The sequence below is a fragment of the Ursus americanus genome, chromosome 5 (assembly GCF_024610735.1).
Source record: "Ursus americanus isolate L20-20 chromosome 5, mUrsAme1.1.p, whole genome shotgun sequence".
NCBI classification, from domain to species: Eukaryota; Metazoa; Chordata; class Mammalia; order Carnivora; family Ursidae; genus Ursus; species Ursus americanus.
This window is the reverse complement of record NC_142131.1, coordinates 50,695,545-51,687,310: the sequence shown is the minus strand read 5'-3', so window position 1 is coordinate 51,687,310 and position 991,766 is coordinate 50,695,545. Positions and strand designations below refer to the sequence as shown.

Sequence of the window (991,766 nt, the reverse complement as noted above, 5' to 3'; positions counted from 1 at the left end):
GATAGCCTCTTCATGATAATGGGTTTTGGTGGGCTCTGCTACTAAAGTGGAGAACAACTCCCAGAAATATACCAGGAACTCCCGAAGGGGGGAGCTGGTTTAGGTTGAGAGTGAAAGGTTTTCAGGAGGAAAAGAGAGTTGCAGAAACTGATTTTGTAACCTCTCTATTCTAAAAAGAGGCTATTTGATAACCCAGTTCCTTGTCTCACCTATAACTTGGTGGCCTATAGAAAGACCTGGTCTTACAGGAAATCCGTCAATGTCAATGGAGAGCTGTCCTCCTCAGGATAGTTTCCCTATCTATAAATTTGAAATACCATCTAATGCATGGCATTTTGATCCCCTCAGACCTTCTAGTTATTTGCAGGATTTGAAACTTTTAGAATGTATTACAAGTTTTCATTCAATACCTGTTCCCACTTAAAAGTCTTTCTTTACCAAAAAGCATTGTTTTCTGATTTTTGAGCGTTTTAACTCTTAAGTTCAGTTGGTGAATTAGATGCTAACTTAAATGCAAATCTATTAAATTTGAATATAGAATATATGAAACATAGAGAATTCTCTCGCATTTTGCAGGATTTCATCCAGGTCAGAAACTGAGATGCAGTTGCGTGAAATAAGACCTCTCCCAATCCTGCTTTGTATGTTGTCCATCGTGTTCTAAAAGTGATTTGTTTTTACTTATTTATATGGGAAATGAAATGTTTCACTAACTTCCCCATCCATATGTGATTGCAGGTTTATAGACAATGAAAGTGAGAAGTGGTGTCCTTCAAGTCTTACAAAGATGAGTGCTGAGGCTCTGAGAAGACAGTATTCATTGTTTTTCGTTGTCTGGGAGGTTTAAGAATGGTATATGCAGCCTGGGAAACAAGAAAGTGGGTCAAAAACCTAAAAGGAATCTCAAATAGAAAAGGTGATTTCCTGACACAAAGCATTATCAGCTAAACGTTACAACTAAGGAAGTGCTGCCTCTGACCATGAAACAGCCTGACTCTTTTCTGAAATCCATGCAGAGCTGCAGTGATTTTCCACCTTGCACAGTTAGGGTTTGCGTTCATGTCCCCTACTGAGAGCTGCTTCCCCCATTTAAGCCAGATACTTCCTGAGCCAAGTGGAGGATTGGAGCAACCTATTATCATAACTTGGCTAGAGTTACGCTTGATGAAACACCCTTCTTTTCTTTTGCACAACAGTACAGAAATGCCGAAAATGTCCCCTTAATGTGAGCTTTTAGAAAGAATTGTGCCATCTGCTTCCTGATTTCACATCTTTATTTTGATGGGACGTTTCATAGGCTGTATTTGGCAGTCGCTGGATTTAGACGTCATTCTGGTCATTTGAGTATGTTCATTTCTTCTCTGAGTATCAACTTTAATGATTTTTACATCGATGATTTAGTTCTAGTTTATATTTTAACTGGATTTGCAGATAATAATTAGTAAGGGAGCACTTGGCTTGTTGGATCAATATTTTCACGAACGCTTATTACTGCTAGCAGCATTTGGTACTATGTAGTTTTTAAGAAGTGGAGATGGGTAGCCTAAAGAGGCAAAAGTAGTCCATGTTTTTCTAGGTTTGAGTCAGTGATTCTCAAACTGGATCTGTGTGTCCATCATCATGTATATGAGAAAAACCTTTTTGGGGGGTTGTTAAATATGTTACAGATGTTTTCCCTGAGACTAGATGTGTGAAATGGGGTTTAATTTATATGTAGGTCTCCCACCTGTATTTGGCCTTAACCCCTTCTGTGATTTAGCAGTTCCCTAGATTTAGTATTGAAATAAAACCTTGTTTTTCTAGGGGCACCTGGGTGGTTCATTCGGTTAAGCGCCTGCCTTTGGCTTGGGTCATGAACCCTGGGTCCTGGGATTGAGTCCCGGTTTGGGCTCCCTGCTCAGCGGGGAGTCTGCTTCTCCCTCTCCCTCTCTGCCCCCCCCCCCAACAGTCATGCTCTGTCTCGCTATCTCTCTTTCTCATAAATAAATAAAATCTTAAAAAAAAAGTCATTTTTCTAACCTTCGTCCTGTAGAATTATAGTCAGACTTAGTTTCTGCAGCAGTTCCACAGAGCTTCCAAATAAGGATAATGCATAAGTACTCGTCTCAAGTCTTCACTTTCCACAGAAGGTTGGATAGAAGAAATTTGCAGAGTTGTATACCTACACTTAAAATTAAGAGGTAATGTTTTTCATTAGAATGTTTTCAGGGCATTGTTTGCTGGGTAAAATTATGAATTATTTTGTCTTCAAAATTGGTCTGTAGGTCTTCTCAAAGGTCATGGCTACAATACTTCCTCTTTATAGCAGGACTATGGGAAGGAGTGTGTTTGCAGAGCAACAGGGAAAGGCCATAGGGAAATTAATTTCTAAATATTTGGCTAAGAATGATTGTGGACTCTTCCTTGGAGGTCTTTTAAAATAGAGTGGATCCTCATCTGTTTGAAATGGTTTAAGGATAAAGGAAAAGGAATGGATTAGCAGGCCCCTTAAAATCCCCAGGAGCTCTAGAGGTTTGTATGTGGGCCATGTCAGTGACAGATGGAACAGTAAGTTCGACAGATGTCATGTCTGCCGTTCCCAGGCCGTGCTCGTTTTAATGTGACCTTACGGGAGCACTGTCCCAAATAGTCTGCAAGAGGGAAAGGAGTGTGTCTAAACTTCTGGTAGACCTAACTTGGGAGGCTTATTACCTGCTACTACATTTGTTTTAAGATCCAGTGATCAAAAAAGTTACACTTTGCTCAGAATTCCAAAATGAGAAAACAAAAAAGCACCCTCCAGTTTCTGAAGCCATTTTCAAACCTTTGTATATTCTGAAGGGATTTTGTTTAGGTGGCATTCGCTAATGTTACCTTTCCGAATCCTTCCCCTGAGGGACCATGGGAGGAAGAAAGCAAGCAGATTAGATGGGTAAGGAGGGCCCTAGAGGAAATGAAGTCTGGTTTGTTAAAAAAGGACTGATGGAAGAGGGTAGCAAATCGGTTGCTTTTGTTCTTTGGTCCTGCTTTAATCCTTTAGACTCACAGGATAAAATTGCTAGCTAATTGCTAGGAGCCCCCTATAAAAGAGGATTGGCCTAAATTGAAGAATAAACTTAAAGAGTGACTAAGGATTTTTTTTTAATTCCTCCTTTATTCAGGCCACTTTTCTTTACATATGATTATGTCTCCAAGAAGTGGTTGGATACCCTCTTGAGAGGTTTTCTTTACAAAAAAGAAAGAAAAAGTCCCTGAAATTCCAAAGACTCTTTTCCCCCCTCACTGTAGCCTTTTTTGTAAAGAGTGCGATGAACTAAATTCACTAGACTGTAGTTTACATTTAAAAAAACAAAAAAAAACAAAAAGCCAAAAAGACTAATGTGTTTTACAGTGGCATTTTTAAACAAGTGACTCATTGGTAGAAGTATATTGACCATTTTAAAGCGCAATCTGATCTTATGGGGGAGACATAATTTAAATGTCAGAGAATTTAACCTGAGTACAGACACTGTATTTGGACAAATTATTGTGTTTGTATCTTGGTGCCAATCGCAATCATTTCCTAATTAGGTGCTTTTTTTCAAATAATACCTGATCCATCCAAAAACAGTATACTAAAAATTGTCATTAAAACATATCAAGTTTTAATAGCAAGCCATGGATACTTTTACTGCCTTTTATTTATTGCCAGGTGTATTTTATTAGAAGGAAAGGTAAATAAGTGTGTTCTGCAGAAAATATGTAGTGTAGTCAGTCCCAGTAGCAGTTATTATTTTTTAACTAGATGGTGAAGCATTTACACACTTAGTTTATTAGCGACCTTCCCATAAAATTTTTAGGAACACAAGGCCAAACAGAGGTCATAAGTTTCTCTATGCTGGCCCTCCAGAGCACTGCTTTGGGTGACACGAGACAGCTGAAGAGAAGCCAAGACACCCTCCCTGCATCTTCACTTTCCAAGCGGCCTTGGCTTCACCTCTGTCTCCGAGAGAATGATGCATGAAGTTCAGTCACCTGTGTCCGAAGTGATAAAGCTGTACTTTCGAAAGAAAAGTTCTATTTTTATAAAGTATAAATACTTGTGCCTTTTTTTTTTTTGTAAGCCACTTTATTAAGATATGATTGGCATACAAAAAGCTGTACGTACTTAATGTATACAACTTGAGTTTGGAGAGAAGTCATTCAGACGCCGTAACCATTCGTTACTTCCAAAACTTTCTTCCTCCCCTACTATTATTATAATCTATAATCTATATCTAAATATATTCAGCACCTTCCAAAGTTTCTTTTTGCCCTCTTTATCATCATCATCTTTTTGTTTTTGGGTTTTGTTTTTTGTTTGGTTTTTGGTGGGTTTTTGGTTTTGGTTTTTTGTTTTGTTTTGTTTTTAAAGATTTTATTTTTATTTATTTGACAGAGAGCACAAGCAGGGGAAACAGGCAGAGGGAGAGGGAGAAGCAGACTCCCTGATGAGCAGGGAGCCTGATGCAAGGCTCGATCCCAGGACCCCGGGATCATGACCTGAGCCAAAGACAAGACGCTTAACGACTGAGCCACCCAGGCACCCCTTGTTTTTGTTTTTTGGTGATAGCATAAGATCTACCTTCTTAGCAAAATTTTAAGTGCAGTGTTTAATACAGTGTTAACTCCGGGCACTATGCTATGTAGTGGACTGCTAGGGTTTAGGCACCTTGTATAGCTGAACTATTCTGACTTCTTGGATATAGATGTTTTAGGCCTTCATTGGCTAAAAAGTTACTAGCTGATTATGATGTGTATGACCTTGTACTGGCAATCACATACGCAGGCTTTGTAGAAGAGAGCCCCTGGCTGCAGGGAGCTTCTGGTCAAGGGGGAGGGCTGGGCAATGCTTTCCCTCCAGGAATCTCAATCCATCATCATTTTCTCTGCCTTACTTGCATAGTGGTGGAAGAAGTTTTTTATACTTTTCAAGTTACATTTACTGCTCTTATTTTGTTTTTACCAGAAGGGCACTAAAGATCTTCATAAAACCAAATACCCTCCAAGGAAAGAAAAATTACTGCCACCTGGGGAAGCCCCCACTGCCCAAAGAGCCAACAAGGATGGGGTCTCAGGGACCCCATCTCAGGGACTGGAAAACCAGCTGCAAAGGGAGGTGCAGACCCAAATCCACTGGGCCAGGGCTTGAACCCTCACTCCCCACTTCCTAGCTGTGCAATCTAGGCCATTTGGTCGCCCTAACCAAGCTTTGTTTTCCTAACCTGAGTTCCAGGGTATTTTCACGTGAAGCTGTTTTTAATTTTAAATGGGATGATGTAGGTAAAGTGCCCGGCCGCTCTGCAACCAGCTACAGCACTGGACCCAAGGGCAGGACACGAAAAACCCAAACCTATAATTCAAACCAAGGGCGTTCATTCCCTTCTCAGGACCACGTGGCTTTCCTAAGTTCTGCCTCTCCTCACTCTTTCTTTCCTAAAGGCTGTCATTAGACCATCCCTGATAAATCAGACCACTCTTTTCCTCCCTAAATTCCTGTTGCCCAGATGCGAATATGACTTACCCTTGCTTTTCTGGTGATATCATCATGTGTTTATGTAGGATGTTCTATTTGTATACATGTTCATTCGATCCTCACAGATTACCATAAAAGGGATCGTTGAGCGTTCTTTGCCGCCAAGCCACCAAAACCTCCCTCCCCCTGGCAAATAATCTTTCAACACTCAGTCACATCAAAACACTCTATAAATCCAATAAACTCTGATTCTCGTTTCCTTTCCTGAGTTCTACAGGCTGAGACCCTGGCCTCCTTTTTTCTTGGGCCATTCGTATTATATTTCAAGATTTCCCATACACTATCTTTGTGTGGATTTAGGTCTTTAAAGCGTCCTTTGAGCTTCTTATCCTTGTCCTTATTTCTTTCTGCACTTGCCTTAAATTCTTTGCTACTTTCCCCACTCTTCACGTATCCTCTCTGCCTGCCTCCCTGCACCTCCCCCTACAAGTTTTCCAGTACGTCTTAGATGACTCTACTTCTCTGGCCTTTTCCAGTCCTCAATTCCTACACATCTGTTTTCTATGACCATAGATAGGGCCATTTTCTCTGTAGCCACCTTCTGCCTCCTTTTCTATGCCTCACCTGGGCCACGCCAACACTGGTAACTTACTGCCTTCCTTGGCCATTGACCTCCGCCCCATCTAAGCAGAAAGTCATGAGCTTTGATTTCCTTCCTCAACATCCCTGGGTAACAGAGGTACGACTTGTCTTTTCCTCTTATTTGGGATTTGGGGAGCTTCTCACAGATGTGGCCCTGGTCACAATAACCGTGGTCTCAACTCTCATGTCCCTTCTGTGTGAGTTTGGTTTGTCATTACATAGGAGACAAAGAGTGTCCTCTGCTCACTGTTCTTCCTCACTTGACAGGAACATAAATGATTGCTGCAGTAATCTGTGGTGAGCTTTAGGTCTGTATGGAAAAGTGCCTGACAGTTGGCTGGCCCCAATTTTTAGAACCTGTCGATGTTTCTGAACTACATTCTAGGAAGCACTGGGATCCTGCAAGCTTCTAATTGGAATTTTACCTTCTAAAAACATCTTTAACCATTGAAAGATAATAAAATGTCCTTATTCAAATGTGTATTCACCCTGTGTAGATATTTGTGCTCTCGTTTACAGACCGAAGTGAAGCAAGGATTCAAATGGAACCTATAAATAAACTGAATAACAGCACTATTTTATCTGCTTCATAGATTGGAGTATCAATAAGATTTTGTTTACAAAATGTTCTCTAGGTGAAAGAAAAGGTTGGAAAACCACTGCCCTCGGTGAGTACCCCAACTCATCTCTCACTTTGCCTGAAGCTGTTGGACCATCATACTGTCTTTTTTCCCTTGATCTTACAGGGCTTTCAAAAAAATACCCTGATTTTGCAAAAAACAGTCAACAAATCTAAAAGTTACCTCTACTCCACTCCCTCCTTCCCGCCCTCAATCAACAGTTTTTTTCTGTTTCAGTCTTGTTTTTGTATATTTATCACTTTGACATTTTGAGTAGTCCTAGCCTGGTACAGTCCAGTGAGATGAGGTCGCTTATTAAGCCATTCTGCGTATGTCAGACATTAAGTTTTTGCCGTCCTGGAGATTCTCTTGCCTTTTCCTTCTTTTCAACTAGTTGTAATGAATCCTACATGGCCGTGTTTTTTAAGCCAACTTCTAATACTTCTTTTCACTGTTCTTTTGCTAAGGAGAATAGGCTTTTGCAACAGTTACGATAAAGGCTTCCTATACACTTATTGTCTTTAATTGATAGGGTGTCGAAAAGAGATCCAGTTCTCTATACATCTGAAATTCACATCAAATCAAATTCTTTGTCTCCATGGATTGAACTTGGAGTAATTATGTATATTATTGTTGTGCTGCAGATGCCTATCATAGATAGACAGTTATGGGTACCATGTATCGAGCATTCACCAGGTGCCAAGTATGCTGCTTCATTCTTCATGCACATTACCTCATTTAATTGCCATCCTAAACCTTTGAGGTAGGTAGTACTAGTATCCTTATTTTATACTTTAAAAAAAGGGAGGCTCGGGGAAGTTAACTGATGTGCCTCCCCCCTTTATTCTCCTGCTCCTTCTTGATCCACTATTCCTTTCTCTTCCCCCAGGGCCCCTAGCTTGCCAACTTTGCTTCACTGGAGGTGGCAGTGGAGGGATTCTGGCCTGGAAGCACAGAGCATTCACCCTTCCACAGCTGCCTGAGATGACCTCTGGTCTTTACATGTTGACCTTGACCTCAGCCTCCCCAGCTAGTACCAGAGAGTTTTTTTTTTTTAATTCTCCCTCTAAGCCAATGAAGCAGGCCTAGCTGATGATATGAATCTTTCTAGCCATGGCTCAAATGAAACGATTTTGCAGTCTCTTAGAGCAAGTGCTACACAGAGACAGGACAAGATCCAGGGGTCTTTGCGCTCTTCAATTAAGCAAAGGGACATCTTGAGACAATATTTCATTACTAACTTTCTATTAATAGCTTCCATTTATTTAGCACTTTTGTGTCCAAATGCTGTTATAGTGCCTGTCATGTATTATATCCTTTAATCCTACAAAAATTCAACAGAAGTTATTCCCATTTTATTTTATTATCCCCATTTTATACTGAAGGAGCTGACTCAGAGAGGTCCAGTAACTTGGGTATTGTCACACAGCGGACAGTGCAAGACACTTTTGACCACTAATTGATACTTCTTCCTTCTTTTTTTCCCCCAAAGGTAATCTATGTTCATTATGGAACTATTTCAATGCTGATTTTTAAAAATCTGCCTTCTGTCAATAGTGCTAAATCTGGAATACTTTTTTAACCTCTTAAAATGGCACTAATTCTTATGTGTATAGCCGTAACCCTTCATGGGAGCAGTATGTAGTCTTGGACTGCTAAGAATAATTCTGTCCTTACGTCAGAGAAGGGTGTTTGAAGTTGCCCAAGTGATGTCATATATATGGAGATATTCGTGAGAAATATTTCTTCACTTAGATTTGAAAACTGATTACTGAAAGCAAAATTTATTATATTAACAGGTTTACTGTTATTAATCTCATCACTTGAAATTGAACATGAATTTTTAATACTTGATGTTTAGGTTAAGATTTGCTGCAAATGTGAGAGGAAATAATCTATGATCTTTGACTATCCTTCCCAGATCTTCGTAGAGGCATTATAAATACTCTACCCAGTGCTTCTCAAATTGTAACATGCACATGAATTCCTAGGGATCTTGTTAAAATGTAGATTCTGGTTTAGGAAGTCTAGTCCGGGGCTCAAGATTCTGCATTTATTTATTTATTTTTATTTTAAAAGGTTTTATTTATTTGATAGACAGCCAGTGAGAGAGGGAACACAAGCAGGGGGAGTGGGAGAAGAAGAAGTAAGCTCCCAGCGGAGGAGCCTGATGTGGGGCTTGATCCCAGGACTCCAGGATCATGCCCTGAGCCAGAGGCAGACGCTTAACGACTGAGCCACCCAGGCGCCCCCAAGATTCTGCATTTATAACAAGCTTCCAGGTGATGCCCAAACTGCTCGTCCAGGAGAAGCACGCTTCGATGAGGAGTGCACAAATCCCACTTAATATTCAAGAAAGAAATTCAAATTCAACTATTTATAAACTTTACTAAATAACCCAAAACTCAAATGGTTGTTAGAAACAATCCCTGTCCTCAAGGCTCCATAGCATTCTGATTTTCATGGACTTTTTTTGGTCCTGACCCTGACTCCCTTTTTGGCTTATATTAGTGCATGCAGTAAACCCTACTCTCTTGCTTTCCTCTCATGGCTTCTTTGTAAGCCTAGTTACATCTCTTACTAGTGTGATGTGTGTGGGTCAGGGCTTGAACCCGCCCATATGTCCTGCTTGAAGGATATGCAGTAAATTTTCTAGAAAAACATGTTCTCCATCTCACTTTTTGAGAGGTCTCTGCGAGGTGTGGTAGGGGGCAGGGACAAAGATTTGGAACCCCGGGAATGAAGATCAGCGTGGTCCTAGCTGTGTGTGTTTATCTGATAGAGTGCAGGAAAAGTTTGCCTCTCCCACCCCCACTCTGCCTACTCTGGGCCTTGGCCATGTCCAGAATGGACTCCGGATGGCAGCTGTGGATGCTCAGAGCACAAAAGGTTTCTTGTTTGCCGAAGGGTCTATCAGTGTTTAAATAGAACAGGCGGAAGCGCAGGCACACCGTATCAGCAGCTTATCGGGGCCCATGGTTTTCCATGTACATTTGCTAGTCACTTGAATTTACCCAGCCCCATCAGCGCTGAGTTAAAAATTGCAAGGCCGGGCTGTACAACGAGTAGAACAAGAATAAGCCAGTTACTGAGTATAGGGGTTTGTGTGGGTTCTCAGGACCTTATTTGCATTCTGCCCATGTAGAGAATGAAGCTGTGGCGGCCTGTGCATTAAGAGGCACCAGGGAGAACTGAAGTCTGCGTTAGAGGACTAGGATGCCTCCAGAAGCTAGGAGGACTCCAGGGCTCCCTGCGGCAGAAGTAGTGGAGACACTTCCTGTTACCCTGGCTCTCCATCTGTTTCCCAGGGCTGTAGTCAGCTCAGGAAGTGGTTAAAGGAGGTGGCAACTGTGAATACCTAAAATTGTATGCCGTTTTGGCGTTTGCAAGTGTGTGCGCGCACATTTGCTGGGAGTGGATCCATGACCCAAAGGGCTAAATGTTCCTGTACTTTTTGGGCTACATTTTCTTGGAAGGAAATCTTCAGGACAGATACATGGGCAGCCTGCTATAGAAATGAGTCCTTTCCATTTATAACCATCATTCCTCCCAGGAAGTCGCTCTGTGCCACGTACTCTGCTAGCCACTTTATAAGGATTACCTCATTTAATTCTCAGAACAATCGCATACGAATTGCCATTTCTATTTTACAGATGAAGAAACTGAGGCTTAAAGGGTTGTGATGTGTCCAAGGTCACAGAGCTGACTTAAAGATCGAGCTAGCATCTGAACCTGGGCTTTCTAATTCCAGAGCTCTTAGCACTGCGGACAGCTATCGCTAGCATTTTAATATACATGTCCGAGCTTTTCATGTATGTTGGTTAACTCTAACTGGCATAGAATTGTCCCAAACTTCATCCACCTAAAAATCAGCTTCATGCATGTTGCCCTATTTATATATCACCTGTATTATTAAATTACTATTTCCTTAAAAATTTTTTATTAAATGTTATTTAATTTGTTATTACTTAGCCTCATCCTAATCAATATCCATGAAATAACCATTTATGTGCTAATCTCATATTTCTTGAGTGCACACTAAAATAAGTACATAACCATTAACGTGAAAAATTTATGTCCCACCAGCATCATCTAAGGCACCATCAGTGTATTGGTACTGGACATTCAACAGTCCTGGTGTAAGATGTAAAAGCTGCATGTCTCTACTGCCACAGAATTGTGGGCAAACTAAAATAGCCTCTACATCCCCACCCCAGGCAGCCTTCCTGCCCAGGCCCTGGCCCCCCTCATGGGGAGTGGTGCTAGGAGCCTCAGGAAGGGGCTGGGCAATCCCATGGTAGGCACTCTTCTGGTGGAGACCACACTCTGTCTTTCAGGGCTCTAATAAGACAGCAACAGGGCCAAGAAAAAAGACTACTACTTAGCTAGCCCTGACGGGGTTGAAGGATTCCAGGGACTGGGGCAAGAATCTGTACTCCATTGCTGCGTGCTCCTGCTGAAGGGATTTGCTGGGATACTGGGGTTATGAAAGACACAGCCTTGCCATGGGCAGAGTTTGGGTGGTAAAGGGTTCCAGTCGAGGATGAAAGAGGCCTCTAACTAAACTCCAGTTGTTCCTATTTCCATCCTAACCAAATGTTCCTCCCTAAATTCCATCGCCTCTGGGGCCTAAATTAAAGGGAGATTTGGAATCTTATTGTCTGGAATTGTGTGTGCATTTGACCTACATCGCTCTGTCTTTAATATAAGCAGCTAAAAAATAATTCCTAATTTCCCAACTTCATCATATATACCAAAAATGGAATAAGACCCTGGGTAAGCGAGCATCCACAATTTTTTGCTCCAATAAAGTCGCATTTTATGTGTTAAACTTCCCAGTCTTGGATTTTTAGCCATTTTGTAATTTGGCAATCTCTCTAACCAGCAAGTAAGACTAAGGATGGCAGCATACTCATGCCCTGAGGGTCTCAGATTCCTGGTTTGTCTTCTTTGGCCTGGAGAAATCAGAATGGGAAAGGTTCTTTCTGAGGACCAGCTGGTCCTCAGATCTGGCTAGATCCACCTGTAGCAGAAAAGTGACTGTAGCTGCCCCACAGATGATCTGCTATCTTGATCATCCCAGACACAGTGATTGCCTGCCATGGTGAATCCAGCTGTTAGTATTTCAAAACCAAGTTGTGGGGTAAAAATCGGCAAGAAATAAAGAAAGTCTGCTCTTGGAATGGGCTGGGCATTTAGCATTGTGACTGTCCTCATCCTTGTGGTTCAGCAGTAGCTGACCCTGGACACTTCTCTGGGAACTGCAGTATGTCTGGTCCCCAAAACAAAATCTCAGCTTCCTGGGTATGCAGCTCCTAGTCTTTCCCTATCTGTCCTCCAAAATGGCATGGCCTGACCCAGGACTCCGAGGTAGGGTGCTTTTAAAAATGTCTCTCGCCAGCTTTCAACTTCATATCCCGTCCTCCACCCCCACCCTCCTCCCCACCAGAAGCTTGTGGCTTGAGTTTACAGGAACACCAGACACAAATGGAATGCTGCCAGTCGCAGGAGATTCCGAGGGAGATAAAAAGCACATCTTTGACCACTTCTTTACCAAACAGACCAGAGATATGTAATTAAAGGCCCCGGGACTCTGCTGGAAATAGGTTTAAACTTGAGGTAATCCCTTCTGGCACTTCCTCTTCCTAATAACCATCAACAAAAATCAAACAAATCCACCTGGCTCCAGCCAGTAAGCCTGTAGCCAGCAAAGGTCACGGGAGGAGCGATAAGAGAAAAAAGCGGCCACAACCAGCGTTACTGGAAACACATGTCGGGACGTGTTAGAAAGTGACTCCCGCCAGGACCATCCTGGCCTTGAGACCCGCCGGCTCGGCTGTCGAGAAACGCACTCTCCGCCCCTGAGAAGGAACGTTAGTGGCACGCACGCACGCACGCACACAAAGCCGCGCGCACAGCCGCACGCACGCACACACAGCCGCACGCAGGCACGCACGCACACAGCCGCGCGCACAGTCGCACGCACGCAGGCACGCACGCACACATGAAAGCGCGGGGAAAGACGAGTTTGGGGAGCTCGGTGGCGTCTGCTTCGTCTCTTCTCTCTAAGATGTGACCCAGCCAGAGACTAGAGGTGAGGGTGTTCTCAATGTCTTTTAAATTCCTCCTCTTTCCAAACGTCATGCGTGGGTGTTATTGAAAATACTGTTGCTAAGAAAAACCAAGACCGAGATACTTGCCCCTATTTCCACCACGGATTGCCCCTTGAACATCTTGGTCTATCTTCTTCCATGTTTTAATGTCGGATATAGAAACATATATGCGTGGTAAAGGATTTTTTAAAACTTTGAAACCGCGTTACACGGTACAAACGATTTTTAGCCCGGTTTTTGTGTCAGTCTGTCTTGAGCATCTTTTTTTCATCGTCTTGAGGTACCATCATTTTAAGCGGCTGAATTGTATTCCATCACCCGAGAGAACCACAGTTTAATCATCTCCTATTATTGAATGTGTAGGCTGTGTCCCGGTTCCCGTTGCTTCCCTCTCCCATTAAGCTGTGTTGTGGACGTGTCCTGACTATTGGATTTGGGCTTGAAAGGGTGGGTGTCAGTTGGTTTGAGCCTGCCCAAGTGAGCTCAGCAGCACCTACCCCCGCTTTGGAGGGGAGGAGACTTTAGGTTTCTCACAGACAGTTGCACCCTTACTGGTAAGCGCCTTGAGGAAAACACAGAGAGTAACTCTTGGCTAAGGGCAAAGCAGGTGCTGAGGAGATGTTGGCTGTGGAAATTGAGGCTAATCCGGGATGACATGGCTTCCAAGGTGGTGGTTTGCTGAGGGCAGTGAAATGTTGAACTGCATGAGAGCTTTAAAGAAGAGGAAGAGTCTTCATTCCCTTCCTGGGTGTCTGTGATCCTCTGAGCCTAAGTGGTGGGTCCATGCCAAATCAAAGTTTTTGATGATAAAATGTAGTTCGATCACCTTTGAAGTTGGCCCCCAAGGTTATGCTGACTGCTTACGTATTTGTTCTGCCCATGTGTTCTCTATCTGTGACATTTGCAGCAGGGGATTGCAATTAGGGAAAACCGAAAAGTCAGGACAAAACAAAATAAGCGCTGAACGTGTACAGGGCACCTACTGAGTGTCAGGCTGAGGCACATTATCATCTCCATTTTCCAGGAGAGGAAACTCATGTATAGAAACATTGAGTCGCTTGCCCAAGGCCATACAGCTGGGGAGGTAGAGCTGGGATTCCAGCCCAGGTCTGACTCTCGAACCTGCCCCAAACCATTACGCCACACTGCCTCATTATGATGCATTTATAAAAGCTTTCTAGCTAGGCAGGTTTATATATATATATATATAAAACTTAATTATAGTTGACAGGTAGGACAAAATAAGGTCATTGTAAAAAGTGCCATTGTCCAAAGGTATTTAGACAGCTTTGCAAAAAGCTGGGGGTGCAGGGGTGGGTGGAGAGGGCAAGTCCTGGTAGCATCCTTGTCAGCATGATTTTGTATGGATTTGTCACAACAGGACGGACTAAGGGGTCTACATTGAGTGTGTATCTTGGGGAAGTATGCAGTTTCAAATGTGTACTGTTCTGAGCTGAATCTCTTAGTTCGAATATATTGAGTGAATGTAAATACGTAACCGTCAATAAAAAATTTGAGTATGCATTCCAAAAAGTTGAAGTATAGTTATAAAATCACACTAGGACCCGGGCACCTTGGTAGCTCAGTTGGTTGGGCATCTGACTATTGATTTTGGCTCAGGTCATGATCTCAGGGTTGTGAGATTGAGCCCCATGCTGGGTGGGAGGCTGGTTAAGATTCTCTCTCCACTGCCCTCAAAAACAAAAGCAAAAAAAAAAAAAAAAAAAAAAGCACACACACAAGGACAGAATTCCAGTTTTGTACCTTTTCAAAATTTTTTTCAGCCTTCATATTTTGCCTGTAATACTCATCATTTTGATCTGATTGACCAAAATGAAAAAAGGCTTTGGAAGGCAAGAATGTACTTGGCAGTGTATGCATGTTGTAGGATCTAAAAACTGTGTCAGTGAATAGCATACAGTGAAGAAAACTGCAGAGTCATTACAGCCACGTTGGAGCCTGGAAATCAGGCATTTTCAGTGCCATCTCTGGGAAAGGAGGAGGAAAATGTGGCAATGAGCATGCTGCTCACACTGAAAAATCCCCGCCCACAGAGACACAGATGTTGGGGGTGGATATTTCCTTGGAAGCAGCTGCTATTACTAAGACTCCAGTTTGCCCACCCACCCCCTTGTCAGAAGGACAGTTGTACCAGGGCTGCAATGGGTTACTTGCCTCCTAGGGACACTAGGGGAAGCCCATGTACTTGGCACCTGAGTGCCAAGAAACTGGCTCAGCTTTGTGTCACACTCTTGTTCTGCCAGAGGCCAGGGGACTTGCTGAGAGAGCAGGCTTGACCTAGGAGGTAGTCTTGGCAGTGCTGCTATGCCTACAAATGAAGCTTTATCCTGATTTGGGGGGCGTTCTGATGCTATTGTTGTCCCCTTCCCCAGGTGTCAGGGTGATTGTAGGCAGCGGATCCCTTCTGCCTTGTGATTCGCCATCACCCATGAAGAAAATTGGTTGACTAGAAGCCAGGGACTAGGGAAAATAGGGACTAGCACTGCTAAGGTACCCACCTGCCTACGGACAAAGCAGCTAGGCAGGTCAAGACATGCAGATTCCAGCAGAGCCCTAGCATCTGTGTGCTTGGCTCTGTCAGGAGTAATAGGACCCCCTCCCACAGCTAGGGAGGAGGTGGAAGGAACCCAGGTCATCTGGAGGGATTCTGGAATGACTGGGGTGCAGGAAGGGCAGAGAGGAAAGAGTAGGTCTGGGCAGATAAAGTGGGGATTGGGATGATTTCCTCTGCACACCTAGTCACTCTCTTTCCCACCTGCATTCAGTATCGCCCACACCCTGTCTGCGCTGGGCAGCGTTGAAGGTGTTGAGTGTGTAAAAACAAGATAAGATCTTGAGCTGTAGGAACCCATAGTCACTAAACTGCAGAGGTAGAAGATCCTCTTTAAGCATGTCATCACAGTGCAGAGTGAGTACAGTGGCAGGAGGAATCGAATGCAAAAGGTAGTGTTGGTGTAGGAGCCATACAATCTAGTATGTTACTTCTGCCAGTTACATTTCTTAGTGTTGTCTTCACAAATGGATTGTATGTGCTTTTACGACAGAGATCAGGTTTCTTTCTCTGGCTCCTGCATGAGCCTCACCCAGTTCAGAGTTCATGGTAAGTAGTGGTCAGTGCCTTTAAATTGATTGATCAAGCAGCCTAGAACCCTGTGGCAAGAGTGGGGGTGGGGCTGGTAGGTTTGGGAGGATGGTTAAGTTAGGCTCTGCTTTCTAAAATGCCTGTTAAAAATGTATTTCACATCAGCTGAACAGCTTTGGGCAAGTTAACTTCTCTGAAGCTGGTTCCCTGGCTGTTAAGAGCAGATGCTGCTGCTGACCTCACTGTATCTGGAGAGCTGCCTTAGAATCCTGCAAGACTGTAGGGAGCACTCAGAACAAGGCGTGGGTTCTCAGGACTCCAGCCATCTAAGTACCTTTGTCTTCTTTCATCAGGCACTGGCTCTTTCTAGAACCAACCCTCTCCATTCTGCTCTGAGCCAGACTATGTAGAGGTCCAGAAAGGGATTAGTCCTTCAGATTTACTTTTAAGTAATAAAGGAGGATTTTTAAAATAAGTGCTTTGGCCTTCTGCTGGCTTTTTGAAAAGCCTTAGCATACAACTAGGAGTAAAAAAAAGACACGGTGACATCAGAGACACCAGAGGGGTATTTATCCCTTTTTTTTTTTTTTTAGATTTATTCATTTATTTTTTAGAGTGGGGGGGGGGGCAGAAGGAGAGGGAGAGAAATCCTCAAGTAGACTCCCCACCTAGTGCAGAGCCTGAGGCGAGGCTTGATCCCAGGACCTAGATCATGACCTGAGCTGAAATCAAGAGTTGGGTGCTCAACCAACTAAGCCATCCAGGCACCCCAGTATTTAGTCTTTTTAAAAAATTATTCATTACGCATCGGGCATCCTACTTTGCAGGGAACGTGCTTTTCCCTCTCCAGTTCCCTGTGCTTGTTTCCCTCTCTTGCTCTCTCTCTCTGTCAAATAAATAAACAAAATCTTAAAAAAAATAAAATAAAAGGAGCACCTGAGTGGCTCAGTCGTTAAGTGTCTACCTTCGGCTCAGGTCATGATCCCAGCATCCTGGGATTGAGCCCTGCATCGGGTCCCCTGCTCAGCAGGGAGCCTGCTTCTCCCTCTCCCCCTGCCTGCTGCTCCCCCTGCTTCTGCTCTCTCTGTCAATTAAATAAATAAAATCTTTAAAAAAATTATTCATTATGAAAAGGTGCAAAGAATAGTAGTAGTAAAATGAACACCCATGACCTAAGTTTTTTTTATTGTGACATCGGCCACAGCAACTTCTTTCAAGACACGTCTCCAAAGGCAAGGGAAACAAAAGCAAAAATGAATTTTTGGGACTTCATCAAGATAAAAAGCTTCTGCACAGCAAAGGAAACAGTCAACAAAACTAAGAGGCAATCCATGGAATGGGAGAAGATATTTGCAAATGACATTACAGATAAAGGCCTGGTGTCCAAGATCTATTAAGGACTTCTCAAACTCAACACCCAAACAACAAACAGTCCAGTCAAGAAATGGGCAGAAGACATGAACAGACAATTCTCCAAAGAAATACAAATGGCTAACAGACACGTGAAAAAATGTTGAACATCACTAGCCATCAGGGAAATACAAAACAAAACCACAATGAGATACCACCTTACACCAGTCAGAATGGCAAAAATTAACAAGACAGGAAACAACAAATGTTGGCAAGCATGTGGAGAAAGGGGAACCCTCTTACACTGTTGGTGGGAATGCAAGCTGGTACAGCCACTCTTTTTTTTCTTCTTTTTTTTTTTAATATTTTATTTATTTATTTGTTGGCGAGAGAGACAGCCAGCGAGAGAGGGAACACAGGCAGGGGGAGTGGGAGAGGAAGAAGCAGGCTCCCAGCGTAGGAGCCTGATGCGGGGCTCGAACCCAGAACACCGGGATCACGCCCTGAACCGAAGGCAGAGGCTTGATGACTGAGCCACCCAGGCGCCCCTGGTACAGCAGTCTTGAAAACAGTATGGACATTAATGTCTTCTACCCTATGACCCAGCAATTGCACTACTAGGTATTTTCCCCAAAGATACAGAAATAGTGAAAAGAAGGGGCATGTGCACCCCAAGGTTCATAGCAGCAATGTCCACAATAGCCAAACTGTGGAAGGAGCTGAGATGCTCTTCAACAGATGAATGAATAAAGAAGATGTGGTCCATATGTACAATGGAATCTTACTCAGCCGTCAGAAAGCATGATTACATTTGCATCGACATGGATGGACCTGGAGGGGATTATGCTAAGTGAAATAAGTCAAGCAGAGAAAGACAATTTTCATATGGTTTTACTCATATGTGGAACATAAGGAATAGCATGGAGGACCATAGGGGAAGGAAGGGAAAACTGAATCGGAAGAAATCAGAGAGGGAGAGAAACCATGAGAGACTCTGGACTTCGGGGAACAAACTGAGGGTTACAAAAGGGCAGGAGGTGGGAGGATGGGGTAGTCGGGTGACGGGTATTAAGGAGGGCACATGTTGTGATGAGCACTGGGTGTTCATGACATTTCCCTAAATATTGCATCTCTAAGAAATCAGAATGTGTTCCTAAATAACCTCAATACTGTATATCACAACTTAAAAATTTTGCGTTAATTCCTTAATATCTAATTCCAATCCATATTCAAATGTCCCCAGTTGTCCTAACAAATCTCTTATAGCCGGTTTATTCAAATCAGGACCACATACTGTATCTGGTTGTTAAGTCTTTAGAGACACTTTCATTTTAGAACTTCCTTCTTCACCTCTCCTCACCCTCATGACATGGGCTTATCGAAGATACCAGGTAGGTTGCCCATAAACCTACTTTCTGGGTTGGTCTGATTGTTGACTTGTGGTGTTTAACCTCTTCCCTATCAGCTACATTTCCCATAAGGCAAAGTTAGACCTAGGACTTGATTAGATTCAGGTGTGGTGACACTGCACACCTTTTATTGCCCCCAATCAGGGAGTTCATCTTTTCTGGTGGTCTCACTTTGGGTCCCTCTCTGCCTGGGGCTGAGGTTGATCTGGGGGTAAGGGGTTCCTACCTGATCCTGCCAGTGTCAAGTTACATTCTCCTTTTCTGCACTGCTACCAGCAAACAATTTGTGAGGTGATATTTTGGTCCCATGTAGAACTTTCCTTTCCCCCAAAACCAGCACACCCATTGATGTTGCTTGTCTGAGTTAGTTATTTCATTGGGGTTACAAAAAGGTGATTTCTAATTTTTTTCCTTCTACATTTATTATCTAGAATTTATGAAGAGTTATCCCTCCTTGTCTGGGATTGATTACCCTGAAACATAGTTCCTCCTGGAAAGATGGGAGAATGCTAAATTCTTTCCTTTTCATTACTCATTTTCAGAGTGAAGAGTTGAAATTGTTTGGTCTTTAGGAAGCTGAAGCATGAATGTGACTGAGGGTTGGGGTTTTCTTTTCCTTTGTTTCCTATGCTTTTTCTTGTGACTCCCCCACTCTTCAGAAGTGGCCTGGAAGCCCCATAAGTGAGGCTGGTAGCTCTTCTTCAGCAGTGGAGCCCTCTCCTTGGAATTTTTCTCATTCTAGGAGAGCTCCCTGGGTGAAATGGAGGGGGAGTTGGGGAGAGAGCAGTAACCTTCATTTGCAAATCCTGCGTTTGTTCCATTTTTGGAATGAGCTGGGAGGGCCTTTGGAGGGAAGAGTGTCATTATTTCTCAGGGGGTTCTTCATCCTGCTCTCTGCTTATGGGAGATCATAGATTTCACCAGCCTCTTCCTGGATGGCTGAGTGTTTCTAGTATTTATTTGTTTTTGCCCTTCATCACATGGTTAACAATGGGCTAAATGGGTAACCATCCATCATTTACGTAATATTTATGGAGCTTCATCTGTCGGCTTCATCCTTGGGCTCACTCCAGGGAAGGCACCCCTTAAGGAGCTCACTGTCTAGTTTGGAGGGAGAGGCATGGACACATAGGAAGTGGAGTAGAGAACATTGCCAGCCCAAACAGACCTATAAAAATAAGCTCTAGTAGATTGTCCGACCTGATAGGGATTATTTATTGAACACTTATTCTGTAGTAGGCACTTACCTTTAAAATCCCTGGAAAATAGATGTTATCATTCAGTATTTCAGATGAGGAAGTCAGAGCTCAGAGGGGTTACATGACTTAGCCGAGACCACACAGCTCTTCAGTCCAGCAGCTCAGCTCCATGTGTCTCAAACTCCATATTCCATTCACTACACTGTGGTATCTGTTACCAGCTGTTAAGAGACACAGGAGTTGAGAGAAGGTAGGAGACTGAATATAGTTATTATCCACAGGAAATTTTGATTTGGGAAAATTTAATTCTTCCCTTTAACATGTAATTGTCAATAACGTACTAGCAATGTATTAAATATATTATGGTGCTAAAGAAAATCTTTTTTTTTTTTTTTAAAGATTTTATTTATTTATTTGACAAACAGAGCCAGAGAGCACAAGTAGGGGGAATGGCAGAGGGAAAGGGAGAAGCAGGATCCTCGCTGAGCAGGGAGCCGATGTGTGGCTTGTTCCCAGGACCCTGGGATCATGACCTGAGCTGAAGGCAGACGCCCAGCCCACTGAGCCACCCAGGCGCCTGAAAAAATATGCCCATAATCTCATCACTTTAAAATGCTTTCAGTTTTAAAAATGTCTTTCCAGTCTTTGCTTCTACAGTAATCCTACATACTGTTAATCACAACACACATATTATTTCATGTTTTCTTGCTTGGCTTTATACACGTTATAAACACTTTTACGAAGTCTTTGCATTTACGGTTTTTAAGACTAGATAATATTCCATTGGGGGAACAAGAATTAAAGCATAATTTACTTAACTAATCTCTTTTGGGTTTCATCTGGACCGTTTCTAATTTTTGTTATCTAAAAAAGCTGAAGTGAGGTTTTCTGTGCAATTTTCTTTTTATCCTCTTGTGACTTATTTCCTTAGGAAAACTCCCAGAAGTTGTTTACCTGGTTCAAAGATTTGAACTTTTTTTTTCTTTCTGGCACTTGCCACGTTTTGCTGAATAATGGCTCCCCAGAAGGACCACACATCCTTCATTGCTACCCGTAGGGGATGAGGTGCCAATTTTCCCCTAACCTGGCCAGCACTGGGTGGCCTCTCTGCTGACTTAAAAGGTGTAGTGTGATTCTGTAGAGTTGTTAATGTCCATACCTTAGATTACTGGTAGCTTGAATACTTCCCCACCATTGGTTTACTCTTTCGTGTTTATTCTTTATGAATTTTCTCTTCCTAAGCTTTGTCTGTGACTTCTTAGAATCTTTGTAATAGTTTTGTGTTTTATAGGAGATACTTTTGTATATAAGTCAGGTCTTGACAAGAAATAGATGGCACACTCAGCTGGACATTTTGTAGAGGGTTTAGTACAGGGAATTTCTTAAGGTGTAGGCAGTGTTTGGGGCACTAACAAAGATAGAGCAGCCCCCTATGTGAGCATCAGCCTACCCTGATCAGTCTGAGGTGTCAAGAAGCAAAGAGTGAACAGTTACCAAGACTCCATTAGGGATGGTATACGGAGGGGCTCCCTGAAAGGAGCTATGGCTTTGAAGGAAGGACCCAGCCAGCCCAAGATGGCTCTGCAGGGAGGGAGCCGGGAGAAAAAATACCCATCCTCATTCTGCCCTCTTCTTCCCCTTGTTTGCTAGTGCCCTTAGGTCAGATCACTGTCCCCTTCACAGCTGTGTTTCCCAAATTGTGAGGTGACTCTAGGAGGTATGTGGATAAAAATTTTTTTAAGTTTAATAGTCATGTGATAAAATACACATTAAATGTTTATATCTTATTTTTGTAACAATGTATTTGTAAAATCCATTATTTTACAGATTGTTTATTTTTAGTAAAGTATGAACTACATATTTAAGTTTAAAAGTGGACTTGATTTGATGGAGTATGTAGAATAAAAGGGTACAGATAGTGTGTATCCAGGGCAAAACTGACTGAAGTTTGGAGAAACCTGCTTCCCAATGGGGACTCCCAACAACATCTGATCCTTTGATCTCTGATCTCTGTCTGTCTGTCTCTCTTATATGCACACACCTCTAAAGTAACTATCCTAGGAGATCAAGGATTCTTGGTCACCAATGGTCACTTGTCCTTGATGTCTCAAGGTTATAGAGGGGATGCAAAACTACAACAGAAGTTTGCTCAGGCCCCATCCTGGATTCCCACTCCCCTAATGAATAGGAGAGCCAGAAGGGAAGCCCTGCATCTGTTTGGGCTAATCAAGTAATGGAGCATGTGCTGGTGGGCAGCCCCTGTGTCCCCATGCCCTGAAACAAAACCCTGAGCCCAAGTGTACTCCCACAGCAGGGCCGGAGGGAAGGAAGAAAGGGGAGCCACGAGCCTGGGCTCACATTCTAGGCTGGGAAAAGGACATTAAGCACTACCCCCTTACTCGGACTCCCATCCTGGGGCATGGGGGGGGGCACCCCAAAGGATGTTACCCAAAGGTGCTCTACTTGGTATTTAGTAACTAGACTCCTTTTCCTTTCCCACCTGGGAAAGTTAGTTAAAAGCCCTGCCTTCCCCCAGCTCTCCCCCTCCCCTTTAGAAGGGGTGTGCTGCTCTCAACCATTCAGTAGAGCAGGCCATTTAGTGCTATCTTGTCCTCTCCTTTGGGAGCATCTGCTCTGCTCAGAGGAGGCCCCAGGCATGTACCTCTGTGCCTAGCATCGACAGGAGAAACCAGAAGACATTAGGCAAAAGATAGATTATATTATGACTTATTATGTATCTTATTATGTTACTCAGAGAAGTGGTTTGCTAAAATCTCTTTGAGAAGTGGCCATTTCTTTTGGAAAAGTTTATAAAGTTTTGCAAACTTGAACTCTGGGGACACATTCCCTGTCCTCAACCCTGTAGGTCGAAAGACTAGACATCTCAGTTTGCCTGGAGCAGGCCCAGTTTATGCCTATTAGATCCTTCTTCATTTTACAAAATTTCTTGGTCTGGACAATAAATTATGGCTACCAGAACCGTAGGTCCATATACTCTGGAAGGGATTTCCAGAAGTCTCTTAGTTCATTCTCCTGCTGGAAGGCAATAAGCAGAGCTCTCCCACCTCCCCCCCCCCCCCCAATCCCTTCCATCTAGGAAGATCCCAGTGCCCTGGGTCTAGCCCTTCGAGGTTGTTTCAGTGGGAAGATGTTCCTCACCATCCTCTCCTTCTCTCTGCTCGGAATTACTTGATAAGAGATAAGAAAAGCTAGGACTTCTGGGGGAATGGCCTTTGTTCTGACAGGGAGAAAGCCCTTGGGCCTGAAGGCAAGCCCGGGAGGTAGCTTGTTCTCCTGGCTTCCTTGTGAAAAAAAGGAATGGGATCCTGGAAAGCCCACAGAGAGAAGGAGGCCAGGGAATGTGAGGGGCCCACAGAAGTGGCAGAGCTGGGTAATGACCACCCAGAGCCCAGATGGCCTTTAACCATCTGAGCTTGACTGGCAACTTGCCTACTACAAGGCCTGCGGAAGGAAGGTAAAGGCTGCCTGCTGGCTCATGCTGGGCCTGGACCCTGCCCAGGGCTGTTTGGGGAGTGTCATTCTAACTCTTCTTTTCTTCTTTGCCCTCATCCCCACCCTGTTGGTCAGCTCCTTACTAGGGAGCAGGCAGGGGGACCAAAATGGGCATGTCCCTGGGTTAGGGATTTACTTCTCTGCTTTGTTATTTGGGGGAAGGATGTGCTTAATTTTATTGAATTATGGAACATTTGTTGTGTTCCTGCTGTGTGGCAGGCACGTGTCCATGTTAGGTGCTGGAGGTACCATGACCCTGGACCCTGACCTGCCCCGAGAGTGCAGTGGGTTTGTGGCATGGTGCTCTGAACTGAGGGCACAGAGAAGGGAGCAGTTGTTCTGCCTTGGCAGCGCGCGCTGGTGAGGGAGGCTTCAGAAAGGAAGAGTATTTGAGCATAGTCTTGGAGGATGAGGGGTGTCCTTTACATGGTGGGTAAGTCAGGAAGGGCCTTCCAGACCAAGGAAAGTGCTAGAACAAATGTCAGGGGTGTTTGAGGATTGGACACAGTTGGGTGGGATAGGAAGCTGGTGGACTTCGTAGAGTCGATGCTGAGAGGTGGGCTGAGAGAGCCTTCTGGAGTCTCACAGACTGGCTATGTGGCTGTGGGCAAGTGAGTTCACTTCCCTCAGCCATAGTTGCTTTATCTGTACAATGGCGATAATATAACTTACTTCATAGGCTTGTTGTAAGAATTAAAGGGTATATTGAATATAAACCATCCAGCTCGAGGTCTGGCATATAAACGCTTACATGTAAATTATTGGCACTGCTCTCCTACTAATAAAAGTGGACTGTTCTTTTTCTAAAACATATGGAGTGAATTGCTGGAGTGAGTCAGCAATGCTGCACTCCCAAAGCAGGTCTGGACCTGTGATCTCATTTAGGAGGAAACTGTCTGGAACAGGATGCTGAGGGAGGAAAACTCGGGGCTCTGCCACCATCTTTCTCTGACAGTTGTGTTGGGCCAGCAGTGTGGCTCTTGATATTAGTAAATGCATTTAATTACTTTTTATTCTACAAATGTTTATTGTGAACCTGCTGTGTGCCAGGTCTTGGATCCAATGTCTTAGTAAGAATACGTGGCTAAAGGTGACAGGGAGGTAGAGAGAGGAGAGAAGAAAACTCAGTTCTTTCCAGAACTAATTTTATAAAATCAGAAATGTATCTGGAGGCCATAATTTAACTGCTTTTTGTTATTCCTTGATGTCCCTGTATCTGGAAGCTTGGTAAGGTGTGGGGAGAGATTTCTTTGTTTATATCTCCCTCATTGGAGTGTGAGTGCCTCAAGTGTAGCTACTGTGGGGACCAGGTCACATTTATCCATTTGGCCACTCAACAGAGAGTTACCGAGCAGCGACTATTTGCCTAGCACTGTTCTATGCACTAGCTGTTTAAGTGGTCTTTGAGATATGAAGAGCTCTTTCCTGATTATGATGATTACCTTTAAGTGATTTTTTTTTTAATTAAAAAGAAACAAGCCCACTTTTTCCTGCTCACGTAGACTTGTAAAGAGAAAAGTGGGAAATCCAGGGACCTGTATTGTTGTCTATGCTGAAATCAAATGCTGCTTAGGGCAGTGATGCGTGGGGACAGGGCTGGGGGAAGGATCTGGAGCTGTTTCCTAAAGGACAGCCTACTGGACTCTCCCGCTCTGGAGGCCACATTTCACTCTTAGTGAAGGTGATGGTGGGGGTAGGGGGTTTGATCTGTTTATGAATTGAGCAACTGCTTATTCCCCCCTCATGGCTCCCACACTTTGAAATCAGTCTCTGCAGGCTAAAACTTAGCCCCTTGTATTTTATTAGAGGAAATGGCTGCCTCACACAGGTTAAGGAGACTAAAGAGTTATAACAAAACTGATTTGTTATATACCATTTGTTATATACTATTATATGCTATATACTATTATATACACTATATTATATTTTATATACTATTATATTATATACTATTTGTTATATACCATTTGCTGGAGAAGGAAAATTGAGACCAAGAGAACTGGTGAAAGCAGTCCACGGTCACACAGCTCTTAAATAGAAGAGCTAGGAGTTGTACACACTTCCCTCAAGCTGCAGGTGCCTTCATCCATACACTGTCCAGCTTTTCCCTTTGACTTCGACCTCAGCCTCTCCTTCTCCCTCCGCTTCCCCCCACTACCCTTCCTCCTTATCTTTCTTCATGATTCTTCAGTTAACCAAGCCGGACTTAGAAAACCCTGATGAGCTAGCAGTGGGGCCATTTATAGCAAGTCACTTCACCCTGGAGCTGCAATGGTTAACTCTGGCCTGGTGCTTCAGAGATGAATGACTTGGCCTTGGGAGGCGGCTATTAGTCCTCCTTTCTAATTAACAATCACCACCACTGGCTTTTATCCCTGTGCTAACTAGAAGTGTGTGTGTGTGTGTGTGTGTGTGTGTGTGTGTGTGTGTGTGTTGTGTGCACAGCTCTTTATCTCCATTTCCTGTTTCATATTTAATTCGACATTTTTTCCAGTTTGTGGATGTGGAACACGTGTAAGGTTGGGACATGGTCTGTTAGTAATCATTCCTGCATTTTGGGGCTGGCTTGCTCCCATTGAGCCCAACCAAAGGCTCGTGGTTCCTAATCTTCTGGCCTCACATAAGTTACTTTGCCTTGATCACCTTGGTTTCCCAAGGGGCTGCCTTTGGGACAGCGGTTTTGTCTTATATGCTGCTTACTGGCAGGTCTGGGATGGTTCTTGTAGAGCTGTGCTAGGGCAGGTAGCATGGACTGCTGATTTGATAAAGACTGAAGGCTCAGGGAAAGACCATCCCCCATCATGGTCATTTGGGTTGGGCTGAAACACAGCTCCAGACCTTTGTTCTTAATCAGGCTGGATGAGAGTCACAGTGAATGTTATATGTTCACTTTCTGTCATTTCTCTGAGGTTGAGGGGACCAAACCAGCCCCCTTAGGCCAGGCTGGTCCTGCTCAGCACAGGCTTGCAGACCTGCATCATGGAGTATGGGGATCCGAGCTACTGGAGAGGAGGTGGGCACTGGAGACTAGGGAAGCTCTTCCTCCTCGTTGGTTCCTCCTGAGCCTAGCAGTGGGTCTCTGAGGCAGATGGAAATCCTGTTGGGCCTCACGCATCCCAGGGACCCCTCCCCATGTCGTAGGTGGGAGCTGGGGTTCAGAGCAGCTGCTCAGGGGCCTGCCTGAATGCCCTGGTCTCCCTTGTGCTAACAGTTCTCACCTTGCTAACTTGAGCTTTAACAGTTTCTTGGTTTCTGAGCCACTGAGGTTTTTTTTGTTACTAGTAGCCTCTGATTGCTAAGGATTATCTCATGTATAGAATGAAGTCAGAGCAGTTGTAGAAAGAGCTAAAAGGAAGCTTACCAGTCTGCCTGATCTGGGAAGGACAAAGCCTTTGGTTGTTGGAGACTTAGATATGCTTGGGGGGCAGGGGAGTCTTGGGACCCTGAAGCTGCCCAATTCTGTGTGGTTTGCACACATGTGTCTTTCTAGGGAGAGGGTACAAGGCCTTCATGAGCCTTCCAACGTGTCTGGATTTCTCCAAAATGTTAATCACTGGTCTAATCCCTTTCTCACTTCACCACAGGGTGCTGTAGAAAAAGTTCCAGGGGAACATGGTGGGGAATGAGGTTCAGAGGATGCAGAGGGGCTTGTCTAAACACCTGTAGATCTCATACTTAAAGGTAACTTTTGAAGATAGGTGGGGAGACACTCTTAGTAGATAGAGGTAGAAATAAAATAGTTTGTATTTTTTTGCAGACAGAAGTAATCCATTTTTATTATTCACTCTTTGCTTTGAGAATGTACAGTGAGGAGCCTTAAGTATAAAGAATTATAACCAGCCCAGACTCCCTGACTTTGAATAATCCATTATAAAAGTACAGTTCTTTTTATCATAATATTCTTATCTTCTGTTTGTTTCTGAGCTGAACAGAAATGCCCCAAGCTACACCCCAGCTGTAGAGTTTCTAGACCAAAGGCTACTGTTTTCTTCCTGCAGGAACCCTGGGGTGTTTGGGGGTTAAAAGGCCTGGCCCAGCCATGTGTGTTTAAAAAACAAGGCTGATTCCACAGCCGGTGGCTCCAGCCTGACTCCATCCTGCTGTTAATGGAGGACAGAGGACCACTTATAGCTTCCTCTTCACCCCATAACAAATAACCCGGTGCTCCCCCAGGCCTTCCTGCGCCCCCACCCCCACTGCCCTCACAGTGGTGGCAGCAGCAGGCTTATTCCCAGCCTGATTTCTCTGCAGTCTGTGCGGTCAGCCCCTGCCAAGTGTCTGAGGCCCAGCTCTTCTCTGCAATTAAGGCCCTAACTGTGTAGTAGAGTGGTGGGCAGGTCACCTTGCCTCTCTGTCTTTTTGGCCACTCCAGAGCTTCCAGGGCAGGGTGGAGGCATTTGTCCAGCAAACAAACCTTGGTCCGCTCTTGAGCACAATCCCCTGTGGCACCTCCTCTGGGAAGGCCTCCTTGACTGCTCTAGCCCATTGGATTGTCTCTGTTCCGTTCATTTATTTTTTTTAAAGTTTTTAAATAAGATTTTATTTATTTGAGAGAGAGAGCGAGGGAGAGAGAGCACGCACGCGCACACCCATAAGCAGGGGGAGAGGCAGAGGGAGAGGGAAAAGCAGGCTCCCCACTGAGCAGGGAGCCTGATTCAGGGCTTGATCCCAGGGCCCCGTGACCATGACCTGAGCTGAAGGTAGACACTTAGCCAACTGAGTCACCCAGGCGCCCCTGTTCTGTTCATTTAACACATATTTGGCATGCACCCATTTGTCATACACCTTTTATCACAACCTACACATACACAATTTAGCATAATAATAAATAATAATTCCCATTTATTGAAATTCACTATGCATTCAGCTTGGCAGTAAGCATCTTAAATGAAATGTTTTATTGATTCAGCACATGAGTACTGTGGAGTTGGCACCACTGGTATCCCATTTTATAGACATGGAAATTGAGGCATTTCACGGTTTCCTTTTCTTAGCTTTTATCACTCTTCTCTGGTCACATTATGTGCTTATTTAGTAATTTGTTTTACATTTGGCTCCCTTATTATATCATAAGCTCCATGAGGGCAGAGATTTCCCTTCTGACGTGCTAGAGACCTGGACTGAGCCGTACCTCGCACCCAGCAGGTATTCAGTAGATGCTTGTTTGAAGGTTGAGTGAGACACTGCAGGCCATCACTTGTCCGTGGCCTCGGGGGTGGTCAAGAGTGAAGCTGGAATTTGAACCCGGGTCCATGAGTGCTTCTTAAATGTGTGAGTTCTGTTCCCCAGCCAGACCTTCAACTCACTGGGGCCGAGTCCAGTCTTACCTGAAAAGGTACACAGGCTCTGGAGTGGGACCTCCTTAGATCCACACACTGGCTCTGCCATTGACTTGAGCAACACTTAGAAAGCTGCTTATCCATTCTGAACCTCTGGGTCCACATTTCTGAAATAGGAAAAATAATGCCCACCTGCCTGGGTTGTTTAGAAATTTAGAGATAATATAATACGTGGGTTGCCTGGTTTATTGTAGGGACGCAGTGAAATGACAGCTAGAATGAATCTGTGCTCCTAAATTCTTAGGAAGTCAGTGGACTGGGTTGAAAAAGCTTTAAAGTCCGTTTTTCATCTTTTATTAGATTATAAAATGAATACATGAGTATATGGTCAATTCAAAAAAAAAAAATCCGTGCAAAAATCAATAAGTAGAATCACATCCTTCTTTGCCACCAAACCCATGGTTTTCTCCAGAAGTAACCACTGTTAACGGTTTGGTGTATATGCATTTACCTAAATAATACATGTTTTACATAAAATTATACTTGTGTATTGTTCTAAAATTTGCTTTTTTTTTTTGTTAACTTGCCTTGGGGGCTTTTTCCCTGTTACATTCAGAATTACGTCAGTTGTCTTCTTGATGGCTGCACAGTGTTCCTGGTATGGCTGGACCATCACTTTTGTAACCATTGTCCTCTTGATGGCCTTTGAAGTTGTTTCCTTTTTTTTTTTTTTAAATAAAGATTTTATTTATTTATTTATTTATCAGGGAGAGAGAGCACAAGCAGGGGGAGTGGCAGACAGAGGGAGAAGCAGCCTCCCCACTGAGCAGAGAGCCTGATGCAGGACTTGATCCCAGGACCTTGGGATCATGACCTGAGCCGAAGGCACATGCCCGACCAACTGAGCCACCCAGGTGTCCCTTGAAGTTGTTTCCAATTTTTCTTTATTTCATATAAGATCGGAATGAATATTATTTCTCTTATTTACTGCTGAGGAACAAAGCCCTTAAAACTTAGTAGCTTAAAATAACAATTTATTATTTATCATGTTTCCTTGGATTGAGTGGTTCTTCTGCCTTGTGTAGTGTTGGCAAAGCTGGAGTTCTGGCAGTTTAGTGACTTTTGCTGGCAGTTTAGATTGGTGCTGGCTGACAGTCACCAGGAGCACCTTGGCTCTCCCCTAACTAGTCTCTACACATGGCTTAGGTTTCTCATGGGACAGGGTTCTAGAATGTTACTTCTGCCATATTCCGTTGATCATATCCAGTCACAGGGCAAGTGCAGATTCAAAGGGGCGGGAAACAAGCTCTACCTTTTGAGGTGGGAGCAGCTTGTGTGCCTGTACAGGAAGGGTAGGAATTGTTGGGGGCCATTTGGGGAGACTGGCAACCATAAATGTGTAAGAGTGTGTGTGTGTCCATGTGTCTGTTCCCTTGCTCTTCATACATCTTTGTAAACAGGTAGAAGTATTTTTGTAGGTTAATTCCTAGGAGTTATCAGCTCAAAGAGTGTGCACATGTCTGATCTAAATGGCTACCACAAAATTGCCTTCAACACACACACACACTCCTCATTGAGGAACAAGAATGTTCATTTCTCCATACCCTCATTGGAGTTGGATATCAGCTATTTTCATATTTGTCAATCTGATGGGTGGAAAATTGTATCTTCTTTTTACTGTGAGAGGGGTTGAGTGATTTTTTTTGGTTGTTGTTCTTTTTTATACTGGAGAGTTCAGTTTGCAGCTATGCTCATGGCACCATCCGAGAACTAGAGTGATGATTGGGATGATTGGGCAAATACGGTACATGAAGATTCTGATTCAGGGCCTCATCCAACAGCTCTGCTGTTTGCCACCTGCCTGCTAGAGAAAGGCTTTCACAGCACTGGTGAGCAAGTTATTAACGCTGTACGATCTTCAGGCTCATTACATACTTGGGTGTTCAGAGGGCTCTGTAATTCCCAGTAAGAGGATATCTGCACTTCACTGGAATTGTGAGACCAGCTCTGAACTCTGAGCCCAATTGCTGGACTGGAAAAGCCCATGCAGAAATGAGGAAGGAGTGGACTGCATCAGGGAGTAAAATGTCTATTTAATGCTCATCTGTTAACCTGCTTTTCAGCCTTTTCTCTCTTGTATTCCCACTTTCCCGCAAAAGGAAGATAAGAGGATATAGGAAATGATGCCTTTGATGGAACAGGCTAGGGTTTATTTCAAAGATACTCACTGGTCAAGGTTGGTCCCACTGGTTTTCCAGCTTTGGATCCAAGCTTTGGTCTCCTAGACTTTGCACACAAGCATGTCAGACAGGACTGTTTTGGTTATAAGAGAAAGCCAACCCACACTCTGGCTTAAGCAGGAAAATACAAGATATTTATTGGATCACATACTAAGATATCTAAGGGTGGAGATAGGAATGGCTTGGATTCAGGCTGAAAGATGACACTCCTCAACCCTAGACTTTGTCTCTCATATCTCCTCCTACCTTATGCTCCTGTGAGGCAAGACAGTGGTGCCCTATGGCTCCTTATCCTTGGAGGTCTGAGTCCAGCTGGACAGAGTGCCTGTCTTTGGTTCTGCATTCCCAGCAAGGCCTCTGTGGCTCACTGGCTCTGGCCCCCCTCTTGGCCATTTTTCCACCTCTGATGTAAGCCCCCTGGCCCAGGAAATCTGCCACAGTGGTGGTTCTACTCTGACGCTTAGGTTTTGGAACCTTTCCTTGAGTGTGGGGGAGTGAAGGGCCCCAGAGAAGCCCTGAGAACTGTTTCCTAAAGGCAGAACAAAGGACGTTGGGGATGTCAGGGACAAAAATCACTGTCCCTGGGGTGCCTGGGTGGCTCAGTTGTTAAGTGTCTGCCTTCGGCCCTGGGCATGATCCCAGAGTCCTGGGATCGAGCCCCACATCGGGCTCCCTGCTCCACTGGGAGCCTGCTTCTTCCTCTCCCACTCCCCCGCTTGTGTTGCCTCTCTCGCTGGCTGTCTCTCTCTGTCAAATAAATAAATAAAGTCTTAAAAAAAAAAAAAAAACCGGCAGGGACTGTGTGCTGCCTGCAGATTGAAGAGCTTGGCTTTAGTCATGGTTTATATGGTCTGCTTATCTCCCTTCACGGAGTGGGTGAGGAACAAGCCAGATGTGACCCTGCAGCCACTGCCACTGGCCTTCTTGCCCTAAGGGAAAGTGTCTGAGTGGTAAAAGGCCAAGAAGGGAGGGAGGGCAGGAGCTAGTGGAGAGCGAGTGCTTCCTTTCACAATCCAGTTACAGAATATTTCTTTGTAAATTTGATTATCTTTATCTCAAATTATCTGTGCAGGTTTAGGTCAAGGGTACATATTTTCTTCAACCACAAGCCTGGCGTTGGTAGAAGTGAAATGTCCTCTTTTGCCAGGCTGGGCGAACAACTCTGGGACAGGCTAACAGGTGTGAACCTGAAAGCCTTTCTGAAAGAAGTGGCCAAAAACATCACAAACAAGGGGAAAGCTCCGATGGGGAGGAACTGATGTAGCCCTTACTGTGTTCCAGGCCTTGCATTGGGCCCTGGGGATAAAGATGAATACTGCATAGTTCCCTTTTTGGCATAGCTTAGTGCCGTCCCTGGGGAATGGACATGGGTGCTGTTGGAACGTAGTTATTTAGTGGGCCTTATGTGAGTCTCAGTCCCATGGAGATGACTGTGAATGCATGACATTCCTCTTAAATATACAAGTTCTGTTCTATTTGTTTAAAAAGACAAAAATCAGTCTGTGGTCTTTTGCCTTACAATGCTGCAGAGAGATTTAGAAATAATAGTATAATCCTTACTGACTGATGAACAGAAATAACTGCTGTGCACAGGGGTCAGGCCCTGTCCCACGTACTTACAAGTTTTACCTCATCAATGTCTCAAAAGGGCCCTGTGAGATAGAGCCACTGAGTGTCATGCTCATTTTACAGGTGAGTACTTGGCCTCAGACACAGGAGGTTAGCAGCTTGAGGTCACAAAGTTGGGGTTCAGTGTTCATACCTGGGTCCTTCTGATGAAGGCCCTCTGCAAAACCCACCACCTGCCTGACACTATGAAGTCATTGACCCATGCTTTGGCAATTTCTTGCAAAATAAAAGTATTTTTTAAAGTGAGCATTTAACTGTTTGTAGAAGAAAATCTTGATTCCTAGTAGACAGGTTCTTTTTACTGAGCCTGATCTGGGTTAACTCATTGTGTTCCATCAAGATATTTCATCATTAATAAAAAGAAACACCTCCATTAGTTGGTGGTGAGAGCATAAATTGTGTTCACACCGGTCTCAGGTGTGCAGAGAAAGTATAGTGTCTTTACTTAAGGGTGTAACTGGTAGAAGCCCTCTCTACCCCTACAGACCGGGTGGCAGGCAGAAAGCCAGTGCAGTCCAGTGCACGTTATGACATAGTCTGATCTTCTAAACAGTCTCTTGAGGTTTCACAGAAAGGTCTCCTCTCTGGCTTGAGAGGCTCTGTGGGGAAGGAGCATGGGAGAATTTACAGTCTGGAAGAAGGGTCCCTCTGTCCTTGCACTGGCCCTTGGGGGTGAGCTGGCTGGTGCCTCAGAGAATGTTGGCTCATTCCTATCTCTAAGCCATCCTAGTATCTGCTGTACATCTGAGTCCATTCTTACTCATCTCAGATGGTGTCTGGTAGGACATCCTTGCTGACTTGTTTCACCCTCAGTGGATCCTTTTATGTCTCTGTCTGGTCTTCCCTCCCTGGGCAGGAGTTTCATTCAGGGCCTCTGGCTGTTAATAGCACCCCAGACCCTCTCCTGCTGGCCATACTGCTTGGCCTATTGTTCTCCTGCACCTTGTGCCCTGTTGGTACCCTTCTGGAGGCCACATCATAAGTATGGCAAGAATCTCCCCTGTCATGGTCTTCTCCTCCTCTGACTTAGCCTCTACCACCTCTCTGAGAGAAAATTGGAACTTACACACCTACATTTCTCCTCAGTTCTTCTGTTTGCTGTCCTCTTCCCACACTCCTTTGGGTAAGAAGGAGTGGACTTCTCTTCTTCGTCTACATTCTGTGTTTTCCCAACTCCGGCCTCATAGTTAAATCCTAATGGCCAACAGCAGTCAGAGATGCCTCAGGACACCAGGAATTTTCTCCAGAAGAATGGTCATTTCTAACTTCTTGAGTCTTTTCCTTTTATGCCCCTAAAGTGGATGTTTGCCAAGAGTTGTGAGATCATTTTTGATAACCTCCTTTTGAAATCTCACATTGGTGGGTTAGTGCCCTACTTTGGCATGTAGGAATGCTTGGCATCAGTGGCTTTGTTCTCAGCCACTGGACCCTTAGAGAAAACCAAGACATAAGAGTTATCTTTGACCTCTGGGGTCTTGAGCATTGCAGTATATTAAAAGTTTGCCTATATGTACTCCATTCTGAGCCTCTTGACAACCTTGTTGGGTAAACAGGTAAACTGAAACTTAGAGAGCTTAAGTTACTGAACAGATCAAAATGAGCTGCGCTAGTAAAAGAAGGTCATGGTTAATATTACTGTGAATTCGAGATGATTTTTCCAATTTTAGATTTTTTTTTCTTCTACAGATTTACCATGTTTCTTTGATGCTGTTTGGCTTGTTATGTTCAACTCTCAATTTAGATAGGTTGGTTCGTGTTGATTTTAAAAACATTTTTAATCACTTAAATTTTCAAGTATTTATGTCTTCATCTTTTTTTGAGATGCAGAGGCCACATTCACTAAGAGAGCCATATTTTTCAGGACCACAATGTTCCTGGTTCATGGATGGAACTAAATATGTCTATATTCCATCCTACCTGAAAGATCTGTCAGAAGGACCATTTCCTGAAATGTGTCCTCAGAGCTGATTTTACTGAAGAAAGAACAATGACAGGAGGTGTGTGTTCCATGGTCAGATAGGTTTGGGAAACAGCTCAAACAGAGCTCACTAGACTTCTTTCCTGTTGGGCTTTTCACACCTTCCACAGTGCACACCATTGTATTAACCCCAGGTTGGGACTATCATAGATAGTATTGTCCAAACTTACACGTTAATGAACATTTCATGGGACTGATATTGCATGGAACAGTCTCTGGTAGGTGCTGATCTAGATTGAACTATGTAGAGGGAAAGAAGGACTCCTTTTACCTTAGTATTTCCTTGTGAGTGAAATCTGTGGTCGCTGAGTCAAAAAGGGAGCCTGCAGAAGAGAGCAATTTCTATGGTGCTCAGAGAGCCTGGGTAGCAGTGCTTTATTTTTCTGCTCCAGCCAGTCCTCTTCCACAAACAAACCAGCACAAGCTTCCTTCTGCCTCTGACAGAAGCAAATCATTCCTGAGGAAAGTAGTTGGATTGTGCTTCTTAGCTTAGAGTTGGGGGGATGGGGTCTGTTCAGCCGGAAGAAGTAAATATCCTTCAACACTGCCTTCCCCAATCCCTACATTAAACACTACAGCCTTTCTCCAACCAAAGCAGTGTTCCAAAAGGAAAAGGTAGGGGAAAATGAACAGCATTGTCAAGAATTTGCATGACATTTCTTCTTTTGCTATAGCACCATATTGCTCTAGAGTATAAATATAATTCTAAACATGTAAGATTTGAATGACTACTGGAATTAGCTGTAACAGGATTCTACCTCTGTTTTGTCATGTAGTCCCTTCAGCCAAGGTCCTAGAGATGGTAGAACTAACTAGAGCAGGCGGATATCAGCAAAATTAGCAAATTGGATTGACTCCCTAAGCCTGTGGGCTAACAACAATTGCGTGGCTCAGTGAACATTTAAGGGCTTCAGGAGGGAACTAGGCCTCATCTCCCAGCGACACTGGAAGTGTAGATTGGGTTGGCTTTTTCAGTGAATAAAGAAAGATAAGCTGAATGCATGGAAGTGGTGGTGGGGGTCAGACTGAGAGGGCTCTGAAAGAATCTATAGATGAGAGCAAAATCTTGCCTACCTGGGAAAGACCTCTTGGCTATATACTACCCTCCAACAGATTGTTATGTTTGAGGTATGGAGCCAGCTCTTGGGAGAAGCAATACTATAAAAACAAAGCCACAGAGGGTATAAATTTGCTGACTGCACAAGCCATAAATCAGTGGTGAGGGGATCCAAGGTCTTGTTAGAAGCCCACTGCCTGCAGAATCAAAGGACAGCATGGCTCACAGGGCCTCTGCCAGGCCTGTCACGTCCAGTGCAAAATAACCCCAGATTTTTCTCTTTCCTCACTCTTGCCCCACCGGCCTCAGTTCTGGTAACTGAGATGCTGCTGATGAGAGCCTGCGGTGGGTGGGGGTTTTTCCATTTCTGAAGGCCACCAGCACTTCTCAGAGTTCCTGCCATATGACTTGGCTGTCTTGAATCATTTTCTTATGGTCTCATATCTTAGTTCTCTTTGGAGATTGTTGGCTTGAAGATATGGGTTGTGTCTGACCTGTTTCTGTGTAACTCACAGCAGCTACTCAGTCCTTTGCATTTGATAGATTAATAGGTGACATTTGGGGGTGTGTCTGACCTGCCCATTAATCCCTAATCCCTAAGAAGTGACCCTGTCCCCATCAAGAATAGGTCCAGGAGCCAAGTTTTTACTCTGTAACCCTGCTTCCCTGGCCATAAGAGGTAGATTGCTGATCCACAGTGAACCACTCAGTTTCTGTCCCTGGGAATTTGGGACTGGGAACCAGAGAGTAGTTGGTTCCCACTACTTTTGAATGGGGCATGTGAAACAGGAGCTCGGGATCATCATCACTGTCTTCTGCTGTGTGCGTGGAGAACAGAGGAAGGAGATCTTCCAAGAGAGGAGAGTGGAGAAGATGTGCACAGAAGAGCATACACAAGTGACCATGTGGCTAAAGAGAGAGGAAGGGTGCTTGCCCTGGTTCCAAGTGGCTCTCTAGGTCTTGGTTCCTGTCCATCATGAGGGCCTGGCTGCTTCTTCTGCCTTTGGGTTCTGAGAGATAGACCTAAGAGAGTTACAGTCCTTATAAATCCATCTTCTTTGCTTGTTTGAGTGGGTTTTTGCTTCTTGCAACTAGAGAACCTTGATTAAGCAATATGAAAAATAAATACTTGTTTGAGTTCCCAAGTATTTCATCAGCATGTCTTATTGGCTTTGCCTTTAGAATATATCTAGAGTATGATCATTTCTCACCTTCCCCACTGCTACAGAGTCTCCATTATCTGACTTGGATTATTGTAACAGCCTCTCAGCTGGTGTCTCTCCTTCTGCTCATGCATTCCTGCATTCTGTTCTTCACCTGACAGCCAGATGGGCAGAGTCCCCTTCCCTTCCCATCCTGTGTTTTCCCATCCTTTCATGAACAGATTGGCCCTAAAGCCATTAGGTGGGACAAAGCAAGGGAGGCACTTGAGGGGGGGGGGTTGCTGTGGTTCACAATGATGTTGGAGTTTGAATGGGGTGAGGAATATGTCTATGCAGAAAGACTGGCATGGGGAGTCAGAACCCAAAGGGACTAGAAGGCATCCAAGGAGGAGGGGTAAAGAAGGTGTCCAAGTGATACTAGGGAGCACCCAGATGTGAGAAGATGAGAAGACAGAACTTGGGTGGGAAGGGAGGATGCCGATGGGGAAGGGAGGCCTATTAGGGGTGTCAGAGTCCAGTTATAGGCATACCTCATTTTATTATGCTTCAGAGCTACTGCTTTTTTTTTTTTCCTTCACAAATTGAAGGTTTTTGGCAGTCCTGCCACTGTTGAGCAAGTCTGTTGGCACTATTTTTCCAATAGCATTTGCTCACTTTGTGTCTCTGTGTCACATTTTGGTGACTGTCATAATATTTCAAACTTTTTCATTATTATATTTGTTACGGTGATCCATGATTAGTGGCCTTTGATATTACTATTGTAATTGTTTTGGGGTTCCAATAACCACAATCATATAAGGCCATGAACTTAATGGATAAATGGTGTGTGTTTTGACTGCTCCACTGACCAGACACTTACCCATCTCTTTACCTCTCCTCAGGCCTCCCTATTTCCCGAGACATAACAATACTGAAATTAGGCCAATTAATAACCCTACAATGGCCTCTAAATACTCAAGTGAAAAGAAGAGTAGCACGTCTGTCCCTTTAAATCAAAAGCTAGAAATGATTAAGCTTCATGAGGAAGGCATGACCAAAGCCAAGATAGGTCAAAAGCTAGACCTTCTGCACCAGTTAGGCAAGTTGTGAATGCAAAGGAAGAGTCGTTAAAGGAAATTAAAAATGCTACTCCCTTGAACATATACGTGATAAGAAAGTGGAACAGTTTTATTGCTGATACAGAGAAAGTTTAGTGGTCTGGAGAGAAGATCAAACCAGCCACAACATGCCATTAAACCGAAGCTTAACCCAGGGCAAGGCCCTAACTCTGTTCAATTCTGTGGAGGCTAAGAGAGGTACAGAAGCTGCAGAAGAAAAGTTTGAAGCTAGCAGAGGTTGGTTCAGAAGTTTAAGGAAGGAAGTTGTCTCCATAACATAAAAGTACAAGTGAGGCAGCAAGTGCTGATGGAGAAGCTTCAGCAACTTACCAGAAGATCTAGCTAAGATAACTCATGAAGGTGGTTATACCAAACAACACGTTTTCAGTGTAGACCAAACAGCCGTCTCTGAAAGAAGGTGCCATCTAGGACTTTGAAGGCTAGAAAGGAGAAGTCAATGCGTGGCTTCAAAGCACAGACTGACTCCTAAATGCTAGTGCATTCGGTGACTTTAAGGTGAAGCCAGCGCTCATTGACTGTTTCAGAAATCCTAGGGCCCTTAAGAATGATGCTAAATCTACTCTGCCTGTGCTGTATAAATTGAACGACAAAGCCTGGATACCAGCACATCTGTTTACAACATGGCTTGCTGAATATTTTAAGCCCACTGTTGAGACCTACTGCTCGGAAAAAAAGATTCCTTTTAAAGTACTACTGCTCATTGACAGTGCACCTGGTCATCCAAGAGCTCTGATGGGGGTGTACAAGGAGATTAATGTTGTTCTCATGCCTGCTAACACAACATCCATTCTGCAGCACATGGATCAAGGAGTCATTTTGACTTCCCAGTCTTATTCTTTAAGAAATAGATTTCATAGGGCTATAACTGCCCTAGGTAGATTGCTCTGGTGGGTCTGAGCAAAGCAAATGGAAAACTGCTAGAAAGGATTCACTATTCTAGATGCCATTTATAACATCTGTGATTTATGGGGAGAGGTCAAAATATCCGCAGGAGTTTGGAAGAAGTTGATTCCAGTCATCATGGATGACTGTGAGGGGTTCCTGACTGCAGTAGAGGAAATAACTACAGATGTGGTAGAAATAAATAGCAAGAGAACTAGAATTAGAGCCTGCAGATGTGACTGAATTGGTGTAATCTCATCATAAAACTTTAATAAATGTGGAACTGCTGTTTCTTTTTTTAAATATATGAGAAAGCCATTCTACAGATGCTAAGCCCTCATCATTGTTTTTCTATTTTTTTTAAAGATTTATTTATTAGAGAGAAAGAGTAGGAGCCGAGGGAAGAGGCAGAGGGAGAGGGAGAAGAGGCTCCCCGCTGAGCAGGGAGTCCGATGCAGGACTCAATCCCAGGTTCCTGGGATCATGGCCAGAGCTGAAGGCAGGTCCTTAACCAGCTGAGCTACCCAGGCACCCTGAGGAGCTGCTTCTTATGGATAAGCAGAGAAAGTGTTTTCTTGAGATGGAATCTACTGGTGAAGATGCTTTGGAGATTGTTGAGGTAACAACAAAAGATTGAGGGGCAACTGGGTGGCTCATTCGGTTAAGCATCTCACTCCTAATTTCTCCTCAGGTTATGATCTCAGGGTTGTGAGATCGAGTCCAGCTTTGGGCTCTGTGCTGGGCGTGGAGACTGCTTAAGATTCTCTCTCTCCCTCTCCGTCTGCACCCCCAAAAAATATTTAGAATATTACATAAACTTAGTTGGTAAAGCAGCAGCAAGGTTTAGAACAATTGATGCCAATTTTGAAAGAAGTTCTACAGCGAGTAAAATGCTGTCAAACAGCAGTGCGTGTTACAGAGGAATCCTTTGTGAAAAGAGGAGTCCATTGATGAAGTAAACTTCATTATTGTCCTATTTTTTAAAAAATTTTTTATTATGTTAGTCACCATACAGTACATCATTAGTTTTTGATGTAGTGTTCCATGATTCATTACTTGCGTATAACACCCAATGCTCCATGCAATATGTTCCCTCCTTAATACCCATCACCGGGCTAGCCCATCTCCCACCCTCCTCCCCTCTGAAACCCTCAGTTTGTTTCCCAGAGTCCATAGTCTGTCGTGGTTCATTCCCCCTTCTGTTTACCCCACTTCATTCCTCTCTTCCTTCTCCTTCCGATCTCCCTGCTATTCCTTACGTTCCACAAATGAGTGAAACCATATGATAATTGTCTTTCTCTGCTTGACTTATTTCGCTTAGCATAATCTCCTCCAGTCCCATTCATGTTGCAGCAAGTGTTGAGAACTCGTTCTTTCTGATAGCTGAGTAATATTCCATTGTATATATGGACCACATCTTCTTTATCCATTCGTTTGTTGAAGGGCATCTCAGCTCCTTCCACAGTTTAGCTATTATGGACAATGCTGCTATGAATACTGGGGTGCATACGGCCCTTCTCTTCACTATGTCTCATATTACTGTCCTATTTTAAGAAATTGCCACAGCCACCCCAGCCTTCATCAGCCATCACCCTGATCAGTCAGCAGCCATCCACATCCAGGCAAGACTCCACCAGCAAAAGATTTTCAGTTGCTGATAGCTCAGATGATAGTCAACATTTTTTAGCAATAATTATTTTCAATTAGGGTATATACATTTCTTTTTTAGACATAATGCTGTTTCATACTTAATTGACTACTATAAAGTATAAACATAACTTGTGTATGTATTAGGAAACCAAAAATTGATTTGACTTGCTTTATTGTGATATTTGCTTTATTGAAGTGGTCTGCATCCAAACCCTCGGTATCTCCAAGGTATGCTTGTAGAGTGAGTAAGGTGTCTATGCAGGGCCTGGTAGGAGGGGTCAGGGTCCCAGCAAAATGAGGAACATGCTCATGTGGGTGGGGGTTGTCCACTATGGGAACCAGAGGGTGAGAAGGATATCCAGGGGGAAAGATTATGATGACAGATTGATGATATTGGGGAGAGCGATTAAATAAGTAAATATATTAGGACTAATGTGAGCCAGGTTTCTCACTATGAGAAAAGAGAGTTAGGATTATGGAGAGGGAGAAAACTTAAACCCTGTAGTGTTGGATTGGAATCAGAGTTATCTGTCAGAACTCATGGCTTTCAAAACATAGATAGGTAGATGATACATAGTTAGATATAAATGTCCACAGAGTTTTCAGGAATAATGACACCTCAATAACAGTGAACACACCTAGCACCCAGATCTTGGCTTTTAGATATCATTTTCCACTAGCGGGAACTACGTATCCTTAGAGAATTGGTGATTCCTGCATTAAGGCATCGAAAGTACAAGAAAAGCCTGGAACATCTTGTGCCAGAAAGCAAGAATGTGTTCAAAAAATAATGGGGAAATGTCAAGTGGACAAAGAAGCTGGCTTAAAAGGGCTCCTACTTGCCAAGTGTTGGACAATATGAGCATCAAAGTAATGACAAGGATTATAACCCATTGACTGAATTAGGAAACTATGACTCCATACTAATAATATAATTTCATAAATGAATGTTTACATAGTTTCAAACATTGTCTCCACAAGATATTTTTAAATTCAAAGGAGGAAAAGAGTAACTTTACAGTGAAGTCAGGTAGACGTTATATTACTCAGATGATCAAAGTGAACATCATCTTCAGTGGGACAAACTGAAATCACGCTCCACTGATAGAATGCAGTAAGAACGCAGCCTCGCTTCTCTGATACTCTTGCCAAAATGCATAATCAGAATTTAATCATAAGGACCAAATTAACATTCTACAAAGTAACTGACCTGTAATCTTCAAAGGCATCGAGGTCGTAAAGGCTGAGGACCTGTTCCAAATTGAGACTGTAAAGATGTGATGCCATGTGTGATTCTGAACTGTCTGTGGGCCACCAGGGTTTGGCTGCTCTAAGCTAGGCTCTGTTGGTCTCGGCTCCAGGCTGTGGGTTGAGTGCAGGTCTGCACCATATGTCTCTCATATGCTTGGAATTGGGAGATACCTGAGGTGCATTCTTTTCATGGTCAAAAAGCAAGTCAAGCTCAACTGCACCATCATATTTGAAGTTTTGCTCACTTCACATATGAAATGTCTAATTGGCTAATGCAAGTCACAAGACTGAGCCCAAAGTCAAGGGTGGGAGGCACATTCTGCTCTCCGTGAAAACATGGGGAAGGTATGGATGTATGCTACTGCTAAGGGAGGCAGGTAAAGAATTGAGACTAATAATCCAATTTACTGGGGCGCCTGGGTGGCACAGCGGTTAAGCGTCTGCCTTCGGCTCAGGGCGTGATCCCGACGTGGGATCGAGCCCCACATCAGGCTCCTCCGTTATGAGCCTCCTTCTTCCTCTCCCACTCCCCCTGCTTGTGTTCTCTCTCTCGCTGGCTGTCTCTATCTCTGTCGAATAAATAAATAAAATCTTTAAAAAAAAAAAGAAAAAATAATAATCCAATTTACTATACTTACTATGTGCGTTAACCTTGTCATGGCACATTCTGTGGGCTGGGAATTCCCCTTTCGAGTATGTGTTAGTGCCAACCACGCCACTGAACTCCAGGAAGGTCTTTATCAGGACTAATTAATTGCTGCCTGGTGTGTTTTTATCTATGTTGGGGAGAAGACCAAAACTACCATGTTACTCTTTTCTACCTATGTTGGTTCCAGGCACAAGTAGCCTCCCTGCTAAAATGTAAAATGTGTTAACTTTTGGAATCATCAGTTTCATTTCTCTGTCCTGGAGAAGTAATCACAGATGTGGTTTAAAAAAAAAAAAAAAAGACTTGAAGAGGGTTGCTTCATACAGCATGGTTTATAAAAGTGGAACTTCCCAAAGGTCCTTCAATAGAAGAGTTAAGTAAAACGGTATTTCCATGGTAGTTAAAAAGAATGAAGAATGAAGTACAGTTACGCATTCTTATCAGTTCAGTTAGAGAAGAGGAACCAGTAGGAGGTACAGTGTACATATGTGTGTGTGTGGTGTGTATGTGTGTGTGATGGGTATTTGACTTTACCCAATTGGAAGAGCTGGTTGAACAGTCTTCATAAGGCTGTTTTTTCTCATCTGAAGCTGGAGCTTGAAGTCCACAGGTCAGGCAGGTAGAGAAGAGCAATGTAAATAAAGTGGGGGGAGCAAGGACCAGCTGCAGCCCACTAAAATCCACATCAGCCTCATTGCCTCCAACTGTGAACCTTCAGGAGAAGCTCCCCAGGCCCAGGAGATGGAGGAGCTGGCAGAGGACATGGGGGAAGGCAGAGCAGCTGCAGGCCAGAGGATCAAGGGCAATGTGCGTGCCCTGCAAAAGCACCCAGTGACCCTGCTCTCACCTTCCATGAATTAAAAGGAACATGGTTGCTGCATCACATCTGCCCTCCACATCTCAATAGAAATGTCTCCTAGCCCATTCTAACTGGAAACATACAGGGAAGGGAAATCCGGAGACTACTTGAGCCTTGCCAAATTGCTGCATTACAAAGCCACCACACTGCTGTGAGGGGAAGATTTCCAAGACCTATTGATGTGTGAAAAATGCAAGTTTCGGGGTATTACAGACATATGTTTTAAAAAATACTTCCACAAAAGTTATTTCCATCTGTGCACATCTAGGAATGTGTATGCATAGAGACAGATTTGAAAAGATAAACGCTGACCGTGGTCACCTCTGGAAGTAGATTAGAACTGGGAAAGGGGCTGTCACAAGGACTGAGTGTATCTGGATTCAAGTGTAATCGGAAGCAAAGAAAACGAAAATCCCCTGCTGTATTAGTCTTTTCTCAAATCAGCGGTACGATGACTTCTTTATTGAGGGACCTAATTTTTAGTACTTTCAAAATAGGCAATGAAGTAGATCTTTCAGGACACTCCAAGGGATATGTAGATGGCCAAAGGGTTATTCTGGTAACCCTTTATTCTCTCTGTATTAACAGCACAGCGAGGCTTTGCCACCTCGGTTTGCTTCAGAGAGGTGGGGAGACCCCCTAAGACTCAGGCCTGCAGCCCGTCAGAAGTGGTGGCGTGCAATCCTAGTGCCAGGACTTTCTGCAGGGAGTCGAGGGGCATCTCTCTGTTTTATCAATAGTGATGTTAAATAGCAAGGCAGCACAGTTTTTGAAAAGAGATTTCTCCCAAGAACTTTGGTAGTGTTGCAGGTCCTACCTGGGGAACTTCTGGGAGTCCTCTTTTTGTAGACGGTGCCCACAGAGCTCTGTAGGGTTTACTCAAGAACAATAGTCTGAACTACTTTTCAAAAGAGAGAAACAAATAGTGTCAAGAGTGTCTAGTCCACTGAAGGTGACTCTGAGTAGGGGACCTCCAGACCATGTCCCAGGTCCGGAGCACAGCTTCTCTCGTGGGGCTACCCCTATCTCCTGTCTTCTGGAAAGCCTTCAAGTGCTTTCTCCCAGAGAAGGTATCTCCTTTCTCTTTTTTCAGTTGAAATCCCAACCATGCTTCCGCTCTTTGGGGTGGGAGTTTGTCTTCAGCAAAATGGGTTTGATTTCTCCTTCATCACCCTCATCTGCCTTCAGGGCAGGACTTGCTGCCAGGTGTGGGGCTGTAAGCAGGCAGTGTCCAGCTGCCAATTCCCTCAAAGTCAGTCTCAGCTGCCAGGACCTGTCCCGCCCAAGGTCGTGGCCCTTGTCAGGGCATCCACATCTGGTAGCCCGGTGAGGCAAGGGTGTAAAGGTCCTGCCATTGCTGCGTGATGAGGGCAACTCTGGTACAACATTGCTCCAGAGCTCCCTGCTGGGTTGGCCAGGAATTTGAAGGGCTTGCATGCAGCTTGAGTTTTCTCTCTGCCCAATTCTGCTTATGCCTTCTTACTTTCACAGGCATTGAGCTGTCATAAACACTTGCACCTGAAACTTGTTATCAGCGTGTTCTTCTGGAGAACCCAACCTGTGATAGTTGGTACAAGGAATGGTCACAAAAGCAGGCATTAAGGTAGGTTTGGAGCTGGATCACTTATCCCAAGACTGACCATAGGTGGGAGTGGAGCACGGACATCCCCTGGGATGAGGTGGTGGCCCAACTGTTAATTCATCTGTTGGTGAAGTGGGGGGATGCACTGGTAGACATGGGAGATGTTTGATAGGAATGGAGTTGATAGAACTGTGTGGATAAATGTATGAGATGGTTTTACTAAGTCCTACTGATGGTCTCCAGAAAGGTATCGACTGCCATGCATCAGTAACAGGTGATTGAAAGGCTGGTGTGAAAGCCAGCAGGCTTCTTCATTACATAGAAAGAAGTACCAATCTCTTTCAGCCGAGGGCAGACCCCAAACTAAGCAGTTCTGGTATGTCAGGGTCGAGACCCTGGTGGGGAAAACCTAGGGCCCCGACATGTGGGATGGAGACACTTCTGTGGCCACCCCAGCATATTGTAACATCGCAGACTCCGCTGAACCTTCAGAGCTCATGGAAGTGGCCCTGCTGGTAAGAGCTAGCGTTTTCCCTGTGCTGGATAACAGTGCAAGAGCCTCTCTCCCAAAGGCAACAGGTACCTCTAGGAGCAGCCTTTACCTTCCCTTATCTGGCTTGAAATTAAGGTTAAGTCACAGCATAACCCAGCTGACGATGTGATAGGCCTTATAGGGAAGGAAAGGAACCATCCCACAGAGGGCCACGTGATAAATGGAGTCCTAACCAAGATCCAACTTACAGTAAGTCTACCTGGGTGCCACCACTACCAGTGGGCATTTCCCCTCATCCCCACCCCACCTCCCTACCCTCTTGATTCATAGTTTCTTTATAATAGGACCAGTGTTTTTGAATTCCCCATTACTGCCTGGCATGATGCCTGGCATTCATCATGGGATAGGTACTTAATAACTACCCATTGAATTGAAGCTTTTCTTGACCACTCAAGAAAACTGGATGGGAATCTTATCTCTTCTGGATGCTCAGAGCTTCTAATATTTATTCTGCACATCTGGAGTTTTAACCTATATTACCCTTACTATTTTTTAAAACTTTTAATGATGGAATTGTAGACTTAAAAGAAGTTGCAAAAATAGTAGAGTGGTCTTGCTGATTCCTTTTACCCTTCATCCAGCTTCCTCAGTGGTGTAGCATCTTACATAACTAACAAACCAGTAAATAAACATTGCTACATTATTAGATTCCAGAACTTGTTTGGATTTTACCACTTTTTACGCGCACTTTTGTATGTGTGTGTAGTTGTATTAAATTTTTATCACCTCTAGAGATATGTGTGACTACCACCACAATCAGGATACAAACTCTCCTGTCACCCCCAAGGAGCTCCCTCAGCTACTCCTTCATGGTCATATCCTATCCTCATCCCTAGTCCCTGGTGACCACTGATGTGTTCTCCATCTCTATAATCTTGTCACATGAACATAAGTTTTCATTTTTTTAGTAAATGCTCAGGAGCTTGATTGCGGGTCATGTGGTTAGTGTGTCTAATTTTATCAGAAACTGCTAAACTGTTTTCCAGAATGGTTAAACCATTTCTGTTTTTACTACTAGCATCTGAGAGTTCCTCATTCTCGCAGCACTTGGTCGATTCTGTATTTAGCTGTTGTAATAGGTGTGTAGGAGTGGCTAATGGGAATGTCACTGTGGGTTTTTTTAATTTTTAATTTTTTGAGAGAGAGCGTGCGAGTGGGGGGTATGAGTGGGGTGGTGGAGGGGCAGAGGGAGAGGGAGAGGGAGAAAGAGAATCTTAAGCAGGCTGCATTCCCAGAACAGAGCCAACAAATAAATACAATACTAAAAAAATAAAAATAAAATATAAAACTTTTAAAAAGAAACATGGGAGAAAATCTTGATCAACTAGAGTCAGGTGACGAGTTCTTAGATCTGACACCAAAATCACAATCCATAAAAGAAAACTAATCAGTGGACTTCATCAAAACTTAAAATTTTCTCTACCAAAGACTCCGTTAAGAGGATGAAAAGACAAGCCACAAAGAAAATGTTTACAAATCACATTTCTGACAAAGGACTTGTATCCAGAATAAAAAATAACTTAAAAAAACCAACTCTTTAAACTCAGATGTAAGAAGATGAAGGATCCAATTAGAAAATGGGCAAAAGACTTCAACAGACACTTCACCAAAGAGAATATGCAGATGGAAAATAAGCACATGAAAAGGTGTTCAATGTCATTAACAAATTGGGAAATGCACCTTAAAACTATAATGATGGGATGCTTAACTGACTGAGCCTATATTTTATATTTAGATCTCTGATTCATTTCGAATTCTTTTTATAAGGTGTGAAACTTAGCTTGAGTTTATTCTTTTTGCTTATGAATGCTTAAACAGTCATTCTAAGACCATTTGTTGAATACTCCAATTTATTGATCAGTTTTTTCCACATAACCATCCTTTTACCACTTAAATAGTAAGACCAAAAATAGGGACCACATCTTTGCCTCTTGGCATCTTTCTGTGAACTTAGTATTTAATTCACTCAACAGATATTAATTTTTTAAAAAAGATTTAATTAATTTATCTATTTGGGGAGGGGCAAGGGTGGAAGAAAGGGGGTGAGAGAATCTCAAGCAGATTTCCTGCTGAGCATGGAGCCTGACATGGGGCTCAGTCTCACCACCCTGAGATTATGACCTGAGCTGAAACCAAGAGTCGGACACTTAACCTACTGAGCCATCCAGGTGCCCCACAAATATTAACTGAATACACAGTATGTGCTGGAAATTAGCCTAGGTGCTTAAAATACATCTGTTGTCATAGAGCTTATAACCTAGTGGAGGAGACAGGCAATAAACAATCAAAAAATACCTAGTTAACATTATGATGAGGTGCTCTGAAGAAAAAACCTTACAGAGGTAAAGAACAATGAGGAAGGAAGGCTGCCAACATGGTTAGGGAGGTGCACTCAGAAGAAAGTTACATTTCAGCTAAGACCTTATGATCTGTGATATTGTGAACATGATGAAGGAAGAGGGGTGGGGAGAAGCCCTAACTCTATTGTTCCAGTCATCTGCCCATCTCTACACTATCCAAATGTCATAGAGGAAAAAGGCAGTTGAAAAATTTATCATTTTATATTCTAAAATTAAAAATGAGCCCAGGACAACTTACTCAGGTCCCCTCCCTCTTTGGGAACTTTGTACTCTATCATTCAGTAAACTTTACTATTGCTCAATAAACCTTGCTTTGCTGCCTGCCAAAAAAAAAAAAAAAAAAAGCCCAGCCTAGGAGGAGGATGCAGGGGCATCCCCAGCGTCAGCATCCTTCATGATTGATTGTCTGCAGCCCAGCATGGTTTTGTGGTTCCCCTTGGATTTTGGATGTTCATAAAACAGGCTGCCAGCTGCCTGCCTGCCATGTGGGCGAGTTCTATGGGACAGGTGCCTTGCTGGGAGCTGGGTGGGCTGACAGGGCCCAACACAGCCAGTCTGTGAGCCTTCTAGTTGGCTACCTGGCGCACTTCTCCAGTTCAGGGAGGGAAACCCAAACCACCAAACTACAAACTACTCCTGCTGGAAAATGAGGAGGAGACAGGCAGGATTTCACGACCTCATCTATTCAGCCTTCTCAACAGGCTTCCAAGGCTTCCGCTCTCTCTAGGCTCTGCCTTCAGCACCTAGATGTCCAGAAGCCTGGTGGCACTTAGCACATGCCTGGCATAGAGGGGTGACCTTCCACTTTTCTAGGGTGTTCTCAGCATACATGTGTTTTGGAGGGTGCAGTAGTCTGGGGTGTAAGCAGCGAGCAAGTTCTTTTTCTCTTATGGATGTTGTCAGCCGGTAAGAACATTTTTTTTAAGTCGGCTCAGTGTTCAATGTGGAGCCCAATGACCCCAAGATCAAGACCTGAGTTGAGATCAAGAGTTGGACACTTAACAGACCAAGCGCCCCCAGCCAGTAAGAACTTTTAAGCAGAGGCAAAAATTGTTGCTTTTTAATATTAGAGGGCAATCTCATCTTTGCTGGAGGACCTGGCAGGGCCTCCCATTGCTGGTGGGGAGAAAACAGTGGAGTCCAAATGCCTTGATCCTGGTACTCTGGGAATGTGGCCTGTTAAGTTCTGGAACTGGGGGGTCCTGTTGCAGCTCTGTGGTCTCTGGATGATTTAACCCCATGATTGCCTTGGTTACATAGGCTGAATCTCCGTGAGCCCAGTTACTCATTACCTCTCCCTGGACTTAGTCTGACATGAGTGGGCAGCCCTTGTCTCCTGACAGTTCGCCACCCAGACTCACCTCCCTGGGGCTGTGTCCCCCAGCTCCTGAGCACAGCGGGGGGTGGGGTCAGTCTCTTCTTGCACTTGACACTTTCCTCAGACCTGATATTTGTTCCCTAATACCTTCCTGTCTTGTCTGGCCCTGAAGATAGGCCCTTCTCTTCCTTGGAAACCAGAGACACTAGGATTCTGAGAATGGCCAGGGACTGGGGTGTGGCCTACAGATTACCCATTGTAACCCCGTCTACCCATCATCTGCCCGTTTCCTTATAGCCCCTCACTGCAGGGACTGTGATCATGAGGGTCCTACACTGGTGTACCTCCCAAAGGCCTAGGTAATACCCTAAGCCTTAAATAAGCTCAAGAGAATTGGCCTTAGGTGTGCATGGGTGCCCCAGTCAGTTAAGTGTCCAACTCTTGATTTCGGCTCAGGTCATGATCTCAGGGTTTTGAGATCAGCCCTGTGTTGGGCTCCGTGCTGGGTGTCAAGCCTGCTTAAGATTCTCTCTTTCCCTCTCCCTCTGCACACCCCTCCCTACCACTGCTCACATTTGTTCTCTCTCTAAAAAAAAAAAAAAGAGAGAGAGAGAGAGAATTGGTCTTAGCAGCAGACAGCCTAGGTTCTAACCCTGAAGCCATTACTTACCAGCTTTGTGACCTTGGACAAGTCAGATGACCTTGTTGAGGTTTAGTCTTCTCCTCTGTGTAAGGGGAACAATAACACTACCCCCAAAGGACTATTTTAGAGATTAGATAGGGCAATGTATATAACATGCTTAGCACAGTGCCTGGTACATGCTCATTAATGCTCATTAAATGGTAGTCATCATGTTTGTCATTCCTTTCAAAATGTACTCATCTTGTATTCTCTCCCTTAGGGTTGGTCTTCCTGCTCAGTGACTAATAGTGAATTAATTAGCTAGCTAAGATATTACCAATAACAACAGCAAATCCCTATATACCACTTCCTTTTGGTCAGACACTGTCTAAGCTCTTGGTACTTCACTTAATTCTTCTTATACCTCTCTAAGATAGGTACTATTATTATGACCATTTAAAGTAAGGAACATGAGGCACAGAGAGGTCAAGTGAGTTGCCTGAGGATACACAGCTACTGAATGGCAAATCCAGGATTCAGACCCCAGGGAATCTGGCTCCCAGTTACAGTCTTACTAACCTGACATACTTGATTTGCTTCCCCCAGAAAACACAGGAGACTGGACAAACCTGCCTCAGACATGCAAGGAATGATGGTCAGTCTGGGTTGTTAGTGCTTTTCCTATTACCCCAGGCAGGCAGCCACCATCTCTGCTTAGTGTCTGGTGTGTTTGTAGCAACTCACTGTTTGCAAAGCATTTTGGGATTTGTAAGGCATTTTCATACACCTGCAAATTATCTGCCTCTTCTAGCAATCAGGTGGGGCAGGCAGGAGAGAATAATTGTTATTACTATTTTACAAGGCTCAAAAAGGTGAAGCAACTTGCCCAAGGTCACCCAGCTAACACCAGATTACAGGTCTTCAGTCTCTGGATATAGATTCTTTCTCCTATATTATCCTGCCTTATGTCACCGCTACGAGTGCGTTCCTACAGCTGAAAACCATGATGTAACGATAAAATCCTGGAACTACAAGGTCACTTAGAGCCATGCAGTTTATGTTTGAATATATTTGAACACCTTCAGTGATGGGAAACTCGCTACCTATAAGAGTTAACTGGGTTCTGATGGTATATGACCAGGGGCATGACTGGTCGTGGAGATGTGTACCCCATAAGTGAGGCCGTGGGGTTGGGCCTCTCTGAGGAACGTCCCTGTAGCCATGCTCATGAGGCCTCCCTCTCCGTCCTGCCCCAGAGCCCTCTCAATCCTTCCTCTCTAAAACCACATTCCCTTCCCTCGGAAGGGAGCCCTTTCTGCACAGACTGGTTAAGGTTTATTAGCCCTTAAAATTCCTTCGAGATGAGTTGGTATTTATTTCTCTGCAAAGCTTATGTAACTGTAAGAGGATACTGGGGCTGCCAAAGCTGTCTGTGGTTTGGATGGGGCTTGCAGCGGTTTTTTCTGGGAGCTAAATATTATCGTGAATGATCTCATACTATCATTTTCTTTGGAAGCGAGTTGTGCTTGTCCCAGTGATACCTGGAGCTTCCTCCTAGGCCCCTGCTGTTTTGCTTCAGGCTTGTCCTGCGGGTAGGGTAAAGGGGAGAGGGAGAGCACAAATTAGTTTCTTGAGGCAACTTGGCCACTTAGCTGCTTAAAGGAGGCTCAGATCTGGGTGGCCCACAGCGATTGGGCTGCTGGGGAGATGACGGGGAAGCCCAGCCTTCCAGCCCGTGTTGTTCCACTCTGAGCTTTTACAAGGAGGCATACTGGGAACTTGGAATAGGAGTGGGATTGGGAGGGTCTGACTGCTGGGAAATCACAGGCCAGTGCTGAAGAACTATCAGAGCTGGGGCAGCCTTGTATTGGGAGCCTCCAGCTGCTAAATAAGAGGTGCCATTTATGGAGCACTTACTGCATACCAGACACCAAGTTAAGCACATGGGGGCAGGTAAGGCCGTAGGTTGGAGGGTAGACTGTAGTGAGAAGGGCCAGGTCTTGTCCCAGCTCTGCCACATGGTGGCTCGGTGACACTGGGCAGTGGTAACCTGCCTGCCCTCATGTCTGAAAACGGTTGTGATAACAGCCCTCCTGATGAGGTTAGTTAGGAAGACTAAATGTAATGCTGTCAAGTTCTTAGCACAGTGCTTGGCACTAGGAAAGAGCTCAAAAAATGTTAGCAGTTATCGTCGTCATCATCTAATCTAATCCTCATAACAACCCTATGGGGTGAGGACATGATCTTGTTTTGTGGGGGAAGAAATGAGGCTTAGACAGGTCATGTGCTCCAAGTCATGTAGTTAATGAGCCACAGGCTAGAATACAAACATTTCATTCCTGGTGTTTCCTGGGCCTGGAGTTGGAGGAGGTGGTGTTTACTGCGTTGATTCCTTCCTTGGGGAACTTGAAAGCTGCCACATGCAGGGCTAGAGAAGGGGAAGAGCTGGAGTCCCTGGCCTTGGAGCTCTGTGCTGGGGAGGTGAATGTTTCTTGGCAAAGACTTTGAGGAGCCTACTAGTTTATGAGCTCCAAGCGGGCCGAGGGACCGTGTTGATCTTGTCCACTGTGTTCCAGCTCAGAGCATTGTGCAGGGCATATGACCAGTGCACAGAATTCTTGACTGATCAACTTATACCGACAGTGATCCTTTGGGTGCCATGATTTTAACAAGCAAAGCCTGGCTTCTGTCTGTTATCAGTAACTTCTTTGACCTCAGTGACGTGATACACATGGCTGCCACTGGGCTAAGTCCCCCTGGGAACAAAACCTCGGGGAGCCTGAAGAGAAAGGAGGAATCTCTGTGGCAGGGACAGGCGTTGTCCCTGGCAGTCAGACCTCTGGGGCTTGAGAGAGACCACAAGAGGGAAGGCTTGTTGGGGGCTTTCAAAGCCCTGGTCATGTGTCTTGAATTTAGTGGGAAAATATTTATAAACCACTTGCTGGGTGATTGCAATGTGCTTAGGGACTGCAGATGCAACCTGAGTAGATAGATATGTTCCCTGCCCGTAGGAAAGCCCAACCTAGTGGGCTAAGGATGGCAGAATAAACCAAATTAGTCATTGTTAATTATAAATTTTTATAATTGCTATGAGTGCTCTGGGTAAGGAGATGAATAATAATGAGGAGGTGGAATTCCTATTTTAGAGTAGTCACGGCTGGCATCACAGAGAGGTGGTATTTGAGCTCCTTTGGAAACATTGTATCACCTCAGATTGGACTCTGTCATCCCTCCTGAAGGTCAAGGGGGAGTTTGAAGCTCTGCGGCCCAAAGCTGATGCCAGAGCCTGAGTAAAGCCACACACAAAGGCATTTCTGAAGGCCAGTGCCTGACCGGGAATCTCCAGTAAACATTCTGTCCCACCCAGGAGGCTGGGAATAATTAACAGTGAAGGGGCAAAGAGAGGAGCTTAATTAAAGAAAGAAGCAGATGGCTCTAGCCAGTCAGGTTAGGAGCATTGTACATTCCTGTTCCCTCAGGGCATGCATAAGACTTTCTTCCAAGAGTTTTTCCATGTCTATCCACTAGGTTTGGGATCTCCTTAAATTTTCTAAATGTCTGCAGCAAAGCAGGAGGCTGTGAAATTTTGTTTTAGGTTTTTGCAAAGCATTTTCAACCAGGAGTGCTCTTTCTTGGTCATCATGGCCCACACCTAGCAGGTCCTGTGGGTTCAAACTTTAAAGCGTATTTTGAATTTAAATCCATCCTCTTCCCTCTAGCTCCATGCTCTTCCAACCCCATCCCAGCCCGTACTGCCCACTGGGCTACCTTCTGTCACCTCCAGATGTTGACCTTTCAGTACTTATTGTAATTTGGAACCAAATAATAAAAAACCTTTTCCTAGGGCGCCTGAGTGGCTCAGTCGTTTTAGTGTCTGACTGTTAAGTTTGGCTCGGGTCATGATCTTGGGGTTGTGGGATTGAGCCCTGCATCAGGCTCTGTGCTCAGTGGGAAGTCTGCTTCTCTCCCTCCCTCTCTCCCTCCTCCCCTCCCCCCACGAGCTCTCTTTCTCAAATAAATAAATAAATAGATCTTAAAAACAAAAACAACCTTTTCCTGGGCCTGGGATGCCCTGTGACCCTGCCTCTTCTTCATCTTCATCTTCGTCTTTTTTTTTTTTTAAAGATTTTATTTATTTATTTGACGGAGATAGAGACAGCCAGCGAGAGAGGGAACACAAGCAGGGGGAGTGGGAGAGGAAGAAGCAGGCTCATAGTGGAAGAGCCTGATGTGGGGCTCGATCCCATAATGCTAGGATCACGCCCTGAGCCGAAGGCAGACGCTTAACCGCTGTGCCACCCAGGTGCCCTCATCTTCGTCTTTTACTCTGTGCCTCACCCCACATTCAGGGCCTTAGCTAGACTACTCTCTCCCCAGGATTCTGGATCAGGTCTGAGCTGTAGTGTCCCATCGCAGCTGCCTATACACTGCAGAGACGATGGTTAACATCTAAGCTACAGTGCTTAGTAATGGGAGGCAAGGGGCTCTGTCAGCCTCAGTTTTCTCTAAATATGGGGCATAGGGAACCACAGCTTTGGCAGAAGACGTTTAGTAAATGTTCACATCCCTTTCTTAGGCTTCAACTAGAGTATATCCCCTTAGTGTACTTTATATTTTACACTTTCCAGGGCATTTTCCCATTCATTACCTCATTTAAAGCTGAAACACTGCCACTAGACAGGGTGAATATTGTAATCTCCTTATCAACCAGAAAGTGGCCTCAGAGGGGCTAAAGCCCCTTAAGGTCACACAGGGAGTAGGATGATGATGACAGCTGTACTTGACCTTCTCCTGAGAGTGACAGTGCAGAGGGACTAGGTGAAGACCCAGAGACCCAAAGTCAGCTGGCATCTAGGGGTCAGTGGTAGGGGGAAGAGCACGGCTTTCCAGGCAGCCCCCACCCCAGCTGCCTGACCACAGGGAAACGCTCATAGTCCCGCTCCTCCCAAAGCTGGGGTTCTCATGCTCATTTTTTTCACAACCTTCCCCCAATCTCAGGTCTCCTCCTGACCACTTCTCCGCTTCTACAGCCTTCCCTTTCCAGTTTACAGCCAGCCTAGGATGAGGCCCAGATGGTCCCCACCCAGTGGTTGTGTGTGAGCTTGGGCCAAGAGTGGGATTTGACTGTAGGTGGGTGGGAGTCACCCAGAAGCTTAAGCTCCTCCAAACAGCTTTTCCATGGTCTCCACATTCCTTGGGCTGGGATGCATTTCTGAGGAGGATCCCGGTTCATTACTTCAGTCTTTCAGGTGGGAAGCCAAAGGAAGAAGGTCTTGAGGTCTTTAACTTGCAGAATTTACATTCTTGGAATGAAGACATTGCCCAGCTGAGGAGCAACAATACTGACATACCAATGATGGAATTTCACTGGAAGAAGAGATTTTGCTCTGGGGATGTGGTTTTAGTGCTCTCCCAGCTGGTTACATGGATGCCTGCATCTTGGGCTTAGGGTGGTTATGGTGAGAAGGTTGGGGGCGGTGTAGATAAGGGGAATGGAGACTTCTCAAAAAGTCAAAAGGGCTGTGTAGTAGAGCTGCATGGGAAGAAGCTGTCTGAACCCCAGCTCTGCAATTTACCAACTATTTGAACTTATGAAGGGGCTTAACTTTTTGAACCTTAATTTTCTCATCTATATAAAAGGGATTGTACTTCCTTTATTAAACAGATATTTTCTGTCTACCTACTGTGTGCTTGACCATGTGCAGTGAACAAGATAGGCGACAAGATCTCTGCTCTCATGGAGCTTGGGGTGGGGGTGGAAGAACAAGAGATATATCATCAGTAAACAGAATAATTTTGGCTAAGAGTCTGGTCCAAAGCCAAAGGGAGTGGAAAAGACAGGCAGACGGAGCAGGCCTCTCCAAGGAGGTGATGTTTGACCTGAGACCTGGAGGCAAGAAGTCCGTTCTACACAGCAATGGAGGAAGAACATTCCTGCAGAGAGAACAGCAAGTGCAAAGGCCTGGAGGTGGGAGAGTTTCGCTATGCTTGAGGAACAGGTCGTGGCCACAGAATGTAAAATGTGGTGAGCCAGTGGGAGAGTGGTTTGAGGTAGGGAGGAGGGAGTAGTTAGGAGGCAGATCTCGGAGGGCTTTTGAGGTTATGATAGAGTTTGAAAGCCTTTGGAGGGTTTTAAGTTAAGCAGGGGAATGACCTGATTGGATTTGTATTTGAAAAGATCATCCCCTTGAGGGGCTCCTGGGTGGCCGTTAAGCCACCAGTCCATTAAGTGCCTGCCTTCGGCTTGGGTCATGATCCCAGGGTCTTGGGATGGAGGGTCCTGGGATTGAGCCTGAGCCTGCTTCTCCCTTTCCCTCTGCCTCTCCCCCAGCTTGTGCTCTCACTCTCTCCCTCAAATAAATAAAATAAAATCTTAAAAAAAAAAAAAAAAAAAGAAAGAAAAGATCACCCCCTTCAAATTTCTGAGCCCCATTTTCCCCATCTTTTAAAATGGACATAATAAAGCATATCCCCTGAAGGGATTAAAGGACATGAAAGCAACAAGCAAATTGATTCATATGAATCAAATGTGCCACAAATGTTAGAGCCACTGTGTAAAGACCTTAGAAGAGATATGAAGTTCTCTCCTTGGGAGGGGGTGGCTCCTAAAGGGTTAATCAAACCTGTCTTGGGAAAAGCAATCCCATTCTGCTAATATAATGGTAAGGGATGCAATTCAGGCTGTTTATATTTTAGAGATTCGGTACTCCTATTAAGCAATCACCCTGTTTATGTCACTGCTAATTGAAGTAAATTGCTTTCTGCAATCAAATGGGGAAGTTCCCCTTTCCGATCATGAAGGGACTTGGACTCCGGTTCCTGACTTCCAGGATTTAGTCTGCTTTGAGACTTGCCCTTTAATTAATTGCATACATTCCACTGATTTCCTTAAACATGCCTTTGGCTTGCTGTTGGATCGGCCATGTGTTGATTTTGAAATTGCCCTGTGGGATGGGAAGTGTGTCCTCCCTCCCACCCCCAGCCAGAGCAGGTTTCCCACTGGTGGGACTGATGGGGAGTGGGCTTCCAACAGATGCGAGAGGTAGAACCGCAGCTATGACTGCTGGTGGTTGGAATGTTCTTTGTGCCGCTGCCTGGTAGAGAGTGACTTGGGTGCATTGGGACCAAGTCCCCCTGTAAATCAGGCTGGAGGCATTCCTGTATTGGTGGGTTCAGGCTTCTGCTCGTTGGTCATCTGCTCTACCTCTGCTCTTGTGAGTGGCAAGGCCGGCAGGGGGTATGTACCACAGTGAACTCTGATTCTCCTGGCTACCTGCCACTACCACCATCACCACCATACACACACATACCTAAGCTTTCTGTCATGCACACAGGCCTGCATAGAATGGGAATCCTGGGGACAGACGGCCTGTGGGGGAGTTTAACACAAGACAGAGGTACAGGGGCCTAGGGCATGGAGGTCAGGTGGGAAGGAGCTAAAGCATTATTAAGGAGGGAAACAGTGAGTTCTAAGGCCTGTCACCCCGCCCCATGGAGGGGTATCCCAGTGCCTGTTCCTAGTCTTGGTGGGCAGAGGGTAGTGAGGATGTATTTGATCCTGGACAGAACTGTCAGTTTGGATGCCCTTGGAAATCATTCTCCTAGCTTTTGCAGGAACAGAGAAAATAGGCAGAAAGTGTCCCCCATAATTCTTCCTCTGTGCCAAAAGAAAATAAAGGGCCCCAGGATTCAGTCCAAGGTGAGGTATTTTGGATACTTTACCTTGAAGTGTGGAGAGTATCATGCCTGAAGCACTCAGCTAGAATAAGCTCCCCCTCACCCCGATCCCCATGGCACTGACTCTGGGACAGCACTGCACCCCTTCTGCCCTGTATTTGAGTTTCTGAGACTCTGCTAGGTCTGGAGATAAAGACTCAGATCAGACACATTCCTTGCCTACAAGGTAGAATTAGTCAAGTAATCAGGAGCTAACTACATTAGCTGTAGTTAGTAGTATTTCTTGAGCACTTAACCGTGAGCCAGGGACTGTGAAATACTATACATGCCCTGACTCATTCAGACCTCATGACACGCAGGCACTGTGGGGACTCAGCATATTGAGTTTGCAGATGGTAAAATTGAGGCAGAGTCCATTTTGGAAAACAGCGTGGTAGTTTCTTCTTCTTTTTTTTTTTCTGAAGATTTTATTTATTTATTTGAGACAGAGCACAAGCGAGAAGGAGGTTTAGAGGGAGAGGGACAAGCAGACTCTACTAAGCAGGGAGCCTGATGTGGGGCTCAATCCCAGGACCTTAAGATCAGGACCTGAGCCAAAGGCAGATACTTAACTGGGTGAGCCATCCAGGCTCCCAGCCTGGTAGTTTCTTAAAGAGTGAGGTGTCAATTTACCATACAACCCAGAAGTTTCAACGCAAGGTACATACCCAAGAGAATTGAAAACATGTGTCCACAAAAACTTAGACACAGAAGTTCATAGCAGCATTGTGTATACTAGCTCCAAACTGGAAACGATTCATATGTCTATCAACTGATGAATGGATAAAAATACACGTATTGTATACAGTGAAATATTATTTGACAATAAAAAGGAAGGGAGTTCTGGTATATGCTAAATGAGAGAAACCAGACACAAACGGCCATATGTTGCATGATTCCATTTATGTGAAATATCCAGAATGGCAAATCTATGGACACAGAAAGTAGATTAGTGGTTGCCTGAGGCTCAGGGTAGGAATGAGGATTAACTGTTAATGGGCATAAGAGATGTAATGAAGTCATAGAAAAGTCCTAATATTAGATTATAGTGATGGTTGCACAAGTTGGTAAATTTACTAAAGATTATTAAATCGTACACTTAAAATGGACAAATTTTATGATATGTAAATTATGCTTTAATAAAGTTGTTTTAAAAAATTGAGGCTAAAATCTCATAAGCTGCCTGAAGTGATGGACTATTCCATTGTGAAGCAGAGATTCAAATGCGGGTAGCCAGGCCAGAGACTGATTCTTAACCATTAGGGAGCACTGCTTCTGTGGGATAGCTGTGATCTCATCTATCAGGGGGAAACTCACACAGGCCTGGGAAGAGGCAGGTATTCTTGGAATGTTTCTGGAAAAGACAGCAACACTTGGATTGTGTCTTGAGGTCTTGTGCATAAATTCTTCACCAGGAAGCTTTCTGGGTTGCCATCTTTGACCCTCACTTCCTTTAAAGAGCTGAATCTCATTGAGTAAACAGAAGAGTGAACGTCTGAAGAAGGAGAGAGGAGGACACCAGCCATCTTCTTTGCATGAGGAAAATCCACCATCGGGTGTTAAATATGGCCTCTGGAGACGTGCTTAGCTGAGCTGCAGACAGGTAGACATCTCACGCTCTGGCCCTGCTGATGCCCAGGGCTGAGCTTCCCATGGGCAGAGGCTGTCCTCTGCCCCTCCTCAGTCTGGCCAGAGGGAAAACTTCAGGACTCTTGGGAATTCTTTTGGAGGCTCCCTCCAGAAGCACATTTGAACTAAGGCCTAGAAGTCAGAGGGAAACAAAAGTTTTAATGAATCTTTCCAAAACTTTTCCAGTTTTGTCCTCTCTGACTCAGTCACAGTGGTGTCCAAAGAGCAGGGTGGTTTGGAGCCCTTCCCCACCCCGTGCAGGCAATAAGGGGGTGCATTGTCTGCGGAGAATGAAAAGTCGAGGATGAAACCAACGCAAAGAACTGCTTGCAATACACAAGCAATTCTAAACAACGTCAGTGATAAAATATTCCTGCCTACGGGGGCAGACTACCCCTCTGTCCTGCCCTGGTATGCTACTGTTTGGTCAAGTCAATTTAGTGGCAGGTTACACAGACTCATTACAAGCTGGCTTAAGCCAAAAAGGTAATGTAGTGTAAGGAAGTGGGGTCTCTTATGGAGAAGCCTGTGGGCAGTGTCTCTTTCCATTGTCTAGGACCCTGTGACATGCCCCTGGTTTTTCTGTGGGGCAACTTCACTGTTCACTCTCTGGCTTTCTCAGCTTTACTGAAGTGGCACGCCTTAATTCCAGGAACTAGGAGAGACCCACATCTCTTAGTTCCAGTCCCAAATTCCTGGGAGGCTGAATCTCATTGGACTGAGGTGGATTCCAATGGCCGAAGGAGGATGTACTGAAAACCAGGCTTTTAGAACCCATGGGGGGTTGTGTGCTGTCCAGTCACCCCCAAACACATCTGTATTTATCTGGGTGTAGTTTGAGAGTTGCTGGGCAGCTCTTCATTTGGGACCCCCAGGAGTCTGTATGTTTATGTACCCATTTCCTTATTTCCTTTTTCACTTAAGTTACCTGGAGTGGATTTTTATTTCTTGGAACAGGGCAGTCCTTGACCAAAAAAAGAACCTAACTTGATGGGCAAAGGTGGCCACATAAGAAAGGCAAACATCCTTAGTTGTGAATAAGAGATTGCTGGCCTGGGGGCAGTTCCCCTCTGAATGAAGCACACGTGTACACGTTCATGCTTCACAGTGGGGTGTTGTCCTTTTCCTCAGAGTAGTTGGAAAATGAAGTATGTTACCAGTGTGTCAAGACCAAAGGCAGGACCATCTGTCCTCTGTTTTTTGCCCTATTTCTTTTCCGCAGATGGAAAATCTGCCACTAAATCAGTGAGGAATTCCCCAGTCTGGATTTTTCTAAGGGCAGGCAAGCTTGTCTCTCCCCTGGCTGGGGAAAGAGTCCTTGATTGGCAGGTGAGGGTACAGGCACTGAGGGTCTCTTGCTATCAGAGGCACCCTAAGGAGATGCAGTAGGAGTGACCAGTATCACCCAGAGAGCATTCTTACTACACGTTTAACCTGAATACAATGTAGCTTCTCCTTCCAGTTGATAGAAATAAGAGGGATACAGGGACAACTTAAATGACATCACGAAGAAACAGACAAATCAAGAATATGGAATGTTCAGTAAGGTATCAGGTCTGGACTCTTCAAAAAGCCACTGTCATTTAAATTAAAAAATTGGGCGGGAGCAGTTCTAGATTAAGAGAGACTAAAAATACATGATGAGCACATGGATTGTACAAACTTTAATTGGTTCATGGTGCAAATAAAGAACAAAAGTAAAAAGATGTTTTAGGGACTACTAGAGAAATTTGGCTCTAAACCACTTTGCTTGCTCTTAGGAAATTGGTGTTAATAGGTTAATAGGTGTGATAGTAGGCTGATTATGAGGAGAATGCCATTATTTTGGAAGATGCATGAGGGATTATTTTTCCCTTATTTTATGTTTTTTTCTAAATAAAAATCCAGTATTTTTATATACATATAAAGTAGATATGACAAAATATTTACAGTTGTCAAATCTAGGTGGTTAATATAAGGATTCTCCTTGCTTTATTCTTTCAACGTGTATTTCACTTAAAAGTTTTCATAATGAAAAGTTGAGAAATAAAAATAGAGGAGTAGAGGGGCGCCTGGGTGGCGCAGTCATTAAGCGTCTGCCTTCGGCTCAGGGCGTGATCCCGGCGTTATGGGATCGAGTCCCACATCAGGCTCCTCCGCTATGAGCCTGCTTCTTCCTCTCCCACTCCCCCTGCTTGTGTTCCCTCTCTCGCTGGCTGTCTCTCTCTCTGTCGAATAAATAAATAAAATCTTAAAAAAAAATAGAGGAGTAGAATTAGACTTGAATCCTGTTCCTTCATTTAATAAGTACGAGCCTTGAGCCAATTACAAAAACCTTTTGAGACTTATTTTTCTCCTCTTCAAAATGGAGATAATGGGGGCACCTGGGTGGCTCAGTCAGTTAAGCATCTACCTTCAGCTCAGCTCATGATCCAGGGTCCTGGGATCAAGCCCCACATCGGGCTTCCTGCTCAGTGGGGAGCCTACTTGTCCCTCTCCCTCTGTAGCTCCCCCTGCTTGTGCTCTTTCTGACAAATAAAACATTTTTTAAAATTAAAAAAAATAAAATGGAGATAACAATAGTGCTTACCTCATAGGGGTGTTGTAAAGATTAACTAAGATCTTTTATGTCATGCCCTTAATCCAGTGCTTGGTGCTTAAGGGCTAGTGAGTTCACTTTGCCCACAAACAGCAATAACTCAGAGGAACATCATTTGGCTTCTTTCCCTATTAGCTTCATCCTTGGTTAGAGGCTGACTTCTCAGTCAACAGAAAATTCATATGAGGGCTGGATGTCTTTGTCTGCCCCTCCAGATGCAACCTCTCCCTTCTCTGCCCTGCTCTGCAACCTGAAGGGCAAGCCAGGGTGGACCACTGCACCTAGGCCCCACTCCCCTGATTTTTGATTTGGTTTAGCCAGTGGGAAGCACCAGCAGGGGCCTGGAGAGAGGTGAGAGAGTGAGCTGGTTTGCCATAGGTGGGCACTATTCCCTCCTCTGACCCCTTCAGGACTAGGGATTTGAAGGATGGCCCACTATGGCTCGCCCTGGGACACTGCACTCTCCCTTGTTACTTTCCTTCAGGTTTGTAAGTAGAACCTTCATTAAACTGTTCATTGATCCAATTTGAGTATACTGTCTATTTCCTCCCAAAACTCTGGTTGATGCAGGGTCCACTATGTGCTAACCATTTTGCTAGGCTCCCGTGGATATCCCAGTTAGTAAAACAGACATAGTCCTGTCCCTTCTGGAGGACATTGTGTGTTCACTTCAGACCAGTCACCTTGGGGATTTCCAAACTGGTACTGAGCCCCCCATTCCAGTGGACTTGTGTACATAGAAGGACAAGCAAGTACCGCTTCCCCACCTCCACCCTCAACACACACACGGAGAAATCTGGCTTGTACTCAGGCGTATCTTGGCCTGCCCCAGATCCTCAGACCAACAAACCAAGAGAAATGTTGGCTGTGCCCCCTTTTTCTCTACTCTTCGTGTCTAGGAACCTCAGAACTCAACAGAACCTCCTTAAATGTCAGAGGTACACTGACAACAGGCAAACAAATGTGGTAACACTTAGCAGGATGCTGTGTGCAGCACTAGGCTTCATTAAATCAAGTTTGTGGTGAGAAGAACTCAGAAAGCACATTTGTGTAAGACAATAGGATTAGATGATGTTCTCCTTAGATATTTCCTTGAGTCTTCTATATCTGTATAAATGACCCCCAGATGAGACTAGGATTTAGCACCTTTGGGGAAGCTGGGTGAATAAAATCAGGCCCTGTTGTGTGTCCACTCTGAGAATGGTTTTCCCACTCTCCCTGCAAACATGAAGAGGTAGACATCATTTGTGGGCAAGATATATTTGCATCAGTGTGGTAATAGTCCCCACTCTGGTCCTGCACATACTATGTTCAGTGAATGATTTCAGACATCCTTGTGTTCTCCCTTTTGGGAGGCTCCTCAAGATGGGACCTGTATTTTTGTCCCAACACAGTGAACTAGTGTACACAGATAGCTAATGAGTTGTGAGGAGATGTCATAGCCGATGTGAGTTATGTCTTGGTTTGGTAGCTCAGGAAGGGTCCTCTCAGATACCTCAATGATGTAATGAAAAACCTTCCTGGGTTGTGCTTCTCTAGGACCTCAGAAATCTGCAACATAAGGAGAGTATGTCTGCACCTGGGTCCCATCCCCTGGCTCTATGTGTTGGCCTCAAGGTTGCAATTATAACTCCTAAGTGTGCGCCTCACCCAGAGGTTCCTCTGCATTTGTGGTGAGCATATAGACAAATGGAAAATAAACAGTTCAAGGAATTTCTGGTTTGGGAGCTGGCTCACAATCAGATGTTGCAGAAAAGGGAGCAGTCAGGGCAAGTGGAATTTTTGTTAAGTATATTGTAAAGCAGGACAGAGATTCTTTCCTGTAGACAGCTTCCCCCAGGAGAAATGGGCCCATGATGACGCCTGATGTTTATTGATCATTTATTTATTACGTGCCTAACTCTGGGCCAAGGCCTTGACATGCATTTTTTCATCGGGTCCTCGTAACAGTCCCTGTGATAATTAACTGTTACCCTAAACAGTAATGGTTATCTGAGTAATAAAACCCCATTTTACGGATGGGGAAACTCAGAAGGCTAAGAAACATTCTCCTATGGTTATACAGTTTGCAAATGGGTAGAAACAGGCCTTGAATCCAGTTCTAGATAGCGGCAAAAACCCTCTTCCCAATTGCTGTACCATACTACAGCACTCCTGGCTGCATTGCTGAAATGGGCATTTTTTTGCCACATAGACCTGGTAACACGGGTGAGAGCAGAGAGCAAAGAAAGCTCTGCCTCCTAGGACATAAGCTTCATAAGGATAGCAATCTTTGTTTCATTCACTGCCATATCCCTAGTAACCTTAGCTATCACACTCCTGGCCTGTGAGTGTGGGGATGGGGGTGACTGTAATGGGAGAAACTGATTTTGATGAGCAGCCTGCCCTGTGTGGCTGAGGCTCTGGGAATTATGGTGTGGAGTCTAAGGACTGGGGTCAGGTTCGGATTTTAACTCTTGGTTGTGGCTATGGGATGCAAGAAAGAATGCTACAGAGAACCTGAGAGGCAGCCTTGGGGCATGGCCCCCCAGTCCCCAGCCTGAACACTGAAGACACGGCGGGGGGTGGGGGGGAACAGGAAGGAGAGGGGTGTAGGAAATCTAGGGAAGGGAGGGAAGGAGAAGACACAACAACTGACAACCGGTTGGGAGGTTGGACCCAGTTAGTGCTGCTCCAGCAGGTCAGACAGACTCTCAGGGCGCCTCCTTCCTCCTACTCCTTCTTCCATTGTTGGGCAGTCTGGGTGAGAACAATGGGAATGGAATCCTTTTCCCCTCCTGCTTGGCAGGACTGGGCCCACTTCCTCCTGGCCCACCGAAAGGAATGCTTTCTTGTCCTGGCTGTGTGGGACCCGCAGGGAAGAATAGTGGTGGGGGCTCCCAAAGGATGAAGGCTTTGTGGCTTGAGCTGATGACAATTGGGGTTGGAGCAGGGAGGGGGTGGGTGTGGAGGATCTTTTCAGAATTCCTCTTGGGTTTCTAATGAGTATTTCTGCTCTTTTTTCCTCACTCATTATGGGGTCTCAGTTGTGAGGCTGTGAGGCGCTGAGTCCGTCAGGGCCCTTACCGACTTATGAAGCAGACCACTCAGGCAGATCTGTGAATTGGAGGGAAGGGCCCAACAGTCCCAGCAAAGCCCTTTGAGACCGGTTAGCTGGGCCTGGGTGCCCCCCTCCTGGGAGGGACTGTGAACCATCTGAACTCTATTCTTGGCCTCCCCGTAGTCTGGAAACCACTGCATTTTGTGTGAAGCGGCTTCATTGCCATACCTCTCAGAAGGCTCTTAGACACGGTTGAGCCCTAATCTGGTGTTGGCAGCACTGTGGTGGCATAAGCAGGGGAGATGCAGGTTTTCATTTCAAGTTTAGAAGACACAGAAGCTGCTGCTGCTTTTTCTTTTCTCCTTTGATGGTCTCAAAGCAGTTGTTTGATCTCTCCCTTGCTTGGGGGAATGGATACCCATCATCTCCACCCTGGCTATGACCAGCAAGCTTTCAGGAATGGCCCGTGAAGATCAGACTCTGCCCTTTGGTGCCATCTCTCACTCCAAGGTTTAAGACCCTTGGGGACTCCTCATATCTCCCCCAAATTTCCAGAAAACCCTCTCCCAGTGTAAGGCTAGAAGAAGGTGAGTGAGGAATCCCCCTGTGCCCAGAGTAGCATGGGTGTGGGAGTGTGAGAGAGTCTGACTTGGGCTAACCAAGGGCAGGAAAGGGTAGCCAGGCCCTCAGCCTTTCTTGAGGGGATGCCAGCTAATCTGACCAGTATATTTTATTTTTGCAATTGGGAAAGGCGGGGGGGTGAGGATGGGGGGTGGAATCAGAGGGGGGTATCTGCCTGACTTGGGGGAACCATTGGGAAAATGTGGAAGACATTGGGCTTGGAAGGTCTGGGTGGGTGTCTGGGCTCCAGTCCTGGCACTCCGTAGTGGAACCCGGGGAAGCAGAGAGAGACATACTAATGACACAGTAATAAGAACTGACAAGTATTGAGCTCTTCAGGGAACTAATTACTACACTTATCTTGCCTGGCTGCCAGCCTTCTGGGGAACCCATGCGGGGCAGAGGGCTGAGGGTGTCTCTGCACAGGGTATGTAAACATTGATTTAAATCCCACTGTTTTCAACTAGTTGATGCCCCCAGGAAAGAGACCCTCCATGTTTCCCTCTTCAGAGAACAAACCTCCCGTGTCCTGTGGTCTAGCCTCAGGGGCAGACCCAGGACTGCAAGGTGAATGGGAGGGAATGGAGTCTAGCCGCACTGTCAACAGCCTTTCAACCCATTCTCCAGCAGTTAAGCTCCACCCTTGCCCCCACTTCCATAGATACTTGGTGCTGTCCCCCCTGAGCCCTTTGCCCAGCTGCTGGCTTAGGACTCAGATTTCTGGGGCCACTCGTCCATCTGCTTTCCAGTTTTCATTTTTTTTTAACTCTTCATTTATTTTTTCCCCAGTATAGTTAGCATACAGTGTTATAGTATCTTAAGGTGTACAATACATTAATTCAACAATTCTGTACTTTACTCAGTCTTCATCAAGATACGTGTACTCCTGCTTTCTTTTTCTTGTTGGTGCTGGGATGTTGTTTGTTTTGTTTTGTTTTGCTGTTGTCCTTCTGGGTTTATGTATTTCCAAAAAAAAATCCTATCTTTGGAATGCTAAATACATGTGTTCAGTCCTCCATCTTTTACTAGATGGAATTTATCCGGTTGGTAGATTTATCCCTTGATATCCCCAGATATCAGTCATTTGAAATTTTCAGGCTTTGGGTAGCAAAAATGTCCTGGCTCTTAAGTACATTTCAGTTCACAAATTAATTTTGCATATAAGTCAGTGTACGTTCCCTCTCTTGGCTGAGCTGTCACCATCTTTCCCTACAAATTTTGGAACCCAAAGCCCAGCACACTATTTGCCCTCCTCCTCAGAGTTTGGTGCAGATGCGTCTATGCCTGGCTGAATGACTTTTTTTTTTTTTTTTTTAGAGAGAGAGAGAAAGACCATGAGCTGAGGGTGGGGGAAGGGGCAAAGGGAGGGGAAGAGAGAGAATCTCAAGCAGACTCCCTGCTGTGTGCAGAGCCCAGTGAGGGGCTCAATCCCACAGTCCTGAGATCACAACCCTAGCGGAAACCAAGAGTTAGGACCCTTAACCCGCTGAGCCCCCCAGGCACCGCTGACTGAGTGACTTCTGACCTAGCTAGCTCATGTCTTAAGGAATCTTTCATCTGAGAAGAAACAGCACACTGGCAAGGTTAATTTCCATAAGCCTATACTTACTTTCTTAGTTAATTTTTATTATAAATTATATCAAAGGTATCACAAAATCTGTACAAGGTACATGTAGAGTGTGAAGAGGAAAGTAGAAGAAATACTGCTTTACCCAGCACCCAGCTTAGATCCCATAAGCTTATATACTCTGAGTGCTTTTTCCCAGTCACCTATCCCTCCCTCCCAGAAATAATCACTGTTTTGGTTAATCACTTGCTTTTCTTTATAGCTTTACTATCTGTGCCTAGAGACCTATATAATATATTGTTTCCTTTTGAAATGTATATAAATGGAATCATATTTATAGTTTTCTCTGGTTTGCTTCTTCACTCAACATTTCTTTGAGATTCATTCAAATTGACCCATGTCCTTGCAGTTCATTCATTCAGGTGTAATGTTCCATTGTAAGATAACACCACAATTTATTCTGCTGTTGATAGACATTAGGATTATTTCCTCTTTTTACTCTTTTCAAAAACAGAGGTGGGGCTACAGTGAGGCAAGAGAGATACTGTTATTTTCCTGTAGCTCTCTTAGCAAATGACCACCAGTGGGATGGTTTAAAACAATAGAAACTTATTCTGTCCCAGTTTTGGAGACCAGATGTCTGTAATCAAAATGTCCTCAGGGCCACACTCCCTTTAAAGGGTCCAGGAGAGGGTACTTCCTTGCTTTGTCTAGCTCCTGGTGGCTCCAGGTGTTGCTTGCTTTATGGCTTGTGGCCGTATGGCTCCATTCCCTGCCTCTGTCTTCACAGGACCTTCCGCTTCTCTATCTGCGTCTCTTTTTTGTGTATCTCTTGTAAGGTTGCTTATCACTGAATTTAGAGCCCACCCAGATGATCCTGAATGATATCATCTCCAGATCTTTAACTTAATTACATCTTCAAAGACATTTTCCAAATAAGATTGCATTCACAGGTTTCAAGCCCTGCACATGTCTTTTGGGGAGTCACTGTTCAACCCCTGCTTCTCTACCTGCTGCAGACACTGTGGGTGTGATATTAGAGGCACCAGCCTACAACAGCCCTTGAGCTGAATGTCACCTGGGATACCTAACACAGAAGTGGAATTGCTGGGTGATAGAAAATGTGCATATTAATCTTTGTTAGGTAAGGCCAAACCTTTTTCCAAAGTTGTTGTACTAATTTATGTTACCATCAGCAGTAGATGGCAGTTCCTGATGCTCTACATTTTCTCCAGAACCTGGATTGACTAATATTCTAGTTGTAGTCAGTCTGGTAGGTGTGAAGGAGTAGGAGTGATAAGATGTGGTATGAGGGACGCCTGGGTGGCTCAGTTAGTTAAGCATCTGACTTCAGCTCAGGTCATGATCTCAAGGCTCTCGGATTGAGCCCCACATTGAGCCCCACGTGGGCTCAAGCCCCTGTTGGCTCTGTGCTTACTGGGGAGTCGGCTTGTCACTCTCCCTCTGCCCCTCCCCTCTGCTTGTGCACTCTCTCTCTCTGTCAAATACACACATAAAATCTTTAAGGAAAAAAAAAAAATGGTGTGAGAGAGCATTCATCCAGGCTTTAATATGCATTTCTCTGCGACTAATGAGGTTGAGCATATTTTCACATGTTGACATGCCGTTTGTGTTTCCTCTTCTGTGGAATACTTTAAGGCCTTTGCTCATGTTTGTTTATTATTTATTTATTTATTTATTTATTTATCTATCTATCTATCTATCTATCTATCTATTTATTTATTTCAGAGAGGGAGAGGGGAGGTGGGGGTAGGGAGGGAGAGAATTTTAAGTAGGCTCCATGCCCAGCAAGAGCCCAACAAGGGGTCGGTCTCACAACCCTGAGATCATGACCTGAGCTGAAATCAAGTCAGTTGCTTAACCAACTGCGCCATCCAGGCACCCCAATTTACTTTTTATTTTTCTTTTTGATTTATAGAAGTGCTTTGTATATTCTCTATATTAATCCTTTGTTAGGTTGTTCCTAATATCTCTTCTCTTTTTCAAATGTAGTTGAATTTAGCAGTTGTTTCCTTTATCATTTTTTTTTGTGTGTGTATGAGAGAGCATGCGTGAGCATGTGTGCACAAACGGGTGAGTAGAGACAGAGGGAGAGAATCTTTTTTTTTTTGGAGAGAGAGAATCTTAAGCAGGCTTGTGCAGAGCCCGATGTGGGACTTGATCTCATGACTGTGAGATCATGACCTGAGCTGAAATCGAGAGTCAAGAGTTGGGAATCCGATGCTTAACAAAGTGAGCCACCCAGGTGCCCCTGGGCCTTTTCTTCTTGATTAGAAAATCCTCTCAATCCTTGAGTATATACAAATTTTTTTAAGTTGCTTTTTTATTTTTTTTCAAGATTTATTTATTTTAGAGAGCAAGCATGCAGGGAAGAGAGGGAGAAGAGAGAATCTCAAGTAGACTCTCTGCTGAGTGTGGAGCCCAACATGGGGCTCAATCTCACAGCCCTGCGATCATGAACTGAGCCAAAATCAAGAGTTGCATGCTTAACCAACTGAGCCACCCAGGTGTCCCTCTTTAGGTTGCCTTTTAAAGATTTTACAGTTTTATCTTTGATATTGAAATCCCAGAATGGATTTTTTGGTATATAATGTGAGGCAGGGATGCAATTTCACTTCTTTCTATGTAATTAACCAATTGTCTCAGCACCATTTATTAGTCCAGGGTTTATCTGCTATCTGACGTATCTTCTTGGTCATAAAGCAAGCTTCCAGATGTACATGGATGTTGCTCTAGGTTCTCTCTTCTTTTCACATAGTCCATTTGTCTGTCTTTATTCCAATGAACACTGTCTTTATTACTCCACCTTGAGCTGTAGATCATGGTATCTGGTTGACTAGGTCCCCACCAACTTACTCTTTTTCACAAGTGTATTGGCTTTCTTGGATAGTCGCTCTACTATATACATTTTTGAAACAGCTTTTCAAGTCCCTAAAAATATTTGTTGGGATTTTTATAGTACTGCATTAATGGTATAAATGAGTTTGGCTAGAATTGATGTAATTATGATTTTGAATTTTCTTATCTGAGAACATTGTATTTGTCTCCATTTATTTAGATCTTTTTAAGTGTCATTTGAAGTTTGATCATTTTCCACAGAACGTTTACATATCTTTTCTAGATTTATTCCTACATATTAAAAAAATTTTTGGTGGCCTTTAGAAATGGGTGTCTTTTTAAGAAAATTGCATTTTTTTAAAGATTTTTTGTTTTATTTGAGAGAGAAAAAGAGCGAGCACAAGAGTGAGTGAGCATGAGTGGCAGGGAAGAGCAGAGGGAGAGGGAGAAGCAGATTACCCACCAAACAGGGAGCCCCACATGGGGCTCGATCCCAGGACCCTGGGATTATGACCTAAGCTAAAGGTAGACACTTAACCAGCTGAACCACCCAGGCACTCCACATTTCTTTTATTTTAATATACATTTTTATTTTGGGGCTCCTGGGTGGCTCAGTCAGTTGGGCATCTGCCTGTGGCTTGGGTCATGATCTCAGGGTCCTGGGATCGGGCTCCCTGCTCAGCAGGGAGCCTGCTTCTCCCTCTCCCTCTGCCACTCTTCCTGCTTGTGCTCTCTCCTGCTCTCTCTCTCTCAAATAAATAAATAAAATCTTTAAAAAATACATTATTATTATTATTATTTAATATTTATTTTAGAGAGACGGAGCCCATGTGAGAGAGCGGGGGGTGGGTAGTGGGTGGTGGGAGAGGCAGAGGGAGAGAATCTCAAGCAGACTTTACCCCACTGAGCGTAGAGTCTGACATAGGGCCGCATCTCATGACCCTGAGATCATGACCTGAGCCGAAATCAAGAGTCGGGACCCTCAACCACCTGTGCCCCCCAAGCGCCCCAAGAAAATTATATTTCTAAGTGATTATTGCTGATGTATAGAAATGTATGATTTTTTTGTGGTTTTTATATTCAGCAACATTACTGATATCTCTTATCAGTTCAAATATGATATCTGCATATTATTTGAGAGTTTTAATGTAGCCAATCATTCCTTCATCTCCAAATAATGACAGTGTTATTCTAGTCATTTTTCTTGAATATCTGGAATATGTAATGAGACAGTCTTAGTCCTGCAGGTCTAGTAAGAAAATATTAAGTAACACTGAATTCAACATGATCATTTGCCCACTTTATATAAATTCACCTTAGTGTTTTAGAGGACCTAATCCAAATATGTTGCTTCAAATGCCAAAATCAGTTAGAGCAACAAATCTGAATGCCTGTTTATGAGGTACATAGAATTCTGGAGGGAATTAGGAAGCAGCTCATGTACTTAGGTCCTGAGATTGTAGGGGCAGATCCTTCACTATATATAGCAGGTCTGTGTTGTGGTGAGGTTGGGGGTGACACTTGCTGACAGAATGACTGCCTTACAACTTCCTCTCCTTTCTTCTAGAATGGTGGAGGATGGTCATGGGCTTTGCAATCAAACAGATCACTCTGTGTGGCCCTAAGTAAGGGGCTTAAGTTGTCTGAGCCATAATGATGTAAAACAATAATGTAAACCATCATCTCATTTGTAAAAAGACGATGATAAGCATCCCTTGTAGGGTTTGGAGGAGGAGTGAATGGATTAATAAATGTAAAGCATGGAAGACAGCCTGGTACCTGGCAAATGGCAGCCTTAATGTTGGCAACCAAAACTGTTCCCAAGCCATGGACCCTTCAAACCAGGCAGGTCCTTGAGTCCTGTGACTTCATAATCCTTTAGCATAAGTGATAGAATACTATGAGGATGGCAAGCATGAGCTTTTAGAAATCCTTCAGTCCTGGGGTTTCAAGAAAAGCTATTCATCAAGTAAACTTCCTTGAGACAAAAAAAAAAAAGCTTAAACCCCAATTTAAAAAAAACAGCTACAATTGGTACAGGTTCCAGCAAAGTGAGGTATAAAGGATCAGGAATCCCAGCTCCTCAGTCTCTCTTTGCCCAGCCTTTGAGGCATCTCTAATGTACTTCCTTCACGGAGCACTGATTCTGTCTCCCACCTCTGTCTGCTCAGGCTGCTGTAACAAAATACCACAGACTGGTTGGCTTCAACAACAGAAACTTATTTTCTCAGTTTTGGAGGCTAAGATTTAAGATCTAAGATCAAGGTGCCAGCAGGGTTGGTTTCTGGTGAGACCTCTTTTCCTGGGCCTTTTTGCTGTGTCCTCGTATGGTCGCTTCTCTAAGTACACATGGGAAGAGAATGCGCTTGGTGTCTCTTCCTCCTCTTGTAAGGACACTAATTCTACTAGTGTAAGGCCCCACCCTCATGACCTCATTTAACCTTATTACCTCCTGATAGGCCCTATCTCCAAATACAGTCACAGTGGAGGTTAGGGCTTTTACATAAGAATTTTGGGGGAGCACAATTCAGTTCATAACACCCTCCAGTATTTCAGATGGAATAACTGAGGATCCTCAGAGGTAGGTGATTCTTTCAGCACATGTTGGAAATTAGGAGCTGAAGTTAAACCAGAGGCACAAGCACAGATGCTCTGGTGACCTGCTGGCCGAATGAGGTCCAGAGCTTAGCAGGGACCTCCTGGGCTCTGCTCAGAACCCAGGACTCCACCTGTGCCCTGAGATGGATGGGAAGCTACAGGAGCACCTGTGTGAAGCACGGCTGGCATGGACATTGCCATGTATGTTGGCCATTTTTTTTTTTTTTTTTTTTTTGCAAGGGGCTTAGTGAGCTGAAGTAGAAGAGCCAAGCAGACCCCATGTGGTGACTGTGGTCTGTGCACATGGGATTGGGGAACACTTGTGGGGGACAAGGAGCATTATGACTGCTGTTGCAAAGTAGGGGAGTCTGAAGGTAGCAGACCTTTTGCGTTGGCTGTAGCCACTCACTTTTACCAAGTTCTTGCCATGCTTTATAAGCTGACCTTGTGCGACCCTGTGCCCATTCTGTTAGGAGCTCAAGTCAGCCCCCAGAGTGACACAGCTAAGAACGGCGGGGCTGGGGTTGTTTGGCTCCAAAGTTCTTGCCCTAATGCTGAGCTCTGCCGCTTGGGTCCTCCCCATTCCTCCCTTGAAGCTCTTTACCTCTCTGAGGAGAGAGAACAGCCTCTGGGTGATGCTGCTTGACTGACCAGACCTCTTTCCACAGCCTGGACAGGCTTGGATGTTTCTCAACTCCAGAAGGAAAAATGGGGAAGGTAAATGTATATCGTAGTTCTCTAGGCCCATCCAGGAGCCAAGCAGATCAAACAGGGTGGGGGTGGGGGTTGGAATGTCCCAGACTGCCTTTTCCCAAGTTGAGGAGCGGAAGCCATGACAGCTAAGGGGATTTGTGGAAATTCCTCCGCACATTGTTACCAGGCAGAGGAAGTGTTTTAGAGTGGAGCTCTCAATTTCTGCCCTGGGGAGTCAGAGCTAGTTTCCGCTTCTGAAACTTGTTTGTGAGAAACTGAAGGGGCTGTTTCAGGTCCTTAGTGTGGGGGGCTCCACAAACCCCCCAATCTGTCCCTCCCATAAGTGAAGGGGGCAAGAGGGTCCAGTGAACCAGACAAAATAACTCCGGAGCGTATTCCTCTTTTTCCTTCCACTTTGGGGTGGATGTCTCAGAGCCGACGCAAACGAACACAAACATTTTTTTCCAGGCCTTCTGGTATTTGTTTCTGGCACCATCAGCACAAGCAGATTAGAGAAATAAGTTGCATTTTTTTAGTCTGTGTTCACCCTCTGCCTGGACCTCCTCACGCTCTGTGTGGCCCTCCATGTCCGCTAGTCCATCCTGGATAGATGGTCAGGCCTGACATCCCTGGCATGGCTGTCCAAACTCTGCCAGCTGGTGAGTCAACTCCCACTCTCTTGGGAAGGTCGTAATTAACTCACCAGGAAAGATCTACATGCATCTATACATGTGTCTACATATGGAGACACCCAGTAACAGTCGTCCATGTGTGTACTTACGTGTGTCCGATGACTGCTTGTTTTTTTTTTCACCGCTATCCCTGGTTCCTCTGGCTCTACTTTTGATGTAGGAGCACTCTGTGAGAGTTCTCGACAGGACCCTGGAGGAAGGGGAGGCTAGCCTGGGTTCCCCCTGGAAAATCTTGCTGGGAGCCAGACACATATCTGTACCATGTTGCTCTACCCAGACCCTGCCAGGAAAACCCTCCCCTAGAAAATCATCTTTGAGGAGTGACAGAAACCTAGAGGGGGAAGGAAGGGCACATGGGCCCACTAGGTCTTTCTTAGCCCCTACTCTCCCTGGTTGGTAAGTGAGGATAGGCCAGCTTGGCTGAATAAACCAAGTGGGAATAACCAGACTGTGAAAGAACTTCTACAGAATGAACTAACTGAGCAGGAGGTGCTCACTTGTCTGCCTTTCTTTTTCCCTCCATCTCCTCCCTCTCTTCTTCCTTCCCTTCTTTCTCTCTTCCTTCCCCCCTCCCCCTCCCTTCCTCCCTTTTCTTCCTTCCTCTCTTCCTCCCTCTGTCCTCTCCTCCCTCCCTTACCTCTTTCCATTCTCTTTGCTTTTCCTGTCTTCTTTCTTTCTCTTTATTCTATCTTGGAAAGAGAGCACCAAGCACTCCTCCCTTTTAATCTCTCATTATATCTGGCTCAGTGTAAGCACCAAGTTTGGAGGATGTGACAAGTGACAGCCCATGAGCCCAGGGACTACAAGTATCTCTCCCCTTCATAAACTCCACCTGTGGGTGAGGCTTCAGGATGGCTGGAGGTGAACCTGTCGCCTCTCAGCCTGTCATCTCTTTCCTTCTCTTGCAGTGACAAAAAGGGCATTGCAGAGCCCAAGCAGCAGGCTAAGGATTGAGGATGCCTAAGAGAAATGGAATTTGGGGTCATAGGTCAAGCAGCATATTCCATTTGGACAAATTATTATTTCAGAGTTAACAGTTGTATGTATGTGTGTTTTAATGGTTTATATCGGTAATACTTCTGGGAAAGGGACAGTTTCCCAATATGTAAAATACGAATGTTTCGGAGTCAACATTCCTAATGCCCAAATACACTTTAGGACTATGAAAACTTCATGTACAATGATATGTTGTTATGAACTAAATCGTACTGAGCAGTTAGTTGTAAGAGGGCATTTTATGTTTTATTTTTATTTCCATGCGTGGTTTATTTTTGCACTGACATTTTATTATAATTTCTTCCTACAGTAGGTGAAGTGCTTGGGAAGTTAATTTAAACCAGCCTGACTCTCTGTGTGTTTTTTAATATTTGTTTAAGCTTTTATTGAGCTTGTCAGGCCAGTCAGTGTGCAAAAATGCAGCCGAAAACCCCTTTTTCCTTCTGCGGTCCCTGCCCATTAATACTAGGTGGTGACAACAAGATTCGCGCACACTTCAAATGGGGGATTATTCGGGGTTTTCAAGGAAATTTGAGCCACCTGTTTCAGTAACCTCTTAGTGACTTAGCGGGGTGCTGAAGAGTGTCTCCCTGCTCAGCTGTCACTCAGAGTTCCGTCTCCTCTGGCCCCCTCTGGCCTGGCCAGGCCCTGCAGGGGCAATTTGCATCACTGGTTGGCAGCCTGTGCTCGAGATGTCCTCCCACCTGTGGCTTGGCCTCAGCCTGGGCCAGAGAAGCAGCTGCCATCTCTCGGCCTCTGGGGAACTTTCCAGATCCGCAGCAGGCTGGCTTCCCCTCCGTTTAGGCTGCCCAGTCTGGAGCTGTTTATCATGGACAGCACAACGACATGGGATCACCTTGAGGAAGTGGGTTGTGAGAGCCGATTGTGTGGCCTACGTGTCGAGGAGCCACACTACCCACAGAATTTGGCCAAGGGAGAAATAGAAAGTCAACATTTTCCAGCAGGCTGAGAAACAGCTGGGTATTTCTGGAGCCCAGGACTCACTGGTAAAAGGGTCTTTGTGGTGGCAAAAGCCGAAAGGTGGTTGAGGGGGCACAGTGTGATCTTGGTTAGGCTCAGGAAAGACCTCCTCCCCAAACAAGGTTTCCTGGCCCACAGTCCAGACTCTCCATCCAATGTAAGCTAAAGAGTAGACTAGACTCCTAGCATGGTACAGCTGAAAGGAGTCTTAGTGAAGAGCTAGACCAGTGCTTCTCAAAGTGTGGTGCTAGGTCAGTAGCCTGGAACTTGTTAGAAGTACAAATTCTCAGACCCCTTTCCAGGCATGCTGAATCAGAAACTCTGGGGGGCAGGACCTAGTCATCTATGTTCTGATAAGCCCTCTAGGTGATTTTTGATGTAGAGGGCAGTTTGGGAACCACTGGTCTAATTCAGCCCAATTATTGGATCAGTGGGAGGACCGAGGCCCAGGGGTGATTGGAAGGAAGGAAAGTAACATGTATACCAGCACTCAGGTTGTGGCAGAACAAGGACAGGTTCTCTCAGGTTGTATTTCTTTTTGCCCCTTCTTCTCCTGCTGCTCCAGATAGGACAAGGCTGTAATTTCTGAAATCCCACCAGTTTCCATAGTTAATCTGCTGGTCTCTCGCTGGGATGGGCTTGGTCCTCTGCTGACCTTATACCCATCAGCAAACTCCACGTGGGATCTATTCCCCTTCTGTCAGGCATGTTGATCATTCAGATTTTGGCTTTTTGGTCAGTGTTGCGAACAAGAGAACTAGAAGAATTCTGACTTTAAGAAAAGACCAGGTCCCTAACAAGTTGAGTTACCTAAGTTCTGTCTCCTACTTTGTTGCATTCTCTTCTAAAGGAGGGCTCTGTGCTTGTCACCCCTGTTGAGTGGACAGCACATTCTGCTCCATGTGACAACATCCTGTGGTTGAAAAGATGGTTTGGGCTGTCACATTCATTCCATGGGAGTTCAGAATTGGAACTTAGAAGCCAGGGCCATTAGCAATGGGGACCAGAGCTGAAAGCCTGTTTGGAATTGCATAATGTAGAAATCTGGGTAGCCCTGAGGAACCAGGTGAAAGCTGAGGGAAGGCGAAGCAGGTTGAGGACAGCAGACAGTGGAAAGAGAACAGAGATGAGACAGGGAGAAGCAGAGACTCATAAGAAAGATCTGTAGTTGTAGTTTTAGTTCTACCGAGGCCTGATTTCTCTGTGACTTATATCCCTGGCATCCAATACATTCCCTGTTGTGTCCTGACCACAAACATCCTTTGCTTGAGCTAACCTGGGTGGGCCTCTTTTTCTTAAAACTCAAGGTGCTAGATCAGGGATTGGCAACGTTTTCTATAATGGGCAGATAGTAAATATTTTAGGTTTGCCAGCCTAATTTTAGCCTTGCAACACAGTCACTGTTGAAACTACTCACTGCTGCCTTCATAGGGCAAAAGCAGTCATAGACAATATGTAAATAAATGGGCATAGCTGTGTTCCAATAAAACTTTGTTTTCAAAAACTGGTGACCAGCTTGCACACTGAGGTTTGTCAACTCCTGTGATAGATTAAAATTTTAGTATCTCAGTGGGGCACCTGGGTGGCACAGTCGGTTAAGCATCTGACTCTTGGTTTCGGCTCAGGTCTTGATCTCAGCTGAGGTCTTGATCTCAGGGTTGTGAGATGGGACCCCGCATTTGGCTCCACGCTCAGCGTGGAGTCAGCTTGAGATTCTCTCTCCTTCTCCCTGCCCCTCCCACTTGTGTGCTCACTCGTGCTCACTGTTTCTCTTTCTCTATAAAATAAATAAATCTTTAAAAATAAATAAATAAATAAAATTTTAGTGTTGCATGGACTTGGGGTGGATGAATATAATTCTTTATGAAGACTAAAAATGTCCCCCATCCCTTTGAGTTTGGCCCAGGCCTCCTTTGACTATGGGTTAAGAGCGAGTGAAATACAGGCCTCACATTCCCTCTGCATCTGCTTTTCTCATAGTGCTCTGCCCCTTCCCCAGGCTGACCAGCTACCCCCTGAATCATGGTAGGAGCTCCAAACCCCAAAGTTTGTAGGAGTCAGGATTACCCAACTGATAGACCAAGCATATGCATAAGGTACCTGCAAAGCAAGTAACTTTCTAGACTTGGCTTCAGTGAACTACGCAAAATTTCACAAAATAAAAATCTAGGAGGAAGCCTTGTCATTTTAACATACTTATGAGTGTTGGGGCGCCTGGGTGGCACAGTGGTTGAGTGTCTGCCTTCGGCTCAGGGCGTGATCCCGGCGTTCTGAGATTGAGCCCCACATCAGGCTCCTCTGCTGTGAGCCTGCTTCTTCCTCTCCCACTCCCCCTGCTTGTGTTCCCTCTCTCGCTGGCTGTCTCTGTCGAATAAATAAATAAAATCTTTAAAAAAAAAACATACTTATGAGTGTTGTAATGTTCTGAAAAAGCAAATAAAATATTCAAATTACATTTCCATAATTAATAACATGAAACAGGGTTTGAAAAATAAGCAATGGTTGGGATGCCTGACTGGATCAGTCAGTAGAGCATGTGACTCGTGATCTTGGGATTGGTAGTTCAAGCCCCACGTTGGGCAGAGAGCTTACTTTACTTATTTTTTTAAAAGATTATTTATTTATTTATTTGACAGAGAGAAAGACAGCCACCGAGAGAGGGAACACAAGCAGGGGGAGTGGGAGAGGAAGAAGCAGGCTCCCAGTGGAGGAGCCTGATGTGGGGCTCCATCTCAGGACTCCAGGATCCTGCCCTGAGCCAAAGGCAGACGCTAAACGCTGAGCCACCCAGGCACACCTAGAGCTTACTTTAAAAAAAAGAAACTTAAAAAAAGAACAGGGAATGGTGGAAACTGGCAGACCAGTCTGAAGAGATAATGCCCTGTCTAAAGTCAGTGACAGCCAGTACTTAGCTCTGGTTCACTGTTCCCTTTAGAAATGCAAGCCATCTGACATTGGATTTTCAATTCTTGGATATCTGAATTATTTTATTTATTTTTTTGAAGATTTTAAGTAATCTCTACATCCAGTGTGGGGTCAAGCTCACAACCCTGAGATCAAAAGTCACACCTTCTACTGACTGAGCCAGCCAGGCGCCCTCTGTATTATTTTAAATGTGAAAAATTCTGGTTTTTTACTATTAGTAACTAATTTAAATTTGGGGAAAAAATTTGTTCTTAGCAAATAATGTCTACAAGTCAGAGTCAACCCCTGGGCCACTTTGTCCTTTCTCCTGTGCTCCTGTCGGACTGAGCTCCCTTTGGCAAGTTTACCTCACCCCTTGGAGAAGGAAAGCCCTGTGTTTATGTCTGAGCTCTCAGAACCAGAGTTGAGCTGGAACTATACAGGCTCCCAGTTTCTACTAGAAACCTGCCCTGTGTCTCAAGCTGAAGCTGCCCTTTCAGACACTTCTTCATTCACTCATGCTTCCACATCTGGGCTATGTTCACCGGGGTATCCCCCCGTGGTTGCTGTAGTTGGCAGGAGGGGCTCTGAGAAACCAGAAGAGTTGGATATTCTTCATAAGTCAGAACATAAGCTGGGATCTCATCCTGAGACGTGAGCAGCTCTCTGCTTGCCCTTCAGGCACATGTTGGGGAATGGAGCTTTCCCTGGTCCTCACACAGAGTTCACTCCAGGGTGAATCATAGGTTGTTTTTTCGGATTCAAGAGTATATTTTCTTCCTAAGCCACAATAGGAAGAAATACGCTGTTTGCAAAACAAAAGTTGTGAGAGTTCAGTAAGGTAAGAGACTAAAAAACACGGACACAGCTTCCAGAGGTGTGTGGACATTGTTTTTCTAGAGAATCTTAAATATGCACTTGAAGATGAAATCAGGGCAGTTTGGAGGCCAGAGGCCGGATCTTTTGAGGACCCCTTCCAGATAATGTCAGCTCTGGGTACAGATCGGGGCCTAGCCCACATGGATTGATGTAGCTGCTCCTCTGAAAATGTGTTTCTGACTCTACACATGAGTCAAGTGAAGACTTTTGGATTATCTGGTGTGTTTTTGTTATTATATTTTTATTTTTATTAAGTGGCCTCCATGCCCAATGTGGGGCTTGAACTCAAGACTGTGAGATTGAGAGTCACATGCTCTTCTGACTGAGCCAGCCAGGTGCTCCTCCAGTGTTTTGTTTTAATACGGGCCTCATCTTCCTTCCGTTAGGCCAGGTTAGCCTGCTGTTATCAGTATTGGTTCAGTAATTGCAAGTCATCAATCTGTTTCTCTATGGCCAGTGGGATAGGGGTGGTGTTTGGAGTCAGATAGTCTAGATTCTAATTTTAACTCCACTTCTACTAGCCATGTCACTTTGGCAAAGTATTTCATCTCCCTGTACCTCAGCTCTACCATCTGTAGAATGGTAACTATAACAATATCTACCTCAGAAGGTTCTAGTGACATTAAAATGAAAAATGCATTCTTTCAATTCTAAACAATTATTGAGCACCTGCTTTTAGGTGCTGGAAATATAGTAGAGAACTAGACAGACAGTGCTTTTGCTCTTGAGATGCTAACATTCTCAAGTGTGCTCAGCAAATATCAGGTACCATTCTTATTGTTGATGTTTTGTTGATGCTGTTGCTGTTCTCACCACCTAACTCATAGGGAGAGGATATAATGCCAGTCCCTGGCTTGTTAGTTTTCCTGAATAAGCGTGCTCTGGAAGATTCACCCTTCACTGTATGATAACCGTTTCTCAGAGCCTGCTTGGTGTCAGAGACAAGCTCCCAGAGTACCTGGACATTTAAAATGTGCCTGCAAGTTATTTGATGCTTCTTCCTTCAAGAAGTAGAGTTTAACTAAAGAAAAAAAGAAAGAAGAAGAAGTAGAGTTTCACTCTCCTCCTTTTGACTTTGGGTTGTACTTAGTAAGTTATTTCTAACAAATGGAATGTGATCTAAAGGATGGGGTGTGTGACCTCTAAGGCAGGTCCTAAAAGGCCATCGCAGCTTCCCCCTTACTCTGGCTGGGATCACACACTCTGGGGGAAGCCAGCTGCCATGTTTTAGGAAGACACTCCAGCAGCCCCAGGGAATAGCTCACAGGATAAGGCACTTAAGCCTCCTGCCAGCGGCCAGCAAGGAGCTAAGGTCTCCTGATAGCAGTTATGTCAGCGAGCCGTTTTGGAAGAGCACCCTCCATCCCTAGTCAGGCCGTCCGATGCATGTTTACCACAACCTCATGAGAGATCCTTGGTCAAAACCGTACAATTTCAGCTGCTTTCAGATTCTTGACCCACAGAAGCTGCAACAGAATAAATGTTTGTTGTTTTAGCCACTTAGTTTTTTTTTTTTTAATGATTTTTTATTATATTATGTTAGTCACCATACAGTACATCCCCGGTTTCCGATGTAAAGCTCGATGATTCATTAGTTGCATATAACACCCAGTGCACCATGCAATACGTGCCCTCCTCGCCACCCATCACCGGTCTGTCCCACTCCCCCACCCCCCTCCCCTCTGAGGCCCTCAGTCTGTTTCTCATAGTCCATAGTCTCTCATGTTTCATTCCCCCCTCCGACCACCCCCCTTCATCCCCTTCCTCCTCCATCGATCATCCTAGTTCTTATGTTCCATAGATGAGAGAAATCATATGATAGTTGTCTTTCTCTGCTTGACTTATTTCACTTAGCATTATCTCCTCCAGTGCTGTCCATGTTGCAGCAAATGTTGAGAATTCGTTCTTTCTGATAGCTGAGTAATATTCCATTGTATATATGGACCACAACTTCTTAATCCAGTCATCTGTTGAAGGGCATCTCGGCTCCTTCCACGATTTAGCTATTGTGGACATTGCTGCTATGAACATTGGGGTGCATATGGCCCTTCTCTTCACTACGTCTGTATCTTTGGGGTAAACACCCAGTAGTGCAATGGCTGGATCATAGGGTAGCTCAATTTTTAACTTTTTAGGGGACCTCCACACTGTTTTCCAGAGTGGCTGTACCAACTTGCATTCCTACCAACAATGTAGGAGGGATCCCCTTTCTCCACATCCTCTCCAATAATTGTTGTTTCTTGCCTTGTCTATTTTTGCCATTCTAACTGGCGTAAGGTGGTATCTCAGTGTGGTTTTGATTTGAATTTCCCTGATGGCTAATGATTTTGAACATTTTTTCATGTGTCTGTTAGCCATTTGTATGTCTTCATTGGAAAAGTGTCTGTTCATATCTTCTGGCCATTTTTTGATTTGTTTATTTGTTTCTCGTGTATTGAGTTTGAGAAGTTCTTTGTAGATCTTGGATACCAGTCCTTTATCTGTAGTGTCATTTGCAAATATATTCTCCCATTCCGTGTAACCACTTAGTTTTGAGGTAATGTGTTATGCAGCAGTAGATGACTAAACATTACCTTTACCTAGAACAAACTTTGGAGGAAGTTTCTTTCTAGAAAATATTGGGGTGCAGGTCTATAGAGTTATTTATATATCAAAATCTCAGTGGATTTCCATGTTAGTACAAGGAGAAAACAATAAGGTAGCAGAAGCTAGAAGACCTTGAGTGTAGTTACAGACCTCATAATTTCACTGGTGTAGAAGTCACCCACTCAGATTGAAATCAGTGCTACAGAGTTTATGCAGTGTGACAGACTGATATTAATTGTATATTCCTGAGCAGTCCTGCATGAGCTGGAGATGTAAAGGAAAGGATTTCATAGATTCCATTTCTGTGTGAGAGGGTGGTGCCCAGTTACAGCTTTGCACTGATCCATTTGCTTGGTGATAATGTTATCGTAGCCAAAGGACTCCCTCATCAAGAGAGGAAAGTCCTCAGTAGTTGGCCGGGAAATACTAGGGATGGGGGAAGGTAGAAGCTGCAAGAAAGTGATAGATCAATGTTGAGGCAGTGAGTCAGCTTTTTCTCCAACAGGGCAGCATCCACCAGCTTCTGGCTTCTCTAAGGCCTCTCTTCTCCACCTCTACTGTTTGGTCCTGAATTAGGCTACCCAGTGTCTGTCTCTTTCTGGAGCATGAGACCCCCTTTTCCCTTCCTCCCCATCTGTGATGGTCATTTTATGTCAGCCTGAGAGGCCACAGGATAACCAGACATTGGCCACACATCATTCAGGGTGTATCTGTGAGGGAGTTTTTGGATGGGATTAACGTTTGAATCCATAGACCGTAGATTGCCTTCCTGAATGTGAAGGAGCCTCATCCAGTCAACTGAAGACCTAGATAGAACCAGAAAAGCCAGTTAAGAATGACCTCCTCTTGGGGCGCCTGGGTGGCACAGCGGTTGAGTGTCTGCCTTCGGCTCAGGGCATGATCCCAGCGTTCTGGGATCAAGCCCCACATCAGGCTTTTCTGCTGTGAGCCTGCTTTTTCCTCTCCCACTCCCCCTGCTTGTGTTCCCTCTCTCGCTGGCTGTCTCTATCTCTGTCAAATAAATAAATAAAATGTTTAAAAAAAAAAAAAAAGAATGACCTCCTCTTGCCCAACTGAATGAGCTGGGACATTGCTGTTTTCTGAGCCTTTGGACCCAGACAAAACAGCAGCGCTTGTTGGATCTTGAGCCTGCCAGCTTTGGGACTGGAATTTACATCACCAGTTCTCCTGGCACTCGGGCCTTCAGACTCAGACTGGAAATACACATCGGTTTTCCAGAATCTTCAGCTTGGCGACTGCAGATCTTAGAACTTTTCAGTCTCCATAATCATGTGAAGCAATTTTTTATAATTAATCTCTTTTTATATAAGTATATATACATCCTACTGGTTCTGTTTCACTGGGGAAGCCTAATACACCACCCATCCAGACCATCTACTTTTCTCCTCTGCAGGCACTTCCTGCCCTAATCCACCATTGTCCTTCACCTGCATAACCACTTTGGTCTCCTCGTTGGTCTCTGTAGTGGGGTAATTGTGACCCCCTTCTGACCCCTGATACCTGTGAATGTTGCCTATTTGAAAAACAGGTCTTTATCAATGTAATTAAGTCAAGGATCTCAAGATGAGATCATCCAGGAGTAACTGGATGGGTCCTAAATCCAACAAAAAGTGTCCTAAAAGAAAAGGAGAAGCTCAGGGACAGCAGGGAGAAGACACAGAGAGAAGAGCTTGTGGAAACAGGCAGAGATGGGCATTATGCTACCATAAGCCAAGGAACGTCTGGGACTACCAGGTACTGAGAGACGAGATTCTCCCCTGGTGCCTCCAGAGAGAGCACAGTCCTACTGACACCTTGATTTTGGACTTCTGCCCTCCAGATGGTGAGGGAATAAGTTTCTGTTGTTTTAAGCCACCCAGTTTGTGGTAATGTGTATGGCAGCCCTGGGAAACTGATGGTCAGTCCCTTCCTTCTGTTCTTGACCCACTGTGATTCATTCTCCACCCAGCAGCCGGAGTGATCTTTGAGAAATACAAATCCTGTAACTTCTACTAAAAATACTACAGTGTGCGTGTATAACTACATATAGAATAAAATACCAGCCCTATGCACAGCCTACGAAGCCCAGCTAGGCCCAACCCTTGCTGTCTGTGGGCTCTGACAGCTCTCACACCAGCTGCCCTCTCACTCAGGCACACACCCATTACAGTCACTGTCCTGAGCTCACTGAACTCTCTCCAACCTCAGGTCTTTGCAATGGCCCTTCCCACTTTGGTCCTTTGTCACCCTTCAGATCTACATTTAAATGTTACCAACCCAGAGAGTACCTCCCTGCCGCATCTAAAATGCTCTCCACCCATTCTTCACCATGTCTGTTCCCTTCACACCTCTGACACTGTTTGAAATTAACCTCTTTGTTTATGTGATAAATCTGTTCCATGCCCTCACCATGGAGGTAGGGAATGCTGAGTGCTCTGTTTCTTGGTGGGTCGTCCACATCTAGAATAGTGCACAGAGTAACTTTTGACAAATTCTTGTAGATACATGCTTGCATGAGTTGCTTCCTTCCATTCATTCATTCACTCAATAACTGTATATTGAGCACTTACTTAGTGCCAAGCATATATCAGAGCCAAGCTCAGTGACAACTGTCAGGTGTTTTTTCCTTTTAAACTTAAATTTTAAGTATTTATTTTTTTAAAGATTTTATTTATTGAAGAGAAAGAGCTCATGTGCATACATGAGTAGGGGGGAGGGGCAGAGGAAGAGGGAGAAGCAGACTCCCTGCCGAGCAGGAGCCAACTTGACTCAGGGGCTCCATCCCAAGACCCCAGGATCATGACCCAAGCTGAAGGCAGATGCTTAACCCACTGAGGCACCCAGGCACCCTAAATTTTAAGTATTTCTTAAATTAGATAATACTTTCAATGGAATAAAATTCCAAGGGTAACCAAGCTATTCAACTAAAGTCTCTATGCCAGTTACTCAGTTACTGTCTCTCAGTTCCAAATTTTCTACTCAGTTTTTGGGTGCTGTAGCTGGGGCTCTGTACAGCACGTTTCTGCTTTGGCAGCTGCCTCAGATAAGAATTTCCCAACAGCAATGTCAGGGAGATTGTAAGACCAGAGGGGGAAGAAGAAACTTGCTACCTTTGTGGGCTTCCTATCTGCTTCCTACACTGTGAATATCCCTTCCCCCCACTCCGCCAACCCAGCCTCACTTCTTCATCTTGGCAGCCTGAAGCAGCAGCTGAAACTAGTTCGAAGTTTTTCTACCCCTAGCTTCGTTGCACCCACCTCAAAGATATCAGCACCAGACATGAGTGCCCCTCCTCAGGTAGCACATGAGGGGAGGTCCCTTCCCCAGCTGGGTCAACAAGCCAGTTTCTTGTGTATCCTCCAGAGAGCAAATGTGTTTTTTGAGTCAGTCTTACTAAATATGAAGTAAGATAAAAAAAACAAAAAACAAAAAACCCACCAAACTTTGTCAAGAATTAAGGTAATAGTAACTAACTTTGTGGTTAATACCAGACTCTGGATTAAGAACTATTTCATCAGGGGAGCCTGGGTGGCTTGGTCAGTTAAGTGTCTGCCTTCGGCTGAGGTCATGATCCCAGGGTCCTGGGATGAGCCCTGCATTGGGCTCCCTGCTCAGTGGGGAGTCTGCTCCTCCCTCTACCTCTGCCCCTCCACCTGCTTATGCTCTCTCTTTCTCAAATAAATAAATAAAATCTTTAAAAAAAAAAAAAAAGAACTGCTTCATCAGATGAAGAAAGTCAGGCAAAGAGTGATTATATATCTCATCCAGGTCACACATGTAGTGCATGTCAGAGCTGGTGTTTGAACCCAGGCTCACTGGCTCGAGCATCTTCACACAGAGCTGCTCCACAACATTGCGTCCACTGTGGTGGTGGTGTCCTGAGCATAGACTCAAAATCTTGAGTCCTGTTTACTGTCTTGTATCCTCGTACACGTTATCCCCACATGTATAAAATGGGTAAAAATAAATACCCACCCCATAGGCTTTTCTAAGATTAAGCAAGACAAGAAGCAGCCACTATAGCTGGCTGCATATAGCCCTTACCCCATAAAAGCTTTTATAATTAACATTATCCCTGTACTTTCCTATTTGCTCAGTCTGAATCTATTTTCCCCTGTTTTAACGTTTGTAGGCAGTGGTGTGCTGGTGATGTTCCAACAACAAGCTTTCTGAAAGTAAAATGAAGCCCTAATTCATAGTTTGTCTGTAGCATTAATACTCCCAGCATGGCCAATTTCAAGCTACCAATATGATGACAGCTGGCATACAAATTTCCTGAAAATTTAACATTCTGCTTTTGAGAGCTGGTACAAAGTGGTTTCACACACCGCCCCATGTAGGGGTCTTGGTGAGAAATCTAGAATTGGAACATTCTTTGTCTGATGACAGTCTCAGAAACATCCACATTACCAAACAAATCCACATTATCACCGCTTAGAGCTCGGGAAGGTGAATCTCAACTGCTGCAAAGCCCCTGACTTCTGTGCATGTATCATGCATTCAGCAGATATTGTTGAGCTCTTGCTGTTTGCTCTCTCTGGAAGCAAGATTGAAAACCTGCAGCTGCCCCGTTGAATGGGCTTTGTCCTGGGCTGTGCTCAGGTTCCTGTCCAGGGAGCATCCTTTCCCTCCTCAGCCCACCCTTCCTTCCTGTCCACACACCAGCATCTGTACAGGGAGCCTGAACTTCTGTCCCCTGTGGGCTCCTCTTTCTCTGCACATACAAGCTGTCCTTCTCAATTCCCCTGGTGCCCAGGTGGTTCCAGGGACTCTCATGTTTGTCTGATGAACTGTTTACCCGACCACCTCTTTCTCTTTGTCTTTACAACCTTTCACCAACTGTGCCCTTGCCCTCTCTGCCCCAAGTCCAGTATTACCCAAGTGCAGACCCACCACAGACAGTGGGTCCACTACAGACCAGATGAGGACCCGAGAGGCCAATGTGGTGATGCGTAGCGATCTATAGCAAGCATTGTCGAGTCACATGAAACGGCTCAGAACTCAGTTCTGTCATTTGCCAGTACCGTGTATTTGGGGCTGACAAGGTAACTAATTTTTAAGTTTTTATCTTTAAGTAACCTCTACACCCAATTGGGGCTCGAACCCACAACCCCAAGATCAAGAGTCACATGCTGTATGGACTAAGCCAGCCAGGCACCCCACAAGTTAACTATTATAAAGCTTTCTTTTCTTTCTCTCTTTCGCTTTTACTTTCCTTCTCTCTTCCTCCCTATCACCCTTTCTTTCCCTCTTTCTTCCCTTGAGTTGCTGGCTGTCGTAGTCCGTTCAGGCTGCTGTAACAAAATATCACATACCAGATGGCTTATAAACAGCAGGCATTTGTTTCTCATGGTTCTAGAGGCTGGAAGTCTGAGATCAGGGTGCCAGCATGGTCAAGGTCTGGTGCAGGCCCTCTTTAGGATTGCAGACTGATGCCTTTTTGAGTGTCCTCATATGACGAAAGAGACTAGGGAGCTCTCTTTGGGGCCCCTCTTTTAAGGGAACTAATCCCATTCCTGAGGGGGTCTACACTCATGATCTCATCACCTCCCAAAGGCCTCATCTCCTAATATGATCACCTTGGGCATTAGGATTTCAACATACGGATTTGGAGGGTAGTGGAAACAATCATTCAGACCATACCAGTGGCTGTACCTTTATGTTTTGGTTAGTTTTTGGAGTTCGTTTTTTAGTCAAAAATGGTTTAGAGTTAAGTACTTCTACAAAAGTTTTTTATAAGTGCCAGGTCTTCCTTAACCACATTTTCTCCTCCCCAGAGGCAACTACTTTGAACTTCTTTATTTTTTATTTTTTGATAATTACCTCTGCATATTTGAATAACATAATTAGATTGCTACTTCTTGATTTTTCTGTTTTAGGTATATCTTTGTCTTTCCACCATGGAACACGACCATATGTATCATCACATAAACCGTATTTTTGTATTAGGCAGTATTTCACATGGAATAAAATCAGAAGGTCAAATAGTTAGCTTTTGGGGTTGGAACATGAGGATTGCTCCTTCAGCATCTTCATACCTTCCTACTGTGTCCATACTCCCTGCCTCCTTCCTGTCTCCCAATATAGTTTTATTTAATGTTTATTAGATCAATGTTCAGCATTTATTATAAATGCTATGGAATGCTGTTCACAGGTGAGCCATGTAGTATTCTATTAATATTTTTCCTTTCCTTTTTAATTGCTGTTGTTTCCCTGTTGTTATACTTGGCCAGATTTTTGTTTGTTTGTTTCTTTGCTAAGTATTTGATATGATTATCATAAATTCTACTCGAAGAATCCCTAATGTGAGTCTCCTCCTGTCAATACGTTAAAAAATGCAAGACATTTTGTCAGCTTCACCTCAGAGAAATCCCTGTAAGACCCTCTGACCATTGGGCCTGGCCATGTTTTTTTTCTGGGCCTCAAGCACAGCTGTTGTCTTGGGTCTTTCTGTAGTGTCATCCAGGGCTTTAGTCACCTCCCACTCCTGTTGGACCCACCTTTGCCAGAATCTCATGCCTACTGGTAGATCCCATCATTTCAGCAGCTTCTTCAGACCTTGCGTGTCTGAAGGTGACTTATTCTACCATTCCCTTTAAGTGACAGTTTGGGTGAGGACTTCTAGGTCAGAGATCATTTCTTTTCACAATTTTGAAGACATGGCTTTGTTTTTTTTCTGACTTTGCAAGTTGCTGTTGAATGACATCATGTCATAATGATTCTTCGTCTGAAATCTGTTTTTCCTTATTTTCTCTTTGTCTGCAGTTTTCTGAAATTTCACAGCAATGTGCCTTGATGTGAGACTATTTTCCTCATTTTTCAGGGCACTCTGCAGACTCTTTTCATTAAAAGCATCTTTCCATTATGATAAATGTTATTGAATTATGTCTTATGGTTGCTTTTTACTATGTCATCTCAGCTAAGCTAGAACTATGTCTCCCAGAAGTCCCTTCTTTATATGGTGGCAGGCTAGTGTTGGCCACAAAGGACATTTTGTTCCAGATCTGGAAGGCAGAAATGAAACAGCAGCTGTATCAGTATGCTCTCAAGGCTGGTATCCAGTGCCAGGCACTTAGGCATCTCCTAGCTCACCAGGTTGGTTTGGAGCATCGCCTGGACTTATGGCTCCATTAGTTCCCACCATGTCTGTTCCTTCAGCCGCTCCAAGCTTCTTTAGCTCTGTGGTGCTGAAAAGGTGCCAGATTCTTCTGCAGGTCATCCATGACATTGAGGTTGGAAGTAGTGAGAGAAAGGCAGAGTTCCAGTTTGCTCTCCTGGGTTCCATCTTGTCTTTGCTCTAATCCAACTGCCAGTCAGTAGACGCTTGAAGTTCAACAGAGTTGCAAAGACAACAGTCTGCATAGATGATTCTACCAGCTCTACAACTGTGTAAGCTCTAAGCTCTGTAACAAACCCCTTATCCCCTGTCACTTGTAGTTGTTCTGCATCTCTGCACACCATGACTGATTAATTTCTTTAATGATTTGCTTTCCCTCATTCCCTCTGTTCTTTCTTTCTAGAACCCTTGTTAACAGAAGATTGCCCTCCTGAGTACACCCTCCACTTTTCTTATCATTTCTCTCTTACTCTCCACCTTTGTCATTTTACTCTTGTCTTAGAGGTGTACCTCATTTTTATCTTCCAGTAATTTTACTGAGTTTTCAATTTATGCTATTTGTAATTTCCAGGAGTTCTTTTTTAGTCTCTGGACATTCCTTTTTGTAGCATACTGTTCTTTTTTCATGGATGTAAAAATATCTTAACACTCTGAAAATAGTAATGATAGTTTTTAGAAGAGTTTTCTTCTTCATGCACTGTTTCTACCTCCACCAAAATGCTTTTTTTAATGTTTGTTTGGGTCTCTACCTTTCGTTTGCCTTTCCTTGAATGTCTAGTGGCCTTTTTCTGTTCATATTTAAGATGAGGTACTTGCTGGAAGCTCTGAGTGTGTGGTACTTATTGACTGTGATCTCTGCTGTATGCTGATCTGGGTCACTCCTTCACTGGGAAACTCCTGATTTTAGTATTTTGTATCTTTCCTCTTGGACTAGTCAGATTGCCCAGAAAAGGGGTTTCCATCTCCTGCCAGAAGAGCACTAGACTTGCTGCTATCTCTCTGGGCACCAAAGTAGGACGGAGGGTGGGGGGATCTCAGCATTTAGTATGTCAGTGTCATTTCATCCCTCTGTTTTCCCATGCTATCCTCACCTTCAGTTGTAGGTTTTTCTCTAATCCATACTCCTCCTGTTCTGCCCTCTTCTGGAAAAACAGCTCAGGCTTCTGCTCTGCTGTGGAAATGGGAGTCACACTGACTGGAGTGGGGTAGGGGATCTGGGATCCACCACCTTCTTAAGTCAGTGAATCTTGTTTTTGCCTCCATCCCACTCCCACTTGAGGGGATAGCTAGTGCTCCTTATCTCAGCCCCTTGTGGAGAAGTCTGAGCTATAATCTGGCATTTTTTTGGCTTTCCTCTCTGATTTAACATTCAACTTTCTCAAGTCTGCAAAGTCCGTTAATATTCATTCCATCTTCCAAAGTTTTGTTGATGTGAGCTCAAGGTCTATTTTATTTACCTTTTACGTTTTTAATTTTTTCACTCATCACTTTATTTATCTATTCCACAAATATTTATGACCCTGTGCTATGTGCCAGACACTGGTTTGGCTTTTAAAAAAAATCAATTTACTCTTTTAATGGAGTTTTGGATGGGAACAAACACATTTATGTGTATTCAATCCCTCATCTTTACTTGTAAGTCAGTTTTTTTTTTCTTTAATGAGTTAAAAAGGAGTAATAATATTTATCCATGGGGTTGGGAAAGATTGAAATAATGCATGTGAAGTACCTAACACAGTGCTCAGCACATAGTAAATGCCCAATAAATAGTGATCACTATGTTTATTTTCATTTTTACTGGTCTAAGGTAGACTCCGTCTGGATGGTTATGAATCATATAGACATTTTGTTTTGTCGAGGGTAGTTATGGTCAAGTAGATTATGTACATAATGGATTACTTTGCACATTTTCAATTTTTGGCTGACCTCTCCTTAGGTCATTACAAGTGTGCCTAAAGGACACAGTCTCAGCTTAAGGCGAGCTCCCAAGCAATCTCGAGGGTGACTGTGTAGTTTGGATGGAGAGAAAATCCTATGTAATGGTCTAAAGTCAGGTAGACATCACTTAGAAATTTTCACTACCAGTCCTCTCCATTTACATGACACTTGAAATTTCTTCAGTAAGTGATACTTTATAAAACACTGCCACAATTATTCTCATGTCAACCCTGACAGGTGGGCAGAGATTGTAGTGCTATTCCATTTTATAACGTGGAAAACAATCTCTCAAAAGTGATGAGGGGCACCTGGGTGGCTCAGTTGGTTAAGCATCTGCCTTCAGCTCAGGTCATAATCCCGGGGTCCTGGGATTGAGTCCCACATCAGGCTCCCTGCTCAGTGGGGAGTCTGCTTCTCCCTCTGCTCCTCTCCCCACTCTTGTGCTCTCTCTCTCTCTCAAATAAATAAATAAAATCTTTTTTAAAAAGTTTAAAAATTTTTTAAGAAGTGATGGGCCTTGTCTACTGATGTATAGCCAACAAGCAACTAAGACAAGATGAGAATACAGTTTTGCTCCCTTTTTTTCTCTCCAGTTCTACTAAATGAAAAGAACCTAAGAGTCCTGAATTTCCACTGTGTAGTCATGATGAGGTCTAAGAAATAAATGATTTCTGTAAGTCAGGAATTTAGGAAGGTCTTGACACTTCTTGGGATCTCTTGTGCAATTGAAGTCATGTGTCAGCTAGAGCTGCAGCCGTGTGAAGACTTGATTGAAGCTGGAGGACCCAGCATGACTGATTTACGTGCCTGGCAGTTTGGTGCTGACTGATAGCTTAGGGTCTGTGAAGGCTCTTCTTTCAGCTATCTAATGCTACTTAACAAATGACCCCTAAATTTAGAGACTTACAACCAATTATCTTTTTTTTTTTTTTTTTTAATAAAAATAGGATGGAGAAATAGGGTGGTTTGGTTGCAGGAGAAAATCTTTCTTGGAAACAGCCTAGATGTCCCTGCGGGCACTGACAGCATCAAATGCTGACAAGGCTGTGGAGCAGCAGGTATTCTCATTCACTGCCGGCGGGAATGCAAAAAGGTACAACCACTTTGGAATACAGTTCGGCAGTTTCTAACAAAACTAAATATACTCTTAGCACATGATCCAGCAGTTACACCCTTGGTATTGATTCATATGAATTGAAAACTATGTCTACACAAAAACCTGCCATAAATGTTTATAGTAGCTTTATTCATAATTGCCAAAACATGGAAGCCACCAGGATGTCCATCAGTAGGTGAATAGAGAAACAAACTGTGGCACATCAGACAATGGAATATTATTCACCTATAAAAAGAAATGAACTATCGAGAAAAAAAATAAAATAAATTAAAAAAAAGAAATGAGCTATCAAGCCATGAGAATACATGGAAGAAACTTAAATGCATACTACTTAGTGAAAGAAGCCAATCTGAAAGGCTTCATACAGTGTGATTGCAACCATGGTACATCCCAGAAAAGGCAAAACTATAGAGAGTACAAAATCAGTCAGTGGTTGCCAGAGTTTTAGGTAGAGAGGGAGGGTCAAATAGGTGGAACCTGGGATTTTTAAGGCGATTAAATTATTCTGTAAGGTACTGTAATGGTAGATGCACAACATTATGCATTTGTTAAAACCCGTAGAATGCACAACACAGAGAGCAAACCCTAATAAAAGCTATGGACTTTAATTAGTGATAATGGATCAAGATTGGTTCATCATTTGTAACAAATGTACTTCGCTAATGCAAGATGTTACTTATTGGGAGGTAATGTGGGAGAGAGGAAATAAGGCATATGGAGATTCACTGTACTTTCCGCTCAGTTTTTCTGTAAACCTAAAATTGCTCTAAAAAATAGTATCTATTTAAAAAATGATGGGAACATGGGATGGGTCTGGTTACAAGATAAAACCTTTCTAGGAAACACAGCCCAGATGTCCCTGAGGGCTTTGTGCTGCATGCTCTCTGAATACATCAGTCTTGAGGTAAAGATGCCTTAAGGATAATGATGTATTTAGGATAATATCTGCACCATTCTGAGGTGCAAATTAGGGCCTGATGTGGATGACTTTGAGACTGTTTGGAGATCTATATTTTTAATACATTTGAGACAGAGGAAAGAAGAGAAGCTGTTCATGTTCCTATGTTTTCTCTCCCTTCCTCACTCTCTCTTTTCAAATTACTATTACAATATTTTGGAGCCTATGCTGAGAAGTCCCAGAGACCCAAAGGAGACAGCAAGCCTGTTCTAAAAAGGCAGGGTGAGTCATGCTCAATGAATAGCAATTGTCACAAAAGGGCATTATTCCTCAAAGCCACTACTGATAACCCCAGCCTCCACACCTCCTTTGATGACTCATGCTATCACCTTTAGATTGGAAGTGCAGCTGAGGGCACTGAGCCCACAGAGGTTCTTGGGAAGCATACTCCTTCTAGAATCCAGCTGGCCGTTCACCCTTCAGCCATCAGTGGCACACCCCTGGACCCAGGGAAAGATACCTTAAAATGCTGGGGAGTGGGGAAAAATCTGAGCCCTGGGGCAGATTGTCAAATTGAAGTCCTTAAGAACTGTCCACAGAATGGGGGTGGCCACATAGTACGCTTTGGCTTAAAACTTAAAAGTTCTCTTTAAATGATAACCTTTAACAGCCCCATACTTCCAGCCAGTCAGCCAGCCTGACTTTTCCCTCTTTAAAATCTCTCCTGCATCCATCCATCCCTCCCTCTTCTTGTCCAGCGTGGCCCCAATGCTCATGGGCTCAAGTTATCAGCTCTGAAACTTGACTCCCTTCCTTCTGTATTAGAGTGGACCAGGTGTGCCCTCCCCACTCAAGGTTTACTGTCCTATGGCTTCTGCTTTGCTGTCGCGTGCACTGTAAAGGCTGCTGCCTGGCAGGTTCCGCTCAGTCTCGAAGTGGTCAGAGTATGAGTTTCGTATTTACTTACTAGCTATGAGTTCTTGGGCAAATTACACAACATTCTCTGAACTTTAACTTCCTTACCTATAAGAGATAATAGAAAAACTTGCTTAGGGTTGTTTTAAAGATGAAACAGTTCCATAAAAGGCTTTGGATAGCCCCTCATCTATTGTAGATGTCTTGCATTGGATGCTGGCTCTGCGATGATGATGATTTCTGCTACTCCTGATGGTAAACACTAGCTAGTGGTTGACTTCCGCCCTCTTCTCCTTGCTGTTCCAGTGCCATGTTTCCTTCAGTTTTATTTTTTTGTCTGATACACTTTTTCTCTGCACTCATTAGCTCCTTTTCCTCTGAGTTTCTGAGGCAATTACATCCCATCGTGGAACGTTTAATTCAGTACTGTCCCTTATTGTTCTCTGTTGATGTGTATCCTGTTTTCCTGACTCTTCTCTAATGGGCTTGCAGGGAGTGGCCTGTCTCCTTCACTCTCTCCCCTGAAGGGTCTTGGATCAGCAACCACAGGGCAGCAGCCAAAGTGACGGATGCTGTTAACAACCTGGGACTTTACCTGCCATTGTACCCGCAACATTCCATTTTTTTTTTCCATTCAACTAGTGTTGCTTTGAGCACCAACTACATGCTAGGCACTGGGGTTACAGGTGAATGAGACAAGAGCCTCTGTCTTTCAAGAGCTTGCAGTGTACTGAGGGGAGCTTCCCTGAAACACGTGATCACTCAAATCAGGGTACAGTGGCGGAGGGTGACAAGTGCTGGGGAGGGGAAAAAGAGGGTATGACAGGAGAATAAAATGGAGCCTGACTTGGATAGGGGCAGAGGTCAAGGTGGGAGCATTTAAGTTAAAACTGGAAGTAGTTACTCAAGGGACGAGAGTTTCTAGGAAGCTGGCTCACTGGGTGCTGAGTACAATGGTTCAGAGTGCTGATGACGTAAGATGAAACAGCTGGAGGTCCTACCAGGAGGGACAGAGCAGCCCTCACTGATGGGCAGGCACGTAGCCCAGGGCCTCCTGGGCTTCCGAGGCCAGGTTGGGTATTTTGGTCCCTATCCTAAGGTTGGGAAGCATTTCATCCTCTCAGAAATCTTATGAGGTAGTTGCTACTATCAGCCCCATTTTAGAACAAAGGAAACACAGGCCCAGAGTGATTAAGTAACTTGCCCAGGGTCACACAGCTGGTTGGCAGCATAGCCAAAGTGCCAGTATTGCCCAACTAGGCCAGGACCCTTCCAGTGTTCAGCAGCCACCCACCGAGTGACTGATAGCAGCACCGACCACTGCCCGTGGTCTAACCCCGTCCTTCTCACATGCTCTTTGGAAAGGGCCCTGTAAGTGAGACTTTTCTCTGGGGAGGGCCAGCCTGGGGCCTCCTAGGAAGCACAAAGCAGGTTTGGTGGGAGTGAAGGTGTTAGCAATTCTGATGTCATAGCTGGGGGTTTACACTGCCTTGTCTCCAAGCACTAGATCCTACGGTCGCATCCATTCCGAGGCTCTGCAGAGCTCAAGAGAAACTCCCTGTGTTTTGTTTGTCGGAAGTCTGAGGCTCTTGTACCAAGGAAAGGAGGTGGTGGTTTACGGTGAACAGTACAGTCTTGAGGAGTTTAGCTGGGATGGTGTTGGCCAAGAAGCCCAGGCACAAAGAAGCCTGAGGAAGTCTGGTGGGCACGGGATGTACTCGGGAATCTGAAATAGGCAGCATTTGTCTTCTTAACTCCTCTGAGCCCCCTTTAGTCTAAGACCTCCTTCCTTTCTCAGTGCCCCCTGGGGAGACTAGGTCTGGAGCCCCTTCCTTGGGCCTCCTCATGGTTCCCAGCCTGCCTCCAGTGCCCCTCCCAGAACATTAAAACTTACTTAAGATGCTAATAGGTGATAATGACACCTCCCAGGGCCTGGGACCCAGGTGGTAGTTAAGGGTAGTAATTTCAGGCACCAAATGGAGGTGGCCTTTTGGCCCCCCTCAAGTCACCCTGTCACTCCACGGAGATAACTCCTTTTATTTCCAGTCTTCTATAGTAGGGAGATTTCTTTTCATCTGTCGTTAAACCCTCCCCCCTTCCATGTTTTGTGGAGAGGAAGAAGCTTACAGCTCAGTGAGGCAGAGGGGCCATTGGACTAGTGAGAGGAGGGAAGAAAATGAGGCAATGAAGCCTGTTGTCCCCTTCCTGCCAAGGAAGGTCCCTTTGTTCACCCAGAGCCTGCCCCTTCAGCCACAACATGACCAGAGGCCTTTGGGTCAGGAGGCTTGCCCCCTTTATGGCCTTCTAATGGACCTTCCTTCCGGCCACTTGAGCAAATGCCCCTGCCTGTGGGGGAGGGGCAGCCCCGTAGCTCTCCTGTTGGTTTGCTCAAGGACCCCTGCCCCCAGCCTCACCCATGAAGAAAGTAGCACCTCCAGGGCTGAAGAGGAGGATGTGCCCGAATTCCCATCAGCTTTTTTGTCTGAAGGGACAGGAAGATTTCATTACTCCCCAGCCCTAAGGAGGTGTGCTCAGTGCCTTTCTCTTTGCTGTTTGGTTATCTGTAGGGTCACAGCTTCCCCATGTTGTGTGTTTTAAGCTCTACCATCATTTTGTGAGGAAAGTTGGCCTGATGTTTCTGTAATGCAGAAGCGGTGTCAGCAGGTGCCAGGAGCCACTAGGCCCTACACACACACACACACACACACACACACACACACACACTACCTTGTACAATGCCCTTAGCGCACCCTGACTTCCTGCCTTCTTTCCGTCCATCCACTCCCTGCCATGAGCCTTGTATCCTTCCCTCCTTTTGGCGTCTTTACTACACTCTAGCTCAGTGCCTGCCTACTTGGCTAATCTCAGACCTGTCGCTGCCTCTCTAATCCATCCTGTAAATGACTAGCACATTGACTGACGTAATAACAATTGCTACCTATATTAAGTACTTAATAATTCCAGCTAACATTTAGTGACAGTGTCCTGTCTGTTAGGCAGTGTACAACAAACTTACATTTAACTGTCCAGTATCGTAGCTTGGGCACAGAGGTGCAGGAGCACCTCGTTCTGGGGGTCCCAGACAGACCAAGTTCAGGCACGCACAGCTGACAAAATCCAAAGGCAGGGAGACTAAGGGTGAGGAAACCAGAAAGAAATTTATTTCAGGGAGGACAACGGACTAATGTCTTAAAGACTGTCTCCAAAATGCCAAAAATACTTCCTGGTTTTCATGAGGAAAATGTGGGGCAAAGGTGGGTGGGTCCGTGCAGGTGGGCAGTAAGGGTTAAATGGTCATTGTCTTGGGGTCAGTCACTGGGTGGGGTCTTGCTAGCCCAGATGGTCCTTGTTGCTTGAGGTAGTTTTGGTTTCCATCAGGGGATGCTCTGCTCTCAGGGTCTTCTGCCTGAGCCAAGAGACAGGCTGGAAAGAACCCAACTAAAAAGTTTGGGGTCACAATGGAGGCAACCAAATTCCTCTTTCAGTATTACTGCCACTTTGCAGTGGAAGAAACAGACAAGGTGAAAAATTTGCCCAAAGTCACACAGGTAGTAAGTTGCAGAACCAGGATTTGAACACAGTCAGCTGGATGCAGAGCCTGATCTCTTGTCACTAATGTGGAATTTAAAAATATTTTTCCTAAATGTTTATTATGAAGAATACCCTAGGGTAGGCGCTGCAGGCATTTAAACAGGAGTAGATGAAACCTGTTTCCTCCTCGTTTCCTAACTCAGGGAGTTAATGATAGCAAGGGCCGCCTGGGAAGATGAGTAAGACAAGCCCAGACATGACCTACTGCTGGAGAGGGCAGAGTACGTGCCACGGAGAAGATACACAGAGGGCCTTTGGTACAGAGGACGGAGAAGCCACATCCGTTTGGGAGACTCAGGAAGTCAGGAAGAGTTCCAGGGAGGCCGTTGGGTGGGGGATGGTTTGGAAGGACAGATCAGGTTGTGGCAGGGTCCTGGGGCGTGAGGAAGGACCAGATTGGAGCAAAGAGGGTACGTCTGATGCCTGCAAACTGCAGAACAAAGAATGAAAGAATCATAGACGAGGTAAAAGCACATGACCAGAAGATGCAAACCCCTGAGAACTGAGCCCAGTAGTTTAAGTAAATAGGCTTTGGACTACATGAATTCTAATTTCTTCACTAGTACTTAACCAGCTCTGTAATCAAGACAAATGGCATAAACCCTCCCCCATGTATTGGTTTCCTCATCTGAAAAGTGGGTATAATTCAGGGCCAGGACCAGGGTAAGGTGGGCGAGGCATTTGCCTTGAGTATGATGCAGGCAGGGCAGGTAGAGAGGTACCCCACAAAAAGCTTGGTGATCAACATAAGTAGGAATTTAATGCAATATTTTTACAGTGTCAAAATCAGTGCAAATAATCCCTGATGTACAAAATATTTAAAAAAATTTTTTTAAAGTTTTATTTGAGAGAGAGTGTGGGGTGGGGAGAGGGGGCATAGGAAGAGAGTGAATCCCAAGCTGACTCTTTGCTGAGCTCAGAGCTTGACAGAGCTTGATCTCACAACCCTGAGATCATGACCTGAGCCAAAATCAAGAGTCAAGAGCTTAACCAACTGAGCCACCTAGTTGCCCCCAAAATATCAAAAATTTTAATAAAGAGGGGTCATACTAAGCCATATCAGAGCCTAAAGAAAAAGGGAAAATCAGTAATCATGATTCTATTTTTAGTTATGATCAAGGCTTACCTGTCATTACCTGGGCCCCATGCGAGCCCAAGGCATTGGGTGCTGCGGGTATTAAGTGAGATAATGCATGTTGAGTTTTAGCATGGTGTCTGGCAAGAGAGTGCCTCATAGAGTCTAGGGGTCCAAGGCCTGTGGTTGGGTGAGATGGAGCTGCTTGAACACCTGGTCTGTCACTTCGCAGCTGTGAGATCTGGGCCAGAGCCTGAGTCCCCATCTGTAAATGGTGAGTGCATTTTTAGGGTAGCCTGGGATAAAAGGTGCTTCTTGCAGCGTTGGCACATTGAGTCAAAGACTCATGCTTGCAGCACTTACCTGGGTTAGCCAGTCTGCACAGCTATATACACATGATAGGATTTCTGGTTGTTTCTGGTGAAGTACTATGTTTGTTGGCTTTTTTTTTTTTTTTTTTTATGTTTCATTTTAGTTGACTTTGAGGTGAGGGATTTAGCTCTGTTCCATGGTCCTAACTGCCAAGTCCTCACTTCTTCCTCTGTGGCATTCAGTTCCACAACCCCGTGTTGCTGTTCCTGACCAGAATGTGAGGGGTTCCATGCTCCCTCTGACTGTGGCACTGTCCACCCTGCCCCTACTCTGACTACGCCAGTATGGGTTAATACCATGATTGTTTGGTAGTATTATCATTTGAATTACAGGGGGCTTTCGCCTGGCCATTGCTGGCTCTCACTGTCCCCTTAGTCCCTGTTCCCCACCCTGCTATCCCACGTGCCCCTCCCGTGGAAATGCTACCTCCCAGGTGCTAGCAGCCCACCTTTGATTATCTGTGGTACCTACCAGTGTGGTGGCATTGGAGATGTCCTTCTCTGGTGCTTTAACGGAGCCATTGTCATTAAATGACTATTATAATAAAAGTGACACCTTCATTTTTTAAATTTTTATTTTTTAAAGATTTTATTTATTTGAGAGAGAGAGAGAGTGCACGTGAGTAGAGGGAGGGGCATCGGGAGAGGGAGAAGCAGACTCCCCACTGAGCAGGGAATCCAATGAGATGGGATGTGGGGCTTGATCCTGGGACTCTGGGATCATGAACTGAGCCGAAGGCAGACGCCCAACCAACTAAGCCACCCAGGCGACCCAAAGTCACACTTTTTAAAAAATTTTTAAACCTTTTACTGAAGCATAAAGATTTATACAGAAAAGTGTCTGATTATCACAAGGCAAGCACACCTGAGTAATCAGCATCCACAACAAGAAAGAGAATGTACTCACCATCTTCAGAACCCCCCTTATCCCCCAACCCTGTTATTACTGTCTCAAGAATAACTACCATTCTGACTTCTAACGACAGCAGATTAGTCCCACTTGGTTTCTCATTTTGGTGTAGTATTCCATTTTGTAAATACAGTATATCACAATGTTCTTCACTATCCTGCTAATGAACATCTGGTAGTTTTCAGTTTGGGATTAAGAACACATTCTGTACATTTCTTTTAGTGACTGCATGTATGCATTTTTGAGAGGCATGCCCCTGGAAGCAGAATTTCTGGCCATAGGGTATGCCTATATTTGGCTTCAATACACACTGGCAGAGAGCAATTTCCAGAATGGTTGTGTCAATTTAGACTTCTACCAGGTGTGTATAAAAGTTCTAGCTTCTCCGAATTTTGGTTAATACTTGATATTATCAGTCTTTTTTCACTTTAGCTGCTTGGCTGGGCTGTGTAGTGATACATCATTGTGGCTTTAATTTGCATTTCTTGGTGATTCTGAGGTGGAACACCTTTTCAGTGTTTAGTGACCATTTGGAGATACCCTCTTGTAAATAGTCTATTTGAGCATTTTGCCCATTTTTAAATTAAGTTGTCTGTCTCATTGAATTGTATAAGCTATTTTTATATTCTAGATTATAATCCTTTGTCAGGTATCAAATATTTTCTACTGTTTGGGTTGCCTTCTTCCTCTTAATGGTATTTTGATGAACAAAGTATATATACTCTTTTCTTTCTTCTTTTTTTTAATAGATGGATCACTTTATTTTTTTATTTTCTTTAATGATAAAAGGGTTATTATTTTTTATTAACATATAATGTATTATTTGTTTCAGGGGTATAGGTCTTTGATTCATCAGTCTTACACAACACAGAGCGCTCACCACAACACATACCCTCCCCAGTGTCCATCACCCAGCTACTCCATCTCCCCACCCTCCTCCTCTACTCCAGCAACCCTCAGTTTGTTTCCTGAGATTAAGAATCTCTTACGGCTTTTCTCCCTCTCTGGTTTCATCTTGTTTCTTTTTTCCCTTTGTTCCTCTATGATCCTCTTCCTTGTTTCTCAAATTCCACATATAATTGTCTCCAAAAGTGATACCTTTAAAATGTATCCCTGCCACTGCCTGCATTCAGGGGAAGGTCCCAGAATGTTGCCTGTGAGAGCAGCAGAGCCATTTCTTATTGTGTGACCCTCAAGACTGTCTCAGAAATGTTGCCTGATGGCCTGAATGAGAAGGTAACATGGCTTCCCCTGGATTATACTAGTTCCCAGTAGGCCAGTCTAGGCTAGAATTCAGGTTCCACATTTTAGTGGTTCTGTAACCCTGAGCAAGTCACCGAATGTCTCCAGCCTCAGTTTCTTCATCTGCAGAATGGTATGGATCTCAAAGGCTTGCTATGAGGATTACATGGGAAATCACTGTTGGTTTCCATATTATTTATATTAACTCATTTGGTTAGGACATGAATTGAGCTAATGCATTCATTCGTGCAACAAATACATATTGAGGGTGTACTACATGCATGGTAAGGTTGTATAAGGAGATATGAAGATAATATACAATCTCTGCACCTAACCAGTGATCAAATGGAAGGGAAGAGAAAAATGAGCAAAAGATTGTACTGCAAAATAGAATTGTGAAGTGTCTTGATACAGTAGGCACTCTAAACATTTTTTGATTGAATCAAATAAAGAAAATCAAATAAAGAAAATCAGGAAGACAGTAAGATTTAGGAGATATTTCCATGAAGCAATCAGGCAAGTCTTCATGGAAGAGGCTGGATTTAAGCTATCAGTATATCAACATAGTTATTAAAACATCTTTTTTAGCAGGCACCAGAGAAATAGTAATATATATGACAGACTTTACCCTCACCTTCAAGGTATTTATACTTAACCTGGAAGAAAAATAATAATAACTACTTAAGAATAATTGATCAGTGTGAGTGTAATCAGTGTCAGATACAGATGCTGGGGGACCATCAACTCCTGGAAGACAAGGACTGTACACTGGATTTTTCTTTCTTTTCTGCTGTACTTGTATAAGCTAGACCTGAAGGATAGAAGTTTTTAAATTTACAGATTAATTTTAAGCTTTATGTCATTTTTGAATAAGTGTTACTTATGTATAGTATAAAATCTAAAAAATACGAAAGGATATATAATGAAAAGTGTCCATGCATCTCCTCTCAGAGATGAGCCACATTGTCTCAGGTATCATCCCAGAGACAGTCAGACTATCATCAAGCAAACTCATGAGTAATTACATAAGTGGGGTCATGCCATTCTCACTGACTAGCAGTTACTTTTTTCTTGATGATTATTTTGTGTTGGTACGTAAGTTTTATGGCTGCATAGTACTCCACTGTGTGGTTCTCTCAAAATTTTTATAATCAATAATATCCTTATGGTAGACACGTTGTTTGTTAGCATTTTTCCCCCAAACTAATACCCTTTATTTTTTAAAGCAATTTTAGGTTTATGGAAAAATGAGCAGAAAGTACAGAGTTCCCACATTATCTCTTCCAGCCCCAGTTTCATTATTAACGTCTAGCATTAGTGTCTTATGTTTGTTACAATTGATGAGCCAGTATTCATACATTATTATTAACTAAAGTCTATAGTTTACATTAGGGTTCAGTCTGTGTTGTACATTTTATGGGCTTTGACAAATGCGTAATGACATATGTCCACTATTACAGGATAGTTTCATTGCCCGAAAGTCCTCTGTGCTTTACCGCTTCATCCCTTCCTCCCTCCCTGAAAACCCATGGTAAAATGTAGTTTTTCTAATCAAAGTTATTTGTAGTTCAGCTTTCAGAAATGTGGGGGAGGAAAAATAATTTTTCTTCAGCCCTTTTAATTTCTTGGCTGAGAAACCTTTGTAATAAAAAGACAGATCAGTAGGACTAAAACAAACAAAAAGTTAAATAACATGTAGCCCTCCTGTCTACATGGGAGAGACCCAGGAAAATCAAGTAACTCTCCAAAATGGCCCAGGCCATCACCTTAAATACCATCTTTAGCTAAAGACTAAAGATGTTGGGGGGGCGAGGGGTGGGGAAGCCAGTTATGGGAAGTCACAAGGAAAGCACAGAAAACAAGCATGTGGTTGTTAATGAAGATTTAAGTCATTGTCTTCACTGATAAGACTCTCTAGAGATTTGGTCAGCTCCCTCTTCCTGGTACAGTGAGGAAGACACAGCCTTACAAATGGAGGTTTCTCTTATCCATGTAAATGTATCATTTTTTTTTTTTAAGGTTTTATTTATTTATTTGACAGAGAGAGAGAAAGCTAGCGAGAAAGGGAACACAAGCAGGGGGAATGGGAGAGAAAGAAGCAGGCTCCCAGCAGAGCAGGGAGCTTGATGCGGGGCTCGACCCCAGAACCCTGGGATCAGGTCCTGAGCTGAAGGCAGACGCTTAATGACTGAGCCACCCAGGCGCCCCCATGTAAATGTCTCTTACAGAAGGGTAACTTCTCAATTTTTAGAACTTCTCCTCTATCTGCAGTTTCTTAAAAATAACCAGCTTGAAGTAATCTTTATGCCAAAGAGGCATATTTTAGGGCAGTAAACTCTGTACCCCTTCAGAGCCTTTATAACATACTTGCATCCTCCTTTATAGCCTTGTCTCCTGTCCTCTGTACTCTGGCCACACCACGTTGTTTCTGCTCTCTGAAACAGCATGTAGTCCCCACCTAGCCTGCACTTCAGGGGCTGCTCCTCCTGCAGGATACCGTTAGCTGTCACCTTTTCTCTAAAGCATTTCCCAGTCCAATCTAAGTCATGGTCCCCTCCTCTATGTGGATCTTAGAGTAATTTATACGCTCATGCAACAGATTTTTAGGGAGTATCTTCCACATGCCATTCAGGGTGCTGGTGCTAAGGGTCTGGTGGGGACACACGGCTATGAAGCCCACCTCTCAGGTGGTCGAAAGTTCTTTGAACAAAAAATAACACCAACTAAGGTATTGCAAGAAGCCAGCGTAGTCAGAGAAGGGCTCTTGGAGGAGGTGACATTCAAGAAGGGACTAGAGAGGAGAGTATTCAAGGTGGAAGAAACAGCAAGCGCACAGTCACACAGCCTTGTGTGCAAACCTGGGGGAGCAGTTCTGCTTTCAGTGGCCTCTCCTACTCTTCTAAGGAAGTGGACAGTCCTCCTGCATGAGTTCATCTGTGCATGCTTCATGATCAGCCCAGGTCAGGGATGCAAGAGAGAATAGTGGGGCTGGGCAGGCCTGTCTCTGGCATTGGGGGGTGGGGTGCTCCCGTGCTTCCCGGCAAACACTCTCCCCCTCATTCTCCCAGTTGGGCACTGACTGGCTTTGTTTGCTGAAGCATTTGAGTCCTTGATACCAAACCCCAATTATCTGAGAGAAGGCTATTGCCTCTTTAAAGAGTTCAAAAGCCCAGACTTTTTATAAATAGCTCTGGCCTTTCACCAGCCCTTAAGACTGCAATTTATGGCCCACTTCCCCAGAGGCAGACAGACCAACAGACAGGTTACTTCCCTTGGAGCCAGGTTCCTACAATTGTGGGATGCTCCCACTTCCTCTTTGCATTTTATGACCTCCTGGCAGCTAATCCTGAAATGGGTTCCACGGGAAGGAGGTGAATTGTGCATGGCTGCAGCTGCCTCGGAAGCCAGAGGCCCACCAGACTCAGGAAAGAACTGGTAGGCTCTGGGGAGGCCCAGGCAGCCTGGCCTCTTGACCGTGGCTGGCTCCTCTGGTTCCCAGGGCCTTTTACCAGCAAGATACCAAGAGTAAAGGCCTTTGCATGACTGGTCAGCTGTGCGGTCTCCTGCAGAAGGATGGACAAAAACTTTGGTTCATAATCTCATAATCTAGTGGGGCAATGCGGCAAAAATGGGAAATTTTGCTCGTCACGTAAAAACATTACTCTTTCTTTTAGAACACATCCTTATGCCTTTAATTTCTGAACTCCATTAGGTCTTATGACATCTTTATGACAGACAATGAAATGGAGGCAGAGAGTAGCCCACAGCTTAGTTGCACAGCTAAGAGGCGACAGGTCCAGATTCTGATCTTGGCTTCAAGTGCTGGGCTGGTGGTCAGAGGCACCAAGAGCAGTGGGAGGTCAGGGAAAAGAGTGGCCTTTAGGACAGGTAGGTCAGCTTTCAAGGGGGAGGAGGGATTGTAAGAGGGGATACAGTAGAAAAGGCAGAGTCTGTCATGGGAACTGACACTGAACCAGACCAGAGCTTGTGGAGGCACAAGCCTCCTGATACTTCTCTGCAGGTCTTTTCCATAGACCACCAGCCTCACCTTTTCCAGAGCCTTTTCTCTAGTTCGTCTCCTCTCATTCTGACGGGTGAGGAAGGGTTCAGGATCCTGGGCTATGAATTCAAACCCCTCTTACCAGCCCTGGGACTTTGAACAGATGGCTTAACCTCTCTTATCCTCCTTTTCCTTACCTCTAACATGAGTTTGATAACAGCAGGACTGAGGTGAACACAACAATGGTAGCTGATGGTATATTCTTTCTGTTATTGTTGCCCCCAGTCAGTGCTTCTCTTTCTCAGGTACAACTCCTAACTTGTCATTTTCCCTGCTCAAAAAATCAATACTAAATATGTTATTTTAGTACTCAAGGGCCCCTAAGGTACGGATCCTAAAATTCCCCACAGCCAGACCACCTTCAGATGGTCTGAAATCCTCAAAGGATGGGGACATACTGTATTCATGGCCTGTGACAGTGGAAAGAACACCAAGTCAGGAGTCAAGAAAAGCCAGTATTCAAATCCCGGCTCTTCCAATGGTTGCAGGGGAAACTAACCTCCCAGAGTCTCAGCAGCCTTGCCTGTATGTAGGGGGTCCTTCTCCTCTGCTGGCTGCTCTGAGAGGCTGGCACCACGTGCTTTGCCTTCTGGAACACTGTGGGTGCTCCTTCAATGTGTTCCCTTGTCTTCATTTCAATAATATATTCATTTCATGCCATATTTATGAAAGGGGCTCTACTAAAAACTCATAATATAGGGGCTCAGCAGCAGAACATACACTGTGGCCTTGCATTCAGCATGCCTGTGTCTGTTTCCCCACCCAGATGGCCAGGCCTTCCCTGGGTAGGCTCCATGTCTGTGTTGTTCATCCCAGATCCTGGCCTGACAAGTAATCAGTGGTCAGTAAATATTTATTGGATGAATTAATTATTGAAGAGAAGCCTTGAGCACCGTGTTCAGTGTCCACAAAGCATGTTTGAAACACGTGCTTTGAATCTCAAAAGCCTCAGAAAATAAATTCATGCTCCTAAGAATATGATGATGAATTAGAATTAGAAGGTAAGTCACAGCCATGGGACCTGGATAGCAATGATGAAAGAGCATGTCTGCAATAAAGAAGGGGATTCCTTTTGTGAGCAGCTCTCCTTAGTTCTGCTCTGGGACTCCTGGCTCAGGGGTCCCTCTCCCTCTGGGGGAATGCATTCACATGTTACAGGATGCCTACTATGTCCCCTTTCATTAGCATTTTATAGCCACTGTTCCTTTTAATCCCAACACCAAATATACAAGGTTAGAATTAGGATCCCTATTTTACGGGTGAAGAATTAAGGCAAAGAAAGGACAAGTAATCCGTCCAGGTTACCCCATCAGTGGGCAGTGGAGCCGTGATCTGAACCTGAGGCCAGCCCTGGAATCCATGGTCTTTGAATTACCCCACACTTCCTGCGTTGGGCAGGTTAGCCCACCGTGGCTTTCAAACTGTACATCTATCGTTCTTTTTTGGCACCCATTTCCCACGCTAGCAGGACCACTTTTGAAATACTAGACCAACTCATCAGAGTGTGTTTCCAGCCTTGGACAAGCCCAAACTGCTCTGTGTGCTGGGTGCTGGCAGCGCTGGGCTGTGTGCTTCCGACAGTCCCCGAAGGGGATTGAAACTCAGGGCAAGTGGAAACTTCCCCAGTGTTGTGTTCAGAGATGGAATTTTTTTCTCTCCCAGTTTTGAAACTGGAGGATTGGGGCTGCAGTCTGGGCTGGGCTTCTCCGGGTTTGGTGATTTATTCGTCAGGTGGCTTTGGTACATACACTCCTCTGTAGGAATTTGTTGTAGAGGGAAGTGGAGATACAAGGAGACCCATGAGGCTCCATTCCCCTTCTGCCCCTTAACCCCCACCCAGAAGTGAACAGTGACAGTTCTCCAGCTCGGCACCCCCACCCCAAGCTGGGGGCTTGATTGCTAAAGAGGTAGAGTCTGGGCACCAGGAAACAATTAATTGATGTTGTGTTACTTAGGCTGGAGCCAGAGTAAGGTTAGGGACTTGGTGGGAGATTTGCAAATTTATTAGCATTTCCCTTTTTCACACAAATGTACGCTAATCCCCTTGAGCTGTGAGTTGACTGAGCCAATAGAAAGGTCAAGTTGACTTCCTCCCTTGCTCCCTCCCTGCCTTCTAGTTTGAATGCTGGCTTCACCATTTACCGTTTGGGTGGCAATTTGCTTAAAATTTGAAAGCCTCAGTTTCCTTATCTGTAAAATGGACAAAACTATAACACCTCATGGTTTGCTGTGAGGCTCAGATGAGTGAATGCATTTTTAAGTGTTTGGCATGGAAACTGGCTCGTGAAAAGGACATACTAAATGCAACCTTTTTAAAAAAAATATTTCGGGGGGCGCCTGGGTGGCTCAGTCGTTAAGCGTCTGCCTTTGGCTCAGGGCATGATTCCAGAGTCCTGGGATCGAGCCCCACGTCAGGCTCCTCCACTGAGAGCCTGCTTCTTCCTCTCCCACTCCCCCTGCTTGTGTTCCCTCTTTCTCTGGCTGTTTCTCTCTGTCAAATAAATAAATAAAATCTTAAAAAAAATAAAAAATTAAAATAAAATTAAAAAATATTTCGTTTATTTATTTGACAGAGAGATAGTGAAAGAGGAAACACAAGCACACAAACAGGGGGACCTGGAGAGGGAGAAGCAGGCTCCCTGCTGAGCAGGGAGCCCGATGTGGGGCTCAATCCTAGGACACTGGGATCATGACCTGAGCCAAAGGCAGACAATGAATGAGCCACCCAGGCGCCCCTAAATGTAAGCTCTCACTGTTGCTGTTATTAACTTGGCAAACAGTGACTGTTAATGTACCTTGTGCCATGCCTTGTGCTGGGTGTTGGATATAGTCCATGCTTTCCAGTGACACAGAGCTGGTAGGAAGAGATGACCTGTGAAGCACCCAGCTAAAACACAGCATGGTAGGTGAAATGACAAATGGAACACAATATTAAGACTTAGTATATGCCAGGCACTCTGTAAAGCTCATTACTCATCTTATTTAATCTTCACAACAGTCTCATGAGGCAAGTACTTGTATTTTCTCCACTTTTCAGATGTGGGAACTAAAGAACAGAGGAGTGGAGTAACCTGCCCAAGTCCACCCAGCTGTTGAAAGTGGGATGGGAAGCCAGGCAGTCCTGTGCAGGATGCCAGAGGGGTGCTGGCCAGCGTAGGGCTGGAGGGGCTACATGGAAGAAAAAATGTCTAAGTTGATCTTGAAGATCTGGTAGGCTAAGGAGGCCACACGGGAGTGAGCAGGGAAGGGAACAGCATGTGGGGTCCCTTCTACTTGGGGTGTGCTCTTGCCCAGCCCTGGAAGGTTTACCGCTTGACTTGGTTTCCTTTGTAATCTTTAAAATATGAGTCTCAAAAAAAATAAATAAATAAAATAAAATAAAATAAAATAAAATAAAATAAAATAAAATGAGTCTCACCTGACACCGCCCCCCCAAAATTATTAAAACCTTATTGTGATATCCAAGTGTGCATATTCTTTCTATCTTCATGGAATCTACTGATATTCTTCTAAGCATTTCTTTTTCTATCATTAATCAAATCACATCATAATATTCATTTGAGGAGGACAAAGGAAAGAAACAAGAAAGATATTCCTTTCTCCAGATTTTGGAAATGATCATTTATCCATGACTTTGTTGTATGTCACTCAACCTACATTTTCAGTTGTATGCAAAAGAATTTATGAGGTTTTCACAAAGGCCTTGAACTGGTTCACACTTTTGTGATAGTAATTCTGTTAGTGAGGAAGTCCAGTGAACTTGCTCTTTGTGAATCTGTGCTGGTCTGTGGTGGCCACAGCTTTCTTTTCTAGGTGTTTGTAAGTCACTAGTTTACTGTTATAATCAAGAATCTTGCCTAGGACCAATAATGCATTCATAGGCTTCAATTTGATGAGTGAAAATACTTAAATTCTTTTTTAATGTTAAAAAAGAAAAAAAAATGAGTCCCACTTAGTAGTATAAAAATTGCGAGGACTGAGCAAAAGGCTGTGTAGTTTGTAAAGTGCCTTCTACAGCGCCGGGGTGCATAAGTGTTCAGTAAATTCATTCATTCATTCATCCATCCATCCATCCATCCATCCAGCACATTTTTATTAAGCATCTACCATGAGCCAGGCACTGTCCTGGATGTTAGGAATATAGTGGTTAAAAAGACAACCTCCTTGCTTTCTCATAGAGTTTACATTCTAGTGGGCAAGACAGACAATAAAAAAGTAACCAAAAATGTATATGTAATATAAGAGCAGGTCGTGGTGAAATGTAAAATAGGATGAGGGGAGGTGGGAGGTTGAAGTGGGGACTGTTCAGGACAGGGAGGTGAGATAGGCCTTTCTGAAGAGGTGACAACTAAGCAAAATCCTAAAGAACGTAAGGGAAGAAGATATGCAAATACTTGGGCAAAGAGCTTTCTAGACTAAGGAACCAGCAAATGTAAAGGCCCTGAGGCAGAACATGCTTGGGGAGATGAAAGAATCTCAAGGAAGCTCAGGTGGCAGGAAGGAAGTGAGTAAAAGGAAGGAGAGTCAGAGGAGGTATAGTCAGGGACAGATCATAAGGAACCCTATCGGACTCAGATACTATTTTAAATCGGCCTTTAGATACTATTTTATTTTTTATTTTATTTTATTTTTAAAAGATATTATTTATTTGAGAGAGAGCGAGAGAAAGCTCGAGCAGGGGGGAGGGGCAGAAGGAGAAGGAGGAGCAGACTCTCTGCTGAGCAGGGAGCCAGACGCAGGGCTCCATCCCAGGACCTGAGCCGAAGGCAGATGCTCAATGGACTGAGCCACCCAGGTGCCCCTAGATACTGTTTTAAATGAAATGAGAAGCCAGTAGGGAGTGTGTGAGCAGAGGGATGACTTCTGATTTTGTGCTAGGAGTTAGTATGGTCCATGCCTTCCAGTAACACCCAATCTAATGGGAAGAAAGGACTCTTAAAAAACTAGTTATTACACAGCATGGTAAGTGAAATGACAGACAAATCATAATACTAGGACTTACTATGTGCTGGGCACTCTTACCTAATTTAATCTTCACAGTAGTCTCATGAGGCAGGTACTCTTATTCTCCCTCTTGTTCAGATGCAGACACTGAAGCACACAGAAATGAAATAACCTACGTAACATCACCCAACTGCTCAGTGTTCTCAGTAAATTCCCTCTGGCCACTGTGCAGAGAATCAGCTAACCATAGGGGCTGCAGGAGACAGCAGGGAGCCATGGTAGGAAGCGGATGCAATAACTGAGGTGAGAGAGAGGATAATGCGTGGCTTGGATGGTGGTGGTGGTGGTGGTGGCGGCGATGGTGACAACAGATGAGATCCTGTATTTATCTGAGTGTAAACCAAGGTGATTGCTGCTGGATCAGATGTGGGGTGGGAAGTAAAGAAAGAAGCCAAGAATGGGCCCAAGATTTGGGGGCTGAGCTACTGGGTAAATTAAATATTTACTAAGATAGGGAAAAAGCTGCTGCAAGAGCAGGTTAGGAGAGAAGGTCACAACTTTGACTTGTTTAAAACATGTAAAAATGTGTGTTTACTGAACGGATGAAACTGGCCACCCTTCCCATGCTTTTATTGTGGTTGCGGGGCATCTGTAGTTAAAATAGTTAAAAAGTGCTTTTCAATCAAGTCCTCCTCCTCCCCTCCCTGCCTCCCCACCCCACCCACCAAGGTTCCAGAGAGAGGCTATCCCTGTGTGACCTTCTCACATTGTTTTTACACCTTTAACTTTGTTTTGGCAGCTTTGACCTGAAGAGAGCAGTTTCACCTCAACTTGTACTGGGGTCAAGGGGAGGGATCCTGCCTTGAACTCTTTCCCTGCCTCCCTACCCACAGCGCCCCCCCCCACACACACCCAGAAGCACTTTTTTGAATGTAGATTATAGTCCCCACTGGCCCCAGGAAAGGTGGAGGTGGGTTGGGGGCCTGCTCAGGGAAGTGTGAAGTCTCTCTCCCCAGCCAGAGGAAGCCATGGTGATTCAGTGAGCTGAGGTGCAATCCTTAGGAAGGAAAATAGCACACAGCAGGGAGATCTTTATCTGAACCATTTGTCTGCTGTCCCCTGCCCCCCATGAAGGCTTCCCTGGGGGCTTACAGCCTGTTCCTGCTCTTGCCACATGAGGGGGGTGACTGAGTTCTAAAAAACTGCCAACCTAATTCATCTCAGCCATCTTTTATTTGGGCAGTTCTTGCAGATTTCTCTTTGACTTTGTTTTATGGGGCGTGTGCGTGTTGTAGGGACCAGGTTCTGGGACGGCCTGCTACAGAAGACCCTTTCTTTATCCCGTGGCTCACACCTCTAATTTCTCACTGGGGTTTCAGCTCAAACGTCACTTCCTCAGAGCAGCCTTCTTTGACCACTATGTGGGTCATTCTCCACCAGGTCACCTGATTTCTTGTAGCACTTTTCACTCGCTACAACAGTAGAGATTCACTGACCTTCCACTAGGAGAGGAAGCTGCTGTCTCTCCTTTCCCTTCAGGACTTCCCAGTCTCCTCACACTCCACCTTCCCGTGTCCCTCTCTGGATCTGAACTTTCTTTGTCTCTCCCCCTGACGGGTGTCTCTGTGATTCTTTCTCTTCCTATCTGTCCCTCTGTTTCTGTCTCCCTCTCTCTTCTTCCCTGTCTCCCACTCATCCTCTCTCTCCTTGTTCTGACTTTTTTTTTCTTTTCAAGGTTTACTTATTAATTTGACAGAGAGAGAGCACAAGCAGGGGGAGTAGCAGGAGAGGGAGAGGGAGATGGAGAAGCAGGCTCCCCACTGAGCAGGGAGCCCAATGCAGGGCTCAATCCCAGGACCCTGGGATCATGACCTGAGCCAAAGGCAGACGCTTAACTGACTGAGCCACCCAGGTGTCCTGTTCTTACTTCTTTATTGTGTTTTTACCTTATGGTAACTGCTCTATGTACACATACTTGTTGACCCTTGACAGGAGTCTGTGTGAAATAGGTCATTATTATCCCCATTTTTCGGATGGGGAAAAGGATGCTGAGGCAGACTTTGTGACTGTTCACACAACCAGTGTATGGTCCAGCCGGAATTTGAACCCAGGTTTTCTGATGCTTATGCTCTACATTAGGCCATGGTTCTGACAGAAAACAAAGGCTATTTTCTGAGGACATGGTGATCTCCATTCTACTGCTCCAACAGGTAAGGATGAGGCTGGGAAGGCCAAGAGGGTGCCTGGATGGGTGGGCTTGTGAGGTCACACCTTGCAGTCACCCCTCATGCACACTCTGCTCCTGAGAGAAGTGGGGAGTCCCTTTGGTCTCCATCCAGGTGCTGTCTGCAGGCCTGTTTAGTTTAGTTGTAACCTGAAGGCCAGGAAAACTTGGAGAAGTTAGAGCTGGAAGGAGAGAAGCAGCTACAAACTACATCTACTAGTTCATCTGTGACAGATATGACTAGAAGTCTGACTCCAGCAGACCCTTTTTTGTAAAGAAGTGGCAGGAAAGACAGGAATAAAACTTGCTTCTTATTGACCCTACCAGGAGCACAAGCTCTTCACACTTCAACAAGGGGCTAGAAAGATGATGATGGGTCAGCCTACACTGCAATCTTCCAAGCAACGTTTTCAAGACAAGTTTGGGGCAGCCTTGGAAGTAGTTCCGCCCCAGCTGGCCTGACCTGGCAGGGAGAAGTTATTGTTGGAGAGCAGGTGAGAAACATTCACCTGATGCTTTGCGCTGCTGGCCTCACCCTGAGTGGGCTGGTAATCATTATTTACAAGCCTGGCTTATTCACACCACTGAAGCCAGGAGAGGCAGGATGGAGACAGCTTCTAACAAACGAGTTATTTATATCTACATCCCAGACCTCAGAAGGAAAATTCCCATACTTAGGCATTCCTAGATGGCCTGCGACACAGGATATTTAAAGTAACAATGGGCCAAATTCTTGCTAACATTTTTGGCAGTGGTCCAGTCTGAAAGTCCACAAGAATGACTTGTGGGGCCGTGTAGCTTCAGCAGAGGGGAAAAAAAAAAAGGCTGTTTCTAATTTGGGATTTACTTAAGATCTGACTTCCCCCTTCCTTCCTGGAATTACAAGGAAAACATGATTTTGATTTCAGAGACAACATTCTATGTAATCTACTTTGGAAGTTTTTAGGAGTTGTAGTTCTGAGGGTACCCCCAGCTTGAAAAGAGGGGATGTTAAATCAACTAATAGGATACACTTTGAAAAACTGTAGAACTCCTTCTACATTTATTTTTTTACTTGGGGGTGGAAATAGCTACTACCTATGGGCAGTCTGGTAGCCACACTCTCTGAATGCTGCAGATGACTGTATAGAACTGGACATAACCCTCTATGAAAGTCACTGGCCCATTTAAGACATAACGTGGTAGAGTCGCCTGGCTGGCTCAGTTGGTGGAGTGTGTGACATTTGATCTCAGGGTTGTGGGTTCAGGCCCCACCTTGGGTGTAGAGATTATTTAAAAATTAAAAAAAAAAAATTCTAGGGGCATCTGGGTGCCTCAGTCAATTAAACATCCAACTCTTGATTTTGCCTTGGGTCATGAAATCGAGCCTTGTGTTGGGCTCTGCACTCACCGTGGAGTCTGCTTAAGATTCTCTCTCTCCCTCTTCCTGTGCCCCTCCCTCTGTGCGTGTGTGCATGCTCTCTCTCAATAAATAAATAAAATCTTTAAGTTATATATATATATATATATATATATATATATATATATATATAGTTAAAAAAAGCAAAAAAAAAATGACATTGTAGCATTAGTTACAAGGAAAATCGCAGACAGGGTTGAAAATGATGACTTCTTGGGGCGCCTGGGTGGCACAGCGGTTGAGCGTCTGCCTTCGGCTCAGGGTGTGATCCCGGCGTTCTGGGATCGAGCCCCACATCAGGCTCCTCCGCTATGAGCCTGCTTCTTCCTCTCCCACTCCCCCTGCTTGTGTTCCCTCTCTCGCTGGCTGTCTCTATCTCTGTCGAATAAATAAATAAAATCGAAAAAAAAAAAAAAAAAGAAAATGATGACTTCTTGTACTTACACAGTTGTTCAGAGGGTTTATAGTTAAGATGACTTAAGGCCCCTCCCAAACCTAGGACCTTTCTAAATGCCAGTTTTCTCAAAGAGCAGAGAATGTACCAACTCCCGTCAGCTAGGATGCCTTCGACTACAAGTCATGAAAATTACCTAGCTCAGACTGGCTTTAATTATAAGATCACTTCTATAAAAGAAGTCTCCAGGTATAGTGACTTCAGGATTGGCTAATTAGGCAGTCCAGTGATCTCACAAAGTTCCAGGGTCTCACCCTGTCTTCTCTCTGCCATCCAGCTTCTGGCCCTTATCCTCAGATCAGCTCCCTTCATGGTATTAAGAAGATTGCAGTTCCAGTGTCACAAAGTACACTACAGTGTGTTCCTTTCTTCCTTGTTTCTCATCTTATGAATGAAGAAACTTCCCAAAAACCCTCAGCAGATTTCCCCTCGCATCCCATTAGTTGTCACTATACCACATGTCCGTGTAGAACCAGTTGCTGGCAAGGAGACTGGGGCCAACATGCTTTGATTATGCTCCTTAGGGTTTATCTGTGACTAGAATTACATTCCCTTAATCACAAAGCGAAGGGATGAACTCTGGAAGAAACTTGGGGTGGGTTAGGCAAGGTCTTGTAGTCTTTGGTAAGGAGTTGGACTTTCATTCTAAGTTCAATGGAAGAAACTGAAGATTTTTAAAAAAATTACTAAAAACCTTTTTTTCTTTTTTAAGTAATTTAGATCTACAGAAGAGTTGCAAAGATAGTATAGGAAATTCCCTATATTCTTCACCCAGCTTCCCCTGGTTAACATCTGTCATGACCATAGTATATTGATCAAAACTGGGAAATTAACATTGGTACAATACTATTTGAATTTTATTTAGATTTTGTCATTTTTTCCCCCACCGTGTTGTATTTAGTGCTCGTGTCTCTTCAGTCCTCCCTAGTATGTGACAATTTTTCAGTCTCGCTTTTCATTGTCTTAACACTATTGAAGAGCACTGGTCAGGTATTTTGAAGAGTGTCTCTCAATTTGGGTTTGTTTTCTCATGATTCCACTAAGGCTGTGAATTTGGGGAAAGAATAAGAGAGGTGATGTGCCCTTCTTGTCACATGATTTCAGGGAGTATATGACGTTAATGTGATTTATTACTGGTGATGTTTAACTTTGATTACTTGGTCAAGGTGGCATCTGCCAGATTTCTCCACTGTGAAGTTACTATTGTTCCCTTTCCATGCTCTATACTTTGGAGGCAAGTCACTAGGTCCAGCCCACACTCAAGGGGAGGGAGAAACTGGAAGGTTTCAAGAAGGGCAGTGACAAGAAAGGATTGGATAAATAAATGATGGTTACTTTGGAATATGCTTCTCTAAGTAGTACAGACCTGGAGCTGATGGGCCGGTGAAAGCTGCGTATCTTAAAGACAGCAGTCTTTCATGTTCTCTTCTGTTGATTTTCGCGGTCCTCTTTTCAGGAGAATGTCACACCATCTAAATTTTGTCTTAACTCAGAGACGTGCCACGTGGCAAGTCTTCTGGAGAGGGAGGAATTTCCTGTACCCCCCAGTAATGGCTCCACCACGCTGCCCTGACTGAGGCCCCACCCCTTGGGCCCACCATACACATACTCACACGGGCCAACAGGGCTCCTATTTTTGATCACTGGCCTCCTTGGGCAGGGCAAGCAGAGGGTGTGTGTCCTGCGGTCCAGGTGAGGTTTGTGGCTGGGTATGGAGAGCTGAGCTATCACAAGGTGAGGTGGAAACAGGAGTGGCAAGGCTGTAAAATGAAATGCCGTGTAACAACACTTATTAAAAATGAGAGTGGAGCTGTCGAGATACGGAAGGAAGTCTATCCATGTGTGTTGTGTGGAAGAGTTTTCTGCAGTATGATCACCGATACGGTTTGAAAGATGGAAGGACAGTCTCTGCACACTCCCTGTTTGTTAAATGAATGAATGGTATGCTCCAAAATGTCAAACAGAAGGTGGGAATTTGGTGGGGAATTTTATTTATTTCCGTTGTTCTCCTTTTTGCAAAAGTCATGTTATTTTTAAAAAATATATTTCACTCCTCAACATATTTAGAAAAAATTAAGTACCACCTAGATTCTCTTTCCTGAAGCTGATCAGTAATCATTCTTATGCTGGCCTGGTCTAAGTAGTGAATGTTCACTATTGACCGTTAACAAACACTTCTGGTAACCATACATGTTCTACAAAGGTCAGAAGAACCAAATGGCATAGGTTCCTAAACTGGCTTCCTCTTTTTCTCTTTGAGGATATTTTGTCACAGGCAGATGATGAAGGGAGCTCAGGGCTGGGAATTTGCCAGATTCATTTTCGCAAACTACTGGCCCCAAATACCTTCACAGTCCATGAGTGATTCTACAGCAATGCAGCCAGACCTTCTTACTTGGCAGCTAGGGCTCAGGCCTCCTCCATCCTCCTCCTCAACCACCCCCAGCTGGCTGCCCAGGCACCTTGCTGATGCCTCTTCCCAGTGTCCATGGGTGGGCACATGGGCAGGAAAGCAGGAGTCAGGCTTGTGTGACCCTGGGCACATGAATTCACCTTCTAAACCCTCATCTGTAAAATGGGGGAAATAAAGTACTAATACAGAGTGAGGATTGAAGGAAAAATGGGTAAAAATTAGTTGATGGGTGTAGTGCTAGGCATGTGATAAATATTCAAGTGTCAACCATATTAAGGTGGAAGGTGGTCTTAATCATATCATTATGATTATGAAATGCTACATCCTCTTACACGGCTAGCTTTAGGACAGAAATAAAGCCTGAGACCACTTGTTCATTCATTCATTCCTTTTTTTTTTTTATAAGTAGGCTCCACATGGGTGAAGCCCAGGATGGTACTTGAGCTCACGCCCGTGAGATTAAGACTTGAGCTGAGATCAAGAGTTTGATGCTTAACTGACTGAGCCACCCCGGTGCCCTTTGTTCTTTCCTTTCTAACTCTCCTCTCAGTGTATCATTAATTGATTACTGCATTTGACAAATATTTATTGACTGCCCCTCATGTGCCAGATGCTGTGCTGGAAGCTTCGCAGTGGATGTTGGGGTATACTGAAATACGGATTCCCTGGATGCTCAGGGCAGTGGGTGTAGCTTGGGGAGGACAGAGCCCCAACTCTGGAGTGCTGCTGCCCATCACTGGCTGGAGACCTTATTGGTTTACCTGAGTGGGCAGTTTCTATGTGTACTGTGACAAGGGCCAGGCAGCACTGAAGTCACGAACAAAAGAGGCCAAGTTTCCCACCCTCACAGAACACATCCTCTAGTGAGGATGAGACATGTTGTGAACAAGTAGACAGGTTGTCAATTCACTGCATATTGCAGATGTGGCAGGAAGAACCAAGTAAAGATCAGAGAAAGAGTCAGGGCAAGACTGAGTCTGGTGATTAGTGATGGTATCATTATGGTTGAGGCCACTTTGGGGGAATTTTTTTGTAGGAGACACTATAGATTGGCTCATAAATGTTTGAAAACCATTAACTGTTTCCTAGAGAGAAAACCTGGCTCCTATTCTTTGCTTTACAGCTAACATCTTATGGAACCTTGGACAAGCCACTAGGTCTCACATCCCCATCCCTATATTGGAGGTGGGTGGATTGGACCAGGGATTCTTAACATTTTGGGAGGGTCACATGCCCCTCTGAGAGACTGGTAAGTGTCTCTCAGACAAAAAGCACAAACATACTGAAATTTGTCTAACAATGTCAAAGAGCTCCCTTTAAACCCTAACAAATTCTGGGCTAAGAACCACTGGCCTCCATGAGTTTAGATGTCCTTTCTGGGATTATGACTCTGGTATGTGTATCTGAGCAACATGCCTGCAGGGTGGGCAGCCTTAGGAAGCCCTCTAGCTGGGGTTTGGGATATCATGATTTGGGTTAAAGTGCCCAGGGAGGCCAGTCAGACTTGACACCAGCCAGCATCAGGAGTGGAGAGCCAGGCAGGTAATATATAAAAAAAAAAAAAGAAAAGCAGGCTGGACTAAGGGACATCATGCCCGTGGGCATTCAACCCAGAGGAACTGGGCAGTGCAAGGGGCGGGGATGCTGTGGGAAAGCAAGGGGACCCTGACCAGTTTGGAAAGGGCAGTTATCTTTCAGCTCCAGCCAATTGCTACCATGGGGAACGGGGGGCTCAGAGGCGCCAGCTATTTTTATTTTCCAAGAGAAGTTGTGTATCTGGGTTTGGAAACCTCTTATTTTTCAAATGATAACAGTCTTTGAAAACACTGTGGACCAGCATTCTGTGATGTCCTGCCTCCATGGTCTAGGCTGCTAGTATAAGATGGAGAAACCGAGGCTCAGGAATAGATACCTAAATTCCTCTATTCTCTGCCCTCCCACGTGAGCCCCGTTTTCATCTCTGATAGTAGTAACAGCATTTATCGGGGTTGTGCACAGCCACTATCTCATCCTCCAACTGTTATTAGAAAGGCAAGCAATCTCCCAAAATCACACTAGTGAAGATGACAGAACGGGGACCTGAGCACTGGGGACCCTAAGGCTCAGTGCTCTTCTCACCACATCACCCTAAGAGGAGTGGCAGTCACTACTCAGCCCCAAGGCTTGTGCCCACTCTGGGGACTACCCCTGCCTGGATAGATACTAGTTCTCTAATCAGATTAGGCCTAGCATCTCCAAGAGTTTTAGTAATCCAGGGCTGGCTGGAGCATTGCCTGGAAATCAATCAAGCAGCAGCCTGGGGGTTTGGGAGGAATACTGCTTCTAACCTGTGGGACCCCTACCCTTGCGACCCTTCATCTCCACACCCTGACTTCTTTGGCTCCCTAATCTGTGCCCCATCCATCTACTCCAGGACTGGCACAAAGAATGTGACTTTGCCCCTGGACATGCAAAGAGAGGTGGCCTATGCCCTTCACCCTGGGTAGGCATGTCGCCCTTTGCATCTGCTGCTGCCCCACTTACCCACGAAGCCAGCAGAACACAGTTGTGAATTACAAGGGGTAACTTTCATCTCCCTCTCATCCCTGGTCACCACAGCCCAAATAATTCCATAGTCTGGGGAAAAAGTTCCTTTTTTGATGGCACAAGGAATCAGGAAGGCTGGCAAGGAGCAATGTTGGGAGGGTTCTTGTAATGTCATGTGGTAATGGAGGATCCCTCCTGAGATCAGTTCGGAGATGTAGCCTCAAAATTTAAATGTGGTGCTGCGATGAGGTGGTTAGACCAGGATTCAAATCTCTTGTCAATTAGTCTATGTAATCTTGGTTAAAGATCACCTACTCTGCTAACTTGTACAGAAGCACACGTGGAAGGAAACCTTTCTGGAACACAGGAAAATATCCAAGGTTTAGTGATACTTGGGTTGGATTTGGAAGTTATAAAATAAGACCTTATCATGCAGTACACAGGCTCTGGGGGAAGGCCCACCACGTATCAGCTGTGTAGCCTTGGGCAAATGACTTAAGCTCTCTGAGCCTCAGTTTTTTAAAATATGCCCAACTTGACTGTTTTCAAGCCTGTAGATAATAACAGCATCTTTGCTCAGAAGCAGTAGCATTTATAATGATTTCATAAGGCCACTTGATTCTTGTTACCCTGTTTATGGCTTACCAGATGACTTACCAGGTATTCTGACTACTGATCTCAATTAGTGTCATCTGGAGCTCCATTATCCTGCCTTGTGGATGGTAAATTTTTCTGTTCAGAGTCTGAGGCCACTCCCTCTTTCCCATTCCCCGGGAGGGGAGCCAGTGCTAAGTTTACCTGAGTCTCTTCATGTACACGAAGGCAAGAAGGAGAGGCCAGACCCAAGGGTGGAGAAGGTGGAGAGGAAGGGAACAGGGAGGGTTCCAAAAACCTTGCAACAGTTAAATGTTAATGTAGGTGTAGGCATAGGAAGTGTCTTCTAATGACAGAAGGAAACGAGGGAGTTTGTCAATCATCTACTGCTTAACAGATACAGATGTATTCATAATTATCCTTTGCCTCAGGCCTTGAGGCCCAGGTGGGCTCCAGAAGGCCTGTGTTCCTGCCAGTCGAGAGTCCTTAAGGAACATCATGTAGACAATTGGAATGCCATTTATCGTGCAAAACACAATAAAACCCTGAGCTCTCTTCCTGTCTCAGAGACCCATAAATTATGAAAATTATACCTGCCCCAGGCCATGGACATATTGTTTTATTAAAGTTCCGACGAATAAACTTCAGGCTCTTAAAAATGTCCCCTTGGCTTTCATCTGGCACACACCTCCAGCATGGAGCTGTCGGTCTGCCTGGGTTCATTTGATTACCTTACAAACGTACTTTGGAAAGTGGAGCTCATTTCAAATTGTGGGTTCAGCAGGCTGGAGGGGATGGATGGGGAGCTACAGGGATGGCTTGGGGCTTCCTGGCCATAGAAGAGTTAAGTCCAGGGGGGATCTTGTTTTTTGCCCCCAGAGCAGGGTACCAATGCCCCCTTCTTTGTGGAATGAGCACCAGGCTTGTAGTGCCTCTTAGGAGTATGTGTGGTTGTCAGTGTGGAGACCGTAGAAATTCTGCTTCTTCCCCCTTATTTTAAAATTCAGTCACTGGGGAGCCTTTTTACTCTATCCTCTGCTTCTAACACAAATTGAGCGACTAAGCCTTCAACTCTGTTTTCCCCATCCACCCCCAACCATGTCTTGGGCATGTGACCTTGTCTCTGAGCCTGTGTCTGTACCTCTAACAGACAGCTAACAGTAATGTCTGCCGTGTATCGGTCCATTCCCGGCAAAGAGAATCCATTCTATTCAGCAAATGCTAACCATTATTATTACCCAAAGCCATTTTATACTGGGAACCAAGGGGAGGAAGGGCCAGTCAGGGAAGGAAAGATGAAGCAAATGTGAACTTTTTCTCTGGACATCGAGTTTTTAAAAAACTGGTGCATATTTGTTCAAACAGCACTTGTCCTAGTGAGACTCTAAGCACTCAACACCCTGCATATGTTTTTGTTATTTTTAACCTCTGAATATGAAAGACAAAGTAAAACCAGGGGCAGGCCAAGCATCAGGAAATCCAAGGCTGAATCAAAGCCTGATATACAGCAACTGGGACTGGGGATTAAAAAGAAAACTACCTGCAATATGACACTTACCTTGTCCGAACAGGAAGACTGGAGCACAATTACTCTTCTTCATTTGGGAATGGGACAGGCCACACGGTCTGGCCAAGGAGGCTGAAGCTTATCTTTATTTTAAAGTTCTAGAGCAGACAGGACCACACTGAGGACAAACATCCTTTGTGCCGCCTTTGGCATTGACCAGGAGGTCCTTGGAATGGGTTTAGCTATCTCAAGAGGAACCTGAGGCTTTAACCAAGAATTGGAAGATGCCAGAAATTGATGACTGCAGAGAAAACCAGAACTGACCCCGGGATTCTTATCTTCCTCCCCTCCATGCCCCCCCCCCCGCCCATTATTGTTGCTTGTGTGCCCATGCTTAATGGCAACAGGAAAAAAAAGTCATTAATCACTCAACTCCTTTTCTTTCAGAAAACAAGAGGCAGGTGTTCACATGCTCAAAATAATTCAAGTTCCCCTAGGTACATAAAATGAGAAGTGGCCAAGTCTCTACCAGTTTTTTTTTTTTTTTTTTTTGAGGGGATGGAGTGGGGGGCAGAGGGACGCACGTGGAAGGTACATTAGAAGGGCAAAGGCAAGGCATTAAATGGATGGAGGACTTCCTTAAGTCAAAGGAAATACTTTTGTACAATATCCACCAATCTGGTGAAAATAAGGAAACCACCAAAGGCTTTTCTGTTTGCCTTCTTAAAGCATTGTGTCTCTGTGCATTGAAATCTGCTTTGGGGACACCAGGGCTTACCCAAAGCAGAGAACTGCACAATTTTTCTAAACTAGGCAGGTCAGATGACCCTCTCCTACCTCCTCTGCCTTCCTGTTTAGGTTTGTCATCTGTCTGTTACAAGTACAGTCCTGTGTAGCAGAGGAAGATGTAGCAGCACGTGGCCAACTTGAGCTATATGAGAAAGTGAAGCTTTCCTCCAATGGTTTTCAGGGTGTCCTAGAAGCAGAACAAGGGACTGTTCTGGCACAAGGAGCCCCCTCTCTGCCCCTTTGTCCTGCCAGAGCTGGAGTATGCATTTCCACTTGATGAGTGTTCTTTGACAAACTCGGGAGTCTTGCGGGGCAAGGATGTTGGGGGTGTGAATAGAAACACACGAGAAACGGCAGTCCTGTGTATATTTAACAATATATATTTATATATATTTTCTAGATCAGTACATTCAGTTTTTAACTTGTTTTTTTCTTCACAAACAGAAGAACTCTTACAATAGTAGACTTTCTAAAATAAATACTATTAAAATAGAGCTTCAAAATAAATATTCTATACAAAGGAAACCTTCTGTGGTAACTTTTGTTGTGGGGTGAGAGGGGGCTACAGTGAAGAGGGAACATGAAGTAGGAATGTGGTGGGGTGGGAACCTCGACAGCTTTTCTGTTTGTAACACGAAGCCAAACTGTGGGGCAGTGAGAAGAGAAAGCAAGATAGTACACCACACGGAGTTACCCACAGCAAAAATGGCAGCACAAGATTCGTCATCAACTGTCACAGTAAGCAGAGGGCATGGAAATGCTTACCAAAGGCATGAACCAGAAGGCCAGTGAAGCTTGGGAGATGCCCTAGTGAATTGTACAGTGCAAAGTCATGCTGCCCAGATTCCATCAGCCATCTCCTGGGGCAGTGAGGGAGACTATGAAGCTTCAAGGTGACAGAAACTGGGTGTTTGCTTCCGACCAATACCTTCCATGTTGTGCAAACTTGGGCCAGTCATTATCTAACTGGGCCCCACTCGAGGTACATTGGGGACCCACGCAGACTCCACAGCTCTGGAAGAACTAGACGTGTCACATGAAGGTCTTCCACTTCTGTTGGCTGTGAAGGGGCCCATACCAGCGGCGGAGATTGGTCTTCACGTCCTTTCAGCCGGGGACTGTGAGAAGCCTTTGTTGCACCCCAACATCCATCGGGAAGGTCTTGGTTATCCCAGAGCCGGTTCTCAGGATGCTGCTTGGAGTGTTGGGCCTTCAGAAACCCACCCTCAGGGTGGGAGCAGCCACGGCCTACTAGGACATGTGTCCTGAACCCAGGCTTCTGGACCCTACCCCCAGTTCCAGGCAGAACCATCACCTACCCCAGGTTGAACAGAAGTGGGAACCAGCTTTTCAAACCAAACCTTTTCAAAAAAGGTTAAGATGAGGAACAATCCAGCCAAGCAAGCCACTGCTGACGGAAACACAAACAGCCAGAAGCACCCAGAGAAATATGTCTTGTTTCTGAGAGTTCAGTCCCTCAGTGGCCCTTGACTGGCCCCCAGGGCCCACGGGCAAGCCAATTTTGTTGTTTTTTTGCCAAGAAGCTGAGAAAAACATGCTGAGGGCTTGCCCTGCAACAGAGCTGGGAGAACCAAAGCTGCTTCACTGCTTCCCTTTACCACTGAGCACAGGGGACACCAGGAGCTCAGCACACATCCATCTAGCAGGTTAAATGCAAACCAAAAAGAACAAGGAGAAAACAGGGGGAAGAAAAAAAGAAAACCCAAACCAGAAAAATCGTGTTTACAACTATGTACACAAAAAGTCAGGGTTCATCAGGGGTCAGGAGGTTGTTTGTCAGGAAACAGGGTCTATGTAGATAGAGGGTTGGTGGGGTAGGTGTGTAGTGTGTAGTGTGTGTGTGTGTGTGTGTGTATACACAGCTTATGTAAATCAATTCTCCACAGAATGGGTGTGTAGAACACCAAGATCACCAAAGTGCAACTTGTCACTGGGTCAAGTTTCCCATGGAGACATTTGAGAGGGGCCCTGGGAAGATTTCTGAGGCCTTGCCAAGAGTATATGTGTGCCCTTCCATTTAGGGGGTAACCTCTGCACACCTATTCTGAGGAAAACCTCTCCAGTCCCTTCAGTACACATCTGATACATTCAATTAGTATAAGTGGTTGGCTGAATGTGTTTTTCCTACCATTCCCTCCTATTTGTGCAAGAACATCCATACATCCGTCACGACTATGGCAAGGGTAGCTACATGAATCAGCCTCAGAAAACGCAGATGCAGTATTTCATACTTTTTACAAGCTAGCAAATGTTATATAAATAAAGCCTAAAATAATAAGACCCTCCCCTCCTTTCCTCCAATCAATAAATACCTACGGTTACGATTAACTTATTCTAAATCATAAGATGTTACTACTACTCTTCAAGAAGGAAAAAAAAGTCCTTGAGAAGCACTGGGTGCATGCCAATCACAGCTACCTGCCTCCTTGCCTCCTTCCTGGAGGCAGTTCTGTTTCTACAGAACAAACTGGAAATGCTACACAAGGTCTGCCTAATGCACTTCCAGTTTCACCTGGGGTAGCTTTTCTGACCCAGGCCACTTCCTCTCATGGGGGTGGGACAACAGAATATCACACAAAGCAAAAACCCCTGCACAACAGCTGGGGAGGAAGGACCAGACACAATATAGCTTTTGCATGCAACAAGTACCTACCCACTGGACGTGCTGCACTTGGGAGTCCTTTAGCACCTTGAGAGAAAGAGTTGCTACGTCTTTGGGGGCTGTTGGGAGGGGGTGGTGTGGCCTCACACAGAAGCAGGGCTCAATCCCAAGAAGCCCCACCCCCCTTGCTCTTACTCCCCCGCCAGGGCTTCCTAACACTAAAATAGACTCTTTTTTCATCATCTATTTACATTAAAGATACAGACACATCACTGTACACAAAAGGCTATGACAGCAAGCAGCAGAATCGGAAGAGAAGGAACCCACACCCAGCTTGGCTCTACTGTCACACTGCCAATGGGAGGTGTTGCCTCTCTTCTTTGCTGTTAAAATCCTCTTCTTGGTGGGAAGGGGGATTGTGTTCCTTAAGGTTGCTCGCCCCCCAGATTTTGAAATCAGCCCTTCCTGGGGGTGGCCCAAAAGGAAGCAAGTGTTTCATTATTATTATTTTTTTAAAACACCGTTATAGCATCTGGTTTAATTATTCTATAAAAACATAATGACTGGATCCAGAGACCACAGCCTCAGACTCATTGGCAAAATGATATTTGGTCTCGCGTGTGCCGCCCCGGCCTCCTCTACCCGTAAGATTTCTGGAAAGGATGTGGGTAGAGAGAACTCGCGACACGTAGTGGCAGGTGAGTCTGTGACTCGGTAAGAACCGAAGGACGGTGTTGTGAGCAGAACACCCCCAAGAGTTAGTGATGAAGCTGGAAGGGAGAAATGCACTGTATAGTGGCTCCTAAATCCATCTGCGGCTCCAGACAGCAGAGTGGGGAATGAGCCTCTACTCTTAGGGGGTCCCAAGTATATACAACAGGGACTGCCAGGGTCTTCGCCTTCCCCCAGGTGTTGGGGCAACCTGGGGTAAGGGGGAGAGAAATATGGACGTCAGGGTTCCAAGGGTCTTCTTCAAAGGTTCCCTGGTCACTCAGTTAATGATTCCTCCCCGGCAGCCAAAGAGAATGGAAGAGTGGGGAGAGAGGGGGAAGGAGGGACTGGGAAGGCATTCAAGCAGCTGCAACTTCCGGATATGTGTCCACATCTGTGTTCCGTCTTCTGAAAAAGAACTCCCCCCATCCCCAGCCACACCACACCCCTGCCACTGTCTGTTCCAGGACCCTGGAAAAAAAAAAAAAACCCAACAACCCAAAGTCCTTCTTCATCCTTTTGGGGAAGAGGGTGGGCAGTGGTCTCCGTATCTTCAGAAGCTGAGGGTGGGGAGTGGGCAGACCAGCAAGGTCAGCCTCAGAACACTAAAACCTCTGGCCTCGCTGTGGTCTTCTCAGGTGTTAGAAGGGAAGCAGGTTTTCAGGGGGAGCACGGGGCTTCGACCCAAAATGTCAGAAGGGCTTGTCGGGTCTGTTGGCCTTGGGGTCCCCGGCAGCCGCCTTGCAGATGACGCTGTTCGTGTGCTTGCAGCGGCAACCAGGGCGGCGCAGGCGATCGTAGCCACGCTGGGCCAGCTTCACGCAGCCAGTGGCGGGCAGATAGCAGAGCAGGCACGGCAGCACCAGGGAGAGGGCACCCATGAAGGACCAGCGGGCACAGCAGTTTGAGCGGGAGCAGGAGCAGGGGTGGTCAGCGCAGGAGCCCTCATCGTCCTCGTTGGTGCAGTGGTAGAAGATGCCTTGCACCAGGCACATGCAGGTGCCGTAATTGACCAGGGTCTGGGCTGAGCACAGGCATTCCTGGTTGCAGACCCAGCAGGAGGGCAGTGTCCGGGGGGATGCGCACTCCTTGCACTTACACTTCCCACAGGCTTCGCACAGCAAGAAGTGCTTGTCCAGCTCAGGTGGGAGCGCCGGGCCCTTGAGGTCCAGTGGCTTGCAGTGGACCACCTTGGGCTGGATGCGCACAGCCCTTGGGGAGGCCTGATCAGCCACGGGCGGTGGTGCCATGTGGTCTAAGAGCCGCTGGTCAGAGGATGTGCTGCTGCTGCTGCTCACAGAGCTGGGGCGCCCGCTGAAGGAGATCCAGTGGTGGGTGACATCCTGGTCACAGCGGGCAGGCGTCGGGGCCAATTCTGGGGCCCCACCCCGGGTCCGCTTAGGGCCAGTAGGGGGCACCAGGCCAGGATTGTCTATGTAGTCGTTCTCCACATGGCTGGTCTTCATCTGGTCGATGGGGAGGATGGTGAGTGGGTGTTGGAGGCGGCTGTGGGGCATACGGCTGTCAAGTAGGGGCTGGACCATGACTGAGCTGGGAGTCAAGGGGACGCTCTGTGGGATCGGGGGCTCCATGGGGCTGGAGGTCCTGGACTGTGCAGAGGAACAGGCTTCTAGGGGCCCTGGGTGGGGGGAGGTGGGGAAAAGGAAGAGAGAGTGGATTCCAGGCATCAGTTACTTGGCCTGTTAACACCCCCCCCTCCCCCGTCAGGTCCTTGGGAATACAAATGAAATGGGAACTGGATTCTCTCAGTGGACTCTCCAGCATGGAGGCTTAGATGATTAGTAACAATTAATAGGGAGTGGTAGAAATAACACTTACTCAGCACTTAATGAGCCACACACTCTGCTAAGCACCATATATATTATGTCATTGACTCTTCACTCTAAAATGTAACTACTATTATTATCCCTTCTGTAGTTACAGAAAATGGATGTTCAAAGAAACTTGATCCAAAGGCACACAAAACTATCAACAGAACTCAGCAGGGTTCAAACCTAGCACGACCAAACCGATTCTTGCAACAGTGAAATATGCTCTATTTTTAAGATAAGATAGCTCAGTGGTTATAAACACAAGCTCTGGAATCAGATCCAAGTTTGATTTCTCATCCCTGCCCAGCAGTGTTACTATAAATAAGGTTCTGTAAACCTTTATGCCTTAGTTTTGTCATCTCTAAAATGGGTTCTTGTAAGGATTAAATGAGAAAATACTATCCAGTATCTAGCGTCTTGCCTTGCCAGTAATCTGTCACTATTCCAGAGAGCATCAGCTTAGATTTCCTGAACACGCAAAGGACTGTGCGCTGGGCATTGTGCTGAGGATGTAGTGACCATGACAGATAGCCCCTGTAAGCTCCTATGGAGTGTGTATCAGCTGGACAAACAAAAGCCTTTACTTCACGAAGTCAAAAGAGAAAGAAGGGCTGTATGTGATGCCTGTACATCCAGGATATTAACTTATTACCACCACTTCTAAGAGCAGCAACCTCCACAGTCTAATAACCCCTGGCTAGGTGCACTTTTGACAAGTTGGATGGGTAATCCTCTCGAGGGGCACTCAAATCACCCATTTCCAAGTGCTGAGCTGAACATTCAGCCTAAATGCTATTTACTAGAATAGCTAAGCCAACTCTGGATCAGTTTCTAATTTCACCGAGAGAGTGCAATTTTAAGTTGGAATCCCGCCAGAGATTCAACTGCAGTGCCTGACACGGAACCCCAGGAAGTCACTTAAATCAAAGAGCGGAAACGACTTGGTTCAAATTTAGAAAGTGCACATTGTTTTCTATTAGAAGTGCCATTTCCTCGCCTGCTGACCTTTACATTCGGAATTCGGCTGGAGATCAATTTAAAGAAATAGCAGCAGAAGGCCAAGACCTCTGCCCAAGGGGACACAATTTGGAATCCAAGAGAAAGATTAGACTCTGGGAAGAGTCCACTGGGGGGTGGGGGTGTGAGACAGAACAAGGTGCGGATAGAAGGCAAAGATAATGGTCTTAAAAAAAGGAACAGACCACTGAATTAATCTGTTACGGGGTAGAGTGTGGTAAATGCTTTTCATGATGCTAATGATGTTCTCATTAGGAGAGCGCGGCGCCTGCACCTTTGCCGTCAGGTTCATCTGTCCTCAGAGGTAATGCTAAGAAGGGGGGGTGGATAGGTTTCCATTTTCAGTTAATCCCCTGCCCCTCCAGACTGGGTACACAGTTGGCCTATCCCAGTACTCAAATCATAGGGGAATGACACCTTGCCCCAGGTGACTCATCCATACTTATCAATGTTTACATTGAGGAATGAAGAGGAGGGCAGAAAAGGCATTCAGGCAACTCAACTTTATACTCCCCTACTTGGAAACAATATTTGATCAGAAATGGTGAAATTGGTGGGGAAGGGCTTCTAAGATGCTTTCTGACCTGTCTAAAAAAAAAGAGCTAGCTCTAGATGCAAAGTTCATGAAGGGGATAAAAGGGAACTTTATCCACAGGGTTCTCATCTGTATTTCATCTATACTGCAAATGCAAAAAAGCATCAAGTCTTTTCCATAAGGCTCAGTGCTCAGTCAACTGATATTTTCCATTTGCATAGGGTATGTATTATTGGCTTTGCTCCCATGGCTCTACGTACTTAAAAGATGCTGGGACTTCTGTGCAGTTTTCCTCATGTGGGGGAAAGTCTACCTAATGGCAACACCTGTCTCCTATCCCCACATTCCCTCCAGAGGAAAGGGGAGTATCTTCTTCAAATGGGAGACTTCCCTGCAGCAGAGTGAGCCTTAAGTGTCTGGCACTTCTGCCACCAGGAATGGTCATTTACCAAGGCAGCCTCTTATAGGGACCCTGCAGTCAGGGCTGGGTGGGGGTGATGTCAAATATGCATCTATGGAGAGGCATTTTTCCAAGGATCCAGCCAACTATGGGGCAGAACTTCAGGGGAATGCTACCTTAGCCCACTTATTCTTTGCAGGGCCTCCAAAGCCTTGCTTCTAGAAATGGGTTTAGGTCAACAGACAAAGGTTAGGAACCCCAGGTCCCCACCATGGGGACTCTGCCTGGAGGAAAAGGTGTGACTGGGCACAAGAATGGAAAATGCTGACGGAGGCACAGGATAAGACTCTGGCACCAGCCAAGAGGTCCTTTAGCCTGAACTCCCACCCTGGACAAAGACAACATGATTCCCTTATTCCAGAAGCTTGGGTCATGAATGCTCAGGGTCTTGCCAACAAAACTGTCAGTGGCAGTTTGAAGGCTGTATTGCCCCCATGTAGTTGGGGCTTTTGTCTCTTAGGACTAGGACTGGGACTTGCCATGCTGTTGGAAAAAGGGGAAAGAAGAAAATTATCCACTCTTCTTCCCCCAGTTCTATTCCTGGGATTCTTAAAAACAGCCACATTTTTTTGTGGATAAAACAAAAGGCATGGGCAATGCTCAAGGATTTTAATAGGCCCTGGAATCAGAAGGCACATTAATGGAAAAGTCCCACCAGGATGCCAGGGTGGGCACAGCGCCTGCAGGCAATGGGATGTTTGGCCTTAGCAGGCTCCCATCACCCTCCAGAGGTGGCTGTCAAACATCTGGGCTTGCAGCTGGGGCCAGACATGGGGGTGGGAGCTTGGTCCATGATGACTCAGCTCTCTTGGGACATGCTCCATCCAAGATGGCTCCAGCAGGCATATTCCAAAATGCATCTTCCCTATTATAACCCTGCTGTCAGATTCTTTCCAGTTACTAGCTCAGCAAAAACCAGTGGCTGGCTCAGAGTTGCAGTGCTCAAAACCGTCCTCAAGCCTCATTGCCTTACCTCCCCATTAGCAGGGACTTCCACGGGAGGGCTGAATTCACCTGGCTGACAAAGAAAAACTACTTCCCCAGAAGCCTGTTTGATAACCCCTCAGCAGAGCTAAATGAAGTCTCAAAAAAGCAAACAAAACAAAACAACCAAAAAAAACCCCAAAAAACAAAAAACCAACCCACAGTTGGTTTAGAAGATCAATCTCTACTCACTGGGACACACCCAGCCTCCAACCTGCTAAGCAATGCTGACGAACTTAAGTGCAGTTTAATATGTACTCTCTGCTTCCCCTGCAAGGAAGGAAGAGATTTATAATATAAATAGGAGAGAGGAGAGGCTTTGCCTCATTTAGGCTCTCTGGAAGACTGATGGCCAATTTGGAAGACCGTGGACAGAGAAACAAAGCCAGCACTCCACTTAGAGAAGCACCTCTATCAAGTTTTAGGTGGCATTATTATGGATTAGCATGAGGAAAGGAAACTTTTACCTCCACTCCCAACTTCTCATAATAAATAATAATAACTGTGGAAGCAGCTAATATTTATGAAACATATCTTCGTGTCAGGCTGTCTGTGCTAAGCCCTCAGCGATTTTCTCATTTAATCCTCATACTATCACGGTGGAGAACAACACCCATTTTGCAAGGAAGAAATGAAGAAAAAAGGGTCATTAATGCTGGCAAGTGATTAGGGCATGATTTGAACCCAGGCAGCAAAGTCTCCAGAGTCTGCAACCTCAGCCCCACAGCCCTGACTTACAGTAACATCTGGGTATTCACGTAAAGACAGGAAAGCACTGATCACTTTCACAGCCCTGAACTCTACTAGTCTTCCCAGTCTGTCACCAGCCCTCAGGGAGCCTCATCAGGCCATTCGCAGGGCTCTTAACCAAACCAGCAGGGAAATGAAGCCAGACAGGGGTTACATCAGATTGCCCCCCCCCAAGGGAATTCTCACTGTGCAGAGTGGAGGGGAATGAAATCTGTCATTACAGGAAGGCCCAGAGCTCAAGTTACCTTTGCTTCCAATTCAGTTTTCTTTACCATCCCTTCTGTCACCTCATACACCGCTGCTTTACTAAATGTGTTCATTTTTAGTTTTTTTAAAGTCTCACTTGTAGGATCTCACCACAAAGCAGTCTCTAAAAGGAAGCCCTGGCATGGGAGGGAATTCCCTCTCCTCTCTCCTACAAAGCTGAACTTAAGGGTCCCTAGGGCACATTCTCAGATGGGGCTTTCTGTTCTAGGTCTGTGGGGGAGGGACGGGCCTGAGTAAGAGGAAGCCAGAAGCCAGTCCTAGAACACTGAATCAGCAGGATACTGAAAAGCCCAGAGCACACAGTTCTGTCTTTGCCACTTGGCGGTCTATGGCGTGTGTACCTGTGGGAGGGGCTGAGCATCAGGACGCGCACCTCACAAGGCAGCCTGGCTGAAAAGAATCAAGGAGTGTGTTAAAGGTCCACGCCAGCCACCCACCCCTTTCCCTTGACTTACCCTGGGAAGAGGAGTTGGGAAGTACTTCGAAAACCTGACAGTTGTGCTTTCAAAACTATAGGTCAGCACATGACAGACTGGCAAGAGGCTCTGAATGAATGGGCCATTTCTGCACTGCTCCATTCAGTCTCGGCAGGTCCTCCCAGCAAAGGCTGTTTAACCCTTTATCAGTTAAGAAGAAAAGGTCTCTAGGCTGCCAGGGATCCCCCCCACCACTACCACTTGGTTCTTTGTGACAACATCCCAGTTTAGTTAATTAAACTCCAACCAAATAATGCCTTATTGCTTCAAAAAAACTTTAAAAGGTGTTTGGGGTAGGTGGTGGTGGTCGTGAGGAAAGCCAGGGACCTGCCTTCCATACACCCCACTGAGGAAGACTATCTCTACAGAGAACAGCCCCTGTGGGAGAACAAAGCATTGACGCAGCTGGGTATCTCTGTGAATCCTTGCTGCTCCCCCACCCCTCTCCAGCACCAGCACTAATGAGCTCACCTCTGGTCATAAGCCTTTAGAGATCACAAAAGAAAACAGCTATTTTTCATCCCTTTGTCCCATTACCAGCTAGCAGTTCCCAACCCTCTCCTCTTCCTCATACACAATCAGTCAGCTGCAGAACCAGTCAGCTGAGCGCCAAAGCTCCAGCACAGGGATTTGTGGGAGCGGTCTTGCTGTACTTGGCTCTGGGCTAATCTAACTGGCTTTAAATGTTGGTTTCATGGTTATCTGCTCAGCTCCCCTTAAAAGGATACTAGAAGTCAAGAGTGAGAAAAGAATGGGGCTAGAAGAAGCCCGTTAGTCACCAGCAGTTTGGGAACTCCTAGCCCACATCAAAGTTTGGAGAGGAACAGAAACTTAGACCCCAAGGGAGGGGCCCCTCTCACTGACACCAAGATAATTTATCTCATCACCCTCCACCAGAGATTTCTAAGAGACTCTAATAATAGATTCCTCATAATGGATTTTAGTTTACTCCTGGGATGGGGCAGGAGATGACTCCCCCCTTCTCCCAACCAGAAAAATAAAGACTACCGGACAAGGGAAACTACTCTTCGGCAAATGGCCACCTGCCCCAGAAGGGCCTCTTCCCTTCTCCACTAGATCCAGCACATCTGTGCTCCCCCCCCCCCCCAGTGCCCTTGCTTCCTCCACTGTCCTTGGAAAGAACAATCATGATCACAGCTGAATGGTGGAGCCTCTTAACCCAGCCACATGTCCCGGATACATCCCCAGCCTTGTCAGCTGTCCGGATCTGCAGGGTGGCCCCAGACCCCTGACAGCCAAGAATACCCCGCCTCTAACCTCATGCAACACCCCACACCTCCTGTGTAGGAAGTAGCTCCCTTACAACCAGGTCCTCATTTGAGATGCCCAGCACAGCACAGCACAGCCCCCTTGGGAAGTTCCTTTCCTCTGCCCCTCCCCGACTCTGCAGATGGGGACACTAAGGCCCAAGCCTAGCTAGCAGGTTTCCTAGCTACTCATCTGCTCTGACCTGGCTTGGTCTGAAAGGAGTAATAGAGTTTTCTGTATGTTGCTCTTCATCACCTTCTTCCTCTGGCTCTTTTGAAAGACCAAAAACATATTCCAACGGGTCACTGTTTTCCCTTCCACCAGGGAGATGCAGGTTTGCTATGAAATGGAAACTTCACTCTTGCCATCCCCCTTTCCTTACGAACACCTTCGTATCTACACCCCAATCCAAATTTTTCAACTGTATCCCTAAATCCAGGTTTATGCAAGACTCCTGTTAAGTTTTCCTCACAAGGGAACTTCCAACTCAGCGGCAACGTGACAGGCACTCTGGATTCAGAACCAGATTAAATGCCTTAACTCTCTAAGAACACTGAACTCTGACTAAAGAAAGGCAGCTCCTTTCCAAACCTCCTTGGTACAAACATCTGGGTCCTACCCAAGAGGATGGCCTGAGGAAAGAAAAATGCTATGGGAGCCCCATACTTGGGGCTAGAAGATGTCACACCAAGGGGCTACCATCAGGAATTGGATGCAAAGTCCCCGTGTGTTATCCCAAAGTATTAAACTGCAAAGCAATACCCCTCGAGGGCCACTTCTGAAGGTGTTAATGGGTGTTTTTTCCTCCCTTTATTTTTAAATCGCTCACTTTCAAATTTTGCTTTGAAAGGCTGCCTTCATTTGTTATTCAAGTCAGCCAAACCTCAGGGTAAAGACTGTGTCAGGTTTACCGAAGCGAGTGGGGGATGGGGATGGACATGGAGGAGTGGGTAAAGAATATGCTGGACAGAGGGTGGAATACCAAAGAGCCTCATCTCTCTACCTATTCTGGAAGGATTTAAACAAAAATGGCATCTGTAAGCTCCAAATGCTCACTAGCCCCCAGTTTCTGTCCTGCTTAGCCAGGAATCATTCTAGTTTATGTGTTCTGTCTCCTCCCAAAGCCTAACCAAAGCTTTAAGGAAATGTCATTTAAAAATGATGGTAATCTGGAAAAGGTGGTGGGAATGAGGAGGACTTCCACTCCACAAAAAGGGGAATGACTCCTGGGTTCAGAATCTAAAAAAGGAAAATAAGAGATGTCTTATGAAAATCTTCCTCACCCTAACTGACCAACATTTGTCCATCATGGAGATTGCAGAAATATGCCATCAAAATGCCTCCTAGTAGGTACTGGCCAGTCGCAGCATCTCAGTTGGTCATTGTGTGCACTGCTCACATTAATGTATTTGCCTGAAGCCTGCTGGCAAGTGAGGTAGCTCCCAAGGGCTGGCAAAGAGAGGAAACTAGATTTCACACTGGACAAGTCTACGTCTTTCCCACCCTTCTGCTGAAACACAGTGTTAAAGGGGTCAACTGCAGCCTTCCCTCTCCTTGTCCACCCCACACCCACAGACTAAAGGAAAAAAAACTGAACAATTCAGATGTTTATGCTCCATTCATGCGAAGATCCAGAGAACTCTAAACATTGTGAAATCACCAGCGCAATATTGGGTAGGGCCGCAGGCCAGACTGAGCTTATTAAGAGATTGATAAGGCCGTATTTCCTAAATGCTCTAGGCCTTCACCTTCCATCTTTGTATCCCCGAGGGGCTCATCAGGAAGATTGGAGAGCCTTGGTCAGCTAACCAGGCAGGCGTGCACTTGCTCCCGCCCCTCCCCAAACGAGAGAATCACGCCACTGAAGTGGAGGCAGGAAAGTGGGGGTTCCCACTGGATCTGAGCACCCCACTGAACCCACATCTTTCCTTTCAGCGCTAACCATGCCTGGGGGGTTCCCGGAGCCTCAATGTGCCAGAACGCAGCCTGCTGCCCTCACCCAGGCTTGGCAATATGGATGCCCATCCAGCAGCTGGAGAATGAGGCAGCCAGCAGCTCTCCCCTCTAATCACCACCATCCAGCCCCTCCAGCCTAGTTTGCTTTTCCGTCCATCGCTCAGCTGTCAAGCCATGCAACCATTTTCGCTTTTCTTGCCTTCTCTGCCCACAACCCCCAGCCCCAATCAAAGAGAATTGAGAAATCGTCTTCTTGCACAAGAGCAGCTACTGTCTAAATGCTTTTTGATCGTCTGCATGGAGGGGGAGCTGGGCACAGCCCTGGCCCCAGTGATGAAGCCAAGCTCAAGCTGCCCTGGCTGCCCAAACCCGCCTTTGCCCCCCCTTTTTTGCCCCTGTGGCCTTGGGAGATTCAGAATTTTCAGAACGTACCGTCTCTATCTTCCTCTCGTCTCGGTGATGTCAAGCCTGGTACCACCAAGAAGAAGGGAAAGCGGGAACCTTATCTCTCCTACGCATGCAACCTCTTTCTCCAGCTCCCACACGCCCGGCGTTATGTAAACGCACCTTCAGCCCCCACCACAGCCCTAGCGCGGCCCGGCCCCGGGGCCTGGCACAGCTCGGTGCCCGGCGAAGGGAGGCACGAGGAGGCAGAGGGGCCTCTGGCCTTGCAGAGACCCGGGAAGGGAAAGGCAACTGAAAGGCAGTTGCACAGCATAAAATGCAGCAGCAGAGCAAAGGTCAGACGGCGAGGAACCGCCTCGTCAAAGAGAGGGAGCAGAAATGCCCAATCCCGGGTCATCTCCGTGCTGACCATCGAGGAGGCGGCAGAAAGGTACAAAACCCAGTCCGTAACGTCTCCGAAGGGAAAAGAAAAACCTACGTCGAGCATAGGCCGCTGCAGTGGGCTGGGGAGATCTGGGCAGAGCTGGCACCGTGGGCACGGAGCCCGGGGTGGGCAAGCCGCCCAGGGCAAGAGCGCCCGCCGGACCCAAGAGGTGGCTCCTGACCGAGCCCAGAGCCTTCCATTCCAACGCTCGAGGCGGGTGGTGGCAGGGGGAAAGAAACCAGGCCAGAAGCAAACTCCCGGGACACGCACGGGGCTTCCTGAGTCGCAGAGTGGGGAAGCCGGGCTTGGCAGTGCCCCGGGGTCGGAAACTCCGGTGCCAGGCTGTGAGCACCCCCGGCGCCGTGCCGGCCCAGCCGAGGGCGTCAGGGAGCTGCGGCACACCGCAGCAGCTCGAGGAGGCTCAGGGAGAGGGAAAGAACACTGAGGCGCGCCTAGAAATAGCGCACCATTTGCCCCAGCCGGAGGGGGAGTCGTGTCGCGACTCAGAGGGGGTACTTTCAGATCCCGAAACCGGCCAGGGACTTACTTTGAGGAGCCGCAGAACCACAAGCATTGCTCCACGCCTGTGTAAATCCCCGAACCCGGGCGAGTCAGACGCCGCTGTTCACGCAGACGTCGGCGGGAGAAAGCGATAGGACTCCTTGCGCACCGCAGCGCCAGCTCCGCGCTGTCAGCTCCTCTCGCTGCCTCCGCGGCGGTGTTGCAACCACTGCCTGGGAAAATGGCTTTTTTATGAATGGGAGGGAAGGGCGCTCCAGTGCGCACGCGCTCCGTTCGCAATTCTATGAATGGGTGGGCACAAGAGACCCCGCGCGCGCATGCGCCGCGCTCCCTTTTTTTTTTTTTTTTTTTTTTTTTTTTTTTATGAATGGGGGGCCGGAAAAGAACTTAACCCCTGATTGCTGGGGCTGACTCTAGCTCCTCCAGAGGCCGTCGTTCTTTTACAAAAAGGGGTGGAGGTGGTTGTTGCTTTTTTTTTTTTTTTTTTTTTTTAATGAATGGAGGGCGGAGGAGACTGCTGCAGCTGGCTCAGCTGCGCGGGCTGTACCCCCTCCCAGCCTGCGAGAGGAGGTAAAGGCCACCTTCACGCCACTGCGGGCCTGGGCAGGAACCGTCAGTGTCGTTGGGGGGCGGGGGGCACCGCGGCCTTTGAATCCTGGGCCAAGTGCTGGGTGGGGAGGACTCACCTAGATCTAGAGATCTCGACCGGCCGCAGGCGTGGGGGGCGGGGCGGGAGACGTGAAGACCCCGGCGTGGGGCCTTACCTTTCTCTAGCCTAGGGGCGTCGGGGGGAGGGGTCTTGAAGCTGCGCTTACCGAAAATTAAAATGTCAAATGTCCCTAGCACGGAAGGGCATTGTGGGGGTTGCTTGAATGAATCTGGTTCCATTCCTAAGACTGAGTCTTCCTTGAGTGAGTACAGACCACCCCACCCCCCACTCCACCATTTCTTGGGTGTGGAGAGCGACGGGGCCGAGGCCTCTTCCATTTCCAGTACCCTCTGCCCCCGGGCCGACGCTGGCTACTCATCTAGAGGCCGGGCTCTGGCCTTGCAGCGCCACCTCCCACCCCCTGCCATACCCCAGTGTAATGTCCTCAGTGCCTTCGCGCCTGCCCGCCCTAGGCTGCGCTGACTAGCTGCTCCCTTCTCCACCCCTTTGCGTTTCCCAACTCTCACGGGACGCGGGCCCGAGGAGCCTCTGTCCACGGAAGGCCACGGCCCTCTGCTGCAGTGGGAGCCTATCCCCATTCACCCCCATCAGCTACCCTACAGGGAAGCGGGAGCAGCCCAGAATTAGCCAGGTGTATGGGTGGAGCCGGCCGAGCAGAGGATGCTGCCGGAGTGGCCTTGGGATTAAATAACAAGAGGGTTCTTGAGCCGCGGAGGAAATGGAAATGGCCAGGGATCCTTTCGTTGCAGTTAATGATCCTGTGTGGGGTGGGGTGTATCGCATCAGCCCAGGCTGTTGAAAAGAAAAGCCCCCGCCATTAGGCCTGACTCCAGGAAGGCAGGGAGCCCTCACAACAGCAGCAGGTCCAGCTCCGCCCAGGAACGGAGGAGACTGTAGCCTGGGAGGCGTCGGGGGAGGGGGGTTGGCTTTGATGCCAGAATAAGAGCTAGGCTAGGGCGTGAATCCCCGGTAAATTTGTCTTGCTGGTGTTCTGGCTTGACCGGGAGGTTGTGGCTGTCTTTTTCTTCCTACACCATCGGAGGGCTGTGCTTGGCTGTTGTCAGAGGAGCCAATGAAAGGCTTCTAGTCCAGGTCAGAGGTCTGGCCTTGGGCTGGAGCTGGGTCTGGGGCTCTGGAGATGGGCCGTGAAGGGACATTTTGCAAACCCACACCAGAACTCGAGGTCACAGAGTCTCAGTCTAAAATATCGTCTTACAACTCAGAAGTATCTTTGCAGTGTGATTTACTTATTTAGCTCCTGGGGGCAGAGCCCCCCCCCTCCCCCCAGAGGTCCACAGCCATTCAGGGCTAAGACCTTACTAAAAGCCAAAAGAAAAACTCTTTGGTAGGACAGTTGTTTAGGACTGACCTTTGCTGGTCTTGAATTCAGTATCATTATTCCCATTTGTCAGATGTAGAAAGAAATTGAGGGCAAGAGTCCTGTACCTGCTCAATGGAAGATCTAGTAAATGTGGAGCTGATTTTCTAGATCTCTGCAACATAACTCTCTAAACCTAACTTTGCTACCACCCCTTCTCGGCATCACAAACATAAAGCCTGGTTTTTTTGTTAAGTCATGTAAGCACATTAAACAAGGGAAGTTGGAGTTGTAATTTTGCAGCCAGTACTCTGGGACTTGCTTGAACAATTAAAAAGATGGCAGTAAATACATCCTTTCTAAACTATCAAAGGAAAGCAAGATGGTGGTGGTAGTGTGTGTTTGCTGTCCTGTTTCCTTTATTTAGAGGAATTAGCCGAGAGATGGGGTTCCATTCCTGGTCTTTTCTCAGCTTTACTGAAGGATGAGGTGAAGAAACCACAGCCCTGGTAATATGGTGAGAGGATGGAGGAGCCCTCAGCCCTGGGCTGGGCAAAGCCCCTGATTTGTAAGCAGAGTGCAATGCAGAGTGTCTGGGAGGTAAATGAGGATTATATTCTGCCTCTGCTTGGAACCTAAAGAGAGGTTCAGGGTAAGTGTTATGAGAAATGTGTGCATATATTCTTCGTTTCTATTCATTCATTCATTCATTCATTCATTCATGCATTCACATATTATTCTGTGTAGGAGCCTGCCCTGCCTCTGGGGACTCAGTGGTGAGAGACAGACAGCATTCCCTGCCCTTGTGAAGCTCACCATCTTTTGAGGAGACAGACCGTGCAATTTGAGGCTGTGATAAGTGCTGGGAGGGGGTCCGAGTTCAGACCTGAAATCTGAGAAGCAGTGAGCCTGAGGGAGGTTGAGGAGACAGGTCGGGCTGAGGGAGCCTGGGTGGAAGCCCTGTGTGGGAAAGGCCTGCCACGGAAGTGCTGACAGTAGGCCTCTGCGGCCACAGCTTGGCAAACAAGGTGGAAGAGGAGTTCGGATATTATCCTCTTAAGGGTTTTAAGCAGCGTCATGACATGTTCTGGTTTGTGTTCTAGACCTCTGTAGCAGCCCAGAGGCTGGTGGCTGGGGTTGAGGGGACAGAGTGAAAGGTGACAGGGGAATGCAGGATGTTTGCTCCTGACAGGCTGAAGGTGCCATATTTGTTCTTTTGAATTGGGTGGCCAGTAGGCCTGTGCTTTTTTTTTCCTCTTCTACTTCATCTGACTTTGTTTACTCCTCAGGGGCTGTCTCCTGCCCAGGTATAACTTTCCTGCTAGAGGCATATCCTAACGGCCCTGCGTTCCTGCTTGTGCTAATTACAGTCTTCTCACCCCGATCTCAATGTAAACATCTTTACCCCTACCAGATCATGGCCAGGGGAGGAGAGTGGGTTCACTTCTGGGCTCAGCCCTCTTATTAAGCCCCTGGCCTTGCCAAGACTGGAAGCTGAGTTAGTGGAAGTTAGGAGAGGCAGGAATTCCAATTCAATGACAGACATTCATGGAACATTTACTGTGTGCCATGCCTGTGCTCAGCATGTTTTCATATGTACTGTTGCTTTAAAAAGCTGTGTTCTGGGTCTTAGCCTCTCTCTTTGTCAGATAAGAAGTCAGAGGCAATGTTTTAATTATTTAATTCCACCAAAAATTATTATGCACTTCCTGTGAGTCAGGCATAGTGCCAGGTGTTGGGGTTATAGTGATAAAAGAGATAGACACAATTTTTGCCTTTATAGAGCTCTCAGTCAGTGGTAAGGGGGCCGGGGCAGGGTGGGGGCGGGGTGTGCTTTAACGTATAATCTTCATCAGAGCCCTCATTCATTTCTATATTCACTAGATATTTCTCAACCTTATTGCACATACTAAGCACTGCAAGCCAAGCCCCTCAACCCAAACAGATCACCTGCCTCCCCTGTAGTCAAGTAGGGGACATAAGACATTAAACAAACAATTGATTGAAGACAGATTTAATTACAGTTAACATGAGTGATGTGATAGAGAGTGCGGAGAGCAAAGTCAGGGGGCACAGCTTAGAGGCCGTGGAGAAGCTTCCCTGCAGCTCAGATCTGCAGAATGCAGTCTCTGCCAAGTTGGGCCCAGTGGCAGAAGGCTCAGAAGCAGAAAGGAGTCTCAAGGAGTGTTAGAGCATCTGAAGATAGCTAGCGGTACCGTAGTCCTTTGAGGAAGGGAGGGTAGGTCAGGCCTGAGCTAGACCTCTGTTCTGGCTCTAGCTCCTAGGCTTTCTGGCTCAGTGTGTTCATTTGTTTCAGCTTTGAAGGCTGGAAACATTGAAAGACAGATGTACAGACATTGACCACAGACTGCTGAGGTTCAATCCTACCCTTACAGGCTCCATAGCCTTGGACAAGTGATCCAAACTTTATGTACCTCAGTTTTCTCCTCTGTAATATGAAGGGTTGAGTGGAATTTGAATGGAAAAATGTACATAAAGCACTTAGAACAGTGTCTGGCAAATTGTAAATGCCAAATATGCATTTAGGTGATTATTCAACATACCCGGTCATGTTCATGCAAAGAATGTGTATGAATTTTAAGAGGAGTCCATTATGTGTATCAAAACCTCAGAAAGAGAAAAATAATCTAAATTGTAATCAAGGTTTTCATTGTTAATAAATAGTTAAAACAATAATACTATGGCTGTCATCACTGCTTTAACTAGTACAGTTTCGCAGGGTGAAAGTTATGGTATTTTCAGCTGTGTGTCTGGGTATCTTAAACAGTTCACCCAAGACTTGATTTTAACCGTGGCCAATATAGATGCTTGAATTTCAGTGGTAGCACATGTGTGATATAATGCTGAATGTATGCTAAATGATGATTCTGTTGTATTAAGCGCCTAGTGACTTTGCATAATTCTTAATCTCTTCAAGCCTCTCTTGTAAAAAAGGGGATGATAGTCATAGTATCTGCTTCAGAGAGTTGTGAGCACTAAACATGATGTTTTTCAAGTAACTTAGCTCAGAACCAAGTGCACAGTTATTTTTGGGGTCCTTGAATTAACCTGTGTAACAGGAATATTTTAAAGATTTTAACTTGGTTTTGATAATACAGGTCTCTAGCTTGCTTTGCCCCATTTTTCCTCCAAGACCCTTGGTTTTCACTGTTTGCTGAGCAGGTCAGTAGAATGGTATGAAAAAGAAGGATTCCAGAAGACCTCACGTAATTCAAGAACAATTTCCTCATCGGTGTGACTGTGAAGTCCGATTTGCACGCTATCAGTTTTGGCTACTGAGTCAAGATTTTTGTGAATATATTTCTATGGCACAGTTCAGATTTGCCTTCGTTCAAATTCACATAAAATTCAAGCACACTGTTCATTTCAGGTGTGGGAGCTAAATCAAAAGCAACCATTGAGAGCAGTGAATAGAAAGAAAAGAAAAAAAATGGCCCCCTTGGTCCTTGCTTGCAAATCACAGAAATTCCCTAGTAACAATGAAAAATCAGGAGATAGAGTGGTTGGCAAGTTCTGGCTTCAGGAATAAACAGACTTAGACTTTGTCCAAAGTAATTGGACACTTAGCTGTTGATGGATCTCAGGTGAGTTACTGATTCTTTACACCCTCAATCATATCTATGTAATGGGTGTGATGATTCGTTCAAACTCTGTAGAATGGTCCAGTAGATACCTCATAAATGTCTCTGTCCTTCACATAACAGAATGGGGACCCTGGAAAAACACAGGGATAAGGAATGGATGTCTAGACTTGGGGGGTCGGCAACTTTGTGGAGGCCCATCTTGCTTCACAAGGGTGATGGGGGCTGTGTCCTTCTTTCTGACTTGACAGTTGTGCTTCGGGCCACCTTTTCTTCCCTGACCTCCATTGGTTCCACTTCTTTTGGTCATTTATTCGTTCACTCATTCATTCGACCAATATTTAAACACTTTCTAGGTCCCAGGTGCCATGCAAGGACATGAGGATACAACAGTAAAGTAGTTCTAGGAATCCCCTGTTCTAATAAAGCTTAGTCTAATGGCGGGGGCAGATAATCAAAAGTAAACACCTAAATAAAAGCAATTTTAGATGTTGGTAAAATCTACAAATGGAATAACAAAGGGGTGTGAGAGCAATTATGGGACGGAGCTGGCCCCTTTATGGAGGTCGGGGAAAGCCTCTCTGGGCAGTCTGAAGGCTGAGGAGCAGGAGTCATGGAAATGCCCAGGAAGGAGAGTACCATGAGTGCAGAGACTAGGGCATGTGAGAACTGGTGTCTTTCAGGAATACTGACACCTTGGGCCTGAGGCTGGAGTTGCTCATCTCCGTTCTAGGATATTCTGGCCTCCTCCAGCTGACTTGCATCACACCGGGGCTGGCCCGAACTCTGGACTCTGGAGTACACAGCCAAGTGTACCAGCCTCAGGCCCTCGGGAAGAATTTACAACCATTCTGAGCCTGTTTACCACCTGCCAAGGAGCACTTGGAAGGCACAGGCTCTTTCTCAAAACCAATTTTTACAGAGCTGTGTACAAAGCAATTCAATCGGATAGGATTTTTTTTTTCTTAAGTAATCTTTTTAAAAAAAGTATAACGTATTAGTTGAACGACATGAAATTGCTGATATTTAGCCACTTCTCATGTACAAAGATGGCAGTTTCATGCAATTCAACATAAATTTCATGTGAGTCAGCATTCAGAAAACTGCATAAATCAAGTGTACAACTCAGTGAATTTTCCCAAAATGAACACAACTGTGGAATTAGTGGACGGGTCAGGAAGGAAAACATTACCAGCATTCTGGAAACGATAGTCATGCTCTTCCCATCCCTAAACACCACGATACTCCACCTCTACCCACAATAGTAATCAGTATATTGACTTTTAGCACCATAGATTAATGTGTATTTTTTGATCTTTCTATAAATGAGATTATATAGTAGATACTTCTTTTTTTTTTTTTTAAGATTTTATTTATTTATTTGACAGAGATAGAGACAGCCAGCGAGAGAGGGAACATAAGCAGGGGGAGTGGGAGAGGAAGAAGCAGGCTCCCAGTGGAGGAGCCTGATGTGGGGCTCGATCCCAGAACGCTGGGATCACGCCCTGAGCCGAAGGCAGACGCTTAACCGCCGTGCCACCCAGGCGCCCCTATACAGTAGATACTTCTTGTGTGAGATTCTTCCATGTGGTTGCATGTAGTTGTAGTTTCTTTTTTTTTGCTGTATACTATTCTACTATATAATTGTACTGCAGTATATTTATTCATGCTATTTTTGATGGATATGTATATTGTTTCCAGTGTTTACTTTTTTTTTTTTAAGATTTTATTTTATTTTTTGAGAGAGAGACAGAGCATGTGCTGGGGGTAGAGGCAGAGGGAGAGGGACAAGCAGACTCTCCACTGAGCATGGGGCCTGACATGGGGCTTGGGCCCAGGACCCTGAGATCATGACCTGAGCCGAAGTCAGATGCTTAACTGACTGAACCACCTAGGCACCCCTCGGGTGTTTACTTTTAAAAATACTGCTTCTTGGGGGCCCCTGGCTGGCTCAGGGGTAGAGCATGTGACTCTTGACCTCTCAGTCCTGAGTTTGAACCCCACGTTGGGCATGGAGTCTACTCAAAAAGAATAAATAAATAAAAATTAAAAAAAAAAAATAATACCACCGGCTCAGTTGCTAGAGCATGCAACTCATGATCTTGGGGTTGTGAGTTCGAGCCCCATATGTTGCATGTAGAGATTACTTAAAAATAAAAACTTAAAAAAAAAGAAAGAATGTTGCTTCTGTTAATAGTCCTGTACGTGACTTTTATTGAACACATGTTTGTGTATCTGTGGATATACGCTGAGGACTGGTTTAGCTTTAGTGAGTACTTCTAGTTATCACAAGTGGTTGTAGGAATTCACGCTCTCTGTACTGTTTTAATATGTTTCCTTGCTGCCTAGCTCTTGGGCCAGGTTCTACGCAAAGAATGAATAGAGGGGGGGCGCCTGGGTGGCTCAGTCATTAAGCATCTGCCTTCGGCTCAGGGCGTGATCCCAGAGTCCTGGGATCGAGCCATCAGGCTCTTCCGCTGGGAGCCTGCTTCTTCCTCTCCCACTCCCCCTGCTTGTGTTCCCTCTCTCTCTGGCTGTCTCGCTCTCTGTCAAATAAATAAATAAAATCTTAAAAAAAAAAAAAAGAATGAATAGAGGGGAGGGGCACCTGGGTGGCACAGTTGGTTAAGAGTCTGACTCTTGGTTTCTGCTGAAGTTGTGATCTCAGGCTGCTTGAGATTCTCTTTCCCCCTGCCCCTCCCACTCGTGCTCTCTCTTTCCCTAAAATAAATAAATCTTAAAAAAAAAAAGAATGATTAGAGGAGAGATAATCATGACGTGATTCATGGATGAATCTCAATTTGTGTAGTGATTAAGAGCACAAGTGGGTTCAATTTTTACTCAGCGCCTCTATTTACCTACCATCTCTGTGACCTTGGGCAAGTCACCCAACATCACCAGGCCTTAAGTTCTTCATCTGTAAAATCAGTTAAGCATAGTAGTTCTTATCTCACAGGGTCTTTTACCCATTTCTTTACTTGAAAAACGTTTGTGGAATGCCTCCTGTGTGCTGCTGTGTTCTGGACACTGAGAATTCAGGGATGAACAAGACAGATGGGGCTTTGCCCTCGTGGAATGTATGTTCTAGAGGAGGCAGATAATAATGAAGCAAATAATTAAGATAATTTCAGATCATGATACATGCTATGGAGGCAGTAAAAGAGGGTGCTATGACCAAGCGATGGCGGGAGGGTAGTAGGGGAGTTGGGGTGGTAGTGATTGAGCTGGGACCCGGATGATCAGAAGAAGGCAGCTGTGGGTGGTTCTGAGGAAAGAGCACTCCATGCAGAAGGGCCAGCCTGCGCAAAGGCTATGAGGTAGGAACAAGTTTGGTGTATGTGAGTTGCAGAAAGAAGGTTGATCCTGCTGGAGCTGATTAATGGGTGGGCTGTTCAGGATAGAGCAGCAGAAATAGGCAGGGGCCAGGACATGCAGGGCCTTGAAGGCTGTGGTAAGGAGTTTGCGTTTATTTATTTTTTTAATTTTTAAATTATTTTTTTAAAGGGGTGCCTGGGTGTCTCAGTCTGTTGAGCGCCTGCCTTGGGCTTAGGTCATGATCCTAGGGTCCTGGGATCCAACCCCATGCCGGGCTCCCTGCTTGGCTGAGAGCCTGCCTCTCCCTCTCCTCTCTGATTGTGCTCTCTCTCGCTATCTCTGTCTCTCTCAAATAAATAAATAAATAAATAAATAAATAAATAAATAAATAAATCTTTACAAAAAATTTAAGAGAGAGAGAGAGAAAGCAGTCGGTGGGGAGGAGGGACAGAGAGAGAGGGAGAGAGGATCCCAAGCAGAGTCTCTGCTGAGCCCAGAGCCCAGTGCAGGGCTTGATCTCATGATTCTGAGATCATGATCGAGCCGAAATTAAGAGTTGGATGCTTAATCAACTGAGCCACCCCAGGCGCCCCTTATTTTTTTTTTAAGGTTTTATTTTTAAGTAATCTCTACACCCAACATGGGGCTCAAACTCACAACCCCAAGATCAGGAGTTGCACACTCCATTGACTGAGCCAGCCAGGCACTCTGCATTTTATTTTAATATCAGTGGAAATCATTGAAGAGTCTTAAGCAGGAGACTACCATGAGCTTTACATGAAGATTAAAAGATATATATATATATATATATATATATATATATATATATATATATATATATGAACTTATCACAGAGTCTGGCATAGAGTGGTATTTGGTAAATGTTAGTAGCTGCTACTGCTATTATTATTATTATTGATACTCTTATTAAAGAATCTAAAAATTTTCATCCTCATTGAGGATCAGGAAGCCAAGGCATAGAGCCATTACCATCCATGTGTAAAGTCAATCGAATCAGAGAACAGGATTGTAAATGTTATTAATCAGAGGAACTGCTTTCCATCATCCCTTTCCCAAGTGGGAATTTTAAGACAGAGGTTTTCTCTGTGGTCAGCAATTGTCTGAAGCCAACCAAACACAACTCCTTCAGCCCAGCCCCATTTTGCCAAAATGCCCAGTGTTCAGTGACTTGAGTGCCATTGACTGTGGCCTCATCCACCATTTAGGGCCCTTGGAAAGGCACATGGTTGATTGTTAATCCATCTGCCTTTGCTCTGGGTCTGATGGGTCAGGAACGGGGAGGCGTTCCCTGTCCTCCACCTTGAGTGTCCACCAGGTTTGCTGAAATGCCACCCACTGCCTTGGCTTGGAGGCTTTCCTACCATGTTTTTGCCATATAAGCAGCCCAGGGAGTGTTTTTATGTTCAGGAAAGGCCTTTGAAGGTAATGGTGTTTAATTTCCTCTGACACAGAGAAATGGCTAGTAAGTAATCTGTGAATGAATGAATGCAAATTGTGTGATAAAACTGGGGAAACCTTAGGGTATGGAATACTTGTTTGTGGACAAAGTGCCCTTCTCTTAGTAAGGATGTTGTCATTCCTTCATTCAGTATTGATTGAGCTGCCGCTCGGTGCCAGGTGCCAGGCACCGCACGGATGTGAATATAAAGAATGCCATTCGTACCCTTATGGAGCTTCTAGTCTAGTGAGACATTCATCAAACAACTGCACAAATGTAAATACAAAGTGATGCCAGTGATCAGTGCTCTGCAGAAGTCTCAGTGCCCTGAAGGTACATAATGAAAGCTAGGGCTTTGGGAAAGTTCCTCTAGCGTCTAGTGATACCTGAGCTCAGCCCAGAAGGATGACGGGTGATAAGTGGGTTTGGAGGGTGGAGGGAGAAGTATTGCAGGCTGAGAACAGGACACACAAAGGTCCTCAGATGGGAGGGAGCAGGCATGGTGAATCCAAGGATGTAAGAGAAAGCTACTGTGACTAAAGGATTGAAAATCCAGTGGACTCTGGGCCCAGAAACAGCTAGAGATAGGGGAGAGCGGACAGATCATAGAAGGCTTTGGAGGCTGTGTAAGAATGTGCAGTTTTTCCTCCTTAAGAACCATGGGATACTATTAAAAGTCTTGAAGCTGTGGATGTATGTGTGTGAGTGTGTGTGTTAGGGAATATGTCATTCAGTCCTAGAGGTGATAACGGAGCCCAGTTTTTCCCAGGTCCAGGGTGTCGCACTGTCCTTGTGGTTTCCTTACAGTCCAGCTGCATGTTTGTAAGTAGTTCCTTTATCAAACTCTCCTCAGATGACCAAATTTATTCTGTTGGACTTTATGGGGAAATCACATTGGCTGGATGAAGCCACAGGAAACTTTAGCATTTACTTAAACTCACTCCTTTGTTTTACTTGTAACAAGCACCTACTACTGGATTTTGGTTTCTAGCCAGCCTGGCAAGCTTTGTCTTTTCAATGCAGAGCAGTACATTTCAGTTTGCATGGATTCATATGAGAACTGAAAATTATTGAATTAGATTTCTTTCTGTCTTATTTTGTGCTATTTGTCATGTGTGTGTATGTGTTGAGATTACTTTTTAGAGCAGTTTTAGATTTTTTTTTTTTTAAGATTTTATTTACTTATTTGAGAGAGAGCAAACGCAAGCAAGCAGGAGAGCACGAGCAGGGAGAAGGGCAGACGAAGGGAGAAGCAGAGTCCCCTCTGAGTAGGGAGCCCAATGCGGGACTCGAACCCAAGACCCTGGGATCATGACCTGAGCCGAAGTCAGATGTTTAATTGATGGAGTCACCCAGGCACCCCGGGTTGTTTTAGATTTATAACAAAAATGAAGGGTGCCTGGGTGGCTCCATTGGTTAAGCATCTGCCTTTGGCTCAGGTCATGATCCCAGAGTCCTGGGATCGAGTCCCACATTGGGCTCCCTACTCAGCGGGGAGTCAGCTTCGCCCTCTGCCTCCCCCCCCTTCATGCTCTCTCTCACTTTCTCTATCTCTCTCTCAAATAAATAAATAAAATCTTAAAAAAAGAAAGAAAGAAAGAAAGAAAGAAAGAAAGAAAGAAAGAACAAGAAGAAAAAAAAAAAAAAAAGAAAGACCCTATCGCCAGGGGTGCCTGGGTGACTCAGTTGAGCGTCTGACTCTTGATTTAAGCTTAGGTCACGATCTCAGGGTCGTGGGATCGAGCTCTCCATCAGGCTCTTCTTTCAGCGGACAGTCTGCCTGAGATTCTTTCCCTCCTCCTCTGCCCCTTCCCTCTCTCGTGCTCACTCATTTTCTGTCTCTCTTCTCTCTCACTTGCCCTCAGATAAATAAATAAGATGTTTATAAGACCCTATCTCCAAATGCAGTCACGTTCTGAGTGCAGGGAGTTGGGACTATAACATGGATTTTGGAGGGATGCAGTTAGGCTCACAACAGAAGGCAGGAATCAGGGACAGAGGAGGGAAACTAAAGGAGGAGAAAGGTGTTGGGAGAGAGGTAGTGAAGAACAAGAAGGGGGGAAAGGCATCGGGATTAACAGTGGGAGCACCTGAGGGCTACTTATAAGGAAGCCTTTTTAGTAGGGATTTGGAGATCAGGTTTGGAGGGTTTGAGGCAGAATCCAGCCTGACAGGAGAGTAGAGGCAAGGCTAAGCAGCAAGCTTGTGGTTTCACTTCTAGACACAATAGATATTCCACATATATATTTATTGAATTAATACATGAATTTTCTTTCCTCCCTCCTCTGATATTTCATGGTCCTAGGACTTGGTTTCTCTTTAGAAACTTTGAGGTGAGGCTGCATTCCAGGACCTTGGCCCTGAGCTTATTCTTTGATGTGTCTGGGACTTGAGGACAAACCAGGGGGAATAGAACATCTTTTCTCTGAGGGAGAGAGGAAGGGAGGGAGGAATGGGGAGAGAGAGAGACAGGGAGAGAGAAAATGAATTGAGTGAACCAAACCAAACTGCATTATCAGTAAACTTCCATATTGTAAGGAAGAGAATAGGGTGACATGAGGTTGGAAAGGCCTTGGGGGTTATTTTGCAATTTTCCTGTCTGCCCTTCAGAAATGAAGAGGTTGTTCATTCATTCACTGAAAAAAATTTTCATTAAGTACCTACTCTGAATTGGGCACTGTGCTAGACAAGAGGGGGATATCAGTGAAGCAAGTATTAAAGATTTATTGACTGCTTATGTAATGCCATGTTCTTGTTAAGCACTTGGTATACCTCCTGCCTTCAAGGACAGTGTAACACGGCGACTGTTGGTGTTGCATTTACTTTTTTTACAGATAGGAGAATGGGTAGCTGAAGCTTAAAATGGTATGGTAGCTCACTGTGGGTCATAGAGTTACACGTAAGCAACTTGTATACACCTCAGGGGCGACTTTTTCCAGCGCTAGTTTCACCCAGGCTCCTGGAGCTTCTGCCAGGGTACAGTAAGGGGCTGGCTTGGGGTCCTGCATGAGTCAGGCTGAGCTGGGGATAAGCAATCAAAGTTCCTGCTGTTCCATCCTGCCCTTGGCCTGAGCAAGGACATGGTGTAAAGGGACGGATGTGGGCTAGGATAATAATGCCGAGTCACTGCTGATGAAAGCCCTATGTGTTCACCATCCCCCAGCTACCACCTGAAGCCTGTCTTAGCTACTGTCCTTATTGTCACACTCACATCCCTCTCAGCCCCACTGAAAACAGCTGGGATTGTGTCTCATGAACCAAAAACGTGTTTCCTTCCTTCTTTGGGGCTACCTCAGGGCTACCTGAGAACACAGCCAGATTCTGAAATCTTATTCCCCAATGCCTGGGATTTCCCCTCTGGTTCCAGATAAAGGGAGAAACATGTGGGTTCTGTGAACTCGTTTTGAGTAGGGTCATGAGGAAATAGTCCAGTGACCTCTTTCTTCTATTTTAAAGTGAAGAGGAAGGTGGTCACACCACTGATCAGTGAGTCAGTGGGTATAGGGACTGAATGCTATATTTGGGTGGAGACTTGGGAGGTAGAACCAAATGTGATGAATCACCCCCAATCCAGTCTAATTTGGCAATCAGAAGCCTGAAGACTTAAGAGTACACAGAAATATATATACAAGGATGTTCATCATGTTGTTTTAGGAGTAGCAACCTACATGCCCATCTGTAGGGGATTGATGAAATCAACTTTGGTTGTTTTTTACAAAAGAAATCTAAGGGGCACCTGGGTGGCACAGTCGGTTGGACACCTGATTTGTGGTTTTAGCTGTTTGTAACCTAGTAGTTGTGGGATTGAGCTCCACAACGGGCTCTGCACTTAGTGCCGCGTCTGCTTCAGATTCTTTCTCCCTCCCCCTCTGCTCCTCCCCACTCATATTCTCTCTCTTAAATAAATGAAGACAATCTTTAAAAAAAAAAAAAAAAAGAAAGAAATCTAAGTTGCCATTGAACACTGTGTGGTGAACTATCAGGTATAGGTAGAGAAAGGTGTTCAAGACCGATTATTAAGTGAATAAAACCACAGAAAAGTATGTGTGTATATGTTTCTAAAGCTGTGTTTTCTGGAAATACACATGAGAAACTGCTGACTGGTTTCTCTCTCTCTCCTTTTTTTTTTTTTTTTAAGATTTTATTTATTTATTTGAGAGGGGGAAAGAGAGAACGAGCGAGCACAAGCAGGGGGAGCAGCAGGCAGAGGGAGAAGCAGGCTCCCCGCTGAGCAAGGAGCCCGATTTGGGACTTGATCCCAGAACCCTGAGATCATGACCTGAGCCGAAGGCAGACACCTGACCAACTGAACCACCCAGGCACCCCGAACTGGTTTCTTCTAAAGAGTAGAAATGGAGATTTGGGTGAGGAGTGAGACTTTTGCTCTTTACTTTATACTCTTATGTAGTTTTAAAAAAATGCGCATGTATTGTTTTTATAATACAATGATAGTGATAAAGAAAAAGTGGAAAAAAGCAAAGCTTATGGTTCACAAACCAAAGGTACTAAACAGTTCAGCACTGAATCCAGTAGTGCTGAGGGCAGGAGAAACCACACATGGGGCCTGAGATGACTTTGCATGATGGAACTTTCTCTTAGCCACTGCTTGCAGAGAATGCTTTGACCAGCCAAGGGTGGACACAGAGGCTGGGATTGGCAGGAAATCACTATTTGCAAGGCTGGCTCAGTGACAGAGTCTCAAGCAAAATCAAGGCCAAAGTTCAACTCCAAGAACAGGGATTGGAGTCTCTAATAACAATTGCTAAAACGTACTGAGTATTTATCCTGTATCAAAACAAAGCTCAAATTGCTTTACTTAGCATTATCTCATTTAAATTTTCACATCAGACCTATGAGATAGTACTATTATTATCCCAATTTTACAGATGAGAAAACTGAGGCTCAGAGAGTCCAAATACACACAATTAGAATCGGTAGGGCTGCGATTAACCCTGGTTTGTCTGTTTCTGAAGGCAGCTCTCTTACCACCTCCTGAATACTACTCTCTGTTGAACTCTAGAGCCCTCAGGTCCAAGAACAGGACATCCTTACCATCAAGGAGCAGCCAGACTGGTTGGGGAAGACTGCACCGATGCATGTGGACTATGTAGTGTTTCATATAAGGCACACATTCGGATATAACTGGGCTACAAAGATGATAAGTGCTATTTGGATTTTAAATTTGGGGAGATCTGCAAAGCCTGAAGTTGTAAATAAAGGCATCTTGGAGGAGGAAAGATTTAAATCAGGTCTGGAAGGATGGATTGAATTAAGAGGGGTGGGGAGAACATTCCAGAGAAGAGAATGCACAAGTTGTGCAGAAGTCTACTCTGTTGTTTCTGAGACAGTGCAGCATCTTGCCTAATCTTTGAGAGTTGTGTATGTGTGATAAGTGAGCTGGTGTGTGTGAGGAGGGAAAACAGAGCATCAGAAGTCATTCTGAAGGTTGAAAACTGGCAGAGTTGTGACTTAACACGGGAGGAAGTCAAGAAACTCTGAAGGTATTTTTGGGCAGTGAGGAGACACTGCAAAGTGATGCTTTAGAGAGATTAATCTGACAGAGGTGTCAAAGTGACTTGGAGTGAAGGACGGAGCCATGGGAAAATGTAGGTGTGGGGTGATGGAGGCCTCACTGGGGGTATTAGAGGAATGAAGCAGGAGGCTCAGGGTGAAAACTGCTGTAAAGTGAGAGAGGGAGAGGAGGCAACAGGACTTGCTGATTGAAAATAAACAGACTACGAAAGCGAGGGTTCAAGCCAGATAGTTGTGGGGCTTCAAATCCATGTGCCCAAAGAAGGGAGTGCCTATATCTGGAACAGGGAATTGGGAGAGGTTTTGCTACTGGAGGTGTGGTGGGAACAGATGATGAACTGTGTTTTCATTCCAAACCTCCCTTTTTCTTCTGACTGTAAGTCAGTGTAGGGACTTTTTCTCTCTGTTTTCTTGGTCGTGTAATGCATAGGACTCCCTTTGTCTGGACCAGTTCATTCATTCAACAGTTCTTTATTAAGCTGTCATTGTGGTCTGATTGTTGGGAACTCAGCACTGAGAGGCCATATCTGGTCCCTGTCCTCATGAAAGGCACATATTGAACAAGAAATTTTAAGTTTTCTTATTAGGCTCTTAGGATCAAGGTGGCATTTCTTCCCTGAGACCAGTCCTGCTCTCTACTCCCCCAGCATGCACCAACTGGTAAGGGTATTTGTCATACATTTTACTGTACGTTGTGTCTTATAATAAAAAATATCATCTGGGGTGCCTGGGTGGTGCAGTTGGTTGAGTGTCTGACTCTTGGTTTTGGCTCAGGTTGTGATCTCAGGGTCCTCGGATTGAACCCCATGTTGGGCTCTGTGCTCAGCATGGAGTCTGCTTGAGATTCTTCCTCTCTCTCTGCTCGTCCCGTTCATGCTTGCGCTCATTCTCTCTCTCTCTCAAATAAATAAATCTTTAAAAAAAATATCACAACCATTCATTATTTCTTTGTTCTACAAATACTTAACGAGTAGCTCTGTGTTTTTAGCCCTCATGTTCACAAACTAGTGGAGGACACAGATAAGTAAATAGATAGTGATAATATGGCATAAGAAATGTAATGAGGGGTAAGCACCAGGTTGTGGGAGCAACTAGGAGGGATATGTGGTTGGGCAGGTAAGTTTCCCTGACAAGACTAATGAGGTGTGGGGTACCTGGCTGGCTCAGTTGATGGAGCATGCAATTCTTGACGTCACGATTGTAGGTTCCTGCCCATTTTTGGGTATAGAGATTACTTAAAAAAAAAAGAAAAAGAAAAAGAACAATCAAGTGTTAGCTACACAGGGGCAGGGGGTGGGCATGGTGTATGTGTTCTATGCAGGAGGAACTTCCAGTTCAAACATCTGGATGCTGGAGAGGCCTAGGCTTTTGGGGGACTAATTTACAACCTAGATTTTTATACCTAGCAAAACTACTGGTCAAACCGTGAGGAGAACAAAAGGCAAGATATATGCTGGGGCACCTGGGTGGTTCAGTCGTTGAGTGTCTGCCTTTGGCTCAGGGCGTGATCCGCGTTCTGGGATTGAGCCCCACATCAGCCTCCTCTGCTGGGAGCCTGCTTCTTCCTCTCCCACTCCCCCTGCTTCTCTCTCTCTCACTGGCTGTCTCTGTGTCAAATAAATAAATAAAGTCTTAAAAAAAAAAAAAAGATATATGCTGAAATGCAAGGTTTCAAAAAATTTACCTCCCATGTATCTCTTCCCAGGAATCTAGTGGAGGACCTGTACCACCAAAATGAAGGAGTAAATCAAGAGAGCAGACAACATGGGAATAACTGCATGAAACTCAGGTAGGCAGGGGCTGGATCAAAAAGGGTTCTAAAGACCTAATGAGGAGTTTGGACTTGACTGTAATGACAAAATTACCTAAAGTAACAGTAGAGTGATATTCGAAAATAGTGGTTTTTTTTGTTTTTGTTTTTTTTTTTTTTTTTTTTAATGCCAGGGACCCGTTTGAGCAACCTTGTAATTGGCTCCTATCAGAAGCAATAGTTTTAATCTATTTTTCCTTTGTGTTCCTTTGGAAAGTATTCTGCTGAGTTTTAAAGAGTTTGGAAACCATTGTACTAGAAAAACTTAAAACTGTGTACAACTACTACGTAAGCAGCCTTGTGCAATTTGGTGGGGCTTCCAGAAGCTCCCAGGGCTGTGCAAGTTCCTGGAGCAGTGCACTGTGGGAGAGGAGAGAGTGGTACAGGGAGGTGATAAGGCACAGCTACCAAATTGCAGCAGGACTCTTTGCTGGTCATTCTTTTTTCAGCAGCAAAGGTGATCCCTAGAAGAATATTTCTTTTTACCAATTAAGTGCTGAAGCTGCCTTCCCCAGTGACTTCCAGAATGCCAACAAATAAAATTTAAAAATACAAACTTGGGGAAACAGCATGACCATGAGTCTCCTACTGAACTTTGTCACACCTGGAATAAGGCAGGATATATATGAGAGAGTGGGGTGTGTGTGTGTGTGTCTATTCAGTGGGCTCAGAAGAAATTTATGGGTATGTTGTATTGTAGCAGGGATCCAGGTGTTCCCTAAATCTGAAACCAGGGAGAACCTTTTCTTTATGGATTCAGCAGACTGACATTTGTGTTTTCTTTTCAGTATCTGCATCTTAAGTACTATGATAAAATATCAGCCCAGAAACCAAGCAAGTTGTTAAGGTGTTTACTGGTTTTGCTAACCATAAAAAAGGGCGTTCCCCAGTTCCCCATCAGCTGGGAGAAATCCTTCCCCACCCTCTCCTGACCATCCTCTTTCCTTCCCCCTAAGCGAGTGAATTTTAAATACCACTCTAAAGTTGTTGTCTGGTGACCTGGAAAATTCCTTTTGCTTTGTTATCCTGTTAATGGCCCATCAGTTTAAACCTCCTACCCCGAGAAACTTTCTTTTTCCTAACTAGACTGAAGAGGGAACAGAGATTTAAAAAAAAAAAAATAGGAATCCTATTTCTAAGGGCTTTGGGAAGATTCCAAGATGGCCAGGCCTGATTGAATGGAAGGAAGGAATTTCATTTGTCTTGATCAGTCTGTACTAGCAAATGTAAAGGCAAATGTAAATTGGGGTCTTACCGAATGACTTTAGAGGAAGGTGATGATTTTTTAATGCAGTGGAAGCTCAACTATGTAGGGTTTTGGTGAACACAGGTCTTGTGGAAGACCTCTAATTCTAGAGGCCAAGATTTGGACTTATGTTAGAGATGTGTAAACTAGTAAGCGTGTGAACGTCAGTCACCTTCCTTACTGTCATGTGAAAGGTATAGTTTATAATCGCTGTGGATCTTGTTATTGTTAGTTATAAAACCAACAGTTACTATTAACTGCATGTGCTAGGTACAGGGCTCAGGACTTTTCCTGTATTATCTCATTTAATTCTCAACAGACAACTTCATGAGGTTAACTACTATTATTATCCCCATTTTAGAGGAAAGGAAACGGAGGCTTAGGGAAGTGGGGCAGAATCCCACCTGGGTTCTCTGTCTTCTTAGGTACTGCTCTTAACCACAACATTATGCTGTTTATAAACTACAAAGATGTAAGACAACATAAAGAGGAAACAGAGAGGGGCTAAACTATTCCTCCCTAGCACAAGACAATTTACCTCCTGCTGTTCATGGCCATGACGTTGCCAAGTTATCCGGTCCTCTTTGGAGGGGACCATCCTACATATAATGTTATTAGCGGATCCTTGCCTGTAGCCTTTTGGATTTCTGGGAAAAGGTTCTGACCACAAAGCATTATTCTTTTCTTCAGGTCTTGGTATGTCAGTTTCCATTTCTCAGCTTCCAAAACAACACATGGAAGCATAGGGAAGTCAGAGACTTTAACATAAATGCCACGCCCTTTACCCACCTCTACTGGCAAGTAGCACCTTGGGCAATTTTTCTTTCCCAAATATTAGCTTTGTCATCTGTCACATCAACTGGGGTCACTAGCTCTCAGATCTATCTTCTGTAACCCAAAAATTCCATGGGGCACTCCATGACTGGAGAAGCAGGAGCTCAGCGGGGTAAGAGGCTGCCACTGGAATGGCATGCTGAGGAGAAAGCAACCAGGGGAGAGCAATGGGACCGTTAACACTGGCTGGAAAAATTGGCAAAGACGACCTTGTACGGTGCCTATCCTGGATAGAATTCCCAGGGCCTAGGGTGGGCTTTTATGGTCCCTTTTGTTAGTATTTCTTTTTATTTATAAATTGAAGTCCCTTTATCTAAAAAAATTAATACACAGTTGTTGTCAACAATTGAAATAATACAGTGATTAATAGAGAAGGTAAAAGTATGCCATTAATACAACACACTGCTCTACCGTGTACTTCCACCCCCACGCATCTGCCCAGTCATCATTTTGGAATCTGTCCTTCCAGATGGTTCTGCTGGTTTCCTCTGTGTGTGCCTATATGTGTGTATGTGGTGTTTACATAAGTATCAGTGAGAAGATGCTGTTCTGTACCTTGTGTATCACGAGCATCTTTTGAATCTATCTGTACAGCTCTCCCCTTTTTAACAGCAGCAGAGTATTCCACTGTAAGAAGAGACTAGATTCCTTTTTTCCGAATCTCTGATTTAACAGATCTTTCACTTCCTTGGGAATCTGTCTCAGCTCCCACTTAATGTGCCATCTCCTGGGTCCTGCCTCAGAGAACTGCACAAATGGGAAGGCAGTCAAAAGCTTGGAAGGGCAGTGGTGGGCCCCATATGGGAGAGAGTGGGGGCGGGTCAGTGTATTCTGTCCTGGCCATACTGGGGTACACAGGAAGTTCTTTCTCCTCACCCTGCCAAATGGTTCCTCTGTCTGCCTGAGGTAAAACCGCATGTTTTATGGGAATCATCTTTGAAAATGACCAAGATCAATACGGAGAAACATGAAAGGCTGTTTTCTTAGAGTTACACTCTTATCATTTGGACATTCACTCTGGGCATGTATGCTGTGGGGCTATCAGAATGACCAGAGGTCTTCCAGGCCAGTCCCGTACCTGCATCCAAGATGTGTTCGCTCAGAGTACCCCATGTTCTTCTCTTGGTTGCTTTTCTGTGTAAGTAACAACTCCATTAGGTAGAAATTTGCTTCTTGTCACTGGAAAGGCACTCCAGCGTAGAGGATTCAAGCTCTTGACCAAATTTGCTCTCTGTACCTCAGTTTCTTTGTCTGTAAAATGAGGATAATAATAGTACCTATCTAATTTGGTAGGGTTTTCCTCTGTAACGTATATAAAATATATGCATGGCATATTTGGTGTATTATACGGTAGATGGCAAGTACTCAGTGATGTGAATGATTATACCCAAAGTCCAAAAGCTCTCACTGCACTTTATTTTTTTTTTATTTTTTTTATTTTTTTAAAGATTTTATTTATTTATTCGACAGAGATAGAGACAGCCAGAGAGAGAGGGAGCACAAGCAGGGGGAGTGGGAGAGGAAGAAGCAGGCTCATAGCAGAAGAGCCTGATGTGGGGCTCGATCCCAGAACGCCGGGATCACGCCCTGAGCCGAAGGCAGACGCTTAACCGCTGTGCCACCCAGGCGCCCTCTCACTGCACTTTAAACCTAGACTTTAGAGATCATCTAGGTCACTGGCTCCTGACCCTGGCTGCACACTGAAGTCAACCAGGGAGCCTTTAAAAAATACCAGTGCCCAGGCTTCACTGTCAGAGAATCTGATTCCATCAGTCTGAGGTGAGATCAGGGGGATCATTGCTTTTGAAGATCACCCTGGAGAATTCTAATTTGCACCCTGGGTTGAGACTACTGAATTTAGATGAGTGTTCTGTGTCTAAGTGAAGCAACTGTATGGCCTGGAGCCGGGAAGGGACTTGCCAGGGTTATGCAGCCAGACCAAAAGGACCCAGGTCTCTCATCCTGTATGCCTTTCGGGTGGTCTTGGGTATGATCAGGGGTGCTGTCCCTGCTTCTGGTCTCTTTCCTGGTAATATTGCTGTACCCCTCAACCCATTCTTTGTTCACCAACTCAAGGAGGTCTCCCTATAGGAAGCGCAATTCTAGAATACCACCCTCTTTTATTATAGCGTTTACAGCATGTGAAATAATCCCTCCCATCTATCTATCCATCCGTCCGTCCATCCATCCATCCATCCATTTGAGACTCTAAGCCCCCAGGGGGCAGGGACATTGTCTGCCCAGATCATGTTGTACCGGGCCTAGGATGGTGAGCAGCGCTTGTTAAAACAAACACCCATTAGATGACTGAATGAAGGAAATCCCAGGAGGGTACTTGAATATTTTTTATTTTTCTGGTCCTAGCCATCTGATTCTCATTACTCCTACAGCTCGGGAAGCCTCTCTCCGCTTTGGCGTTTTATAAACCTCGTGTGCGTACGTCGACATTTTAACCATAAATCCAGAGTTTGGGGGCTGGAAAATTCGAGGCGAAGGGTTTGGGGGAGGGGGTAAAAACTACCCGGAGGTCCGAAGCCAGCCCAGGGGTTGCAGGGGGAGAGAGGGAAACCGTCGGGCGGGCGCGCCTCCGCCCCCTGCCTGCCTCCTCCGCGGGAGATGGCCCCGGGCCGCAGCATCCATCAGAGTAGTGCGCGGCAGCCGTCTCCAGTCCGCCGGGAGGGGACGCCGCGGGGGAGGGGACGCGATCCGGGTCGCGGCCGGGGGCGGCTCAGGCAGCAGCCCCCGCATTCCGGCCGCGCGCGCCCCCGAAGGTGGCGCCTTGGGGAGGCTGGGTTTTTTTCTTTCTTTCTTTCTTTTTTTTTTTTGAGCCTCCGGGGAGTGGGGGGAGGGGGGTGGGGGGCCCTGTGTGTGTCCCTTTAAGAGCCGGAGCGCTGCCCCCGCCTCGCAGGCGCCCGGAGCCTCACAAAAGAACAGGATGTTGTTGATTTGTCACCAAACCACAGAGAGGAAATGATTGTAAATTTCCTTTAAACATCCCCACCGCGCTCCGGCCGCCCCCGCTTCCTCCTCCGCCGCCCCCGCCCGGCCCGGCGCAGCGGGGCCTCGGCGCTCCCGCGGGGCGCCCGCTCCCCGGCCTCCCCGGCCAGGCCACAGGCCCGGGCCGGCTCCGGGGCGCCTGCGGGAGGAGCCTCCTGCCCCCGCCGCGCTCCCGCTCGCGTTTCAGTTGCTTTCTTCTGATTTTTTTTTTCAACAGCTGCGGCAGAGAAAGGGCCATGCCCTGGAAGCACCTTAGCGTGCGCCCATCCTGTAGCCCTACGACCGCCCTGCAGAGGCAGTAATCATTAGTTCCAGTGGAGGCGGGGTGGGGGGGGGGGGAGACGGGGACGGGGGGACACGGGACATGGGGACTGAGGCCTAGGGAGGTTCCCTGAATAGCCGAAAGTCACCAGCTCCTGAAACCTCTTGAGGGCTCTTGGAACACCCAATCTAGATTTGGTTCATCCCAGAGCTTATGTTTGTAACCAGTTAGCCATACTGCCATGGGAACATTCTAGAAATTACCACTCATCAAAGATGGCAGTTTCTCTTGGGAAGTTCAAAGCAACAATGACTTCAGACCAGGTTATTTCATAAGAAGCATCTCCCACCATGTCCAGCTGGGCACGTCTTTCAGGAGCTGTTTGGGTCTCAGTTCCACCTGTGCCTTTATGCGCCTTTATGCACCTTTACCTCTTCTGGCCCCTCTTCCCCATTGTTTTGAATGATTTTTGAGAGCCTCTGGTGGAGTTAATGTTTGCTCCCAACCTGCAGTTGGTAAAAGAGTGGTCAAGTCTGGTCTGTGGTGCAGGGAAAACCTCCTTTTGCTGTACAGAGTGTTCTTTCTGAACAATTAATGCTTATGATTCCCGCATTGGCTGCACTAGGGTTCTTGGCTTGCGTATTGAAAGCAGCAGTTAATGCCCCAGGCACTGTGCATTCTCTTCTTTAATCCTTACAGTAGGCCCCTTAGACATTGCTATTCCCTTAATACAGATGAGGATACTGAGGTTCCGAGAGGTTAAGGAGTTGGACCAGCTCACAATGTAAATGGAAGTGACAGGGCTCATTTAGTCACCAGTTTCTGTTTACTGGTGGTGTCTTTCTTTAGTACTTTAAAATTGATTTTTTGGTTAGGAGAATGGGTAATGACAGAAGCACAGGATACTTTTGCTGGGTCCTTTGTCACCTTAACTTCCGGGGAACTTTAGGCCAAATCTCGCTTTCTGCAAAAAGAGCACCTGAGTGACTCACACTCTTAGGCTGGAATCTTCCCTTTGGGGCCTGATGAGGTCCTGAGTGGCTTGGACCAAGAGAGGGACTGGTATGGGGTCTGAGTACTTTCCATTTTACCTGAACAGGAACATGGAAACTTAAAAAAAAAATTATCTAGTGCTGGATTCCTAAAGCTGAATAGCCCCCTTCATTTGCAAGACCCTTAATTCTTTTTTTTTTTTTAAGATTTTATTTATTTATTCGACAGAGATAGAGACAGCTAGTGAGAGAGGGAACACAAGGGGGAGTGGGAGAGGAAGAAGCAGGCTCACAGCAGAAGAGCCTGATGTGGGGCTCGATCCCGTAACGCCGGGACCACGCCCTGAGCCAAAGGCAGACGCTTAACCGCTGTGCCACCCAGGTGCCCCAAGACCCTTAATTCTAAGCTCTACAGCGTGGTGGGTGGATGGGAGTGGAGTGATAGAAGGTTGCGTTTGACTCCAGATATCATCAGTGTCATATAACCTAATGTTACTTTGTGCCTGCTATGTGCCCGTGGACTGTGCCAGGGGTTATCTGTGTGCTTTCTCATTTGATACTAGGAAGGTCCTAATGAATGAAAAGTCAGTACCCAGAGAGGCTGTTGATCTAGGAATGGTGGGTAGCTGGGGTTTGCATCCCTCTTGTGTCCGTGTAAGGGGAAGTGTCAGTTATCTGGTGCCTCAGAAATGGGACTGCAGTGCTTGCCTTCAGTCAGTGGAGAAGGCCATGAGGGTCCTTGATGCTAGTGGATTTTGAGAGAGAAATGCAGTGGCCTTTGGCTCCTCTGTGCTGCAGCTGTCTGCAGTTCTTCAACTCTGAGCACATTTGTTGATGGATTTCCAGTGTTGCTGCTGGATCTCCACCTGTCCTTTTTGCTTTTATAGATTGCCAGTCATTGGGGCATCCGGGTCCTGAGCACTTGGGAGGGAGAGCCATCTGCTTAATTATTTCCATTCCCCAGATGAGGAACACGGCACCAACATGCCAAGTTGTTGGTCTGGGCAGGGTGGCTTGAGGCAGCGCAAGACAGCAGGAGTCAGGGCCTTCAGCCTCTACCACTACTCAAGTCGGGGGAAGCAGGAACCAGAGGGTAGGTCATCTGATGTCTCTTGGCCTCCGTTTCCTAGGCTGTGCAAAACTGTGGCCTATGTGGTCTCTGATGGCTCTTGCAGTCGTCATTGTCCAAAGAATAGCTTCTCTTTCCTCATTCGGTTAATATTTATTAAACCTCTGCTCTCTGCCAGGCACCTCTGCTATAGGTGCTGGAGATATAGCAGAGGACAAAACAGAAGCTCTGTCTTCTTGGGGTTTACCTTTTAGGTGGAGACCAAAAAAAAATTAAACACATGGATATGTAAAACGTCAGGTAGTACTTCGTGCTCTGTAACATAAAATGAAGAGCATGGGGGGGGGATGCCGTGTGTGAGTACAGGAGGAGGCGTAGTGTTTTATTCAAGATCGTAAGGGAAGGCCTACTGATAAGGTGGCATTTGAGAAGGGAGGGAAAGAGTGAGCCACACTGCGTTGGGAGGTTTGCTGTAGGTAGTTGCAACGGCAAAGATAAGGACCAGGAGATGGGAGTGTGTTGCGTAGCACTTACAGTGTGTCAGGCACTGTGATAAATGCACTGTGTTATTTAATTCTGTTTTTGCTGTATTTTATTTGAGGAAGCTGAGATTCAGCGAGGTTTAGTGACTTGCCCAAGGCCACACAGCTAGTAGGTGGAGGAGGTGAAATGTTAATCCTAGTCTTAACCTTCATGCTGCTTCCTACTTAGGGACTCTTCTTTTGAATCTGGTGTTTAATTTATGACCTAGTTCTTGTGATTTCTTGGGGATTCAGTGTCAAAGGTGGCCATGACTCCTGGCCCCTAAGTTGCCTGATGTTGGGGAAAGAGCTGAGTGCCCGAAGTTCCTTTTTGTGAGTGGAAGAAGGTAATATGTTTGATGCTGGAAAACCCCATGTTGTGTTTATTGCAGAAGGGGGAAAAACACCTTCAGATTAGTGTAAACAAGAGAAATGGGAGAATGGGGTAGCCTGAATCCCTCCACCCCCCCCTTCGTTTTAATTTCCCCATGATGGGCTCAACACAGCATGTTGTATTATACAGCGATAATTAAAACACTTGGATTAGTGAGCTGAGATTTATAGGGCAAACAGGAGCCAGAGGAGAAACGACAGTCATGTCTTTTATTTGCAGGCAGATATCCAAATTGCCACTTGCTTGCTTTTTCTTCCTGACACTATCACCTACTCTGCTTAATTAGATTCTTTTTTTTCTGTATCATTTCCAACACCCGCTCAGCCTGCTGCTCAGCAGCGAGTTTAGGAAGCCGTATATTGAACCTTTTTCCACAGGCCAGGGAAGATGAGTCAGGGACGAGGCAAATAAAAGCCAGGGAGGGTATGTTGCCATCAGCCTGTGGAGCCCACCTGTCCATCAGCACCCTGGTGCAGGACTGGGAGTGAGGAACCCAGGGCCACAGAGAAGAAGCACCATACACCTTAGTGTCCTGCTCAGCTTTCCATGAAGCACCCTCTTTATTGTGGGGAACAGACAGCGAATTCACCAACAGCAGACCACCCCCACATATTCCATTTCAAAACAAATCGAGTTAAATCATGTTCCCAAATTTTTATTGCATATTTTACTCTCTTCAAAGTATCGTCATAGACTCTGATGGGGGTGAGGGTTAGGGGGGCTGAGATAAATTGCTGTTCAAATTTACCATCCAGTAGAAAGAAGAGTTGAAAATAGCTGATGAGAATTTGGGGCCAAATTCATATGTTCGATAAGCATATGTTGAATATCTCGTGTGCATCAGGCATTGTTCTAGGCGGTTATGGGATACAGTAGTGGCAAAACGCCCCCCAAAATCCCTGTCCACATGAGCTTACCATTTCGGGGTGGGGGACTAGCATGGCAGTGAATTAAGTACTGAAGAGCATAAGAACTATGAAGAAAAATTAAGTGGGGAACGAGAGTGCTGGGGCTGCTCATTTTAGAGACGAAGAGGGAGAAGGCGGCATGTCCTGGTGGAGACGGACAGATCTGAGAGGGATTCTGGGCTTCCACACCTGCTAGCTGTATGACCTTTATCTTTCTGTGATCAACTGGCTTGAGACTTATTTTTCTCATCTGTGCAGTAGGGCTGGTCATAAAGGGATTCAATGAGGCAAAAAAATATACATATATAAATAATAAATATATAATAAATAAATAAATGATAAATAACATAATAAATAATAAAAATATATAGAACGCATACCTAATTAGGGCTCTGTGAGTGCTTGCTCTTTTCAACATTATTTGCTTATAATAAGGTGAGGAGCGGAAGGAACAATGAAAGAAAAGGGTTATTATCCATGTCACCGTCCCCTCTTCCAGTAATCATGGTTTGCCCATCCACCAGGAATGCAAGAGTGCAGGTGAGCTCTTGCTGCAGAATCAGGACTGCAGAGGGTTTAGGTCAGGGTTTGATATGTGGACCGCAGGTGGGAGTTTAAGGATTGTCGATTTTTGCATTCTGTCTTAAAAATTATTTTCCACACGCTTAATGTTCACCCTGATACTCCATAACAAGCTTGGCAGGGGGGCCGGGGCTGCCCACTTGACAAATGGGAAAACAGGCACAGGATGTGAGTGCCTGGCCAAGGTCACCTCCAGTCTCCAGAGGAGATCTCCTGCCGGCCTCCGAGATGAGTCATCCTAGAGTGTTGTTCCCGGGGTGAAATCACAAAGGAAGGAAGGCTTGGATTTATTGCAGGCAGCCCGGGAAGTTTCCTGTTCTTGAGAAATCTCAGAAACAGTAACTCCTCCACCTGAGGAGCTTTATTCTTCTGAGGTCAGCCTACTGAGGAGCCTCCAAACTTCCAGAAGATACAGTGTCTGGTAATGGGTGAAGGAGAGGGCAGAAGGCCTTTGATGTAAACAGAAGAGAAAAAAGGAGAAGAAAGAGTGTAGGGGTTGAGAGTGTCGGCCCTCGGGTCAGACAGATCTGGGTTTGGTGGTTCTGCCGCTCAACGGGCTTGGGCAAGTCACATGACACCCCACCTGCTGCAAACGGTCCTGCTTAAGCTTGGGTCTTAAACCCAGGCAGCAGCGCTAGATGCACTTTCCAGGGTGGCTGACAGCCTACCGGAGAGCCTCATGGTTTGCTGAAGGGTGTCTAGGGGTTCTGGGACCAAGGTGCAAAAGCTCTGAGAACATCTTTAAGCATTTATCCAAAGCCCTAAGTATTGTGTTCTCCAGTTACCCATCTGCCCTTCATCCTGCAGCCTAGCTCCCTTGCCACTCCCTGCCCCACTAGATATAGAACATCGCTAGAAAACAGATAACAGAGGGGCCTGAAGAGTTGCCAGGGCTTGGGGTGGGGAAGCTCCCGAGGCTATGGATTTTTCTGATTTTTATGTAAATGGTTCCAAGAGCAGACATCCCAGGGACAGCACTGCCCAGCAAGAGTGAGAAGGGCAGGGTTGTTGATTAGAGGAATCTTATTTAATTGTATTATTCTAGTCCAAAGCCCCATTTATGTTTGTATATTTTGTTAAGATAATATCACAGTCTTAAGTGGAAACACCACTGCCACCACCGCCACCACCACCACCACCACCACTGCCGCCGCCTCCGCCCTGTCTTATCTCTAGAAGGACCCTGCCCTTTGGCCTGCTGTGCATTCTCCTCCTTATCCTTGCACATATGCACATATGCACATCCTGTGAACTAGCTCTCCTGGGGTCAGGATTGTGCTCAGTGCTTACAGATTTTCCACCAAATTCTTGGAATAATTCTAGGAGGAAGGAATTGTTATCCCCATTACTTTAATGAAGAGACTGAGGCTCTGAGAGGTCGTGCGGCAGAACTGAGATTCAAACCTGGGTCTGATTGCATCAAAGTCTGCAAATTTAGGGACATAGTATGGCTTTTGTGACCATGTTTTCCACCCTCCATTATATTATAGACATTTCCCCGAGTTCCTTTATAGTCTTCCTAATGATTGTTTAAGATAGGAACCTAAGATGCCCTGCACCAGCACTGTGTAGCCATTTTCTCCTTTTGGGCATTTGTGGCCAAGAGTGTTGGCTGAGGCTGCTGAGCAGCGGTGGTAGCGAAGGGCGCAGTGTGGAGGGTGGAGGATTGGGCTGTTGGAACGAGAAGCACCCTGCAGCCAGTGGAGGGGAGTCCGCAGAGCTCTACTCGCTTTCACGCACAGCACGACGCTTGGGTTGGCGGTCCCTGCATTCCTTGCTCTCTGTTTCAGCTGTGTGAATTGGTGTGGGGGCTGGGTCAGGGTGACAATAGCTCTCTGCTCAGGTGAGGGTGGTGGGCAAGGAGCAATCCTCTTGAGGTAGATCGAAGAGGAGTTTCTATCCCCATTTTACAGAAAAGGTCTCTGCCTTTCAACGGAGGTCAAAAGGCTTGCCAGAGCGCAGCTCTGAAGCTGCGAGATGAACAGCCTGTGGGCATTCTGACTCCTGCCTTCTCCTCCATCAACCTGACCTTTGTTTCCCCTCCTCTGACTATCTCCTCCAGATGCCTTTTCTTCCTGATACAGGGGGTGCTCCCCAGAGTAAACCCATGTATGTGGGGGTGGGGGGCTGGTGGGGGACGCAGTTGGCTGGGCGTCTGACTCTTGGTTTTCCACTCTGGTCATGATCTCAGGGTCTTGAGATGGAGCCCCACATTGAGCTCTGCACCCAGCAGGGAGTCTGCTTGAGAGTCTCTCTCCTTCTCCCTCTGCCCCTTCTGTTCCTGCTCTCTCTCTCTCTAAAATAAATAAATCTTTAAAAACAAATGAACAAACAAACAAACAAACAAAAACTTCCTAGGTTTTTTTTTTCTTTTTGTGTGGTTGGCCCAGGATGCAGATGTTGGTTCAAGTTCCTCCTGTAAATCTTTAGGATTTGTTGCGGCCACTCAGCCTCTGTTCAGAGAAGTGCAGTGCTGCTAGAAACACCTTTTTTGAGTCCAAACAATGATCACTACACATTTTTCTTTCACAGTAGAAAGCCCTGAGTCCCTTAAAAGAGTGTTTGCAAATAGCATTGAGTTCTTAGAATGACAAGACAGTTTTAAGAACAAAGCCCATTGTTTATATGAGCTCTGCAGCTTATCAATATGAAATGAAGATGAAGATTTGTTTATGTGAATAGACCTTTTTTTTTTTTGGTGGGGGGGTTGTTAAAAATTCATATATCTTTGCTAATGGAACCATTTCCACATTCACAAAGGGGGGAAAAACCAAACAAAGAACAATGCTCATAAAACCTTTCCTGGAATAATCGGAAAAGGACTGAGTCCCTGAAAATACAAAACTGTGGTATTATCTTTGCATATTAGCAAAATTCTTCTAGCTTTCGAATAGCATGTTGTGGACCTAGTCTGCTGTTACGCTAGTTTAGCATCCTCTTTTGTGTGTTTTTTTAAAGATTTTATTTATTTGAGAGAAAGAGCAGAGCTAGAGGGAGAGCAGAGTGGGGTGGAGGGGCAGAGGGAGAGGGAGCAGCAGGCTCCCCTCTGAGCAGGTGCTTGGGCTCAGTCCCAGCGGTGTTTGGGCTCAATCCCAGGACCCTGGGATCATGACCTGAGCTGAAGGCAGACGCTCAACCGACTGAGCCACCCAGGCACCCCTAGCATCCTCTTTTGATTTATGCTTTTCGTAGACCGTGTTTATCTGCCCTCACTCTGGGCCAAGTCTGTGCTAACCCACTTCGCACTCACTGTGGCGTTGAGTCCCACCACCCACCTGCCTTTGAAATAGCCAGGGTTCTTGTGTGCCTCACTCTAGGAAAACACTAGGAGAAGCTAGAGTTTTGCAACATAAGGGCCCCAGAGCCGTAGTTATGAGTGGTGACCAAGCTCTGAAAGCCCCCTCATAGGAAGCCCATGGCAGAGGCAGTGTCTGAATCCAGCTCTGGATGACCCGTAACACCCTACCCCGTTTGCCTTGAATTAGCAAACTGTGCTGAGCCTCTTCTGTGGAGTAAGGCGCCTTGTTAGGAAGGCACCTTGCAGGAAATGCTAAGGTGAGTCAGCATGCTCACTCTCTTCAAGGCACCTGCAATCTAGGGTGGGCTGGAGGGTCATCCTTCATTGTATAGAAACATTTATTAATTTGTAATCTTTATTTTACAGATAAGGAAACCAAATCTAAGAGGTCAAGTGACATGCTGAAGGTCACATAGCTATGATGTAACAAGACTTTTATTAGGTGGTTGTTGCCACAAGTCCATAGTAGTCCAAGCCCCTTACATAGACCATCACATTCCTACATGCAAGGCAGGCAAAGGTCAGAGCTGCTTACTTAAAGATCAGACAGAGGCCAAGGTGGCAAGTGCTTGGAGGGTATGCGCTCAGTGCTCCTGAACAGAGTGGAGATTCTAAAAGAGCTTTATCCCTGCAAGGTGCATGTAGGTTCCTGGGTCCATTGCCTTCTGTGCATAGAACTCATGGGCTCACCCACTTCTCTCCCTGTGCCAAAGAGCCCCTGCTTTGGCAAACAGACTCAGGAGACCTCCTGTCCCCAAAGGTTTTTCCAGTAGGACAGAGGCCACCCAGGCCTGCTAAGTTGAGCTGTGCTGTATAGAAATATTTGCTTTAGGCTGTGTAGGCTGAGGAAAGAAAGCCTGGAGGAGCAGAGGAAGGAGGGCAGGCTGGCAGATGCCTTTTGCTGTTAGAGAGCAGTGAGTCCCCGGGCCTGGTTTTCCAAAGCGCCACCACCTAGGAACTTCTTGGACACTCTCAGCTTGCCTGCTCAGCTCAGAAATGGGCATGAGGATGGCAGGGACTCCCCTTTGCAGTGATGGGAGGGTCGCTGAGGAACAGTCAAGTAAGGCCTTTGTCAGACTCAGGGTAGATGCTTCAGATGTTCCCTTCCTTTCTTACCCATCCTTGACTCCCTTCTGAATTTCTAGCTGTTAATAAGCCCTATAGGGATTCCTGCCATCTTCACATCTGCAGTGACAGCAAATGTCCCACACTAGGCTCCTTGATGACTGTCCTGCTATACATGGATTTCACTGGAGATGTGCACAGAGTGAAAAAATGCAGGACACCCACGTATCATACCAGGAGTGGAGCCAGTGAGGCCATTCTCTTATTTGGCCTTTGGAGCCACCAGCCTGGGTGTTCATCCTGTCCTATGCTTCATTGGCTGTGTGACCTAGGTTATGTGCCCCTCTGTGCCTCGGTTTCCGTATTTGCAGAATGGAATGAGAATAGTACTTATCTCACAGAGATGCAGGGAGTATTAAACACAAGAGTGCATTAGAGCCCTTGGCACTGGAATGTGCTAGAAACTGTTATCTAAACAAACACCAAATCTGGCTGGAAGGGATTTTAGGCATCAGGGCCCACCTTTTAATTCTTAAAAATTTATTTATTGAAGTAATTGATATTAGCAATAACAAATAGCAATAGCTAATCTTTATTGAACACTTGCCATGTGCCAGGCACTGTGCTAACGATGTTCATATGTGAAGTTGCTTACAAATGTGAAGGTGCACCCAGTTTTTCCCGGGGAGGCAGCCACCATCACCAGTGCTGTGTATCTTTACCTGTGTCCTCTGTGCACACACAGATACTTAAATCTCTTTTTACCCCCTCATCTTTAAATATGAAAAGTCTTGAGCTCAGGGAGAAAAACATAGATTGTCATAGAAGTTTTTATTCTGCGTGTGGGCACTGCTCCAGAGGCTACGTGTTTTGCATCCTTGCTGTAACGCTGCAGAAAGAGCTGTGTTATTTGGAATAAATGCTCTAAGCCTTCGTTTACCTCTGTGGGTTGATTGAAGATTAAGTTTAAATAATCCACGGAGAAGGCTCTGTCAGAGTTCCTGGCACATCCTGATGCTCCGGAGATGGTGGCTGCCAGGAACGGTCAAGGTGTTATGGGGGTCAAAGCTTGTACGATTGGAGAGCTGTCTTTAAGAGAATAACAATTAGGAATCCAATATTAAGAATGTAACTAACTATTTAGGAAAAATATGTAGTATTATATGTCAGTATATACGTCAATATATTTTATTTATTTATTTATTTATTTAATTTTTTAAAAAGATTTTATTTATTTACTTGACAGAGATAGAGACAGCCAGCGAGAGAGGGAACACAAGTAGGGGGGGTGGGAGAGGAAGAAGCAGGCTCCCAGCGGAGGAGCCTGATGTGGGGCTCGATCCCAGAATGCCAGAATAACGCCCGGAACCAAAGGCAGACGCTTAACGACCGAGCCACCCAGGCGCCCCTATGTCAATATATTTTAAATTACAATTTTAAAAAGTAAAAAAAATAGAGAAAAGATCTCTAACAATTTACATATTTTAAAAATCGACAGATACCTCAAATCCTATAAAAATCCGAAAGAATAACATTTTTCTTAATTAGCTGCCTGACGCACCTCCGTCATACTTTTTATTCCTACATTTTCTTCTTCTTCTTTTTTTTTTTTAAGATTTTTATTTATTCATTTGACAGAGAGAGCCAGCGAGAGAGGGACCACAAGCAGGGGGAGTAGGAGAGGAAGAAGCAGGCTTCCAGTGGAAGAGCCTGACATGGAGCTCGATCCCAGAACGCCAGGATCACGCCCTGAGCCGAAGACAGACGCTTAACGACTGAGCCACCCAGGCGCCCCTATTCCTACATTTTCTAGCTTCATACTCTTTGGTCATTTCTTCCTATGATAATGATCTTCTAAAATAATTTTCTGTGGAGAGAGTAAAAGATAATTCAGTCTTTTCTCTAGCATGGCTGATCAGAATGTGTCTTTTCTTTTTAGTTTTATAGTTTATTCACACAAATATGATGTGCACATCAGCTGTCTGTCCATCTTCTTCGCTGTGCCGCCTGGCATTGGGACTGGGGACTCTGAGGGCCAGCTGGGCTGCTCCTCCCATAATGGCTTTGCCGTTCTTGGAGGAGACATTGGGAGCAATCCTGATGCAGTAGGGTTTGTTGCACATCAGCAGCACTTCAAGTCCTTGACCTTGTAGACTAGGAACTTCGACTAGGAACTTCCAGAAGCCACAGGCAGCATGTGCTTTGTGTTGCTCCCGTAAGTAGTGTTGGGCGTCAAGATCTGGCCCTTGAATCTTCTGTGCACCCCATTGTCACTGCCTCTGGGTTTCTGCCACTTGTGCTTAATTTTGACACATTGGTCTGACCGGCGCCAGATGAACTTCTTGGTCTTCTTTTTAATGATCTTGGGCTTCTCCAGAGGTCTGAGGATGGCCATGATGCTAATAAGTAAAAGATGGCTGCCAAAATTTATCTTTTATTATTAACAGTTTAGACACAGAAAATGAGTGAATTCACATAGATACATGCACTATTTGTAGTATTACTACATGTTCATGTCCCATAAACAGAGGAATTTTGGTGAATTCTGTGTTGTGTGATTCCATCAAAAAAGGAAAAGGTGGGGCACCTGGGTGGTGCATTTGGTTGAGTGTCTGACTCTTGGTTTCAGCTTGGATTGTGATCTCAGGGTTGTGAGATCGAGCCCCACGAGAGGCTCCATGCTCAGCGAGGAGTCTGCTTGAGATTCTCTCCCCTTCCCCTTCTGCAACCTCCTGCTCGTGCTCTCTCTCTTGCTCTCTCTCTCAAAAATAAGTGAATAAATCTTAAAAAAAAAAAAAAAAGGAAAAAAGAAATTATGGTACATTATAACTGCATGCAACAAGTATATTTCTGATAGAAGAGAATTTCCCCTTTGACCACGGGAGCTGAATCCTCCACTTATAATTATACAGGTCTCCTAATTGGAAGCATTTCTGCCAGGTTGGCATCTGACTCCATACATTTTAAACCTTTCTGTTTCTTCTCCACCACATACTTCAGTGTTGGGCACTGTCGGACAGGTTCATGTCTCACCTGCTGATGTGGCTGGTGTCAGGAACTGTGGCTGGTGGCGCTTGGGTGCAGAAGTATTCTTGGGAGCTGTGTCTGCCCTGGAGGGTTTGCAGTCATTCAGCATATGCGGGGGTGACTGAACCACATAAACACATCCTGCTAGAAACTCAGTGTCCCACCAGTTTACCAGTTTGACTCCTGCTTGGTGTTCCCTGAAGGCCGAGGCCACTGTATCATCACTCAGCAGGAGGGCAGGCATAACAAGGGAAACTGGAGTGGGGAGAGACAGTGCTCTTTCCGCTTGTGGTTGAGACTTGACTTTGGCAGAGCTTAGAGAAACCCAAGACCATGTGCATATGTTTCTTTCCAGGGCGTTGGAAGGGGCTGCTATGGGTGAGGGCTCTGAAGCTTTAGCTCTGTGAGCTTCACAGTGACCTGGTTAAGCTATTGTTTCTATTTGTGGGTAGAGAGAGCCTTGCAGCTTATATAGGAGCTGTGTGACCTTGTCTCTTCATAAGCCTGAGTCCCTCAGTAGTCAGCGTGATACCATCACTAGTATTTACTCACTGGAAATATCAACATGAGGGTAGGCACTGGTCTGATTGTTTATTGCAGTGTCCACAATGTCTAGAGTACATAGCCCACACTCAACAAATACCTATTTTGTGAAATTCGTGAAATGCAGGGTGTTGGGTGTTTAGATCCAGGCTTACAGAGAAAAGGCAACTGAGGCACAATGAGCTTTCCTGTGCTATACACTGCCGCTGGATAGACCCAAGGAGACCCTCCGTCTGTGGGCCTCCTTTCTTCCCGCTGACCCTCCCACATACGCTGTATAGGAAGGGGAAGCTTAACTCACTTCTGAGTGCCTGAGATAGTCATCTGAGTTATTCCCTCTGTTATGGACATGAGCCAGGGTCCCTGGGTCTCATCCCTGGAATTTGCTCTGATCCACAGAATCCACTCTTGTAGAGGCTCGCCTGCCTTCTCCCCCTCCCTGACCTGACCTGGGTCTCTGGGAATGGTGGGAGGCAAGCAGACAGTTGAAAGAACAAAGGTGAATGGTTTTGAGCCATAAAATAGTGAGCCTGAAAAACAAGTTTGGAAGATGAATGGCTTTGGGCTTGCAGAGCTTAGCAGGGGCAACCCTTCGAATTGTTGACATTCCCGCCTAAGAACTCTGGGAGGCCCTGCCTGGGCCAGAGCCCATCTCTGCACAGCTCTCCTCTATTTGGAGAGGTCCTAAAAGCAAAGCCAGAAGTCGCCTGTGACGTAAAACACTGGAGGTGAGGCCAGAGGGGCCTCCTCAGTCAGTGGTCATTGTGTCGTTATGGGACGGAAGCCATGGTCTAAGGAGCCATGTGGCTGCCGGTGCTCACTCCACCAGACCTGCAGAGCAGGTGACAGAACTGCAGTCTGGGCCCTGTAGATGTGCCTCTTTGCCCTCCTTTTCTGCCTGCTGTGGATTTCCAGCCAAGCTCTGCACCCCCTCCCCCTCTGTTTTATTACAAGCTACCCTGGTGGTGTGGGCCCCTGCCAGGGATGCTTCCCCTTTTTACGGGGAGCTCAGGAAAAGGATGAGGGTGCTCACTGCTCTTGCATACCCTCTTGTTAATGGAGGGAGCCCCATTAACAAGACAACTGGGATGTTGCAGCCTCTGCTTCTAGCCCGATTCTCCCTCCAGCCCTCGGATAATATTTATACACAAATGCTGGCTCTGATCTCCACCCAGGAAAACACCAGCTGCTATTGAAAATCTTTTTGCATGTGATAGAGAGCAGAGCACTGGGCCTCACATGGGCCCCCTTGAGCTTCTCTGAGGGTGTTAGGGAACAGCAAGTGTGTTTTATTTGTATTTTTCAAAGTCAACCCAGGGCTGTGTCCAGGCAACTGAAGGCCTGTCAGAGCCAAAAACGCCTCATTCCTTTTTAGAAAAGACAAAGGGATTAGGTGTCCCAGGGACTTTAACAAATGCATTGTTGGTGGTTTTGATTGAGGTTTCACTGAGGTAAGGCGAATGCAGAAATGAGGACGCCAAAGATGCAGGCTGCCAGTGTTGGGAAGATGCCTGGAGACAGGCATGCATAAACTGTTGGCCACCGTGTCAATTAGTGCAGCCTCTTGGAGAGAAATTTGGCAACATCTTTCATAAAAAAGGAGTATGACCTTTGATGCAGGAATTCCATTCCTTGGAAACTATCCTAGAATGATGTTTGCCCATGTATACAAAGATCTATGTCCAGAAACGCAAGAAGTAGGAAATCACCAATGTGTCTTTCAGCAGGGGACAGGCTTAATAAATTACAGTTCATCCAAGGGATGGAACACTATATGAGTATTAAAGAAGAGAACAAAGCAGATATAGGAGTTCCCTCCTCCCCCACCATTCAGAGTTTTGCTTTTCAGAGTTCTGGTTACTCATGGTCAACTGAAGGTTGAAGTTCAGAAACAGGTGACCCTCCTGAAGAATCTGCAGAAGGTCAGAGTAGCCTAATGCTATGTCACGGTGCCTGTGTCGTTCACCTCTCTCATCTCATCCTGGAGACACTTCATCATGTCCCTTGGTCACAGAAAGAAAGGTGAGTACAGTAAATAGGGTATTTTGACAGAGAAGGAGAGACCACATTCACCTAACTTTTATTACAGTATATTGTTATAATTGTTCTATTTTATTATTGGTTACTATTGTTAATCTGTTACTGTGTCAGATTCTTAAGTTAAAATTTATCGTAGGTATGTATGTATAGGAAAAAACATGGTGTATATAGGGCTTGGAATGATCCATGGATTCTGGCATCTACTGGGGACCTTGGAATGTACTGCCTGTGGCTAAGGGGGTCTACTACTATGACAATGGCCAACACACATACAGTACTTAACTCTACACACTATCCTAAGTGCTTTGCATATTGTATAATATTTACATATTTACAGTATGAACTCATTCAATCTTCACAGTAGTCCTTTGGTTACTATTAGAATATTTTTATAAGGGTGCCTGGGTGGCTCATTCTGTTAAGTGTCTGTCTTCAGCTTAGGTCATGATCTCAGGGCGCTGGGATTGAGCCCTGCGTCTGGCTCCCTGCTCAGTAGGGAGTCTGCTTCTCCCTCTCCCTCTGCCTTTCCCCCCTGTTCATGCTCTGTCTCTGTGTCTCTCAAATAAATAAATAAAATCTTTAAAAAGGGAAAGAAAAATAATATTTTTATAGATGGGGAAAGAGATATTAAGTGATTTGCCTAAATCACATAGCTAGTAAGTGTGGGAGCTAGACTTCAAGCTGGCAGGCCCCAAGGTCTAGAACCACCACACACATGTCTATAACTCCAGATAAAGAAAGAAAGATGCCATTGAGTTATTCTTAAGTGAAAAATTCAAGTACCAGGGAGTGTGATCTTATTTGTGTAAAAATAATTGTGTGTGTGTATATGCTCACACATGCAGGCAGATGTGAATACATCATATGTATATGTAAAATTGAAGGTGTGGAAGAATATATATCCAAACAGCAGTTCCCTCCAGGGAAGGATAGGAGATGGGGTGTGTAAAGAGGATATATTTTTTTAGTATTTTATTTATTTGTCTGAGAGAGAGAGAGACAGAGAGAATATGAGCAGGGGGGTTGTCAGGGGAGGTAGAGGGAGAAGCAGACTGCCCGCTGAGCAAGGAGCCTGATGTGGGGCTTGATCCCAGGACCTGGAGACCATGACTTGAGCTGAAGGCAGATGCTCAACTAACTGAGACACCCAGGCGCCCCCTCTTTTTTTTTTTTTTTTTAAACTATTAACTAGATATAGTTTTATATTTTCTGGAACAAGTGCTTTCGGAATTTTAGGAACAATAAGCTTGACCACACTATCGAGGTAATGATAATAAAATAATCATACTTTAGTTTCTATTTCTAAATGGTCATTAGAAAGGAGACTTCCTATAACCATGGGCGCAGAGTAACTCTTATGATTAACTCCAAAGTAGAAGATGCAGAGCCAAGCCTCATAGACAGGACTAGTGATAAATTAGATGAAGGTAGTTCCAGAAATTGTTCTTCTGATTGGCTGAAAGGCATCCCGAGGTAATTATTCTTACTCTCATTACCCTTCAATGTCTTGCCTCCTCCTGGAAGCATTTGCCCAGGCATTGGAAGAGTCTGGTGATTTTTTTGACACTCGGCCCCGCCACATTCCATCTTCAATCGCCTGCCCCCTGCATTTAATGTGTTCATGTAATGCATTATTGTACCTCACATACTCTAGGTATTTGGGCCTTTGTTCCATCACCATCTCTTCGGGATCATCCCCAATGCATTCATGCTGTATTATACTTTTAGGTACTTTGCAATTTGCAAATCTTATTCCCATTTCATTATTTCAATTAACTGGGCATAGTGCCTTGTCACTGTAATGCACTTTGTACAATGTCTGTTTTAGAAGTAAAGAATGGACTTAAGAGCAGGTCCCTTGAGAAAAATAAGAGCTATCAAAATTTTGACCCCTGTTTTTATTTTTTAATTTTTTGATTTTTTTAAAAGATTTTATTTATTTGTTTGAGAGAGAAAAAGCAAGACAGATCACAGAGGGAGAGGGAGAAGCAGACTTGCTGATGCCTGAGAGGAGAGCTGGATGCAGGGCTCGATCCCAGTACCCTGAGGTCATGGCCTGAGCCAAAGGCAGCTGCTTATCTGACTGAGCCACCCAGGCGCCCCGTTGACCACCGTTTTTAAATCCCAGTGTTTAAGTATTGATTTGTGAAATGTGACCCATCACAGAGAATACAGACAAATAACCCAAACAGCTCTAGTTATCCTATCAGGTTGGAATGTATCCATTGTTAACACGTTTATTTTAATTATTGAATTAAGTTTAGGTGATAGTTTTTATATCCCATTGTCTCCATAAGGAACTGAGGTTCAAGGAGTTTACATGAAGACCTCAAAGTTGTATGTGTGGAGGGACACCTGGGTGGCTCAGTCGGTTAAGCATCTGACCCTCGTCGATGTCAGCTCAGGTCTTGATCTCAGGGTCGTGAGCTCAAGCCCTGGGTTGGGCTTCACGCTGGGCATGGAGCCTATTTTTTTTTTTTTTTAAAGAAGAAGTTGTACATGTGGAAAATGGGAGATGGATTTCTCACCCAAGTCTCAGTTTTTCTGCAAAATTCAAGTGCTGAGCACTCAACAGAGAAATAGTAGAAACGTTTCACTCAAGGGGCGCCTGGGTGGCTCGTTCAGTTGAGCTTCCAACTCTTAATTTTGCTCAGGTTAGGATCTCAGGGTCCTGGGATAGAGCCCCACTTAGGACTCTGCTCTCAGCAGGGAGTTTACTTCTCTCCTCTGCCCCTCCCTCGGGCTTGTGCACATGCACTTTCTCTCTTTCTCTCAAATAAATAAATAAATCTTAAAAAAAAAAAACCCTGCAAGGTTAAAAAAGAGAGAACTTTCACTCAAATAACACCTCTGTAACATACTGTTAGCAATTTAGTTTTATTTCCGTAGTTTTATCTATTTAAATAAAATTAAATTAGAAAAATAAAAACTTGGGGGCACCTGGGTGGCGCAGTCCTTAAGCGTCTGCCTTCGGCTCAGGGCATGATCCCAGCGTTCTGGGTTCGAGTTCCACATCAGGCTCCTCTGCTAGGAGCCCGCTTCTTCCTTTCCCACTCCCCCTACTTGTGTTCCCTCTCTCGCTGGCCACCTCTCTCTGTCAAATAAATAAATAAAATCTTTAAAAAAAAAAAAGAAAAAAAGAAAAAAACTTGATAATTGGAAGGTATGTAAAATGTTTATGCTGTTTTCCTTTTTCACTAACATCATCAGAACCATCTTCTTTGTTGCTTCATGATATCGTTTTTAAAAATTACATACTTCTAGGGGCGCCTGGGTGGCACAGCGGTTAAGCGTCTGCCTTCGGCTCAGGGCGTGATCCCGGCGTTATGGGATCGAGCCCCACACCAGGCTCCTCTGCTATGAGCCTGCTTCTTCTCTCCCACTCTCCCTGCTTGTGTTCCCTCTCTCGCTGGCTGTCTCTATCTCTGTCGAATAAATAAATAAAATCTTTAAAAAAAAATAAAAATAAATAAAAATAAAAATTACATACTTCTAAAACTCAATAATTAAGAAACCTTATTTCCTGATAAAAGTGGGTTAGGGCTTGAGAGGACATTCCTCTAAAGAGGACAAAGAGGCTGACAGATAAATGAAAAAATGATCAATGTCACTAATTATCAGGGAAGTGCAAATCAAACCACAATGAGATATCACCTCATACCTGTCAAGATGGCTTTTATAAAAGAAAAAAAAGTGTTGGCAAGGATGTGGAGAAATTCGAACCCTTGCATGCTGTCGGTAGGAATGCAAAATGGTGCAGCTGCTTTGGAAAACAGTATGGAGGTTCTTAAAAAAAAATTAAAAATAGAAATACCCTATGATCTAACAATTTCACTTCTGGATATTTACCCAAAATTATTGAAATCAGGATGTCAAAGAGATATTAGCACTCCTATGTTCATGGTAGCACTATTTACAGCAGCCAACATGTGGAAACAACCTAAGTGTCCATCAACAGATGAATGGATAAAGAAAGTGGTATATACATATAATGGAATACTATTCAGCCTTAAAGATGAAGGACATGCTATAGTATGTGACAACATGGATGAACCTTAAGGACATCATGTTAAATGAAATAAGCTGATCACAGAAAGACAAATAGTGCATGATTCCCTTTATGAGGTATGTAGAGTAGTCTTCATAGAAACAGAGGGGAATGATGGTGTTAGGGGTTGGAGGAAGGGAGGGAGAAATGGGAATTACTAATCAGGGGGCATAAAGTTTTAGTTAAGCAAGATGAGTAAGTTCTAGAGATCTGCTGTACAACATTGTCCCTATAGTCAACATTAATGTGTTTACACTTAAAAATTGGTTAAGAGGGTAGATCTGAGGTTAAGTAGTCTTACCACAATTGAAAAAACAAGGGGGACCCCTGGGTGGCTCAGTCGGTTAAGTGTCTGACTCTTGATTTTGGCTCAGATCATGATCTCAGCGTTCCAGAAATTGAGCCTTGCTTAGACCTCCGTGCTCAGCGGGGAGTCTGCCTGAGATTCTCTCTCTCCCTCTTCTTCTTCCTCTGCCCCTCCCCTCATTTGAGCTCGTGCTCTCTTTCTTTCTCTCTCTCTCTCACAAATAAATAATCAAAATCTTTAAAAAAAATGTATACTGTTCCAGGAGAGTGCTATCCTTGGGAGGGATTCCTGCACATGGAATTGGTAGGTCTTAGAATATAAATGTTTTTATGAGTTTTGATATACACTGCTAAAATGCTTTTCAAAAGGGTTGTATTAATTTGCATTTCGACCAGTAATTTTGAGGCTCATCTTCATCGCATTCTTGTAGGCATAAGTTATTGTTAAAGAATGAAAACACACAGAAAAAGTCTGACTTTTTGCTAAAATGTACCAGACTATTCACATGGGTTAGTTTGAAGAGTAGGATGAGGCTGGTGGTGGAGGAGGAGGGAGAGTGAAGGGGGATGTCTGTTTCCTTCCTTCCTTCCTTCCTTCCTTCCTTCCTTCCTTCCTTCCTTCCCTTTCCTTTCCTTCCTTCCTTCTTTTTTTATTTAATTAATTTATTTTAGAGGGAGAAAGAGAGAGAGAGAGAGTGTGCGCACATGTGCATGAGTGGGGGAGAGGGAGAGAAGGAGAGGGAGAGAAGGAATCCCAAGCTGACTCTATGCTCAGCACAGAGCCTGAGGCAAACTCCATCTCACAACCCTGAGATCGTGAAAAAAGCCAAAACCAAGATTCAGGTGCTTTACGTACTGAGCCACCCAGGTGCCCCGGATGTCTGTTTTCTACTTTACCTGATCTGGTACTATTAAAAAAAAACTTTTAAAAAAACATTTTATTTATTTGAGAGTGAGAAAGAGTGAGAGAGAGCACAAGAGCAGGGTGAGGGGCAGAGGGAGAAGCAGATGTCCTCCGCCCCCTGCTGAGCAGGGAGCCCGACGCAGGGCTCCACTCTGGGACTCCCGGATCATAACCTGAGCCCAAGGCAGATGCGTAACTAACTGAGCCACCCAGGTGCCCCTAAAAATATTTTATTATAGGCACATATTACTTTTGTAATACGTATGTTTTAAAGTTTTTGTTTTGAAATAATCTGTCTTACAGAAAAGTTGCAAAAATAATATAAAAAATTCCCTGTATACCCTTTGCAATTTTTTTTTTTAAGATGAAATAATTAGAAATGTTCCCCAAATGTCAGTCCTTACAGCTGCAAGACGCCGTAAGTCAGGGTTTCTTAGCAGGTGGGATCCAACAGCAACTTGGGGAGATGCGCAATAAAAGGCAGACTCTTGAGCTTGAGTGGGTTCTATGAAATCAGAATGTTTGTGGGTGAGCCTGAAAAATCCGTATTTAAACAGCCTCTCCCCCAGGCAGTTCTCAGACCCCCCAAGGGCTAAGAAACACTGTTGAGGGTTTCCTCATTTTCATTTTATTTTCTCCAGCAATATTATGGCTTCCTTACTTGGAAAGCCTTCCCATGTGCTAAGATTGGGAAAAGTGAGTGAAATAGGAGCATCTTTGTTGCAACTTCTCACACTTTGTGTTGCTCCTGTTCTGCTGCAGCCAAGCTGTCTTGTAATTTGTTTTCTCAAAAGTCTGCTTTCTCCCTCAAGCTAGGAAAAAAGCACCCCCAGGGAGGCCAGGTCCAGAGTGGTGGGGTGGCTGGTGGTGGTCCTACTAGCCCTTGCCACTTCTATCCTGGATGTCCCAGGGAGTGGTGACTGAAGGTCATCCTGTCTCCTGGCTTCCTTGGAGCAGTAGCCAGGAGGCCCTGAGACAGGGGTGTGGCAGTGGCGAATGGGGTAGGGGTGGTTGGGGTGCCTGTGGTGGGGGTGGTGAGGGGGTGGGATCCCCTCAGGTCCTGGCTCCCGGTCCTCCTGCTGTTTCTTTTGTTTATTGCTGATGCTTTTCCATAGATAGTTTGTCTCTCTAGGACATTGTGGGCATGTCCTTTCCACGTGTGTGTTATGCACTGGCCATCTGCCGGGTCATCTCCAGAGGGACCTCTTCACCTGTGCCCACCACCTCCACCTGCCTCTCCACCTTCCTCTCTACCCCAGAGGTGTTCTTTCCAAACTGTAGACCTGACCATGTTACCTAATAGCTTAGTGACTTAGCGACTAAGAAAAAGGAGTGTGGGAAATGTGGCCAGGACAGCAGAGAGCCAAATTGTGGAGAATTTAAGATGAAGGAAGGTTTGTTGTTGTTGTTAAATGTCGTTTGGTCCTGGGGCACCTGGGTGGCTCAGTCATTAAGCGTCTGCCTTCAGCTCAGGTCATGATCCCAGGGTCCTGGGATCGAGCCCCACATCAGGCTCCCTGCTCTGCTGGGAGCCTGCTTCTTCCTCTCCCACTCCCCCTGCTTGTGTTCCCTCTCTCGCAGGCTGTCTCTCTCTCTCTATCAAATAAATAAATAAAATCTTTTTTAAAAAATGTGGTTTAGTCCTAAGTTTATTGTTTCCTACATTAAAAAAGTAATACAACATCCCAAGTGTTATAAGCCTGGATTACCTTTGAAATGGAAAAAAAATGTTTAAACAGTGTCATAAGGGTTAATATAGACAATTTGGAAAATAAAGTGGAAAGTCGAAGGAAACACTTGCCAGCAGTTTACCAGCCAAATCGAGCTACTGTCTGCACCTGGATATGGACTAGTGTGGAGGAGGAGGGCACAGGCCCTGAATCAGGCAAATCTGAGTTCAGATCCCTTCTTTCCCCCCTATTAGCTGTGGGCAACCATTTGCAGCTTAATTATCTTCTTGGATCTTGGATTTTCTCCTGGGTAGAGGGAAGATCAAAATAGTTCCTAACTTGTCGTGAAGGTTAGGTGAGATCAGAATGTAAAGCAGTTTATTAGCAGGATGCTTCCTTAGTAAGTGCAAGTTCTTCTTCACGGTGTTATTTCCTTTTGGTCCTTTCCCTGCAGGTAGTATTTTTGTTTTCACATAGTTGTGATCACACTGTCTTTATAATTTTATTTTCTGCTTGCTATGCTTAACATGGTAGCCCAAGCATTTTCCATGCTATTTTCAACCTAAAAGCATACATTTTAGTGGTTCCATAATATCCAATTGGATGGATACATCAGATGCATCGGAGCTTATTAACCATTTCTTGTTAGTCACAGGAATTATTCCAAGTTCCTCGTTCCAGATAACCCTGTGTATGAACACCTTTGTGTGTAAAATGTCACCCTCCTTCTCCCAGTCACTGCCAGTTAACAACCATTTCCTTGGGGGAAAGTCTTAGAAGAGAGATTATAAAGTCAGAGGGGATGCTCTTGTACCAAGGGTTATGACCTATGCTGCCGAATTGGTTCCTGTAGAGTCGGTCTTCACTTCTATTTTCAGGGCAACAGACGAGACTCGGGCTGAGGGACCAGGATTTTATTATGCAGTGTAGCTGCTGACGTGCCAGACGGGGTTTGGAGGAGCACATTCAGATCTGGGGTTTGAGTGGATTCATCTGGAAGCCTTGGGAGGGTGGATGGGGGTGAGGCCGATGTTGCGGGGTTCTGGGGTGAGGCTCTGCACCAGGGCAGCAGTGCCAATAACCTTCCGTGAGCCTGGTCGTCTCCCCATAGCAGCTAGGGGTCCCAGCTATAGGAGAGCTTATGGTCACCGTCTCACAATGTCATTTTCTTGGTGAGTTGCTCCACATATGTCTGCTTTGTCCATCTGGCACAAGTCACTGCAGGTTGTTTTTGTCCTCTGTGATCAAAATGACAAGGACTCTTCATCTTTAGAGATCATAATGTAAGACAGTAAGTTTGGGAACTCTGGTGTCACTGCCTGGATGATGATGATGATGATGATGATGATGATGGTGATTAATTATTATTATCATCTGTGATTTTGGGCCACACTTTACCAATCTGGAAAATAGTATCTACCTCATAGGATTAAAGAAGGCATTGTATATTCAGAAAAAGTGCTGAGTGTTGGGCGGTATTCTTACCTATCTTCTTCTTTTTAAATTTAAGTCTTTGGTTGAAAGAAACTAATTCAACCTATAGATTCACCATTTCCTTCCTTCTAAAACCCAGCAAGGGCGTGAGAATTAGTGAACAATATCAGCCCACCTTCCCCAAACATGTGCCCATCTGAAACCGTGGGGAGGTTGCACTGATGAACCCGACCATCCTGGGATGTGATACTTTAAGGGCTAAAACCAGGAGAGTCCCTGGCAACTTGGGGTGCTTGGTCATCCTAGCATGATGGTATTGGGTGACAGGATCTGGTAAAGTTGTCCAACAGAGAGAGAACCAAAAATCTGGGGTATTTCGATAAGTATTGTCTTTTCCTTTAGTTACTGTTTGACAAACCCGCTTGGATACTCACTTCACCTGGAACTTCTTGGGATGAATTGGCTGTGAGAAGGGAGACCCACCCACCTGGGGTGGGGGTGGGGTGGCTGATAATTAAGTGCCTCCCAGGAAGCAGGGGCCCAGCACTTCAGTATCTTCCAGAGTCGTGGGTGGGTGAGGTGAAGACTGTGTGTAGTGTCCACTGTTTTTCCAGTCCTGGCTGGTTGGTCTGACTCCAGAAGCTCTTTCTTGGCAGTTAGAGGAGTTGGTAGCCCTCAGTGGACGATGACGACGACAGTTGGTTTCCACTTCTGCCCAAGGTACCTTCCTAAATGTGGGTCTGTGTACAGCACCCGCAGACAGGCCACGGGAAAGGAAAGTGACAGTGCTTAGGCTGCAGGCTAGTGGAGGGGGTCAGAGTCTGTACTTCCTCTTCCAGCTCTTTCAAAGCATTTTTAATCCGATTAGGTTTTCAACAAACACTTGAAGGTTTGCCCTCCTCAGAGAGGCTCACAGGGCTGAGGAAGAGCCTTCCTCTGTTTGCTTTTCCTTTATGTGGAAACCTACTTGGGCTGTTTCTACAATCAGCTCTCCCCACCCCCATGCTACCACACACATATCCGCCGTCCTCCCCTTACCCCGAGATTCCAAGCAGGCTGGAATTCACCAGCAATAGGGTCCTGGCTCCCATGGCTTTCTGGGCCTATGAACCCTCATGCCTTTCAGGAGCAGCACTTTGAGCAGTGGGCTTAGGGCTGCTGCCCTGATCCACGCTGGCTCTGTAAGTGTGGTAGACTTACCTTCCTCTTGCAGGGCAGACGGCGGTGTGGCGTCTCTCCTCCTGTGGATGGACAAAGCCAGGAAGATGGGGGCCAAGCTGGGCTTGGTTTTGGAGAGCAGAGACCTGGCTCTCAGCCCCACACTGCTCCTCTTTCTCCCTTATTTATTTATTTATTTAAGCTTTATGCCCAATGTGGGGCTTGAACTCACCACCCAGATATCAAGCATTCCCCTCCCCCTTTTTAATTAAACCCCTGTTAGGGGTTAGGCAGTGTCTATGGGTTGGAGGAGGAAACACACACACACACACACACACACACACACACGTGTGTCTGGCTGTATAGATGGAGAAAACACTAGAAGTGGGGTGGTGTGGAAGGGAAGGAGGGCAGATGGTCAAGATAGACTTCTCTGCTTTGTACTGTATATCAGTATGTTGTATAGGTAGCAAATTAAACATACATATCGATGTACATGTTACTATACATATTTGACTAGAGACTTATCCCTTGTGATCAGTAGGATCACTGCTAGGTGAGGTCCAGGGTCAAGCCTTGGAAGATTCAGGAATGATTTCCCAGAGGAGGGGGCAGGTAAACGGACAGTGAGAGACAAGTGGAAGTAGCTAGATTTGTTCATTCAGCAAAGAGTTGTTGAGTGTCTGCTGGATGTCAGACGCTGCTCTAGAAGCTAGGAGGCTAGTGGAGGGCAGAACGCATGCAGACCCTGCCAGTCCAGTGGGGAGAGACAGATGAACGACGAGATCGCCTGCGAGGTGGTGTTGAAGAAAAATTACTGTGGCACAGGTTAAAACAGTAAAGAAGGCTTGATCAGGACTGTTTCCATAGGGAAAAGAGAGTGAGCTCAGTGCTGAATATAGCAAAGATAGCCGGACATTTCTAGTGAGAAGGGGGGGGGGGGTGGATGGAGGAGACATCAAGGGTGGGGAAATTCTTTTTTTTTTTTTTTTTTTTTTAAAGATTTTATTTATTTATGTGACAGACAGACAGCGAGAGAGGGAACACAAGCAGGGGGAGTGGGAGAGGAAGAAGCAGGCTCACAGCGGAGGAGCCCGATGTGGGACTCGATCCCGGAACGCCGGGATCACGCCCTGAGCCGAAGGCAGATGCTTTAACGACTGCGCTACCCAGGCGCCCCTAGGGGTGGGGAAATTCTTGTTAAATCATCAGGATTCTTGAAGAAGGCAGTCCAAGCAGTTAAACAGCAGAGGCGAGGGTGGAGGAATTTGGTCAGATATCAAGAGTAGGGGCTCACTTAGCAGGACTCTCTGTTGAGGGCCCGCCATGGAGGCCTAGTTGACAAGGGCTCAGAGGAGCCTCACAAAAGTTTGGTCAAGGAGAGTGTTTGGTGGTGGCAAAAGGTGCTATAAATTAAAATAAAGCACGTGTGGGAGAGAGCAGCTGGAGAGAGATGGGGGCTGCTTTTTATTAGACAGTGTTAGCAAGGCCCCTTGAGGAAGGTAATTTCCCGGCAGCAATGTAGATGGTGTCAAGGAGCCAGACTTTCAAACACCCCAGGAGATGGTGTCCCAGGTAGAGGAAACAGCAAGCGGGAAGGCCCTAAGGGGTGGTTTGGTGTGTTTGAGCAACCATGAGGAGGAAGAGCTCTTTAGGGGAAAAGTGGAAGGAAGGAAGCTCAGAGAAAGGGTGTGTGGGGGGTGGGTGGACCCTGCAGGGTCTTTCTTGTAGGATGTGCTAAGAAGGGGTGAGGGAGTGGCAGGAAGGATAATCTGGGCCCAGGTTAAGAGGGAATTTTGCTTACTTTGAGGGCTGCAAGGGGTTCTGTGTTGCCCGGGCACTAAAAGGAGCATGTGCCAAGGTGAGTGTCTGGGGAGATGAAGAAGGTGGAGGTGGAGGTGGCTGGGGGGGCGCAGGGGAGGAAGACTGAGAGCTGAGGGGGAGGGGCGGACCATGAACATCCTTTTCCATCTTTTTAGTCGGTGTTTCTCAGTCATATCTCCTTCCCTGAGTAAAAATCAAGCAATAAAGGGAGGAATGCCTCCCCGTTTAACTCAAAGGAGAACTACAGAAAACGCAAGGAGGGTTGGTTGAAATAAAGTTGGAGCTGGCCTGGTTTGGCTGGCTGCCATTCCTATAAATATCACCCTCCTGGTCCTGGAAAGGCATCAGTGATGGCTGTCGGGAGCTACTGGGGAACATCCTTCCTGTTTAGACGTCCAGGAGTTGGCTGTGTGTGGGCATCCGCGCGCAAAGTGCCTGGAAGCAGGGGGTGAGCGCGCGGAACAAGAAGTTCAGGATTCGGAGCCCACTCCTTTTACTCTTGGGGCCGGCCCACTTCCTCTGGGGGCCCAGGCATCCCTCTGGCAAGTCTTCAGCTAAGAAATCTGCAGAAGTCATTGGCCAGACTTAGAACTAATCCTTTGTGCCAAAGGGGTTGGTGGAGGGGAGGGAGCTTTGCCAGAACCAGGACGTTCCTTGCTAGTGGTGGACCTTGCGGCCTCCCAGCCATCCCACTGCTTTTCTTTGGGAAGTGGGGGAAATGGGATTGGGGGGCCAGTGTAACTCGGCAACATGTGAGTTAAAAAGCAGATGAAAACCCACAGAGTAACCAGACATTCTTCTCTTTGCATGCAAGATCCTGCTGAATGTTGGAAGAGGAAGGAATATTTTTCTTGCTTTTCAGACATTACATCCTGTGAGGAGAAGATTTGGAACAGATGGGGGCCAGGGAGACCTCACTGTATTTGCTTGTTTCCCCCTACCCCCTCCCACAACCAGAAATGGTTCATTTATTTTTTTCCTAGTGAAGTTAAAAAAAAAAATTTTTTTTTTTTTTAAGAGAGAGTAGGAAAGTAGGATATCAGGATGAATCCACAAGATTCCAGAAAAAATCCACTTTTCATCACAGAGGCTTCTTGTAAGTCTAAAGATAGATAATTAACTCAAAATTTCATTTTAGGTTTAATCGCTGTTCCAGTGACTTCTGCATTAAAGAGGGGGTCAAGATGAAGGATCCCTTACCAGGTGGAGAAAGAGGCTTTCTGAGTAGTGAAAGGTAAGGAGTGTTTCTGAAATCGTGGGTACACAATGTGGGGAAAAACAAAAATGATAGTGTTTTGTGGGAGTAGCTCAGATGTCTGAATGATTTTTAGCCCCTCTGTTAATCACTCTGTTGGAGTGATTGCATTAGAGAAGCTGGTGAATGTGGTGATGTAAAGTGGGCTCTGGTGTATTTGATTGGCTGCCGCAGGGTCCCTGGTAGAGGGGGGTCCCTGGCATGGCTGTGGGAAGCTAGATGCCTGGTGTGAGGTTAGTCCCCAAACCACAGCTGGTCCTTTTTGCTGAAGAATGTCCAGAGCATAGTTCTCCTTCCCCTGAACCCTGAAGGGGGCTCTGCCGGTGGAGTCTGATGGCAGTGATTAGCCACGGAGGGCCAGCTGAACTGCCTGCTGTTTTATCTGTTCCCCAAAGGGAATATGGGGTGAGTGCATGTGAAAAGGGAAGAGCACGCAGCCTCTGTGTTTTCCTTTATTGTCCTTCCTTTCTGACTCCTTGGAGCCTGTGTTGGGGCTGTCTCTTAATTCTTGGGCGGGGATTGTGAGCGCCCAGGTCTGGTCCACTGCTTGCCTCTAGCATGCTGATTTTGAAGAATGTTCTGGACAGTTGGCTTACTGAGTCAACAGCCCCAGCAAGCTGATTCAGGAAGGGGAAGAGGGAGGTGCTAATAGTTGTAAGCTCAAGTTCCCTGTGGATAGGGAGAGACATTATGTTGGGCTCTCCTCTGTGCCTGTAAGATACATCTTGCTACGGCAAGAAAGACCTAATTTAAAAATTAGTTGACAGGACAGAAATATGGTCCATGTGCCTAGAATGGGATCTCCCATCTTGATTCTCCATTCTGAACTTCTAGAGCTAGATAATGTGGTAGATGATATGCAATGGGAGCAGTAGGTTCTGCCTCCCTGTCTGTTGTTCACATCACCACAGACATGATCTGGCCATTGGAGAGATTCTGGAAGAGCAGCACATAGCACTTGAGTACCATTACCTACTGGGCACTGCATATAGGACTTGAGGGGACACATCTGGGAATAAAATACAGGTCTTGCTTCCCCAGAACCCAAATGCAAGTATAAGAGCATTTAATTCATGGTGAAATCACCAGGGTTAGGCAAGTGTATACACAGGAGACTGGATAATTTCAGCTAGCAAGTATTAATTGAGTGCCTGCTACTTGTGAGACCCTGTGGATACCACAGAGGACAGGACAGAGAGAGTCCCCACCTTGTTAGAACTGCAGTCCGGTGTGGTGGATGGGCTAGTCAAAGGCTTTGGAGCTACAGTCTGTGGGAATTGCTGTGTTCGAGGACACAAAGGGTGCCACAGGTCTGTCATGCAGACTTGGGGAATGGGAAGGCCTTCCTGGAGAAGTGATGTTTAAGTTAATCCATGAATAAGAAGAGCTAACATTTGTTGAGTGCTTACTCTTATTAGTTGGCCTGGTACCGCCATTTAGTCCTGGCATCATTTTATTTGTTCCCTCTTTTACTCTGAAAAGTGCTGTGTCGGGGTGGTGAGTCGTATGGAAACCCGCTATGTGCCCAGCACGGCTGCGAGAGCTCCACCACTATAGTGCTCGCTCATACTCAGTGCTTGAAAATGACCTGTTTACTGGTCAGTTGACTTACCTCATTCCTTCCTCAAAACAACCATGGGGTGGCTAGTAGTTTATTGGTTAGGAGTGCTTTTGGTTGCAAGTAAGAGAAACCTTTTCTAACAGTGGCTTTAGTCACAATGGTGTTTATTGTGGACAAAACAAAGAAAATGGGATTGGTAGTCCATAGGTTGGCAGTGGCTCACCAATGACATTAAGGACTCAGATGCTTGTTCTCTTTCTACTCCACCATCAGGGTTGGCTGCATAATTTATGGGCCCTAGTGCGGATGAAAATGGGGGATTCCTTGCTTAAGAAGCAGGAAAAAAGTGCCTTTTAAGGCACTAAAATGTAAAGCTTTTTACTTTCTTTGTAATTTTTCTTTTGACTATGGCAATTTATTTGCTACTTAATGTTCTAAGAAAAGAAATTACAATATTAATTTATTGCCACAATTTTACCATTTATCTTTATATTGTGCAGTGCTGGTTTTAAATGCAAGCGTAAGAGCATTTAACTTGTATGCAAAATTATGCCATTATATTCAAATAAGATAATATTCAAATTATCTTTTTTAGCAAGGTATTTTCCTTTTAAAATGCTCACATTTTATTGATGAAAAGTAAAGAGCAAAATAAAATTTATAATTGGTGTTAAATTTTTAATCAAAATTATTTTAAAGCTAAGAAGCCATTTCAAATTTTTCAAAGTCAAATCTGAGTTTTTTTTTTTTTAAAGATTTTATTTATTTATTTGACAGAGATAGAGACAGCCAGCGAGAGGGGGAACACAAGCAGGGGGAGTGGGAGAGGAAGAAGCAGGCTCATAGCGGAGGAGCCTGATGTGGGGCTCGATCCCACAACACCGGGATCACGCCCTGAGCTGAAGGCAGACGCCCAACCGCTGTGCCACCCAGGCGCCCCAAATCTGAGTTTTTTTATAAGAATTTAATATCTGTAGTTATAGTGCTCAATGTCCATTTCATTTGCAAAATAAAGAATTAGCATTATGCTTCATGCATGCTCTGTTTCATATGTATGTGGGAGGAGGAGTATCTGCAGGTATGACACGCGTACATACATGCAATAGGATGTAATTTTGCAAACTGTTCCTCAACCAATGTGTGCAACTGGTGTTAATGTAGCTCAGATGTGTGAGTAGCTCTGGAACCATGTGTAGGAACAGAAGCAAGAAAATGGATATTCAGGACTTGTGAGATCCTATACTTTGTTTTCCAAGAATGTGCTGTCTTTGTGCTGAGAGGAAGGACCCAACAGGCTCATTTGTCTTCTCTCTCGTGTGAGGGCTCCTGCACTCAGGTCCTCCTCACAGTCATAGCAGTGTCAATCTCTGGTGGTGGCCAAAGCACAATCCACGACTTTCTCATTTGGGATGCAGCTACCTTTTTTTGAGGACGTAGGGCTAGAGGTGGGAAGTGTTGCTTTGGCATCTGAACGGTGTTGGTCATCATAGCAGATGCTGAGGGATATAAGTCATGCTGTGTGATCCTCAGGGACAGAGGTGCCCCTGTGTTCTTTAGCTTTTACATGTGTGTTTGTGATAGGTGCGACCCTCTAAAGCACAGGGCTCAGGGCAGGGACCTCTCTTGCCTGGTTCTAAGGGTAGTCCTGTGTTTCCAGAAGTCCTTAGCCGACTTCTTTTTAAAGTCGTATTAGCCAGGATTAATCACAGGCAAAAGGAAGATGGGTTTCTATAACTTGCTTAAACCAATTATGATGGATTCCCTGGAACGAGCATGTGGCCTCTGAAGGAAACTGGGTTCTGTTAGTGAGGAAGAATGGAGATAGCTGGGTACTCAACCAATGATGTGTCCTCTATTATTATTTTCATTTTTCTGGAAGGGAAATTGAAGCTTGGGAAGGTTAAAGTCATGTACCTGGAAAGAGGTGGAACTGTGGTTGGAACTCAGGAAGCCTGACTTGGAGTATGTCTTTTTTTTTTTTTTTTTTTACTTGGAATATGTCTTGACCACTGTCTTTACTGCTTCCCCTGGCTGTTGAGCAGGAGTTAGCGTTGTTGGGGAGTGAGGCAGTAAAGAGGGCTGGAAGGAGCACTCCAGGCAGAGGAAACAGCAGGTGCATAAAGCCCAGAGGGAAAAGGAGATGGCATGGTCTAGCTGGGAACTGAAAACATCATGGGAACCTTGAGCATATTATGTGAAGGGGAGCACTGGGGAATGGGGCTGTAGAACGGACACAGCTGGGCTGCTGGGTGGAGACAGGAGGTGACAAGATTAGAAAGAGGCATGGGCTAGGAGGTTGTTGAAAGACTCTAGTGCGGCAGACATAGTGCTAATTGAAACGGGAGGGAGAAGGGAATGTGTGCGATCAAAAGATACTTAGAAAGCAGAATTGATGAGATTTGGTGATATAAAAGTAAAGGAGAAAGAATCAAGGATAACACCTGAATTTATGCCTTGCAAATGAGTTGGTGGAACTGCCATTCAGATACGGAAAACAGGAGGTGGTGCCAGGGGAGAGGGTAGAGGAGAATGAGTCCACTTTTTTTTTTTTTTTTAAGTCTGATGTCGGACATGTCAAGTTCAAGGACATATAGTAGAGCTGTCCTGTAGACCTTAGAGTCTGCAACTCAGGATAGAAGTCTACGCTAGAGAAATGTGGGCTTCCTCGTGTACAACCTTTGGATTCTACTGTGGGTGAACACGTAACATGTGAAAAGGGAGTCTAGGACAAGCCTCAGAATCCGAGTGTATAAGGAAAGGGGACCCACAGAGGAAACTGGGAAATTGCTGCCTCTAATAGAAGAATTCAGGAGAATTTGGTGTTACTAAAGCCAAGGAAAGACGGCTTCGGAGGAAAGGTAAGGCCTGAGAAATGGGTTCCGAGGTAACTGATGATTGTAGTGAGGGGTGTGTCAGAGTGCCACAACCTGGTAGCAGGAAGTTGACAGGACACTGGCATGTGGGAGAGTAGAGGGGACGTGGATGGAAGGGTAGTGGCAGCTATAGAGCTATGGGAGGATCCAAGGAAAGTTTAAAAAAAAAGCAAACAGGGAAGACTTGGGCGTGTTGAATTGCCGGTGAGAATTCTGGTAGACCAGAAGTTGTAGAGACAGAGAAGAGGTGGGTAATGAATAGTGCAGGCACCTGCGGGGGCAGGAGCGGGTGGGATTCAGGGCTCAGATGGGGAGGGTACTGTGTCCGAGGGAAGGATGTGGCTCCCATTGGAGCAGGTGCAGAAGAGGCAAGGAGGATGCACATGTGGGAGAGTGTGTGGGACCGAGAATTTGAGTTTCCATTTGGATGGTTTGCTCTGTAAGGCAGCGGAAGGAGGAGGCGGTAGGTCAGATGTTTAGGAAGGCTGAGCCCCGAATTGTTTCCCATAGAGACAAGAGAACTGACTGGGGAGAGGGGGAGCAGCTCCACTGCGCAGCTCCATCCAGCATAGCCACGCATGTCCCTGTACTTAGAAGGGTTTCATGCTTCAATGCTCTGCTTCCACTGTCTTGAAATTCTTAACTATTGAACGAAGAGTCCCTCATATTCATTTTTTTTGTAGAAATATATCGTGTGTAATATTTGGGACACACTTAAATTAAAAATTATTCATTGTGCATCTGAAATTCAGATTCCACTGTATTTTATCTGGTGACCTTACGTGGAACTGGGAAATTATGTGGCCGGTCCTGCTGGGAGGCCGAGGATGATAGTGAGGTGGTGTCATAGGTCCCAGGAGGTCTCCTCTATGAAATGCCGAGCGGTGGTGCGTGTGGAGACTGGGTTTGTTGTTGCTGTTACTTAGAGGCTATGCAACCATCTCCAGAGGTCCCAGCCACCTGAACGTCTGCGTGGAGAAGGCAAATGGTGTAGGTCTAGATTCAGTCATTTCCCACCTCACTTGGGTGAAACCCAAAGGCCTTGCGTAGGTTTGTGAGGCTCTGCCTTCCTCCCATTTCATCTCCCACCTTGCTGTGCTTATCGCAGCCTTGAGTCAGCTTGCTGCTGCTCAAGCACTCCAAGCCGGGTTAGCCCCAGGCCTCTGCTCTGCTGGGTCCTTCTGCTTGGAATGTTCTTCGTGTAAGTCCCCTCAAGGCTTCTGGTCCTTGTTCCCTCTGAATCCATCAGAGGCTTTCCCTGACTACCTTTTGGCAACAGTGCCACCCGCTCCGTCTTTTGTACTGTTCTGTTTTGCCTCATGTCATTTCTCACTGCTGGATAAACATTTATTTTGTCTCTTTGCTTTAAAATGGATGGACTAAAAAAAATTAAAAAAAAAAAATAAAATGGATGGACTGCGGGAATGAAGACTTTGTCTCGCTTCCTGATGTAATCCCCGTTTCTAGGCACACAGAGAAAATTTAAATATCTGTTGAAGTGGTACATAAAATGATACGTCTTATCAGTATTTTAGATACAGCTTTTTTATAGGTGAATTTTTAAAAATCTCGGTGTGCGTTTCTGTGTGTGTGTATATATATATATATATCAGTGACGCTCAACAATAAAAGGAATGAACTGATGATATATACATCAACAGAGATAAATCTCAAAAGCATTATGGTAAGTGAAAGAAGCCAGACTCAAAGGCTACACACTGAATAACTTCATGATATTCTAGAAGAGGCACAGTTACAAGGACGTCAGACAAATCAGAGGTTGCCAGGGGCTGGGAGTGGGGGAAGGTGTTGGCACAAAACAGCTGTTCAGGGTGATGGAAATGGTCTCTATCTTGACTGTGGTGGTGGTTACACAACTCTTTGCCTTTATGAAAATTGATAGAGCTCTTTACTAAAAAGGGTGAATTCTGTATGTAAATCACACTTCAGTAAACTTAACTAAAACATGCCCTGTTCTCATCTGGATTTATGTTATAGTATTGGAGCATTTCTTGTGAGAGTTAGCTAATAATTCACTCTGCCTGGTGGCAAAGTGACCCCAGCCCTATGGTGTCACTCAGGCTTACCGATGCCACTGAACGCCTGTGCCAAGAAACTGACTTGTTCTTAAAGTGGGAGAGATTTGTTTAGGTGGAAATCTGTTGTTGATTTCATTCCCAGGATCTCCCACTCCCTTTTAGGAAGAGAACACCTTTTCCTGTGTAGTTGGTGGGGCTGACCCCTGCCCTGTGTCCCTGGGAGTGGTCATGTGATCTCAGCCAGTTGCGTCCTCTCCTGCACTTTGCTGCCAGAGCTATGGAGGAAGATGGTGGTCTATTTTTGCTGGGATTGGTAGGATGTGAGTGTGAGGCTTTTAGTGGGTATCTTGCTTTTCGAATGGAGAAGGCAGGACAGATAGAGCACTGATATTTGAGCCCCTGGATCTAGCCATGCCTGAAGCTAGATATCACCCTGGACTCCCCAGTGACATGAGCTAATGAATTCCATTTCCCCCCCACTTAAGCCAGGCTGACTTTGGTGGCTTCTGTCAATCACAGCTGAGCAAGTTCTGACTCACAGTGTTCTGGTTGAAATGAGAAATAGGAGAGCAGAAGATTAGACCATTTTAACTAACCTAATGAATTGTGAGAGGAAGTTTTAATTCCCCTGAACCTTTTTATTACAGAAGCAGGAGAGGGGATAAAGGGTTGAGATGGGGATGAGGGAGACTGAGGGATGGGCGGACAGGCATGCCCCTGGCCAGATGGGGCTGGGGACACTAGGGTGGCATCTCCTCCCAGTGGGGGTTCCCTGGCTGGCTGAGGAGGGCCTGGAGTCAGCAGGCAGAGGGATTGGGGAAGCCCTGGACTATAAGCCAGCTCCAGGCTCTTGCCTTCAGCTTGGTAAGCCTCAGTGCTGCAGCTGCTCACTTCAGGGGTTGTGAGAGGCTCAGCGGAGGTAACAGCCTCCTTTGGTGACACTCTCATGAAAACCATTAGCACTCTATAGCTTTATTTGCTCGAAGGTAAAAGGCTGGGATAAACTGGAGAATCACTCAGTGTCTGTTGTGGACTTGGGCTTTGAGCTGACCTTTGCATAAATGTCAGATGACAGATCATTTTGGGTAAAAGAGGGTGAGCAGAAGCATAAAAGTAGGGTCTACGGACTGAGAGTTCATTAGGGGTCAGAGAGAGGGATGTGGAAGGAGATTTCTGAATGCTAGCCTGAGCAAGGGGTCTGGGGCAGCTTCTGTCTAGAGTTGTTCAGTGCCTTTCATGTATTGGAAAAAAGGAAAGACCACCTCTTCAAAAATCTTTTTTTTTTTTTTTCAAAATAATGTAGAGCTTTTCTGAATACAAAGTAATGACTTACCTGTTTAAGAATTTTTTTTTTTTTTAAGATTTTATTTATTTATTCGACAGAGATAGAGACAGCCAGCGAGAGAGGGAACACAAGCAGGGGGAGTGGGAGAGGAAGAAGCAGGCTCATAGCAGAAGAGCCTGATGTGGGGCTCGATCCCAGATTGCCGGGATCACGCCCTGAGCCGAAGGCAGACGCTTAACCACTGTGCCACCCAGGCGCCCCTACCTGTTTAAGAATTTTTAAAAAAACAGCATAGTACATATAAGGAAACACCACCCATGATCATGCTATCTCCAGAGATAACATGGGCAGCATTTTTGTGTATTTCTTTCCAGTATTGATTTCAGTGTGCCTGTGTGTACTTTTAAATATATTAGAGAGAGAGATAGACTATAAATAAAATTTGACTCTCCTGTATATATAGATTTAGAATCTGTGTTTTTTCACCTAATGTATGATAGAAACATTTTCCTATGTATTTTTACATCTTTTTTACAGCTTGATTTTTTAATTGTTACATTCTACCATTTAGATGTATTCTTTTTATTAGGTAGAAGACTGTTTGTAATTTTTTAGGATTATAAAACAAAAGGTGGCTAAATCCTTACAGATATCTTTGTGTCCATCCTTTTTTCTTTTTTTTTTTTAAGATTTTATTTATTTATTTGACAGAGAATGAGAGAGAGAGCAAGAGGGAGAGCACAAGCAGGGGGAGCAGCAGGCGGAGGTGGTGCATGGGGCTTCATAATTCTCAGCATCTGGCCCTTGCTGGGTATTACTGGATTTTTAGGAACTTGCTAATTGATATGTGGGAAAAGCTCTTTCAATTTTATTTTAATATGGCCTTTTCCTGGTTACATTAAAGCTGAACTTTTTTTTTCCCCATAAAATTAATAGATGTTTGTGTGTTTGGTTGTGTGTGTGTGTGTGTGTGTGTGTGTGTGTGTGTGTGTGTGAATTGCTCTTCACACCCTTTATTCATTTTCCTGTTGGAGTGCTTCTGTTTTTCTTACTAATTTATAAGGACTCTGTTTATAGTAAAAATATTAGCCCTTTGTGGGTACCGATATATTTTTAAGAGTGTGGTGAAGTGTTTTAATAATAGATCTTTTATTGACGACAAGGTAGAATGCTTGATTGGAACGGGCAGGGGGTGGCAGGGAGGGAAATCTGATGCTGCCCACCCCCTTGTCTATGCAGTATAGATCCAGAAATATATAGTCTCTTAGGATGTGAAAATGTCCTAGAGCACAGCCTTGGGTTCACAGACAGTTGTGTTTAGCCTGGAGGGGGTACCTGGCTCAACCCCACAAAGCTGGCTACATGCAGAGCTGAGGCCTGAGCTCCAGCACTATTTTGCATTGCCTGGGCTTCTCTGTCTTTTCTCCCAGGCTTTGGTGCCTAGATGATGACTGTTTTTATAGAAGCCACTCTACTAGAAAGCAAAATCTATTTGAAAGCTGTTACAGGTTTTTCCAGAAGTTCCAGTTTTTCAGAATCCACCTGCTCCCTTTGCCCCCAGCAGTTAACATTTGAATTTCCCAGTCTGCAGCTTCCTTTGTACTATGCCGTAATGGGGTCCAAAGGGACGTTCCTCTGGGGGGCATTTAGTTCCTTGGGCCAGGGGAGTGGAGCCCTTCCCCTGACCTGGGGCCAGGCTCCCCAGGGGAGCTCCTTCTCCACCCTCATTCTGCAGCAGGTCACTTAGGATGTGGATTCTCTCTACCTCTGAAAGGTTCTTTCATATAAATATGCTCATACATTCTCCTGCTGCTCTTTTTCCTGAAAGAGTGAAGATCGAGGCTTCAGTTGCTAAATTTAGCTCTTGCTGACGCATTGGCTCTCTCCTAGCAGTCTCCTCGTGTCTCAGTGTTGCATTTACCCTCCCTCTTGTGCTGGTAGACGAACACCATCACATCCCACGTAATACTTAGCTCAGAGGCGTTTCCAGAAGGGAAATGCAATTCTGTATTTTCATAGCTGTGTTCTCTGCGTGAATGGACTGTCGTGAAGCGGGGGGCTGGCAGCCAGTGGGGCAGGTAGCGGGCTAGCAGGCAGCCTGTTAGAGATGATGATCCCCAGGGTGGTGGCAGGGAAACCAATGCAGTCATTGCCATAGGTTTGCTTGTGTTCAGGGAGAGAGAGGTAGCTCTTGGAGGAGATCTGGGGGTGGTGTTTGACTGGGATGTGAATGGAGAATTTTCACGAAGGGGAAGCCTTCCTCCTTGAAGCAGGCCTTAGTATATTGTTCAAGAAAATTATTCTGGGGGCACCTGGGTGGCTCAGTCGTTAAGCATCTGTCTTCGGCTCAGGCCGTGATCCCAGAGTCCTGGGATCGAGCTCCACATCAGGCTCCTCTGCTAAGAGTCTGCTTTTTCCTCTCCCACTCCGCCTGCCTGTGTTCCTTCTCTCGCTGGCTGTCTCTCTGTCAAATAAATAAATAAAATCTTAAAAAAAAAAAAAGAAGAAAATTATTCTGACACTGGTTAAAATAAGGTGGATTTTATTCAGGGCTCTCACAAAAAGAGTATTGCATCAGGGGAGAGAGATGAGAATCAGTTCTGAATATAACAAGGACAAGTAGAGACTGCTCGCCAAAGAACAGAATGGGAGGCTTAGTGGATGCAGAATGGCTAAGAGGAGATCTCAAGCATAGGGGATACTTACTCATCAAAGTAGGGGGTTCTCGCTAAACCAATGGAGCAGATTCTGACCAAGATGGGGCTGTGTAGGCCCGGAGAGATGAGGGCTAAATCGAAGCCTGGTAGAGAAGAGGGCTCAGAGAAGCCTGATTCAAGTTTGATCAAGGAGAGAGTCTTGGTCAGTCCCTGCTGTGTTCAGGGATGGAAGAGACCCGGTTCTTTTCTCAGAATGATCTAAGTTCATTTCTCGTTCTATTGCCTTTTGTTCATTGATTATCAGCAGGGCCATCTGTTGGGCCTTGTGGTTGAGGACATTTGCTGGATGATGCAAACTGTTAGAACGAGGGGATCTGCAGTGGCGAGCAGTCCTTTGAAGTTTTTATCAGGTTGTCCAGCTTCAGCCTGCCGGGTTTCTTTAGATCTTGGCGGGGAAGGTGGGTTATGACCCCCGTGGAGTTCCCATGAGGAGCTTCGCAATCAAGTTGTAGCTCTCAGTGAAGCCAGGTCAGGAGAGTGGGAGAAATATGGGAAACAATAATTGAGAACTTGCTAAGGAGTGAGAAAATGTGCAAGATGGCAGGATGTAGTCCAGTTGACAGGTAGGTAACAAAGTAAAAAGTCATTTTACCAAGAGGTGATAAGTAGCTCCAGGACAGTGAACCAGACCAGAATTTGATACCCACAGGGCTGTGCCATAGTTTCCTATTGAAAGATAAAATTTCTACGGTGTCTAGCACTGGTCACCGGGTGGGTATGTTGAAGCATCAGCATGGAAGGTGGCCTGGTGTCAGGCAGGCTTGTGTTCAAATCTCTGCCCCAGCTGTGAGACGTTGAGCACATTGGTTTAATAAATCATGTAATTTGTCCACGGGTGATACTGACATGCAAGTAGAGATGAGAACTCATGTACCTAAATGGGTCTGGCACTGAATAGGTGCTGGTGGGGCGTGTGCATTGTGCTCTCTTGGTGGGGGAGGGCTCTTTTGTGAGGCAGAGAGGGAGCCTCTGACTTAGGCCTCAGTGGCCACTAGGCAGGACCCATTTGGGAGGAGTGCGGCGCTAGCTGTGGCCAATACAGCCTTGGTCCTGAGGTGCTTCTCACTGGCTATGCAGTGTTTGCTGTGCACGTGATGGATGTTTATTTTGGTCACACTTCCCATCTCAGGTAGGTATCCTTCACCCTACTGTGCAGATGGAATTGAAGCTTCGAGAAGGTGACTACCTGCTGAAACACACAGGAAATGTCAAGGCGGGGATTGGAGTCCAGGCCAGTCTGGCCCAGAGCCCAGGCTGTCTGCCCTGTTGGGCACTGTTGGTGATCAGGGAGGCAGACCCACGCTAGGGGAGAATGTGGTGGGCAGTGCTGAGGCACAGGGAAATAGTGGGTAAAGGCATGGCCTTTGGAATCGGACAGACTGGGGTTCAAATCCTGACAATGATAGTACTTAGCTGTGCGAGCATGGGAAATAACTTAACCTCTGTGATCTTTGGTTCTTCCTCTGTAAAGTGAGGGAGCTGTAACTATTCCAGGGTAGCGTGTGAGGATGTCATGAGAGAAGGTCTGCAGAACCTTGGCACAGGCCCTGGGGGGCGATGAGCATTCAGTTGGCGGTGGCTGCTGTGGTTCATATGGGGGTTGCCAGGCCCTTTCTCATTCACTTGATCTCCTTATTGTTCCTTGGGAAGGGCAGACTCTAGAGGGCAAATCTGTCAGACATAGGAGTGACCTTTGGTGTTGCTTGTTAGTCCTGGCATGTGTTGCTTGGAGCTGTTTATCAGAAACATAACCACCGAAGATTGGCAGGACAAGGAGAAGACTGGCTGGGTACCGTGTTCCCAGAGTGGTTCCATTCTGCTCTTCCTAGTGATGGGCCAAAAGGAGAGACCAGGGGGCGCCTGGGTGGCATGGCGGTTAAGCGTCTGCCTTCGGCTCAGGGCGTGATCCCGGCATTATGGGATCGAGCCCCGCATCAGGCTCTTCCGCTATGAGCCTGCTTCTTCCTCTCCCACTCCCCCTGCTTGTGTTCCCTCTCTCTCTGGCTGTCTCTATCTCTGTCGAATGAATAAATAAGATCTTTAAAAAAAAAAAAAAGGAGAGACCAGAATAGGGGCTCATTTGGGCCTAGTAGGACCTCCTGAGGGAACCCAGCCCGGCAGATAGGGGCAGGGTCCAGAGTTCCTGCTGGGGCAGGAGGGACTCTCAATGTCCGGACCCTTTATCCGTGGCTCATTAATAATTTGTTGATTCTGGCACTGTTTTAGGTTCAGAGGTCACAGTGATATACAAACAAAAAATCTGCACACTCACAGGGTGAGTCATATTCTAGTGGGGAGGACAGACAGGAAACATGTAAGCACATAGATTTGAATGCAGTGTTGGGGAATGAAGAACAATAAAGCAGTGGAAAGGGACAGAGGAGTGTTTTGGGGTGACCAGGAAGGGGACATGTAAGCTGAGACCCTCGTGAAGTAAGGGCGCCAATCATGAGCATGTTGTGGGGGGCATTCCAGGCAGAGGCCTGTGAGTGGAACTAACTCGGGTAGAGCAAGAAGGCCCACGGGAGTGGGGGAGGAGGATGTGGGAAATGAGGTCAGGCTGGAACCTACCAGATGCCATTGGCCTTCTCACCATTTGTAGCAACCATCATTTCCAGATCTCAGGGAGGAGTTAGCATCATGTCTGCATCATGTGTGCACACGGCTCTCGTGGCAGTCCTTAGACAGGGTAGGACTGTTGGTCTGTTTTATCCCCATACCATGAGCTCTTCAGGCCAGGAACCGTGTCTGTCTTGCTTATACCTAACCTGGTGTGAACATGGGCTTCACACGTTGAAAAGCGAATTCAAGTGATGATGGTGCTGTCTGACGGGGTTTCTCTGTGCCCGTCACTGCAGTAAGCACTTGATACTTTGTCCTCCCTTTCAGTCAGTAGCCCCCTCCCCAGGTATTGTCAGAGGATACACCCCTAGGACCTACTGAGCTGGGATCGGAAGTCAGGAGTGGAAGGCCATGCTTTCAACTATGATGAAGCCTGAGGGTTGGCTGCAGGCGGTGGCTGAGGGGAGGGTGCCGGCTGTGAGCAGCTGCCCAGGGACGGGGACTGGGTGGGTGTTGTTCACGGGCCTGGCAGCGCTCCGTCTTCTTGGTCCCTGAGGAGACACGCTGACCCCTGCCTTCTTGGAGCATCCTGTGGGGGACGTGGGGGGGGGCCTGTGGGGTAGCCCTCAGACCTCCTCTCGGTTTCCTAATCCCCAAATGGAAAAGTGGCACTTAAAATAAATTTGTTCAGGTGGGAATTGTGTGTAAGACATGGAAATAAGGCTTTTGAGCTGCTGCACCATAAACTGGAGTGTAAATGAAAAGCTTTTTATTTGGTTTCCGAGCCAGACTTTGAGAAGCCAGTGGGCCGTGTGGTCTGGAAGTGCACGTTATGGGCAGTGGGTCGGAACAGGGGCCACTTTGGATGGCGAAGAGGGAGAATCGCTCTTGCACAGCTGGAACAGCCAAGAGGCCAGGACGTCAATAAACAGACACAGAAAGTCTTTTCCGAAAAGATGGAAGGCGGGGTCGAGAAGAGGAAAGGCCGTGCCTCGCTCCCGGCGTATTTGAGAAGGAAAATGCTTGAGGTAACCCATGTTGGCAGCTTTTATAGCTTCCTCCCAGTAATGTGCCGGGCAGACCCTGAACAGGCTGGTGTTTTATTTTCATGTAACGAAGCCGAGTGGACCTGGGGCAGCTCTCCAGCAGTGGCTCGCCTGGGGCTCTGCCCGTGGAGCGAGGCTGGAGTGCTGGGTCCAGCTCTGTGACATGGCCCTCCTGCCCGCTGGGTGAGCCCCAGGGGAGGCGGGGGCTGGATTCCCGGCCTCCTCTGGACATCAAGTTCCGCTGGTCACAGTCCTTCAACGGGAGGTCCTCTGTGGCTGTTGCCAAAGAAGGAGGCGGCAGTCGGGGCAGGAAGGCAGCCACTCTGGGAAGGAAGGCACGGGTCTACACTGTCAAAGTGTTGCTGCTTGGGAACTCCAGAGGGACCATATAGCACAGGGCACCCACAGAATGCTCTTTGTGCCTTGGGTTGCCACTTGCCAGGGCACTTTCCGTGACTAGCTTTAACCTGCATTTATAATCTCTTCTCTTTGGTAATAAGTCCATATGTGTGTGTGAGGTCTGTTTGGACACTGGATTACGTGTGTGGTTAAAAATATGTATCTATCACATTGGTGGCCTGCATGGGCGTGTTGTTTAAGAGCCATGGGCTAGGGGAGGTGCCCAAGTCGCTGCTCTGAGATACTAGGAAACTCAGAAAATGTCTCTGAGGTGAGGGTACGATCTGCTGTTTGATGTTCTTGTTACAGACGCCTTCTCCCTGTTTTCTTTCAGGTGATTATATCGAAACCAGATAGTTATCTTAAAATTTTTAAAAAGACCTTTTATCCTAAGAATTTCAGGTTTGTTTTTTAACCTGTATTAATTATGGAAAAATTAGACCATAGCAAAAATAAGGAGACAGAAGTCCTTTGCATTCCTGTCTTTCGGGATAATTGCTGCTGCTGTCTTGGTGTTTATGTTCTTCTAGACCCTTTCCTGATGAGCATATATTAATATAAAATAAAATCTGATAAGGGATGATGGCTTAAATTTGAATGTTACTATTTGCCAGCACTTTACAAGTATAGACTAATTTAATCCTCAAGAATCCCTTTGGTTTTTATTATTAAACCCGTTGTATGGATGAGAAAGCTGAGGCCCAGAATGATTAGGTACCTTAAGATCACATAGGTAAGGAGCCAAGCTGGGATCTGAACCCTGGCAGTCTGGTTCCATAGCCTGCGCTCTTAGGTACACACCATGCTAATTTGCGAAAGGAAAGAATGGGAGTGCCTGGCTGGCTTAGTCAGTACAGCATGTGACTCTTGATTTTGGGGTTGTAAGTTCAAGCCCCACACTGGGTGTAGAGATTACTTAAAATTAAATCTTAAAAAAAATAGGATAAAACTATTCATAACAATTTGTAACTTGGTTTTTTTCACTTAATATGTTATCAACCCCTTTTGATGTCAGTAACTTTACATCCAGAGCGCCCTTCAAAATGGGCAAGTTGTGGTGCATGCATTGCAAAAATGGAATGCAATTTTCTTATGTGGTCATTTTAGGTAATAATAATTACTGTATTTAAAAATAGCAGACATCAGGGGCTCCTGCGTGGCTCAGTCAGTTAAGTGTCCGACTCTTGATTTCAGCTCTGGTCATGATCGCAGGGTCCTGAGATCGAGCCCTGGCTCTGTGCCAGGCGTGGAGCCTGCTTCAGATTCTGTATCTCTCTCTCCCTCTCTCTTTGCCCCTTCCCTCTGCTCACACATGTGTGCGTGCACTCTCTCTCTGTCTCTCTCTAAAATTAATAAGTAAATCTGTAAAGTAAATAAATAAGCTGGCATCAAGGCTCTGTGCCTCATGCTGTGCTAAGACTGTGTATTATCTAATTTAAGCCTCATATGACTAGGCCTTCTTTCAGGGGAACAAGTTAGGGAGGATCGGGGTAGATTTTTCCAGGGTGTATCTCATTTCCATTAAGCCTCAAATTTAAATTCAAGACCCCAAGATCAGGAGTCACACACTCAGCTGAGCCAGCCAGCATCCCTCAAATTTAGATTTTTGACTTTATCTTCAAATAAGGTTATATATACAGTAATAATATTTTTGTATGTTAATTTTAAAAACAACTTGTTATTTTGAAATAGTTTGACTCAGAGGAAGTTACACAAATAGTACAGAGAATTTCTGTGTATCCTTCACCCTGCTTCCCCCAATGATAATATCTTCCATAACTGTAGTACACTGTCAGAACCGGGAAACTGATCTTAGCATTTCCTATCAGCTTAGGTTCTCTCTTTGTTATTAAAGTTAAATTGTTTTATAAAAAATAAACACAAAATACACAACACTTGATAATCTAGTTTGGTAGTTCTTTGTTGTATGTAGGAGTCTCTAAGTGGTGGAGGCTGGGGCCTCTCTCCTGCCTCACAGAGGTGAATAGTGTTATTAGCTCCATTCAAAAGGTAAGGGATGAGGATCAGAGTGGGTAAGTCACTTGCACGAGGTCACACAGCTATAGTGAGCTTCAGAGCTGGGACTTAACCCCTCTGATTCTAAGATCCACTCTTGAGCACCCACACTTCCCAGCATCTCTTTTGATTTGCTGGCTGTTTAGGCCAAGGCTCTGAATATAAGTAGGTGTATTTACATGAATCCATGCATGCGTAGGTTTTTCCCCACTTTCCAGAGTTCCTTCTCTGAGACTAGAGAATGCTAGAGCTAAAGAGGACCTTGAGTAGGGCATTTAGCCCAACGCCTCATTTAGAAGAGAGCAGTTATGCCAGTGCAGGGGCCCATGTGCTGTGTCTTGGGTTGGCCCAGACCCCAGGGCTACAGGCCACATTCTCTCATACCCCCAGTCATTTTGTTGGTTACCTTTGCGACTCTCCTCCAGTTGTTGAGCAGTGGTGGGCTGTGCCAGCTTCCAGAACTTGTCCACCTTCCCCCTCTTCTCCCACCTGCCTTCCCAGTGCCTCTCAGCCAGTGCCTGGGACTCCAATGAAGAGCAAAAGCCATGTGTGTAGGGAAGATACAGGAAATAAGATTTCTGTAAAGTCCTGTCCGTAGGAAAAGGTTTTTATCCCCATCCCAGTCAGTCCCCCTGTTACTTCACTGCCTTCTTTCTACCTTTGTTCAGAGCTTGAGCTACCAGTGCAAGCCACTTTTGTAACCCAGAAAGCAGACAAAGCCCACCCACTTGCCTTCCCAGCCACAGCTGTGGCCTGTCACTCGAGTGAAGATGATGTGTGAACTTTATCATTCCTGTTAAATCAGGGACCTGTGTAGTTGACCCCTGAAGTAACTCTGCCTAAACTTTTATTGGATTTTATGGATAGAGCCATGGGAGTGCAGACAGGATTGTTCCAGACTTTCTACCCACCCCACTTCAGAAACCCCAGGTGTGCCTTCCATTCTTAGATGACCTCGTGTGTGTGCGGGTGCATGTGTGTGTGTGCGTGTATGTTTGCACTCGTGCACGTGTGCACGTGTGCACATGAACCTGTATAGGCATGAGAGAGCATCTGGTGGCTCACATGGATCTCCTGAGCAGTTGGGACCAAGACCTCTCCTCATGGGATTTAAACTGAAGCTTTTGGCCACTTCTGGTAGAGAAGTGATCCTGGGCCCAGGGCTGTACCTGGTAGAGGCCAGGGTGGAAGGTGGTGCATTCACAGGAGTACTGTCTGAAACTGCTGCAAGAGCTGGTCTTCAAGTTCAGTGGGGCTTGCTGAGTGGCATCACCATCCTAATATCGTTACGTGCTGGGGCCTGTCTGCTGCCATCCTCACGGCCATACTGAGAGACGGAGTTTCCTCACCGGAAGCCCGTCCAGCCTGAGAGGAGGGAAGGGAGAGGGGATTAACTTGTCCCACCCTTGGACCTGCCCAAAGCTCAGTGTGTGATTGAGACCTCAGGTATTCAGGGGTGGGCTACTGAGAGAACATTCCTGGTCAACAGGTGCCTGCCAGGAAGGGTCTTTGTCAAGGGTGACTAAGTGATAGAAACAATGGTATTTCACTTGCCCTAGTTTTGGAAGTAGATTCCAGCATTTTTTTAGATTTTATTTATTTGACAAAGAGAGAGCAGGAGAGCACAGGCAGGGGGAGTGGCAGAGGGAGGGTCAGAGGGAGATAGAGAAGCAGGCTTCCCGATGAGCAGGGACCTCCAATGTGGGGCTTGATCCCAGGATCCCAGGATCATGACCTGAGCCGAAGGCAGTCGCTTAACCTACTGAGCCACCCAGGCGCCCCAGATTCCAGCATTTTAATATTCATTCATTCTTCCAGCTTTGTACCATGCAAAGTGTAATACAAATGTGAGTAAGACAGTCTGTCTTCAGGGAACCTGTTAGGCAGAATCTCAGGGGTTCATCCCAGCTTACTGGAGCAGAGTTGGCATTGTCACAGGCAAATATTGTCTCCAGGTCTCCTGCTGCTTCACATGCCTGTTCAAGTTCACATATTCTGCCCCTCCTGATACCTCTACCTGTAACATCCCTCACTCGTTGATCAAATAATTTTTCCACTAACTATATATTTGAGTTGGCACCTGTGATGAAATCTCTTTGTCATCCCTGTTGGAGAAGGAGAGAATTCAATAAAAAATAATTTCATACAGTGTGATAAGTCTGCTAAGTGAGGTGTAGGCTATGGGCTACAGAACTTTTTCATTCTCTTGATTAATTTTTCTGTATACCGTGTGCCTGGGGCTCTGCTAGCAGAGGGCTATAGTGTAAGGTCAGACAAGCTTCCTGCCCTGAGGAGCTTAAATCCCATGGGGAGAGTGGATGATAAGCAGTAAAGAAACATACAAGCAAGGTAACTACCCATGGTGGTAAAATACTTTGCAGGGAATAAATGGGGTGATAGGAGAGACTGATGGTACACAGGGCAGTCGGGGAGTTGAGGATCACGGGAGATAACTCCCGGACAGCACATGAGAGGCACTTGCTAAGGTTATTATTCTTCCTACAACGGTGAACATTTTATCTGCTAACCCTCCCAGTTTTTAATTTGCAGCGGTGCATGATGGATTTCTGTCCCCAAACAAAACCTCTCTTTCCTTGGTGTGTGTGCTGCAGCCTAACATATGTCTTACCGCAGTAATGGTCCCTGGGCTTCCCAGCCTCTCATCATGGAGTCCACCTGTGCTGTCTTCTCTGCCTAAATCAAGATCCTAAACTGAGCGGACAGGATTTCAGAGCCCTACAGTGCTCCTCCGGGCCCTGTAGTCAGCTCTCTCCTAGAGTGGTCTCTGATGCCTGAGTCAGCTCGGCTCTCTGCTTTGGAGGAAGGACATCTTTTCCTTTCATGACATTCCCATCCTGTCTTCCCTTGGAATCCAGATCCCACGCTCCCTTTTGAGTTGGACACACATCTCACTTGATCATATTTATAGCCATACCTGATCACACTAGTGCCTGTGAGTGTCTTTCGTCCCTGATCTCCTATTTGTCTGTTGAGTGCTTGCTCTTTACCAGGTCCTGTGCTGGGTACATGGAGTAAGTCCATGGGTGAAAGGACGCAGTCCTCGCCCCTGGAGTGCAGGCAAGTAGACTAAGACTCCATTCACTGTGTCAATTGCAGCAAAGGAAAATGCCCTCAGGACCTATGCTGGAAAGGAGACAGGTGCCTGGTTGGGGAGGGGTTCCTGGGAGAACTGAGGTCAAGATGCTAAGTAGACCTCAACTCAGTAAAGAGGGGCAGATAAGCAGCATATGCAAAGGCAAGGGGAAAGAGAGGGGTGAAAGCCTCCTGGGAGCATGGGAGAGCCCTTTCTCTGTGCCTTATGGCTCCCCACATAGCCTGGCTGCTTCCCCCACTTCTAGTCTCTGTGGTCAAATTCAACGATCATTCTCACACTTCATCTTATTTGTCCCGTTGGCGACTTTTGGCACAATTAATCATACCCTTCTCCTTGAAATGGGTTTTTGTTTTTTTGCTTGACTCCCTGGACACCATGCTTTCCTGGTGGTTTTCCTCCCTGCCTAAGAACTCCTTCTCTGAGCTTCCCTGTTGAGGTGTCCCAGGCTTTTGTCTTTGGATCTCTTCTGTCTTTCCTCATGCTGGTTGTAAATACCATCTCTAAGTTTATCTTCTGCAGCTCTGACCTGTTGCCTGTCAGACTCATGTATCCATCTACCCTCTTAGCAACCCCCTCAGATATCCATTAGACATCTTAAAATTAATAAGACTCAAATTGAATTTGCCTACTTCTCTCCATCCCCCTTCCCCAAATTTGTTCTTCCCAGTCTTCCTCCACCCCACCAAATATTCAAGCCATAAACCTTGGAATCATCCTTGAGCTCTCTCTGATCCACTCCCTTTCAGTGCTTTAGCAAATCCTGTCTGCTCAACCTTCAGCATATATCTGCAATCTGCACTTCTCACCACCTCCATTGCTACCCTAGTCTAAACCATCACTTCTCACCACCTCCATTGCTACCGTCGTCTAAACATCACTTGCCCAGACCATTGCGGTCAACTCCTAACTGTGCTTCTGCTACTGGCCCTGCCGTTCTCAACATGGCAGCCAGCATGGTCCTTCTTCAGTAGAGTCAGGTCATGCCACTCTCAGCTCAAAACCCTTCAAAAGCTGTACCGTGTCACTAGAATAAAAGCCAAAGTCTTTACAGTGACCTTTTCCTCCTTCCCTTATACACTGTTCTTATGTGTATAATGTGTATTCTCTTCCATGCATTCTTAAAAAATGTGTGTAGTTAATTCGTGTGCAAGGTTCTCAAACTTTTAATTCTATAATTATAATATTTTAATATATAAGTGGTATTCCTACAGATGTCATTCTGATTCTTTTTTTCACTCAGCTCAATGTTTTTAATCTTGTCTTGTTGCTAACGTATGATAATACAACCAGCTACATTAATTTAATGCCATAATTGAATTAAAAAGGAGAAACGAAAGGAAATTAGTGTATAATAAAAGATGTCATTTGATATGTAAATGCACAGGCACAGATATACCAGAAGACATAGTGAAATACGTGCTTTTAAGGAAAAACTTTGGATTTGAGAGAAGGAAAGATTTAAGTACTGTTGTGCAAACTTTCTGTAAAGCTTTTGGTATTTTGAAGTAAGAGCTAAATAGATACCTATGTGACAAACAATTTTCCCATGTGAATGTTTGGCAAGACATTTGACAGTTCTACGGGGCATGGTATGTGTGTGTTTCCTGCACATTGTGGGACCTCTAGTGTTCCTGCCCTATTCCCAACTGTGACAAACAAAAGGGCCCCCACAGGTGTCCAGAATGCCTCCTGGAGATGGATCACAGGCCTAAATCTAAAGCCAAAAACTGTAACATTTCTGGAAGAAAACAGGAGAAAAATATTTGTGACCTTTGTTTAGGCAAAAAAATCTTAGCTACAACACTAGAAGATGAGCTGTAAAACCAGAAACGGTTAAACTGGACTTCACCAAAACTAAAAACTTTTGTTTTTCAAAAGGCACTGTCAAGAGAATGAAAGGATAAGGCACAGAATAGGAGAAAATATTTGCAAAGCGTATCTCTGATAAAGGACTTGTATCTAGAATATATAAAGAACTCTTAAAACCGAGTAATGAGAAAACAACCCAGTTTTAAAAAATGATGAAATGACATGAAAAGGCACTTCATTAAAGTTGTATGGATAGGAAATAAGCACATGAGAAGATGTTCAACAGCATTAGACATAAGGGAAATGCAGATTAAAAGTACAAGAGATCCAACCAGCACCTGTTGGAATGGCTGCAGTTAGAAAGACGACAAGGTACCAAGTGTTGGTGAAATTGTGGGTTCCAGAACTCTGACACATTGTTAGTGAGAAGGTAAAAAGGCACAGCCACTTTGGAAAATATTTATTTGAGAGAGAGAGTGTGTGCATGAGCAGAGTGAGGGGCAGAGGGAGAAGTGGACTCCCCACTGAACAGGGAGCCCCATGTGGGGCTTGATCCCCAGACTCCAGGATCATGACCTGAGCTGGAGGCAGACGCTTAACCAACTGAGCCATCCAGGTGCCCCAGTTTGGCAGTTTCTTAAAGAGTTAGGCATATATCTCCTATATGATCTAGCCATTGCTCTCCTAGGTGTTCACCCAAGAGAAAAGAAAGCAAGCAAGCTGACTCGTATACAGCTATTCATAGCATGATTATTTGTAATATAGTTGACCCTTGAACATCATGGGCAAAAATTGCACAGGTCCAACTAGACACGGATTTTTTTAAAGATATTATATTAAACATGGATTTTTAAAGATACCATATTAAGATAGAATGCAGTATAATGCAGTAAATGTGTTTTCCCTTATGATTTTCTTAATCTTTTTTCTCTAGCTTGCTTTATTGTCAGAATTACATCGTATAATGCATATAACATACAAAATACATATTTGTCAACTGTTCATGTTATCAGTAAGGCTGTGGTCAACAGTAGGCTCTTTGTAATTAAGCTTTTGGGGAGTCGAAAGTTATATGCAGATTTGTGACTGTGAGAGGCTTGGCACCCCCTAACTCCTGCATTGTTCAACAGTCAACTGTAGTCAAAACCGTAGTAAAACCCAGGAACAACACAAATGTCCATTTACAGGTGAAGGGATAAACAAATTGTAATATATCCGAAATTCCCCTGGAGGGGTATTTCCCCTCTGATGACCTGAAGGACACATTTCTGAACTTCATGTTCAAGGCCTTTGAACAGCAATGTTCATTCCACCTTCTCTCCTGACATTTCCCCTCTAGATGCCCTCTACGTTGAGTCCTCTAAGTTCCCTGAATACTCTGCATGCCTTTAAAGGTGAAGCTTTGCAACTGCAGTTGTAAGTCTTGGCTACCCTGTCCTTTATTTTGGGTTTCTTCACTTCTTCATTCGTTTTTTTCAGATGATTTATTTATTATTTATTTGTTTGTTTATTTATTTATTTATTTAATCTCTGTGCCCAGCATGGGGCTTCAACTCATGACCCCGAGATCACGAGTCCCATGCTCCACTGACTGAGTCAGCCAGGCGCCCCTATTTTGGCTTTCTTATCCCGTCAAACTCCTACTGAAGGCATGTCCATATCCTCCAGAGTTAGATGCTCCTTGACTTAAACTTAGCGGAACTCCTAAATAGGATATAGAATTCATTTATGAGTATGTCTGCCCACCAAATTGTCATTTCCTCAAGGGCAGGAAGTGAGAGTAGGTCTTTTGGTTTTTTTAATCCTTTGCAATTAGTATAAAGCTTGGTAGACCACAGGTACTTGAATGAATAAATGGGTGAAAGAATGAATTGGTGTTCGGTTCTGTGTTTTACTATTGAAAGTAGTAATCTCAGAAGCCGGGATGATTTTAGATGTGAGTGGCATCTTTCATTTACCTGAAGAGAAGCTCCATTTCAGCACCAATACCAAAAGTTGTAGTCCTAATAATCTCATAGGTCACCAGGACACGTACCAGAGATTCTAATAATGTACATAACTGTTGCAGCACCAAAAATAGTAACAACCCAAATGTTCTTCACAAGGAACTGATTAAATAAATCTCAGTTTCATATAGTGCAGTTCTTTGTGTTGGTTAAAAAAAAACTCAGGTCTTCTAAACGAATGTGGAGATAGGTAAATAAATATAATTTTGAATAAAAAGTTTCAAAACTATAGAATAGGATCCTGATTTTGAGAAAGAAAACTGTATATGCATATAGATCTGTATATATATTATTTTAGTATGTTCTTAGGAAAATCTGTAAAGATATTTACTCAGGGAGTTGGGACATGATGGGAAAACGTCTTTTTTTCCTTTTAACTTTACATGCTTCAGTTTTATTTGAATTTGTTATGAGCATGGATTGTTTTAATAATTACAAAACCCACACGGATTAAAAATATATACCTGACCAGTAAGACTTACTGTTATGAATTTATTTCACATATCTGCAAACATTAATTCTTAGGATAATGTTTTTTAAGGTTTTATTTATTTATTTGATAGAGAGAGCGTGAACAGGGGGAGGGGCAGAGGGAGAGGAGGAAGCAGTCCTGGGCTGGATCCCAGGACTCTGGGATCATGACCTGAGCCGAAGGTAGACACTTAACCAACTGAGCCACCCAGGCGTCCCAATTCTTAGGATGATTTTGACATTTTAGATTTATATAGCATCTTCCTAAATTGCAAGCTCTATTACCCTGTGATCTTATTTTCACCTTCAGATATCTTTTTGGGGAGGTGGAGTGCGGAGGGAACTGCAGTGCAGGAAGGGTGGATGCTGTATTCAGTTGGAGCGTGGCCCACGGCTTCCCTCTCCTATTCCTAGCCCAGCGTGCTCTTTAGGAAAGCTCAGCTACCACCTGAACGAAGCAGAATGATCTAGCTCCTTCGGTTGTGTGAGCACATAGGCTCTGCAGTCACAGACCTTTTTTGACTTCTGGTTTTGCTGCCTATTAGCTGTGTGACCTTGGCCAGGGGTCTGGCTTTGAGTTAGGTCACTTCTGCAGCAGCAGGACGCTGGTGGTATATGTGTCCTGGGGTGGGGGTGAGGCTGGGGTGTGAAGTGTCACAAACAAATGTGGTGCTTAATGAAGGTTTGCTTTTGTTACTCTGGGTGCCGTGGTGAAGGAAAAATCCGGTGTCTGAGAGATGAGGCCAGATTAAAAGAAAGCAAATGATGAAAAGGACAATTTTTCAATGTATTAATTTGAAAGAGAGAGAGAGAGAGAGGGAGAGTGTGTGTGTGTGTGTGTGTGTGTGTGTGTGTGTGTGTGAGTGCTAGCAGGGTGAGGGGCAGAGGGAGACAGAGAAAGAGAATCCCAAGCAGACTCTGCTGAGCGTGAAGCCGGATGCAGGACCTGATCCTAGGACCTGGAGATCATGACCTGAGCCAAAATCAAGAGTCTGCTGCTTAACTGACTGAACCAGTCAGGTGCCCTGAAAAGGACAATTTTTAATATAGGTTGAAGATACAACTCGATTTCCCAGTTACTCTTCCCTGCCTTCTTTTTAAAATCAAGCCTTTGCAGGGCACCTGGGTGGCTCAGTCGTTTAGGCATCTGCCTTCAGCTCAGGTCATGATCTCGGGGTCCTGGGATCAAGCACCACATTGGGCTCTCCGCTCAGTGGGGAGTCTGCTTCTCCCTCTCCCTCTCCCTCTCCCCATGTTCTCTCTCACTCTCTCTCAAATAAATAAACAATCCTCAAAACAAAACACCAAGTTAAAATTAAGCCTTTGCTAAGTGCCGACAGATGCCTTCCTGCTACTAGCTCAGTAGGAATTGTAGGAAGGCCCGGAGCAAATACTTTGCAGTGTGAGCAAGGTGGAGAGAATTGCAGGGACTGGGTAAAAGCATTTATAGGCCAAGAGGCGTGGAAACATCTGCAGTGCTGCAGTGACCCAGGAATCCAGGCCCGCTCCTGTGCACCCAGTGGGGTGGCTGGTCAGCCAAATGTAGTGGTAGTACCAGTGCACTGACCTTGGGGCTAAAACTCCATGAATTCCCAGGCAAGGTCAAGCTTTCCAGTGGGCTCCTGGTACCTAGAACATCTCTGTGACTCAAAGTGTTTCCAAGAAATGGTCCTGAGCTGCTCTGTCTGCCTGGCAGAGCCATCCCAGCCTGCTGTCACCTTGGGGACAGAGGAGATGAATAAGGAGAGGCAGTTGACATGCCATTAATGTGGCAGTGCCCCCAGTGCTCCTTGGGTCTTGCTGCCTGGTTTCCCCGGGTCTCTTGAGATGGCTAGCAGGTGCAAGTAGAGGGCCTTCTCACCTACCCTTCACAACTCTGTGAGGCTGAGATGTGTGTCTCCATGAATGCAGTAGGGGCCAGCAAAGTGTTGGCTAATATCGGACCCTCTTAAGAGAGGTGTTTTGTTTGTTCTATGTCATGTTTGCAAAAGTGATCATGGTAATAGCTAAAATTTACTTAATGCTTACTGTGTACCAGGCACTGTTAGAATCACATATATATTTTATATATTTACACGTAGAATTGCTATATAAATATCTATATATTACATAACAAATTGTATATTAAAATTTATATATAGCTTTTATTCCTCACAGTAGCCCTATGAAATAAGCACTCGTATTACCTCTCATGGTAGCGGTTTTTCAGATGGGGAACGTGAGGCATGAAGTGGTTTAGTAAGTTGTCCAAGGTCACATGCAGGTAAACGGCGGAACTGGGACTCAAAACACAGCTGCTCTGGTTCCAGACCCCAAGCTCCAGTTAATACTCCATTGCATGTCAGTTTGTTTGAACCAGTATTTCAAAACTGGGAAAATCTGGAGAACTGGCTTCTGTATAGCAGAACTGGGGACATGGGGCTGCGTCCTCTTGTGGTAACAATTGGCTGGTGACCAGTCACGCTAGCCCCTTACACGGTCTCTGCTTCACCCCTGTCCCCACCTGCCCATCTCATGCCCAGCTCCTGAGTCCTGTTCTCTAGACCCAGCTCCCATACTTACTTGTACCTGCAGACTTAATTTGTACCTTTCATTTTCAACCCCTGGCTTAAGGTTGTATAGTCTTCACAGATAAGGGTATTTGTAAAAATGTCAGGCACTTTTCCTCCAAGATAGGCACTGTTTTCATCCCCATTTTCTGTGTGAGGTCCTTGTGGCACGGAGAGGGCAAATACTCAGGTGAAGTAGTGCAGACAGGGTTTGAGCTTTGCCTCGACCCAGGGTCCGTGCTTGGTGACTGTATGACGCCTCCTCCCCTTAGGGTTTGGAGGTTTCTCCCAGCTTGTTAGAGATTCTGAGGTAAAGTTGATAATTAGAGCAGAAGAAATTGCAGTACTGGAGGAATCAATTAGAAGTCAGCCTAACAGCCCATGTCTGTTTTTGTCTGTCCACAGAGTGGACAGCTATAGAACATAATCATTTCTCTAGACCTATTTGTTGACTGGAGAATAGATCAGAAAGAGTTTGTTTTAAGTAAGCTGTACACCCAGCGTGGGGCTTGAACTCAAAACCCCCGAGATCAAGAGTTGCATGCTGTACTGACTGAGCCAGCCAGGCACCCCAGAAAGAGTTATTCTTGAAGAGAGTAATCTGAGAACGGTTCAAAAAATGAATTGGCACCTAGTATATGTTTAAAAAATTTTAATTTACCAAACTTCCCCCTACCCTTTATTGTTGGACAAAATGGCCTTTTTCTAGCCAGGTTTCACCGAGGAATTTTTTTTTTTTTTTGTAAGAAAATGAAACAATCCTGGCCCATTTCTCAGGAAAGTTTATTTTAAAGTTCCCAGAATTCTCTTTAAGTGGTTTGAGATTTGGAGCCTAGTGATAGCAAGCACAGCTGAGAAATGAGGTTTTGGCCTGGTTATTGTCTAACCAGGTGGGCTGGGGTCCTTGAACTTTAAGAAGCTTTTGTGTTTCCAGCTGTACCAGGGGATTAGTGGCTTAGTCCCACCTCATGGGAGCAAGTTTTATTGTTACCTCTTATAAGGCTGAAACCATAATGCCATGGTTTTTTACACAGCACCATCTGCTTCAGGATCTCAACATGCTTACTTAGAGTTTCCCTCCCCCCACCCCCCGAGTCCCTGTCACCAAATAAGTTCAGTATCTGGAAGAGTGAATTCACTTTGGACGTAGCAACAGATGTGCATGATAATATGTAAAATGCAATCGGTTGGTTATCAGTCAATTATGTGGTCATCGGGCATCTCATACAGGCCAGGCAGTGTGCTAGTGTGTGTAGCAGAAAGAAAGATAATCAGAATGTGGTTCCTACCTTAGGGGACCTGGCTGGACAGGTCAGACAAAAGCATACAAAAAGTATGACAGCCCCAGAAAGTAAAATAAAACATAATAACGGTAAGTAAAAGAGCGATCATGCAGCCGTGAATCATTTCCAAAGGAAGGCTGCCGGCATGGCGTACTGGAGGTCTGAGTTCGCGTTGGGAAGGTCTCTCCTTGAACAGCAGCAGAGCCCACAAGGACTGTGTGCAGTGCAGTTAGAGGGGCACTTGGAGGGGGAACAAAGCTGCTTGTGTAAGTGCAAGGGGGAGTGCTTGTCTCTTCAGCGAGGTCCGGAAATTCATTCTGTAACAAAGAACTGTAATTCCAAGTCAATGACACCTTCTAAATCCTCTCAGACTATGCCCAAAATTATAGAGAAGGAATGGCGAGTTAGTTCCGTTCAGCCAGAACTGGATAGCTGTGTACTTTGCTCAAATGCCTGGGATCTAATGGAGATGGGACAGCAGCCAGGAGATACAGCAAGTCAGTACAGGACCCGGAGAACTCTGATGCTGGAACAGATAATGAGGAAGGGCCAGGGTTTGAAAGCGTGACCTCTCAGTCTTCCTGTGTAATGAACAGACTATAATGGAGGGCTGAGATCTGAGACCTGGACGCACCGATGTCTGTGCTCCCCAGCCTGGCTGCATCTTTGCATAACTTGAATAAGCTCTGTGGGAACCTGCCAGCCTTCAGGCCACCTTTACAGCTTACTGAAAAGAGTAGAAGGCAAGAGATCTTCTCTAAAGGATATAGGTGTGTGGCTTTAGTGGTTGAGGACTTGAACTTCGGTGTCAAGACCTGGCTCCCCCATTTACTAGCTGTGTGGCCTTGAGCAAGTCACTCACCCTTTCTGAGCCTCAGAAATCAGCCGGAAAATGGGGGGGGGGGAGATGATAGTACCTATAGGGTTATTGTGAAGACTAAGTAAGATAAGAAAGTGGATAAGAAACCACTTAGTGTATATGGCACATGTGAGTGCACAATAAAGCAAATCTTATATTATTAAAGGAGAGGATCATGAAGATTAATATTTTAAATGGCTTTTTCCTTCTCTAAGTTCTGGACCTGGATTAGAGACAAAGTGGGAATTATTCCATTCTTCTCTCTTAGTTCTCCATCTCCATCTTTGAGAAGATAAATAACTCATGCAATGAGCAGGGGGTGGGATGAGGATTTAGAGAAAGGCCCTGGCTTCTGTGCCCTCAAAACCTAAACTTACTTAAAACTATAAAAGTTCAACTCTCTGAAGGTGTGGGTGGAAGACGGCTGCCGAGGGACCAGAATATTTTATTTCTTGCCCCTTGGAGAATCTTAAAAATCTTAGAGCAATCTAAGAATTCTTAAACACTGACATGCATATGAGTCACCTGAGATTCTGCGTTTCTAATAAGCTCCCAGATGATGCTGCTGGTCCTCAGACCACCTTTTAAGTCGCAAAGGTCTGAGTCTGTGAGTCCTGTAGCATAGTTGAAACCTCCACAGCATTTGGTGAGAATGCTCATTCAGTTCTTGCTTGACTCCTTCTAAAGGTGACAAGCTCTTTCTGTATCCAGATGGCAGGCGTGTTGAGAATGTGTGCCTTTTACTGAGCTGATAGAGCCATCCATTGATCCTAGGTCATTACTTTGACAGCATTGGGGGTGGGGACATGACACAGATAATGCCTAATCCTGAGGAGGCTTTTAATCTGGTTTTGGTCTCCTATGGGGGACGTCCGTGGATGGGCTCCCACGGTTATGATAGGAGGCCAGGGCAGCAACCCCCTGAAAATGTCTGTAGAATTTTGTTTGCATGTACATTTTCCTGGGGAGAGTTTCCATAGCTTTCAGTAGTTTTTCAAGGGTGTCTATTCTCTCTAGAAGATTAAGAATCATTGGATTGTTTTTCATAGAATGTTGTATCTCTCATAGATCTATTTGGAAGGCTAGACCCTCCTTAGTCTATATCTCTTGTCTCTTTTTATATTTGTTTTACTTAATTCTTTGTGTAACATGGTTCCAGGCACCCTATTTGTCCGGCCAATTTTTCCTAGTTTGTCAGCCCCAGCCCCCAACCATGTACAAGCTAAACTCCAAGAGTCATTGAACCAGGAAGTGTGGGTCATCTCTCCTTGATTTGACTTGAGACTTCTTTTCAGTTCTTCCTAAAAGTGTAGTGTCTTCTTTAGAAACCATACTGTACTTGACAGTACCATCAATTTGGGATATTATGTCGCAGATTAAGAAAAAAGAAAAAATTAACATTGAAAGGGAATTTGTTGGTATATGTAACAAGGCACAGGCCTGGAGGTGGTGCTGCCTTCAGGTGAGGCTTGATCCAGAGGTTCAGACGCTTTGACCAAAGACCCAACTTCTTGTTCTTTTTGCATAGTCAGGAGTCCCAAGTCTTTTTCACATGTACCACGTTGAGCCCCATCTCCCACCATCCTGAAGTCTTTGTATTGGCTTTTGGATTGTGTATGCAGGACCTGAGATTTATTCCTATGAAATATCTTGTTAGACCATAGTCCTGAGGGGCACCTGGGTGGCTCAGTTGGTTAAGCGTCTGCCTTTGGCTCAAGTCATGATCCTGGGGTCCTGGGATTGAGCCACATATCGGGCTCCTTGGGAGCCTGCTTCTCCCTTTCCCTCTGCCACTCCCCCTGTTTGTGCTCTCTCTCTTTCTCTCTGTCAAATAAATAAATAAATAAATAAATAAATAAATAATCTTTAAAAAAAAAAAAAAAGCGAGAGACCATAGTCCTGATTGTCTCATCCCCCCCCCCACCCCCAGTCTCCCGGTTCTTCTCAGGGTCATCTTCAGATCTGATCAGTGTGCCACCAGATTAATGATGTTGAACCAGACAAGGTCAAGGCCAGAGCCACAGCCTGGCCCTGAGATACTCCTGTCAGGGTTGATGTTATGTACCTTTGAATGTGGATGACATATCTCAGAGTGCATTCTGAAGGATGCTAGTCTAGAGGATGGTCCTCAAAAATGTACCCCTGTAGTAATCAAACATATTTGGATATGCTATATACCATAACCCTTTCTCAAAGACCCACAATGCTTAGGAGTATATTAAAAATTCTGATGAAAGACATTGTTAGAAATAGTTTTCCAACTGTATGTGACCACGAAATTCTCCTCCCCTGCCCTGCTACGTAACTCCTAATAATAATCTGTAAACATGTATTCTAGAGAACGCAGGTAGATGTTCCAATGACCAGTTATTTATCATCTGGCCCAGCTTCTTCCATTGTTGATCACAAGGGTAAAATGAGAGATGTTGTAAATGCCTTGCTGGAAACCAGTTGATCTTGCCAGTCTGTCACCCATTCAGAAGGGAGGCTCTTCTCAACTTAGCATGTTTTCCCTGGGACTGCTCTCATCCTAAATCTGCCGGATAAAGCCTGGATGCGTTGGGTGGGTATTTTTCAGGTGTTTTGGTAAAAGCAGAATCCAGATGTACTTGGAAGTACTCAGGGAAACCCAAAGCCAGGGGAAGGTAGCCTGTCATCATTCACAGTAATAGTGATTGAAAAAATAGTAATAACTCACAGTTACTGAGCGTTTCCTTTGTGCCCAGCACATCGCTGACTGCTTCTTATGTAATACCTCACTTTTCCCTCACGGGAACGGTGTATGAGTTGGGCAATACTGCTGTCCTTATTTTATGAATGAGGGGTCTGAAACATCAAGAGGCTGGAAGCGTTACTCAGGTGGGCACAGCAAACGAGAGATGCAGCTGGACAGCAGACCCACGTTTAACTGACCCCAGAGAGCCCACGTGCTCGACCATTCACTGTGTTGTTTTTTTCATAATCATGTAGTTGTTTAAACGTTGACTTTGTTATGGCATGGTATTTGGTGAAATTGAAGACAGTCCATTCCCTTAAGGGACCGACACTTTATTTGGGGGAGGCTTTGTAGTTTAACGAACAGAATACTTACGAGGCAAGTAGGAGCAAATGCATGAAGATAGAATGCCAGATGCCACACCAGTGGCCTGCTCAGACCCTGACACCCGAATCTCTAGAGCTTGCTTTTGGAAATCCACTTGCCCGTGAATGTCTCCCTCCTATTCTTCCACTTTATCCGTTGTCACAAATTCCCTTCTTAGTCTTCATCGTCCCCTTGTCCCCTTGACCTCTGCTTGTCCCCAGGGGAAACCACTAACCTCTTGGCCCCTCCGTTCTTGGACTGTGCGAATTCCCAGCTGACATTCACAGCACTTGGAGGTGACCTAGTTTGAATGAAATGCTGGCTTTTCAGTTATATCTTCAATAGGCTGAGTTGGCAGCTTGTCAACAGGCTTATGTCACCTAATGACTGTGTCAATTCCCTTCTTGTCTGACTTCCTGTTAGTAAATATTCTCAGGATGCTCTTGGAACCCAGAAGGTGTAGGAGGCCTGGTCAGGGAGCCGAAAAGAAAAGAGGAAAAAGAAATGGGGAGAAAAACAGAGGAAGACCCATCCTTCCCTGAAAAAAAACCAAAAATTACAAATACAAAGAAAGTTAAGTACACGAGGAGAAAAAATTCTCTAAAATAGAGGGAGACTAACTTGCTGAGGGGTGTTTCTCCCTACAGAACAATTTTTGCTCCCAGAAGGAGTTTGTTCCTTTAATTTTTTTTTGACCTGCTCTGATCTCATTTATCTCCACCCCCTGCCCCCCAGGCTCTTCCTTCCTGTTTGGCACTTTTAAAATGGTATTACTTCTCTTCCACAATAGTGACCTGCTGGGAGTAATAGCAGAGACATTTCCTCTCCTGTGGCTCTAGTTGTCTTTTTAATAACAATCGGCATCCCACCCCCTTCCCCTCTGCTGGTCTTCTTAAACATTTTCCTAAGGCTGGGTGGAAAAGCTTCAGGTGTGCCCATTATGTCTTGGAAAGGTTAGCTGTGTTTGAGACTTGAGCTATCCTCCCCCCCACCCCACCCCCCCCCCCCCCGTCCGCTCTTTCCAGGGGGCGGCAGCATCCTGCGTGGTGACCTCCTTTTTTGCACGGTGAACGGTAGCCTCAGGTTTGGATGGTACACGCCCAGACATCTGGCTCTTAGGTTTGAGAGTAACAGCAATTCTGTGAACTCCTTCTCATGGCGGTTGCTCTAGGGATTCTAGACGCTCCAGCCCTGTGGAGTTGGGCTAAGTGTTTCAAGCAGCAGTGGGGGTGCTTGCCTGTTGAACCTTGCCTGAGGCCACATAAGGTCATCTTCGGAGGCCCCCAAGGCAGCTTCACAGTCCTCTCCAAGGACTGTGTCTGCAGAAGGCAAAGTTCATGTTTGCACAAACCACCAGAACAGATGAACTGGTTAGAGTTCTCGCTATGACATTTCTTCCAAAAACATGGATTCCTAATTCTGAATTTTCATCTTAAATTGTTCTACCAAAATACCACTGTTTTAGTGAATGTATCCCTCCAGAGTTGAAAAGCCTAGGTGGCAATTCCTCCCTTCCTTCAACCCTTCCTTCCTTTGGTTAGTTAGTTCGTTCTTTAATTCATCCATTTGTTTCTTTATTTAAGAAGTATTTCTTGAACACTTCATTGCCAAGTGCTGGGTGAACAAAACAGGACAGTTCCTGCCTTCATGACACTTATGGTGCCGTCAGGGAGACACACAGTCAAGATGTGGAAAGCAACCATGCGCCTAACCACTGAGAATCTTGCTGTGGATTGAATGGTGGGGTTGCTGGGATGGAAAAGCCAAGGGAGACCTGGAGAGGGTTGGCAGGCCAGGCCCACCAGAGATGGTGACTAGTGAGCCCAGATGGGAAGGGTAAGGAACAGCCGAATGGAGAGTTGGCAATGTCTGTAGAGCATTGTCAGCAGAAGGGTCAGCATGTGTGTGGGGTTCCTTGGCAGAAATGAGCTTGGCACTTTCCAGAAACCGAGAGGAAGCCAGAGTGGAGTAGAGAGGGAGGTGGAGAAATGAGCTTGGAGGGGTAAGTAAGGTTCCAGTGTTAAAGTCTTGTATTTTCAAAAAAGGATACAAAATGTGCACCTATCTCCATACTCTTTGTCTACAAAGTGGTTTTAAGCACATACCCAGAAGCCTGGGATATACTAAATACTCAGTAAATGTTAGCTATTTAAAAGAAGTTTTAACGTATTAAATTGTGCAAGTCCCATCTTGAGATGGATAGTCCCGAGACTGGGAGGCCTGGGGCAGCTGGCCAGGGTTGGGGGAGGTTCAGGAATAACACTGGTTCCGTCTTCAGGTGACGCTTGGGTGTCCTCCTGGTGCTCTGAGCATCTGGGCCCAGGGAACCCCAGGGCCAAGTGTGGGCTCCAACAACCTGGAAACTTCCTGTTTCTTTCTTTCCTCAGTTGGAGTGGGATCTCAGCTGAACGGCCCATTGCTCTTTTTTTGGTGGTTTGAAGTTCATTTCAATTCAGCATGTATTTATCGGTCATTTTGAGTGTTCAGGCGCTGTGCTAGGTGTGGGGGAGCTACACAGGTTCAGCCCACTCACTGCCCCGGGGAAGGAGCCATCTAGTTGGGGAATCAGGCTCAGGTACACACCATTCCACTTTAAAAGAGTTAACCTGGAGACTGTGGGACCAGAGGAAGGGTCCTTAGCCCAAATTGGGGCTTCAGAAAGAACATCCTAGAGGCAGTGATGCCTGAATGACTCATGAAGATAATAAAAATTGACCAAGGATGGGAAGGGCTTTCTAGGAGGTCGGAACCGGTGTGGAGAGGGAGGGGGAACCACAAGGAGTTTGATCAAACAAGGGAGGAGTGTACTGTGTTGGGGGCTGGAGCTGCAGAATGGAGTCAGGGCTAGTTTGCCTTCTCGGGGAGTGTGGGCTGGGGCCTGTGGGTCATGGGATCACTGAAAGATCTCAGGAAGGGAGTTCTGTGGTTTGATTGGGGGTGGGTGGAGTAGTGGCATGCCACAGGGAGGCTGTTGCTCCCATCTAGGTGAGAGATAATGAGGGCTAACAGTAAGGCTGTAGTGGTTGCTGTGGAGAGGAGGGGATGGGTGAGAGAAGGGCTCGGTGGAGAAAGGCTCTGTGGGGGACAGATCCCATGGGAGGTGGGCTTTCAGAGATGGTGGGACAATGGGGACAAAGGTACTATTCAGTGACCTTGGCATTGACTCTACGCACCCCCCACCCACGTGTCCTGAGTTCTGAGTTTGATTCAGGGATCAGGAGATCCCCATGTGGGCAAACATTTCCTTAACAGAAACATAGGGATTTGGGGGCTAGATTCTGGATTGCTAATGTGTGCTTATGTGTGTGTTTATAAAAAGACAGCGATGTACAAAAATTCAGTCTTTTCAACTCTGGTGGGACCTTTTAGTGGTACCATGTCACCTGCTGGGCTTGTGAAAACCTGGGGCCCAGGAGGGAGGACAGGGATGAGAAAAAGATACACAGCATCTGCCCTTACCCTGTGTACGACCAGTAGGGGATAGTTTCTGTTGGAGTCCTTGTGGGAAGGGATAGGCAAGTGAAAAACCACTCCTCAGTCAAATCCATGAAATCCAAATAATTTGCATCCTGCAAATCTTCTGCCCCCACCTCTGCCCGTGAAGCCCATTCTGTTGGTCCCACCCTAGTGAGACTCTGAATATGACTCATGAGCTGAAATGACTGGATAGAGTGAGCAGTGTGTATTGTGTTGTTATCATTTAATAAAGCGTTTGTTGTTCCCCACTTGGCAATGCGGCCAATTCGCCGTTCTAGCAGGTGGTGGGTAACTGGACCCAAGCCCCCTGATCTTCGCTCAGGAACTCCCTGGTCCAGCCTTTGATATCAGAACAAGAGGAGAAAACAGTGACATAGGACACTTCCTGTCCCAAAGGGGATGTGTGATACAGGACACCTGAAACAACAGGCAAAAGGAGAGCTTCACTAGAGCTGTTCTGGGAAAGCTGGCCTCAGCCTGCCCTCCACAAGTCATCTAAGATCTGTTCGGCAGTGGGATTGGGCCAGCTGTTGCAATAGAGTTCAGCTCAGTGGATTCTCGTGTGTTCTGTATGGGCTGGGCGCAGGCTTGGCACTGACATCCCAACTCCTGCCCTTGTGAAGGATGTGATCCAGCACTGAAGTCGGATAAGCAAACAGCCAATAAAAATTAGTGTGACGAGTTTTAATTTTTTTTCTAGAGAATGGAGAGGGGTTGTGCTCCTAAACTGTCCTGGAAAAGTCAGGGAAGCCTTCCTGGAGGAAGAAGAATCTAGGCTGGGACTTGAAGGATGAATAGGAGTTGGTCCACACACAGGCTCCAGAGGTCTAGGTTGAAAAGAAAATGGAAATTAAAGCTTAAGAATGCTAATAAAAATAGAAAATTAAAACTTTAATGCTAGACTCCCTTCCTCCTCCCCCCAATTCTCTAGGTCACTATTAATAGAGCTGTAATTCATAGAGCATGGGGTGGGGGCAGGTGGAAAGTGCTGGTAAGGTGAAATGGCCTGGAAGCAAAAGTCCCAGATTAAAATCACCCAACATTGTTTTGGTTTTTTAAAATTGATGTATATCTAATTAGTAATATAATTCAGGGCCCTGAAAGTTACCTATTTGAAATTGTCAAGAGTCCATATGAATTGTTCTATGTAGTGAAAATTCAGAAAATCTGGGACTTTGGAATATTGGTTATCACCCCAAGTGCCAGAGGCTATCCATATGATCTTAGATATATCACAGCCCTTCAGTGAAAGTAAGTAGAATTCTATTTGGTTATTTAAGCCATCTATCATTTACTCCCATGCCCCTTTTTTATTTTGAAAAATCTAAGACCTATAGGACAAATCGTAAGACCAGAATGATATTCTCTGTACGTACGTGTAGACACACACAAATACATTTATTTTTGCTGAACGATTTGAAAGTAAGCTGCAGATGTCAGGACATTTCTGTCCCAAAGTATTCTAGGACACATCTTGGTGCCCTCCTCCCTCACATTGGTGGAGTTATCAAACTCAGGAAATGTAACACTGATACAACACTCTTCTCTCACATACAGTTCAGATTAAAATGGTTCTATTGTCTCAGTCATGTCCTTTATTATTAGTAGTTTTTATTTCAGATGAAGTCGATTCAAGGACACGTATTGCATTAAATTGTCGTGCCTTTTTGCTGTCCTTTAATCAAGAGTGGCTCCCCAGCCTTTTTCCTTCCTTCATGAGCTGACGTCTTTGAGGAATCCAGGCCAGTGATTTTGCAGATGATGCAGCTTATTCATTGAAGTTAGCAATGGTGGCACCCCTCCCGGGCGGCAGGCACTGTGCTGGTGGTAGGAAAACATCGTGAGCAAGGCGGACGGAGTCTTTTCCCTTTTGGAGCTCATAGTCTAGTGGGAGAGCCTGATGCTGAATGAGCAAGTTACAGGAAAGTGAAATATGCTGTGGGGGACTAAGAAGAGTTCCTGGTTAGGCGGTATCCGCTCTAAAAAACGAAGAAATAAAATAGGCCTGAGATAAGACAGAGAGGGAAGAGTGTTGTTTTTGATGGGTGACTGAGGAGGGCGCCTCTTTGAAGCGGTGATATTTAAGTTGAGAGCTGAAGGATGAGCAAGTGCCAACGAGGAGGCAGGTGTGGAGTGTTGGTGACAGTGTGCTTGGCAGAGAGAACGGCACGTGCAAAGGCCTGGCAGCTGAAAAGTGTGTGGCTTGGTTGAGGAACTGAGAGGAAGGCATTTTGCCTGTGGAGTGGTGAGCAGGGGGAAGGAGGTATAAGATGGGGTTGATGCTGTGGGTAGGGGCTGGTGGGGCTAATTTTAGATGCGATGGGAAGTCCCTGGAGAGTTGATAACAGAGGAACATCCTGAAATGAAGTCATCTTTAAAAAGATCACCAGCTGCTGTTTAAAGCACCTCTGAGGGTCGCTGCCAGGTTGGAATGAAAACTCTTCTACGAGTTAATGAGGGCACGATACATTCAAGGTATTGTTTGCAAGAACTTAGAGGTATCACAAAGGACGATGTAAAATTGTTAATTTGTGTTTGTAATTGAAATTATACCTGAGTAATTTCTGAGGCATGGTCTTGGCCTTTTGGAGAGGTTGGTGGGGCCATGTCTTTTCTCCTTATTTGTCCTTCGTTTGTCAGTGATTAGAGTCCACATTGTTAAGCTCCAGAAATAACCTAGTGGTATCACGCCTTCTAGGCAGCTTGTAATTTGGTCGTGGGCTAGCATTTCTGGGGAATCCTGCTACCCTTGGTTGTGGAGCTCCTGCCTCCCACCTGCTCCCCCCTACACTCCCTCCCAGCGCCCACCCACGTTTGCTCAGGTCCTTCAAGTTGATCACACTGGAACCAAAGCAAAGCTTCAGAAGAAACCTAACAGCCGGCCCAGCAAGGCACCCGCTCGCTCTTGGGCAGGCCCAGTACAGCCAGAGGCTCTGTGTCAGTGGTGGCAGATGCCCGGAGCCACAGGGACTCGGCAGCCAGCTCAAAGCTTCAGAACCGGAGACAGAGATAGAAGAATCCCTCTTTGCAGAAGATGGTCTCCGGGGTTTAGCAGCCTTGAATTTAAAGTTACCTTTACCGTCGGCTCCTGACGGTAGCTGGTTGCTGTGTATTTATGCTGGTTGCTGGTTGCTGTGTATTTAATTCACAGACATGCATTCATTTTTCTCCTCGGGTGCCCTCCACGAGGTCTGTCCTCAGTGTTGATCGACTATGCTCTTTCTGCTTGTCCTTACTCTGGGCTGAGGACTGTGTTAGGAGCTCAGGGGAGGTCACCGAAGAATGAGCATAACCCAGAATCGGGCCGGTTAGAACAGCTGTGAAGCAGTACTGCAGGCAGGGAGGGGTCTATCAGCTGCAGAACCCACCCCCTGGCCTATCAGATGCAGCCCTCCCCGCCCCCCGCAGCCACACTCAACTGTAGGAGTCACGTCTCAGGTCTTGGAACATTCCATACTCCCTACTTCTTTAGAGCCTTGGCACCTGCTTTTCCCACTGCTAGAATACTTTCCTGCCCCACCCCCCCAACCAGCCAACTCCTACCCTGGGAAGCCATCCTTTTCTGACCACCCTGTCTGATGAATTGATCGCGTGCATGCACTGGACTGTTTCCTTCAGAATACATAGCTCTGTTTGGCTTATTTTATTTTATTTTTAAAGTAATCTTTGTGCCCAGTGTGGGTCTTGAGCTCATGACCCTGAGAACAAGAGTTGCATGCTTTAACAAGTGAGCCAGCCAGGCGCCTCCATAGTTCTGTTTTGAATAACGCATGCATATATGTGTGTGATTGTATCATTACTATTTGTCTTCCCTACTTGGCTGTAAACTCTGACAGTGGCAGGAGCATGTCTGTGGTTGCTCCTCATGTAACCCCAGTGTAACCCACGCTTAACCCTTTAGTGGTTGAGCTCTCCAGAGAACTGCTGGTTGCTGGTGCTTCCATGCCGGCTTAGGAAGCGTGTGCACAGTGGGCAGATCCTGAGGGATGGGGGTCGGGGCTCTCTCTCTGGCGGGCACGAGCTGCTCTGTTGTTGACACATCCTCTGCAGATGTGAAAGAATCCAGCAGATGGAAATGAGAGAGGGCTCGAGCGCTGAACAGGAGAGAGTGTCGGCAGATACTGGGCATTTCCTGACCCTCTAAAGAGCAGGCCCCTGAAATAGTAGTTACCCATTTGCCTTCCGAGCAGGCCACAAGGCACTTCGTTTCACTGATCTCTCTACCCCACCACCTTTTACATCTTGGCTCCTGTTCCCCATAGTAGGAGTTTTTAGAGAGGAGCAAGGAGTGTGCTTCATTTTTCTGCTGTCTGCCAAGTCTCAGTGAGGGGGAGGAAGCTCCGTAATGAGATGTGTTTTCTCTCCTCAGCTCCTTTGTTAGGATACTGCTCTGAAAGAATGTCCCATTTCATTGAAGACTCTAGCCAGCCTCAGCTTGAGCCCTTAGTTCACTTGGATTGTATTTATTCCCACATGGTGGTGGGCAAATACACTTCTGTGTCCCCACTTCACTGGGATGTCCTGCCGGACAATGTTTTGAATTAAAACTTAGAATCCGTGTGGCAGCAGGTGAATAACTCAGGAATTGGATGGAGTTAGGGTGATTGAAATATGGAAAAAGAGTCTATTCTTGAGTGGTCCCAAGCTGGGCATCAAACATGTGTGCCCAACTAGCCCTTCTCCTTTACCATCTAATAAAAATAAAGTATCGACAGTGAAAAGAACGGGTCAGAGACTCAAATGTGTGTAAGGACTAAGGAGGTGGAGCTCTCCCGCAGTTGAAGAGTGTACTCTCCTGTTAGCCATAGTCCCTGCCACTCCCTTTTGTCCCTAAGATTAAAAATGACTGCTAGTTTTGAAGGAACAGACCTCTTAGGTGGTCACACATCTTAGTTTCTATTTTGGTTGTTAGATGTTTGTGGTGGAGACTATGGTGACCTAGAAAGCTGTGGTGACTCAAGAGGGCCGCTGGTTTTCAGCTGAGATTAGGGACCCCAAGTCACCAGATAATTTGGGTTTTCAGGAGAAGCTTGATACCTGGATTTGTATGTAAAATTTTCTAATTTTTAAATGTTGACAATAAACTCATGGTGTGAAATACTCTCTGTGGTTTGAACAGAACTTATCTGGGAGTTATGTTTTACCCCAGAGTTAGCTGTCCCTGGGCCAGTGCAAGGTGAGTCACTGGAAAGGTGCCAATTCTTCAGATGGCAGAACACAAGCAAATGGATGTAAATGAGAGGAGGATTTAAACCAAAAAAGAGCTACAGGGAAGCTGCATGGGGTTGTGGAGGGAGATGGGCTTTGGCCCAAGGGGTCCCATGCATGAGTGTGTGAATGCCCCAGTCACTCCATCTCACTGAGTCTCACCTTTCCAAAGTGTGAAATGGGAAGTTGGCATTTGTTTTTCTTTTTCTTTTCTTTTTTAAAATTAACATTTAATGTATTATTTGTTTCAGGGGTACAGGTCTGTGATTCATCAGTCTTACACAATTCACAGCGTTCACCAGAACACATACCCTCCGCAATGTCCATCACCTAGCCACTCCATCCCCCTAGCCCCCTCCCTTGCAGCAACCTTCAGTTTGTTTCCTAAGAGTTTTTTATGGTTTGTCTCCCTCTCTGGTTTTGTCTTGTTTCATTTTTTCCTCTCTTCCCCTGTGATCCTCTGCCTTGTTTCTTAAATTCCGCATATTAGTGAGATCAAATGATAAGTCTTTCTCTGATTGACTTATTTCACTTAGCATAATACCCTCTAGTTCCAGCCACATCGTTGCAAATGGCAAGATTTCATTTTTGCTGGCTGCGTAATATTCCTGTGTGTGTGTGTGTGTGTGTGTGTGTGTGTGTGTGTGTGTGTGTGTATACACACCACATCTTCTTTATCCATTCATCTGTTGATGGACATCTGGGCTCTTTCCGTAGTTTGGCTATTGTGGACATTGCTGCTATAAACATTGGGGTGCATGTGCCCCTTTGGATCACTACATTTGTATCTTTGGGGTAAAAACCCAGTTCAATTGCTGGCTCATAGGGTAGCTCTATTTTCAACTTTTTGAGGAATCTTCATACCATTTTCCAGAGTGGCTGCACCAGCTTTCATTCCTACCAGCAGTGTAGGAGGGTTCCCCTTTTTCTGCATCCTCGCCAACATCTTTTGTTTCCTGAGTTGTTAATTTTAGCCGTTCTGACTGGGTGAGGTGGTATCTCATTGTGGTTTTGATTTGTATTTCCCTGATGGATGGCATTTGTTTCTTAGAACCTGTCCAGGTGCCCTGCATTATGCTCAGTAACTGTCACTCCAGCGGGCCTCACCTTCAACATGATCAAACAGACACACGTCTGGCGCCCTGGTCTCCCTGCTAGTTGTTCAACAACCCCACACTCTTAGTCACCAGATTTGACTAAACTTTCTTCCTTGACCTCAGGCTTTGTCTGGGTTGTGCCCCCCATCTCTCTGCTATCTCTTGAATGCCTTCCCTCCTCTTTACCTCTCCTGCCACCATTCCCTCACGGTGCTCATTGCCTTTTACCTGGGTTATGGTCATTGTTTACATACCACCAGTCCTGCTTCCTCCCGAATCATCTGACACATGTCTCCAGACCACCTTCCCGAGGGGCAGCTCTGCTTGTGAAGCGTTTAGTTCCCCCCGACCAGTTGGTAGATGTTCCCTAGCCTGGCCTTAAGAGCTCCCCACAACGTGGCTCCACCACTTTCTTCATCTTCTCTGTTGCCAGCCTGTCCAGACTCCTCTCCTGCTACCCTTGCTTTCCTCCTCTAACCCACTGCCCCAGACCCCTTTGCTCTCTTTCACTTGCTCTTGTCTGCCATGTTCTTTCCAAGGTCCTGATACATGGCATGTTGATCTCCGTGTTGGTCTCCCTTCTCTTCACTCAGCTAGCCCTTAAATGTTTCTGCCTCAGATGAGATTTCTCTAGTCTCCCCTCTTATCTTTTCATTTCACCCTAGACTTCTTGGCTTTTACCCCAACAATAAAGAATTATTTATGTATAAACGTGTCCGTCTCTGGCTTTCTTTTTGGACTGAAGTGCTGGGAAGGTGGTACCAGGCCTGGCTGTTCTGTTTATGTCTTGTGTTCACCAAATGACTGTAGACTCTTCCTACCTGAACTGCTTTAGGGAAATGGAATGACTTGCTGTTCCATGCACACACTTTAGAGTCTTGAAATGCATGGACTCTGGCATTGTCCGCCTTTTTAAAATCTTCTCTCTACCCATTACGTACCAGTTGGACAGGTCACTTTACCTCTTCGTGTCTTAATTTCTTCACCTGTAGAATGGGGCTGATAATGGTACCTACCTGGCAGCATCCCTGCCCCACCTTGTATTAGATCTGTTCCTCTGAGCCAAGTAACCTCCCTGAGCTTGAGTCTCCCCTTTAGTAAAATGTGGGGAGGTGACGGTAATACCCTTATCTCCATTCATCCCCTTTGTAGGGAAGATGAAATGAGGGTATGTGCAGGAGGCATAGAACACACTGCTCAGTGAATGATCATTGCTGTTATGATGATTATTAGTCTAGTGGTGACTCTGGAAGAAATTAGAGACCTGTGTTTCTGGTAATGCTTTAGGGCCATCTGTGCAGAGGAGAAGTAGACACTCCTGCACTGTTACATGTGTTAGTGGTGGCAAGGGAGCATGACAAGGAAAGACCCTTGGTCTGGTACTTCTCCTCTCACGTGGCTCTCCCACTTACTCTCATGGGCCTGTTTTTCTGTCACTTCCTGGGGGCAACTTCCTTGACCGTCCCCTCTGAGGTGCTTCTCCATCCTCTGTCCTTCTCCATCCTGTCTCCCATTTTGTTTCCATCGTAGGAATTTCCCTAAGTCCCGACATTATGTGTGGTCTGTTTTCTTCCTTCCTAGACTGGAAGTTCCATGAGGTCAGAGACTTTGTATGGTTCCCTTTGGGGAGAGAGGAAAAGAAAACCCTGTAGAAGTCCTTCAATATACTTTAAAAGTTGAGGATTTTAATCGGGTGTCAAGTCTGATTTGGGGGTTGGAAACTGTCAGAAACAAAGTCGGGCAGCTCTCTCTGTATCCATGTGGCTTGACTCGGTCATGAATAGATTTTCTTAATTTCACACAGAACTCTCCATCTGTGTGGCCTATCAATCTCCAAGGAGAACACAAAGCCTTCTCACCCCATTCCAGTGAAAGATGTGTTTCTCTGTGGTCATCTGGTGGCCGCCCAGAGCCTGCTGGCCCAGCCGTACCCAGCTCATCTCTGGATGACGTAGGTCAGGGTGGGGACAGAACAGTAGTAGAAATCATAGCAACCAGCATTCACCTGCAGCACTTTCCCTGTGTGCCAGTAACTCGGTAGGCACTCTTGTTGCCTCCATTCTGTGGAGGAAGAAACTGAGGCTTGAAGAGCACAAGTTATTAGTCTAAAATCACAAAACGCATAAGTAGCAGGGCCAGTGTTCAAGTTGTGTCCTCTGTTTTAAAAGCAACTGCTTGGCTTCCGTGCAGCTGAGCTGTGGAAGACTTCACGTCATTGAAGTTTGGCTTTGAGATACGTTGTGGGCAGGTAGAAGAGGGAGAAGGGGAAGGAAGTGCTGTAGATTTATCTTGCTAATTTTACTAGGCTTGGGCTAATATTAAAATTATTTTGAGCACTCCACTGACAAAGGCGGAAGAGAGAACCCAGTTCGATATTAAATATTTGCAATGGAAAATTCACAAAGTCTTTCTGAATGGAAGATATTTCCGAGTAATTCCCGTGGGACTAATTCAGCCAGTTGTTCCTTCTGCAGCATGCTTCCTGTGGTTGCTTCACTGTTCTCAGAAATGAACATTCCTGACTTTGAAGTCCTGGGGTTATGCGGGGCTAGAGGCTGAACTCTGCCTTGGTTTCCCTGGCAATGAGTGAATCAAGGGGAGAGGGCTGTGCATTGCGCTTAATTGCCTGAGCTGTAATTCAGTGATATACGAAAATTACACTAAGCCAGGCGCCTTGAGTCAGGGAAGTAGGATATATCACAGTCGTAATAACCATGGTCGCGGATGCTGAGTGAGCGTTTGCCGTCTGCCGAGCAAAGCACTCAGCACTTCACATGCCCTCACTCTTTGAATCCTAACAACTACCCTGTAGTCAAAGTCCTATGAACTCTCTTTTATAGACTAAGGATCAGGATCACAGAGGTTAAGTCCTGGGCCCAGCTGGCAAGTGGCAGAGTCAAGACAAGAAGCCAGGACTGCTTAATTCAAAAATGCCATGCTGTCAGTCACAGTGCTCTGTGCCAGAATGTCGGCAGAACTTAGAACCGGTCCATGTAAAAATGAGATCATTCCAGACCCCTTGCCCTGGTGGGCCAGAATTGCCAGCACAGAGGGCGGATGATGTTCAGGTCGGCTTCAGTTGCCCTGTCGCCCACTGCATTCCTTGGAGATCTTGGTCTGGCATACATCCAAGCAGGGGAAGGATGAGAGTAGCTGTTCACTTTAAGTTTGGAGGCACACTCTTTGAGCCCTTCAGGTGAGAAAACCCTGGAGCGTATGAAGTAGCCCTGTCCTTTCCCTCCTCATGCCGTGCAGCCTGAATTAGCGGGAACTCTGCTGGAATCTGGTTTCTGAAGAGGTTAACAACTGGGAGGACAAATGCAGGAGGACAGAGACTTTGTGAGCGGTGTTTGGTGCTGTGTTCCCAGTACTCAGGATAGCACCTAGCATGTTGGGAGGTATTTTACACATTTGTTGAATCTTTACTCCTAACTGGTCCCTGGCTTCTGTGGTTGACGCCTCCTATCTGTCTCCCCTTCACCTAGACATTCACGTGTGCTTTTGCATAAAATGCTGTTCCAATTGCATATCATAGTACTCCCTATTATTTGCCTGCCAAGGTCCCTCTCCCCTTTAGGTCTCAGCTTTGATGTCACTCCTTAGATGGTCCTTCCCAGATTTCCATGTAGCCCAACCCCCGTGTCCACATGCTGTCTCTCTGCTAAAGGTTCTCATAACACCCTATATATACTCTTCCTTCAAAGCATACATCCCAGTTGATAATTCCACATAAGTGAGTGGAATTATTAAATGTCTAACTTCTCACTAAACTGTTAGCTTTCCACGAGGGCAGAGACCTATCTGTTTTGCTTACTCTTGTGCTCCCAGGGCTTAGCAGGCAGTCACTAACATTTATGAATGAGTGAGTGAGTTCTTCACCCTCTGCACTGACAACAGAATCCTCCAGAGTGATCGGTTCTAACGTGTTTCATATTTATAACCAGGTGAAGGCTTTTCTCCCCACCCTGACCCTCATAACCACATCTTTAGCATGAATCAGACTCAGTGCACCGCGGCAGGGATTGGTTTATTTTCCCTTTGCATCAGAGAACACTCAGGTTCAGGGAAAGCTCTTGTCTGCCTTCACTGTAGTCCTCCTATCCCGGGCCTGGGAGTCAGGGCTGGTGCTTTGAGGGCCATGGCTATTTCCTGAGTATTTTAGGGTTCTCGAGAGTCATATAGAGTTTTAGTTCTCAACCATTTATTTCATGGGCAAGGAAAAGAAAGACATGTCTGTGACCTTGCCTGTCTGCTTTTTCTCTCTCCCATTCCTTTCCCTGCCTCGTGGTATCTTGTTAGCATTGAAATGAATGAATCTTTCACTAGGGCAAATGGGAGAAGTTGGGAAGAATCAAAACCAATAATACTTTTCATCGAGGGGAAGCTGGGTTATTGCAGTCTTGGGGCGAGCAGAGAGCTCTTACATTTGAGGCCAGGGCTGGAGGGAAGCCTCCGAACAAAACATTTTGCAGTCTGTGAGCTGTTGCTGGGCCGCAGTACTCTTGACCTTTCTCATAGGTGGCCAGTTTGAGGGATCAGGCATACAGGAGAGACCAGAAATTCTGCTTGGGCCCTTCCGGTCTCACTCTTTCCTTCATTCCCCTTTCTTGTAATTGACAAACGCAGCTCGGGCTCGTCCTTACTCGGCCCTTCCTCATGAGTGTTGGCTTTCAGCTCGCCCGCCCGACATCCTGTGGACGCTGCAGTTCAGACAAACAGCAAGATCATCAAAGTGGAGAGCATGAATGAAAAACTGCGTTATGACACGCCTTCAAAGTGTCTTCTTAGAAGTTCAAAGGATGTGGAGAGGAGGCAGGGGAATTCAAAGACGAAGGGGGAGAGCAATGAACTCTCCAAGGGATCACTGGGCTTTTCATTGTATATTTTCTGTGATGCTTGTGATGTAAAAATCAAAAGTAATCTCAGCCCTCAAGGGCTCTGTGTGTGTGTGTACATCTGATGCAGAGAAGGAGAAAACTCACCTTGCTGATGGAAGCCTTTACCCTGGCATTCTCAGTCACATGCTGGCATCTGCATTTCCTGTTAGGACCTCGATCGAATATTTTGATCTGGGAAGACTGTGTCCAGAGATGGAGATTGAATGCTGCTTATGTGGTTCGATGGAGATGAATAATTTAGTCTGTGCAGAAGTCCCCCATTACCTTTTCCATTTAAAGACAAGCCAGAGTCCACTTGTAGCAGTGGATATGCAGAGCTCAGAAAAGATCTGGTGTAGATCATAAGATCCCAGAGACTTCTATTCTGATAGAACTGAGATTCCACTTGAGGTTGGAGCCGGACCTAATTGATATACTCATGGGAACACCATTGATACTTTGATACTTTAGAATGCCTTATGCCCAATCCACCCAGAATGTTTGGGCAACTAACTAGTGCCTGGCATGTGGGGGATGCATGGATGAAATGAATGAATGGCAGAACAAATGAACAGTTTTGTTTTGTAACCCTAGAGTAGATTCTTTCATGGGAATGTTCCTGTTGTTCTTGGGCCACTGATGCCCAGAATACGAGGATAGTCTTGAAGATCTGAATTGCTATGTTAGTCAAGTCTATAAGGGATTTCATCTGCAAGGGACAGATACCTCAACTCAAACTGGACTGAGAGAGAAGGAATTTTGTTGATTAAAATTATTGAAAACTCAAGGGGCATCTGGGTGACTGAACTGGTTAAGCATCTGCCTTTGGCTCAGGTCATGATCTCAAGATTCTGGGATCGAGCCCCAAATCAGGCTTCCTGCTCAGTGGGGAGACTGCTTCTCCTCTCTCTGCCCCTCCACCCCTACTCGTACTCTCTCACTCTGTCTCTCTCACTGTGTCCTCTCTCTCTCAAATAAATAAAATCTTTAAAAAAATAAAATTCTTGAAAACTCCAAAGGTAGATTTGACTTCTGGCTTGACTGATAAAATAGACTAAATGTGTCCCTGTCAAATTCATGCATGACACCACCTCTCGCAAGCAGTGTGGTGCTGTTAGGAGGTGGGCCCTTTGGGGGGTGATTAGGTCATGAGAGTGGAGCCCTCCTGAATGGGGTTAGTCCTGTGACCAAAGAGGCCCCAGGGAGCTTCCTAGCCCCTTCTGCCCTCTGAGGTCAGAGGGAGAAGATGGCTATCGGTAGACCAGAAAACCCTTACTAGATATTGAATTTGCCAGCACCTTGATTCTGGACTTCCCAGCCTTCAGAACTGTGAGAAATAAATTTCTCTTGGGTATATCCCACTTAGTCGATGTCACTTTTGTTAGAACGGACTACAACAGCTGATTCAAGGGCTCTGACAAAGTCTCCAGGACTCCATTTTAACCTGTCCATCTCTCAGCTCTGCTTTGTGTGTATTCTCTGTTTTTGGCCAGACTCTCCCCTAGGGTGCTGGGGCACAGGAGTTATTGTTTCGCAGTCTCTAGAGCCAGAGGCAGCCTTGATTCAAATCCCCAGTCCATCACTTACTAGATGTACAACCCTAGGTTAGTTTCTTAACATCTCTGTGCCTTGTTTTCCTTGTCTTTACACTGGAGATGGTGATGGTGATAGTCATAGCTAAAACTTGCCGAACACTTGCTGTGTCCCTGGTGTTCTTCTAAAGATTGCACATAGATGAATTGACTAATCTTTACAACAACCTATGAGGTAGGTACTATTATTAGCCCCATTACATAGATGAGATAACTGAGGCAGAGAAAGTTTAAGTAACTTGCCTGTTAAACAACTAGTGCATGATGTAGCCAGAATTCAAATGCAGTACTATCAACCTCCAAGCTGTGCCTCCTTATATAATAGAACTTGCGACTCCTGGAGCTGATGTTGGAATTAAATGAGATAATAATATATAGAGACACTTAAAACACTTCTTGACTCATAGGGTTATTTAACTTAACCTTAAAAAAAAGAAAAAGCTTCCAGTAACTTTAGGCTTCTATTCTGTGCTATCAGTATCTCAGCAGAGAATGATTCTCTCCTCTAAGAGTTGCACAGAACTCTCAGAACTGGATCTTGTTGCCTCTTTTCAGGTCACATATCCATTGTTGAACCAGTCACTGGCCAAAAGATGGTGATGTTCTGACAAGCCAGGAGGTTCCTATGTGCCTCCCCTGGGGCTAGAGGTAGAGTTGGCTCTACCGGAACCACATCAACTGAAAAGTGAAGGAGGGTTGTTTCTTCAGAGTGATAAAGTAGAGTTAATCGAAGTAGATAGGGAAACGACACTGAGTGTCCACACTGGCAGTAGAGGTTGTCTGGATTGCTTTGGGAGAAGAGCATTGCAGCTGATAAAAGAAATGAGAAGGTGGTCAGAGGCCCCACCCCTAAATCCTGTTGAATCCTTTAGCATGGAGTAGGAAGGAAAGAGGGGATGACTAGTTTGGGAAAGAAGCACCATCTTTAAGGCTCAACTCACTGTATCATTCAGGGCAGCACTAAGAGAGGTTAGGTCCGGAAGTCAAGGGCTAGTTCTTCTGGATCTACAGGAAGGTAAATAGGACATAATTACCCAGATGGCATGTGGGCAGGCCCCGAGGCCACCTTGTGAGAAGTGCTGGGCAAGCATTCACAACCACTAATGATGCCCCTCAAGGCCCTGGTGCAGCTCAGAGATGGCGCCACCAGCCCCGAAGTACCCATTCCCATGGTCCTGGGTGAGTCAGGCCATGCTGCAGTAGGGCCTCCGCCTGATTCACCAGTCCCACTTCCTCCACTTCCCGGTGGTCCCACCCACACAACCACCACACCCAGGTTAGCACTGACCAGTGGGACCAAAATTAGCATCTGAGGCAAAATGCGAATCTTGGTCCAAGGTCTTGTGGGTGGTAGATGAATTACAAAGGGACCCAGGGGCACAGATACCAGTTTACCAGTTTCCTTTTAGGTCCCTACCACGTTCCACCTCCTGGGCCATCTCTTGCTAGAGTAGACATCAAGAGACATCTCCTTGAGTGGCCAAGACTGAGCAGCTAACTCCAGTCAACCATCTCAGGGTCAGCTTAGAAATGTGAGTGTGGGGGCGCCTGGGTGGCACAGCGGTTAAGCGTCTGCCTTCGGCTCAGGGCGTGATCCCGGCGTTACGGGATCGAGCCCCACATCAGGCTCCTCCGCTATGAGCCTGCTGCTTCCTCTCCCACTCCCCCTGCTTGTGTTCCCTCTCTCGCTGGCTGTCTCTCTCTCTGTCGAATAAATAAAAATAAAATCTTTAAAAAAAAAAAAAAAAGAAGAAATGTGAGTGTGTGGTAGGTACCATCACCATAAAAATAACTTCATGATAGAAGCTTAGCTGCTTTCTTACAACTGCTTATCTATAGGCCTGTATAGGTCCAGTCAGTTTGCCTATCATTGGCTATGATGGTTCTTCCAAAGATTCCTACCTTGCATTCTTCTGTGCATTGATGACCTTGCTTAATAATTCATTAATGAATGAGACCATCAACTTGACAACCCTCTCTCTCCCTCTGTTCTTCACCAAGGCCCAGAACCATCTCCTTTTGCAAACTGTGTGTATTTTATCCACTATTTTTTCTTTCTCTCTCTCCCCCCATGGTATTATTGATTTTTTTTTTCTGAATCCTTTAACTATGTTGAAATGACTCATTCTACAAATAATCACCTTCCCTAACTCTCCACTATGCCTGTAGCTATGCCCTTTCCACCAAATGTCTTGAAAGAGAAGTCTGCTTATTATCCCCACTTTTCAACAGCTGTTACAATCTGGTTTCTGTTTCTACCACATTACTGAAATTGTCCTTCTAGGCTTAAAACAACTCAAAGGTCTCCAAACGTTTTATTATTATTATTTTATTTTTTTAATTTTTATTTTTTAAGTAGGCTCCACACGCAGTTTGGAGGTCAACATGGGGATTGAACTCATGACCCTGAGATCAAGACCTGAGCTGAGATCGAGAGTTGGGTGTTTAACTGACTAAGCCACCCAGGTGCCCCTCCCCAAATGTTTCAAATGGTTAATCTCCATCAATGAAAAAAAAATTGAGTAGGTGTCTCAATGTATGAATATTCATTTATGAATTAGATACATATGCTAGTATGCAAATATATATACTGTGAAATAGAAATCAAAACAAATGATTTAAAAGGTGATTTAAATATAAAATTTCAAATATTTTCCCTAAGAGGATAGTCTCCTGCATGCTTTGGTCTCATTATTGATGGCAATGTATTTTATTTTATTTTGTTGCCAGCTCTATTGAGGTATAATACAGTAAATAAAACCAGTTTTAAGTGTACAGTTCATCTAAATTCAATGAGTTTAGACAAGTGTATAAAGTCTTCCAACCACTATCCCAGTCATAATACAAAACATTTATACCACCCCAGAAAGATCCCCTGTTCCTCTTTCTTATTTTATTCTTTCCCTGCACCCTGACCCTGGCAACCACTGACCTGCTTTTTATTACTAGAATTTTGCGCTTTCTAGAGTTTCATACAAGTTAAATTGCATAGTTGGTCATTTTCTGTATGTCTGGTTTTTTATATTTATCTGGATGCTTTTGAGATTCAGCCATGCTGCTCCAAGTGTTGGCAGTTCATTCATTTTATTTATTTATTTTTATTTTCAAATTTAAAAAAGTATTTATTTATTTTGTTAGTCATCTCTGCACCCAATGTGGGGCTCAGACTTACCCCAAGATCAAGAGTCACATGCTTCTCTGACCGAGCCAGCCAGGTGCCCCAGTAGTTCATTCATTTTAATGACTAAGTAGTTACTCATTGTATGACTCTACCACAGTGTGTTTATTCATTTACCTATTGATGGGCATTTATGTGGTCTCTAATATTTGGCTATGAAGGCTAAAGCTGCTATGAGAATTGACATGTAAAAGTTTATATAGATATATCTTTTGATTTCTCTTGGGTAAATATAAAGGAGTAGGATTCCTGGGTCATCTGCTAAGTGTATGCTTAGTTTTATAAGACACTGCCAACTGTTTTGTGAAGTGGCTGTACGATTTTGCATCCCCATTAGCAAAGTATGAGACTTCCAGTTGCTCCCACTTCTTTGTCAACACTTGCTAATATCAGTCTTTTTTTCTTTTTTCTTTTTTAAAGGAATTTATTCATGTATTTGAGAGAGAGAGAGAGTGAGCACAAGCAAGGAAAGCAGCAGGCAGAGGGAGAAGGAAAACCAGGCTCCCCACTGAGCAGAGTGCCGATGCAGGCCTTGATCTCAGGACCCTGGGATCATGACCTGAGCAGAGGGGAGAAGCTTAACCGACTGAGCCATCCGAGTGCCCCTCCCCCCCGTTTTTTCCCCTTTTTAAAGTAGGCTCCACACCCAGCATGGAGCTCAAGGCAGGGCTTGACCTCATGACCTGGAGATCAAGGGTCCAACGCTCCACAAGGGTCCACTGCTCAGTGCCCTGCTCAGTCAGGTGTCCCAGATTTTTAGAAAATTTAGAGTTGTGCAACCATTACCACAATCTAGTTTTAGAATATTCTGACACCACAGAAGGATCCCTTGTGCCTATTTGCAGTCAATATAATTCCCTTTTTATCTCCTTTACTGGCTTAATCAGCTGTATCTTTTTTTATTTCGTTAGAAGTACCTGTAGGGTTTTATTGTATATGCCTTTAACTTACCACAGTCTTTCTTCAAGTAATACATGTTTAGTGTAAGAATCTTAGGAAAGTTTATTTCCACCCCGTCCTCTCTTCCCTCCTTCTTTGTGCTGTTGTTACTCATTTGTTTCTCCATGTGCTATGAACCCCTCAAAGCATTCTTGATATTTTTCCTTTGAACTCACTTCTCTTTTAAAGAGTTTTTTTTTTAAGTTTTTATTTAAATTCCAGTTAGTTAACATACAGCGTTACATTAGTTTCAGGTGTACAATTTAGTGATTCAGCACTTCTGTACACCACCCGGTGTTCATCATGACAAGTGTGCTCCTTAATCTCCATCACCTATTTAACCCCCCACCCTCCCCCCCACCTCCAGTCTGGTAACCATCAGTTTGTTCTCTATAGTTAAGAGTCTGTTTCTTGGTTTGCTTCTCTCTCTTTTTTGTCCCTTTGCTTGATTGTTTTGTTGTAGATCTCATATGTAAATTCCACATATGAGAGATTTCTTTTTAAAGATTTTGTTTGAGAGAGAGAGAGTGAAGAGAGAGAGACAGAGAGAGAGCATGAGCGGTTGGGAAGGACAGAGGGAGGAGAAGCAGACTCCCTGCTTAGCAGGGCTCTATCCCAGGATTTTGGGGTCATGACCTGAGCCAAGGCAGATGCTTAACTGGCTGAGCCACCTAGGTGCCCTGAGAGATTTTTTTAAAGTAAGAAGAAAGTATATTTACCCACATACATTTTATGTCTGGTGTTCTTTGTTCCTTTGTGTAGACCTCAAATTTCCATTTGCTATCATTAACCTTCGGCCTGAAAGACTTGCTTTAACATTTCTCACAGTAGAGGTCCGTTTACGATGATTTTTTTCATTCTGTGTTCAAAAGTGTCTTTATTTCACCTTTGCTTTTGTAAAACATTTTTGTGGGGTATACAATTCTGGGTTAAGAGTTCTGTTTTCATTTAGCACTTTAGAGGTATTACTGTCTTCTGGATTGCATTGTTCTGACATGAAATCTGCCATCAATCTTTATTCCTTTTTGCCTTTTTCCTCTGGCTATAAGCAATGTGATTCTGCTATGCCTTCTGTTTGAGATTTCCTGAGGTTATTGCATCTGTAGGTTTAGAGGTTTCATCAAATTTGGAAATCTCTAAGCCATTATTTCTTAAAAAAAAAAAAATATATATATATATATATATATATATATATATATATATATATATATATATATATATATATTTATTTATTTTTAAGTAGGCTCCACACCCAATGTGGGGCTTGAACTCATGACCCTGAGATCAAGAGTTGCATGTTCTACCAACTGATCCAGCCAGTTGCCCCTCTTCAAATATATTTTTATACCTCCCCAGACCTGTCTTCTTTTTTCCTGGACTCCAATTACAAGTATATTTGTCTGCTTTATGTTGTTAGACATCTCACTGATGCTCTGTTCATTTTTTTTCTAGTGTTTTTTTTTCCTGTCAGTATTTCATTTTGGATGGCTTATATTGCTATGTCTTTACATTCATTAATTTTTTCCCTACAATGTCCAAACTGCTCCTTAATTCCATCTAGTTTATTTCACATCTCAGACATTGTATTTTTCGTCTTTAAGTTAGACTTACAACTTTTTCTGTCTTCGATGTTTCTTCTTAACATGCTTGTGCTTTCCTTTAACTTTCTGGAACTTACCTGGTTATAATAATGTTTTAATGTTTTTGTATGCTTTCACGTATCATCTGTGACATTCCTTGTGATTGATTTTTCCCCCCTTCCTCATTATGGGGCATATTTTCACTTCTTTGCATGACTACTAATTTTTGATTGGATTCCAGATACTGTGTATTTTATATTGTTGAGTGTTGGAGTTCTTTGCATGTCTGTATATTGTTGGGCTTCGTTGCTCTGGGATGCAGTTAAGGTCCTTGGAATTAGTCTGATTCTTTTGAGGCTTGTTTATCAGCTTTTTAAGGGTGAGTCCAGAAGACTGGCTTTAGTGTAAGCCAGGGGTTGGCAAACTGTGGCCCACAGGCCAGCGGCCTGTTTTGGGAAACAAAATCTTATTGGAACATAGCCACACACATTTGTTTACATATTGTCAGTGGCTGCTTTTGTGTTCCAGCTGCAGAATTGAGTAGTTGTGGCAGAGGCTGTAAGGTTATAGAGCTAAATTACGTAGTGTCTGATCCTTTAAGAAAAAGTTGGCCAATATCTGTGTGAGACTAACGTGGGCTTAGTACCTACTCAATGCCCCGTGTATTAGGAGGTCTTTCCATTTTCCCTGGTTGCACCACGGACTGTGTTTCTAATCTTCTGGTTTGCCTGCAGTATTGCATCTGACTTGCCCATCCTGACTTTTTATAATTATTCTACTTCCACAATGTCTTCTTCATCTGTGATCTGTTTATTCTGTTCTTCTTTGCTACCTCTGCCTCTTTTTCCTGCCTTAAGAATTAGGTTAGCTGGTCGTGCTAATTTCTTCCATCCTCCCCAAACTTTAGCCACCATCTGGATAGGGATGCAATAAATGCTTAGGCATCTAGAGTACAGAGTGGAGTTGTTCAGGCCCAGGGAGAAGACTCATTTCGACCGTTTGTTTTGATGTGGGGAAACGCAAGTTTTCTGGGAATTTACAAGAATAATTTCTAACATTTTTTTGTCCTCTTATTATATACCTGGTGATGTGCCAAGTACTTCATACATATCATCTCTAATTCTCCACAGCAGTTCTATGAGGGAGATATTTTTTTATATCCATTTTATAAATGAGGAAATTGAGGTTACCAGAAGTTAAGCCACTTTTCCCTGTTGTAAAAGCCAGATTTGGGGTCCAGGTCAGGCTGATGTGACTAGACTGACCAACTGCCCTGTTTTGCCTGAGATTTTCCTGGTGTTAGTACCGAAAATCCTGCTTATTAGTAAACCCCTCAGTCCTGGGCAAACCAGCATGGTTCGCTGCCCTTGTAAATTGCTCTGCCCTCCCTCAATCTCTTCTCTATGCTCACCTTATACTTTTTGCATAGTTTAAACTCTAAATGCTTGTTAACCATTTTACGTGGTGCTTGACACATGGTTAAGTGCTTAAAAGTAGGAGCTGTTATTACCAGTCCTATTTCTAACCCTACTGAATATATTATTGCAGACATTTGTTCCTCTGTTGGTCTTCCTGACATCTGAACATCATTCCTCTGTATTGGTCATCTCCTGCCTTACGAGGCAGGACCCATTTCACACTCCAGAGACAGCCAGTGGCAGAGGCTCATCCCCAACCCCATCCCCAACCTGGCAGCTAGAGCACAGGCCTGTGGCCTGATTCAGATCAGAAGCAGGGCCTGTGCAGAATCCATCCTTGTGAGAGTGGTGGTGGACATATCCTGGCTTTTTGGGGCAGCAGCCATGTTCTAGAAGCAGAGGCCTGGGGCAGAACTGTGAACTGCAGTGTCTGTTTCCAGTGGTATCAACAAGGGCTTCCTCACTGGACTAGGTCCAGAATGAATTTGGTGCTTGCTCCTGGCTGCAGAGGTTGTGACCTTTGTTCTCTGGCTGTTAAAGAAATTCTGTGACTTGTCAGATACCCTTTAGTAAGTTCTTTGTCTGCTTGAATTTGCCAGAATTGCTTTCTCGTCTCTGCAACTGCGAGCGCCGATTGATATATATATATATACCATCTGGACGTTGTGGGCGCTTTAGACTTAATGGATCCCAGAAAGGACTCATTACCTTCCTTCAGATACCTACATCATCTTACTCAGAATCTCACAGTTCCTCAGGACTTACTAGAGTGGTGTTACTTCAAATCAGAGAGTCAGCTTCGGCTTGGACTTCTCCACCCCTAGCCCTCTGGCATTTGCCAAGCAAGGGTCTGCCTCTTCTGGTGTTGCTTGCACTTTCCCCCAGGTTCCGTTGGCTCTTGCCTTGTTCTGACGTCCTCAGGGCAGAAAGCAGATGGTGTGCAGCATCCAGCGTCCAGCATGGTTTCTAAGGCCTAAGGATGAAGACGAAGCAGGAGAGTAAGGGAGGTAGATGGGGGCAGATTCAAACCCACAAAAGTCATGCCTTGGATGGGAGCGAAAAGAAACTTGAAGTGTTTGAAAAGAAGAGAGATTACAAAATACTGTTGATCCTCATTATTCACAGATTCTATAGTTGGAATTTTGCTTACTTGCTAAAATTCATTTGTAACCTGAAAATCAGTACCAGTGATGCCTTTGTGGCCATGTGTGGATGTGCTCTGAGAGGCTCGAGTGTGAGCCCCGTGATGTGCACTTTCCTAGCCGAGGGGGATGAAAGTGACGCTCTGCCTTCTAGTGTCAGCCCTGTGCTGTAAGCTAGTGTCCTTCTCAGTGTTTGTCTTGTGACACGTTTTCTGTGCTTTTTGTTAGTGATTTCACTATTTGAAATGGCCCCCAGGTATAGTGCTGAAGGGCTGTTCAGTGTTCCTAAGTGCATGAAGGCTGTGATGTGCCTTAGGGAGAAGATACCTATGTCAGATAAGCTTCCTTTAGGCTTCATTTACAGTGCTCCTAACCAGGGTTCAATGTGAATGAATCAACAATGTATATTAAATAAGGTCTTTGAACAGAAATACACATAAAACAAAGTTAGTTAGGCATTGATGAGTCGATGAAAGTGTTGTGGCCAGTGGCTCGCAGGACCTAACCCTGTATTTCTGCCTAGGAACTCTGGTTCATTATTTACAAATTCAGTATTTGTGGCAACTTTATGGAACAAAAGCCTTATGAATAATGAGAAATGACTGTGTTCTGGTGCTCACATTCAGCCCCTTGATCCTTAATAGTGCTTGATCTGGAAAAGAGAAAGTGACTTCATGGCACCCCTAGTTAGCCCTCCTGAGAAATGATTCTATCAGTCAAGATTCAACCAGAGAAGCAAAACCAGTGGAGGGTATCTTTTAAAATATATATTACAAGGAACTGACTTACATAACTATGGAAGTTGGCTAAGTGAGCCCAAAATCTGTAGGGCAACCTATCGGCAAGGGAAGATCACAAGCCAGCTGGAACCCATGGGCATGGCGGGAGCTGTTGTCCCCAGGCAGTGAAGAAGAGAAGTCCAGCAGAGGGAAAGCATTTATAGATCCGGCTGCTGTTGGAGTCTCTTTTGCCAGGAAAAGCTTAGTTTCTTTTAAAGACTCACCTGGTTAGGTTAGACCCACCAAAGATAATCTTCCTGGTTTGATGTCAACTGATGAAAGCCTTTAAACACATCTGTAAAATCCCTTCGGAGAAGCACCTGCTTTAGTGTTTGATTGACTAGCTGGTAGAAGGGTATGTATGCTACAAAATAGCTCTGCCCTGACATTGTCATTTAGTCTAGCCAGGGTGACCCATATGAAGACCGTCACAACGATGCATCAAATGTAGTTCTTAATGCATCTTATTTCTAGGAGTTAGAATGATGAACTCTGCATGAATGAAGTCACATGGTTTTATTTGGCTATCTTCAAATCAGTCCACATTTCATTAAACTCCTCTCCTCTTTCCTAGGTCTGAGTGTACATAGAGAAGGTACTTTGACAGGTGGGGACACCAGAGCACAGAGAAGTAAACAGACTCATTTAAGTGATGGGGCCAGAACCTGTGCTCTTAACCTTCCTCTCATGCTCAGTCTCACTATGGCGTTGCAACAAGACATTTCTTTTTTTCTTTTTTTAAAGATTTTATTTATTTATTCGACAGAGATAGAGACAGCCAGCCAGAGAGGGAACACAAGCAGGGGGAGTGGGAAAGGAAGAAGCAGGCTCATAGTGGAGGAGCCTGATGTGGGGCTCGATCCCATAACGCCGGGATCACGCCCTGAGCCGAAGGCAGACGCTTAACCGCTGTGCCACCCAGGCGCCCCGCAACAAGACACTTCTATTCCAGACTCCCACATATTTGGGGAGGGCAGGGTTTCTACAAGGACTGCGTGGGATCTGGTGGGCACTGGTTTTCTGGTAGAAGAGGAGGCATACTCTTTTGTTGGGGACATTAGTGTCCTTTGCAAGTGCTGGAACCTTAGACCCTAGTTCCAGAGCTCTGGTCCCTCTGGCCCTTCTCTTGAGGCATGTGCCACCCAAAGTCCTTTGAACCATCTCAACTTCTAAGTCATAAAAATTCCCCAGAAACTCTCTCAGATTTATTTCCTGAGGCTTCAACTAAATCTCCTAGCCTGGGATAGACATTCCCACAGAACTTTCCTATTAGCCTCTGGGCCCCCTTCCCCTATTCATTCATTCATGCATTCATTCATGCATCCAAGCCAGTGAGTGAATGAGCTTATACTCTGCGCCAGGAGCCTTGCTAGGTGCTGGGGATACAGCCGTTAACAGGATAGGCAAACTCTCGGTGCCTTCAAAATGATTACATTCCCAGGTCCCAGAATAAAAGGCCTGGGGGAGTAGGATTGCCTCTTCAACAGGAAAGCCAGATTCAGTGTGCCTTGCCTCCTGCCTTTTCTCATTCAGCAGATATTTGCAAGCGTGTATGTGTTTCTGTTTTATAGGTGAACACATTAAAACAGTTTTACATCATTAAAAGTCCCTCTTCATCGTCCTCACCCATTTTCTCCCTTCCCTGCTCCTATTCTCTACCCCAAAGATGACCCTTATCCATTTAGTGCCTATCTTTCCACATGTTTCTTCCATGTGTTTATAAACAAATGTGAATATATTCTGTTTGGAAGTATTTGTAATTGTACACAATAGCCAGTCCATAAATGCTTATCGATGGATGAATGAATCTGTTTTCAGTGTGTTTCTCCCTGGTTTTCTTGCTGCCCTCCATGATTTCTGAACCCTTCCTGGGCAGAGTGGCTACGCAGATGAGGAGAGCAAAGGCTCTGAGTTCCTGGTTTTCCCTTGAACCACATTAATTGGACACAGACATAAGAACTGGTTGTCTATGTTAACACCATCATACAACACCATAGGCTGGGTGGCCTAAACAACAGAAATTTATTTTTTAGAGTTCTGAAGGCTGGGCAAGATCAAGGTGGCAGCATGACTGGATTCTGGTGGGTGTTCTCCTCCTGGCTTGTAGATACCACCTTCTGCTCATGTCCTCAAATGGTGAGGAGAGAAGGTAGTGGGAGATCTCTTTCTCTTCTTACAAGGCCATAGTCCTGTTGGAGTAGGGCCTCACCTTTATGGTCTCACCTCACTTGACCTCCTAAGACCCTCTAGATAAAGTCACACTGGGATAGGGTTTCACATATGGCTGTTGGGGGAACACTGTTCTGTCTTTAGCCCTGTCCGTGATGTCCTGGCATGCCTTAGGGCTACCACATACAGAGCTGGGCTGCCCCAGTGCCCCTGGTTCAGGGTTCTGCTCCCAGTGGGCACGCTCTAGGATGTTTATTGACTCATGCATTTCTTAGAGTAGAACTACTTTCCTGGGACCTGGGGGAAGCTGAGGGCCTCCCAGTGGCCTCCATCCCTAGCATTCCATTTGAATTAGTGGAAATTTCAACCACCACTTTGTGAGTGGTTCCAGATGTGCATACTGGGGAGAGTGAGATGGCTTGGGGAGAGCTTGATAGCTGGAAAGACAAGCTTAAAATTAAAAGTTAAATTAAGTTTGGGGTGTGTGGCAGCTGCCATCACCTGAAGGTCCAAGAAGGGGAACAGTGCCATCATGAGATGCCTCAGCCTGTTAAAAATAGGGGCTAGCCCTGTGCCTTCATGAAGCAAGTGGCAAGCTAAAGGCAAGTAACTAACCTCTTCCCTTGGCCCAGATCTTAGTCGGTTTTAAAGGCTCAGAAGGACAGAGACAGATGCAAGAGAAGGAAATAGAGAATCCACACAGAGTGACAGAGAAGAGAGAACTGTTCCCTGGGAGATTGAGGGCTAATTAGTCTTTGGAAGGCGATTTCAAAGGAGAAACTGTCAAGTGCCCACAGAGAATCTGTTGTGGGGATCGTGAGTCACTGAAGATGGCTCTGAGACACATTTCTGTAGTGGTTCAGAGGCTGGGATGAAAGACTATGATGCAGGGTTTTAGGGGGGATGGAGTGGATGACGTTTGTGGAAGAAATATTGGGGGGAAATGAGCTTATGGCTTGATGTGGCAAGAATGCTTATAAGGCAAGCCAAACATGAAGACTCTGTGTTATTCAGAAATGAGATGTCTGCTTGATGTGGGAGAACCATGTGGCAAATGGAACTGCAAAATTAGATCTACAAAAATCAAAGGTTTGATCGAGGACCAGGACTGTGAAGCTGGTAACCTGCTGTCAGGGTGGGTTGACTTGCATCAGCCATGAATGTGGACTCAGGGACAGTTGTTCAGCATGGGGAGTTTATACCAGGTAGCTGCATTGGAGAAACTTGCCGTGCGTCATCAGGTAGCACTGCAAGAAGGTACCAGAAGGGTTAAGAGCCTAGATCTTGTGATCAGGTAAGCTCTAGCACTTTCTATGAACAAGTCACAACCTCTCTGAGCCTCAGTTTCCTCATCTAGGAAGGTGGGTCAAAAATAGTACCTACATACTAGGGCTGAAAAGACTAAATAAGGAAGTGCCTGGAAGAGGCTTTGTTCATGGTAAATGCTCAACAAATATTAGCTGTAATTATACCAGTTAAGCAATACAACTTGTGTCCTTACGATAACGACATTTTTGGTCAGTTTCTCAAGCCAGAAAGAATAGACATGTGAAGAAGGAAATAAATAGAACACAGGTGCAGTCAAATGGATTTTGGCCAAAGCCATGCCAAAGGGAGCAGAGGAGAGTGCTCGAGCTGTGGTAGGAGTGTTTACCAAGTTAGGAGAGGGAATTGAGTAATTGAGAGGTATGGGAGAATTGAAAGGGAGAAAAAGAAACAAAAGCAGTGAATTTTACATTCTTGTTAGCCCCACTGCCACTGACTTGGGTAAAGCACCCACTATGTACATTGTGCCCTATTGGATATGGGAATCTGTGGAAATAGATGGACTGGCCCAGGTCATGTGGTCTTCACAGGACATGTTGTGATGAGCAAAGTGAGTGTAGCCATGTTGGAAGAATTAAACACCACACACAGGCAGGAAGCACTACCCCAGCAGAGGCATGGTTCTGTCTCAGGGAGGATCCACCACCTCAGGGATGCCAAATATGTCTAACAGAACCTGAGTGTCCACTTTTTGTATTGGACTGTTCCATGTGCTCAGTGAAATATGCAGCCTTATCTCCCGCTTTCATCCCCGTTTAGAAGAAGGAAGGTGGGGAGAACGTTGAGGAAGATTTAATGAACATTCCAGGAGAAAGGAGATGAGCCCAATGGGGGTGGGGGTGGGGGAATGGGGTAGGAAAAGAGAAAAGTTCCAGTTCGAGATGATGACATAGGAGGACCCTGAACCCACCTCCTCCAGGCACACACCAAATCTACACCTATTTGTAGAGCACTTCCTCCTGAAGAAGAACTGAATGCTGACTGAACAGCTTCTGAAAAACAAGATAGACACACAGAGAATAACGGCAAGAGAGAGGAGACATGGTAACAAGGGGAACCCCACCCCCCAGGCTGTGAAGGATAGTACTGAGGGACCATGAGCAGATTTGTTGGCCCTGGGGCACAGAGAAAAAGCTAAGGTTTAGAAGGGCAACTAGAGGGGCGCCTGGGTGGCACAGCGGTTAAGTGTCTGTCTTCGGCTCAGGGCGTGATCCCGGCGTTATGGGATCGAGCCCCACATCAGGCTTCTGCGCTAGGAGCCTGCTTCTCCCTCTCCCACTCCCCCTGCTTGTGTTCCCTCTCTCGCTGGCTGTCTCTATCTCTGTCAAAAAAAATTTTTTTTTTAAAAAAAGAAGGGCAACTAGAATATAAAGAAACCAACTCTAGAATTCTGCCAAACGGAACTCTGGGCCAGAGAGGCTGACGAGTGCCACTGTTTTTCTTCTCCATACACCTTGATAACATGGACAGAGCAGAGAACAGATTGGTATTTGCCAGAGGGGAGTGGGGCGGGGGGATGGGCAAAAGGGATGACAGAGAGGGGGAGGTGCAGGCTTCCAGTTAGGGAATAAGAAAGTCACGGAGATGAAAGGTACAGCATAGGGGAGGAGCATTGTATGGTGACAGATGGTAGCTAACTTGCAGTGAGCATAGCATAACATAGAGAGGTGTCAAATCACTAGAATCACTATCTCATAAACCTGGAACTAACGGGTAACACTGTGTGTCAGGTATACTTCAACCAAAAAAAAAAAAAAAAAAAGATCAGATGCAAGGGATATTGTTTTGACGGATACCAGTATGAGTCAACAAGAATGTGGGAGAAAGGGAAAGAACCCAAGAGTTTTGACCTGAGCGACCATAAAATCCTCTGTGCAGAGGTGGGGGGCATTGGAGAAACTTGGACCAGTGGTCATCACATTTTAGAGTGTTAAAGAATCACCTGTGCAGCTCCGTACTGCAGATGGCTAGTACATATCCCAGACCGACGGAGTCTGAATTTCCAGGGTTGGCCAGAAATCTGCCTTTTTAGCAGGCACCCCAAAGATTCTGATGCAGGTAGTCTGCAAATCATACCCTGAGAAAAGCTGGAATAGAGAAAACGAACATCTTAGCCTGGCTCTCCAGAAAGCAGGATCTGAGGAAGAGCTGTGGTGCTAGTACTTAATCAGGGTGATAAAATCCCAGGATGGTGAGGGGGAAGTAGGAAAGTAGTACATTGATTTTTTTGTGTGTGTTGGCTATCATTTCAAAATAAGCCATGAAGATTCAAGCGGTCCCTCAGCGTGTGGGGTTGCTCCAGATAGTTTGCAGGAGGAATCACACCTCTGCATACTTGGAGGGGGAAGGAAATAGAGGGGTCTGGCCCTTTCCCCACACTGCTCGGACACCTGTTTTCCATTGGTAAAATTCACTCCAGTGAGAACTCAGTCCCCTACTTTTTAGTCCGTTGGTCCCTTAGTGACTTCTCTGGAAGCCAGTGTCCATGCCTCTGGTAGCAGAGTGGCAACCAGGGTGGGTGGGACGCTGGCCTGGAGGAAAATGGAGGAAGGAAGCCCTTGAGGGCACGTGAGATGGTGCACAGCTTTGTCCCCTAGGATGCTCGACAAGTCAGGCTGGCAAAGGTTTCCAGTCCCCACAGTGAATTACAATTTTGAAGCTGGATTAAGAAGAAAGATTTGAAGGGAAATTATCTAAATAGAGTTATGTTAACAGTGCTAGGAAGAACAAAAGCCTAGATTTGGTATCCATAGTAAATGTCTTTAAATTCTTTTTGATTTGTATTTCTTGCCCCAGGAAAACTTCCAGTGAAAGAAGACACTGATGATCAAATGACACACGAGAGCAGTTGCAGATTTTTGCCAACGGGGGCCTGCATAAATTCAAGGTATCACCTGTTTACTTTATATCCTGAATTAACTTTCTACCTTCCCAGTCCAGAGTTTTAATAAAAGGTTTCACTTGGGCTAGAGAGCAAATGTGTTTGTGAATCTCACCCAAAATCCCACAGCTTTTTCTCTAAAGACCTGTAAGTTCCTAAGACACTCTAAAAGGAGTATAAAAATAATAATTGTATTTCTTGAAGGCTGCCAATGGTATACCGGGTTCCAGAGAGTCATAACCTGTTTGACGCTTACGTGAAGCTTTCCATCTGTGTGTTACCAGGACGTGGCTAACATTACACACTGGCAAATGGTATTAATCTGTCATAGAAATGGGGGAACTTAGTTTCAGAAAGTTTAAATATCTGATCATGTCTTATAAGGAGCTGACAACAAATAGACCATTAGATTTATTTTCCAGTATCATCCTGAACCATATAAAAATATTTCAGGTGGCTGTGAGATCTGATTCTAGGAAGAAACATCTCTTGAGAGTCGTGAAGATGTTGATAACTCGGTAGTGAAGGGTTGGTTTTAGTTTGTGTGTATATGTGTGTTCCGGGGGCAGGGTGTAAAAATTTGGAGCTGTTTTTAAACGCAGTCAATGGACTTGGGGAAGGTGAAGGGTGGGTGAGGGTTGGTAGATAACTCATGGTTTGAGGTAGAGGTAAAGGATGGAGAAGCAGACATTGTGTTGGTTATTAAGTACCTGTAAGCAATGTAGTTTTGAATTGACAAGTAAAGAAAAGGTGTTGAGCAACTCAAGGGGCAGAATGGGGAAGAGGAAGAAATGAGAGGCTAGTGTCAAGCAAAGGAGGAGAGAAGGAAGGTAGGATGGGAGAAAGGAAAGAGAGAGATTGAGATTGTGGTTGTTGTGGGAAGGGTACGTAATCCATTAAGGAATTTATTGCAAGAGCTATTTGCCATGCAGAAGGAATGGTTATTGGTGACTGGGCAGGTAATGTTCATTCAGAAAGGTTTTATTGAACAATTACATACATGACATTGGGACACCAATGGGAAGAAGAGTTTGTTTCTTGTTTACTGTGGGACATCTTTTTTCCCCTAAGCCTTCAGATGCATACCTGTTTAGAAAAAGAAAGTCAGCAATGATGGTTGAACAGGATGCTTTGTCTACAAGGTCTCTCCTAGCTCTAGAATTCTTTGATTCTGGGCCATGATCCCTGGGGCTCCATGGAGTGTATAGCAAGTGTGTTCATTGCCGGCTGGATCCCTATAGGGTGGGCAGTTGTTGTTTTCACTTCCTGCCCCAGAATCTTATTTCTGTTAGATAGTATTATTTCAGTTCCAGATTGATCGAAAGTGTAACCAAAGGCAACTTCAACATAAAAGTAATGTATTGGCTCACAACACTGGGAAGTGTTGAGTGGATGCATTCAGAATGGCTTAATCCAGGACCTCAAATGCTGTCACAGTGTTCCAGTTTCCCTCTTACTTTTTGAAGTTCTGCTTCCCCTCGGTTGACTCCACTTTCACATCTTTTCTTCCCTATGGCAGCAGGATGACTGCCACAGCTTCAAAGTCATCACCTTTCAGTCCCAAACCTGGGTAGAGAATATGTCTATCCGAATGAACTTCCATGCACATCCTGGAAATCATATACCGGGTTAGGTCTAATGCCCATCCTTGAACCAAACATTGTGGCCAAAGGGGTTAAATTGTGCTGATTGGTCAGGACTGGGCCACATGCTCCCCCATGCTAGAGCCTTATGGTCTGGGGAGTTTGGGACAGCGTTACCAGAACATGGGGAATGCATTCTGGGTAACCCAAAATTAATACGGGGCTATTCCAGGCTCAGTGAAACCCAGGAAGAAACCTGAGATACTGATCCAAAAAAAATGGAACAAGAAAAGGCCAGCGGGGGTGGAAGCAAGAAAGAATTCCAGTCCACAGATGTCTCAGATTGAATGTGACGTGTCCAGGGTGGCAGCTCACTGCCCACTCAGGTTGCCCTTTGCTCCCTGGGCTGACCAAGGATTTTGTCTAACCCTGGTACATAGTTACTTTCAGGAGATTACAGGGGGGAAATACTCCACTTCCTGTGTAGGATGACACTCTTCACCCTCCCCTCCCACGCAGGCCATATGTTCATTCTAAGCCTCTGCATCCAGCCAGAAAAGCCCTTTGTGTTTTCTTGGCAAAACTCGAGCCCAGTAATTAAAGTCCATATGCAAAGCTGCTACCTCCAGCCCACACCGAGGTCTTTTAATTAGTATGTAATTGGTAAGAGAGGTACTATCAAATAGCTCCCAGTCTGGCCGGCTGGAAATGCCGTGTTTGAAAAGTCCCAGACCAGAGAGGGATAATAAATACTTTAAGTCCCATCTGTTGAAATGATTTGTTTAAGGTAGAAATTTCTGTTCTGTTACTATTTTTACCAATTCTGCTTATAGCATTTCTTAAACCCTGTAACAACTAGCAGAGTATTCACTGGAGGTAGGAATGCGAGTAAATGAACCAGAAGAAAGCTTAGCAAATCCATGGGTGTTTTTTTTTTTTTTTTCTTTCCTTCAAAGAAATTCATAAAATGTAGTGGGGTTGGGGAGGGAAAGAGGTGAGCTGGGCATTTGGTTCGAATGGCTCATCAGGAACTCTGGGGTTATGTCCTTTCATGAGAACAACTGTCAGGGAAGTCAGCCTGTTAACTATCTGTGGTCTTTGAAGTGAGCAGTGCCCCTCTCTTTTAGCATGGCCCCCAAAGCACTGTGTGAGTCTTTCTCAGTGCGAGGAAGGACTTTGAATTCACCTTGGTAAACCAGGGTCCTCACCTGTAGAGAAGCAAAGGGAACAGAAAGCAGGGAGGCTGAGATTTCATTGCCCTGTGGAAGCCATGCAGACCAGAGTAAAGCTGGAGTAATCATAATGATGATGAATAGTAGTAGTAGTACTAATAGGGTGACCTCATCATCATCGTCGTGGCAGCCAGCATTACCATGCACTCACTATGTGCCCAGCACTCTGCTCAACATTTTATGTGAATGGTCATCTGATCTTCACACCAATCTGTGAGGTCCCTGCTAGTGCTCTCCCCTGTTTTACAGATGAGAAATCTAAGACTCTAATGGCTTGACTGACTTGCTGAAGGTCACCAGCTAGTAAGTGGTAGAGTCAGTGTTTGAACCCCAGGGGTCTGACTCCAGAGCCTGGGCTCTTACCATCATACGTGCTGTCTCCTCCCAAGCATCACTGAGTGCTTTGGTTTTGCTGGAAGAATATGTCATGGAAGAAGGAAGACAGAAGGCAGATGGCTGAGTTCCTTCCAGGTTCTTTGTATTCATTTAGCCTTTGGAGCAAATCAATAGTCGAAACTCGAGGTTTAGAAACGCAGGCAGTTATGCAACATGGCCTTCAAGGAGAATGAGTCTGAGGCCCCTCTCAGCTCTTGAGACTTCACAGTTGGCCCCCACCTGTGGACATAAGAAGGGTGGGTACTCTATGGGCACCACATCCAGAGCAGGATGTGAGAATGGGGTGTGTGTGGAGCTTTTAGGCCCCTAGAAGGCACATATAACCTTGGATGGGCCTTTCGTCTCCCTTCATGTGGCCAGAACACTGAGGGTCTTAACACTCTTCCCTCCAAAGGACCCCTCTCTCTCTCCTGTCCTCCTAACTCTGCTACTTGAGGGATAAAAATACGACCTAACCTTGCCCCATGTGCCCTTCTAGATGGAAGTCCTCTTGGAAGAGAGTCTTGTGCTGAGAGATGATTTGGAGTAAGGCCCATATCCCCTGAGAGAAGGCCTCATTGACTGGCCTTTTTTCAGTTGTGGTCTTGTTCTTTTGTCTGCCTCTTCGTTCGTTCATTCATTCGTCATTCTCATTCTTTCCCTCAAGTGCAGCCACCTTCTCTCCCTTGGTTGGAGAGGGTCTGGGGAGGTGGCCTAGATTTACTCCATTCTGGGCATTGGGTCCACCACCCCATTAGTCTTGCTTTTCTCTTCTTCTGTGTGTTAGGGTGGTAGCTGGCTCTTGTGGGAGGTTCAGATTTGGGCCCAGAAGTGAATATTCAAGGGTGGCTCTCAGGCTTAGCTCGTCCTAGTAGGGAGCTCATAGCCCAGCTAGTCTTGCTGGAGTCCTGCTCGGAGCTTGAGACCAACCCCAGCCAATAACAAAGTGTTGTTCTGCCTAGCTTTGTTCTCTCCGCACCCCTTTTCCCCAGGGGCCTTGTAGGGACAGTGTCTGGTTTGTGGCAGGACTTTGGTTGGTCTGTGCCTTGGCCAATCCCATCATAATGCCATATTACTCTTGCTCCTTCAGACTCCTGTGCATGCACCCAGGTACTTGCCTGTGGACGTTGGGCACACTCTGTTAGCCAGCTGAGATGGGTCAGTCTGGGTGGGTGGGATCTAGATTGAAGGAGATGGAGGAATTTGTGGTAGTGTTGTGGTGCACTGAACGGAAGGCCAGAAATGAAAGCATTGGTGTAAAGTAGCATAGAACCAGGAACGAGGGTAAGGGAGGGGACAGCTGTAGGAACTGACAAGAAGGAAAGTCAGAAAGTCCGGCTTCTAAATGGAAGTCCTCTTTGTAGAAAAAACTATGGCATTTAAAATGCCATATTTAACATAAATTAAAGGTGATTAAGGCTAGAATTTGGAGTAAATGTTATTGGTCTGACACTTAAATCCTTCTCGAATGTTTTCTCCTTACAGCATAATAGTATTTCAGGTTTTGGTTGTAATGCCGTATTAATAGATTGATCAGCTCCATAAGAGAAGTATTTATAGTAATTTTCATTTTTGCAACATTTAAAGCAACAATTGTTTTAAAAAAGTCTTTGTAATATTCCTGATAAAACTAAGGGCCTTGCCTGACCACTACATGTAGTTTGGTTGATATCTAGGGATGGTTCCAACGTGCAGACTCAAGGTAGGTTTCTTGGTGGCTTGTCCGCACCTGCAGGAGATCTGGTGCACCCACTAAAGTTACAAGGCAGCTATTAGCCACGAACTGACACCAAGATTAGAGGTTAAACTCTGAATTGGTTTAAATGGTATCATGTGTCCACCAGGGCAGAGTGAGGTGGGGGGCATGTGTTTGCCAAATGGTGGGAAGTCACTCCAGCCTGGGGAAGAAAGTCTTCTGATTAACATGAGCCACACACCTAGAGAAGTGAGGTTAGGGTAGACTTGTTGAAAAAGCCTTGAATCTGGAGTCAGGGAGAACTATGTTTTGCATCCTGACTGTGTGACCCTGGAAAGTCTCAGTTTGTCATCTTAAAATGGAAATGATAACACCTGACTTATAAAAAGAGAGAATTCATTGAATGTGAACTCAGGCAATTCTTGCTGGCATAAGCGCAACGAAGTTAGACCAAGCTGCATTAATAGGAAAACAGCAGCAGCCCTGGTGGGAGATGGAGAATTGGGCAGAAGCGTCCAGCCTGCTGGACTGGAGCATGGTGTGATTGAGAGAAAGGTTAAGTCCCCCAGCCCTGGATTAAATTTTTCTCCCTGCTTTCTAGTTCCTTCTGTGAGGCAAGGAATACAGACTAGCCCAGCAGACTGCTAAGGGCAAGGACCCTGGATACAAGGAAGCCTGGAGAAAAATTGTAAACTGAGGAGAGGGAACTCTTCAACAGTAGCTGAAATAACACCTTGCACAGAGGAGACACTAAATACACATTTATTAGGCAAGACAATAAAGGTAGATGACTTTTTTTGAATCTGTATTGTTAGTGTCTCATTCATGGTTTTTTACCTCACTGATACAAACAGGTATCTCTTTATACATGATGTAAAAATAGAAGCAGAAAAAAATCAACCTAGTGGTTGGGCTGACTAGATAAAATCAACTAAATAAATTGGAATAATGATACCTGACACAATCCTTGATTCGTTCAGCCTGATGACAGGGGACATTCCATGGGCCATACACTCCTACTGGGGGCATGGGGAGAGTCTGTGCATGAGATCGTTAAGCTCCCTGGTGGGATTGTGAGGAGAGAGATCGTTAACACATGCTCACATAAGCTGGGTGGCTTCAGATACAGACAAGTGCTATGGAAATGATCGCTCATGTAAACGTCCAATCTCATAGAAGGGGAGGTACACAGAGAGACGAGGGAGGGATGCTTGTGCTGACATCTGAGAAAGGGATAGGAGTGACCAGGCAAAGGACACAGTGAAAGCGAGGGTGAGGAGGGGCAGAGCACTGCAGGCAGAGGGAGTAGTACGTGCAATGGCCCGTGGCTGGGTGCAGTGTCAAATGTGTCCTTGGTATGTAGAGAATGCGGTGGGTGGAGGGGAGGGTGTATGGAGATGAGGAGGGAGGTGAGCAGAGGCAAGTTCATCCTTTCGTCTTCTCATCCTCTGGGCAAATGGTTGTTGAACAGCTCTTGTGTGCCAGGCCAACTGAGGTGCAATGGCGAGCAAGATGGACCTGGTCCTTGGGAGCTCACAGCTCATAGTAGAGAGGATGCTCTTTCCATTACTATGGTAACCTAATGGATTATTTAATTTCTAATTGTTGTTTTTTAGGATCTCTTATCTTGCTAAATGTAATTTCTTATTTTGAAAAAATGACAGCATGTTCTGGGTGTCTGGTGTTTTGTGGAATAACACATTCCTGATGAAGACATTGCTTTTCAGCTAAAGAAGTCTTGAGGTTGAGGGCAAGAGGGTCAACACAGGTATTCTGTGTTGATTGTGATTAGTCTGTTGATTGACTTTACTCACAACCTTTAGGACATGGTCTTAGGAAGTCTCAGCATTTGCAAATGCCAAAGTGAATCTGTCTGGAAGGAGATGGGTAAGAAATGAGCTGTTTATTAGTTAGTGGAACATTAGTTGCTGTTAACAGATAAACATTAACATTTCAATGGCTTGCTGTCTAAATTTATTTCTCACCTGCTGTTCCTGGTCAGTGGGTGGTTCTCCTCTAAGCAGTGCTTGGGGCTCCCTGGTTTCTTCCATGTTGTCACTCTACCCTCCCCCTCATGTAGCTGCTAAGATCACACAGAAGGGAAAGAACGTGGCAAAGTACACATGGGAGGGTGTCATGGACCTGGCCTGAAAGGGCACCCATCGCTCCTCCCCATATTCCACTGGCCAGAACTCAGTCATGTGGCCACATCTGGGAGGTTGGGAAATGTAATCTAGCTGTGGGCCCAGGAAGAAACAGAAACCGTTTTAAGGACCAATGAACCGTCTCTACGACCATCTACAATTTAATTTTCCTGGCACTTAAAAAAAAAAAAGCTGAAGTTGGAAAATATTTCAATTTTTATATGTTCATTTGTGATCTAAATAATGGCACTCTAAAAATGATTTGTTACTTTTACTTTCTTTTGTCTCTTTTTTCTTCTTTTCTTTCTTTATGTTGAGAGTTAGAAATTTCCATTAACTTTATTTTTATTTTACAGGCTTGAATATAGCCTGCTTACCTTTCATATATGTCAGTCTAAAAATGTCGGTGGGCAATTAATAATTTAGAAAACCACTTATCTCCGTTCAGAGGGGGAATTAGAAGTGTGCAGTTCGCTTTGGAGAGCGCAAGATAATTTAGTTTTAAGGACACCTCATTCTGAACAGATGAAAGGAAAGGATGGAACTCAGGTTCTCCCAAACCCTCAATCTCTCTCTCCATCCTTAATAACAAATGGGGGAAGGAAGCAATAATGGGGCCTGTTTTTGAGATCTGTTAATTTTCGCCATGATTATATTGCGCTATGAAATGTGAAAGACATTAGGGACTCTGAGTACAGTCCCCCTAAATGCCCCATTGCCCACAGGGAACCAGCCAGAGGCTGGGGTTGGCTTCAGATGGCTGGACAGGTGGCCTTGTAATTAAAACCTTTCCCTTCTAACTGCAGGCCTTGTTTTGCCAGGAAACTGAGGTGAAGAAAATGTTCTAGTTATATGCCTATACCAGCTGCTTTGAAAGCTTCCTTACAGCTGTCCCCAAACCATAGCAGACAGCCACATCTCTACTTTCAAAATCTTGGGGGCTTAGTGTTATTTGAGATGGGATAAGCAGGCAGAGAGATGAGGGAAGATTTCTTCCTGATCTCCAAAGTTCTGAGCCTTATTTGAAGAATCAAACAGCACACACACAAAAGTCTGGAATGCACGCATTTCCTCCTTACATGCAGTCTGTGAGACGGGGGCCATTATCCGTCCTCATTGTATAGGTGAGAACTCCGAAGCACAGAGGATTTAAGTAACTCCATCAAGGTCACACAGTTAAATGTCAGAGTCAGGATTCAAATCCAGGTAGTCTTGACTCTAAATTCGGCCTTTGGTGACCACTACTCTCAGGCATGTCCGAAATTTAATTCCTGATCATTCCCCACGTAGAGTCTCTGCCTTCACTTTTTCTCTATGTCAGTTCACAGCCACATCATCCTTCCAGGGGCTCAGGCCAGAAACCTGGGTGTGCTCCTTGACTTCTCCCCTTCTCTCCTACCCCACGTAGCGGAAAATTCAGTTAATCGTGTCTTCAGAATACATCCAGCATCCCATGATTTCCGTTGCTCTGTACCACCTTTGTCAAAACCGTCTGTGTTGCAGTCCCTTTTCTACAGTAGCCTTGACATTGATCTATCCACTTGTAGTCTTGCTGCCGCCCCAGGCTCTTCTCATCACACTGGCCACAGTGATCCAGCACTGGGAGGCAGCTGTACTCCACAACACCATTCTGGGACTGAGGGTCATTCTCTCCTGTTCCCCTTCCCTTGCTTTGCTGTGTTCATTTGTAAGAAGGTCAGAGCTCTCTATCGTCATTCTAGCCCACAGAAAGGGAGTAAGAAAGGAAATCCTGGGCTGCCATTTGCTATGCAACAAATGATACGAAATTTGTATACATCATTTCCATTCACATTTTGCTGGTAAATAAATGGTCACCTGGCCAACCTATCTGTGGGAGGGGGGGATCTGGAAAATGAAGTCTCTGAATGGATTGCCATATTCCAGCTCTCCTAAGAAGAGGAGAATGGATCTGGAGGGTAACCAGCATTGTGCCAGAATACAGGAAGGGAAGTGGGTAGACCACTTAGATTTCTTAGAGGCCTAGGGGAGCGTTGACAGTAGCTTGACAGTAGCTCAGTAAAGAGGCCGTGGAGATGGAAAGAGGTAGACAGATTTGAGATGTACTTGGGAGGTGACCTGGGGTGGGTATAGGGGCTGAGGGGAAAAAAAACAAAAAAGAATCAAGGATGACTCCCAGATATTCCTTTTATGAGAGCCAGAGTGTTGCCTTTTTCTGAGCCAAGAAAGCAGTCATTGGAAATACCTATTTCTGGAGCAGCCTCCTTTGGCCAGTGTGTGAGGCCTGTCGTAGGGGCCCCTCTTGCATCACTGGAAGCAACCATGGCAGGTTGAAATGGCTCAGAGGAAGGGTCTGAGGGGCAGTGTGCTCAAATGATGAAATGCATTTTATCTTGAAATGCTTGGGAGAAAGGAGGAGGGCAGCCTGTCCTTGGTGCCTTGATAGGCCAAAGTGCCGGGCAAGATGGAGATGACCTAAAAGAAGCCAGGCGCCTCAGAGCCCATGTTGTGCTTGCAGCCCCAGGTAGGTCTGAGTAGCTGCTGCTGGTTTGGGGAGAGGGAGGAGCTAGGCAGGGGCGGTTACTTCTCTGCACCTGAGCCAGAAGGGGTCACGCTCCTAGCACCTTGATGCCCCTTAATGTTGAGGGCTCTTAAGTGTTTTCTCTGTCTCCTGTTTGCCTGATCTGAAGCACGGTGTGAGGAAATGTGTTTGCAATTAGAGTAGGCGAAAGGCTGAGGGTCTGGAAGGATGAATAGCTCACACAGCTGGGCAGTTAGAAGTCCTGCTTATGGCCATTTTGAGCAGCAGCTTCTATGGTGGGTGGTGGTGGGAGGCTCGGAGGGCACAGATGCCTTGAGCCTGATCCATTCCGAAAGAGCCAACAAAGCCAAGTTCCTCACTCTGAGTCTGGGGGCAAGATGCTAAGCCCGAGATGCCCGACTCGTGTTGCCTCCTGTGAGAATGTGCCTGGAGCATGGCCGGTTGCTATGAGTGTCAGCTATTTTAAAGCATTGCTTATTATGAATTTCTAAAGCCCTCGTTGTGCCGTGTACATTTTTCTAACCTGCCTATTTTACGACTGAGAAAGTTGAAGTTAAGTCACCTGTACGAGTAACTGAGGAGAGTCAGAGTTTGAAACCTAGCTTGTGAATACTCTGGTGTTGACTTCACATACTGGCTCTTTTAGTGTCTACAGAGTTAAGTGTCAAGAGGGCCAGGGTGGCACGTGACACCCCTGGTCGTGCAGTTTAGGGAAAGGGCTCCAGGCATGAGGTCAGCAGGCCTGGGTTTGAGTCCGCATTCCCCTTCGCTAGTGCTGGGACTATGTGTCTCGGGTCACTAGTAGCCTCCTGGAGTCTGTGGCTCTTCTTTATTTTGTATTATTTGTTTATTTATTTTTTGTGGTCTCCTCTTTAAAGGGAGGAGTCACCACTGCTAGCCTGTCTTTAGGCATCATTGGGAGAGTCCCACGAGACGGCACCTGTGAGGGTACTCGGAAGTCAGCCAACCACAGTGCAGCCCGAGCTCTCCCTGGTGATCTCAGAGAAAGCACCAGAATACGGACACAAAGCCTCAAATGCTTTCAGTTTCAGTCGGTACTTACTGTTTGTGAGTAGGGAAAGGTGGTTTGATGTTGGAAAACCCAAGGTGTGCTTATGGGAGAAGAAAAGGGAAAAAAAAATACTTTGAGGTACGTGTCAGAGAAGTGGGGAAAAGCGCTCATTTCCCTGTGGTGACTGATGTGTTACTTAGCGATAACAGAAACTCTTGGATCAGTGAATGTGTTCATAGAGCCAGTCTCACCTACGTGTCGGAACAGCCTGAGACAGAGTCGTCGTCATGATCCCCGTCGGAGAGAGGCAGAGGAGGCAAGCGGGCATGCCGCTGCACTCGGCACCATCTGAGCCTAGAGGCTCACTCCCACACTTCCTGCCTGAGGAGCCATCTTAACCAGGGGAACTGGGACTGAGCAGGCTCAGAGCTCACCTCCTAGCAGCAGAGCCAGCTCCTCACCTGAGTGCTAACTAAGCCACGCAGCCAGGAAGGTGGAGGATCCTATGAAAAAACCTGTGATGAGGATTCTGGGAATCACCTTCTCGGTTATCTAGGATCTGGATTTGTCCTAGCCAGCATGCAATCAAAAGCAAAGTGGTTAATGGGTCTTTGTGGGAGGTTTCTCCTAACCTCTTTTGGATGGCGACCTTTTGAGTTTTGTCTCTGACATTTACCTTTCAACAAAGCGGATTTCTCCAACCCACCATGTGCGGGCCTCTAGCAAACTCTGACAGGGTCTCCTTCCCAGTTCCCTCTCTTCTGCGTTCCCTTGGGCTAGCCAAAAATTGTCATCACAGCTCCTCCTCCTCACAGAGCTGACAATGTCCTGAGGTCAGAACTTGCCTGCCATTAGCTGAGTAGAAATCAGTGTCTTCCCTTTGAATCAGGTGGCCTTGGTGGCATTAGGAAGTGCCTTTGTCATGTGAGCCACACCCTAGACATCATTTCTTATGTGTGTAAATCTCTGGGAGAAAATGTGCACATTCAACAAACCTCATATCTTTTATGTCGGTTCTTTTTAGCTTCCATACCAGGATGAGCATCTTCTAACCTGGTCTCCAAATTCCGCATTATATTGTCTTTGAACTTGTCCACTTCTCTGCACTGAATATATTCAGTTTAATCCAGTCAATCAAAATCTTTAAGATTTTATTTTTAAGTAATCCGTACACACATCATAGGGCTCGAACTCCCATCCTCCAGGTCAGGAGTCTCATGCTGCACCGACTGAGCCAGCCAGGTGCTCCCAGATTAGAATATTTTGGTTGAAAGGCATGGGCTTTTTTTTTTTTTTTTAATGGTATAAGAGAAATAATTAATCATATAAGAATATGCCGATAATACATTGTTAAGGGAAAAAAGATGCAAAAAAGAATATATAGTGTGATACTATTCTTTTTTTTAAAGAACTTTTAGTATTTAAGTATAGTTGGCATACAATGTTATATTAGTTTCAGGTACACAATAGTGTTATTCAACAATTCTGTACATTACACAATGCTTACCATAATATGTATAGTTACCATTTGTCACCATATATCATTATTACAATGTTACTGACTATATTCCCTCTGCTGTACTTTTCATCTCTGTGATTTATTTATTTTATAACTGGAAGTTTGTACTTCTTAATCCCCTTCACCTGCTTCAGCCGTCTCCCTCATCCCTCCCCTCTGGCAACCACCAGTTGGTTCTCTGTATTTATAAGTCTGTTTCTGTTTTTTGTTTGTTTGTGTATTCATTTGTTGTGTTTTTTAGATTCTCCATATAAGTGAAATCATCTGGTACTTGTTTTTCCTCTGTCTGACTTATTTCCCTTGGCATAATACCTGTAGGTTCATCCATGTTGTCACAAATCACAAGATCTCATTCTTTTTTATGACTGAATGATAATTCCATTGTTCACGTGCACATGTGTGCACATTTATACACGTATACATATATCAATACACACACATATTCCACGACTTTCGTTTCTCGATGGACTCCTGGCTTGTTTCCATATCTTTGCTGCTGTAAATAATACTAAAATAAGGGGCGCCTGGGTGGCTCAGTCAGTTAATCGTCTGCCCTCGGCTCAAGTGATGATCCCAGGGTCCTGAGATCGAGTCCAGCATCGGGCTCCTTGCTTGGCAGGGAGCCTGCTTCTCCCTCTGCCTGCTGCTTCACCAGCTTGTGCTCTCTCTGTTGATATAAATAAATAAAATCTTTAAAAAAAATACTAAAATAAGCATAAGGGTACATATATCTTTTTGAATTAATATTTTCATTTTCTTTGGGTAGAGAACCAGTAGTGGAATTACTGAATCGTATGACATTTTTATTTTTAATTTTTGGGGAACCTCCATACTGTTTTTCACAGTGGTTGCATCAGTTTATATTCCCACCAACAGAGCACGAGGGTTCCCTTTTCTCCACATCCTCACCAACACCTGTTATTTTTTGTCTTTTTGATACTAGCCATTCTGACAGGGGCAAGGTGATATCTCATTGTGGTTTTGATTTGCATTTCTCTGATGATGAATGATGTTAAGCATCTTTTCATTTATCTGTTGACCATTTGTATGTCTTCTTTGAAAAAATGTCTATTCAGGTTCCCTGCCTATTTTTAAATCAGGTTATTTGTTTTTTTGCTGAGTTGAGGTTCTTTATATATTTTGGATACTAACCCGTTATTGGATATGTCATCTGCAAATATCTTCTCCTGTTCATTAAGTTGTCTTTTCGTTTTGTTGATGGCTTGCCTCCATGTGCAAAACCTTTTTATTTTGCTGTAGTTCCAATAGTTTAGTTTTGTTTTTGTTTCTCTTGCCTGAGGAGACACATTCATAAATACGTTGCTAAGGCTGATGTCAAAGAGATTAGTGCCTATGTTTTCTTTTAGGAGTTTCATGGTTTCAGGTCTCATGTGTAGGTTTATAATCCATTTTGAGTTTATTTTTGTGCACGATGAAGTTTATTTTGGTCCACTTTTATTCTTTTGCATGTAGCTGTCCAGTTTTGTCCAACACCATTTATTAAAGAGATTATCTTTCCCCCACTGTATATTCTTGGAAAGTTATAGGCTTTTGGCTCAGAACCAGGCTCACAACCCAGCTCTACCACTTACTGGTTGAGTCATCTGAAGCAAGTTACCTAACCTCACTTGCACCATCTGTAGAATGCAGATGTAAATACCTACCGCAATGGGGTTTGGGTGAGAAGTAAATTAAGTAATGTATATAAAGTGCTTAGGTCAGTGATTGTGCATGATAAGTACTTAATAAAAGTGCAACTTAAAAATATATATAATGCTTTATACATTTATTCATATGTTTCTAAACAAATATGTATGGAGTTCCCTCTGTATTCAGATCTCCTTTAGGCTCTAAGGATCGGCGAAAATAAAGTCCATGTCCTCACAAAGCTCAGAGGGTAGATGAGGGATAAGTGGTGAGCAAATAAGCCCATAAATGTAGTGTCAAATGGTAAAAAGTGCCTTGAAGAAAAATAAAGCAGAGGCAGGGACAGAGCAACAGGGGCGGGGTAAGATGGGGGTTTTATTTCTCAACTCACCCCTTGATGGAGAGCCTTTGCATTTGCTGTGCCCTCTGCCTGGAATATCCCCCATCCCAATCACCTGTCCCACATCATCAAGAATTGCTCTCATTTTGTTCAGGTGTCTGCCTAATATCAGCTCATCAGAGAGGCACACCTTACCTTAAAAATTATACACTCACAAAACACGTAGAGATACCATTCCTGCCTTTGAAGGTTACAGTCCTGTAAAATTGACAAGTACACAAATGACAGTCCTTCCAGGCCAAGACAGTTGCCTTGAGAGAAGTACAAATAAGTAACATTCAGTTCAGGGAGTCAGGAAAGGCTATAATTAAAAAATGGTACTAGAGGTATTGCTCAATAAAAGGAGCATGAAATTGGAGCAACGTGGGTTCAAATCCCAGCTCTGCCCCTCACTCTCTTGGTGACCTTGGGCGTCACTCAGAATATGGAGATAAGGTCGCCTGCCCCAGAGGGCTCTTGTGTTACATGAGAAACAAGCCCCCAGTGCACTGGAAGTACAGGAGGTCAGCTCTCAATGGTGCCGTCTTCCCACTAATATATAATTGATAGTAGTATTCGGTTTGGGTTCTCATCAATATTCTTCTCACAGTGTGCTATTTTTGTGTAATTGTCTGGGCCTCTGGCTCTGCCAGGACAAGGGGAGCTTTTTGAGGACCTGGACTCTTGTGTCCCCAGCCTAGCAGGTGGGTGGCCCCATGCCTCTCGAGCAGGGGCAGGTGATCAAAGATAATAAGGACATGCATCGAACAGAAGCTGAACTGTTCTGCACAGGCAGGAACCCCAAGGGATGGTGTGTTCTATTCTCCATCTCTACACCTCAGTACCCAAAATTGTTTCTGACAGATGGGTGTTTAGCATGTTCTTGAAAGATATTCTCTGTCCCCTCTGGGGAAATGCATGGTGGGTTTAAGAACATCATTCAAAACCGGCGAAATGATGCGGGCATGCCTTATTACCTCTTGCAACCCTGGCTCTATTTTAATGCCCCCCAGTTTGTAGAAGGAATTAAAGAATACTGATTTTTTCCAGTGGAAGGGCTGTAACCAGAATATTATTATTTTTCAGATCAGAGAGAGCTTTTAAGACATGAGATTTTTATGTCAGCTAAATCTTAATTCTTCTAGGGATGCCTAATGTGAAGTAAGTGACCTGTCCAGGCATATTTTTCCTGCATTTTTAAAAAGTGCTTTCTGTTTGTTTGTTTTTGCCTCATAGCAACTCCACCATAAAATAAATAAGACACAGAAGACAGACATTGAAATAATTATGCTTGGGAAATTTTATTAAAATGTGGGGAAAGGAAGAGGGAAGGCCGTGGCCTGCTGGAGTAGTGGGATTGCTCACTGGTGCTGCTAGGTGTCACCCCTTGCCTCTGTCCCTGTGAACCCACAATTTAGGGTAAAAGTCACTGAATTGGATGTCAAGGGTGAGTTGTGGAAAACTCTCCCTGCTCCTCAGAGCTTCCACTGTGGGAAATGGAACCTGGACCACCAAGGCCCAGCCCCAGCGCTGGGGTCTCAGGCAGCCCCAAGCCAGGAAGGGTGTAGTTTGTCACAGTGACAGCCTGGATCTGCAGTGGGCTGCCATCAGACTCCATTGCCTTGGAATCTCTGTGACTCCCCAGGATAGAACGTTTCCTCAGAAAAATACCATGAAATGCTGTCTCATTACCAGAAGTGTTCTGGCAGACGGCTCCTGGAAGGAAGCCTGAGGGCCTTGGGTAAAGGTAGCGCCGAAGCCCACTGTAACATCAGACAAACAGAACCTTGTGCTCATCTGCTTCAGAGGGATCGGTGTTACAGTCACTCGTGGACACACCTGCGTAAGGAGAGTTACATTTACTGCCCTCTTGGTTATGTTTGTCAGGCACTTCGGTGGTGAGTTAAGTGTAGGGGAGGGGACAAACATTCAGCCAAACCAGGACATACACACCAGAGATGACCCAGAGGCTGTGGGTGTCCCAAGCCCTCAAGGCATGGGTGCTGCTGTGATCCTTCCCCTCTGTCCTTGGAGCTGGTGCCTCTTCCGGCTGCTAGGAGAATGGTTATCCTGTGTGTACTTCTTTCTCTCTGCCGGTAGGAACTCTGCTTCCCAGGGCTTGAAAACTAGCTCTGTCCTCTACAATTGCTGCTGGGGAGATCGGCCTCTCCACTCTTCCCACCCTGTCCCCTCCTTCATCCCAAATGGCAAAGGATTGGCACCTTGGACCATCTCTTTGAAGGGTTACTAAGGCCTCCCTTGTGACAGGTCAATTAGTAGCTCTCAAATTTTTCTTTCTTTCTTCCTTCCTTTCTTTCTTTCTTGGCAAAATAATAAATTTATTACATGTGCTTGGCAGATAGTTGTTACTGATGTATTTTATTCTCTCAACGTTTGTGAAAATTTTCGAAATAAAAAATAATTTTATACACCACATGATCACACGAGTCCTTGAGGATCTCCCAACATTTTTTGAGCGAGTTGACTTTCAGCTGCAAGACCTGGTCCCAATCTTAAAGCTCCAGGAGGTTAAGTTTGCCACCCAAGGTGGCTGGGATTATCCCAGCCCTAAGGATGAGGTTCTACTTTAGAAATGAGAGGCCTTCCCTAAAGTGACCGATAAAGTCCCTGAAGTAGACACACGAGGAGACAAGGCCACACGGGACTGGGGCTGAATCAGAGGGTCTCCGTGGGAGGGCGAAGAGCCCTCTCCAGGACCAGCATTCTTCCGTGCTCACTTGTTGCCTTTCCACACCCCCAACAGGGGAAGGACTGTCCTTAAACAGCAGTGGGTAGATATGATGGAAGAACTTTCTTGTAGTAGTTTCTGGAAGCTGAAGAGGTACCCAGCAGAACCCTCACCTGGACTATGGAGTACCCAGGATGTCAGGGAGGTACATGCCCTTGGTTAATGAGAAGTCCTGACCAATGATCCCAGGTTCCGGAAGGTCGCAGTTACGTCGTTTTCCAAGGACAGCCCTTGACTAAGACAGATAGGCTTGCGCGATCACAGTGGAGTTGATCACAGGGGCTCCATGGCGACCAGCCCAGAACTGTGTGTCCTGGCCCCACTGTTGGAGAGACTCAAAGTAGCTGGCCCATCTTGATGATGGAGAACATGAGAGTGACCTGAAAGCGAACATTGCTGTTCCCCTGCTGGACGGGGTCCGGCCTAGCAGAGAGTTTGCCCAGGACCGTCTTGTTGACAGATCTCAATCCTGACACCGTCTAGCAGTTCTGGCCACACACCCTGCTCCTCTAGGTCTAAGACCTGCTTCTTGCCACATCCGCCGGAGGAAGACACAAAGCAGGTCTGCAAGGGAGCTCCAGGCACTGCTGATTTGTTCACCTCTACCACCTAGCCATCCCCACCACGCTGCACCATCCATTTCTGGAGGCCTTCTTGGCCACAGGGGTTACAAGTGAGGTTGTGTTGATCCGTCTGTGCTTGCTCACAGAAGTGGCCCAGGAGGCAGGGCCCCGCCATGGTGTTGGGGGGTGGATGCAGGCAGCTGTGGTCGAACAGCAGCAGAGCTCAGTGGTCCTGGGCCAGGATGAGCAGCCACAGGGCCTGTCGGTTCACCAGGGCGTGCCCGCCCCCACGTATCTAGCAGCAGCACCCCAGCAGCGTGCATGAGGGCATGTGGCTCCATACCACCAGGAGCAGCTCGGGTGGCATTTGGCTCAGGTCTAGCACCTCCTCGGGTTTGGGCTCTGGTTGGGGGTCCTGGGCTAGTGTGTCCCTGAAGGCCAGGTGCCCATGGTTCCCCCCCACTGCCACGTACCCCCCTACTCCCTGCCAGAGCCAGGCTTAGTGATGACTTAGCTCTCAATTTTTTTTAAGATTTATTTAATTTATTAGAGAGAGAAGGCACGGGTGGGGGTGGGGTGGGAAGGAACAGAGGGAGAGTATCTCAAGCAGATTCTGGGTTGGGTTGGGGGGGGGCGCTCAACTTACCAATCCCAAGATAATGACCTGAGCCAAAACCAAGAGTCAGACGTTTAGTGTCTGAGCCACGCAGTCACCCCAGCTCTCAAATTTTTGAATACACCCATCTGCCTCCAGATTTGTCATCACCTCCAATCAGTAGCCTCAGAGGCCTCTCATTTTTGCAGTGAATCCAGCCACCTGTGTCTTACCCGTTTTTTCCCCTGCCTGCCCCACCTCCTTTTGGACTTGGTTCTGTTGTTCATCCCTCTGTTAGATTTCTACAGCCTTCATCTCACCCCTGAGTTCTTTTTTGCTTTCCAATGTCCAAGTGTCTCGGATCCTGCCAAGGGACTGTGCCTTGACCCCACAGCATCTCTAGTTTCATCCGGCTTTACTCCTCCTTTCTCACCCAAGCAGCCCATGCACACTGTGTCCACTTACTCTCGTCCTCTACCCACGCCGTTGCTGTCTGCCTCTTCCTCACCATGCCACACAGCCAGGCTCCTGGGGCGCCCACGACTTACTTCCCAGTGTCACGTCTCCTTGGGATCCTTCTCTCCCTGGACATCCTATTGCATGTGACACAGGAGAGGTCTCCCTCCAACTCCAGTTCTCCTATCTTAGCTCTTGAGACGTCACACTCACTTGCTCTGTTCCAGTTTGTTTTTCTCTCCAGTGTGAATTTTTCTTCCTCCATTTCTAAAACACTGATGACTCCAGGACTACCTCCTTGACCTACTTCATTCCACTTTTTCTCACAGCTTCCACAGTGAGGTCTTTGACCACCATCTAAATACCAGTGACTACCAGCTGTGTTTCTGCAGCTCAGACCTCTTTCCCCAAGACTGTGAGGGGGGTATTGGTTGGAAATGGCATCAGGGCCAAGGAGGTAAAGGCAGAGAGTGAGTGAGTGAGTGTGGCAGGCCAGTGAACCTCTCATGCTAGCTAGGAGAACGGCCGCTACTCGCCCCCGCCGATTACAGGCAGCAATTCAGGACCAGTGTTGCCAGATTTCCCAGAGAAACCAGAAATATATAATCCTATTTGGAATCTCTCAGTGATTAAATATTGGTTCAAAAATGTCTGTAGAGGGACGCCTGGGTGGCTCAGTTGGTTAGGCGTCTGCCTTCGGCTCAATCATGATCCCAGGGTCCTGGGATCGAGTCCCGCATTGGGCTTTCTGCTCGGTGGGGAGTCTGCTTCTCCCTCTGCCTGCTGCTCCCCCTGCTTGTGCTCGCTCTCTCTGACAAATAAATAAATAAAACCTTGGGGGGAAAATGTCTGTAGAGACCAAAGCCTGTTTGAAAAGCATGGCTGAGTATGGACCATGTGTGTGGGATAATGGTTTAAGTCCTCTATTCCACTGACTGCCCAGCACCTTTATTCTGAAGCCCACAGGCACTTCCAACTGAATATGCCCCAAACCACCTTTTCTTTATTTAAAAAAAAATTTTTTTTAAGATTTTATTTATTTATTTGTGAGAGAGAGAGAGAGCACAAACAGGGTGAGCGGGAGAGGGAGAAGCAGGCTCCCCTCTGAGCAAGGAGCCAATGCAGGGCTCCATCCCTGGACTCTGGGATCATGACCTGAGCCGAAGGCAGACGCTTAACCGACTGAGCCAGCCAGGCGCCCCACCAAACCACCTTTTCCCCAAACCTTCCTCTGGTCTCCTCGTGGGTACCTTACCTCAGTTAATGGCATTTTCTTCCCCCCATTCATCCAAGCTGGAATTATGGAAGAGGGTGTCCTTTTCCTCTTTTCCTTCTCTTCCACCTTTAATCCACCACCAGATTGTACCAACATAACTTCCTAAACAAATCATGAATCTGTTCTCATCTCTCCATTCTTTGCCACCATTATCTTAGTTTAGGCTTCCAGCATCTTTTGCCTGGACCAGTAGGCTCCCAAGTGTTTTACGTGATGATTCATCGTAGTTCATTCCCTCTGTGTATAAATTCTTATTCTGAGCCAAACATGTAATCTTGTTCCCTTGACAGTGATTGGTTTTGAAATGGGCTTGTGATCCAATCTGGGCTAGTGGGATGTGAGGCAGTGTTTGCTGGGAAGCTTCTGGACAAGTTTGCCTTGCTAAGAAAGAGACCAAAGAAGAAATGGCTCCCTGCTGTCTGTGGTCTTCACTGTGTCCGTACATCACTCTGGGAACTGCTACAGCCGACCTGTAAAGATGAGGAAAGACATTCTGCAGGCAGAGCCCACCACAGAGAATGGTAGAGTGCAGAGAGGATGGAACCTGGGTCCGTGGTTACAGTTTTGAGCCACTGAATGAACCACATCTGCTCCCTGTCATTTCAGAGCTTGCAGCTATGTTGGATAATAAGTCTCTTGATAAATTCAGCCAGTTAGACTCAGAGCTTTGTGTTTAGGGAGCCAAAGGCATCCTGACTGGTACCCTTGTCTCCTGCCTTGAGGTCTGTGCTCCATCACTCCATATGACACCTGACTGCCAGGGTGGTCCCTCTAGATGCTAATCTGACCACATTGCCTCCTGCTTATGGCTCCCATTGCCCACGGGATAAAGTCCCAGGACCTTGGCAGAATATACAAAGGCCTCAGGACAAACCCCCTGCCTGTATAGCCAAATCGGCTCTCGCTCCTTAACATAAACCTTATGCTCACTTTGGTCTGATCTGCTTGCAGTTCCTTGCATAAATGATGCTGTTTAACTCTTTCATTCATTTGATAAATATACATGAGTGTCACCTTTGGGCCAGGAGTGGTTCTGTGCATACCAGCTATCCCCAAATCCCATGCTCCAGCTATCAGCTCTCCGGGATACCTCCCGTCTGTCTTTATCTGACTAATGCACACTTTTCTTTTTCCAGTTCAGTCTTAGCTCTTGTAATAGCTTTACAAATGTAGTTGGCCCTTGAACAAACACAAGTTTGAGCTTCGCGGGTCCACTTACAAATGTGGATTTTTTCCTATAGATACAGAACAGTACTGTAAATGTATTTTCTCTTCCTTGTGATTTTTACAGCAACATTTTCTTTTTTCTTTTTTTTAAAAAGATTTCATTTATTTGAGAGAGAGCAAGTGAGTGGTGGGAGGGAGGGAGGGAGGGAGGGAGGGAGGGAGGGAGGGAAATCCTCAAGCAGACTCCCCACTGAGCATGGAGCCCAATGATGGGCTGTATCCCAGGACCCTGAAATCATGACACAAGCCAAAACCAAGAGTCAGACACCTAAGCGACTAAGCCACCCAGGCATCCCTTTTTTAAAATTTAATTTTATTTTAATATAAGCTTTATACCCAGCATGGAGCCCATCGCGGGGTTCGAACTCAACGACCGTAATTTCAAGACCTGAGCTGAGATCAAGAGTCAGACACTTAACCAGCTGAGCCCCCCAGGTGCCCCACAACATTTTCTTTTCTTAATAACATTTCCAGTTTACTTTATTGTAGTAATACAGTATATGATACATATTAATATGCAAAATATATGTTAATTGACTTTGTTTTTGGTAAGGCTGTGGTCAGCAATAGGCTATTAAGTATTTGGGGAGTCAAAAGTTCTACGTAGATTTTTGAATGCATGGGGGTCTGTGTCTCTGACCCTTTCATTGTTCAAGGATGAATTATGTGCATGTATGTGTGTGTGTGTATATATATGTTTTTTGTGGAGGGGGAGGAAGGACAGAGGGAGAGAGAGAATCTTAAGCAGACTCCACACCCAGCATGGAGCCCTCCGTGGGGCTTGATCTCACAAACTTGAGATCAGGACCTGAGCCAAAATCAAAAGTTGGACGCTCAACCGACTGAGCCACCCAGGCACCCCTGTATGTGTGTATTTTTAACAATTGTCTATCCAGTATTCTATTTTGAAAATTTGAAAAAATGCAGTAAACTAAAAAATAATATAAGGAATGTGCATATACACCCAGATTGACTAACATTTTGCATATTTGTTCTCTTCCCTCCATCCCCCTTTATATGTGTGTATACATATATACATGTATACACACGTGCACACGCGCACACGCACACACAGATCGACGTATCTTTTTCTGAACCATTCGAAAGTAACTTTAGGTTTCATGACTCCTCCCCTATGAGTAGTTCAGCGTGCATCTCCTGAGAACAAGGACACTCTCTTACATAACAACAATGCCATTATTGCACCCAAGAATTTAATATCAACACAATAATCTTACTTGATTTGTAGTTTATGCATATATTCTGTAGTTGTCCCAGATGACTGTGGGTTTTTTATCCATCCGGGATCTTCTAGGCTAAGCGCTCGTCTCTTTCAGGAGGACTTCCTGTACTCCCTCAGCTTCCCAGTGCTCTGAAAAGGTTTCGTGCAGGTTGCCGTCATGGTATTAGCCACTCTGTTTCTGTGTGCCTCCCCCTTTTCACATTAAGTCCTGTGTCATGCTTCTCTTCTCAGTGCCCCGCCCAGTGTGTGGTGCATAGCAGGTGCTCAGCCTTTGCTGGTTGAATGGGTGATGGAGTTAGTGGCAGAATTGGAGGCAAAGCCCACGGTCTCATTGCTCTGTTTTCTTCCTTCCATATGTAACTGCTTTTTGCAGACAGTGATGTTAATAATGTAAGAACAGAGGTCCATCTGCCAAATGGTGAGAAGAGAGGTAATCCAGATAGAAAATGGTGAGCAATGGGAAGAGCCAACAATTAATGGCATCCAAGGCCATGCTCACAGAGAAGCATGTCCCAGAGAAATGAGAGCATCGGTGGAGAAAAATAGCAGCCTTCCATCAGTTGTTGCAAAGCCCCCATGGTTTTTGCAAGCTTATATTATACGGAAACCAGGATCCCTTCTAAGTGAAGTTTCTGCAAAATCCACATCTACCCGGATGAGTGTGTCAGCCATCTAGGACAGGTCTGATTATACCGGGGGGAAGGGCCCCTTAGCTCTGATGCACCATCTCTTCCCATAGTTCTAACTAATTTTTGGAATTATCTCTGAGAAGTTTCCTGAGTATACAATAGCTGATAGCGTAATTAATATTTATTTCCGGAAACTCTAAATGTGAGCACAAAAGAGCATTTCCATTCCGCTGGTGACACTTCCTTAACTGAGAAGAAAGTGGAGGCCGAGTCAGGATGAGCCAGGTCCCTCAGAAGTCTGCTGGCTCTTTGTGGGGAAGTGACCTCTTACCATCTTCCTTGGAGGACTCCTCTTCTTTCCTCACTGGCCACAGTGTTTTTTGCTTGCTTTCTTTACAAGGGTTTCTTTACAAGGGTTTCTTTACAAGGGTTTACTGATAAATTTTTAAAATTCGTCAAAAGCATTAAGGCAGGCAGACATAATCTTCCCAGCTACCATAAGGACTGATCTGAAGGCAACACAGTCTAACTCCATCATTCTGCTGGACACAGCTCTGGGCACCAATGAAGGACCAGGCATTAAAGCTACGAAGATAAATTAGCAACTGCTCTCAAGGAGCTCATCATCTGCTGGGGTAGCAGACACACACAGAGTCTCCAGGTGTATGGAGAATGCAACAAGGGAGACCTTGGAGGAGGGAACACCAGTGCAGCCTGGGGAGGGCTGGCTGGGGAAAGCGGGCATAGGCTAGAGAGGAGCTAGGTCTGTGGGGGGATGCTAGGCCAAGGGCATAGAATGAGTTACGGAGATTTCTATCATCATGATGAATGTGGGGACAGAGTGATCATTGACGATGCACAGAGGAAGCACAGAGAGGGTCATGTAAGATTTGATCATGTAAGATGCCAGCACCAGAAGTTCGGTGACTATGTCTGAACTGACTTGGGAAGACTTCGCCGCTCAGCTTCTGGGTGATCATTGAACGTCACTCCCACTAAGGGTTAAAGGTAGAAGACCGACCCCCCCCCCCCAAACCACCACCACCTCAAAAAAAAAAAAGTCAGTGAAGGTAATTATACCACCATCTATTTAGCTGCTGAAGAATTTCCCATTCGAGGAGATAGGACCCTGCCTCACCAGAGGCGTTGAACAGTCCAACACTATCACATTACCCAGATTGTATAAAGAGTATGAATGATTTCCGCTCACAGCCCTCTAATGGAGGTATCTCTTTACAAAGCCCCTACTTGAGGCCAGCTGAATGCCTCAGCAGTGCCTCCGAAACCCTGCAGCCCTAATCCCTTTAGCAACAAAGATCTGTTTCTTTGCTTAGCATGAAGTAGGCCTCAGAGGCCTGTGTGTGTCTTCGCCTGTAGACCAGAAGCCTCCTGTTTACAATTTCCCTATTCCTGTTTTTAATGTTGTTCTGAGAGCAGCCACAAAGGGCTAGTTTTGTCCAGCAGGGACAAGGGAGCTATTAGAGAGAGACAGAGGAAGGAAGGAAGGGCGATCGCAGGGAGGACTCCTCGAGGGATTAGCAGACACAGCTGTTCCCGAAGGGAGAGGAGCTTTAGGCTGTTTATGATTTCCATCACATCTACACTTTTAATATTTTGTTTCCTTATTTTTTTTTTTCTGGTCAGTTTCCTATCCACCGTCTAAAGCAAGCATCTTGCTGCCATATTGACAGATTTAGGGACATGTTTTGCTATATGTACTTGGGATTGAGCTTTTCACTTCAGTGCTCTGCGGCTGTGGTATGTTGGTCTCCAGCACTCAGCGAGGTCACAGACCTCCAGACCACTGGGCGCCCTAGGACATCAACGGAGGGGAACGCTTTCACTTCTTGTCCCGCTGCAGCAAACCATCCGTTTTTTAGGCCTTATCTGATTCATTTAGATCCCATAGACCCCTGCCTGTCTGTACACTGTCTCAGACCCATTTTTCAAATGCAACTGGTGTTCGTCCTCATGTCTAACTGTTGTGTTAGAAGGCGTATTACCTGCAGGTGGAGAACCTGTCATGCTCCATATTGATAAAATGTCTTATTGCAGTGACTTTAAGGAAACCGTGCATGGTTTCGTCCTGAAAACAAATGTTTGTGTCACCTTCTAGTTACTGCCATGCGTATGTTTCTATCCAACAACAGCCTGTCCATCTTTTATAGAATCATGGGTCTCTTTTATTTAAAAATGTAGAACTACCGAATACACACATATCAAGTATTAGGCCATGCATATTTTTCTATCCAGTGAGAGTTTGTTTTTCTCTCTCTCTTCTTTAATTCCTTTTCCCTCTCTTCTCTTACCTTCCTCTGTGTTATAAATATTAGCAACTTGTATATCCTTCCACACCTAGCTCTGTGCTCAGATAACGATGTGGAGCAAAACGTTTTTGTTTGGGTTTGGGAGAATTGCTGTTTGTGATTACAGTGGGATTATATATTAGCTACTTCCCTACATCTTGCTCTCCTCACTTAACATATACAGAGGAAATTGCATTTAATATAATATTTTTAACCAAACACGGTCTGTGCAAGTTCACTCTGCCTCGGAAGGCTCTGGCTAAAGTTGCAGATGCCCGTGTATATGTCAATTTCATTTTTTTTAAAAAACCATTTTTGGGGGCACCTGGGTGGCTCAGTCGGTTAAGCGCCTGCCTTCAGCTCAGGTCAAGATCCTGGAGTTCCGGGATCAAGTTCCGCATCAAGCTCCCTGCTCAGCAAAGAGCCTGCTCCTCCCTCTGCCCCTCACCCTGCTCGTGCTCTCCCTCTCTCTCTAAAATAAATAAATACAATCTTTAAAAAAAAACACAAAAAACAAAAACAAAACTATTTAAAAAAAAAACAAAACAAAAAACCATTTTTGTTGTGTTTGACTTTTTCCTGGGGAGCTTTAGTCAAGATACAAATGACTTTCTCAAACATCCAGTCAACCCATTGCCGACCCTTTGGGTTTTTGTTGCCTTAGGGGTACATTTCCGGACTGGAGTGTCTTTAAGATCCGGCTGACATACTACTACTGTTACAGAAATATTCCTCATGGTAGTCTCAAAAGTTTAGTGTATGCGGTTTCCTTTTGCAGGGGCCTGGGATGTGAGCTAATCTTTAAGTAAAGAAGAGAAGGGACAGTGATTAACATTCTCCCAACTCACTCGGGGACAGCTGTTCCAAACCCTTCCTTCCTGCTCAAAGGAGTAACTAGTTTTCAAGAGGAACTTTAAAAAAAAAAAAAAAAATTTTTTTTTTTTTTTAAAGAAGAATATGGAGTTCTTCCAGGATTGCTCAATTTTTCTTTCTCTAAAGTAAAATAGTTCAAACCATGTGCCAATCCAAATGTACTTTCTGTGTTCGACTTCACTGGAAATGTGGACCATAAGATAAGATGCATAGCTTCTGGTATATTGTTTTTCAGAACTGGCCAGGAAGAAGCCACAATTTCAGCTGCTTTGATTTCTCCCATGCTTTTTAGAGAGGAATGCTAAGGATATTTTAGGGAATGTGAGCTTCCGCAAACCCCTGTCATCTAGCTGCTCCTGTTGTGCAGGCTTCTTTTGGTAGGATTACAGATTTGAGGTGGTGATTATCGTTTTGATGGTAACATGCATTTTGGGGGATCATTTTCTGATGAAAAAAAATTTTTAAGGATGTCTTCCCATTCCAAGTATAAATTTAAGGTCCTGTGAATTTTAATAAGTGTTTTTATTGAAAAACATAAAATTACCCAATATACACATATCCTTTGGGTTATGAGTGTTAAGAATTTATTAGCCTATGCCAAGAACATGCCCTTGGAGGAGGAGCATGCCTTGGATGGAGGGAGAACTGTCTTCCTTCATCTAGGAATGTGGTTTCTTTGATGGTAGGTGGTGGAAGGAATGTCCACAGAGCCATGATGGCGAGTGGGAATCTCTGTCTAGCCATCCAGAGAAAGAGAATCAACCCCGGTAGTGTGGGTGACAGACATCACAGTGCAAGCATCTTACATTCATAGAGACTAAATGCATGAAAATACATTGAAGATAATGCATAGGACCCCTTTAAAACTATATAGTGTGTGTTAATTTGACTAACTCCATAGTTATGTGTATTATAGTTGGATCCCATTATAGGTGCAGAAAAAGGAAAGATGCGTTTGTCCTTCTGACACTCTTACTTTTGCCAGGATACAATCTAGAAGAGGTATTAACCAAAGAGACAAAAAGGAAACTTGGTAAAATGTTAATTTTTCAACATATGCTTTTTTTAAAAGTAAAAACTGCTTTTAGGGGGCACATCACAAAAATGCAAGTAACACAGAATCAAGGAAAGGAAAAACAAAAGTGGCTTTGCCCAAATTACACTCCCTGGTAACTACTATTTCTGGGAGCTGTTAACATTAAGAGAACTTGATTCAGTGCTCCTGTGGCCTGAATAAGGACTCCCTCTAAATGGTGCCAACTCAATCTGTTGAAAAATGAAAAAAATAATTTTGAAACCATTTTTTCCCCCATGTATTTTTCCAGATAGTAGGAACAAAGAAAAGTACTAGGGTGGGGAGGTGGGTCTGAGCTTCTGGGACCCCTCCTTTTCTAAAGCTATTCCTCTTTTACCTATTCTGTATATTCCTATTCTGCCCAAGGCTGTATGTGTGTTGGGGGGGGGGGCAGGAAGGTGGAAGAAAAGCGTTCTGTACCTGCCAAAAACTGTTGGAAAATAATAGTTTCATCTAGAGGATAGCAGTTTTTAAAACGCACTAGTTTTAATGCTGCATTGACTGGTAGTATTTTATTGGGGCCTTATGTGAGCAGAGTTGCACTTAGGGCTATGAATAGGTATTGAAAAGGTGCATTCCTCAGAATTGTACAGATTTTGAATCTTTCAAGGGTTGGACGTGATTGGGAAATACTTTCTCATGTTGAGAATCAAGAGAAAACACCAGCACCGAATGCCCGAACATCTATCGATCTGTGGTACAAATCACCCAGAGTTACGAGAACCGTTTCCTGTAGGAAGAACCATAGTGGCCATTGACATAGAACGTGAACTTGGAGCCGTTGACAACTGCTACCCGACCGTAGTCGTGGTCTGACAAATTACGTTTGTGGAGTGAAGGAATCGGAGATCTTCCTTCCTGTTATCGATTGTTCCCCTTTTCGGATTGTGATAAAACATTCTTTCCTTGGGTTTTAACCAGTGACATGGTGCAAAATTAGATCCACGTGTGCTGATTTTTCCATTCTGTTTATTTCCAGTTGTTTTTTTCTTTGAGTCTGAAGAAAAGGGAATTGAATGTCAATCTTGGATTGCATACATCAAATCTATTAGAGAATCTTTTAAATAACAGATACTCTATCCTTGGTAACTACGAGTGCTGAGGTTACACTCAAATATTCATTATAATCCTCATTTTCCTTTGCCTCTAACTTTCCAATAAGGTATCCTTTTGGACTGAAACTTTCCATGCTTAGTTTCAGCTCAAAGGTGAATTTATTTTGGAAAGTTCGTACTAATTTAATTCAGGGACTTGGAAGGGATGTGAGAGTAAAAATATACCTTCTACTCTACAAATAAATGTTAAGACTTCAGTCATAGATAACTCCGGAGAAGCCAAGCAGCGGAACAATAAACAGGTCTCAGAAAATCTCTCTTAAAGTAGAGCAGGTTGAAGTGATTAACCACAAATTTCCTGCAGGCAGTGAACAGCGTGGAGCTCCTCGAGGCTCTGTGGTCCCTTCTGAAGGACAGTGGCCACAAAAGGGAATTTCGGGGCCTGGATGGATGGAAGAAATGAGAGATTTAGTTTGGATCCAGGCAGGCTACTTTATGGCCTACAAAGTCCTAAAACACACTGATTATTGTTGAAGCTCTTCTTTGGCAAGAGGGGCTAGTTGAAATGTCACAGAAACAAAATTACAGCACCCCTGTTGAGATGTAATGATCTAGAACAAGGTTTCTCCACCTCAGTACTGTCAACATCTTGGGTGGATAAATTCTGTGTTGGGGGTGTGGGTGCTGCTGTGTGGATGGTGGGGTGTGTCGCAGCATCCCTGGCCTCTACCCGCTAGATGCCAGGAGCAAGCTGCTCTTCCCCCACCCCTCCCCTCCTCCCGCTCCACCCCTCCCTACCCAAGGCGTAGCAATTAAATATTTCTCCAGACGTTGTCAGAAATGTTCTTGGTGTAGGGAAGAGCCCCCAGCTGAAAACAGCTGGTAGAACTTTTGAGTTTAGACCCATCTGAGCAAGGCATTTACACCAGAGGGGAGTTCATGCAGTAGGAAATCTGTCATTTCAGATGACGTCTTCCTAAAAAGTAGACTTGGCATTGTGAAGAAGTAGCCCTTGTGTTCAGAGCTACCTTCCCTGACTTGTGCCTTTTATCCCCTCTCTCTTCTGCTGCTTTTGGGGACTAGAGCAATTCGTCTTAAATTTTTTTCCTCTGGAATAGTTGCTTTCCAATGAAGCTTTTCCCTGAACCTTCAAGGATTTCCATCTTAGAAGGAATTATCTGCTATCATTGTTATACTTTTTTCTTTAAAGTAATGTCTCTGCCCAATATGGGGCTCAGACTCACCACCCTGAGATCAAGAATCTCATGCTCTATTGACTGAGCCAGACAGGTGCCCCTCATTATTATACTTTTTAATGTAAAGAAGAGCATTCACTGACTCCAGCGACAAAAGCTAGTGTCGCTCATAGCTGATGTAACTGAACACGCCCGTGCCCACCTGGCTCTAGGAGCTTGTGTGCCTTTTCCATCTTTATAATGTCACTGTGTTAGGGGTACTGTTTTTAACCTCGTCTTCCAGGTTAAGAATTTAGGCACAATGAAGTGAAGTAGCTGGTCCAAAATCTCACAGAAGTAACACAACGTGGATTCATACTTGGAGTCCTGTGCCCACCCTCTTAACAGCTCTGCTGTCCTCTTGGTCCATACAACTCTGGAAGGCCTCCAAAAATTATTATAAGGCGAAGTTTTAAAATCTGCCTTTAAGAATCCAAGTGTGACAAGAGACCCATGCTGTACATTGAGTAATGCAATAATGAACATAGTATAATTGCTGCTCCCAGTGAGGCCAATGGCAAGACGATGTAAACAGGTGTGAACATCACAGAACAGTGCAAAATCTACAGTGTTACTCTAATGAAAGTATACACAGGAATTATTGGAGGAAAGAGGCTGTAGAGATGGTTTAACCTGGTGTAGGAGAAAAGCATGTAAATTCCTTGGAGGATAATCCTAGATGCCTCCTATGAGACCATATTGAATGGCAGGCACCACGTTAGGTGGGACGGATCACTCTTACAGTCCAGGGGAGGTGACAGAATGAATCAGATGATCATACACATTTAGGTGGGAGATACGAAATTTCTAAGGGACATGGTACCATGAGAGTATCTGAAAGAGATAATTATTTTTTTTTATTATTTTTTCTGTGTTTTTGAAGAAGGAGAGGTCTGGGAAAGTTTTCCTGAGGAAATGATGACTGACCTTGGATTTGAAGGATGAGTAAGCATCCTTGCATTAGCTAGGTGCAAGGGGCTTATGTATGTCTAAGCGTGTGTGTGTGTGTGTGCGCGCACATTGTGGGGGTGAGGAAGATAAAGATACTTGAGGTAGAGAGGCCAGCAGGTGCAAAGGTCCTGAGGTTAAAGAGAATGCAAGGAGCATGAGCCACTAGAAGCCTGTGAGACTTGAAGGCAGAGGGGCCAGAGCGTGCAGGGCCTTGTGGGCCATGGTAAAGATTTTAGTCTTTATTGGAAGAGCAATGGGACATCATTAAGGGATTTGAGGGAAATGGGTGACATCATCTGATTTGAGTTTTCAAAAGATCCCTCTGGCTACAGTATGGCGAGTGGGTTGAAAGGAGCCAGAGTAGATTTGGGGTCATTGTGATAGTTCAGATGAGACAGAACGTAGCACAGAAGCCTACGAGCATATGTGTTTTTGTTCTTTTTCACTGAAATGTTTCACTCTTTTATAAGCCAAAAAAAAAAATTCAGTTAAAAATAAATAAGTACGAGGGCACCTGGGTGGCTCAGTCAGTTAAGCATCTGCCTAAGGCTCAGGTTATGATCCCAGGGTCCTGGGTTCAAGCCCCATGTTGGGCTCCCTGCTCAGTGGGGAGTCTACTTCTCCCTTTCCCTCTGCTCCTCCCCTTTGCTTATGCTCTCTCTCTCAAATAAATAAAATCTTTAGATAGATAGATCGATAGATAATAGAATAGATAGAAAAGTCCCATCTTCAGCCAGGTGATTCTTTGCTTCTCTCCTAGCTTTTGGTGGTTGCTGGCAATCCTTGGCATTCCTTGACGTGTAGATGTATCGCTGCAGTGTCTGGCCCTGTCTGCACATAGCATCCTCCTCTGTGTGTGTCTTTGTGTCTCTCCTTTTATAAGGATACCAGTCATTGGCTTTGGGGCCCATCCTCATCCAGTGTGATTTCATCTTTATTTAATTAATTAAATCTGCCACGATCGTATTTCCTAATCAAGTCACATTCTGAGGTTCCAGGTAGACATGAATCTGGGGGGACACTGTTCAACCCAGGATACAGACCATCTTGACACTGTCAGATTGGCATTGACACTGACATTGCTGAGGAGCCTATTTTTAATCAGAAGAGATCTGCAAAGAGTTCTTCCAGAAGAGCATCCTGAAGTGAAAACAACTGCACAGGAGTGAGTGGTCTCTTTCTTTAGATAGGCAGAGATGGTCTGGTTGTCCCTAGCCTGCTTCGGACATTTATATTATCTGGCTCATTCCCACAGATGGTTGGGTTTGTAGCCCCAGACTTAGATTAAAAAGTAAACAACATTACGTCGTGAAAAGAACTGGAGGCTGCTGGGGAGCATGTAGCAGGGGGACCCAGTTTAGTAAACATTGCTGAATGGGTGAATGCCTCTATGAGAAAAATGCAGCAGGGTGGTTCTGGCAGCTTCCTCTCTGGAAGACCACAGATGATGTCTATTATATCCTCATGCATCAGCCATTACCTTGGAAATAGGCCATCCTAACAGCGTGTCAAGGAAGTTGTTATAGGGAATTATTTCAGCCAGAAGAGACGTCTGCAGAGCAGTCTGTTCCAGCCTACTGTGTCATGGAGTGGTCCCCACATCCCTGATTTTTTGCTAGAAATGCAGCAGCAACCAGCATGAGGCCTACACCTGTCATGAGCTAATGTGCAGTTCCTGCCAAGGTTTGCACTTGGGTTCCATTAGCAGGGTAGAAGAGACCTTCCAGGGAAGCGTGTTAATGTTTAACCCTTTACCCACAAAATGTGTCTCTCTCTGGGAGAAACCTGCCACTTGCCAAACCACCACCAAGCCATTTGGGATTTTGCTTTTGCATTTTAGCTTTTTTTTTTTTTTTTTTTCGTTTTGAAGGCAGACTAGAGAAAGGAAAGTTAATAGAAACTGACCTTCAAGTACAAGGTCCATAGGCCTTTAAAAAAAAAAAACAAAACAAAAACCAAGGAAGAGTGAAGCTGAGCCGTGGCCTGGAAAGTGTTCATTGGCAGAAATGATATAAAGCTGAGATGAGAACCAAATCTCCTTAGTGTCAAATGTCTCCTTTCTCTCCAGCTGCAGACAGAGCAGAACCTAGAGATGTCTGGGTGGGAGGTTAGCAGATCTGAAACTTCAAAATAACCATCTGCTGTTTCTGTGTTTAGCAAGGGGTGAGGGCAGTTTTCAGATGCAGGTCTGTGTTTCACCCTGAATTTTTCTAGTGTGGGTGGTAGTGAGGGTCACCTGGTGGAAAATACCCCTCCCCATGCTTAACCTTTGTAGACATGGAATGCTTCCTGTCAGGTCAGGGTTGGACATAGGTGTAGTGAACTGCTACAGGAGGCTAAAGGTTACATTATTACTTGTTGAGGAGGAGCAGAGCCCTGGAAGCATGGCTCCTGGTGAAGGCTGAGGCTTGGGTGAGAATTTGGAAACCAGGGCTCATGGGTCTGAGGGACCTGTGTGGAAAAAAATTTGGGGGTTATAAATGAGTTATGGGGAGTATCAGGGAATGAAGAAACTCTAAAGTGGAGGCTCTGTGCTGAGAGAAGAGACCAGTACATAGAACATAGCTTTGCACGTAGTAGGCTCTCAGGAAATATTTGTGGAAGGAGTGAATGAATTGAGAAATTATGTCACAGTCTCTTGAGGCAGAGGAGAGTTAATTTGTTTCTTTTATATGAAAGGAAAGGAATCCCATTGCTAGGAAGGACATGCCTGACATATTTAAATATCTTAAAATTACTTCTAATTATGTAAGTGATGCAGAAATACATTGTTCTTTTTTTTTTTTTTTTTTTTTTTTTTAGAGGAGGAGAGGAGGGGGGAGACGGAAGGGGTGAATCCTAAGCAGGCTGCACACCCAGCACAGAGCCCAATGTGGGGCTCAATCTTACAACCCTGAGATCATGACCTGAGCTGAAGTCAAGAGTCAGATGGTCAACTGACTGAGCCACCCAGGCTCCCCCCCCCCTTATCTTTTCAGCAATACATTGTTCTTATAAACAAAGCCAGAAAATTTCACTTAAGAAGGTCTCCTTTTTCTGTTCCCCCAAATCTTAGGGTGTATGTGTGTGTGAGGGTTCTAGAGAATTTTCAGGAAGCATCTTTGCTGGAAGCATTTTCACTGCATAACCAATTGGCCGTAAGGCAGTTCTACCTTAAAAGATAAAAAATAACTTGGTTGACACTTTGGTTTGACAGTTGGCTGGTTTAATCAATTGCTTGATACTTTGGTTTCATTTTTCCATTGATAGGGTATTCCCATTTTTATACTTTATAAATCTTAGCCATCATAATGGTCTCTACATTGCCACAGAGTTTTGAACCCACGTTTCCTAGAGGACTTTAGAATGGTCTGTCGCCGTTCCAATGTGATGATCCACCAACAGCGAACACCGTGTAGAATGCTTTCACAGGGCAGTACAGACCTCAGGTGTCAGTACGTGTTCTAGTATCTGGACACTGATACCTCTCGTGATGGAGAAATACTAGAGAAAAAAGTGTGATGCAGAATGAGGAGATAGGTCAACAGACAAAAATGATGTATAATATATGAACAAAAAACGTTGAAGGCAAGTGCTTGGGGACATTCAGCAAAATGAAATCAGTTATTTGTACAGTATTGCCATGAATCTACACTATATGTTTTGAATGTATTCAAGTATTTTTTGTTTGGCAATAAAGTCTTTAATTTTATTTATTTTTCAGGTTTCATCATGTCCTTTTTAATAAATGTCATTGTTTTATTATTTTTCATGATTTTATGTTTTATGGCAAAATTACCTTACAGCTGATTAGTTCTGTGATGAAAATGTTTGCGGTGAAAACGCTTACAGTTAAAACGTTTGTGTCAAAGATGCTTGTGGGGAAAATACTGGAAGTGTGGTGTGAGTGTGTACGCATTACCCCGCAAACCCAGATCTACTTGTTTGTGATCGCTGGGTATGTTGTGGCAGATGTCCTGACTGTGCATAGGGGATGTTCCTGATGGAATTTGTCCCCGTCGCGTGATGAAGCATTGGTTTTCTCTTCCATCTGAGCTGAGGTTGGAGCCTCCATCAGTGGAATCTAACCCATCCACTCTATTAAGCGACAAGGAACTGTAGTTCTATTTTAGATAGAGAAGGAGTCAAGTCAGTTTGGTGATCTCTTGTCAACCCAAGGCATTTTGATTTTCTGCCCTGTCCACCAAATTGCTATTGCCCTATCCTGCCCAGCATAAGGTCTGCACGTCATTCATGGACCGATTTAGTATCTCATCAATAACATCCTCATGATCTTGAGTTCTGTAACATATTATCTCTGCAGGTAACAAATGGGCATCTTGCCATTTCTTACCATTTCTGTGTATGGCCAGACTGCATACTCCTGAACCAATGAGCTTGCAGCTGAAGAGAAAGGGTAAAGAGGTTATTAGCAATGGGGATATTTTCCTTTCACTGCATCTTTTGAAACACTGGGATAAATGCAGGTTTGGTTTTTTTTTTTTTTTAAGGCTCTTAATGAAAACTCCTCTGTGATTACTTCTCAAGGTATCATTTACAGCTGCTTAAGTCTTCAGAGTTGACACCAGGGGACATGTTATTATCAGTTTTCCCATCTTCTGAAGTCATTTCTACAGATTTCTCTCAGGCAACTCAGTTTACTGAAACAAAACTTTGAGTTTCAGAGGACTCCCTAATATGCCTCTCATATTTTTATTTGCCTTGTGTATTCCTGTCCCGGGCCAGGAATCTTCAAAGAAAAGACTTGCCAGCATTATGTCACTAAAGAAATCAAAGCTTTCTTTCTTCCTTTTTTTCTTTTTTAATTCACTGAATCTAAATTACTCATAAATTTCTTGCTTTGTGTACCGAAATCCCCTCAAATTCTACAAAGTAGTTCTGTACCACTGAATCTGCTTTGGCTTAGCTTTCTGTGAATGTCAAGTTTTTATTTTTGTTTTTTTATTATATTATGTTAGTCACCATACAGTACATCCCTGGTTTTTGATGTAAAGTTCGAGGATTCATTAGTTGCGTATAACACCCAGTGCACCATGCAATACGTGCCCTCCTTACTACCCATCACCAGCCTATCCCATTCCCCCATCCCCCTCCCCTCTGAAGCCCTCAGTTTGTTTCTCATAGTCCGTAGTCTCTCATGCTTCATTCCCCCTTCTGATTATCCCCCCCTTTCTTTATCCCTTTCTTCCCCTACCGATCTTCCTACTTCTTATGTACCATAGATGAGAGAATGCTAAGTGAAATAAGTCAAGCAGAGAAAGACAATTATCATATGGTTTCTCTCAGGTTTTTAAATCTTTTTATGTATTTTCCCCGGTCGTACCTCAGTGCTATCTTCACTTGGTAAATGGAGCTAACACCTCTTTTTCTCTTTATGCTGCCTGAGTGCACAGGCTCTGGAGTCAAAGAGGTGACGTTGAGTCTTGCTCCACCACTTCCCAGCTGTGATCTGGGTTGTCATTTAAAATTTTGGAGCCCTAGGTTTATCACCTGTAAATGCCGATAATGGTAGTATCTGCATTGTAAGTATACTGTGAGAATTAATGAAGTGTAGTGTCTGTAAAACACAAATGCCAAGCACATAGTAAGAGCTCAAAAATGAGGATGGGGTGATGGCGACGACATTATTGAGTATGTGAGAAATCACCAGGCAGGAAGCTGAGAGGGGAGGGTGGCAGCTGGGGGCAATATGGGCAGCAAAGAATTGCTACTTTTCCTTTTCTCTAGTTTTGTCTGGCTGTGCTCTCCCTACAGGCCCACAAGTGATAAGTCTGGAACTTGCTCTTCTCTGATGCATTTAGGTTGTTTCCTAGAAAGCTTTAAGGCCAAGACCTACACCAGACAAAATTTTCTAAAAATGCAGAGTTCTTTTTATAAATTGGGTGGATTGCATATCACACCTTTCCCCTCACCCCTACTTCTTGCTGAAAAACTGCACATCCTGGTTTCAAGGTCTGCTTCAGTAGAATGGATTCAAGAGCCCATGTACTGGCTCTTCACTGAAGGTTGTTGTTGACCACGGGTCACAGAGACGGTTAGCTAAGGCAATTAAAAATAATTGTGGAACTTAAGACTTGTGAAGTCTCTGAGTTAGCCTGAGTTGCTAGAACTGCGGAGTCGCAGTCTTTGGAGGATTTCCTTATTATTTGTATCAGCTGCTGATAATTTTCTGTGAAATCACTTTACATAAATCAAATCAAGAGAGTAGCAAGAGGGTAAAAATGTCTCCCCGAAAAAGGTATTTCTCTCGCCCACCCCACCCTGGCCCAAATATTTGGCAGTTGCCAGAGCCAACATAATCTGTTGCCAAGCTGATGTGGTCAACGGCGGTCTTGAGGTTGAATGATTTCCTCTCTTGCTTTATTCTGTTTTCATCTTCTGCCTTGGCCCAAGCACCTGAGAACCCATGGAAACTCTTGTGCTATGCTAGTGGTTTTCAAGCTTTATGAGGTGGTGTTTTTCTTGATCTAATACCCCAGTGTACAGGCAGGACCTGGAGGTGGGAACAAACACACGTTGGACATTAGAACACAGTTTGAAAACCAGTGTAATAGGTAGCTTTATGCAAAATCCAAATGGGCAGAAATATGATCATTTGACTGTAAGACCAGTGGATTCTTTCCCAAGGTAGATGTGCTCTGCAGCTCGACTGATGGCCTGCTCAGCTTCCCACCTCACAGGAAATAAGTTGTTTCTTACCAGGCAGTGGAATTTTTTTTTTTTTTTAAGGGTTATCAGACAGGGTTTCCTTCTGGTCCATTGCTGTCTTGTTTAAGTTGGACTAGCAGAGCTGAAACTGCATTGCTGCCATCCTCTGAACCTCCCATCGTGTGTAATATGTGCTCGTTTTTTCTTTTCTTTGTCCAGGAGGAAACCAGTATTCCTCACAAGTGTATTTTATGGGTGGCATGAAATTCTTGGAGATCTTTTCCCCTATTTATTTGTAGAACTAAAATACATGCAAAACTTGATCAAGGAGTTTGTTTCATTCTCCTTTGAAAGCTGGTGTTGGTTGAAAAGACAGAGAGAAGGAGGATGGAGAAGGGTCAAGGGCGCGGTTATAGAGGAGACTGTGAACCAGGAAAGAATAGTGTGATGAGATCTGGGACTCACATGAGGTTAGAGGAGAGCAGAGGGAAGGGCCCCAGGAGGCTGACCGAGGTGGAGCACAAAGATGGTGATCCCCTGGGAACTGGCAAGAATGAGTTCCCCTTCACAGAAGGGGATTGCTTCTTAGCTGACTGGGACGATGATGAAGAGTGTGAGGGTCTGTACCAGACATGGCAGAATATCTAGTCTGCGTTGCCTGAAGCAAGGTATTGGGATCAGTATTTGGGCCAGAATGCAATTCTGAGTCACTGTATTTCCTCTCACATGGAACATGTTTCTGTAAAGAGAAGAGAAGATGAACCAAACCATCCCATGACCATCTCCAGAATCACTTCCCAGCAGCTTTTTGTGCCACTGTCTTCTCGTCTCTGCCTTGGAGTGAATAATGGCAGTCCTGGTAGAAACTCCCGCCTGTGGGTGAGGATTTCCTGGCCTCCGTGTCACATGTCTCCTGCCAGCCTTAACTTACTTGTTCAGATGGGTATGCCCTTGGCACAGACCTCAGTGAATGTATGTCTTATTGAGTGAAGATGGCCATGCTCTGTATACAGTCACAATCAAAAAATGAGATAAGGACAGCGTATGGGGCAAAGACTTACTGGCAAACTTGATAAACGTGCTTATGTTTCCACTCTTCTTCCCAGTGGAAATTGTTTATGGAAGTGACTATGCCTCACTTGTGATCGTTACTGTGCGTGTTGATTTCTTCAGCTATATTTTAGAAGTCTTCCATTTCATAGAAGGGAGCCAAACTCGTCTTCTCGTGGTTTGATAGCTTTTCTTTTTCTTTTTTTTTTTTTTAAAGATTTTATTTATTTATTCGACAGAGATAGAGACAGCCAGCGAGAGAGGGAACACAAGCAGGGGGAGTGGGAGAGGAAGAAGCAGGCTCATAGCGGAGGAGCCTGATGTGGGGCTCGATCCCGGAATGCCGGGATCACGCCCTGAGCCGAAGGCAGATGCTTAACTGCTGTGCCACCCAGGCGCCCCAGCTTTTCTTTTTCTTTTCTTTTTTTTTTTTTTTTTTAAAGATTTTATCTATCTATTGGACAGAGAGAGACATAGCGAGAGAGGGAACACCAACAGAGGGAGTGTGAGAGGGAGAAGCAGGCTTCCCGCTGAGCAGGGAGCCTGATGCCGGGCTCGATCGCAGGACCCTGGGATCATGACCTGAGCCAAAGGCAGATGCTTAACAACTGAGCCACCCAGGCACCCTTGATCGCTTTTCGAGTAGAGCTAGAGACACACGTTTGGTGCTTCCTTGCTGTACCCATTTGCAGTGTGAGCTCTGTGTTTGATACACCATTAGCACTCAACACCGTGCCTTGAATGAAGGTTGTAATAGGTGGATGGAGGGAGGTGAGGAAGGAAGAAAGAAAGAAAGCTGGCTGGAGAGAGAGAAGAAAGGATTCCATGGATAGCATGTGTTAGAAGAGTGGTTTTCAAACTTGAGAATGCCTAAGAATCCCCAACAGAGCTACTTTAAAAAATGTGGACTCCTGAGCCCCACTCCCAAGAAACTTCACTTCAGCAGCCAGTACTCTTGACAAGTGCCCCTGGTGGTTTTGACGCAAGTAGTCCACGGGCCTCACACTGAGAATCGTTGTTATAGAAACTGTGAATGTGACTAATCAGTTTTCCCTCCAGAGCATGAAAGTGGGTGTATCAGTCACTATAAATGTTTTCCAGAGTTACAGTCATCACTCTCTATGGAGAAGGAGAGAGTCGTTTCTGGAATTAGGCGGCACGCTGGTGAGGGGAGAGGCTGATGTACCATTTCTGCTTTCAGAGGGACGTAAAGATGTAGTCATCACTGAAAGGCCAGCGTCTTTGATCCCACAGGTAACCTTATCACTGTACACCTGACATTTTCCCTTTCTTGGGGCTCTTTGCTTTCCTTCACATTGAAGCCAACCACATGTCACAGGACTGTATTCAGGGAACCAGAAAATATAGTGTATCATAAATTTTAACTTTGCAGACGTCCCCGTTTGTTGCTGGAGTTTGTTTGGCTGCTTGGTGGGGATGAGATGTTACATAACCGTGTTGCTGCTGTTTGCCCCATGCCCCAGCTTTTCTCTGTAACTTGTATTTCTTGCAAAGTAGAACCTGCCACAGACTAACAGGATCCTTTTCCAGACATTTTGATCCCCTGTCTGACCTTCTCTGCCCTCACCTCCCCACGTCAAAGTAGATGGGGGCCACTCTTGCGCAGCTCTGGTCTGGTCAGCCCATGTGGCTAGATGAGGTGGCGTTTACTTTGTTCTGCGTCAGTGTTTGTGAGGATTTTATGTGAAAATAAAGAATCCCCCATCCAGGAAGCTGCTTGTGTGCTGAGCTGCCTTCTGTGTAGCAGCCTTTGGCAGTCACAAAAGATCTTTCACCAGGCCCCATCTCCGGCTTCTTGACTAAAGCAAGTGTCTAATGCTTTTGGCTTTTTGTTTGTCGCTGTTAGAGAAGTCAGCAGAGGGCTCCAAATGAGTCCCGTCGTTTGTGCAGATAGGAAACCGAAGTGGCTCCTAGGCAGTTTTATTTGGAAGCGTCTTCTGCTTTTGTGATCCTGTGATCCAGTGATACCGTAGAAGTGGTCTCTGACTTGGAAAGATTTCACTCAGCATGCTGGCAGCTGGATGTGGCCAGGGGGAAGTCTGTATAGATGATCTGATTGGAAAGGCCAGATGGCAGCAAACTCTAGAGTTCTAAGTCCCACTTTGCTCCAAGGTGCCTGAGGAATAGCAGCCTACTGACAGCTTGAAGTATGGTGCACTGGATAATTGGCTTCCTCATTTAGTAATTTGTCTGCTTTCTTTCCTCTTCCTCTGCTTCCTCTCTTCTTGTAAACTGATAGCCTCCTGCCTCTTCCGTAGACTGATAGACAGTCCCCTGAGCAATGGCTAAGGGGAGGGGGTGGCCAGAGCCCCAGGTGGAGGGTCATTTGGAAAACTGACACAGAAAATAACCTTCTTTCTTCCCCGCTTTTCGTCTAGTTACCATATATCTTGATTTTAGTCTCTCTTGCATTATCTCCTGATCCTCGGCTGTCTTCCCCTTGCCCCTTCATCCTCGTATTTTTTTTTTTTTAACCTCTTTTGGAGGGACTACCCTCTTCTGTCTCCCTCTTTCTACTTTTTCTACCCTTCCCTTTTTTCTTTTTCTTTCTTTCCTTTATTCCTCTCCTTCAGTTCTCTTTACTTTCACCGTTGAGCTAGTTAAATTCAATTAAAAAAAGGAAATTGTACCACGTTTATTCAGGATAGCCTACCTTTTTTCTTCTTTTCTTTTCTTCCTTTTTTTTTAATCCAAGAAAGAAAGAAATTTAAAAACACATATCCGGCCCTTTCTGGCACCTTCATCCTCTCAAATGTGTTTGTCTTTAGGTGTCGGAAGTCCCAGGACACAACATCTCTGCTTCATTGAAAGTGCAGATGCACCACTCAGAGCTTTTACTCTTGGACCTGGGGAGTGACGCCTGGTTTCACTTAATAAGTCATTTTGTTCTCCAGGTGGAATTCCGGTTATTCCATTACAAACAGGAGCAGACCTGACCCTGGTGCTGGAAGAGTTAAGTCAGCTGTCTCAGGCTGCCTACAGTCTGGAAGGGCAGTGTCGATGTAAACCATCTCCTCAAGGTGTTTTCCCCAGAGTTTGGGCTATTCTGGTGGCAGAAATAGAAAGAGTCTCTCCCTCCGCCTCACGGTAGACCAGTTGCTCCATAGTCACAAGGCAGTGTTAGTGAACCCTACTGACAGGGGACCTTGCTCAGAGGTGAAGGGGACAGCAGCTGCAATCCACCACACTTCCCCATTTTCATTTTCTAGTTACAGTTTCCAAAGGGCATCTAGGCCAGCCCCTCCCATTCTGTTTGAGAGTGAAGAGGGCAGGCTCTGGAGTCAGGATGCTGAGTTCAAATTCCAGCTCTCCCAGCTGTGTGACCTTAAACAAATTACTCATCCTCTCTGCACCTTAGTCCCCACGTAAGATTCATGAGGAGCTTTGTCTCTTTTGTTTATAGCTCTATAGCGTCTAGTACACGACACGCAGGAGATGTTCAATGATTATATTTCAGGAATGAATGTAATGTGAAGAACAAGGACTTCATTCTAGACTGTCTGGGTTCAAATTCCAGTTCTGCCACCGACCGTGCGAACAGGGGCTCATTTTCTGTATCTGGGAAAACAGATAGGGTTTATGTTAGGCTCTAGGTACGGTGATAAGGTGATGATAAATAAATACTATATATTGTGTAATAGTATATTATATAATAGTATATTATTATATATAGTATATTATATATAATAGTATATTATAGTATATAGTATAATTATGTATAGCTTAGTATGCTATAAATATATACTATATAATAAATACTATATAATACTATATACTATATAATAAATAAAGGATAAAGAACCCAGGAAAACCTTTTTCTTTGATTGTGCCTTTGCAGTACTTTCCATTAATACTGTGCTCATCACCACCACCATCATGGATTCAGGCCTTGTAGTACCAAACCACCCTCATAAGGTGCTGAAGAATGAGCTTCCTAGGCAGAAGAGGTCAAAGAAAACAGCCCACAGCCAAAACTAAGGTTCTGCTTGTGGTTTCAGACACATGAAAGATCAATTTTAGTTTTAGCAAAACTGAGTTCAAAGGTTTGGGGTTTGGTTTTCTAGAGAGGCTTTATTATTATTATGTGTTGGGATCTGATAGAGGAGCAAGAGACATCAATCTTGTCTGAAAATCCTGTGGGCTCTTGGTCCTGCGGTGGTGCCAGGCTGCAGGGGGCAGGCAGGGCTGTTGGAGATGAGCTGAGACCAGCGGGCAGTGGGCCACAGCGTGCATTAACCTCAGAGGGCAGCATTGCTGGTCCCCGTTGCCGTGACAACAGCCGAGCATGCCAGGAGACCCAAAGAATGAATTAAATGGAAGGAAATTGCTGGTGCCCTCAGAAGAAAAAAGAAATGAAAGCAGGCTTCTCAGGAATCTGTGGACATCTCTTTGACCTCCACACTCATGTTGAGTATGTCAGCAATGAACACTCTTGGGTGTGGGGGCTGGGGGGACGTGCCCTGCCCACAGGATGTCCTTCTGAGAAGGAGGACTGACTGCGCAGATCCCACATGCTGACTTTCCCTGGCTGGCCCCGGAGCAAGAACCCAGCTCAGCAGTGGCAGCCTGCACTCAGCATCAGCAGTGATGGCCTCTTTTACCTTCCAGCTCATCCCACATCTGTTGAGTTTGCCCTGATGGGACGCGGTGACCTGGAAACTCACACAGAGCTCTGTTTTGGAATAGACTGTATAGAAAATAAACATGTGGGATAAATAAAGCACAGGGCAGGAAGTAATGGTTTTAAAAAGTTACCAGGAAAACCACGGGTGAGGTCAGGTTCAGAAAACGTACGGCTTTCAGAGGCCTTTAGTACTGACATCACTCAAATTGCTCAATAGGGACCTCCGAGTGGAGTGGTTGCTTTTGGAGTTTGCCCAGCACTCAGTGCTCTACCAAGCAGAAGGGCCCTGACCTAGTTTTTTTTTTCTCTCTCTCTCTCTTTTTCTCTTTTTTTAAAAGAAAGTTTTGCTGCTTGTTGTGAGGCCTCCAACAAGACAGTGAAATCGATGAAGTGGATTTGGTGTTTTGTTTTGTTGACTATTTAACATGTCGGATTCCATATCTCCCTCATGGACGCCAGCCAGCCTCCCAGATGGACTGTGTGGGATAGCACCGGAGTGAGAGCCTCTCCATTGTTAGCCCCCTTCTTTGGCTCCCTAGGCTTAGGCTGCCTCCCAGGGCACTGTGATTCGTTTAGGGTTCTGCCCTGCTGAGAAAGAGATAAAATGGCCTTTTTAAGTAATCAGACCAGAGGGCAGACGGCAGTGAAACCTCCTGATAATTGGATCATGGGGTGTCATGCCCTCCCTGCCTGTGCACCGGTGGCTTTCCTTCGTGCTTGGAGTAACAGCCAGACCTCCTGCCAGTCTTCGAGGCCCTACCTGACCTGGTTACTGCAGAATTCTCTGACCTCGTCGACCAGTGCTCTGCTTCTCTAATGCTTTTCCAGCCTCTTGCATGCTCTTTCTGTTCCTGAAGCACCCCAAGCTCATCGTCCCCTGGGCCCCTGCCCCCAGGGTTTTTGTACAAGATGTTTACTTCTGCCTGGGAAACTGTCCCCGGATTTCCCTGAGCTGGTTCCTTCTCTGATTTGCCCTCAGATGTCATTTTCTCAGAGAGACCTATGCCACTACCTTGTCTGGAATGGCCATGCGTCTCGACAGTCACTTGACCACAGCCCTCTGGTTCCTTTCCTGCATGACACCTTCCACTACCTGGGCTCATCTGATTTGTTTACTTGTTTATCACTGTTGCCTCTCACCCTCAAACGTAAGCTCCATGGGTACAGCGACCCTGACGTTCTTGTTCGCCACTGTAATTCCCAACTTCTAAGATAGTGCCTAGCTTATAGGTGGAACTCAGGTATTTGTAGAGTGAATGCATGCTTGCCAGAATTGTGGATTCTCTAAAATGCTGCCCAGGAGAAGAGAGATTGCAAATACTCAAGTAATGAATTTCTCTTAGGGCCCAGTGACCCCAATTTTTAAAAGATGTGGACTGTCACACAGAGACGCTTTGGACTGAGCTCTCACCGAATGGAATGTGATAAACACAGTTTTGGGTGGGAGTTCACTATTAGGAGAGTTTGTGCTACAAAACCCAATTAAAATTAGCTTAAATATGTAGGACATTTACTAGCTCACTTAGCAGGAAATCCTAGGGTAGGGCTGTTCCAGGGTTGGTTAACAAGAGTATCAAGGTCTCAAATTTCTTCTCTTTCCATTCTGCCGTTCTCCATGTATGGCTTTTCCCCTTAGGTTTGTCCTCATGTCACAGGATGGTTGCAGTCTAGATATCATTTCGCATGAGCGATTTGAAAAACAGGGAAAGGGAACAATCCTGTATCTTCCTTTTTTAGGGTCAAAATGAGTTTCTTGGCAGACTTTTCTTCTGGTCCCGTTGGCCAGAGTTGTAACATTGCTCATGCCTGAAACAGTGCCTGGCAAGAGGAATCCTATTATATTTGGTTTGATTAATAAAAATTCATACCCTGGGACAGGGGAGGGGCCCAGCTTCCCCTGCCAGACCTGGCGTTTAGATACCTGCATAAAATAGTGCCTTTTGGGTTGACACAAGTTCTTTTGCAAAATGAAAGGCTTTTCTTACTACAGTGCTTTTCAAAGCACAAATCACTCCATCAGCGACTGACAGACTTAGAAACCTGACGAAATAACCCTGGGGCCACTTTAACAAAAGCAGAAGTAGAAGGTAACAACAACATGGAGAAAAAGGGGATAAAAACTGAAGTTAAAGAGGAAGGATAAAGTGGAAAGTATACATGGTTCCCGATGCTAGAACTTCACTGAAAGAATTAAGGTGTCACGTTGCTTCTTTGCCTGGTTGCCTTGGCTGTCCTCTGTTTATTGAGACTGTTCTGTGAATTCAACAGATGTGCACTGAGCATCTACTATGTACTAAGTTCTGATCCAGAATTCCTTTTCCCCCAAGCTTCATTTCCCTCCGTCATGATTGTGTTCATCCTCGGATATCCAGGGCAGGATACCCTCTCGTGAACCTCCCAGCCCTTCGGCTGTGACTTCAAGGGAAACTTTGTGCCTCTGATTAAGTCCTCTGAGTCTTAGAATATGATTTGTTTGGAGACCAACCTCTGACCAAATGTATTATTTCAGGATATCACAAAGGATACATTAGTGTTCTGGATTTCATACTAATTCATCTCTTTGGTTTCTTTGGCACTATTTTCATAACAAATTTAATAAGAAATAGTGTAACCACAATATGTTCTATCTGCTAAAAACATTTGGTATCAAGACAGCATTTTACATGTGTGGTTGTCAGCATTTCCTTTCTTTGGTCTGTGAGTAAATTCTACTTCTTTTATTTTCCCATAATCAAATCCCGTAGGAGTTAGCCCTTGGAAAAATCTTTTTATTTCTTCATTCCCACCATGTTTCTTTGAAAAGACTAGTACCCTCTACCTCCTTTTCTCAAGCTTTCTAAGTATCACTGGACTATAATGGACTATGCTGGTCTCACCTAACCTAGTCCTGTCTTGTGGTTGATACTCGTTTTGTTTTTATTTTTTCTTGTAATTATAAAATACTTAAGCCTACATGAATCATATGACAGACACCTGTTCACTTATCACTCAGATGAACACTATGTTTACATTTTGTCATATTCTCTTCAGATCATTATTTTTTTAAGATGTGAAACATTACAGCTAAAGTCCTTCCCCTCCATCCCAGAAGGAAACCATTAAGGGAAAGTTGAAGTGCCTCTTTCGCATGCATGTTTTATACCTTCCGTTATATCTAATTGTTCACGTAACAATATATATCACCATTTCTACTTTAATAATTTACTTAAATGGCATTATTTTCTATATAGCCTTTTGATAGATGCTTTTATTTTGACATTATGTGATGGAGGTTTACCCCTGTTAATTCAATAGACCTATATCTCATTTTAACTGCTGCTTATAATTCACTGTATGAATATAGTACCGCTTGTTTATTCACTAGTCTGTTGATGGCTATTTTGGCCTTTAAGGAAGATATTCCCCTTATTTTCCAATTTGTTACATATAATTTTAGACATTGCTGAAATGAACATTCTCATACACGTTTTCCTGTGCACATGTATGAAATTTCCTTTGTTATATATTTAGATGTAGAATTGATAGGTCAGAAGGTAATGTACATCCTAAAATTAACTAGAGGTTAAGAAATTGCCCTTGAAACCAATGAAATGAATTTATGGAGCCCTTAGCAATATACAAGAGCTGTCATTTCTTGACATTCTCACCAACATGTAATTTCATCAGATCTAAATTTTTTTTATCCAACCTAATGGGTATGAAAATATTATCTAATTTTTTAAATGTTTGCATTTGCGGGATTGTTGGTGACACTGACCATCTTTTCATTTGTTTATTGGGCATTTTGCCTTTCTTTTCAGTGGTTTAGCTGTCCGTATCCTTTGTACATCTCTATATTGGGTTATTTATTTCCTACTGATGTGTAGGAGTTCTTTATGAAGTATGGATAGTAATCTTCTATCAGATCTGAGTGTTCCAAGTAACTTACTTCTCCAGTTCATTGCGTATCTTTTATATTTTGAGTCTTTTATGTGTAAAGAATTTAAAAAATTTCATGTAGCCAGATTGAGAAATCATTCCCTTATACTTTGTGCTTTTTATAGCTTATTCAAAAAATATTTACGTATCACTCAGATATGCAGCATAGATATGCAGGGTTTTTTTTTCCCCCCTTGGAAAGCTAAAGGATTGCTGGTATTTTACATTAGGTTTTTCTTTTACCTAGAATTAATTTTGTGTATGCCACGAGTTAGGACTGGAGTTTTTATTTTTCCACATGGATGACCAATTGTCCTGCCCCCATGTTTTGAACAATCTCACCTTTGTTATGTATCCTCAATAGGTCCTATGCAGTAATTTTGGCCTACCTGAAAACAGGGACGAAGGAAATCTGTTTTACTCCATGAGGCTCAACCCTGTCATTGTTTTTCTCATATGCTGTGCTAGTGATTCTCAAACTCTAGGGTATGTTAGAATCGTTAGGGGAGTGTGTAAAATGCAGACTCCCAGGACCCACCTCAGATCCCTAAATCAGAATCTGTGAGGGCATGGGCCCGGGAATCTGCATTTTAAACACACGAACCAGGTGAGTTTGTTGCAGGTGTCCCAGAGAGCACATTGAAAAACCCAGCCCTTAATACTGGGAAGTATAGTTTTTCCTTCTCTGTACTTCACATCTTCCAGGGACACAGTTGTGATATTGTACTTTCTCTCTTTTACACACGTGCGTGCGCGTACACACACACACACACACACACACACACACACACACAGGAACACATTTAAATTTACCTGTTAAAGGTCCCAACCTACCCCTTTGATGAAAATGGGAAGAAATCTCAATCCTCAATCTTTTGTGATTGTTGTGGGCACTTTAATTTTCCCAAGGGAGCCAGGTAATATTTGTTAGACTGGTAAAAATGAACTGGTAGGAGTCCAGAGAGCCTAGATCTCCATAGCACATGCCAGTTTTCTGCTCAGTTTGGCCATCACGCATATTTCATGCTATTAACTCCTCTCTGTGCAATTTTGCTGTTTCCTGCAGGATCTATGTTGTTCATTCTGGTTGGAGACCTGGAAGGAGTTTTACAATCTGGAAGACCATTTAAAATAATAATAATTCACCCACAAGCCTCCACCCTTGGTGGTGGTTTCCTTTGCTGCTTGTCAGCAGACCCTTCCCAGGGGAGGGGCTGGGTGGCCTATGATCTCAGCCCTTTCTTGGGATACCTAGACTCCTCGGCACCATGGGGCCGAGGCAGCCTTTTATGTTTTAGAAGCAGGAAGATTGAGTTTCTCAAACTGGCGTGTATGTGTGTGGAGGGTAATGTGGATGAGTTGCTGGTGGTAACAAAGACCTGTCTGCTAATTTTGAATGTTAAAGAGGCCAGAGAAGGAATGTTTTTTAACAATAGAGTGTGGGAGCTCCATTTCCTGGGACAGAGTGTAAAACTAGATGAAAACTCAAAAGCCTTACCTGGAATATTTATTTTGTTACTTGTAAGGAGGCACTATTTTCTCTTTTTCGTTCTGAAGTGTACTATTAGGTTTGATACTCTGATGGTTTTGATGTCAGGATAGCATGCCAAGTATACGCAAATCATCAGGAAACATCTATTCTCCCCGTTGCTTCATTTTCAGGCAAATTCCAAATCCCAAAATGAGAACGATGGGAAATCTGATCTTTGAATAAGTGACTCTCAATATAATTTCTAGACACCAACCGTTATCATTCTCAGAGCTTTTCCTTTGACTTTTGATGGGGAATCTGATCCTTTCCATTGATGTGGAGGGTGCCCTGTCCTTTAATAGGTTTCATGGGGAAATATAATTTTTGTCTTTGTTCTGTGTATTGTTAGCTCAGATAAGTAAGGCAGGGGGTGGGGGAATAGTGACTCATGTGGACAAATATGACCAGTTGTTGGAAAACCGGTAGGAAATCCCAGGAAAACGGTAATCTTTCTAACAGGTGCATTTCTTTCTGACTTATCTCTCTGGATCTCTCTTGGGAAATGCTTTGCGGTGTTCGCTTGGTGTTGACAACACTGAGTCCACCTCCCTAGCCACAGATAAAATAGAGTTGTTCATTATTAACCTCTTGGACTTTGCACGGACAGCTGTTTATGCAATTTAGTGATCCCTGGTGGCCGGAAACCCTTGGAGGTGTGGACTATCTTCACATCCGCAATGCAAATATTAAGTGCAGGGCTCAGGTTCCCTATACTCAGAGTTTTCCAATGCTGAGGTAGATTTTAAAGTGGTTACAGTTCATATTACCCGAGCAATCATGGAGCACGAGAATGGAAAGCCAGATGTACTAATGGTATTAATGAGGTCTAGAAAACACTCAAATATTTGGCTAGTAATCTCTATTTATTATTTTAAAAATCGGTACAGCGTTAGGAAGGGGCAGAACCAGAACTTGAACTTAGGTCCGAGTGATACCAAAGTCTGTATTCTTGTAATAAAACTGTATTGCTCTTCTTGGGATTATAGGAAAGAACCTTATAACTCATCATTAGAAGAACTGATTGACAATATCACCCAGAGAAAATACCCTTAATATACTGGGGTTTTCCTACATTTACAAAGGTTTAAAATTTTCACAGTATTAAATGTAGAACTGTTGATATCAATGATCACAAGGGCCTATTGATGATCACAGAACAGTGGGATTTTGTCACCATTGATAACTATATAAATAACAATTTCCTATTCTACATCCCAAAAGAGGGGGAGAGGATACATTTCGTTGTCTTTAATATAGATAAGTCCTCTCCCCCTCTCTGAGGATGTGGAGTAGGAAAAGGGAAGCCAATAACAGGCAGGCTACATTTGAATCCAGCTTTGCTTATACCGAAAAGACAAGTGGATTTTCCCGATCGGTATACAAACGTGTTCTTAAAATTCCAGTATTAAACAACAACAAAAAGCTTTCCTTGACCCACATCCCCCTTCAGCCACTGCCCCATTTCTTTCCCAATCACATGCAGCTTCCACAAAGATTCTCCATAATCACCATTTTGCCACCTCCCCCACTTGAGTTTTCTTCTCATCTCTGTCTACACAGTCTTTGGGCCCTTCTTCACTGACGACTTTCCACATTGCTAGAGCTAAAAGATGTTCTCTGTCTTTAATTTGTCAGAGTCACAGCAGCATTCACCTCTTTGTTCCTTCTCAAAGCACTTTTTTTCCTCTAGGATTTTTCTCCTAGCTTATTGGATACATCTTGGCTTTCTCGTTTCCTGGCCTCTTCTCTGCGCAACATCTAAGTTTTGGAAAGCCCAAGGGCTTTTTCCTGCAACCACCTCTCTTCATTTTTACTTCCCTCAAGTAAACTTATTCAATCCCATTGTGTTACACATCCTAAGGAAACTGAAGACTACAAATCTTCCCCTTTAGCTCTAACCTCTGTTTTGAACTCGAGTCATCTGTCCGGCCACCTACTTGATACTTTTTCTTCAGTAACTAATGGGCATTTCATACTTAATATACCTCACTCCCCACCTGCTTCTTTCTGAATCTCCTTCATTCCATTAAGAGACACTATTATTTACTCAGATGCTCAGGCTACAAACTTAGGAGTCATCCTAGTGTTTTTTCTTTATTTCACTCACCACATCTAATCTCAGCAAATCCTGTTCTTTCCTTTTCTTCTGTTCCCATCCTAGTACAAGCCACCCCAACTCTTTCATGGACCATTAAAGTGGCCTCATAACTGGTTTCCTTGCTTCCACTGTTGATTCCTGCAACAATCCATTCCCCTCCATAGCAGCCAAAATTATCTCTTAAAGAAGTAAGTTCTTGTCATTCCCCCATTAAAAATGTTTCACTGGACTATGTCCAGTAATATCCAGCTAACTCCTATCAGACTAACCCTCATGGAGATAACAGCTAGGAACTCTGGAAGAAGTGGATAAATACCTGGAGGGACTGGCGAGTGATCAAAAGCAGACACAATTGAGAAGGACTCTACACTTGAAAAATGGGATAGAGCAAGGAAGGAGTGCCCAAAGTTCTGGATGATCTCTGAGTTATGCTTGCTTGCAGTTGACTCCATGCAACCCAGAAAAATGTTAACAAAACTCAACAGAGCTATCAGCTGCCGTGCACTGCAGGGGAAACAGAACTTGGAGTTTCAAGTCAATCAAGTCAATTGGCCTGCCAAAACTACAATAAGGTAATAATAATAAACACTACTTGAAGAAATATTAGAGCCCAGAGGCTCTACAACACATCATTCTCACTGTGTAGGACACAATACAAAATTACTGGATATCTGAAGAAACTGAATAGTATGACTTATACCCGAGCAAAGGCAATCTTTGGATGCCCATTACTAGATTACCAGACGTTGAATTAAGGAGACAAAGATTTTAAAGCAAGCATTATAACTATGTTCAAGTACATAAGGGAGAATATTCTCCAGTCAGTGAACAAATGGAAATCTCAGCAGAGGAAGAGAAACTATAAAAAGAACCAAATGGACATATGTGAACTGAAAAATACAATATCTGGGGGAAAAAAATCACTGGATAAGCTTAACAGAAGATTGGACGTAACGAATGGAAGAGTTTATATACTTGAAAATAGATCAGTAGAAATCATCCAAGCTGAAAGAATAGAGAGGAAAAGTCTTTTAAAAACAGAACAGAACCTTATGGAACAGTACCTATAAACAGTAGTTAAAGGTCTAATATACATTTAACTGGAGTCCCAAAAGTAGACAAAAGAGAATGATCAGGAAAATATTTGTAGAAATAATGGCTGAAAAATGTCCCATATTTAGTTAGAGCCATACATTTAATAATTTATGAAGCCCAATGTAGCCCAAGTGGAAAAAAAGTACAAAGACAGCTATACCGAAGCAAAGCATAATAAATCTGCAAAAGACTGAAGATGAAGACTAAATCTTGAAAGCAGCCAGAAAGAGAGATGATATGAATGACTGTGGACCTTGTAATCTCTAGAAGCCTGAAAATAGTGTAACAGTACCTTTAAGTGCTAAAAGAAACAAAATCAACCCAGAATCCTATATATATCAAAAATACCCTGTGAGATTGAAGGTATTAGGGAGGGGACGTTTTCAGATAAGCAAAAGCTACAAGAATTCATTGCCAGCTTTTCCCACCATAAGAAATACTAGAGGAAGTTTTTTAGGCTGAAAGGAAATGATACCAGAGGGAAATCTAGATCTTCAGGAAGGAGTGAAGAACACCGGATATGGTAAACGTGATTTCAAACAGGAAAGGGTTTTTTCTTCTCTTTTAAAATATATATGAAAGGAAAAATCACAACATTGTGTTCCAGGGTCTATGAATGTCTACATGTATAAAAACTTTAGTATAAAGAATGGGAGTGGAGAAGATGGACCTGTTTTGTTGTAAGGTTCTGACATGTATATGAAATGGTATAATATTAACTTTAAGTAGACTGTGGGATGTTATAGATGTATATTATAATCTCTAGCGCAACTACTAAAACCAAACCAAACCAGAAAAAAGTAGAGGTCTACCTAAAAAGCTAGCTGATAAATTAGAATGGAGTTCTACAAAATGCTTGATCAACCCAAAATAAGGTAGGTGAAGAACAAAAACAGGACAGGCAGAAAACAGAATGGTAAAATGTTAGACTTAAATCCAAACACGTGAATAGTTGTATTAAATGCAAATACAGTAAATAGGCTGATTAGAAGTAGAGATTAACAAACTGTATAAAAATACAAAACCCAACTCTATGCTATCTGTAGCAACCCATTTTAAACATAAAGACAAACAGAGTGAAAGTGAATGGATAGATTGAAAGGTAATATGCAAATAGTGAACGTGAGATGGCTGGATTGATATTAGATAAAGTAGACTTTAAGACAGTGTGATCAAGAGAGACATATTGTGTTAAAATGGTTCGTTCATAACTGAGCAATCGTAAGTATGCATGCTTCTAATAACAGAACTTCAAAATACATGAGGTAAACATTGACCAAGTTAAAGGGAGAGAGAGGCGTATCCATGATCATTAGAACATTAACACTGTCACCAGTGAATAGAACAACTAGACAAAAATACAGGAAAAATGGGAAGCTACAAATAACACTATCAACCATTTTGATCTAGTAGTTTCACAACACTATGCAACACTGCAGAATATGCGTTCTTTTCAAGTGCGTATAGTACCTTCATCAAGACAGACCATATCTTGGGCCATAAAACAAATCTCAATAAATTTACAAGGAACAAAATTATATGGAGCATAGTTTCTGATTATCATGCAATTGAATTAGAAATTAAAAGCAGTAAGCCAAATTGAAGAAACAGCCCATGTGTCCATCAACTGATGAATGGATAAAGAAGATACATACACAATGGAATATTACTCAGTCATCATAAAGAACAAAATCTTGCCATTTGCTGCAACATGGATGGAGCTGGAGAGTATTATGCTAAGCGAAATAAGTCAGAGAAAAAATGCCATATGATTTCGTTCATGTGGAATTTAAGAAACAAAACAAATGAGCAAAGGGAAAGAAAAGAGAGAGAGACACACACAAACCAAGAAACAGACTCTTAACTATAGAGGATGAACTGATGGTTACCAGATGGGAGATGGATGGGGAGATAGGTTGGGTAGGTGATGGGGATTAAGGAGCGCACTTGTTGTGATAACCATAGAGTGATATATGGAAGTGTTGAATCACTATATTGTACACCTGAAACTAATATTACACTGTATGTTAACTAACTGGAATTTAAATAAAAACAAACAAAAAAAAGAAACTAAAAACAGTAAGATATGTAGCAAAACTCTAAGTATTTGAAAAACGCAGTACTGCTTGACTCCCTCTCATTTGGGTTGAACCTTACAATTTATCTCCTCAGTGAGGCCTTTTCTGTCAATTCAAGTTAAGCTCCCTGGTAAAGTCCTACCATAGCACTCTGCTTTATTTTCACTGTAGCACTGTTCACATTCCCAGATGTTTGCTTGTTTAGCCATTGGTTTAACTGTTTTCGCCTAGTAGTATATAAATTCTGAGGGAGTAGGGATCTTGTCCTTGCTCTTTACTGCTGGAATGGTTGCTGAAACATAGTAAATGCGTAATAGCAGTTACTGAATGAATGAACAACGCATGTGAGTTCACCGCAGTCCTTCACAAGCCCATCTAGATGTTGGTGATGAAAATGATGTCACCACCGATCATGACAGATGTCATGCCACTGGTATTATCACTCAGGCGCTTTAAATGCCTTATCTCATTTGATCTCACAGCTGCCTGTGCAGTTGATACTTCTGTTGTCCCCATTTTACAGAGCGAGAAACTGAGGTACAGAAAGCTGAAGTATTGTAACCAGTGTCACTTGGCTAAGCGAGGAGTCAGCCAGGATGCAAACTCAGGTTGTCTGATTTCAGAGTCCTTGTTGATCAACCAGTTGTCACTTCCTGATGGGAGAGAGAAAGCTGGTGGTTGTGCACACGCTTCGGGAAACGAGCCAGCTTATGCTTTGTCAAGTCTTGGAGTCAAGGCTTTGGTCCTCTGCCTTGAAGCCATGACTAACTTTGAACTAAAGATGTGGAAGAATCCTCTCTTTATGAAAGTTAGTTTCTTGTCCCTTGTAGCCAGTCCTGATAATAGCAGCATTTTAAACTAGTAGGGAAACTATTAGGTAAATAGTATTGACACAACTGACCCATACTTGGAAAAACATAAAATAAAGTTAGATTCCTGGTTTGTATGATGAATCTAAATAAATTCTAAAATAACTAAAGATTTTAATTTAAAACAAAGATACTGGGGAAAAATACAGATGAATATTTAAACTGGATGGGGGTAGCCTTTCTAAGTGTGGTAGTATGTCCTAGTTGAACCTGAACTGGGATTTCAGATTTGGGTGCCTTTTAGTGATCCGACTGGCCAGCACGGGTGGTGCAGCAGAGGGCCTGGACAGTTGGAAAGTAATCCCTTCACCTGTCTGAGGTTCAGTTTTTTCTCAGTACTTTTTTTTTTTTTTTTTTTTTTGAGAGAAAGCGAGCGTGCAAGTGGGGCGGGGAGAGCAGGGGGAGAATCCTTAAACAGACTCCTCGCTGAGCAGGGAGCCCGACATGCGGGTCGAACCCAACACCCTGAGGTCATGACCTGAGCCAAAATCAGGAGTCTTAAGCTTAACTGACTGAGCCACCCAGGTGCTCCCTTTCTCTTTGACTTTTTGCAGCTGTTCCAGCTTTCCTCTGCCTCAGCAGATGACCCACCTCCCACTATCCAGGGGCCAAAGAAACCAGGGGTTTTAATCTATAAAGTGATAAACTCATCATTCATACTTACCTTCTCATGGGTTTCCGAGAAAGTGGTGTTCATCTTCCTGGCCCAAGCCAATCCCTCTATAAGTACTTCAAAATTTCTTAATTTACAGTCAGAAATATTATTATCAAGCCTTTAAGAATGCTCATGTGACTCATTCAGTGCCTTCTCTCCCTCCAAGAAAATAACCTGAGAAGCCACATGATAATCTGAAGTTTTCTTGGCAGGTTGCGCACGTACCGAAGCAAGGGGTGTGAATGGGGTGATCGTAAGGGCTGGGCACAGAGTGTGATAGGCCTCGTTTCCAGAGCTGCTACAGAGGGTGGGTCCATAAGGCCCCTGTCCTGGAAGATCCTAAACCTGGAGGAACACTCTATTTACCTCTGTTATTCTGTTTAAAATGAAAAATAATTGCTTTATTTGTTTTTACCAAAATCAGTATATGTTCATTGTGGAACAATGAGATAAGGAATATACATACATGAATGCCTACGTAAAATAACACAAATAATGCCCATACTTCTTTCTTTCACAATATACTTCTGCAGATGTCTTACAAACTCTTGCAAGCCTTTGTGCATATCTGTTCACCTGGTTCATGTCCCTAATTGGATTCTAAAACATCCCCCCCAAAGATTCTTGCCATTATGCAGAATCATTCTAAACAGCCCATATTGTTTGTCTCTCTAGCAGAGTCCAGCTTAGTATTTCATCATCTCCAAGGATAAAAGATGGGAAGAGAGAAGCCATCTGTACCTGTTACTCTTTCACTCTCTCACCCTCCTGTGTTTTAGAATTAGTTATTTTATTATAAACAACCAGAAATAGAAGATCTCTCAAAAAGAATGTATATTTGATGAACTTATTGTAAGATAGATACCACCCAGGTCAGCAACTATAACTGTGCTCCCCATTCCGGAAGCACCCCCCCCCCCCGCTCCATCTCGATCAGACGCCCTCTGTCCCCTCAAAAGCACCGGTTATCCTGACTTTATAGGATTCACTTTCTTTCTTTTTTTTTTTTTTAAAGATTTTATTTATTTATTTATTTGACAGAGATAGAGACAGCCGGCGAGAGAGGGAACACAAGCAGAGGGAGTGGGAGAGGAAGAAGCAGACTCATAGCAGAGGAGCCTGATGTGGGGCTCGATCCCATAACGCCAGGATCACGCCCTGAGACGAAGGCAGACGCTTAACCACTGTGCCACCCAGGCGCCCCAGGATTCGCTTTCTATTTGTTATAGTTTTATCACCCAAGTGATAGACACCACAGCTTGGTACTTCCAACTTTTATTAGGTATCTATATATAACACATATTTTATGCAAAAATGCATGTATAATAAGTATATCGATATATACATATGTTTCCTCTAAGACACACACACACACACACACACATATATACATTTATATATATATGTATGTATGTATTTCTTCTAAGACTCTTTAATCTACACATTTCCTGCCATTCAAGGTACTTGACCTGTAGAGTTTCCCACAATTTGGATTTGGTTGATTGCAATCCCATGATCTGTTTCCTCAGCATGTTCCTTTGTCCTCTGTGTTTCCTGCAAATTGGCAACTGGTTTTTAGAGGCTTGATGAAACTCCTGTTCGATCCCTTTGGCAAGACTGTAAGTGGTACTGTGTTCTTTCATTAGGAGACACATAATGTCTGTTGTTTCTCTCTCTCTCTCTCTCTCTCTCTCTCTCTTTTTTTTGGTCATGTTAGCAGCTATTGATACTCATTGCCTAGATCTTAATTCATTGGGGTTATAGGTTGGTGATATATTCTAATTCTTTTTTTAAAAAAATTTATTTGCTGAAATACTTTTATTTTATTTTTAAAGATTTTATTTTTTTAAGTAATCTCTACACCCAGCATGGGGCTCGAAGTCACAACCCTGAGATCCAGAGTCACGTGCTCTACTGACTGAGCCAACCAGGTGCCCCCGAAATACTTTTATTATAAAAGGTTGTTTTATCTCATCTCCCGTTTGTTCATATAGTGGCACAGTTCATATAGAAAAGGCAGGATAAATACTTCCCTTTTATCTAGTTTTTTATGATAACAAATTGGTTCCCTATCATCATCAAAAGATAGCTTAATAAAATATATATCTATTAACTCATGGAGATGTGTCCTCATTAGGGACGTGAGCTGGGTTGCTCACCAGGCAGCTGAGTTTCAATCCTCCAAAGATGAGACTCAAGAGTCATGCTCTGTCGCTTCTGTCGCATTGGATTGTTGAAAGCAAGTCACAAGACTAGCCCAGATCCACAGGGTAGAGGGAGAGATTCCAGCCCTCCATGGGAAGAACCACCAAGGATGGGTCACCATATTTAATCTCTCTTACCTAGTTTTTGGTAAATATCTTCCATGTTTTTTTGGATTTGCTGTGCTAGTGCCTCTGTTTTTATGTGATAATTCAGAGAGGTTGAAAGACTATGCTACTACCACTGTTTTGTCAGAATCCTCTGAACTGTTTCTTAATCAACTTACTGCTTGTGGAACAAGCCTTACGCACACAAGGAAGTGTCTAGCAAGGGAGGTGGTCATGATTCTGCTGCTGCATGTTCTGTACTTGACTTGTCAGGAGTGGCAGGCTTTGACACCTCATGACTGCCCTTTCTTGGAGGCTTCCATGGAAGCATGAGTTCTTGTGCTCTCAGGTCCAGAGGCCTTCTGGTGCCCAGATGGTTCTTGCAGGGCTCCTTGTACTGTGGCCATTCTGTGTTCCTGTCAGAACTGTCCCTGCTTTCATGGGAGCTCAGATCTGGTCCATGAAGCCAGGCCAGGAGTCTTTTGCCATAGCACCCTGTCCGTGTCAGTCCATATGTGTCTACTGACTCCTTCCTGATGCCTAACGCCTGACTTCAAGTGATCGGTTTGCAGCTCCTCCCTGAAGGCCCTTTGACCTCCAAGCAAATCAAGTCACAAAATACATGCTTACCTCCCAACCCGCACCAGCTGCACTAGCCCACCCATTTACTGAACAGAGCCAAACTGAATCCCTCTTCAGGCTCAACTGGGACATACTAATCCATTTAGAAAGACCACCCCCATTCAAGATTATATTACTATTTCCATATATATTTTTTGGTAACTTTGTGTATGGCTTCATGTCATAGATATAAACGTCTAATCTCTCTGGGGTATGTTTTGGTACATCACAAGAAGTAAGAATCTAAGTTTTCCCCCGAAATAATTAACCACATGGAATTAAACTATCTTGAATAAATTCTCCCTGCCCCCCCATTAGAGATAGCATCACTTTTTCCTTTTCTAAATTCATAGATACATACTCCCCATTCTCGGGTCTCTCCTGGGCTCTCTTCTATATTCTCTTACTCTGTATGGCTGTTCCTATATGGCAGTTAATTAAAACATCCTAGTGCCTTGATTAATTATAGTTTTAAAATACACTTTTGTGTCTTATTTTAGTACTCTCAGTTCTTTTTCTGGGCTCTCATATTGATTTAGGTCCTTCCCCTGTTGACTTTTTACCCGCTACATGTATGTTCTTGCTCACATGTGAAAACAAAGCAGCAGCAGACTCTTGTATCCCACTTGATCATGGTAAATGATCCTTTTAATTTATTGTTGAATTTGATTTGATAATATTTTGTTGAGGATTATTGCATATATGTTCATCATTTACTGGCCTTTGATTTTGTTTTCTTGTGAATTTTCTTTTCTTTGTTCTTGTCTGGTTTTGCTTTCAGGGTAATGCCGGCATTGTAAGATAAGTTTGGAAGTGTTCCCTACTCTTCTGTTTTTTTAGAAGAGTTTGAGAAGTGTTGATATTAATTATTCTTTAAGGGTTTGGTAGAATTCACCAGTGAAGCCATCTGGTCCTGGACTGTAGTTTGCTGGGAAATGTCTTTTTCATCTTTATGTTGCCAACTTCTAGGATGGTGTCTGGCTCATAGTGGATTACGGTAAATATTTGTTTAAGGGGCTGATAATAATATCAACTAATGTTTATTGAATATTTACTATTTTTGAGCATATGCTAAACACTTTAGATGCATTATCTCATTTAGCCTTCATAATAACCCCATATGATACTGATTGTTATTTTCTTCATTTAGCAAACAAGGAGACCAAGAGAACTGGCTCAGAGACTATATGGCTAGATTGATAATAAGTAAGTAGCATAGCCAATATCTGACTTCTGATCTGGTGATCGTCATACTAGGCTACAGTTGCTGTGTGATCATGGGCAAGTCACTTATCCTCTCTGGTACTTCTCTTCCTCATTTGAAACTGATGGGGCAAACTGGACCATCTCTAAAGCCCCTTCCACCTCTGCTACTCTATTATTCCATTAGAAGTAGAGGACAGGGGTGCCTGGATGACTCTTGATCTCAGGGTTGTGAGTTCACGCCCCACATGGGGCATAGAGCTGACTTAAAAAGAAAAAAAAAAAAGGAGTGGAAGACAAAGTTATAACAAATGCAGTGAAGATAAAAATCTCCTTAATAAAAAGGTTTTCTCGTTCCTATTAGTGCAGCCTTTCTCTCCAAATAGGAATTAATTCATTGGATTTTTCATTGACTCAAAGAGCTTTGATGGTTACTTGGAGTTCACTGCCTTGGTATTTGGCCAACCCAGTAGACAGGGACCTTGATCGCGTTCTTAGGTGCCAGCCGTAGAACCCACTCTGGGTTCTGCTGAGGCAGAAATAGAAATTTATTAAAGAATATTAGGTGGTTCACAGGTTCTCTGGAAGCTGAGGAGTGTCAGACTGAGGCTGGGGCAGGGCCCAAGCCACAGTGATGAGTTGTCCTGGAAAAGCTTCTGGGTTGCCGTGGCCAGACACAGACTGCAACTCACATCATGATGCCTGAGACTTCCCTCTGGCTGCCTCTAAGCACCACAGGTCGGGTTGCTGTCCTCACCACAAAATGGATTCTGTATGTTACTCTTGTGAATAGAAAGCTCTCTGGCTCTGTCTAATTAGAGAAGACTGGTCACACACCTATACTGTATCTTCAGGGGAAGCCAGGAACATGGGCAGGCATCGTCTTCTACCTCTGGGAAGCAGGACTTACGATGTGGGCAGCTTCCTAAACTGGAAAACACCTGAAAGGTGCTGGATGACCACACACACTGGGATGATTGACCTTTACATAGATTTATTATACTGGCTGGAGAAAGTCAGCTGAGCTTATCATATAGATGTGTGTCTTAAACCTCAGAACTTCTTTGACTGCAGACATTGAAATAATAGCTGCTAATACTCACTCTGTGCCAGGCCTTGTGCTAAGCTACATATACACATTTTCCATTTAGGCCTCACAACAGTCTTCTGAAGTTTCTACTGTTATCCCCACTTTTGTATTACTAATGTCACCTTACAGTTGGGGAAACTGAGGCACAGAGAGGCAGTACTGTGTCCTATACCACTCAGCTAGTAGGTGTTGGAGCACGGACTTGAGCCCAGTAAGCCACTGCATCATTCTTCCTCCAGCAAAGAGGTTTATTGGGTTGAAGACCAAACCCTGATGCTGGGTCACCACTGACAGTGGCCCTTGTCATGTCTGAATTTAGAGTGTGCCACAACCAAACAGAATTTCCCAGGAAAATAACATAGACCAGATTTGTAAGAATAACTATGCATATTTCTCTTAATATTTTTGATGCCAGTAAGTTTCAGAAACTAGGATATGCCTTTATCTAGTTAAAATTGAAAGCTCAAAAATGCTTGGTGTCTTTGCCTTCTTCACCTTAGTGTGCTGGGAAATGGTCTCAATGGAAAAAATATCACATAAACTGTTTCCAGGGGTCCTCATTTAGTGCTATGCTGGTGCCTCAAGTTGAGGGTTGCTGTAAAGTTCTGGAAACCTTGTGCAGGGGAAGAAAAGAGGTTCTCTTGGGGCGCCTGGGTGGCTCAGTCGTTAAGGATCTGCTTTCAGCTCAGGGCGTGATTCCAGCGTTCTGGGATCGAGCCCCGCATCGGGCTCCTCTACTGGGAGCCTGCTTCTTCCTCTCCCACTCCCCCTGCTTGTGTTCCCTCTCTCTCTGGCTGTCTCTCTGTCTGGCAAATAAATAAATAAAATCTTTAACAAAAAAAAAAAAAAAAGGAAAAGAGGTTCTTTTGACTCACTTAGGGCCCCTGGCAGGTGTGACAAACTGACAAGAAAAATTAGCAGGAGAAAAACATACAGATTTATTTAATATAACTTTTACATGGCACAGGAGCCTTCGTAAGGAGATGAAGATTGGAAGAAACCGTTAACCCTGCACATTTTTATGCTGGATTTGATTCAGAGTGGCCAGTTGTGTAGAAATGTGATGGAACAGAGAATGTAAGGGAAGTGGAGCAAACTGGGGGAGACTTTGCAAGTCCTGCTTGTTTGGATTCTTTCCTATGACCCTCCATCCTGGCAATAGGATGGTCTTTTCCTCTGCGTGTGGAGAGTGTACCTCTCACGTCTTAAGACCTGCTTCAGGGAGAAGGGTGAAGGGCAGAGAGAACTTTATGCTTCTGCTGTGTTTTTTGTTTTTTTTTTCCCACTTTCCTTCAGCTTAAGATATTGAGTATGTGTGGTGCCCTACTGTGGAATAGTAAGTCCTCATCCCTGTCACTTGATAGAAACGGTTCCTGTTCTCACCCCTTCACACGTATTCTGGCATGTCTTCCAAACAGAATCAGCAGCCACTTTAGAGAAACAAATATTTGAAACAAAACAACCCCACCTCCCACCTTGCCATAAATACATGAGCATACACTCTGGTTGTGAAATTCAATGCTTATTTGGCCTGAGGCTAAATCATAAAGGAGTTTTATGGCCCCATTCAGGATGGAGATAAATGCACAAATGAAAATACACATACTTGCGGAACACACACAATTAATGATGGCCCGAGGGAAACATCCTCCCTCCCCAGGCTGACAACTCTCTTGCTTGATCCTAGTTAGAGAAAATTGGCAGGAGGCAGAAGGGAGGGGATGCTGCTATTCGGTGTGAGATGACAACTGAATCCAGGAGGGGAAGGAAGTGAGAGGGGAGGCCAGAGCAGAGGGCCATAATTGCATTATGAATTCCTGCCTATCCTGAGCAGATTGTCCCCAAATTTGTCATTAAAAGTGCAATTTCCTCTATGAGAAGTGTCTTTCCAAGGATCCCAGGAAAGATGATGAGAACAGGAGGTAGGGTATCCAATTATTCATGTTGGTAATGAACTTTATTCTGTATTCATTATTTATGAATGCTGTATTCAGCTGAAACTTTATTTAGTAATAAAGTTAGTATGGCTTTATTCCCCCCTTCATTTGTGGGTTTGTCCAACAGACACTAAATTGCCCACTAAGCGGGGACACTGGGTATACCAAGGAGGTCCTGGTTCTGCCCTCAGATGGTTATACTCTATCGAGCAAGGCTGACATTAACCATCTAGTTACAACTATGTAGTTGCCAGGTTGATGTGTGTTGTACTGAATCAGAGAGTATGATGAGAGCAGGTCACAGGAGCAGCCAACTCTTTCAAGGATCTGGGAAGACTAAGTTGGGGAAGTGACATTTGAGTTGAAACTAAGGTGGAGCATAAATACTAGGGTCGAGGGAGAAAGAATGAAGAAAAGGCAATTGGATGCAAAGAATGTGTGTGGAAGGTGTAGAAGTGGTTTTCAAGCACGAGTTTATCATGTTTATTCTCATCGTCCTTGCATTAACTACATGAGAGTTTTCCTGAGTGTCATTTGTGAGCCACCTGCTTCAGAATCACTGGGGTGCATGTTAGAAATTCACATTCCTGGGATCCACACTAGGCCACTCAGAATCTGTAGGAACAGGGCTCAGCAATCTGCCGTTTAAATTCAGTACATACTCCTTCGCCCAGTTGATTCTTACACGTACTCAGTTTGACTTGAGAGCCACTTCCCAATAGTAAATGGAGCTTATAATTCTTTCAGGGGCTTCTGCTTATAATCCCTTTGATCCCACTGCAACCTTATGTGGAACACAAGCTAAGGATCATCATTCCTCTCTTACAGGTGATAAAACAGGGACAGGTGTGGAGATTGACCCACTCATCAATGTGCCTTGTGCCCTTCTCCTTATACCACACTGTGTCTCAGAGGTGGATTACAATGACCACATGCCCTTTACACATGTGACATAATATACCCAGGAGTGGATTATAAGCTTGAAGGCATACTTCTATTTCCCTCATGGTGGGAAATATTATTTTTGACATATCTCTTAGGAGTTCAGCAGATCTGAGGTCAGACAGACCTGGAATGTAGTCCCAAGTCAGCCACTTACTAACTCTGTGACCTTGAACAGATTACCTAACCACTCGATGCCTCATTACCTCATTTGTTAAGTAAGAATAAAGAATTATACCTATGTCTTTGAGTTGTTTTAGAGATTAAGGTACTGTGTGTAAGATACCGAGTGCAGAGCTTTTGAGTACTTATTAAGTACTTAAAAAAAAAAGGAAGCTGTTAAACCCATAATATTTAGGACTCATTTATATGTAGTAGTGTTACCAACTAACTGAAGCCCAAATGAAAATCATAAGAGATATCACAGAGAAAAGGTTTAAATAATGCTATAAGACATCCAGGAAAAAACATTTGAGACAATCCAGTATCAGTGAGTACATCTAGCATCCAAATTTTGGTTTCTAAATACCATTTCTCATTGAAAGAAATGAGGTCTTCTTGGAGGAATGCTGATTTAAGGTCTGGAGAAGGGAAAATACAAGGCAAATCTGGAACATTTTATTGTGTCACAAAATAATGAAATGATGAGGATATGTCAGAAAGATAGATGGGGGTGCCTGGCTGGCTCAGTCAGAAGAACATGCGACTCTTGATCTTGAGGTTGTGTGTTCGAGCCCCACGTTGGATGTAGAGATTACTTAAACAAAACTTTAAAAAAAAGATAGATGAGCTGAACCAAACTGGCTTCCACTTATCAAATTTGGGACAGCTTGAGCATCAGAAGAATAATGACAGTGATGTTGACTATAACACATTGAGTAAAAACAAACAAACCCTGACTTCACAGTGGTTATTAAGACAATGGGATAGAGCAGGGAAAGCTTTTTTTCTTTCCATTTTTTAAACAGAATAACCACAGTTTTCTGTGGAAGGAATTATAGAGTTAGAAAAATCAGAAAACTACCGTTTTGTAATACTGTTGTAATAATGGATTCAGGCAAGGATCATTACTGAAGGTTAAAATGTTCTGTTAAAGGTTGTTGGGAAAAAGATATTCACATAGTCTTAAAGAGTACTTGTATTAATATTATTTACTTTAATATTTTATGAAGAGAAAAATGTGTCTTTCCTATGGGGAGATCTGGTAAATACCGTCTAATCAAATGACCAAATTTAGCTTCACCAGTTATGAGACAAATTGACATTATATGCCCTCTAATTTAATGCAACAGGAAGTATACAACCTCACCCGTGTGGTATTATTGCCAAAACTGTCTAACCTGAATCAAATTATAGGAAACAATCAGACAGACCAGCAAGGACATTCTCCAAGACAACCAACCTGTGCTTTTTAAAAATTTTGCTGTTGTAAGAGGTAAAAAGAAAAAAAAATAATAAGAGGATTTCCTTGAATCTAGATTAATGTTCTAGAATTAATGTAGGATTTAGATGAAAGGAAACTAAAGAAATGATGATTCAGTTGTATATTTTCTGATTGGATCTTGGCTTTTAAAAAAAGTCATAAAACAACCCAAATGTTCATCAGCTGATGAGTAGATGAACAAATTGCGGTATTTCCATCCAATGTGATATAATTCAGCTAGAAAAGGAAATGAAGTACCGCTACATGCTACAACATAAATGAACTTTGAAAAAGTTATGCTAAGAGAAAGAAGCTAGACACACACACAAAAAAAGCCACATAGTTTATGATTCCAGGTCCATGAAATTTCCAGAACAGACAGAAAGTAGACTAGTGGTTGCCAAGGGCCGGGGTGAGGGGAGAATGGGGAGTGACTGCTAATGAGTTAATGGGTTACTTGGATGATGAATATATTCTGGAATTAGATGGTGGTGATGGTTGTACAAACTTGTAAATATATTAAAAATCTAAATTGTACACTTTTAAAAGAGTAGATTTCATGATATGTGGATTATATCTCAATTGAAAAAGTTATTAGGACATTGGGACAGTTGGGGAAATTTGAATATGAGCTATTAGGTATTTTTCTTTTTTTTTTTCTTTTTTTTTTTTAAAAGATTTTATTTATTTACATGACAGAGAGATAGCCAGCGAGAAAGGGAACACAGCAGGGGGAGTGGGAGAGGAAGAAGCAGGCTCCCAGCAGAGGAGCCCGACGTGGGACTCGATCCCGGAACGCGGGGATCACGCCCTGAGCCGAAGGCAGACGCTTAACGACTGCGCTACCCAGGCGCCCCTATTAGGTATTTTTCTAATGTTAAGTTCCTTGAATACGATAATGGTATCATGACTATATAGGATTATATTCTACCTTGTAGGAAATATTTAGGGATGTATATAAGTATGAAGTATTTAGGCATAAAATGTCACACTATTTGCACTTTCAAATGAATCAGAAAAAGTAATGGGAGGGACACCTGGGTAGCTCAGTCTGTTAAAGCTCAGGTCATGATTCCAGGGTACTGAGATCAAATCCCACATTGGGTTCCCTGCTCAGTGGGGAGCCTGCTTCTCCCTCTCTGCCTCCCCACTGCTGGTGCTCTCTCTCTCTTTCTCTGGCAAATAAATAAAATCTTAAAAAAAAAAAAAAGAAAAGAAAAGTAATGGGAGAGAGGAAATGTAGTAATAATTTAACAATTAGTGATCTAGGTAAAGGATATCCACGGGTTCATTGTATTATTCTTGTATCTTTTTTGTAGTTGAATTTTTTTCGAAGTAAAAAGATGGTGGGGGGACCATTTACTGGGTGTCTGTTACATGCCAGATAGGGGATGATAGATTCTTGTGGGATTGTGACAAAGAAATGAGGGATGTTGAGGTGCAGCCCTCCCTCCTTTCTGATGAGGGAATGCTTCATGGAGAGTGAATTGTACGGTTCCTTTCAAAACATCTCCTGCTCCCACCAGCATCAGGGACAGGCTGTCTGTTTTCCAGGAAATTCATTCTGTCCTTGGGCTTCATAGGTAGAGTGGGTCTGCTATCATGTCTGACTTGATAGGATTGCCTGGGTGGGGTGGGAGGGGGTCTTAAAATCTTCCAGAGAGCCAGTGTTAACTAGTTAGTGTTAACTAGTGAAATCAAAAGGGTAATGAGATGCAAGTCAGCTGGAGGTGAAGGCCTAGGAACTAGAAGGAAGAAGGAGGCGGGAATATGCACACGGAGTGGGGGAGGCAAAGAGTCAAGGCCAGCAACCCAAGTTTGGCTGTTGAGTTTGATAACAAACGGAAGCAAGGGGGAACCAATGCCCTGGCGCCATTTGCAAACTCTGAATAGTGAAATTGATTCCTGGGATTCGTCTTGTTCCAGCCTTGTTCTTGTCTGGTCATTAGAAAGGGGGCTATATGGTGTCCCATATCATCCTGCCTACTCATGCTATCCCTCTAACCCAGGAATCATTGTCATCTGCCTAGCCTTTTAATTAATTAATTTATTTTTTGGTCTTTGTTCCATTATTTTTCCCTCAAGGATGCTAGGAGAGAGTCTAGTAGAGCTGAACTAGTATTTACTCTTAAAGTGAGATCAGGGAGGGTCTCAGCTTGGAGCAGGGGTTGGAGATGTGGAAATGGCTGAGCAGCAGCAGCAACATAAGGAAGGTTTTGTGGGGCTAATTGGGGAGGGTGGGGAAGACTGGATTTCTGGTTCACCCCTGACCACTAGTGCCTTCTGTTTTTAAAACAGACGTGCTTCATCATTCCCAGAGCATGGGCCAGCCATGGGAACTCAAAATGCAAAGTCCCAGTTGGGGAAATTAAGCTGCAAGAGCTCAGTGCCTAAAAAATATTGACTGTTTCTTTTTTTAAGCTAATATTCCAAATTTCTTATGAAAGTCAACTTAGACATCCAGGACACAGGAAACAAGGCAAGAGGCCACAGCCAGCTGCCTCAGAGGACCCAGGACACATTCTTAATAACATCCAGATGGTTCCAGAGAAATTGTTAACATCTTGAAAAAAAGAAATCAGCTGCAGGAGAAATGAGATTCAAGTGGTTTGGGAAGGACAGCCTGGAGGAGAGTCCCAAGGGACCGAGAGAGGGTCTGAAATAGAAGCCTCTGTGGTGGGATTACTGCTTCCTGTGGCAAGGCTGGAGGGGAGTGGGTGTAAAAATCTAGAGCTTCTAGTGGAGCCTTGGGGTTGGCAAGAGAGCCTCAACAGAACTGGCCTTCTGGTCACGTTAAGCCATTCAGTAACCTGGGTTTGCAATAACTTTTTACATTAATATTTTTTCTTCTGTTTTAGAGAGGACTGTTCACCTCCCAGTCTGGTGTATCTCTGAGGCTCCATAAGCCCGGGGCTCAGAGCCCGTGGGGTTTGAAGGGCCTATGGCAATATTTAACCCTGAAAAAAATATTACATATGTAGTATATTTGTAGTCATCTATATGGCATATAGATACATAGCAAGATACAAATATATTTTCCAGCATATGAAAAGAAGCCCACAGAATTTAAATTAGTATCGTCTAATTAAATGCCTACAATAGCTGACATCATGTCAACTTAGGAACTAAGTTTAGTGTTCATTAAAACTTTATTTCATTTGAAAATAATTTGTACGTTAGATTTACTTATTTCCCCAGCATCGTTTAGACCTTAGTTCTTTGGAGCCGAATAATTTTAAAAGTGAAATTCAGATTTTTTTTCCCATTATTTTACCAGGGAAAGAAAATACATCTTTAACCTGAGACGTGTTTTATTATCAAGGAGGGCGGAGTGGAGTTCTCACATGAAAAATCAGGAGCACAGGGGCCTCTGAAGGCCTTAACCCAGTCCTAGTTTTCTAAAGAGGTGTGTGTTTCTTCCTCTCCTTCTCAGTTGCCTTCCCCCAAGGAAGAGGAAATGGTTTGTTTGTGGAATGTAACTGTTTGCACGCAAATCTCTTACTTGAAACCAAAAGTGGAGGAGAGGGATGTAGGAGCCACAGGCTCAGGGATTGATCAGCATTGAGCAAGCCTGTGCATTTTCCACTCCCCGTAACACATGTCTCTTACCTGGGTCACTTCAAAGCCCATTAGAGCAGTCTCCTGTCCCTGCCACCCGCCCCCCCTCAGTCTCAGGGTTTCCCCCACTTGAACAGGATTCCGCTCCTTTGTCTGACAGTGACAATAGGAGATTAGAGCTGGAAGGGGGGTGGTGAGGGCCAGTTGCCTGGCCTTCCTTGCATTTTCCACATCCTAAATTAGGAAGCATGCAGGAGTGGGGAATGACAGTAAGAATATACACATCCTGGAACTGCTGGTCTGTAATGCCTAGGTATTTAGTACGAAAAACATCTGTGTATAATAGCTAAAACAAAAATAACCCCGAAACACCAGTAAACAGGCACCAGGATTTTCTGTAACAAGCAACATTACCAAAGAAAGACTAGCAAAGAGAACCCAGAACTGGTTATGGAGCATTAACCAGGTAAACTCATTAGATGGAGCCATCTCTTTCCTTTGGGAGAACATTGACATTTAAGTTTTGGCTTCTTGGGATTCAGCTGGAGGACTCTTAGGTGGAATGCAATGACTCCTTCCTTCCTCCCCAAACTGAAATCCGGGCTATTACAATTCCAAATGGACACAGAGTCCTGCCAAGTTTATGGGAAATTGGAATGCCAGTGTAGGTTCCCACCACTAGGGATAGCAGAAGCTGAGTGCTCAGAGAATAAGTAATATTTCCCTTGTGATTCCCAAACGTGTCTATTTTTATTTTAAGAGGTTCTGTGTTTTCATTTAGTTTTGTGAACGGAGGAATCCATATGGAATTTTTACCGACTCTACTAAAATAAAAGCATGCAGCTTCTCAGTAGTGCTCTGAAATATGTACAAAGATTCAGTGATAGATTGGGAAGAATTGTAGACACTCACTTTTGAAAATCTTTGAAAAATCATCAACTCATTTTCAATGGGTACCTTCTAGGCACATGGCAGAATGCAGTATTAATTGCTAAATCCATATATAAGAGAGATTGTCTTTGACTTGGCATAGTTCATCTTCAAAAGAAGCTGTAAGTAGGTGCTCTGAAATGAGCAGTATGTATTAATTTAATATAAATGAAATAGAAATATGTATTATATTTTACTGAAAGTGCTGTATTTGAGGGGGTGGATTGAGGAAAGACTCAGAAATAATACAGGTGTATTTTTGTTGATAATTTTCAGTAAGATTTCTTTTCTATTAACCGAATAGTCATAGATTAATAACTATTTGAAACTGTGTTATTCTTTTGTTTGCTTCTTTATGGTATTCCTCCCAGCTTCCTCAACTTCCATCTCAATCCCCATGTTCCCTCTGTAACATAAGCTCCATAAAACAGGGAGCTTACCTATGTTGATTCTATACCTCCAGAACTAGAAGAGTTCCTGAGTCATAGTAGGTGCTCAGTAAATGGTTTTTCCTCTTCAGTCATTCAGTACATTAAAACGTTCCCTCTCTTTTTCTTGTAGTAGGTTAGTAATGAAAAAAGACATGGCGTATATTCATATAGATGACTGGGTTTTCTCTTGTACCTGTGGCTCTTGTTCTGCTTTATGCTGCACATTTAACTGCACACTGGGCAGCATCCTTTGTTTTTCAGGTATTTGCTCAGTACCAGGCGCTATTCTAGGGAGGAAAATATCCTGTATCTGTGGGGATTACACTCCACTGGGGAGAGATGGACAGTAAAAAATGAATATATACTTTGTCAAGTAAAGATAAACATTGTAAAGAAAAAGTAGGGTAAAGGGGTGGTTAGGGAAGGTTTCGGATCGGGGGGCATGGGTGACGGAACAAAGCAGGCAGATAGGTGGAGGAAGAGCAGTGTTAAGTGCCTGCCTCACTTGTGGAAGAGCCAAGAGGCTAGAGCAGAGTAAGGAGAAAGGTGTAGGAAGTGGCAGATGGGATCAGGTCACAGAGGGCTTGGAGGCCTAGTGTATGGACTTGGACTCCACGTGAAATGGGGAGGCTTCCAGAGGGATCTAGAGCCAAGGGGTTCCCTGGCTTGGCTTAGGTTTTGAAAGCTGAACATCATGGGGTGGGTGGCTTGTCAAGACCAGTTGGGAGGCTTTGTAATCATCCAGGTGAGCAGGACATTTTGCTGGATCAGTGGAAGTGATGAGAAATGGTCGGATTCTGGATATGCTTTGAAGGTGGGGCCATAGGATTTGCCTGTGGTTTGGAGATGGGATGCGGGAGTGGGAGCAGGCAAGGCCTCAAAGCTTTCAGACCTGGTCCTCGGTAGAATAGCCTGGCCATGTCGTGAGATAGAAGAGACTGAGAGAGGCACCTTGGGGAAGAATGCAACAGTTAATGTGGATGCCTCCTTAATAATGTTCTGTTCGTGTATCTCTACACCCTGATGCTATTTATTGATCAAAGAACCGTAAGATAGCTTGTTTAAAACAACATGGTGGTTAGCTAAAGTTTTAAACATTTGACTTTTTTCTGCTTACTGGTGGGTCCCACAGGATAAAACATATGAAAGCACCCCTCATTCAAACTCCTAATGAAGAGCTGTCCCATGTCTGAGAACCTGCAGTAAATGATAGGGACGGCAGGGGCAGGGAGGCTTCCAGTCTCCTTCTTGCAGAGGCTCCCTGAAGCCCTGGTCCTTGGTAATTCCGAGGGTGCGTGGCCAGTGGGAATGTGCAGAGAGCCTGCCCCTGTCAACTCTGAGAGTATTTAATCCTTCTTAACCTTGGGAGTCTCTCAAGTCCTGATTCATTTATGACTGTTGACACTACTGTCCTTAGCCCCCAGGGATCCAGTGTAATCAGCTCTTGAATTCCTCTTTCCGTGAACCTAAATCTGAAGCCCCACAGGCCTTTCCCATAGCATAAATAGCATTCTATTCCGGGGCATATTGTCTCATTCACAGGAAATAGTCTCTGAATTACATCACAGACCAGTTCTACTGCATTCTGTTGACGTTTATTGTAGGACTATTGTGGGAATGACATGGTTCCTGTCCCCAATAGCTCCTGTATCCCATCCATTATAGAGATGGGGGGGGGGATATACAGGTGAGTGAAATTCCAGGACACACTGCCATCCTTTCAGTGTTGAAATAATAGCAAAACTTTTCTCTAAATGTTTCCCTAGCAAAGATAGATAGGTAGGTAGGTAGGTAGATAGGTAGATAGATAGATAGATAGATTCCCCTAAGCTTATGAAGTTGGGTATATGGCAAAGCATGATACTTTTCCTTACCTGTGCCATTTGCTGAGGTGATAAATAAATTCATCTTTGAAAAGTAGGTCGAGGGGCCTGGGGAAATAGATTAGATCATTGTTGCAGAAACCACTGGCCATCTCCAGTGTCCACCATTCCCTTGTTCCATGGTAATAACATAGAACCCCCAATTTTGTGCGGCGCATATAGCCAGATGGCATTAAGACTGCATTTCTCGGCTTCCCTTGCAGCTAGGTAGACCAGTCGATGGAGTTCTGGCTCAAGTGGGTAGGTAAAAGTGTCTAGTGGCAGCTCGTAGAAAATCCACTTAAAAGGCGTTCTGTGTGTACATTCTGCCCCTTTTTCATATGTTCTTCCATTCTGCTCCCTGAAGTGTGGAAACTGCTGTGTGAAACCACAAGGTGGAAGCCGTGCCTGATGGAGCAACAAGATGAAAGGAACGGCACACCATACCCTGACTGTCTTGGAGGCCTTTTATGTGAGAGGAAAAAGAAATTTTATTTAAGGGATTGTGATTTGAGATTTGCTAGTCCTCACAGGTGAACCGAATCCCGACTAATACAGTTAGCTCAGATTTGCTCTGTGTAGGCTGTTCAGGGATGTGTCCCACATTGTCATTGTCAGCTGACAAGAACATGTGCTCATTCCCAGTCATTGAATCCTCAGTCACTCCAGGTTACTATGTCGCCAAAATCATTCACAAAATCCTAATGTAGTGAGCATCACCCTTACCCATATATCAAAAAGTGAAAATAATGGTTCATATCTAATGTGCTTTGAGCCCACATGTTCCCCTGGCCACAGGGACTTGTCCCACTGTACACACTGTTGTCCTCTACTTTTGCATGTCTATCACTTAGACTCTAGATGTCGATGAAGAAAGCCAGCAAAGTTTCTAAAAGCAGATGAGAAAAGCATCTCCTACAACTCGACGCTGGTTTTTATTATAGAAGTAACACATGTAAAAAATTCAAATGGTACAAAGAAAGCTATGTACAGTAAAAGGTGCTCCCTTTCCCCATTCCCACTACCTAAAAGTCACCATGTTGGAAGCTTTGGGGATAACCTAGAATTTTTCCATATACGGAGAGCCCTTCTTTTTTTAAAAAAAAAGGTATAAATATGTAAGTGTATATATATACACACATTCATATATTTATGTATATATATGAATATATATGAATGTGTATATATATATACACACACACACACACATATAAATGGGAACATATTACAGATACTGTAATATACTTTGTCTTTTAGATTTAATAATTCTGAACATCTTTCCAAAATAGCATATGCAGAAGTTGGTGAACTTCTGTCTGATATATTGTATCTCATTGTACAAAAGATGTCCCATAATTAATTTAACCAATCTCCTGTTAATAGACATGTGTTTCCAGAATTTTGCTATTACAAACATTGCTACAACAGATTCACTATATGTGTATCTTTGTGCGTGTGTCCCAATACATCTGTAATGGTCACTCATAGACTTGGAATTGCTAGGTGACGTGGTATGGTAAACGTGTTAAGTTTATCACAAGCCCTGCACGTTTACACTCCCACCAACAGTATAAAGGCTGCTTTTTAAACTCAGGTTCCCATCAGGAACCACAGTTGGACATTCACTTTATTTCCGGTTCGCTTATTACTTTTGTTATTTGGGTTTGTGTTTAGAGAAAGCAGGCAGGATGTCAGACTTCAAGAGACAAATGAGAAGCAGGTGAGTGATCTGCTTCAGTATAATACTATGTATGGTTTAAAGTGCATTGTAAGCAAAAGTTCCACCTTATCGCTGAAAAGATGCAAGTAATTTTTTTCTGTCCAAGTTAGGAGCATATTCCATTCTGAAGAAATGGAACCGCTCACCGAAGAGCTTGGGGGAGAAAGGATCAGGGATGCAACTGAGAATATAAAGGCTAGTCTCCTAGATCCCAGTCTCCAGACAAGCTGTTCCACCACAAAGACAAAAGGGACTTTGAATATCATTGGACATGAAAAGATACCTTATGTAAGGGCTGGGAGAAGGTCCAGATTTAGGGCTTATTCAATATCCTGTGATCTCTAACCACCTATGCCTACGTTTAACACTTCCCCTCTTTTCTCAGAATAGTTTAAAAACAACCTTTGAGTTTGCATCAGTGGTAGGGTGGTGATGTAGGTTTCTTTTTTACATCATCTCCAGTTCCCAGCAAGCTTCTTGGATAAATGCTGAGAAGAAAAGGAGAAGCTTTGCATCTGTTCTGCTGACGTGTTCCTGCTCCCCGGACTCCTACCTGTTGTCTGTCTAATTTAGAAAAAGAGTGATTTTTATCAAAGCAGGATGTGATGAGTGGGAGCATTTTCCCTGCGCTGGTGAGCGGGCCACTCAGAAGCCCAAACCCCAGTCTCACGTCAGGGGACAGGCCCTGCCCCGCATTCTTGGCGAGGCTGTCTTGGAAGTAGGTAGCACCCTCTCCTGGGCTAAATCCAAATGTTTTCTATTTGTCCTGAAGTCATCTAGGATAATAACCAACATTTACCTTTCTCTGGCCAGCTCTGCCCCATCACTGCCCCCTCCTGGCCCCTTCTATTTATTTAATTTTATTTTATTTAAATACAACCCTGAACTCTTTGCACATCCACAGGAATAACATTAGAGATTGCAACTCAGATGTGTTAGAGAACAAGAACTTACTTGAGTACTTACCACGTGCCGGACACCAAGGCAAGCGTGTGAACAAAGGGAAAGAAAAGCTTGTAGTCAGTATAGATAAGGAATATGAAGAATGAATACCTAAACACACAGAGAAGACTATTTTAAGCAATCACAAAGCACCGAGTGTGCTGAAGGTACTCTGAGTATGGCAGAAATCCCAGAGTGGTGAGGTGAGGTCTGTGGCCTGGCAGTCCCTTCCTGACCTGTTAGGAGAGGACTTGCTGATGGGATAGTCAGTCCTTACCTGTAGAAGTGGTGCGGATATAGATGTACAGGAAGGTTCTTTTATTAACAAGTTGACGTAAAACTGCACATCTACCCCCTACCACCTACCACCACTGTCCACATTCCTCTTTTTCTCTTCACCAGTCATTAGATTCCTCACTGACATTTGCGGAAAAATAAGACATGTTAATGGTCCCTTCACAATCCCACTCAGCATTCTAGTTTCTGTTTCATCCAGACGTTTATTCTAGTTGGCATGCAGGTTCTGCTTTATTTAACTCTGTCTGTCTGCTGAAGACCATGGGCTTTGTCCAGCTGATCTCATACATCAAGGATCGTGTCTGTTTTGCTTGTTCAGTTTTCACTGCAATAATGATAAAAAATAATAATGAGAGTAAGTGTCACTTAGTGAGTCCTTACATGAAGCCAGGCACAGAATAATTTCATCTTCTTTCATCTGATGCTCACAATTACCTGAGGGGCTAAGAACCATCTTTATTATCCCTGCTTTTACAGATGCGGAAATTAAGGTTCAGCTGCGTTCAGTAACTTGCCTAAGTGGCAGGGATGGGATGTGAGCGGGGAGTCTAGCTCTAGAGACCTTGTTCTTCTCCACGGTGCACATTATCTGCCTGAGCATTTGCAAGTAATTAATAAATGTGCCGCTAAGAGACTAAAGAAATAATCGTGTTCCCAGGTACTGTTCATTTCCTAAAGATTAATGTGATTTGGTGTCACGGGATTGAGCTAGGGAGGAAGTAGAACGTTTCTAAGGTCTTGGGAGCTTCTGTCACTAGAAGGGGCTGTGAGGGCAGGATTGGCTCCCTCTCATCTCATAGAGCGCACAGCACAGACCTTCACATCCTAGCCAAGACCTGATGAATGCTTACTAGGTTCCAGAAAGCGCACTCGCTCAAAACTCAGCATGCTGTTTCATTGACTCCTCAGCCCCACACACAGAAGAGGCTCAGAGAGGTGAAGCACCTGGCCCAGGTCACATGGCTAGTGGAACAGTGGACGGAGGACCCTTGTCCACTGCTCCCCTGGACTTCTCAGGTGCCACGTGGGAGCCTCTGAGAGCCTCACTCCCTCAGCCCGTGTAGGAAAGGTCGGATTGTCCCCAGGGCCCCTGCACAAATGTCCCACTACCTCCCAGAGGATCCTCTCTGCATGGAGGGCTCTGGTGGGCAAGGCGGGGGCTGGGAAAGGTTGCTGGTTCTAAGGGTTCAAGGGAGTGGGTCTGCTTGAGGCAAACCCAGAATGGGCGTAGAAGAATCATGTCAAGGCCCAGGAGAAGACTGCAGATATATTTGGACTCAAAGTCTATGAAATGTGTCCTGCTGTTGTCTTCAGGGGCAGGAGTGGGTCTTGTGACTTCCTAGCACCTAACTGTGCTGGTCACAGCGTTGGTACTTCATACATGCAAAGGAACGAATGAGTGATGAATGAATGAAAGAAGGACCAGGAAAAGGCAGACACTGTGTTTGGGTAAGAATCTGCTTAGGAATCCCTTTCCTCCGGAAACATCTATAAAATAATAGTTCTGGTTGCTCTTATGAAAAATCTCCATAAAGTCCATTTTCAACTGGATTTTGAGTGTGGGGCTCTGGAGACAGAGTGCCTGCGTTCTCATTCTTGTCCTGCCACTCTTAGCTCGTTACCTGTGGCAAGGCACTGACCCTCTGCGGTCTCAGCATCCGCTGCAGGGTTGTTCTGAGTTCATGCAGGTGCTGCGTCTGGCTGGGGAGTGCCAGGTATGGGAATCCCAACCGCACTGTGACAGGCCGGTGGGAATCAGTGCGGCCCCCATGCTTTGCAGCGGCAATGGGAAACTTTCTCCCTCAGCATGTGAGCGTAAAATTCTCAGTCCCAAGTTGAACCCAAACGTAGAGCAGCAAACACTTGGCCCCAAATATAATTTCCTCCTGCAGCTCATTGCAGCCGTGAGGAAATCGCCGGGGGAGGGCCCGGGAGTGCGGTGCAGCAGCCCCATAATTTCCAGAGCCCTTCTCCTAGACTGACACATAATTGTCAGATTGTTTTATGAGAGCTGCTTCCTGCCCCCTTCCTGCCTCGCTTCCAAATGTGCTCATTCCCGAGGAAGCATCACCTCTCCCTCTCGCCCTTAATCGCTCCTTTCCTGCCTGCCCGGGCCCTGGGGCTGGGGCGATTTCCTAAATCACTCAGATTGGCTTCCAGGGCTGGCGCAGGCGCCCAGGGTGGGCTAGAGGAGAGGCAGCATTTGTTCTAAGTGGCCTGTGACCCGGAGGTCAGAGATGCTTCCATTCTGTTTGATGTCTTTCCCGGGAGGCCCTCCCTCACCCATCTCTTCTCCTTTCCTCCTGAGCTGGCTTTAATTCCCAGGTCAGGAAGAGATTAAGGAACTGAGTCCTGCTGCTTTTTCTACCCATGGTGGTGGTAAAGGCCCAAAGCGGGCAAGGGGCAGGCAGGCCGGAGTGACAGCCCCATCCACATCCAAACTTGGGGAGTATCACAATATTCCGTTTAGAGCTGTGTTCTGAAGGATTCATCCAAGAGATTCCTCTCTTTATGGGCATTTTTCCCTCTGCCTCCAGACGCTCATTCTTAAGAAGAAATGTTAAGTCCTAACATTTTCCTCATTTGAGAAATTTCAGAGGAAGCAACATGGTTCTTTTTGTATTTTAACTACATTTTTTATATTACTAAAGCAATACACAGTCATGGTAAAAGTTTCAAACAGAATCGTTTCCAGACGTAACCACAGTTTAACAGAATTTTGTATATCCTTCCAGAAATGTTCTAGGAACCTACAAGCATACAAATGTATATATATTTTTAACGCAAATGGGAGCATATTGGACATCTTGTTTTACAACTTGTTATTTTCACTTAGCACATTTTGGATGTTTCCTATTTCAGTAAATCTAGATTTACTAAAAAGAAATTGCCAAGTAGTGTTCTCTTGTGTAAATGTACTAACGTATTTAACCAGTTCCCTTCTAATGAATATTTTGGAGGTTTCTGCTTTATTATAAACAATAGTACAATAAGTATCCTAAATCTATATCCATATCCTGTATTTTTAGAATAACTTCCACTTAGAGGTGGTTTTGTTTTTTTGTTTTTTTAATATATTAAAGTGATTGGGGAGATAAAATCGTGATAGATGTTGTTAAATTGTCCTTCAAAAAGATTATGCTGGTTTAAACTCAAGAGTGAATGTATGGGAATGCCTGATTATGTGAACTGTCACCAGTACATGTATAATCACACTTTTTAACTTTGCCAGTGTTAAAATAGATGAATTTTATGATTTTCTAAAGTAATAGTTCTTTAGGAGTGGGCTTCTAATCTTATTCCGAATAATGACCATCTTTTTTGTATAAACTTTTTTTTTAAGGTTTTTATTTATTTATTTGTCAGAGAAAGAGAGGGAGAGAGAGTACAAGCAGGGGGAACAGCAGGCGGAGGGAGAAGCAGGCTCCCCGCTGAATAGGGAGCCCGATATGGGACTTGATCCCAGGACCCTGGGATCATGACCTGAGCCGAAGGCAGACACTTAATGACTGAGCCACCCAGGCGCCCCTATGGTATTTTTTCCATGTAACATCTGAAAATTACATAAATGACAAATTTATCAAAATCATCAATTCTTTCTTCATTTTTATTACTGGTTTTTTGTTTTTTATTTTTTTTTTGCTTCTGTACATGCTTAGAAACTGTCCCAGAAACTAAGGTGGTGGTGTTGTTTTAATCACCCATCTTTCTATTTTTTGTGTTTAAATCTTAAATCCAAGTAAAATTTGGGGGGAAGACCAAATCATCCCATAGAGATTGACCTTATGTCTCACTCATCCAAACAGTTGTTTCATAGTATCCATTAACTAATACATCTTTTCTTGGCATTTTAAAAAAATAAAACTTCTTAATATCAGGAGAACACTTCTCATTTCACAATGATGGCTTCCCCAATATGTAAGGCTCTTTAGAGATGGAAATAATTTGATCCTTGACTGACTTTAAAGATGCTAAGATCCATCTTCTAGAAAGCAGCACAAACGAATTGTTAATACTTGTTTTTTCTTTTTAAGATTTAATTATTCATTAAAGAGTATGTGTGCTGAGCAAGGAGCCCGAGGCGGGGCTTGATCCCAGGACCCTGAGAAGTGGTCCTTGCTTAACTGACTGAACCACCCAGGTACCCCACTAATGGTTAGTATTTGAAAGTCTTTGTGAAATGAATGGGTAGTGGATGGATTTCCAGAGTTGGTGTTTTCCATTTCTTCATCCAGAAGTCGCCATTGTCACGATGTACAATGGCCTGTGGGATCGCAGAAGTGATTATAAACAGTATTTGCTCTCAGCAAGTTTGTAATCTGACAGGAAGCATCAGTTCTCTCATTTTGTGGAGGTGTGTGTGCACATCTGTGCTGCGTTTACAACTTGCTGTTGTGCCTTTGGGTTCCTGGGGCCTTGAAAATGTAAGAAAAGATTTCAATTTGTTCAGTTGATTCTTTTAGGAATAAGCTATTGAATAAGTGGAAATGAGAGCATCAGAAAATATTGTCAGATACCTGCATTTTAGGAATGTATACTCTATGTGTTTTCATTTGTCTTAGAAACAAAGCCCTTTCAAGGCCGGGGGATCACACTTCGTTTGGCTTGTGAGACCTAAGGGGAAATCTACTGGGTGCTGCTAGGATGGATTGTCTTCCCACATCAATAGACCCTTGTGAAGAGAAGGTTCTTATCCCCCTGCCTGCCAGCCTACCTGCCTTTCCAGCTTGAAGTGCTGATGCCTGGAGCTATGGCAGCTATTTTGTCATCACGAGTTGAAAAATGTAAATACCGAAAGCTTCTGTGCCAGGTGCAATTAAGCAGAAGGATGGGAAAAGTGGCAACCTTCACAAAATTGTTGAGTTGCTGAATGAATCCCAACAGCCATTTTCAGACTTCTTGTTAAGCAAAGGGTAAATGTCCTTATAGTGATTCTGCCATTGTTAGGTTTTCTGTTATTTGCAGCTGAAAATATTCCTAACTAGTATGGAATGTATTATCTCTTCACTGAGTTATACTGACTTCCAGGGAAAGCATGGCTGATCTGTCTCATATTAATTTTTAAACACTAGGATGCTGCCTAAACCTCTTCAGCTTTCCCCAACAGCTGGCTAGGGCTCATCAGCCAAGAATTCATCTTAAACTTTCCAGAGGGCGTTTACCTTTTCTGTTCATGCCAACTTCCCAGAGACAGAGTTTTAGGAGTTCACGTTGTGCTAAATAGAGTATGGCTTTTGTTTATTGTAAAATTACTCCTATAACGTTCTAAGGGCTATCAGGGTCTCATATTCAAGGATTTGATGAACAAATCTCTATTCTTTTTATGTGTGAATTCTGGCTTTTATGGACCTTAAACATAGCCCTTCTTACTCTGATCATTAGCACTAGAGGTTGGGTATTCAGGGAGGATTTCAATACTCATTTTATCTCCAAATTTGTATTTGAATTCTAGTTAACATATAATGTAGTATTGGTTTTAGGAGTAGAATTTAGTGATTCATCACTTACATATGACACCCGGTGCTCATCACAGCAAGTGCCCTCCTGAGTGCCCATCCCCCATCTAGCCCATCCCCTACCCACCTCCCCTCCAGCAACCCTCAGTTTGTTCTCTACAGTTAAGAGTCTGTTTTATGGTTTGCCTCTTCATCCCCCCACTCATGTTCATCTATTTTGTTTCTTAAATTCCACACATGAATGAAATCATATGTCATTTGTCTTTCTCTGACTGACTTACTTCACTTAGCATAATACACTCTAGCTCCATCCACATTGTTGCAAATGGCAAGATTTCATTCTTTTTGAGGGCTGAGTAATAGTCCATTGTGTGTATATACCATATCTTCTTTATCCATTCATCAGTCAGTGGACCCTTGGACTCTATCCATAGTTTGGCTATTGTGGATAATGCTGCTATAAACGTTGGGGTGCATGTACCCCTTTGAATCTGTATTTTTGTATCGTTTGGGTAAATACCTGGTAGTGCAGTTGCTGGGTCATAGGGTAGTTCTATTTTTAACTTTTTTGAGGAACCTCCACACTGTTTTCCAGAGTGGCTGCACCTGCCTGTGTTCCCACCAACAGTGCAAGAAGGTTCTCCTTTCTCCATAATCTCGATATCTCTTGTTTCCTGTGTTGTTAATTTTAGCCATTCTGACAGGTGTGAGGTGGTATCTCATCATGGTTTTGATTTGCATTTCCCTGATGATGAGTGATACTGAACATCTTTTCATGTGTCTATTAGACATCTGGATGTCTTCTTTGGTAAAGTGTCTATTCATGTCTTCTGCCCATTTCTTAAATGGATTATTTGTTTTTTGGGTGTTGAGTTTGATAAGTTCTTTGTCGATTTTGGATACTAACCCCTTATCAGGTCATTTGCAAATATCTTCTCCTCTTCCCTAGACTGCCTTTTAGTTTTGTGGATTGTTTCCTTCGCTGTGCAGAAGGTTTTATCTTGATGAAGTCCCAGTAGTTCAATTTTGCTTTTGTTTCCCTTGCCTCTGGGAAGGCACTAGTAAGAACTAGCTGTGGCCAAGGTCAAAGAGTTTGCTGCCTGTGTTCTTCTCTAGGATTTTGATGGTTTCCTGTGTCACATTTAGGTCTTTCATCCATTTTGAATTTATTTTTGTGTCTGGTGTAAGAAAGTGGTCCAGTTTCATTCTTCTGCATGTGGCTGTCCAGTTTTCCCAACACCATTTGTTGAAGAGACTTTTTCCCACTGAATATTCTTTCCTGCTTTGTCGAAGATTAATTGACCATGTGGTTGCGGGTCCATTTCTGGGTTTTCTATTCTGCTCCATTGATCTGTGTGTCTGTTTTTGTGCCAATACCATGCTGTCTTGGTGATCACAGCTCTGTAATAGAGCTTGAAGTCCAGAATCATGATGCCTCCACCTTTGCTTTTCTTTTTCAGGATTGCTTGGGCTATTTGGGGTCTTCTGTGGTTCCATACAAATTTTAGGATTCTCTGTTCTAGCTCTGTGAAAAAGATCCTTCTTTATAGTTTAACATGTTCAATTATAGTTTACAACAGGACTACATATTGTGGTAACTTGCAAGAGGGTAGGAAACAGAGCCCGTCTCTTAATTTTCCTCTTTCTAAATGAGAGCTCCAATGTTTTTATTCCTTAATTAAATGCAATTTTATCTCTTCGAGTTATGGTTCAAGGAAATGTTTCCCATCTAGTGAAGGGAAGAAGTGGTGGAATGGTAGGTGCCGTGGCATGGCAAGTAAGAAACGGTTTTAAGAGTTAATCCTGGTTAGATCTGAATTCTATCTCTGCCCCCTACCAGTTGTGTGACCATGTGTTAGCTCCCTAAACTCTCAGCTTCGGTTCCCTCTTCTAAGAAATGGGCATGAAATTAGGGTTCATGTCAGGAGTTGTTGAGAGGGTTCGATATCTGCTGCTATTGGCTTGGTGCCTGATGCATCCTTAGCACTTGCTAAGTGTCTGCTGGTGCTGTTGTTCTTCTGTTTTCATGCTGTGCCACCATCATGGATTTTAGTTGCTCAGACTTGCATGTTTTTAACCTTTTATTTTGGTATAATTTTAGGGTTAAAGAAAAGCTGTGAAGAGGTACAGAGAGTTTCCATATACCCCCCACCCAGTTTCCCCGCATTTTTGACATCTTCTATTACTGTGATATGTTACTATTAGCTAAACTCCAGACTCCAGTCCACATTGCAGTTGGGCCTCAAGTCTCCCCAGGCACCTCTGGTCTGGGAGTTGCGCAGTCCTGTTTTGTTTTTCATGACCTTAATAGTCTTAAGGAGAGTCCTGGTCTTTTGAGTCTTCTGAGCCCACAGACAAGAGTAGAGGATATTGACCAAAGATGGTAAATTGCATCCCTCCCCTGGAAGGGTGTAGATCTGGCTTTGGGGGAGATCCTTTTTTTTTTTTTTTTTTTTTTTTTAAGATTTCTTCATTTATTTTTAGAGCGGCGGTGGGGGGGAGGGGGGCAGGGAGAGGGAGAGAGAAGCTAAACAGATCCATGCTGAGCATGGAGTCCATCGTGGGGCTTGATCTCACGACCCTGAGATTATGATCCGAGCTGAAAACAGGAGTCAGACACCTAGCCAACTGCACCATCCATGCGCCGCCCAGGCACCCCTGGGGGAGATCCTTTAAGAAGACTTCACCTGCACTGGGTGAGTGGAGGGCTATATGCGGGCAGAATGGAGTGTCTCAGGGTGAAACTTGGACATATTTGTGATAAGCTTGGTAATTGATAACTCTTGCTCCTCATTTCTGTTGAGTACTAGGCTACGTCAGAAGCTCTCTGTCAGCCCTCATCTGGGGCTCTTCCCTTGGCTTCTCTTGGATGGCCCTACAGCTACCCCTTCTAGGTGTCCAGGGGACAGAATTCATCTCTAAAGGAAGGAGAAAGTCTCTATTTGAGCAGATCCACAGCCGTGCATGCTATTACTGTCAGGGGCTTAGTACTTTTCCATTCATGGTCATGTGCAGACAGCCCCGAAGGACATCTGAGCCCCATTAAGTCCAGATTTACATTCTTCTCCAACAAATGGCAGTGCTTCAGAAAGTTTGTTTATTTAACATAAAGTGCAATTTTAAAAAGTTTTAGCCCCTAGAGTACAGGAGTTTATGTGACTTCATGCCCCTCTTTCTGGGGTAGAATAAACAAAATAGGGAAATGGCAGAGTCTATAGGGTTTTTCCTCCCCCCTCATGATGGCTAGTCTTTTTTGTTTATAATACTGTGGGGTGAAACTTCTATGTAGGAAGAAAAAAAGAAAGATTGTTTTCTCTTGAGCAGAGTTGTTTGTGTTCATATTTATGGCGGCTGATTAGTTTTGTAAAACCTAACTCCTTCCTTATCACTTTTCAGTTAACTTTATTCTTTCTAACTTAAGTTGGGAAATGAATTACATTGCCCATGCCCATGCATGAGCGTGCATGTCTGTGTGTGTGTGTGTGTGTGTGTGTGTGTGTGTGTAGTCTCCGGAGGGATCTGGGACTTGGACTTGGTGGAACCAAATTCTTTAAACCTATTTCTTGTCTATGTGCACATACATGCCTGAATTGTCCTTCTCCTTAGGGTTCTGTCATACCCTGCAGGGCTGATTGGTCCCAGCAGAGCTTTTAAGTAACCAAACTCAGAACCCAGAGTAAGGAGGTATCCCTGGAGTCAGGCAATCCTTCCCAAAGTGCATTTCAGAGATTTTCTTAATAGCTTCCTTGAGGTATAATTTACATCCATAATTTTCCTTTTTTTAATTGAGATGTAATTGACGTATAACATTATATTAGTTTCAGGTGTACAATATAATGATTCTGCATATTGGTATATACTGCAAAATAACCAGCACAATAATCTAGTTAACATTCGTCACCCAGAGGTCTTTTTAAATAGTCTTTGAGCCAAGAGATGCCACTTTGGAGTGGAACAGCTATCAAGATAGAAGGCTGGGGCAGGGAGGAGTAGAGAGATTAGAGTCAGAGGAGCAGAGAGATGACAAGAAAATAACAAGTGGTCATAATGGTATTTAAAAGAGAAGTAGGTCTTAACATTAAATTTCTCGAAGTGCTATACAGTTGTCAGTCACTGATGGGAATAATCTCTAGAAAAAGTGAGTCAATATTCGACTGAAGAGTTTTTGTCTTCAGTGTATGATTAATCGGTAGGATTTAACATGAGAAAAACAAGAGATTAGCAGACTCTTGGGTGCTGCTGGAGCTACCTGGTATGAAATATTGCTAGAAATAAGTGGGTCCTGGGAAGGGTTTGGGATGATTTTGTGTTGCACTTGGACTCACTGTAATGGGATTTGGTCTACCCTGACACCGAATGTTCCTGCCAGCACAGCTTTGTTAAGATTCAAACATTCATCAAAGGTTTTAACTGCTGCTTAGAGTTAGTTCTGGGGATAATAGGAAGAGTTGTCTAGTTCCAGTTTCACAGGTGAGGGACACAGATTGAGACGTTTGGCACGAAACCATATTGCAGATTGTTGACACTCACAGTTCCTGGCCACAGGCCTTTTCGTGGGCTCTGGGAATCAGTGTTTGGAGAGGCTCTTCCTACTCTGGAGCCTGCTGCACTTCACAAATAGCAGTAGGAGGGGGAGTGAGGACCTGAGGGTCCTGGAGGATGAGCCATGACTGCTCTTGGAATAGTCTTCGAGCAGGTAGGCATGCAGGGGTAGGGCCAGTCCTAGTGTAAAGGCAGCCAGCCTGGAGGTGAGGCCTGATGCTGACCACTATTCTCCTTGTCCACACCCCTCACCCAGTGGTGCCGGACGAGCCCGCAGATGAGGCTCCACCCTTGACTTCCTTCCCCTGGAGACTCACAGTCTTGTCTTCATGCTGCTTTCTTTAAGGTCTTTCAACATGGCTCTAACGCCCATCCTGTCCACATACTATCTTTGGGAACCATTGAAAAGGCACCACTTTTTGGAGAACGTGCCAGGGAGAGCAAGGGTGGCTCCCCGTCCCACCCCAGCCCTGGTGGCTCCTTTTCCTAAATGAGCCTGTTTAATGAAGCAAGAATATTCCATTAACCAAATGAGTAGAGCTGCCAACAGGAATGCTCCAAAGAAAATAAATGAAAGCTTGTCTACTTTGCACTGTTTTGATGGGCAGCCTCTTTTTTAAATCACGGTGCCTGTGCTGTTTCTTCTCAGGTTGTAGCATATTAGAACAAACTACACTGAAAGTCCTGGGAATGTTTTCATGTGGTGATAATTCACAACTCAGAATTTACAGTACTTGACACTCCCCTCTCCTCACTCACTGCCTGAGGCACCCTGGCAGGGAACTAAAGGTTGAAGGAGGCATATTAACTCTTCCGAGCCATTGGCCTACAAATCTAAACACTGAATATAATTACAACAACAAAGCAGTTAACAACAATTATTATTTTAAAATATAATCTACTGAGCAGAGCTTATAAAATGCTCTTATATCTCTTTAAGTGATAAGTCTTTGTCAAATGAGGGGCGCCTGGTGGTGCAGTCGTTAAGCGTATGACTTCAGCTCAGGACATGATCCCGGCATTCTGGGATCGAGCCCCACATCAGGCTTCTCCTCTGGGAGCCTGCTTCTTCCTCTCCCACTCCCAGTGCCTGTGTTCCCTCTCTTGCTGGCTGTCTCTCTCTGTCAAATAAATAAATAAAATTAAAAAAAAAAAAGTCTTTGTCAAATGAGTTTGAAGGAGTGAAGATAACTCCCATCAAATGACAAATGTCATCATTTTCTCTGTTTTAGAAAAACATGGAGTTCTCTTGATAGAAACTGATGACTCCAAAGCTGTAATCTTGAAAGGGCTAATGTACCTGGTCAAGTTCCAAATTTTGCTGCTTGTTATTATCCCTACTTTTCAGATGAGGAGCCTGCTTGTCTTGGCTGAGTAGCCAAGAGAGACCACGTAGTTGGGGCACCTGGGTGGCTCAGGCTGTTGAGCCTCCAACTCTTCGTTTCGACTCAGGTCATGATCCCAGGGTCCTGGGATCAAGCCCCACAGTGGGCTTCACTCTCAGTGCAGTGTCTGCTTGGGATTCTTTCTCCCTCCCCTTCTGCTCCTCCCCCTGCTCGCTTGAGCTGTCTCTCTCTCTTTTCCTCTCTAAAACTGAAAAAAAGATAGAGAGACCACATAGTAAGGCGAAGACTCTAGGCTTCAAGCCCCAGCTCTGCTGCTCAGAGTCTGTGTGACCTTGGGTAAGTTTTCTAACCTCTCTGAGCCTGCACTTCACCAACTGTAAAACGCACAGCTTTGGGAATTAAACAAGATTACCCATATGGAACCCCTGAACGCTTTCAAGGACACAGAGTGGCAGGGTGATTGAGAGCAGGGATTCGAGTAAGCCAGGCCTGAGTCTACATCCCAGCTGTATGACCATGGACAAGTCACTTAAGCTCGCTAAGCCTTTGTTCTCCCATCTAAAAATTGGTGACAATAAGAGCATCTACTTCATGAAAACTGAATGACATGTACTAGAGGAAAGTATCGGAAAGATAAGGAGTAGCTCAAAGGAAAAGCTAGAGGACCATGCTTGGAGGATATGAACTGAAGCAGATAGGACCCACTGAACATGTTTTCAAATCATCCCACCTACACAGTGGAATGGAAACAGTGTAATTTGTCTGTTTGGTTTATATACTTCTCTTAGGCATTTGACTGGCTCACGTTGGCTTCTCCAGGTCTGATCACTCTAAGGCCCTGATAAGGCAAAGCATGTGTCCTGTACCATGGTAACTTTATTGGCCTACTGCCAACCTATGCCATTATGGCGAACAAAACTCTCCTAGAGATAACCTAACATCTTCACTGACTCCTTCACTGCCCACATCGTCTGGATTTTAGTTACGTTTACTATATCGTAACTAAGTCCATAATAAATGAGGAATACCCTATTTGTCTCTCTCATGTCTAATATTCCCAGCAGCTTGCTTTTGTTGTTGTTAAACGTGAGAGAAGTTTATTTCTCTCTTTCGGAAAAGTCTTACAGTATGTAGTCCAGGACTGGGTATAGTAGCTGTGCTCTGCCCGATATTCAGCTCCCGTCCCTGCTTCCCCATATGACTTCTCTAACCGGGCTCACCTTATGGTCTAAGATGGCTGCTCCAGCTCCTGCCATTATAACCACATTCTAACCCAATGAAAGAGACAAAAAGGAAAGGGTAAAGGGCCTCCTGGATCAGCTTTATTTTCAGAAAGGCTCTTATAGGCTTTCACAGTCTGTCACAGGACACATTCGTTAATCTCTTTGTCAGAACTCCGTCACGTGGACAAGCTGGGCTGAAGGCGTATCTGGGAAATGTCCTCATTATGAATAGTCAAGAATATACTGAAAAATTAGAAGAAAGAGAACATGTTGGCAGAGAGTCAGAAGGGCCTTAAGTGCATAATCAGTTTTCCTCCTCAGGTCATTTGTTGCTTTGGGGGGCTGTGCAGGACTAAACACCTAAGAGGAAAACCTCTGAAGAGCAAAAATGAAGCCTTTTGCAGTATCTTGAAATAAAGATTAGAGTTATAGACCCTCTAGGGAAAGGGAATCTGGACGATCAAATCATTACGTTGTGCATGTTAACTATAATACAATTTTATTTGCTGAATATACTTCAATAAAGGTGAAAAATAAAGATAAGTATAAATAGATTTCAGTTCTCTAAATGTTTCCATCTTTTTAACCTATTTGCTCCATATTCTTTTCTATTTTCTTCAGTATTTTAAACCTTGTTGTTTTTTTAAAAGATTATTTATTTATTTGTTTGTTTTTTAGAGAGAGCGTGAGCAGGGGGAGTGGCAGAGGGTGAGAGAGGGAGTCTCAAGCAGACTCTCCACCGAGCATAGAACCCAACATGGGGCTTGATCTCATGACCATAAGATCTTGACTTGAGCCAAAATCAGGAATTGGACTAAGCCACCCAGGAGCCCCTGAAGCCTAGTTAGTTTAAAGTCCTTACCAGCTACCTCTAATATTGGAATCATCTGTGAATCTGTTTTTCTTGTCTGCCTCTGATTTTTATTCTTCATTTTGTTAATGTGGTGTGTCACATTTATTGATTGGCAGATATTGAACCATCCTTGCATCCCTGGAATAAACCCCACTCAGTCATGGTATATAATCCTTTAATGTACTGTTGAATTCAGTGTTCTAGTATTTTCATGAGGAGTTTTGCATCTGTGTTCATTAGGGATACAGGCCGGTAGTGTCCTTGTCTGACTTTGGTATCAGGGTAATGCTGGCCTTGATATTTGGTACTTTCAGTCCTTCTGAAAGTTCTTAATTTAAGATTATCTGTTTTATTCTAGCTCTTTGTATTTCCATATGAATTGTAGAACAACAGGTCAATTTCCAAGAAAAAGAAGAAACAACCGTGCCAAGATTTTGTTTGTACTAGCTTTGTATCTGTAGATCAGCATGGGGAGATTCGATATGCTTGAATACTGAACTTTCCTGTCCATATTGTATCTCTTCCTTTATTTAGGTCTTGTTCTGCTTTGTTTAGTTGTGTTCTGTAGTTTTCTATGTAGAGGTATTACGTGTCATTCATTTAACTTACTCCCAGATATTTCATACCTTTTAATCCTATTGTAAATGGCATTGTATTAATTTTCCTATGTGTTTTTGCCTTATATATGAAAGAAAAATCTTGATCTCATTCTTAAACCAGTGACCTTGCTAAATTTGTTTATTAAACCTCATGGGTCCTTCTATATCATCTGCATATTTATGTTATCTCGAAATATTTCCCATTTTGTTTTTGCTTTCCAATCCTTAGCCCTTATATTTATATGTTCCCACCTTACTGTTCTGGGTAAGACCTCCAGTAGAAGGTTGTAAGTTATACACTGTTATTCCATATCCCACGCAGAGATTTTTCAATATTTTACCAACAATTCAGTGAGCCTTTCCTAGGACAAGCCACCCCAAAACACAATGGCTTAAAATAACAATTATTTATTATTTCTCACCAGTCTGTGGACTGGTTGGGTGATTTCTCTGCTGTTTTTGTGTAGATTGACTCATGTGCTGCTTGGCTACTTCCTTCTAAGCTGGGAGATCCAAGGTGGCCTCATCCTGCCACTGGTGAGGGCTGTGGGCTTGGTCATCACCTTTGTCCTCCAGGAGGCACCTCCTACTCTAGTACCTGAGACTGGCTTCTTTAATAGTGGCTAAAGGGCAGCTTTTCAAGAGGCAGCTTGTCTTTTTAATAAACCATGTTTGACACTTGCAACTAGATATGGCAACTAGGAATAGGGAGAAAGCAAAGCTAGAGACCTGGAAGTTCTATAGATAAATTAGCATATGAATAATCTAGTGCCGGAATCCCTTAAAAAAAAAAACCAACTCTAAGTATCTGGGAGCTTTGGAAATAATCCTAGATGCAGAGGAGTGGATGAAGATCTAGGAAGTATGGAAAAGTACTCTATTTTCATATTGGAGAATTATCATATGGAATTAGGGAAGAATAGGATCTTCTCAGCCACTCACCTTTTGAAAATAATATTCTCCTAGTGATGACTAAAAATACAACCCAGGCCAAGACAAGCCCCTGACACAATGATCATCGGGACATCCTGGCACCTGTGTCCATTATTTCTCCAAGTTGGATGTCAAAAAACAAAAACCGAAAAACCCTTTTGGATTAATGTATTATAAAATCTGTATAACTCATTAGATTTTGCTTTCTTACTTAATCCTCATGGTAGCTTTTGGATTGGTATAAACTCCACTGATTTCCAAGGATCTCTGAATCTATCTCACTGTTGCCTGAGTATTCTGCTATTCTGACATCAGCTTTCTTTCTTTTCTTTCTTTTTTTTTTTTAAGAGCTGAGTTGTTTTTATTTTTTATTTTTTTTTAAAGATTTTATATTTATTTGACACAGAGACAGAGAGAGCACAAGCAGTTGGAACTGCAGGCAGAGGGAGAGGGAGAAGCAGGGAGCCCGATGTGGGACTCGATCCCAGGACGCTGGGATCATGACCTAAGCCAAAGGCAGATGCTTAACTGACTGAGCCACCCAGGCATCCCATGACATCAGCTTTCTAAGCAAAAAAATTTATTTCAAACTTTTTTTTTAAAGATTTTATTTTTAAGTAAATCTCTATACCCAACACGGGGCTCGAACTTACAACCCCGAGATCAAGAATCACATGCTCCACTGACTGAGCCAGTCAGGCACTCTTCAAAACTTTTTAAGGAGGAAAAATGTATTTAATCAGTTGCTATCGCATAGTGAAGAAACATGAGAGAATATCTTATAGATTACAGCTAAGAAACCATTTTGATTACACCTGGAAAATCCCATCTTTAAAAATGAACACCTTGCTTAACTAACATACATCTTTGTTGTATATTAGTAAGGCTGATGTACTAAAATTCCTGTCTAGCTTTTCAGTGAGGAGCAGTTTTGAAATCAAAGTTAATTCTGTATGTAAAGAAATAAAAGAAAGTCTCTTATCAAAGTTCAGTTCCATACTGTAATAAAGAAAATCTCAGTTCTTTTGACTCAAACAAAAGGTCTCCTGTAAAGATGTTGTCTCTTCCATACGAAATGTCAGTTCTTGGAATTACTCAGGTCAAACCAAAGGGGAAATTAACAGTTTAGTGTTACGGGTATGGACCACTAGATACACGTATGTTTAATTATTTTGCTCTTGAAATGTGAAGGAAAAGGAAGATATGTTAGAACAGTGAGATTGATTCTCTCTTCTCTATGATTTTTTTAGTCTAATAAAGTCTGAAGAGTTCCAATATGTGGCTATTGTTGTTATAACCTGCATGCACTTTTCTGTTGGTGTTATCACAAATTACCACAAACTTAGAGCCTTCTTTTCTCACAGTTGTGCAGGTCAGAAATCTCGTGGGTATAGTCTTCTGTTCTTGGTCTCGCAGACTGGACTGTGGGCACAGACTGAGTTCCTTTCTGGAGGCCTGAGGGAAGAATCTGCTTCTAAGGCTTGTTCAGGTTATGGGCAGAATACTGTTGTGCATGGTTGCAGTACTGAGATACCCACATCCTTACTGGCTTTTGTCTGGGTGCTGCCCTGAGCTCCCAGAGACCTCTCATGAGAAAAACAAAAAGGCTTCTAGGACTTCTAAAATTAACAACTCAGGAAACAACTGATGTTGGCGAGGATACAGAGAAAGGGGAACCCTCTTACATTGTTGGTGGGAATGCAAACTGGTGCAGCCACTCTGGAAAACAGTATGGAGTTTCCTCAAAAAGTTAAAAATAGAACTGCGCTACAACCCAGCAATTGCACTACTTAGGTATTTAGCCAAAGGATAAAAACATAATCATTTGAAGGGGCACCTGCACCCCAATGTTTATAGCAGCAATGTCCACAATAGCCAAACTATGGAAAGAGCCCAGATGTCCATCGACAAATGAATGGATAAAGAAGATGTGGTGTGATGTGTGTACACACACACACACACACACACACACACACACACACACACACACACACACTGGAATAGTACTCAGCCCTCAAAAAGAATGAAATCTTGCTATTTGCAATGATGTGTATGGAACCAGAGGGTATTATGCTAAGTGAAATAAGTCAATCAGAGAAAGACAAATACCTAATTATTTCACTCATATGTGGAATTTAAGAAACAAAGCGGATGAACATAGGGGAAGGGAAGGAAAAATAAAATAACATGAGAATAGGGAGGCAAACCATAAGATACTCTTAACTATATAAAACAAACTGAGGGTTGCTGGAGGGGGGATGGGGTACCTGGGTGATGGGCATTAAGGAGGGCATGTAATGGAATGAGCACTTGTTGTTATATGCAACTGATGAATCACTAAATTCTACCCCTGAAACATACAGTGTAATACAGTGTAATAATACACTGTATGTTAACTAACTTGAATTTAAATGAAAGAGTTAAAAACATGTTTTTTGTATTAACATGCAATGGTTTATTACTGCTATTTTTAAATAAATTAAAAAATATTTCTGTAAAAAAAAGTCTTCTAAGACATGAAGAAGAAGCCTCAACCCTTGTAAACCTTGAAGCCTGAGCTCACAGGGGCTATTAAGGGATGTCAACCCCATGCTTTTTAGATATGATGTCTCTTTTAGTGGGTTGTCAGGGTTTGGGTTGATTATTTTATGTTGTCCCCACTGCCGCTGCCTTTCCCAAGACTACCCTGCCTCCACTTCAATCCTTGGTGGTGTGAGGTTTGCATCCTGATATTTACAGTGTTTTTGGCCAACTCCACCAAATGTTGGGGACTTTTAAAGATAAGTACCTCTGTTAGACAAGCTTGCTTTGTCAGATTTTTAAAAAATCACATTTATTGACCTACAGTTTACATGTACCATGGTTAAGTGTATATGTTGATAAGTTTGGGGAGAGTTATAAATCAATGTAATAACCACCACATTGAAGATATACAACACTTCTGTCACACCAAAAAGTTTCCTTGGGCCCCATCCCAGTCAGTCCTCACCTCTCATGTTCCCCACCCTACCCCAAGCACCCACCGATCTGCCTTCTGTCACCCTGCCATTGACTTATCTTTTCTAGAGTTTCATATATAATAAAATCATGTATATCTATATCTATACTCACACACATACACGCTTTTGTCTGGCTTCTTGTCCTTAGTGTGATGTTTTTGTCATTCATCCGTGTTGTCATGCATATCAGTAGTTTGTTCCTCTTTATTTTGAGTCATTTTCTGTTGTGTGGATACACCACAGTTATCCTTTCCTGTATCACTAGATTAAATTTGCTAATATTTTAAGTGTTTTTATTTTTACTTATTTTGTTTTAAGAGAGAGAGGGGGAGCATGAGCAGGGGTGGGGCAGAGGCAGAGGGAGAGAGAGAGAATCTTAAACCCTGAGCATGGAGCCTTACTTGGGACTTGATCTCATAGCCCTGAGATCGGGAAGTAAGCCGAAATCAAGAGTCAGACACCTAACCTACTGAGGCATCTGGGTGGCTCCCAGATGCCCCTTGTTAAACGTTTTAAAATTTATATTATGAGGGATGTTGGTCTGTAGTTTTCTTATAATGTCTTTGGTTTTGTTATCAGAGTCACAGTGGTCTCATAAATTGAATTGGGAATTATTTGGGACATTTATTGCTATTTCCAGGCTTTTCTTGGCCATCTTTTGGGTACTATTTCCCCCAGGAAGCCCAGAGATGTCTTTCAAAGAGCTTTTTTTTTTTTACAGGACAAAGGACACAGAAGCCCCTGGCACTGCTGTCAGGGTTTTGTGGCTTAGTGCAATCCCCCATTCCTGTTCAGCTTATGGCACATCAATAGGGCATAGATGTTCAGGCACTGTATGCAGAAACTCCAAAACCATGACCTTCCAGAAAATTCTAGCCACTCTTTTGAGTCTGGCTGCTTTTGCTTCTTTGGTGTGAAGCAGAGGCCCACATCCTTCCCTCTGGGATGATCTAATATAATCCCCCTAAATCAAAAATGCTTACTCTTATTCCTTTAGGCATAAGGAAGAGGGAAGGGGGAAGAAGAGCTAGGAAAAGGAATGGAATGCTCAGACTTTACTTATTTATTTAATTTTTTAAAAAAGATTTTATTTATTTGAGAGAGAGAGAGCATGAGTTGGGGGGAGGGGCAGACGGAGAGGGAGAAGCAGACTCCCTGCTGAGCAGGGAGCCCGATGCGGGACTTGTTCCCAGGACCCTGGTAGCATGACCTGGGCCAAAGGCAGACACTTAACCGACTGAGCCATCCATTTGCCCCCAGGATGCTCAGACCTTTAAAAAACAATTTCAGGCTTTGCTTGAGAATGGAATGGGGAAGGGAGATACTTGAAGTCCCTTCTAAGTACCAGAAGCAAAAATTCCAGAAAAAAGCTAGTATTCTCTTTAAACACTCCCCATAAGGCCAAACAAGGGAAATTGAGATCCATACATAAACTTCTAGAAAAGGAATGTTACACATCATATAATGTCTCTCCTCAACGATTTATCTTTTACTAATGTAAAGACTGTCCTTCATCTCCATCCCTCAGAGAGAGCCAAAGATATTTGAAAAGCACTATTTTATGAGGTTTTGAGGCCCCAGGCAAATGAAATCCCTGCTGATTCCACAGATTTCCTGAGTTGGCATGCAGATCAGGCTCTCTTAGAGTTCTGGCTAGCAAAATCAGGAGAAGGAACACATTATGATGACTACCAGCCCAAGACTGAGTTTACTACATCATGCTCTGTAAAATCCCATGATCTTCAAGTGCCTCTTTGTTGATATTACAGCAAGAATAATCTTCCTCAATATATATGTTCTAGTTCTTACTGTGTGAGTTTGTGTGTATAAGGACACATATGTGTGCAGTTATAATAGTTACATGATTAAGGCATTAGTCTATTGGAAGAGTAATATTCACCCGTTAGAGTCTGTTTTCCTGTGTTGTTTGGGAGATTCACTGTAGACTCCTAAAAGGGCTGGAACAAGTTACCTGAACCATGGCCACTCATGGAGACTTCAGGAATTTTAGTCTACATTACCAGGTAACTCCATTGTAAATCAGGCATGTTGCTTAGATGGAAAACCAGAACTGAGTGGAATGTTTATGAGAAAAAAGAACTGGTTTGTTAGAGGAGTTGGAGTTTGACCTTAAATATAGCAAGACATTTGGGTCAACCCGTTTTCAGGGGCCAAGGAGCCAAGATGGTGCTGGGAGGTCATATGTTAGAAAGCCAAGGAGTAGTCAACCTTAGGATGTAAGGAAGGGATCAAGACCTTGTTTTTAAGAGTGGTAGTTTGAAAGAATGAAAGAACATCAGATAGGGAGGTAAATCACCAAGTTTGGGTTCGCCTGTGCTACTCTATAGTTTTGTGGCTTTGGGCCCTTCACTTACTGTCTCTGGGACTTAGTTTCCTCATTGGTAAAAAGAAAGTTAAAGAGGTCGGTTGTTGATTATGCCTAGATTTCAAGTTTTAACACTGTGAGGACTTAAGCATTCTGTGTTTTTTTACTTATTTGTTTTATAATGTTCTTTATAGAATTGTTAGCTAGTCTGAGACCTTACAAGTAGAAACAAAGAAAGGGGATTTTTGTCTATACTTCAGCTACAGGCAGAAACTCAGGCAAGAATCAGAAACTGCCCAACATTCCTTCCTTCTAGAAGATTGTATTTTTATTTAATCACATGGTGACTTGGCTGAAGGAAGATATAAAAGTCCTGATATCCTAAGACATAAGCAAACTCCACATAAATCTTGTAATTTTCTTTATTTTATAAGCAATAAGGTAGGTCCTATAAACACTTACACTGAGCATAAATACTGAAAGCTCTTAGAGTTGGCAGTGGATTGTTTGACCCACCTCTGTAACTTTCAAGGAACCATTTCTGTCTCCTGGAAACAGCTCCCTATCCCCCTGTCCCACACACACCTCCTCACACTGAGCAGGCATCTCTCCACACCACGGTCACCCTCTGGCTGCCTTCTCCTTGCTGGAAATCTGTTTGTTTTGAGACTGAGAAAGCATCATGGGAATCATTTGGAAGTAATTTTTGCTTCAGAGCTCAGGATTTTCCTGAGTGAATCGGGAGAAGGAATAAATTTGGAACTGACAAACGGAGAGCTGATTACTTTCAAGGTGTTTGCTGATCATCCCCTTGGCAATGTCCAGCAAGCAGTTGAGCATACTGACCTGCAGCTCCCAAAAGAAGTGCCGACGTGGGTTGGAAATCATCAGGGAACAGGTTGTCCGTGAAAGTCAGAGCCCCTGTAGTCACCTACGAGTGGAAGAGGCCAAGAATAGACCCATAGGCAAAAGAAGAGGAGGAAACACAAAGCAAAAGACATTGCGAAAGATGATCAGGGCTGTGGGCCAGGCCTGTGGGCCAGGCCTGTGTCACTGTCCTCTGCTCTCTGAGGAGACAACCTCTGGCTCACGCATATGCCCCCTATCTGTTCTACACATCACCAGTTCTCATTATGTTATGTCTAAGGTGTCAACATTTCCAGGACACATAGTGTTCTGGCTTGCCCAGCAATCTATCCATGTGTGGGAGAATTCATAACTAGGTGAGATAAAATATCTACCCTTGCTTTGTCTGCCGCATTTCACGTCCCTTACCTTCTGTGGAGACTGACCAAAGTACCCGTTAGACCTTCTGGATGGGATCTGAGTGGCTGGACAGCAATGCCACAGCCCTGGTAACTTGTTTTAGGCCAGAGAAAATAAGTAAGTGTTTGAATCCATGTTTTGTCCTCTTGATTTCTCATTTCGATTGAAAAAAAGGGGTCTGTACCTTTCCTCTAAGGGACCAACAAAGGAAGGATTTGGTTCTGGTAGACAAGTGAGAATGTCAGAGTCAGATAAAACCTAGAGTTTTGAATCCTGCCTTTGGGCTTCATGAGACCCCTCAGGACCTCTCCTTCTTTAAGTCTTAACCAGATTCTCACCTGGACTGAGGGGAAGTTGAATGCCTTGCTCCAGCGGAGTCTGGCATTTTCCTCCCATTTCCATGATCCCAGAGACTCAAACACAGAAACACTGCTTTGGTTGGGTGAATATTTTTATGTTTCGGCTCACCAGTCACAGAAAATAAATGGATATGGTTTCAGTTTGAACTACATCCCCCAGGGTTTATTTATGTATTTAAAACATAAGTTTAGTTTTGCCACTGGGTTAAAAAAAAAAGGGGGTGGGGTGGGGGAGGATAAGTGAGCTCCATTCAAAATTCACAAAATGTGCAGCTCTTGCTATATAGACAGTATGGGTCAATTCCCTAGCTCTTTATTCTTAGCTGTCTCCTTCAGAGAGAAGTGGGTAACATCTTACCCTTTACTAGAAAGGTCTATGAAAAAATATGTTACTTATTATTCCTACTCTATTTTCCTCTGAGTGAAGGTGAATATTCCTAAATTTTGTAAGTCCAAGTAGATCTTCTTTTCCTTGTCATGTTGTTCCTGTTTTGTTCATGATCTGGCACAACTTTTGTGGTCATATGGGGGAGTTATTTTTCAGGCAAAGTGTTACTGCTTCTTTTTCTGCCTGAGTGTTAAGGACAGCACCTAGGTAGTAATCCCAGAGACTCTGGCCCTCGGCAGAAGAACAATGATGAGGTTAATGAAGTGTCAGAAGATGGCAAAATCCGCTCCATTGTTGCACTCTCCAACTTTTTAATTAGGAGTCCTGATGAATGGCTTGCTTGTAAAACGTCCTTTCACTGGGTGACACCCCCACCTAGTCAGGAAAGGTGAGGAAGTACAAGATGAGATAAAGCAGGGCAGTCTGTCTCTGTCTGCTTTATCCCACGTGTGTCCGCCTGACATCCAGGGCCCGTAGCTGCCCGTAGCTGCCATAAATCATGTCCCAGGGGCTTCCAGAGGCTTCCAGAGGCCAGAGCTGCCAGGGTAGCATGAATTACCATGGAAACATGAGATAGCTGGGAGCTGTCTGTTACCACGTTCTTCCTGCAGACCCTTGGTTTACATCCAGAGTTTCCCACAGCTTTTTTTGGTGTGCTTTCTAGATGGAGCCTTCAGATTTGGGCTCTTGTGGGATTGTCTACTTCCAGGTACTTACAGTCATGAAACCAGAAGGTTTTTTGGAGCTGTCATTATTGAACAACCTAGGAGACTCATGAGAGAACCCAAATTTCGCCAAGTTTGCACCTCAGAGGAAGTACTCTAAATGTTTTCCTCATTGTGTTGTGGTAGATGTGTGTTCTGATAATTTCCAGGGCCCTGTGGATATTATCACCGGGACACAGCCACCTTTCTTTTCCCCAAGTGAATGGAGTTTTGTTCTGGAAACTACCCAGGCTAGAAAGACAGTGTGATTTTTTTTGTGGATGGATGAGGTGCAGGGACAAGAATCCCTTCTAGGAATAGAAATATGGACCCTTAATTATAATTTTACAAAACATGTTTTCCAGACTGTGATCTTTGGACATTTTGAGAGAGAGGGGACTATGGGGGCTCAGAAGAGGCTATAACTCTGTGTTCTTTCCAGCCCCTGCTGATCTCTATTTGTCTCTTCTAGATACATCATATAAGTAGAATCATAAAGCGTTTGTCCTTTTGTGTCTGGCCTATTTCACTTAGCATAATATTTTCAAGGTTCACCTATATCGTCGCATGTCAGTGTTTCCTTCCTTTTTTGGCTGCACAGTGTTCCCTTGTATTTAGGTCCTACGTTTTGTTGATGTATTTGTCTGTTGATGGACACTGGGTTGATTCTACTTTGGCCGTTGTGAATTATAATTCTGTGAACATGGGAGCACTAGTATCTGAGTCCTTGCTTTCTGTTCTTTGGCCACCCCCACTTTTCAATTTAAATTTGTGAGGCGGGTGTGTATGTGGGAATTCTCATTTCTAAGAATCTGGTGTTTTGTCTGAATCTAGCTATCATTGTTCTTTGTATTTAGCATTCCTAAAGTATTTGAGGAATTCCACCTTTTTTTTTTTCTAAATAAAGATTTTATTTATTTATTTGAGAGAGAGAACCAGCGGAGGGGAGAGGTAGAGGGAGAGGAAGAGGCAGGCTCCCCACTGAGCAAGGAGCCCTATGTGGGATTCAGTCCCAAGACCCTGAGATCATGACCTGAGCCGAAGGCAGACGCTTAAACGATTGAGCCATGCAGGTGCCCCTCAGTATTCTGAGGGGAGGAGGAAGGCAGTCACAGTTTGGGGTATGGGCAAAGTGGGCTCCGGGTAATGGACAAGGGCCCGTCAGTGGAGCCTCTGTGTGCACCTTTCTCAGGTTGTGGTATAATGGTTTACCTGGATTGAAGTGGTCTTTTCTTTTTTTGAGATTTTATTTATTTATTTAAGAGAGAGCACAAGCAGGGGGAGGAGCAGAGGGAGAGGGAGAAGCCGACTCCTCGCTGAGCTGGAGCCCAGTGTGGTGCTTGATCCCAGGACCCTGAGATCATGACCTGAGTCGAAGGCAGACACTTAACCAACTGCACAACCCAGGAACCCTGAAGTGGTCTTTGATAAGTGTTTCATATGATGTGCTTTATCTGGCCTTTGCTACATTTTACCACAGAGTTTGCCTAGCCATCAGGAGAGGACTTAAGGTTACGGACAAAAGTACCTAGTGAGAAGCAACTTTCTCACTCTGAAGAATATTTTTTTTAAAGATTTTATTTATTTGAGAGAGAGCACGAGTGGGGGGAGGGGCAGAGGCAGAGGGAGAAGCAGGCTCCCAGCCAAGCAGGGGGCTCGATCCCAGGACCCCAGGATCATGACCTGAGCCAAAGGCAGACACTTAACCAACTGAGCCACCCAGGGACCCCCTGAAGGATCTGCTTTTATTTGTAAGCAGTGTCTGAACCTACCCAGTCTCAGATAGCTCAGCTAATTCCTTACCCATTTAAAATAATTGGCAATAGGGCCAGTCTGAACTACAGAAGTATGGGAAACAGGTTAAGATTATCCTCAAGCATGTACCTTTGGGACCAAAAGCTTAATAGACTTTCCTTAATTAAGAGATTGTTATAACTTATTTTTAAGTAGCTTCATTTGTGTATAGTAGGGGCTAAATTCATTTTTAAAAATGGTTGTTTTTTTTAAGCAGTGAAAAGTTTATCCTCCAGTGTTGCTAGTTTGCTTATTAAATTTCTCTTTCTAAAAAAATTTTTTATTATTTTTTTAGAGAGACAGGGGTGGGGGGGCAGAGGGAGAGAGAGAATCCCAAGCAAGCTCCACGCCCAGTGAGGAGCCCAACGTAGGGCTTGATCTCACAACCATGAGATCATGACCAGAGCCAAAATCCAGATTTGGATGCTTAACTGACTGAGCCACCCTGGTGCCCCTTAAATTTCTCTCGAGAAACATCATAAAGACAGTTGTTTCATCCAAGCCTTTCTTACCATAAATTACCATCCCATAAAGATTAAAACTGTAAGATTTTGTTTTAAATAGCTGAGCCTGCCTTCTTGGTAGACTGAATATATAGTGGGGTTTTTGTTTGTTTGTTTCTTTGTTTTTTATACTATAAGCATTCTTTTGCCCCTACAGAATGACAGACCCTCCTCTTTATCACTGTCCTGCCATAGCCTGCCACCAAGACTAAGGTTCTCACCCTGGAGTAACTCCTTTGGCTTAAAACCCTTCATTTCTAGAAAGCTGTTAAATCTAAGGGTGGTGTTGGTGTTGGTAGTGGTGGCGCGTGTGTGTTTCTGTTTCACGAAGGATCTCTGAAAGGGAATGCTGGATCACCTGGACATTCAGCACATCACTCAGTCTGGACACATTGTTACAGCTCCCAGGTTTGAATGGGAATTTATGCTCACACTGGGAGCAAGGGAAGGTCATTCACTTCCCATCACAGGGTAGACTTAAGGGAGGACATGATGTGGAAATTGAGTCTTCAGGAGGCTCCTGCCGGCAGAGGTGTTCCAAACTCAAAAGCCTGATGTCATCACTACGTTTTTCATTACAGGCAAAGACTTTGACCAAGAACCAGCCTGTAGATTCCCAGTTCATTAGGATTTTTTTTCTTGAATAGAAGTTTTTCTGGTATTGTATTTTTTTTAAGGTGCCTCATTAAATTTCAGAATGATGGAACAGAAGTTAAAATGGGTTTATTATCAAAGAGGACAAATTACAACAATAGTAATAATAATTTATAAAGCCCATTTTATGTGCTGGGCACTGGGCTAAGTACTCCCCTCCTCTTGTTGCATTTAATCCTCACAACATCCCTGATTTGGGTTTCACTTTCTTCATTTAGAGGGGAGGGATGGGGGCTTAAAGAGATTAAGTCACTTGCCCAAATCACAGAGTGGGCTTTCGACCCAGGCAGCCAGACTCCACAGCTACTGCTCTGAGCCTGCTTCAGTGAAGGAAAAGACACACAATGGGATCTTTCTGCTCTTAAACACAATTTTAGGGTCATCTGGGTGGTTCAGTTGGTTAAGCATCTGCCTTCGGCTCAGGCCATGATCCCAGGGTCCTGGGATTGAGCCCCTGCATCAGGCTCCCTGCTCAGCGGGGAGTCTGCTTCTCCTTCTCCTCCTCACTCATGCTCTCTCTTGCTGTCTCTCTCTCTCTCAGACAAATAAATTTTTTAAAAGATAAACACAATTTTAGCCATTCATCTCAGCAAAACAGCATCATCTGCCGCACATATCTATATTTTAGATTTTATTGTCATTATAATTTTGCTTATAATTTCTTTACAAGTAAATTGTATATATTTCTTTATAAATTTGTTTTAATAGTTGTGTAAGAATCATAAACATAAGAGTTTATACCTAGTTTTATATATTTGTATGTATTTAAGTAATATTATAATAAAAATGGCCTAGGTCAACACTGGCAACCCACAGCATTGAGTCATTAATACCCTCAGCACATTAACACTGTTTACTTTAAATAAAATCCCTTAATAGCCCAAGAGACTGGACATACTTGATGGACCGGGAGTGAAGAGGTAATGAGAAGGCTCAAAACAGAAGATGCGTTCAGAAATAGCTCTGCAGCTGGTTGCAAGGTACCGAGGGGGGAGGAGGGGTCGAGATCTATTTTCTCTCAGCACTTTGAAGACCAGATTCTACTCTCTCTTGGCCACTACTGTTGTGTTGAAAAGTCTGCTGCCAGTATAAATGCCACTTCTCAGGCAATCCCTCTTTCCTCCACCTGTTTTGAAGATATTCTCCGTGGTTTTCTCCCCCTCACAGCTGTTCATCTAGATGTGGCTGTAGTTTTGTTTCTACTGTGTAGGACTCCATGTGCTTCCAGACACTTAAGATTCATGTCTTTCATCAACTTTGGAAAATTCTCAGTAAAAATCCCTTCAAATACTATCTGTCCACATTTCCACTTGTCTCTCATACTACAGCTCCTCCTGTCATTCTCTTCTCCCTGACCTCTTATTAATTTCACCATGTTACCTTGCGGTTAATTTCTTCAGATTTATTTTCCTCTTTACCCATGTTCTCTCCCATATGTCCAGTATCATATTTAGCCCATTCGTTAGGCCTTTTTTTTTCTTTTTTTTAGGAGAGAGAAAGCATGTGCAAACTGGGGAGAGGGGCAGAGGAGCAGGGAGAGAAAGAATCTTAAGCGGACTCCATGCCCGGTGCAGAGCCCGATGTGGGGGCTTGATCTCATGACCCTCAGCTCATGAATTGAGCCAGAATCAGGAGTTGGATGCTTACCTGACCAACCACCCGGACTCCCCTCGTTAGGATTTTTTTTAATGGAAGAGAGAGGTATAGTTCATCATTTACATTTTTAAATAACTTTATTGAGCTATCATTTATGTACAATGAAGCACACCCGCTTAAACTGTTTAATTGGATGCATTCTGATGAATGTATACACCCATGAAGCCCCCACCACAATCAAAATACAGAACATTTCCATCACCCCTAAGAGTTTCCTTATGCCCCTTTGGTAAGTTTTCAGCAATTCCTTCTTTAAATATATTTTTTCTACTCTTTTTTTCTTTCTCCTTTTCCTTTGGAATTCCGGTTATATGTGTTTTGAACATCTGAATATTGTTCCCTCAGGTCTCTGAGGTTCCCCTCAATTTTCCTTAACCTATTCTTTTTGTTTCTTGGTACTTCTGTTGCTCTCTCTTCAGGTTCACTGATTCTTTCTTCTGCCATCCTCAATAGATACTTGAGCCTATGTAATAAACTTTTTAAATTTCAGTTTTTGTGCTTTTCAGATCTAGAATTTCCTTTTTTTTTTTTTTAGTCTCCGTTTTTCTTTTGAAAATTCCTAGCTGTCCATTCAATATGATACCATACTTTCCTTTACTTCTTTGAACATATTTATAATAATTGCTTTAAAGTCTGCTAAATTCAACATCTGGAGGCATTCAGAGTCAGTTTCTATTGGCTGCCTTTTCCCCTGAATACAGAGCACACTAACATTTCTTTGTATATCTAGTAGTTTCTGGCTGAAAATTGAGCCTTACTGATGATACGTTATAGCAACTCTAGATTCTCTTGTATTCTTCCAAGGTGCATTTTTTTTTTTTTGGTAGTAGGCGATTAACTTGTCTGGACTCCAATGTAACTTTTGTCACGCTTAGGGTATGTGGCATTGAATATCTCTGTTCTTATGGCTTCTCATTGCTACTTTTTTCACCTGGTCCTTTGGGAGTTTTCCACTTCTTGTAATACAGTGGTTAGTCAAGGATTTCAACAGAGGTCACTCTCTTTGGTTTTCTTGCTTTTAGGGATTCCCCTCTCCTTAATTTCTAGCTATTTGGCTGGTTTGCGGCTCTGTCTCTGAACCTTTTTTTTTTTTTTTTAAAGATTTTATTTATTCGACAGAGATAGAGACAGCCAGCGAGAGAGGGAACACAAGCAGGGGGAGTGGGAGAGGAAGAAGCAGGCTCATAGCGGAGGAGCCTGATGTGGGGCTCGATCCCATAACGCCGGGATCACGCCCTGAGCTGAAGGCAGACGCTTAACCGCTGTGCCACCCAGGTGCCCCCTGTGTCTGAACTTTTAAGCCTGTAAGATTCAACTTTCTGGTACCTGACTTGTGCATGTTTGGGAAGTTAACTCAATTTTGAAAAAAAGGCAGCAAATTCACAGGTAGGGCTGCACACAGCTTTCTTACTCAAGAGCACATTGCTTTCTGGTTTCTGCCTACTTTTTCCCTAGGCCCCTTAGTGCCTCCTCCCACACATGCGTAGTTTAGCTCTTGGCCCAGGATTTGGGCAGAGTTTATACTCAGAGTTTTATACTGCTTCTGTGGTTTTTCTGCTGCCAGTACTTTTCCTGTAGATTTCTAGCTACATTTTCAGCCTTGAACTCTGATCTTTGGCATCTTAGCTGGTAAGGCTGTGGTTTTCCACTGCTGGTTGTTTTTTTTTTTTTTTTTTTTTTTTCAACTAGAGCTGTAAGGGTTGGGCATCACCCTCAGTCCGGGAAGACATAAACTCTCAATTCTGACCCCTTCCTGTGGCAGTTTTTTGAGGTTAAACTCTCTAGCTAAACTCTCTGGACTCTCTCCAGGGTCCAAAATATTTTTACATAGTTGTCCTCTAAAAGGTATTTCTTTAATCTTATTTCTATTATTGTTATCTATGGGAGGGCTTCATGTCTGCTTCATTCCTCTGACATTTCTATGGAAGCAGTCCACCCATTAGGTTATTAATTTCAGTATCTCTGTAGCTCATTTGAAATTTTATTTCATTCCTATCTGAGTTAAACTCACTTGGTGTTCATGGTAGTCTTTTTATTTCTCACACTGTAAGTCCCTTTTGAAAAAATGTATTTGACCACTTTAAGTGTACTCATTGATGGTCTGTATCCAGTTAGTACCCAAAAGTCCGGTGTCTGAAGTGCTTAAGTATTCCTCAGCACCATTTTTGTCCACCAACTTCCTCTTGTTCAACTTTTTATAAGTAATTTATGTTTTGTTTTGTTTTGTTTTAGAGTGTGAGAGAGAGAGCGAGAGAGCGTGTGTGGGCAGGGGAGGGGCAAAGGGAGAGAGAGAATCTTCAGCAGGCTCCATGCTTAGCTCAGAGCCTGAGGCAGGGCTTGATCTCATGACCCTGAGATCATGACCTGAGCTGAAACCAAGAGTCAGAAACTTAACCAACTGAGCCACCCAGTTGCCCAGTAATTCTTGGGTTGTTTGCTTGTACTTGCCCACTAAAGAATGTGATATACTAAAGAATATCACGGACCACTGTCTTACGTTAATTTCTAAGGCTATGGGTTCCTAGATGAGGCAGGTAGTATAAGTTTGTAGGCCAATTCTACTTGACGACAGGCTCATGATTATAGATTCTTAGAGGGAGACTTTCCTTTCTCATGATACAGACCGGAGGACAGCCATATCCTCAAGCCAGGAGATAGATTTTTTCCCCCTGATCCATCCCATCATTAACTGTACAGCTCTTTGAAACTCCTGGTTAGCAGTAATCTCAGTTATAGTTTCTTCTTACTTCCAGTTCAGGACCTCTCCTTTGTCACCTCACCCCACCGGAAGCTTTTAAAGCTTCATCTACTTGATTACTATGAGAAATGAGATGAACTTCTTTTTTTTCTATTGATAGCTTGCATTTTATTTATTTTTTAATAATTTTTTATTATATTATGTTAGTCACCATACAGTACATCCCTAGTTTTTGATGTAAAGTTCGATGATTCATTAGTTGTGTAGAACACCCAGTGCACCCTGCAATACGTGCCCTCCTTACTACCCATCACCAGCCTATCTCATTCCCCCATCCCCCTCCCCTCTGAAGCCCTCAGTTGGTTTCCCAGAGTCCATAGTCTCTCATGGTTCATTCCCCCTTCTGTTTACCCTCACTTTCTTCTTCCCTTTCTTCTCCTACCGATCTTCCTACTTCTTATGTTCCATAAATGAGTGAAACCATATGATAATTGTCTTTCTCTGCTTGACTTATTTTGCTTAGCATTATCTCCTCCAGTCCCATCCATGTTGCAGCAAATGTTGAGAAATCGTTTTTTCTGATGGCTGAGTAATATTCCATTGTATATATGGACCACATCTTCTTAATCCAGTTATCTGTTGAAGGGCATCTTGGCTCCTTCCACAATTTAGCTATTGTGGACAATGCTGCTGTGAACACTGGGGTGCATATGGTCCTTCTCTTCACTACGTCTGTATCTTTGGGGTAAATACCCAGTAGTGCAATGGCTGGATCATAGGGTAGCTCAATTTTTAACTTTTTAAGGGACCTCCAGAAATGAGATGAACTTCTAATACTGCCAGTTCCCACTTACTGCTCTGATTTTTTATTTTCTAATTGATTTGAATTTCTACTCTGGAAAGTTTTGAACAGAAAAAATTTAAAAAGAATGCGATAAACTCTCATACATCCACCTCCTATATTTATTCATTGTTAACATTTTGCCTATTTGCTTTTGTGTGTGTGTTTGCTGAACCATTGTAAATTATATATATCATGATATTTTACCCCTGAATATATTATTATGCATCTCCAAAAATGAGGTTTTTTTTTTAAACAAGATTATAGTACTATTTAATACCTAACAAATTCTATTAATCAGTATTCTCCAGAGAAATTGTGTGTGTGTGTGTGTGTGTGTGTGTGTGTGTGTGTGTGTGTGTGGAGAGAGAGAGAGAATGTATGTGTGTGTAGAAGGGGTAGGAGAGGAAAAGAATTATCTAAGACATTTTGCCAGAAAATTCTGTAGGACCAAAAGTCATGTATTTCTAGACTGAAAGGGCCCACCACTAACCTACTGCAATGTATGAAAAGATCCATAGCAAGGTGCATTATTCTAGTACTTCAAATACTGGAGCCAGAGAAGATAGTGAAAACTTCCAGAGAGGAAAAGAGGTAACATTCGATGATCAGGAATCAGAATGGCATTATACTTCCTCACGTCAGCACTGTAAGCTTAAGGGACAACAGAGCAATGCCTTCATGTTTCTGAGGGAGGATAATTTACAACTGAGACTTCCATATCCAGCTAGACTCTCAAATGAAGACAGAAACACCTTCTAAAAAGTAACTTTCCATTTACCATTTGTGAAAAAGCTACCAGAGGAAGTATTAAATAGCCAGGGGCTAAATTAAGAAAGAAGATTGTGTGGGATCCTGGAATAGTAAACCTAAAACAGGAGAGAGGCACAAGGAATCCCAGGAAAATAGTGGTGGGAAGCCCCAGGGTCATGGCGCTGTGAAAGGCGCTACAGATCCGAGGGCTCCAAGAGGGATGTCTCGATGAAAATCGAAAGAGTAAAAAATGTGGTTGATTGTATTGAGAGGCTTTTTAGAGTTTGTCTGAAAGTTTGAGGCTAAATTGGTGATGAGTAAGCTGAAAATGGAGGAAATGAAAGACAGACACTTGTATGAAGAATGACATGAAATCATCCCCTCACTTATATGTAACTAATAGTCACAACATCTTACTAATGTGAACATTGACTCTTGAACTAACCAGTGATGTGACTCTTTAGGGATGATGAGAAGGGCCCTGGGATGGGATAGAAGTTATGTAGATAACTGGCTGGCCTATAGTGTAAAAAGCTAAATCTGTATCTTCCATAGAATGAAACTAATGCATACTGTTTAATAGATACTGTTTAGAAATACAAAGTCAGGGGCGCCTGGGTGGCTCAGTCGTTAAGCGTCTGCCTTCGGCTCAGGGCGTGATCCTGGCGTTCTAGGATCGAGCCCCACATCAGGCTCCTCTGCTGGAAGCCTGCTTCTTCCTCTCCCACTCCCCCTGCTTGTGTTCCCTCTCTCGCTGGCTGTCTCTCTGTCAAATAAATAAATAAAATCTTAAAAAAAAAAAAAAAAAAAAAACGAAGTCAAGTATCCCGAGAAATATCTAGAAGAAATAAAAGTGGTTGTGTCTGGAGAGCAGGAGTGCGATGGGAAAGGATACTGCTGTTATAAATTTTGTAATACTGTATTTTTAAACCTGTGTGCCTGCATTAGTTTGATTTAAAATTTTTTAATTAAATATAAAAAATTCATTAATTTCAGAATTTTCAGTACTCTCTGTAATTAATTAACTGTGACACAGATAAAGATGCATCATGACATCACCATATTGGTAAAGATCTAAATATTCCTTACCTTCTTCAAGGGCAGAGTGTTCCACCTTCTAAATTTCCACTGTCCAATGCAGTAGCCCCTAGGCATGCATAAATATTTTAATTAAAATAAATAAAATTCAAACTTCACTTCTTTAGTTGTACTAGTGACATTTCCAAGTGCTCAGTAGCCACATGTGGCTAGTGGCTGTTGTATTAGATAGCACTGTCCTAAATCATTCTCAGATTCATCGCTTCTTCCTAGCTCAGTGCTGGTCTTTTTGAGGCAGTATGCAGTAGCGATTGAAGGTATGGGCTCTGGAGTCACAATGCATGAGCTCCAGTGTGGGTTTCATCACCTCCTAGCTCTGTACCTTTGGGCACATCATATAACTGCTCAGTGCCTCAGTTTCCCCATCTGTAAAGTGAGGATAGTAATAGCACTGACACCTCCTGAGGGTTGTAAGGATAGACCGTCATAATGCATTTACATGAGATATTAGCATCATGTCTGGCCCATGGTAAGCACTCAGAAAAGGTTACCTACTGCAACTAGTATCATTATCATCGTGTCTGCCGCAGATCTCTTCAACTGTTTCTTTCTTTTTTTATATATAATTTTTATTTTGTTACATTAGTCACCATACGGTACATCCCCAGTTTTTGATGCAATGTTCCATGATTCATTATTTGCGTATAACACCCAGTGCACCATGCAATATGTGCCCTCCTTAATACCCATCACCAGCCTATCCCAATCCCCCACCCTCCTCCCCTCTGAAGCCCTCAGTTTGTTTCCCAGAGTCCACAGTCTCTCATGGTTCATTCCCCCTTCTGTTTACCCCACTTCATTCTTCCCTTCCTTCTCCTATCGATCTTCCTATTTCTTATGTTTCATAAATGAGTGAAACCATGTGATAATTGTCTTTCTCTGCTTGACTTATCTTCAACCGTTTCTGAGCTTGCATGCAGCCTTGTTGTCCACAGCCTCGCAGAGACCCCAGTGGAAATGAGCCTTACCTGTCTGCAGCAGGGACCTGTTTCGTGAGGAATGGATGGCCCTTCTCCTATCCCTGTCTTATATTCCCCCCCTCCCCCACACTTGTGCTTTTTGGGATCTCCTCTCAGCCTATGCCACAATCATGGTCTCAGGGTCTGTTTTGGGGGAACTGACATTAAGAAAATCATCACCGTCACCACTGCCATCAGCTCAGGTTCTCCTCATCCCAAGACCACACTCTTTTATTTTTAAAGATAGATTTATTTATTAGAGTGAGCAGGCACATGGTGGGGAGGGGCAGAGGGAGAGGGAGAATCTCAAGCAGACTCCCCGCAGAGTGTGGAACCCAATGCAGAACTTGATCCTAGCACCCTGAGATCATGACCTGAGCCAAAACCAAGAGTGGGATGCTGAACTGAGTCAGCCACCCGGTGCCCCCCAAGACCACTCTCTTACAGTGCCTTTCTGACGGGTTTTCCCATCTTCTTTTCCACACAACGGCTGGAGCTATTGCAGTTTACTCTCAATGTGGAGTTACGACCTACCTGCAGAATGTCTCCACTGGTTTCTTCTTGCCCAAAGATAGAATTTAAGCTTAGTCCTGCAATAAAGAACCTTCCCAAATTCCCCAAAGCCTGCCTTACCAGCTTCACCTCTGGTTGGTTATGCTGCTGTCCATCCTCTAAACCATTCTCCTCTGTCTTTCTGTGTCCTAGCTTGTGCTGTCTCCTTTGATTGGAGTAATGATTGTAGCAGTAATAGTTACACACTTACCTTGCACCAAGCAGTGTTCTGTGCAGTCTACACTGATGAGCTCATTTCATCCTCACCTTGACCCTGTGAGGGAGGTTTTAATATTCTCCCTGTGTTAGAGATGTGGAAACCGCATACTGAATAGTGCCAGCTTGTACCCTATATGCGAAAGCAAAGCGACATCACACACGCACACAGTTAACTTAAAAGAAATAAACTTTACCAACTCAGGAGAGAGAGAGCATGCGGGAGGGAGGAAGGAGAAAGAGAACAGTAAATACTGTGGATGATCTGCCTGACATTCTTCTCCCAAATCTGTGTGCTCCCAAGGGAGTGAGGGGAGGCAGGGTCTGCTGTTGTCCTGGTTTTCCAGACCTCTTGTACTGGGAGCACCTGGCTGGCTGAATGGGATTACAGGGCTTAATTTTTCACAGTGTTCATATGGCATAGGCCCCCCAAATGCATGCCAGTTCCTCACTGAGATATGGTATGCCCATCTCTCTGGGGGCTTTTCAGGACTGAGTTTGACCATGGGGGACTGACTTCTCTTTATAAGTGGACTCTCTCGTTCCTAATCCATGAGTGAGGTGAGACTCCATCGTCCTGCTTCCCTCCCCCCATTTCCCCATGGTCCTGCTTCCTTTTCCCACTTCCTCGTCTGTAGACAGCTGCTCATCTCTTCTGACACAGGTCAGACATCACCTCCTCTGGGAAGCTTTCCCTCACTCCCCCAGGAGGAATTTTTCCTTCCACCTGTGCTCCGGGAGCACCGTGCACGCATTTCTTTCTGTGCTCTCTTAGGTTGCGTTTTGACAGTTTATTTATGAACCCCATCCCCCAGCTGAGTGTGGGAGTCCTCAGTAGAGTGCGTTGTTCTCTTCCCCCACGTTTGTTTCAATAACCTCCTCCATGGCAGAGACTCAGGAGCTGTCTTCTTTGTTTGGTTGTCACGAAGGCAGGTTTCTGTGTCTTCCAGAAAAAGGAGTGAGATCAATTCAGAAGGGTTATTATGCAGAATTGGTCATGTTTCTTACAGAATCTGGAGCCCCCCTATTCTGTCTCTATTCACTTTCCGTCCTTTGGTTTGTTTTCCCCACAAGGTCAGTGTTTGGCTGTAGGACTTTAAGAAGCCACTCTTTACAGGGCAATGTGGTCTGTTGAGTTTTCCTCATTAGAGCTGTGTAAAAATGTTTGTGTTCTCTATTTTCATCCCCAGATTAAGACATCTCCATCAGCCAGCCAGATCCCCCCCCAAACCCTGAAACTGGCACCATCTCTGAAGAGTTTCCAAGTTGCCTGTTTTTTGGGGTTTTTTTGTTTTTTATCTTATGAAGGATGTGGTTTTTGGTTATGTGATTCTTTTTAAGCCGCTTCATTTGTTTTTGGACTGATTAATAGCATAGCTCCCCAAACTTGGACAGAAACGTCAAATTCAGAATCTCTGGAAGTACAGCAGTAAGAAGCTAATTAGTTCATGTTTTCCATATGAATGAGACTCAAATACACAATCACTGCTTCCTTGTTCTATCTCTCACCCTTGACTGTGCTGGCAGACCTTGCTCTTCCTTTTCGATATAAGGGGATTTGTTGGGAACAAAAAGCATTTCCCTATACTCCACCTGCTGGATAGAATGAATAAAAGCCTGGGGGAAAGTGCTAAATATTTAACAAATGTAACCTCAGCCCCCGTGAAGTTTCAAGTCTGGAATACATTTCACAGTCCCAGGCCAGAAACATGCATGTGGATGCTGCTTATTTGTGTCCCTTGGCAGAGGGTCTAGAGAAGTGTTACAATTCAGTTGTGTGGGGGAGAGAGAGAGGGAGAGCGAATGCTTATGTATATATAGCTTAAACTGTTATCTACAGATGCTGGAGCACGGAATCCACCTAACTTCCCTTTTCCATCACTGGCCTCTACTCTGCCAGCGAGCCTCAGTTCACGACATGCTCCCTACCCCTTGGTCACCACACTTGAGCCTCATTGGCATTGTGTTCCCTCCTGCCACAGGGCCTTGGCGTATGCTGCTGCCTCTATCTGTAATGTTCATCACAACACACATTCCACCTCTTTATCTTGTCAGCTCTTACTCTTCTTTCAGATATTAGCCCACTTCTTCAGAGAAGCCCTTAAGTAAGTTAATTCCCCCTGTTATATAGTCTGAGGATATTGGATACTTCTCATTATAAGCACTTGTCACACTTGTGGTTTTACATTTCTCTGTGTGATCCTTTGTATAAATTGCTTCCTAAAGTATGGTACACATATGGCACAAATGACATGCAGGTGTTCATTTTTAAAAATTTTAAAGTTATATATTTATTTTGATGTGTATTAGAAAAAAATATGTATATACTTATAGCTTATCCTTTTGTGAACATTTTAGCCTATGTTGGGCCTAAATAGATAAAACTGTGAATCCACCATCCATAAGCCAGAGGAAGTAGAAGTACCATGATCAGGCAATGGGCATATAAGCAAAAATTTTGGAAGCAGTATACAAATGACTGAAATTTGGGAAATAGGTTGATACGTTTCTGCTCACTAGAATATAAGCTCCAGAAAAGAGCTCTTTTATGCTCTATTGTCTCCACCAGGCTTGGTGTGTGTCTGGGCCTCGATAAACAGTTGTTGAAAGACTTGACAAGTGATTGAATGAACAATGTTATGACTCAAGAGGTGCCCCTCCTAAGTGACTTCAGGCCAGCCGTAGATCAGACAGTAAGAAAGAAGGTTGAGATTTCTCGTGAGGACCATCCGTATGGATTGCACACGGTTGGCACAGATGGGAACTCTGTAGACTTAGAGCATTCAGCTTCAGATGCCCAACAGCTTTGTTGAGTCACAGGGCTGTCAGGGACCTTTGCAGTTACCCTGCTCAGAGCCATGCCTCTAGCATCCTGGGCAGGTGTTGTCACAGGCTGGGCTCCCCCAGAAGCAGACTGTGAAGTGAAGATCTACCTGCCAGCAGTTTATTAAAGATCTGGGGACCAACCACTGTGGGAGGGCAGGAAGCTGGATAGGGCAGAAGGAGAAGGGAGGCAGTCTCAGTAGGGGCTGCAGCCGACGTCATGAGAAGTTCTGAAGCTGAAATGATCCTGGGGAGCTGTCTGGCGCCAAAGCAAAGGGGCAGTTATGTCCCGATGCAGACTGCCTCAGAGGGCCGTGCCCTGGGCAAGGCAGCTGTCTCCACCCAGGCCATCCCGGAAGGGTGCTGATGGTGTCATCTTGGGAGGCAGATGAGGCTGACGTGTCAGACTCTACCACAGGTGTCCAGTCAATCTCTGTGGGACAGTCTCCCGGAGTGGCAGATATCAGTCGCTACGGTTGGAATGGCTGTAGTTGTTACAAGTTTGTTTTTTCCTTTATGCTGAACCAAAGCCCCTTCCTTGTTAAGTTCCACATACCTATACTCATTTGGACCAGCAGAGCAAGAAAACCAAAATCACCCTTGAACTATCTGAAGAGAGCAAAGTCATCTCATTTTAAATCTCTTAACCAAACACACATAGTTTCTTTGGCTCTATTTTTGCACGTTTTTAAGATGTGCCATATAAAAGTAAGCTTGGAGTCAATCTAGACTTTCATTATTTATTTGAGAGAGAGAGAGAGAGAGCTCACAGGGGGAGGAGCAGAGGGAGGAGGACAAGCAGACTCCATGCTGCGTGCAGAGCCGGTCATGGGGCTCCATGCCACCACCCTGAGATCGTGCCCTGAGCCAAAATCAAGAGTCGTTGCTCAACCAACTAAGCCACCCAGGTGCCCCTCTTTTTACTTTTATTTTTTTTATTATTTTTTAAAAAGATTTTATTTATTTGAGAGAGAGAGAGAGAGAGCACGAGCAGGAAGAAGGGCAGAAGGAGAGAGAGAAGCAGAGTCCCTACTGAGCAGGGAGCCCAACGTGTGGCTTGATCCCAGGACCCCGAGATCATGACCTGAGCTGAAGTTATACACTCAACTGAATGAGCCACTCCATTTTGAATCTTTTTTAAATGAATTGTTTAAAAGCAGGATCTTTCTGAGTGTGGGTTCATGAAAACAATCCCTGGGAACCTGAATAGAGAATCTAAAAGATCATTTTTACCCCTATCTTATTATAATATATATAATTGCATTTATTATAAAACAGTTGCAAATGTTTATTCAAGCCTTTTTGTATGTCAGATATTATATTAGAAGTACTTGCATGCCTCCATCACAGTGGATCCTCTCACCAAGCGTATGAGGTCGATACTGTTCGGATCCTCACTTTGTGGAGGAGGACATGGAGGGCAGCTAGATTCAGTCACTTGCCCAAAGTTACCAAGTCAGTAAACGGAGGAGCCAGGATTCCGACTCCGCTGGTCTGCTCCGGAGCTAGCTGCTTCTCTGTGTGTATATTGCACTGGTTAGGGTTGCTTTAAAATAGCAAAGGACCTTATTATTTCCCTGAAAAAATAAAATAAAATAGCAAATGGCTTAATATCTGAAGGAACTAACTTGAATGTATATGATCGTCTTTGGAGAAGCTCAGAGGTCTCAGAAAGCACTGATTTTGTAAAGGGAATAAAGCCAAAAAAAAAAAAATGATGCCTTCCTCTAGGGACTGTGGCCATCCACTATGACAGTAAGCTTTGTAAGAGCGAGGACCACATTTATTCATCGCTAACGCCATGTCTAGCAGAGTATCCAAACCATGGTTATGCAGGTTGTCGGTTCTTGCCTATCTGCTCCAAATCCATTCCTCTGTGCCTCCTTTTGTCACACTGCAGCTGGACCCCGACAAGGTTTCTCCTTTGCCAGCCAATGCAGCTTAGGCTTTGTCAGCAGAGGGCACCGGAGGGACACTTCTAGGGGTAGGGGCTTGTCTTTGGGGTTCTAGTACTTTTCTTCTAGCTCCGATGGCATGGTGGCCGGCGGGCAGCTTCCTGTGCGAAACTGGCTGGTGCACAACGTGCAAGGAGTCGCGCTGGCTCTTGAGCGCGCCCAGTGGAAGCTCCCTGAGGGGCCACGGTGAGATCCTTGGGCCACAGCCACCCCTTTGCCAATGGAGTCCAAATCTCATCCCTGAGAGAAGGCCCTCTCTCAATTTCTTTCTTCCTTGAGTTCTTTCTGTAGCCTTGGAAGAGAAGCTGCTCCCTCCATCTGCTATTCCAATATTGCTTAGAGATCTCTTTACCCCCTCAGTAGTTAATCCCTTTTTATTAGTTAACAATTCTTCCCATTAAAGTTTCCCTGTTCAAATTATTGGTGTGGTCTCAGTTTCCAGACCGGACCCTCACAAACACAATGCTAGATACTCAATAGATGACCAGTAAATGAATGAATGAGGGAGGGAGGGAATTGAGGAAAAATGCTTCATTTTCAACATAGTCCTGCTGTTTATTCTTGAGGACTCAATGGTGTGGGGTAGCCCCCTGCCCTGCCAAACTCTTCCCAAATGTTCAGGTTGCTTGAGAATACGCAGTTTCAAGCATTCTATAAGACCTATCTCTCTTCTTCTCTTCAGGTAAATATTCTATGACAGATTCCAGTGGCACCATGGATAGGGAAACAAGTTCCTCTCTCCTATGTCCCCTCTGCACACCTGCCCTGGATTTACGATTTGATCCTGTAATATCAGAAATAATCCAGCCAGTCCTAAAACCTGCACCATTTCCCAGGTCACACTCAGGGCTCCTAATGCAGGTGGTTTGTTTGTTTGTTTGTTTGTTTGTTTTTAAAGATTTTATTTATTTGAGAGAGAGAAAGGGAGAGTGAGCATGAGGGAGAGAGAGCGCGAGGGAGAGAGTGAGCACCAGAGGGAGTAAAGGCAGAGGCAGGAAAGGAAAAGGAGAAGCAGACTCCCCACGGAGCAGGGAGCCTGACGCAGGACCCGATCCCAGGACCCCAGAATCATGACCTGAGCCAAAGGCAGACACTTAACTGACTGAGCCACCCAGGTGCCCCCCCCAAGTGTTGTATTTTGAGAAAGCCATAGATCTCACTGTTCGCTTCTATAGGAAACTACTGAACTCTCAACACAGTTGACGTCACAGACTGTGAACAGTCCTGTTTTTACAGGGCAAACAAAGCCAGTTAGTGTACGGAGACATCCTTGTAACTTACTTTGGAGGAAGAAGCTCTGGGCCAAGGCATATCAGTAAAAGAGTCTAACCTCTTGCTCTTATGTATCTCTGGGTAAGACTAAAAAAAGAATTTCTCTTAAGGCAGGAAAATATGAAATACAAAAATCACAATGATGTGCGTCTCTGTGACGACTTGCACAAGCCACTTGTCTACACCTACATCCCCAAACACAGCAACCAAGTGAACCAAATCCTGAAATTGAACACACTTCCAAACAAGGAGCGCCCAACCCTTCATTAAGGCTGATAGAAGAGCACATCAAGGACATGGTGAGGTTTTGCTTGTTTACGTAATAAAGTAGACACCAGTGTTTAGCTGCTAAATGTGTAAATGTAGCCTGTGTGACAGTGGGTAGCTCAGAGGGAAGGAAGCAATTTAGGAAATACCTCCTTCCCACATCACACACATTCTCAGACCCATCAGAAGACCCCAAAACTAGGTCCTACAATACATGCGTTTTATAAAGCAAACCTACCCTCCAGCTTCGGGCTGTGTGTGACCTGGTTTCTCTTTTTAATTTTCTAACTGGGGTGGAAAGCTAACAGTGTAGTATGTCATGGTCAATATGTCAACCGCAGAGTGGGTACAGTGTTACAGAAAGATCCCAGTAGTCATTTAGGACATTTCCCTGTAACTTGAGGGAATGTGAGATGGATCACTGAGGTCACGAGCGCCCTGTGTCGGATCCCCACGTCTCAGGCTCTGAGTTCTCTGACTGGGTTTTAGAGTAAATATTATGTACAGTAACGGGAGATTCTTTCTGGGGCTGGAGGACAAGTTTAAGGAGTGGAGTTGGAAGGTGGGGGTGTGCCACTTTTCACGAGCCATTATTGCAATTTTAATGGTTGTCAAACAAATGCCTAGTGATTTTGAAATGGAGACATTACAAGTCCCATGGCTAGGTCAGGCTTAAGTCTTCCTATATTGCACTACTGCTCTTACAAATAATTTTTGTTAATTTGTACAAGTGCACTTGAAGGCATGTCTTTGTTTGATGTATCTCTATTACCATCCTCCTCAATATAACGGTGACCCAAGGGTGCTTGGGGTTAGGATTCCCCTCCCCTCTCCACCCCATGGCAGCTAGGACATCACTCAGATGCATATGGAAGGCAGTGACTTCAGTTATACTTTTCTCTTTTGCTGTCAGTTTCACCCATAAGAGGCCAATTCTCAGCCAGACTAACCCTCTCAAACATTTAGGGCATAGAGTTACATTTTTTAGTTGGTTCAGCAAAGATGAAAATTTTCAAATCCCTGTATAAGATGCATTCCAGTAGCAATGGTGTTTATCTTGTCACTGAGTGATGGATGGGAAACTCTTCTGTTAGGTAGGTAAGAGGGTAATTGTCAGAAAGCGATGGGGGGCTGGGAGGATGCTCAGAGGCTCTGGGCGTCTCATCTTTTCCTGGCTCAACCTTCTTTTCAAGTCTTGTTTATGAATTAAGAGTTTGGGGACGGGGAGCAAAAGGGAGGAATGAAGTGAAGACTGTGGAAGTTAGGCAGGGAATGCCCTCAAGCCCCACAGTGATGAGAGTTTCAAAGGAGAGGAGGGGGGTCAGAGTCCTCAGGGCTCTGCCAGCAGAAATCTGCTAAAAACATAGGAGGCTTTGCAGGCAGCAGTGGTTGCCTGTGGGATCTGCATCGTTACATTCATTTTGCATGATTAGAAGCAAGCCAACTAAAAGAATTCACCAAGCCCTCAGAACAGATGGTTCCTGGGTAACAGGATGTCCCCTTGTCTTTGAACAAACCGTGTTTTTGAAAAAACTGAAGTCATCATACAGGATCCTAATTGGGTCTCGTCATCTTCAGGATGAAGACCAGTTGCTTTGAGCCAGTGTTTTCCAAAAAATTGTGGTTGTAACCCATTAATGTTGTGACCCAATTTAATGGATCTTTGACCAGCATTTTTTAGTGGAATGAAATGGGAAAAAATGCATCACCTGTATATAGTTTCCTGCTGTTTTTGTTTCAGTTGTGTGTGTGTGTGTGTGTGATATATGCTGGGTTGTGATGGAAAATGTAGTTCTTACTGTGGCTCAAGCTCCAGAGTAGGAAAGTATTGGGTTTAGGCGACTTTAAAAGGAAAAGGAGCGATTGATTGTTGTGTGTAATTGGTAGAGTGGACAAACGCTGCCGAACCATTATTAATAGGTACACGTGCTTGTGCGAGGATGTGTGTGAGAGCCTGTGTGTGTGTGTATATGTGTGGGTGTTTGTGTTTGTGATCTGATTCTGCCATGAGGTTTAGGCAACAGTATGCTTTCTCCTAAGAATAAGAAGTCCTAAGATTGAGGGGCTCCTGGGTTGGCTCAGTGGGTTAAGTGTCTGACTTCAGCTCAGGTCATGATCTCGGGGTCCTGGGATCGAGCCCCTTGCAGGTCTCCGTGCTCAGCGGGGAGCCTGCTTGTTTCTTTCCCTCTTGCTCTGCCCTTTCCCCTTTTTGTGCTCTGTGTCTCTCTCAAATAAATAAATAAAATTAAATAAAAAGAAGTACTAGTATTGAGAAGTTTATTTAAGGTGATGTTGCTTAGTATGATAGTGATTTCAGAAAATCTAATGGGCAAATGTGTTACCCTTCATTAAGGCACTTGCCTAAGGACAAGCTGGTCAACTGTACGATAGTAGCATAAATTTTCGTAATTTATACTATGAAAAAAAGTACCTGTTGAGTTAGTTATGGTCCTTGACTCTTCAGGGGGCAAATCCCCTGAAAATACTTGATGGATGGATCTCTAGAAAAACACTAATATTTCCTCAGGTTTCCAAACAAAATGAGAACTGTTTCTGCCTTAGCTTTTCCTGTCAGCTTTTAAGGCGTCCTATCCGGTGACAAGCTGTGTCTAGAAAACAAAGCAGCCACACCTGTCAAGTGTGGGGGGAAGACCTTCCATAGGAAGATGAGACCTGTGATGTTCTAAAACTCAGAGAGACAGTATCACCTTTTAGTGGAACATTTATTATAAGGTGCCAAAAAAAGAGAGACAGTGATGTAAAAGGACAGATGTCTTCTTCATCAGAGGTCTGCTTCGCAGCCCGTGGGCTCAGCTGGTTTAGGCTATATGTCCCACGAAGCTGAGGAGTTGGGCTCCGTCCCCTCTGACACAAAGCAAGGACCTTGATCTCCAGGAACACTTGACGCTCCACTCAGTTTTTGATAAGTACACACTGTTGGCCAGAGGAGGCTCTAATGATCATCCCTTCCAAGGAAACAGATCACTAACTGCCTCCACCTCCGTACCGAAAACAGTCAAAAGCATAAACGCTACGATGCTTTGTACAGAATGTCAGGCAATTCTTAACAGTTGGCCTGAGAATGAATCCACACGAGAGGCATGTGACAAGCAGATGGCGACTTGACTTACTCAAGGAAGAGAGAGCGCAACAGGAATGCTCCATGTTTAAGAGCACGTTCCCGATGGTGGGGATCTGCCAACGACTCCCTTCTTACAAGATCTGACAGGCTCTTTCCCCAATCTGAAAGCGGTCCTCCTAAAGCAGACATGGTCCTGTGGTTGAAAATGTTAGGTTTACCTTGCCATGGCCTCTGACACCTTGATAGGGGTTTATCTTACACTGGGTGTGGCTAATTTTCCAGAACCTGGGTTTCTGGGACTTGCCGTTTGTTCAGCAGGAAGCTACACAGTCTCCGTTTTTACTTGAATGAAGTAAATGTATCCACAGCATCTTTCATCATAAATATAATGCCCTGGGAGAGAATACAGCAGCAAACCAGACAGACAAGGTTTCCAGGGGCCCCGGTACCCAGGACAGTGCCTGGTACACAGTAGGCATGAAATAAATATTCACTGAATGAATGCATGAATAATGACCGGGCGGAGGTTGTGGAGGCCACAGTAGTGTTTCTTCTAACAGCTTTGGATTTCTGAAACCACAGACTTCCGTCTCATCTGTTAGCAACATTTAATTTTTCTTGGCCAGTGTTATATTTGAGTTTGATTCATACACTAAAAATTATGGACCATTATAAATATCTTATATTTCCTCTCTGCGTACCCTTTTCTGCCAGATCTTCAGAGTAAGGAGATGTTAAACCACACTGCAAGATCCCCAACTTGCCTGTAAGGATTTACTAAAATAACATAGAATTGTCTTATCCAAGTTACAAAAACAAAAAGTGCTGAATTCGTTTTTCTGTACAAAATGCAGAATATTATGAACTATAGTGTGAACTTAGTTCAGTTCCTCGGTTGCACTGTTGCTTCGAACTTTCACAGATTGTCTTTTTTTTTCCCCATCATAGACATGACAATTCAGTTAGTAAGGAATTATTTTTCAATTAGTCATGTCAGTTCCTTATACCATGAGCTAATATTGTCAGCAGTTTTTATCCACAGTTATCATATCTTTGCTTCAGAGTCCCCACTTTCAAAGAAAATTTGTAATAGCACAATGGAAAACGACGTACAATCTCTTTTTATAGGTAATGTAGTGTAAGTAGTAGATAATTGAAGAGCTTATACATCATAGCCTATTATTATTCTCAGTGGCTGAATGCTAATCAGTTAACTGCCTTTGAGCTCTATATTTTTAAATGTGATTAAAACATACAGTCTCACAGTAAATGTAAATGGCTTATTAAGGGCCTTTACATGGCAACAGTATCATATGTCAGAGATGAATGGTGTTTCTAATTTGCTAGCCACTTGGGTCAAGTTTACTTTAAGCAGGAAGCATATTTATACAAGTAATCATAACACAAATGGTCTCTTGAGAAAAGCTGTTGGTGAGGGTTTAACATTTTTGAAGTATGCTTTTGTATATCTTCTAAATGGGTATTTTATAGGCACCGGGCCAAAGCGCCTCACATCCATGTTCCTTCACACCAGCATCACTGCTGCTCACGCTGCCTGAGAGCTCAGGAAGACTCGTGCTCTGTATGTTTCTGAGGGTGAGGTGAGAGGGGATCAGGGGCTTGAGCCACCTTCCTTTGAACAGCATTCTTCAGGACTTTGCTACTTAAATTGGGGGTGGGGGGGAGGACAGCAGCCCTTGCAGCACCTGGGGCATGTTAGAAATACACAAACCATATCCCAGACCCACCGCATCGGAATCTACACTCAAACCCAATCCGCTTGTGATGTGTAAACACTGCCTGGGACCTCAGATCCTCTGTTTTCTTGGGACAAAGCACCAGTCCTGGCGTCCCTTTCTCTTTCCTCCCCACTTCTAGAATCTATCTCTTTCTAGGAAAGCATCCCCTCAGCCCACGTTTCCTTTCTTTCTCAGCACTCCCACACCCCAGACCCAAATGAATTTACCAACACTGGATGTTTTTGCTTTTATCAAGAGCCGGCTTCTCATGCTGCCTGTCTGACATCATCCTGGGGCTTCCTGCTGCCAAATAATCTTGGGAAAGTCAAGGCATCGTAAGGACTTCCAAAGCTATGCATTTATCCTGCTTTCTTGTGGCTAAGCCTCCCATCCTTTGTTTATTCCGCATTGAGAGCCCAGCCTTCCAAGTTGTCCACCAGAACCCAATCTCCCTTTGCCATTTTAGTCCCTTCTGTTATTGGGTGGGGGAGGGATTTGATTTCTTCATCCCAGTTTGTACTCATGGAACACTGCCTTCCCCTAACCTAGCCATAAGCTGTTGATAGTTGTGGGGTATTGAAAGGACGAAAGGGCATCATGCCAGATGTTTTGGGGAATCACAGATAAGAGTTTACTCAGTAGAGGGAATTGTATGCAGTTACTAATGACCCACATGGCAGCCCCCTGAACACACTTCATTTGGCCACACTTTTTGCATTGAGAGGCTCAGCCTGCAGCAGGTGCCCGGAGGCAACTGGACATCCACACACCCAGACTGACCAGCCAGTTGGCCTCTAGAAGCAATTTGATCCCTCTCTTCCAAACTGTGTTGGAGTAAGAGGCTCTGCAAAAAAAAAAAAAAAAAAAAAAAAAAAAGTGAGCTGGGCATTTAGAAGCGCATTGCTTACAAATTCAGGCTTTGTGGACCAGGGGTTAGTGTAGCCAATGGTCAAGGGAACAATCTGGGGTCAACTGGGTGAGGACCCGTCAGCCTCCTCTGGAGTGGTCGGCACCCAGAAGATATTTCTTTAATCAGAGGAGACTGGCAGGGGGAGAAACAGAATTGCTTTCTGGCCATAGTGAGTCCGAGGACCACGTTTGCAGCTTCCGTTCTTCTTGAGACCAACAAACCAATTCTTCTCCGCGTGCTTCTTGGATGTGTAGGTGTTGTAATGGTTTTCCTCCAGCCTTTCCAGGAACAAACATTCCTCATTTGGTGTCTGCTAAAAAGATAAGACCGGAAGAGAATAGAATTATTAGAGATTGGTTTTCAGTGAGGTTTCTCTTTTTACTAGCCCCGCGACCTTGGGCAAGTCTGCTGAGGCTTTTTTGTGCTTCAGTTTCTTTTTCAGGAGAATTGAGATCGTAATGGGACCTGTCTCTGAGGGTAACAGTAATGGTAATAACTTAGAACAGGACCCAGAACCTAGTGAGCCTTCAAATTTATTAACTATTTTTGCAAGCTCCCCTTCCATCTGCTGTCCTCAGGGCCCTGGAGTTCCCTGCTGGGGAGATCCTGAATGACCATAGCACATCAAGGGCAGGGCTGGGCCTTTTGTCTCCAAAGGCTCAGCACATGGACATGACCCTGAAAAATGGCCAAAATCGGTAAAACCAAACTGTGATGTGGTGGGGGTTTTTAAGTTTGGACTTGAAAAATTTAAAAACCACCCCAAAGCCACCCACCCAGATATAGGGAACTGTTTACAATCAATGAACATACTTCCCCATATCTTTACGTATGAACACACAGAAGGACATAGATAAAGCCATACGGATAGAGGCTGATGATGTTAGCAAAATGGCATGCTATCCCATTTTTAAAAAAAAAATAGGAAATAAACCTATGAAAACATTCAATCTCACAAGAAAATGCAAATTAAAAACAATTCAACATGTTGGCTATAATATCTGCAAAGAACAAAAAAATTTACAATGCTTAGTATTATGAGAGCATAGGAAATTGGCACTTCCGTGCACTGTTGGTGAGATAAATTGGTGGCAATTTTCTGAGGGTAGTTTGGCAACCTTTGACCCAGCAATTTCATTTGTAGGAATTGAGCCTTAGGAGATAGTTGAGTAGTGTAAAATGGTATTTTCGAGGGTAGTCTTTGAAGTACAGGGTATAATGGGAACACATTCGAAGCAACCTACGTCTTCATGGAAGGGCGATTGGTTAAGTGGCTAGGGCTACATCCACACATTGGAATCCAACGCAGTTGCCAATTTATTAAGCTGGAAAGATCACTACGACATATTAAGTAGTGCAGTTACTTTAAAAATCTCTACCAACAATTACTGTTTTCCTTGAAGTTCATCTGTTAGAAAGTGGGAAGAACCCTAGGCATTTGAACTTCCTATTTGTCAGAGTTTTAGAATACATTTATTGTATTTGGATATAAAATACTTATGCTGTTCATCGACTTTGCCCCAGTTCCAAGTCACGTGATCTCAACGTTATCTCTTCACCCACAGTGGTGAGTGATGCCCTTCCTGGTGGTTTCCAATCTTGTTGTTCATTATTCTTTATTTGTGGGCATGTTTGTGTATGTAGCTGTGAGCCTCACTCAGGCAAGAAGTGAAAACTTGCCAGCCTTGCGTCTGCCCAGCCGACACAGAGCCTTACAAATGAGAGGTGCTCTCCAGCTAAGTGGCGAGTTGCATTTGCTTCTTGAGAATGCAGCAAGCAGTCAGTCAAGTTCCTTTTGAAGAGTAAGGAACTATGGAACAGCAAGTTTCCTGCTTATTCATTTGTAGTCTAGTGCAATGGCATCTGGGTGAGACACTTTGGATCCTTTTAGAGTAAGATGGGAGATAACTGTAATATGTAATTGGGTGACTCTGCTGCCTCTAGAGGAACGTACTCAGACGTTAGTGTTTGATGCACATTGTTGGGCGTGGGAGGAGGTAGGCAGTTGTGGACCAGTGTGGCTTGCCCACTCCTCTACAGGGAGGGTCCCCCGTGACGCCTCTCAGTGGGCGTCAGGCCTGCGTTCTGTGACGAAGCTGAGGACGGCCACGTCCCTCACCTGATGTCTCCGTTACACTAGAGCAGTTGACACACACAGAGCGGCTGAGTCACAGGCTGAGTCAGCAGGCCGCATCGGAGGAGCTCCGTCTGTCCCTCAACCAGGATTTGTCAGTAGTTGTTATGCACTTGGTGCAATGCCAAGGGCCTGGAGATTAACAGTTGATTCATGACTATTTTAAAAATGATTTTCTTTTTTTATATTTAGCACACTTTTTCCCCAACTATATGGGTGACATAGGCCTACTGTAGATAATTTGGATAAGACAGGCATTCACATGTTGTAAAATCGGCTGCTTACCACCCTTAGAGATAAATATATTAATGTTTGGATATATAGCCTTTCAAACTTATTTTTTAAGATAATATCCTTTCCACAGACATAAAAATTTGTATCAGGGTGGATTAATACCTAAAACTTGTTAAGAGTGTGAGGCAGAGCTCTGAGATATTTTAGAACTTGGTCATTATTAGTGGAGAAATATATAGATTATTAGGCATAATATATTAAGATTACCCTCTGAGTAGTTCAGGTGAAGTGCAGTGATGGCCAGGACTGTGGTGGGAGCCTAGGGGAAATTGGATTTGGGGGTTCTCCCTCAATATATTTTTTTAAAGATTTTTTATTTATTTATTTGACAGAGATAGAGACAGCCAGTGAGAGAGGGAACACAAGCAGGGGGAGTGGGAGAGGAAGAAGCAGGCTTCCAGCGGAGGAGCCTGACATGGGGCTCGATCCCAGCACACCGGGATCACGCCCTGAGCCGAAGGCAGACGCTTAACGACTGAGCCACCCAGGCGCCCCTCTCCCTCAATATTTTTAATACAATTAGCAGAAGGTTATATTAAATATCAAAACTGATTTGAAAGAGGAAAAGCCATAAGCTATAAATATAACCTAGGAAATAATGAGCATAAGGGATTTATAAACTTATTAGTTGTTTTATAGCTCTCACTGATGGAGCACCTCCCATGTGTCAGCAGCACTAGTGGGTGGGTTCTGTGCATTGTCTCTCTGACCCCTCTTTTTTTTTATTTTTATTTTTATTTTTTTTTTAATAATGATTTTTTATTATATTATGTTAGTCACCATACAGTACATCCCCGGTTTTCGATGTAAGGCTCGATGATTCATTAGTTTCTCTGACCCCTCTTAACCCCTATATGTGGCAGTCACCATCCATTCCTATCCTCATTTTAGACAAGGCTCAGAGGAGGCAAGTAACTTGCCGCAGTTGCAGAGAATTGAGATTCAGTTTTGAGTTTGAGATTCAGTGATTGGTTGATTACCAAATAGAAGAATTACCAAATACCACCTTAAAAAAAAAAAAAACACCAAAAAACCTACTTCCTATGTAGCAGTCACTGCCCGAGCCCCAAACCCTTTAGAATGGTCCCATTTGATCCATATTTCAGCAAACAGCCTGCAGGAGGCTGCTGATTTTTCTGACAGTCTCATCTTCTGACCCCTAGCAGGCAGCCTGAAAAACCCAAACTGTGCTCACATCCCGAACGCTGGCTGAAGTTACAGCTTCAAAAGACAGTTTTCTGTGCCCACTGCCCCTTGGCAATTCGATGTAAGTTAAAGAGAGCTTCCGACCAAAACCCCCTACTGCCTGCCTTTTTGTAGATATCTTCATAAAAGGGAAGAAAGGGGTTTGGCTAAGCCTCAATGATCAATTGTTAGGATATAGAGCAAGGATCATTGAAATTCAGAAATAATTTCAAAACTTGGGTCCATTGGCTTTAGTTCTCTTTCCATTTAAATCTTCTACCAGAGATACCAATAGGGGCAAAATCACACTGTTTCCATTCTTTTCTCACAGAGACCAGTATATACTGAGTCACACCTGTGTGAAGCACTACTGAGGAGAGGGACGGAGCAGATGTGGAGGATTTTGAGCTCCGGGATAAACTCTCAGACGGTGCTTCTCAAGGTCGGGGCTGTAGCTCATTCGTCGTCACATCCCCTCAGTACTTAGACACCGGGGGCACTTGCTACATGTTGGTTGGATGATGAGTCACATGCTAGAATTTAGGCTCAACAATTTTTGTGAAGAGCGTAGAGAACATGCTTACAGCATGTGGTGGGCCCAAGAAACATTTTTGGAATGAGTGAATGAAGTGGGAATAGGTATTCTGAAATGATTGACCGAAGAGTTACTAAAATTTCAATCAATGTGTCCTCTGTGTCTAGGCGATAATACGTTCCGAGTATTTTGAGAGAGCACCACAAGAAACTCTTTCATGCCTGCGCCTAAAATAAGGCAGGGGAGAGGGTGGGAATCCTGCTGGAAAAAACAACAAACAGAGACTAATTGTTGCTTTATAGTTTGCATCACTCAACGTAACATGATTTCTGGAAACCTCAAACCTTGGCCGTGTCTGGAAGCATGTCAGCCTCATACTTACTGAGCCGTACAAAAGCCCATCGGTGTCCATGGCCAAGTACTGGCCAGTCTCGGTGCTCTTTATGTACACCTCCCCTACGCTTTCCGCACTGAGCTGCAGTTGAACTGAAACAGAAATAACACGAGTGAAAGTAAATAAACAAGAAGCCGTTGCCGATAGGGCCTGGCGGCCAAGACAGTTAGCCATGGAAAATTCTGCTCATTCAGTTCACAGTGCCCTCAAGGATGAGCCTCAAATTCATCAAAACATAGACATACAGTTCCTTTTTCTTTGCCCTCCAAAGAAAGCTGCCCTTTGGGCAGGATGTTCTTGAGAGAAGGAGGGACGAATGGGTGTGCCCACTATCTCCCTGCAGGTTACAGAATGACCCCTCCTGCACTTCCTCTGTCTCTGTTCCCTCCTGGTGGGGACATAACCATGGGAGGAAGCGACGTTCGCTTTCCTAGGTGCTGCAGAGCGGGCAGCTGGCCAGCCCGAGTGTGTTTTGCTTTAATTAGCAACCTGCTTTGGGGGTGCCTTTTTAGGGCCCCAGCCTGTTCGGCGTGGGGGCTTCTCGTGTACACATTGTTATTTTACAAAATCCAGTAGTGTTATTTTCCCAGACAGAGAGGTTCCCAGGAAGTTGGTCTGGTTAGTGCATCTGAAACTCAGGGAACTCTCCCACCATGAAGTTCAGTCAGCTGCCAGCCTCGGCGGCAGCCCAGCTGGAGTACAAGCAGAGGGGAGCCCCAGTGTCTCATCGGGAAGACAAAGCAGTTATCTGGAAATGCAGGGATGGGAACAGTTGTTCTCACCCTGGGGTGATGCTGTTTGCCAGGTGACATCTGACCACGTCCAGAGACATTTTGGGCTGTGTTGACTGCAGTGAAGATGGTACATCGAGGCCAGGGGTGCTGTGACACATTCTGTAATGCTCAGGGCAGCCCCCACAATGAGGAATTATTCAGCCCAGAACGTCAGTAGTGCTGAGGTTGGGAAACTATGAAGTTGAGAGCAAGGACCTGAGTTCCTCCGAGTTAGACTCCCCATTTATACGGATTAATACCCCTAAGGAGCCTTGCCCACTGCCAGACCACTACCTGGAGTATGACGCCCATTCAAAAATTCTTCATTTGTTCATTCTCCCTCTGGTGGCTCTACAGGGGGAGACCCTTTGATGGCTCACATTTGAGAAGCAAAATTAATTCTGGGCTCTCTGGACAATTTCTTTGGTCACTAGACTGTCGTGATGATGAGGGGCGAAAAATCTAACTGCGGACCAGTGAGCACCCCATTCTCCGGGAGGACAGGCTGACCTCCCTAAGGGTCAGCTTAGTCAGAGGCTGAGGGTCAAGGTGGGCAGGAAGGAACACCAGGCTCTGGTTGGGACCTGGAGACCCCTCATTGCCTTTTCCTTGCTTTCCTATTTTATTTAATTTCTTTGAATAGGAAATATATTCATGTGTTTCAAACTTGGAAACTGTATAAGAGGAGACAGAGTCTCCCTTCTATTGCCTCTGTCCCCTAGCCTCCCATGTGCGACTGTTGGGGATACAGTGGTAAACAGGACAGATGAGACCCTTGTCCTTCCTCCCAGGACACATTCTTCAGCGGTGGGGAGAGGCAGAGACCAACAAGTAACCCCCTCCTAGGTATATTTTATGCATACCCTTCTAGAGAGCTTTTATGCACATCTGGGCAAATACGTGTTATCCTTCCTGCCTTTTTTTTTTTTTTAACACAAATGGTATGATACACACACAACTGTGTACCTTGTTGTTTTGTTTTGTTTCTTTGTTTGCTGAACAACCAACCGGAGATCTTGTCAGTTCAGCACTGAAAGAGTTAACCTCATTCTTTTTGCCAGCTGCACCGTGTTCTACTACGTAGCTGTACCACAATCATTTAACCGCTTCCTTATTAATATGTCTGTATTTTCTCATTTCCCTCTGTTTTCCTTATCTTCTGATTCATCCTGAGAGTGATACATAGTTACTCACCCTTACTGAAGATGCAGTTCTCTTGTCCTTGGAAGTGTTTACTACAGAGACTCGGGTCTCCTCTAGCTTCCTGTGGTCAGTGGAGTTTATCTAACTCACAGGAAGGAAACCGGAAGCCACAGATCTCCTTTCCCACGGGTCCTCCTGACTTGGGTTAGTCCGAGAGGGTAGTCATGAGAGAACAGGCCAGAAGGCCTCCATCGTGATCTGGACCTCTGCTCTAGCCTCACACCACACCACTTGCTCACTCAGTCACCCGCCCCATCCATTTAACTCACCTAACACGTCAAGCTCTCTCCTACCTCAGGAATCTTGCCCACACTTGACGTTTTATCTGGCACCTTCTTCCCCCTGATGTTGACATAGTTGGTCCTTCTCCTCCTCCAGGCCCCAGCCTAAATGCCCCCTCCTCAGAGAAGCCTTTCCCACCCAAGGCCCCCACAACTGTACACAACCTTGCCCCTGCCAATGCCACCTGAGTTCCCCCATCGTCCTCTTTCTCAGTCCTTTGTTTCCTCTTTGGCACTTTCTACAGCGAACAATTGTTTCTGTCATTTAAGGGTTTGCGCCTTTATTTCTGCCTCCCCAGGAGAATGTGTACCTGGGGAAAGAGCAGGGATCTTCTCTGTCCTTCTCCCCACAGGTCTACAGCCCCTCACCCTGTGCCTTGTCCATTGGTTCAGCCAAGATAGATTTGTTAAACCGATGATTCGGCTGATATTTGCAGAGATGGTCCTGCTGTCCATCATCCATAAGCTGTGCACTTTGAATTATGTTTCCAGTGATGCTTTGTGGGATGAAGTCAGAGGGGCCGAGTTGAGAGCTTTACGGCTCTCCCACCAGCCCGCTAGGTGACCTTGGCGAGGCTCCTTAACCTTCAGGCCACAGTCTCTTTATCAGTAACATGGGAAGGCTTTGATTCAGTCTCTAAAGTTTTCCCCAGCTCCAACATCTAAGTAAATACCTTTCACAGCAGTGCTACATACAACAGAATATTGTTTGGCCGTAAAAAGGAACGGGGTACTCTTAGGTGCTACAACGTGGATGAGCTTTGAAAACGTACTCAGTGGAAGAAGCCGGCCACAAAGGACCACATATTATATGGTTCTATTGAAATGAAATGTCTAGAATGGACAGACCCATAGAGACAGGACATAGATTGGTGGTAGCCAGGGGCTGAGGAGGAAGGGGGAGAGCAAAGGGGGAATTCTGGTTGAGAGGTACAGGGTTCCTTTTGCAGGTGATAAAAATGTTCTAAAATGGATTGTGGAGATAGTCACAACTCTGTGAATATAAGGAAAACCATTGACTTGTACACTGTAAGTGCGTTAATTCTATGGTATACGAATAATATCTCAATCAAATTGGGATTTTTTAGTGCTTTGTCTTTTCATTGGATCTTATGGTCTTCAGAGAAGTTTTACATACACTTTCCTGCCATTTTCTCAGCATAATCCTGTATGTTTAAGAGAGACCGAGGGAAGGGACTAACTGTGTATGGATTACCAGGCATCGTGCTAGTTTATAAACAGTAAAAATTAGATTGTGGGTTCCAGAATCAAACCACACGAATTCAAAGTCTGGCTTGGCTGGGTATTGGCTGTGTGATCATTGGGCAGGCTATTGAGCTCTGTTGCCTTATGTGTTATGATAATACCTGCTTCTCTGGAAGCAGACATTGTTTTGAGGATTAAATGATCTAATGCATGGAGAGGGCCTCGGACCATTACTGTCATTTCCACGGAGCTACGGTGACTTCATTGCTTCTCCCGGCATTCTCTGGAGGAAGGTGGAGTGGCTTTGTCCTGTAGGTGAGAAGACTGAAGCTTGCTGCAACATCACACTTATAATCAGGAGTAACATTGTGACCAGAGCCTAGCTCTGAGTATCACGAGTATCCTGTTTTTTCTTCTCTTTCATACAACACCCTGGGCTCCAATGATGGGAAAGATGGATCCAAATCCAGCCGAGTTCTCTTTTCTTGCACTTCCTTGTGTTCAAGGTCAGACAAGATGCACACGATGGCGGATCCAGGACCCCATTTGTAGCTCCAGGTTAATTGCCTGGGACTTTTTTCCACCTACCCACCCATTACGTAGGTGTTTATTCAAACACATTATAGGTACTGCAGAAATCCCAAAGGATAGGTCCTTTTGTGGTATAAAGGAAGATTTTTTAAAATACACTTTATATTTTTGAGCAGTTTTCGGTTCACAGCAAAAATGAAGGGAAGGTACAGTGATTTCCCATATATCACCTCTGTCACACGTGTGCAGGCCCCATTATCAACACCCCCATCACAGTGGTACATTTGTTACATCATTATCAGCAAGGAGCGTTTTTAAAAAGCTTTTCATTTCCTCGCTCATTTCTGCTCTCTGCCTTCCCTAGTCTCCATTCATCTTTCTGGGGGGGCAGGTAGAGTTGACTTCGCCGTCTGTGGACTCCCATGTTGGCCGCGTGAAGGCCTCACGGAGGTAAACATGAGCCAGAGCTGCTTGGCACAGGACTCAGTCCTCAGCCATGAGCCCCAACGCCAGGGTTGTTGCACTGGTGAGAGTTCGTCTCAAGAGTTTCCTCTGTAAATATTATTTCTCCAGGATGTCCAAGTTTCATAGCTCATTTTCACTGGATTTCTTTCTGGCTAAGTTTCCTAAACATATATCCTCTGTGAACAGGCCTGGCAGGAAGGAGTAACACCCAGCCGGGGCCGCTCGTGGAACCGACGAGGTGTCCGGGCTCCCTTGAGTGACTTCACTCCAGTCTTCTCAACCTACAGCCTCTGGCAGCTGCTGCCCAGGAGGAGCGGGAAGGAGTGCTTTTGAGAAGGGGGGCTCAGAGAGGGGAGGGGTAGCCACCCAGCCTGGCTCAGCAGCAACTCCTCCCTCTCGGAGCAGCACCAGGGCCTGGAAACCACTCAGTCAACACACATTCCCTGCCCTTCCATTGCGGGCTGGGAGCCATGCCCTGTGCCACACAGGGACCCTGCCCCAGGAGCTGAGGGGGCTAAGGCCCTGTAATGATAAAGACGCAAACTAGAGAAACCCCACTCGTTTTTCAGCTAAAAGCAAACACAAGTGCAACAGCCACAGCAGAAACTCTCTTTCTCTTTCATATGTATTAGATATTATTACATATGGTAGATACACATATATTAGGTAGAATGAATATATATATATATATATATATACACGTTTTTTATCTTTCAAAGAAAAGCAGAAAATAATGTAGGGTGAAAAAAGCAAATTACAAAAGAATATTTGTAGTAAATCCTTGATGGAATTCTGTAAAAGACACAAAACAGTGCGCACTGGTCATGAATACATAGAGAGTAAAATGGGAAAATGTGCCTTAGATTCAGACCAAATTCATACCAGTTGCTGCTCTGGGGAGGATGAAGAGAAGGGCCGAGTCTGTGGAGGGCAGTGGGAGGAACTTCCCCTTTGTCCTAGCTTTTCATTTTGTAAAAACACAGTTCTGAAGCAAGCCCAGCCACCAGGTGACCCTGGTTGAGTCTGGGTGATGGGGCTGCTGGTAACCATGGACTTCTCCTTTTTGGGGCTGTAGTTGTTGTATAAGGCTTGGCTCTTAGTCAATGGGCAAACACTCAGAGCTGGCCAAGGCTCCCGTTGCTTGCTCCTGACCACCCCTTGTTCTCTATGATCCAGCTCAGGCTTGACCCAGGCCTTGTGTAGACCCGAACATAGGTATCTGTGAAGGTGAATCTTCTTGGGGGGTGACAGGGAGCCAGGAAAACTGATGAGGCAGAACAGGGGTGAGGGGGCACTAGGGGCCCCCATTCTCTGCTCAGTTTCCTTTTCCAGCACCTTCCACCAGGTTAACTAACACCCGAGCAAAAGGGAAGGAGCAGTTTTTCTTTATCCCGGGCAGGGAATTTAGGACTTGCTGTCTGTGACAGGAAGGACCTTGGCTCTAACACATCCCCAGGATGAAAGGACAAGTACTTTTTGAAAAATGAGACAAGTCATTTAGTCCATAGAGTACTTACTGTTCCACTTTTGACTTAGGAGAAATGGAAGCAATTTTTAATTAAAAAATATTGTTTTAGATTTGTTGTTTTATTTATTTTATTTACTTATTTTTAAATTTCTTTGTTGTGGTCCCCAGTTCGCACAGCCCCCACGGCCTACACAGTCACAGAGGCTCTACCACTGCCTAGGGCTCCTGCCTTCTCTGCCCCCAGCCAGGCCTCTACTCTGCCCCTCTCCAGCACATTTTTAAAAGGTACTCTAGATAGACATAAGTTTCCTAGAGAAATTCAAATTTACAAAGCATTTTTATACACAGGTTGTAAGCATTTGCTTGGTGGATTTGTGACTATCACGTGCCCGGGAGAATCTAGAGTCCTGCTTCTTTAGTAGGAAATGCGGAAAGGTGTGCTGGTTTAGGAATGGCCTTTTTATCAAAACTAAATGCCAAAATTCTGCAATGTAATTTCCACCTTTTTGGATTGTGCTCCTCCCTGCCCCGTGTTTATAGTTTGGACCCCTTCACGGGTCTTCTTTCTTGGAGGAACCTACATGAAGGTGAACCCAGAGCTTTTGGGTGGATATGGCAGCCCCTAACTAGGCAGTCTACCTGTTTTTCTGCAGAACTATGTCTGTATCTCTGCGGTGCCTTCCATTAGCTCTTAGCAAGTCTTTTATTCACAGGAAGATACATGATTCTTACTTTCCAAGGATAGAAAGAAGGAAAAAGGTGTTATGAGCCTGCCACTGCCAAGACGAAGTGAGCTTTGGGGCACCGCACCGTGGTTCCGAGCCCCAAGCCATCCTAACGTCTTCCTCTCCTGCCCTAGAAAATTTTAAAGATAAGATTACAACTGGTGCATTCAGGGGACAAGTGAGCCCAGAGGGAGGGTTCTGCTTTGGTAGTATGTCCGTGGCCTTTAAGCCTGCTTTCCACCTCTGCTCTCCAAAGAGAGGCCAAAAGAGATTACGTGCCTAGTTTATTCTGGGTCGGAGACTTCCCGTCCTTTGCTGTGTTTACCCAAAGTGAGGTCAGCCTCATTCAGAACTCGGTGAGGTTGTTTTATGTCAGTGGCATTTGTAATTAAAACGTAGCCACAAGCTGGGCTCCGTAAAACATTAGAGAAAGATGGAGAAGAAAAAAAAGTGAGTTTGTGGAAAAAAAATTCCAGTGGTTTGGAATACATATATATATGAAAAAGACTTTTCTTAGAATGTGTAAAGGTGTCTGCTTCTGCTTTAGAGTCTGAAGAAAGATGCCTGGAAAATTTTGATATAGTCCAAGCACTGTGTGATATTAATTAAAAAAAAAAAAGTCTATCCAGAAAAATCTCTTCTGTACAACCAGATAAGGGGTGAGTGGGAGGAGGGGCAAGGAGTCCTCTGGCATCACATCCCACCAAGGTGAGAACACCCCACAAGGGGTGGGGGAGCATTTCTGCCTGAAGACCTGCCCTGCTCTCTGGCTTCTGCCAGCAGGGCCCAGTTCTGCCCACCTTGGTGATCTGAAAAGCTGTCTTGACTTGCAGCCCAAGCTGGTGGGGAGCCAAGTGCCTTTACCATGAGGTGCCGAGTCACAGCAGACCAGAAACTGAAGTCTGCACGGCCCCAAACAAGGAGGCAGGGGGAATTTCACTGGAGAGGATTCTGCCCTTTAGAAAGGGCCGCAAAGTACGATTCCTCTGACCAGTGAACTCCCTTAGTGCCTTTAGGATGTGGTTTGATTTATAAATATTTGATTGGCACACACTTTGCTCAGGAACATTTCCATTTGTGCGGCGAGCAGCGCCAGTAATTGTGCTCCCCACACAGCCTCTTGTGTGCTTGGGGAGGCAAGGAGTGTGGGTCACGGAGGAGGCTGCTGATTTGGGATGCTCATGAACTTGTTCTTCTCCAGTTACCGTTCAGGAACTCATCCCGTTGAGGAACAAACCATGTCCCCTTTTGCCCAAGAGGAAAGTGCAGCAGGAAGAGCAGAATCGAACACCGAGCCCCTCCTCGCTCTGCCCACGACAGCTTGCTCTCTCTGCCAGAGCAGTTAGACAGGGCAGGGCTTGCTGGGCCTGGGCACATTTTTCCTACATTCCAGACCTCGAGAGCTCCAAACCTACACGGTCCTGGCGACACCGAGATGAAGAGTAATACTAAGTCCAGTGAGCAAGGCTAACATTCGTTTAACGTAACAGCCTATAGATATCAGATGGTTGCAGGAAGAAGGTCAAGTAAGCCTAGAAGTGGTGGCGATAGTGAATAACTTTTCTGAGCACCTACTATGTGCCTGGCAGTATATATAACACTTTAAGGTTCCTCCTTTCCTAGGACATGGGAACTGTTTTTAAAATGAAAAAACGGGGACTTCCCTAGGGGGACAAGGAGCTGCACCTACCCCCCTCTGGTCCACATGACAGGCTGTGTGAATTCAGTACTTTTTTTTTTAAGATTTATTTATTTATTTTAGAGAGATATTGAGAGAGAGAGAGAGAGAGAGAGCAGGGGGAGTGGCAGGGTCAGAAGGAGAGGGAGAGAGAATCTCAAGCTGACTCCATGGTGAGCGCAGAGCCTGACACGAGGCTGTATCTCACGACCCTGAGATCACAACCTGAGCCGAAACCAAGAGTCGGATGCTTAACTGACTGCGCCCCCCCAGGCGCCACTCCAGTATGTTTATATAATCAGTTCGTGGGGTGAGACCACCATCATGGTATTGATATCAGGGACAGTAGTGGTATATGGAAAGAACCTTAGTTTTGGAAGAAGAAGCTATGGACCTCTTTCAACTTTCCCACTTACTAACTGGTCACAGACCCTGTTAGCTCAGTGTCTGCAGAGTGATAATTCATAACCTTGTGAGATTATGGTTAAGTGGAAATGAAAGAATCTAACACAATGCCTGGCATTGTGCTCGATAAGTATTTACTGAATCTACTGTTGAGTTTGAATTTATCTGCCACCAGTACAATTCATTCACTCATCAAACTCATATTTATTGGGCATATGCCAAGTGCCAGTCAATGTACTAGACACAGAATTGCATTGTTGAGCTATAAGAAACAAAGTCCCCATCCTCAGGGAGCCTAGTAGGGGAGAGGACCGTTGAATAATCACACAGATAAGTATAATTATAACTACAAGGAGATATGCATGGTACAAGAGGCACTCCTCAAATGCTCCGTGTCCAAAATGGTACTGGTCATCTTTCCCTGTGCCCGTTCCTCTTCCAGGATCCTCCCTCTCAAGGTGATGCCACCATCTACCCATGTCCCAGAGGAAAGCCATAGGGGTCACCATGAATCTTCTTGCAACTTAAGACCCATTGCCTTGTCTCCTGGTCTGCAGCTCTTACTCTGATGTTGCCTGGGTTTCCTAGAATGGTGTAACAGATGGTCACAGCCTGAATGGATGATTGCCTATAGCCGTGATTTGAAGAGTTATGGGAACATTTTACTCAGGCCTACATTACAATGGCCTGCGCACAAGCATCTGTTGTAGGTTTATACCACTCCAAGAAAGGCCTTGTGTTAGGTACTTGGAAACTCATTCTCCTGGAAGTAGGAAGAAGATAAGTTTTGAAAACATCCCAGTTTTGCCAAGGGCAGATCCGCTGGTTGCAGACAAAGAGGAGCTGTGAAAAGAGTTATTTTTTGCCTTGTAGAGCTGGAAGGCATGCAGTTCTACTTGGTATTATTTATGTAGATGTATTTCAATGTTTGAGTTTTAGAAATATTCTTCCTGATGGAAGTCTTAGAGTATGGCTCCTTACCTGTAACCACAGTCTCTAGTCATGCTCAAACTAATGATCTAGGAATAGAAACCATCCCCTCACCAGACGGTGCTAATCAGTAAGCCAGGGTCATCTACTCTCTCTGACCCTGCCCTGTCCAGATTGATTCTGTTTCAGAATAACCCTTGAAATGGACAGTGTGTGGCAGTACTGCCACTGGGCAGTAGAGGGCGACAGAACCACACTCAGTGGGTATGTCCATGCCAGGGAGTCTTCTTGCCTGCAGGATCTTTAAGACTTTTCAGCCTTTTCAGACACACAGGACGGTGTTATTATTCCCATTCCCCGGGTGAGGAAGCTGAGTCCCAGTATTATTCTCAAGATTAGACAGTTGGGAACACTGGAGACATCTACATTTCTAGACAGGAAGAGTGATTGGAAGTTTCCTTGGGCTGGGGGACTTGACTTTTATTTTGCAGAGCATTTTATGCAAAATGGGGAGAATGGTCCTTGTTCAGTGCTGTTCCAGTTAGAAAGTGACAGTGCAGGAATATGAACTCAGGCTTTCTGACTCCAGATCTAGGGCCCCTTGAGTCTACAGAGAGTATGTGGATTATCCTTTTCTCCTGGCATTGACAGGTACAGAGATAGATTTCTGCTCACTCACCCCGCTTACTCTGATTTCTGTCCTCCTTGGCCCTTGTTCTTAGTTCTAGAGTAAATGAAAAGGCGAACACCACTCTGAATGTTGCCAGAGAGGCCCTGAATCAAAACGTGAATCTAGACCCTTGACCTTCCTGGGAGACAATATTATAGAAAAGATGAAGGGAAGGGCCTCAAATATTATCCTGTATGGTTTTGAATATATGGAAGCCTTGATGATGATGACAACAATAGCAGTATTGTACTGAGCTGCTACCCTGAGCCAGGCACTGTGCCGGGGACTTTCACTCGATCATCTCATTTAATCCTCCCAAGAAGCCAGCAAGGCAAGTAGGATTATTCTTATTTTACAAATGAGAAAAGTGAGGCCAGAAAGATGACGTAATTAGCCCAAGTTCCCTTGGCAAACAGTCGATCCAGCATTACTTGGATGTAGACCTCCTCACACCCACTCCTACAGCTTTCTTGTGCTGCATTCCAGGGGTTCCTGACATCTTAGGTCAGGCGGCCGAATTCACAGCACTTTCAGAAGTTGTCCCAATGTTACATACCCAGAATGCAATCGATAATGTTAATGATGGGATGACAACAATGAAATGACATGCCATTTGTACAGAAATTCCAGTACTTGGAAGTCCTAATTGTAGTGTCTTGTTTTCCCAGAATTCAAGATTTCCCAGAAAAGCCAGCCTAACCCTGAGGAACATAGCACCGTGGTTGTCTTTCCCCCGGGATGCTGAGCACCAGAGAGCATTCCCATTGGTTCAGAAGATGGGTAAGACTTATCAGAAACATTTAAAACCCCAGAGGAATTAAAGCTTCTTTCCCTTGTGTTGTGTGGGGCAGATCACACAAATTGTGTAGCTTGCCACACAATGGACCACAATCTAAGTCCATTTGTTTGGAGTAAATATTACTTATTTACATATATATGTTTAATGTACTAAATGGAGTTCTTTTTGCCTCACTCTGGTACCTAGTTTTCATCAAATATAAGGCATTCGCTAGGCCCATTTGAAGACAAGCCATCAAAACACACACACACACCCCCACCCCCAAAGCTAACCCTGCAACTGCGAGGCCCAACCTCAGCCTTCCTGCTCATCTCTCAAGGGTCTGCCTAGTGGGTGGGAAGGAAGAGACAATGCCTTCTGGTCCATAAATGGAGGCTTCCGACCCATGACCTTTGCATTTAAGAGTAGAGTGAACGCCGCTGAGGTGGTCATTTGTGCTCACAGCCTGCAACCTTTGGTGCATATTACATGAATAATTAAGGCTATTTGGTATATCACATCAAAGCCAGTATTTTACATTCCATTTTAAAGCCAGTTCTGTAGAACCTCGCTTGCTACCTGTGCTATTATTCTGCAGCTCCTGGTTTCCTCTACACTTTTCTTCTCTTGATTCACAGTGTACTTTACCCATCAGATCATTGACCCTCTAAGCAGGAAATGAGCAGTTCTGACTTTTGGCTTCTCTACAGCAGCTAATGCTTCAGTGGTGTTCAGGGAATCCCTGATAACATCACAGTAGGACCCAGACACCTAATATCAAACAGACACACCACCGCGAGAAGCACTAAAGCAGAAGGAAGAGATTTTTATTCTTAGATAGTCAAGAAGATTCTTTTCTCTCAAGTCATACCTCCATTTATCAACACCATCTGAGAGCTAAGCTGGGAGGAAAGCCCGGAAGAGATAGTCAGCATTTGGCTCCCACTGCTCCCGCTCTCCAGTTTCTATAAGGTCTGGAGAATGACTTTACCCCTCCCAGTTACCACAACCACATCTGCACGATATGCAGAGCGAAAGCTGCATAATTTATGATGTGTGAGACTATGATTGTGAAGTAGGATTTCAGAAATCAAGCCCGGTGGAAACATAAGCTGGAGAGTCCGTGACCATGAACTGAGCCCAGGTCTTTGTGTAGGGCTGACTGCCCCCTGGCCCTTCCTGTGGCTCTTCCTGTCAGAGAGCAGACAGCGCCCTCCCCAGCCCTGGGAGCCAGGCCCTTCACTAGTTACAGAAACCCAGAACCGTTGAACACTGGCAGCTGCATCTGACCTCAGAGCAGTTGTGGTAGGTCAACAGGTAGACCTTTTAAAATCTTGATACGGGACCCCTGTAGGTAGGCTGTGGCTCTCACAGTGTGTGATTTCCCACACTTAGACACTATATGCATTTACGTTACCCAGCCTCTGAGAGTGTCAAGCAGGGAAAGGGTACCCGTATGTAGATATCCTCCCTGCTCGCATCCTTGACTAAGGAAGACGCCAGGAAGGTAGGGGGCTGCAAGAGAGATGGGGGCTTACTGTGCTGGTCGCTCCTGTCCCTCGTCCCGTCCACTGTGCCATCTGGAAGGATCCTCAGGAAGTGGCCCCCGTTGCTACAGTAGAGGAGTTTGGGCTTCTTGTAATTCCCCGCAGGCAGATTAAACTTCTCCGTCAGGGCGGTGAAGGTTGTGATCTCCCCTTCAGCCATGGCTCGGCAGCAGCTGCTTGTGGCGCTTTCAAGGCTGTAAGAAATTAGACAACCCTGTAGAACGTCCCACCGGCGAGGGTGCCGCGTACCCTTCCAAGAAGGGAAGGAGAGCCTTGAGGCACGGGGATCCGAGTGGGTTAGTAACCACAGACAGCCCAGGTGATGGCCACAGGAAACGGGCCTGTGCGGTGGGCAGTGGTTAAGGAAGAAAGGTCTCTGGCCTGGGAGGGATTTTCAGGACATTTCTTACTTCCCAATTGGACACAGCTTTGGACCAGGCTGTGCATTTTTTAGAACTTCAAATTTAATCACTTGGCCAAGGGAAAAAAAAAATAATGTTTTGGTCCCTCCTTCTGATCCACACATATCCTCAAATTAAACACTGGAGTTGCACTAAAATAACACCTGGGCCCTGGCTGAAACCCACAAAAGCTGAGAGGCCAGCACTGAGGTTTTGCTCTCCATCCTCCCACTGTTTTGGCTGGGGACTGTCGGCCCCATGGACCCAGATAGCTCTGATAGCCTGACTGTTTGGGGGCTGTAGGAAAAGGGATGGAGGCCTTTCGGATGGCCCACAGTAGGGACAGCCAAGGGTTAATGCATAAAGGGTTTGCTGGTGGGAACAACATCAGAGCTGGGGAAGAAGCACACGGCCGGTGTTCTGTGGGGTTCTAAAGGGCAGACGCTGTACCAAAGGAAACTCGATGAGACAGATCATGATGAAGGGTCTGCCAGTTATCTTTCCCCAGATTTCCGTACGTCCTCATATCACACAGAGAAGGTAGGTCTGTCCCTTGTACAAAGGCCATCTTCATCCTCATTATTTTCTAACGAGACATACTTATTCTGACACAGAAGCCGCCATATTATACAGTATAATCCTCTAATAGTGTTGACACCCACTCTGTAGAGATTTATATCATCAGGGTAAAAATGCATCAGTGACACATAGCTAAGTTTTAAAAGCAAAACTAATAAACATTAGAATTTTAAAACATCTTCTTGCCCCACCATTTAGGAGAACAACGTGCTGATGACTACAGGGATACGCACAGGGAAGAGGCGAAGAAGAGCCGGAGAACTCCTGCAGGAGCTTCCTTCCAAGAGTGAGCAGGTGCTGATACACTGATTATCGAGTGGCCTTGTCATAATCATGACCATCATCATTCACATGTTTGGGCATACAAGTTTGCTCATGTGACCTTCTTTATTAGTGTTTGAGACAGACACTCATATTATCCCCATTTTTTCTAAAATGACACCAAAGCCTGCAGATGTTCGATGGCCTGTCCAAGGTCAACAGCTTCTAGGTGGTGGTGCCAAGCCTCAAAAGGAGTGTGTTGAAACAAAGCCGTCACTTGGCCTTAACACCAGGAAAAGTTGAAGGGACTTCACTGATACCGTACCATTGCCGGAAGTGGGATTTTTACCTCTTGTCTGGCACAAACGTCTGCCCCCATGAGCTTGTTATTCATTTGTGACCCAGTTGTTGGCTTTCGCCAACTTTTGTCCCCGTGTCAACCTTGAAATGAGACTCCAGGCATGTGTTCATTCCCTGGGAGACCTCACATTGCCAGGCGTTAGGGAGCACTGTGAGCTTCTCCAAAGGTCTGCCAGCCTTCTGCATGCTCTGAGCTAACCATCCATCCATCCGTCCATCCATCCATCCCCAGGGCGGCCTCATAAAGCTGCTCACATGCAAAGCAATTCTATCAAAATCAAGGCAACAATTTGGGTAATTTTCCTGGTCACTTTGGAATTAGGGTTCATGCTGGAAGTATTTCTTAGTTTCTTTTGCTCCAGGCATTTTGATGTCTGTGGTCCATGTCTTCTAGTCTGCAGTCACACAGGCCAGTCATGGCCCCCAGTTTCAGCTATTCATTTCAGTCCCTTCAACGACCCCCAAAGAGAATTTTGCATATGTTACATAAACTATATTTAAAGGCAGGCCATCCCAAATATCCCCTTCACATATGGTGAAACTCTGTCCAGCTCTTTTCAGGTGATATAGTAACAGATCGAAGATGTTATTTACATCCTCAGACTTCACCTTGTGGGGCATATTGCATTTCCTTCCCAAATCCATACTCTCTTCCAAACCGTTCTCGTTCATCCAGAAGCCTCTACGTCTGTGGGCCCACCTCTCCCTCTCACGGTCTCTCTTTCTGTTTTTCTGCTCATCCGTTTTTCACTCAACCTCTCAATCTCTCTCTTATTCCACTTCCTCATTCCACTCGCTTCTGGATCCCCTTCTGATATAAAGCAGTTTAGCTCTTCCAGACTTGGACATCTTTACCCGTCACCTCTCCATTAACATGCAACAGTGATCAGATCCCTGTGCCTTAAAGTACAGCCAAGAGATAATAAATATTTTTTGTTTCTTTTTTCCCCCCAAGCACTTGCTAAGTTGTATACTTAACTTGGTACAGGAGACAATAATTACATACTGGTGGCTGCCATTTAACTGTACAAATAGCCATTTGTATTGCCAGTCTTTGGTGGACAGGATTTTGTTTGTCGTTGTCCCTGGGTTTCCTCAATTGGAGGTCCCCATGTGCCCCTGACGGTGTGGGTGTCAAGGGTGGCTTCCCTTCTAGATCTAGCACCAGTGGGGAGTCTCCATTAAGTTGTTTTCTAAGTGTTGGGTATGGATTTGGCTCTATCCATTTGCATTCTTGCTTCTATCCCCTTGGTATGAAGGGGGACCAGAGAGAAGGCTGCTGAGGTTGGAGGCTCCAGCTCTGGCCAAGGATTGTCCATGCTCACATCTGATGTATGTCTAAGCCTGGCAGCCTGGGCTTCATCACTGCAGAGATCTCCCCAGGTAAACAACCTCGGCCAGAGGCTAGCAGTCCTTGGCTGTCCCTCTCCTCCTGACCATGGTGCACCCGCAGTTATAAAGCCACGACTCTGCTGTCTGCCTGCTCCCCCCAGTAGGAGGGAGAGTAATGAGGGGTGGTGGTACTGACTTCGGATTGCTCTCACCGCCCTGCAGTTCACATCCATAGCTAGAAACCTGAGGAGAGCATGTTGACTCCTGAAAATCAGCCTTGAGTGAACATGAAGCTGACAGACCGTGACAGTGGGATTTATGAATCAGCTGAAATGTACAAAAAATGAAATCCCTTTTTGTTGCTGAAGGAAACCCCAGAGGCACAAAAAGCCCTTATTTTTTTGGCTTTATTTACAATTTACCTATATTTTAAGCAGTGGTTAGTCCTAAGTTCCTTGCCTACTCAGGATTCGATAAAAGACAGGAGTAAAGGAAGTCTGTGACACGATAAAACCATTAAGCAACAGCCTTCGAGGGCCTTTGGGGATTTTCACAAATTGTTCTAATAAATGAACCCATTAACTACATGAAATCAGGCATTAAGCATAATGGAAATTTATGAGTTCTGCTTCTTGTTACTGTTCTCTTTTGTTGGCTGTCAGGGGTGGGGGTTATCTGTGTATATTTGTTGGGAGATGGAAAAAATCAAGCTCAGTGGACTCCATGTCATCCCTGTGTGCGGAGCCCAGCCCTTTGAGATTTGGGGCACTGGTGAGGTTTTAGGGAAAGCCAGATTTCTTGACTTATCAGTGACATCAAAGTGAGGGCAGCACAAAGCTTATTGGACTATCTCGAAGGGAACCTGAGCTCTGATGCAGGAACAGGATGATAAATACGCAGTCTTGCTCAGCAACATGACAGTCACTGTTCAGTCTGGGATAGTGAGCAGCACCGTACAGCCCCAGCTACGCACAAGTTCACTCTGGGAACCTAGGCAAGTCATTCACTCCTCATGAGAAGTTTCCTCTCATAATCCCCATCCTGTCTACCTCACAGAGTTGTCTGAAGGGTTAATGGGCACAGTATCCATAACACTTGGAAAGTACAAAAATGTGACCTGACCTCTATAGGAGATATGAATAACTGGTTCTCTTGAGCTAATTGAAAGCTGGTGTGGTCTAGGTCAATGACCATCGAATGCTTAATTTAAAATAATTTTTCAATTGGTATGCAATTGGAGTTTTTCATTCCGTGTCATATTTGGGAAAATTAGTTTAGCTCCTTCCCCATTATTGAAGCCACAAACATAGGAGAGAGGATGAAGGAGGTAAGCTATAGTTTACCTAAGAGAGAATCACACTCAGTTCTCAGCTTATCGACAGTTGTTGAAGTGACATTTATGAAGTCCACTATTTAGGAGACATTTGTGCTCACTTTGGCCCAGGTAACTAAGCTAGCAGGAAAAATGTAGTGTTCCGAGAATCAAGGAAGGGCAGACACTGAAGGAATTTTTTAAACCTCTGTCACTGCTTAAGTAATGCATGAAAGAGAATATTTTACAAAGTATATAATGCCACCAAAGGTATAGGCATCTGACAAGGTGTCCTCCAACCAAGCACATGCAAAATAGGTCTCACCTTTGGTTCCAAATAGGCTCTCAGTCTTTTTTTTTTAATTTTAATGTTTTTTATTATATTATGTTAGTCACCATACAGTACATCCCTGGTTTCTGATGTAAAGTTCGATGATTCATTAGTTGCGTATAACACCCAGTGCACCATGCAATACGTGCCCTCCTTACTACCCATCACCAGCCTATCCCATTCCCCCACCCCCCTCCCCTCTGAGGCCCTCAGTTTGTTTCTCATAGTCCATAGTCTCTCATGCTTCATTCCCCCTTCTGATTACCCCCCCTTTCTTTATCCCTTTCTTTCTTTTTTTTTTTTTTAAGATTTTATTTATTTGACAGAGATAGAGACAGCCAGCGAGAGAGGGAACACAAGCAGGAGGAGCGGGAGAGGAAGAAGCAGGCTCCTAGCGGAGGAGCCTGATGTGGGGCTCGATCCTGGAACACCGGGATCACGCCCTGAGCCGAAGGCAGACGCTTAACCGCTGTGCCACCCAGGCGCCCCATATCCCTTTTTTCCCCTACTGATCTTCCTAGTTCTTATGTTCCATAGATGAGAGAAATCATATGATAATTGTCTTTCTCTGCTTGACTAATTTCACTTAGCATTATCTCCTCCAGTGCCGTCCATGTTGCAGCAAATGTTGAGAACTCGTTCTTTCTGATAGCTGAGTAATATTCCATTGTATATATGGACCACAACTTCTTAATCCAGTCATCTGTTGAAGGGCATCTCGGTTCCTTCCATGATTTGGCTATTGTGGACAATGCTGCTATGAGCATTGGGGTGCATATGGCCCTTCTCTTCACTACATCTCAGTCTTTATCGATGGCATCACCCCAAAGTATTAACTCTTTGTTAGAGATATTAATTAACCTTAGGTTTTGTTGAGTCAAATATTAAATGCATATTAAATGTTAAGAGTAACTACTAAAAGAAAAGAAATAGAATGCGGTGATTCCAACCAGCAACTGGTAGGGACAAGGGAAATGAGGTGAAAGAAATAAAACTGTACTTATCCAAAGGAATCCAGAAAAAGAATAGAAAATCATAAACAGTGCTCAAAATTAGGTGGCAGAAATAAATCCAAATACATTTATAGTCACAATAGAATGTAAATGGGCCATATTTACTAGCTACTGGATTCTTAAAAATTCCACCTACGCTCCAATTACAAGAGCCATGTTTAAAACATAAGGACACAGGAAGGTTAAAAGCAAAAAGGATGAAAAATAGATACCAGACCAATGTTAACAAAAATTAAAAGTTGGTGTGGCTATGTTAATATCATAGAAATTAGGTCTAAGGCAAAAAGAATGATCAATGATAAAAGGGATCACTGCATAATGATAAGTGGAATAATTCAACAGGAAGATATAAAAACTATAAGCTTATGTATACTTAATGACAGAGCCTCCAAACATATGAAACAGAAAAGAACAAAATGAAGAGAATTTGGCAAGTCCACCATGATGGCGGGAGATGTAAATACCTTTCTGTCATAAATGTTAAAGCGAACAGACAAAAAATATTGGTAAGAGTGTAGACTGAAATGCAACAAGCTTAACTGAATGAATTAACAAGGGAATGCTGCACCCAACAATTAGTGAACACTATTCTTGTCAAGGATGCATTGAACGCTTACAAAAACTGACCCTGTACCAGATCATAAGGCAACACTCAACACAAGTAGAAGAATCCATCCTGTTTAGACTATTCTGTGGGTAGAGCAGAAATCACTCCTACTCATCCCACTGGTGACAAAGCCCATTCAACTGTTCCTTTTTAATGTCTCTTAAAATCATCCTCTCTTCTCCGTCCTCACTGTGGCTGCTCCCTGCTGATGCAACCCCTTATCTCACCCGGGCTGCTCAGGCAGGCAGAGGGGGTCTGTCTTCTCCAGCACTGCAGCCTTCTAACCCACTGTCGACCCTGCTGCTACTGTCCTTTCTAAGGCATGAGTCTGGTCATTGTTTTCCTGCTGAGGATCTCTGGCTGTGTCAGTAGCTTGTCTGCGGCCATCAGGATAAAACCCAGACCCCACCGTGACCTGTGAGGATTCATCATCAGGTCCCTGCCTAACTCCGTTGCCTTTTCTCGTATTGGCTTGTTCTTCTTGTAGTCCCCCCACACCCTCACACTCACCCAGAAGCATTCTCTCTTCCTCCCTCCACCTTCCACCGTGGCCAGTCTAGGTAATCCTCTCCCTTCAAAAAGTCATCTCAGATATGTCCTCCTCCAGAAAGCCGATGTGGACGCATCCCCCAGCCCTAACCGCCCCCCCCCCCCGCCATCCACACCACACATGCCAGTTTCGATTTTAGTTGACTCCCTATATGCCCCTCGAGTAGCACATCATTTACCCTGTGGAAGCCCTGGCTATAACCGCCATGTATATCTCCCACTGAAACCATTCAGCGGTTTCCCATTGCTTGGGGTAAAGACTAAGGCCTCATCCCTATTGTTTCATAATGCATATGAGTGTCGAATCACTATGTTGTACACCTAGAACTAACAGAGTATTGTATGTCAACTACACTTCAATTACAAAGCATATTTAAAAGTTACCTTTTGCTTTTTAAAAAAAGTTATAAGGCCTTAACAGGGCCTGTAAGGCTCAGAGGACCAGCCTTGGCTTCCCCCCTGCCTCATCACCCACCATTCTCTTACCCCACACTGGCCTTCCATTTCCCTGAAACCCCATGCCCCTGTTCAGCCTAGGATCTTGGCCTACACGGTTCCCCGCTCTGTAGAGCACTATTCCTCTCTCTCCCTCCACCCCACTCGCCTGGTGAACGGCTACATTTTGTTCAAGTCCTAGTTCAATTGCCAATTCCTCAAGGAAGCCTTTGCTGACTTTAACTGGGTCAGCTTCCTCCCATTCTCGTAGGACCATCTAACATTTCCTCCAAGCCCTTACTTCATTTTTTAATTACACATTCATTCTTCTGATTATTTAATTAATGTCTCTCTCTATGACTGGACTGTCAGATCCATAATAGTACAAACCAATCTGCTTGCTCACCATGGTATCCCAGCACCTGGCAAAATGCCTGGCATCTAATGGGCCCTTGATAAATATTTGTTGAATGAGTGAATGAATATAATTTAACTAAGGTTACCTGACTGTCTCCTTCACTAGTCTCTAAAGCTATGGAACAAAAGCTATGCCTCTTTTTCTAGGCCCTGCGTTTACTAGCAAATGCCTGCACATAATCATTGCCCTTGGCATATTTGTTGATTGAATACCAGTCCAGTCCCTTATTAGGAGCCTCTAGTGGAAACATGTTATCAGAAGACCTAATTAGAAAGTGGCATCCTATAGGTATTAACAGAGAGGCTAAACCAAGACCCTAAACATATTTTAAGTGGGTTCAAATTAGGCTGGAATATTCTACCCTTGGTTAAAAGCAGACCCAAACATTTTTCCCATCTTGTAGAAGATACTTCCTTACTTCCTTGAAGGCAATATTTGGGAATTTAAGAATCTCAAAAAAAGGATCAGATCTTTTAGCCTCAAGTCGGACTTCTTTATCTCACTGTGAAAAATTTTGTAGGGCCGAAAAAGAACTCTAGGTTTTGTCAGTCTGTCAGGGAGTGCCAGGTTTGGCAGGAACCCACCTCACACCCTCTGGTGAAGAAAAGTTTGCCCGAAGAAAGGGAGCAGGGTGTTCTTCTGTCGTTTTCCCCTTCCTCCCCCGTCAGTGATCTGTACCAGGTCTGGGGTAGGAATGTGCCCCTGGCTGCCTGGCGGGGCTAGCGTCTTGGTCTGCTGCTCCCAGGCCAGCTGTGTTCATGAGCTGCAATCTCATCTTCCAGAGCTGGCAGCAAACTGCGGACATGGCCATGGCGTAGACTCAGCTGTGTGTACAGGAGGTGGTTCCTCCAGGTTTGTGAAAGCCAATTTTTAAATATTCAGGAATTTTGCAAGCTGGTTAGTAAATCATTAGTGGGCTTGAAATCAACCCCGTGAGAGTATTTACACCAAAGAAACTGGAAAATACTATAATCAGGGCTTTTTTCTCTCTTTTCTTTTTTCTTTTCTTCTTTTTTCCCCCTACCTCTCTTTCTTCCTTCAGTTCCTCCCTCCCTCCCTCCCTTCATCCTTCCTTCCTTTTCTCTGATAGCTGGTTTACCAGCATACTATTAGACTCAGGTTTCAGTCCTAGCTGTACACTCGCTAGCAACGTACTCACTCAGTCTCAGAGAGCCTCAGTTTCCCCATCTGCAGAATGGGGTCCCATTAGCTACCGCGCAGAATTGCTGTGTTTAGTGATCACATGTACAAAGCGCTAAGCCCAGCATTTGAAAACGTGCGAGCATTCATAGATATTAGTTTGATTATCATTCTCCATGTAGCTTGTTTTGTTTGCCAATCCCCTGTGCTATTGACTTAGCATTGAACAAACTTGAGTTTAACATTTAGTAATATTTTAGCAATATTTAAAAAATATCATTTTCTAAGCAATCAGCTAAAGCTTACCATTGCCACTGATGTGCCATGATGCCCTCCTCTCATTTACTCGGGTGCTGAACATCATGTACTAGTTACCGTTCTCGGTGTATTCATGGGTTTGTGTGTTACTGTCCAGGATGACAGAGAGCCTGTGGGTTCAGTGTCTTTCTCTCCTGTTCTTTAATTTAGAATCCTTCTAATCCTCAAGAATCCTTAAGTCAGTGAGAATAAACCACCCCTGGCTCCCAGGATCAAATATTATTTGAGGGAGATCTAAGATGTCATACTCTAGATGCCAACCACTCCTACTCAGCACCTGCCACAGGCAGACTGTTCTGGAAATTTAAAAAAGAAAATAAAGAGAAAGAACGGAAATGAAAAGAAAGACCTGAAATCCCTAATCTACATTCTGAAACACAAAAAGCTCTGAAAACTGGATATTCTTTCATAACGCCAATTGTGGCAAAACCTGACCCAAACTGTCCTGAGACGATTTAAAGTCTTTATTTATCACCCTTTGTGTTAATATTTGTGTAATCAGTCTGGTGCAGAACCACCAATGTGTTTGATGACAGGGGACTGCCCCAGACCCCACTGAAGTTGTTCCATAATATACAATATATGTACCAAACTACCTGTCTAAAATCCCCCAAAGTCTCTGCTCAGAACCATATCTAGCCCCGAGGGTTTTTAGAGAAGGGAGTCTGGGCCTGCAGTAGAAATCACAGTGTCTGTCTTTAAGGAGGTTATAATCTGGCCATACCAGATCAATCCAGCTGAGCTTCTAGTAAGAGGGGCACAGATGCTTGGACGACATGAAGCTGGTAGGAAGTGGGGCCTGGAAATCCAGCCGAACTGTCCCCAGCAGCTCAAACCCACTCTTAGCCCCTGCACTCCTTCATGAGGAGTAAGAAACATGAGCAGAGACACACACATTCCCAGGGATCTCTTCCAGTCCATTCTTTGTTCCCTGGGTTCGGGGTCTTTAATTCTCTGCAGTGCGGCTTATCCACCCCTCAAACGCGGACCCCCATAGAGCATCATTCACTTGGAGGTCAGGAATTATTTTAATGCTTAGAGAAAACACTTTCCAAGAGGAAAGCCTGTGCGCTCCCCAGCACAGCGGCACGCTCTGCAGGCCTCCTTCCTGTCTGAACAGTTCTGGTGCTCCTGGGTCCGGAGCGTCCTACAGGCTCTGGGCCAGCCTGAAGACCTCCACACTTCCTACATGCACGTGTGCTTCCTGCAGACTGAGTCTTTGGAGCCCTGGGCTTCCGGCCAAATACAAAGTGGTTCTGCAGGGGCTCTGGCAGCCCTCCTCCCGTCCCCTAGGCTGCTCTCAGTGATGTGCCTCCAGCACTCTCTTGAAAATGTTGTGCAAGTTACAATGTCCAGAACCAGCCCACAAGGACATTCTTTTCTCAGAGACAGCAGACCTTCCAACTCGTAGGAAGATGGTCTGTTTGCTAGGTGTTTTTTTTTTCCCTCCTGACCTACAAAATTTGGCTTCTCCCAGCTCAGTCTTTTGAAGTATGTGTTTGTTATCTCTTTGGAAATGCTAAGGGCTTGCCCTACTGTATGTTTCCCAACAGCCTGTTCTGGACATACCCAGAAATAATCAAATAAGCTCGTAAATCATAAAGTAGTGACCTTTTCTTGAACATTTACTATGTACCAGGTACTGTCCTAAGTGCTTTGCATACATTATTTCAATTAATCTTCAGAGAAGTTCTGTGAGGTAGGCATTGCTTTTCCCTTTCCTTCTTCCCTTCCTCCCTTCCTCCCTTCTTTCTTTTCTTTTCTTTTCTTTTCTTTTCTTTTCTTTTCTTTTCTTTTCTTTTCTTTTCTTCTTTTCTTTTCTTTTCTTTCTTTCGGCTGAGAGATAAATAAATAGAGTAATATTTTCTATGTAATCATCTACCCTAGCCTGGTCATGTCCCAAAGTTTAATTAACTGAACAGGGAGGCTGCCCTGAACTGAACTCAAGGCATTGCTTTTTTATCCCCAGTTTGCAGCTAAGGACACCGAGGCTTGGAGAGTTTAAACAGTTTGTCTAAGGTCACGCAGATAAATCATTGTTAGAGCCGGGATCTGAACATAGGGTTTAATGACTGCAGAGTCCATGATTTTAATTGCCAAAGAAATACGGGAAAGAGACAGAGGCCCTTTGGATGACTGATCCTTAGCTTCTCTATTCTGTTTACTCTGTCTGCCCTCCCAGCCCCCATAACTCACGCAGCCCCCATCGACAGATACTTGTGTCTCTTGAATGGAGTCTTGGCAGACTCAAAATGGCCCTCTTTCTCAGCGCTATAAATACCCCATCAGCAGTTTATGATCGTCACTGTGATGCTTCCCCAAGATGACCCAGTGGCAGTCAAGTCCCTCCTGGCCTTTGTCACAGTAGAATCAGTTGCCTTTGCTTTCATAGGGCTGGGTGGGGCCAGAGCCCCGTGGGGTAACTGAGTGGATAGTCCTACTTGGGACGGGGCTGGAAAGGCCAGGAAGAAGGGAAGTTCTCGTAGACCTGGGTTTTGGTTTCTGCTGTGTCATTAACTATTTGCATGACTGGGCAGGTCATTGACCCTTCTGATCTCAGCTGCCTCATCTGTAAAATGAAGCTATTATGCATACTGGTCTCGTCCCAGTGCCACGAGGGAGGAGTAGAGCAAGGCAGGCCTGGGAAGGGCCTCACAAGTAGTTAGTGCCTAGGAAATAGAAGGTGCTGTTATGGTTGTTACTAAGAGCCTCTGGTTTAAGGCATTGGTTATTTACATTTTTATGGCACTTGGAGTTTCACAAAGCATTTTATATGAGTAAACAGGCAACTCTGGGTGCCTGTTGTGTATAGATCCTACATGAGATACTTGATAATCATTTTGTATTTTCTCTTCTTCCTATGACGTGGGATAGATGAGCCCTTTCTCTTTTTCTCTAGCCAAGAGAAGTGTGACAGAGGCTGAACAGCTTATCAAAGCACATCTTTGCCTGAGCCAAGAGCAAAACCCTGAGCCCCAAGACATCAGTTTATTATGTGAGCCCTCTGTTGGGCAGCCTCATTTCCAAGGGCCCCATGCTCATTCAAAACACTGAAGAGTAAAAAGGACAAAACTCACATTTCTGCCAGACAGATGATATCCAGGCGTCTCTGGAAGAATGGTTAGCAATCCCGGCATGAGGTTTTGTATTTAAGGTGCTTGGATACGAAGGAGGATTGTAAACCCCGTGGAGCTCGTTTCGCATGTCAGAGTCTATTCTGGATCTTGAAAGTGGGCCATGGAGGCCCCAGCTGTGCCCCAGGAGAGCTACATTCCTGCAGAGACTTCTAGCACTATGCAGGAAGCAGGCGGGGGAGCAGGGCCCAGGATTTGCAAAGGGACCCAGTGGGTGTCTCCGCCAAAGGGCAGGAAGAAAATAATAAGCTGTCCCAGCGCCAGCCTGCCAGGGCTTAGTTTTTGCAGAACCTACATTAGGACAGTATAAACCTTGTTTCCTTTTGCATGATTTCTTTTTAAGGACTTTGGCTATTTTTAGAGGTTCCTTTCCCTTGCCAGCTCTCTTTGATCCCACACAAAAAGTCCAAAAGGGACCTTTCTCCCATCTGCACATTTTGCCCTGTTTCAGCAGGCCCGCTGGCCCCCGTGGTCCTGTGACCATGTCACTGGTATTCCACACACAGCCCTACCCACATCCCAGCTGTTGGCAGGAACCAGGTGGGCTTTATGGGGAGGAGATGAAGTAAGAGAATATCACCGAAGGCCCCGGCAAGGCCTGATGCTTGATAAGGGACGAAAGAGCTTGGCAGTGTGTTGAAATCTTGTATCCAAGACGGTAAACTAAGAGATAAGTCTGCCCCTGGTGTTTAGCATCTCCAAGAAGGTGCATGTTGCACATTGCAAGCATAGGTAGGTACCAGAAACCTTGCCAGTACACTCATCTGTCAACCGTGGCCTCTCAGGGGAGTTTGCTTTCAAGTTGGCAGGTAGTTCAAAGCATGGTTTGCTTTCATTCCTTCAACTCCTCACGGTTCCTCTCCTTGTTTATTTCTTTTTTCTGACTGACCTTTCAAAGCCATTCATACCCTGTACCATCCACTGCTCCTCTGTCATGCTCTTGAGATCAAAGTGCTACTCTGTTGGGTGGGGTTGTTTGAAAAATGGAGAATTTCTACATTATTGGCCTATGAAAGTAGATTAGGCAACAGGAGGCAAGAAGAAATGTCAGAGGGACTTCTCCTCACTTTGCTAGGCTGCCATCTTTTTGCGCATAATTTCTGCTGGCTTTCAAAGGTCCTGTATTCCTCGGTTTCTCCTTGGTATTTGCGGGTTCAAGGGGCTCCTCGGGAATTCCATAAATCTAGACATTTAGATGAGCCCACAGGGGTGGGGCGGACAGAAAGCAGAACATTTTCCAGTGTTTTCCAGTATTGTGTTCTTGACCCTTCAGTGGTGGGAAGACCTTTTCGATAGATGTGTTTGGGTAGAAAACAAGTAAATGGTATTGCTTTTCGAAACTGTCCTCGAGAGGAGTAAGTCATTAGGTTGTAAAATTTCACACTTTGTGGTGGGAGTTTGGTTGATTTGATTTGCAAAAATTCTTCAGACAGCATTTTCAGCAACATAAGTATTATGGGAAGCAGGATACCTGCCTCCCTGAGTCTAATCGTGTCGGGCCCACCCTATCTAGGTAGCTCCCCTCACTTCCCTGTCTCTACTTCTATAACACATGATAATTTGTGATCCTACGTATGTGTTCACTTACTAGTTATTGACTGTCTCGTGCCAGCACACCTCCCAATACACACACACACACACACACACACACACACACACACACACAGTAGATTATATGCCTCACGAGGACCCACATTCAGGTTTGATTTGCTCACATATGACAGTACCTAGATGTGTGCCTGATGCATAGTGATTGCTCAGTAAACATTTGGGAATGAATGAATTAAAGAAATATGTTCTTAGAAAAGCTGTTTGGTTTAAAACACCTAACTTGCCAAAAATAATCCCTATGGAAAAATCCCTATGGAAAAAAAAATGATGTTTAAGTTTAGTTTCCTTTCTGCACAGGTCCATTTCAGTGTGGTAATTAGTGTTTGTCAGAGAAGAGTGTTTGCCAAGGGAGTTGGAATCACTGGTAATCCAGGTAGGACTTTTAAGGAATAGTATGGGACCCATCACTTTTCTTTTCTCTCATTTTCCCTTCAATCTGTACATCCTTTCTTTCTTCCTGTATTCACTAAATGCTAACCAGGTATATGCCAATCATGGTAAAACAGGGGTAATGCTACCTCACAGGATTGGTGTGAGGATAAAATTAGATCATTGTATTTACCAGTTTCTGGCAAAGTTCCTGACATATGAAGAGCCTGATAGATATTAGCCATTAGCATTATCAGAAATATTTATGGAGCAACTATGATGCACTTTCTGTCTCAGAGTCCCCAGAATCAGGAAAAAGAAGAGCATCTGTACCACCAGGGGGCTTGTGATGATTTTTGTTGTTAGTTTTCTTTGCAAAGTATCTCTTGGTTTACAGGTGGGGAAGGTCAGCTAGCCAGAACAAGAGAGAGGAAACGAACAAAATATCAAAATTTTGAATACAGACAGGATCAGTATTACAGACGTTTTCCTTTTGCTCAGGCTCCTTATGTGGCTTGGCACAGCACTGTTGCTGATCCTGTCTTTTTAAAAGAAATTTGATATTTTGTTCATCAAGGATTATTTTGCCCTAAATTTGATTTTTTAAAAATATTGCACTAACGGGGTGCCCAGCTGGCTCAGTTGGAGGAGCATGCGACTCTTGATCTCGGGGTTGTGACTTTGAGCCCCACATTGGGTATAGAGATTACTTAAATAAGTAAATGAACTTAAAAAAATATTGCACTAAAATGTTATTTATTTTGGTTTCTGAGTAAATTTTGTGCCCAACGCAAGTGCCTCCCTTGCCTCACCTTAGTCCCAGCTCCAATGCTAGTAGAATTCCTAAGCTCTTATGGCCAAGTTAAGAGCTATCAGATTTATGTCATTAGTACCTACCGTCAACGCCTAGTCCAGTCCACAGTCTTAACTTCTGAAATAGCCTCTCTTGTCCATGTCCCCTCCCATCATTTTTATACAGAGTGAGAAGGATCTTTGAAAACCTACATCAACCCCTTGCTTGTAACCTTCTGTAGCTTTTTATTTCCATAAAGTAAAATCTGAATCCTGCAAGATCCTGGATGGCCTGGCCTGGCCTCCCACCACTCCCTCCCTTTGCCCACTGTGTCAGTCCCTCCACCCCTGTCTTCTTTTGGATCCTTGAGTCTAGTGTGGTCTCTTCCACATGGCTGCCTTCATACACACTGTTCACTTACTAGCACTTTCTCCTCGCTGGCTCCTCCTCACTCTTCAGATGGCAGCTGAAGCCACCTCCTCAGAGGTCTTCCCTGAACTCCCAATCTAAGTTCTGCTCCCACCCCCGCCTCCACTAGTCTCTTTTGTACCTCCTGTTCTTTCCTATCCAATGTTTCCGGCTGTTTGTAATTAAGTATATATCCATCCATGTGTTGGCCTGTCTCATGTCTTCCGCCCCCAGTAGACCGTAAGCTCTTGGAGGGCAGAAGACATGTTTATTTACCGTCTTCTCCCCAGCCCGTAAACAGTGCCTGGCACAGAGGGGATGCCTGATTATTTATTGAATAAAAGGGAATGAGTGAATAAATCAATCTTCAGCTTGCAAAATCTTGACCTTGGGACATTCTGCTCTTTGTCAACATTTGCTCTTCTAGAGCAAGTGTTTTTCCCCTAGATTATTTTTTTTTGAAAAAGTGAAGCAAATATAGAGATAATTATTGATTGTCACTCATCAAGTCTCTGCTCCCTATCACCAACATCCTCCTGAGAGCCTGCTGCAGGATTCCTGGGAACCACAGGGAAGTAAGTCCACTAAACCATTTGAAATGCTTTTATAAAAATAGACCGGCCTTGACCTTCTTCCTGGGGAAGTGCCTCTTTCCTCTGGACAAACATTGCAAAGAAGTGTTATCTGCTCTTAGAAACCTCCCACGTCAATCATCCTCCCTGCAGGATTTATCTGGACGTGGAATCCTGTTCGAAATGGTCTTCCAACTGCCTGGGTCATCACCTGAGCAAATTGCACACTTACTGTTTCTGTGCTGTTGTTTTTATACGGCAGCGACAAGATAGACAGGACTCAAGGCCTGAGGGACCTATGGGGACATTCCAGTGCACACTGATATGCCCTCGGGGGCAGTTGCTTCCTCCCCAGAGCTTCACTCCACTTTCCTTTGGACTGCAGTACAGGAGTGCGGGCGGCATCATTTTGATGGCTATCCCCTTACCAGATTCCTTTTTTGTGAATTTTATTTAAACTACTGATGTGTGGTTTTACCTAAAGTTCATTTCCTTGTTTAAAGGAAGTTTCTTTCTCGAGTATTCACGCAAAAGCTTTCCATGAACAGAAAGCAGTCCTCGAGATAAATACAGTGGAGGGGCAGCTGTGGTTGGCTTCTGCTTAGGTGCCGCTTCCTGCCCCTGTGGCCCTTCCGCTTGCAAAGAGAGGAAAGCAAGTGACATAATTGCACCAAGCCAAAGCCTTGACTACAGTCATAATAACCAAAGGAAACTTCAAAGTGGGCTCCCTTTCTCTCTGCGTGTGATTGAGAGATATCTTCATCCCACTCAGAACTTCCGTATCAGCAGGGCACATGCCCCTCCTTTGGGAAAAGAAGGGTTAATAGTTAGGGTCTATTGCTTTTCAACAAATAAGCAGAGGATGTCAGTCAGTCCCCTTAGGAGCCCTCAAATATAAAAGAGGGATAGAAAAAAAAGAAAATACAGATAAACGTCAACAAGAAGCCTTTAAAGATCTTCCTTGATCCTATCAGCCAAAGATAACTTCTGTTAACATGTCTATTCATAGAGATAGAAGTCTTTTACAAAGGGCCTTATACATAGGAATATCTCAGATTTTCTGAAACAAAATGACAGCTTTATGCCTGCTTAGATTTCTGCATTGTTTACCTGATTCCTATTTTGCTGCTATCTTTATTTTTCATTTTTCTTCTTTTGGCTTACTTTTACTTTACTTTGCCCTTTTATTTATTTACATTCTTTTTGAATGTGGGACTCAATCCCAGGGCGCTAAGATCATGACCTGAGACGCTTAACCGACTGAGCCACCCAGGTGCCCCTACTTATTTATTTTTGTGCAGAATCTGAGGTCATTAATATTAGACCTTAAAAAATGTTTTTTAATATGAGCAGCTAAAAGTAAAAGTTTCCCTTTAATAATTATTTTAGTTGCCTCCCCAAATTTTCATGTGCTATATTTTTGTATATTGTTCAGTTTAAATTAATCTATAAATTCTCCTTATTCTATGGATTTTCTTTTGATGGATTATTTCAAAGTGTGTTGTTTAATTGAAAATATTTGTAGTTTTCCTAGTTATGTTATGGTTTTTGATATCTGAGTTAATTACACTGTGATCAGAGGGTTTATTCTGTATGATTTCAATTCTATTCAATTGATTCAGGCTCGGTCTGAAGAAAGTAGAATCACGTGATTCCACTTTATAAAATTACATATATATAAACTGTTTTATAATCTGCTTATTTATAGCCAGACTTGACTAAATACGCTAGGATTTTTTTCCTAGTCAATAAACATAAATCTCCATCTCCATTTGTAATGGCTGCAAAGGATTACAGGATTCCATTTTGTGGCCGTGCAAAACTCTGTGAGCTAATCATCTCTTGTTGGACACGTGGTTGTGTTAGTCTTTGTCACTGTTATAAACAAAACTGCTGCAGTCATCCTTGCACCCCATGTGGTTACTTCCCGGGGAGGGTTTATGGACACGGAATTGCTGGGGAAAGCACGTGCATTTTGTTAAGGTTTTCACTCAAAATATTCAGCAAGCTTCTACCTATTATGGGTTTAAGTTCCATTTTTACTCCTTGGCTTACATGGGCTTCCTTTCTGATTTCTCTGTCAGCTCTTCAAGGTAGAGGAGAAATTAATTTGAAAGTTTCAGACCTGCTGACTTTGGTTTCAAAGTCACCTCCTAAAACGGGAGCCTTGCTCCCCTTGCCTCACGGTGCTCTGAGGATGCGCAGCACCCTTCTTGGAATTTCCCTGCAGGCACTTCCGGACACGTGACCCAACCCAAGGGTTGCTTTTCCAGTGTGGGCTTGGGCGCTTGGCAGAGTCCATTGGGCCAGGACTAAGGGGGAGCAGAATGCCCCGAGGCAGCATTGGCTGCGGGCAGCCTTGGTTGGAGTTGTCTTTAGACTGATACTTGTACCACTTTTCTCCTCTTCTGCACCACCCTTAGCTCTCAGCTCTGACCTCTGTTCAAAGCACACCTCCTCTCTAAATCTCCAGGTATAATCTCTGCATAATCCAGCAATTCCCAGACCTCTGGTAAAACGGCCTGTCAGTGCTTTATGCCTGTCTCTTTAATCCACTGTCATTTTGTAAATTTACGGTAAATTCTTGCAAGGGGGACCTCGTCTCCCACTTATTACATCTGGGACTTTGGTGCCTGCCACAGAGCACAATGCATTGGAGGAAGTCAGTAACACTTACTGAAATAAGCACCTGGTTCATCTCCCAGGCGGAGGTGAGGCTGGGCACAGTCAAATAAAAATGGCAGACAACTGAGAATTCTTGCTCGTGTCGCATTCCAAATGGTGTGTGTCCTTGTATTTAAAATAAGAGACAGCCAAGATACAAGTTAAGAAATCACTGTGATTCAGACCGACGGATATTGTCTCTGACTCACCCTTTATAGGTAGCTGTGTGACTGCAGGCAAGTCGTTGGTGCTCTCTGCGTCTGTTTCCTCACCTGAACGGTACCTGTGCGGGGTTGTTGTAAAGATCACACTCGGTAAGAGCATGTAGATAGCACATAGTAGCAGCATGTGATAAGCCCACCGCAAATGGGATCATGACTGCCTTTCATATTTTGGGAATTCACAAAAGAGCCAGGCTCCCTCCTGGGTTGGGGCTGTGGAGCCTCTGCTCCCCTATTCCTTTCGTGCCATGGGGGGCCGTGCCTTGAAGGCTGCCTGGCTTTCTCTAAAGCGTGCCGACTCCGCCTTGCAATAGAGGAGAGAAGTGGTTGCTTTGCTTAGAGGACTTTGCTTTCCTTTCCCAACTCTTGAGATCCAGGTAACAAAGCTTCTGCTGAGTTTTTAACCCCAACAGGTAAGACTCACCAGGGGTCCACAGGTTGATTGCTCATTGTTTCATAAAGCTGTATGTTTTGCACTAATTCTTTTGATTTTCTTAGGCCTTTTCCATTTACTTTGAACAAGCTTTTCAATACCTGACTCTGGGGACCCCAGGAACACATCCGAGTTCCTTACCTGAGCTGTACCTTATGTCAGTGGGCACAGGGCGAGACTCTGCCTTTGCCTTCTGGGCTTTGTTCCTCAGAGAGGGCCCTCCCTGCAGGGGGGGTTGGGGAGGGTGAGCCTGCGAGGGCCCCTCCCCCTGGATTTTCATTCACTGGACCTGAGTTGGGGCTGGCACCTGCAAGCTCAGTACATCTCCCCATGGGATTCTGATGCATGCCAGTGACAACCCCTGGCCTGGGAAATCCTTTCTTTCTACATCAAGAGAGAGAGATAAGGAATTCAGCCAGAAAGGGAGAGGCCAGCTTGATTATTTTTCTCCTTTTTAGCAAAGTCACTGAAATATCTCCAAATCTAATCTCCTTGTTTTCTTTAAAAGCAATGGCCTGAGGGACACTGCCCATTTTGATATGTTTATTTTTTTCTCTTTCTTTCCATTGTTCATATTTCCTTTACTGAATTATTGTTTGTCCTTGCTGGGGGGAAGAAAATAAAACAGAAGGTAAGACAAAATGAGTGAAGGCTCCAGGTCCTTCTGGCCTTGTTGTGCTGTGTGAGACTGGGACAAGAGAGCTGCTTGTCTCTGCAGCAGGGGCCACGGGCCATGGGCAGGCACACCAATGCATCTTGACCTTATTTGGATTGTCGCAGAGCTCTGGTTTACTGACCATGGTGGCACGTGGTGGCATGGCCCATATTTCTCGGAACTGAACCGGAAACCAGTTGTGAAGAATTAACTGAGGCCTAGTCACAATATACAATCCCATGATAAGAAGAAATCAGGCCTCCAGAGGGAGAAAGGTCATTTAGCTAAGGAATGTAATGAGGTTCTGCTGTGTTTGTGTTTCTCTCTGCCTCCTGTTTTAATCAGTCCAGTTGTTTCCGACAGTTCAAAGATTGGAGTCCTCGTTATCCACTTGATGAGCCACCATGCCAGACATGAGGAATATAGTGGGGAACAAGGCAGATGCAGGAGGACCTCCTGAAGTTCGCATTCTAGTGGGTAAGGCCCTCCATAAAAGGAATTCCCAGTGAACTGAGTGTTGCAGAGAAGACCAGGATACTGTGGGAGTTAGATAATAGGTGACCTATGGAGCCCGAGAGATGGGAAGACTTCCTAGAAGAAGTGGAATTTATATTCCTAGTGAGTAGAGAAAAGAAGGTAGCAGGAAGAGCATGTGCAAAGGTCCTGAGTCCAAGAAGAACATGTTTCACTTGGGGGAAAAATAATCTGCTTTGGATGAGGGGAGATGGCTGTGGCTGGAGATGGCAGGGTCAGGCCATGCAGAGTTCTGGAGACTTTTCTCGGAAGTACTGTGGAAAACCACTGAGCAGTGTGGTCTGGGGTGTGACATGATCAAATTAGCTTTTAAAAGATGTCACTGTGGCTGCTCAGTGGAGAAGTAGGGGAGGTGAGGCAGAAGCAGGGAATAGGTGCAGTAGCCCAAGTGAGAGGCAGAGGGACCTCAGATAGGGTGATAGATGTGGGCCTAGGCCAAATGTGGTGTCCATTCTTCACAGCTTCCCAGCCAGGATATCCTGGATCACAGGCACAGTAGCCTTCTCTGAGAGAGATGGCAGCATTCAGCCAGGGCATGGTACTGAGAGGTGAGAGAAACTTGGATTTTAAATTCCTTACTGCCAACTATACCAGAAACTACACTTTCCACATTTGATGGTGCTGCTTTGAGAATGTGGGTCTCACTGATCTTCACTAGCAGATTTAGAAATGAGGCACCAGGGCATCGTAACAGATGACAAATAATGCTGGGGAGCCAGAGTGTCCTCGCTGCCTGACCTGCCAGTCTGAGCATTAAGGACTGTTGTCCCTGCTCCTGTCCATCCTGCTGTGACTCACCAAATGACTGGACAGATCGTCTCTCCCTCAGTTGCATGTATATGACCTCAAGAACTGAATTTCCAAGTCATGCTTTTATACTTTATAAAATATACACGATAGTGTCACCTCTGAAGAGTTTTAAGGGCAGGTCAGACAGCCTGGAGGGGAGGGAGCAGACCAGCCAGCTCTCAAGACGCCTCCTGGTCTTACAATGCCTTGGGGCCTGGTGACACTTAGAGGTGACAGCTGAGGTCATCTTAGGGTGCTTCATTCATTCACTCGGCAAATGGTTATTAAGAATCTACTGTGTTCCTGGCCCTATTCTCAGATGGTGAATAAAGCTGACAGTGTCCTTACCCCATGGAGCTTACATTCCAGTCATTTCCCAAGGCACAGCCAGTGACCCACACTGCCTCCACGCTCTCTTGGTCGTGGTCTTGAATAAAAAGGCCCATGTTCCCTGGCATCGGACCCTTTAGTTGCCACTAACAAGAGTGAGCTTCCATTTTAAAATGTGCCAAGCTATCCCTCACCTCTGGGCCTTTGAGCTTGCTTTCCCCTTGGCCTGGGGCTCTCTTTGCCAACATTGCCTCCCACCCCCAGTACATTCCTACTTCTTCAGACTTCACTTCAAATGTTACTCAAATAAGCCTTCTTTTACCACCAGCCCCAGGACCAGGCCCAGCTCCCCCCCCATTGGGGGGCACAGGTGTCCCTTATCCTTCTGTTCTCTGCTGGTGCTGTTTCCTGGACTCTTTCTCCCTCTCGACTTTGCTCCATTAGGGCAGAGCCCTTGTCTGTAGCGCTCAGCTTTGTATCTCTATTGCCTTGCAGATATCATGGTACATATCATGGTACATAGTATGTGCTGACTAAATATTGCTGAAAGGAATGAGGGCTGGAAGGGGATGATGAGTTGTATTGTGCTGCACAGCGTATCGGTTTTACTAAAAAGACCTGCACTGTGCAGAAAACCCCTCATGAACCAAAGCCTGAGAAACTGCTAATTGCCAGTCACCATACTGAGCCCCAGGATGCATATATTTTTAAAGATTTTATTTTTAAGTAATCTCTGCACCCAGCATGGGGCTCGAACTCACAGCCCCAAGATCAAAAGTCACATGCTCTACTACCAATGCCAACCAGGCGGTCCCAAGTCTGAATATTTTTGACTGAGTACATCAATATGACATTAATCCTACGTTTTCTAAAACCATTGATCTCTCCCTGCAAAAACTAACAAATCAGAGAGATGAAAAAACCAGAGAAGGGATGAGTTGATCTATTACTATTCATTAATTCATTCAACAAATACTTATTAAATACTATGATTTATCAGGCACTGAGGACATGGAGGCAACAGAAAAGCGCGTCCCTGCTTTCTTGTTTATTTTTATTCCTGTAGGGGGAGATACTGCATTTTTAAGAAGCGAACAGCTAAGACAATGTGAAACAGTGCCAATTCCTCCCTAGGTCCACTGAAATCAGATGCCTGGTGGCCAGTGGCCGGAGAGGGGGAGTGCACCAGCAGGGGGAGAGTGGTGGGGGTGTCTCGGAGGAGGTCACACTGAACTGTGCCCTTTGAGGATGAGCAGTTGTTCAGTGGGTGGGGTCAGGGATGTGTGCAGAGCCCTATGCATCCCAGTGTGTTTCACTGGCCGGAGGAGACTGCTTGAGCCTCAGGAGCAAGGAGTGGGCGCATTTCGGGGAAGAAAAATCAAGATGCTAAACTTTTTTCCAGTTGTTAGCCCAGAATAAGCAGAAGACTCAAAATAATTCGCCAACTGGGGGGAGGGGCACAAGAGTTAATATAATCTTTTCAAAGGACAGATGCTTCTCTGAGGGCCAGTGCTGCCTCTATTCAGAACCTGTCCTGATCCTCACCAAGTTCAAATTCATTGTTTCCTCCTGCAGCACGTTGGCTTGCACTGTTTGTGGCAGTCACTACAGTCTACCCAGCAATTACAGTCATTTGCATCCCCTGCTTGGCCTCCCTAGTGACTTTTCAACTCCTTGAGGACGGGGATTGAATCTTACCCACTCCCTTTCCCCGTGGACACACTCTTATCTTGCACTTAGTAGATGCTCAGTGGATATTTGCTGACATTTATTAAATCGAATCACTAAGATTTCTGGCTAATATTTTAAAAATATACCTATTTAAAAAAGTCTTGGGGCACCTGGGTGGTTCAGTTGGTTGAGTGTCTGCCTTTGGCTCAGGTCATGATTCCGGGGTCCTGGGATCGAGTCCCGCATTGGGCTCCTTGCTTAGTGGCGAGCCTGCTTCTCCCTCTCCTGCTCCCCCTGCTTGTGCTGTCTTGCTATCTCTCTCTCTGTCAAATAAATAAATAAAATCTTAAAAAAATAAGAGTCTTAATTTGGGCAATAGGCGTGGTAATTCAGAGCATAAAACTCTCGAGGGAGACCCGCACCCAGATGGTTCTAGTCGAGAATGTCCGATGCCTGAGGCTTTCCAGTGAGGATGGCAGGATAAGAAAAGCAAGTTGTGGGGGGCACAGGAAGAAGCAGGGCTGTGAGGACTAAATACTAATTTGGCTGTTTCGGTCTTGGTGGTGGTAAAATGCCATTGAAAATCAATGTACGGTCCCTCCAGCACAGTGCCGCAGATGTCCAGGCTCGCTCTGAGATTGCCGCTGCCTGGTTGGTTAGTTGGTTGATTTAGGGGTTCGTTGGGGTTTCTTATTTCCTTGGTCATTTCTTTCTTCCAGTGGGTTCATTTTCCATATATAAAGAATGTTTTGTTTTGATTAATCTAGATATATGTAGCTCAAATGTATCTTTAATTATCATTTAATTCGTATTTTTAAAGTTGAATTAGTGTTCAAACTGGAATTTATATCACATGGAAGTTTGGTGTCGCTGCTGGAAATATACCACCAGCACCAGTTGCCACAGAAGGAAGAATGTAAAGTAAGATTGATCAAAATATAGCATGTTAGGAAATTAAAAAAAAAAAAGAAGTGTAGAACTATAAAGTCTTATTTATTTGTGCCGTCTTGTGGAGTTAGATGTTATCTCATGATTTCATATGGTGGCACTTGAGTGTACTGTTATTCTAATTTTCATAGATGAGAAAACTGAGCTCTTGAGCAATGAAGAAATCAAGTAACTCCCAGAGGTAGGAGGTCTTTCGACCTGAATTATCATTTAGTTTTTGATTTGCAAATAACCTATGTGAAGAGGACCCCAGGAATTTCATGGAGCTAAAAAATGGAACAGATGGTAGGGCCAGAGATGATGAACTATTAAAACATAAATTTAGGTACGAACAGTTTGCTTTTGTAAGTAAAGATAACATCTAATGAAGCATGGAAACACAAAGCGAAAAAGCAAGGGGAGAAGGGAGCTCTGCACTGGGGGGAGTGAGCAGAGGAGCTTGGCTCCCCGGCCCCACAGGGCTCCCCCCTGCAGTGGTGCAGCCTCAGTTCAGGCTGAGGAATGGCCCAGTGAGAACAGCGTTATGTGGAGACAGGGAAGGAAAGAGAGGGCCCGAGTGCTTTGCTTCTCTCTTGGCTGTAGCTCATTAACGAAACTCAAGTTCATTTTCCTTGTCCCCTTGGACAAGGTTAAAATCCTGACGGAGGCCCGAGGGGATGTCTGTGGGGCCTTTTCGGGTTCAGAAAACTCACATGCAAGCTCCTTTGTTTACATCAGCAAATCCAGCTGCATCGTGCAAGCGCTTGACCGGCCACTGACTCTCAACTCAAAACAGATGTCTGGGCTGCACAGAGGAAACATGCAGGGCTCCTGAACTGGTAGGACTTTGTCTCGATGAGTGCAGGAAAAGGACAAGAGATGGATGGCACTGGGTGTGCCAAGAGCTGACAACCACAGCGGTCTACCAGACCTGGCTGTGGGCTGGCTTGAGCCACATGGGCTCTGGGACGAGATACTCAGCTGCATTCCTGCCCGGAAAGCGAAGTTTCTGTGTGTGTTGGGCTGGGGCGGGCCGGTGGGGGGTGGGGGAGAGTTTGAACTGCCTTTGGCGGGGATTTCAAAGGAGGTGAGGTCCCGTCCCCTAGGCTCGAGAAGGGGAAGCGGGATCAGAACCAGGATTCCACTTGGAGCTCAGTTCTAGAAATCGCTCTTCTAGTTTCTGTCTGCATAACGTTTCTGAATGTTACCCATACGGTAGATGATGAAATAAATCGATCCCGATAAATAAATGCTTATCTAATAAATGATGAGGTTACTCATTATATTAGACATTTTTCAGGTAATGCTTACTGGTTAGAAATGTCAATGAATGGTGAACAACCGAGTCCTCCTTGAAGAACCAAGCATTTTCACATATGCTGTACGCAGTGTATCCTAGGAAGCCCCATGTCATCGACACACTTAGTTGAACAAACAGGCCTGCGTTATATACCGTGCTCTACTCTGTGCACAGATAGTCACGTAGTAGATTTGCAAAATGGAATACTCTGAAACAGATTTCCTTGAGGAAAAGGATGAAATCAAGGCACTAACAATTATTTCAGACATGAAGAAATGATTTTACAAGACAGTACGACATATATATGTGCGTTGGAAAGTGAGAGTACAAATTATACACACCACACACACAAAACACAAATACACACATGAATGTGACAACAGCCATCATTGAATGGTAAGGTTACAGATGACTCTTGTTTTCTTCTATTTTTCCATATTTCCCTCATTTTTTCCCACAAATACCATGTATTATTTGTGTAATTACAGAAATTTCTATTTTTAAAAATCTATTAAAAATGCTGTATATACCTCTCACCGTAGTACTACTAAGAGTCAATACCTTAACTTACTGCTACAAATTCCTCACTCAAGGCTTCCTCTAGGTAAACAGGCCTTTTCCCCGTCAGATAAAATTTGAAAATTTCTTGCTTGGGAGTAATGGTTATCTTTAAGATTCAATATGGTACCCATGCAAGAGGTAAGAGGTAATGGACTAGGCTTCCAATCTCTTATGGCATACTTAGCACAGAAAAAAAAATGATTTCTCATAACATGACCGTTTTTCTTCCTCTGGCCTTTCCATTCCTGTGGCTCCTGTCAGCGGACTCTAGTTACGGTAAAGCAGATCTGCATTTGCATCCTGCTCCACCATCTGCTAACCATGGGGCCTTGGCCAAGTCATCTATAATCTTTGTGCCTCCGTCTGTTTGTCTGTAAACTAATAGGCTTATTATGAGGAGTAAATGAAATTCATGTAAGCTCATGTTAGCGCAAGCAGTCAACGTTGGCTATTATCATTATTATCTCCTTGGCTTGTCCCTGTCGTCTTTTCCAACTACGATATGGAGAACATTTTTCTGAGTTAGCTGGTTTTTGGGAGTTCAAGGAATCCTTTGAGAACTGGGGCCTTCCAGAATGGCCCCAGGAGCCCTAAAACAAAAGGGAAAGGCTTAGAATGTAGTTCGTCCTTACCTGCTGGCACTGGGCTTGTTTCCTACCAGAAGCTTCAAAGTCTGGTTGAGCAGCAAACTTCACTCCCTGTGGAAACCCCTGGGAGCTTGGCTGCCTGGCCCCATTGCCTGCTTCCCTCAATAAGCCGGCGCTCTCTTTAAGCTGTTCCTTTTGGTTTCTGTGACTCAGACTATCTTAGGTCATTCTGAGACAGGCTTCTCCTCCCTACCTTCCCTACTTCTACCTGCTGTCCTGGACATTTGTCATCCTTTTGACCGCCCAGTATCTGAAGCCACATCCCCTATTTGGGGGATTACCCACCCCCCACGGTCTTGGTCTGACTACACACTTCCTGTGATATTGGACCACCACATCTTCTCAGTGATTCTTTGGGCAACCCTAGATTCTCTAAATTCTCTGTTTATTAGCAATCAAAGTCAATTTTGGTTGCTTTTACAATTAAGAAACCTAGCCAGCTCCTACTCTGGCATAAATCCTTCAGCTGTTAGTGCTTCAAACTCCCTGAGCTTCTCACGTCCTATCATTTCTTACACTCTGCTGGTTATGACATCTTGCTATAACTGTCTTCTCATCTTCCCCAGACTGTTAGCTCCCTGAGGACGAGGATGAAAGCCGTCTAGATCACTGCAGTATCTCTATCATGGAACAGAGTGCCTGGTACATAGTAGGCCCTCAGCCTATGCCACGTGAATGAACAAGCAAGCAAACCTTACCACACAGGCAGGGACCAGAACAACCAGAGTAGTTTCACTTGGAGAATCAGTTAACTTGCCAGCTTTCTGATAACCTGGCACCATTCCCAGTCTGATTCTAGGGGAAGCCAGATTTCCTTTAGGCTTTGGCAAGGAAGAGGATATTCCAGCAGCATCTTGAGTGGGAGGGTGTGATGTTGGCCGAGTCTTGAAGAGGGTGAGTAATCCCCCAGGCAGCACTTAGCTTTAAACTCTGGCTTATAACTCGGTCATCTCCTGAAGCTCCCAGCTTAAAATGGAAAGTGGCATTACTCATGGTGAAGAGCAGACAATAAAAAAACATTTAGGTGGGGCCCGACACAATGGAGTGAGTATTCCCTGATGATGGATGAGAGCATCTCCGCCCTGAGCACCCTCAGCCCCGGCAGACAGCTCAGTCATAGCAGGGCTTTTGAACAACACCTCCAACTTAGCTCATCACTCAGTACCTTGCTCTTTGGGGTATTGGAAGACACTGTGTTTTTCAGCCTACAGAGGGCTTGGTGGGAGGAAATGCCCCTTGATCCGTAATCAGCAGGTAACATAAAGCAGGTAATATAAAGCCTATAAAATATAGGCTTCGGTGTCCAACAGCCCTGGGTCTGAATCCCAGCTCATCTATCCTAGCTCTATGACCTGAGTAAGTTATTTAACTTCTCTGATCCTCAAGTTCCTTGTTTGTAAAATGGGTTAAATAGTATCTACTATAGGTCGTGGGAAAAGTAAATCAGACAATCTGTATAAAGCTTTTATCTCAAGGCCCGGCACATAATCAACACTCAGTAGATGATCGCTGCTGGAACTGACAGTGTTCTTTGGCCATTTTCCTCCCCTAGCCTCCATTACCTCTCCATCCTTTCTGGTTTTATTTCTCTGTTAATCTCACTCAGCCCCCATGCCCTTCTAGCGGGAGTGATCCCTTACCTAGCCACACCCCAGCCTCCCTTCATGGCCGCTACTGTCCATTTCTGTCTTGTTTTTCTCTTACTTTCTCGGTGTCTGCCAGCTTGTGTACCAAGAGCCCACTGCTCAATATCTGACCTGTCATTGTCTCTTCCCCAGTACAGAATCCATGCCTTGCACAACATGAGGCAAAATGCACTGAAGCCTCATGGGCAAATTGGGCATGAGGTTGTAAACTGAACTGGGCTCAACACCAGTTTCCGGTGCCCCAGCATAATAGACATGTACCCACAAAAAGCAAAGCGGACCACAGTCCAGTCTTAGCAACTTGGGGCCTTGGGCAGCAGTGGTGATAATTACAAAGGGAGTTTTTCTCTTGGGAAAGAACATACCACTAGCTTTTCCAATAATATGTCTCTTTAGTGGGTTCACACATGAGATTCAGATTTTTTAAAAATGATATACTGTCGGCCAAAAGCATGCATTACTATTTAGAGATAAACAATGGCATACATGGGTCAAGACTTTTAGCATTGTACTAGCTGGTTCTATACCAATGACCCAGAGACTCAGCAGTCATCAGTTCCTCCAGGGTTAAGAAAACCTGTGATCTTTGATCGCTGATGGCTAGATTAGCCTCAGGTGATCATCTTAGAACATGTCCTAATCCTCATTTATGCAACACATTTAATGAGTAGCCTTCTATGTGCTGAGTGTATTTCTGGATATCATGGAGGCTGTGGTACAGGAATAGGAGGCAAGCCTTGCCCTCCAGAAACTTACCACCCAGCAGGGCAGGTAAACACACACAAATAACTCATGAGGGGAAAATGTGACAGATGTCACAAACAAGGCGTCAGCGTTTATGGGAGTCCCCAGGAGGCAAAGCTCACTGATGACAGAAATATGAGGGAGCAGTGGTTACTTGAGATGGTTTGTATGTGGGACTAGGGCCTCAAAAGCCAAGATCAAAGGTACATTGGACAGAGGATACAGGATGGGAAGGAACAGAGTTAGGAAAATGCATGGTGAGAATCAGAATTAGGACACTTTGAATTAGGACTGGCTCATACATAATGGGTTCTTGGAGATGAGGAGTAAGGCTGGAAAGATAATCTAGACAGATCTTAAATCCCACTTCCTGTTCAGCATTTCCACTTGGATGTCCAATAATTATCTTAAGATGACCCAGACGTAACTGTTGATTTTCCCCACTCAGTCCCCTAGCCTCTCTTTCTCAAGTATTTCAAATCTTAGTAAATGTCCCCAATATCTCCGCTGAAAAACGCAGAAGTCCTTTTCTGTCTCTACTTCATCTAAGCCCATTCCATTCATCAGCATGTTCTATTATTTCTTGCTCCAGCTTCTATCCTCTGTCTGCCCTCTTCTGGGTTCTCCATTACTCCCACTGTGTTCCAAGCCACCATTCACACCCGCCTCCTGTTTTAATCCTTGGCTTCCTACTTGCTTAAGTCAGATGACATGGCCTTGCCTGGGTAGAACCCTCTAGAGGCTTATTGCTCTGTCTTTGGGAAGATGGTGCTCCGCAGGCTCATGACCAGCCTCTAGCCCTCCACAGCCTCATCCCTCACAGCTCCTCCCTTGCTCATTGTGTTCCACCTATGCTACTGGCTTTCGTTCTCTTCCTCACCAAGCATGGATCTGCCACAGTATGTTTGCCTTTGCTGTTCCCTCTCCCTGAAACACTGTTCCCTCAGCATGAAATGCTTCTCTGTCCCTCGACCTTTACGTACCCATCTCTCAGCTCAGATGTCCTCTCTGCACCAGGGCTTTCCCTGACCACCCTAACTAAAACAGCCCCTTCTCAGATTCTCTCTACTCAGAATTCCACTCTTTCCTTTGTAGCACTTATCTGAAGTGCTGTCCAATATTGATGTCTATTTTTCTGTTTCTTCACCACCACTCCCACTAACAGGCAAGCTCCGCAAGGGCTTTGTACTACCACTGTCCCTTCATCCCTTAGCACAGTCCTAGCCCGCACATGTACTTAGTAGTTATTTTTGAAATGCAGGTGGCCTGGGCCACGCACTCAGAAATTCTGATTCATTTATCTGGGCTGGGGCCAGGCAAAAGAGGAGTTAATTAGTTTGAATCTTCTAACCGTATGCATATTTTTAAACCATGTTATACCTAGCGCGAGCCCCAGGTAGTTCTAAGTTTAAGACAGAGTTGAGAGCCCTGACCTGGAGAATGGAAATCTCTCTAGCATCTTACTATTTGTGTGTGGGGGTCCCACAGGCATCACTCAGGTACTTGTTAGAAATGCACACTCTCAGACCCCACTCCAGACTTAGAGAACCAGAATGTGCAGTTCAGCAAGACGTCCCCAGGTGACTTGTATGCATATTAAATTTAGGAAGAACTGACATAGCAGAAATACAGAATTACTTATTGTAAGTACTTTGAACTTGGTAGGACAAGTTTGCTCTGTCTGAAGGACTTTGAGGTGGGCATGACCCTTAGACAGTTGGAAAGGTGGTTCTGAAGCCACAGAAAGAATTCAAGAGGAAGTGGGCATCTTCCCCAAAGTGCACATAGAGGGTTGGCATCTAGGGGCTTGGTGAATTCGTCAGTGGAGAGAAAAATGAGAGAAGAGAAGAAGACAGAGTTGGTGGGCCATGGAGAGCCCTAGGATGGTGTGAGAGGAGGGGAGCTGAGGTGTGGAAGTGGGAAAAGAGACTGATAAGGAATGCTTCCAAAAGTCCAGGCGAGGGACAAGGTCAAGAAAGGGACTGACAAATGTATCAGATTTGCCAAAAAGTCTTGAGTTCTGTCTCTGGAGATGAGTGGATGGGGGAGCCAGGAGAGGTGACAAGAGGCTTGAGTGAGCGCAAGGAGCTGGGAGCAGTGAGCCTACACCACTCTCCCAGGAACGGCTGGGATCCCACCAAAAGGAAATTCGTGTCTTGAGGGAATAACAAGAGAGTAGCTTTTCTCAAATGAGAGACCTGAGAATGTTTGTCAAGAGGAAGAAACATGCAGGAAAAGGACTGAATAGATTGACGATCCAAAGAGGATTTAATTGATAAGACCAGGTGCTGAAGTGGGTAGGAGAGAATCAGATGAAGAATGTAGATTAGACTCAGTGCTTGTTAACACTGAGACTGACCTAGACAGGAACAGAGGAAAAATAACAGGCTGCCTCGGGGAAGGAAACTGGGTGAGCGGGGGAGCCAGGGGCAGCTTTCTTTTTTATTTAAGAAAAGCAAACAGAAAATAATAAGAAGAAACACCTGTGTACACTCTACCCAGATTTAACAAATGTTAACATTTTCTCAAATCTACTTCAGATGTTTTTTATATAAAATAAAACATCAGAGAGAAAGTTGAAGTTCCCCATTTTCCTTTTACATAATATTTCTCTCTTCCTCTGATAGAACTATTAGGAATATGGGAAGGGTGTGTAATGCACATAACAGTGTGCTCTCTGGCTCTGCAGATGGCTTTTATTCACTCACATTATGTCGGAGATCTCCATTTGTATACACCCATACAGACACATCAACAAATACTATGTAAGTGAACTCTGTAAGTAAGTTCCGATCTCACAGATAGCCTACACTGTATTTGCATATATTCTGTAGGGACAGACACGTATGTTAGTTTTTCACTCTCATTGAAACTGTTGTTCTGAACAGACTTGTACATGGAGAGATGTATTTTTTACTGTCTACTCTTTTAGACTTTCGTTTTTCTCAGATTTTATTTGTTTGAGAGAGGGAGAGAGAGAGTGAGCATGAGTAGGGGGGGACCAGAGGGACAAGCAGACTTCCCACCGACCAGGGAGACTGACATGGGGCTCGATCCCAGGACCCTCAAGACCCCCCAGGACCCCAGGATCACGACCTGAGCTGAAGGCAGATGCTTAACCGACTGAGCCACCCAGGTGCCCCTCTTTTGAACTTTCTGAATTTTTTTACCATTTATATTTTTAACAGATGTTTTATATTTAAAAATTTTTTTATTTAAATTCAACTTAATTAACATATAGTGTACTATTGGGCTCAGGGGAAGAATTTAGTGATTCATCAGTTGCATATAACACCAAGTGCTCATTACATCACGTGCCCTCCTTAATGCCCATCACCCAGTTACCCCAGGTCCCCACCCACCTCCCCTCCAGCCACCCTATAGTTTATTTCCTGAAGAGTTTGTTTGTTTCCTATAGTTAAGAGTCTCTTACAATTTGTCTCCCTCTCTGTTTTCATCTTATTTTATTTTTCCTTCCCTTCCCCTATGTTCATCTGCTTTGTTTCTTAAATTCCACATGAGTGAAATCATATGGTATTTGTCTTTCTCTGACTTATTTCGCTTTGCATAATACCCTCTAGTTCCATCCATGTCATTGCAAATGGCAAGATTTCATTCTTTTTGATGACTGAGTAATATTCCAATGTATGTATACACACCACATCGTCTTTATCCATTCATCAGTTGATGGACATTTGGGCTCTTGTGGACATTGCTGCTATAAACATTGGGGTGCGGGTGCCCCTTCGAATCACTTTAACAGATGTTTTAAATACGAAAAATTAATTTTCCCTGGAAACTTGCTGATTAGTGTTTCTCAAAGTATGATCTAAGGAACACCAACATTAGAATTACATGGGACATTTGTTATAAATGTGGATTCCTGGGCCCTGCCTTAGCCCTTCTGAGTCTACACTATAATAATCCTCTTTAGGTGATGCTCAGGCATCCTCCAGTTAGGGAAGTACCAGAGAGACAGACGGTTCTTCTGAGAGGGGATGTGAGTGGAGCGGGGTGTTCAACGGGAGGGATGGAGAGTAGCACTGATTGACACCTCCCCTGTGCCAGGCACTGTGCTAGGACATGACATTTGGAGTAGAAGAAAGGGGGAAATCCTTAGAGATTTATCAAGGTAACATATGCAGAAAGTTCAAAAGTCCAGCACAGGTGACCTTGGCAGTTAAAAAATATTCTGTGGAGTCCACAGCTTAGTGTCTGTGTGTCTTTGAAAGTCACACAACCTCTCTGAGCTTCAGGCGTGCCCACCAGCTTTCCTCCCTGCATCTCAACCCATCTTTCTCCTGTGACTTGCTTCAGCCGGCAGGAGCGCAAATCTGCCACCAAAGCTGGGGGCAGAGGTCAAGACCCCTGACTTACAGTTCAGATATAGAGGTCTGAGTCCCAGCTCTGCCTCTCTTGACCTTTTTTTTTTTACTTTTTAATTAATAAACTTTATGTTTTAAAAGCAGTTTTTAGGTTCACAGCAAAATTAAGAGGAAGGTTCAGAGGGTTCCTATCTGCCCCACCCCACACGCGCACAGGCTCCCCCATTAGCAACAGCCCTGCCGGAGCGGTACAGTGTAGTGATAAACCTACCCTGAAACACCATAATCTCCCGAAGTGCATAGTGTATATTGGGCTCACTCGGTGCTGGGCCTTGGAGGGTCTGGCCAAATATATAATGACATATCTTGTAGTATCATACAGAATAGCTTCACTCCCCTAGAAAGCCTTTGTGCTCTGCCTATTCATTTCCCTCCTCGCGACCTCCTGGCAACCACTGATCTTTTTACTGCTTCCTTAGTTTTGCCTTTTCCAGAATGTCATATAGTTGGAATCACACACTGTGTAGCCTTTTCAGATTGGCTTTTTTCATTCAATCACAGGGATGTAAGTTTCCTTCACATGTTTTCCTGGCTTGATAGCTCATTTCTTTTTAGTGCTGAATAGTATTCTGTCGACTGGACATGTCCCCTTTTCTTAGCCTCAATCTCCTGGGCTGTAGGACAGGGTTCTGGGTTGCAGAGACTGAGAGAGTTCGTAATAATGGTAAGCATGGATGTTTTAAGTGCTCGCTGCCAGCCACCCTGCGAAACGCCTCCTTCTGCTCTACCTCATCTAGTCCTTCCTGAAACCTGTGACATCTGTATTATGAACAACACCTGCCCCTCCCCTGACTGATGTAGAACCTAAAGCTCAGGGAGGTTACCTAACAGATCAAGACCACACATCCAGGAAAGAAACTAGCTGGAATCTGAACCCAGGTGTTCTGACTCCAGGTTTTAGTACTGAGGCTCTAGCCTTCCACAAACGTTCTTACCAGTATTTGACACCTAGGGAAAACATGTCACCAAACGTTATCTCTTGTTTTTGTTAATGTTGATTTAAATCAGAGGGTCACGATTCTCTTCTAAGGAGAAATATGAGGCACTGAGATGTTCAGAAATCTCCTCATGCCATGTAGCAAACAGCTTGTAGGTCCGGAACTGAAAGCCATTGTTAAAGGAGGCTCTAAGTTGCTCTGAAGAGAGTACTGGTTGGTTGTTTAGGATAACATCTACTGAGCACTTACCAGATATGTTATCCCATCCGATGCTACAACAACCCATGTGAGGAAACAGAGGTGCCCGGGAGATGCAGCTCTGCTCGTTACACGCCCCTGAAGTTTCTCCCGTGTTTCCTGCCCCCCCCATCTCTCTGCTCCCCACCGCAGCCCGGGCCAACATCTGCAGCCTAGGCGTGCGTCACAGCTCAGAAGCAGCCCAGGAGTGTCTGGGTCTGTCCAGTGTCTAGCCCGAGGTGTGGGTGCCTTGGCAGCCGGCTCCAGCCCTTCCTCATCATCCTGGTCACAGTACCCACTGGTCCCCGGCAGGCAGCCTCAGCCTGGGCACACCTGCTCACTCCCTGTCCCTTCCACTTCCTTCTGCCCTGGATTTCCAGACAGAGTCAAAAATGGGTTCACATCAAATAAGATTTGTTTGCTCTCAGTGTAATTTTCCATTTATAGACAGCTTTCTCTCAGGAGGCACTGCCCTCCTTCCTCTGTCTCGTTTTTTTCTGGGTGTTTGAGGGTAAACTCTTAGTGGTTGTTTTTAAGCCCTGTGGTCAGCAGCCCAGCCGGTCATTCATTCAGAATGTCTCCAGAAAGCCAGCGGTTACCCTTATAGGATTTATGCTAATTTCTGTGGTCTCTGAGACCTCTGTAGAACTGTGCCCATATAGCCAGTATGTCATGTTAAAAAGAAATATCTGACCTGGAGGGGCAGGGTCCTCATCCACAGGCTCGTCCTGGTGAGATGATGAGGATAATGAGTACGACAGTAAGAGCAGTTGGTGCTTAGAGCATACGCCCCTAAGTGCTAAACGGGATTCACTGATTCCTACGAGGAAGGTGCTGCTCTGATCCCTTGATACAGATGAGGAATTGAGCCAAGGCCATGGCCGATCACACAGTATGTGGGTTCCTGCCGACCTCTCTGGCCCAGCCACCCCGCACGCCCCTTCCAATCGTGGGCTCTAGCCATATCAGCGCTGGTTTGGTGCCTTGGGTCACTGTGCTCTCCTGCCACAGTTCCTTTGCACAAGCTCTTCCCCTTGGCTGGGCCACTGTTGACTCCTACACTCTACACCTGATCTTCCCTGACCCACCTTTCAGATCTCAACTGTGATTTCTTCAAGGATGCCCTGCTGGATGCCCCCTTGGCAGGATGCCCCATTGAAGTGTAGTTGGCTCTGCCTGCCTCTCCTCAAGGGTCCTGGTCAGGACTGAAATCCTGCTTTTATGTGTGCAATTTTCTGATTAGCATCTGGCTCTCCCTCCAGACCTTAACTCCAAGAAAGCAGAGGCCTGAAAGTGCCGCCTTGTAGATAATTCTCTCATTATATTTACCACACTGGACTGAAAGGATTTGTTTATTCATCTTTCTCATCCCTTGGTCTGTGAATTTCCTGAGGGCAGCGTCCAGGTCTTTTTCTAACACAGTGCTCAGCTCAGTAAATATTTGGTGAGTTGAATTGAATGTACTGGATTTAGTGGGACAGAATAACTGAGGAAAGAGCACCTGAAAACTCAGAAGTTAGGATGAGGTGAGCCCACAGATTACCATCATTCAGAATCCACCCCCCACCCTTAGAGATCTGGAGGGATTTTAGAAAAAAGTTTAGCTGTTTTAAAAAGCCAAGTTCCTTTATAATTTGGATCACGGAATAGAGGGATCCATGACTTTCCCAAAAAAGCGTCGGATTACAGTTAAAATCCAAGAGAAGGGAGAAAGAAGGGACAACTACAGAACTTTCAGAGGTTCATCTGAAGTTGAGTAGAAGTCGGAACAGAAATAACTAGTGGAATCTCATTGGAAATCATGTTGGGATTTGGCTCCTTACAGCCCGTGGTCTTACGTCATTTCCTTATCTTTCTTGGATGACCTTGCCTGGCTCATTCCCCAGTGCTGTCATTGCTGACTTTGACTCCGTAAATGCTGTGGTCTGGTTACATGGAAGCGTCCCCCTCTTTGGGGCTGGCCCTGTCCAGGACCTGGCGCCCCTCGGTCTGGCAAATGCGTGGTAGGGCTTCCATACCTGAGAGAGAAAAAGGGGTGGGGTGGGGAGAGAGAGAGAGAGAGAGAGAACGAACGGGGCTTCTCTTCTCTCTGGGGGATGAGCAGGACAAGGGGCAAGTGGTGGGTGACAGGCCTGGTGCTCACCCAGGAGAGTTTTATGAAGATGGTGCCAGGGAACCGCAGGCTCCCACATCCAAGCGGGCCCAGCCTCATCTCTACCCACCTTGGCTCCAAGGAAAACAGGCAGCTGTTTGCAAAAGCTGTTTGCTTTCATCCTGCCTCCTCCTTCCTATCATAACAGATCATGAACATATTCCTTGGAGGTTTGAATAGTCCCTTCTAAGAAGTTCAAGGGAAACTATTTCTGAGTAAGAGGATTAACCTAGTTAAATTTAATCGTAGTAGCACGTGATAGATTAACAGTAATGTGAAAGAACAGTGAAGCTCCAGTGACCCATTATGACGCTTGTAGATTGCCAAGCATTTTGCAATAAAAACACCACCTAGTTACTGCACATGTTTGATTAGAGGGGCACTATCCTCACCTTGTCCCCCACTGGGAGACAGCTCCTAGCACACTCCCTGGCATGTACATAAAATTTGCTTTGCAAATATTTGTTTAATTAATTCAGGAAATATGAGGCTAACTGAAGGTTCTGACAGCTTTCTAGAGTGGGACAGAAAGCCTTCCTCTTAAGCATATACTGCTCCAGTGTATTAGGTAATGACACATAGACCTAGTTCCCATTTATCCAAAATTCTGAATGTATTTCTGACAGTGAACAATGTTAAGTGGAATCCCAATGGCTTAAATCAGATCTAAGGAGGGTGGTTTTTTTTTTTTTTTTTAAATAGCAACCAAGCAGACATTTTTAAAGGGGAGACAGAGTCCTGTGTAACCTGAAAATGTGGCACAAATATTGAAAAAGAACATCCCAGGGTTCAGTGGCTGAGGTAGAAGAAGGATGTGCTGAAGTTGGAGTTTAGAGCAGCTTTCCGAACTTGAAAATCAGACGTGTCTGACTGCCCTTGGGCTGCGCCCCGGATGGTGCCATGGAGTCCGGGTCCAGAAGAGGGCGCTCCGAGCTAAGTGTGCCAAGGGCCATGCTGAACCAGCAGGTCTCTAGGAGAGGCTGTTTATGTTATGTCTTTGTTTCTTTTACATGTTTTCACATTCTCTGTAAGAACGAGAGAAGGTTTTCCCCCTCTGTGCCAAAGAATCCTCTTCTGAAAGTATACTAAACTGATGATTTCATAGATTAAGTATCAAACCCCAAGAGTATAATCATGTTTAAGAAAAAATTTTTTTAATGGCCTTCACCCTTTAATCTCCCTGAAATCTGTGAATGAATTTCCCACACCATGAACTCTTTTAATAGTTTAATGGGCCCTCAGGAATCAGTATCTTCAAATATCGATCCTACACCTAGAAAATGGATGATCGGATCAAGAAGGGTAGACTTATTGATGTTTCTGAGAGTTACGTGGTTGCGCTCTGTGTTTATCAAGTTAATGAATAAGAGGCACCCAGCCGTGTGAGTTGTGTTCCTCACCCACGACATCTTGATTAAAAAGAAAGCTGTATATTCGTCAGCTGTAAAGCTTAAAAGATACTTTAAGACTTGTTTCAATTCACAAGCTTCTTTGGAAACACATCTTCTTCCCTACATTTTTTATTTCTAGGCCCTGGGGGACAAGCAGACAGATTCAACAAGTACGTGGCAGAGACAGCACAGTCCATACAGACTGTGTGGCTGGCATGTTTGATAGTAAGAATTTGTCCTATGGCAGGACTCACAGCAGTGCGCAGAGGTCACTGGATGAGGTTCACAGCAGCACTGTTCATCATAGTAGGAGGGCCGCCTGGGTGGCTCAGTCGGTTAAGCATCTGAGTCTTGGTTTCTGCTCAGGTCATGATCTCAGGGTCTTGGGATCAAGCCCCATGTCAGGCGTGTGCTCAGTGCAGAGTCGGTTTGTCCCTCTCTCTTTGTTCCTCACCCCCCCCCCCACTTGCTCTCTCTCTCAAATAAATAAATAATAAATAAAATCCTTAAAAAAAATCCCACTTAAATAATAGCAGGAATTTGTAAACCAGGTGTACCAGTCATGGAATGATAAGTTGTACGGCCAAGCAAATACCAGGCAGCCATAAAAAAGAGAGCTAGGCATATATGTACATAGATGAGTGGGGAAAAAAGGAAGCCCTAAAATAATATATGTGGAATTATCCTGTAACTTATTTTTTAAATTATATGTGTTTCTGTAGATACATGGCTAGAAACCTGAAAAAATTATTAGCTCTGGAGAATAGGATGGGGTGGGTGTGGAGGAACTTATATTTTCTTTTGTTTTTTTGCAGTTATTTTTCTGATTTAAAGAAAAACCAGGAACACCTTTGAAGCCTTCTGAAAAGAGGGCAAGAATGCTATCCACTCAGTCTTTCCCTTTAGCTCCAAAACTTGCTGAATCCCTCCTCCTGGAGAATCCTTCCCGCTGCCCCCGCCTTGCCCTGGGTCCTGTTCCTTCCCTCAGGGCTGAGTTTCCCAAAGGAATCCAGAACCCCAGCACCTCTCCGTCATCTCCAGGCCTCTGGAGTCCTCCTTCTACCCCACTCTTGCGCTCAAAGTGCCCATGATCTCCTCCAACACCAGGATTGCAGACTTGTGATCCCTGAGCCAGATGTGGCCTGAGGCTATATAGTTGGCTAGGTCGCATGTTTGGTTGTGTTTATTCTTAATGGATTTGACGTTTACCAATTGGGAGATTTGCCCTAGAATTCCTGCTGTCTGTTTTCTCTTTCTTTTTAACCACCAGAAGATCTGGCCCATTACACCTACCCTCCCATCAAATAAAAATACTTTACAAATAAAAAGGCTGGAATTGAGAGTCAGCCGGACCCAGGGTCTCTACTGCTCTGTCTTGCAGACTCTTCTGGCCCCCTAGGCAGTAGAGCATTTGATCCCATTTTAGACCCTTCTCCTCTGTTCAGTTTCAACAGTAGCACCAGCTTCTAGGTCTTCTCCTTTCTCTTTAACTGCCCTTGTCCAGCGTCCTGTTCTGGCTTTTTTTCTTTTACCCATCCTTTGAAGTCCGGCATCCGTCAGGGGTCTGTCCTTGGTGTATGTGCCGTCATTGTCTCCCTGAGTGCCCGTGTCTGCCTTGGGTTCAAGTCGTGTCTCTAAAATCCCAAACTGCTTCTGCCTTCATTCGTGACCATACAGTGGTTACAAAGTAACCAAACCACAGACCTTAGTCATACTCCCTTTCCCTCAGTACCCACAGGCCTCTCCTAATAATTTGACCTAAATATTCTTTACATTTTCATTCCTTTCCTTCCCTACCATCCCTGTCTTGAGTCAGGCCAGCAAAATCTTGACCCCTAGCCAATGCAATTGCTTCTAATTTTTCTCTCTGTAGCTTATTCCTCTTACCTCATCCACAACATCTCTAGCCTTGTCCTCCCAAACCACAAATCTGATCAGGCCTCATCCTTGCTCAAATGACCTCCCATATTCTTCATTGCCTGCAAGCCAAAGTCCAAACTTCTTAGCCTGGCATTCAAGGCTCTTTATGATCTGCTTTCAGCCTTTATTCATTCAGGCAACAGACTGAGCACTCACTATTTGTTAGGCCTTAAGATGCTTTCGTGAAGACCAGTTGTGGTCTCTGCCTTTATGGGACCATGTTGTACCTGGGACCCCACCCCCAACATGCACACACACTTTAAAGGACAAAGTAAAATTCAGTATCAAGGGACTAAGAGAATAAAGAGTAAAGCCAACTTTAGGATAAACAGTCAGGCAAGACTCCTTGAGGTGATGACATTTAAGCTGAGACCTGAAGGAAGAGAAGATGCAGTGGGTAGTTCATTCCAGATGAAATCTCTCCTTCTCATGCTGGCCTGTCTTCACTCCCTTTCCCTATCTACTCTTCACTCCATGCAGCCTGAACCACTGTCTAGTACTCGTGTACATTGTACTCGGGGATGCTTCTGCCCTAGCTGTGATCTTCTCGAAGGGAGGAATTGCCTTGTTCATTTGGGTCCCTGGTGCCTGGCACATAGTAGGCTCAATAATTGTGAGATGAAAGACTGGGTGGTTGGATGGATGGATGGGTAGGTGGCTGTGCGGATGGATGGATAGGTGTTTGGGTGGTGAATGGGTAGGTGGGTGGATGATGGATAAATGGGTGGGCGGATGGATGAGTAGATGGGTGGGTAAGTGGGTAGAGAGATGGGTGGGTAAGAAACGCACACATGCTTTAAGCTGAGCTGGGTGTATTGTCTTTTGGGGGTAATTTTATAACCAATAAAGCTGAGGCTTGGAGTTTGCTAGACTTGGCTTGTGCTGTAAGAAAAGTGACTGAAAAGAATTCTCACTCAGGTTCTCTACCACTTTAGTTACACATCGTTTTTCTATTTAATCATCCTTATTATTGTGAAATGGGCAATTATTTTTTACTAAAGTAGAATTGACATACAATATTATATAGTTTTAGGCATGCAACATAGTAATTCAACAATTATATGCATTGCAAAATGCTCACCATAATAAGTATAATTACCATCCGTCACCATATAAAGTTACTATAATATTATTGACTGTATTCCAGGCAAGCATTTTTTCTTACAAATAAAAAACAATAACGTTTAAAATTTTTTTTTCTCAATAAACAGCTCTGAACTGGATCTTGCTTTAATTCTAAAGCAGTTTTTTAAGGCAAAAAAAACATGAGGCAGTATACACAGTGCTTAAGTGTCCGGCCTCTGCAGCTAGGTCACTGTGTTCAAATACTGGTCCAGCCACTACTCACAGTGGTAGGTCAATAGGTCCTAGGGAAACTCACCAAACCCTCAGTTTCTTTATCTGTAAAATATGACTGACAACAGTACGTACTTTCAGAGGGAGGCTGGGAGGATGCAGTGACACGTATAAGAGCACAGCACATGTGATAAAGTAAGGACTCAAAAACCGAGAGGTGCCACTCTTACAGGACTGAGGATTCTTCAGCCTGGCCCATCCAAATGCCTTCTAAAGCTTCTAGAAGAATCCTAGCCAAAGACGACAAAGGGCATGCACTTTGAGCTATTTTTCTGGTGGAAGAGGAGAAATTCTCTTGCTTCTGCGCTCCCTGACTCCAGAGCAGGCGTGAAAGTGGCCACAGACGCAACAACACACATCAGGCTTCTGTCAGGTTCTGACCACATCCCTGCTCCCACTGTCCTGGGTTAGGCTAGTTCAAGGCTGCACTAACCAGCCACAAGCAGACCCGAGGGGCAGGATCACAGGGCACCTCACACAGTATGACTGTAGTTTCTCTTTGTCTGTCTGTAATCTGGGCTTCCTCACAAGAGCTCGGCTGTTAGGTGGCTGAAAAACAGCTCAATCTTGTCCAGTATAAGAATTTAAACAGTCCTCTTAAGTAATACTCTGCCCCTGAGATTCTCCCGCTCCTTTGGGAAGTATCAGCTAGTGGTAAGGGGAGTGAGGGTCACTCAGTCTCTCACCAGAAGAGATGAGACCCTCATTCACAAGCCTCTGGGGCCCAAGGTCTCAGCATGGGGTGCTTCTCCTGCCCTGGCACTGCCCGTGCAGGGCCTTCACGGCTCAGGTTGAGGTCCTGGTCTCTCTCGGTGCAGTCAGGCCTCAGGGCGGCTCTTTGGCTGACCAGCTCCTGCTGGCCGTGGGCTCCTCGCCTTCCCCGCCCAGGAGGTCTCCCCCTTAGCCCCACAGCAAGGTCACCCTGCATTGGCCTCTGGCTGTTGTCTCAGCATCTGCATCATGCAGGGAGAGCAGGAGATCCAGAGTGCGAATTACACCCACTTGCACTGGCTCACACCCATCCACACTCTCACGCCTCCGGGCCTTCCCGTGCCGCAGGCCAGCCATCCCGCCCTCAGCTCATCCAGATGTGTCCACGGCCAAACCACCTCCACCCCCTGCACACACGTACACCTTTTTCTTCCACCTCCGTGTTCGGATGCTCCGGTGGCAGACGGGCATCCCCCTGCACAGCGGTGGACATGCCAGTGTGTCTGCCAGGCCTAGACTTGCTGTATTAAATGGGAGCTCGAGCAATTCTGCAAGTCTTCTCTCCACAAATCTTGGCAGTTAAGCTGACTGTCCTCTTTACTCAGTGTTCTCTTTTCCTTCTCTGGCTCTGTGGGACAGGCCTCCTGACCCAGCCTCTGGGAAAGGAGGCTCCAAATGGAGCATGGTTTAAAAGCAGCAGGATGGAGTGGGAGGGATCGAAACACATTGCTTCATATTTGCCAAATATTCTCCCTCTTGCACCCATGCCTCTTCCAGGCCGAGCACAGCTAGCGGCACCAATGTCTTTGAAGACTCTTTTCTTTGCTTCATTCTTACCTGTCTTCATTCGGTAACAGTTACTAAGCACCCGACATGCAGACACTGTGCTGAGATCCAAGTCAGTAGCTGCCTCACAGAAGTGATATGAATACAGTAGAACTCCTTCAACAACATGGGGTTGAATTGCACGGGTCCACTTATGTGTGGATTTTTCCACATATCTTTTCTCTTCCTTATGGTTTTCTTAATAACATTCTCTCTTCTCTAGTTTAGTTAATTGTAAGAATACAGTATATAATATACAAAATATGTATTGACTGATTATGTTATTATTCACACTTTTAGCCAACAGTATGCTATTAGTAGTTAAGTTACTGGAGAATCAAAAGTTAAACATGGATTTTTTACTGCATGGGAGGTCAGCCACTTTTCACCCCCATGTCATTCGAGTGTGAACTATAGTCTCATCATGTGAAAAGATGCTTAACATCATTAGCCATCAGAGAAATGTAGATCAAAACCACAGTGAGATACTATTTCACATCTACTAGGACAGCTAGCAGAAGATGGGTATCTATCAAAAGATGGATAATGACAAGTGTTGGCTAGGATATGGGGAAATTGGAGCCCTCGTGCATTGCTGATGGAAATGCACAACTAGTGTAACCACTTTGGAAGACAATTTGGCAGTTCCTCAAATGGTTGTCTGTAGAGTTACCATATGAGCCTGCAATCCCACTGCTAGGGATATACCCAAGAGAAATGAAAACATGTTGATACAAAAACATGTACCTTAGTGTTCATAGCAGCCTTATTCAAAATAGCCAAAAAGTGGAAACAACCCAAGTGTCCATCAAATGATGAATTGATAAATAAAACGTGGTATAACTACCAGTGGAATATTACTAAGCTATAAAAAGGAATGAAGTACTGATAACGTGCTATGACACGGATGAAACTTGACACCCTTATGCAATGTGAAGGAAGGTGGTCTCAAAATACTCTGTTTTGTGTGATTCATTTGTATGAAATGTTCAGAGTAGGCAGAAGCAGAAAGTAGTTTGGTGGCTGCCAGGGGCTGGGGGAGGTAGAATGGGGAGTGAATGCTTAATAGGTGTGAGTTATTTTTAGTGTGATGAAAATGTCCTGAAGGGATATATAGTGGCAAGAGTTGCACAACTCTATGACTATAGTGAGAGCCGTTGCATTGGACACTTTAAATGAGCAAATTGTGTGGTATGTAAATGGTATCTCAAGAAAGCTGTGAAAGGATGTGTTCATCTCATTCTTTCACTGAATCTCTCTTTCCCAGTTTCTTAGGTCTCCTAGGACAAATATGATTTCAACTTCCAGTCATTTTAGAACTTTCTCCAGCACACTTATTAGAGTCTGATATTAGGTAGCTAGACACCTATTTAGTGATATTTAAACAGTTATTTTCCATTAGAACGTAAACTGCAAGAGAGCAGGGATTTGTGTTCTGTTCATTGTTATATCCACCATGCTTAACACAGCCCTAGCACATGCTAGGGTCTCAATAGAGAGTTGTTGAAGGAGCAGATGCCTTCATGGAGCTCCCATACCAAACAGCACCAAAGGTCAGCGATAACTGCTAGTCGTCATTCACTCAGTGCGTATTTACTACAGCCTCGTGGTGTGTGGAGTGAATGAATGAAGCAGACACATCTCTGCACTGGGGGAACTTATAGCAAAAGAAAGCTGTACCGAGAAGCTTTAGCACTTTGAACAGACACTGAAAACAAATAATATCTAATATTCACTAAAGATTTGCATATTTTGAAAGCGGAAATTTTTTTTGAAGTTCCCCTTACTGGGACTTTGTGGGAAGTTGGGCTGCGTTGAGACAGTCGTGCAAAGAAAAAGATTCTGAAGGATAGAGGATGAGTGAGTAGAAGGTCAATCCAGAAAAAAAGAAAACGAGTGTTTTCCAGTGATTTTGCTGGTTCCAAGGAGGCAATTCCAAGTGGTGATTTTAAGTTCTTGTTGAGGTGGGGAGTAATATCAGGAAAGGGGAAAGTGCCAAGAACCATCCTCCATGTCCAGTGTCGGGAAGTCTTCGAGAAGAGATAGGAAGGGAAAGAGTGACTCAGTGGCTGGGAGGGGAGGGAACAAGGGTGTTTTAAAGAGATGGGGAAGATTTCATTACAGTACAATTGCCTTCTTCACAATGGAAAATTATGGGAAGGACAGCCAAGAGGTCAAGAGAGAGGGCAACAAGATATACGATGATGACACAGTTTGGAAACCAAGAGGCCGGTTTGTAGATACACAGCCCACGGTGGGTGATGGAGGTCTTGGAGTCGAAAATGAAAGCAAGGAAACTTGTCCAGTTGACTTTTCTCATACCTACAACCTCCTCATTCTACCTCTCCTTTCCCCCCACATTTTCATTTTAATAGGCAGGGTTTCTAGAAAACCTGTAATGGGAAAGAGATATGAAACAGGGCTAGGAACTGATTAAGACATGACCATGGCTCTTGCATAAGGCAGGGCAGGGTCAGAGACTTAAGACACTTGGAGAAATGGGAGGAGACAAGGAAGATGTGGGCAGAATAAGGTTCAGGGTCAAGGATGACGCTACAGAATCTAGCACAAATTGCTCACTAGAGTTTGGGGGAAAGATGGGTCAGAGAAAGACCCAAGACCGAGGAAGCTTATGAGCTAGAAAATGAATGGGTAGATCTTGGAGGATCTTCCTAAAGGGGTCGGTTGACTTTGCAGCTGCAGGACACACTCCCAGAGCGCAAGGGAGCTTGAGAGTTGGAGTGAGCCCAGGCACAGATGACCCTGTGAAGAGGAACGAGGAGAGGTTTTCTTTTTTCTTGAGGCGAGGCACCTCCAACATGGTTTTGGTTTGCCTGGCTGTCCACCCACCAGAAGGAACAGATGCAAAGATGGCCCGTCTCCTTCAGAGGCAGTCTTGCCTACTGGTTAAGGGCAGGCATTTTAGCTCAGGAAGTTGCCGAGGCTCTGCGGCTCCCTGGCTCTGTGTCACTGACCGTACGCTCAGGCCGCGCTGCACTAAGGCCTGTGTCCTTGCCTGTAAAAGCAGGGGTGATGAGCAAGGGCTGTGATTGGGATGAAATGGGATAGTAGAGGCAAAGCTCCTAGCACAGTATGGCACTTAAAATACTTCCCAAGCCTTGGGGGCAGTTTTCTTTGGGTGTTTTCACATCTCTAGAATCAGGAAGTACAGCATTTTTTTCATGGTGGTATGTAAAATGATGGTGTACCTTTCAGTTTATGGTTTTTTAAGTTTAAAAAGATGTGGAAGTAGGTAGACATCTAGTATGAGGCAGTTGGGGTGGTTTGTGGTTGTTCTGCCTGTGCTAGGTTCATGGCTCCTTCAACGTCTAGGTGTTTTATTTTTGACTCTAGGGGGTTGAACCTTTTCCCTGGGGACAGGAGCCTGGCTCCTGGAGTCAGCCCCACTGAGGGCAAGTCTTGACTTGACTACTGCTCAGCATGAGACCGGGGCTAGACACCATCACCTCTCTGAACCTCAGTTCCCTCTCCTCTGTAAGAGGGATAACAATATTACCTACCCTCCTAGGGTTATGTCAGGATAAAATGGCGTAGAGTTCTGTAAAGGGCTTAACACAATGCTGCATTGCACACACATTGAATAATGATGATGACGAGACTAATAAATAATAGCATTACCTTATAGAACCAGATTACATTTTCTAAAAAGTGTTATTGTTATTATTTCTGAAATACCTGGGGAGCCCCACCACAAAGCATCCAACTGGGACCCTCAGCGGGAAGGGATCTCAGAGCCCAGATCGGCGCTCCTATTCTGCACTGGTGTGTGTCTAGGACTGAAGCCTCACCTTGTGTGCTCTCCCCCCACTGCCGTCCTCCTTCCTGAGTCAGCTTTCCATCTCCCCAGCACTCCCCTCCTCAGGACCTTGGCCCCTCTGGACACATTACTTTAGGAGCTATTTGCCTTGGGGGGAGGGCTGGCTCAATCTCCCTTGGAAAAGATCACTACAAACCCTGGGGTTTCTCAAACAAATAGTGGCCCAAGAGCTCCCCCAACGAGGCTCTTCTCTGTCCCATCATCCTCCTGTCTCCTCTTGCACCCTTGCTTACTTCACCCGACGGTCTGCCTCAGCCCTTGCTGGAATTCCCTCAATATGGAGCAGCCTACATGTAAATGCATGTTTTTCTCGAAGCCTCTTACCTCTACCTAATGGGTCTGGCTTATCAAAATCAGTCAAGATCTATGTTTATCAACGTAAATAACACACACCAGAGCCTCCCCGTATCTTCAGATCTCCCTTGAGTTTCCCATCTGAAGTTCTCCACAGTCTTGAGAGCATTGCGCGGATTTCCTCTCCAAGTGGTATAAACATGCTTTCCTCTGGGGCGGCTGCAGAGGCTCCCCAGCAGATAGGCTCTGCCAGCTCCTTTCTTTATCCCTGATATTTCTCCTCACTTCATGAGGACCCAAGCTGGAACTTATGACTTTTCCCCAGGCTGGCTCTCTGGCAAACCTTTTCTTTTGAGGTGAGACCCCCTCCCGCAATCTACCTTGTTCCGCCATTAATAGCTGAGCTGCATCATTGCATCAATCCCAAGGTCAGGAAGACCCAGAATTTTATGTACACCTTTGCCAAGAGAATTCCATGGTTGCACGAGCCACTCCAGCATGGCATTTGATGAAAGTTCTCTAACATCACTGGTTTCCCCTCACGGTCTGGTTATCATGGAGTTGGATCCGGAGCAGCATCATAGGCCCTCCAGATGCCCCTTGGGGAAGCTGTGGAATTAGGACTTTTCAGTGGTTTTCAACACAACAGAATGACTCTTGTGGTCTAAGGAGAGTGCCAAAAAAGTCCTAGCTTCTCAGAACTTGTTTCTGCTCACTTAAAAATCTTAAGGACCTAGTGCAGTGTGCTAGCTGGGTTGGGGTGTAGGGTTTCACACAATGCAGCAGTCCTGTGGCACCCTTGAATCAGAGACTGGACTCCCAACATTTACCTATTCATCTGTCTGTCCATCTGTATATCCTCAGACACGTCCCCCTCAAAAATGTGGCATTTAAGCCAGGCTATGGAAGACAACGTGGCATTATAAAGATGTCTAGACTATAGCAAGATGAGCCAAACTCAAGCCAGGGGAAGAAATAAAGCAAAGAAAGGCTGTCCACCTTACAGTTCCTCCCCAGCTAATGGGGAGAGGCAATGGAAAGAAAGGAGTGGGCTTTCTCCCACTGCCAAATGTCCACACTATAGAGGTGTTCTTTGGGGGGGAATTTGAAGATTGAAGAGCCTGTGTGGTCAGACTTTGGAACTTGGGGCCACGTTTGTCCAGGATCTCCAGGGCTCCGCTCCCTGTTCGTGCCCACAAAGGATGGAGGAAGCACACTGACTGGCCTACTGGTGGCTGCCTGTGTACAGCCCTCTGGGCAACCAGTTTTTCCCCTTTCCCACCCTTGCCATCCTGGCTGTCCCCTCTGGCCCTGCTCCCAGGGACTAGGAGGCCACAAAGGTCCTGCCTGCCCGCCCTTATTCACAAAGGCAGGTCTGTCTGGAGCAGAGCAGGGCAGGCCCCTGGGGAGGGCTGGGGCTCCACACCTCTTGCCTTAAGGAAACAGACAGGTCCAGTCCAGTGAGTTGGGGAGAGGCTGTTGCCCTTGTTAAACATCTCGTCACAGGCTCAGGCAGAGAGGCCCGGTGACTGCGTGAGAGGAAGGTGCTCTGCTCTGGGTATCTGGTGTGACAGGGCTGTGCGAGAGGGGTGTGTCACCACCCAAATCAAATCAGATTAAACCAATCAGGATGCAACTAGCTGCTATCCAGTCCTTTGCCCCTGCATCAGTCGAAAAAACTTTCCTCTGAAAATCTCCTCTATTTCCTAGTTAATGCGCCCAAGAGAAGACACGGCCACTAACCATTCTGCATTTGTCATTTCTCGGTATGATTTGCAGGGTGACCTTGAGCTTCACTGCTTTGGCGGTCACCATCTCTGTGTACTTAATCGAGCCACCCTTCTAAGTGTAAGTGACCTGACAAAACACAGTAGAGGAATAAAGGTGGTCAAAGGCATGGGCTCTGTAGTCAGGATTCCTGGATTTAAATCCAGAAAGTCAATTTCCCTGCACGAGGAGACCAGGCATGGTGCCCACCCCACGTGCTCGCTCTAAGGATGCAACGAGGTAACATGAGTAAAGCATACAGCTCCCGGCACACGGAAAGCATCTCAGTTTTAGCTATGGTTTTTGTTGTTAGGATTATTCAGAATGAATAAGACCAACTCCCTGTGCTTGATGGAGGGTGAGAAGTCAAATCATCCATGAGACAGAGTGCGGTAAGCGGCAGGATGGGAGCGTGAGAGCCCGGGGAAGACAGGGTCCGGAAGCTGTGGCTGCTCAGCCGCAAGGACAGACAGACTTCGTGCATGTGGACGTGGGATCAGGGGCCCAGGCCTGGGACGTAGAGGTAGTCTTCTCCCCACAGGGGGCCCGGGAGCGGCTGGGCAGTGGGGTGTGCAGGACGCACAGGGTCGCCTCACACTCGTTTGGAGTCAGATCATAGAGGACCTTGATGTTGTTCTGAAGAGTTTCGACTTTTATCTACAAGCACTGGGGAGCCAGTGGACATTTTTGAGAAGGGAATTTGGAAGATGCTTCTGGTAACATTTTATAGGAAAATGTTGGTGATGGGAGAGGGCAAGGCAGAGGCAGAGCTGAGGTTTCCATCCCTGAAAAATTCATCAGTCTTCAAGTCCTTGCTTACTGCTCATCTTCACTGGACTGCACGCTGGTCAAGGGCAGGGGCCACGTGCTTCCTCTGCACTGTTGTATCCTCTACACGGTCCCTGGTGCTCCGTCAGTGGTTGCTGAATGGAAATAAGAGGTCCTAAACTAGAGCCATGAGAGTAGAAGGGAGATGATGGGTCCAAAATCACCGGGGCGAACAATGAGAAGGATTTGGCACATGACAGGAACTCAATGTAGGAATCATCACATAACTCAGGGTGTGGGTGCGCAGGATGAAGACAGGAATAGGGAGGCTGTTTACTGACTGAGTGGACATAACCAGGAGAACCCCACTCTACAGAGCAGATGTGAGCTCCCTATGGCATGTGCTGCTTCTGAAACAAGTCACCCATCCGTATGGAGCTGAGGGTGGGACAGGCAGTGAAAGTAGGCCTCTGTGGAGAGGTCAGAGCTGGAGGCAGGTGTGGGAGAGTCAGAGCAGAGGGGAAAGGTGGGATGTTCAAGGGAGAACAGCCTGGAATCTGAAGAGAGAAGTGAACAGAGGGAGCTACCCTGGGGGACGCCCCACGTTCTCAGAGATCCACAGTGTAAGACAGTTCTCTCAGAGAAGCCACAGGAGACAGGCCCAAGGCCAGGATCACAGCATTCAAGGGGGAAGCTGGCACTGGTCCACACTGTGCAAAACTCCAAAGGTTCAACAGGTGGAAAATGGCAGACAGAGCTGCAGGGTTGGCCTCCTGCCTCCAAGCTCTGTTGTTCCAGTCGCTTCTTATGCTATTACTGAGGTCTTTCTTCTGGAGGAGGATCAGAATGCACCATTGCCTCTGTTACCAGAAACCTTCCATTGCTCCTAGACAGCGAGGCCGAAAGTCTATGGCAAAGCATTTCAGTGACTCCACATCTGGTCTGAAAAGCCCCCTCTTCAGTCCTGCATCCTTCCCCATCTCATCAGTCTGTGGTGCTCTCTCTCCTTGTTGCATGCCAGGGACCCTCAAGCCTTCATGGTTGGTTTAGGCTGTTCCCTCAGCCCGGAAGGCCCTTCCCCTCCGATGGCTGCTAATTACAACTCTTCTCATCCTTCAAGGCCTCTTTCGAATGCTACCTCTATTGCAAAGCCTTCCATGGTATCTCCAGTAAGTAGGGCCATTCCTTCCTTCCAGGACCCATGGAATGCTTCGCCTAGCAATTAGTTCGTTCTTTCTAGGATTCCATCGAGCTGGTAGCTTGTCTATCCCCTCTGCAAGCTTATGTATGAGAGCAAAGGACACATGCTATCTTCGAATCACCCACAGCATGAGCTCTTATGCACAGAGGGCAGTCAACCAATACCAGCAAAGTGTATGAAGGGAGAAGTAGCCCAGAGCAGTGGTTGCTGGCAGCTCTACCGCTGCCCGTTATTTATTTGGAAATTATGGGGTGCCTCACAGTTCTTTGGCCTTAGGGGTTTGCTTTATAATTAATATCTTGACCCAGCGGTGGGTTGCCTTACAATCACACGTGTTACCCATGATCTCTAGAGTCATTTTGATATTGAGGATACACTCTTACACCCACATTAAGATTTTGCCGAGCATTGCCCAGAGTGAGACAAAAATGGAAAAAGTTGTCCTGGCCATCAGAAGTGCTTTATCATTTTGTGCTCTCCCTGATGGCAGTTTAGAGAAAGCCCTACACAGTTCCACCAGGATCATAAACATATTTCAAGAGTCATGAATTAGGAGGATAAAGTTTCCCAAACACTCCATTTACAAACTCAAAAAGCATCTGTTCATTCAATTATCCATCATCTTCTTCTGCCCTTCCACACAGGCTCTGACAGTATTTAGATGTAATGAATATCCTGATTTATTTCTCAACAGCTTGCTGTCTGTAAGGAAAACATATATTCAAGAAATATATTCAGCAAAGGTTCAGTGAGCACCTACTATGTGCCACCAGTGGATCTGTCTTAATAATGTACCGTATCTGAGTCAGGGTGGTTCTTTCTGTGGTCTGTGTTTTAAGGGTTAGATATTTTCTGTTTTGTTATATAAAACTGAGAGCAGTTTAGGATTGCTGTAGACAGTCCTGCTTTTTTTTTTCCTGCTTTGTTTTTATTTTAGGGTAGACATTTATAAAACACAGCTGGCTAAATGCTAAATGCAGCTGTGAACAACAGAATTTAAATATATCTCTAATCCAACAAACCTGGTTCTTGGCAAGGAAGGGGGAAAAAAGTTAATTGTTTTTTAATTTAGTCTTACACACACACACACAGACACACACACAAAGAGTAAAAGGATAATAATATAGCCGGAGGGTATGTTGAATGATTTTTTTTTTTAAGTTCATTTTACTTGGACGCTGCACCGTAGGTTGGGCTGGAGTTTTCCAAAGCACTGAACCTGTGAGAAAAGTCTTCCTCTATTTTCATGAGGATAGAAACCATTATTTTTTGAGCACTCGTTCTAGGCTGGGCAGATGCTCAAGAGAGCTTTGCGTGATTCACCTCATCGCATCCTCTGGGGTGTATGCCATTTACACATGAAGAAACTAAGGCTCAGAAAAATGAACTTCCTGGAGTCGCACTGTTGGTGAGGGGTAGGATTGGAACATACAGCCAGCTGCCCGACTGCAGGGCCCACATTGTAGCCGCAACCGGGATTTTTCTTAACCAACCTGCATTGCGACACAGTGGCACCAAAAACATACTTGAGAGGTGAGTAATGACAAGACTGGGAAAATGGAGAGTATTGTAAATGACATCTCCTCCGCTCTGATTCTGAAGGGCAGATGGCAGAAATATGCTAGCTGGCCTACCCCAAGGAGCCCCCTAGAGAAGAGTCTTTCTCCCTTTCGTATTTCAATACATTGTCATTTCCTCTTTAATAGTAATATAGATATGCATAAATGTTATCAGAAGGAAGTTCAATAAGCATTATTGATATTAGTACTACAAACTGAATATCCAGTCATAGAGGGCTCATTAAATAAATTCTAGGGGAATGCACTGCCCCTGTGAAGAATTTTTTTTAAAAGAATATAAAATGGAATGGAGAATGCCCATGATATACCACTAAGTGAAAAAGTAAGTTAAAAGTCTATAAATACTGTGTGATCCCATTTTTGTTTTACCACACATATTATCTAAATGCATAGACAGACAGGTAGGTAGATAGAGATGGACAGGCAGAAACACAGGAAAAGGACTAGAAAGATATCAATATCACCAATATTTTAATAGTGATTATCTCCAGATAATGGGTAAATTTCTTTTCTGGTATTGCCTACGTTTCCTATAATGAAATATAGTAATGATGTAAAGATAATTTTAAGTAACACATACTCATTAACCCAACAATTTCAGTAAACAGTTTTTGAGTATCCACTATGTACCAGGCGTTATGTATTCCTAACGTTAGAAAAGAAAATAAAAACAAAAAAGAAAATTTACTGATATCCCTCCTCCACTCACATTTTGGATGATCTCCTTCCAGCCTCTTTCAGTGCAGTTTTTAAAACAGAGGAGTCACAGAGCAGGCAGCCCTGAGCCCTGGTCGTTAGGAGTTCATTCAGCCATTTGGGGCCAATCAGTCCGAGAGCCCTGACTCTGCCACTTATACCAGCAGCCATCACTGCCCCCTAAGCCTTAGCTCCATCACCGGTGAACAGGACTAAGAGTGGTACCTGCCTCATCGGTCTCATGGAGGATTCAGTGAGTTACAAGTAAAGTGTCTTGAGGTGCACAAGTCATGCTGTTATTATTATTACTGTATGTAGAACGGCTATATTGCTATTATGTTTTATTTTCCTTTTCCTTTCTTTCAAAGAGTATAAATAGTTGTGTTTCTCTTGGACAGCAGAGACCACTCTTTGGGTCCCTCAGGCATATAAAGTCACCTTTGAATTTTGTGTGTAGGTGAGATCACCCAGTCAAAGCCATTTGGCCTCATATCCAAGCCAAAGCTGTAAAGGACAGAGAGAGCCGCCATGGTGTAAAGGAACCTGTATGCGCCGTTCAGAACATTGTGGGAACCAATGTTGGACAGCGATCTTACTTAATTGGGTTTGGAAACCTAATAAATCTGGCTAGTTATAGGCAATAGGACATCTAAACTCTTATTGCTTATTCTGACCACCTCTAACTTTGGGGGTTGGTGTTCTATTCTGTCTTCTGAATGTGGGATACTTAGGACTCTTTGGAAGGAGAATGTCCAGTGGCAGGCTAATTCTTGGAAGAGCCCGCCTGTTTCTAGCTGTGACACTGCCTGGCTCCAACCTAGCCACCATCATCTCCTTTCTGCATGACTCTGAGGCCTCCTAACTCATGCCCGGCCTACCCCTCTTAGGGTCTGTTCTCCACTCATGACCTGATAAGCATCTTAAAATGTCAATCATTGCATGTCACTTCCTAATTCTAATCCCCAGTGGCTTTCCACTGCCCTCAGACACAAGCCATAACTTTCGACATGACTCCACATCTCCGCGTGATCTGTTCTTTGCACACTTCTCCATTTTGAGCACTTCTCCCCCTTATCCACGGTGCTTGAAGTATTCTGGCCTTCTGTTGGATTCTAGAATACACCAAGCACTTGCTCACCTCAGGACCTTACCCCATATTCTTCCTTCCACAAAGAATATTCTTGGCCTTACTCTTTATATGCATGACGCCCCTCATTCTTCTGGCCTTCTCTTTTGTGCCACCACCTTAGAGAGGCTTTCCCTGTCAACCTAATTTGTAACAGCTTCTCTTGCCTGTTTGTCCCTTTTATAACATAGATCTGAACAATTTTCTATTTATTTTATGTACTTATTTGTTGGCGTACTTGGTGTGTGTGTATGTGTTCAGTCTGCCTGTCCCCGACGTTCCCTGCCCTGTTAGAATGTAAGCTCCCCGAGGGCAGGGACTGTATCTTTCCCTTTGTTGTCATGTCCTCTGGCAGAGCCCCTCCTAGAGAAGGTGCCTAATAAATATGAAAGGAGGGGAGGGAGGAAGGAAGTCTCCGAAAAGGGGGATGCTTTTCCAGGCAGCCCAGTTTCCCGGGAATGTGGGCAGTGTGTCCTGCTCAGCCCTAGCATTACTGTGCAAGTTTAAAAATAAAACCCCTGGGTGGAGTGAGAAGCCTTTAAAGAGGATGGGGGAGAGATAATGAGAAACATGAGCGGCCAACGCAGGCCCAGCAGGATGTGGGACTGGCCAGGAAGAGAAAGGGACCTTGACTCCGGGGAAACACTGACTTTGGGGCTGTTATAGTCTGACGAATGTAGGACTCCTAATTAGTCACCAGAGGTCTTTCTCTTGATCTGCAGTATAAAAAGACTTTAACGTAGCCAGTTGAGGCTGTGCTCCCATCCTACAATAAGACACGTTGAGAGCTCTTTTGAACAGATGTTCTTTACAATCGCTAAAACAGGGGCCTCCACAGCCCACATCTGACTGCCGTTCCATCAGAAGAAGGAAAGGCCAGGAGGTAACAGAGGCGATGAAGCCTGCTTTGGCTCACCCTCCCCCTGACCTTCCCCAGGGCCCGTCCCAGCGTGGGATCCGAACCTCCCACCACAGTAGGGCCCCGGCCAGACATCCTAAGGTGTATCCGCCCTCCAAAGGCTTGGCTCAGTTCTAGGGCAGTGTAAGGCAGGGAGGGTCAGGTCAACAGGTCACTAGAGACAACTCGGACATCGCCTTGGAAACGCTTTCCCCCCATGTGCGCTGCCTCCATTTGGATCCACCCTGAACCAGCTGCGTGTTAAATCCTCGGGCCTTAGTGGGAGGTGGAGAGGCATCTGGGGAAGGTCAGAATGGGTCAGGAAGGGGTCCCTCCTTTAAGGAAGACCATCAATCTTCAGGCCTTCGTGAGAAGTCTTACATCCCAGGGGAGCAGCAGGCTGAAAATCCATAATGTGGGCCTGGCCCCTATGGTGCAAGGATGGGCTGAGCTGAGTGTGGGGGCTGCCAGCATCCCCTCCTTCAGACCATGACCTGGACCCCTTCCCGTAATCCATCTCTCTGTGCTGCTCCAGAAGCCAAGTGATGTGCTCATGGTCACCTGGTGCAAGAGAGTATTGGCAAGCCTTTAACATATTGATCGCCGCTGGGTTTTTTCCATATCCACAGCTATGTGATGGTCAGGAAGGCCGCAAAGGAAGGAGTAGAGAGAGAGACAGCTGGAGCCCTACACACCACGCTTAACCTCCAACCCACTCTCTAGAGGCAGCTCTTGTAGAGAAGGAGCCCAAAGCATAAAAAGGACCAGTTCCTTACGCAAGGTCACTCAGGAGGGAGGGGCGGAGCAGCAGACAGCCTGAATGCAAAAGCCCGGCCAGTCCAGCCTACACCAGCCTGTCGCTTTCATCCCAGCAGTTGGATTTTCAAATGGCTTAAGCTCAAAGTCCCAGACCAGGGCCCTAGAGCAGAATTTGTGAGGAACCTCCTGCCCTGGACGCACGGGAGTCCCAAAGCCCTTTTGTGAATTGAGCAGAAGGCGCCTGCTGAAGCTGATGCCTTTAATCGTTTGTGGGAAACGCCCGCAGCCTAAAAGTGCTGAACAAGTAGCCTGTATCTATTCCATGCTTCAACTCTTCAAGGACGCTGTTGCTTCCTTGGCTAGTTCTAGGTTCCTGACACGAGGATTTTAGGTGCTGAGAAAGCATAGGGTGATAATCGTCCCTTGAAACAAACAAACAAAACAGAAAAGTGATGGAGGAACAGCAGGACAGCAGATGACCTTCATGTCCCAGGATCGGTTTCTTTTTACATCAAATAAATTCTTACAAAGGCTTCTAAAAAAGCCTTAGCCAGATTGAAGTCTTGTCAAGTAACAATAATTACTATTTTATTGGGCAAATACTGTGCTGTGTGTTACATCCTAAAACATTTTTGGGGCTTTACACGACTGTCTCACTAAAGTCTTAACCCAACCCTACGAGAGCAGCACCTAACATTGATAATGTAACCCAGAGTGGACTTCGCCTCTATTAACTCCCGTACTCCCGGCAACAACCCCAAGGAAACAGGTGACCCTGTTCTGTTTTACAGAAATGGAGAAGTTGTGTAACTTGGCCAGGGCCATGCATCTGTTGAGAGTCAGAGCCAGAATTCAAAGCCAGCCCTACCCCAGAGTTCACGCCCTTGACCATTTTGCTCCCCTACCATTAGGCACCACAGACTATCACTCTGAGCTAATGAAAGGGTAATGAGAGCAGTGTGTCAGAATTGGAGCTGTGAGATGAATCTTGGGCTTCTCTGTTTACTCTCTTTCCAAGGAACTTAGAACTCTGCTTCCAGAGCTCTCTGCAAAGTCATCCAGGACCAGCTGGGGAGAATGGCCACCTGAGTGAAGATTTTGTGCTTGCTCCTATAACTTAAATTCCTTATCACTGAAGGCCAAGAAGCCTGGGCCGACCCAGCCCTTGACTGTGAACTGGGGAATGTTCTCTGGGCTGCAGACTTGCTCTGTCTGTGGGCTCCAGGGAGTGACTGGAGCCTTCATCTCAGCTCTCCCCCATTGCCATTTCTAAACTCTGACAGAGATCCCGAGGAAGGACAAGGAGAGTCTCATTTTCTAGAGGTTCTTTAAGTCCCCAGAGGTGTTGGTGCAGCACTTTGCACACATTGATTAATCAATGCAAACTGCTTCTGTTCCCATCTGACTGATGGTGAAGGCAGAGCTGCTCTGTTCCAGCTGCCTCCATGGGTGCGAGGCCCGGAACACACTGGATCAATGTCTCCCTTCTAGGTGCCTGGCATCACTTACTTGCCTTTGATGCCCATCAGCCAAAAGACGTTATTCATCTCTAAGCATGAATAATACAACTAAGCTGGAGTTTTCCGGGCAACCAAAGTGAGTTCTCAGAGGAGACTAGGCTGACTAAGCCAGAGTTGGTGGCGTATAGCATGGGGACCCGTGAGGGGTGTGTTCCCCTAAGTCAAGGTCCGAGGCACTTGATGCAAACCTGTCAGCTTTGCTTTCAGATGTGATGCACCCCTTTCTAGAGCTATGAGGAGCAACAGGGAGTGAGAGATGCCACTGCTGGCCTTGGGCTTGGCTTTCCCACTCCAAGACTGAATGGTTCACTCATTCATTCATTGGGTCAGTATTTACTGAGCACCTGCTCTGTAGCTAGGCTCTGTCCCAGGGATACAGCACGAAACAAGATGGATGAGATCCTGCCCTCATGAGGCTCACATTCCAGTGGGGAGGATGGGCAATAGTAAGTTTTTTAAAAATTGACAAGAAAAGTAAAGATTGGGACAAGTGCCATGAGAGGGAGAGATGGGAAAGAAGGCCTCTTTGGGGAGTTCCCAAGAGAGGTGGAGAACAGGGTAGAGCATTCCAGGCAGATGGAACAGCAGTCTTAAAGTCCGAGAGGCAGGCAAGGACATGGCACCACAGAGGAACTGGAAAGAGGCCAGTGGGGCTGGAGTGGGTGGGAGATATGAGAGGAGCAGAGTCAGGGGATCTTGCTCCCCAAGAGGCCTCGGGCTGCTTACTCACCTTCCTGAAAATCACCTCTCTTCTCCAAAGTGCTCCGCTTGCTCCAAGAACTCATCCTTGCTTAGCCAAATCCAGTCCCTCTTCAGAAAGAAAAAGGAAGAGAGTTCTTTTTGTGGCAGGCGGGGCATACGGTGAAGGCATGGCCATAGTTGTACCCATGTGGATTGTGGATGAGAAGTGTCCCAGTGATGGGGATGGTGTGTGTTGGTAGCGGGGCCGCTCCCGCATCTGGGAGGGCTGCAGGCCCCAAGCTGGAGCTCGCCGGCTCCAGGCCCTGCTTGCTGCTGCGCCCAGGCACTCACGCATAAGGCAACATTTGGCTTTGCCCTACTCCTTTCAGACGCTTCTCTGCCCACTCTCACCCCTGATAGCCTTAGGGGTCTTTCTGGGCTTCCTGCCCTTACTTCTTTCCCTTTCACAATGTGGATCTCTGCCATTCTCCACAGGCCCACTGAATCATTAGCCTCTGGAATGCATGCCTGCTCCTGTTGCTTCAGGCAAAGTACGCAAGCAGAGAGGTTATATTCCGAGGTCTCTCTTTGTCCTCCAAAGGATGCCAAACAGGGGGCTGCCTGGTCAGCCCATCTGAGGTGCCCAGCTTGCTACTTAACCTTGCTGACAGGAGAGAACTGTCCCTATTTGACCCTTTCCAGTGGGACCGTGACGAACACCTGGAACGTGCTCTGTTGAGGGTCGACCACGGCTACAATTTGTAGGAAGTGTCCTAGAACTTCAGTCCCTAGAGGCAGTGCAACCAACCCCAAGTTTGGGAGCTCAAAAAGCCTGATATCTGGCTTCAGGGTGGACCCACTGCTAAACCACACCATCAGCATCTCTATCCCAGCATTCCCTTTGTTGAAAGGAGTTTGCCCTATAAAGAATTGCTTCCTTCTCTGGCCTTTTGTGGTTCTCATTTGAAGGACCTAAATTGTTAACATGGCTGCCATGGTCTGGCCCCCTCCTGGGCCTTGAGCTCTGGCTAGCTCCTCTTTCTTCTTCCCTGCATTCCAGCCATGCTGGCCTTTCCTCTACTCCTTGGCAATGCTACACTTCCTCATCCCATGTGACCTTGGCAGTACTCTTCCCTCCATCTGAAACATTCATCCCTCACCCAGTGGACCCTTGTCAGTCCCCTACATCTCAACCCAGGCATCACGAACTCACCAAAGCTTTTCCAGAACCCCTGACTGGGCCGGGAAGTGCATTTGCTTTCCTGAGACACTCAGGAGAAGTACTGCATGGTTGAGGTCCATGTCCCTATCTGGCCTCCTACTTTCCTGAAGGTAGGGACCGTCCATTCCAGGCTCCGTTGTACCCCAGTGTTCAACATGCTCCCCAGCACACAGGTGGCCTCCCACAGGGGAGTGGAATGGACCTGGCGTGGGCATGCATAACCCTCAAGTATCCCCCACCCCAGTCCCCACTCTCTCTCCTTTTCCTCTTCCTGCCTCTTTGTTTCTTTGCTTTCCCTTCCCTCCTCCCTCCTCATCCTTGCTATTCATTCCTTCTTCGACCTACCTGTGACTCCCATGAACAATGTTGAAGCCAACAGAAGAACAGTCGTGAGATAAAGAAAAGAGAATGTTGTCATAGCTTGGTATAATGTGTTGGCCTCAAACCAGATCACCCCAAACTCGGGGCCTGCGGGGGGAATGTAGGACTCTGGTTCGCACTGTAGTAGTCTGCTAGGGCTCCCACAGCAGGTACCACAGACTGCGGCTCAAACAACAGAAGTGTATTGCCTGAAGTCCAAAACCAAGGTTCCTTCTGAGACTAGTGAGGGAAAGAGCTGTTCCAGGCCTTTCTTGTCTTGTAGATGGCTGCTGGCTCCTTCTGAGTCTTGAGGGAGGGATCTATTCCAGGACTCTGTCCGTCACTCGGGGATGGCCCTCTTTTCCCTGTGTCTTCATGTCATCATCCCTCTAGATGTGTCTCTGTGTCCCAATTTCCCCTTTTTGTAAGGACGCCAGTCATCCTGGATTAGGGCCCACCCTAATGACCTCATTTAGACTTGATTTCCTCTTTAAAGACATTTCCAAATAAGTCACATTCTGATATTCTGGGGGTTAGGACTTCAATATATGAATGTAAGGAGAGGACATAGTTCAACTCATAACACCTGCCTTCCACCTGTCCATTGCCCCAATCCTTTTGGATTTATTGAAGGAGGAAAAAGTAGGGAAGCACAGGGCTTCCTTCTGAGGAAGTTAGGTGGGAGCCTGGGAACGGAAGTGGACAAGAGAGAAGTGTGAACCAGAGAAAGACACCCAAGAGCAAGAAGGGAAAGGCTGAACTGACAAGCAGCTAAAACCCCATTTGTCACCTGGCCTAGAGGTTACGTGCTGCTGCTCTGGTAATCGGCTCTTCCCGCGTTCATACCCCAGATCCGCCGTTTACTAGCAGCGGGGACTCTCCCCTCCCTTGTGACAGGTGGATGATGACCGCACCTGACCGATGGGATGGCTGTGAAGACTGAGTGAGCGATGAGCATGAAGGGCTTGCCGCTGTGCCGGGCACGTAGTAACTCAGAATGTAGTGGGTGTGGTGTCGTCCACCTTACTGCCAGTGGGGGGCTAGTCCCAGGAAAATGGTCATTCTGGAAGCAGGTGATGATGAGGAAGAGGGTGATTGTCACCGACTGAGATCAAATTACTCTGTGTTTTCATTCACAGTAGCAAGGAGAAAAGAACCAGAGCCATGGTCAGATTTCAGCTGTGGCCTGTGGACCAAAGTCAGAATCACCTGGGCCCCACCCAGGATATGCAGACTCCTGGGGCCCTCGGGAGCCTGGCTAAATCAGGACTTCTGTGGGCAGGACCTGGGTACCTGATTTTTTACACAAGCTCGCCAGTGATTCTTATGCGTGTGAAAGTTTGCAAACCACAGATCCTGAAGAGACAGAGATGAGTCTTGTCTGAAGGACCAGCTACATCTACATCGCCCTGGTGCAAGGAGGGCATGCCTCTCACACCTGCCCCCCTCGTTAGCGTTCCTTGGACAAAGTTGGAGAGGTGGCCTTGAGCACCTGTGCGTAAAGCCAGGCAGAGTACCTGGCGCAGTAAGGGCTCAGGAAACACTAGCAACCAGCAGAGAAGCCCTCCGATTTCTGAATGCTCCAAGATGCAAGCAAAACTCCACACCAGAGCCAAAGCACCTCCATGCTGCCCCAAAGGTGGCCTTATTGGTCACTCAGAGAGTCTCACTTTGGACTTCGGAACAAATGGACTCGTGGACAGCCTTTTCAGACCCACATTTCAGTAATAGTAATAGCAGATACTCACATAATACTTGCTATAAGCCAGGCACTGTGCTAAGAGCATGACTCATTTAATCCTTTCAGCAACAAGGATGGTACTTTATTACCCCATTTTACAGATGGTGCAATTTGGCACAAGGCCATGGGACTGATAAATGGCACAGTCTGAATTCAAACCCCAGGGAGCTCAGCTGCAGAATCTATGTGCTTGGCCACTATGTTAGGCTGCCTCTCTTAAGTAGTGATATTTAGGAATCAGACAATTACTGTTGCCTTCCTCCCTCTTCTCTCCCTCTAGGCCACTGGCCCAGATGCTTGTCCTTGGCCCCATACCGTGGCTTCTGCCTCGCAGCTGAGTTGGACATCCTGTCGGCCCAGGCCCATTCTCTGTTACCTGCCCAGCCAGGTAGGTGCCCTCCCTTCCCTGTGGTTGAGTGGGCTTGACCCAGTGGTACCTTGAGATGGGACACCTTGTCAGTACCTGGTGAACGTTTGTTGATTAGCGGATCCTTTTTTAAGGAAAAGAACTCATTTGCCTGTAATTTGGGTCATGTGTAGGTGTTAGATTTACCTAAAACAGGGTATGTCTGTGGCACAAATGACTGCAGATTATTTTTCTAGTAGCTTAGATCAAGGAGTATTGCATTCGCCAAGCAACACCTATTTGATGAAGCGGAAGGGGTGTGCCTTCCCCTCTGCACCACCCCGCATTGCTAGCAGCCGGCGCAGCAGGCCTGGTACGCCATGATCCTCCCTCATTGGCTCAGGAGCCGCAGAATGCGTGTCAGCAGAGCCCCTGAGCGCACCCTCTGTCCTGGGATCAGGCATCTCTTAACTAACGGTAGATGAGCATGTGATGTCTGTCTCCTGTCACCACTGCAAGTACAATCATCACAGTTGACGCTACTGGCCTGTGATGTCACCCCATCGACCCAAGCAGACAGTGCCTCCGCAAGTCCTGTTTGCGATCAGGCCAGCCATACATGTACGTCTGCACACCAGACTTGGAGGCAGTTCGCAAGAAACTCAGTGTTTCCTCCCTTAATTTTTTGTGTATTAACTTCGCTTTTGATGAAGTACCTCATTTGCAGATCCATTTACTCATACTAAAAAAGGCAGGGTCAACAGAAGAAAGTGTCCAGTGTTCACCAGCCACGCTCGGCAGCAATTGGATGATCTTGCTGTCAGATACACAATCTCAAAAGGGGACTTTCCTTGGAAGCCCTCAATGACCAACACAAAGAAAACAAAGGAAAAGGGAATTTGTGACTGTGAATCACAGTCTCCACCAAAATCCACACTCATTCACCCAGACAGCCCCAGTACCCGGCTGGCCAGGGCTTCACTGGACACCGCTTTGCAAAGCCAGGCTCATTTCTTGTCAACCCTTTGCCCCCATCAGGCTGGCTGAGCCCCACGCAGCACCCGGCTTGTCCTCTGCCGGAGGCTTGTGTCTCCCACTGGTGTGCGGAGAGCTAAATCATCAACAATCACATCCCTGTAGGGAATGAAAGGGAAAGTGCCCAAGCAGAAAAGAATGCAGAAGAGTGGGGGTGGATTGAAATAGCTGGAGAAAGCACAGAGTGTTTGCATTCTGCCGAGTCACAGAGGGGGCTCTTGGACCCAAGTACCCAGATAAGGTGGGTTCCTCTAGGGTCTCTGAAAAATGGAGCCTTGATTGAATGCCTGAATTCCACCCCAGACCTGGAGGTCTGAATTTGTCAAGTGCTCCTCTCTAGAAGCCTCGCATACTTTGGGCATGTAATCGTGATGTGGGTGTGGCTAGCCATTCTCTAGCCTTCTCTGCGTGTGCCTGTCTGCAAGGGTACAGAGAGGAGGCTGTGATTTTCAAAGAAGATCAGAAGGAAGGTAAGGAATAATACAGGTGGCTGGGTGGGCCGTCAGAATACCAGCCTATCCTATCACATTCAGCTAATCCAGTATTTCAGCCTGACTCTCGTACCCAAATGTTGATAAAATCTGAGGTGCCCCCCCACCCCCAGGGAACAGACTTCCTGAGGCAGCTGAATGTCCAGGCTCCCCAAGAGGGGCAGTGTGCCAGCCAGACTCACTAAAGCCCCAGATTTTGGCTTCTCCTGAACCCAAAGGGCCACATCCAGCACTTGAGTAAAGGAGAACATTCTGCCCCCTCCAGTCCTCACCAGCCTGTCAGTGGAGGGAGGAAGGTGCTGGGCAGCATGGTGCGTGATTATTTTTACAGTCTCTAAACTCTAGGTGCTATTTTTACCTGCCGGTGCCATGAGCAAGCCCTTCCCCCAGAGCAGTCTGCAGCCGGTTTAAGCCCGGCCGGAGGTGAGCGGCCGGTGTTCCCTTGCAGGAGAGCTGGTTCCTGTAGCATCTGCTTAAAACATCCTACTGCCTTAACTTTTCCCAATTCTTTTTCCACCTCCGTGTCATTGTTGTCCTTGCACTTGGACATGCACACACACACACACACACACACACACACACACCCCTCAGCTCTGCATATAAGCTGCTCTTTGTTCCCTAGCACACATACTCAGATTCTTACCTGAAAAACTTGTAGGCTGAGGACTGTGCCTCTTCGTCCAAGGGGAAAGGCAATCCACCGGGTGTCGCCTGCTCTATGTCACTGTCACTGTGCCGCCACTGCTTCCCGAGCAGCCCCACGCCGCCAGCTCTCTGAACTTCTCGGTTGCTGCAGCTCTGTGTGGGGAGAGGGGACGGGCCGTGGCATGCACATCAGGTTGCTGGTCCGCCTCCAGACACCATGCCACAGAGCCGGCTACCAGTCCCGCGGGGCTGTGTGGGAAGCAGGGAGGCTGGCTAGGGGGCCGAGAATGTCAGCCTCTAGGTCTCTCTCTGGCCTTGTCGATCAGCAGAGGGGACCAGCCCACCCAGACCCCACCCACAGGGACATACACAAAGCTCTACGTGCCCCCAGTTCTGACAGCCAGCAGCGGGCCCAGGAACGCAGAGCTCTTGGCCAGCAGGGAAGAGAGGCAGAGACAGCAGACAGCAGCAGCAACTACCCTGGGTGTTATTTTAGCGTGGTTTGTCTTGGGGCAAATGGCTGAGCCGAATGGACTACTGGCCTGTCTGAACAGAATCCTGTTTATTTGGAAGTCTCAGTCGCCAGGGAAACAGCAAGTCGTGGCTCAGAGACGCTCCTCTGGAATCAGAAAGCTGCTGGATGAAAGAGTCCTTTTCTGTTCTGTCATCTGGCATCCCTGCACAGGGTGTAGGTGTCTGTGTGTGGCAGAGTGTGTGTGTGCCTGTCTGTGCCATTCCTAGAGCCAAGCTTTGCAAAGGGCATGTTGCAGAACCATTCAAGGCAATGGCCATCCCGGCTAGGGTTGGAAGGGGCTGCAGAGCGAGCATTTCTGTCCTTCCTTACCAGTGGTCAAGCCTGTCACTGCAGAGCTAGGCTAACAAATCCTCAGGTGAGCCCAACTGCAGGGGCGGGGATTTCACTAAAAGACCTTGGGCATTATCTTTATGCCACTGGCCAGGACAGGGTGAGGAAGGGAGGAAGCTGCCTGTACAAATAACTCTTTGGCTAGAAGGTAGGGAGTGAAGCTGGAAATTGGATTGAAAGGATACAGATCAGGAGGTATCTTTGAAGAGACTAAATGGAAACATGATTAATAGTTTCCTATAACTGATGAAGAGTCCCTCCACCTTATGTAGGCATTTGAGCCTGGGAGGGGTGTGTGTGCGTGCGTGTGTGCGTGCGTGTGTGTGTGTGTGTGTGTGTGTGTCTAAGCCTACCCACCTGATGATTCAGATAGACAGGTACAGATTGACCTGTGAGAACTAGAAATAGGCTGAATGTTCTCCACTTCCCCTTGGAAGGTGGAGGTGGGAGCCTGTTCTCCAACGCATCATGTCGCATCTGATGCGTTCTGAAGGTAGCATCCAGGGAGCCATTTTTGTCCCTTCTGCAGGGAGGGGTCCAGAGAAGCACATCCCCTGGGCATCCCCTGGGACAGAGAACTAGAAGCACAAACATTACTTAACTCTAATAATGTGTGAGCTGCAGCTCTCCTGAAAGGGACTTGAAAAGTACAGAAAAAGTTGATTTCACCAAATTTTATTAACTGGAACCTCCACGAACTGCCATGTCCACGTATTGAAAGGCACTCATAATATGCTTTAAAAGATAATAATCTTCCTGAGGATCTGCACATTGCCAACGGGCCTTCTGAAGCACAGAGAGGTCAAAATATTTCAATCATCTTCTCAATATTGAGGAAGTATTATGCTACAACCAGTGTGCACGTTAACTTTCCAGCATATGGAATGATAGATTTTAAAGTTAAAGAGCACTCTATTAGGAAATTAAGCCCATTTATTAGCAGACCAAAAATTCTGAGGACAGAGATGCAGCTCAGAGTCTCACCCGGGCTGTACCCCTAATTAAAGCCCTTGCCGTGACTAAAAACAGGTGTCCCTAGCTCAGGGTCATGCCCTTGAACCTGCCCACACGGTCTGGTTGGCCCTTCTGGGCAGCTCAGCTCCTCAGGGCTCCCTGGTCCCTCCTTCCTACAGGAGAGGAATGAGACTCCACTATCCGCATCTCCCCTGCAAGCCGGCAGCCGTATTGTGACGATCCAGTGGGCCCAAGTGTGTGAAAGCACCTCGAAAACAGGTAATGCACCTGTAAGTCACTATTTTAGTTTTGTTTGTCCATGACATCCAGTTGTGAAATGCTGTTCAAAACAAAACAAAACAAAACCCTACATAGCTTTTAGGTAAATATAATCCCTAGCTATTGACGTAAACTAATTTCCTTACTGCAGATCTGGTATTTGGCAATGTTACTGTCCAAACACTGGGAAATAATGAATCCTCGTTTCCTTAAAGTATTTACTAAAATAAAATTCCCCTCAATATCGAATTTTCGAAAATGTCACCTTAACATCTCCCAAATTTCACATTTACTTCAACTTTCACGTCAGGCATCTCGATTTATCTTTTAAATAATATGCATTTGGATGTTTTGACTCAGGGGACGTGATCATGTCAATGCTTTCTGGCTTGTTATTCAGCATGGGAGGGGACTTGGGGGTTGCCTCGCCTGAAAGTCTGGCCTCGGACTTGCCCTCCAGCTCTGGGCCAGGAACCAGTCTATGCAAATAATAGCTGGTGGGGCTGCTCATTAAGCATCCCCTAGATGCCAGATCCTCTACAGACCATGTAACAGAACCCGTCTCTTCCCTCAGAGCTCTTGGACCACTTGTAAAGCCATCTCTGCAATGGTTACAACCTGTATGCGGGCCTCCTGGCACTGCAGAGGGTGGGTCTGGGAAGAGAAGAACATAACAGATTTGCAGGACCCACAGAGACCCTAGGAGAAGCCTAGTAGGTTTATCCACGGAGGTGTGGCTGTCGCCAGACTCATCCGCACCTAAAATGTGGCTGGTTCCGGAGGTGAGATTTTTCCTTCCGCATCCTAAGAGACTGACTCACAGTGGAGCACTGGAGCGGTTGCTGTTAGAGAAAGTGGCTCCAAACCTCTCCTAAGAGCCGTAGCAGGTGATAAAGGTAGCATGTGGCATAACTGTGCTTTTACTTACTTTGTGCTCGGTGTGTCTGACACTCAGACGTCACTGGTTAGTTTCACCAGTGTGACAGCAGAACCAGAGCACGACAGAATCAGCAGAACTCAGAATGCCCCCCAGTAAATATTCTTCGTCTGCAAGCGTAACATATAAGCGGTGGCTTCTTGTGCCTTGACGCTTGAGGCTGCTAGTCAGTATTTGCTTTAAAATTTCCCCCTTCGTTTGTCCCGTTTGCATAAATGATGCAGTTATTTGAACATACACCAGACGCACTGCATTTTCTTTCTAATTTCATTTGACCTTGTTGGGACACGACAAATCCTAATCAGCTGACAGGAGAAATCAGATGCTGCATTATACTCTCTCCCCTAGCAAAGTATTTCCTTCTGTTTATGCCAAATCATGCAATTAAATGAAGGGCATGCTGGCCTCATGGTGAACCAACTGCCAGGATGTCGGGAAGTGATTTGACAAACAGGGCAGAGAGAAACGCAGCAGACATTCACAGGAAATTGTATTAGTTGCCCTAGGAGACCCGAAAGCCACAAACATCACCAGAGCTGCAGGACAGAAACAGGCCCCGGTGGTGCTCAAGTGGGCAATAGCCTGATCCCATCGTAATCCAAAAACAGGAATTCACCCCACGGTCGGTGTGCCTCTCTGGCGACCTCAGGGGCCAGGGCTTGGAAAGGACTCTAACCCACGTGGGGTGGGCTTCCTCTCTCTGATATTGATCACCCCTTCCCTATTCTATGTTTTCCTCGATCTCAATTTTTCAATATTTATTTTAAAATATTTTACCTTTAAATAAAAGTAATGCTTCACACATGTGACAAAAATACATGACATACGGAAGGCTATAAAATGACCCTCACTAATCTCCTCTCCCCAGAGATAACTACTGTTAACTTTTTTTTTTCCTGGAATCTTTGGGGGAAACTGGCTCCATCCATCTGAATGTGAACATGCTCAAAAACAATTTACTAGGCACAGTGTTTGCACTGTTGTTTATTTTCCCCTTAATAATCTTATTAATAATAATCTTCCCTTAATAATTTTTGCACATTGGTCTAGTCCATCCAAGCACAAGTATTCCTGGGTTATTGGAGTATGCTCCTAACTGATTTTCCCGCTTCTACTCTAACCCTCTATAGTTCATTTCAGAAGGATCCTGCTGAAAGGTAAATCCGATCATGTCCCTATTTGTTCAAAACTGTCCGTTGCCTTTGTCTTGTTCTAAGAACAAAAGCTAATAAGCTTGCTACTACCACCTGCTTCCCTAAGTCCACCCTGCTACAAACTCCTTGCTCACTGTTGGGTTCCAGTCATACTACTCGTCTAGGCCAAACGTAGTCCTGCCTCAGGACCTTTGCATCTGCTATTCCCTCTACCTAAAGTGTACACATTTATTTTCTGCCCCTCTTTGCCCTGCCAGCTATAGCTTATCATTCTTATCTCATTTCAGATTGCGTCTTCCCTGACTACTGGCTCTAAATCAGCCCCCATCACTGTCCTTCATATCCCCCTGCTTTATTTTCCTTCATAGACTATACTGCCATTGGAACATTATCATATTCAGTTACTTGTTTACTTGTTTGTGTCCTGTCTCCCCTACCACACACACTGGAATGTCAGCTCCATGAGGAAAGCAGGGATTTCCTCGGTCTTTTCACCATTACATCCCTAGATGTCTCTAGACCAGTGGTTCTCAAACATGGATATGAATCAGAATCACCTGGAGGGTTTATTAAGACACAGATTGCTGGGCCCCAACTCCAAAGTTTCTAATTCAGGAGGTCTGGGGTGGGCCTGGAGATCTGCACATCTAACAAATATCCAGGTGATAGTGAAATTGCTGGTCTGGGGACCACACTTTGAGAACCCCAGTCTAGACCATGCCTGGCACACAGGGGGTGTTGCATATATATTTAGTACGTGAATATATGAATCTACACACACACACACACACACACACACACACACACACACACACACACACAAAGGGTCTGCCACCTTCTTTGTCATGGCATTTTCATTTCCACTTGACCATTTATTTATATTTAGGACCATAAGCCTCCTCAAATTCTTTGTGACAAGAGGGCCCCAAAATGATTTAGCTCTGCTGGTTTGTCAGCAGAGGAATAAAAACAAAGTTTTCTAAGCCCAGGGAGAGCCCGTGAGAGTCACCTCTTGTCCTCTGCCTCAGTAAACCGTCAAACCAAAAGGTGGTGCAACTCTCGCTAGACACGTGACAGAGAACTTTCCGCAGAAGTAATCTCTCAGGCCTCCCCTGTAATTGTTTAATTGTCCTCTTTGCTTGGATTTGGCCTCGTGCACTGGAACGTACACGCGTCGTCTACCTGGACCCCAGGTTATGAAATGTAGAGAGTTCAGTGGTTTTTCTCTGAGTCGCAAAACCCCTGAGAATGTGATCTGTAACCCTCCCCCAAATGAACACACACACACACACACACACACACACACACACACACACACACACATTTTTTTTTATATGTAATTCCTGGAAGTTACAAGGTATCCCAAGTCCATCGTAACCCCAAATTTAAAACTCCTGATTTAATAACCGGCTATCTATTTGGCAAAACAAACAAAAACAACCTGGATCCTCAGTTGAGTATTTAAATGTAAGAAGACAAACCTTAGAGGAAAACATTAGTTAAGTTCTGCAAGATTTATAATCTTAGAACGGAGAATGCTTTTTGAAGCCTGACTTGAAACCCAGAAATGAAGACAGAATAGTGACATCGAATCCATACAATTGTAAATAATCTACACAGGAAGGAGGGGGTCAGATCTCCTCCTCATGTAGTCTCTGTGGTGAAATCAAAGGATCCCGTCTTTTCCATCTATGTTCCTGCCCCTTGGATAGTCGGGGTGACCTGTGGCCGGGCTCTGCGGGAGATGACCTGAGCTTATCAGAGCCCACGGGTGAGACCACATCCTTCACTGAAGCCCTGTCACTGGGTTCATTATTTCATTTGCCATGGCTTGGGTTTTGAAACAAGCTTGAGATAGAATTCACATGCCATACAGTTCACCCATTTAAAGTAAACAGTTAAGTGGTTTCAGTGTATTCATATGGTTGTGCAACCATCACCACTAATTTTAGAACATTTTTGTCATCCTGTAAAAGCAACCCCATACACAGTAGCAATCATTCCCCATTCCCCCTTCCTGCCAGGCCTAGGCAGCCACTTATCTGCTTTCTGTCTCTAGAGAATTGCCTGTTTGGGCCATTTCATAGAAATGGAGTCCTGCAGTATGGGCTTTTTCCCCTTGAAAAGCATAATGTCTTCGAGGCTCATCAGTGTTCTAGCATGCATCGGAAGTTGATTCCTAGTTCTTGCTGAGTAGTATTTCATTGTAGGGACACGCCACATTTTACGTAGCCATTCCTCAGCTCGCAGGCCATGGGGCTTGTTTCCCTGTTCAGGTCATAACGAATAATGCTGCTGTGGCTATTTGTGTAGAGATGTGTGTAGTTTTTGTGTGAACGTATAGTTTCATTTCTGTTGGGTCTAACAGTGGTTCTCTTAAAGACTTAGCTAAAGAATTTTACTTAGCCTATGTGTAATTCTTTTGTCTTTAACGGTTTTCTACAATGAACTTGAGAAATGAGCAGGCTTGGACCCTGAGGCCTCAGAGCTCTGCTAGCCCCAGTCCAGGCCCCTCTCGGCCTCTGTGTAATCTGGGACCTGACGCAGTCTCGCCGTGCCTCAGTTGTGAGAGCGCTCGCTCTCCGACCCTCCCATGGGATGTTGTGAGGATTAATGACATCAGCCCAGGAGGCTCTGCTCTTGAGAAGATGCTAACCCATATGAATAGGTCAGTGTGCATCAAGGAAACCACATACCCTCAAAGCAAGTGCTTTGGTGACCCCACAGGTGACAGCATCAGACAAAAGGCCAGCGGCTGGATGCTTGAGGCACAGGCAGTACAAAAAATACTCACCATTTTCTCAAGATTTTGGTTTCCTTTGAGATCAGAATTTGGTTGCTTTCCAGATCCTGCAAGCTACCTTCTGAAGGTGGAAATGTCAGGGCCACCTACGTAGTGATGGGCGGCCAGAAGTGCAAGCTTAAATTCTAAAGCCCACTTTCCAGCTAACATTTCCTGAAATTTAATAGAAAAAGTACCTCACTCTCTGCAGAGCCCCAGAGGTATCTTATTTAAGGAAATCCATGTGCCCCTGACTTTCTTTTTGGCTTTGGGGTAGGTGAGTGTCTCCTCAGCCCTGGATACAGTCTAAGAAGGACCCCCCTATAAAGGCACTGGGAGCCCCACTGGCAGAGGATGGGTCCAAAATATCCAAGCTGACTCATGCCCTTTGGCCAGTCACCGGTGTTCCTTGGTCTTTAAAATCAGGCAGCCCGAAGCTCCCCTGATAAACATGTCAGTGACAAGTTTAATAGGAAATGAGATGGCAGGCGTGCATGGGTTCCAACTCCCATGTCACCGCTTACTAGCTGTATGATATGGGACAAGTGACTCAGTTTCTGAGACTCGGTTTCCCCATACGTTAAATGGGGATAATGGCAGTACTTGTAGTCATGGTGAGGGTTACCTGAGATAATGCTCATGAGGGCAGCACAGAGTTCAAGCTCAATCTATGTCTGCTATAGTTACCATATTACTTTTAAGATAAAAATATAGGACTTCAGGTCACCGAGTCATCCTCTCTCAGGTATTCAGGGAGGCTGGATTCCTATCGGTTACTTAATTGGGCACCTGCTATGTATCAGACACCACAGAGAGAGCTAGGGATGTAATCTAATTCCCCCCAGGAATGTAAAATACAAGCTGGGAGAGAAAGTAAGGTACAGTAAACCATACTAGTGGCCATCATTGCTGTCTAGATTCAGGGTGGGAGAGAGCAGAAAGGCTGGACGGGCCCAGGACGGCCTCAGAGGGGAGGCAGCACTGTGGCTGGCCCTTGAAAGGCAAGATGGGTTCACATCAGTGGAGCAGAGGGGGACACAAGTGGGCCGGGGTGGGGGAGGGGGAAGGGGAGATCCTTGTGTGCACAGGCACGTTGGGGGCCTGGGTGGGTCTCGGCGTGGTGAGTTGTCCAGGGACTGAGCCAGAGACAAGCCTTCTGGTGGCTTCTCCACAGTCTGGGGTCTCTAGGAATGAGATGCATGGGGTCTTTTAGTCACTTCAAATAATTATCCTTATTATGAGACTCTCTGTCACTAATTCATGTGCACTGTAAGAGAGGGGCAGGAGTTATGCTGGAGGAGCTTGAACTCTTAATCCAGACCATCACAGAAAGAGCAACATGGAGTGGCCAGCATTGACCGTGGCTGTCCTGTATCCAGGCCCCTCTCCTAGGACTAGCACCCTGGTTATCTCTGGGGACCCAGCCCTTCGTTGCTTTCAGTCCATGTGGTTTTGGGTGGGGATGACTACACCCCCATGGCAGGGATGGGCACAAGGCCCACACTGGTTCAGTGAGATGTGACTCTAGACTCTCGGGAATGGGAAGCGCCTGTTCTTCTAGGGTGGCCGTACCAGGAGGGCATCAGCCTGGAGCCTCTGGTGGCCATCTCACCACCGCCATCGGGACAGAATGACCCAGGGCTGCAGAGCCAAGAAATGGAGAGAGACGGAGTCAGGATGCCATTGTCTGGGCCCCTAGATCCCACCATGCCAAAGCCTTTTTACTTACAGGAGGAAACACATTTCCTTGTTTTGGCCCAAGTCTCTTCAAACTGGGTTCCAGTCTAGTGTCACTAAAAGCATCCTGATTCATTGGTGTAGTTATCTTGCTCCCACCCGCATTTTGTTGACTTCTTAGCATAGATATCTGTGGTCCATAGTCAAGGGGGGAGTCTGTAATTGGATTAGCGTTAGGCATGTGAGAGTGGTAGTGATCTGCACACATCCCCAAACGGGCATAGGTGCCTGTCATGTGCTTGGGAAGGGAAACCAAGACTCTGCGAAATTTGTCTTCTTTTTCCTGTGACTGCTACAGAACAACTCTCCCCAAACCCTCTGTGTCATTCGTCTTGTTCTCAACCAAAGAAATGAGTTCTTGGATCTGTTAAGTATATTTTGCAGGGTTATAAGAAGTCAGGACGAGGTGTGGAAGGGCTGAGGGGAGAGGAAGCTCTGCACATCCCATGTGTGTTTTTTCCCTTTTGCCCAATAATAAGGAATAAGCTGGCGTCCTTTATTTCCTATTTCATTCAGGGCTTTTTAAAACTAACCATTAACTCTAGTATAATGGGATTTGTCTAATGATTTCTTGGAAAACATCTTCTTGGATCTCAGCAAAGATAATTCACTTGGTGGGAATCATTTCCTGCTTCCCCGCTAAGAACTAGTCCTAGCCAGTTCTTTCTGGGAGCAAATTGGCCTTAAATGAGAGAAGAGAGTACAGGTATTTGAAGCTAGCATCCATCATGGAGACTCCAGCCTGCGATGGTCCCAGATCAGGGAGGAGAAGAGGCAGAAGCAGGGCAGGGGAGAGCGTTCGTGCTGGACAGGAGCATGAAGCCAAGCATAACATCTGCAGTAATGAGCCCCTCGGAGGAAGGGATGCACTCACCTCTTTGCTTTGGCTCTGAGGCACTTTCTTTCCGGGGTGACGCAGCTGCAGCAGCCTACAGTGTCCACACCGAGCTAGCAGGAGCGCTGCAGGCAGGCCGCTGTGGGAGGAAGGGAGTTCCCATTCTCCATCAGAAGGGAGTGTCCTTCACCAAAAGGAGGCGATGCCCTCATTCCCCTGGAGTTGAGGCTGTTGGTTCCGCTCACTCGTCCTCTCTTTCCTGCTCCCTCTCTGGTGTGAATGGAGCTCAAGGGAGTCCTAAGAGAAGGGCTGAGTGCAAAGCACACACCACACCCGCCCTGATACAGGTTGTTTTCCTAGCCCCGGAGAGCCTGAAGAGGGACGCAGCGGAGTATACTGGGAGACCACCCTCTCTGGGCCCCCACCAGTGCGGCTGATGCTGGTGTACCCGCAGAAAGCCCAAGGACAAGCACTTGCGTATTTATTTCTCCCCTCTCATGTGATCTTATTTTTGGACTGGCCACAAAAGCTATTTGGGGGCTGGACAGCTGCCAGGTGAAAGGACCGATATCTTATCCAAGTTGTCTCCATGCCTCTCTCTGAACTAGTCCCTGTTACCTTTCCCTGTATAAGGCAGAACTCTGGGGGTCTTACTCTGAACCTGACTTTTCATATATCCCAGCAATTAGTCCCAGTTACTAATTTTAGGTCAACTGCTTTACCCCCACACTTTGAGGTTTCACAGAGGATAAATATAATGAGCAATGCCATTACTTTTCTGTCTGAGGCTTCGTGGACTTGTCATACAGTCAACATAGATATGGCCGTCACATACACACTAAGTTAGACATAGAGACCCTCTTATCAGTACTGGGGTGGGACTTTCAAGCCTGGGAGGTGGTCAGGAGCAAAGTGCAGAAACAGAGCAAGCCTGTAACATTGAAGTACCCTGATTCCCAGCTCCCCCAATCCAGCTGTTTCTGCTTCTAACTCCTAGGCTTATAAAACTTAAAAACCTTTTAATGGCTTGGTTTTTCACCTCTGATTTTTCCTCTTCAGACATGAATGGAAAGTTTTGAAACACTCATGCCTGACAAATGCTGTATCATCATCTTCACAATCATCACTGCTCCTTATTAAGCTCTTGCTACATGCCATTCATGTGCCGAGCCCTCTCCCTGCACGGGCTCATTTCTCCTCACGGCGGCCCTCTGTGGAAGGAAATGTGGTTCCCATGGGATGGCCCGAGAGGAGAGGCTGGGAAAGGTGGGCTTGCCGAGGAGAGATCCGAGCCCTCATCTGTCTAATTCCAGAGCAGCAGCTTTTGGCCACTTTGCTTACTGTCTGCTGAAGCTGTAAATTACTGAGATTTCAGTATTGTTTTCATTTCCTAAGAGGAAAATAGAAAATCCTCACAGTTGATTCAGGCATGACTTCACTCCTCAATTTCTTTCCTAAACCCAGTTCTTGAAGCAGAGAGAGAAAGAGGTTTTCATCTGTTTACAGTCCCAGGCCCTGATTGTAGATACACGATGGAGGGTTTCTAGCCTCCATTCTCCTGGGAGCCGGTCTCCTATGAATAATTCAGGGTGTGGAACACATGCACGCAGGAGAGAACTGGGCTGGGCCGCCCCCACCCGGGCTCCCCACTGCATCTAGTCGGAATTGGCCTTTTCTCTCCGCTGCCCTGAGGGAGAATGCCAGAGATGGAGTCCGTCAGCTTGTCCAACACTGCCCCCTTCGGGCCACTCTGCTTCATTCCTCCCAGGATGGTGGTCAAAACTTTACAAGGGGGTCACCAAGGATTATTTTTAGAGAATTGGCTTCCAGATGCTCAGTTTCTCTAGGCACTCTTTCCTAAAACTGATTTGCCTGAGAAAGTGTCTGTGTTGGTAATAATCCTTCCCTTTCTGGGAAGCATACCCCTCACTCCACGAATCTTACTAAGGGGCAGTTGCGCCAAATATAAAAATCTCCAGGTCCAGGTTCCCCAAACTGGAAACTTCCTTTACTAATTTAATTCAGTTTCCTTTCATGATTAATTAAGGCATTTTTTGTATTTAACAAAACGCGTTTCTTCTATTCCTTGATTTTGAAGGAAAGCACTGTGAAGGCAAATCATAGGGAATATTAGAAATAATAACAGATTAATAGGTATTATTTAAAGAATGATGTCACAGTTTAATTTTTCATTTCCAATATTTACATTATGCTGGTAATTATTATCTTGAAGCCAAATGAACCTCATGATGAACATGTAACATATCAACTTTAAAATGTAGTTATAAGGAACGTCGGTTTTCAGAATTGTTTCAGAATTGTTTCAGGAGGCACAGGAACACAAATGGTCGAAGGTTGTTGTACTCTGAGCTGGCCACTGCTGAAGGATAACAGACTGTTGTCTCTCCGTCCAATAGAATTGAGCACCTACTGTATGTCAGGCATTATTTCCGGCACTAGATAGAAACATGATGAGCAAACATTGACATGTTACATTCCAGATTCTTACTTGTGGCTACCTCTAGCAAGCTGAGTGAGGCAAACAACTTAATTTAATAATTACTCAAATAACTCTAAAATTCAATTTTGTAAGAACTACTAAGGAGGGGCATTTTGGTGAGTAGAGAATGTAGAATGGGGACTGACAAAAAATAATGAGGATCGACCCATTTCATGAAGGAGATGTCAGGGAAGGTGGCCCTAGGGAAATGATGTCTGAACCAAGAACAACGAAGACTCTCTATGAAAGGACTCTGAGAACCCAGGAGGAAGGGCCCTGGTAGTATGGCAGGATTGGGAGAAGGAGGATCAGCCTTTATAGAGTAGGTTGTTTTTAGAAAGGGCCTTTGCCTTTACACAAGTACAACCCATGTTATAAATCGGTGGTTCTCAACTGGGAGTGATTTATTTCCCAGGGGACATTTGGCAATTTCTGCAGACAGAGTTGGTTGCCGCAACTGGGGCAGTGCTAGTGGCATCTAGAGGGTAGAGACCAGGGGCACTGCTAAACATTCTACAATGTGTAGGACAGCCCCCACAACAAAATGTAGCCTCCAAAGTCAGGAGCACTGAGGCTGAGAAATTCTGTTATGGATGAGGGCAGGGCAGGCCCCACACACATCTGCAGCGGATGTGGGCTCATTTGTACATTCATTCAACAAATATTGAGTGCTCACTGTGCTCGAGACCCTGTTCTGAGTATATTTGAGGCATATCATGTACCCCCTTAACCAAAATTGTCACCTCAAATGGCCAGCCTGATTGTGTTCCCGTGACCCAGCCTAAATTTTTCACCTTTCAAATAGTGGCAGAATTGGTCTTACTGTCTGTAAAAAGAAGAGATAACAAGGTATGGACATTGTTAGCAAGATGGGCACTGAGGCATTGTTTATAATAGGGGAAAAAACCTAAATATCTGTCAGTAAGGGAATGCTTACATGATTCTAACACAGCCATACAGTAGCGTCCAAAAAAAAAAAAAAAAAAAAGAAAGGAAAGAAAGATGACACAGAAAATAACCATGAAGATATTAGTAACTGGGAAAAAATTTTGGAATAGCAGGTAGAGTATGATTGGTGTGATTTATGTTTTTAAATTGGTTTATGTGTGTGTTTGCGTGTGCATGCAAGTACTGGAGAAATTGTCACCAAATTCTGATAATGGCTACCTGTGGGAAGTGGAAAAATAATCCTGGAATGTGTTCACTGAGATTAGCCCTCTACCTGATTTCCTCCTTTCACATCAATTAGATTCTCTCCAGTTTATTATCTCCATTACTAGCAATATTCAACCAGTCACCAACTTGTGGAGATCCTTCAACTTCCAGGACAGTATCCATTCCTTATTGTTAAATCCAAAGCCCTTCCAAACTTGCCTCCAGCTAATCTACTTAGCACTCTTCTTGGGAGCTGCTCTCCCTTACCAGCCTTGTTCCCACCCCCACTGCCCTGGAGCTTCGGCCATAGTGGATTCCTGGGAATTCACCATGCCATACTCTTTCAAGATAGGCTCCCCTCTGCGCCTGAAAAACAGTCCTCCATTTTTTATACCTGTTTGGTCAGGATGGACTAAGTTATACTGTGGTTATAATTAATCCGAAATGCCGGTAACTTAAAATAAAAAAGGTTTATTTCTCATTAATGAAAATCAACCTGTCCCTTTTCAGGTTGGTTGGGGAGGTCTGCTCCATATCATCCTTAATTAAGGACCCAGAGCTCAAGGAGGTCAAGGAACTCCAGACCACCACTTTCAGGAAGGAGAAGGGAATACGTTTACTAATACACTAGCACCTAGAAGCTATCTCTGTTCACATTTCCTTGACCAAAACAAGTCCTATGGCCACACCTAACATAAAATAAGGTGGAGAATTTCAAACCTATTATTTTCTTGGAAGGTAGAGAGTCATACATTTTTGAGAAACTCAAATTCTGTAATTTTGGGGTGCAGTATTCTATATAAGTCCATTAAGTCTTTTGCTAATCATGTTCTAATAATCTGTATCCTGAGTCATTTATCTGCTCACTTCATCCTGTGGTTTTATCAATCTTAGCTTCATATTTTTTAAAAAGATTTTATTTATTGATGTGAGAGAGAGAGGGAGAGAGAGGGCGGAGGGGGAGGGGTAGAGTGAGAGGGAGAGAGAGAATCTCAAGCAGACTCCTTGCTGAGCACAGAACCTGACACAGGGCTTGGTCTCAGGACCCTGAGGTCATGATCTGCACTGAGATCAAGAATTGGACGCTTAATGGACTGAGCCACCCAAGCTCCCCTTGCCTTCCTATTTTTAAAGCTACATTATAAGATGTATACAAGTTTTATAATCACTCTGTCTTCCTTGTGAATTGAATTTTTTATTATGATGTATCTTTTTTAGCTATAGTAATGTATTTTGCCTTAAAATATAATTTAATATTAATATATACTATTAATATCAATATAATTTTGATTAATATTTACATATTTTCCACCTTTTCAACATTCTTTTTTTTTTTTAAAGATTTTATTTATTTGACAGAGAGAGACAGCCAGCAAGAGAGGGAACACAAGCAGGGGGAGTGGGAGAGGAAGAAGCAGGCTCCCACCGGAGAAGCCCGATGTGGGGCTCGATCCCAGAATGCTGGGATCACGCCCTGAGCCGAAGGCAGATGCCTAACGACTGCGCCACCCAGGTGCCCCGAAATTTTCAACATTCTTAATATTAATATTGAAGATGTCTTTCTTATAGTTAGTACATAGATTTTTTAAATCCAGTTCAATACTCTTTCACTTTATTTGAAGTATTTTATCCATTGGCATTTGATGTAATTACTGATATATTTGGATTTAAGTCTACCATCTTATTGTTTTTATTTTTCCCACATGTCCTGTGTTCTTTTTGTCCTCCTCTCTTGCTTGTTTTGGTGTGGTCAAATATTCTATATTCCTGTCCATTACCTTGGAAGTTATATACTACTTTTACTACTCTCTTAGAGGTTATCCTAGACAAAAATATGTATCTTTGACTTATCAAAGTCTAATTAATTGGTATTTTTATCTTCTTCCACAGTAATATAAGGATCGCAGACCATTTTAATTTCATTCACTCCTCCCTTCTGACTTATACATACTTGTTCTATGTTTAAAAATTTTAAATCCCCAGTGGACATTGTTATGTTATTTTGTATAGTCTAATTCATTTGGATTCTTCAAATTAGCCTTTGTATTGTTCTTCATTTCTTCTTACATCTATAACCTGTCATTTAAAATCATTTTCCTTCTGCTTAAAGAACACTCCCTTAGTATCTACTGCTGGTGAAGAATCCTGAAAATGTCTTAATTTCACTATTATTATCACAGGCTGCTTTCACTGGGTATGGAATTCTAGGTTTTCTCTTAACACTTTAAAGATATTTAAATTCTACTAATTTCTAGCTACGATTGTTTCTGTCAAGAAGTAAGCTAATGGTCTATTCATTTTTTTTTCCAAGTAATGTTAGCTGCTTTTAACATTTTCTTCTCTTCATCTTTGGTTTTCATCTATTTAATGTGATGTACCTAGGTGTGGCTTTCTTTTTATTTATGCTGCTTGGGGTTCCCATGGGTTTTGGAATCTGTGGCTTGATATTTTTAGTCAATTTTGGCAATTTCTCAACTATTTTTCTCTTCAAATATTGCTGCTGCCTTATCGTCTCTCTCTTCTTCTAGAACTTCAGTCTTCACTTTATCTTCCATATCTCTTATTCTCTCACAGCATTTTCTATTCTTTCGTCTCTTCGTGATTCATTCTGATGTTTCCTTCTATCCTACTGCCCAGTTCATCACTTCTCCTTTTAACCGTGTTTAGTCAGCTGTTAAACTCGTCTACTGAACTCTTTACTTTTGTTATTTTTTTTTTTCAATTTTACATTGCTGTTTGGTTATTTTTCAAATCATCTTGTCTTTTTTTTTTTTAAGTTTCTAGTTCTCTGCCAGAATCTTTTATCTCCTTTGCATAGTCTCTGCCTGATAATGCTAGTAACTGCAGTTTTCTGAGATTGTTTCTATTGTTGTTTCCACTGGATCTCATTCATATTGTCTTATTTCCTTATGTGCCTGGTTATTTTCATGTGTGCAGCAGTTGTGTGTGAAAAATTGTTTGTAGACATAACATGAGACCTTAATGTGTTTTATTCCTCCAATGGATATTTACATTTGATTCTGCTAGGCACTTGGGAATACTAGCAATCTATGGTCACCTTAATCCAATTTGAAGAATTAAGCTCATTGGTAGCTGAACTGAGACCCTGCAAAATGTGGTCTGTTTCCTGTTTATCCAGTTTTAAGGTGCGGTCCATCAGGGCCCTCACCTAAAATGGGGGATTGCAGGACCCCCTCTCCTATGGTGGGCACTGGATTCCAACTTTTGCCCCTTAGGATGCAAAACTGCCTCCATGTTGCTTAGACTCTCAGCTTCTTAGTTGTCACTTCCAGAAACAGCAAATATCTCAAGGGAAAAAGACGCCTCAGTTGTTGGGCTTGCCCCCCTAAATTCCCATCTTTCTCCAGATCTTGGTTTAGCACCTCTTTGTTATCTTAACTCTTTGATGTACTTCAGGTTGATTTTATTTTTGTTTTGTCCAACCTTGGTAACTGTCCTCAGCAAGAGAGCAGGCCCCAATGATGTAGTCTGCTGTTACCAGATGGTAGGAAGTAGAAACGCGGAAGCGGGCCAGGTTTGAGCGCATGCGCACACCTTATGTGAGTGCTGGGCGCTGGGGTTAACCAGAGAGCATGAGCCTTTTTTGCCTTATGGAAACGAGAGTCTCATGTTGCCAGATTTTTCCATTTTTTTTTCAAAAGAAGCAGGAAATGCAGGCTTTTTAAATGTGAAATCACAATTTTCAATGGTGGGTAAAAAAAAATTTTTAACTCTCAGGAAACTGAACAAGACACATTTGCAGTTCAAATCCAGTTGGAAATACCTGAACTATAGTATATGTTGATGGGAGAAGGGGAGTTAAAGGTGGTCATCTTTCACTATTAACCTTAGCTTTCAGTAGTCCAGGCTGCCTTGAATAAACCCCAGTCCCTCATACACACACACACACACACAAAAGTTTTGAAACCCATTTATGTCTTTACCGAAATCTCTTTAAAATGCCAATGGGAGGGGCACCTGGGTGGCTCAGTCGGTTAAGCATCTGTCTTTGGCTCAGGTCATGATCCCGGGGTCCTGGGATAGAGCCCTGCATCGGGCTCCCTGCATTGGGCTCCCTCCCTCCCTCTGCCTGCTGCTCCCCCTACTTGTGCTCTCTATGTCAAATAAATAAACAAAGTCTTTTTTAAAAATGCCAGCAGGAGGTTGGGTTCTATTCATAACACCAACAACGTTTCTGGAAAATCTCCTCCCATCTCTCTCCCAAATCCTCCTTATGACAGCCCACCAGCTACTACAATGCCCCTTAACTTATCTCTTAAATTCCCCCTGGTTCTTCCCATCTCTGGCTCTTAGCTCTCTTTTCCTCCCTCTTACCTTCTGATGTATTCTGCTTTCCCTAATAGGTAATTCCCCGCCTTTTCTTCAGTGGACTCATCAAGTCATCCCCGCCCTCAGCACCTCGTGACTCAGAATCCGGTCCAGCATTTTCCTATATTCCACACAAGAAAGGCTCCAAAACCTAGCTGCCAAGACTAATCCTCTTTCACAGGAAGTGGGGGTGGGGAGACATGACGCTGTAAATACTCTAAAATCTGTATTTTTTTTTTCCTGTCCCATCAGCTTTGCCATCTGGGATGGGGTGAAGCCAGGACGCGATGTCATTTGCAAAGGAAGCAGAGCCAGTTTCCAGGATGCTTTGGCACCATGCTGGGTTTTCAGATGGCTGCCATTTCCTTGTCATTTACCTTCTGTTGAAAGGACAGTGCCCCCGCCCAAACCATCACCCCTCTTGCAAATGAGGAGGGAGAAGCCAGAAGGAAGAGAAATCAAATGCGGACTTTTCCTGATTTGTCTAATAATAGAAAGTTGGCAAAGCATGTCACAGAATAGAAAGTATTTGATAAAAATAGCATCTGTTAAGCCTGGGACTCAAGCTGGAGATGCATGGAAATGAAATTTATTCCTTCTTGAGTGTTCCCCAGCTAGTCTAACAATTCTGTCTCCCTCATTAATGAGAGAGGTTTAAAATGCTACTTTCTGTGACCAAAACGCCTCTCTTTCCCAAGGCTGAAGGTGGAGGAGGCGCTGGCTGAATTAAGAGAAGCACTAGACTGAGAGGCTCCCTCTGGCCAGTCGGGTGTGGCTCTATCATCCTCACACCCACCATTGACTTTGAGACATGGTGTCAGGCCCCCCACCCTTTACACCAGCTTGTGAGATGGGGGATCTGGGAGAAGGTTTTCCGACAAGCCAGTGTCACTGACTCACAGGAACCTAATTGATATCTTAACTGTGTAGTATTATTACTCTCCCAAAGGGAGGTCTCTGGCTAGGTGGCCCTGAGTAAAAGGGCAAAAACCAAACCAAACCAAACAAACCACCAAAACCCAAAGGCTGATGTCCTCTCCTTCACAAAGCAGCTCCTCGAGGTGTCTGGGGCTTTCACATTTCCTCCTGCTACTGAGGACCCCCAGGGGTGTCCCCTCAGCTGAGGACGGGAACCCCAGATTGGGCCTTTCTCAAAGCACTCCCTAGAGCCCAGTGAACTCTCCTCCTCATGACAGTCGTCTGTGTCTCCCGCTCTTCCAGGTCCCAGCCTCTTGATATCCTGCTTGAGACTAATAGTCTCACTGAAAAGCAAAACTGAGCCAAACTAACAGTAGAAGAGAACAAGTGATCAAGTGGCCCCTGTTAAATGACCTGGTTTTTAATGTTTTAAAAAAAAAATTGTGATGGGGCACTTGGCTGGCTCAGTTGGTGGAGCGTGTGACTCTTGATCTTGGGGTTGTGAGTTTGAGCCCCACGTTAGCTGTAGAGATTAAAAGTAAAATCTTTTTTAAAAAAGTTAAAAAATAGGGGCACCTGGATGGCTCAGTCGGTTACCTGACTCTTGATTTCAGCTCAAATCTTGGTCTCTGGGTTGTGAGTTTGGGCCCCGTGTTGGGCTCCACACTGGGCATTTAGCCTACTTTAAATAAAGAGAAAAAGGGGGGCACCTGGGTGGCTCAGTTTTTGGGCTTCAGACCCTTGATTTTGGCTCGGGTCGTGATCTCAGGGTCATGAGATCGAACCCCACATGAGGCTCTATGATGAGTGTGGAGCCTGCTTGGGATTTTCTCTTTCTCCCTCTCCCTCTGCCCTTCCCCCTCTCACACTCTCATGCTCTCTGTCTCTCAAAAAATAAAAGGGGGGGGGGACGACCCAAAAAAAGGTAAAAAATTAAAAACTAAAAATTGTGATAAAGTACATATGACATAAAATTTACCATTTTGACCATTTTCAAGTATACAGTTCAATGGCATGAAGTACAATGGTTGTACATTCTTGTGCAACCATCACCGCCCTCAATTTCCAGAACTCTTTTCATCTTTTTTTAAAGTTTAAATGATTTTATTTTCGGACAACCTACATGCCTTTTTTCCCCTTAAAAACAATGCCTCTACTCCAAATAAATCAAGGTCAAAGTAAATGAAGAGCTCAAGAGTACATCACCCATTTGTCTAAGTCCTGGTGGTGTGGGCATGAAAAGCAGTAGCAGTTACAACAGCAGGTGAGAGATCTGGAGTGATAGCCAAACTTACTCACAGTTTCCCGTTTCTAAACCATCCTTAAAGAAAGTCATATTGGAGGTCACACCCTCCTCTCAGTGCTCGAGCGGAGCAACCATGCCATCCGGATTTGTGCTTCCATCCATAAAGAGCTGGTGATTTTTGCAATTAGCAAGGATAGGCTTGCTTTGTTCTGCAGCCCAGGTCTCTGTTCATCAAGTGTGCCTTCCGTTGAGTTCATGTAGTTTTTGATGTACGTCTTACAGGCTTTCTTAATGTGAAGCTGGTTTCCTGCAGGTGACAGTTCATGACAGTATCAACACCAGTGACTGCTTTTGGTACCTTTGCTCTCAGGGTCTTTAGTGGAGGCATGGCCACAAACGAATAAGTCATCAGTGTTACCGTCTATCCTACTGACCATCTTCCTGTCCACCTCAGGGGGGAGCCCACCCTTGGTCTCCTGGATCTTGATGTCGGGGGACTTATCATCATGGTCGATGAGGTCGCAGTCCATGATCACAATGGCAGGGGGAGGGTGGAGTTGGATGAGGATGGCTCTAGGTTAACAGGAGCCAGGAGTTGGGAGACAGTGGTCCAGCATGAGCACTGCTCCACTGGGGAGGGGAGCAGGCAACAGGCAGGAAAGCAGAGCCCTTTTTGTCTTGCAAAACAGAAACTCCACACCCTTAGACAACAGCTTCCCATTGCTCCCTCCCCTTGGCCCCTGGAAAACACCATTCTGCTTTCTGTCTCTATGATTTTGACTATTGTTTTACCTCAGATGAATGGAAACGTTCAGTGTTTGACCTTTGTTTCACTTAGCATAATGTCCTCAACTTTTGTCCATGTTGTGACATGTGTCCGCATTTCCTTCCTTTTTAAGCCTGAATACTATTCCATTTTATATATGAACCATATTTTGTTTATCCGTGGAGCCATTGATGGACCCGGGGTTGCTTCCACCTTCTGGCTTTTGTGAATAACGCTACCGTGAACATTAGGTGCTCTTTTCAAGATTGTTTTGATGTACTTGTATTTCAACAGGACTCTCTAAGAAGATAATTCAAATGGTGGGTATTTTAAGAACCCAAGAAAGCCAGGGAGAGCTATTTTAGGTGGAAACAGACTTCAGTGTCCCCTGTATCAAACCATGTCACTGCATATGGGACTGCCCCCAGATGCACGTACTGGTATCATGTATTTTGCATTTCCTCTCTGAAAAGGGTAAAAAGTTATGCCCAGTGGGGAGAAAATGTATAAACACTTAATTTCCCAAGCCAGTTGACCATGGGGATTTTGACGGTGGTGATTTATCAGGCAGTGACATTGAGAGGCGACAGAATGGTGTAGGAACAAACAGGCTTCAGCATTAAACCTGGCAAACGTGTTTCCCCTGCATGGGCTCCAAATGCCTTCCTGTCCTGACTCTTTAGGGTCCTTGTTGATCCCATTCCCCTCCTGAACTCTCCTGTGTCTTGAACTCCTTACCTTCTCCCCATCAGCACTGCAATATGCTGAAGTCTTTCACAAAACAAAACTGCAAGGCCAAAGCACAGCCTCTCCTTTGAGCCCTGTCTCCCTTCGCCTCTCTCTCTCTCCTTCCCTCTCTCTCTCTCTCTCTCTCGTCCCCCTGGAAGCCTGTCTTCACCATCTGCTTTCACAGCCACTCAGTTCACTCCTAGACTTACTGCACTCTGGCTTCAGCCCCAGTGCTCTTCTTCTGGGTTCTGATGCAACCTTGCTGGGCCTCCTGGTCTGAGCTCGTGGTGGATCTGAGTTGAGACTCCTATTCAAGACAGCAAGAGCACTGCATCCGGAGACGTCCTGGCATGTAGCTTCAGAGGCAGTCTCTAGAATACTGAGAATACATATATATTTTTCCCCATGAAGGTGTATGGTAACCCATGTAAGGTGTATGATCTATGGAACCATATCCTTACAAACTCAGAACATCTTCCAACATTTTTCATACAGTGGAGCCTAGAGGTCAGGAGATCAACTCTATCATCAAACAGACCCGGAGAGAACTCCAGCTCTGCCAGCTGCTACCTGGGAGACCTTGGCAAGTTACTTCAACGCTCTGTGCCCCCGTACCTCACCTCAGAAATGGCCATCGCAACATCACGTACCTCATGGATGATTAGAAGTGAGTAAGACAGTGTGTGTCAGGTGCTGAGCACAGTGCGTGGCTCATAGGAAGCATTTCATAAGGAATAGCTCTTATTACTACTTTTTATTGGTACAAGTTGACCTTATGATCTGGGTCCACCTTGATTTTCGCACCTGTAAAATGTGAATGAACAAATGTGGTAAGACTAAGGGTTTGTTACAAAATTCTGTAGAAAAATCCTTAGTTTCCTGAGTGATCAGGAACATTTAAGGGGCGCCTAGGTGGCTCAGTCGGTTAAGTGTCCAACTCTTGATCTCAGCTCAGGTCTTTATCTCGGGGTTGTGAGTTCGGGTCCCCTGCATTGGGCCACGTTGGATGTGGAGCTTACTTAAAAAAGAAAAGAAAGAAAGAAACATTTTTAAAGGACAGTGTGAGGGGGCGCCTGGGTGGCACAGCGGTTAAGCGTCTGCCTTCGGCTCAGGGCGTGATGCCGGCGTTATGGGATCTCACAGTGTGAGAAACTACAGGGAGAAACATTGCAGAGGGGCCCGAGAAAGGCAGAATCCTCAAATGAGAATGAACATTCCTAGATGTTGGGAGATAAACCAGAAAGCACAAGAGTATGACGAAAATGTGCCTCTGTGGTTAGCGTCAGATAAGATGAATGATCTCTGTTATGCAAGTACAAACACAGACTGTGCGGGGAAACAGCCAGTGGCAAAGCCATCAGAACTAAAATTAGATAGTAGTCAGCAGTCTGGCCACCAAAGGAGGCATCTACTGAGATAAATTAAAACTGTAGACCTCGTTTTAAAATAGAGATACTCCAAGAACAGATTGCAGAGTATGCGAATAGGCGTGTGAGTCTGACAACATGGCTGAAGTGCAGGCAAAAATTGAAGGACATTGAAGTAAAATCGGCACATGTTGGGCCACAGATAAAGGCTAGAGGACAGCTGAGCAGAGTCTGGGCCTGTGCCCCAGAGGCGTGGCCAGTAGCACAGGTGGTTCTCGAGCCCTTGAAATGTAGCTGGTGGAAACTGAGGAGTGTGATGAGTGTAAAATACACACAGATCTCAAAGACTAAGTACCAAAAAAAGAGAGAACATAAAATATATTAACAGTTTAAAAAATATTGATCACATGTTAAAACGATAATGGTTTGGATGCTGAGTTAAGCAAACTATACTAAAATTAATTTTACTGTGTTTCTTTTTCTTTTTAAATGTGGCTTCTATAAAATGTAAAATCACACACGTGGCTGGTGCTTGTGACTTGCTTTAATTTTTATTGGACTGTGGTGGTCTGGATAGCCCCATATTCCCTGTGCCCCACCCACATCCACACTGGCAGTAACCATGACCGGGGGCCAGTCATTTAACAAGTTAAAGCTTTAGTTTCCTCATCAGTAAGAAGAAGTGTTATAGGAGTTAAAGGAGGTAATTTAAAAAAAAATTAAGTTTTTATTTAAATTCCAGTGTAGTCAACATACAGTGTAATACTACTAGTTTCAGGTGTGTGATATAGTGATTCAGCCCTTCCATACATCACCAGTGCTCATCACAGTAGGTGCCCTCCTTAATCCCCATCACCTGTTACACCCATCGCCCCACCCACCTCCCTTCTGGTAGCCATCAGTGTGTTCTCTGTGGTAAGAGTGTTTCTTGGTTTGCCTCTCTCTCTTTTTCCTCTGAAAGGGGTGATTTGAAAAGCATTAGCAGAGTGCCTTGCGTATAGTAAGTCTTCAACATATGCAAGCTATGTTTTTTTGTTGTTTAATTCCAAAAAGCTGAGAGTTTACTATATGTCAGTATCATTATGTATTTAAGGCAATATTTGAGGACGCCTTCACAGTCCACCAAATGGGAAAGGAATATCTGCCACCTTTAAGAGCAGCAGTTTTTGGCTGGGGGCACTTTTGCTTCACAGGGCCGTCTGGTGATGTCTGAGACACGTTTGTTCGTCAAAACCTGGAGGGATGAAGCTGCTACTGGTGTCTAGAGGACAGAGGCCAAGGATCACGCTGAACATACTACAGCTTACAGCACACCCCCCCCACCCGACAGAATATCAGTAGTGCCCCAGGTGAGCAGCCCTGAGTTAGAGGCTCTTGGTCATTTACAGACTTTGATTAATAATCAAGCTTCAGAAATGTGTGGCACAGGAATTACAGATGTCATCCAGGTGCTTTGGGGAGCCACCCCCCAACTCCCACCCCAAGCAGCAGCCTCACCACCCAGAATTTATTAGAAACGCACCTTCTTAGGCCCCACCCCATTCCCCACTGAATCAGAATCTTAAGGTGGAGCCCAGAAATCTACGGTTTAACAAGCAGGCCCTCCAGGCGATTGTAATATACTCTCATACTCTCGGGTCTGAAAAGCCTGCTGAGCTGACCATGTCCCCTGGTTACCTCCTCCTGCACGTTCCGGGCCTGAGCGGCAGGTGGCAGCAGACCCGACATCGGCATTGTCCCGCCTGCGAAGACCAGAGACACTGCGTCCTCGCTCCGGACCCCTAGCTGGTGTCCGCTGGCAGCAGGACGCTGCCTCACACTCAGTAGTGTCTGCTTTCTGCTGTCTAATTTCCAGAAAGTTCGGGAGAAAAACATAGTTCGAACTCATTCTGGGCCCCTTCTTAGTCACATAGTGCTAACAGGGCTTTGAAATTGTTCAGTTCTAACTTATATGACTAAAGCATATTTTCCAGACAATTCGGTGAATAATATGGTTTGGACTATTCTTCTCAAACACTTAGCACCTACAAAATCCCAAACCACGAGAATCAGTCGTTTCTGCTGTCCCTGGGGCAGCTTTGGGCCAATCACTTGACATCGCACACCTGAATGACTCTTTGTCCCCCCCCCCATCTACACGTGCACCCGATCTGGTGAATGATGAACATCGCAGGATTCCCTGCATCTTTTGTGAGGCAGATTAAATTAGTTGGGCAAACCTCGTTAAGGATAAGACTAAGTGCATTACTGTTCAGGTAGTTTCCCACTTGAGCCACAAGGGGGCACCCTCCACCCTGCCATGGGCATCCATGGGCCAAGTAAAGACCCTGAAGGGCATGGTTGCTTGACCTGTTAGATAGTGAAGGGATGAGGAGAGAACAGTTCCTTTTTTTGTAAAGTGGTCCAGTGGTGTGACTTTTGAGTTGGACCTCCGCCCTGGACTCTAGAGCCGGATTCCTCAAGGTGTGGTCCCCAATCTGGCAGCATCAGCATCACCTGGGAGCTGTTAGGCAAGCAAGTTATTGGACCCCATCCCAGACCAGCTGAATCAGAAGCTCTGGGGGCGGGACCCAGTGATTTCTGTTTTAACGGGCGTCTTCCCTCTTATCCCCCAGCCCTACCCCAGGTGACTGTGATGCTGGCTCAAGCTTGAAAACCACGGCTTTCTAGTCCGGAACATCCTCTGGGGTATTGGCTGAGATGCAAAACCACGTTGCTATCTGATCTCGTCACACTTCTGCCAAGAGGTGAAATCTAAGAGCCTGGGTTCTTGATGCCTGACATCTTCTTTAGGTCCCTTACCTGAGAACACCTGAGGACACTGCGGTCTTTCTGCGTGAACGTGTGCAGTCCCTGGGCTCTGAGAGATAGAAAGGAGTGCGAAGTGAAGTGTCAGCCCTTATGAGCTTCCAGTCACCTGTAGAACGTGGGAAGGCCAAGTCCAAGACCAAGAGAACCAAAGACCAAGGGGGCTCCGAATGGTGTGGTTCTGACTGCTTGTGGAAACAGAATGGAAGCACACACATTGCAAAATTTCCCCGACCCCCTGCTATCCTTCCTTGCTTTTTCTATTCTCTCACCCCCAGCTGCTGCTACAGCCCCCTCCCCTTTTCCTTCCCGCTCACCGCCTACCCTGGGTTTGCCCCAGTTTTCTCTTTTATTACTGCTAACCTCCCACCTCCTCCCTCTTGTCCTATTCCCTTCCACCCCATTCTGGTTTTGTTCTAGATCGCAAAAGTCCTGGGGATAGATTCAGCAAGGACAGAGACCCCAGAAGGCAGGTGGAAAGGAGAGAACAGAGCGGACAAGGACAGATTTCGGGTCAGGATAAAGACTGAGAACACCCGAGGGCACTGGACCAGCATTGCTCCTGTGTCTGTGCAGTGCAAGCCCCAGGCAGGGAGACGGCGCTGTGAGCTGCAGAGTGTGGCAGAAGCTCCTGACGCCACTGGACGTGAGCTAAACCGTGGCAGGTGAGGGGGCTCTGGGTGTGTGGAGGGGAGGGAGGCGCCCTTCCAGCCCAGAGCAGGAAGGAGCCAGAGTGTGGGGGGGCATGGTAGCCTGTGGGGGACAGAGGATATGATGCAGAGTTGTGGGAAGTGAGGCTGGATGGGTCCCCAGATGGAGGAGGTGACAGATAAAGTTGGAGTTGGTTCCTGAGCAGAGGAGAACTGTGCGTAAGAATGAATTATATCAGTACCGAGAAGGCATCATGTCCTGCAGGAGTCACGATTGAAATGCGTGTGGTGGGAAGCAGGGCAGGTATGAAGCAGGCGGGCTTGGGGGGGCTGTGGTGGGCTAGAGACCACGCCCACTCTGACGTGTGGAATTACTGGGGAATCAGAAGGCAGAACTCTGGGCTTCTTTCTCTTAATGTGAAGTTTCTTCATTTTTTAAAAGAGACTAGGTTTTTTTACATTGAGGTATAATGGACACACTGTTAGGTTAGTTTCGGGTGTACAAGATGGTGATTCCAGGAGTCTACATGATGCTGGGCTCCCCACAAGTGTAGCTCCCGTCTGTCACGGTACAGTGCTGTTACCATTCCACTGACTGTGTTCCCTGTGCTGTAGCTTCCAGCCCCGTGGCTTATGTATTCCGTAACCGGAAGCCCAGCTTCTTAACCTCTGGCAATCATCCGTCTGTTCTCTGCATTATGGGTCTGTTCTGCTTGTTTTCATTGTTGTTGTTCATTTGTTTTGTTTTTTAGATTCCACATATATGTGAAATCACAAGGTATTTGTTTTTTTCTGACTTAGGTCACTTAGCGTAATTTCCTCTAGGTCTGTCCATGGTGTTGCAGATGGCAAGGTCTCTTTTTTATATGGCCGGGTACTATTCCAGTGTTTATACATCATATCTTCTTTAGCCGTTGCATCCATTGATGAACGCTTGGTTTGCTTCCATATCTTGACTATTGTGAATAATGCTGCAGTAAAAAAGGGTGCATCTGTCTTTGCAAATTAGTGTTTTCATTTTCTTCGGGTGAATACCCAGTCATGGAATTACTGGATAATATAGTATTTCTATTTTTAACTTGTTAAGGACTTTGATGCTGTTTTCCACAGCGGCTGCACCAGTTTACGTTACCACCAAGGCTGCACAAGGTTCATTTTTCTCCACATCCTCACCAATACATACTTCGTGTGTTTTCAGTACTAGCCATTCTGACTGGTAGGAAGTGATAACTCACTGTGGCTTTGGTTTGCGTTTTTCTGATGATGAGTGATCTTGAGCACATTTTCATGGACCTGTGGGCCATCTGGGTGTCTTCTTTGGCAAAATTTTTGTTCATATCTTCTGCCCGTTTTTAATCAGGTTATCTTCATTTTAAAATATGGTAGCTCATGAAAATTTTTAAAATCTGGGCCTCTGGTTGGTCAGTACTGACTTGGATTTTTTTCTTTTTTTTTAGCCTAGAGGTTTTAGTCCTTTTTAAAAAAAGTTTTTATATTTATTCATGTAATCTCTATACCCAACGTGGGGATCAAACTCACGACCCCCAATCAAGAGTCACATGCTCTTCCAACCAAGCTAGCCAGGCACCCCTCTGACTTGGATTTTTATTCTGGCCTGGGGATTTCTACCATACTCTGAAAATACTAAAGCTAGTGTATCTTCTTAGTTTCCTCCCTCACTCTTTTCTATTAAACCCATTTATTACAAAAAACAAAAGAATAAGTATAACATTCACTGAACATTAACAGTGTACTTTTAAATGCTTTACTTGGGTTATCCATTTAATCCTCACACAGCCCTGTAAGATTAGCTCCTCCTGTCTTCCAGATGAGAGAACTAAAGCTCAGAGAAGTAAAATCCCTGCCCCAGATTGCACAGCAAGTAGGGAAGCCAGGAATCCAGCCCAGGTGGTCACATTCCTGACTCATGTCTTTAGCCTGTGTGTAATATCCTTTCCTGTCTAGTCCAGTTACCATATTTCAGTCATGGTTTTCCCCCTTCCAAGCATGAGCGATATTCGTGAGGTTGTGTTTTACCTTCTTGTGTGAAAATACCAGAGTGCTTTTTCCTTGCCCATGCCCTGGTGTGGAATGTGAGTCTGTTCTGGTTGGTTTGACAAATATTTACTGAGTACTCGCGATGTGCCATGCAGTGTGCTGGGCACCAGTCATTGACCATCATGAAACCATTTTATTTATTTTTTATTTTACTTATTTTTTTAAGTAAACTCTACCCCCACTGTGGGGCTGGAACTCCCGACCCACCCCGAGATCCAGAGTTGCATGCTCCACCGCCTGAGCTAGCCAGGGGCCCCCACGAAACTGTTTTGATAGGAAATGCTGACAGAAGCACAAGATCTCAACCTAATGTGAGATGTCATGTTGGAATAAAGGCATCCCCAGGATGTGGTGAGATCACACACTGGAGTCCTGCATGTGGGGGAAGGGGTAGGTCAGGGATGACTTCCTGTGAGAAATGGCATGGGGGCTGAGTGTCAGAGAGCCCTGAGGGACAGCGTGGTTCGACGGGCCAGCACTGGAAGAGCCAGAGGGTGTAGGCAAGATGAGGAGCGTGGTGACCAGGCATCAGGTGGAGTCGGGGACCTCGGGGTTAGGCATCCCCGAGAGGGCTGACAGGCTGGTGCTAGAGGTAGGTAGGCTAAGGGGCAGACCCCACAGAGAGAATAAAGACTGGTTTGTGAGTGAATGGATGAGATAAATCAACTGAAAGGCCGGAAGAGGGCATTGTGTGGGCTCAGCCTGGCACATGGAAGGACTGAGCCCTCGTACTGGTGTGATAGTGTAAGCAGCCTGCTTCGCCTCTCTGCTCCTCAGTTTCCTCATGCAAAGTAGAGTCCGTCACGCACGCAGTTTAGCAAGTACTGCGTGAGATGCCCATGCCAGGTCTAGGTCAGTGCCTGGCCAGGGCCATCACTTAGACAGTGTGAGTTATTATCATGTGCTGAGGCTGCTGATTTTCTCCAGAGGGTGCGTCTGCACTCTGGTGAATCTAGCATTCCTGCAGGTTCATCATTCCGTCCAAGTGCTCCCAGCCTGGCCAGCAGCGTGCTCTCTACCGGCAGCTGCACTGTCTGGAGCCGGGCACCGAGGAGCGCATCTGGTGGAAATCAGCATCCATTCAGGAGGCATGACAGCCTCATTGGCTCCTGCATGATGGATGGATACAGCTGCTGCCCCTGTGTCCCTTGCTCCCAAATAACAAGGAGGCGGACAGTCTCCCAGCCAGCTAGTTAGCTCCAAGTGGCCACATTCACCTTGGGGATTCCCAGGAAAAGAAAGAAAAACTCTAAAATGACTACAGTTGTGCTTTCCATATCTGTAGTCATTTTTGCTTCAGGATTTCAGCAGCTGGAGCCCGTGGGAGTTTTTCTCTAGGGTTTCTGTGCTGGCAGCTGCATACCTCGATTTTCAGATGGTGATGAGGGCCCTGGGAGGAAGGGACCTGAAAAGTGGAAGTCTGGCCTATTTTTTCTAAATGAAAGAATTTCTGTGACAGTGGGTCCCACACTTACCCATGTGCCAGATTCCTCGCTGGAGTAGGAGACACACAGGGCTGCAAGTTCTGGAAGGGCAGGTGTGTGGCCAGACCCAGATACCTGTATCTTTATTCAGCTCCTTAGGATGTCTCACAGTGTGGTCCGCAGATCACCTGAATCCAGTCACCTGGAGTGCTTGTTTAAAAATGCAGGTCTGGGGGCGCCTGGGTGGCACAGCGGTTGGGCGTCTGCCTTCGGCTCAGGGCGTGATCCCGGCGTTACGGGATCGAGTCCCACGTCAGGCTCCTCCACTGTGAGCCTGCTTCTTCCTCTCCCACTCCCCCTGCTTGTGTTCCCTCTCTCGCTGGCTGTCTCTATCTCTGTCGAATAAATAAATAAAATCTTTAAAAAAAAATAAAATAAATAAAAAAATAAAAATGCAGGTCTGGGGTCCTTGGGTGGCAAGGTCAGTTGAGTGTCTGACTCTTGGTTTCGGCTCGGGTTGTCATCTCAGGGTGATTAGATCGAGCCCCATGACCCGCTGCGTGCTCAGCAGAGAGTCTGCTTGAGATTCTCTCTCTTCCTCTGCTTCTCCCCCCTCCCCCATGCTTGAGCTCTCTCTCTCTCTCTGAAATAAATAAATTAAAAAAAAAAATAAAAATGCAGGTTCCTTGGCCTGACCTCAGACTCCTGAGATAGACAGCTCTAGGATTTTGAGGCCTTAAGTTTTTTAAATTGAAGTGTAATTGACGCTCAACATTGTGTTAGTTTCATGATTCCACATTTGTATAATTGGGAAATGATCACCACAGCAATCCTAGTTAATATCTGTCTCCATACATAGTTAAAAGAATTTTTTTTTTCTTATGATGGGAACTTTGAAGATTTACTTTCTTAGCATCTTTCAAATTTGCAAACTGTAGTCATCATGAGGTACATGACATCCCGTTACTTATTTTCTAACTGGAAGTCTCTGCCTCTTGCCTCCGCTCACCATTTCACCCACCTGGCAACCACTGGTCTGTTCTCTGTATCTATGAGTTTCGTTTTTGTTTTGTTTTGTTTGTTCATTTGTTTTGTTTAGATTCCCCATATAAGTGAGGTGGCACAGCATTTGTCTTTCTGTCTGATTTGTTTCACCCATCGATCACTTCATTTTTAACAAGTGACCTAAATCTCAGGTCTTGAACGCATAGATGTTTGAGAACCCCTGCATAAATGATTCTGACACATCATGACATGTGCAAAGCCACTGCTCTGCAACAGTTAAGCTTACATGTCCATCTTGCGGACCCTAAATTTTTTTTTTCCCTGACTCTACTAGACTTCCCTCAGCATTGAAGAGAAGTGTTGGCCAACAAAACACAAAGAAGCAAAGAAAGTAGAAAAGTGATGTAATCCGAAGCCATGTTGAGTCTGAGGCCAAGAAATTGTGATGGAAAAACCCTAGGGCTCCTCACCTTGACTGTGACAAAGCTTTAGAGGGTGAAATGCAATGTGTGAACCTTCTGAAGACTGTCGACACTACACAGTTCTTTGGCAGATGGGCTAGTTGTCATTAACAGCTTCCTCCTGGAGGACAAGAAGCTGCTTCTAGACCTAGGTGGCTTTTGACTCCTCATGCAGTCTTGGGGCAGGATGATGTGAGCAGAGAGATTGGGAGCTTGGATCCCAAAGGTCAGAGGCCTCAGCCCTGGCCTTAGCTTGCAGTGCCTTACCTCGAGGGAGCAGAGGGGTGCAGTCCACGTGTCTGTGCAGTGTTTCATGGCAGGCTCTGCTGCCAGCCCCACGGAGCCTTCACCCTTGTGTCCCCTCTCCCAGCGGTCAGTGAGAGCAGTGGGAGTCCCTGAAGAGCCAGTGCAGAGCCATTCTCTTGGAGCCTAGCCAGCCAGACAATGGGCACTCTGTTCCTGTGTTTGCCAGCACCCAGGCAGTTAACCCAGAAACTGCCCTTGTGCCCTTTGGGGCAGGCAAATTTAAAAGCTCTCCTTTCAACTTTGGCTCCATGTCTCAGAGGCTGAGAAGATGCACTTTCCTCCCCCAAAGCCCAGTTTTTCCATACTCTTTGACCATGAGCTCTTCAAGGGGGTCTCTTTTCTTCTTCTGCAGCTGCTGATCCCTGCAGAATTTATAGATCTTCAGAAGAATTCCCCCAGGAGCTCTGGGGACAAGAACCACCCATGTCCACCCAGCAGTATGGACTGGGAACACTCACAGTGTCTCTCTTCCACCCGCATAAGAGCCAGAGATCAAACAGCCATCCCAGAAGGCCAGAAACTGGAGGCATTCTTAAAATTTGTTTTTAATTTCATTGTATTAAACTTGGTGTCATTTCAAAAATTGAGAGAGCTTACCAAATTTATACAGTGTATCTCAGCAAGAGGAATAAAAGCAAAGCAAAAGAAAAGGAAAGGAAACAGACAAAACCAAGTAGAAGTTTTTGCATGAATTCCCTGGTATACTTATTAAAGAGAGCACACAGATTTGGTTCTGAGGTTTTTAGCAAGCAAAGAAGTGATCAGTCCTAAACATAATTCAAATAGCCTCCAGCCCACCTTCTGCTTTATTAAAAAAAAAAAAAAAAGTCTACCTTTTAGGGAGCTTCTATGTGCCAGACACTGTCCTAGGCCCCGAGTGTAGAGCCGTATGAACAAAATTCAGTCCCTGTCTTCAAGGAACTTAAGCTCCACTTGAGGGAAATAAACAAAAGCTAGTAAACACTGAAATGTGACAGTATGTCAGGCGATAATAAATGCTAAAAGAAAAGTGAAACTGTGCAGGGATGTACAGAGCCAGGGGAGGGTCCAGCCGTTTCAGACCAAACAGTGGGGAATGTCCTCTAGGGAGTAATATGAGCCACCTGCATGAATGTGGGGAAGAGTGTTTGGGGCACAGAGGGCAGCATGTGCAGACCACAAAGCAGGAGGGCAGTTGGTGTGTTTGAGAAACTTCCAGGACATCAGTAGGGATCAAGAACAGTGAGGGGCAAAGGGGGCGGTGGTAGGTGGTATACGATGCCCTTGGGAATTGTGCAACCTGGCAGCCCCTGGGAAGAGGTGAGGTCAGCGGGAGAATGGCATCTTCCAGGCTACGTAAAGACTTTGATTCTTGCCTGGAGTGAAATGAGCAGTGTAGGGGAGTGTTGAACAGAGAGTTGGTATGCTTTCAAAAGACCACTCTGGCTGTTGTGTGAAAAATGGGCTGTAGAGGGTGTTGGCTAGCCTACTAGGGCAGGCCATAGCAAAATACCTTAGACCTGGCGGCTGAAACAACAGAAATGAATTTTCTCACCATTCTGGAAGTCTGAGATCAAGATGTTGATAGGTGTGTTTTTTTTCTGAGTCTCTCTCCACGTGTCCTCAATTGTCTCTGTGCACACACATCTCTGGGGTCTGTCTGTGTGTCCACATGTCCTCCTCTTGTTGAGGATATCAGTTAGATTGGATCAGGGTCCACACTAAAGGCCTCATGTTAACTTAATCTTCTCTATCAGGGCCCTATCTCCAAATACAGTCCTTTTCTAAGGTCCTGGGGTTAGAGCTTCAACGCATGAATTTGGGAAGAACACAATTCAGCCCATAATGGGGCAAGGGTAGAAGCAGGAAGACCTGTTTGAAAGCAAGGAACCGCTGCCGTGGTGTGGAGCGGACTGATGGGTGTGGACATGTGAGAAGTGCTCTGATTCTGCAGATAGCATAAAGGTACAATAGGGTTTGCCCCTGGATCAGATGGAGGGTGTGAAGAGAGAGAAGATTCAAGAATGGCTCCAGTTTGGGGGGGTTGGGCAGCTGGAAGCATGGGGTTGGCATTTATTGAGGTAAGGAAAGCTATCAGGAACAAGTGCAGGGAGAGGCTGAGGTCAAGGAGTTGACCTCAGGTTGGGGCATGTTAAGTCTGAGGCATCTAACCCCTCATCCTTTTTTAGGGTGGCAACAGAAAATTGAGAATTCTTGTTCTTTTCTCAGGCAATGCCATTCTGGTCTTCTGTCTCAAGTCTCTATGTTAAGACCACGCAGACTCTAGAGGCCTTGCTCCATGCTGCCGAGGAGTCCTTTTTCTTCCAGGCCCTTGATCCAATGACCTGCTGGCCTCTGCCCATAAATCTCTCTGTATTCTCCCCTCAGACCACGTTTCCTTTCCCATAAAATGGATGATCCCTTGCAGCTGCATCCACTCGTAAGATTTTCCATGTCCTTCCCATCCGTTCAAGACCGTTCGTGAATGTGGCTTTAACGCAGCCGCCATTCATTTTTCCTTTATATCAGGCAACCAGACCAACTCTGTGTAAACCAAGCTAGGGCTTCTTTGTCCTCCTTCAGCTGCTTTTAAGGACACCCCACACGGCACAGGTGCAGGCCAGCTCAGGGACGTCTGTGCCACGGTGCTAGGTCACCCAGAAGTCTGGACTCTCTGTCCATGCTGCTTGATCCCAAACACACCATTTCCAACAGCAGGACTGCTGCTGGTCCCACCCAACTTGATGACTTGATGGATCTGACGGAACCAAGCTCTTCAGAGGCACTTGCAGACACATAATCACTTTGTTCCTGGTGGTCAAGCATTCTGTCTCTACCAGGGTCAGTAACACATTACATTGTTTCTCCAAAGCTGTATGCTTGTCTGCTGTAGATTACATGCCCTTGCTCTAGAATCCCTGGGCTGCATCATGATTCTTCCATGGGGTCATTCCAAAATTTGTCTTTTACTTTAGAGGGGATGTTCTGGCACGCTTCTGACCACTGGACCCCTAAAAACCTCCCAGGGGCATGGCTGGTCCCTGAACCCTCAGAACATTCTTGCCCCACCCTGTGGGCTGCGCTCGTCTTACCGAGGCTTCTAGTGTTTGGCTGCCTCTTCCTCATGTTGTCTGATCAGCCTGATGGATCAGTGTGATGTTCTGTGGGGTGTCCGGGGATCCAGCTGTCTGAAGTGTATGTGACAGAAGGTGGGAGAGTTAAAAGAGAGTGGGAGCAGAACTATCATTGTGGTCAGTTTCATGATAATGGCAACTGTTTCTGATCCTCTTTTCTAATGAGAATAAAACACATTCGCCACAGCAGGACCACCTGCTGTGTACCTCCGGCCTTATTGATCTTGTGTGATGCAGACGGCCCCTCCAGTGCAGCCGTGCGGCCAGGGCTACTACTAGGGTGAGTTATGGTCATGCTCCAGAGCCATCTGGTTTCCCTCTACCGTCTTTCAGAACAAAGCACTGTGTTCCCCGTGGGCCATCACTTTCTCCAGGCCTCTGAGCACTGTTGGATTTGTTGTCAGTTGCTATGGACAAATTTTTCAAAACTTGGTGGCTTAGAACAACAAATATATGTTATGTCACACTGTCAGTGGGTCCAGTTGGAAGTGGCTTAGCTGAATGCTTCTGGCTTAGGGACTCTCATGAGGTTGTCATCAAGGTGTCAGCCAGGGGTTGTATCAACTGAAGCCTTGATGGGGGTCTGGAGGGCGTGCTTCCAAGAAGGCTCTCTCACGTGGCTGGCACATGGTGCTGGCTGGGATGCCTCCGTTCTCCTCCACGTGGCCTCTCATCCTCCAGGACATTTCTTCTCCATGTGGCTTCTCCTGCAAGACATCTGAACTTTTTTACATGGTGGCTGGACTCTGTGAGAGAAAGACTAGCCTCAGAAAGCCCAAGCCTTAAGCTGATCTACTCAGGAAAGTGCTGTCCCATAACTTCTGCCATGTTCTTCATGGTAGGAGTGAGTCCCTGCGCCTTTACTCAGTGGGGAGGGATCACATAACATGAGTACCAGGAGGCACGGGGCCATGTTGGAGGCCGTCTGCCATTACTACCGTAACAGCAGGTTTGCCTCAACCCCTGGGCTCCTTCAGACGTTGTTAAATGCCATGTCCCAAGAATGCACCTCCAAGTCAAAGCATTTTGAGTCTTACATTCTTGCCCCTTGATCACGAACTCTCAAATCTAATCCCTGAGGTCCTTCTCTAGCGGCAGGTGATACATGCTAGCTAATTCTTAGCTCTCATTGTATAGTTACTTTCCTCCCTGATCAAGCCCAGCATACCTTGGAGTTTCATCCTAGTTATCAGAAAGTGAGGGCAGCTCCTTGAGGTCTTGCTGGGGAGAAGCCTCTCCAGCACCATCCAGCTGGGATGTGCTAACTCTAACTAGGAAGTGGTGGGCTACCTCTGTAGAGGCACCTCATGGAGGAGGGAGGCATCCCCCTGGATGTGAGCAAGCCCAGAGCATCTATCCGGATGTCTCCATCCCACATTTCAGGGCCAAAGTTTTCCAGCCAGGACTTTGACCTCAGCATAACAACTAGTCTGGATTGAGCTTGTGCATGTCTCCTCAGCTCTGAAACTCCCAACAATTCAGTTCTGCTTGGGTTCCTCAGCTCTGTTAGCTTTTCTACTGCAGGAAATAAGGGCCTCTTTGTCAACTCCCAGCTAAGCCCTCTGGCTGTCATACTTAGCCTTTAACTGTTTGTTTAACTGTTTATTAATGACCCTCAGTTTCTCCCTCCTGGCAGAGCTTCAAGACAGTTTAGCAAGAACCAGCGAACTCTGCTGCCCTTGTAGACATCACCCAGACTGCTCCCCAATATCATTCAAATGCCTGATTCTTCCCCCCATCAGGCTGTTTCCTTGCACCGGGACGCAGGCCCAGGCCACCATGCTTGCCCAGGCCACCACCAGTGAAACTGCAATGAGGTTGCCACCTGCACCAGGGACTCTGGACCCCATGATCTACTCAGGATGGCGTCCTCTTTGGCTTCCTGGTGAGTGAGGCAGCCTCCCATCTCTCTGCCTGCTTTTTCCAACCATTCCTGAGCTCATTTGGATTCTCTGAGAAGCAGATGCCAAGACGTGATGAAGTTCACAAGATTTATTTGTGGCAAGGGGTGGGAGCAGGATTGGGCAGGGTGAGACTTCAGACTGTTCTGTCGGTCTGAGATCTGTTTAAAGAGACCTAGGGAAGGAAGATGGTCATGAAGAATCTGACTGCAGAGTGGTTCTAAGAAAGTTTCAGCTGGCTCGTGGAGAGTGCTTGAGCCAGAGTTAGAGGTGTCATGCACTAGGACCCCACCGTGTACAGTCCTTGCTGGGAGCAGTTCTGGAAAGCGTTTGCCTGGGCACAGACATATGGAAGGGCTAGGGGGCCGTCAGTCATCTACACACCCCACCCTCCGCGGCTTCTTGCAGCAGTGTGAGAGCCGAGCAGCCTTTTCCTGGTCTCACAGTCTGAGGGTGCCCTGACTACTAAGAACTCTGGTCGACTGAGCCTAGTGAGAATATGTAAATGCCCCAAACCTCTAAGTATCTGAATTGGAGGCCCCCTTCTGCCCTAGAAGCTCAGCCAAATGCCCCTCCTGGGCTGCCTACCCTCCTACCCCACCCCCACTCTCCTCACTGGCCCTCGGTGGGGGCCTGGTCTCAGGGATGCAGACTGGTAGGACGCAGGATTGTGACTTGTACTGATAGGTGATGGGATCTCAGCTGTGCTCCCACCCTGGCTTCACGGACTGAACTTCTAATGACGGGAGCCATTCCTCAGTCCAAAACACAGTCTTTTCCAGGCTTCTCCTTTTACACTATGCTCCCCCCGCCCATCCCCATCCTGCCTTCACTTTCTAAGAATGAAATGATTAAATCTCAAGTGCTCCCAAATGAACTCATTTTCCTGGGCCTTTCCTCAATCCCAGGAAAAACCCTGAGCAGGAGGACTAGACTGGCCATGCATAAGAGGAGGTGGGCACAGTGAGGAGGAGTGGTTAAGGGGGCAGATGGGAAGCCCCGTTCATGAAAAAAGATATATTGTGTAATAGACTACTATTCTTTGCTGGGAAGGTGCGAGCAGTTGTTTTTTTTTTTTTAATGTGGTATATGGCCTCTTGACCTGCCTCCAGGTATTCAAGGAAGAGATCTTCGTGTCTTTGAGACAAGAAAATAACCCTTAATGTCATGCAGTGGGTGGGCTAGGAAAAGGAAAAAATCAGGCAGTGTTTATGTCCCCTAGGGTGCCTCTAGCAGGTGTTGGGGACAGAGGAGGACATCAGAACCAGCTCACTCTCCCTAAGCACTTTACCATTATAGCCTCTTCAGGGTGAAAAACTGTCCCAGCCCAAACCTCTGGAGGAAAGCAATACCCCCTTTCCCTTGCCCTGCAGCCTCACAGGACAGAACACCTTGTTCTTCCTGGAGGGCAAGCTGCTGTGACTGTTCTCTTCCATGGTCAGGCTCGTGGCCTGCCCTTGTTTCTAGCAGCAGGACAAAGAGCCAATGCAGAATGACCTAGGCTGGGGGTTGGCTTTTGAGCAGGGGTTCTTCACAGAACTTGCAAGGGAGTAAGGGTAGGGATGTGGGTCTCAAGGGGACTAACCTCAAAGTGGAGCCACTTCTGGGTGGTGAGGAGGATGGGAGGACCACACTCCGCCACGTGCCCCAGATGGACCTGGAGCTGGCTGCCAAGTGTCACTGGGCCTTGGCTTCTAAAATTGGCTAGCAAATAGATGATCGATAGATATATAGAGAGATAGAGAGATAGCACCTCCTTCATATCCTTGTTTTGAGGTTTGAGGGGAGTAAGGTATGCAGAGTGCCCAGGCCAGGCCTGGCACTGGAAGGTCTTACTAAATGAAAGCTGCCATAAGTGTGGATATTTCTATAGTAGACACTGGAGCAGCACGTGTAATCTACTTCCAAAACTCAGCTGTGTCTGAAATGCCCCATTACTTGGTTATTTTTTTAAAAAATCAAAAGAAACCTAACTCTAGTCCCCCATTCCATCAGGCTTTGAGGAAAGTCAGTCTCAGTTATTACCCCAGTACCTCTGTCCCCAGGTTTCACAGTGCCCACACACTGGGGAGACCACAACGGTGGAGGCTCGGGTCTTGTCCAGGCTCAGTGAGCACCTGTAACCTGCTGACCATGCACTTTCGTGTCTCCCAGGGGGCAAGGGTCCCAGGCTGGACCTCCACACCTGGGGCCTGCCTCCCTGAGCCCACCATGAAGCTCTCTCCCTGCATCCTTCCAGGCCCGGGTCTCTGTGATCCCAGGGATCTGCAAGAGAATATCTCTGGGGTCCCATCACTCACCAATCTGCAGATCCCTCTCTGCTAAAGAAAATCTTGCTTGTTTCCCCAAAGTCAGACCCCCTACTCAGTAGGCCTGCTAAGCTCCCCTACCATCTGGTCTTCAACTTGATAAGGTCTTCATAAAAGAGAGAAGGACTGGCTGGCTTTGGACAGCTTCTGCTTTTACTTTTTAAAAAGATATTTATTTATTTATTTAAGAGGGAGGGAGAGAGCATGAGCAGAGTGAGGGGCAGAGGGATAGGGAAAGAGAGTCTCCAGCAGAGACTCCCCACTGAGCACAGAGCCCATGCCCAAGATCATGACCTGAGCCGAAATCAAGAGTCAGACGCCTAACTGACTGAGGCACTCGGGTGCCCCTGGACAGCTTTTAGCTCGGTGTCACAAACTTCCCCACAGCTAGGAGATGGAGAGGAGGAGGGTGTAAAAGAGTGAAATTTATATTCATATTTATTTCCTTACTTATTCAAGAAATGTCTTCTCAGTGTTGGATGCCACTGTGGTCCCTGAGATTCATTGGTGAACAAGTTCCCTCTCTCCTGAGGCTCCCATCCTCGTGTGTGTGTGGGATTCAGATCATTAGTGCATAAACACACATAGAAAGCAATTTTGACTAGTGTTAAAATGCTAGAGAATAAACAAAAGTAATAGGACAGAGAATAGGGCAGGAGAGTTAATGTTTCATTGGGTGGTTGAGGAAGCCTTCTTCCAGGAGGTGATGTCTGAATGGAACGTCACATGGGAGGAAGCCAGCCAGCTGAAGATGTGGGTAGGAGTGGTATGGGGAGGGGACAGCTTGCAGTAGGAAGGGGCTTGGCCTGTTATAGAAATGTCAGCAAGATGGCAGTATGAGATGGGGCCAGAGGAGTATGCAAAGACCTGATCGTGACCTTTCAGCCCATGGCCGGGAGTATAGACTGTATTTTAAGTCCATTGGGAAGCCCTTAGGATTGGAAGCAGACCAGTCACATAATCTGATTGATATTTTTAAAAGATAACTTTGACGGCTGGGCAGAGAATGGTTTGTGCGGGGTCAAGAGTGGGAGCAGGAGGCCATGGAGAAGCTGTCACTGTGGTCCAGGAGAGACCGTGGCTCCCAGGCCGCAGCAGGAGAAGGCTGTCCCTCCAAGAAGACTGCCATCACCATTAGTGTTTTGAGATTGCTAGCAAAAGCAGTATGGCTCCTTTTCCTGCTTCCAGTAAATGTTTTAATTATACTCTGCCTTTTCCCTTTTTATTTAGGAATAAACATATGCAGTTTCCCACCAAGTTATTTGTTGCGGTCAGATTAATTTGTGTTTATGAGTACGAGTACTGTCCTGACACGCTCTTTCTTTTTTCCCAACTTCCATTCCTGTTGGGTGTCATAGAGTCTCACCCATTCTTCTCCCACCTCTCTATTCTTTTTTCTTCTTATCAGGCTTGCCTCAGGGCCAATCCTGTCTCCATTTTTCTGTCTATTCCTCTTTGTACTGTTAAAAGATAAACTGAGGCATATTAAAAACTTGAAGAGTTTATTTGGGCAAAAATCCACTGGAATCAGGCAGCTCCAGACCGGAAGTGGTTATGAGCGCTCCAGGGCCAGGAGCCAGGGAAAGACTTAGAGAAGCTGCAGAAGCAAAGAGAGGAAGGTATTCGATGGGCTGTAGCGTGATTCACGTGGCTATTTGTGATTGGTTGTCCTTCCGTCTCGTAACCTTGTGGCAGTTGCAGGCTTAGGTTCTGGTTTAGTTGCTTACTTAGGCCACCAGGGCATTGGAGCCACCTCAGTGTAATGTCTCCTTGTTCAGTTCATTTAACAGGACCCTTTCCTGTTCTGCAAGAAGGAAGAACATCAAAGTCTAAGTAAAGACGGCTACAATAAAAATCAATCATACTTAGAAGCATGCATTTTTCTTTAAGATTTATTTATTTTAGAGAGAGAGAAGCATGAGCAGGGGAGGAGCAGAGGGAGAGGGAGAGAATCTCAAGCAAACTCCCTCCTGAGCGCAGAGCCCGTCGTAACAGTGCTCGATCTCACCGTCCCGAGATCATGACCTGAGCCGACCTGATCGCTTAACTGACTGAGCCACCCTGGCACCCCCATAAGCATGCATTTCTTACATGCTTACTGTATGTCAGAAACCCAGCTAAAAATTTGCCTCGTTTAATTCTCATGATAATCCTATGAAGTGGGTACTTCTATTGTGCCCACTTTACAGAAAAAGAAAAGTTCTAGGCAACTAAGCAGCTTTCCCCAGTTCTCATGCTGGAGTGAGAGGCAGACCCAGCATTCAGACCCTGGCCATCTGATTGGGAAACCGCCTCACCCCTGCCTGCCCCATGGTTGTTCTAGTCTTAGCTGACCCAGTCTGACATCAGAAGGATGTGGAACTATGGGAGCATAGCCTACATCCAGTTCCTCTCTCTGTACCTAAGTAAAGCCAACAGCATGCAAATTCAAGTTCTAATACAAATAAGCACCTATTTGTTTTCCGAGTGAAGCCATTCAGGCATTTTCTGTAGCAAGTCTATGGCTCCGAGAGTGAGACCAGGCCTTGATTGAATGTGATGTTGCTGTCAGTCCAGATTTGTGCTTGCAGATGCGTGCTGGTCCCTGGAGGCCACATGACACTTAGATGCAGCCCAGCGCTGGCTCCTGTGCCCTGCACCTCCCCTCCAAGAGCACAGAGCTGGTGTAGCTGCTCGGCCCATCTAGCCTAATGACTGTCCTCATTTTCATGCCTGGCCATTGTTAATGACATTTGGTCATCACACACACCCTAAATAGAATCAGGATGTACTGGAAAATGTGACTTCTGTATAGGAAGTTCCAAATCAAAAATTGCCATCTGGACCTTATGTCGTCTTACAAAATAAGACAGCCTCTCAAGACAGCACATTTTGGGGGCAGCGTGGCAACGTCATCTGCAGCTCTCTTCCTCTCCGTCCTTCCTGTCCCCAGCTGCTAAGGCCAGCTTTGTAGCTTGGGTGGAGTAGGAGATGGCTCAGTACATGAAGAAGCTATGGCTGTGCCTTCCTTGTTTTCACACCGTGAGCACTGGTAGACCAGGACACTTCTCACCTTCTTTGCTGATAACTGCAGTGAAGGCTTCTTTTCCCTTCTTGGAAACCCTAATGAAACCATCTCCCAGTATCCTCCTTGCGTCTCATTCTCTGCAAAGACAGCCCTTCAGTTGTTTCATGAATGTTATGAAGGCTGGTATGGCTTCCCCAAGGATGGTAAGTAAGGAGATGGTAAGCGTACACCCTCACTGACTGTTACCACGTCTACCGCGGGTGCTGCCGCTACTAGAGCAGAAGGGAACGGTGGCTCAGGGGACAAGCTGACTAAAGGAAAGCCATTTTGGTTGTAGGCTGACCCTTAACCTGGAAGATAGCAGATCATAAAAAAGAGTCACAAGATCCGACTCACAGGAGACCATGAGACCTCACTCCTTCTGACAGTAAAAGCCACAAAAGTTGGACATTCATAAAAATTGTTCCCTGTGAGGGACTCTACAATCCTAAGACAGTGGAAAAACTAACCGCTCAATGTAAATGATGAACCCCAAGTAAGAGAGTCAGACCCTCCTTGTATGGTTACTTGATTTTTAAAAACTTAGGAAACCCTGGGGCTCCTGGGTGGTTCAGTCTGTTAAGTGCCTGACTCCTGATTTCAGCTCAGGTCATGATCTCAGGGTCCTGGGGTGGAGCCCCGCATTGGGCTCCCTGCTCAGCGGGGAGTCTGCTTGTCTCCCTCTCCCTCTGCTCGCTCTCTCTGTCCCTCTCTCAAATAAATAAATAAATCTTAAGAAGAAACCTTATAAAACCCTCAGAGGCAAAGGGGATGAGGTTCTCTTCCTCACCTGGCAGGAGAGACTGCTTCTTTGTCTGGGAAGTAGCTCCTTTCTTACTTCTATACTTAATAAATCTTGGTCCCCTGTCTCTAAATGGCTCGCTCTTGAATTCTTTCTCATGCCAAGCCAAGAACCTTCACGGTGCTGGGCCCGAGGCCCTCCCTCTCACGGCCTCCGCCCCTCAGGTGTTACTAGCATTACTGCTGTTGCTGCTACTGTTAGTACTGCTACCACCACCACTACTGCCGCTACCACTACTCCCACTACTCCCACTACTACCACCATCACTACCACCACTACTACCACCACTGCCACCACTACCGCTACTACCACCACTACCACCATCACTTCCATCACTACTACTACCACTACCACCACTACTGCCACTACCGCTACTACCACTACTACTGCTACTACCACCACTACTGCTGCCACTACCGCCACTACTACCCCTACTACCGTCACTACCAGTACTACTGCTACTACTACCCCTACCACTACTACCACTATCACTACCACCACTACCACCACTACTACCCCTACTACTACTACCACTACTGCTACTACCACCACTACCACCACCATTACCCCCACTGCTATGGCCACTGCTACCCCTACTGCCACCACTACCACTACCACTACTACTACTGCTACGGCCACTACTACCCCTACTGCCACCAGTACCACTACTACTGGTGGTGCTGCCACCACACCTGCTGCTGCCACTACTGCTAAAATCCTTGGTGCAGGGTTCATGGGCTCTAACAGTCGATGTTACTGAACATTCAGCAGCCTGGCTTTATGCCTCCATTTCACCCCTCAGTGATCCCCAAACTTCTGTCATTCCCCATTACTTTTGCATATTAGCATACCGTCCGTATAATTACTGTTTTCAGTGTTCTTTAAATCTGTTGATCACCTTTGTTGTACTTGACTTCTTTTACAGTCTGTTTATTACATCAGTTCTGCAAATGGAAAACCCAGCATGTTATGCATTAAGTAGAAGGAAACTTTAAGCTTTATTTATAACTATTAAAAACGATAAAGCTTGTCCTTGTACCATCTAAAAACCTCTCTGTCACTGATAAAATCGGACGTTGCTGTCTGAGCTTTACTTGAAGGGGGCTGTAGCATTGACTGTCAGTGTCCTTTAGATCTTGCTGCTTTCTGTGCTGTTGACACTTCTCATTGCCAGAATCTGCACCTCTGTGCCCAAGGGCTGTTTTCAGACACAGAGGCCCCTCTGCCCTGCTCTGCGGCTGCCAGGGAATTCACATCCTGAGAGTAGCCTTGACCAATGACTGATGGGAATTGGTGTAAAAGTAGCCCAGCTCCCCCCTCCCCACTCTGGTGGGATCCTTCGGAGGCATGCCTTGTATACTGTTTCCCAGAGTTTCTCTGGAGGATTGAGTCCCAGTCACTTGGTGTTGTTGCTGACGTACTAAGACACCCCTTGTTGGCTGCCTGCCTTCCTCTGTCACCTCCCTGACCCTGCTCCAGTGTCTGTGCACCTCCTAAATGAACTATGTGCTCTCAAGTCTTTGTTTCTGGGTCTGCTCTTTGGGAAGCCCAAACCAACTTAGGGGCTGCTTGCAAATCGGTGGATGAGGGTCATTTTTATACTCACCAACTGAGGTTTCATGATGTGTGCTTTATACAACTGTGTCCTATCTGTGCAAATTCATTAAAGGGGACTTGGGAGCAAGTGCAACCATATTTGGACACATATTTTATCCAGGTAACATTTTCCTACCAAAGTAACAACTTGAAAATATTTTCCAGAACAAGAAATTGAACTAAGTCTATAAATAGTTTCCAGTTAGCTCTTTCCAACACACATAAGTAAATATGAGACAAAAGTTGTATTTGGATAATGTTCTCCCATGGAGAAAAGTCAATATGCTTGAAGCCTGGGCGTTACTAAGCAGCGAAATTGTTGTACGTGAAATTACTTCATTACTTTGAGAGGCTAGAGATAAAGGAGATATTCCCCAAGCATTACTCTCATCACAAGAGTGTCCGTGGTTAATAATTCCCAAATCCTCACAATTTTATCATTATGCTGTGTTTTCATGGAACCCTCTACATAAAAGCTATGTCATTGTCTCCTGCAAACGCTCAGTCCAGGAAATGATACAGCAACAAAACAGCTTGCGTTAAAAGGGCAAATTTATATTTTACTTTGTCAATCTAGATGTTACTTATTTTCTACTTCGTCTCTTCAGAGACAAATGTCATCAGGGCCTTAGATTCCTTCCCCCTTTCTGATGTGCTGTTATTAGCATATGGCCCTTGATGCTTCCTGTGTAGTGGAAGGATGTTAGGGTGCTGTTCACCATTACAGGGGTCCAGGAGCAGGCAAGGAAGAGGGGCCAAGTGCCAACAGAGCTAGCTTGCTTGCCTGTTGAATTGGTCTTTTAGGGAACCAGAAGTACACTCCAACAGCTTCTGTTCACATCTTATTGGCTCGAACTGTGTCCCATGGTCACCCACATGCAAAGGAGGCTGGGAAATGTAGCTTTGAACTGAAACTTCACCACCAACAAAATTAGAATACTATTAATGAGGAAAAAGGTAGATGGATCCTGGATAGGCTACTAGCACACTTTGCCCCAGAATGAAGGTCAGAGAAAGCACCTTTGAGGATGTGACGTTTCCGCTGAGACCTAGAATGAAGAATTACCTATGCTAATAGCGGTGGGAGAGGCATTCCAGGAAGAGGGATAGCAGTGTAGGAAAGAGGGAAAGGAGAGGAGGGAACAAAGCTTAGATTTCCAGGTTGAACGTCCCATAACGAGCAAGGTGAGAGTCTTCCAGCCCTTTCCTGGCTTCACATAGAAAGCATAAGGACTGCAGCCAAATAATAAAAGAATGCTGAGCAGGAATATTAAGTGTCTGTTCTGAGAAAGCGAAGATTGTATATCACCATTCCTCCATGACTCATCCCTTCCCAAATATCTTCAGTTTTGAGCCCTTGGTATTTTTTCCACTTGTATGAAATGGTGGTCCCTCTTCCTGCCAAACTCCTCGTCAGCTTTGTTCTGGACTTTGGAAAAAAGAAATCCTGTTTCCTGTCCTTTGTTTCCTGGCTGCGGCCTCTGGTTCCGCCCCCTTCTTGGGCTCACAGGGTCTATTTCCGCCTCGGACTCTCTTACAAGCCCACAGATCAGTTTTCTTTTCCTCAGTTACTAGCTGGTCACACACAATTATCAAAGAGGAAAATAACTTGTCTCCATCCATTTTTTTTTCTTTCCCCGTGGATCCCTTTGTTTTGTTTTTCCTTTAGCTTCTCAGACCCTCCTCTGTGGAGGCAGGAAGTAACTAAGCAGGTGTTGAGGGCCTCGTTCTCCTGGGGAATATACTAGAGCAATGTTGGTTTGAGACCAAAAATGATGTCATCAGGTCACTGGCAACACAACGAAGACAAGGAAAACTCGAGGGTTTTAGATCTTGGGTGGGGGTGTTGAGAGTCATAGCACTATAGCCAGGAGAGGGAGTCAAGTGTGCCCCGTCCAAGAGAACGGCTTCCAGCTCGGCGTAATTTCTTCTGTTCTAGGCTGGCTGACCTTAGGCAAGTTATTGAACTGCTCTAAGCTTTGGGTTTTTTTGTGTTTTGTTTTTGTTTTTTTCATTTGTAGAGCAGGAGCTTCTAGTTTCTACCTAGTCAAGTTGTGTGTACTAAATAAAAGGATAGATATAAAGTGCTCATCATGGTGCCACCTAGAAAGCACTCAACAAATGATCATCATTATTATTTATTACTGGTAAGATTTAGAGTATGTGTGGTTTTTTTAAATTAAAATAATAATGTTCTTCATGACACGTACAAGACTGGCATCAAGCCCGAGGCCTCCCTCCATGGAGACTTGAGGGACAGATAATAAACTCCTTTGATCATGAAGGCTACTTGAGTGGGTGGTATATCCCAAAGTGTTCTCAATTTGAGGTCAGCACCATCTCTTCAACATACCTGGGAAGTGCCTGAGCATGAGGGAAGGATAGCCTGCTCTGGATTCTCTGCAGGGTGTCAGTAGGTTAGTCTGTCGACACAGGTGAGGAGAATTCCAGCCAGGAATACAGACCCTCACAATGGCATAGAGGAATATCGCTTTGAATCTTTCCACCAGTGTGTTAAAACTATTCTGATGTTGACCGCAATTCAGAGCTTCATTTCTGAAAACCACTAAACTGCTAGCTTCTGGAAACTGTTGACCAAGATGAGAGGATTTAGTAGGCATGGCTCCGTGAGTGTGTCTGTTACACAGTCAACTGTATTTTTACCTTTTCTGTATCAGGTAGGATGGGCTAGATTATGCTGTAGAAATCAAGAGCCCTAACATCTCAGTGGCTTAAAACAACATAAGGTTATTTTGCTCACATTACATGTCCAGATCAGTGTCGTCTGTCCCTGGCAGGGAGAAGGGGGACACATAAATCATATTCTCATTCTTATAGACTACTGCCCACTTTCCAGTAGCTCCCATTCCTGCAGCCATACCTGACTTCAGCAAAGAGTTCTCTTTGTCACTGTGTCAGTATTTCTCCCTCTCAAATGGTTCTGCCTGTAGGCATTGTGATCTAAGAGGTGTCTTGAACCTTTGAAATCATTTGGCTTGAAACTATAGAGGGCTGACCAATGATCTAATGAAAAGGAAGCAGGATGGGGATTTTTGAATGCCTGCTAAGAGTCTCTTTTGAGAAAGCGGTAATGTTTGATCTGCTCACTGTGTTCAAAGCCAAACCTGTTCCATACCTTACAATGAAGCCTTAAAATAGAAACGAAGTTTGGGCAATAAAACAGTGAAGGTATGTCTAATACTGATGTTGCTTTTCCTTGACAAATGGTCAAAATGATCTTTGTAAGAATAATAGATTTAGTAAATATAATAGGTTACAATCGGCTCAGTAAGAATAATAGATTGTAATAGATCTAGTAAAAAAAAAAATAGATTTAGTAAACCTTTTCCAAGGGAGAGCGCAGGACAGAAATGTCATGATAAATAAGTCTATATAGCTTCCTTGCCTTATTCCTAATTAATTCTGCTTATAATTTACAAGTTGAGAAAGTAATCTACATGGTTGAAGGAGGACTTCAGATCACACCTGCTGCTTAAATCTCCAAGAACGCACTGGACTGTTTGACTGTTTTGAATGAAATGTCCAAGTGAAGCCAGCAGAGGTATCATTAAGTCACCATTTACTGCCTGCTTATCATGTGCCTGGCACCGGGTTAAGCATTCCGTACACATAATGACATTATACTATTCTCCCAGCAACAGGCAAGCAAGACCACTGAGGCTCTGAGAGCTTACAGTGTTCTGCGCAAGGTCACTTGGCGAGTACATGGCACAGCCAAAGCCTGATTTCAGCTTTGCTTGAATCCGAAGGCCAAACTCTGAACTCGTAACCGTGAATAAATGAGACTCCACTAAGGGAACCCCATCAACTTGGCAGGAAATTTTGTTGGGTTGTATATGTTGTTATTTGGCTGTTTTCCATATTTGAAGAACTGAGGCACAAAAGAAATTTACCCAAGGATATATCGTGGATCTTGTGTCAGTCAAAGATTAGCTCTCGTTCTGAGAGCTCCCATCCTCAGTGGAGTGCATGAGAGCTAGAGTTGGGCATTTTGTGAGGTAGCTGGTCCTGGAAAAAGTATGGCTGGTATGTCTGCCTTTTAGCTTCTCCTTTACCTCTCAGAGTTTTAGAAACGTCCCCTCCTCAAACCTAAGCCAAAGCATGACTGTGCCTTGAAGAGGGAACAGATTTTCTAGAAAGGAAAGCACTGCCCAGGACCCCAAGGTCCTGTTTAAAGGCTTGGCCAAACTTTTAAGTTGGCTGGATTCTCTAGGGATGACTTGGAATTTCTGTTTCCTGAGAAGGGGCCCCTTGACAGTAACCTTCCTTTTCCCTAAGGTCTGAGGACCCTACAAGACAGTCATTGATTTGACAATCATTTTTTAGGCACCTCCTCTGTGCCAGCCATGAGCTGGTGAGACTACGGTAGACAAAACGTAGTTCCTGTCTTCAAGGAACTTGTAATTTATTCAGGGAAACAGAACATGACATGAAGAGTGAGTCCAGTTGCCATTTTATTTGAGATGCAACAACACGTTCAATACTCTTTCCAGTGATGCGTGGACTAAGCAGGCACTTTCTGCTTAAAGCGACAGGGCACAGTGAAGGAAGGCTTCGGGACAGATGGGGACACACCAGTAGTAAGTGATGGATTCCATCCGTCATTAGCCCAATGCCTTAACCTCACTGAGCTTGGTTTCTCCCTCTGTAAAATGGGGATGACGATAATACTCACCCGGAAGGGCCACTGTCGAGATGAAACGAGTAATGCGTGTAAAACAGCCAGCTGCACACCTGGTTCACAGGAAGGACTCGGTAACTGTTAGCTAGAATCATAATGAAGATGCCGACCAAGACCAAAGCCTGTAGTAACTGTCACGGTCAGACATGGGTAGAAAGAAGGTCGAGGCTGCTGAGAGGAAAAGGTTCAAGCGCTGAAGCTATTTCCTCTGCACTAGTCACCCCTTCAAGCACATGTTTGGATAGAACTTCCAGCCATCTTTTAAATACTTCCAAGAGTAGGCCTCTTCTTAAATGTGTGTGTAAAAAGGGCGAGATGCAGCTGACGGAGAGCTCGTTTAAACCGAAAACCAAACTCTTCCTTTTTCTCTTGTCCTTTCCTTCCCTAAGGTCCAGGACAATGAACCTCATTTAGATCAAGAATATTTACCCAAAGCCTCTTTCCATTTAAGACATTTTGGCAGGATAGTGAATAATCCCTTCCCCTAATGAGGAATATTCACTGTCTATTATCACTGGAACAAAGATGTCATTATTAAAATAAACTCTTAGAGTAGAATGGCCACTTTAGTTATAAGAGCATCATTCATAATGGCTTTATAAGAGTGGAAGCTCTGACATCATTATCCTATAGAACACTGTCAAAGATCTCAGTTCTAAGAATCTGTTAGGATTCTTTGGTGGCAAGCAACGGAAACCATTCTAGGTTACTTATGCAAAAGAAATGGGCAGTGGGATTGCTCGCAGATCCCAAGAGAAAGCTTGGCAACCAGGTTTCAGAAAGCACAGGAGCCAGGATTGCTCAGGGAGCAGGAACCAACAGACAGACTTTTGGGGTCACTTGTACCAGATGAATCAATTTCACTTATTTTTGGACTCTGTTTCACTTGTCTCAAGATTTAATTTCCTGGGAGAGAAAATCTGTTTGGCCAAATGTGGGCCTTGGGTCCACTGGTCAGCTAGGGTGCCTCAGAGCACCTTGATTGACATTCTTACCAAGCCTACCTACTATAGGAGAGGGCTAGTTAGTTGCCTGGGGAAACTGAGGTGCTGCCCCTAGAAGGGGGACTAGATTAATGGGAAGGCAAGAAGAGTTTTACACTTCAGAGAGAATCCAGAGTAGAGATGTATTGGAGAGATTACTCACTGGGAAAATTGAGGTACTGAGTTAAAGTACAGTGGTCCCCCATTATTCACAGTTTCAGTTACCAGTGGTTAGTCATGGTCCATAAGCAGATGAACCTCCTTCTGATTTAATGTCAGAAGGTCAGTAGAAGCCTAATGTTACGTTGCAATGCCTGTGTCATTCACCTCACTTCATCCCACCACACAGGCATTTTATCATCTCACATTATCATAAGAAGAAGGGTGAGTCCAGTACAATAACATATTTTGAGAGATAGGTAGAGACCACACTCACGTAACTTGTATTACAGTCTGTTGTTGTAATTGTTTTATTTTTATTGTTGTTTGTGTCTTATTGTGCTTAATTTATAAGTTAAACTTTATCATAGATATGTATGTCTAGAAAAAAACATAGTAGATGATACACACATTTCAATAGTATCTGTGGTTTCAGGTATCCACTGGGGGTCTTGGAGTGCATCCCCTGAGGATAAGGGGAAACTACTGTCGCTTGCTAACAGGTTACATTTAATGACAGAAATGAACCTTCTGACTCCTACCAGCCAAGTAGGAATTATTTCCTTATTTTTTCCAGCTTGCTGAAGCACTGGTTCAAAGACCTGGCAGAGCATCAGAATTACCTGTGGAACTTGTTAAAAATAGAGGAGCAGGGTTTGGCATGAGGCTGGGGCATCTGTATGTTTAATAAGCTTCTCATCTGATTCTATGTACAACCAATCTGAAGGCCCACTACATCAACTTTCCATAGGATCTGACATAGAAAAAGAACATTGTAGAACTGAAAATGGGTTAAGGTAATTTTAGGGAAAAGATCCAGGTTTGGTGATAAAAATTTTTTGAAGTCCAGTTAGTGCTAGCTGTCTTCATGGTTTGTGGTTAGCAAATGTGAGGATAGGAAGAACTCTTCCCTGTTTATAACAAGCCTGGGCCAAGTGGATCAGGAAGTTTAGGCTGTTGTCCTAGGAAGCACTTACAGTTGAGCTCTGCAAGGAACAGGGCTAGGGCCCCTCTAGGGCTCTCCTGACATCTCTAGTGCTGGCGGGGAAGGATCAGATTATATGGGTAGATTACCCAAGTGCTAAGATCTAGAACACCGAGAAGGGGTGGGAAACAGGCTTAAGCTGGCACAGACAGGAAAGGGATCTGTTACCTTTGTCTTTTTGACTCAGCACAACTGAAGAAGACAGGCCACATAAGTCTCTCAACCAGCCTGGAGTGAGGAAGAACACTACTCTTCTGCTGGGGAGCTGCATTCCTCCTGGCTCTTCACCTGGCCACTCCTAATCATCCTTTGGTCCTTGCGTAAATACCACCTCCTCAAAGAGGGCTTCTTGCCCCCTAGTCTAACATAGGCCCCTTGCTGTTGTCTCCTGTGGACCCCTATTCTTTCCCAGAGCCAGCTTCATGGGGATGCACCCTGCATGTTTGGTTTAATACTCTGCAATTGACATCTTGAAATTCTTTATTTTTTAAAAGATTTTATTCATTTGAGAGAGAGAGAAAGAGAGCAGAGATAGAGAGCATAAGCAGGGATGAGGGGCAGAGGGAGAGGGAGAAGCAGACTCCCTGCTCACCCTGCTGAGCAGGGAGCCAGACTTGGGGCTTGATCCCAGGACCCTGAGATCACAACCGGAGCTGAAGGCAGAGGCGCAACCGACTGAGCCACCCAGGTGTCCTGCTGCCATTTTGAAATAATTTTTTAACAAGGGGCTCTCCATTTCCATTTGACTGGGTTCTGCACATTATATAGGTCTTATTATATATCTAAGATCCCGTTCTTTCCCTTCCTTTATCTTAGTACCATTTAATTGTGGTGGCCCTAGTGTCTAGCACCATGCCTGCCGCTATATAAAGACCTAATAAATATTAATGATAGCCATTTGAAATTTGACTATGTTTTACTTATTTTTAAAAAGCATATTCGTATGGTTCAACATAAAGTATTCTGGATGAATGAACAAATGATAGTAGGAAGAAAGGTTCCTTGAACACAGTAGGTTGCTGACCCAATATCCACTTGACTATTTCCTCCCTACTTTCTTCTTATCTTCCTTCTGCCAGTTTTGATCAGGTGTTCACTCCTCCCCAGGGACTCAGAGGAGGAGACTCCATCCCTAATTCCAGGGTAGATACTGATGAGCCTACATATATTCTGTCTCCTAAGAACATTCTTTCTTTTGACTCTGACACTGTCAGGTTTGAATGAGACTCTTGGAACTACTGCAGCCATCTTGCTACCAGCCGGATGATGAAACCAACCCAAAACAGAGAGCAGAGCCAAGTAATTGCAGAAAAGTAGTATGAGGACATATTGTGCATGGACCCTGATCTATCTATGAACTTCTTATTACGTGAGATAATGAAATTTTCTGTTGTTTGTTCTGGTTGTCAATTGCTATGAAATAATTATCCCAAAATGGAGAGGCACAAAACAGCACCCGTTTTATTATATTTCACAATTTTGTGGACCAAAAGCCAAAGAGGGCTCAGCTAAATGATTCTTTTATCCCATGTAGCATCAACTGAACTTACTCAGTGTTATTCAGCTGGTCTGAAGAATCCAAGATGGCTTCCCTCATACAGTAGGCATCTCGGTGTGATGGCTGGAAGCCTACGCTCAGCTGGGACCTTCAGTCAGAGCATGTCTATGTGGCCTATCCAGCATGGCTATCTCAAGTAGTCAGACTTCTTACATGGGGCTCAGGACTCTCAGAGAGAGAAAGTTCTAAAAGGCAGGAAGTGGAAGCTGCCAGTCTCTTCAGGCACAAGCCTGGACTGGCACAGAATCACTTCTGCCATATTCTATAGGTTGAACCAGGTGTAAATGCTGCCCAGATTCAAGAGGAGATGACATAGATTCTACCTCTTGATGGGAAAGTATCAAAGAGTTTATGGCTACCTTTAATTCTCCACATTACTTAAGTCAATTTCTGTTATTTATAGGCAAAAGGATCCTAAATAATTAAAGAAATTCAAGTTTCTTTCTACCCTGGGAAGATATTTCTTCCTGTTCCTCTAACACGGGTCTGTCAACTTTTTCCACAAAAAGCCAGATAGTAAATAGTTTAGGTTTTATAGGCCACACAGTCTCTTAACTCTGCCAGTGAGGCATGAAACCAGCCATGGAAAATATATAAATGAGTGAGCATGGCTGCTTTCCAGTAAAAAATTTATTTATGGTCACTGAAATTTGAATTTCACATAATTTTTGTGTGTCATGGAATATTATTATTTTATTTTGCTTTTTTCCCCCAACCATTTAAAAATATAGAAGCCATTCTTACTTTTTTGGCTGTACAAAGAAAGAAGGGAGGCCAGATTTGGTCCCTGGGCCATATTTTACTGACCCCTCCCCTAACACATCAAGCTTGCTCCAAGCTCTGGATCTTGGCATGTGCTGACTCGCTGTCCAGAAAACTCCTTTCCATGGACTTCACATGGTTTGTACCTCTTCTTTAGTTGGGTTTTAACTCAACTATTACCTCTGCAGTACAACCTTCTCTGATAACTCTCTCTAAAACTGTTCCCTTACATTTCCTTGATAGCACTTCCCACTGTCTGAAATTTTGTTCACTTATTTGTTCACTCATTGATTTGTTGCCTCTTTTCTACCCTCACTAGAACAATTTAAATGAAGGCAAGATCCTGTATGACTCTCCTCTGTATGCGCTTTACCTAGCCCAGTGCCTGGCGGGTAATAGATGCTCATTAAACATTTGTTGTATTTGAGTTAAATGATTACAACTCAGTTTTCTAGGGCTTGACAAGAACATAAAAGGCTACTCAGTTTATACTCATTGATGAGAGAAAGGTAGTAAAGGCAGAGGAAGGAGATCATCTACACTTGGAAGTGTTGATCCTCTGTTATTTCCCAGGGCTTCTAGCAAAAGCTGGCAGAAAAATTCTTCTCTTTTATAATTCGGAAGATAGCTATTTTCCTCTCTTGGCAGATAAGAATGACTTACCTTGCCTGTTTGGAGGCAGGAAAAGGGGAAACAACCTTAAACAGCCTTATTTGATTAGGGAGAGTGTCATCACGGTGCTTTTGAAATAGTGTTCGAAAGCTGGATTCCTCTAGACTAAGGTATGATTTCATAGACACTCTCAGGATCCTTGAGGGGTTATGGCAAAGGTCCTGGGTGGCACAGCAGTGATGGAAATGACAGAGTTGGGGATAACATCAGGCTAAACTTGTCCTCAGATGGGAGGGAGGAAAAAACAGCAGCAGGTATGGCATTCAGGACAAGAAGGCTTGAGTATACTGGTGGTACTGGGTGGTGGCCAGAGACCAACAGTTGGGCACTGGGCTTTCCAAGCTTGGGGACAGAAGTGGCTGTCATTCAGTCATCCAGTCCTGCCCCTAGTTACTAAAACGGACAGATTGCTAGGGTAGAGAGAGCCCGCTGGAGGTGAACATAATACACAGGAAGTGTCCATGGGAAGCAGTGAGGACCACAGCCTAGTGGACTTTACAATGTAGAACGTTGTGGGTTCCATGAGTTCAGGTGAGGAACAGAGAGCTGGGACAGAGAGAACATCAAGTAGAGAATGAGGCTGACACAGAAGGTGACGAGAGGATTACCTACAGATGCTGTGCGCAGTGTGGGTTGCAATTCATAGGCTAGTTGGGCTAAGGTAGTTTCTGTGACTTTAGACAGTTGATTCTCCGTCAGTGGATAAAGCAGAAAAAATGATGCCATTATGTGTCTCAAAATGGTCTTTTTGGGTGCAAGTGGTGGGAAAGCTTACAAAATGTGGCCAAAGCTTTAAAGGAAATTGATTGGCTCTTATAACTAAGAAGTATAGCAGTATACTAGCTAGATTCAGGTATGGCCAGATCGAGGATCACAGTGTCTTAGGTACTTTGTCAGTCTCTCTCTCTCTCTTCATGTCTCACCTCTTCTTTTCTCTACATCAACTTCATTCTCAGAGGCTCTCCCTATTATATGGTGGCTCACATTATCTCCAGGTATATATCCATATATATCCACCCAGCTTCAAGTTCAACCTAGTACCTTTGGCCTGGTTGCTCTAGCAACCAAGAATTCTATCTCTTTGCCTCTGACGGGGTCATGTGCCAGTCTATGAGCCAGTCATTGAGCCGGGGGCGTCACAGTGCTTTATTGTCAACCCTGGGTCACATGCCTTCCCGTTGAAGCCCAGTATAGTCACCTCAACCCAAATTACCTGGACTTGAATTGGGGAAGAAGTGGTTCCCCAAGAAAACTCGGATGCCATTATCATAAGAATGGGGTATGGATGCTGGGTAGGCAAAGACCAAAACAAAAGAAAAAACAAACAAAAATTAGATGTCTACTGCATGGTGACTAACATAATATAATAAAAAAAACATTAAAAATAAATAAATAAAAAAATAAATAAATACTCAAAAAAAAAATTAGATGTCTACAGCCAGTGTTATCACACTCACATGTCATTGACCAGAAGCCACCTCCTCTCTCACCAGTAGATGAATATAATATAATATAATATAATATAATATAATATAATATAATACTAAGATGAATATAATACTTAATGATGCCATCAGGTCCTAGACATTGCATTGTTTTCACATTGACAAATTTACATCCTCTGGTTTAAATCAGCTTTAGGGAGTTAACACCGAGAGCAGAAAATAATCATCTGTGAGAAAAAAAATATTCAAACTGATTTAAGCAAAATCACAGAATAGCACAAACTTGGTAATTAAATTTGGTAACTAGAAATCCAACTCTTGCCCAAATAATCCTTGGATTTCAAGGTGACAAATGTCTAGGAAAAAAAAAGAAAGGCTTTTTTTTTTTTTTTTTTGGTAGGGGGTTCTACATTTGTCTAGAGACCCATTTCACTTTCCACTCAGAAATAATTCCTGAAGAAATTTTAACACAGGAAGGCTCAGAATAAAAGTGCTTTTCTAATACCAATAATGTGTATGCACTTGGTTCCTATCTCACTTTATTTTCATGACATTACATCTTTCCACTCGTGCATACTTCTGACTACTCCATTTCTGTATCCTTTACCCAAGCCTGAACTATTGGTGTTTTCCAGAGTGTCATGGTTTGTTTCCAGCTCTGTTCTTCTTACAAACAGAGTAACTCTTCATTCATTGTTTCCAGCAGGTACCCACGGACAGCCTCCTTTGGGCCAAGTACTATGCCAGCCATCCTCATGGGTTAACTTCCGATCATCTGTGTGCTAATGACGCCCACTCTCTGAAGTCCAGACCTCTCCACATTCACACTCCTACATTCACATGGGAGGTACTTTATAAATAGCTCTTAAATTAATGGATAAATGAATGAATGCTTTTCCTTAAAAGTTTCAAGTTCTTTCACACCCCTAAAATGAAATCCTTTTCCTGCCTGATGGTATTACTTGGACTTGGTAATAGCCTCAAGAAGAGAAACCATAAGGTTACCCTTGCCTCCTCCTGGTCTCCTTCACATCAAGTTCCACTAATTTTAACTCACTGTTTCTTAAGCCTGCCTTTCTCCCCATCTCCACTCCTCCCACCTAATTCAGACCTGTATCATCATCTCCTTGGATGCTGCCCCAGCCTTGCTGCGGTCTGCCCGCCTCCAGGCATGTCCTTATAGCATCCACGCTCTCCTGCTTCAGTGGCTCTCTGTTGCCTACTGAACAAAGTTCATGCTCCTTGATTATGTTAAATCAAGTTCTCTGTGTCCTGCTCTCTGCCTTCCTTTCCAGCCTGGCCTTAAGAGTAACTTGCCTAGAATTTCTGTGGTTTCCTGTACACAGTATGCAGATTCTTTGCTTATGTGCTACACTCTGGTGTATGACCCACTGTGTACCTCCATTTGTATACCTCCATGTAAGCCTCAGCTGAGCTGCCAGTCCCTCTGGGAAGCCTGGCTGACTCTCTTCAGGCTGAGCTGGGTGCCCTCTACTTGGCTCCTGTAGTACGCTGGGCATCCCTCTGTCATTGCTCTGTAAAGCTCAGGTCCTCTTGCCATCACCTGGACTCCTTTGTGAGTTCCTTGAAGACGTGGGCATGTCTTGCTCATCCTTGACTCCTCAGTGCCTCACCAGCACCTGAAACCTAGTCGGATTTCAAAAGTGTCTGTTGAAGGTCTATGTGTCCTCCTAAGTGGAGCAGATGTTTTAGCCTTGGTAGCTTTCATGGTATGAAAAGATACCCCTTAAGATACCAAAACTAGAGGGTAATGTTGTCCAAAACTGGGTTAGAGGGTTATTGGCAGAAACTTAGAGGTAATCTAATTTGCATTTTTGCCCAAAGGATTAACTCTAGGGACCAAAAGCAATTGCTGAAGACCCTAAAATATGTGCTGGTCTGATAGCATGGGATCAGAAAAGTGACTAATAAGAAACAACAGGTGTTGGTGAGGATGTGAAGAAAAAGGAACCCTTGTGAACTGTTGGTGGGAATGCAAACTGGTGCAACCACTGAGGAAAACAGCATTGAGCTTCCTCAAAAAATTAAAAATAGAACTGCCCTATGATCCAGTAATTCCACTACTGAGTATTTACCCAAACAATACAAAACCACTAACTCAAAAAGATACATGTACTGTGTTTATTGCAGTAGTATTTGTAATAGCTGAATTATGGAGGCAGCCCAAGTGTCCATCCATAGATGAATGGAGAAAGAAGCTGGAAATGGCAAGATTTCATTCTTTTTATGGCTGATAGCAGCATAAAAAGCTACATGGATGGATCTAGAGAGTATAATGCTAAGTGAAATAAGTCAGTCAGGGAAAGACAAATACCATACGATATCACTCATATGTGGAGTTTAAGAAACAAAACAAATGAACAAAGTAAAAAAGAGGCAAACAAAATAAACAGACTCTTAAATACAGAGAAAAAGTGGTGGTGACCAGAGGGGGGGGTGGGTTGGGCGACGGGTGAAATAGGTGAAGGAGATTAAGAGCACACTTACCATGATGAGCACTGGGTAATGTATAGACTTGTTGAATCACTATATTGTACACCTGAAACTAATATAACACTGTATGTTAACTACAATGGAATTAAATTAAAGAAAAAATCAGGTATTTCTCCAGCTAAAACTGTTTATTTATTTATAGTCAGATCTTCTAAGTGTGTGCCAAATTTTCAGACCAGTATTTTTTTATAGATTTTATTTACTTAGGGGCATCTGGGTGGCTCATTTGGTTAAGTGTCTGCCTTCGGCTCAGGTCATGATCCCAGGGTCCTGGGATTGAGCCCCACATCGGGCTCCCTGCTCAGTGGGGAGCCTGCTCCTCCCTCTCCTGCTACCCTTGCTTGTGCTCTCTCTCTCAAATAAATAGATAAAATACTTTTATCTATTTATTTTAATCTGTTTATTTGAGAGAGAGAGAGAAAGAGAGCATGAGCAGGACCAAGGGAAAGGCTGAGCATGGAGCCTGACATGGGGTTCGATCCCAGGACGCCCAAATCATGACCTGAGCCAAAGGCAGACACTTAACCAACTTAGCCCCCCAGACTAACACTTTTAAAATTAATTTGAGATCCATATGGATTGTCAGCCAGTCAGAGCAGAGTTGGGGGAGAACAGGGTCATATCATGCTTTTGCTTTTCTTTTGGTAAGATGGAAGGCCACTGGAGGCTTTTGATCAGAAGAATGATATGATATAATTGACTGTTCTGTAAGGATCACTCTGACTGCTTGAGGGAGGCTTAACTACAGGCAGCATGGGCAGAGTCAGGAGACCAATTAGGAGATTACTGCAATAATCTAGGAAAAATATGACAGTAGCTTGGACCACGGTAAGCAGAAGAGATGGAAAAGCAGTCAGATTATGGGTTTGTACTGAAGACTCAGCCAACAGAGCTTGCCAGTAATTGGAGGTAGCTTGTTGAGGGGGAAGACAAGGATCCTTGTAAGGTTGTTGGCTTCAACATCTGTGGGTTTGGATTTGCCATTGGGAAGAGCAGATTTGGGGAGAAAATCAAGAGTTCAGTCCGGGTCTCTTTCTAACTCTGATATGCTTATTTAGGTGGACAGGTGGAGTGTTGAGCAGTCAAGCTGTGTATGCCTGTCCAGAGTTCAGAGGAGGGGTCACAACTAGGGTAGCTATTCGGTGTTTGTTAGGATGCAGATAGTATTAGTGACCCTGAGACAGGTTGGAGTAATCTAGGAGGTGTGTATGAATAGAGATTTTACAACTAACCTGGGAAAGTCCAGTGTTCAGAGGACAAGAGAATAGGGAAGAATCAGCAAAGGAAATGGAGGGAGAGGGGCCAGTGAGAAAGGAGACCCAAGGGCAGTGAGTGGGAGGTGACCCAGAGGCCAAGTGAAGAAAGATTACTGTGCCTGAAGTAACACACAACCCAGCAAATTCTGATGTACCCCAGTCTTTGGATACTGTATTTCTGGGTGTGTGTGTAACTCCTTTGGCCTGGAATCACCCAGGTATCACACACTCCCTGTGTTCCCTCCCCTGTGGTCCAGGACTTCAGGCTGGGTGTGTGTGGCCACAGTTTTACTAGTTTCCTTTTCCTCTTGTGGCAGCCACAAGATCAGTTCCCCTTCCTTTCTACACTTCTAGGGAAAGCCTGAAGCTTCTGCCAGGCCTGCCCATTCATCAAGTCATTCATTCATTCATTCATTCATTCATTCATTCATTCATTCATTTGTTGGTTCATTCACCGGATAGTTACTGTGAATTTACAATATGCAGGTGCTGTTCTAGGCACGGGAGGATCAAGCCATGAACCACATGGTCCCCACTCCATCCTTGCCAACAGGGAGCTTACATTCTAGTGGAGTGGGGAGGAGTAGGGAGAAGGGGGAGATAATGTGTGTGAGGGATGGTCAATAAACACATAACTTGAAATTGTTATGCGTACACTGAAGAAAACAAGCAAGGGTCTGAGATACAGAATCACAATGGAGACTAAGAGGGAGGCCTATTTTCAATTAGAAGGGCAGGAAAGCTTCTTGAAGAGTTAAATCGGAATATCTCCAAAGTAACCAGCAAAATCTTTTTCTTTCTTAGAGTCCTGAACTGAACTTGTGTTCCTAGTTCCTAGAAACCCCCAAGGCTCTTGGTTTCCTCCTAGGTTACTGGAACAATGGAGGAGACCTATAGCCAGTTCTCGCTTCAAGTGCACCATTACTGTTCCAGCTTATACTATAACTCTGAAAAATCAGTTCTGTCACAGTTGCCCCTCACATCCTGCAGAGGAGACAAAAGATTATAAAAATGGAATTTGTTTAAGTTCATCTTCCAACACTGTGGCCAGTTACTGCTTTCTTTAACTTTATTTACTTAGTTACTGCTTCATGTGTTTTTGAACACTTGAGACCGTGTAGACACTGGTCTCAGTAAGAATTTTCTGTGCATGCTACCATTTAATTTGTACAAGAGCCCCGTGAGGTACGTACCATTATCATCCCCATTTTATACTTAAAATGCCTGAGACTTTAAGAGATTAACTGGCTCTAGTCACACAGCCAGCAAGCGGCAGAGCTGTGGTTAAAACCCATGTCTGTCTGATGCTTGAGATTTTGCTTTTGGCATTACTTTATGAAAGATAATATGAAGGGCGCCTGGCTGACTCAGTTGGGTGAGTGTGCAACTCTTGATCTCTGGTTGGTGAGTTCGAGTCCCACGTTGGGTGTAGAGACTACTTAAATCAACCTAAAAAAAAAAAAAAGATGATATGAGAACATTCTTGACAATGTCTTTTAAACTACATCCTTCATCTTCCCCACATTATTGTTAGCTAAGGAACTTAAATACAAATTCACAAGTGGTAGGGTTTCTCCATAGGTGAACAATCTTTGGGGTATTTCAGTGACCTGTGTTAGTACTGTTAATCAAATTCCATTCTAAATAAGAAAAAAAAAAAAAAAACCCTCCATCCTAAAGTAGAAGTGTGGTTAGTTTGTGATTTCAGTTTTAAAACAAGCACTCATTGTCTTTCACTAATGCTATAAATAGAAATTCAAGGAAGTATTTCAACTAATAAAAATAAAAATATTTTTGTTAAAACATCAAATATTTGGCTTTCATTTCTGTGCTCATTTTAAAAACTATAATTTCAAGATGTTTTTAGCAAGCATGGTACATTTTGAGGTTTTTATTTTTATTTTTTTTAAAGATTTTTTATTTATTTATGTGACAGAGAGACAGCCAGCGAGAGAGAGAACACAAGCAGGGGGAGTGGGAGAGGAAGAAGCAGGCTCCTAGCCGAGGAGCCCGATGTGGGGCTCGATCCCGGAACGCCGGGATCATGCCCTGAGCCGAAGGCAGACGCTTAATGACTGCGCTACCCAGGTGCCCCCATTGTGAGGTTTTTAAAAGTTCATATAGTAATACAAGTTATAGTTTATTGAGCACTTACTATGCCTGACAATGTACTAGGTATATTATTTCACTTGTTCTTAACTATAGCTCTCTGTAATAATTACGTATTGTCCGTCTTCTAAAGATGAAGACATTGAGACTCAGATAGTTAAGTAACTTACCTGAGATTCAAAATCATTGTGTCAAAGCCAGTATTTGAACCTATGGATGAAAACTGATGCTTTTTTCATTATACAACTTTATTTTTTATTCAGCCTTCAGAAGCCTTCTTTTCTTATTAGATTATTTTCATTCTTTAAATAAATGACCTTAGGGAAGTATCTTTCTTCCCTGGTATTCAGTTTCCTTTCCTTTAAGACAATGCGATTGAATTGGATATTTTCCATAATCTCTTTTAGCTCTAAAGCTACATGGTTCTGTGAGTCCATGGATAGCCCAGTTCAAAGATAATTGGTTGGTGTTCAGTGGGACTCCTGGTTTTCTTGTTTCTACTTTTTGGGGAACAGTACGAAATTGAATCTTTTAACTCAATTTAGTAGGTCTATCTACTATTTTTTATACTCATGGATATATTATCTGGTCCTTTTTAGTAGCAAAATGTGTCCTCACTGTCATTTATAATACTCATCACTAACAATAGACCAGAGAAATAGATTTGAATTGCTTTTCCTTTCTTTCATTTGGCTAGTCCGGGGGTCAGCAAACTATGGCTTGTGGGCCAAATCTAGCCTGCTACTTATTTTTATATGGCTTACTGAGATTGGGTATTATATCTTAAAACAGCTGGAAAACAACATTAAAAGAAGAGTTTGTGATGCCTGAAAATTACATAAAATTTAGATTTCAATGTCCATAAACTTTTTGAAACTCACCCACCATATTCATTCATTTATGTATCGTCTATGGCTGGTTTCCTGCCACGACTTCAGATTTGAGGAGGTACAACAGAGCCTGAATGGTCCAAAAAGGCTGGAAACCCTTTCTAGAAAAAGTCTGCCAATCTCTGGGTTAGTTTGTGTTAAAAAGTGATTAAACAAGGAGACCAACTGAGGTTGTTCTAATGCCTTGATAGCCAAGTAAGCAAAACAAAATCTAAGCAGGACTCAATGAACTTGAATCCGAGAAAATGAAACTGAAGAAGAACCAATCACAGACAGCCACCCCCGCTTTCCCACATAAAGCAACCACTTAAGCTATAACCAAATAATTGCTTTGCTTTGCTTCCAAGTCTTCTCCATAAAAACTTTGCCCTTAACTCCTTTTGGTGGCATGCTCCCAATCATTCTGTTCGGTGCTGCCTGATTGGATTGATGTTTGCTCAAATAAACTCTCAAAAAGTTTTATGTGCCTCAGTTTCTCTTTTAACATCTGTCATACTGTATTGATTGCCTCCTATTGCTAGGCTTTCTGCAGGTCACAGGGAACAGAAAAGCAAGCAAGACACAAAAGTTCCCTGAGCTCAAGGAGCCATTTCTAAACTCAAATCAAAAACGGAACAAACGGGTGCCTGGCCGGCTGCGTCGGTGGAACGTGCGACTCCTGATCGCAGGGTGGTGAGTTTGAGCCCAGCATTGGGAGTAGAGATTACTTAAGGGAAAAAAAAAACAGCGACGAACAAAGTTGGAGGGACACAGGACTTCCAAATTTATAATTTTGCCAAAGGGCTTTTTTTAATACAGCTACTACCTCATTTATCTTCATCTTACTTTAAGAAAAAGAGTATGTTAATCCAAAAAAATGAGTATATTAATACCAAATTTGTAGGAAGGACATCATCTCAAAATAGAAAGCGCTGCCCCAAATGGAATGCACGTTATGGAAAAGTCATTGCATTCTTACTGTTTTTCTCGTTTTATGATGGATCACAGAAAACTTCTTCCTGGGCTGGCAGAGGTCATAAGATCAGATTGGGAAGCACAGGGCTGGTTCACATTGTCACTTTTCAGGCAAAACAACCTTTAGAAAATACCTAGTTTTTAAATTGGAAAATGTTAGTGTTTTAGGGGTGCAACTCTTAAGCTTGAGAGTAGTACAGCCACTAATTTTGTAAGTCAAATTTTTCTGCAGATGGTGCCGGGTAATACAAATGAAGTGATGGGAAATTCCAGAAATGAACTAGAAAGGGAAGTGGGGAAGTAAATAAAAGAAATCTGCCAACATCTACTCTTGTAGATCCAGCAGATATTATATCCCCTTTGCCCTTTATTTAGATGCAAGATAACCCATTTTAGTACTCCTGTTTCATACTGGCTTCTCCTTAGAAGGACATAAGTGATGGTGAGAATAATTTCTCTACGGATATACTGCCCTCCACTACGCCACCAATGCCACTTGAACAGACCTAGCACCCGCTAAAAACCACAACATCACTTCAAAACCCAAGCCATCCAAAGGAGCAGGTCTCCCCAGAGAAGAAAACCTACCCATTAATAAGGATTTGAGGTTGGATAGTGAACATTTTCTAGTTTTTTTAGAAAGTGTTTTTTTTAAAGATTTTATTTATTCATTTGACAGAGAGAGACAGCCAGAGAGAGAGGGAACACAAGCAGGGGGAGTGGGAGAGGAAGAAGCAGGCTCCAAGCGGAGGAGCCTGATGCGGGGCTCGATCCCAGAACACCAGGATCACGCCCTGAGCCGAAGGCAGACCCTCAATGACTGAGCCACCCAGGCGCCCTGCTTTAGAAAGTTTTTAAATTCTCATTGACAAACTTTCTATTTTGCAAAAATTGAAATGCAACCAAAAGAGTAGAAATGACCCCTTGCTCCTGTGCATTCCTCATTCTTGGTGTCTATGATATTGTTCATTTCTCAAATGGGTTTCATAGAGCACAAACTATATGGGTTATAGTGGGGAAAACAGGATTCTTTGCTCAAAGAAAAATGAGAAATACTACATTCAGAACAGTCTCACACGATTATTTACTGCAGGACATCTCAGGACCTCTAATATGCTAATGTGCATTTCAAGCATATATACATGTACATGAAGATCTGGAGGCAAGAAAGAGAGCAAGGTGCACAGGACTGCTCTTGTGTAGGTTACTTTACTGAAGTAAGCTGTTTTACTTGGTCATTTCAGCAGCAACGATTACGAGAAATAGACCAGTTATTTTCACGGACCCAAATAATCCTGGGTCTGTAATTGAAATTATCTTTGATAGTTTTCTTATTTCATCTCAGTCTTTGAACGAGCTTATTTTTATTGATGGAGTATCATTTTTCTTAAATATCTTTCTTCATTTAATACACATTCCTGTTAATGTAGACATTATCTTTAAATGTTTAGGAAATCATCCTTCAAACCAATGGTTTTCCAGGACACCTGGGTGGCCCAGTCAGTTAAGCCCCTGCCTTCAGCTCAGGTCATTAACCCCGGGGTCCTGGGATCAAGTTCCGCACCGGGCTCCTTGCTTAATGGGAAGCCTGCTTCTCTCTCTGCCTGCCACTCCCCCCTGCCTGTGCTCTCTCTCTCTCTCTGACAAGTAAATAAATAAAATCTTAAAAAAAAAGCCTAATGATTTTGCATTTTGGAAACTCCTTAAGGACCATGTATTAATGCAGATGCCCAAAATTCAAGAGGAGGTGATACAATCGGTTTTGTGATTAGTGCATCATATCAGTTAGGATTGTATCTGGCTTTGAGTAACAGAAAACTCCATTAATGGGGCCTAAATAGGTTGTGTTTTTCCCCCTTCCTGTGCTGAGTAGTTGGTAGGTGGGCATTTTAGGGCCGGGTGTTGTGGCTCACGGATATCACCAAGGCACCTGGCACGTGGCATTTGTCCTCATGGTTGCAAGATGACTGCTGCTCCTTAATGAGTTACATCCATATTCTACACAAAAAGAGTAGGGAAGGAAGGTGGGCAAAAAGTGTGTGGCAGCTGTCCCTTTATCAAAAAACCAAAATCTTTTCCAAAGCCCTACCCAGTAGATTTCCAGTTATATCTTGATGGCCAGAAAAATGGCGCATGGCCACCAGCAGCTGTGTAGAAGTCTGAGGAATTGAATTCCTTAGCTGGGCACTTGGGGTTCTGCTGGCAACATAGCTTAAGTCTGGAGCTAGGCTAATGACTATGACTTTAGGTTAGTCATTTTCAGTTTCCTCACTATAAAATGGAGGTAAGATACTAAAAGGGTTGTTTAGAGATTAATTGAATTAATTTTTGTAAAGTGTTTAGGAGAGTATCTGGTACATAGTAAACGAATAAGGAAAGGATAGTGAGTAAAAAAGTAGCAGGCGTTAAAAATGTCGATGACATATAAAACAGACCTGTGTACTACAAGTAATATGAATTTCATTAATTTCTTGAGCCAAAGAATGTTGATTAAGTGCTGCCACCTCCCCTGAAGAACTACAAACCAATGAATTTGTAAAGATAGATTACTCTTTCTTCTTTCAAGGAAAATAAGGATTTCATGTCTCTTTCAGTCAGTTGCTTCTATGCTAATGGTAGGGCCTTGGATTTAAAGCCAAAACAAATTAGAGGCTTGCATAATTATTGATATATTGGCATAGCAGCACATGGTCCTGGAAAAACACATACATTTCAGAATGAGATACCTCCTCTTTCATTCATGTGTGATCTTATTCCAATTTTAGGTTTGACTACTAGTATTAATTTTTTAGATATATAAAATATCTTTCTTCTAGATAGCTTATATGCAGTTAGTTATTTAAGACAGATAGATTTGAATTCTTAGCCCAGTATGTGACCTTAGCACCTTACTTCTCTAATCTTTAGTTGCTTTATCTATAAAATAGGGATGTAATAGTACCTACTTCCCAGATTTTAGTAAAGGTTGGAAATGCAATAAAGTACTTAGCACAGATCCTACTACAGAAAAAAAGCTCAATAAATATCATCAATATCATACCATCATCATTATTTCTTAAAATCAGCTTTATTGAGGTATAATTTAGACACAATAAAATGCACCCATACGTTTTAACAAATGTCGACGCTGGTGTAACCATCACCACAATTGAGACATAGAATATTTACAACATAATCCCCAAATCATTATTTTAAAACCGGAAAACTGATGTCTTATCCGGTAATAATACAAAGGCGAAGTCACTGTGTAAAGCAACATATGGTATCAACTATAAAAAAGAATGAATACGTGCTAACTAGAATTACAAAGCCATGGAAATATAGCAGAAGGAGCATTCATTTTGAGGGGGTTGGGACACTGGTCAGATGTAATGCTTATTATTGCTTCTGCCTATTCAGCATGAATTCCCTCTTTTCTTTTGTTTGTCCTTTGTGGAGAAACGACTCCTCCCTGGTGCTTTACATTTAACCTCTGGCTTCAGTCTTGTAATTTCTGCTATAATTCTTGGGGGGAAAAAAACCCCTCTGTTACTGCTAATATTGCTGGATATAAGTTTGGAGGAGCAGAGAGCCACTGAGAGTGAAGGCACCATAGGGGAAGGTCAGCTCATGGGATGGAGAGAGAAATCTTGTGCTGACGTCATCATCCAAGTCCCCAGAGGCTACATCTATTTCTGGTCCTTAGTTACATGAGGACCTAAGAACCTTCATCATGGACCAGCCCTGTTCTCCAGTTTGTGTTCAAGAGCCGTGAATGAGTGGCCTCTGCTCACCTCTGTTTATGTGGGCTCAGAGAGAACATATATGAGAACGCTTTCCAATTTTCTATGAATGGAAGGTCATCGTATGGCAGGTGTAAAATAAATTGCACAGCTGAAGTCAGAGATTACAGATTCGGAATATACTGATACTGAAAGTAGAACTATTTAGACTTGCTGTTTGACACATTGAAAGGAATTCAATCTTTCAAAGATTTTAGGCCAAATTATTTTGCCTTGAATGATTTCTATATTTCCTATGAAAGTGACTTTTGTTTTTTTTGCATTCGTAGCCACAGCCTATGTTGTCACATGAATTGCTCTTTCTTCTTTATTAAACTTGTGTCTCTCCTATTAGCGTTGTGCAGCTCTGAAGTACCCACTGCTGTTCTAAGAGCTGGGGCTGTAGCAGCAGACAACACAAAATCTCAACTTTATGGAGCTTATTTTCTAGGAAGAGAGAGATAACTGCACCTTCCATGTGCCGGTTTTGTACTATACTGCTGCATTCTGATTCTTTTTTTCTGATAATATTGCCTGAAGCATGGGAAGTGTTTATGGAAATTCTGGATTAAATTAATAAGAAATGAAATGTTATCCACACATTTGCCTGTAAATGGGCCTATTAAGGTATATGTGTATATGAATGTGTCACACACACTTCTTAGCTATGTAACCTGGTTTAAGTTACAATTCTGGGCCTCAATTTCTCATCTGAAAGATGGGGATTATCATAGTAGCAATATTACCTGGTAGGGATTAAATGCATGTAAATAATTTAGCATAGTGTGTGGCACAAACTAAGTGCTTGACAAATGATAGCTAATATTATTATTATTAATACATTTATTTTACTTTATACACAATTGCCCAATATTCTGCAATAGGAGAAGATAAATCATTGTGGCCCCATTTTGTTTCATTCATTTAACATTTATTGAATATCCTGTGCCAGGCCCACTGTGGCAGATTGTTTTTTTCAATCATGGCTGTAACAATATCTCCCGTTCCTGTCACTTCCCCACCTAGAGGCACAGTGTCATTCTCTTCTCTTTGAATCTGTGAGGGATTGTGACTTGCTCTAATGAAGGTGGTAGAAATTTGTGACTTCTAAGGCTAGGCCATAAAAGCTGGTGCAGCTTTCCCCTTGTGAGATGGGACATTCACACTAGAGTCCCGAGACTGCCATGCAGTGAGGAAGCCCAAAGTCGAGCATGCACAGAGCCCATGGAGAAGCCCTGGGCCCCACCCAAGGAGAGGGACCTGCTCAGCTAACCACCCCTGCTCCAGGGCCTGTCACCATCTGACTGCGAACAGAGGAGAGCCTCTAAGCTGGAGCTACCCAGCTAAGCTCTCCCCCAGATTCCTGACCCACAGAGATCATGAGAGAAAATAAAAAGATTGTTGTTGTTTTAGACTCTTAAGTTTCGGTGTGATTTGCTGTGTATCCATAGAGAACCAGAACACCTACCTGTTAAGTGCTCAAAATACAGCAGTAAGCAGATCTTTCTCATCCTTGGCAAGTGAGGAGCAACTGTTTTCAGGATTTTAATTATCTACCTGATAGCTGTTTGGGCCTGCTTTCAAGTCTAAATTTGTAGATACAACACCAAACAGACCACACTCATTCATTCATTTATGCATTCAATAAACCAATCAATTTATTTCTCAACATAGATGCCTTCTCTGGCTCCTGAGCTGGCAACCTCTGCCCCGTGTTCCCAAGCGCTGAGGCCTTCTCCTGTCTCACCATGGAGCGTTATTGCTTTTCTCCTGTTTCCCCGACCGACCAGCAGCAGCTGGGTTCATTCTGTGTTACTCATCTTACTATCCTACCATCTAGTTTAGCGCCTGCACATGGCAGGCCTATTTAAAAAAACAGAACAAACAAAAAAATCTTAACCGAAGGAGGGCTGCTAGTTCCTGGACATACAAAAATTTATTCAGCGACAGTCCCTCTCCTCCAGGAGTTCACAGTTCAGCACTAGACACCGTGGGACCCCGCCTGAAAAGCGCAGTGAGTGAGCTGCCTGAGGTGCCAGGGGTGGCACAGAGGGACAACAAGGCAGCGCACTGGAGGTAGGGAAAGATTTATTCATTTATTCCACAAATACTTGTCAATCACCGGAGCACGAGTATCACACGTAGCACATGGGAAGCTCTCCATATCTGTTCCTGAATGCAAGCCACTGGTCTAGGTGTTGGGAATGCAGCAGCGCGCAAGAAAACTGCAGTGGTCCGTGCCCTGGTGAAGCTCACAGTGTATCAAAGGACGACGGGCAGGACGTAATTATGTAAAATTGTGCTAGATGCCCAGCAGGAAAACAACAGGCGACTGAATTCTCGTTAAGGATGTTAGATCCTTCGGCTGGGGGCAGCCGTGGGCGGATTTTGAGCAGGAGTGGCCATGAGGGGGCCGGACTGGGGGGGGGGGGCAAGAAGACTGCAGGCAAAAAGAGCTGGTAATTCAAAGATGCCAATATTTTCGGCTTGACTGGAATAAGGAGCGTGTGTTTAGGGTTGGCATGGTAGTTCGGCGCGCTCGAGGTTCTCCCGGGGTCCGGAGCTGCATTTTGAGTGAAAGCTCGATTGCCCCCGTGCAGGGTGGGCTGAGGGGAACTGCAGCCCCAATTCCCAGTTTTTCCATGCTAGGCATATTTAGGGTCCACCGTTCCCCAGACCTGCAGAAGCACCACCTCGGGTTCGGATCCTGGCCGCAGCAGGTCAGCAAGATCAGGAGTGGGAAGAGCCCATGCACCGTAGCGATCACCTCCTCTGCACAGGGTCTGCAACATCGCGCGGGCGGGAGGGGGCGGAGCTTGTGTTGCGGACCTAGGCGGTGGCGTGGACCCGCCCCCTGCCCCAGGCCCCGCCTCTACGCCCCGCTGATTGGGTCAAGGCCACGGAAGGGCTGGGTGTCCCCGGGAGGGGGGGGGGGTCGGGCTGAGGCGGGCGTGCTGATTGGTCCGGCTGGGATTAGGTCATCGCTAGCAGGTTCGAGCGGCCCGGACGCCGGCGGGGCGGCCGAGGCTGCTGTGAGAGGGCGCTCGAGGCTGCTGGAGAGCGAACAGGCGAAGGAGGCGGGGAGGCGGCGGCCGCTCTCGCTCGCCTGCTCGCTGTCTTCCCGGCACCGCTGCGGGTCCGTCGCTACGCTTCCTGCCCGTCAGCCGCTCCGTGGCGCGCCGGCGGAGCAGCCGCCCCTCGGCCGGGTACCCCCTCGGGTCAGGAGTCCTGCGCGCCGGCGGACACCGCGCGGAGGGCGAGCCGGCGCCACACCTGTGGAGCCGGCGGGCGTCGGGGGTCCCGGCCGGGGTCCCGCCGCGTGCGTGCTTGGGACTGCGGGCCTCCCGGGCGCTGGGGGAGGCGCGCCCCCCGCCTCGGCGACGCGGGCACTATGGGGCTCCCCGCGCTCGAATTCAGCGACTGCTGCCTCGACAGCCCGCACTTCCGAGAGACGCTCAAGTCGCACGAAGCGGAGCTGGACAAGACCAACAAATTCATCAAGGAGCTCATCAAGGACGGGAAGTCACTCATCAGCGCGCTCAAGAGTGAGTGTCCCGAGCCCGGCGGGGATGGGGCCCTGAGGCAGCAGGGCCGTCGGGTGGCTCTTGGCCCTGGGCGTCCGCGCCCGGCGGCTGCCGTTCCGCCCCGGGGGCACTGAGGGACGGCTGTAGACGCCTACAGTGGGGCGAGGAGGGTCCGTAGGATGGGCGACCCAGCCGCAGGCGACGAGGAAGGGGACCGGCCGCCCGGCCGTTGGCGTTCTGGGCTGGCTGGGAGGTGACCGAGCGCGAACTGTGCTCTGGAGCACGGCGGCTGTGTGTGTGCGGCACACAGGTGTCCCGGGAGTGAGCCGCCGGTGCCTCGCGCGCCGCACCCCGTTGGGAAACGCCATCGCGTCCACCACTCCGGCTCCCTTGGGGGAACAGTGGCTCACCCCTGGCTGCCCAGCCGGGGAAGCCGAACGTGCCCTGCCAAGGGGGCGCTGCCTCCCCTCAGGAAAAGGCGGCTCCTAATTGCCTCGCTCTCTCTGCGCCAGCCTGCCCGGGGCCGCCGGGTTCTCCGAAAGGCACGGGCGCTGCCAGGGAAGGGCTGGGTGCAATGGTCGGTTAGCTCGCGGATCTGGGCAGTAGTGGCAGCCAGTAACCCAGGGCCGCGTACGTGTGCAGGTTCTGATTCTTGTGTTTAGCAGAAGGTGACAGGGGTGGGAGTACAGCATCAGAGTGTTCCTTTACTCTAAACTGTGGGCGACGGTTTAAAAATAGAACGAACATATCCTGACTCTCTCCGTCTCCGCTCCCTCGCTCTCCTTTTTACCTCTCCCATTATCCTTGAAAACTCAAAAGGTTTTGAGGGAATGTCCTCCGGCCTCCCTCAGAAAGCAGAAGTTTAAGCTCATCCCTCAAGATTCTGGAGCCTTTTGTGAAACCATTTTTACTTATTTCCTTTTGGTGGGGGTGGGGGTGGAGAAATGAGATTTGCATTGTGTATATAGTTTTCCCTTGACTTTTGCAGAGCCAGAGGGTTTCTCCTGGCCAAACAAGAGTGTTCTAGGGATGAGCTCCTTGGATTGTGAGGTCGTTTTTGGTGCCTTTTCAGTCTGCCCATTTAAAAATAGTTTGGGCCATTTTTTAGTTTTGAAAATCAGGAAGGACATGAAGGAAGATAGTGGAACTGTCTTTGTCCTTACTTTTCCTGTCTGTGTGATGGATTTCTTAGTAGGTGATACCTCTCAGCTAAGACAGGTTGCATTGACTGGGTGGAGTCCTACCTGTGAAAATTGTTCCCAGGCCTCTTGAAAGGAGACATCCAGAAGTCAAGTGCCTGAGATGTCATTTTGTGATCCTGTTGCTTCTAAAAATGAAAAGGGAGATAATGGAACTCTAGGACAGCAGTTGCCAGTCTTTTGGGGGTGAAATACTCATAAAATTGTGGTGTGATGAGGTTCCTCAGAGATAGGGTCTCTGATGACCTGAAACCTATGAATAACTCATCCTTTCTCTGTGACCATCCTTGGTTCAGGAACACTCCACCCCTGGTTTGGAGTAAGTTAAGAGCTGTCTTATAGATTGGGCCCACGAATTTTGAATGAATCTCGGGCTGGGTTTAATTGGGCTTCTGCTGTATTCAGCAAACATATGGAGTGCCTGCTGTGTGCTAGGTACTGCCCTGGGCCCTGACCATGTAGCAGTGAATATTCTGTTGCCCCTGTGGCTACGGAGACTGACTCCTTGCCAGTGAATTATCTCATGTTATTCATTTTACAGATGAGAACACAGGCTTGGTGGAGTCACTAGTCCAGAGCCACGCAGCTCCAGCAGTGGGGCCTAGTTTTGAACCCCTGCATGGTCTGAGCCAGAGTCGGAGTTCCTGCTAATACAGAGCTCTTAATCCTTTCCCACCCTGCTTACCCAGAATGGACCCCTGGACCAAGCCTGCTAGAATTTGGAAACTGCATTTATATGTCTGTCTCGAGATGAGCAGGGGGCATTTGTGTGAGTGGAAATTTATTTGCCTGCTACTGTTTTTTTGGCAGGGGTAAGAATTCCTTGGGTAGGAGGAAATAATGCAGTGATAGGGTTTAAGAATTATTTAAGTTGTCCAGTGGAATGGAGCAGCGCTGTAACTTGGGGGAAAGACTAGTAAGGAACTAAACGTTCTAATCTCTGTACATCCAGTTATATGTATTAACTATACTCTTTGCTACTATTACTTGAATAGGTCATGTGTGACCTCTTCAGTGGAAAGGGTGGTGTTGATCACTCTTTCCAAGATTTCAGGCGTTCCATTTTCATTAGGTGCTTGCTACAGTATGTATTACTATCTTAGTTTATTTGTGTACTATTTTTCTTCTGTTCATCTTTCTCACTACTGAAAATGTAAAGTTAGTGTTTTTAAAACGAATTTCTCAAAATAAATGCATAATTATATAAATAACCCTGGTTTAGATGATTTACAGTCTTTTCCAGCTATAAAATTTTATGGTTTTATTTTATAATTAGTATTCAGACCTTTGGGTTTAGGTTTCCTTCATGTGTTAATCTGAGGCAATAAAACTAGCCTCTTGGGATTGCCAAAGTTCAGCTAGATTATTGTTATTACTACTTCTATGCATGAAGAAACTGAGGATCCGGGAGGTCAGTAACCTGCTCAAGGTGACAAGGCAGTTCAGTGTATTTGAACCCAAGTTGTCTGATTCCAAAGCCTGTGCCCTTAACCCTGAGGCAAAACTGTTGTTTAGGTCAGTTGTCTCATGAATCCCCTTGAGAATTTAATAAACAAATAACCCCCTTCAAGTTTTTCCTTGGAGTCCAAGCCTCTGGGCTGGATGCATAGAAGATAAACAATAAAATATTTGCGACCTACCTTGGTGACTTTCAGTTTTCTTCTGTCCTGATTTGTCCAGGTCTTTTCTGTGGGTGCCCATATGCCCCAGGATTCATTCCATGCCCTGATGAATCAGTGTTTCAGTTGGGAGGATTTTGTATGTTCAAGACTTTCTGTTTTCTGTAGAGATGGTAGAAGCTTGAGATGAAGTTCAGACTTGTAGAATTAAGTTTTAACATTTCCTGGGTTCGAATCTTAACCCCATCACTTACTGGTTGACTCTGGGCAAGACACAGAACCTGAGCTCCTCCTGTGTTAAATGGTAGTAGCCACCCTGATCTTCTAGTGTTGTGAGGACTAAATGAATTAGTGCTTGTAAAGAAAGCACTTAGCTTGGACCGTGGTGCATAGCACTGCTCATTTGCTGGTAGCTATAATCATCTTCCAGCATTCAAAGTTGTCAGGACTCAGAGCAAAAGTTAGTAAGAGCAGAGATATATTTTTTGGTTTGGGTACAGGGAGTTAGGCTTATGCCTTCTTTATAACTTATACAGTTGTGTATGTATTAACCACTGGTGGGAAAAATTCTGGTAATCTGTTTGTATGATGTGGTTATGCCAAAAAAGTTCCACAAGTTAAAAAGAAAAGAAAAGAAAAAAAAGCAAGTCTCCCAACATACTTCCTGTTCCTAATAACATTTTGGTTATTTAAATTTTCAACCTTCTTAATAGATTAACATACCTCCTCAGTGGCTGGGCTGGCTGCCTCTCACTCTCCTGCCTTGCAGAAAAAGCTTGCAGAATGCTTTGGACTTCATGGCTGGTCTCATGGACTCTGTGGCAAACCAAATGTGGTTTCATAGAAGTGAAAGTGAATTAGGCCTTTGGTTTTGAGGAGTGGTATGGGATTTCAGGAACTCTTTCTTTCCATCTTGAGAGTTGACTTATGGACTTGTTGCTGTAAATTTGGCTTCTGCTTTCTAAGATAGAATGAATACCCTTATTCTGATAGTCTAAGGTGGGAAGGTTGGGGCAAAATTTCAAAATTTAAAAATATCAACTCTTTTAAGGTGTAATTCACCCTACCATATAGTTCACCCACTTACAGAATGCAATTTAGAGGTTTTTAGTACATTCATAGAATTGTGCAGTAATCCCCACAATCAGTCTCAGTACATTTCCATCACCTCAAAAGGCATCTGATTCCCATTGGCAGTCATTCCCCATTTTCTCCCAGCTCCCCCCTACCCCTGTCCCCAGCCCTTGTCAACCATGAATGTATTTTCAGTCTTTATAGATTTGCCTATTCCGAACATCACAGGTGCAATTTTAATATTTTCCTCCCAGGTGGTGGTGACCAACTTTAGGAACAGAATTTTTCATTGGAATTTCAGGTAGAAGACCTATGAATCCATAAGTTGCTCTTCTTCAGGGGGTTTAACTGGGGTGAGATCCCAAAGATGGAACCAAGTCCCAGGGCTGGGAGAAGCCCAGGTGTGGTTTTGTGTTTCAAATCCATGAGTAGGGAGTGGATTAGTTCTGGTTCATGGTACTGTGATGTATACAGAGGAGACCAAGATAAAACTAAGAATCTAGCCCCTTCCCTCTGTGAACCCTCATTCAACTTGGGCAGGGTATGTGATGCTCCATAAAGCCTTACTTTGGGGTCTTATCCTGCTGGGTGACATACAAAATGAAGTAAATGTGTTTATATTTCTGTAGTTGAGCCTGTAGTATTCATGAGACTTTTTGGAGATGATGTGCTTTTGTTTATTGAGCACTTACCAAGTGTCTGTTCCTTTGCCAAATGTCCACATTGTCTCATTAGTCCTTACCACTGTCCTGTGAGATGAAAACTCTTATTTTTCTGTAGTTTAGAGTTGGGTAACTTATCTAAGGTCACATAGCTAGGAAGTTGTGTAACCAGGTTTTGAACCTGGCAATAGACTGTGGGGTCTTCTCTTGAACATGCCTCTTCTTTGCCTTCAGTGACCATACTGATACTGAAGATGCAAATTCTTCATAAATCTAGACCCCGAAAGGAGAAGCAAGCAGCAGGTGCTAGATTAAGTGGAAATACTGCCCCAGCGGTTTTTCAGACTCTCAGACCTGGGTAGGCAAAGAATAGCTAGTACTTTGTATTGTGCTTTGGAGTTTTGTGTTTCTATCATAGGATTAAGGAACCATTTAGACTAGAATGACAGATGAGGGTGTCTGGCTATTTCTTGGCTTTATATAACAATAGGGTTCCCCTGGAGAAGCACTGAGTGATTGATTATCAGTGTTTGTTTTTTTAAAGTAATTTTTAAAATGTACTTTTATAGCATTAATTTTTAATTAAAAAATTTTAAATTGAGGTATCATTGACATATAACTTTGTATTAGTTTCAGGGGTACAACGTGATTCTGTATTTGTGTATGTTGTGAATGATCACCACAATACATCTAATTAACATCTGTCCCTATACAGTTACAATTTTTTTTCTTATGATGAGAACTTTTAAGATCCACTCTCAACAACTTTCAAACATATGCTACATTATTGTTAACTATAGTCAATATGCTGTATGTTGCATCCCATGATTTATTTATTTTATAACTGGAAGTGATTCTCTTTTAGCTGAGTAATAAAGCATCAAACAGGAAGACCAGAAACCTATTCCCTGGTTTGATTTGGTAAGATAAATGATTTATCCTCATTGCTCATTAAAACAAGTAAAAAAAAAAAAAAAGATCATTATCAAGAGTTGCATGCTTTATTTTTTCTTTTTTGAATTTATTATTTTTTGTAAGAGTTGCATGCTTGAAATCATGTTACATTTTTGTAGTGCTTGAGGATTTGGCATAGGCTTTTTGCATTAGTGAGATGAGCCCTTCATTCAAATGGCCTCCCAAAGAATGTTCATTGCCAACCTGCTTGTTTAGGAGTAATTATATTACTTACAAAATCCTAATAAGACAAATGGGTATGGAGTTAGGTAGCAAAAAGGTTTTCCCAGTTCCTTTGTTTGCTTTAGCACCTTGCCAATAAAAGGGAAAAAAAGGGCATTTCCTAATTATTTGTAAATGGTGGTAATTTCTAATATTGACATTTGGAATATTACTCATACAAATGTAAATGACAGTAAATTATATCCAAACACGATTTTGTAGTTTTTATATAACATTGACTTAAAAAAAAAAGTTCTTCCACTTTAATCCATTCTGTTCTCTATGGTTGAATAAACTGCATCTAATCATAGTTCTCAATCTCCTGACAAAGGTTTAAGGTCCCTCTTATAGTTAATAGACTATATTTTTAGGGCAGTCTTAGGTTTATAGAACAATTGAGTGGAAAGTATAGTGAGTTCCCATATAGCCCTACACACCTGTTCTCTATTTCCCTATTTTTTTTTTAAGTTTTTATTTATTTGTTTGAGAGAGAGAGCATGAGCAGGGGCAGGGGAGAGGGAGAAGCAGGCTCCCTGCTGAGCAGGGAGCCCGAAGCAGGGCTCCATCCCAGGACCCTGAAATCACAACCCGAGCTTAACCAGCTGAGCCACCCAGTTCCCCTCTGTTTTCCCCTCTTATTGATGTCTTACACTAGTGTGGTGCATTTGTTACAGTAGTGATATAGTGATATTAACTAAAGTCCATAGTTTATATTAGGGTTCACTCTTTGTGCTTTATATTCTCTGGGTTTTGATAAATGTTTAATAACGTGTATTGGCCATTGCAGCAGCATACAGAATAGTTCTACTGCCCTAAAAATCCCCTTGTTCACTTACTCATTCCTGTGCCCCTATTCTTGGCAAACACTGCTCTTTTTACTATTTCCCTAGTTTTGCCTTTTCCAAAATGTCATATATTGTGCTTAGGAGCATAGGGTGTTTAGCCTTTTCAGATTGGCTTCTTTCATTTAGCAATATGCATTTAAGATTCCTGCATGTCTTTTTGTGGCTTGATTGCTCATTTCTTTTTATCACTGACAAATATTCCTTTGTCTGGATGTACCATATGAATGTATCCATTTATTTATTGAAGGGCATCTTGGTTGCTTCCAAATTTGGGCTGTTATGAATAAAGCTGATAGAAACATTTGTCTGTAGGTGTGTGAACATAGGTTTTCAGCTCATTTGAGTAAATACCAAGGAGGACAACTGCTGGATCATATGGTAAGAGTATGTCCAGTTTTGTAAGAAAGTGCTAAACTGGGGCTCCTGGGTGGTGTTTAAGGGTCTGTCTTCAGCTTGGGTCATGATCTCAGGGTCATGGAATTGAGTCCTGCGTCCTGCTCCCTGCTGGGCGGGGAGTCTGCTTCTCCCTCTCCTCCTCCCTTCTGTTCATGCACACACTCGCGTGCATGCTCTCTCTCGCACTCTCTTGTCTTGCGCATGCATGCTCGCTCTCAAATAAATAAAGTCTTAAAAAAAAAAACCCACTAAACTGTCTTTCAAAATGTTGTACCGTTTTGCCTTCCCAGGGGCAAAGAATGAGCATTCCTGTTGCTCTAAGACTTCACCAGAATTTGGTGTTGTCAGTGTTTTGGATTTAGCCGTTGTAACAGGCATGTAGTGTTGTCTTGCTGTTTTTTAAATTTGTGGTTCCCGAATAACACGATGTAGAGCATCTTTCCATATGTATTATTTGCCAGCTGTGTATCATCTTTGGTGAGGTGTCTGTTCAGATCTTTTGCCCATTTTTTACCTGGGTTGTTGAGGGTTTTGTTTTGTTTTTGTGGTGAAGTACACATAACACACAATTTACCACTTCAACCTTCTGTAGGCGTACACTTCTTGGTGTTCAGTACATTCATGGTGTTATGTATCCAGCTGTGCGGTCACTTTCCAGAACTTTCTCATTATCCCAAACTGAAACCCTATACCTACTAAACAATAACCCTTATTCTCCCCTTCCTCCAGTACCTGGTAACCTCTGTTTTACTTTCTTTTTCTATGAATTTGACTACTCTGAGTACTTCATATTAGTGGAGTGATACAGTATTTGTCCTTTCGTGTCTGGTTTATTTCACTTAGCCTAATGTCTTCAAGGTTCCTCCATGTTGTAGCATGTGCCAGAATTTCGTTCCTTTTTGTGGTTGAATATCTTATTTGTTGGGCTTTGATTACCAACAGCTATCATTAAGAAAGACGGTTCTTTCTCCTTTAAAATATAAAAAGCTTTTTTTCCTGCTCTTCATTTTCTTCCATGACAAAATAATCACTAGAAGTTGGGATTGACCTACCAGTTTATCATGAGTACCTCTCATGAACATGATGTTTATGGTTATTCCTTTCTTTAAATATTTATTTATTTTAGAGAGAGAGTGAGCGAGCACAAGCAGGAGGGGCAGGGAGAGGGAGAGGGAATCTCAAGCTGACTCCACGTTGAGAGCAGAGCCTGATAGGCACTCAATCTCATGACGCTGAGATCATGACCTGAGCTGAAACCAAGAGTCAGATGCTTAACTGACTGTGCTACCCAGGCACCCCTATGACTATTCCTTTTAAAATAGCCATTTGTTGTAGGTCAGTCTGTTTTGGGGCAGTTGTTTTTGTTTTAAAAGTTTTATTGAATTAGAAGATTCACCAGTTTTAAGTGTACATTCCATTCATTTGTTGTTTACAGAATTATGTAACCGTCACCCCATTCCAGTTTTACAACATTTCTGTCACCCCAAAAAGGCCTTTTTATTCTTAACTCAAGCCTCAGACAACCACTTATCTCCTTTTTCCTGTCTCTGTAGGTATTTCTTCTATGAAAATCTAGGTTGAATGGAATCATACTATATGTGGTCTTGTGCATCTGGCTTCTTTCAGTTAGTGGAGTGTTTTTAGATTAATCCATGTGGTAGCATGTGTCAGTGGTTCCTTTTTATTGTTGAAGAGTATTGCGTTTTGTAAATTGTACTTTATTCATTCACCATTTGATGGACATTTGGGTTCTCATTTTTGGCTCTTATGAATGATGCTGTAATGAAGATTTGCGTACATGTCTTTGTATGGACATAGGTTTTCATTTCTTATTTCATTTCTTATGTAGGAGTAGAATTGCTAGGTTGTATGGTAAACTTAGGTTTAGTTTTTTAAAAGCCTGCCAAACTGTTTTCCACAGCAGGGACATCCTTTTAAATTCCCATCAGGTTTTACGAGGGTTCCAATTTCTTTACATTATCACCAGTACTTGTTATTGTCTGCCTTTTTAACGCAGCCATCCTAGTGGGTGTGAAGTGCTTAATTCTGGTTTAAAGTTTCATTTCCCTTTTGACTAATGATGGTGAGCATATTTTTATGTGCTTATTGACCACTGGTACATTTTCTTTGCTGAAATGTCTATTTAGATTTTTTTGGGGGGGCAGTGTTTTATGTCTTAGATTTTTCCCTTTACTTTGTCCCATAAAACTTTTGATGATAAGCGAACAGCATTCAGTATATTTTCTCCATGTGTCCTCATTTGGGGATTTTTTGCTTCTATTTGTTTAACCTCAGATGCATTTGACTGCTCACTTTTAGGATGTCAGGGCTTAGCAGGCTGAATTTCAGGTTTTTGCTTTTCTAAGGCCGGCAGCATCCCTCTGGGCAGAGGCCCCAGGCTGGACTTCCTAATTCTGGTCATACTGGTGTTAATGATCACGTACTAAGCTAATGATCACAAGCCCCATGAATTGATGAAATGAGAATGGGCCAGGGAGGAACAGTAATCACAACTGAGCTGTTGGGGAAAGGAACTCATGAAAGTGATTTTGTTATCCTGTCAAGGCCATTGCATTTTAAAAAGCTAGCCAAGGGAAGGATTCCAGTATGAAGCTAATAACAAAGTGGCTTTGCTAGATTTAAATTTCTGACTGACCTTAGTTTTGATTTTTAAAATTATAACCCAGTGTGTTTCAAATGATACATTTTTTGCTGTGAAAGGAAGACTTTCATTTAACAAATATGGAGCCCTGCTCTGCTCGTAGCATGTCTTCCAAGCCCTAGAGTAACAGTTTTTAGGGTGGCAGTAACAGGTGCAGAAGTCATAAGGTGGGAGAGTGCATGGGGTGTCGAAGACCAGCAGGGAAGCCAGTATGGTTGGAGAACAGTGATGGCAAATGAACGGGGAGTGAGTCCAGGAGCCAGGCCATGGTCTGAGTCCCAGAAAGGACTTGGTGTTTCATTCTAAGTGTGGTGGAAAGCCATGGGAGGTTGTGATGTGATCCTGCTTGTGTTTTTGAGAGATCCTTGGGCTGCTGTGGAGAATAGATACAGTGGGGCAAGAATGGAGGCAAGGAGACCAGTTAGGAGCTGTAGTAACAGGGGAGGTAAGAGGTAGTGGCAGCTTGGGCTAGGTGGCAGCACTGGAGATGGTGGTGTTTTAAAGTAGAGTCCACAGGATTTCCCGTTTAATAGGATTTAGGCTATGAGAGAAAAGAGTAAAGTCAAGAATGATTCAAATGTTTTGGCTAGAGCAGTTATGTGAATGATGGTGCTGTTTTCTGAAATGAAGACGATTTGGGGATGATGATGTTTGGCGGGGGGAAATTAACAATATAAATGAATGAATGACCTAAGCTTATAGTGTAAAGATGAGAAAAAGTACACAGTTTATTCATGAATACATTTTTTTAAGAGCATCAGAGTATGGACGTATACAAAGAACCCACTTTCCTGACTTAACCAACTGCCAACTTTTTTTTCCCCTTGTCTTTTTTTTGTGCATATTTGTTTTTTTCTTCATAAATGGGATTATATTATATGAATTATTCTCTGTTTTGCTTTTCTGGTTAATACTATGACTTAGAGCTCTTCTGCGTCAGTACCTGTACATAGTACATTCTTTTTTTTCTTTTGTCCTTCCTTCCTTCCTTCCTTCCTTCCTTCCTTCCTTCCTTCCTTCCTTCCTCTCTCTTTCCCCCTTCCTCCCTCCCTCCTTCCCTCTTTCTTTCTTTCTTTCTTTCTTTCTTTCTTTCTTTCTTTCTTTCTTTCTTTCTTTCTTTCTTTCTTGTAGGCTCCACACCCAACTTGGGGCTTGAACTCACGACCCTGAGATCAGGAGTCAGATGCTCTACCAACTGAGCCAGCAAAATGCCCCATAGTACGTTCTTTTTAATGACTGCAGAGAGTTCTGCTGTGTGGATATACCATAGCTTATTTACCTACTCTCCTCTTGAAAGATATTTGGATTGTCTCAGTTTTTCACTAATAGAGAAAGTGCTGCGGGGATCATTTGCACACCTACCTTTGTGTGTAGCTTCCAGTATTTCCGTGGGAGAAAAGATTCCTAGGATTCTTGAATATTCCTGGAAGTTTTCCTCCATATGGAATTGTTGCCAACCTTCAAGTTTTACAGTCTCTTTGATATCTGTTGTTCAGGTCCTTTGCGTCCGTCCACGAGGTCAGTTTATATTTGTCTTGTGCTCTTTCGAGTGTGTTAGATTATCTTTCTGAAACTTCACCTTTTCCTTAAATTGGAAGCATCCTTAACAGAAAAGGTCCATGGGATGCCTGGGTGGCTCTGTTGGTTAAGTGTCTGCCCTTGGCTTGGGTCATGATCCCCAGGTGCTGGGATCGAGTCCCGTGTCGGGCTCTCTGCTCATCGGGGAGCCTGCTTCTCCCTCTCCCTCTGTCTGCTGCTCCCCCTGCTTGTGCTCTCTCTCTGTCAAATAAATGAATAAAATCTTAAAAAAAAAAACAACCAAAAACAAAATAGGCCTTTCTGTTAGGCACTGACATAGATTCTAAAAGAACCAGGGCATGGTGAAAAAAAAAAATCGTGTGTGTATGTGTGTGTGTGTGGGGGGTGGAATTGGAAGAGAGAGAGAGATTACAATTAATTGGCTGTGTCCTAATTAGCTTTGGACCTGTCCAGTATGTTTTCTGAGCTCTAGGTTCTTAGGGATAAAATGGGAGAGGGGATGGGGCTTTGTCTGTATTTAATAGGCTAGTCCGAGCTCAAATATCAGGGACCAAGGAGGAAATCACATTTGCTAGGGTGAGAAAAACAGCATTAGTGGCCAGAAGAATGTTTACAAATTTGAGTCACTGGGATTTACACATTTCTGTAGACACCCAGCGTGGAGAAATAGAGGAAATATTGAGGAAAGCAGCTTGGCAGTGTGGGCCAGAAGCTGTCACGGCGTGTTTACATCTGGCTCATTTCACCTTGGTTGGAAGGCACAGAATGCTTCAGAGGGTGAGCTTGGAGGCTGGGCAGTTGCCTACTATATTTAGAAAAAGGAGATTCCTGAGGTTAGAGTGGTGTCTGTGTGTGTGCGTTTTCTTTGCCAGATGGACAAAGGTTTTAGGGGCTTGGGAAATCTGGACCAATCATTGTTAACTAGCTGGCTTCTCTGGGCCAAGCCAGTAGCTGCACTTTGACTCCTGCTGCTGCCACAAAAGAAAAGCCAAAGTAAACCCCATTTTACATGGTTTGTAAAGACATTACAGGTAAATTTCAAAGCTCATATGATCTTGCTATCAGCTGTGCTCTTACGTTTACTCTAGGCTAATTTGAACACTCTGAATCTATGAACTGTCTCCTCCTGTGAGAGTTTAGATAGATTTCCAGGCAGGCTGAGTTAGCTTGAGGTAGTTTCTGTGCCATGAAGATTGTCAAGCACATAGAACTAAAACCTTAACAGAGTCTTGACTGAGTATGTCGTTATTGCACTTTGGGTCAGGTGTAGAAAATGATTATAAGTTGAGCAAATAAACTAAAATTAGAAAGGTGTTTTTACTTTAATTCTTACCTATATTTCTTTTAGAAAGGTTTAACTAAGTAGGTAATAACTTTATATGGTGCATAGTTCAAGAGGGGGCAAAAAGGAATACGAGTGTCCCTACAATTCCTCCTGCCTCCTGATCCCAAGTTCTTGTACTGGAGGCAACATTTTACCATTTCTTGTGAATTTTTCAGACAAAGTTTATGCATATGCCAGCAAATACATATTTATATATTTTTTGGTAGCCTGCCATATGTACTATTTTGCATAGATTTGCATATTGCACAGTTTTAATGTATTTTAGATGTTATTGTACATTGGTACATATAGAGCTACTCATTTTTAGCATTACATTGTACTCCATTGAATGGATATGACATAGTTCATTTAACCAATCTCCTAATAATAGGTATTTAGATGATTTCCAGCTGTTTACTATTACCGGAACATTTTGGTACCTGTCATGGGCACTTCAGTGAGCAGGTCTGTAGGACGAATCCTAGAAATGGAGCTGCTGGGCTAAAGGGTATGTACAGTTTTTATTTTGATAAATATCCCACAGGAGTGTTTCTGGAAAGTTCTGAGTGAAGTGAATTTTATAAATCATGATTTTAGTGTAGGAAGGAAACTCACGAGTTTATTACTTACTAAGTAGCCTCTGCAATTAAACAATGCTTAGAGTTTTCTCCATTTCTTACTGCCCAATCTGTACATAGTGTTGATTCTGGGTGTAAAAGCCACAACAAAATCTTTCCCTAAAATGAGACATAGCTGTATTAGGAATCTCTTGAATGTAGGGCCTCAGAGAAGTTTGCATTACTAGTGAGGTTGCCATTGAATTTTTATCTTTGCACAGCATGTGCGTTATTCAGGAAGTTTGGCAGGTGTTAAAGGAGGGCAGTCCCCTGCCTTTAGTGACTGGTGATCACAAAGACTTTGGGCCAGAAGGCACGCCTTGTCTGTCCCCAAAGCTTTTCTGGGCAATGGAATTTCTGGGGAGTGGTGAGGGAGCAGGGTGTTTTATACGAGGTCTCTCTTGGTTGCCTCTCCCACCACGCTTAGCACTTTCCTCAGTGGAGGGTAGGATAGTGCCACCTGTCCTGTGTGGTCTCTACTTCACTGCCTGTGACAGCTCATGTTGGGATGGAAGGTTTCTAGTGGTAGGGTTTCTGGGACAGGGTGGGCCCAGTCACTGTCTTCCAGGCGCTCAGCATCTTGAGGCAGGGGAAGCACAGATGGTTCACAGTACAATTAGAAGTTTAAAAGGGTCGTGGAGGAAGGAACAGAAGGGAAAGGCAGGTGAAGGCTTATCAAGTCCAAGGAGGCTGTGTTCCTAATGATAAGCCATTTAAAACCGCCTCTGTTAGTTTTGCCCCACCTTTACTACTGTTTATTTACTTTGAAAAAGTCTCCTTATTAAAAAGTACATTCATTTCAGAAGGGAACTTTACAGCATTCCGAAATTACAGGTTTGATGTAATCAGCAGTATTTTTTTCTAAAATATGTTCACATAGCCATTAAATCATAATCATTAAATTGAAAATTATTTGTCATTGTATCATCTAAAATACTACCATATTGTACCAGTGATTTGAGCTTTATTCTGCTTAACACTGTCCCAAGGCAGAAATGTGTGAGAAAATGGATACCATCTGGTCATGATGCCTGGAAGGAAAGGGAGGGGAGGATGTGTTTCTCAGACTAGGTACAGGTGTCAGGGGAGGTGGCAGTGTGCCAGAGAGGATACAAAGCAAGTGACAGGGAGTACACTTTACTGAAAGTCTGGTTTACTCAGTGGAATCATTATTTGAATAGTCACACAAACACTGATAGATTATAGGGGAGAATGCAAGATTCCATGGCATTTTTCTGAGAAGACATGCTGGTGTGGGCGAAGAGAACATGTAGTCAACAGCAGACCGAGGAGGGAGGAGGCCAGGGTGTCTCCAGTTTCTATCTTAGGTCTTGGGAGTATGGTTGAACTCTGTACTACAGGAGAAATGTGGTGTGTGATAGGGGATACGGGGCTAAGTAAAGTTTGTCCTTGCTGAGTTGTTCCCATGGAATATACAGGTGGAGGCATCTACAAGGCAGTGGGAAGCACAGGTCCGATGTTCTGGAAAGAGATGGCAGGTTACTGGTGTAGGTTTGCATCTCACCAGGTGCTACTAGAAACCCAGGCAATGATTCTCAGCCTTAGCTGCCCATTGAATCATCTGAGGAGTTGGGACTCATCCTGGGAGATTCTGATATAATTTGTCTGGGTTGCAATGTAAGTGTGGGGAATTTTTTTTTTTTTTTAAGATTTATTTATTTGAGAGAGAGAGAAGGAGAGAGTGCACAAGTGAGGGGAGGAAGAGAGGGAGAGAATCTTCCAGCAGACTCCCCGCTGAGCGCTGAGCCTGATTCTGGGTTCAGTGTTCTGACCCTGAGATGGAGACCTGAGCTGAAACCAAGAGTCAGGTGCTTAACTGACTGAGCCACCCAAGTGCCCTGAGCCTGGGGAATTGTCAAAGCTTTCCTGGTGATTCTAATGTGCAGCAAAGGTGGAGAACCACTGGCTTGCAGTGGAAGAAAAGAGTGGAGGCCAAAATCTAGGAGAATAGCAACATTTAGCAGAGCAGGTGGGTAGAAGAGGGTGGGGAGAGACTTTTACTCTTAGGACAACATGTTTCATTTTGGCTACTTTGGGTGAGGGCTTGCCCAAAGTCCTTTGGATTTGACATTGGGAGTGAAACTGCAGAAAGCCTACGTGCAAGAGTGATAAATATTCACCTTATAATATTGTGAGGAATAAATGAGAATTGTAGGTATTGGGTTTAGCAGAGTAAGCTGGCACATGGTAAGTGCCCTATAATTGGAACGTGCCATTATGGACACTTCTATAGATTGTCTGTGTTCTAAGATAGTGGTTCTTAAACATGAATGTGTGTAAGAATTCCCTTAACTGAGGATTCCTGGTCTCCCCCAAGGAGATTGTTTTATGTGTGCTCTAGGGTGAGGTCTTGAAATCTGCATTCTTTGCAAGGCCCCCAGGTGATTTGGGTGGAGGGGGTCCTTGGAATTGGCTGGAAGAGATTTGGCATAAATTTGTCTCAAATCTTCTGCCTCCCTTTAATGCACAAAGCTGTGCCAGCTACCCTCATGCTGGGACCTCTCCGGTTTCTAGAAGGAGCCATTATGATAGGTCGAGGAATAATTTGAAAGGGTACAAGTTCTAGTGACTTCAGAACATCTCAGCATGTGGCTCCGTGCCTGGGATCTAGTTGTTCCATGAGCTTGGCCTGTGAGTCTGGACCCTTCTGTAGCACGGGGGGGTGGGGAAGCTTCTGAAAGGAAACGTTATGTTCAGGAGCAATCAGGGCAAACGTTTTTCCCACAGTGAGTTTTGGGTGCTCTTGTCAGGGTTAAAGTCATTTGGGGTCAGAGCCTGTAATTATGTTACACATTTTTTTCTTCAAAAACATTCAAGAAGCATAATGAGCTGGCTGAGCTGTTGCACAGCTCCAGGGGACTCAGTGTCTGGGGAAGATTAGGAGGGAGACTGGCTTGAGGGCTCTGGGGCGGGGGGGGGGGGGGGGGGCGGGGGAGGGATGGTTGAGGTGCAAACCTAGAGTTGATCTCTCCTCCTCCTGTCTAGAAGGTGCCCTGGGGCAACTCATTTCTGGCAACAGCTTCCTCCTTATCTGTGTTCCGATCTTAGCTGGTTCTCAGCAGTCTGAGGGGGCTGGGTGGCAGCTGCTGGTGAGACCCCTGGGTGTCTCTGGGAAGAGCTCAGTGCTGCTTTCCCCGCTGTTTGCTTCTTAAGAAATCCTATGGGCTGCTTCTCCACAGGCAGGGCTTTCTTGCATTTGTATCTGACTAGTGCACTGAGATGTTTGAGATAACATCCTCCCTGGGCTGCTTATCCAGCAGATCACCAGCCTCACAATTCCTGCTGTGGGCAGTATTGAGGCCATGCAGGCACTGGGGATGGATGCCTCCACATCTGCAGCCTTGCTGTGTCCCTGCTGCCTCTGGCCTACTGGCTAGGCCTTGGAGGCTACAGACAGCCTTGCCTGCTGAGGTCTCTGGGCCCTCTGACCGAAGTTGCCTTGAGCTCAGCGTGCAAGGTCAGCGAGCTACCATGTTGCCAGCTACATTTAGAGCAACAAGATGGTTCTCTCTGGAAAGAAATCCTGTTTCCTCTTCACATAGCCAGCATGCTTGTAATCAGTTCCTCAGCAGGGAAGCTCTGCTCCATTGCATAGAAAATTGGAGTGGAACCGAGAGCTTTTGGCCTTAGTGTCTTTTGGGATATGACTTTGGCTTCCTTTTCATCTCCCCCAGCTCTTCTGGCCAGCATAACTTCACACTATACTGCAATGAAAAGACAACAACAGGGCTTGGGGTTTTGTGCTTGGAGCAGCGCAGAGTTCAAGCGTGAAGATGATCACCAGCTGAAGATAGCTTAAAATTGGCTTGTTTTCATAAGTCTGGATTCAGAATGTTGGGATTTAATCTTCTCCATCCCCTTGAATCCGGAGAACGGAGTCTCTTTAAGAAAGAAGAATGAAATGTTTTTTGATGGTTATCTGAAATGAGAAACTTGTGAACTGTTAAGCAGGAGGATGAGTCATGTCTCTTAATGTGACACCTCAAGCAGTCGTATTACTGAGCTCCCCAAATGAGCCAGCATGGGGTTAGGCAATGGTGGGTGGAGACCTTGGAGGTCCTTTCTTATGGTTTTTTAAAACAGCTTTGTTGAGATGTAATTCACATGCCACATAATTCACTTATTTACAGCGTACAGTTCATGGCTTTAGTATATTCACAGAAGTTTTCATCCATCTCCACAATTAATTTTAGAACATTTCATCATCCCCCCAAAGAAACCGTGCACTCCTTGGCCATTATCCCCCATTCTTCCCATCCCCCTAACCCTAGGCAACAACTTCCTTAGGATTTTAATGTGTGGTGCTGTCCTGTCAGCTTTGTTTCTTGAACTTGTTAAGCCACATATCCTTTTCCTTTGGTGTATCCAGACAATTTGTCCATCCCAGGAATGCTGCGATTTCAATGCCAGGATGTTTGGATCTGGCACTCAGTTTCTCTCTATTCTCCTTCGGACAGATTTGCTAGTGCAGCAGGGTTAATGAGTGCATGCAGGTCTCTGGTTTAGGACTTCTTTTATCACGTCTCTCTCTTGGTTCTGATCTTGCTTTGGAGAGAGCAGTTTCTTGCTGAAAGTGGGAAGGAAGAACCCAACAACCAGTAGTAGGTAGGTGCATTGTTTTGAGCAGAAGAGAGGAACTTTTGTACCAATAGAGGGAAAAATCCCAGTAATATGTGGATTTGGAGAGTTGCATTTAGAGGGTTTATCCCTTTATCAGCTTTATCAATTTTTGGAGCTATTGGTAAGTAAGTTTCTTATGTGCTGAAATGATGATAGTTTGGGGTGTTGAAGCTTTTAACATGAAAGTCCTTCTTAGTTACCAAAGACCTCGTATTGTTCTAAGAAATTTCAGCCCAGTTGTAGGAAACTTGTTCTTCACCATCTCTGTTTTCTCTTTCTCTCATTTACTTTTTCCCTTTTCATTTCCCTTTGCTTTCTCCCTGTCATTCTTTGACTGCCTACCCTTCTCCCACCCCCAGGTGGCCTTGCCAAAGGGCCAAAGAGGTGACTGATCTCCCGTCTCTTGATTATGGGAAAAACAAAGGCCTTTGTAAGTGGGAATGACCTGCAAATGATTGTGGAGTTTTGGGACTGTAGCTAAAGAGATCACCAGATTTAAGGTGATTGTGAATCTGTAGCACCAGGAAGAAGTGTGTGCTGGGAGTGGTCCCATTTTGTAAAAGGACACTGTCTGGGGTCTCCTTTCCTGTTGCACATCCTGTGTTAGGTTTCAGAGGTAAAAGGACAAGCTCAGAGCCAGGGTGGGTACAGAACGTCCTGCTCACTAGCTGACAACCGCGTTGACAGGGAGCGTTTCGGTGCTTATTTTCTGCTACTCTAATGGGACCTGATACAAGCCTCAAGTTCCCTTTTTTATCATTGGGGTACAGGGTGCTATTAAAATTGTCTTTAACAAAGTAGGTCAGTGATTTATATTTCAAGAAGATAAGTTTGGGGACACTGAATGAGAACATGTTATTTGGGTTAGTTGAACAGCTGCAGATACAATTATGTATTTATAATGCCAATTAGGGACCTAGAAACCTATTTGGGATAGGTCAGAAAACTGGGTGTGATATCTGAGTCTTTGCAGGTATTCCATCTAGAATTTCCAGAATAATATATTTTGGACAAATTTCAGTGAGACCTGGATAACATGGCTTATTAAATCTCCCTCCATTGAGCTGCCACTTCTTAGTTCACAAAGCCATTAACAGCAAAACGTCAGGGTGCTCCTCTACATTTTTCTGAGGCATATATTCCCTAATCTTTCTGGTGACATAGGCTAGTCATTAAAAAAAAAAAAGTCAAGCAATCCAAGGTTAAACTTTTTTTTCTTATTATGTAGGCAATACATGCTCTCCAGTGAAAATTTAGAAATTACAGATGAGTAGAAGAAGAAAATGCACAGTACACCAATAGTGCTGATTAGAAATACTCATTTTGGTTTTATAACCTGTTCTACTCAATAGGTCATGATCATCTTTCCATATCACAAACTGCTTTCTAAGATTGTTTTTAGTGGCTACATAATGTTCCAGGGATGCTGTGTCAAGACTTCCTGAAGTAATGACTGACTTTTGGACAGTTAGGTGTTTCTCTCTCTCTTTTGTTTTCATGATTGTTGACTAGTCTGTAATGGTTGTCCTTACAGACATGCCATAATTATCTCCATAAGATAAATTTACATCGGCAGCTGTTATGTTTCTTTCCATATCTTTAAGATTCAGCTCCCATCTCTCTGCTTGCTCACCTCTTTCTCCTGCTGGTGGAGCAGAACCTTGGGGACAAAGAGTAGACGTCTTCTCCGAGTGCCACAGAATGAAGAGTCCCATATGTTGAAAGCACGATGTTACATTTCTTTGAACCACAATAATAGTAATAGTATAGCTACCACCATTTAACTGTTTATTGTGTGTCAGACCCTTTCATTATGTTTTACAAACTTGATTTCATTGAACCTTCACAACAGTCTCATGAGGTATGTACTACTATCCCCATTTACAGACCAGAACATCAAGGCATGGAAAGTGAAACGAACTCAGACAACTAAAAAGTGTTGCAACCAGGATTGGAACGTTGGTCCATTTCCAGCCCTTTTACTCTTACCTGGTACTATACTGCTGAGTATGGAATCTGAGCCTCTTCCCTTAAATCTTGTCTCCTCATTTATAAAATGGGAATATTAGTGCTCAGTTGAGAGCATCATAAGGGTTAAATGAGGGAGTATGAAAAGCACCTGGCACAAAATCACAGCAGCCAGCTACTCTAATGACTAATTATTTTCACCTTTTGTACGATAGGACCCATACAGAAATTAAAAAAAAAAATTGTCTTTGTGCTGTCTCTGCATAGAGTCTCTGGCTTTCTCACTGGAGGTGAAATATATTAGCAATTATCTCTAGAAATTAGACTGAGTCTTGTACTTTGGCCAGTACTATATTGACCTTAATCCAGATATCTTGGTTTTAAATACGTCAATCACAACATTCCATAGCTTCTTCAGGACTGTCTGGGATGCTAACTTGTCAAAGGCCGTTATGAAAGTAACACATCCCATGGGGACCCCTCCCATTCCAACCCCAGCCTCAGCACCCAGAGGTGCACACCATTAGTTTCTTGAGCAGGCACCTAACTTCTAACAGGGAGTTCTTCCTTGACTTTGACATAAGTATCTCTTGTGGTACTGTTTATATAAAAGTTGTCTTTTATATAAACGTTGGTATGAAATGGAAGATGGTGAGCTCCATCCTCTGGTCATGAATTAGCCCTGTTCCCTTCTCTAGTGGTTTTGTTGCGCCCACCTCACTCCATCATGGTGCCTCTCAGCAGACTTGAACATTTGACTAGTTCCGAGGGAAATAATAGCATGGTGTCGTGAAAGTATATCTAGGCTGGGTTATCATGGGCTCCAGGACAAGGGAACTCTTCTCTCTCCTTATGTTTGCTGAATTTCTGAAGTCATTTTAGTCCTAACAACCCAGAAGAAGCCAGTTGCCCTAGAAAAGAATCCAGGGTTGGGGACCAGTAGGATATTTTGTTTCTTTTGAGTAGCAGTACAGATAGGGTCTTGACTTCATTAGCTCAGTCAACAAATATTTAGTGGACACCATCTATGTATTAGGGCATTGTTGTGGGTACTGGGAGCATAGCTCCAAATAAGACAAAGTTCTGACTCTTGTTTAATTTGTCTGCCCTCTAAAATATAAACTGCACAAGTAAACAAACTATCAGGATACTTTTCTATAAAAGTGCCACAATGGACATAAAATGAGATTGACAGTGATGGGTAGTGGAGGGTGGAAGTAAGTGTAGGTTATGTCATCAGAGAATGCTTCTCTCAGGTGCTGAATGATTTTATATTCTGGGCCAACATTCTGTGACTATGGTTTTTGAAAATTGTAAGCTATCATATTTTTTGTCTTCTGTTTTCATAGGCAGAACCTTTTTTACTCGCTGTAGTCATGACCACCCAGAACCTTAGTGAGCTTGGTGAGATTGAATCTATCCCCATATGGTAGGCAGACGAAGGTTTTAAAAAACATAAACCTTATCAAGTCACTCTTACCCAAATTTCCCAGGGGCGTCCCATATCATTCAGAATATAATTTTTTTTAGGGATTTTATTTATTTGAGAGAGAGACAGAGTGTGTGCACACGAGCAGGGGGGAGGGGCAGAGGGAGAGGGAGAAGCAGATTCCCTGCTGAGCTGGGAGCCTGACACGGCTCGGGGCTCGATCCTAGGACCATGAGATCATGACCTGAGCCAAAGGCAGATGCTTAACTGACTGAGCCACCCAGGCACCTGTCATCATTCAGAGTATAATTTTAACTCATTAACCATGGCTTATGTATGATCAGGCTTCTGTGTACCTTATCAGTCTCCTCTTGTCCTTCTCCCTCTCTGTGCTTAAGTTTTGTTGACTCTTGTCCTTCTCCCTCTCTGTGCTTAAGCTTTGTTGATCTCAGATTTCTCTTACACACTGAGCACTTTCCAGCCATAGGATTTTCCATTGCTGTTCCTTTGGAGTGTCTTTGCTTCAGATCTTTATCTGTGTGGTCATCTGCTTCTTCTCATCCCTCAGGTCCCCTCAGAGAAGTCCTTTGACCACCTAAAGGACTGATCTAATGTCTTAAGTAGCCATCCCTCCCTTCTCCGCTTTATACCATTACCTGTTTTAGTTGTCATAGTACTTTGTACCCTCTGAATTCCCTGGTGCAAGTTGAATAATTGATATCAAATGTACCTTCAAAGAGTCCAGCTGACCACTTGACTTTGTGTTCTCAAAGTGCCTCTGAGTGTTCATGGCCTCAAGCATCCCTTGGCGCTCTTTAGGTTTTATTTTGTTTTAAAGATTTCACCTTGGACAGATCGTGTGTGACTGCTCTAATTGGATAGTGACCCAGTCTTCCTTTTGGGTAGCTCAAGAAACGGGGTTAAAAACAAGCATCAGAACTAAGAGCTGATTAATGCTGTCACCAGCCTCCTTCTTGCTTCCCATCCCTATGCCTGTGCTCTTTTTGTTGGATCTCTTTCTCTATTTCTTTACTTTATCCAGTGGAAGAAAGGGAAGAAAAATCTAATGTTTCTAATTCTCTGTCGTAAGTAGCACCGAGCAGGAGGTCCCCGTCTCCTTGGCTAGTTTAGTTAACCGGCTATGAATTGATTCCTCTCCTGATCTTTACACCTAGAAGAAATGGACTTATAGCTCTTAAATCAACAAGGCTATTTGCTTATTTTTTTATTTAAAAAGAGAGATTTTGAATATTAAGAGTATATATTCTCCATACTCTCTCATTTAAAGGTGTTAAGTTTCAGTAACTATTTTAGTGACAGTGGTATGAGTGGGAAGGTACCCATTATAAGCTTCGTAATTAGTTACAAAAGACTTACTCTTCATTTTCCTCTAAAAAGATTAAAAACAATTCTTCCACTTTTGTTCACATTATAGGTCTCTGTGTACTGTTTGCTGATAGCGTGTTCGTGCTGGAACCACATCTCTTGTTTTTCTAGTGGATACCCCCGAGGCATAATTTCTGTAGAATGTTTTTCTGAAACACTGTAGTGACTTTTTACAAGATTTAATATCAGTTTATTTGGATAGTTCCATGTGGATAAATGGATCTTAACAGGAATTCAGCTAATAAAAGACAATGCTTCCCATATAGTGTCTTAACTTTTAGGACTGGAGTCTTGTTAAGTAGAATGTAAGCCTGAAAGTCAGTCTCTTGTCTGTATCTCGGGCTCTCTGTTTTCTCCAGAAAGCCAGTCATTCTTAGATGTTTAATTTAGGAGTGGGCAGAGAGAAGGAAAAGCATCACGTCTATCTTTGTACACGCAGATGACCCGTTTGGCGACATGCAAGCACTAGAGACTCATTGACCCACATCTTTTCCTCCTCCTCCTGCTGTGTGCAGGCCGTTTAGGGATCTGGTACCACAGTTACTACGAAAATGTGTTGCTAAATGCAGAAATCTCCATCCCTGCAGACTTCTCAGTTGTAGAAAATTAGCTCATGACCTAGAGGCAGAGAGCACTGTGGCTGTGCTTTCAGTGCTGGAATCCTTGGAGGTGGCAGTGGGGTGAGAAGGGTCATGGAGGATGCAAGAAAATCCTCCACCTAAAACACCAGCTGGCCTGTGTTTTCTTGACTGGACACCGTCCCCTTCACTCCTTGGTAGTTAGTTTCTCCTTTTTAAATAAATAATAAAATTAAAGTTCTTTCTGTGTCAGAACCTTTACTCTGTTTTCCTATCAAGCTGTTTTTCAAAGCATTTTTAATCTGTTTTGGGGGAACATCCACAGCTTATGTTCACCGAGGGCAGAAGTTAAAGGAACTTTGACCAGTGTGGGAGAGGCAGAAGCCCATGGGAGAGCCCCTGAAGACAGCAGGTGCTCTGTCGAGTGTTTGCTGCCAGCTTCGTAGAGCAGTGGGAGCCCACCCCTGCCTGTGAGTCACGGGGCCATAAACAGGACATGTTGCATGACCTGGAGATCTAACTTTTGTTCCTCTGCTTGTCCACTGGAATGATCAGGCTGAGGCCAGTTGCCAAGCAACCCTGGACATAATAGAAGCAAGAGAACTCCTCCACTGACTCTTATATTCCCTTTGCCTTTTTTCTCTGTCGTTTCTACTTAGGGGGCTTGAGGCTTACTAGTTTAGGATGGGAGGAGAAAAAGTGTACTAATTGGAAATATTGATTGTGAGCGTTTTACGTGTTTAATTCTCAGTAGTGCAGCTCTAATCAGATAACTCGGTGTTATAGTAGAAGGCTCTAGCATCTGTCAGCCCCACAGTCCCTAATCACTTGGGGGGAAGAGAGGTAAACTTCATTTGGCGTCAGCGTGGACGTTGAGTCTTGGTGAGGCACCCTGCCAGCCGTGAATGCAGCTTATCTTAATGCCATCCTTTCGGTTGGTTTTAGTGAGGTACACTTGTAGAGAAGGTGCCTCCACTCTGTGCCACACAGGCCGCTTTCTGGCATGAGGGAGGGAAGACCCGATCCTATCTGCTTAAGCAGAAATGGAATTTATTTTGATATGTAGCTGGAAAGTCCAAGGATGTTCTGACTTCGGACTGGCCTGAATCCCGTGGCTCACATAGTGTCTGCAGGGCCCTGGTCTCCCCACATCTTTCGACTCTGCTTTCCTTTAGGCTGGTGCCATTCTCAGACGCTCTCTTCCCTCAAGATGGCAAGATGACTTTGCGGCCAAGAGTTTGAACTGAGGCCCTGAGCATGGTTCTCATTGGCTTCTTGTTGAGTCACATGCTCGTCCTTGAGATAATCCTGGAAGCTCGCCTGGCCTGAATCCAGAGTGGAGTCAACAGCATATGAAATAAATGTTCTGAAAGTCAGGGAGAGATGCTTTCCCAGAGGAATATTAGGGTGCTATAAATACAGAAGAAGGGGGGCTAGCTGCCAGGCGGCCAAGGCAACAAAATTCCTCCACACTGGCCTGAGCAAGTTGAACAGGGTCATCCAGGGAAGAGAAAGGACTTTGCCTCTCAAATGTCTCATGGTTCTTCTCCACATTTGGATAAGTTAATGTGGGCTATCAGGGTTTTTTTTCCTTTTTCTTTTTTTTCAGAGTATGTTTTAATAAAGTTACCCTGGAAATTCAGATTTGAAGAGGGACAAACAAGAGAGTTTTGAAGCCTTGGGGCCCACCAGGATTGGGCAGACCATGCACAGCCTGAGAATAGTGTTTGGGAGTCACGTGCCTAGTGAGCAGGGGATGGGGTGGGTGTCAGGTGGGTGTCAGAGAGGGGACTACCCCTGCTGGGACAAATTATAAAAAATAAACGCAGAACGCTATACGAGAACTATTAGTAATGCAACCGATCCGTGATTCCCTAACTGATAATTGCTTGTCTTACAGCCCGGCCAGTATGAGAGCTAGTTCTCCGTCTTCCAGAGCCTGACTTTTTCACCTTTTGATACTTAGGGTTTGGGAAACAACATCCAGTAGGCCTTGTTTTGAATCTGCCCATATCTAGTATAGCGGATTAGACTGGGGTTGGCAAACTTCTGTAAAGGGCCAGACAGTAAGTAGTTTAGTTTTTGCAGGCCGCAATAGGGTCTGTGTTGCAGATGCTTCTTTTCTGCCTTTGTTTTTACAACCCATTAATAATGTAAAAACATTCTTAGCTCATAGGTCATACAAAAACAAGCCAAGGACCACAGCTGAACCCCAGTGTAGGTTACAGAGTCACATAGTCCTGGGTTCCAGTCTTGTCTGGATGGCTTGTGAACTGTGTGGGCATTTTAACCTCTCAGAGACTCACTTGTCCCAATTTTCTGTAGAGTGAGTCCGATCAGTGTACTCACCTCATGGGGTTATCGTGAGGATGCTGAGAAAGCACCAGCTCTTTGAAATCATGACGTCGACCCTTTACCACTGCAGAGCATATTCTTCTTGTGGGAATGGGGCTGAGCTTTAAGAGTCTTTGTAATTTCCATTGTTCTTCCTCTTTTGATGCCTTCTTTTTCTGTTTTGGGCAACTCTTCATCAGGTTTTGGGAACTTGATGCCAATCTCAGTTTCATTTCTGGTGTGTTCAGGAAGTGACCCACATTTTAATCCATATTTGGCAGTAACTGAAATAAATTGGCTTGGTTCATTATCAAAAGGCAGAATATGTATTTGTTCTGCTTCCAGCCTGAAATTCCCTTCGTGTCCACTTTTTCACTACATTCCAGTTTATCAGCCTATCAAGGCCTCTTATTAAAGGCAGAAGGAGAATTGTTTTTTCCTGCTTTATCAGAAAAAAAATGTTAGAATTGTGGATTGTTGTTTGTTGAACTTGGTGGATAGACTGAAAGATTTGGAAAAGGACTAAATCTCTCTCCTCCATCTCTGCCCTGCTGCCTATAGTTTGTACAGGTAAATTACGATGGAATGGATAGAAATCACATCACCTCTCAGATGCATTTTGTTCTGCAAGCAGGTACCTTGCTCAGTCTTTGCTCTGTGGTCACTTTCTCAGTAAGGCCTCCCCCTGGCAGCGCTTCTGCCTTCCCAGTTTTTTGTTCTAGTTTTATCTGCAGTACTTTTCTCATTCTTACATACTATACAGTCTGTTTATCATGGTTTCTTTCTGTCTATCCTTACTAGAATGAAAACTCTGCAAGGGCAAGATATTTGTCTTTGCTCACTTCTGTATTCCCAGTGCTTAGAATGGCATCTGGTACATAAATAAATGTTCATCGAATGCATGAATGAATGAATGCACTGAGTCCTATGTTGGAATGTTTACTACACCCTATCCTTTCTGGCCTAAAAGTCATGGGACTTGTGTTTGAATATTGACTCTGCCACAAATTGCCTCTGTCTTTGAGCAAATCATTTAATCTCTGAGCACTGTAGTTTTCTTATCTTTAAAATAAGGGGTTAGGGTAAATGATTGCTAAAGTTCCTACTAGGTCTATAGTTCTGTGATTATAATCTCTGGTTAAAAGAAATGATGTACTGCTATTAAAATTGCCACAGATATTTCCTAAAAAGTTTGAATTTCATTGGTGGGCAAAGTGGATTGAAAGAGAGTTTCAGAAAAAATTTTTCAGAGGCACCATCTGCCTTCACTAAGAGTTCTCAAGCATTCTAGATATGGTTGCTTTTGAGCACCTTTCCATTAGCCCTTTTAAGATAAAGTCCTAATGTCTAGATAGGGGTTTCTGAGCCCTGCATATTCTGGCCCTGCCTGATTCATCCAGCTTCACACTGCCTCTGCGTCTAAGCACTGTTGCAGTCCTTCTGATTTGTTTCCATTTTTTGAATGAATGATGAGTTTCCCAGCTTCAGTCCACTGAATATTTCTGTTTCTTCCACCTGGTGTCCTTGGTGCCTTACCTGTTCCCCTTTGTTTGGCCACTGCCTACTTATACTTTAGATCTCAACACATAGGGGTCTGGACTTAGGGAGGGTTCCCAATCTCACTAGCTAAAGTGTGGAGACGGGAAAGGGCCGAGTTTGCTCAGGAACTGTAGCTTGTCTGGGTTGGCTGGAGCAGCTCTACAATAAGAATGCTAGGGTTTTTGGGATTAGATTGTGGAAGGCTTGGGTGCCAGAGTGAAGAGTCTGTCTTCCTTCACTGGGTAAGTTTTTTGAGCAGCATGGTGACATCATAAATATTTTATGAACTAAACAACACAAATATACCTTGAAGAGCATTGAAAACATCATTTCCCTAATCCCTAAAGCATACTTGGTGGGGAGTGGGTAGGGATAAATGCTAGGGTTCCTGTTTTGTACATGGGGAAAAGCTGGGACACATAGTGATTAAAGGACTTATTTTAGGCGTCACAGAAAAGCAGTATTGAGCCAATAAGTGTTTTTATAATTAGATGGAATGGTGGTCTGCAAGACTCATGAATGCTGCAAATGGCTTCATTCGTTTTTCAAGCAGGTAGCAAGGTGAATAGTTGGGTTGAATGGTGAGAGTCAGTCCGTCAAAGATGACTGACTCATGGATGCTTCTGGAAGCTTTGGCAGAGATTTGGATTCTGTTTAGTAGATAACAGGCCACTTTTGGGGGTGGATACAGGTTGCTTCTTTCTATTATAGCAGTCCTAGCCCTGTATGGTTGCTATGTGTCTAGATTAAGCAAGATCAGGGAGTGAGAAGAGTGCTTTCATAGCCTCATCTGTGATTCTGTTTATTTAAACTTTAAGTCAGGTATTTGGGTTTTGCAGCTTCGTTAAAGATTGTGTTTAAGCTAGGTTTGAAAATGAAAGACTTCAGTGGTATAGTAGCTAATCTCCAGTGACTGCTTCCCACTCTGCATTGGATCTGCTTTGCAGACTTTAATGTGCATCCAGATCACCTGGGGATCTCATTAAAATGCAGATTCTTAGGTAGGGCTTTAGACTACATTTCTTGCAAGCTCCTAGTTGATATTGATGCTACCGAGTTGCATGTGCTAGACCTGGATTTCCCTTCACCTGACCCTTCTTCCTTTCTGCTCTCCCCAGCCTTTTTCTTTCTTGGCATCTCAGATACCTCTGCAGCCAGAATGGTCTTTTCAAAATGAAAATCCGGTCTTATCACCTTACTGTTTAAAACCCCTCCTGGCCCCCCATTGTACCTGTGTATAATGGTCTGGCCCATTTGCCTTTCCTGCCTCATCTCATACCATCTTTGCATTTTTCAGCCATCAAGCCCCTTTTTGCCCCTTTTGATGCTCATGTGCCTCCCACCCCGAGCTTTGGCACATATAGTTCCCTCTGAAGCAGCACTCCTCCACCTTCCTTCCACTAGCTATTCCTCCTTCCAATCTCAGCTCAAGTGTTACTTCCTCTGGAAGCTGCCCCTGGCTTCCCAGTGTAGTGACCTTTTGCCGTTGCCTCTTGGGCCATTGCCAGGCTATTCTGGCACATAGCTGGGGCCAGCATCAAGGAAATGGGGGATTTGGTTGGTGTATTGCTGGATATTGTTTTCTGATTGTTCCCTCAAGTGGAACGTTGTACATCATATTAGGAAGTTGTAGATTGCACAAGAGGTGCCTTTCAGAAGCTACTCTGCTTGGAGGGGTGGTGATGGTGAAAGTGTACTTGATGGTGTGTAGGAGGAAGGGGATGAACAAAGAGTTTCCGCCAGGAACGACTCATGTCATCTGAAGCTGGGTTTGGAGGCTGCTGTTTATGTGTACACACTCAGTGGATGGTCATATGTCCCTCTCCCTACCCCCATGCTTCTCCTTTCTCTCTTGTTCTTGCAGTTTTAGAAAAGCAGAAACTAAACCCCAAAGGAAGGAATTGCCTAGTTCAGGGCTGTAGGAGAAAAGAAATCCAGGTCTGATTACAAGCCAGGCTTCTTCATCCACTGGGCTGTTGGCTGGTGTGCATTTGCTTCTTGAAGCCCAGCAGCCTCTGGAAGCTTCCTGGGTATATGAACAGCCTTGTTTAGGTCACACTCTTTCTTCCCAAACTGACTTCGTTGAAGAGATGCCCTGAATATGTTTGACAGAAAATCTAACACACCTCACTGGTTTGGTCACCTTTCCTGCTGTGTCACTCTTTCAGCAGTGACTACTGTCCGAAGTAACATCTGTGGGGTTTTTAGAGGCATCTTTAGAGGTTCCCCCCTGCTCCCACTCCCACTTTGGAAATTTGTCCTCTGCATTTTGGAGCCTTCTTGTAACTTATTACAGGTTAGACTGTAAGGTCCACTTACAGTCTAATCTCTCTGGGCATGTGGCTATCTCCTAAGTTGTCTGTGTCGTGACTGGTACATAATAGGCACTCCACACATGGTCATAAGGACAAATGTCTTAATTTGTAATCTGTTGGGCAGGCACACCTTCCCCCGTCTTTCAGCAGTCCTGGCTGTGATTCTTTGAGGCTGAGGGTGTTTGTACCTGTGAAATCCTCAGCAGGATTTGTTGCACACTGTAGGGAGTGACATGAGCCATGGGCACATTTGCAACTGGCTTCACAGCTGCGTATTCCCTTGCTGGAATTCACTGGCTTGAGCTGTGGGATGTACAGTGTTAAATGAAATGGCATGGTCCACTGGGGCAAATCTAAAGGTGGTACCTTGTTATCTTCCTGTTATCTTCGAATATGAGCTCTGAGAGGGGCCGTGCTTATCTTCCCATTGTTTGCTACAACGATCCAGAGAGCAAGAGTACAGAATAAATAACTATAGAAAAATCCAGACTAAATGGATGAAGGATTAATGCATTCATGCTAGCTTAAAGGTTGGGGTGCAGAGCTGGGGAGGCCGCACAGCTTATTCACGTCTGTTCTCTGTGACTCATTGGAGTCTCCCCTCCCTCCCTCTGTCTTTATTTTGGGCTTCTCTTCCTTTAAACTGCCATCAGAAGGCCAAGCTCTTTTTCTGTTCTAATCCCATTATTTGTGCTTCATTACTAGACCTGCTTGTGGTATTAGCTTAGTGATTTCCCGAATTCCCATGACTCTCCTCAGGAGCCCAGCATTGTGTTCTCATGTGCTTTGACCTTCCTAATTGTATGGTGTCTCTTTGCAAGCCGAAGGGTCTTAGCATCAGGGTGGGAGGAAAGTGGGGGCCATGGCAGAGAGAGATGGAAATGATGCGGGTTCATTTCTTGTTCCAGTCTAAGCAGGTGTCCAGACCTCCATCTCGTATGGCTCTGATCCTCTCTGAGCAGGAACACTGGGTCTCTGAAGGGGCTCTGGGCAGAGAGTGTGTGTTTGTGTGTAGGATTCAGGCATCAGCTCTCTGTAGGTGCCACTTCCTGTGTGAGGCCTCCTTGATCACAGGATGGGTGGCTGTGTGGTTTAGTTGGTTGGAGCACAGGGCTGATTGCTTTTTCTTTCTTTTAAAAATAGTTTTCAGGACATAGCTTTGATTCTTTTCTTTGGTCTTGAGCTGTGGAATTTCCGTAGAAACCTTTTGAATTGTGTTTTACACACCATCCAGTTCTACCTCCTGTCTTCTTGAAGTTTTATCAGCGCTTCTAGTGTTGCCCTGGGGAATAGTGACGGTCATGATTAATATCTACTGATGATGACCTATGTGCCAGATCTTCTGTAAATCCTGTATACACTCTCAGGGAATCCTCAAAACAGCCTTATAAAGTAGTGATAGTACCACTGTTGGGAACATCTCCATTTTATAGGCGAAGAAACCATGAGATCCATTTGGAAAGATATTAGATGCCCCTTTCTGTTAAAAACAGCAAAACGAAAACAAAAAATGTAAGCGTCCTTTTGAGAAAAAAGAATGTGTACCTTGCCTGAATCATAGGCATATTTTCTAGGCTGCCTGCTAAGGTGTAAGATTCAGTACAGGGTCCCCCCTCCCTTTTCTTTTTTAGAACTGTTACCAAGGAGATATATTGCCTTCCAAAGGCAAATACGATGAAGATTTTCCCCTGCTTTTGGCTACTCTTTTGTTTGAAGAATGTCACTGTATCCCACTGTTTTCCTTACAGGGAAGAGGGATAAAAATGCCTTCTTGTGAACTCTTGTGGTTAGAGTATTCCAATCTCTCAGGGAAACATTGCATTCTTTAAAAATGAATTCAATCCATGCCATTCCTATTCATCTGTAATGCCAGCCATTGCTAAGAGTATCCATATAAGCATTTGCCTTCTGTCTGCTGAGACACGAATGGATGTGGGTTAGATTCAGCCACCTTGTGGGAAGTGGATAAAACTGGACTGAAAAAATGGACATCAGAGAGGGTCTCTTCTCAAATCCCTGTCAGCTCCAAAGATGATGAGCATTGAGAAAAACTGTTTTGTGTTATCTTCTATAGGAACGAGGCATTTTTTCACAACAAATGTCCAGGGAATGTTCTTTCTTTACAGAAATGACTACAGTTTTCTCAGTTGTAGCCCGGTCCCATTATCACTGCTCATGAAGGATATACATGAACGTGTTGCAGTGGCCATTTTTCAGATTTCATTTAATTCTTCTAGCCTCATTTTCAGAGCATCCTTTAATAGAGCTGTAGCCAAATAGCAGGATTTAACACATTTAGTTTGGTCACCTTTTTTTTTTTTGTCCTCAGTTTTAGTAGAAAGTCTCCTGAGAAGTGAAATCGCTGAGGTCTGGAGCAGGATGGAAGAAAGAAAAAGCAATTTTTGTCATTAACTGAAGGGGCTTCAGGGTGCTTTGTGAATTGAAGTTTCTCAGTTTTATTAATGAGAAGTAGGTATTGGAAAAATATATTTTGATAGCTTTGTTGCGTTGTAATTCACATGCCAAGGCCCTGGAAATTTGGAATTAGCTCAGGGACCCCTGAGGAGACAGTAGACTGAGTCTGGGATAGGTGAAAAGACTCCTAGACTTTACTTTTTGGTTCAAATTGGGAGACCTAAACTTGAATTTGACTCTTCGTTTTCTCTAAGCCTCATTCCCTCACCTGTAAGATAGAGATAATAGTGCCTGGGCCTACTTCGTAAGGCTGATTTGAGCATTTAGTGAGCTAACAGAGGTAAAGTACTTAGGTGGCACACCCTCAGTAAACAGTAGGTGGTGTAGACCCTTAAACCAGTTTCAAACACAGAGTCATTGAATTTGGGAACCTTATCTTTCTGGCCTATATAGAGGTGAGAGAGAGAGAGAGAGAGAGAGAGAGAGAGAGAGTGTGTGTGTGTGTGTGTGTGTGTGTGTGTGTGTGTGTGGTTAAAAAATAGTTAATTGAATTGAAAATTCATTGTATTAGGGAAATAAAATAGTTATCTGTGGTACCAATTTAACCTAGAGTTATCAGATAAGATACAGGATGCCCAGTTAAATTTGAATTTCCGATAAAGAAAAAAATTTGGTAGTATAAGTTAGTCCCCAAATACTTGTTGGTTGCCTTAACTTCAGCTGATTGTCTTATATTTTTATTTGCGAATTCTGGGAACCCTACCATAATCCCATTGTTTCTTGTTTGGAATCTTTTGTCTACCTTTATGATTACTACAAATGAGGCAAGGAATTTCTAATAGGATGTAGGGGTATGATTTTATTTGCATTTTTCCCGTAGCCCCATCCTTTGTTGTTTCTAGGAGAAACCTGGCCTTTTGTGAGTAGCCCCATCATGCACTGAAACACTGGTTGCATAGCAGCCAAAAATCTTTGTTGAGAAATAAGCAGAAGGAAATCTCTCTGATGGCACTTCCTCTGCTTCATCGTATTTCTGAGGTTGTGCTGAGGAGGACATTGGAATGGAATCGTGAATGTCTGGCCGTGATGTTCACTTTTCACCTTGGGGCTCTGTGGGTGGGAACTGTGTTTTCAGGCCTCAGTAGCCTTTTGGAAGACTTACCTGTGCAGGACGCCAGCAATGAGCATCCCTTGTGTGCAGGTCTAGGGAACACATGAATACCAAAGAAAAGAAAATCCTGCTCCTTGATAACTGAAGAATGTATAGTTTCACAGAGAGATAGGATCAGCATGTATCAATAATTGCAGTAGCTTAATGAGCGCTTCCTTTGTGACTTCGCTTCAACACTCGTAGGTGCTTTCCGTGCATTGTTACAGTCACAGCAGCTCCATGAGCAAGATCCTCTGATTATCCTCATTTTCCACATTAGGAAGTGGAAGCTTAAAATCATGGGTTGAAGCCTGGAGCGACACACAGATTGGTCTGACTAAAAGCCTCTGTTCTGTCTTATCTCTTGCATCAAAAATTGCTTGTATAGGTTGAATCACCTGAAATTACCAATATTTTACCAATTCTTTTTGACCTACAAAAGTGACAATTGCATATGGAGTTCAACCCAGTCCAGAGAATTAGGTGGTATACATATGTACAAACATACACACACACAACCCTCTTCACCGTTACTACACGTGATTTGTGCATTACACGTGACTTACTGAGGCTGACTGGGGTGAATGAGATATGTGGGCCTAGTTAAGGCTTATCAGAGAGGCTTCTGGGAAATTAGTTTTCATTTCTTCACTTGTTTACTCACCCACTCACTCAGTAGCTCACTCATTGAATAGAAGCTCATGAAATTCTGCCAAGCATTATAGTAAGCATAATTTTTAGCAGGCTTTTCCCCCCTACTTTTTATTATGAAAAATTTTGCTCCGCCTGTTTGTAGTGAATCCTCCTCTCGCCCCTAGGCAACTACTGATCTGTTTTCTGTATGCTGGCCATTTCTGGCCATTTCATAGAAATGGAATCCTGCAATATGTGGGCTTCTTCCACTTAGCCTAATATTTTTCAGGTTCGTCCATGTAGTATCATGTGTCACTAGTTCATTCCTTTTTGTTGCTGAGTGGTATTCTGTTGTATAGATATACTATGTGTTGTGTTCCTGTTCTCCAATTAAAAGATGTCTGGGTAATTTCTACTCTTTGTCTGTTATGTACATCGATACTATGAATATTCTATACAAGTTTTTGGATAGTATATTTTGGATGTATATTGTCATTTCTCTTAGGTAATTCGGAGTGAAATTGTGGGGTCATGTGGCAAATTTATGTTTAATTTGAGCAGATATTTGAGAAAGGAGAGTGAAAAATGGCTTTATACAAAGGCTTAAAAATGGAAATGAGGTTTGGGTTAGTCAGCTAAGCAGTGGTGACCTAGAGTTAAAGTACCAGAACCCAGAAAGGAGAGCTGGGCAGGTTTTCAACTGCGAGAGTGAGGAAGGGCAGCTGGAGTTAGTCAGAGAGATCCTGATGTCCCTCTAGGCTAATACTGCTTCTCTTTTCATATTTGGCAACGTGGGCAAAAAGCTTCTCTTTCCATTGTTGTTCATGGACACAGGCATTGGAATACCACTTCATTATCTTCCAGCACTGATAGTCCTTAGGAACAGGAAAGTAGTGATGCTTCCTTCTAGAGCATTAGTTCTCAAATGCTGAGTCCTAGTTTCTGCTGAGAAAAATATAGGCAGTGTAAGTAATGAGTTTTTCATAAAGCTAAATTTATTTAAAGCAGAGGTCTGTGTCATATTCTGAGAGTGTATCTTTCTATTTTGGAATAGGTAAGACTATTGTTTTTATATTAAATGATAGGTAAATACATAAGATTCATTTATTTGAGAGAAGGGAGTGCACAAGTGGCAGAGAGGGGGAGAGGGAGAGAGAGAGAGAATCCTCAAGCAGACTCTCCCGCTGAGCTCAAAGCCTCATGTGGGCCTCGAATCCCACAACCCCAAGATCATGATACTAGCTGAAATCAGGAGTTGGCCGCTCAACTGACTGAGCCACCCAGGCGCCTCACGAGATACATTTTTTAAATGATTGTGCTTGCCAGAATACAATATTGGCAAACAAATGCGTGTGTGTGTCTGAGTCTCTGGGTGTCTGTATCGTGTTTAGTTTAAGTTAGTTGTTTAGATCCCCAAATCTGGGAACCACTGCTCCGGAGAAAGTTTTGGAAGGAGGCTGTTGGAATCCATGGTGGCCCTTGTGTTTTGCCTCCTTCCTGGTTTTCTTCTATAATTGTGAGCGGTAGGCAACTGCAATGAGGCCTGGATAAGACCAACCTAAAAGGTTAGTAAAAATCCAGAAAAGACCCTCACAAGCATGCAACACCATTACTCAGACATCTGACTCTGTAAATATGTGTAGTCGATGGGCACATGCAATTTTCAATCACTTTGGTAGTGTGAGGAAGCCAGAACCAAGCTCAGGTTGGATTTCTTATACATGTTTGGGCTCACCAACAGTTGATTCTGTTCAAGGTAAGTGGTTGTTTCCTTTGGATGCTGTGCAGAGGCCTGAGGCTCTGCACAGAGTACTGTGGTGAGAGGTGTGGGGCAGGACAGCACCCGGTCCTGAGGGTGGAGGGAGTCCTAAGTCCTGCTTCAGAGTGCCCATTCTCTAGCTTGGGGTTTAGGGAGTGGAATTTTTCTGTAATATGATCTGTGAGTACACACAACCATTTCCCCAATTAGTAGTAACAATAGTGATGATGCCATGCATGACATTAATAGGAGTGAAGTGCATTGAGCCGAACACTGGGCCAAGTGCTTTCAGGTATGATGTAATCTGACCCTAGCAACAATTGTGTTAGATACGGTTATTCCTTTTTTATGTGAAGCAATTTAGGTCAGAAATGTTTAGCGACTTGTTCATTTAAGTTGCCACTGGATAAGAGATGCGGAGCTCACTGACAGTAAGGGGACTCAGGCTGTTTTCTTAAAAACCCAAACCTCTCAGTTTAGTACTTTCTACCCCAGGTTTCATTTCTAGAGGCCCAGAACTTTGGATTCACCTTCCCTGGGGAGGTCTTCTGTGTGATAAGGAAGTCGAGGATGGATTCTGTGGGTTGTGCTTATTAGCAAGGCCTCCCTGAGGCGGTCCACATAGCTCTGGTGTGTCTGATGTGCTTTATTTGTTGCCCCTCTGTGTACAGACGATTCTATTGATTCAGCCTTGGGAAGTCTTTGCTCTGGCTGACCTCTTCACCCCTTTTGTTGATACATCCCCAGAATCTTCCAAGTTCACACCCCAGTTATAACCCCTGCCTCCTGGGGCTGAGGATGGGATGTGAGTACCAGTCCTGCTGCTCATGGGTGTCTGTGGGCCAGAGGGTTCTGCTGGGTCTCGTGCAGGTGCCCCCCACCCCCCGCCTGCCCTTGGGAAATAGGGGCTATTTGTATATTATCTTCACGCAGTTCTCACAGGCCATATTTGAAATGCTTTGCCATTTTCTAGTGAAGGAGGTAGAGTGGAAATGAGAAATTCGAAGGTTCTTTTCATTTCTCTTTTGTTTCTAAGTTTAAGAATGTATTTTTGGACAACACTGGGCTGAACAACATTTGCATGTCTTGTATTTGCTAAACTTCACTATGGTTTGAGGTGGTGAAATCCCATTCATCTAACTAGTATCAGATTTTGCTTACTGGTACTGAAATACTTTCTTGCCTTCCTTATTCTTACCTTCCATACCCCTCCCCCCCAATTTAACATTTGCCTTAGTTTTATCCTCAGCAAACAGTGAAATATGGCTGGTGTTACTAAGTTTTGGTAAAACGGAGCTGCCAAGGCATGCAGTGGTTGAGTTGTGCAGTATTTGGCTAGAATCAGACCTAGAAATCAGGTCTTTGATTGCTAGCCCAGTTCATTTCCTTCTTACCACTTTGTGGAACAGACTGGCCTTTGACAATGAGATCCCAAGACTGGGCAGAAACAGAGGCCCCTCTTAGCTGGTGGTTGAGCTGCATCCAGGATGGTCCATTTGTGTGGGACCAGGGTTGACCTCCAAGATGATCCAACCAGCCCCACGAAGAAAGAAAAGTTCTTTCATCAATGCAGAGGGTATCCTGGCTCCTATGCACTGCTGGAAGCTTCTAGCACTGGAATAGAGTTGCAGAGCAGCTTTTCTTACTGTGGATGAACTCAGAACATATGTCTTATCCATATTTGGCACATGACTTACTAAGCTTGTGTCCTTGTACTTGTCTAATTCTCTGGCACCTTGCCCATCAGTTAGTTGGCCCTTTTTTAGATAAGTGCCTGTATGACCAGGTCTTCTGTTTTTAAGTCATGAGCCTTGACTTTTACCAGAAATTTACAACTTTTCAAAGGACTTAGTTGAATACAATTGCATGAAATGACAGTGTTAAATTTTGTAGTGTAGACATGTTAAAATGGAACTCGATAAAGTGTGTGCTCTCAGTGTCTGTTTTGAATGGTCTTATTTGCATGTTTTATCAGTCTATGTTAGACATTTTTATTACTCAAGTAATCTGTGTTCATTGTAGAGTGGTTAGAAGACTCAGATAAGCCAAGAGAGAGAGGAAAAGAAAGGAAAAAAAATTATATACTGTAAGTAAAAGCCTCTCGAGAGAAGCCGGGATGTGGAGGGCTTTGAATTTCCCAGAAGGAGGGGGTCGAGTCAGTTGGTGCAAGTCATTATCATTCCCAGAATCACTCTTCTCTTCCTTGTTACAGACGCTAGAGAGCAAGACAGGTTGGGCGGTCTGAGCATGTGCTGGAAGAAGTCAAGGTAGTATTTTTTTTGCTACATTCTCTTATGAGCCCAAATGGTTCTGGGGGCCAGACGTCCTGGTGTTAATCTATCACCTGCCAGGGGTGGCTGTGAAAAGGGAAAACTAGTCCTTTGGAATCTCCTTTTTATACAGTTGCTAGTTCTCAAGCAGAAAGGGGGAAACAAAATCTTAGAGTCATACTTCTTGGCTTACTCCTTCCAGCCCTGCTGGAGCTGTCCGTTCATTCACTCATTCATTCTTTAATTTATTCATCTATCTATCCATTCAGTATCTGATACTGTGCACCTACTGAGCACCAGACATTGTATTTTTTTCTGAAATACAGCATGAATAAGACAAGTCCCTGCTCTCATGAACTTATATTGGATTGGTACAAGTTGTCGTATCATTACTTCCCTTTCAGCTTTTCCTTCTACGGCCACGAATGCCTTCTCCTGTCCCCTGGAGTGCCCAGACTCCTGGGTTCTGTCTTTGGAGCTCAGTTCACTCTCAGACCCACAGCCAACCTTAAACTTGATTGTCCCCAACAGGGAAGGTGAGGAGAAGACAGCAGTTGGCTGGCTGAATTCTTCACAAGATGGGACTTTACTTTGTTTGGGAGGAGCAGGGGAGCAGATCACAGAGGGAGGGTTCCTGGCTTTATCAGAGAGAGAAGGCCTCATTGTGTGTTGTTGTTGGAACAGATCCCAGAGACCGGTACAGTTCTTTGGACAGGGCTGAGCTAAGCTACCATGCCATAAAATAATAGCCGAAAGAATCAGTGTGGAATTTAGGGTAGTATCAAAGGGAGCTCTGTGTTACAGCTCTCTCCAGGCAGAGGGTAGGACTTCAGCCCTGGGTCAAGCCCTGCTGTTAACTTCGTCACATATTAATGAACATGCCTTTTGTATCTTCTGTCTGTTCATACTCTTGGTCCCTCTTAATCTCTTATTGCTGTCTCTTTAGGTCTCTCCCTCATTGTGTAGTCATTTATTAAGGAATTTTGATGGAAAATTTAGATTTTAGTGTCTGTAAATGCTCTTTCTTTTGAGCTATGGCATAGTTCGGTGGATGGGTGAGTTGCAGGGATGGGAGCGTTTGACACAGATAACTTAAGAAAGTTCCAGGAAACCGTATTTCCTAACCTTTAGTCACTCATGTATTTCCATCATGATTTTCTGTCACATAGATGTAACACCTATTCTACTGCTTACCTAATATGTTTCTTTAAATGGGAATACTTACTCTTTTTGAAAGGACACTCTTGGTTTTAAAAGGATATTTCATAACTTGGTCATAAATAAAACACCCGTATAATTTGCTTGAAATAGAAGGTAACCATAAAAATCAATGTATCAACTCTAATTTTATTTATGTGCCACCTAAAATATCTTGTACACCACAAGGTCGTATGCTTGCCACACTTTGGGAAGTCTTTTTATACATTGTACCAGCTTGACCAGCATATTCCTGGAGAGTCCCAGGAATAAATTTCCCTCCTTCCAGTAACTTGCCCTCCATCTCCCCTTCCTGCACTAAAGTGAGTCACTAGATAATGACATAAGTTGGTATGTGTGAGGCCATGGGGAGTGTCACAGATATGAGGGAAGGGAACATTTTGGTCTGCCCCTTTGTCCACTCATCTGTGGCACTGGCATCTTGATTAACTTTGCTCTGAACTCTGGGTGCAGAGTAACATAGCCAGTGCTGAGGAGCAGAAGGTGCAGACGTTGAAATGTGCAGTGGACCAAGCTGTCTACATGCCAGGGGATGTTTCCTGAACTCCTTAGCAGGTTTGCTCCATCCCGTGTGGCAGAGCAGAAGCTGGTGCCAACAGCCAGGGTTCACATCCTGAGCCTGCTCCTTCTGTGACATTGACAAGTAACCCGTTTCTCCATTTATTCAACAAATAAACATTAGGTGCCTACTATGTGCCAGCGACTGTTTTAGGTTCTAGGGATATACTAGTTAGCAAAATGGGGGTGGGGGTGGACAGCATGCTTTTGCACAGCTTCTGGCCTTCTTTTCATCTGCTTAATGGGAGTAATAATGGCTCTCCCTCCTCTGGTTATTGTGAGGTTTCCGTGAGTTGGTGTGTATGAAGTCTGCTTGTTAGTATTAGCATAGTGCCTGGCTTGGCAATTGCTTAATAAATGCTAGCTGCTTAATTATGTTGTTCAGGTGCCCAGCGTTGTACCAGGCTTTGAGCCCACTTCTGCTTTATCTTCAGCAGCATGCAACTGAATTTTTGCCTCCTTATTGCTTTGCCTTTAAGTAATTCTTTTTTTTTTATGTTCAATTAACCAACATATAGTACATCATTAGTTTTTGATGTAGTGTTCAATGATTCATTAACCTTTAAGTAATTCTTTAAACCCCACAGCCTAGGAAACTTGGATGGCTTGGAGCCTCCTTGCCTAATCATAGGACTCTAAAAACCCCTGGTCACCCCCTGAAACAAGCTTACTCACCACCTAGCTGCCATGATGAGTTGACATTCTCATGCCCTGGATGACATTTTGTCCTTTTGAAAACTGTGAAAGGCTCCCCTCTCTCCCGCTTTTTCCCCCTTGGCACCTCCTTTCTTCTGTAGTATGAGGAAGGTTTGGGCAGAAATCCTGGCCCTGCAGTGTTCTCTTTAACACAAATCTTTATTACTGCCTATGGGAGAAGCCCATGATACCATGGTTGGTCTAAAACAGGGGTATTGGTGCTGGGCCTTGGCACTTGTCTGTGAAAGAGTTTGACTGTATTTTAATTCTGTTCGTTTCTGAAAGGAAAACTTCAATGCATCACCTCTGTAATGAACCACACAAACATAAGGTGTTGCCCAGAAGTCTCCACGGACTCGAGTACTCAGTAGCCTGTCCGATAGTGACTTTTGTGCCCTGTGGCCATGCTGTGTGGGTCACTGCTTCACGAGGGAAACCCAGCTGGCCTGCACCCGGCGAGTGATGGGACTGTTACGTAGAGTCTGGAACAACTTGAACAGTGTGCATATTAGTGTGTCTTAGTTTGCTAGGGTGGCCTAACGAAGTACCGCAGACCGGGTGGCTTAAACAACAGAAATTTATTTTCTCTTAGTTCTGGAGGTTAGATGTCTAAGATTAAGGTGTCTGCAGGGTTGCTTTCTTCTGAGGCTTCTTTCCTTGGCTTGTAGATGGTTGTCTTCTCCCTAGGATTTCACGTAGTTTTCTCTCCATCACTGAATCCTAGTCTGTTTTTATAAGAACACTAGTTATATTGGATTAGGGCCCACGCATATGACCTCATTTAGGGGCCCCATCTCCAAATACAGTCATATTCGGAGGTACTGGGGGTTGGGGCTTCAACTTACGAATTTTAGGGGGATACAGTTCACCCCATAACAGTGTGATTCAGGAAGGCCGTTCTAAAGTATACTCTTTACATAAGCCTTGAGTTGCTCAGATTGGTCTTTGAGGGTTTTAGGAAGAACTCAAAGTGAGCCAGCTTCAGGCTAGGTCACCTCTGCTGATCCTCAGGAGGGTTGACCAGGTCTCAAGTAGGTGGACACTTTTATCCACCGTAGGTAGGTAAGCTTAGATCATTTACCTTGTGTTCTGGCTACTTCCACAATAATTTGGGGAAGGATTTGTTGATAGGGAAAATATAATACTGTCCATCAGACAAGACTCAGAACTTTGTCAAGAGTTGGGAAAACCATGGCTAGAGCTTTCCAGTAATCTGAACCCCCCCCCCCCCCCGCCTTTCCTTCCGGTTAGAGGTACTGTAAACAGTGACTGCCTACAAGAGGGGTTTGGAGTCTGTTGACTTTGGCTAAGATGTAGCCTGAGAAGATTCATCAGTTTCTAATTCCTGTTCTCTCAGGATATTAAGTATTGCAATGAACTGGAAAACGTCTCTTTATTAAAGTTGGAGGAAGACTTGGGGTGTTTTGAGGGAGATCTGGAACAGGAAGGGAGCGAACACCAGAAGTTTGACTGCATTCCTTCAGAGATTATTTTATCTTTTTTTGCACTGTCAGTGTTTAGTAGCTTAAATGTATACAGTACATCAGGGGTGGTAAAAAAATAAGCAGGATTCCAGAAGTGCTGACATGATAGCTAGTTTGTGAGGCAAGGAGTGTGGTGGCTAAGGGTACAGGCTCTGGAGTGCCACTGACCTGGTTCAGATCCTGGCTCTACAGTGCAACACCTGTGCAACCTTGGACCAATTATTAGCCTCTCTGAGCTTCAGTTTCCTTATATGTAAAATGGGAATGATTGTGGTACTAGCCTCATGAGGTGTTGTGAGGATCAAGCGATACTGCATGGAACAGCCTGAGTCAGTGCTCAAAAATCATTAGCCATTTGTTAGCCTATTTGTATTATCAGTGCAGGATGATCCCCAAGCTGTTTCCCCAGGCTGGTGGCTAACTTCTAATTAAGAATAGAAAACACTGTATTACTTACAAAGTTACATGAGTTTTGTCGGGTTCCAACCTTATTTGCTTTTCCATTTCTAGCTAGGTGAGCTTACTTCAATCTTTTTTTGAGAACGACATTCAGGGAGGGTATTTCTTTCAAATCGGAAAGAAATATTCAATGTTCTTTCAAATCGGAAAGAAATATTCAATGTTCTGCTAAACATTGAAGATTGTTTAGTTTTACTGGCTAAAAAAAAAGTATGGTAATTACGTGAGGGTCATGCATTCATATTTACTCCACACATTTATTTAGATGTCCCTGTCACCGTCTTGCATCCTTCCTGTGCTTCCTTTGCATTCTCCAGTCGTACTGGCCTTTCTCTCTTGCCCACGACAGGGCTTTGGCACAGGCTGTCCCTGGACCTGAATCATGTTTTTGCAGCTTCCCCTTTTTACTACTCATACTTCAGACTCATCCCAGCTTCACTCCACTGGCTGGCCTTCCTGGTCCCTCTATGGGACACTGATTTTTTTCATTCTGCAGCATAGAAGTTGTAGCTAACTGTCCATGGAAATGTGGAAAGCACCCAGCAGGGTGCCTGGCAAGTGTTGGAATTCAGTTAATGTTCATTCTCTTCCCTGTGCCAGAAATAAGGAATTAAGGTGAAGAAACAGTTGGGAGAGGAGGGAGCAAGACAAGGGTGTCGGCACAGCATTGAGGTAGGAAGCTCAGCAGGTGGCTGGAAAAGCAGGAGTGGAGGTGGCAAGGGAGAAAAATGAGTTTCAGCTTTGTAGAGTTATTGTTGAAGCCAAGGGAGAGAGAAGGGATGTCTTAAGTCTTGTCTAGACTGCTTTAGCAAAGTGCCATAGACTGGCTGGCTTAAAAAGAACAGACATTTAGGGCTCCTGGGTGGCTTAGTTGGTTAATCGTCCAACTATTGATTTCGGCTCAGGTCATGATCTCAGGGTTGTGGGATCGAGTCCCACATTGGGCTCTGTGCTCAGTGTGGAGTCTGCTTCTCCCTCTTCTCTCTGCTCCTCCCTCCCCTCAAATCAGTAAATAAAATCTTTAAAAACAACAACAAACTGGACATTTATTTCTCACAATTCTGGAGGCTGAGTTCAAGATCAGGGTGCCAGCATGGTCAAGTTCTTTTTTTTTTAAGATTTTTTAAATTTATTTGGTGGGGCGCCTGGGTGGCTCAGTCGTTAAGCATCTGCCTTCAGCTCAGGGCATGATCCCGGAGTTCTGGAATCGAGCCCCACGTCAGGCTCTTCCACTAGGAGCCTGCTTCTTCCTCTCCCACTCCCCCTGCTTGTGTTCCCTCTCTCTCGCTGGCTGTCTCTCTCTCTGTCAAATAAATAAATCTTTTAAAAAAAAGATTTTTTTTATTTATTTGAGAGTGAGAGTGAGAGAGATCACAGAGGGAGAGGGAGAGGGAGAAGCCGACTCGCACCTGAGCGGAGACCCTGATGCAGGGCTTGGTTCTAGGACCGTGAGATCATGACCTGAGCTGAAGGCAGAGATACTCAACTGACTGAGCCACCCAGACGCCCCTGGCATGGTCAAGTTCTGGAGAGGGTTCTCTTCCAGGTTGCAGACTGTTGCCTACTTATTGTGTCTTTCTGTGGCTGACTACAGAGAGGGGAACAAAGCTCTCTGCTGACTCTAACAAGGATGCTAATCCTAACATGGGGGCTCTACCCTCATGACTTCATCTAATCCTGATTACTTCCAAAAGGCCCCACCTCCTCATACCGTCAGATTTGGGAATAGGACTTCAGTATGTGAATTGTGCGGAAGACACATTTAGTCTATAGCAGGGGATTTGGGCAGAATTTGGGGGACCATCCCCCTCTGAGGGTAGGGGAAGAAGCAGGAAGCCAAGTGAAGAATAGTCAGAGATACAGGGGAGGGACCCCGAGAGGATGGTGCCTTGAAAGCCTTGGTTCATAAGGTGGGTTTTCCCGCTCTAACATGGGAAAGGATAAGAGGACCTTGGGGGTGCTGCCTTTTTAGCCCACCACCTCTGCTACTCCTGTTCCTGACCGCAGACGGCATCTCCAGCCCTGGGCAGACAGTTAGGAAGTGCCCACCGCTGGCATGACGTGGTATGGACAGATTGCTGCAGCTTCAGTGCCCGGCTCCGTGCCTTGCCCAGAATGGTCTCTTCATCCACCCTTATCACATTGCACTGTTTGCGCCTCTTGCGAAGATGGTGGCAAGTGGTTACATCAACATTGTTTCTGTAGGAAAATCAGCCACAGTAACTTTGAAAAGTTCAAGTCCCTTGTTTAAAATTCCTCACTAGACTTTGGATCTACTTGGAGTTTGTGGAATCAGAGTTTTAGCTGTAATTGATTTGTGAAACTTTGAAAGGTTAGTTGTCTTTCCTGAGCTTCAGATTTTAGAAATAAGACATGAATAGGGTGGCTCAGGTCATGATCGGGGTCCTGGGATCAAGCCCCACATCGGGCTTCCTGGTCAGGTGGGGGGAGCCTGCTTCTCCCTCTCCCTCTGCCCCTTCCCTTGCTTGTACACACACTCTCTCTCATGAATAAATAAAATCTTTGGAAAAAAAAGAAATAAAATATGAATAAAAGGGGTCAGAATGGCCTCTGGATTTATGTGAGGTTCTGCTTTCTCACCCTTAGTGTATCATCCAGTCCCAAGCCTGGGAATGTGGTTTCTGTTCTAGTGTTTGTTAGGAGTTCTGATAGCGCAGCTCTTGGCAGGTTTCCTTAGATTTGCGTGGCCTGGGAGCATATAGTCCCCTCCATCCTATGTGGGACCACGAACAGAAATGCCACATACCCATTACTGCTTAAGAAAAAAAAAAAATTCACTCTGCTTTTACCCTCTGGGATCTGGACCAAAGCCAGGCTCCCATGGGTCTTGTTCAGTCCAGCCAAGCCAGGTCCTAGCCAGGTGACACACCTTCTCTCAGCTTCTTACCTTTGTGCACCCTTATTTTCTTAGTGCTGCACCCGTAGGTGTGGTATTGCTGTCTCGGGTACGGGACTGGCACAGGAGGCAGGGCTGCTGGAGGGAGGATCCTTTGGTGGCTGTGCCTTTTGTTGCCACTCAGACACTAGCTCTATTTGGTGTCTCCCTGCTATCTTTTAATAGCATTTCATAAAGGAAGGTAGCATGATTGCTAGAAACTTAGACTCTGGAGTTTGGATCCTATATTTATTAGCTCTGTCACTTTGGCAATCCCTTAATTTTTCTGAGTCTCATTTTCCTCATGTATAAAGTTGGAAAAATGACATTACCACCTTCATTGGGCTCTCGGAAGAATAAATGAGATCATAATTGTGAAAAGCCTAGTTCATATGCTAATATACTCAGTAAATGTGAGCTCTTTGTCATCATTCATATTTGGCTCCTACCATCAGCAAGGGTAGAGCTCCATGTACCCTTATGCCAGCTCCTTCTTGTGGCACCTCTCACCGAGTGATGTGGAGGGGACTCTCAGTAGAGTCCCTCTTTCCTATCCCTGTGATGAGGTTCCAGCCCCACCCTTTCTCTGGATATGTCTGGATGGGCACCCATTCTGGCCCCTGGCCTGCCTTCAGCTCCGCCTGTTCACTTGGGCCAGGGCTGTGCCACATAAGGAGTCTCAGTTTGGCAGCGGTTTAGTAGCAAGGAGTAGCTGCCTGCTCAAACCAGCTGAAGCCAAGAGGAGAAATTTATTTCTGGGATGCTGGGATGTCCTATGGACCCTGCGGGCAGGAAGTGCAGCTGGCTTGGAACCAAGAATTGGGAAATCAGAAGCTGGATTGTGTGTACTTTCTCTCTGGGGCTGCTCGTGTCTCCTGTCACTTGCCTCCACAGACCAGCTTTCTGCCACAGCATGCACACAAGGGGGAAACAGGCCACCCCAGCCCAATTCTTCACACTCCTCAGTTTGAATGTCCAGCATCAATTAACAAGCTCCTCTGTGCCCTAAATACAGATTCCCTGAATGGAAGCAGATTGGCCCAAATAGGCCAGATGCCATCTCTGGTCTGTGCAGTGAGGAGCCAGGGCTGGGAGGTGGGGTGGGCATTGATCAGGACAGGCAGGTCACAGGAAGATCAGTCACTTCCAAATGTGTCCTGTCTCCTGGCCCTCTGGCAGGAGAGAAAGCCCTCTCTCTTTTTCCCTTAGTCAACTCTGCCAGGTGTATGTACACTGAGGCTGTTAGGTCACCTAGGATTTACCACATGGATAGCCCCACGCATCACAGGCCATGAGCGCCTGATAAAATCCCCCTGTGCTTCCAGATCTTTGGATCACACAAAACAGTGTTTCTGGGGGAGGGGTAGTACTTATATATGTGTGACTTGGGAGATAGTTTTAGGTGTTATAAGAACAAAATGTTTTTGTATTAATAATTATGTATTTTATTTAGAAAACTTACAACTAAGGATCAAACCCACAATTTCACAGCTGTTGCATGTGACATTTCCTTTTATATTACATGTAAGTAAAAACAAGTGTTTAAAAAAATTTTAAATGGTGTGAATCTGGAGAAAAAAACAAGTGAAGGTGGTATGTGAATGACTGAGTTGGGAAACTGGTGATGTGTAGACCAGGGGTTTTTACCGAGAGCCCTAGGGAAAGACTTCAGGTGGTTTGTGAATCCTTCGAAATTGTAGGCAAAATTTTGTGTGTTTACTTGTCTGCCTTTATTTCCTAGGGAGTAGGTCTTAGATTGGTTTAAAAATTTAGTGTGCACTGGAAGTCTCTTGGGGTTATTTATAAAAAATTGCAGTTTCCTTACCCCCAAATTTTGATGTAGCAGTTGGAATGGAGCCCAGGCATGTGTGTTTCTCACAGACATTTAGGTGACTGTCAATAGTCATTCTCAGACCGTACTTTGAGAAACACTGCATAAAGAGGTCCAGAACAATACAGAGTTGAAAATCCAGTTATGGCCCATCCCAGCAGCCTTAGGATTGTTGTGCAAACTGGTAAAACTTTTTTGTCAAGAGGTTTTGAGGTCTGTGGACAGGAATTCGCTCGATATATTTGTATCACAAATTATTAAGGCTTTCTTAGCAGTGCGGCTCTCTTTTCTTGGAACAGCTGTTTTGTGTTTGTGTTTGGCCACGTTAGTTCGAGATGCTAATAAAGACTAAGGCTCATGTTGAACAATACCAGCCTGGAGCTGAAGGCTTTGGGTAACCTTAAATCCAGTGTTAGAGAGAGACATGTTTGACCACCGTGGTTGTTACAGACAATCACAAATTTAAAAAATAAAATGGAAAAAAGACAATCACAAATGTTTGTGGGTGGCAGTGGCCAGCCACCAGCATGGTCCTCAGATGGCTGGTGTTTATCTGCACAGCGGTGGAACAGCGAGAGCTGGTCTTTGCCCCAGAGCTGCAGCATAGCAGTTATGCTTTTCTATTTAGAAAAGGAACAATTTTTTTTTACATTTATTTATTTATTTGAAGACACAAGTGAGTGAGGGAGAGGGAGAGAGAGAATGTTAAGCCGAATCCACGCTCACTTTGGAGCCTCATGCAGGGCTTGATCCCACGACCCTGAGATCATGACCTGAGCCGAAACGGAGTGGGTCGTTTAACAGACTGTTTCTTCCCTCGGATCGAGGCAAGAGAGGTTGAATTGCTCACACGTGGGTCAGAGCGGTCAAGAGCTGCCTCCCTCCGCCCCACCCCCAGCTAGTCTGGTGTTGGCAATAGTAATTGGTAGGTGGCTAAGGCAGAGGTTCTTACCTTGGGATCCATGGACCACCTCACAGAAGTCAGGAGGCTTCTTCGATGGCTTGTGGTAGAATTTTGAAATTTCGTGTGTACGTGCTTATGTCTGCAAGTGCTCACGTGTATTTTTCTGAGTAGCGGAGTCCTTGGCTTCTGCTGTACTCTCTGAGCTGTCTGTAACCCTGAACAGATGGCCTCACTGCGAGGACAGTGTTCATCCCTGGAGTTTGGCTGACTGGTGCAGGTCCTTGCTTTAATCTTTTTTTAAAAGATTTATTTTTTTATTTAACTTGGCGGGGAGGGGCAGAGGAAGAGACAGAGTCTTAGGCAGATTCCACCCTGAATGCGGAGCTTGACTTGGGGCTCAGTCTCACAACCGTGATATCAGGACCTGAACTGAAACCAAGAGTAGGATGCTCCACCGACTGTGCCACCCAGGCACCCCTGGGTCCTTGCTTTTCCAAGTATGGTTTATGGGCCAGTAACATCACATCATCTGGCAGTTTGTTACAAATGCAAAATCTTGGGCTCCCCTCCCAGTACCTACACAATTGGAATTGGCAGTTTAATAAGATACCCAGGTGATTTATATGAACATTAAACTTTGAGAAATCATGATCTGGGTAACCCACTCCATGAGGGAGTCAATTTCCAATGCCAGCTCTGTTAGGAGGAATTTTTATTAAGAAAAGCCATATTTCCTTATAAAATTGTTTAGGAAGTAGGGTGCCTCTGCATGTAATAACTCTCATCTCTGCTCTTTGCTTATTGGGTGCTCAGTTGATTATAAATTGAATGAGACTTATATAAAGGGATTTTTTTGACTTACATTAGTTAATTCACATGAATGTTTAGGTTGGCCATAAAATGGCATCTGCTTCAACCCTTTGAGGGGAATAAAAAGTTGTAGGTGCGGGATGCCTGGGTGGCTCGGTTGGTTAAGTGTCTATCTTCAGCTCAGGTCATGATCCCAGAGCCCTGGGATTGAGCTCCTTGTTGGGCTCCCTGCTCAACCTCTCCTTCTCCCTCTGTACCAACCCCCCTCGTGCTCTTGCACGTGCACTCTCTCTCTCTGTTTCTCAAATAACAATCTTAAAAAAAAAATAGTTGTAGGTGATAAACTATTGATCTGCTAAACAAACTCCATTCCCCACAAGGAATTTCTTCTAAGAGTGTCATTGTGGGTTTTAAAGGGAATAATGGCATTGACTTCTCAGCTTGTCATGGTTATCTTGGAGAGGTCTTTGCTATTCTGTTTTCTTCACCTTCTCACCTTTTGCCCAGAGTTGGCTCACTCTTCATCTTCTGTTGCACTAACTTTTTGATGAATTGTCAACAGTAGGCCAGTTTAGTCTTATTTTTGTCCGGAGAGTTGCCTCATGACTCATACAGTTAATAAATGCAGCCAGCTGGATGTCCACACATCTTTAGTTTTGTGATTGTATGTTTTCTAGTGACATACACACTGGCCTCTGTTCATCTCTGAAGGGAAGCCTCTCTTCATTTTGGAGTATATTGATCTGGCAGTCGTCCAGTTACTGCTGGAGTTAAGCCCATTATTGAACATTAATTGTCTGTGGGTGTGTCCGCAAAAACAGGGTAGGGTGAATCTTAGTATTTTTTACTTTAAATTCCTATGTAGGGAATGAACATAATAGGGTATCTGAAAAAAAAATATATTTTGACACACGTCAGAATTAAGATTCATTCTAAAATACGATAAGCCATTTGTACTGTCTTATTGTCCTCATCTGAAACCTTGGACACTGTATCGGTTACATGACTGTCTCTCCAATACACTGGAGTTGTTGAAGTTTGAGCCCCACTTTACTCAGTGTTTTATCTCTAACCTTTAGCACGGTGCCAGGCACACAGGGGAGCAGTCAACAAATATTTGCTGAATGACCGAGTAACCATGTTTACTAGTCTATACTCTGGTTCACACGTGAGCCCCCATTTGTTGAAATACTGTCATTTATTGAGTGTTTTCTATAAGATGGGCAGTGTGCTAAGCACTTAAATACATGCTGTCGTTTCACTCAACAGCCTTATGAGGCAGGTGGAATCACTATTCCCATTTTACAGGTGAGGAAACTTACCAAGTAACTTGGCTGGCGTCATTCAGCCGGTGAGGGTGGAGCAGAGATTGGACGTCAGGCCAGCCGACTTTGAAGCTCGTGCTGAATACACGAGCATCCAGTTCTGTTCAGGTGAGGATGCTGACCTGCATAGAATGCTGGGATATTGCTTCGGCTTGGCTCCTTTCAAGTGATAAACAGATGCAGATATGACATGTTGGCTGAGGAGAGGTGTTTTTGCTCTTTCTCCCTGTAGAAATCAAGCCCCAGACTGGTGAGTGTGTTCCCATTCCTCCATTGTCCGTCTTAGTCCCTTGTAGGGACTCTGTGACCTTAGACCCCGCTCTTGTAGTTTTTGGAATAAGCTATGTCACCCTGCCATTATCTAGCGTTAGTGACAAACCAGTCTCAAAGCTTGGTCATAAGCAAGTATTGTGATTAAAAACAGTGTTTCCCTTCTGAAGACATAGGACAGAGAGCCTGGTTTGGAGTGGATTTTTTAGATTATCCTAAAAATCCATGCTCTGTTGTCTTTAATGTGAATATCATAGTGTGTCTATTAACAGGTATTTGACAGTAATAATTGTTTGGGACAGCTGATAACTTGCTGATGGTTACTTAAAGGCAGTTTTTCTTCAGGTAACTTCCCTTTACCACTGCTTTATGCGAAAGGATTTGTTCTTCTGTAAGGCCTGTCCTGGCAGAATTTTCACTTTTTTAAAAGTGGGCACAGCTATTTGTAACCCTGAAAAGATCTTTTCTTTCAGTGGTTGACAGATAAATAGCAAAACAATGAATAGGTATTGTAAATAGTTTGCGGACCATTTACCTTATTTTCCTGTAGTTCTGGGCTGAGTATGACTCATACGTTTTGGGACAGATTCCACAGTCACTTTCACGTCACATTTTTTTGGATGTTCATAGAACTCTGCAGAAGTTTCAGTGTTTTTTGGAATATGTCAGCTGCGGTTCCCTTGGCTCTCTCTTTGTGTCTTACCAGTGTGTCCTGCGGGGTGTTCCTGCCATCCAGGTTTCTGAGGGTATGTGTTGTTGCTTCTTGAGCACAGGTGTTGGTCCTGCATTTGGCAAAATCGCAATATTTAAAATCCCCTAGGAGCTAGGTGTGGATTAGGAGGCTTAGTCTCTGAGGGTCATCCCTTATCAAGCATCTTACCTTTGATTCTCTTTGGTAGGATAGAGCTAGAGAGTGTGTGGGCCCGAGGCCCCCATACCTGCTGTTTCGCTGACATCCCACGGGGCTGCAGCCCTAGCATCAGCAGCTGTATAAGCTTCCGAGTGGGTGTCCTGGCAGGAGAGCCAGACAGGTGATTTGTTAAATTATTACCCATGTGCAGCTTCTGGCCTCTGGTGCCAGGCAGCTTGGAGCTTGGCAGGATTAGAAGGAGGCTGATTACACAGCTAGCAAAGGTGGGAAGCAAGATTGCCGCTGCCACCATGCTTAACTGTTGAAACGCCCACAGAGCGTGTAAGAAATGAGAGATCAAAGCACAGTGAGTTTGGCTATATAAGGATTTCCTAGGAGGCCTTACTATGGGATAGGGCATCAAGAGTGTCGCTGTAGGGGCTAGGCCTTAAGCAGCATGCTTAGGAACTATTTTTTAGGAATTAGGGGGGATCTGGCATATGTTAAACGAATACTTTTTGGGAGTCTTTGGCCCTCTGCTACTTCCAGGAGAGAAGCGAGAAGGTGGGTTGGTACCTTTTACTGGGATAATTAGTGAACTTGGGGCCAGCTGCTTTTCCCATTCATTTCTATCAGTTCACTGTCTTCTGTATTAAAGATGTATTTCTCTTTCCTTCCAACAAGAACAAGAGGCATCTTCATTTCTCCTTCAAGCTTGGGAAGTGGGCTCAGCTAAGTAGTAGAGGTAATGGTGAAGAAGACCATTTCCTTGTATATAACATAGCTGATAATAACATAGCGTCCTTCATAGCATAGTTGTGAGAATTTAAATCAACTAGTACATTTAAAGTGCTTATGATAGTATCTAGCACACAGTTCATGCTCTGTATTAGTAATAACATCTGTGTTATACTGATACTTCCATTGTCATGGAGTGAAGGGTGATTCTGGAGGAAGAGTGTGGTTGGTTGTCTTCTTCCAGCCACTGCTGGATGGGCCTGGGGTCTCAAGCACTGCTCCTCCTGCAGCAGGTGAACATGGGGATGTGGATGTGGAGACTGAGAGGGAGGAGCCTGAAGGCTGTCCCTGCCAGCTCCCAGCCTGGGAGGGGGCTGAGGTCAACAGCCCCTTCCTGGAAACTGCTTGGGCATCGCAGCCTGGAGCAGCATCGGCTTCTTTGATTTAATCTCTTCCCTGCCCACAGGCCACCAAAAGTTCAAAGGGTCTTATTTTTCTATTGTAATTCCTTAGAGGGACAATAAATTCCTTTGGGGGACATTCAGGACATTTTTTTTTTCTTTTTTTGAGAAGCTAAGTTGGCAGCACCAACTGAAGGATAAAGCAAGTAGTAGTTAGAAGCCAATATTCTAAAAAGGTCTTTCTGTCCAGTGATTCCAGATCAGAGAGGAGGAAACTTTTCTTGGGCTAGAAAGTATCGTTTAGAAGTGTCCTTGATGGCATCACTGCTCAGAACACAGTTTTAAAATCTGCCTATGACAGTGTTGCTGTTTGTTCTCCAGTCGGCTGGCCTGGGATTTGTGGAATCCTGCACAGGATGCTTGTGGGTATTCAGTTTTTAGTGGCCGCTGAGAGATAATGAGGAGGAGGAAGCAGAGTCTGAAGATCTAGTTTTTGTGGTTGATTTGCTGGTTAACCCAGGGAAACTTAGTGCTATGCTCCATGTCTTCAGTTGTAAACTTTCTAACATCTTTCTAGCTCATAAAGGGTATTAATGACCAGTGAGACAGTGTTGAATTTAGGGATTATTTTTAGAGGAAGGGGGTGAATACTTGCTCGATTTGTATGTTTGTCAGGCTGAGGAACTTGGGCTTCCTCTTTCCATTACCATTTGGGAATGGGGGCTGTTTCCTACATCATATTTCCAGATAACTAAAGGTTAGCTCTCCAGGTGTCACAGCAGCGTGATTCTTGTATCCAGGTCCTGGAGGAGGTGCTTTATGTAGTCAACGCATTAATCCTCATCACCTTTCCATACTGTAGGAATTGTCATTCCCACTTTGCAGCATGGCAAGTTGAAGTTTACAGATAGTAACCAAAGTTATGTGGTTTCGATCATTCATTGAAGAACCATTTATCGAATGTCCTCTGTGCCAATTACCAGGATGATCCCCCCCAAGCAAACCAGACATGGGTTATCCCTGGGGTGGTTAGGATCCATCCCAGGATTGTCTGGCTCCAAGGCACATGACTTACCACCACATCGTGTTCTTTCTTACAAAATTCTGTTGGTGGAAGGGACTGGAAGGCCTGCCCCCTCGTCAAGTGTCCTGTGGTACAGTGATTTCCTTGGGTCACTGGCTTATAGCTGAGTGTTCTGTAACTTTCAGCTCTGAAGCCCAGGGCAGTCCACTGTCCTTTATTCCTGTTTCCTCCAAGCCCTTCTGCCTCTTACGATTTCAAATGCCAAGACTTGAAAAATTTTAAGTATTTGATGAAAACCCGGCTTAAATGTTAGGCATTTTGCTGCTTTTAAAAACAGAAGATGCTTAAGCAGAAAGCAATTTTTTCTTGATGACTCAGGCCTGTCATTATGTGCTTCATTGATGTACCATATAATTTTGCGTCTGCCTTTCCAGGTTTTCATTTTCTTCCCCTCTGTGTCGGTTGTCACCTTACCTGCGGTCACTGAGATTGTCACTGACTGCCTCTCACTCCCTTTGGGTTGTTTCTCACCTGCTGTGAATAAGGAAATTGAGCTTCTGGGGTTTTTGTTCTATTTCTTTGGGAAATAAAAAGCAGGAAGTTGCTGGGTGAGACCTGAAGAATGAGTCAGTGACTTCGTGACAGCCACCTCTGGAAGTTGGCCTCTGTGGTTGTTTGCAGTATGGTCCTGTGGTCATAATCTTGCTACAGCCTTGGCTTCTCCTGGAGGGATTGAGAGCTCAGCTCTGGAGGCCGGTGGACTTGGCTTAAATCCTGCCTCCACCACATACTTGTTTGGGATCTGAGTCAAATGAACATCTCTAAGCCAAAGTTTTCTTATCCTGGCTCAGCAAGCCCTCCATAAATGATGCCCTTTATTATTAATGTCAACAGCAGAGTGTCGTATTGGCGGGGATGAGGCAGCGTGGCTGGTGATCATGTTCAGGTAACTGTGGAGAGCATGGGTTTAAGGATCAGGAATACCTGGGTTTCAGTCCTGATCTCCCCAGCTGGGTGACCAATAACAGAAGGAGACATATGTATAATGTAGAGGTCAACAGTGTGGGCTCTTGAGTTAATGTGAGGATCCATTTCTGCCTCTGCCACTTAATTTTTTGGTGACCCAAGTGTGGAAGCTGCTTTAGGTTTCTCATTTCCAAAACAAAGATGGTAATAGGACCTACCTCTCAGGATTGTTGGGGAGCTAGCTTAATGCATATATACAGTGAGTCAAATAGTGCCTGGTACATGGAAGTGCTCAATAAATATCAGCTCTTACCAGCTAATGACTTCCCCTGGCATCCGGAAAGTGTTGATGCTCCTTTTATTCCTTAAATGGTATAGTTGTAGCCCTCTTTCCCAGCACACAAGTAATTTCAAGATCACTTTTCCTGGTTTTTGTTTCTTTTTTTCCATCTACCAAGGATTGAAGTAGGATTAGTAGATGGCTTGTTCTGGGATCAGTTACACATCCTCTTTTGGGGATAAATGCTTTGCTTTATGAGGTTCCTTTATGGGTAGGAATCGTCGCCTTATTGGGTCCTCGGCCTGGAACTCCCTGGGAACCTCTGGCAGGTGATATGAAATGCCAGAGATACTCAGGAGACAAGTATCTGTTAAAAATGGAAAGTGTTGTCCTCTTTGGCGTCTCCGCCCTTTCTTATGCAGAAAACTGAACGCACTTTAGTGGAAGGATTATTCCTATACTGTGTACTACTTTTACTCATTTAAATTTGTTTTTGTCACAGAGTTTCTTGGGCTTATAGCCTATTTGAATTAAGATTAGTTGACTCTTTTCCTTAAGCCCAACACGTAGATGGTAAACCAGGAACCTTCCTGGTTAATTCTGAATTGAGAAAAAGAAAAAGAAAAAGGAAAAGCATTGAGAAGAAAATTAACAAATATGTTATTCTTTTTCCCAAAGGTTTGTCTTACCATGAGTTTCCTTTGTTTTTCCTGATAATTACTTGTACCTAAAACAACTATATCTTTGCTTTGGTTAAAGAGGAAAGGTTTTGCCCTCATATGCAGGGGACTATTGATAGATCGTTGCTGTGAGACCAGGGGATGGTCTGATTTCATAAGGACTTGTATGTGGGATTTTCTCTGTATTTTGGGGGGTTGGCAGCACCCCCAGCACTCTCAGGGAGAGCTTCCACGTGGCTTTTCTGTGGAGTTGCCCAGATCTGGACTTTGCCTCCTGTACCAGTTCTTGGACTGGTGTGCTAGGTGATTGTGACAAATAGCAGGTGCCTCTCATTCCTGCACTAGTCTGACCCTTGTCCGCAGCTCAAACCAGCCAGTATGACTGCATTTCTGCTTTACTTATCTAAGTGCTTCTGTGCTAATGATTCCCCACTATTGGTGTTATTGGAATTTGGCCACTGTGATCAAGAGAAAGACACAGTTTGATACAAAGGTTAGTAAGTGCTGGTTAGGCGTGTGTTTCTGTTGAGTCGGGGAAACGCTGGTCATGATAAGGAGGGGAGGAGGCTTTGAGGTTACTGTAAACTTTCTGTTCCTGAGGTTTCCCTGGTTGAAACTTTTCAGAAGGGAGAGAGAAGACTGTATGCCATCCTCTTCCCTGCAAAGGATCCAACTAGGACGGACCGTATATCCTGGGTCATATCTGCTATCTCATCATGATTATTAATAGCTCCCCTTTTCTCGAAACTGTCCCACTTTGGATATGGTCATCCTATGTATGGATCACATCAAGTTTCTTTGAACCCTTGTCAGTAGGAATGAACAGCTTTCAGTGTTATTTTTTTTTTTCCTAGTAGATCTTAGCAGTGAGGCCACCACCTCCTTCATCCAAATGAACAAGAAAGAGTGGTTCTGTAGAAGTTTGTGACAAGTTCCACCTTTTATTAACTTCAAAAAACTACAGATCTGCAGAGCAGAGGGCCCTTTAGATCCCCATTGTGGGAGGCAGTGAAATGCTTTGTGATATGATTGTTTATCTTTATCTTTGGTCAAAAAAGTAAGACTTCAAGACTAATGGCCTAAAATCAGATGTGATAATTAGGAAGGTGAAGCCTAAAGAAAATGAATGATCAACTTTCCCAGTGTTACCAGCCAACCACGTAATGGTGAATCGAGAGTGGGTGCCCCGGTGTGCCTGGCTTTCTCCACTGCTCCTTGCTGTCTGCCATATTGGCCTAGCATTTTCAACTCCAGGCTCTGATATGGTTTTATTCCCATCATGCATAGGATGAAATGATTCAGAACGTGAGCCACTGATTCACAGGAAGTGACAGAGGCAACGTTCAAGCTTAGGGCTTTATACCCTTACCTTGGCGAGGGCTAAAGGATGAGAATAATAGGATGGGCCAGTTGGTTGGTATTAGGATGTATTGGTCCACGGTGAACTTTTTTAAGCCTTTCTTTGTGAGTTAAGTCTTTTCCCTGGAATGCTGGCCAAGCCTCAGGATCACAGCATGTGGGGATGTTATTCATGTTCAATAAATGTCAGACAGCATCCACAGTTTTATGGCTTTGTAAATCCAGAGAAACTGCTATTATTACAGTTACTTCCAAGTCCTGAATTGCTAGTGTTATTATTATTATTTTTTAACAGTTCTAATAAAACAGCTCATTACTATCAAGTATGGTTTAAGTATCTGGCTGAGAAAGGCAAGGTGATATATGTATTTTTTAATTAGTGCTATTGAGAGCGGCTATGGTGAGGATGAAAGATTTTGTGGTCAGAATAAATTGTGGTAGACGGTAGGAAGGGGAAATGAAGGACTTTCAAAATCCCCAGTTTTTCCATTTGTGTTAAATATTCACAGGTTTGAAATGTTAGTGAGAGTATACGCTAGCAATCAGTCTTTTTTCATAGTCGTGATGACGTGTGAGTGAGTCAAGACTTGATGTTTTCAGTTAATGATCTGGTGAACTCAGACTTTTTAATTAATAGAGCTGTGCAGGTGGATTAAAAAAGATCAGCCTTCAAAAAATGTTACTAATAGTACAAATTTGTAAGGGGCTAATTGTGCAGACCAGCATGGTTTTGTGTTTTACTCCCAAACAGTTCCTGTGGGAGTCAGAGACAGACAGACAGACACACTCACAGAAGCCCCCAAGCCACTGGGAGTTAAATACATTTGCCATCACAAACATTTTGACCATTGTGATGAGTCACCCGGCCAGGCCACTCCATACTCCACCCCTTGTAGTTTGTATCATTTTCCTTGATATCTGTTTCCACCTACATGCCTGCTCTCAAATCTCAATAGCTACCTCAAAATATGTATGAGAGGTTTGTTTTTTCAGATAGGCAAATGTGATTTTGTAGATACGTTTCATTTTTTTTTTTAAATACACAAAATGCTCGGAATACAAATTATAATAGCGCATACTTTGTAGGGGTGTTTGTGAGGATCAAAGATGATAATCCATACAATATTCCTTTTATGATGCCTGGCACACACTTAGATGCTCAGTCTGTTGTCTCGTCTCTTTCTCATCTTCTGCAGCTCACTGCTTTGCTTTTCTCACCCCATTGAAATAACTCACGCAAGGATCCCATTGATCATCATGTAAGAGCCAGTCCCAAATGCTCCATCTCTGTGTATTTGATGTCTCTGTCCTCTTGCTGGTACCAAGCCCTCCATTGTACCTGGAAACATTCCTGATGCATGACCTTGCTTTACCCTTATTGTCCTCCTACCTCTCTGGCCTCTCCTCTTTTCTTTTCCTTTGTTCTTTGGCCTCCTTCTCTGTTGCCGGAGAAGATGGTCTTTGAGTTTCTATGCTCAGTTCACTGAAGGTCCCTTAGCTATCTTGTTTACTCCTTCGCATGATATTGAGTTATCTACCTTTGGCATGACTTCTCTTTGGGCTTCCATGTATCCATTTTCCAACTGTCTGACTAGCATCTCTGCCAGTGTATCTCCTGGCAGCTCAGATTAAACCCATGTCAAATGTGAACTGCCCTCCCCTTCCTTCTGCAAGCATGTCCACCTCTTCCCATCTCCAGGTCTCAGGATGTGTCTTTCCTCTCTTCACTTCTTCCCTTTACTGTACCAGCTTCTTTGCTGCTTTTTCCTTCTTTGTCTCTGATTATCCAGTTGGCGGTAAGAGTTTCTTGTGCACCTGACACTGGTGAAGCCCCTCATTTCTGCTCTTTACCCTCTCCCTCTGCCACTAGCATGATAGCTGTTCCTCCTACCAGCCTCCACAGCACTCACCTAACCCTTGGAATGGCTTCTAACAGCGCTCCCTTCTGTGTTCGTGCATTTGGATCCAGACTTCTACTGACCCCTGACAAATTCTCCCAAAACACAGGTTTGGGCATATCCCATCCATGCCCAAATCCTTCCTTGTCTCCTTATTGTGCATCAAATTATGAAGACCTACCAAAACCTTATACCTGTTCTTTGGTGTACCCCATCACTAGACACAGGGGATGAAGTTTTTCAGGCTATTGTTCTAGATAGTCATGGTAATAGTCTATTCTTGGTATCCTCTCACTGGTCCACTGGTGATGTGAAATGTTGTCAGTTTTCATTTAATAATTTTGTGGACTGAAATGTGTCCCCTCTCCCCACATTTACATTTAGGCCTTAATCCCCAGTGCGACTGTATTTGATAAGGCCTTTAAGGAGGTAATTCAGGTTAAGTGAGACAATAAGGGTGGGGTTATATAGGATTAGTGTCCTTATAAGAGGAGACGCAAGAGCTCTGCACGTGCACAAAGGAAAGTCCGTGTGAATACACAGCAAGAAGGCAGCTGCCTGAAAGCCAGGAATAAAGTCCTCCCCAGAACCCAAGCATACTGGCACCCTAATGTCAGACTTGGAGTCTCCAAAACTGTGAGAAATGAATACCTGTTGTTGAAGCCACCCAGTCTGTGGTATTTTGTTATGGCAGCCTAAGCTGACTAACACAAATAACAAGTAACTTATTGTACATCTTTCATGTGGCAGGCATGGGACACACAGGGAGATGAGGACTTTGCTGCCACGCAGCCTAGGTAAACCCTTTTGTCCTCACCCTGACATTCTGCAGTTTTCAGCCAAAATGTATTGAACGCTTATTAAGAGCAAGGGACTGTGTTGAACACTGGGTTTACAAAGATAATGAAGAGCTCAGCCTACAGGGAAAAAAAGATAAATAGATTTTTGTGATTCAGTGGAAGTTGAGTCTGGTAAAATGTTCAAGCTATGTATATAGCTAAAGTGATGATTTTAGGCAAGGGATAATGACTTTATCTGTGAGTAACAGATAAAGTCATAAATGGATCCTGAAAGAGAAATAGATTATACTGTTAATTATCTTCAGTTTAACACATTTTCCTCCAGTTTTTTACTTTGCTTTTTCCCTCTCTGATTATAAAAGAAAAAAGTGAAAAACACCTGCTTCTTAAAGAAAATTTGAGAAGTACAGAAAATTGTAAAGAAGTAGGAAGTCATGGGATGCCTGGGTGGCACAGTGGTTAAGCGCCTGCCTTTGGCTCAGGGCGTGATCCCGGCGTTATGGGATCGAGCCCCACATCAGGCTCCTCCGTTATGAGCCTGCTTCTTCCTCTCCCACTCCCCCTGCTTGTGTTCCCTCTCTCGCTGGCTGTCTCTATCTCTGTCAAATGAATAAATAAAATCTTAAAAAAAAAAAAGTAGGAAGTCATAATTCCACCACAAAGAGAGAACTTCTTTTTTTAATGTTTTATGTCCTTCTAAATATCTCTGCATTAATTTCCCTATCTAATCTCCTCTATCTTGAAACATTTAGAGTGTTTCCATTAATTTTTTACTAGTTTAAAGAACTTGATTGACAATTTCATGTATAAATCTTTGTTTAAAGGCATTTCCTTTGAATAGACTATTTAAAGGGGCGTCATTTAGTCAAAGGACAGAAATACTGTTAAGGGCTTTGGGGACATCCAGCCAACCACACATATGTCAAGTCTCTTCTGTGTGAACAAGTGACTCTGCTTGGCTTTGGCATTGGGTGCTGGGGCCAGGGACAGTGGGAGGAGAATGAGATGTGGCCTTGGAGTTGGTGTGATCTACGAAGGGAGACATATCAGTGAGCACGGACGCGCTGAGGACCTTTTCCTTTTATGTGGCTTACACAGTCTTTCCAAAATGATAAGATTTTAAACCGGCACTTGAAAATATCTTGGCCTAGGCATTACAAAGTTTGCTGGGGTTCTGGGGCCATTTTTAGCCTGACTCATAAATGGGTCATGTTTTTGGCAAGGAAGAAACCTGCTCATACGTAACAAGTGATGTTTAGTTTTTAAAGCTGGACTTGTGTATGTTATAGGCTTTCTGAGGAGAATTTGACCAATAGACAAAAAATCGTGAGCATGATTTATTTCCTTAAGGCACATTACACTTTTTTTCAAAGAGATTTTGCCAAGAGAGGCTTATTTTAAATTATCTTACATGTATGTTCAGTATATATACAGAAAAAAATATGCAGCTAAGAAGTGTACACTTGATAAATTAGCACAAAGTGAATGCACCCCTGTAATCACTGCTCAGGCCAAGAAATAAAAACCATCAGCATACCATAAAAACTCCCTTCTTAAATCCACCCCATCCCTGCTCTCCGAAGATAACTGTTACTTCTGAGTTCTAGCAATCTAGATTTTGCCTCTTGTTGAGTTTTATAAGTTTCAAACTGTTTGGGAACTTGTTTTTGTTTGTTTGTTTTTAGAGAGGGAGAGAGAGAGAATCTCAAGCAGGCTTCATGCCCAATGTAGAGCCCAACACAGGGCTTGATCCCACAACCCTTAGATCGTGACCTTAGCTGAAACCAAGAGTTGGACACTGAACTGACTGAGCCACACAGGTACCCCGGAAACTTGTTTTTATGATTAAGTAAACTCCAGCTGACGTACTGGTATCCTGCATCTGTTGCTATATAACAAAGCACCCCAAATGTTTGAGACTGAAGGGAACAGTTGTGTTTCTTGGGAAGAACTGGATTGACTGGGGACTTACCTTGGCCTCGCCTGGGCTTGCTCATGCCGCTGGATTCAGGCTGGAACGAGGGCCTCTCCCTCTGTAGTCTTTCTTCCTGGACTTCTCTGTGGTAAGGCTGTCTTAGAGAAGTGTTCCAAAAGGGCAAAGGTGGAAGTCTCAGGTCCTCTGGAAGCTTGGACTGTGCAATTTGCACCGCGTCAGTCCTGCCACATTCTGCTGGCCCAAGCAAGTCACAAGGCCAGCCCAGATGCAGGGGAGTGGAGAAATAGACCACACCTCTGGATGCGAAGAATGGCAAAGTCACATGGCAGAGGAGCTTGCGTTAAATACGCGTGGCCATTAAACAATGTGTACTGTATCGTTTGAAAAGTGCTGGTACTCTGTAGGCCAAGGTTATTGTTAATACAGAGCTGTATTTACGCTGTTGAGGCTCTCTGTTCCACCTGGTTCTCGTGTGAACACTGTCATCTGACAGAGCAGAGTAGCTGGGGGCAGTTAGGGGATCCATTTTTATCTTGATTTGCTGTAAGAGGATTGGATCAGAAATAAAAGTGCATTTAGGGCTTGCCTTTTTTTTTTTTTTTTTGGACCACATTTAATCTTTACCACATCTTTTTCTTTTTCTTGATATTCCTTCACTGTTTGACGTGGTCTCAGCTTATCTCATGAAATGATTTAAAGCAGTTGATTTACCAACATGAAAACTATTCTGCAGCTTAAATGGGTGTCATTAAAAGTACACTGTAAGAGTGTTCAGGAGGCCTTATTCATTTGACTGCTGGGTCAGTCCTAGAATCTGTATTAAGATGAAGTAGTCAGAGTAACAGCAAGGCTGTTGGATACAGGAAGAGTCTCTGACTCATCAAAAATACTTGATTTACATATTACCAAAAAGATGCCTAATTAGTGATTTTCTTTGACTTGTTTACCCAGGTGTCTTTTCAGAACTTAGTGAAGCAGTGTTTTGGATTTGGTTTGCTAATGATAATTGGAGTGGGTTGCCTTTATTGAGCGCTTTACTGTGTTTAGGGAGGGCATAGAGCTTAGTGCTTTACATTCGGTGACTCACAGGGCTTTGGTGGACTAAATTAGGCAATGTATGGTTGGCATATATGGTACATCCGAAAAGTTCAATAACGATGGCCAGCGCTATGAGGTAGGTAATAATAGCTTTCATTTAATTGAGCACTTGCTGTGACCAAGGTTCTTCAGTTGTATTTTTTTTAAAGATTTTATTTATTTGTCAGAGAGACAGAGAGAGCATAAGCATGGGGAGCACCAAGCAGAGGGAGAAGCAGGCTTCCCGCTGAGCAAGGAGCCTGGTGCGGGACTCGATGCCAGGACCCTGGAATCATGACCTGAGCCGAAGGCAGATGCCCAGCGAACTGAGCCACCCAGGCGCCCCTCTTCGGTTGTATTAATGTGTATAATCCTCATAAAACCTTCTAAGATTAGTTCTGTTTTTATACCCATTTTGCAGATCAGGAAATCCAGGCACAGAGAGTTAAATAATTCACAGAGCTAGTTAATGGCAGAGCCAGGATTTAAACCCATGCCTTCTCAGTTTAGAACCGCAATACCCTTTCCTGCTTCTCTCAGGAGTGGAATCTTTGAGTCCTTTGACACGATGTCTGGATTGTTAGAGAAGGCAGGATATGTGACCCTGCCCCACAGACCCCGCCCTCCCCTATTGTTTAATGCCAGAGCCAGGCACCCTGGGCGGCAGTGAAGTCACAGGGGCTCTGCCCTGGCAGTGCCATGCTGCTGCCTCACTCGCTTCACGAGCTCTCTGCTGTTTCCACTTCTCACTGAATCTAGCGTTCATTCTTCTCCTCTGAAGAGAGGGTCTGGGTTCCGTAAAGCCTGACAGGTTTTTTCCTGTGTGTCGATCTGGTCCTATAAATCATTTACAACTTTAAAGATATTTTCTTTGCTCTGCATGTTTTAATTCGATCTAATCTGTAAGGCAGGAGCTAAATGCTCTTACCTGGGTATGTTCATTAGACCACCTTTTCTCTTTTCTGAGTCTCTCATGTAATCAGTCTGAAATTATCGCATGGTTTTCCTTGGCATCATTGGCAGTTTTGACACATCCTGAAGGCATTAGTTTTCCCAGGAGAAGCGGTCCCTGGGTTACTCAGAGTGGGGACTGGAAGAGAACTGCAGGGTGGCCCAGTCTTCTGTCTCCCCACTGTGGTTCAGAGAGGTTTGACACTGCACAGCTAGGAATAAGACTTGTCAGCTCACTTTTGGCTTAACCCCTTTGCTGGGTTAGAAAACGTTTGGGTCAGATAGCATGTTAGGTATCTCACATACACTGCCTTCATTTATTTTTAAAAACAGCTCTGTGATGTCAGTATTATTGTCCCCATTTGACAGACGTGAAGCCGGAAGGACATTTCTGCAGCTTGCCCCAGGTCAGATGGAAAGTATCTCATGCGGTATTGGGATCCCAGCTCTGGGTTTTCTGATTTCAAATCCTGTGCTTTTCCCTGTGCAACTTCCCACGTGCCACATGGCCTTCAAACACCCTTTAAATCTCTCACAGAACAAATTTGGAAACCAAAGGAGTTTTTGCATAAAATCCATTATCTCGAACTTGTCCTCCTCGTCATCTCTCCACTTTGCCTTGGAGTCCCTGAGATGAAGTAATGAAGTTTGGAGGCAAGCAGGCCTGGGATTAGGTTCCTATTAAGTTACTTGGCAAGAGAAGACAAAAGAGTAGACGTCATGAGAAACTTTCCCATTGTATCTCTAAGCTCAGTGGAGGATATTCTGTCGGAAAGTTCTGTTCTTCCCTTGAGAGGAATTAAGAAAGGGTGGAAAGATTTTGGCGAAATTCTGTTTTCTCACCCTGTCCCGCCGACCAACCTCAGTGCTTTGTGTTCACTTCTCTGCTTTCCTCTTCTGCCACCTACCTTGTGGATACTCACACTTAAGGGCGTGATTCTGATATGGTATCTTGTTACCCTCTGCTCTCACTTGAGCTTCATGTGAGGGATAAGGAGACCTACTTTTTAGGTTTGCAGTGCCTGGCTGTACCCACTTCTCTCCCCTTTGCCTTGTTCTTGCCCCTTGGTGCTTTGCAGAACTGAAGAGCTTAGGCTTGAGCTTTCGTTACCATTAACTCTCAATTGAACAAAAGTAAAGAAGTGCAAAGAAAATGAACTTTGTAGTGAGGTGGCCAAAGGCATAATGATGTCAGAGCCAGTGTTGGGTCAGGTAAGTCTGGGATAGAATGAAGGCTCTCAACAATGTTGGCTGTGTCATCTCAGTTACACCTTTCCGAGGTGTTTTTCTTATCTTACATAGACTTCAGATGCTTGAGACTTTTAGAAAGAAATGAATTAAGCATCTCAGACAGCGTCTTGCACATAGTGGGGGCTTAATAAATGATAGCTCTTAGTTCATTTGCTACAAATGTACAAGACAAGGTTACCTGAGGGACTTGGTCTAGTATTCATGTTGTAGGATCAGTTTTGGAAAAGGAGGCACCTTTGGGATTATCTAGTCTGGAACCTTCGTTTTGTAGATGAGGAAACTGAAACCCAGTCATGGTGTCAAAGCTATATAGAACTAGTTAGGGGCAAAGCTGAAACTAGAATCCAGAAACTCTGACTCTTGGCCAGTGCTTTTTCTATGGCATCATGACTGATACAGTCCAGATATTTACATCAGCATCTGTAGGGCAGGATTTGCTGGAATCACCTATGAAGGGATGGAAGTGTTAAGAAAGCAACTTCTTTGGAGTCTGTCCCAGTCGCAGACTATTAAATCAAAATCCTGGAGGTGTAGCCGTGGATCTTCCATTTTAACAGACACCTCAGGTGATTCTTATGCATCTTAGGAGTTTACATTTATAGGAGTTTGAGATGATTTGTTGTAATTGACTGTGAATTTGAGCCTCATTGCTCTTGTGCTGTAATGAGTTGATATTCGTAGAGTTATCCCACAGGCATTATGGCCACTGTCATGGGAACTAATCGTCGTCTAATAATATTAGTACTAATGATGCTCATGGCACCTGCCACTTAAGGAGTACCCATTGTGAAAAAAAATATTAAAAAAAATAAAAAGGAGTACCCATTGCGTGCTACATACGATCTGAGCACCTTCAGCCATTAGAACAGTGCTTCGTATATGGTAAGCCCTTTGTGTTAGCTGCAGTAACCTCATTTAATGTTCATAACACCTGTTTGAGAGTTGTTATTGGCGGTTTCACAGACATAATAAACCGATGTCAACTCACCCAAGGTCACACCGTTAGCATGTGACAGAACTGGTTTTTGAATCTCATGTGTGTCTGATACTGAAACCCATGTGGCATAGTAGATACATGCATATGAATTATTTTTGCACTAAATATTAAAATTTAAAGGATTTTTTTTTTTTTCATTTTAAGAACATCCTCCAGGTTTGGTTGATAAAGTCTTCTGAATAGACCTAAGAGAGACCTCACACAGGTAAATAATCCTATTGTGGCTTATTCAAAACAAAAGCGTTCTGGAATGAGGGTTTCCTGAGAGTAAACGAGGTGGTAAGAAGAATTTGTTCATCAGGGAAATGTTCTCATTTTGTAGTCTCTGTTGGTGCCAAAGATATGGACGGTTGAAGGGAGAAGGTGGCAGCTGGTCTGAGAGCCAGACTGCTTCAAAGCCCAAAGAGCTCAGACTGGAGACCTTGGAAAAACTTTTGTGCTTTGTGGTTTTGTATCTTTTCTACTTGTTTTATGACATTACTTGGCTTGGAGATTTGGGGTTTTTTTACACTTCACCCTCCAGTTGCTCATGGAATGAGACCCCATCCCATAGGACATGGCCATGGAAGTGCAGGTGAGGGACTGTTACTACCGATGCTGTCCGCTGTGCCAGCTACTCTGCCTCCAAAGCAAACAACTCCAAACTTCGTGGTTTTCCAACCATGCTGATTTTCCTGACTGATCTGCAGTGTGGGCAGGACTCATCAGAGTAGCTTGTTTCTACTCCATGTGGCATTGAGGGAACTTGAGGGCTGGGGGCTGGGATCATCTGAATCCTTGCTCACTCACCTGTCTGGTATCTGGGCTCAGAGGACTAAAAGAGCTGTCTAAGTGGGAGGAGCTGGTCTTCTCTTTATATGGTCTCTCCATATGGTGTCTCCAGCATGGTGGCTTCACCTCCACAAGGTGGCTGTGGGCTCCAAAGTCCTTTGCCTGGGCAGGGGGTTGGGTGTGGGGTGGTGCATACCAGAGAGATGCCATAGTGCCTCTTATGACCCAGCTTCTGAAGTCATGCAGTGGCACTTCTGCCACTGTGGTTGAGCCTCTTGCAATATCCCATTGGGTTTAAGGAGAGGGGGACAGAGGCCCTACTGCTTGATGGAGAAGTGTCTGTGTCTCATTCATTGTAAGAATAACAGGTGAAATGGGCTGTACTAGTTTGACCATCTTTGGACAGTATAAGCTGCCACAAAAGTACTGACTCTACTCTTGCTAAAAAGGCTCTTTCAGGGCCTGAACAGTTTTTTGAGTCCCTTGTGGTTTATGAATTTGCAGATGCTCAAAAGGTGAACCTTAAGCAGTTTTTGGGTGGAACCTGAACTGTGTTTACTCAGAGCCATGTGCGTGTATATATATATGATGGGGAGTGGCTGGCAAAGCGTTACCTCATCATGAAGGAATAATCCATAGATTATTTTTTCTTCTACAAGGGAACAGATTTCTTTGTCCAAAAGTCTAGGCAACTTCTCAAAGTGCTTAGTTACTGTAAGATCTTTTGACAGTTGTTTAATGGGGTCTTAACATGTTGGAGGAGCTTATGAACAAAACAGAAAAGGTTTTCCTCTTAAACGAAACTTAGATTCTTACAGAAAAGGGAGACTGTACACAAGTCAATGGATAAGAATTTCAAATAGTTATAAGATTCCTGTGTAGACAGATGGGAAAACCCCAGGATAAGTGGTAGTTGCATTGGTGTTACGTGGTCTTAGTTGTCCAACAGTCATCAGAAAAGACTTCTGAGGAGTTTCACTTAGCCTTCTTGTCCAAGTCTCCATGTATGTGCCCCATCTGTAAGTGCAGATGAAATTGTCAGGGAATGGCTGTGGTAATAAGCATAGGCTTGCTGACAAAATCCTAGAATAATAGTTGGATTAGCCACACCTTCACTATCTGCCTGTTTTATTTCTCCCCCTCCCCTCTGAAGAAAGGTTCAATAGAGGTAATTGAGGAACATAAAAGAAGTATTACTTCCACACAGTAAACACATGTAATTCATTTATTTTCCCTAGGACATTTATTTTCCCTAGTGTGAAAAGATAAGAGAGTTTATAAGTTTATGAAAACTGGATCAGTAACAGGTTATTTAGGGAAGTTAGTAATGTTAGACTATGTCTCTTCCCACTTAAGAATCTGTAAGGGCCTCTACATGATTTGCCTTTAAGCATCTTAACCCATCCATACAATAAATAGTAATTGTCAGCCTTCTCTGGTCAGCTTCTGGGCTGAGGATAAACTGTAATCAGGTCCCTGGGTTCGTGGAGGCAGACAAAAAAGGAATCAACGAGACAAAATAAGTCATAAAAATAACCAGGAAAGAAACAAATCCTAGGTGATAGGGAGGGACTGACTTTAGGTGAAGGTCTCTGAGGCGGTGATGGCAGGAGTCAGTTATTGTGGTGCTCAGCCAGTGGTCTACACCAGAAGATGTATTGGCCCAAATGCAGGACATCAGTACCAGCACGCTTCAAGCATAATTGAGGAAAGCTTGGATGAGAGCTGGTGGAGGCTGTGCTTCCTGCAGTGTATCGAGTCATTGCATCCTTGAAGATGAATAAGAACCCTTTGCCCGGGCCAGAGTGTGCCAGAGTGACTAGTGACACTGAGTGAAGTTCCCTCTGCAGCCCTCCTTTTGATCTGAACCCAGGTCTGAAGGAACCTGTAGATTTGTTGGCTCTACCTGAAACTTATCCCATGAATGCTAGGGAGCAAGAGATGTCAAAAGCCTGACTTCATCTTGGCTTCATATTTTTGTTGGAGAGTAGTTGCTAAGTGACAGATCCTCCGGCTGGAGTGAAGGAGGTGGCCAATGGAAGAGGGTGGAGGCAAGTGGAGTTAGTGTGGTGAGTCCTGATAAAGGAAGACTTCTAGGAACAAAAATCCAGAGAGAGAGAGAGACAGAGAGAGAGTGTGTTTCATTTCCACAGGGAGGTCCTGTTGCAAAATTTCCCACATTCATTGTGTCTACCTCTCCCCACCCCCCTTGTGATCTCTGCTCTTGGTTTTGGGGTTCATAGACTTGCTGGCTTGGTCAGAGCCCCTGAAGCCTCAAGTCTGGTGGTAATTACCGGAGTGAGGTGGCCTGGTGTGTGAGAGTGCATTTCCCCTTGTAGAACATTGTACAACTCTTCAGGGGGGAAAGGGCCTTTAAATGGGAACATTTGGTTCAGATTATTTTGATTTGTGTTAACGGGTTGGTTCCAAAGCCATGACTTGCTTTGGGAAATCTAATGGAGAACACTTGCAGGGTGTTAGGAGTTTGCTTTTTTTCCAAGTGATGTTTTTCCTGCATTCTTCTGTGGTCACCTTTTCTTGTTCTACAGATAATCCACTAACATTTCCAGAACTTCATTGTCTTGTGAGAAGACATCTTCTCTTGAAATTGTTTTTGTACACAGGAGTGTGGAATGTTCTGGGCATGGTGAGTGTGTGAGACAGAAGGTTTGTGGTCATATTCCCCTTCCCCTTACTGTTAATTTCTCACCTGGCATGTAGGATATTAACTTGTGTCATTTATGCCTTTGTCTGGTATATTTCTGATTATAGGTGACCCTCCCATTAGTGGAGTTTATCTTGAGCTCAGTACTCTGCAAAATCTAAAAGAAGTCTTTTGGATTAGGATAGAATGGAATAAGTTCATATGTTTCTGGAAGGACTAGGAGAAAAAGGTGTCCAGAGGCCCTGTGAATGGAACCCTGTATTTTATCTGTACACACATGGTAGTTCAGAGAATGGCATTTAGAAATTGTTGTCACCTACCAGCCTTGTTACCTTGGATGGGCTACTTAACCTTTCTGAGGTCAATTTCCCATCTGTAAAATGGGATGACAGTTTCAAAATTTCATTTTGAGGGTCAGATGAAATAATACATGGAAAGGGCTAATAAGTACATAGTAAAATTATTTAATACATAAAACAACTGTTAACAATAACAGGTGCCATTTACGTGTGGAGACTTGATAGATCGTGTATTCTGGCTGTGAAGAGTGGGACAAAATGACCTTCCTTGAAGAATCCCATCAGTTAGATGAATTTTTTGTAGGGATAAAGAGGCTTTGAGACTAAGGTCACCCAAACCTTTGTCCTCCACACCCTGGTCTGCCAAAACCCTGGAGTTGGCATCTTTTGTCTTATGAGGCTCAGACGTGGACCTGCTTAACTTTGATAACTTCTGAAACTTCTTTTTGTTTTGTTTCTCTGCATCTGGAGGAGCTTGCCATGAATATTCCTTACCTCCTGTAATCACCCTGGAGGTTTCCAAGACCTCTCGGCACCTTGGATGACGTCGGATAGTTGGCTCTGGGACCTGGGCTTGCTCCCAAGTCTTGCTGGCTGCTGCTGCTGGCTTCCTGAGCTTGCAGCTGGGGTGGGGGGGGGGGGCGGGGAACAGTGATCACTCCTGGGAGCCAGATTGAGGCCTGTCTCTCACCAGCATCTGAGCGGAGTTCAGGATGCAGGGAGACGGGCTCATGGAAGCAGACAGTGTGGGGTTCATCAGCATCAAGAGTGCACCTTAGATTGCCAAACATGCTATCTCATCAGATTGTAATATTGACAGTTGTGCCTACCATTCATTGAATGCTTACAATGTGCTGGACATGCATCGATTAGTAATGTATAATCTCCATTTTTCCAGCCAGGAAATTAAGGCCTTTGGTACAGAAATCACACACTCCAGCTTTTTATATACTGTTATGACTTCTGATTTTTTTTTTCTAATACCTAGAAAAGTTCTTAATCTCAATGTGTAAAGATATGGGCCACTATGGGTACAGTGGAAAGACTGTTGAACTCCAAGATGACAAGTAGTTTCTTCTCCCACTCTACTTCCCTGTTGCCTGTCCTTCTAGTTTATAAGACCTAAAGGTTGGCCTGGAGAAGGTGACACTGATGTGGTGATTAGGATCCTGAGTTCTGGCCTCAGACGTTCTAGGGGTTGAGTCCTGGCTCTGCCGTTTGCTAGTTAAGGGGCCTTGGTAAGTGGCAGCCTCCTCTGAGCCTGTTTCCTAGTCTGGGGATGCTGTCTCCTTCCACTATTGTAGGGGCTAAGCTAGCTAACACATGGGAAAGCACCTGGTGTCAGTATCTGTGAGCTAAAAATGAGAGATTGTTTTATGTTACTTGTTTTCAGAGATTCTTGTTTTCCCTTAAAACAAGGGTGGTTTTAAAGCTTTTTTTTTTTTTTAGGAAAGTGTCACAGACTTTGTTGAGAATTCTGATGATTGTTCTGGACTGTCTCCCAAGAAAATTCATGTTCATCCAAATCATACTCACTTTTTCAGGGTTCAGGACCTTGCAAAGCTCCTTGTCTGTGAACTCCAGAAGGAGACCCTTTAGATGATTGTAGCCTCCTTTCCTCAGAGACCTCTCCGAATTGTCCCTCTGACCCCTGCTGAGCTTTGGCCGAGGCTGGGGTGTGTAGAAAAGCCCTTCCATGAGGCCTACAGGGACATTGCTTCCTGCTCCTCTGCTCCATCCACTAACAAGCAGCCTCCTGATGTTTTGGCCCTCGTGTTGCTGCCCAGAACAAGCACTAGCAGTGTCGTTCAGGAGCTGCAGCTCTTGAGGAAGCTGCCAGGGGAGCAGGGAAAATCCGGCTGTGTCTTCCTTGGCTGGGTTGTTTCAGAGATGAGAGAAGGAGGAAAGGGGAGGGAGCAGCAGACTCGGGGATCGGAGGAATAACAGAGCTACTGTGCACTGGTGGCCTGCTCTGTGCCAGCAGCTGTTTTAGGTGCTTGGCAGTCATCATTTCTAGTCCTTAAAGAACCCAACCAGGTAGATACTGTTAGCCGTCCCACTTTGCAGATGAGGCAATGGAGGCTGAGAGAAGTTAAATGAGAATAGCAAGCAGACAACGTGGGAGTCAGGTCCAGTCTCTGTCAATCACAGAGCTTCTCTGTGCCAAGTTGTTTCAGAGACAGGAGTCGGCTTCTGGGCTGAAGGCTAACTTCTCACCCTTTGCTGTTGATCAAGGAAATGCTTTTCCTCCATCTGTGGTGGCTGGCTTTGTTTTGTGTTCTAGATGGCCTTTTCATTGCCTAACTGCAGACGTGTATTTTTAGAAAAGGAAGAGACTTCTGTGTGTACTGTTTATGTCCAGAGACATTTCAGTTTCTGAGTACTAAAACTAGCCAAGGCAACCTAGTGTCAGCCCTGGCGGATGTCCCACTTGCTGGCGGCCCGGTCTTCTGTCTGGCTGATATTTGCCATGTCGGCTTCAGGGACAAGACTGACCCTCAGGTCTCTTTTCTTGATAGGCTGGACTAAGCGCTGAGTCTGCATAGGGATCTGTTGCTCCCCCACCCCAACTCCCCAGTCTGGGCTTGCCACAGCACAGCTCTTGACCTGTTGGGAGCTGATTAGGCGTCCTTTTCTTCCGTTTCCTTGTTGGTATTTTCCCCATTTTTGTTTCCCTACCCCCACCCTACCCACAAAGCCTTTTCCTCACCTCTAAGACCAACTGCATTCTGAATTCTTACTGTCAAAGAGGTAGTCTGTGTTCCAAGTGCAGTTGGCCACCTAAGCCCTGGCTGCTTGGAGTTCATGGGGCCAAGCAACCGTACATGAAAAGGACAGACTGTGCACTGCAGCGTTTAAGTCCTTCTGGATCCCCATTACCTGCCCACCTTTATAGCTGCCACCAATCAGGTGCTCCTTACATGCTAAACACTGGCTCCGTGGATTATCTGTTTGCTCTTCCTACTACCCCTGTGGAGGTGGCTCTGCTATTAACGGATTTCCCAGATGGGAATACTGAGGCTGGGATGGGCCAGTGACCTGCCCGGAGTCACGTGGCTGAGGTAGTGCCCCCGCTTGGGCAGGAGCTGCAGTGCGTGTCTGAAGGCAGGACAGGTCAGCACAGAGTAGGGTGTGGCAGGCCGCGTTCATGCCCGTCTTCTTGCTTCCTTCCAGGAGGCTGTCCTTCGGTGTGGCACAGGCAAGCCAGAATTTCAGGTCCTTTTGAGGATTAGTCTCTTTGACCGTCTTTACTCTCGCAAAGAGGATTTGGATGGGATTGCCCTCTGGGGGGATTTTGTCCTAGTGAGGGCTGCAGAACTGGGCCTGATGCTCTGCGATGTGCTGTGTCTTCCCTGCTCGCTTGCAGCTGTGACTCTGACCTCCCCCACGTCTTCCCCTTGGTACCCTGAGTGAAGACTGCACATGGTCCCAAAGACTTTAGGCAGAAGAGGCTACATTTTATGCTGTCCTGTGAGATCCTGTGTATAGGATGTGAAGTAACCACTTATAAGACACTTTGTTCTCTTCTTTTGGTAGTTCAGCAGATGTCCTTCATTCTTCTCATTTCATTCCCTCCTTCATTATCTGTTGATTAGTATGATTAAAGCATACACATATGTCAGTAGCTTTCCCTTAAAGGAGGTTACCATGGGGACAGAAAGACCCAGAACCAGCCCACGTGCTAAGGATTTCTCACTTATTATCTCAGAACAATTCTGTGAGGTAGGTAGGAAGCTGAAGGAAGCAGGGCAGTAGGGAATAGTGATTGAGAGAGGGCCCAGATGTAGGACTTCCAGAATGAGAATCTCTGCCTTTTGGCTTGGTGTCTCTGGACCTGCGGCAAATTATTCAGCCTCTCTGACCTTTGTTTTTCTCATCTGTGAAGTGGGGTTCACAGTTCCTATTTACCTCCTAGGATTTTGAGAAGCAAATGAGGTAATGTTCATAAGCATTCCTCTGCTGGATAGTAACACCTCAGTAAAAGGTGGCTATTTTTCCTCTTATTATTAGCTATTCTTCTCTCCTTGTTTTAAAGGTAATGAAACCCAGCCTTGGAGAGGCTGTCCTTGCCCAGGTCACAGTGGTTTCAGCAAAGGACAGCAACATTTTAACTGACATTAAATGGCACAGAGTGTCATGAAGAGGTCCAAAGGAGGGAAGTGGCACCTGCTTTGTATGGGTCGAAGGAGATGCTACAGGCAGGCTGGTATGAGATAGAGGAGGACTTCACGGAGGAGATGGCATTTGAAAGTTTGGCCCATCTGGACCGGCAGAGATGGGGAAGCTGAACATTATCCGTGGAGAGAACAGCAAGAGCAAATGCTCAGTGCTGGGAATTCAGTGGTGTGTGAGCTCAGGAACCCTCTGATTCACAGCAGAAGAAGCAGGGCTGTGTAAGCCCCATGAGGGTGGGGCCTGGGCTGGGTTTGTTCTAATGTATGGTAGGGCCTGCGCCTGGGAGGGGCTCCATATAAAGTTGTTCATTCCAGCTGAACGGCAGTGTCTGGAGGTGGGGAAGCTTTCACTGGTGACAGGGAGCGATCTGGGAGGAAGGAATTTTGAACTCCAGTTGGAGAAGGGATTTCTGCTAACAGTGAGACCTGGGATTGTTTAGTTCTGCTGTGAAACATTGACCTTCTCAGCCACCTTACTTGAACTGTAAGTCACTGTAGACACTAGTTTTGGTTTACCTGGGCTGTGAATCAGCTACTCCCTCAGCTGTTGGTCAGCATTCTCTTGGTAATGGGAGATTATAGGACTAGGTGGCCATCTCTGTCCTTGGGGTTCTTTACATTTGAGACCATAGAACCTTGGACAAAGTAAAAGCTTATTGGAAGTAAATATCATGTGTGGCTTTGTGGTTTTCTCAATTATGTTTCCCCTCTTTACTCTCTTTCTATTTTTCTATATTGTCTGTGATCACACTGTCACTCTGGGTGGTTCTCAGGCCTTGGTTCATCAGTAAAGGACAGATACTTCTCACTTGATATATTGTTAGAGGAAAGTGTGCAAGTCTGTCTTGTATAGATGGTGTAGATGCTGCCCAGGTGAGCGCCGTGTGAAAGCCTGACTGCCCTGGATTCTTCAGGGCAAAGAATTACTTTAGTTTTGAACATCTGAGCCCTAACATAAGATTCTCTTTCTGATTTTCTGCACTGGGTTTCTCTAGAGCAGGCTACAGGGTTGGAAGCTATTTAGAACAGGAGCCTGCTCCCTCGCTATAGTCCAGGCATGGCTTGTAGGAATTAACTGACAGGCTTCTGATGCATGGATCATGCAGTCTTTCCTTCCCTCCTGTTTGGTTTCTCGGCTTTACTAAGTAGTGGCTGTGGGAGGATGAATGTTGGTGTTAAAGATCCCAGGAGCAACTAGTCATCTTTGCCCCAAATTCTTTTTAAAGTGGAGGTGGTGATTCAGTTGGTCTTGACTGACGGTCTCTGCTGTGCTGTTTATCAGTTCCATGACAATTCCATCCCAAGCTCGAACTTGATCTAAAATAAAGGGGGGGTTATTACCATCTTTTCTGAGCCACAAATAACAGCTTAAAAGGGGGCAAAGGGTTGGGAATGAAAGCCTACAGTTTTCGGAAAAAGGTCTTGGTAGATTGAAACCATTGAGAAGACCGAATACTTTTGACCTTAGCTAAGGCAATTGAAGTAGGTTTTCATGGTGAAGTGGGTTGGACTTTGTCCTCTCTCTAGTATTTCTCACTCTTGGATGAGACAGGTTCTCATATCAAAAAAATACCCAACATAAACAGTCAAAAACAATAACCCAGACCCAAAAGACTTTAGAACAAATAAGGCAGCAGCAGCCATGCCTTTTGTCCCTCCCCTCCCAGAGCGCTTACATGTGTACTGACTGGTCTTCCACAGAGAGGAAAGGTGCTTGGGAAGGTGTATGTCCATTGTCACATATTACCCATCCTGTGGTTTTTTAGTATCTTGTGCTGTATGGGTGGAGAGAAAAAGGAACTGTCCCCGACATAAGTTACGCAGTAGAACAAGCAGTTCCCCTCGTCCCCAAGGCTAACCCACTGGCCCTTTTTATGCTTGTCCTCTTAGTTGTAGCCCTCCTGCCTCTGAGCCCTTGTTCCACTAATTTAATGCCCCAGAGCCTCATTCCCTGGTGAGGGCACCATTAGACCACTCTGTCAGTGGTATATTTTCCTTTTTGTCTGCAAACGTGCTGAAGTCTTTATTACTTTTAAAACAAGGAGGCGGGGGTGGGGGGAAGGCAATCCCAACAAAACTTCCCTTTGTACTTTTCCCGTTTACGTGCCATCCTGTGATTGCTGCCTCTTTCATAGCTAGATTACTTAAAAGAATATTCTGTATTTGCTGTCTTTTTCGCTTTATCCCCAAAAGCCCGGAAATCTGGCTTTTGCCCCTAGTTCTCTCTTGAACCTACTGTCTCATAGTCCCCGGAACAATCTAATTAATTAAACCAGATTGTTCTTAGCATTCCTCTCCTTTCTTGGGACTCCTTTTCTACCTTCATTGACTGGATGTTCTCTAGGCTTCCTTTACTTCTTCTGAGAATCCATTCCTAGCTCCTCTGTGTCCTGTGGGTCTTGCCAAGGTTTCTGGCCCCCTTAGCCTTCCAGATGAAATGATGTGTTTGTCTGTGTTACTGGTCTCTCCAGTCCTGCCCCCTGACATCACCATATGTACCTGATTCCCAGACTTCTCTGTGGCAGCCCCAGTTCCTTTCCTGTTCTTCATCAGACTGAGGTCCAGAGAGGGGAGGAGATTTGCCTGCCTGAGTCATGGTAGATTGTTCCTTGGGTCTGTATATTTCTAGGGCTTGTCGTACATAGGCATACAACCCCTCCTCAACTTTGGAAAGATGGTTCACTTTGGCCAAGAAGATAGAAGTTAAACTGTATTCTAGCAGAAATTTGGATTTGCCGGCTGTCCTCTCTCCAGAGCTTGATAAAGCAATGAAAAGTGCTCCAGAGGATTATATTTGTTTTCTCTGAAGAGGCATGCAATGCTGTGCAGAGAAATGATAATGAGGAAAGGGCCTTATGTGGGAGGTAAGCAGTAAGGCGAAGCATTAGGGGATGGTTTACCAGGTAGGGGTTCTGAGCAGCCAGTTTGGAAGAGGCAGTTCTCAAATGGGAATTATTTCGCCTTTGAGGAGTTGTGGAGTGTTCACAGGTGTTAGTGGGTGTTGTCGAGCGGAGCTCTTTGTCCTCTGGGGACATGGGACCAGCCCTCTGCAGAGGCATTGGCAGACTCCTCTTTACAAATGTGTCTGGTGGCCAAGGTGAAAGGCTTTCTTGGGAAACAAAGCCAGCGTGGCAAGATCTAGATTCTTTTTTTTTTTTTTTTAAGAGTTTATTTATTTATTTGACAGAGATAGAGACAGCCAGCGAGAGAGGGAACACAAGCAGGAGGAGTGGGAGAGGAAGAAGCAGGCCCATAGTGGAGGAGCCTGATGTGGGGCTCGATCCCAGAACACCGGGATCACGCCCTGAGCCGAAGGCAGACGCTTTAACCGCTGTGCCACCCAGGCGCCCCAAGATCTAGATTCTTTTTTTTTTTTTTTTAAAGATTTATTTATTTATTTATTTGACAGAGATAGAGACAGCCAGCGAGAGAGGGAACACAAGCAGGGGGAGTGGGAGAGGAAGAAGCAGGCTCACAGAGGAGGAGCCTGACGTGGGGCTCGAACCCGGAACGCCGGGATCACGCCCTGAGCCGAAGGCAGACGCTTTAACCGCTGTGCCACCCAGGCGCCCCTCCAAGATCTAGATTCTTAAAACCATCCTTGTATCTCATGAAATTAAGAGTTGGGTTTCTTTATGGAGGCTGTCTAGGAGCAGATATATTTTATTTTATTTTTCCCTAGATGGTACTAATGATGGGGGTCGTGCTATTAATATGCCTATCCCTTGGAACCACAGGGCTTTTTCCTCACTTCTCACATGAATTCTTGAAGGATGATGCATTTTGGCTCCTTACACTGTCAATTGTCAGTAGTTGGATTGATTTTTTACATGATCTGGTTGAGTGTCCGGATGGGGAATGGTACAAAGGTTCTTTGATTCAGAGGAGGACTCAAGGTTCCCCTGGACTCTGTCATTATCATAGTAGTGATCTTGCCCTGGAAGTGTGTGTGTCTTCCTTGTGTCTTAAAAGACCAAGAGAACAGAAAAGTTTACCAGGCAGAAGCCCTGGGTACGCCCTGCTTGCAGGCATGGAATCAAGCTGTTGTCTTTCCTCATCCCATTGAAATTTCATGACACTGAGCCCTTCCCTTCCCACCGAGAGATGTCAGAGGCAGTCTCGCTTTTGCAGAGGCTTGCTGCTCTGAAACCTTTGACCTCCGTCGCTTCTCATACTTGCCTTAGTCAAGCTGCAGAGGGTCAGAGATTGTGCTCAGCAGAGTTCGGACTGGAAGAATCATTCTGACTGTACAGTAGCTTTTTAGGGCAATTAATGGACAAATTATCCTTATGGTGGTATAGCTTAGATTTTAAAATTGTGGGAGTCTAGAGTCAGGTTCTTAGGTTTATAGCTTGGTACCGTCACTTAATGACAATTCTCCTATTTGTAAAAGGGTTTTAAACAGTAGTGTTTAAAATTTACTGTTTAAGATTTAAAAAGTAGTACCTATGTCAAAGGGATTTTGGGAGAATGAAATGATATCTTTAAAGCACTTAGGGGATGGACAGATAGTGAGCTTTCAATAAACCTGTTTATCACGATGTTGAAAATCCTTCGGACTTAGCCTTAACTCCCTGTTTGGGAATGTTGCCAGTCATTCTGAGTGTGTAGACAGCACCTATCTTTTCTTTTCTTTTTTTTCTTTTTCTTTTTCTTTTCTTTTCTTTTTTTTTTAAGATTTTATTATTTATTTATTTGACAGAGAGAGAGAGCCAGAGAGAGAGGGAACACAAGCAGGGGGAGTGGGAGCGGGAGAAGCAGGCTCCTAGCGCAGAAGCCTGATGTGGGGCTCGATCCCAGAACGCCGGGATCACACCCTTGAGCCGAAGGCAGACGCTTAACGACTGCGCCACCCAGGCGCCCCAGCACCTATCTTTCCTACTTGAGTGTGCATTTGTAGGAAGCTACAAGTTCCAGGAGACCTTGGTTATGGATGTTTTGTTTGTAATATAATGGAGAACGCAAGTGGTTAGGAACTGGCCCACAGTATGTGTTTAATAAATCCTTTTGGGATGAGTGAGTGAAGCTGTGAGCAGTATGGCTGGGCAGCATGTTGGGTGTAGGAGGTCATTTTTGTTAGTTTGTAGCTATAGGATCCTTCATCATCTTGGAAATCATGAGAGTAGGTAGCACCTTTGGGGGAAATCCTCTTTTTTTTTTTTTTAAACTTCTTAATTAGTACCCAGAAACTGCCATGTGTCAAATTGTACAATTTGATAAATTCTGACATCTGTATATATCTCTAAAGCCATCTCCACAGCACTGGGGGATTCCTTAATGCCTCTGTGTTTTCTTTCTCTATAGCTGATAAGCCACTTTACCCTTTGGCCTGGCCTGGCATGTGGCTGGCCCGCTGCTTCACGAGGACTGTAGCAGGGCTGGGGGGTGGGGTGGTGGTGTTCAGCATTCCTTTCTAGCCATCATGTGCATTTTTACGTTCTTGCCATGGAATTTTAGATGATGATTGTGTGTGTGTGTGTGTGTGTGTGTGTGTGTGTCTTTGAGTGTCTGCCCCAGGTTGCATGTTGGGAAGGAGAACTAGGTCAGTTTAGTTCAGTGATGTATTCTCATTGCTTCCCATAGTCCCTGCCACCTAGGGGGCCCTCAGTGGGGAGGTGAAGAGGTTCATTCATTCACCCCATTGCTAGAATAGATACATGGCGCTGTTGGGCCTGAATTGGGAACACGGAGGACTGAGTTTCCAGAGACTCAAAGTTGTTCTTACCTTCATCAGAGGAGATCAAAGGGAAGAAGGCCTCTTGGAGTCTGAATTGCTTCATTACTGATGTGACTCTAAGGAAACCCTAGAAATACAGGGAATCCACCATGACACAAGCCAGACCCAAAAATGAGGTACATGGGGACATTTGCTGTCATTCCGAGACCCAGCTGTTCTATGCAAGGTTAAACATTTATGTTGCAGCTCTGTTAGTTTGCTTTTTACTGCAAACTGTTTCGATACTCCAGGCTTCCATAGAAGGGCACTTTAACGGTATGCTGTTACAAGGACCCCCAGATATCTTTTTTACTCTCTCTAGCTTGTGATATAACCTGCCCTTTCTGCCTCTTCCCTCCCTACCTTCCCCCCTGCGTCATAAATGACAGTGAAATTTTCAGAGTCAGCTCTGAGGACCTCAGAGGAAAGTCTTTCTTAGGCGCTAAAAGAAGCAGCACAAAAATAATAATTAAAAATGACACAACCAGGTAGTGGTCTTTGGTGTGCATTTGGCAAGAGTCAACATTTTAGAGCAGTAAATACTTTCCCTGGTAGAGAAGAACCAGCAGAACAGGCTTTTAAAACCCCCACTACAGGAAGTAAAAGGAAGGTGGGAAACAAGAGAGAACATATTTTAGTAGGTTGATTTTCTCCTAAATGTTAACAGGAGAGGTGGACGCAAGATTCATTTACAGTTACTGTTTCTTTCAGATGCTAGGTGGCAGCTGGTTGGTTTGTGATGAAATGCGGTTGTTCCAGAGGTACCACTTCAAAGGACTGTGGCAGCTTTTCTTTTAAGTTGTATTTTGTGCGTGTCTCATCCCAGGTGCTTTGCTCCCTAGATATTCATCCATCCCTCCATCTGTCCATCACTATTGGCTACCTGTTACATACCAGGCACTGTTTCCATACATATTTCTGTCCACTCATCCATCCATGTATCCACCTATCCTGTTATTGACAGATTGTTATGTACCGCACACCTTGCCTTCCTACCTGCCTACCTAGCCACCCACCCTCCCTCCCTTCTTCCATCCACCCACCCACCCACCCACCCATCTTCAAGCTATTCATTCTCCAGCCACTCAGCATTATTGATTGCCTGTTACGTGGCAGCCACTGTTCTAGGTCGTAGGAACCCAGAGTAGGAAATAACATAATAGAGGAGACAGCCTTAGGAATAAGGTTGTTCTATTGTTTTTCAGCTCTAATGTGAGGTTGTTAATGACTGACACCCCCTCACCACCATTTGTAATGCAGTGAAGACAGAGGCTTTGTCTGATTTTTGCTTACCTTTTTCTCTCCAGTAACAAGTATATCAGGCACTTGTAGGTAGTCCATGCATCGTTTTTTTTTTTTTTTCATGAATAACAGAATAGATGAGTGATATGTATAGTGTGGGACATGCTTTAACATGAGTATAGTCAAAGCTGTGAGGAGTCACACAGAAGACAGTTACTAACGCTGTCTGGTCCAAGCAAGGAAGAACGAGGGATGTCCGTGAATGCCGTTAACTGTACACGCATGTGCTCAGTGGCATTATTTCAACTTCTCCTCGTACTGAGCTATGGTGGTCATTGGGCTGTGTTGGAGTACAGGACTGACCTGGTCTCTGCCCACACTAAGCATGTGTGGAGAGTGCTTAGAGGGAGAGATCCAGGTGTGTCCGCCCATGGTGGGGGCCAGCCTGGGGCGGGGTGGGGGACCTTGTGTGGGAAGCTGCATTGGGAAGGGTTCCCTCGAGGGATCTAAGTGCTGGCAGGGTCAGGCAGGTTGGAAGAAGGTCTCTGAGGGAGCTGATCTGGGAAAGAAGCTGGGGTGGCCTGAATGTGGAGAGCAGCTCTCAAAGACGCTAGGACCAGGCCATCTCCAGTATCTGAACAGCAAATATTCCTTTTTGTGTGGTTGCAGAACCCCTAAAATTTTAGTGACAGTATGACTTAAAGACTCCGGCTTCCTAAGAGGGCTTCCTGTGGCTGCCATAACAAATGACCACAAACTTGGTGGCTTAAAACAACGCCTCTGCAGGTGCTAGGGAAGGAGCTTTCTTGGCCTCTTAGCTTTGCTGGCTCCTGGCAGTCCTTGGTGTTCCTCAGCCTGTTGCTGTATCGCTCCAGTGTCTGCCTCCTCCTTCCCTGTGTGTCTGTCCTCTCCTTCTCCTCTTAGAAGGATACCAGTCATTGGATTTAGGCCCCATTTTAATCCAGTATGACCATATCTTAAGTAATTACATCTGCAAAGACCCTATTTCCAAATAAGCTCCCATTCTGAGGTTCTGGGTAGACAAGAATTTGGGGGACATTATTCGGCCCATTACAGGAGGGGATGCTGAAGTTGCTAGAACAGTGCTGGGAGGCTTCCTCAAGGTCTTCTCATTCCTTGAGGGTTCTGGGTTGACAGCAGGCCGCAGACTTGGTTGTGGGGAGGGCTGGCCAGCCATGGCTAGAATTCCCATGTCTGGCAAGGGCTCGCAGGTACAGGATTCTTCCTTTCAGTGCCTAAACGGAGCTGTGAGACTGTGGGAGGTGGCCCTACTCATGCTGTCCTCGGTCGCGTCACCCTGTTCTTCCTGCAGCGAGGGGACAGATGTCAGGGTTTCTTCCTGATTGTTCCTAAAGCACCTTGAGAGAGGAGGAAGTGGCCACCAGCATAAAATGGCCAGAATAATTAATGACCTGAGCCAACAATGGTCTAGGGTTTTTCCATGGTCCTTCTCTCCTCTGGGAACAGTTTCCTGCCGTTTTCTTGCAGGCATGTTGCCAGGGACTTTCCGGGTCTATAGGACCTCGCTTTCCTTTTCTTTCTTGTTTATCTGCTTTCTCAGGTTCAGTGTCAGTTACTTCTTCCAGTTCCCTCGTGCTTGTATAAATTACTCAACACTGTCTTCCTATAACAGTGGTTTTTTAAAACTTACTGTGATTTCCAGATTTGATTTCCAAATCTAATTTCCACATTTGATTCCCAGAATTTCTGAGATAGTAAATTTGGAGTGATGTGATTCAGGTGAACTTCAAAAGCCAACTTGAGAAACATTTCCTCCAAAAGATTGTGTGTGTGTGTGTGTGTGTGTGTGTGTGTGTGTCCTTCTAGTGATACCTGGTGTATTAGAAAAGATGGCTTTTGCATTTACATGATGCTAATTGGCAGAGTTTGTCATCAGATAATATTTAAGATTCCAGATAGACTGTCTAGCGGTACAAATGCAAATTCTTTGCCTATCATTTGGCTATAGGCAAAGTGATTTTTAAAATAGAACTAGCAGTACCTTGAGAACATAGGCATACTGTTGGATGAAGAAGACAGTGGGGGAATGTGTGTTTGTGGCTTCAAGGCTAAGCCTAGGAAATGTGATTCCGGGTTGTTTCATTTTGTGCCTGTAATGGAGTAAATAATGGGATGGCTGTTGGGTCTTCATTTCTGTGACCCAGCTTTCAGCTTACTCTTTGAGTAAAAAGGGGATTTCAGGGTTTGTCATTCTCCTGACTGAATTCTTAAAAAGAGTCACCTGCCTGTTTGTATTCATTTATTGATTTGGGGCATACTACATGCTAGAACTGCGATGACTGTCCTTTTCTGAACAAAACAGATATTGGGACTGCCTGCCTTGTGTTTATAATGTCATCAGGTAGTACACATTAAACAGTTACCAGAATTAAAGGAAATTAGCTATCGTGTAAAGGGATGGAAAGGGAAATTCTAGGGAGCAGTGAGAGTTTACCATTGGGAGTGGGTGGAGGATGGGAGAAGGCCACTTCCCAGAGGAAGTGACCCTTCAAGTGGAATCTGAAGGGTGGAGAGGTTTGGGGGGAGAGCTCCAGTCTGATGAGAGCTCGTGGGTACAGGATTCCTTCCTGGGCAGAGGGAATACACTGTGCCAGGCTTTGGGGCTAGCATTGTTCCTGCACATTAGAGGATCTGAGTGGGCCAATGGGGCTGGAGCACTGAGGGGAGGTGAAGCCAGCAGGGTGTGTAGATGAGACATGTTTTGTAGGCATCAGGCAGATTTTGAAATGAAAAGGAAGAGTTAGAGTTGGGGAGGGTGTGGAAGGGGCAGTGACATGATCACATCTACTTTTTGGAAAGGCCAGCCTGGGTACCTGAGTGACAAGCAGGAGGGGGTCCAGGAGGAAGTGGGGAGGCCAGTTAGGAGTCCAGACCAGAGGCGGTGCTAGCCTGGGCCTGGCGATGCCACAGGATTGGAGGTCTTCCTCAAGGTAGCAGTTGAAGGAAATGAGAAAGTTTATGGAGATGGAAAAGGAATCCCAGGTGTTTTTATATTCAGGACTAGCTACTTACCCGATGGGCCCTTATTCATAAAGCACAAACATGAACTCTTAAAGGTATTACAATATAAAGCCTTTCTTTGATGGCATCTCTGTTGACTTACGGTGTTTTTATTTGCTATTAAAAAAAAACTGGGGGTGCCTGGCTGGCTCTGTCAGTGGAACGTTATGACTCTTGATCTTGGAGTTGTGAGTTTGGACCCTATATTGTGTATAGAGATTACTTAAAAAATAAAACAGTATGAATTTTACTGTTTGTTTTTATTGTGCAGTGCCAGTTTTACATGTAAATATAAGATCAGCTGACTTGCATGTGGAATCACTGAAATTACATAATTCATATTATATAGCTCAGAGGCATGTTAATTTTGTTCTTACTAGAACGTTAGAAACACTGCACAAGCTAACTCAACTGTGTGTGTCTGTGTGTGTTTATAGATTTTTTTTTTTGAGGTGTAATTGACATACAACATCAGTTTCAGGTATACACCATAATGATTTGATATTTGTATGTTTTGTGAAATGATCACCATAGTAAGTCTAGTTAACATCTGTCACCGTACATAAATTTTTTTCCCTTATGATGACACTTTACAAGATCTATTCTCTTAGCAACTTTTGAGTATGCAGTATAGTATTATTAAATGTAGTCACCATGTTGTATTTCACATCCTGTGATTTATAATGTGAAATTTGTACCTTTTGACCACCTTCACCCATTTTGCCCATTCTTACCCTTGCCTCTGGCCATCACCAATCTCTTCTGTACTATGACCTTGTGGTGGTGGTGGTTTTGTTTTGTTTTGTTTTAGATTCCATATGTAAGTGAGATCTTATGTTGTTTTTCTCTGATTATTTCACTTAGCATAATGCCCTGAGGGTTGATCCATGTTGTCAAAAATGGCAGGATTTCATTAATTTTTATGGCTGAATAGTATTCCACCACTGATATACACACCACATTTTCTGTTTTCTTTCTTCATTTATCCATGAATAGACACTTAGGTTGTTTTCCTGTCTTTGCTATTGTAAACATGGCTGCAGCGAACATGGGGAGATATATATATATATATATATATATATATATATATTTCCCCCCCCCCCAAATTAGTGGGTCTGTTTTTCTTTTCTTCAGGGAGATAATCAGAGTGGACTTGCTGGATCCTCTGGTAGTTCTATTTTTACTTTCTTGAGGCACTTCCACAGTGTTTTCCATAGTGGTTGTATCTGTTTATATTCCTGCTGACAGTGCACAGGGTTCTCTCCTTTTCCACATCCTTGCCAACACTTGTTTTAATTTGCATTTTCCTGGTGATGGGTGATATTGAGCACCTTTTCATGTACCTATTGGCCTTCTGTATGTCGTTGGAAAAATGTCCATTCAGATCCTCAGCCTATTTTACTTATTTATTTGTTTTGCTGTTACATGAGTCTTTATTTTGGATATTAGTCCCTTATATAGGATTTGCAAAAATTTTGTTCCATTCATTGGGTTGCCTGCTCATTTTTTTGATGGTTTCCTTTACTGTACAGAAACTTGTTAGTTTGATGTAGTCCCCCTTGATTACTTTTACTTTTGTTGCCTTTGCTTTTCATGTCAAATCCAGAAAATCATCACCAAGGCTGATGTCAAGGAGATTACCTTGTAGCAGTTGTATGGTTTCAGGTCTTCTTTTCAAGTCTTTAATCCATTTTGAGTTGATTTTTGTGTGTAGTGTGAGATAGTGGTCCAGTTCCATTCTTTCATTCATTCTTTCGTTCATGTGGCTGTTCAGTTTTCCCAACACCTTTTTTTGAAGACTGTTTTTTTTTTTCATTGTATATTCTTTGTTCCTTTGTCATAAATCTACCATTTATGTGTGGGTCTATTTCTGGGCTCTCTCTTCTGTTCCATTGATCTGTGCATCTGTTTTAATGCCAGTACTGTACTATTTTCATTACTATAGTTTGTTTTGTAGTTCGAGATTGGAGCAGGTGCCGCCAGCTTTTTTCTTCCTCAAGATTACTTTGGCTATTTGGGGTCTTTCGTAGTTCCATACAGATTTTAAGATATCTTGTTCTACTTCTGTGAAATACTTCCTAATTCAGCTGTTTTTGTTTCACGTCTTCAAATTCAAACATTCTGCCAACGCTCTCTACCTTTGTTTTACTGATGAGTAAGGAAGGACCCGAAGGGGCAAGGGTCTGTGGGTTGTTTAGTCTTTCCCTGTGTTGTGTCTTTATGGTCAGCATTAAGTGGTTGACTTAACCAGGGAAATAACATGAGTAAGAAAGTCTATGGCAGGTTCCCTTGGTCATTCATGTTTCTTAGAATGCCTTCTTTTTGCATTTGCTTAGTTTTGCTTTGGAAGGAAAACATGGCCTCTCCAGGCTGTCAGCATTCCTGTTTACTTAGTTACAGACATGACATGCTTACTTTGTACTTGATTTTAGTCTAGCTCAACTTCCATATATCATGGGTCCACCAGAGTTCTGTGCTCCTTGGGCATTGCAAACACCGTATGTACTTGGGGCTGCAAGGGGCCCTGGTGGACACGCCTTTCACCCATGTTGGAGAGCTCTGCTCTGCTTATGCCACCAGGCTTCGCTTACAAAACACAAGTTCAAAGATACAATTTTAAATGTCAAGATGGTGGCAGGATAGCATTAAGCCAAGTGGCCCTTGTCAGTGTGGGTATACGGTGTGACTACATGGGTTCCGTGTCCACAGAGCAATAGTCCTGTCTCTCAGCTGCCTGGGAGCCTGTATCCTGGATTCACTTGAGTCTGTGTCAGGTTTACTTTTTGCATGCTCAGTCAGAGAAGATTAATTGGGCAGATCATTATTGGCAGCCCTGGCCCAGGCCTGCGGTCCAAGAGTGCTTGGCTTCTCAGGCGCTGTAGGCAGCTGTCACTTCTTTTGGAGGCATGGTTTCTGGATGGGTTTCTAGGCAAGCAGCACCAGGGCCATTCATCAGCTCCTGGTGCCGTAAGCAGGGTCTGCACAAATCAGGCCCTTAACAGAGCTGCCTTCCTAGTTACTTGTGTGGGCTTCAGAATAAGAGACATGATTAAGAACATTTTTGGAAAAAGCTAAGGGTTCAGAATTTGTGATTTTTAAATTCAATTATGGTGTTCCCTCCTCCCACCTCTACTGTCACTTAGATTTCTTCCTCTGCAAGCATTAATTGCCTGCTTTGGGAACATTTGTAAGCCTATTGTCAGGAACTAGAAGTTCTGGCTTGTTCCTTGCAGCTCTACCTTTGTAATCAGGAGAGGTTCCATTATCGGTACGTGGTACTAGATGTTCTGGGGGCTTAGATGGTAGCAGTTCTCTCGCTTCGGCATGCGAAAGAATCGCCTGCGAGCCCAGATTCCTGGGCCTCAGCCCCAGCATTTTGATGGAGGTGGCTGGGATATGCTCCCAAGGCAAGTCTGTCGCAGTTGATGGTCAACATATTTGGAGAAACATTAATCTGGGCTGTCAAATCCTCTGATGGTGTGGAGTGTGGGGGTTCTCTGAGAACTAGCTGAGGCACGATTTCTTATCTGACTGGGGCAGAGCTGGTAAGGAGGCAGCATGGCAGGGAACCTGGGCTTTTCTTGGAAAGTGTGTGGAGGGCACTTGTTGCCCACCTGGACCTCCCTGCCTGGTCCCAGGAGCAGCACAGCCTCCCCTAGGTGCAGCAGGGAAGTGGTGCATTGAATGGGGGTTAAAAGAAAGTGAAACTAATCTCAGAGGAGGTTATTAGGTGTGGCTCTGTTCAGAAACACTATGTGTTTTTTTTATTTTTTTCTTCAGGAAATGTTGATTTAATCCACGGGGGAAACAGGCAGTTTTTTCTTTTTAATTGGAACTTACTCTGATGCTGAGGAGCGGCTGCCCTGCTTCCTGTGGTATTAGTGAGCATGTTTGAGCTGTGCCCGAGCATTAGGTGGATTCCATTGAGATGATAATAATGGTCAGGGGTCCAGCGAGGTAAGGGGGTGGAAAGGTGGGTGGTAGGAGGCCAAGCGGCTGTCCTCTGATTTTTATACAGAAATACATCACCCTGACATTTTAGTTCTTACGTTCTTGGGTAATACTGAATACTATTAATATCTATTGTTTTTTTGAGTGCTTGCTGCAGGCCGGGCGCTAAGCACTTCCGAGTGTCATCTCTTTACTCACAGAAATCCCTGGAGGCACTACCCCCCCACCCCCACCCCCCGCCTTTTCATACAGGTGGAAATAAGTACAGAGACCTTATAGATGGCTGAGGGGGATTTTGAGTTTACTCATTATTCTAGGCTTGCTTGGCTGATGGAAGGCCTCTCTTTGCTCACAATGCCATGTCTTGCTTTTACTATCCTCACATTCATTTTAGCTGTTGAGGGGAGCCCCTGGAGGTGGCTTTGATTTTGTGCATTATCTCCAGGTGCTGCTTATTGGGACTGTCTTGTTAACAGAAATTGTTGTTTACATTTGAATGCAATTTAGGCCCAGATTCTTTGGGCTGTGTTTTGGTTTGCTTTGTTTCTTTTCTTGCCCCCCCCCCCCCCCAGCCTTTGCTACAAAAGGATCAGGGATTAAAGGGAGCTGGTGGGTCTTGGCTTCCCTTTCCCTGCTTTTCCTGTGAGATTCTTGCTTGCCTGAATGTGTTTAGAGCGACTGTGATGGCATAGACGCTGGAAGAGGCAAACCTGGGGGTGTGGAAGGGCCTAAGTTCTAGATCTTACAGATGTTGGGTTTTTTCTTCACAATTCCAGTGCATCCCGGATGACCTGTGGAGAATTTGGCTTGGAAATCCATTATCAACCTGGATGGACTCTTTTGCAGTTATCCCTCTTTTCACTTAAAAGCTTCATGGTCTCTTTGGTAAATCCCTCAAGTCTTTTCTGAGGTAGCAGTATTCATTTTCCTTTTATTATATGTGTGAAGAAAGGCAAAGAGGGAGGATAAAATGCAGTTGCTTGGTAACTCCCTGGTGGAAGTGGTGGCCCTCAGAACTGCCCCTTGTTTAACCAAGTTCTGGATTCCCATGTGGGTGCCTGAGCCTTGTCTGCGCGGACCTGGCAGGGCAGGCCATTTCTGTTCCAGTTTCTCATCTCCGTTTTCTGGCTCCCTGTCCCTTCTTCATTTTATTGCTCCCCCCCCCCTTTTTTTCCCCTTAAAAACCTCTTCCAAGAAAGTCTGGCTTTTGCTCTAAGTTTACGACCATAAATTTTGAGATGGTACACGTCACCCTCTTAATCTAATTGAGCCAGCACATCATTGTGAAGACATCATTTTATTTGGGGGTATTAGTTGCTATGGTTATTTGCTGAGACTAACAGAGTCTGTGTTCTCTCAGTTGGATTTTTGGAAACTGCTATCTGAGAATGACAGCGGTGTGCCTTGCTGTAGGAATAGCCAGTGTATACCCTGACCATTAAAATAATTTTTAAAAAGCACAGAAAAATACTTTGGGTGGAATTTTAGAGCTGGAAGAGCCCTTAAAGATCACTGGCCATCCTTCTGGTTTTCAAAGAGTTCTCTAAGGCTAAGGTATTAATTTACTTTCCCTAGGTTCACAGGCATTGTTCCTGGGTGAGGATGAAGACTGTTTCTGATTCTTACTCTAGCTTCCATTCTGTTTTTTTGTGCAGCAGTTGAAGTCTTTTCAAGGAATCCATTCTTTGAATATATACGGAGGTCCTGTATGCTCTAGGTGCTGTGCTTAGAAGGGGAAAAGCTCTGTGATCTTGACTTGCTGGGTCTCTGTTGGGAATCCCAGCCCTCGAGTCGGAGAGTGTGGTGCCTGGACCAGCAACATTGGTATCACCTGGAAACTTGTTTGGAATGCACACTCCCAGACCTACTGAATTAGAATCAGCGTTTTAACAGGATCACCTGGTCTTCAGGTGCATGTTAAAGTTGGAGAAGCACTGCTGTGGGATGGTAGGACATTGTAGAAGCAGAAACTAAGTCTTGAGGCCTGAGCTAGGATCAACTGCCCTTCCCTCATACTGTTCCTCTCTTCTATGTTGGGCTTAATAGTAGTGCAGTGGTGTTGAGCCAGAGGAAGCTCACCGATCTCTGCCTGAGTTCTAGCTCTGCCCCATCTGGACCCTCTGGTCTTCTAGTTCTGCCGACCCTGACTTCTGTGGTCTCTTCTTAACCTTCCCCACCCCCCTTTTCTTAAGTGTGCCTATTTGAGGAGTGTAACTCAAATACCACCTTCTCAGGAAGCTAGGCACTTCAGATCTGTGCACCCTATGAAGCCCATTTGTCTTGAATGTCTCGTTAGCGTTCTGATTCTTTTTTACTTGGGGCTGGCTTCCTTCCCCACTCAATGGACAAGAAGGATTTCATGATATTCTTAGCCTCAGTGCATTTAAGAGGCACCACTTAGGTTAATAAACTTTGCGAGAACATATGCACACTACTTTGAGTTACTGTTAAGATAAAAAAATAGTGTTCTTTCATCCAGGGTTTTTGCGTTTCCTTTCATCTGCAAGGGGTAAAAAGAAATTTTAATTCTGTAAGTACATTAGAGTTTTCTAAGCATCTGAGGAAAACCTTTAAGGACTCAAATTATTTTCGGTAGTTAGTTCATTAGAAGGTTACAGGTTTACTCCACTATCCACAAGTAGAGCATTCCTATGAAAATTTCCTAAGCTAGAATGGGATCCCGTGAAGAAGCAATTACTATTAATTTACGTGGAAAAACTTTCAAAGAATCCCTAGAGCCCCAAAATAACTTCTGTCAGGCTTTTCTGGTACTTTAGGACATGACTTGCTAACGGATGCACAAAATAAATTGAGATAAAACACAGATGCTCACAGACGCAGTTCGAAGCTATGGCCGCTCCAGCTGCTCCGGTGCTCGCTCACTGCACAACAAACACTGAGCGCTCTTTTCCTTTCTCCACGTGAGAGGAAAAATCCTTTTGGATTTCTTTTGGTTAGTGAAAATAGGTGCTAATCGAGATACTTTGTTAAAGTGAAGTGGCTTAAGTCGAACGTCAGAAAAACAGGGGATACCTGTATTTGGTAAGTTTGATGAATTAATGAGACAAAAATTCCTTAATTCTTAAGCTAATTAAGATTCTCCTTTTGTTGATTCTCTCATCTCCAACCTGTGTTCAGCCTGTGCTTGTGGGAAGGAAAGAAAACCAGCATCTAGGGGCAGCCCTGTGCTCTGCTCACATTTTTTCTTCCTTTTCAATTTCCACAGCAAGCCTGTGAGGTACTTGTTACCCTCATAGTGACAGAGACTCTTGGAAAGGTTGAGCCGTTTTCCCAGTCCTAAAGCTGGTAATGGGCAGATCCAGGGTTTGAATCCATGTTTCGAGTCCACACACTTCATACTCTTCTGAATTGACCTTGAGTAAATGTGTGTGTGAGTGTGTGTGTGTGTGTGTGTGTGTGTGTGTGTGATGTTTACACTTGAACTGCATGGAAATACCCTTTCTTTTTGCTTTTTCACTTGTTTAGTCCCTCTTAAAATGGAGTTCTTTGTTTTAACCAAGCAAATCACCATTGTTTCGCTCGAGGGAGTTTTTCTTGTACTGACCCACTGTCTTAGAAGGTCTTGGAGCTTTATGCAAACGTAATTGTTCTCAATCCAGTCCCTCAGTTCTCTGTGTCCTTGCTCTCTGCTTTGTGTCAGGGCTGAGCGATGCACGTTTTGGCCTGGGCTCTTTCGGGCTTAAGTTTTCATTATAGGTCTCATGCTGACTTAATCATTTAACATATTGGTCCTTGATGAGCAGATGTTTTTTTGAGTACCTATTATATGACAGTAAGGTAGTCTGGAATGTCTTCATAAAAGATTACGTTCTAGGACTTAAACTCCCCGTGTTCTTAAGAAGAACAGCGAATGTAGCACTTCGGAAATAGAGTTGTCTTCATGTATATCTTTGTATATAATTACCTGTCTCTAATGGGGGTGCTACTGAGCCCTCATAATCCAGATGTGAAGTTGGAGTTTTCAGTTAGGGAGCAGAGTTTCTCTGAATCCCTCATTTTCTGATTATCTCCTGGCTGACCTGTGGTCTTTGTACCCAATGTCAAGGTTGAGAGGTGTCCTTTGCCATCTAGTCATCCCACAAAGAGAAAGCCCCTTGACTGTGGCTGTATGTTTTTGGCAGTGAAGCAGGATGGGAAGTCAGAGAAGTCCCAAAATGAAGTTCTGGGCCAGCTCCTTATTGAAAGTCCTAATCAATGTTTAAGTTGATTTTGTCTCTCTTCTTCATAAATATATGGTTACCATTTCTTTAGGGATGAAGTCTGAATTCCTTAGCTTGATATTCCAGTCCTTCTATGATTCTAACCCCTTTTCCTAGTCTTACCTTCTTTCCATCAGGCAACTGCCTGCTGTTTGATCTTGGGTGCTCTGCTTTTGCATCTCTTTGCTTCCTGTTGCTACTTCTAGAATATCTTCCCTTGCCTATTTACCCTGCCCTGCACCTCCTCTGATTTCTACAAATCCGAATTATATTGAACTACTGAACTTTAAAGGCTCTTTTCAAATGCTACTCCCTATTGTTTTTTTCTGGGAAGAGTCTGCCAATGGCCCTAACTAATATCCTGCTTGCACTTCTCTACCTTCCCCCCCCCCCTTTGATTGCTTTAGCATGTTTACCTTAATTTAGAAGTTTGTGTACAGTAGTTCTTCTCCCCCTTCCCCTGTCTGCAAGGGATATGTTCCAAGATCCCCAGTGGATGCCTTGAAACCACAGATAGCACTGAAACCCATATATTCTAGGTTTTCCCCCGCTGCACTTAGATTGCACATACATGCCAATGATAAAGTTTAATTTATAAATTAGGCACAGTGAGATGTTAACAACAATAATTAATACAGTAGAACAGTTAAAACAATACACTGTAATGAAGATTATGTGAATGTGGACTGTCTCCCAAAATATCTTCATGTACGCACCCTTCTTGTGATGGTGTGAGATGATAAAATGCCTATGTGATGAGATGACGTGAAGTGAATGACGTAGGCATTGTGACATAGCATTAGGTAACTACCGACCTTCTGACATTAAGTCAGAAGGAGAGTCATCTGCTTATAGACCGAGAAGGGTGGCAGGTACCTGAAACCACAGGTAAGGGGGGGCTTACTGTACACAGATGAGGTCCTTCTAAATTACATTCTCCTAAAAGGTATGGAATGTATATATATTGTTCTTTTATTTCTTTGAGTACATTGATAAAAGAGTCACAAATATTTGAGTAGGTTAGGCCATAGAGTATAGTAGTTGAGAGTTTTAAAGTCAGAATTATTTAATCTCTGAATCTGTTTCTCCATCTGCAAAATGGGAATAATAATTCCTACTCGTAGGATGATTGTGAGGACAGAATGAGTTAAAGTACTTAGTAGGTACCTATTACATAGTAAGTACTCCATAAATGAATGCATCATGTATTTACACTTATTTTGTCTACATCAAGGCGAGTTTGGGTCTCCCATTTTACTCCCGAAGGATGTTTCCATGTCAATAGAATTAGAAACTTTATCAGGGAAAGGGTGAAGCCCCTTTCTTCTATTGAATTTCATTTTAAAAAATTAACTCAGAAAATTTCATTAGCCTTAGTGCTCTGGTTGGAAAAAAAAAATTCTCCAGAGTCTGTGTTGGCTATGGCCTCATTTAGGAAATAGAATTTTAGGGAAATGGCCTCAGGAAAAGTACACGGATGTATAATCAGAACGCACATGATGTAACATGTGGTGGTTGATATCGCTGGTGGGCATATCATCCTCTGGTGACACGAGCGGTCTTCTGAGTCTGCTCCAGACAGATCTGAAAGAATGTAAGAGACATGCTGGTGGTGACTTCATCCCTCCAGCCCTTCCCCTCTATGTCTCAGGCTTAAATGGGTAAGATGAACAAGAGTCCTCTGAATGTATTAGGGCATTTCTTCCCCCATGGAGGCCAGGGCCCCTCCCTCCATTGCTGATTGAGTGCCCACTGGACATTTCCCTTCTCGGCTGGATGTCTTCATCAGCAGGACATGATCTCTTCCCAGCACTACCTTTGAGGCTGGCTTGTTTCTCCTTGGGTTATTAGCACCCTTTTTCTGATACAGTCCATCGCCACCTAGTGGTCACAGGTAAGACTGCATCACAGAAACTAGATGAATGCTGGGGGGTGTATACAAAATCTGTTAAGATTTTGAACACCGTCTCTTTTTGCTCCTGAAGTGCAGGGTTTCAGGCCGTAGAATGAACAAAGGAACATCACTTGCTTTTCTTACAGTTAAGCAGTGGCATTAGGTTTAAAAATGCCACTCGCAGACTGAGAAATGCCTGTCCCCAAGTGCAGTTTCTGATAGGATCTATTTTCAGCTTGCCCAGGTATGGGGAAAAAGAGAAGTGTCTCTGGAACTCTGTTTTCATCTGTTTTAGCTCCAGACTTGGGGACAATCAGGGGCTGAAAGGGCAGACATGGCTGTGGCTGACACCAGACATGTTTATAGCCCATTCTCCTGGTCTCTTGGTATAGAGAAGGTTTTACTTCATGTGCCTGCTGGTGGGTCTCTCTACAGCTCTGTGGGAATCTTTCTCAACAGATAACATTAGGGGAGGTGGTTTTATGTTAACAGAAAGCACATTCCTAGATATACAAGCTTCAGCCAGACTTATCCAAGTTTGAAGTTTCTCCTGTATATATCTAATCAGCTTTTTTTTTTTCATCTGTGAATTATATGATGGGGAATTTCACCTTTGATGAGTGCAGTGAACTAGTAGAGTGCCTAACTTCCCCTCCTGCTTTGTTCCTTGTGTGTCTCCTGCTCTCAGCCAGGTGATGTGGTGGCTTGTGAGGACCTAGTGGTGAGCATGAAGAGACACAATCCTCATCCTTAAGGAATTTACTAGTTGGGGAGGTACTAAGAGAATTACCACCTGAACAATATAAAATTGCTATGGAAAAAAAAAGGAGGTTCATAGGACTTAGAGTGAAGGTAGGGTAGGGGTTGGCCGGGTTACAGAAGACAGGGCAGGCTTTTTGGAGGACTGAACTTCTGAGCTGAGGGCTGCATGTATGAGCAGGATGTTCAAGGAGCTGGCAGAACCTAGAAAGGGAGTTGGGGGCCCAGGACCCACAAGACCTCTCAGACTTTGGGAGGGAATTTGGTCTTGGTGTTTAGAACTCTGGGAACCCATCGCAGGATTCACTATTGGAGCTTACATGACTGGGGAGAGAACTGATTAGAAGAACAAAAGTGGGTATGGGGGACCAGAGCAGAGGCATTTGCAGTTACCCAGGCAAATGGGGGCATTTGATGTAGGGGTTCCTGATGGTGATGGGGAAGAGTGAATAGAACTGAGATGCTTAGGAGGCAAAACAGGCACACTTGGGAAAGACATTGTGTTGCCAGGGACAACACGTGGGTGTATGACTTTGACTTTTGTGGCAGGACAGATAGTGTCAAACTGCGGATGCAGGAAGAGGCCCTTGGTTGGCCCTTTTTTGAGAGGGTAGAAGAGGAGAGAGAGTTTGTTTTAGAGAATGGTAAGTTAACCTGAAAATGGGAGTTGCAGCAAAGCTGCAGTTTTGGGGACTCACGTCCATCTCTCAGCCCTCACTGTGGGTCCTTTTATTGGGCCATCTGAGATATGCCACCTGTAAGCCAACTTCTGTTGCTCTGCCCAGTCAGATCAGTACAACATGTCTCGAGGGCCGCCTTGTCTGGGCCTGTCTCAGGTACTTACTTTGCATTATGCCAGGGAGCCACTCATGCGTGGGATCATTCCAAATACAAGGTGAACAGGCACAGAGAGTAAGTGTAATTGGCTTTCAGAGAATGGAGAGATTAGCTGGGCCTGAGGACTTTGGTGTTTGTGCTTTCAGCAGCCAACAGGTCTTCTTGTCACAAATACTTACCTTGGCAGTTGGACTTCATTAATTGTAATCAGTTTCTAAATCCAGGGAGATGTGACCAAGGAGTAAACAATTTTATGGATAGTCATATACAGTTCCGGTAACTTTGGAGGTCAAAGAAAGGTCGTAGATGCACTGAAATAAATGTAATGGTAAGGTTACTTTGGATCCTTCATCATGTGCATTTGTGTGTGCACATGGATGTTAAATTTTCCCCAATGAGAAAATGGGAATGGCTTGACTTAGGGTACTGAGGTAAAACTTGTATAACTTAAGGTAGATCCTAACTTAAAAAAAAAAAAAGTATCAACCTTCTTTTACTGAAAAAAGAATTGGTACTAAATTGTCTTAACACTCTGTGCAGAGCATGGCATCCCTAGGAAGAGAAGGGCACTTCCCTCTGTTCCCCTAGTCAGCAGATACTTTTGAGAGTGGTCCCTCAAGGCCCAGACTTCTAGCTGCTTCTGTGTCCCTTAGCTGCCTGGTCTCCTCACCCAGAGCAGAGATGACTTAATTCTATAAGGCAAATACTTGTCCTCCCCAGATGCTGCCAGTTAATGACTCCTGTCTGCTCTGGCCAGCATTCTGCCTTTCTAGCAACAGATGTTACTACACAGTAAATATCATTGACTTTTGGCACCTTGCTGTATCTTGCACTGAACCTGAAACAGTGGGGTTATATGAGCAGGGTGTCATGAAGCTTGGCACGCACTCAGCACTAGTACCAGCCTCTCTGCCTTCTCCACTCCTCTTACTGGCGTGTGCGTGTTAGATTCCTGTTGAGTCAGGGTGAAGGCTTTAGAAAGAAATCTCCCTGTAGCTACATGGCAGAGTTGATCACCTACATAAGATTCCACCAGTCGTTTTTGGGTTGAAGTAGACAAGAGTCAGTGTGGTTTAGCTGTTCTTTTTGGTGTCTTCTCCATTGTCCCAAGTAACAGAGAGGGTTTTATCTTAACGGAGTGAGGCATCATGGTGAGTCCACATGCTAAAAGGATCTCGGTTCCCAGGAGCTGATAGAGTCCCAGATCCCCACGTTTGCGCTGTGTGCTCTTGTGTCACTCCTCCAACTTAGCTGATTTCTCAGCACAGGTAGTCCTGCCTAACTTCTCTGGGTTCTGTCATTACAGGGTTCACACATTAGGGAAGAGTAGCCCAGACTTGCCTAGAACTGAAGCTTACAGTGTACAGAGTGCTTGTGCAGTGTGTCTCCCTGGGTCTCCTGACAATCTCATGGTTTAGGTGGGCCTGACAGCTTATGTCAGGTGAGGCGACTGAGAAGTTAGACCTAACCTAGGGTTAGTTATACTTCTAGGAAACAGTGGAGCTGAAATTTGAGTCCAGGAGCCAGGTGAGATTGGGGTGGGGACATGGGGCTGGGGAAGGGGCTGATGGGCCTACAACCAGGATTCCATGCAAGGCAAGTATAAAGGGGGAGGTTTCTCAAAGCAAGCTTGAGCTGCTGTTCCAAAGACTGGGGAGTGGATGCTGAACAAGCAAAATACCCAGTGTCCCCCTACACCTTTACCAAGATTCTCTCTCAGGCATGAGCCATTCAAGCCCATGGGGAAGTCCTTTTCAGATTCCAGTACTGGGATTTTTAGTCTGTCTAGCTGTGCTCACTGGCCTACAACCCAGCATGGACTCAGACCAGTACTCACTACCTAATTCTTCTGTTGGGGGAGAGGCCTCCTTATCAGCTTTGTGGGGCCCACATGGCTTCTCAGGTTTGTGTTGTGGTGGGGTGTGCTGTGTGTCACTTGACGACAAAGTAAGGTTACTTTCTGGGCATAAGCTAACAGGCCCTGCTGCAGGTTAAATGGGTCCCCCTGTGAAAAGGCCCCACAAAGGCCCCGTTGTCCCCGTTGTGCGTTCTTAGCCACTCCTTGATCCTCATTGGTAGCCGCTCCTGGCAGCACAGCTTCTCAGGTGCATGTTGGGAGTTTTCCCAAGCCTGCCTTAGGTTTCACCTTTCTTTCACTTTGTGTAGATGCTTGTCCAGCTTGAGTCTTTCTTGCTTATGGGGGAGGAATAGAGGATTGTTAGGTGGATAGAGAAGCAACTCTAGTCTTGCTCTTGGCTCAGGCCTTTCTTTGTGAGTTCTCATCAGGAGAACATTCTGACTGCAATGAGACTGAGTACAGCCGTGCCCACATTCTATGCCTGATACTCTTTGGCCTTCTTGGGGGCTTTGTCTTCCATTCTGAAAGGTGATTCTTCCTTATCTTATCCTGCCTGCCTGTGGCCTCCTGTCTCTCCTCCCCACAGTGTTCTGACTTTGAGATGAATCTGTTTCTGTCTTGACTTGTCAGGGAGTGATTTGTGTTCTTAGGGATATCCTCAGCTTGGGGCGGCCAGTTTTAGGAGATGCCTGATTCTTCTGCTGGCCTCTTTGGACTTTTTGCCAAGGACCATTGCATTAAAGTGACTGAACCAGGGAGAGACTGGAGACTATTGGCTGGTGGCTCCTGGGTTCTCCTCCACTTCAAGTGCCTTCCTCTTCTGGTGTAGAGCAGAGGGTCTTGCAGAAGCCATGCTGTCTTGGGATTCATGTCATCCGAGCCGATAGGAGGGGGTAGTCTTTGAGCAGGAGCCCCTGATGTACGTGGGGTAAGCCTGAGCCCCAGACCTGAGAACAGCAGGACTGCTTAGCCAGGCTCTTCCACTGGCAGCTACTGCTTGGAAAAAGCTCTGGATCGGTGAGCTTGTACACCGGCGCTTGAATTTGTATACCCCCATCTGCACACACACATTATTCAGCATGCACTGAGCGGGATGCGTTGCCAGGTACACAGAGAGGAAACAAACAAAACCAAAAGATGGAAAAAAAACATGACCCCTCAGTTTGAGGAACAGATCTGGGAACTAAAAAAGAGAAGAGCTGAAGACCATGGATGCTTTTATTCCATTAGATTATGTTGGTTTGTGAAGCCAGAATCCTCCCAACCTCCTCCCCATATCTCATTAAAGCCAGTCCGTGTTGCCAGTTATGCCTCCCATTTCCCTCGTCTGGGAATTTGGACATAATACCATTTCCCCTTCAATAAGGGAAACATCTATGAGGGTAATTTGAATGATTAGCTTAATCTGCAGGAAGGCTGCACATGGAATTAAGTTAAGCACATTTGTACCAAGCAGCTGTGTCTGTCAGGCCACTTAAAGGTACCTGGGTGGTTTTATACCCTTAACAGAAGCTGAGGGTTCAGGAGGGATCATTGGCTTTTAATACTGCCTTAAATGAAAGCTTATTTTTTTAAATTTGACAAGGGTTTCCAAGAGCTTTCTTTATAGATAACATATGTGGGATGTGTTTTTACCCCAATTCAGAACATTGCCAGGGCTTTGTTCTTGTGGCAGCGGGGAACACGATGACCCAGGGAAATGGTTCAGATGGAAATTTTTCTTGCTGGCTGGTCACTGTCCTCATGAGGGGAACTGAAAGGGTTGTGAGAACTCGGCCTCACGTGTACTTGAGTCAGAATAAGGAATCCAGGAGCTCCTGTGCCGTGGGAATGGGGCACTTCCATGCCCTTTCTTCCTGCTCCCTACCTAATGTGGGACCGTGTGTGGGGTCGGTGGCAGGGCTGATCCACAGGGTTGTGGATGCTGATATCTGCTCTGACCTATGTTTCCTCCTGGATTCCCACCTGTGGCAAACATACATGACAGGACTCACTGTGTGGCTTAAGGAATTAGAACTGGGACCAGAATGGTTAAAGCAAAGTAACAGAAATAGTAATTTTTCAAGCCAGTCAGTATTTCACGTTGAAACAGCTGTTCAGTGTTTTGAATTTACGTTGTGTTTGAAATAGCCTCGGGAGCAAATCTAGCTGCTGCATTAGTAGAAGGACCAAAATGTACAGCAAATATGAAAATCAATTTATGTCAGTAATTCATATTTTTTACTCTTTTTCTTGCTAGATTTGTCGTTGGCGAAGAGGAAATTTGCTGATTCCTTAAATGAATTTAAATTTCAGTGCATAGGAGATGCAGAAACAGATGATGAAATGTGTATAGGTAAGTCATAACCGTGTGTGTGATAAGATGAGTCACTGCTTATCATAACTGCCAGTGCCCTTGCTGAGCCTTTTTCCTGTGATAGGAAGCACCTAAGTGTCATAAATGAAGAAGTCCATACCAACAGTGCAGGGGGCAGAGTGAAGTGGGTCGGAGGCCAAGGGGCTATTCTGGGCTGCTCCCCAGAGTTCTGAGAGTTCCGGTCTCATCCTTGGGCCTGTAGGAGGCAGCTTGAAGGTTTGCAGTGGGGTTCTTCTCTCCATTCTCCTGTAGTGTTTTGCTTCTGGCTGTCTTTGTGACTTTTCTTTGCTCTAATCACAGTACTAGAGAACTTAGAGCAAGAACAGAAGACAGGTGGATGAGGGAAGAATTATAGGTTGCAAATGATAGTTTGTGGGCTGAAATCAGAATACAACCATGTTTTCTTTGGCACTAATTTTTTAAAATTGAATTAACATATAAATTGAATTTGTGTAAAGTTCTGGTTTTCCAGCTCTTTGAAAATTGGGGAATCTGATCAGCTGGCCCCACATTCAGGCCTGGCAGTTGTTGGCTGGAGCTATGTAGCTGCCACTCCCTTCAGATGGACCGAGGAACTTGGTGTCCAACTCTCCTCTCCCTGTCTTTAACCAGAGTCTGAGGGTGGGGTTACTGTTCATTATTTTGCTGGGCTGCTTCTGTTGTCACTATTGCCTTCTGTCTCTTATAGGCAATGCTGAGTACAGAGGATTTGCAGTCTCAAGACACCTGTCTCTGGCAGGGTCTAGTCATTGCCCTTGACTCTTCTTTAATTGGGCTTCTTGGTTAGCTCCAGGGGTGAGCAAGGATTGAGAAAGTTGTCAAATGCTTATTGAATCCCCGTTGTCACACAGAGTGCCAGGGTCTGGGGATGAGGGATGGCAGCTGGGATAGCTGAGAGCAATGAAAACACATCATTGTAGTAACTCCTGGAGCTCTCCAACATTACATGTATGTCCTGAATATCCTCGGGACTATTGCACTTACTGCCTTTGCCTTTGGGAATAATTCTAATGGGGACTGTCCTTGTTTGACCATCATGCTGCAGACTGCATTGTGTTAAGTGGCTTAAGAGTTCAGGAGGAGGAATCCAAGGAGAAGCCAGAGATGTGGCTTCCATTGCTAACTACACTAGTGTACTTGTGGTTCCAGAGGAAAGGTTGATTTCTGACGCACTCCCACAACCAAGGTTGAAGAGGTCAAATCCTGGGCAGGAAATCCTTCAACTCCTAAGCGGAACTCTACCCCTTTCAGCCTACAGTCTGGAGGCTGGCCAGCACCTCATCAGTCCTGGGTAGTCTCAGGAACAGGCAGGTCTTTGAAGGAAATCCTTTCCCAGCTAGAGTGCCAGGTGAAATTAACCTGCATTCGGGGGTCATCCTGGATGGTTAATGATGAAAAGATAAGGAGAGCCTTGGGAAGCAGTTGACTTTAGGATTCTGCATGTGCCAAGGGATTTCAATCCATAACATAATAACTGTACCTGGAAAGGCTCCCAAAGATCCATTTCTCTGTGTTCCTTTCATGGCACTTTCTCTTTTCCAGCAAGGTCTTTGCAGGAGTTTGCCACTGTCCTCAGGAATCTTGAAGATGAACGGATACGGATGGTGAGTATACCTGGGCTGCTCTTGTTCCCATACAGTGTGGTCATGTCAAGAGACTTATTGTCAGAACTGGGTTTGAGTCTAGCCTCTACCACTTGAGTGTTTTGAGTTCTTGAGCAAGCCTCATCTTCTCATCTTTGCAGGGTTGGAAACATTTCACAAATGTTAGGGGATTACTATGGATAACTTTAGAACCACATTGTTGGCCTCCTAAAGATTCACTGTAAGGTACACCCATAAGGTATGACTTATGGGTAGATCTTTTGAATTAATTAACCTTTGGGGTCCTCCAATTCCCTGTGGGCAGAGTAGGAATGAAGGTGTCACACTCTGCTCCCTACTGTCCTCATTTTAGTAAATTTATCCAAGAGCTTCTGAAGGGCAAGAGTCACTCCTTCACTTTTTGTTCCGAAATGCCTAACCTGGTGCCTGCCCTCTACTATGCACCCAGGAAATGGGCACATAGTAAATAATGATAATTGTAAGAGGTTCTTCAAAAGGAGGCACTGTGCAAATTCAAGAATCAAATGCTGATCTCCAGGTTCTTCAGAGATACCTTCTGTATTCTAATTCTGATGTGGCTCAACATCAGCAGATGAGGGATCCCGCATCCACAAGTTCTTTTGCATCTTCTTATCACCAAGATACCAAGAAGCCTGATTTGAAATTCCCCTGCTGACCTCATGCTGATTTGTCCCCAGGAAGGCTTGCCCCTAAGCTAGGGGTGCTACAGAAGCCTAGGAAGAGTCTATCAATGAAGATTTTCCCTCTCTTCCCATGCTAAAACGGATCATTTAAGACTAAGTCTGTTGTCTTAATCTGCTTAGCCTTCCATAGCAAAATACCTTGGGCTGGATGGTTTACACAGAAAATGTTGATTTCTCACAGTTGTGGAGACTGGGTAGTCCAAGATCAAGGAACCAATTGATTTGGTTCCTGGTGAGGACCCTTTTCCTGGCTTGCACATGGCCACCTTTGCTGTGTCCTTAAATGGAAGAGCGAGGGGGCAGAATGGTTCTTCAGTTGTTGCTTAAAAGGACATTAATCCCACTGTGAGGATTGTATCCTGATGACCTAATTACCTTCCAAAGGCTCCCATCTCCAGATAGTGTCATGCTGGGGGTACTAAATGATAAAAGGAGGTATATCATATTTTTAAGACTTTATTTGAACAAACACTGGTTCAGATTGGACGGTATCAAACTGAAAATGTTTAGGGAAGCTCTACTGACAGAACTATAGGGGAAAGACTTTTATAGAAAAGAACATATGGAAGTAGGGAAATTACTTGATTGGCTAGCTCAAGCTGTTGCCTTATTTGGGAAAGTCTAGTTGTTTCCATTTCTTAACCTTGAGGGATTTATAGCCTTGGGTTTTGGTCGGCTTAGGTAGGCTGTGAGAGCATTAAAGCCACCTATGTCTAATGGCCTCCTTATTTAATTAACAGAGGTTAGGGCTTCCCCATATAAATTTTGAGGAGATGTTGCTCAGTCCATAACCTTGACCAAGGCATTAGGTATGCACACATTTTAAATTTTAACCCACATGATGACTCTGTGAGGTGGTACTTATATCATCACAATGTCTAGATAAAGATATTGAGGTTTAGAATGGTTGATTAACATGCCCAAGATTACATAGTTAAAAAGTGTCATAGTCGGGATTCAAACCCAAATTTGTGTTAGACAAAAGAATGGAGGAAGTTCTTTAAAATTCCCAACAGAGCAGAAGCTCTCACCTTTTGCCCTGCACAGAGACAGAAATAGTGTCTGTTTTCCTTGATACTCATTTTTGGGTGCTTGGACCAGAAGCAGGAGGCTGGTGGCTGCAGCAGGGTTGGTGGTGGGTGGAGGCAGGGGGAAGCTTGTGTGTTTGTGCACGTGCTACTGCCTGAGAAAGGGAAGTGATTCTTTTGAGTCAGATTCTTGGCCAAGTCAGTATTTGTGGGTGGGGGGTGTGGTAAGCAAATCACGCTGAATACTCTGCAGATTGCTATGGCCCGTGGTAAGAGAACAATGACTGGATTATACTCTTCAGCTTGCCTCTGCAATTTTATTATTAATGTCGGTGAACTGAGTTTCTGCTGTGTGCATCTGAGTATCTAGCCGTCGCAAGCCCCTTCCCTACCTTCTCATCCTATGACAGCCTCATCAGTTCAGCTCAGCTTTGCAAAACCGCACCTTTTTGGGAAGCCTTCTCTGACTCCCTGGGGTATTTGGCCATGCTTTGTATTTTCTTAGTATCCAGTTCATGTCTCTGATTCTCCATTTACCACATTGCGTCTAATGGTAATTGCATGTGTCTGTCCTATAGTAAATATGCATTCTTGAAGGGCATAGAGTGGGCTTCTGCCCCCAGCATTAGTGTAGTCCTTAGAACTGAATGGAAATTACACAGTCCTAGAATCTTAGACCCAGAACAGCCTTATTTTTCACATCTGTAGTCTTTCATTGGCCACCTGGGAAAACTGAGGTCTTGTGAATGCAAATAGCAAGCCTTAGGAGGACTGGGAAGGGGTCTTGGGCATCCTGGTTCCTAGGTGAGTAGTTACTGTTTTTGTGTATTAACATCTCCTTAAGGCTAGATTTGCAACCATGGATGTCCATTGGAACAACTTGGGAAGTTTAAAATATACCGATGCCTGGGTTGAAGTACAGAGATTCTGATTTTATTGGTTTAAAGTGTAGCCTGGACATTGGGATTTTTAGAAACTTCCCAGGTGAGCTTGACATGCGGCTTTGGCTGAGAATCATTGGCTTAGGGGCTCAGCACACCACTGTGATCTTCGGAGACTTACCCTTGATTTGTGGAAGACTTAAGGGAGCCCATTAAGCAACATCAAATAATAATAAAAATCAAACAAGTTAAACATTGCAACCCTCATGTTAAAATGCTCTCCTCCTAGATAAGTGCTCTCAAAATTGAGAAAAAAAGCAAATGGACATAAATTTGGAGACCTGCCACCTTTTATTCCACGTTGCTCTGTTAGTTCTTGGCTGTGTCTATCTTTGGCTTCTGGCATTTACTCTGTTGGTTTCATTGTGATGTATATGCATGTGGTTTAGAAAAATAATGCTTTGTTGTATCGAGATTCCTGAAATAATTAGTTGAGCGACAAGTGACCAGTGAATGACTTAAAAGGAAAGATTGTAAAATATTTTACTGCCTTAGAATAGACCACAGAATCTTAGAGCTGGAACAATCCAGCCTACTCATTTTGCAGATGAAGAAATTAGAGCCCAGAGAGGTTAAATACTTTGCCTGTGGTCACACAGTTGGCAGCTAGTCAAGAAATAAATCATTCATTCATTTAGTCATTGAAAAATATTCGACTGCTCCTTTGTTTCAGCACTCCACTGTGTTTGGGGGAAAATGGTAGTCAAGTGAACATTTACAAGATGGTGTGTGTGTGTGTGTGTGTGTGTGTGTGTGTGTGTGTGTGTGTAGTGGTGAATTAGAAAACTTTAGCTGGCTTATATCTTCTGAAGAAAACACTTGGTGAGGTGGTGAGAAGTTTCTTTGGAGTATGCTGGTGATCACGAAAGGCCTTCTTAAAGAGGTGACCTTTAAGCCAAAACCTCAGAATAAGAAATGAGTCGTCCATGAGAGCATCTGGAGACAGAGCATGTGAGGGAATGTCCAAATACAAAAGCCTGGAAATGGGACAAGTTTTGTGTATTTGAGGTGCATGGGGGTGTTGGTATGGTTGGCATATAGGACCTGATGAAATGAGTGGTGGGGGATGAAGTTGAGAGGCAGCCAGTGGTCTGTAGATGTCCCGATCCTAGTCCAGTACTGGTAGGAACACACGAAGTCAGGCTTGGAAGGTTTTCATGCCACCTCATGTCCAAAGGTGTTTCTTGTTTTTAACTTAGACTCAGTGTTGATCTGCCTAAAATATAGCTACTTAAATATAGCTTAGGTGAATGGGTATTCACAAGACGTACCTAAAGTCAAAATTTAGATCCTACCCTGTCACCAGTTCTCCTCTGCCTTTACATAGTTGCTTACATTTTTAGAAGTACTCATTTTTATTATTTTTAAGATTTTTTATTTATTCATTAGAGAGCAAGAGAGTGAGGCTCAAGCATGGGGGAGGGTCAGAGCAAGAGGGAGAAGCAGTCTGCGTGCTGAGCAGGGTGCCTGATGGGGGCTCGATCCCAGGTCCCTGGATCATGACCTGAGCTGAAGGCAGACCCATGACCAACTGAGACACCCAGGTGCCCCAGAGATACTTATTTATTTAATTTTTTAAGGTTTTATTTATTTGAGATAGAAAAAAAAGAAAGAACGACTGGGGGTAGGGGCAGAGGGAGAGGAAGAATAGGCTCTCCACTGAGCAGGGAGCCCAATGTGGGACTGGATCCCAGGACCCTGGGATCATGACTTGAACCAAAGGCAGATGCTTAACCAACTGAGCCACCCAGGCACCCCAAGAGGTACTCATTTGTAAAGAATCAGTCACACACAGGAAGAATTCCATGTTTTGAGATGATCAGTTTGATCTGACGTGCTTTCAGTTGGGGTATTGTGAACAATTGACACATGAAATAGTATTGCTTATTCAATTTTTTAATGGAGATTTATTTATTTTAGAGAACTTGAGAGCATGACTAGGGGAGGGGGCAGAGGAAGAGGGAGAGAATCCTCAAGTGGACTCCCCACTGAGCGCAGAGCCCAGCGCCATGGGGCTCTATCCCAGGATGCTGAGATCATGACCTGAGCTTAAGTCAAGAGTCAGACACTTAACTGACTAAGTCACCCAGGCGCCCCACTTATTCAAATTTTTAAAGTGAGACATGGGGAGGCATTTTGTGCTAGAACTGCTAGAATTCTTAACTGATATTTTATGTGTACATGTCTACCCCACTCCCCTGCCCTGTTTTTCCTCACCAGATTGAGAATGCCAGCGAGGTGCTCATCACTCCCTTGGAGAAGTTTCGGAAGGAGCAGATTGGGGCTGCCAAGGTGAGAATTACGCAAATCTCCTTGGATTTTAGGGCAGCCTTGTTTTTGGATTTTATATAGTGGCTCATCCGTTACTCACAAGTATCTGAGGTAAGATTGAGTGGTCAACCCCAGAGCAGTCATTCTAGTATTTTGTTATCTAATCATTTTATGCTAGTTCATAGGTCATGCAAAGGTAGAAACCATACCTCCTCGTGTTAGTAGATACATCTGTGCTTGGACAAGGTAGAATTGTACTTACTGCAGAGATCCAGGGCCCAGAGCCTAGACCAGGGGGGTTACAAACTGGGCCCTGAGGGCCTGGTGACCCTATTCTGAGCATATTTTTGCTGAGTGAAAATGTGCCCTTTGTTGCCAGATCTTAAAATTTTTCAAGAGAAACTGAAAAGTCACTTTTCTTTGAAATTTCCTGGTTTAAAAAAAATATTGGCAAATAATTTAAAAATACGTATTCCACATGGTGCAGGTCAAAAAGTAGGACGGCTTCAACTTCTGGGTCCCGGTTTGTTACCACTGACCAGGCGGGACTGCAGCTGAAATGTGGCTGACTTGCAGCTGAGATTTCCCTGAAAAGGGTGCAAAGGAAATCTTGTTCATTTTTTTTTAATAATAATATTTTTTATTATATTATGTTAGTCACCATACAGTACATACCTAGTTTTTGATGTAAAGTTCCATGGTTCATTACTTGCGTATGACACCCAGTGCACCATGTTCATTTTTGAAAGATGAATTCTCCAGGGTTGCCTTGACCTGTGAGAAATTACTAGGAAACCCTAGCTGGTTTGACTGTTAGTAGGGTGTTAGAGGCCACCTGCCAAGAAGGTGTTTGCACTGGGATCAAAGAAAGCAGAAGGATTTTCGAGATTTTCTTCCTCTTTTTCTGGGACTGTGGGTCCTTCAGCTCTAGTCCTTTGCGCCACCTGCAGGGAGTTTTGGGCAACGTCGCTCTGACATGTTTAGATTTTACTCAGTTGTGAAATGGTGTTGAGAGGTAGGTGCCTATACGTGGGAAAAAGGTTAACTGCAGTGTAATGAAGTGGGCTCTGTCTCCCAGCCCCACCTTGCCACCTAAGCACACGTGCTTCTGAAAACGAATATGGTTAGGCTCCGAAAAAGATGATGTGCTGTTCAATGAGGGTTCTTCAGGGGGATGGTTGACTGTAGTTTGAAGGACGGACCATAGCAAAGATTTTTCTTCGAGTTCTATAGCACTTTCTACCAATTTTATACTTTACATTTATGAAGAAATTAGAGCTCATGGGTTTTGTATCAGAGATTAAGGAATATAAAATGAAAAGGGGGGCTTGTTCTACTAAGAGTTTGTCCAAGACTTTGAATTTGCCATGAGTGTCCCTCCCCAAGTTCTCATGTTTGTAGGCCCAATGAGCAGACCTTCACTTTAGTGGTCTCAGGACCTGTGCTTCCTACTCGTGGTAACATATGGCACTGGCTCTGGACATTCTGGAGAGCTTAGAGGCAGCAGCAGAGCGGACAGACCTCCTTATCGAGTACTCTTTCCAAGAATCTTTTCTGCCTCCCTGCATGGATGCTCCTCACTCTGGCCTCTTCCCTCAGCCCTGGTTGTGGGCATTCCCACAGTTGCCACAGAGGAGGAGCAGGAGTCTGAGTGGGCTCCTTTTGAGTAATACCAGTGATCGTAATGACAGGAGCAGGTATTCTTCTGGGGGTGGGGTGGGGGTGTGGCTGTAGAGGGTGAGAAGTAGGAGAATAAAAGAATTTGAATAAAATCATCACTCATCAAAACATGTTGCCTTTCACACATACTCCGATCTCATTCCTCTTGAAACTGTGATGACGTTGGGGAAGATTTCTTCTCCTTCCTGTGTCATTTCCTTTTTTCACTGTACTTGTTCCTCCCCTCCCCCTGCACACACACATTTATATCCTAGTACTGCCTACATTTAAGAGAAAGCAAAGAAACAAACTCTTCACCAGGCAGTCTAGGCAGCAGGCTAAAGAATACCTAAGAGCCAGCCAGGACTCTTGAGCAGCCAAGTGGAAGTTTCTGAACCCGCCTGTGTGGTGCTAAAATTACCCTTCCTCCCCCTCTGGTGCTGCTTCGGTTGCTATAACAACCTGTTGCTACTTGCAAGAAGCAGAAGTTAGTGCTGGGTGTTAAGGAGGACTCCTGGGCATTCTGATGCTAGCGCAGCTGCCCTGCAGTAGGGCGTGACCCTGGAGCTTGGCATAACTGTGACCCTATGTTCAGAATTCTGAATTTAGGGGAATTTGTTTTTCCTCCAGCCGAGGTGCATTTGGAGAGCCAGGCTCTACAGTGAAAGTAAAGGAGAAGTTAGTGGTGAAGAGTGGGCCCTAACCTCACTTGTACCATTGGCATGTCAACTTGGGGGGCAGCTGAAACTCTCCGTATGTGTTTCCTGATCTGTAGCATGGGGACAGCGATAATATTTACCTTGCAGAGTTCTTTTGAGGAAGACATGAGTAAACACATATAAAATGCTTAGAACAATATCTGTCATATCGTCTTTTTATGTTAGCTGTTAGAGTCAATACACGCCGTTCATTCATTTAAAAAAAAATATGTGAGTGCCTGCTCTGTGCCTGGCGCCATGCTACACTCTGGTTTATGGTGGAGGGCAAGTGAAGATGTACTGTGCTCATGGTGTGGCTGGGGAGAATGCCATGAAACAAAAAGATGTTAATAAATATAATTTCAAATTGTGGTAAGTGTTCTGAAAGCTTACCGTCATGGGACATTGGGTGGTGTTCTCAGTAAGGAGGAGGTATGTTCAGATAATGGGCCTCTTGACCATTAACACCAAGATGGCTACCATCATCACTACCGCCATCATCATCATCATCATTACTGAATTTTATTGTGCATTTTCTGGGTGCTGGGCCCTCTGCTAAGCACGGTCTGTAGTTAATCTCATTTTATCTTAATAGGCCTCTGAGGGAGGTGGGTGTTTTTATTCTTTGTTGGACACTGTCTGAGCTGAAAGAGGAAGGAACCTGAGCAGTTACCTCATGGAGTCCTCTTTAGTTTGTATAGATGAGGGAACCCAGTTCTGGAGAGGGGCAGCGATTTGTTTAGAATCTGTCCATGTAGAGTTGGTAATAATTTCTAGAATCCTAATTCTGTCCTTTCTCCATTTAGCCACCCACAGTGGATTCCCTGGAAGGCAAGCTCCATCTCATACCTGAGTAGAGAATTTAAACTCTCTAACACCACCCTTACATCTTAAGAACATTTTCTAAATCTTAGTAGAGTTATCCCCAGAGGTCTTGTTGCTGTTTTCCCAGGACAGAAACTGCTTCCCTTTTTCTTTAGCCCTGGCTATCCTCTTGAACGTGGAATGTGGCAGCTCAAGTTGCCAGAAAGTCACAGAATGCCGGTGACTCATGTTCACTGGCCTTTTCTCACCGCTGGCCAGCTGGGCTGTTCCAGCACAGGGTTCTTCTTGGGGCTTGCTGACAGGCTGCTAGAGTGGATCTGTGAGCATGAAGTGGAGTTAGAGCCCTAGCTCAAAGTTGCTGGTCTCTGTACAGGAAAGAGTTGCTTGAGTCAAGTGTCTAGCCTGTACCTTTCCTCAAATATGAAGGAGTAATGTCTCCTCCGGCTTTTTCCTCACTTGGTGTTCTGCATGTTGGGTTGTTCCTGTATAAGCAGTCTTTCAAGCAAAATTCAGATTTGTAGAAATGGATACATGTCAGCTAAAAAGGGTATGTGATGATTCCACCCACTTTTGAGAGGCTTAGAATCTTGCTCTTGAGCAGACAAATGGAGTTCTGATGTGGCAGGAGATTGTCAGGGCTTCAGGTCAGAGCTCCTTGATGACTCCTGTCCCCTGTGCCACTTAGCCTTCCCAGTTTAAGCCCAGAGCATTTGTACTTCTCTTGTGCTCTAGAAGGGTCCGCTCTGTCCCTCACATGATTAGCAGGTCTTAGCTCACACTCCCTCCCCAGTGAGGCCTCTCTTGAGAACCCTATCTGTGGAATGTCTGACAGCACCTTATTTCCTTCATAGCGCTTACAGCTTTCTATAATTATTTATTTGTTTCCTGGTTAATTGTGTCTGTCTTACTAGAACATCCTCACCATGAGGCTTGGGACCCCTTCTGCCTTGTCCAGTGGCCAAAGGCGCCTGATACAGAGTGGTTACTTGTTACATCTTTGTGAAATGAATGGAGATGTCTCTGGGCTTCCTTATCCGGCTGCAAAAATTTTTTCTCCTCTTAGAGGCCTTGGAGTTGCAGAAAAATAGTTCCTGTGGGTTTCACCTGAAGCAAGACTAAGACTGATGGGCTCACCTAGTGAAATTGGCCGTGTTCATTAGGCCACTGGCCACTGTCTTCCAGCCCCCTTGCTTGCCATCCCCACTAGAAAGTGGATGGAAAAGAGAGACTGCCCGTGAAAACACACATTCAGGTGTGATTGAGAGGTGGGCTTTGGAGGCAGCCTGCCCAGCCTCAGATCCCAGCTCTGTCACTCTCTATGACTTTTTTACAAGTTAACTTCCCTAGATCTAAGTTTCCTTATCCGTAAAATGGGAGATAAAAGTAGAATCTCAATGACTCAGTGACTTGGTGGGAAAGCAGGGATTATTAAGTGTATTATGATATTTATATTATTTTTCATTTTGAAAGCTAGTAATGTAGGATCATAAAAATTTCCCAAGCGTGGGAAGGAAATCACCCCTTATCCCATTTCCTTAACTTGATTATTCTCATTTATTTTTCCATTTAATCTTTGTCTATAGGTAGCTACACTCTATGTAGGATGCACCAAGTTTGTATCATATTAATAACTTCACATTACATTTTGAGCAACTTGCCATATGACTGCCTACCCTTCCTAGTTAAATTAGATGTCCCACCCTTTAATTATTTCAAACCCTATCTTCGGGCAGTGATGTTGCTTTGGCATTTTTTTTGTTTGTTAGTAAAAATGATGCTTTTGTGAATATATTTGTCTTCTTTGTTTTCTTTTGAATCTTTATTCATTTTAAAGACCCACACGTTACTCTTGTGCCCAGGGATAGTAGGTCTATGTAAGTACTTTTTGACCAGTGTTGAAGCTGGATCTGCTCTTATTCTAGACTTGTCCCACTTAAGCTTTAAGTAGATCTTAGTGTTTTGGAATTAGGTTCATAGGTAACTTTGCTCCATTCTTTGTCCTTGAACATCCTTGGAGTTAGAAACTAGAAATTTTTGTTTCACAATTGAGGTTCTCAGAAGGTGGAGTCCTGGCTTTGCCACCATAACTGGTATTTACCTTGTTTCTGGCATTGTATTGGTTCCTTATGATAGACACGCAAAACCATTGATCTGTTGTTGGGGGGGCGGTGGCTTGATTTAACGCACATTATTTGCCGAGTAGGACAGCTGCGTTGTCTGCTGTCTGGGTCTGAGGGAATGGTGAACCTATGAAATTGATCAGGCAGAGGTCTTGACAAGATTGCTTTTATTCCTGCAACATTTTACGCTTTTTCTCCTCTCCTCTTTTTGCCAGGAAGCCAAAAAGAAGTATGACAAGGAGACAGAAAAGTATTGTGGCATCTTAGAAAAACACTTAAATTTGTCTTCCAAGAAGAAAGAATCTCAGCTTCAGGAGGTAAGAAACTTCACTAGTATCCTGAATAAGGTGTTCAAGTTCTCTGTGGTGCTGGGGATGTGTGCTGGTTCCTCTTTGCCAGAAAATCCTAGGGTTTGAAGAGACCTCACAAAGCAGGAGCTTGACCCTGATCCCTCATCAGATGCTTGTATCTTCCTGCCCATAGCACCCCTTTTCTGGATGTCCAGCCTACCAATGGGGTAGGGGCATGTACTGCTGATCATGCTCAAGCACCTCCTTGTTGGGCAGCCCTAGTCACTAAAATGTGCTTCTTCCTTTCAGACCGAAATCTGGTTTCCTGTTTCTCTCACCCTTTACCTTGATTCTGCACTTACTGCCTTACTTTTTGACTTCCTGCCTTATATCAGTGATTTGAAACATTAGCATCTGAAACTATTTGGTCATCCTTCTTTATTGTTGTTACTACTGTTATTATTATTTTTAGAAGATTTTATTTTTTTTATTAGAGAGCAGGAGCTGGGGAGGTAGGGGCAGAGGGAGAAACTGAGCAGGGATCCTGACTTGGGACTCAATCCCAGGACACTGGGATCATGACCTGAGCTGAAGGCAGACGCTTAACCAACTGAGCCACCTAGGCGCCCCTGTTTTTATTTTTTTAAAATTATTTCATGCTATCCAGAGCAATCTATACTTTCAACACCATCAGGATCAGAACACCAATGCCATTTTTCAAAGTGCTGGAACAAATAATCCTAAAATTCGTGTGGAACCAGAAAAGACCCCGAATCACCAAGGAAACGTTGAAGAAGAAAAACAAAGCTGGGGGCATCAGGTTGCCTGATTTCAAGCTATATTACAAAGCTGTGATCTCCAAGACAGCAGGGCACTGGCACAAAAATAGACACATAGATCAGTGAAACAGAATTGAGAGCCCAGATATGGGCCCTCAACTCTATGGTCAACTAATATTCGACAAAGCAGGAAAAACATCCAATGGAAAAAAGACAGTCTCTTCAATAAATGGTGCTGGGAAAATTGGACAACTATATACAGAAGAACGAAACTCAATGAAACTCATTCTCTCACACCATACACAAAGATAAACTCCAAATGGATGAAAGACCTCGATGTGAGACAGGAGTCCATCAAAATCATAGAGCAGAACATAGGCAGTAACCTCTTTGACATCGGCCACAGCAACTTCTTTCATGACATATCTCCAAAGGCAAGGGAAACAAAAGCGAAAATGAACTTTTGGGACTATATCAAGATAAAAAGCTTCTGCACCGCAAAGGAAACAGTCAACAAAACAAAGAGGCAACCCATGGAATGGGGGAAGATATTTGCAAATGGCACTACAGATAAAGGGCTGGTATCCAAGATCTATAAAGAACTTCTCAAACTAAACACCCAAAAAATTACAAATAAGTCAAAAAATGGGCAGAAGATATGAACAGACACTTTTCCAAAGAAGACATACAAATGGCTAACAGACACATGAAGAAATGTTCAACATCATTAGCCATCAGGGAAATTCAAATCAAAACCACGTTGAGATACCACCTTACACCAGTTAGAGTAGCAAAAATTGACAAGGCAAGAAACAACGAATGTTGGAGAGGATGTGGAGAAAGGGGATCCCTCTTACATTGTTGGTAGGAATTCAAGTTGGTACAGCCACTTTGGAAAACTGTGGAAGTTCCTCAAAAAGTTAAAAATAGAGCTAACCTATGACCCAGCAATTGCACTACTAGGTATTTACCCCAAAGATACAGATGTAGTGAAAAGGGCCATATGCACCCCAGTGTTCATAGCAGCATTGCCCACAATAGCCAAACTGTGGAAGGAGCTGAGATGCCCTTCAACAGATGAACGGATAAGATGTGGTCCATATATACAATGGAATATTACTCAGCCATCAGAAAGGATGAATACCCACCATTTGCATCAACAGGGATGGAACTGGAAAATATTATGCTAAGTGAAATAAGTCAGGCAGAGAAAGACAATTATCATATGGTTTCACTTATTTGTGGAACGTAAGGAATAGCAGGGAGGACATTAGGAAGGAAGGGAAAAATAAAGGGGAGAATCAGAGGGGGAGATGAACCATGAGAGACTATGGACTCTGGGAAACAAACTGAGGGTTTTAGAGGGGAGAAGAGTGGGAGGATGGGTCAGCCCAGTGATGGGTATAAATGAGGGCACGTATTGCATGGAACACTGGGTGTTATGTGCAAACAATGAATCATGGAACACTACATCAAAAACTAATGATGTACTATATGGTAACCAACATAACATAAATAAATAAATAAAATAATTTCAACCAAAAAAACCCGACCAAAAGCACAAACCTACTTCAACCAGTACTTGACATCAGCCTTTCTTTCTTCCTTCCTTTCTTTTCTTTTTTCTTTAAGCAGAATTTGTCATTCATATGTTTTATGGTTTGGTAACCTTGTGTCAGAAAAGGTATATTATCTGACCTATCCTGAGCCTTTCTGGATTGACTTGAAGAGTAGTTCACTTGGAAAAATAAGTTAGCATTGCAGCCATGGATCTCTGATCATTTTCGTTTAGTTCGTGGAGATTTGCATGGTAAGGATGATGTTTCTGGGAGACAGAGCCATTTCCTAGTGGAACTCCAAAGTTGACTACATGAATGTTATTTTACTCTTAACAATTTGCTTGACCTTTCTCAGGTATATGCTAAAGAGAGGCTGTGACTTCCACGCTCGTCCTCATTCTTTTTTTTTTTTTTTTTTGAGTTTTTATTTAAATTCCAGTATAGTTAACATACAGTGTAATACTAGTTTCAGGTGTACAATTTAGTGATTCAGCACTTCTGTACATCACCCGGTGCTCATCAGGACAAGTGCACTCCTTAATCCCCATCACCTATTTACCTCCCATCCTTCCACTTACCTCCCCTCTGGTAACGATTAGTGTGTTCTCTTTAATAAAGAGTCTGTTTCTTGGTTTGTCTCTCTCTCTCTCTCTTTTTGTTTGCTCATTGGTTCTGTTTCTTAAATACCGCATGAGTGGAATCATATATTCATTTTTCTCTGGATGACTTATTTCACTTAGCATTATACTGTCTAGCTCCATCCATGTTGCTACAAATGGCAAGATTTCTTTTTTTAAAATAATGCCTGAGTAATATTCCATTGTATTATATACCGCATCTTCTTTATCCGTTATTAGTCAGTGGACACTTGTCAGGCTAGCCCTCATTCTTGAATTTACTTTGTTTTTGAGAAAGTACCGTGCAATACTTCTAGCAGGTGAAAGTTACTCTGAAGATCCTGTGGTTGAAGGTTGAACAATGAAGATACCTCAGGAGATGGTGGAGTTGAGTCTCCTGCCAACCAGGATTTGTTACCCTTGCTCAGTTAGGAATGCCTGGTTCTCAGAACCCTCTGTTTTGATACGGGTATTTAAACCAGCTGCGTAAGTGACAAAGAGGGCCCAATAGCAACTCCGGCAACAAGTGTTTGTGGTGGGCTTTGCAGATCAATTCTTGGCCAACACCCAACAGCAACTGAGCACTTGGTGTGAACTGTACAAAGTAGAAAACACTAACCTATCTTTGAAGATCTTGTGCCTGGCCTAGGGAAAAAGCAGCAAACACATAGCGAGGTGATTCTTGAAGATACCGTAGCTATTCAGGTAAATCATCTCAGATGTGCTTGAGAAGGCTAAAGAAACCTATTTTCAGTGGATAGTATATAAAGTACTAAATTCATTGAATGGCATCCCTGCTGTGCATGGGGTATGAGCACTGGAAGATGCCCAAGAATATGTGACTATCCTTGCTAAGTGTGTATATCCATTCAGGATCTGTCCTGATGCCCTCACTTTTTAGTTACCCTTCTTTGAGTGTTATTTGGCATTTAGGGTTTGGAAACTACATTTAAGGAAAGTCTTTTTGGCTGCAACTCAGAATGACCAGAGCTGGCCAGCTCTGTTGTTTCTGAATAGTTAACAGGAGTCAGGGTCTTTAAGAGTTTAGCAACCGTGTGATTGTTCTAGCACCTACTGGTGTTGGGAGGCCCATAGTACAGTTAGTCTGTAGGCATGGCCTTCCCCAGAGTGAGGATGCTTTTCTGATCTCTTCCCCCTGTTCCTGGATACTGCTGACATGGTCTGGGATGAGTCTAACATACTCTTTTAAGACCATGCCAATATCCTGTCCTCTTGAGATAGCCCGGTGTCAGGACCAGAGCACTGGGTGGCAAAGAGATATCTTACTTTAGGGCCTGCTGTGCCGTATATTCACTGTGTGACCTGGGGCAAGTGCTCATCTCTCTGAGTTTTTAGTCCCATTTTTTGTAAAATACAAAATATCTATTCTGTCTACTTCATATGTGAGAGGGCAAATTATGGCTGCTAAACAAATATGAAGTATTAATCCCAAGACTGTTCCCTGTTCCCAAATCGGATGGTACTCTCTTCCTCACTGACTTAGTATGTCTAGGTTACTAAAATAGACGACCACAGACTAGGTAGCTTATAGAGACAAATTTAACTCTCACAGTTCTAGAGGTTAGGAAGGCCAGTGTTAAGATTTAGTGTCTGGTGAGAGCTTGCCTCCTGCTTCGTAGATGGTTGTCTTCTTCCTGTAGTCTCACGTGGTGGAAGGGCTAAGGGAGCTCCCCGGGTGCTCTCCCAAGGCCACTCATCCCATTCATGAAGACTCCACCCTCATGACTTGATCACCTCCAAGTGAGGCCCCATCTCCGAGTGCGGTCACGTTGGGGGTTAGGTTTCAACATATGAATGTTGTCAGGGACACAAACATTCAGTCCATGACACTGACTTGGCCAGTTATACATATTAGTGGGCATTTCTTCATTACGTTCTTTTGTTACACTATGTTGTGTGTGCTTGTCTTTGACCCAGTCATACTTTCTAAGTACTTTGTAGGCCAAGGAGCGGGCTGCAGGTCTTTCTTTCAGAAAGGTCTGGTTCTGTTCTCAAGCCTTGCTTTTTAGTGCGTGAGCTTAATTAAATTGATAAAAATCTTATGACAACAAAAATGATAGAATGCTTTTACTGACAACCACAATAATAGCAGCAAATGTTTACGGAATGCTTATTTTTGCACTGGGTATTATGTTAGGCACTTTACTTAGAATCTTCTCAAATCCTTACTTCCCCTGTGAGGTACACCTGTATTCCCTCTGTTTTACATATGAGGAGACTGAGGCTCAAAGATGTTAAACAGCCTGTGCACAGCTCGTCAGTGAGGTTATACACACTGGCTCCTGACCCTGGAGCTCTTTTCTCTTACCTCACTGTGCTCTTCTCCTTGCCTCTCTTCTCTTGGGAGGGTGGGATGTTGATGGGCTGCCTGTAAGTCATTGTTATTCAACGCACGTGTCATGAAAATGGAATTGGCTGGAAAGAGGGACCTTGATAATCTGGTTGAACCTCCTGGAAACATATTTGAAGGAACTGCGTTCCTTGCAGAGGTAGATTTGTTCAAAGTCTTCCAGCTATTTAGTGATGATTTTCTTCACATTTATTAAAAAATCAACTTAGGAACATGACTAAAGACGTAGAGCGCTTTTAATGAAATCTACTTTCTCTGATTATCCAGAATTCTTCCCTGATTGCAGGCAGGGCTTGGAACTGAATACTTTTAACATCTAGCCCATCCCCACATCCTGGTGGGTAAAATCATGGCGCAGTCATGTGGAATGACACTGCCATCTAGTGGATGATTCTTTTTTAAATAACTTTTTCAAGGGCTAAGAAGCTTCAAAGACAATATTCACTTAACACATATTCACTGCACGCTTCTGTGAGTCTATTCAGGTGTTGAGCGAATTGTGGAGAGTGAAATGAATGATGGGCTTTCCTGGAACTTACAATCGAGGACAATGTCTCTTTTCCAAGAAGCATAGAATGGTTGGTACATCTCAGACAAGCTGGTAGATTCACTGGTTCTCAGTAACAAGCAGAGAAATGATTTGAGTGGCCTCCTAGGTGGGCAGGACTCTTGGCCAGTGAGTCCATTGCAGGATTGGGGTCTAAGGATGTGATGAATTCTGTGACCCAGATGAGCAGGGGCGTTAGCGAGAGAAACATACCATTCCACTTGGATTTCTTTTTCCCTTTCCTTCGGAAATACATTGAGTTAGGCATTGGTTCTGAGAACTGGATCACTATTGGCCCTGTAGAGATCAATTCATTCATTCCTCAAACTTCTCTTGAATACTTACTATGGGCTAGGCACCGTTCTGGAAGCTGGGATAGTAAAGTGGAAAAATGAGACAAAGTCTTTGCTCTCATTGACATTATATTGCTGTAGGCAAAATGCAAGAAGAGAAAAGCATGGAAAAGAATTTTACATAGTGATAAGGAAATAAATTGGGAGATAGGTTACCCCAGGGAGTCTTTATTTTATGTACAGTAACGTGGTAAATGAAGTCTTCTCTAAAGAGGCTAACATTTGAATGGAAACCAGAAGAATGAGAAGGACCACCAAGAGAAAAGCTAGGACAGTGTTCTTTAAATAGTGGATATGTTGGGTTGCCTGGCTGGCTCGTTGGTAGAGTGTGTGACCCTTGAACTCAAGGTTGTGAGTTCGAGGCCCACGCTGGGTGTAGAGATTACTTAAAAAATAAAGTGTTTTTTTCTTTTTAATTGTGTGTGTGTCATAAAAATCTGAATTACTGGGTCATGAAATACAATAGAGAAGACTAGAACAGAAAAAGCCTGTAAAGGCATGTTTTTTTCAGGTCATAATGTATAAGGTGTTTCTCAGTGTGTCTTAAAGTTTAAAAAAAATTGAATATTTATCAAGAAGAGTTTTATCAGCAGAAGGAATACCCAAGTGCAAAGATTGCATGGCAGGAAAGCATTTAGAGTGTTACAGGACAGGGAGTCTATCAGGGAGGCTGGAGCACAGTGAGAGTGCTTTGGGTGGAGGCTGGGAAGAGGGACAAGTGGGCAGGTCACACGGGGTCTTGTAGACCATGGTGGAAGCCAGAGAAAGGCTTTGAGAGGGTTGTGAAAGCTCTGGTTCAAATTTTAAGAAAGCTTTTCTGGTTACTGGGTGCAGACTGGATTGGGGTTGGGGAGAGAAAGCAAGCAGGGAGACCAGTTAGGGAAGGAGTATAATCACCCAGAGATGCATGGCTGACTTAGGGGAGGAGCTGGGATTGAAGCCCATCTGCTCTGAAGTGCCTGGGGGTAGTGACAACAAATGTGCACACAGCACTTTTTGGTATTCGGATTGTTCATATCCTTTAGCTCATTTTCTCTTGAAAGTAGCTCGCTGCAGAGCAAGGGCAGATACCGTCTCCACCCTCCAGGTGTGGGAAAGAGACCCAGAGAGGATAAGTGACTTGAGCAGGTCTCTCTAGCTAGAGAATGCTAGAAGTGCAAGTCCACGCCTGGTGTTTGCTATTAGCTCTCTGACTGATGCTGGGCTCTGCTGTTTGTCTCAGAGGAGTTTCCTCCATTGCTGCCTAACTGCAGGAGCCACTTTGCAAATTTCCAAAATGACTCTTTCTTCAGTTGCAGTGTCAGTTGGCAAGCTGGAGCAGGGAGGATGTTTGAGGTGTGTGGGTGGTCAGGGGAAGTAGATGCATCCCTGGTGTCAGTGTATTGGATTTGCAGTATGAGGAAATTAAAGGCTGCAGGAACATATGGGGCTTAGCTGGCAGGAGCCCAGGAGGAAGGGATGTCAGCCCAGTGGTCTGAATGGCCACACCTGGGGAGGGGGGTGCAGCACTTTCCGAAACTGTGTCTCCAAATTAAGATCTCTCAGTCCTTGGTGCCAGCTTGTTCTGCTTGGAGGCTTAGAAAATATCCCCAGGCCTAGCCCTTCATTTTGCTTTTGTTCAGCACTTACTCAGCCGACCAGCTTCTGTGTGTTAATATGTTGACCTGGGAGGAAGTTGCTCACAGGAGAGTTGAATGGGCTATTTGTACTCTCCCAGAGTTTGCAATTTTCTGTTTATTTACATGATTACCTAGTATCTGTTTTCTTCACTATGCTGTGAACTCCATGAAGGAAGTTTCTCTTTTTTCATAATGGCTTGAATGAATGACAAATCATGATGATTTGCCAAGTCCTTTAGATAGGAAGATAGCAGTGCCATATTTGGTGTAATGGCAGCTGTCTGTCCCAAGTTTCTTCTGCAGGGATCTTGACAAGGGAGCACAGGAAGATGTGTTTCTTTGGGGGCTTTGCTTGTCTTTGTGAAGTATGTTGTAGGACAGTTTCTGACCCTTTCATTTATAAAGAAAGCAGAGTTGTGTTTCTTACTAGCAGGAGATTCATTTCTATTAAAAAATACTAGGGTGGCTCAGTTGGTTAAGCATCTGCCTCCGGCTCAGGTCACACGATCCTGGGATCCTGGGATGGAGCCCCGGGTTGGAGCCCTGCTGAGCAGGGAGCCTGCTTCTTCCTCTTACTTCCCCCATTCCCGGCTTGTGCTCTCTCTAATAAATAAAATTGTTTAAAAAATAGTAATTTTTTGGTCATTGAAATGTGAATTCAGTGTAATTATCTGCTTTGGAAGATTGAGGTGACGCAGTGATGCTACAGAAAGTCTTTGAGCTTTATCGTGATAGTTGAGGTACTTTGCAGCATAGCGTGTTGCTATCCGCCCCGCCCACACACACACACTCACTCACTCTCTCTCTCACACTCATTTTCTTCTCTGGCAGCTAAGTCCCACGTCAGTGGCATAATTGTACTCACGTGGGCCTTTTCAGGCGTCCCCTCTCCCACATCTGCAAAGGAGGAGGACTGAGGCTAGGATGGAGTAGTGTAATTACTCTGCGGGGTAAACGGACAGTTTGCTCTTTGACAACAAAGAAAGGATGGGAAACTCATGTGGAAATGGCCTTTTCTGAGGTCCCCTGCCCTCTAACAACTGGTTTGGTTCTTTCCTAATGGGATGGAGATATCCCTGCAGGTTTTTTTTTTTTTTTTTCTCCTTCAAGATTTGTCTCCCATGGATCCCAGGGGTCCCCCAGCGTGTGGGGAGGCAGTACAGACTACTAGTTTAAAGATGATTGAGGCTCAGGGCATCTGGGTGGTGCAGTCAGTTAAGAATCTGACTCTTGGTTTCGGCCCAGGTCCTGATCTCAGGGTTGTGTGATTGAGTCCCACATCAGGTGCCATGTGGAGTCTGCTTATAGTTTCTCTCTGCCCGCCTCCCCCCCCCCCCCCATGCACTCACTCTTTTTCTCAAACAAGTAAGTACTTGTCTAAAAAAAGGTGATCAAGGGTGTTGGAGGGAGATCACAAGTACAGGAATCCTAACTCTGCCATGTACCAGCTGCTTCAGGTTCCCTAATGTTAGCAGGTTTCATTTTCCTCCTGTAAATTAGAGGTAATGAGAATATCTTTTTAGGAAAGGAGTGAGGATTAAATAATTACACTTAATGAGCAAGTAACATAATGTATGTACACCTGAGGGCATGGTGCCTGACACAAAGTTAAGTGCCCGGCTGGCCATTGTATTATTCTTATGTCTATTTCATGCTGTTCGCATTGTTTTTAAAAACCATCTCCAGAGATTTTTCTGGCCTGCTTGCTGAATGCTCTCCTTGGGTAGTGACCGATTTTTTCTCTTAAATTCTGTCTTGTTTGTAGGCAGACAGCCAAGTGGACTTGGTCCGGCAGCATTTCTATGAAGTATCGCTGGAGTACGTCTTCAAGGTGCAGGAAGTCCAAGAGAGAAAGATGTTTGAGTTCGTGGAGCCTGTAAGTAGATGCTCAGGGTTTGTTTCATGGTGTACCCACACTTTGATCCCCAGCCCTCATTTCACTGCCTAGATTATAAAATGTTCTAAGTTGCTGATGAAGAGGTTGACCAGCCCTGGTGCTGTGCCTTCTGCTAAGTAGCAGGGCTCTGTCAATCTGGGTGACCCTGGATTGTTCCCAGTGGCCATTCCTGTGCAACCTGAGCAGTAGTGATGGTGCATTCAGGGGTAGTTGCTTCCTCAGGCCCCTTATGTTCTGCTAATTGGTGTCTAGGTGGAAGGAGGGTAGGGGCAGGGGTTTTCATCTTGCCCAACAGTAGTGATTACACCTTAACTTTTCATCCTCCCACTCCCTTCCTTTCTTCCCCAAATAATCCAAATGTAGTAGTTGCCCAAGGATAAAGGGGAATGTACATACTACCTTTCTCTTTTTGTCTGCTCAGTTCAAAGCCCCTCTGCACTCCTTCCATGCATTAAAAGGTGCTGTATAAAGTGATTTCTCATTATAGTTTGTTGTAACTGGGGAGCCAGGAGATTGTGCTTAGTGAGCCCTAATGGGATTTGGACTTGGTCACTGTGTCCTAGTTGGTACAAAAGGTTGTCGTGTGGAAACAAGTCTGGCTTTACTTGAGGCCACCAAAGCACGGTCGTGGCCTGGTGCAGTGGTGGCACTGCCCTACCCCGCTGTGGCACTCTGAATGCACATGACCAGGATGTCCAGGAAACACTAAAAGAGCATATAGGCCTCGATTTAAAAGTCTTGCAGACCTTGGATTCTTCGTTAAAAATGCTGGCTGCGATTGAGATCCCAGCCTGGGGTCTCTATAGAAACAAGATTCTTTTTTTTTTTTTTTTTAATGATTTTTTATTATATTATGTTAGTCACCATACAGTACATCCCCGGTTTCCGATGTAAGGCTCGATGATTCATTAGTTGTGTATAACACCCAGTGCACCATGCAATACGTGCCCTCCTTACTACCCATCACCGGTCTATCCCATTCCCCCATCCCCCTCCCCTCTGAGGCCCTCAGTTTGTAGAAACAAGATTCTTACCTACCTAGATTTAAGAAAGTGATTTTCTTTTTCTTTTTTTTTTTTTTTTAAAGATTTTATTTATTTATTTGACAGACAGCCAGCGAGAGAGGGAACACAAGCAGGGGGAGTGGGAGAGGAAGAAGCAGGCTCATAGCGGAGGAGCCTGATGTGGGGCTCGATCCCATAACGCCGGGATCACGCCCTGAGCCGAAGGCAGACGCTTAACCGCTGTGCCACCCAGGCGCCCCAGAAAGTGATTTTCTTAAGCAAGCAAGAATAAAACTGTAAGAACCTGAGAGAAAATAACCACTCTTTTTAGTAAAGAGTGTTCTGTGCTCCATTTCTAATTTATAAACTTCTGGGATGCTTTTTAGGCATGTAGACTTGCTAATAGTTTTATCAGAATCCAGTTGGCTTTGGAATCTGATGCTTGCATTTTTTACTATACCGAAACTGTGATCTTGAGATTTCTACTCTCTGCCACTTCATCTGGCAAATTGTTTAAGGTCTTAATTACTTCACTCTTCTTATCTGAAAATTTGAAACTTTAGAGCCAACTTCCTGCCTAGCAGTGGTCTCTGTCACAGTCTCAGGTCAAAATCCCCATGTTTTTGCAGAGTCTGTGTGGTGGGAGAAGCCATCTCTCAGACCAAGCAAGCTTATTGATTTCCCTGCTTAGGGCACAGAGTTGTTAAAGCCAGCCATTCGATGAAAGGTTTACCGAGGACTGTTTCCTCTGGCGTGGGCAGGCATTCAAAAGCTGTCACAGATTGAGCCTTGGGCATGTTTAATTGATTTTACCAGATTTTGTAGAGGAAAACAACAGTATGATTGTAATAATCTCTGTGTACACATTGATATTATTCTACAGTTGCCTGCTTTTGAGGACTTTGATTTTAACTGGCCCATCTTACATCTTTGAGGTGATTTTTTTTGTTGTTGCTGTCCACTTTGACCTCCCAGTAGGTGTTCCTAGTGAGTCAGGTACTGTATCTGTTAGCTTTTGCTGGGTAACAACCACAAAACCTCATACAGCAGTAGACATTTATTTTTCCAAAATCTGGGGGTTTCTGCCGATCTGAATTCAGCTGGATGACTGCTGATCTAGGTAAGCTTTTCTTCTCTTCCTCCTCCTCTTCTTTCTCCTCTTCCTTTTCTTTTTTTTCTTCTTCTTTTTCTTCTTCTTCCTCTTCTTCTTCCTCTTCCTCCTCTTCTTCCTCTTCTTCTTCCTCTTCCTCCTCTTCTTCCTCTTCCTCTTCTTCTTCCTTTTTTTTTTTTTAAAGAAACCTGCAAGGAAAATCTTTCTATTTCCTAGTACTCACTTTTAGTATATCAGTGTCTTCAGTTTTTGAGAGGCAGTATAATCATTGGTAAGGGCTCCAGAGCCAGATGGCCTAGATTTAAATCTCAGCTCAGCCATTTCCTAACTGTGTGTTCTTGGGGAAGTTACCTATTTCTCTGAGCCTTAGTTTCCTTCTCTACAACATGAGTATAATAATATCACCTACCATAGACAGATGTTAGGAGGAATAACTTAGTTTATCCATGTATGATGCTTAGAGTGAACCTAATTAGCACCTAGTTAGTATGTAATTGCTAATTAGCACCCAGTCAGCAATTACTTTTTATTATAAGGTAGAGGACTGTGTAAGCTTCAGTCAACCAGGGTCTGCTTAGATGAGCAAATGAATGAGTCAAGTGGCAGTATTAACAGGGCCCACCTGTTTTAATAGAAAAAGTCTTGGTAAATCTGAAAGCATTTACTTATTACCAGAAAAATTGCTTAAGATCCCACTGCTGTTTCTGAGGAATTCAAAGCCTCACTAGGGAAGCACGATGCATATAATAGAGAGGTAGCCGAGGGAGCAAGCAGCTCAGTGCCAGTTGGGTCAGGAGGGATCACGTGGGGAAGTGCCAGAGGGGTTTAAAGAGTGGAAAACAGTTGTGATTTGTGGATGTGTCCCAGGCCATGCAGGGAGGCACTTGGAAAGCTAACGAAAAAAATTTCTGGTCCCTTATTAGAATGAAAAGAAAGTGGTAAGATCTTGCCCACAGTTAAATTAAATGAGTTGGTTGAGAAGCTGCATGTAGAATTCACATGTTCAACCTTCACTTTTTTATAGAAGTTGACATTGCTCAACCTACGACCTCACGGGCAGGTCAGTGCTTCGGGAGCTATGGATAGCAGGAGGGATTGATCCAGGACACTGCTAATTGGGTCCGTGGTTGTCAAAGCCTGAGAAATGCAGAGTCTCAGGCTCTACCCCAGACTCCAAAATTGGGGGGTGGGGCCTAGTCATCTCTCTTTTAGTAAGCCCTCTAAAATGATTCTGTTGCACTTCTAAGTTTGAGCCCCTGGCTGAGATTGTGCAGAAGACCCTGAAATAACAGTTGATGATTATTGTAACTGTGTCATATGCTAATGATTCCTTCACCTCCATAATGTCATCCAGTCCTTACACTGTCTCTGAGGGTAGGTAGTTGCTGTTTTATGTCTGTTTTCAGATGAGGAAATGGAAGCACATTTATTCTCTAAGGTGACATCTGGTACCTAGCAGAACTGGAGTGGCCTGGCTCTTAGTCTCTCTGAAACAGTATTTGATAGCTTACAGGTGGAAAGGAAACCAACAAGAAATTTATTGAACTAGATTGCTGGGGCACCTGGTGTGGGTATTCATATTTTGAGGTGGTTGCAGTCAAGGCAATCTTCAGCCATTCAAGGAACCTCCATGCATATTGACTATGTTCATTTGTTTCTTAGAAAGTAACTTCAAGTACCAGGACGTTATTGACCTTCAGAAAAAAGAAACAAAATTTTAGTGTTCAAAGGAAGAAAATTCAGACTTCTGGGATCTAAACCATATTTTTGTGTGTGTGCTCCGGAAGCCTTTATTTTCTTGTTGAGGTACTAAATGTTCTGGAGATTTTGGATTGCAGATAATGACATCCTGATTTCTTGAAGGTGAAGCCACGTTCCGTCTGTTCCCTGAGTTTTCATAATTGAAGGTTATGGAGTGCTACGGAGAACTCATTCCCCACATTCATCAGACACTGCATTCTCTGAGTTGTACCTTGAGAATATTTTTTGGTGCTGTGCCTTCCTGTCCTTTCTCACTACTTCTGCCCCATCGTAGGCCTTCGTTTTTTTTCCTTTGATTTGTTGCATCCTACTATCTTGGGCTCTCCCCTTCCCCAGGCTGGGCTGAACACTGCCTCCACAGTGCATCTTCTAACACATCCGTCTGAGCAGATCCCCCTTGCTGAACAGCTCTTGTCAGCACTCCTGTGCTAAGGCCACCGCATAGATGATCTCCGTCTTCACCGCCACCCAGTGCAGTAGGAGGTAGCATTAGTGTCCTCCTGGACAAGAGGAGTTACAGGGCTTTCCGTGGCTTGCCCAGCACAGGTTTTCATCACTCTACTATCTGCCTTTCTCTTTGTCATGCGAATGAGTGATTGTTGGTGGTTATATTTGCTGGTGAGGGCTGCCTTAACCAAGTACCACCAACTGGGTTCTCAGAGCAAAAACTTACTGCCTTTCATAATTCTAGAGGCTGGAAGTCCAAGATCAAGGTGTCAGTAGGGCCATGCTCCCTCTAAAGCCTGTAGGGAAGTTGTCTTTTCTTCCTTGTAGCTTCTGCGGGTTTGCTGGCAGTGTTTGGCATTCCTTGTTTTATAGGCCCATCACTGCTATCCCTTGTCCTCGTGTGGCTGTCATCTCTCTGCTTCTCTGTCCACATAGCCCCTTTTTATGAGGACACTGGTCATTTTAGGTCAGGACCTGCTGGCCTGATTTTAACTTGAGTACCTCCATAAAGACTCTATTTCCAAATAAAGTCATATTCTGAGTTACTGGGGTTAGGACTTCAACATAATTTTTTGTCAAGTGTGGGGGAACACTATTCAGCCTGTAATGGTAGCTTTATTCTATGAATGGAAGCAACCTAAATTTATCAGATAGTCCAGAATGCTACAACCGTCACTAAATGAAGAACTTACATTTTTCCTTACTTAAAAAAAAATCTATATCTATATATAGATATCTATATCTATGTTGTCTGGTAAGAAATAGATTTCTTTTAGTTATTTTCTGAAGAAAATAAGGATGGGGGCCCTTGAAGGCAAAGGGAGGTGGGAAAGGTCTTTCTGCGGTATTTCCTTTATTGCGCTGTGATTGTGCGTCGCTGACTGTTCAGGGAGGCGCCCGTGTGGACGTGCTGACTTATCTGCCAACCACCTTGAGGCTACAATGAGCTTTTCCTCTGTGTGTTTGAGTACAAGCATTTCTTTGAGGCAGACAGATGATCCCAGCTCTGGGGTCGGAAATTTCTATGGGCCTTGCCCAGCCCTCTGGGGAGTGGACTGTCATTTCCCACTGGGTAATGGATTCAAAGGTTCATGCAGTGTGTGGGAAGGGGATGTCAGGAGGTGGGCCAGGGGAAGAGAGATGCTGCCAGGGGAGAAGGGAAGTGGGCCAAAGATAACAGTATCTATGGAATCATTTCCCATAGAGAAGCGGACAATCGAGCATGATATCAAAGGAAGTGAAAACCAAAATAAATGCTAGTAACTCTTTCCTTGGAGCACTTGTGTGCATGCCCAGGTGGTGCCTTAGTGAGCTGTTGGAGGATATTTAATTACCTTGGGCAAGAGAGGCCCCATTGACTTTAAGTGGAAGATAAATCAGAGTTAACAGGAGAAATGACTTTAGAATTAGCTGCTTATCTTTTGCATTATTCTCTAGGAGAGGATAATTCAGTGCCTTGGAAAAGTGATGGGCACAGCATTCTAGAATGGGGGCGGGTGGGGGAGGGGGAGGAAAAGATAAGAAACAACAGTTTTCATTGTGAACACTGACACTTAGTTTTGGCATAAGGGCCTCTTCTTCTCTATTACTGGAGCCTTCCAGGTGGAAAAGCCTGAGCTTTCCTCTCAAAAAAGTATTTTATATAGGGGAAGTTCAAAAGCTTCCATCATCTTTCAAGAAAAGAATTTATTACTAGTCTTTGGTGACTATATGACTAGATCTTTACCACTTGTTCACTGATTTATATTAGTGATCTGTATATGGTGTCACTAGGTATTTTTTGAGCCAGAGCAAAGGCCTGCTTTCTGACCTCTTGTGAGAATCTAAGGGGGATAGTTGCTCTGGGGACAATAGTGGTGGGAAGCCGGGATATCATATTATTAAAAGCTGGGTTTTGCCTGACTTCACAGTATTGAGCTCTTTAATCAACTGGGCTGGGCATGTGGCTCAGTCCAAAGACCATTCTTTGCTCTGAGTTCAGGTAGAGTAGCACGTACCTTAGTGCTTACCATTCCTGCCACAAGCCAGGTGGGAGATGAGCGGGGGTGGATTAGTTTCCTTTGCCATCATTGTTAGGGCTGCCTCTCAGAAGAGAGTTCTCTCAGGAGAGTTAGGTGAAAAAACAAAGTGAGAATATATTTCATTACTAAAGATATGTTCATTTTAGGGACCGGAAAATTAACAATATAAAGTAAAGCAACTGTATCTTGATGTAACACGTGTTAGAGGCAGGTGAGGGAGGTCAGAGTGGACCACTGAGAAAATATGAGTTGGCATTGAAAAGTTTGAGCTAGAACAGGGATGGAGTCCCGAAATGCAGTACAACAGAGCTTGTGACAAGGTAAAGTTCTGGTTCTTCTAAAAGCTTGTTGAGGCTTTTATTACAATCCTTTCTCCAGGTTGAGATTTGGAACTGAGGCAAGATGCCTAGAACTTAGGAAGGGGCCAGGGAAACATAACAACAGTAGATTTGTGTGTAGGTTCGGGGTGGAGATAAGGTAGGGACATTGGTTGAGCCTGGAGAAATGAAGACAGGCAGGGCTCAGGGTGGGAACATTCCTAGTTTTCACTGTATGAAGTGTGTTGTGAGAACCGTGCTGAACAGGTGCTTTCACTCTTCACTCAAGACAAGACTACGCAGTGAAAGGACTTAATACCTTTTAGTTCAAGGGTATTTAAAGGAGAATTTAGGGGAACCATCATAACTGAAGATGTGGGAACATGGGAATAATTTAATAACAGCATCCCTAGTGTTTACCTGTGGATAGTTTTAGGGAAAGCACAGAAGCACACTTAAGCTGAAGTCTGATCTGGGTCTGATCTTTGATTTGACTTTGCCTGTTACACTGTGGACTCAGGACATACCATCGTCCTCTTCTCCCCTCTCTGTTGGCTGGCAATATAACTATACTTTTATGCATGGTAACCTGATACTACACGTGTATTTGATGGAGACTGAGTGGGACTTGAAGGAGACTGGTCTTCAATTTCTGAAGAAATGATTTTCTTTGAGGGTGCTGAGGCTCAGAGTAAGAGCTTAGATGTTGGTGCCATGGAGACCTGGTTTCAAATCCTGGTGGCTGCTTACTTTGTCTTTTGGAGCAAGTTACTTACCGTTTCTGAACTTGCTTTCTCAATATTGAAATGGCGACAACAGTAGTCCTTACCTGCTAGGCTGTTATGAGCATTTAGTGAGAGCAGACATATGATGTGACAGTGCCTGGCATACAAGTACACTCAGTAGATGTTAGGCATTTTTATAGCTTGTTCTATCTAGCCTTTCAAACCAAGGTTGGAAACTCAGGTAAAGCTGCACAATACCTATTTAGCATGCTAATGTGAACTGTGCCCTTCTTTCATTACAGCTCCTGGCATTCTTGCAAGGACTCTTCACTTTCTATCACCATGGTTATGAACTGGCCAAGGATTTCAGCGACTTCAAGACTGAGTTGACCATTAGCATACAGAACGTGAGTGGGCAGAGGGATAGGCTTCCTTTCCCTGGTTGAGGAAAGGAAAGAACACAAAGTATGGGTCTAAGTGCATAGAGATCACTTATTTGGATTGGAATGCAGATGAGGAAGATGGGTCTTGCTTGGGTTCAAAGGGCAGCTGGGGGCAGGCATTTGTAGGGTGCTTGGTGGCCCCAGGTTAGAGCATCATCCTCTTTTCCATTATTTCTAAGCACTATTTATGTTCTCGGAAGTCCTGCTGATATTTTTGTTTCAAATCTGTAGCACCAGAGTCAGGATTTCCTTTGGCAGTGGACGGCCCAGCCTCCCTTCTGTGCATCTAGCTGCCTGGCCACAAGAGACCTTGGAGGGTGTTCAGGTGTTGGGGGTGGGGCATACATACTGGCCTTCAGCTCAGAGGATATTATCTTGGTTCAACTTTCAGTAAGGCTCACAGGAAATCCAAGTTAGAGCCATTCACTCCCAGTCTCCTTCCCCAAATTTTAACCAGCAGGACCTTTCGGTGCTCAGAATTGTGCTAAGGGCCCTTTGGTTAGCAGTTACCGGTCTCAAGCCCCTACTTCACTATGTGGCTGGCTATATTAGTCTGTATGTTGTCTTTGTCTCTAGAGGATGCTGTGGAGAAAAGAAACCCAATTGTGTCCCTATGAGTTGTATTTCATGGATTTAGAAGCCCTGCCATGGTTCTCTTTTGGAAAACAGGAAGTTGCAGAGTCTCGGACAGGGTTTCACAAAGCATGGCTTCCCCTTAGGCCAGCTTCCTCAGAAGGTAGACTCGGAAATGGAGGTTTACATGTAGCAAGTTTACAGAGGAGTAGGGTCAGCAAAATCACCTGTGAGAGAGAGGGCAGCAGACCCCTGCAGGAGAAGTTGAGCTGTGAGGCCTCAGTCAATGCCCTGGGATGTCCTGGAGCTGATATGGACCTTCACAGTGGCCTCAGTAGAAGCAAGAGTGCCAGGCTTTGGGCCCCTTCCCCTTTTACCCCTAGCCTTGACTAGTCATGGGGTGCAGGTTGCACTGGGGGCAAGGAGTTACCTTGAGTGAAGCAGCTGCCTTTTGAAGAAGGAACCACTTATGAACCATCAGCAAGTAGTATTTCCTGCAAGTGGAGAAATAAGTCCCTCTGTCATGAAGGGTGCTTGGGGACCATTCTGTGAACTGTCTGAATCAGGGTCCCTTGGGATGCTTGTTTAAAATGCACATTTCTGGGTCCAGAGGTCCTAATTTTTTTTTTTTTTTAAGATTTTATTTATTTATTTGACAGAGAGAGACAGCCAGCGAGAGAGGGAACACAGCAGGGGAGTGGGAGAGGAAGAAGCAGGCTCCCAGCGGAGGAGCCTGATGTGGGGCTCGATCCCATAACCCCGGGATCACGCCCTGAGCCGAAGGCAGACGCTTAACCGCTGTGCCACCCAGGCGCCCCCCAGAGGTCCTAAATTAATCTTTAGGGGTGAGGCCTGGACATTTGTGTTTTCTGCACATTCTCCAGGTGATTTTGATGGTTTTGAGAGTCATTCTGGTATAGGCCTTTAAGGTCAAAGGATACTTCTTGAAAGTGAATATTTGCCTGGTTCCTAGGTGGCTGAATGTTCCTTATCTGGTTTTAGATCTGAGGGTTCCATAGGCTGATGTGAATTGTTAGAGATGGGAATAAGGTTTCATTTCTTTGATTGAAATAAAATGCCTTTCATCCTAGACAAGAAATCGCTTTGAAGGCACCAGGTCAGAAGTGGAATCATTGATGAAAAAGATGAAGGAGAATCCCCTTGAGCACAAGACCATCAGTCCCTACACCATGGAAGGGTACCTGTACGTTCAGGAGAAACGTGAGTGCTGATGGTGAACAACAGCTTGGCGTACACTCATGCCTTTTGCCCAGGAGGTGGGGGGTGCACAGCTTCCGTAAATACAGATTTAGGTGAATGAGAGTAGTTGATAGTTGCGTTTTTTAAGGGAAAGATATCCAGAGGTCTTCTCTACCTCCCCATGATGTGTTCTATTTTCTTTGTGACCAGAAATTCCCTTGGGAAGGGGGAATTCATTGAGGCTCTGTGGTGGTTTTTTCCTCCGTAGTGTCGCACTTAACATGCCTGCACCGTAAGCATGGCTTTACCTATCACACGCTTGGCAGGCTGTTCCGGAGCCTCACATGCTAGACCTTACTGTCTATCAGCAGTCATACCTTTGGGTGGAGTTAATATGGAGTGAATTTTTTCCATTCAAGACTTGTTTCAATAAGGACCAAACAATCATGACTTAGGCCGGACCCTTTCTACAATTGCTGTCATGTCAGCACTTAAATTTTATGAGTAGAAAGACAAACTTACCCTGAGAGGTAGGAAGAGAAATCCATTGTCCTGCTGATGTGATGTCAAGGAAAGAAACACCAGGTCCTGCTAACCCAAACTTCTCTGTGATGACTCACAGACGACTGCGCTAGGCCTGGGGACAAGCTTTTTGGTGGGGCCATGCTTTCAGGGTAGCACTTCCAGACTTAGCTCATGGAGTGCTAGGGATAGAAGAAGGTCAATATATATATATTTTTAATGGATAGTTCTCCTAATCTTCTATCCTTCCTTTTTCAGTTGGACATGTTACTCCTCCCAGATTTTTGCTGGTTTTGTACTCTTTACTGTCCTTCTGTTGATTCAGGGCAAGGCAAATGTCTTCACTCCTGGAAGCTTGCTAATGGAACTGAACACTTGATTGCTGTGATAATTCTAGTTAGTGATTGCCCAAAAGTTTGCTTGGCCCTAAAATTGTTGCCTGGTGACAATAGAGGCAGTAGTTGGGGTTTGAGGTTGGAGGCATTGGTTATCTTGAGAGGTTTTATGCCCTTTATTCTTACAGGGATAAGCTTTTTGAGGTTTGTAAGAAGTGGAAGGTACTGTCGTGCTGTGTTTTGTGTAGGCCTCAATATAAGGTGTTACCTTTTTTGCCCAATGAGAAAGATCCACCCCAAAAAGTTTAAGGTCAACTTGAATATAGTTCAGAGCCCACTTACAATACTTAATTTATTAATATTATTCATTTACATATATGAAATCTGTACTCACATTAATAATACAATTTTTTTCAAACACTTCACATGCTTTTTAAAACATAAATGTCTTGATTACCATTAGAACCAGATTTTAACTCTCAAACGCATGAGTCTAGAGCATATCAATGGGATACAGCTCTTTTCATTTGAAAGTGTTGGTAACTTATTACTTAGAAATAATTTGAAACTTGAAGAAAAATTGCAAGAAGAGTATAAGGAACAACCACATGCCCTTTATCTAGATGCATGAATTTTTACCATTTTCCCAGAATTATTGAGTTCTTTCTCTTTCTGGGTGTGTGTGTACACACATCACAGTCACAAAGACACATACACATTGCCATCTTTTCTGAATCCTTTTGGAACAAATTCCATACCCCATGCTCCTTTACTTTAGTGTCTATTTTCTAAGGATATTCTTTTTATGTAACCACAGTATAGTTACAATATCCAGCAAATTTAACACTGATAAGATATTTAATGTAAATGACAGCTCATATTCCAATTTCGTCAGTTGTCCCAGTAATACCCTTATAAAGTATTATCTTTTCCTTCTGTCTAGGTAGGATTTCATACTGCGTTTACTTGTCATGATTTACTGTGTAATAATTCCTCAGCTTTTCTTTGTCCTTCATGACATTGACATTTTTGAAGAGTATAAGCCAGTTCTTTTCTAGAATTTTCTTCAGTGTGGGTTTGTCTCATGTTTCCCAATGATTAGATTCAGGTTAGGCATCCCTTGTCAAATCCTACGTAAGTAACATTTGTGCTCTTCTCTGGGTACCACATCTAGTGGCACAGGATGGCCATCTGCCCCTCAGTGGTGATGTTAATTTTGGTTACTTAAAGTCGTTTCTATTATCCACTGTACAGTCACGATTCTTCCCTTGTAGCTCATTAACAGTCTATGGGAAGACCTCTTAAGACCATATTTCTCATCAAGCTTTGCCCTCCCTAGAGTTAGCATCCATTGGCAGTTCTTGACTAAACAGATGGTTACTGTGATGATTGCAAAATAGTGATTTCTCAGCTCTGTCACGCCTCCACGTTTATTAGCTGCCATTCAGCATACTGCAAGGAAGTGACCGCCCTCCCCTCCTCATTCTCTTCTTTCCTATCCGTCTGTCTGTCCATCCATCCATCCATCTTTTTATGGACTTAGGGATTTCTGTTGTATTAAGTAGGCTAAATCCAAATCCAGTACTGTCCTTATTTGTTTGGATGCTTAAATGATTTAAGGTACAGAACTTCAAGAATCTTTGTGTTGTGTTATCCTTGGAATTTTTTCTCTGAGCTACAGAAATAAATTAGAATGGTTGGTATTTTTGTCTTTGATGCTTCAATGTAGACACTTACTCCGTTGCTTTTTACTTTTTTAGTTTCCTAAGTGATATTCCATACTTGATACGAGCTCTGATACCCTGAAAAATAACTACTAAATCTTTGTTAAATCTGTTACTACTTAAAACAACAACAACAACAAACATTTCTGCTCTGTGATCTCTGAGCATCAAAGGCTAGTGTTGACTTAGGACTTTGGAGGCTAATAATGCTGATGATGCCTTCTTCCTCTAATAATATTTTGTTATTCAAGATAAAGTGATTGGCCAACCACCAGATAAAATCAGAGACTGTTAGGATTTGACTGAAGGGCATCTCCCTCTTTCCTGAGGGATAATATTGAGGGACAGACTCCTTAGATTACATTTGGGTATTTATAGTTACTTCCATTTACATCTCTGTGTCAGAGTTTGCCTGTCTGCTTTTCAGATCATCCTAAATTCGCTAAAGTACAGATTAGCGGTTTGGCAGTAGGTCAGAACCCCTGTATGTCTTTGCAGAGAGTTGCAGAGCAGCTGTGTGGGAAGCATGAAGTCATCACACCAGATGGGAGCAGTGACAGGCACTTTGAGGAGCTTTTCTGTGTTCTCTCCTCAGTCATCTTACTCCTGTCAGGGGAGAAAGGAAACTTCAAGTGGAGATTGATGATGGGAAAGTGAATTAATTTCCCCAGGGAACCTCTACTTCCCTTATATTTTAAGACCCATTGGATGCAGCATTTAGTGGGAAACAGTCTTCCCTGGTCCCTAGGGAACATCCTGGGTCAATTCCATTTCCAGCCTGTGGGATCAGATTTCTGCCTATTCCAGTCTAGATGGTGGAGACTCTATTGCCCTTAGAAACAGTTTAAGGGTAGGTGAGCACTGTGGGTTATGGGTTGTGTGTGTGTTTCCAGCATGCGTCTGACACACAGAGATGTTTCATGGGAAATACTACCTTGCAGGTCACTTTGGAACTTCTTGGGTGAAGCACTACTGTACATATCAGCGGGATTCCAAACAAATCACCATGGTACCATTTGACCAAAAGTCAGGAGGAAAGGGGGTGAGTTCATTTTTTAAATTTCATGCTTGATTTGCTTGGCTAACATAGGATGGTTATAATGCATATGTATAGCAACACCTTCAATCTGTCGCTGTCATTTTCTTTTTTTGTTTTTTTACACTTTTTTTTTTCACTGAAGTGTAATTAGCATACAGTATTAAATTTGGTTTCAGGTATACAGTATAATGATTCAACAATTGTATGCATTATTCAGTGCTCATCACAGTAAGTGTATTCTTAAACCCCTTTATCTATTCCATTCACCCCCACTCACCCCTCTGGCAACCACCAGTTTATTCTCTATATTTAAGAGTCTGTTTTTTTGTCCACCTGGTTTTTCCTTTTTCTTTGTTGGTTTATTTGTTTCTTAAATTGCACATGTAAATGAAATCATGTGGTATTTGTCTTACTCTGTCTGACCTATTTCACTTAGCATTATACCCTCTAGGTCCATCTGTGTTGTTGCAAGTGGGAATACCTCATTGTTTTTCATGGCTGAATAATATTCCTTTAAATATATATATCCCAGTTTCATTCTTTTGCATGTGGCTGACCAGTTTTCCCAGCACCATTTGTTGAAGAGACTGTTTCCCCCATTGTATATTCTTGCCTCCTTTATTGTAGATTAATAGATCATATAGGTGTGGGTTTATCTGTGAATTCTCTGTCCTGTTCCATGGAGCTATATGTCTGTTTTTTTTGCTAGAACCATACTGTTTTGATCACTACAGCTTTGTAGTTTATCTGGAAATCTGGGATTGTGATATCTCCAACTTCTGTTCTTCTTTCTCAAGATTGCTTTGCTGTAATTTTCCTTACTTTTGCACAGTAGTTCCAGGAGGAGTAGTACCCTAGACAGTAACTATAGCAAGGCGAATATTCTTAGCTTTAAGTTCTATTAGGAACTGCAACTAAGAAAGGTTTTTATATTTCACATATATACAATATTAAGTATGTCAAATGTGTTTAGATGCTAGAAATTCCTGAATGGCCTTGTCCTGTGAAACTGACGGATATCACTCTTACTTGATACAAAGAGGGCTGCCAGCTAATGGTTTAGGTGTCCTAATTATAACGTAGCAACTTTTTTCCCCAAAAGATTTCATTTATTTATTTATTTGAGAGAGAGAGCATGAGCAGCGGGAGAGGGAGAGAGGCAGGGAGAGAGGCAGAGGGAGAGGGACAAGCAGACTCCCCACTGAGCAGGGAGTCTGATTCAGGGCTGGATCCCAGGACCCTGAAATCATGACCTGAGCTAAAGTCAGATGCTTAACCGACTGAGCCACCTAGGTGTCCAAACTTAGCAACTTTTAAAACAACACCAGTCATTTTAGTATTTCTTATAGTTTCTGTGGGTCAGGAATTGGGCAAGCATTTGGATGGGTGCTTTGGGCTCAGGGTTTCTCGGGGTTCCAGTCAGATGGGGGCAGGAGCTGGAGCAGTGAGGGTTTGAAGCAACTGAAGGCTGGTCAGCTATGGCTCTCTTCCTTTCTCCTGATCTCCTTCCTCCCCTGCCCTCTTTCCTGCCTGCTCTGTTTAGTCTCAGGGCCTATCCGTCTGGTTTCTCAATGGGAGATAGTTTGGGTTTCCTTGCAGCATGGTGGCCTCAGGGCAGCTAAAGATGTCAGGAGTGAATATCCCAACAATGAAAGCAGAGACTGCATGTAGCCTTAGAAGTCATACAGCCTTCCTTTTGCTCTGTTGATTGAAGCAGTCCTAAAAGTCCACCCAAGCCCATCTAGTTTCATTGGGGAGCATGCAGACCAGCCTCTTTATGGGAGGAATATTACAGTCACATGACATGAAGAAAGTTAGGATAGAAATATTCCTGCAGGGGCGCCTGGGTGGCACAGCGGTTAAGCGTCTGCCTTCGGCTCAGGGCGTGATCCCGGCGTTATGGGATTGAGTCCCACATCAGGCTCCGCTATGAGCCTGCTTCTTCCTCTCCCACTCCCCCTGCTTGTGTTCCCTCTCTCGCTGGCTGTCTCTATCTCTGTCGAATAAATAAATAAAATCTTAAAAAAAAAAAAAAAAAAAAAGAAATATTCCTGCAGGGGCGCCTGGGTGGCTCAGTCATTAAGCATCTGCTTTCGGCTCAGGGCGTGATCCCGGCGTTCTGGGATCAAGCCCCATATCAGGCTCCTCTGCTGGAAGCCTGCTTCTTCCTCTCCCACTCCCCCTGCTTGTGTTCCCTCTCTCTCTGGATGTCTCTATCTCTGTCAAATTAAATAAAATCTTAAAAAAAAAAAAAAAAAAGAAATATTCCTGCAGCCGGCTCTGATCGTAGGCCCTGCTGTCACTGCTGTAGAGCTCCCTACTGTGCCTTTCTCCTTTCCTCTGGACTCGCTAGCTGCAGCCTCTTCCAGTGATGTGTCTTCTCTCTGTCTGCTCTTAATATCTTCATTTTTTTCCTTTTGCTATTCTACATTTCATTATGATGGTCCTATGTATTTTTTTTTTTTTTCATTCTATTGTGCTTGGGAATTGGGACCTTTCTGTATTTGGGGATTGGTGTCTTTCAGTAACTTTGGGAAATTCTTACCATTTATCACTTTGAATTTGCCTCCTTTCCATATCTTCTTCTGGACATAACTACTTTGGGAGATAGCTAACTATTTTTAACAGAAGCATTTATATTTTTCATCTGTTTGTATCTCTGGATACCATTCTACATAATTTATTTGATTCTATGTTTAAATAATTTTTAAGCTGTGTCTAATAGGTTGATGAATTAGTCCCCAGTAAGCATTTTTTGTGAGGGTGAGGGTGGCTAGGCATTACAGAGGCTAAGAGCACCAGCTTTGGAATTAGACTGCCTGGCTAAGTAATGTTAGATGCATCTGTCATTACTGTTGGCTACTCTGTCAGACTGCCCCCTTGCTCTGTACCACTTCCAATTTTCCTTCCTGGCTTTCTTTTACTTAGGCCACAATACAGGAATTTATCAGCATCTCTTTTCCTTCCATGTATTAGAGAAGAACACACCAAAGCTCTTTTAATGTTTCAGGAGTGGAGTAATGTCAGGAAAACAACATTGTTCAACTATAGAAATATAAAGAAATTATGACATTGGAAAAGATATTAAACATTAATCACTAGGTGTTCCTTAGTTTTTATACAGTGGAAATAGAGTTAGACTTGCTCTCTTGGGTTTAGCCATAGTCCTTTTCCAATCTTATCTTTCTAGAAATGAACATCACTAAATTATTCTCTCACACAGTCTTTATTTTGGGGCTTTTGACCTTGTGCTTTCCTAAACCTTAAAAGAAGAACTTTTTTTTGTGTTTGGTCTTATCCCACTGGGAAGTGAATGACGGAAACCAATTATGGTGGATGTTTGGGGCTCCCACATCTTCAGTGAGTTAGTAATAAACACCTCACTGGGCTGTTAAGAAGTTTATATGAATTAGTATATACACTCTTGGAACAAAGCTTGACACACAATGAGTTCTGTATTAGCTTGATAGTACAATAATTAATTTTCCTAATAATTCCTTAAATTTATCTTATATTTTTCTAACACCATGTATTGTCCTATATTATCCTGTTTGATCCAGTTTTCTCCCTCATAAAGGAGGACATCGAGGTCTAGAGAGAGAAAATGATTTATAAAGCCGTACAACTGATGAGTTACAGAGCTAGTCCTCAGACCCTGATTCTGGAGTCTGCATCTCTTGATTTGGAGGCGGCTGCTGCTAATAATAGTATGGTAATAGAAAAATATATAAAATAATGACTCTGCCTGACATCACTCTATATCCTCAGCTTTAGGGTGTAGGAATAGGAAGACTGGCTGTCTAGAGGTGATGCCATCTTGGTTTGTACAGGAGAATCACGTGACATCTTTATATATGATATATGTGTTTGTACAAATCTCTCTTAGGAGGTGGTGGTAGACTTAACATAGGTAATAGGGTGGTTTTTTTTTTTTTTTTTTCCAGCATGCTTTTTCACTTCCCTTTCCTTCACTTTGCTGTCCATTTCATTTGGATTATTTTCCTGTAAAAGTACCTGCTTTTCTCTTAGCTTCAGGCAAGGATGTGTGAGCAGATTTGTTCCATCATCTTGGAGACCAGACCCTGTGTGTGGTGAAAGAGAATTCCCCTGTATCCTAGCCTCTGAGATGAGGCAGCTCTCTCTGTGCGAGGTCCGGAGCAGTCCAAAGCTGACCTCGTCCCTTCCCTTGCTTGAAACCCTTCATTATTTATGTTTCCCATGTTCTCAGGTTATGGGTTCTCAGGTTCTCAGGTTCTCATGCACAATGTGCATGATCTGGCTCTTGATTCCCTTAGACTCTTTCATGCCAGTTTGCCTTTCACTCTGGGATTGAGCCATACTGGCTGCCTTTCAGTTTCTCCCAGGCTCCATGGACCCTGACCACAGGACCTTTCCACCTGGTGTTCTCTACCCCCTAAAAAACACAGTAGATAAGGCTTGTGAATATAAACCATCTCTTGCTAGGTCTTCTGTGTTTTGTGTGGTATTGTGATCCTAGGGGGTGGTTAAGTTTTACCATTTGTGGTCACATTTCCTATTTCAACAAATTAGGCAAGTTTGCTAGTTTTCCCCCTTGTTTAGAGAAAAGGATTGGCAAAGGCAAGAGAAACAGGAACTCTAAATTCTTACATGGGAAAAAGAGAAGAAATCAGGGACAGAAACCTCTATGTTTTTAGGCAATAAAAGAGCACTATGGGGTAAAATTGTTGGATTCTCTTTGTACAATGGGATACTGCTTGGCAGTAAAAAGGAACAAACTGTTGATTTGCATAGCATATGTGAATAGCAAAAGAATTGTGCCAAGTCAAAGAAGTCAGAAATAAAAGGGCACATACTATGTGATTCCGTTTATATGAAATTACAGAATATGCAAACTAGTCTGTATGACAAGAAAGCAGATTCAGTGTTTGCCTCAGAGGGTGAACTGGGTGGAGGGGTGGAATTCAAAGGACAAGGAAACTTCTGGGGGTGATGGAAATGTGCATTAGCTTGATTGCGGTGTTGATTTTATGGAGAGATACAGAAGTTAAAACTCATAAATTGACATGTACAGTTTATTATACATTAGTTACACCTTTGTAATGCTGTTAAAAACCTATTTACTGAGCATCTCCTCTGTTCCGGGGCCTGTTTGGGCTCTGGGAGCACAGGTATCAGCAAGAACAGACACAGTCCCTGCCCTCAGGGAACTTAGAGTCTAATGAGGAGGGAGACATGATTGGAATCATCGCCCTCATCAATGGGCAATTTTAGCTACGATGAGTGCGGTGCGGGAGATGAAGTACGTGGTGCTATGTGAATGCATCTTGGGGGTATTTGACCTGGTCCAGGAAGGCCTTCCTGAAAAAGTGGAGGCGGTGAAACATAGAAACTAACTCAGAGTCGGGAGGAGACCTGCAAGTCATCTGGTTTAACCCTTATCAGTCCTGCAAATTAGGGGTGCCTCGTTGGCTCAGTTGGTTAAGTCTCCAGCTCTTAGTTTTGGCTCAGGTCATGATCTTAGGGTTGTGAGATTGAGCCCCATGTGGGGCTCTGCTCTCATCGAGGAGTCTGCTTGTCCTCCGCCTCGCCCCCCCCCCCCCCGCCCCGCTTTCACTCCATGGTGCGCATGCAGGCTCTCTCTCAAATAAATAAATAAATTTTTTAAAAACCGCAGCAAATTAAGCCTGTTGCAGACATCATCAACAAGAGTTTATGTAGCATGGGCTGATGCTGTACCATCATGATGTGTTAGAACTAAAAACTAGAGATGTTTGGCTCGAAGTACAACTTGGTTTACAGGTTTTAGCTGCGTGAGTCTTGTGCCTGAGGGAAGGATTTTGATCAACATTCCACCTTCCTGTGGGTCGTGAACACTCGGGCTTGAGAAGATGGAATGATCACTCCTGTTGATGTGGCATGTTTGTGGTATGCTGGAGAGGCACATAGCATAGCTGATGTTCAGGCCTCATCTTAATAGTCTGTGTGCTCCTAACAGGGAGAAGATGAATCCGTCACCCTGAAATCCTGCACCCGCCGGAAAACAGACTCTATCGAGAAGAGGTTTTGCTTTGACGTAGAAGCAGTAGACAGGTGAGTACCTGTCACGCTTTGCTCAGGAACAGATATTACTGAATTTGGATTTTTTACCTTTTCCATTCAGTCAGAGCTTTTCTGTCATCCAATCTCACACTACCCCTCCTTTTCCAAATACTCAGTTTGGAATAGAACTTAGGCCAATTGCTGGTCTGCAAGGATCAGTATAGCTTCTTCCCTCTTGTAAGTTCAGTGCTGAGCCTCTGGTTTGGTTTGCTTTAACGTTAGGGCTTTCCCGAGAAGTAAAGTGTATTATCCTAGGAGGTTGAGTAGATGTTTAAAGAAAACTGTTGAGCATGATTATATGAGCTATTTGAGATTTTTTTGCTTTAAAAATATTTAATTTTTTAAATTTAAAAAGTGGTCCAAAAGGAATCGGGGTAAAGTGAAGGGTGGAACAAGCTGTGCTCAGTTAAAAAAAGACAGCTTTTAGTTGTAGCATTTCACCTACCACTGTGTGTATTCTCCCAGGAAAGACAGCAAACCACTTGTAAAATCACTTTTTGCAGAGGGAGCTGTGTGGTATAGTCCTCAATATTTATGGAGTCTCATTAAGTTGTACCATTTCATGGCGTTAAGCTAGTTTGACAACATTCCAATTCTTTGAAACACTTTACTTGGCAACAGGTTAATTCCTTGAGTGAAAGCCACGTGTTAAGCTTATTTGTGCTGTCTGTTCAAGATCAGCAGTGCCAGCATTAAAGATCCTTAAATCCCAGCATGATTCTCCTATAATGCCATTTCTCCCCTGTATTCACACACACACACACACACACACACACACACACACACACACATACACATGCACACACACACACCCACCGTTTTGTGAAGCCAGTATTTCTGCCCTTTCTGGGACATTTATTTACTTAGGGCCACTTTTTCCTGATTCTAGAAGATGGAGAGTGAGTGCCTTCTGGGGTGTTGGCAGGTTTGGAATGCCTTCTTCTGCCGTGATGTCTCCCTGCACTGCAACTGCTGGAGGCTGCTTGAGCTCCCGTGGAGGGAGCATGCCCTTTGGCTTTAATCAGAAGTTATGGAAACTACCTCATCTCTTCAGCACTTAGTCATTATACCTTAGACTCTCAAGTTAGGCAGCCTGGGTCTAAATTTGGACTTTGCTGCTTTGTAGCCACGTGACTTTCAGCTACAACTACTTAATCTCTCAGGGCCTCGATTTCCTTATCTGGAAAATGAGGATAGTAATAGTACCTAGTTCCTAGAATTGTAAGGATTCAAGGAGATAATGCACGTAAAAAGCTTGGCAGGGTGGCAAATAATAAATGCTCAGCAAGTGTTAGCTGTTATTTGTTAATTAGCTTGTCCTGCACGTTCACCAGACTTGATTATTTTATAAGGTTAGACTGGAAATGATGAGAAGTAAACATAATTTGTAAAGAAAAGAAAGTACCCCAGTTCTTCACCATGTTTGGGGATGTGGAAGGGTAGTAGAAAAGGGGTGCGTGAGGACATACATTGAACTAGGGTAGTATAGGGGAATTGCAAAATGTCTGCCTCACACCAAAATTGGTTATTCTTGTTTTTTTTTTTTTTTTTTTTTTTTTTAAAGATTTTATTTATTTATTCGACAGAGATAGAGACAGCCAGCGAGAGAGGGAACACAAGCAGGGGGAGTGGGAGAGGAAGAAGCAGGCTCATAGCGGAAGAGCCTGATGTGGGGCTCGATCCCAGAACGCCGGGATCACGCCCTGAGCCGAAGGCAGACGCTTAACTGCTGTGCCACCCAGGCGCCCCATGGTTATTCTTGGTTTTAAACAAATCCTCACTCAGGATGGTTTAAGTACCTTTATGTGTCTCTGTTCTCAGTAGGGAGTCTAAGGGAATTCATATTGTCAGCATCCATGAAAGAGGTGGAGAAGACGTGTGTGTTTAAAAGCAGAGTTAGTTGTTTGATGTTTGTCAACTGTTTCTAGAGACTGTCATCTCTTTGTATGGTTATTTGGAAGAAGGTGTGCCTCACATTGCAGCTGTCCCCTATCTGAAAGCCAGCTCAGAGATGATTTCTGAAGCTGAATTGTTTCCTGTTTTCTTCCTCAGAAGTTTTCCCAGAAGTTTTAGAGAGTTGCTTTTTAGGCAATTAAAACTCAACGTGGTGCCTCCTTCTCATTTCCTAATACTTCCTACCATTTTTTTCCCTTGATTATACCCTTAAAAGCTTTGCATGTCCCAATTATAAGCTGAGAGCAAATGTGTTACATTGAACATACTGAGTGGTTTTGGAAAGTGGATTTGTCCTAAGTTGCTATCTCTGGTTCCCTGGGGATGACACGGAGGGGTTTCAGTTGGGGTTCTGAAAGAGGCAGGTGAATTTCCTCATAGTAACAGGAGGTGAGTAGCTAGTTCTGTCCTATTGCTTATATTTTATATCTGTATATTGTGGTATTAGGACACCTTAAAAACCTTTCTGGCTGGGGAGAGACTGTCCCTTCCAGAGCTAGCTAATTCTTAGAGATCAAAGGACACAGCCTCCAGCATGCCACCGACATGCAAATTAACCAACCCAGAGCCAGGCCTCCTCCACCTGGCGCTTAGTCCCCAGGAGGCCATATTCCGTGGCTTTAATTATCTGAGGTCCAGGTACCAGGCAAGGAGGGCCACTCCTCTAGCTTAGAGCCCCCTGAAATTATTCAAACTAGCCAATAAACTGTTGACCCTGCCCTGCTTTGCCTTTTCCTTGGAAACTCCAATAAGAGCCACCACCTAGGCTCTTCCATCACTACCTAACAAGTAGCCCCATGGGTGCTGGCTCTTTCCCACTTTGCCCTGTTAGGTAGGCCGTGCATGCATCCTGTTTCTAGGACCTGGGAGTTTAAGAAACTTTGTTTTCTGAGGTTGAGCGTCTTCTGTGTCTCCTGGCTGTCACCTAAAATAACGTAGAACATGTATGAAACACTTCTCTGTTTTTTATATAGGTTATTATCTTTGAACTCAAAGATTAGGTTACAGTTGGGCAGAATTTTTCCTTATCTGTCTCCTGTTCTGGCTTAGGTCTTTCTGCATTTTTCTTACCCATCCAGGAAGGGACTAAGGAGAGAAGGAAAAGCATTTCCATGGGTTCATTGGCAACATTCCTGGGAGCTCTGCCCAGAGTCCTCTCCTCTGGAAGATTCCTGCACCTTGGTTTTTCCGCAGTGTGCTTTAGCAAGGAGTTGATTCCTGCTACCTTTCCAACCAGTGCCTTCCCCAGATTTCTCAGCTGTACCTGAATGGCTAGAGAGGTAGAGGGACAAAATGCAAGTTTAGCACCTAGGACATGTGGAAGTTAAAAGAGGAAATGGTTATATTTATAAATGTTTATGTAGTGGCTATTAACGTTTTACTCTATTAAGGTATGCATACATGCTAAAGTAGTATTTTGACTTAGAATATATGACATGGTGGGTTTTTAGGGTTATTCTGAATACTTACATCTTTTAGACTTAGTGCTGATATTTTATGTTATTTTTTAACAGAGGCTATAGCCTTTAGGAAGTGATATTCCAGCCAGTCAGTATTTTTCAGTTGATTCCATGAGCATGTCTCACTGTGTGGTGAGAACCACCTGTACTCAGCGTTCACGGGGGTGCTTGTTAGAGCTACAGCTTCTTGGCCCTGCCCCAGACCTACACAGTCCGTCTGACTCTCCTGGAGAGAGACTCTGAAATCCACTTTTGGAACAAGCTCTTCATTTGTCCTTTATTCTCACTAATAATTGGTGCATTAAACACCATGCCTATCACATTACAGATTTTTTAGAGTATAAAAATGTTTCCTTATTAAAAACATTGTAACAAGGAACAACAGTAAAACAAAACAGAAACCTAAAAAACTGAGGCTTCTTTATGAATCTGCTTAATTTTTACCCATATGGAGGAGAAGAATATAGCTAGTAGAAAAGGTGATTTCCAGCCTCTGATAAGAGATGACCAGGAAAAAAGCAACAGCAGCAACCATCGTAAAACTCACTTTTTAAGTTAAAGGTGGAGGAGGGGTGAGGGAACCAGCAATAAGAGAACACTTTCTAGAAGCTGAACGCTGTTCATACACTCTCATGTTATCCTCATTACAGTCCAAGGAGGATTGTGCTCCAATTAATCCACCTTACTGGTGAGGAATCTGTAGTTCAGAAGTGTGCATCTTCCCCCAGGCTCAGGAAGGATTTGAACTGAGGCGCATGGGCACTCACTGCAGGGCACCCTGCTGCCTCAAAACAGGATACGTTAGAAACGTTTCCAGCGTTAAGCCCTGGGCTGTTGGTACTTGGGTTTTAGAGATACCACTGAAGGTTCAACTTGCTGGATGTGAAATCTGAGAAGTGCTTTCTCACTGTAATCACTTGCACGTGGCATCATAAACAAATGGATGAACTAAAGCTGCAAACTAGCTTCTGTTCTTGCACTTACTGCCTCGTGACCTCCAGAAAATCCTCACATGGCTAACAGTTTAAAGAGGCAGTGCAGTTAGAGCACAGGCACCAGGCACATAGTGCACAGGTGTCCCGTGAATGCCATGTTTTTTTGGGTACACCTCTTCTCCCTTTTATTTTTAAGATGACACTCATTTCTGTTTCTCTAGGGAGCCTAGCATGAGTCAGAAAGCAACAGTGCCATTTATCAGTTGGTTTCATTGTATCACACAATACATTGCTGTTAATTTGTTCCTTCTGAAATCCTGATGAAAAGGGGTTAATCTCTGACATTTATGTCCTAAAGGAAGAAGTGTTGTGACTCTTTGACCAATGAACAAGCTGCAAATCAAATCAACTGTTAGTTCAGAGGTATGGGATTTAGATCCATAGTTCTTGAAATTTGTGTCCAAGGTTCTCTGTAAACTGAATACATTTCAGAAATCTTTTAATTCTTGTATCTAATTGCTTTTCTTTTGATATCTCAACTAGGCTTATAGTCTCTTCTCAGTCTCTTACACCCTTCTATAGTAACTTTGCATAATTACCTAATTCCACATAATCATGTCTTATCTGTCCCTTATTCTCTCTAGTGCCTTTCTTTGATTCCTTTTCTCAGAACTAGTTTTGCGGGAGGTTCAGACCCGAGAATTTGTTGAAGACCCCTGGACTATTCTGAGTAAATATGTCACAGGCTGATGTTTTCATGTCTTTGGCTTTCCTTCAGAAGGGTTTATTTTTACCAGCTTTGAAAAGTTAACGTTAGTAGAAACTCTTCTGTGTTTCTTCAGTTTTAAAGTGAAAAGTTGTTGAGGTCAAGATAGCATGTCCATTAAATCAATGTGATACTGCTTTGAATTTACATTCTGTTTTTGTTTTTAAATTCAATTTCGGGACTCTAGCATTAAGACTATTATTGGGCTTTAAACGAGTGTGTGTGACTTGGAGGGGTTGTAGGATGTTGCCACAATATGATACAAAGGGGAGTATTTTCTTACTTTCTTAGAAGATATTTATTATGAGTTGAATTGTATATCCCTCAATTCATATGTTGTAAGTTCTAATCCCCCGTATCTAAAAATCAGAATTACTTGGAAACAGGGTCTTTACAGAGGTCATCAAGTTAAAGTTAGGTCACGAGGGTAGGCCCTAATCCAGTATGACCGATGTCCTTCTAAAATGGGGTAATTTGGATATGAGACAGGTATGTCCACAGGGAGAGCATCACGTGAACGTGAAGGCAGAGATGGGGTGATGTGTCATCAAGCCAAAGAATACCAAAGATGGCTAGTAAACCCCCAGAAGCTAGGACGGAGGCATGGAAAGGATTCTCCTTCACATACCTCAGAAGGCACCCACGCTGCTAACGGCTTGCTCTTGAACTTCACAGCCTCTAGACCTGTGAGATGCTCAATTTCTATTGTTGCTGTCACCCAGTTTGTGGTACTTTGTTAAAACAGTCCTAGCAAAGGAACCCAGTATTGAATAGGGAGGACCTCCCTCAATCAAGCAGCAGCAATACCCCTGACAGCCTTTTAGATGGATGGGCCAGCACACACTTGTTGAATAATCCCATTGGCAATAAGCCCCACTTCACAAACAGCATATTGACATAAATTACCTTCCTTACTCTGGATACTCTTGATGGTAGCCTAAGCTTTCTTTAGTTTAAAAAAAAAATCATTCTTTCTTATGTCTTAATACAGAAGCATTCTTTGGTGTTTTTGTATTACCTTGCCATAGCACCGAGCATTTGATGGTTTATGTTTTATATTGGTTAATTGAGTAAAGACTAGATTTATCATTTTTTCCCCCTTAAAGTATGTCACCTCTTTTTGAGGGAGTTCAATGTAAAATTCATGGGTAGAAATGGGATTCCATCTAAAAGTAGCTGTTAGTGGTATGTGAGTTACTAATACTTGCCAGTTGGTGCCTTTCTTCAGTCACTCTGAATAATTAACTCTACCGTGAAGCATCCTATGGAAATTAAGGAGCAAAAGTAGAGAAAATGTTTGCTCAAGCTAAAGGATCATGGTGGCAGTCTTCTCCCAGCATCTCTGGATTCGTTTAAAGAAATTTCTCACAGATGTGACACATGGATATTTTCTCCCATATGTTTTCCAGGAGGAGCCACTAAGCCATATGGAAAATAATAGAAACAAAAGGCTTCATTTTGATGCACTGAATCAATGTAGTCTCTTGAGTGGTGGTGTTTATACTTGGGGAAAGGAAACAATTAGAATGCTTTATTTTTTCCAGGACTAGCTGACTCCAACAGAAGTCCATACATTTGAAGACATTATGTGGGTACTACACGCCTCATTCCCGGCATTGGCATGGGGGCCAACACAAGCATAGTCCTTACGTTCACGGAGTTTGCTTTTGATTGTAGAAGGAACAGACACAAATGCATACACATAAACGTTCATGCAACTAAAGGTATAAACTGGGGTGCTGAGTGTTTCAGCAAACTTGGAGGACCAGAAAGCCGTAGGACAAATGTAACAAACACAGGACTTAATCCTTCTGTTCTTACAGAGATTGATGGCATGACTGGAATACTCTGAATCCATTCCTTCTCTCCTTCCCTCCCTCCCTCATTGATGATGCATAGCATTATCTGCAATGCACAGATGCATAGCATTATCTGCAATGCACAGCGGAGGTAGAAAGTTGAATGAAGCACTATGAATCTACTGGGCTTCCCTTCTTAAAAGCTGTCACCTGATTTTGCTTTCAAACGAAACCTGAAGTCCTAGTGCAAGCTTCCCACAATAAAGAAAGAGGGCTTTGCCTGTGACCAGCACCAACATGATGTGCCACAACCCCTGTCAACTCTGCCGTCGTCCCACTGTACGTACTGTGCATTTGCACAGTGTATGAGCTTTTCTTGGTAGTGGTTGGCTGGTTGTTGAATTAGGTATGTTCTATATACCTCTGTTCAACTCTAAATTTGTGTGTCGGGTAATTTGCTTCCAGAGACATGATAACATCATTTTCTACAGTTTTTAATATAGTACTGTGTGCATGTGGTTGTTTATTTTGTTTCTTATGGAAGTGCAATATTTGAGTTAATTTTGTTCTTTGGGACTTCGGTTAACTATTTTGTAAGATAATGTAAGCGCTTAATCATGTTAGTTGCTATTTAAGTACTCACATAATCTGCATTCCAGTATAGGTAGGGTGAAAAAAATTCTAGGCAAATGAATGGTTGGTTAAAGTAAAAATAGTGGAGGCTTGGAAGATTTACGGAAGATCTGAGAAAATCTACCCAAAACCGTCCAATCAGCTACCATCCTTATTTCAAGGCTCTTTTTATGGCAGGCTGCACAATGCAGTTAAAAGATGCAAACAGCCTTGAATTTCAATTTGGTAACTGCCCCTTACTTGTGTGACTCTGGGCAAGGGCTAATTTATACCCCTCTTGCAGGATTGTTTTGAAGATGGAATATGATAATACTCCTTCCTGATGCAGTCCTGTGTTGGAGAAAGTTGTGCTTTTGAATTTCTTTCTCTACCCCAGTACCTGGGAATTCATTGTTCGTATGTTGAACCTTTGCTTTGGTGGATGTTTCTTTGAGCCTGTTTTTTCCATTTTGATGTTGTTCCTTTGCCTATAGTATAATGATTTTTCAAGTCCTCTGTAAACTAAGAGTGAATGCAGGTGCGTTAAATGTATATGTGCAAAGGGGCTGCTGGGGGAAGATTCCGTTTTCAAATTATATATGTGGTAACCCATTATTTGTATGTATTTCCTATACAAGATAAAAAGTTTTATGCCTTTCTTTATGATTGCCTCAAAAGGGAACTGTACTAGGTTAAAATAATACTGTTGCTTCTAATTTGGTATGCGTCGTGTGTGTATGCGCTTGTTTGTATGTCTTGGTGAGGTTGTGTGAGTGTAGAATGGTATGTGTTTTCCAAAAAGGAGCACATTATGTAACAGACTTGCTGCAGTGCTCAACCTCTAGATGGCAGTTTTGTATATTTATTAGTAGTTATTAAGAAGGTCTAGTTGAAAATCAGCTGTCCTTTATATATCAACAATTAGGAGTCGGCGGGGGAGGTGGGGGGTGTTTGTGCGCTAGAGAAGAAATGAGACAAATTACTCCTCAAAGAAAAGGTATTCTAAATGATTCATTCTTTGTCTAGAAATTCCTTCCTCTCACCCTTTTGTGATGGATCATTTCATACCCACTTCCCTGCAAAAGCAAGCATGCTCCGTTAATCAAGCCTCTGTTTAAACATTAAATTTTACCTTGCTTTCTAAATGAAAAGTGTCAGGCTCTTTGCTTCAGGGATGGCTTATTTCAGGATGGTGAAGAAAACAGATGTGTGATTTTGGCTGTCCGATGTGTGCTGAGCACCAGGCAGACCTGCCTTTCCCTCTCCGTGCAGGGCGCCTTTATCTTTCGCAACAGATGAATCTATTTTTCCTGGTTTCAGACTTCCGCTCCCCGCCCCTCCCCTTCTCACCCCTGGTTTGAAATAATATTTGATTTTGCCTTCCTGGTGGTTGGATTAGAGTGCTGGTCTCAATACCACTGACATTTTAGACAGGAAATGGCTTTTCCTTCCTCAGAGGGTGTTCTGCTCTGACTTCCATACTTGGGTGGGGGTAAACTGGGAGGAAGTATTGTGCTTTCTGGATTGCTTCTTGGCTGTTCTGTAAAATAAGCGAGTTGAGAAGTTCTTGGAATCTTAAATATTCATGCAGTTTGAACTTGTCATCTAGTGGTCTTCGTCCTCTTCTTTTTTGTAAATTAACGGAGAGAGTGTTTACTCTTTGACTCTGGTTTAACTAAGGATGGGACGTGGTGGTTCATGGATTTTACGAAGGGAGACTGGATTTGTACTCTTCAGTCTGTGTACTGAAATTTGTTTTGCTGATGGTGAATGCCAGTTAATTTGCCAACTTCTAAGTATAAAATAAGTTTGGTGGTTTTTTTTTTAATATAAAACAAAATGTTGCTTTTAAATAAATCTGAAAAGAGGAAACAAATCAATCACTAAATTCCACTTACTTACATTTCTATTCACTATGAGCTAGAATACTAAAAATGAAAAATTAATAAATGAACTAACAAATTTCTTGAATTAGACAATTTTTTCAATTTGTTATCAGTGGTAGTAACAAGTATTTTTGTTCTCCCGGAGTTTTACTCATTATGGCAATTAATAATGCTGTCTCCTGCTGCTGCTGCTTCTGTGTTAAACTGTGCTTTCTCCTATATTCCCGGTACCTAGCATCATGGCTGGCCCGTAATAGGTAATCAGTATATGTTTCTTTTAGGATAATGCTGTTTCATGTGCCAAAGATTTATTTGGTCTTCCTAATGTTTTATGACTGCACTTTCCTTAAAAATAAAAATGTAGGAAATTATTTTATATGATTGGCAATATTTACTCTTGAGAGTATCCTTACTGGTATGGTGCTCATTATTTTAGGACATTTCCTCTCAAGAGGTTAATGCTGTATGCTAGAATATGTTATAATTTATTCATTGTTAGGATCAGATCCTTTCTAAATTGATGAGAAGCCTGCTTCTGAAAACTTCTTAAGGTGTGTATGTTTGTGTGTGTGTGATAGAGAGAGAGAGTGCGTGCACGCACGCACAAGCTATGCTTCCCCTTTTTCCTTCTCTCCCCTTAAGGCTTATGGAGCTGGTCACCATGGATCCCAGGGCACATACACTGCATGCACATGGGGGCAGTACAGTATTGTGCTTTTGTGTGGGCTTTGCTTCAGAGTCAGCAGACTGGGTTCAAGTTGAGGCTTTGCCACTTACTAGTGGTATGACTTTTGTAAGTGTTTTAAAGAGGTATAATGATAATACCTACTTCGTATAGTTATTTTGAAGAATAAACGATACTGCAGGTAAAGGCCTTAGCACAGTACTTGGCACATAGTAAATATTAGTCCCAGGTAATGGGCCACTAGTTTGCAACTTCCGGTTTCTCTCTCAGTTTCTCTGTCTGTTACCTATAGCCTACTCATATCCTTTTTATGCAGAAGGATCTCTAATGCACAAGACCTTCAGTGAGTCATTATCTCAGTGCATGTATAGTTGTGCATATTCATAACTTTTTATCTCCACATAGATTAATGTTGCCCTCCAGTGATGACACTGGGTCCTGAGTATTGGGAAAAAAGGGGAAGTAGTCCACGGTTCTGAAGAGCTGGAGATGCTCTGCTGAATTTGACTGTGAGGTGAATCAGAAATACAAACACACATCGTTGTTGGTTCTAGTGCATCAGATGACTTTATAATATGCCCTGATAACTTGGGGTGGAGCTCAGAGGAAGACAGACACAGACACTAGAAGTTGCAAACTGGTGGTCCACAGGCATATTTTGTTTGGCTTGAGTAGTGTTTGAGCCAACATGTTGAAGTTGGAAAAATCTGTAAATTTTGGTCCCCCTCCCCATTTGCCAGCTGTTTTTAGAGCTGAGTGGTGGATGCCTCCTTTAGGGGAGGCATATATGCTCCACTTTGCTGCAGTCCCCAACATGCCCTTTTGTTTCACTGTGTTGACAGGTGACAGCTGCTTGTGCCGTTATTTTTCCCATAGAAGGGAAATACTTTTTTGTTCCTATGACTATCAAAAAGTAAATGTGCAAAAGAACAAAATAATGGGCTGCATGTTATAAGGAAAATGAGACTGAGCCTGTTTTCCTTGGGGCAATAAATAATCTTTTTATTCATTCTCATTTTGCTTACTTGCTGTTCTCGGTAGATGTTTGAGTCTGTAATCTCATAGACAAGAAAGCAATGTCATTCTCTAAGATTATTTGGCATGACTTTGGCCATATCTCTGTGTAAATGAAGATGTCCTGAACCTTGAACCTTAGTAATGGTTGGGAACCTGTTTTCCCAGTAGCATTTTAGAAGCAGAGGACCACTTCTTGTCCCTGGCACTTGTGCGGCTCTTTTCCGCTGTGGATGGCAGCCCATTCTCCAAGCCTTCACCATTCCCTGTCTTCTTATATAAGCATAACTTGACTTTTACATGTGCTGTAGTGTGGTTGAAAGCTGGGGGATGAACTCTTGCCAACAGAAGACTTAAAGTCTTATGAATGAGTAACTCCTAGATCTTTGGATCTTTGCAGGTTGATTTAGAAAGAATAGTACTGTTAGATTCTGAGTGTTTGTTTCAGTGAGGTGGAGTCACTAACAGCATTTCCTTGTCCAGTAGGAAGTGGTGGAGTTGCCAAGCCACTGAGATCACTATTGTTGACTCAGATTCAGGAATAAGATTAGAGCAGGAAAGCTGTGAGTGGCCCTGAAGTCAGGGCTGGTTGTGATTCTGCTTGCTCTCTGCTGCTGAGGAGGCTGTGAGCTGACATCAGTGGTCCCCAGCTCCTGGATGTGGCAGTAAAGGGTGCACTGTTTTCCACGGGCTCTTTTTTCTTTTTTTTTTTTTTTAAGATTTTTATTTATTTATTTGACAGAGACAGCCAGCGAGAGAGGGAACACAAGCAGGGGGAGTGGGAGAGGAAGAAGCAGGCTCCCAGTGGAGGAGCCTGATGTGGGGCTCGATCCCAGAACGCCGGGATCACGCCCTGAGCTGAAGGCAGACGCTTAACGACTGAGCCACCCAGGCGCCCCTCCACGGGCTCTTTTGGATGCCAGAGTTGAAGGGGATATGGTGCTGGGGCACGGTTTGCCCTGTGACAGATGAGTGATTTTCTGCATCTCCTCCTCTGTCACGAGAGAGGTGGAGTGCTAGCTTAGAGAAAATTGCAGATACTTGTTCACAGTTCTGAAGCGATAAAGATACAGCATTAACCAAGGATTTATTCAGAGTCAAAATGAGGTGCCATATCTTACATTGTATCTTAGGGTTTAGCTCTAGAAAGGATTGCAAATCCTTTGTTACTTCTCCCAACTTCTCCCAACTAATCTGTTCCTTGGCAGATTTTCTAAAATGTGCTAAAGGCCCCTCTTTGCCCTTATCAATTATCCGACATTAATTCCAGAAGGGGGAAGTAGGCCACATCGATGCTTTACTCAGGAGGAAAAAGGAAATGGCCATGATACCAGAACCTGTGTGTCAGTGCGGCCCCTGGCCTGGCTCCCTTTGTGGTAGAGGTGTGATTTTCAGTGCTGTGTGTGAGTATGTTGGGGGTGGGGTCATATGTATCAGAAGCACCTGTGGCTGGTTTCTTTTCCTTTTTAAACTGTATACACCTGCCTTCTTCCTCCATCACTTTGACCCTACTGCACATTTGCCATCTTTTTCTCTCCACCCACCACCGCCATTTGCCCCAGTGATAACAACTAACTTTTGGAGCATTTACAGTGTCTAACACTTTGAAACACTTTATGAATATCTCGTTTAACTTTCACAATGACTCCTTGAAGTAGGTACTGCTTAAATATGCAGTGTAAAGAAGAGTATAGAGTAGTTTAGTTACTTGTCCCCTAGGCACTTACACAGCTATGAAACACCAGAGTCAGGATAGCTAGTGAGCCTAAGTTATTGATGACAAGGCCTATCTCTTTGGTATTTAAAAGATTTTTTTTTTAATTGAGGTGTGTAATCACAGTAAGATGCACGAATCCTAAGTCTATATCTTTATGACTACCCCCACAACCCCTGTACCTGTGTAACCACCAGATCAGGTTATAGAACATTGCTGTTACCCGAGGAGAAGGTTTCCTTTCAGTCATCATCATACCTCTTCCCCAAGATGAAATCACTGTTCTGAATTCTGTCACCATAGATGACTTTGACTAGTGTTTGAACATCATATCAATGGAATCATAGTGTTAGTAGTTTGCGTCTGGATTCTTTCTTTCATTATTATAAGATTGATTCATTTTGTTGATTGTACCTAGTAACTGGTTCTTTCTTATTTTTGTGTGGTGTTCCCTTGTTTAAATATAAACAATTTATTCTCGTAGATGGATATTTGAATTTTTTTTGTTGCAAAGCTTGGCCCTTAAGAATAAAACAGCATTCTTGAATGTGTCCTTTGATGGACATAACCATTCATTTCTCTTGGATGTATGCATGGACGTAGAATTGCTAGTTCATACAGCAGGTGAGGTGTATGTTTAGTTTTAGTTGATAATGCCAAAATGGTTTTATCAATTCTCTTTCTAGCAATGTATGAGAGTTCCAGTGGCTCTGCATTCTTGCCAGTACTTGGTATTGGTGGTCTTCTGAATGCTCTCCATTCAGGAGGGTGTTTGTTATATTTCTTTGTGGTTTCATTTGCATTTCCTCGAAGAGACATCATGTTGGGCCCTTTTTCTTACGTTGTTGGCCATTTGTGTGTCCTTCATGAAGCGCCTATTCATGTCTTTTATCCATTTTATTAATTGGATTTTTTCTCTTATTTGTTGGCATTCTTTTTTTTTTTTTTAAGATTTTATTTATTTATTTGACAGAGAGACAGCCAGCAAGAGAGGGAGTACAAGCAGGGGGAGTGGGAGAGGAAGAAGCAGGCCCCCAACGGAGGAGCCTGATGAGGGGCTCCATCCCAGAACACCGGGATCACGCCCTGAGCCGAAGGCAGATGCTTAATGACTGCGCTACCCAGGCGCCCCTAGCATTCTTTACATATTCTGGTTAAGAGTCTTGAGATATAAACTACAACATCTTCTCTTTCTCTGTAGTTTGTCTTTTTACCCTTTTAATGGTACCTTTTTATGGATGAAAATTATTCATTTCGGTGAAGTCTTATTTCCTCACATTTTTTCATTATGATTAATGCTTTCTTTTAAATTGTATTTTTTTAAAGATTTTGTTTATTTGTCTGAGAGAGAGCATGGGGGGGGGGCAGAAGGAGGAAGGGAAGCAGAGTCCTCACTGAGCAGGGAGCCTGACATGGGGCTAGATTCCAGGACCCTGAGATCATGATCTGAGCTGAAGACAGACACTTAAACCAACTGAGCCACACAGGTGCCCCCATAATTAGTGCTTTTTGTATTCTTAAAAAAAAACTCATCATCCACTGGGTGTTATACGCAACTAATGAATCATTGAACGCTACATCAGAAACTAATGATGTACTGTATAATGCCTAACTTAACATAATAAAATAATAAAAAACGCATCACCTTTCCATCTCTTGAGTATCTTGAGGCAGAAAAAATGTGGAGAACCACTGCTGTAGAGTCAGCCATAGTCACACTGGACATCGTCATATTCTTGGTTTGGATTGGCTGTTTGAATGGTGTTCTGGTGGTGATCATATTTATGAAACACTTTAGGCTTTACAGAGCCCTTTATTGTTTGATCTTATTTGATACTATGCGGGAACTCCCTGTGGTGCTTAGAGGAGAGCTTGGTCCTTTCTGATGGCGGAGGACTTGGGTGTTCAGTATCTGCTCTCTGTGGGCCAGGGCACCTTCGCATTTGCTGTAGTCTTGTGCGCAAAGGTGAAGCAATAGACTAGCTGGGTTGAGATCCTGACTCTGACTGTGGACTAGGTACTTAACCTATTTGAGCTTTGGTTTTTTCCATCTGCCCAATGGGATAATGAGAGTATACCTACCTCATGATGTCATTGTCAAGATTAAATGAGTTAATTTACATATAGTGCTTAGCATAGCATCTGACATACTCTCCTAGGTTATTATTATTGTAGCTTTTATTCCATTATGGTGTTTGATAGTAACACGATTCTTTGTAGAACTAGAAAGAGCTCGTTTACTTCCAGTTCTCTTTCATTGTTTTATATTTTCCCTTGCTCGTTGCACACCCTCTTTTGGAGTTCTCTTTCTCTTTCACCATCTCCATTTTTGTTATGAAAAGCCAGATGCATTTAAAACATGAACTAAGCTGATGCCGCTAGAAAAGTATGGGACTGACATGGGAAGTACAGGGTCATAGAGAGTTTTGCTCATTTTATTTTGTTTTGAGGAATGGTGGCTAGCTAATAGGGACATAGGGACGGGGAATATGGAAAGAAACTTACTGCTTGATTCCAAAATAAAGTTGACCCTTTCACCTTGGTTCTTGGAAATTCACACACAAGAGATTTATATAATTATGGTTTAAATTGTAATGAAGGAAAAGAAACCTGGAGCCAAAGGAGTGTTTTCTAGATGCCTAGAAAGGATAGTACTGTGATCCAGATATATGCACATGAGACTGAGAGAAAATTACTTGAACCTCGGGGTGGGTGATGGGATTAGAAATAATTGTATTAAATCCAATTTATTCAGTTCCATACTACCCCCTCCCACAAAAAAGGGGAACAAAACCACATGTGGAAAAGAACTTAAATTTTGATATTTCTTCTTGAAATGAAAACAAATCCTGTTGACTTTCCTGGTTACTAGGGCCAAGTGGCCTCTAAGTTTGTCTGAACTTCCTCCTTGTGGTTCTGGGTAGAAATCTCACACTGTGTGCCATGAAATTGATGTGACATCTGCAGGGTCACTGAAATCTTGATATGCTAGGCAAGTATTGTGGTCTCACTGTTTGCTGGTGAGCACCTAGCAGAAAATGGACTGGAGACTTGTTGGCTGTTTGACCCTAGTATATACCAGAGGATGTCTTTGCTCTTCAGTGTGGGGGGATAGGAAGGAAAGGATGGGGGCCTGTGGGCAGCCCAGGGCAGTGAGTCTCAGACCTAACTGTGCATTGGGATCACCTGGGGAGTTGGTTAAGCCCAACCCAGAAATTCAGATTCAGTAAGGTGGTTTCAGGCTAAGCATCTCCATTTTAAGGGAATGCCTGATTCTGAAGCTGGTGGTCTGGGCACAACACTTGAGCAACACTCAAAGGTTCGGGTCCAGGGACCTGAGAGTTCTAAAGTGGACTGCAGCGTTGTAGACTTTTTTTCTCTAAGCCATTAAGGTGCTGTGCTTGAGGTAGAAGAGTAGAATCACTTCGCCATGCCTGCAAGCCAAGGATCAGCTCTGTGGAGCCATGACTGCCAGTAGTCTGCAGACAGTGGGTCTGGTGCACTGAATGGGCTCACGGCGGGAAATGGGCATTTGAGTCTGAGAATGAGAATTTCTGGGAAGAGGGTGGAGGGCCCTGGCAGGGGCTGTGGAGAAAAGGCTTACTGTATTCTCTGAGCCCTCTTTGTGTTTGGGTGCCACTGCTCAGGATGGCCTTCACAGGAAGGACTGCCTCTTGAGGAATTAATGTTCTCATGTTCAACACCTTCACTCATCCACCCACATACCCAGCTACCATCACTATTGTCCACCTCCACCTGCACACACGCAACATATGCACATGTACTCACACCACACCCTAGTGCCCCTCGAGTCCCCAACCCTCTGGTACTTAGATGCTTACATCTTTGAAAGTGTTTTTCCTTAGGGGATGTTGAGGAATAATCAATGAAAAGAAGCAGATGTAATATTTAAAATATGTTCATCATAATTAGATCTGGCATATTCAATGGAAATGTGGAAATAAGTCAGGACCAGTGATTATATAGGTCAGAATGAATAGACTTGTGCTGATCAGGATATGGCCTGGCCCATATGTGTTTCATTACCATACTGTTCTGGGATCATTACAGTACCGCAGACTCAGATGGTAATAGGACTTAATTCTTGCTCAGTGGACCTCTTACGTCCTTTTAGGCTTTCTCAAACTTTAAAGATGAGGATTTAAATCAGTAGTTCTTAACTTTTTGAGGGTTGCAGTCTTTTTTGACAATGGGTAAGATTGAGCTGTTAATACAGAAAAATATATGTACATTTGAAGATGGAAGGGTGGTTTATAGACTCTCTTGGACCCATCTGTGGACCCTAAGAACTCCTGATTTAATAAGCACAGAGGGCTTTTAGCCCCTCTCCCAAGGACATTTTCATGGCTCAAGTCTCTACTTGTGAAGTGCCATCTGTATGGGGAACTCAACCAACACCATTTGATATTGTGTGCAAGCTTTCTGGAGGGTTTGTGTTCAGTTTGAAAGGGCAAGGAGATTTCAGTGAGAGGGTGCAAAGAGTTGTAATGCACGTAAAGAACTTAATACCTGACTTGGCAAGTATTCCCTTAAAAAATGATACACATTTAATATAATTATAAAGCCAATTACTGTCATAAAACATCTCCATGTCAAAAGGAGTTTAGAAGCCTTGGATTAGAGGTTAGAAGAACAGGGTCCCCCCAGCTTGGTTATTTCCCCTCTCTTTAATCTCAAATCCAGTAATTCTGTTCACTTACATACATAATGAACTGCAAGCCTACTGTGAGTAAAGCTCTCTGTTAGGCGTTTTGAAAATAGGAGTGAGTAAGACCACAAGGAACAAACAGGGTCTAAGGGAATTACTTTAATCATTTGTGTCCCTTAACTGTAAGTAGGGTCCTGTCTGCTTTGTTTTTTCCTAGCTATCTGAGGGAGATGGGTTTATTGAGGGGCATTCATGAGATGACTTTGCTTTCTGAGACTGGAAGGCAGCTCTGAAAAGCTGTGTGTGTGCCTGTCTTCATGTTGTTAATCCCAGCAACCCCTCACTCTGTTGTTTGGGTGTTTCTTGAAGTTTCACCTTCGTCAAGATCTCTCTACCTGTGGCACTGGGTTCATGTCTGTGTCCTCCTTTCTCCACAGGCCAGGGGTTATCACCATGCAGGCGTTGTCGGAAGAGGACCGGAGGCTCTGGATGGAAGCCATGGATGGCCGGGAACCTGTAAGTAACAATTCAGGGAAGTAGAACAGAAATAAAGACCCAGAGTTGTTTGTTGCTTCCCAAGTGCAGTGATTTTTTGCTCTTGATCTAAAGCCTTGGTTTCTCAAGACCAGCGTACCAGAGGGCATCTTTTATTCTTGAACTAACTTTTGTCGATGGTGATACTGCTTCTGCGTAGTTGCAGTCCCTGAGCTTTGGCTTCTTCGTCCTTCCGGTCAGGCTATGTGATACTGCCCTTGGCCAAGGCAGTTGTAGTGTCCTTAGGTCTTTATAGGAGGCAGAGTCTGGCTTACTGAATACTGATGTCTCCATGGAGTAGGATGCAAAGCATTATCTCAAACCTATTTGAGTGGGATAAATGATTATAAAAGTGTATACAGATTATGTAGTATCCTTGTTCATCACCTTCTGGTTCAGCATCCCCTTGCTATGGTAGCCCACATCCCATTATTCACAGTGGTATTATCAGTGTAGATGGAAGGATTTAAGCCTTGGTAGTGTGATCTGTGGTCCCATTTTTGAGATGCTGGCCTTTCCTGGTTGATGTAGTCTGGTGGTTTTCCTGCATCTTGTGACATGTAAAATTCACATTAGGGCCCAGGGGGAGTCCCTAAAGTCAAAAATAGTGGCCTTATCTTGGTGCCAAAGATCTCAACTGCAGTGTTCAGCAGATATCAGGGTTATAGAAATCCTAAGAGTACATCTGAAGAGTACAAAAGATAAAAAAGAATCCACAGTGTCAGAGGGCCAGTAGTTATCACTTGCAAAGGCAGTATCCGGAGGGGGGATGTGTGCAAGGCCATCAGGCCATAGCCTTCATTGAGTATAGAATTCTTCGCATCAAGATGGATATCCAGTATAGATGATTCCAGTTCATTTGTATGTTTCTTTCTCAGCCTAGCCAGGTTAGGTGATCTCTATTGATGAATGTGTCTTCCTACTTAGCTATTTTGTCTATAAATGTGAAACTGAGCAGAACAGCTGAGCAGAAACAAATAACTAGTGTTTGGATAGCATTTAATAACATAGAGCAAGATTTAAAGAACGATTTAAAGAGTTTGGAACAGCTAAATTTGAATTGAACATTATTTTATCTTAATTCTTCTGCACTACATATAAGATACCCCTTGTTTTCTCTATACGTCATTACTGATAAAAACTCAAAGCAGGTAGACTTTTTTCTTTTCTTTTCTTTTCTTTGCTTTGCTTTGCTTTGCTTTGCTTTGCTTTTCTTTCTTTTTTCTTTTCTTTTCTTTTTTTTTAAACCAGGATGTTTATTTGTGATTGATTATTGAAATCCTTAAGATGAACTAGATGCTGTCACAGCTCCCCTGTTGGGTTGAGGTGTTGTTCCTTCTCAGATTTCAGGCCTGAATTTGTGGTAGATAACTTTTAGGTGTCTATTTGACCAGTTCCAGTGGTATTTTATCTTTGAGCCTTGGTACTCCAGTTATGCTTTCTCTTCTGCTTGGCAGGATAGCCCCATTTGCCACAAGTCAACTTCTGAAGGTGGTAGGCCTTAGAGCCACAGCGGGGACATAATCTGTGCATCTTAACGTGACACTTTTCAAATAATGACGTCCCCTTCATCATCTGGTTTCTGCAGCCGAAACCAAAGAGGCTGGAAGAGTAGGTACTTCTGCTATGTGTATATATAGCAGATAGACATTTCTACCATTAGGGTTTTGTGGGCACAATAGCTGCTTGTTGTCAGAGGCCTTCGAAAGCCACTTCCTAGTTGTCCTTTATCTTTGCTACCATCACCTACCCTTAACTGAGCACTTTTGTGTGTATAAGTCACGGATTTGGCATAGTACATGTCTTAACCCATTTATTCTTCTTAGTACCTATTAAACAAGTATAATCTTAGGACATCACAAAATACTACCATTTTACAATTGAGGAAAGTGAGACTCAGGTTCAGCAACTTGGCTCAGTAGCACGACAGTAAGTGGCTATAGTGGTAGGGTACTGGTTAGGTTGCCATAACAAAGAGACTCCAAAGTGTAGTAGCTTAAATAACATAGAAGTTGATTTCTCTCTCCAAGCCTGGAAGTGAGCAGTCCATGCTTTGCAGGGTCATTCTGCCATACTCAACCCATCGCTTTCCAGGTTGCTTTACTAGTCATTGCTGTTTTTCAGCCAGATAATGGACATGAAACTATCCAGGAGCCAGAGGATGCACACATCACTTCCAATGGCCCTAACATACTTATATTGGCCACATCTAGCTACAGAGGAGGATGGGAAATCTGGGTTGAACATAGGCAGCCATGGGCTCAGCCGGTCCCCTGGGTATTTTATTACTTCCAGAAAGAAGATAAAGAAGACTGTAGGGTGGTTGACAGTTTCTATCACAGTGGCAGAGGTAGAATTTGAACCCATGCGTAGCCCTAGATGTGTTTGGTTTTTATGATTAATAGAGATGAAGAGTGACATTGCCTTCAAGAATTCTCACTCATTTCACTTTTTATACTTTATCTGAGTTTCTTGAACGATTCTTCAATTCTAGGGGAGGAAGTACCCAGGAAGAAAAAAATATTGTCAGGGCATACTATTCTTCGTATGGATAAAAACTCCACTGTTTTGAGGTCTCCACCCCCCCCCCCCCAAGCTGCAGTTCTACAACTGCTTCACCAACTCCATTTTAAACCTTCTCTTCCTCCCTCTCCCTACCATTTGATATTTGTTCTCTGTATGTAATTGGTCTTACTAACCACTTGAGTTTTCCCGTAGATTAACATCTGGCTTCTGCAGATGGAAAGCATGCTGTTGAAAGAAACATCTCCTTGCTCCAGAATGTACACATTAAAACAAGTTTAAACACAAAATAATTCTGTTTCTAAACATAATATAAAATTATTTCTTCACAGGAACATATAGCTTGCATCGAGAACCGCATCTCTGTGTACTTTTCAGTTTCCTGGAGAGAAACAGACAAATGATAACTGCGTAAGTGGCAGGAATACTAGGCTTAATTTTGTCTCCTACTGCTGAGAGCCTCTAGGGAACATTCTTGGAGATACATACCCAGTAGACAATTAGCAGCTCCAGTTTTAATCACAGTTTCCCTAATTAGTTAAATCCATCCCCTTAGAAGTTTTGACTTTCGTAAGGGAAGCAGAAACCTGTTTCCCTAGCTGGTCTTGGAGTGTTAGCCTTATACCAGGGAGAATATAATGGCAGCACCTCACTTTTGTTTTTGTACTTAGAGCTCAGTGGTTCTATGAATGATTATTCGGTATTGGATCTTTCTTTCTTTCTTTCTTTCTTTCTTTCTTTGGAGGGGGTGACTTTAGTTTACATCCCCTTTGTGCTTTTATCGTTTAATAACACTTTAGGATGGTTGGAAAAACAGTCTAAATGAGCCCTGAATTGGTTGATTTTATACTGTTTTAGCTAATTGTTATATAAATTACAGTTTTTAGTGCTCACTGACTTTCTAGTTGAAAAATTTTGAATGTCTATATGGTATTCATGGATATATAATGGAAGAAGAAATTAGAGTTGTGGTTCTGCAATGAACATTATAGTTTTTATCTATGTTGCAAATTTGAATTCAAATGAAGGATGCTTTATTTACACTCGGCCTGAGAAAAAGCTGGATTTATTGGCTTATGGAATTAAAAAAAGTTGGGGTATAATAGTTCCAGTCCATCTGAATCCAGAAACTTCCATAATATTTGGAGTTGGTTTCTTCTTTTGTGTTGATGTCATTTCTATTAGGTTCTTTCCAGATAGTGGTGATGGGCTTCCAGACTGCTCCAGGCTTACATTATATTATCAAGAACAGGAGTCAGGAAACTTATTCTGTTAACGGGCCAGATAGTAATTATTTTAGGCTTTGGGAGCCCTGTGGTCACTATTATAGCTACTTGGCTTTGCTGTTGTAGCTCAAAAGCAGCCATAGACAATGTGTAAATGAATGGGTATGGCTACATTTCACTAAAACTATTTAAAAACAGGTAGAAGCCAGATCTCAATCATGGGTCTTACTTTGTTGATCCCTAATCTATAAGTCTAGTGGAAAGAGAGCATTATGTAATAATTCTAAACAAGCCCCATATTTGAATTTTCTTGGACTAAATACTTGGACCTGAGTGTGGGGTAGGTGAATTGACCAGATGTGACTCATCTGCCCACTGTGCTAGAACTGTGGTGGTGGGGAAACGTTGGCTTCCCCTAATGGAAAAATCAAAGCATTGCTATATGAGGATGGGGGGAGACATGAGGTAGGCAAAAGTGACACAGCTTCTCCCCACTCTGATATCTATATTCCATGAAAATTTCTATTCGAAGAGCTTATTCTTTGATATTGGCCAAGAGTGAAAAGCACAAGTTTACCACTAACATCATACTTAATTGTGAAAGACTAAATGCTTTCTCCCTAAGAATGGGAACAAGACAAAGATGTTCACTTCTAACGGTTTTATTCAACATAGTACTGGGAGTTGTAGACAGAGCAACAGGGCAAGAAAATAAAATAAAAGGCATACAGACGTGATTTTATAACTATTTTTTAAAAACTCAACAAGCTAGTTAGTAAGATAAAGTTTTGAAATGATTCTGCTGGATTTTCCTGACTTTCTGTTAAATCTGGGTTGACAAGCTATAGACTCATCATTGTAGCCACATAAGCTTTTATTTTAATCTTCTGTTACCTGGTCCTTACTTGCCTCTCACCTGGACTGTGGGCAACCTGGGCCAAATGCCCACAGCTGGAGCATCATCATTGCTTGTCCATTACCATCACAGCATCTGCCACAGACACACACACAGCCTGAAGTATTTATTATTCTCTCTACACTATGGAAAGTTGACCCAGAGACTCAGTGGGACAAATAGGATAACCTGGAGCCTCAGAGCCTGGATCAGCCTCTTTAAACTGTGTGCCAATATATTTCCCTTAGCTGTGATTAGTGGTGCCTGTCTGGAACTGCTTCTGTTACCTCCTTATTTTAGAAGTATTAGTGCTCCTTCACATTCCAAGGATTCTTTAGTGAAATTAGATATTTCTCTAATGAACCACTCCTTGAATCTCTTTTGACAGCCAGGGGGTTAGAAGGTTGGCAGATGCCAGAATTATGTAGAATTAGATTAGGAATATAAGAAACAGGTGGTATAGCATGAAAGGTTATGTGTAAACCCATGTATTAGTTGAAACTGTGAAATCAACATCTTTGTAGGTCAGAAATGGCCAGATCCTGGCTTTTTCATAAAGCTGAACCTCCTAGTTGTGGAGCAGTGTCATACCCTTATTTATATAAGAGGGAGCAGTGCCTGAAAAGGTCAGCCAGTGGTTGATCTTGGGTAGATAATCCAGGTCTCCTAGCTTCCAGCTCTGTGCTATTTTTACTACAACACACATAATGCTGAATTATTAGGAAGTTGTAGTTGAATTGTATCTACCCTTTTAGGTGGAGCTACTTTGTTGTGGCTCCTGCAGTGGTTGAAGGAAAAAGAGGAAGACACTAAAGAGAATCCTCTAGTGAGAGGAGAAGACAGTGTGGCTTCCTTCTGCTCACCTCCATTTTAAGGAAATCTTCCATTTTAGTCCTGTGGACTTGGAGACTGAACAAAGTGTGCTCCTCTCTCACCTTTTTCTGCTGTGTCTAAACTCTAACCCCCAAGTGTTTCAAGAGCTCATAGAATAAATGAGTAGTTGCATTGCATTTTACGCTCTGCACCTGATACCCGAAAGAGCTGTTTAGAGTATTTAAAGGAAAAAGTAAGATTGATTACTGTTAAGATTAGTCAGAGGCAAAATGTTATGGTGATTAAGAATGTAGTGTAGGAGGGCACCTGGGTAGCTCAGTTGGTTAAGCATCTGCCTTCGGCTCGGGTCATGATCCCAGGGTCCTGGGATCGAGTCCTGCATTGGGCTCCTTGCTTAGCAGGGAGCCTGCTTCTCCCTTTGCCTGCTGTCTCCCCTACTTGTATTCTCGCTTGCTCTCTCTCTCTCTCCTGCTGGCAAGTAAATGAATAGAATCTTAAAAAAAAAAAAAAAAAAGAATGTAGTGTAGGCTCTGGGCATTTGGGTGGCTCAGTTGGTTGAGTGTCCGACTCTTGAGCTTGGCTCAGGTCTTGATCTCATGGTCATGAGTTAGAGTCTCACATTGGGCTCTGAGCTCTGTGTGGACCCTACTTAAAAAAAAATGTAGGCTCAGCCAGCCCGAGTTTAAATCCCTACTCACCACTAATAGGTCTCACACCTTGTACAGTGACTTAGTCCCTGCAAACATGTTTCTTTGATAGCAAAATGGGGATAATATCTTCCTATAAAATTGTTTTGTAAGGATCAACATATATGTAAAGTGATTGGCTCAAGTCCCGAATGTGGCCAAGTACTCATTAAAAATTAGTTCTTATTGTTGTCTTTTTGGAGATGGGGGCAGATAGTAGGATAAATGGATTCTCTTTCTAGCTTCCATTTCTAAATTATTTGGCTCATTTGAGCACAGAGTTTATTTAAATCACCTTGCCTGGGTTCACCAGAGGGCAGGCAGGGACTGCTTTCACTAGTCTGGAAAAAGTGATTTCACTGAGCGGTCAGGCTGAGCTTGAAGTCTACAAGTGGAGAATTATGAAGTAATCTGTAGCCTCCTTTGCTATAATGCATCCCAGGCCTGGCAGTTCATCAGCCCAGCTGTATGCTAAGCTCACCTCACCATTTTACTGGAAATGCTTAGATTTTCCTTTCCGTGGTAAAATAAGTGATCAAAGGAGTCTGAATGGTTAAGAAGGTGTGGGGAGAAATCGCTAAGCTCTCGTGTGATGATGCAGTTCTCACTCCTTTATGACTGGTGTGATGGTTTGGAAGGATAGTTCTACCCATTTTGTGAGAGCTTTCTTTGTAATATCACATAGTGTGAGGTGAAGAGTTTGAGGGTGAGGTCTCCGGTTTGCTTTCTTTTATTCCCACTTGTCCCCGAGCTGCTGGAAAATTGGATTAGATCTCTATTATTTTGCTTGTGTTTCTTTTTCTCTTACTGGAGCAAGAAGCTGGCTGCAAGCTTCCTCTTTGAGTCCTGTGAATGTTTTTATATAGGTAGAATTCATAATAGTACTTACTATTATCACACCAATGTGTGCAAGTCTTAAAAGGAATCGAATGCTATTCACTTGGAATTTGTTCCCTTTGGTTAGATGTTCTTCTGAAGAGCAATTTCTCATAAAAGACTGTTTAATTGAGCAATGTGAGATACAAAGTGGGAGGAAGAGAAAGTCAGGTGAAATTCGATTTTATGCTGGTGAGTTGATGAAACCTTCCCAAGAAATGGAATGATAGGCAGAACATTTTTGTTTGAATGTTAGGACTTCATAACATGTTGGTGGCACTTATTCCGGTTGTAGGCATTTTTCTTTTAGCGTTTAGCAGACATTTATAGATTGTCCACCGATTACTTTGATGGACAATGAGGATCCAAGATGAGGACAGGCCACCTTCACAAAATTGGTTTGTTGCTGTTTGGCCATTGCCTCACACGTGGCTGGCACAAAGTAAGCACTCAGCAAATATTTGTTGAACACCTAGAGTCAAAACTAAAGGGTTGAGGATACCTGAGTGTTAATTATTTATTTCATTTCATTTTGTTTATTTTTGGGAGGAAATTGGGTTGATTTCATTACGTGAGACCATGTGTGTAGAGTAATCAAATTCCTTGATTTTGTAGTCCATTTAGATACATACCTATCTATTTGTACCAGAATTTAGGTGAGTGATTGGTAATGTTTTTTATGCCATGATTCATTTGACAATCAAGTAAAACTTTTAGACCGTTTCTCAGAATAATGCATAAAATAAAATAAATTTCCTTTAAAAAGGAAAAAAATTACATAGAAATAGTTACCAAAATATTAAAACCACTTGGAATATAAATATATGCTTCTTTATTACCATATTACATAATAAAAGGAAGGGCAGGTGTGATAAATCCTATAAATGATAATTCAGATTATCTGCAACAGTGGTAATGTTACATGGAAACACCTGTGATTTTTATTGGTGGCAAAGTCAGAACCACTGTGGTTTGCTGCCCATGTTCATATTGAAGGGAATGCTAAAGTTCAGTTAAAGGCTAGTTCAAAAGAGGTTTTTTTTTCCTCCACCATCCAAGTTCAAGGACCGCTGGATTCTGTCTGCAGACTCCATTTCTTTGCAAGGTTGTTTGGAGACACTTGATTCCTAACTTCCAAGCCTTTGTATCACGTTGTAATAGTAAATTGATTGGTTTGGTTATTTGATTCATATCTGTCCCCCTGCTGGATTATCATCTTCAACAGGGCAGGAGCATTGTCAGTGCTCGTTTGTTTGTTTGTTTTTATATCTTTTGTGCATAGTGTCTGGCTCAGAGAAGGTGTTCGGTACGTGCCTGTCAAATAATCAGATGAATGAACCCACAGAAAATTGAAGTATGGTTGGTTTTGTGTGACTTGTTCTTTTTTTTTTTTTTTTGGAACACAAGCAAGGGGAGTGTGAGAGGGAGAAGCAGGCTTCCCACTGAGCTGGGAGCCCGATGCGGGGCTCCATCCCAGGACCCTGGGATCATGACCTGAGCCGAAGGCAGATGCTTAACGGCTGAGCCACCCAGGCGCCCCTGTGTGACTTGTTCTTAACTGAGGCTGGTTCTTGGCAATTCCCCATCTACGTTTTATGGATCTCCGCACAACTGCTGTTTAACATTCTTACTGCTTTGTTCACTTTTTTGATCTAAGCATAAACATAAAATTCCTTCTGATTGCCTTTAGCATCTTCTGCAAGCCTCAGATCTCAGCCCATTGACCTCACCTACACACTACCACCTTTCTAGGCTTGAGGGTTTGTCATGGGCATTAGTTACACCTGTATCCTCATACTTAGTCGTATGAGGATGCATACTTGGACCTTCCATCCCTCGCCATAATGGAAGGCAGAAGTCCCTCTCTCCAGTTAAACGTGTAGTGTGTATTCCTCCAGAACTTTCTGTGTTTTTATTCCTGTACGTGTACATCTAGGAATAACTTCTTCTGTTTTGTAGAATTTTGGACATAGTATAGCTTTCCCATAGATTATTAAACCTTCTGTCTTTGATATGTAGGCTGTTCTCAGCTTTTTATCACATCATTGTAATGTGCAGAATGGTAGAATGGAAATCCTTGTACATATTTCACTGTTTACCTATTTCAGCATTTGTCCAGGATATATACCAAGTGGAATTGCATGTTGAATGGTAGGCTCATTTAATATTTTAATAAATATTAACAAATTACTCTCTCTACAAAGAAGTACTTGATTATAACTGCCTCCAGTCATTTACGAAGGTGCCCATTTTCTCCAAACCTTTGCCAATACTGTATATTTTAAGTGTGTATGTTTACGTGTCAATTTGATGGTGGAAAAGTGTATGTTACTTTCATTTGCATTTCTTAAATTACTAATGAGGTTGTTGAAAATCTTGTTTCATGTTTCTTAGCCATTCATGTTTCACCTTTTTTAATGCAGCAATATATAGAAGGTAAATTGGACAGTATATGGCGTGTGATTCATGCTATATATAGTATTATCATTATTCCTTTTTCAAATTTCTGGCCTTGGGATTACACCTATCATTTTTCTCAGTTCTGCTTTCTAAAGCCCAGTGTAGAAACCTGACTTTTTCTAGTGTTCTTTATGACTTTTTCACTTTATCCTTGATGGCACCTCTTATTTTCTAGCAACCCACATCTGCTGCTGAGTTTTGGAGTGGGGAATGACAAAGGGCACTTCTTATGTCTCACCGGAGCTGCTCTTCTCCCAGTTCACTGGGCACATGAACTGAGTGGGAACCTGAAGATTCTCTGTACCTGTGTACTCTAACACCAGTCACCAACCTGTTGGACGTAGCCAGCTCTTACCAAGATCCTTCTAACTCCTGAGTAGAGAACGTCCCATCCCTTCTCAAGGAGCCACAGGAGCTGCAGTTTCTAACAGCTGCAAGGGCTCTCCGTTTGACGCCCTGACCCAGATGTGCCCCTCCCTGTAGCTGACGGGTGTTGCTCCTTTCAGCCCTCCCACCTGTGTGGCTCCATCTCTGAGAAGACAGACGGGATGCCTGCCACTCTCTATACCTCTTCTAGGGGTTAGTCACTATTCTGCCTCCTCCCAGTTTTGCTAATTACACATGATTTTATATTTTTGGAAAATATATATTCATATTTTTGTGGCCTAGGTTAACTACTGCCCCGTCTCTGAAGAGGCTGGCATAAGTAAGTCTGTAACTTTGAAGGTTTCTGTCACCACTTAGTTGGTCATTTGAGTCAGAATTAAGGCCAAAGTAAGAGTTACCTGTTTTGTTTCTTCCCTCTAGAAGGTGACATTTTTGGAAGTCAAGAATTTGTCAGAGGCGCGCGTGTATATGTGTGTGTGTGTGTGTGTGTGTGTGTGTGTGTGTGTGTATTAGCTCATTTTTATTTTTTAACTTTTCATTTTAAAATCACTTCAGACTTACAAAAATGTCGCAAGTGTGTGTGTGTGTGTGTGTGTATTAGCTCATTTTTATTTTTTAACTTTTCATTTTAAAATCACTTCAGACTTACAAAAATGTCGCAAAAAGAGAAAAATAATATGAAGAATTCCACAGTACACTCTATCCAGATACCCAAAATATCAACATCTTACATAGCCACAGTATAATGATCAAATCAGGAGATTAACTTTGATATAATGTTTTATCTGTTTTATAGATCTCAAATTTCACCAGTTGTCCAGTAATTATATATATAAATAAAATCTTTTTTTGGGGGGGGTCTTGAATTTCATCCAGGATCGCATATTGCATTTAGTTGTCACATCTCCTTAGTTTCATTTAACTTGTATCATTTTAGCGGCTTGGCTTTTTAAAGACATACTACCATCAGTAGATGTCAAGATAGTTGAAATCCTCCATCAGGATATGGAGACTGTTATCAATATCCTCTCTCCATCTAGGTAATAATTCATCTTTCCACAATCAAACCACTTAACGTTTCTGTCTGCTTCCAAAGGCTCTCTGATATGCCTTCAACCTTGTGTTTATAGGTTTTCTTATAATATATCTATTTCTTTTGAACATTTTGTCTTCTGTCCTAACTACTCACATCATATACTCTTCCTGGTGCAATTTGCTATGTTTATTATCTGTGTTGCAGTTGTTGGTTTGAAGGCATTTGAGGCTGTAATATCTTAATAGACATTCCGTAGCGTGACCTCCTGCCCTAGCAGCAGCACCGATTACTGTTGGCCCTCTGTCAGATGTTACGGCAGTGGTTCATGGGAGTGGAGATTATGGTTGGATTAGCTTCAGTTTTTTTTTCACTCTGTGGGAAAGGCAGTCAATAAGAGAAAGATCTCTTAGAGTGACTTTGTTCTATTTGAAGAATGATTGAACTGTCTCTTAGGTCCATTTTTACAGCTTTCTCTTATATCATAAAAGCCTGAAAGTGTTGTCATATTTGTTAGTGATCAAATCAAGGATGGCATTTTAAAATATATTGACAGATCTGGAGGCATTTTGAATTTTAGGAAGCCTATGAATTAGGTTGTTTGCTTTGTGGTGAGGTGTGGAACAAGATAAGCATTTTTTAAAAAAATATTCTTGGGTTTGCTGAATCGGGCTCTGCTGTGGTCATGTCAAGAGGACTGATGATGCCAGTGTGACTGTGTTCTTTTTAGGTGTGTTTCAAAAAATTCTGCCCCATGACGCTGCAAGAAAACACCAGAGCAAGTATAAACACATCCTAAAAGCAAAGCCATTTTCTAGTATGGTTTTAAAAATCTTCCCTTCTGGTCATCTGAAAAATAGTGCAGACGTGTGGTCTAGTGGTTACAGCCAAAGTCTAAGCAGAAGGAGCATGGCCCTGGCCAGCCCCCAGCCAGCTGCCTGCCATTGCTCTCTCATACTGTGTGGTCTTGACCCAATGCCCAGAAAAGCGAGGTCCCCCTACCCTCTGGCCCGTCCCCCACCATCTTCAATTCTTCTCTCTCTTTCTCTCTCTCTCTCTCTTTTTTTTTTTAAGCAAAAAAGAGTACAGGGTGAGGGGAACCAGAAGATGAATTAAGATTCCTCAGGTTAGAAATATATGCCCTCTTATAATTAATCATTGCTAATTAGTTTTGTTGACTTAAAAAGAGATTTATTTCAGCCAGACTAAGGAAATCATCAATATTCTTGGGGTAAATGGATATGGATTTTTTTTTGTTTTTGTTTTATTTTTAGGGGAAGGGGTTCCTAGTGTTGAAATAAATCAGAACATCTTTTACTTTCTCTTCTCTGTTGCAATTCCTTGACAAAAATGAGTGCTATCTTTCTCTCAATAGAGTTGGATGGATAATAATACCTTACTTTGGCATTCCCCTAGTTCATACCTCTGTGTATGGTCATTCCAGGGTGATTCAACTTTCTGAGGGCAGGGCTTGATAGTAGCCTTTCTGCCTTGATGCTTAGCAGAGTGCTGTGAAACCTAATAAGCACTCGTTACTCATTGAATTAACTTGGAGGCAATGTGTTAAGGGGAGTCCTGCTAGGTAATATACAGTCAGATCTGACTTTTGAGTGTCTTGGGTTCTGGTCATTTTTGGGCTACTCTAAATAGAAATCTATGAAGACAAGGATCTTGACTTTGCTGTTCTTCACATTACATCCCTAGCACCTAGAACAGCCTCAGGCCAAAAATCACTGCGCATAAGGATTGAGAATCCATGTTCAGTAAATATCTTTTGAATGAATAAATGGAAAAAAGAGTACCCAGGGGTGTGTGTCTTTTTTTTACCAACATGCTTTTGACTTAACACATTTACATCCATGCTGTTCAGGATTCCTCTCTGCTTCTTAGTAGTTGTTATATGGCAGAAACCAGTGTGCTGCAACAGAGAAAGTCTCAGATTAGAAGGGTTTTTAGAGACCAAGGGTTTGGAATTGACTGAAGTTAATAATCTGTAAACTGTTGTCTCCTGTCTGTAGTACTAACAATAAGGTTAAGATGTATGTGTGTGTGTGTATATATATAGGTGTGTGTGTGTGTGTGTATATATATATATATACATATATATGTATATATGTATATATATATATACACCTGTACTTGTGTGTGTATATTATATATACTTACATATATTTTAATTTGTCATCTGCTAGCTTTCCTTGAATTTACGAAAAATACATAAATATGTTCAGAGCTCTTGTTCCTGCGGGTCAGGTCACCATGCTGTAAAAGCAACTGTGGCTACCAGCATCCTGTGGCCATGCTAAAGAAGCCTATAGTTGGTAGGTAAGAGCTGATCTTAGTTGGTCTTCCATTTCCTGAAATCATTCCTTTACTTTAGGCCTTTATTTAGAATTCAGAAACATATACTGTAAGAAAAAGTATGTGTTTATACATGTACATACACACATTTGTGCAAGGATGAGGTACAATAAAGGACTTGGCATTCATTATAATTTCCCAAATGGGTTTCACTCTATGTATAGTGAGTTCCTTTTGTCTTAGTTTACTCCAGTGGTTGTGGTGAAATAACCCTTTCATCGGCTTTGGAGTCAGCCAATGTGAGTTTGAATCTTGATTTGCTGTGGAATCTTAAGCAGTTTACCTCACTTCACTGAGCCTCGGTTTCCCCACCTGTGAAATGGAGAGAGTGATAGTCCTTACGAGACTCTACAAGATGCCACATTGTTAGGTATCAGGTCTGTAAAGATTAGCCGTCTAATGGACAGTGAGTTATAGAGAGTTACAGATTTTATACATGCCTGTGTATGCATTACATCATTGTCTAGGGAGTTGAAAAATACATTCTGACTCTCCATTAACTGCCTTTTGAGCTAGATGCAGTCAGTGGAACTATAATGATTCAGAAAAACCCAAGTATATTTCATTATTTTTTAGGAGCAGAGCTTAAAAAAGGATAGAAAACAAGAAAGCAAAAATATTAATACTTAAAACAACTTAGGACTAAAACTTGGAGGAAAATGTGCTTCTGAAATTGTCAGGCCACTTCTGCCAACTCTATGTCAGTATGGTAACAATACGTTAAGCAAGCATAGAAATGTCCTACTGGGTTTATAGCTTAATTCTTAGAGATAGTTGGAAGTGTCTTCACAGATAGGATTGTGAAGGCTACTTAGGGTGTCCTGTTGTCCTGTCTTTGTTGCAACGACTTCTTCTATGAACAGATGTAGAAGCAGAACTGGATCCTTCTCACCAGTTCCAACAAGCTTTCATTTTTTGCCACTATCGTCTCTTTAGTGCTAAAATCTAATAATGAGTATTGGGTTTCTGCTGTTCTGTGGTTAGGGCTGGTATTACCCAATCAGAATTTGTTTCTGGAGGTTAAGATCAATTTTACCTGGGGTGTGGACTATTTCTTGGATTGATGTGTCAATCAGTATTCTTACTGGGTTCAGGACTGTTCAGTAGATGGTTCTAAACTCCAACCACCATGTAGTTGATTTGGTCTATGAAGTCATCACGATCAAAGGAGGGTTGGTACCAGCAGAGGAACTAGAGACACAGAGAGCAAGTTTGAGGGGCAAGGAGGGAGAGAAGTAGCTAGAACTTGAATAAGTGAACTTGAATCAAGTGATGTGGTTAACAAGGACTTCTCACTTTGGGATCCAAGGGTGGATTTGGGGAGGAGTGTGGTGGTAATGTGTGTGATGTGGCATGCAGGATGTTTGGATATGGACCTGCTAAGGAGAAAAGCCCATAGCATTTCTTTGTTTGTCAGAGGGCACTGTGATATACTGCCACCTGCGCACTTCATGTAGACCTGGTTGTTTCATGAGAATAAATATTTGGCGAAGGGCTCTCTGTTCTTCATATCTAGTGAAGTAATGACATTGTTTCTTCTGAGCTCACTTGTGAGTTAAAGAGGACTTGGAAGACTTCACTGTCAAGTGCATTTGTCTGCTGTCTGCCTGCATTTTGAGCTTGCTCCAAGATAATACAGAATTTCTTTTCTTTTGCAGATGAGTGATACAGAGGACAAGCTTTGAAGAGTGAGGGAGTGTGTATGTGTGTGAGAGAAAGAAGTGGGGTGAGGTAGTGGGGAGTGACAGGCACAGGGAGAGAGGGCACACATATGCATTTGGAGGTTGTTTTCAGTCTCACCATTGGGTTTCCACGTTGGATTGATACCGATGATACCCCATTTTGATTAATGCTTAGCATTCCTTGTTTTGACTCCTACATTCAACAATTAAACTGAGCCTAGTGGGGTGATTTCTTTTTCCACAATTTTTTTGGATAGCTTTAAAAGTTTTGCTTGCAAGAAAAATAGAATCAGCATTGCTTTTTCTTTTTCCTGGACAGCTCTATTCCTTTCAGTTTTTATCCCCAGTTCAAACAAGAAATTCTTAAGGTAATCCTTTTTTTCCCTGCATGTTCTTTCTTGTTTGGTTCTGTTTTGTTACCAGAGTGCTGTGTTTCTGGCTTTGATGATCAATCTAAGTCATTGACCAAGGAAGTCAGCTTCATGGTTATAAGAAAGTCTGTGAATATGTGCTTGTTCTCATTGAACTTATCCCTGGCCAAATTATTATAGAGATCTATTTAGATTAGAGAAGAACCACAGAGATGGCTGTAGGAGTTATATGAAGGAGCACCAAGTTGGGATTTGGGCTGGGATCTAATCGAATCAGCTAGCCATGGACTTTGAGCAAGTTAGCTAACTTTTAGGACTTGATTGCCTCATCTGAAACAATATATGAGCTTGTCAAGGTGGTAGGTGTGTCAGTCGTTAGGATCTTACCAGTTTCAAGGTGATGTGAATCCAGATCTTCTGACTAAACAACCAGTGAAGATCTGAACTAGAGTAGCTGAGAGTCCTCCCTCAGGAAGCCCCCATACTGCTCTGGCTGCTCATTTAGAAAGTTATTCTATATCTGCAGGTTGGAAGTGAACACACCATGAGAGGAAAACCCAAGTTGATGTGGCAGATAGGTTAGTTCCCTAGGGCTGCTAAAACAAGTTACCACAGACGTGGTGGCTTACAATAACATACGTTTATTGTCTCATTGTTATGAAGGCCAGAAGTCCTAAATCAAGGTGTCAACAGGCCAACAGTCCCTCCAAATTCTCCAGGGGAGGATCTTTTTTGCCTCTTGCAGCCTCTGGTGGCTCTGGGAATTTCTTGGCTTGTGGCTGCCTCATTTTCATTTCTGCCTCTGTTTTCATGTGGTCTTCTCCATGTCTTCCTTTCCGTCCCCTATAGAGGTACTTGTCACTGGATCGAGGGCCAGCCAGATCACTGAAGTTGATCTTTCTTAATTGCATCTGCAAGGAACATTTTTTTTTTTCCTAACTAAAGTCATGTTTACAAGGTTAGGGCATAGACAGATCTTTCTATGGACTACCGTTCAATTGACCAGGGCGTGTTGATTTCCTTTCTTGTTCTCTGCATTTTAGAGATGGCATATGCCATCTTTGATGCCAACACCTGGCAGCGAGACTGGGATCTAATTGGGGGAGTTTTCTCTTATGGGCATGTTTCTGTTTTGTATTTTTTTCTGCTGTCTTTGTCAGATGTACTCAAACCTGTTTGAGTGTTTGCCTATAGATAGCTTTCTTACTACCCTTCAGGGTTCCTTATAGACATTGTAGCATGAGCTGTAAGCAGAGGAAAGCCTTTGCTTATTTGTGGAGGTGAGGGCTTAGAGGTGGGGACAGTTTTTGATAGAAAAGTGAAAAGTAACTTTGAAACAGTGGATGGGGGGAGGGACTTTGTTCCCTGGACCATTCTGTTATTCAAAGGCAGAAACATATTTGCTCTGAGAGAACTCCATAACTACTGGACCCCCATTTCCACTAGCAGTTTACTTTTACTGTATTTGCTTGTTTTTTTTTTTAAGTTGGTAGTAGCCACAATGGCATGAAGAGGATATGGCTTATAATACTTTGTCCCAGCCAGTGTCCTTATGTCATGCTGTGGGTCTAGCTTGAGAAAATGAGCACCCCATACCTCAGTGGAATCCAGCTGGCCCTCTCCTTCGTTGACACGCGAGAGGAAAGTACGCTGCTCTTCAAAATTTTTAACCTCTGGAATTCAATTCCAGTGAACATTTATTTAGTATAAATGGTGTCCCACCCACTATATGGTGGTGAGAGAGTTAACGAGTAAACAGATGAGGCATCTGCCTATGGGACATGGTTTCTTTTCCCTTCTCTGGTGGTACTTTATTCCAATTCCACTGTAGTGGTTAGTTTTTTAAACTGAACAACTGGTTTTGTTTTTAACATCTCAATGCAAGAAAGTCTACAGAGGCATTCTTAATATCAATGTATACAGAAAATGTGTACAGATGTGGTATTTTGTAGCTTTAGGACCTGGCTTCTCATAGGTTTAGAGCTTTTAACAATCTGTTTCAAGCACCTGCTTTTTCACCATCTTTTCTAATTGGCTGGCTCTTCAACTCTTGACCCTAGCAGACACTCTCTGTGTCATGCCAGTTCAGTATTTCAGGACTTGACAAAATTCAGGCAGCCTGTCCTATATGGATGGACAAGACTGTTCTTTTATTTATTTTTATTTTTTTGGTGAGGTGGAATTTACAGAGTCCCATTTGAGGAGAGACAAACCAGAAAAGTTTGACTCTCCCTTTTATCTTAAGAGATGCAGCAATTACATACCATCTCTGCCTGAAGGTGAGCTTCACCCATTCACGTGGGATGGAGCCATGGAGTGCTATCATTTTGGTACAGGAGGTGACTTCCTGCAGAACGTTGGTGGGCATGGTTCAGTTGGGGTGGGGTATAACAACAGTAGAATTGCTTTTTGCAAACCTGGTCTCTCATGGTATCTGATCAAACCTGTTGTCTCCTTTGGACCACTGAGAGGCATGTTTCTCCTATTCAGTTACAGATGGTACAAGGCAAGTAAGTATGATATCTAAGCAAACTTTTTTTTTTTTATTTTAATGATTTTTTATTATATTATGTTAGTCACCATACAGTACATCCCCGGTTTCCGATGTAAGGCTCGATGATTCATTAGTTGTGTATAACACCCAGTGCACCATGCAATACGTGCCCTCCTTACTACCCATCACCAGCCTATCCCATTCCCCCACCCCCCTCCCCTCTGAAGTCCTCAGTTTGTTTCTCATAGTCCATAGTCTCTCATGTTTCATTCCCCCTTCTGATTACCCCCCCTTTCTTTATCCCTTTCTTCCCCTACCGATCATCCTAGTTCTTATGTTCCATAGATGAGAGAAATCATATGATAGTTGTCTTTCTCTGCTTGACTTATTTCACTTAGCATTATCTCCTCCAGTGCCGTCCATGTTGTAGCAAATGTTGAGAATTCGTTCTTTCTGATAGCTGAGTAATATTCCATTGTATATATGGACCACAACTTCTTAATCCAGTCATCTGTTGAAGGGCATCTCGGTGTTTTTTTTTTTTTTTTTTAAAGAAAGGGATTTGCAAACATTACATGTCTTAATCCTTTAGCCCATCTCTGGGAAAGGGCACCCAGACTTTGAGGGCTATTACTCAAGTAGTCGAGATCTGTTAATCCCACTCTTCCTATAAAATAGAAGAATGTTAGTTCCCATAAAATGGAATTTTTTTCCCTCAGGATTTATTACAATATGGACCCAATTTAGAGCCCAAACCAGGCTATGCTTTCTTTCCCTGCTCCTATGGTCAGAGTCTTGGCTGAACCTGTATCTGCCCCCCTGGCTACTGGTAGAGTTCCTTTGTTATTGTAATTGAAAATTCTCAATGTTACCTCTCCTCTGTGTTATAAATATATTTTCATTTGGGTTAATAAATTATGCTCCCTACTCAATCCAGCCCTTTTGGAGTCATTCATTTGTTCTTGTTCTCTTTCCAGCTCTCTGTTTTCTTTCTCTCTAAAAACACTTCACTTCCTTGTTAGTCCAGATTACCCACTTCCCGTTGGGATCTCTGCATGCTCCCTCTTGGGAATTTGCCAGGTCCTCCTGTCTAGATCAGTAACTTTCCAGTAGCACAGTATCTAGCACAGAGTCCACTCAGGACACATGAAATAAATGCATGGAACTTGACTAGTGTCCAGTGGTGATAGAGCATCAACTTAAATGTGTTCCTGGTGTTCTGGTGCCCACTCTGTATCCCCATGGGATCCTGAAGTTTCTTTCTTAGTTTTTTTTATTTGTTGTTCAGGACCATGCAGTTTGCGTATTTACTAATATATTTGATGTAGGCCTAATTCCAGTATTGCTTAATGTCATCAATTCAAAGACCTACTGTCAATTTAATAATCACTTCTGGGGAGCAAGAAGGAAATATTTTATTAAATACAAATAAGGATTTTAAGATGCATTTCAGTTTTAGGCAAAAGGTGTTTTAGAACCAAGGTAAGGTGGGGGCCTCTGCATGGCTCAATCACTTGAGCATCCGACTCTTGGTTTTGGCTCAGGTCATAATCTTGCGGTCTTGGGATCAAGCCCCACATTGGGCTCTGTGCTCAGTGCAGAGTCTGCTTTAGATTCTCTCTCTCTCAAACAAACAAATCAATAAAATCTTAAAAAAAAAAACCAACAAAACAGAGGTAAGATGGTATATATAAATTCCTTAGTGATGTACTACGATTAGCCTGGAGAAAAATTATGTAGACAGAAGGTTTCTTGAGGGGAGGGAGATTAGAGACTCCTTTAAAAATCCAGTGAATATTACGGACTATCTAAAAACAAAAAACAAAAGAGGAATGTACCCAGGAAAGAAATTTTGGCATAACATTTATGGGGGTTTATAGATCCTTTGAGTCCACCCAGTTGCAAATCTCTGGCACCAAGAATTGTAAAAGAGCGTGTCCTTGTTTGACACTGTTGAGAAAACTCTCCGAGGAATGGCTGAAGAAGACATCTTGCAATGTTTTATATCAAGAACCTTGTTTAGGTTATTAACACTAAAAGACTCCGTAGGCCTCTAATAGGGAAAATGGAAGTAAATAATGACCAGTTCCAGATGTTAGCCTCCCTGTAGCCAGTCTCATGGTCCAGGACACGTCTCATGCTGTCCCCATGCAACATGTAGCACACTGGGAGTGAATCCTTGTAAAGCTTTCCGCTTACTTGCCATCGCTCGCTCCAAATGCCAGAATCTTGGCTGCGGCAGTGAGTGGAGTCCAGCCAGCCCAGTTATTTCTTTAGAACAATCTCTGGAGGGCTTCTTTTATTTAGGACTTTTGAAGACAACAGAGGATTAGTTGAGAATGCATAAACTCACACTTTATAATGAAGCTGTGCATGAGGTTTTAAGCATAATTATGGGGTTAGGGGCTCTTATTTATCTGTTTTCATTATCTTGGTCCCTAAAGTTAGGAGTTTACTTAGGGAAGCAGAAGTTATGATTAATTGAAAACATTAACTGATGACAGACCACTAATAAAATTAGTCATAGCTCAACCAGTGTCCTCCTTGCTTAACACTTTCATTTATTTTAGAACATCTTCTTTGTGTCCTGGTCTTTCTCCACATGGCAGATAGACATCAAAAGCAGGAGAAAGAGAAATTGTAAATCTTATAAATGCTGTGGGATTTCAGGAAGTCCACCAAAGTGGACTGACCATCTTTTTAATACTGTTAAAGTCAAAGTTAAAGGTGATCTTACAGCATTATCATAAAACCTTAAAGGAAAAATTGTATTTCCTATTATTAGTCTATTAAGATTTTGTGCACAGTTGAAATAAGACCTTATATCTTAATTAAAGGAATTTTATTTTGATTATTTCATCTTTCTATACAAAGTCCTACTAAGTCACCCTACTGCCAACTAAGGATCACCATATGACTGTAAAGTGTTGGTCTTCACATTATGGATATTCACCTTGTGGCTTTGTCTTCGTACCAATTATCCTATGGTAACAAGGCCCCCTTTCTGATACATGCATACGATGATGCATGATAGGCAATGGGTTTGGGTACAGATTTCTAGATTCTCTCACCCAGGATAGTCTTTTCTGGTTTGATCTAGATTTTTGTGCTGCACTGTTCTTATTCCTGTTAATGTGTATTGGGAAATATCTTCTTGCCCTGAAGTGTGCCCGACTTTTAATAGAACGTGCTCTAGCACTCTTGTGTGACAACTCAGAGCTCAGTTCTAAGCACAGAGAATTTTGCAAGTGAACTACTAAGTGAAAGTTGTGCCTATCAAACAATGCAAACTCCCCTGACCCTCAGATCCTTCCACTTTGACACATTACCTTGTGGACATGCTCCGGTTTCCAATCTAGAAAGATAATTGAGGCGCAGCATAGGCTCCACATAACTTTTCTAGAGAGATTTTTATTTCATAATGTTTTAGTTCAGAGTAACTTGCAACTTAAATATAACATGAGCTATATTTGAAATAACAGAGGGGAATACAAATAAGAGCCCTTCTCTCTGTTTTAAAATAAAAATCAGTAATGAAAAAGTCAAAGGATAGATATGAAAATTTGAACAGAGGTCTCAATCTTTGATGAGGAACATTCTTTAGACTTTAAGTCATGTGTTTAGATATATATCCCTCTCCTTCCACCCTGATTTGGTACCCAGATTATGTTTAAAATAAGTGTTAGGATTGTGTTGACTCAGTTTTTATGCAAAGATAAGCTCTCTAAAATAAAATGCCTAAATATTTAGTTAACTGCGAGACTGAGAAGCCTCTGAGATGCTGGTATAATCAGAGCTAAAAATAAATGTAGCATCATATATTGAATATATTAAAAAATAAGCAGTATTAGCAGAGTTTTGTTCTGCAGCCTTCTTTAAATATTTGTGACCTTGAGATTGAAATGTGCTAATAGGCAGGAGAAGATGAGTATCATTTGAAAAATAGAGAAAAATGTGCATCTTTGTTTTTAGTTCAATTTTCTGATGTAATATGGGATGATTAATCTCACAGACTGTCGGAGCTGAAAGGGACCTTAACATTCAATTTAAGCATTTCCTTCATTTCTAGAAGAAGAAAAGTTCAGAGAAGGAAAATGAATTCTTCACCGAATCTCTCAAGCACTAGGTGGCAAAGCCAGGACTAGAACCCAGGGCTTCTGGCTTCTAAGTTGATGCACTCTTCATTATAGTGTGCTATTATATGGACACTGGTTTTTATTTTTTTGAAGATTTTATTTGAGAGAGCACGAGAGAGTGAGAGAGCATGAGCGGGGGGTGGGGGGGGGTGGGGGGGGTGGGGAGGGGAGGAGGGGGAGAGGAGCAGACTTCCTGCTGAGCAGGAAGCCTGATGCAGGGCTCAGTCCCAGGACCCTAGGATCATGACCTGAGCCAAAGGCAGACACTCAGCCGACTGAGCCATCCAGGCATCTATTTGTTTGTTTTATAATTAACTTGGCAAACTTACTAGACACCCACTTCACCCAATATGTTAATTTTCTATGGCTGTGTAACAAATCACCACAAACAGAGTGGCTTAAAACAACCTCTCGTAGTTCTGAAGCTTAGAAATCCAGCATGATGTGTCTGGGTTTTCTGCCCACCCTGAAATCAAGGTGTTGGCTGGCTGTGTTGACATCTGGATTCAGAGTCCTCTTCTAAACACTGCACTCTTGTGATTGACAGAATTCAGTTTGTCATGGTTATAGAACTTGAGTCCACAATTCCTTGCTTCCTATCAACTTAGGCCCACTGTAGCATCTTAGTGGCAGTCCTGCTTTCCTAGTCATGGGGCCTCTTCCATTTTCAAACCAACAGCAGTATGTGGAACCTTCTTATGCTTGAAATCCCTCTGATACTTTCTTTTGCTACCCACCTGAAGAAACTCTGCTTTTAAAGAACTTGCATAAATAGATTAGGCCCATCCAGATATCCTCTGTATTTTAAGGTTAGCTGAGTTGGGACTACAATTATATAGTCAAACTCCTTTACCCTAGTACTTAAATTAGTGTTTGATTGAACAACTATAGTGCAGAAATCTCAGAGGAGCCATTTTTAGAATTCTGCCTACCACACCCAACTTACCAACTTACCTCATTGCCAAACAGGACAAACTTTGGACAAACCTTACCATCTGTTACACTTCTGTGAATCCTGAAGTAAAGATAACTATATGAGGGTTTTTTTTTGTTGTTGTTGTTGTTGTTGTTGTTTTTTGTATTCTGAGGGCCTAGTGATGGAGATGGCCTCTAGGCAGCAGTAAGTCACAAAATTCAGGCACTTAATTGTGTAGAAAAGTCAGTGTCATGCGTACGTAGCCTGATGGTCATAGCTGAAGTTGTTTCCAATAAGGCAGCTGGGACAACTTGATGGAACAGGAAGTGATTTTTGGTAGAAGAGTAAGAAAGAAATTGTGTTATAAAAACATGGTTCAAACACCTCTGCCCTCCTCATGGATACTGCAATCAAGTAGTAAGACTGAGCCCAAGTCAACAAGAAAAAGTTATATTCCACATACTCAGTTGAAGAATAGAACATCTGCGATAGAATTTGAAATTCTTATAAAAAAATAGCTTAACGTTTGGCCACGTTAAAAGGCTAAACTGAATGAGAAAAATAGTTCAGTTAAGCAGTTCCCCAGTGGCTTCTTACTCATTTACAATGAAACCCAAATCCCTGGGTGGCTAGAAAGGCCGGCATCATTGGCCATCTTTCTGTTCCCTAGCACACCAAGCACTTTCCCACCTCAGGACCTTTGTACACACTTTTCTGCCTCTCTGCAATGTTCTTTTATTAGCTCACTCTTTCTTCCTCAGATCTTAGGCTAGATGGGACATTCTCAAAAAGACGTTTTCGCATTGCACTATTTATAACATTACCATCTTCTATCCAGCCTCTGAGACCTGTCACATCGCCCTGCAAATCTCCTCCTGTACAGCGTACACTGTTTGCTTGTTTATGATTTGTCTCCACTCCTTGTATTAGGTTTTATCTAACTCACCTTTGACTCTCCAGTGTTTAGATCAGGGGTGGAGCCTGTAGTAGACAGTCACTATTTGTTGGATGTTAAAGGAGTCTAGAAAGGTTAAAAGTTCCATTGTCACAAAGGGAAATCATGGCATCACACGCAGGGAGTATTGCTGTCCCTGAGGGTTTGAGGAAATCTCAGCCTGTCACTTGATGATATTCCTGATTACCAGTTTGGTAATTGGGATAAGAATGGCTTAATGACTAGCCCAAGGTCATATAGTTAATCCTAGTAGGAGCTAAGATTAGTTTCCAGAACATTTGATATTTTTGTTGATTCTCCCTCAAGGCGGAATTGATCTGTGTTGAAAATATTCGACTTTTTGAAGTCCTTGCCTTTTAAACGAAATTAAGTGAGTGATAGTCATTTCACGTCCCATTCGATGTGTTTCAGTTTACATTTCGTAGTCTCTTCATATTTTTTCTGCCTATACCTTCTCTTCCAAATCTGTTTTCATTTTCAGTGTCTATTAAACAAAAATGATGACAGATTCATCTCCCGGTGGAAATTACACATCTTTTGAACTCTGGCCAATGTTCCTCACCCTCAACACTCCTGGCTTTGTTAAAAATATCATTTACCCTTTGAGATACTTGTGTGGTCAGTACCGAGACCAAATTAATGAGAAACTTCAAAGGTTCGAGCAAAGCAGGAGAGATGTGAGTGGTGAAAAGTGCACGGAAATTATCTCCAAAATAAAACTTTCTTTGTGTATATCTTCTGTAGATTATACTGGGTATTTCATTCTCTACTGAAACTTAACTGGGACGCTTTGCGTTTGATCAGCTCCATGTGAATATTACCTTGGCACAGTCGAAACTGTGCTCTCAGGTTTTTGTTGGTTTTGCCCTTTTGCATCCTTTAACCTCTTTTCAGCTGTCTGGAGTTTTCTTGAGTAAACAGGAATTCACTATGTACTGCATGGGTGGAGTTGCTTTTGGCTTTTAACTATGTGAAAGAATTAGGGGGATAAAAAAATAGAAAAGCCAAGACTCTTTATGCCAAGTTTCCAGATCATCTGCATTGTTGGGCAGTGATAAGAGGACTGATACTGGGTATCTTTATAGTCTTCTTCTTTTTCCAACTTATGGGCTGCTATCCAGAAGATTGTCAAGAGTTTTCCTTGTATGATTAATAGGACTGAATGGTGACAGTTTTTTTGGTCCCCCAACCCCCAGCCAGGGAGGCCTCCGGTTGATAAAGCTCTTTTTGTGCAAAGCATGCTTCTACTGGAGTGGTGGGAAAAGCAACCTGAACCCCCCCCCCCCCCCAGTCAGACAAATCAGATGAACTGGGGGTAGAACAGAGGGTGGGCACAGCCTTTTACATTACTACGGAGAATGCTTAACTCTTAGCAGCTGTGAGTATCTTACTTGCAACAGATAAATACTGAGTCAGAAGGATTCCCCATATCCACACATTATGAAGGTTCACTTTGCCTGTTTTATTAGAGTATCTGCAGTATTCTTTACAGACTGTCAAATACTTAACAGAGGGGAAAACTGAGAACTGAAGTGTTCCAGGTCATTAATGATTACAAAGCATTCAGAAATTGAAATAGAGCGAAGTTAAATTATAATGATTTTTTTAAATAGACATAAGGATCAATGAGAAATCAAGATAAGGCAAACCTGAAATTATAATAGTTTTGTTGGGCGTAGTATGTCTAGTTTAATTGATTGAAATTTGAACTGCTAGACTCTCTGCTTCTATATAGGATAGCTAGCAATAGAAGTAAGACATGTGTTATTAAAATACAACCCTTTACCCTTATGGATGTCCCTGTCGAGTTGAGGAAATTGGGACATTAAAAAGATGACCATGGAGTATAAATAGGCTTGATGCTGTTTCCCAAAGTTTAGTTGTCGCCTCCAACCATCTTTATTTTGATCATACTTCCATAACAGTTGTTCTGCGTGGTAGTGCTATTATTATTACCTTGATTCATTTCACTTTCTTTACTTGCCAGATTACCCTTGAAAAAGTAAATACATTTCTTACTAGGTAAACCAGTGTCACTTACTGTATAAGGGAACCCTAAAAATAAATGAAATGAGAACAAAGCTATATTGGTCATTTCTAACTAGATACCTGTGCTTGCTAAAACTTGAGTTTATAGTTGGCTTTTTTCTCTGTTAAAAAAAGGGGGGATGTTAGCAACTGTTAATTGAAGACATGCTAATCCCAAGTACACTTCTTTTAGATGCTATCGCAAAACTTTAAAGAGAATGGGATTTTAGTCGGCAAAACTGTATTATAGTTAAACTTGCTAAGAGACTAGATTTTAATTGTTTGCAACATTAGAAGAAATGGTAAGTATGTGACTAGATAGAGGTGTTAGGCTGCTGTGGCAATCTTATGGCAATATTAAATGTATCAAATCAGAATGCCTATAACTTAAACTTACACTGTATTGCATGTTAACTATAACTCAATTTTGAAAAGAATGTTAAGGGAATATCTTATGTTGTGACACAGTGTTCTTGAAGGATGTGTCTCTGGGCCAACTGAAATGTCTTGTACAGCAGCATAGATCTCACACTTGGGGAATGCAGGCCCGGTAGGAGGCTGCTGAGATCAGCCATGGTGATTTTGTTGGTCTTAATGTGTGCTGGGAGTAAGGGCAAGCTTTTGAAAGCCATTCAGTGTAAATAGGTGGAGCGTGGTGATTTAAAGGGTTTATAAATATTTGTAGTTCAGTTTAATCTTTAGTAGACAGTTCTAATATAAGACTTTCATTTTCTCTCTCCCAGTCCTCCTTGCACTTTAGACAGTTGGGTTTCTGTTTTTCACGATTAGCTTTGCAGCATGCAGAATGGCGATTAATCTGTACATCTGGAATGGTGGAAAAAATCGTATAGGTGAGAGATATTGACATGTACTTCCCTTTGTCTGAGGACTAAGGTCTGAGTGGAATCACAGCATACTATAGGAGAGGACGTTAATTACCTACCCAGGTATCCCTATGTGGCGATGACTTTTGGCTGAGTTGAAATTACATGACTGATGATCCTGTGTTCCCCAGCAGGGTTCAAATTGTATTGGTCTTTTAATATTTCAGAATACTTTCACATACCTGATCTCATTTTTTCTGCATGCTCTCTGTTGGCATGTGAAGCATAATTAAGAAGGCAAATAATGTGTAAAAGTATGTGTAAATATTTGGCCTCCCAATTGCAAACAGAAATAACTTGTTATGCTCAACACTCCCTCCTTCCATTAGTGTGGATAATAAAGTGTTGATTTTAGACATGTTTAATTGTTAACTCTCTTTAGAAAAGCTCTATCACTATTCAAAGCCTTAAGTTTTTTCCATAGCTTTTTCTCTGATAATCCCAGTGCTGGAAAAATATATTTCAAGTCCATAATCAAAAATAAGAAAACAGATCCATATGGGTGAATGATTCATTAATGAATTATCTTTTAAAGTGGGAGTAATCTGTATTTTCATCAATAGGGCAATGAGAGTAAACTATGGTATGACCACTCTTTGAGTGTTTATACTGCTATCAACACCATAAATATTGAATGCAGAAGAGTGCTTAGTAAAGAGGTAATATGAGAGTATATGTGTGTTATGATTACAGCTGTGCAAATTCACATAAACACATGCAAGAACAGAGAAGACACAAGAGAAGAAAGCAGCTGCTATTAGGGTGGTGGATTTTTTTAAATAAAAATTATTCTTAATGTTCTTTTAGTGCTATTAATATTTTTGTCAGGAATAGTACTCAGGAGAAGAAAAAAAAAGGAAACAAAGTTGATCACATATGTGTAAAAACCAAGGGACAGTAAACCAAAGTCAACCCCAGTTGTATAGGGAAGTCAAGTAAAAGTGAATCTTATTAGAACCATTAAACTTCAAGGTTGTTAGAAGGTGTGTGTAGTGTCAGTTTAGCTTTTGATTGTGTAATGGTACTTCCCAGTCTGAGATACCCACGTTGGCTTAGCATCAGTGCAATGCTTGGCTTATTATAGTCATTCATGAAGGGATAGATGATGGATGGGTGGGTAGGTGGATGGTTTCTAAGAACATAAATCCAAATCAGAGTTTAATATTGACGTGGTTGGGAGTAAGAATACCCCTCAAACATAAGTGTATTTCAAAGACTAATCTAGACACTGAGATAAATAGAGTAGGGTAGGATGGGATAGGATAGGAAACACTAATTAGAACCAAGAGGATCTACTTGGATAAGGCTTAGTGAGCACCATTAAAGAGAAGGGAAGAACCCAGTTTGTTAGAGAACACAGGACCTTAAAGGCTGAAGAAGTCACATTCTTGTGGATACGGAGGTAGGAGAGGGTGATGCATGGAAGCGGATAATCCTGGCTGGGAGATGACCTCAGTGATGAGGAAGAATTTGCTAGAAGCTCTTGATACCCCTGGAGAGGTGGACCTTGCTGCTGTGAGAGGAAATGTATCTATGAAGGGCCAGACAGTTTGAATTAGCCTTATAGCCAGAGTTGTCTCAGACAAGCCTCCTTGTTCATGGGCAGCATATCTGGAGCAGCTTTTCCTCCTTCCCTTCCCCCATCATCATCACCACTACCAGTACCACTGCCGTCGTCGTCGTCATCATCATCATCATCATCATCATCATTTCCTCCCATTTTGCTATTCCCTCCTCTAATCCTCATAACACCTTTGAGGTAGGTTGACACAGATTAAGTAATTTGCCTGAAGTCATATAACTAGTAAGTTAGCAATGGTAAAATTTGAGGCCAGATCATCTGGTATGAGAGCCAGTTCTCTTACGCATTGTTAAACTGCATAATAGCTTCTGGGTGAACTATTACAATTCAGTTATTAGTAATGAAGACCTACAACAACTTCTCAGCCTCTCCTCTCTCAAAAAATCACATTAGGATCAGCAGCTTTTTTTGTGTGTGTGATAAATCTCAAAAAATTTTTAACATGCAAATATTATATATGCTCTTAAAAATCCAAATGTTGTGGGGCGCCTGGGTAGCACAGTCGTTAAAGCGTCTGCCTTCGGCTCAGGGCGTGATCCTGGCGTACCAGGATCAAGTCCCACATCGGGCTCCTCCACTATGAGCCTGCTTCTTCCTCTCCCACTCCCCCTGCTGTGTTCCCTCTCTCGCTGGCTGTCTCTCTGTCACATAAATAAATAAAATCTTTAAAAAAAAAAAAATCCAAATGTTGTGGTAGAATAAGTGTGAGGAAGGTGAAGAACGATTACCCAAATTCCCACCTTACGCAGATGATACAGGTAACATTTTAATAACCATTATTTCAGTCCTCTTTGAATACCGAAATATTTACATTAATGGGATTACACTTCATTGTTTTGTATGCTTGTTTATTTACATGTATTTTATGTGTGTGCATATTAATGGGATTGTGCTTTGCAGACTCTTGGGGTTTTTGAGCTCTTTATATGGTTGTCATGGAGATCTTACCATGTTAATGAGTTTAAGTAGAGTACTCCTTGACTTGGAATTTTGTCTCTATTCCCAGCAGTGTGCTGGCACATAATAGATGCTCAGTAAATATTTGTTTAAAGAATCATTTTGCTTCTTTTGTTTTAAGCCATAATATTTAAGCAGTCTTTTTAATGAACATTTAGTTTTTTTCCTGTTTTTCGCTGTTACAAATAACACCCTTCCCCCATTTCAGGTCACCTTGCCATTTTGTGAAGTAACCTTTGTAGGGTGGCAGGCTCTTGGCAAGGTGAGGCCAAAGCATTTTCCCCTCCATCCAGCTGGGCATTTCCTGGCTTCCATTGACCATTCCCATTAGAGACAATTACACTTGAAATTATTTCTTCCTCCAGCAGAGGCCAGATTTAAACAAACAAACAAAGCTTGGTTTTATGTTGTCCTTTTCTTTGGAGACTCTTTATCTTTGGTGGGTAAAGTACCAGCTGACTTATTTCTTGTCTTTTTGTTCAGTTATGGTCATTTTCTCCTAACTGAATTAGGGGAAGAGAAATTAAATGCCAGAAACACTTACTGTACCCTTTAGAGTAGTGGTTCTCACCTTTCTGGAACCTGAGAGTGCTGTGAGATTGTAGTGAAGCTGCGGACTCGCTCTTTAGAGAGACAGATGTGTGTTCAGAGCATCGTGGCCCCTGGAGGTGAGGGATGAGAACCCCTGTACCTTGGGGAGCTGTTCTCTCCCTGTCTTCCTGCTCCGTCCCTCTGCTCTTTTCATGTGATGGTGTTTCAGGGACACTGCTGTGGAAACTTGGGTCACTTTTACAAAAATTGTACTTGCTGCATTTGAGGGTTGGGCTGTATATAGAGAGTTAATGGTTGCTTTTTGGTGGACAAAAAGGAAGAATGCATCATTTTATTTTCCATCAATGTGTATAAGTAGCCCCTCATCAGATACCTTTTGAGGATACTGTTAGTAATGTTAAGCTAATGAACAGGGTGCTTACGAAGCATTTCTGGAGTAGCACAGTTGGTTGGAGTGAAACTCCCACTGAGCACAATGCTGCCCCACGTGGTGAGCACTCTTGAACCAGTCCTTCTGCTTATGGTTATAGAAAGACGAGAAAACTTGTTTTCTGCCCTTCAGGGGGTGATGATCTAGTAGAGGGAGATGAGCACGTGAAGCAGTAAATGCAGCAGACTTTGATTTGTGAGCATGGTTTGCTAACAAATACCAGAAAGTGGCTCAAGGCAAAAAAGGTAATTTTTTGACTGATGTATCTGAAAATTCCAGGGGCAGACTTTGTCTCTGAGTGTTTTCCTCTCTGTTGGCTTCACCCTCAGATTGCATCTCTGCGTGTGTGACCCAGCAGCCACCCACTCCTGGTGGCTCCGGGCTTCCCATGGCATGACCCTCCCAGTCAGCAGGCCAGTGAGAAGACTGAGTTTTTTTCCTCAGTAAAGGTCTTGGAGTCAGATGCCCAACCTGAGCCAATCACTGTGGTCAGGAAGGGGGAGGATAGACTATGCTGATTGACCAGATTTGGTCATGTGGGTAGGAAGAGAGGGGAACCACCTGGACTGACATTCAAGGAAGAGTGGTTCCCCAAAGCAGACTGGAGGTGCTCTTAGCAGAAGGGGGAATGGCTGTGGGGCAATTCAAAACAAGGATCAGCACGATAATAATCTGCTGATAGAGGTCACTGTATGTGGAGGCTAGGTGATGGAGAGAATGTGCCAGTCGCTCTAAAGGCAGGAAAGAAGAGGGAAATGGATGAATCAATCAAAGACTAAACTAGCCTTCTTTTAGGACATGGAATTCTTTCTATGAAACTTGTAAAAATGTAATTCTGTTAATATAATTTCAGATTTCGGTCCTATTTTGGTGAAATTCGAGATTCTATAAGTTCTTTCTTTAGGTGGTATTTTAAGTTTAAAGACTAAAGTATAGATGTAAAAATAATTTTTGTCAGACATGGGTATTTTATGATATTTGATGTGATGGATCTATGTATTTAATGGATTTTCTAAGTAGGAGGAAAAAAGGCTAAGTTGTAGCTGTTTTTCTTTAGCACGTGGCATTTGCAAGGGATGGTGTTAGGTAGTATATTGTAAACTCTTGATCAGTTGGTAAGACAGAATAACGATAATTAAGAAAAAATAGCATGCTTGTGAAGAAAAGAACTTGTAGAGAAAGGAAAGTGTTTATATTTGAGAAAGTTCCACTTGTCTGGAACTTGACAGTAGCCACTAGGTGCCACATACTATTTTCTGAGCCACGGAGACTCCCCTCACCCCTTTTCTAGCCCGATGTGTCCTTGCTTTACTGCAGCCCTGGATTAGCTGCTATCTCCTGGGCTGAAGAGGCCCCAGGGTATAAGTAATTAGCTGTACTGTGGGAAGCTTGAACAGGTTTAATCATATTTCTAAGCAAAAATCTATTTCTTCTGGGAGTCGGAGCCAGAGCACTCTTTTCTGTGCCTGCTCATTTTTTAAAACTGAGGTTGATGATGAATCTGAGTTGCTGACACCTTTTGAGCACTTACTGTGTACCATGCTTTGTGCTAACAATGCCACATGTATTCTCTCATGGTCCTGTGGGGGTAGGTATAGTTGTTTATGCCTGTTTGCATTTGGTCAATCTGCAGCCCAGAGAGACCATATCTTGAAATCGTCGAGTTCAGCACCAGGCTCATCTGGGGAGAGCTGGACGACCTCTCTGATGAGTGACATTTGAGATAGACAGGTGTCTGTCTCATGTCTGGGACAAAGTCATTTGAGGGAGCTGGCATTAAGGAGGATGTTAATTTCATTTCCCTTCCATGTGATACCTGAGGTTTAAGATACTAAGCAGTGATCTAGAGTTGTGATGTCATTTGGTAGAGAAGAAGAGAGAGTCAGAAGCAATGAGGGGCCAACTGGCTGGCTCACCCTCAGTCTTTGGAAGGCCTGCTCCTTCTCAGCCTCTGTTGTCAGGATCATTTGAAGAGAGTAGTTACTCAGACACAAGTTACAGTCCATAGGTTTCCTTCTAACGTTTGAGTAAAAGAAAACTCATCTGAAGAGGGGACTGCTTTAAAAGACAAAAAATCATTTTGGGACTTATTTCTCTTTATTTTCAAATGAAGGTTTGATCCCAAACCTTTGTATTACATTGTTTTTACTTTTTTAATATGACATTTTAAAAATGGTCAATATTTCTGTATACTGGTTGTAAGGTTATCCAAGTAAATTTTTATTCCATTTATTGCCATATTTTAGTGTAAGGATAGATTTGTGTTGTTTGAGAGGAGTGCTAGCCCCATGTAGTGCAGCCACCTTAGAGGTAAGACAGACCCTTACCGTGAAGCATGGGTGAGAACAGATGCTGGGCTTGCTGCTGAGGATGTTCATTGCAGCTTTGTTGAGCAAGCTAATAGATACAGGTGGGTGCGTGGGTGGGGGGATAGTTACGAAGGAATTGCTCACACTGCCTTCCTCACAGGGGCCCTTCCTGAAGAGCGCCAGTAGAGTGGTTTGCCATGCCGTGCTTTCTTCTGGAGCGCGGCCCAACCTGCACGGGTGGGAAGAGCGCTGTGGCAGTAGTGACATCTGAAACTTTTTGGGCAGTATGGTCTCAGTCAAATCAGTGAAAGGACATTTGTGAGGTATGTGCACGTGCTCCTCCGAGTGTATAAATAATTTCTTCTCTACAAATGATAGTCAAGAATTTAGCAGTTGAAACCTTGGGGGAGAGACTGGAGGACTTGAGCTTTGCCTTTTTTATTTTTCTGTATGGTTTGATTTTACCCCATGCACCAGTATGACTGTTACTTAAAAAATACCAGCACTGAAAATAACGCCTATTGGTTATGAATGAGTAACAGTGAAATTTAAATAATAAAATAAGCCCCTTTGCACAACTCCCTAATAAAAACCACCAACGTGTTTCAGAGGAGCTAGGTCTGCCACCTACCCTAAGACCCAGGCTCTTCCTTTTCCCTCCCTCCCCCAGGCTTTATGAGACTATACTTAATTATTCTGTGAATGTTCGAAAGTAGGTCAGTGACACAACCCAAAAAGACTCTCTCGGTGTTTTGGGGTGGTGGTGGGGAGAGTGCCAGCAGAGGCTGTGAAGTTTGCTTCTTTGATCTTCCTTTGCTTTTTGTGTTGGTAACTGGTTCCTAGTCCTTGCCCTCCCCTTATGCATGTGCATTGTGGAGAGATTATTATAGACAAGGCAGTACCCTTAACATTTTGAGCTTTTGCCTCCTGTATTTTTACAGCATGTTTTTCGAGTTCGTTTATTATCTTATTTTCTATTTGATTAGTTACATTAAATTTAATATCCAGTGTTTTATTCTGATCCTTATTGCTCTGTTATTGTTTAGTGTGTGGGTCTGATTTTGTCATTGCCTTGCTATCCTGTTCCACTCATCTCTTATCTCAGTCCTTCAGTGCTTCTTTCTGAGTATCTGGATAATTCAGTATCTCTGTCTGACCCAAATAAACAGTGAGGTTTTTCTTGATGTCCCTGATTACAATATCTGAAGTGATACAACCAAGAACTGTCATACAAGGAAGGGTCCTGGTTCTTCATGTTGTCTGTTTCTCCAGACACCTCAGTCTTGACTGCATGATGCCTACAAACTCCTCGTTACTGTTCAAGAATTGGAGGCAAGTCCTTTTTGCATTGTTCATGCAAGTAGATAATTTCATACACAAGGACGACTTAATGTATTTTTAAAAGGCAGTAACCTTATATACTGACTTAACATTTACCAGGTATTTTTTTCTGAACATGTGCTCATTTAATATATTAGGAGCTACTGTCTCTCTTGTTCTTTGTGGATGAGGAAGCTGAGCCTCCTCTGGAATTTGGGCCTCAATGCAGGGTCCTAGGCCTGTGCTTTTCATATCCACACACCGGCCCTGTGTTACTACTGCTCAAGGAATTTAACAGGCTCATCTTCAGAAAGTGGTACAAATTTTTGGCAATAGATTTTTCTCAGCTATTTAGCATCCCTGTATTGTTTTCCACCTTTGTTCCATTCTTCCTCTTTCCCTGGCTATGTTAGGCCCAGTCCTTGGTTGAGACCTTCTATTCAGTTTTGCTGCAACCTTCCTCTCCCTCCATCTCCATTCTCAAGCTTTTCATTTCACCTGAGGTACTTTCTCCATTAATTCAGCCCTGACTTGCCTTGCTTGTAAGATCTAGCAGCAGACTCTGCTCTTCCTAGAAGTCTGGCCTTACCTGAGACATCCAACGTCAGTCATTCCCAATCTCTGTTAGCCCTTTGCACACAGTTATCAAAGATCACCATCTTAGATACTGGGTGGGAAGCAGAAGGGAACCGGTTTTGTAATGAAAATGGTGGCGAAGTGAGTTGGGGAATTTGGTGTTCAGTCCACTGGTGCAAGTGAATCACGCAGCCCTGGATAAGTCGCTCACCTTCGCTGGGCCTGTGATTGTCCTGCTATGAAATGAAAAAAGGGGAGACTAGAGATGAGCCTCTAGGTCAGCGGTTTTTGAATCTTGTCAGGAACTTCTGGGAGTCTGTCTTTGTTGACCTGAAGGGAAGGCTTTTTCCCAGCTTCTTCCAAAGCTGTCTCACTTTCCTCTTTGTACTGTACTGAGGTTTCACATTCGATTGATTGATGGATTGATAGATTTTTGATAAAAAGGATTATCTACTAATAGCTTGAAAATCAGATTAGATGATCCTAGTGTGGTCACTCTGCCTTACAGCTAGTTAAGAAATAGTTTTCATTTGCCTTGGCTTTGTTCTTTAGATGTTTCCTATGTGTGCAGTGTCCCTAAAAGATTCCGTAGGATAAAGGGAACTCCGGTCTCTGTGCATGGGTCACCTGGATGGTATTAAGAAAGCATAACAAAATTAGTCCAGGCACATGTGTTTATCGTAACTGAATTCAGCTATTAAGCATTCTGTGAAGAACACAGATACGGCGTGGTCTCTGAATGCAAGCAACATTGTTGACTTGGTGCTCAGTTAAAGGAACCAGCATGTGCGGAAAACCCCCTCTGTGGAATTAATGTCATACGGAGTACAGTTTAAACAGAGCAAAGTACATTATGCTGCATGCACAGCTTAAGGGCTTTTCAAGAGAAATTCTCACTCGATCTGGGTTTTGCCTTAAATGTTAGCTTTACCACCTTACACCCAGTTTAGATGGGCGATATCACCATATTCCATTTCACTTCATGGGAAGATTTCTGTATGGATTCTGCAGATTTTTATTACAGGATGATCATTCCATAATGCTGCTTTACTCCTTAAAAGCATTTTAAAAAAACTCTTTTGAGGGGCGCCTGGGTGGCTCAGTCGTTAAGCATCTGCCTTCGGCTCAGGGCGTGATCCCGGGATTCTGGGATCGAGCCCTGCATCAGGCTCCTCTGCCGGGAGCCTGCTTCTCCCTCTCCCACTCCCCCTGCTTGTGTTCCGTCTCTCGCTGGCTGTCTCTTTCTCTCTGTCAAATAAATAAAATCTTTAAAAAAAAAACCACAAAACTTTTGAAATAGAAATATTTCAAAAGCAGTTGAAAAACACCTTCTTTAAGGAAATTTTAAGTTTGTGAAGTAAATATGTGAGCTGATGTCAGAATAGCAGTCTGTGCAGAGCAGCTGCTGTTTCTGAGGGGCAGAAAAGGATAGACCGTCTTGGTCTAGCCTTTTGCTGACCTTGAAAGTAACCCAAGGATAAGGCCTCTGTAATGCCAGAACATTTGCCCCAGTCATTATTACTATATTTTTTTAATTGTCTCCATGAAGTCGTTAATATCTATCCATAATAAATATACCTATTCAACATAAATTCAGCCAAGGAAGAAAAGCATACCCCGTAAGACCATGTATTGAAAAATGCAGAGCTCATAAGATACACTGCCAGGAAAAGATATTTTTTTATATGCCAAAAATATAAATTGAGACCTTACTAAGCTGGATTGGAAAGACAGTTCTGTAGAGACATCTGGTTCCCTGTAGGTGGAATTTCAACTCTTAACAACAAGCATACCATCTTAAATAGTGTGTCAACTAAAGAAAATTTAGATTCTGAACCTGTTGGCTGATGCTTTTCTGTGTTTGGCATCATTCTCAGGTAGGTGCTTCTCATTGTATCACGGATAGGCCCCTGTAAACGCAGCTCCCGTTTACATGCTACCCATTGAGTACTCTCAATATGTAAGAGTATGTCTCCTCTCTAAGAGTTCCAGCAAAAATCCTGTGGGTGACATTTTCAGTGGCTTGGACCAGGTTCCTGGTCTATCCCTGAAATGGTTGCTGTGACTGTTGGGCCACATCTTAGTCCGATGCTAGCCCCTGGGTTTGGCTTCACCTGACCACGTAGACAGAGATGAGGGAAGAGGTAGTTCCCCAAAGGAAAGTTGAGCATTAATAGTAGAAAGGGGACCGGATCTTAGGCAAGCAGAAGCAATACATGTTCCTCACAATGAGCAATCGAAAGGGATCATTTGACCAGTTTCAGAGGGGGCTGTTGGTGGTGATGGGTAAAGAAATTTATATAGAAGTAATGCTTCAGCCTGGGTTCTTCCTTAAGATGATGGTTTTGCTTGATTTAGGATGTACACCTTTTATTGTACGGCATTGCCAGGCGAATAAAGAGAACTTCACACAGATACTTATTTGGTTACGGGTACACAGAGTCATAAGTTACCCTGATTTTGCAAAAAAAAAAAAAAAAAGAAGGCAGAGGAAGAATCCTGTTTTGATTTCATGATTTGTTTCAAAAGCCTGTGGAAATTTTTGTTAGATTAACTTGACTGGAGGTCATGGGACTGCCACAGGTCAACCCACGTAGATTTTTTTCCCTTGTGAAATGATGATCCTGAGACATTTGTCTCAGGTCTTTGTGCTGAACCCTATAGTTTCCTGGGTACCAGTTAGCCTTTGTGTGCTTGACTTAATTCATTGGCAGAGCCTGATGTAGCTGCCTTCAGAAGTCTCCTAGCCTTCTCCTGGTTAGGAAAGAAAATGGAAGGTGGTAGGGAAAGGCAGCAAAAACGTTTCTCACTTTGCCTCCCCAGAGACAGATCTGTTACCCTCCCTTGACCACAAAAATTCGCTGAGGAAGTCGATGAGTCAGAGATGCACTAGGGTGGACATCATTAGCACAGTTTAGTGAGCCTCTGGTATCGTGTGTGTGTGTGTGTGTCCCCAGTGTGTGTCCCCCTGTCCGTCCCCAGTACCTTGAAAGGTTTCCTCAGCCCCATGTCTGGGGTAGTTGATAAATTAGCCACAGAGGCACAGGAACATGACCTGGTTCCTCTTGACCACTCCAACTTTATTTTCAGTGACTCTGACATCTTCACAATATTTTCCATTTTATTCCTGGGCTCTTGCAGACCTTCCCATAATGAGTGCATTCCGTCTTAAAATTTTCCTTTCTGTATTAATTGGGGCAGGGTTAGGTTTTGTCTCTTTAGGTCTTAGCTGTATTGAGAAGGATTATACGACAGGCCTGGGGCTTTAGGGTCGTCAGTGGGATGTCCTAGTTCATGGATGCCTCTTCCTTCATCAGCAGGGCCACTCAGATTTGTTTTCCCATTTCTTTACCTCTTTTTCTCTCCAGCGATGAGGAGGTATGAGATAATGTCTGAGAAACCCTTGATTCCCTTGGAGAGAGGTGCACTGTCCATTTATTTGTATACCCGTCTACTGGGTAGAGTTAGCCAGTGGCCACTCCCAACATTGATTTAAGCTCTTCAGACTCAAAATTGAAATACCAGTAGAGAATGATGGCCAAGAGTATGGTTTGATCAGACAACCTGGAGTTGAATTCAGGCCTCATCACTTACTCTTTGATTAATTTTGGCCCCAGATCCATATCAGTTAAGTGAGATAATTTTAACACTGACTTCAGAGTTCTTGGTATGTACAGTTAAATGAGATAATCCATCAAAATCACCTGGCACAATACTTGCCGCATAGTGAACACCCTATAAATGTCGTTATAATTGTATTACTGGAGCTTTGTATCAAGAAGGGAATTTGCCCTTTTTTAAGTGTTGAAATTGGGGAAAAATTACAAAGAGGCATAATGCTTGGTATAATGGCCAACTTAGTCTTACCAGTCAGCTTTATCTGGATTTTTTTTTTTTTTAAAGAAAATTGAAGCATTGCAGATTAAAGTCCTCCCATAAAGCAATGCTATGGTGAAGGACAAGGGAGGGGAGATTGTTGGAAACAAAAGTGACTTCAGACACCTAACCAAATCTAGTGTGTGCACCTGGGTTGGACCCTCATTTGAACAAACCAATTTCAGTGTGGACTGTCAGATGATATTAAGGAATTATCATTAAATTTGTTAGGTATCCTAATGATTTTTTTCATAAAATAACATCATTATGATAAAAATAACATTATTACTGATTTACAGAAGATGGGGCATTATAAGGAAGAAATTTGTCTTTATGTTTTCTCCCCTTACTCCTTAATAAATAAGAGTTTCCTTGGCGGGGGCGCCTGGGTGGCTCAGTCGTTAAACGTCTGCCTTCGGCTCAGGGCGTGATCCCAGAGTCCTGGGATTGAGCCCCGCATTGGGCTCCCTGCTCCGTTGGGAGCCTGCTTCTTCCTCTCCCACTCCCCCTGCTTGTGTTCTGTCTCTCGCTGGCTGTGTCTCTCTCTGTCAAATAAATAAATAAAATCTTAAAAAAAAATAAAAAAAGAATTACCTTGGCATTTTCAACTAGATGTTGTTTCTCTCTTCTCCTCTCCCAAGTCTACTAAGTTCTGAGGTCCCAGCTGGTGTCTGGGTTTTGCTCCACATCAGTTCCATTTTTGTCTCCAGCTGGAACAAGTCTGCTCAAAAAGTAGATTATTTCCTGCAGGGAACCATGGTGCATCCAGAGGGTACTGGGCGTGTTCCTTTTGACTCCTTGTTTTCACTTAGGATTTGACCAAGATGGATGTATCTCTTGAGGACTAGTTGTACCACTGATGGGTTGCCTTATCAAGCCCTGCAGAAGCAAGCAGCAGGGGTAGACTGACAGCTTTTAAGATATTTTAAAATTTCTTCCACACATAATCAAAGGGAAAAAGGACTATTCAGGTCAAGGTCCCCAAATTTATATTCAGGCTGCATTGTTTATATCCAGGCAAGGAGGGTATTTGTGTGAGAATAAAGGCAAAGCGCCCTACTGTTAGCCCAGTCCCAGGAGATAATCAGGGTGAAGTTAACTCTCCTCAGTCACTGTTGCAGGCATTTAGGAAGGGAGGGAGGGTTGCCGGAGGTAGAAACACTACTCTGCCTACTGAAAATCTCTTTCCAGCAGCTAGAAACTGGAGAATAAGGTGTCCCAGAGAGGAATGTCAGCTGGGTGGATCATGCTCTATTGTCACTTTGAAGCCAAATTTATAAATATATAGCCACTATCTGGGTGAAGATGGAGAATATTTCCTAGAAAGCTCCCTAATGCACTCAGTCAAACACCTCCTCCCCCCGCCCCCACCCTCCAGGTAATTACTGTTCTAACTTCTGTCACCACTGGTTAGTTTCCCTGTTGTTGATCTTCATTTAAATGGAGTCATATGGTTGTACTCTTTTTGATGGCTTCTTTCCCTCAATTTAATGCCTGTGAGATTCTCCGTGCTTGCAGGTAACAGTGGTTTGTTCTTTTTTATTGATCTAAAGCATTTCATTATAGGGAATGCATCACAAGATTTTCAAGATGTACATTGGGTTGTTTCTAAATTTGAGCTATGATGAATAAAGCCTCTAGGAATACTCTCCTACCTGTGTTTGACCATAAGCACCCATTTCTCTTGAGTATATTCCTAGGAGTGGTATTGCTGGATCATAGGGTGGCTGGATGTTTACTTGAGTAGATACTGCCAGATACTCTTGCAAAGTGGTTGTACCCTTTTGCATTTCTGCCACTAATGTCTGAAGGTTCTAATTTTCCCACATCCTCATCTATACTTGGAATTGTCCATATTTTTAGTTGTGGCCATTCTGTTGTGTGTATGTTAGGGTCTCACTGGGTGTGTATTTGCATTTCCTTGATGAGTTGTGATGTGGAGACCATTTGGGTATTTTCTTTTGATCAATGCCTCTCCCATCTTTTGGGCATTTTTTCAGGGCAAGCTTGTCTTCTCTATAAAGGCAATATGAATGTCAAGAGTCATTATGAAGAGAAGAATGCAGCGTGGCTACGTGTGCAGGGAGTACTTCCTGTTTAGTGATACAAGGCATGGGTGTTGGTGTCTCACACCATGAATTCCAGTCCCAGCCTCCCTACCTGCTGGTTAGATATTTCAGTTTCTAAGCCTATTTTCTCGCTCTAAAAATGTGGATAACAACAATACCTATCTCATCAATGTGTTGGGAAGGTTAAACGAGAGAGGTGTCACTTACGATGCAGTGCCTGATGCGTTAGTAAGTGGTCAATAAATATTATAAATGAATAGCTATGCTGGTGTGTGGTGGTGATAAGGAGGAGGAAAGAGAGATTTCTGTGAATTGTGGGGTGTTAAAAGTGAGCATTGGGTTATTTTTAGCACCAAGTGGTTGAGCAACTCCTTTCTCCTATTCCATTTGTCTGGCCAAGATCTAAATGTCCCCCTGCCCATTCCTGCAGTGGCCTCTCCCAGCCACCCATTGTGTGGGGCCTTGGGTCATCATCCTGATTTATTGGATGGCTCAGCTCCTGCACTTCTCATTTTAGCCCTGACCCAAAGTTTTTATTTATTTATCTTTATTTTTTTTAAGATTTTTTTTATTCATTTGAGAGAGAGCGTACAGGCCAAAGTTTTTTTTTTTTTATTTTTCTTCCATTTTGACAAATGTGCCTAATGCACATTTTATTAAGCACCTACTCTTAAAAAAAAAAAAAAAGAAAGATTTTATTTTCAAGTAATCTATACACCCATTGTGGGGCTCGAACTTAAAACCCTGAGATCAAGAGTCACGTGTTCCACCAACTGAGCCAGCCAGGTACCCCAAGCACTTTTTACATAGAGTGCTAGAGTATTTCTAGGGAATCATGACCTAAGCGTACTGATTTCAGCTCTTACGAAACTTAACATCTAGTCAACTACTAGTAGTAAGTAGCTACCCCATCATTTGAATGTTTATTATATGCCAGACACCATTCCAAGTTAATATATTAGCACAATTCACTGTAGCACTATTCTGTAGAGGTATGTAATTTTATAATCTCTGTTATCAATACTGGGAAATATGACCCCAGGTCACATAGCCAGTGTCAGAGCCAACAGTTGAACTTAGACCCAAACCCATTCTCTTACTGGTATTTTGCCTCTCCTAAACCTGCCTCTCCCTGAAGCATCTTGGGCCAAACTGACAAGGCATTAACAACCCCCAAGCACAAAACGTAATCTAAATGTTCTACTGGTCTTTCTGTAGTTGGGCATGCACCTTCCATGCTTTCTTACTCCCAGATATGGTGAGACCTTGAGTTACCCTCAAGATTAGATTTCTTAAATTTAAGAAGTCTACCTTATTAGGCAGGGGTATAAGTTATCTTTGGAAAGTTCTTTGAAAGGCTGAGCGTATTCCTGATCATAGTTATTATTATGAGCAGCAGGTTGGCTACTCTTGTACATGGCAGAATTACCTTCAATCAAATGATCTTTCTGTATATTTTCTACTTAAAAGGACTAACTAATTTCTCTTTCTTGCCTCCCCTTTCACTTCTCCAGAGCTACTGCCCAAAATCAAACTGGAGTTGTCCTTGTCCCTCATTGGGGAGGTACTTTGTTCATCCGTGCTGCCACCACACCCCCACCCTACTTCATAGCTAATTCAGCACCTTCTCCTGCCCCTTCTTTTTTAAACCTCTTGAGTTACCAAGTAAGCAAAAGGTTCGCATTTTCCTATTTTCTGTTGCAGTTACACACCTGCCTGCGTTTTACTCTGTAGCCTGTTAACTTGGAAGAGGGACTCTTGGAGGCTTTCATTGCATTCGTGCATCAGAAGTCTTTTCTCTAATCCATTTGACCTCATGCTCCTTTTTGGCTCTTGCTGCGTGTGTTCGAGCCTGATCCAGTCCACCTTATGTTGCTCTCGAAGGCTAAAAAAGTCCGTGACCAAATGTTTAGCAGGCTGTTCAGACATGTTGGATTGACAGCTTGATCTAAGTCCATTTCCTGCTTTACACCACCCCCATCCCCCCAAGCCAAAGGTGGAAACACAGCAAGTTACATAAGTTGTTGGAGCAGTCCAGATGGCTGGCTGCTGGCCCAGGCAAACTCAGTGTTGGAGCACGTGGGAATGCCTGCACTGGCAGTGAAACATGGGCCCGTTTTTAATGAGAACAATCATTTTGTTCAGCTATGTGGATCAGAATAGTAGAACAAAGTCAGGGCTATGATCTCCTAAACATGGTTGCTGGCTTTACTCTGAGGCAGGACAGGGGGTGGGGATGGGTTATGGCAGGAAAGGGTCTTTCTCTACTGTTTAGCCTTGACTGAACAAGAAAGAGTGGGCTGAAGGACAGGAGTAACAATGTTAAACAGCTTGGAAGCCCCATGGAGTCAGTCAGGGAGGGGAAGGAAGGAATCTGAAAAGGGAGGAAAGGATCTCATCACCAGTGTCTGCCAATTTGAGCCTTGATAGTCTGTGTGTCCAGTGTCCGATCTTTCCCTTTTGTTGTACGTCTTTCTTTTTGCAAGATTTTGAAAGGACATGGTTCTGGCAGATTTGAGGCACAGTGTGGCTGTAGTTCACTGGCTCCAAAACGCGGGCTTGGTTTGTTATGTCTGTTCTTGTTTGGAAGAAGATCGATCAGAAACTTCAGGAAGCCCTGAGACCTTCTGTCTGGGTGGTCAACAGTGGGCTCACAGGGAAGCTGTCTCTGGTTCTGCCCGCCTATGTGTTGCCTTGATGTGACCCAGAAGCAGTTGTCCAAGGTGCCTGCCCACCTGTGGCACCACATATAGGCCTTGTAGCAAGAACCGAAGATGTTTTTGTCCAGGTGACCTAAATGCTTCCTGGCACTGTTGTGCCTCTCCAGAGCAGCCCCACAGAGCTTGCCTAGCACCCATGTCACTCTAGCCACCCGCCTTCGTGGGGCTGCACCTTGTTGGCAGGTCGAGTAGAGTGGGGATGGGTCCCCTGACCTCACTGTCTGCTATTCGAGTTCATCTGAAACGGAGATGATTGATACCTCAGGTATCTTTGATACCTGAGGCTGAGCCTTCCTTGCTGCTCCATGGTGAATTAGGCTCAGAGATGCTAATCCTCTGTTGCTATTGATTTAGAAATGGTCAACTGAAAACATAAAGATAAAAATGATTATCACTCAACTTACTAAGAGAATAGTGGTTCATTTTTGATGTTTGTGTTTTCAATCTTTTTTCATATATATGTTTATACATACTCACACATACACAAAATCACCACTTTCCATATATTGCAATATAAGTAGGATTTTCGATATTTATTGTATTTTTCTCTTATATATCAGTTTAGCTATGAGTTTTACTTTTAACAACTGAAAATCCAATATACAGCTTAAATTGGGCGGGGAGTATTTAGGCATTGAGCTGTAAAATAGCAGTTTGGGGTAGATAGGGTAGCTCTCTGAAGACTTGAAGGACCCAGATTCTTTCCATCGTTCTCTTACTCCATCCCTAGGATGTAGGCTTTGTCTTCCTTGTCACCTCATGAGGGCAGGAGGGTTGCTGCACTTCCTGTCCTCATGTCTGTGGTTCAGGCAGGGAGAAGGAAGCAGGCGAGAAGAGTGATGTGTGTGTGCCAGAGGCACAACATTTTCCCAGAAATCCCCAGCGTCCATTGGCTTGTGTCTCATTGGCTAGACCTGAGGCACATTCCCACCCCAGAGGATTGTTGTGTTTTCAGCTGGATAAACTTTGTTTCTACATAATTAAGTGTCTGCTTTTAAGGGAGAAGAGAAGAATGGACACTGTATAGATACCTAGCAGTGTCTGTCACACCTTGCTTCCAAATACTTTTCCACAATGAGAAATTCTTGGCTGACTTAGAAACTAAGTCATTGATGGCATGAATAAAATTGAGTGTACTCTCCTCAGAAGGATGTATAAATACATAACACTTTACATATGATATCTGAGAGGTTTATATAGTCACTGAGACCCCTCTCTGGGCTGCTCTCTGGGAGTCTTTCCAAATTCATAGAAGGGCCATGCTTGTTAAATACATAGATTTGTTTTTGAATCTCGCTGTCCGCAAAGACTGTGCCAGTTTATACTTCTATAAGTCCCGTATGGTAGTGCCTATTTCCCTGAGCCTGCATTACAGAAAAATCTGTAATTTTTTTAAAGGTAAAAAAAAATACCAGTTATAATTTGAATTTCTTTGTGTTCTGATGAATTTGAAAATTCCTCACATTTATTGACTGCTTGTCCTCTTTTTGCAAATGGTTTATCCTTTGTCCATTTGTTTTTCTACTGGTGTATTTACCTTTCTTTTGATTGTAAGAAGTCTGTGTGTTAAGGCAATGAGCTACTTTTTGTTTTTGCTTGAGGCATCTGCATTCTGAGATTAAATACCTCAGATTTCTTTTGGCCTCAGAACGGTGTAAGGTAGAGATCTACCTTGATTTTTGTTTCCCTCCACGTGATTCTCGTTATGTCAGCACCATTACTTCCTAACTGACCTGAAATGCTCTAAGGTGGTTTAAGAAGTGTAGCAGATTTTTAAGCACATGGAGAATATAAGAGTTAGCTGCTATAGAAGAAACCGCGTGAGCTGCCATGCTTTGAGAGGTTCTATTTTTCTTCATGCCTGATACACTTCTGGGAGTGAGACACTTGGGCTCTGTGTCTTGCCCTGATGCTGACTGCTGAATCTTTTTGGTGTGAGGCACAACTATAACTGTGCAATTTAATACTTAAGATGCTGGTAGACAGATGGCAAGTTACTCTTCCCAGATTTGAAGGGTTCTCTAAGTCCTAAATTCAGTTTTAATTACATAACCTCTTTAGGTGCTAGGGTTGGAACTTACTAAGTTAATGTAAACTGAGTCTAGGGTGTGCATTGACAGCACTTTAAACGTCCTTGGTTCATAATGTCGTTCATCAAATATCTATTGGATGCCAGCTATGCTCAAGGCCCTCTGGTGTCTGCGGTGATAAATGTGTCACCTTGCTATTATTTCACAGTGGAGGTGATGAATGTGAGGTATAAGCATAGTGCTTTAAAGTAGATGATTTTAGACAGAGGAAGTTGAGACAGCTTCATAGAGGAGGCGCATGTGAGTAAGGCTTTGAAGGAGATGCATAGGCAGAGATGGAAAGAAGGGCTCTCTTGGCAAGAAATGTGGAAATGAATGTTCTTAGGAAGACATCGGACAAATGTAGGAAATAGCCAGTTGTATTTAGTTGGGGCATGAAGGTTGGGAGGCGGAAGGGGAAAGTAAGTTAGGAAATGTTGGGGCCAGCTTGTCAGGGGTTGCACAGAGGAATTAGGGCATTATGCTGTCAGAGATGATAATGACCAAACAGGTTTTGGAGCAGGAGTGATTTCCGAGCTGTGGTCCTGTGAAGGATGTATTGAACAAAGGGAGGGCAGAAAGTAAACCAGTGTGAAGGCATTCCAAGCAAGAGGTGCTAAGCTACCCAACAGGAGTCTTGGGACTGAATGGGGAGGAATGGATGTGATCATCATTTTGAAAGCAAGATATAGTTACTCTCACCTGATTATATGTGGGAGCAAAAACACAGGAATTTAAGATTTTGGGTCCAAGTTACTGCTAGAAGAGTCTTGGCATTAACCATGGTAGTGATTATTAACTACTGTTGACTGAGCATTTATTGTGTGCCAGGCACAGTGCCATCTGCTTTACTGCTCTTATCCCATCCTTTAGTTTGGGTGGAATGATCCCCATTTTGTAGATGGGGCATTGAGGCACAGAGATGTGTCATAACTAGGAAGGACAGAGTTGCTATGTGAAAATAGGTTTGTGTATTTCCCCCCTATTAAATGGCCTTGGATCAACCAACTACAAACAAGTTCTAATTTAGCTGCTGGCTCACAGTTTTAATGTGTTCCCCCTTCCGTTGTCTCAAAAACCCTTCTCGGTGGTGTTAAGAGGAATAGATGCTGGGTTTGTGGTTCAGGGAAATTCCCAGGTAGAGATGATCGGTAAGCAGTTTGAAATGGAGTTGTGCTACTAAGAAAGCCAGAGGGAGGTTGGCGTTGTATGTTGAGAAGTGGGGTACATTCTGCATAAAAGCACTTGATGAAGCCATGGGAATGGATGCAATTTCTAAGTTCTATGCATGGGAAGAGAAAATACAGTAAGAGAACCAGGGAAGGAACTTTGGGAGGTTTTAGAGTAAGTTATGGAATTCTCCAAGTATACTGCTGGTGGGAGTGTCAGTTGGTAACTCTATGCAAACCGCGTGAAGTTGAACATGTACGTATCCTGCAGTGGTCATTGTAGCTATTCAGCTCTGCTCTTGTAGCACAAAGCAGCCATGGACAATATGTAAATGGTTCGGCATCACTGTTTTCAAAAAATCTTTACTTGAAAAGCACAAGGCAGCCTGGATGTGGCCTGCAGGCTGTAGTTGGCTGATTTTGCCTCAGGGAATTCGCACACATGTATGATAGGAGACCAGTGGAAAGGTTGTTCGCCATAGTATGGTTTATAATAGTGAAAAAGTGGCAGTGACCTATATTCATCTGTACAGAAATGGATAAACTATGGCTGTTTCATTTTATGGAAGGCTTTACAGTGGATAAGTGAATAAACTTGATTTGCATGTGTCAATACAGATAAATATCAACATAATAGAAAATGAAAAACCAAGTTGTCATATGCGTATATGGTATCATGCCGGTTACATACATTTTAAAATTAAAAAATAATATGCTGCTTACAGACATGTACACATGTAGTACAAGTAGTAAAACGTGCATAGGTATGGAACAGACCATCTTGGGAATTGGGGAAGAAAGAGACAGAGGTGAGGCTGGGGACTATGATGTTCGGTTCCTTAGAGATCTCAATTGGAAACAAATTTAGAAAGCTGCCAGTATCTGTTAAATCTGCATTGCCAATCCCTGGGTGACTGTTAAATCATTTTTTTTTTTGTACTTTTATGTATGCTCAAAATATTTCATATATATACGTTTGCTCTGTACATACATACACACAATTGATCTTATTATTCACAGATTACATATTTGTGAAGTCACCTACTTGTGAACATTTCTTTATATCACCAAGTCAATACTTGGGGTGCTTTCATAGTCTTGGAGATCTGCACAGTGCAGAGAACAATTTCAGTTGTCTCACACATGTGTCCAGCTGAGGTTGGACAAGGTGAGATCCTCTGCTGTCATGTTTCAGTCCTCAGATTGTAAGTAAGTGTCCTTTTTTGCTGTGTTTAGTACCACTTATTTTGTGTCTTTGTGCTTTTTGTTGGTGATGTCACTGTTTAAAATGGTCCCCAAGCATAGTGCTGGCTAGTGTTCCTAAGGACAAAAAGGCTGTGGTATGTATTACAGGGAAAACACCTGTTAGATGAGCTTCTGTCAAGCATCAGTTACAGCTCTGTTGGTTAGGAGTCCCGTGTTAATGAATCAACAGTATATATTAAATAAGGCGTCTTTAAACAGAAGCACGCACAGAACAAGGTTATATGTTGATCACTTGATGAAAATGATGTGACCAGAAGCTTTTGGGAACCTAACCTTGCATTTCCCATAGGAGCAGAGGTTCCATATTTGCTAATTCATTGTTGATGGTGATTCTGAAGAACATAACTAGAGTGAATAATGAATTGAATCCATGGTGGAATATGTATGTGTATTTTATATTTATAAACACATTGCACTTATGATATTTAACATTTTTATATAAATACTCTTTCCCCAAGTTACAAAAAATGACTGTAGGGTAGAGGAACCTGCAGAGTTGCCTGTGAAGCAGGCTTGGGTAGGATTCAGGAGAGGTGAACGTTTAAAGGACACAGGCTAATCACCTATATCAAGTGCTGCAGGAAAGGCCCCAGAAGTGGCCTTTGATTTGTGTGTTTACCTGCCATGCTCTCAAATTCAGGTCAGAAGTAAGGCATGTCCTAATCTCTCCTGTCCTCCAGTCTGGGGAGGGGATCCCAGGGGGCTTGGTTCTCCCAGTTGCCTTTGGCTTCTGGCTGTGCTGGTAACTGAGCTTGGTGGCTCTGTGTATGGCATGCTTTAGCTCTCTACAGAAGAATCTAGGGAAGCATGGGTTGGGCATGTTGTTTTGGGGATACAAATACTCATAACAACCCCTTTCTTCCTGGTCAGCTTTAAACCACATTGTTCAGGAAGCTGAGCTGATCTTTGGTCAGCAACCTTCTGATCATGCCTCCTGTTTCTTCGAAGTCCTTACTCCTTGTTCTAAATTTGCAAGACCTCATTTTTAACCAGTTGTCAACAAATCACAGTTTAGCAGGTTACTGATAAGGTATAAGGCACTACCCTCCCGTTGTAATATGAAACCCTTAAAGTGAATAGAGTCTTGATTTGAGCCCCTCAGGACCAAAAGGATTCATTTTTGATGGTGGGATATTAGAGAAGTTAGGCAGTGGAGGAGTCCGGAATTTAAACAGTTTTAAAAAATTGTTTCAGGCTCCTCTTCTGATGGATTAGGAAATTAAGATCCAGAGAGAGTGAGAGTCTTGATCAAGGTCACGCAGGAAGTCAGTGGCTAGTCAAGACCACATACTTGTCAGCATCCAGGGCTACCTGCCTCTTCGGATTATAGTTTGTAGGTAGCCCTATAGTTAGCCATGTACCCTGAAAGTTAGGCTTGAACATATAGATAGATAGATAGATAGATAGATAGATAGATAGATAGATAGATAGATAGATGCACACACACACACACACACACACACACACACACACACACACACACGTCTTTATGAAGCTCATTTACTTACTCCTTGTCCTGTGAGCTGAGAGGATAGAGAGCAGATAGCAGTTTTGTTAATATTGTGAGGACCCCCAAATGTTATATATATGGATCAACTCCATATGACAACTTTCTAGGGGGTGGGGAGAAATGGAATGAGGGTGGGTTAGTGCTACTAATTAATGAATTTGTATTCTAAACCAGTGAGCTTCAGATTTGGGCTGATTTCAGAAGCACCTGTAAATTATGTTTACAAACCAGGACAACTAGGGAAATTAATTCAAGGTGGGTCATAAACTTTAAACAAAAGCTGTAACTATGAAACTTCCAGAAGAAAACACAGCATAAAATCTTTGTTACCTGGCATCAGCAGAGGTTTCTTAATAGAACACAGAAAGCAATAGGTCTACCAAAAAAAAAAAAAAAAAAAGACTTTAAATTTGACTCTAAAAACTTGTGCTATCAAAAGTTACCTTTGAGGAATCCATTGGCAAACCACAGAATGGGAGAAACTATTTGCAAAACATACATCTGACAAAGGACATATCCAGAATGTATAGAGAGGTCATAAAACTCAGTAACAAAAAGATCAGCTGCACAAAAGGTGTGTGAGAGTCCTGGAGAGACACCTCACAAAAGAAGATAAAGCCCAGTAAGCTCATGAAAAAGTATTCAACATCATTAGTCATCAGGGAAATGCAAATTAAAACCATGGTGAAATAGTATTACCCACCAGAATGGCTAAAATTCAGACTGCTAGCACCGTGTGTTGGTGAGTGTGTGAGCAACCAGAGCACTCAGACATTATTGGTGTCTGAGTAAAACAATCATTTTGAAAAAAAGCTTGGCAGCTTTTTGTTCGGTAACAACACCCCCCCCCCGCCAAGCAGTGCCTGGGTCCCTCAGTTGGTTAAGCATCTGATTCTTGGTTTCGGGTCAGGTCATGATCTCCGGATTTTGAGAGAGTCCCGTGGGGGACTCTCCACACTCAGCTAAGAGTCGGCTTGGGATTCTCTCTCTCCCTCTCCCTCTGCCCCTCCCCCTGCTCGCTTGCTCTCTCCCTCTCCAAAAAGCACCATACCCTAGAACCTAGAAATTCCACTCCTGGTTATTTACACAAGAGAAATGAAAGCCTATGTCCTCAAAAAGACTTAAACAAAAATATTTGGAGTGTCTTAATCTATGATAGCCAAAGACAAGGAGGGAACACCCTGGGTGTCCCTGAACAGGACAATCAATTAACAGTGATATAGTCAAATAATAAATATAGTCAAATAATAAAATAATGCTCAGCAGTAAAAAGGATCAGAAGTACTGATTCATGCCACAACATGGATGAATCTCACAAATTTTATGCTGAGTGAAATAAGACTACCATAAAGAGTGTATACGGTATGACACCATTTGTATGATGTTTAGAGAACAGGCAGAACTAAGGGTGGGAACACATTGGAACAGAACAGAACAGTTGCTCAGGTGTGGGAACATGTGTGTGTTGGGGGTGGTGGATGCTGGGGGACGTCGAGGAAGAGTGCAAGAGGCCTGATAGGGGAACTGCCCAAGGTGATGGAAAAGTTTCTGCCTTGATCTGGGTTTTTAAGGTACATGGATATATGAAATCAGCGCAACTCACTTAAGAATTGTGCATTTCAGGGGCGCCTGGGTGGCACAGTTGGTTGAGTGTTCGACTCTTGGTTTCTGCTCAGGTGGTGATCTCAGGGTCGTGAGACTGAGCCCTGGGTTGGGTTCCACATTCACGTAAGGTCTGCTTGAGATTCTCTCTGCCCCTCCTGCTCATGCTCTCTCTCTCAAATACATAAATTAAAAAAAAAAGAATTGTACGTTTCATTGTAGGTAGCTTTTACCTTAAAAAGGCTGATAAACCAATATTTAATTAACTTTAATAAATGATAAGCATACTCAAGTGCTTAGATGGGAAGTGTTAATGTCTGCAACAGTTTAACAAAAAATAAGTTGGATTGGTGGATGATAGAGAGAGATGGCTGGATACATGATCAGGCAGGTGTAGTAAAATAGTAACAATGGTAGGATGGAAGTTACGGGTTTTGTGTGTATGTGTTCACTGTTGCTTTTTTGCTGTAAGTTGGAAAATGTTTCAAAGTAAATGTTGAGAGTAGGAAGTGAATATACTTCTCTGGCCAACCTGGCCTAAGTCCTACTATCTGTTTACCCCCGCAGTAGAAGTGGACTGACTTCTACCTGTGATGGAGAGGTGTGGACCCTTGGAAGGAGAGCAGGGTACACTTGCCTAATGACAAGTGAATGAACACTGTAACCAAAAGACAGATCTTCATGTGCAAGGGCTCTGATGCTCCCAACCTTACCCTTTACTCCAGTCATTGTGTGGGAAATTGTATGATATCTTGATAAGCCTCTTCCCTTTGACACTGTCTGGAGATAAGAAAGGACCAGTCAAATAACTTTTAACCTCTGTAGAACCAGAAGGGATTCTAGAATCTACCCTTCCAGTTGGTAAACAGTATTCTGCTGCTTGGGTGTTGTAGGAAAACAGAGTTCCTGATGTCAAAGAGCTAGGGATCCCCTTCCTACCAGCCAGAGCAAAGAAATCAAAGCGAATATTCCTAGAAACCCTTGCTGCATATGCTGGGTTGACATCAGGCTTATTCCTAGATTTAGGGTATCCGAGGAAACTCAGCTTTCAGTAATCTATCTAGAAATGCAGTACTCTGACCTACCAGTTGTCTGTAGGGAAAGAAGTCACCTGTGCCTGTGTTGGATAAATCTCCCTCTGCCGCTGAGAGAGGTATTGCAGGGATTAATAAGATCATTACAGTGTCACTTGCCTCAAGTTGCCTGAAGGACAAAGGGACTAGAAGTTGAAAGGAGTGAATTTTGTGTAGTGACTCACTGTCTGGCTGTCCTTTCTCCTGGGCAGGGCCCTGCTCTGGCAGCAGAACCTCACAAGATCCAACTTTGGAATCATGTGTACTGTACCAAAGAGTTTCTCATTTGCAGTTTTCCAAAGCATAAAAGAACAAGGTTCCCTCTTCTAATGGAGCTGTGCCACTATTTCCAGAGACACAGAGGGGATGTTGGTGGGGGGGGGGGGGGAGGGCGCGGGGGAGAGGAACACAGAAAGACATTTTCTGTTTAAAATTACAATTTTTGTCTGGCAATTGGGGAGGTAGAAGCATCATGCTGATGGGCTAGTGTGTTCATACCCACTTTTTAATGTTACGTCAGTGTGAAGCCAGGAAATGTTAAAGCCAGAAGACTCCTCGCACTGTGATCTGACCACATCCTACATACGTGTCAGCTCATATGCCATCTACTTAATGTTGTGCATTTGCTATCAAGTGAGCTTGTGTTTTTTTTTCTGTTGCCCTTAAAATTTTCCTGAAATACTCTTCTTACTTGGACATTACTTAGGTTGCATTTTTCCTCTTTTGCGTCCAGGTTTGTTTATATTGGCTGTGACTCTGATCTTGGCTGAAAGCTAGGGAAGTTGCTTATAGGGGTTTTCAGGATTTCTGAATATGAAATGCAAGGAAATTGCATAATGTTGCAGCGTTTCCTCTTCTTGTTGCTCGCTTGTTACCCAAAATACAGTAGTTCCTTCTAGAAGCTTGAAGGAATTTGGCAGGTCTTACCCTCTGATGGTGTATTGTCGGTCTAGAGAGTCAGTGTTATCCTGATTTGAGGTTGAATTTTTCTTGAGGTCAAACACCAAAGCTTCCCGAATTATAACTATGGCAACAGTGTTTATATAACAGGCAGATCACAGTGCTGTGGAGGAGCAGGAGCACTCTCAACACTCAGTGGTGGTAACTCCAGAAACACTGCACTCAGGCTTAGTTCACCAGGACCAGAAACAAGCTAAAATAGTTGGCCTACTCCTTGACTGCATATCTGGGTGTGTCCGACCACCTACCTGCTCCAGGAGGACCGGTTTCACCTTGTCCCTTAAAATTCTATCGTCTTAAATTGGAATTTCTCACAGGAAGTGCATTAAGTGTCAGCGACACTCAGAATGTGAAAGCGTCACTCTAAGGATAATTTCCTCATCAACGTCCTTAGGGCCCACTTCCGACCTACTAAGAATGACTGAAGGAAGTTTCATCCTTTGTCTTATGCTTCTTTGTCCTTCAATCAGGAGTGACTTCTTAGACGCTAACCACATATGCCCAGCATTGTGTTACATGCCAGGCAGACCCCCTAGAAATGTAAGACAGAACTGGTCATAAGGGATTTATTTGGAAATTAGTAATAATGGAAAATAGGAAATTGTATTTTGAAGTATTAAACTGCGTAGAACAGACTGTCAGAGCAATGAGAGGCCAAAGCAATAGGGGGGCCTACAGCCATGAAATCAGTTAGAACATCTTTGTGGAGGTAGCAGAAAGGGAAATAGCATTTTTGAGTACTTGCAGGAGCTGTGAGGCTATTTTAGTTCTCCCAAGACCCCCTTGAGGTATTATTGCTTAGCTCTACTTTATAATAAGAAAATACACTCAGGGGGCACCTGGGTGGCTCAGGTCATGATCTCAGGGTTGTGAGATTGAGCCTCACATTGGGCTCTGCACTCAGCCGGGAGTCTGCTGGAGATTCTCTGCTTTCTCTCTCCCTCTGCCCCTCCCCCTGCTCTCTCTCTCTCAAATAAGTAAATAAAAACAAAATCTTAACAAAAAAAGAAAACATACTCAGAAATGTTAAATTGCCATGTAAAGGCACATAGCTAAAATGTGGTAGAACAAGGCTTTAACTCCAACTCTCTGGGGCCACAGCACTCCCTGTCTATCACCCTGCTTCACCTGATGCTGGGCCATTTCCCCCATCCTGGAATCCCCTGACAGCTTGTACAGGTGAGAAGATAGGATCACAATAATTAAACCTCAAATGAACTGCATTTGTCAGCCCGGAAATGCCCAGGGCCACCTTCTAGATGAAATGGAGCTTAGTCTTATATGTCAGAATGACATTTGGCCAGTTTCCCTGCTTTTGTGGACTCTTAACTGTCAGTTATTTGTATCCTTCTGAAATCTGCCATCCTAGGACTCCACCCTGACCTTCATCTCTGTTCAGAATAGTGAGTCTTGCCATTCTTCCATATGATAGTGCTTTGAGTATTTGAAGACTAGTATTGTGATCTCTTGATGGCTTTTCTTCAGTGCAAAGAGCAGAGCCAGCAAGACTAGGTAGAAGGCCAATGCCAGGGTGCCAACAAGTGGTCCAAACCTGGCTGAGGGCAGTAGAAGAAGAAATGGGGATGAGGAATAGATTTAAGGAATACGATAGTGATAGACTTGATAAACTGGTTGTGGTGACTCCACAAAGAGAATGAGGATGGTGTGCATGTGGAACGTGGGTGCTAAGAGTGTAGAAGTAGCAGGTGTCTAGAGCGCTTTGTTTTCCCCCAGTATGACTGAGGAATTATGCAAGAAGTAAGCCCTTTATACCCTTAGGTACAAAGCAGCCGGAAATGCGTGAACAAATGGGAAGGAAAGCATATTTTCCCATCATCATTGTCATAATCATGTTGAATAGCAAGTAGTTTGTATTCACTGGTATGCCGGTGTGTTGGTATCCAACAAGGCTTGAGCGGTCAACAGATTCTCTCTCCAGTTGACTTCAGGAGCACAGCCACTTGGTCACTCTTTACAGGGCCATTTTCCAAGAGACTGCCTGCACCTGAGGTGGCTCTTCTGTATAGGGGAGGGGGAGACTCAGTACCATGAGGTATAGTAACCCTTTCCTTGGTTCGCATTTCACAACTTCCTGGTGACCCCAGAGCCTCTGAAACTATTAGCAACAATTTATTGACAACCTGTTGGGTGTCAAACTGACACTGAGCAGAGAAAATAAATGGTCTGTGAGGGATTTTGACAGCCTTGAGTTAAGCCAAGTAATTGAAATCTGCTTTATATTGCCTCATAATAAGGCCTGAATTGTACCTTTTCATTCTTCTCTAATGGAGAGATTCCTGGAGCATTCCAGCTATTTGGAGGAACGACATACAGTCACTCAGCAATGATAGATCTGGCTTACCTTTTCTCTCTGGTCAGGGCGTTGTCCTCATCAACTCCAACATGGGGATTTACAAAGAAAAAAAAAATTCAGTGTCTCCTTTATTCTTCTTCTCAAAAACTATTCATCCAGTCAATACTTATTGAGTGGCCTGCTATATTCTAGTCACCGAGCCCTCTTTATGAGAAATTCTGGAGGGTGCAAGAGCAAGGTTTTCACATTTGTTCAGGAATAAGTCATCAGAAAGAGCCATCAGAACATTATTGACTGGCTTCACTTTCAAGAGACTCTACCTCCCTAAGCCAGCAAATGCGATACTGGTAGTGGTGGAAGGGGGGCGAGCCGAAGGGAGTGTTGCTAGGTGAGAAACAGAAAAGCAGCAGCAGCCATTTTACTTCCCTTCTCTCCAGCGCATCAGGCTGGATGATGAGAGGCACACTTCGAATGGAAGGAGGAGGAGGAGCCCATACCTGGCTCCAGAGCTCTGGCCCCTAGAGTTGAAACACATCTTTCTTTATCTCATGGTGTTCAAACTGGTTTTCTCTCTCCAAGCTTAAGATTCAAACAGTTCCTTCTCAAAGCTTTTCCAAGTGTAGCTTGTGGCCCACTGTGACAAGAGGGTCTCCCCTTGATCTAAAAATGCATGTCCACTACTGAGTGGCATTCCACAGACCAAGGTTGTCTTACTAGTAACTTCTCAGGAGTGTCACTTGAAGTTTCTAAATTTAGCCTGTTAATAGAGTTTGACAAGTATTGGAATGTGGTACTCTACTAAGAAGTCTGTCTGCCATATAGTCCTTGGCAATGCTGGCCAGTCCCCTGTGTGTGTGCTCAGAGTTTCAGGGAAGGATGTTTTTTGGGCATCCTGAAGTGTCTCAAGCTGGTTGTGGTTTTCAATTACTGCTATGCTTGTATTAATTGGAACTTTGTGGAATTACTGTTATGTTTAAATTGGGTGGAAATTTTGTTCTTACATAATGGTTGCGTTGTTGCCACTTTAATTACTGCTTAGCTTCTTTTGAGTTCTTTGTTAATTGCCAAGAGTTTGGTTTTTTTTTCCCCCCCGCTAGGAAGTGGGACTGAGTGGGGAAGTTGCATGAAGTTGTGGTTGAGCACGGCTGGTCTAGAGCACTCTGCCACTTGTTGGCTTTGTAATCTTTGGAAAGTTATTTAACCTCCCTAGTGCTGTGAAGCAGAGGCAGTGCTAGTACCCTATAGGCTTCCGGATGAAATAAAATAATTCATCTCAGTGCTTAGTATGGTGCGTGGCACATAATTGGTGAAAAAGTGGTTGGTGGTAGGTGGTTACTTTTGTTTTTGACTGCTGTTCTAAAAGAAATTGAGAACCCATTGCTCTGTAAGTTGGCTTTGGATGGGTCTTTCTCTTCCTTGCCCTTAGTCCCCTAATTAGTTTCAGTTGGTTAAATTAAAATGCTAATGAGCCCATTGTTACTGGATCCGTCAAACTACATTCCCATCCTTAGCCTTTTATTCCAGAGGGGATAAGGGTGAAGAGAATTAACAAGGAGGATGAAAATGGTGGTGGTGAAATTTCATCTTTATGGAACTCTAAGTGGGACATGGAATCGGTATTCTCTGCTTTGTCTTAAATGTTTTATATCTATTATCTCATTTAATTTTCACAACACCCCTAAGAGGTAGGGAATGTTAATATCCTCATTTTACAGGTGGCGTGATTAAGGTTTGGAGATGGTAAGTGAGGGGAGTAAGCATATTAACTGAATGAGTCTTCATAGGAGCCGTAATTCAGGGACTGTTTAGTGACTCGTGTCCCCTTGAATTAATCCAGGACAGTTATGTTCTATCCTTTCAAGACAAAGCTCTTGAGAAGCTTACTTGAAAGCTTGTAAACCTGAGATAATTCTCCTGATCAGTCATAAGACAGAAGCCATGGCCAAAGAGATCTCTTATTTCAGAAAGTTGTCCTCGCCTCTGTACTTCAGTATTACACTAGTGGGCAACCATGAGAGCTGTAGAAGATTTCCCCTAAAACTAATATAACAATGCATGTTAGTTATATTTGAATAATAATTAAAAAAAAGATTTCCCCAGAAGAGACTGACCATTTTTCAAGGGTGAATTGCATGCCCTTGGCTTCGGCCAGTATGGGAGGTACTTATGAACCTATAGACTACTGGTTTTGCCCGGTAGTAGTGCGCATTTCCTACTGCTTGGAAAGTAAAAGAGTATTGTAACCTCCCTGTAGAGGCAAGATAGAATAAGAAGCTTCTCACTGGCTCTCTGTTCTTGGACAAACTGTGTAACCTCTCTGGGCCTCAGGTTTCACATCTGCGAAATGGGAACAATGCTAGTACTTACACCATAAGGTGGTTAAAAGGATTCAGTGATGTGTGTGCTACTTGTTAAGTTAAACAAAGCCATTCCCACTTAGTGCTATTACTGTGCTGCCATCTGGCCTTTGTGGTGGTGAGTCTGCTCGCCCACCCTGGGCCTTCCTTGTTGGGCCATGTAGTCACACAGTTCTGGCGGGCATGGTTTGTTAGCTTTATTTCAGAACTCATTCTCTTTGGCTCATTTACCAAACTAGACAGAGATGAATGGCCTGGTCTCAGAATATCGGGCAGCACATGTTTCTGGCACCTTTGGCTCATTGATCACGCCTCTCCAACTTGGCGAAAGCTTGGGTGTTGCAGGCAAGGGCTTCCTGAGACCCAGGAAACCTTGAAAGAAAGTACTTTGGTGCAAATTCTCCTCTTAGTAAAGGAGAGCTAAAAGTCTTGCATTTTGTTTTTCTTTCTGGATTTTGCCATTTTTAATAGGAGCAAGCTTCTCTGAGAATGTTTTAATTTAATAGAATGAATTGATCAGGGACGCTGGAAAAAAAAAAAAAACTTGACAAAGTAGGGTCTCTTCCCTTGCCCGTGTCTTACCCAGCTTTCCAAGGTTAGTGAACACCATTCACCATGAGTTGCTGGTCCTAGCTGTTATGAGGCTACCTGTTTCACTCACAGGTCACAGCATCCTGCAGGATCACATTGCTGCCCCTCTGCCTCCCTTCTCTACTATGCACTGATTGCCACTGGCACTGGTCTTCCTCCCTCCAAAAGGCTGTGTGTCAGGATCACAGTCTTTTGACCTGTCATCTCTAGAACTTTTAAGCATAAAAACTTATGGCTTTGCCTCAAGTACAGAAACCCTTTAATCCTCATCCTCCTGACTTCTAAATAGTGGCTGTGCCTCTTTAGTCTTCTTTAGGAAATCAATAATAATGAAATGGAGTGATTTGTCTTACTTAGAATTTGGTTATTCAAAACCTTCTTGGCCAACTCCTTCAATTTACAGATGAGGCAGTAAAAGCTCAGACTGGGTGAGAGCCTTACCCAATGACACAAGGCAACTGAGGGGCCAAATTGGAAAGCTCTTGACCAGCCATTCCCACCCACACTTGTTAGCAGGTAGAAATCCCTTGTAGGATTTCATGACTCTCTTTTTAGAGTTGCTTGGCTCACTGCCTCTAGGGGTTTAAATAAGTGGTTCCTTGGCCAAGAGTAGCCATCAGAATCACTTGGAATAAATAGATACATACTTCTGATGGCCAGCTTTATCCTATGCCTTTTCACAGATATAGATATAGACTCATAATCATCAAAGAAAGATTTGGAAAACTATGTGGTTTTTTTCCCCTTAAAGCAGAGGGTTTATCTTACTTACTAATGTCACCATATCAGGGATTGACAAACTGCTCTACAGACCAAATCAGCATACCACCTGCTTTTTGTATAACCTGTGAGCTCAACATGGCATTTATAGATGAACATTTGCAATTGATTTGATAGGAAATACTAACTTTGAACCCTAATTAAGCCAAATGTTAACCTCCTTATGTAAAACCAACGAACAAATAAAACCCCATTCTTTTGATTGGTGAATCTGCATTTCAAAAACTTATGCTCCTTGGAAGAGAGATTCCAGATGATTCTGATGGCCACTCTTGGTTGAGAACCACTTACTTAACCTCTAGAGGAACCGAGCCAAGCATCTCTGAAAAGAGACGCTTGGAACTCTAAAAGGGATTTTTACCTGTGAGGAATATTATACCTGTATTTCAAAAAATTGCTGTGTTTTAAATTTTGTCAACCAAAAATTTGGGCAAATTCATTTTCTCTCTTGTTAAACAAGTATCTACGTAATATTGATTTTGCTTCTTGGCCCACAAAGCCTAAAATATTTACTGCTTGGCTCTTCACAGAAGAAGGTTGCTGACTCTTGCAGTATGTCATTGTGTGTTTTATATTGGGGTATTTTCTCTTTTTTCTCTATTGGAGCACTTTCCCTTTTATGATTTCTGTAAATAAGGGGTTTACATTGTACAAGTAACATATTTTCCTTACAACTTTAAAATTTCAAAACCATATAAGGTAGAATGTGATGGTTCCATTCCCCAGTGTTAACCCTTAACAGTTTATAACGTATCTTTGTCCTGACTCTGCCATTTACTAGCTGTGAGACATTAGTTAACCTAAGTCTCACATTCTCCATCTGGAATACAGTGATGAGTTCCTACTCAGTAGAATTGGTGTGTAGATAATTTGAGATCATTCATGTGAATTGCTCAGCGCGTTGCTTGGTGCACAGTAAGTGCTTAATGATTGTAACTGTTTAAAACTTTTCTTCTTTTTAATTTAAATATACACATAAGGGTTTTTTTTTTTTTTTTTGAAGAGTATCTTTTTTTACAGTAAAGTTCCACAGGTTATTCTGATGTATACACACTTGGGAATACCTGAAGTAAATACTGGGAAGTAGATAATTTTAGAGAAGATTCATGTTTGGGGTCAGAAATTGCCTTCCGTTTTATAGGATAAATTAAGGAAAGGGGGGAGGTAATGATTTTATTCAGTGAGCCTGGAGGGTGGTATAAAATTCACACAAGTAAATGTTTATTTCTATTTTCCAGGTCTACAATTCGAACAAAGACAGTCAGAGCGAAGGGAGTAAGTATGTCCCTTGGATAATTTTCTACAGCTGGGGTTGGGATTAAGCTTTCAAAGTTGCTACTCTGGGGAAGAACCATCAGGGGGTGCTGTGGGCATATTGGGTCTGCCCCATTTCCCTGGTGTAGTCGGTTGCTTCCATCCTGACTACCATGTCAGTGGCTCCAGGACATTTCAGTGAGCCTGACTGGCAAGGCTGTGATGACACCTTGTATTATATAACCCTTCACACTTGACAAAGCATTTTCATATATATTACCTCAGTTAACCCTAGGTCTTGAGAATGTAGCTTCAGTAACCACTTAAAAGCCACTTAATCGAGTACCACGCAGCTTCCCAAGAACCTTGTCCTAGGGGAAAGCCAGAACACAGTCTTGTTCAAAGGACTGGATAGGCAACAACTATCTTAGTGATCGCTTAGTAACTGTGTGTTCTTTGTTACCTTTTTGGAGAGGAAAGAGCAGAGATGGTGAACTCTGTAATAATATTCCTCTTTGATGAGAATGACTCTGGGCAGCCTCTGTAGAATATACAGCACATTTCCTGCTAGCTCTGAGCACTCTGGTTAATCATAATTTCCAAGGGCACCTGTAACCTTGTAAAGACGATGGGATTAAAATGAAAAGCTACTGCTAGTGTCAGGGCTGATGATGTCCTTGGTGCATAGGAGTATGAACCAATTCCTTCCAGGTTGCTTACAAGAGTGCAGAGGAAATCCTGTCCCTTTGCCTCGGATTTGCTTTGTAAAATCCACTTGGAGAAACATTCAATGGGCCGTATCATGAATACCAGTGATGTAAAAAAAAAATCAGTAAAACAGCGCTTCTCCATGTGGACAAAAGGATGAGGTATTTTTGTGTGTGTTTAATCCATTAAAGGACAGAGATTTTCCTTTCATTCTTTCCAAAATACAGATTTTGACCAGGGGTTTTATATAAAATATTAAGTAATTTGGAATGGTTGCTATTGGTAGGTTAAGAGGCCTTTAGAAGAGGGAAAAAGTTTTTTTTTTTTCTTTTCCCTTCAAGAATTGAATAAGGAAAACTTTTTTCAAGTAAACATTCAAGGAAACAAGTGCTCCCCCCACCCCCCTGTATCCTCAGGTGGGATTGTTTTAGTGTATCTGAAATCAAGTCTGGCTAACTTATTCTAAAATAACAAGAGCAAAAACCACAGTAATAAAAATGAAGGACTATGGAAGGCTGTCAAGTAACTCACTGTAAGGTAGGAAGAGCTGAAGAGCCAGGCTTGAAAGCACACCAGCTCTGAAGTCCCAGGAACCAATAAGAAAGGGTCTTCTGAATAATATTTGCAGGATGATAAAGCTCTAAACTGTTTTTTAGTACTTGCCTCACTTTTCTGAAGATTCAGATTCCCAGGAATATAACAACAGGTTGGGCTGGCTCAGGCCGACGCAGGGGAAAACAACACACTGTTCCTGACGGTTTTAAGAGTATTGCATAAAATGGGAGCAGTGTAGTTTTCCAGTGGGAAATCAGGGAACCCACAAGAACAAGAGAGGATAGATGGCCAAGCAGGTTTAAATAACATGTCCATGCCATGCTCTAGCCTGGAACACATTATTCTATAATGAAGGACCCAAGAACTCTGGGGGATGACATTCATATGAGTGACTACCAACTAGGAGATTGCTTGTGACTTGTGATAAACCTTCTCCTCTCTGCTTAAGTGCCAATAGATTTTAAAGATGACCCTGATTCTCTGGGCGGGCATGCCATCTGAATCTGATTATACCATTCTGTAGGGCCTTTGGGGAATATGTATTGGAAGCCAATATCCTTTGACCCAGCAATTTGTCCTAAAGAAATAGGCCAGAGTACAAAAATGTTTGTGCAACAAAGAAGTGCACTGGAGCATTGGTGATAATAACAGAGGGAAACAATTAGATGTGCAATAGGAAGTTAATTAAAAATACCAAGGTATGGGGCACCTGGTGGTCAGTCGGTTGAGTGCCTGACTCTTGGTGTTGGCCCAGGTCATGATCTCAGGGTCCTGGGATTGAGACCTGTGTTGGTCTCTGGGCTCCATGCAGAGTCTGCTTGAGATTCTCCCTCTCCTTCTGCTCCTCCCTGCTTGCATTCTCTCTCTCTCTCAAATAAATAAAATCTTAAAAAATATCAAGGTACTGTGTAGTCTTTAAAAAGAACAAGGGCGATCTCGGTATATTTGTGGAAATGATGCCCACAGTATATTGTTTTTGTTGTTGTTTTTGGGTTTGTTGTTGTTGTTGTTTTGTTTTAATTAGAGAAAAAGAGAGCATAAGCAGGGGGAGCTGCAGAGGGAGAGGGAAAAGCAGGCTCCCTGCTGAGCAGGGAGGCTGATGCAGGGCTCCATCCCAGGACCCTGAGATCATGACCTGAGCTGGAGGCAGACGTTTAACCGACAGAGCCACCCAGGCGCCCCTTACAGTGTATTGTTAATTGAGGTTTAAAAAAATCAGGTTACAGAGCAATGTTCTTAGTAAAATATTTGACTTCTCTAGGTATATTGATAGACAAAAGTCTGGAAAGACCTTGATCATGAAATTGTAATGTGGATGGAGTGTGGATTATTGGGAGGGACTCACCTTCTGTTTTAAATACTTCTCCATGCTTTGCTTTGTCTGCAGTGAGTATATATTTAAAAATCATTGCTGTTAATAGATAACATTTATTCACCACTTACTATGTTTAAGGATGTTTTATGCATATGAGCTTAATTCATACTTGAAACACTGTATGAGATAGGTACTTTTGATCTACTTTGTGTATTAGGAAATTGAGGTTAGTAAACTGAGGCGGTACAATTTAATCTGAATTCTAGCTCTAGAAGCTCTACTGTTAACCACAAGGATAGTCTACCTCCCGGAGAAAAGAGCAATACAAAAAGTTCCATTTTGGAGAACACAGACCCTTGCAACAGTTTGCTTTTGGCACCCCATTATTCACAGAGCATAGAGAGCTGGCTGCCTGGAGTGTCTAATGATTTTTCAATTGCTTACCCTTTCATTTAGGAAACCGGAGAGAAAAACGATGGGTTAAAACATTGGCCATTTTTCCAGGAGTGGTTTGGATAGAAACAATTTTTTAAAGTATTATTCCAAAAGATATTCTGTTTCCAAGCTGGCAAAACCAGAGTAGGGTTCTGGATTGATCCTTTCTCACCTCCTCTGGCATTGGGACCCCATTTTCACATCATATAATGCCTTAGCTCCCTCTCCCTTCTGACGTGGTTGAACTTTCCATGTCTGTGGAGCGAAATAATTTTCATTTTCCCTCCACACCCGCCCAGTGGGGCTCGTCTGCCACCACAGGTGGCACTGTTGTCCAGGGTCTGATTGTTCTGCAACCGTCTGTTTATACCAGCCTCGAAACTGTTTTTGAGGGAAGTCAGTCTGACAGGAATTTCAGAGTGTGGCACTGCTCTTTTTGCCTTGATTATCCAAATTCTAAATGTCTAGCCTTTTCCTTTCTAGAAAATGTTTTCATGGGCGTTTGAATGCCACCATTTTATTCCAGAGCTGGAGTGTTTTGAAGGGGCAGGTAGGAAAAGGAAATTCCTTTGGGGAAATTTCTGAATTTGTTGCTTTGATCTTGAAGTTCCTCTCAGGGCATACAGTGCCTGTGGGGTTTCAGGCAGGTCCATAAATAATGCCTGTCAGCTGCTGGTATTTTCCGAATGGCCCAGTTGTCAGGGAGAGGATGGCAGCAGATAAATAAACGCAAATTTCTTTGTAGAGCCTTTTTCCTGTCTTCTTTTCTAGTCTCTGAATCTCAGGTGTAGAGGGGTTGAATTAATCATACTACCCAGTTTGTGGCCTGGGGTCATCACAGGCCCCTCCCTTCATTGATTGATTGATTAATTTCTTTATTTCTTTGCTTTTAATTCTTTTCCCAGATCCTGTTTCTTGCCTCCTATATAGACCACCATTCTAATGTGTACACTAAAGTGTATTTTTGAGCAATGTTGTGTGTTTTATCTACCATGATGGTATGTCTTGTTCTCTTTCTTTGCTCCCTCAACATTGTGTTGGGAGCCATCCTGATTCCTCTGTCTGCTTCTAGACCGTGGCTTCTGTCCGCTGCACCCTCCATGGTGTATAACATTGTGTATCTATTTCTACAGAGCTACACACTCTATCTCCTCATGCCTCCAGCTCCTCATCACTAACAGCACCACAATGAACATATTCGTACAGCTTGTACATCTCCCTGTGTGAGAATTTCTTTGGAATACACCCATTAGGAGAATTGTTGGCTCATTAAAGGGTGTGAGTATACTTAGTTTGAGAGAGTAGTTCTCTGGCCTGTCCACAGTCCCATCAGCCCTACACAAGGATTTCTTCATTTCTGCCAACTTTTCCTTTATTCAGCGTTCTAATTTTTTTGTCAGTCATATAAATACAATAGCTCATTATTGTTTTGATTTGTATCTGGCTGATAATTAGTATGTTTGAGCATCTCTTCCTATGCCTATTAACTGGGTTTCCCCTTCTTTTGATCGCCTGTTCATGTCCTTTGCTCATGGTTCTCTTTATTTGCCATTTTTTTCTTAATAATTTGTAAAGTTTCTTCTATGTTTTAGATATTCATCCCTTATTAGCTGTAGACATATTAAGTACATTTTCCCATCTTGTCATCTATTAATATTATGCGTCGTATTCTTACTTGAATGTAAAGCCCTCTTATATATTGAAGCATTTTTTCTTTAAAATTTTCACCTTCTGGTTTGTGATTTTCAAGTTGTGTTTTAAAGAAGGCCTTTCTGACCTACGTCACAAAGATGTGCACCTGCGTTTTGTTTCATTGGCTTCATGATTCTGTCTTCCATGTTGAGGATTTTAATCCAGCTGATACTTACCATCATATGTGGTGTTTCACGAAGATCCAGTTTTTTGGGTTTTTTTTTTTTTTAAGATTTTATTTATTTATTTGACAGAGAGAGAGACAGCCAGCGAGAGAGGGAACACAAGCAGGGGGAGCGGGAGAGGAAGAAGCAGGTTCCCAGCAGAGCAGGGAGCCTGATGCGGGGCTCGATCCCAGGACCCCGGGACCACTATGGGCTTCTTACTGGGGATCCTGGGGCCATCAAGGGATTTGCCCTGGGTTTGTTCATAGAATGTTAGGAATATACATCAGTGATAACTGAGTTTTCTCTAATTGTCCAAATTCTTGCCTACTAGAGAAGGGGAGGGTGAAGATGTTGGAATACTAGAGAAGAAGGAAGTATGGTTTGTTGTTCCCTAAGCTGCTTTGCTGATCATACGCCAGTGCCAATAATCTAGACCACTGATACCTGTCATGGCTCTGCCCCCTTTCTCATTGCGAAGAACAGGACTCTGCACTGGGCAAGAACCCCTCCTCCTACCCTGCTTTCTGCAGCCTGCTGTGCCACCTCAGTGCATATCCGTCTCCTCCTTCCCCGAGTCCTCTTGCTTGCCCTGCCTTTGACTGCAGCTGTGAGATTTCCTCCCCAGAGGCTCTGTGAGAATGGATTTATTCTCCTTTGAAATGAGCTCCAGTAGGAATCAGGAGAAGAAGCCAAGAAGTGGCTTCTTTTCCGCCAAGGCTGCTGTTGTCCTGTGGTCCCACCTGAGGGATGGTTAGAGAGCCGAGAACTTGTCAGAGAGGAAACTCCAGTCCAGTGCAAGAGAGTGAGGGAAGGGCAGCCTTTTCTAGTGGGAGCCGATCTCTTCCAAGTTGCAAGTTTTAAATAATAAATGTCACTGCCTACTTAGCTCTAAAAAGATTAGCTTGTTTACAGAAATGCTGCCCTCCCACTGCTTCTCCAGCTGTTTGAAGGCTGAAGGCTGACAGACTGAGCCAGACCCTTAGCTCAGTCTCCTAATCTCAATTCCACAGTGCCACTTTCTTTATGTGAATAGTCACTCAAATTCGATAGGTTAATTGGATTATTTCAAAGGTGTATGGCCATGTTGCCCCAGACATGCCTTCTTCTGCACTTCACACTCAGCTCAATACTGACTATCTGGCTTTTCAAGAGGACCTTGCAGTTGATGACGGTGCTTCCCTCTCTTGTTCCATGTGTTCCTGTGTTGCTTCTGCTCAAACCTTTCGCTTGGTTTCCCAGCAGGAGTCCAGCCTTCCTGTAGCTCTGCATTCAATTAATACCTCTCAAAGTTCTTAAGTGCCCGTGGCCCAGGGCAATGTGAGTGCAGAGTGGAAGTACCCCTACAGGTAGAACACGTGTGTCTGCCTTTAAGGAGTACATGGTCTGCTTTTGAGGTTCAGACCGTGAGGAGACGGTAGCCAGATGGCCCATCACGGGTGTGTGTCATCGTCATGCTATCTGCACATGTATCTGCTGTGCAGACAAAAATGCCTGGAGCCAGTTGGATGAAGAGTGACCTCAGAATGGGCTTCCATCTCGGCTAGCAAGACTTTAAAAAAAAATGGGAACTTCCTCCCTTTCCTCTTCCTCCAGAAGGAAATCCAGCACTTCCTCTGCTTCCAGATGTCAATCCCTTCTTTCCTTCCAGTTTGTTTTTAATTTGGTACTTTCCCAGGAATCCTTTGTGTTTGTATAATGCTCAAGAGCTCACTCAGGTTGTCATTTACACTGGGGCATGGTGGGGAAGAACCGTGACTGGAGAAAAAACACGAAGTTGGAGTTAGGATTTAGTCGTCTGTAGGGTCTACACCCTGATTCTCCTAAGCAGCTTGAAAAATAGGTATTTTTGCTTATTATAAAAATAATATGAACTTTTTGTAGAATATGAAGGAAATAGAGCCATAGTTTTCAGAAATTCAATAAAAATCATTTCTAATACCACCCCAGAGATAATTCTTTCTTTTCTTTTTTACATGATGTCTTCTGTGGATTTTGTTAGTGTCAACATGTATTTTGATTTACTTGGCATTATACTGAATATACTTTCTGTATCCCACTTTAAATAATTTGCAAACATTGTCCACATCATGAAAATTGTTTATAAATGCCATTTGCAGTGGTTGTTTAATATTCTGTCATAGGATTATACCCAAATTTGTTGAACTGTTTCCTGTCATTGGACTTGGATGTCCTTTGCAGATTTTTGCTGTTGCGAGTAGCATCAGCCTGAGCACGCTTCTGCTTCCGTCTTTGCACATACCTCAAATAATTTCCTGTGGGTAGGTCCCGCCATGTGGATTGAAGAGAGCTGTTTCAGTGCAGGGTACCATGTGAGTGGTGTGGATTAGCACACTGGCTGGCACACTGGCTGTGGAACAGGTCTGTGCTGGACCTCTCTAAGCTTGCATTGCCTTTTCTGTAAAATGGGGGATAAATAACAACACCTCTCTCATGAAGTTGCTGTGATGATTGAAGTTTAGCAAAATGTCAGGCATGTTATTTAATAAATGCCTCATTACTATTGGTTCTTATCCTTCTCATTATCTGGTTATGCCAATTAGTCTGTCATATAAGAAGGGGGAAGCTCACTGGATTGGCAGAAGTGTTCCTGAGGGGACAGGGAGGAGAACGAAGGGTGGCAGCTAACACCCCTGCTGTTTTCAGGCTTGGTGCCTTATGAGTGTTAGTTCATTAAATTCTCATGACTGCATTTCTCAAAGTGGGGTACACACAACTACTAGTGGTATCTCAGATCATTTTAGAAAGTACCAGACACACATTTTAAATTACCATTTAGATTTACATATTTACTTTTATGTGTATTAGGGGAAAAACACATCGGCATATAAGCCGCCTGGTTTTCTAAATGCTATTGCTTAGCACAGGGGTCCACCTTTTCAGTAAAGAGCCAGATAGTAAATATATTCAGTTTTACGGTACTATTTAACTCTTGATATTGTAGTGTGAAAGCAGCCATAGATGACAGTATGAAAACAAATGCATGTTTGCTAATAAAACTTTGTTTACAAATCAGGCAATGGCAAATATTGCCCAAACTCAAGGGACTTGTCAGTCTTTCGACTACTTTTTTTTTTTTTTAAGATTTTATTTATTTATTAGAGAGAGACTGCGAGCACAAGTTGGGGTAAGGGCAGAGGGAGAAGGAGAGAATCTCAAGCAGACTCCATGCTGAGCGCAGAGACCAATGCGGGGCTCGATCCCATGGCCCTGAGGTCATGACCTAAGCCAAAATCAAGAGTTGGATGCTTAACTGACTGAACCACCCAGACCTCCCCTTAGACTACTTTTTAAAAACTTACACTCGTATTAAGCTATTTAAGATGAGATAAAGTTATGACAGACAGCATGAAAGTGGTATGTCCATGGTTGCCATTGCTGGAAATGCTGTTCACAGCAACCAACTTTACAAATGAGCATTAGTCTTTAAGAAGTCCAAGGTAGCATAGTCAAGAACTAGTGGAGCCGATGTTCAAACCAGAGTCTGCTTGATGGCCAAAGTCACTCCCCACTTCCTTCCTCCACTTCTTGATATGTGTGAAGGCTTTCCCTTCTTTTGCCATCGTGTCATTGTGTGGCCAAGCCATTGGAGCTGGAAGGCCTTTCATCATCAGTGTCAAACACCTTGCCTTCTTGGCTCTTTGCTACTGAGGGGCCATCCCACCTTGCTTCTCAGTGAGCCTCTTCATCAGAACTATCAGTGGCTCCTCACATGCTCTACATGACGCTGAGAGACACTGACTGCGCAGCTTCCCAGGCACAGAACCGTAACATGGCCCCCTGCCCTTCTGCAGGCACTGGACAACACAACCAAAGCTGCTTGGTTCCTGTTACACACATCCACTCTTCTTTAGGCCATCATTCAGTCACATTACCTGATAGTGCTGTATCCAGGCTTTTCTTGTTCCATGAGGACAAGATAGAGGACCAGGAGAGGAGCTGGGAGGGCACCATTACCTTGCTTGTTGTTCTGCCTCTGATTTATTCATTCCCTTCATCTCTAGGCCTTAGCTTCCCTTGATCTGTAAAACAGAAAAAGAGATTATCTTAAAGATAGTACGGAAAGGTGGAAAGGTTTCGTGGGATCATATGGGTCACTGTTTTGAAAAGGTTTTAAAGCCTTCAGACATTGCTAAAAGTCCAACATTCTCATGAAAGCAACAGAGGACAGAAAAAAGAGGATTTTCTTTCTCCTTTTGCTTCCAGTCACCTTCAGCCTTTTGCTATTAGAACACCCACAGTTGAGAGGCAGGAGAAGGCAGCCACTGGTAACTAGGATCCCTGCGGGATCAGAGCCATCCAGTGGCTGCCAGGTCTCTACTGGTCGGTGGCTTATAAATAGAACATTTCCCTTTTTAAACCTGAGAAAGATGGGCAGCATTAATGGGCATGGCAGCCTGACCTCCTGAGTGCTGGCCCACGAGGCAGTCAGCTGAGTACACCTTCCCCTCCAGCTTTCCATCCACACCTTCCAGGCCAGGCCTGATAGGAGACAGGAGCTGGCTCTCTCCCTTGCCTGAATTCCCTTCCAGGCTCCCACTCCCACTCCTCCAGGCCCTTTTGCTTTCTCCTTTCCCCTGCCTCCTGTGCTATGGCAGGTTTCTCTGGCTACCACTTTTATCTTCTGAGCCACGGGCAGGCAAGATGGTATAATTCTAGTTCACCCAAGTGCTGATTTTCTGTACCTCACTTTGCATTATGACTTGTGTGTGCAACACAGTGGATGTGGCCCGCATGGAACTCAAGTTATTTTCTGTTGTGCCGTAATGCCCTAGCTTGAGAATAACCCTGACTGAAGGGAAGGAACAACTTGTTTTCACAGAGATTTTATTGTATGGGATCTCAGCCATTTCGTTTGGTGAGACCCCACCCCTCAAGGACTTGACTGGCAGTGGTGCTCCTCTAGCTAGCCGAGCCATTCAGAAGCGTTTCTGTTTGTCCTAAATGACACTTCGCAGATCTTCCTCTCTCCCAGCCAACTTTAGAATGACAGATGCAGCCATGGTGTGACTTTGATGTGGCCTAATATCCCTCTTTCCCTTAGAAGTGTAGGCTTTGTACCAACAGCAGGCCATGGCCTGGGCAGGTGTGAACCACCCCTTGGCATTCTGATTTGGGCTTCAGCCAGGCAACAGTGAGCAGGTCCCTGGCTGCATCTTTAAGTCCTAAAGTCCAATGCAAGGGGTTGTTGAGGCAGAGACTGATTTTCCTCAAGGCTCTTGATTAGTGTTTCTTGAGCACATACTTATTACTGGCCTATGTGTTCAGGGTTTGATATATGTTATGTTGTTTGATCCTTATAAGAACCCTATGAGGTAGATGGTATTATAGACCCCATTCACAGATGAGAAAACTGAGTCCCCTTCCTCAGTACATACTTGTGGTCTCTCAGGGTCATTCCTTCCCACCCTGATCAGAGTGTTCAGAGTATGCAAGATTTGGCAGAGGCTATCAAGTCCTGTTGCCCACAATGGGGATAAGTGTTGAGTAGTGGTTGGTAGAGTGGGCTCTGCAATATTATTACATACATGGGTTGGAATCCCAGCCTTACAGCTTCCTGGGTGTGTGACCTTGGGAAATTAATTTCCTCAGGCCTCAGGTTTTTTTGTTGTTGTTTTGGTTTTTTTTACTTGTGAGATTGGTATAGCTTTAGTACCTACATCATTGGTTTGTTGGATGGATTAAATGGGATTAGGATGGAAATCCTTAGCTCAGTGGCACCTTGTATTCTAACCAGTCATTAAATATTATTATCTGCTGTCGTTATTATCAATAATATAATCATTACCCCAAACCAGAGGCGATTCGTATAAAAGCACGACAGTAGATGGTCTGTTTACAGTTCCTCAGAGTGCCTTCACAGACATTGTCTTGTTGATTTTCACAGTGCCTGATCTGTGCAGATGAGAAGGGTCAGAGAGGCGAAGTATGCCCATCTTCCACAACCAGTTAGTGGTGACTGCAGCCGCAAATGTCAGTGTTAGGCCTCTGATATGAACATCTTCCCCTTCCTTGCCCTTTGCTTCTTGAGTTTGTTGTGACCAAAAAATACCTGAACCATTCCTAGGGCAGATCAAAGTGAGAAGACAGGTAGCTAAAGGCAGGAAAAGGATCTAGGTGGGCAAACAAAGTTGGGGCCTATGGACTGTAATTCCTTCTCCGGATGTCCAGACCCCCGTGTCGGAGACAGGTGGTCCTGATGAAGCTGGTTGGCATTACCACGGGGTGCATTAGGCATTGCTCTTTCGCTGCTGTCCTGATTGGGAATTTCAAGGTGGACTGGGAGACTGCAGTTGTCAGAATCCACAAGGACACAGTCCACTGCAAGCTGATCTGCCGCCCTCAGCCTGTACTATACAAGAACCTGGACTCTGCCACTTTGGCTGCAGTGTCTTGCTGAAGACTGGAACACTCTTTACAGGTGTTTAGAGCCTCTCTTGACTCAGCTGAGAGCTGGTAGGTTTATTCCAGTCCAGGCAGGGATTTCACCTCTTTCCTGCTACCTAGTTCATTTTGTTTACTCTATGTCCCTCTTGGCTTATTTTTTTTTTTTTTCTGTGTGTCCCCAGAAACCATGAAAAAGAAGATAGGTGGATTTGTATATGGTAGACTAGGGGGAAAAAAAGTTCCAATGGTCAGTATTCATGCTTAGGGGTCAGGGGATGAATGAGATCCTGGTCAGTGGTATTCGTCCTGTGCTTCCCACCACAGCGCCCCTGAACTCTAGAAGGGACCAGTGTGTTCAGCCAGCTGCTCAGCATTTGAGGCTCCTGGAGTATGGGGACTTCTTTTACCTATTGGTTTCTGGTGTCTCAGCAGGTGAAAATGTGGATTGTATTTGCTGCTTCATTTGGGAAATATTTATTGATGCTACGGTAATGAACAAGGCAGATAAAGTCCCTATTCTCATGGAGTTATACTAGTGAGAGAAACTGACAGACAGCAAGTAAACAAAAGTATGCTTTCAGGTGGAGAGAGGGGCTAGGAAGAAATAAGAGCAAAGGGATAGGGAATAACAAGGCAAGGGGGAGCCATTCTAGAAACCTGAAGCAGAGGTTTCAGAACCTCGCTGAAGAGGTTACATTTGATAGAAACCCAAACAAACGAGGGAGTGAGGCATGTCGGGAGCTGGCAGAGGAACCCTTGAAGTGGAGGGAATAAATCAGGTGTGTTCAAGAAATATCAGGAAGGACTATGGTGACTGGATTGGAGGAGGCCAGAATGAGAGTGGTCAAGTAGGTGGGACTAGACCATGTGAGGCCGTGGTCAGGAGGTAAGCTTGTGTTCTAAGTGTCATGAGAAGTCCCTGGAGAGTTGTGATCAGGCAAGTGACATATGAGCCAATGTGTATTTTTAAAAGATGGCTCTGTCTCTTGATGGAGAATAAACTATATGGGGCGAAAGGAGAAGCAGTTGGGTGGCTCTTGATTGGAGCAATCCAGGTGAAAGATGATGGTGGCTTGGATCAAGGTATTAGTGGGGATGGTGAGAAGCATCTGGGTTCTGGATGTGTTTTTAACTGGTGCCTGACAGGGTTGGTTGATGGATTGGAGGGGGAGAGAAAGCAAGGAATCCAGGATGTGACTATATTGAAGTAGGAAATCTTGCTGGTAGAATAGTACCTTCCCATCTTGTCCTTCCAGCCAGGTTGAATGCAGTGCCTAGCTGGGGACCAGTTAAGACAATAGTTCCCATATATGTTCTTTTTCTATCCTGACTTCGTGTTTTGTTTGTTTTGTTTACATATACGTATACCACCTGTATTACTATTGACCTACTGTTTTTCTTAAATCAGTTTACTCTTTTTATTTTTTAGAGATGTATTTATTTTTGAGAGAGAGAGATCGAGAATGAGCATGAGTGGGGCAAGGGGCAAAGGGAGAGGGAGAAGCAGACTCCTTGCTAAGCACAGAGCCTAATGTGGGGCTCCCTCCCAAGGCCGTGAGATCATGACCTGAGCCAAAATCAAGAGCCAGCTGCTTAACCAACTGAGCCACACAGGCACCCCTCAGTTCACTATTTTTAACTTAAATTTATTTTTTAAATGCAGCATATCATGTGTGATAAACAGGTAACTTTCTGATACTCATTGAAATAAGTACACAGCTATTGAAAATATTTGTGAATCATTTGGAATCATTTCATATACCACCAGAGGCACAAACAGCATTATGTATTGAATTACATAACACTGGCGAATGGCTATTATCAGATGGGGACTGTAGTATGGATACTGATAGCTCATTAACAGTCAACAATAATTTGTTAGTCTTTAGTGATACTAGTTTTAATTGGTTCGTATACAGTATGTTGTTATCCCAAGCGTGCTTCTCAAAACCTGCTGGATTATAACCTCTGGGAGGGTTCCCACAACCTGCTTGGCAACAAGCATGCTCCTGCTTCTCTTGTCCACTAGATTTGAGAGCTCCTCCTGGAGTAGAAAGGGAAGATTCCAGAAAACATGATGCCCAGCGCCTCCCCTCCATCCCCATCTGACTGGTCATGTGAACTTGAGTAGAAGGGCAGGAGTGGATGAGGGATGAGCTCTGGAGTCAGACTGCATTACAGTCCTGGTTCCACCACTCATTAAGGCCAAAGTCTTACCAGAATTTCTTCAACCTCACCTGAGTCGAGAGTTCCTGTGTACATAATAGGGATGATGATGGATGAGGACGTGTACTCTTAAGTGCTTAGCCCAGAGCAGCGTGGTTTGTTAAGCAAGCCTTAGCTACTGCTGTCATTGTTACCACTTAACGTCGTGAGCCTGGCTTTTCTCATCGTAAAGACATATCAGATACACTGGGAAAATCAATTAAGCTGAGTATTTTAATATATTCTATAAATAGCAATGTATTATTAAGCTCATTAGTGTGGAAACATAGCAAGAAGTTATTAGTAAGAACAGTAACAGTATTTACCTCATGGGGTTATTGTGGGGATAACGTGAACTTGGGTATGAAAAATGTTTTATTAACTGGAAGGTTTGATTCAAATGTTGTTAATACTGCTAATGACCATTTTTGAAATATCAAATAAGTCAGTTACATTTCCTTTGATCCTTGCAACACCTAGGTGAGTTCTCCCTACTTTATAGAAGAGGAAGGAAGGTGAGTGTCAGAGGAGAAGCACCTCTCCCATGATCATACCAGTCAGAGGCAGCAAAGACCAGAATTTAATCGAGGTCTATCTGGCTTCAAAGTTTATTATTCTCTTGCCAGTACATACTACTTCTATCTGCATGACTTCAGTTAATATTATAGTTAGTTCACACTCCCTGAATGTATAAAGCTGGGGAGCAGAGTATAGGACAGAATAGAATGGAGTACAGGGTCTTGGGAAGCTGAACTGGGATTAAAAACTGGCTGTTGGTAATCCCCAAAGTAGGGAATTCACAGTTGGATACTTAGGAAGCAGTTGGCCAACTTCCTAGTGCCACTGGAAGTTTCTAAGAGCTGCCACCATGAAGACTGTTTCCCAGAGGCCACAGCCACAAAGGCCTGGCAACTCTGGGTCTTTACATGATTAGGAGAAAGGATGTGAGCCCCTCTGAGTGTGTGAGCCAGTTGGAAATCTATTCTCCAGATGGATTTCGTATTTGATTCAATGTGGGTGTTTCTCTTCATGGCTTTTAATGGTGTTGAAATTGATTAAATTCGGAATGAGCGAGGTAGGCCAGACTTTAAAGAGCAAAGCACATCGGGAAATTGAGTGAATTTCTGAGGTGAGAACAAGCCCCTGGAGCTGTCCACGAAATGGTGGCCTGCTCATAGTAATTCCAGACAATCTCCTGTATCCGTCCACATTAAAAATGGGGCAGTAGCTTCCTTTACCTCTCAGTTCTCTTATTTTAATGCAAACATCCAGCACTTCCAGCAAATTCCATTTCTCCTGTAAAAAAGACGTGAAAGATTTTTTTTTTTTTTGATCAAAGAAAAGTTGAGTAAGATTCCTGGGAAAAGGTTTTTAGGCTAGGAAAAACCTGTTGAATACCACCCTTAAGGAGATGGGTAATGTGTTCTAATGTGTGTTGAGACTAATTCAGGAGATTAGTTCCTCTCTTTTGGAAACAGATTTGTCTTCTGAGCTGTTAGAATTCCCAGGATGCATGTATGGGGTAACTTCGGGGTGTGTCCCAGAGAGGTGTTTTCACACACTGTATGTCCATCAGTCAACCTGTGGTATGGAAAGGTCCCTTCCATTCAGAATTAGTGATTTGGCCACTTATTGCCAAATTTCTTGATGTTGTGAGTACTAAGGACTGGCATAAGGCAAGCTCAGGTCAGTGATTTTTAGTAAAGGGGCTCCTGGACCTGCAGAATGAGGTCTCTTGGGTAGCGCCCAGCTCCAGGGGAGAATGCTTTTGTTTTCGAGGGCCTTCCTTGACCTCAGGCCTGTCTGACTGTGTAGATGGCCTAGATAGTATGACATGGAAAGAACCCCCACACCTTGTGTTTTCACCATCCACAGCTTCATGCCACGTACAGTTTAGTGATGATAATGCCTTGATGGACAAGCAAAGGATTTCTGCAAGTGTCCGGGAAAACCAGAACTTGGTTTTATCTTCTCTTTTTCATGTCTTGGCTGGCACACCTTTTGTTTTTCCTTTCTTCTTAACTCATTCTTGGGCCTGTACTGCTAGGTGGTGATACCTTTTTGTATTGATACAGGAAGAAAGTAGGTAGGTCAGGCCATTCGTATCTTTATTTAACATTTATATTTTCCCAAAAGATGAAAAATCTAGGCACCAGAGCTTAAATAACTTACCTACTTTCAAATTGGGATTTGAAAGGTCATTTTTACTAGTCCACATGTCCCCTTAGTGACCCTCCCCATCATATTTAATGGCCAACATAGTAGACAGTGAAAGGCAGAGATAGAGTATTAAATAAAACAAATGAGTAAAGATATATATGCACCATTGCTTTCATGAATGCAAATCTGGTTTGGTAGGCAACATCACAGAAATAAATGTAAACTTGCAATTATGTTACATACTCTGAAGGAGAAGTTGATAGTGCTATATGCAAGTTGCAGTGAGGACGTGAACCAGGTGGAGAGATCAGGAGGGCATTTTTGAGGAATTGACACTTGAGGAGAGACCTGAGGATTTGCAGTTGCTTTGGCCAGTGGGCTTCCAAGTGAAACCCACAGTATGTTCAAAGGCTGGAGAGAAAGCGTGGTCAGTTGGACGCTCTGAAAGCCACTATGGTAGGGTGCTTAGGTCTGGAGGGGTAGTGTGAGACAAGGCAGGCTGGGCTAGACCATGCTGTGTTTTGTGAAACCTGTGAAGGATTTGGATTATCCTCCTGAGAGCAGTGGGTGCCATTGAGAGATTTTAAACTGGGAGGGCTCATGGTCTGGTTTCGTCCAGATCAGGGAGGCTGCAATGTAGAGGATAGGCTTGAGGGAGCCATAGGGCGTATGAGGACACCAGTTAGGTGGTCATTGCAGCAGTCCTGGTAACAGACGATGAAGGCCAGGACCAGGATGGTGGTGGTGCAGATGGAGAAAACTAAATGAAATTGAGGGACCTGGTGATAATTTGGATATGAGGGTAAGAAAGAGAGGGAGTGCAAAGGGTTTTATACCACCTACACACCTCATTTTCTTTTAAGGTGGAAAGAGCCAGAGAAAACATCTCAGGTGGGGTAGCATTTGGTGCAAGAAGCTGCAGAGCATCTCTCTCCCCCTGGCCACCAGCCTCCTCTTTTTAGACAAGAACATCATTGGATTGAACCTTATATATAGTATGTTGTAGTTTCAAGCTCTTTGTAGTAAAACTGTTTGTTCCTGGATTTAACTTGTCTCCCTGCTCTTGGAGTTCGTACCCTAGGCATAATAGTGCAAACCCCAGTGGTCTGCCAAGCATCCCCTTTCCTCTTCTGCCCTAAGACCTCCAAGCTGACTGAGCATCAGTCCAACTTTCACTGTTCTTCATAGAACTTTGAGAAAATAGGCTTATGTGACCTTCTTCTAAAAGGAGACAGACAAGGCTTCAAAAGTTGAAATGAAAATTAAGACGATGATAGATTTCTAACTTGGTGGATTAACCTGGGTATTTGGTGTGAGCTCTTTTGACAGTCATCATATGAAAGCTGTTTGGGCTGCCTGGTGCAGAATCCTGGGCAGAGTTGAAGTTGAGGCCGAGGGAGAAAGAGAAGCCAGTTCGGGCCTTAGCTGCAAGACAGTGGATGGCAGGCCTAGGAGCTACCTGTCCTGCAACAACTCATTGCAAGTCAAATTAAGGGAATAATGCAAGCCTAGTAGATATTTAATGAGAGATTATTCCTGGAGATTATAAGGATACAGAAATTGCAAATAAATCCCTGACCTTTTCTGAGCCTTGGCCCAGTAAAAGAGCTGAATCACCTGCTTCAGGGGATTAAGGACAGCCGCTTCCATCTGGCAGGCTGCTCAGACTTTTTCTGTCATTAGCAAACTCTGTTCCGTGGTGATCATATTCTAAACCTTTTAGTGGGAACTTGCTTTTCAGCAGAGGCGATCTCAATTAACTTAGATTATGTACCTGCTGGGCAGAGACCAGAGCTAATGATCTCTAGTTATGTATGCACTATAATCGCTAATACATTAGTAGTACTCTGTACACGTTAAATAATAAAGCAGTTGTTAATCGTTAGTAACCTAATCATGACGTCAGGGGGGAATTCGAGTTGATGGGAATAGAAGTCAGACTTCGTGTGTGTACGTGTGTGTGTGTGAGCGTGCGTGCTTGTGGATGACATAGCCTTAGAGACACAAGGAGAAACAAGGAATTTCCCAGGGCAGCAAGCAATGTAATAATTGTACCAGTTCCAGTTTAGAGACTTAGAGCAATGATTGTTAAACTCTATATCATGAGCTCTTTGTTGGGAACTGTTGTTTGATATAAATTCCATTACTTAATACAGTGTTGTCTGCCTATAAAACTGTAATAATTATCATCAGAATGCAACTTGAAAAACTAGAGGGTGACAGAGTGTTACCGTGAACTCTCTTTGACTTGGTAATATGTAAATGATGTGTTATATTTTTCAACTCAGACAACTAATATATACTAATACTGTGTTACATGTGTAATGTGTAAGGCCTTTATGTGTAACATCTGTGTAAGATTTATTTTAAGAAAAGGAGTTAGCAGGTTTAAAACAAATGAAAGAACTTAACAATGTTGGGAAAACCAAAGGAAAATTGCTAAGATATTTGGGGAGGGGGACAGTTTGCTTTGCTAATTTCTATAAGAAGTAATGGTAATTAATGTAGGCTAGTGGAATTCAGTTTTTTCTGTTCCATTGCATTCATTTCCATTAGCTATTAATTACCTAGGAAAGGATCTTGCTTCTTACATTCAAACACAAAAGGTTTCAAGGACTCATTTGGCTTTGCAGGTCTGTCTCTAGCACTGCCCTTATTTCTTCTGCTAGTTATGCCGGTGGCTTTATGAGCAGGTATCTTTTGGCCATTGGGGTTGTCACTGTCAGCCACCAGATTATTTCAACTTTCCAAAACTTTTATCACTATTTATGGGGTAAAAGAAGCAAAATGCTTTTTGTCCAAGATAGATGTTGATCAATGCGTAGAACAAGATCATGACACAGATGTACTCTTAAAGCATCCAAGCTTGGAATCAGTCTCCGCAGACTGAGGACGCCCCAGAGGATGCTGCAAAATGGTGGTTGTTTCCTCCTCAATTTCTTCAACTGTCATCCCTGTGCATAAATTCTGTTGATCACCTCTCAAAAAAGAACTAAAAGGCTTCAACTGACTATCGAATCACAGTTATGAACATTTTGGAAACCTCCTTAAGAAAAAAAAATAATTTCCCTTCTGACAAATAGTTTCCAGTAGGCTCTATTCTGATTACTGTATAAAGGAATGAATATCCTCCCCTGCACATGAAAAGATGCCCAACATTATTAGTCACTAGGGAAATGCAAGTCAAAACCACAATGAGATACCACTTCACACCTACTAGAAAAGCTATAATAAAAAAAGACAATAACAAATATCGGGGAGGATGTGGAGAAGTTGGAACCCTTGTACATTGCTGATGGGAATGCACAATCGTGCAGCGCTTTAGAAAGCAGTTGGGTAGTTCCTCAAAAAGTTCAGCATAGAGCTACTATGTAATCCAGCTATTCTACTTGTAGGTATATACTGAAGTGAAAATATACATCCACACAAAGACTATGAACTCTCTAGTACACAAATGTTCCTAGCAGCATTTCATAACCAGAAAGTAGAAGCAACAGTCAGTGAATGGATAGATGACATGTGGTATATCCAGACGATAGAATATTACTTAGTCATAAATGGGAATGACGTATGGATGCTGCAACATACATGACTCTAGGAAACATTCTACCAAGTGAAAAAAGCTAGACACAAAAGACTATGTAATATATGATTCTGTTTATATGAGTTGCCTAGAATGGGCAAATCTATAAAGGCAGAAAACAAATGACTTATTTTTAGGAACTGACGGGAGGAAGGAAATAGGGTGTGACTGCTAATGTGTATGAAGTTTTACATGGAAGAGAATGAAAATGTTACAGAATTAAATAATGGTGCCTGGTTGATAACTTCGTAAGTATATTAGAAACCAATGAATTTCGAGGTTTAAGTGGGTGAATATTATGGTATGTGAATTATATCTCAGTAAAACTCTTATTTTAAGTAATCATCGCCTAGATTTTAACAGGTGTTGGGCCTGTGTATCATAGTCTGTTATTAAATTTGGGAAAAGCCTATGGCATAAGGTGATTGCGTTTCATCTGGAAGACTGATTTCTATGTGACTTGCAGCTTTGAGTCAGAAAGCTCTGTACCACATGATTTGCAGAGTAACTATTTGGTTTATACTAGAAAAAGCATGAGAGTAAGTTAGTAGACTCCTTACAGCTTTAAGAGAATAAGAACTGTGGTTTGTGTAGCAGATAGTCTCGGAGAGGAAAAATACCGTTTTCCTCCTTTTCCGGTACTTTACTGACTATCCTAGAGCCGTATGTGTTTATAATAAGCATCAGTAAGTGATAAGTATGTATGTAAGAATAAGAGTTATTTTGTTTCCTTTGAGAAGATAATTTTTAATATATCAGCAATCCTTTTTAGTTTGAGGAATTCAGTGATTTTCTTAAGGACTTTTATCTTCCTTGGATATAAGTTCACTCATACGCATAAAGAATTAGAGCAAGATACACCCATGTGTTTATTGAAACATTACTTAATGGTAGCCAAATTATGGAAGCTGTTTGAGTGTCCATCAGTAAAGGTATGGATAAAGAAGATGTGGCACACACACACACAATGGGATATTATTTGGCCATAAAAAGGAATGAAATCTTGACATTTACAGCAACATGGATGGAACTAGAGAGTATAATGCTAAGGCACATAAGTCAGAGAAAGACAAATGCCATATGGTTTCACTCATGTGGAATTTAAGAAACAAAGCAAAGACCAAAGGATAAAAAAAGGAAAGACAAACCAAAAAAAATAGACTCTCAACTAAAGAGAACACACTGATGGTTACCAGACGGGAGGTTGGGTGGGGGATGGGTGAAAATAGGTGATGGGGATTAAGGAGTGCACTTGTCTTGATGAGCACCAGCTAATGTGTGGAAGTGTTGAATCACTACATTGTACACCTGAAACTAATATCACACTATATGTTAATTACACTGGAATTAAAATTAAAAACTTAAAAAAATTTTTGAGAAAGGTTCTGTTTGGATTAGATCAAAGAATGAGTTCAAGTTCTGTGCAGTTCTCATACTTTACAAGTTTTTTTCTTGCCCGGGATGATGACAAATTATTTAAAAATACTTCCCTTCCGACTTTCTACCATTCTCTTCTCCACTGTGACCCATGGGTTTGTAGAATGTCTTGTCCTGATGTCCTGAGGTGCTCAAAAGGTGAACCCGTTCTTAACGATTACCATTCACATCTTCTCACTGTGTAATCAAAGCCTGGAGATGAGTCTTGGTGGGTTCCCAGCCTCACTGCCAGGTTGGAAATTGGTTCTGTGCTGTGGAAAAGGTTGCTGTTATTTGATCATTAATTTTCTGAGTCACATTCGTGGGGTTTGTAGCAGGTAGAGAACTCTTACTACTTGCCGATTGATCACACACAGGATGGCTCTACTGCCTTATTGCTTGTTCATCAGATCACTTCTTTGTTCTAGGCTGCTTTCATTTTCCTCTATGTCACTTTTCCTTTTACCATTTTTTCCTTCTTTTCTAAACACCTGAACAGGATTGACTTGTCTTTAATTTGGGGTCATGCTTAAGGCAGTTTGGTCTTCAAGGGTCTGGAGTGAGTCTCCCACCTATTAGCTCGGCAGCTTTGGTCAAGACATTTATCTTTGCCAAATCGCAGTTGTTTAATCTGTAATATGGAGCTAATGATAGTATCAGCCTAGAGGATTTGTGAGGATTAACTGAGATAATCTATGTAAAGCACTTACCTAACATTTATTGTGCCACTTAATTTATGCTTTTTGAAAGAGTCCTGGAAGCAGTTAGTCCTAAAGTTTCTGACAATAACAGAACAAGAGATTTAAAGGATGCCTACTTATTCCTTTGGTAAAGCTCACATCACTCTATACTGCAGTGTCTTCGCCTTTAAATAGAGGATGACCTTGCAGAGTGATCATGAGAATTAAATGAGATAATAAACAAAGTGTTAGAACTGTGCCTGGGATATGGTAATCTCTCAGTGAATGTCGGCTGATTCTTTTAAATCATTTTTATCTGTGGCCAAACCATGGGACTGATTGATCCTGTGTCTGTCAGGCCTTGTCTGAGGTTGATATGCATGGCCAGCAACTTGACTGCCCTTCTCTTCCTTTTTCAGCTGCACAGTTGGACAGCATTGGCTTCAGCATAATCAGGAAATGCATCCACGCTGTGGAAACCAGAGGTAAAGTTGTTCAACAGATGGCATTGTTCTCAGTGAAGGTCATGCGTCTGGTGAGGCGTCAGACCTGCTACCTGTTTCCCGATTTTACGTGACTCATTAACTCCCCAGGTGCCATTGTTGGTGTGTTTCCATGAGTTGTGTTGCTCCGAAGCAGGGGTTCTCAACTGATTTGGTGTCATCAACCTGTTTGGCTGATCAGCAGAATGTTTTAAAAGCATGCAGTTCAGATACATAGGATAAGAAGGAGTCTAGTTACTGGAATTCAGTTAAAATATTGAAAGATATAGTTTTGATGTAAGCGTACATGTGCTTCTTTGTTACCACTTTAAATAGTAAGTACTAGATGTGGGTCTGATAACTGCCATAATTTGGAAATGCAGTTGACCCTTGAATAATGCGGGAGTTTGGAGTGCTGACCCCCTACCGTCCTGTGCAGTTGAAAATCTGCATATAATTTTTGACTCCCCTGCAAACAACTACTAACAGCTTTTTGTTGACTAGAAGCCTTACCAATAACATAAGCAATTGGGTAATACATATTTTGTATGTTACATGTATTATATACTGTAATACACAATAAAGTAAGCTAGAGAAAGAAAAGTTAAAAGATCATAAAGCACATTTATAGTACTGTACTGTGTTTATTGAAAAAAATCCACGTGTAAGTAGACCTATGTATTTCAAACCCATGTTGATCAAGGGTCAGCTGTTGTGGTATTTCAAGATGTCTATAAAAGTCGCAATGTGTTATGAGAATAACTGATTTCTGAGCAAGTCACACGTATTGATAACACTGTGATTTATCACTTATAGTAATTGATTTAATTTCAGTGATAGGGTCGTGAAAGTGAAAGTGTAATTGTTTTCCTGCCTAAGTTTATTGACACTAAATTTTTTAGTGGACTCCTGGGGTCTCTGGATGCCAGGTTAAGAACCATGCTATGAAAAGCCAGTCCCTGGCCACTATCCAGGTGGACAGAAGGGGTCAGGCCGCTGGTTTCCTATAGCAGTGCTGTAGGCAGGCCCTGCCCATTGCACATTTACCATTTCTGGGCCTGTAGGAGCAGGACTTTGAGAATCAGGGAAGCTGATTCATCCCAGTGGTCTCCATCCCCTCCTTAGATGTTGCCACAAAGGAGATTTCTCAGTTTCAGCAGTTGGGAGCTTTGAGTGCTCTGGTCTATGGTACCCCTGAGAAAAGCTGTTAACTATCTTTGCTATGGATTTGGTTTGAACCATTGTTAAAGATGTGAGTCTTACTATTCCACAGCCTCTCAACCCACTAGTCTTTTTCACTTGATTGAAAGAAGTTTTATTTTTTAAAGCAGGATCCATAATTTTTACTAGTTAAGAAATATAAATATCTTTATAAAGTCTATAAAGCATTGAGTAAAGGGGGACGAAAAAAATCTTAACTGTATGAGCCACTCCTACCCAGTCAGAAAGTGTTCTTTCCAAAATAGTTATTTTAATGTGTGCTACAATTTTTAAATATTTGCTTATTTCTGCTATACCTTGCTTTAATAAAGAGTTAAGGCAGCTTGCAAAGAGAAGTGAAATACAGCCAGAGAATATAAAGTAGAAATAGGTGAGATTTCTGGGAATTGATCTGGAGGAAATAAGGACACAGGCAGGTTGAGCCACAAAGCTGTTTACACAATGGTTTTGAAGTGAAAAACAGAAACTGGTCAAACGTTTCAAAAATTGGTTGAATCACCAGTGGTACATCCATGCATTAAGAAGCTGTGAATTGCTAAAACTGCAGGGAAATACATTTATTGACATGCAAAGTTCTCATTATTACATATTATGTGAAAAATAAAAGTTATGAAACAGCCTGCACAGTATGAACCCACTCTGGGGGTGGCAGGGGAAGGGGAGTTCCATGTATGCGCAGGTACCATTGTGTTGTCAGTGGGGCTCCTGGTTCTTCTTACTGTCTTCCTTTGATTTATCTACTTGCCTTAACTGCGGTTTCTGAATTTTTAAACTGTTACTAAGGCAGTGTTTCAACAGGTGTTTTAATTTTCTGTTCATTCTAAGAGAAAAGAATGAGGAATAAGAGGTACAGGGTTAACAAAGTAGATGCATTATAAAAATGTCAGCCAAAAGTAAGTTCAGAACAAAATCCCCTCCCCTCCACTGTGAAATTCATCCCCTTGCCTGAGGTGGGCCACCTGTTTGTCTCAGTTCTCAGCAGCCAAACAAATAGGGAAATGTAATCATTTAAAACCCTTCACAGAGTCTGTGATAAATGCAGACCAGTGGCTCAGGAGGACAGCTTTTTATGATATAAAGCCAGAAAATATACATAATAAGTAGTAGAGGAAGAACAAGGTCACCAGCGATTTGGTGTCCTAGCCTCTGCCTCTTTGTCCCCTCCTGCTCTAAAATGAAGATGAGAATGATGCGTTTTAACTTGTAAGAAAGTTTTCATTTGACACAAAAAGGAAAAGAGGACAATGTGAGTTAAATGCCATTTTTAGCATAAATACTTGAAGGAAGTGGTTTTTTCCTACTGGAATGCATGTATGTATATCCATATTTGTGGTGACCAGAGGTGAACAGACCTCCCATATTTTCTGGGGATTGTTAATCATCGTCCAGAGGGAGACAGGGTTGTATCCAATTCCAGGAAAGGTCAAGGACAGAAGAAGTAGAGACACTTCAGAAAGGACAAGCCCATTACTGAATAATGGTTCTGCTGTTAAGTAGCTTGGGGCCCCTCCCTTAGTTTTAGACCACAGTCTCTTAGTCCCTGAGCCACGCAGGCTGATGTACATGCTTTTACAGGTCTTTTTTAGCTAAAAATCCTGTCATTTTAGACCACTTCTTTTTATTCCTTAATTCTACATAGACCTGATGGGAGACATTGTAGAATCAGCCTTTTCCCAAATTTCTTCCAGGAAATTTTGTTTTGATTCCAAAGTAGCAGCCCTGAAGGAGTATAACTCAGTGTTTTATTCATTATGTCATGTATTGTATGCCGATCTAGGTACTGGGACTATAATGGTAAAGAAGACAGAATCACTGTACATAGAGGTTATATCGTAGTTGTGGGGAGAACAACAAACAAGAAACCAAAAAGAAAGATAATTTCACATATTGTTACTTGCTACAAAGAAAAGAGGGTAGGGAACTGGCCAGTAGTGTTGGTCATGGGATGCCTTAGGTTGAAGAGGTTGCATTTCAATTGAGACCTGAATGATAAAAAGATCTGGAAGAAGCATGTTCCAGGTGGAGGAAACAGCCATGCGGAGGCTGTGAGTTGGGTGCACAAGCTTGGTGTGTTGGAGAAACAAGAAGGCCAGTGTAGCTGGAGCAGAGTAAAAGTGGGTGATAATGCAGAGGTGGGCCTGTGCTTAATCCTACAGAGCCTTGTGGGCCACAGTAACTTTGATTGTGGTCTAAATGCAATGGGAAGCCATTGGAAGGTTTTGAGTAAAGAGAGGTTTTGAACTGATACATACTTAAAGAATTTCATTTTGGTTACTGGTTGGAAAATGGACACCAGGGGAATAAGATGGGAAGCAGGAGACCAGTTAGTTGAGAGGTGTCAGGTATGATGGGCCTAGGGCTAAATAGAAAAATCATTTCCAGTTGCTTGGTCTAAATGGTCCCTTTTTGTAAATGTATAGTGGTGATCTAATCCTTGCACTTACGTGAACAAAGCCCTGAGGTGGCTTAGTTTTTGGTTATTTGGGTGTTTGGAGGTAATCCCCTTCTAGTTCAGCTGCATATTAACTTGGGTTGAAGGAAGGTAATTCTCCTTTTTTTCATAAAGAATGTTTACATGACAAATAAAATGGATTTCCTAATTTCTCAGTCTTGGTGAACATTGTCCAAAATTAAAAATGCTCTCACACCTCTGTGTTTTTATTCTGTATTTGAAAATAGATTGTAAAACATTTATTCTTCTCTACAGTATGAAATTTCTATCATGTCAGTTTTGGCTTTTTAAATTAAAAGAGTGATTAAATGTAACGTATTTAAAAGTATATATTTGGCATCTTTCAAAGCTCTTCAAATGCTGCCTTTGGCAAGAGAAGAGGAAGGTTTCTTTCCCCCCTGTTGACTGAACTGAACTAACACAAGGACTGAAGTGTGCAGCACACCCGTGAAATCCTAGACAGCTGCACCAAATCCCACTCCTTCGCTAAGAGCAGAGCTGAGTGACAGGGGACTTTAATTAGAGTGCGTTTTAGAAGGACCGAGAAAATGAAAAAAGTGCATCTGGCTGGGTTGGGCTTGACTTGTGTTCTGACATGCCTCTAATTAAATCATCACTGTTTCTCTTCTCAGGGATCAATGAGCAAGGGCTCTACCGAATCGTGGGGGTCAATTCCAGAGTGCAGAAGCTCCTCAGTGTCCTGATGGGTGAGTGCAACAGTGGTTGTGCCAGGCAGGTCCCAATGGGGTCGAGGGGGGACCTCTGAAAAGTTACTAGTTCTGTAAGTATGAGCAGCCTCTTGGGAAGGAATTGGGTGTCCAAGAGGGAACGCCCAGAAATCAGCTGCCCCATTCACCAGTTGTTATGGCTGTAGACATTACTGGAAGAGATACTTAGTGGGACCGGACAAAACAAAAAAAATGGCAGGGCCAAGACACCACACCCTCTGTTTGTAGACTCAGCCGCTGCCAGTCCAAGTGGCGCTCAGTCACTCATGTGACCACCACACCCTACTCTGTCATTAATAGCTTATGACTCCACTGTCATCTTTGGAGACAGGCATTTAGTGGGGCACACCCGATGCCCAAGGAAGGGCATCCTTCTAGCCTGCAGAACACCTCAATCTCATGTTCCCCTTACCAAAAAGGTGTCACGTGCCTGCTAGATAACATGTATATAAGCAGATAATTCTTGTGATTCCTCTTTGCACCTAGATTTCTACCTAGACTCTGCCGTTTGAGGAGCAGAACCTCCCTCCCAGCTAGTTGACATTAATATAAAACCTCTGTCTCCAAATGTGTAGTGTTTGAATCAAAACCCCATGAGTCAGTGAGCCAATTTGCTTAGGCTGCAGATTTCCTATATTTTTAGATGTGAATGCAGCCAGCTTCAGTGAGTCACATGGATTTAAATGGCAAACAGATCAGATTTCACATATCACTGGCTGTTACTCATCCCCATGGAAGCCCAGACGTGCACTTGTTGAGACGGACTATCACTTAGGGTCCCTGTTCATTGTCTGGGCAGGGATACTTCTCTTGTTAATATTTGTCTTTTTTTTTTCTTCTTTTTTTTTGCCATTCACTTTCTGAAAGTAGTTTACATACGTGAAGAAATCTCCTCTCTCATATTGTACAGAATGACTCTTCTCTCTTTTTCTAGAGAGCTCCTTGCTTCTTGTTGGCAAAACCCTATTCTGTTGCTTGTTACAGTGAGATATTTTGTTTGAAAGTGTGATTATTTATGAGGTACTCTTGCACTGAAAATCTGTACTTGGTTCAGATTTGCAGTGTGGTTAGTTTTTTAATAAATTAAACTTTTTATTTTGAGGTAATTTTACATTTATATACAGCTGTAAGAAATAAAACAGAGTTATATGTACCTTTACCCACTGTCCCCCAATAGTAACATCTTGCTACACTGTAGTAAGAGGTCACAACCAGGATATTAATACAGTCAAGATTGAGGATGGTGTCATCACCACAAGGATCCCTTGTGATGCCCTTTGATGCTTATCTCTCACCTCCTTCCCTTGCCGGCTCCTGATCTCTTATGCATTTCTCTGATTTTGTCAATTCAGGATTATCTCAGTGGAATCATATAATATGTAATCTTTTTGGGTTGGCTTTTTTTTTTTTTTATTCAGCATAATTCCCTTGAGATAGTTCCAAGTTGTTGTATCAATCCTTTTTTTTTTTTTTTTTTATTGCTGAGTAGTATTCCATTGTATAGATGTACACAGTTTGTTTAACCATTCACCTGTTGAGGGACATCTGGGTTGTTTCCAATGTGGGTAAACTAGGAATAAAGCTGCTATAAATAGTTCTGTACAGCTTTTAAATGTGAACATAAATTTGTTTCTCTGGGATAACCGCTCGTAAGTTCAATTACAAGGTTGTACAGTGACACGGTGAATTTTTGAGAAATTGTAAAGAATTAAGATTTTAATAGGTATCAACCCTCAGTCTTGTATTTCTGATCAGAGTTGCAGATGTGTGGAGTGTATGCTTGTTATAGCAGATTGTCAGGTGCTAGAGCTGAAACTTTAGAAAGATTCAGTCCTTGTCTGCAAAGAGTCTGGTAGGGGGAGATATGCATGCATGAGAATTGTGATATAAAATGTGATACTGGCACCTAGGACGAGCTGTATCTGGAAGATTGAGTAGTGAAGGAGAGAACAGGAGAATAATTCAGATTCAGGAAATGAGCAGTAGCATGAGGGGCAGAAGTTAGGGTCAGTAGTGGCTATAGTAGAGGGTACTAATTTATTGTTTTAATTTTTGAAAGTGCTTGAGGCTGAATCAGGAGAGTTAAAACTGAAATGCTAAGATGGTCCCTTTTGTCAAGGAACTTGAATATTGTACTAAGAAGTTTGTGAGAGTTTTACTTCCTACAGAAAAAAAAAAAAAAGACACTATTAAAGGTTTCTAAGTAGTGGGGTACCTGGGTGGCACAGTTGGTTAAGCTTCTGACTCTTGATTTCGGCTCAGACCATGATCTCAGAGGCTGCAAGATCGAGCCCTATGTCATGCCCAGCATGGAACTTACTTAAGATTCTCTCTGTCCCTCTCTCTCTGCCCCTCCCAACCCCCAAAAAAGTTTCTAAGTAGTGATGCTGTATGTGTGAGGGATCTTTTGCACACGTAGTGTCAAGAAGACAATTCAGAACAATTTAAAGGAAAAATAAAAGGCATTCATTTGCTCACATAACTGCTCAGTCCAAGATGGCAGAAGCATAGCAAGATCTGGTGGCACCAATGACAGAGGTACCTTTGTTGGAGCCTCTCCCACTACTTTCTTCTGGCTTCCCATTATCTGTGATCTCTGCTTGTCTTGCTGTCAGCTGTTTTCTTTGTGGGAATGTTCTACATTGTTCAGGCTCAGCAGTTTGTGAATCTTACATCACTGAGTAGAGAGTATCTTTCTTGACAGTTTATGGTGGACTTTGATTGGCCAGCATGGGGCCATTCACAAAATTCATTTTTCAAACTCAAGGCAGTCACATGACCTACAGGAGATGGATCTGAATGGCTTGGATCCCTTGCCTATCTCCGGTGATGTTGGGGGAATGTGGTGAAGTGGAATAGGGAAGGGGTTAGTCCATAGCAGCCTGTGGACTGAGCAGAATTATTAAAAGAATGTTGGAGGAGTGCTTTCCTGAAATAATGGCTGCTGGGTAGATTTAAAAAAAAAAAAAAGTATGTCCAACACAGGTTTAACAAGATCAGACTGTAGTCTTAGGAGGGTAGCACTGGCAGCAATGGGGAACATGTATTTGATATGGAGAGACACGGAGGAAGAAGACAGTTGCAATAATTAAGCAGCACATAGCCTAATGAGGGCTGGACCAGGTGGATGCTCTGAGATTAGGGAAAAAAGGATCAAAATTATTGGAGAGAATCAACAGGACTTTGTAACCAACTGGATATGGAGCAGAGAGATTTCAAAGATGACAGATTATTATGTAAGGTGATACTAGTGAAAATAAATAGGACATTTTAGATGGGTTTGCTAGAAAAAAGAAGCACTTTAGCTCAGTTGTGCTAAGCAGAGTAGTGTGAAAGGATCTTGTTTTTATCACTTCTCTTAGTGGCTCTCAAACAAAATATTTGTCTTGTTCTCTTCTTCAGTTTTCCTGGGGAAAGACAAAATAATCATGAATATCTGAGAAATGTCAAAAAAAACTAATAACCAGCAGCTGAAAGTCACAAGGCCAGCTGCCTCTGCCAGGACAACGTTACAGATAGGCTAGCATCCAAACTGAGGCTCAACCAGAACTGAGAGATGACCACAGTGCAAGATCTCATCAAAAGTGGAGAATGGTATCGTGATTCTCATGACCTGCTGAGGTACCCCGTTTGGATCTTGGAAGTGAGGAATCATCTCTTAGACCAGGAAGACTCCAGACCTGAAGGCAGAGCCCCGTCTCTGTTCCCTTGTGTGAACATGCTGCCCTCTTCATCAATCCCTGGTATTTGTATTAGGCTGGGTTAGCCAAGAGTGTAAAATCAATAAGGCTCCTCCACTGCAGAACCTCTCCCTGGCATGGCTGGGCTGAGTGTGAACCATTCATTTACTGTTGCTTTATTCCGTTTCGATTGGATGCCCTTTTAGGTGCTAGGCAATGTGTAGGATATGGACTATTTTTCAGAGGCTCTCAAAAGTGGCGTAGTGAGTTTTTATTATTGAAAGTATGGATTAGAATTAAGTAAAACCAGAGACTTCCTTTGATCACTTTGAGTTTACTTTGTATACTGTTAGTATATTAGAGGACTTGAGGTTGGAAGAGGAATCTTAAGGGCCAGTGCGTTAAGGGGCACCTGGGTGGCTCAGTTGGTTAAGCATCTGCTTTCAGCTCAGGTCATGATCCCAGGGTCCTGGGATGGAGCCCCATGTCAGTCTCCCTACTCAGCAGGGAGCCTGCTTCTCCCTCTCTGACTGCCGCTCTGCTTGCTTGAGTAAATGTGCATTTGCTCGTGCGCTCTCTCTCTCTCTCTCTCTCTGTGTGTCAAATAAATAAATAAATAAATAAATAAATAAATAAATATCTTAAAAAAAAAAAAAGAACCAGTGCTTTGAGAACTTTTTCCTTCTATTGATTAGAATTCCTTAAGAAAGCTTGCTAGAATATCTCTTAGTACATGTGGTATAGCCTGGTGCTAGTGTCCTACCAACAACTACCCTTAACCCCCTTCCTCCTATTATTGGGGGCCCTTAGTCTGTGAGGAGTGAAAAGGTCTCAGGAACACTCGCAGATTCCTAGAAATAGTCTCTTCCATGTGTGTATTATTGTTTTTCCTGTCCCCTGAGTGCTAAGATAAGTTTTTCCAAATTTTAGCTCAACGTTTTTTAATACAAATCATCTATATGCTGATTTGTTCACTACATGTCTGTTTTCTCTTCCTGTACATCTCTATATTAATTTTTAAGTAACTTTTTTCTGATCAAAGGTTGTGAGGGGTGATTATAGCAAATTTGGAGAAATACAAAAAGTAGAAAATAGAAAATGAAAGTCTTGCAGACCAGAGATAACCTTTGTTGACCATTTTATCATACTGTTAAAGGTGGAATCACACTGTGCATATATATTGCTTTTTAATAGGTTATTTTTTTCATGTAACACTGAAGTCTATTTTCTGATGTCATTCAAGTTCTTCTAGAGTGTGAGGGTTTTGGTTTTTTTTTTTTTTTTTTTTTGGCCATGTATTATGTAGATACAACTTTTTAATCAGTCCCTTATTCTTGGATACATAGACTGATTGCAATTTCTCATCATTCTAGAAAGCATGCAGGCAAACGTCCCCATAGGTATGCAGATGTTATAAAAGCATGCGTTTTGGAGTTAGGTTGCATTTCCACTGCTTATCCATTTGACTTTACACAAATTATTTAAACCTGTCTGGTCTTCTGTCTCATCATCTGTAATAATAACTCCTGCTTCTATAATAATGTGAGGATTAAAGGAAAGATGCATATGGGTTGCTGAGTCCGAAAAGCCTCTGCATGTTAGTAAATAAATGTTGGCTGTTGTTATTTTTAAGTTATATACTCATATTGAATGATTTACCTAGGGTTTGTTTTAAGATGTTGAATTGCTGGGCCAAGGTATGTATGTGTTTTCAGGGCCCTTAACTGATATCTCAGATTTGCTGTCAGCAGTTTGTAGAGGGTCCTGTACCTCAGATCCTTGCCATACTCTTTATTACTTTTTTCTTTGCATATAAATTACAAATATATATACTCAATGTATCTCTTTTTTATTTAACTTTGCGTTTCTGTAGTTCTGGGTGAAGTTGGACATTCTCCCTATGTTTCTTGCTGATTCATATTTCTTCTCTCCTGAATTGCCTGATTTTGTGTTCTTAGCCTATTTTTCTATTGGTACATTCATCTTCTGATGGTAAGAATCTTTCAGATGTGGAGGCTGTGTTACCAATATTTTTTTGCATTTTGTCATTTATCTTGAACTTTATTCATGGTACTTTTGTTTTTGTTTTGTTTTATGAATATTTTAAATTTTTACAAAGTCCATTGTTTTATGATATCAGTCCTTTTCCTAGATGAATTATGCCTTAAAAGACCTTCTCCATCTAGGAGTACAAAACCTTTTTGTTTTCTTCATATATCATCAAGAATATATTTATGTAAAATGGAAACTAACTCTACCTTTTCCTCAAATACCTATCTGATGGACCAATAACCATATAATAAAAAAATTTCTCCCCTTCTACTACTTTTTAGTATCACTATACAGTCTTTCTTTTATACATTTTGGGGTCTGTTGATGGAGTTTTTACATATATTTTTCCAAAGGAAAACAAATTCTCTTTTTGTTTGTTATTCTGCAGTTCTTGATCTTTAAAAAAAAGTATTCTTCATTTTTTACCTTTTTAAATTTTTTTTCCTGATTCTTTGCATGTTAACAAAACTCAAACTTGTACCCCATATCTGTGTCATTTATTTAAATTTCTTTTGGGGGTTGATTCTTTTTCTGTTTATAATGCAAACTTTAATTTTATAATTGAGTTTTCTGTGTCTTTACTAACATTACTCATTTAGCTGTTTTCATTTATACTTTTCAGCCATGACCTTTATTATTCCAGTCTATATCTTCTTACTTTGATGCCTTATTTCACAGTGTCTATTAGTTTTCTGAATTTCTTTTATAGTATAGAACAGGTGCTTTCTGAAATTTTGTTAGAGTGCTTTGGTCTTCATATTTTATGCCAAGTGTTTCATCAGCCTTTTAATCTTTTTAATCAAACCTGAACAGAGAGAAGTGTATAAATCTTTGCCATTAAATTCACTGGATAGGGTCTCCTTGTTCTACTATTTTCCTGAAAGCTGTTTGAATCATTCTGTGACATGAATTGGAGGGCTGATATATGTGAATCCATCAAACTTTCTGGTATTTTAAGATCTTTGTTTTAGTGTGGCCCTATAAGCCCAAATAGATTTCTCCTGATTCTGCTATTTGGTCGTGGTTCTGGGTGAAGTGGAGTTTATCCCGGGTTCATCAGAAGTCTGGTGTGGTTCTTGGCTGTCACTCGCGTCTTTCTTCTTGGACTTTCGCCTTTCTGAATTCATTTCCCTTGATATAAAGGGATATCCCTACACTGCTGTCCCCAGTCTAATTTCACTGCCTGAATTTTGATCTCAGGACAATTCTGGCCACTCCTGAGAGCACCTTCCCCTCTGTGTGCTGGGGTGGGGTGGGGCAAGAGCAGTGATGCTCCCTGGGGTGTCTTGGGCTATGGTTTAGGGTGAGCGGAGGCCCACCGCCTATCACATGGTTCCTGCAAGTGGATTTTCCTCAGGGCTTCACCGAGTTCTGCCTGGTGGGTATTCCTCTGGTGACCGGCAAATGTTGTCTGGGAACCTAATTGTGCTTTTGACACTTCATTTTCCTTTTTTTGTGTGTGTGCATCTTTATTAGTATTTGACCATGGTGGTGAAGAAGTACAAATTCTATGTTGCTGTTTTTTGTCATCCTGTAACTTTTTTCTTTTTAACTCATGTTTAAAGTGTGGTTAGTGCTACAGAGAATATCTGGAAGGTATTAGACTACCAAATTACAGTAGCATGCCTCACCCACTGGTCTCTCATCCCACCATGAGGTATCCTTCCTTATTCCTCTGAAACCTTGAATATTTGTCTTTTTTCTGTGCCCTTCTTTTGTTACATCCTTGTACAGCATAGCATAAATAAAGCAAGCAGAGATTCTTAAAGAAGAAATCCTAAAGTAATAGGATTCTTTATGTCGTTCTTCATGACAGCTTCTTAGGTCTGAAGGCTTGTTCACTAATGAGTGGAAGCAGCCCCAGACTTTGAAGACTATAGCCTCATGGAAGCAGCAGTGCCATGCAATTCATTAACTTCCAATTTTACCCACCAGTAAAGGGGAATAGACAGATGGTGCAGGACTGGGACATGAGAGACTGTTGGGATGAAGGATTGATTGATCCTTCTGGGAGCTATTAAGGTCTCTATTAACCACAATCCTGAGTTCCCAGGGAAAGGAGAGCCCAGATGGAAGCTCACCTTCCTCTCTGCACATCCCACCATCACTTTTGCTTACTGGAATGCTACAAGCAGGTTCTCTTAAGACAGGGATTTAACACAGTAAGAGCTTTCAGATCTCCGTAGAGAAGTGGCTGTGGATACTCTGGATTCTTAGGCACTAGACAGGGGAGGTGATACAAGGTATTAAGATGTATAACTTTTATAATCAGAAAATACGAATTTGCTTATGAAATTGCTAAGTATTAAATCTAGTCTTGAAAGAATTACCTATAGGGTAAATGAAAAGTCTGATTTACATACTGGATAGTATATGTTTATAAACTTCTTCCTCAGAGATGTTATGGAGATAGAGAATGTGCAAGACCAGATTTTGAAGACAGTAAAAATGGGGCGCCTGGGTGGCTCAGTCAGTTAAGCGTCCACCTTCAGTTCAGGTCATGATCCCTGAGTCCTGGGATGGAGCCCGGTGTCGGGCTCCCTGCTCCACAGGAAACCTGCTTCTCCTTCTCCCTCTGCTCCTCCCCACTATGCTCTCTCCCCCCCTCAAATAAATAAAATCTTAAAAAAAAAGAAAAGACAGTGAAGAAAATATAACTAACATTTACAGAAGGAAAACAAGATCACATGGTATTTCCTAAGGAATGACATACCAATGAGTGGAACAGACAAGAGCATCTAGAAATAGGACCCACACATATGTGGTCAGTTGATCTTTGATAAAGGTGTCAAGGTAGTTCAGTGGGAGAAAGGACAGTAACTTTAATGAATATATAGTTGGACATCCATATGGGGAAAATTCCATCTTTATGTTAAACTATATCTAAAAACTAACTCAAAATGGATCATATTCCTAAACCTAAGAGCTAAAACTATAAAACTTGTAGAAGAAAACTTAGAAAATTTTGTTGACCTTGGTTTAGAAAAGATTTGTTAAATAGAATACAGAAAGTAGGAAACATAAAAGAAAAATCTGATAAACTTTATCCAAATAAAAAACTTGTGCTCTTTAAAAGTTACTAAGAAAAAAAAGCTGAGAGCTACAGATGAGAAACCTTTTGAAGATATCTATCTGATAAATGAATTGTATACAGAATATATTAAAAACAACTCAAATAACTCAGTAATAACAACACAACCAATTCAGTTTTAAAAATGGGTAAAAGATTTGAATAGTTTACCAGGGAAGATACACAGATGGACAAAAAGTGCATGATAAGATGAGCAACATCATTAGTCATTAAAGAAAAGCAAATTTAAAAAATGAGTTATTCCTTCATGCCTACTGGAACAACTAAAATTTCAAAATTAGACACCTGACTATATCATGCGTTGATGAAGATGTGAAGCAACTAGAGCTCTCAGGTTGCTGTGGGAAAGCAAAATGACCCAAATGTTTTGGAAAACAATTTAGCAATTTCTGATAAAGTTAAACATACTTACTATGTGACCTTCCCTACATATTTTTACCCAATTCCACTTCTAGTTAGTGACCCAAGAGATGAAACTTTAGTCCATATAAAAACCTGTATGTAAGTATTTATACCAGCTTTAGTCATAACAGTAAAAACTTGGAAACAACTCAAATGTCCATCACCTGATGAATGGATGGACAAATTGTGGGATATCCATAAAATTGATTCCTACCCAGTAATAAAAGGATCAAACTACTGGTACATACAACAACATGGATGGATTTCAAAAGTATTATGCTTTGTGACAGTGGTTGCCACGGGCTGGAGGTGGAAGGAGAGGATTGATTGTACAGGGGCACAGGGGGATTTTCATGGTGTTGGAAATGACCTTTATCTTGATTGTGGGTATTACATGACTATACATTTGTCCAAAATCATGGAACTGTGTGCTTAAAAAGGGTGAGTATACTTCATAAAGTTGGCACATAGGAGAGAATTCTCAGCCTTCCTCCTCATTAAAAAAGGCAAATTAAAAACAGGACTTTTTTCTTTTCTCATACTGGCTAAGAGCAAAGTTTGCATATGGTTGTCAAGGATTTGGGGAAAGAGTCACTCTCAAATGGTACAACCTCTGAGAGGTGGTTGAGAAATATCTTTTAAAATTAAAAGTGCATGTACTTTTTCAACTGGAAATTTTACTTTGAGGAATTTTTTTCTATAGGTAGGACATGTACAAGGAGACAGTAGCTTATATCATTGTTTATCATAGCAAAACTCAGGGAATAATCTCATTTCCATTAATGGGGACATTATGATACAGTGAAGTACTACCGTGAGGTAGATAAATTTGTGTGCTAATGTGGAACACTTTCTCAAGATACTGTTAAATGAAAATAGCAGTGCACAAAATGACATGTATAGTGTACTTGTTTATGTTTTTAAAAAGCTGTATGTATTTATATGCTTGTGTTTGCATACGCTGTTAGAGATAGCATATACATACATGGAACTGTTATTAATAGTTGCCTCTAGCACAGTAAAGGTTTACCTTTTAATGTTTATCTACTTGTTTTGCTTGAATTTTTTTTTTTGCCATGTGCACATATTATTTTCTCAGTTAAAGAGGAAAAAAAATTAATTTGCATACAATTATAATGTATTCTTAGGAAATGTAGGAATACCTAGGTGGCTGATCCTGATCATTTCCTCCAGAATGTCGTGTTTTCATCAGCAACACGTTACTGGACTAGATGGATCCTTTTTTTTTTTTTTTTTTTTTTTAAAGATTTTATTTATTTGACAGAGAGAGACAGCCAGAGAGGGAACACACGCAAGGGGAGTGTGAGAGTGAGAAGCAGGCTTCCTTCTGAGCAGGGAGCCGAATGCGGGGCTCAATCCCAGGACCCTGAGACCATGACCTGAGCCGAAGGCAGACGCTTAACGGCTGAGCCACCCAGGCACCTCTAGATGGATCTTTCTAATCCATCTGATCATTGTGATATTTCTGAGACTATCCCCGCCTTGTAACCACTGCTTCCAATCTGTCACCTATTTTTCCAAATTCATGTGGGAGTAGATTCATAAAGAAATAAACTCATTTCACTTTACCCACAGGCTGCTTTCTGTACATTGGCCTGATCCTCTAGCTTAGGTCCATTGTACAGTGCAATGCAGTGGTCAAGTGAGTTGGTAGGGAGAAATGTACCGAGTTCAGACCATAATTGTAATTATGTCTTTGCATCATGTTTGGATGCCACCAGGAAGCTTCTTTAAGTGAGGGGGAGCATCGGTAAGGGAGGTGTGGAAATTGGCAGCACTTTCTGAAAATGAGGTGGTTTGGGAGGCTGTATTCAATTTAGTTGGGATATTAAATGAATTAAAATGGACGTGCTCAAATTCTGAGCCTTGCCTCATCGGTGCTATAAAAAGCCCTTTAGCCGGGCTGTAATCTGACTCTCTTCTCTGTAATGTTACACAATATTCCTATGGTTACAGAGCCCGAATAAGTGGAGGCTAATCATTAGTTTGCTAAATGTGGTCCGTGGAACAGTTCATAACTCCCAGACCTGCCAACTGCTGCTTGTTTAGTGTCGTGCTCACTCTTCTTTGCTAGAAGTTGGTTTGTTTCTCAGAGAAATGTACAGTAACGGTTGTCTCGCATCCAGGAACCATGCTGTATGGCAACTCTCCATGTGTCCTGGGTTGGGGAGGGGGAAAAACGTCATGCTAAGCAAAGTTTTTTGGTATATACGCTTCCGCAGGAAGAAACCATTAAGGGAGTGAGAGATGACAAAGCAAGAAAAGAATTAAAGCGGCAGAGGTTTTGGTCATTTGGAGAATCACCCTTGGGTTGACTTTTCAGAAATTTGCTGTGATAGAACTCTATGGAGTTTACTATTCTGTGACCCTAGAAATAAAATCACACTCTTTAGGTTGTTCATTGTTTGTTTCATGTGACAAGACAGATTTCATTAATGCCCAGGGTCACCTGCAAACACAAAGATGTGCTGCCTTTAGGAACCAAACATTCTGTGAGCTGGGGCCTTTCTGCCTCATCCAGTATGTATCAGGGAGGGGGGTGCCTGGTTGGTGCAGTTAGTTAAGCATCCGACTCTTGGTTTCAGTTCAGGTTGTGATCTCAGGGTTGTGAGATCGAGCCCCGGAGAGGCTCCATGCTCAGCACAGAGCCTGCTTAAGTTTCTTTCTCCTGCCCTGCCTCTCTCAAAATAAATAAATAAATCTTTTTTAAAAATTAAATGTATCGGGGAACATACTTGGAGCAGTAGGTATCAGCTGGATTTGTGCCCTTACCTGGGGATTAGAGCCTAACTCCTTAATCCACTCATGATTACTTGGACTCTTTGTACTAGAATGAAAGTGGGTTCTTTCCCAATAAATAGAAAATATATTGTGCCCACTTGTGACTCATCCTCCCTTTCTAGTTGAAAAGCTGTTGACTCTGCAGGAGGAACCTCTTTTTTTCTTTGAGATTGCTGAGAAAGAGTCCAGTGGCTGTTTCTGTTTACCTGTTGTATCATTTAGTTCTCTTCTGATTGTAAAAAACAGAAAACCTGACCTCACGTGGCTTAAAGAAAAAGGGAATTTATTGGCTCACGTGATTAAAAAGGAATGGCGAGATACAAGGGCTCGACCCATGTCATCAAGACCGGCTCTCTCCGCTTCTCTCATCTCTGGCTTTGTCTGTCAGACTTCACTCTTGGGCTCTAGGTGGTGGCATCTAGAGGAGTTGGAGAACCTTCCAAGTACAAACCCAAAAGGAAATAGCAGAGAGTCTTCCCCCTGTCTCCTAGAAAGGTCCTGAAGTTCCCTGTGATCCAACTGGCTTAGGTCTTGGGTTCTCCCTGAACCAGCCACGGGGCCAGAGAGATGCTGTGCTTTGATTGGTTTGTCTGACTCTCATTTCCCACCCCTGGAAACATGGAACCTGCCCCCAAGCACGTGCAGTAGGAATAGGAGAAGGGGCGCAGCCTGACTGAACATGAGGTGCTGTAACAGAAAGAAAGGGGAGTGAGAGCTGGGAGGCAAATCATTAGTCTTGAGAAAGCTGGGTTCTGTCTTCACTGTGCTGAAAGACTTCCTTCTGACCACCTTGTCAGTGATGAGATGGGGCTGTGTGCTGCCCAGAAGACTAACTCTAGATCTCTTCCTTTATAATACATGTGCATTTAAAATACACACATTTGTTGACGAGTCCACACAAGAGGAGACAAAAGAAGAAATGATAAGGAGCCAGTGTAATTATGGTGGTCCCCATTGCACTTGTTGCTTAAGGCAATTTAACAAAGTACATATAAAAGTAATGGAATCAAGTCATAGTTTAGAAAATACAAAAACAACAGTTCTCCCCCTCTAACCCAGCCACTATTTTAATTTTAAAGTATTTCCTTTCAGCCTTTGTTCATACAGGTTTCTCACAAACTTTCAAATCTTGGTTTGTTTGGATGTTTTTGCTTGACATTGCATGATATTCTAGGCATTTTCCATATTGTTGCATAGTCAGCATTATCATGTAAATGAAGTATAATTTTCCATCAGGGAGCCATGCCAAAATTAATCATTCTTCCATCATTGGACATTTAGGTTATCCTTTAAATTTTTTCTGCTTTTACAAAGAATTAGCGTGTATTGAACGTTCCTGTAGTATGTAACTTTGGTCTTGCTTTATCTTATTTTCTGAGGCTAGATTGTGAGAAGTGGGATTACTGCTTCAAAGGTATAAACATTTTTATGTCTCTTGATACATATTGCCAAATTGCTTTCAAAACTGTTGAATTTTATCTCTTCTGCCTCCAGCAGTTTATGAGGGGATCAGTTTCACTGCATTTTTGCCAGCAGTAGACATTTGGATTTTTAACTGTATTCTTAACTGAACCAGCAAAAAAATAGGTGTCGTTTTGTTTTAATTTGGCTTTCTTCGGTTAATAGGAAGGCCGAATGCTTTTATGTACTGTGCTTGTTTTTTAGCTGTATTTTCTCCTCCTGTTTACACATTGCCTTTTCTTTTTTTTTTTTTTTTAGATCCCAAAACAGCTTCTGAAACAGAGACCGATATCTGTGCTGAATGGGAGATAAAGACAATCACTAGTGCTTTGAAGACCTATCTAAGGTAGGGACTTTCCATTAGCAGGGCAGGGTGCCAGCTTGTTATCATGCAATCAGGAAGAAAGCAGTTTTATTTCCAGCCTCCAGAGAGCTGTTGGGTGGGTGTTTGGATATGGAAACAGCTTATGTGTGGGTGCAATTAGCTCAGCTGGTCAAACCAATTGTAAGTCATCCATCCTTGATGGATTGCCATTTGCCATGAGTGATTCAAGAAGCTTTGCTCTTTATGAGAAGTTCCTATGATAATTAGCCTTTAACAGAACCTAAAATAGCGGTATTTCCTGAAATCCCCAAATACTCTGGTAAGAAAACAAGGAAGTGCATATCTCATTCTGTCGAAAATGCATGATTACATACATATCCTATGTATTTTGATGGTTTTGTGCATTGCGCAGATAGACTATATTGCTGATATTAGTCCTTATATAGGAGAATTCAATGGCAGTCCTTTTTGACTCCTTCTGCTTGTATAGGAAAATGTTATTTTATTGGAGAAGAGACTCTCTATCTTGTAACAATGTACATGATATGACTCCTGTTTTCTGCCCCTCCCTTGGTTATTAAGGGAATAGGTGGTTCAGTTTCATGAAGTGACTGAAACTTGCCCTGAACTTGAAGGGTTAGTGAGGGTCCAGTCCCAAACCAAGAGGAGAACTATACTCATGAATTGCATAAGCATTTGTTCAGGTTTTGTGAGGATTAACTTGGCTCAAAAACAAAGGAGGGAAGAAGCCCCAGAAAAGGAATTGGTGATGCAAGTTTTATTAGCTATTGGAGAATTGATAGAAGGATCTTGAAGTCCAGCGTAGGATGCACAGCAAGTGATGATGAAGAGTCAAATTAGGGTTCTGAGGAGAATAAAGTAAAACCTGAGCCAAGAATAACTTATAGTCTGTTGAGAAGGTTATTATTTGGACTGTCAGAAAAAAGCTGAAGTTTACAGTTAAACACGCTCATTAAACGTATTGATTAAACATTCATACCACATATACCAACACTGTGGTTTACACAAAACCGTATCACAGAGGTTTGTATTTAGCACTTAATTTGTGCATGTTGATATTAATGATTAGCTAACAAACATTAAGTATGAAACATATTTTTAAAAAACTAGATAGAATTTGATTATATCGTGCTTAATGTTAGGGGTTCTAGCCCTCTGACATTCTGGAGCAACACTCGGCAGTGAATTTGCCACAAAAACACAGAAGTCTCTCCTAGTGTTTCCAGATGAACTGATTCTAATAACAAGCTGCTGGGAAGACAAGAATTTAAGCTCAGGTAATTACAAATGTTTAGTTAGTTGCCTTTTTCTCAGACACATCTTAAAATGCTCTTGTCAATGGGTGAATCACTGACTGAAAAGGAAATCTCTTGGTTTGTGCTAGACTTTCACATTAGCACTTTCCTAGTTGTAACTGGGAAACGTAGTTGTATCCATTCCCTTAAAGAAGAAAGAGCATGAAAATGTCACGGGAAATCTCAGGACGCTTTCAAAAGGGAAACTCAGTTGGACTACGTTGAGTTGCTATTGTGTCCCTTGATCTTAGTCTGTATACAGTTGGGCAGTGTCTACGCTGCTATTTAGGGAGTCTGTTTATTTTTATTAAGCTGACTGGTGTATATCTTTTTATCCCAGAATGCTTCCAGGACCACTCATGATGTACCAGTTTCAAAGAAGTTTCATCAAAGCAGCAAGTAGGTATTCTTTTTGCCAGAGTTTTAAGGGGGAAAGGAATACATTTTTTTCTGTTTCAAAGAACAGTCAGTATCCCAGAATAAATACTTTCTACCTTTTGTATTTTGTGTGTAAATACCTACACACGTGCTCACGAGATGGACACAAAATAGAAACGAAACCAAACTGCTATTGTCAAGGGTTCTGCTACCACATTGAATTTACAGTAGAGGAGAGAAATTTCAGAAGTGTGTTTTTGGGGTGGGGGGAGGAGAGAAAAGCAAGTTTGGCTTTCTAATTTTGATTATTGGAGTTCTAACTCCTTGGGTTTTTTCCCAGCCCTCGAGTAGCATTTTGCAGAATGAATCAGACTTCGCACATTACCTAAATTGAGCATTGGAAGTGTTTCCTTGAATATGACGCCATTTATATAATTTCCCAGTCCTCTTTCCATCATGGCTTCCATTTACAGCTTATGATCATTCTTCAGCTATATCATCCAGGTGCCTGGCGTCATATTACTGGTATTAAAATACATAGGGATTAGGTGCAAGCTACCCTAAGTATACTGGAATCTGTCTATGTAGGGCAGGCCTCCTGTAAGGGGCAGTAGGATTCTCTATCAGATTTAAATCTGGCATGAATCTCCACAGTGCTATTATGTCAATAGTCGCTGTGCCTCTCCCTGCTGCTTTTAAGTCCTTCAGAGTTTGTTTGTCCTGGTAGCTACTACTGGCCTAATTTAGTAGTACCTAATGTTCTGGTGGCCTTATCTTCTTAGAGTTGTCTCCTTAAAAGAAGGAGGAGAAAGACGAGAGAAAGCTGGGAGCGAAGATCGTGTTTATGTGATTTCTTTCTCAGAGAAATTCCAAACCCATAGCAGCCATTCTCTAATTAAACCTCACATCAGTCCTATAAATAGATGTGGTGAGCACTGTCAGTCTGTCTCCCAGAGAAATGAAGCCACTTACCCAAATTCAACCAAGCCATGGCAGGGTTTGATTGAGGTGACAGGTTTACGTACTTTATCAGCCATTTCTTTCTTCCACCGGCTGGTTGATGGTCACACATGACTTGAGAATGACTGGACATTGCCTTTGATTTGTTCGATGCTGTCTTGAGACATTGTTTTGATATTTGAGACCCTTGTAATGTTGTTCATGTACAATTTGTTTATCATTTGACGAGTGCATAAAGTTCCTTCCTTCCTTGAAATGAAGCCATCGTTCTAGGAAGCCAGCTGCTCCCAAGTTTCTGTCTGCTCTGAGTATGCAGTTGACTGGCTCCATTTCTCCCCGTCATCATTTTGGCTTGAATTCTTTGACAGTCATTTTTTTTAATGAACTGTTACAGAAAGCACCATTAAAAACACTTCTAGATCTAGCCATGAGTCCATAGAACAGGCTCTTAAACCTTTGAGAAATCCTCAGTCTGTTAGTGCCCAACCTTTGTTTTCCTTTGATTTTTGTTTTTTAATCTGATTTGGCTGTGACACTGATCAAATATTACCTCCTTCCTTCCTTTGCAGAGCTGGAAAACCAGGAGTCTCGGGTCTCTGAAATCCACAGCCTTGTTCATCGGCTTCCAGAGAAAAATAGGCAGATGTTACAGCTGCTCATGAACCACTTGGCAAAGTAGGTTTAAGACCAAATGCTGCCCTCTTCTCACCCCTAGAAAGTTCGTGTCTTAGCACTAAAGCTGGTCTCGGTTTTGCTCAGGTTTCCCTCTCCTGCTCTTGCATCAGGAATGCTGAAGGCTTAGGAAAGAAATGTGTGAAATGTTAACTGCAATGGGTAACAGCAGTGAATGCCACATGGTCCTTACAGAGGAGGCTGAGGAAGCGCCCAGGGTATCAGGCCACCAGAGAGGTTAGGGGGCTTTTGCTCTTGTGATGACCGAGGGCAAACAGGAATATGTCGTCCATGATAAGCAGGTCACTAAGCGGAGTTTTCAGGAGTTGTATGTTCTTATGATGATCAGAGACAAATAGGAATATGTTGTGGGTTTACAGACCTGGGATTTGGAGTAAAGAGGCCCGCATTCTAGAGTCGACTGTGTTCTTAGGCCATTTAATGAGCCCTGGACAAGCCATGGACCCCTCAATTCCTTAGTTTCTTCATCATTCAGATATAGATAGTAGGCTCCCCTTTATTTATCTTTTAAAAGTTACATGTGTTAAAACCTAGGGAATAAAGAAACTATCTTTGACAAATGCATCCTTGCCCTCTGAGATAAGCAAGGCATTCAGCATGGGACCTGATTGTCCTGCTAAGAATATTTACTCTTGGAATGGTTTTGAATTTTTGTTCATTTGCTGTTGCTGGACCCTTTTGGGAATGGCCTTCCTGACTTCCCTTGCTGTATCAATGACGACATGTGTGTATGTTCTGACCTTCCATTGACTTGGATGAATGTTCTTGGTTGGAGACTGGAGTATAAAAAAGACAATACAGCAGCTAACTTAAACTGTTAAGCCGTACACTGTACAGAACTGATCAATGTGTTATGCATTGGGTCCTTACCCATACTTTCCTCATGCCATCAAGTCATTTCTTTGGGGTAAGTTGATAGTCGCCTGAGGAAGGTTGTGATCGTTTGTTTTCATATTTCTACCAAGCATGTTGATACTGCCTTGTGGAGAGAGAGTATATGTATTACCATAAAGATTTCCAGAGATCTTAATTATGAAGAAGCAAGAGTGTTTAGCATGTTGGTCAAAAGCAATTAGGCAGAGTCAAGGATTGCTCTGTTATTGGTCAAATGTTTTTCTTGCCAGGCGGTATCAGGACTGCATGTTCAGAAACACTTAAGCATAGCAGAGAACATGCAGGCTTACAAGGAGAATGCCCAAAAAATGTCAAAGAATCCTGATGAAGTGTGTTTAAAATAATGAGAACTGGGTTTAAAAAGTAACTCCAGATGCTCTGAGATGACGGTTTGGTGCCTATTCCACACAACCTTGTCAGGCATTTGTTCAATAGAAAAGCTGGTTTAGATCTTAGTTACAAAACTTTGCACACTTGAAGGGTCTTTACTGAAACAGAGAAAGTTCTGGGTACATGCTCTGGCCAAGTATGTACGGGGCTGCTCATGGCTGCTCTGTTATGGCCACTAGGCTTTGAGCCTCCTGGGAGCAGCTGGAGGAGAAGGCTTCGGAACCAGCAGAGAGCAGTGGGCTTTTCAAGCTGTGGAGTAGTGATGAGAGCTTAACTGAACTGAGCATGACTGAGAGTAAATGGTGATCCAGCAGACTCACTGCTGCATCTGCCTATTTGTAAAGTGCCCTGAGGATTGTTAGAAATCTTAAAAAGGGGAAGAAAAAGATTAAAAAAACAAAACAAAACAAAAAACATCGAAAACTGTTAAGGTAGATCTTAAACACTTGAGCCTATTTATGTCTTGGGAGATGGTTCGCTTTCTCCCTCTTGTCTACCTCTGTGTTCCAAACCCCATTAAATTCAGTCCATCTTTGTCCCTGACCTAACAAGGAGTACAACTGGAATATGCAAGTGACAGCTGTGACCTTGACTTTTTGCCTTCTAACAAATTTAAACCAACTTTGTTGCCGGAGTTACTTATAGTATAGCATTTATGGAGATTATGTCTTGTCTTTGGTTCACAATCACAATGATTTTCTTTGGTTCTATGAGGTTGTGTGGCATTTCTTTGTTCATTTAATCCTTACGGAATCTACATAGAAGCTATAGTGTGAGTTGGTCAGAGCTGATGATAAAACACACAGACTTAAGTTCTCAGTAGGCTGTGTTCTTGGTCTCAGAAGATCGGGATTAAAAGTGTCTTGGACTCTCATGCATAAGAGACTATGGACTCTGAGAAACAAACTGAGGGCTTCAGAGGGGAGGGGGTGGGGGATTGGGATAGGCTGGTGATGGGTAGTAAGGAGGGCACGTATTGCATGGTGCACTGGGTGTTATACGCAACTAATGAATCATTGAACTTTACATCAAAAACCAGGGATGTACTGTATGGTGACTAACATAATATAATACAAAAATATTATTATAAGAAAAAAAAAACGAACCTAAAAAAAAAATAAAAGTGTCTTGGAGGAGATGGGTATAAATGAGCGTTGCTCAGTCGGGTAAGGAGTATTTATTTAGTTCTGAAAAAAAATGCTTTGGCACCCAGAGGAGTTCTAAGATTCCATTTAAATGCTATATTCTCATTTACAGCACTGTCCTATTTTAAAATTGACCAGGGAAGGATAGTTAACTTGGGATAAGGGGTTTGTCTGTTTGATTCCAGTTTTCTCAGTTTCAGACTTACCTTCTGATATGCCTGATCTATTGTTCCTCTGGTCCACTTACTTAATGGTCAACTTCCTTCCTAAGTTTTGGTTTCAGGGGTAGATCTGGTGGAAAACCCGTGTTCACTGCTCTCATTACTTACCCTGTCCACCCTGTGCATCTCTCAGTTGCTTGGTTCAAAGGGAAGATAATTTGTATTGTGCAATTTTTAAAGTGCTCTTTTGAAACACTTTCCAAAATTGATTTCTTTTAGCTACGGAGAGGAAGTTAAGACATTTTATATTTAATCCCAAGTAGAAATATATTCAGAGGGAAATAAGTCTTGGGGGAAGGGATAAAATCTCAAAGCTTCCAAGTAAATGATTACCAGGGTGCATCCAAATCACAGAGCTCTTGGGTTTGTTTCAGACCTCAGAGAGAACATAAAAATTATAGGCAACTCTGCACATATTTTTGTTGTTCCAGCTTAAATCTACTATGATAATCAGATGTTTTCTATTTGGATCCTGGAATCTAGTATACAATCTGGAGTCACATGCCTCAAAGCACAGTTAGACTCACCTGGGGTCTTTGTTTACAATTGACACTGGGGGACCCCACCCCTGCCCTACTAAATTGGACTCTCCTTGGGAATCTGTATGTCTGGTTTATTTCCCAGGTAATTAGGAAGAAAACAGTCTTTTAAGAACCACTGGCCAAGAGAATGGGCTGTATGCAGAGATTTTCTAGGAGAGAGAAATGGTATTGAGTGGAAAGGATTGGGATTTAGAAATGTAGGACAAAGAAGCTCAAAGCAATGAGTTCAAAAAGGACATTTCATAATCAAATTACTAAAAAAAAAAATCCAGTTCTGATTTCCCATATCCTTACAGTTTGACATTACATTAAATTGAGTGTTCAGCAAATGGTTTTGTTTTAAAATCATGCATAAAGCATTTCTGATAATAAAGAAAATGGTCCCCAGCTAGCTCTGGGATCTTGTGGAAATTAGTCAACCTCTCTGAGCCTCAGTTTTCTGCATTCCCTTCTAATCATGTGATTCTGTGTTGTTATCAGGTAAAAGGAGTGGAGAAGAGAAAAAACTCCCAATATTATAATTGTAGAAAGAAAGAGTAGATGAATAATAAAGACAAATTTCATGGTATTTTCCTAATGTTTACATATTATGGTGACTCCAAGTATGTTTCATATCCCCACACATACCATTCATAGTGGCTCATTGTCATTTTATTACAGTGTTTATGCTGCATTGGCAGGATTTCAAAGGACTCTCCATGCATCAGGAGTGGCTATTAAAAATACCTTTTCACAGCTGGTTTTCCCAAAACACTTATTGAGAAATCAATCTTAGTCTCTCTCTTTTTTTTTTGAAGCAACTATCCTTTGTTGCTAGGATGTTGTCAAAGGGGTAGAGCCCTTTTCTTGCTCCTGCAAAGAGGTATTGTATCATTTAGGATGCTCTGGGCTGTAAGAAATGGAAAATCCGATTCAAAATGGTTTAAACAATAAAGGAATCTGTTTCTCATTACACAGAATCAGCCCTAAGGGTTGGTTAATTTCTTGGCTCATGAAGTACTCAGGTTATTTCTATGGTGTTGCTCACAGCCAGCATCACTGTGCTGGCTAGGTCAGGGTCATAGATGTTGTATTGCATCCTTGCACATAAAAGCATTATTTTTTCTTTGCTTCTCTTTTTAAGACCTATGAAGTTCTCCAGACTTCCCACCACATCTTACTGATTCAAAGCAATCTCCAACAAGGGGAATGGGGCCACCATGATTTTTTACACCAAATAGGATTTCCCTGGATCACTGGTGGGAAGCCTGGATATTAGTATAAAAGCAGAGCGCTGAATAGGCAGTGCCTAGTGCTTACTGCAAATAGTCTTGATAAAATAAGATTCAACAGAGAGCATTAAATCTATTGAATGATCTTCTCGTGGTGTGCTAACTCGATTAAGACATATGGGACCGATAGGCCAATTTGGGAGGAAAGAGGAATGCATCTGCAGTATGGGCACACGTACACTAAAATTCTAAGATTTGGGGGGTGGAAGGTGAGAGAGAGAAATGAGGAGGACAAAATCAACTTTAGTCTCATTGCCACTTGCTAATTCCTATTGTTCTTTTCATTATTCAATCATCCGATGTTTATTTGGATGATCTGTTACTTGTTGTGGCTTTGCAAAAATGACAAAATTCTGTATATTGTAGAAATCATAAAATGATTTAGAGCAAATGCTTGGCATACCTTATCAAAATATGTAGACTCCATTGTCACAAGTTATCAAGAGTTGAGCATCTAGTGGCTTGGCTGTTTTCACCTTTCTGTGACTGGAGTATGAATACTTCCAGGAATTCCTGCCAATCAAGAAGGATGTATTCATATTTCCTTAATGATCCTGAAGGAGAGTGAATTGGGTTCATGTACAAATGCCTGTGGTTATAAAGAAAGTCATTGCTAGGCCTTGGCACCAAGGAGGATGGACTGTGATGGTTAATTAGCATTCTTCGAAGTTCTTAAGAGAGGGTCAAAATAAAAGGAAGTGGGCGTGGATACTTGGCATTAACATATATCTTATAGATACTCTAATATTCCTTCTTCCTCCATCCCAAGTCTAAAGGCAAAGATTTAGTTTAGTGATGAACTGTTGAACATGAGAAGAGCTAGTTATTTCCTTGCCCTCAATACTAGTCCAAATAAAATAGCTGTGGAATTTTACAAAGCACATTTAAAAGAAAATAGTGCTTTTGAGATGATGACTTTCTAAAATGGAAAGCTCCTGTGAGCTTCTCTGGCAATCTTCCCTCTGCCATACACCCTGGCTCCTAAACCTTCCTTCTCTCTAGTAACCACTGGACACCCGCTGCTGCCAGTACAGAATTGCTTGGTTGCTGCGCCTCTGGTGGTGTGTCCCGATACCCCTGTGGAGCCATGTTGACCACATTCTCAGTCCCATTTGGCTTCTAACTCACCGAATCCTACCCTGAACTGGTAGTTCTCGTGATTTTAACCCCTTTCTACCTCCTGAAGCTACCCACCCCCCTAGTCCAAGATGGCATCATCTCTTTCCCAAACTGCTTGCAAAGGCCTCCTCCCAGCTTGCTCTGGCTCCCTTCCAGTCCACAGAATGCATGCTCTGCAGCAGGGGAACTTGGAACACTTCAGATCTCAACATGTGATTCCCTTGCTTAAAAAAAATTCAAAGGAAACTTTCCCATTGCTCTGAAGATAAAACTCAGGGTACCGCCTCCAATACTTTGTCTGGACTGGGCCCTCTCACACTTAGCAGCCTCATCTTGTGTCCTTTCATGATCACCTCTGCATCCCTACTGCGTGGCACACGTAGACACTCACGCATATTTGTCAAGTAGAAGCATGAAGAGTCTCTTGACCATTTCTCAAACATTCTCTTTCCAACTCCCTCTTTTTACCTTGTGCAATTCATTTTCCTCTGTCTGGAATGGTCCCTCCCCAGTCTCTGCCTGCCAAAGTCTACCTCATTCTTTAGCCCCAGCTCAGATGTCTTTGACTACAAGAATCCTTTCTGCCTCAAGGGCCCTCTCACTTTCCTCAGCTCCCATAGTCTTCGCTTATTTCTCCCTTTTAGGAGGTATCACATTCCACCTTATGGGACAGTTGATCGAGTGTCTATCTTCTTAATCCTACTAGGTCGTAAACTCCCAGGGGACAGCCAGTCTGCCTTCCTTTATCTTTTGTTTCTTACTTAGAGGTTGTAAACAAGAGTGTCCAGCCAAAGTAGCACATACATGCATTCTGTTTGGTATTGTTGTTCCACATGTTGCTGTTTTTAAAATTTGGACAGATTTCTAACATATTTAACTGGGGTGATTTTACTTGAAACAATTTAGATCTCTTTGCTCACAGTTGGCTGCAGCTGGGTAGAGGCCACACCCTAACCGCCTGGGCATGCCTTCTTCACTGCACCAAATCCTAGCTGTCCCTGTTGTCCCTTGTGTCTGGTCCACCTCTTTTGTGCCCCCTACCTGCCTGGCCATGGGGTAGGTGTTTGGATTTTCAGCACCTGGCCCACCTATCTGCTAATCCCAAGAGAGGGACTCCGTATTGGGTGATCGCATAATTAATGAACAAGCAGAAATGGGCTGGGAGAATCATTTCCCTGACCAGCTATGTTTTTCTCCTGAAATATTTATTATTTCTGATAAATTAGAGGTCCCTGGAAGAAGTAGGAAGAAGTGCTTCCAGGCCTGTTTACGTGTATGGGCTGGGGAGGGGAATGTAATTTTTTAAGACTAAGAATGGGATTCTTAAAGGACCTTCTCTAGCTATTTTTGGCACAGTCAAAGGAAAATCTATTTAAAGGGATACTGCAAAGAGCCGAACCACATATTTTAAAGCAAACAGGCAACTTAGCACTTTAAATTAATGGAAATGTAGACAAAATCAGAGCTCAACCCTTATTTAGCCTAGCTGCCAGAACCTTCCCTTACTTTCAACTTAAGAATTTCTCTGTTCTGTGACCTTTCAGCCTTTAGGGGTAGGAGAAGGAATGATACAAGTTGAGTTTAAATTTTTGCTCTAAAAAAAAAAAATCAACAAAATTTCTGAATTCAAAGAACTAAATCCTTCACATCCTAAGAAACACCCATTCTGCAAGGGGAAATGCTTGGCTTCAAGCTGTTAATGCTCAGCAGTGTTGGGAGTGCCTTTGATTTGGGTCTCCTGTTTGCGCTGAGTTGTTCCACTTCTGTTGGGTTAATGTTTTCAATGACTTTCCTGTTCTCTGATGTACCTCTTCCTTTTCTGAACCCAGAGTCAGCCATGAAGTTTCCCTCTCAAATTCCAGGAGGAGCAAAGAGAAGAACGCCATCTTTTCCTTTCTCAGTGGCTGCCCCCATTTATTGTGGGGTATTATAAAAGTGAGGGTATTAACTAGCATGAACAGGACTTTGTTTCTCCTTTGCCAACTTTCAGCAGAGCCAGATTTATTTCCTTCTTTCTTTCTTTCTTTCTTTCTTTCTTTCTTTCTTTCTTTCTTTCTTTCTTTCTTTCTCTTCTTCTTTCTTTCTTTCCTTCCTTCCTTCCTTTTTCCTTTCCTTTCCTTTTTAAGTCTCTTTCGTTTCCACATTTGTGTCATCTTTCTTTTTCTTCTTGGTGAATCTAGCTAAAGTTTCATCTATTTTGTTTATCTTTTCAAAAAAGATCTTGTCTGTTGCCTTTTTAGTCCCCATGTCATTTATTTCTGCTCCGATGAGCCTTATTTCTTAGGCATTAGCCCCAGGATTGGTTTTGTTAAATTCTCTCTTTGGCGACACAGCAGTGATGGATTCACTCCGTTGTGTGGGGTGCCAACGCCCTCTCTTGTTGCGTCCTATTTGCATTGAATGGTGAGCATTATCTGCAATACGTATTTCTTATACTGACTGTTTTCCTCACTGGTTCTTCACAACTCCTGTGGCTCCAACCTGGCAGCTGCAGTTGAGGCAGCCGGCAGACTTCTGGGTAGGCCAAGCTCATCGTTGAGAGCACAGTGCTTCAGAGACCATTTCTGGAGCCGGACCGCCTGATCTTGCTCTTGTCCCTTCTGTAACCTTACGTGAATTCTTTCTCTATGCCTGAGTTTCCTCACGTGAAAACGGAGCTCAAATAATACTACCTGAAACTTTGAAATCACAGGAGATTCTCTGGGCTTGTTCAGTGTACGTTTCAGCCAGCACCGCGGGAACCGTACTTGCTTGCTTCATGCACGTGCAACCCGGTAGCTCGTCGCCTTGCCCATACCAGGTGCCTCCTGCCTCCTCCCTCCCACCACGAGGAGGCAAGACACAAAGTGGCATCTGCGTGCGTACAACCTGGAAGCAAGGGGACATTTAAAAAAATTCTGAGGGGAAACCTTTGACTAATGGGTGGTAGGAGCTGGGCATTCCAAATAGCAGTCCTGAGCCGCTTGCGATATGGTCCCAAGAGATGGAGCAAGTGCCCGTGTTTGAAGCAGGTGGTGGCTAGCTTCTCCGCCTCACTCCCCCTGCCAACCCCCTGCTAAAGCACAGGGAAGTAAAGGCTAAAAGTCTGCACCTATTTTACTCTTCTTTCTGGGAAACCTAGAGACACCAGTAGCACCTGCCCTCTCACGGTTTTTGGAGGATTAAATGAATTAATCCACACAGAGCTCTTAGAACAGTGTCTGGCATATAGGACGCCCTCCATAATTGTCAGCTTTTATACTCTGTTTGAGGAATTGGGGGGTTGAGGGAAGGAGGATCATGGAGCTGTGCCTTGTAAAGTGAGGGAACCATAGAAGAATCATTCAAGCGTTTAAGCCAAAACAAGTCATTCTTACTCAGGGGATGGCACTTTCTTAATAATTCCATTATTGGCAAGCAAAAACCTTAGGGCTTGATGCTGAAAATGTAGCACACACAGACAGCTCTTATCCACTTGGATTTCTGTGTGTGCATATGTTTATTTTTGCTCTGGTTTTGTTTTCTTGGGAGTGCGTGTGCATTTGGCACAAAGAGCTGACCATTGCTTTCACCCTTCCTAGGAAGGGCTGTGCCAGCACAGGGTCATCTGGGAGAAGCAGCCCATTAATACCTGCTTTCAGGTCATACACACAAAGCTTCACACTTCCCTGTGAGTATTCAGGGCTCCTCATGAGTCAAATGCCCCGCAGAGCAGTGCACCTGTTTGAAAGAAGCTATGTAGGGCTGACTTCTGTGGAAGATTAGCAACTACTCACCTTCACCCTCCTGCTTCTTAGTATTGTAAGGCTGATTTCATCTCAGAAGCAGCTGTCTGTGCTGCAGTTTAATAACTATTAATTTCCTGGAGGGGGATGACACGTTATATCATGAAGACTCAGTCTGCATGGTCTGGAAATTTCCACTCATCTTTGTGATCTTCAAAATGTTTCTCTTTGTGGGAGAGTCTGACTTTCCTTCATTCTTACTCGGTTTGCCTGCCCTCTCAGATGCCATTCCCAGATTAAACATTGCTATCCACTGTAAAAACGGTTCTCTGTGCCTCCAGGTTGCCCCATAGTGCACTCTTGACGTGGATTTCCCTCCCTGAGTTAGTGAAGTCTGTATTGAAGTATTAATCTACACCCTGAGGGAGAGTTTTCTGTGTATTCATCTTCATTCTGTTCTGGTAGACACTCTTGCAGCTCAACTCAAAAGAGGGTTTGAAGAAATTATCAGGGGATTGAATTTTGGTATCTGTCTTTTCTGCTTTCTCACATTGAGTGGACATGTTTTTCTTTAAGTAGTTTAGCACACTGCTTTAGTGTTTCCAATTTGGTATTGTAAATGTAAATCATTATTTCTTGGTTCTGGGAGAGAAACTCAAACTGTTGGTCTTATTGGTATATTGGAAGCTGGTCTTCCTGTGCATTTAGGGGTGTACAGGATTTGATAAAATAGGATCACTTTTTTATAAAAGTCAGACTTTCTTTTTATTTTTTTTATTTTTTAAGATTTTATTTAGAAAGAGAGTGTGAGTGGGGTCAGGGGGAGGGGCAGGGGGAGAGGGAGGGAGAAAGAGAATCTCAAGCAGACTCCTCACTGAGCATGGAGCCTGATGCAGGGCTTGATCTCATGACCCTGAGATCATGACCTGAGCTGAAATCAAGAGTCAGACGCTGAACTGACTGGGCCACCCAGGTGCCCCTAAGAGTCAGACTTTCAGTGATAACATGGGTAACCCTAGGCCTCAAGAAAGAGTTGGTATATTAGGTGATTGGTTATAAACAACAGAAGTCAACTGTGGCTAATACAAAAAAGAATGGAATTTATTAGAAGTCTTCTGGGTCGATCATATAATTGAAAGTAGAGTTGAACCATCAGACATTGGAATGCAACTTCAAGGGCCCTTATGTGCCTGGTATCCTGCTACATGTTCCTACGCCATTCACTCTTACTCTTGTAGATTGTCTCAGAGCTTGCTTCTTATTTCACTCAGGAAATAAACGCCATCAGGAGAACTTCCAGAAACTACCACACCCGTGCCTGTGTTTCTACCTTTCGTCCATGTGTGCTAGAGGAACAGTCCCATTCTTTTACCTAAAGGCGTTCCCTGCCCTGGGGCACTAGAGCTGATTCCTGATTGCATCCGTTAGGGCTGGGCTCCAACAGTATTCCCCCTTGTCTCCTACATGATCAACTTTTCAGTCTCTATTGAGACTTTTCCATCAGCACAAGTTGTGATTTCTGTGATCCTTTACAAATGAAAAACAAAAACAATAAAAACCTTTCTTGAGGGTGCCTGGGTGGCTCAGTCAGTTAAGTGTCTGCTTTTGGCTCAGGTCATGATCCTGGGGTTCCGGGATTGAGCCCCACATATCGGGCTCCCTGCTCAGGGAGTCTGCTTCTCCCTCTGCCCCTCCTCCCTCTCGTTCTCTCAGTCTCTCTCTCTCTCAAATAATACATAAAATCTTTAAAAAAAAAAAAAAAAAAAACCTTTCTCGATCTCGCATCTCCTTTCTAGATTACCCCCCCACCCCCCGTTTCTTTGTGCCCTTCTTGGTGGAATCTCTCATATAGTTGTCTGTGTTGCTGTTCCCAAATCCTCTCTCTAACCTACTCCACTTGGGCTTTTACACCCACTCCTCCCCTGAAAAGTGTCATGTTGGTGTTGCTAAATCAGCTTCAGACTTCCCTTCTCTGATCATTCTGAAGGATTTCACAGTTTCTCACTCCCTCTTTCCTTGAAATGCTTTCTTCATTTGGCTTCCAGGATACCACATCCTCCTGGTTTTCCTCCTCCCTCCTGGCTGCTCCTTTTTAGTCCTATTTTCTATGCCCCGCGGCTCAGCCCTGCAGTCCTTAGCCTGATCTGCTCTCCCTTCCCTCCCCTCCTCAGTGGATCTTGCTCTGACATTGTAACCGCCAGCCCTTGTGCTCCCTACCCACTAGCATTGCTTATTTTTTTCCATAGCACGTATCACTGTTTAATATACTCTATATTTGACTTGTTTATTGTCGTTTTCTTCTCCCTGAAATGTAGACTCCTGAAGTTGGAGATTTCTGTCTGTTTCTGTGCTGTTGTATCCTTAGCATCTAGAACAGTGCTTTGTACATAGTAGCAGACACTCATAAATATTTGTTGAATAATAAGTAAAATAAGAGGTGGAAAATAACCAGGGAACTCATGTGTAGCCTGTTTGGAGCACTGCCTTTGGAATGTCTCAGCTCTGACCACCTTTATCCTTTTGGAATTCCCCTGCAGGTCAACATTCCTAGTTAAAGAGAGTTTGTAATAGCCTCTCTTGAGTAATACATCTACTTCTCTGGTAAGGCAGTAGTGGGGTTCTCAACTGACATTCTTGGTAGGACCACACATAACCGGAGGGGCAATCCAAGGAAAACTGGATGCCGTTATTCAAAGGATGCCAGGCAGATAAAAATACCAGGTATTTGTTGTGTTTGCTGAAACACAATTTTTTGCCTTAGAGATTCCCCCATTATATTATTGAAAGCTTCAGGCCTTGGCATAAATATTAATTCTTCGGTGGATCTTGTAAGTTCCTGGAGACCCTGTTATGCGTTGTTATGTTGAAGATGGGACCATCATAATGATAAAAACAGCAAACAGAGCTTTCAGATATTTCTTTAATACCTGGTTACACAGCTCAGTTCCCCAGAATGCATAGTTCGCTTTCTGCATGAACTAGCACTTCATAAAAGCCTTGGGCCTCCTTTCAGAGCATGTGTTCAGATGTGCCCTAGACCCAGGGTCATCTCGGTGGAGTTTGATGGAGTGAAGGTGCTAGCTTGGTGCATCAACCCCCAGAACTGGACCAGTTAAGCACATTCCCTTAAGTCACCAGGCAAATGGCAGTTTTCCATTTCAAGCATGCCTCTCAGTCTAGCTGGCTAATCAGGTTTTCTTGTTCTTTTGAGAGATAACCTTGACATTTTGCTTCTTTAAAAATTATACTCCTCTTCTCACTAGAACTGCCACTTAACCTGCTTAGCATGCTGCCCAGATTCAAGGTTTTCTTCCAAAATAGTTGGACTGTCTAACAGGATCTTTCTACCTGGCCCTAGCCAGATGGTTAATGAAGCAGAAATTGTTGGCCAAGCCTAGATTATCCTATCCTTTCCTTGTCATGTCATTAATGCACCATGACTCTGGACATGAATAGGCCCATCACAAATTGTTTTAGTCATGGTTAAGTCTGATCTTATTCAATTGAAAATTAAGGCAAACCTTATGCAAATGTCTTGATACTTACTGGTCCTTCTAATGTTCCCCCTTAGGACATGGGAAGAATCCAAAAATGAATCCCTCATGAACAAATCTGTAAAGGAGCAGAATAATGGTTCATTTTAAAATAAAGCCAAAAGGAAACATTCCAAAGTGAAGCACTTTCCAGTAGCAGAAATTCTAAGTTACATGCCAGTTATTATTAAAGAACGCTGTCCTTGTATCCATATGGTCTTTGGGATTTGACAGCCTATTGAAAGCTATGGTCTTTGATGTTAGTGATAATAAAGAGCATCTCTGAAAAGCTAGCTTGGACAGAGCTGGACTGAGAAAAAGAAATGGGACAGCACTGTTTGCATCAGTCATTTCAGTATGTATTAATTTATTGAGCACTTGCTATGTACAAGGCACTTATTCAAGATGCAAAGTATTTCTTTCTGTTAGGAGGTGGTAGGAGAGAGCATTGGCCCGGAAGACGAGATGTCCAATGCCTGAGTTTTTACAAGCTCATTTTATGCACAATCTTGAGGAAGTTTACCAAATCTTAGATTTCTTTGTTTATAAAACGATGATTCTTTTGGTTTTAAGGGGGAAAAAAGCACACATACACACACACAAATACAATGCAGTTAAGGAAAACATTCTAGAAGAAGTTATCAACCAGTATCTTAATTGTTCTCTCTAGATACTTGGGTTTTCTTCTCTTGGCAGCAGCGGCGGCGGCGGCGGCGGCGGCGGCGGCTGCTGCTGCTGCTGCTTCTTCTTCTTCTTCTTCTTCTTCTTCTTCTTCTTCTTCTCCTTCTTTTAAGATTTTATTTATTTGAGAGGGAGAGTGCAAGAGTGAGAGAGAGCGAACACAAGTGGGGGCAGGGGGGAGGGATGCGGGGAGCAGACTCTCCTGTCAGCAGGCAACCTGACTCAGGGCTCCATCCCAGGACCCTGAGATCATTATCTGAGCTGAAGGCAGATGCTTAACCAACTGAGCCACCCAGACGCCCCCTCTTGGCTTCTTTGTTTTTGAATTTTTATAAAATGATGATATGTGCTATTTAAAGAATTAGTTATTTTTAATGAATGGAGCAGCCCTGTGATTCAGAGTCCTTTTAAATTTGAAGACATATATGATTTTATGCACAGGACCGGGTAGGACGAGACAGGACAGTCAATCCTTTGGTATTCTGAGATAGAATCCCTTTTGTCTGCTTTTGTTCCCAATCTCTTGTCTGCTTCTCTGCTCATTTGTATTTCTGAGAGTGGGCCGCAGAGACAAAGGAGAATACATTTTAACAATGCTGGAAAGAGTGGTAAAACTTCAACCTGAAAAGGTTTGGGGTTTTTTTCCCCCAACTAGTATTACTAATGACTTTTAAATACACCAGTTTTTTCCTCAATTCCTTAGCCATTAGTTAATTGAATGTGAGTTTCACTGTTACAGTATAACTAGTTTAAAAGAAAAATAATAAAAACTCCATTGTTTTTTGTTTCTGTTTTGTGTCTTTTTGTCCTATTTTAGGTATGGTGAGGTCCACCCATCTAGCACAGATAGACTCCTTTCTTCTTTTCTTCTGCTCAGTATGTCCCAACCTGTATGGCATCCTGAGCTTTTCCCACATCTCTCTGACTAGATGTGGTAGCACAGGCGTTCGAAAACCCTGCTGCTGATTTTTATAGGGCTCCTAAGTTCACAGTGGTTATTTACATTTTAAAATAGTTGGGGAGAAAATAAGAATAGCTCATGACATGAAAATTATGTGAAATTCAAATCGCAATGTTCGTAAAGTGTTATTGGAACAGAGCCACACTTAATTATTTACGTGTTACCTATGGCGGCCTCCGAGTACACTGGTTGGTTGAGAAGCTGCAAGAGAAACCACATGACTCTCGAAGTCTGAGATATTTACTGTCTGGTTCTTTAGAGAACAGGTCTGCCAACTCTATGCTAGAGACTCCTTTTCCTTGGGTGTCTTTGAGCTAAGACCTGTTGAGACATGCTAACTCGTTCGAGAGATACTTACGAGTTCCCGCAGTGTACCAGACACTGTGATAGACACAGGTATCAAAGGTGAACACAATGCCTTCCCTATTAGGAGGAACAGCCTAGAGAGGAATGTGGACATGTCCACAGGTAAACTACAGCATGGATCTGTGTGCTTTTGCCCAGGCGTGAGATAGGGGCTGTGGGAACTCCAAGGGGGTGCCCTGACTATGTGGGGGAAGGCAGGAAGAGAGGAGGTCTAACTTAGGTAATGGATGGCAAGGTTTTGATATTGAAAGATGCATTGTTCTTCTTTGGTGATTTTTAATTCTAACACTGGAATTGTTGCATTAAAGTTCATTGTTAACCTAAAACAGTTGTTGTCATAATTTTAACTAGAGCGCCTTTAACGTTTCAGTTGTACATAAAAATTACTGCTCTGTTATAGGATCAACATTTTATAAAGCTACACGTAAATAAACATTGTATAGAATGACTTCAGTTTATCATCATCAAAATTAAAACTTTCTTTTGAGAATCACTGTTAGCTATTCAGTTAAGAGGGGGAATAACAAACAAACTGAGGGCTTCAGAGGGGAGGGGGGTGGGGGAATGGGATAGGCTGGTGATGGGTAGTAAGGAGGGCACGTATTGCATGGTGCACTGGGTGTTATACGCAACTAATGAATCATCGAACTTTACATCAAAACCAGGGATGTACTGTATGGTGACTAACATAATAAAAAAAAATTTTAAAAAAAGAGGGGGAATAGACTTTCACATTAAAATTGGAATTTTCATTTGCTTTAAGTTTTTTTTTTTTTTAAAGATTTTATTTATTGGTGGGGGGGGGGGGATGCACACAATCAGGGGGAGTGGCAGGCAGAGGGAGAAGCAGTTTCCCTGCTGAGCATGGAGCCCGATGGCAGGGCTTGATCCCAGGATCCTGGGATCATGACATGAGCCAAAGGCAGGCACTTAACCAGCTAAGCCACCCAGGCATCCCTAAGGTTTTTTATTTGTTTGTTTGTTTGTTTTTTCAACTGTTCCTCAGTACATTTAAAATGGGTTAACTCTAAGGATGTTTGTTTTTTGTATAAAAAGGAGATCACTGGCCCCATTCAGGCTTTCCTGAATCATCCTGTTTGGGGTTTAGGTAGGGAGGGCAGGGAGTTTTATTTTTAATAAGCTTCCCAAGTGATTTGCATGTATACCGAAGTCTGGGAACTGCTGTTAAGGATAACACTGATTAAAGATGCATTTTTTAAAGTTATTACATTTATTTTTTTAAACTGTTTTTTTCTTTTTCCTTTCATCTGCTATCAGCCCCTGACATATATAGAGTTTTTTAAAGTTTCCCAAGACGATGCGAAGGAATCTTTGTGAATTCCCAAACATGCCCTCCCTCCCTCTTAGTTTTTTCTTTTTTTCTGGGGGTGGTGGTGGAAATTAGAGCAAAATGTACAAAAAATCATTTGGAATATAACATGTATTTGGACTATATTTGTATGTTTTGCTATAATTTTTCATGTATATATTTATGCATGCATATGAATATATACTTATATCACAGTTAACATTTGGCCTCTTTGTTCTCTCTCTCATGTTAATACTGAAATCCTCTTTTGGCTCCTCCCCAGTTCCATTCCCTTTGCCCTCCAGTGGAAAGTTAACATGAATTGTAGTGTGTATCCCTCTGAACTATGTTTTGGTAGTTTTAAAATTGATTTTTTGTGTCCAAATATAGTCATCTGGTATTTGTGTGTGTGTGTCGTAATCTCCATAAATGGTATCAGAGTGTACTCTCATTTTTCAGCGTGGGTTTGCCACTCAGTTTTATCTTTTTGAGATAAATGCTAGTTCATTCCTCTGAATGCTGTGTAAATATGCCACATATTATTCCCTTTCCCCTGTTGATAGACATTTGGAGTTGTTTCTCATTTTTTGCCATTATAAACAATGCTGCAGTGAACATCCTTGCAGACATCCTCTTGTGCACATGTGAATTTCGGCAGGGTATATATTCCTGTCAGTAGAATTGCAGGAATACACACAGCTTAATTTTTTTTCTTTTTAGATATTGCCAAATTATTCTCCATAATGACTAATCCATTTATATGCTTGACATAGTTTTCATTTGGAGCGATAGATCTATAAAGATACAGAATACTTCATGTGGCACCTCTTGGGTTTCTTGCGTTGCTCTAAGTTCTCTGCATTAAGTTTGTGGGAGTTGGTAAATTACTATCTAACCTCAACTGTAAAGATTTAAAATGAAAATGTAGAATTTAGGCTTAACGGAGGTTGGAGTGGAGGTGGTAAAATGCAGGCCTAGAATATCAGGGAAGAAGAAAGAACCCAAGAATCAAAGGGGTGAATCTCTTCATAGGATGCTGGACTAGCTGGTATTGCACCACTCAGAGAGATCTGACATAGAAACATTCCAGCACCTCTCCTTCTCATTATCCTCACCAAGGGTGCCTTAGTAAGTCCTGTTTGTTCTAGAATGTAAAGGCCCCTGGCCCATGTCATATCCTCCATAAAATAGCCCTATATCCCAGAGACCAAGCAACTGCAGGCACAACTCATTAAGGCCTCACCGCAGATGACTGGGCTCCATTGACTCCTGTCTGCAACAGGTCGCCATGGCTGCAGAGCCACCTTTTTTAGCTTTCAAAGGCCCTACCAACTTCTTTGTGCAAGTCTCTTTTGAGGATGAATCTGAATTTTCTAAGTGGTCTGAGGAATTTCTAAAAGCAAAATGTGCAAAGAGAAGTCTGTCTTTCAGACTTGGGACCTGCATAGCCATCTGGACCCCCTGTTCCCCGAGGGGTCTGAGGCCAGGAACACTTGCTGCTCTGTGACTTCTCAGTAATGGGGGGGGGGGTTTAGCTGTTGGTGTCTGGGTTCCTCTCTTGGGTACAGGCTGAGTACATTTGTCCTTCCCCAACAGTGATTGCCAGAATACCCGTAAGGCCCCAATTGCCTCTCAGCTTTACCGCCAGCCTGTAAAGGTAAACTAGTCTCTGCATGCCCTTTCATAGGTTTTACCACATTGAAGGAATCCAACAGGTAACTACCTTTCCTACCTCCTGTGAAGGGACAGGAAGTGGAAGGAAGGAAGCAAGAAAGCTAATGAAAAGGGAAAAAAAAGTCTTAATGAAGACTAGGCTCCTGCATTACCCAGCCAATAACGTTATGGTAACTCAATAAAAAAAAAAAAAAAAAAAGTTTAAGCTGCAGGTAAAGCAAGCCAGGACACTGACATATGTTTAGCCGGGCTGGGACTGGGATGAGGCAAGAGAGACACCTGGGGTGCAAAATTTCAGGATGCAATGACCTTTCACAAAGAGTATGTGCCTCTTTAAAGATGCAGAATTTAAAGAAGTGCTAAAGAGGTGCTCACTGTCAGACTTGTTGCAGATGGTCACCTCCCAGGTCTCTGTCTGCCTGACCCTCATCCCGGTCCCAGCTGGGTTTAAATTCCTCTTGTGGGCTTTTTGTTAGCATGCACACCTGAGTCCTTCCTCTTTTTCCCCTCAGCTGTGAACAGTGATTGGCAGTGCTAGAGAATAGAGATGGGTTCAGTCTGTCTTGAGTTGGCCATCTCTGCTACATCTGGAATTTCATAGCAGGCAGTGGGAGAAGGGGGTTTCACAGACAAAACTTTGGTTTAGAGAGAACTTTTCAGGAATGTGTTTGTTGTGGCTTAGCATGGATAATTGAAAATTGCCACCATCCCTCTCCCCCCAACATCAGTGGTTGAAAGCTGGCTCTGTGCACCGCTGTGGCAAAATAGAAACAGGTGGGGTTGATCTGGTCAGCAACTGGAAAAGCAACTTAGAGACCTGTGCAGCCACTGCACTCTCTGGCCTCTTAAGTACTTTGTCAGTGGCTGACTGGTGAAACAGTGGTGTGGTGGAGCCATTTAAGTGAGTCAGTAGTAATAGAATAAATGAAATTGACGTGGTGTTTTTGTTTCAAGGAACCAGTCGTCCAGTCAGGCACATTATCTCCTTACCACGCTCTGCAAATTTGGACCCTAAAGGTGATTTCCAGCTGAATTGGGCAAGAATAATACTGGCGATGGAAAAGGTTCTGGGATTATCATAGTATCTCATCACAGGTTTAATTTTGCCTCGATTTCTCATAACCAGTCGTGCAGGAGTCCTTTCCTTCCTTTAATTTAGTCTCTGTTGGGAGTACTAAGCTTAGCCACATGTGAGTGCAAAGTCAACTAGGGAGGAGTAAAGGGTGGGCAGAGAGGGGGACAACAGAAGAGGTCTATGTAGTTGCACAACAAAACAGGTTAGGTTGGGTAAACCTGTGGGGAAAAAACGGTTTTTTATCCTGATCTGTAAAGTAAGCATCTTTTCTGCTAGAGCAGAAACCCACCTCCCACCCCTTTACCCTTCTCTGTTTTTATTCCTGCATGCCTGTAATTCCTGCTTGCTGGGCTTCACTTGAGCCTTTGTTATGAGATTAAGGCTCTTCCATCTTTGTACTTAGCATGGGAGAAAGGCAGACAGGGAGATCACCCAGGAAGCTCCATTTGCCGTTTCAGAGTTAACCGTGCTGTGCAGCTAATTTGATTATCACATTTAACTGAAAACACCTGCAGGGCCTGCCGAACAGAGTACAGCCAGCCTGGTATTATGGGCCCCATACAAACCCTTATCACTGTCAGACTGGATTAAATGAATATGTTTTTTGAAAACATGTGCCTCATTCAGTCCTCTGAGCAAGTACTTCTATCATTTCAGTGGCTCCTTGGGATAGAACTAGGATGCAAAGGACCTGCTTTGCCTTTGGAATCATGTCCCTATGGCCTCAGTGTAGTGTTCATGAAATTTATCCAATGGTGCAAAATATCTAGGGAAAATGAGCTTGTTTGATGGAGGCTCTGCAGGGCCTGGGCAGAATCTAGAGGTAGGAAGTAAGATACAGAATTCTCTCAGTGCCCAAAACCTTGGCTCATATTACCTCACATTCTCTTGCCCCCTCTTTTTAAGAAGATTTTATTTATTTGAGAGAGAGAGAGAGAGAGAGAGTGTGAGCATGAGCCGGGGGAGGGGCAGATGGAGAAGCAGACACCCTGCTGAGCAGGGAGCCCTAGGCGAGGCATAAGGCTCCATCCCAGGACCCTGGGATCATGACCTGAGCTGAAGGCAGACGCTTAATCGATTGGGGCACCCCTCCTTTCTCCTTTTGAATGACAAGGTCAGCTATCACCTAGCTTCAGGACATTTGGATGGGAAAGAGCTAATGTGAAGCCCCAGGAGTGTGACCTACCTCTGGATAATGGGGCACTTTGAACTACTCCAGTAGGAGTTCAGATTGCAGTTCCAATAAGGGAGTGCCTGCCCTTGTTACCTGTGAGAAGGGAATAGGACTGATCTATATAGGACTGATAGGATCCTTTCACTTTTTGAAATATTGGGGTACCTGTTATATGCAACTGCTATTCCAGGCATGATGATATAGCAATGACCAAATCAGATAAAGTCCATGCTTTCCTAGAACGTAAACTTTGAGGATAGAGAGATTGACAAATATTCATTGAGCAACTACTCAGTGTCCTATGAATACAGCAGTGAACTGTTTAAAAATATGGTATGAAAATGCAGACTAAACTTATTAGGAAAATAACTTCACGGAGTGTAAAGTGCTCTCAGGGAAGGGTTTGCAGTTAGAATGATGGGAGTATGCAAATAACTGTTAGATCAGGTAGTCAGAGGAGATGGTCATTTCAGTCACTACCTGAATGAAGTGAAAGAGTAAAGCCACATGAAGAGTTAGAGGAAGACTTTTCCAGGTAGAGGGAATAGTAGGTACAGATGCCCTGAGAAAGAGACCTGCTTGGCATGGAAACACACTTGCCTAATTCTAGGAACAATGAGGTCAGAATGATATGGGTTGGATTTGGAGAGGTAGGCAGGGGCTAGACCAGGGAGGGTTTTGGGGGGCCATGGGAAGAAGTTTGAATTATGTTGCGGTTGTGATGGGAAGCTGTCATAGTGCCGAAGGGGTGACTGATAGGATATGTTTTTGTTGTTTTCTCCAAGTTTGCTTGGTTGATCCCTGGAGAATGAGCTGAATGGGGGTGAGAGTGGACTCTAGGAGACCAGCTGGAAGGCTCCTGCAGTAGTCCAGACTGAAGACCTTAGAGGCCTGGATGAGGATGGTAATGTGGAATGAGAAGAACTGGTCAAATTTAGGATATACTTTGAAGATAGGGCCAGGAGGCATAACTGATGGGCTCAATGTGCATCTGAGAGGAATCAGGGGTGACTCCTGAGATTTTGGCCTTCTATAGAGAAGACAGGGAGGTCTAGTTCTGTTGTATTGGTGGGGTAGAGTGGGTTGGTGTCAGGATGGACATATCGAGTTCTATTGAGAGCTCTGAGCATATAGATGATTTTTCTCTGGTTTCTATCAACATGGAACTGATGAGATCACCGAGAACACATCTTTGGGTAGAGGAGAAGTCCCAGGACAGAGTCCTGAGCACTGCAGTGTTGGGAGGTGGGGGAGAAAAGGATCTAACAAAGAAGACTGGAAGGACCAATCCGCAATCAGAATAGAAGCCCCTGGGTGTATCCTAGTTAGGTCTCACTCCTTATACAGTGAACCGAAATTGAACTCTGAAAATCTAAACCTGATATTTGGAGAATAAATGACTTGGTTTATTTAAGGTAATGACCATGTAATTGGTTTTCCATTGGTGTTTTGAAAATGGCACATCATTTAAGAGTAGACAGTCTGAGGCCAAATTCGTTACACCACCTAGAGCTGGGAGGCCACGTGCAAATATCTGACGTCTGGACCTCTGTATCCTCATCTATAAAATGGGGAGAACAATAGGACCTACCTCAGAGTGGTATTGTGAAGAATAAGTTGATGTGTGCAAAGTGCATGTTGCAGTTTCTGGTTTGGAGTAAGGGCTCAAAAATGGCAGCTTACACTGCATTAACTCTTAGGATGTTTTGCTAGGAATGTTTAATACTTTGTACAATACTGAATTTTCTGCTTTGCATTTTTTGGATCTTCATTTGCTATCTATAACTGCTGTTTGGTTGCTGGCTCTCAGCAATTGTGGTGACAATACCCAGTTGCTTCAACCTTGACACTTGCCCTGATCCCCAAGAAAATAATCATGTCACCCTGGAAGTGTTTGGAGAAATTCCTTTATGGTGAATGAATTCTGGACTGTTAAAAGAATATGGCGTTGTGTTGACTCTTGCCATCCAGGGAGAAAAGTTTCCCTCACAATTTGTCCTTGCTCAAAAGTGAAGAGCAACAAGAATTTATACTCAAGTATTTATTTATTTATTTTTTATTATGTTATGTTAGTCACCATATAGTATATCATTAGTTTTTGTTGTATTGTTCCACGATTCATTATTTGCATATACTCAAGTATTTATGAACACAAAGAATTGAATAATAAAATCACTTTACATTTTATGAAGACCCACTGCGTGTCAGATGTTTTCAGTATATAGTATCTACTATCGGATTGCAGAGATCCCAAAAAGCAGATGTTGGAATTTTTAGTTTATAGAGGAGAACGTTGAGGTTCAAAGAATCGCATTATTTTGCCCAGAGTCACGCTGCTACCAAGTTTCAAAGTCGAGATTTGTGCACATTCCTGTCTGAATCCTGAGCCTCATTTTTTCATATTACATTCTACCTCCATATAAGCATTCATTATAAATCTGAAACCAAGAGAATGGGAATGGGTCTGTAGCTCAGTTTAAGCAAACCCCTCCTTGTATTTTACTAATTTCCTTTTCAATTTCATAAAAAAAGAGTATTTCTTTTCAAATCATAAAAATCTAAGTTATTTAAGTTTTTCACGTGGTTCTTTTTCTACCATGTTGCTTACCTTTGTTTGGTTATTCATAGCTAAATATTTTTTTGTATTCCTTAAGATAAAGGGTCATCACTGTTGAGGTTACATTTCCCTGGACCACATCAATAAGTTACAGTTACTAAGGATCTCTGCAGCATGTATATCCACCCGTTGAAGGCAGTCCTTAATGCACATTAGGGAAACTAGAGCTAGAGTTCTCCCCCCCCCCAACCGTAGTCATGGGCTGTATTTTTTTCCAGATGTGGTCTAGTTTACATTATTGGTGATCTAAGTCACAGGCAATAGCCACCTTCCTAAGGAAGTGGATTTACCATTTAGAAGTACATTCAAAATTCAATTTCATTCTTGCCTCAAGTGTATACTCCAGTACTGGTCCAATGATCAGTTTTGCTATAGCAAAATTTATCTTCATCTCCCATTCTCCTTTCCACTCTTGCATTCTTTGTGGGGTAGGAGATCAAGTCTTATTTGTCTGACTGTCCCCAGCATCTGTCTAGTCTGTTGGTCACATCACAGGTCCTCACTAAATATCCCTTGAATTGAGATTACTAATCTGCCCTAATCTGCCCTTTCTGTTCTCTTGCACCTTAATTCAGACCCAGTATATCTTTATCTGGTCTTACATCTTGGGATGTCCCTCTCTCATAAGAAAGCCTTGAGATACTTCATCTGCAGACGACCCATTTTAAGTCATTCCACATGATGACATTATAGCCTAATTTTAAAGCAATAATGTTCTCCAAGATGTGACCCTTTAGCCCTTTCCATGTTCACTTTATTGAAGGCAGGATCCTGCCATCCATGTTGTTGACCTTGATATCATGCCACCAGCCCAGTCCATTTTAAAAGATAAGTTTCTTTATCATATGTCATTAAAATAGAAAAAAGAAAATGAGAATGAGGTTGATTGGACTGTTTGTGTCCAGCCATGGGCTCTGGATTCTCACTCCCTGTGCTGATTGATTCGTGATGGCTCTAGACATGAATTTGGAATGCATGGAGAAGCTGCTCACTCCTTTTTGCTCCCTTGAGCAGAATGCATGGATTACTTATGGGAAATTTGGCAGGAGAGCAGGGCCAGGATTATGGCCTGAATTTCCACAGAACCAGAGGGAGGCGTGTTTGGAACCAAAGGGAGCCGTGCCCTTTTTACTGCCCTACTTGAAGCTGATGTCTGCACTCTGTAGCATGGCATACTAAGGCATGCTTGATCTGGAAACTGCTTCCCCTCTAGCCTTGCCTCTCCACTCCATGCCAAAGGCCTGATGCTCTGGGAGTAACCAGCCACTTGCAGTGCCCACAGATTTGTGCACTTGTCTGTCTCTTCGTATACCTGTATCTCTCTCTGAAATGCTGCATAGGCAGAAATGGCTAGTCCTCACCCCAACCCTGTGCATTGTGCAAAACATGGTCACAGCCTCTGAAACCCTGGATTCACTGGTTTTTCTTCCTCTTTGTTATAGGACAAGCTCCCTAATGACAGGCCCAATGTCTGCCTCATCATTGGTCCTACTCTACCTGCCCTGCTGTAGGTGTTTCACAGAGCTTCCTCTGTGGGTGCGAGTAGGGGAGGCCTTCAGCAGATAATCCTATATACACATGTGACTATAAACTGCAGCAGAGTACAGGCAATGTCCCTAATTGAGGGGTGGGGGTGAGCTAAGACCTAAAGGATTGGTAGAAGTTAGTTGAGTAAAGACAAAGGACATGAAAGAAGAGGCTCCCAGATAATGACATGTGTGAAGGTAGCACTGGAGTTGGAGTGCAGAGAGGAAGAGGCCAAGGTGGAGATTCGCCTAGGGGAAATATGCAGGGGCAGTACCATAACTGCATATAATGAATAATTTCTAAGTGAAGTAATCAGTCTGAGTTTCATAACCAAATAGGCAATAGTGAAAACCAGATCCTGTTCAGACTGTCCCTGTCCCAGACTTTGAGGTTGGTGGTGGCAGATGCAGAGTGCTCCAGAGCGTTTGTTCAGCTCAACCAAGTGTTTATCCTTTTCAGTTGAATTTGAGTGGGTGCCAAAAGTTAGCTGAGGAGTCTCAGTCCTAAAGTGGCTTGTGGGCACAAGGAAGGAAGCAGACCTCCTTAACCAAAAGAATGCCTTGAAATTCAAACTTATTGGAAACCATTTTGGTTATTGAGATTCTTATTTTTTTAAATAATGCTTTTTTGTAATATTTGAATAATTTTGGCTACACTTGTTTCTATCATGCAAGGAAGCTTTCGACTTCTTAAGGCTGATAGATTGCCCATCAGTGCTTTTCACAGAGAAACAAGACAAAACTCTTGTTTTCATCCTAGTTTTTAATCGTCAGAGCTGGCCATGTGGAGTTCCATATGGTGGCTGCTCATGTGGCTTCTACTGACCATAAAAGACCAGGAAGTTGATCCTATCTTTTTTGGAAGAATATTTTTCTCTCCAGCGTGTCTGGGAAAAGAATTGTAAAGCTGGATATAGCCATTCAGAGAACTAGAAAACTTGCAGTCCCCTTTCGCACTATTAAAATAACACAACCCGCCTGTCTCTATGTAGAATTTCGACTATGGGGGAAATAAATTGGGCCTCCATCTTTATTTTTTATTTATCATACAGGCAGCTTTTGCCAATACACCTAGATCCCTGAAGTGATGACAATGTGAGAAATTACCACAAAGCCATAAATCCTAACCCTAGATTCCCTTCACCTTGGACATTGTTTCTAGGGCTTATTACCTGGTGATTGAGCCAGTCTTCCTTGTGTTAATCAAGATATTTCCTGCCCTTCCTAGCACTTTATGCTGCTGCTAAGCTGCTTCCAGTATAAATTGTCTTCTCCAACCGAAGTGCAGATCTTGATTCTTCCCTCTCACTGGGGGGTCTTGGTACTAAAGAACTTGTTTTAGTCAATACAGAGGGGGCTGCTTGGCATGATTGGTTCTTCCCATGCTCAGACATCCATGCAGGCCTAGAGCCACTGGTAACTTTGGGATCCTGCTCTGACTTTTGCGAACGCTTATGTGTGCGCATGCGTGCATGTGAAGTCTTTGAGCCTTCTGGCCCCCACCTCTCCTGCCCAGGTTTCTTTTTCTCTGTCTCTGCCTCACCTTTTTCTTTTGTGCCATCTCTTTGATGCAACTTCTGCAGTGAAGTTTGCTGATTTTACAAGCTTGCTGGGTCACGTTCCATTAAGTTTCCCAAGCACTAGGTAAATTGTTCTTCAAGGTCAGTGGCACTGTGACCCACGTTTGCTCTCAGGGGATTCAAGTACACTGTACCTTTGGATTTATGTGATCACTGCCTCTTTAGAATTTAGACTTTCCTGGTAATGAGTGCCCTCCAGACCATCAAGATGTTAATAATATTTCTTAGACACATGCAGATTAAGGTGTTGCAAGGCTGCCCTGTTGTTTCACCCTGGGGAACCAGAGCTGTTACCACTTGTGCTATAAGAACTTGGTTGTTACATTGAAATTAAAAGAATTTGCCCTTCAGCAACTATAAAAGGATGAGTATCTTAGTGTTGTGTTTGTTTTGAAAGCAGTTTAGTGCCAGAAAAGGCGTGTTTGATAGGATTCAGGAGACTACAGTCCCTTCTAACCTCTCTGTTTACTCATGACTGGATTTAGTATATGCCAGCCCCTAACACCTCCTTCGCCAAGCCGTCTGTGCACACTGCAGCCCAGACATTGTAGCTTTCTTTGATTTCTTTGAGTTCTTCAAATGTGCCCTCCACTCTCTGGCCCTACGGTCTTGGTCTGTTACCTCTGTCAGAATACACCTTCTTTAATTAATCCCTACCTGTTTTGCAGAATAGTGAGTACTTCTTAAACAGGAATCACCTGGAAGTGTGATTTGTTTGTAAAAAATGCAGAATCTTCTGTCATAGGCCTGGGATTTGACAATTCTGACAAGCTCCCAGGTGAAGCTAGGACTCCTTATTTGATCTTAAGTTTAGTCTGAGTCTCTTATTTTTCATGCATCTGACATTGTACACTTTTCTAAAGCACTCTTCACAATTGTATAGTTTCTTAAATGTGTGCCATTATTTGATTACTGTTGATCTTTCCAATGTACTGAGAGCCCTGTGAGAACAGGGCTCACTTAATGATTTTTGCTCACTCTTTTGTTTTCCCAAACCATCACAGTGTGGTATATAGGGCCCACTGTATACTTAGAATAGGCTGAGAAGTAGTTGACCATTGTATTGGCTGTTGACTAAATGGTTAACTTTATTGGTTTGAGATGATAAGGAGATTATAAAACCCAGGGTTTTGAGACAAACTGTAAAAATTTAGTCATGATCATCACTCTTTTCAAGGAAAGAGCCTCCTGGAATTTAAATTTCATGTCCAGCAGAAATAACCTAAGGTAATTTTAGACTGAGGTCATCTCATGGTGGGTAATACATGGTGCTTGGTCTTAATTGTGTGAAAGGAGAAAATGCCAGATCACTGTCATTCCCAAGTACTATATTCCTTTTTTTTTTAACATTGTTTTTATTGACATAAAATTCATATAACATAAATCAACCATTTTAAAGCATACAATTCAGTAGCATTTGGTACATTGACCCTGTTATGTAACTAACCATTAACTCTGTAGTCTATTTTTAAACTCTTTTGTCACCCCCATAAGAAACACCATCCAAGGTACCATCTTGTTAGCTCAGCATTTCTAAAACTTTGTGGTCTTAGCCCCTCTGTACACTCATAGAAATTATAAAGGGCTCCAATAGCCTTTATTTGAATTATATCTGTATTGACAGAATTAGAAATTAAAACTGAAAAAAACTAAAATTTATTTACAAACTCGTTAAATGACATTTCACATTTTTGTAAATCTCTTAAATGTCTGACATAATACAAGGTAATTAGATAATAATGCCTTCTTCATTCAGTCTGTTGCCATACATTTTGTTATTGAAGGGTATGAACAAAATCAGGCCACACAGATATATGCAATTGGAGAAGGAGGAAATATTTCTACAAACCTTTTCAGATAATTTTGGATATTTTTTTTGTTAATATGCCAAAATTCAGCAAGTGATAATTTTTTAAAAATGCATTTCAGTGTGGAGAATGAAATCTTATCAGGGAGCTTTTCATACAAAATTGCATTAAAACCTGTTGGCCTACCTGGCACTTTGAATGGCTCTTTTACCCATGCATGATTTTTTAACATACATTGGTCATTTAGTTCAGGAAGTTACACAAATCTTCCAGTGTGGACACATTGCATCATAAAATATTTTAAAAATCACATTTGTTAGCATCACCGGTAATCTCATTAAAAAATAGTTATTAAGTATTGGGAAGCTGCCAAGCTCTTGGTGGCCAATCCAAGCTGTCTAAAATTATACTTTTTTTTGCTTGAAAGAATGGATTTTATTGTTGCAACAAGTACTGTCAGTTTTTTTCCTTGAAGCGACAGACTCACTTGGTTCATTTCTGAGAAAATGTCTGCCAGATACTGAAATCTGAATAACCATAGTTTGTCAGTTGTTTTTTCAAATTAAAATGGCATTTTATGTAAAAAAAGAGGTTGGTTCAGTTGCGACTCAGACAGTTGCACAACTGCTTTCCCTCAAGTCAGTTTTGGTATGCAGCAGAAGTGCTTTATACATATTTCCTACTTCATTACAGTATTAAAAAAATGTGTGCTAAAAGGTCAAGATTTAATAAAAACTAATTTTTACTGTTATATCAAGGGAATTTTTTAAAGTAAAACTGAGGTTCTTTTGTTTGTTTTTTTAACCTGTCAGTTTGTGGTGGTAAAGAATACAATGACTGTTGGTATAGCTTGGGGCCACTGTGTGGATTAATTCTTAGGCCACAGCAATTTCACTGACCTTTTTTTGCATCCCATGGCCCTGGAAAAGGTCTTGGAAACCTCCCAGGAGTCCATGGGCCACACTCCGAGAACTACTATCCTAGCTAAAATAAAAATCACAAATAGCCTTCTAATAAATATATTCATTCCAGCCACTTCTTAAGATGAGTATACCTGATGACAATGCAAGCAGTAGAAGAAATTTCTCTGTTAGTGTATTAAAGCAAATTAGCCTGATTGTACATAAGTAGTACCTGAGAATTCGATGAATTCTGTTAAAGCAGAACTAACTTGAATATTGCCCTTATGTTGCCTATTAACATCTAGGATTTGGGGTATACGGTTATCTCCAACATATTTGGTTTGGTGAACCCTTAATGGGATGTATTTTTTCATAGGTGATAAAAATCTGGAGATTTTTGAAAATAGCTTTTCATAGAATTCCAATTTTTTAAAAACTGTAGTTCAAACTCTCCTATTCCTAACTTCTCCAATTTCTCCTTACTCTTTATTGTTCAGAAGAGCTGTTTCTTCATAGCCCTTTCTCAGTCTTTCTTTTTAATTTGAAAACCTTAGTAATTTAAAACTTAAAGCTTAAAATTCTCATTTTACGTTGGCTCTAAAGTCTTTTTGTTCTAGAAATGTGCTTATGTATTCGACCATAAGTTACAACATTCAAGTTCAAACCATATAGACTTGCTCGATCTTCTCATTGGATAGCATACCTGTTGTGTTTCTTTTTGAATGTTGATTTCTTCCAAGCATACAGTTTCCAATCTCAGTTTAATAGTATCATAAGGTGATTTTTAAATTTTTTTAATTTGCTATATTTTTTTTATAGTTACTTTGCTCTTCATGGTGAGTTCAAGCTTAACTTAAAACCAGTTCACGGGAATGATCAGGGGGTTTAGGTGACTGTAAGGTCAACATGAGACAATGGATTGAATTATCTACCTTCAAAAGCTAGTATATATTTAACCTACATTAGCTGGAATATTTTGTCTAGAAAGGGGAAGGAAAAATTCCTTATGGTATTAAAACCAATGGGTAGATGTTATAGGAAAAGAATATTCAGTTCATTATATTGTGAAAAGAGCATGAGGTTGGATTTGAATCATGGCTCTGTCCATTCTTAGCTAGATGACCTTGAACAAATCACTCAATGTCTCTGCACCTCAATTTCCCCATCTGTCAGATTGCAATAATAACCTCTCCCTCATGGGATTGAATTTAATAGTGTAACATAAAGAAGTTAACACATTGTCTTAAACTTCATAGACTCTCAATAGAGTTAATGCATAATTTAAAAAAAATTTTGGTACAACTTTTATGAAAGTATAGAATGAGCACATGTCAAAGATTTATGAGGTTACCAGTAGAAAGTATAAAGCTGGTTCAAAAGAGAATAGGAGAGACTTATTTACAGAGTGAATGAAAGAAAGAACTCTGAAAATATAATAACTAAGTTAGATTCAAAACTGGTTAATGTTCTGCAGAGTAATAAAACCTTGACTTTTGAGATTGTCTTTTCTGCTAAACAGAATTTGTTTGCATCTGTCCCAAACAAAAATAATTGGCAAACTTATCAATTTTAACTGAAGTTGAAATCTACTCTGATAGAGTCTGAGTCCTCATTGGTAGTAAATAATAAATCAAGCAGAAGTTATATTTCCCTAGAGAATTAATTAATAGGGCTTGCTGGCAATGTGGCTGTTTTAGGTGGAGGTAGCAGAATGCAGAGTCATCAGTGTCCATTAACTTGGGTTTTAAAACCATATGGGAATCTTGATGAGACCTGGGGACCACCTGAGGGTAGAAGGGGCTGGAGTTAGATTTGAAACCCCTCCCTTAATCAGGGTTCCTAGACGGGCTTCACTCTCATTGAAAATCTGGGGTAGATTTAAAAAAACAAACAACAGCCCTCCAGTCCAGGGATACAACAGGGATTTAATTTTTCTTTCTCAGCCTGGAGTCTGTAAGGGAATCTGTAGCCACATTTAAATTTATTCCGCCACTACCACTCAGTGATACTACCTGAGCACTGGCCGAAGAATACGTACTCAACCTGTGATGCCATAAATAGTGCTCGTCTGTAGATGAGTTCAAAATTAAAAACACACAAGAAAACAACCCACTATCAACCAGAGACCATGGAAACAATGTACGGAAATATCAAAACCCGTGACCTTCAAATAATAAAACAATAATTTAAAAACCCCACAGAAACCATAAAAATAACTGTTGAAAATAATTAAAAACATATAAAGGGATTAAAAGCAAAAGAACAGGCAGAGTTGAAAGAAGCAAATAGAACTTAGAGAAATAAAAAATAATTAAAATTAAAAACTCAGTGGATTAAATAAATACCAGAGTAAACAAAGTTGATGAGAGACTTACCAAACAGGACAGTAGACCTTTAAAAAAGTGCCAGAATGCAATCCAGAGAAATAATGAAATGGAAAATATTTGAAGACACACGAAAGACAGAATTAGGTCGAAAATATGTCTGTAGGAGTTACAGAAGGTGAGAAAGAATGCCAAGAGGTATCATTTAAAGAGGTAAAGGCTGAGAATTTTCTTAAAGATATGAAACCTCAGATAGAGTAATTGAGACCAACTTTGAAGAGAAGAAAACTGAGTCTGCACAAATACACATTGTACAGAGGAGGTTCAGAACATTCTAGACGAAGAAATCTGTAACGAGAAACTCTTGTTTTATAACTATGAGCCCAACACCATGGCCCACATCGCATGAGAAAGTAGCAAGAGAACTTCCTGTCACTAGCCTTGCCCTTGGCACCTCCAGCCCTCATACTCATAGGAACGAGTTGAATGATGCAAACATTTTTCTCCTTGAACTTCTCTTTTGTGAAAGTGGTTTTAGACTGGTATCTTTTAGGTGTAGCATTTTATAGCTAAGCATTGTTCATTTCACTTACTGTCACCTCTGATTTTAGGCCTTATCTAAGTCTGCGCATAGAACCAGAATAGTCACTCTTTGGCAATTGCCTTAGCAACTCCACTGGCTTCCAAGGCAGGAAATGAAATCTCTACATTTTTCTTGTAGACTTGACCTCTGCTTCTCCTTTCTGCATATGAACTGATCCATGTACCTCCTTTTTCTGAACTGCAATAGAGGTCTGAAGTTATACCTCATTTAGAAAGCATCCCTGGGAGTGAATCATGTTTCAAGACACCTCACCCGTGGACAATCGCAATAGAGTTAAGAAAAAATGAGAATGAGTGCTGGCAGGGGGATGCATTTTTAGAGATAAGGACAATACAGAAAATTGCTCCAGTCCTGATATAACATTCCTTATTTCTTTCTCATTATTTTTCATTTCGTGTTCCATGTTAGATATCAACAAGTCCCATGATGTAGAATTGTGACTTACGTACCACCCGCGATTTCTCTCCAGGAGAGTAGTGCTTAAATACGTGTTTGGTTGGGCCTCCAGATAGTTCCTACTCCTTCCTTTGGTTTCTGTTAACAGGAGGGGATTGTTCTGTCAGCCCCTTGGGGGGACTGTTTGTTATTACCCATCACCATTACTGATTTCTCCCCCTTTGTCTTCCTCAGCATCCGACCACACAGTGCTTCAGTGCTGGTCAGATCTAGTCTGCTTCAGAGAAGGTCTTTCTTTAATTACTTTTCTTTTCTTTTCTTTTCTTTTTTTTTCTTTTCCTAACTCAATCACACACACTGTTGCTTTGAACAGTTGTTTCCTATCCCCCTATGTCTGGAAACTAGATTATTAATTTTTTTTTTGTCAGTGCTGTAATTGAAATGCCCACATTTCAATTTCTGCTGTGTGCACTACCTAGAATTTAACTGGACAAGACAGAGAGAGAAGCTGGAGGGAAGGTGGTCATGAAACATAAAAGCTTTTTATTTTCAAAATGGCTTGGAGCGTGCCCTTCCTGGGAGGGGGAAAGCAGCTACCATGGCAACAGGTGCTAGTTTAGGGGGAGGCTGTGGTGGCGCTGATAGCACAGGAGTCTGGAGAGTGTGGAGCAGTACCCAGGAGCAGCAGTAGCCTCCAGCAGGCTTTTTTCTAGTGATTACTGCTTTTTTTCATAATTGAGACTCTATGTTATATATAGATGGGTAGCTTGGTGTTTGGTTTTGCTTCTGAGTGGCGTAGAGAGCTGTGAGACAGCAGAACCGTAAGTCAAGGGCACAGGCCTCTAAGCCCCCCTCTATCCATAACAGAGAACTGATCCACTAGGCACCTGAGTGAGGAGACCTCTCTACTTCGTGCAGGCAGATGCAAGCCTTCTTCTTCCACCCTGTTCTCTCTCCTTGATGCAGCTCAGGCATGGGGCTCCCTCCTGGTAAATGCCAATCTTCTCAATTGGGAGTTAACAGAGCATGAGTCTTCCCTGTCAGGTCTTCCTAGAAACGCCACCTCAGCCACTTTCAGAGGTTCATCTTCACCTGCAGTCCTCAGTAGTGGCCCCCATGGGTGCTTTTTTGGGGGGAGGGGGGACTCTTTTGTAGAGCAAGTTCTTATCATAGGTATTTTATTTTGTTGCCTCCCAGCTCAGAAGGCTGAGCCTAATAAAGCTTGCCCAACAATGCTTAGTTCTGCTAATCACTGACTTCCTGCTGCCCCTTAAATTGAGAGATAGGAAACAGATTCAACAGTCAGAGCGCCTTTCAAAAGGAGAAGCAAAACTAAGGCTATACAGACACACATCCTGGAGAAGCTGCAGAACACTCTAGACAGAGAGAAAATCTATAAAGAAGAGCTCTTGAGTAATAAAGAAGAGCCCCACAGCCAAGGCCTGCAATTCAAAGTTGGTTTTTAGGACTTTGTAGCCCACTTACACTGTGCATCTTGAATTACCCATCCAGGCTCGAGGCAGACAGACTCTCAGTATACTGCTCACGAAAGCTTGATTTCTTACCAAGGCCTACTTCACTGACACCATTCTCTGCCATCTCCTCATCATTTCTGCCTCTCTGAGCCTTCTGTTTAAATTTTTCCTCCTCCTCCTCTTCACCATCAGCATCATCACCGCCACCACCATCCTGCTGTGCATAGCACTGGGTAGTTTTCAGAGCCTTTTTCACCTCTCTTCCTCGCTTTGTCCTTAAAACGTCCCTGTGAAGTAGATCGAGGCGTTAAAATGATTCTTATAGGGACTCTAGCAGCCACAAACATTTCTGTGATGCCTCTGAAGTACCACAGCACTCACTGGGATGGGTGGGATATTTTGAAATCTGTGGGGCAGATATACTGAAGTTCAGGTCCCCTCAAGTCCTTTGGCCACCAGTCTGAAAATAGTTCTAACAAATATTTATTAAGCATCAGTTCTGCCAGGTCCTGGGCATACATTAATAAATAAGGTAGATATGGTGTTTACCTTCGTGCAACTTACAAACCAGGTGAGGAGGGGATTATGTCATTTCCTTTCCAGCTGTCTTCATTTGTGGTTCTAAAGTAGACCCCAGTATACTCCTGTACCAAATACTGAGCCAGAGAAATTTACCCTTGCCCAGATTCAGAGAGAGGGGTTTGATATCTCAGTAATATTTTCCATCCCCATTAAATTTCATGAGAGATATGGATTATAAATACAGGAACACTTTAACAGATGTAGAGCTATATTTATCTTTTAAAATAGAGGAGGTCATCTTTGTTTGGTATATCATTATTTGCTGTTACTTTTGTTCTGCTTGCCTAGAGACTGATTATTATGTCTGGGCCCTTAATAAAGTCACTGGATCAATAAACATTTAGAAAAAGGTCGATATCATTAATAATCAAAGAAATGCGACTTGAAGCCAGAGAGGCACAATACTGTTTACTACTTATTAAAAACTTCAAAATAATAATGCCTTAGGGCCCAGAGAAACAGGCATACTGAAACATTCTAGATGAGAATGTAAGTAGATAAAGATCTTCTGGGTGACAGTGTGGTAATACGTATCAAAAGTATTTATACCTTTCATCCAGGAATTCTGTTTCTGTGAGTTTATTCTAGAGAAAGAAAGTTGTATGAAAACATTATTTTTGTGTATAGGTTTACTGAAGTGCTACCGGAAACAAAATATGAAAAACAATCTGAATGTCTAATAGGGGATTTCTGAAATATATTATGAAAGATCCATATAGTAGAATACTATACAACCACAAATATGTTGAATGAGGCAATGGATGATATTTGAAAAGTTCGTGGTAAAGCAGTAAAAACAGGTTATAAAACCATGTACATGCAGTATGATTCCAGGTTGTTTTAAAATAGGTGTGTCTGTGTGTATGCCTAGGAAAAGCATAGGCCATAATATCTATACCTTAAAACATTGGATGAAATTCAGTTATTTCTGATTGGTCTAATTATGGGTGATTTTTATTTTCTTTGTGCTTTTCCATCTTTTTCAGTTATTCTGTGATGAATGCTTTTCACTTGTAATGCTGAAAAAAAAAAAGGAGAACATGTATGTTAGGTTTTTTTCCCCTAATGACAGCCACTAAGAGAAAAAATAAAGGACAGCTATTTAAAAATGGCCGCTACCCTAAGGACCAAACTGACATCTGATGACATTTACTGACTCTTCTTCAGGAAGACAGAAGCATTTTGTTTCATAGGTCTACCCCTCTGTGTGTGTCCTGGGGGCACTCCTGTGGGAGTCATACATGTGTAAGGGAGTGTGCCACCCACATGTGGGTTTGTGTATGTGTAGTCACATGTCATAGCCTTGCACTGCCGTGGTCCTCGTGGGAATTGCATAGATCGATGTGTCCAGAAATGCTACCTGTGCTTGGCTGAGCAGTGTGGTTCGCACCCCTGAGTCATGGCCGCATGCTCTTTCCTCTGATGTCCCAGGTACAGCTGTAGGCAGCCTGTCCTCACTGGGTCCCGAGCCTAAAGAGCTTTCACCTATCCCGGGGCTTTATGAGGCAGGAGAGAGTGGATACATTAATTCTTTGTTGAAGCCACTTGCTATTTACACCAGTTTTTTAATCTTTCAATACCAATTCATGGAAAAGATTTGTTTGGGTGAGTGCAAGTACAAGTGATTTTTCTGATACTTTTATAGTGAACTCTGAACCCTGACCTTTCATAGAGTAGCAGGACTCCCTGAACCTTGCTCTTTTCTCCCCTGAAGTTTTCCAAACACAAATGATCTTTTTAAAGGCTTCCTCTTTTGTTTGTTTCCTGTCCTGTTTAATGATTACATAGCTTTTTACATAACCCAACCAAAGGCGGGCTCCTGTCAACAGTTATCTTCCTGCTATGTAAATTTTAGGAAGGTAGCCTTCTGTTTGCAAGACTGAGCGGTACATTTACTGCTCACATGTCTCCCCTTAGAGAGAGACCTTCCCCAGCCCACCTAACTTGGTCCTTCTCACCAATTTTGATCACGCACCCCTGTTTAATTTCTTCTTAACCACTTTCTGAGCCTGACGTTCTTACTGTGTTCTTGTGTATTTTCGGTCTTCCTAATTGGAATGCAGTGCCAGTATATTGAAGGAGGAGTCTTGTCAGTCTGGTTCACTGCTATATCCCAGTGCCTAGAAGTCATGGCATCTTATAGGTGTTCAGTACATGGTAGGGAGGAGCAGATGTGGTACATTGAGGAACATGCAGAAGCCCGGGTGGTTGGGAGCTGTGAATGAGGGCAGAAAGGCATGACAGCAAGTTGGAGAGGTAGGCAGCATCAACCACGTGGGCTACAGTGAGGAGCTTGGAGTTACTTGAGGATCTGTTGTTCATTAAGTTCTTTCATCTCTGGGGATTTATACACAATCCAGATTGGTTTGCTAAAGTCAGCTGTTGATGACTTTTCTACTGGGAACTGTACACCGTGGTGACCCTGAAGCGCTTCTTAAGCCTACACTGCCTTCCTCATCCCCGTCTCCACTGCCATCAACTTGGCAGTCTTCACCCGCCTTCCCAGATGAGCTGAGCATAGCAAGGTGACAACAGCTAAGGTGTCAGGCTTTGATGCCTACAAAAGTGAAAGCATTCCAGAAAAGCATTCCAGAAAGCATTCCTGTACACGAAGAGCCAGGTATCCTGAACTCTTCAGGATACCTTGAAATAATTTTTTTTTCTCTTAGCTGAATATCCACATGGAATTCAAAAGTTCTGTGATAGCTCATATAGGCTTATAAATTTCAGTCATTTTGGTACATGGGCCCTTAAAATGAAGCCAGCTCTTTCAACCTTGGCCTCTCAGTTTGTCTCAGACTCACAGTAAGGAATGCAGTTTTCTGTCTGTTTCCTTTTTGGGGGTGAAAGTACCCTCCTTTTCAAAAATATGTCTGATGAGTTGTTTCCCTGATTTAAAATGTCTCCATGAAAGGAGATAGATGACCCAGGGTATATGTATGTCATGTGCCTGCATATTTTTTTTCTGTCAGTCTGTTGGTCTGTTACTCTGCAACTCTCCCATAATCCCATCTGTGGATTTGGAATCTTGGTGTGCCCTCCATGAAGGAGTATGGTCCTTCCCATAAAAATGAGGTTTGCGTTTCATGGGACATGAGTTTTGACTGCTCAGCGTCACATCCACTGTTATGGTTGGAGCTAAGCTACATGGCAAAGCGCCATTTGTTTAATCTTTGATTTAGCCCCTTTTGTCACTGTCCTTTGATCTGTAAAATGGGACTAGTGATAAGCATCTGGCTTCAGAAGACTACGATTTATTTTAATTAATTAAAGATGGTAAAGATGGTTGAATTCAGTGGGCTTTATAATGACATGTTTAATAGTGGTGCTGTTTGTGGGTGACTGTTAGTTGGGTAACAGGTGAACTAGCACATAGAGGCTGTTACTCTAGGCCTTCATTTCATGTTTGGCTCAACATTCTGTTCTTCTGCCAAGTTCCTAGTGGAGGTCAGCACAACGACTAAGAGAAAAATGTGGATCGACCTCACAGACTTACCATGTTAACACAGACATAGGTCAAAGGCACAGCGCCTGATAGATTTTAGTTACTCAAATAAATAGGAAAAGTGCTGTATTCTAGTTTTTACAGGTCTTAAATTCTCTTAATGGGTTTTTATGCTGGTTTGCGAAGTTCTGTCTCTTACATCCCGTAGAATTTGAGACTCAGACCTTTCTGAGTCTACAGAGAGGGGTGACAACTATCGTTATCCCTCTGATCAGAATTTTCTCATTGCTTTTCATCTCACTGAGTCAAGAACAAAGCTCTTAAAGTCCTATAGGATTTGCCACCCCCAAGTCCATTGCCTGACTTGCCCTAATACTTTTGCCTGAGCTCACAGTGTGGCAGGCATGCTGGTTTTCCTTAGGTAGTGCCAGCATGCCACACATGTTCCTACCTAAGGTATCTGCATCTTTTATTTGTTCTTTGTAGCTTTCTTCCCAGAGATTTGCAAGATTTGTGTGGCGTGCTTTCTTCCCTCCTTCAGGTTGTTCATGCATGCCTCTTTTTCAGTGACACCTTCCCTGACCACCCTGTCTCACATTGCTAATAGTCCCTAAGTCCTCCCTTTCCACCATGTATTTTATTTGCTTATTGTCTGTCCTACCCCAGCTTTTTGTCTGTAAGCTTCTTACAGCAGGAAATTTGGGAAAGTGTCTGTTTTGTTCACTGCTCTATCCCTAGCACTTAAAGCACTCTCTGGCACATAATGGACACTTGAAAATATTTGATCATTGAAAAATACATGGTGCACTATTGGCCTCTGTTCTGGGTCACCTTGTACCTCTTTCCTTGGATAGAAAGTCCTTAGGCAACTTCTCTGTGACCTGACTTTTTGCACCTAAAGGTGATAGGCTGAGCCACTGAAGGAAGGTGTTGCCGCCAACAGGAACTGATGTATTTGCAGCACTTGGTGCCATTTAAAAGTTGCACAGAGGCAACTTTTGAACTTCCTCTATTTATGTTCTGGCATCTCTCTCTCGATCGGAGAACATAAGCTTCAAAATAAATAAATCATCGGTAATGAATGCGAAAGGACCTTAGAAACTGTAAAATGCTTTGAAAATGATAATTCCATTGGACTTGAGAATGTTTCAAATTGTTATACAATTTGAAATAGTTAAGTAATTTTCCAGGAAGAAGGGTTTTGTGGGCCAGCTTCTCTGTAAGGTTTTTTTTTTTCTTTTTTTTTTTTTTAATATGAGTGCTGTTCTTCCCCATCCAGGCATGTGAACTGAATTCTAGAATACAGCTACAGGCTAGAACCTGAACTGACCATGACCAGAGAGGGGAAAGCTCACCAGTTAATGCCTGAATGGAAAGCATGTGCCTTCTTTGTGCATAAGACTATTCAACTACCAAGTGGCTGAAATAGTGTAGGGCAAATAGAGCTCAAATTGGCCTGTTGTTAGTCTTTAAACGAATGTGACTATTTTCAGAAAATGAGGCAGCTTAGCAAAAGTACAATTCTCATTCTTAACGAAACCCAGCCTGTTCTGAAGGCAGCCAATAATTCCCATGACCCAGATTGTTTTCTACCCATAAAAAAGTTGAGTTTTTATGATGTTGATGGGCACTGATGAACCTGGGATTCTTGTTTGCCTTCCAAACAGCCTTTTAAAAATAATCAGGTTCTTCTTTTACCCATGATCTCTTTAACGTTAGGCTTTTTTTTTTTTTTTTTTTGGTAGTGTTCCATGATTCATTGTTTGTGTATAACACCCTGTGCTCCATGCAACACGTGCCCTCCTTAATACCCATCACCGGGCTTGCCCATCCCCCCACCCTCCTCCCCTCTAAAACCCTCAGTTTGTTTCTCAGAGTCCATAGTCTGTCGTGGTTCATTCCCCCTCTGTTTTTTCCCCCTTCATTTTTCCCTTCCTTCTAACGATCTCCCTGCTATTCCTTATGTTCCACAAATGAGTGAAACCATACGATAATTGTCTTTCTCTGCTTGACTTATTTCACTTAGCTTTGTAGAAAACAGGAGAGGCACGTGGGACAAAACGGTGGCCTGTACACTGTATCTAATCTGTCTCACATGTGCTTGTACACACAAGACACACACACACACACACACTGCACTGTCCCACAGCATGTAAGAGCAGTAGCTCTGGAATCAAACTGTAGGCTCCCTGGCTTCAATTTCCGTCTCTACCGCTTATTTGATACATGGCTCTGGACAAATTGCTGAGTTTTCTGAGCATTAGTTTCTTCATGCAAGATAGTAGTAGAAGGTACCTTGTAGAGTTATTGTAAAGATCAAATGAGATAATTGATGGAGTGCTTCATTCCTGACTTAGAGTAAGTGCTGAGTTGCTCTTAACAATTGTTAACAATTTTAATATAATTGGAGATAGGCAGGAAGTACAGAAGGTTTTCAGGAAGGGATGACAAAAGAAAAAGACACAGGAGACACGATCCCAGAAGGTTTCGTAAGTATATTAATATAATATTGGGAGCTTATGGTATATTATATAATGCATAATAGGTAATGCATGTAATAATGATAATCATACCCTGTGAATATTTTATGGCTTTCATACCTTCCAGATTAGCAGTGTGGCCAAGGAGAGCCACGTGGTTTGTAACGTGCCTTCACTGTCAGGGTCAGCTGCTGTGGCTACTCCCCCAACATCTATCCCCAGCTTGGCAAAGACTCTAAGACCCCAATAGGTTACATGTACGTTTAAGCGAGACATTTAGTGCAGCTGAGCCTTGATACCCTTAGATGAAGGTGGCCTCCCAAAGCATGTACATATCCCTTTTTTCTCCCCTCAATATCTAATAATGGACAAACCCTGTTCTAGGCCCCGGGGGGTGTGGCATTGAGGGAGGTTAATACAATCTCTTTTCTCTTGGAATCAGCGGGGGAGATAGACAATGACAATTCTGTGAATGATGACCTAATTCAGTAAGTGCCAGGAAGGAGAATTGAGGAATTAGTATTGTAACAAGATACCTGGCCTAGTACAGAGTGTCTAGAAAGACCTCTCTGAGGAAGTGAGAGTGATAAGTAGGAAAGAGCCAGATCAAGAGGGGCGGGAGAGCTTCTCTGGTGAAGGAATCCGCATGATTAAGGAAGGCACCCGGTCCTAAAGAGATTTTTAGCCCAGAGATTAATGAGCAAAGGGAGCATGGTAGAGAAGGAAGGGCCTGGAAAGGTTAGGTGGGCCATTGCAGGATCTTGCAGGCCATGCCAGGGGTTTCCATCTTGAAATTAAAAATAGAAGCCTTTGGTGGGTTTTAAACAGGTAGTAGGGTTGCATTGGAGGAAACCAGAGTGGAAATAGAGCTGGTTGCACACTCTTTTTCTTTTGCGTGAAGAGTTAGTAGCACCAAGTGTGAGGGTGTTGGAGTTGACATATATAAAACCGGGCAGTACTTAACACCTTAGCAATGAGGTTCACCCGTTGAAATGTTGTTTATACATTTCACCAAAAGCAGGGAAGACATTGGTAGTTATTCCCACAGCTTTGAGACTTTGGATGAAAGCAGTACAGCCTGGATGGATGGACGTATGGCCATAATTGTCTTTGGGGTAGGTGGCGGTGCAGTTGGGAAACTATCCTTCCAGCCACTCCTCCTGTTTTTCTTTCAATTTGCTCTTCTCTCTCAGTCTTACAGTGTTGATACTCTTTCATCATTGGAAGCAGCTCTCTGTGCCAGCCAACTACAAATGGAATGCCCTCAAATTTGGGGGGTCTTCCCCCATTTCCGTGATTGTGTCAGGTGTGCAGCCATTTTCACTGCAGGAAGGGAGAAGAAACAGTGGTTAGTCCACTATCACTCTCAGAGGCATAAACACTTTTTCTCCTGAGTTTTTGGGGTTTTTTCCCCCTTCTTTTTTTTTTTTTTAAGATTTTATTCATTTATTTGACAGAGAGACAGCCAGCGAGAGAGGGAACACAAGCAGGGGGAGTGGGAGAGGAAGAAGCAGGCTCATAGCGGAGGAGCCTGATGTGGGGCTCGATCCCATAACGCCGGGATCACGCCCTGAGCTGAAGGCAGGCACTTAACCGCTGTGCCACCCAGGCGCCCCTCCCGCTTCTTCTAATTTAGTGATTTGGGTGGTAAATGTAGGAGCAGCATTTGTTTTTTTGTTATATCCAATACTTTATTCACCACAGGCTCAAACATGTAACTGCTCTGTGTATTCATTTTTGGTTGGAATTTCTAAGGAAAAGTTTGCCTCTTTTAGCCTAGGCTGAACTGACCCTAAGTGGTGGGAGAACAGCAAAGTGCCATGGTAATATGGGCTTCCTCTCCTGGCACTGCCCTTAGTGGGCCTTGTGGCCTCAGGCAGATTACTTAACTTCCCAGCACCTTAGTTTCATCATCTGTAAAATGGCAGTTATAGCCTTACCTACCTGCCTCAAAGTGTTTTCTTGAAGATTATAGCCACCATAAGCACTAACTGAATTGTTCAAAGCTTTAAGTATGGCTTCTCACTGGATGACCATTCCCAGAAGGATATGGAATACGACTGGTGAGCATGACCCCAGTCAATACACAGAACAATTTATTTTAAACTCTATTTCTGGTGCCAGCCATTGGGGCAGCCCAGCAAAGCTGTATTTATGGCTCTGATGGGTTTCCTTGGCACAGGCCTCCCCAGCACTATTTAGACTGGTCTAGTCTTCCCAAGTCCTGGTTGTATCCAGGAAACACACACACACAGACTGACTTACTAGAAAATATGTAGCCACTGGAGGTGGGGATTCGCCTCATCACTCCCCATTATAGACTAAGGATGAATTTGAAGGTGTTGAAAGGAACCCCATTACCAATCCTGAAAATTAGCCACAAAAAAAATATAGTTCCAATAGCTTCAACTCTAGCTCACCCTTCTTGGCCCCACAGCTTGGAGTTTCTCTGTCCCTGGATGGTAGTAGAGAGAACAGTGATACTGATTATAGCTTCAGTGCTCACCTACCCAACCACTTTCAAAATAGGTAACCTGGGACCTGCCTGGTACTGCCTGCCTGTATACTCCAGAGGATGCCCTTCAAATCGTGATCTAGCCCCCAGTCTAGGGACGCTCATGAGAGGGGGGACAGTTGGTGTAGAAATGTCCCATGAAATGACTGTGAGCATAATCATTTAGAGGAACGACCTCTGAGTGGCCTCTAGGCAGGGGAATGTCTGGAGCCAGGCTTTGCAGGGAGGTGGGCTTTGGATGGGGTGGACTAGCTAGGCAGGCCAGGGACAAAGTGGTGCTCCTGAAGGAGTGAGGAGAGTGAGCTTGGTGGGTTTGCTCTTGGCTGTAAGAATCCCAGTCTGTCATGCCAGACGTACTTAGAGGGAAGTGATGAGAAATAAGTAATACTGTGTTCTGAAGTTTTCTATAGTTTTGAAATATTTTGTTATTTTTAAAAATGAAGAAAGAAAAACAAAAGAATAATAGGAGGAGAAATACAAAGATGTAGGTTAACAGAAGTCCTGAAAATATAGGTGGAGGAGTGAGGGCCCTTTGCCCCAGGTAGAATCGGGCCCCTCAAGGTTCCTATGCAGGATACCAAGTGATAGCAACAAACATGGTGACTTTAAATAGGCAGTTGCTGCTTCTTCTGCCATTACCATCACCACTGCCTTGACTGCCACCATGAACAATGGCAGCTGTGTTACTACGCCGTTATTTCAGGCCAAGAGATTTATTCACCTAATCTTACCTAATCAGCCTTAAAACCTTATGAGGTAGGTATTACTGCTCCTGTTTTACAGGTGAAAAAACAGGTTTAGAGATGCCAAGTGATTTGTCTGCTGTCTTCCAGCTGGGAATATCTGTCTGACTCCAGCCACTGTGCTTACTGTGCTTTACTGTCTCCTTTAGCCATTTTTTTCCATATTTGTAAACTGGAGGTAATATTTGTGCTCTATACCAATAGAATAGCACTTTTCAAATTTTAAGTCATGGCACATTAGGGGTGTGTGAAATTGAATTAGGATGGACTAGAATAGAAAATATCAACATTCATCACCCTTACTATTCCTGAAATTTTCGTTTCTGGTTTGTGTGTGTGTGTCTTTCTGTTTATGTACATATATGTATGCACGTCCTAGTGAAGTGTTACATAGGAAAATGTATTCCCTCCCATAGAACATTGTCAGAAAGTTTCAGAGCTACTGTGTTCTTGAGATATCATGAAAGTCGAATAAACATAAAATGTAGTTGCAGAGCTCCTTAGAAACTCTAAAACACCCTGCAGGTGTAAATTAGGATGATTATTTAACCCTGGAACCTGAAGCACAGCATGGCAGGTCAGTGTCGCTGTGCTGCTATCCCAGCCATGCAGTCCATTGTAGGGAGTCCTAACCTGTCACCACATTGTCCAGTGGAGCCAGGACTTAGCCTTGACACTCCTTCCTTCTTACGGCACTCCAGGCCTCAAGATGGAAGCTGTTTGCAGAGCCAGCAATAGGCTTATGTTTTGTTGGCAGACATCAGGACCAGTCTGTGGTTATAAAGCACTGCTTAGCACTTTCAGAGTCATGGCTCTCATTTAAACAACAGGAAAACAGATGTGATCTCTATGACAGCACAGGCGCAAGGCATTACACGCCCTAAAGGGGTTGACTTCTCTCTCCTCCTCTCATAACCCTCCCCACCATCATCCTCATCTGGAAATGATTTACCTCCTTCCGCCCCTCAAAGGTCATCAGACCAATCCAGAGTCCCCACACATTTCCCCTTACACAAAGGTGCAAGAGGCCCCTCTGCCAAGGCCATTTTCCTTGGAACATGCTTTTTCCTCATTAATCGCATTTCATGAGGAAACTGCTGGGAACATGGGGTGCCAATCCCCCAACAACTGCCCTGAAGGCATGCTCTCAAGGAGATGCACTGCTTTCAGCTCATATAGCAAACTCAGTGGTCACAAAAGGAACTGGGTCTCCTCCAGGTTGAAATCACATGTGTAACTGTGTTTCTGCAACCTGTAAAGGACGTCTATAGAAGTGGCAGTTCTTGCAGAAGGCACCACAGAAAAAAATCCATGTAGACCTAGGGATCTGAAAGGCATGTGAAAGACTCCTTCAGTGGAATGTGCAATGCACACGTAACTTTTGTGTATGGATTTTAAGTCAAGACTCAACATGACATTCTGGACTACGTGAGGAAGAGCTCAAGCAGCTCAATTACCAACCCAGAAAGCAGGCTCTTGGTGTTTTACAGACCTCACTAATGAATGAGTCCCGTGGCCTCTGCTGGACCAGCCTTCCCGGTGCTCTGCCAGCCTGCCTCCCACACATCTGTAAATTTGTCAAGCTATAATAGATGGCTGGTGCCAGTAGAGGCTGAGGTCTATGCCTCTCTCCCCAGGATACATAGAGATCTCAAGCCATTAATAATTCATTCTAGAGTAATGAACATAGCCATATGAACTTGTGAGCAGTAATAATCAAGTGACAGATTAATTTATTACTTCAGTATGCCAAAAGATAATGGTAGTTAGTTACAAAAGTTACAACTTCCCCCCCAAAAAGTTTCATAACCCTTAGATCAATGTATTTTTTAAGTTCTAAAATAAAATAGATTGTTAAAAAGGAAATTAATTTTGTTGGGTAGTGGCCTCAAGCCTATTTATATTCAGAGTTGCTTATTTAGAATTACTGTACCTTTTTTCCCAATGCCTTTGGGCATTGGGGCCTGCGAATTAGAGTAATTGTTATTCATTAATTAAATCTGAGAAATGAAACACAACTCCAGATTTGGAAAGGGAGGTTGGAATGATTGCGATATATTCCCCCCAAAAAATCATCAATAATAATTGGAGTTTTTATGAGTAAGTAGCTGGATTGGGAGCAGTTGTTTTATGCCTACCCAGACATATCCCATTTAACATCTCATGAACATTCGTTGGACTTCTCCTGGGCCAGGCACTGTGCTCAGTGCTGGTGTTACCACCTAAAATAAGCACAGTCTCTATCCTAAGGCAGTGGAGAGACATTACTAACATGTAATAAAGATAATACTTCTGCCTTCATTGAGAGAAAGAGGATTGGGGAAAGACTGGACAGAGACTGCAGAAAGGAAGAGGGCCATTTGAGAAGAGTAAGAGAACATTCTAGGCAGTGGAATGACAAAGGCAGATAGGCGTGAAAGTGGGAAGAGGATGGGTAGTAAATTATAATAATAATCACTATGTTTTCCACACATTACCATATTTAATCTGCACAACCACCTCATGAAGTAGACGTATTATTCACCTCCCCTCCCCTTCAAAGATGAGCCCAAAGCTTCGACATTGAGTTGCTTGTCCAGGGACTCAGAGCTGGGAGGTGGTAGAGGAGGGCTTAGAGGTGAGTTGGAAAAAGGTGTATTACTTCACTAGAGTCCGGGCTTTACATTAAAGACAATGCACCCCACCAAGGGCTTATAATCATTATCAGAACAGTCAAACAATAGCAGCACTGCTAAGCACTTCACACACGCAGTGTCATTGTGTTCTCTCCCAACAACCCAGTAAGGTTTGAGGCCATTGTGGTTGTCAGCAGAGGAATGACTTGATCAAGACTGAGTTATAGACAATCAGGATGACCCTAGAGATGCTTGTCAGGGATCCTAGTTGGGAGGCTGTTGGTTTAGTCAGATATAGTGTTGATGGTAAAAAGTGATCATCATCCAAGCCATATGTTTTTATATTGGTCTCCAATTTAAAAGTACTTTCATGCATAAATAGCTTGTTGACTCATTTGCACAAGGGACTTTTGTGGCCAGAGGGATAAGTCTAATGACTTTGCTCATTCGGGACGGGGAAGTATAAGGGCAGGGAATTCACTTCCTGCACACAGGAGCCCACGATGAAAGGAGTGATGTTACAAGCAGCTTGTAAATGGGCACACTTGCTGATTGACTGAGTTACAGAACCAAAGTCTTTCCCCCTTGCCAGGTTAGAACTTGACCCTCTGCATTAATACTTTCAGAAACGCAGTACTGCTCTGGGTAGATGGGAAGCTATGTAAGTAAAATCAAGACCTTCCACTAGAACTCAAGAAATGTTTGTAAAATATTTTTATGTGGACCAGAAACAGGCCAGTATGTCAGTGGCAACTCTTCTTGCTTAGCAGTCAAAAAGCGCATTCTCTTAGTACCTGGCTGGCTCCACAGTTAAAAGTTTCACAGACCTAACCACTTCCTGCCCCTTTCAGAGGAGAAAGTTTTTATGACATTAGACTTTTAGCCCTAGAAAATTATGGAAGAGTCCACATCTGCTGATAAAATTGGTTGATGTAGTAATTTCAGTGAAGGCTCAGTTTCACAACCAGTGCTTAAGGCAGTAGAACGTCTTCTCCTCCTACAAAATAGAAGTAGTCAAGAGAAACAGTGCAGGCATTTATAGAATTGTGTGAAAAAATACTCTGTATAAATAGCACTAAATGCTAGGGAGGTGTGTCTGTGCAAACTGCTATCTCTGTCCAGTTTCTCTCTAGTTTCTAGTAATGAATAGTTTTCTTTTTCTAACAGGTGATTTAGGGAAGCCCTTAATATTTTCTTAACAATACTAAATTGGGTTTACCTTTTAACTTATTTGTTGTCAGTAGATCATTTGTATATTTTTAAACACAGGGCCAGCAAATGAACAATTAAGTTTTATGGCTAGGTCACGGTGGCCGGGGCTTGAAGATCAGATGTATGGTTTGAGTAGTATTTGCCCAAAAATATGTATATGTATTTAGGAGATTACTTAGACCCAGCTACTGCTGACCCTGTGTGTTCCTTACACTTTGAGTATAAGTGACAGTATAAACACAACCATACACATGGATACACAGTAGTACATTTTTATTTCTGTTTATGCCACATGTTTCGCTTAATATAAGCCACATGTTTAATGTGATGGGATTTAGTACTCTGAGCCTAAAGTGCTGAATTTCCTAAGATCTATTCATCTTAAAAATTAGGTCTGTTTCATGCCTGTATTTGCAAATGTATTAAAGCCATCAAGAGTTTTTATATTTGCACTAGAGAAAATGCTAAAGATCACAGTGGTTTAAGCAGCAGCCAAGTATAAAAGCCATAACCAAAAGAGATGAACAGTTAGCTGGATTTGCAGAGCAGGTATTCAGATGTGCAAAGTTTCACATTTTGGAGAGCAGCTGCTTTGGTTGGTTGATTGTTTGGTTGGTTGGTGGTTGGTAGGCCAAACAGAATTGGGTAAAGGAGTGTCATGTCCTGGACGAGCAAAATAGCCAGAACACTGAAGATTTCTCAAAGCTCTGGGGGACAAAAATACACGTAATCTCTCCTAGGACTCGAAGCCATCCTAAGATGTCCCAGAGTCTGGCTTCTATCAGATGAGGAGTCTGAAGATAGGGAAGGCACGGGGAAGTCAACTATCTATTTGTATTGTCTTTCTCTTATTTATGTCTTTTCTTTTCCTTCCCCCCAGTGTTGCTAACAACCACAAGCAGAATTTGATGACAGTGGCAAACCTCGGCGTGGTGTTTGGACCCACTCTGCTGCGTCCTCAAGAAGAAACAGTAGCAGCCATCATGGATATCAAGTTTCAGAACATTGTTATTGAGATCCTAATAGAAAATCATGAAAAGGTAATATATCATTGGTCACTGTGAGTGAAGAATTTTCTTTGGTGGGACCCTGAGTTGGAAATGGCATTCAGGGTTGATGCAGGTTCCCATTGCAAATGGCTCTTACACCATGGTGCTGCTGAAGCTGCTGCTGATGGTGGTGATGTTGGTGACGGTCATCATCTTGTCATGCAGCTGTGGCCAAATGGAGAGTAGGGGAGAGCAGTGGTGGTTATGGTAGCGGTTGTGGGGGGCAGCATTGGTTGAGCATTTCTTCTGTACTGAGAACTGTGCCAAGCACTTTAAATGGGTTGTCACTCCATCCTCATAACAATCCAATGAAGGAGGCATTCTTTTGAGCCTCCTTTAGAAAACGCCCCTTACCCATTTTTTACATGGTTGTCTTCTCATGAATGTGAAGTTTTTTCCTCTATATTAGGGAGAGTAAGCTTTTTTAATCTATAATGCAAATATTTTTCCTAATCTGTAGTTTACCCTCCAGTTCTCTAAATGGTGTATTTTTTCATACTGTGTGTCTGTTGGGAGGAGTCTGTCTTTTCTTTTAGGGCACTGGAGTTTCTGGTCTTTCTGTAAAAGGTCTCTCTCATCCCACATAATGAAGTATGTCAACACAGAGCTGCTCTTAAAAAACTTGGGTGAGGGCCTGAAGTTTTATACATTTGTCCCAACCTTAGTTCCTAGTAGCACATCCTTAAGAAGCTTCTCAGAACTTGTAGGGTCCCCTAGAACACCACTTGACAGCCATAGTGCTGGGATATAATAAAAAGTAATTTAAAAAATGCTGCCCCTCCTAAATGAAAACTCTACCTAGAACGGTGATTTAATTGTGCTAGATAACCTGCAAAATCAATTGGTAATTAGACCACTTCTAATCACTTGTCTGCACTGATAATACTCTAATATAAGCCATCATCATCTCTTGTCTTGCTATTTACAACAGCATCCTCATTTGTTCCCTTCTCCTACCCTTGGCCTATTTTGATAACAGCCACCAGAGTGAGATTTTTTAAGAGCTAAGTCAAATCATATCATTATCATTCGTCTGCTAATTACCTTCCAGTGACTTCCCATTTCACGGCATTCAAAGCCCTTATAAGAGCCTGGAAGGTCCTACACAGGCTCTGCTCTTACCTGTGTTACTTAACTCATCTCCTCTACGGCCTTCTCTTTTAGTTCACTCCTATGGCCGCCTTGACTGTTTGTTACGCATCACAACGTGCTCACCTCAAGGCCTTTGCAGTTGCTTTTCCCCGTACTTGGAACAGTCTTCCTCCACGGAACTTTATGGCATACTTCCTCACTTCCTTTAGGCCTTCTAAATGAGGCCTACCTAGATCTCTTTGTTTAAAATTGGATGTATTCCCAACTGCAGCATTGCCCTTCTCCCTGATACTGTTTTATATCTCCATAGCACTTGGTGCTTCCTAATGTAGTACATAATTTGCCTACCGATTAAACATGTTGCCTTTCTGACCTCCACTATGACCTATGCTTCTTGCATGCAGGGACTTTTGTCTGTTTTGTCCACTACTTTGTCCCCAGGTCCTCAGTAGGCGCTCGGTACATATGTGTTGGATGAACAAATGGGCTCTTGTGGTATCTGGCTTCCAAGATGGCTCCAAGTGACCCTTTGTCTCTGGTATTCACTGCTCTGTGTAGTCCCCTCTCTGAATGGGGGAACCCAATATCAATCCCAATGTGATTAATAGGAAATTGCAAAACTAATGTAGAGTGACTCTGGAGACTGATCAAATAAGAACTCGCAGCATTTGCTTTGGCTTCTGGACTTGCACACCCTGGGGGAAGCAAGCCACCATGTTGTGACAGCAGTCACACAACCCTGTGGGGAGGTGAGGCTTCCTGCCAACAAGCAGACCAATTGGGCTGCTATGTGAACGAGACACTTTGGATGTCAATCCTTTAGTCCTGGTCAGTCCTTCCGATGATGCAGCCCCAATGGACATCTTGTGTACAACCTCATAAGAGACCAATGAGCTAAGCCCCTCCTGATTTCCTGACTCATAAAAACTGGGAGAGACACTAAATGTTTTAAGCCACTAAGTTTTCAAGGTAATTTGTTGTGGAGCATTAAGAACTACTAAAGAACCTCTGAATATAAACTTCACAAAGTAACAAGTATCCTGCGAGTTGTTTAAGTGGCATGGCCCCCCTTTTACATGGTTAATTAAGAGGTAGGAAATAAAATTATTTATTTGAAGAAGTTCTCTTGTCTCTATTCCAAATTTTAGATCTCCGTCCAGCCACCTCCCTCAAATATAGTTAAATCTCAGGTATAAGTAAACTTTATATGATATATGAGAAAAATGAACTTGTGAAAAGGGAATTAATTGAATAGCAGTTAAAAATGGTTTCTAGGGGCGCCTCAGTGGCTCAGTTAGTTAATTGTCTGCCTTTGGCTCAGGTCGTGATCCTAGGGTCCTGGGATCGAGCCCTGTGTTGGGCTCCCTGCTCAGCAAGGGAGCCTGTTTCTCCCTCTGCCTGTCACTCCCCCAGCGTGTGCGCTTGCGCGTGCGCGTGCTCTCTCTCTCTGTCTGTCAAATAAATAAATAAAATATTTTTTAAAAAATGGTTTCTAAAGACAAACCATCTGGATTCAAATCTGCCACCTCTTTCTAGTTATGTGACCATGAACAGATTACTTAACCTCTCTGTGCTCATAAAAGTACTTTCAGTACAGTCTAACTGCTGGAACAAATAACCCCCAAATATCAGTGACTCAGGAGGATAGAAGTTTATCTCTTGCTCAGAAAAGAGTTCTCTGTGGGTATTACTAAGGTGGTATCCTCTGTGGCAATTAAGCAACCAGGTGCCTTCCATCTGCCTTCTGCTCTGCAGATCTCTGTCATCAACCAGTTGGGGGAAATGAGAGAGTCTGGAAGACTGGGTAAGGTTGTATGGACTAAATGCAGAGGATGCTTTCTTATTTTCTTCCACATTCCATTGGTCAGAAGTCAGTCACATGGCAACATCTAACTGTAAGGGAGGCTGAGAAAGCAAGCTAATTGTGTGCTCAGAGCAAGGGGAAGCAAGTTTGATGGCCAGCTAGCCAGTTTGCCACATTCTTTCAGTCGGTTTTCTCTGAGGATTAAATAAGGTATGATATTAAAGGACTTAGCCAAGAATCTGGCGTGAAGTAAGGTTTAATAACTGTAAACCATTGTTTTTAGCAGTCTCAACAGAATGCTCTGAAAATAGAGCTCAAGCCCATTTCTGAATGCCACGGGTCCCCCTCTCCCAAAATAATACTTTTTGTAATTTGGTCTTTTCTTGAATAAAATATTAAGTGTTGAGAGAGATAAGCAAAGAATGAGCAGTGTGATAATGTTCCATCTCCCCACAGGGCCGTATTTAAGTCTATAACAGCAGTGTCCAGTGATTTTTGAACTACAACTCTTTTTGGTGTCTTTGGGCTTTCAAAGCCAGCAAGCAAATTCAAAAGTAGCATGATATAAAAAAGGACCAGAAAGTGCTAATAACAATATTGAAACTTGCGTAAACAAGCAGCCATCCTGCCGAGGGCACAAAGTACAGAAATAGAAATGAAATACGAAGTGCATGGCCAGGCCTGTAAGTATATGGGCAAGAACTGGTGGAAAATACTCATCTGGTTTGGTGGGTTATAAATTATGTTACTCTCTGCTGTGTATTTGTTAAGGTACATACAGTATTAAGAGTATTACAGTGCTTCATTATATGTTCCTTTTCATTAGTCTTTGCCAGAGAGTGGGATGAATCACACTGAGGGTTTATGTTTCTGTGGGAGACAGTGATGAAAGAGTATGAGTAAAAACATTTCTGGGATGAAGAGTGCCCCAGAGTGCCTGTCCCCAGTCCTGAAGGAGCCTAGTGTACCACCTTGATAGAGGTTTTTAATCTGGGGTCCATGATGGGCCAAAGTTTACAAGACCTGGATATGTTCATTCTTCTGGGGAGAAAGTCCTTCACATTCATCAGGTTTGCCTTTCTGGTAAAAACACTTAGAATAAGGCAACTAGACTCCTTTTTTAAATATAGCTTTAGGTCTGGTCTGGTATAAAATGAACAGTTCCTGCATTAGGCTCCAAAAGGAGCCTATGAAGTTCACCTAATAGGAATCCTAAGCATCCAGGGCCGTGCTCTGGCCCCTGGCTTCCTGGAGACGAGGCTTTGGATAAATTTCCTCCCGAAAGAACTGAACTGTAGTCATCAAATCCAGAGTACTCTTGTGTCCTCAGATGAATATTGTCAGAGACTTGTTCTTTAAAATTCACACTATTAAGATCTTAGTTAATATTTAATGAGCATTCCCTTAGGCTTGGCCATAATTTTCTGGAAATATGCACACACATACACAAATGTCCATGAGTGATTACTTTTCTAACTTTAGTGTCGTAAGTTGGACAAAATTCTGAAACCCCACTTGAAGAAATGCTTTCCAACAGCATCTTTTCATCCTGTCCACCAACAAGAAGCGTGTGATAATATATGCCCTCTTGCTTGAAACAACCCTGAATACAGGTCTTAAATGTATGTCCCCCACAATGTCTGGTGTAATACTCTCTCATGTTGTTAAGAACATTTTGTAGAAGGTGTCTACTTGGTCCCTTGGAATAAAATAAGGTAATAGAAGTATAGTAATAGTAGATAGAACTAATAGAAGACAGTACCCAAAAGAGGGTATAGCAGCCCAGGCATCTAGCCACTGGAGCCACTCAGAGACACAGAGAACCTTAAGATGCGTGTTGTAGTTACCTATTCCTGCATAACAGATCATCTGCAAACCTAGTGACTTAAAACAGCAAGGATTTTTTTTTCTCCTCTCTCAATTCTTTGGGTCAGAAATTTGGGGAGGACTTCTGTGTGTCCCATATGGTATCTGCTGGGGAGGTCTTACTGCAGCTGGATGATCCAAGATGGCCTTAATCCACATGTCTGGAACCTTGGTACTAGCTGTCAGCTGGGACACCTCGATCCCCTTCTCTGTGGCCTATCTCCATGGGATCCCTCTTCACTTGATAGTCTGGGCCAGACTTCCAAGGGGGCAAACACAGAAGCCACAAGGCCTCCTAAGGCGTCTGCCTGGAATAGCCAGAGTGTTGCTTCAGCCACATTCTGTTGGTCAAAGCAAGTCACCAGGCCAGCCAGATTGAAGAGGTGAAGAGGTGGGAAAGCTACCCCACCTCTGGCTGAGAGTAGCTGTGTGCACATAGAGGCGAAGGGGCAGTTGTGGGCTGCCATCCATGCAGGTGTTCTGCCATAAAGCCTCACTCCCCGTGTCTGGCAAGTGTGCATGTAGTTCCTGTTGGAAAAGGCATTGCTTTCTTAGGAGAGGCTTGTGCTGAACACAGGCCCTTCCTCAGTATTTCTTACAGAACGTGCTCTTCTCCTTCTTACCATTGCCATTTTTTTACACAGCCAGGGGGCATCAAACATTTGTTGTTACTGACAAGTCAGTCCTCAAATACCCTTTGAAAGCCTCAGTGTGGAGAACTAACTCATCTGTGTCTAAAACTGGAAAAACATCTTTGTCGTTAAAATTGACATTTAAAAGAGGGGGGCAGGAAATGTTTGCTAGCCAGAAAAATCAGCTTCTTTTACCTGATAAAACATCTTTTTTTTTGAAGAGAAGGAAAAAGGCTTCTGTGTTTGAACTGGCTAAAGCATATGGCTAAAGCATATGGCCAGAAACTCTGTCCTTCACCTCCCCCGGCAGACCCAGTGAGGAGAGCAATGTTTGGAACAGTTGTAGGAGATAAATATCCCACAGTAAGTGGAGGCAGAGAGGAAAAAGCCAGAAGGTAGGGATTATGTTTGGGGGCTGGTGGGGATCTTCCTTTTCCATGTTTGGTAATACACACTGATTTACTTACTCTGTTGAAGATAGTGGATCTTTGTAACGTACATAGTTTAGAAGTAATAATGGCAGTAATAGTTAACTTCTATTATTGCTTCTTATCCACAAGATACTGTGCGAAGCAGCTTTACATCCATCATATCATTCAATTTTTAAAAGATCTGTATTTTTACCTCTAGTTTACAAATTATGACCATGAAGTGCAAAGAGTTTAAGAAACAGCCTTTAGGAGAGGAACTAGGTCTGAACTGCTTTCACAACCCAAGCTGCTCAGATCTGCTCTAGTTTATCTCCGTGCCATGCATTTATTGAGCATCTACTACTGGCTGGACAGGAATAAGATGGGACCTTTTGTCCCAGGGCCCTCCGATTTTATCAGGGTATGACTAAGCATGATACAACGTGCTAAGTGACCTCCATTAAAACGAGTCAAGTGTATGGCATCACTGAGGAGAAATCACTTAATTCTGCTTGTACCAGGCTCAGACAGATAAAGATATTTCCTAGGCAGAGAAAGAGTTGAGACATGAGGGACAGCCTTCCAGGGATCAATGAACTCATGTGTATTAAAATGACATGGTTGTGAAAGAACATGGGTTATATGTTAGGAAGTGGTGGGAGATGCTGCCAGATAGTTGGTTTTAGCCCACTGTCAGGGATTTTGAAAGCTATGGAAAAGGGTTTGCATTTACTCCTGAGAAGTGGGAGCTTTCAGGTTTCCAGGTTAAAGGGGTGAAATGATTATATCAGCACTTTAGAAAAACATCCCTGGAAGCTGAACCAAATTGTACTCTGATTATTAATAACAAAATCACTTGTTAAATAAAGCACAAAAATCAGAGTTGACTGTCCTGTTGTAAACTTGTGGCTTTATTATAAAAAAAAACCCAAAGTCTCAGAGTGTAACCTTTGACTTACAGCCTTTACTTCTCACAGGGTAGAGTAAGATCCTAATGGCTTTTATTTGGTTCTTCTTGCCAGACTTTTAAAGGGAAATCCTAGCTTATGGCATCATTTCCCTTTAAAGTCTCCATAACCTGAGTTCTTCTTGGTGTTTAGAATATATGAGATCTAGAGAAGAATAGTCTTAAGAGTCTGGCTTTTTCTTTTTCTTTTTCTTTTTTTCTTTCTTTCTTCTTTCTTTTTTAAGATTGTAGTCGCATATCAAAGGGGAAAGATTTTAATTCTTTCCATGCTTGTTTTAAGGTAACAATCCATTAAATAAAATTACCATTTCTGTATGGGGACACAATTTTTGCCCAGCTCACAGCTTATCACTCTGAGCCTTAAAACGTCAAGCAGGTCAATACTTAGGGTTATAGTGGAAGTTACCAATATTTATATGCTTCTAGTTAAGATACTAAAACAAAATGTTGAGTGTTGTCATTGTCTAAGATTTCCCAATGCCCAGGAATTTTGCTACTTAAAATATTTTCCTTTTATTTTTTATTTTATTTTATTTTATTTTTGTAAGATTTTATTTATTTATTTGACAGAGACAGCCAGCGAGAGAGGGAACACAGAAGGGGGAGTGGGAGAGGAAGAAGCAGGCTCCTAGCGGAGGAGCCTGATGTGGGGCTGGATCCCAGAGCACCAGGATCACGCCCTGAGCCGAAGGCAGACACTTAACGACTGCGCCACCCAGGCGCCCCCTTTTATTTTTTGATTAAAGGTTACCTTGCCAGTAACTTTGAAAATTTTAGATGTTTGGGAAAGAACAACCATACCAAGGAAACAGATTGCTTTCTTTTTATAGTTTCGGTTAAACGTGGAATCTCAGATTAATAACATACATGTGCGTGCGTTTTATCTTCCTATTAAATTCCAACCTGTAAGAGTAGTATTGGACCCACTTGTTGTGTAATGGTCCACAACATTTCTTTTGGCTGTGGCACTTAAAGGGTTTCTGCACATGAAGCAGAGTGTGGATGTGCTCATGTGCCTAACACCACATGCTTTTATCACCATTGCCCCTTTTAATGCCTGTTGATCTTTTACAAAAAAGCGTCATAATTCTTTTCCCAACTCATCAGTTCGCTTTGGAAGAGGGAGAAGTGTTGATCTTTGAGTTGTTATTTCTTAGAAATGCCCAAAGATCAGGGCCCCCTTAGAAGTATGTTAACTTTTAATCTTATCCGTCAAGAAGAGCCTGGTAACCATGGGTGAGGCCCCACTAACCACCTAGTATAAGCACCAAGTCCTAAGCACCCTTGCATTCCCATTAAAATGGTAGTGTCTTTCAGGGCAGTTGTCTTGATCTGACTTAATTTTCGCCCACCAAGCTACTTTGACCTGCTTTTACCAAAATGTTGGTGGAATTGAAATCCATTGTACCACTGTTGGGTTTGTGCAGAAAATGTCCATCAGTTAATAAAATATAATTGATTTGAACAGTTTCTGGCAAGTGACAAGTGTTGGGCAGTTTTATTTCATGTTCTTGATATTTCAAGCAGCTGTTGATATGCAGCCTTAATGATGATGATGAAAATGCCTCAATGCTTTATTACATTGAGATAATCCCTGGTACTCTTGCCTGCTTGGGAAGCTAGTGTCGTATCTTATGTTCGTGGCTTTTTTTTTTATGTGTTCATCGATTTTTATTTTTTAATTTTTTGTTTTTATATGCTGGGCTGGGATGCTTCTGTCACAGGCCTTTTTTCTTTTTGAGTGTCAAGTGCTATGCAAATTACTCTTCATTAATGTGATAGGGTTGTGGATCTGAATATGTATATTCCCTTCTAATAAGCCCCAGATAAACTGAGCATTGTTTGAATTGTGAAGCTCCTTTAACGTTGCTTAAATAAGGATGGGGTTTTGTTATGTTTTCATCTATTCCTCTGTCAGCAAAGAAAACAGGAAATAGAAGCTTTCTGGAGATAGGGAAAATCACAGCATCCATTGGATGACCCATGCCATCTATATATGCCTTCAGTTACTAAATGGAATTGGTTTCTTTTGAAGGACTTTTAATAACTCCCCAAACTACTTTCTAAATTGTTGATTCCTCTGCCAAAATGCTGATATCAATAGGGCATCGGACTCCCAACTGTCCTTAAAAACCCTCTCTGTCTCTGTAGCCTATGAATTTGGCTTCTTAACTGTTGCTGTAAATGAGCCCTGCTAAATAAGACTTGCCCGGCGTTCCCAAGGAAAGCTTATGGCTTCTCAGGCCCTGAGCAGCTCTGCTGCACTGTCTGTCATGAGAAGGAGTGGGCAATGTGTGAGCCCTGCTCTGTGGTTCCAGCCCTCCACTCCCAAAGCAGACACTCCTCACGTTAAACAAGCCCAGATTTGTTGATCCTTTAATACTTGGAACTGATACATTTGTGTCTCAGGAAAATGCTCAGTCTCTTCTGTTTTGCTTTGTAATCCCCAGTCCTCTGTCGTTGATTTATTGCCTCAGAGCTACTTTGCAGTTATAGACCAGGAACTCTTTATCATGACCTAATTTTCCTCCCATAAAAATCACAGCACATAATAGTGTACCCCCACACATTATAGGGAGGCTCCTAATCCTCGTAAATTATAGGAACATGTGATGAATGGGATCACAAAAGGTATAAAAATGTGTATGTGCCGTGGCTAACAACAAATTCTGCGAGTGGCAGTGGTCTACAGTTGTCGGGATGGGCCGCAGACAGGGCGGGGGGCGGGGGGAGGGTTTCGGGCAGTGAAATTTGAATTTTGTAGACAACGCAAGGGAAAAGAACAGCAAATTTTAACATTGCTGTAAGCAGTTAAGATCGATGTTTTGCAAAGAGCAGTAATTAAATTTGCACTTAGAAATTAAATCCTCGTGTCCTGACTGCAAATAATTCATTGTTGAGTCTCCACTTATAACCCTTCTTATACTTTTTTTATTGAATGCAGTAATGTCTCTTGAACACTGAGTGTCAAACTGTGTTAGATGTTTTGGTCTTCACCACACTGCTGGGAGTTTTACGGATGAGGCATCTGAAGGTCACAGAGTTATACAACTTGCTCAGAGTCACAGAACTACTAGTAAGCAACTAAAGTCAGATCCATTCAACTATAAAACTCGGAATCTTCTTCTTTTGTCCTCTGTCTCTCAAATTAATAACAGGTATAAAGACCACACATGGGTAAGATCCAGATGGTCATGCTAAGCTCCAGTCCAGCTACACTCAAGTATGTGACCTTGGACAAATCAGTTCATCTCACTGAGTCTTAGGTTACTCAACTCCATGATGCTAAGAATAATAGTATCTTTCTTATAGAGTTATTGTGAATAAGATAATGAGACAATTTGTGTGAATAACAGCATGATGAGCACTCAACAAATTTTGGTTATTTTATTGTCATTTATATCACTACCACCTCTTGTCCGCTCTTTGCTGGTTTCTATGCTAAGCACTTAATGTGCGTTAACTTTTCCATAGCTCTGTGAGGCAGGTATTAGATCCTCATTTGCACAAGGGAAACAGGCTCAGAGGCATTGAGGCTCTTGCCTGAGTTGAACCCAAGTCTGTCTAGCTCCAGAGCTTCTTTGCTTTCTACCCATATGCTGGCTGTAAATTCCTTTGACTTTTTGTGGTGATATGGCAATGATGCTGCTATCAGTGATGGTGAGGTCAGTGGAGCTGTAGGTATTGCCCACTGACTAAGCAGCAGAACCCGGACCTGGCCCAGGCCTGTGTGACTACAGAAGCCTGACCACTCTCCCAAATAGCTGAAATGGAAACAGACCTTGGTATTTATGGGTCTGCTAATTCCACTTATAGGAAGCTTGAAATTGGGAATACTTGGAAGAGGTATCCAGAGTTGTTTTTTTTATGTTACAGTTTTATTCCTCAGTAGCTTCCAGAAGGCTTACAGCCTTCCCAGTAACTTTTATTTCTGAAGTCTTCCTAATGCAGAATTAATAAGTTTGGACAGGATTAATAGGGCACTTGAGGCACAGAGTAAATCCCCCCTTTTTGTGTTAATTTGGAAAGTCTCTGTGAAATGTGTGGATTGTTCCAGACACGTGGTAGAGCTCCATAAATTCATTGCTTATAGACAATAGGAACTCACACTTGAATCATTCAGCAGGGTCATTTGTACTGTGATTCTTCTCAACAGAACGAAGGAAACTTCACTTGATTCTCTTGAAATTACCTCTTCCAAACAAAACAGGCTTGGAATAACCAACAAAACTGTGAAAAATTCAGATTGTCATCAGAATTCCAGCTTGAGCTTTTAGCACAGAGACAAACTCTTGGCCTGTCTAGAAAGTGGCCAGACAGTAAGCAAGCTTTAAACAGCTTCCATTTGTTCAAGTTTCAGAGTTAAATGAACAACAGTAATTTGGGGAATGATTTTCCAGACTCCTTTATGTAAGTTTCTATCATCTGCTCTGACTTGGTCACATTTACAGAGGTGCCCTTACACTCTGGAAACATGTGTAATCACAGTGGCAATAGTCTTGTGTCTGGCACTTGACATTTTGTGCTGTGAGAGCAGCCCCATCAGAGCTCTTGAGCAGCCTGGGCCTGGCTCACAGTGATGCCTGGAGAACTGGCCTTTGGGATTATAGGTCTCACCCATGGTGAAAATCTCCTAGAACTGGTTCCAGTATGGTCAAACAACTTTTCTTTAAAGAAACCTGCCAGTGGGCAGAATGAACAACTCTCCTGGATTCCATGTCTCTTCCTGCTTGGCTGTGTATAAACATTGTTTTGGAAGCAATTTTTCACGCATCTGCCGAAATCTGCAGCATTTCCTTACGATCTGTTCTTTGCTTCTCAGCATTTCCTGTGGTTTTTAGGAAGGGATATAACCATACATTTTTGGTGATAGTTGAAATTAAAATGTGTATCCATTCTCTTTGTGCTCATTGTAGTTGCCCAAGGAGCTCATTTCCAGTTAGGAAAAGAGAAACAAAACTTGGAGCCCAGACGTAAGGGATAGGAGGCCGATCGCAAGTCTGAATTCATTTTCAGATGTTTACAGCTAGGGATGGCTGAGAGGACTATACTTGAGGGCAGAGGCAGAGGGGTGCTAAGAGGCACCATTATTTGTTGAAATCTGTGCTTGTCCACTTGGGGCATGGCTTCTGGAACGAAGAGTGGCTGGAAAAGCTGAGCTGAATGAGTAACGACAGCTGAGGAAGCGGAGAGTGCAGATGTGAGGAGCCAGCAGCCCTGCATTCCAGGTCCGGCCCCTCTCCTGCTTCACTATGAGGCAGGTCAGGGGATCTGTCCTGTGGCATGCTCACCCTACTTAATATGCTGAGTGGAGCTGTGGCTCAGAAGTCATGTGAAGTGCCTAGCATGGTGTCTGCCAGGCACAGATGCTCACTTACAAGAGCAAAGTTTAAATACCAGTGATAATAGTGCGCCATGAGGTGGTCACCTGGGAGCAGCCTGTGGCTCAGCATTGTTTGGGGAATACAGGCAGGGGCTGGGGGGGGGGGGGGGAGAAGGCCTCTTAGAGTTCTTGAGCTCGACTACAACCATAGTTTCTCTGCTTCCCTTGCAGAACTCAGGAGCCTGCACATATGCATAGCACTGGTACTTGTTTTTAGGGGTGCCAACTCCTCTGAAAGCCAGGATGTTTCTGTTGTTTTTGCTTTAAGTCCCCTTCTCTTCTTACCCCCTCGCCCCACTTGAACTCAGCTAGGTTGTGATTCAGTTTATTTTGTTGAAAATTCAGTCCCCTAGGGAAAATATGATAATGCTGTTTTCAGACAGCTGTGTTTGGGAGCGAGACTGACTTAACCAGCTGGCTGGCATCATTGGAGCCCAAGGACCTGCCAGCCCATGGAGAGCAGCTGTTTTGGCTGAAATTCTCATCATTCTTATGACTTTGCTTCCTATATATTAGCTTTAGAGTTCTGCTTTTAGGTGCACACACAAAGGAGAGACGACCATTGGAAAGAGCGTAGTATATCTAATGCTACCCATAGTTGAAGGAAGTGGGGTGCCCCCACCTTCGTCTTGTTACTCATGATTGTTGAGAAAGAGGAAATCCAGGAGGAGGCTAGCTCCAGAGTGAGACATGATAATGAGTAGATCAATAAATATCGATATCTTAATACCGTGTGGTTGTTACACAACCATTAAGAATCATGTTTAAGATTTTTTAAAGAAAGGAGAAATGTCGAAATATAATGTTAGATATATAGGATACAAAACTGTGTAGATTATGTAATCCCAATTAGGGAAAATGGTTTTTGGACATTAAATGAGGTAACTAATACAAAGCACTTAACCTGATACCTGGCGTGGCAAACACTCAGTAAACCACAGCTACCGGATGCAGACTGTCCCATCCAGAAGGAACGTGTTTACCTGGTGCAGCGTGATACCCAGAGTCGTTGGTATGAAGTCAATGCTTAAAGATCTTTCTTGATTGAATGAATTAGTGTTATCATTTATATGCATTTGAAAAGAAATCCAGGGGCACCTGGAGGGCTCAGTCAGTTGAGCATCTGACTCTTGGTTTCAGCTCAGGTCGTGCTCTCAGAGTCCTGGGATGGAGCCCCATGTCAGGCTCCATGCTCATTGGGGAGTCTGCTTGAGATTCTCTCTCTCCCTCTTCCTCTGCCCCTATCACTTGCACTCTATCTTTCTCTCAAATAAATAAATCTTTAAAAAAGAAATCACGAAAATCCAGGGATACAGCTTTCTATGTTATCTATATCTATAATTGTGGCAGCTAATCTCTGCATTAGTTCTTCATTATAAATGGTCAGGACAGTACCTCTTGCTCCAGGTCACTGAGAACAGAATGAGCCACGTGTAAAACACAACGCAGTGATGAATCCCTAGGGAAGTGACATTGTGTGGTGGCTACGGTGATCATGGTAAGCACCATGTATGTGTAGCTGTTATAATAATTCCACCATACTTGTATCCGGAAAAGGAAACGATAATGTCATGATTTTTGTCTGTTGTTTTGTTCTTGTTTTTTGACCCAGGACTTTACTTTTTTTTTTTTTAAGTAAAATCTTTAAAAAGTTCCAAAGAAAACGCAAATGTTTATAATGGTTGTCTCTAAATAGTGGAATTAGAAAGTTTTTCTCTTTTTTTCCCTGATGCTTTTCTGTGTTTTCCAAATTGTCTGTAGTATTGGTTACTTTAATCATCAGCCTTTTTCCCCCCTTTTAAATGAGAAAATGCTCAGCATCAAAGATGACACAGAGCTGTTGAACTAGAAAGCGGGCTCCATCTAAGGATGACTGAGGACTGGGAACTGGTGCCCTGCTCTGGGCTTCTTCTTGGAATGTTATTTAAATGCAGTTTCACATTCTAAGAAAGTTCTGAGGCAGATATTAAGAACTGGTCAGTGGAACCAGTGAGGAAATTAAGGGGTTTTGATGAACTGGTTCTAGACAAAGGTAGTCAAAAAACTCAAAGCCCTATTAATAGACAATGGCTTGTATTTAGCACAGTTCATTCCCCTTTCCCTTGGAGAGAACAGAGAGAGGATCAGTGAAAGTGACAGCAGAAGAGGCTAGAAATGGAAGTGAATGGTTGCCAAACTCCGAGATACACTTCTGAAAGAAAATGTTTAGTGCCAGTTCTGAGAGATGTTTCAAACGAAGTCCTGAGCTAATGCCAGTGGTCTTTTTGGGTCTTTTTGCTGATTCTTTGATACCACCAAGCTTTCAGCTGTGCTGGTTGGGGCTTGCCCCCCCCCCCGCCCCGCCCCGCCCAGCAGCATGTAACCCTTCTGTGCAACTTTACTTGCAGATATTTAACACCGTGCCTGATACGCCTCTCACCAATGCCCAGCTGCACCTGTCCCGGAAGAAGAGCAGTGACTCCAAGCCCCCTTCCTGCAGCGAGAGGCCCCTGACGCTCTTCCACGCCATGCAATCAGCAGAGAAACGTGAGTCCCACGGCTCAGGGCCAGCAAGGTGCTCAAGAGATGTCCTGTGCCACCTCCCACCTGCTCAGGGTGCACACCTCTGGCCTCTCTGTGTGTTGCTGTCCTGTGTGTCCTTGAGGATGGTGTGTGGCTGGGCCCTCCCTGGTTTCATTGCTGAGTAAGCCTGGTAGGACAGGAAGCAATGTTAGGAAAATGAAAGGCCAGGGCCACTTGCTGTGCAGGATTCTCTTTTCCAGATCTCCTTTGGGCAAACAGCTGAGCCCTGTTTCCCCCTGCGACACAGTAAGAGCTCAGCTCCGGCATCACTGCTTTGGCCCCTCTTTTGTTGGTAGCTCCCACAGAACCAGTTTCCTCTTCTCAGTTTGTCATTAAATGCTTATTAGTGTGAGTCACATGCCCCACTCGAATGTGACTGAGGCCAGGCCCTCATTTTGCTCATCCTTCTACTCCACCTCTCACAGAACCTGGCATGGAGTGGACACTTAATAAATGTGTGAACTTAATGAATGAATTAATTAGAGAATAACACTCTCTTTGTTCCAAGCAGCAGCACATTGTTATCACCACAGTTTTACTGAATCCTTTTTTCATGTCAGGACGAAGTTCTTTGCAGTTAACAGGTGACTGGGTCCTAAAATATTCAGGCTTGTTTCAGCTTCTGGAATAAGAGAGCTGAGTGGTGTAGTGTAGAAGTTGAGGGCTCAAGCTCTTCCTGGAGTCTCGTCAGACCTGCGTTCTCACACCCGCGGCAGCACGTGGGCAAGCATTTACCGTCTCTCAGCCTCTGTTTGCTCATCTGTAAAGTAGGGATAATAGTCCCTATCTCATAGGGATTTGTTAAGGAGTAAATAAAATTTTACATTTTAGCATCTGGCACAAGTCTTGGACTTGGCAAGGGCTGATAGCCAAGAGCTGCTGCTATTGTTACTAGTTATTGTTTAATCACGTGCAAATACCAAGACTCGTTCTTTCACACAACCGACGCTTGCACATTGCCTGTGAGAGACTGGGAATATAGACATCAGACCTTGTCTTTAAGGTGCTCACAGTTGAGGGAGGGGAGTCAACAAGTGAGTAAATAGTGGTAGGTCACCGTGATAACCGCGCTCAGAGAGGTATGCAGAACACAGGACGGTTGAGAGCGTGCTCTGCACTGGATTGCCTGGCTGCTAGTTCTGTGTTGCCGTCTCTGGCTGCACATGACATGGGCAAGTGACCTGGCATCCCAGGGTCTCAGGCTCCTCTTCTGGAAGACAGGGGTAACGGTTTCTACCTTATAGGCTTGTTGTGCGGTTTAGAGTCCTTCACATGGTACCTAGTGCAGAGTAAGTGCTCAGTAAATGCTGGGGGGGGTGGTGTTAACCTTTATGAGGGACAGTAAAGACACAGATCAGAAGAATGAATCACTTGGCCTTGAAGAAGAGAGAAAATATATACATAGATTGGCATCTTTTTATTTGTCAGCAAAAAAGCCTCTTTTTTTTTAACAAACAACATTTTTTACCCTCTGTATTTCAGAAATAATGGCCTTCATTTTCATTCTGAGAACAAATCTTCACCGCCCCCAGACCATCACTACATATCAAGATGTCGTACTGTCCCATAAAATGGCTAGACCTTCGTGAATTTAGCACCATTTGGGTTGTTTCAGATATTTAGCTTTTATGAGTAAAGCTACTGTTATCTTTGTAGCTAAATCTGTTCACAGGCAAGATCATTTCCTTAAGCTAAATTCCTGGAAGAATTTCTCGGTCAGAGGATATGCAGTTTCAGGGCTTTGACCCCTATGGGGTTGAGTTCCCTTCAAATGATAGCCTGTGTTCCTCTTAAATATGTGGCTTGGGTCATTCTCACTTTGGTCTGCACATGGCCTGGGCCCCTCTGAGTATAGCAGGGAACACTGGGAACAGGACTGGTCTCCCCCATCTGTCATGAACACAGATGGCATTGGACTATGGGGTAATGTGTTTCTCATGTTGCCAGGAGAGCCACGGTCACCTAATGTTTGGTACTAAGCACTGGGCAGTGTAGATTAGGACCCGTCAAACAGTTAAGTTGAAGCAGAAGCAACTTTGGAACAGGTCTCAAAGCATATTCTGGGAGCACATAAGAAAGAAGATAGAGATTAGGAGAAAATCAATTAGATCTTGACCCAAGATTAATTTGATCACACGAGGTAGAAGATGAAAGGTAAGGATGTGTGAGAACAGACAGACTTAAGCTATGGAACGTGCTGCTGATGTCTCTGTCCACAGACAGTGGATAGAAGGATGGAAGACTGGAAGACAGTGAAACAGCCTGTCCTTCCCCTGAATGTCAGGAAATGCTTCCTGGAAACAGGACTGAAACCTCATATATTTGAGGGGTGCTTAGCTTTCCTCCCTTTCTCAGAGAAGAAACATTTTCATTGAAAAGTATGTAGGTGGGCATATATATGTAGGCTTTTTATAGTTTGTTTTGGAAAACACTTTTTTTCCAGAGAAGCTAGAATGATTCCAAGATGGCTTGGAAAGTACCATAGGAGGGGTGGGTGACTGGCCAGGAGCTAGAAGGTTCTGTTGGCACCCCACCCCAGCTTGTAACCCAGCCACCCCTTACTGTGAGTGAGCAGTTGACAGGGCACTGTCATTTTACACACCTGACTCTTCCCTGTGTCTCGTCCATGGATAAAGACAGAAGGATCCTTTATCAAAGCACTTTGCCAAGTTTACTCTAAGAATTAAGGTACAAATAAACACTCCAGGTCATTTGTGGGTAAAAGAAAATTGTGTATTTCCATAGGATGACATTTTTCAGTTTAAGGGAACTTTCAGTACCTAGCTTTGTTCCTTCTCATACTTGAATCATTTGCATAATCCTTCGTTCACTCTTTGGCCGACAACCATGTAACTCATACACTGTTGTTTAATACATCTCTTTAAATTGATTTGTAAAGCTTCAGTGCATAACATAGTTTCTAGTTTACAGTAGACACTTGATACACATTTTTTTAAAGAATAAATAAATGAGCCTATAGACCAATGAGATGATAGCACATCTACCCAGGACAGTCATTTTTTTTAATACTTAGCTATGCTTCGTCCTTATTAAAGATGATAAAATTGAGGCCTAGAAAGATGAAATTATTTTGCAGAATCATATAACAGAGAGAAGGCAGTGGATTCAGAGCAAGATTTATCTGTCTGTGAACCTACAGCATTATGTTACCAGTTCTTGACCGAATCTGAAAGAAAGCAGATTGCAGAAGGAACACAGAGAAAAAAGAGATATGAAAACTAATTTTGCAATGTGTTGTACGTAGGAAACAAAAGAGAAGAATGTGAAATTTTGAATTTGAGTCACTGGGAGAAGCTTGGTGCTATGAAAAGAAAGGAGAGATAATGAATTGAGTTTCTGACAGAGTAAGTTTAAACTACTGAGATCCCATGTAAGGTTTCCAAAGGTTATTTGAAAGAGTGATTCTAGATGTACGTCCTTAAAGTGAGCATTGGAACCTAAATAGAGGGTTAAAATGCTGGCAAAGGGAATATTAAGCTGGAAAAAAAAATTACCTTTCTGAGAATTTTTCTTTGTGATACTTCTGGCTTCTCTGAATATGCTGTCTGAAAGTCACCCTGTCCGGTTTGTCACGAAGTCCACGAAGTCTAGTAATAGCCATTTTATGGGACACTTGCATCACTTCTGACCTCAGTAGCCTCAATAATATCCTTTGACTGTGATTTTCAGGAGATTAATTATCCTGTTCCCATTATCTATATGAGAAGAGAATTCCTTCTCTGTAATATCAGATCATTCTCTCTTTACATGTTCAGCTGTGATTGTTTTGTACAGATATGTTCATTTTATATGATTCTTCTGAGTTTTTGAAGTAAATGTTCAGTCTAATAAAGCTGGATTATTGAAATGCAAAACAAAAATATTTTTAAAGCCATTCACTTCTTTACATGGCCTCTTCCCGCTCAGGAAAATCTCTAAGAACATGAATTTGATGGTCTCCCTATATTATTCCCTAATATAAATTAAAATAAATACATAACCATTAAGATAAAGAATGTTCATCTGACACCTTATGTCCCACCTGTGAAATGTGTGCCTCGGTTTAGAGTCCACAGATCTTGCTCTGAATTTTTTTGGGTGACTCCGTTCCTTTCTCTTAATGTGAATATATGAACTCGAGTTTCTTTGGACTAGAGTTGGGTTTGGATATTGTCATTTGGCTGTTTTATCAGCGTGGATGCTCACTGTGTTCTCCTGTCATTTCCATGTTACGCACTTTCGGTTCCTGTGACACCTGTCCAGGTTTGATGTGACCTTACCTTCCTTTAGGTTCTTGCTGCAGAGCAAATACCTTGTTAGAGAGACTGCTCTTGTGTGGACACACGAGTACATCTGCACATACCCCTTCTCTGCCTTTGCACTTGGCAGATGATAGTTTTCAGAACCTTATTTCCACTTATTTCCATCCGTCCGATCTCTTTTGAGTTCAGTTATGCTTTTCTCCTCACTGACACCCTTGCAGTTGAGGATTTTCTCTGTATTGCATTGGTTAGCCCTCTCTTCAGTCCCTGTTGGGGACTGGAACTCCCGGCCATAGCTCTCTTGGGTGCTTCCCTGTGAGAGGTTCCAGTTGTTGATCATCAGCACACACTATTCTCTCCCCTCTCTGCAGCACCCCCGCTCTGTGCAGAAGGTGCAGCCCATTCTTTTGTCATAGACATGAATGGATGCCAATGCTCTTGGCCAGGCTGTCAATCGCCTCCCTCTTCCTCGAGAGGAAGCTTCTGAGAGTCACCTTGGGAATTCATAGGCTCAGTCTTCTGTCTTTGTACCTGCACTTCAGGCTCATGGAAGCATGTGACATAATAGTTGATGCTCCTGGATGTGTGTCTTGTTTTCCAGAAGCGTTTTTCTTTCTATGTACATAGACGAGTTGAGTCCCAGTTACCTCCATAAGATTCTTCGGCTTCAGTCTGTGGATAGTAGCGGAATCTTCTCCAGGTGGCATTTTCCCTCTCCCTAAAGGTAAAGATGTCTTTATGTTGACAGTGGTCTCTTCCCAGAAGGAGGAGCTAGATCCTTTCTCCTGCTCTTTGCTGGGTAGGGACTTTGGTCAGCCCCAGGGCAGCGTGTGACTCCTCACAGACAAATCAGTGTGTGGTAGAAGTGGGGCTAAGAATGAAATGGGAGCAGTCTCTGAGATTAAAATTTGTGGAAAAGAAGAAAGGAAATGACGAGGGAAATACAGGGTTTAAAAAGTATCACAGCAACAAATCAAGTCATTTGGAAAACACTGAATATTTTAGTGAGGAGGGGACTCGATATCCAAGTTGTATATAGCTGGTCAAGAAATGCTTTCTGAAAGGAAGAGTTTTGAGTAACATGCTAAAGGAAATGAGTCATAGTTTCGTCCAAAGGACAGAAGGGTGACAGTGATGCTCTACAGAGGGAACATGGAATAGCCTTTGTATAAGTAGCAGAGGGTAGCTCTTGTCTCTAGAACGAAGATTGTGGAAAGATCTGTTTCCAAATTGTACTTAGAAAACATTCTCTTAGAAAGCAATTTTTTAATGTGTGTTTAATATAGCTCCATAATTTGTCAAGTGCTTTCTTACGCTAAGCACTGTGCATAGCAGCAACTCCCTTAATTTTCACAATTACATGACACAGGTACTGTCCCCATTTGCGACAATGGAGGAAAATAAAATTTATATAATATACTCAGGATCACACAGCAACGGGGTAGATTTGAACCCAGTTGTTCTGTCCTCACAGCTGTACTATTAGCCAGTGATTACTCTGCCTTCTGGTTTCACCTTGTGGGGTTGTTCTCGAGGAGATGTGGTTCTGTGTGCTTTTGTGACCTAGCCTGCAAACCCAGCCTTAATTCTAAGGGAAAATGTTTCCAGTGTTGCTTATGTACCTGGAGTTTAAACTCTCAGTAAGTTAGGGATCTGCCTTTCAAGAGACAGGGGGAGAGGGCAGGGGCTGTTGTGGAAGGATAAATGAATGCATTTGATGAAGAACCTTGAGACCAAGTTGGATCTGAACCTCATTCAGTAAGGAGAGCAATACAAATTAAAATTATTATACCTCACCTAACACGCCAAGCAGCCTAAGCACATTACTGTCTTACTTCATTCTCACAACTGACCGTCACCCGGTGACGTAGGTTCTCAGTAACCACATTTCACAGACAGGCTCCAGGGGTTAAGTAATCACACAAGTGGTGAAGGGCTGGGGAGGAATTTGTACCCAGGCGATGTCCCTTCCCCATCCCTCGTTGTCTCGAAAAGGGTGCCTATGTCAGTTCCTCAGCCACGGAAGTGAAAATCTTATTAGACTGAATTACAGAAGCAGTAACAGCCATCTGTCCTGGCATCCAGTGGTGCCATGGGGGCACTTGAACCATCTTCAATGGCTTCCTCAGTATGCATACCAGCAGGCAGCAGCCCCTCCAGATCCAGCACCAACTATGCAGTACCTTTAATTTGCTGGGGCCAAGGTAGTCACTCTCATTTGTGATCACCTCAGAACAGATGGAACAGGGTTTTTCAACTGTGCTGCCAGATGAATGATCCAAGGGGAATTACATTTAATCTCCAAGTTGCCACATGGATACATCATATAGCAGAAATGGGAGTAGTATATCTAGATGAGAGGTACTGACATAGACGCTGTTTTTTTTCTGGACAACTATAGAAGGTGGAGCCAGAGGATTAGAGAGGACCAGCAACCAGTGCCCTTTAAAGTTCTTCCAAGAGGGGCGTCTGGGTGGCTCAGTCGGTTAAGCGTCCAACTCTTGATCTCAGCTCAGGTCTTGATCTCAGGGTTGTTTGAGTTCCAGCCCTGCGTTGGGCTCCACGCTGGGGTGTGGGGCCTACTTGAAAAAATAAAGCTCGTCTAAGAGATTACAAGGTGACATTTATCACTGATTTTTGTCTCAGATTTTTAGTACTTATACCAAGGTAGTGAAACATGTTTCTTGGAACAGTAGTTCTTAGACTTAGTGTGCATTTGAACATTGTAAGGAGCTTATTAAAAATACAGATGCCTGGTCTCCTCCTCCTCCTCCCTGGTACCTTCTGAATCAGGAGGTCTTGACTAGAGCTCAGGTATCTGTATTTTTTTAAAGATTTATTTATTTATTGGGGGCAGGGAGGGACAGAGGGAGAGAGAGAGAGTCGCAAGCAGACGACTCCATGCTGAGTGTGGAGCCAGACCTGGGACTCGAGCCCAAGACCCTGAGATCATGACCTGAGCCAAAATCAAGAGTCAGATGTTTAACCAACCGAGCCACCCAGGCACCCCGGCATCTGTATTTTTAGAAACACTCTGATGATGCTGATACCAGCTAAAGTGAGAGACACACAGGCTTGGGGGAAGGGGCAAACAGTCATGGTTGCTCATTTCTGTCACTACCAGAACATCTCTTTGACTCTGTTGAGGTTTGTGGCAGCCTGGTGTGGTGGTTGAAAGCAGAGGTTCTGCCGTCAGACTGTGTTGTTTCAGGGCCATCTCTGTCACCTAGCGGCTCTGAGACCTGGAGTGCGCTACTTTCCCTTTCTGAACCTCCATTTGCTCTTCTGTAAAATTGATCACTAAGGACAGCTTCCTCGGAGGGCAGTTACCATGATTAAGTGAGCCAGTAGAGCAAGTGTATGTCACGTACTTGATGCTGGGCCTAGAACATAGTAAGCACCTAATAAACATTAGCTACAATTGTGATGATTATCATCAGACTATAGTTTTACATTACATTTCACTAAAGAAATATTCCCCCCCTGGATCCTTAAGATTCCAAAGAAGAGGCCCATATGTGAGGGGAATGCAGAGTCGCCCTGGCCCCAGAGAGAGCAGATTTGATGTTTGCATTCAAATACATCAGCAGCTGGGATGAGTTGTACAGCATTGCTGGGGCTGGGGGTGGGAATAGATTCTTGGGCTTTGTTTTACATGGACCACACTAACAAGCTGCTGGGATTATAGCTGTCATTAATTCTTTTAGTACATTTAATTCATCCTGGACCCTCTCCCAGACAGACCCAGTGAGAGGTTAAGAATTCAGCTCATATACTTCTCATTTGTGTCTTCCTTGTTGAAAAATAACTGGGAATTCACACTATTCAGAAGCTTAAATAATGCCTTTCTCCCAGCACTCAAAGCTGCAGCGTGTGCCTGTTCTCAGGTTTTGCCTCTGTAGATCCTGGGTGCTCTGGACACACCTGTTTGTTTTGGCAGGAGACACGTTTATCCACATGGATTCTTACTGTTGCACAGACTCTGAGGTGTCATGTGGCTCTTTGCTTAATGATGCTTAGTTACCACGTGTGACTGAAAACCACACAGTTGATGTGGCCATTTAAAAAAATGATGCCCTGGAAAGCTAATGGCAACAAAAAAGCTCAAGGTAGATCATTAAATGAAAAAAAGCGTATTACAGTCTTATGTGTCTGACTTTATCAGTAAGTGAACAAAGCAGGTAACTCAGTGTTAGCTATGGTGTTATACCATTTTGTTAAAAAATATATATGTGTGTGTGTGTTTCTATGTATAGAAAAATGACTAGACATTTGCACAACAGAATGCATATAGAATATTTGTATGCTTTTCCTGTACTTTATAAATTAGAGAGGAAGTGCATATTTATTATGTATTGACTGATTTTTACATTATTAAAAACAAACTACCCATTCACACATTTTATTTACTATCTCAAGCCCATTTTGCGGTGAGTCATGGTATAAAAATAAGTAAATACATAATTTTGGGGTTTTTTTATGAGCAATAGTATAAGCAGTCTGTAGTTGACTCCCTCACTTACCTGGGAGCCAGAGATTCAAGGAGGAACATCGCTACTCAAAAGCAAGTTCTCGGCTGGAAAAGAAGGCTATGTTATAAGTAGCAGAGTATCTATTTAACTCTGATCGTTCAACTCCTTGTTCAGCCATTATGTAGGGGTTCATTTCTACATTGTGGTTTTTGAAGTGGTGTTGTTTTGGGGGTGGGCTTCCCCATTGTGCCTCCATGCCTCTTTCCTTTGAACCATATCAGTCCTGGGCCAGCTGCAGTGATTCCCCTGTTCCCTCATGAAATCCAGTTTTATTGGCATTTTTTCCCTTTGCAAAGAGAAGGGTTATTATGAGCACCATGATTAGGAAATAAGTCAGTCACTCCACATAGAACCAAAATTGGTAGTTTTTGTTGAAGACAACCTGCCAAAAGTTGTACCATCATGTAGTATGTCCTATGGTCAAAACAACAGATTGACCACATTTTTTACTTATCAATTCACTGTTTAGTCCGTCATTCCCCAAACTTTTTTTAAGACCCGTTTTTGAAACATTGCCCACACTGTTTCTATGTGCCCCAACACATTGCTCAAACTGCTTTTTGAAATTATTTTTATCATAGGGACTGACACTGGGTCAACATGAAATCATACCACCTCAGGTTTTAGTGTGGCTTGGCGTGCCACTATTATCAGGAACGAAAACTACAGACAAAAAAAAAATGGCTTCAGAAATTCTGATTCCAAGCTTCTCATGTACTTGGGTGTTTCCCAGAAATGATAAACTCAGAAATTGCTGTGCACTCATAATTTTTTATTGCAAAATTCATTAAGCTGCCATTCTATTATCATCCTATCTTGTCAAGATGATACATTACAGACTTCATTGCAAAACTTTAATAAGCAGGAGAAAGTACACCTCTCTCCCTACCACAGCAAGGGAAAGCCTCTGGGTATTTTGCTTTTGTCTTAATATTTTTTGTCTAAAGCCTGTGTCTTTGCAGAACTTCCGTCAGTCTGGTAACTCCCTTTCCTCCCTGTTTGATCGTGTTGAGAGCACATTCCCTCCTTAGGGCTCTGTGAGGCATCGTGAGCTGCTATTAAAGATTTCTCTTCCCTCTTTTTGACAGCTAGTCTCAGACATCATGGAAAGATGATGTTAGACCGTATTCTGACACATGTCCATGCGTGGTGGGAAACCTCCCCCAAAGTGACGTTGCAAGTCTGTGTTTCCTATTTATCCTCTCACTCTGTGTATTCAGTGGGCCAGAGCACTGAGGCTTGCCGAGACATGTGAATTCGGTTTGGTTCTGCATGTGCATTCCTGGCCCCGTTTCTGGGTTCTGTGATTAACAGAGACCCTGCCTTTTGTATGGGGGGTGTGGGGATGGGGAGGGATTGTCATTAGAGTGAGCAGGAGTCACTTGGTAAATATGGAAAGTGAAGTTGCTTAGCTCCCAGATTTCCATGGCAACCCCCAGAACAAGTACAATATCACCAAAATTATTCTGTGGCTTTCTTTTTTTAGTTGCAGTGATTTGGTTGCATAGTCATATTTTTCCACTCCTGATTTGTACAAAAAACACAGACTGTGCCCACTGTAACCATTACTTTGGTTTCAAGGACATTAGCGGTCCCTGTCTGAAGCACCTGGAAAATTCAGTCACTTGGAACTGCCTCTTTCTGTGCTAGCAGAATACATTTCCATTGCTTATTGTCACCTTATGTTTATTATTTGTCTTATAACCATTCATGGAGCTTTAGTGTATATTATGCATGGGCCAGGTGCCAGGAACCTGTGACTGATGCTGACCTTGCAGGTGACAGTAACAGATGCTTGAGGGGTTTCGTGTGGGCATATGTGCCCCTGCCCTGAGTAGTTTGCATTTCTCACCACAAGGACCACGTCTAGTTTATCACTCTTCATAGAAACTATGTTCATGAGGGGCGCCTGGGTGGCACAGCGGTTAAGCGTCTGCCTCCGGCTCAGGGCGTGATCCCGGCGTTATGGGATCGAGCCCCACGTCAGGCTCCTCCCCTATGAGCCTGCTTCTTCCTCTCCCACTCCCCCTGCTTGTGTTCCCTCTCTCGCTGGCTGTCTCTATCTCTGTCAAATAAATAAATAAAATCTTTAAAAAAAAAAAAAAAAGAAACTATGTTCATGAAAACATCCGTCACTTAACCCATACATGTTTACATTTGTTGGGGGATTTCTTTTATCGTTTCCTTGCTTCTGAGCTCTTATCTTCTGTGACTAAAACAAAGAGAGATTCTTGTTGACAAATATGTTTGAAGAAGGCAAGCATCCCCACTAACTTCATCCAATTTAGGAATACTCCTGAGTTGTGGGCATTCTTTCTCTTTTGGTCATTTAAGTGGTTCTCCGTGATCCTTTTGCTTTGACTCATAACTGTTGTTGTTTTTCTTTTTCAGTCCCCTAGCCTATAATTTCCTTTTCTTCAGCAATGTAATTGCCATCAGTCTTTCTTATACCTTCTGATGAGGATGCCAGAGCTGGTTTGAATCATCAGTGTCTCAAAGAAGTCCAGGTCGGGTATTAGAACTATTTGGGTTAATTTAATCTTTTTTTTTTAAATAGTATTTTAGGCTGCTTGTTCTCATTAGGTTTTTCTGTTAGGGAAAGTACTCATTTGCCCACCTGACAAAGATCCCCCTGTTTGGAGTGACATCACTGAATCACGTTCCCTTTTTTCCTTAATTCATGCCAAATGCTTTAGAATGTGTCTTGGTATAGTTTGCCGTACCACTAAAACATTTGAGTTGCTGTTGATTTTACTCTCCACCTCTTCTCTGGAATGACCCTCACTGTCCTGCTCACCCTCAGTCGGGATTGTCAGCATTTCAGCTCAGAAGCCTAACCACCTAGAAGTTCTCAGTCTCACTATTTGAGGTCTCATGGCCAATAAAACTGTAGTGGTCTTACAGTCAGAGAGTGCCAGCTTTCCAGATTTCCTTGTCTTGTGGCCCATCGAGGCATACCGGTGGTAAAGAGTCTGACTCTTTAGATACATATTTGGCTATCTTGACTGCAAAACTATGAAATTTTATGATTAAATTTTTTGTGTATTTTCTTTTTGGACAAAGGACTCCTTTCCTTCATCTTTTGCTTTTGTTGTCATTTTGTTAGAGGTTTTACCATATAGCCTGCAATATCTAAATATAAGTCAAAATAGAATCTCAAAAAGGATTTGCTTCCTAAAAAAAGAGTTCTAGTGACCTCCACTGAATGAAATACTAGAAATCCTCGACTTCAGTTTGGGGGTAGCCAACCATTTAATTTTTATGGCTTTTCTAGGCCAGGCAGGGTTGGGTTCTCCTTGTCCAGCCTGTCCTCATTCTCGTGTGGGTTCATTTCAGACAAATGTCAGTTTCCATATGCAGCAGTCTTCCTTGCTTAACTCATGGAGAAAGTCAGTCAGTAATACTGTGACAGAAGTTATGTTCTCAAGCATTTTACCCAAATCCCATTTATAGAATCGGATTCTTATATGAGGTTAGGATTCTGATAAAATGTTATATAAAGGAAAGTATCTTTATCTGATTTTTTTTTTCAGTTGTGATTTCAAGCTTTATCTGTCACATGTTCAATCTTAGGTTGCTCCTAGTTTACCGAGAAAGGTAGACATATGAACAAATAAGTATGTGCAAGTTACTAATAAATATTCTAGTATCCATCTGAATAAAATACCTAGGAATTAGTGTAGGGGTGTTTACTTATCTGGGAATGTGTGTGGTACTCTGTAAGTACTCAGTAAGCTTCATTGAATAGATGAAAATTGAAGAAAATTCCATCTCAGATACTCTTTTTCTAATGGATGGTAAGGCAGGGAAAATAAGTCCCAATAATATTTTAGAAAAACTAAAATATTTTTAGCAAGGTATTGTTTTTAATTTATAGAATCATTGTTCTCTTAAGGGCAAGTAAATATGAGCTATTGGTTATACTCTTATTAGATTTCCTGTGAATTCAGAGAATTACATCATGCAAAGTTGGCCTCAAACTAGAGTTAATAAAACTATTCACCTCTCCTTCCCTGTGAAGCAGAAATTGTCTCCACTGAACCCCAGAGAAGTGTGTTGAGTGCCTTTTTCTATATGGTGGTCTTGGATTTCTTAGTCTTTTTCAGAAATCTTGATATGAGTATTTTGTGCAAAGGAAAAGTTTGCACTGATTCTTTCTGGTAAGTGGCATATCCATTTTCTCAGCGATCCCCTAAATGTAATTTTAGAGTTGTTTTTCTTCCTGATAGCAAGTTCCCATTCAAAGTCCCTGTTAGTTCTCTTACATCTTGGCGCATTGTAACTCTTTTGGTTTCTCTTTCTTTGTTGTTGTTTCTGTTTGGAACTTAAGCTCTTGAAACAGGAATAGTTCCAAATCTCAGGAATCAAGTTAATAATCTACTTTTTTCAAAATCTACTTAGAGTTCAGAAATCTCCCAATAGCCTCATGGAGGTTTTGACTCTTCAATAGGGTTTTAAATATGGCATTGAGAATTTGCCAAGGTATTGGGGGTGTTTAGGTGTTTGGGTGTGTGTGTGTGTGTATTAAATGTAAAGATTACTCTAACATCATCTCATAAGCATGATAAATTTTTATGCACGTGACTAGTACAAGTGGAAAAGTTTTGTTTTGTTTTGTTTTGTTTTTTAATCATATCACCCCCTTTATTGCCTGAAGAGTTCAAATGTCAGGCTCTAAACTACCTTGTCAGTGAGTGCAGTCTGTCTTCTTAGGGACATGGTATACCTCCAGCTCATTTCAAAGGTCCAGTGAGGATTAACCCACATAGGCTGTTTCCTGGTAAGTGAATTGATTGCCCACAACATCAGCTGATCTCATTATGGTATATCTGTAATGAATGTGGGACAAGAATGACATTCTAAGTCTGATATTTTGCTATAGCAGTGGTGCCTGTGCCATTTAGCTAAATTATCCCAAAAATGTTTTCTTCAGCACATGGTTCCAAATTTTTAAATATGGGAAGAAACAGAAACTTCTTGTCTTTGAACAGTGTTCTGAAGTTTACAAAATGCATTCTTGCATATGATCCCACTTGATCCTCATGAACTTCTTGAGCTGTACAAGGCAGTTCTCATTCTCCCCATTTTATAGATGCATTAGCCAAGAAACAGAGTGAAAATTGCCTGAGGCCACTCAGCCAGGCAGGGTTGGAGTCCTGAAGAGAACTCAGTTTCTTCCCTCCAGGCTTAGTAATACTCTCCAGGCACCAATACAACGGTGTGGACCACGGACTCGGTTTATTATATGCGGATGACTCTATAGCCCTTATAGACCTACTAATTAAAGAACTAACTTTAAGCTAGATATCAAATACATAGAGCTGGAGGCAACCCAGGAGGGTTTGTCTTGGGAGTGGTCAGGAATGTAGACTGCAGTGTCATAAGGATGTTGATGACCAAGTAGTAGATATTTTATGGTGAGGTGCTATAGAATTGGAGGTAGGACATGGCCCTGACAATTAAGACCATATTGGGGGCAGGAGTTTTAGAATAAAAGGTGAATGCCACAGAGACTAAGAGGACCTGGTTGAATACAAGCGCTCTCTGAAGGCCACTGTATGTTCTGCCCATCTACCAATCAAAAGAAGACACACAATTTATGGTACAGTGTTAGGGCTACTCTTAGGAAAATGGCTAGTCTGTCTTATCAGGCTGAGCAGAGGGGTGTTTGCTCTGAAGTTGCAAGTCACCTGTTCCTCTTCCTTTCCTCTTCCTTTCCCACCTATAAATCTTTTCCTTTCCTGTGTCTTCTTTTGAGCTTTGCTGATATCTCAATCCATTCTCATTATTGGTAGGTTTTTGTATATGTCGAAACAAACTATCCCTATGAAATAACAGTAATATGGGGTTTGTGGCCTTGTTTTTCTCCAGAGGAACAAAGAAACAGCATCATCAACTCCAGTTTGGAATCTGTCGTCTCATCAAATGCAAATAGCATCCTTAATTCCAGCAGCAGCTTGCAGCCCAACATGAACTCCAGTGACCCGGACCTGGATGTGCTCAAACCCACCCGGCCCAACTCACTGTAAGTATGATGTCCGACTGCCTTCCGGTAGGCCATCTGCCCAGAATTTATGCTCTGGCCCCATTTGACTTTGAGCATTGTCCCATGAACGTGATGTTAACCTTCTTCCTAAATGTGGAGCTTGGCTAGTTTGTTGTGGATTTTTTGAGCATCATCATCTCAGAGAGGAATCATTATTCCTAACATACTGCTTCTTGGCCTTGGTGATCTTTGATTTACCCTCCTGCTGAGATGGCTTTGGTGATGGCTATTGACTGTGCTGGCTGCTGGGCATGAAAAGCGATTTCTTTTAGTTTTATAAAACATCCAGGCACTGTAGCAACTCAGTGGATCAGTAGCCAAGTCTGTTGCAACTCATTTATGTTGTCTTGGTTTCCTTTCTCCCTGGTGATGTGGACTATGTCCAGTGCTACCTCTGTGTCCACTTCTAGAAAGAAAAGCCCTTCAGCAGCCCTTTCAGTGTTCAGATCCTCAAACCTTAGCATGACTGTGATGACATACAGAGTCTATAAAGAAGAAGAACCTTTGTTGCTTCACCCTTGGGTGTAAGCACCCATAGCTGAGACAGGCAGTTTGGGTGCTGCTTGTCCAGTCCTCCACAGAAACTAGATCCACTGTGCTAGGGCCAGAAAGTCCTCTCTCGTGGTTTCCTCCCACACTGCTTAGCATGCTTCTTCAGACCACTGCATAAATCTTGTCAACTAGAGCCTTTGCAGAAAGTATGTGAGGCCATGACCAGAACAGCTGGACTCTCAGGCTGCGGTTGTATAAGACTCAGGAAGAACAGAATGAACTTTGCCTTTCTCTAGTGAAAATAGTTTGAGGTTCAGCCACAGATTGCCTTCAGGGCAGTCGTTGTGCCTGGGGAGACACCAGGGTATCAGAACCTTTTCCTGCCCGTTTCTGGGCCATGGTTGCATGGTCACACCCTGCCATCCTATCTCTTTAAGATATTTACACATCTGCAAAATGGGACCAACAATTGTTGCCTTAGAAGAGACTAAGCGATATTAAGGCTTAGGGGGAGAAGGACTCTTAAAATGGACTTAAGGAGTACTTCTGCTGCAAATGAAACAGTAGCATAAGATGAAATCATATACTGGGAAAACTCGTTCAGCTTATGGGCAGTGAGTCTCTTCTGCTTCTCCATGGCCAGACTTGCCTGTGGAGTCTCCATCCCTCGCTGTCTGCCTTTGTCAAGCACTCCTGTACCTGCTTTCCTAGACCTGAAGGAGATTTTGGTTCCTTTCTTATCTCTCTTTCTTTATCCCCCATTTTGTTTAAACTTCTGTACCTGTCAGTTGCTGATGTTATTTGTTGCTCAGCATGAGCAAGGTTGAATTTCTAGCCCAGGTTGCTTACCCTCCCTGATCTTAGCCAGCAGTACCATCAAGTGGTCTTTATTATTCGTGGTATTTTTTTTTAAGATTTTCTTTCTTTATCTGAGAGAGAGAAAGAGCAGGGGGAGGGGCAGAGGGAGAGAGAGCAGCAGACTCCCCGTTGAGCAGGGAGCCCAACGTGGGGCTCCATCCCAGGATCCCGGAATCATGACCTGAGCCGAAGGCAGACGCTTAACTGACTGAGCCACCCAGGAGTCCCCTCTTTAACCTTTGTTTCTAGCAGCTGGGAGACCCCTGAGTCACCACCGAGTACAGTATGTCTAAAGAGGATGCTTCGGCAGCTAAGTGGTAAAAAGGGGGCAATGTCTTTTAAACAGGTCCTAGAGGAGGGGACTTGAGATTTTTATTTTTCAGTTGTCTAGATGTGATTTGTTTTACATAAAACACTAGGGGTCCACTTTACACCATATGCCCACTTTACACCATCCATGGGGACCGTTCCTTGCCTGCTATAGAATTTGGGGGCTTTCCCAGGGAAGGGAGAGTGATGTCAGGAACAGTTGTACTTTGACTCAAGGAAAGTTGGAGGTAGGGTTGTGGATGTTGCCACCAAGTCTGCTGTCCTTCCAGGCTCAGTGAATACCTGAGTGGCACCTGTGAGTCCTGAGCTCCAGGCCCATCCTGCGGTGGCAGCAGTGCTGCTGCCGGGGCTAACGCCGGAGTTTGCCTCGGCCCCCGTGAGGCCCGCTGCAAAGGCCCCGTGATCTCTGCTGTAGCTTTGCCGACCGTTTCTGAAACAGGGCGGTGAATGTGCCATATCCGAGCTTGTGCCGCCCTCGTTTTCTCTGCCTGCAGTTTGCTGGGGTGGGCCATGGGCAGAAGCTAGGTAATCCTGGCAAATAGAAGCCACAGTACTTTCCTAGGGATGAATTCCGAGAAGTCTGTCAGCACAGTATACCATGGTGATTGCGCTCAGTCACAAGCCACGGAGACCACTGGGGTCTCAAACTGAGGTCTGGACTCTTTCATTCCCTTCATCATTGTTTACTTTGAAGTACACAGAGATCCTTGAATGGGAACACTTAATGATGCAGATGAAAACAGAAAACAAAGTCAGAGCTGGGGGATTACCATTACTTTGATTATTAATTAGGCATGAGGTGGAGAAGCAGTCACCAGAAACTGTCCGTTCTCCTTTTTATTTCATTCATTTGTTTTTCATTGTTTTCATAATGACTGGAACGGTCATTATGACCATGTAACCATCATAATGAAAGGAACATGCTTTGTGACTCAGCATCCTTTGGTACTTTAGAGACCACGTTTTGCTGTCTCATTGGTAAATCTTTCCTAATTCTCCAAGGAGATCAGGGCCCTCTTGTTTGTGTGGGCATAATGTTAAATCGGGCATCAAAATTAGAGATGCACCATTCTGGCCATGGCAGGGCAAGGCTGCAGGGTTTACATCTTTGGCAGGTCCTCAGCTAGACTTCCTAAAGCGTAGCCACCTCTCTTGAAGATCAAAGGACACTTGGTAAGTCAGGACCGAAGTCCAGGTAGTCTAAAATTGTCAGCAAGTATTGCTGACCTGTTTTGTGCCCAGACCTCTGCTAAGCTACCAGGGGTAAATGAGAACAGGAGGATTGCTGGCCTCACCAAGACTTTACAGTCTGGCTAAGGAGGAAGGACAGTGGTATATGGCAATGCTAAATGGGACTTATAGCTGATAAGTGGTTTTAGAGTTCACCAACTATTAACTAATCATGTTGAGTACATGCACCAGTCAGAATATTGGAAAAAGTGGAAAGTGAAAATGTGAGGTTGGTGTTAGGTAAGATTAAATAGATTAATGTGGATGGATGAAGTTCATTGCAGGTAAGGGGGATGAGGGAGGCAAAGATGATCCAGGATGGAGAAAAACAGCCTATAGACATGCGTGTTGGTAAAGGGAGAGCTTCCTTCCTCCCCTACCACTACCACCAAAAAAAACAAAAAAACCAACCAACCTTTATTTATTTATTTATTTATTTATTTATTTATTTATTTATGCAATGTCTATGCCCTCCATGTGGCTCGAACTTAACCCCAAGATCAAGAGCTGCATGCTTTATCAACTGAGCCAGCTAGGTGTCCCCTCACTTTTTTTTAAAGTATAAACTAACCTTTTATGCTGTAACAACTAGACATTCACATGCAAAAAAAAAAAAAATATCTGGATACAGATTTGACACCTTCCAAAAAATTAACTCAAAATGGATCCTAGACTGAAATGTAAAATGCAAAACTGAAATTTCTAGAAGATGATGTAAGAGAAAATCTAGGTGACCTTTGGTTTGGCAACGACTAGGTACATGGTCCATGAAAGAAAAATGTCTAAGTTGAACTTCATTAAGGTTAAAAACTTGAGCTCTATGAAAGACACTATAAAGAGAAAGAAAAGCCAAGCCCAGAATAGGAGAAAATATTTATAAAACACATATCTGGTAAAGGATCAGTATCCAAAATATACAAAGAACTCTTAAAATCCAATAATATGTAAACAACCCAATTAAAAACTAGGGAAAATATCTGGGCAGACACCTCACCAAGGAAGACATTTAGATGCAAGTAAGCATATGAAAAGATGCTCAACATCCTATGTCATTAGGGAACTGCTAATTAAAACAATGAGATCTCTCTGTACACCTATTAAAATGCCTAAAATCAAAAACAGTGACAACACCAAGTGCTGTAAGGATGTGGAGCAACAGGAACTCCTGTGCATTGCTGGTGGGAATGCAAAATGAGACACCCCTTTTGAAAGACAATTAGGCAGTTTCCTACAACGCTAAACATAGATTTCTCATACAACGCAGTCCAGCAGTCACACTCATAGGTGTTCACTCAAATGAGCTGAAAACTTAAGTTCACACAAAAACCTGCCCACAAATATTTATAGCAGCTTTATTTGTTATTGGCAACACTCGGAAGCAAACAAGATGTTCCTCTGTAGTTGAATGGATAAACAAACTGGTACAGCCAGACAATAGAATATAATCCCGTGATAAAAAGAAGAGAGCTATGAAGTCAGGAAAAGGCATGAATGAGGCTTGAGTTCAGATTACTAAGTGAAAGAAGGCACTGTGAAAATGCTACAGTGTGGTATAATACCAACTATACGGCATTCAGAAAAGACAAAACCATACAGTCAGTAAGAAGATGAGTGGGGAGGAAGTGTGATGGGGTGGAACACCGTGGATTTTTAAGGCAGTGATACTATTCTATATGATACTGTAAGAGTAGATGCCAGATATTATGCATTTGTTCAAACCTGTAAAACCAAGAGAACACAGAGTGAATCCTAATGTAACTAATGTTATTAGCTACTGTAATTAATATTACTAATAAATGTACCTCACTAATGAAAGATGTTAATTATGGGGGAATTTAGGCAGTGGGGGAGGTTATATGGAAACTCTGAGTTATTCTGAGCAATTTTTCTGTAAACCTAAAACTGCTCAAAAATTGATACATTTTTTTTTTAATCTGTATTTCCAACTTCTTTTGAAAAGTTAGAAGATTTGGCCACCCTAAATCCATGTATTACTTGGTAACAGGTGATGCTGTCCACGGTGGCTTTCTTCTCACAACTGGCCTGCTTCACTCCTTATCTCCTGGCGGTAGGCCTGTGATAGATGAAATACAGCCAAAGAATCTTTGCAGCACCCATGAAGAGGTGGAGCCCTTAGATTTAGGCTGGCGTTCATCTCCTGCCTTGATTTGGCCAATGGAATGTGGTACAAATGATACTGTGTGTAACATCCGAGCCCAGGCCACAAGGCCTTGCAGTTTCCCATCTCATCTTGCTGGAGTCCAGCTGCCATGTAAAAAGTCTAGTCTAGTCTCCTTCAGCATGCAAGACTATTGGAGAGAGAAGCCCAGCTGTCCCAGCCGTGCCCAAGCCCAGGCCACCTGTCAGTTGAATGCAGCCACATGAGTGAATCCAAGAAGGACTAATAGAAAAGCTGCCATTCAACCCACAGATGCATGAGAAATAATACATCATGGTTTTTTAAGCCACTGAGTTTAGGTCAGTTTATTCAGCAATAGTTAAATGACACAGGCCTCTGCTTTTGTGACCTCAGAATCCTCAAACTGCCTTGGGAGTGTGCTGGGTTGCCTGGGTAAGGTAGAAAGGTAGGAAAGGCTCTCACCATAGAGTGGCAGCATGGAGACCAGCCTGTCAATTTTCAGAATCTTCTTTGAAAGCAAATGACTCATAAGTGAGATTCAAAGAAGTTAAGAAGCAAAACAAAACCCATAGCTAATGACTGAGGCAATCAGAAAGACAGCTCAAACAGTGGCATGGAAAGCAGGAAAGCTGAGGTTTCACTCCTGGCACCGACATAGACTGGCTGGTGCCTGTCCTTGGCCCTGAGCGCGCCCATCCCTGGCTCCCTGTGCCGGAAGAAGTGGGGCTGACCTGTCTCTAACTACGGAGGTTGTTCAAAGGGTGCTTAGAAGGGACTGACAAAATAAAAGTCACTCTCCACTCTCACAGTGACCAGTGATGTTGGCCTTGTGTCACTGCCTTTCTGAAAGATAGTGATTTTTAAGGAGGAAGTAAACAAATGCTAAGAAGTTAGGGGACGTCCCACTAGGGGCATAAAATACTGCAGTAATTTCCTCAAGTTAAAAACTACTAGGTGAATGCTTTCTTCAGACTGCTGGGGTAGGGATACGAGGGGCTTGTTAAGATGGAAAGCATGCTAGGAGGACGGAGGATGATTATAGCCGTGGGAGGAACCCAAGCTTGGAGTTTTCCCTGTTTGAGTGGTCCCCACCCCTAAAAAATAAATAACTGACAGCCCAGTAGCCTCATAAATAAAACTAATTTTTCTTGTCCTTTCTGCTTAACACACACACACACACACACACACACACATGCATTTCCAAGTTATTTCTGGTGACCTAAAAGATGTGCACACGCCAAATGCCTTCAAATTGTGCCAGAGTCAACCGTCCTCTACCTCTTAGTGGCCAGTGAGAGGCAAGAGAACAGTCCCTGGAATTCAGAGGATAAACAAGGCCTACTTCCAGGCAGTGTTGGTTCTCTGAAGCATGGCTCCTGAATTTGATTCAGCTGCTCTCAGCTGAAATCTGGGGAAAACTTCAGAGGTATCTCCAAAATTTTACTTGTGTTTTATTTTATTTATTCAACGAATACTGTTTGAACACCTATGGTGGGCCAGGCATTATCCTGAATGCTGAAGGTACAGTAATAAACAAATGAGAGTTTCTGCTTTAGTTCTTTATGCCTCAGTTTCCCCATCTATAAAACAGGAATTGTACCTCCTCAAAAAGGTGTTGGGAAGATTAAATGAGATCATCTTTTGTTACCTCATATGTTTAGCCCTGTGAATAGCAGTTAACTTTATTTGGGAGGGCCTCTTGTCCTTCTGCCTCTCAGAGATTCCTTTTCTCTCTCTGTATCCCCTCAGCCTTGGTATGTCTTTCTTGTGTGCAGAGAGATGTCCCAGGCTCTTCTCCTCACCTTCCCCCATGAGCTTCCCACCTGGAATCGGAGAATCTGAGACTGGAGCTGTCAGTCCAATCATTGAGTTATCAGTGAAAAGGAGGAACTTATCTAGGGGCAGGTGCTGCCCCACTTTAAACCAAGACCAGATGGGGGGCTGGGCATGCCTGTTGCTGAATAATTTGGAAACGTCCACATCCCACGCAGTTGAGCTGTGTGTGCCTAGCTGTTATTTACTGAGACCAAATGAATCACAAAATGAATAATATGCATTAAACAGTGATAATAAATGGCATATTTTTTTAAGTAATTTTATCTACTAAGTGCTATTTCATGCCAAAAGAGTTACACCCAAACAGGCAACTGTGCTTTTACTACAATGATCTTGATTTGTCATTCTTTGGAATGCAGGGATTTGAAAGAGGAAGTTTTCCTCTGTGGTTGAATCACTTTTCTGTGGAGGAGGATCTTTCCTCTTAGACTGAGGATTCTGACTCTCACCCACCTCCAAGGAGAAAAGGTCTCTTCTGACTGTTTTGCCTGAAAACTTGATGGTATTCCTCACCTTGGGAAATAATTTGAAAGTAGAGTCACTTTTCACAAGGAATCAGTTGCCTCTTCTTGTTCCTCCTCACAACCTCTATGGTGGTTCCAGGCAGCTCGTTCATGGTTGTTTCTTGGACAAGCCCCAAACCATCCCTCTTACCTTCCATCTCCTGGGGCCACCATGGCCACAGCTCCTCCAAGTATGCCTCCTTGGCATTTTCAGAGCTTGTCACTGATGCGACCCGTATTCTTGTTTTCTGAGTAGCTTTCTGTCAGCTTTTCCCATTCCCTAGCCAAGATCTCCTTCGCTAGTCAGGAGCCCAGCTGGCCTCACTTGGTTGAGGGTAGAGATTCCTGCCTGATGACCCATCTGATTTTTATTGGTTAAATGTGTTTGGTGATTAGCAGGGGTATTTTTTTCACATAAAAATTGCTCAAGGCAGCCCTCACACTTCATGACCCAGCAGGATTTCTTTCCCAAGCACCAGGGCTGTCAGTGGCACTTGGATCCCTACAGCCTGTCAGCAGAGGGGGTATGGGAGGAGGGGGGGATGAGACACCATTCAAATGCTTAGCCACATCCTACATCCCTGTTTTCCAGCATAGTGGAAATCGCAAATGGAAAAGTGTTTTCCTTCACACACATTGTTTTCTTTCCCCCTTGATGAGCTAACATCATAAAAGGTCTGTATTTTTTTCTGTAAACTAATTAGTCTTGTTAAATAATCTAAAGCAGTTACTCAAATTTGTCATGACACACAGTAGATGCTAAATAAAGTCTTGGTGTTTAAACATATAAATAAATGAATTCTGAATTTATCTGCCCTCAAATGCATTATGGCACTGCATTTTATATATGTAAGTAGGTGTTAGGCATTTGTAAACCTTGAATTTTTTATCGAATCTTTAGGGAAGGAAATGGGCTTAATATTTTGTGCATGGCTCTTAGCACTATTATGCCTGTAAGGGGACTTTGAAGGAATTTTAAAATGCCATTTTTCTCACTTAGTATTAGATTTGGAATTATTTCTCTCCCTACATGTATACTTTATCTTATTGGTATATTCAGATCCTAAATCAGGTCAATTAAAATCATATTAAAGTACTGCTTTTTAAACCTTTTTAGTCAGTCTGGAAAGCAGATGCTTACTTAGCCGGAAACACATTTCTGGTTGGAAACAGCCTTAGGATCTTATTTTTAACCCCTTCTCTGCATTAAGTGTCTAGAAAACCAAGCGGGATCTCGTGTACCCTTCTTTTGGTCCCAGCTACACTGGTCTTCTAGGCAGGGCCTTAGCCCAGTGTGGTGTTCTCAGTGTGCTCCCTGAACCAGTGTCATTGGCATCACCCGGGAGCCTGTTAGATATATACCTTCTCGGGCCCCACTGCAGACTTACTGGAGCAGCCCCTCTGGAGGAGGAACCCAGTTCTCTGTGTTTCAGCAAGCTCTGCAGGTGATTCTGATACATCCCGAAGTCTGAGAGCCATAGGCCTAGTGCATTAGGTGGATGGACTTCCACAAGAATAAGGACAGGGTTGACCTCATTGTAAAGCTTTCAGGACCAACCCTGTATCATCACTGGCACTCTGTTGGTTCCCGCACTAATGATAGTAGAGGGGCTTAAGAGCACCCTGTCCCTGGCCTTTGAGATAGTGGAGGGGCTTAAGAGCACCCTGTCCTTGGCCTTTGTCCCTGGTCACAACATTTGAGGCTGAGGACTGATGGGTTTGCTCCATAGAGGAACCCAGTTAGCTCACCAGGCCTACACTTTTCAGTGCCCCCGGGAAGCCAGCCTGCTGCTTGGCAAAATGCCTTTCAGTCACATATCAAGATACAGTAGGTGCATCAGTTAAACCAACAGGTGTTTTTATTGAACACCTGTGCGTGTAACGTGAGGTGATCAAGACCTTTGCATTGACAGGAAAACAGCTTGAAAAGTGGTAGATGACCATCACGATGTACAGGGTATTTGAGACTACTAAATCAGCATTCCCCAAACTGATACAGGAAGAGGGCGGGACAGGTGGGGGAAAGGCAAGAGCCGTCAGTTGAATAAGTTCCACAGATTCTTGTCTATAGGACTTTTGAGCCATTAAGATGTCCCTTGTGAATCTCCCAAAGGGCGTGTGTTATGCCGCCTTTCCTAGATGTATATTTGACCTTAGAACATGCTCTTTACAGCACTTCTCTTTAGCGTCATGAAACAATATTCCACAGTTGAGGAAAGGCTTTTCCATATGAATACTTTTGAGGGGGGAAATGTATTTCTCATAATGGATGGCATTATGGGAAACAGTCATTCAGGAGAACAGATGTAGTTTATATATAAACTTAGGGCTACAAATAGCTCTCTGAAGGCTGACATAGGTTCTATCGTGTACGAAAAGCTTTTGAGATCTGGTGTAGGGAAAAACCCGTGTGGCCTGGTAGTGAAGCTTTGGCTCTGTTATTTCCTAGCTGTAACTTGGGCAAGTTATTTGTCCTCTCTGAGTTAAACCTCTTTTGTAAAACGGTAACAATAATAGTAAGAATAATCATAATAATAATAAGACCTGCCTTCAAGGTTGTTGTGAGGGTCAGATGCGTTAATGCCAGCATACCCTTAGAGTAAATGGCCCGGTTCACATTAAGAGGTTAATAAGAACTGGTTTCTGGGGCGCCTGGGTAGCTCAGTCAGTTAAGCATCCGACTTAATTTCAACTTAAGGTCATTTTCTCAGGGTTGTGGGCTCTAGCCCCACATCTGGCTCTGCACTCAGTGCAGAGTCTGCTTGAGATTCTTTCCCTCTCCCTCTCCCCTCTGCCCCTTCTCTCCTCACCTACACATGTGCTCTCTCAAATAAAATCTTAAAAAAAAAATTGGTTTCCTTTTTCAATAAGCAAAAATTGTTTTGCTCTTAGACTATCCCCTTACCAATGAACAAATCCTTAGTATTGATTTCTTTTGGTGGTGGCAGTAGACACTATTTATTTTTGTTTCTTTGATCCCAGTGTGACACAGAGCAACCCACATCAAAACATTGAGATGATTTTAAAATAAAACACCTTGGTGGCACAGTCGGGTAAGCGTCTGACTCTTGTTTCGGCTCAGGTCGTGATCTCAGGATCATGAAATCAAGCCCCTCGTCGGGCTCAGCACATAATCTGTTTGAGATTCCTCTCTCTCCCTCTGCCCCTTCCCCTCCACTCCCCCTCCCTCGCTTGCTCACTCACTCCCATCCTCTCTCTCTCTCTCAGATAAAGGAATCTTTTAAAAATAAATAAATAAAGCACCTAAAACTCAGTTAACTACAAATAACAAAATACACCGAAATTAGTAGAGGCACTCCTCTCTCAAGACAAGCTTTAAGCTGTTTGCACCAAGTCAGCAGGCTTAGGTGTGTACTTCCAGCGTCCTGTCAAGCCCTGCATCTACTCTATTGTTTCTCTGTTGGGTGGAGCCAATTGGAACCATACTAATTAGAGGAGAACCTAATTGCAATCCTAAATTTTCACTGGGGGATAATTTAGCCCCAGGAATTCCTTTCCAGCCCGTGACTCTGTGTAAATTTGACTGTCATTATGACAAAAAGAAAGAGTTTCTGAAAGCATTCCAAAATTCTGCCTTTCAGTCATTCACTGTATTTGCTCTAGCAGGTTCTCTTTCAGTGCCTATCAGCTTCTCTCTCAAAGAAGCAGTCTTTGTCCCCAAGACATTGCTTCAGTGTTCATTTTAATAGTCCTTACAAATTGAACAGGTGATGGGGCTCTGCCCAGGCTATTGTCAAAAATGCTCAGAAGAGTAATAAAGGAGCTGCTGTATGGACTGCCCCACTATGTCTCTTCTTAAATTTTTAAAAAATGGTTTAGAGGGGCGCCTGGGTGGCACAGCGGTTAAGCGTCTGCCTTCGGCTCAGGGCGTGATCTCAGCGTTATGGGATCGAGCCGCACATCAGGCTCCTCTGCTATGAGCCTGCTTCTTCCTCTCCCACTCCCCCTGCTTGTGTTCCCTCTCTCGCTGTCTGTCTCTATCTCTGTCAAATAAATAAATAAAAAATCTTAAAAAAAAATGTTTGAGTATAAGTGGAGGGGGGTGGGGCAGAGAGAGAGAATCCTAAGCAGTCTCCATACTTAGTGCTGAACCCAGTGTGGGGCTTGCTCTCAAAACTCTGGCTGAGATCATGACCTGAGCCAAAATTAAGAGTCAGATGCTTAACCAACCAAGCCACCCCAGGCTCCCCATCCTCTTTTTGCCTTATGTGAAGAAGCTACGTCTCCAGAGGGAGCCAAGATTATATTGTTCATAAAGAAATAAATGCAAAGATGTAAGTCCAAGGATGATGTATTAGAATCATAAGAAACATCAGCGCTGAGAAAACAGCATTATTCAAGGAGAGTTTATTTACAAAGAAGTGGGGGCAGGAAAATCATGAGATAGTACAGGAAAGCAGGGCTAGTAGCACCCAACCAATTATCCTTAGGCAGGAGGGACTTGAGTACAAAGTGGTTACCAGACTCAAAAGGGGAGAGAGGTCTATAGACTCAGAACCTTGAAAGGAATATTGGTTAAGGGGTTCAGTCAGGGGCAGGCAACTTCACAGGGAGACAAGGGAATAAATACCTTGGCTCTCTCCTTCCTCCTGCTAATCTCTTGCCAGAGCTCCCCCTTGGTAACCCCAGCAGGGAGCCAGAGGGTGCAGGAGACCTGTTGATGTAATCCTTGCTGTTAGCTCCCAGAAAAGAGGGCAGGATAGAGAGTGGATGTTCTCTGGCACAGATGTATATTGTAGCACCATTTATAAAAGGCAAAGAGTGGGACCTGAAGGGATGACCATCAGTAAAAGATAGCCAAAATATATATTAGAGAAGACTGCTACCCCATACAGCAGAGGAATGAAGGAAGTAGTTTTATATGTGCTGGTATAGAACAACCTTCTAAGGTACATTAGGGGAAAAGCAAGGTACTGTGGTTCTCAGCCCAGGCTGCATATTAGTATCACCTGGGGAACCTAAAGTAAAAAATGTCAATACCTACGCTCCTTTGCTGGAGCCTCAGAGTTAATTGGTCTAGGATGGTATCTGAGTTTTGGTATGTTTCTTAAACCTCCTAGGTGATTTTGATATCCAGGTAGATTTAAAAACTATTTGTGTGTATTGTATACTCCTATTTATATATAAGAATCCAAGGGTACATAAACCTACGGATGTGTGTACATGTTTGTAGTATTTCTGGAAAGACACAGGGGAATGAATCTATGTGGTTGTCTCTGATAGAGGCAGATGGGGCAGTGGACTTTGGTGGAAGGGAAACTGACTTTCTTTCAACCCTACCCTTTTGTAGTGTTGGAATTTTTTTAACACGTGTGTGTGTGTGTGTGTGTGTGTGTGTGTGGATTGTTCAGTTTTGAAACCTCAGAAAGAGATTAGCTCAGTTTTAAAATCACCATTTTACTTTTTTCTTAAAGTTGCGACGTACATCTTTGTGAGGATTTTTTAAGTACATGTGCTTTTATTTTCCAGTTTTATTGAAAAATAATTGACATGCATCACTGTGTAAGTTTAAGACATTCAGCCTGATGGCTTGATTTTTAAAATATGGAATGCTTTATGATTTGCGTGGCATTTTTGCCCAGGGGCCATGCTGATCTTCTCTGTATTGTTCAGATTTTTTGGTGTATGTGCTGCCAAAGTGAACACAGGAATTCTTTTTAACTTTTCAAATTTGTTACATCCTCAATAACTAAGGAAGTGCATAAGATGCTGTTTGAAGAATAAGACCTATACCAAGAAGGTGTTGTTTTTGGTGTGTTGCAGTGAAATCAAGTCTTGAATTATTCTTTCAGTGACCACATGACTCCTGTCCAGGTTGGTCTGTCTAGGGCTCCAGGTCAGTTCAGAAAATGGTAACTCTGGGACAGCAGAGGAAATTTGTCTCAGGGAACTAAGTAAAGTAACTCCAGTTACATCTCTGCATCTGGCCTGATTTCAGATTTCTTACTAATTTGAGAAGCCCTAACTTAGGAAACCAGAAAGTCAGTTTTTACATTTACTCATGAACTCCCCCACCATCTCCTAAACCAACATTGTGAAATTTAAGTACTTCAGTTTTCTTGTGCTATATTTAGTTCTTTAACCTGATCTTCATCTGTCATCCTCCATCTGCTTTCTCCCCAATTTCCTTTAAAAGCCCCATTTTAAAGCAAAATATATCATGGGAAAACCTTGACTCCTGACCTTTATAGAGGTATGCTAGAATTACTCAATAATAATCAGTGGTTGCCCTGGTAGCCTCAGACACACTGCTTAAATCACCTGTATTCATCACTATCCCCTGCCTTCTAGTCAGTAAGATCACCTGCTTGGTGCTAATGAAAAAAAGAACAATTGAGTAATTTCATAATCCCTTTTCAGGATCTACTGTAGGAATAGGAGAAATGATACTATTTGTGATTAGACACACTGAAGAGAGGGTTTCTTGTTTTTCTAGTGACTAAAGCAGTGACCTAGAGAAATCATCTTAGGTTTGAGCAAGTTAGCAAGCTTAATTTTGTTCACCACTGTGCTCACAACCTCAGAAGATGTAAGCAGGTGCGACTTGCAGATTAGAATCTAAGGGTCGCAACACTAGGGATGTAATGAGAGAACGACATTGGCAAGGCTGCCGTCATGCCATGTCAGACATCCCTCACTAGGACGATTAAAGCCCACTAACTTAAGCATTTGGATTTGAAGAATACTGCTTGAAAGTTGGAAAATCCAAAGCTGAATTACCAGAGAGATTTCTTATCTAAAATAAATGTGTTGACTTCAACTCTGTCTTGGAGGAAGCCTATATTCTCCCTTAACTTCCATACGCCGTGCCTTACAGCACAGACTTCATGATAGGAGCACCATGGAACTCTTTGCTTCCTCTGGGGGAGAAACAGCCCCCACCCCCTCACATATCCTCTTTCCCATTCTTCTCTTGATCCTTTGTGTGAAAGTGGAATTAGAGGAAATATGTCCTTAGTCATCCCATGGCAGCATTTACAATGTGCAATTGTCACAGTGAAAATACACTGGCAGGAGATCAAGAATCAAGAAGTGGAGTCATGGGAATCCTGGACACACTAATCCAGTAGAGACAAGATCCACATGTTAGTGACTGACATGGCCAACATAATCATCGCAGACAGTAGTTAGACCCAGCACTGTCCCAAGTGAAGACTAAATTGAATAATTACTAGCGGAAGAACACCAACCAGCTGCTCTTGCTCGACCCTCTAACCTTTCTAAAATCTCAGTGGAACGCAGATTTATCTTAATCTTACGTGTCCCTTTGGTATATGGCACTACCAGTTGAATATTCACTGCTGTAGCCTTCCTGCACCCTGGAAGCCTCATGAACATCAGCACTCGGAATCAGCCAGATCTGACAGACAGTCCCTTCCCAGTCAGTGAGTAAACATGTACTGAATACCACGTGTTTAAGACACTGTTCCAGGCACTAGGAAAGAGACGAGCAAATACTTTCCCCTCAAATCTCTTACAGCCCAGATGGTAGAAATCAGATCTACATACATGGAGGGGAGCATTGGTGCCAAAATGAGACTGGTTTTAAGTAGTAAGTGAGAGGCTTGGTCATTTACTTAAAAATATTTATGGTTGAATGAATTGTCTTTACAATTTATGTTGTGTGGGCAGGGTCTCCAATAATCTCCCTACTTCGTCTTCTAGATCTACCCTGAAGTTTGTAATTTCCTTGTCTGCCTCGGTCCAGCTTACTCAGAGTGGGGAAGGAGGAGTTGTAGTTTTATGACCCAACTTCTTTATTCCGTTAGCAGGAAGGGTGCCTATGGCTAAGACTGCCAACTGTCCTTGGGCTTAGAAAACAAAAGATGGTGGAATGTTCCAAATGTTTGTTTGTTGGCTTGTTTTTCCCGGAAGTCTCTATGGACCTCACATTTAAGATGCCATAAAATTTAAAATTTGGACTGTAAGAAGGACAGAGAGAGAAAAAAATATTTGAAAGAGTTGAAAGTTGAAATTTGATCTCATTTGGTTATGTGGTGTTTTGAAGCCTCCCCACCCCCAGCCAGAATTTCTCATTAGGACTCTTGTACTTTTTTCCCTCCCAAACAACCAGCAGTTGACGAATAATTTAGACAAAAATCTCTAACAATTTCTTGTATAAAGCCCTACACCAAATATCCTGTTAAAGTGAAATTTAATTCATAATCTGAAGGATTGTTTTCTGAACTTAATGGAAAAGGAAAGCTCTTGAGAATTAGTAGTTCTTTAAACTCCGAATCAGAGGAGCCAGGAAAAGTGAACAGAGACTATGCTTTGCATAGTGGGTCAAGAGAAGTTTTGCTACCAAATTTTCATGCAACAGCCAGATCTCTGCATAGGGGTGGAGGTTCTTTTTTCTGGTTCTTTGTCTATAAGGAAGTTCTAAATTCCCTCTTCTTCACAAACCAGTTATTAAGTTCTGCCTTTAATTTCAGCATGAGTCAATTTGGTCATATGCCCACAAGCAAGCACTCTGGTTCGTCATTACAAAGGAAGAAACTTTTCTTGCTGGATTTTTCTTTGCACACGTGGCTGATTTTCCCAGGTTCTTCCGCTTCCAGAAATGTTAGCTTCTGGTGTTTATTCTTTTCAAGGTACAGTTGACCAATTCCAGTGGCAGTACAAAGGGAGGCTTAATAGAACTGAGTTGAGTTGATATTTTGAATACCACTTGGTCTGCACTGGGCTCTTGAGAGCTCTGTTAGCAATAATCTGAATACTCTTGTTGAAACTGAGAGCCAGCTTTGCTCCTTATTCCTCGCCTTATCCCTCCACCAAATGACGCACATCTCGGGAAGAATTAGGTCTCTATGTACAAAACCTTCAGTAGAAACCTAAGACCCTCGTCAAGAATATGAACATGTAGTCAGTACGTCAGACTCCCCCAGAATAGGAGAGCAATTTGATTTCAGGCAGAGCCCCTTTTGTGCTGCTACAGCCTTGTGCTTAGCTGTTACTCCAGATACATCAAGAAATACAAGAATTTGTGGTAAAGAAGAGAAGGAAGACACATCTGCTCAGATGACCTGACCTGAGTTTTGCCACCTATAAAGATGTCCCCTTTTTTCTGGAGAGGATATGACCCTATAAAGACTGCTTTCCTGTGCATTACTGTGGGGCTCCTTCACTCCGTGTAGTAGATGTGAGACTGGAATGTGTGTCTCTGCAAGGCTGGGGGTAGAATCAGGACTCCTAAGGGCCATGCTTTGGTTTTGTTGAGCAGGGCATACAGGTTGAGATTTTTGGAGGCTGGGTAGAGAAGAGGGAGGAGAGATCCCAGGGTTGTCAGTAGGGGAGGAACTTTGCGGGAACAGAACTATCTAAAAGGAAATCTTAGGGAGTTTCTCATATTGGTAAGAGATATGAATACTCTTCCAAGTCCCCTCATGAGAGTCTTCAGTAAAAATCAAGTTTTCATTATTCAGTGTGTCCCAGTGTTAAGAACATAGGCTCTGGGACAGATTTACTTGAGTTTGTATCCCAGCTTCACTGCTTCTTAGCTATGTTGCCGAGAACTTACTTGGCATCTGTAAGGCGCCTCTATTTAATAGGAATAGTAATAGATCTACCTCACAGGGTTGTCATAAGGCCTAAATGAAGTAGGTTACATACTTAGCAAGGCTTCTAGTTAATAAATGCTCATTAAAGGTTACCTGCCGTAATTATTGGAAGAGTTGTTACTTTACCAGTAACTGAGGACGTGAAGTGTCTTTGGAGGGTGTACTGAGGTGCTGAGTCCTGCCTCCTGACAGCACAAGGTGAGAAGGGAGGCTGCCCACAGCATTCGATCATAGCCAGTTCCAGAGCGACACAACCACCTCCTCTAACTCATGTGGACCGATCCTGGTTACACACCTAGCAGGGAGCACGAAAGCACTCCGAGTAGCAGGAGAGCCCACACCTTCCTCTGGTCACTTCAGGGGATCGAGGGAGTATGAAGCAGAAGCACAAGCCAGAAATCCAGTCAGGCCGGAAAGAGCTGGAGCTACAGCGAGGTGGAGCCACTTGGAGGAAAGCCAGGACCAGAATGAAGTTGAGCGGCTCTCTTTGTGCCAGCCACATCGTGACCCTTTAGCCATTTGGTGTCTTGGCCGTCTCGACATGAAGCTGCCTCGGCTTGGTGCTCACCCCTGACTTATCCTTTCCCACCATTCTGTCTGCATCTTTCCCCCACCCGTGGTTTCTGTGTCCATAGCAGTGGAGAGCCATGACCCTCTCAGCCCCAGGGCTAGCTCAGAGCTTCACTCTCCACACTGTGTCAGCCTCTGCTTCTCCCTGATTCTCTGCTTCTCAGCCCTGTTCCCAAGAGCGAGAATCTGACGGACTGAGCTCAGCTTTGCTCTGGGCCCTGTCATTGGCTGGTGGGTGCCTGTGGGCCAGAGACCCTGAGGCAGGTGTTTCTACCTTTTAGTCATCTGTGGCCAGAGGGTCTAAGTTACAGAACCTTTCAGCAGGAACTGAGCAGGGAGTAGCTGCTAATGTTGCCGTTTCCAAGATACACCTTATTTTGTACTGAGTTATAACACACTTGGCTCCCAGATTTCCCATCATCCAGTAGTTTGAAATATAACACTTCACCTGTTCATTTAACAAAAGTTAGTTGCTGGTGAGGCAAGGTACAGGGAACTTAGGGGAAAAAAGACACTGAGGCTATACTAATACGAGGTTCTGGATAAAAAGCAAGCCACGTTTCATGCCCATCAGCCCCTTGGGTTGACATGTAGATGACAACACAAACACTAATTGATGTTTATGATCCTTATTCCTTAGTAAATTCCATTTGATATAATCTGTGTGTGAAGGTAGGGGAAAAACGCATGCTGTATTTTAAAAAGATTTCACTTGGTTGTAATAAAAACATGGGTTTTAAATAATTAGATTTGTTTGTAGAGTTATGGGATGGAAAGCCTTATTTTCACTGATGTAGATTTTGTGCCACAGTTCTGATATTAGTGTAGGGAATTGGGGGGAGTACGTGACCAAGCCAGGTTGACCATAATATTTTCATAGGGATTTTTCTTTAAACTGGAGCTGAGTTAAGAATGTCTCTTGGCCTTTAGATCGATGAGCAGCCATGTTTCGCACCGCAAGGAGAAAGACCGGTTGCTGTGATTGTATTGTGCAGAGAGAGAGAGAGACAAAATATAGTGGAAGCAACACTAGAGAGGTGACTTCCTATACGCCTTTTTCTTCTTTCTGGTTCAAGGTGTCCAGGCTTTTGCAACCAAATTATTCCTCGGTCATTCCGTGAATTGCTTGAATATCCTCAGTATGTAAGCACATCATGTTAAAGATGATGTAGGTGGAGATAGTGCCCTGAATATGAGAGATAAAAGAAATAGAAAATATATTCAGACATTATTAATATATAACATATAAACTATAAAACACCACCAAAAGGTCTAGATGCTATAGGACAGAGTACTGCTGAAAGTCCCCAACTGGAAAGATGGCTTTGAGCTAGGATGGTCAAGGAAGGCTTTGTCATCAAATTGGCACTTGAACTGGGTCTTGAAAGATGGGTTGGCTTCAGACCCAAGGTACCAGGGGTATTCTGGGCAAGGGGAACAGTATGGAAAGACCCAGAGGCAGGAATTTACGAGGCCTATGCAAGAAACAGCTCATAATTGACTTTGTCTGAACATATGCTTTTCATCTATAGTATTACAATTGTTTTGTTTCTTATGTCAATATGATTTTTACTTCTTAGGCGCCAAAGCAGGGAAAGCCTATTAATGTTGTCTTCCCATTCCAGAATTCCATGCTAGCTAGATCCCCATAGAACATCTTCTATCGATTTATCTTGTGTAATTGACTTGCCTGAGACATTCCCTACTTTCATCACAGTTTTGCTTCACAGTAAATAGACCTCACCATCTGGTACTTTTCTCTATTTTTTTTAGCCCGAATTTTCTTTCACAAAGGGCCTGTTTTCATTTCTAAGTGTCACACAGGGCCCTACAACATTCTGCTTCATCCTCTTTGCTTTGAGTTTTATTTTGTAAAAAGCCAACAAAATAGGTCTGAAAATCAGCTGTATTCTTCTTGTCTATTACAACCCAACGCTAAACACATCAGACAAATTCTGACACCTTCAGCTTTCAGCAGGAGCTGTTTACCTCAGAGTCAGGCTGCACCTCTAAGAGACTAATTCTAGGCTCAGGGAGGGCAGAGTAGCTCAGAGACAATTGTGACAGGCCAGATTCATAGTGGGCTTAATAAGGAGAGAGTATAAATAGCCATCACATAGCCTTACAGAAAATTCCTGCTTATTTTTACTCCTTAGGCAGAGTTGCTATGTTTAGCCTTTAGTTACTTTGCTAAACCTGCTAAAGTGAGCCTAGTATTTATTTTCGTTTGGATTGGTAACATCCATTCTCTTTCTCAAATTTTACGTGAATTATAGAAACTGCATCCGGCATTTCAGATGTAGCTGATACATTGTCACCAAGCACCATGCATTGTTGAATTCACTATCCTGGTCTTTATTTTGGAGTGTTTGCATTTTTCTAAATCCAGGGACTCTGTAGACAGTAACGAGAGCTAGCTATTCCTGTCCTTCTCACATGTTTCTGGAAGCTGAGCACTAGTATAAACTTCCCTAATATGACATCTTTTGAATGTACAGGCAGTTGCTATATTCAAGATCCTCTGTGTCAGCTTGAACAAATTACCATTTAGAATTCTTGTTTACAAGTAACAGAAAAATCAACCCAACTAACTTAAGCTAACATGGAACTTTTTGGTTCATATATTTACTTGAAAAGCACAGGAATTCTGGCTTCAGGCATGGCTGGATCCAGGGGCTCACACGTTTCCATCAGCCACCAACTTTTGGCATCTCTCAGCTCAGTTTTCCTCTTTGTTGACTCTTCTCTTAGGTAAGCTCTTTCTTTTTGATTGCAAGATGATTGCCACCAGGTGGACTTATTTCCATAAACTTCAAGTACAGGAGAAAAGAAAGAGCCTCTCTTCTGCAAAAGTTTGAATAGTCATCTGGGCTTAACTCCTCTTGGTCCTAACTGAATCATCTCCCCATCTCTTAACCAATCTCTGGCCAGGAGTATATAGTACTTTATTAGGCTAGGCCTGAATTGCCTGTTCCTCCTTGGCTGAAGAGGGAAGATTGACATGCAGAGTTCTTAGACTGTGAGAATTTAGCAGAGGGGGGATTCCCAGAGGACAGCCTGCCTCAAACCACAGATGTCCACGACAGTGGGTCTTTCTTACGTGGACTTAGTGGAGGATTTGGTAGCTTTATATTCCAAGAGGGAAATCAGTTTTTTATTGTTGTTTCCACGAGTTCCTTACATGTTCTCTGAAAATGGCCCTTTTTTGAGTCTAAATGGTTGTTGCAGAATTTATTTTATTCCTAGCTAACTGACTGGCTCCTTTGAGAATAACATATTATATAGTTTTTAAAAACAAAGAAAATTTCATCTTCTTACTTATCTCTGGACACAGTTGATGCATTTAAAAAATAAATTTCTGGGAAAAGGCTTTCATTATCAGTGCCCATTACAGATCATTGGAGGACACAAATTCCAGTGTGCTGGGGTTTGGCCTCCATTAGTTTTAATGACAGTGTTGTAAGGAGTGCATCTTAGAATGGGATTAAGCAGAGAAAAAAGTATCTTAAAGGACTGGCCCCTTCTCTTCTGTGACAGCCAGGAACGTGCAAGAACAGTGTATCTCCTGGCTCAGCAGCCCTGGGAGCTCCTCAGGCACAGGCCTCTGGGTGGTGGCATCTTCTGGTGGTCTGCCAGAAACGGCAGGGCAGCCAGCAGCCAACTCATGTGCTATGTGCAAGTCTCCAACTTGTGGTGACGTTGTCCAAAACCTATAAATGTGGATAAGAACTAATTCTTCTGCCAGGATCACGCCGAGCTGCTGGAAAATTCCGTCTTGGTTTGATGCGCCTGTGCCTGGTTCATATTCTTGAGAACAAATTTTGCTTTCAAAGGTTGAAAATATAATCATGGGATGTCAAGTCTCCATAAGATATAGGAAGATGGTGATGGTGGAGAGGACTGCTAATATTCATTAAGTGCAGACGTGCCAGGCACTGTACTTCTGTTTGCTTATTTAATCATCATAATGCATGAGGTACTGTTATCACCCTCATTTTACATATGATGAAACAGGTACAGAGAGGGCGCCCAGGTGGCTTAGTTGGTTCAGCTTCTGCCTTTGGCTCAGGTCGTGATCTCAGGGATTGAGCCCCCTGCTGAGCAGGGAGCCTGCTCCTCTCTCTCCCTCTGCCTGCTGCTCTCCCCGCTTATACTCACTCTCTCTGTCAAACAAATAAAGAGAATCTTTATTTAAAAAAAAAAAAAAACAGGTATAGAAAGGTTACCTAACTTACCTGAGGGGAGAGGGAGGGTGTGAAGCCAGTATTCGTCCACACCCAACCACAGTGCTTGGTTGCTGTGCTGGGGGTGGGTGGGTGGGTAATGCCTGGCTCCTCCTGTTGGGTGCATAAGGAAAGAGACTGCAGCAGCCACTGCTTGTTCTCTCATTCTAACTTTCCATTCGCTAGTGTCACTCAAGTTCAGATTCTGGATGAGTTTTGGGAGGTAGGAAGAATGTAGGAAAATAGGAACAATGAAGGAGTACCTGAAAAAAGAGGTGGGGCAGGCCAAAGTTTTAGAGGAAGAGGGAGGGAGAGGAAAGCAGGCAGTAGTTGGCATAGGCTAGAACAAAGAACAGAGAACATAAAGGGGAAGGATGGGGGATTGTAAGAAGGGAAAGGGTGGGATGGATGTCTTGTGACCACCTACTTTTGCCAGACACTAGTCCAGGGCTTTAGTGGACATTGTCTCATCTTCCCTACAGCTCGGTGAGGTAAACAACCATTATCAGTACCCCCACTTTGCAGAGGGGGAAACTGGGTTTCAGAGGGACAGCGTGACTTCCTCAAGATCAGAGAGCTGGGAGGCCGCAGGACCAGATGTTGAACTGAGGCCCGTCCTCCACCTTTAGAGGATGAGTCTCTCATTCGTAGCCATGCTTTGTAGCCCAGACGTGAGCCTCCCATGAGATTCTGAGATAGGGCAGATCCTCAGAGATGATACTGATACAGCCCTTCCTTTGCTGGGAGGCTTTTGCTGTTTTCTCCCATCACAAGGAGCGGGAGGGGAAGGGAACAGCTTTATGGCACTCCTCCTTTCTTCCAAAGTTTCAGACTTTATAGAGCCAACTCTTGAGACTTGAAGTATGTTGGCAGACGTGCTCCTCCTCTTCAGCATTTCTTAGCCACCTCCTCTCAGGTAAGCATACTTGGGAGATTTCCTCATAATGGCTCGTTCCTGCCATTGAAAACAAAACTAAAAACTTTCCCTCGGAAGCTGACCATCTGGTTGGCACTATCCTTGCCTCCAAATCGCAGAGGTGGCGGCAGGATGTTTGCAGGTCTAGCCCTTATCTCTGGCACAGGCACCGTCCCCGTGTCTGTTGAGTGGAGTCCCAGTTCACTCTCAGTTTTGCAATTGGGGAAATGACTTCCTCTTCACTTTTTCCCTTTCCTTCCTTTGATTGCTTGGAATCTAGGTATAATTGTCCCCCTATGGGCAGAACTGATTTCAGTACACTGATGAAAGGATGGCTTTACAGCCTGGGTGCTGTATCCGTCTCACCGTCTGTGCAGGCACCCGCCACATACACGCCTGTCTCCTGTTGCCAGCTAAAACTGGGGCAGCGTCTTTCAGACTTGCAAGCCTTTCCTAAGTGCAGGCATTTGTTTTCTATTTCAAGTCTTTGTGTGTTGACAAGTTTGGTATCAGTGTGTGTGTGTGTTTAGGGCACATTTGGGTGACAGTGCAAGCAAATTGTATTACATGTCACAGGTGTCTGATGACAGCTGTTCTCCAAACATTATTGATAACCAAACAAAAATGTGAGATTCATTATTCTTTTTCAAAATACATACACAGTAGAGTAAATATAGAATAACACATAGCAGCAGCGTAACCAACGGCCGAGAGAAGGGAGAGGCATTCAGCATTGACTTGCCCTGAGCTACCTCGCAGCCATAACAAAGAAGGGAAAAATATGATGGAATGTACAGTTAGGTAGTCTGCTCAAGGAAAGCATGCCAGTTCATCAGGAGTTGCAAGTTTTAATATTAATTTGCCATATAAGTCTGTGTATTCGTGAATTTTGAATAGCACGATAGACTACATCTTCTGTAGCAGTTTTATGCAAAATAAATCAGGCTTTCAATATATAGTCATTTCTCCTGTTGTTTCTGATTAAAGATAGAGTGTAACACTAGGCTGAAGTATTGAAAAGTCCTTTTTACGATGGTGCAAGATGGAAAACAACCTAGTCAAAGCATTCTGGTGGTCTGCCCGAGTCAGGGAGTGTTGGGTGAAAGGTAGCTTGCTTCTTAGACGAAGTCTTTCTTCAGTTGGCTCAGCCATGCTTTGACAGGAGCTACATGACAGGTGATTCTGAATTGACACTTTTAAGAATATAAACATCTGAAGTGCAGATACCCGCGTTGTTGACTAAAAGAAGATACCAGAGGCATAATTATATTCGGTCAAGGGAATTAAGTAGACTGACTGGAATCATTATCTCCATCGGGGTTTGTTTTAATTCAGCGACAGTTACCAAGTGCCTACAGAGTGCTAACACAGTGCTGGGAACTTAGTTTACAGTTCCTGTGAAGACCCTGCTTTCACGTCTCTTCTGGGTAGCATGACAGTGCCACAAGGGAAGTGGGCTCAGGGGACAATGGGATCCAGAGGGAGGACACTTAGCCTTGCCCTTTGGACTACGTCTTGGAAAGTGAGTAAAAGTTACCCATGTGAAGATGAGGGACATTGTAAGCATATGGAACTGCACAAGTACAAGAACACAAAGAGTGTGTGTGCCCCAGAAATGTTGGGGGGCTTGCGGGGAATGTGTGGGCATGGAGAGATAAGAGTCAAGAGACTGAAGGATTACCCGAGGCCAAAATTCACAACCAGTGTATTTTTTGGTGCTGCCAAGATTTCCCCCCCCCCCAAAAAAAGGTGTTGGATTGTTTTACTGATAATAAACATTTTCTTGAGCCCTTAAAAAGTTCAGGCAGTGTGCTTAGCAAGTTACATTGGCATTATTTTACTTAATCCTCCCACTCACCCTCTGAGGTAGGTATTACTTTCCTCACTTTACAGAGAGGAAACTGAGCCATGGGAGGGTTGAGTAACTTACCCAAAACCCAGCCAGTCCAGCTCTAGAGAGTTGTGACCACCCCACAGTTTGGGAGGGTTTTTGTTTTTGTTTTTGTTTTTTTTGTCGAAAGCCTGTGAAGTTCTAAATTGAGCACCAACAGATTTGAAATTCTGCATCATGCTGTGTGGAAGGGAGGGATGACCCTGACCTAGATTCCACTGAGGCTTCCCTAACCTTGGAGAATTTTGGTTTGGGGTAGGCTGCCTAGATGCCCAGGCTGTTTCCCAACAAGAACAACTGGGTGCTTGCAAAGTCTGGTGGTTCCTCTTCCCAGGATTCAGCTGCTGCACCAAAACCTCATCAGCTTTAGAGAGAAAGGTGTTACCTTCCTGTGTGTGGCAGCAGGAAGGCTAACAACCGTCTCTTCCAGATAGACTCTCCTTGTTGTTTAGACATCAGTACTTTATAAAAGAAGGAAGGCGGTAGGCAGGACAAAATGTTAATATTTATACAGTGCACCCCCACCACCCCCACCATCTTCGTCCAGCACTGATATTCAGTCCCTGCAAAAGCAAAAGGCAGGAAACAACTTTTATATTGCTTGGTAGTGATCTGGTTGAATAAGGCATTGCACTTCTGTGCAAGGGAATGTTACCTGTATACATAAAGAATTGAGGGGCCAAGTCTTCATGCACCAATGGAGCAATCTCCAGGATATATTGTGAAGGAACATAAACAGCATTGAGAACAATGTGAATAACTTGCTACTGTTTGTTTTTAAAGAAGGGAAGTCAATCAATCCATCCACACCTCTCTCTCTCTCTCTCTCTCTCTCTCTCTCTAAAGCAGATGAGGTTTTGGTACTGCTCATTCCCTCCCTCCCTGTCCCTCCCTCCCATAAACGCATACACCTAAGCTTTTTTGTTCCTGTAATAACTGTGAAAGGAAATACAAGAAATCCATAACAATGGTTACTTCGGGGTGGTGTCTCTGGAATGGGAGACTTATTTTTCCCTTGCAACTTTTTATACTGATACCCTTTTATACTTTTTGGAAATTTTATCAATTGATATAATGTCCATTCAAAACAATAGATTAATATACAGATTACAGAGAAAAGATCCCCATTCCCAAAACAAGCTGAAAGGTATTCATATATTTTATTTATAGATACAGATATGTACCTTTATCTCATGGTTGTGAATTATCCATCATAAGAGCATTTTAAATTTGTAGTTTATAACCAGAGAACCCTGTAGCAATGTGGGATTACCTAGGATCATAAGTAATTGGAGCCCTCATCCAAATACTTGCTGATAACATTACATCTGAATTTCTAAACAAGTAAGCAGTAAAGTCCTATATTGAACTCCTAAACCTCATACCTGTCAGAGACTGATAAGTGCATATGGGCGGGTTCTTTGATATGTGTCCAAGTCCATTATCAGAGATAAGCTTAAGTGTAAACCTGTGATTTAACTACATTTCACATTTGATATGGAGCTACAGGAAGGGATGCAGAGAACTTATGTGCTCAGAATACATCTGTTGCTCCAACTCTTTAAAAGACTTTTCCTTTCCTATGTGAAAGTCGCCCAAAACTTCTGTCTCCTGCTTAAGGCTCTTTAGGTGATATAAGAGCTAATTATTACTTTTTGGTGCTTCCTAGGTAACTAAGTGGTAGTATTATTTTAACCAGTAAAAAAAAAATCAGGCATCTAGGCTTATGCTTGCAGCTGGCAGAATTTATGAACAGTAAATGATCAAAGGGATTGATAAACATCATGAAAGGCAAACTCAAGAGAAACATAAGCAGAATGCTTAAGGGTGTCTGAAGACGCAGGACTGTGGTACTCTGCTGACAATGAAGGAAAATGTGTTTGATATCATCTTGTCGTAAATGAAGAATGTCTGCCATACCACAACATGGTATTTTCTTTTTGTAAGTACATATTATTGGAAATATTTAAGAAAAAAATTTACCAAATTTTTAGTGTTCACTGGAAAAAAATTATACACTTACTTTTATGAAGGATAATGGGTACCAAAATGAGAAGATTCCTAATATGCACCTGATCCTGAAGTTTTGGGCCATTTAATGTACTTGGTGTAGAGAGGAGGGAGCTTTTTTGTATTTTTGCAAAACCAAGCTTGCATTTCTTTCTGATTCTTTTTTTTTTTTTTTTTTTTTTTTTTTTTTTTTTTTTTTTTTTTAGGTTTGAGAGAGAATTGGCATAAGGAATTTTGGTTTTGGTGTTTTTTTTTTTTTAATTTAAATTCAATTAGCCAACACATAGTACATGACTAGTTTCAGATGTAGTGTTCAACAATGCATCAGTTGCATATAACACCCAGTGCTCATCCCATCACGTGCCCTCCTTAGTGCCCATCACCCAGTTACCCCATCTCCCCACCCACCTCCCCTTCAGCAACCCTCAGTTTGTTTCCCATAGTTCAGAGTCTCTCATGGTTTTTTAACCAACTTTGCCTTTTTTGTTTTTATTGTTTAAGTTCTTCATCTGAAGTACAGCATGTGAAATGAGATGGAATCATCTTCATGAGATGTGTATCTTTTCCTATAAGGCAAAGATTGGTCAAGCATTTGTTCCTTAAGGAAAATGAAAAGTCATGTTGCCTGTGTAGTAAGGAGTCCATTGCTCAGTAGACTTTGGACAGAGGCTCACCAAGTCTAGTTTCATATTTATGAACAGAAGTTCACTTTTAAGGTGTTGGGAATTAATCCCATGGGACTTTACTTTGACAGCAAATTTCACATGGGAAATTATCTACAGGCCTGGCAGGCACACCCTTTAGTCAGGGTAATGACTTCCAAATACTGTAATGTGAATGTCTCCAGGATTTTTTTTTTTTTTTCAGTCCTTCCTCCAGTTCATCTTACAAGGAAGATCACCTCCACACTCATTCACATTAAAGTAGAGGTTCTTTTACCACTGGATATGAAGAGCCAGTCTAAAAATGAGAAATTAATTTGGCTTAGCCCTAGGGTAGCTTGGAGAATGCTTTTGAAGGCTAATATAAAAAGGCACTTGGAAAGACAGTTCATTTTGGAGCCTAAGGAGAAAATTCCTTTAGATAGAGGGTTAACGTAAACCTAAGTGGCAGGGCTTTAAGCCAAACTTTAGATACGGAATGGAAACTTAAATTTCATTACTGTCATGTAAATTTCTGCTATAAAAAAGGCTCAAGGAGGGCACGTATTGCATGGTGCACTGGGTGTTATACACAAGTAATGAATCATGGAACTTTACATCAAAAACTAGGGATGTACTGTATGGTGACTAACATAATAAAAAATTATTATTAAAAAAAGGCTCAGGTATCTCATTATCATCCTTATGCAATTTTCAGCTCATGATTTCAGAATCCACAAATGCCTTTAGGGTCCAATATGCAAAGGAAATTATATATTGCCAGGAACCATGAAAAGGAGATAAATAGTTTCATGGAAAGCAAAAATGTGCATTACATTGAATCAGGCCACAGTCTCAATATGCTTTGGCATTTGACTGATAACACTTTGAGCAAAAATTTGACCTCTCTATTCTTTCTAGGGAGCGTATTTCTCAGTGTGCCTATTACAGCCATTGCCCAGGTAAAAATTTAGTAGCACCTCTTCTACCCACTGTCCTGTTTAGGCAGTAAATTCTATGATCACTCTGATTATATTTTAGTATGACATTAATCATAACATCTCATCAAATCATATCCAAGTGTCTTTTTTACTAAACCGATCATCTTTGGACATGGGGCCATCTTGTTTGTCTCCATGCAGGCCTCAATGAATGCCAAGACTGCTTTGTCACAGTTGATTACCAGACCGCAGAGAACCTGACAGTGACAGCGTGTGTGTGTGTGTGTGTGTGTGTGTGTGTGTGTGTGTGTGTGTGTAAAGATATAGCAGACCCATATACCCTGACCCATAGCTGCTTTGCAAACAAGGTGCCATCAGCAGACCAGAAATTTGAAAAAATTCCTAGAAGATTTGGAAGCTGGCTAGCACTGCCATCAAGAATGATAATATTACAAGATATGTTTATAGTGTCTCCCTGTTTTCAGAGTCATTTCATACAGGTACATTTGATTTTTGCATGAACCCTTATCCTAGCACTTGGTGCACCATATTATAGTTGCCCATTTGCTTCCCTGATGCCTGCACTAAGCTGAAATGTACCTCAGACTTTTGCCCATTTTTGGTTCACTTGTTTCCCTAGCACTTGACAGGGCTATATGTGGGTATTTGATAAATATGAACTGAGTAGAATGAAACAACTAGGGCTTCTATTTTGTGAATTATCGAAACAGAGGCTGAGAGAGCTTGAGTGGCCTGTTGGAGAATGTATAATGTGTAAACCTGGACCTTCTGATTCCAAGCGCAGTGCTCTTTCTATTGAATCAGCACCCAGAAAAAGCAGCATCGTGTTCCTGGTATGAGGCGAATCAACTGGGGTAGAAATGTAGAAAAATGGGAGATTACGGTTCCCTCTGCCTGGTGTTTCTTCTTGTGCATACACTTGCTCCCATCTGCTGTGCCTCTGAAGATCCACCATGAGCTCCTCCAAGGAGCCCTCCCAGACCCCATCACAATTGACTGCGTTAGGTGCTGCTTTGCAGTGCTGTCTCGGTAGCCAGTGCCTGGAAACCTGGCCAGCTTCCTTTCCTCTGCTTTTTACTTACCACCGATTTGTCAATGATCAAGACCTATCAGTTCTGCCTCTCTCACACCAGCCCACTTGTCTCCATCCCTGCTGCCACCACCCTAGCCCAACCCTTGCCCATCTGGTTTTCCTGACCCTTGACCAGTCCCCCTCAGCTCCTTCTCTGTACTGCAACCCTTGGGATTGTTCTAATGTGCAAACTTGAATACACCACTCGCCCCCTCACAATGGATACCATGAGCTCCAGAATCCTTTTACCGATTGAGAGGCCCTGGGTGGTCCTCCCCTGCTTGACCTTGCAGCCTCTGTTGAAACTGTCTGGTTGGACCTTACTGAAGTAGTCTCACTTCCTCGACCTTGCCCTGTGGCTTCTCACTTCCAGGGAATGCTGTGTTATTAAACATCCCTTCTTTCAGAGAGCCCTTCCCGATTCTTCCCCCTTGCCCCTGCCCTCCATCCTAAACTGGATGGGGTAATCCCTGCATTTAGCTCCCAGTAGAGTGTGATGTCGTCAGCTGCTTATTTGTTTCATTCTCTGAGGGTCAGTGATGTCTTCTCAATTGTATCTCCCCAGTGTCCAGCAAAGTGCTGAGAACATAGTAGTAAAAATAGGTTTTTACATGAATGAGTAAACACATAAAATACATTGAAAAGGTTTTCTGGACAATCCCTTTTGCAGAAAGTGGAATTCCCCCCCCCCATAGGAATGCCACTATCTTTGAGATTTTTAGCAGTTTGGGTTTGGTTTTGTTCTCATTTTTAGTTTTTTAATTCTATAAACACATCAAATGTTTAGTAACATCTTGTATTCCAGAATTGCTTAAAATTTTCCAGTGTCTTCCATTTGCCTGTAGATAGAATAAAATCTAAACTCCTTATCTTGACTACGTGACCCGGCCCTTGCTTACCTTACCTGACCTTTCCAACCTCACCTCACCTGGCTGTCTCCCTTGCTTGCCATGCTCCTGCGCTTATTCTGTTCCTGGTGTAAACTAAGTTCCTTTTTGCCACTAAGCCTTAGCAACACCTGTTCCTCCTGCCATAGAAAGTTCTTCCTTGATCCTCACACGCTCCAGCCTGCCCTGACCTTTCTGGTCCCCACCCATCACTGTGCGCCACATCACCCTTTTACTTTGTTTATAGCACTTTCCCTCTGAAATGCTCTATCCTGGTACAGTCACTCAACTGCCTATTGCCCCTCTCTCCTCAAGTCACTGTAAGCCCTGTGACAGGAGGGCCCATGCTATCTTACTATCTCAGGATTCCCAGCACCTAGGAGAAGGTCTGGCTCAGAGGAGATGCTTCATAATTATTTGTTAAATCCATCCATTTTAGGTTTTAAAAAATAAAACTTGGTTTTTGATGCACTAAGAATTCCTTTATCCAAAACCTGTCATCGACACAGAAGATGAACAAGATAATTTATCATGTAGCTTAAGTAATTGGCCTAGGAAGTAATTCACATAACAACTGAGTTTTATACACTCATCACCCAGTGTGTCAGGCCAGAATGTCCTGAAGTTTGCTAGTACAGACATTTTTTGGTCTGTGTGGTTGGCCTGGCCAGGCTAGTTCTTAAGTAGATAATCACTCTGTCTTCAGCCACTCCATTCTAAAATTCAGATCCTATAGAAGTAGTTGTTTCCATCAATTATGTCAAGAAAAGTACTTTTTCAGTAAGGTCCTTGCTTGTTCATAGTCTGCCTGATCCTTTATAACACAGGTTCCTTGGAAAGTCGATGGTACCATTTGCTAAGAGCCCTGACAGGCTCTGTGGTGCTCCAGTTTTGTTGACTCCATGGGAACCCAGCAGCTTGGCTGCTTTGGTTTTAGTGTTATTCTCCTTATGCCTCATGCCATTCAAAAGTGGTAAATGAACCAGTTTCTTTTCCTAGATAAGGCCTATAGGGGAATTTGGGCTGTTGGTGGTGATAATACAACCTCGCAAAACACGCATAAACGCAGTGCTGACCAAGTACTTGATGAGGTGAGGGGCGGGAGGTGGGTTGGTATAGACCCACAGTAAAACATCCTAGAAGGTTTTCTGTGATTTTCCAAAACCCCACGTTGATAGATAGGTTCTCCTCATCTCCTGGGCCTGTCGTGGAGATGGAGGAGACAATGAGAGCAAAGCACTCTTTGACCTACCTTGTAATGTGCCTTGGGTGGATGTTACCTATTACTACTGTTCACTCATCTCAGCTAATATTCTGGAAGGACACAAGGCCCTGGGCTTTGTCTCTAAGCCCCTGTGAGTATGCCCCACCCTGAGTAGTTGCAAAACTCCCCGACAGTCTGTCATCTGCTAGGGAGCAACTTGCAGAATGAGTTGGCTCCAGGCAACTCATTTTTTGAGCTCTTCCCTGCCCACACATACTGTGATTACCCAGAAAGCAGCAGCTGCAGCCACCAGTGGAAATTCCCCAAGGCCACTCACTGCCTCTGGTTATGGGGAAAGGCATGCCAGGGGAATGGCCTACTTCACCAGCTCCTAGGTGTTTGGCCAAGGTCTGCGAATACCAGTGCAAATCCTGAGGCTCCGCGGCAGTCACCGTGCTCCTCACAGATAGCACAACAAGCCTCTCTTTCTGCTGTCCTTGGAAGCAGGCCGAGCTTCTGATGCGGAGATAGTAGAAGGGATTTGGGGGAAGGGCTCCATTTTCCTAGTTTCAGCAGAATTTTGGATAACGTGAGGTTCTTGCAGATTGTTCTGTCTCTCTTCCCCTCTGTCATATCATGATGATAGTGATATCATCTGAAGTTCCCTTTGTCTCTGATCATAAACTCTGCCTCTCTAATAAGGGGGTAAGGTATTCAGATTGTAGAAATTTCTCAGAAGGAAAGGGGTTAACAGAAAACAGCATATGTGTCCATGCGCTGACAGTCTGAATATTACATTATCTATTTCAACAAGTAAACCTTAGAGCAGACCAGTCTATCACATACAGAGACGACATTGATCTTCCGGGAGGAATTGCCAGCTCCACAATGCCAGCTCTCCCTTCCTGCCCGTCAGGTGGTGGAGAATGCCTCTTCTTAACTAGCTGAAATACTCATTACAAATATTTGAGCCTCCAACCCAAATTAATTCTCGTTTCTCCTTTATCTTCCTTTAAAAAAAGGAATAAGAATCATTCCCCCTTGATTCTGTGAGGTTGAAGAAAGGACATTTTACCTGCTACTGTGTCTCTAGCGTCTCAGCTGGAGATGTAATGGGGTATCTGGGTGCGTGTTTGGGCTCAGCCTGTGTGTCTCTACTCTGTATAAGCTCATTCATTCCCTTGCTGTAATTCAGCATTCAGACTCGGCTTGCTGATTGATGGCCTGCAGGGAGCCAGTAATTCTCATTTTAGGAGAAGAGGCTAAGTGAGAATAAACCTACCCTCCCTTGTCCCACCAACCCCCTTGTTCTGAAACACTGCGGTGGTTCAAAGCAGTCTTTTCTGAGAGCTCTCATTTACTTTGGAGGAATGATTTGAACCCATATTGGTTTGGCCCCATTTTTGTCATAGTACTCTTGATTGGCTCATTTGATAGAAGAAACAAAACCCATATACCCAGGAGACCAAAGAAGGGGACAGGTGGGGAGGAAAAGGGAACACGGGTGAGACCAAATTACCGCACTGTGGGTGAGATTATACATCAGCATGACCTTTTTTTAGCACTGTAGAAATATTGGTCTTAAGCCTTAAGATGGGCTTATCCTTTGAGCAATTACACTTTTAGTATTTGCCGTAAGGACATAATGAGAGATATATGCAAAAGTGGATGGACTTTTTCCCCAGTATTATTTACAATAGCAAAAACAAATTTAAATGTCAAAGAATAGTGATGATTTGGTAATTGTCACACAGCCGTGGACTACAGTGCAACTATTAAAAATTGTGTTGCCACTCATTTGTGGAACATGAGGAATAGCAGGGAGATCAGTGGGACGAGGAAGGGAAGAATGAAGGGGGGTAAACAGAAGAGGGAATGAACCATGAGAGACTATGGACTCTGGGAAACAAACTGAGGGTTTCAGAGGGGAGGAGAGTGGGGGATTGGGATAGGTCAGTGATGGGTATTAAGGAGAGCATGTATTGCATGGAGCACTGGGTGTTAAACGCAAACAATGAATCATGGAACACTACATCAAAAACTAATGATGTACTGTATAGTGAATAACACAACACAATAAATTTTAAAAAATAAAGATAAAATGTGAAAAAAAAAATTTTTTTAATTGTGTTGCCAGTACATTTCATCAGCAAGGGAATATGTTCACAATAAACTCCCTTGTTGAAAAAAGCAGAATAAGGAAGTCTTTAAATTACAGTGCCATTTTAATACACAAACCAAAATACATATGGATGCATATGTACACATAGCAAGGTTCTAAAACAGTCACCAACATTTTAATAATGGTACTGTCGGGTGGGAGTATTGGTGGTTATTTTTGTTTCATTTTGGTTTTTGCCTGTTGTTTCTTCGTTGTCTACATTGAGCACAATTGCTTTTATAGCCAGGAACAGAAACTGGATTTTCTTTCTGTATTTTAAAATATAAATATACATTGAAAATATACATTATGGGGCATCACCCCCTTTTTTTCTTTTAAACCAAAAATGGGCTGCAGCGGAGGAGGGGAGGAAGTAAGCTGGCTTTGAATATTTGAATCACCCGGAGCTTTGGAGTCCTTCCTGGTTAATTTTGCTTGGGATAGGCAGATAGGATTGCACAGACCCTAAGGTTATAGATTCTTTACTCTAAATCTATGAGTTTAACATTTCATTAAGTATCAATACTTGCTCTTATGTTGGGAGCCCTTTCTTCGCGCCAGATGTGGTGTCCTGCCCTTTATGTAGGTTCACTCATGCAGTCCTCACAGAGGCCTTTCGGGGTAACATTTTCCCTAGTTTTCAAATGAGGAGAGAGAGGTGGGTGGTAAAGATTACCACAGTCATTCCACCTAAGTCCATAGGCCTTGCTCTTCCCACTCCACCTAACATTCCCCCAGGAAGTTTCTCAGTCTTCTCTAGGCCTGTCTTCCTAAGCATGCCACCCTGTTTACAGAACCAGCATTTACCCTGATGACAGAGGCGTACACAGGGAGAAGGGAAATTAGATATTGAGAGGCTCATGGTTGAGAAGGAAAAGAAGGGAAGGAAGCTGCTGCAGTGGCCCACCCGCCACCCCCAAGAAATTCAGCCGTTCATTGAGTCCTGATGTCCAAGGATCCAGCCAAGCTCACCTAGACCAGCTTAGTGATGGCAATTCTTTGCTGTTCACGTTGCAGAGTATTATAAGAATAAGCCACGCCATCCCTGGCAGCATTTGTATGAAACCTGTGCAGTGCCGCTTTTCAGAGCACGGAGTCATCCTTGGAGAAAGACTGAGCCCAAAGAGGAAGTATTACCCTACAACTCTGTCCACCCACCCTTTCCACGTGGGCTTCTCAGGAAGCTTTCCAGAGGAGTGCCTGGGGATTGAGATTCTCTCCACTGACACCCCCAGAATGAGTGTGGGCAGGTGGGTAATGCCTATTTTCCCATCTGCCCAGGCCCATTTTATGCAACATTACGGCTTTCAGTGACACACCAGCACTTCTTTGAGAGAGCTAGTGGAAAAACAGACATCTCCTGTTAGCCGGCCATGAAGAAAGAGGGTTTAATTAAGGTCCATAAATGAGCCAGAGCTCAGTATTGACACCTCCATTTGAACATGAAATTCTGAACTTTGGGCACAGGTTATTTGACACCTGCGGACCTATCTGCCACTGGTAACACAGCCAGAGCACCTGCGAACGTGCTTCTGTATGTTTTCCACTGGGGACTTTGCTGTGCAGACACAGGTAACAGGGCTATGCTAAGAGGGGGATTTATCCTAGGATGAACACCCGAGAACCTGGGGTATATTCCTTCTTCTTTTTCCTTGTAGTTACTTGGGTAATGGTACAGTTTTCTCTTCATTTTCACTTCTCTTGGAATCAATTCACTGGGGTTTGTAGACGGTGTAAGTACTGAGTCCTTAAGTCCACTTTTCATTTTGTAACAGAACCATTTTCTCCAAACAAGTGAAGCATGCCCTGACCTTAACAGCTGTCATTTAGTGAACACTTAATGCATACCAAGCTTTAATATAGTAAGTATATTATACATATAATCTACTTAATTAATTATCCCCATTTAAGCAAGGAAGGAAAATGTGGGGCACAGAAGTTAAGTTACCTGAGGTCACACAGCTGATACGTGGCAGAGCCAGTATTGGAGGGCCGTCTGACCCTAAACTCCTGCACCTAACTGTTAATTCACTATTCTTAAAAATATTGTTTTCATTTAGAAGTCTGTTCAGCAAATACGACAGGTGTTCTCATGAAATTACTGAGAAGCTTCCAAACCATTTTTCTTTATTCTTTATCGAATGTGTATTTATGATTTCTCGGAACTGGGATTTCACCTGTTTTAGTGGGTTCTAGGCCATGCCAAGCAACCCCCTGTAAGTTGGCCCGCTTTGTGTCAGGCGTTTCCCTACCCCTTCTGTCCAGCAGGTTCGTGAAGTAAATGTTTTGGGGGACCTTGTTAGGAGCCTCCTCAGTGGGAAGGGCTGCAGGGGAACAGTGGGCACAGGCATTCAGGGGGGCCCAAGTTCCAGAGTCAGGCTGCCTCTACCGGTGCAGCACTACCGCTTTCCGCTCAGAAAATTGCTCAGTCTCTCCATCTTTCAGCTTACCCCTCTGTAATCTGGGCAGTCCTCGCAGGGTTATCTGGAGGAGTCAGTGACAAAAAGCACTCAGCCCAGAGCCTAGCGTGTTGGAAGTACTCTATCAGTGGGAGCTGTTAGTTGAGAAGCCAGACTTTGTCCTGTTGCTGCACCTCGTCTCGGCATAGAGCGGGCGCTCATTTTGCCCTTGACAATGATTCTCTTTTCCCAAGATACAAGATGACCACAGCCGCCTAATTTTAAAGCCCAGAATAGAAAAATGGGAATGCTACAACCCCATGGAAATTTTCCCAAACTACTCTAGGTTACCGTACCCTCTCGTCTCAGAACCCTGCAGTTCTTAGGATCAAGTCACAGGTGGACACCGAGAGTTTAATTCAGTAGATTAGTGTACACATTTGTGGGGCCAAATATAATAAAATCCACGTGAATCAGTCAGTTATTAGATGAACAAAATAATCACAAAGGTGTTTTGCTACTAAGCCCCTTGTGTGTTCACATTTCCCAGTAATTTCCAAAGCTGACGTGGAACACTGTAGAAACCAAAGATCAGTGGTTCCCATCTCTGCTTGCTTATCAGAATCATAGGGCTGAGGTTGGGGGGAATCGGGACAGCATGATTTTTATGATCCAACCCAGCCCAACTCATTCATTAACTTGATGCTGCGATGGATTTTCATTTTGGAAAATATGTTGTATTTCTTTTCGTTTTCTAATATGCTAAATTGTGATTTGCAGTGTTCTTCCTTCTGTTTTCTTTCTTTCTTTTTTTAAGATTTTATTTTTTTGAGAGAGCGAGAGACAGTGAGAGGGAACACAAGCTGGGGGAGTGGGAGAGGAAGAAGCAGGCTTCCCGCTGAGCAGGGAGCCGAGGTGGGGCTCCATCCCGGGGTCCTGGGATCATGACCTGCGCCGAAGGCAGACACTTAAGGACTGAGCCACCCAGGCGCTCCCTTCCTTCTGTTTTCCTTGAGAGGAAAAGAGAGGATTCTCTTTTCCATAGTTCTCTGAGAGAATGACAGAAAATTTAAGTATATGCAAAGTGTCATTTTGTCTCTAAAAGCCTGGGTGAGGATAGGAAGGAAGAACTGACAGGGATATAGCGTGGGCGTCATGGAAAGCTTGCCGTCACATTTCAGATGGGTGTATTTGAAAGCATAGAGTGTACCTTGGTGGCTCAGTGAGTTAAGCATCTGCCTTCGGCTCAGATTATGATCTCAGGGTCCTGGGATTGAGCCCGGTGTCTGGCTCTCTGATCAGCAGGGGAGTCTGCTTCTCCCTCTCCCTGCCCCTCCCTCCAGCGCCCCCCCCCCATCTCTGTCTCTCAAATAAATAAAATCTTAAAAAAATAAAACGCATTATTATGAAGGCATAGACTGGTCATTTCCAAAGGGAACTGAATGGGCTTGTAATACTATTACCACACATAACTTTGTAAGTGAATTAACACAAATATACGGACAAAATGTGGTTACATCTCCAGAAATGTTACACCTCAGATGGCGAAAGTCAGAGGGACCTGAGGAAGGAAATACGATAACTGGAGTATCTCATCATGCGCTTGGTCCTGTAGCAACCCAGAGACGTGGCAATTCGCACAGAGGAAGAGAGGTGTTCAGTCTGTTGGTTTGTTTGGGAGTTATATAATTCCTTTCTTCCAAAAAGGAACAAGCCACATACTCTTTTTAGGGCATGTAGAGACTTCGTTGAAAAGGGGAACATTTGTTTCCCCAAACAGAATGACTTTCTAGCTGTACCAGGAAACAATTTCTTGCAGGAAAAGTATGTTTTGCTGTTACCAGCCACTACTGGGAACTGCTACAGCCCCAGCCAACATTTATTACTGATCTTCTTTTGGTAGTCCTCTCTTTAAAAATAGGACCCTTTCCATTAAGTTCAGGTAGCGTTCTGGGAAAAGCCTTACAATCAGGCAGAGAGACTGTCAGGGCGCTTAGGAAGAAATGGGGCTTGGTTTAATCCCAGCTGGTTAAAATAAAAAGAAGCCCCGGTGTTGAGGAGAATGAGCCCTGAATGCTCTGCTTTGCAGAGGGAGGCCTCCGCTCGGATGTGAGTCCTGAGAGCAGTGGCCTGTCCACGCAGAATCCGAATCACCCCCACCCACCCTCTCCTGCTTGGGAGCTCACTTTTACCCTGCTCTGATTTTTGTTTTCTTCATAGCTCTTCATACCACCTACAATGTCTTATTTGGTTGTTTACTTGTTTATTGTCTATTACACACACAGGTAACACTGTTTCCCAGGAACTATTTTCATCACTAAAACGATCAAAATAGACTCAGAAAAAATACTGGGGGCATGTATCTCCAATATGTATTTGTTATTTTTCTTTACTTATTTATTAATTAAATACCTATCTTACTAATCATTATATTACATATACCAGAAGATATCTATATCTATATATACATATAAAATACAAATCTTACAAGGATCAGATAAAAAATGCAAATAGAAGCTTCGATATTTTTTTCCCTACACAGCCTGTGCTCTCAGGCCCTACCTTGCAGGATGCCGTGTTTAAGAATAGAAGCCTCACTCTGCTTGTTTTCTGCCGTGTTCCCCGTGCTTACAACAGCACCTGCCATGTAGTTGGTACACAGTCAATATTTGTTCAGTATTTATTGTTGAGTAACGGGGAAGGCTAAGGCATGGTTCACTTGCTAGGCTCCAAATAGCTGAGGTTTTATTGCATCTTTGCAGGACGAAAGGAGAAAAGCCCTAGTTTTTAGGGTCAGAATGCCTTCCTAATACAATATGTGCTGAATAAGGGATTTACTGTAATGATTCAAATCCTTCACCAAAGAGGTAATTACAACTTCCTTGATAAGAGCAGAGCTCAAGCAGACAGACAGGTGGTTTCTAGTTTCTCTTATAACAGATGGCACAAATGGACCAGCTTCTGAGGCTTTTTGAGGAAACTTGCTCATAAACAGCCTTAAATATATTATTGTCCATGTCTTCCAACACATGCTTTCTAAATAAAGCGAAAAGGCTTAGTAGATTGAGGCCAAGAGCACATCTGATGAGCAGTGCTGCAAGGAGCAAGGCACTTTCAGCTTACCTGAGCAGCAGGTGCAGTGTGTCTGGCACGCACAAGGGAGATTCTGTGCCCCACAGAGGCTAGATGTGCAAAGAAGTTTCACCATAGTGAAACTTGCCTTCTAGGTGCCCTCACAGGATTTTTTTCCTGCACTTTAAACTATACATTGCCTTCTCCTGTGAGTTGCAAACTCATATTTTTAAATGAAAAATCTCAGTTTGTTTGATTTTAAGAGTTTGGGGGTTTTTGTTTGTTTGTTTGTTTTTAAGAGAGAGCAGATGGTTTAGTGGCTAAGTTAGGGCCAGTTTCAAATCCCAGCTCCTCATCATCCACTAACCACTTGGCCTTGGGCAGCAAAGATGCTTAAACTTTATGATCTGTTTTCTCACCTGAAAAATGAGAATAATAGTATCTATCCCTGAGGTTATTTGGAAAAGTTAAGATGATGCCTCTGAAAAGATTGGCAGAATGACTGATACACAGTAAGTATTTAATATAAGTTAGACCTCACCATTTATTATCATCATCATTTTCACCTTCCCTTTGAAAGTTCTTGACCCGCTATAAACATGTGAAAACAGAGAAATAAGCCAAACACGAAAGATGACACATTGCATGATTCCATTTTTGTGAAATGTCCAGAAAAGGCAAATCTCTAGAAATAGAAAGTAGATCAGTCAGTGCCTGTGGCTGGTAATGTGAGCAGGCCTTCACTGCAAGTGGCCGGAGAGCCCTTTGGGGGCTGATAGAAACATCATAAAACTGGATTATGGGTGATGACTACACAGCTCTATCAGTGGTGTATGCTCAAATGGGTGAACTTCATAGTATGTAAATTACACCTCAGTAAAGTTGTTTTTTAATATCCTCTTCTCCCAAGAATAGTCAACAAAATGAGTAAATGTTGATATGTTGAGGAGGAGGAGGAGGAGGACAGTATTGACAATGATACCAAAATTAAGGGGCAAAATGTTAAATAACCATCAAATCCTTGCCTGGAATGGACATACAAGCTTTTTGTTAATGGATTTTGCTCTTTAGAATAGCTAAATAGGTCTCAGAAAAATAAATGCTATACTTTTACAAGAGGAAATAAAAGAGATCGCCAAGAACAGAAATTTCCAAAATTGAGCCTTATGGCACTGAGGTACCTGAACGTTTTAAATAGTGCCTGGATGACCTTTTTTCTTCATTTTAATAATAATGAGGTTTATCATTTCAAAGGGAATAAGCAGATGTTTCTGCTTTATTACAGGGATCAATTTAAAGAAAAATATTAAAATATTATATATTAAACATACACATGATACACAGATACCACCAAAGCTAGGAGGCTGGGGCAAATGTGGGGGGTTGGGCAGCACTACCCAGTAATCAGGAGGAAGAACGCTGCCAACGAGTGACCGAAATTGAATACAGAAACACAGGAGTCCATCAGAGCACAGGCCAGTGTGCCTGTCTCCCTCCCCACCAGAAACAGAAGGATTGAAACGCCCCTTCTGTCATACTTGTCATGCGCAGCCATCTGAGGCGAGCGAACAAGGAGCTGTATGCAGAGCTGTCATGATGGCACTGGACGGAGAGCTGCTTACATTTTATGATACCAGATCATTCTGTCTCAGGAATGTCTGGCTGCCCTGACTACCAAGGCCTTACACTTGGCTTCTGGTAGAACCCTATTTCCTTTCCTTTCCCTAATGACTTGGATCCTGTGGAGTCTTTTTTTTTTTTTTTTTTTAATGAAACCTTTATATATTGTCAATTTCAGAGAAACTTAGGAAGCATTCATAGTGTACGAGAGGTGTAAGAGGAGTACCATAACTACAGTGTGAGGTAGAGTCAAGACCAGAAGGGAAAGGCTAGTTCTTGAAGATTCAGAAGAGAAGTACAGAACTTACTGTGATAACTAGAGAAGTCTCATGTCGGAGTTCACATTGAAAATGGACTTTGACTGGTGGATGGGCATTGATTAGGGGCAAGGGAAGAGACTTTCCAGGTGGAAACAGCACCAGCAAAGAACATGGTGATGGAAAGCTGAAAGCACCCCCGTGGCACAAATAAACCCATTTGGCTAGAACTCGGGTTGGAAAACCAAGGCCCATGGGCCACATCCAGCCAGCTGCCTGTTGTTTTTTATTTTGTTTTGTTTTTGTTTTGTGGCTCATGAGATAAGAATGGTTTTTACATTGTTCAACTGTTATATTTTATTTTATTTTTTATTTATTTTATTTTTTTATTTTATAATAATTTTTATTATGTTATGTTAGTCACTATACAACTGATATATTTTACATGGTTATATAAGTAACTACCTAATACCCTCAGTTTTGCCTCTTGGTCCAGGGAGTCTACAATATTTACTGAGTGGCCCTTTAAGAAAAAACTTGCTGACCTGGAAATCCCCAAGGGCATGAAAGCAAGTAAGGTGGATTAAGAAGAGCATTGGGGCTGTACTGTGAAAGACCTTCAAATGACAGAAACCCAACTAATCTAAGGAAAAAGTACAAGTTATAAACTTACAATTTTGGGAAATCTCAGGGTGGATCTAACCTCGAGCACAATTGGACCCAGGAACCTAAATTATTATTTTACTTGGCTCTTTTTCCATCTTTTTTTTTTTTTAACTTCATTTGCAGACACATGTTTGCTATGTAATGGGGGAAAAAAGATCTCTGGTCACACTAAGCCAATAGCTTTTGCTTCCAGAAGAGCATTCGTGCGTTAGAACACAAGGAGGAACTGTGGTCAGTTGCATGTCCATCCTTGACCCAGCCACTGTGGCCAGAGGAAAGGGGCCTTCAGACTACCCAGCCTGGATCATGTGCCTGTCCCTGTAATGAAATCAGCGGGACACTGGCTCCACCTATATCACTTGGGGTGGAGCAGAAGGGGAGTGGGAAAACTGGTGGGCGGGAATAAACTGTAACCACATCTTTCACTCTCCCAGAGTAAAGAATTTATTCTTTGTGTAATAGGTAGTCGGAAGTTTATGAGAAGGAAATTGCTATTCGTTCAAAACTTGAGCTGTGTGTTTAAGAGGTTCATGTAGTTACAGCATGCAGTAGGACGGGTCGGAACGGTACAAAGGTCAAGATACCAGGCTAGAGATTCTTTGGGTAGTCTAGGTGAGATGGCCTTGGTCTTCATCCTCGGAGGAAAGGGGAAACACTGAAGTGTTCTTTCTAAGCAGAGAAAAATTAGGATCAGATTTGCATTTTGAGGTCATCACCAAGAACAGTCCTCTTGAGTTAAGCATCTATGTTGAACATCTTGTTTACGTTGTAAATTTGTCAAAGATTGTCCAGAGTAATTTGTATCTGCCTCATATTTGGAAAAAAAAAAAAAATATATATATATATATATATTTTTTTTTTTTAAGTTTTGTGGGAGTATAATTAATGGTGTTTTGCTGTTTCTATTTTCATTGACTTCTCAGTGGGTTTTTGGTTTTGGAGTATAAGAACTAGAGCAGAATATAGAAGTCATTTTCCTTCAGTTTGTTTTTATGCACAGATGTTAAAACTCTCTTTTCCACTGGAAAGGGTGACTTTGCTGGAAAATCATTTAAAGTTTTTTCCAGTCAAGTCAATAAGCAACTCAGAACCAAATGAGCAAGGGGCAAAAATCAGCATGAAGCCTAGTGAGATTGCACTCCTTCATTGTGCAGCCTGAGCCAGCCTTTGTGGAAACTGAGTGTGGTCCAGGGGAAAATGCAGATTTTGTCCATGGTCACACCAGAGGAGCAAGGCCAGGCATAGAAGGTAATAAATGGGGTAGAGAAGATGTTTGAGTGGGTTGAAATCAAATCAGAAATAATTTTCCACATGTTTAGACTATTGAATAAACAGTAGAATTAGAGGGAAGTCAGCTCTTTGCTTGGGAGGAGAAAAAGAGAGTCCGAGACTGTTGGCCTTTTCACCAGAGTTCATCTCTGCCTATCTCTCTGCCTCATGCCTTTCGTGGTATCCAGACCAAGGTTTGTAGGCTTGCAGGAGTTTAACTTAATCTTCCTGAATCTTATCCTTAGCAGAAGTGCTTTTTCTATCGCTGAGAGTTCTGAACATAGTGAAATGTTTCAGCCTTCTTATTCAGGGAATCTCCTTTCCCCAGGGTTACTTTTAAGCTGAAGTATCCTGGGCCACCACTGCTAATTTTAGATACTCCTTTGTTTTCAGCAGTGGACATTGAGATTCTTAGTCAATCCTTCTCCGTCCTTTTCCTCCTGCCTGTCCAAACAGGAAATATTCCCTGCAGGCAGACCTTATAGAAAAGTATGCCAGATGGCCAATGACTTTCAGCTCGTGTTGTTAACATGTCCAGCTTACTCAAATGTGACATTGGAGATGTCCTATTTGACTTCCCCGTGCTCGGGTGAAAGGAAGACACCATTGATTTACTGTAATAACTTGACCAAAATAAAAATGTCTCTCGAGGACCCAACATCATTTCTCAGTAAGGAGATCAGCATGGAAAAATTAGTTCTTGCATATGGAAGATGCTTAGTAAATATTTGTTGACTGTATTTGACTGAAAAAAGAAGAGAAACAGTGTGAACAGTTAGAGCTGCCAACTGTATTATGCAACCCAAACCACAGATTGGTGCAAGAAGGATGGAACTGTCATTTTGCCTCTATTGAACATCCCTCCTCCAGAGAATAAAAGTTGCCATTTGAATGATTAGGGAGATCATTTTCACTAGTGACACTTGTTTTTTGGTTTTAAACGTAACATATTAACTATAGGAAATGTGCAAAATAGTTTCAAAGCACAAAAAATAAAAATTACTTTTAATGTCATCATCCAGAGTGCCATTAATATGTTGATAATACTTACTGTCTTATAGGTATGTTTAAAGATATATTTGTACATATTTTTTATTATAGAAAAGTGCATGAAATATGAATGTATGGTTTAACAAATTATCATTTAGAAAACACCTACCTAATCACACCCAGGTTAAGAAGTACAACCCTACCAAGACCCCAGAAGTGTCCGCATCTCTTGCTTTCTCCTTCCTTCTCTTAGTCCTCTGCCCCCAACTAAGGAAATCACTAATCCGATGTTTATAGTAATCACTTCCATCTTTTTATTTGTATTTTTGTCTTTTAAATACAGATCATTGTTACTTCCAGTAGTTATGTTCAGTAAAGTCAATACAAATACTGAATTAGCAAACCTGAACCACAATTCCTAGGGAAAGTACAGAGTTAAGTTCCTGTGAGCCCCTCATTTTACCACATTTTTGTCAACCAATCTGTCGATTCATTACCGTTGAACTCACGACCAACAGCATAGTAAGTCATGCCTGAACAAATCTTACTAAACACATGTTTTCTCCATAAGGCACATCATGGCCTTCTTGTACTCAGAAACTCTGGAGAATCGAAGCAAGAAGGCCCCAGCAACCCTTCGTTCCATCGCAGATGGCATTGTGCACATTGGGTGCTTCACAGTGACTCAGGTGTTTCATTGCTTTGCATGTGTCCACAAAAATGACCATGAAAGCACCATGAGTATTGATTCAGAGGTTACAAATACACTGTAGCAAGTAAATGAATTCACAAACACAGAATCTGCAAATAATAAGGATCAACTGTAGCATCCCTAAAATACAATATTTTGTTTTATTATGTCTGGCTTCCTTTGTTCAGTGGTTTTCAGAGTCCTTCATTGATTTGTTAAAATTAGTCATTAGTTTATTTATTTTCATTATGGTAGAGTGTACTATTGTATTAATATACTAAAATTAGTTCTCCAATCTTATTTTGCTGAACTTCTGGGTTTCTTGTTTTTGCTTTTACAAATAATTTGCTGTGCTGCATTCTTACGGATTCCTTCTGAGGCACACATACACGCCATGCTGGAGGGTGTATGTCTGGGACTGGAGCTGCTGGGTCGTAGAAGATGATCTCTTAACCTTCACCAGATGAAGCCAAAGTGTCCAAAGTGGGTGTGGCAGTTTCCATCCCTCCTCCAGCAAAGTAGGAGTGTTCTGACATTCCACATCTTGTAACCACTTGGTGTTTTCAACATTTTGATGTTAGCTGTTTAGGCACTCTGGTATTTGTGCAGAACTACCTCGTTATGGTTTTAATCTACATTTCCTGTATTACAGCAAGGTTAAGCACTTTTTCTTTTGCATTTTCTCTCTCCCTTTTTTTTAAAGATTTTATTTGTCAGAGAGAGAGAGCACAAGCAGGGGGAGCAGCAGGCAGAGGGAGAAGCAGGCTCCCCACTGAGCAAGGAGCGTGATGTGGGACTTGATCCCAGGACCCTGGGATCATGACCTGAGCCAAAGACAGGTGCTTAACCGACTGAGCCACCCAGGCATCCCACATTTTCTCTTCTTAAGTCCCTGTTAAAGTTGCTTGCTCATCTGCCCTTTGGTTTTCTCTCTGTTTCTTACTAATCAGTAGGAGTTCTTTGTAGTCTGCTTATGAGCCCTTTGTTTATTTGTATGTTGTAGGCTGCCTTTTTACTCTCTTTTAATGATGTCTTTTGATAAATACAAGTTCTTAATTTTAATGTAGTTGAGTATATCTGTATTTTCCTTATGGTTACTGCTTTATAGGCTCTCTTGGATATGTTCCTACCTCAAGTTCCCAGAGTTATTCTCTTCTAAAACCTTTATTGTTTGCTTTTGGCATTTGGATCTGTAATCTACCTGGAAATCATATGTTAGGTATGATATGAAGGACAGATGAAGTGTTACTTTTACCATACAGATATCTAATTATCCTAGTGTCATTTATAGAAGAGTGCTTTCCACTATTACAAAATAATACAGACTCATGATAAAAAAACTTAAAACAGTATAAATAAAATTAAAAAGTAAATGTTAAATCCATGCCTTGTGCACCCAGTTCCCTGTTCTCAATCCCCTGAGGTGTATAGTTTCCTCCTTGTAGATTTATTTTAAGAATAATGTTTAAACATCCCTAGCATTAGAATGGTGGCCTTAAGCTATGCCTCAGGACAGTAGAAGATTGAACCTGGCAGCACTATTGCTTTCCTTCTCTTTTTAAATTACAGTGGCTGCATTTGCTTTTGTGATGTCTTCATTATAGAGAGAATAACAATTGTACTGCACTCAATTTAAGATAGTAAGGAAGTTTGGCGATTTCTCAGCAACTGTTCAAATCTTTTGAAACAGCAAGTGTGGCCATATGCATTCTCTGTAGTGACCCAAAATGCTTCAGCCTTTCTTTACAAATAACTTCATAAATTGTGAGATTTTTTTCGGTTGAAAGAGAGTAAATGCATGAGAACCAATTCTCATGTACCTGGAGTGTGGTATTGAAAAAGCCTGAGGGGCTACCCTCAGGTTGAACAGAAAAGAATACTCTGTGCATTCAGTATTGTGCAGCGTGTGGCACAGGGAAGGTATTTGGCCCTCTTAACCTCACTGGTCCTTTCCCTTGAGGTTTTTTTTCCTGTGCATTGAGCAGTTGAACTGGAACCGTTGTCCAGGCATCTTTACTTCTAATCCAGAGTTTTCCCTTCTGCCTCCCATTTCTGCATTATTATACATGAAAAGTTTCAAATTATTGACTTGGAGAACCTTAAGGATGACAGATGCCCTATTCTAAGATTTTGAATTTTGTTTGAATCACGGAATTTTTTTTAATGTTTTTTTATTATATTATGTTAGTCACCATACAGTACATCCCTGGTTTCTGATGTAAAGTTCGATGATTCATTAGTTGCATATAACACCCAGTGCACCATGCAATACGTGCCCTCCTTACTACCCATCACCAGCCTATCCCATTCCCCCACCCCCCTCCCCTCTGAAGCCCTCAGTTTGTTTCTCAGAGTCCATAGGCTCTCATGCTTCATTCCCCCTTCTGATTACCCCCCCTTTCTTTATCCCTTTCTTCCCCTACCGATCTTCCTAGTTCTTATGTTCCATAGATGAGAGAAACCATATGATAATTGTCTTTCTCTGCTTGACTTATTTCACTTAGCATTATCTCCTCCAATGCCGTCCATGTTGCAGCAAATGTTGAGAACTCATTCTTTCTGATAGCTGAGTAATATTCCATTGTATATATGGACCACAGCTTCTTAATCCAGTCACTTGTTGAAGGGCATCTCGGCTCCTTCCACGATTTAGCTATTGTGGACAATGCTGCTATGAACATTGGGGTGCATATGGCCCTTCTCTTCACTACGTCTGTATCTTTGGGGTAAATACCCAGTAGTGCAATGGCTGGGTCATAGGGTAGCTCAATTTTTAACTTTTTAAGGGACCTCCACACTGTTTTCCAGAGTGGCTGTACCAATTTGCATTCCCACCAACAATGTAGGAGGGATCCCCTTTCTCCACATCCTCTCCAGCAATTGTTGTTTCTTGCCTTGTCCACTTTTGCCATTCTAACTGGCATAAGGTAGTATCTTAGTGTGGTTTTGATTTGAATTTCCCTGATGGCTAATGATTTTGAACATTTTTTCATGTGTCTGTTAGCCATTTGTATGTCCTCATTGGAAAAGTGTCTGTTCATATCTTCTGCCCATTTTATGATTTGTTTGTTTTTCGCGTATTGAGTTTGAGAAGTTCTTTGTAGATCTCGGATACCAGTCTTTTATCTGTAGCATCATTTGCAAATATATTCTCCCATTCTGAATCACGGAATTATTTGCCATTCCCACCACACTCCATTTGAGTTTAAAATTTGTTCAAAATTTATGCTTCAGAAATGTTTGAGAAAGCCAGAAAACGGAACTACAACCCTGTAGATAAGTTGAACTATTTTAAAAGCAAATTATTTTAAAACTATTGTAAAAGTGATTGCCTATAATTTCTAAGGCCTTCAGGGGATTTCACCATTTTGTCTAATTAAAGTAAGAATCAGGACTCTGCCATTGTCAGGATAAAAATGCACGTTAAAATACATTAGATGAGGGGAAAAATCTAAATATTGTGCATCCTGGTAAAAGTTAAAAGAACACAGAATGATATAACTCGGGGGCATGTGTGTTTTTCCTTTTGTTAGGTTGTCAAGCACATGCTGAAATTCATGAGGTTGGGACATATCTAGGATTTCTGTGTTGTCACAGCTTCGGCAGACACATGTAAAGAATATGTGGTCAGTTGTTTAACAAATTAAAATCATTTTTTGTGTCATTTGCTCTGATTCACCACTATCCAGTTTATCAATATTCCTTTTGGCTCTCTTTCCTTGGCTGAGGTTTGATATCCCTTCTTTTTTTATGGCACCTTAAATCAAGACATAAAGGGATATCTTCTAAGGAAGAACAATTCACTGATTTGGGATTAGATTAAATAGGATTTTATTGGTTTTCGTGGAATTTTCTCTTCTCATTATAGGAGGAAAGGGCGAGGGGGTAAAGACAAGCATTCCCTGTTGGATTTAATAACACCTTCCTATTCTGTACCTAATTGAGAAGAGAGGACTAATGGTGCATTAAGGTCAGCCCTGGGCTACTGATCTCACAGGTCTTGCCCAGGCCCAACACACATGACTGGGAACCTGTGCTGTAGACCACAGTCCAGTGCCTGGCAGAGAGGAGCAAATGCCAGTTTTTTGACTTCTCCATAGTACACACCTGGCAGAAGACTGTCTAGACACTCTTGGGTACCTCCTCCCTCCTATTTAGTCCTGTCTTTAAGAGCCCCGGAATAGACTGACTGTCCACCACTCCCACTTTCTCTTGAATCAGCCACACCATTTGACCAGGGCTCTAACTCTCCAGGTTGACATTGTCTGTCTCTCTGTCTGTCTGCTTGAGTCCTTCCCTATACTACCTTCTTGGCAGAATGCCCTTTGGAAAATTAAACATTGCTTTCAGATGGAAACAATAAGAGAAGGGAATTGTATTCATTTTTACGTCACTGGAAATGCTAGGAAAGAGTAGAGCCCAAGGGGGGGCACCTGGGGTCTCAGTCGTTAAGTGTCTGCCTTCGGCTTGGGTCATGATCCCAGGGCCTTGGGATTGAGCCCCGCATCAGGCTCCCTGCTCAGCGGGAAGCCTGCTTCTCCCTCTCCCACTCCCCCTGCTTGTGTTCTCTCTTACGCTGTCTCTGTCAAATAAATCAATAAAATCTTAAAAAAAAAAAAAAAGAGTAGAGCCCAAGGTAACCTTTTTCAACTTAAAAAAAAAAAAGTCTAATTTTTTTTTATGATGCTTCCTTCACCTGGGGTGACAGTGAGAGGGAAAGGACAGCCCCCATGCATTGTTGGTAGGAATGCAGTTCAGCAGAACCTTTCTGCAAAGCTATTTGCTAGACTGTATCAATACCCTTAAAAAAGACTCCTAGCCTTTGACCCACTGATTTAACTTCGAGGAATTTATGCTAAGGAAATGAATACATTCAGTGATCCTCAACAAGGATGCGAGTTGCACCGCTATTTATAATAGCTAGAGGGGCATAATAATCTGAATATACACAATAAGAGAAAGGTTGCATCAATCAGGGTATATACCATATGATAAAATACCCCATAGCATTTTAAGAATATGATAGCAAAGGCTATTTAATGACATTCGAAGATGTTTTATTAAGTGGAAAAAAAAAAAAAACAGACTACTATGTATGTAGTTTTATTCCTCCCAAAATGAGGAGATATGCCAAGATATTAGCAGTGATTACCAGTGGTTATAAATTATGACTGTATTGCTTTTTCTTGGTTTTTGGTATTTTTCCAATTCTCTACAAGGCCATCTATAATTTTGAGTATCAGAATCTTAAAAAATTCGCTTTCTTCTTAATGGTCAGCTTACTGCTCATCTTGCTCCAGCTCAGGTTTTAATAGCCATAGAGTAGAGACTAGCCCGCGTCTGCCACATCCATGATGAGATTGGGAACCTGCTGGGGCAGCCCTGTCCATAGTAAGGCAGGCATGCCCTGGCTGGTACACCAGACGTTCCATCATTCAAGTGAGTCACCACAGAAGGGTGTCAAGCTGATGATAATGCCACACACTGTACTTGAACTGTTGGCCACAGCCCAACATGCTGCCAGGCCTTTGAGCCTTATCTTCCTAAACCATTCTTTCTTCACTGCCCAGCGAATGTCAACAGGACTGACTGGGACCGTATGACTCCTTTTGAGGACACTGTCGACCAGCAAACTAAAGCTGATATAAGCCTTCCAGTTGAATCCAAACTAGACCAGCAAGTGTTCATTCCACGCTAAAGTTTAAGCTCTTGTTGTTGTTGTAGTTGGGCCTTAAAGGGGGAGAGGAGGGTGGTGGGGCACTGGCAGAATCCCAGCAGTGAAAAATGTGCTGGGGCACTCAGCTCAGATACTCACAGTGTGACTCTGAGGATGGTAGAGAGACCTTAGGGGGTCATCTGCTAAGATTGTAGTTCAAAATTATTTTCTCCTATCCTAACTTTAGTCATTTGTTATCTTTGGCCTCAGTAGGAAAAGTGAGAATTATCATGATAGAAGCTTCAGAGCCAGTAGCAAAACTGACCTTTTATTGTTTGTGTGTTTTGTTTTAATGTTTTTTAAGGGTGAGATTTTTTTTGTCTGCTATTGTCATTTTTCAGTAAGCTATAGCCAGACACTTTGGAAGTGAAGAGGAATGAAAGATTATACAGGCTTGGGCCATTAGCATCATCGTGTGATCTTATTTACCACATTTTTGTAGTCTGAGTTGTATCACAACTAAAATAAAATGTACTCCTTGCTTCTTGGAGGAATATTTATATATTATTGTCATTCTTTTGCTATAGACATCCATCATTAAATAAAAACCTTCTGTAGTATTGTTGATCATGAGTTTTATTGACATGATTCTGAGCACAAATGAATAAAAAGCGTAAGTCCATCAGTAGTTTAAAAAAATCAGAGTACTGTGGAGTGTGCATTTTATTGCTACACTAAAATATAGTAGTCATAAATTCTGAATTGTGGTCATTTTGTAGCAAATAGATGTCACTGCTATGAGTAAAACACAAGCAAACAAATGAAATTCTATCAGTCGTTAAAAATGACAGTCAATACTACATTAATTGACATGGAGATTGAAGAGTAAGTTCTTATAATGGTTTCAAATACCCTGAAATTCCAGCCGCACCCCCAGATAATTTCAGCCATGTACTACTGGCCAAGAACCACTTAGATATGCAAGGATGTGAAAAACATTCAGAACCCACATTGTGTTCATAGAGGTATGTCCCCAACTATGTCTTTAGCCAAAGGCATAATTCTTGTACAAATGAGATAGGAAGCTGGAGGTGTTTCCTACTTATAAAAGCCACTAAAAAGAAAGAAAGAAAACAAACAAACAAAAAGTCCTAAGGACTTTTTAATTATCCTGTGCTGACCACTGACCAGAGGAACAGATGAGTTCAGGCCTCTTGGCCTGAGCTGCTTGCTCTCTTGAACTTGCAAATTGTCCCTGGTCAGAGCTCGGGTTCCTGGGCTGGGCCGCAGTTTGGAAGTCATGGCCAGGCCTTGCCTACTAGGTCAGTATCAAGAGGGGAGGGTTGTGGGGAGAGGCCTGAAAAAGCAGGGTCTTGCTTACCAGCTGCAGCTACAGAAGAAAGCGAGGACTGCATGGCTAAAATGAGGCAGCACTTTCTCCCAGGACTCGAGGCAGAGTCAAGTGGGAGCAGGTATTCAACTAATAAGAGAGTAACTTTTACTATCCCTCAGCTGCCAAATCTTACTGCCTTATGTTATAGTTGGTTTCTGGTCTGTCTGATCTTGTTAAATACGTTGGGAACTCTTGAGGTTAGGGGCCTTGGCAAATGCTAAATTGTATTTGTTTATTGTGTTTGATCAACAGTGTGCTCAGTAGCTTGTCTTTGCTAGATTATTTGAGAAAAAGAGAAAAAAGCCATACTCTTCTAATTTAATCTCTTGTATTATATGAATTCCATCTGCTATGTGAATCTACCAGAGAGAAGACTGGAGGCAAAATTAGGGAATTTACAATGTGTTGAGTCTTATTGAGTCTGTCTGTTGCTACATTCCCGTTTTCCTTTGCAAATGTGGCAGGCATCTAAAGGAAACTCATAAATCAGTGGTTAAGAAGGCTTCTAGTGCTATGGCTGGGTCTATAAAGAAGCTTGGCACAGCATAAAGGAACAGAGCCAGTCCTGCTGCCCTAGAGGCAGGACACTGTAATGGCCAGAGCCAAGGGCTTAGGACCAGGGGATCGGGGTCTGAACCTTGGCCCTGTCACTTACAGGCAAGCCTCAAATTGGCCCCAAGTTTCCACATCTGTGAAATAAGAATCGTATTGTGCGTCTTGGCTTGTTGGGTAAGTTAAATGAGATTTATTCATTTACTTACTCAGTAATTATTTCTTGAATACTTACAGGCACTATTTTAGGCATTGGAGATAGATCAGTAAACAAAATGGACAAAAATCCCTGCCGTTGTAGAATTTATGTTCTAGAAATATAAGGCACATAATAGCATTAAATAAGTGTCTTATTCATTTAGTCTGTGGATTTCTGATGAACTCATGTGATGGGTTTTTACTGTATATTTCCATGAGAATGCATGTTACAACCATAGATAATTAGGACCATTATTAGGTCTCATCTCTGAATTGAGAATGGCCCATTAAGTGGAACATTTATGTGTTCTTGGTAAATCCCACTATGTTTAGAAAGTCTGTTGCACTGGAAATGGTTGCTGTCATTTTCACCTCTATAAAGTGCTTGGATCAAACATTCCAGCAGTCGGCTGAGGCTCAGGACTGCAGGTGGTGTTGTGGCTGCGTGATTTCCACATTGTTTTCTCAGTCATTGGTCTTTGCACTATCTATGATTTAATGTGATTTTATGGAGTTGCTAAGATGTTTGTGTAATTTGTAGAAATAAGTCAAAGGGCTAGCATGACCAGTTAAAAGTCACAAGCTGTATTTTAGTGAGTAATTTTAACCTTTCCTCTGCAAACTTTTGATCAGCTACCCATCAAAGAACAAAATGACAGATTTAAGGTTTCAGTTCCTCATTTTTTTCATTGCCTTCCCTGTGGGGCTTTTTCTTAGAGCATCGCAATGCCCAAAATCCATGAAAAGAGAAAGGGCAGGCCTGGAAAGCAAAGCTCAGAGGAACCACAGTGCTGTGAGTGATTGCATGCCCTCTCCTGAGAGGTGTGCGTCCTGACCCGTCCTCCATCCGCTATCGTATTTCTGATGCAGTTCTTCTCTGAGTCTCCAATGGCACACGGCCCATTTAGTTAAAAATGTAAACAGGAAATTGTTTTCTGGCTGAATGGCCCGTGTGGCCCAGAAAAATGGTCATTTTTGCTGAGACCCAACTTTAAAAACACTCACACAGCAGTGGAAGCTGAAGGCCTCTCAGAAGCTAGCCCTGCCCCAGATGAGCTGGTGCTGGGGAACAAGTGGGAGCTCACATACGTGGGCCCAGGGCATCTTCCACCAGTGGGCAAGGACACAGTGGACACCATCGAAGAAGCTCCTGTGACCTAGAAAGCAGCTGTTCTGCAGGGCAAAGAGGCTCCTTAATACTCCAAGGAATTGCGGAACAGGCGCTACTTGGAAAACACCGAGGTCTGGCCTGGAGAAATGTGACTTGGCACTGATGACACAGCCTGGGTTTCAGTGCTCCTCGTCTGCTCCAGCTCCCCATCATTTGGCCTCCCATGAACCTCGTGCTCCCATTGTGGTTTCCCTGTGTGCTGACAAGTTTTCTGGTTGTTCTGTCTTGCAGCCCCCCGAATCCAAGCCCAACTTCACCCCTCTCGCCATCTTGGCCCATGTTCTCGGCGCCATCCAGCCCTATGCCCACCTCATCCACGTCCAGCGACTCATCCCCCATCAGGTCTGTTGCAGGGTTTGTTTGGTTTTCTGTTGCTGCCGTTGCTCTCTCATTGGCTTGGTCCTCTCTTCATGCAGTGTTCAGCCTCCTCGTCAACTTTGTTCCCCGCCATCCAAACCTGCACTTGCTTTTTGACAGGCCAGAAGAAGCGGTTCGCGAAGACTCCAGGTAAAATCACGGATGATGACCGATCTATTCCTGTTTATCCAAAGCCGGTCAGGGACAATGGGGGTGGCTATCCTCTGCCCTCCTGTGATTCCAGCCTAAGAGATCGAAGCTGGGAGGGACCATGTGCATGAACCAGCATGACGTTTTCCACGTCTTTCTGAACCCTTCCTCCAGTTTCTGAATCCGTGGTGCCTGGAGTTTGGGGAAAGAGTGCCTCCTGGATAGGCCCCTGCTTGGATTGTTCTCTGAATCATGGAGCTTTCTCTGTGCTTTGGTATAAGATAATATCAGAGGGAACAGTGCTGAGACACGTACTAGCCTTTTCTTCCCTCATTTTTATCAGGTAGCATCAGGCAGCATTTATTTGTAGGGTTGAACTATTGGCCATTAGCACTGACACCTAGTTGCTAAGACCAGAGACGTGAGAGAGAAACGAATGTAACAGAATAAAGCATGGAGATGTGAAGCGGTGTCTCTTTAAATCGTCACGGCTGCCTCCTTGCTCTCTGTGCTCCAATCTCCCATCTCCATGCAGCATGGACCCTTAACACTCATGGGAATAGGTAGCACCTCTTTCTCAGAGTTGATCTAGTTCCTCTCCTCTGGTTTGAGGATGTCTAGACTTAATTCTTTGCACTTCTTTAAACTTTTCTTTAAAGTTTTTTAAAGCTGTTTAATTTTTTGAAGTTTTTTGAAGCTACTTAAATCCAAAAAAAGAATCAATTAATAAAGATCCCCTGCATAATCTCTCTGCTATGTAGATCCTAAGCCTGTGTCTCTCCCAAACTTAGTCTCTGCTTGCAGACAACCAAAATGTAGAGCCCGATTATAAAGCATCATGAGCGTTTGGAGCCTTGACAGTATTTTCTTGTCCATCTTTTTCTCATAGCTGTTTGTTTGTTTGTTTGTTTCTGAAGGATGGGTCCAGCAGAGAGGCTTAAATAATTTATAACACTGAGTCTCACTTTAAAAAAAAAGAAAGCCCATGTTATTTATATATACAGATGTATATATTAGTTTATTCTCCTCCAGGTACTTTCCAGTCTATCATTGCATTCTATCGTCCTGTGAGAATGAGGGGAGAAATGGCCTGAACCGTCTTATAGAGAAAGAAAACTAAGGCACAGAGAGTGGACTGCACAGTCACACCAGTGGATGAGAGCCCTTCCAGAATTCAGGACTTCTTGTCCTCAACTCAGGACTCTTTCCTCCAAACATATGGGTGCCCCCAAACCTAAGGTTCCATACCACTCCCAGCCCCAGAGCCTGGCCTACACTTCCTGGTTTTCTATCTAGCTTTGTGCTGGAAGGTGGGAAAGATAGCTTTTCCATATGCTCTTTTATCCCCCCCACACACCTGGGAATAAGGTTAAAATTCAGATCATATTTTTCTGACACTCAAGTTATTTCCTCATTATTTCTTAGACATATTGGGCACTTTGGGAGACGTTAACTTTCTAGGACGCAAGATATGGCATGGATCTAACCAGAGCCGTTCAATCACTCATTGCCCCATGAAGACCTGAACCAGAGCAAACTACCGTCACCTTCCAATATGCCTCACTACACTTAGGAGAGGCTTGGTTATTAGCAGAATGTGTTTCCTTCATTTTGAACAAAGGGAAGTAAAATCTTCAAAACACTGGTCCCTTGAACAGAATGGGCTGGGGGACTCAGGATGGTAGAATCATTCAGGTAAAAAACTGAAGATATTCTCTACTTTGAGGGTATTTATTTTTTTGTGTCTCTGAGTTTGGAGGCACGTTGCCTGTCCAGTAGCTCCACTTCTGTACTCCCTTCCATCACCAAACATATTTTCAGGGTGTTTTTCTTTAGCTACTCCTTTCTATCTCCCAAAGTATTTCATGGTTGGCAGAGCACAGTGGCAATAGGATCTGCTACCCTAGTAGGGTAGGTTATGGTAGGGTAGGTAGGCGCCACCCTAGTGGGGTCATGGTTATTCAGTACTGCCCACTCTGGCCATCATTAAAATAGCACCATTTGGATGACGCTATTCCACAGCACTTTAGGAATCTGCCATTTTGAAATAGGAAAGGCAGACTAGGGCTTGGAATCATCTGTCACAGAGCCAAGGTGAGCACAGATAGAGACCCTGCCGGGAGCTAGACCATCAGACCTAGCCAACAGAGGATTAAAATCCCCTAATTGCCGTTGTGGTATGCAGCTAAGAGGTGAGGGTGTATCTGTTGTTCAGGTCCAGTGGGGCCTTGCCCCCAAATCCACTTCCAGAGTGTGAAGCTTCAAATTTCCTTCCCCTGGCAGAGCTTTTAAAAGTAAATACTTAATTAGACCTAATAAATGGTCCCCTGAACTTCTACATAATGTCTCCTCTGGAAATGACTCCCTCTCCCCCCTTCCAAGCATTTTTAGTCCTTGTTAGTTCAAACTCAGGAAGGAAGATGCCTTTGATAGCACAACAGAGGAAGGTTCGTAGAGGCATATTCCCTTCACATTTCCCTTTCCTGTCACCCCTGGAGAAGCTCCCAGCCGCTAAACCATAACTTCCCTTTACACAGTGGTCCTGATCAAGCTGTTGCATCCTGCCAGTCTAGCTGGCCCCACCTCCCTGTAGTGTCATCTGATGGACAGTGGGTCGTCATTTTGCAAGGTTTGCAAGGGCATTTGAGGGAAGCTCCTCTGAGTGCTTTCCTGGCCATGTGCCATGCTCAGAGGCGAAAATTAAAAATGAACCAGCAGAAGGTTCCAAACTTGTTCATGCCCTTGAAGGCCAGCTGAGGTCTGAAGGGCACTGCTTCAGGAGCAGCTGAAGGCACCTCAGGCCCTCTGTGTCCAGCATTGAGATGCACTGCAGAGAATGGGGAGCTAGAGAGCCAAGGATGCTTGGTGGGAATTTTAAATTTTTTTTAGTCAGAGCCAAAGCCTACAAACACAACCTCTGTGCCAACAGGATCTGTTTTGGTAGGAACCCTACCTAAAGCAAACTGCTGGGGCTTTTGAGAGCGAATATAGCATAGGACTCTGCACCTGTTGGGCTGACAAACTTTAAAAAAAATAAGACTTCCCCCCAATAGAGTTGCCAGGTTTAGCAAATGTTTAGCAAATAAAATGAAAATACAGAATATTTAGTTACATCTGAATGGTAGATAAACAGCAAATGATTTTTCTTACTATAAGTATGTCCCATATAGTATTTGGGACATACTTCTACTACAAAAGCATTTCTCATTGATCTGAAATTCTAATTTAACTAGGTGTCCTGTACTTTATTTGGCAACCTGGTCCTGGGGAACAGGAATAGGAGGAGGTCTCAGGGGAAAAGACCCTCTTAAAGATGGTCAGTCACCTGTTAATCTTAGAAAAGAGCAAGACCCTTTCCTGAACTTTGTTTTTATTTTTAATGGGTTATTTTATTGTCATGTGATTCAATTCCAGAAGCCTAACATTAGTGGAAAATTTACTGCTCTTGAATGAGAAACTTCAGCACCTGAGACCATTTCCTCTGCTTGATTCCTGCTAGATAACCCCCCTCCCCCGCCTTGGCTTCCCTGGTTTGCCCATTTTGCCCCATTTCCTTTATTTAATGAAGTTAATAAGTAACCTCTATGAAAATCCAGTTGGAGGAGCCTTGCCTCAGATGATCTTACCCTCATCTTTGATTTTTCTCAACCCTGGTCTCTGCCCACCCGCTGTGCCCTATCATCTGGGAACAGTGACCTTGGCTAGTGTCAGATGGATTCTCCTTCCACCTCCCAGGCTCTCCTTGCCTGCCAGTTTGGGGTTTGGGCTATTTTATCACCTTTTACAACCAGCCAACTCCTCCTCTCAGCTCCCACTCCCTCAAAAACAAAAACAAACTATTTTGCCCTCCATGGAAAAGTTGCACAATGAATGTTTGGCACTTGCCGACAACATGGAGACTTCGTTTAGTTAGATCACAGAACATGCCGCCAGTGCAGAACTGTATTCTGACTTTAATGACAATTATCCCAGAACTGTTTTCTACTTAAAGCTCATGAATTCTGATGGCTCTTCTTTCCTTCATTCGTTCAAGCAGATCTACTTCATTTTCTTCCACCTTCCCAATTTTCTCCCACCTGGCCATCATCTGTTAGCCACTAGAAGATCAGAGAAAAGAACAGTAAACTATGCCCAGCAACAAATTCTGGATAATCATTTATTGTGATCATTGTGCACAACAGAACTTTTAAACTGTCTTTCCTTCAGTTTCCATGGATCCAAGATTAGACGTTCTAGATGCCTGATCCCAGTATAAGTGTCCACCCATCCATCCGTGGCTCCTCTTTCTCAAAGGGAAGCTGGATTTGGTGACTCTGAGAAATAACAGTTCCATAATGACCCAAGACCCCTGCCTCTTCTGATTTTGTCTGGGCTTAACTAAGACTAGCCCTTCCTCAGCTTAATCTCATTTGGCCACTAGAAATCCGTGAGCCACAGGGCGTTTAGCATCACTGGCTCCTGGAGGCTTTCTGTTAGTCAAATGAAGCTAACGTAATAGTATCTCCCTGGAATAATGGTTTAACCTGGAGGACCTACTTGCTCTTTTGTTTTTCTGCCTTGGAGCCCCTAAATGTGCTTCCTCAGAGGGCTCAGAGTTAGAAGAGATTACTTTTAGCAAATAAAGAGCCAGCTTCTGACCGTTAAATGTCATTTGTCTTGTGACTCTCGAGAAGTCCATAGATCATTTGGAACTATTTGGATATCAAAGCAAAAATTGACAGAGGGTAATAGGATTTACCAGTTCTTAAAATTTACTCTTTAGAGCATGGCTTAGCAATCTATGGACCTTGGGTCAAGTCCAGCCTACCACCGGTTTTTTCTAAGTAAAGTTTTGATGGAACGCAGTCATACAAATTCATTTACATGTTGTCTATGGCTGCTCTTATGCCACAAGGCAGAGCCGAGTAATTGCCACAGAGACGGTAAAGCCCACAAAGCCTAGAATATTCACTGCTAGGCCAATTACAGCAAGAGTTTGCCAACCCCTGCTCTAGAACGGTGGTTCTTAGCTCTCGTTGCATGCTAGAGTCACTTTGAGAGCTTTTCAAAAATGATTTTGATGCACATATATACGTCATGTTCCCTCTCCCTTCTTCCTCCCCACACTCCCCACACACATTCATGTAAGTACTCATACACACAACTTATCTATTCCCTGCCCTACCCTGGGGGTCCGGGAGTTCCAGCTCTGGAATCCTGCTCCACCAGCCCAATGAGAAATAAGTAACATCTGGAAGAGAGAATGTCAGCCCATGACCTAGAGCCGAAACATGGCTTTGTTAGAATTTCTCCTTTTTGACTCACTGAGCATTGCCAGTTTTCAATAACGTCTGTTGGGAGTGTTCTCCAGAGCAGCTAAGGAAGCTCTTTCCTGCCCCCGCCCCTTTTCCCAAACTACTCCTGCTCCAAAAATGGGTCCCAGCCTGTGCTCCCACTGTTCAGGTGTCATAACTTCTAGGCAGAGTTTCACATGGCACAAGGTGACTCCACAAGAAGTGTGGTTTCTCGGGGCTTATGGCTTTTCTCTGAATAATTCTCATTTTTCTCTGGTGACCTTTGCAACTTTTCCACCTCATGTTTTGCCATCTGGCTACCTTGTCAGGCTGTTGCCGCAAGAGACAACGAGGTGGCTTGCAGGGAAAGGGAAGAGGAGAGATTAAATATCTGGGGCTTTCAGAAGGTTTAAAAATACTGCTAAATAAACTCCTGTTTTCACACAGCACACCATTCCGGAAGGCGAAAGCCTTATATGCCTGCAAAGCTGAACATGACTCAGAACTCTCGTTCACAGCGGGCACGGTCTTCGACAATGGTGAGTTTCTCATCCCCTTGCAGAGCTATGGAAGGGGTGGGGGAGCAAATACATAACTGCATTTTTCAAAGTTCCTACCCCCCCCCAAAAAATACAGTCTCACTTGAATGGGTAAGACTGAAAAGAAGTGTGTGTGTGTGTGTGTGTGTGTGTGTGTGTGTGTGTGTGTGTTTGGTGGGGTCTTTCCCCAAAATAAGAGAGTAGCGGCAGGATTTCTGGAGGCACTGTCAAGAGTGGACAGTGTACTGAAGTCTGCATTTTGACAGACGTGGCCTCATGGAGCAGTATTGGACATGAAAGGTGATTGTGTACCTGGACAGAGCTCCGCCCAGCACTTGGCAGTGGCTTTGAGGGGCTGGGGGCTGGGGGCTGGACAGAGGATAGGAGACAGCAGAGCAGAGAACAGGGATCCTGCAAGTGGTCAGCTCTGTGTGGAGACTGGGGCACACGTTCTGTGCCTCTCTTCCTCTTGGGTTCAGTGGCATTCACTCTCCATAGTAGGGGAAGCATATTTCTAGGCTAGCGGGGCACGGGACAAGCTCGGAGTCAGTGCGCCTCCCTGCAGGCCTGCTTGTCCTCCCGCTGACGGTTGGGAGTGTCGAGTAGACTCCCTCAGTGCCATCTCCCCGAATACTTCCAGCTGTCCTGCTGGAGTAGCCTGTGGGAAAATGGATTCAGGGCACCTGCACTGTAGGACTGGGAACCAGTCTTACTTGATGTACCTTTTTCCTGTTGTTTTTTGTTTGTTTTCCTCTGTAACAAAAGGAAAAGGTAGTATTTTTTAAAGTGAGTGTTGATGTCATAATTTGTCATAACTTATCATTTACCTGAGAGAAAAATCAGGATTCTGGGAAAAAGCCAGAGTCTCTGTAGTAGCTGAGATTTTTGCCAGATGAAGTTCTCCTTTGGGGTTAATCTTTCCGGATCCTTGGGTGAAAGGGTGCTTTGTTTTGCCCACAGGAGAAACCCAAAGCAGCTTCCTGACTTCAGGAAGTGGACATTTTCTGGGGCTGCCTTCTCGACATCTGATGGGGTGGTGGCAAAGTTCCTGAGCAGGGCTGAGTGCATGTTGCCCAAGTGTTCCCCTTCAGGGCTGAATGCCCCACTTTGGCCTAGGTCACACCTCCTGCCACCTGCTTGAGAGCCAGAAATACAGGGCAGCCAAGGCCCCCACCTTGAGTGCCTGAGCTCTAGATTCAGGCCACCAAAGCGCAAGTCCTGGCTTGACCACCTGCTTCTGTATGAACTCCAGCAACCTCTCTGTGCCTCAGTTCTGTCCTCTGTCACATAAAGATAAGAGGGTTGTGGGGGAGAATTGCATTGGTGCACATCATGTATTTAAGATAGTACTCAACACATTAAGCATTCGGTGTTATTATTATCATGATGATGATCGCCATCATTATGCCCCTCTCAGAGCCTGATGTTCTGATAGTTCACGGTGACCCTTTTATATTTGTCCCTCCTATAACACAGGCCTGGCTCTTGACTGGGCAGTAGGTACTGCACCTTGACTCTCTGAGTCCCGGCTATCTGTAGCAGCCTTTAAGCCAAAGCAGAGATGGACTCCTGGGGACAGCATTGAGTGCATCCCCATGCAAAGGGGCAGCCCCCTGTGTGCCCAGGCCCTGCATTCAACGTTGCAGAGCTAATAATTAGGCATGGGGAGACAGAATGGGGAACAGGTCACAGAGCACCTGGGGGATTCCTAGGTCACACTTAGACCTTCTCAGCCAGCAGGGGCAAGGGCAAGCTCATAACTGTATGTGGCCTGCTGGGCTCACGTCCTCTTTTACGGTTCTCTAAACCCCAAAAGCACTGTCCTTAAACCTTTGCTCCATTAACTTTCATTTGGGTGCTTTTTATACCCAAGTGCACAGCCAGCCAGCCCATCTGCCTCTCCTGTCAGCAGCTAGAGCATTCAGCCCTGGCAGAGCTGAGGTGATGTGGGTCCACTGAAGGCTGTCCAGAGCCATGTCACTGACAAGTGTGCTGTGCCCGAATAGGCCCATGTGATGGAATCCCAGCCCAGCCATAACATGGCTCAGTGTTCTCAGCAGACAAACCCGCGTGGGCTGCATGCAGGCCTTCTGTGTCCTGCTCTGCCAGCAGGGGCGGGCCTTCTGCCTAGAGATGAGCAGGATTTGAGACATTCCCACATTTACAGGTGAATCCAGCATTTAAAGTCTGTCCTCTGAACCGCAATTCACTGCTCCTGGGGGCAAGGGACTGTCATGTTCCTATCAGCTATTCACTGTGACTGCACAGAGGACCCCTGATCTTAGGGGCAAACTTGGTCTAAACTCTCAGAAGGTATGTGTATTATGTGTGTATCTTGTATGTGACTCCTTTTTTTCAGTGCAGCCCTCTTCCGTTTTTTTTTTAAACAACTTTATTGAGATACCCACATACCATACAATTTGCCCATTTAAAATGTACAATCCATGGTTTTTAGTATATTCAGAGTTGGGCAACCATCACTACTATCTAATTTCAGAATATCTTCATCACCCCCAAAGAAACCCTGTAGCCTTTAGCAGCCATACTCTATTTACCCCCAGTCCTGCTCCATTCAGCCCAGGGAACCACTCATCTACCTTCTGTCATTATCTATTTGCCTGCCCTGGGTATTTCATATAAATGGAATTACACAGTATGTGCTCTTTGTGACTGGCTGCTTCCACCTAGCATAGTATTATCAAGGTTCATCCCTGTTGGAGCGCACATCAGGACTTCTTTCCTTTGTATTGCTGGGTAGTCTTCCCTTGTGTGGATATACCACATTTTATTCATCTGCTTGTCAGTTAAAATGGCATTTTGATTATTTCCACTTTTTGGCTGTTAGGAGCAATACGGCAGTAAACACGCATGTACAGATTTTTGTGAGGACCTGCATTTTCAGGTCTCTTGGTGATAGACCTGGGCGAGGGTGGGGGGACTGCTGGATCACACAGTAAGTCAGTAAACAGTTGAAGGGGTTGCTTCATGTCACATTCCCACCTTTTTAAGTCTCCTTTTTGCAGTAGCTTAAGTAGCTAACCAAAGAGAAAGGAAAAGAAACCTAGGTGAGTTTTCACTGCCAATCCCTTTCCTTCCCCACAGGGTGCTCTGCCTAGCAGGTCCTGGGGCTGCACGCACCACACAACTTGGTCATCATCATAAATCCTATAATGATAAAGGAGAGCAGGAAAGAGGTTTGGTTTAATGAGTCAGAGGCCTTATCCACGCCTTCCTGTGGTCTCTGGGAGTCATGGCAGAGGTCACTGACACTAGTTTGTTTTTAACCAGGAATGCCTTTTCAGATTCCCTGAAGAGCAAAAGGCAAAAGGAAACTCCAAAGAAAACACCTCTCAGTGTTGACTGAACTGCAGTCAAAGAAGGAGCTGACAAAATGTGAATCCACTTTTTAAAGATTTATTTATTTATTTTAGAGAGAGAGCACACGAGTAGGGGGAGGGGCAGAGGCAGAGAGAGAGAATCCCAAGCAGACTCCCCACTGAGCAAGGAGCCCGACACCAGGCTTGATCCCACGACCGACCCTGAGATCACATCCTGAGCTGAAACCAAAAGTCGGATGCTGAACTGACTGAGCCATCCAGGTGCCCCATGAATACACTTTTTGTGGTGATTCTTAGAAAATGCTACATATACCCCATTTTCCCCCTCCCTGCACCTCCATTGGAGAAATCAGGCGTTAGGGAAGAAAAAGCTGTTAGCACCTTAGGCAGGAAGATCATTTTCCTTGTTCTGTCTCTTGCTAGTTTCTTTCTGGAGACATCAGGTAAGAGCTGTTTAAGCTGGATGCTGTGTAGCCATCAGATTAAATCATCAGACCAATAGGAAGAAAGTTTCTTAATGACAGGCTTAGAGAGTTCCTGTGTGCTGTCTTTTTCAGGATCAAGAAGAATGTATAAGGAGGAAGAAGAGGGAGGGGAACCTTGAGGGGAAACTCTGTTATTTCATAATGATTAATCCCTCCAAGCCTTTGGATTCCAGGGGCCTGTGCTGTGAATCTGGGATGGCTGCTCAGTCAGCTTTTGGACTTTGTGCAGGGGGGAATGGATGTGCAATACTTGGAAATAACTCCACTGTCAGCCTTTGCCAGTCTACTAGGAAATAGCCCATTTCACCGGGAGCACCTCAGATAGTAACTGGAAAGAGAAATAACTTGTGTTCCCAGGAACATTAGTCATTTTATGGCAGTGTGATTAGTGATACCTGGAAAATTCACATGGTATTCACTAAAATTGGGTTCTTGGGATACTTCCATCAAGATTTGAGGTGGGCTGGATCCATTCATTCCCAGGATATGGGGTACAGCATGAGTGCAAGGCAGGGCTGCCCCGGGTTTCCTTTGCAGATAGAGAACATCCTCCCAGGGGGCCACCGAGCTACTCCACCAGTGGGGCTATGGGGGGAGGTCCTCTGTGGAGTCTTTTGGATTCCCCAGCCATCTCTACTGCCAAATCCAAACACAAACCCAAGCCACCTCTATCTTTCACCCAGGTGTTTCCACCAGCTGCCTACATAGTTGTCATGTCCACTCTTGTTCCCACAAGCCATTCCCTATGCAGCAGCCAGAGTGATGTTTGAGAAGCACATCATGTTATTCTGCTTCACATACTCCTGGCCTCCTATTCCTCCTAGAATTATCGATGAGTGCCTCCACAGTCTAGCTTCTGCCCCCGGCCCTCCCTTCCCCACTTGATTCACTGCAGCCTCACAGGCCTTCCCTATGTTCTCAGTGAGGGTCAGCAAACTATGACCTGTCAAATCCAGCCCGCTGCCTGTTTTTGTAAATAAAGTTTTATTGGAACATAACCTCCCATGCCCTTTGTCTCCATATAATCTATGGAGCTACAATGGCACAATTGAGTAGAGACACACATTTACGACCTGGCTCTTTGAGAAAAATTTGCAGACCAGTGTTCTGAAATCACACCAAGCTTTTCACCACCTTAGTTAGGGCCTTTGCACTTGCAGTATCCACTGCCTGGCTAGCTCCTTTAGATCCTTTAGGTTTTAGCTTTTTGAGCTCCTCCCCATACCCACATCCCTATCGCAGTCTCTGTCTCTTCCGTCATCACTCCCTAAAATTATGTGCTTATTTATTAATATATTGCCGCTATCTGAAAGCAGAATCTTTCTGCTTGCTCTGTACTGTGTGCAAGGTCCCCTAGCACAGTGTCTGGCACAGAGTAGATACTTAATAAATGCTTGTTAAATGAGTAAATGTATTCAGCTCCACGAGGGTCTGGGCCTCTTCCAGCCAGTGCTTCTTCCCTTTGGAACAGTCAGCCATTAGAGACCGTAGTCACATGCTTGCTCCTCGTCCACAGCGAGAGAGGGGAAGGAGAGAGCATGAGTTGTGTATACAAGGGTGTATGGAGTATGTATGGCTGGAGCTGAGAGAAAGTGGTTGGCAGGAAGCACATCCATGTCAGCAGCAGCTTATATTAGATGCTTGTTGGGCTGGAGAGCTGCCTGGGCAACTCACGGAAACACTCTGTATGTTTATATAGCACATTGGACATTGGTGCAATTCAGAAAGTTGGACACTGGCTCAGTTCAGCTCAGCAAGTACTTATGAGCATCGATGATGTCCAAAGCATTGAGCTCGGCAAAAGCAGTAGTGGTTAGACCACAGACTCTGGGGTTAGATGTCCTGGGTTCAGATCCACCTTCATCACCCACCAGCTGTGTAGTATTGGGCAAGATGCTTAACCTCTCTGAACCTCAGTTTCTCAACTATAAAATGAGGATAACAGCAGAATCAACTCCAGAGTCATTCCGAAGATGAAAGGAGATGAGGCAGGCAAAGCATTTAGCCGAAAGCCCACCACTTAGGCTTGGTCTCTGGAGTCAAACAAGCTGGGTTCAAATTCTAGTTCTACCATTGTGATCCCACACAAAATAAATTACCTTTCTGAGCCTGAATTTTCTCATCTGTAAAGTACAGATAGTAAAGTACAAGCTAGGATCTCTAAGATCAAATAAAGTGATAGATGTGTAAAGCTCTGAGCCCATTGGCTGCTTCCCAGTCACTATCTAAGTGTTAGCTTCCGTCATAATTCACCAGGCAGAGGGGAGTCATTGGGTGAGACAGTGCAGACTGAAATGTCTTTAAGAAGGGCAGGAGGAGCAAAACTTAACACATTTGAACAGCATTAATAGGACCCATAAACAATGTGCAGAATGTACCATGAGAATTCCAGGAGTTTGGAGAAAAGAGGGAACAGGTAGACTGGATTCCATGCCGGTATTTATGAAGGAAGTAGGGCTACAGCTGAGCCATGATGTGGGAGGACAGGAAACAGAAGACAACAGAAGTGGGGAGGACATCTGATGTTGCCTCCCTCCTCCATCAGTGAATGAGAATTTGCATTTTCTTATCACCACCCTCGTTACAGAGGCATTTGGGCACAGGAAAGTCATAACCCTTACCTTTCTTTGAATGAGTTAAAAATAGAGATCCGTGGGCCTCACTCCTAGAGATGCCTCAGGGTCCAGGACTCTGCAGTTTTAATAAGCATCCAGGTGATATGGATGGCCCGCTACCAGGCCTTAATGAACCCGGATTGAAGACCCCTGTGAGTCTACAGTCTAACCTGAGGGCTACATTGTCACCTGCCATCTCCTGTGACATGGCTCTTGTTTGTCAATGTGGAGGGCCTCCTTTATCCCCTCTCACTCTTCCCTTATTCTGCAAATTACATTTTTAATGTTTGTAGACGTTACCACCTCAGCACCTGAGCTGTGTTTGAACAGCTGGCCAGGAAGGGAGAATGTCTGAAAGTGAGGAAATCCATGTATCTGGTGGAGTAACAATTCAACTAGGGGCTCTGCTGTAAATTAGGAGGGGTCTTTTTTTGTTTTTATTTTTAGTTGGTTGGTTATTTTTTCTAGGCCTTTTATTTGGGGGAGTGAGTTTGTTTGTTTTGGTTCTGAACATTTGAGTTTCCCCGAAGCTTGGGTGGGTATTGAGACCAGGCCCTTGCCAGGAGAGTCCCCCTATTGACTAGCCCAACTGCGTCCTGGCTCTCTGCTGAGTGCTTTCTCCATATTGGCCCCTGGAACTTCACAGGAACCCACTGATGGAGTGAGAGTTTTATTATAACCACTTTAGAGATGCAGAAATTCAAGTGATCTTAACGTTGTTAGCTGGATGGATGGGCGGAAGGCAGTGGTGTTTGGGTGCTAGTGTCTTAGGGATGGGTTGAAAGGGTTTCATCATTGGAGATGCCAGGTTGCTTTTAGTTGTGTTCTCCATGTTACTTCTCTTCCAGACTCCTCTTTGTGTAGGTGTCATGAATCTGAAGTACCCTTACTATTTTTGGTTTATTCCTGAAACCTAGTGATACAAAATTATGCAAGCATTTTGGAGGCCAACAATAGATGTTTGACCTTGTCTTTTCCTGAAGAAGCATTCAAGATTACATTGGCGTTGATCTTCTCTAAGCCTTGATGTGTGTCCTTTTGCTACTCTCCCATTGCTTCCTTTTGTTTCTGTTCTTGCTTCTTTCCCTACAAACTGAAACTAGAGTTATATAGTAGCAATGGGGGCAGAAAATCTTTTCTCACACAAGCTCAGGAAGTCACTTAATTGGCCTAGGAAGGGACTAAGGGAAAATTTATTCTTTCCAAACAACCTCAGAAAATTGGAGTTTTCCTAATACATTAAGAGCAAATATGCTGCCTTTCCCATTAAGAGTGATTTGTATATTCCCAGTTCACAAGCATGAATAACTCCCCCTCATTTCCAGGTCCCATGATTCCGTCGCTCTTTCTTCCTGCTACTGAACTTAGCAGACTCAGCTGGATTTTATATAATCTTTACAATATCACTGTAATTTCCACGAAGATGGATTGTGATAGCACAGAATCTTTTTTGGATATTGAAAAATAAATGGAGATTTTGAAAGTTGCAAGAGAGAGGAAGAAGACAGCTTTCAGTCTTGTATGTAGGAGGGAGGAAGATTCTAGAGAACAGCAAAGAAAACTAAGAAAGGGTATAGGTAGAATAGAGAGGGGGCTGTTCAGAGGCTACAGAATGCAAAAAAAAGGGAATTTGCAGAGAGGTTAGAAGCAAAGGGTAAGAACTTAAAGGGAAGTGAAATGTATAAGTAGATTAGTGAAATGCATGCCACATATCTTTAAAGACTAGTTCTTAGCCTCCCTCCCTGGGCACTACACTCGGTACATAGGCAGTCCTGGGTAGGTAGATGGGTGCCATGGATGGATGGATAGATGGATGAATGGTTAGATAAATTTATGGAGCACTGTAACTGACTTCTAACCTAAAAAGTAAGAATCTGTCACCTCTTTCTGGTTTAAACCAGCAATTTCAGAAAGTCTAGGAAACTCCTAAAGTTCTGTGCAAAACTTTGAACGTTTCCTTTTGTGTTATAAAGAACATTCGGAGTAACCCTTATTGAAAAACTTATGTCCCACAAAAAGTTAAGAACCCCTGGTTTAAACAAGTCCTAGAAATGTATAATATAACAAGCGATATAGCTCATTTGTTCTCATGCACACAAGTCCACCACCTGCCCTATCTGTAACATCTCCTCTTCTCACTCTCTCTCCCCTCTTCCTGAACAGTTCATCCATCTCAGGAGCCTGGCTGGTTGGAGGGGACTCTGAACGGAAAGACTGGCCTCATACCTGAGAACTACGTGGAGTTCCTCTAACCGTGGGCCCCAGCAGACCTGCTGAGCTTTCCATGGTATCCATGACAACTGCTGATTCCAGTGTTGTAGGCCGTTTCTCTCTGCCACTGAGAAATGCAGGGTGACTGACTCTGTTACCACCTGTCAACACGAATGTTTCTATGAACTCTGGTGTCACCCATCCCCATGATCATGTCAGCTGGCATGTGGTGATACTGCAAGGAACAGAAGTAAATCAGCAGTGGAGGCGATTTTTTGATAACCGAGAGAAAGGCTTGCAAAGCCGTTCCTCTCATTTAGCGCCCTAAGTAGGGAGCATTCATTTTGTTTCAACAGTCATCCAAACCCCCAACCTTCCAAAAAAGGAAGTAAAAAAGATATAAGTGGTCCTCAAGAGCGTGCAGTGTAGCTAAATCTAACAGTGCTGGGCATTGGCTCTGAGGCCCAGGCTGGGCCCATTGCTTCTATTTACAGTAGACACTCACTCTCCCCCACCTCTAAATACTTGAGACCCACAGTGCTACAGGCAGCTGGGTCTGTCTGTTTGCATGCAGGAGAGAGAGGGGTTACTGTACTGTTTACATAAGATGCAGTCTCTCACCATCTCCAAGCAGCCTTCGCCAACCATCAGCAGAATTCAGCTCAGTCCTCTCGAGCAAGGAAACACACACACACCCCATGTTCCCCCTCCCAAGCTAGGAACTTCTCTGCCACCGAGCACTGCCATCACCTCGTAACCACGGCAACCCAACCTACTCTGAAACCAAACCAAAAAAAAAAAAAAAACACTGTTTTTGCATGACATATTTTTTCTCCCCCCTCTTTTTGGGTCATTCTTTGAATGATTTTCCAACAACCTGTAGCAGAAGCTCAAGGAATTAGAGTGGTCTGCTTGGGGCAGACAGAAGAGCGGCTGGGAACTTTTCCCTTTCTGATGAATTTCAGCAGCATCAGGATATATTTGGAGCAAACTTTAGTAACTTCTTAAGATTAAATTACATACTGGCTTAATACTTCTGTTTTTCCATGCAACTAGTGTTTGCTTTCTAGGGGGCAGTATGGTGCCTCCCCATGGGCGACATCCTCCCTTTGATTGTTCCTTCATGGTCTCCCATTCTGTGTCCCTTCCCCTGCCCTTGACTGCCTCTAGCCCCTCACTGACCAGCCCCATTGGCAGTGCCCTGGGCTGCTGAGCACTGGCGCCCTGGCGGCTTTCAAGGATGATTTCCAGGCTAATCCTGTGGCCTGTAGTTTTAAAGGACGTATATGTTCACTGCCACTCAGAAAAAGGGAATTGTTCTCAGGCTTTTGAGACACAAGACTAATATTGTAAGCCATTTTGATTCAGGAGAACACCAAAAGGTTGGGGCATGGAAGGTGGAATGGGTACCTTCTGAGAAAGACAATTTCCTGGTCCTGAAGGAGCCGGTCTTGTGGAAGACAGCCAGGGGTAGGGAAGTTGGACCTGGATGTTTCACATTCACTTGGCCTTCAAAGGAACAGAGTTCTCAGTATCTTCCACATTCAAATGTCCTTGCAAGAGTGACTCTGGGCAGACAGACTCCAAACTGATGATGGACTCTTAAGCTCCCCAGGAGCCCCTCAGGTTGGCAGTGTCTCTCCAGAGTGTTTCCCGCTTCTGGAATTCCTCTTTAGGGAAGTTGAAAGATGAAAAGAAAAACTTGAATTGTGTTGAATTACTGTATCTTTTACTTTTTTTTTTTTTTTTTTGAAGAGATGAACTTGTAAATAGAGTGATTTGAAATATTATATGGCAAAGTTTTATATTTGATAATCTTTAAGCTAGTTGCTCCACACATTTAAGCTTTGATTGTTGAGTAGGTGTGTGTAAGAGGGAGAGAGAGGAGGCAAGGTTGAAGAGAGTCAAGGTCGTCCCCTCTCTGGCCTCGAGGAAGGAGGACCCGTTTCTACGCACTCTCTGCTGGCTCTCGTTGGTGGGCGTGACACACTGGTGGTATTCTGTCTTCTTTATCCACATGTGTTTTTGAACTTTTCTTGGGCTTTGAATTTGGACAGAGAAAGAGCATTTTCAGGCAATGAATTTTTCAAAGAACTCTTGCTCAGTAGTAAGAGAAGCTCAGGATTCACATAGGTGGGGCCAGGAGTTAGGTTGTTTGTTTGTTTGTTTGTTTGTTTTTCATTTTTCTTCTCAGGTGTATTTCTTGGTACCCCAAGATGTCAGGACAGAAGGCGACGGGGTAGTCGCATGTTCCTTATATCTCATTCCTCTGCACATCTTCCAAGGCTGTACACATGAGGCCAAGCTATTTTGTAAATGTTGTGTGTGTGTATCTAAGTTCTAAGAAAAACTGGCTTCTTAGGATCTTGGGTCCTCAAGTATGCTGCTGCTTTCCCTTTCCCTCAATATTTCCCTTCTTGTTCATCTCAAATTTCCTATAACCCCAGAATAAAAGAAAAACTCCAAAGAGGGATGCAGGCTGTGCTGTTGTTACAGCATTACACATGATTTTAAATTTAAAGGAGTTTGTCGTTATGATTCAGTTCATCAGCTCAAGGATTACACAGCTATTATGCAAGAGCTCAACCAGCAGCAAGTGAGACACTACCACTACCAATTCCGGGAACGAGAATTAAGACTGGATAAGACCAAGATAGGACTCAGGAAAGCTATCACTGAAAACCCAGGACGAAGGAGAACACACCAACTGGCGACACTTACTCCCTGTAGACTTGGAACAGCTTGGGAACCTGTTCAGTGGAGCTTGAGAGGACAGGCATACTCTGTGCCACTGTGCTTTCTAAATGGCAGGAACGCGACATAGTGGGTTTTGTTTGTTTGTTTGTTTGTTTGTTTAAACACATTTGCTGTTTTAAATTGTCACCTGCCTCAATGGAACCTTAACTAGAGCTAACGTGGAGGAGCAGAAGTCCCAGGCCCTGATTTTGGGAGCTCCTCACTGAAGCATAGCTATCGACACTTGGCCCCAGCTTGATCACTTGGAAGCCTGTCCCTCCTTCTTCAGTTGGCCCTGCTTTGAAGCCAGAGGGGAATGGAACTGCTGCCAACGTGAATGTTTAGGTAGACCCCTTCCCAACTTCCCTGTGGCCATGCTGGGCCTGTGACAGATGGCTGCTCTGCTTCCTTTCCCCTGCCAGGCTCACCTCCTCCTCGTTTGCTCCAGAACTGGAGATACCAGTAAGAATATGAGCCAACAAACGGGGAAGGAATTTGACAACTAGAAGTAGGTTTTACCCTCTCTACCGTCTCTGCCCCCCGCCTCCTAATTCTGCTTGAATAGGGAACTTTAGGGCAGATTAGGAGAGTAAACAAGGTATCAGAATGGAGGACTATGGACCAAGATCCCTGAGATTTTCCCAGGAACCTCCGTTTCTTTAGTAAGGCCCTGCGATCATGCACACAGAGCCTGAATCTTTACGTGGGCATTATGATCCGTCTCACTCCTCCTTCGGGTACTCCAAGAATTCCATAGCTACAGAATTTCATGCTGTGAAAGATAACTAGTTTCAAATCCCTGCCCCCAAATCCCCTGCTCAAGACTGATGATATTCTCTTCTGCTTTCAAAAATCGACGTGTAGGGATGGACCCTGTATAGCACAGCCTTCCTTAGTATCCTCTAATTGGAGCCAGTTTCTCGCTTAGTGTTTTAATATTTCTACAGCCAGTATGTGTTTACCTCTGTCAGACCAAACTGTCTTTTTCAACGTAATTCTAGTTCATCCCCTTTTGCTGAGTGCTTTTTGGACAGAGAGGCAAAGAGAAAGAAGCTAAGCAATCAAGCATTGGCCAATTTGCATTAGCGGGACAGAGCCATGCTAGTGACAAGACCATTTCAGGCATTTCCAGGACTCTACGGTTGCGTCTGCCGTGCCTGTAGCTCAGAGGGAAATCCTTATACAAACTATGTCTTCTGACAACAGCAAGCCCAGTCACCCCAGAAGTTCTGTCTTGACTACAGAGACTGCAAAAGCATCCATGGTTAAAGGGTAGGGAGACAGAAATAATCAGCTAAAGGTAACTTGATCCCCTATTCATGACTCTTTATTGGCACCTTTCATCCTCTGGCTTCTTTTCCCAAAAGCAAGTCTGAACCAACAGTTGTATAGACACAGGAGTCCCAAATACAACAGCGGTCACCATGGCGGTCACAGTTTGCCCTAGTACAGAATGTTTTATGAGCCACCATATTACCGCAGTAGGTAGCCAGCCTTGAAGAAACCAGATAGCTACCTGACTTTAAAAGGAATGTCCTAGGTATTCTATTTCCAGAGTTATCTGTCATCTCTGGCAAACTTGACAGTAATCCATTACCTAGACAACCCTGCCCCACATGTCTTTTAAGTCAACTGGGTGTCCTGATGTCCTCTCACACACCCTTAGCTGGTGTTTAAAAAATTTATCTCATGTTCAGATGTGTTTGGCAGCCACGCTGATCGGCTGGGTGCTGAACCACTTCTCTGTAATTGTAGCATCAAAGTGACAACAGTAGAGCGGTGAACCTTGCACAATCCTACAGCATGCCTGAGACAAGACTCCAACAAGTAATAATTAGCTTGCTTCCTTTCGCCGCCTACAGTACTTGTCTAACTAAAGAACTTCCCAAAGCAGAGGGAGAGACCATACAGAGGATCCAGATGTCATTCCGAGCCCCCAGCCCTTTCTGAAACGTGGTCTTCTGATGGAAGCGTTGTATTTCGGGGTGAAAAGGTATTGGATGTCAGGTAGCATGAGGAGTGGAGAGAAAGAGAAAGGTGAACCACACCGAAGAACTTGGGATTTTTTTAAAGAAGGATAAATATAGTTCTTAATGGGGAAAAATCGACCACAGAAAAAGAGCACAACTGATACTTCTACAAAAGTTTTCACGGGACTCTACAAGATGGAAATGTCTTTCAAGGTGGAATGCTGTAGTGAGTGAAGGCTTGGTACAGTCCTAGACCCATATAAAAATAGCAGTTACTATTATATGAAAATTCTTTTGAGTGTAATCAGAACCAGAGTATCGATAATCAAAATGTCAAATTTCTCTGGAGCAGTCCTAGAGGGTTAAGACATTCTACACGCACCATTTCTACAAAGTTGTCCCAACAGACACCTACGAGCAACTACCTTGGGTATTCAGGTGCCAGGATCGTGCTGGTACCTGTGGAAAGAGGTTCATCTGATGATTCTAAAGTGTCTGTGTGTTAGTGTGTGTTTGTGCATGTGTGTGTAAAGCACACGTCTACATCTGTAAAGATACAGCTGCTTATATGGAGACCCACAGAAGCTGGCATTGCTGAGCCTTTGCAGCCTCTAAGATTAAGAATTTGAGAATAAGAGAAACGAGAGGCTGTTGATTGACTGTCAAAATGATCAAAGATGTAAATTAAGTGCCATTTTAAAACTTCGTATTTATCAAATGATTACTATCTACCGCTGTATTCCTTATTAACTTCTTAAAAGTTGTGTTGGAAAACAGATCAAACTCATAAACCTTTAGTAGGTAATACTAGGCTAGTGGTCACAAGCACTCTAAAAGACATTTTGTCCATATTTTGGAGAAGAAAATATTTGCATGTTTATCTCCTAATTTAGGCTAACTTTGAGTATACTGTAAAGTGCTGTGTGATACATTATCAATAAAGTACTTAAAAATGGCACTTTAATTTTTTTAAACCATAAATTATGCACTGTTTTAAACTTCAGTATTGAATATTGACTGGTGTGTAGAATCCAATTCTGTAATTAAATAGTAATTTGTGACTAGAATAGAACTTTTCCCCTGTTCTTAGTAAATAGTCTTGCCATGTTGAGGCTGTTTTTTTAAAATATGCTTCTGCGTCACTAAGCGTATCTATAAGGAAAATCCAGTTCCTGTTGAGTGGCCTCTGAAACTTGGCTTTCTTTCATTTGCTTGGTTTATGTGACAATCCTTATGAAACGAGTGGAAGTATGATTTTGGAATTAAATGACTTTTCCATTTTGGTGGCACGTTTGTTTCTTGAGTTTCTGATAAAGTTTTGACATGATGCCTATTTTCATATTTCTTCAAACAAGAGTATGAAGACATGCTCACAGGTCCCAGGTCTGGGCTCCCGAGGCTGCTGTAACAACTGCGGTGCTGATTTTTGACCTGCTGTGGGGAGTTCTGCTTTCCTTTAGGAAAGGTCTAATGCTGGTGAACGTGAGGAGCTATGAAGCATGCCATCCAAGCCCCCAAAAGCCATATTCTACTTAATGTTTCTGAATTTATCTCCTGGAAGACAATTGTTTTTATTCTTCCTGCATTTGATTTTCAAATCCACTCTTTTGTGGAAGTTCATTAACACCATGTGGGATAGTCAAAGAGCCACAACACAGACAGTCCCACCACACAGCTGGGTGTGTCCCACAGGTTTGTACATCATTTGTTTAGAATTTGTAACATGTCCCAGGCCAGCTCCTCCTACTGAGTCTTCTCATTCATCGTGTCCCTTCCAGACATATTCAGAGTTGCAGCCTGGGACCCGGGTTTATAACTGACTCCCAGCTTTTGTGGTGAGCACAGAGGGCTCTGAAGAAGAGGGAAGGGGAAGACTCTGGCAGAGGAGGAGGAGAGTGGGGCTCCCCTAGTGCCTGGTTTTGAGGGGGTGCCCACTTGAGTGTGTGGGTCATGCGTGAGCCCCTCACACTGTGCTCATTTGTCATTTAAGAAGGCACTGGCTTCCCCCTGTGAACAGCACAGGCTTACAGCTCTTGTGCCATCACTGAGCTTACGCCTGCCCTGGAAAATTCTCCAAGCATCGGAAGCCTCCTACATGCATGAGGTCACCTGGCACCTAGGGGAGACCTTCTGAATGGCACACAGCTGTATCCAGTGTCCATCTTGGGACCATGAGATATATGGTATGTATTTGTGTGTTATCTTTGTCCTTGGCCTTGCCAACAGACTTGGCAATCACTTCACCTTTTGTGTCTTTTTAACAGAAAAGATTTCATTTTCATTTTGATTTTAGTAACCACTCAGCAGAGCTCAAATTGCATCACGCCTTGTGGTTGGTTTGGTGTTCTTTACTTGTTAGCTCTGGCTGCGTGATTGGTTAAAAGAGCACCTTGGTTAGAAATGGCCTTGATTGACACTTGAAATTAGGTAAACGAAAGATTTTCTTAGACCCCAAACATGTTTGCTGTCTCGGGAATTAAATCAGGGCTTTAATTCCTTCTTAGATCTTTCAGTCTCTGCTCAGATACCACACATCTCTCCTACCCAAATGTGTCCATGTCATTGTCTTGCCCTGCTTTTAATAACACTAAACTAAGCTGCAACTAATCAACTAAGCTGGGTTAGGCAGAAATGCCAGAGTTCCAACAGCATGGCAGCCAAGGGAGTCTCTAACCAATGCAGTGAGTGCTTGGTGGTGGTAGGTGTGTGAGGCTCCCACGTGGGAGGATGCAAATAACCATCTTCAGGGAGGGACGTTCCAACCAGGGCTACATCCTTCACAGTGGCAACCTGCATGCCCATGCATCATCAGACAGTGGGGACCAAAGCAGGAAGGTTTTAACTTGAAATGATCAGAAACCACGGCCCACTGCACTTAGCAACACCTGTCACACTGTGCATCTCATCTCCTGTAACTCACCCCATGAAGTGGGCCCCAGCCTCTATTTGCTAAAACCCAGGTAGCTAATAAGTCTTCACAAGGCCAACCACCAAATTAATCAAGACTTGAATTCATTTGGGGCTTTAGGTACAAAAATCACATCTTACCCTCCAAGTCTTGGGCCCACCATCAAATTGGAACTTTTCGTTCTGACACTATGGCTCTATGTCCTCTTTGCAGTTTTTCTGATAAGTTACTGCAAAGATTTTTTTTAAATGAACCTTTTCTGCCTTTTCTGAACCTTTCTCCGTGAAGCAGCTTGCCTCACCTATGTTAAATGCAATGAAGTAATGGCAGTAAAGGGTTGCCCGTCTTTTCCTGCCTTTTCTCCTCTCACACCATTTTGCCCCTTCATATGTCTTTCTATCATCAATTCATTTTTCATCATAAAATGTTTGGTGTCTTCTTAATTCACGGCTCCATAAGGACAGAGACCAGGTTTTGCTCACCCATGTCCGCCCAGCCCCCAGCCCAGGGCCTGGCCCACATGTGTCTAATAGCCGCTGGGTGGGCTGACCAAGTGACTGAAAGCAGAAGAGCGCTGCTTTGCCCTGTAGTTCCTCCTTCCTGTTGGACTCTACAGTTCTTGTTGAAAGAAAGAAATTGGGTGTCATTAGACTTGGGTTCTTGAACACAAGGTGACTTTGTGACCTCTGGCAAGCTTCTCCATTCATTCACGTCCTGGGATTTCGGCTCGTTGGAGGGGGACGTCCCACCCTCCATCCAGGCACACACAGCCACATTCTTTCCCATCCCGCTCCCCAGTGCTTGGTACAAGAAGCCGTCTGGATAACCAGCTGACCGAGAGCCAAAGACCCTTCACTGTCATCTGAATTGCTTATGGGTAGTTCTGTGAACTTCATACCAGGCTCGGGACCTGCCTTCAAGCAAAGCCACATCAGAATCACCCCCAAAATAAAAAGTATTCGTTTTTGAAGACCCTTCCAGGAAATTCCACACTGTCCCGTGGGAATTTGGTCTGGCATCTAATACTCTCTCTCACTAAGGGAATTCTTCTTGTCTAACTGAAGTTTCCCATGATGCAGCTTATGTCCATTTCCTTTCTCTTTTTCCTTAGAGTGGAGAACAGCTGGCCTCATTTTTTCAGAGAAGTCACCCTCCATTTTTGTGCTTCCATCCAGCAAACACTTCTTGACCATCTCTATGTACCAGGAGCTCCTACGACCGGGACTTATAAGACGTGATCTCTGTCCTCTGGGAACTCACAGTTGGCCTCCATGACAGGCAAGTGTATGAGAAGCCACGTGCCGTGCGGTATGTCTACATGCTGTGTGGCAGGTAGTCTCGGGCTCCAAGAAAGAAGGGCCTTTCTGTTTGGGAGGCAGGTACCAGAGAAAGCTTCAAAGAAGTGACATTGGAGAGGGATCTCAAAAGGTGGAGAGGAGTTTGGCACCTAGACCATTGGAGAAGTGTCCCAGGTTCAAGGACAGCAAGGACTGAGGCATGAAGGGGAGAGAGAGATGGAGGTGAGTTGGATGTGATTGGACATGAGATAGGAGCTTCCTGGGAAACTGTACGTTTCACTGTTCACCCTCACCCACTCCGCACGTTGACCTCTAGGCTTCTGTTTTCTCCTGATGACCAACAATATCAGCTAACGTGGATTACAGTCTTACTAGGCACAAGACACTATTATAAATGCATTAACTCACCGAACCCTCAAAACTCATGAATGAAGTACTATAATTACTCCCATTTTTTAGATGAGGAAACAGGATCGGGGAGGTCATTCAAGCTAGGAAGTGGTGAAACTTAAATTTTAGCATAGGTCTGTCTGCTTCTAGAGCCCATATGCTCTTAATTTTTTTTTTAATTTTTTTAATTTAATAGGTATACACACATGGTCTTAAGTAAATGTGTAAGCCTTTTTTAACTGCGTGGAAGTTTATCCTTCTGCTTTTTACTTGGTTCTTCCATCCCCCACCTAAGCCTCTTCAAAACCGACATCAACAACCTCATTATGTCCTTTTCAGCAGTGAGCCCTTTTTGAAGGGCTCCCACAAACACTCAGCTTTGGTTCCCTACTGGCCAGCATAAGAGCAGGATATGTTTTGATTAAAAACTTTCTTTTCTTCTAGGAGCTCTTTGCTCTCTGATTTTGGGTGAATAGTTTCCCCGTTTCTGGAGCTCTCTGCAGACACTCCTGGTTGTCTGGGCAGCCCCATGGACTCCAGCTGCAGTTTTTGGCGGGTCCCAGCATCCTTAAGGACACTGCAAAGAGGGAGCCCCTGTGGAAGACCTAACCATGTTTTGTTGGCTGGAAATATGTGATGCGCACATTTTTAAAAATTTAACAATTTGAAAACAGTCCCTCTCCCCACCCTGATCCAGCTGCCGACGACAGACCTTCAGGCTCTTATGGGATTGCCAGGGAAATCCCATGAGCATGTGTCTTTTTGTGGGAGAGCCAGTGTTTCTAGCGTGATCTGCGAATGCTTAAAAATAGAGAATCTTCTTGGCATTTTAACCCCCTCTTGAACTTAATGAGATTTGAAAAAATCAGAGCTAGAGGAGACAGCAAGAGAAGTCAAGGCAGACAACGGTGAGTACTTGTGGGACTTCCTCTAAGGCAGAATGGGACTCACCCAGGTCTCCTGTAGTGAGGGGCGTAGAGCTATTGCATGTCAAGATGACAGTGACGAAGTAAGTCTCATTTATGGAGCAGTTCCATTGTACTAGCTGCTTTCACATGCATTATCTTATTAATCCTCACATCAACCCTGTGAAATAGGTCCTGTTGCTAGCCTCTTCTGTAGAGGAGGAAGCCAAGTATTAGACCAGGTAACCTGTTCAGAGTCACTTACCTAATAAGTAACAGAGCAGACACCAAAACCCAGCAAACTGATACCACAGCTTACCCTCAACTCCCACACTGTCCCCAGTTGAGAAGGTGTTAGAAGGTCCAGTCCTCGAATGCCCTTTATTTCCCTTGCCCCAAGGGAGTATTTGTCGGTTTTGCTCTTTGGCGTCCAGTACCCCTTCTTCTGGCAACAGCACCTCAGTTTTCATTTGGGGCCCGTGGGTTTAGTTTACATGGGTTTGGATGGTCGGGCGTCAACCCTTGATCCAGTGGTGAACCAGTGGTGCTGTTCTGGTCTTATGAGATCATCAGATCCACCCAGCCACAGGGATTGGTTGGTTAAAGAATGGGCACGGGTCCTAGTTAAATCCACAGTGCCAGGACTTTGTCCTGGGGCAAGGTATACAGGTCACAGCAGGGTCACACAGATATTCTTCATATCAGGGAAGCATGGTAAGTACCATTCCCTGACCCTCAAATGACTTCTTAATATGAACTCTGTCTGCCACTTGTCTGTATTTGAGGGTCCTCATACTTTAAGTTAAGTATGTATTTATTGAGATTTTAGTAGTGTACCTCTTAGGAAAGTCACTTCAGAGAACAAGCAGAAGATCTGAAATGTTAATTGCAATATTAAATGAGCAAACACTGCTCTAATTGAGCCAGTCCTGGAATGAGTTCACCTTGATGCCTGAACTCAGCAAGCATAGCTTATTTTTAAAATTCCAGCATTTGTTCTGTATTCTGGACCGGAAGAAGCCACGACTGGATCTCATGAGAACAGGGAGGAATTGTGTCATTCGGAGCTGTCTGACAATACTTTTCCAACCCCAGCTGATTCAAGTCGTTACTTGATGATTTGACCCATCCCAGTGGTGCATTAGTGTTGAGACATCTTACCCTGGGATTCTCATGAAAGACCCTGAAAACAGTTGCACTTTAAAAAATGGCAATAAATCATGCTTAATCATGATATGGAATCGGATGGCATAAAGTACTCCTCAGTTCGCACACCCTGGGGGCCGCACCCAGACCTGTTCAACAATCCCATGAATGTGAGTCTGAGAAACTCCAGTGTCACTGAGTTCAGACCTTCAACTTCGTTTGGGGTGGGACTACATAGTTGGAGGCCCTGAAAGGGGGTTGGTGTATCTAATCAGACTCAGATACCTTGCTGCTGTTCTTTCTCCATGACGTGCTCACAGTTTTCTTGTCTCAGGGACTTCCAGATAAAGTGATTACAAATCTTACAGGAAAACCTTCACAGGCAAGGAGGCCACTCCTGGCCCACAAAAGAAAATGTTTTCACTTTCGTATAGCACTTGAAAATTTTCAAGGTTGTTTTCCTCCTCCAGATTTTGACCATGGCATACCCCGGATCAAAAAACCTTCAGAAGTTCTCATGGCCTGAGAAAAAAAAAGCACCATGGCATTAAGGGTGTTTCCCAGTATGGCCCCAGCATCTTTTCTCTCACCTTCCTTTATGTATTTCATGCCCCAGAGGCACCAACTCTTCATCGTCTACTATGTCCACATCCAGGTGCTAGGGTACTGTTTCCTTGTGCCCCTGAGGTTAACTCGGGCTCAGATGCCCTTTACTTTTCTCAACCCAAGAGGAATAGCTGTTGATTTTGCCTGTTGGGCAGCCATTACTTCTTATTCTGATGACAGCGCCTCGTCGTTTTGTCTGGGGAGCTGCCCCTCCCCCACTCAGGTCCCATGGGTTTGGGGGACTTGGCATCATTCCTGCATCCAGTGGTGAACCTGTGACCCCGGCTAGGCCTAGAACATCCTCAAATCCACCCAGCCAGTATGATTGGTTGATTGAGAAATAAGCCAGGACCTAATTAAGTCCAAGAAGAACCAACTTCTGGATTTCTTAGACTGCTGTGATGAGGGACTCTCTACATCCGAAGCCGTGAGGACTGCTGGCAGCCATCTTGTCTCCTTACAGGGGGAGCCTGACTCACAACTGGGAAGCCCAAATATGCTGCCAGGAACAACAAAGAAGAGCAACACTCCATGTAATGGGTCCAAATACACCTGAGCTTTTCTGTTACATAAGCCAATAAATTCTCATTGTGCTAAAAACAGTTTGAGTTTCATTTTTTTCACTTATGACTGAAGTCCTGAGCTCTAGATAAAGCTTAAGAGTGACTTCTGTGCAGTCATCTCTCCCACTCGATTGTTGGATCCTTTGCCAAGAAGAAAGAACACTGGACTTGGAGTCCGAAGACCTGACATTAAGTCTGGTTCTGCTGTTTCCCAGCTATGGGACCTTGAGGTAATCCTTACCTTCTCTGAGTATCAGTTTCCTCATCTTTAAAATGGGTCTAAGAATGCATACCCTCTAAGGTTGTTTCCATTAAAAGAAATGACACTTATTAATGAACTTTATAAAATTCAATCTCCTCAGAAATCATCTAAATGTTTGTTACATGGTTTCATAGTCATTGCTGCATTTGGCCTACCAGTTCTGGGACGGCATCTTCTGGTCCTGGAGTTCTGCCCGTCACCCCTGTGAAGGACAGCCTTAATGGATCATGTATTTCTCCCCACTTGCTTCTTCAGCCATGGCCATAAGAACCACTCTTGAGCAGACGCCTAAGTCCAAAGCTGTCATAATGCAGTGTCCTGTAACTCAGGTAGCTTGGCTTTATCACATGATGTAGGCCAATCAGATGTTTGCTCCTGTGAACTTGACTTCCAAGGGACATTGCCCTTATAGATGAGTGTACAAGATGAGACATCCTGACATGGAGCTGTAACCCGTAGCCACATTGTGCTGGGTACACATTTAAAGACTCAAGGAAGCCTGTCTTTAGAGGGAGAAGATGAGTGCAGAGAGAAAAGGCCAAATGGAACCAAGAAAGAGAGAAAACCTGGCTCAACCTTGAATAGCTTTTTAAGTTTCTGGAGCGCCTGGATGTACTTTATGCCCTGTTCTAGAATCCCAAACAATCCCTCTATCCTTACAATTAACACATCGTGGCATTTGGACTAGTTTGAATAGTTTCTGCTCCTGGCAGCCAGAAGAGCCCTCCTTAGAATCATGATGGGTCCTGACTGGCAGTGGGGAAAACTGGAGGATCTGGCAGCTACATGAATGGCCCTGTGTCACGTCATGATACGGAGTTTGTAGCCTTTGGGCTTGTACTCATTCTGGAGCTCTCGGACTAGGGAACCCAGCATGATATTTCTTCACACCAGGAGAGAGGGTGGTGTGTATACGTCTTGCCCATCTCCCATTCTAGCTAGGGTTAGGAAGGATGGGTTTAGAACCTGGCATGAACTGGGCTGACCACTAATTCCACAGGCAAACTTAGTCTCTTTATCGTTCACATTACCCGTTGCTCATAAAACACACACATGAAGCCCTGGTGTTGCAGAGAGAGCCAAAAAGAAACTGCTATTTTCTACTTCCTCTGCCCACTTGACATTCTTTCCATCAGTGTTACCTGCAGCGGTTTTCTATTCAAGGCAAATCTGAGTGCACCGTGATGTCTGTGAAGAATCTCGAGCCCTCGGCCATGTTGCTGTTCTCAGATGCTAGGAAGCAGCGGTGGGGACACGAATTTCCTCTTCTCAGAGGTCTGGGCTGACCATCCAGCACTGTCATGCCCCCTCCCTGCCAAGCACCCACCAAAGCTGATGAGATCTTATGCTCAGGATTGTCACTTGCTGGAGCCAGCTCATCCCAGCTCAGAAAAGCAATTGTGAGATACACAGGAATCCTTGCCTGTTGTTAAACAGCGGGTAGCTGGAGATCGGCTGTGGTGGGAGCCCTCACACCACGGAAATCACCAAAGGCTACACATCAGCCCATCCCCTATAAAGCTCCTTGTGAAACCTTCCCCAGCGCTCCACTGTTTGGTCTCCTGGGGCTGACACGATGAGTGACATCTGTACTTGGCTCTGTCTGCAGGCTAGACCAGTTTCAGCCTGAGTCCTGGTGGCGGGCATAAGGCTACGGGAGAAGCTACACTTACCCCATTTGGAGTTAAGTCAGTAACTTCACAGTGATCTTGGTTTGGGGATAAAATAACATTTCCTAAGCTCAGGCAGTACTTTGTGAATCAACAGCTGTTTTTTGTTTATTTGCACTAGTTTTAACCAGAGCCTAGAAAGGGGTTGGTTCCCCACCCTCCCTCAAAGACGCTTCTCAGAAATTGGCTCAGGGCTGCCCAGAACTATGTACAGATCCTGTGCATCCGAATACTTGGGGGATGATGCATTCCTTCTGCTGCTCACTTCCTGCAGGAGGGAGGAGACCGGAGCCTGCCCTGGGCTCCTCCCAGAGGGCAGTGCAACTAGCAAATCCCACTTCCTGTGGTGACTGCTGCAGGCAAGAGCCGGGCAAAGGTCAAGTGGCCCTGAGGCTAACATTGCTGGTCTGAAGCCAGCATTGTTGTGAGCCCACAGGAACCAGGCTTGGTCAGAGGCCTTCACACATCCATTCCCACTTCAGTGACCATCAGGGACCTCTGGGAAGTTTGTCAAATCCAAGAGATTCTGATTTGATGAGTCTAGGAGGAGGCCCCAGACTCTGTGCTCCTAATGGGCACCTGTACCATGGTTAACACAAAGAGTAGTGGAAAAATCTATATACGACATCTTAGAGGGTGACTATATAACAACAGAGCTCACCAAAGTTTTCCTCTAAATACTCAAATGAATGCATTCACTTTAAGAGATTAAATTTTCAGTCATTCAATTGCCGTAAACTACTCCAAGAACACCAAGGATTCTGGCAAGATCTAAACCTCCACAATTTCCCAGCTTTGGTGCTGGTTAGAATCAGGGTAGCTTTTAGCTGAAGCAAAAACTGTTACAAATACAGGTTGTTAAGAAAGAAAGAGAGAAAGAGAGATTGAGAAAGAGAGAGAGAAAGAGGAAGGGAAAGGGAAAAAGGAAGGAAGAGAAAGAAAAGGAAGGGAGGAATGGAGGAAAGAAGGAAAGGAAGGAGAGAGGGAGGGAGGGAGGAAGGAAGGAAAAGGGGAAGGGAAGGGAGAGAAAAGAAAGAAAAAAAGAAAGCCAGTTTCTCCTTTTACCTCCTCTGTCCTGAATAGATTTGAATAAATGGCAAAAAGACTTGCTCCTTAAGTATCCCTCCCGCAGAAGGAAAAACAGCAGAAAGAGTTGACATGGTCCGCCAAAGACCGACAAGAGATTACAAATAGGCCTTCGAATTCTCATCACAGCCTCTGTGACAGGTTACTTAACCTCTCTGAGCCTGTTTCCTCTTAAAATAGAGGATGGGATAACTCCTACTTGGCAGAGATGTCGGGAGGAATGGGGGAAAAAAATATATATATATATATGTATGTATATATATCAGGCATTTGACACAGAAAGCGTGGCTATTCTGCCAATTAAATGTTGCAAAAGTTAATCTCCTAGAGCTTCAGCATCTTTGTCTGCAAAATAGAGATAATCATAATCCCCACGGCATAGACTTGTTATAAGAATTCAGTGAAATAATTTACATGAAGTACCTGGCAAACATCTGGGACACTTGGAGTCTGAAAAAAATAAGGATAGTAAAGAATTCTAATAATTGAATAAAGAATTCATGAGTTCATGCTGATACCAATAAAGCATATAAGAAAGTTCATTTTTATAGTTGAAAGCCAACTAATAATTGTAGAAGGAATGGCAGAATTAGAATATAACCATTTGGCAACCGTAATAGTACTGTTTGAGTCAGTCGAGAATCATCAATGGATGATTCATATTTGCATAATCCCATAGTGTCTCCTCATGGGAGATTTAGTAAATCACAAAGGACAAAACAGTGACTTCACAATGGAGACACCCAGCAGACACTACGGTTTCCTGGGACTAACTGACAGCCTGTCCATTCTATGAGGCATTGAGAAGAACTCATCATGTCTTCTGTGGAATTTCTAAAAACAAGAGTGTAACCTAGATCTCGCCATGAGAAAGACAAACCAAACTGAGGGGTGTTCTACAGAATAAGCTGGGCTGGTCATTTCAGAAATGTCCAATGTCACGACATAGAAAGATTCAAGAACTGTTTGAGATGTCCGGAGACACAACGAGGGAATGCAACCTAAAATTGTGCATTTTCTTTAGCTGGGAAGGACATTATAAGGACAAGTGGCAAAATCTGAGTAAGGTTTAGAGATTAAGTAACTGCATTGCCTCAATGTTAATACCATGATTTACATAATTGCAGTGTGGTTTCAAGAGGCAGGATATTTAGGCAGGCTTTTAGGAAATAGACACACGTATTTAGGGATAAAGGGCTTCAGATCTACAGCATCTTAAATGGTAAAGGATCGATAGATAAATAGATACATAAAGCAAATAGAGTAAATACTAACATTTGAGGTGTCAGGGTATGATAATGGGTAAAGGGTATCCGGAAATTCACTGCCTTAGCAACTATTCTGTAAGTCTGAAATTACGTTTTTTTAAAAGGGTATCCAGCATATACTAAATAACTGATAGCTCTCCCTGTCCTTATATCTGTTAACATTATTAATGGAACTCTGGGTCTATTTTGAAGGGTTTAGAAGCCAAAAGGAAAATCCGTACCAAAGCAGCACGAAGATTTGCTAGAAGGCACTTTTTGGTCTTGCATACAAAAGGTAACTCTCCACCTGCCTTCTGTGATTCACTTTGTTTCAGTTCCTCTGGACAGCTGTGGTCCAAGGATCAGGGGGTCCGTGAGTGGATTACAGGAAATGCAGCCTTCATGAAGTGCGTCCCGCGTGAGGTGGAAGGAACCCCGCAGGGTTCCCTCTGACACCATGTCTTAGTCTCATATCCCTGGAAGGGACGGAAGTGTCCCAGATATTGGGCCCACCTTCCAGCCCCAGAAAACTCGGTAGAAAGCCATTTCAGGTTAAAGGTTCAGTCTTGGCCCCATCTCTGTCAATTTGGAGACATAAATATAAGAGAGTGCTTTTAGCAGTACAAAGTGCCATAAAATATAGCAGTCATCCACATGTGCTGGGGAGCCTGGGGCTCTGTAGTTATGAGAGCAGCTTCTGGAGTCAGACAGACGGCTTCCAAAGCCCAGATAAATCACTCCCCAGATAGGCAGATTGGGGGCAGGTCAATTAGCCTCTCTGCCCCCAATTTTCCTCATTCATAAAATGGGGATCATTACTATAATATGAAACCAATATGTAGGGATAGCATTCAGTAAATAAGAAATTGCAAATGACAGAGGTTTTGTGCCCGAGCAAACTAAAGCACCTTTCGGTGTAAAATAATGCTGTCATGATGTTATCATGAAATGATCTAGAATCAGCACAGTTCTATCAAGGTGTGCTGGAATTCCTCTAGTTGGAACAGCTCCCCTAGTTCCTCATGGGAATCTAGGCCCTGGGGCAGGGGAGCCACCTCCTCCCCTTCTCCCACCTCAAGCCTCCAGTTTGTTAGCTGAACCTGGGGCTCTTGGGACTTGTTTGCTGCTGCAGGATTTACCCTGCCTGAGCAGTTCCCCGGGAGAACCCTTGCTTGCTCACGGAACTGCGGCGCTAGGCCTCAGAGGGGTGAACGTGTTTTTACCTCACCCTCTCCTGGGCACACGGGCCTGTGCAAATCCTGACCCCTGTGTGGAGGGAAAAAAACCTGCCCCGCTGTCAGGACAGTGAGACCACACCCAGGTTGTCAGAGTGGCACTTCCCCACCAACCCATCCACAGTGGCCTTAGCCAAACTGGAAGAACGGACATTTAATGGGAATGTGTCATCAGAAAGATATTGCATAAGCGTTCTCTCTCCCAGGCTCCACACCCGTATTTCTGCCTGCCTGTTGGACATCTCCAGTCGGATGACCCACAGGCATCTCAGGCTCAGCATGTCCTAAACCAGACCTCACTCCCTTTCTGCCATGCCCTCTGTTTGGGGGATGGCACAAGCCAACTCAAAAACCTCCAAGTCTTCCTCCTCGCGACCCTACCTGAGGGAGGGCCTATCCATTCCAAATCCCACGTGGCTCCGATCCGATTCCTCCTCCCCAGGCCCTCACATGCTGACACTCGGGGCTTGGGGCTGGTGACCTCTCACCGGCACTGTCTCAGCAGCCTCCTAGCTAGTCTCCCTTCACCAGCTCCCCCACCCAGCTGCACTTTCCACATTAAGGGCAAGGTTACCTCCGAGGCAGTAAACAGGATTACTCTCCCACCATGATGAAGCATACCTTGGCTTCCCAATGACCCAAGGCTGGAGTGTGGACCTGAGTTACTAGGCAAGGTCCCGGCCAGCCCTCCAGCTTCATCTTGCCCTGAACACTGCACCCTCCAGGTCCTCTGTGTACACTCTCCTTTGTCATACTTTTCACTGCAAGATACCTACTTCCCTCTCCAACTCAGCTCAGAGGTTTCCCTGTCCCCCTCTTCCAGACCCCTGAGCGTGTTTTCTGTGCCTTCATTATTATACCTTACAAATTTGTCTCGTGGTTGTTTCTGTGTGACACTGCATGCTTTTCAAGATCAAGGATTCTGTCTAGGTACTCTGTACACGCAGTGCTGGACTTGGCCGTTGTAGGAAAGGATGGATATAATGCACCTGTCGGCCCACAGAGCACCACTGTGCGTGAGAAGCACTGCCCTTTGCTGTACTTTCACAATTTGCCTAAGTACTTGAATGGTGATTCTATGAAAGGAGGGAGTTCAAGGTTTCAGGAGAAATTCACCTTTCTCTCAAAATTCTTCTTTCAGTTGAACTTATATTCTTTTTTCGCCTGTTTTTCTGGTCCCCTGCCTTCTCAGCTGATCTCTGAAGGGATGTTGGGATGTCTCTGTACCACCACAAAAAAAAAAAAAAAAAAAAAAAGGTTGTATTCTGAATTTGCTGGCTGGGGAAATACACCTTCCTAGGGGATCAGATAAGGAGCTGATCTTGTTTAAAAGGCTTTAGCTATTATCCTTCAGAGGGAGTATCCACTGAGTAGAAAAACACTGTAAACAGTATAAAATGCTGACACCTGAGGTGTCCATTTCCACATGTGGTCATGTTTTCCTCTGATATTTAGAAGCAGGGTTAGGCTGACCCTGGCACCAACTTAACAGCCTTCATTCTCATTTCTTCCACGTTGAGGTTTGTTCCAAGTTTCTGATCATTTCTACTTTGGCAGGTGGCCAAGATCCTGGCAGTGCCCCTAGTCAGGCCGAGAGTCCGTGCCCCTCTGCCACTGGGGCTTAGACGGCCGCTGGAAGACTGCGCTTTCTGGCAGGTGCGGCACACGCAGGGCTCAGACCCCACAGTTGGAGGAGATAGGAGCCTCCTGCACGGGATCTCATTTTTCTCCATCTGCACAGCCATTTGGGGCCTCGGGCTTCGTGACTCACACAGTGACTATCCATCTGCCCATTTACTTCAGAAAAGAAAAAGGATTTCTTGGCACACAGCTGGCCCAGATTCAGGCATGTGTTTTGGAGCCACCTGTCTGACCCTACACTAGAACAAAGCTCCGTCGAACAGGGCTCCCTATTACATGAAGGTGAGTATTAGTTGCATTCGACCCCCTGCACCCCCAAACCAAGCTGAAATCCCAACCACTGGTCAGGGATGGCAGATGCTTGTAGCTCCTGCCCCTAGATTCCCTCCCTGCACCTGTGGACATCCCCAGTGACTGAAGAACTCTTCTCCACTGAGCTCAGGAGAGGCCCCAGCATCCTCCTCCAAGATGGCACTCCCAGCAACAGCCCCACACAATCCATCAGATTTGGCACCAGAGGGTGAAGTATACCGATACCCTAAAGTTAGAGCAGGAAGATGTGAATATTTCCTGGTGTCGTCTCTAGAAGGCATCTTTTATTTGCCTGTATATATATTTATTTTTGGCATGTGGGGTAAGTGGGAAGAAAAAAGCACACACACACACACACACACACACACTGTATTAGCCACTAGGGCTGCCAAAGTCTAGGAGTCTGAGATCAGGGGATCACCAGGGTAGGTTTCTTTTGAAGGCTGGGAGAGAGAGTGTGTGCCATGCCTCTCTCCTAGCTTCTGGTGGCATGCTGGCAACCTTTGGCATTCCTTGGCTTATAGAAGCATCACCCCTGTCTCTGCCTTTACATTCACATGGCGTTCTCCTTGTGAGCATGTCTGTGTCCACACTTCCCCTTGTTTTAAGGACACAAGTCATATTTAATTAGGGCTCAACCTCATGACCTTATTTGGTCTTGATTAGCTCTATAAGGACTTTATCTCTAAATAAGGTCACATTCAGAAGTACTGGGGGTTAGGACTCCATATGAACTTGGGAACGTCATGATTCAACCCACGTAACACACATTTAAGTAAGTGCAAATTTTAAAACAAATGGTAGCACACTCTAAACACCTGTCTGCATCTTGCTTTTTTTTCATAATAATATTTTTATTGTATTATGTTATTCACCATACAGTACATCCCTGGTTTTTGATGTAAAGTTCAGTGATTCATTAGTTGCGTATAACACCCAGTGCACCATGCAATACATGCCCTCCTTACTACCCATCACCGGTCTATCCCATTCCCCCACCCCTCTCCCCTCTGAAGCCCTCAGTTTGTTTTTCAAAGTCCATAGTCTCTCATGCTTCACTCGCCCTTCCGATTATCCCCCCTTTCTTTATCCCTTTCTACTCCTACCAATCTTCCTAGTTCTTATGTTCCATAGATGAGAGAAACCATATGATAATTGTCTTTCTCTGCTTGACTTATTTCACTTAGCATTATCTCCTCCAATGCCGTCCATGTTGCAGCAAATGTTGAGAACTCGTTCTTTCTGATAGCTGAGTAATATTCCATTGTATATATGGACCACAACTTCTTAATCCAGTCATCTATTGAAGGGCATCTCGGCTCCTTCCACGATTTAGCTATTGTGGACAATGCTGCTATGAACATTGGAGTGCATATGGCCCTTCTCTTCACTACGTCCGTATCTTTGGGGTAAATACCTAGTAGTGCAATGGCTGGATCATAGGGTAGCTCTATTTTTAACTTTTTAAGGGACCTCCACACGGTTTTCCAGAGTGGCTGTACCAACTTGCATTCCCACCAACAATGTAGGAGGGATCCCCTTTCTCCACATCCTCTCCAACAATTGTTGTTTCTTGCCTTGTCAATTTTTGCCATTCTAACTGGCGTAAGGTGGTATCTTAGTGTGGTTTTGATTTGAATTTCCCTGATGGCTAATGATTTTGAACATTTTTTCATGTGTCTGTTAGCCATTTGTATGTCATCATTGGAAAAGTGTCTGTTCATATCTTCTGCCCATTTTATGATTTGTTTATTTGTTTCTCGCGTATTGAGTTTGAGAAGTTCTTTGCATCTTGCTTTCTTAACGTGAATATTCTTGGGTATTTTTCTATTATCAATACAGAGATCTGTCTGTCTGTGTCTTCTTAATGGCAACGTAGAATGCATCATATGGGTTATTTATTCAACTTGTCTCCTAGTGATGGACATTTAAGTTCCTTTCAATCTTTTGCAATTACAACAAACCTTCACTGAGTGTCCTTGAACATATCATTTCACACTTGAGGTGCAAGTGTAGCTATAATCGAGATTCTTAAACATGTGATTGCTTGTTCATAGTGTAAGTGCACCTTGATTTCATTATCCATGTAAACTGCTCTTACTTGCTGGGAGAAAGGGCAGTGGAGATGGGCTTATCAGATTAACTAATTGCCACCATGGGTCCCTTTCGGGTTAAAATACAGGACAAGGAAGAGCCCACAGAAGGAAGGAGGAGGACCTTTCTAAAATTGGTACTTGTGAACCATCAATTTGAAATGACGCCCTTAGTCTGTGCCACCAAAAGTCACTTCTCTGATCTGCTGTAAGACTGTCTCCTCCCCCTGAGCTCATAGACTGGGGCTGGGTCCAGGCACTCCTGATCTGGCCGGAGCCTTGAGCTCAGGGTTGGGAGTAGCGCCGCCCCGGGGGACAGGGAGGGTGCTGCAGGGTGGAGGGCAGAGCCCCAAACATAAAAGAAGCTTCCGCTGAAGACCAGGCCCAGTGTGGATGCAATTGACATTATTGTTTGTCCCTGATACCCTGTCTGGGGAATATCCGTTCCGCTCTTGTAGAATGCTCAACCTCCAGTTGGATTTTGGCCAGGATCCCCCATTCAGGTGGGAGGGCTTCCGAAGTCGGTCACACAGACAAGAGCACGGCCCAGCTTTGTCACATAACTGCCAGTTGGAAACTTGGAAGCCCTCCCTTTGTGGTTCTATGTGGGAGCCTGTCTTGAGGAGGTTAACTTGCTGCTGGCCCTTTCCTCCTGGAATCATGCATGTTTAGCATTGTAAGGGAACACAAAAGCATGTTCTTTATCACTGGGGAAAATGAAGCCCAAAGGAGTGAAGTTCCTCTAAACTGACCCAAGTTCCTCTAAACAGGAGCAGCAGAAGCTGCAACCATCCATCCCCGTGTTCGTGCACGGCAGCCATTCACACACACCGTGCGTACCCACCTGAGCTTACCACTGTCATTGAGACAGATCAGATCCCTGCTCTCTTAAGCCTCACAGTCCTGAAGACAAGGCAGCCATGAACACATGATTGCGTTAGTAAAATGTGCGCAAATACAGAAATTAAATGAACAGAAATGAAAGCTTTCAGGGCTGTGAAGCAGACCTTCATGGTAGCAGGAGGGTATGGGGGTCAGAGACTGCTCCAAGGAAGAGCTACATTCCAGCTGTGACCCAGAAAAGGCTCCACCTGTGAAGAACAGAGCTGCTGAAGGGCCTCGTCCCCATCATTCTGTCAGGACCAGCAAAGCACGACAGAAGCAGTGCTTCTCACTGGCCACTCCAGACTTAGAGCACGAAGGAGAAAATTCTCTCGGAAGACAGCCTCCCATTGCAGAAGCCTAATACAGGGAATTTGCTGGCCAGTGTCTAGCTCTCCTGCCTCCTATCTGGGAAGGGAGTCAGAGTACTTTCCTTCTACTGTTAAAAAAAGAAAGCAACCAGGTTTGTGTGGGGTTGGGGTTGCTAACTGTTCAGGCCCAGCCAATGCTTTCCACCTGCAGGCGATAGGCCTGTGGCCTCCTCCCCAGCCACGGCAGGAGCAGTTAGGGGAAGTTGTTCTCTGCCTTCTTCAGCCTGACCTTCCCCAGGCTCTGTTTTGTGCCAGGCATAATTACTTAATTTATGTCTTTCTGGTAAATTTGAATGTAGCTCAGAGCCATTAAAGACATTAGTACAGGTCTGGGACTCAGGACGTCTGGAGTTGAGTCCAAACATTACCACTGACCAGGTCAGTGATCTGGCGAGTGCCCCTCAAGCCTCGGTTGCTGGATTGGGCGAGTGTGGAGATGTGGGACAGGAACTTTGCAAAGAGTAATCTGACCTTCTGATAACTGCAGTCCACGGGCGCGAAAGAGAACCAGTCCCCAATTCACTTGAGCACCACATGAGGTTAGAGCTCCATTTTACAGATGAGAAGGCTGAGGCACAGAGTAATTTGCCCAAGTTCATAAGTCTGTAACTGATGGAGCGGGGATGTGAGCCCAGAGCTTTCAGACGCTGGCCTTTGCTAGGTCCAAATGGCCCAACAGAAAATAGATCTTAATAACAGTACTTTCTGCCCTCCCTCCCCACTCCTTATCATCCAAGATAACTTGTTTCAGCAGTTCATTGCCCAGCAAGAGGAAATGAATAGGGTGGGCAGAAATAGAGTAGCCTGTTTGGTTTGCAACTCACTGAGGGTAAGAGTGACTAAGGGGGTGATGCTTTGGTGGGATGGGAAATGCAGTGGGGATATTATTGTTTCCAACACAGTCATCTAACTTTGTGATCAAGGAGGGGTAAGTTGAGGGTCTAAATCTTACCTCTCATGAACATATATGAAACCACAGCTGCTGGTGGTCCCTTAATTCAGAAACATCTGTACACCATCTTAGGAAGAGTCCCACTAGCTTTTCAACCACAAAAGCCCTTCTGGGAATGCCCGAACTTAAGTTGGTGTGTGCCAGTGTGAAGACGCACAAGGCATTCCGTGAGTTTTCTCCTTTTCCCACCCAGCTGTAAAGTTGTGTTTGAGACAAGAACCCGGTCCAAGTGCCACTATCTCTGGATAAAAATAGATCAGTCCTTTGAGCTGATTGGCATGGCTGAATCCTTAAATATGAAAGCAGCAGACTGAAAAAAATCCCCCACCCGTACCCACATCCAGCATACAGAGAGGACGTGGGAACAGAAATGTCCCAGGCCCACTGAGGGGTTTTATTTCATGTTGGTCATCTGTTTCATGGCTTACCCAAGCACGTTGCTTCTCATTCTTCTTGCCTCTCTGGACCAGTGCAGGTCAGATCTTGGCCAAGTTTGTTCTCTTCTGCAAGTATCACTTCCTGATTGGTAAGTGGATTGACTAAGTCTCTCTGAGATCATATGCAGTTCAGAATCAACGGATGCTCTTCATCTGCCATGTGCACAGACTAAAACAGAGCTGGGGAGAGGGGTGAGGTGGGAGGGGACAGTGGGAGCACTGTGCCCTAGGGCCCCAGTACGGACATACATTCTATAAAAATTTTATACAAAAATAAAACCAACTATACACTGGTATGCTTTGTTATTATAAGCTGGCAATTATAAACGAAGTCCTGATGAAATACTCCTCCCCGCGGGGCTTTCTGTGGTACCATCCTGTTCTTGGTATGCAACTGAGTGAGACTCTTCTCTTTGCTAGGGCTAGAAACTCAACTCAGAAAAGGTTAAATGAAAGAGGGCTTTATTGGCCCATATAAGTGAAAACACCAGGAGACGCAACTGCATTCAGAAATGGTTGCATCCAGACACTCAGGGATCTGCCCCCCCACATCTTACCTCAGTTGTTTGTTTGTCCCCCCCAACCCCCGGAGAGAGAGAGAGAGAGAAAGTGGGTGCACACATGCGAGGGGGGAGTAAGGGCAGAGGGAGAGAGAGAATCTCTGGCAGACTTCCCGCTGAGTGTGGAGCCTGGGGCTGGATCCCATGACCCTGAGACCACGACCTGAGCAGAAATCCAGAGGCAGGCACTCAGCCGACTGAGCCACACTGGTGCGCCATCTCGGTCTTTATTGCTTTGTTTTCAGGCAGCCTTTGTCCTCGCTGTACCAATGTGGCCATCAGTAGTTCTAGGCAGACATTACATCCGCTGAAGCACCTCAGAGAGTTTCTCTGTGCCCAAATTTTGAGCAAAACCCCAGAATTTTACCCTGGATCAGCTTGGGTCACGTGCCCATCTCCGATCTACTGGGATGGAATATGCTGACTAAGCATCTGCCTACTCTGAGCCCAGGGGCAAGGTCAGTTCATGTACTGGGGATGGTAGAGGGGTCCTTTCTCCCCGGGAATATTGCGGGGATGTTACTAGAAAAAGGGAGAGCGGATGCTGAGCCACCAAAGCAATAACTGTCCATCATATTCGTGCCGCCAAGGGGGGGCTCATGTTATTCCCCTTTTCCTCCCCTGCCCCACACACCTCCCTCGCTTTCTTCTTACCAGACCTGAAGAGCCTCCTTCTAATCCTCTAAAGCCTTCCAGCTCACGGCAGCCTATCCTCCTTCCAAGTCCGAAGAATGATTGTGCATGCCAGTCACTCTGATAGTTAACCAAGATCAACTCTATATGTTGCCCATTATAAGGTAATACATGCGTATTTTAGAAAAACAGAGAAAGAAAAGGAAGAAACAAAAATATTATCTGTGGCCTGACCAAGTCATGACAATCACCAGTTATATTTCTGCTGTCCATAATTTTTGTTTTTTCCCTATGTTCTAAGTATAACATGTACTTTACATAACATATATACACACACACAAATCAACTCCGTGAACTTTACAAGCTTACACCCATGTTACCAGCACCCAGAATTAAGAAATAGAACATTATCAACATCCCAGAAACCAACTCCCTGCTCCTTCCAGTCACTACCACTCCACAAGGGTAACAGCATAGATTAGTTTTGCCTATTTTTGAACTTTATATAAATCATACGTACTTTTAAAAAACATAGTGTGATCATCGTTTGTTATTTCAAATGATAGCATAAGCATTGCTATTTTGTTAAGCACTTTGTAAATATACTTTTGATAGCTGCATAATCCTAAATCAGGGAGGTACTGTAGTTTGCTTAACCATTCCTCTCTCGCTGGAAATTAACATTTTCTGCACCAAGGTTTTCCTGCTGTCTAGGCAGACCTGGAAACTACAGAGCAGGTCACTAGGAAGGCCGGCTAGAGCTCTCAGGCAGGAACTGAAGTGAGAGTCCGCAGGTGAAATTTGTTCAAAGAAACTTCTGTTTTGGTCTCCTCGTCTTTCAAATGATTCAGCACGCCCCGCCCCAACACACGCACACACCAACTATCTAGGATAATCTCCCTGACCTAAAGCTAACTGGTTGTAGATCTTAATCACATCTACAAAATGCCTTCACAACAACACCTGGATTATTATTTGACTGAATAATGGAACTATCGCCGAGCTAGGTTGATGCATAAAACTGACCATCACAAGAATACGCTGTTGTTCCAGGAGGTTGTTTAATTTATTCATATGGCCATCCTTGCCCCACTCCTGTGCGGTGCCACCTTTAGCATTCTCAAATACATTTTCTTGTCTGCATATGGTTCTGGAATCTCATTTGGCCTGTTCATCAATCCTTCTGCCAGTACCACACTATCTTAATAATCATAGCTTTCATAAGTCTCAACATCTGGCAGAGCAAGTCCTTCCATGCAATTTGATTATTTTCAAATATAGTTGACCCTTGAACAGCGTAGGTTTGAACTGCACCAGTCCACTTATACGTGAGTTTTTTTCAATAAATGTAATACAGTACTGTAAATGTATTTTCTTTTCCTTATGATTTTATTTTTAAAATTTTATTTTATTATTTATTTATTTAAGTAGGTTCCACACCCAGTATGGACCCCAATGTGAGGTCCGAACTCATGAATGTAAATGAGGTCAAGACCTGAGCTGCAGTCAAGGTCAGAGGCTTAACCCACTGAGCCACCCAGGCACCTTCCTTATGATTTTCTTAATAACACTTTTTTTTTTCTCTAGATTACTTTAAGAATACAGTATATCATATAGGTAGCATGCAATATATGCATGAATCGAATGTTTATGTTATCTATCCTCAAGGCTTCCAGTCAACAGTAGGTTATTAGTAGTGAAGTTTTGGGGGAGTCAAAAGTTATATGTAAATTTTTAACTGTGGGTGGGAGGGAGAATCAGCACCCCTAGTCCCCACGTTCTTAAAGGGTCAACTGTGTGTAATGTACAAACTATTTTTGAAGAATTATATGTGTATTTTCAAGTATTACATAGTGAATTTTGACACAAAGTTAGCTGCCTGGCTAACTCATTTTCATGTGATCTTTGAATTAAAACTTCTATTATTATTATTATTATTATTACACATGTACTAGAAATTTTTTCCCTGGTCTTTTAAAAAATTGAGGTCTGGGCCTATCTGCATATTTAAATTATATAAGCAAGTATACTACTATGACTAATATGTATCTTAAATGAATATTAGTCAAATTCTAGATAGGGTTAATGCTACTGTTCAGTGCTTGCTCTCTTAACATTATATCTTGGATTGATATTCAAGGAAGTGATTAAAACTAGTGAATTTTTTTTTTAAGATTCATTTAATTATTTTAGGGAGAGAGAGAGCAGGGGACAGGGGCAGATGGAGAGAGAGAATCTCAAGCAGACCTCCCACTGACCATGGAGCCCTACACAGGGCTCAATATCACAACCCTGAGATCATGACCTAAGCAGAAACCAAGAGCTGGACGCTTAACTGACTGAGCTACCCAGGCACCCCAAAACTAGTGAATTTTTAACACTGACACCAATATTATTATTGTAGTCTCAGTTTACAATTGAAATGCTTTGTCTCTGTTTTTTATATTTGTCAAGAAATGGAAGCAGTAGGATATCCATTCTAATTTGCTAAATTATAGCTATGTTTATGACTCAATCTTTATTTTTTACTTATTTAAGATTAACCTTTAAATTATTTTGTAATCCCTCTTTAAGTTTCTCAGCCAGTATAATAGAAGAGTAACTTGAGATTGTATAGCAAACTACTGAAGAAAAACTATTATCACTTGCATGCATTTGTGTGTTAGCATTATTTTTGACAAATTGGAACCTGAAGTTGATATGGAACAGAAGTTATCATCCCTAACTTACAGCTGAAGATTTTTATGCTTGTGAAACAGATGTAAATTTGAACTGAATATATGCTAATAAAATGTTACACAAGTAATTTTAATTTTGTATTTTATATATATGTATATTATACTTAAGACTTTATAAGACTTTGAAAAAAGGGTCTGCTACTAAAAAACATTAGATGTCTTCTGCACTCTTAAAACTATTACTGGGGTGCCTGGGTGGCATAGTCGATTAAGCATCTGGCTCCTGGTTTGGGCTCAGGTCATGATCTCAGGGTCATGGGGTCGAGCCCCACGTTGGGCTCTGCTCTCAGTACAGTGTCTGCTGGAAATTCTCTCTCCCTCTGCCCCTCCCACTCGTGCTCACTCTCTTTAAAATAAATCAATAAATCTTTTAATAAAACTATTATTTAAGTGGATAAGAGACAGTATGAATTATTTCATCATTTTTATATTTAAAATTTTTATTTTGTATTTACTTTTTAAAATTTTAAATTTGAGTATAGTTGATTCACAATGTTACATTAGTTTCAGGTGTACAATTATATTACCATTTTTAAGCTTCAGAAGTAATGCCCAATCATTGAAAATTAGGAAATCATATGAAATTAAAGCCTCCAGATGTTCTATCACTTAGAGATAAACACTATTAGCACTTTGTGGTATGTTTCCTTAAATATATGTTATATATGTACTCGTGTGTGTCTGTGGAGACAGCACAATACAATGCTAAAATCATGGGATCTAGAGCTGGACTATTGCAGCTCTGCCATTTAACAATTTTGTGATCCTAGGAGAGTAAACTTTCAATGCTTCATTTTTCTCATCCATAAAATGACAATAATAAAAGTACCTATTTCAAAGGTTGTTCTAAGAATTAAATGGAAAGCACTCAGAATAGTCCCCAGAATATAATAAATGCTAAATAAAACTTAGTGATTTTATAGTATTTAATAAATGCTATATAATATAATAAATGCTAAATAAATATATATAATAAATGCTAAATAAAACAGTGATTTTATAGTATTTAAGTATATATGCATAGGCCTATTTATTGTTTTAAAAATCTGTTCAAAGAGATGGCCCAGAAATAAATCCATGCATGCAATTACAGTCAATTAATCTTCCATAAAAGTGCCAAGAACACACAATGAGGAAAGGATGGTGTTTTCAGTAATTGATGCTGGGGAAACTGGAGATACACATGCAAAAGAAGAAAATTGGACCCTTATCTCATACTTTCTACAAAAATACAAAAAACAACTCAAGACAGATTAAAGAGTCACACATAAGCCTTGAAACTCTAGAAAATGTAGGGGGGGGAGCTCCTTGACATTGGTTTTGGCAATGACTTTTTTTTTAGGTATGGATCCAGAAGTACAAACAACAAAAGCAAATACAGACAAATGGAGTTTCATCAAACTAAAAGCTTCTGTACAGCAAAGGAAATAATCAATAGAACAAAGAGACAATCTCTGGAATGGGAGAAAATCTTTGCAAACCTTATATCTGATAAGAGGCTAATTTCTAAAATATATAAGGAAGTCCTAAAACTCAGTATCAAAAATAACTAATAACCTGATTTAAAAGTGGGGAAAGACCTGAATAGACATTTCTCAAAGAGAAGCCATTGGTTAACACCAATGGCTAACAAGTATATAAGAAGGTGCTTAACATCATTAGTCATCAGGGAAATGCAAATCAAAACCACAACAAGATATCACCTTGCACCTATTAGAATCACCATTATAAAAAATCAAAAGATAGCAAGTTGTTAAAAATATGAAGAAAAGGGAACCCTCATACACTATTGGTGGAATGCAAATTGGTACTGTCACTATGGAAAACAGTATGGAGGATCCTCAAAACCTTAAAAATAGAACCATCATATGATCCAGTAATGCCACTTCTGGGTATATATTCAAAGGAAATGAAATCAGTTTCTTCAAGACATAATTTGCACTCCCATGTTCATTGCAACATTATGCACAACAGCCAAGATACGGAAACAGAACGGAAAATGTACTATACATTACAATGGAATGTTATTCAGTCTTAAAAAAAAAGAAGGAAATTCTGTTATTTGTGACAAGCTGGATGAACTTGGGGGTACATTATGGTAACGGAAATAAGCCAGACACAGAAAGACAAATACTGCATGGTCTCATTTAAACATTACAATCTAAAAATGTCAAACTCTTAGAGGCAGAAAGAAGAATGGGGGATCTGGGCGGTAGGGGAAATGGGGAAATGTTGGTCAAAGGGTATAAAGTTTCAGAGATGCAGGATGAATAAATTCTGTAGATCTAAACGGTATAGTGATTATCAGCAACACTGTATTGTAGTTTGAAGTTTACTAAGTTTACTTGAAGTTTACTAACAGAGTAACTGTTAGTAACTGTTCTCACCAAAAAAAAAAAAAAAAAAGATAATTGTGTGAGGTGATGGATATGTTAATTAGCTTGATTGTGGTAATCATTTCACAATGTGTATGTATAGCAAAACATTATGTTGTATGTCTTAAATATATACAGTTTTTGCTTGTCAATTATACTAAAATTAAGCAGGAAATTGTAAATATTGATACATAAATATAAATATATGTATATATACACACAAGAGGGTCATCAGTAGGTTAGATTTTTTCATTGCTTTTTAAAAAATCAGCTTTATTGAGGTACAATTTACATGTGATAGAATGCACCTATTTTAAGTGAACAGCTTAATGAGTTTTAAAAACTATACATATTCTTGTAACTACTACCACCACCACCACCCTGGTTAAGATACAGAGCATTTCCATCACCCCGGAAAATTTTCTCTTGCCTCATGCCAGCCGATTTCCACCCAACCTGTAACTCCTAGCCCCCCAGAAACCACTCATCTGCTTTCTGTTCGTATAAATTAGTTTGCATTTTATGAGATTTCAAATAAATGGAATTATATAGTATGTGCCTTTTGTGCCTGGCTTCTTTCACTCAACATGTTTCTGAGATTCGTCCGTGTTGTTGCTTGTACCAGAGTTCATTCTTTTTATCACTGAGTAGTATTTCATTTTATGAATATCTTACAGTTTGCTTATCCAGTCACTGCTAATGAACGTTTGGTTGTTTCCAGTTTTTGACTACTATGAATAAAGCTACTATGAACATTGATGTACAAGCCTTAGCAAGGGCGTATGTTTCCATTTATTTTGGGTAAATAGGTAGATTTTGAACCAAGAAGTGTAGTAGTAACTCGCTTTGTTGGGGGCAGGGAGTAGTTCAGAGCTTCCTGGGAGGTATTGTCACAGAAAGGGACCGGGTTCCTAAGTGGGCAGCCTTGACTTTAGGTGGGAGCAGCCTGCCCATCCCCGTCCTACCGGCTAACAAGAGGATGATTTTAATGGCTGTCTTTCCATTTGAGGAATCATACATTAGCCAGAGAACGGGTGCCTTTCCTCTCCTGCTTTCCTGTACAGTTTACACGAAGCTAAAGCTGACTCGGGATGGATGTATTACGAATGATAGTAATGGCTAGCATTCATTAAACATTCTGTATGCTTGCCATTTCACATACGTTTTATTATTGAATCCTCACAACAACACTGTGAGGTGTAAACTGTCATTTGTCCATTAGGCAGAGGAGAAAGCTGCGGCCCAGAGAGGATAAGCAACGCGTTGGAGATTACATACCTAGTAAACGGCGTTGTCAGAATTTGAATAGAATTTGGTGTTCTCCAAATCCTGAGCTCTTAAGCCCAAGTGCCACTCCAGAGAGTACCTGACTCATACTACTTGGTAATAGTAATGGCCGATGCTTAATTGCCGATAGGTTTCCAATAGAGTCCTTTTAGGTACACTTAGATGACTATCTCTATGTACTTATGAGGAACTCAAATCAAAGGCAGCCTCTCACCCCAAAGATAAAAAAGTCCTTTAAAAAGAGCACATATTCCATTACATTGTAGATTCAGCCATGCGTTACTCCACCCGTACCTTCAGCCACTATTTATTTACTGAGCTAATTGCTGTAGACCCGGCGATTGACTGTCAATAATCCCTTCCACCTGTACTACGGGCTTCTGGTCAATCACGCTTAGTGGGCGCTTCCTCACCGCTGACTGGTGGAGGGGTGGGCGGGCCCAAGGCAGTGTGGACCAATAGAAGGTGAGACCAGGGCTTTTGAGGCCTTCTGGGAGGTCGCGCTGCCTCTCCCAGACTGCCTCGCGGGTTCGCTCCCTGCTGCTGCCCGACGCAGAGCTGGTGTCGCCCGCGCCAAGGTCTGCAGAGCCGAGGCTGCAAGGGCTTCACGTCGAGCTTCCACCTCTCACTCTCTGAGGTACAGCTTTTCCTTTATATGTTCCTTAAGCTGGTTTGAGTCGAACTTCTGACCCTTGCGCCTCGGTGTTGGAGTACCTTCCCAGGTGCATCGGGCGTCTGCCCCACCCTGACAAGGCAGGTGTTGAGCGGCACGTGGGTCTGTGCGCTTCCAGCCCTTCACTGCGCTCACAGCGGCCGTGCTCCTGCTGGACTTTAGGCTCCCCGGTTACAGGGACACCCCCTCATGCATCTTGGGCACATTGGCCTGGCCAAGCAGGAGGCGCACGCTGGAAAACAGCTGGGGATGAATTCAGGACAACTTTATGGAGTGTTTTGTGTGTGTCCTTCCAAGGAGGGACGTTTACACTTTTGTTTATCAGCTCTCTGGGGCAGGTGTTTTACACATGCGTAAATTGCTTTCATCCTTGCAACAATCCCAAGAGCCAGCTGCAGTGGTGAGTCCATCTTTTATGCAGAGGGAGAGAGTCTGAAGCCTAGACGAGTTGTTGAAGCTCACATTTCTAAGTGGCGGAGTGGAGCCCCCTCTATGCGCACGCCGAGCAATTACCACAGGGTGCCCTAGTGCTGCTTACACAGTACCTTCATTGTCGGAAAGTGGGTGGTGGCTCCAAACCCCAGGAATCCCACTCCACGAGGCGCGTGCACTCTGTTAACTGAACACTTAGCATTTGTCCTCTGCTCTTGCGTCTTGTGTTGGTACTGTGTTTTTGTTCTCATGATTACATCGTAAACGTATTTGGTCAGCTCGTTCATTGAACCTGAGGACTCCAGACTCCATCTCAGCCCTTTATCATGGGGTCAGGAGCATAATTAGCTCCTTCCTGTGGGCTGTAGCAAATAAAGCATTTAATTTATCCCAGTTCATCCTTTGCCCATGATGCAAACATGATGATAGACTTCTATCATGTTCCTTTGTACTTACTTTTCTCTTGGAAGAGTGAGTCACAATCATCTGGGAATGCTTAAGAATGGAGTTTGTGGAATGCATGTAAAAGTTCTCTCCCTCTGCTACTTTTGTAGGTAGACATGCAAGATAGGTAGCATTTTCTTGCATTTCTGGTTTATGGTGGGGTAGGGTCTTTATTTCAGATTGTGGTTTTCCTCAATTATTAATTGAAGAAATATTATTGGTAAAATGCTAATCACTGTGCTGAGCCTTGGGGATGAACAATGGACATGTAGGCCTTCGCTCAGAAGTACCTGTAATCTACAGTGCCACAGGGCTGGTGTGTGTGTGTGTTGTCCATAAGAACCCCTGGTCGGGCGCCTGGGTGGCTCAGTCCGTTGGGTTTCCAACTTTTGGTTGTGGCTCAGGTGGTGACTTCGGGCGGTGATATCCAGCCCGGCATGGGGCTCTGCATTCAGCAGGGAGTCTGCCTGAGATTCTTTCCCTCTGCCTGCGTGCCTCTCCCCCCTTACTTGAGGGCTCTCTCTCTAAAATGGGTAAATAAACCTTTTTTAAAAGAAAAAGAGCCTCTGCTAACATCCTAGAATTTTGGATTTGGGATGTAAACAGTAAAAACAAAAAAAATCCTTTTTCTTTAAAGATTGAGTGCTAGAAACCCTTCTGAGTGAATTTTAGTGTTCTGCCTAGTTGTTTGTTTGTTGGCTCTCGTGGTAATTGAGAGTTTTACCTCTCTCCTGAAGTCAGCAATTTTTTTCCAGACAATTGAACATCCTTGGTGATATTAATTACTATCCTTGAGACAGAGTTCTTCCCAACTACCCGTAAGTGGCTGGAAAAACGAAGAGTACTTTTAGGGTCGTATTTGTTGCAATGCCTTTTCCCACATTGTAGACATAGAACAAAATCACTTGTAAAACGCCTCACTCCGTTAGGAAAAGTACTATATTCTGAAAACATTTATATTGAAGGTAAAAATAAGGTTGAGATTTTCTTCCTGTGGTACTGAGGGCCAAAAGATGGTCCAGCAAGGAGTGCTTGAGGACAATGTTTTCCCAGCTCTTTACTTAAATGTATATGTTTTGATGAGTTCTTGGGACACATCAACCTGAAGGAGTTATCAACAGATGCACTCTTCCAGCTGAATCCGTGGCAGCTTTCTTGATTAGAGGCAGTGTTGTATCAGCTTTCTGGTTCAGTTTGTGATTTGACAGTGCCTATCTTTGACTCTTGGCCACAAGAAGGTGTGTAATTTGTGGTCTAGCATATTTAAGTAGGAAACAGCTACACTGTTTGTGGCCCTCAATTCTCAAAGATTATGCCTTGGTTAATCAGATGCATTGCCCTATCCTGACACCCTGTGTTTTTAAGAATTGAGGTATAACTCGACCTTTCAAAGTGCGTCATTTGCTGATTTGTAGTATATTCACTAAGTTGTGCAGCCGTTACCACTACATAATTCCAGAATGTTTTCATCACCTGAAAAAGAGACTTTGTACCCATTAAGATTCACTCACGCATCCCCCTGTCCCTCAGCCCTTGGCAGCCACTAATCTACTTTCTATCTCTTTGGATTTGCCTATTTTAGACATCTCTTATAAATGCAGTGATACAATATGCGCTCCTTTGTGACGGGGTTCTTTCACTTAGCATAATATTTTAAAGGTTCACCCATGTCGTAGCATGGAATGGTATTCCTTTTTATAGGTGAATAATATTCCATTGTGTGGATGTACCACATTTATTCAGTCAGCAGTTGATGGACGTTTGGGTTGTGTCTACTTTTGGCTATTGTGGCTTTAGTTACCTGTGGCTACCTTTGACTACTGCTGCTATGAACATTCATATAAAAGTTTTTATGTAACTGTATTTTTTCTCTTCTCTTCACTATATACCCAGGAGTGCTATTGCTGGGTCATATGGTAATTTTATGTTTAACTTTGTGAGAAACTGCCAAACTATTTTACACAGTGACTACACCATTTTACATTAACAGGAATGGTTGGGCATACCGGTTTCTCTGCATCCTTGCCAACACTCTTTATTGTCTGTCTTTTTAATTATAACAATCCTAGTGGATGCTGACACACTGCATTTTGCTGGTGGAAAAGTACAGGCACCATATTTTCATGCCTTCAGGATTAGAGACACATTCAACACAAATTGAGTGTTTGAATCTAAATTTTTGTTTTGTCTTTGACCTTCCTGAAGGCTACAATTAGAATAATTCTACTTTTATGTTTGTTTATAGGTTAATCTTTGAAAATTCTTAATTATGGCCTGAGCTTTTGCCAGCTCTCAGGTGGATTTTATTGAGAGTTCCAGCTCTATCTGTAAAAGCTCATTAGTTAGATAAAATTTTAAAATTATCTTTAATTCCTTGACTATATTCCCTGCCCGAGATTATTTTTAATGCCCTAGATTGTTAAATAATATTACCAAAACACCAGCTACACACAGATTTTCAAAGGCATCACTAAATGCATGCAGTAGTGAAACTCTTTGCTGTGTAAATCACCCTGGCTTCTGACTTTGAAGGTAATTCCAAATTATGTATTAACAGTATACATTAAACTCTTTCTTCAGAGAGGGCTCTGTGAGCCAGAAAAATAGTGATTTTTTTCTACCATCTTAAATTTTTAAGTGTACGTATAGTATTGTTAACTAGGCACAGTGTTGTTCAGTAGATCTCTAGAAAATATCTACAGGTGTTGATTAGCAACTCTCCATTTCCCTCTTCCCCTAGCCCCTGGTAACCACCATTCCACTCTCTGACCCTATGACTGTTCTAGATACATAAGTGGAATCGTGCTGTATTTGTCCTTCAACAACTGGCTTATTTCCCTTAGCAGAATGTTCTCCAGGTTCAACTATATTATTGCATATGGCAGAATGTCCTTTTTTTTAAAGCCTGAATAATATTCCATTGTACGTATGTGCCACATTTTCTTGACCCATTCATTTCCTGATTCTGATTTCAATTCTTTTGGATATATATCCAGAAATGAGGTTGCTGGTTCATAGGCTATTTCTATTTTTAATTTTTTGAGGAACTTCCATACCATTCACCATAGCAACTGTACCGTTTTGCATTTCTACCAACAGCATGCAAGGATTCCAGTTTCTCCACATCCTCCCCAACATTTGCTATCTTGTGACTTTTTGATGATAGCCATCCTAATAGGTATAATATAATATCTCATCATGGTTCTGATTGGTGTTATCCTGATTACTGATGCTAAGCATCTGTTCATATTCTTTATTTTTTTTTTTTTTAAGATTTATTTATTTGAGAGAGGGAGGCAGGGAGAGAAGGGGCAGTGGGAGAGGGAGAAAATCCTCATTAAGACTCCCTGCTGAGTTGGAGCCCAATGTAGGGCTCAATCCCAGGACCCTGAGATCATTACCTGAGCCAAAATCAAGAATCTGATGCTTAACCAGCTGAACCACCCAGGCACCCCCTTTACATATTCCCGTTGGCCATTTATATATCTTTCTTGGAGAAATTCAAGTCTTTAGCCTGTTTGTTTTTTTTTTCTTCAGTTTTTTTGTTTTGTTTTTTGTTTTTGCTATTGAGTTCTAGCAGTTTCTTACATATTTCAGAAATTAACCCCTTATCAGATAAATGGTTTCCAAATATTTTCTCCCATCTTGTAGGCTGCCTTTTTACTCTGTTGATTGTTTCTTCTTTGCAGAAAGAAGCATTTTAGTTAGATGTAGTCACACTTGAATATTTTTTGCTTTTATTGTCTGTGCTTTTGGTGTCATATCCATGAAATAGTTGCCAAAACCATTATCTTGAGAATTTCCACTAAGTTTTTTTCTAGGAGTTTTACAGTTTTAGGCCTGTTTAAATATTTAATCCATTTTGAGTTGATTTTTGTATAAGGTATGAGATAAAAATAAAAAATTTCTTTTGCATGAGGATATCCAGTTTCCCCAGTACCATTTGTTGAAGAAAAACTGTCCTTTACCTGATGTATTTTCTTGGCACCCTTGTTGAAGATAAGTTGACCATGTATGCATGGATTTATTTCTGGGCTCTTTATTCTGTTCCATTGTTTTGTATGTCTTTCTTTCTGCCAGGGCTATACTGTTTAATTACTGTATCTTTGTAATACAAGAATACCTCATTTTGTTGTACTTTGTAGTTACCAGAAGTTCTAGCTGAGGTAATTCATGAAGGTAGCTACACCAAACAACAGATTTTTCAGTGTAGATGAAACAGCCTTCTGTTGAAAGAAGATGCCATCTTGGACTTTGATAGCTAGAGGGGAGAAGTCAGTACCTGGCTGCAAAGTGTCATAGGACAAGCTGACTTTGTTAGGTAGGAGCTAATGCAGCTGGTGACTTTAAGTTGAAGCCAGTGTTCATTTACCCTTCTGAAAATCCTAGGGATCTTAAGAATGATTCTAAATCTACTCTGCTGGTGCTCTGTAAATGTAACAACAAAGCCTTGATGACGGCGTATCCGGTTACAACATGGTTTACTGAATATTTTAAGCCCACCATTGAAACCTGCTCAGAAAAAAATATTTCCTTTCAAAATGTTATTGCTCATTGACACTGCACCTGGTCACCCAAGAACTCTTATGGAGAGGTACAGTGACATTAATGTTCTCATGCCTGATAACACAACATCCATTGTGCAGCCCATGGATCAAGGAATCATTTTGATGTTCAAGTCATGTTATTGAAGAAATAAATTTTGTAAGACTATAGCTGCTAGAGATTGTGATTTCTTGGGTGGGTCTAGGCAAAGTAAATTAAAAAGCTTCTGGAAAGGATTCAACATTATAGATGCCATTTAGAACATTTGTGATTCAAGGGAAAAGGTTAAAATATCAGCATTCACAGGAGTTGATTCCAACCCTCATGGATGACTGTGAGGGGTTCCAGACTTCGGTGGAGGAGGGAACTGCAGATGTGGTGGAAACAGCAAGGGAACTAGAAGTAGAAGTAGAGCCTGGTAATGTGACTGATTTGCTGCACTCTCATGATAGAACTTTAACAGATAAGAACTTGCTTCTTATGGATGAGCAAAGAAAATGGTTTCTTGAGATGGAATCTACTCCCAGTGAAGATGTAAAAATTGTTTGAAATGACAACAAAGGATTTAGAATATTCCATAAACTTAGTTGATAAAGCAGTGGCAGGGTTCAAAAGGATTGACTCCAAATTTGAAAACAGGTATAATGCTATTAAACAGTCTTGAATGCTACAGAGAAATCATTTGTGAAAGGGATAGTCCACTGATGAAGCTGACTTGACGTTGTCTTATTATAAGGTACTTCCACAGCCACTCCAATTTTCAGCAGCCACCACCCTGGTAACTCAGCAACCATCAGTGTGGAAATAAGACCCTCATTCGGCAAAAAGATGATGACTCCCTGATAGCTCAGATAATGGTTAGCATTTTTTAGCAATAAAATATTTTAAAATTAAGGTGTGTACATTTTTTTTAGCCATTATGCTATTGCATATTTAATAGACTACAGTATAAACATAACTTTTATGTACACTGAGAAACCAAAAAATTAATTTGACTTGCTTTATTTCAATATTTGCTTTATTGCAGTGGTCTGGAACTGAATCCATAGTGTTTTGTTTTGTTTTTTTAATCCACAAAATCTTTAAGGTATGCCTGTACATTTTGAAATCAGTATGAATGATGCTTCCAGCTTTGTTTGTGAAAATTGTTTTGGCTATTTGGGGTCATTTATGTTTCCATGTCAATTTTAGAATTTTTTTTCTCTATTTCTATAGAAAAATGCCATTGGAATTTTTATAGGGATTGCCCTGATCTGTAGATCACTTTGGGTGGTATAGGCATTTTAACAGTATTTAGTCTTTTAATCCATGAACAGGAACATCTTTTCATTTTTTTAATTTTCTTTAATTTTTTTGATAAGTGTCTTGGAGTTCTCAGTGTACAAAATTTTCACCTCCATAGTTGATTCCTAAGTATTTTATTATTTTTGGTACTATTGTAAATGGGATTGTTATACTAATTGCCTTTTCAGATAGTATGTTGTTAGTGTATAGAAATGCAGTTGATTTTTGTGTGTTGCTTTTGTATCCTGCAACTTTACTGAACTTGCTTAATATAACAATTTTTTGGTGAAATCTTTAGAGTTTTCTGTATAAGAGATCATGTCATCTGCAAATACTGGTAGTTTTACTTGTTTCTTTTCAGTTTGGCAGGCTTTTACTTATTTTTCTTGCCTAATTGCTCTGGCTACAACTTGCAATACTGCAGTCTAATAGTAGGACTAGAAGTGGCTGAAGTGAGTGTTCTTGACTCGTTCCTGATTTTAGAGGAAAAGCTTTTAGTTTTTCATCACTGAGTATGATGTTAGTTGTGAGCTTTTTATTTATGGTCTTTATTATGTTGAAGTAACTTTATTCTATTCCTAGTTTGTTGAGTGTTTTTTTTTTTTTAAGATTTTATTTATTTGACAGAGACAGCCATCTAGAGAGGGAACACAAGCAAGGGGAGTGGGAGAGGAAGAAGGAGGCTCCCAGGGGAGGAGCCTGATGTGGGGCTCGATCTCAGAATGCCGGGATCATGCCCTGAGCCTAAGGCAGACGCTTAACGACTGCGCCATCCAGGCACCCCTGTTGAGTGTTTTTATCATGAAAGAGTGTTGAATTTTGTCAAATGCTTTTTCTGCATCTGTTGATATGATTGTGTGATTTTTATTTTTTATGCTGTTAAAGTGGTATATCGCATTGGTTTTCATATGGTTGAACCATCCTTGCATCCCAGGGATAAATCTGCTTGGTCATAATATATGATCCTTTTAGTGATCTCCTGAATTTGGTTTGCTAGTATTCTCTTGAGAATTTTTACATCTGTAGTTATCAGAGATATTGGCCTGTCATTTCTGTGTTGTTTTGTGTCCTTTTTCTTGTGGTGTCTTTGGCTTTGGTATCAGGGTAATGTTGGCCTTATAAAATGAGTTTGGAATTGTTCCCTCTACTATTACTATTACTACTACTACTACTACTACTACTTCATCTTCTTTTTTGAAAGAGTTTAAGAAGGACTAACTTTTTTCTTAATACTTTCAATTTTTAAATTCTTCTTTAATGTTTGATGGACTTTACCTTTGAAGTCATCTGGTCCTGGGCTTTTCTTTGTCCGGAGGTTTTTTTTTATTGCTGATTCAGTCTCTGTACTAGTTAGAGGTCTGTTCAGACTTTCTATATCTTTATGATTGGGTTTTGGTAGGTTGTGTGTTTCCAGCAATATATCCATTTTTCTGTTGTCTAGCTTGTTGGCATATAATTGTTCCTAGTAGTCTAAGATTTTTTAAATTTCTGTGACATCACTTGTAATGTCTTTTATTTATTTTATTTTGAGTCTTCTCTTTTTCCTTAGTCTAGCTAAAGGTTTGTCAATTTTGTTTATATTGTAAAAAACCCGAGTTTCTGGACTTTTCACGAGGGAATTTTTCCATGAATTGTTGAATTAGTCTGTTTGTGGAGGTAGGGAAGGGAGGGCCCAGGGATTTCTGTTCTGCCATCTCATCGACTTCTGAAAATCAGTAATTTTTTCCCTTATTACTACTAAAATTTATGTAGCTCCTTAACAGTTTACAAAAACCCTTCCATAACGTGTTATTACATTATGGTATTTACATTATTCCTGTGAAGACAGATGTTGTTAATATTCTTAGTTATGTATCTGGAAAGTATATGCAAAAAGATTAATAATTACCCAAGGTAATACAGCTAATGAGTAGCTCATATAGACTTCAAGATTTCATTTCTTGATTTTTTTTCTCTCACAACACCATCTTCGAAATGTAGAATGGTATTTTAGTAGACCGAAAAATGATACTTATGAAATTCTCAACAGTTGCTTTTTCCACTGCTTTAGTGATAAGAAAAAAAAAACACATTGAATAAGAAGTTCTCAACAACTTCATTGACAAGTCTCCGGCCCACCAAAGCACCCATTCACTTAGAATGGAGCTAGACCCTGGAGAATCAGAGCTCACTTAAGACATGGTACCTGTCCTTGAAGAGATCTCAATTTAGGGAGTGTGAACAAGTGAACAGATTGTAACAGCATGTGCTGAATGTTGTAAAGGAGGTATGTGCTGATGCAACAGGCCAAGAAAAGTCTTCCCCAAGACGAAATTTTATAGAAGGACCTTCAGTTCAGGCAGGGGCAGCTCTCTAAGCCCGATGGTACAGAGGCCCAGGGGAGATAGCAAGTGGCAATTCCAAGTGGTCTGCATGATGTGATGTTAAAGTCTATTTGTGTATATTGGGTTACAAGTTGGTGTTGGGGAGACAGTACAGAAAGGGGGCCTAAAGTGGTAAGTTAAGACTAATCTGTGCCTTGCCTGACTTTTGGATTTTTTTTTTTTTTTAGTTTTTTATTTAAGTTGCATTTAGTTAACATACAGTGTCATATTAGTTTCAGTTGTAGAATTTAGTAATTCATCACTTCCATGCAACACCCAGTGCTCATCACAACAGGTTTAACATTTATTCTTTGGGGAAGCATCAGAAGCTTTTGAATGGAAGACCTACATGGCCAGATTTGGCTGGGGAGGAAGGTGTGGAAAGCAGTGTGGAGGCACATTTGCAGGCAGTGAGCCAATGTCGATGAGATTTTTGCTGTCATTCCACTGAGTTGTTAAAGGGCTTGTGTAGCAGTGTCTGGGGGACTTTACAACAGGACTTTGGAAAGAACTTCAAACCAGGTGTTTTAGTTGGAAAATAGAATTTATACATGTTAGTGATGGTCACAATTTCTAATCTGAGAACCTTTATATGAACTCTTTTATAGTGCCTGATGTTCTTTAAGAAATAATTTAAGTCTTTGTCTTATTCTAAGGGCAATTATATCTGATTATATAAGCTGAAGGGTTTTTTTGTTGTTGTTTTTAAACATGATGTTTATTGAGGCTTAATTTACATACAGTAAAGTTCACTGTATTTAGTGTACAACTGAGAGTTTTGACAGACTTGCAGAATTGTGGAAATGTATGTAACTACCACAGCAATCAAAGCATCACTCCCCAAAGTTCTCTGCTCTGTGGTAACTTCCCTCTTCTCCCAGCCCCTGGCAAGCATGGATCGGATTTCCGTTGCTGTGGGTTGGCCTTTATAGAGTGTTGTCTAAATGGAAGCGTTCAGTCTGAAGCCTTTTGTGTTTGGCTTCTTTCATTTAGCCCAGCGCTTCTGAGATTTCATCCAAGCTAGTGAATATATCATGGTAAGTCATACAATGGAATACTACTCAGCACTAAAAATGAAAGAAAGAAAGATTGTTTCTTTAGTGCTGAGTAGTATTCCATTGTATGACTTACCATGATTTATTTATTTTTCATGTATTTTTTAAGAGATTTTATTTATTTATTTGACAGAGAGAGAGAGACAGCCAGCAAGAGAGGGAACACAAGCAGGGGGAGTGGGAGAGGAAGAAGCAGGCTCCCAGCAGAGGAGCCTGATGCGGAGCTCGATCCCAGAACACCAGGATCACGCCCTGGGCTGAAGGCAGATGCTTAATGACTGAACCACCCAGGCGCCCCCTATTTTTCATGTATTGATGGGCTTTCTCTATTGTGTCTGTTTTTGACCTCACAAGTAAAGCTGCTGTGAATGTTAATGTACAAATGAACAAACCTGTGGACATATATGTCTTTTTCTTTGGAGTAAATACCTAGAAGTTGAATGTGTAGAGCATAGGGTAAGTATATATTTAGCTTTTTAAGAAACTACTATACTACTTTCTGTAGCATTGGTACCATTGTACGTTCCCATCTGTAGTGTAGCAGAGTTCCAGTTCCTCCACATTCAACATTGGGTATAGTCGTCTTGATTTTAATATTCTAATAGGTGTGGAGTGTTATACTACTGTGGTTTATTTTGTATTTCCCTAATATGTATTGATGATCATCTTTTTATATGCTTATTTCTCATCTGTATTTCTTTTTTGGTGAAGCATTTCTTCAAATATTTTGCTTTTTTTTTTTTAATGCTTATTGTTGAGCTTTGAAGAGCTCTTTACATATTCAGGGCACAAATTCTTTATAGGGATTTATGCCTTAAAAAGATTTTTCTCCCAATTTGTGATTTCTCTTAAGTGTCTTTTGAAGAGCATATGTTTTAGATTTTGATGAAATCTGATGAAATCTAATTTCTCAATTTGTTTTGTTATGGATTGTTCTTCTGGTGCATGTCTAAGAAATCTTCACTCACCGAAGTTTCAATCTGTGTATTTTATAGCTTTAAGTTTTACATTTATGTCTGTTTCATTTTGGGTTAGTTTCTGTATGTGGTGCAAGGTATGGATCCAAGTTCATTTTTAGAACTTGAATAACCAGTTCTAGTCGTTTGTTAAAAAGACTTTTCTGTTACATTGCCTCTGTACCTATGTGAAGAGTTGGTCTCTGTATAAATGTGGGTTTATTGGAGTCTCTAGTCTATTGAACTGTCTGTTTTTATGCCAGTACCATGCTGTTGTGATGACTAGAGTTTTACAATAATTTTTGGAATCAGGTACAGTTAGCTCTCTAACTTTGTTCTTCTATTTGATGTTTTCATTATTCTAGGTCCTTTTCATTTACACATGATCTTTGAATGTGCTTGTAAATTTCTAAGGAGGCCTACTTGGGATTTCTATTGTGGTTACATTGAAACTGTGGGGCAGTTGAAGAGAATTGATATCTTAATCATATTAAGTCTTTTATCACATGAACAGATATGTCTCTCCATGTTTTTAAGTATTCTTTGATTTTTCTCGGCAGTAGTTTATAGATTTCAGTGTATAGGGTTTTCAGGTTTTTCACATGCTTTGTCAGGTTTGTCTCTAAGTATTTAATATTTTTTAATCTATTGGAAATAGTATCTTAAACTATCAGTTTCTAATTGTTGCTGATACATAAAAATAAAATTAATTTTTGTATGTAGATCTCTTATCCCACACATCAGAAAACTGTTTCTGTAAAGGATGAGGTAGTAAATATTTTAGACTTTTCGGGCCATATGTCCCTGTCACAAGTATTCAACCCTGCCATTGCAGTATGAAATCAACGTGTAGATCACATATAAAATGGCTAAGTGTAAGTATTTCAAAAACATTTTATTTACAAAAACAGGCAGTGGTTTGGTTTGGCTCTAAGTCATGATTTGCTGACCCCTGTTGTATTCTGTAACCTTGTTAGGTTCACTTATTAGTTCTTGAAGCTTTTTACTTTTTACTTTTATTTTTATTTTTTTAATTGAAGTAGAGTTGACACATAATGTTACATTAGTTTGAGGTGTACAATGTAGAGATTCCCCAGTTTTATGTGTTATGGTATTTTCACTACAAGTGTAGCTCCCATTCATCACCATACAACACTATTTCAGTACCTTTGACTATATTCCCTATGCTGTCCCTTTCATCCCCGTGATGTGTATGTTCCCTGACTGGAAGCCTGTACCTCCCATTCCCCTTAACCCATTTTTGCCTATCCTCCCCTCTCTTCCCCTCTGGCAGCCACTAGTTTGTTCTCTGTATTTATGGGTCTGTTTCTGCTTTTCTGTTTGTTTTGTTTTCTCTTTAAAATTACACATATGAGTGAACTAATATACTATTTGTCTTTGTCTGGCTTATTTCACTTAGCATTATACCCTCTAGATTCATCCATGTTATTGCAAATGGCAATTTTTCATTCTTTTTATGGCCGAATAATATTCCGTTGCATGTGTATACCACATCTTTATCCATTCGTTTATCAAGGGACATGTAGGCTGCTTCCAGATCTTGGCTGTTGTAGATAATATTGCAATAATCATCATAAGGGTGCATATATCTTTTTGAATTAGTGTTTTATTTTTCTTTGGGTAAATACCCAGTAGTGGAATTACTAGATGATATGGTATTTCTAGTTAAGTTTTTGAGGAACCTCCAAAAAAACTGGCTGCACCAATTTATATTCTCACCAACAGTGAAAGAGAGTTTTTTTTTTCTCCACATCCTTGCCAGCACTTCTTGACTTTTTTGTTGTTGTTGTTGTTAAAGATTTTGTTCATTTATTTGACAGAGAGACAGCCAGCGAGAGAGGGAACACAAGCAGGGGGAGTGGGAGAGGAAGAAACAGACTCCCAGCAGAGCAGGGAGCCCAATGCGGGGCTCGATCCCATGACCCTGGGACCATGCCCTGAGCCAAAGGCAGACGCTTAGCGACTGAGCTGCCCAGGCCGCCCTTGACTTTTTGATAATAGCCATTCTCACAGGTGGGAGGTGATACCTCATTGTCGTTTAGATTTGCATTTTCTTGGTGATAAGTGATGTTGAGCATCTTTTCATATGTATGGCCATGTGTATATCTTCTTTGGAAAAAAATGTCTTTTTAGATCTGCTTATTTTTCATTAGATTTTTTTTTTTTTTGGTGTTGAGTTGTGTAAGTTCTTTATATACTTTGGATATGAGCCCCTTATCGTATATATTGTTTGCAAATATCTCCTCCCATTCAGCAGATTGGCTTTTTGTTTGGTTAATGGTTTCCCTTCGCTATGCAAAAATTTCTTATTTTGATGCAATCCCAATAGTTTATTTTGCTTATTTCCCTTGCCTGCAGAAGCATACACAGCAAATTGTTACGACTGGTATCAAAGACATTACCATCTATGTTTTCTTCTGTGAGTTTTATGGTTTCAAATCTCACATTTAGGTCTTTAATCCATATTGAGTTTATTTTTGTATACAGTGCAAGAAAGTGTACATTCTCTTGCATGTAGCTGTCCAGTTTTCCCAGCACCATTTACTGAAGACACTGTCTTTTCCCTATTGTATATTTTTGCCTCCATTGCTGTAAATTAATTGATCATATAAACATAGGATTACTTCTGGGCTATATTCTGTTCCGTTTATTTGTCTATTTTTTATGCCAGTGCCATACTATTTCGATTACTATGTCTTTGTAGTATATCTTGAAGTCTGGGATTCTGATAATTTGAGCTTTGTGCATCTTTCTCGAGTGCTTTGGCTATTCAGGGTCTTTTGTGGTTCCATACAAATTTTAGGATTGGTTGTTCTAGTTCTGTGAAAAATATTATTTACATTTTGAGAAGGATTGAGTTGAATCTGTAGATTTCTTTGTGTAGTATGGACATTTAAAAAAATATTCTTCCAATCCATGTGTATGGAATATCTTTCCATTTGTGTCATCTTAAATTTCTTTCATCAGTGTTTTATAGTTTTCAGAGTACAGATCTTTTACTTCCTTGGTTAAGTTTATTCCTAGGTTATGTTTTGTTTTTTGTTTTTTGTGGTTTTTTTTTTGGTATAATTATAAATGGAATTGTTTATTTCTACTACTTTATTAGTGCATAGAAATGCAACAGATTTCTGTGTATTAATCTTATACCCTGAAACTTTACTAAATTCATTTATTACTTTTAATAGTATTTTGGTAGAGTCTTTAGGGTTTTCTATGTTTAATATCATGCCATCTGCAAATAGTGACAGTTGTTCTTCTTTACCAGTTTGGATACTTTTTATTTCTGTTTCTTGTCTGATTGCTGTGGCTAGGACTTTCGGTACTATGTTGAATAAGAGTAGCAGGGCTGGACATCCTTGTCTTGTTCCTAATCTTAGAGGGAAAGCTCTCAATGTTTCCCCACTGTGTATGATGTTAGCTGTGGACTTGTGATATATGGCCTTTATTATGTTGAATTATGGTGCCTTTCACCCCACTTTGTTGAGGGTTTTTGTCATGAATGGATATTGGGTTTTGTCAAGTGCTTTTTCTGCATCTATTGAAATGATCATATGATTTTTATCCTTCATTTTGGTAATGTGGTGTATCATGTTGAATGATTTGTGGATAATGACCCACTATGGGAAGTTTGAAGAGAATAGGTTTAACTCTTCTTTAAATATTTGGTAGAATTCCCCTGTGGGTCCATCTGCTCTTGGACTCTTGTTTGCTGGGAGTTTTTGTTTACTGATTCAGTTTTGTTGCTGGTAATGTCTGTCCAAATTTCCTATTTCTTCTTATTCACTTTTGGAAGATTATATGTGTGTGTGTGTGTGTGTGTGTGTGTGTGTGTGTATGGATATATAGATATCTAAATGTGGATTATATGTGGATATATAATTTGTGTGTGTATGTGTGTATATAATGGATGGACACACACACACTCAATGGAATAGTATTCAGCCATCAAAAAGAATGAAACTTTGTGTATTTTGATTGGAGCATTTAGACCCTTTACATTTAGAGTAATTTATTGATAGCTATTTACTTAATGCCATTTGAAAAATTGTTTTCTGGTTGTTTCTGTAGTTCCTCTTTTTTTTTTTTTTCCCTCTCTTTCGTTGTCACTGAGGACTTTTTTAAATGTTATGCTTGACTCTGTTTTTTTGTGTATGTATTAGAGCTTTGTAGTTTGAGGATACTGTAAGGTTCATATATAATATTAACGTAGTATTTGGCACTCTGTGTTAAGCTGATGGTCACTTTAAGTTTGAACACATTGTAAAAGAGTTTATTTTTACTCCCCCCTCCAGGTTTTATGTATATATTGTCCTTTTTTACTTTTTTTTTATTTCATGAGTCCCCTTTCCTAATTTTTAGATTTAATTGATTTTGCTGCTTTTGCCTTTTAACCTTCATACTAACTTTGTAAGTGATTTCTCTACTACCTCTATTATGTTTGCCTTTACTCATGAAATTTTTTTCTTTTCATCATTTTCTTTTAATTACAGCCTTTTCTTTTCCACTTAAAGAAGTCCTTTAACATGTTTTGAAGTCTTGTATGTGGTGATGAACTCCTTTAACCTATGTTTGTCTGGGGGATTCTTTATCTCTGTTTTTTTTTCTGAGTGATGACCTTGCCCAGTAGAGCACTCCCTTCTGGCCTACAGAAAAATCAGTTTCTGCTGAAAAATCAGCAGAGAGAGTTACAGGGTTTTTCTTGTATGTTATCACTTGCTTCTCTTGATGCTTTTAAAATTCTTTATCTTTAATCTTTAACATTGTAATTATTATATGTTGTAGTGTGGATCTCCTTGGGTTCGTCTTGTTTGGAACTGTCTGTGCTTCCTGAATTCGGGTGTCTCTTTCCTTTCCCAAGTTAAGGAAGTTTTCAGCTATTATTTCTTCAAATAAGTTTTCTTCCCCTTTATCTCTCTCTTTTCCTTCTGGGACCACTATAATATGAATGTTTCTTTGGATTATGTTGTCCAAGAGATCCCTTAACCTATTCTCATTAAAATTTTTTTTTTCTTTTTGCCTTTCAGCTTGGGTGCTTTCCATTAAACTGGTTTCCAGATTGCTGATCTGTTTTTCTGCATTCTCTAATTTGTTGTTGATTCATTCTGGTGTACTTTTCATTTCGGTTATAGTGTTTCTAACTCGAATTGGTTCTTTTTTTTATATTTTCTACCACCTTTTTGAAATTCTGAATTCATCCACTCTTCAGTCCATTGATCATCTTTCTGACCATTACTCTGAACTTTTATCAGGTAGATTGGTTATCTCTGTTTCATTTAGTTCTTTTTCTGAGGTTTTGTCTTATTCTTTCATTTGGAGCCTATTGCTCTGTCTCCTCATTTTGCTTGATTCACTCTGTTTCAGTGAATTAGGTGGAACAACTACTTCTCCTAAACTTGAAGGAATGGTCTTGTGTATGGTTATACCCTGTGTAGACTATGTGCCTGGTGACTTTGGCTGACTGGCTGGAGCTAGCCTGCAAAGGCTGGGATTTCCAGCATAGTCTGTATGGGGATGCACAGTTGGGATGGCTGGAGCTGAAGTGAATGTGGGCTGGTGTGGTTCCAGGGTTCTCCATGCAGGAGGCACCCTGGCAGCACAGCTGAAGCTGAAGTGGGAACAAGTAGGGATCCTGGAGTTCTTAATGTAGGTGGCATGCTAGTGGTTGGAGCCCAGACAGTGGCAGGCTGGGGTACTGTATGAAAGGGGTGCTCTGTGCAAGGGATGCTCCATGCAGGGGTGCTTCTAGTGAGTCACCTAGAGCTGAGTGCAGCATGGGCTGGGAGGTCCTGGGGGTGCTCCAGTAAGTCATCTGGAGCTGAGGTGCTGTGGACCTGGAGCGTTCCAGGGTGCTCTGTGCCTGTATCACTTTAGTGAAATAGCTGAATCTATAATGAGTGCTGACCAGGAGGGTCCTGGTGTACACTGTGTTGGGGCTGCCTTGGGATCGCATGGGCTGGTATAGGCTAGTGACCTGAGTCTCATTGAGGTGGCTGGCCGGCTGTGGCACTGGGTCTATGATCTGGTATGCACTGTTGAGGAGCAGGGGGAGCATAAACCATGGTACTTACCAGCCCTTCCCACTCAGAGAGTGTTTGAGTAGCTCCCCTGACATTTTGCAGAGTTCTAAGGCTGGATTGTTTATATTTGAGTTGCTCTTTTAAGCCATGGCTTTTTGTCTGTGCCCCAGGAATATGAATCTGCTCATGGTACCTCTGTACTATTTCTCCCCATGGCAGTTCATACGGCCGTGGTGTGGGTTCACTTCATTACTGTGTCTTCATCACTCTGTCCCTCTTGCTTACTCTCTGTGCTCTTTCTTTCTTTTATTGTACAGAAGTTGGTCAATCAGCCCTCAGTTCTTCAGGAAGAATTGTTCCATAAAGAGATATGTGTCTATGGAGGAGGTGAGTCCAGGGTCTTCCTATGTCGCACCTTGGACACTCTCCTGTAGCAGCCCTTTAAAACTAATTTATTGAGATGAAATTAATATAACATAAACTTTTTTGTGTGTGTGTGTGTTGGTAACTAGGGAATTCTTTTTTTCTTTAATGTTTTTTTATTACATTATGTTAGTCACCATACAGTACATCCCTGGTTTCTGATGCAAGGTTCGATGATTCATTAGTTGCGTATAACACCCAGTGCACCATGCAATATGTGCCCTCCTTACTACCCATCACCAGTCTATCCCATTCCCCCACCCCCCTTCCCTCTGAAGCCCTCAGTTTGTTTCTCAGAGTCCATAGTCTCCCATGCTTCACTCCCCCTTCTGATTACCCCCCTTTCTTTATCCCTTTCTTCCCCTACCGATCGTCCTAGTTCTTATGTTCCATAGATGAGAGAAATCATATGATAATTGTCTTTCTCTGCTTGACTTATTTCACTTAGCATTATCTCCTCCAGTGCCGTCCATGTTGCAGCAAATGTTGAGAAATCGTTCTTTCTGATAGCTGAGTAATATTCCATTGTATATATGGACCACAGCTTCTTAATCCAGTCATCTGTTGAAGGGCATCTCGGCTCCTTCCACGATTTAGCTATTGTGGACAATGCTGCTATGAACGTTGGGGTGCATATGGCCCTTCTCTTCACTACGTCTGTATCTTTGGGGTAAATACCCAGTAGTGCAATGGCTGGATCATAGGGTAGCTCAATTTTTAACTTTTTGAGGGACCTCCACACTGTTTTCCAGAGTGGCTGTACCAATTTGCATTCCCACCAACAATGTAGGAGGGATCCCCTTTCTCCACATCCTCTCCAGCAATTGCTGTTTCCTGCCTTGTTGATTTTTGCCATTCTAACTGGCATAAGGTGGTATCTTAGTGTGGTTTTGATTTGAATTTCCCTGATGGCTAATGATTTTGAACATTTTTTCATGTGTCTGTTAGCCATTTGTATGTCCTCATTGGAAAAGTGTCTGTTCATATCTTCTGCCCATTTTATGATTTGTTTATTTGTTTCTCATGTATTGAGGTTGAGAAGTTCTTTGTAGATCTTGGATACCAGTCTTTTATCTGTAGTATCACTTGCAAATATCTTCTCCCATTCCGTGGGCTGCCTCTTAGTTTTTTTGACTGTTTCCTTGGCTGTGCAGAAGCTTTTTATCTTGATGTAGTCCCACATGTTCATTTTATCTTTTGTTTCTCTTGCCTTTGGAGATGTGTCATGAAAAAGGTTGCTTTGGCCGATGTCGTAGAGGTTGTTGCCTCTGTTCTCCTCTAGGATTCTGATGGATTCCTGTCTCACATTGAGGTCTTTCATCCATTTGGAGTTTATTTTTGTATATGGTGTGAGACAGTGGTCAAGTTTCATTTTTTTGCATGTAGCTGTCCAATTTTCCCAGCACCATTTATTGAAGAGACTGTCTTTTTTCCACTGGATGTTTTTTCCTGCTTTATTGAAGATTCGTTGCCCAAAGAGCCGAGGGTCCATTTCTGGGTTCTCTATTTTGTTCCATTGGCCTATGTGTCTGTTTTTGTGCCAGTACCATGCTGTCTTTGTGATCACAGCTTTGTAGTACAGCTCGAAATCCGGCATTGTGATGCCCCCAGCTTTGTTTTTCCTTTTCAACAGTTCCTTGGCGATTCGGGGCCTTTTCTGGTTCCATACAAATTTAAGGACTATTTGTTCCAGTTCCTTGAAAAATGTCCTCGGTATTTTGATCGGGATAGCATGGAAAGTGTAGATTGCTCTGGGGAGCCTGGACATTTTAACTATGTTAATTCTTCCGATCCATGAGCATGGAATATTTTTCCATCTTTTTGTGTCTTCCTCATTGTCTTTCAAGAGTGATTTATAGTTTCTAGAATATAGGTCCTTTACGTCTCTGGTTAAGATAACTCCAAGGTAACGTATAGTTTTTGGTGCTATTGTGAATGGGATGGATTCCCTAATTTCTCTTTCTTCAGTCTCATTATTCGTGTATAGAAATGCAACTGATTTCTGAGCATTGATTTTGTATCCCGCCACATTACTGAATTGCTCTATAACTTCTAATAGTTTGGGCGTGGATTCTTTTGGGTTTTCCATATAGAGTATCATGTCATCTGCGAAGAGAGACAGTTTGACTTCTTCTTTGCCGATTTGGATATCTTTTATCCCTTTTTGTTGCCTGATTGCTGTTGCAAGGACTTCTAGTGCTATGTTGAATAATAGTGGCGAGAGTGGGCATCCTTGTCGTGTTCCTGATCTTAAGGGAATGGCTTCCAGCTTTTCCCTGTTGAGAATAATATTTGCTGTAGGCTTTTCATAGATGGCTTTTATGAGCTTGAGAAATGAACCCTCTATCCCTACACTCTGAAGGGTTTTAATCAGAAAAGGATGCTGTATTTTGTCAAATGCTTTTTCTGCATCTATTGAGAGAATCATATGATTTCTGAATTTTTGTTTCTGAATAAAATCTAAGACATTGATTTGTGAATGTTGTACCACCCTTGCATCCCAGGGCTGAATCCCACTTGGTCATGATGGATAATCCTTTTAACGTACAGTTGGATTCTATTTGCCAGGATCTTGTTGAGGATTTTGGCGTCCCTATTCATTAGGGAAATCGGTCTGTAATTCTCCTTTTTGAGGGGGTCTTTGCCTGGTTTGGGGATCAAGGTAATATTGGCCTCATAGAATGAGTTTGGTGGCTTTCCTTCTGTTTCTATTTTCTGAAATAGCTTTAGGAGAATAGGTATTATTTCTTATTTGAATGTTTGGTAGAATTCCCCAGGGAAACTATCCAGGCCTGGAGTTTTATTTTTTGGAAGATTGTTTATCACTGACTCAATCTCTTCATAATTAATTGGCCTGTTTAAAAAATCAATTTCTTCCTGGTTCAGTCTTGGTATTTTATGGATTTCTAGGAAGTCCTCCATCTCTTCCAGATTGCTTAATTTATTGGCATATAGCTGTTGATAAAAGTTTCTAATAATCCTTCCAATTTCATTGTTGTTGGTTGTGACCTCTCCTTTTTCATTCATAATTTTATTAATTTGGGTCCTTTCTCTATTCTTTTGGATAAGTCTTGCCAGAGGTCTATCAATTTTATTAATTTTCTCAAAGAACCAGCTTCTAGTTCTGTTGATCTGCTCTACTGTACTCCTGGTTTCTATTTCGTTGATTTGTGCTCTAATCTTGGTCAACTGCTTCCTCGTGCGTGGATTAGGCCTGTCCCTCTGTTGCTGTTCCAGCTTCTTGAGGTGAGAATATAAAAACTGCATTTTAGATTTTTCTATTCTGTCGAGTGAGGCTTGGATGGCTATGTATTTCCCCCTTAGGACTGCCTTTGCAGTATCCCATAGGTTTTGGACCGTTGTGTTTTCATTATTTTTGGTCTCCATAAATTGTTTAATTTGATTTTTGATTTCCTGGTTTATTGAATCATTCATGAGCAGGATGGTTCTTAGTCTCCAAGTGTTTGAGTTTCTTCCAAATTTTTCCTTGTGGTTGAGTTCCACTTTCAAAGCATTGTGGTCTGAGAATATGCAGGGAATAATTTCAGTCTTTTGGTATCGGTTGAGACCTGTTTTGTGTCCCAGAACATGGTCTATTCTTGAGAATGTTCCATGGGCATTAGAATAGAATGAGTATTCTTTGGTTCTGGGGTGTAGTGTTCTATATATATCTATGAGGTCCAACTTGTCGAGTATGGCATTCAAAGCCTTTGATTCTTTGCTTAGTTTTTGCAAGGGTGTTCTGTCTATTTCTGATAGTAGGGTGTTGAGGTCCCCTACTATTAATGTATTTTTATCTATATGTCTCTTTATTGTGGTTAAGAGTTGGCTTGTGTATCTTGCTGCTCCCCTTTTGGGGGCATATATATTTATAATTGTCATATCCACTTGTTGGATACATCCTTTAAGAATAATATAGTGCCCTTCTGTGTCTCTAACTATAGTCTTTAGTTTAAAATCCAGTGTATCTGATATGAGAATTGCTACCCCAGCTTTCTTTTGAGGTCATTTGCGTGAAAGATGGTACTCCATCCCTTCACTTTCAGTCTGAATGTATCTTTGGGTTCAAAATGAGTCTCTTGTAGACAGCAAATGGATGGGTCATGTCTTTTTATCTAATCTGCAACCCTATGGCGTTTATGGGAGCATTTAAGCCATTCACATTGAGACTGAATACTGAGAGATATGATTTTAATGATGCCATGTTGCCAGTAAAGTCTTTGTTTGTATCGGTTGTGACTTTCTGTTCTGTATCACTCTTGGGGCCTTTTTACCTTTATAGAACCCCCCTTTCTATCTCCTGTAGGGCTGGTTTTGTGGTTACGAAATTGGTTAATGACTGGCGATTCTGGAAGGTCTTTATTTCTCCATCAATTCTGAATGACAGCCTTGCTGGATAAAGGATCCTTGGCTGCATGTTTTTCTCTGAAAGAGTTTTAAAAATGCCCCCCCAACCCTTTCTCTCATTCCAGGTCTATGTAGACAGGTCTGACGTAATTCTGATACCTTTGCCTTGGTACGTGAGAAATTTCTTTGCCCTGGCCGCTTTCAATACTCTATCCTTGGATCTAATATTTGCGAAATGCACTATGACATGACGTGGCGTAGGTTTGTCATGGTTGAGCTTGGGAGGGGCCTTCTCTGCCTCTTGGACACGAATGTTTGTTTCCCTTGCTAGATTAGGGAAGTTTTCAGCTACAATTTGTTCAAATATCTCTTCTAGACCTCTGTTTTTCTCCACCCCCTCGAGGATGCCAATGATTCTAACTTTGGATCGTTTCACTGAGTCAGTAATCTGTAACCTACATTCGTGGGCATGGATTTTTTTAAGTCCAGCTTCTATTTTCGCTTTTTATTCTACTAACCCGTCCTCCAATTCGCTAATACATTCCTCTGCCTCATTTACCCTGGCCGTCAGAGCCTCTAGTTTTGACTGCATTTGGCTCATAGAATTTTTAATTTCTGCCGGATTCGCTCTCATTTCCGCCCTTAGAGATTCTATATTCTCATTAACATTTTCGTTAATACTTTTTTCATGTCTACACATCATCTTGACCATTGTTACTCTGAATTCCATTTCTGATAATTTGGTTACATCCATATCCATTAGTTCTGTGGCAGAGGCCACAGACTCATTGTCTTTTCTTTGCTGGGGGGGATTTCTCCTTTTCGTCATTCTGATGAGAGGTTGCAGGGTTGTCCAGATCCCAAATTATTGACCAGAACCCAGGCCGTGCGCCCTTGTTTTATAGGGATCTTAGGGACGTGGGCTTCTTGATTTTTCAGCCTGCCTTCTGGGGAAGGGGCCTGCCACGCCAACCCTGTTTGGGTAGAGTCTCCGTGTCCCCTGCAAGGGGGGATGGGGATTGGCACACTGTGAGCTGGTATTTCCAGGCTTTTGTTCTCTGGCGGCTTTCCCTGGCGGTTTGCTGTGCGTCTTCTGAGAGTCAGAGCAGCAGTGGCCGAATCTCAGCCTCTGTCTCAGAACAGAGGGATCGCGGACCGCTCTCCACTGATGTTCTGGCCACTTTAACTCTGTTTCTGTCGGTGCTGCTCAACCCTGCGGCATCCCGGGATGTGCGCCCCACACCCGGCGTCCCAGCCCTCACTTCCAGGGCCGGCGCGTCTCTGTCCTTTGTGTTTCTAACACTGCCAGCCACCACCCCCCCACTCCCAGAGCTCCCGGTCTCAGTCTGGTTCCAGTGAGCACACCAGAGCTCCGTTTCAGTCTGGTGGCGCGCGCTCCTGGCTCACCAGTCTCAGTCCTCTCTCTCGGGGGTGCGGGTCCACGAGTCCGCCCGTTCCCCCGTGCAGGTGGCTACCACTTCCTGGTACCCCAACGCGGCAGCTCCCTCCCCCTTCTGTTTATCTTCCGATATCTGTGCGCGGTTTCACGGCTCCCCCCTTCGTACCTCAATACTCAGCGCTGGAGATGTTCATTTGTAGAGATCCAGATGTATCTTCCTGCGTCTCAGGCTGATTCCGTGGATGTTCAGGGTGGTCTGGTACCTATCCAGCTCGACTCAGGAAACCGGCTGAAAAAGGGGTTCCCTACTCCTCCGCCATCTTAACCCTTGACCAATATAACATACACTTAACCATTTAAAAGGAAATAATTTGGTGGCATTTAGTGTAGTCATAGTGTGCAACCACCAGTTCCCAAACATTTCCATAACCCTAAAGTAAAACCCTAAATTGCCTTATTCATAATTTCTCCTTATTATCCCTTTTCCTCAGCCCCTGAAAATCATCAATATACTTTCTGTGTTTATAGATTTATCTACTAGAGGTGTTTGATATAAATGGAATCTAACAATATATGACATATTGTGTCTCATTTTTTTCATTTAGCATATTGCTTTGGAGATTCATCTATGTTGCACCATGAATTAGTACTTCATTCCTTTTTGTGGCTGAATAAGATTTCATTGTTTTTATGTACTACAGTTTACTTATCCATTCATCCATTGATGGACATGTGGGCTGTTTCTACCTTTTGTCTATCACAGATAGTTCTGTTATTATGAACATGTGTGTATTGCTTGAGGACCTGTTTTCAGTTCTTTTGTGTACATATCTAGGAGTGGAATTTCATGGTCCTCTGATAATTCTGTATTTAACTTTTTTGAAGTCTAGTTGCATTTCTGTAGATTCCACAAAATTTTTGCATAGATGCTCATTTGGTCTATGAATAAGGATGATTTTATTTTTCTTTCTAATCTAAATGCTTTTTTTTTCTTTCTTCTTGTGTGATTGTTTTGGGTAGAGCTTCCAGTGCAGTGTTAAATGGAAAAAATAAGGGTGGACATCTTTGTTCTGTTACTGAAATTAGAAGTGAAATACACAGTCTTTTCACATTAAGTATGGTGCTCACAGAAGGTGTTTTGTAGATGCGCTTTATTATGTTGAGGAAGTTCCCTTTTATTCCTAGTTTGCTGAGAGTTTGTTAGCTTTTAATTAGGAGTGTATGTTGGGTTTTATCACATGCTTTGTCTGCATCTGTTTGGATAATCATATGGATTTTTCTTTTTGAGTTTTTCCACTATTGTCAGTTTTATTGGTTGATCTTGAAATATTAATCCAACTCTATATTCCTGGGGTAAGCCCTTGCTCATGGTGTGTCACCCTTTTAATGTAGTTAGAGTCTGTTTGCTAAAGTGTTGCTTAGAATTTAGTATCTATGTTTATGAGGGATAGTCTGTAGTTTTCTTGTAATTATCAGGTAATTTGGTATCAGGTTAATTAATGCTGGCTTCAGAATGGATTGAGAATTATTCCTTCCTCCTCGGGTGTTTTTTTTTTTTTTTTTTTTTTTTTTTTTTTGTTGGGTGGAGGAGAGTTTATGTAGAATTGGTATTATTTCTTCCTTAAATGTTGAATAGAATTGACCAGTGAAACCATTTGGGCCTGGAATTTTCTTGATGGAAAGGTTTTTAAGTACAAATTCAGTTTAACTAATAGAGGGCTGTTTTGGTTATATATTTCTTCTTCTTTTGAATATCTTTTTTGAGTTATAATCCAGATACCATAAGATTTACCCACTTAAAATAATTCAAAGGCTTTTCAAATCCTCTGAGTTGTGCGACCATCAATACAGTTTTTGAGCATTTTCATTAACCCCCAGAAGAAGCCCAGTACCCATTAAGCAGTCACTCCTCACTGTCCCCTCCTCTTCTCCCTGCCCCTGGAACCACATTCTCTACTCTGGACATTTAATATAAATGGATTTATAAAATATATGGTCTTTCGTGATTGGCTTAGCATAATATTGTCAAAGTTCATCTGTGTTGTATGCATGCACCCGTACTTCATTCCCTTCTATTGCCAAATAATATTTCACTGTATGGATGTACCACATTTTACTTATCCATTTATTAGTTGATGGACATTTAGATTGTTTCCACTTTTTGGTTTCTTATAAATAATGCTGATCTGAATATTTGCGTGTAAGTTTTTATGTGGACATGTCTTAAGTTCTGTTGGGTATACTTAAAAAAGATATTTATAGTAGTGATGTTGAGCTCAGATTGTTCTCCCTCTCATTAATGCCAATTAATGCAATTTAGTTTGTATTTATATGCATCAGTTACTGGGATAGCCTGGGGGTACTCAACATGTGGGATAAAAGAGTAACAGGGTGGTTGCCTCCTTTTGGGAGTTTCCTTATTGACCAGGAAAAATTCTGTATAAAAGACCTCAATCAAATCTGTAACTTCACCATTTCTCCTTTGATCTAAATTGCCTTGGCACTGCTCTTCTTATGCTATGAAATACTCGTTGGAAATGGAAGACCTTTTCTGAAAGAATGGTCACTTCTTCTAGGGGACGACCCCTACCAAGGTCTGATAGTTGGGAATGTATGACATAATGAAAATATAGGCCAGTATTCTAATGGTCTCCCCTAACCCCGTGTGCCTTTATTAGGGTATGTGAGGATGAAAGTTTGTATACAGTCCTGGTGTTTGCATCATGCTTCATCATTCACTTCTTCTGTGTATTTTTGGGGAGAGCATTAAAAAAATTCCCCTTTTAGATTTACTTGAAGATTTAAAAAACAGCTAACATGTCTTCAGCACTTCTTGTGTGGTAGACACTGAGCTAAGCAGATTAAATACTGTATCTCATTTACTTCTCTCATTCCTTCAAGATGATGTTATTCCATTTTTCATATGGAACAGGAGTTCCCAAGGTCACAGATTTAGTTAAAAGACAGAAGTAAGATTTGATCCCAGATTTGTCTCATTATGAAGTTGTAGCTACCAAGGTCTTAGTTATTAATGCTTAGTATTTGAGCCACACATCCTTTTGTATTTAAAATGAGCACGTGTGTGCTAGTTTTGTGTTTACTTGTCATTTTGTGGTCGCTTTGTGCATGGTGGCTGTCTCAGTGAATACAGCACAGGATCAATTAAATATTAGGGGAGTACATTCTTGACCATAAATAAAATTACATATTGTGGAAAAAAATATATTAGGGGAAAATCTATTACTAGTAAGCCCTTGTTTGCACTACGAAACTTAACTGATCCTCTAACACCCAGCACAATGAAAACGTCTGTCTGTAGGCTTCTCAGAAAAACAGCTGCATCTGTCTTTATGTATTCAAAGTACTTTGTACCGGCTTCTGATGCAAATGGTAGCTATACGTTTGCTTGTGTGCCTCTTACATATTTAAAAAATTACATTTATTTAAAAATATAGAGAGAGTGTACATAGCACAAAGTTTACTCACTGTAAGTATACAATTGAATAATTTTTATTAAGTTTATTGGGTTGTGCAACCATCAGTATAATCCAGTTTTAGAACATTTCCATCTCTCTCTCCATAAAGTTCCTCATGCTGTCACCCAAGCCCTGTTGCCATCCCCAAGCACAGGCAGTCTTTGATCTGCTTCTGTATCTGTAAACATGCCTCTTCCGGACATCTCATGTAAGTGAAATCAAGTCACATGTGGTCTTTGATGTCTGACTTTTTACTCAGCATATTGGTTTTGAGGTTCACCCATGTTAGAGCATGCATTATGTCACTTTCTTATTGCTGTATAGTGTTCTCTGGTATGGATATGCCACATTTTGTTTATGTCTTCATCAGCTGATGGATGTTGGGGTCTTTGCACTTCTGGGCTATTACAAATAATGCTGTGAACATTTGCATGCACATCATCGTGTGCACATTTTCATGGCCTTTGAGTAGATACGGAGGAGTGGAATTGATGAGCCATGTGGCTACCATCTTTGATTCCTTGGGGGCAGAAAGCTCACCTTGAAGTGGTAGTGTTGCCTTTGTGGTCTTTAACTTGTCTAGTATGCCTGCCACATAGTGGGCCATGAAACTCATCAGGAGAGATTTATGGCACAGTCTTATCTTGTATGAACCTTTGGTTTTTATGCACGCTCTCCCCATTTCTCCATTTTGGAGAGTTCTATTCTTAACTCAGTTCCTTGTGATTCTAGACAACAACCCTATGGGTCTTGGATGGGCCCAATTCTTATTTCCAGCACAGTTGCATGTGTACTGAGATGGAAGTCAAGACGACAGTGACAAATGAAGGATCCTAGAAAAGCTTATGGCTAGTTTATAGTGTGTACACATGATTCCTTTGTTGACCTGCATCAGTTTTCCTTTGTAAGCAACTTTGTTCTTCACTGTGAATGTAGCCCATATGTCCCACATCCCTTGAAGAAATGTTGGTTGATTTTCCTGTGGCTGTTGATGAGACAGCTTTCTTGTTGGATATTTGACAAACTCAAGCATATTGTCATTTCTGGGCAGTTACTGTTTTTGACCAGCAACATCCCCAGGGGCTAGGACACATGCGTTTAGGAGAAGGAAATATTGTTCAGTGTCTAACTCAGAATTGATATGGTAGCAGAAGGGATTAGATTAAAACGAGATCATGTCACAAGGCCTGACACAGAATGCTCAGTATGGGTTCTTCTAATCTAGTTAGGAGCTTCATATTAATAATTTCTCAGTAGTGCTTAAGAGCATGAACTCTGGAGCCAGATGCCCAGTGTTTGTGTGTGTGTATTTTTTTTGTTGTTGTTGAAGGTTCTAATTAACCACTTCATAGCTTTGTGACCCTAGGCAAGGAACTCAGTTCTGTAAGCCCCCGTTTCCTCATATAAATGCAATGAAGGTAACCATGGTAGTTGACAGCACTTGCAAAGAGCATTTCAAAGCACTGCTGTGGAGCTTTGCTAACTTAAATGAGATAATGTATTGAAATGTGATGCCTGGCACTTGGTTGAATGCTCAGTAAATGTAAACATTAATCCAGGAACAGAAAACCAAAACCAGTTCTCCGGGAGGCTTGTGGTCAAGAGGCATGTTCTTGGACATGGGATAAATGGCCTCATTACAGAGACTTTCCATTCAAACCTCGATAAAATGGGCGTTAGCTGCTATGAACCAGTTGCTTAAACTCTGAGCCTGTTTTCTTTTTTATAAATGGAGTTAGTATCTTCCTCCTCATGTGTTCTCATTTCATGCATGCGCTGGGTGAGGATTCGCTAATGTGATGTGCGTGAAGGTATTCTCCAGCTCTGCTACCTGCCGGGGACACTGAGGCAGTACCGTGTGCACATGCTGCTGCTGGCCCCGAGCACGGGGAACATTTTGCTAGACACACTTTTCCAATCACGTATTCTAACCAACTGAGGGTAGGGATAGTATTTTTCTCTCTCGTACTCTTTCTGCAGTATTTATCACCTAGTGATGCAGGTATGTAGCAAATGCTTGGTATACTTAGGATGGCTAAGGCAAACTTGGTATTTAAATCGTAATGCCTTTTTTCTTGGTAAAGGAAGTCATTGGTGGGGAAAAGAGTGTTTACAGGAAAGTTTGTCTGTGACATCATCCGGTCCACGGATCTGACCTGAACACAAGGTACTTGGGGAAAATACTGAGAAGTTGTATAGGAGAGCTGGTTTACCACGTGAGCCCCTTCTGTCTTTATGGTCTATACTGTGCCTCCGTGCTGATGTAGGCACTACATATGTTCTTCTCTGGGGGCAGAGAATTGATTTTAAATGAAGGCAAGAATTTTGGCTAGATAACATCTGTTTACATAAAATGTCACTTTTCATGATAAGGACTGATAGAGTGGGAGAACCTTCGG

At 43.6% G+C, this 991,766-nt stretch overlaps 4 protein-coding genes, 1 long non-coding RNA gene, 2 other non-coding genes and 3 pseudogenes across 29 annotated transcripts; 2 read left to right on the top strand and 8 right to left on the bottom strand.

The window, feature by feature from the left end:
* Window positions 1–122,395: 122,395 nt before the first annotated feature.
* SPRY4 (sprouty RTK signaling antagonist 4) lies at window positions 122,396–136,506 on the bottom strand. Of its 2 annotated transcripts, none has more exons than XM_045794395.2 (2): window positions 136,292–136,506; window positions 122,396–127,008 (listed from the first exon to the last, which is right to left on the bottom strand). In XM_045794395.2, the coding sequence occupies exon 2, from the start codon at window positions 126,959–126,961 to the stop codon at window positions 126,062–126,064; it is 900 nt and encodes a 299-aa protein (XP_045650351.1). In that variant the 5' UTR covers window positions 126,962–127,008; window positions 136,292–136,506; the 3' UTR covers window positions 122,396–126,061. The 2 variants fall into 2 exon arrangements, with proteins under 2 accessions (XP_045650351.1, XP_045650352.1); XM_045794396.2 differs by lacking the exon at window positions 136,292–136,506 and adding an exon at window positions 135,348–135,599.
* LOC123790207 (uncharacterized) lies at window positions 135,649–520,739 on the top strand. 12 transcript variants are annotated; one of them, XM_087862175.1, is made up of 14 exons: window positions 135,671–135,750; window positions 153,868–153,951; window positions 186,233–186,328; window positions 249,600–249,690; window positions 386,189–386,300; window positions 389,024–389,119; window positions 401,944–402,019; window positions 406,671–406,766; window positions 449,557–449,664; window positions 473,475–475,695; window positions 476,962–477,819; window positions 487,914–488,056; window positions 507,795–507,938; window positions 514,382–520,739. In XM_087862175.1, exons 5-10 carry the CDS (start codon window positions 386,259–386,261, stop codon window positions 473,642–473,644), a joined length of 588 nt encoding a protein of 195 aa, XP_087718301.1. In that variant the 5' UTR covers window positions 135,671–135,750; window positions 153,868–153,951; window positions 186,233–186,328; window positions 249,600–249,690; window positions 386,189–386,258; the 3' UTR covers window positions 473,645–475,695; window positions 476,962–477,819; window positions 487,914–488,056; window positions 507,795–507,938; window positions 514,382–520,739. The 12 variants fall into 12 exon arrangements, with proteins under 12 accessions (XP_087718307.1, XP_087718308.1, XP_087718301.1 ...); XM_087862176.1 differs by lacking the exon at window positions 514,382–520,739 and having other exon boundaries at window positions 473,475–473,646; window positions 475,440–475,695; window positions 507,795–514,373; XM_087862173.1 differs by lacking the exon at window positions 514,382–520,739 and having other exon boundaries at window positions 476,962–477,034; window positions 477,140–477,819; window positions 507,795–514,373.
* LOC123790525 (F-box only protein 27 pseudogene) lies at window positions 266,777–268,512 on the bottom strand (annotated as a pseudogene).
* On the bottom strand, window positions 367,617–461,519 carry FGF1 (fibroblast growth factor 1). Of its 6 annotated transcripts, none has more exons than XM_045794402.2 (5): window positions 461,376–461,519; window positions 451,792–451,946; window positions 387,837–388,039; window positions 375,174–375,277; window positions 367,617–370,956 (listed from the first exon to the last, which is right to left on the bottom strand). In XM_045794402.2, exons 3-5 carry the CDS (start codon window positions 388,003–388,005, stop codon window positions 370,762–370,764), a joined length of 468 nt encoding a protein of 155 aa, XP_045650358.1. In that variant the 5' UTR covers window positions 388,006–388,039; window positions 451,792–451,946; window positions 461,376–461,519; the 3' UTR covers window positions 367,617–370,761. The 6 variants fall into 6 exon arrangements, with proteins under 6 accessions (XP_045650358.1, XP_045650355.1, XP_087718310.1 ...); XM_045794399.2 differs by lacking the exon at window positions 461,376–461,519 and adding an exon at window positions 406,662–406,735 and having other exon boundaries at window positions 451,792–451,854; XM_087862184.1 differs by lacking the exons at window positions 451,792–451,946; window positions 461,376–461,519 and adding an exon at window positions 399,979–400,084.
* LOC123790633 (small nucleolar RNA SNORA36 family) lies at window positions 398,729–398,855 on the bottom strand. Its single transcript, XR_006779158.1, has one exon. It is a non-coding gene; the product is annotated as a small nucleolar RNA SNORA36 family (small nucleolar RNA).
* On the bottom strand, window positions 471,530–472,029 carry LOC123790524 (translationally-controlled tumor protein-like; annotated as a pseudogene).
* Window positions 520,740–521,591: 852 nt separating the features above from the next.
* Window positions 521,592–935,618, top strand: ARHGAP26 (Rho GTPase activating protein 26). Of its 6 annotated transcripts, none has more exons than XM_087862169.1 (24): window positions 522,030–522,120; window positions 559,572–559,626; window positions 620,957–621,052; window positions 622,616–622,677; window positions 627,571–627,642; window positions 633,139–633,240; window positions 642,824–642,934; window positions 650,644–650,748; window positions 652,449–652,578; window positions 656,080–656,180; window positions 662,155–662,249; window positions 680,189–680,267; window positions 740,353–740,389; window positions 762,109–762,174; window positions 766,477–766,551; window positions 780,319–780,406; window positions 782,042–782,100; window positions 783,609–783,714; window positions 831,496–831,655; window positions 846,206–846,344; window positions 861,046–861,199; window positions 914,893–915,003; window positions 920,889–920,980; window positions 929,582–935,618. In XM_087862169.1, exons 3-24 carry the CDS (start codon window positions 621,043–621,045, stop codon window positions 929,668–929,670), a joined length of 2,043 nt encoding a protein of 680 aa, XP_087718295.1. In that variant the 5' UTR covers window positions 522,030–522,120; window positions 559,572–559,626; window positions 620,957–621,042; the 3' UTR covers window positions 929,671–935,618. The 6 variants fall into 6 exon arrangements, with proteins under 6 accessions (XP_045650346.1, XP_045650348.1, XP_087718294.1 ...); XM_087862167.1 differs by lacking the exons at window positions 522,030–522,120; window positions 559,572–559,626 and adding exons at window positions 524,539–534,302; window positions 534,987–535,103; XM_045794390.2 differs by lacking the exon at window positions 559,572–559,626 and having other exon boundaries at window positions 521,592–522,120; window positions 914,893–915,168.
* LOC123790203 (large ribosomal subunit protein eL37-like) lies at window positions 681,568–681,860 on the bottom strand (annotated as a pseudogene).
* Window positions 745,289–749,566, bottom strand: LOC123790204 (uncharacterized). Its single transcript, XR_006779037.2, has 4 exons — window positions 749,469–749,566; window positions 749,134–749,280; window positions 747,501–747,656; window positions 745,289–746,995 (listed from the first exon to the last, which is right to left on the bottom strand). It is a non-coding gene; the product is annotated as an uncharacterized LOC123790204 (long non-coding RNA).
* Window positions 874,169–874,276, bottom strand: LOC123790620 (U6 spliceosomal RNA). The gene has a single exon (XR_006779148.1). It is a non-coding gene; the product is annotated as a U6 spliceosomal RNA (small nuclear RNA).
* Window positions 935,619–991,766: the final 56,148 nt, after the last annotated feature.

Bases quoted from the DNA above. Each gene is read 5' to 3' on its own strand.
- SPRY4 (XM_045794395.2), bottom strand. From the start codon at position 126,961: ATGGAGCCCCCGATCCCACAGAGCGTCCCCTTGACTCCCAGCTCAGTC.
- LOC123790207 (XM_087862175.1), top strand. From the start codon at position 386,259: ATGCTGAGCACCAGAGAGCATTCCCATTGGTTCAGAAGATGG. The intron at 402,020-406,670 runs GTAGGACTTTTA...CACCCTTTATAG, and splicing joins TGGAATCACTGGTAATCCAG to GTAGCTGTGTGACTGCAGGC. The intron at 449,665-473,474 runs GTAGGTGCCCTC...TTTTTCATACAG, and splicing joins TCTGTTACCTGCCCAGCCAG to TGGAGCCTAGAGGTCAGGAG.
- FGF1 (XM_045794402.2), bottom strand. From the start codon at position 388,005: ATGGCTGAAGGGGAGATCACAACCTTCACCGCCCTGACGGAGAAGTTT. The intron at 375,278-387,836 runs GTAAGCCCCCAT...TTTCTGTTTCAG, and splicing joins GGACAGGAGCGACCAGCACA to TTCAACTGCAGCTCAGTGCG. The intron at 370,957-375,173 runs GTAAGTATGAGG...TTATCTTTTTAG, and splicing joins ATGGGCTTTTGTACGGCTCA to CAGACACCAAATGAGGAATG.
- ARHGAP26 (XM_045794390.2), top strand. From the start codon at position 521,967: ATGGGGCTCCCCGCGCTCGAATTCAGCGACTGCTGCCTCGACAGCCCG. The intron at 627,643-633,138 runs GTGAGAATTACG...TCTTTTTGCCAG, and splicing joins AGCAGATTGGGGCTGCCAAG to GAAGCCAAAAAGAAGTATGA. The intron at 915,169-920,888 runs GTAAAATCACGG...GTTTTCACACAG, and splicing joins GCGGTTCGCGAAGACTCCAG to CACACCATTCCGGAAGGCGA.